Source organism: Schistocerca cancellata, chromosome 1 (genome assembly GCF_023864275.1).
Source record: "Schistocerca cancellata isolate TAMUIC-IGC-003103 chromosome 1, iqSchCanc2.1, whole genome shotgun sequence".
Taxonomy (NCBI): domain Eukaryota; kingdom Metazoa; phylum Arthropoda; class Insecta; order Orthoptera; family Acrididae; genus Schistocerca; species Schistocerca cancellata.
Genome location: NC_064626.1, coordinates 518,726,098 through 519,657,977, shown reverse-complemented (window position 1 = coordinate 519,657,977; position 931,880 = coordinate 518,726,098). Strand labels below are relative to the sequence as shown.

General features: G+C 39.8%; 5 protein-coding genes across 7 annotated transcripts; 2 read left to right on the top strand and 3 right to left on the bottom strand.

The window, feature by feature from the left end:
- Positions 1–54,279: 54,279 nt before the first annotated feature.
- Positions 54,280–104,749, bottom strand: LOC126178875 (succinate--CoA ligase [ADP/GDP-forming] subunit alpha, mitochondrial). The gene is made up of 7 exons (XM_049924565.1): positions 104,562–104,749; positions 99,941–100,161; positions 85,465–85,686; positions 72,478–72,582; positions 72,213–72,392; positions 64,146–64,280; positions 54,280–54,686 (listed from the first exon to the last, which is right to left on the bottom strand). The coding sequence occupies exons 1-7, from the start codon at positions 104,596–104,598 to the stop codon at positions 54,606–54,608; spliced, it is 981 nt and encodes a 326-aa protein (XP_049780522.1). The 5' UTR covers positions 104,599–104,749; the 3' UTR covers positions 54,280–54,605.
- Positions 104,750–104,937: 188 nt separating this feature from the next.
- LOC126178892 (zinc finger CCHC-type and RNA-binding motif-containing protein 1-like) lies at positions 104,938–178,860 on the top strand. The gene is made up of 5 exons (XM_049924566.1): positions 104,938–105,091; positions 144,378–144,489; positions 147,420–147,635; positions 175,161–175,283; positions 178,723–178,860. Exons 1-5 carry the CDS (start codon positions 104,952–104,954, stop codon positions 178,834–178,836), a joined length of 705 nt encoding a protein of 234 aa, XP_049780523.1. The 5' UTR covers positions 104,938–104,951; the 3' UTR covers positions 178,837–178,860.
- An 816-nt stretch (positions 178,861–179,676) lies between these two features.
- LOC126178807 (neurofibromin) lies at positions 179,677–653,855 on the bottom strand. Of its 2 annotated transcripts, XM_049924560.1 has the most exons (53): positions 653,730–653,855; positions 629,264–629,407; positions 621,160–621,340; positions 611,295–611,406; positions 587,930–588,036; positions 580,254–580,372; positions 580,016–580,144; positions 579,660–579,902; positions 579,386–579,576; positions 555,565–555,709; positions 539,556–539,684; positions 535,211–535,404; positions 529,985–530,168; positions 517,898–518,084; positions 512,149–512,190; positions 509,305–509,378; positions 506,880–507,032; positions 506,429–506,610; positions 498,510–498,681; positions 496,957–497,096; positions 487,512–487,727; positions 486,806–486,922; positions 482,895–483,073; positions 476,846–477,057; positions 466,994–467,250; positions 464,750–464,842; positions 443,510–443,643; positions 443,100–443,274; positions 442,783–443,022; positions 442,492–442,683; positions 440,079–440,201; positions 439,803–439,941; positions 421,720–421,884; positions 404,429–404,668; positions 391,855–392,035; positions 386,972–387,155; positions 386,651–386,786; positions 376,704–376,865; positions 376,031–376,289; positions 362,865–363,003; positions 362,646–362,748; positions 350,192–350,315; positions 343,969–344,102; positions 338,467–338,607; positions 317,021–317,108; positions 301,227–301,397; positions 283,818–283,945; positions 277,484–277,675; positions 234,909–235,079; positions 220,082–220,284; positions 212,467–212,653; positions 212,187–212,373; positions 179,677–179,815 (listed from the first exon to the last, which is right to left on the bottom strand). In XM_049924560.1, exons 1-53 carry the CDS (start codon positions 653,787–653,789, stop codon positions 179,679–179,681), a joined length of 8,397 nt encoding a protein of 2,798 aa, XP_049780517.1. In that variant the 5' UTR covers positions 653,790–653,855; the 3' UTR covers positions 179,677–179,678. The 2 variants fall into 2 exon arrangements, with proteins under 2 accessions (XP_049780517.1, XP_049780518.1); XM_049924561.1 differs by lacking the exon at positions 512,149–512,190.
- A 47,214-nt stretch (positions 653,856–701,069) lies between these two features.
- On the bottom strand, positions 701,070–746,513 carry LOC126187796 (glucose dehydrogenase [FAD, quinone]-like). Its single transcript, XM_049929114.1, has 2 exons — positions 746,178–746,513; positions 701,070–702,617 (listed from the first exon to the last, which is right to left on the bottom strand). Exons 1-2 carry the CDS (start codon positions 746,511–746,513, stop codon positions 701,070–701,072), a joined length of 1,884 nt encoding a protein of 627 aa, XP_049785071.1.
- A 29,723-nt stretch (positions 746,514–776,236) lies between these two features.
- On the top strand, positions 776,237–929,599 carry LOC126178833 (kelch-like protein 38). 2 transcript variants are annotated; one of them, XM_049924563.1, is made up of 7 exons: positions 776,715–776,853; positions 791,038–791,231; positions 820,238–821,306; positions 859,067–859,175; positions 863,945–864,066; positions 873,213–873,419; positions 928,957–929,599. In XM_049924563.1, the coding sequence occupies exons 3-7, from the start codon at positions 820,256–820,258 to the stop codon at positions 929,247–929,249; spliced, it is 1,782 nt and encodes a 593-aa protein (XP_049780520.1). In that variant the 5' UTR covers positions 776,715–776,853; positions 791,038–791,231; positions 820,238–820,255; the 3' UTR covers positions 929,250–929,599. The 2 variants fall into 2 exon arrangements, with proteins under 2 accessions (XP_049780519.1, XP_049780520.1); XM_049924562.1 differs by lacking the exon at positions 791,038–791,231 and having other exon boundaries at positions 776,237–776,853.
- Positions 929,600–931,880: the final 2,281 nt, after the last annotated feature.

The following is a 931,880-nucleotide window of genomic DNA, read 5'->3' as shown; positions in this document are numbered from 1 at the left end:
TCGTAATTTATGAGAGGACTGTATTATTAAGCTTCCTCTCTTCATTGTGTTTTCTTTTAATTTTGTACCGTGTTTCTCTTTGCTCTCCACTATTGTCTCTCTCAAATAAATCAAACTGTGGAAAATACAGGATGACAGAACAACAGTATTATGAAAAGGATAGACAGCTACTCACCTCATAGAGGTATTGAGTCACAGACAGGTCACCTGGTTTAGATTCATTAATGATATCTTAATGATTTGGGCTGAGAATGGGGACAGCCTATCAACATTCCTCCAGAACCTCAACCCCTTCTTGACTTGGTCCTTCACAAGCCACCTTTCTCAATGTAAACTTCCACCTCAAAGATGGCTACCTCTGCCCATATCAGACCTACCAATCACCAACACCACCTCCACTTCGGCAGTTGCTACACACTCCACACCGAGAACTCCTTTCCATACAGTCTAGCTGATTGTGGCCATTACATCTGTAGTGACTAGCAGTTCATCTCCAAATATACCTTGGGTCTCACTGAGGTCTTCACAGACCAACATTACCCTCCCAACCTTATACAGAAATCTGTAGTGACTAGTAGTCCCTCTCCAAATATACTGTGGGTCTCACTGAGGTCTTCACAGGCCAAAATTACCTTCCCAACCTTGTACAGAAACTTATCTTCCATGTGTTCTCTCTCCATTCTCCTTCCACATTCACATCAACAAAGGAGCTCTCCCCTGGTGACTCAGTACCACCCAGTCAGAATCGGAGCAACTGAATCATATTTTCCAGCAAGGTTTCGAATATACTGCCACCCATCAGGCCTGCGCAATATGTATGTCCATCCTACTCCACCTTGCTCCCAAACTCGTGGCTTGTATCTGTGTATTAGACCTTGATGCAAGACCTGTCCCAGACATCCTCCCACCACCACCACCACCACCACCACCACCACCACCACCACCACCACGTACTCCGGTCTAGTCTCAGGCATCACCAATCCCATTAAAGACAGGGCTACTGGTAGAAACAGTCAGGTGACCTACAAACTGCTGCAACCACTGTGATGCTTTTTACATGGACATGACCACACCAACACTCTGTCAACATGAATGGCTACTGACAAACTGAGCCAAGAGTCAGCTGGACCATCCAGTTGCTGAACATGCTGTCTAACACAACTTCAATTACTGCTTTACAGTGTGCACCATCTGGATCCTTCCTCCTAATAGCAGCTTTCCTGAATTGTTGGGGTAAGAACTCTCCCTTCAAAATGTTCCTGTAGTCCCCCTGGCCTCAACCTATGCTAGTCCGTGTCCTTCACCCACTTATCCCCTTCGCTGCTCCCACTCCAGCATTACACAGCATTGTATTCTGTCAACACATCTGCTAGTCTTTTTTTCTGTTCTCTATTTCTCTCTTTCTCCAATCCTCACCCCTACTCACTTTCAAACTTCCCTGCTGCCCTAGCAGCCCTACTTTTTCCCCACCACATCCTTGCCTGCTTCCACAAGCAGCACTACTCTTCCCCACTGCTACCCTGCCATCCCTCCCTCCCCCACCCCAGCCTCCTCCTTACCCCCACCACACATATTGCTATTACCATCAGTCGCAGTTGCTCACGCCCCAGCCTTGGTGGCCAGAGACAGTGGTCGTGTGTGTGAATGTGTGTATGTTTCTTCTTGAGAAGAAGGCCTGTTGGTCAAAAGCTTAAATGTGTAATAATCTTTTTATTGTTCCTGTCTGTGAATCAACCTCTCCTGTATATGATCGTTGGAGTCTCTCCTTTTTGTGATGTTGACTCAAACAAATGTTTCAGAAGTCTTGGGTGGGTGGGTGTGTGCTGCTGCAACTGGGTTTGACTCTCTCTCTCTCTCTCTCTCTCTCTCACACACACACACACACACACACACACACACACACACACACACACACACACACTAATTGTAGAAATATTAATAGTTCTCCTTTAGGTTAAGTACCTATCTTACACAGTGGCTCACACTTACCTGTGCCTATGGTTAAATTCTAATAGTGGGCTGTGCTGGTTTACATTGTCTGCATAATAGTGTGTGAGAGAGAATTTTCTTAATTTATCTTGGAAGCTAGTAAAGTGGGGGTGGAGAGGGGGGGCACATATAAAATATTGGGTGTTTTAGAATTATTAATTTGTGAATGTTTTTTAAGTCTGTAATGAAATTTAGTATTGCCATAAATGCTGACACTGTACTAACTTATTGACAGTCGCATAAAGAGAAGCAGAACATATCTAAACCTACTATTCTGTAACCAATAAATCAGTTTCATTAAAAAAAAAGAAACTGGTTTTGATGCCTGGGTCAGTAATTAATAAATTTATAACACGCTGTTATTCTGAGCCTGTCAATAAATTGTTCCATGACCAGCACTAGAAATAATTGTAAGTGGAGATTATTAATTTCATCTTAGGTAGTACTGATCAAGGACATTAAGTTATTGATATCTAGCTTTGGTTTGTTCCCTGCTGTAATATTCCCAGCAAGAAAATAAAACACACAGTGCAACACCAATCAGCAATTTATATTTAAATCATACTAAATCTTAAAGCAGTTGTCATATGTCAGTAATAAATCATTCCCCAGCAATCATATTAAGTAAAGAGGCTAAACTAAAATAGCTCATAAAGATAGATGCTGACAAAGCCACAATATTCAGAGAATTTACAAAATGAAAAGTAAGACGTAATTTATCAAGGACACAAAGTAGATGAGAAACTTAATTATTTCCTAGAAATATCCTTGGTACACTATGCTTCCAGTTTCCTACACGATAGTTCCAGCAATTGGAGGGAAGGTTGTCCAGTACTGGGATCACAATACTTTTGCCGCAGGAGGAGAGACGTTTATGTAATGGGGAGTGCTAGCTCAAATCAAGACTTTGTGACATTGCAAGAACAGAACTTACGGAGTGAAAGGCAGTCGTGCATGCTTTGACAGTTCACAGCGGTCGCCAGACAGTAAGGAGTGCAGGTAGGCTGATGGCTGGACAATGATGTGGAGATTTCTCGAGGCCTGGGCATGCTTGCTTGCCTGAAGGGCGATGACGACTCAGTTGCAACTAAGGCAAATGAAATGAAAGATGAGTATTATATTTTCAATGTAACTACATTGTAGACCCTACAAATGTGATACTGCAAAACCAAGTACATCAGAAAAATTGCTGCAATGGGACGACTTCGTTAAAATTTCAAGCACAATTCTAAGATAAACATTAACAGAGTTACAGTTATCTAATTATGATGGATTAGAAAATTAATAACAATTGAACCACTAGAGCGATCTGATAATTTCAAGAGTCAAATGGAAAGCTGGCTATGTCAGTAAACACCACAAGAAGCAACTTTTCAAGTACTTTTGTATATATGAAAAGGATACTCATGTGAAGAGGTAAAACTGAGTGGCAGGCAGGCACATTGATAAGATGGTAAGACTGCTGGACATAATTAGATATTGGCAATCCGCCCACACACCCAGTCATCTCTGGGTGTTGCATACATTCCCCATTTCTCTTCTCCCCTTTGACACTCCATCCCCCCTCCCATCTCACAGCTTCTTGATGCTGCACCTTGCAGTCCTCTCACTGTTCTTCCCCTACCATATTCCTGCACACTGTCGCAGGCAGCACCAGCCTCTTCCCTCACGTCTACTGCGTTGTCCCTCCCCACCCCACACCCCAACAGATATCACAGCGTACCTCGGATGTATTCTCTCTCAGGCCCTAATGCCTGGAGATGACAGACTGTGTGTGCGACTAACAGCTGTCCACTGCAGTGCACGGCTGTACCACAGGGTTAAGTCACATGCATTCAGTAGTGTGCGACATCACACAGAAATTGAGGGCAAGCTGTAAAATGTGTGGGATCTTGTGCCAGTTTGTTGTTGTTGTGCTTTGGTTGCTCATTGATATGGAGTCTTATCAACAGAGCTGTGTTGTCGAGCAGCCACTCTTCCTATTACTTATATTATTTTACTGTGTTGTGGGTTATTGATGTTACACAATTTGACAAACTTGAACTTTTGTTATGTGCTTGCTGCGTGTTTTCATAGTCGTTATTCAGGATAAGGAACTTAAATTTACGACATGATTGATAGAGAGGAAACTGCAGTGGCTATTTGAAGCATTATTAGACTCGAAATGAAAGAAAAACTATAAGGCAATTGTTACTCAACTCACTGGTGACAGTAGCAGTGGTGAAAAATGTAAATCTTTGGTCATTAAATAAATGAGTGTGCCCTAATGGTAAGTGAAAATTTGGACAAAAAACTGACCATTGAAAGCATAACCATTAAACTTTGACAAGCATTTCATACTCAACTAGCAGATTTAAGATTTACTAAACCACTCAGGTCGCTGAAAATGTCAGCTTTTCTGGTTATTTTCACATTTCAACTAAAGTACCAAAATCTTCTTCTCAAGTGGTAGTGCTATGCTCTCTAAGAGCTCACTTTTAAGGTAATTTGCTGAGAGATCAAAGTATGAGATACTAACAAATATTTATAAAAGTGGAGATAAGCAAATGGCTTTTAATTACAGACCCATCTCCATGATCTTGTTCTCTCAAATTTAACTAACTTTTTTGAGAGTGGCTTATAATGCAGCAATGAACCACCGTTATGACAGTAACACTGTAACACAAGCTCAGACTTCCATAGAGATTGTAGTAATGCTTCATAGAACAGTATTTTATTCTTCCGAGAACTTTTCAGGGTTGAATGTTAGTAAAATTGTTTCACTTTAACAAGAACTGCATAGATTGCACATTTGTTATCATCTCAGAGGTGACTTATTTTGCTTCATATTTGTTCTTAAAACATATGAATTACCACCACTATTTTTTTTTGTACGTTGTTAAGAATGGTTTTCTCAGAACAGCTGTTGTCAGTATGTTGTTATATTTGTCCTGAGATAATAATTAACATTTTAATTTAAGGGGTGTCATTAATTTGTAGCTTTTGTATCCTGTAGTCAATTGTGTCACTTGGACTAAATATTTTCATTGGATTCAAAATGTGTTTTAGCAGACACTGTAATTTAGTTAAGAAGCTGTTTGGTTTTTGTGAAAAAATCATCTTTGATAATTTGCCACAGGGGTACCAATTTAAATTTGTTAATTAAATTTGCTACATATTAGATAAGTGTATTCTGAAATACAGCCGGCCAGAGTGACCGAACAGTTCTAGGCGCTTCAGTCTGGAACCGCGCGACTGCTACGGTCGCAGGTTCAAATCCTGCCTCGGGCATGGATGTCTGTGATGTCCTTACGTTAGTTAGGTTTAAGGAGTTCTAAGTTCTAGGGGACTGATGACCTCAGCTGTTAAGTCCCATAGTGCTCAGAACCCTTTGAACCAACTGAAGTACAAAGCTCAATTACTGTTCCATGAGGTAAGTTTTTCACACACAACATCAAGCTGGCTCAGCTACTGGCTAACTTCATAGCACCTATTAGTGATCTTCCAGAGGTAAGCTAAACTGATTTTATTCACACAGCAGGTAAAATTATAACATATACTGCTTGTTCTGGTGCAAACTGATTATTTCCTTGCCTCTTTTCTTTGCCACCCCAGAAATAGTATCACAAAGTCTCTCTTCAGAGAAAGCCCAAAACGATATCTCACAAACTTGATATAGATACAATCAGCAACATAAAAAAATACCATGTTAAAATCTGAGATCTTAATCTGACAAAGACTCATATTGTATAAATTTAAACAAGCAAAAAAAGAATTAGCTACCAGAAGTAGAAACCCATATAACATACTTGGCGAGACTCCATTGTGCAAAGTTAATTAGGCATTCAGGTGGACAGTAAACTGAGGTTGCACCAGCACAGTTCCACTTTCTTTGCTCCCACAAATCTCTCTCATTGCATGGACCTCAAGACAGGTTTGGTACTTGGCAGTTACTTTACTTATTTCCTGATGGCATTTGGGGTTAATAGTGTGAGTGAATTTAAGATGAGCTGCATATGACAACCTATCAGAATGTTTGGACTCTAGGATGTTCATTTGACTTCTTTGTGATTTTTATATTAAACAGATTTTTATTTTGCAAGTATATAGAAAGTTGATAGCTTTCTGCGTAAAGTTACATAGATGATTTGTTTAAAACATTAGATAGCAGCAGCTGAGTAGTTTTAAGAGGCGGAATAGTGGCTTTTGCAAATTAATTGTTCTTATCCTATTATAAGTATTTATATACAAAACAAGAAGTGAGATCCATGATGATCAATGTTAGAAGCTTAGCATTATTGTAGTCATAAAATGTTGTTAGCATTGCAACAGTTACCCCTTAAGTCAGCATTTTTTGTGGGCGCGGAAGTTTTGCAGGTGAGGTGGTGACACTTCTGGTGTAGGAGACGGAGCTCAGGAACTGGTGTGGATGGCTATCATACGCACTGTGGCGTCAGTTAAGCAGCAGTATCTGGAATGAAATTTGTTTACTGGATGAAGTGTATGGTTATGCAGGGTGAGTCAGTGTTGTCTGATGGTCTTTGAATTTATAATACATAGTGACATTTTAATATATTGCAACTTATTTTATTTCAAAAGATACGCATTGAATAACAATTAATATCTTGTATACAATTTTGGCAAATTAATGTTTTGTGGAAGATGATGTCCTTTGGTCCTCTTTTCCGGCACACTCATCGACCCTCTGCACATGTTACGTGTTATAGTATAAATCTCTCGCTCAATGGTATCCGTTAATTGAAATGTAGTATGTTGCTTACTGATGTACACTTCGTTTGTGAGGAAGCCACACAAGAAAAAGTCGCATGGAATAAGGTCTAGAGAGTGTGGCAGCCAGTCAACTGCTCTATTGGAAATCACTTACGCAGAAAATAACTCCTTGCTTCAGGCATTCATACATTGGAAGTATGAGCTGTCACACCACCTTGCTAAAACCAAAATTTTGAAGATTTATACCTTGGTGACAAAGCTTCAGGATGAGAAATTCATGCAACATGCTCAAATGACAGCAAGTTCACAGTGTCCCATTTTCTTCGAAGAAATAGGCCCCTGTGACACCAAAGTTCTCTAATCTAGCCCACACTGTAACCCTGTCACAGTGCAGTAGGCACTGGTGCAGTTGCTGAGGTTTGTTTGGAGACAGATAACAACAGTTTTGTTTATTAACGCTATCGTTTAAATGAAAATGAACCTCGTCTGACATTAAGATCTGAATTCCAGATTCTTCCTCCAACACCTTTCATTACTTCGGCAAAACATCTTCTCACATAAACTTGAGGCTTCAACTCCTGATCAATTGTAGTTTTGTACAGATTAAAATTTAGACAGTGTAAAATGTGGCAAACAGATGAATTTGATAACCCAAGAGACTGTCCTGTTGGCCAGCAGATTGATGGGGGCTCTGTCGAATTTCATGATTCACGACATCAAAGTTTTCACGTGGTATGACAGTCTGTATACTGGTTTCTGGTTTTTTCTTCAATGCAGAACCTGTCTCATGAAAGTTTTGTAACCCATGACAGAATGGTATTGTGGGTTGGAATTGCACCATTATGTGGAATGTTGAATTGGAGACATAACTTCCTCTGAATGGTGGTGATAGATTCTGCATTTTTAAAGAACATCTGTATGACAAATGCACAAAGTCGTGCAGTCCACTTCTCCATTGTATCTAAACTACTGGTGGAAGTGAAAACGAGTCCATGCACGCCTCTCCATTACTCAAACTCATCAGTCACTGCTCGAGTCAAAAAGTCGGGTAATGCTGACGCACCCTGTAGGTGTCTTTAGAGCAGCAGTAGATGACTGGCCGGAGAAGGATACATGCCATGAAAGAGTGCTGATGCCCTGTCAGCGATTCAAGACGTAACTTCCATAGCAGGGTGCCACAGCTGCGTGCTGTGCTGGTGGGATGGCAAGTAAGGAAGGCGCTGCTTGCTCAGACATCTAAATGTCACAGACAACAGGTGTGAAGGAGGAAAACGTCATCTTCAATCATGGCGGTGGCAGGCAGCCTGCAGTGGCCAAGTGCCATGACAACCAACTGGCTGTTGTGTCAGAGGTGAATCTTCCGTCAGCAGCAGCCAGTACATCATGATTTGCCAGTCAAGTTATTCTGTAACAAACAAAACTGTCATTCCATTGCAATCAGAGATAAAGACGACTTGATCGTGCACTGAAACTGAGACTTCAGAAGTGGTTGTATGTAAAGTGGGACATAATGTCTTCATGGCCGATGATGCCTCATTATCTGGATGTATCACCGGACTTGCCCCAACGTTGTGATCGGTCAACAGGATATGTGGTTGCTTGAAGAACAACACTTCAGAATTCAATGGCTGGTTCTGGACTGCACCTCCTACTACTCTTTCGATGAGGAGCTGTAGCGTCGAGTGTATGATTACTCTTTGAAGTGTCCATGCTGTTATGCCACCTGAGGGAAAGGAACTTCCATCAATCATCCCTCCAGAAAAGTGTACCTACACAATAATACAAATGAATTATTTTCACGAATGGCATGCCAACTCTAACCCTTAGAGCAAAATAATAATAAAAAAAAATTAAGAAATATACACTGCAATAATATGTAATTATGTACAAATTGTTCTGTGACATCGGTGCATAGAGTGCCTTGCACTCGGCACAAGCGCTGGGTGGCATGTTCGTCCTAACCTTCTTTAGTTTACTGTTCTGCGGTGACATTGGTAACGTATTTTGTGGTAAGGCGTCAACCGCACCAGTGAATGATTTACTCTTCTAATACGAACAACAGAAGTTTAAGTTAGTAACTGGATTTTAAAATTAACCTTGCAGTGTATTTCTTTGACTTGGTACGTATTTTGTTAGAAATTTCTTTGTTTTCCCTTTCAGTGTATAAGAATTATTAACAAACGCCCACTGGCTGACTCTGAAATGTGGAAGCTGACTCTCACGCTGTCCCATACATTCTTGCATTTCCAAAGCTTCCTTATTTGCTCGTCTGACTATGTGCCAAACTTTACATATCCTTTTCACAAACTCTCTTGCCGACTCAATATCGGAAAGAAACTTAGGTTGTAACACTTTCAAAGGCGATGTCATTTTCTTTATTTTCTTTCTGTAGACCACCTCACAATGTAAGTGATGAGTACTAGTATGGAGCTTGGAGTTTACATGCCGACCACAAATTTGAGATTTGTGCCCCAATCTCTGTGTTGGCTGTTAACATAACTCATCATCTTTGAAACCACCCTTTAAACATGTTCCGTTCACCTTTTTCCTCGCAGATGGAATGACTTGTCTGTAACTTGCAGACACAAAGTACATGGTACAGGTGTTTCATCAGATCAGACAAGAAATTCATATCTTGATCAGTGAGTAAAGTTTCTAGTACACAAACTGAAGAATTCAGTTATTCACTAATGCGAAGGAAACCGTAGGAGCCTGCTAGTTAGGAATTGCTGTCATACATATAAATTGTGAAAAAGAGAAGTGACTGTTAACATTTATTTATTATTAGCTGGGATTCTGTTAAATGGACCTAAAATATCGAGCCCTATTACTTGAAAAGGCTTGGATTACTATAGCAACTTTTGAAGAGGAATGCTTTCATGGCTAAGACCAGCCATGGTATGCAGTTTTGTGCATGCTGATCCATATCACATTTTCTCGTCAGCCGCCAGTCTATTTCAGTTACCCTTCCGTCCGTCAGTCTTTGACCACCGTGACCTGACAACACTTGGGTCATATGCCTTTAGTGATACTATGTTCCTCAGCAACAATGGAACCTCTACGCTCTGTCTGCATTTTGTTGGTATGTATAGTAAACCCTCATGCATTATGAACTGTGGCTGCGACCTAAATTCCTGACAGTCTATGTCACCTGATTGTGCGCTCTGCCAGTAACAAACACACTTCCCAAGTGCCGGTAGCAATGCTACCTTGCAGCTCAAGAGTATCCTCATATGTGTGTTTTTTCTCAGGTTTATGAATGGCTTTGTAGTCACACACATTCAACTTAAGAGCCTGCCCAGCCAACCAGCTAGAGGGGTCCCTCAAACCCAATATCTATTTCAGTGAAGCGTGATCTGCTACAACTTTGAACTTCTGCCCATATAGGTAACATTGAAAGTGCCTGATTCCATAGATCACTGCTAAAATTTCCTTCTGGTGTTAGAGTAATTGCATTCTGCTCTGTTCTGCATGATTCTGGGTGTTTAGGAAGGATTCCTCTAGATGGATCATGAATAGATTGGCATAGGATGGTGCAATGCAGGTCTTTTATATAGGAAGGTATGTTCCAGGCATTAGGTTGAAGGTACTGGTCTACAAGAGCAGAGAATCTCTCAGTGGGAGCTTAGTAACCAGCCACATCGTGAGTGGTTGGGTTTATGGACTTCAGGAGGGATGTAGAAGGTAGAAGTGTGGGAGTGGTAGGATTGAGCAGAGCAGTTCTTTCTGTGGATGTAAGGTTAGTTTGCTTGTTGAGTGTTGTGGGGAATGATGGTGAGGCAAGGATCAAAGTTAAGATCTTCTGGAAAGTTAACAGGGGGTGATTTGGGGCCAGTGGGGGGCGGATCACAGTTGGATGGAGGAGTGAAACTGAGTCAGGCAGGATTCAACAATGGCCTTTGGTTGAGTCTGATTGGTAGGGTTGGTAGCAAAAAACTGTTTCCACTGTAGGGACAGGGAAAAGGAGAGAAGGTCTTTAACAAATACTGTGTGATTGCATTTGGGAGCAAACCCCTAAACTGGTTCAGAGTCATTGATGACATCTTTGCGATCTAGATTTACGGTGAGGACACCCTGCCCACATTCCTCCAGAACCTGATCATCATCTCCCTCATTTGCTTCACCTGGTCCTACTCATCCCAACAGGCCACCTTTCTAGATACTGACCCCCACCTCAGATGGCTACATCAGTTCCTCCATCTATATCAGACCTACTAACCACCAATAGTTCCTTCACTTTGACAGCTGCCACCCATTCAATACCAAGAAGTAACTAACGTATATGCACTGAGGAACTAGATATAAGTACAATGTTCAGTTTATTCAGAGTGGCTCACCCTATAATTAAGGCATCTTATGAAACATATACATTTCATACGAACTTCAGTATTTTCTTTGGGTACCCTCACATAGATATCTATATAACACCTGTGGTGAAAATACAGTCAATAGGAAACGCTTTGAAACGTAAAAACGAGTGCACAGTACTAGCAGAAATAAGGGACACTGAGTCTGAATTGAAAAACTTGTAAACTCAAACAATATCACAAATTGCAAGCCAACAAGTTTTATGAGGCAAAGGAAAACCTAAGAAAGAAAGCTGTAAGAGCATGGAAAAGGAAGCTATACATACGGGTTTTAAAGTAACATTTACAATAAGTGAAAATTCTTTTTTGGAATGTGATAGAAGCATGGGGCTTATAAACCAGAAAGTTCACACACAAGTCCCCAAAGACTGGATAGGGGGTTTCATATCAGCTCAGACAACTGTTGTTGAATCCCCATCTGAAACTTTTCGCCAATGGACAGCAATTCTGAAGTCCTTGTACAAGCAGAAATCTCTCTTTCCTTTGCGTCCAGTTAGAGAATGCATTATAGACAGAAATCTCATAAGCCATCTCACATTCTCATACTCCATTACAAATAATTATGAGAGTACTGATTTCAGATTGGCTTATCCAGCCAAAGTATCCAACAGACTAGTTTGATTTGGCTTTGTTTTCTTATAACAGAAAGATGGTATGATAATCTGCAAACCTTATCTATTTTTATTATGCTCTGGTTTCAGATTGTATAGTCCTACTTTATACTGTATTTTCAGGCCTACTAACCATCTTGTGTGAGAAATACCAGGATCTGCATATTCTGAAAATTTTTTGTTGATCAAAAAAACAAATGAGTCTTACTGTTGCTTGACATTCTCAGATAGCTAATGTTGTACAGCTTTTTATATAGAATTAAGTTACTCCTGCTCAGCTTCTTAACATGTAGCATCAAAAAGTTTGAAGAAATATGTAATAATATTGTTATATATTTACAGGATATTACTTAAGTTTTGTAATTTTAGAAAATAAGTGTAAATGTTACAGAATCGAAAGATCAAGAAAAGATTTAAACATAAATATTAATGTTCCATAAAGTTTATGAAATTGGACTTAGCTCATTCTTTTCCGTGATCCTTTTTGCTTTGGTATATAATATGGTTTCCTATAAACAGTAGTAGTAGTAGGTATGTGATGTTGAGTAGTCAAGGTTGAGAGTAATGGACCATGTGCATTAAACAAATACTCAAATTGTAACAGTAATGCTTCAGTATCTCTCCAGTCACTGCCTTGCAAATGACCCACTTTGTCTCGTAATGCAGCATCATTGACAGTCTGCTTGCAGCCGTGGTCAATACATATATATATATCATCTTTCTCATCCGGAATATTCAATGCTGCGATCATTAAGCCATTTGGTAGACTTGCATTGTCCATACTGACCGAAACCATACATTCTCCATTCACTTTACCTGTGTGCCTACAGCAACCCAGACTAGTTTCCTTGTTCCCAGTGGTATGTTTAATGAAATTGCATGAAATTTTTCATTAAAGAATAATAAATAATTAATTTTTTTTTAGTTAATTAATTTGCCTTTCTTTAACTTTCTTCTGTAAGTACGAACTTTGTTGTAGAACCTCTCTCTTATTTACGTGTGGTAATAGAAATGCATTTTCAAAAGAATTACGTACATTTAAAAATTACGTGAACTCATATTAACTGATTAAGAATATTTAGTTGAAAATTAAATCCTTTACATAATTCGGCCTTGGCACACATTTTCTAAATGCAGCGTTTTTTTTTTTTTTTTTACTGAATTCTTTCCCGGCGTTAGCTATGGAACACAAGACTGTCTCTATTAGCAGAAAATGGTTAAATATTGCCAAGCCGACATTTAATTATCACTGATAAAACACACTTCGCTATTACATTTAAGTTATTTGAAAGAACCAAAATTGTTAAATTTCAACATTAACTATCCGCCTACGAATGCACAAATGTGTAACTAGTTAAAATTCATCAGTCTCAGGATCACTGTAAAAGAAGAACATTTTCTTAATTCACTGCTAATTTTTTTCTGTTCCCGATTTACGTGTTTGGTTAATTTTCCTTTAGCGGAACAATTTTTTAAATGTGCCGCCGCTGCAAATCGATCGGTCGCGGCACAGCCCAGCAACACCGCTAAAAATGCTGAAAATTCTTTAAATAAATATTATAGATGACATGGGCAAGCTAATTTACATTAATAATACACACTTTTGATAAATTATGATATATTTAGACCCAACAATAATTCAACTCACATTAGTTTGTAATTTCTCCTCTAATGGCGGCTAAATCTAGATACAGACAAAAGAAGTCTACCCATTCATAAAACGCTTCGTCACAGCTTCCTCTCGCTTTCAGCTCTACACGGAGATGACCAAAGAATACACAGTACGTGATGCTTTTATACTACTGCTGACTATTAACATTTCTTTGTAATCTCATAACATTAGTTTCCTCTGGCTAAATTTCACATCTCTGTTATCGCAGATATTGACACATTTCGCAATTACATAATGAATATAGAAATATTACCATCCTAAATACAGAGAGAATATTACTACAAAAAATATTACAATAATAACAAATGTCTTTTACACAAAATTCAATAACATTTTTTGTTAAATTATTACAGTATATACAAATTGCTCAGAGCGGCGTATATGATACAAATAAATTTTAGTTTATTAATAGTGTGAGTTTGCCAGGGAACGTTACATATGCTATGATGAGAACTCATCTTTAATGTGTATGTACGCAGTGCAAATGGCAACACCTTGGTGACTGGTGCACCTTACAACATTGCCTCACTTGCAGCAGCATCTCTCAGGAGAAACAAAGCCCCCAAGCTCAGCAATATGCCATGAAACTTCAATTTTAGTATGATGCTTAGTTAGGAAATCAAGTCTGAGAACAGCAAAATACCCCTCACCAACTTGCGACACCACCTTTATGGTTTCTGAAGACATCTTAGCCGTATCCTAAACTTGAGCAGTGTGGTCCTCAACGAACTTATATCGTCATTACGAACTCCATGAACCTGTGATGTGGAGATTCTAGTCTCTGTCTACCCCAGATATCTAACGTCACTACTGACAAGTGCCCCTGTATCTACTAAAAAGCTGTGTTTCTTCCCAACAACGAAACTCCACAGGCAGTATTTTGTCTCTGCATCAACCCCGTGCAGTGCTGCACTTTATTGGGAAAGCTTTCCGACAGCCAACACATTCCCACTTGCATTTAATGAACAGTGCACTGATTTCCATTTCCTTGTTTCCTACTCCTGTACTCCAGTATTTAGTGACCCATTTGTCCACATTCGTAGCATTTGGCTGATGACAGTGTTGTCAGATGTGGTCCTCACGTGCACACCTGTAACATTTTATCACTGAAGCCAACACTCGGCGGTCACTATGCCCCCTTGTTGCTATATCTACCTTTTCCAATTGCATGGCAATCCTGATACCTGAGCCAAATCAAATGGATTGTCTATTCTAACCTTACATGACATTTCAAGGAATGTCACACAAGAATACATGAAGAGCCCTATTCTCGGCGTAGCATTAGACTGATTCCTTCATTCTGAGTTAGCGCATATGTTTGGGTTTTGATCTTTCAGATGCTATAAGAGGAAGATTTAGTGGACTCGTCATGCTTCTGCATCAAAGTATTCAACTTCTCGCTGGAGATGTGAGTACTGCTCTGCTTACAGTGCTATTGTTGTAATTCCTATTCAAATGTTTGTGTGCACCATAAGCTCTTGTGGTAAGTCGCGTAAGCCTTAGTGTCACCAATCAAAAGCAGATCAGTCATACAAAGGCAAATTTTGTGAGAGCACACACCCAACTTGGCTGCAGCTGGAAAAGTCTTTCAGAAATGCAGTTATGTTCTCCATAACCTTGCCAGAAAAATGCAAAATCAAGTTTGCTTCTGAAGGATCAATAGAAGGAGATTGTACCGAGTGTACCATCTTAAATTCCTCAAACTGCCTTAGCTTTTGTTGCTTCTCAACTTGCAGTACCTCTGCCTGGTTCTTATAATGTCCTAATACCCAGCTTTCAGCTCAAGTGCTGCTTCTAACCTACTCCATCATATAGGCAACAGGATCACCATACTAGCAGTGCTTGTTTCTAATGGCATCGTGCATATTCTACTAGAGCGCAAATAGTAAAATATAAAAGGGAATGACACCGAGTTCACACTACAAAGAATACAATACACGAGTTAACATACTGCTTAGCCTTTGTGCGGAGCAACTCATTCCCAGAGAGACTGTAAAATGTACACCTGACAGGTGTTAGATACAACTCATGATAGTGACCCATAAAAGCAGACAAGTCAGGAGCTTCACACTGTTGTACTACTGTTATCTACAGATTAAAAAGAATGTTCCATTGACCATCCTTGGCCAATGAATTGCACAAAAAATGGCCAGATACAAGGTAACGAAAATACTTCTCACACACTGTCCACATTGTTTGAAATTTGAGTGAAAGATGAATGAAGCTGCTGATCGTCAGTTATAACAGCCCAGTGCCCACTTCTTCACCAGTTGCAGCAGTAAGAAGCATAGTTGTTATGCGGACTATTGACCATCAGTTGTAGCGGTTGCCCCACAGGTAAGGATTTTTAGGGGGCCTGGCAGTTGTGTAGATGAAATGGTGATGCTGCTGATGTAGGATGCTGAGCTCAGGAGCTGGTACGGATGGCTATCATACCCCCTACGGTGTCAGTGAAACAGAAATATCTGGAATAACATTTTTTTTACTAAGTAAAGTATAAAGAGTTATAAGTGTCTTCAGATCTGCTGATGGCAGCTGTGCACAGAAGTGTATGTGCCATGAAGTAGTATTGATACCCTGTCAGTTAGTTGTGACACTGCTGCTACGGGTCAGTTGCATGGCTGTGTGCTGGGCTGGTGGTGGGGATAAGCAAGGAAGGTGCTGCCACACAGACATTCTGTGATGACTTTGTGTGGTTTACACCTCAGCACTGTTGACTTAGGATGTGTGCTTTTTTATTGGGTGCTGATAACGTTGTCACAGACGGCAGGTGTCGTGGTGGTGGAAGACCAGAACACGGATCTGCGAGACAACATACAATCAGGCAGGTGGTACACTGGTGTCATGCCCAGCAGGTTGCCGTCAGTAGTTTGCAATGACTTGGTAAACCCCTTCACTGTGGGAAGTCCCAGATACACCCACATCATCTTCAATCATGGCAGCAGCAAGGTACCACTTCTTACAGCAGCAGGCAGCACATCACGATTTGCCAGTCAGGTTATTCTTGACTAGCGATACTATCATTCCATCAGAATCAGAGATACGGATGGGATGATCAGTCACTGAGACTGAGGCTCCAGCATAATGTCATCGTGGCCAGCAATGAGGTCATTTGCCCTCATTATCCAGAGATGCCAGCAAACTTGTCCCCACTGTGGTTTCCCAGTTACCGTCTTCCCCTTGCCTTCCCATTTTCTGTCCATACTAGGACGCTGCGAAGCAGGTGAGCACAGAGGTTACATGTTACAGCTCCGTAGTGCAAGACTCACAAAATGACTTACTAGGTGCTGTTATTATTATCATCATCCTAGTGTCAGAAACATACAGGTACATGTACAAACATTTTATACTGTTATGATTAAATTACTTTTGACCAAAACTTGGCCACTTCCAGTGCATTTTCTGTCACTTGTTGAAGATCGTCTTCTGTACAGGAGGCTGGGCACAATCGACACCGAAGTGTGTGCTGAACTGTCTGTTCTTCTCCACAGTCACACAATATCATTTGGATCAATGTTTCCCCATCTTCCTAAGTGAACTTTTGATCTTCCAACTTCGGATCTCAGTCTATTCAGGGACTTCCAAGTTGTCCATTCCACGTTATGGCCTGTGAGTAAAGCTTCAACAACTCTTTTCCAACCAGGGGGAAGATAGGTCATAGCCCTCTATAGTTGCAACCTAGCTTTTTCAGCAGTGGTTCTAAGTTCCTTTAATTTCCTAAGGAAACTCGTCCTTGACTTCAGTCACTGCGGATGCGGTTCATTCCCATACAGAGGATGGGTAATTTCTTGTCTCAGTGCCTTTCTTTCCTTGTTCGCAGCTATCTCTCTTCGAACAGGTGGTGGTGCTATTCCTGCGAGGTGGTAAAGCCATTAGACTGGAGTGGATTTCAAGGAGCCTGTTATAATTCTGCAGGTTTTGTTGAGAGCTACATCCAACTGTTTGGCATGAGTTGAATTATACCAGAGAGGACAGGTATACTCTGCCACAGAATAGCATAGTGCCATTGCAGATGTTCGGATTATTTCAGGTTGAATACCCCACTATGATCCGGCCAGTTTCCGTAGGAGATTGTTTCTGGTGGAAACATTCAACTTGCATTTCATGCACTGCTGTTTGAAAGTGAGAGATATATCAAGTGTCACTCCTAAGTATTTTGGAGTCTCATAGTGTTCCAGTTGGTCCCCCAGCCATACTATTTTCAACCTGTGAGTGGCTTCCTTGTTTCTCAAATGAAAAACGCACACATGGGTCTTTGAAGGATTTGGTTTAAGCTGGTTTGTGTTGTAGTATCTGGATAGATCTTCAAGGGCATTTGTGAGGTTGTTCTCCACTGTTTCAAAATTTGTGCCCTGGGTGGCAAGAGCGAGGTCGTCAGCATATAAGAAGCTCCTGGTGTTTTGGGCTGTAGGTTGGTCATTCGTGTATACATTAAACAGAATTGGAGCCAAAACACTTCCTTGCAGGAGGCCATTCTTTTGTAGTCTCCATCAACTACGCTGTCCCTGAAAGTTGACAAAGAACCTGCAGTTCTGCAGAAGGGAGGTGATGAGCCTGGTTAGATCTAAATCTTTGGTCAGATTGTAGACCCCGATTAGTAGTAGCTGGTGACTGATCGTATCATACGCCGCTGATAAGTCCTTTCACCTTCCAAGCTTCAAAGCCGTCTTCCATAAACTGTGTGAGATTTAGCATATGTCCAGTACAGTTTTTACCTGGACAAAATCCAGATTGCTGAGATATAAGTGAGGTCAATTGCAGGTGATAGGCAATTTAAGATCGGTCTTTCCAGCAATTTGTAAAGATGACAAAGTAGTGCAACTGGTCTAAAATTCTTTGAATCATTTCCTTCTCTGCCAGGTTTCAGGAAAGCAATCACTCGACTCTTCTGGCATATCTTTGGAATTTGGTTTCTACTTGCACAATTATCAAAAAGTTGGAGAATCCATTTCTTTGTATTTAAGCCAAATGTTTGATTTCCTTGGTTTCTATATCATCCAAGCCAGCTGATTTGGCATTTTTACTTTGTTTGATAGCCTTCTGTAGTTCTTCCATGCTGAATGATGATGTAAGGTCATTACTCTCCTCTTGCTCTTCTCTTTACAATTTCGGTTTTTGTGATTTGCGTGTTGGCTTCACGTTCATCAGTAACTGAAGTGCTATTTGATTGGCAGTGATACTATGATGTGTAATGGTCTTAGTCGGATCATTGCTTAGTCATCTCAGTAGTCTCCAAGCTTTATGGCTGTCTCTTTTCAGGTCCAAGTTTTATATAGTTTTTATCCACTTATCCCTTTTTATCTACCTTATAGAGGAAATAAGGTTGTCCCGTGCTTCCACAGTTGCTTCACTTGAAAGAGTTTGCTTCATATGAGTAGTAGGGTGGATTGGTCTGAAGTAAGCCCGGTGATACAAGATGTTCGACAGCTGCTAGGGATACATCTCTTTAAGCCGCCATGTAGGTGTCATAGCACTCGGGTATTGGTTCTATATGAGATACTTCGATGTCCAGCAATTCCGCAAATCTTGACCGATCAGCCTTCTTAAAATTAAACATTCTCTGAAAAGATACCTGCTGTGGTCTTATAGCAACAAATAATTGATATATTATTGGTCTATGCTGCGAGTTGGGTATTGGGGAGTGACAGATTTTATGCATTGTTGGCTGATACTTCTGCCACCAAAAATTAGGTCAGGATTGTAAGCTCACCTCCACTTGCTGCTGTTAAAAGATCCAGGCAGTTTTGCACCATGGATTAAAGTCAGGTGACTTGCTTCTGTCCCAATGTCATCTTCACGATCATAGCCCCAAACGGTACTATGGCTGTTGAAATCGCCGATCACAATCTGCACATGTTTATTAAGAAAATTGGGTGGTTTGTTAACAATGAATTCAGCACCAGGTGGTTTATAAAGTGATATAATGGTGCAATTAACTTTTCTAGTGTAAGAATTTCGATGTTGTTTTCCTCTGTGAATGCTGTGGATAAGATCTGAATATCTGGATGAACAAAGATAGCACTTCCATATTTATCAAGTGGTCTTTCGATGGCGAGATGCATTCCTTCTATTTTTGGTCTGCGCATGTCACAACTACTATCTGTTGCCTGTATGCACAGTATAGAGCACTGGTGCTGACTGCATAGTTCTCGTAGCAGTTCTTTGCTTGGTGTTGTGCCTTCTATGTTGACAGATATAATCGTTAACTGTGGCCCTGAGAAGGCCTCAGGTATATATGTTTTTGGTGTGGAAGGATCAGCTGCCAGATTATTTTGAATCATATTCTGACATTGCCCAGGGTATGCCCGATTGCTTTTGTCATCCTGATCACAGATCATTGCAATGTTCTCGGAGGCTCCGTTCGTGTACCCCTTCCATGCTGTCATGCTGTGACATTTGTGCTTCTCAATTATGGCTTGGTCTGGTTTGGCAATATGTTGTGAGTAGTATTCTGTCTTCTGCAAAGTAGCACTCCTTGCATGTTCCAGAAACAGTTTGTGACAAACGGTATGGGCTGGACCTGGTTCCTTGCTGTCTGTGAAAAGTAATATGTACAAATATATATCCGCACCCAGGAATTGAATTTACCATGGGCTGGACCTTGTTCCTTGCTGTCTGTGCAAAGTAATAACTACAAATTTATATCCGCACCCAGGAATTGAATTTACCATGCAACAGTAGTAGTCCCAGTGGTGGTAAAGTAGAGGAAAATCGTCTTACTTGTTCCTGCAATCAGCAAACAAGAGTCAGTGATAGCATCACATGAACTCTGTGTCAGGTTATTTATTTTGAACAAACAAATGGTTCAAATGGCTCTGAGCACTATCGGACTTAACTTCTGACGTCATCAGTCCCCTAGAACTTAGAACTACTTAAACCTAACTAACCTAAGGACATCACACACATCCATGCCCAAGGCAGGATTCGAACCTGCGACCGTAGCGGTCGCGCAGTTCGAGACTGTAGTGCCTAGAACCGCTCGGCCACTCCGGCCGGCTTGAACAAACATATATACTAGGAAATATGATTCGGAAGTCACTAATCACCAACAATAAATTAAAGAAATATTGCCACAGGCTGTGCTGCAGGCAGTACAGTGTAACAGTTGGTGTCGCTGGCAGGCGAGTTGTAGTTAGCCATTTCAAAACCCAACCACCAGCAATTATTTGTTATTTAATACTCAAAATTTATTATGTTTATAATGTTTATATATTCTGGAATATTCAATGTTTGTAGAAATATAGCACCCATGCTCTCTCCAAGAACTCAGTTTCTTCTGTCATTATGATGGTGTTTGTAATAAATGTACTTTCAGTACTAAGAGTTGTACTTCACTGATGACTCTGCTTTTGGATTTGGACTACATTGTTGTTTATGACCTGATGTTGTTTGGTGGAGATGTCAGGTAGTTAAAACATTTATGTCATTGTGGCTCCAATTAGACAATTTAAAAGCCGTCACCTCACAGACAGTGCTGTAACACAAGCAGTACATTCTTACTCACTGTTAAGTCAGCAGCACATCAAGCATCTGAGTGTTTTGCAGAAATGGTAGTCAGGATCTGACAAAATGGTTTGAAGGATTCAACCCAAGGCACTGACTACAACAGTTGGGATGAAATGATGTGTTTGGTAAATGTCTACTTCTACCTGGACAGCAGTGGCTCAAGAAAAACAAAGAGAAGCTCATTAGGAACAAATTCCAGGCTGAACTGAAGAGAACATTTGGTGACAGTCAGTAGCAAGCCTGCTTAGCGAAACAACAATTGAAAATGGGGCCCAACATCATGGAAAAATGACAGTCTTATATAAAGAATGTTTGCCCTATGACACATTGTGAATCAGTACGTGACAGAAGCCAACAAATCTCACATTTGATGATAAGAGTCAGAATACATGGTCAAGCTCTTCTGGTACAGGATCTCACAACAAAAAAGGAAATTGTCAAGTGGTGCCAGCGCACCAAGGAAATACAACAGAAAAGAGAAATATGACTGACTCCCGAATGTGGTCCTTATGGCAGTTGTGGAAAGCACCATGACCTCACCTCTCTCATGCTCCAGGTAGTAAGAGAAGAAATCGTTATTTTATAGCAGCCAGAAATGTCAGACCAAGTAAGCAAGAGAGAGTGACCAGGAATGTTGACCCCATACATCGGAACATAACAGAGAATGTCGGGGAAGAGGTAAACTGATATTTTCACCAGTCTCAACCTGCAGCTGAATGTGCCAGGAAAAATGGACATGGCGAATTCAGACTTCTGCTGCAGTCATCAAACGACAACTCTGCATCCGACCAGCACAGGTACAACCAATTTCTCTGCCAGATATAAATGCCCCAAACAAGAACAGACATTTGGAAGACAGAGGAAAACACACCATTCTGTTTCCAGTGTGGACACCTTGGACATACATGCTGCTGCAAAGAAAGAAGACAATTATTTGAAGATTATTACACCACAAGAGATCAACCTTCAGAACAGTCCTATTTGTGCTAGTTGACTGCAGATGATTATAGTCAACCTTTGGGACAAAGCCCATCATCTTACCCTGGACAAGATCACCCCCCCCCCCTCCCTCCCCCCCCCCCCCCCACCCACACAAAAAAGAGAGGAAAAAATAGCCTTCGAATTCAGGAAAACTAAGGAAGGTGAACAACCTGAGGAGATGTCACAGATGAAAACAACAGTAACCATGATTTCAGGAAATCTCATAGACAGTCTTTTTGGTAATGTCAAATGCTTATCACTGCACACACACAGGAAGACTATGTTCTTTCATATGAAAGCATTTGTCCTGAAGATCATGGACAAAAAATACTACCACCCAAGAAGAACACACTTTGCGCAAATAACTATGATGGAACACAACCTTTCAAATGTGTTGTTTTAGCAGAATGTATTCATAATATTGTTCTTGGACAGGATTCTTGCAAGTATCACAAGCAGTCATAGATTATGGAAGATCAGAGCTCCAGAATGATGAAGCTATACCACCAAGCACACATAGCAAAGATTGCTCTGGATGGTCATTTGCTGCTGAAGATTTTGTTATCCAGCTATTATCAATGAGACTAGTGCCAGTCAGCAATCTGGAGGCTCAGTTAAACTATGGAGCATTGATAAAAATCTTTGGTCATTTAGTTAATGGTCATGGAGTCCATACCTCTTCAGAGAAAATAAGAGCAATCACAGAGTTTCTGACTGCTCGGTACATTTGAGGTGTGATAAATTTTCTAAGAATGTGCTTGTACTACTGGCAATTATCAAGGACTTCTGTACCAAGGCATGTTCCTCGCAAGAAGTACTGCAGGGAGATGTCAATTTTTTATGGAATGAGACACAAGAATGATCTTTCCCTGTTCTTAAGGAGTTGCTAACATCATCTTTTGCCCTAACAGAGTCTAATGATACTGTTGAGACAGAATTTCACACTGATGCTAGTGATTCTGGGACAGGTTTAGTTCTAGTGCCTCCAGAGTACTCTCCAGGTCTGAAATGAACTACTCTACAACTGGGAAGGAGTGCTTTGCAGTTCTTTGGGTGATCAACAAGTTCCAGTTGTATTTATTTGGTAAACTGGTCACCATTGTGATGGACCACCATTCTGTACACTGGCATTCCTGAAGTTGGCCAACTGGATAGATAAGTGCAAGTTTCATCAGTATGACATCAGAATGGCATACAAAAAACTCCCTTCCAAGGAATCTTTAGGCAGGAGACAGCAGTATCAACAAAATTTCAGTCATCGCTGCATTTAATGACGTTACTACTGAGAAGAGGGGAGATCTAGCATTGCTGAAAACAGATGCCTTGAAGGTGAAAGTACTGACCAAAGGAGGATTCCAATTAATAAATGAAAGATTGTATAAAAGGAACTACTATCCAACAGGAAGAAAATCATGGATCGCCCCAGCTCATCTATCCACTATATGTGAGCCACTTTAAGGAGTAGCAGTGACAGAAACATGTGCCATAATTACCTCCAAGCATCTGCTGCCAATCCCATCTGCAGCAGCACCATTCCATCAAACTTGGGTAGAACTCTAGGTGAGCAACAAATGGGAATGATTGATAATAAATAATCTGCACTGACTACCTCACCTACTACACTGTCACTGAAGCATATTTTGAAGCACAGAGCACCCAGAGTGACCACCTGTGATTGTGGAAAAGTTTTGCAGTCGAGACTAGTATCAGAGGTAGTTTCACATTATGTCATCACCCACAGGATGACTACTGCCTACCATCCACAGATGAACGACCTCTCAGAATGCTTTAGTAAGACATTCACAGATATTATCTTGATGTAGATTGATGTCAAATAGACTGGGATACAATGTTGCCCATCATGACATTCATATAACACAGTGAAGCAAGTCACTGTAAGTTCTACAGCATTCTCCGTGTTCGGCAGTCATGAGGCCGAAATAACAATAAATACACTGACCCAGCTTCAGCTGGATGGTACATCACTGGATGACTATTTGAAACACCTTGTCACCAGGACCAAAGAAGGAAGACAGCTGGCCCACATATGGTCCCTGGATGCTCAGGCGAAGGACAGAGTGCACTATAACATTGAGCACCAATGAATAAAATACCACCTAGGATTTAGTTTGGATTTTTACACCTGGATGGAAAGTAGGACTATCACAAAAGCTACTAAAGCACTACTTTGGCCCATACTGTATCCTTTGTCATTTCTCAGATGTCACATATGAAGTTGAGGTTATGACCCTTCATCAAGAAGACAAAGTGCAGACGTGTCATCCATGTCCTATGTCCTCTGTATGAAGCCCTGCTCTAGTTCAGTGATTCAGATGGGGGCTTATTGTTCAAGGAAACTGAAGACTCGCTCAACAACTGGGCTATTTATGATGCTCACCATAGTGAAGGGGATGTACACAGCCAGGACATGAGAAGATACCAGCATTGCCAAAAAAAGGACCATGGACAAAATCCATGTCCAGGATGCTGTAGTCACCTCCTATGATAACTTCTGAAACAATGGGTCACTGTTTCTCCAGGAAAGGGAGCAATGACATAAGCTGTGCTGCATGCGGTGTAATGTAATGGTTAGCATAGCAGGGTTGTGGGACACCAGTTAATATGCAACTACGAACAGTTATATAGTATTTATCATTTTTGGAAGGTTCTCAAAATTTCTTATATTTGTAATGTTTGTAAGCTATGGAAAATCCGATGGTTGTATAAATAGCAGCAGTTCAGTTCTCTTCTGTATGTGCTTCCAATGCTAAGTTTTGTACTTCACTGACTAACCTGCTTTTGGAGTTGGACAAGACTGATATGACAGTATGAGGTTCTGCACTTTTAAATCCACTTCTGTTCTGTGGAATTTTATCAAATATGAAAATGAAATCTGGAGAAGAGGTTTAACCTGTACAAACATGTGTAACTTATGTACCAGCTTCTTACGAAATTCAGGAAACATTACATAGCACACTTTTCTACATCTTTATAGTTGCTTGAAATACTGCAAGAAAGATTTAGTTCAGTAAGAACAGAGGAAGGGCTGCATGTGTGCGAGGGTTGGAGCTTAAATAGTGACAACTATTTATTCACAACCGATACAAAAGAGATACACATTTGCACCTGGTACTGTCCCTCAAAGTAGTCACCAGCGTTGTGTAGAACCTGTTGCCAGCGATGTGGAAGGTGTAGTATACCGTTAGCAGAGCCTGTTCTGTTGATGGAGCGGTCTACTGCCTGTCGAATCTCAGGAACAGTTCTGAAGCGAATGCTGCGAAGTGGTTCTTTCATCTTTGGAATCAAATCAGTCACAAGGACTTAGGTCTGGGGAGTATGGTAGATGGTACAGTACTTCCCAGTCCCATTGACCAACAGAGCAGCCACAGCTTGCGCTGTATGCACCCGCGCATTGTGATGCAAAATGGTGGGTGGGTTGCGCAGAAAGTGTTGCTGCTTCTTTCGCAAAGCTGGTCGCAGGTGGTGCTCCAAAAATGAACATTAATACTGTGCATTGACAGTACCAAGAGCAGCATTGTGAGGCTGTGCGGAAAGGGGAGGGGGAGCAGAAAAGAAGAGGAGCAGGGAATGGAAAAGATGGGTGGGTGCATTGACAAGAGGCAGCACACAAAGAGTGTGAGGTGTCATGAATAGGGAGGAGGTGGTAGGACAGAGGGAGCAGAAACTGTTGGATGGAAGGTGTAATGACAGTAGATTTCTGTAGATTGAGCCAGTATAATCTCAGGAAAGTAGAATGTTTTGTAAGGATAACTCCCATCTCTTGCAGTTCAGAAAAGCTAATGGTGGAGGGGAGGCTCTGGATAACTTGGGTTGAAAAGCAGCCATTAAAATCAAGCACATTATATTCAGCTTAATGTTGTGCTATAGGATCATCTACTTTCCTCTTGGTCACAGGTGTCGTATCCCTGTGGAAGACCCAAGTGCAAGACCTTTCCAATCGATCTGCCCAGCACTTCCTATTCCAGTGATGTCACAGGCTTATCCTACCCCATCAGAGGCTGAGCCACCTGTGAAAGCAGCCATTTCATGTACCAGCTGTGCTGAAATCATTGCACTGACTTTTATATTGGTATGCTTACGAACCAGCTATCTGCCAGGATGAACGGCCACTGCCAAACTGTGGTCAAAAGCAAAGTAAACCATCCTGTGACACAACATGTAGCTGAGCATAACATGCTTGACTTAAATGGCTAATTCACAGCCCAGGCCACCTTGATTCTTACCTCCACCACCAGCTTTTCTGAACTTTGCAAATGGGAGTTACGCTTACAAAACATTTTCCTTTCCCAAAATTATCCCTGTCTCATTGTACAGTGACTTACTGTTCCCACACCCTTCACCGAACAGTTTCCACTCCCTCTGTCCTTTCACCTTTCCCTCTCCATGTCCCCTAACCCTCACTGTGTGCTACCCTCCGCCGTCACACCCACACGTCTTTCCCCTACCCTGCTCCTCTTCTTTTCCTCTCCCCATTTCTTCCGACCCCCTCCCAATCCCCCCCTCCCCCCCTTCCTTGCCCAAAGCCTTCTGATGATGCACATGGCAGTCTTCGAGCGATTGTATAGACTCCCAACCTTTGCCTCTTCCAGACTGCTACTTACGTTCAACATGACACTTGCAGTCTGGTCTAAGCTGCTGGAGCTGGGTGTCATATATGCGTGTGGCTGAAAGTTAAATGTGTAACATTCTTTTCGTTGTGCCTATCTGCAGCTCATTGTGTCGTTCCTATGGTGAGTGCCAATATATCCTTTTCCTTATATAGTTGATATTTCAACCTGGAGTTTCCATTGTAGGATTACTAGTTTGATGCAAGTGACGTACTACTGTAACAACAGACGCGATGTGGATGTATAAGTATAACCATGTTTTAGCTTACACTTTTGTCTATAAATTAAGAGATATTTGTGGCCCACAGTACAGAGTAACACATTTCAATAATGTGTACTCTAAAAGCTGTCCTGGACACAGGTATAAGGTATGGTAAGAGATTTTCTTGAGATACATTTGGGAAGAGTAGAGCAGATGATTACCAAAGACAATATTCATATTAATCGTACATGTTCTCAATTTTTCACATCAGTGTCTATAGACTATGGTCATCATATGCCCTCAACTACCCACTTGACATTACTGAAATCAAAGGCTCCTCATTGGTTCCCATAAAACTAGTCTTTCAATCTCCGCTTATGGTCTCTGGAGCAGTGTCACCTGACATTTGGAAAAAGTTGATCTACACAGCAGTAGTGAAAGTATTCACATGCACGTCATCGCATAAGCTCCTTCAAATGAAAGGAGTAGTGTCTTACATTACACAGTAAAACTGTCCCTAAGTAAACGTAACACTAAACTATGTAATGTCTCTGCCTATGGCATACAGAACATCAATATGTGTGTCTTCAAGTGGCAATACAAGATGCACTATGGCTCCTCATACTGTAAATTCAGCCTTCAGGCATCACTAATAGTAATGTTACCTGCCACTGGACAAGAACACTCTGGAGGTCAGAAATTGTGTATAGTGATGATTTCACATCTTCAGTTCTTTGCCTATTGCCTTCTACATCTCCAAGTGGATATAAATTTCAGAAGCGTCCTGGTCACTGTCATCAATCGGAAATATATATATTATATATCATAGAGGGAAACATTCCACGTGGGAAAAATATATCTAAAAAGAAAGATGACGAGGCTTACCAAACAAAAGCGCTGGCAGGTCGATAGACACACAAACATACACACAAAATTCAAGCTTTCGCAACAAACGGTTGCTTCGTCAGGAAAGAGGGAAGGAGAGGGAAAGACGAAAGGATGTGTGTTTTAAGGGAGAGGGTAAGGAGTCATCCCAATCCTGGGAGCGGAAAGACTTACCTTAGGGGGAAAAAAGGACAGGTATACACTCGCGCACACACACACACACACACACACATATCCATCCGCATGTACACAGACACAAGCAGACATTTGTAAAGGCAAAGAGTTTGGGCAGAGATGTCAGTCGAGACGGAAGTACAGAGGCAAAAATGTTGTTGAAAGACAGGTGAGGTATGAGCGGCGGAAAATTGAAATTAGAAATTAGCGGAGATTGAGGCCTGGCGGATAGCGAGAAGAGAGGATATGCTGAAGGGCAAGTTCCCATCTCCGGAGTTCTGACAGTTTGGTGTTAGTGGGTTACTTCTCACTGGCATTGTTGTATAAGAACAGGCCATGACATTTGTCAACTGCACCAGTGACTCTTTTTTCTTTTAAGCGTAGTTTACATGAAACCTGACCGACTGGCTTTATACACATCTTTTAGGGAATAACAAGAAGCTTCATCTTCACATCAGCTACGAATTTCTATACAGTATTGCCTATTCACATTTACTTGAGGGAAACTTCATAATTTTGCAACTGCCTTCTCCATATAATTTTACAAATCTGTTTAATCAAGTCAAATCAGTAATGTTCATCACGCTTGCAATTCAGAGTGCCCAGTCTCGCAGATCTCCCTCAGTAATGGTGCGTTGACTTTCACAAGCAGTTCTAAATCTTTCGAACAGTTTTTCTTTCACACTTTTGCGAGTTTCATTTTGGTGCATATCTCGTGCTTCATGTAAATCTTTTTTCATTTATACAAGTCATGGTCCAGTTTTTTAAAATCAAACCTCCTTTGCACACTGCTAAGTTTAAGTGTTTTCTGCCTCCTTCATTTAACCAAAAAATTTACAGCCTTTTCTTCCTCTTGTAAAGGATCTGGGAGATGTGTTATTTTCTACTGAATTTGTCGATACCAAATCTAATGAGGGAGGTTGTAAATGTTTTCTTATATTTTTGTCAGAATATTTTTTGTGAATTATTATTTGCTTTATTTTATTCTAATTTGCTTATATGTTCGAGAGTCACAGCATATTGATTAATATTAGTAGATGTGACGAAGAATATCAAAGAGACTGGTTACAAGTGGAAGCTTGTGTGTTGGGCGAAATGTCTTTGACACTGGAGTCGTCTTTGACCGTAGTCAGTCGGCAGTGAACTCTCGGTGTGTGACGGTGGAACAATGTGCAGGTCCCCGTTATAATAATTTGCAAGTGACCAGCAAAAATGAGTTATTCAGCTACTTTTTTATATAAACATCAAGAAGGAAGCACATTCGGAGAAATGGTATTTGAAGCACCAAAAATGAGGCAAAAGCATTGAACCAGGACATTTCTGCAGCAGACGAAACAGCATTATGGAATCATACTTACACTAGATGACTGAAGCCAACACAAAAAGTCAAATATCATCTTATAAACGTTTCACAGAAAAGTGAGTACTGTCACGAAATATGCTAAATTCAAGTATATAAAAATAGTGAGCATATTTCACTCTCTGAAAACTATACATGTATATTTTTTCTTTGGACTTGGAAGCTATTTTTGTTCTGGACTTTAATTAGCACAACAGTCCATGTTCAAACCACAGTTCACAGAATTGTCCAAGTTATTTCCTTTTTCTTCTAATGTTTCCACAATTTCTAGCATAATGTCGAAATTTTTGGAATGAATGTCCAAGAAATTAACTAATAAGTAACATATGCAGGTCTTCAGGAGAAGTAGGTTATTTTGATTGCATACCAAGATCTTTGCAAGGTTGAAAACACTAATTGGATTCCACATTACTGAGAAACTTATGGAAACTGCATATTACCAAGCATATACCATGAAACCACAAAGAAAAGTAATACAGTTTTATCTCCACAGTTAATACTAAGTAATTCTGTAAAGACAATTGCTGATCACTATAGATGTTACATGAGTTGCAAATTTGAAAAAATAATAACTGAACAATTGTGTCAGTGAAACTATGAATGAAAACTGAAATTCGCTGTAAAAATTCTGGGCACTTAGTGCCATGTTATCTGTTTACTGCTGCGCTGTCAACAAAGGATATGAGCTGGCTGTGTTCCACATCCATTGTGTGCTAAAGCTGCAGCAGAGTTGTACATTTCTCTAGCCACCTGGAAAGCTATGAACCTGGCAAATTTCGACATTTTTTAAAAAGTACTTTTGTGTTTTTAGCAGCTAAAATTTTATTTTGTGTTTCTTTCAATGTATTTTTCCTGCATAAACCAATTCAGGACAGGTTTTGACATGCCAGATTGGACAGTTCTCTCATTAACAAACCCACAAGGCCAATGTCTACCGCAATAATACAGGTTTATATGCCAACTAGCTCTGCAAATGATGAAGAGAGTGAAAGACTGTATGAAAATATATATTTCTAATTACATCAGTGTTCTTGAGATTTCTGATCAAAATACGTGAAAAGTACTGCACCACAATCTTCAAATGCATCTCTACAAATAGACTTTAATTAGAACTTAAGTGCTGCAAGCCATGATTTGCAGGCAACAGTAGATCTCAGTGTATCGATTAGTCACAACTGTATCAAAATCCTAAGAGTAGTTCCCAGACAGCCTGCACATACAGATAGAAAAACACAGTGGGGGACTTTAATTTATAACATGTGTAGATGTTGTGAGATAATTGGAAAGGTGTGTATAATAATAATAATAAGAAGAAGAAGAAATTATTATCATTATTGTAAAAATTCTTCCTCTGTGTGACCAGAGCTATGCTGTTTGGGTTATCATTGCGTTACTAATCAAAGTTAAAACTCGGCATTTATTTATGTGCATTTTATTAAACCATTCACTTTGTAAGGATAAACGGCACTTTTCCAATGATGAGCTGTTTCTATTTTCCTTGTTTTGTGATTTGATGGCATTCCACACAAAAAACCATTGTATTCCAATTCTGGTATCAATTATATATTAGTTTTGGAGGAAAAATTAGAGAATGCTCTTAGTGCGGTATACATGTTTTAATGACAGCTGTTTGTTGTTACAAATTATGGCATCCATATACTCTGGCACAAATTAACTGAGGTCGTAATAGCTGTTTAAAGCTACATTAATTTAAAATCACCATGAGAAATCAAGCTCAAAGTATCCTCCATCATTGACTATAACATCTCTTGTAGATGTTGTGAGCAGCATGTCAGAGCTTTTGGATCAATACACTGTAATAGGTATGCTGCCACTGTCTGCTAGTTACAAAGAGTAATTGTAATCATAAGACTGCTAAAAATGTATATATCATTACTTTGTTTTTAGCTCAGAGGCAGCCTGATAATCAAAGAGATTACAGTGCATACATGAACTATGTAGCAGGCAATTCATTTTTCTTATCACTGTTCACATCACACCTCTCAAGAGTCAATGGTATTTCAGGTTGTGAAACGTATGCAGTGCTCAAAATGAGTTGACTTGCATTGCAGATGCAGGCACATGTGGTGGAAACGTAGGTGTGTCTGGTGTCCTTATCAAACTACACATACGCAGTGCCTCGATGTTAGCTGAGGTGAAGGCTGGCTTGAGCCTGTTCATGGACATTGTAACAGAAGAGCCATTGATATTGACACTGAAAATTTTGTTGTAGTGTACTAATAGCAAGTACTGACCATTGTATTGTGGTTGGAGGGGATTGTAAATAGCATCAAGCTGGAAAGAAACCTGTTTACATGATTAAGTTTCAGAAATTGAATGGTCACTTTGTGGAATGTTCTTTGGAAATTGTAGGGCGGAGCTTATGGATCTGCAATGATGTTGCACAAAATCCAAGGCTTCAATAATACTGTTTGATGTGTCAGTAAAGAACTCTTCCAGTAGTCAAAGTGCCTGCCTATCACTAATTCAGCCATTGTTGCACTGAGATCTCAGATAGCTGTCTGGAGTCATAATAAAACAATTGGTAGGCTGTCAAATGTAAACTTTCATGGCTGGAAATGTCACAATTAATTAAATGTTCTGGGTTGTCATACCTTGGCCGAATGAATTTCACCTTAAAATCCAATGTTTCATCCTCATTTGCAAAGGACATTTTCAAACGGGATTGTAGCTTCTTTGAATGCCTGATTCACACCCTGCCTCATAACTGACTACAGTAAAATTACACTTCCATGCAGTGGTTTGACATCAAGTTTTGAGTACACGAACGCATCTGGCCTTGGTAGACTTCACAGAAAAATTTTGAGGAGAAAGCATTGGAAACTGTGGACAAGAAATGGAATATTTGGTTCTGGTACATGGATGATACATTTATTTTGTGGTTGAATGAAAGTGATAAACAGGAAGTTTTCACAAACATCTCAATGGGACCAATCTGAAGATTCGGTTTACCGTGGAGGAGGAGGCAGGTAGAGGCTTAAATTTTCTTGATGTGCTAGTTTTCAAGAAAAAGAAGATGGTAACTTGGGCCACACAGTTCACCAAAAACACACACACAGGCCGTTCACTACACCAGGATTCCATCTACCACCACAACAAAAGCAAGGCATCAAAAATAACGTCAGTGAATAGAGCGAGGCAAAACTGCAAACTAGAGCTGCTTGATGCAGAATTAAAACATTTCACCAGTGCATTGCTCAAGAATGGTTATTCATTCACTGAGGTGAATAGAGCATTAAGACCACCATGGAGAAATCATAGTGATGCTCAAGCACCGATGAAATTGAAAGATTTCCTGCCGTTCATTAAGGACGTTACTGGTCAAATAGGAAATATCTTCAAAAAGTTGAGCATCATAGTAATCTACAAAACCACCCAGAAGATACAAGATAACCTATAATCAGCCAAGGATGCTTTCAAACTGCTGGAAAAAAGGAATTTACGGTATTCTGTGTTGTTGGAGAGGTGAACATGGGTACTACAAAAAGAATTGTCAAAAAATGACTAGGTGAGCACAAGGGCAATTGAAAAAGAGGGGAGACTGACAGATCAGCTTTGTGGAACATGCTTTGCAACCGGAGACCACATTTTCATTTTGATAGGACTCAAGTACTGGCAGCCACAAGAGGATACCATGAAAGGCTATGCAGAGAGGCCATAGAGATTGTAAAACACCCCAGGAATGTCAATAGGAAAGAGAAGGGTGTGAAATTGAATGATATTTGGATTCCAGTGCTGAAGAAGATGTGTGCAAATCTTCCGCCATGGGGTGATAGCAACGGCAGTCGACAATGGCCAATTGCACCCTTGTATTCAAAACATGTGATGTCACTCAGCTGCACGGAAATGGAATTTTGCTGTAGTCAGTAGTAAGCCAAGGTGTGAATCAGGGACATTCAAAGAAGCTATGATCTCCCTTGAAAATGTCCTCTACAGATGGAAATGAAACATTGGGTTTTAAAGTCAAATCCTTTTGAACACATCGTAATAGCATGGAACATTTTGTTAACTGTAATTGATAGACTGTCAGTCAAGAGCTCTGTAGAATGTCATCTGAGGGAGGCCTTTCAACTGCCAATGATGCCATTTCACAAGATGTTTAGTAGTGAGATAGTAGGTGCAGTTCATGCCGAGCAATGCTGAATGCTGGGAGTGTTTTAACTGGTTGGCAGAGGCTGCCACAAGCACAGCAGAGGTGTCTGCTGTGTTAAAGAGAGATGACACGAATTGCTCATCCAGTGGTGACATGGACAGGAAAGCTGAAGTGTGGAATTCCCTCACAGAAGAAAGTTGTGGGTACATTTGCTGCTGTTGTCTCTTCCATAGGCTAGATTTCAGGCCAATGAGAGAAATGATCAGTTGTTGCCAGGCAATATTGGTAGCCATCTGACAGTGGCAAATGTCCAATGATGCTGATTTGGATAAGATCAAAGCATTGACTTGGTGGGGTGAAGTCGTTATATGCCGAGTTACTTTGTTGCACGGACAAGCATTGCGCTGGTGAACATATGCCTTACAATCTTTCAGTCTTTGGCCAAATAAATACCTTTTTGTCCAGTTGTACAGTAGCCTTTTCTTGTAGATGAGAGAGACTATGAAGGAGTGTTTGCACTTGTGGCATTGATACATCACAGTAAAGTGCTATGTTCAAGCTTGGTATTTGAATGCATCAGAGATGTAAGCCTGATGATGCTTCAGCTCTGTCTCCTTCCTGGCTGTTGCCAAGTGCTGTAAAGTCATTTTCTTTCATGACAGCATCAGTATGAGAGAGTGCATCTGCTGGTCCATTCTGCTCGTCATTCACATGCTGAATGTCCATTGTAAATTTTGCAATGAAGTCCAGATGTCATAACTGGCATGGTGAAGCCTTGTATGACTTTTGACAGAAAATTTCTACAGTCAAGTTATGCCAAACCTTTTTCATTGAGGCATATACCACGTAGAGCTCACAGTCACAAATTGACCAAGTTGCTTGAAAAGATGATAATTTCTTGCTGAAGAAAACTAGAGATTGCCAATTGGTTTGCACATGTTGTTGTTACATGGATCCAACTTCAGCTGATGAAGCATCTACCATAAATGAGAGATGTGTGTCAGGAAGAGGATGAGCTGACAATGCAGACTGTGCAAAAGCAGCATTTACTTTGACCCAGAATGCTTAGAATTGCTGACAAAAATACATGATAATGTACAAACATCTATAATACTTTGTTAAGACCTAGAAATTACAAAATTCTCATATTGTAGTGGGTTTGGGAAACAAAGAAATAGTGGCAGTATTCTTTGTGTATTGATCAGGTACTGTAAGAATTTTACTGCCTTCGCCCTGAAGGCACATTTTTGTGAGTAAATCCTAAAGCCATGTTCTTGTAGTCTAGTGAATAGTTGCTGTAGATGTGCTAGATATTCTGCCTTGCTACATGACATTAAAAGCAGGTCTTCAATGTAAACATAACAAAACATTAAACCTCTAGTTACTTCATCCATGAAGCACATTAAGTCTGTGTGGCATTACATGGTCCAAATGGCATTTTTACAAATTTACAAAATCTGAATGGACAGCAGGCCGCTGCGCGTAGGAGGCTCCAGGTTGGAGTCCCGGCACTGTCGGCATTCTCGTAGCGTGGAGTGTACTCTATCCCACCCCATCTTCTTCCCTGCTCCTCCTGGTGGCTCGTCTGCAGTGGGCAGGCGGAACAGGCTGCAGTCCCCCAGAAAACAAAGGCTATATAACTCATCCTGCTGGAAGCCCTGGCAATTAACAAATATCTAGCTCTTAGTCCTGATCTATTCCTAAATGGCCAGCCACAGCTCAACACTTCCCCTCTGCTAAACTTCACATAATCATCTCTGTTTTTCATTACTTCACACACTGTCTGTTCCTACGCATTCCCATTTTCCTGTATACATTAAGTTCTTTTATTTTATTGAAATTGTCTATATCGCCCATATAAACTGTAGTTTCAATTGTTAAGGCTTTTTTCTGGCTGGTACTTGCAATACTTTCCATGTTTAATATCTCTTGTAGCTGTCTCATCAAATATTGTTCTTATTTTACTTGGTTCATTTATTTAGTGCAAACTGTTATGAGTATAATTTTAATGTATTTCCTGTTTGCTGCTTTTGTATTTGTGTATTGTTCAGCCCTTATTTACCCTTTAAAATGCACTACCACCAGACTCTCAAAAATTGCAATTACAGTATGTCTCCCATTTTCCTGCATTTATTCATTTCTGTTTTTCTTATTGGTATTGCTTAAGTTCCTTATATATTCTATAGTTACATTGATGATCCTTTCTTCTTGGAAGTGGTTTGTGTATCACTCTCCATGTTTTATACCTCCTGAAGTAGCCTTGTCAAATACTAATTTTATTTTATTAGTTTTGTTTACTAACAGAAACTGTCATGAAGGCATTCTGTTCATACTGTGTGTTCAAGTTTTTTCCTGTCTAACCTGTTTTTATTTCTATTCATTTACTTTTTACATTGCATTACCACCACACTGTCAAAGATGTTACTGTATGTTTCTACTTCAATGCAGACTTGTAACTTCTGTTCCAATGTTGTTTACAAACATTGTAACTTCTTTGGTGGTAATACTCAGCAAGTGTCTGAAGACAGCCTTGTAAGCTGAAAACTGGTTAAGACAATAAAAATAAACTAGTGCTTTTCATTTATTATAATGTTGTTCTACGAAGAACCAACAGAAGATTCAGTTAACAGCACGCTCTTCACATAGATAGTTCAACCAACATACCACATTCACTTCACAAGATGCATTTTAAAGCAGCAACACTCCACTTGTACTGCAGTTTCAGGCCATCAAGAAAGTGCTTTTATTTTTTACAATAAACATTGTATTGTACAAGGAGTGTTTTTTTACCATTTTGCTACACTGCGGCTGCAGCGCTGCGGTCGGTGTTCTGCGCATGCGCACTGGGTACCTACATCTGTTGTCTATGCACTGACGCCATTACAGTCTGATTCTTCCTTGTTTACGTTGTGTACTGAGTGTTTAAGATACCTCCGATAACGTGAGTCCCACCGACTGTGAAGTACGGGCTATTATAAAATTTTTTAGTGCTAAAGGCCTAAAAGCAATCGATATTCATCATGAGATCTGTGCAGTTTATGGAGAAAACATTATGGGCGATGGAATGGTAAAAAAAGTGGGTGAGAGCATTTAAAGATGACCGCACAAATGTGTATAATAAACAATGGAGTGGGCCTCCAGTCGTTAATGACAGTTTGGTGCAGGAAGTGGACAAAAAGCCGAGAGAAAACAGACGCTTTATGATTTTCTCCTTGCGGGATGACTTTCCTAATGTTTCTCGTAGTGGTTGGCATTGTGACTGAGCACTTGAATTACCGAAAATTGTGCGCACGTTGGCTACCAAAAATGTTGACAGATGTGCACAAAACCAAATGTTTAGACAGTGCATTGACTTTCCTTAAGTGGTACCATGGCGACGGTGATGATTTCTTATGCCAAATTGTTACGGGCAATGAAACATGGGTGGCCTACGTCACACCAGAATCAAAGCAACAGTACATGGAATGGCGGCATTCAGATTCACCCAGAAAAGTGAAGTTTAAGCAAACAATTTCTGCCCGGAAAATCATGTGCACAGTTTTTTTGGGACAGAAAAGGAGTATTGCTTGTGGAATTTCTGCCTCGTAATGAGACAATCAACGCAGCAGCTTACTGTAAGACATTGCACAATCTGCACTGTTCAATTCAGAACAAAAGACGTTGCTAGTTGAGCAAGGGCATCGTTTTGCTGCAAGACAATGCCTCTCCGCATGTGGTGAATCATACCAAAGATCTCATCTCATCACATCTTTTCGATGGGAAACTCTAGATCATCCTCCGATCTTGCGCCCAGTGACTACCATCTGTTCCTGCACTTGAAGAAACACCTGGGTGGTCAGCGTAATCGAAACAGTGGTGATGCAGTGGTTAACAAGTCAGGCGGCAGACTTCTATGAGGAGGGTATTCAAAAACTGGTACAACGTTATGACAAGTGCCTCAATATTGACAGAAATTATGTATAAAAGTAGATTAAGGTACAGGCTTTCATGTAAAAATAAAATTGAGATACCTTAGCACGTCTTTTTTAAATTTCAACTTAAAAAACACGCCTCGTGTGTTGCTTGTATTGTATGTTGCTCCTAGTGAGTTTCGCATTGTTTTTCTACTTCAGAGATGGACTAAATAGATATAAAAGGAATGATAAGAACTGTAAAAATGGCCTGTGGTACTTCTGGGACACTACACGGAGTTTTAAGAACAATTCCAATGCATCTGGAAAGAGAAATTAATGATTGGCATACATAACCAGTTTTAGCTTAAGGCAGTGAGACATGGGATTTTAATGGGGGGGGGGGGGGGGGGGAACCTGACGGTCGCTCAATAACTGATGAAGAGATGTATGCTGGGAGTTAATAGAAGAAACAGAAAAAAAGAATCAAATGTATCAGGGAACAGATCATAAGGGAAGATGACTATATTGTGTAGGTGGGAACTCTCCTTACTACACATCCTTTATTCCTGCAACCCTCCTGACCTCAACTTTCACTTGTCCATGTTGTCACACTAACTATCCCCTTCCCTGCTTCCACTCCAGTACTATGTACACCACCTATTCCACCAATGAACCTACAGTCTTTCCCCTACCCTGCATTTCTTCTGTTTCCTGCCCCCTCCCCCCCCCCCCCCCCTTCTCCCCAGTAAAGTCTCCCAATTCTGCCCTTTGCAGCCCATCTTGTCCCCACCAAGTTTCTGCATGCTCCCATAAGCAGCACATCATCTATGCCCATCCCCACCATGCCCTCCCACTCACCACCCCATGCCATCTCTTTAACACCATCACCCACCCGATTGTTGCACTTCAGACGGAGGCACAGTTCACATGTGGGTCCCAACCGCCACAGACAAAGGCCTACAACATGCAGCAAAAGGGAAGAAAAGACCAGTGAAAAGGAAACTAATACTAGAAAAAGAAGAGGATGCTGATAATCCATCATATGGGGCAGGAATGTATTAAAAAAACTTTGGAAGCCATTTCCCATATCTTTAAAATTTTCACATTTGGGGAACATTTTCTCAAAAACTGCTAACAGTATATCAATGAAATTTATACACAATATTGTTTACTACTTTTCTTTCATTTTTATAACAAATTGTAAAAAAATATTGTATAATTCAAGAGTTATAGAAGAAAAAGGGCAAAATTTTAGAGAAAAAAAGCAACCTATTTTTAAAAAATGTAAAACAAAAACCAATAAATATTTCTTAACATGGCATTATAACTTTGTAGAGAAATATTCACTGAACATGTAGTCCAAACTTCGGAGCAATATGTGTAATGGTTTAAGAAAAAAAATGTTCCTTCTATTTGCTAAAATTAACATGGCGGAGACGGATAATTCCGGCTCTCCTTAAGGGGCCAATGCTGTAGAGTACTCTTTGTAAAACCAAACTGGGATTCCATCAGGTCCAGGTGACTTATTGGCTTTCAAATCTTTCAGTTGTTTCTCTACATCAGGGATGCTTATAACTACATTCTCCTTAAGAGAGTCTGTGTGACCGTCATATGACAGTGTGTTCCAGCGTAATGTCAAGCGCCAGTACAACGATCAAGAATGGAAGAGCAGAGAGGATTGTGGGACAACATCAGCCCATAGTTCACTGACAGACTCCTCTCTAGGATGACACCAAGACAGGAGCGGCCTCTACATGAAGAGAATGTAAGCGCTGCTCCACCTGGTCGCAGGCAGAGTTGAAGACAGGCCATCCTCTGAATGCTACAGCAGTGCTTTATGAACTGTATTGCTTTGCTTGCAACACACCTTTGTGAATATGCAAAGTTAAAGCAAGTAAACACCCCTGCAAAGAAAAGATGAGAGAATCAAGTCGCCAGCAAAACAATAGCTCACGAAAAGCCAAAAACAGGGAATCAGTGGTGGCTGTCGGCTCGGGGTACATCTCATCGCCAATGCTGTGTTCTGCCCACTCGTCTAACATAGGGTGCCTAGGAAAACTTCATTAATACGATTCGCTTAAACTGATGTGTAGCAGTCTGAGAAAGCAGTTTTCCTGGGCACCCTATATTAGATGAGTGGGCAGAGCATAACACTGGCAACAAGGTGTACCACGAACCACAGTGTTTTTGCTAATCAGTGTTTTCAGGTGGGTTGTTGCAGAAATTTTCTTTACTTTTGTACTTATTTTTCTTGCTTGCATTGCCTGTTTATTGCATTTGTCTCTTCCAACATGCCCATCCACCTATCCCACCCCCTGCTCAGGCACCACAGCTGCAAACTTTAGATGCAACACAGCTAATGCAGATGTTTCAGTACCAGACCCAGCAAGTATCTACATTGCTAAATATTGTGCAGCAGCTACTAGCCAACGCTGTGTGCCCAAGAGACCAAGCACCTACTGTAGCTCCAAGTGCTATACTGTCTTTTTCGTGAACAAGAAGACAAATGGCTCAAGTGGTTGCAACAGTTTGAAGCCCACATACTTGCTCATGATATACCATGTACTGTGAAATTGTCTCATTTATTGACCACGGTGGGAAGTGCAGTGTTCCGCCTCATTCAAAAACTCTTTCCTAACGTCACTCTGAGTGAACTTTCGTATGATCAGGTTGTGGATTTGCCAACTAATTATTATGACTGACAAGTGAATGTGGTATCTGCTAGATACCAATTCTTTAATTGCAAGAACAAACTTCTTGTGAGTGGATAACAGATTTGCAGGGTATGATGAGGAAATGCAAATTCAAATGTGCTTATGGTGCTTTATATTCAGATGTTATGTTGCGTGATGGGATCATGTACATTGTAACTGATGTCAAACTCAGAGAACAGATTTTTAAACAGTCTGATCCATCATTTCTGCACGTAGTGCAAAAATACTAGATCATTCCAATTCAGGTGCCCTGTCGGCCAACAAATTTGAGCAGCCAGCAACTTGTCAGGTTGAGTCGTACCTTGCTAGTGACTGGCCCATTAAGCAACAGCTTGCATGTGCCATGCCATGTAAGGTTACTAAACAGGTGGCTACACAGGTGAACAGAATTAAGTCATGCCTTCAATGTTATTCACAGCACAAATGCCAAGACTGCCCCTCCCGACAAGCACAGTGTTACACTTGTGGCAAGAAAGGACCTGAGCAATCTGTACCTTTGAAAATGTAACAAATGTAAGAACTCAGTCCACTCACAAAAATCCCGTGTATTGAAAGCCTGCAACAGGTATTAGCAAAACTAACAAGCTAGCAGTTTCTTCAGTGCTATGCCAGTCCAACAAACTTTTTGTTCATTTGCTTCCTTGTGGAAAAGTGTGAAATTTCAGTTGGACATGGGTGCCTCTGTGACATTGCTAAATCGTCACATATATGAACCATTAGGCTCCCCACACCTGTCTAAAACTAGCGCGTAACTGATGGCTTATAATGGACAAGACATTCCTGTTCTCAGAAAATGTACTTTACCTGCCATGTATTGCTTGCATACGCAAACAGTGACTTATGATGGTACAATCAAGCCATTGTGAGAACGTATTTGGTCTCCTATTCATTTGATTTGTTTGGCTTTGACTTTCAGGACAAAATGTTGTCAGTGTCTGCATTCCATGCAAAAGACGGTGTAGCTAGCCTGCTGAAAGAATTCCCTGAACACTCTTCTGAAGGTTTAAGCAAGGCTAATAATTCTGTTGCACATACTACCATGAAAGACAACGCTCAGCAAAATTTTTCCGGGCCAGAACTGTTCCCATTGCATTACGGGACAAAGTCGCTGCTGAACTTAAAGAATTGCAAGATAGTTGAGCTATTCTGCCCATGCAAGCTAGTCAATGGGCAAGACCACTGGTTTTGCTCCCCAAACCTTCATGTCGCACTCACCTCTGCGTTGATTTAAAGGCCACAGTCAACCCACAAACTGTTGTTGATACTTACCCACTGACACAACCAGAGGATCTCATGGACAGACTAGGCACTGGTTGCTACTTTTCAAAAATTGATTTGTGCGACACATATCTTTAAATACCGCTCAATGAAGAATCTCAAAGTGTGTGCAATGAACACTCATTTGGGCTTGTTTAAATATTTGCGTTTGCCTGTTGGTAGTGCTTCTGCACCCGCCATTTTCCAACAGTACTTGGAACAGCTGACTGCTTGATATTGTTGTAGCAGGTCGTACACCTGAAGATCACATTGAAAATTTGCATGTTAGCTGATGCTGAACACTAGACAAGTGTGATTTTTTTAAACCTCAGTTGCAGTATCTTTGTCATGTCATAAACAGTCAAGGTGTACATCCTCTTCAGTTGCATTTGTCAGCCATATGAGATTTGCCAGTTCCTAGTAATATCACAGAATTGCAGTCAGTTCTAAGGAAAATGAACTATTACATTTGGTTCATACTGAATGCTGCACAAATCACAGCTCCACTGCATCACTTGTGTTGCACGTCCTTTTTGTTAGTACAGATGAGTGCCAAGTAGCTTTTCAGAAACTTAAAGATGCGTTGTTCAGTTATCAATGTTTGGTTCACTTTGACCCTGACAAACCAGTTGTGTTGCACGTTGACGCTTCCTCTTACAAAATCGGTGCAGTGTTTTCGCAGAGAATTGGTGATAAAGACAGACCTATTGCTTGCACATCAAAAGTGTTGTCCAAAGCTCAGTGTAACTATTCACAAACTGAGAAAGAGGCATTGGCTATTGTGTCTGGTGTCACAAAATTCTACTTAGTGATGGATCATAAGCCTTTGCAGTCCTCATTTAATCCGACAAAACCGGTTCCTGTACAAACTGTCCAAAAATTGCAAAGATGGGCTTTCTTGTTGGCTCAATACCAGTATGAGTTTGTGTGTCATCTGATGGGTAAACATGTTAATGCGGACACACTGTCACATCTTCTGATTGGCCCTGATACAAACACTGACTGTTCTGCTGCATCTTGTGACATCGATGCTCAGGATTCGGAATTGCTTCAATCTTTTCTGCTTAACTATAGGAAAATTGCACAGTCCACGGAAGCAGATTTGAACATGTTGCTAAAATACATTTGCATACCTTGGCCTCGTTCCTTGCATAGCATAAAGAACTATGTAGTGTGCCGATACTTTGCACGTCAGCATAGCCTCGCTGTACAGAAAGGTGAGTCTTTTTCAAAATGACATTGGGCAGTCACAAGTGTTAACCCCTAAAGCTTTGCAAAAAGAAGTGTTGCAGTTAATTAACTAAGGACACTAGGGGATTGTTTGTATGAAACATGGCATTGTCACCCAAATAGAACAGATGACATCACAGTGTCACATGTGCAAAAAATCAGTCCGCTCCGCCACAAACATTCTCTGCGTAGCCTAAGTCGCAATCACCATGGCAACATGTGCACATAGACTTTGCAGGACTTTTTTTGGAATACTCGTTGGCTGATTGTGGTTGACTCGTATAGCAAGTTTCCTTTTGCCGTGCCAATGAACAATAACATCACATAGCACAATTCAGATTTTGCCTCAAAGGTTTACCTGAAGTCATTGTCCAACACTATAGGCCACACATCAAATGAATTTGAAACATTTTGTGAACGCAAAGGCATACAGCATCGAACTAGTGCACCGTTCCAACCGCGATGCAGAATGTTTTGTTAGTACCTTCAAGCAGCAGCTGGCTAAACTTTGCTCCGTACACAGCAGGGAACAAGCTTTGCAAATGTTTCTTGGCTCCTATCGTTTGTATCCATGAGATGGACCTCGGCTTCTGACGTCTAAGGAAGGCTGCAAATATCGCTTTGCGCTGCATGATATTCTGTTTTTCGGGGTTTTTAGTGGCAGCAGACAATGGGTGCGAGGTGAGATCCTTCGTCGACTTGATGCACACATGTATCTCATTTCAGGCCCCGATGGATTGCAGCGTCGACATCACTAACAAACTCACCACTGTCATGTGCACGGTGGTCCTTATGGAGCTGGACCTGCCCACACCGCAGCAGCTGACGCCTTTGACATCTGGTTATGGGCCTCAGGAGGTGGATACATACACTTCTGGTCGTTTTACAGAGGATGTTTCCATCAGCGCGAAGCCCAGATGGCAAGGGACGACTGGAAGCCTGATGTCCCCTGCAGCAACGGCTTCTGGTCCAGTGCAGCATCCACATTTCTGCCTCTCCCACCATTGTCGAGCTCCCTACACAGTGATGGTCCGTCAATTTGGAGGGGGGGAATGTTCTGGTGTAATGTCAAGCACCGCCACGTTCATCAAAACTGGAAGAGCAGTGAGGGCTGCAAGATGATGTCAGCCAATAGTACGCTGACGGACCCCTCTCTACGATGACACCGAGACAGGAGTGGTCTGTACACGAAGAGAATGTAAGCGCCACTCCGCCTGGCCGCAGGCCAAGTTGAAGACGAGCTGCCCTCCGAACGCTACAGCAGTGACTTATGAACTGTATTGGAATTGTATATACCGAAAGACACTGATTATTTGCATGTCACCATGTGCTTGCGACACACCTTTGTGAATACGTAAAGTTAAGTATTGTCATTTATCTTACTGTAATAAACTTCATTAATATTATTTGCCTGAAATGATGTCTAGTGATCCGAGAAAGCAGTTTTCCTAGGTAGCCTATATTTGATGAGTGGGCAGTACACAATGGTACGTTTCTACAATTCTTGAGGAAGAATGGTTTCTTAAATGTGAAATTTAAAACTTCGGCTTCATTTTTGCTATCTACTACTGCCACACCATACTGGTCAATGAGTGACTCAATGGAAACCTTATATTCACTTTCGATTTCTCACGTTCTCAGCAAGATCTATTGCTAAGGTATGCAACTTAATACCTCCTCTATTTGGTGAGAGCACTCTATCCTCTTCATATTATTGTTATTCTGTCCAGGACTTTGTACTGTTTCTGTTGTAAGTGAAATAGAGATGGATGGTTGGTAAACCAATGAAGCACTTTGGTTGATTACAAACGGTAAGAAAGGATAAAGATGATGACTGATCAGATTGTAAGTAACCCCTTTAAAACTTGTGATTCTCCCAGCACACCAAATGTTAAAATAGCTTACAGGAACACAGCTGGGTAATGTCCTCAATAACGGACGATATTTCATTAGGTTTCCAGTTGTGGTTGTTCATCTACTGAAAATCTGCCTATTAACTAGAAAAGCAACGTAAAGAAAATTAGCTGGCTACATTCCCATAACTTTTTGTACAATGTGGATGTATATTAACCAAACCTATAATGTAGAGCAGGGCTGTGGTCCGCAGACCCCTTAGGGGTCCGCCGCCACCTTTCACCAAATCGTGTAAAATAATGAGTAAAATTATTGAATAAAAATGTGAAAATCAAATTCATAACTTTTTTTTTTTCATGTGAAAAACGTGTGTACTTTTACTTCAGGTCGTATCCCCAAGCAGCCTTGGCGGTTCCTAAGTGAGAATGCATACACAGTTAGTGCCGGAGAATGCGGCTTCTCTGATCGACTGTTTAGCAACAATATGGGGGTCATTTGTGCCTCGGCTCACGGCGCTAGATGTGCTGAAACCTTTTACGCATGCGCGGAGTGAGCTTTGTCAACCAATCACAGCACTTGCTGGCCCCAGGCATCATTAAATGTTAAACTTGCTTTGTCAGTACACTACCTATTTCATAAGTCGATTTTTGACCAGTTTATTAACTTCTAACATGGATCGGTGACTGAAGTCAGGATCATTGAAGAAGGGTGCAGTTTCTCCATCGCCTTCACAACAAGGGAAGTTTCCAGTTGAAAAGAATGAGGAGGGAGGACGACCAAAGGAAGACTTTACATACATTTGAACATTTTTCTTCGAATTTCACGAAAAACAACACACACACGACTGTTACGAAATATGCATGCTCCTTACACAACAGTAGCCAAATAGTGGAAGTGAACAGACCATAAGTGGCAGCTTGTCAACAGCGAACAGTTTGGATGTTACGTTTATTGCTCTTGGAGGAAGACAGCTCCATCGTGTGAAATTTCAATTACCAAGTAATTTTAATAAGGCTATAGTGTGTTGAACAAAGGGAGTAAATCCACTAATAAGTGTCTGGATAAAGTGGGAATTCAAATTGACTCATTAATTTCAAGTTGTTTTCATTCATCTCTAAACCAAAGACTATCGATACTTTAGGGGGAAGGGGAGGGTCATTCAGAACATGGCACTTGCATTAAGAAGCTTTCAGTTCCCATGGGTTTCGCTCTGAAATTTAAAGTTACTGTGCTGTTGACTGACTAGGGGTCCGCCATGGATTTTCGACTGAAGAAGGGGTCTGCCAGCTGAAAAGGTTGGGAAGCCCTGATGTAGAGAAACTATAGAGGAGACCTTTATCCAGCAGTGGTTGTCAAATAGCTGATTATGATTAGCTGTCTGATTAATAAGGAAAATAATTATTTTTTATATCAATTGTCACAGGAGTATTAGGAAAGGAGACTGAAGTTTAATGTCCCAGTGGTAATGAGGTCATTCAAGATGGAGTATAACAGAGGAAAACCAGCTGCATCCTTCTAAAAGCAAGTGCTTTAAGTAATTTATCAAAACTACACAAAATGTAAATCTGGACAGAGATTACAATCTTGTTTCTTCTAAATACCAGAGTAGTGCCTTAATCACTGCACCACAATGCTTGACAAACTGCCTCAGAATTGATAAGAACATAAACAAAACAACAAGTGTAATGTGTAGTACTCACCTTTTTGCAGCTGCCACAATAGTAATTTCAGATTCAGGCCCAATGCCAACCAGCTGCCATGTCATTCACTGCAATAAGGGATCAGTGCCTACTCTCCCAGCTGTGGTTGGCTTTTTTGTCCTTTAAGCTGCTGCTACTTGTTCAAGCAACACCTCCTCTGGCCTTGTGAAGCTGACTGAATCCCATTCCAGGCTACCACCAAGGAAAAACCTCTGTCAGTACTGAGAATTTAAGCTGGGTCCTCCGAATGATAGACATACAAATGGATTCCACATTTTGAATGGTGTTCACTCCTGTGCTTAATATAGCTGAACAACTATTCTCTCCAGGTATTCACAGTCCAGTTACATTAATGTGACAACTGCCTACGTTCGACGTCGACATTCAATAACCACACACAGATGGCAGGTGGCAGCATTAGCAATTCACATTATATAAAATGCATTGGGGGCTGCAGACAGCAGAGCAGTCATTGTCATAATGCGAAAACTGAGTTATTTATCTTATGTCCAAAAGAGCATACTCATTGGCTTTTGAGCCATGGATAGAAGTGTTTACAAAGTGGTTCAGTTTGTAAACCATCTGTGTGCCATGACGGTTAAAGTATACTGTCCAAAACCAGTCCCGAGGCAACTGTGGTGCATCAGAATCCATAGATGACAGGGTGAATGACAGCTGTGGAGCTGTGTATGGGTGCAAATAGATGTGTAACTGGTAAGAACTGAATGCTCAGATGATCCAAGGGACTAACAACAGTGTATCCTCAGCAACCATTCGCAAACATTGCTACAAATGGAACTGAAGCTGACTGGTGTTCATCGCTGACAAAGGCTGGAATCTGCACACCAATACCACACTGGATGTCCACTGAGTGGTGATAGATGGCCTTTTCAAATGAACCTTGTTTTATGTTTTAACCGACAGATGGCCTTGGCACCTACAGCTCTGCAAGAATCGGCATGTTCCAGGCCAGAAGATGGAGTGTTATAGTCTGGGCATTTTACCATTCTGAAAGGCATAATGGATCAACAAAAGTAAGCCTCTACCATTGTGGATCATGTCCACCTCTAAATGCAGTTCGTTTTTCCTCAGCACAATGGCATCTACCAGTAAGACAATGCACTGTCACACAGCTTGCAGGGTATGTGTGTAGTTTGAAGAGTACCAGGATGAGTTTATCATAAGCCAGCAAATATGCTAAATTTAGGCCTACTCGAGAATCTGGGCAACCACCTTGAGAAGGCTGTTTGCATGATGGCTCCTTAACTGAGAAACATAACACAGCTCGCCACAGCACTAGAATTTGCATAACTCCACATCCTTGTTGGTACCTTCCAGCACCTCAGTGACACTCTTCCTGCATTGTCTTGCAGTGGTCCACACAGTAAAAGCTACTTATTCAGGCTTTTGACAGGTGGTCACAGTGAACAGTGTAGAACATAATGGATAATGGGCCATGGATGTGTTTCTCTAACAAAAAAAACCACATACACATATCAGTGTTTTCTGCGCTTCCTATGTTTAGCACAAGGCAGCTGATGGAGGCAAGGACGGGAGGGGGAGGGGCAACAATTTCCTCTCTCATAGTGTGGGTCAAAAAACCCTCAGCCAGGACTGTTACAGGATAATCTGAGAAGCAGGTTTAATTTTTCTTCTCAACCAGTCAAATCTAGGAAATATGCTGCAAGTTGCAAGCCACGTTGCACTACATGCAAGGCTTGCTGTCTTCAATGATTCAGCCAGCCAACTACAGGAAACAACGATTGCCTCTAAACCCATGTGCCGTTTATGCTATGTTTTGAAATCAGGTTCACTCAATAGCCACCAGCAGAGCCTCTCCAACATTTTAGTTATAGTACTCCAGAAAACTTAATGAGCGCATACTGTCCGTCCTTCCCGACATCCGTGCTATTTCCATAAGGAGTACATTACTCATCTAATATTCAGCAGACCCATTCTCTGTATTTGTCTGGAACTTTCGGAAATATAGGTCAGAATGAGGTGCCCTTTGGTGGCTCGTATGTACTCTGGCAGCAGCACCTTGCACCTGTTGCTAAGGAATAAAGAAACAGCCATGTGGCCAGTGCCAGATGTCACCTTGGGATAAGAGATTGACAGTCCTGCTACCGCCCATCATTTGCTGTTGAGGATGAGCTAGCCAAGTCATTTGTATTGCAAGGTGTAGTGACATCAAAGACCTCAGCCAATGCCAGAGGTGCTACTACCTCCTCTCCAGCTGCATCAATGTCACTGGGCCTTACAGTGGCAGTTTGAAGCCATGGTCAATAAAACTTTTAACTGTTTCTGAACCACGGACGATTCCCCCCGCATCCAGGTACAAGTACAGTTCCTATCCATTCTCTAAAGGCAAGCAACCTAACTGAAGGCAACAGTGAGTCTGCTGTAACAACAAGATCAAAGTACATGCCACTGGCACTGGTGGCAGTGTAGAATGTGCTACTAACTACAAAAAAGGAAACAAGAAAAGCCCTGGTGTCCTTTGTATGTAATAACACTAATTAATCTTCCTCAGAAGCAGAAATGCCAATCGTTGGGCAGGCCCTGACACTGAGCACTAGTGTACTGTGTGTCCAGGCAGATAATAAAATGCAAATTTTGGCTTTCAACTCTAACACAGTTTTCTAAGTGCATGAATGCAGCAAAATTATGAAAACGGGATCTGGTGGCTTTTAAATGGTAACAACACAGCAGCTGTGGACGTGTACATACAAGACTATTGATTAGTTAAACTCTTCCTTGACATTAGAACTGCAAAGTCGGAGCAATCACTACTACTGAGTAAGGTTCCACAGCACACAATCAAACTAAGAGGACAACAGGAAGGGCTGTTTTTAGCTGCATCCAAATCTACATGGTGCCTCAATAAAAGTAAAAGGTTGAGTGATCATTATCAATCACAGCATTATTACAGTCACTTGCCTCTTTTCATTATTTCTTGCATACTTCTTTGCACTGAGCACCCCTAAGATTTTTTTTTGACAGCTTGTGCACTGAAATTCCGTGACTCAATGGCAGGACAAACAGTACCTACTGATGATTTATATTTCTCTCTGTTCAATAAAATTTTACCATCTCATCCTCAAACTGATTGTGAAATTTATTTCACTTTGCATATTATGGTTCAGTGTTATTACTTCCCAATGGTCCATACATATTATATCAAGTGTTAGTTTTTATGGAACAGATAATCACTATGTTCCCTGATTAGGGAGCTGTAAAGGAGCAGAAATGGGAACACTTTAAAAAACTGCGGAGAAAACAACTATGTTAGAAAGTTTTACTGGAAATAGCCAGTGAACAGAAAAATGTTCAAAATGGCTTGATGTTCATACTGATGAAGATCTGAACTGGAAGGAAGGTATTATTGAGCTTCTCAAAACAGTTATGTTTCAGCAATTTTTGCTGTTCACATAATTGCTAGTTTTCGAAACCAAGATACAAATACCTTACAATATTTCCACCCATTAAAATCTTATGGCATAATTATCTGGAGTACCCCATCACTTAAAAAGAAACTACTGACTGTACAGATGTGAAAAGAGGTAATAATATGTGATGTTTGTGAAATCATCTTGTAGACACCTCTCCCATGAATTAAGCATTTCAACCACATCATCATTTCATAGCTAAATCCACAACCAACTGAATTACATACACTTACTGAGTAACATACAATATCCTCTTTCATCCCAATGACACACTCCAGTACTGCACTCAGAAAATAACAAGAGAACTGAGAGGAGCCATCCTAATCCCTGACTGCTCAACCATCACCAACAAATCAAGAAGATAGTTTGAAACTGGGTTCCGTGCATCATGTGTACTGCCAGTTCTAGCTTTTTTTCAGTGAGACATGGATACACAGTGTAAAAATCTCTAAAAACTGGGAGTTGCTCAATGCAAAGGAGCATGCTAGAAATGATGAAAAGGGATGTATGACAGTAATAATATGAAGCAGCTATAGAACAAGCTGAATAATTTTTGTATTTACAGGGTGTTTCAAAAATGACCGGTATATTTGAAACGGCAATAAAAACTAAACGAGCAGCGATAGAAATACACCGTTTGTTGCAATATGCTTGGGACAACAGTACATTTTCAGGCGGACAAACTTTCGAAATTACAGTAGTTACAATTGTCAACAACAGATGGCGCTGCAAGTGATGTGAAAGATATAGAAGACAACGCAGTCTGTGGGTGTGCCATTCTGTACGTCGTCTTCTGCTGTAAGCGTGTGCTGTTCACAACGTGCAAGTGTGCTGTAGACAACATGGTTTATTCCTTAGAACAGGATTTTTCTGGTGTTGGAATTCCACCGCCTAGAACACAGTGTTGTTGCAACAAGACGAAGTTTTCAACGGAGGTTTAATGTAACCAAAGGACCGAAAAGCGATACAATAAAGGATCTGTTTGAAAAATTTCAACGGACTGGGAACGTGACGGATGAACGTGCTGGAAAGGTAGGGCGACCGCATACGGCAACCACAGAGGGCAATGCGCAGCTAGTGCAGCAGGTGATCCAACAGCGGCCTCGGGTTTCCGTTCGCCGTGTTGCAGCTGCGGTCCAAATGACGCCAACGTCCACGTATCGTCTCATGTGCCAGAGTTTACACCTCTATCCATACAAAATTCAAATGCGGCAACCCCTCAGCGCCGCTACCAATGCTGCACGAGAGACATTCGCTAACAATATAGAGCACAGGATTGATGATGGCGATATGCATGTGGGCAGCATTTGGTTTACTGACGAAGCTTATTTTTACCTGGACGGCTTCGTCAATAAACAGAACTGGCACATATGGGGAACCGAAAAGCCCCATGTTGCAATCCCATCGCCCCTGCATCATCAAAAAGTACTGGTCTGGGCCGCCATTTCTTCCAAAGGAATCATTGGCCCATTTTTCAGATCCGAAACCATTACTGCATCACGCTATCTGGACATTCTTCGTGAATTTGTGGCGGTACAAACTGCCTTAGACGACACTGCGAACACCTCGTGGTTTATGCAAGATGGTGCCCGGCCACATCGCACGGCCGACGTCTTTAATTTCCTGAATGAATATTTCGATGATCGTGTGATTGCTTTGGGCTATCCGAAACATACAGGAGGCGGCGTGGATTGGCCTCCCTATTCGCCAGACATGAACCCCTGTGACTTCTTTCTGTGGGGACACTTGAAAGACCAGGTGTACCACCAGAATCCAGAAACAATTGAACAGCTGAAGCAGTACATCTCATCTGCATGTGAAGCCATTCCGCCAGACACGTTGTCAAAGGTTTCGGGTAATTTCATTCAGAGACTACGCCATATTATTGCTACGCATGGTGGATATGTGGAAAATATCGTACTATAGAGTTTCCCAGACTGCAGCGCCATCTGTTGTTGAAACTTGTAACTACTGTAATTTCGAAAGTTTGTCTGCCTGAAAATGTGCTGTTGTCCCAAGCATATTGCAACAAACGGTGTATTTCTATCGCTGCTCGTTTAGTTTTTATTGCCGTTTCAAATATACCGGTCATTTTTGAAACACTCTGTATAACAGTTGAAGACAATGACTATCCAGTCCTTACTAGGAGAGAAAGAAAAACAAAATCAATCAGAAAATGGACTGGCGTGGAAGTTTCTGGATACGTAGTGCGATACCTCCACTGGTGGCAATTTTTGCCAACTCCGAGCACCAGCAGCTCTTGACGAAGGGGAAGTCAGACCTCATTCAGGGCCATGACAGATGCAGGGGAGGGGAGGGGGGGGGGGGGGGGGAGCAATCTGCAAGCATGTGAGGGGTAGGCTGGTGGATGCCACTGGCTTACTTAAAGAATAGACACACTTTGCAAACAGAAAAGCGTCAAGAGTGCACATGTAGAATGCTGGCTGGCAACAGCAGTTTAGAACTGCCTCAGCGTCATGCTGAGAAGTTGTGGAGCCCTGCATGTATTGAGATCTAGCATAGACATAAAAATGCCAAGAATTCGCATAAAGGAGATGTGTGAAACTAAAGAACTGTCAAAGTAGTCAGTCTGCTTAAAAAAGGTTTGCTCGGCAGTAAGAATCTTGCTTATAAATCACTAATGCCAGCAAACTTTTAGACAAAGCAGAAGCATGAGACTGTCCATTCTTACAAAGAAGTGTTTTGTGGCTGCTTTCACAGCAACTAAGGAATGCGAAAAAGCATCCAAACAATGAGCAACAAATGCTAGGAACAGCTTCAACAGTGAACATGTGAGAAAGACGCCAGTTCCCAGATCACACACCAGCCCAACTAAGATAGAAAATTTCCACCCTGCTCTGCGAGGCATGGTTATGTAATGGCGATCAGTCATTGGCTGGCATTGCAAATTTTGTCTGCTAATGACAACACTGAGAGGATGAAAAATTCGAAGAGTCTGTTAGCTAAGAAGACTGATGAGAAGTGAATGGCAGTTGGCAAAATAGCGCTAAAGCAAGAGGACATGGAAGTTATTCCACACATCACCTACTTAATCTGCTGACTTGAATCTGATCCTTACTCCCATCTGAATGTTCGTCGTCACTTTGTGACTTTTTCTTTTCCTGTTCTATGTTAAATGGACAAATCCTTACAGACATGTGCTTTGAAATGAAGCCCTCAATTGAGAATTACAATATCATTGCACAACATCCATCATCAACACCGTAACAAAGCTGTGTCAGCTACAAAACCCATGGTGACCTGTCAATGTGGGGCTGCAAAGCTGTGGGACCTGAAGAGGGTAGCCGACTCACACTGCACAGTTCCAAAGCAATGCGCTGTACCAACCTGGTGCCTGCTACTCATCACAAATGACACTGAAGGTAAGGTGATTCATTCCCCAGCCGCAGTGGTCTAGCGGTTCTAGGTGCTCAGTCCGGAACCGCGGGACTGCTACGGTCGCAGGTTCGAATCCTGCCTCGGGCATGGATGTGTGTGATGTCATTAGGTTAGTTACGTTTAAGTAGTTCTAAGTTCTAGGGGACTAATGACCACAGATGTTAAGTCCCATAGTGCTCAGAGCCATTTGAACCATTTTTGATTCATTCCCCCCTCCTTCTGCTGAATAACTGAGTCATGTCCACACCTAGTCAAATCAGCCCTGAGATTTGTAATTTTTTGGTGTAAAAAGTACTGTAACAAAAGCAAACAATTAATGTTTTTATCCTCTAATTAATCTATTCCATGCATACATCAATCCCTTAATCTCATAACATTTTGCTGTTTGATTTCATTTTGTTAATGATATCTTTATTGGCTTCCAGGATGGGGGCATTCTCATAAGTAATCTTCATTTCATGTCAGATATAAGAATTTTTAGTTCACTGCATTTTTCCATCCAGTGTGGGGACCTTTCATTGGTGATATGCATTTTATGTGATATTACAGAGAACTTTGAAGGATTCACTACATTTTGGCACCCAGGGGTGGGGTGATCTCATTGGTAATTTGGATGCTACGTCAGATCACAGAACTTTCAGTTTACTTCAGTAGTCATGTGTACATCTACTAAAACAGTTATTTGATGGATACTAAAACACAGGAAAACAAAGTGGTGACAACCAATGAGATGGCTAGATGTCATTCAGTAGCAGCAGTAACCTTTATCCAGCAGTGGTGGTCAAGTTGCTGCAATGATGTCGATTACCAAACAAACTGCTGATTGGCATTTTCCACTTAGGAAGCGACTTACTGCTGAAAACACTTATCACATTTCTCTGCCCCTTCCAACCTAAAATAACTTCTCTCTGCTTTGTAACCTTTTTAATTTTAAAACAACGGTAAGAAGACACTATTTGAGCTGGACAAGTATAAGAAATAACAAGTCTAGAAAGTGTCTCTAGATAAAACATAATCCATCTCCACCAGAAAATCATTAACATTGTCTTCAGTATGATGACAAACATTAATGGTGTATGAACAGTAAAGCTAAAAAAAATCCGTTGCGTTCTTCGTTAATGATGCATAAGCAGTAAAGCTAACAAAATCTGTTGAGTACTTATAAAATCTGATGGTTTTTATTTTACTTTCTTTTACCTATTGTAATATGTCTTCCATCTTGACTTTCATTTATATAGTCTTGTACCCATAAAATACTGACTTACACTAAATGAAAACTTTTAATTTGAATATAACAAATATATTTCACCTTACTAAGTGGGCAAAGTATTGGGCTGAGGATTTACTACATTAATAAGCTTTAAATACAACTTGAGATGAAAATGGAAGTTTGGATATAGACATCACATTTCTCATTCAGGAAAGGTAACATATGTACTCGGCTTTTTCAAGTAGAAGGAAATGGCTGTAATTGTTAATTGTGCAATTGATAAAATTTAGTTTTGAGCTGACATGTCAGTCTACAAGTATTCTTTTCCTAACAACAGCTTACATATAAACTGTGCCAAATAAGACCATAGAAAATACAATGGTCCTGGTTTATTCTCATAATATAGACAAAAATGTATTTTCAACACCTGTACACAGTCTTCAACAAGTACTTACAGAGGAATAACAAAAAGGACAGCAAAAGCTGTACAACAAATCTCACACTAATTCCAAGAAAACATGAAATATTCATGACGTATCTCAAGACTCATTCGTATTTATCAGTACATTTCACACATAAAAATCGATGCATCTATGTCTTTTCACATATAAATATTTTATAGGGGAGAAAAAGTGTATATATACACATTCACTTTAATAAAGCTCTGCAATATTAATTAGTAAAAGGTTGAATAACATTCTCAAGCTAAGCCACGTTTCCTCATTTCCTTCATGAGTTCATTTCCCATTTGGGCTGGGCTCCTTGTCACCACCACTCCAGCCTGAAAAAAAAGGTGTAGTTTATAACAAAACTGCTATGGAATCTATATGTAAGATAAATAAAGTCCCTGGACTAAGTTTTCATCTTCAGAATCCACACCAACAAAAGATTAAAGAGAATTACGGACTCTCCTACCCATTTTAGACACGTGGGTTCACAGCTGTAAACAAAAGTTTTCTTTACAATTATCTCATTCCTACAGTTTTCCTTTTTGGAAATAAATCTTTGGTTCAGAAGGTCAGATACATTCAGGAATTAAAAACAATTATTTACCTTTTAAGACAGACATATTGCTACAATGAAACAATGGAAAATCCAAGACGGAATGTAACAATATAATGAGAAGGATAGTTGCTACTCACCATATGGCAGAGATGCTGAGTTGCAGTGACTCAGCATCTCGGCTATATGGAGATATGTACAATGATCTGACAAAAGAAAGTAATCAGACTGAAGAAATAATGGTACCAAAATGGAAGATGATAAGAGAGAAGGCTAAAATACTGAATTCAGTATTCTGACAAAGTTTCACTGCAGAAGATTGTGATAGGGCACCTCCTTTAAAACATGATACAAACACTGAAATGGCAGATATTGAGATAAATAATCATGGAATCAACTAACACTGCTTGACAGTGGAAAGGCATCTGGACCAGACGAAATACCTGCGAGGTTCTACAGAGATTATATGAAACAATTCGCTCTCCCTCTAGTAGTATTATATCATAGGTTGATGGAACAAAGAAAGGTACCAAGCAATTGAAAATAGCAAAAGGTCATTCTTGTTTTCAAGAGGGACTGTCACAGCTAAACCATGTAATTACAGTCCTTTATCACTGACATCAATCTGATGTAGAGTTATGGAGCATGGTCTGTGCTCCTGCATTGACATTTTGGAGAACAAAAATCCTCTCTATAGAAACCAACATTAATTCCGTAATCAGATATCTTGCAACAAACAGCTTTGTTCATCTTTGAAATCCAGAGCACCACAGACAGGCACCCAGGTTAGCACTGTGTTCCTTGACTTCTGGAAGCATTTAATACAGTTCTACATGTCATTGAGTATCAGACACGATTTATGATTAGATTCAGAACTTTTTACAAGACAGATCTCAATACATTATTCATAATGGGATGAAATCAACAGATGTAGCGGTAACTTACTGTTTACAATATATGAATGATTTTGTGAATAAAAGTTTTTTTGTAGGAGCACTGCAATATTACAAGACTGTAGTGAAATATAGGGTGACCTGCACAGGATCAATAAAAGGTACAGCGAAGGCTGACCCCTGAATGTAAACGAACTAAACATTATGTGATAAATAGGCACAGTGATCCATTACTGTTTGATTCTGTTATTGGTATAAAAAAATCACTAGAAACTGCAACAATTGGAAAATACCTAGAAGTTGAAATAACAGGAGGGGGAGGGACGGATGAGAGAGAGAGAGAGAGAGAGAGAGAGAGAGAGAGAGAGAGAGAGAGAGAGAGAGATCGAATTATGTGCAGCAAATTTCGTCATACAACAGTTTAGTGGGTGCAATAGCATTATAGAGATACTCAACAAACTCCAATGACAGAGATTTTCATATTCTATCACTTGCTGCATGCAAACTATTAGTCCTGCAGAAAAAATGAACAGGAACTTTTTGTAGGAAATTTAATGTAGTTGGATATGCTTTAGTGGAGGCCACAGTTTTCGTGTTATTCAAGAAAAACACATGTGATGGTCACTTTTCTACCTTTTCCTTGAATAATTCAAGAACTACTGCCTCTAGCAAAAACGTATACACTGTATAATGGTGAGACAGAGATTCCGAAAACTGTATTTTAAACTGCAAAATATTTACAGGGACAGAAGTGGACTTGGCACACAATTTATTGGCTTCAAATTGCACACTAAAATTGAACAAATTTCAGAAAGGTAAAAAAAATTAAGGAGATGGGACCTAGATAAGTTGAAAAAACCAAAAGTAGTTGAGAGTTTCAAAGGAAGCAAAAGGCAACAACTGACTGAAACATGGGTAAGGAAAGCAAAAGATAACAAATGGGAAGCTATGAGAGATTAAATAGTGAAAGCAGCATAGGATCCAATAGCTAAAAATACAAGGCATAGTAGTAGTAGTGGTGGTGGCGATGGTGGTGGTGGTGGTGGTGGTGGTGGTGGTGGTGGTGATTGTAGTGGTAGTATGACACATGAGATATTGAATCTAACTGAAAGGGGAAGAAAACACAACAATGCAGCAAGTTAAGCAAGCACAAGACAATAAAGTATCTAAAAAATAAGACGGACAGAAAGTGCAAAATGGCTACACAGGAACTGCTATATGAGGAATATAAGGCTTACAAGAATGCACAAGAGTGGGAAAGGTAGATGCAGTATACAGCAAAATTAAACACACATTTGGAGATAAGGGAAGCAGCTATAGTTGCATAAATACTAAAAGTTCAGATAGCAAGCCAGTACCAAGCAATGAATGAAATACTGAAAGGTGGAAGAAATATAGAGGAGGACTAGACAGGGGGTAAAAACTTGAAGTCAATATTGCAGAAGATGAAGATTAGATATGGGATATGCTATAGCAACAATAATTTGCTAGAGCACTGAAAGATCTAAGCCGAAACAGCATTCCATCAGGAAACTTTAGATTCTTACGAAAGCTAGTCATAACAAAATTATTCTACTTGAGATATGAGACAGGCAAAATGCCCTCATACTTCAAGAAGAATATTATAATTCTGATATCAAAGAAAGCATAAGCTGTTATCTGTGAATATTATTGAACCATCAATTTCATACGTCAAAGTTGGAAAATACTGACATGAATTATTTACAGAAGAATGAGAAAACTGCTAAAAGCTGAACTCTGGGGAGATCAGCTTGGGTTCCACAGAAATGTAGGAATAATACTGGCTCTAGGATTTGACTTTGAAGATAGACCGAAGAAACCTCAAACTATGTTCACAACTTTTGGTTAGGTTTTTGATAACGTTGACTGTAATACTTGCTTTGAAATTCTAAGATAAAATATAGATAGTGAAAGGTTATCTACAGCTTGTATAGAAACCAAACTGCAATTACAAGAGTTGGGGGTGTGGGAGAGAAAATTTTTTTGAGAAAGCATGAGAAACAGTTGCAGCCTGTCTCCAAAGTTATTCAATTAATAAAGGCAACCTAGGAGGTGTTAAAGTTCAGAGAGAAAAATAAAACCTCTGAAGTTTTCCAATGACATTGCAATTCTGTCAGAGGCAGCAAAGGATTCAGAGAAGTAGCTGAATGCAATGGATACTGTCTCCAAAGGATATACGGTGAATATCAACAGGAATAAAACCAAGATAATGGAACACGGTCTAATTAAAGTAGGTGATACTGAGGGGATTGGATTAGGAAATCAGACAATTAAGTAATAGATGATTCTTACTATTTGGACTGCAAAACAACAAACCATGTCCAAAATAAATAGGATGCAAACTGCAGACTGTCAATAGCAAGAAAAGCATTTCTGAAAAAGGAAGAACTTGTAAACATCTAATTTAAATTTTGTGTTAGGCAGCATTTTCATAATTAATTTATCTGTAATGTAAACTCATACAGAACTGAAATGTGGATGATAAGCAGTTCAGTCAAGAAGAGAACATAAGCTTTTGAAATGAGGTTCTACAGAAGAATGCTGAAGTTTGGATGGCGTTAACAAAATGTATAGTCTGCCAACAACAGTCCCTAAAGTTATAAGAAACTTTGAGTTGTAAGTATTGGCTCAGCTAAGGGGCTCAGGTGAGGGTATTCGCTTAGGCCAACTTTGGTATCCATGCGGTAACTAGCAAGCAGATGATCAATGACAGGAGACTGGTGGTGTTTCCCAGGCAGAGAAGTGATTGTGTGAGCACTGGCTTGAGTATCAGCATGTGGAGGAAGTTGCCAGCACTAAAGATGGTGGCTGTTGTAATATGACAAATTGGGGTTATTAAGAAATACTTTATAATTAAACAAACAACTCCATCTAACCTTCCAACCACACCTAGCTGCCCTACCCTCTCTCCACCTCATCCCTGTATGCTCCCACTAGCAGCACTTTACCGTCCACTCCTGCCCTGCTACACCTCACATCCCATGCCCCAGACTCCTCCTTACTGCTGCCCGGTTGCCTCTCCCATCATGTGCAGTTCTCATAGTTTGGCTTCAGCTGCCAGAGACTGTGTGTGTGTGTGTGTGTGTGTGTGTGTGTGTGTGTGTGTGTGTGTGTGTGTGTGTTAAAGGTCTTGTTGGCCGAAAGCTCATTTTGTAATAGTCTTTTTATGGTGTCTATCAGCACCTCTGCTGTATGATGAGCAGCAACTATCCTTTTCAAAATACTGATTAAAATTAAACAATAATCCACAGTTTGAACAAGTAGTAAAACCGATCACATCAAAGTAATCATGGCACTGAGGTGCACATATTGAGGGACAAATATTATGTATATCACAAGAATTACTGGAGATGGCTCACAGTAGTAAATAAATGCTTTTACAAAAATCGTTAAGAATTAATAATGGAGTGGAGGGAAGGGATGGGATGGGATGGGATGGGATGGGATGGGATGGGATGGGAGGGGAGGGGAGGGGAGGGGGAGGAAAAGGGGGAGGTGGCCTAGAACTAGGAAAGTGAAAGCTGCAGATAGTGGTTTATCATCCTGTGTAGACTACAAACCTGACCTGTTATGCTCAAGAGAATGTACTACAGAGAGACAACTTTTAACTGCAATGCACGTAATTCACACTCAATGTCTAGTCGGTAGTGGGATATTTTTCCTTTCACTTATCACTTTTTTACCTTCAGCAGTATATGTTGCAGCAAAAAATGCCAAGCTGCACTGCGGTTTTGAATCAATGCTGAACTGTAGGTCTCTCATAACTGGCCGGATAAATGAGTCTGAAGGTCAGAAGAAAGCAAGGACATACCATCTCTAATACGACCGCACCAAGTAAAGTGGTGTGGTGTGCAAATCAGCTTCCAGGTTGAGGACAGTGTAAATTAATAGTTTCATTAGTGAATACAGTTTTCTTCATGAGAATGTAACTGATTAGCTTCAGCTTGCTCTTCTGCTTCTTTCTTTTCACATTTAGAACTAGATAGTATGAAATACCTTTAATACAGTATAACCCCACTTTTACGTTCCCGTAATTATTGTTTTCCCACCGTTCACGACATTTTTGATCGGTCCCGTCAAATTTTCAATGCCCACAATGTTAATTTGCACCTGATTTTGCGTCAACACATTTATAATTTTCCCCACAATTTATGCATTACGAAAAAATGTTTGCGGAGAAAAAATGATGCAGGCATGATGTTGGCTGCCCAATAATGTTTACAAATATTACGTGGTTAAGCTACCTGACACCAGAACACTACTCAGAACATTTGAACCAGTAAACATGTAAAAGTTGCAACAATTCGTGCTATATCACCCATCACTGCCAAACTCTACATGTCATGGTGGCTCATGGGGGTAACTAGGTTCGTTCGAATGAAGATATCATGACCAATCACAACTATTTCCGAACTGTCTCTATTGTGCAAACACAGTTTCGTGATTGTTGTGATCATCATGACACCTTTGTCGAACCATATTTAGCATGTTTCAGCTTATGGCCACTTGAGAGCATTAGGTGACACTGTCATTCACTTTGCATTGCTCAATTCGAAAACAGCACCGGTTACGTATTTTAACGTTGCTGAGCAAAATGTGTTTCGAGAATTTATTCCTGTTGTGAAGTGCAGTATTTACGTATTTTTTGTGATATTACACAAACAAACAATGTGATTGATAGTTAGCATGTCTCTGTGTGGTTTTCTACATAACTTATGAGGCACAGTACCTGATAACCTCAAAAAGACAACTACAGTGCAACAGACGCAGAATAACACATATTCAAACACCACACAAAATACTTATTTAAATATTTTCACTTGAAAATGAGAAAGAGTTCTCGAAACGCGTCCTGCTATGCATGAAAAAATACGTAACTAGTGCAGTATTTCATTATTTGAATAATAAATCAATGCTGCAGGCTTTCAAAAACCTCAATTATGACATATGAAATTTGAGTCAAACGTTCCTACTACAAATACAGTTATCAGTTTCAGTTACATCAGCAGTTTTAAGTGCAAGGGGGTATCCTACAAGTAACTTTTACAGTTTCAAAGGTTATTTCCCACATTTTACATTTTCCTGTGTTTTACACCATTTTTTGAAGTCCCTTGAAAAGTGTAAAATTGGGTTTTCTCTGTAGAAGGTCACATAACAAAACCTTAAAGACTAATAAAAACCAGTATGAGTCTGTACACAATAAAGCTATATAGACCTTTCTTTTGGACGTATTTTTGCGAAATGTTTTGGACATAATTCTATGTTATTTACATAATTTATTGCATTTTTTCCACCACCATGGATCCTTGCTCTTTCCTTCTGTGTCAATACAGAAAAGTTTCCTTGTCCCTAGCCATATCTGTCCCACATATTGTTCCTGTGTTGTTGTTTGGCTCATGGAATCACCCCAAATGGCCTTACCCTCAAATTACCCATATCTGGCTGCCATCCCTCCTTGCACAATGACCTCTACCTGTTCAGATTCTGCCAATCCTTAGCCCTCGCCAACACAGTACTGCAAAACCATATCAACCAAGCCCAAACCTCCTTGCAGTACCTGCTCTCCATCTGCAGAATTCTCCTGTTGTGCAATCCCAAATTCCTGGAACCTATAACACACACTGAAACTCTTACCCTGCAGAACTTGAGCAATATGCACAATACCACCTCAAAAAGCTCTCCATCTTGCTCACATCCTACTCCCCTTGGAGTACCACTGTCCACTACCTCTACAACAAACTCAAAACATCCCCCACACCCCCTCACAACTGACAAACCCTGTCTCGCAGACCTCCTACACTTGCCGCACCTTCCAAAACTCCCTCCCACCACCACACAGAATCCAGAATCTAAACAGACACATAAAATAGTCATGAAGTTTTCCTCCAGAAGCCTTAGCCCCACAGAAATATCAGTCCTTTCCAAAGGCCCCACCTTTTTCCCCACTCCCAAATTCAATCATGCCGGACTTGTTAAAGATCTTCTCTCCTCCTCGCACTCCCTAAAGTGAAAACACTTTTTCACCACCAATCCTACCAATCACACCTTCAACCTACTACTTGGAACCTACTCTCCTATATAAAAGGTATGAACCATTTCCTCCACTGACTCTCCCTTTAACACTGGGTGCCCTACTCATAACTATTGATGCCACTTCCCTTTATACTAATATTCTTAAAGCCCATGCCCTTACCGCTATTGAACACTACCTTTCCCAACGCCTGACGGATTCCAAACCAACAACCTCTTTCCTAGTCACCATGGCTAACTATATCTGCACCCACAATTACTTCTCCTTTGAAGGCATTACCTACAAACAAATATGAGGTACGGCTACGGGCACCCATATGGCACCATTCTATGTCAACCTATTCATGGGCCATCTAGAGGGATCCTTCCTAAAAACCCAGAATCCTAAACCTCACCTGGTTCAGATTCATTGATGACATCTTTGCAATCTGGATTGACGGTGAAGTCACCTTATTCACATTCCTCCAGAACCTCAAAAACTTCTCCCCCATTTGCGTCACCTGGTTCTACTCAGCCCAGGAAGCCCCCTTCCTAGATGTTGACCTCCACCTCAAAGATGGTTACATCAGTACCTCCGTCCATATCAAACCTATTAACCACCAGCAATACCTCCACTTCGACAGCTGCCACTCATTCCATACCACGAAGTCCCTCCCATACAGCGTAGCCACCCGTGGTCATCGCATCTGCAGCGATCAGCAGTCCCTCTAAAAATATACTGGGGGTCTCACCGAAGCCTTCACAGACCGTAATTATCCTCCCAACCTGGTATAAAAACAAATTCCCCATGTCTTACCTTTCCAGTACCCTACCACCTCCCAAAGTCCCATTGTCTGGCCACAGAGGAGCATTCCCCTCATAATTCAATACCATCCAGGACTGGAGGGACTGAATTACTTTCACCACCCGGGTTTCAACTACCTCTCATGTGCCCTGAAATGAGAAATGTCCTGCCCACTATCCTTTCCACCCCTCCCACAGTGGTATTCTGTCATTCCACCGAACCTACACAATATACTCGTCCATCCTTACACAATCCCTGCTTCCAACCCCTTATCTCATGGCTCATACCCCTGTAATACATCTAGATGCAAGATCTGTCCCGTAAATCCTTCCACCATTAGCTACTCCAGTCTGGTCACAAACATCAGCTATCCGATCAAAGAGAGGGCTACCTGTGAAACCAATCGCTTGATCTACATGCTGAGCTGCAACCACTGAGCTGAATTATATGAGGGCATGGCAACCAACAAGCTTTCTGTCCGCATGAATGGCCACCGACAAACTGTGGCCAGGAAATAACACGCTGCCAAACATGACATTGTTCATTTCAAAGACTGCTTCACAGCTTATGCCATATGGATCCTTCCTACCAATACTAGGTTTTCTGAATTGCACAGATGGGCAGTCTCCCTGCAATACATCCTACGTTCCCATACACCCCCCCCCCCCCCCCCCCCCGGCCTCAATCTTCGTTAGTCATTTTTCTCACCCATCCAGTCCCTTCTCTGTTCCCATTCCAGCACAACACAGCTGTCATTCCATTATCACACCTAATCTTTTTACTTCTCTCCTTTTCCGATACTTCTCCTTCCCTCCGCCCCTCTCCCCGCCCTCTGTCTAACCTGTATCACCTCATTGTCTGCCTCCCCTGCCATACTATCCCTCCCACCCCACCCCAACCTCCTCCTTACCCCCACCCTGTCGCCATTCCCATCATGCACTGGTGCTGCTGCTCATAGTATGTGGTTTCGGTTACATGAGACTGCAGTCATGTGTGTGAGTTGCGTTTGTGTGTGGGGGTGTGTCTATTTTTGACGAAGGCCTTGCTGTCCCAAAGCTTTGTTTGTGACAGTCTTTTTGTTGTGCTAATTTGCTACTCAGCATCTTCACTAAATGGCGAGTAGCAACTTTCCTTTTCATAATATTGTTACATTCCATCCTGGATTTTCCATAGTTTGATATCTTTATACAGACTGTGACTAACCATTTTATATTACAACTCAGTTACTACTGTTCGAGACATTATACAATTATACATCCAGTTTGTTTTGAAATTAACGTCAACTTTCCACTGATTCCCTGTAAGGATGCAGAAATAGTCTAAATCTTCATATCTTCTAAAAAGTACAAATCCTTGAAAAAGACACCAATTTAATTACTTATATTTAAAAAATACCATGATGAATATTTAATTCTACAACAAGCATTTAAAAAAGACTAAAATGAACCATCAATAGAAATAATTCACTCCAACACCATGAAAGTTAAACACATTACATAATTAGTTTTACCTTTTGAAGGGCATTAATTTTATCCTGGGCCCCCCCTTTCCCACCAGAAATAATAGCACCAGCATGGCCCATTCTTCGCCCTGGTGGGGCAGTCAGACCAGCAATGAAAGAGACAACAGGCTTTGCTTGATCTCCCTGAAACATAATTTTTAAATGTCATATATTTGGTGTTAGAAGAATAGAGGTGTGTGTGTGTGTGTGTGTGTGTGTGTGTGTGTGTGCGCGCGCGCGCGCGGGGGCGCGCGCGCGTTTTGGACAAGAAGAGTAAGTCTACTAATTTATATGATAAAAAGTTTAAGCACAATTCTCCCTCTATACAGGGCGAAGAAAAATTTGTACACTCAGCCTTCACAGCACCATTTGTCACATACTGGCGAAACAAAAATGTCTATCATGAAATTTCATCTTGCTCATATTTCGGGCAGTAAATGGATGTTAAAGATTGGCAACTGGCAACACTGTAATCACATGTACGGTAACCACCACTGTCAGCTAGTAGAGCAGTGCCATGCAGTAGGGTTAGTGGATGGCGTTTTGGTTAGCGTGCAGGAGGTGAAGGGTTCAATTCTAGGTAGAGGCTTATTATTTGCTAAATTTAGTCTGTGTGGTATGGTATCTAGCATCTTAATCATCATACAGCGATTACAGTGCGTCTTCTACAAAGTGTTTGCAGTTATGCACTATGAACAAAGAAATGGAAGTACAATAGTTTTCACTGGTCAGCTTTTAAAGAAGCCTTTTGCACATCATGGGTGCAAATTGTTTCGCACTACTGTATCTAATATATTCCATAGCACTACTTATTTGCAAAGAACATTGCTAGCCCTACTGGTGACGTAAGGCTCTAACGAAATGCAATGGACATGAACATGGCAAGAATAATAGTTGGTGTTAATTCTTGGGACCATTGGGGGAGGGTACACGCAACAAACCAGTTTGGAATCTAGTAGATGCAGTGTTACGAAACAATTTGCATCCACAACATGCAAAAGATTTCTTTCAAAGCCGACCAATGAAAAGGATTGTATTTCCAATTCTGTGTTTGTAGTATATAACTGTATATGTTTTGTAGAAGACCCACTGTAATCACTGTGTGGCAATTAAGATACCATAGATTAGATTAGATTCAGTTTTCGTTCCATAGACTCAAAAAATGAGATGATTCTTGTGGGTGTGGAACATGTCGGAAAGTATAACATAAAAACATAAAACATATAATACTTACTAACCTGATCATTTGTCAGGAGATAGTCGAAATAGGTTAATACAATGCAGTAAACTGGAACAGCTAATATTTACAGAATTAACACACAATCAGAATGAAACACTGTTATGCACTATTAATAAATTTATCATACACAAAATATCTAATCTTGACTGTTGTGACCAAGTGTTGTCAAAACTGAATCTCTGTTACGACATTCATCTACAGAGTAGAAAGAGTTGCCTATCAAAAAGTCTTTTAAACTCTGTTTAAACTGTGCTTTATCTGAAACCAAGTTTTCAATGGTTGCTGGCAATTTATTGAAAGTGTGTGTTCCTGAATATTGGACCCCTTTATGGACCAAGGTAAGTGATTTTAGGTCTTTATGTAGATTGTTCTTATTCTTAGTATTGATACAAAGTATTGAGCCGTTGGTTGGAAATAGAGATGTATTACTTGCAACAAAGTTCATTAAGGAATAAATATACTGAGAAGCAGTGGTTAGAATACAAAGTTCCTTGAACAGGTTTCTACAAGATGTTCTTGTATTTACACCACAAATGATTCTTATCACATGCTTTTCCACACTAAAAACTTTTGCTCGGTTTGACGAGTTGCCCCAGAATATGATCCCATATGACATAATAGAATGAAAGTAAGAAAAGTATGAAAGTTTTTTTTATGTTTATATCTCCTACATCTGACATCATTCTCATGGCAAATACAGACTTGTTTAGGCACTTAAGCAATTCTGTGATATACCCTTCCCAACTGAATTTATTATCAAGTTGTTTAACACTGTCAACCTCTTCGATCTGCATGTCTTCATATGTTATACACATGCTGGAAGGAAATCTCTTACAGGTTCTGAACTGCATATAATGGGTCTTCTCAAAGTTTAATGACAGTGAATTAGCTTTCAACCACTTATGCCAGTGAAAATTTGATTAGCAGTTCAATATTCTTGAAATCAAAACAGTTTCTAACAAATATTGTAACTCCTCCTTTCTCCATATTTTCTCTACAGAAATAAGAAGCTAACTCGAATCCTCTAACATTTAACATTTCTATACCAGTGGTCACATGATGTTCCGAGAGGTAGATTATATCAACTGGTTTGCTCAACTCTAATTCTTCAACACAAGTAAGCAACTCATTAAGCTTACCCCTTAGTCCTCGGATATTCTGATGCAATAGTGATAACTGATTTTGTGCACTGGCTGAATTACAACTGGATAAATCTAATTTTCCTGCCAACTTTTGAGTATCTTTAGTTTCAATCAGAGGCTGTCTGCATGAATTGTGTGCATTAAAATTTGCTTTCTGGCTGCCTGTTTTATCAATGTGAATGTCATTTTCAGCCTGTCTCTGAACATATTTTGTTTCGGCCTTCCCTACCCTAAAAAAACTGCTGATCTGTCACTTGTAACCACTGGTACTTTACCACTGTGACAGTGTCCCCCCCCCCCCCCTCCCTTTTATGTTATTTGCTATTAGCCCAGACAGTTTTCCCTTACCTTTCCTGCTAATAGTCGACAGGAACCACACTGATATGACACCCCACATCTGATCCAAGAGCAGCCATTCCACCTCTAAACTAATTCTCCTAACAGAAGAGTTTAAATGAGGCCAGTCATAGCACCTCAGAACAGACACAAGCCCAATACCAGTATGTCTCATTGCTGAAGCTATCTTTACCAGTCTCTTTCGATTGAATAATTAGGTTCCTATCTATGCCATTGCCTGCCCCACCCACTATTACCACGGTGTCTTCCTTTGTGACGTCTTTACAAAGTGAACCTACATCCTCTATCACCTGACCCAGACTTCCACTAACTTTAAAAAAGTTTGTGAGCTGGTAACCTGACCCTAGTCCATCATGCAACAGTTGGACAACACCTCTACCATGTGAATTACCTAACAACAAAACCTTCTTCTTCACAGCTTTTTCTGACTTCTTAGTTTTCAAACACTTTTTGAAAGTTTGTTGTGTCCTGTCTACTCCTACATATATTTTTGGCTCATCAGTTTCCAACTGTGACAACAGATCAAACCTGTTTTCCACATTCACAACCACACTGTCTGAGAATGTCCTATTCCTATTTCTTCTATAACCTGTTGTCAGTTCGCACCTCTCTTTTCCCTTCTCCCCCCCTTAACCTTTCCAGATCTTGTTTCGCTTTACCTAGTTCTGCCTGAAGGGCAACAATCTTCTCCTCCTGTTCCACTATCTTCCTATTTCTGCAGCAAATGCTACACAACCAATGATCCACGTTTATTTCCCCAATTCCCACACCACTACAGTCACCCACATGAAAGAAACTGCAACAACCCTCACATCACATCCCGGAACTAACAATCCTGAGACAAGTCATACACTTCTCACTCGTGGCAAACAAATTTTAGCTTTAGTCTCAGTTAAAACAAGAATAACATTGTAGACTACTCAATTAATAAATTAATGTTCTTAGAAAGTTTAGGACTAAAGTTCAGATACTATTTCAAAACTTCTGGAGAAACAAAAACGAAATAACCTGTATTGTTTATGTGACGAAACAAAAAGTAAACGAAGAACTGAGAGCTGAGCCTACAGTATATAAAGTTTCCACTTATTTCGGTACTTTTCATTTCGACTACTTACTAGAGAATCAAATGGATAGCGTATAAGAATACACTAGCAACACAAACTTTACTTTATTGAAATAATCACATAACTTACAGTATATCACAATGTAAACAAATCCTAGTCCAAAACTCGCACCTATGTAATGTTTTCTTTTTTCAGAAAATATGCAAAAAAAGTGAATCCTTCAATTGATAGCTCACAATAAGCATTAATTTACTTAATTATGATGTAATATTGCCTTATTAATTGTTATTATGCAATTAAAAACTTATCTTTATGAGAACTGTGAATGTGCATGACCCGTCAATCAAACACAGACTACTTTTAGCAAACAAAAACAAGTCAGCCACGACCCAGAATCGAACCTTCGACCTCCTGTGTGCTAACACGAAATGCTATCCACTGCCCCAACTGGACAGCATTGCTCTACATTTAGTATTGCTAGTGTATAAGGAATTGCGCTGTGAAGTCAGAGTGTGCGAAATTGTCTTCACCCTGTATATATGCATGCCCCCACTTATTTGTTGACAATAACGTAGGAGGACATGTCTAAGAAAATGAATGAGTAGTGATAACTGCTGTATAATGGAGGCACTGAGTATTGGTTAGGCACATAAGCTGACTTACTATATTGAAATTCTTGTTTATGAACTTGTGTTTTGTGCTATGATTATGAATGCAAGTTTGTAGACAATTTTTTATTACTCAATGATTCCACTATAATGTGAATAGATACCTTTACTCATCCCATTACTTGTATTCTGCCCATGCTGCTACAGTACTGTGGGACTTAGTATTTTTTATTAATATCTTAAAGGATTTGGTGGACATTCGAATTTCTGTGATCTTACAATTTTGTTGAACCTTGCAGTAAATGTCGAGATGATTCACCTCTCAGGGCTAAGACTGATTCAGTCCACATCTCTCCACGTCCATTCTCTGACTTATTACGAACTTCTCTTGAGAAATGTTACAGACTAAAAAAAACATAAAATAAACACCCCAAATTCTTCGTGGTCACTTATTATTTGTTTTAGGGACACTATTTTTATACTTATGAGCACATTTACTAAATACAGAGAAATTACACTTAAAAAGCTTTAGAGGATTTAACCCCATTACTAAAAAAGAACCTCCTCTAGATTTTTCCTCACACTGCAGTCTTCAGCAACATGTGTCAATGCATCTTTTTGTTGCCTACCAAAATATAATTTGGTCACTGTTTCAGTATTCTTTCATGCCTCTGAATCCTTCCTGGGCTCAATAATTACCTGATAACATGTCTGGCTACCTCCATGTCATTCTCATTAAAAACATTGTAGTGCCTTGAGACTTTCGAAAAATTCTAGAGGCCCTTGGCTTTCCTCTATCTCTAACACCTGATATTTTATGTATGAGCATGAGAAACGGGAGAGAGTCTTCCTCGTGCCGGTTTTCTGTTTGTGCACAGTGGATGTGTGTCAAGAGGATATGGCAGTAATGATGGTCGATCAGCGTGGGCAAGTGGTTGCCTCGCTCATCACAGAAGTTACATGACCAGCACTAGGAGCAAGTGCGCCTTACTCCATGACAGTGCTACATCACTCATTATTGTAAACAGTTGAATTGTGTAAAATAAAAGAAAAGACACTTACTTTTACTAACACTTACTTACTGACTCGCTAGAATTGCGGACGGTGGACTTGAGAGAACTTTGAGAGATTTTGAAACTGTATTTATTGTAAAAGTAATTAATAGTTTCTGATGTGAGTCAAGGGACTTACAAAATATGATTCATTTATGTGGAAAGTGTTATGCAGTGTTCTGTTTGTGGAAGTGAAATATAGGAGGATTGATTTAAAAGTGTCTTGAGTGTATGCAAACATTTTAAGAGTAGGGAAAATTCCTCCAAACAGCATCTTATCTTTGGAGAAGAAGTGGGGGAGACCATCGCAGTCGGCTATCCTGAAAAGATCGGCAAAGCAACTTCGGGTAAGTCCAATGATGAAGGGGACATGTGGGTATTGCACACCAGCACCACATTGCTTCCTCTAGTTGCAGGAAACCACCAGAACATAAATGTGTGGCTCAATGGATAAAAACTTGACTGCAAATCCAAAGATTTGGGCTTCAATCTGTAGTTGGTGTTAAGAGATTGTTCTGTTACTACAGCTTATTCCACCTCTAGCAGTGACCTGTTAATGTGAAAAGTGCCACATTTCACCAAAGTTCAGAGTCCATATTAAACTGTGGGTCCTCTTATAACTGACTGGGTCAGTCAGTTCAAATCATGAGGAACATAAGGACATACCACCTCCAAAACGACCATGCATAGTAAAGTATTGTCGTTTTCAAACTTCCTTTGGGTGTGAGGCAGTTTTATTTTAGTCATAATTATATCATCCATCCCAAGACTCTTCCCTGACCCCCGTGCTTTTACCCTCTCGTAGTTATTCCCAAGTTCACTTCTTCTCTGCTTGCTGTGCAATCCCACGTTTTTGAATGGCTTTCACACTTTAGGTCTACATCTCACTGCCACTTAACAGACATTGGAATACCTTCATTTTGAAAACTCTATTTAACCAATGAAACTAACTCTAGGTCACATTTACTCTTCTGATTATTTCTTTTACTGTACATCCAAACTGTGTTATAACCTCTATTAGATATGAAAACTCATCACCTTGTTTTACAGCTTAATTGTTAATTTATTTTTGATGTGATGATTTTATAATGATTCAGTTTAATTTTCAGGTTTACTTTCAAACTTGTTTTATTCAGTTCTTCCAGCAGTGGCATCAAATGGTTGCTGCTGCTGTTGCTGCTACCGCCGACAGTGACAATGACTATTATTATTATTATTAATTAATTAATTAATTAATGATAGGAGATTCATAATCATAGTTGTAGAGAGGAGAAAGCTGAGAAATGCTGTAAAAATAGTGTTACCCGCTTGGCAGAATGAAGTGATTCTGTTACATCACGTATCTAATCTTCTGGAATGTTTTCTTTTTTCACAAGAACAACTTTGAATAAAATTTTGCTGTTTCTTCTCTTTCCAGCATTGTCCGCCATATAAACATTATAAAAGCAAACATCCATTGATCGTCAATCTTCTGCGATAGCTAATGCTTATTTCAGTCTTGATACTGAGTAAAGCAGTGACAGTGCCAGAGATATTAAGAAACTTCACTCTGTGATCAGATCAAGTGAGGAACTTAACTTGTTACAGACTTTTTTTTCTTAAAATAGTAGAAAGAGGCACTTGTACTTTTATTTAAAATAAAAATATGTTCAACATACATAGAAACAATTTGTGAAAACAGCATTGTATGCTTTCACATTTATGAATATCTTGTAAGCTTTGCAATAGATTTATGTTATCTTAATGTTTTGAAAAGATTATTATTTTTTTGAGGCTAGGCCAATAAGTATCTGCAATTTTGAGCTAATCAGCTTTAGGTTGGGAGTGCAGCTTGGTGCACATGTCAACTACTACATGGCACTGTTCTCTTTGCTTGTGGTGCATTTAAGTGTTGTCACAAAAGTTTGCTTTGTGCTCTTACAAAGTGTACTTGTCACACACAAGAGCACGGAAAGGAAACACCCATACTGTCAGCCAAATGGAAATTCAAGGGTCAACTCCCTTTAGGAAAGGTGATGACAAAAGGATTTTGGAACACACAAAGGCCAGTTCTTGTACTTTACCTGGAAAAGGGGGTAAACCATAAACAATATTATGGTGATATTCTTTGCAATGAGTTGAAGCCTGCAATTTGAAGCAAACAATGTGGTCTGTTGTCAAACAGTGGTCTTTTTTTAATGACATATATTGCCACTCTTCTGAATACTCTTCAGAATATGCATTTTGAGGGGTCGGAGCATCTTACATACAGTCCTGATGTGACTCCATCATATCTCCATTTGCATGGTCAAAGATAGTCTAAGAGGCTGTGAATTCACCTCTGATAAAGTGGTGAAAGAAGTGGTGAGCATGTGGTCTGCTGCTTGACCAAAAAATGAACCAAGGCACTGCAAAGCTTGTACAACAATGGACCAAGTGCAGTGAAAATAAGGGTGACTATGTTGAAAACTGATGTCATTGCACATTTTATATTGATTTTGTAATAAATTAGGAAAATAGTGAGCAAATACTTTTCGGTTTACCCTTGTATTACTGCATGTATTAAAATCTGCTGTTATTGAACTTTATCTTCTGTATTACCAGCATTTTCATAAAGGAAAAGGAAAAACTTACCGAATTGTGCTCAAGTAAATATTCAGCTGCTTTTTCTTCTGCAACCCCACCAATTTCTCCAATTAGTATAATCCCCCTCGTTTCAGGGTCGTTAAGGAACACTTCAAGGCAGTCAATGAAATCTGTACCATTAAAAGGGTCTCCTCCTATACCAACACATAATGTCTGCCCAAGACCAACCTGCAGATAGCATAAACAGATTTACATTAACAAACACATTATTAGAACAAAAAAGTAAAAATAAGTGTAAAAAATTATATCATACCTGTGTTGTTTGATGAACAGCTTCATATGTAAGTGTGCCAGATCTGGACACAACACCAATACGGCCCTTTTGATGGATATGTCCTGGCATAATTCCAATCTTGCACTGGACAGAAAATTTGAAATCATGGTACACAATAACAAACAAATGAAACTACTGTGTTACTCAATACAACATAAAGACATAAATTAAAAATACTTATGGCCGATTTCGAAAAAAACAATGGCCGGAGATCAATTTTGCCCCTACATCTGAAACTGAACCTGGTTCAACAAAGTCCCTTTGTTGTATGACACTAAACTTGAATCCACTTAATAAGGTTCAATGTTGACCTGAATTAGCATGAGACATGCTTGGCAACACTGCTATATCAACTACTGACATGATAATCACACTTTGACCACAGATATTAATCATACATAGTGTATACACAGTGTTTATTACTGAAGGTTTCATTAGACAAAGTTGGAACAAAATAAGAGGAAGAAAATTCTTTAGGAGGGGGAGGAAAAAAAAAAACCATGAACCATAGACCTTGCCATTGGGAGGGAGGCTTGCGTGCCTCAGTGATACAGATAGCCGTACCGTAGGTGCGACCACAACGGAGGGGTATCTGTTGAGAGGCCAGACAAACGTATGGTTCTTGAAGAGGGGCAGCAGCCATTTCAGTAGTTGCAGGGGCAACGGTCTGGATGATTGACTGATCTGGCCTTGTAACACTAACCAAAACAGCCTTGCTGTGCTGGTATTGCGAACGGCTGAAAGCAAGGGGAAATTACAGCCGTAATTTTTCCCCGAGGGCATGTAGCTTTACTGTATGGATAAATACAGTAAAGGGGTAAAATATTCCGGAGGTAAAATAGTCCCCCATTCGGATCTCCAGGCAGGGACTACTCAGGAGGACGTCGTTATCAGGAGGGGGATATATACATACATATAATAGAGGGAAACATTCCACATGGGAAAAATATATCTAAAAATAAAGATGATGAGACTTACCAAACAAAAGCGCTGGCAGGTCGATAGACACACAAACAAACAAACACAAACATACACACAAAATTCAAGCTTTCGCAACAAACAGTTGCTTCATCAGGAAAGAGGGAAGGAGAGGGAAAGACGAAAGGATGAGGGTTTTAAGGGAGAGGGTAAGGAGTCATTCCAATCCCGGGAGCGGAAAGACTTACCTTAGGGGGAAAAAGGGACAGGTATACACTCGCGCACACACACACATATCCATCAGCACATACACAGACACAAGCAAACATTTGTAAAGGCAAAGAGTTTGGGCAGAGATGTCAGTCGAGGTGGAAGTAAAGAGGCGAAAATGTTGTTGAAAGACAGGTGAGGTATGAGTGGCGGCAACTTGAAATTAGCAGAGGTTGAGGCCTGGTGGATAACGAGAAGAGAGGATATACTGAAGGGCAAGTTCCCATCTCCGGAGTTCTGACAGGTTGGTGTTAGTGGGAAGTATCCAGATAACCCGGACGGTGTAACACTGTGCCAAGATGTGCTGGCCGTGCACCAAGGCATGTTTAGTCACAGGGTGATCCTCATGCAAAATGTGGTGCTACAGAAGAATGCTCAAGATTAGATGGGTAGATCACATAACTAATGAGGAGGTATTGAGTAGGATTGGGGAGAAGAGGAGTTTGTGGGACAACTTGACTAGAAGAAGGGATTGGTTGGTAGGACATGTTCTGAGGCATCAAGGGATCACCAATTTAGTATTGGAGGGCAGCGTGGAGGGTAAAATTCGTAGAGGGAGACCAAGAGATGAATACACTAAGCAGATTCAGAAGGATGTAGGATGGAGTATGTACTGGGAGATGATGAAGCTTGCACAGAATAAAGTAGCATGGTTTTCAAGCCATTGTTGTCCCTGCTAAAGAAATTATCAATGCAAAGAGGGGCAGAAGTATGCCTTTGTAATGTCTGCTTAGGTAAAGTTGTCATTAAACTGAAGGCTGGTTTGAAAATCACACTGACTTACTATAAATAGGCGTGATCCTTTTGTATATGGTATATGGACTCTGAATCAGAGCGTAACCTGGCATTTTGCACATTCCTAATGCCAGAGGCAAAAAAAAGTGATGTGGGGAGGGGAGGAGGAAAATGGAAAAATGGGAAGGCAAACTCCAGACCGTAGGCATCATAGTCCAGCACATAATTGCTGAGCCACCAAGACAGAATTTCATTTCATTAGTGGCCAGTAAAGATGACTACTGAGTGACCTTTATCTTCTCATTATTTTGTCCATCAATGTGCATGCAGTTGTCATAGCACATTGAGCACTAAGCATTAGGTAGTTAAACTATCCCCCCACCCCACCCCCTTCCCGATGATTGACTTGCCTTCAATTTAATACAAATTGTGTAGTTGCTGCTTTTCAATCCTATAGAGCTATTTTATAAGGTATATTTAACAATTGTTGCCTCTTGTCAAACTCCACATACTTACTGTTCAATACAACTAGTTCACATTTCATTTTTTTTCCCCTCTGGCTTTTAAGGTTGTCTTCAAGAATTCTTATGGGAGCAATTATTATCTGCACTCATCATTTAAATAACCAATGAAATGTTACAAACTGATTTTTTTAAAAGCAGTGTATGTTAGTGACAATTCCTTTATTATTCAGTTATTTTCAACTTGTATTTGCAAAAATGAAATCTGTTCTTTTTCGGTGTTACTAAGCTGTGAGATAACAACTACAACTAGACTTGATCTGCAAAAATTTGTTAGTAAAAGATGAACCCGGTTCATGGTGAAATAACCCAAAATTCATGTTTATGCAACATAGATATCCAAGTTCGTTTTTTTGGTAATCTAAGACCAACTGCATTATATAAATCACCCCTTTAAAAAAAAACACTACAGGGCAACATGCAAACATTTCATAAAATTACTTTGAGCTTTTTCTCTGTCATCAATTAAAAGCAATTTAAAACATACATCTAGTTATCTTTTCTTCAAAGCATTTCACAAACATTGAACATTATTCACAGTTTTGGCAATGCTAGATGCTGAGCAGACAGCATCAACAGATGAGGCCAAGACTGTCCTATTCATCTTCAGTTTACTGTTTCACTTAACTGTAGTGAGCAGACAGAAACAGTAACACCTTAAAAATTCAGTTACATAATTTTGTTAAATGTGCAGGGGCCATAGAGCTTACATTTGAAAGTGTACTTGTCACCAGAGCTCAACATTACTTTGCTATCTTCTTAATTTTTATTCAATTAGACCTTTGTGTCAATAACACAAAATTACAGATTTGTCATCTCATAACCTACTCAGATCATATCAAAGGCAAGGATATAGAAATGTGACAATCATTACCTATTAGTAAAATACGTTGTAGCATTTGCCTAAGTTTGGGACAAATCACTATGATTTTATCATGTAAACAACCAATATCCTCTTGACATTAACAGTTTCACATTTTTCAAATCATTTTAGTGAATTTACAGTTACTACACGTAAACTAAGTAGAATTAAACCACTCAGGTTCACACACTATTCCATTTATTTCACTGGATTACAATCCCACAGAATACTGAAGTGGCTCTTAAATTTTCTGAAAGTATTAGTACTGTGTCAGGGGTTCATTTTAAACTTGGATTTGGAAACTGGCTGTTTTTAAAAGACAGCCTTCAATCCTTGTGGAAACCTTCTGAAATTTTATGTTACACAGTGCAGCTCAAATATGGACAGATGACTGGAGACGGGATTGAACCGTCGTCCTCCCGAATGCGAGTCCAGTGTGCTAACCACTGCACCACCTCGCTCAGTGCGGAGGTGAGGGTAGCAGAAAAGGGAAGAAGTAGAAAGACTGGGTGCGTTGGTGGAATGAGGGATGTGTAGTATTGGAATGGGGACAGGGAAGGGACTAGGTGGGTGAGAAAAAAATGACTGATGAATGTTGAGGCCAGGATGGGTATGGGAACGTAGGATATACTGCATGGAAAGTTTCCACCTGCGCCATTCAGAAAAGTTGATGTTGTTGGAAAGAATCCATATGGCACACGCTGTGAAGCAGTCACTGAAATGAAGGATGTCATGTTAGGCAGTGTGCTCAGCAACAGGGTGGTCCACTTGTTTGTTGGCAACAGTTTGTCGGTGACCATTCAAGTGGACACACAACTTGTTGGTTATCATGCCCACTTAGAATGCAGAGTATTGGTTCCAGCTTAGCTTGTAGATTATGTGACTGGTTTCACAGGTAGCCCTGCCTTTGATGGGATAGGTGATGTCTGTGACCAGACTGGATTGGTGGTGAGAGGATGTGTGGGACAGGTATTGCATCTAGGTCTACTACAGGGATATGAGCCATGAGGTAAGGGACTGGGAGCAGGGTTTGTGTAGGGATGGACGAGTATATTGTGTAAGTCGGTGGATGGTGGAATACCACTGTGGGGAGGGTGGAAAGGACAGGGCAGGACATTTCTCATTTCAGGGCATGATGAGAGGTAGTCGAAATCCTGGTGGAGAATTTAATTCAGATGCTCCAGTCTTGGGTGGTACTGAGTTATGAGGCGAATGCTGCTCTGTGGCCGAATAGTGAGATTTTGAGAGGTTGTCAGAGACTGGAAAGATAAGGCACAGGAGATTTGTTTTTGTACAAGGATGGGAGAATAATTACAGTCTGTGAAGGCCTGAGTGAGACCCTCTGTATATTTTGAGAGGGACTGCATGTCACTGCTGATGCGATGACCACAGGGGCCATACAGCCTAACCAGATGGATCCGTCCCACCAACACTAGCTTTTCTGAATTGCACAGACAGGAACTCTCCCTGCAATATATCTTATGTTCCCACAACCCTTCTGGCCTCAATCTTCGTTAGTCATTTTTCTCACCCATCCAGCCCCTTCCCTGTTCCCACTCCAGCACTACACAGCCTTCATTTTACCAACACACCCAGTCTTTTTACTTCTCTACTTTTGCGCTCCCCCCTCCCCCTTCCCACCCTCTCTCCACATCGTCCTTGCACGCTCCCCAGCAGCACTTCACTGTCGTCCACCCCCACCCTGCTAACCCTCCCCCTCCGTGGCCCAGCATCCTCCTCACCCCTATTCAGTTTCTGCTCCCATCGTGCACTGCTCCTGTTGCTTGCAGTGTGGCTTCAACTGTCAGAGGCTGTGTGTGTGTGTGTGTGTGTGTGTGTGTGTGTGTGTGTGTGTGTGCGCGCACACGCATTGAATATTTTTGACAAAGGCCTTGTTGCCCGAAAGCTTCTATTGTTGACAGTATTTTAGTTGTGCCTATCTGTGACTGAGCATCTCCCCTATATGGTGAGTAGCAACTTTCCTTTTCATAATGTTGTTATATTTGTATATTAAGTTTGGGGTTGAAATGGCCTATGAGAATCCTAGAAAAACAGATGGGGACTCATATAGGAAAGAGCTAAACTCTCACTGATCTGAAGTTAAAACTTCTATAAGACATCTAGTAGTTTTAGAGTAAATGGCACATGAAGCGACATTTGCTGTCATGACTTTGTACTTGGAAAATTGTCCAATCACCAAGAAATGCACAAACAGGACTGTATCTTGGTGGAACAATTGTATTGCAAAGGAAGCAAGTAAGAACACTGTCCGACTTTGCAAGAAGGAAAGGACAATGGGTAAACCTTCCGGAGCTCCTTGCCAAATACAAACTTGCTATGAAGCAAGTGAAACAATCATCCTGGAAGATATTCTGTAGGGAGGTGGAGGGTACAGCTGTCACGCATAACAAAATCCTCACAAGCATACCAACAAATCCAGGAGGCACACTAAAGAAGGATGCTGGGTATATAAGGACAGTGCATGAAATGATGGATGTGCTCCTCAAGGCTCACTTTTCTCAATGCACTCTAGAAAATAACATAGACCAAGATTCAGTCCCAGTGAGGTACTGGTTTACAGGTAACCAACAGAAGAACTGGGAATCTGCCAGAGGATGTGTTACTTCAAGTGAACCCAGTGGGCAGTGGGAATGTTTCAACCGTTTAAGTCACCAGACACAGATATAATTTTTCGAGCTCTACTACAACTTGCAGGAGAGGGATTAATCAGACCCCCATGTACACTGTTATGTAGTCAGTCTAGCAGCAGGAAGCACTTTTAGTGCTTCCAGAACTATTTTCTATCTGAAGAATTGATCACACCTATGCTAAGAATTTGAGATCAATCAGTCTGTCCTCCTTTCTTTTAAGGGGAGATGGAATGATGAAAATGACAAAATTAACTTTTTTTTATTATAACATTATTCGGAGATTTCTGAATAAAACAAATCAAGTTTCACCCTTCTAAGTGTGTTTTTTATCGCTGCAAAGTTGACGCACTGCATAAACGGTTGTAGCGACTTGGTGTGTCACCTCTGACAGCGCCGCTCGCTGGTTGCAAGCAGGGTACTTTGCGGACTTAATCAGTGTTTTGTTTTCCAATGTTGTATGGCTTTATCTCTGTGACAAGTGACGGTTCATATCGGTAAACATAAATGCTATACCATGTGTGTTGACTTGTGGAGTTTGCTTTGTGTTGTTTAGCTGTTCAATTTTGCATATTTGACTAATTTTGCTCATACCTGTTTTACGTATTTGGTTTGTGCATATCAATATGACCTGTTTCAGCAATTGAGTGTTTAAGAAAAAGCACAATGAGTGAAGAAGAAATCTTTTGTTGTTTCGAAGGGAGATGCTGCTCAGACTGCTTCACCGACTACTCCAAATGAATGTGATAGAACTACTTTCAGCAAGAAGCTTTGTGACAGCAAAGAAAAATTTGAAAACTATGAAAGTGACAGTAATGATGTGAATGAAATAATTAACATTTCCTTGCATGCTAATATTTTTAAACATAACATATTATGCCAAGTTTGCAAAGAAAGAGGGCTGGAATTGAAAATAACTTCACACATTGGTTTGGCATGTAAAATGTTATTGAAGTGTAACAAATGTGCTGCAGAAGTTTCGTTTTCTAATTCTAACAGTATTCCTCGTAGTGGTAATAGTGGAAAGAAGGTGTGTGATATAAATGTTAGGCTAGTGTATGGCTTGCGTTGCATTGGCAAGGGCAGTTTTGCTAGGACAATGTTATGTGGAATTATGAACTTGCCAAAACCACCAACCAAGTTTGGATTTTATAATGAATTGGTGGGATCTTCTGCTGAAGATATTGCTCAAGCAACAATGAAGCAAGCAGTTGAAGAAGCTGTCACAGATAATGGGAATTGTAGAGATTTAACTGTTGCTTCAGATGGATCATGGCAACGTAGAGGTCATAAATCTCTAAAGGGAGCTGTGACAGCTACCAGTGGAGACAGTTGCAAAGTAATTATGTTGCTATTCTCTCAAAACATTGTAGATTTAAGGGCAATAACAAGGACAAACATAGTGAAAGTTGTGAAGCAAATTTTCACGGCACGAGTAGAGCGATGGAAGTAGAGGGAGTGAAAGCAATTTTTTCCAGATCACATGAGTCGTATAATGTACGATACACTAACTATCAAGGAGATGGTGATTCTAAGGGATATAAAGCTGTAGAGGAACTCAAACCTTATGGCAATGAAATTAACATTAGAAAACAGGAGTGCATTGGAGATGTGCAGAAGCGCATGGAAGCTCGCTTGCACTAACTAAAGCAGACATTAGGTCCCAGAAGCTTAGTGACCCTTGGAGGAAGAGGAAGACTGACAGATGAAGCAATTGACAGATTGTAGAGGTATTACAGGTGTGCAGTTAGGCAAAATATAAGAAACATTGAGCATATGAGGAGAGCAGTATGGGCCTTATTTTTTCATATTGCATCAACAAATGAGAACCCACAACAAGCATTGTGCCCCACAGGTTATGACTCATGGTGTAAGTACCAATCAAGAAAGGAATATGCCAATAAAACAGTTTGCCAAATGCTGCAATTGATGTAATTAGACCCATACTCAGAGATTTATCACAGCCAAGTTTATTGGAAAAGTGTTTACATGGGAAAACACAAAATCCGAATGAAAGTGTAAATAATTTAATTTGGATTAGGATTCCCAAAAGAGAGTTTGTACAGATAAAAACATTGCATTTTAGAGTGTATGGTGCAGTGGCAACATACAATGAAGGAAACCTTATCAAATGTGATGTGCTGAAACGTTTAGGTTTCCAACCAGGACGCAACACCAATTCCACAATGCGCCTAATTGATGAAGAAAGACTAAGAGGTGCAGAAAGAAGAGAAAGACCTACAACATGCAGCAAAAGGGAAGAAAAGACCAGTAAAATGGAAACTAACACTGGAAAAAGAAGAGGATGCTGATACTCCATCATATGCGGCAGGAATGTATTAAAAAACTTTGGAAGCCATTTCCTGTAACTTTAAAATTTTCATCTTTGAGGAACATTTTCTCAAAAACTGCTGACAGCGAATCAATGAAATTTATATACAATATTGTTTACTTCTTTTCCTTCATTTTTATAACACATTGTAAAAAAAAAATTGTATAATTCAAGAGTTATAGAAGAAAAAGTGCAAAATTTTAGAGAAAAAATAAGCAGCTGTTTATAAAAATTGTAAAACAAAAACCAATAAATATTTCTTAACATGGCATTATAACTTTGTAGAGAAATATTCACTGAACATGTAGTCCAAATTTCAGAGCATATGTTTAATGGTTTTAGAAAAAATGTTCCTTCTATTTGCTAAAGTTAACATGGAGGAGATGGATCATTCTGGCTCCCCTCAAAAACATGAAAAAATTGTTTAATGTGCACATTGTGTAAAGGTGGTGAACTGAAGCTCCTCTACATGAATTCCATCACTCACATCAACCATGTAAATCATGTGAAATAGCACTTCACCAATTGATTGGAAAAGTAAAAAAAGCAAATTCCTCTCTGCACCTTCCTGGATATTGAGGAGGCATTTAGCAATACGACTTCGAATTCATGGTTAGGGCTGCAGAAAAGCATGGCATTAAGATAACTATACGTAGATGGATTAAGAGTATACTGAGTAGACGAAAGATAGAAGTCACCATGATGGATGTAAAATTGGTGATCAACACCATCAGAGGGTCTCCACAATGTGGGATTTTGTTCCCACTACTGTGGTTAATGAACGCATTGAGGAGTTAGAAGCTAGAGGTTACTTGTGAAAAGGATACATAGACGGATAGTCATATTAATACTTGGCACATTTGCAAGTACCATTACAACAATGGCACAATGCTCTCTGAACATTATGCAAAACAGGTATAAGAAACAGGATCTATGTGTCAGTCCTAGGAAAACTGTTGCAATGTAGTTCACAAAGAAGCATATCCGGGTCACATACTGGAATCTTATGCTCTTCAATAAAATTGTACCAGTGGATGGGAAATGAATTATCTAGGGTTAACACTCTGGGTCTGTGTCCCAGACGCGTCTACTGGATATAAACCCATTTTAATTTATGGGATGACAGTATGAAAGAATAAAGTAGAACAGAAGCTGGCTGCTAAGGAGCTCAGGAGTGTGCACAGATTAGCCTGCCTAACCTTACCAGGAGGAATTAGCATTACATCCACTGCTGAGATGGAGACCATGCTGGACATGCCTCCATTACATCTCTGGGTTGCAATGGAGAAAACAACATGGACTTCAGTTTAAAAACTGGAAACATTTGGAACATCCAGAATCTCACACTAATATACAGGATGTGGTATGTATAGGAATGGGTGGGGAAATGAGGCTGATTATACAACAGCTTCCAGCATCTATAACAAACCTTTCAACATAACAATTGGCTGTAGGGAGCAGTGGAAGAATGAACCATGACACTATTCAGAAGGTACAGTCTGGTTCAATGATGGGTTGTAAACAGAAAAACGTGCTGGGGTCGGGGTATACGAGATACAGCCTAGATCAGAGATCACTAGGGTAGCTGGCTATGGCATTCCAGTCAGAGATATGAGGTAGAATCCAAAATTTTCGGGACTGGTGCCGCCATCTGGAAAGTAGGAGTAGTAGATCTTCACACTGCTAGGTGGCGAGAGCTGCATATCTGATGAGTCATTATGCGGAGTGGCATTCAGCTGGGAGGACATGTTGCATGTCCACAGTGATTTCTAATATTACGTGTCTGGTGTGTGGTGATTTTACGATGGATCCGCAAACAGAACAGCGCATGTGTATCAAATTCTGTGCATATCTTGGGAAAAGTGCTATGGACACCCTTGCAATGATTCAACAAGTGTTTGGGGGAAGAGCCCAGGCTCTCAAAGACCCAAAAAAGCGAGACAGGTGAAGAGCATACCAAGGGAATTGTGCACAAAGAACTTGTACCATGCACCCTAACTGTGAATTCCGCGTACTACTGTGATGCTTTGCGAAGGCTCCATGAAAACGTGTGGCGACGACAGCCCGAACTTTGGCGTCACGAGAACTTGCTCCTGCATCACGACAACGTGCCCTATCACATGTCTTTGCTCGCCAGAACCTTCTTGGCAAAAAACAACATGGCGGTTGTACCCCACCCACCGTACTTGTCAGATTTGGCACCTTGCGACTTCGTACTAGTCTGAAAACTGAAACTCAAGTTGGAGGGCCATTGGTTGGACACTTTAGAGAGGATTCAACAAGCATCGCTGGTGGTGATAAACACACACAAAGAACAGGACTTCCAGAGAACGTCTGACCAGTGGCAGAAGTGCTGGGACTGGTGTGTACGTGTGGATGGGAACTACTTAGAGGGTGATGGTGACAATTAGTCCAAAGGTAAGGTTTTCAACAGACGGCAGCACCAGCCCTGAAAATTTTGGCTAGAGCCTCGTATTTGTTATCAAAGTGGGCACAGTGGAGAATCTATGTGGGTGCTACACAGATTGTAACATCTACATTCATTAAAGACAGCCAAGAAGCTGTGGGTTCCTGGTCACTGTTATTTTGTCTCCCTGATCAAATCAAATGCTTACAACTGGTTTCAGTTGCAGAATAGCACTGTGTGATTTTCAAATCTATGTTTTTTATTGAGAGGCTTTACTAAATATTTTGCAGAGCTGTGTTTATGTGCCAGATGAGGAGAAGTAGCGACCAGTATATTACTGTTATCAGTGGCTTTGCTCATCATCTGAAAGAGGTGGCCTTTGTAACTCGTGCACTTTTACAAGTACAACTGAAAATTCAGATACTGATGCTTGTATTATTTGGACTTCTTTGATGATATACTAATATTAACACACTACTCTTCCTTGGTTACGAATAAAGTTGAAGATGGTGATAAAATAGGCAGCTATTATGCCATTATGACTCTCTGCTACAAAGGACTGTATTGGATGATTTTAATTTCCTGGATCATAACATCTTTCTTGGAATTATTGCTGACGGTCAACTTAGTGAAAACTGACACAGTGGTGCACTGCCCACTGACCTCAGAGTTCCTTCTGCACACTACATGTTTTTAAAATGCTAAGTGATGGCATAACTCCATACGCTCCTTCTCCTTTCATAATTGAAATAACATTCTGTCTAACAAAAAGTGTTGTTTTTGCTCATGTGAGTCCTGGAAGATTAAGCTCATCACTTCTTTTAATGTGTTGAGTTTAAAACAGCTTAACAGTCTACAAGAATTGGTGGGAGAGTTTTATTATAATCAGTGGACCCCATACATTACCACAATTAGCTAGGCTAACAGAGAAGTCATCTCAGACTTATTTTCAGATGGCAGAGTGACCCTAATGCAATTGAGCTGTGGCAATTTTCCCTGAGGCTACTTGTTTATGCGCATTTGACACTTTTCATTATTCTTTTCAACAAGTATTTCACCTTGCTGGTAGTGGTAATTATGATTATGATTATTTTCAAGAAGCTTCTATCAAAGAAGATAGAGAATTAACCATGTGCAGAGCAGTCCCACTCTGAATGTCTAAGTTTGGCAAAGCCAAATCCAGCAAGGACTGGCTGAGCTCCCTGAAGAGCTCATCTGTAGGAACTGACAACAGTGCATGTTTAGCTGATCACCCTTCCCCCCACACACATCAGTCGTAACTGAGTATGAATGACATTAGATTATGACAATAACATAAATACGCCTAGATAATAAAATGCTGGGTGACAATAATGACACACTTTAAACTCAGTAGCTGACTGATCCCAACTAAAGTGAGGAATTATCAAACAGTTCATTCAAAAATGCTACAAATCCAAGTTCATGCCTACAAATTACATGGTAAGATGAAAAATGTCATGTGAGTTCTGGATTCCTTCGGTACCCTAACTGCAAAAATGTATCAAAATAGAAAGCAAAGCAAAACTTCCGAGATTGCACAGAATGTCTAGATTAGCCTAAAATTTAGTTCACTTTCAGCCTTTCAGTAAATGAAACTGAGAATCGAAGAATGCTGATACCCAAGTGTCATTTTTTGAGGCTTGCTATATTGCAATTATTACTGTTATATCAACATGGTTAGAACACAACTTTTTTGTGTAAGAGAGAATATTTTTGCAGAACAAGAGGACTATAAGTGTACTTCCAGAACCAATAAACGACAAAGAGGCACAAAATATAATATAATTGATGAGAACTCTGGCGAAATGTGTGTTTTATTTTACTGTACTCTATAATTGCAGCTGCACCAAATGACATCTGAAATGTCACTATGAAAGTAATATAGCACTTGAAAATTACAGTTACAGTGGCAATATCCAAAGTTTACTGGATTCACTATTAGGCAGCTGATCCTGTTGTAGCAATGGAATTGATTGTAAAAAGCACTAATTACTTTCATTTTTGCCTACTAGTTTTTAAAATTACTTAATTAGGTCCACTTTCTTCAACTTACTTTTCTATTTTTGTACATCTTTCCCACATTTTAGATAATATCACATCTCTCCGAAAAGAAAAAGCAAGTTTCCCTTGATAACATGTTAAGTTCCTATTAAAAATACAAAATGTATTTGCAAAAACATAGAAGTGGCTTTCAATTTATTTTCAGAAACTCATAAACATATAGAAATTCAGGCCTGCGAAAGAATACTTACTTGTTCTGGAGCAATTATGCCTGGGCAGTTAGGACCAACAAGTCGAGACTTATCTTGTGCCAGAAGCCTATGCTTAACTTTTACCATATCCTGCTGAGGTATGCCTTCAGTAATACACACAATAAGTGGTATTTCTGCATCAATTGCTTCTAGAATTGCCTTAGCAGCTCCTGGCGGAGGAACATAAATAACTGTCGCATCTGCTCCTGTAGCAGATTTCGCCTGTAAAACGTGAATATCAAATGATGTATTTAATGAGTGAGTCATAATAAATTTGTATTATTCAGTGAATAAAAAAGATAGGAAATGCAGTGAGCGTGTAATGTATATTTATGGTAAATATATATTGCTCTGATAAAATAATAAACAATTAGAAAAACCATGCCCCATATTTTTCACAGTAAAAAACAGCAAGAATGTTTTCAGCATTCAACAGAGGTTTCCAAAGTCACCTATTCCTTTTTCTTACTAAAATGTCTTCTTAGAGTACTTTTCTTTGCTATCTGTAAAATGAGATGGATACCAATCTACTGTAATCACACAAAAATGATGAATGTTGCAAAGCAAATCATATATGTTATCTACCAGTCTTTATTGTGAGTGGAACAAATCTCACTACGAACAGGACTGAAGTACATCAGCTCATAGTATTTACACAGGTTTTTTTGGCAAACAATCGAGTGCACATTTTCCCACATGTGGATTTATTGCTGAGACTTGAGTTTAGGCTTAAATTACAAGAACAGGCATATTGTAAAATGAGTTTATATATATCTAAAAACAAAGATGATGAGACTTACCATACAAAAGCGCTGGCAGGTCGATAGACACACAAACAAACACAAACATACACACAAAATTCGAGCTTTCGCAACCCCTGGTTGCTTCGTCAGGAAAGAGGGAAGGAGAGGGAAAGATGAAAGGATGTGGGTTTTAAGGGAGAGGGTAAGGAGTCATTCCAATGCCGGGAGCGGAAAGACTTACCTTAGGGGGGAAAAAAGGACAGGTATACACTCGCACACACACACATATCCATCAGCACATACACAGACACAAGCAGACATTTGTAAAGGCAAAGAGTTTGGGCAGAGATGTCAGTCGAGGTGGAAGTAAAGAGGCAAAGATGTTGTTGAAAGACAGGTGAGGTATGAGTGGCGGCAACTTGAAATTAGCAGAGGTTGAGGCCTGGCGGATAACGAGAAGAGAGGATATACTGAAGGGCAAGTTCCCATCTCCGGAGTTCTGATAGGTAGGTGTTAGTGGGAAGTATCCAGATAACCCGGACGGTGTAACACTGTGCCAAGATGTGCTGGCCGTGCACCAAGGCATGTTTAGCCACAGGGTGATCCTCATTACCAGCAAACACTGTCTGCCTGTGTCCATTCATGCGAATGGACAGTTTGTTGCTGGTCATTCCCACATAGAACGCTTCACAGTGTAGGCAGGTCAATTGGTAAATCACGTGGGTGCTTTCACACGTGGCTCTGCCTTTGATCGTGTACACCTTCCGGGTTGCAGGACTGGAGTAGGTGGTGGTGGGAGGGTGCATGGGACAGGTTTTACACCGGGGGCGGTTACAAGGGTAGGAGTCAGAGGGCAGGGAAGGTGAATTGGGGATTTCATAGGGATGAACTAAGAGGTTACGAAGGTCAGGTGGACGGCGGAAAGACACTCTTGGTGGAGTGGGGAGGATTTCATGAAGGATGGATCTCATTTCAGGGCAGGATTTGAGGAAGTCGTATCCCTGCTGGAGAGCCACATTCAGAGTTTGATCCAGTCCCGGAAAGTACCCTGTCACAAGTGGGGCACTTTTGGGGTTCTTCTGTGGGAGGTTCTGGGTTTGAAGGGATGAGGAAGTGGCTCTGGTTATTTGCTTCTGTACCAGGTCGGGAGGGTAGTTGCGGGATGCGAAAGCTGTTTTCAGGTGGTTGGTGTAATGGTTCAGGGATTCTGGACTGGAGCAGATTCATTTGCCACGAAGACCTAGGCTGTAGGGAAGGGACCGTTTGATGTGGAATGGGTGGCAGCTGTCATAATGGAGGTACTGTTGCTTGTTGGTGGGTTTGATGTGGACGGACGTGTGAAGCTGGCCATTGGACAGATGGAAGTCAACGTCAAAGAAAGTGGCATGGGATTTAGAGTAGGACCAGGTGAATCTGATGGAACCAAAGGAGTTGAGGTTGGAGAGGAAATTCTGGAGTTCTTCTTCACTGTGAGTCCAGATCATGAAGATGTCATCAATAAATCTGTACCAAACTTTGGGTTTGCAGGCCTGGGTAACCAAGAAGGCTTCCTCTAAGCGACCCATGAATAGGTTGGCGTACGAGGGGGCCATCCTGGTACCCATGGCTGTTCCCTTTAATTGTTGGTAGGTCTGGCCTTCAAAAGTGAAGAAGTTGTGGGTCAGGATGAAGCTGGCTAAGGTAATGAGGAAAGAGGTTTTAGGTAGGGTGGCAGGTGATCGGCGTGAAAGGAAGTGCTCCATCGCAGCGAGGCCCTGGACGTGCGGAATATTTGTGTATAAGGAAGTGGCATCAATGGTTACAAGGATGGTTTCCGGGGGTAACAGACTGGGTAAGGATTCCAGGCGTTAGAGAAAGTGGTTGGTGTCTTTGATGAAGGATGGGAGACTGCATGTAATAGGTTGAAGGTGTTGATCTACGTAGGCAGAGATACATTCTGTGGGGGTTTGGTAACTAGCTACAATGGGGCAGCCGGGATGATTGGGTTTGTGAATTTTAGGAAGAAGGTAGAAGGTAGGGGTGCGGGGTGTCGGTGGGGTCAGGAGGTTGATAGAGTCAGGTGAAAGGCTTTGTAGGGGGCCTAAGGTTCTGAGGATTCCTTGAAGCTCTGCCTGGACATCAGGAATGGGATTATCTTGGCAAACTTTGTATGTGGTGTTGTCTGAAAGCTGACGCAGTTCCTCAGCCACATACTCCCGACGATCAAGTACCACTGTCGTGGAACCCTTGTCCGCCGGAAGAATGACGATGGAACGGTCAGCCTTCAGATCACGGATAGCTTGGGCTTCAGCAGTGGTGATGTTGGGAGTAGGATTAAGGTTTTTTATGAAGGATTGAGAGGCAAGGCTGGAAGTCAGAAATTCCTGGAAGGTTTGGAGGGGGTGATTTTGAGGAAGAGGAGGTGGGTCCCGCTGTGACGGAGGACGGAACTGTTCCAGGCAGGGTTCAATTTGGATAGTGTCTTGGGGAGTTGAATCATTAGGAGTAGGATTAGGATCATTTTTCTTCATGGCAAAGTGATATTTCCAGCAGAGAGTACGAGTGTAGGACAGTAAATCTTTGACGAGGGCTGTTTGGTTGAATCTGGGAGTGGGGCTGAAGGTGAGGCCTTTGGATAGGACAGAGGTTTCGGATTGGGAGAGAGGTTAGGAGGAAAGGTTAACTACTGAATTAGGGTGTTGTGGTTCCAGATTGTGTTGATTGCAATTTTGAGGTTTTGGAGGGAGTGGAGCTGGAAGTGGGTGATTGAGTAAATGGGAGAGACTGGGTTTGTGTGCAATGAGAGGAGGTTGAGGTTTGCTGGAAAGGTTGTGAAGGGTGAGTGAGTTGCCTTTCCGGAGGTGCGAAACCAGGAGATTGGATAGTTTTTTAAGGTGGAGAGTGGCATGCTGTTCTAATTTGTGGTTGGCCTGTAGGACGATGCTCTGAACAGCCGGTATGGATGTGGGAGAGGGAAGATTGAGGACTTTTATTAAGGATAGGAGTTGACGGGTGTGTTCATTGGCTGCGTTGATGTGTAGGTGAAGGATTAGGTGGGTGATGGCAATGGATTGTTCAGTTTGGAACTGGTATAGGGACTGATGGAAAGAAGGGTTGCAGCCAGAGATGGGAACTTTAAGTGTGAGGCCTTTGGGGGTAATGCCAAATGTCAGACAAGCCTGAGAAAATAAAATATGGGAGTGTAATCTGGCTAGGGCGAAGGCATGTTTGCGGAGGGAATGTAAATAAAACTTAATGGGGCCGTTGTGGAGATGTTGTGAGGGTGACATGGTATTAGAAGGTGGAAAGTGTAACATGAGGCTGAAATGAAAATGAAAATAAAAATATATGGGGAGAGATAAAGGTGAACTAGAAAGCAACTGGAGATCTGGTGTGAAAAAAGGCGAAAAAGTGTTGGTTAGAACTGGGCTATGTTGATCCTGTGGTGAACTTGTGTATGTAGACAACGATGAGCATAAAGGTTAGGTGGTTGTGTTGCCGCCAAAACATGTTAAAGGGTGGAGAAATTCGGGAAAATTTCGAAAAACTATGTGTAAATGTATTAAAAGGAATGGTTTTGTGGTGGCAAATTATGAAAATGAGGCTAACAATTGTCTGACGAAGAAAAAATGACGTTAAAACCTGTGGGAAGCGGCTGAAAATGATCGGTGATGTGAGAAAAACGTAAATGGAAATAAAGCAAAAGTTATTAGAACTAGCTGAAATGGTTGTTTAATAGGTGAAAGGAACTGTTTGTGAACTAGAAACGGTGGATTTTATAGCAGCGGTAGTGATGAAAGCAGAAAAAAATAATTTTTTGGTTACGGTCTGGAACTGGGTTACGTATTATTACGCATTATGTATTATTGAGTATATATCGGCGGGATAAAATTGTATTGTAGATTACGGTAAAAAGGAGAAGGTGAACACTTACTGGCAAAAACAGAAGGAGAAAATAAGACGACAGAAAAGATTTCGAAATGCAACAGTGACAATAACAAACGTAATTGTTGGGTTCAAATTAATGATATGAATATAATAGAGGGAAACATTCCACATAGGAAAAATATATCTAAAAACAAAGATGATGAGACTTACCAAACAAAAGCGCTGGCAGGTCGATAGACACACAAACAAACACAAACATACACACAAAATTCGAGCTTTCGCAACCCCTGGTTGCTTCGTCAGGAAAGAGGGAAGGAGAGGGAAAGATGAAAGGATGTGGGTTTTAAGGGAGTAAGTGGTGGTGGGAGGGTGCATGGGACAGGTTTTACACCGGGGGCGGTTGCAAGGGTAGGAGCCAGACGGTAGGGAAGGTGGTTTGGGGATTGATTCCTACCCTTGTAACCGCCCCCGGTGCAAAACCTGTCCCATGCACCCTCCCACCACCACCTACTCCAGTCCTGTAACCCGGAAGGTGTACACAATCAAAGGCAGAGCCACGTGTGAAAGCACCCACGTGATCTACCAACTGACCTGCCTACACTGTGATGCATTCTATGTGGGAATGACCAGCAACAAACTGTCCATTCGCATGAATGGACACAGGCAGACAGTGTTTGTTGTTAATGAGGATCACCCTGTGGCTAAACATGCCTTGGTGCACAACCAGCACATCTTGGCGCAGTGTTACACCGTCCGGGTTATCTGGATACTTCCTACTAACACCAACCTATCCGAACTCCGGAGATGGGAACTTGCTCTTCAATATATCCTCTCTTCCCGTTATCCACCAGGCCTCAATCTCTGCTAATTTCAAGTTGCCGCCACTCATACCTCACCTGTCATTCAACAACATCTTTGCCTCTGCACTTCTGCCTCGACTGACATCTCTGCCCAAACTCTTTGTCTTTAAATATGTCTGCTTGTGTCTGTATATGTGTGGATGGATATGTGTGTGTGTGCGAGTGTGTACCCGTCCTTTTTTTCCCCTTAAGGTAAGTCTTTCCGCTTCCGGGACTGGAATGACTCCTTACCCTCACCCTTAAAACCCACATCCTTTCGTCTTTCCCTCTCCTTCCCTCTTTCCTGATGAGGCAACAGTTTGTTGCGAAAGCTTGAATTTTGTGTGTATGTTTGTGTTCGTTTGTGTGTTTGTCGACCTGCCAGCACTTTCATTTGGTAAGTCACGGCACATATGTTGGTAGTGGAGAATTTGTCAATCACTCAAAAAATGTTTTTATGGTTTTTCTAAAATAATGTTTTCTTAGACTAGGGTAAACATATAACAGAAAGGTTGTATTTGTTCTGAAGGTCTCTTTCACTCTTGCAAGAAACACCAAACCACTGTGACCATACATTGTGATATGGATTTTGTACAGAATAATACTGAAGAGTGGTTGTCCGCATGTATGACCTCACAATTAGCATTACACATGGTTGCAAAACTGAATGCAACACTTCTGTGTACTGTTGGCTACCTCTAAGTGGTTAGGAAAAGGAATGCCTGTGCGACCTAGCTTCACCTGCATGCTACTGGTACTATCCGATTGTTTCCACAACGGTAACAACATATGCCTCCAAGACCAGCATTGTCATGGGTAAGCTTGCAATGGTTTTAAGTTCTATTTATTTCTTTTAAAGAATGTGGGGGGGGGGGGGGGGGAGAGTAGGGAATAGTAGGTATCAGAAAGTGGTGCACCATCTTGAAATATTGTTGTCATCAAAGGAGAATGGTGAAAGTGCAACACTCAAGTCAGGAAAAAAAATGTCTGTCCAGGGCACATTCAAACACACATCACTGATTTTGCTTTGTGCACAATATGAAGAACTATTAACAATTTTTATATGAATAAGGTATTCCCCACAATTAAAAATCTCTACCTAGAAAATATAGCAGATTTTCCCAATACCTCAATCTCTATGATTCTGAAAATAGTTAAAAGCTTGGGGTTCTGTTTCAAAAACTTAGCAGAAAACCAGTGCTAATGGAGTCTGCGATAGCTGCTTGATCCCAATATGCCTTCCTTAGAAGAATGAGAAACACAGGGCCCAGAACAAACACAGGGCAATAAGATGAACTTTGCAGATGAGACCTGGTGCGATCAGACTCACATAATGAATTATGGATGACAAAAAAAAAAAAAAAAAAAAAAAGAAAAAAAAAACAGTTAATTCTTTAGAAAATAGCTTTGACAACTACAATCAATTCTGAGGATATGTGCAGCAGATTTATGGATGGTATGGAGGATTCAAGAGATGATATGGAGCTGAGAAACACATTGTAATTTTACATATCGGAAGTGGAGGTGGCTTTTTTTTTATGGTGCAAAGCTCTGTTTTATTGGGAAGAAAAAGATCGGTGACTACCACAATGAGATGAACTCTGCTACTGTGGAACAGTGAAATCAAGCACCTTTTCACAGTTATTAATTTTTTTGTTTTGATGTGATACAAGATGACATAGGTATCATCAATTTGGAAGACATGGGGGATCTTGTATTAGAGCCGCAGGGAAACCACAGAGCCTTACTTTGAGAGGAACATCATACAAACTGTTTAACAACAACAACTGGATTTTTTAAAAGCTGGTCAAATTATCTGAAAAATTTGATTCGTTTCCAGGTGAACATATAAGGAGAAAAACTTGTGGTGAAAAGGTACGTCTGATCATTATCTGCGGAGAAACCTACTAAATTAAATAATTCATATCATCCATCAAAAAATTAAAAATGAAGTACTGTCTTCATTTAAAGCCCCCAAATATTATAGTAAATTTTGGAATGTACACCTGATATTTCTGGCACTGAGCAAATGACAATGGTAGTGCATTTCTTTATTGTGAAGTCTAGTGATGCTGACATGTGTGATATAACTATTGGTGAACATTTGCTTGGCTGTCTACTTGTAAGAGATATATCTGGTTTAAGGGTTACAGACGTAAAGTTAAAACAGGCAGAGGAAATGAAAATTCATTTGGAGGTCAAGAGGGAAGAGGCGATGATAACGGTTCTAATGTAAAAGACAAGAACATAGGAATGCAAAAGCAGATTTTTAGATATAAATTCTACAGCATTTTAAATTCCCTGCAATAGTTATTCCCTAAATCTAGTAGTGAATAATGCTTCAAAGGCATCTGAATACGCAGTTTCACTTTTTTGTTTGCTGAGAAAAAATTGTGATATCTTTTATGGATGTACACAATGCTGGACAATTTTGAATGGTAGTATATCTGCCATAATGTTGGTGTTATTGAGTACAAGAAGATGGGACAGTCAGATTGACGCACTCACACCTCTTACGATCGTCATTTTTATCTGTTTTCTGTCATTCCCTTAGTTGCTCTAAATTACATATCTCCGCGAATTATTTGTGAGTTGCTAGGGAAAGCCAGACGATTTATGTCGATAGTGAGTGGGATGTCTGGTGTTCTTGACGTTTCTTTGGCAAATTCTCACACATGGAAAAATCTGATTCCATGCTTATCCAGCGTAGAAAATGGTTTGATTTTTTGACGCAAATATGGAGTACTACCGGATGAGGAAAGGAGGGACTGTGTAGACTGTGGTGACAAGAAGTGTGTACAACTTCTTAAGAAGAGTTTCGATGCTGAAATACTGTTACAATTTCATTTCGGACAGTGCGGAAAACGAACGAGTATCAGGAAGAATATATGATTCGCCTCTTCCCAATTATCCATCCAGACCAGCATAATTCTTCTATCTTGCTGGATAATACCGTGTGCAACCATTTCAGGTTTTGCAGAGAAGTGTGTTACATGGTAGTAACGAATGACAGTGTACTGAGTTTTTGAAGTGGATGAATCTCACATAGCAAGAAGGAAGAACCACAGAGAACAACATTCAAAGCATGAAATCAATCATATTTGGGTATTCGGTGGAATAGAATGAGAGTCCTGGAAGTATTTTGTTTTCAGAGTACTGTCCAGAGACAAGGTCACTTCAGTGGGTCTGATAAAGCACTTCGTACTGCCTTGTAGTAAAGTCATTACAGACAGGTTTCAGTCCTACAAGACACTCAAAGCAGAAGGATTTGCCCAGGAGTTTGTCAACCACTCTGTAGAGTTTGTGTCTTCGGATGACCCCAGTGTGCACATGCAGAACATCAAGCAGCTATGGAAATCTGTGAAGTCTTCCATTTAAAAGAGAAGGGTGTCCAGGACAAAGAGATGAACTATACTTGTTTCAGTACATCTATTTCCACAACTTGTGTTTGCAAGGAAAAGTTAACGCATGTGACACTGTAACCATGTTCTTGTGTGATGCTGGCAGAGTTTACCCAGGCTATGGCAAAAAGGGAATTGTTCCTGTAGAGTACACATCACACGGACTTTCGCATGATGACAACACTGACAACGAGTAAGCTAAGTTGTCTCCTGTGTAATTACAAGTATTTTTGTAACACTCTTCTTTTGTTGTTGCTGTAGTGACCACCGTAAACATACTCATAATGCCCGCCACCAGAGTCGCATGATCGATTTAGGATTGCACGTTTGATATGTATCTTTTGGACCCCACAACTTTGATAGGCAATCATTCTTGGAATTTACAGACTTCTCAATGCTACTCATTCTCCCTTGGAGATGTTGTGACATCCAATGTATTTCACTTCCTACAACTACGATAAGAAGTATTCTTTTTAATGTTAAAGAGAATCTTGGTCTCCAAAAGCTGGGTGAGTATCACATACCATGTGAATCCGGCATGTCTTATGAGGTGCAGACATCAGAACAGTCGACAGAAAAACTAAGCAAAGCACCTGCTGCCAAGCATTGCCTCGAATGTAATCATGAAACGTGTCCAGTGTCGTGTTGCACACACCAAATCTCTGGGACAGCATAATTAAGGAGTCTTCTGAAATAAATGTGTCACAAAAGCTAATAAACAAGGATGTAGATTTCAATTTAAATAACAAATGTTGTCCAGCACTCAATTTATTAAAATCTTGCCAACCACCATGTCCAGCAGAGCATGTACACGCCAAGAGCATTCACAGAATATCAGTGCAAGCTCTGAAAAACTAAAGAGCATCAAATAGTGTAGGTAGCATCACGACTCTAACATGGCTATAAATAGTGCCATGAGACGAACAATAATTCAAAACATGGTTGGAGTCCAGGCAGTGAATACATGTAACAGCAAAACTCACAGCAGCTGAAGAAGATGGCTAGGTCGGTCATTGAAACAGTGTGGATAAAATGGCAACAATAACTCGGTAGAACACCAGAAAGTACACAATAAATCAATCACGCTAACAAAATGTGAGAGATCATATAAGATTACTCAATCTAGAAACAGAATTTAACAAGATCAAATAGAGAAAACTATTCAGATCTCTAGAAAAATAGGTATAATCTACAAAGAAAGATGATTAATATTATGTATTACACAAGAACCACAATGGAACAATAACAAATGAAGACCAAGAGAGAAGTTATCGGATTAAGAAGGGTATTAGGCAGTGATGCAGTCTTTATCTTCAAGTGTTCAAGCTGTATTCAAAGAAACCACGAAGGAATTAAAAGAAATGATAAGAAGTGGAATTACAATTCAGAGTCATTGGATATCAATGATAAAATCCACTGACGAAATTGTGGTTCTCAGTGATGGTGGCGAACAATTAAAGGACCCGTTGAACAGCACACACAATATAGAAGGAGAGAGAACCATCCATGAGCAGCAGAAATGAGACTAGTGTTGATCTTATCATGGGAAGTGAAGGTCACGTAAAAGACCAAAAGAAGAAATTTTGCTACCTCTGATGCAAAATAATGTATGATGGATAAAGCAAGGAGGATATAAGAAGCGTAACAACACAAGGACACATAGCATTCCTCATCAAAAGAAGTCTTCTAGTTTCAACATTTTAATTTGAGGGGGAAATTTTTGAGGATTTATGTCTGGATCACAGAGCTGTATAGGAATGAATCATAGAGCTGCATCTGTGGCTAAACGCTTACATAATAGCAACCAGTAGCACACCCATGTCCCATGGGTGGCCAAGCATCAGTTATCTCCTACCGCCAGCCTACATGTCGGTAAGTCCATTACCGACCAGCACATCTTGCGTGTTAGTAAATATGCTGGACAGTAACCAAACACGCTGGTCTATTGTCCAAAAACTCTTTGGCTCCCGTCATAAGAGACACTAGGCTCAACGGCAGTAGCGTGCACATTCGCAACCACAGCACTGCTATCTCAGACAATATTTCACCTTCAAGAGCCCCACGACCACAAGTAGGTTGCAATGTATCTGTGCATCATATTTATGCTGGCTCACAACCACAGAAAGCCAAAACACAACAAGCTCTGGGGTTTACACAAACACTGCTGTGGTCCGTGCATCCAGAGTCTCTCCTGGAATCTCCAGCAGCACACTCTCTGACATCAGCCAGTCTATCAATTTTGGATCTTCCCCTCCAATGCTATGGGGAGCTGGCAGCAATCATTGACATGCAACATCCACCAATGGGCTATCACTGTCGATGCTGTTGTTCCTGACTTTCCTTGCCAATGTTGTCGAACGACCTCAGTAGGCAAACCTTTTCCTGTTCCAACAATGCAACATCATGCTTCTCTTTCCTATACTTTTACATGTTCTGCCGCATGCTCAGTCATTGGAGGCTTTGATATCGAAGTGCCAGGACTCACTGCTAGTCCTCCCTTCCTGTTCTATTTTTTACTCAAGTGCTCCCACACTAATATACGCCCTCCAGACACAACAGATTTATGTTTCAAGTGCTCCTGCAAGCATATACAATCTCCACACAGAATATTTCTCTTTCGCCAGTTTTCCTGCACTCATAAACACCATCTGGGTGCAACACTTTTACTTTTTGAATGCTCCTTCTCCATCTGCATCCCCTGGGTGCAATATTTCTACTTTTCAAGTGTTCTCGAACCTATATCTGCCCTCCAGGCACAATGTGTTTATCATGTTCTTTCCAGTGTGTTCCCAAACTGCTCTCCACCCTTCACAGGTTTATGCATATTTCCAAAGTACTCACAAACACTATCAGCTCTCTGGGTGTGGTACATCTATTACTACTTTTGTTATCTTTTCAGATTCACTCCAGACGGTTTGCTCCTTGGTTGACCCTAGCCACCCTGATCCACCCACAGCAGCCTCTAGAAGTGTCCAGTGACCCAGCCTACGGACATGGCCACTGGTCAACATCTCCGACACCTTGGGCCACTTCCTCAAGGCAGACATTGTGACAATTCCTTGTCCTCACAGCCATCATTTTTGGAAGGGGGGGAGGAGGAAGAAGGCTGGGTCATCATTCTCCATGAAGATGGCTTTGGCATCTCTTACCTGGGAGAGAGGGGGGGGGGGGAGGAGGGGAGGGATGCTGTGCCTGTGGCTACAAGACCAGTCACATACTCCCAAACCATGGACAGCCATCCTCTGCAGCCAGCTTACGCATCAGCAAGTGCATCACTGAATAGTGCTTGCCTCAGATGTTAGGAAATACCCTGGACAGCAACCAAGTGGGCCGTTTGACGTACACAGAATTTTTGGCAGCCGTCATACAAAGGGTCAGGCTCACCAACTGCAGCACATGCATTGACATCCACTGTGCTGCTATCAAAAGCACTATTTCAACTCCACATGTCATGTGCTTACACGCAGTTTCCATTGTATCCGTGTGCCACAAACATATTTATGCCAGCACATAACCATGGAACACCAGTTCACATCGAGCTCTCCATGGACGAGGTCTCTGGGCTTAACAGTGACTGCTGCCGCAATCCATATATTAGAGTCTCTCCTGGAACCTCCAGCAGCCTATTCTCCAATGTCAACCAGTTTACTGACCTTGGACCTTCATCTCCAATACTATGTTGAGCTACTGGTAGTCGTCATGCTACACTGAGATCTAGCCTTAACCACAATGGACCTCCAGAACTTTGGTATTGTGGTGTGTCACAGCGTTCCTTCAATCAGAGACAACTAGTGCACCATGTGAGACAGTAACTGTGAATCTAGTAATTGTGACTCTGCCTTCCATGGCTGACAGTCAACTGGAATTACCAGCTCTCACTCAATTCAAGACAGAGAATTGACTGAGGTTTTTTTTTGTGTCTGTTAATTAAGCTCCATGGAAGGATCTGTTTTCATCAATAAACTTGTTAATCACAGCCACCTGGGCATCAATTTTCCTGACATCTAACCCAATGTGAGCCACAACTCATGGACTGTTGGGAAATCAGAAAGGAACAAAAATAACAGCATTTCTGAATGGTAAGTACTGAAAGTAGACAATAAGATAAGAAATAAGGAGATTTGCTGAAGTATTGGCACAGAATGGAATATGTAGAAAACACTAAAAGACAAGACCTCCATTATGACAAAAGGGAATAACTTCTGTGTAACTAGAAGGCATTGTAGAGGACAAAATACTGAATGGAATATAATATATCCAACAGAAAATTGAGGTTTAAGTGTTACTCTGAGATGGAGAGACTGGTACACAAGAGAAAGCTGTGGCATACTGCACATCAAAACTTTCTTCTGCAAGGAAGTATTTTCCTTCCATTTCCTCTTTCCTCTCTGAAGAATGAATCTAATTTTTTTTACTGGGCTATATGGTTAGAACACTGCACCAGCATTCCTGTGGACTCCAGTTCAAACACTCATCTGGCTATCCAGATTTAGGTTTTACATAGTAAAATCATTTTAGGTAACTGCCAAGATGTTTCCTCTGAAAATATACAGCGAATTTCTTTCCCTTGCTTTCCCCATCTGAGCTTTTCCTCTGTCTCCAATGATTTTGTCATTGATAGGACATTAAACACTAATCTTTCTTCCTTCCTTTGCGAATATTATCAATTTTCCAAATCAAATTTTTCTTTTGAAACGATTTCAATATAATTGTGAAATATGAGTTTCAAAATGTAACATTTTACTGATTGTAACGATGTTGACTTACAAGTTTCGTAACCCAATATATCCATGGGCTGGAATGGTAAAATATTTCATACAGGAGCTGGAAATGGAGATGACAGATGAAAAAAAATACTCGTCTGGAGAATAGTGCGACACTAAGAACAAGTGAGACACTACCCCTTTCAAACAAATGTTAATTCTTCAGTTCCCACATTTTATTGACAGAGAACCAGCAACTTCTTTAAATTCCTTAAAGTATTTATTAACTATTCTGTCACCAGCTGCAGTATTTATATTAGGCGACTAGTTTCGAACCTTACAGGTTCATTTTCAAACCTGGCCAACTGAGGCTGCATTGACTCATGCTGATATGTAATTCGATTTTGACTTGGTAAAAGGTATGTTTGGATTATGGCATGCATTCTGCTAACATTTATAAAGCATGTGTTGCCACTTTGATGTTTATTATTAAGATCAGGCACTATCAGTGCAGCCTCAGAAAACCAGGCTTAGTTTGAAACTAGTCACCTAATAAAAATACTGCAACTTTTGACAGAGTCGTTAATAAATGCTTTAAGGAATAAATGTTAATTCTGAATGCTTACAGCTACAGGCCACAATTTCTAGTTTCTTTTCTTTAAAAAGGTTCAAAATAATGTCACACATAAATGAAAAACAGACAAGTCCTTCAGAGCCACACACAGATGGAGGAGTCATGGATGTAGGCTACAAATGGAGTAAAAAGGAAATGGTGACAAACTTGTTACGATATGTATAAATGTAAATAAAATCTGATATTGTATATAGCCAAATTATTGCAACTAAACCATTCTCTTTTTTTCTCTCTCTCACTACAAAATGGTACAAGAAAATGGAACACACAGTATAATTTTATAACATACCTCTTGCACTGAGTTGAAAACAGGCAGGTTTAGATGGGTTTTTCCACCTTTACCAGGGGAAACACCTCCAACAAGGTTTGTCCCATAATCAATAGCTTGCTGGCTATGGAATGTTCCTTGTTTTCCAGTAAATCCCTGGCAAATGACTTTAGTGGATGATGTCAATTTGAGGTTGGGCCTTGTTGATGTGTAGTTTGTTCGGACACAATTCAACCTTGGAGCTACGACAATGAAACAATATACATAACATTCTAAAACCACCTGATGGAAAATTCAAGATAGACTATAATTACATGTATGAGCAAAGAGCACTACTTGTTAAATACAAGATAGGCTGAGCAGCAGACAAGCATGCAGAAAATGACTATTACTAAGTTTTCAAGTTACAACCCCCCCCCTCCACCCCTTCCCTCTCCCCCCCCTCCCCCTCCCACTCTCTCTCTCTCTCTCTCTCTCTCTCTCTCTCTCTCTCTCTAAGCCCAAGTACAGCAAGCCTAGGTTGTAGCTGGGATGGGTTATGTGGTGGGTGTACAAGAAGTGAGGGGGGAAGAACAATCATGAATGTGACAAGAGATTGAGCTCGTATGTACCAAATATGTGAGTGCACAATAATTTCCTGGTATCTACACAGATAGGCAGGATACAGAACTACTAAGAGAAACAGAGATATGGCTGTATGTTGATGTTTGTAACAAACATGCTAATAATAAATTTGCTGTTTCAGAAGTGCTTTTGTAAGTCATTGTTTGCAGTATTATAACCTGTCACAGTATCCCTCCAGAATGTTTCACCTCAAAACCTGACAGTTTCATTGTGTGACACCAGAATATTCTATTTTATTTCTGACATCCCATATATCAACAAAGAGCAAACAAACAAGAAGGATGATTTATCCATACCAACTGATTATGTTCTCAGACTTACTGATTCAGCAACAGGGAGCAATCGAAATGTGACAACTGATTCACTTCAAATGAGTTGGCAGAGAAATTGTCTGAGAGAAACATTAATTGGTACACTACGTAAAAATAACAATGAGATACCGTTATCCAAGTTGTTAATGGCCTCAGTTGGAACTGTAAAGTTTGTCGATCAAGACAACAAAATGATGATTTCCTTCAACCCTAAAAAGGATTTTTAAAAATATCCTAATGTCAATAATGCACCAAAGTGGAACAGTAAGTTATGAATCAAGCAAGCAAGAGGTTGTTGAATTCTATAACCTAACAAAAGGTGGAGTGGACGTGTTGGACAAACTCTGCAAACACAAAATTACCAAATGGAAAACCCAAAGGTGGCCATGAGATACTTCTGTGGAATGTTAGATATTGCAGCTATGAACAGTTTCATTTTATTACAATGTAATGAACACCAAGACTCACTCCCAGTATGTGCATGGTCCATGTTCCTAAAAAATCTTGCATTGAGTTTGACCAAATTGGTGATAGAAAAAAGAATGCACAATCCACGTATTTCCAGAGCCCTTCACATGACAACAGCCAATGTGTAATGCGGAAAAAAATATTTTGTGTTTTGTCAAAAAAGATAGGACTTGTGTTTCATTTTGTGTAGGTGCTTCGATTTGGCATCTTCAACTTTTATAGTCCTGTCTTCCTCAGTTGCGTGTAATATTACGGTATATTAATAATTTTTACTTATGGACCGTCTGACAGCAACTGAATAAAACACAATTTTAGTGCCATACGTGTTTCGCCTTTATTTTCTGCAAGGCATCATCAGTGGCAGGTTGCGTGGACAATTTCCTACATATTACGCTCCTGTTGCATTTTTGGTGTTGTTGTTCTTCTTATGAACGCCAATTTGCGGTTTTTTTCCCCATTCCACAATACTATGCACTGAACGCTTGTTTTAAAGCAATAATGAAGGCGAAATGCGTATGACACTAAAATTGTGTTTTATTCAGTTGCTGTCAGACGGTCCATAAGTAAAAATTATTAATATACCGCTTCGATTTGGATTTGATGACCATTAAATGCTAATGGTTACATGTTATGCCTACAAAAAGGAGTCTTGTCATATCATACAATCAATAAATGTTATTATTCAATAATAATATTTATTGTGTACCTATATCCACACAAACCTCATGGCAAAGGGAGCAGGTCAGATCCGATCCGACAGTACTGTCTATTTCGTCTCCAACCTCTCTCCCTTTGGAGGATAAAACATGTCTTCAGTTTTTGAGGTAATAAACACTAAAAAGAAAAAATTTACAATGAGTGCATTACTGCACTGAATTACGGGAAGTCTGATTTTACACACACACACACACACACACACACACACACACACACACACTCTTGGCCCACTAAGAAATTCATTTATGGAATTGAAAGTGTTGGCCACCATTACATCCCTTAGTCTCCTCTTGAACTGATCTTTATTGAGAGTTAAACTGTCTATGGCTACTGAAATGTGTGTTTCTGAATAATGGGCAACTTTCTGGGACAAAGTAAGTGAGTTTAAGTGCCTGTGAATCTTATTATTCTTTCTGTCTTTTAAGTACTGGTTCCATAAATTGAATTGTTGGTTTGACAAAGATACATATTTTTAATGACAAATTTCATAGAGGAAGAATATATTGGGAAGCAGTGGATAACACCAAAAGTTCACTAAACAGGGTGTTCTTGAGTTTACACTACAACTAATTCTTATTACATGTTTTTGGATATGCAAAACTTAAACCCAGCTTGACAGATTACCTCAAAAAGGAATCCCATATGAAATTATGGAATGGAGTATGCATAGCATGGCAGTTTCTTTCATTTTTATATCCCGTATCAGACACCATTCACACTGCAAATAGAGATTTGTTTAGGCACTTCAGCATTTGTTTGATGTCCCCCTCCCAGTTTCATTTATTATTAAGCTCTAATCCCCAAGAATTTAACACTGTTCACTTCTTCTGATTGTTTATCATCATATTTTAGGCATACAGTAGTAGGAAACATCTTACAAGTTCTGAACTGCAAGTAGTGTGTTTTTTAAAAGTTTAGTGACAAACAATTGGCTAGGAACCATTTACTAATGTCCATGAAAATTTAATCAAATAAACATTCTAAGACTACATTTTATGTACTGTTTATTACAATGTTTGCATCATCTGAAAAGAAAATAAACTTGGCATCTGGTAATGTTACAGATGAGCAATCATTGATGTACACAAGAAAAGAGACCCCAACATGGGACCTTGTGGGATGCCACATGTAATTCATACATATGTCGCCGGCCGCGGTGGTCTAGCGGTTCTGGTGCTGCAGTCCGGAACCGCGAAACTGCTACGGTCGCAGGTTCGAATCCTGCCTCGGGCATGGGTGTGTGTGATGTCCTTAGGTTAGTTAGGTTTAAGTAGTTCTAAGTTCTAGAGGACTTATGACCTAAGATGTTGAGTCCCATAGTGCTCAGAGCCATTTGCACCATTTTTTGAATACATATGTCTTTCCTGATGGCACCCTGCTTCATGTCAGACACACGATCTGGACCATTTTGCATAGTTTCCTGTTACACTGTAATACTCCACTCTATTATGATATAGTGATTTACACACAGCATGTTAATATTTTGTGTGTTTTATATTTTGAGATATTGATTTGCACCAGATTACCATGACATTTCCTACATCTTGGTGAGATGGTCCTTGGATGAATTGGTGTACCACTCACACACAATGATAAACACACTGTCCAGTTGATTGTTCATCACAAGTGCCATATAAAACAGTAAGAACAGGGAAAAAAGTTCTGATCTTTTGTCACATCAATAAGGATTTGAACAAGAAGGGAAAGGAATGACTTCATATCTTGGAGTTCTTTGATTTTTTTTTGTAGGTTTCACATTAAGAAGCTGGTAATATGAAGAAAAACACTATACTGCTGTTACCATAACTCTATTCAACTAGAACCACACAGAATGAAGCTTCTTTTGTAAACAGTTGCTGATTTTCCAGCTACATTACTTACCACTATCATTCTATGTAAACAGAAGCTTCGTATAACAGATGTATACCCTGAGAACAGAGCAAATATCTGCATCTGATACAATGTTTCATTATGGCTGTTAGTTTTTGCATGCCTTTCACACACTTTCATAGATTTCTATTATCCTTATGGAGCAAATGAATTAGTCCTTGCACAATAAAATCTATAAATATGCTGAGGGGCACTCAAATTCATCCCTCATCTTCATCAATGAAAATAAGTCTTATTTATATATCTTCCGTCATTTCCCTTGCTTTATCTGCTCACGTAACTTGTTCAATATTGCACAATACAGCACCTACAGGGCATAAACTTGTACGCCCTTTAAGCCCATTAACACACAGGACATGAGCCGCCACGCCCCCAGCCTCATACAGCCTTCCTTCTAAACGTGTAGACTGCTTTACCAAATTCCTGTGTTATTTAAATGCTTGTCAAACAAATCTAAATCAATTTCTTTATTAATACAACCTCCACCTTCGCCTTGCCCTTCACGCTAAAAATTTTTTTGAAGCAATTAAATTATAATAGTAATACCACGAATATTACTCATAATTAGGTTATAATTTAACAACATAATTAATTAAAGTGAGACTGAAGCAGCAAAATCCTTTGCATTTTACCTCCTGTGCGCAGAAACCCTCTCACCGCGGCAGCCATTTCCAATCTGCAAGTGAAGGTACTAATACTTATTTTCTTTCTTAAATCAAATCTTTGGACCTTCTTTAAGCTTTTTTATAACAAATATAAGCAGATCGTGTTTGGCCTAACTAATATGTAGCTATTGACCGTGTGCAAATAATATAAATAAGTAATCTAATCTGATCTTGTTCGTCCTATTGGACTTCATCCAAATGTCAATGACTTTCGTAGTTCTGAATTGCCGTACAAAACATGTGCCGGTGGAATGCTGTAACAACTGGTACATGAATTTTACCAGTTATTTCGGAGGTTGATCTATGCTGTCTCAGAATATGGTATAATAGGTGATCACTTTCCCTGATTCCCATCTCATGTGTGTAGCAAAAATCTTTGACAAAATGAGTGGCGGACTGGCGCCAAGTAAAAGCACTGTTTACATATCAAATTTGCCGTATTCGTTGACAAACAATGATTTGCATAAAATATTTGAAAAATATGGAAGAGTAGTGAAGTAAGTATGGCGTTTGTGACTATAATTACACGATTGCTATTTTTCGATTAAATGTGTTGCATGTTGTCCAAGTTATATTTGTAATTGTTGAAATACCGTAGCTTACGTCGAAATAAGCGTTTGCGAACACTACATGTAATTGCTCTTATGTTATCTTTCACAGTGGTTACCCGTTTGCCCAATTAAGAGTTGTTTTCAATATATTTGATCACGAAACGTCAAAATCAAAGTACGATATATGGTTAGTGAACCACAGAAGTTGGTGACCACTTTTGTTGGAAAGGGTAACAACGTAGCACTGTTGGATGACAGTATTTTTAGTCGGAACATTACACCCTGGAGTTATGTTCGTACAATACTTTACTCGCTGTGAGATAGAATTTATAATAGGCTTACGCCTTTCTCACTTGAATAAGCTGTTTGTTCAACCAGATTTAAGAACCAGCTTTGCCTCCAGTTTCCGATGTGGGAGAGCATTTGAAAACAGTAAGGAGAAGGTGACAGCGTTCCTGGAAAATTAATTTTTCTTATACAACACCCAAATTTTATATGATGATTTCAGAATTGTGGAAGAATAAGTCTTATTTCAGTGTTCATCAGGTGTAAGTAAACTAGCCACATAGTACATCTTTCCTTCAAATTCTTGTTCAGTTCCTTCAATTAGTTCTGCAGATGTTCTTCAGGCAGACAAGCAGGACTTGAAGGTTGTGCATAAACTGTTTTACAGGCCAAATTGCTCCAGGCAAATGTGGGGTTGGTGCCTTTGAAAGAGCATAGCCGATTTCACAGTCAGAACTTTTGCTCCATCTCTAATGGCTTCTTTCTATAACGATGGGAGGTTTTATACTAATCTTCCTTATTTTTTGGTCAATCTCCATTGTATAGAGGTAGTGATTCCCAAAGATCCTTCTTTTAAGAAACAAAAAGAGTTGTTCGATTGCTGTATTATGTGTCAGTAAGAACATGCACTCAGACATTTAAATTAGAAATGTTTATTGCAATGTTATTATGCTGAAAGACACATACAAATGTTAATTTCTTATGTTTGAAGACAAGCAGTGATCTGCATATCCTGATTGTTGTGTCAGTTCTTACAAGAGGGGATATCTCTATGAATACATCTACATCTACATCCATACTCCGCAAGCCACCTGACGGTGTGTGGCGGAGGGTACCTTGAGTACCTCTATCGGTTCTCCCTTCTATTCCAGTCTCGTATTGTTCGTGGAAAGAAGGATTGTCGGTATGCCTCTGTGTTGGCTCTAATCTCTCTGATTTTATCCTCATGGTCTCTTCGCGAGATATACGTAGGAGGGAGCAATATACTGCTTGACTCTTCGGTGAAGGTATGTTCTCGAAACTTTGACAAAAGCCCGTACCGAGCTACTGAGCGTCTCTCCTGCAGAGTCTTCCACTGGAGTTTATCTATCATCTCCGTAACGCTTTCGCGATTACCAAACGATCCCGTAACGAAGCACGCCGCCCTCCGTTGGATCCTCTCTATATCCCCTATCAACCCTATCTGGTACAGATCCCACACTGCTGAGCAGTATTCAAGCAGTGGGCGAACAAGCGTGCTGTAACCTACTTCCTTTGTTTTCGGATTGCATTTCCTTAGGATTCTTCCAATGAATCTCAGTCTGGCATCTGCTTTACCGACGATCAACATTATATGATCATTCCATTTTAAATCACTCCTAATGCGTACTCCCAGATAATTTATGGTATTAACTGCTTCCAGTTGCTGACCTGCTATTTTGTAGCTAAATGATAAAGGATCTATCTTTCTCTGTATTCGCAGCACACTACACTTGTCTACATTGAGATTCAATTGCCATTCCCTGCACCATGCGTCAATTCGCTGCAGATCCTCCTGCATTTCAGTACAATTTTCCATTGTTACAACCTCTCGGTACACCACAGCATCATCTGCAAAAAGCCTCAGTGAACTTCCGATGTCATCCACCAGGTCATTTATGTATATTGTGAATAGCAACGGTCCTATGACACTCCCCTGCGGCACACCTGAAATCACTCTTACTTCGGAAGACTTCTCTCCATTGAGAATGACATGCTGCGTCCTGTTATCTAGGAACTCCTCAATCCAATCACACAATTGGTCTGATAGTCCATATGCTCTTACTTTGTTCATTAAACGACTGTGGGGAACTGTATCGAACGCCTTGCGGAAGTCAAGAAACACGGCATCTACCTGTGAACCCGTGTCTATGGACCTCTGAGTCTCGTGAACGAATAGCGCGAGCTGGGTTTCACATGACCGTCTTTTTCGAAACCCATGCTGATTCCTACAGAGTAGATTTCTAGTCTCCAGAAAAGTCATTATACTCAAACACAATACGTGTTCCAAAATTCTACAACTGATCGACGTTAGAGATATAGGTCTATAGTTCTGCACATCTGTTCGACGTCCCTTCTTGAAAATGGGGATGACCTGTGCCCTTTTCCAATCCTTTGGAACGCTACGCTCTTCTAGAGACCTACGGTACACCGCTGCAAGAAGGGGGGCAAGTTCCTTCGCGTACTCTGTGTAAAATCGAACTGGTATCCCATCAGGTCCAGAGGCCTTTCCTCTTTTGAGCGATTTTAATTGTTTCTCTATCCCTCTGTCGTCTATTTCGATATCTACCATTTTGTCATCTGTGCGACAATCTAGAGAAGGAACTACAGTGCAATCTTCCTCTGTGAAACAACTTTGGAAAAAGACATTTAGTATTTCGGCCTTTAGTCCGTCATCCTCTGTTTCAGTACCATTTTGGTTACAGAGTGTCTGGACATTTTGTTTTGATCCACCTACCGCTTTGACATAAGACCAAAATTTCTTAGGATTTTCTGCCAAGTCAGTACATAGAACTTTACTTTCGAATTCATTGAACGCCTCTCGCATAGCCCTCCTCACACTACATTTCGCTTCGCGTAATTTTTGTTTGTCTGCAAGGCTTTGGCTATATTTATGTTTGCTGTGAAGTTACATCATTCATAACAATTTTAAGACAGTGACATATTGGCGGACAACTCATAAATGAAATGCCAGCCTTCTCATTACAGTTGCATAGAGTGCCCTCCAATATGTAACTTGATTTTATTTGTGCGTGTACATAGGTTTAGTTATTTGGTATCCCTCCCAGTCCCCTCCCCACAAACACACACATACACATAATGTTGAATATAATAATGTAAAGCTATCATGTGATGGGTACCAAAAGTACTCTCATTTATACATCGTGATGTAGCACGCACAAGATATATATCGATGAAAATCGTAAATCCTTGCAAGTTAAAAATAAACATGCTCTACGCACAGCTGAATATAATAAATATTACATGTAGCCACGAGCTTCCCAGTCATTAATTTGCAGAGAGGGTGAAAATCAGACAGTATAATTTATAGCATTGCTAGAATTTCAACTGAGATTTATTATTAGTAACAATTATAGTAACTGGTTAGAGGTTCATTCATATAAGATTTTCTGCAGGTATTCTGACAGAACATTTCTGATTACTTGTTAAAATTTTGCCCTACAATTCATGAGTTTTTGGTTTGATACAGCAATGGGCTGAGTAGTTCTGTCATGTGGAGTGGGCAATGGGAGAAAGGAAATGGGGGACATGAGGCTTAGACAAGGGTGGCTGACAGCTGGGAGGAAGGGGCAACAGGTGCATGAGATAGGCAGGCATGTGGAGTTCTGTGCAGGGCACAATGATGTGGAGGACCTGATTGGTAAAAAAACATTTAAAAAATAGACTGGAGAGGAGTGTGTGAGTGCTGCATAACATGAGGATCATGGAGCAGGAGAGGATTTGGGAGTGAGACAAAGACTAGTGGAGATTAGGGCTTGGAGGATTATTTGATCTAAGAATGAATTGCAAGGATAATTCCCACCTGTGTAACAAAGAGAATCTGCTAGTGGGAGGCAGGAATGGGGTTTGCATGGAGTACGAAACAATCACAGAAATTGAGAATGCTGTGATTCACAGAATGTTCAGCTACTAGGTGGTTAACCCTATTGTTGGCCTGTTTGGCAGTGCTCGTTCATTCAAGTGGACAGCTTGATGATGATTATGCTCATATAAAATGCCATGCAGAAGTTATAGTAGAGTAGTATATGATATGACTGATTCCTACATGGCTTTGTCTATGATAGGGTAGGATATGCCTGTGATGGAACTAGAGAAGGATGTTCTGGGAGGGTTCATCGAACAGGTCTTCCATGGGGTATGATCCACGTGGAAGGGGACTGAGGAATATATGCAGCATAAGGATGCACTACAATACATAGTAATGTATTTTAATGCATCTTTGGTGTGACGTCATAAGCGAGTGACTGCGTGTGAGATCGCTCTCTAAGTTTTCATATATTTTTAGGTTTCAGATACATATTTTAACGGTTTTTGTGATAATATTTACTATATAAGTGACGTATTTCTTGTGTTGTGACCTGATATTTGTGAGTGTTTCGTTTCGAGCAACTTAACCTCTTGCCTGTGTTTACATTCCGCGCTGACCACTTGCAGCTGTAGCGGCGCATCGAAAGCTAAGTACTAATTAATTGTTTGTGTATAGTGGTTTGTTTAGGAACTCTAGTAGTCTTCAACCGGTGTTCTTGGTGTTTTCTGGTGAAATAATTTCAGAAGAACCTTTTGGGAACTGTTTTCAGCTTCGTTACTGTGTCATTAGACGTTTGATTCTCTTTCTGTATTAGTCTTTTGTTATATTCACTTTTGTTGTTTATTAATACTGTTAATAATAGTAGTTACTTCCCTTGTAGAGTAAGTTTGTGATTATTGTAGTCAGGTTTTTAACATCTTCTTATTGTAGTAGCGGAACTTAGAAAAAGTAAAATTTTACCATGAGTGAGAAGTGTGGGCTTTGCCGTAGGTTCGTGAGTAGTGGATTGCGGTGTGAGACTTGTTCGAAGTATTTTCACTGGGGGGAATGCAGTGGGGAAGCCAGTGGGCATTCTGGTGAGATCCTCTCCCGGAACTGCAGGTTATGTAGCAAGAGTAAGTTGATAGAGGAGCAGGAGCGTATGATCTGTGCCCTTCAGGTGCAGTTGAAAAACACACAGGAGGAGCTAGATAGGATGAGGAGGGAGAAAGGGGTTGGGGAATGGGAGCTGGCTGTTGGCAAGAGATCTGCTAGGAGAAGAAGATTTTCAGATAGTTTTACCATTGGTGTTTACAATAGATATGACCAACTGTCAGAGTCTAGTGGAGAGGAATCTCTAGTAGCTGTAGATGTAGGAAGTATGCAGCAGACCTCAGTATTTACTGTGCCTAGAACAGTTGCAAAGTCGAAGAGGAAGAAGAAGGTTCTGCTGTTAGGTAGTTCTCATGGCAGAGGTGTAGGCCAGCAGTTGCAGGAAGTGCTGGGGAGTGAGTACCAGGTCACCAGCATTGTGAAGCCTAATGCAGGGTTGGCTCAGGTGACTGTTAATATAGGGGGGCTATGTAGGGATTTTACTAAAGAGGATCGGGTAGTGATTATGGGTGGGGCTGGTAATAGTATTGATAGGGATGGGGAGTATAACATAGATGGTGACCTGGAAAAGATAGCCACTCAGACTGGCAACACGAATGTGCATTTCATGGAATTGTTTCAGCGTCACGATCGGCCTCATCTTAATACAGCCGTCAGGCGTAATAACATGAGACTTGGGGGTGCGCTGATGACAGAAGGCATGGGTCACATTTCAGTGGTGTCGGTGGAGTCTATCAGCAGGACGGGTTTCACTAGACATGGCCTGCACCTCAACAGGTATGGGAAGGGGAGGTTGGCAAAGCGTATAGGTGACAGCATAGGTGGGGTTGGTGGGATCACTCATGGGAAAATTCCTGCAGTAGTGGGTGTTAGAGCTGCACCTTTTTTAGATTGAAGTCAGCTGATAGGTATTCCTGCTTAAGGGAAGTCTCTCTAACAAGGGAATCACTTTTGACAAAACTTAGGTATCCGAGTAATGAGGGAATTAGTATATTTCATCAAAATATACAAGGTATTAGAGATAAAGTTAGTGAACTGCTTATAGATGTTGACTCTGAGATTATTGGTATATCTGAATACTTCTTAGATAAGGAGATAATTCAGAGGCTTCCTTTACCAGGATACAGGTTGGCTGGCAGCTTTTTGAAGAGCTCTTTGCGGTGTGGGGGAGTAGCCATGTATGTGAAAAACAGCATCCCATTTGAGTCAATTGATGTTTCAAAGTACTGCACTGAAAAGGTGTTTGAATGTTGTGCAGGTGTGGTTAAATTTAACGGAGCTAAACTTCTAACTGTTGTTATTTATAGATCCGCAGACTCCGATTTCACAACATTTTTGCTAAAGCTAGAGGAGGTTCTTGGTTCACTTTATAGGAAATACAAAAAGTTAGTTATATGTGGTGACTTCAATATTAATTGTATAAGTGATTGTGCAAGGAAGCGGATGCTGGTAGCCCTCTTTAATTCATATAATCTTATGCAAACCATATTCTTTCCAACGAGAGTGCAAGGGAACAGTAGAACAACCATAGACAACATTTTTGTTCATTCCTCATTACTAGAAGGGCATTCTGTTAGCAAAAAGGTGAATGGCCTTTCAGATCATGATGCACAAATTTTAACTTTAAAAGATTTTTGTGCTGCAACACGTGTTAAATATAGTCATCAGCTGTTCAGGAAAGCTGATCCAGTTGCTGTAGAGACCTTTGTAAACCTTATAAAGAAACAAGAGTGGCAAGATGTTTATAGCGCTGATACAGTAGACGATAAATATAATGCTTTTCTCCAGACTTTTCTCATGCTCTTTGAAAGTTGCTTTCCGTTAGAACGTTTAAAACAGTGTACTAGCACAAACAGGCAGCCTGGGTGGCTGACTAGAGGGATAAGAATATCTTGTAGAACAAAGTGGCAATTATATCAAAACGTTACAAACAGTCAAAATCTAAATGCAGCAGCCCATTACAAACAGTATTGTAAAGTGCTTAAAAATGTTATTAAGAAGGCAAAAAGTATGTGGTATGCAGATAGAATAACGAAGTCTCAGGATAAAATTAAAACCATACGGTCAGTCGTAAAGGAAGTTGCTGGTCTGCAGAGACAGGTCGAGGATATACAATCGGAGCGTAGTGGGAATGTCCGTGTTACTGATAAGTCGCATATATGTACAGTACTTAATAATCACTTTCTGAATATAGCAGGTGAACTAAATAGAAACCCAGTCCCAACAGGGAATCATATAGCGCTCTTAGAAAAAAGTTTTCCGAGACTGTTACCTGAAATGCTCCTCCATGATACTGGCAAGAGGGAGATTGAGTTAATAATTAAATCACTAAAGACCAAGAACTCTCATGGATATGACGGGGTATCTAGCAGAATACTGAAGTATTGTTCTATGTATGTTAGCCCAGTTCTCAGCCATATCTGTAACTTTTCCTTTAGGAGTGGTTGGTTTCCTGACCAATTAAAGTATTCGGTAGTGAAGCCACTTTATAAAAAGGGAGACATTGATAATGTTGACAATTTTAGACCTATTTCTATGCCATCGGTGTTTGCTAAAGTTATCGAGAAGGTTGTATATACAAGGTTACTGGAGCATTTAAATTCACATAATTTGCTGTCAAATGTTCAGTTTGGTTTTAGAAATGGTTTAACAACTGAAAATGCTATATTCTCTGTTCTCTGTGAGGTATTGGACAGATTAAATAGAAGGTTCCGAACGCTATGGTGTTTTCTTTGATTTAATGAAGGCTTTTGACTGTGTTGACCACAAAATATTACTGCAGAAGTTGGACCATTATGGAGTAAGGGGAGTAGCTTACAATTGGTTCGCCTCTTACTTTAAGAACAGAAAGCAGAGGGTAATTCTCCGCAATATTGAGAGTGGTAGTGATGTTCAGTCCCAATGGGGCACTGTTAAGTGGGGCGTTCCCCAAGGGTCGGTGCTGGGGCCACTGCTGTTTCTTATTTATATAAATGATATGCCTTCTAGTATTACAGGTGATTCAAAAATATTTCTGTTTGCTGATGACACCAGCTTGGTAGTGAAGGATCTTGTGTGTAATATTGAAACATTATCAAATAATGTAGTTCATGAAATAAGTTCGTGGCTTGTGGAAAATAATTTGATGCTAAATCACAGTAAGACTCAGTTTTTACATTTTCTAACTCACAATTCAACAAGAACCCATATTTTGATCAGACAGAATAGGCATATTATAAGCGAGACGGAACAGTTCAAGTTCCTAGGCGTTCTGATAGATAGTAAGCTGTTGTGGAAAGCCCATGTCCAGGATCTTTTCAGAAGCTAAATGCTGCTTTATTTACCATTAGAACAGTATCTGAAATAAGTGACACTTCAACACGAAAAGTAGTCTACTTCGCATATTTTCATACGCTTATGTCGTATGGTATTATTTTTTGGGGTAATTCTTCTGATTCAAAAAGGGTATTTTTGGCTCAAAAACGGGCTGTTCGAGCTATATGTGGTGTAAGTTCGAGAACCTCTTGTCGACCCCTATTCAAAAATCTGGGAATTCTGACATTGCCCTCACAGTATATATTTTCTTTAATGTCGTTTGTTGTTAGCAATATTAGCCTATTCCCAAGAGTTAGCAGCTTTCACTCAGTTAATACTAGGCAGAAATCAAATCTGCATGTAGAATGCACTTCCATGACTCTTGTGCAGAAAGGATTGCAGTATTCTGCTGCATCCGTTTTCAATAAGCTACCACAAGAACTCAAAAATCTTAGCAGTAGCCCAAACTCTTTTAAGTCCAAACTGAAGAGTTTCCTCATGGCTCACTCCTTCTATTCTGTCGAGGAGCTCCTGGAAGAGCTAAAAAATTAAGCAAATTCCAGTGTTACATTGTTGATTTCTTCATTTAAACTTACGACTTGTCACCTGAATATGTTTTTTTTATTTATATTTCATTTTATCTGTTTCTAATATCGTGTTATAATTTCATGTATTGACTCGTTCCATGACCATGGAGACTCCTCCTTAATTTGGTCCCACAGAACAATAAATAAATAAAAAAGTAGACGAGGTTGGCGATAGAATACCACTTTGAGAGGAGTGGCAAGGAAATAGTTGAAGCTGTGGTGAGGAATATGGTTAAGTTGTTCCAATCCAGGGTGATAGTGGGTAAAGAAGGAGCTGCAGTCAGTTCTTGGGGTTGTCAGAAGATGTAATGTTATTTCAGCAGTGTTCACCTGCCCAAGAATAGACATTAAGTCATGTTCCATATATACCCCAAGATTAGTCACTCCCCCCCCCCCCCCCCCCCCTCAACGACATTGTTGTTGAGGTATGATATGTGATAAAACTTCTGATGTTTCTTCTGCTATTGCAGATCCCAGGCACCACTGGCCACTATGCAAGCAGCACTACATCATGCAGTCTGCTTCAGATGCAACCAAATGAAAATTAGTATCAGATCTATCCGGCAATAAGCATTTGACAACCTTTTCTGTTTCATCTGTCACTCACTCAAAAGATAGCAGTGTCATTTTGTGTAGGATGAAACTTTTTTTAAAAGTCTAAAACCCTTCCTGTTCCTTTGTTTATTTGCAAATCGACAAAGCTCACTTTGTGAAACATCTGCTGTATACAGTGTCATACTCAGATCGACTTTTTTTTTTTTAATACTTATTTTCATGTTAATACCTCAATGCAAATGGTTTCATCCATAACCGTGGAATGACCCAGTATATGCCAGGATGACCATGCAGTAACCACTAATCATAAGTAGTCATCTTGATACTGGCTGCCTGTAGTAGCTTCTAAAATGGCAGTTGTTTTATCAGGTGATGTAGTTACACTCCACAGAAGAATTGAAATTGACTGTGGCCACAAAAGCCTATGTTTCTATATTAGTCACTTCATTTAGACATAAGATTTCAAATTCCAACCTCTTTGCCTTTGATATGTTTAAACTTGTTGAGTCTCTCTCTCTGTCTCTCTCTCTCTCTCTCTCTCTCTCTCTCTCTCTCTCTCTCTCTCTCTCTTTCTCCCTCTCTCGCAAGCTAAGGCTAATAGTAGCCAGAGTGTTAAAAAGACTACAGAGGTTCTTCTGCTAGGGGAAAGACATGGTAGTACAGAACACCCTGGGAGTGAATTCAGATTATTGTTTTTCACAGTGGCCCTGGTAACTGACAAAATGAGGAGTGTGGATTGCATCATCATTCTGTACAATACTTGCAAACCAGAATGAAAGCCCCGGGGAAAAAAAGATGAAAAACTAAGTTAAGAGCTCTGTGTTATTCATGGATGAATGGCACACAATGCACAAAAACAGGGACATTCAACATATTTATTTATTAAAAAGTTGTAAAAGAAGGCAACATTAGCAAAAAGATAGTTACATCAGACCTAGTGTGCAAACATGTAAATCTATAAAACAAAATAGTAAAACAGTTAGTGAGATAAGTGACACTGAAGGGTGGCTTTCAATATTTCATCAATGATTGTTTTGATATTTCTGCATTTAATATTTAATAAGGGAATTGCTTTCATCAGTTGATCTCGGTCAATGTTCTGACTTCATATACTTCATTTTTGAAAATGTTTGCTCACAGACATAAGTTGTTCCAAATTCTGTTGCCTTACCAGTGACCAGTATCATATTCTTCAGTTTGGCAAACTCAACATCTCGTAAGAAACAGTTGAATTTAAAAAGTTTTCTTTCAACAAGCCATTTGCTTGCAAATCAGTGAGCACCAACTGTAGTTTAACTGGGAAACAATCAAGATTACAATCAGACAGATTCTTGAACAGAAGAATGTCACACACTATTCTGTCAAGATCTAAACTTCTCTCCACTTCTTGAAGTCACAAGTAATTTTTTTGGGAAAATCAAGGTTGAAACATTGAAAATGTGAAAGTTTTCTCCTTCAAACAAGCCTTTAACGATACTGTAAAGGTTACAGATGAAGTTATCCCTATCGAAAGTTTCAAGTTCATTTCATTTCATTCATGTGGAATGTGATGTCAGCCAAAAATTACAACTTCGACAGCTAGGTAGGATCTAAGAGCTGTGGATCAGCCTTGTCTTTTTTAGTGAGAACAATATCTTTTTTTTTTTTTTTGGGGGGGGGGGGGGGGTGCTTGTAAAAATGAAACAGGAGTTTACCGCAGCTGAACTACCTTACTGCTGGGTGAAAAATCACAGAATTCAGAATTAATTTCTTCAATAAAAACCTGGAAGTGACAGTGATTAAGTGCATATTCACAAACAAAGTACACAGCAGAAACAACTGATTTCAGTACACAAGACATATCTAAGTCTTTCCCACAGAGCATGTTCTGATGCATGATGCAGTGTTTGAACAGAGCAAGTGGAATTTACAAATCTTCCAAATGAGTCCTGAGCTACCCCACCAGACTCTTTCTCACTCCACCCACATTTTTTACTCCAACAGCTTTAACACCTCAAAGGTCATTCTGTTGAAGCAAAAGTTTTGCGCCTCCATGAAAATTTCTTGCCCAGTTTCATGCATGCTTCAAACAGATACAAACTCATCTGTTATCTGAAAGTCTAAATTGATACCACAAATGAACACGAGTTGTTGTGACATACTCGAGTGATCAGTAGACTACTGCCAGAGAATACCACAAGAAGTTCCTAGTGTTCTCGTGTAGCTGTAGCATTATTTTCTCTCCAGTTATTCTGTTCTGTGCACAGCTGAACTTGCTGAAAGGCCGATACTTTCAAACAATTTGGCTTTCTGAGAACACATATCTTTGCTGTTTCCACCATACGCTCTTTGATAAAGTTGCCATCAGTAAATGGTTTTTCCCATTCTGTTATTTTATGCACTATTTTGTAACTCACACCAGTGACAGATTCATTCCTCGAAATGAAAAATACGTTGAATTATAAACATAATTAAAGTCTTGGAAGGGTGAAAAATAAGCAGATGTTACAACAAACAAGAAAATCTAGGTACAATAATTTAAAATCGAACATAAGAAGTGTAAGGCACATAGGAACTTGGAGGTCTCCACACACATGAAGATCTAGTTTCAAAAAATACTATTTAAACTTAAATGTTATCACATTACCTCATGTTCCTTGCATTTTATCAAGCAAATAAAAGTGCTGTCAGTGTGGCAAGATGAATTGACATCGTGAACCACATCTTGCCCACTGGCCATAGTTTGGTGGTCACTGCCTTAGACCATTCAGCACAACAGTATCGGATATGTTAGAAATAATATAAACATGTATGAAATACATACAATGTAGGGTAGGATCAGGTAAGGGTAGGGTAGGAAGTTACCTTGGTTGTATCAACTATTCTTAGATTTACCGTAGCAGCATGAGAAAACCTAAGTCAAGGATGGCTGGAGAGTGTATGAACCCTGTTCCTTCTGATTGGGAGTCTGATGCATTAACACTGGATTAGCCACTTGGCTCAGTACAAGATTGGAAAGCAAACCATATGAAATCAATAATAACTAAAACATGAAATTTTGATATGATGCACTTCTAAAACATTGAAAACAGATGAACATGTTATGTAACACTGCTGAAAAGTGTAATATTGAATACCTGACAACACTATATCCATCACAACTAACCTTGCAACTAATCCCTTCTCTGAGGAGGTATATTGCAATGGATCTGGAACAGATAAAGCAAGAAACCAACAGCAGAAACATTCTTGTGCAAAGATAAACACAGCATAAATGGTACATCTGATAACAAGGGGTATTTGTATCTTTGTCACAGAGCTTGGCTAGGGCTCACTGCAAGCCCCTATTTAAAAAGTTGTGTTTGGTTACTGTACCCTTCTTGTACATATACAAATATTGTGTTGATGACAAGAGCTAGATATGGTAAGCTGCTAACCAACTGTGATTACCACAGTTATAATACTCGCAACTATGAGTCCCTCCATGTAGAACAAATTAGAATGACCCCTCCTGAAAAGTATCTGTGCCATGTTAGTGCCGTTCTTTATAATTCATGGCCAACATACTTGTTGAGAAATGCCATGATACACACCTCATGGTGGTTTGCAGAGTATGGATGTAGAAGTGTTTCTACAATGTAAATGAAAATGTTAGCTTATAGGGTTAATAGGGCCTCATGCATTGTGGATTCTTTTGATTGTGTTAATGGATGTACCATCTGTACTGTGTCTTTTCTTTGCAAAGACTGTTTCTTCTGTTGCTTTTCTGTTTCAGATGCAGTGCAATACATCTCTGTTGGGAAGGGATCTGGTGCTAGCCTCATTGTGATTATGATAGTGTTGGCAGGTTTTTGTGTTTATGTACATTGCACCTTTAAGCAGGAAGAAGAGAATAGATACTTTCGAAATGTGGTGCTACAGAAGGATGCCGAAGATTAGATGGATAGATCATGTAACTAATGAGGAGGTACTGCAAAGGATTGGGGAGAAGAGGAATTTGTGGCACATCTTGATTAGAAGAAGGTATCAGTTGGTAGGACAAGTTCTGAGGCATCAAGGGATCACCAATTTAGTATTGGAGGGCAGTGTGGAGGGTAAAAATCGTAGAGGGAGACCAAGAGGTGAATACAGTAAGCAGATTCAGAAGGATGTAGCTTGCAGTAGGTACTTGGAGATGAAGAAGACTCTGGACTGAAGATGACAACAACAACAACAACAACAACAACAACAACAACAACATAACCTGCTTGTGTGTTTTATTATTTGAGCAGTGTTTTAAATAAAAAGTTTCATCATTTACCTACATCATTGATTAATTTACTGTGCATTTTGTACTTTTCTGCAGTGTTATGTAATTTGTTCATGTGTTCTCATTTCTTCAGTAGTGTTTTTATTTTCAGAATTTCTTGTTCATTGATTTCCTTGCAGGCACAGGTGCAATCACAATGTAAATGATGTACGAGGTGCATCCAGAAAGTAAATTTTGATCACCAACAAAGAAAACAAATAAATCATTAAGTAAGACATTTATTGGAGTAGCTACATGGATTCATTGACTACTCTCACCATCACTGTTGAGGCACTTACCACAATGATGCACCACCAGTTGTATGCTCATGTCGTAGAAGTTTGCCACCAAAGTCTGAAGCCACGAAGTCACTTCAGTGTGGAGCCCAGCATTGTGATAACTTTTTCCTGTCAGAAAACACTTCATGACATGGAAGAGATGAAAGTCACTTGGAACGAGGTCAGGGCTGTAGGGTGAATGGTCAAAGATCACCCATCTAAACTGATTCAGTCAACATCCTATGTGTTTTGTTCTGGATCCCCATCCTCAGATTTTGCAATGTCTGACAATACCGATCAGTAAAAATTCACAAAAGAGGACACCATGTCGATCCCAGAAGGCAGTGCACATGGATTTTTTTGACAGAGAACTTTCTTTGTCTGTTTGAATTTGGTCTTAACGGGTGAACTATTATGCCACCAGTGCACGAATTGTTGTTTTACGTCTGGTGTGGCATGTGACACCTGTGTTTCATCCCCAGTGAGAAATTGATAACTTTTCTCTGCATACTGCTGTGGGATGTCAATGCAGCAACCAGACATTTGATTTTGTGTTCTTTTGTCAGTTGCCCTGGCACCCACCTTGCACACAGTTTATGAAAATCAAGCCACCAGGAGACAGTTTCATGCACCGATGAGTGAGACGTGGGGGTGGATTGACAAGAGTGTTCTGAAATTGTGAAGTACCAGTTCTGCAAAATTGCATGCCACATGCATACCATCAGTTCTGGTGTCACCAGGGATGGTCAGCCTCTATGGACTTTGTCGTGAATGTTGATTCATCCTTCAGCAAATTTCCGGCACCATCATTTGACCTTACTGTTGCTCATAATGTCGAGTCCACACATGTGGTAAATTGGCTATGTATCTCTGCTGTAGATTGCTTCTGAGCATGCAAAAATCATATAACTGCATGTACATCACAGTTGGCAGGAGAGAACATCAGAGCAACCTTTTTATCCTAGCACTGTGTGGCAACCATTGTTATCGCAAAACTGAAACTGTAGTATTCCTCCATACCTGCTCTCTACTCTTGTGTATGCACATTCCTATCCGACAACTCATGTCATCTCTGGACGTGATCAGAACTTACTTTCTGGATGCACCTTGTATTTTGCTCTTCCCCTTCCAATCATGTTCCAAGCGATGTAGCTACTGTGGTCGTAATGTACTGGACTTGCATTCAGGACGACTGGGGTTTATTCCTTGTCCGACCATCCTGACTTGCATTTTCCATTATTTCCTCTTGTCACTAAAGTTAAATTGTTCCTTTGATTAGCTCTTGACTGACTTCCTGCTCTAGCCTCACCTTATCCTATTTTAGTTTGTGTTTTATATGTATATATTGTTTCACTTTTGTTTCTGACATGTTCGATCTATTGTACTAAATGGTCTATGGATGAATAAATAAATAAATATTTGTTTACACTCTAGAAACACTTCTCAACAAGAAATTATATTACTTCTGCTATAAAAGCCATTTTATTCTCCAACCTCTTTATGTATGTTAGCAATACATTGTAAAGAATGACACCTAAGTGGCTCATGTATGTGAGTATGAGTTTTTGCTTGCTCTGCATGGAGGGATCCACAAATGTGTATGTTATAGCCTTGATAATTGATGTCAGTTTGCAGGTCTCCAAGATTAGCTTGTCATTAACACACATTGGTTTATGTAAAGGGAGGGTGAACCACACAGGACTTTTTAATAAGGGCTTACAGAGAGCCCATGTAGAACTGTGCGACAAGATTTGAATAGCCCTTTTCTGTAGTGTAAAAATTACATTAATCGTGTATTAGTTTTATGCCAAAAAACTATTTCATACAAGGCACTGGAAGTAACTAAAGTAAGACATTGTAGCAGCTCCTGATAAGTATACTTAAGAAATGGCTCTCCGAGCAGACTATACAAAATTTAATATGTGGGAGAGTTTTGTTACATGGTCTTGCCAACTTATCTTTACCATACATTCCAAAAAGTTTCATGTGTCGTATCCTCTCTATCTCTTTTTTTGCCCAGCACCAGTTGGAGATCTTGGTTTTGATTCTTTCTACAAATTTAATGTAGTTTGCTTAATTCACTTAAAAGTCAGCCTATTGGCAGGGAGCCACCAATGTAAGGACTTCAGGACTTGATCAGTTGTTGCTGACAGAGATTCCTTAACATCACTTGCTATTAAACTAGTACATCCTGAAACAACATGATCTTAGGTATGATTTCTGAACTCTAGATGTCATTTAGGGTATATACAGACTGATTCAAAAAATGCTACAAATGGACTCCCACTCAGGGTATTGTCCAGATGCTTGAAGACATACCTGACATCAGTGCTGCATTGAATGGTACATCCTCTCAAAGATACTTGATCTATCTCGAAGATATACTGCTGCCACAATGATCCTGCACACTATATCCTCTGATGATGTAACGTGTTGCAAACACAAGGTCATTCAGATACCCCCACTGGAAAAATTTGACTGGGGCCATATTGGATCATCGCGTTGCATACACAAGACTATTCAGATATCCTCACTGGAAAAATTTGACTGGGGACGTATTGGATGATCGTGGTTGCCGTACTAAAGGCCCACTGTGACCATTCCAGCAGCTGGGAAAGGTTGCCTGCAGATGTGTCCTCACTTGTCTGCTGAAATTTTCAGTGGCTCCATCATGCTGAAATTGCAACAAATGGGCATTGGAACGTCATTCAGCATGTCCAGCAACTCTCACGCAGGAATACAACATATGTGCAACCATCCAGTCGGTTCGGGAGTGTGTACAGCCCAATTAAACAGTCTCCAACATGTCAGTCCACACGTGACCGTAGTGGCCTCTATTGGTGTGTGCCACCTCCAGTTTGTATATGATTACCAGTCTTTGTGGTATCTGATGTGCCATATCAGTTTGTAAACATTTTTTTGAATCGCAATGTATAAATAAGAAACAGAAATGAGTATAACCCAATTCTCTGTGGTACACCTATTTCGACTTACTTTGCATCAGATACTAATCTGATGATTAAAATGAGCTGATGTGAGTCTACAATCAGTGATCTATTTTGCAAATATGATTGAAACCGCTTGTTTAATACCCCATTTATTCCCATTAGTTTCAATTTATCCCAAAGAATTTCATGACTGACACTATCAGAAGTTTTAGAAATGTCTAAGTTAGCTTCTACAATACTATTGTTGCTATTTAGGTTTCCAGTTATTTCATCTGTGTAATCCAGTGTTACTGTTTATGTACTTTTCCTGTTTGAAAGCCATGTTGGTTACTGTTCAGTAGCTCATGGTCATTTCAAGTAATTGAGTGTTGAGAGGGATGATACAGGTTGTTAATATTCAGCTTTAGCCTATTGCTACTCTTGAATAAAGGCACTACATTCAACATTTTTAATGTGTGTGATGTGAAGCAGTATGGATTATAAGTATCACTGGTATTTCATCTACATCTGCTGACATTCTGTGTTTGAGGCTTTTTGGAACTAACTTCATGTTGTAAGCCAGTGTAAGATTTCTAAATTTATCTTCATATATGTGAAATTTAAGCCTAGTGATTGGGAAGCATTTATAAAGTAATCATCTATGTACTTTGGCAGATCTTTTTTGCCAAGTTTAATTTCCTGCTCTTCATATCTCTTCCCTGTTTTACTTTTTGATAATTTCCCGTATTACCTTTTAGTATAGTTCTGTATAAGACTTTACATATTCTATAAACTATTGACCTGCCATTTTTACTATTGGGGTAACTCTTTCCATTCTAAAAGAATATTTTTGGCTCAGAAATGGGCAGTTCAGGCAATAAGTGGTGTAAGTGCACGAACCTCTTGTTGACCCCTGTTCACGAGTCTGGGTATTTTGACATTGGCCTCTCTATATATATATTTTCCTTACTGTCATAGCAATATTAGCTTATTACCAAGAATAAGCAGCTTTCACTCGGTTAATACTTGGCAGAAATCAAATCTGCATTTGGATCAGACTTCCTTAACTCTAGAAAGGTGTGCAGTATGCTGCTGCATCAATTTTCAATAAGCTACCACTCGAATTAAAAAATCTTAGCAGTAATCCACGCACTTTCAAATTGAAACTGAAGAGTTTCCTCATGAGTCACTTCTATTCTGTCAAGGAGTTCCTTGAAAAATTAAGCTGATTCTTGTTGTACTGTTGATTGCCTTTACTTAAACTTGTGGACTGACTTTTTTCAGGTTCATAAACATTTATTTTTATCTGTTATTACTTTTATGTTGTAATTCCATGTACTGACATGCTCCATGACCTTGGAGATTTGCTTCTCAATTTGGTACTACGGAACTTGACGTGTAAATAAAAATAAAAAAAAAGTGAAGCTTTTCATTTAAGAGGTGAGCCTTTTTACAGTTATACAGGAAGTATTAATGTCAGTCGTAGTCCAGGCACTAGATTTAGTGTTCCAACATGAATGGACTAGGGTCAGTTTCTTCAGAAAACACATTTCAAAATTATGAATGCTAAAGAGAAAACATTGTAAGCATTGTTAGTATCTGATTGTGAAAGCACTTCTAACCGGGATTCATTTCATAGCTTATCTACAAAACTAGCACAGCCTTCTGCAGAGAAATTTCTTGTATAAGCAAGAAGTAGGCCTACATCCCTTTTGGCATACAGGTATAGTTTGAACAGTAAAGCATGTGTATTATCGTCAGATAGCCCTGAATGTGTATCAAAAATTTCTACCTCTGTTTATAAGAGGTTACATGTTGAAGCTGTTTTATAAGCTGTAGCTTATTTGATGGGTAATCATTCACAATGTTAATATTAAAGTCCCCAAAGGCAATTTTAATGGATTTTCAATAAACATAATATCTAGCAGATACTCTAATGTATTAATGAAAGTGTGTATGTCCCAAGAAGGTGATCTCGCTATTACTATAGTTATTACATTGCCAGCTCACCAGCTTCAAAATGCATTCCAGTATTCCATGCTTCTGTAGTTAGTATTTTTAAGTAGAGTTCAGGGCTCAGTTATTTAGGTTTTCCGAGGAGATATCTAGATAAAGAATATCATGTAATGATTATTGACAGTGTCAGAAGTACTTGGGAATAAACCTCAACTACTCAGTGGAGGATGACACCAGGTGCAGCACTTTCAATTCTCCTCTCACAAGTATAAAGTTTGTGCCAATCTTTGAGGGATGCAACACAAACCCTGGATGAAGTGTTCTGCTAAACATGTAACTGCAAAGCTTCAGTAACCACTCAAAAAGTATGGGGCTGTCAGTCTCTCCCACTATTACAACAGGTGTGGCATGTTCTACAACTGATTGTTTCTGTTAAAGAAGTTGCTTGCACAGATAATTTCCAGAAGAATTTATTGGAACTGTAAAGGCTTTTCGTCAGCATGTTTTGTAAATTTGTCAAGTCATTTTTAGGGGAAACATTAAAACATTGCACCCTGCATGCTTTATTGCTTAGGCCACTCCTGGGCTTGATCTGCAAAAATTATTTGCTTGAATCATCAGATAATAATTCTTAAAAAAAACTGTGAGATTTGCTGATGACAAAAGTAAAGGACCAAAACGTGTCTGTTCCATAGAAGCTAAGAGAATTTTTGAATGGGGTTATAACTAATTCATGGCCAAAAACTCAGCCCTCAATCTTAGAAAGACTGGTATTATGCAATTGCAAACAATTAGAAATGTCTTATTAGTAGCAGAAATAGACATCAATGGGTACACTCAATGTGTGTGTAGACATCTGATGCCACTTACCTCTGTGAACCTACCAAGGACTGTTGAATTCATGCCATACAGAATTACTACTATGTTGTGTTTCAAATTGAGATCAACATGCTATTAAGCAGTTAGTCATAATGTTTTGGCTCATCAGTGTATATAATGTCATTTGAAAGTAATTCCCTTAATTATCTGTGTGGGTTGCTTAGCACTAATCATAATTTATTGTTGATATACTTCACAGATGTCTCTGTATCTCTATCTGTTATTGTCTAATTGGGTAGATAAAAAAAATCTACTCACCAGCACCAGCAGAACACGCACGTAAAAGAAGATTATATAGGCAAGCTTTCAGAGCCAGTGGCTCCTTCTTCAGAAGGCTTATATGGGAAAGAAGAGGGGTGAAGAAAAAGGACTGGAGAGGTCTAGGAAAGGGGATAGTACATTCTGGAAAAGTCACCCAGAGTACAGGTCCAGGCACACAATATCCTGTTGCAGAGCATGCTCTACAACATGACAATCATGACCTCAGCACCTATTTCACCACGCATATCATCTGGACTCTTCCCCCAGATGCCAGTTTCTTGGTATTTCACAGGTGGGAACTGGCACTACAACATGTCCGTGGTTCTCACCACCCACATTGCCTTACGTTAATTTCTTACGTCTCAGCCATTCTACGCAGTAACTACTTCTTTCTTCACTCTTGTTTTAGTTTTCTACATCTTTCGTTTTCTTATCTGTCTATTTTTCGCTGTCCCCCTCCTTCTCTGTCACATACGATACACGTAGCTTTTCACTTTTATTTACTTGTACATGATGCTTTAGCAGTATCTCTGTCTTGCATATTACCCTGTCTTCCTCCTTTAAGATCTCACATTTTTAGATATTATTCAGTGCTGTCCCAACAATCAGTGTTTCCTTCTCGTTCCTTCCGGTTAGTCTCCCCTGACCTTCGATTCATGGTTACTTTCTCAGAATCTACCCATTTTCTTAGACCTCTCCAGTCCTTTTCCTTTACCCCTCTCCCTCCCTGTTCAAACCTTCTGCCCGAAGAAGGAGCCAACGGCTCCAAAATCTTGCCTAATTATAACCATATTTTATGTATGTTTTCTGCCACCGCTTGGTGAGTAGTCATTTTTTTTATCTATCCAATTACATCTATCTCTTATCGTGTCTTTTAATCACTTCCTTTTATTTACTGCAAAAGAGTAATACCTTCGGTAAAATTCTTGAATATGGATAGAACTTTGTGATCTTTTGATTTTGAGAATTTGATGTATGCTTCTCCTTATTTCACAAGTCCGCATGCATTGCAAATAGCTAATTGAAAAATAGTCTCATCATCCAGCCTACCACCACCCAGCAGTCTGTTGTTGTGAGAAATTGCTGTGATTGTTGAATATTGGATTTTGATCATGATATTGGCTCATTGCATTTGTTTCCACAGCTGATCATTCCTTTTGCTTCCCTTTTCCCCAAACCCCTAGTGGTATATTTCTTGAACTGGATTCCCAGAAATTTGCCTTACAACGTGTTGCTCTTTCTAATTGAATGACCTTCCCAAAAGGAAAGACCAGTCAAGATAGTAAACATTTCAATTAAAAAAAAATTAATTAATCTGTTGAGAGGCCAGACAAACGTGTGGTTCTTGAAGAGGGGTGGCAGCCTTTACAGTAGTTGTAGGGGCAACGGTCTGGATGATTGACTGATCTGGCCTTGTAACACTAACCAAAACGGCCTTGCTGTGCTGGTACTGTGAATGGCTGAAAGCAAGGGGAAACTAAAGCCGTAATTTTTCCCGATGGCATGCAGCTTTACTGTATAGTTAAAATGATGATGGCGTCCTCTTGGGTAGAATATTCTGGAGGTAAAATAGTCCCCCATTCGGATTTCTGGGCAGCGACTACTCAGGAGGACGTTGTTATCAGGAGAGAGAAAACTGGTGTTCTATGGATCGGAGCGTGGAATGTCAGATCCCTTAATCAGGCAGGTAGGTTAGAAAATTTAAAAATGGAAATGGATTGGTTAAAGTTAGGTATAGTGGGAATTAGTGAAGTTTGGTGCCAGGAGGAATAAGACTTCTGGTCAGGTGAATACAGGGTTATAAACACAAAATCAAATAGGGGTAATGCAAGAGTAGGTTTAATAATGAATAAAAAAGTTGGAGTGCAGGTAAGCTACTACAAACAGCATAGTGAACGCATTATTGTGGCCAAGATAGACACAAACCCAATGCCTGCCTCAGTAGTACAAGTTTATATGCCAACTAGCTCTGTAGATGACAGAGAGATTCATGAAATGTATGATGAGATAAAAGAAATTATTCAGATAGTGAAGGGAGACTAAAATTTAATTGTTAAGGGGGACTGGAATTTGATAGGAAGAATAGGAAAAGTAGTAGGGGAATATGGATCGGGGTAAGGAATGAAAGACGAAGCTGCCTGGTAGAATTTTGCACAGAACATTACTTAATCATAGCTAACACTTGCTTCAAGAATCATGAAAGAAGATTGTATACATGGAAGAGGCCTGGAGACACTGGAAGGTCTCATATAGATTATATAATGGTTAGACAGAGATTTAGGAACCAGGTTTTAAATTGTACAACATTTCCTGGGACAGATGTGGACTCTGACCACGATCTATTGGTTATGAACAGTAGATTAAAACTGTACAATATGCCAAAAGGAAGGAATTTAAGGAGATTAGACTTGGATAAATTAAAAGAACCAGAGGTTGTAGATAGTTTCAGAGAGAGCATTAGGGAACGACTTGACGAGAACGGGAAAGAAATACAGTAGAAGAAGAATGGGTAGTTATGGGAGATGAACTACTGAAGGCAGCAGAGGATCAAGCAGGTAAAAAGACGAGGGCTAGTAGAAATCATTGGGTAACAGGAGAGATATTGAATTTAATTGATGAAAGGAGAAAATATATGACTGCAGTGAATGAAGTAGGCAAAAAGGAATACAAATGTCTCAAAAATGAAATCCACAGGAAATGCAAAATCTCTAAGCAGGGATGGCTAGAGGGCAAATGTAAGGATGTAGAGGTATATATCACTAGGTGCAGGATAGATACTGCTTACAGGAAAATTAAAGAGACCTTTGGATAAAAGAAAACCACTTGTATGAATATCAAGAGCTCAGATGGAAAGCAAAGAAGGGAAAGCAGAAAAGTGGGAGTATATAGAGGGTCAATACGAGGGTGATGTACTTGAGGGCAATGTTATAGAAATAGAAGAGGATGTAGATGAAGATGAAATGGGAGATATGAGACTGTGTGAAGAGTTTGATAGAGCACTGAAAGACCTAACTCGAAACAAGGCCCCGGGAGTAGACAACATTCCATTAGAACTACTGACAGTCTTGGGAGAGCCAGTCCTGACAAATCTCTACCATCTGGTGAGCAAAATGTATCAGGCGCGTGAAATATCCTCAGACTTCAAGAAGAATATAATAATTCCAATCCCAAAGAAAGCAGTGTTGACAGATGTGAAAATTACCAAACTATCAGTTGAATAAGTCACGGCTGAAAAATACTAACGCAAAATCTTTACAGACGAATGGAAAAACTGGTAGAAGCTGACCTTGGGGAAGATCAGTTAGGATTCCATAGAAATGTTGGAACACGTAAGGCAATACTGACCCTATGACTTATCTTAGAAGATAGGTTAAGGAAAGGCAAACCTACATTTCTAGCATTTGTAGACTTAGAGAAAGCTTTTGACAATGTTGACTGGAATACTCTCTTTCAAATTCTGCAGGTGGCAGAGGAAAAATACAGGGAGAAAAAGACCATTTACAATTTGTACAGAAACCAGTTGGCAGTTATAAGAGTCGAGAGGCATGAAAGGGAAGCAGTGGTTGGGAAGGGAGTGAGGCAGTGTTGCAGCCTATCCCTGATGTTATTCAATCTGTATATTGAGCAAGCAGTAAAGGAAGCAAAAGAAAAATTTGGAGTAGGAATTAAAATCCATGCAGTGTTGCAGCCTATCCCTGATGTTATTCAATCTGTATATTGAGCAAGCAGTAAAGGAAGCAAAAGAAAAATTTGGAGTAGGAATTAAAATCCATGGAGAAGAAATAAAAACTTTAAAGTTTGTCGATGACATTGTAATTCTGTCAGACACAGCAAAGGATCTGAAAGAGTAGTTGAACAGAATGGACAGTGTCTTGAAAGGAGCATATAAGATGAACATCAACAAAAGCAAAACGAGTGTAATTGGAATGTAGTCAAATTAAATCGGGTGATGTTGAGGGAATTAGATTAGGAAATGAGACATGTAAAGTAGTAGATGAGTTTTGCTATTTGGGGAGCAAAAAACTGATAATGGTTGAAGTAGAGAGGATATAAAATGTAGACTGAATGGCAAGGAAAGCATTTCTGAAGAAGAGAAATTTTTTGAACATCAAGTATAGATTTAAGTGTCAGGAAGTTGTTTCTGAAAGTATTTGTATATGTATGCAAGTGAAACATGGACGATAAATAGTTTAGACAAGAAGAGAATAGAAGCTTGCAAAATGTGGTGCTGCAGAAGAATGCTGAGGAGTAGAGGGGTAGATCACATAACTAATGAGGAGGTACTGAATAGAATTGAGGAGAAAAGAAATTTGTGGCACAACTGGACTAGAAGAAGGGATTGGTTGGTAGAACATGTTCTGAGGCATCAAAGGATCGCCAATATAGTATTGGAGGGCAGTGTGGAGGGTAAAAATCGTAGAGGGAGACCAAGAGATGAATACACTAAGCAGATTCAGAAGGATGTAGGTTGCAGTAGGTACTGGGAGATGAAGAAGCTTGCACAGGATAGAGTAGCATGTGATATCACTGTGTGGATCGACTGCACAGCCATAGATCTAATTCCATACATATGTCATACCTCTTTCCGCTGATCAACATGTTTGTTGGTAATGAGGATCACCCTGTGGCTAAACATGCCGTGGTGCACGGCCAGCACATCTTGGCACAGTGTTACACCGTCCGGGTTATCTGGATACTTCCCACTAACACCAACCTATCAGAATTCCGGAGATGGGAACTTGCCCTTCAATATATTCTCTCTTCCCGTTACCCACCACGCCTCAACCTCCGCTAATTTCAAGTTGCCGCCGCTCATACCTCACATGTCATTCAACAACATCTTTGCCTCTGTACTTCCACATTGACTGACATCTCTGCCCAAACTCTTTGCCTTTACATATGTCTGCTTGTGTCTGTATATGTGCGGATGGATATGTGTGTGTGTGTGCGAGTGTATACCTGTCCCTTTTTCCCCCTAAGGTAAGTCTTTCCGCTCCCGGGATTGGAATGACTCCTTACCCTCTCCCTTAAAACCCACATCCTTTCGTCTTTCCCTCGTTTCCTCTTTCCTGATGAAGCAACCGTGGGTTGCGAAAGCTTGAATTTTGTGTGTGTGTTTGTGTTTGTTAGTGTCTCTATCAACATACCAACGCTTTCGTTTGGTAAGTTACATCATCTTTGTTTTTAGATATATTTTTCCAACGTGGAATGTTTCTCTCTATTATATTCATATTAGAAAGATATGTTATGTTCCACAAATGTAATAAAATGTTAATCAGTTTTACTTGGGCTAAACACATCCTGTTACAATGGCATTTTCTTAGTCATAGTCTTTACATTAGATAGAATTCTTGTAAGCAAATTACTAGCTCCTGCCACATGTTGTGCCCTTGTAGCTTTTGTGGGTGCACATGTATTTGGGAGTGCAAAATTTGTAGATTAGATTAGTTTTTCATTCTATAGATCCATGCTGTGGAGATCCTCGTGGATGTGGAACACATCAATTTTTTTTAAAAAAAGCTGAAATAACAATACTAATAGTATAGGTATATACAATACATCTTTTTTTTTAAGCTGAAATAACAATACATAACAATACTAATAGTATGAGTATATACAATACATCATTTGTTTCTATTAAAAAATTTGTCGCTGGAGTAGAAGGAGTTGGCCACTAGTAAGTCTTTCAGGGTGCTTTTAAACTGATCTTTATTTGTAACTAAATTTTTTATGTTTGCTGGCAAGTTATTGAAGATGAGTGTCCCTGAGTAGTGGACCCCTTTTTGAACTAAAGTAAGTGCTGTTAAGTCCTTGTGCAGATCATTTTTGTTCCTGGTATTGTATGTATGAACTGAGCTGTTTGTTGGAAAAAGAGATATATTATTTAGGACAAATTTCATTAAGGAGTAAATATACTGAGAGGCAGTAGTTAGTATACCCAGTCCTTTGAAGAGGTTTCTACAGGACGTCTGTGAATTTACTCCACAAATAATACGTATTACACGCTTTTGGACTCTGAAAACTTTTGTTTGAGTTGAAGAGTTACCCCAAAATATTATACCATATGACATTACGGAATGAAAGTAGGCAAAGTATGCAAGCTTTTTCATTTTTATGTCGCCTATATGTGCTAACAGTCTAATTGCAAATACAGATTTGTTGAGGTGTTTCTGCAGTTCTGTGGTGTGCTCCTCCCAACTGAATTTATTATCAAGTTGTAATCCTATGAATTTAAGACTGTCTACCTCTTCTATCTGCTCTTATTCGTACTTTATGCATATGCTGGGTGGAAACCTTTTACAGGTTCTGAATTGAATATAGTGAGTCTTTTCGAAGTTTAATGTCAGTGAGTTGGCTTTAAACCATTTATTAATATCCATGAAAATATCATTAGCAGATATTTCTAGAACTGCACTCGACATACTATTTATTGCAATACTTGCATCATCTGCAAACAAAACGAACTCTTCTGGCAGTGTAACTGATGAGAGATCATTAATGTACACAAGAAAAAGCAATGGCCCTAAGATGGATCCTTGTGGGACACCACATGTAATTTCTTCCCATTCTGATGATGACTGATGACTTAATTCACTAGTCCCTTGCACCGACACCCTTTGTTTCCTGTTAGCGAGGTATGACTTGAAACATTTTGCAGCACTGTCCGTGACACCATAGAATTCTAATTTATTTAAAAAGATGTTGTGGTTCACACAATCAAATGCCTTTGACAAATCACAGAAAATACCTGCTGCTTGTAATTTGTTATTTAATGAATTAAGTACATTTTCACTGTAGGTGTAAATAGCCTTCTCAATAGCAGAACCCTTCAGAAATCCAAACTGTGTTCTTGATAATATCTTATTTGTGGTCAGATGGTTGAGAAGCTGCATGTACATTACTTTTTCTAAAGTTTTTGAGAATGCTGGCAAAAGTGAAATCGGTCTGTAGTTTGATGGTATCTCTTTATCCCCTTTCTTGAATAGAGGCTTAACGTCTGCATATTTTAGCCAGTCAGGAAATGTCCCAGTTATATATAATTGACTGGTTACACAAGTAACTTAGAATTGTACTAAACTCACAAGAACGTGCCTTAATTAACTTTGTTGATATTTCATTGTAACTACTAGAATGCTTTGTTTTTAAAGATTTTATTATGGGAGTTATTTCTTTTGGTGAAGTGAGTGACATATTCATGTACCTGAAGCTATTTGTAAAGGCTAGTTTCAGATATTCAAGGGCATTATTTACTGATCCTGACAATCCCATTCTATCAGTAATGGATGTAAAGTACTTGTTAAATAGATTTGCCACACTATGCCCATCAGTAACTAACGTGTCATCTACCCTTAATGCTATTTGCTCCTGGTCCTTTCTTGTTCTACCAGTCTCCCCTTTCACTATATCCCATATTGTTTTTATTTTGTTCCCCGACATTGCTGTCTTCTTCTCGTAGTGCATTTGTTTAGATGTCTGAATTACTTCTTTAAATATTTTACAGTATTCCTTGTATTTAGCTAAATCATCAGCATTGGAGCTATTCTTGGTCGACAGATACATTTTCCTTTTTGTCTTACTGGAAATCTTTATTTCTTGTGTAATTCATGGTTTTATTATAGACTTCTGTTTAATTTGAGTAACTTTTAGAGGAAAACAGTTTTCAAATATGGTACTGACATTGTTCATGAATGTGTTATATTTTTCATTCATGTCATGAGCACTATAAACATCTTTCCAGTTCATATCTTTGAGCAATTTTCTAAAACACTCAATTTTTTGTTGATTGACTACTCTCCTGTACTCAGATTTAGCAGTCTTGATAATCTGCTTAGAATTTACATCTGAAACAAGAAGCTGCATGATTACAGGTTTTATAATATGATTTTGTTCCTTTTATTTGTCTGTAAAAATGTTATCAATGGCTGTCCTTGAGGATTTAGTGATCCTAGTTGGAAAGTTTACAGTGTGAGTTAGATTGAAAGACAAGATTACTAACTGCAGTAAATGTTTACTGGAAGATTGCATTAGAAAATCTGTATTAAAGTCACCAGCAATCAAAATTTCTTTGTTTCTTCCTGTTAAATAACCCAAAAGAGATTCTAGATCATTTATGAATAGATTATAATTTCGTGCAGGTGCTCGGTAAATAGTTACTATTATATAGGATTTGTTATGGAACTCTACTTCTGTTGCACATACTTCTAGATGCTGCTCTAAACAGAATTTATTAATGTCAGTGTTCTTGAATTTATGGCAGTTTTTAATAAATGTGGCAACTCCTCCTCCATCCGTATCTACTCTGCAGAAGTAGCAAGAAGGACACAGTAAATAAAGAAGAAAGATAATGGTAGCAGAAATTTCATGTTTATAATGTTTGTCTCTTTGGTACTTATTGCATGGCATCAGAAATGGAAAATGAGAGACAAATCCTTGTTTTTAATGTCAGGAGTTCATTTGTTCATGACAGGAGAGGAGAAAGTAGGTGCAGAGGGAAGTGTAGGGAAATTAACAATTATTAAGAATATTATCCAGGATCTAAGGAGAGCACTTAATTGTATAACAGAAATTCTGATCCGTCGACAGGTGCACATAAAAGAAAACAGAAGCTTTGCTAGCTTTCAGAAGAAATCCTTTGAAGAACTAGAGAGTATTCTCTCTCTCTCTCTCTCTCTCTCTCTCTCTCTCTCTCTCTATCTCTCTTTGTGCACCTAAATTGTACTGGGTGGACAGACTATCCTGGAATTGCAGACTGGCAGGTTGATTGGGCTGAGGGTTGTGGCAGATGGGGTGGGTAGAGGGAGAAAGAGGCAGATAGTAGAAGGAGGTGCTGGAGATGGGTAGTAACCAGCTCGGAGAGAGGTAGTAGGTGTGCAGGCTGTATTGCAGGAGGGAGAAGTGGCAGGTATGTGGGCTAAGCATGTGGCACATGGCTACCACAGCTGGTGAGATACAGGACACAAATAAGATGATTGGATGTGGGAACAGTTGATTAGTAGAAATTGAGACCAGGGGGGTTACAGCACTGAAAAATGTCCTATCCAACAGCACTGAAAAATGTCCTATGCACGTAATGAAGAAACATTGTGCTGCAGGGGAAGATCTGGATGGCACGGATTATGAAGCAGCCATTGAATTCGAGCATGTTGTGCTTAGCATTATGTTGTGCCACTGGGAGGTCGATTTTGTTCTTGTCCACAGTTTGACAGTGACCATTTGTTCTCGTGATCGGCTGGTTGTTGGTCATCCCACATGAAATGCTGTGCAGTGATTGCAGCAGAGCTGGTATATGATATGGCTAAGCAGGTGGCCTAGCCTTTTAAGGGATAGGATAAGCCTGTGACAGGATTAGAAAAAATGTGCTGGGTGGGTGATTGGGGAGGTCTTGCATCTGGGTATTTCAAAATGATATGAACCCCATGGCAAGGTGGTGGTAGTGGGAGTGGCATAGAGCTGGACCAAGATATTGTGTAGGTTGGGCGGGCGACGGAACGCCAATTTAGAAGAGATGTGAAGGATTATGTGTAGAAGGTGTGTCATTTCTGGGTACGATGATAGTCAGGGACCGGGAAAAAGGACCTATTCAGTCGCTCCAGTCCGAGATGATAATAGGTGATTAGGGGGTGTTCCTGTACAACCGATTCTTGGGCATGGTGCGAGAGTTAGGGTTACGCGAAGATACGGCACTGGAAATCTGTTTATGTGCTACGATTGGAAGGGATAGTGTCTGTCAGTGAGATCTTCAGTGTATTGTACAGGGAATGTCTCATCACTGCAGATACGCCAACATGCTGGGACTTTTTGTGGTTAGTTGGTTTGATGTGGATGGAAGCATCCAGGAAGGTGGCAGGTAGAATTGAGGAGGACCAGGTGAAGTAAATGGAAGGGAAGGTGATGAAGTTTTGGAGGAATGAGGGGATAGGATGCCTTGGCACTGTGTTCAGATCATGAAGATACCATCAGTGAACCTGAGGCAGACAAGGGGTTTGGAGTTTTCAAAAGCTAGGAAGGTTTCTTGTAGATGGCCTATAAACAGATTGGCGTAGGAGGGTGCTGTGCAGGTGCCCATGGCTGTGCATGGATTTGTTTATTACCTTCCCCTTGAAGGAGAACTTGTGTTTGAGGACACAGGTGGTAAGATGTATGAGTCATGAGGTAGTAGGTCTGGAGTTGGAAGGAAGTAGGGAGAGCTAGTGTTTGACAGTGGCAAGGCTGTGGGTATGAGGGACATTGCTATATAGGGAGAGGGCATCATCAGTAATGAGTAGGGATCCAGATGGGTAATGGAGTGGGGATGGCCAAGAGTCAGTGAAAGAAGTGATTAGTATCTTTGATGTTTCAAGCAGTTAGTTAGTGGCTGACAGATTGGTTTACAAGAGCAGAAATTCATTCCGTGGGAGCGCAATAACCATCTACAACAGGGTGTTGAGGATAGTTGGGTTTTTGGATTTTAAGAAGCATGTAAAAGGTGACCATCCTCCCAATTCTAACTCATAACTGCAGGTCATCCATAAAAGACATTACTTTGTAACTTTCCAGAGAAGGGCATGATAAAACTGGCTGTGGCTGGGTCTAAGAAACGAATAGTTTGCTTGGTTAATTCTTTATCTATAGCTGCAAGTCTATTAAACAGGTTTGTAATATCTGCTCTTAACTGCACCATTTCATTAACCAATGCTTGAGCTGCCTCCCAACTAGTGACACTCTGCATTTGAGACTCCGCCATTGTGGAACTTTAATCTCCATCTCCAACACACACTGAGGAACACAAAATACACTCAAAATAGGTCATATGACACAGCACACACTTGTGCCTTACATCTAATCATCGTCCATCTTGACTTGCCATATGCTGACACTGACGACAGTTAACACAAACTACTGGTACTGACTTCGTACAAGATGCAGCAAGCCCTGCAAATTACATTGGCCACATCTCACAGATCAGAAATAATGTTTCTTTGTAGTACAAAGAATTGCGAAAGATCAACTTGTTGCCCTGGCTGCACAAATGTAACCTTGAAATCCCTGTGCATCACTCTCTTGACTCCATGCCCTCTACATATAAAATGGGGAAAACAATCCAAAAAGCAATAGTCTGCTCACTCACCCCCTTGTTTGATGAAACTGCACGCTGTGGTTATGAATTAGTGCAGCTTAGACATCAACTGTGCTGGTATCTGCTGCCAAATGAGGTCCACTAATACCAAAATATTTCTGACACCACTCTATAGCAAACCGGAGTGAGAGGGGGCTGCCATGGTATAGAGGTGGTGGAGTGGTGGGTTTGGGAGGCGGTGCTTCTGGCCCGGATTGCAAGGAAAACTCTGATACAAGATATAACATCTTTTATTTGGTCTTAAGCTGCAATGTTGAAGTGCTGGAACACCCCGATATGCCCTTAGCAGGTCACAGTGGCAGAATGGCCATTTGATGTCCATCTCATGCTTTGGTGATACTGTCTACTCTACTTGGCAGTGCATGTCTGAGTTAATAGTAAGTGGCCCTGAGTGAGCAGTGCCAGTGACTTGAACACCCCCTGAAATCTTGTAGGTGTTCACCACTACCTGGTTAGAAACTTGCCCTGTTGTGGATAAATACTGGCAGTACTGCCCTGTCTGTGAACTGCTGCCTTCCAATGGTATGTGGATGAGTGTTATCGTATTGGAGAACACTCCCTGGAATGCTATTCATGAATTGTAACACAGCAGGTCGAATCATCAGATTGATGTACAGTTTTCTAGTCAGAGTGCATGGGATGAGCCCAAGGGTGCTCCTTCAGTCATACAAAATCACATCCCAGACCATAACGCCTGGAGTAGTTTCAGTGTGTCTAGCACGCAGACAGGTTGGCTGCAGGCCGTCAACTCTCCTCCTCCTAACCAACACATGGTCATCACTGGCACTGAGGTAGAACCAGCTTTCATCAGAAAAAACAACAGACATCCACCTTTCCCTCCAGTGAGCTCTCGCAAATGGTGGTGGTTTGGGGTTAGTGGAATTCCTGTTACAGTGCATCTGGCTTGGAGCTGTCCTTAAAGTAACTGATTTGTAACAGTTTGTTGTGTCACTGTGGTGCCAAGTGCTGCTCAGATTGCTTCAGTAGATGCAGTACAATGCAACAGAGCCATATGCTGAATCTGAGGGTCTTCCCTTTTGGTAGTGTCACATGGCCGTATGGAGCTCTGTCTTCTTGCAACTGTACATTATCACGACCGTTGCCACCAGCAATCAGGTACAGTGGCTACATTCCTGCTAACTGTTTCTGCAATATCATAGAAGAAGCATCCAGCTTCTTGTAGCCATACATGACCTTGTTTAGACTCAGTGAGGTGTTGACAGTGCCATCTTTGTTACCTCAAAGGCATTCTTGACTAATATCATCTCAACACGTCCAACCTCAAAGGTAATTAATGCTCATGACTGTTACTACATGTATTTAAAGCATACCTGATTTGGATCCTCGTAGTGGTGCTGCTATTGCCACCCTTAAGTGACTGGAATGAAATTTGGCTCTCCCAAGGCTATCAGTAGTTCTAATGGAATGTTGTCTACTCATGGAGCCTTGTTTCGACTGAGGTCTTTCAGTGATCTGTCAAATTCTTCACGCATTCATGCAGTATCATATCTCCCATTTCATCTTCATCTACGTCCTCTTCTATTTCCATAATATTGCCCTTGTATAGACCCTCTATATACTCCTTCCAGCTTTCTGCTTTCCCTTCTTTGCTTAGAACTGGCTTTCCATCTGAGCTCTTGATATTCATACAAGTGGTTTTCTTTTATCCAAAGGTCTCTTTAATTTTCCTGTAAGCAGTATCTATCCTGCACCTAGTGATATATACCTCTACATCCTTACATTTGCCCTCTAGCCATCCCTGCTTAGAGATTTTGCATTTCCTGTTGATTTCATTTTTGAGACATTTGTATTCCTTTTTGCCTGCTTCGTTCACTGCAGTCATATATTTTCTCCTTTCATCAATTAAATTCAATATCTCTCCTGTTACCCAATGATTTCTACTAGTCCTCGTCTTTTTACCTGCTTGATCCTCTGCCAGTTCATCTCTCAAAACTACCCATTCTTCTTCTACTGTATTTCTTTCCCGTTCTTGTCAGTTGTTCCGTAATGCTCTCTCTGAAACTGTCTAGAACTTCTGGTTCTTTTAGTTTATCCAGGTCCAGTGTCCTTAAATACCTTCCTTTTGGCATATTGTTCAGTTTTAATCTACAGTTCATAAACAACCGATCATGGTCAGAGTCCACATCTGTCCCAGGAAATGTCTTACAATTTAAAACCTGGTTCCTAAATCTCTGTCTTACCATTATATAATCTATCTGAAACCTTCCAGTGCCTCCAGACCTCTTCCATGTATACAACCTTCTTTCATGATTCTTGAACCAAGTGTTAGTTATGATTAAGTTATCCTCTGTGCAAAATTCTACCAGGCAGCTTTGTCTTTCATTCCTTACCCCGATCCATATTCCCCTACTACTTTTCCTATTTTTCCTTTTCTTACTATCGAATTCCAGTCCCCCATAACAATTAAATTTTCGCCTCCCTTCACTATCTGAATAATTTCTTTTATCTCATCATACATTTCATCAATTTCTTCATCATCTGCAGAGCTAGTTGGCATATAAACTCGTACTACTGTGGAAGGCATGGACCTTGTGTCTATCTTGGCTACAATAATGCGTTCACTATACTGTTCATAGTAGCTTATCCGCACTCCTAAATTTAAAAAAAAATTTTTTTATTTATTTATTAATTTTTTTTTTTTTTTAAACCTGCTCCTGCAGTACCCCTATTTGATTTTGTATTTATAACCCTGTATTTGCATGACAAGAAGTCTTGTTCCTCCTGCCACTGAACTTCACTAATTCCCACTATATATAACTTTAACCTATCCATATCGCTTTTTTTATTTTTCTAACCTGCCTACTTGATTAAGGGATCTGACATTCCATGCTCCAATCCAGAGAATGCCAGTTATCTTTCTCCTAATAACAATGTCCTCCTGATTGCCCCCCCCCCCTCCACCCCCAGAAATCTGAATTGAGGGAGTATTTTACCTCCAGAATATTTTACCCAAGAGGACACCATCATCATTCGACCATACAGTAAAGCTGCGAGCCCTCGGGAAAAATTATGGCTGTAGTTTCCCCTTGCTTGCAGCCACTCATAGTACCAGCACAGCAAAGCTGTTTTGGGTTATGTACAAGGCCAGATCAGTTCCTTCATCCAGACTGTTTCCCCTGCAATTACTGAAAAGGGTGCTGACCCTCTTCAGGAACTACACATTTGTCTGACCTCTCAACAAATAACCCTCCGTTGTGGTTGCATCTATGGTACAGCTATCGGTATTACTGAGGCACACAAGCCTCTTCACCAATGGCAAGGTCCATGGTTCACGAGGAGCTTTGGCACTTAACTTGACTAAAAGGAGAAGAAGTTGGCAGTACACATTCTGAGGCATCAGGTAATAATCATTAACATTGTAAGGGTGTGTGTATGAGAGGGGAAGTGTAATGTGAGAAGTAAAATTTAAAATTGTGGAGGGAGACAAAGACATGATTACAGTAAGCAGGGTCAAATGGCTGTAGTTGTGCAAAACTGATGGAACTGGTACTGGATAAAATAGTGTAGAGAGTTGTGTAAAACTAGTCTTCAGTCTGCAAATTACAACATTAAGTGTTCCATAGGTTTTGTGGTACCAAGGTCTGCTGTTCCTTATGTCATGGGTTGGTTTTGTTGTTATTTTGAATTGAATTTGGGAAGAATTTAGTTCAAATTTCCATTCTATTTGTTTTTGTACATATTGTAAATAATTTTGGTCAAATGCAGGAGTACTTACTTTGGAAAGATCATGGTTTGTTTTCTTTCTTTCCTTCCCTTTATTTATATCATGAGGTTTATTTACACGTACCACACTCAATTAACATGTCACATCTCTTGTATTTTTAAACTTATATAACGTTTCATTTTTCTTACAGTTTTCTGTTATTGTATGGAATGTGTAAAGAGTATATTGCAACAGAAAATTAAGGCTGTCAGTACTGAGGTGTAAATGAGAAGTGACAAGCAAGTTTACATCACATCTGTAAAGCTGAGAGTAATACCTACTGTGCAAACCACATTTTGTTAGTTTTAGGAACAAAGTAGATTCTTTAGGATTGAAGGAGCCCACTCACTGAAAATCAGAAGCATTGGGGGTTGTCAGTAGGCAAACACAAAAGAGAGAAAACTTGCTGGCTTTCAGAGTTATCCTTTTGCTGAGTTAGGTTAAAAAAATGTATGGGAGAGGGTTTTTTTTGTGTAGAAGGGAAGGCAGCTGTTGAAATGCAGGTGCTATTGGTGGTTAGTGTGTTTAATATGGACAGAGGTGTAGATGGAGCCATCAGAGTAGTGGGGGTCAATGCCCAGGATAGTGACATATTGGGTACAGGAGGACCAGTTGAAGTGAATGGGAGAAAAGGTGTTGAGATTGTGAAGGAATGTAGCTAAGGTGTCCTGGCCCTGGGTCCAGCTCATGAAAATATCAATGAACCTAAAAGCAGACTGTGTGTTGGGAGTTGTGGGAGACTAGGAAGGTTATCCCTAGGTGGGCCATAAACAGTTTGGAATAGGAGGGTGCCATGCTGGAGCCCATGGCTATGCTGCCACCTTATCTTCAAAGGAAAAGTAGTTGTGGGTCAGGATATAGTAGTAAAGTGTATAAGGAATGAGGTGGTGGGTTTAGAGTATGAAGGACATTGGGAGTGGTAGTGTCTGATAGTGGCAAGCACATGGGCATATAGGATGTGGGTGTATGGGGAGGTGGTATCAACAGTGGCAAATAGGGATCCAGGAGATGAGGAGGTGGGAGTGGTGGAAAGTCAGTTAAGGAAGTGGCTGGTATCTTTGATGTAGGAGGCTAGGTTTCAGGCAGCTGGTTGGAGATGTTGGTTAACAAGAGCAGAAATTCTTTCAGTGGGAGCACAATAGCGTGTCCAAGATCATTGGGTTTGTGGATTTTGGGGAGCAAGTAGAAGGTGGATGGGTGTGCGGTGTGTTATTGCAGTGAGGAGGGAGATGGGTGCAGGTGAGAGGTTTTCTTCTGGGATGGTAGCACTGTTGCATAGTTAGAAGGTGGACAATTCAGGCAGTTGGTAGAGGTCTTCCATCAGGTAGTCACTGCGAATCATCACGACAGTGATGGAACCTTCGTGTGCAGGGAGGTTGATTAGGGCTGGATCTGTTTTCAGGTTGTGTATGGCTATTGTTTTTCTGCCAAAAGATTAGTGTTCTTAGGAAGATTCATGGCGAAGGATGGTGAGCCCAAGTTGGAGGTGAGGAATTTCTGGAAGCAGACTAGGGTTTGGTAAGCTCGGAGGATAGAAGCGTCATTGTTGGATTGTGCTATGAACTGGAAGAGGCAAGGTTCAGTGTTTAGATTAGGTTGGCTTTGGTTGGAGGGATTGCTGACAAATAAGTGTTTCAACTGTAGGGATCTGGAGAAGGAAAGAGGTCTTTAACTAGTCCAATAGGGTTAAATTTTGGGGATAGGGCTGAAGGTTAGGCCTTTGGATAGGACTGAAACTTTTGTGGGACTGAGGTTTATGGTGGAGAGGTTAACAACAGTATTTTGGATTTGGGTTTTGTGAGGTGTTAGGAGGGACTTTTGAAGGATGTGGTAAGTTGAAGAGGTTAGCTAGGTAGAGTCTACGTGCTATGAGGGGTTTTACTGTGAGAAGAATGGATGTTGATGGGTAGTGGTGCCCCAAGGTGGGAGTAGGATGTCAGCAGGTTGGACAGTTCATGGGGATGGAACGCTCCTCCAGATGGAATTCAAGGGTTTCTATTGCAGAGATTTAGTGTATGCAGTGAGGATTGCATAGTGAGAGTCTCTTGCAGGGGTAATAGAGGTTGTTCTGGGATGTCTGTGCCATGGAGAGGTATTTTTGCAGTTCCAGGTTCATGAGAGATAGGGACTGGCAGAATGTGAAAAGATGAAGGTCATGTGAAAGGAGGAGTGGCATCCAGAGAAGGGAATTTTTATGTTTAGGCCATTGGGGGCATTCCATGGTTCAGACAGCATGTAAGGAACAGGATGTGGGACTGGGTTTTAGCCAGGAAAAGGGATACTTTTCTGAACTGGTGCAGAAAGATGGAATAGGGGTCCATTGCAGTAGGAATGTTTTTAGGAAATGGAAAATGATGCAGGTAATGGGCAAGTGGTTATAAGAAGAAATTGATAATATAGCATGAGGTAGGTGGAGTGGAAAGGATGGAAAAAGTTGTAGTGAGACTAATAGGGTGGTTTTGTGGTCCACACCAAACAATCCCTCCCATACAGTGTAGCCACCTGTGTGTGTGTGTGTGTGTGTGTGTGTGTGTGTGTGTGTGTGTGTGTGTGTGTGTGTTTGTTTGTTTGTTTTACCCAGCCTAGCCAACTGTGGACAGCATATCTTATGTGATAAGAACTCTCTTGCCTAGTATGTTGAAGGCCTTCACAGGCAGGCAGTACCCCTCAAATCTACTGTAGTCCACAAATAAATTTCCCCTGCCATATCCTGAGACACCTTCAATTCTCCCACTATCCCCAAGAGTCAGCTACAAAGGAGTGCCTCCTCATCACCCAGTACCACCCTGGATTGAAAAAACTAAACAGTTTTATCTTTTGCTAGGGCCTTGATTGTGTCTAATCCTGCTCTGAAATGAGGGACATCATACCCAAGATCCTTCCCAACGCTCCTTAAGTGGTGTTCTGTCACCTGCCCAAGCAACACAACATCCTGATCCTTCCCTGTGCCACTCCTTACTCCCAACCTCTTGCCATAGGGATCAGATCCCTGTGACAGACCAAGTTCAAGATCTATTACATCTACCTACCCAGCACATCCTACTCCACTTCTGTCACAGGCTTATCCTACCCCAACAGAGGCTGGACCTTCTGTGAAAGTAGCCATGTCATATATCAACTTTGATGCAAACACTACACAGCCTCTTATGTTGGTATGACCACCAACCAGCTGTCCACCAAGATGGATGGCCACCACCAAACTCTTGTCATGGAACAAAGTTGACCACCCAGTGACACAACATGCAGCTGAGCACAACATGCTCAGTTTCAATGGCTGCTTTGCAACCCGAGCCATCTGGATGCTTCCCTCCATCAGCTTCTCTAAGCTACACAGAGAGAATTATCCTTGCAATATATTCTCCTCTCCTGGAATCTTCCTGGCCGCAGTTTCGCAACAATTTTCCTTTCCTCCATTTTTTCACCTCTTCCCAATTCATGTCCCCACATTGCCTTCAGTGTTTGCTGCTTACCACCGGTTGCTACAGTTGTGCCAGCCCATACACCTGTCACCCCGCCCTCCTGCATTCCTAGCCAGCAAACCAGCTGCCTCCTTCTGAGCCGCTAACCTCCCAACCCCAGTACTTCTCTCTGCCTCTAATGTCCTCTCTCTCAACCCACCTCATCTGATACTACCCCCACCATGGCCAGTTCACCTGCTGCAAATGGAACTATTGGTCTAGCTGGCACCCAATGTAGGTACATAGGTTTTGTGTGTATGTGTTTTACCTTAGCTAGGCAAAGGATAATTCTGGAAGCTAGCAAGTTTTCTTTCTTTCGTGTGTGTGCCTATTAACATCTCAATGCTGCTGCTTTTCATTGAGTGATCCTATTTAATCTGGAAGTATATTTATAGTCTACAAGAACTGTCCTATAACATTTAAGAACAGAGTAATAACAGAACTGCTACACTGATAACCATGGATGTAATATTCTATTACTAAGGAAGTAATGGCTTTGAAGAAATTGTGTCTCACAAGAAAAAGAAAAAATGGAGAGTAAAAAAACTCTATTTATTTATTTGAGAAATATATAGTATTATATAATAATCATCACTTCACTATATACATCCACTTTTCCAACTTAATTTACTGGATGTACTTGAATAACATGTGAACAGAATATACCACATATGAACAGTCTGAAGTTTGCTTTAGCAGTAAAATTTACAAAGCCATACTTTCATCATAACATCATTGTTAGGCTGTTAAAATAAAACCTCATACATTGATGTACTTTTACATCTTATTGTTTCACTAACCTAACCTGAATGAGGGGTTGTCTTTTCATATGTTTCATTGGAAAGAGTGTGCGTATATGTGAGATTTAAGTAACATTTTGCATCTGTTGCTCAAATGGGAGATGACTGTAATTCTAGTGTATTATAAAAGTCCATTAATTTGCTGTAGTGTCAGAAATAATGGAAAAATATGAATTTTGTTGCAGGGTGACTGTGTTAAAGGATCGAAACACCAGAAGAAGTAAAGGTGTTGCTTTTGTGTTATTTTTAAAGAAAGAAGATGCATTGTCTTGTGCCAAATCTATTAATGGGAAGGAGGTTAGTCACACATGAATTGCTTATCATTTTTATAACATTTCAAATATTAGTATGGCATTATTTCAAATTCAGTACTTTTTGTAAAAAATTAGTCAACAGATCAATTGATTTGAAAATGTTTTTTAGGGCAAATGAAGCTACAAACAGTGTCTTTGGTGTGGAACTGTGGTTAAATACAATAGGAGAAAAAACTACTTACGAAGTAACAGCAGACAACTGGAATTAAAAAGACAGGGACTCAAGGCCACACTCTTTCAGAATCACTGTGTCGTCTCCCAAACTCATTTCGCATAGTTCCCTTCTGAGAAGGAAGGCATCCCATGCACATTGACTTCTGCTGCTCTGGTTTTTCATGAGGGACTCTGTCTGTATTAAGCCGACCAGGCAATAATACCTCCAACAGTACTTGCTGCAGAAGTAATTACCCTGTAGCCTTGCATTCCATGCATTCTATATCTGTAGTGCCAAGTACGCTATCTTTCATTATGTTGATGGTCTTGATAATGCTTTCATAAATAGGCAGTGCCACCCACACATGTCCATAAACAGATCTCCATTATCATGTTCCACTGTTTTGCTAATACCGTACTACACCCACATCCCCCAGTCCCCGACTCAAATGCTCACTCCGTTAATGCCATTTTGGTTGGAAAAATTATGATGTTCCTCCATGGATTCACATAATTTCCATTGTACACTACACTCACCACAAAATGCTTTGTAATACTGTCAAGATGATACTTTGCCACCTACCCAATCTAGATATAGCCTTGCCTGTCTTTATGTCACTCCTCCTCTCAACTGCTTGCCCCAAACGTAATATCCTTCTGAAAGACACAACATGCCATGTCTGGCATATGTACTCAGCCAGCAGATCCTCTTCGGCCACATTTGCACTTAGAAAATCATTATAAATCTTGGGGAGAGACAGAAATCAGTAAGTTGACATATTATGTTCATTTCCATTTGATAATGTCTTTTGGAATAATTTTCTGGGATAACTCATTTTTAAGAAAGAAAGTCTTCATTGCTCAAAAGCATGCTATAAGAGTAATATGTAGTGCTCATCCATGATAATTTTGTTGACATCTTTTTAATGAGTTAGGCATTTCGACTACTCTTCACTGTATATTTATTCCCTCATGAAGTTTGTTGTAAATAATCCGCTGCAATTCAAAAGTAACAATGATGTGCATTAATTACAATACTAGAAGAAAAATGACATTCATTTCATTTTGTTTATTTATTGATTCACAGACCATTCAGTATAATAAATAAACAAACAAATAAATAGTATCAGACATGTCAGACATGTTAGTTGAGGATAGGGTGGGAAGTTGGTAATGGCCTAATCAAAGTCACCATCCCATCAGTCACCTTAGCTACATGGGGAAACCATTAAGGTTGGCTTTAGCACAAAAAGGGTTGCACAATACTGCAACCAAAATGTTTGATCCGTTACCCAGTGATATAAAATGCCTGACAGATATCAAAGTAAAATTTGAAAATAAAATGAAAACTTTTCTTAATGACAACTCCTTACAGTCCGCGCAAGACTTACCATTAATGTAATGTGTAAAAGATTGTGAGTAGAAATTAAAAATAACACTTGTAAATGATCGGCATGTAGGCATACTTACAAAATATTTTGTGATGCGAATATAGAATGACCCATTCCACAACATTAAGAATTATCATGCAAATGATCTGTGGAACATGAAACTAACTAATTGTCCACTGCAGATCATTTCATGTAAGATGAATCTGGAGGAGAAATAGCAGCATTTCTAAAACCATGTGCAAAATGACACTAGAACAGAATATTTTAAGTGGAGGCAACAATAAAAGAATCAAAATGTTTACGTTTGTATAGAAATCAGGAGACGATTAATTGAAATATCAGGGAATTTACCTTTTTTATTTCCTGTATTGGTATCCAGCAGTGTTGAAACATCACCTACAAAACATGAAATATGGGTAGTTATACATGGAAATGACTAATTCTAAGTAAGAACGTATTTAATATTATAACAGTCCCATGAACTGTTTGACATTTCAACATGATAAAATTGTTCCTGAGGCTTTCAGGTGGTGCATGAAGTATAGTTGTCAAAACTCCCATTTTTGTTAGTGGCACTTGGTAGTAGTCATCTTCTAGCAACTATATTGAGCTCTGGATTTAGGCATGGGAGATGAAAATGTTGTTAGAGGGCAAAGAATATACATTATGGAAATTGAAATGAAGTCCCATGTTTCTTGACAGAGTGCAGGAGAATGGTGTGGGAGACCCGCACCACTGTACTAGGCAAAGTCCTAATGGAGGTGGTTTGCCTTCCTCTGACTGGAATGGGGATGGACGATGATGATGAAGACGACACAACAACACCCAGTCATCTTGGAGCAGGTACCCTGTGCACGGGAAACGAGAACACTACCGCGAGACCATGAGTGGCGGACAATAAACATTATAGAGAATGGAAAAATTATGGGGATCTGAAAATATTTTTAGAATTGCTAGTGGTAAGGTGTAATTGATGTGTTTTTTTAAAGTAACAAATAAAATGTCCAAATATTTTCGACTTTTTTTTTCTACCTCTTTTTTTCAGTAATGCTAATGGTATCCATGAGTGTATAAGTCCAGAATGTATGCCATAGCTTTACAGCAGGCAGACATTAGCAATTTAATATGACCAATTTCTAGGTGATACCCATTGCCATTATTGTAGATGCCTCTCTTTTTTAGTCTTGGGATAGTTTACTACTACACAATTCTGAGACCTATTGTGCTCATTGCAATTGTATTTGCAAAGTGACATGGTTATTATTGATAATCTGTGACTCACTATTCAAGCCATGTATAGATTGTGCAGTATTTTCTGTGTAGTTTGACAATAGTAGCATAATCTTCCCGTAAAAATGTGATGTTCCAGATGTTTGGTCGTACACTGAAGAGTAGTTTAGCAACTGACAATGGTCGTAGTGCTGAATTTATCAGACGACGCAATTACCCTGATAAATCACGATGTTATGAATGTGGTGAAGAGGGGCACTTAAGCTATAAGTGCCCACACAATACACTGGGTGAAAGGGAGCCCCCTCCAAAGAAAAAGAAGCTGCCAAAGAAGTTACAGCAGAGCAATGATGAAGTATGTATACTTGCTTAAGACCTTCAAAATACTACTTGTGATTACTTTAATACTGTTCATAACTTTTTTTAAATGGTCCAGATTCAAATTGGAGTAGAGTCCAGCAGTACTTGTCTATTTCATTTCTGCTTTATTCTCTCCTCTCTCTTCCCTATGTGTTATCTGCTGTCATTTATTTATATGGATTTTGTAATCTCAGTCTACATTAACAGGAAAAATTATGCATTCATTTTCATAGCTTTAATAGAGGCTATCAGAATAACATACTTTTAATAATCTGCTGGCCACTGAAAACTGCAACATCAGTGAAGATAGCAAGCCACAAAATTTTACTTGTTGTCCATATATAGTATTGTAGGAAGCCGTATATAGTACAATTGGTAGGTAGATCACTGGATTAAATTTGTAGGTAATATGGAGGCAAAATTTAGTACACAGAATTGTGATGTCTGCCAGCATCAAAGGCTCTAACCTCACCAAGTATTGAGATACAGGTAAATCATTCTGTGCTGCTGCAACTGTATGCTGAAGTTCATCATAGTGGCTGGTGCGAAGGGTGTGCCAGTCTCTCAGCAACCCTCGATTAGGTGTTTTCTCTGGGTTAGAGATCTAGGGAATATGCCAGAGAGGGCAACAGTCAAACAAAAACCTCGAGTAGCAAGGTAAGTCAGAGCAGCGTGAGCAGCATGTGTCTTGTGATATCTTGTCAGAAGATAGCATCATGGAGACCTCAAAGATAGGGTGTAGCAACTGCCATAGTATGCGACTGGGCCCTTATGATGATGATGATAAATCCAGTCAAGCAATGTTTGCTCTCCACTTCCATTGTGATAATGTACACACAACTGGGACTTATCTGTTGAGATGATGTCATGCCACTGCAGTGTCCAGTGTTATCATTGGGTGCACCGCTGCCGCTGTGCCCTTCTCTGCTGTCGTGTTGAGGCTAGCTGAAATAATGATCACTATCCATGCTGACGGTCTATGGTGCTCCAGAGTTGTTGTACTTTTCAAGTGGATATTTGCCTTACTGCAAACAAGTCCATTTATTTTCTCAAGGTCCATGAGACAGCTGTTCAATCCTACACGACAGTGGGAACAATACGTTTGTTCTTTCAGGCACTAGTCGAACGGGACATCTGAGATACTGCAGGGTTTTGAGTATAACCCTCCTGCATCTATCAATTCCATATTTGCACGACAGATGTGGGATTCCGAGTATAATACACTCCTGGAAATTGAAATAAGAACACCGTGAATTCATTGTCCCAGGAAGGGGAAACTTTATTGACACATTCCTGGGGTCAGATACATCACATGATCACACTGACAGAACCACAGGCACATAGACACAGGCAACAGAGCATGCACAATGTCGGCACTAGTACAGTGTATATCCACCTTTCGCAGCAATGCAGGCTGCTATTCTCCCATGGAGACGATCGTAGAGATGCTGGATGAAGTCCTGTGGAACGGCTTGCCATGCCATTTCCACCTGGCGCCTCAGTTGGACCAGCGTTCGTGCTGGACGTGCTCAATGGGGGACAGATCCGGAGATCTTGCTGGCCAGGGTAGTTGACTTACACCTTCTAGAGCACGTTGGGTGGCACGGGATACATGCGGACGTGCATTGTCCTGTTGGAACAGCAAGTTCCCTTGCCGGTCTAGGAATGGTAGAACGATGGGTTCGATGACGGTTTGGATGTACCGTGCACTATTCAGTGTCCCCTCGACGATCACCAGTGGTGTACGGCCAGTGTAGGAGATCGCTCCCCACACCATGACGCCGGGTGTTGGCCCTGTGTGCCTCGGTCGTATGCAGTCCTGATTGTGGCGCTCACCTGCACGGCGCCAAACACGCATACGACCATCATTGGCACCAAGGCAGAAGCGACTCTCATCGCTGAAGACGACACGTCTCCATTCGTCCCTCCATTCACGCCTGTCGCGACACCACTGGAGGCGGGCTGCACGATGTTGGGGCGTGAGCGGAAGACGGCCTAACGGTGTGCGGGACCGTAGCCCAGCTTCATGGAGACGGTTGCGAATGGTTCTCGCCGATACCCCAGGAGCAACAGTGTCCCTAATTTGCTGGGAAGTGGCGGTGCGGTCCCCTACGGCACTGCGTAGGATCCTACGGTCTTGGCGTGCATCCGTGCGTCGCTGCGGTCCGGTCCCAGGTCGACGGGCACGTGCACCTTCCGCCGACCACTGGCGACAACATCGATGTACTGTGGAGACCTCACGCCCCACGTGTTGAGCAATTCGGCGGTACGTCCACCCGGCCTCCCGCATGCCCACTATACGCCCTCGCTCAAAGTCCGTCAACTGCACATACGGTTCACGTCCACGCTGTCGCGGCATGCTACCAGTGTTAAAGACTGCGATGGAGCTCCGTATGCCATGGCAAACTGGCTGACACTGACGGCGGCGGTGCACAAATGCTGCGCAGTTAGCGCCATTTGATGGCCAACACCGCGGTTCCTGGTGTGTCCGCTGTGCCGTGCGTGTGATCATTGCTTGTACAGCCCTCTCGCAGTGTCCGGAGCAAGTATGGTGGGTCTGACACACCGGTGTCAATGTGTTCTTTTTTCCATTTCCAGGAGTGTAGATTAACAATATCTTAATATGACAAATCACAATCTGGAAAGACCGTAATCTTGCCATTGTTAAATCTCAACATATATTGAGTAGATGTTTCTCCTCACACAAGGGAGGCATACACTATCTTCTCACAAACTACCAATTTTTACAACGTGATTTTTGAAGGAGAAACCCATAGTGTATTCTTTTCTTAGATACAAAATGTAGGTGGCATTACTCTGGCATGTTGCACTGCAATTCTAATCATTTTCATTTCTAAGCATGAAGTTCGCTTTGTATCAGTTTGATGTTCATTGCATGCCATCACCATTTTGTTGCAATTTTAATGGGCAGCAATGTATTTAATCATTAAGGTAATATTTTTATTTTTTTATATTTGTAACAGTAACGTAATTCCAGTGGAACATTCAAAAGACTTACTCATACTCTAAGGGAAAAAAAGCTGGTGTATGAACAAGTCTTTCGAGTGTTCCACTGGAATTACGTTACAGTCAATTATTAGAGATGCAAGAAATGGTTTAAAAATGAACATAAACATTTGAATCTTGTTGCAATTAAAGATTGTATACAACTGTGGAGGAGTACTAAATAAATGCCCCCTGCGGGTTAGAATAGGCCCGAGGTATTCCTGCCTGTCGTAAGAGGCGACTAAAAGGAGTTTCACACCTTTCGGCCTTTATGTGATGGTCCCCTGTAGGTTTTGACCTCCATTTTTAAAATTTTCCTGAAAAGCAAACCAATTGAGATCTTTAGCCCACTCTCTCATTGTGGCATTGCAGTCCTGCTCATCCTCCATCTTTTGAGCAAGAACACCTTTCTGAGTGCATTTTCCTCCACCCACTATGCAGTGTCATTTTCTGCACCGGCGATGACCATGGAATTCTTTGCACCTCATATCCAGCACGGTAGCCAATCCGTTGTGGTGGGGCCGCCATGTACCCTGTTGGTTGTAGCCCCCTGACTACACACGAATTGCTCTGCTGATGTCTGCGCCATTAATTCCCCACGTATGCCAAGGAGTAGATACCCATTACCCTGGGGCATCTGGACTCCCAGGTGGCCTTTGCTGTGGCTGGGTTGCGCCTGTGGCGAGGGCCCCTGGTCGGAGTGGGTGGCATCAGGGCAGACGATGCGCGATGAAGTGCACCACGTCATCACTTGCTGGTGATCAAATGCCAGCAGTCTCTGAGCGTTCCAAGTCTCAGTACAATGCAAGGAAGTATGATGCTAAATAGTTCCCCTCCTTGGCCACACCAAGGGAGGAATGCCAGGCTCAGAATGGCAGCGAACCTTATTCGCCCTGGTACCGTGCATGTACTAGAGCTGATGGTGACTTTTTGTGTTGATGAAGCCTCAGTTTTTTGTAGAGCATTTAGAGGACAAATTTGGTGAGGTGGAGGGCTTGTCCAAAATGTGGTCAGGGTCAGTCTTGATAGAAATGGCATCCTGTGCCCAGTCACGGGCATTACTCGCTTGTGACAAACTGGGGGATGTTTCCGTTAGCATCATGCCTCATAAGAGCTTAAATACAGTCCATAGTATTATATTCCACAGGGACCTTCTTTTGCAGTCTGATGACGAGCTGCTTGCCAACTTAAAGCGACGCGGAGTTCATTTCGTCCGGCACGTCCATCGGGGTCCGAGGGATAATCAAGTTGCCACCGGTGCCTTCATCTTGGCCTTTGAGGGTGACACATTACCTGAGATGGTCATGGTGATGGTCTACCGCTGTGATGTCAAGCCATATATCCCTTCCCCCATTGCGGTGCTTTAAGTGCTGGAAGTTCGGCCCTATGTCTTCCCGTCCCATCTGTGTCAGCTGCAGAACATCATTCCCCTTGCTCACCAGAATGCAGGATTTTCCAGCAAGAAAAGAAAATCATGGAATACAAGACACTGGACCGACTGACCTACGCAGAGGCCAAGAGGAAATATGAGCACCTATATCCTGTGGCTATGACCTCCTCTTATGTCATTGCTATGAGAACAGTTGTAGCCCTATCAGTTCCACTCGGCTCTCAGAGCTGGAAGACTACACCTGCCCCCTTGATGGTTGGATGGTTGGGGGGGGGGGGGGGCACTTCCCTCCCTGTTGTTCCCGCACCACCTACCTCGGGAGCACTGTCCCCCCAACCATCAGGGACACCAACCCCCACTTCTCAGCCGGAGAAGCGTAAGTCTTCTTCACCTCTTCTTGCTAGGGAGGGGTCTCTTGGGTCACTCCCTTCCCAGGTTTCTGCTAGTAGGAAAGATGACACCCACCAGTGGCTGAAGTACCCAAAAGCAGCTGGGCGTAGGGATTTTCGATCATCCTCAATTCCGGAGACTGAATTAGTGAAGCCCCCAGCCAGAGAAACGCAAGGATCAGTAGAGAAATCCAGAAAGAAGAACCCCAAGACCAACGGAATTGCCATGGAACCCACACCACAGCTACCTACAAGCTCTGTGTCCAAGGATGAGGTGAAGATTCTGGCGTCCACTGAGGTCCTAGATCTAGGCACCGCGCGACCGCTACGGTCGCTGGTTTGAATCCTGCCTCCGGCATGGATGTGTGTGATGTCCTTAGGTTAGTTACGTTTAAGTAGTTCTAAGTTCTAGGGGACTGATGACCTCAGAAGTTAAGTCCTATAGTGCTCAGAGCCATTTGAACCATTTTTGAAGATCAGACATCTTTTTGGATACCAGACCCCATCAGGTGTCCCCTGTGTCGGAGAGCTACCCCCCAGCCTTTCACATCCTCAAACAGCAGATGGAAAGGAAAGTCCTCCTGTTCACTACACACCACAATGAACCCTATAATGCTCCATTTACAGAGTGGGAGCTCCTCAGCACCCTTGCACATTGCCCCGACACAGCTCCTGGGCTGGAGCGGATCCACAGTCAGATGATTAAACATATCTCGTCTGACTACAAGTGATATCTCCTCCTAATGAAGATGTCTTTCCATCACAGTGGCAGGAGAGCACCATCATTCCGATGCTAAAACCTGGTAAAAATCAGCTTGATGTGGGTAGCTATCAGTCCATCAGCCTCACCAGCGTTCTCTGTAAGCTGCTGGAATGTATGGTGCATCGGTGGTTGGGATGGGTCCTGGAGTCATGTGGCCTACTGGCTCCATGTCAGGGCAGCTTCCACCAGTGTCGCTCTACTACTGGTAATCTTGTCTGCCATCCAAACAGTCTTTTCCAGACACCAGCACCTGATTGCTGTCTTTTCCCTACTTTCTGTGTCCAAGTTGGTGCCTCCAATAGTTCCCCCATATTCAGGAGAATGGCGTTCGTTAGGGCTTCGTATTGAGTGTATCTCTATTTTAAGTGGCCATTAATGGTCTTGCAGCAGCTGTAGGGCCTTCATCCTCCTCTTATCTGTATGCTCCTCCAGTACTGGTGTTGGTGAGCGGCATCTACAAGGATCCATTCACAAGGCGCAGTTATGGACTGTAGCCCACGGCTTCCAGTTTTCAGCCTCGAAGTCGTGTGTCATGCACTTCTGTCGGTGTTGTACCATTCATCCGGAACCTGAACTTTATGTTAATGATGATCCACTCACTGTAGTGGAGATGTACCGATTTTTAGGACTGGTTTTCAACAACCTATTGACTTGGCTACCTCACCTTTGTCAGCTTAAGCGGGAGTGCTGGCAGCACCTCAATGCTCTCCACTGCCTGAGCAACACCAACTGGGGTGCAGATCATTCTATGCTGCTGCAGCTCTACAGAGCCCTTGTTCAATCCAGCCTTGACTATGGGAGTCTGATTTACGGCTCAGCGGCACCCTCAGCATTGTATTTACTCTACCCACTGCACCACTGTGGCGTTCAACTAGCAACGGGAGTTTTTAGAATGAGTTCGGTGACCAGTGTCCTGGTAGACGCCGGAGTCCCTCCATTGTGGATCTGATGTGCACAACTGCTTGCCAGTTATGGTACACACATTCATAGTTTTCCTGCGCATCCGAATTACCATCTCCTTTTCCCACTTGTGGCAGTTCATCTCCCACATCGGCGGCCCATGTCAGGGCTCACAATTGCAGTTTGTGTACGATCTCTTGTCTCTGAACTGGAGTCCTTCCCTTTACCACCTCTGCTTGAGGTCCATTCACATACACCTCCATGGTGTACACCTCGGCCGAAGCTTCGTCTGGACCTTTTATATGGCCCTAAGGACTCAGTTAACCCCGCTGCTTTCTGCTGTCACTTCCTCTTGATTCTTGACATGTTCTGGAGCTCTGAAGTTGTTTACCCCAATGGCTCAGTGGCTGATGGTAATGTTGGCTTCGCCTATGTCCACAGAGGCCATATTGAACAGCATTCCTTGCCCACTGGCTGCAGTGTATTCATTGCGGAGCTTGTGGCCATATCTCGTGCCCTTCGGTACATCCGTTCCTGTTCTGGTGAGTCGTTTCTTGTCTGTTCTGACTCCCTGAGCAGCTTACAAGCTATCGACTAGTGCTATCCTTGCCATCCTTTGGTAGTGAACACCCAGGAGTCCATCTCTGCCCTGGAACAGTCTAGTCGTTCAGTGGTGTTTGTGTAGACCCCAGGATGTGTTGGAATCCCAGGCAACAAACTTGCTTACAGGCTGACCAACAGGCTACGTGGAAACTGCTCTTGGAGATGGGCATCTCTGAAACTGACCTGCATTCTGTCTTACGCCACAAGGTTTTTCGGCTTTGGGAGACGGAGTGGCATAACAGTATGCACAACAAACTGTGTGCCATTAGGGAGATTGCGAATGTGTGGAAGTTTTCCCTGCGAGCTTCTCGCAGGGAATCAGTTGTCCTTTGTCGGCTATGCATTGGCCAAACGTGGCTCACACACAGTTACTTCCTCCGTCACAAGGACCCACCTCAGTGTCGGTGTGGCTCCCAAATGACAGTCGTCCACCTCTTGCTGTACTGCCCACTTTTAGCCACTCTGCGGCAGGCTTTTAACTTTCCCAGCATCCTACCTTTGGTGTTGGCCGACAATGCCTCAACAGCAGCTTTAGTTTTACGTTTTATTCGTGAGGGTGGGTTTTATCATTTGATCTGAGTTTTTGTCCCTCTGTGTCCTCCACCCTAGGGCTTTTAGGGTGGAGGTTTTAATGTGTTACAGAGTGGCTGGCTTCTCCTTTTTTATTCTCATGGTCAGCCAGCCTTGGTAATCTGCTTTCTTTTTATTAGTCTCTTCTCCCTGTTTCTTGTGTGTCTCTGTGGTTTTCTTGTCCTGTTTTGTCCATTGTAGTGTTTGTTGTCCTTCTGTGGTTCTTCTGGTTCTTCCTTTCTCCTGTTATTGTGCCATATATATTCTTTGTTTTCTTCTTTCCTTTGGGTAATTGCTCTACTGGGAACAAGGGACCAATGACCTCACAGTTTGGTCCCTCCCCCCCCCCCCCCCCCCTTTTAAACCAACCAACTAAATAAATAATAAACAGGATGGTGTCATAATGGGCAACTTTAGTACATTATTGAAAATTATGACACAACCGCCATAGCATAATGGGAAGGTGAACCGTTTGTGTGTGTGTGTGTGTGTGTGTGTGTGTGTGTGTGTGTTTGCATGTGGTGGTGGTGGGGGGGGGGGGGGTGCGGCATGCATGTGTGTCTCAGGCATGTGTGCTCTCCAGCACAGCATTCCTGGGAAGGGGGGGCGGATGCTACTGCTGCCGATGATTGCCCAAATCAGGACAAATATTGCCTGACAGCTTGGTTCTGAGATCATAGTCTGTTCCTTCCAAAATTTGTTGTAAAACATGAAAAAAACAGTCTTGCTTATGGTGACTCAGTGAAGTTCACACTGTTTCCAGATATGATCACGGACCTGTGTTTTGAGCACTGAACCAGAGTTGGGGGATTCTGTGACAGTCTTAAGTTGTGAAAATAGTGCAGAGGTGTTGAGAGCTGCTGGGTTTCCCTAGACAAATCATGGGCACATTACACACCAGAGGGGGGGGGGTGTAGCTAATTGGGCATGGAATGCATACAAGGTCTTTTAGAACAGCTGACTATTCATCCACCCCATATAAATGTTGTTGCAGATGGCTTGGAAATATACACTTATGACTTCAGAAATTTCCCAGATAGATGAGCATATTGATTATTGATAAATTGCAGAAGCATTCACATTCACAAAAATGTGCTACAATGTGAAACAGATTGAAAAGTTGCAGGGTCTACATATATTCAGCACTGAGAGTCGGCTAAAACAAGAAAATGGTAGCTGTGCAATCTTTGGGGAACACACAAATCTTTACTAAAAGGCATCCAGAGGATTGGAAGTATTGTATTTGTAGCAGCAGGTAGCAATTTTAAATCAATTGAGGTAGATATTGAAGCTGCATGCAAGATTGTTTGGGCACAAATAATAGTCAGGAATGGGATTAAAGTTGAAGCTGAATTCTTCTCTCAATCACTAGGCTCGGTTGCATAATTAACTGAAAACTTCAGAGGAAGCCTCCGTTTCCTAGTGTGTGTAATTCCAGTTTACCCTTTAATAGTTGAAGTATATTTTAATCACCCATCTGTTGGCTTAAGACAGTTACATCATAAGTGGTGAATGAGAGAAGACTTCCTGCTATAAACATTACCTAGAAGAAATTATTTAGCACCCTATCCATGATAGAAACATACTAGACTTGTTGATAACAAAAAATCTGGATTGTTTGTGGATGCTCTCAGAGAGACTAGGATTAGTGATCATGGTACAGTTGTAGCTGTAATGGACAGCTAGGTACCAGAGGCTAGAAAGGTAAACAGAGAAATGTAAGTGTTTAGTCCTAGATATAAGCTGGAATCATTTGATTCACATAGTGAATATATAGAGGAACTGTGGCTCAAGTATAATCAGTTAGTTAGCCAAACTTTAGAAAAACACATTCATAGCAGAATAATTAAAGATGGTGGAGATCACCCTTGGTGCACAGCCAGTATTACAAAACTTCTTAAGAAGCAATGTGTGCTACATAATAAGTACAAAGCAAAGCATAAATCAATAGATAGACAGATATTAATTGAAACACACTTAGGTACCGTACGGGCAATAAGTGAAGACTTGAATAAGTGCTGTAGTAAAATATTCTCACAAGACCTGTACAAAAATCCTGAGAAATTATGGTCATACATTACAATCATCAACACAAAAACTCCATCTACTTGAGAACAGGACAAGAACAGGTAAAAAGGAAATGTTGAAGTCTGTCTTCAGATGCTCCTTCACAAAGGAAATTAAAGGAGTGTTGCCATCATTTAGAAGTTGTATTGCTATTAAGATGAGTGACATATTGATCAGTATTAGTGGCGTTGAAGAGCAGCTTCAATCACCAAAACTCAATTCATATCAGTTTCTGTACAAAATTTGTGAGTGAATTGGCTTCACTCCAATCATAATTTACTGCAGATCCTTTGAGCAGAGTTGTATTTTCTGCAATTGGAAAAGAGCAAAGGTCAAACCTGACTACAAATTAAGAAGAAAACCTGATCCAGAGGACTATCATATTACATATATCACTGACATCTATTTGTAGCAGACAGGTAGAGCATGTTCCTAGTTTAAACATTATGACCTATCTGGAAGGAAATAATGTCCTCCATCAAAATCAGCAATGCATTTCAAAAAATGTCAATCGTGTGAAACTCAATTTGCACCCTTCACTCATGAAACCTCTATGACCTGGATAGAGAAGAGATTGATAAACTGTTTCCTGACTGCAAAAATGGTTTTGTTTCAGCACTGCATCTTTGCATTCCAAAGAAAATGTGTTCCTGAGTGTGTTATCCTGGATGGAGAGTCACTTGCAGGCACTGAAGCAATATGTGATATTCCACAGTAGAGTGTAAAATAAGACCTTGGCTGTTCATGTCATGCATCAATGGAATAGTGGGCATTACTAGTTGCAATCTTAGGTGTGCAGACAATGCAACTATGTATGAGGTTATTCTAGCTTGTAAACATTGCAGTAATGTCCAGTTATGTCTGGACAAGAATGACAGCCAGCTGCAGAGAGGCGTATAGCTGTTTATTTAGAGAAATGCAAAGCTATGTACTTCACAAAAGTGTGTCATCCTTTCACTACAAAATTAATGAGAGACAGCTAAAATCAGTTCTGTTGTGGGAATATTTATGAAAATATGATGTAGAATGGTTATGGTCACCAAGTTGGAGGTAAAGCAAATGCCAAGCTATGATTAATTGATAGGGTACGCATACAAAACACTCTGTACCTGAATCATGTTCAAGTGTGTGGGGCCCAGGTTGGACTAATGGGGACACTGAATGTAAAAGGCTACTGTAAAAGGTCACAGGCTGGTTCAACTGGCAAGAAAGTGAGACATAAATGTTGAAAGTGCTTAATTGTTTGGCAGTCGAAGAAAGACATCGTACATCTCATGAGAAGTTGCTTACAAAACTTAAAAGAATTATCTTTCAAGTAAAAACTATGAATTTTTTTCATGTGCTTTTCATTTTTCACATAGAAATCATACAAATAAATCAACAAATAAAACAACACAGAGGCATACAGCAGTCATACATCATATGCTCCATCTGTGAATGGAATGGGAAATGACCTTAATATAAGATACAATAAAAAGTACACTCTACCACACACTTTTACATTTACATCTCTGTATATACTCCACCATACAGTATGTGGCAGAGTGTAGCTAGTTATTTCCTTTCCTGTTCCACTAAAAAATTGAACCAGGGAAAAATGACATTCTGCATGCATCCATACGAGTCCTAATTTCTCTTATCTTGTCTTTGCAGTTCTCATGTAAAATGTACATTGGCAGCTGTAGAATTGATCTGCACTCAGTTGGAAATGTCAGTTCTGTAAATTTTCTCAATAGTATTTCACAAAAAGAATGTCATCTTCCCTGCAGGGACTCCCACCTGAATTCTTGAAGCATCTCCACAATATTCACATGTTGATTGAATGTCTATCTATATCCGAATCCTGCTCCAGCTACTGCCGGGTCTGGGTGCTGACAAGTCCTCTCCATTTGGCTCGGTCCTCCCACCACTTTTCTTCCTCCACTTGCTGCCAGGTCACACCTCTCCTTTCAACAGATATTCTCACTCCCATTTTCCACCATGTTCTTGGGCGCCCTCTAGGTGTTTTTCCCATCCATCTTTAGTTCTTCCATAATTTTGGGGAGTCTCTGCCCATGCATCCTCTTAACATGCCCTTACCATCTTAATCTCTTTCTTTCAATTTCTTCAAATGGTTCAAATGGCTCTGAGCACTATGGGACTTAACTTCTAAGGTCATCAGTCCCCTAGAACTTAGAACTACTTAAACCTAACTAACCTAAGAACATCACACACATCCATGCCTGAGGCAGGATTCGAACCTGCGACCGTAGCGGTCTCGCGGTTCCAGACTGAAGCGCCTTTAACCGCTTGGCCACTCCGGCCGGCCTCAATTTCTTCTCTCATACTTTTTTGTTTGAGGTCCTTTCTAATCTCTACATTCCTTACTCTGTCCATTCTTGTTTTTCCCTTAACTGCTCTGAGAAATTTCATTTCCCCTGCTTGCAGTTTGCTCCAGTCCCTTTCTGTCATTGTCCATGTTTCTCCACCATAGGTGACAATAGGGATGTAATAATTCTTATACATAAGGAGTTTTGCTCTTTCTGAAACTTCATTGTTCCAAATCAGATGTTTTATTGTTTGGTAGAAATTGCCTCCCTTCTGTAACCTCCTATTAATTTCGTTAGTTATTCTTCCATCCCTAGATATTTCACTCCCTAAATAAGTGAAACTTTCTACCACTTTGAGGGGTTCTCCATTCAAGGTAATATTTCCGCTGATTCCTTTCTCCCTTCCAAATACCATTACTTCACTCTTATCTTTATTTATTTTTAATCCATACCTTTTCATTATTTCCTTCCACGCATCAAACTGTAACTGTAAATCTACCTCTTTATCACCCCATATTACCATATCATCTGCAAAAATCATCTTTTTGTCTTTTTCTTTTACTATATCTTTAACTGCCCTATTCGTTCCCTCTATCACAACATTAAAAAGCGCAGGAGATAGAATACTTCCTTGCTTAAGTCCTTGTCTTATTTCGAAGTATTCAGAGTTCCCCAATGGTGTTCTAATTCTGCAATTGTAGCCTCTGTACATTTTCTTTATAACATTAATGTATCCATCTTCTATATCTATCTTCTTCAGTTCTTCCCAGAGTCTTCCCCTGTCAACTGAGTCATATGCCTTTTCTATGTCTATAAAAACCATTATCACCCTTTTGTTATACTCCCAATTTTTTTCCATCAGTTGACGGATAGAAAATATCAGGTCGATCGTGCTCCTTCCTTTCCTAAACCCATGCTGTTCTTCACTCAGCTCCTTTTCTATCTTTTCACTCATTTGATTTAGTAAAATTCTTTCAAAAATCTTGGCTGTATGACTCATGAGGGCTATTCCTCTGTAGTTTTTACAAAGTCTTTTATTGCCTTTCTTGAAGATGGGAACAATGTCTCCTGTTCTCCAGTCGTCAGGTATTTTACTATTTCTCCACACGCTTGATAGTACTCTATACAGCCACTGCATTCCCACTGGACTTGCTGCTCTTATCATGTCCACTGATACTTCATCAGGTCCTGGGGCTTTCCCCCCATTCATCTTCTTCACACCTTTTTCCGTTTCTTCCCATGTAATTTGTCCTAATTCTGCTTCCCAACTTCTCTCAATTTCTTCATTATTTGTTGTTTCCTCATGTACCTGCTCCTCAGCGTTTAACAGCTTCTTAAAATGTTCTTTCCAGAGATCTTTTATATTCCCTGGATCTTCAATAATGGTACCGTCCTCTGTTTCCATCTTTACTGGTACTTCAGAAGCCTTCCTTTTATTTTTCATCATTTTATAGAACATTTTCTTATTGCTCTTCACATCTTCTTCAAGTTTTTTGTAAACTCTTCCCATGCCTTTTTCTTTGCTGTTTCCACCATTTCTTTGCACTTCTCCTTTTCCTCTATATATCTTTTATGGTCTTCATCATTTTTAGTTTTCCACCATTTTCTCCATGCTCCATTTTTTCTTCTAACTGCTTGGATTGTGGTATCATCCCACCAACTTGATTGAATGTACAGGTAACAAATGTAGCAGCTTGCTCTGAATTGCTTTGATGTCTTCCTTTGATCTGACCTGGTGGGGACCCCAAAAACTCGAGCAATACTCAAGAATGGGTTGCACTAGTGTTTGAAACACAATCATCTTTATGAATGAGCTACAGTTTCCTAGTATTTCCTCAATAAACTCAAGTTAACCTTTCACTGCCATATACCTGGCTGTACACTAGCTGCTTTCTGCCTTTGGCACAACACTTGCAGCAGACTAGTCTTGCTTCAGGTGCTCCTCTACCACAGACTGTGTGCTAAGCAATTCAAGTGCACTGCGGATTCATCAACAGTATAAACACTCATGTTGACAGGCCAACCTCCCACAAGTGCCACTATAGATCCAACTTCTCCAGAAGCAGCACATGCACCAGTGATAGCAACGCTACAGCCACAACAGTAGACTATGTCTATAAGCAGGCAGCACACAGTCTCATCTTATGCCGAGTGGCTTATTAATCCAAGCTCTCATCAGCTGCACCACACCAATCCACCAGCAATCGCTGTGGAGCCTGTGCCTCCTCCAATGCCAGCCTTTACCAGGCTCAACATCCCTGTGACTGTTAGTGGAAGATATGTAACAGCTTCTGTGGAGTTTGGAAGATAGGAGACGAGGTACTGGCAGAATTGAAGTTGTGAGGGTGGGTCGTGAGTCGTGCTTGGGTAGCTCAGATGGGCACTTGCCTGCAAAAGACAAATGTGTCCCGAGTTCGAGTCTCGGTCCGGCACACAGTTTTAATCTGCCATGAAGTTCGAGTCTCAGTCCGGCACACAGTTTTAATCTGCCATGAAGTTTCATATTGGCCCACACTCCACTGCAGAATGAAAATCTCATTTTGGAAACATCCCCCAGGCTGTGGCAAAGCCATGTCTCCACAATACATCTAAATCAGTTTGGCAAAAATAAACTAGCAGCAGACATTGGAAAAGCTTTTCATGAAATAATAGGCCTAAACAATAACGATCATGAAAGCAGACCAGTCATAGCCCTAACTAACGAGGGAAACTAGTGAACTGGGCCAACTCTAGCAGGATTTGGTCCAGTAACAAAAATCTGTAACAAGTAATTAATACACAAACGAAAGTTCACTCAAGCAGCTTTACAATTAAAGACAAACAAAAGTTAACAGTGTTTCATCAGAACATAAGAGGCCTATACTGCAAGCTGGATCAGTTCACAGCAAATATAGAAGACACAAAAGGTATAAACAGTGCCCACATTCTGTGTCTAACAGAACACCACATCACTGCTGGTATTGAAGTGGTCCCTATTCCCAACTATGTTTTGGCAACGTCTTATTGCAGGAACTATATGGACAAAGGAGGAGTAGCTGTATATGTAAAAAACAATGCCTTGTTCACGGCAATAGATGTACAAAGATTCTGCTTTGAGCTACATTTTGAAGTATGTGCTATAGAGGTGCCAGACACTGCCTCCAGATTAACAGTTGTGGCAGTTTACAGGGCACCATCTGGTAATTTTAAAGTGTTTGTTAAACAATTAGATACTCCTTTGTTGTACTTAAGTAGAAAAAATAGGGGCATGGTAGTTGTTGGGGATTTTAACATAGATTTCTTGGTTAATTCTCCCTGCAAGGTGGAGTTTGAAAATCTCATGTGCACGTACAACCTTGTTCCCGTGGTTAGCTCGCCCACCAGAACCACAACCTCTTCCAGTACTCTCATTGACAACGTTTTTGTTGATCAGAGTAAAGTCAACCATATTAATATTGAAATGGTTATAAATGGTCTGTCTGACCATGACGGACAACGAGTTACTTTCAACAGTTTGGGAATTCCTCTGAGTGACACCTCACCTAGATGGAAAACAGTAAGGAAAATAAGTGAGGAAGCTATTCAAACGTTCAGATCATGTCTTCAGCATACTGACTGGACACCTGTTTATCTAGCAGAAACTGCTAATTCAAAATACAATTTATTCACAAATGAGATAGCAAGTACCTTTGAAAGTGTATTTCCAAAAAAGTCATACAGAGTCCAACCTGCTAGGTCTGCAAAAAACCATGGCTCACTAAGGGCATTATAGCTTCGTGTCAGAGAAAAAGACAACTCTACATAGCATCAAAGACTTCTAACAACCCTGCTCAGCTAAAACATTATAAACTCTACTGTAAAATTCTTGCCAAAGTAATTAAAAACTCTAAAAGTATGTGTATAGCATCTGAAATTACTAATTCTGAAAATAAAATTAAAACAATCTGGAATGTGATAAAGAGAGAAACAGGGACTGTAAACTACACCAAAGACAAAAATATTGCTTTAACTGTTGACAACTCAGAGATAACTAATAGTGAGGAAATTGCTGAAATCTTTAACCAACATTTTTTAACTGTCCCAACACAGATAGGTTGCCATGGTTCTGTAGATAAAGCTGCCTGTATAATGAAAAATAATTTTCCAGAGCCTTTCAGTCAAATAAGTGTGCCTCCCATTACTGCCAATGAAATCAAAAAAATCATACAGTCTTTGAAAAATAAACATTCTGCTGGTATCGACGATATTTCAAGCAAGCTGTTGTGAAGGCTTGCTGTAGTGAAGTGACCGAAGTTTTGGCTCACATCTGCAACACATCCATGCAACAAGGAGTGTTTCCAGACAGAATGAAATACGCTGTTGTCAGGCCCCTGTACAAAGCAGGGGATGCTACAAATGTGTCAAACTATCGCCCTATCTCTCTATTAACAATATTTTCAAAAGTCCTAGAAAAAGCTCTGTACAACAGGATTGTGGCACACCTTGGTGACCTGAACATCATTAACAGTCAGCAGTTTGGTTTTCAAACGGGAGTTTCAATAGATAACGCAATTTTCTCATTCACAAATGATGTTCTAGAGTCTATAAACAGAAAGAGGCTGCCAATTGGTGTCCTATGCGACCTATCAAAGGCGTTCGACTGTGTAGATCACCAGATACTCCTCAAGAAGGCCTGTCATTATGGAATTACAGGACCTGTAGGAAACTGGTTAAAATCGTACCTCGAAAATAGGAAGCAGAAGATTATTCTAGATGTTTCAGATAGTGTATCACAATATATAGTGGACTCTGAGTGGGGAATTGTGCAGCAGGGAGTGCCACAGGGATCAGTGCTTGGGCCCTTGCTGTTCCTCATATATGTTAATGATCTGCCTTTATCCATCAATAAGCAGTGTAAATTTACAATGTTCGCTGATGATACGAGCATTGTGGTGGATAATGTGTCAACTACTGACTTAGAATCTGAGGTCAATGATATCCTTAAAGAAGTTCTGGGTTGGTTTAGTATTAACTCCCCTTCAATAAACCTGAAAAAAAACCAATTTTATCCAGTTCCAGACAACCCACAAAAACCCAAAAGAAATAGTTATCACACAGAATGATCAGATGATAAAGCAAGTGTACTTATCAAAATTCCTAGGCGTATACGTGGACAGTAGGCTGAACTGGGAACATCACGTTCTACAAACACTAAAACGGCTGACGTCGGCAACATTTGCTTTACGAATTTTGTCACGCTTCAATGACATTACCATCTCAAAGTCAGCTTACTTTGGCTATTTTCATTCAGTCATGTGTTATGGCATCATCTTCTGGGGCAATACACCTGCCGCAAAGAAAATCCTCACAGCACAAAAAAGAGCAATAAGAATCATTTGTGGTGTACCCCCACGAACCTCATGTCGAAATCTTTTTAAACGACTTGAAATACTGACAGCAACATCTCAGTACATATATTCAATGATGTGCTTCGTAATAAATAACCCCACTCTGTATGAAACGAATTGCCTACATCATGAACATAACACCAGAAGAAAAGAGGATTTCCACTGTGAGTTAAAGAACTTGACACTTATTCAGAAAGGGGTAAAGTACGCTGGAACGAAAATTTTCAATTCCCTACCCAACAGCATCAAAAGTATAAGGAGTAGTACATCAGTATTTAAACGTAGATTGAAAAATTATTTACTTGAGACCTCACTTTATTCACTAGAGGAATTCTTTCAGAGAAATAAGTAAAACCCAGATTGGAAAGATGATTTTAAATTTTTTTACACTGTTTACTGTTAAACTAATGTAATAATGCCCTAATGTAAAAATTCCTGTTTTTCTCATTTCCATTTTTGGGTCACTTTTAAACCCAAAGTGGGAAGTTTTGATTACTGTTCAAGGTTAAAATAGATGAAATAATGCCCTATATATGAAACTGCTATCTTCACATTTATGTTGACTAGTTTTTAAGCTAATAAGTATGACTTTTGTGCACTGTTATTAATACTATAACAATGTCTTTATTCTATGTATTTTATTATGTACATTGACACGTTCCACATCTGAGTGACTTGCTCACATGTACAGATCTATGGAACAAGTATATAAATAAATAAATAAAAATAAATAAATATCCTTTCTTCCAGGAGTGATAGTTCTGCAAGGTTCGCAGAAGAGCTTCTGTGAAGTTTGGAAGGTAGGAGATGAAGTGCTGGCAGAATTGAAGCTGTGAGGGCAGGTTGTGAGTCATGCTTGGGTAGCACAGATGGTAGAGCACTAGGCAATGGTCCCGAGTTCGAGTCTTGGTCCGGCACACACTTTTTAATCTGCCAGGAAGTTTGATACTAACAGCATTTGCACCTACCCACCAACCATTACACTTGGAGTATTTGCCTCCTCTGATGCTGTCCTTTCCCAGATTCGATATTGCTGGAACTGTAATCACCTAACTAACCTAAGGACATCACACACATCCATGCCCGAGGCAGGATTCGAACCTGGTATGTGTATTTGTACCTAGCCATTACTGTCACAACTTATGTTACAACAGACCATTGTGATAATGTACGTCACACATCGTCATGACCCAAGTCAAGACATGCTCTTGGTTTTGTTACATTCACTCCTGATGAGGAAGATCCATTTCAGTTGTATCTATCAGAAGCTAAATTGTGTTAAACTGTGTTTTTTCTGTTCTGTGTTAATAAACTGTTACTTACACATTATTTGGAAACTCATCGTTATTTGCATGCAGCCTAGGCCGTTGCCTTGCTATTTTGTGCTACCAGTTAGAACACATCAGTTGTCTACTAGCATAAAGTCTACATGCTGCAGCAACTAGAGTTATCTGCCATTGTTCTCATGCTCAGCGGCTGCCTTCCCTCCAGCTGAGCAGATGCTACCCTACCTCTCCAAGTGTTGGCCAAGAAAATGGAGTCACAGATGGTCTTTCCTGTTGAGGGTGGCACAGCCCAGGACACATCAGTTGGTGACAAGGGTGCAGCTCCATTCCTGCTGCCCTGAACCTCACCTTCCACCCTCTTGTGGTGGCAAGCCCATTGCTGCTTCCATGGCACCATACCTGTTCCAGATTGATGCAGCCTTCCTCAAGAGGGTGGCACATCACATCAATCGGCAATGAGGTCCACATTTATGTTTGCTCTAGTTGCACACCACACTGCCCCTGCATCCCACCATGAGGGTGGTGCAGCACTTCATGCCTCCTCTCACCTGGTTGTCTTTCTTGTGACTACATGCTGGTTTCTTTGCTGCCTCTGGTGCTCTGCTCCCTCTTTCTTCCATGCTTCTGCACGCCTGGCAGCATTCTTCCCACCACTTCAGCTCACCTTTATCGACCTTCCTTATTCTTGTACACCTGTGCACACCAGATCCACTGATGTCTTCCCCATTGCATCCTGCCTCCAAATTATCATTCTCCTCCGACGTGACCTCGATGCACACAGTTGCCGTTTCATGTGCCTTGTGCACGACCTCGACACTTCACAGTGTGTCTGCTGCCACAAGCTCACACTTGTGCTACCCACGCGTGACCTTAGAGCCCACGTTTCCACCACTGTCCAGTCTCAGTCTCAGTCTCCAGCCTCCAGGTACATTCCTCTTCCCTTGCTGCACCATCGCCCTTCCTGCCACTATCCTCCAGCCACACCTGATGCAGCCTCTGCTGCATCACACCTTCACCTACAAGTTTCAGTCATAGCCTGCTTCTGCATGAGGGCGGCACAGCACTTCATGTCCTCTTTTTTCATTTTAGGCCTCCCACCAACTTCATTCACAGGCACACTCAGGTCATCCACTCTCTCTGCAACAACTGCTTCACAATCTATGGTCTGAGATTCCAGGGACAGAGTCACAGGTTCCAAGAGCTGCCCACATCTCCGGACATCCCATGTTGCCTGGGGGAAGGTATGCCTTTCCCATGGACACCTGTTGGTACTGCTCTTCTTTTTGGATCCCCCCCTCCCCCCCTCCTGGTAGTGGATGCAGGATCTGTGATCAACATAAAGATGATGTCATCATCTTTTTCCTTATACCATACATCCAAAGCTATGGCAGCTGCTCCTGCCTTCGGCACAACATCTGCCATCAGTGGATAGTCTTGCTCCAGGCACTCTTCTACTGGAGGCAGTATGTGCTGAGCAATGGAAGTACACCATGGATTTGTTAAAAGTACAAGCCAACTTCCAGTAGATGCTACCAGAAGCACAACCACGTTACAGTGTGCAAATCAGCAATAGTGGCCTTTGCAATTTTGGAAGTATATTACATCTGCAGGTTACAGGCAAACTGTGCACCATATAGATATCCTTCCAGTTGTTGCCTATTTAAGATGCTGCTCAACTGCAAGCAGGCAGCATACAAGTCCACGTTTATGATCACACTCTGGGCTTATGCTGGGCTGTGATTAGCATCCTATCAGTGCATGCCACGCCGATCCGCTAGCAGTTGCCTTTGCCTCTGGTTGCTCTGATGGTGGCTTTCTCTGGACTCGGCATCTCAGTGACCATTTCTGGAAAATACCCAACAGCTTCTGCACCAACCCACCAGCCGTCACCCTCAGAATCTTTGCCTCCTCTGATGCCGGCATTATCTGTATTCATTGTCTTCTGGAACTGGTATGACTGATGTCATGACCCAGGCCACAACAGACTCTTGGCTTCATCTCATTCCTACTAGATCAGGAGGATTCATTTCAGTTGTATCTCTCAGAAGCTACATTATGTTAACTCTTGTTCTTTCTGTGCTGTGTTAATAAAGTATTACTTACACACTATTTTGAATCTTACCATTATTTGAATGGACACATCAGTTGCTTTCCCTTCTACAGTCCTTACATGCTTGATCCATTTAATGTCACTTTGCATGTTACACCTAGATATTTAATCGATATGACTGTGTCCTTGTATTTAATCCCTCTGACTGTGTCAAGCAGCACACCACTATTGTAATACTATATTTGAACAGTGCAGTTGTTCTCCAGAGTAACTGATAGCAAATGACTTGAACTCAGCTTTTTGTGAGAAATCTACACGCTTGTAAACAACATGATTGCAAGCCATTAGTCAACCACAGGTCTGCAAGTTTGTATGCACATTAATCTGTACAGAATGACCAACCACCCCTCAGCAGCATGACTGTTGTCAGATACACATTACTTTTCTTCCTCCATTATATACAGCTAAGTGTAACATGGAAACAGTCATATTTTGTGGAAATACAATGGCAAAGCTTTTTACCAACCTATGCACAAAATGAACAAAAATCTGAGTTTGTAGATTACCAAGTGCAGTTGCAGTTAAATAATGTCTGGTGCACAATGAGCTATATACACTCCTGGAAATTGAAATAAGAACACCGTGAATTCATTGTCCCAGGAAGGGGAAACTTTATTGACACAGTCCTGGGGTCAGATACATCACATGATCACACTGACAGAACCACAGGCACATAGACACAGGCAACAGAGCATGCACAATGTCGGCACTAGTACAGTGTATATCCACCTTTCGCAGCAATGCAGGCTGCTATTCTCCCATGGAGACGATCGTAGAGATGCTGGATGTAGTCCTGTGGAACGGCTTGCCATGCCATTTCCACCTGGCGCCTCAGTTGGACCAGCGTTCGTGCTGGACGTGCAGACCGCGTGAGACGACGCTTCATCCAGTCCCAAACATGCTCAATGGGGGACAGATCCGGAGATCTTGCTGGCCAGGGGAGTTGACGTACACCTTCTAGAGCACGTTGGGTGGCACGGGATACATGCGGACGTGCATTGTCCTGTTGGAACAGCAAGTTCCCTTGCCAGTCTAGGAATGGTAGAACGATGGGTTCGATGACGGTTTGGATGTACCGTGCACTATTCAGTGTCCCCTCGACGATCACCAGTGGTGTACGGCCAGTGTAGGAGATTGCTCCCCACACCATGATGCCGGGTGTTGGCCCTGTGTGCCTCGGTCGTATGCAGTCCTGATTGTGGCGCTCACCTGCACGGTGCCAAACACGCATACGACCATCATTGGCACCAAGGCAGAAGCGACTCTCATCGCTGAAGACGACACGTCTCCATTCGTCCCTCCATTCACGCCTCTCGCGACACCACTGGAGGCGGGCTGCACGATGATGGGGCGTGAGCGGAAGACGGCCTAACGGTGTGCGGGACCGTAGCCCAGCTTCATGGAGACGGTTGCAAATGGTCCTCGCCGATACCCCAGGAGCAACAGTGTCCCTAATTTGCTGGGAAGTGGCGGTGCGGTCCCCTACGGCACTGCGTAGGATCCTACGGTCTTGGCGTGCATCCGTGCGTCGCTGCGGTCCGGTCCCAGGTCGACGGGCACGTGCACCTTCCGCCGACCACTGGCGACAACATCGATGTACTGTGGAGACTTCACGCCCCACGTGTTGAGCAATTCGGCGGTACGTCCACCCGGCCTCCCGCATGCCCACTATACGTCCTCGCTCAAAGTCCGTCAACTGCACATACGATTCACGTCCACGCTGTCGCGGCATGCTACCAGTGTTAAAGACTGCGATGGATCTCCGTATGCCACGGCAAACTGGCTGACACTGACGGCAGCGGTGCACAAATGCTGCGCAGCTAGCGCCATTCGACGGCCAACACCGCGGTTCCTGGTGTGTCCGCTGTGCCGTGCGTGTGATCATTGCTTGTACAGCCCTCTCGCAGTGTCCGGAGCAAGTATGGTGGGTCTGACACACCGGTGTCAATGTGTTCTTTTTTCCATTTCCAGGAGTGTATATCACACACACACACACACACACTCACACTCACACTCATGCTCACTCATTTACTAGAGATCAGAAATGATCTCTGTAAATTCGCCCACGGGTGCTATGATGTTATCTCCAAATTCGCCATCTCCGTATCCTCGGAGACAACTTGACAGTCTCTGTTATGCCAGTTTATAACCATAAACTTGTCACTTGAGTCTTTTCAGGTACAAGTGGACTCTACTGGCGTAGAATGTAGAGTGAATACACAAGTGTGTGAATACAACCGAGGATTCGAGGCATTGCCACTACACACATACAGCATTTGGGCATGATGATTGTCAACACATTTTATAAACTGAAGTCCCCTGCCACGTTTTTCTGTCCGTATTGAAGGCTAATATCAGGAACTTCTTCTTCTTCTCCTCATATCGTTACAACCCAGCATAGGTCTTAGCCTCTTCAACTGCTCTCTCCAGTGTGGTTCTTCGCCATCCTCTAGCTCCGACAGAGTTTATAACTTCTTCCATATCATTTGTTGACCACCTACTTCCAGGTCGTCTGCTCACCATCTTCTTCCACATCATCTGCCCACTGCTTTCAAAACCTGTTTAGTTATTCATCAAATATCCATCCTAAAGGTATATTCAAGCCAGGCTATTCTTCCACTTTTTATAATTCTTACAACGTCAGCTCCTTGTATGAGGTAAACCAGCTCAGTGTTCATTCTAGCCCACTGTTATCCTGAGTTGCTGATCATCAGCACCTGTTAGTGTACATGTTTCATGTCCATAGCTTACAACTGGCCTGATCATGACCTTATAAATTTGAAGTTTCGGTTATCTGTTTAATAACCTTGAGGCCGACAATTTGTTGGATTTGGAGAAGAATCTGTTACCACTTAGAATGGGCAGTTTTATTTCAGTTTACGTGGAAAATTCTGTACTTGGTAAAATGTGACACCAACTACTGGTAGTTTATCCATATTATATTTCTTCCTGTTCAAATTCATATTCTTAGCCTTCACTTCATTAATAGCAAGGCATCCAGGTAGTGTGTCTTCTTTCAGCTCATCTGTTGTTTCCTTTACTAAAACTCTTCTATAAATAATTGCTACATAATCAGCGTATGCACATATATTTGTTGACTTTGCTACTGTGTAACCTGATATTTGAAGCTCTTGAATGGCTGCTTCAAGAATCATATTGAAAACCATTGTGGAGAGGGTGTCTGTGTGTCTGACTCTTTTATTAATGCTGAACCATTTACTGAGTTCCCCATTCACTCACACTGCAGTGTTGGAAGCTGTCAGTGTTGCTTGGATAAGTGAACATACTTAGATGTTACATCGAGCAGAAGCAAATCATTTAGCATTTCTGCTCTATGAGGACTCTCAAAGACATGAGAGGTTATGAAGCTCAATATTACATTTATATGTCTTCTCATGTATTTGCCTCAGCACAAAAATATCTGATCTGTTTTTGGCCTATTAGGGCAAAATCCACACTGATATTCTCTCAGAATCTCATTTGCATCTGGAACTATCCTGTTGTAGATAATATCAAAGAGAATCTTATAACTTAAATTAGCAGGGTAATTCTTTGGTAAGTCAAACAACAAGACTTGTCTCCCTTCTTATTGATTTGTTGGGTTACATTGAAGGTCCACTCTTCTGGGATTATTTCCTGACTGCATCAACTTGATAAGTTTGTGGATTCTCTTATGGAGACCAGTCCACCCGTTTTTTACTATTTCTGCAGTTATTCAGCCAGTTTCTGATGCTTTCTCTAACTGGATTCTCCTTTCTCTGGACTTGCGATTTAGTAGAGTGGTTGCTCTCCCCTTGTAAGATTGCTCTTCAGGATTCCCTTGAATTATTCTCTCCATCTATCCAGAACACTTTCTTTATCTGTCAGCAAATTTACCTCTGTGTCATCACATGCTGCTATTTTTGGTCTATATTCTTGGGTTCCTTCTTTAATTTTCTTATAAAAATTTCTGCTCTCATTCCTTTAATATGCTCTTCTGTCTCCTCTATCTTTCTCCTTAGGGCTTCCCTTTTTTTTCCTTCTACATACCCTTGCTGCATGTATTCCCTTTTTATTATATAATGCCTGATTTGATCTTGTAATTTGCTGGAAGCACTTCAGTCTTGCGTCCTTTTTCTGTGTCAGTGCCTGTCTACATTCATTGTCACACCAATCTTCATTTCTAAGTCTTCTTGTTTCCCCATATTGCATGTGCTGTTGACAGAATGGCATTTTCAATAGAGTCTATATGGTCTTCACCATATTTTGTTCATAACTCCTGTCGCAATCTGTCCTGATACTCTTGAACAGTAGACTTACCTTTCAGTTGTTCTATGTCCCATTTCTTTATTCTGGTACTGTTTCATTTGGCAGCTATAGAAAGTTTCTGCCTCATTTTGGCTCCTATTAAATAGCGGTGAGAATCGGAATTAGCTCCTTGAAAAGTGTGCACATTTTCTGTATTAGGTGCCCATCTCTTTGATAGCAGTATGTTGACTATTTGGTTTGCTTCATTCTTTTTTACAGGTACCTTTGTAGATATTTTTCCATTCATTTGTTCGCAGAAGCAAATTGGGAAACCCCCACCAAATGTGCTTCTGAATACCTCTTCTTTGCCCAGTTTCACATTGTAGTCAGCAAGGACTATTTTGGAGTCATATCTAGCTTTTCTGTCACAAACCTCCTGTAACTGATCATAGAAACAATCTACAATGTCTTCATGTGCATCTTCTGTTGGTGCATATACATTCAAGAAAGTGATATTGTGAAAATGCCCTTGAGACACAGAGTATGTGTTGTTTCATTATGTGAGGAGAATCAGGCTTTCATTTTGGGGTTAGCTCCGCTAGAGTGGTTGACAAATCTCAGCAACTACAGTAGCAATTTTGATTCTGTTTTCACGAATGGACAGACTGACTCACAAGAAAGCTTTGTATTTATAATTTATAAATATTTTGAGCAAATTGGCTGAACTATGATGAATTAAAGTTCCCACTGCATTTTTCTGCCAGTATGTGAGGGATGATTTCAGGAACTACTGTAGAGATTTTAACAGGGTTTTCACTAATATACAGACTGATTCACAAAGAAGATTTATGCATTTAATTTATTACTGCGAAGTCCAGCCATAGAAACTTAGTACTACCTGTGTGAATCTTGCTGCAGTTGATAACCTCCTGCACGCTTTAGTAATGGAACGAGTTGACGAGTAGGAAGCAGCCCCACTATTCTCAGACCTGTCATACTCACTCAACTGTGGGCAAGGGGAGAGGCCCAGCACTGATATAACAGCAGCCTCTTGGTTTCTAAGGTATACAACCCTCAACATGGACTCATACTCTGTCCGTTTGATGGACGGATGCTGAAACACTTCCACATGTGCCCAGGTGAAGTACTTACCTGACTCAAAATATGTTAAGTGATTCGTGGGAGCACACTAGGACAAGTACCATTTTTCATATAGGTCAATGATTTCACAAAGATCTTTGGACATATAAAAATGAATTCTAATTATGAACAACAGCAACATAATAGTTTTGTATGAAAAACAAGTATGTTTGTTGCAAGAAGTAAATAAAGTACTAAGGTATTGTAACAAATGTTCATCACCTACTAAGTTAACTTTATCTGTGTGAAATGGAGGAGTGAGTTAGGGGGTGGGGGGGAGTAAGTTAGTAGAGTGATGTGAGAGACTTGAGATAGGTGTGGTGGAAATGGATGTGAAAGACAGGCAAGATGAGATAAGGAAAAGAGAAAAACACAGAAATTATAACAGTTGTATTGCCCTTTTGGATGTAGAAACCGTAGGATTTTCTTTCTGATCCTTCTTAGATTATAAGTTGGAAAGTAAAGCATATCCTTCCCTATCAGAGGCATGGCAACATGTGAAAGCAGTCATGTTATACATGTAATTTCTGCACGAGGGTTAAGTGAGCATGACTACCACCCAGCTGCTCACCTTAATGATTGATCACTGCCAAACTGTGGCGAAGAACAAAGCTGACCTACCAGTTGTAGAGCATGCTGCTGAGCATAACATGCTTCTTCTGTTCAGTGGCTCTTTCATAACCCATGCCATCTGGATTCCCCCCCCCCTCCCCCCCCCCCCCCCCACACACACACACCCAAAATACATACCAGTTTTTTCTGAATTTCATGTATGGGAATTGTCCTTTCAATACATATTTCGATCATGCTGTCTTCTTTATCTCATTCTGCACTATCCCTCTGTCCCACCCCCCTCTGTACCCCCATCCCCAAATCTCCCACTTCACACTATTACTCTACACTTCCTGTCCCTCTCCTTCACTTCATCATGCACTACACACAGCTTCCCCTGCCTGTGTCAGGGGTGAGCTCAATGCTGCCAGGGCAAGCTCAATGCTCAATGCTGCCACATTCCTAACTCGTTTCCTTGCTACCTTTCCTTCTCATCTAACAGTCTCCCTTGCCTCCACCCTCCCTCCCCTCACCACCTCCTTCTTGCTTTCTTGTTCCTGTCACTCATTCTACTCAGCATAATTTGTCTCCCCATTTGGGTTGCAGTGATGCTGTGGATGTGTTTCTCGTTGACTGTGAAGAAGAACATTGTCAAAAGCTCACCAACATTTACTGTCCTGTTTATGTCATGTTGCCTGTTCAGCTATGATATGAGTGGTTGTCTGTCTGCCCTCCGTTAAGAGTATAGCATGTTTCACACATACATATGGGTAATGCATTTAATAAATTTTGTTCTGCATATTTTGATGACAAAAAAAAAAACCTGAAATATTATATTCCAGGATGCTGACAGTTCTTCAGATATTGAAGACAGGTTATGTGCTTTTAAAAGTTCCACTAAAGAAGAAGAGAGTGATTTGTATGAATCTGATGAAGAAACATTGAGTGCAGCTATTCGACTTGAGGTAAATATTAATATAATGCAAGTGCAGTAGAACTCCAATTATCTGAACACCAACAGGGCTGCCACAAGTTTCCCCAAGTGAAATTCTCTGATATCTCCCTGATTTCCAGACAAGTTTTAGCATTTTTCCCTAACAAATTTTGAGATCTTAAGAGTAAGTAAAGACAAAAGTTGACAAAAAAGTGTAAGGACTTCTGTATTTATAAATGCATGAGCAAAAATATTAAGTTCTAACATCAACATCTTTTGCAATGAACTGTTTTTAGACGGAGAAAGCAAGCCAACTGGAATATATGTTTCATTAAAACCATTTATGTTATTTTATTTCAATAAAATCGAACACATTTAGTGACAAAAATATGCATTTTGTGGAGTCACAAGACAGATTTAAAATATCTTCACTGATTTCAGAAATAACTTCATAAAAAAGTAGGCCTCTTGAAAGAAGTGATTAAGGCAGGAAAAAGTTGTGTAACCAACACTATTGGTGACTGTCAATAAAATGTTGGTTCTACTATGTTCATTATTGGCTGTTATTAACCGCTGTGTTATGTCTATTACTTTACAAGTATTGTGTGGTTTTTCCTTAAAAAATATGTGAGTACATAGCATACAAACTGTCAGTGACTGCCACAATTTTCTTCTTCTTATCGTCCATACTTTCTAATATATAAACTACTTTCAAAGTGTCAAAATGTACTAGAATATATAAAAGTCTATAAAATGCCGCACTGTACAATGTACTTGCGGTGAGACAGTTGCAATTCTTCAAATCCATTGCTCATGTCCTCCGGCCTGTTGAAGAACACCACAGTCCTGGGTCCATGGATCAACTATGAAAATCTGCTACATTACACCGCACACAAACAGATCTGGCCTGTGGGACTAGATTCAACAGGCAGCTGCTAGGCTAGCAGCAAGAACTGGTGGCAGCACTGACTGTAAGTTGAGGGATGTGGTCAAAAGGGGAGAAGCAATAAGAATGAGGGAGTAGGGAAGTGGCTCACATATTCAGCTGCGCCCAGCCAGCGACAGTGCATGGCATCTCAGTAAACAAACCATTTCATCTGCTGAGACAAAAATGAGATTTTTCCAGTGTCTTTTTCAAATTTCTCTTATACGTTTGAAATTCCCTGATATCCAAAACTTGTGGCAACCCTGTCCAACTATCCGCATTGCTTTGAGGAAAAACAAATTTATACTCCATGACTAAAGTTATTGGTTTTGTTTGATATTCATTATAGTATAGAGTACACTTTACATTTCTTGTATCATTTTAAAATCACTCAGCAGGGAATGTATTAATAGATAAAAACTTCCATTGAACAATGAATACAGTACGGTTTGTAGTGCTTGTAATTCAGTGTACTCTAAGTCAGTTTGTGTTGTGACCTTAACAGACACACTAATTTTTTGGTATACATTCCGTCTTCTATGTCTTTAATTTTGTGGTTGTGTTTTAGTTTACTGTGTGGCATGTGCCTGTAAAAGGAAATGCATTGTCTTATCATTGGGAGACAAAATAAAAGTCCTCTAACAATTAGTGTGTGTGGTAAGAGTTACCTGAGATGTTTAGTGTGGGAACATCAACAATTTCAACCAAAAAAACTCCTACTCAGTTTTAAACTTTGTGTCTGTCCTTGAGAATGGAGATGAGAGTTTGTTGAGAAAAGCTATAAAAACAGCGGAAAACAAAGAGCTTGAAGAGGCCTTATTCAAGTGGTTTTTGCAGCAGAGCATTGAAAAATCTTCTTTCAGGGCCAATTGTTTGCAAAAAAGTGAAATTTTTGGCTAAAAAAGGGACAATTTGTCTTTGTTTAAGGTGAGCAGTGGCTGGGTACAGGGCAAGTGTACATGAGTTGGGTTTAAATGGTGAAAAACTATCAGCAGACCAAAAAGCAGCAGAACATTTTATTGAAAAATTGAAAACTGAAGCAGGATCTTATGACCAACAATTTTTAAATAAAAGATGAGACACACCTTACTTAGAACAGTTTGCTTGAAATAACTTAGGGAAACTAGCACACCCAGCCACAAGATTAGTAATGACTTTCTTACAGTGATGAACTGTGCTAACTCTACAGGAAATGACGGAATACTCCACCTGTTGTTAGGAAAATCGAAAATGCTCGGGTTTTCGAAAATGTTCAAAGGCTTCCCATCTTCTACAAGAATCAACCAAAGGTCTGAATGAGTGCTACTTTATTTTGCAAATGGTATGGTTCAATTTTCACACCTGGAGTAAAAAGAAACACTGAAAGGCAGAGGGAAAGAAGGCAGTAAGATGATGTTAATACTGGACATTGCACCCATGCACCCCACTGAAAGCCTTCTTGATAGAGAAGATGGATGTTTCAAAACACTCTTCCTGCCACCAAAGGTAATGAGTTTACTGCAGCCAGTGGACAAATTGATTGTTGAAACTATGAAGCGACATTACAGAAGGCAATTGTTGGGGAAGCTTCAGATAAAAGACGGAAATAAAGAAGACATTGTGGCTCATCACCAAAAATTGAATATCAAAGACTGCTCTTACATGGTGGCGGAATGGTGGAAGCATGGAATTTGGCATAGACAACCACATTAAAAAGAGCTTGGAATAAACTGAAAGCATTTTAATGAAAGATAAGATACAAAAAGACAAAGATAAAAAGAAGCAGCATGAAAAGGAAGAGGAAGAAAGAGAAGTGGCAGAAGATGAGATATACCTGAGAACATAAGAGAGATCTTTTTGAAAATTCCTGGGCATTCCAACTGCAGTGCATAGAATATAGGTGGCTTGCTTGTGATTCTTAGGGCCCTGGATTCCAAATTCTCAGTGATGATGAAATCATTCAGAGTGTGAGAGAAGAAATTGATAGTCAGTAGCAGCCTGGATGAAGCAGCACCCTAAGTGTGACCATATACAGCTGCTCACTATCAAGCAGATGCAAGGCTTGGCTGCACGAAAACAATTGAATACAGCAAAACAATGGACTGTGACCGACCTCTCAAGAATTGACACTGTACTTAAGTATTTTACAAAACCTAAAAAAAAATTGTTTTGTAGTCATGAAATTAATATTACAATAGTATGTATACACAAATTTAGTTTTAAGAAATGATTAGTTTTCACAGTTTACTCAATTATCCAGATTGGGTCTGGTCCTGAGTCATCCGGATAATAGGAGTTCTACTGTAGTCCATGAACATGGCATGTGTCAGATAATACAAGCAGTAATTTTTGCCTTCACTTATACAAACATGAGCATCTCTTCATAACTAACACTGTAAACTGTAGAGAATTGGAGACTTTTTTATTCTAATTAGTCAATTCATAATCAACTCTGTCAGTTCTGAAGTTTTTAAATTTGGCAATAATGAAAGGCATTGTGTGTATTTCTATGTACAATATTTATTGTCAGCCTCAGTTAATTACATACAATCAATATTTGTACCAGCAAAGAAAAATGGTTCAAGAAGATAATTCCACAATTCCGACTGAGACTACAGCTCACCGAAAGAGGATAAAGCCTAGTACCTACTTCAGTGATGAAGAGGATATTAGTGACTGAACACTTAAATCGTTGTTTAGTGAAATAGTCTTACTCTCATCTGTGTATATATAAGTATATATAATATTTTGTTCTTTAATAAAACTGGTGTTTTCTATAGGCTCTGTCCACTGTTTGTGGAACACAATGAATAATTTACAAAATGTACAATAATTTGTGTAGGAATGTTGTAGCAGCGTAAACATTGTGACAATTAATTTACAACTAGCACCATATTCATTTCTGTACACTTAACTTTGAAAAAAAACTGTTTATAAAATGTATATATAATCAGATTTTCAGAAGCCTCTATTGCATTTTGAGGTAAGGCATAATTATAGCCATGTGGAATGGTGTATTAAGACATTATTTACATAATAAAAGCTTTCTGATCAAAAGTATATATCAATTGATAACAGTAAAATAAGCTACTAATAATACACAATAACAAATTTTATACATTAAAAAAAGTTTGTCATGCAAAAGTTCAGTCATTTCTAAAACAGATCAATTTTATGAATTTTTCATACTTTGAACCCGTATTAAAAATATCTACATATCCATCTTTCAGGTACAGTTCAGTCAATGTCATTATATATCTGTGAATGACATTTTATCAGTATTTTAATATATTAGGTCTTCAGCACCACATCGAAACAAGCAAGTCTATTTCATGAATTCCTAATAATTCCTAATATAAAATAAGAATAAACACAAATAACTGCCTACTCTTCCCATCTTTAAAAAGCTGATGCCATTCTAAAATGTGACTAAAGGCAACAGTAATGGATACAACTGCACATTCCTGATGAGATTGCTGATGTATTACTCTTGGATTCTTTGTCCTTCAGAGGCAGCCTGCCTCACTTTGGTGTATCAACAATATTGCCTGATTTGTTGCTCTTGCTAATGCACTTGAAACTGCGCTGTTTAGCAAATGGAGAACGTCCTAATGAATTTCCTGATCCATCAGAACAGGCCCCAACATCTAAAACGGGTTCTGTAATACATAAAAAATTGGTTGAATTTTCATAGCACACAGAATTAATTAAATAGCTCATTTTAGTTGTGAACACACATTACATTGCTATTACAGAAAAACAATGAATCACATAAGAATATCATTGTGTGTGTGTGTGTGTGTGTGTGTGTGTGTGTGTGTGTGTGTGTGTGTGTGTGTGTGTGCGTGTGCGTGTGCGCGCGCTTATGCATGTGTATGTGTTTGTGTGTGAGTGTGCTTGTGCATGTTGGGGCAGTTTGAAACAAAATATATTTACCAGTCCTTCAGTTTTGTGCTTATGTGCTGTAGTTCTCTTAAAATTGTAATCACAGCTACTGTGCACACAAAATACGCACACAGACGCGCGCACACACACACACGCGCACACACACACACACACACACACACACACACAAACGCAGTAATGGCAATTCCACCATCATTTGTAAAATAGAACTCACTCTTGATTATGCCTATGAAAGCCATTAATTCTCCTGTAAATGGCTGTCTCCTTGACAACATTCTGGTATTTATAACATGTACTTCCTACTGGAGCAAATCATGTTACAATAGTCAACATCTGCATAAAATATTTTTGAGAGATGAAAGAAATGTATAGAGAAGTTCTGTTATATTCCAATCCTTTTCATTTCACTCCACTATTTTGCAGTTGGAAAATTACAATAGCAGAAAAGAGATTAAAAGTTGTAGAGGGCACTTCTTTGAGAAGACTGTGTCACATGGAGTAGGATGCACGGTAAATTTGCGAGGTGACTCCTGCAATGCCTTCCAAGAATAGGGAGTTTTGATGTCTTCCATGATAGCACCAGTGTTATTTTCCATGTAGGTTTCACTGAATGCTAATTGCACTGGCAATCAGAAGTCCTGCTGGCATGTGTCATCACCAGCTGGAAGGCAGGGTCTCATAGACAATACTGATTAGTGAATGGGACATTTTTTTCATTTTGCCTGTCTCAGTTGCAGTGACATAAAATTCTTAAGTGCCGTAACACGATGTGGCAGGGACCCGACTAATGTCAAGCAGTATATTGCTCCCTCCTACGTATATCTCGCGAAGAGACCATGAGGATAAAATCAGAGAGATTAGAGCCCACACAGAGGCATACCGACAATCCTTCTTTCCACGAACAATACGAGACTGGAATAGAAGGGAGAACCGATAGAGGTACTGAAGGTACCCTCCGCCACACACCGTCAGGTGGCTTGCGGAGTATGAATGTAGATAGATAGATAGATAGATAGTAATGTTGGAGGGAACTGACACCATGAAGTCTGCAGGGCTGTCCACTAATCCATAAGAGTATGAGGACGTGGAGATCTCTTTTTGAACAGCACGCTGCAGGGCATACCAGACATGCTCAATAATTTCAAGTCTGGGGAGTTTGGTGGCTAGCGGAAGTATTTAAACTCAGAAGAGTGTTCCTGATCCACTCCATTGCAATTCTGGATGTGTGGGGTGTTGCATTCTCCTGCTGGACTTTCCGAAAGTCCGTTGGAATACATACTTGACATGAATGGATGCAGGCGATCAGACAGGATGCTTACGTATGTGTCACCTGCAAGTCATGTCTACACGTATCAGGGGTCCCATATCACTCCAACTGCACATCCCATATCACTCCAACTGCACACGCCCCACACCATAACAGAGCTTCCATCAACTTGACAGTCCCCTGCTGACATGCAGGGTCTATGGATTCATGAGATTGTCTCCACATCTGTACACGCCCATCCACTCGATGCAATTTGAAACAAGACTCTTCCAACCAGGCAACATGTTTCCATTCATCAACAGTCCAATGTCAGTGTTGACGGGCCCAGGTGAGGCATAAAGCTTTGTGTTGTGCAGTCATCAAGGGTACATGAGTGGGCCTTGGGCTCCGAAAGCCCATATTGATGATGTTTTACTGAATGGTTCACATACTGACACTTGTTGATGGCCCAGCATTGAAATCTGCAGCAATCTGTGGAAGGGTTGCTTTTCTGTCATGTTGAACAATTCTCTTCAGTTGTCGTTGGTCCCATTCTTGTAAGATCTTTTTGGCCACAGCAATGTTGCAGATTTGATGTTTTACTGGATTCCTGATATTTATGGTACACTTGTGAAATGGTTGTACTGGAAAATCTCAACTTCATCGGTGCCTCGGAGATGCTGTGTTCCATCGCTTGTGCGATGACTACAACACCACATTCAATAGTAACCTATCTAACAATTGCACCAGACCCTTGTTGTCTTATAAAGGTACTGCCGACTGCAGCGCCATATTCTGTCTGTTTATGTATCTCGGTATAGCCGTTGCCGACTGCAGCACTGTATTCTGCTTGTTTACATATCTCTGTATTTGAATACGATGCCTATATCAGCTTCTTTGGCGTTTCAGTGTATTTTAGGTTGTAGCACTGATTTCCTGTATATAAGGTAGTAATGCTTGGTAATGCACTGTGCTACAAAAATACAGGGTTGTATAGAGAAGGGTGCACTGTGTTGTCGCCTTCTGGTTTTGTATGTTCCTTTTTGACACTACATTATTTTGTAAAAAAAATTGTTGACATTTCCTGTAATGTAAAATTTTTATTTTCATTTGGATGCCATGCTATTCTGTAAAACAAAAGTGTCAACATTATCTGTAACTTAAATTCAATATTTCTTTACTTTTAAAATCTTATAAATAAAAAGACAACTGTTGTGGCAGAACCAAAGAAATCTAATATACAGGCACATGCACATGCACATATATAGAGGGCGACACCTATAAAGGTGTCCTGTTGACAACTGTAGGTAATACTTGTCAGTTTGGTAATGTCAGTCAGTAGCAGCAGACACATAGTCTAAGATCAATGAAAGTAGTTGTTGCCCACAGTATACTTTGCTGTGCCTTTTGTCACCATATTGTATGAATAATTACAGTTAATGCAGGGTATGGCTGTAAGCATATGAGTACCTATAATATGGACATAATACTGTTTGTACACATTGTTATAAGGCATGTACTTTGTAATTTTCAGTTGTGTAGGTTGAAAATGGGCACGTCAGCCTGAAACCGTTAACCACTACAACTGAATTTTATATAAATGCAACTGACATGGACAAAATAAAAAATTATTCAGTTTCGTCAGTACTGGACCTGACCTGACCTGACCTACCATCCTGTGACAGCTAGCCTTGAATAAGCAATACTGGTTAGTACATAACACAAAACACGGGTCCCACACAACCACCAGCTGCTCTGCTGCCCTCAAATAATTATAAAGAAACTTTTTCGTAAAATGATTGAGTTTCATATCTAGTGGTTTTATTCTAAAGCTTCATTGTTTTGACGGATATCATTTTTGTGATATGAAATTAAGTAACCCAACATACAACATTCGAATGACTTACAATTAAAAAATGAGTTGCTATGAGTGTAAGTTAAGTTTGGAGAATTTTAGGTCATAAGTTGCTTCGTGCAAAATGTAGCTAATATATAGAATTTTTCGAATTTTTGTTTAAACATGAGAGGAGATTCACATATATCTTCAATCTTGAGGAAATTGATTGTATACAAGGCGAGTCACGATGTTTTCCCCCGGTTTCTAGAGGGTATTCCTTAGGTTATTTGGAACAAAAAAATGTAAATAAAGTAATGGGATCAGATTCATAATTAAGGAGCTATAGTAACTGAAAAACTCAGGAAAATGTCAGAAAAAAACTCTTATTGTAGGATTTCACTATCAAAAATGCACATAATAATTAATTTAAACAATTCTGTAGCGATCTCTTGCATTGAGAGTGGATGTAAAGGAAGTGTTCTTCCCTCCCTGCATTTGAAGGCAAAGATTCGCACGGAAGTGAACTGCGTGAGTAGCATATCGAAGTTTCAAATGCTCATTCCTTATTGATGTTGCAGTATCGAGAATGGATTGTATCAATTCTTCTCATGTTTCCACCTTAACTTCGTACACTATATCTTTCATCCATCCCTAGTCCACCTGAGTGGTCAGCATGATGGAATGTCATGCCACAGGGCCCGGGTTCGGTTTCCGGCTGGGTTTGAGATTGTGAATTTTAAAATTTTAAGATTTTCTGCACTCAGGGGTGTTGTGTTGTCCTAATCATCATCATCATATCATCTCCGTCAACACACAAGTTGCCAAAGTGGCATCAAGTCAAAAGACTTGCACCAGGCAAATGGTCTACCTGACGGGAGGCCCTAGCCACACGACATTTCATTTCACTTCATCTACCCCCATGTGCAATAATCTAAGGATGTTAAATCTGGGGATCTAGCAGGCCAGTTGATAGGGCCCATGTGACCTGTCCATCGATGTGGGAATTGATGATTATGATAAGCTGTTACCACATGGTGGAAGCGTGCAGGTGTCCCGTCATGTTGGATGTACATGTGCCGCCTTGTTTCCAGAGGAACATCTTCAAGAAGCTGCGGTAAGTCTTCTCGTAAAAAGTTAGCGTACATCTGACCATTTAAATTTTCCGGGAAAATATACGGCCCCAGTAACTGATCACATACAACACCACACCAGACATTTATAATGAATCTGCATTGAGATACTACTGTGGCATGGGGATTTCCGTCTGCCCAGACATGCATGTTATGCATGTTGTTGATGACATCTCTTGTAAAGGTTGCCCCATCACTGAACATTATGAAGTGATAGAGCTGCCAATTTCCATTTAACCAGTTACAAAAGTGCAAACGGTTGGCTCCATGTTATGCATGTTGTTGATGACATCTCTTGTAAAGGTTGACCCATCACTGAACATTATGAAGCGATAGAGCTGCCAATTTCCATTTAACCAGTTACAAAAGTGCAAACGGTTGGCTCCATGTTATGCATGTTGTTGATGACATCTCTTGTAAAGGTTGACCCATCACCGAACATTATGAAGTGATAGAGCTGCCAATTTCCATTTAACCAGTTACAAAAGTGCAAACAGTTGGCTCAATCATGTGGCTCTGAATGGTGAGCTTTCTGCACGTGAAAAGAATACAGTCTATTATCATGAAGAATCCTACATACTATAGGTTGTGAAACGTTCAATTGGGTAGCTAGGCATCTTGTACTTGAATGAGGACTGCACTCTACTGAATTAAGAATGTTTTCCTCTTCTTGAATGTCATGATTGTCTTTCAGAGTGAGTATGAATACTGGGAAGAGTACTAGTTTCTAGCAATGCTCGATATGTTCCACTAAATGTTTTGGCATTCGGAATCCTACAATTAGGATACCGAAGGTGATAATCAACAACAGCAGCTTTTGCATTACCATCACAGAAGCCCAAAATGTACACCGTCTCTCCATACTCCTGTGATGAAAACTTGTACGGCATGGCAAAGTGTACTGTATACAGGAGACAATAACAGTAAACAGTGACTGCAGTATCAACAACGTGGTTGTTATGCAAACGTATCACTGGTTGCACCTGTCTAAGACTGAACATGTGTCCTGTGAACATAAGTGGAACACTCCATACACCGTGGCATGTTTGAGAACTCTGTTGTAGCTCCTTAATTATGGATTTGATCACATTACTGTATTTACATCTTTTGTTCCAAATAACCTAAGAAATAACCTCCAGCAACCGGGGGAAAACCTCGTGACTCACCCTGTATATAGCACTCACTTCCACTCTCGCCACTCAAATGACGTAATATGAATGATATGTTCGCAATATCCCTTGTATCTCATAGATGATTTGAGAATTCAGAAAGAGTTTTTGACAAATGACAGCTCGCAAAGGGGAGATTATTTTGCCGTATCATTAATATGTGAAATTTCCTTGTCCACCACAATATACAAGTAACTAACTGTAGATTTTGTCTATGGAGTAATGTGATTTCCTTGGGGCTATTGATAATTGATAGGTGGTAAAACAAGAATTGCTGGGGATTCTGCAACATGTAAGTGAAGAAATTACACATTTATTTTTATACTGAAAATGAATTTTCTCATAAACTATTGACCTGTCTTGCCCTCAGTTGCTAGTTTAATGATACGATTTGAGAAATCTGAAAAAAAAAAAAAATCACACTGAACAGTGCACCATCTTTTTGTTTCCATACCTGCACAAAGCAAAGAACTGAAAATGTCATCTCAAATGTCTTTCAATTTGTCAAAGATACTGATAATTGACTTCACCTTGACAGGTACTCTACAGGATTCTGCAACTCACCAGAGTAATCTCAGTTTCGGAGCTATGAAGTCGTTTTATTGTCTCAACAAGAACTTATATTATGATCCCAAAAAGGAGCATATTTCTATTTAAAAAATACAGTTGATTCCTTTTATAAGCTGCTTGGAACTGGTCATCAATATGAAAACAAATTTTATCTTTAACATATCAAAAGATATGTCAAATGAAAAGTTCACGATATCACTCTGAATAGGGATACCCGCATCCAGTCATCCTGATTTAGGTTTTCCGTGATTTCCCTACATCGCTTCAGGCAAATGCTGGGATGGTTCCTGTGAAAGGGCACGGCTGATTTCCTTGTCTTTTCTACCCTAATTTGAGCTCGTGCTCCGTCTCTAATGACCTCATTGTCGACAGGATGTTAAACACTAATCTCCTCCTCCTCCTCGTGAATTCGCATAGCAAGAAAAAGAAATTGGAAATTTGTGGTAAGTTCCTGTGAGATCAAACTGCTGAGGTCGTTAGTCCCTAGGCTTATACACTATTTAATTTAACTTACGCTAAGAACAACACACACAGCCATGCCCAAGGGAGGAATCGCACCTCTGACGGGGGGGTAAAGATCCAAAGAAAAATCACTCTTTATTCATTCATATATGATTTCTTGCAAGCAGTAGACACAGGTAAACAGGTAGCTTCCATCTTACACATTTTTGAATACAAGCCAAAATACATTCAAATGGAATAATTTTGCAGATATGTGATTGGTTTGTTGAATGTTTGACTGTTTAATAGGATACAGTATTTTATACTGGACTGCAAATGTTGAACAGAAATGAAAGTAAAGTTGGGTGTGCCCAAGCAAGTGTAATAGGATCTTGAATGTTCTCAATATACATAAACATTTTATCAAAAGGAACAGCAGCACTATAATATTGTTCAATGATGATCCTGTTTTATACAGGAAAGTATCATCACCAGGTGATTGTGAGGACATACGGAAATACTTGTACAAAATTAATTTTGTGTCACAAATGACAACTTTCTTTAAATGTGGATACATGAAAAATATTCTTCTTTTCTTCTTCTACCTTCAAGTGTTAGGAATCTTTCTATTGTTAGGTGCTCTGTTGTCTGTGGTTAATTGTTAATTGGTCTCTTCAGCTATTTCTTGGTCTGCTAACCAAGCTTTCAATAACTGATTACGATTTTAATTCATTCTTGTGACATGATCTCCCTATTTATTTCTATACTCCTTGATCTGTTCAGTTATGTTTTTAACTCTTAGTCCTTGTCTGACTGTTATACTCCTCTTTTTTGTATCATACAGTCTATAGCCAAGTGTTCTTTTTTAAAAAACTCAATAAATTAACAATAATGCATATAACTAAGAAAAAGAACTTGATAACATCCTATTACAGTATTACTGGTGAACACCTTGAGCACATCACATTGTGTAAGTATTTAGGAGTAATACTAACAAGTGGATTGAAATGGGATGAATGTGTAGAAGCACTGTTCGTGTAGACAAATGGAGGACCTGCATCCGTAAACAAAATTACAATCGAGATGCTAGTGCGACCAGATTCGGAGTATGGGTCCCGTGCTTGGAATCCTTGTCAAGTAGGGATGACATTAGACACTGAATGGATTCAGAGATATGCTAGTAGAATTATAACAAGGTGGTACAGCCCCTATGAAAGTGTAACAGGAAATGCTCTGGGAACTCAAATGGGGATCTCTGGAAAAAAGACAATGTAGTTCTAGCGAATCACTTTTCGGGTAAATTTAGAGAACCTGCAGTCAAGGAAGACCAAGTGGTCGTTCTGCTGCTACACCATGTATCTCATGTGGAGATAACGAGAACAGGATGAGAAAGATTAGGGCGTATGCAGAGGAATATAGTTAGTTATTTTTATCTTGCTCTATCAGCAAATGAAATAGGACAGGGAAACACTAATAGATTATTGGTACAAGATACCCTTTGCCATGTTTGCGAGTATGTATTTGTGGCTTGTGAGTATGTATTCATGCATAGTCCTGCCAATGGTGATGAGTGTGAAGAAGTACATCTGCATCAGAAGAATTTTCAACACATGCAACGGACGACATAAAGGGTATTTGCAGCACTGTATTGCCACATGAATGAAGCAGTCCACTGCAACTGAAATGTATGTGTGTGAACACCTGCCATTGAAAAACGTATGGAAAATGATCCAGACACAAATCAAAGACAAACAGGCTGTGAAAACAGTCACATTTCTGTGTGCTGCATTTTACATGTTTATGTCTTATACCCATACTACCTGTAAAGATTACTTAAGGTAACGAGCGGACTGACCGTGGCTCATTACCATCCATAAGCAGAATTCTGTTGGTGGAAACTACACATGCCTTCTACCATACTGTCATCTGTGATAGCAATTTTGTTCTCAGATGAGGCATAACTTAGATACAATACAAACACAAATGTTGCTATTGGGCAAAAGATAATCCCCATGATACAATCTTAACTAATCATCAAAACTAATTTAGATTGAAAGTGTGTTGTGGAAATATTTGTGATCACTTTATTATTGTGTTGCAATGACGCTGATAGCAATGCGGATCACAAGGTTTGTCAGTTACACCACCACCACCACCAGTCTGCTCCATTGGCTTACTCCAAGAGCAGTGCTCCAGACAGTGGGCAAAACACTTGCTCCTTGTAGGGTCATATGGCCCATCCAGTGTCTCCTGAGCAGTACAGTGAAGCACAAACAGATTTTTGTAGTTGCACGCTGGACGTTATTACATTAAAGTCCAGCCACATCACTGATGGTGAGTCTTGCCCAAGCCATGAAATTGCTATAGATTATTGTGTTGGCTGAATTCACACATGCTATTTACCGACGACTATGCCTGGACTTGATTCTGTGCATTATACTTGTACTTTGTGTAAACTGTTGTTCCTTTTGTTCAGTAAAAGTAATGTGCAAGTCACAACAGTGGTGAGTCTTGCCTAACACATGAACTTGCCATAGGTTATTGTGCTGGTCAAATTCACGCATGCTGTTTACTGACGACAAGGCCTGGATTTGGTTCTGTACTTTATGTTAACTGTTGTTCCTTTTGTTCAATGAAAGTGACATGCACATCGCAACAGTGGTGAAGAGACGTGATTTCTCTGTGCTATGAAGTGAACCTAACAAAACCGTAACTTCTGAAATCTCAAGAGCAGTGGAACTAACATCTTCTTCAACAACAAATCAAAAGTTTGCAGTTAAAGGTGAGGGACACCAAATACCCACGTGATAGTAACATATTTCTTCCTGCAGTGATGGCAGATTCATCTCTGGCAACACCTTCGGTTTCACCATTCCCATAATTTCAGAGTGGTACTTGTAACTGGGGAATGTAACTGCTCTGTCTACATCATTTGATCTCCTTCCAAGGGAAACTATCCTGATCTTCAGAAGAAATTGCTCTTTCTGTCTTGGTTGTCTCAAGAAAAAATGAATTTTCTTAGAAAACTAAACCCCCTCAGTGATCCCAATAAGTTCTCATTCTCCAGGATCCTTGACAAGCTTTCAGAGTTTTTTAGTCTCTTGGGAGAATTTGAAACTTTGTGCAATTCCGTGAACTTCATCCAAAGACAGATCCAAAAACTGTAATATATGAATGCTTTGTCAGATGCACAGGTATGTGCAACGCAGAAACTCCACTTCACCCTGTGATGCCACTCTTGTGCTGAGAGGCAGATTCAGTTGTTCCTCCCCAGTGCCCTACCTTGCCTGCAAGGGATGTTGAGATGGAGGAACCTCAACCCATGACATCTGAGGTAGAACTCTCCCATCCACTTCCCAGCCATCACAAATTGGGCCAATTCCAATCCATCTAGATCTTTTTCTGCCAATAACAGCAAAGTGACAGAGATAACAAGGTTTGTCAGATCGCACTACTGGCGGCTCTCAACTCAGCTGACTTCATCAAGAGTGGCACTCCAAGCAGTGGATCCACCTGCTGACTGCATGTAGGGTAACATGGTGCCAAGCGGTGGTCACTAGGGCAGAGTAAGTAGATTGACACAGCATAGCACAAGCGGGTTCAATTGTTTACTCACTAGATGATGTTACATTATGCTCCTGTTTAGTGATGACTATGCCTGTCCACTGGGCTTGTACTTTTTATAAACTATTCTTGTGCCTTGTACCAACATGGTCACATTGAATGAATGAACCAGTGTAATTAACTTTGTTGAGGAGACTCTCCATGTATTGCTTGAAGGTGTGTCTCCTAGAACTTGACCACTATATATGGCGTATGCATAACTCAGCCCCAATGGATTTCAGTTTGGACATCTTTACGAGATTGTGGACCAGCTATCAACGTTCAGTACTTTGTGTGCCTGGCCTTCTGCCCGTAATCAGTTCGATTTCTGTCCTGTTTTACTAGTCTGGCCAGCCTATGGCATTCGACATTTGTAATGAGGGGTGGTCGCTCAACCCCAAAATGTCTAGACGTGGTTTCACCTTGGCTTCGCCATGTGTTCAAGACACTTACCACAGCACTCCTCGAACACCTGCAAGTTGTGCAGCTTCTGAAATGATCTTGTGTCGAGCGTCCAAGCCACCACAATCTGCCCTTGGTCAAACACAGATAGACCGCACATCTTCCCCATTCTGCATACAGACAGTACGCCCACTGATACTACATGCTCACTGCATGTGTCCAACTAGCAGTCATGCCTCGCCAGGTAATGCTGCTATCGCCTGGGCATCAATAGTAGGTCGGTGGTCATAATGTTCTGGCTGATCAGTGTATAATGCCTGGGCCACTGCTGAGCATGATTCAGGGATCACTGAGTGGCTCAACCGATCAACGTTGAATTGTTTTCAGGTACACATTGCTGCTGATGGTAGAGAACTTGGAGCTGCTCATATGATACAGCCATTGTATTTCCTGTGATACTGTAGCATGTAATTTTATAATGACACATTGTAGGAAATGTGCTCTCTTAGGAACATTTTGTTTTGATCCTAGGAATCATTCAAACATTTAAAGTTCCATAGGGCCTGCACCCCTAGTCGAAGTCAGCAAGTGACATTTTAATGAATGTCCAGACTCACTGCTGTGCGATATTAATTTTTATTTCTTTCCTTCTTACTACAGATCTGCTTCAGCTGAAGTGCCATTATTAAGTGACGTGCAATACAATGTGGGGCACAATTATATTCATCATACATTTTCATGTTATTAGTAGAACATGGAGCTTGGATTGCCATTATATATATATATATATATATATATATATATATATATATATATATATATATATATATAGGCTAGACAGACTGTGACATGACATTGTTGGCTACTGACTTTCACTGTCGTTCTATACTTGCTGAAATGAAATGATCATATGGCATTGTTGGCCTGGAGGCCACATGCGGGGGAAGTTCGGCCGCCGTATTGCAAGTCCTTTTTAGGTAATGCCACTTCGGCGACTTGTGAGTCAATGATGATGAAGAACACACAACACCCAGTCATCACGAGGCAGAGAAAATACCTGACCCCGCCAGGAATCAAATCTGGGACCCCGTGCGTGGGAAGCGAGAACGCTACCACAATACCACGAGCTGCGAACTATATTTGCTAAATTAATTGTGGTACTTAATTTGTTATGATGTAATTTGACAATTTTTTGGCTATGATGTCATATGTTTACAAAGTATAAGCATTGTTATACAGATGATATATACATTATTTGATTGCTCATATATCTACGGTTGCTGTATGTTCGTAGTAGTCTATGTTTGTAGTGACTGTATGTGTTATTAATTTATAGGTGTTTATTGGGTAGGTGGTTTTTATTTGACATATGTACTTTTGTTAACTCATATTTCTGCAAATTTTTTGTAAATTGTGACATTCTCGTACATATTGTATTGACTTGATGTGACTTACCAAATGAAAGTGCTGGCAGGTCGACAGACACACAAACGAACACAAACATACACACAAAATTCAAGCTTTCGCAACAAACTGTTGCCTCATCAGGAAAGAGGGAAGGAGAGGGAAAGACGAAAGGATGTGGGTTTTAAGGGAGAGGGTAAGGAGTCATTCCAGTCCCGGGAGCGGAAAGACTTACCTTAGGGGGAAAAAAGGACGGGTATACACTCGCACACACACACATATCCATCCACACATATACAGACACAAGCCTACGTGGAATGTTTCCTTCTATAGAGCATTGATGTTTAAGATCTTTCATTTCGTCCATATGTTTTGCAGTTGGTTTTTACTTGTACATAAATTTCAAGTTCCCTGAGAATGTTCATGGTAGAAGTCTTTGGAATTCTATGAAGTACTTGCAATGTGTGTTCAACTGTGTCTACTGTCTTTTAGGTGGAGAAAAAATTTTAATTGGTTGTTATCACTATGCATTCTTTAAACAGTGTGAAAAAGGTTCTTTTGGTCTGGCCTGTGAATAAATCATTACAGCTGTTACATGTGATTTTGTATAGACCAGGGCTAGCATAGATTGGTGGCTTTGTTTTGCCTGATTGTAATTTCACTTTGAGTTTGTTAGTGGTCCAGGAAGTTAGCTCTATATTTGTAGGTCTGAATAATATGTTAACTTTGTCTGAGACTGGACCCAAACAAGCAGTTAGTATGTATTTTATTTTCTTTCTAGATATTGTTTCTTTGATTAGTTGTATTTTTCTGTGGTGGGCTTGGGTGTCACTAAATTATAAATAAAAACCTTACATGACACATGAAGGGTCCTACTGTGAACACTCTCAAGAAACTTGAAATTTATATACAGATAAGAACCCATTCACAAGACATACCAAGTAAACAGATAGATCTCAAACATCAGTATTACTTAAAAAATTTATTGAAATACTTGGAAAAGAAAATGGATAAATTCAAAGTGTTGGGCAAAACCAAAGATGATGCCACCAATATAATACCTTAATAAATGAAAAGCACCAGTTTGCTTTTGTTCCACAGTATTACTTTCATTGTGTTAACCATTTTGTGGCTTACAAGGCCATCTTCAGACATTTACTGAGTATTGTCAGCAAAGAAGTTACAGTGTTTGCAAACAATGTTGGAAGAGAAGTAACACATCTAGGCTGAAGCAGAAACATATGGTAAGTAACATCTTTGAGAGTGTAGTGGTAATGCAATGAAAAAGTAAAAAATTGAACAGTAAATAAATAAAAATATAGTAGACAGGAAAATCTTTTACACGAAATAGGAACAGCATGCCTACATAACAGTTTCTATTAATAAACAAAACTAATAAAATAAAATAAAATAATTTTGTCTATTAATAGAAATTGTTATGTAGGCATGCTGTTCCTATTTTGTGTAAAAGTTTTTCCTGTCTACTGCATTTTTATTTATTTACTGTTCAATTTGTTTACTTTTTCATTGCATTACCACCACACTGTCAAAGATGATACTTACTGTATGTTTCTGCTTCAGCCTAGACGTGTTATTTCTCTTCCAATATTGTTTGCAAACATTGTAACTTCTTTGGTGACAATACTCAGTAAATGTCTGAAGATGGCCTTGTAAGCCGAAAACCAGTTAACACAATAAAAATAATACTGTGGAACAAAAGTAAACTGGTGCTTTTCATGTATTATAATGTTGTTCTACCAAGAACCGATGGAATATTCTGTAAACATGATAAGACCTTAATATCATTGCTCATATACATACTCTGGAAACATGGGTCGGAGAGTCAATACAATATGTACGAGAATGTCGTAATTTAGAAAAATTTATGGAAAAGTATAGTTAACGGAAACATACGTGCCAAATAAAAAATGCCTACCCAATAACCACGCATAAATTAATAGCACCTACAATCACTATAAACACGACAACTACAAACATACAGCAACGATTGATATATGCACACCCAAGTAATTTATTTACCATCTGTATAATTGTGCTTATACTTTCTAAAGCATGGTTCTCAAACATTTGTTACAAATTTTTTGAAACCTGTGCATAAGACTTAACCCCAGGAACATACAATTCAAAGTGAGGACTGAGAAACACTGAGGTGAGTTAATTGAGGGAGATGACAGAGAGCTACAAAGCCAAAGTCCTCTCAGAGTAGTGAGAGAGAAGCAGTATACAATCAGCAAATTATAAACAAAAATTAAATGCCCAGATAAATAAATCAGTTGTGCTTAAAGAAAACACTGGAATTACTGCAGATATGGACAAAATATCTTGATGTTTCATAACACATTCCTGCTCAAGGAATTAAGAGAAGAAAAGAATGATAAGAGTTGACTGTGTGCTACTGTGTGATCACTCTGAGACTGTATATGACCTTTGTAACACACAAGGGAATGGTTCAATCCAACATGTTGAACCCGATCCTGAAATTCTTCGCACTGAAAGATTACACCGAAAGAATGCACTGTCAACATTTTAGATGCAAAGGTGCACTGCAAGTGTGATTTTTGCCGCATAAGAAACAACTTATAAGAGCCCTTCCTGCCTAGTGAGCAAATTGGCGAATAAGCAGATGTAGCCATGACAAGAGAACATACCGTGAAGTTCAAAGTGCATAAATGTGAAATTTAAGCACTCAAACCATACCAAAAATGCCTCCCATCATTAATTTTTTGAATAAATTGCAGTTCTTATCAGCAGCTAAAATGTGCAGATGTAGCTGCTACACCAGTGACTAAGAGAGGAAATAAAATCAAGGCAGTGTATGATGTTACTTTACAGACAATTTCCATCAATCGACACTTTAATTTGTTGGCATGAAATATTTTATAACAGTTCTTGTAACATAGTTGTTATTATAATTTTTCAATAATGTATATTTTAATAACAGTGAAACATTGAATTACTTTGACTTTCCCTACATAATGACTGATGATACTGTTCTTGTGTATGCAGTGAGATAATGTACTCATCTTGACACAATATTTCAATGGACCAACTGGTCGCCACCTTCATGTGAGTTTGCTGATGCACATTCTTGCTGGAAGGCGGCGGCCAGTTGGTCCACTGAAATATTTTGTGAAGATGACTACATTATCCGGCTGCATACCCAAGAAGAGTATCATCAATAAAATGGTTCCGTGTCTATTCTCTGTAGTCACCACAAAAATGCGAGGTGTCTATTGCAAGACAAAAATAACATTTTCCTTATATTAGGCACACCTAATAAAAGAAAAATTAATGTATTCAGATGCTTCACAGTAATCACTAGTTTCGGTTAGACAAAATTAGGGTGAAATAAGAAATGGTCATGGCAGTTGTTTTGCATATTTGTTGTATACCAGGCATACTTGATGAAATTCATAAAACATGGTGGTGCAAACTGATAATGTGCATATCAGTGAACTTTAACAATACTGTTCCATTTATAAACATAAATGACAAAGAGCTATGAGAATTAATTTTTTTCTGTTTAAAAATGTTTTTTCCCCTTAATTTGGAAAGTCATAGAACATGAACTTCCTTGTTATATTACTAGATACAATTGATATAATCATAAACCATATCTTCTCTGCTCCAGTGATTTGTATTATACAAACATTTATTATGAAGCATTTTAAAAAATCTATATTTTTTTGAGTTTTTATGATTTATTTACTCGAAAAGCACCATCACAAAACTTATGAAAATTGCACAACATATTGTTACTGCAATCAAAGAGAGCAAAATTTTTCTGTATAAAGTGTTAGAAAATTTTTAGCATTTTGCATATTTCTAGTGTAAAATACGCATGCTGGCAACAATGTTTTCAGCTCTCTTCCGGTGAAAGAGTGAGGTGTGTGGACTATGAGAAAAGAAACAATAAGGCAGTGTTTAAGAAAAGTGAAAACACTTGCAATTATTGGAAACCTGTCAGAGGTATTGCAGAAGTATCTACGTCCTCAAGTAACTGTGTTACCATCGCATCCATTGTGCAGGAATTGCTATACTTGCTACAACAAGAAATTTAGTGATTATCCACCTGAACAATGACTGTCACTAGAATGTCAAACTGAAGAAGACAGTTCAGATGTTTATATTCCTGGGTGTGAAGTTGATGATGTGATGAATGTTAGCATTTCTATTGTAGCTTCTAAATATCTCACATTATCAGGCAAGAATAAGAAGCACAAAAATAAAATAGCATGTACAAAGAAAAGCAGAAGAACTTGAAACAAGTTTTACACAAGCAACATCTTAAAAACTTTGTGAAGTGTATAATGTAGAGGCACTTGCTGCAGAACCTGAATATAGTGATATGCACCCAGTGTGATGTGCGATTTCAGAACCTGAACACTGCTATCTTGACAGTCACCTACACTGAGAAGGTACAATTACTGAAACTGATACCAGATAGCTACTCTAAGCAGCAGATACAGAAATACATAGCGACCTCCACACACTATTTAGTTTCAAAAGCTCACAAAATAAAGAATTAAAAAGCTATTTGGCATGCCAAGATTCCCTCTGTGAGCATCCATTGCTAACTGATACACTTAATCTTGTTCTGGAATATTACCTATGCAATGCTCTCTTAGTGAAAATGGCGAAAAGTTTAAAAGGTAAAAAGATACATAAAAAGATCAGCAAGTGAAACATATCTCCTAATGAAAAAGGAGAACCCAAATTTACTAACTGGTCTCACAAAATTCTACTCCTTATGATCAAAACGGGTAAAATGCCAGCCAGCGAAGGAAATATGCACGAGTATTAACTGCACTAACTTGAAACTTGTTTGTTTCACCGTAAGTAGTGTCACAAGGAAGAAGTACACAGAGATGTACCTGATGCTTTTGTTTATACTTCAAGAGCCACAATATAAACATGGACAGGAGTGTGCAACGCATTCTGGTGCTGCAGAGATGACTGCTGAAGCATTACACCTTCAGGATACAGACAATGATGTAACTTATGCACTATGGGGAGGGCGATTTGGTGAAGAAGACAATGGAGTTAGGGAAGTTTGTTACAGAGGTTAGGCATTGGCTCATCAGCATATTCGCAGGATTCAGAGACAGGCCATACCAGAAGTAAAATCAGCGACATCCCACAATACAGGCACATTAGATCTTTATTTTGACTTTGCTGAGAATGGGTCTGTTGCTTTGCAGAACAAAATTCAAAGCTACCACTGGTGCACATCACAAGTGTCAATATTCACATGTGTTGCTAACTTCCTTGGAACATCACACTGTTTTGCTATTGTCAGTTATGATCATGACAGCGCATATGCATGCTATGCTGTCAGTATGATAATTGATGACATAGTATCTAGAGGCCATACATTTCTTGCACATGCATAAGTGGCTGATAGTGCAGCATCTTATTTTAAAAAACTGCTTTATGAGCTTGGAAAACACTGTACAGGAATTAGGACAAAAAAAAGGATAATTTCAGCAACAGGTTATGGAAAAAGCGCATGTGATGGGGTACGAAATCTTTGTAAACATCTTGCAACAAGAATCAATCTCCAGCATGAAGCCACTGATGCTGTCAGAGATGCTACTGGATTTGTGCAGACCATATCAGAATTACTAAAATACCTGAAACTCTTACTCCTAAATGAACATACATTGTGGGAATTCTGTTTGAAAAAAGATTAATGGTCTCCTATGAAGCCAGTACGAAGGAATTCAGTCAAGTCACTGGTGGGTTGCATCCTGGAGTGGCATATACTGTGCAAGAACAGTTCTCCACCAAATGCAGTCTGTTACTATGAGTGAAATGCAGACACCACAGTATACTTTAGATTTTTGGATTTTTTGACCTTCAGAATACCTAGGTCTAACATAAAAATTTCTCAAATTTTGCACCACAAAATATTGCCCACTCTGATTGAATCATCCATAAGTACAATGACCAACTAAGATACTATGCAAGTTTTAGAATATTCACGATGGCGGTTTTATGGAAAATAATTCATAAAGAAACAAAAAAATTCAGATTCTCTCAGCTTTACGTAGAAATATTTTGACAGTTTAATAATTTTAGGCTTAATGTCATAGTAACAGTTAGCAGGCTTTCCAATTTATAATTTCTCAAGGCAGTTAACATCTTTTGACTATTCATATTTTCAAAACATAATTTTGGAGTTTGCTACAAGTTACAAATGTCTGTAGTTTATTTGTCCAAATTGAAGATGAACAAAAGAACAGAAGTGTGTGTATTTTAATCACGCCTGTTAGTATTGTGAACAACAAAGTAAGTAAAGACAGATTGCTACTTACCGTAAAGAAGACACGTTAAGTTGTGGACAAGCACAATTAACAGACACTCATATAAAGTTTTCGGCCACAGGCTTCATTAGCAAAAGAGGAACACACACCATTGAAAATTTGACTCGTTCCACATCATTATGAAATATCGTATTCATGGTTCATGGAACTAGTATTAATCTAATCTAATCTAATCATTCATATACACAAGCAAGCACACCTCACCCACACATGGCTGCCAACTCCGGCTGCCTGGCCCGAGCTGCCAGAGTTGGCGATTATGTGTGCTTGCTTGTGTTTATGAATGGTGTGTGTTTCTCTTTTGCCCATGAAGACTATTTTGTTTTGTTTTAGGGCACAAAAACAACTAGCGTCATATGTGCCCATATCAGAACTGTAGAACACGGAGACAAAGAGAGGAGTTAAAAATGACTACACGCTAATCCCAATCAACGGAAGAGAAGACAGCTAAAAACAGGGTTGTGGAGAAATGTCTATAAAATATGCCATACAGAAATGGAGGTCTTGAGTGAAGGATTAAATGTCTTTCACCATATTGCTACAATGGATAAAAAGTAAAACCCAGTCGACAGCCCAGGCATCGTTTGCAAAAAGGCACGATAATGCATATGAGAATGTAAGTGGTTAAGAAAAGACCATCCGTCAGGAGACAGTGGACCATCAAAGGTTGAGGGCAACGAGCACAAAGTGGTGGGGAGCACCACTTAACAAATGATGATGGCTAAAAAGACAGTGCCTGATATGCAACCTAGCTAAAATGATCTCCTCACAGCGAAAGGAGGTCGCCCAAGCCGCTGGGAGAGGCTTAATAACCTGGAGCTTGTTCCCATGAAGGGAGCATCAGTGGTGATGCCAAAGTGACACCTCCTGCTGACAGACGCCGGCACAGAGATCATCAGAGGGAATGTAAGAAGTAGCGGGTCGAGGTACGAGGACTGCAGCCTCGGCCGCAATGTCAGTGGCCTCATTTTCTGTCAATCTGAGATGACTAAGGACCCACATAAACATCACAGTGGCTCCATGAAGAGTGAGAAAGCGACAGCTTTCCTGGACCGGTTGCACTAAGGGATGGACATTATACAGCACACTGAGGCTTTGAAGGGCACTGAGAGTGCCGGAACAGAAGACGCGGGTCGAGGTACGAGGACTGCAGCCTCGGCCGCAATGTCAGCGGCCTCATTTTCTGTCAGTCTGAGATGACTAAGGACCCACATAAACATCACAGTGGCTCCATGAAGAGTGAGCAAGTGACAGCTTTCCTGGACTGGTTGCACTAAGGGATGGACACTATACAGCACACTGAGGTTTTGAAGGGCACTGAGAGTGCCGGAACAGATGACTCAATTGAAAAGCCTGTGACGTCAGATGTACTGTGTGGCCTGATACAGGGCGAAGAGCTCTGCTATAAATACTGAGCAGTACTCCAGAAGTCAACACTAAAAAATGTCGGTGCCAATGATGAAGGCATACCCAACACCACCACAGTCAATTCAAGAGCCATATTGTACACAAAGGTACTATTGCGAAGTTCTGTATGACTGTCACGAAACTGAAGGCGATGGAGCAAGGCTGAAGTAGTGTCCTTAGGAAGCGAATGGTGACCAACGTGAACACAGGCTGCTGCACGAAGCCAAGCTGGTGAAAGGTTCACAGCCATCGGGAAAGTGGCAGGTAGCGTGAAGTTAAGCTGTCGGAGCAAGAGCCGAAGGTGAACTCCAGGAGGTAACTGAGAAGAGGGACGTGCCCCATACTGGTGATCAAATGAGTCATAGAATGGGTGGCCATGCATGGCAGATAAAGGGCATGCATATCTAGTGAGGAGAAAGTCATGGTGGCAGGACAGCAGTAGTTTGGTAGCTTCTACATACAGACTCTCCACCTCGTTTGTGTAAAAGGCACTAGCGGCCAAAGACATGTCACAATGGTGGATAATATTGAGATGGTGTAAGAGGGATGGATATGCTGATGCATAAATTAAACACCTATAGTCTAGTTTCAAATGGACAAGGGACCGGTACAAATGGTGGAGGGTTGTTCGATCTGCTCCCCAGGAAGTACCACTGAGGATATGTAGGACACAGAGTGACTGCATACAGCAGACTGCTAGGTAAGATAGATACGTGGGAGGACCAAGAAAGTTTCCTATAGAGCATGAGCCCCAGGAATTTCATAGTTTCAACGAACAGAAGATCAACAGGCCCAAGATGTAAAGATGGTGGAAGAAACAAATTGCGCTGCCAGAAGTTCATACAAACAGTTTTGACATTGTCAAAGCAAAACCCACCGAGATCGTCAACTCAGAATGGTGCACTCGAAATCCAGACTGCACAATGCTTGGTAAATTGTGAGACTCTTTGCCACCATATCAGCTGTGCATGAATAATATTTTCCATCACCTTGCCAACACAGCTGTTGAGAGAAATGGGGTGGTAGCTATAAGGAAGGTGTTTGTCCTTACAGTGCTTAGGTATGAGTATGACAGTGACATCTGGGAAATGTGCTTTCTGCTCAGATGTGGTTGAATGTATGAAGGAGCAAGTGCTTGCCCACAAAAGAAAGGTGCTTTAATACCTGAATGTGAACAACATCTGCCCCTGGTGTCGAGGATCAGGATGAAGTGAGAGCACGATCTAGTTCTCACATAGTAAAGGCAGCATTGTAGCACTCGCTATTCTGAGAAGAGAAGGGTGTTCCCCGAGCCTCCTGTGCTCATTTCCGATGGAGGAAGGCAGCAGGGTGATAGTGGGAGGAGCTCAAAATCTCGGCAAAATGACAGCCCAAGGAGCTGGAGACAGCAATAGTGTCCATTAGTGTCCAATCCATTAGTGTTCAATCTGTTTGACAGACCGTTTCTTCATATCTTAGTCATGTTTTAATTTGATGTTCAATTAAGAGCAACTACACATTGATCTTGCCAAAAGCCGAGAAGCGATTCTTCTTGGTGTTTTAGCTCTCTGGGGCACTCTGGGATGCTCTCTGGGGCACTCTGGGACAGACCGTTTCTTCATATCTTAGTCATGTTTTAATTTGATGTTCAATTAAGAGCAACTACACACTGATCTTGCCAAAAGCCGAGAAGCGATTCTTCTTGGTGTTTTAGCTCTCTGGGGCACTCTGGGATGCTCTCTGGGGCACTCTGGGATGCTCTCTGGGCACTCTGGGATCTTATCTGCGGTCACAGTGTTCTCTGTGTGAGTTATCTTATCAGTATTATTAAAAAAGCTACTTAAATAATTTAATTAAATAATACTAATAAGTTGTGGGTGGTCTATTTTGTTTAGGAGTGGGGATGGTGGGTGGGTAATGTGCTTATATACGTTACGCGTGTTAGAGCGTGTGACCTTGAGTGGGACTTAGACTCTGTGAGCGCTTGATGTCTGCTACTGTCAGGCTGGAAATTAGGGAATGAACCTTGATACCAGAGAGTCATCAGGGGGTGGCCGACATGATGGAAGAGGGAGTGAAACTGTTAAAAGAACTAGCAAATGAAATCCAGCTAGCTCTTTTGCTATCCCGAGGAACGTGATGACACTGTGCACACTACTTTTTGTAATGAGTGCAGTTTGCCAGCATAGGATGATGGTTAAACGCGTGGAGAGTGCGCCACCACTTGTAAATTGCGTTGCAGCATACCTCCGTCCACAAAGGGACGGGAACATAGTGTGGTAAAGAGGAAGTGCGATGAATGGAACATTCTGCGGTGGTAAGGATAATGTTTGTAAGATATTCTACCTGGTCATCAGAACTGAGGAGGTGTCGTTCGTCAGAGGACGCTAGGGAGGAGTAAAGCCTCCAGTCAGCCTTAAAAAGCTGTCATTTGGGTGTGCACGTAGTTGGGGTAGGAGTCAGAAAACGGATAGCACATGGAAAATGGTCCCTCGAGTACGTGTCAGGGAGTACAGACCACTCAAAATGATGGGGAAGCTGGGCAATGCAGAAGGATAGGTCCAAATGGGAATAGGTGTGCGTGGAGTCTGGAAGGAACGTGGATGCTCCCTTGTTAAGTACATGAGGTTAAGTTGATTCAGAAGGTCAGCCAAGAGGGCACGTCTCTGACAGGTTCTGGGAAACCCCAAAGGGGATGGTGTGCACTTCAGTCACCAAGCAGCAGAAAGTGGTGAGGTAGCTGCCCAATAAGCTTGAAGAAGTCCGCCCTGGTGACAATCAAAGGGCGGAGGGATGTAAATGGTACAAAGGGAAAAGGTCATGTGAGGAAAGAAACTCCAGATTGCAACAGTTTCAGTTATCCTGGATGAGCAGTATGACTCCTCTCCTCCATGAGGTGGAATGCCCTCCTTGAAGGAGGGGGGAATGTGACAGATCAAAGCGGTCTTGAGCATGCAATTTTGTTTCCTGGAGGACGCTTTTAGGAGCAGCCTAAGTCCTCTTTGTTGGATCGAAGGCCATGAATGTTCCATTGGAGGAGTGTCATGACGGGGAAAGGGGAGAGGGAAAAAATAAAGGAGTGTCACCTCGGTGGCTGCTGAGTGCTAGCCTATGAAGACTCACTGCTACAGGGTGCAGAAGCTGCGGGATCCTGCTCCATGAGAGGTGTTAGCATTCTCCTTCTATCAGTCCACGGAGTCCAGGGGAGAAAAACAGTTGGCAGTGCACACCAGTGACCCAGAGGTCGGTGGGGCGAGTGTATCACATGGCAACACCAGCGAAGAGGATCTCCGAGTCAGTGAAAGAGAAGCTGGTTGGCAGGGGAAGACTCAGATGTGTGTCGGCTCGAGGGACGTAGGAAGTCTTCACAGAAGTAGTCCTCCTGTCCTTTCCGCCCTGCTGGTTGTGTAACAGATGACTTCGCCCTGTGAGATGAAAGTTTGGTGGCTTGTTGCACAGCTGGAGGAGGAGAGGGGGAATGCTACCATGACACTGGACGATTTTGCAACCACGGTGCTGAATTTGAAGTTGCATGTCTGTGTGGCCATGTCCTTCATGAAGCAAGATGTAGCAAGAACAGTACTGTAAGTGGCAGATGGTAGAACACAGGGTTTGTGAATAGCCAATAACTCGCTAGCAACTGGGTAAGGTATTTCTTCCTTTACCCAGATCTCCTGGACAGCCCCCTCATTGAAATACACGAGGCAATCTCGGCAGCCTAGTGTAAATAACACCACGGGAAGAATTCAGAATTTTATGGCTTTCATCATGAACAAGACAGCTGTGAAGGAGTGAAGCAGCAAGCAGTTGTGCTTGAAAATCAGAAGCAGTGTCCAAATGCAAAGTGCCATTGCATAAACGAGAGCAGGATTTCACAGGGCCCGCAATTGCATCAACACCTTTCTGAATAAGAAACGGATTTACCATTGCATAGGACGGACCGTCTTCAGTACGTGAAAGCATGAGGAGCGGTGGTGCAGCTGGGAGGGTCTTTAAATCAGGAGCTTCATTCCATTTATGTTTGGTAAATGTTGATTGCGAAGAAGATGATTAGCTTAGTGTGACAAAATCTCCCATGATTTCCAGTGTCTCCGATTGCATGCTCCTTCCAACTGGGTCTCATCCACCTTTGGTAATTGTTCACATCTCAGGTCACACCTCCTGAACAACTGGCAGAGAGACCAATCAGCAACTTGGGAAGATAGCAGCTCAGGCAATCACCACTCCCTGGGTGTGATCTGTACCAGGGGGTACATGCGGAACACTACCTGTCAACCTGGGGCTGAGAATTACATGTTACTCAGTCACCTGTTTTATGCATCAGGCTTGACCAAACCATTTATGTAAGTGTCTTTTAATTAAGCACATCTGCAACTTAATGTGTCCTCTTTCAGTAACAATCTATCTTTTCTTACATTGTTGCTATTCCTACCTAGAGTATAGTGAACGACATTTTTACTAAAAGTAATTTCAGATCTCTATCACTTTTGGTTTTTATTGCAATTCTTCTCCTTTTCATTGTGACATTTTCACAAATACTCTCGATTTAGAGAGGTCTATAATGTTTTAACGAATCATAAGAAAATAAAAATATTATAATCATAACATGTAAGCTTTCAGGGCCGGCGTCTTCATTAATTAAAACTTCTGGGCTGAATTGCCATGGTCCATTACCTATTACCTATTAATTACATCTCCTCTACATGTTTACTTGAGGTAAACTTCCTAAGTTTCTGGCTTCCTTTTCCATACAATTTCCTGAATCTGTTAAACTAGGTCAATGAAGCCTAGAAGTCAGTAATGTACATGTCACTCGCAGTTCTGATGCTCTAGCCTCATAGACCTTCCTCAGTGACAGTTCACTCTCACGAGTAGTTTTAAATCTTTAGAATAGGTTTTCTTTCACACTTTTGTGAGTTTCAATCAGCACATATTTTGTAGTTGTGTAAATCTTTCTTCCATTTATACAATTCACTTTAAGGTTTTATGAAATGAAAGTGGCTTTGCATTTACTCTCTTTCTTTTAACGAAAAAATTTACTGTCGCTTGCCACTGAAACGTTTACTGTAATGTTTTCTTTGGGCTAGAAAGGTACTGTATTTTTGTTTTGCACTTTAATTAGAACAACAATCATCATTTGAACCACAATTCACAGAGTTGTCAGAATTATTTTCTGTTTCTTCTAATGTTTCCACAATTTCTAATAAAACTTTCACATCATTCGAATGAACGTCCAATAAATTACTTAATAAATAACACATATGTACTTCAGCAGAAATAGGTGGTTTTGACTACATACTGCATTTTTCATATTTCAGTGTTGAATAATCTTACTGGATTCCACAATACTGTGAAAGTCTGGAGCCTGCACAAAGACATATTACAAAAGCAAATACAAAGAAATTACAAAGAAAATTAATTCAGGATAAAATTCATTCATCAGTTGCAGATAAATTTCATCATGCTTCACCAATTTTTACAAGTTAATTTGTCATCTTCAGAAGCCTACATGCCTATGCATTTATGTAAAATATAAAAAGTATATTAGAGAAATTTACTTAGAACAGGTTTAGCGGATGTCAATCTCTCCTTCACAGAAGCCTAATGCCATGGTATGTCCAGAAATGTACATATTGTATGTGATTATTTTCAACACTGATAGACAGTTTACGGTAATTGCATCACATTTATGGATGTGTTGTGCTAGCAGCAAGGAACATATACAACAGGATATATTAAAGAAATATAACCAAGGCATATGAAGAAATTATATATAATATATTTGAAAAAACATCACACATAGCTCTAATACATGATAGGAATGGACTAATTTTCACATTTTGTAAGAGATGATATGCATTCAAAACAGTGTGTGTGTGTTTTAATGAAAGTTGATCATTCAGCAAATCTTTTGAATTTAGTTGAGAATGTTTATATATTCCAAATTCTAAAAGTTTTATTTTGTAACCCCCATCAACCATACAGGGTGAAGAAAAATTGTCATGAAATTTTAACCTTGGATAGCTGATACCAGTAGACACCAAAATTACTAATGTTGTGTAGGTCAAGAAAGCACAATTCTTAAACTACAGAAACTTGACACCACACACTCTCATTGGCCACAGGATTGCCCTGTTGCCGAATGCTCTGGACAATGCATGACCGTGAATGCCTGCCAGAGATTGCAATGCATCCAAGATGGCCCGCACGCTCGGTGGTAGCTCGCCAGCCTTCCACTCTGGAGGCAAATCCACCAGGGTCTTGACACATCCATTGTAGTTTCATGATAAGACGAACTGGGAACAAACCCGTCAACAGCTGTTAGTTCACATGCAGAAAGTCTTTTACAAATTTTGTCAGCCCTGAAAACGGTCTTTTTTGTAGCTAGGCCATTGTTTACTTAAGGCAGGTGCTCAAACTGGAGATACTGTGAAGCGACACAAGCTCGGTAACATCGAACGGTGTTTTGCTGAACTCTTTCACAGATTCCTGGCATTGCCCTGATTGGCAGCATGCTGAATGTGATCCATTGATCCCTCTTCATTTCTAGGTGGTTCGCGTCCAGGTGAGTGAACTAGAACGTTGAAGAATCCCCACAGGAAAAAGTCCGGTCTGAGGTCTGGTGATCATATGGGGGCCATGTCCTACGAGCACCTCTGCCAATTACTTGGCCATCGAAGAGTTCATTTAAATATCTGTGCGCAGCATGACTGTTATGTGTGGGCGCCGCATTATACTGCAACCACATGCGAAGCCAATGTCTAGGGGGACATCTTCCAGCAGGGCGGGAAGAGTTCCTTGCAAAAAGTGCAGGTAATTTTCCCCGGTAAGTCGAGGAGGTAGACGGATTGGCCCACTCATATGGTCACCCACAATGCCTGCCCAAATGTTGAGTGAAAATCTTCCTGGAGTCTGTGGATGTACCGTATTTACTCGAATCTAAGCCGCACTTTTTTTCCGGTTTTTGTAATTCAAAAAACCGCCTGCGACTTAGAATCGAGTGCAAAGCAAGCGGAAGTTCAGAAAAATGTTGGTAGGTGCCGCCACAACTAACTTCTGCCGTCAAATATATGTAGCGCTACACAGGCATGCCTTGTAGGCACAAATATAAATACGGGTGCCAAAACCTCTGCGTCAGTAAATAAATTAAAAAAAAAAAGGTGAAAGACGAGCTTTTTTTCTCCGCCCCAAGTTTCGACCACTGCATTTTCGTACATTATCCAACGAAGCAAATACAAATTCCGTATTGTTCATCTTCGAATGTAGCACAATTTAAATGTACTACTAAAATCCAACTGGCAAGACTGTTTGGGATGTTTGTCAATATGGCCAACTCTACGTTCTGAATTTTTTCCTACCTGTGAGAATAGATGGTTGCTAATAGGAACCTGATGAAATGTGAATCACATGCAGTATTCTCTTCACCATAAGAATAATACGAATATAAACATTTTGCCATGTATTCTTTCGTGAGGCTTAGGCTTAGATTCGAGTAAATATGGTAAGTGGCTTGAGGATTTTCCCTTACCCAGTAATGAATGTTTTGAGTGTTGTAAAAGGTTTCCCGATGGAAGGTGCACTCGTCGGTAGAAAACGCAACGGTGGGGAAGTCAGGATCTCCTGAAACATGTCGCAGAAACCACTGGCAAAACTTTAGCTTGTGTTCATAGTCCACCACAGGATTTAGGTCTTGGACAGGATGGAAACTAAATGGATGCTGGCCATCATCCCTCAAAACCTCCCAGGCTAACCGATGAGTGTCCACATGTTGTGTCCAACCGCTTGAGTACTTGTTGTAGGTGCTTTCTTGAAATGCTTTAGAACAGTCTCTTCAAATGCAACAGCCCATCATGTTCGAGGTCTTCCAGCATCACTACGATATCCCGCCAACGGGCATGTTTCACCAAGTCGCCAGTGAATTGCTGTAAATGTTTGCGGGTGTGGGTGGTGTCTTGCTGGGTACTGTTCCTCAAACGACCATCGAGCTTCATGCACATTACCATCGGTTAGTCCATAAACAAAAACCTTATCTCGTTCTTCAAATGAATACTGTGCCACCATGCATATTGTATGACTAAATCACAGGTGGTGTGTGCGCGTTCTGAAGCGAAGCTTAGGTGTGAAAGCCTTTGACGTGAGGTGGAGACAAACAACAAGACCTATTCAACACGTGTTCTTATCACATTGTGGCAGTGACAGGGCGAGGGACATTTGTATGTGTGAACCGACAACCATAGCACTGCCCGTCAACTGACGATCAGCAATGGGGCAATCGCACAGTCAATCAGAGGTGTGGCACCAAGTTTCCATAGTTTAAAACTGGTGTGTTGTCAACCTACACATTACTAATTTTGGTTCCTGCTGGCATCAGCTATCCTGGGTTAAAATTTCATGACACAATTTTTCTCCACCCTGTAAGTAAAATTTCCATGCTAAGCAAGGGTGGAGGCAGAAGTGTTTGGTCCTCGGTTTTGAGACATTCTGTAAAAGTTGACTTATATTAATTCTTTTTCAAATCTGGATAAAATACAATGTAATATACGTCTGTGTTTTCATATAGGACAGACAGGGAGGGAATTCAACACCCTCTTTCGTGAACACTTTCTCAACAAAGATTTCAAGAATTCATATAAGTCAACTTTTGCAGAAGACAAAGAAACACATGTCCCCCTCGAACCTTGCTTAACATGAATATTTTACATATAGTGGACAAGGGCTTCAAAATGAAACTTGTAGAAGAATTTGAAATATATAGAATTTCTCACCTAAATTCAAAAGATTTGTTGAATAATCAACCTGCATTTAAAAAAAAAAAAAAAAAAAAAAAAAGACACTGTTTTGATTACACATCATCATCTCTTACATAATGTAAAAAATCAGCTCATTCCCATAATATATTAGAACTATGTGTCGTCTTTTTCAAGTGTACCTTGATTATATTTTTGATACATGTTGCTTGCTGCTAGCACAGCAGATTTTGTTACTATAAATTTTCAATCAGTGTTTAAAATAATCACATACAATATGTACATTTCTGGACATGCTGTGGCACAATGCTTCTGTGAAGAAGATATCAACATCTGCTAAATCAATACTAACAAGCGAAACTCCCTATTGCACCCCCCTCAGATTTAGTGGTAAAATGGTCCAGTGGATAGCCCATCACGAACTGAACACAGATCAAATGTAAAAATAGGAAGAAAGTGTACTGAACTGTGAAAAAAGAAGCAAAATAGAAACAGTGAATGATCCAAGTTCAAGACGCGCAACATGGAGTGATTTGCAAGAGTGATAGCTTCATGGTTGTGTGGTCATGGTGTAGGAGTGCAAAATGGGAGATCCATGTTCAATGCTCCCTCGCCCTTCCCAAACACAAAATTATGAACTTTCCATCACATTACCATTGTACGTAAATGTGATGAACAGTGAAAGCAGATGTTGATGTTGCATAGACTTCTCACAGAAATGATAACAACAAATAAATGGGTGTGAACATTGCCACAACAAAGAAATTCAAGAGTCAAAACTTCCAAAACGGAATGCAAGAGTCATAACATGGTACTTCAACTGGATGTCCCTTCCTTACACCTTGCTGTTACAAACATAGATATATATATATATATATAGGACACGAGGAAGATTTGAACATGGGTCTCCCACTTCGCAGTCAAACACCGTGACCACAACATAACCATGACGCTGTGCCTATTCAACTTCACTCGATACTGCACATCTTAAGCTTGGGTCATTCACTGTTTCTATTTTGCTTCTTTTTTCACAGTTAAGTGTACCTTCCTCCTGTTTTATGTTTGATCTGTGTCTCCTTTTTGACAGGGTAACCACTAGGCCATCTTACCACTAAATCGGAGAGGCGGATTCAATGGAGTAAACCTTGTAAATAAGTTTCTGTAATATACCTTTTACACTTCACATAAAAATATGGCCAAGGTCTAAAACTTTATAATATCCCTATTTCGTAGGCTTCTGAAAATGCCACATTAATTTGTTGAAAATGGTAAATCATAATACAATCTATTTGCAACTCATGACTGAATTTTATCCAGAAAAAATAATACTACAGTTGCTGAAAATTACAGCCATGAATAAGATACTAAAATTAACTCAGTTTTAACTCCACTGGTAACACTTGGTGATATTGCAAACAGCTGCTAATTATTATGGATAATAAATGAGTTGCAAATTCAAGCGAATAGTAACTGTGAACAATTGTGTCAGAGAAACTATCAACAGAAATTGAATATGTTTTACACACTACAATCACATTGTGCCATGTTACCTGTTTACCAACGCTGCATTAACCAAGGCTGTGCACCTGATGTGTTGCTCATACGCTGTCTGCTTATAGCTACTGTAGGGATGCATAGTTCTCTAGGTGCCTGGAAAACCCTGAATTTGGTAATTTTCAGTGTTCTTTCAAAAAATACTTGCAGTGTGTCTTAGCAGCTAAAATTTTGACATGTGAGATTGGAGCAGTCCCTTGTTACGCATGCTTATATGCAAAAGACTAAACCAGAAGGTTTAAGGTTTACTGAAAGTGTGCATCAGCTTATTAATCGGATAAAAATTGTCAGCAAATGTGCCTTTTTTGTGATAGTGCATATTTAAACAGGACCAAGAAATGGAAAAACTGCAAGATCTCACTGAAAAATATATTGGCATGTAAATTATAAGGCATAGTCTAAGCACATCTTATGACAATACTGAGTTTGTTAATTATGTACTACTGTGACTTTCCTAATGTTTATTGTTAGTTATGTAATAATATATTGTTGAAAATTTCGTGTTTTAAAATATTAGAGATCATTGTCATTTACATTTACATCTACTCTCTGCAAAACCACTGTGAGGTGCATGGCAGAGGGTACATACCGTTGTAACAGTTATTAGGGTTTCTTCCTATTCATTTCGCATATGGAGCGAGGGGAAGAATGACTGTTCTGTGCATGCTGTAATTATTCTAATCTTATCCTCACTATACCCATGTGAGCAATATGTAGGAGTTGTAATATATTCCTAGAGCAATCATTTAATGCCAGTTCTTGAAATTCTGAGAATAGACTTCCTCAGGATAGGTTACGTCCGTCTTTAAGAGTCTTCCAGATCAGTTCTTTCGGCATGTCTGTGACACTCTCCCACGGATTAAACAAACGTGTAACCATTTCTACTGCCCTTCTCTGTATATGTTCAATATCCACTGTTAGTCCTACCTGGTATTGGTCATACACACTTGAGCAATATTCTAGAACTGGTCACACAAGTGATATGTAAGCAATCTCCTTTGCAGACTGATTGCACTTCCCAGTATTCTACCAATAAACCAAAGTCTACCACCTGCTTTACCCACGACTGTACCTATGTGATCACTCCATTTCATTACCCTACCAAGTGATACACCCAGGTATTTGTATGAGTTGGTTGATTCCAACTGCGACTCATTGATATTATAGTCAAAGGATACTATGTTTCTTCGTATTTTAAAGTGCTAAATTTTACATTTCTGAGCATTTAAAGCAAGTTGCCAATCTCTGCACCACTTTGAAATCTTATCAAGAATTGACTAAACATTTATGGAGCTTCTTTCAGGTAGTACTTCATTATAGGTAAATGCATCATCTGCAAAAAGCCTGATTTTACTACTAACATTGGGCAAAGCCTAAAATGACATATATCCATCAACTCAAAAAAGACGACTATATGATTCTTAATCTGTGCTGAAGCATTACCATTTATAGCTGAGCCAGTCAGTATTTATTTCAGAATACCAACTATGATTTGTGACATTTAATCTTCAGAACTAATATTTGGTTTAAGTTTTGACAGAGATTTGCTACCTGTATAAGGTTTGCTTTCATTATTATTTTCTATCAACTTTTTAATTTCTACTTCTTGTGCCTTTCCTCCTGCTTTCCTTTCTTTTTCTAATTCGGAGGCACAGAACCAGTGTGACACTGCCCATATATGAATCTCAACAAAAGATTAAAACTGATAATGAATTACTGCAGATCATTATTGCAAAAGAATAATCAACTTACATGCTCACTTCAGCTTTTCTTATCTCAAATATGATAAGTTTTCTGTGGAAATGCAAATATTATGACTGACAGATAATTATTAATGAGAGTAGCTAAAAGCAATAGATAAACAAAACTGAAAAATAATGATGTTAAATTTTGTTGAGAAGTACAGCTCATACCAAAAACATTTCTAGAACAAAACTCGGATTATGGCAGGTGTTTGAATTTCAATCTTGATTAGTGCCGCTGAGTACTAGTTTTGAAGTCTGAATGTTGTGAAATTTGATACAATACTTACCTCTGTCTATTAGTTTTATCATTCATCCCACACTCAAATTAAACTATTTTAACAGACTCCTTGTGATTTGAATGCACATTATGATTGGATGGTTATAATTCACAATTTAAATCACATGTTTTGCACCATATGTGGTGGTTTATTTACATTTATTAAATAGTGATAAAAGTGCCATGCAGAGTAAAACATCCTATTGCTGTACTACATGTATATTTGTCATCATTAATGATGACAGGGGGAAAAACTGTTAACTAACCTTTTTCAGTAGGTGATCCTAAAGTCAAGCTTGACATTGATGAACTCAGATTCATATTACTGGAGACACTCAGCATCGATGGATACTGTGCTAGATCAACCTCACCTTCCTCAACAGGAAGGCAAGTTTCAACCATTGCTTCTAGGCAGTTTACAAACAACTCTGCACTCTCAGCCGTGCAGTTGCTCTGTTATGAATAAAAGAACGGAACTGGCATTAATATTTATGTTCAATGCACAAAATACAATTAATAAAAATATCGAGTAATTGTCCTTCATACCTTGGTGAAAGGGCCAGCAAACCTCCACAGACCACCAAAGCCACAACTCTGCAGATAATGCAGTTGTTGCTGACTAGTATCTTCACAAGCAATCATGTTTTGAATAATACTCTGTACAGCACTTAATATGACCTGATCATGGCAGATAGCTAAGACATTATTGATTTTTGCATCAAGAAGGCTATGTCTGCAAAGGGAAAGATGACAAAAATTATGACTGGCTTCACAGGTTCACATGTCTATTATTAGAAGCAAAACATATATTTCATCTAGTGCATACAGTGTGTTAAGACAGTAAAATCTTGTAGTTCTTGCAGTTGCTTGCTGCATAGTTTTTAACAGTGGCAGTACAATATATACAGTGAAAAACCTTTAGACACATGAAGGCATTTTATAGAGTCGGCATTTTTATGTTTACCTAAAGTGTTCCAGCATAATGTCAATATGTTGACAAAGTATAATTGAAAATATAAATTAGGTTAACACTTTTTCAGACATAGTTTCTTTTCAGAACAATCAGGTGTCTGCAGACCACTGTTTCAAGTTCAGAACCTGTCTGTGGAAGATTAGAATCAGTGCTCAATACTGTACCACAATTTTACTCCTTGTTCTATAAAGTCATTCAGTACAGTCCTATGATAAAATATTCTGGGGAATGCAAGTAAGACAGGAAAAGGAAGCACACCAGACAATAAGGAGTTACCTTCAGAAGACAACATGCTGATGCCATATAGCAGCATGTCCAACCTTAATAATAGCCTCAGTTCAGTGAAGAAGAGAGTCTACAAGTTTCTTCAAGTTGGTGATATCCATCTGAAGCCATTCATTGTTGGTTAGATTCCCTAGAGCTACCTAAGTCCAGGGATGTTTCACCCACTGTTCAATGAAGCCCAGACTTTTCTTTGGGATTAAGATCAGGTAATTCAGCAGGCCAGTCGAAGTGCAATAGTTTGCCTAAGTGTTTGTCAAACTGGGAACATATGTGAACACATGTGTTGCCATTTTGGAAGACAAAGGTGTTGATAGCACACTCATCATGAAGGTGTAGAAAGAAAGGGCTACATTTGGCCACAGAGAATGCTGAAATTAGCATTATAAGAAAAATGCCACCAAAACATCACAGAACCACCTCTGGACTGAACTACACCTTCCACACAGTGCAGGTTAAAATGTCTCTGTGGGGCATTGGTGCACTTGATGCCTTGTACCATTTGAAAACAGACAAACGTAGTTGGAGGGTCCCTGGCTGCCTGATATCAGCTCTATCCCATTTACAGTGCACCAAAGTGACTAGAGTTCTCTTTTAAGGGGATAACTAATGAGGCAGCCACTGAGTTCAGTGCTTACATTTATTCTTTGTATTTACAGGTTGTGAAGGCTCTGTTTTCAAAACTAATAATCTAGTTGTTATAGAACACAGAGAACTGCCACACTACAGCAGAGTAAAATTATGGAAAAGCAATTTCTAATATCATTGCCAAAGAATGATCAGGAATCATAATTCTAAAGATCTAGCTTTTTCCATCTAAAATATCATCCAGCTATCAATTATGCCAAGAAGTTGACGTCAAAAGGTAACGTGTCAAATTCTGTATTACAAAACACAGGCACAGTGGTGATTAAAATCAGTGAAACAGTACATCTTTCTGCATGTGACAAAATTCAAGTGTTTTTCAAATATCAAGGAAGGTTATAAAAATTTCATTCACTATGTTCATTATTATCATATAATTATGATAAAGTGAAGTTTTGCCTACATTTGCACAATGTAACAATTTATAAATAAATGTGTAGCAAGTTTCTGATTAAAACACCAGCCACCACAGTGTGCAATGAACCTTCAGCTCAATGCAGGTTAGGTGTATAATTAACTTCTGAATATTAATTACTTATACTAACAGTGCAGTTGAAGTGGTTTTCATGTCATGGTGGTTTATGTCCTTAAGTACATACAAATACTGGTACTTGGTCATTAAATTGTTTTATGGGTGATGCTAAGATCCCTCCAACAGTCAGCTGAAAGTATGATGGTTAACAGCTGTATTAGCATTTCCTCCATTATGCAACCAAAATACAATTAATCATATTTATTTGAGTAGTAATTTGTGTGTGCACTCATGTAATGAAGTGTACTGTGGTAAAAAGTTTTACTGAGCAACTAGTGCACATGACTGTTAGCGTTCCCAAGTCTGATGCCACACGGTTTTTTGCTATTGCATTTATGGCTATGGCTACACATTGACTGTTTACACGAGTGTCTTGTATAAGTATTTATGTAATACAAAAACTACTCAAGTGTCTAGGTCACTTTATGCAAGATGCTAAGCAAATTGAAACATTAATTTCCCTCTAGTATCACACTAGCATCTTGTAAGAAAAAACAAAAATTTAAAGAGCAATCATGAATTTTCTTAAAGACAGTGTTTAACTGCGTATGCAGCTAAGCATTTGGGAAACTTCTGTACCAACCCATGGGCTGTCAGGCAATAGTGCAATGTTTGCATATTGCTTAATCTTTACCTTATGTAAGACTTCTTATAAACCAGAAGATTATGTCACAAAACAATGTCAGAATAAATTAGTGTAAAAATCACATCAGAATGAATAACCTGAAAGAATCACATTCACTGCCTGTTATCGTGAAATGTTGTTATGACCTGTTATCAGCTACTACGTATTTTGTATGTCCTTACACAACTGTTTAACAGATCTGTTTGGTATTTATGAGAGCGATTCAGAAATTAGCCTCCAGTTTGCTGCAAATAAAAATTTTGCATGGAAAAAAATTACATATATCTTGAAACTACAGTTTTTGCTATTTTTCAATATTGTCACCATTTAAATTTAAGCATTTGCCTTAGCATATTACCAATTTACAAATTCCTTCTTCATAAAATTCTGCCACCTGAGCACAATGCCAATCTTTTACAGCATTTTGAAGTTCATCATCATCACCAAAGTGCCGTGATGCAAGCCACTTCTCCATGTGAGTGAAGAGATGAAAATCACTTGGCATCGAGTCTGGGCTGTATGGGGGAAGATCCAAAATGTCTCATTTGAACTGGATCAAAATCTCTAGATTTTATCTGACACTGTGAGAATGAACCTTGCAAAAACATAACACCAGATGTCAACATACTGTGATGTTAATTTGAATGGGTCGCTTAAGTTTCTTCAAAGCTTCATAGTAGACATAAGAAGTAATTGTCATTCCACACACCATAAATTCACCAGCAAAACTCCCTCAGCACCCCAAAAAACTTTAGCCGTAACCTTCCTCAATGAAAATGGTGGGCTTTCTTTTGCTTGCACGGAGAACTGGTATGGCCCCAGAAATCGACTGCTGTTTCATTTCAGCCTTTATGTATGCCAACCAAATTGTGTCACCAATCACAATTCTCTCCAAAAAACCTCCTCCTTCTGCATCATAAAGTGAAAGGAACTCTGAGGCAGAGCCTATTTGTTTGGTTTTTTGGATCTCTGTGAGAAATTTTGTTACCCATCTAGCACAGAACTTTTGGTAGCCTAAATTATCAATGACAATCTAGTACAAAACAGTATGAGAAAATTTGTGGAATTGTCCAGAAGTTCAGAGATGGTGAATCTTCAGTTTTCATGAATTGCCACATCAATTTTCTTGACAAGACAGTTACTCACAACAAAATGCCTACCACTCCTCTCTTCATCATGAATGTTTGTTCAACTACTTTTAAAAAATCAGACCTTTGCTGCACACCACCTTCACTCATAAAGTTTGGGCCATATACAGTGCACAACTGATGATGAATGTCTGCTGCTGAAATATACTTCACCGAAAGAAATCTTGTTACAGCTTGCACTTCACATTTACAGGATTTTTTATTAGAGCACACAAGTTTTGAGGTTGTTGTTGTTTTTGTTGTTGTGGTCTTCAGTCCTGAGAATAGTTTGATGCAGCTCTCCATGCTACTCTATCCTGTGCAAGCTTCTTCATCTCCCAGTACCTACTGCAACCTACATTCTTATGAATCTGCTTAGTGTATTCATCTCTTGGGCTCCCTCTATGATTTTTACCCTCCACGCTGCCCTTCAATACTAAATTGGTGATCCATTGATGCCTCAGAACATGTCCTACCAACTGATCCCTTCTTCTAGTCAAGTTGTGCCACAAACTCATTTCCTCCACAATTCTGTTCAATACCTCCTCATTATTCATGTGATCTACCCATCTAATCTTCAGCATTCTTCTGTAGCACCACATTTCAAAAGCTTCTATTCTCTTCTTGTCCAAAATATTTACCGTCCATGTCTCACTTCCATACATGGCTACACTCCATACAAATACTTTCAGAAATGACTTCCTGACACTTAAATCTATACTCGATGTTAACAAATTTCTCTTCTTCAGAAACGCTTTCCTTGCCATTGCCAGTCTACATTTTATATCCTCTCTACTTCGACCATCATCAGTTATTTTGCTCCCCAAATAGCAAAACTCCTTTACTACTTTAAGTGTCTCATTTCCTAATCTAATACCCTCTGGACTCATGGTGAAGACCACTCCTTAATTTCCTCCATAACCTCAACTCCTTTTTGAATCTGAATTTCACCTGGTCCTTCTCCAAAACCCAAGCCACCTTCCTGGATGTTGACCTTCATCTTGTTGAAGCTCACATCCACACCTCTGTCCATATCAAACCCACAAACAAACAACAGTACCTTCACTTTGATAGCTGCCATCCATTCCACATCAAACGCTCCCCTACAGCCTAGGTATTCGTGGCAAACGTATCTGCTCCAGTGACGAATCCTTCAACAATTACACCAATAACCCGACCAGTGCTTTCCTCTCCCGCAACTATCCTGCAGACCTTGTCCACAAACAGATCTCCCGAGCATTACATTTCTCCTCGTCCAACAACAATGTTCCTACCCCCAGACCACACAGAAGCATCCCCCTTGTCACCCAATATTATCCTGGCCTCGAATACATCAACAAATTACTCCGCCAGGGATATGACTTTCTCAAGTCAACCCCTGAAATGACATCATCCCTTGACAAAATTCTCCCCACACCACCCAGAGTTGCCTTTCGTCGCCCCCCCTAACCTCCGTAACATCCTTGTTAAACCCTACAATATTCCCAGACTACCTTCTCTACCCAGCGGTTCCTACCCCTATAACCGACCCCGCTGCAAAACCTGCCCCATGTATCCCCCCACAACCACCTACTCCAGCCCCACCACTGGTAAAACATACAAAATTCAAGGCAGGGCCACGTGTGAAACTACACATGTCATTTATCAGTTGACATGCCTGCACTGCACAGCCTTTTACATCGGTATGACAACAACTAAACTGGCTGAGCGCATGAACGGACACAGACGAACTGTCCGCCTAGGAGATGTCCAATACCCAGTAGCGGAGCATGCACTCCAGCGTAATTCTAGGGACCTAGGAACCTGGTACACCGTATGTGCCATTTGGCTTCTCCCACCCAACACTAGTCCCTCTGAACTGCGGCGATGGGAACTTTCACTCCCACACATCCTTTCATCCCGCCATCCCCCTGGACTGAACCTACGTTAAACAACCTCACTCCCATTTACTCTTCAGTCTTCTACTCTTTCCCTTTCCTCTTTAGCCATTCACGCATCTTTTCATCCTAGATAGTTGTGTTTATCTTTATCTTTATACTATATACCTCTTTACTTCTGTATGCATCCTCTTTGGTTTGAAGCTGGCACAGTACTTACAGTAGAATATCTTTGGCTTCCCTCTGACAACCATGCCTCCATCCTTGCTACCCTCCCTGTTTTCCTTTCCCTGTTGCTTCATAACCTGGGTTGTGAGTAACTGAATCCATTTTCCCTTCTTCCCTTTCTTTCCCCTCTCTCCTCCCTGATAAAGGAACATTTGTTCCGAAAGCTAGGAATGTAAATTTTCGGTTCTGTTTTTTGTGTATCTATCGACTGTACTGAGCTGAGGTAAGTACTGGCCAGCCCCTCTATCTCTTTGTTAGTATTTGTTTCACATCTTTATATGAGATTTTCCATTAATCATTTTGAATGCATGAGAATGGTGTTCTTAATTTCATAGCTGGTTGTTTTCTGAATCATAGAACAGACCGATGTGACATGGGTGGCACTCTGCGCACAAGTACTACTGCCATGCTAGAATGGTGGCTACTTTCTGAACTGCTGTTGTACATGAAAAAAGACATTCCACACTGGACTGATCGTGTGTGTGTGTGTGTGTGTGTGTGTGTGTGTGTGTGTGTGTGTGTTGGGGGGGGGGGGGGGGGGGGGGCGCGACTGCATGTGTGCGTACACGGTTGGGGGGGTGTCTGTTATTTACCTTAGAAAAACACAAGTATAATTATCTCCAGGTACTTACATAATTGGGAAGACTCTTGGAAGGGTGTCTGTTATTTACCTTACAAGGGAACCTCCCGATCCCCCCCCCCCCCCTCAGATTTAGTTATAAGTTGGCACAGTGGATAGGCCTTGAAAAACTGAACACAGATCAATCGAGAAAACAGGAAGAAGTTGCGTGGAACTGTGAAAAAATAAGGAAAATCTACAAACTGAGTAGTCCATGCGAAGATATGCAACATCAAGGATAACCTGAACTCAGGAGCGCCGTGGTCCCGTGGTTAGCATGAGCAGTTGCGGAGCGAGAGGGCCTTGGTTCAAGTCTCCCCTCAAGTGAAAAGTTTTTCTTTATTTTCGCAAAGTTATGATCTGTCCATTCGTTCATTGATGTCTCTGTTCACTGTAATAAGCTTAGTGTCTGTGTTTTGCGACCGCACCGCAAAACCGTGCGATTAGTAGACGAAAGGACGTGTCTCTCCAATGGGAACCGAAAACATTTGATCGCAAGGTCATAGGTCAACCGATTCCTTCACAGGAAAACACGTCTGATATATTCTATACGACACTGGTGAGGGCATGTGCGTCACATGACAGGAATATGTTGTCGACCCACCTAACTTGTACACTTGGCGAATGGGTAAAAAGATTCTTCTACATTGCCCGATTTAAGTTTTCTTGTGGATGTGAGAATTACTCTCAAAAAAGTGATGAAAACATAAGAGTTTGTCACATAAACTGCAACAAATGAATCCAACAGTTTCACAGTCGCACACTTTTCCCTGTGCTCTGTCAAAACATATGTTTTTAACGTTTTCAAAATTTTCCGTGTGTAGACCGTCAAATCCTGCATATGTCCAAGCAAATCTGAACATGTCCTGGAACTTTGGAAAGCAAAGTTGATTATGTGTGAGTGCCTGAACTTTGATAATTGTCTGAAAATAAAAAATAAAATTTTACGCTCGAAGGAAGACTTGAACCCAGGACCTCTCGTTCCGCAGCTGCTCACGCTAACCACGGGACCACAGTGCTCCTCAGCTCAGACTATCCCTGATGTTGCCTATCTTTGCATGGACTACTCAGTTTGTAAATTTTGCTTATTTTTTTCACAGTTCCACACAACTTCTTCCTGTTTTCTCGATTGATCTGTGTTCAGTTTTTCAAGGCCTATCCACTGTGTCAACTTATAACTAAATCTGAGGGGGGTGCGATGGGGAGGTTCCCTTGTTAGAAAAAGACAAGTATAATTATCTCCAGGTACTTACATAACTGGGAAGACTCTTGGAAATACAACAGAAGCTTCTGCCAAGTACTGGTACAATATACGGGTCTCATTTTCATCTGTGGTATATTTGACCAAAGTGGCTAATACTGTTAGGACCAGAGCCTGTGTGGAGAAATCAGTGAGTACCTCTGGGTCCAACAGAATATTGTTTTCATTGGACACAGATACCCGTGCACTGCGATTCTGGAGAGAACATAAAAAAATGGAATTATATTTATTATAAAATGGTACAACATGTACATATTAATGCAAGTACAGCACTAAAATCATGCTAGTATTACTGATAACATAGCTTACAATGTTAACAAAAATAAACAAGAAGTTCTGTATTGTGCATCATCGTATGATAGGAACATAAAGTGCATTGTACGACATGCGTCACATGCAACTTTCAACTAAAGATGGTAACATTCATACAAATGAACAACATACAGAAAATAATACACACACAATTCAGTACAAATTCTATGCAAACTACAAATATTATATGCCACTTCTGAAGTCAGAACAGATCAAATCCAAAGGGGCCTTGGAATTCTGTAAGTTTTTCAGCCACTCCTGATACAGTTCAGTTTACCACTCAAGAAAAATACACAACTAGTATGTTTCATCTATTATTTTTGCAGTGGAAGAGAGGCACTAAATATCTGTAAGAAACAAAATTTGATTACTGGACGAACAATGTGCATAGCATTGAAAAATATCGTGCTAGTTCAGAATGTATTGCATTTAGCAACATTCATATTAACTTAAATTAAATGTTTAAAATTTTATGAAGTATTGCTGCACTGAACAGTGTTGGACCAAACCTCAGATAAGAACAGCCACTTTTTATGGGATCACTCTTCTAAGTGAGCCACTCAAACACAATACAGACTAACCTACACCCACTGACAACTCTGTTTTTTTTTTCTGAATGCCAACTAAGGATAGGGTCCCTAGCAAAGGAAATATTATAGAGAATGATGACCACAGGTCCACTGTTCTCACTGAAGTGAAATATTCTCCCTTGGTGGAAACCTGTGTGCTAGACTGTGACTTGATCTGGACACCTGCCTTACACTTGAACAATACAAGTACACTTCACATACTAATTCAAAGTCTCAAGTACATTTCATAAAATAATTCAGAGTTACAACTCACTAATCTCACTTCCTCATCCATTGCTAATTCATCCCTGCAACTAAGAGGAACCAAAAGGCAAGACAAACAAGAGGGGTATACAGGAAAATGAATTACACAACCAGCACACTTGCATACTTTGGCCATCATTCCAACTCATTTTAATGATTTGCACTAGGAGATTCAAATAGGGGACTATTTTACCTTCAGAGTATTTTATCTAAGAGGATGCCTTTACCATACAGTAGAGCTGCATGCTCTCAGAAAAAATTATGCTTTCAGCCATTCACAGTAACAGCATAGCAAGGCCTTGTTGGCCAGACTGTTGCCCCTGCAACTACTGCAAAGGCTGCTGTCTCTCTTCAAGAAGCACACATTTGTCTGGGCTCTCAACAGATAGCCCATTGACATGGCTGAACCTGTGGTACAGTCATGTGTTTCATTAAGGCACACAAGGCACCATACCGTGGCAAGGAGTAAGGTTCACAGAGGAGGTACATCTGCTACAACTAAAAATTAATATTTGATGACTGCTACACTTATTGCCACATTATAAAATGAAGAAACACTAATGGAGAGAACATTATTCTCAGAGGGTCAAATTTTGACATTTGTTTGTTTCTTTCTTTACATCACGATCTTCAAATGTAATGTATCCTTCTGAGTAAACAAGTTACAGCGGTGCATGTTAATACACTCTACCAGTGAAATAGAGATGAAGATTTGCGAGTACCTAGCATCTTCTAAAAATAATATTGAAAAAAAATATATATTTTTCAAGCATTTAACTGCTAGTAACTGAAACTTGTGAAAATATCAGTGTGTAAAAAAGTAGAGTGGTAATGATATGTGTAGTTTGTCCACAATAAGAACATTCTTTGCACTGGTGCTGCTGGTAGAATAGAAAATCAGCATAAGTAGGATGACATGTGCTGGCAATCACTTGTTTCTGGTTGCTGCTGCAGTTACCTAACAAGCATGATGTGTGTGGCAGGCCAGCAATAGCCACTATGGCTTCTTTTCTGTGTACCAGATTAGTTTGCAATTTTTAAAACAAGTGAAGAGTGTGTCCTTGCTCCTCCACAGGACTTGTCTACATCAACATTAACCTCTAAAATGGAGAAAAGAAGTCCATTACTTCTGCTGTCATAGAAGTGCAAAATACAGGTAATGATACCAGAACCGTATGAGAAAGTTGGTGCTGCTTCCCACTGTACAACTTCTCTTCCTATTGCTGTGCGAGGTGCGGTGGCCACTGTGTGGAGTGCCTTTTTCTTGTGGACACAGCAAAATAGAGTTAGTTAAAGAAGATCACTGACAATTCCAATGGGGATGGTGGGGCTGCATCATACTTCTACCTCAGCCAGTCACATAACTTGATTTTGTATACATCTCTATGGCAACCCTTCAGTGGTGTTGCTTCTATGAAGATGACTATTGTTCTCATCTGCACTTCACACTTAAAAGCTGGCAACAGTGCTGCCATTCCTCGGGTATATTCTTTTGCCAACTCTATTATAGAATGGGCATTTCATGTGTCTAATAATCTCTAGTATCAAGAATTGAACTCACTATCTGGACTTCAAACTCAACATAGCCCATTGCCTTCCAGCAGCAAACAACACCACATGAGTGAGAATATGGAAATTTAATATTCAAAGCAGAGCAGAAGCCACTCAGCGTGTTTGATGTAATTGACATTATCAACAGGTATTTATAACCAATCAGTGATTACTCCTTGTAATCAATATAATCATGGTAAAGAAAGCAGAATAAGGTAATTTTACTCTTACACACTGTATTGTTGTATTAAATACAGTAACAACTGAAGTGGTGCAAAGACAGTGAGGTTGAGGCTATAATAAAAGGCTAAAGATTGTTACAGATGAGGTGTACAGAAATGTTCTGGAAAAAAAAGGTTATGTGTTTTACAGTCATAAAATAAGAATTGCAAATGAATGAAAGGAGAGACAGCATTAAGAAGACAGATAAAGACTAGAGGAATACAATAAAGACATCTGAAGTGGTTGTTGGTACATATGAATTATTAACTTGAGAAAAACTGAATTTAGTGAGGGTACTGGTAACAAAGGAGTCACAAAAATGGAGAAAAGTTACGAATGAATGATTAAACTGTACTGGTTTTATTGAAACAAAGAACCACAGAATAAAAAATAGCAAGCCAAATAGAAATGAAATCTTGTAAATTTCATCCTTCATAGTCTCGATGCATCTTTTTATCAAAAATATTAATTTTAGGACGTCAATAGAACATATCTTAGGCACTGACATTGTTATATGCAGATATGAAGGAAATTTGTTGCCATCTGTCAGTAAATGTGAATGGCTCCACTTACAAAAAACTATTGTAAAATATTTATATTTAGAGCTACATAAAACTTTTATTTATTTATCAAATTGCTTTCTTGTCACAGATTTCTGATTGCATATCAGCGGCAGCAAGTCTTGCGACTCAGTGAAGAGAAACTACAAGAAACCTCCAGTATCAGTATATTTTCTTTATACGATCTACGTGATGTGTTGCCTGTAGTTGAAGAAAAGCCTCTACTTGCACAGTACACAAGTCTTTGTGGTGTACTGACTGACTCACTGGATGATAGAAGATCACATAATTTTCCATAAGATCCTGTAATGCAGGAACCACCACTTTTTCATGAAGGAAGAACAGTGATCAGTTGCGAACAATCTGAATCACTGTTATTCCTTCCTGAAATTGCATAATGTAACCTTTATGAAAGTGATGATTAGAAGTTTAGGTAATGGTAATATGCTTGCTGCAGTTATTGAAAGCTAGTTCACTAAATATAAATGGCCATTCCTATGGCTCCAGGTAAACACCACTCACAGACTGTGAATTGTGACAAAACTAATTTTGTGTGCCACTTAAAGTGTGAAGTTCCTTTTGCAAACCAATGTAAACGGCAAAACCAACTGCCACTACTCTGGTGTCATAGTGCAACATCTTGTCAGTAGCACTCCTCACATAACCACAAACGGCTTGCTACGGTTGTGGGGTTTCTAAAGTTTAAATTGACAAAGCTTTCTACTTTCAGTCTTGTTTCTAAGTGCAATACCCATTAATTCTCGCATCTGGCAGAGAGATATATTTTTCTAACACATGAAACCTAAAAAAAAAGTGCATAAATATAAGATGAAGTGGTGGGGTCAATAGTTACATAAAATATTGAAATTAAAATTCTTGTTGGCCCCAGAATCCATTAGTCCATTTAGTAATACAGGTGGTATACTGAGTGATGTCTGTAATTGGACTGATAACCTATATCTACATCCATACGCTGCAAACCACTGCAAAATTCATGCCAGAGGGTACGTCCCATTGAGACAGTTATTAGGGTTTCTTCTCATTCCATTCATGTATAGAGTGCAGGAAGAATGATTGTTTGACTGCCTCTATGTGTGCTGTAATTATTCTTACCTTGTCCTCACGATCCCTATGAGAGTGATCAGTAGAGGTTGTAGTATATTCCTAGAGTCGTCATTCAAAGCCGGTTCCTGAAGCTTTGTTAGCAGACTTTCTTGCAATACTTTACGTGTATCTTCAAGAGTCAGCTAGTTCAGTCTCTTCAGATCACTGTTAACACTCTCCCTCATGTCAAACAAACCTGTAGCCATTCACGCTGCCCTTCTCTGTGTACATTCAATATCCCGTGTCAGTCCTATTTGGTATGAGTCCCACACATTTGAGAAATATTCTAGAATGGTTTGCATGAGTGATCTGTAAGCAATCTCCTTTGTAGATTGATTGCACTTCTCCTGTAGTCTACCAATAAACCAATGTCTGTCACATGCTTTACCCGCAACTGAGTCTATGTGATCATTCCATTTCATATTCCTGCAAAATGTGACGCCCAGGTATTTGTATGAGTTGGTCAATTCCAACTGTGGCTCACTGATATTACAGTTGTAGGATACTATGTTTTTTGTTTAGTGATGTTTTTTCATTTTGTGAAGTGCACAAGTTTACATTTCTGAGCATTGAAAACAAGTTAGCAATATTTGCACCATCTCGAAATCTTATCAAGATCTGACTGAATATTTATGCAGCTTCTTTTAGACAATACTTCATCATCTGCAAAAAGTCTGAGGTTACTATTAATATTGTCTGCAAGGTCATTAATATACAGCATGAACAGTACGGGTCCCAACACACTTCCCTGGGGCACACGCAAAGTCGGAAGTCGAGAAATACAATTACCTGACTGCCTTGATACAAGTGTAAGTTGGGTTTCATAGGATCAATGTTTTTGAAATCCATGCTAGTTGGCATGGAGGCTGTCATTCTGTTCAAGACACATCATTACGTTTCAGCCCAGAATATGTTCTAAGATTGTCCAACAAATGAAAGTCAAAGACATTGAACAGTAGTTTTGGGGATCATTTCTATTATCCTTCTCGTATAGGCGGGTGTAACGTGCACTTTCTTCCAATTGCTGGGCACAGTTTTTTGTTTGAGGGATCTATCACAGATTATATTTAGAGGAGGGGCTAACTCAGCCACAAATTCAATACAGAATCTCACAGGGACTACATTAGACCCTGGAGCTTTACTGCAGTTTTAACAGTTTCAGCTGTTTCTCAACACCACTGACACTAATACTGATTTCACTTATCTTTTCAGTGGTACGGTACGAGGATTAAATTGGGTTAATTCTCCTGTTTTTCCTCTGTGAAGGAACATCTGAAAACAGAGTTAAGCATTTCAGCTTTTGCTTTGCTAACCTCAGTTTTAGTTCCTGTCTCATTTTCTAAGGACTGGACACTAACTTTGGCACCACTAACAGTCTTTACATATAACCAGAATTTCTTTGGGTTTTGTGGAATATCATTTGGCAGTATTTTGCTATGGTAGTCACTGAAGACTTCACACATTGCCCTCTTGACAGCCAAACACGTTTCGCTGAGCATATCTCTATCCATAATCCTAAGCTTTGTTTTACACCTATTATGCAGTAGTCTCTGCCTCTTTAGAAGTTTCTTTACAGTGACTGTATACCATGGAAGGTCCCTCTCATTACGAACTGCTCTACTGGGTACATAACTGTCCAGTGCATGGTCAACTACTATTTTAAACTTGAGCCACAGTTCCTCTATAGGCTCCTGTCCTGTGCTGATAGTTTGAAGTTGCACAATGAGATAAGGCATTGCTGTTTTTTTATCTAGTTTACTGAACATGTATATCTTTCTGCTTGTTACAGCTGTCCTTTGTACTTTGGTAACAATTGCTCACACAATTTCTTCATGATCACTGATACCAGTTTCGAAATGCAAATTGACCATTAGACCCAATATGTTTCCATCATGAGTGGGGTTCTAGGTAGTTTTCAGAGAAGACATTTAGTAGTGTTCCACAGGATGTCTTCTATCATACCCACTACTAACAAAACCTCTTGAGAGATAGACCATGGGATATTGTCCCTGACAGTCATAAAAAAAACACACGATAAAAGTTAAGTTTCTTGTGGTAAATGTGAGAGAAATGCTACTGGTTCTGCTTGGAAAAATTCATTACTTAGCAACAGAGACATAGCTAACAGGAATGATTCTAATGCAAGTATGATGGTACTACTATAGTTCTTTACACACAAACACAACACAATCTACAACTGATATCTTGCCATATGAAATCACGTAGAAACAATCATACAATATTGACTGAACTGCTGGGCAGTATTTGACAAGTTTCATGTCATAAATGTGTTAAGTCGATGTTCAAAGTATTTCTGGGATGTTGTACTGCTATATTCACATTATTAGGTATGTACCAGATGTCAGAACATGGCCTACTCATCTTAATATACCCATCTTTTTTGCCTACTCATCTTAACATACCCATCTATCTCATTTCCAATAAATTGACAGCAATAATTAAAAACTTGGTTTCAGATAAAGCACAGAGTTTGAAAGACTTTTTGGCAGGCAACTCCTTCTACTATATAGATGAGTATCTTGACAGGGACTATTAGACCAGCTTAAGTAAAAATGTCTGTTGGATTTCAGTTTTGACAGCACTTGGTCACAAGTCAAAATTAGGTATCTTAGTGTATGATAAATTTATTGAAAGTGTATAACTATGTTTCATTCTGACATTGTATTAATTCTGTAAATATTAGCAGTTCCATTCACATATCTTGACAATCTCAAAATGATTAGGGAAGTGAGTATTATATTCAGATGTCCTATGTTTTTTATGTTGTATTTTCTAATATGTTCCACACTCATGAGAGCCATTTCATTTTCGGGTCTGTGGAATGAAAACTGAATCTAATGAAATCTTAACAAGAACTTAAGTGGCTGTCGAACTTAATGTTACCATATGACAACTGGACACAAAATAATAACCAAACAACACATTCCACAATCTCTGTTTCACCTGTTGGCAAATTCCAGTGATGCAAACCAATTACTCTGGAATTCAGAGCAATTATTGTACTGTGGCTGTGTTACTTTGGCCACAGACATGATTATATGCTTATCTCAAGCACCAAACACTACAGTGCAAAGGGCTATCAGTCTTAACTTATAAATGTAAAACTATTATACTGGTCAGGAAAAACAATATCCTACTACAGGCATTACAAATAAAGTTCCAAAAAAGAATCTTCCAAAAGCATGTTCAGACAAAGTTAAAAACTAATCTATCTACATTCAACTAGAGTTGGAATCTGGTATTTCCACTGGTTTTTGTGTCAGTAACAGCAAAACATTTTCCCTGTACATGTATTTAGAATTCAAGGGCATTATACTCTGCTCATAAGTTCCCCCTAATCCTTGCTACAACTTCCTAATAGCCATTTTTACATCCCCAGATTTTACATTTTCCTGTTGTAAGCCATGTTTCCACAATTAATTGTTTTCCTGCCATTAAAAAACTCATATAGATAACATTTTCCACATTTTGTGCTTTTGAGCCACTACTACAAGCTTTGACACTTATTTTCAAACTGATTTATATGCAAAAAACATCACGTTCCCACTCACACACAACCTGTAGGACAATACACAGTACAAAACTGCATTTTTAAGATTTTACTTCATTTTTTCATATTTTTGTGCACAATTTCCATTTGTGACAAAATGGCTTATTCTTTTAATGTTGGCAAGAATGAAAACGCTCTTGTCCCTAGGAAAAAGGCAATAATGCAGTTGAAAATAAATTATTGGTTCATCTGCTTATTGTTGTCATTGCATCACTTACGGATGTTAACTTGTACCATAAATGCATCTTAAAAGAAAAAAATAAATATTTTACTTTGCTACTGTACCAAATATAATGTCCATTTGTGAAATATTGATATTTGTGTGTTGACTTTTTGTATTTGTTTTTGAAAGTACAGGAAAATAGAGTGCATGCTACAATTGTTTCAGCAAATGCAGAAAGGTTTCTAAATACGTGTTGTCGGATAACAGATGTCCCCGCACTTATGAAGACACACTGAACATATATAACTGTTTACTTATTTTAGTTGCCCTTTGTAGTTTGGTAATCATTGGTGCCACAACCGCGTCAAGATCACTGATATCAGTTTCGACGTGGACATCTTCAAAGAGGTCAGGTCTGTTTGTTTTACTATTGGATACAATATATTTCCATCATGAGTGGGGTTCTGAACTATCTGCATGCTGACTTTCATACACCATAGTACCTCTAAAACAGTTATACAATTTTCTACAACTTCAAAGAATGAGATTTCTTAAAGAAAATTTTAAATTAATTGTTAATTTTGTAAAAACAGTTCCAATCTTCTACAGTTTTTCATTACTGCAGTTCATTTCATAACATACTTTATTTAAATTGTTTTTATGTTATTTTATGGATATTTTCAGGTCACTTTACTGACAATTTTTGCAGTAATTAGGTCATAAAAATCTGGGTTCTGTGGTCACAGGTCCTTTTTCATGTTCGTAAACAAAATAAATTCTCACCAGGGGCTGCTGCTCCAACTGAATCCCCTTCCCTCCCACTCATGTTTGTTGATGAGGATGAGTGAATGCTTTTGATATTTGGTGGGTGGTCCCCTTCGCTCCTAAATTATTTACAACTGAAATGTGGGATATTATTTGGCCATGAATCACACACGAGTATAAATAGCAGGCTGTTGCTATCAGCACCTAACAGTCTACTTGTACACCAGACAGGTGGTATACCAAATTTTGGTGCTTGCTGTACCTTTCTTAGATGACTAGTTCCATTGCTCAGTATTATGCAGAAGAACAAAACTGTTAATCTGGTTGGACATTCAAAAATATATTTTCTACCTTTAATAAAATTTTGTACACTTTTTTGAATTTTTATTTAGTCAGATATAGGCAATTTGAATAATGATGCTATGACATTTCACTCCTTGGAATGTCGTTCAACTGTAATTTTTTAGTCATTCAACTGCTGCCAATGGTGGAAGATTGTTTGTATCTTGTTCTAACAATATTTAGTTTCCCTTGTAGATTCTTTTATGGCTGAACTATATGCCCCATGTTACATAATTACTTATTACCTTGAGATTTATTGGATGTGTGCTATCTCCTTACCTCATCTGATACAATTTTAGCATGTCTTGCACAGTATAGAGTTTTAAAGTTCATTAGTTAAAAGAAATAAATAAAATAAGCCTGAGACAGAGTGGGAACCTGTTACACAAAAAGCAGATAATGATGCCAAAAAAAAAAAAAAATTCTCGGATGAACTGCCAAATAGTAAAAAATGTAATGGACATCTTTTATGTAATGAATAATCATTCTGCAGCACAAATAACACAGATGAAATTATAGCTCTACAAGGCACACAATTAATGTCAATATACTCCAAGCAAATGATACTGATTTGGTTATGAGAACTATGAAATAATTTGAAGGTGACTTTATAACTTTGAAATTACCCAGGTCCTGAAAAATCAAAGATTTAGTTCTTTAGTTTATAAGAGCAGTAGTTAATGCAAAAATGAGAGTGGAAATTTGAAATGCCAGATTATCTTTTTCTCATAGGAAGCTGCGTTACAGTGATCCACGGTAGCTGTTGACAACTGACGTATATAAAGGGTGAACCAGAAGGCCTCCAACAAAGTTCCAGAGGTATTAAGGATGACAACCAGAAAATGTACTCAGTATACATGGGCTCCAAATTGCATAGTTCAAAAGCTAGGAGCACTTGTTAATCTTACCTGTTGTGAAACACACCTCTTCTACTGAGTAAGTGTTTATAGCTTTTAAGGTATGCATTTTAGAGCCCCTGTTTACTGAACAAATTTGTCTTGTTTTAGTCCACACTATATCATCCCAAAATATGGAAAGAAAACAATTTGCAGTAGAAGAGATGTGTTTCATAGTACTGACGATATGCATTTTTGAGGCCCTCTTTCTCTCATTTTGATCTATACCACCACCTCTGGAAGTTTGTTGGTAGAGTTCTGGTTCACCCTGTATATGAAGCACATGTGAACAAACAAGGCACATCACACAAAATTATAGAATTGGCAAACTAGAAATCTTAGATCACATACAATTTTATGTAGGTATCCATCTCTTTGTTTGACAATAAACATTTTTGGCATGCTTTTGCTAACTGTGACACTTCAAGGATTGTTTGTTTGAAATTAGTAAGGACTGCTTTCTTCAGCATTACATTCATAACAGAAGCACTCAGTAAATTTTTGGATTAAAGTTCTTGGCATGCAACCCTAGATATCAAGATCCATGCAACAATACCTTACCTCATGAAACCATGAATTACACAGAGCATAGATACTGAGCTCCAATCATGCATGTCTTCTGAATATCAGCATAATAATATATTTGCACATGCATAGTTCTTTCCTTTACTCGATGGCAAGTGACAGATGTTATTCCGGTGGAGCTGAATTTCGCCTCTCTTGTCATCATTCCTTGACTTTACAGACTTCACCAAATATCAGCAAAACTATTTGACATTTCAGTCACATTTTCATATGGAGAAAGATGGTTTTGCATGTCATTCTGTATGTGAAGGTTTCAAGTGGAAAAAGAAACCACAGTGGTGTTTACACATTAAAACTGAATTGCAATACTGATCCTCACCGTGGAGTGATAACAATTCGCCAAGTAGATCCATGTATAGAGTGGTCAATAGAGACAAGATGGAACATGTTGCTAAGCTTTTGGATGGCAGTGACATCTACGTCTCCATGGCTATACTGTCCTGGCTAACTACATTTTACCAGCTCTGCAGCTCCACTATGAAGAGGGTTTTGGTGATCATGCCCACAGAAAAGAATGTGCAAAAGTTATAGCATAGTTGGTACATAATATGACTGTGTTCACAAGTGGTCTTGCCTTTGACAGTATAGGGTATATGTGTGAAGGGACTGTAATAGGATGTGTTGAGTGAGTGCAAAGCACACGTCTTGCAGCTGGGTGTTTCGCATCCTTATGCCACATCCACTCCCAACCTCTTCATCATAAGAGTCAAAACTTTGTGGAGGCACTGTCACAGGGATAAGCAATCATTCATATAACAGCTCTGCTGCAACTTTTGCACAGCTTTCACATGTAGGCATGAGCATCAACCAGCTGTCACCCAAATGACGGCCACTGCAAAGCTGTGGCCAAGAGCAATATTGAACACCCAATGGTGGAAAATACTGCTGACTATGAAATGGCCGACTTCAATGGATCTTCATTATTCCTGTCAACTGTAATTTCCCTCACCCCAACCAGCTTCTCTGAATTATGTAGATTTTTTTAAAATTTTATTTTTGACAATATGTCCTTCGTCTTTCAATCCCTAAAGCCTCAAACTCTGCTAGCCATTGTCCCAAACATACCTCCACCACTGTCCCCGTAGCACCATGTCACTCATCCTACACTCACACACAAGACGTAGTCTCCCTTCAGTTCACTCCTCCATGTCATTGTGCTCTATATGAATTCCCCCTGCCTGCGACACCTCAGTGGTGCCACATTCCTATCTATGTGGCTGCTGCACCTCCCTCTGAGCCATCAGCCACCCTTCCCTAATCCTCCTCATTTCCCTTCTCCCCTGCCCACTCTATCCAATATGGCCCTCATTCCAGTAGAGCTGCAATGCTGGTACAGTGTAGTCGGGCAGGACAGTGCAGTCATGCATGTGTGTGTGTGTGTGTGTGTGTGTGTGTGTGTGTGTTAATCCTGTACTAGTTAGCTCTCAAGGACATTTTATTTATTGTACAGCATATGATAGCAGCACTTATACAAAAGAAAGTATTTGTTTTTGGTGTTGCTGCAGGACATTGTCCAAAAGTTTGGCATTGTTTTCAGTCTTCTTTACATGCTTATTGAACACTCAACTTCTCAATTATATGTTGAGCTGTGACCTTCTTCCATTATTATAAATAAGTATTTCACCAAGGATTTTCCATTACCGTAACTAACTACATTTGTTCACAAAACTGGAAGGACAAGGTAGCACAAAAAGAAGAAGAGTATGGTATTAGGTGATAATGCAACAGTTGTGGCCTTCTTGTAGTAGAGTGGTACAACGGATGCTGTATGTCCATAATAACATGAAATTTCATTCCACAGAACATTAGAGGCTGGTGGAAACCACATCCTCAACCTATAAGATCTAACTAGACAAACTCTTCCAACAGTCAGAAAAATTCTTTATTGTTTCATTTTGTGACACGGGAGTGGTTAATGAAACAGATTACAATTCACTGTGTAGATGACAGAAAATGGTGAGGTCATCAGACAAGCTTTAATAACAGAAGCTTATGTATCAGAACATAGTTTATGGTATTGAAACTCTCAGGAAATGTGAACTACTGTAGATTCATCTGTAGGTTTGCTCACTGACTGCTACATCTTCCTTTTTGGATATGCCATTTATCAAGCAACTTAGATCTGCTGTGTACCAGATTACATGAGTAAATTTTATTAACAAGAAATGCCTAAAAGTTTTCTAAGTTTTTACATTAAAAAACACTCTGCAAAATTCTTTTAGCAAATGTCTCCAACTAGTAATACAAGAAATCTGCATTTCTACATAGTGCTTGTCCTAACTAGTGATGGATTTGCATACCTTTGCTTCAGGTTCATCACCAGGTTTTCGTTCTTTCGTGGTTGGCACAGAGAAAGAGCGCTGTGTTTTGAAGAGTACTCGTGCAGTCTGTGTTGGGTCCCAATAGACAAGCAACAAGCAGGGAATAGACAGAGAAAGAGACAGTAAAAGTTATGCAAAACATTCAAGCAAAACCAGGCTGAAAAGTAGAATCGTTGTGATATTGCTCTCAGAGGGAAAAGGTTTGCTTGCCATCGTTGATTTCTGTAAAGAATACTATAGCAGGGTGAGTGCACATTAAATTTCTTTGACATGGCCAGACTGACACATGACACAGCAATAGCCTTCTATAAATAAAATTCTGAGTCATGTACTGAAAAAGAATTCTGCAGGAGAAGCTATAAGTCAATATGTGTGAGTGTGTTTCATCTGTCAACCTCATTTAACCACTGATTGTCTTTTTTTCAGTAATTTTTAAGTGTTTGCGAAGAGAGAAAATCATTTTACATTGCATAATTAATTATGAAAATTGTTTCGTAAAATTTGTTCCCTCGAATGAAAGCTAACACACTGAAAAGTCGAAGTATTGTCAAACAGTGGAAAGTCCAGCTTGGAATATCAACATTTATGGAAAGGATAGATTGCTACTTACCGTAAAGATGAGTGGCAGTGAGTGGTAATCTATCTTTTCCATAATTGTTGAGAGTATTGTCAAAACTATTTTGATGACAGCAATTTTTTCATATTCTCAGGTTTCTGAACAGTGCAAAGAATGCCTCTGTACATTTGTATAATAAAAATACAAATTAAAAAGTGTATAATAAATTCCATAATATTTCAATAATCATAGTAAAATTAGACACATTTTAACTGATATAGACACTGAAAATTGTTCTTTCCAGGCACTATTTCCAAATAGGTTAAGTCTGCTACAAATTACACACTGTCTTGTGATTATGAATGTGGATGTAAATGTAGTAACATCTGCCTCTTATGAAGCATTTGTTGCTTAAGAATTCAGTCACATGTTTTGTTCAAACACTGTCTAAATGAAATACCCAGCATTTATTCCTATTTTTAGGTGCCAAAATACAAAAAAAAAAGTTTGAGCTTTGTATTTTATGAATATGTTTGTGTGTTCTTCCAGCTACTACAAGACTCACAAAGCCTTACTTTTTGTATTTGAGCAACACATTTTGTACTTTACATTGTTTAAAGAATCTCACATTATTCTGTTTATCATCTTTTAAGGTTTACGCATTGTGTGTTTACAAATAAAATATGTGTACTCAGAGGTGTGTTTAGTAACTCTTTAAATTAAAAAGAAAATCACACATTTGTTATTTTTCTTCTTTTTACTTCAAGTGATAAAACTGAGTGCGAAAGGAAATTATGCAATTAGTAACAGAATGAAAGTACAGCTTGATGTAATGCTGCCGAATTAAATAAAAGTTCCCCTTTTCTCATTTCTTTTGTACTCTCCCTGCTTTCATTTAATATTTCACATTTGGGAGGGGATGAAATAGGAACCAGAATACTATTACAGTCAACAGTGAAAACAATATCACAAAGATTCTGAACACTCAGATTTATGACAGTGCAGACAGTTGTTACTGAAACCAATGAAGCCCCTTACTTTTGTAGCACCTGCTTCAGCAGTTGATTTTGGAGCAGGCACTGATGATGAACGCTGTGTGCGAAATAATGGTCTTGACGAAGCTGAACTTGAAGGTGGCTGGTGGCCCAGATCCAGACTGCGCCACCCTTTATCGTTATTAGAGTCCCCCCCACATGCAGCAGAATGAACCTACATGCATGGCAATGTCAATTCACTGAGTGCACCTTAAAATGTTTTCCTTTCTCAAATTACTATAACAATTAAGCATGCTCACACAGGAGTAAATCCTTATGAAACACTGTCGAAAATGATTAGTCTCATAACTGCTGCCAAATGATGTGATATAGTTTTAAGTCGTGTCCATAATTAATTACAAAGCCATTTACACCTTTAACCATGACAAATAAAATAATAATACTCACCAAACAGGATGGAAAACTTAGTGGCAGAAAAGCAAACAGATAGAAGTTGAATTCTGAGACTTTAGAGCCAAGGGCTTTAATTCAGAAAAATAGGAAATAAAAATAAAGTGGCATAGGACATGAAGTGGCAGAAGGAAGGGCCAGATGACAGGGAAACCATGTAATGGATGACTTACAATTTCAAAACAGAAAAAGAATATAAACCAAGCAATCCACGTAGTTAAATAATGAGATCAGAGGGATTACATATACATTTCAAGATTGTTTGTCATTTCAGTACAAAATATACAGATACATGTGATAGGAAGATTGGGACTGAAAAAGTGATTTCACAAATTGGATGAGCAAAATTCCAACTGCTGCATTGCTTTTAATAAATACAATTACCATGGCATAACTGAAACTGATAATTAAGTGACTGAGACTGTGAAAGATGAAAAACTGTGAAATTGAAAAGAAAATGAAAAGGAAGGAGAATATTCAAACAGTTAATAGTGAACAGAACGAGGTGCTAATATACCTTGGGTGGCAGAAGGAAAAAAGGAGAAAAAACAAATGAAACTGGAACAAAGTTTCATATTATAAACCAAAAGAAATATGCAACCGAGCAAATTACTGTTAAATAAACAGTGATGCACAACAAAGATGAGAAACAGATGGAAAGAACCAGCCATGCACATGGAAAAATTTAAAAGAAAAGAGAATGTCCACAAGAGAAGAATACACAGAAGAAGGTCATCAATGATAAGTATATGTGGTGTGGTGGCACATGAGGGTATCAGACAAGCTATTTTATTTTAGCATATGGTAAGCACAATAAAACACTTTGATAAAACCTAAAACACAATATAAAGAGTAGTTCAGTTGTTTATCATTAAACCATGAGCCACAAGTGGTATAAAGGTAGAACACTATTTGAAAGAGTACTGTCTACTTACCACTTGCTGGAACAATAGCTATTTAAGCAGAGCTGATAGACACACAAATTAAAAACTTAGTCGAATTGTTGATATTATTAACTTTTGAAACTTCCTTTATATGAAGAAATGAAAAGAAACAGGAAGAGAAAAGTTAAGATGAAACAAAGGAAAATCATCCAAACTCCCAACAAGGGAAGGAATAAGACAACAATGGATTAACATCCAAGATGCAAATCCCAGACTATTAAAACCACAGACATCAGTGAGGTGGGAGATGGTGGGAGCAAGAGGGGGTGCACTTCCCTCATCTGGAATCCAGAGTATAGCACAGATAAGTTGCCTCTGAACCTTTACAGAACATTGACAAAATAGTGCCCCCAACTTTTCTCTGTTGATACTTCCTATAACCTTTACTGAGCTGAAGAAAAGTGTATTACAAATCTGGCATGTGGATTCTGGCACTAGCTCACAGCACAAAATAACATGGCTGCAGTATACTTGCTGTCCTCAGTCGCAACATAGGCATCCTGTACTCCTACTGCAGTAATGAATCATAGTGGTAGTTCACTATTTTAAACACCTGTCACAGCAATACTCTATGTGTATTCATTTATGTACCCAAATGCATTAGCCAAAATAAGAAAATGCCACTTTCTGTGCTAGAAAAGAGGAATATCAATTTAAAAGAGATGTCCTCTCCTGGAGTTGGGAGCTTCTCATACTTTATGGGGTTAGTTGGTATGACAGCACAATAGCATGTGTGAGACAAGTAACACCTTTGTTCAGTCCTTTACTGTTATTTCCTACAACCAACTGGAGAGTTCTTTCAGGAGTTTTCCTACATTCATTTCATCTACTGCTGCCCTGAGTTGCACTTTACCAAAACAGTGCAAAAAATGTAGCAATCGAAATGATTGTACTTTAATTATGACAGTCATCATCAAACAAATAGAAGGCATGAAAATAATCTAACAAATGCACTAACATGGTCAGATGTGAGTATCATAAACAAACGCAATGTTATTTCCCATGCCTCCACTTTGAGGACTATTAATCAGTTTAGTTACTTTGGCTATTTTCATTAAAATTTCGATTTTCTACATTTTTATTTCAGATTTTTCTACATATAAAACAGTTGCTATATCAGTTATTTGTTTATTTTTCCAATATGTGACAGTTCACACCATTGTCTTCATCACCAATCATTGAAATGTGCAGTGGCAAAATAAATAAGTGACTGACACAGGAACTGTTGTATTTGTATTTATCAACAGTCACATCCTTCATACTGCCATCTCTTATGGATGAAATGTTAATCAAACTTTTCTTTTTCAGTGTCATTCTAACATCATTGGATATGAATAAAAATACCTTTTGTGAATATTTGCTAGCTATATTTCGTAACTTGTTGGACTTGCTGGATTTAGTCATACGAAGATGTAATTACAGAATGTTAAATAAAAAACAGTAGCATCAACACTCATATCAATAATATAAGATATACTTTGCATGTACTAATGAAATATGATTACAATTTAGGTATCAAAATAATCTGGCTTCAAAATTGCGTAATATACACTCAACTGATTTAAATACAAAAGATTTGTGCACTTATGTTGTATTTAGTTCTTGGGGAAAGTCATATCCTCAAACTCATCAAATTAATTATATATAAAATACAGTTTTAGAATCTTGGCCTGTATTATGTAAATTTCAACACACACCAATGACTAAAAGAAGCTGTAGGATTCTTGATTAAGACATGAACTATGCAATTAGAAAATACAAATATGCAACTAAAACAAATATTAAAGAAAAACTCGAAATGGGAAAGTAAGGGAGCCAATGGAATGAATTATAAAAAGTGAAATTATCATTGGTACAGAGAGGATGCAAGATGCTTAAAAAAAGGCAAAAAATTGCGACCACTGATGAGAATGGACAATTACAAGGGAAAGACACTAGTGACAATGTAGATAGGCTGGTCAATGACAGCCAGTTTTTTGAGTTGGACAGTATTGGTGCTCAGCAAGGAAACCTAACTGATGGAACTGATAAAACAAATAATCAGATTTTTGTTGCTGTTTCATACCATTCTGAACTACAAGGTGTTGTGTGTTGTCAGTGTAGGTAGTTTATAGACATTCATTGACAAAAAGTAAGACATAAACTTGCATGCCGGTTTGCAGAAAACGTGTATGCACTGCCCTTGGCTATGCAGGTACGTTTCATGTGGAGAGAGAGAGTGGGCGGGGGGGAGGGGGGGGGGGGGGTAGTTCGTATTGGAATAAATGTGTAGAAATGTGTGTTACTGCTTTTGCAGTATCTGTCAAGAAGATGGACTATGTTCAACGGTGAGCAGATAGTTACTTTTAGGGGCGTGAGAATAGGCATTTGAGTGCGTGACTTACGCATCTCAACCCTCTTGCCTCACAAGCTGATTAACACTCTGGTCCATGGAGGTATTGTGTACTGAGGTGATTTTTATTTATTTACATATTTATCTGCAGCAGAATTATTAAGCCAGGGCTCAATCAAGATAATTTCAAAGGCCAGATAGAACACAAGTTTGCATGGATAGTTGTAGGGACAACAGGAGTCACAAGGTGTGTGGGACTCATTTAACAAGAGATCTGGCGTAATAATAACTCCATCTAGCATTAAGTCCAATGCTGTAAGGGAGGGAAACATAGTGGGGTAAGTGTTGCTATTGATGAAGTGAAGATGTTATGGTTTGTTGGCTTTTTTTCCAATTAAATTGAGGGGGTGATTATCGAGCATTGTTACGTCCGACTTGTCTCTTCTGATCTTTGGAGTGATTTTTTCTTCCACCTGGAAATAGTGCGCACCATCTTTTCACCTGAAGCAGAAATAATTCAAATGTTGAATAATTAGTGATTCAGTAATTGAACCTGTGTGTCCATCTGTCTGCAAATGTTTCTATTTTGGCACTAGGAAATAGGTACTCATAGATTATGGCCTGAGAAATTTACTGCTTTTTCCAAGGAATTAATATAGTAATTTCAGCATAAGGCAGTAGCTGGCGATGAGATATGTATAAAAATGTATGCACAGTCCATCCATACTTGAATTGGCTCTGCTAGATTAGAGGGGCAAAATTGGCATTCTGAGAAAAATGAAATAAGTGGATTGGTCATGGTCCAAAAGGATAGGATGGGTCTGATTCAAAAGAAAAAAAATGTTATTGAAGGAAATGAAGAGCATTTACTTCATTACACGAGTAGGTTCAATCAGCATATTTCATTGACTTTGCAACAATCTTGCATTGTTGACTTTACGGATATTTTCATATCCAGAAAATTTCTGTTATTCTCTTTTTCATGTTATTTCCATTTTTAAATCTTTACAAGTAATGAAATAGTGTTTAAATATCTTCAACATTTCACAGCCCTGTTAGCAACAGTGTAAATATTAATTTTAATTTTAATAATTAACAGCCTCAGTTGCACCGTTTGCCTACAATTTACCTAGGTTTCAGTTGGGATAACCCAACCTTCTTCAGAATAACAGTAACTACCATCTATCCATAGTGGACATTGTCAAGCTTAAACCAAAAATCCATAAATTATCATCAGACTATAAAACTTATCTGGAACTGCCTCGGCCCCACTTCGTGACCACGATGCGGCAAGAGGCCCGCCTAGGCGGACACAATATCTCACGCCTGCACATAACCTGTAGTTACTTGTACGGACAAGATGTGAACTTAACTCCTGACCTTGAATTTACTAGTACTGAGTGAAATAAAAGGTATATCTGAGGAAAAGGGCATATATGTTAACCTGTGCAGAACGAAATTAGATCGACTGTCTTAACATTTATGAAGTATTCATTGGTCACAATATGAGGAAGACATGTGCTTACAAGGTATGACCTATCTAGGAAAATTTTTGTGCTTAAGCACGAAATTTAATCACCTAAGAGGAACTTAGGTCTAGAAGTTTTTAAGACGTAATTGTTAAGCACTTGCTTAGCTATGGTTAAAACGCATGAACATCTTATTGACTTAGCACACAAATGGTCATTATTGAACTTCCGTATTGCCGGACGTTACAGATTAGATATAGACTTGTTCCTAAGTTCAATCATGACCATTTTTGTGCTAAGTCAATAAGATGTTCATGCGTTGTAACCATAGCTAAGCAAGTGCTTAACAACTATGTCTTAAGAACTTCTAGACCTGGTCATAATAATGACGATTAATGAAATAGTGTAGTGTTCAAACTAAACAGTTCTGAGAAATCACTATTCCATATTTTTTCCCCTTTTTAACATTTTGTTTGTTTACTTATAGAATTTGTACATGCAAATTAATATTACAAAAAAAAACATTTTTAGGTGACTTTTGCAGGAAAATATCTTCTGTAATATCAACTGAATTTTTGACACAAGATTAGCTTTCTGTATTGCAATACTTCTGTTTTCAGGATTACATAATTTTTCTGCTTTCTGAGCTGTCAATTTTTGTGATTCCTTGAAATATGATACAGAATCATTCTCTGCATGAGTGCTATGTAAAACGATCACTGCTTACATTTTGACTGATAATACAGTTATACAAATTTAAAAAAAAAAAAAAAGAAAAAAAAAGAAAAAAAAGAACCATACAGGCGTCTTGTTAGACTTCAATAGTAAAAATATCACCCATTGATATACGTAGAACAGTTGAGGGAATAAATACATACAGTAACCAAAAATCACCAAATGATGTAATAAGTGAGCATCAGTAACAAAATGAAGGAGGCCAAAAATACATAATCGTGTGGTGTGGTTGATGGTGACAGTAACATCTATGCAGATGCTGTGTAAACATGTCAGCATTTTTATCAGCATATGCAGCCAATTTAATATGAAAGGACTTAAACCAGTGGATATGCTAGGAATGCCTGGGTAGAATTACACCAGGAATGGTAATAGAGGATAAAAAAAATATATTATGAGTAAAGACAGCACAGAGTGAAGATGAAATACCAAGAGATGGATAGACCTTGAAAGACTGAGGGACAAAGTTAAGTGGATTGGTCTATTTTAAATGGCAGTCTGGCACTGTGTAAATAAGACCCAGATCACCAAGCACACTTTACACTGTAATTTTATTTGGATAATGCACTAGGCCTGTCAGTTGTTGCACAAATATTATGCTAACACACAAGCTAAAACAGAGTTTTTGTCCACTCTGTCATTGGATAGACAGCATGCTGACAAAATGTATGCTTCTTGTGCTTATGGAACATGTACCTGTGTTGTAACAATGAGTATAACCTTCTCACAGATCTTCTTCAGCCCTCCTCAAACTTCCCCACCAGTACTAAATTGGTAACCACTTTATGTTTCATAACATGTCCTATCGACCAACCTTGCTATCAGTCAAATTGTGCAACGAATTTTTTTTCTCCCCAATCCTATTCAGTACCTCCTTATAGGTTACATGATCTACCCATCTAGTCTTCAGCATTTTTCTGCACCACTACGTTTCAGAAACTTCTATTCTCTTCTTATCTGACCTGTTTATTGTCCACGTTACAGTTCCCTACAATGCTACACTCCAAATACCATAAAAAACTTCCTAACACTTAAATCTACATTCAGTATTAACAAATTTCTCTTCTTCAGAAATGCTTTTCTTTCCATTGCCAGTCTACATTTTATATCCTCTCTACTTCAGCCATTATCAGTTATTTTATGGCACAACTAGCAAGCCTTCTGGGCTTAGTACTGGTTTTCTATCTGAACTCTTGATATACAGACAGCTGCTTCTCTTTTCTCCTGTTGGCAGTATGTATCTTTCACTTGTTATACATGCTCCTATTGCCATGTATTTGTTCTTTAGCCATTCCTGCTTACCCATTTCGCACTTCCTGTCAGTCTCATTTTTTTGGCTAAAAAATTCCCTTTTGCCTGCTTCATTTGCAACATTTTACTTTACTGCTTTACTTTACTGCTTTTAGTGTCTCGCTTCATAAGTTAATTATCTCAGCACTGCCTTTTTTAATTTGACTACATTCCATTTCATTTGTTGTTCATCCTGTATCCCCCCTTTCAAGGCACTGTCAATTCCATTCAACTGCTCCTTCAAGGCCTTTAGTGCCTGAGACAGAATTATAATGTGATTGTCAAACCTCTAAGTTTTTATTTCTTCTCCCATAATGTTAATTCCTTAACCAGATTTTTCTTTGGTTTTCTGCACTGCTTGCTCGATGTACAGATTGAATAATATCAGGGAAAGGCTACAACCCTGCCTCACTCCCTTCTCAATCTTTGCTTCCCTTTAATGCCCCTGGATACTTACAACTGCTGTATTGTTTCTGTACAAGTTGTACATGGCCTTCTGTTCCCTGTATTTTCCCCTGCTATCTTCAGAATTTTAAAGAGTGTATTCAAATCAACATTGTCAAAAGCTTTCTCTAAATCTACAAATGCTATAAGTGTAGGTTTTCCTTTCCTAAACCTATCTTCTAAGAGAAGTCATAAGGTCGGTACTGCCTTGTGTGTTTCTACATTTTTTCAGAATCCAAACTGATCTTTTCCAAGGCTGGCTTCTATCTGTTTTCCCTAGTGATATCAGTAGCGCTGATGGAATGTCGTCTTCTCCATGGGCCTTGTTTCAACTTAGGTCCTTCAGTGCTCTGTCAAATTCATTTTGCAGTATCATATCTCCAAACTCATCTTCATCTACATCCTCCTTTCTTTCCATAATATTGCCTTCAAGTTCATTGCCCTTGTATAGTCCTTCCATATACTCCTTCCACTCCCATCTTTCCCTTCTTTGCTTAGGACTGGTTTTCCATCTGAGCTCTTGGTATTCATATAGCTTCTCCTCTAATCTCATAAGGCCTCTTTAATTTTCTTGTAGGTGGTATCTATCTTTCCCTAGTCATACATACTTCTACATCCTTCTAGTTATATTTTAGCCATTCCTACTTAGCCATTTTGCATTTTTTCTCAATCTCATGGGTAAATATTCCCTTTTGCCTGCTTCATTTGCAGCATTTTTTGTGTACTCCTTTCATCAATTAAATTCAATACATCTTGTGTTATCCAAGGATTTCTACTTGTTTGATCCTCTGCTACCTTCACAATTTCATCTCTCAAAGCTACCATTTTGTGTTCTACTGTATTTCTTTCCCCTGTTGTAGTCAATCATTGCCTAATGCTCCCTCTGAAACTGTCAACAACCTCTGGTTCTTTCAACTTATCCAGGTCCCATCTCCTTATTTTCACACTTTTTCCAATTTATTTAATTTTAATCTACAGTTCATAACCAATAAATTGAGATCTGCACCTGGAAATGTCTTATTACAGTTTGAAATCTCATTCCAAAAACTCTGTCTTACCATTATATAATCACTCTGAAACATTTTGGTGTCTCCAGGCCTCTTCCAAGCATACAGTGTTCTTTGATGATTCTTAAACTAGTGTCAGCGAATATTAAATTATGCTCTATACAAAATTTACCATGTGGCTTCCTCTTTCACTACTTTCCACCAGACCATATTCACCTACTATTTTTCCTTTTCTTTGTTTTCCTACTATTGAATTCCAATCCCCTGTCATAATTAATTGTTTGTCTCCTTTAATTATCTGAATAATTTTTTTTTCATCATAAATTTCTTCAATCTCTGCATCATCTGTGGGTTCAGTTTGCAAATAAACTTGTAATACTGTGGTGGGTGTTGGCTCTATGTCTGTCTTGGCTATGTTAATATATTCATGGTGCTGTTCCTTTGCCGTTAGCAGTAGCAGCTCAGCAGACCTTGCTGGCTGATGTTAAAAGACTAAATCAGTCAATTATCCACACTGTTGCCCCTGCAACTACTGAGAAGGCTGTTCCCCCTCTTCAGAAATTACATGTTTGTCTGCCTGTCAACATGTCCCCTTGATTATGGTTGCACCTTAGGTACGGCTATTTGTATTGCTGAGGCACACAAGCCACCCCACAACAGCAAGGTACACAGCGCACAGCAGCCTTCAGTAGTTACAGTGCCATAAATTTATAAATGGATTTGCTTCCTTTTCCTTAAGTATTGCCAAGTTATAGCATAACTGTGACACATTTCTAAACAAAATTGTACAATCTCTATGCCTTCACAATAACAAAAGTATCACAATGAAGCTGTGGTAAACCAAACCACATCTTCACTGATACTGGTAAAATGATAATAGATTATTTTCGATCACTGATGATTGGAAGAGTCACAGGCTGACAGATTTCTACAATTATTAAGTCTCTGTCCCATAATTCACTTTCAATAGCCAAGAAATCTACTCCATTCACAGCACCAGTAGTGAGAATAGTATCTATGACATATCAAAATGAGGCTGAAATGGATGTTAAGAAAAGTGGGAAAATATTTTTACTTGGCAAACTGAGTTTAGTGTATATCTCCTGTTTATATTAAGATCATTAGAGATAATGCAGAATGTAAATATGGTAGGAGTAAAGGATACCACTCACTGAAAAGCAGAACCATTGAGTCATTGACAGGGACACACACACACACACACACACACACACACACACACACACACACACACACACAGGTTGTGCAGAGCCAGGATTGCTGTAGCTGAAAAAAGGAATTTCTTCTGAAAATTAGCAAGTTTTCCTCCTTTTTTGTGTCCAACCGTCGATGACAAGAAGGAATCAGTGATGATCTTGTTACAGGAACCATTTCAACATTGACCTGAAGTACACGAGAAGAACAACCTTAACTAATAATGCCAGATGACATTTTGTCAATCTAGGGCTTACAAGAATGTGTGTGAATGTGGCTTTTCATACAGAGTTCAGATGATGCATACGGTCCATAAAAGATACACAGAACTCCTAAGATACAACTGGCTCTTACAGCACATAAATCAGTTGTGGTAGAGCACTGCATCGACACTGGCACTATATGCTGTGTGAAAATGTTGAAATTCTAGTGTTGTTTTCACCTTTTTGGGACCCAACGGCGTTTTCACCTTTTTGGGACCCAACGGCGAAGGAAGCTGTAGAATTTGTCTGACGAACAATTTCATTAACAGAGACAGCTGTTTCAACCTGGAGAAAACAAGGAATCTGTCACCTCTTTTGAATAAACTTGCAATGGTGTATCCAAGTATGGATTGACCATTACACCCCAGATTAAACAGTTCTTTGCCACGCCACTGAACATCATCTCTGGTGCTTATGTATCTTTAGCTGCACTTGCAGTAGTGTGATCTATCAGTTTAAAAGGATGGAGTGCGTACTGTAGCTTCAGTTTGACAAGTCATTTGGAATATGGCCGAAAGGTATATGGCTGAAATACCAGGTGATGAAATATGGTTTCTGACATTGCATGGCTGAAATCTAATGGATAATTTATCAAGCCACATCATTGTTGGTGTTTATGCTACTCTTCTTGGCCTCAAAGTGTTCCTTAATTATGCACATTCATTTGTATGAAAGGAATAATTTCAGTCATGAAAACAATGAAGTTATAAGGAGCAGAACACCTGGCCATAACTTGCTTTCAGAAGGCAAAATATTAATTACTGCGAAATAAAACACTTAGAAGTAGGAAAAAAACTGATGCGATTGGTTGGAGAGTAATGGAAAGGAGGGGTTGATTACTCCGACCCCAGATTGACAGGGACCCACTCCATGTGAGGACAAGAGGAGACAAAAACGAAGGGCTAGGCCAAAGATAAGAACCTTACCAGCTTCAGTTCAGAGACAAAACTACAAAGTGAAAAGTAAAACTGGATTATACAGGAATGAAAAGTGGAATGTGTGATGCAATAAAGAACTAGAGGAAAGTGGAAAAAGAGACAAGACAACTAAGTAAGATAGATAGAGAAAAGCAAAGATGATGGTAAAAAAGGTAATTAAGTAAATAATGAAATACTATCATCAGGTAAAAACAGGGGTGGGGCTGGTGGGGTAAGGACTGTTAACAGATATTAGGTCCAGAGGGTGGCTGGTTGAAAGACTATGTTGGAGAACAAATTATCATCTCTGGTGGTCAGGGGAAATAATATTTGGTAGGAGGATTCAAATGGCCCATTTGGTGAAGCATATTGTAGAGCATATTCAGTAACTGGGTGTGGGTGTTCCCAAGGTGGCCAGTTGTTCTGTATCCATTGATGTCCTCAGTCAGTTTAATGGTGATTATTTATATATAAAAGACTGTGAAGTGAACACATATGGATTTGCAAATGATAATTGTCATTGTGCACGTTACACTGCCTACAATGTAGACTTTACCACGGCAGGGATGGAGTAAGTGGTAGTGTGTGGGAGTATGACACAGGTTTTACTTTGGAAATACTTACTGGGGTAATCAACCTCAAGGTAGGGTAATGGTCTAGGAATGTCGTAAGAGATGAAAAGCGTGTTGCAGAGGTTAGGAGGGCAGTGGCAGATGATAGTGGGTGATGTGGGAAAGAAATTGGGGAAATATGATCTCATTTCAGGACTAGACTTGAGAAGGCCATAACATCCGCTAAGTGATATACTGAGGTCTGGGAGATATTAAGATGACAAGAGGTCTGGATGATAATTAGTGAAAAAAGGGTCGTTTTTGAATGTGTTAGAAGTGTGAGGCTTTTTGCTGCAGAAGATTAAAGCTAGGATGATTGTTGATGGTATAGGTACTGATGGATTTGACGCTAGAACATATGCTTGTTTCTTACATATGCTTACACTGTAGGAAAACGTTTCTTTGATGCGAAAGGGTGACAGTTATTGAAGATGAGATATTGTTATTTATTGATATGTTTTATATGGACTGAGATTTCAGTGTGAGCTACAATGAAATGGAGGACCACAAGAAAAAAGATCATTTTGGGTTTGTAAAATGACTACAGAGTTTAAATTAGGAAAACGAGTGAAGTTGCTACAGGAAGCTGAGGCGCCCAAATTCCCAAGATTTTATCAATAAATGTGTACCAAACTCTACGCCTTGGCTTCGGCATCTTGAGGAACACCTCTTTCTCGTGGTCCATAAAGAGTTTGGCATTGTGTAGGACCATCCTGGCTCCCATAAACATTCTCCTGGTTTGTTTTTAGGTCTGATCCTCAAATGTGAAGTTATAGGTAAGAATAAAGTTTGCAAAGGTCACAGTGTTTTTGGGAGGCTGACTTGTGGATGTCGTGTTCTAGGGCTGATAGCCTATATAGCTGGGATATGTTAGGGTGTAGTGGTTTCACCCCCATAGTGACAAAGAAGGTTTTGGGTGAAAGAAAGGTGAGGATGGACTCAAGACATTTTAGGAAGCAGTTGATGTCTATTGTGTAGGGTGGGAGGCTTTGTGTAGTGGGTTGAAGACGCTGATCTACCAGTACTTAGATGCGTTTGGTATGGGATTTGAAGACTGCAACACTTAGGCAGCTGGGATGGTTGTTTGTGTATTCTGCAAAGTAAGTAGAAGAATGGGTTGTGTGGGTGTGGGTCTGGATATGTAAAGATTTTCTGCAGCGGTGGAGTCTTTGATCACAGTAAGAATAATGACAGAATGGCCTGCCTTCGTAACATGGATAACTCAGGAATTACTTGAGTTACGTTTGAGGTTTTGGTGATATTTTTTGGGAAGCACTCAGAGGTGATGTTAGAAATTAACTGCAGATTGAAACTGTAGAAACTGCAAAAAAGTAGGAAATTAAAGAGATGGACCTTGATAAACTGAAAGAACCAGAGATTGTTGTAAGTTTCAGAGGGAGCATTAGGCAATGGTCGACTGAAACAGGGGAACGGAATATAGTAGGAGACAAATGGGAAGCTCAAGAGAGATGAAATAGTGAAGGAAGCAGAGGATCACATAGGTAAAAAAGGCAACACCTAGTAGAAATCCCTTGATAACACAAGAGATATTGAATTTAATTGACCAAAGTAGTAAAGATTAAAATGTTGCAAATGAAGCAGGCAAAAGGGAATTTTTTAGCCAAAAAATGAGACTGACAGGAAGTGCGAAATGGCTAAGCAGGAATGGCTAAAGAACAAATACATGGCAATAGGAGCATGTATAACAAGTGAAAGATACATACTGCCAACAGGAGAAAAGAGAAGCAGCTGTCTGTATATCAAGAGCTCAGATAGAAAACCAGTACTAAGCCCAGAAGGGAAAGCTGGAAGGTGGAAGGAGTTTATAGAGGGACTATACAAGGGAACAGAACTTGAAAGTAACGTTATAGAAAGGGAAGAGGAAGTAGATGAAAATGAGATGGGAGATACGATGTTCTGAGAAGAATGTGACAAGACACTGAAATACCTAAGTGGAAACAAGGCCCCTGAAGTACACGAAATTCTGTCAGAACTACTGATATCCTTGGGAGAACCTGCCATGACAAAACTGTTCGACCTGGCTTGCTAGACATATGAGACAGGTGAACACGTTTACAAATCGACAAAAATGTAGTAACTCAAAATCGAAAGAAAGCAGGTGCCGACAGGTGTGAATCTTACTAACTACCAGCTGAGTAAGTCATGGATGCAAAATACTGACACATATTATTTACAGAAGAATAGAATACTGGTAGAAGCCAACCTTGGGCTAGATCAATTAGGATTTCAAACAAATGTAGAACATGCAAAGCAATACTGACCTACATCTTCTGTTAGAAAATAGCTTAAGGAAAGGTAAACCTACATTTGTAGATTTAGAGAAAGTATTTGATACTGTGACTGGAATACACGCTTTGAAATTCTGATGGTAGCAGGGACAAAATACTGGGAGCAAAAGGTTGTTTACAACTTGTACAAAAACTAGACAGCAGTTATAAGAGCCAAGGAGCATGAAAGGGAAGCAGTGATTGAGAAGGGTGTGACACATATAAATTTAAGTGGTAGCACATTTTTTCTGGACGTACTTGGAGTTTAGTATCATAGGGAAGTGAAATGTAAGCTCAACAATTCAGATAAGAAGAGAATAGAAGGTTTTGAAAGGTGCTGCTACAGAAGGATGCTACAGATTAGATGGATTCTAACACTCTAGATGACAAGAATCGATATGAAGTTGGACTGCAAAATTCACACCGCTCTCACATCAGTTGACTTACTTGGTATACACAGTCAATCTTCCTCTCTGGATAGTCGGCCACGTCTATCTCCAAAAACTACTTCTCCGAAGAATAAAGCTGGTTATGGGAATTTACCCGACTCTCTCTCTACTCTTGAAATAAGTGGATACTCGCAGAATACTTTTAGTTTAGTCTTGATATATTTCAGCTTCAACAAAGAACAAATTCACCGTTTCTCACATAAATATTCGAAAGTTTGCAAGTCAACCGATTCGTATTAGACTCGATTAAATACATTTACAATAGCACTGGTTTAACAACCACATAATTTATGAACATGTCTTGCTTCTAGCAAGTCCAACTCATGAATTACTTAAAAGTCTAACCTCATTTCTTCATTTGTCCTTTACAGTCATCACAGTCACTAAAAGCACAGAATAATACATAAACACTCCTTCTTCTTCTCTACACATACACTGAAACTCTATGGATCATACAGCAGGTACGTCCATAATTTGCTCGTGACTGTTTTTAGACCTGCACACACAAACATGCAATGCGCAGTAGGTCGGGTTTGTCTCTCTCACACTTCTATTTAAAATATCATGTGCTCGAGATGGAGGAAGGCCAAGTGGTTCTAGAATTTATGCAGAAATTCTCGAAGCACTACATATCCCCCCCCCCCCCCCCTCCGCAGATCAAACGTGATATTTTATATACTATAATTATGTACATTTACATCACATATACTAACAATTCATATTTCAACAGTATACCTTGTTCTTTTCATAAACGTGAATACCTTTTTTCTTATTATTTAGCTACTCCTAATTTTTTTCATTTTACTTTAATTATAAAACGTGAACATTTCAAGCCATTTTGGAGTTCGTTTTCTCATATCTAGGAACTGTGAGGACTAAATCTTTAGTTTCCAATCTTAAGCTCCAGGTGTTCATGACACTTGAGAACTTTATTCTTTATTCTAATTCCTTGTACTGTTTTTTCCTTAGTACATACTAGTATCATTATTTATAGTAGTTTGTAGTCGGGAGGAACTCTGGGCCAATGAAAGTGTTCTTTTTGACACTTGTAAATTCACATAAAACATAATAATGCTAGTGATATATAGAATTCAAACTTACCAGAGTAATTCCTATTAAATGTGTGACTTCTGTCACGATACTGTCCTTTTCCCCTAAGATCAGTACCTATACCTTACATGGGGGGTTGACCTATGAATGCCCTCCTCTTTCCATTCTGGCAGGTACTCCCCTTTATACAACATCCCTATTCATTAGGCTCCAGGTCATCCTATCTCCATGTAGGTACACCTGCCCTATATATTTAGCAAATGCCAGGTACATCACCCTTATCCTTTATGAGTAGGCCTCATGGTTCATTGCCCTAGTATACATCTTTATGTACACTATAATTAAATATTTCCTGGAAAAATAAAAATATATTTTACACTTCACTCTCCCTTCTTAATAACTCATTTAATACCCTACAGTCCTCCTCTACTTTTCTATTTCTATAATCTAAGTAGATACTAGATCTACACATATTAGTCAACTCATGGTAGATACTATGTCTACCTATTTTGTTCAAGCCCCACTATCCTAATATTCATCAATTTATCCATGTATTCGCTACACTGACTTTTCTTAAATAAGCATCACAAATAACTCCAATCTGGCTTGTGTTCTCCTACACTACTCATGCTTCCTGTGTAGGTATACTTGTTGTAAGATTTTCATATCTTCATCGATATGATGGCTTTTCATGTAAATAGGTGTCGTAGAACTGTCATAATAAAAACAATGTGTGCATCTTTCTAGATGTACATATATCTTCTCCCTACAACCCTTCACGGTTCTTACATCCTTCTAATCTGTAACTTCATTGTTTGTGTATTCATATTTCTTTGTGTGTATGCATAAGTGTGTTTGTGTGTTCTGATTCTTCGGCATTCTTATGTGAAAATAAGTTGTAGTTTATTGGAAGCCACGGAGACTAGGAAGGACTTCTGCAATAGAAGTATATCAGTAGAAGTATATCAGTATGGAAGGAGGGAAAAACAGTAAGGTCCTCAAAAGAGAAGTAAGAAAGAAATAGAAATGGTTGCTAAGATCAAAGAAGAGAAAGGTGACAGCCCCAAAGACAGGAAACCTTTCCCACCCCCCTTCCCCAGGATCCCTACCTCGCCGGTTCTTGATTGAGAAGCCGGAGGAGGTATGGTGTTAAATCATCTACTACAGAATGGACATTCCCACCTTCACCCTTGAGGTCCCCAAAGAAAATCTTAGCAACCCAATGGAAATGGCAAATGGTGAAGAACCAGTCACACTTATTTGCGAGGGTTGTTTGAAAGGTGTGATGTGTGTTCCGTGTTAGCCATGCGTTATCTGTTGGTGTAAATCATGCTCTTATTTACACTACCCACCCCTTTCAAAATCAATACAAACCCTCCCGTCTACATCACACCTCATAAAAGGTATAAAATATTCCATACAAAATAGAACATTATATGCTATAGTCTCATCATTATTTAATTATTCATCCAATATTATATGTTCTGCTAATGTAATATTCACTTCCATTCATTAAGACAAATATGCATTAGGAAATATAAATTTGAACTCTTGACCGACTATGGCAGTACATCTATCAAAGAATAATTCAGTTGTCCTAAGGCCAGCTCAGCGAGGACGGAAACCTTGTGTAGAGCAAAAAGGCAAAAGCTGGCTTGGCTATATTACATTCGCATTAGAATAGTATTCCCATGACCGAGGGAGATAAGAACTGACCAGGTACCTAATAAATGACGGAGATCGGAGACAACATGTGTGCAATTCTCCGCCTCATGCTGCAGCCGAGCAAAGTCAGGACATCTAACTGACTGGAACAAGAAAATCTCTTCCCAGGAGCAATTTTGGATGACACAATAACAAATGCTCGCTGGTATGTTTCTCTCACAACTGAGGATGATGCAATGAAAAATTCATAGGGAGTTAGAGCTTGTTAGTAGCCTAAATGACTGGAACAAGTAAATCTCTTACCAGAAGCAATTTTGAATGATGTAATAACAAATTTTCACTGGTAAGATTTTTTACCAGTACCTCTAAGTGTGGGAGGATAGAATAGTTTAAGAGTCTGGGGGAATTCGGTGCATGAAAATTATTACAGAAGAAACACTGAAAACAACTCAGGACCCAACGGTCATCACTCTTCCCGTTAACTAAGAATGTTAACATCCCTGGGGGATATATGACTCTGCCCAGATCCCATGGATCTGATATTAACATTACTTGAGCTAGTGCAGACCAGTACTTCTCATTAAATTTTGTTTGAAAGTCTCCCCACTGCAAAACAATCACCACTTCCCTGGGTAACACAACATTAGGTGATGAAACATTTTTTTTTCTACTTTGTTTTGGATAAGCTTGAATTCTTTCTACATGTAATCTATATCCTTGTTAGTATCATTAAGTTCAGAAGAAGCAATAGTCGAAACATTTCCAGAGGTTATACTCTCAGTAACTTTTCGATGTATAATTTGTTCAAAAGATTCCTCCAGACTACTTATATTTACTGTATCTCTCTTGGAAACTTCTTTCTACATTTTCTACTCATATATTAATGCCTGTGATTTGCGATTCTTATTGACGCTCCCTTTTAAAGTATGCAGTTCCTGTTTCACAGCATCAAACTTAACATTACACACATTTTCAAATGATCCTAACCTTCCACTAAGTTTAGATTCCACATTATTACATTTATCTTCAATATCAAATTCTAGCTTTTTTATCATATCCTGAATTTGATCATTCTGTTTCCGACTAAAGTCAGTGAACAGCTGATTTACATGAAGTTTAAAGAGTTAGTTACTTCATTCTTTAATTCTAATTTCAAATCCTCTACTTTATTATTTAAATTGGCATATTCAGTCTTTAAAGCCCCCATGCTTTCACATCGACTACCGAATTCTTTGCTTCGCGATTCTACTTTGGCATTTAGAAAATTTAATTGAGAATTTACTGAGCCTAGTTCTTTACTTAAAGTTTCATTTTGAGCAGTTGAAGCTGCATCCTGGGCATCTAATTTAGCGTTTTGAGCTTTGATTAGGTTTACTAATTCAGACCAGTCTGGCCCTTGTTTACTAATTTTCATAGCCATGCCTGGTTCTGACATTTCTCCAATTCGCTGTTCCTGATCCATATTCTTATGATATTTAGATCTAGTAATCATTTAAAAAAAAATTCAACTCTGAGTATAATAACTATACCAATAAAAGTCACTCTACTGTTTGTATCACTTCTTGCTAAGGTACTATAGCTCTATTTTGTGCTCACCCAGCGTAGAATTCTCGCAACATAGGTAAGCAGATGTGACAGTAAGTCAGCAATGGTGAACAGCAACTCGGCGGCATCAGAATTTGGTGCGAACGTTGGCGTGGGTACCTGTGTAAGCAGGTCAGCACCGGTGAACCGCAACGGGTGTCGGTGGCGTTGGATGTTGTTTCCATGTCAGCATCGCTGCGATGCGTGTGAGAGCTGTGTACTCCCCCCAATGGATCTTCTTACTTGAATTATTCTCGTCATATCTCTTCTTAGCTCCAGGTTGTCTTCTTTTCATTCTTTTACCGTTATTACTTCCTTACATCTTCTCCTTTGTTGCATCCACAAATTTTTCCATTTGATTTTTGGACTTAATCCAATTACACGAAACAGTTCTCTTGTCTTGTTATATCTGGTTGCTATGGCAACACATCATATCTTCTTCTTCGATTTATCTCAAAATTCCCGTTTTGTCGAGTCCTTTTCACTGGTCGCCAAGCTCTAACGCTTTTTGACAATAGAATGTGTGGAGTAAATATACAAACTTTATGTTTGCACCAATTAACAATGAAAAGGATTATGCAGAATAACATTCTCGCATTTCACATGCAAATATCTCCGTCTTCTCGTATTTCACTCGTATTTCGAGCTTTAGAAATGCATTAAATTAACATTCATAAGTGAGCTGGTTTAAGAACCACTCGTAATTTATGAACATGTCTTGCTTCTAGCAAGTCCAACACATAAATTACTTAAAAGTCTAACCTCATTTCTTCACTTGTCCTTAACAATCACCACAGTCACTAAAAGCACAGAATAATACATAAACACTCCTTCTTCTTCTCTACACATACACTGAAACTCTATGGATTGTACAGCAGGCACTTGTCAGCCGCCACGTCCATAATTTGCTCGTGACTGTTTTTAGACCTGCACACACAAACATGCAATGCGCAGTAGGTTGGACTCGTCTCTCTCACACTTCTATTTAAAATATCATGTATTTAAGACAGAAAAAGGCCAAGTGGTTCCAAAATTTATGCAGAAATTCTCGAAGCGCTACAGGCTGGATCATATAACTAGTGAAAAGGTACTGAATGGAATTGGGGAGGAAATAAATTTGTCGCACAACTTGACTAAAAGAAGGAACCAATTGATAGGGGACATTCTGAGACATCAAGGGACATCAGTTTCATATTGGAGGAAGTTAGAGAGTAAAAATTGTGGAGGGATAGCAAAGAGGTGTCTACAGCAAGCAGGTTCAAATGATCATAGTGTGCAATAGTTATTCGGAGATTAAGAAGCTAGCACAGGATAGAGTTGCATCAAACCACAACAAAAACACAATGTAACACCATAATGTGACATTGACATATTACAAATGTCACAGATACGCTTGAAAATTGCAGACAGATTTGCACTAAAAATGTTAAAGGATTATAGAAATGTCAGAAGAGTAAATAAAGTACAGCAGTTTTTATAAAAAGAAGACTGGAGCGTAAAGAAGAAACACCACCATATCGGCAAACATGAGAGATACAAGCAGTCACAGTAAATGCAGTTCAGGGACAAATATTTATTGGAGCCTTCCTAAGACAAAGTTGGTAGAAGAAAACCTACAGTAACAAGAAGGCCTTCTCCACATGTAATTTATTCATACATGATAAATAAAATACTTAAGCCTTTAGGGCATTCTAGGAAATCCTATATTTAGCCCAAATGAATCAACACATATACCAAGGCTACGGAACCAGAAACCTCATATTCTAGACATTACAACATTGAAATTTATATGGGCAGCCACAACTGGCCGTACTAACTGATATGGTCCAAAATGACAAGTTATTAAATGCAGTATTAACAAGAACAGTTGCACTTTACAAAAAGAAACGGAATAATTTGCTTGAATCAGTCCACTATTTAAGCAATAACATTCTCCCAACAAGCAATGTACCATCAGCAGAAAAAAAATTAATCAAGAAATAGACTAATTTAAAGAAAAGATTCACAAGGTGGAAAAGACATTGGCCAATAGCATCATCAACAAGATGTTTCTATAGGAACCACTCCCACTATTGCTTTAAAAGTAATATCATCAACATTGGTAAATACACAACTATACCAGATACAGAACACAAGGAACAGAAACAAAGAAGACACCAAAAAGACCTATAGAAATATGTCATGGGCCAGACTATGATGCACTTACTGATTTAGAAGTATCTGCCTTGCAACTGAATAATAAATTTCATTAATTAACAAAACCTTGGGTTTGCAGGAACAAGAAGAAGAATACGAACAAATACTATTACAAATAAAGACTTGGAAGATGAACATAAAACTACACTGACAGAAAAAAATTGCAACACCAAGCAGGAACTGTGTGACATAACTGATAGTTGATCAACCTGTTTCTACACCTGACAGATGATATCTAATCAAAGTTTTTGTCAGATGCATAAGAGTGGCATTAGTAATATCACTATGAAGATGTGAATCAGATTTGCTTTAAATACACACCGTAACCATTGCGAGCATTAGAGATTGGAGGTGGTGAGTTGATGTTAATCACAAATATCTTTATGCCAAGAAAGACACCATTATCAACACCTCACTGAGTCTGAATGACGTCATGTAACTGGGTTACAAGAAGCTGGATGTTTCTTCTGCAGTTCTGTAGAAAGACTTGGTAGGAATGTAGCCACTGTATGGGACAGCTGGCTGTGGTGGCCACGAGAATGTACGGTCAAACGAAGACGGGGCTCCAAACGGCCACGTGGCACTACTGGGAGGGACGACCATCATGTTTGGTGTGTGGCTCTGGAGCATTGTACTGCATCTGCAGCAGCAATATGAGCAGCAGTTGGCACCACAGTGACACAAAGATCTGTTACAGACTGGTTACTTCAAGGACAGCTCCAAGCCAGACGCCTTGTATTGTGCATTCCACTGACCGCAAACCACCGCCATCTGCAATTTCAGTGGTATCAAGTGAGAGCTCGTTGGAGGGCAGGGTGGAGGTCTGTTGCATTTTCTGATGAAAGTTGGTTCTGCTTCGGTGCGATGGCCATGTGTTGATTACGAGGAGGCCAGCTGAGGTTCTGCAACCAACCTATCTTCTTGCTAGGCACTCTGGACGTATGCCTGGAGTTATGGTCTGGGGTGTGATTCATATGATGGCACGAGCACTCTCATCATTATCCTGTGCATGCTGACTGCAAAACTGAATGTAAATTTGGCGAATTGACCTATTGTGCCACCACTGATGAACAACATTCCAGGGGATGTCTTCCAATAGGATACCACTCGCCCACAAACCACTGTTGTAACTCAACATGCTCTACAGAGTGTTGACATGTTGCCTTAGGCTGCTCGATCACCAGATCTGTCTCCAGTCAAGCACATATGGGACATCACTGGATGAAAACCCCAGCATCATCCACAAACAGCATTAACCATCCTGTATTCACCAACCAACTGCAACAGCATGTTTTAACCTACCAACTGCACCAGCATGTGGCACCTGTACAACACAATACATGCACATTTGCATGCATGTATTCAACATACTGGTGGTTACACCAGGTATTAATATACCAGCATTTCACATTTGCAATGACTTATCTCACACTTACATTAACCTATGATCTTGCAATGTTAGACAATTAAATATGTTACCCAGACAAATTTATTCCTGAAATTTCATTACTCTACATGAATCATTCCTGCTGTTGCAATTTTTTAACAGCAGTATATATCAGAAATATGAAATTATAACAATCATAAAAAAGCTGGGAAAACACAAGTGAATGAGACTGTATAAAATAAAGTTGCAAATTAAGCACCCACTGAGGAATCCATTGACTTTGCAGTTTATTCCACAACCATTCACAAATTTTATTTTATAGTTGCTGTCCAACGCATTTTGGACTTACAGCTCTGTTCTTGATGACTGTATGGATATGCGGGACACTATATTTGCTTCAGTTTTTCACCTAGCACTAACAGAGCAGCACAGTTGTTATATTTAATGAGACAAACTATACCACATATGGGATAAATTAGATAGAGCCACAGAAATGATAGGAAAAATGGTCCAGAACATATTACCTGTGTGTAACCATATGACTTCTGTCTTCTGCACTGGTCATGTGGTTAAGTGCTGGTAAAATGTTACTCGATTTTATTTCTCTCATTTCTCTAGCTTTATCTCATGAATCCTACATGAGGAGTAGTTTGTCTTGTTACATCTAGCAACTATCTCATTCTGTCACAATTAGGTGAAAAACTGAAGCAGATTTAATGCCCAACACATCAATACAGTCCCTGCAAATGGAGTTGTAGTTGCAAAACACATTCAACAGCAATTATACAATAAAATTTGTGACTGATAACAGAATATTATTAATTAATAATCCCTAACCTACCACATACAGTCATGGACATCCCAAGACTTAATGCCTATAAATAACATTATTCTACAATATTTACATAATTTTTTCTTTTATTTGGTTTCCCAGGGTTTGCTTTCTGACTTCAGCTTCTTTTAACTCTGAGACTGCCACTCGCCAAAAGCTTCGCACTGCCATCTGTGTCTCTCCAGAGCATGACACAGATATCACAAACTTGTGGTGTGTGAAATTTGTAGATCAACTACAGATTGGGCCATTTTGTGAGCTCAGGAACATCCAAAATACCTTCATCATACACTGGAAAAACGGAGATGGCAAGGTGGAGCTTCTCAGATAAGAGAAGATTAATTCAAAAAATAAAACTCAGGAAACTGAATTTTTTTCTGTTACTAAGCAAAATGTATACTCTTACATTATTGATAACAGCAAGTGGTCTAATTAGTACAAACACAAAAACCAGGCAGAAAGTTAATGTAAACAACAGTTTACCAAGCCACAAGCATACTCTGTGTGATGGGAAAGGTATTTCAGAAAGTACTCTTTAACATAATCACAAGCACCTTCATCAAAAAATGACACAATATATCTGGATCCACATGGAGTTCAACAAAAACCTCAGCAGTAACACAATTACATAGTCACCAAAAACATTTCTAAACAAAAATCAGGAAAGACTCATCTGTTGATGATTTATGGGTGGCACACAATTCACACGCGGCAGTTTCAAAAACTACTGTCTAGCTGTCTTCTTCTAGTAGACAAATCCCGTGTTGAAAACTCAAACACTAGTACTATCAACAATGTAGGAAAAGATAGATTGCCAATTTCCATAAAGAAGACACATCAAGTTGCAGACACTCACACGTAGCTTTCGGTCACAGCCTTTGTCAGTTAAGACACACACGCGCGCCCACGCACACACACACACACACACACACACACACACACACACACACACAAGCACAACTCATGCACACATGACCACCATCTCCAGCATCTCAGGCCAGAGTGCGGCATTACATGGGATGCAGGCAGCAATCTGGATGGAGCAGGGAAAGGGAAAGAGAAGGGGAAAGGGAAGGGGAAAGGGAAGGGGAAGGGGAAGGTAAGGGGAAGGGATAGTGGTGTGTGTGTGTGTGTGTGTGTGTGTGTGTGTGTGTGGGAATAGAGATGAATGCTGTCTGGTGAAGTGTGCAGGGACTAGATTCTAACAGGTGCAGCGTCAGGATGTTGTGGGGCAGGGAAAGAGGGAAAAAAAGAACGTAAAATGAGAGGAACATGGAAAGGTGGGTGGATGCTTTGGCAGAGGGCTGCAGATAAATAGGGTGGGGGACATGAATGTGAGAAGGATAGGACATAGGAGGTGGAAACTGTTGGGTGGAGGGTGTGGGGACAGCATGTTACCATAGGTTAATGCTAGGATAATTATGGGAGAGGAGAATGTGTTGTAAGGATAACTCCCATCTGCACAGTTCAGAAAAGCTGGTGGTGAAGGGAAGGATCCAGATGGCTCGGGTAGTGAAGCAGCTATTCAAATCAAGCATGTTATGTCCAGTTGCATGTTGTGCTGCAGGGGTGGTCTACTTTGCTCTTGGCCACTGTTGGGCAGTGGCCATTCATTCTGGTGGACATCTGGTTGGTAGTCATACCAATATAAAAAGCTGTGCATTGATTGCAGCAGAGCTGAAAAATTACATGGCTGCTTTCACAGGTGCTCAGTCCCTGATGGGGTAGGATAAACCTGAGACAGGACTGGAACAGGAAGTGCTGCATGGGTGGAGTGGGCAGATTTTGCACCTGGATCTTCTACAGGGATATGATCCTTGTGGCAAGGAGTTGGGATTGGGAGTGAAATAGGGATTGACCTGGATGTTGTAGAGGGTGGGTGCGTGATGAAACACCTCTTTAGGAGGGGTGGGAAATTTCTTAGGTATGATATCCCTCATTTCAGGGCATGATGATAGGTATTCAGAGCCCTGGCAAAGGATGTGGTTTGGTTGTTCCAGTCTGGATTTGTATTGGGTGATGAACGGGATACTCCTTAGTGGCTGGTTTTGGGAGTGGTGGGAGGATTGATGTTGTGAGGAGAAATGGCATTTGAAATCTATTTGCAGACTAGGTCATGGGATAGCGGCTGCCTGGGAAGGCCTTCAGCATACTGAGTAAGGAAGTTTTTGTCATTGCAGATATGCAGCCCCAAGTAGCCAGACTATATGGAACAGTTTTTTTGGTGTGAAAGGGATGACAGCTATCGAAATGCAGGTACTGTTGGTGGTTGGTGGGTTCAATGAGGACAGAGGTGTGGCTGGAGCCATCAGAGAGCAGGAGGTCAACATATAGGAGGGTGGCATGCTGGCTTGGGAAGGACCATGTGAACCAGATGGGAGAGAAGGTGTTGAATTTGAAGAAATGAAGAAGAGTATCTAGGCTGTGGGTTCAGATCATGAAGATATCATCAGGGAACCTGAACCAGAGTAGGGGTTTGGTGTTTTAGGAGGCTAGGAAGGACTCTCCTATATGGCCCAGACTGGCATGGCATAGGAGGAAGCCCTGATGGTGACCATGGCTGTGCCGCAGATTTGTTTATATACCTTCCCTTCAAATGAGAAGTAGATGTGGGTTAGGATAAAGTTAGCAAGTTGTACAAGGAATGAGGTAGTGGGTCTGGAGTCTGAATGATGCTGGGAAAGGTATTGTTCAATAGCAGTAAGACCATGACTATGAGGGATGTCGAAGTATAGGGAGGTGGCATCAACAGTGACAAGTAGGGATCCAGGAGGTAAGGAGTGGGGATGGTGGAGAGTCATTGAAGGAAGAGGTTTGTGTCTTTGACATGGGAGGCTAGATTATGGACAATTGGTTGGAGGTGTTGGTCAATGAGTGCCAAATTCTTTTAGTGGGGGCACAATAACCAGCCACAGTGGGGCTTCCAGAATTGTTGAGTATGTGGATTTTGCGGAGCATGTAGAAGGCCTTCACAGACAGCCACTATCCCACAGAACTAGTCTGCAAACAGACCTCCTGTGCCATTTTCCCTCACAACTCCAATTCTCCTGCCAACCTGAAAAACCAGACACAAAGGAGTGTCCCCTTGATCACTCAATACCACCCCAGACTTGAACAACTGAACCACATCCTTCACCAGGGCTTTGATTACCTATTATTGTGACTCGAAATGCAGTATATCCTACCTGAGATACTTCCCACATCTCCTAAAGTGGTGTTCCATCACTCACCCAACCTCCACAATATCCTAGTCCATCCCCATGTCACTCCAAATCCCAACTCTTTGCCACAAGGATCATATCCCTCTAGAAGATCCAGGTGCAAAATCTGCCCACTCCACCCACCCAGCACTTTTTATTCCAGTCCTGTCTCAGGTTTATTCTATCCCATCAGGGGCCAGGCCATGTGTAATAGCAGCCATGTCATTTACCAGCTCTGTTGCAATCATTGCACAGCTTTTTATATTGGTATGATTACCAACCAGTTGACCACCAAGATGAATAACCACCACCAAACTGTGGCCAAGAGCAAAGTAGGCTACCATGTGGCACAACATGCAGCTGAACACAACACATTTGATTTGAATGCCTGCTTCACTACTTGAGCCATCTGGATCCTTCCATCCACCACTAGCTTTTCTGAACTGTGCAGATGGAAGTTATCCTTACAACACATTCTCCGCTCTCGTAATTATCCTGGCCGCAACCTATGGTAACATACTGTCCCCACACCATCCACCCAACTGTTTCCACCATGTATGTCCTATCATCTCCTCCCCATTCTCATCTCCCACCCTGTTTATTTGCAGCCCTCTGCCAAAGCATCCACTCATCTTTCCCCGCTCCTCTCATTTTTTGTACTTTTTTCCCCACTTCCCACAATCTCCTGACACTGTGCCTGTTAGAGTCTAGTCCCTGTACACCCCACCAGACAGCATTCGTCTCTCTCCCTACCTGTACACAACTATCCCTTCCCCTTCCCCACCCCCACTGTATTGCTTTTTGCAACCCACGTGATGTTACATTCTGGCCCTAGATGCTGGAATTGGCAGTGCACAAGGTGTGCTTGCGCGCGCGCGCGCGCGTGTGTGTGTGTGTGTGTGTGTGTGTGTGTGATCTTTTCCTACATTGTCAAAAGCTAGTACTGTTTTTATGCTGCTATGTCTGTCTATGTGTTATCCACCTATCATCTACAAATAATTGATTGCCGTTCTTTATTTTCATTTATGATTTCAATCCTGAAGTATCCATTAACAGAAACCATGCAAGGTGGTGCAGTGGTAAGGCACTCGATTCATATTCTGAAGAGCAGCGGTACAAATACCCACTCGACCATTCAGGTTGAGGTTTTCTGTGATTTGCCTAGTTCACAACAGAGACCTTGTCTTCCTTCTCTAACGAGCTTGTCGCTGATGGGACAAAAAAGCCTAAACTTTCTTTCTTCCTTTCCCATTATCAGAAAATATTTTTAGAAACTTCAACTTAGTTGCGTCCACAGTGGCAATGTTCTTAGATGTGGAAATTATTTTATTTATAATAAGGCTTGGCAGCAACATCTTACAAATATATAAAGGCAGAAACTGGCATTCCTGAAGTTTTGTTGTTTATCTGAGACCATTCAGTATCAACATTCATGATATCCTCTTGAAGAATAACACAATTCACAGCACACTGACAATACAGCATTCTTCATCAATCGGAGACATCATATGACATGTGGAGCCCACAGTTACAGCAAAATGAAATGGAGAAATGATGTACGCATAATAAGATAAAAATTAACCCAGAGAAGCAACAGTTTTGTAATTTACAAAGAAGTGATCAACCTTACAGACATAGTATCCACTAGATTAAATAGGTGAAATACTTAGCTACCTTTGAGTCAGAATTAACATTTAGGCACCATTTACAAGAAAAACAAAACAACTGGAATAGCAAAACTGTTACTTCTATTATTACTGAGCTGAATCCTAAATGTTAAAAGCAAAGATGGCCTTCGCTAATCACTATACTGCTGGCATCAATTTGCGACTATTCCTTAGCCTACCAGAAGGGGTATATGAAACTGATTAAAGTTGCTGAAATGGAATGAATAGAATGTAGAGTTAATAAAAAGATGCAATGTCATGGTGAAATTTGTCCTAATTGTTTAGATGTTCGCCCCTGTTAGCTGAGTGGTCAGCACGATGGAATGTCATACCTAACATCCCGGGTTCAATTCCTGGCTGGTTCAGAGATTTTCTCCACTCAGGGACTGAGTGTTGTGTTGTCCTTATCCTCATAATTTCATCCCCATCGACATGCAAGTCGCCGAAGTGGCGTGAACTCGAAAGACTTGCACCAGGCGAACGGTCTTCTACCTGACAGGAGGCCTTAGCCACACGGCATTTCCATTATTTAGATATGCTGAACCTGCTATGTAACAAATCTGTATTTATACTGCATTTAATTCATTTCACATACATCCTTGTTGGCATGTTAAGCCACAGTCCACTGACTCCACAGCATCAAAGGTCTCTTCTCACATACCCCATAGGAGAACCTGGTAGTACTGTTAGGGTATGACAGATGGCAACTTTAGTGAAGGTGAAATATTTGTGGCACACCTAGAGGCATACTCAAATAGCCCAGTGATTAGGGCAACTACTTTGTGTCCCAAAAAATGTTTTCAATTATCTTATTACATTACATTTTTATGAATAAAAATGGAACACCCATGCAAAAATGCAAACCAGTATGAATTTCTTCAGTGTTTTGTGCCTATAGGGTCTTCTTATTTGTGAATAACAACTCATACTTTGTATTTGCTTGAAACGATCTTGATACAAAAGAAACAAGATTATCTGCATCTCTAAGAAGTTATTTTTCATGATATGTTAGTGCACGACATTTTTTAAAATACTGATATTAAGCTGAAACAAGTGTCAGTGGACAATTCGTTCACTACAGACGTGGTCTTGACTCTGAAATGGAAATTAATGTTGCAAGTTTATGTAGTTACTAAATATGAGCACGTTAAATTAGGACTCATTTGTTCATAAATTTTTCAACTTTGTCTATGGAGAGCAGCAACCAAATGTTATATTTACGTTAAAATGAACAGTCAAGATCGCAATAATATTTCTTTATTGACCGGTTTCAGTTTATATACAAGCCATCTTCAGAATTTCAATGGCCTCCTATGGCTGGTGCTGACGGCATCTGGGCTGCGATCAGCTGCAGCCATAGGGGGCCAAGAAATTCTGAAGATGGCTTGTATAGAAGCTGAAACCGGTCAATGAAGAAATATTATTGTAATCTCAACTATTTATTTTAATGTAATTAGGACCCATTTGGATTGACACATGCCTGAATTCATTCCTTCTGCTGTAAAAACCATTCCTGCATACTGTTTCTATGAGGATGTACTGGTGCTCTGTTATTTTCGCATTCCACTGCAGCTCAAGAGCATGTTTATAGTTAACTATTTGTCGCTGCCAATGAGTTAATCAACTTTTATGAAACCTGACACAGTGTAAGCACACAGTTCAAGGTTAGAAACAGTTGTGCACTAATATACTATGACAAATAATTCCTTAGTAACATTAATAACCTCATTTTCTTTTTTTGAGGCAGTATTTTTATGTATACTGAGTACACAGACAAGAAATAACTCTGTAACATTGAATGGACAACAGAAAACATAGAAATGATTCTCTATCTACAGGAGAGGGCTCAATAATAATAATAATAATAATAATAAGTATATTGAAAGATAATCTCATTATATAAAACTATAAATAATTGCTCTCAATGCAAACCAAAATATACATTAAGAAAACCACAGGTTATCTTTCTACAAACAGTTCCCAACATAATCACAAAATAAGAACCACCAGTAAGAATTTATATAAAAGTGAACATTAAAAAAGATACTGGAATCAACATATAAGTGACTGCAGAAAATATAAGTACAACTAATGGTATATCAGTAATTAACAATGCAGAAATTTAAGAGGATGCAATAGCACTGCCTGTGTATGTATTAAATATCTTAAACTTGTTATTTATAAAATATATTTTGATCATTTCACTTTTGTTCAGGTCAACACATGAACACTGTGAAACAAAGGCAGCAGCAATGTTGAATTCAGTAACAACATAGCACGGCACAAAATTAGTTACGAAGGATGCATGATCATAATATAAATACACTCCTGGAAATTGAAATAAGAACACCGTGAATTCATTGTCCCAGGAAGGGGAAACTTTATTGACACATTCCTGGGGTCAGATACATCACATGATCACACTGACAGAACCACAGGCACATAGACACAGGCAACAGAGCATGCACAATGTCGGCACTAGTACAGTGTATATCCACCTTTTGCAGCAATGCAGGCTGCTATTCTCCCATGGAGACGATCGTAGAGATGCTGGATGTAGTCCTGTGGAACGGCTTGCCATGCCATTTCCAGCTGGCGCCTCAGTTGGACCAGCGTTCGTGCTGGACGTGCAGACCGCGTGAGACGACGCTTTATCCAGTCCCAAACATGCTCAATGGGGGACAGATCCGGATATCTTGCTGGCCAGGGTAGTTGACTTACACCTTCTAGAGCACGTTGGGTGGCACGGGATACATGCGGACGTGCATTGTCCTGTTGGAACAGCAAGTTCCCTTGCCGGTCTAGGAATGGTAGAACGATGGGTTCGATGATGGTTTGGATGTACCGTGCACTATTCAGTGTCCCCTCGACGATCACCAGTGGTGTACGGCCAGTGTAGGAGATCGCTCCCCACACCATGATGCCGGGTGTTGGCCCTGTGTGCCTCGGTCGTATGCAGTCCTGATTGTGGTGCTCACCTGCACGGCGCCAAACACGCATACGACCATCATTGGCACCAAGGCAGAAGCGACTCTCATCGCTGAAGACGACACATCTCCATTCGTCCCTCCATTCACGCCTGTCGCGACACCACTGGAGGCGGGCTGCACGATGTTGGGGCGTGAGCGGAAGACGGCCTAACGGTGTGCGGGACCGTAGCCCAGCTTCATGGAGACGGTTGCAAATGGTCCTCGCCGATACCCCAGGAGCAACAGTGTCCCTAATTTGCTGGGAAGTGGCGGTGCGGTCCCCTACGGCACTGCGTAGGATCCTACGGTCTTGGTGTGCATCCGTGCGTCGCTGCGGTCCAGTCCCAGGTCGACGGGCACGTGCACCTTCCGCCAACCACTGGCGACAACATCGATATACTGTGGAGACCTCACGCCCCACGTGTTGAGCAATTCGGCGGTACGTCCACCCGGCCTCTCGCATGCCCACTATATGCCCTCGCTCAAAGTCCGTCAACTGCACATACGGTTCACGTCCATGCTGTCGCGGCATGCTACCAGTGTTAAAGACTGCGATGGAGCTCCGTATGCCACGGCAAACTGGCTGACACTGACGGCGGCGGTGCACAAATGCTGCGCAGCTAGCGCCATTCGACGGCCAACACCGCGGTTCCTGGTGTGTCTGCTGTGCCGTGCGTGTGATCATTGCTTGTACAGCCCTCTCGCAGTGTCCGGAGCAAGTACGGTGGGTCTGACACACCGGTGTCAATGTGTTCTTTTTTCCATTTCCAGGAGTGTAGAAATTACATGACAGGCCATCAAAATTGCAACACCATAAAGACAGCATGGAATACGCATCAATTAGCACAAAGTGGACTGCATACTGGGATATGCAAATGATTAGTGTTTCAGTACAACCACACAAAGTAAGTAGGCGCAATCTCATCTACATCTATGTATCTAACTATCTATTTCTGCTCCATATATATAAATTGAAGTTGCCTGCTCACTTCAGTCTGTATATCCAGGCTAATGTCTGGAACAACTATAGGGTTCTTGAAAAGATTTTGATTAATATATGTAGTGATGCATGAGGAAAATTTATGTACATAGTTTTTAAATATTTTGTGGAAATTGTCTGAATTGTGATGAGTTACAGTCCCCCCACCATTGTGAAAACAATGCCACTGCCACCTAGTGTTACTGCTGCCACAACTCCAGACAGCAGCAGTGACTCAAGACTCAAGAGAGTGGCAAAGCTTGACCAAATTCGATATCAGGCTTGATGGTCTAGCACTAAAGTGCAAGTGGGAAGCAAAAGGTGCAAGATCGCATTTCGACTGGGCCTTATTTTTTATTTTTTATACTGCCTTTTAACCTAGCATACACCTCTCAATGATGTGGAGATCTGCCAGAAGAGAAACACTTTCTGGATTACAAGTTTCCTTTCCCCAGACGGATAACTAGTTAGGGACTCACAAGTTGTCTGTCATATCCAATTGACTGCAGTTGTTTCAGAACAACTGCATAGCATGTGAATCCAAAATTTGTTGTTTTCAATTTCTTTTGCAAAAAGTTAAAAGGTTTTCTGAAAAGCTACTTCAGCATGGGATGCTTCATTTCCATAAAGAAGGTTTTTCAGCAGCACAGAAGATGACTCAAATTTCAGCTTTCTGCTTTTCTTGATTCAAATACGGATGTGAACATGATTCTATACACAGTGGAGCAACAAATCTGTCATAAGGGAGTTGCAGCAATGAGCCTCAACAGCGAATCAGTGCATACTAATCTTTATAATAGGAGTGCTGTCATGGACCACATTTTTACATTAAGCATGTTTTTTTTTCTTTCTGCTTCATTTTATTGGCTTTGTGCCCTTCATAAATGATCCACTCAGCCAGTCTGCAGAACAGAATATACTACTAATTAAAATACGTATCCAATCACATGATTTGCATAGTATATTTAACTGGTAGTAAGCAGATTAATTACATTATGATGTGCTCCCACAATTGGCATGAAATATCACCAGAAACACCAACTAAACATGGAGAAGATAATGTTTATGCCTCCTGAGAAGTTTCCTGGCATGTGCTGCTTCAATCATTTAAGTTATACAAAAGTGATGGTATTCAGTTAACTAATGTTGTTCTCTATATAGCAGATTTTCCATTGTTTGATTAAGATTGTTCTCTGAATTTCATGTACAGTTCTACACAATGTCCATAAATAAAATTACCACTACACCGGGCATGTTGTTTGGCCAGAGACATTTTGTGCTATCCTTGTGATGCAGGGCGTGTAACTAGTAAATATATAAACTGAAATCTCCTGCCATAGTACTGCCTGTATGTACAGGCTAATCTCAGGAACTCCAGTAAGAATTTTGACACGGTTTTGACTAATAGATACAATGTTTTACAAGGAAGGTTTGTGTATAAGGAAATTTCTGGCAGAATATAAATAATTCAGAATAAAGGTGATCACTTACTGAAAATGTTGAGTAGTCGACAGGCACACACAAAAGAGAATGAAAATTCATGATTACTTTCAGAAGAAATCCTTTGACGAGCTTGAGTATATACACACACACACACACACACACACACACACACTTACTTTGTGCCAGATGGACACACGTGTGTCCCGACACAACCTCACCCCAGCCCACCTGTCAAACTGCAACCCCAACATTGTGTGTCCAGCAGGCACAGTGTAGGTGCCAATGTGTGTGTGTGTGTGTGTGTGTGTGTGTGTGTGTGTGTCATGATCTTGCTTGTCAAAGGATTTCTTCTGAAAGTTATCAAATTTTTCGTTCTCTTTTGTGTGTGCCTGCAGACAGCTTCTGCTATTTGGTGAAGATCTGTGTCTATGACTGATAAATATTTTGTGCAAATTCTCTGAACTATGATGAATTAAAGTGCCACTTTGAAGACCATGACATTGTCATCTAGAACTGAATGGCAGAAATCCTTGGAATCCCAGTAGCTTGCATGGCCTGGCACTGCTGTAAGGTGGGTACCAATGTTACATGCAGAGGATTTTCTGTACTGATTGTGCACAACAAATGGTGTAAGTACCTATATTCTGTGGCAGAAGATGCTTCATAGCAATGTTGCATGGCATAGAGTGCATCCTACAAAAGTTACATGCTGTGCATCAATGTTACAAGGCAAAGGGTGGTTTTTAATGATGTTTTGTTGCAGAGGATGCTGTGTACAAATGCAGTGAGGTGGAGGGTGCTTATTACCAATTTTTCATGGCAGAAGGTGCTTCATAACAATATTTCATAGCAAAGAGTGCTTTGTACCACGTTGTATGTCAAAGGGAGCTCCATGCTGATCGTGCATGGGAGAGGGTGCTTCGTGCCAATGTTGCATGACAGAGGGTGCTTTGTATCAATGTTGCATGGCAGAGAGTACTCCTTACCAATGTTGTGTGGCCAAGTATGCTTTGTACCATGTAATGAGGCCCAGGGAGTGCAGTATCGATTATAAGTGGTAGAGTGTGCTCTGTACCGATGTTATGAGGCAGAGGGCCCCAAGTGCCGATTTTATGATGGCAGAGGGTGCTTCATACTAATGTTATTTGGCAGTGACTGCATCCTAATGATGTTGCTTGGCAGAACACACTTTGGAGTGATGTTATGGTAAGAAACGTGGGAGAAGGTTACACAGAAAGTGTAACTCTGACTGGTCTGGTGCTGGAGCCAGGCAGCTGGCAAGTGGTCACTGTTCTTAGCAGAATTTTAATCATAGCTCCACACAGTCATAAACAAAATTTGCGCTATGGTAGACAAGTCATCTGGCTATAAATACTTAGTGGTAGCCATGTGAAGCTGGGGCAAGTCATTAGTTTTGAATATAAGGAAGGATTATGCAGAAGGTCTATCACTCAGAAATTGTATTTGAATCTTATACCTTGTGTAAGAAGGAGAGATGTCCACTAGAATACAACAGTGGCAAGATCATAGACTAATGATACTGTGGTTTATCGTTTTACAAGGCAACAGCAGCCTCAACGTCTCTCCTACATTCTCCGTAAATCAGGATCATTTCAGTTTTTTCTTCTGTGGTTGCACTATTCATCATCCACTTGCACAGCAGTTCTCCAAATGATATGTAGGTGTGCAGGAAATAAACACTGCACAAGTATTGTAATATTTAGATACACTATCTGTTCTATGTCTGCACGATACATGAGCACTGGCCGCAGTGTACTGCCTGTTGTTATACATTGTAGTTTGCTACACGGCTACGGTGGACCATCAAGTAGTCCCCTGTTTGATATGTCGGAGGAATACAACATTGCGAGTGGGGTTTCCAATTAGAAGTTATGAAATAGTGGCCTGTCCTTCCCTCAGGGCATGGAGGTGGGGTAACATGTGCCACTGGGAATTTGAGGGCCATTGAGTAGCGTGTCATAAATTATGATTGTGTACCTATTTACATTCCTCCAATTACAGTGCCATCTGGGGCAAAATGAAGAAAATGCTTGAGACAGAATTTATGTACATTTTGTCATAGAATCGTAATCTGCAATAAAAAAAGGGGGGGCTTCCCATTGAAGATTTCAAAGTTGGCCCCCACCACCCATGCACAGGATTGGGGGGGGGGGGGGGTTGAGTGTGGTATCATCGGATATCCTCCTCTAAGTCAATCAAATTGAAATTATAACTTTTTGACCTGATGTATAGTGTTTGAGATATTTCAATGTCTTCAGTTAAAATGAACACCCTGTATATGCACACTGAAGCAATGCATGAAAAAATTTGTACCGAGGCTGGGATTTGAAACTGGGTCCCCCGCTCACTTGGCAGATGCCATGCTGCACAATGGCTTTGCACAAATGCACGGACTACTGTAGCACACTGCCTCCTCAATCCAAATTCCTCGGCCCATTTCATGTTCCCCCTAAACTTGAACAGCACTGTAGAGGCTCTGCAACTGCTGGGATTTCATGCAGGATTTCCCACTTAGTTCCGATGCTGAGGTGCTATTCTAGCACAGTTGGAGAACCTCTGCAATGCTGTTTTGAGTTTAAGGGGAATACCAAGTGGGCAGATCTGTGAAAGGTAATTTGGATTGAGGTGGGAGGCATACTGGGGTAGTCTGTGCAATGCCACTGTATTAGGGTGGCTTAGCAGTTAGTCGAGCTGCCTCGAGAGAACAAGACTTCAGTTCGAGTTCTGGCCCTCGTACAGGTATTCATTTGTCCCTTCAGTCTGCATTAAGTATACTGTTTGACTAATGCCCAAACCAGCAGTCTCCAGATGTTTCAGGAATTGGAAAACACCAGTGATGAGTTGCCAAGAGACTGACAGACTACCACTCACCAGCCACTACAATTGCTGAACTGTGGCATAGAACTGAAGCAGCAAAGAATGATGTACCCGTATTTGTCATCCAAGCTGAGGTCAACTCAATGCCCAGACGGATTTGTGCTACTGTTGCTGCCAGAGGTGACAGCTCTGCATGTTAAATCTCACATCTTTTAAACCCCCAAAACACATACAAATTTAATCATGTATTCTTCCTACTATACTGGATACTTTTTTCTTGGTGTTGCAATTTTAATTGCTAGCAGTGTATGTAAAACTATCTTACTAGTTAATGTGACAGTCTTACATATAAAATATGATAAAGTGGAGAAATACTGGGCTAATTATGACAGTCAAGCGTAGAGGATGTGATCCCTCTTGAATAGTTAAACAATACCTCATAAATGATACATTTCATGTTGTACTGGATTATGTAAATAACAAAGTAGGAAGTCTTCAAAATGTAACATAACATACTTTCACAGTATAGTACACGTTATTTCCAAAATCATGTCCCTAACTTGAAGAATATTGACCTCCTTTTATCTTCTTAAGCTAAACACCTCTTTCATTATGGGGACACACTGCTAATTTTATCAGACAGAAGAATAGGAAAGCCACTGCACCTACATAGTCCTTTCCCCTTCTCTACTTCTCTCATCTCCACCCCACCCTCCCCCAAATAAATAAATAAATCGGTCTCCCAATGCTGCACACAGCAATCCTACCACCTCCCCACAATGTCTGCAAGCACCCAGTGGTAGCATTAGAGCACTAGCATCTTCCCACACCCCTATCCTCCCCACCCTGCTCTGTGCCTTGTCCTGACCTCGACAGAGGTCAGAAGCTATCTGTGTGTGTGTGTGTGTGTGTGTGTGTGTGTGTGTGAGAGAGAGAGAGAGAGAGAGAGAGAGAGAGAGAGAGAGAGAGAGAGAGAGAGAGAGAGAGTTGTTGTGTGAATGTGTGTGTTTTTTCTACTTCAAAGAAGAACGTTGTCCAAATGCTGAAATACTGAGTGTTCTTTTTCAGTGTGCCCGTCTGCAGCTAAATGCCTCTTATTTGTGTTTTTTGCATCTCTCAAGAGAACACTTTCAGGTCCTCTACTCATCACCGAGCAAATCATTCTCATTTTAAGCATGTTAAGATCCATTCTCTGAAAGCATATTTCTTAATGCTTCATTCTACTCTGGATTTCTACTTCAGTTTCTCTCAGTATCATTATGCACTTAGATGATCATTGTGTGCTGCGCCCTCTTTGCTGCTTATATTACTTCATCCAGTGTAATTATAAAGAGAGATGTTAAAAGAGAGCTTGCTCCTTAGGCTCCATTTACAATTTCAAATTATCAAGCTTATTATTTCTTTTGGAATACACGTCTCTTCTAGTTCCTCAACACGACAAAGGTCTCGGTTGGTACTTCTTCACATCTTGAATATTTTCATTACAGCTGTGTGGCATGTGGACATGGTCACATGCCTTTGTGATGTCTAAGAATGCAGCAACAACTATCTGGTGAGAATATTATTCCAAGGTCTATAAAAGCAGGTGACTTCCTTGCCTTCAGAATGGAAAATTCCAACAACTACTGACAAAAATAAATAATTTAACAGTAAAGGTAATATTTCACTGAATACTAGATGCAATGAGTCATCAATACCCACATAACAAGACCGAAGATTTTACAACAGCAGAGTCAGAGAGAGAATATCCCTCAGAGCTGTAGTGGACCTGACGTGACTGCTCGTGCATCTACCTCAACCCATCGTGTAATACAATTTTTTATGCATCTCTATGGCCATGCTTGTGTGTTGTTTTTGGCTCTGACAACCTTGATCTTGAGGCCCTCCCCCTCCCCCTCTCTTTCTCTCTCTGTGTTTCACCACAAGTGAAAGCTGCCACCAGCACTGCCAGCTCCAGCTGTCAGGGCCCAAGTCTTGCTTACTGTACTATAGCTTTAAAATAAATCCTCTTTCAAGCTAGAGTACACACACACAAAACCAACACACACACGCACACGCACACACACACACACACACACACACACACACACATCCAGCTATACACTGTGCCAGCTGAATACACTGGATGCAGTAGTATAGGTGTGTGTGTGTGTGTGTGTGTGTGTGTGTGTGTGTGTGTGTGTGTGTGTGTGTGGGTCGTGTGTGTGTGTGTGTGTGTGTGTGTGTGTGTGTGTCTATTCTAGCTCGAAAAAGGATTCATCTGAAAGCTATCAAAGTTTTTCGGGCATGTTTATGTGGCTGTCAATGACTCAATACCTCCATTATTTGGTTATTACTTTTATTTCTATATTATTGACATTCTACCAGGTTTTCCCTTTAGCATTTTAAGTACATTAAGCATTCCTAACCTGCAGGACGTTTTAGTTCTGATTGGAGGAGATTACAAAAGAAGACCAGGGAGACTCAGACCTCAAGTTAGAGGGGCACACCTGTTATGTGTATTCTCATAATTAAAAATCATATGGTATCTTTCACTCTATGCCTTGTTATTGTCTTGAAAGCATTGTTTCATACATTCTTGACCATCTTACCATCAAATACTTATTTACTGTCACTTTCAAGATTATTGTACGGCTTCCACAACTATCATTACTACCATGAAAAAGATTAAGTTTCCACTGTATTTCAAGGCCAGTGTCCTTGTCATATACAAGGTGCTGCTACCCAAAATACCCAAGAATTTCATTGTACTGGTCAAACCAGCAGCAGTACGACATACTGCCACTCGATGTTTCGAAGTACACATCTTAGCTATGTGGCACAAAGTTTTGTCATCTTTGGCACATGCAGTTGCAAGTTTTAGTGGTGCATGTCAGGACATTTTTCAGTGCTTCTGTGAATTGTGAAATGGACAATGTGAAGGAACAATGGATTTACATCAAATTCTGTGTCAATTTGAACAAAACTGCAGCTGAAACGCACCTCATGATGACATAAGCATTTGAAGAGAGTGCTCTGAGTCCAGCAAACACATTTCAGTGGTTCATGTGCGCCAAGGGAGGCCAAGAATCTGTGGAAGATGACAAATGTTCTGGTCGACTGTCAACATGCACAACAACGGAAATGATCTTGAAAGAGTGTGACATGATTCTCGAAGACCAAAGGCAGATAATTTACAATGTTTGTAACAGACTTGGCTGGCATATGGTACAAGTCAACGAATTCTAGGTAATGAACTGAACATGAGACAAATTGCAGCAAAGTTTGTACCTGGCCTTCTCAGCATCAACCAATGAAACCTCAGGATACAGATGAGCTTTGAGCTGCAACAAAAAGTTTGAGAGTGTCCAAACTTCTTATCCAGAGTCATAAGAAGTGATGAAACTTGTGTCTACGGTTATGATCCTGAAACAAAGCAGCAGTCATCACAATGGAAAACATCATCTCCTCCAAGGCCACAGAAAGCTCAAGTTCACAGCAATATGAAGCCAATTCTGATAATTTTTCCGATATTCAGGAAATAGTGCATAATGGGTTTGTTCCATCTGGCCAGACTGTCAATGGGCAGTATTACTGCAAGGTTTTGAAGCAACTGATGGAAAATGTTTGGTACAAATGGCAGAGTTGTTGAAAACGAAAAGACTAGTTGGTGCACCATGAAAATGCACCTGCACACACTTTGCTTGTTGTGAATGAATTCCTGGCCAAAAACAACACGGCATCTGTCCCCCCACCCTCCCTACTCACCAGACGTAGCCCCATGTGACACCTACCTGTTCCCAAAAATGAAAACTGCATTGAAAATATGACTTTTTGATTTGATTGAAGACATCCAAGTGAAATCGCAATGGGTTCTGAACACCCTTCACCTTGCAGACTTCCAGGAGTGTTTGCAAAAATGAGAACATGATGGAATCATTGCATACATGGCCGAGATGACTACTTTGAAGGTGACAGAGGGCATTAGGACGTAAGTACAGATTTACCGTATTTACTCGAATCTAAGCCGCACTCGAATCTAAGCCGCACCTGAAAAATGAGACTCGAAATAAAGGAAAAAAAAATTTCCCGAATCTAAGCCGCACCTGAAATTTGAGACTCGAAATTCAAGGGGAGAGAAAAGTTTTAGGCCGCATCTCCAAATCGAAACAAAGTTGGTGCATTGTAATATGATAGACAATTTAGGTCGAATGAATGACGATACAGCTACAGTAGTTTGGTTCGAGTTGTAAGCTTAGCAGTTAAGCTTTACCCCGTAGCCATTGCTATGCGTCAGGCGCTCCGTCCGTATTTATACGGATACCCTTCCTTTTTCACGTGCTTCGTCTGGTTTGAATCGATTGCTTATTTTGCTTTGATCTGATAAATGCCGTTTTCTTTGTTATAGGTGTTTGCGTCACTCTTAAGCTGAAAATGCATTACTGCACTGTGTCATGCATTGTTTGTCGCATTCTGATAGTGCGTGTTTACGGCCAGTCGCGGCTCGCGGCATGGCTTGCTTTTGTGCGCGCTACCGCCGCGTACAATAAAAAAAAAAAAAAAAAAAAAAAAAAAAAAAAAAAAAAAAAAAAAAAAAAAGAGAGATAGAGGAATCGTCTCATTAGCGAAACAATGACAAGAGACTGCTATTTGTTGTTACTTACACTGCTGCTTTCTTTGATAATGATCAACAAGAATCAAATAATAGATTGCGTATGATAGAACACGTTCTGAACGAGAGTTTGTGAAAATTTTTCTCCGTTTGAAAATCTTTGCGGCCGGTTCTTTATTACATCAAATTCTGCACAGAAATTACAGTCATCTTAGATTTAAAAATCTAGTCACTTGCCGCACTTCATTTCTGACTGTATCACTATTAGACATAAGAATAATACGAATATAAACATGACATGATATGTATATTCTTCCACGTTTGCTGTTGTCTCGCTCCATAGTTTCGTAGTTTATTAGGCAGACAGGATTTAAATGAGATAGCAGCAAACACGAAAGAATACATGGCAAAATGTTTATATTCATATTATTCTTATGGTGAAGAGAATACTGTATGTGATTCAAATTTCATCAGGTTCCTATTAGCAACCATCTCTTCTCACAGATAGGAAAAAATTCAGAACGTAGAGTTGGCCATATTGACAAACATCCCAAACAGTCTTGCCAGTCAGATTTTCGTAGTACACTGAAATTGTGCTACATTCGAAGATGAACAATACGGAATTTGTATTTACTTCGTTGGATAATGTATGAAAATGCAGTGGTCGAAACTCGCGGCGGAGAAAAAAAATCTCGTCTTCCACTTTTTTTAAAAAAAATTATTTACTGACGCAGAGGTTTTGGCACCACTATTTATCTTTGTGCCTACAAAGTATGCTTGCGTAGCGCTACATGTATTCGCCGGCAGAAGTTAGTTGTGGCGGCACGTACGAACATTTTTCATAACTTCCGCTAGCTTTGCACTCGATTCTAAGCCGCAGGCGGGTTTTTGGATTACGAAAACCGGAAAAAAAGTGCGGCTTAGATTCGAGTAAATACGGTATGATGTTTACAGTGAAATTCTCAGACATTTTGGGTAGCTCCTCATATGTGATTCGAAAGACAATATGTAATGACTGTTGACTCAAAAATCAAACTGTTGAGTCTAGTGCACAACATAGTGCATATTCTAGGAGGAAACTCATTTGATTTTCTCTATTTTTGAATACCTGTCACTCTTTTCTTTCGTATGTTCACATAAATAATATGGAAGTTCTTAATATTTATGCATAGTATCCAATTTTCCACTGTATTTTTTCTAACAATTGATGTTATACTCTCTTGTGAAAGCCTGCTATTCAGTTGGAAGTCTGTGTATGGTGTGTGTGCATTTTTAGTTTACAGAGTGATAAGTAATTAATATTATTATTCTTCAAGAGGCTTGTGACATATATTAAAGATACATCCTACATATAATCCAGCAATGCGTACAACTTACAAGTGACAGCCCAAGGCTTGCCTGCCTTTGGGGACACCAATTTAAACAGTATACGGAATGTACCATTAGAGTGGCATATCAATCGTAGGCAATCAAAACCTCTCAATTCCATTTTGCTAAATATTGCAAGAGAAACAAAAATGGTTTCTTAGAAAATAATATGAAGTGCTACAGAATGTTGCTGCCTGTGTCACTGTACAGTAGAAGCCTAGTTTTTGAAAGATTAAGAAATCCATGTACTTTCAAATTTCTCTTTGATTATGGAGTTAGTGGTTATTGGAATTACAAGGTTTTTAGAGACAGATGGAATTTTCTAAGAAACCATCAATATGTAATTGAAAACTGGTTAATAGTTATCAGTACTAAGGTAAGTGGATAAGATATGTCTCTTCCTCTTATTTTTAAATTTATTTCTATAACAATAATTACCTGTTGTGGAGGGGTTTGTTTCTGATGAGCTTGTGCTATAGCAGACTGATCAAGCAGATCCCATGACTTTTGTCTTCTGTTAGCAGGTGTACTACTCCCACTCACAGCTTGATGTTGGGCAACTTGGTGAATTATGTCATTTGTTGTACTTGATATACCCATTGAGTTTGGGATGTTTGCAGATGTTGGTGGCTGAAAAAATAGAATTATTTAAAGTTACCTGTTTTTGTATTATGGCTGCAAATGGAAATAAAATATGGGTTGGTGCAGTTGCACGCCTCAAACTATGCAGATTTCACATCTTTTACTAAACATACCAACTTTTGTGAAAAGCTAAAATAAGAATGAAGGACTTGTAACCTTCTTTCTGTCATGTCCAATGGAAGTTATCACTTTTTCCTCCTGATTTAAACGAGTGTTTTCTTTCCATAAATTTTCACCACTTAGAATGTCAAGATACAAATCAATACTGTTTTCTTCTTCTTTTGTTTGAAGAATTGTGAAAAGGATACATTTATAATATATGTTCATAGCATGTGTATATGTTATGTTATGCATACTGTACACTGCCTGAGTGAGATGGGGTGAAGCAGAGGCCCCAACAAACGAGAACCGGGACCCCAAATGTCACTCACAATAGAGGTATCCTGTATGAAAACTCTTGCCAAAAACCAGTGGCAGCAGTGATTCTTGCAATGACTGTAAAGAGTTAAAATACTCTCCTTGCTCTGTAGCAAATAATTTCTGTTAGTTTATTATTCTTGAATGTAAAGTCAGAGCAAGACTTGGAAATTCTGTGATGTATGAGGTTGTTTTGTTTATGATAAAACATAAGAAGATAATAGAAGTAGCACATATTAATTTCAGCTCAGAAATGGTGTTTGAGTATGTTGTGTTGTTGTGGTCTTCAGTCCTGAGACTGGTTTGATGCAGCTCTCTATGCTACTCTATCCTGTGCAAGCTTCTTCATCTCCCAGTACCTACTGCAACCTACATCCTTCTGAATCTGCTTAGTGTATTCATCTCTTGGTCTCCCCCTACGATTTTTACCCTCCACGCTGCCCTCCAATACTATATTGGTGATCCCTTGATGCCTCAGAACATGTCCTACCAACCGATCCCTTCTTCTGGTCAAGTTGGGCCACAAACTTCTCTTCTCTCCAATCCTATTCAATACTTCTCCCAGTACCTACTGCAACCTACATCCTTCTGAATCTGCTTAGTGTATTCATCTCTTGGTCTCCCCCTACGATTTTTACCCTCCACGCTGCCCTCCAATACTATATTGGTGATCCCTTGATGCCTCAGAACATGTCCTACCAACCGATCCCTTCTTCTGGTCAAGTTGGGCCACAAACTTCTCTTCTCTCCAATCCTATTCAATACTTCCTCATTAGTTATGTGATCTACCCATCTAATCTTCATCATTCTTCTGTAGCACCACATTTCAAAAGCTTCTATTCTCTTCTTGTCCAAACTATTTACCGTCCATGTTTCACTTCCATACATGGCTACACTCCATACAAATACTTTCAGAAATGACTTCCTGACACTTAAATCTATACTCGATGTTAACAAATTTCTCTTCTTCAGAAACGTTTTCCTTGCCATTGCCAGTCTACATTTTATATCCTCTCTACTTCGACCATCATCAGTTATTTTTCTCCCCAAATAGCGAAACTCCTTTACTACTTTAAGTGTCTCATTTCCTAATCTAATACCCTCAACATCACCCGACTTAATTCAACTACATTCCATTATCCTCGTTTTGCTTTTGTTGATGTTCATCTTATATCCTCCCTTCAAGACACCATCCATTCCATTCAACTGCTCTCCAAGTCCTTTGCTGTCTCTGACAGAATTACAATGTCATTGGCAAACCTCAAAGTTTTTATTTCTTCTCCATGGATTTTAATACCTACTCCGAATTTTTCTTTTGTTTCCTTTACTGCTTGCTCAATATACAGATTGAATAACATCGGGGAGAGGCTACAACCCTGTCTTACTCCCTTCCCAACCACTGCTTCCCTTTCATGTCCCTCGACTCTTATGACTGCCATCTGGTTTCTGTACAAATTGTAAATAGCCTTTCGCTCCCTGTATTTTACCCCTGCCACCTTTAGAATTTGAAAGAGAGTATTCCAGTCAACATTGCCAAAAGCTTTCTCTAAGTCTACAAATGCTAGAAACGTAGGTTTGCCTTTTCGTAATCTATTTTCTAAGATAAGTCGTAAGGTCAGTATTGCCTCACGTGTTCCAATATTTCTACGGAATCCAAACTGATCTTCCCCGAGGTCGGCTTCTACTAGTTTTTCCATTCGTCTGTAAAGAATTCGTGTTAGTATTTTGCAGCTGTGGCTTATTAAACTGATTGTTCGGTAATTTTCACATCTGTCAACACCTGCTTTCTTTGGGATTGGAATTATTATATTCTTCTTGAAGTCTGAGGGTATTTCGCCTGTTTCATACATCTTGCTCACCAGATGGTAGAGTTTTGTCTGGACTGGCTCTCCCAAGGCCGTCGGTAGTTCTAATGGAATGTTCTCTACTCCGGGGGGCCTTGTTCCGACTCAGGTCTTTCAGTGCTCTGTCAAACTCTTCACGCAGTATCGTATCTCCCATTTCATCTTCATCTACATCCTCTTCCATTTCCATAATATTGTCCTCAAGTACATCGTCCTTGTATAGACCCTCTATATACTCCTTCCACCTTTCTGCTTTCCCTTCTTTGCTTAGAACTGCGTTTCCATCTGAGCTCTTGACATTCATACAAGTGGTTCTCTTATCTCCAAAGGTCTCTTTAATTGCCCTGTAGGCAGTATCTATCTTACCCCTAGTGAGATAAACCTCTACATCCTTACATTTGTCCTCTAGCCATGCCTGCTTAGCCATTTTGCACTTCCTGTCGATCTCATTTTTGAGACGTTTGTTTTCCTTTTTGCCTGCTTCATTTACTGCATTTTTATATTTTCTCCTTTCATCAATTAAATTCAATATTTCTTCTGTTACCCAAGAATTTCTACTAGCCCTCGTCTTTTTACCTACTTGATCCTCTGCTGTCTTCACTACTTCATCCCTCAAAGCTACCCATTCTTCTTCTACTGTATTTCTTCCCCCCATTCCTGTCAATTGTTCCTTTATGCTCTCCCTGAAACTCTCTACAACCTCTGGTTCTTTCAGTTTATCCAGGTCCCACCTCTTTAAATTCCCACCTTTTTGCAGTTTCTTCAGTTTTAATCTACAGGTCATAACCAATAGATTGTGGTCAGAGTCCACATTTTCCCCTGGAAATGTCTTACAATTTAAAACCTGGTTCCTAAATCTCTGTCTTACCATTATATAATCTATCTGATACCTTTTAGTATCTCCAGGGTTCTTCCATGTATACAACCTTCTATCATGATTCTTAAACCAAGTGTTAGCTATGATTAAGTTGTGCTCTGTGCAAAATTCTACCAGGCGGCTTCCTCTTTCATTTCTTAGCCCCAATCCATATTCACCTACTACGTTTCCTTCCCTCCCTTTTCCTACACTCGAATTCCAGTCACCCATGACTATTAAATTTTCGTCTCCCTTTACTATCTGAATAATTTCTTTTATTTCATCATACATTTCTTCAATTTCTTCGTCATCTGCAGAGCTAGTCGGCATATAAACTTGTACTACTGTAGCAGGTGTGGGCTTCGTATCTATCTTGGCCACAATAATGTGTTCACTATGCTGTTTGTAGTAGCTTACCCGCATTCCTATTTTCCTATTCATTATTAAACCTACTCCTGCATTACCCCTATTTGACTTTGTATTTATAACCCTGTATTCACCTGACCAGAAGTCTTGTTCCTCCTGCCACCGAACTTCACTAATTCTCACTATATCAAACTTTAACCTATCCATTTCCCTTTTTAAATTTTCTAACCTACCTGCCCGATTAAGGGATCTGACATTCCACGCTCCGATCCGTAGAACACCAGTTTTCTTTCTCCTGATAACGACATCCTCTTGAGTAGTCCCCGCCCGGAGATCCGAATGGGGGACTATCTTACCTCCGGAATATTTTACCCAAGAGGACGCCATCATCATTTAATCATACAGTAAAGCTGCATGCCCTCGGGAAAAATTACGGCCGTAGTTTCCCCTTGCTTTCAGCCGTTCGCAGTACCAGCACAGCAAGGCCGTTTTGGTTGTTGTTACAAGGCCAGACCAGTCGATCATTCAGACTGTTGCCCTTGCAACTACTGAAAAGGCTGCTGCCCCTCTTCAGGAACTACACGTTTGTTTGGCCTCTCAACAGATACCCCTCCGTTGTGGTTGTACCTACGGTACGGCTATCTGTATCGCTGAGGCACACAAGCCTCCCCACCAACGGCAAGGTCCATGGTTCATTGGGGAGGGGGGTTTGAGTATGATAGGTTGAATAATGTATAATATCATATTGGAAGATTTTTTCATGATAACTAGGTGGCAATGCCTGAAGAAGGAAAAAAAAAGTGATAGTCTGGAAAGCAGCAGTGACAAATAGGACTAGATATGGTTTTTGTTTTATTTTTTATGAGATGAGTACGCTTACTTTTAATATAGCTGAGGTATGGGATAATTGGTGCTTTTGACTCAGCACCACTCCTATGAGTGTACTGATTTTGGTGAAATAAAGTAATAAGTGATCCAACAGCCCGTTTTTATGTTGACAGATGAGAAGAGTAGATTCCTTGATACTAGTGCAATTTTAACATAATCAAAGACAGGTTCTGAGACAAAGAAAATGACTTAAGGTCAGGAAAGCTATTAAACATCAATAACACACACACAGTCAGAGTAAAACAAAATTTTAAGATAAAAATTGAAGGCTTTTTTATATTATTGTGATTAAATAATGAAAGAATTTTTGCTGGTGCAATTGGATCAGATTATGTGTTGCATTTGACATTTGTCATTATGGCTATTTTACCTAGTCTGAAATAAGAAGAAAAATATACGGTATTTGACACCAATCTTTAGCACTGGTGAAACTTTTATTTTAATCAATGTGACATGGACATGACAACATTATTATATATTTGTGTTATATTGAATTTTGGATGCTCAAATGCTTAAAAACACTTGCAGTTTACACTGAGAACACTATCCAAGTTTGTGTCGCTGTTGCTTACCTCTCCCGAGTACCTTATTTGTAGCTTTCTCTCTCAGCTTCTTTGCTAATAAAATGTTCATGTTACTTAATTCTTTCATAACTTCCAAATTTTAGCAAAAATTAAGAAACAGTAATTAAATATATGCATGCATAAAAATTGAAGTAAAGTGATCTGCTAGTTATACTTGAATTCAGGATACAAAATGCTATTTTGCGCAGCAGTTACAGAACAGCATAATCAGAAGTCATATACAAAAATTAGTTCACATTATTGTTGCTGCTAAGAAGCATGGAATCTGAATATCCACTGCACAAGAATTCTTTTATATGTTGGTTACTTAAGTAACTTAGCTTCAGACCAGTGAAAAATGTTCCATTATTACATTGCAATGTGTTAAAAGCTCATTTCTAGGCCTTATGTATTAGCATTGAACTTGATGAATTTAAAGGTATATACTAAAATTAACTATATTTTCTACATTTCTTGAGTTTTAGATCAGTCTGTTTTGATTTAAGGCTCTGGATGACTTAATTGCTTTCCTCTTCCACTATTCTGCAAAACTCTGTTTATGATATATCAAACAATGGAAATTCCATGTTGGAATATAAACAATGCAAGAGGAGAGATTCCTGCTTACTGTTAAGATGACACATTAAGCTACAGACAGACACAATTAAAAGACTCACATAAGCTTTTGGCCACAACTTTCATCAGTAAAAGAAAGAGAAACACACACTATTAATTCATACAAGCAAGCACACCTCACACATAAATGACCACAAACTCTTGCGGCTCAGACCGAGCTGCCAGGGTTGGCGGTCACGTGTGTGTGTGAGATGTGCTTGCTCATGTGAATGAATGGTGTCTGTTACTCTTTCCTATTCTTTATGAAGCTTGTGTCTTTTAATTGTCCCTGTCTGCAACTTTTAAGTGTCATCTTTATGGTAAGTAGCAATCTATCTTTTCCTTCCTTGTTGTTTATTATATGTTATGAATGAGATTACTGCACTAGCAAGTATTCATATCTCCTCACTATAAAACAGACATAATTTAAAAATTATCACATAATCAGTGGTACAATTTGAAAGCTCAGTCACTGAAACAAGGAACAAAGCATTACACAGAAATTACTTACATATTACAGCAAATGTAGTTGTATTAAGCAATATGATCTTAGCAACATACTGTTTTCCAGTGTTACTCACTTGTTGTATTAGATTTACATTGATGTCAACTGGAAAATTTTCAGTGGACCCAGATTCTGGCATTGCTCTGCTCACAGAATGCTTCACGTGGCATCGACTTCTTACTTCTTCTGACACTGACACCAGTGCTGAGAAATCAGAATCTACATGAAAACTCACATTTCTAAAGCCATTTTAACAATCTAAATAGTTTCTCAAGACATTATATCTTGTTTGGATGTGCTACTGACAACATTACGAGGCAAACATGGCACCCATTTGTAATACCTAATCACTGGCTTGTTTGCATGACATATGGTCATTTTCCTTTGTGCACTTCTCTTTTGTTCCTAGTCTATGTGGCCCCTTATGTATGATATTTTTTCTGTCATGATCAATCCTATACTGGTGAAACTTCACAATTGTGATTTCTCTCAGTGAAATAAGGATGGGAAGGAAAGAATCAAGATTAGGATTTAACCCTCCACTGACATTGAGTTCGTTAAAGACGGAGTGCACACTCAGAATAGTTCGAGGATGGGAAAGGAAATTGGCCCTGCCCTATGAAAGGGCCCACCCCAGCATCTGCCTGGGGCGATTTACAGGAATCACAGAAAACCTAAATCAGGATGGCTAGACGTGTGTCTGAACCACTGTCCTCCCGAATGCGAGTAAAGTGTGCTAAGCACTTTACACTATGTAGAGCATCCACTACTTTACTGAAATATTTCATGTCAATAACTCTCATCCTTTGAAACAATTTCAGAAATAGTAATTAATAACATGAACACTTAAAAATAGTGGAACATGTGATGTGCAAGTTATACTTAAAATACGAGGGCAGTTCAATAAGTAATGCAACACATTTTTTTTCTCGGCCAATTTTGGTTGAAAAAACCGGAAATTTCTTGTGGAATATTTTCAAACATTCCCGCTTCGTCTCGTATAGTTTCATTGACTTCCGACAGGTGGCAGCGTTGTACGGAGCTGTTAAAATGGCGTCTGTAACGGATGTGCGTTGCAAACAACGGGCAGTGATCGAGTTTCTTTTGGCGGAAAACCAGGGCATCTCAGATATTCATAGGCGCTTGCAGAATGTCTACGGTGATCTGGCAGTGAACAAAAGCACGGTGAGTCGTTGGGCAAAGCGTGTGTCATCATCGCCGCAAGGTCAAGCAAGACTGTCTGATCTCCCGCGTGCGGGCGGGCCGTGCACAGCTGTGACTCCTGCAATGGCGGAGCGTGCTAACACACTCGTTCGAGATGATCGACGGATCACCATCAAACAACTCAGTGCTCAACTTGACATCTGTATTGGTAGTGCTGTCACAATTGTTCACAAAAATCTGAACGAACTTCTCCTTCTTCATGACAACGCAAGACCTCACACAAGTCTTCGCACCCGAGAGGAGCTCACAAAACTTCAGTGGACTGTTCTTCTTCATGGACCCTACAGCCCCGATCTCGCACCGTCGGATTTCCATATGTTTGGCCCAATGAAGGACGCAATCCGTGGGAGGCACTACGCGGATGATGAAGAAGTTATTGACGCAGTACAACGTTGGCTCCGACATCGACCAGTGGAATGGTACCGTGCAGGCATACAGGCCCTCATTTCAAGGTGGCGTAAGGCCGTAGCATTGAATGGAGATTACGTTGAAAAATAGTGTTGTGTAGCTAAAAAATTGGGGAATAATCTGGTGTATTTCAATGCTGAATAAAACAACCCCTGTTTCAGAAAAAAAATGTGTTGCATTACTTATTGAACAGCCCTCGTATATATATATATATATATATATATATATATAAAAAGAAAGTGGTGAGACTTACCAAACAAAAGCGCTGGCAGGTCGATAGACACATAAACAAACACAAACATACACACAAAATTCTAGCTTTCGCAACCAACGGTTGCCTCGTCAGGAAAGAGGGAAGGAGAAGGAAAGACAAAAGGATATGGGTTTTAAGGGAGAGGGTAAGGAGTCATTCCAATCCCGGGAGCAGAAAGACTTACCTTAGGGGGAAAAAGGGACGGGTATACACTCGCACACACACACATATCCATCCACACATATACAGGCACAAGCAGACATTTGTAAAGGCAAAGAGTTTGGGCAGGGATGTCAGTCGAGGCGGAAGTACAGAGGCAAAGATGATGTTGAAAGACAGGTGAGGTATGAGCAGCGGCAAATTGAAATTAGAAATTAGCGGAGATTGAGGCCTGGCGGATAGCGAGAAGACAGGATATGCTGAAGGGCAAGTTCCCATCTCCGGAGTTCTGACAGGTTGGTGTTAGTGGGAAGTATCCAGATAACCCGGACGGTGTAACACTGTGCCAAGATGTGCTGGCCGTGCACCAAGGCATGTTTAGCCACAGGGTGATCCTCATTACCAACAAACACTGTCTGCCTGTGTCCATTCATGCGAATGGACAGTTTGTTGCTCGTCATTCCCACATAGAACGCTTCACAGTGTAGGCAGGACAGTTGGTAAATCACGTGGGTGCTTTCACACGTGGCTCTGCCTTTGATCGTGTACACCTTCCTGGTTACAGGACTGGAATAGGTGGTGGTGGGAGGGTGCATGGGACTGGTTTTACACCGGGGGCGGTTACAGGGGTAGGAGCCAGAGTGTCTTTCCGCCGTCCACCTAACCTTCGTAACCTCTTAGTTCATCCCTATGAAATCCCCAAACCACCTTCCCTACCCTCTGGCTCCTACCCCTGTAACCGCCCCCGGTGTAAAACCTGTCCCATGCACCCTCCCACCACCACCTATTCCAGTCCTGTAACCAGGAAGGTGTACACGATCAAAGGCAGAGCCACGTGTGAAAGCACCCATGTGATTTACCAACTGACCTGCCTACACTGTGAAGCGTTCTATGTGGGAATGACGAGCAACAAACTGTCCATTCACATGAATGGACACAGGCAGACAGTGTTTGTTGGTAATGAGGATCACCCTGTGGCTAAACATGTCTTGGTGCACGGCCAGCACATCTTGGCACAGTGTTACACCGTCCGGGTTATCTGGATACTTCCCACTAACACCAACCTGTCAGAACTCGGGAGATGGGAACTTGCCCTTCAGCATATCCTCTCTTCTCGCTATCCGCCAGGCCTCAATCTCCGCTAATTTCTAATTTCAATTTGTCGCCGCTCATATCTCACCTGTCTTTCATCTTTGCCTCTGTACTTCCGCCCCGACTGACATCTCTGCCCAAACTCTTCGCCTTTACAAATGTCTGCTTGTGTCTGTGTATATGCGGATGGATATGTGTTTGTGTGCGGGTGTATACCTGTCCTTTTTTCCCCCTAAGGTAAGTCTTTCCGCTCCCGGGATTGGAATGACTCCTTACCCTCTCCCTTAAAACCCAAATCCTTTTGTCTTTCCCTCTCCTTCCCTCTTTCCTGACGAGGCAACCGTTGGTTGCGAAAGCTAGAATTTTGTGTGTATGTTTGTGTTTGTTTGTGTGTCTATCGACCTGCCAGCGCTTTTGTTTGGTAAGTCTCATCATCTTTCTTTTTAGAAATATTTTTCCCACGTGGAATGTTTCCCTCTACTTTTATATATATATATATATATATATTATTGGAAAACATAATTATGTTTTACACTGGAAAATTCCCATTATAGTCGCAACTCAGAATGATTCATATTATGACACATTTTGAAACTCATCAGTAAAGCTTTGAAACATCAGTGTGTGACAGGTTTTAAACATATTGTTTGCTTCCTTCTTTTTTCCCCTGTGGGAGAGGGGAGTGGAAGGTACTAGCTCTGCCTTGCACTTGGACTGCCATGGGAGGAGAGACGAGTGGGTAAGTAAGCATCCCTGCCCTGTACCATTGTGAGAATGGAACCTAAGAAGTGGCAACTGTGTCTCGTTCTTCATTTGGAGAAAATGTTAGCCTTCAGAGGAAACTAATTCTTGATATAGAGGCTGTATCATACGTAACAATGAAACCAGTACATATGGAAGTATACAGTAATAGAAGAATTAACATTCCAGTTAACATGAATCTACTCCCAAAAAATCATTTGCAAATGTGTGGCTATGAGCCACTATTAATTTCAGTATGATCTATTATCCTAGTTAGTACAAATGTTTTTTAAATGTGAACATTCTCCCCTCTAACTGGGTGCAAAATTCACCCTTGGCCTACCTTAATAAGAAATAAAATACTGCTTGATTTCAAAATGCATCTCTGGTAGCTGTAATGAGCAGGATGAAAATACTACGCTAGGCTGCCGCTATGGGTTCCTGCCCCACATTCTTAAGAAACTGTTTCCCAAGCTACCAAAAATGTGCTACACACCATGTGCACATGCGGATTTGCATACCTTACTAGTACATGAAGCTTTTCTCTTCCATGAAAACAGAAAATAAAGAAAGATCCACCCCCTCCCCCCCCCTCCCCCACTTTACTGACTATCGGGATGCAGCATCCATTCAGCCATCTCCATAGTAATATTATAAGGGGCGTTCAAAAAGAAATGAACCACAGGCATAATTTCAGAAGCCACTACCTGTATGTTAGAAGTATTGACCCTGATTGTTGAGACACTTGTCCCATTGTGACATAAGGCGGTGGATGGCTGTCTCATAAGATTCCTGGGGCTGCGATGTTAACCAGTTCCGCACATACAGCTGGACATCGTTATTCAAGGTGAATCATTTGCCACTCAGAGCTTTTTCAAGGGGACCAAAAATGACGTAATCACAGGGAGAGAGGTCCAGACTGTATGGAGAGTGACTGAGAATCTCCCATTTGAATTTCTGCAGGAGTGTCGCGACTGTGTTGGCTGTATGAGGCTTTGCATTGTTGTGGAGCAGAATGACCCCAAGGGTGAGATTGCCTGGTCATTTTGATTTGATCATTTGGCGAAGGGCGGTCAAGGTTTGCGAGTAATGCTGGGCAATCACTGTTGTTCCGTGCTGTAGGAAGTGAATCAGAAGGGGGCCATCTTGGTCAAAGAAGAATGTCAGCATAACCTTTCCTACACTCATGTGAACGACGACGTCCAGCTGTACATATGGAACTGGTTAACATCACAGCCCTGGGAATTTTATGACACAGCCATTTACCGCCTTGTGTCACAGTGGGACAAGTGTCTCAACAGCAAGAGTCAATACTTCTAACATACAGGTACTGGTTTCTGTAATTATGCCTCCGGCTCGTTTCTTTTTGAATGCCCCTTATAATTATGACAATATGAATGTAAACACCACAGTACACTCAGTTTCCAAGTGGAAGAAATTTTTTTGACCCAACCAGGAATCAAACCTGAGCCCCCTCCCTTCACAATCCACCACGTTAACCACAAAGTTACCAAAGCAAATGATACAGAAGTGCTTTAGAACAATACATTGAGACAGAAACACTTCTAGCATCATGTTTCCACTCTTGATTTTAAAAGAATATCTCAAATTTCAGAAGTCAATAAACTTTACATACTTTTGAGCGAGTTGTTGACTTAGGATCGCACTCGTAATGTGTTGCCAGCGATCATGAAAGCTGCACTCTTCAGTCACCGTGCAGTCGGAGCATATCACAAAGCGATCCATGCATCACTCCCCTCCCAACAGCTCAGGCTGCCCGTCACTCCCACCGATCGAACTCTAGGCCACCTTACTAGCTCATTGCTCCCCACCACTCTCAGGAATCAGATGGCAAGGTAGGTCTCTAGCTCACTCCTCCCCACTGGATCAGATTGCAAGCTATCTCACTGCACTCATGGAGCATGGTGCTCTTGGCACCGTGCTCCATCAATGTTCGTCCCAGAACCCAATCACATCAGATCAGCAGACACTTTCAAAATATTCTAAATTTGAAACGAAGTGAAATTGAAAGTGGAAATGAAAAAAGGACAGTACAAAGGTATTTTCATTCATGTCAGAACAAATTCCAACCGGAACAGCAGTGAGGAAGAAATAATTAGTGAAACATGGGACTTGATCTGCTCAGCAAAAATTGTGGTCACAAATTCAAAAAATGTCATTAGTGCAATTCTAAAAAGGTTAGTAAGTGACACATACATAAATAAGATAAACAGTGGAATCAGGGAACAGTGAGACAAGCTGAGTGCAATTTTTGGAGACTCAAATAAATTTGTAAGAAGTTAGTGTGTGGGAAAGGATGGGCTACACTTGAATAGATTAGATCCAATGACTTTCAGCAAAATGATTGTAGACATCCCCAGAATCATTAAAAGCAAGGGAAACTGAAAACTTCTGAAAGGGGTGAGAAAACAAAAGTGGTGATCCAAAATGGAAACTGTAAATATAATGGAACAAGTGAAGCTCTTCAAAGTATAAACAAACTCAAAAATTCTATCTTGCTGCATCTAAATATAAACAGTTTAGCAGAAAAACGTCCAAATCTAGGATAAAAACTGATGAGCTACAAGTTATACTTTCTGAACTGCAAACATAAAGGTAGTCTGCTTAAACGAACACTGGCTCGCAAAAGAATGCATAGACGTTCTAAATAAAATTAGTAAGTTCCAACTTGCCAGCAGATTTTGTAGAAAAACAAATCTCGTGGGGGCTCCTTTATCTTACTGCATGCCTCTTTGAACTTTAAAGTGAAAGAAGATTTTAGTTATCTGAATGAAGAATGTATTTTTGAAAGCTGCTGTGTAGAGTTTTGTGATTTAAATACTGCGATAATAGCAATTTACAGAATTCCTGGGATTTCTGCCACTAAATTGTTCTTAGAAATATTTCAATATCTCTTAGATAAACTAAAAGAAAGAAAGAAAGAAAAAGATTGTGACTGCAGGAAACTTCAACTTAAATACATTAACTGACATTAAAAAATTTTACCATTCAAGCCAAAAATGTGGTTTCAAGTTAAACTTTTCAATGTGCACTACAGAAAACTTCCACTCAGCAACCTGAATAGATAATATTATTACAAATTATCGGTTTGATGATGCAAGGAAGTTTTGCCTACATCTAGGGCTATCTAATCACTCAGCTTTGTTTACAGAGCTCCCCAAAACAGAGAAACTAAAATCTGAATCTTTTATAAGAAGGAATTTTAGTAAAAAAAGAGTTGTTTTGTGATATTTGTAACTTATGTTAAGTGCCATAAGACTATATTCGAAAAAGTAATACTGGCAGCAAGAAAACTGGCATATAGTATATTCATAAACAAACAAAGAAAGAAAACAAAGGCAGTCTGATCTGTTGTGAAATCAGAGTTGGAAGTCAATGTTAAAAGTCAACAAATTTCTCAAATTAGGTTTCAGGGTGATATTATTGTAAATCATGTTCAAATGTCAAACTGCTGCAATGATTTCTTTGTCAATATAGCAAAACATGACATACAAAACATTTCTTTTACAAAATTCAGAAAAATCACTCAGAAAGATGTGAAATACACAATATTCTCATTAAAAAACAAAAATTCAGCTGGATGGGATGGAATACCTTCCATGGTAAACAAGGCAGTACGCCATATTATTTCATACCCACTGATTATTATAGTAAACCAGTCCTTTGAACATGGGTCTTTACCAGATGTTCTAAAATATGCAGAGATTAACCCATTATTTAAAAAGGGATCACCAGATGATATGGGAAACTACTGGCGTATCCCTCTCCTTCCTGTTTTTCCTAAACTATTTCAAAAACTTTTGGCAAAACAACTAGAAAATTTCCTTACCATAAATGACATTACCTGTAAAAATCAGTTTGGTTTTCAAAGAGGAAAAAGAACCATAAATTCCATCAGAGAATTTACAGAAAAAATAAGCACATCACTAGTCCCAGGTACAAAAGTCCCAGGAATATTCTGTGATCCAACAAAAGACTTTGACTCAGTAAAGCACTCATAATTACTTCACAAACTGAAGAGCTAGACAGAAAGGAAACAAAGAGTTATCTTAACATCAAATTCAGTTAACTACCACTCCGAATGGAAAACAATTTCCCAAGGAGTTCTACAGGGTTCAGTACTGGGTCCTTAGCTTTTCTTGCTGTATATAAATGATTTACCATTAAATATTGATGCTCATTCAGTCTTGTTCGCAGATGACACCTCAGTCCTGATAGAAAAGATTCCAGGTAATAGACAAAATGTTTTGGGGAAACTGGAATCCTGGTTCCATAAGAATGGACTAAAGCTCAATATCACTAAGACTCAGATAATTCAATTTGTCCTGTACAAATAGCCCATAATAATCAAGTGATGACAGAAGTGAGCCATATGAAATTCTTTGGCCTAAACCTTGATAAAAGTTTAAACTGGAAGACACATATAGACTTCCTGGCAAACAAATTAAATTCTCTAGCTTTTGCAATGTTTATTTTATCTGGTACCACTCATATGGACACAAGAAAGACAGTCTACAGTTATTTAGAATCTGTTATTCGGTATGGGATAATTTTCTGGGGAAACTCTACAAGCAGTACAAGGCTGCTAATTCTTCAACAGAAAATCATTAGAAACGTGTGTGCTGCCCACAAAAATGAGTTGTGTCACCCATTCTTCAAGAAATTAAAAATTGTAACAATTACTTCATTGTACATTTTTGAAATTTTGATTTTTGTATATAATAATCAACATAATCTTGAAAAGTTCAGTTTTAAGCATAGCTATGGTACTTGTCACAAGGAAAACTTCAAATTTCTTTCGCATCACTTAAAGCTTTATGCTCAGACACCACTGTACATGGGGCTAAAAATATATAACAAATTAAAAGGAAGAAACGTATTAACAATGGACCTTAGTTTGCTGAAAAGTTTACTCCAAAATATTTTAATAGAGAAATGCTACTACACCATTGAAGAATTCATGGAAGACAGTCTGACACCTTGAACAATAAAAATCTGTAGCTAATATTGCAGTGTTGTCTGTTTACAACAAAGGAAATTAGTAAACCGTTTCTTTATAGTAAATATTGTAGTGTTGTATTTATTGGCATTATTCTTAAAATAGTGTAAAAAGAATTTCTATAAATCATTACACATTATATTTTTGCTAAACCTGATATACGACACATCATATGATCTGTACAATGTATGTAATGAGACTAATAAATCACATTTCACGTACAGCATGCAACTCACTTTCTTGACTGAGCATCTCTCCATCTGAGTTCACCTCTTTATTATTTGTATCCTTATTTGCTTTGTTTTAGTTGTCATCTTCTTGTGTTGTAGCTCTTCTGCTTTCTTGTTGTGTAAGTGTCCTTGTTAGGTGTACTATTGTGTCTTCTTCTCTCTCTGTTGCTGTTTTTGGTAGTCTTTATGCAGGTTTTAATTACTTTGGGTGGATAGGACACTAAATATAATGGTATGTATAACACATAATTATTTTAACATGCATGATAGTCCATGTATAAATGTCGTCTCAGGTGAAATGGTCAATATTCAGAGATATGACAGGAATGATCACTTGAAGCAAAAGTCTAAATATGGGCTTATGCTCTATTCCAAATGGTTTCTGAAATGGAACATATCTAAATTTACTTTTGTATGATTTCTTGAATAATACAAAATCATCAACCTCTAGCAAAAATTTGTCACAGCATAAAATTAAACTATATTAAATTTCCTTTAAAAAGGTCCTGTTTATTTTTTTCTCAAGGACTTACAGGTTGTATGAAGAGAGCGAGAGAATATGCAAAATCTTGCACAACATGCATTCACTGAGGTGTAGGCAAGCCAGTTTGCAGTGGTTTCCGACTTCAGGGCCATGTGTCCTGTATCGAAGTGTTCGTCTCGAATTCATCTATTCTACCATGAACTGTTGTAAACAATGACAATGTACATGTCCACATGAAGCTTTTTGCTTCAAATGATGGCTTCTGCCATATCCCTGAATATTGACCATTCATCTTGGGGCAACCTGTATATCATGTTTAATTTTTTATTAATTCATTTAACCTGAACAGATTAATGCCTTCAGGAGTCCTCTTGCATCACACTAGAGTTTTCTATGTAATTATTAAACTTATTAAAATCACAGTTACTTAAAAAATCACAATATTTTTAATATGATCTCTCTTCTTATTTTCTCTGCATGTATTATACATTTGCCTGTTAGACCCTCTTGGTTGTAACTGTTGACCCTTCTCGGTCTTCCTAAATATCTTCTGTTCACTGGGTAATACTTACCACTAATTCTGGTAATCTGTCATCTTCCATTCTCATGACATAATCTCTCCAGTTCTTTCTGTATTATTTAATCTGTTCATTTATGTTTTTCACTCTTAAGTTCTTTTCTGATGTCTCTCCCGTCAAACAGAATGTACTGCGCTACTCTTCTTAGCAACTGGACCTCTAGTGCTTGTGTTCTGATAGGAACGAGCGTTTCTGCTGTGTTGTCCAGGCAAGAGCAGCAGTTGTTATGCAGTAGTGGGTCAACAATGAGCTTGATCATTTGGACTGTAACGCTGTCCTGTACAGTAAATGCTGAGCTGAAGGATTTTTCGACAGCACTGTCAGATCAAAAAAGAATTTTTCGTGACTGCCATCACTTACCTCCATGAAATACTAAGTCTATGTTTTGTTTACAGTTCAATGAAGGTTATAGCTACAGTCAAGAACTGGTTTAGTTAGTTGGTTGGGACAAGTTGATCAGCTGCAGCTTCTACTTTTCCAACTCTTCCCTATATCACACAAGCTTTTCCACAGAGCATCTGGTCTTTATGTTTTAGATTAAAGTATTGGCATGTCTTAGTTATCGTTTCTCTCAGATTGACTGACCGGTTGCCTGCTGCTTGCAATTAATTTTATTTTCAAGGATAGGAAGTCATTTGTAAGTTCAATGTGCAGTGTACCCGAGATTCATGAACTGTTTTAGTTCTTCCATTAGCCATGGTGCAGGTTTCCCTTAATGTTTCCAGTCTTTGGGGGAGCATATTTATTGTGTAATAGTGTTATTTTGGTAATAAATCCATGGAGCTGGTCTTTCATGTTCACCAATGGTGCGGAAGTTGTCTCCCAAATTATCTCTTGTGCCTCCGCTGCAAGTTCAGGTACACTGATTCACTTAAAGTCTCTGTATATTGGCACAGTTTATTCCTTGAATATTTTAGAGAGTAAGTCATGAATACGATGTTGTGAGCTGATATTCTAGATATGAATTTCTTTGCTTGGGGATTTCGTGACAAATATATGTATGGGGGCCCAACTATAGGCTGCATTATGGGTAGGTGCAAGCTGAAATACTGTTTCACTTGAAGAAAAAACTACACACTTGAATTTCACAGTAAAGCGGCAGAATATTTATGTTAGTATTCCAAGCATTATTTGTCGAATCGAAGTTTGAAAGGTCAGTTTTGAACTATGCTAACCCGCCTACCGAGGATGCACACTAGGCAAATTTTCTTACGGGATTTGATATTTACGAACATATATCTGACTTATTTGTCTTCGTTACTAATGGATGTGAGTAGCATGGGCAGTAATAAGCCAAAACATTGGTATGCCACTACTCCATCTGCTCATCTTTTACTTCTGTGGTGTCTTAGGACATTCGAATCTATATTTAGGGAACTGGAGAGCATGCTTTGTTTGAGCCAGGTGTCCATGTTTGTTAAAAGAGACACATGGATGTCGACATTCTGAAATATATGGCGGAGTTCGTCGAAATGAGTTGAAAGTGAGGGCCAACTATATTCTACAGTAACAACACAGACACACTGGTAGAACTAGTGGCTGAATAAGTAGACACGTGCACAGCACGTAAAGCACAGGTTGTCTTCTCTTGTTCATATGCTATGTAGTCCAAATTTGGAATACACATTATTCAAAATTTTTGCTTTTCAGCAGTGAAATCCTCGCATATTATCAGGCTTGTATTTACGAGTTTACTCACTATGACTGTTTCAGATTTATTCATATATGATACAAACTTTATGATTGTAGGGCTAGGTTTTGCAGATCACAACATTCTACATTCTACTCTGTAACTTCTGATTATAGAATGTGCTGCATGTATATTTGTTCTCACTTTCAGCTTTTGCAATTTAAAATGGCTATGTTAAAAGTAAGTATTTTAATTTTACCAGTGTACTTTTCAGTGCTGCACAACAATATGTCATCCACATTGCCTTTGCCTAGAAGAATTGTGAGCGATGTTTGGTATCATTTTACCAGAATCGAAGAAAAAGGAAAATACCACTACTTCAGCAGATAATTGCCATAGCTTCTGGATCATCATCAAACCTGAAGAGATATCTAAAAGTGAAACATCCTACAGTACCTCTGGAACAATGTGGGTCAGGAAGCTGATCAAGATCACTATCAATCGATGCAGATTTTTTTTTTTTTTTTTTTTTTTTTTTTTAAAGACTAACTTAAACAGAAACAAGACGTCCCAGACAGAGGGACCTCTAACTACAAAATGTTGCACAGATTTACTTTAAATAAAGATCCCATAATTTTTTGCTTCCCTATTTTAGGTGGAAAATCGATCACCTTAAACTTAAAAGGTACAGACTGGAAGACAATGCAACATGCTTTAAGGTTTTTGAAAGTTTTCGATGAAGTAGCCAAAGAAGTGTTCCTATAGAAAACAGTCTCACTTTTAAAAATGAAAATCTTGCTAAGATTAGTGGAACAGCAACTAAAATCTTTTAAAGACAAAAAACAGAATATCCTCAAGAAATAGTCATTGGCTGATAATTTACTTAAAGGATTATCAAAGTGGTTTGGGGTTATCTCCAGCAACAAACTGATTAATCAGGCAACGTTACTGCATCCACAATTCAAAGGCAAGAATTTTCAGACGACAAACATTTCAGGACTTCTACTGAAGTGTATTGGAGAAATGAAAGTGTTCGTTTTTCAACAAGAAAAAACAGAGCTCATTTCTCAACCAGTTACCAATGTGATATATGAAACTTCATCAATCTGGGAGGAGTTCAATGAAACCATTAGTCAGCTTCAAGTAAGTCAGGACCCGTAAAAGGCAGAAATTGTTGAACTGGACAAATATTTAGTTGAGGGATATTTGCCTAGAAATAGCAATCCCTTAAACTGGTGGGAAACAAGCAAATTGCTGTGGGCTGTGCTGTATCAGCTGGTTGTAAGAGTATTATGTATCATAACAACATCAGTGACCCATGAAAGATATATTTTCAAGAGCAGGACAAGACGACGCACGCCTCCGGTTGCCGCTGCACTCATCGCCGGCGACAGCAGCAATGAGACTTTGCCTTCCTTCCGCTCGTAGCGTTCAAGGTCGTTATAGGTGATATGCACTCTTGGGTTCGCCGAACTCGCAATATGTTACTACCTGGTGGTCATATTTTGTTTATAAATGACAATACTGATTAATTTTTTCCCTAATAGGAACGTATATGGTAATACTGACTGTAAATGATGACTGCAGACACACTTCAATTACAGCTGTTATAATTTTTTTCCAATAAAAGTATCAAAATACAACAAGAATCAGTCTTCATTTTCAAAATTTTTCTACTTGATAAAAAATATTTAGGATTTTAGCGTAATATTTACAATTTTCATAGAAGACAAAATTTAAAACTTCTGTATCTGAAAATTACTAGGGACTTAACACAAAAGTATTATTATGTGCTTTCAAAATAGGACCAAATCAGATAAAAATACAGTTTAGCATCTGAAGCAAAAAGGCAATGTACCTTCCTTTTACTTATTTTTGTGAGTGAATGGTGAATGCTGTCATGAAACAGAGCTAATTCACTTCAGTGAGTGACCAGTTCTGATCTGATCTTTGGAAAAGAAAAAAAAAAAAGAGAGAGAGAGAGAGAGAACAGTTTTTCTCATCTCTATTTGTCTCCGCAGTGAGTGACAATTTCTTTCAAACTCCCCCTCCCCTGCTACTCCAGTTCTTTAGCCTTTTTAAGAACACCCCAGATAGAAAAATCCAGAGGACTGAGGTCAGGTAAAGTACAAGGCTTGCTCGCTCTGTCTATCTTGGACCTTACTGGCAAGATATCTGTTGTCTTATGTCAGCAGCAAAATGTGTTGCTGCCCCGTCATGCACATACTCACTTTTCCAAACATGAGCCATGCTTGAAATTTGAGCTCAAGTAGATGGGAACTTAGTTGAAAAGTTTACATTTCCCATATATTTCTACTAATTAGGCTAATGTTTCACACTGAAGTTAGTGGTGGATCATCACAATCACACATTCACAATTGTCTCATAAGTCAGATGTTTATGGGGGTTTTTACTGGAATGTTTTAACTGCTGTTATTGCATACTTCTACCCATCTCAATTTTTGTTATTACTTATGATGCACCCTGTATACAGGGTTATTACAAATGATTGAAGCGATTTCACAGCTCTACAATAACTTTATTATTTGAGATATTTTCACAATGCTTTGCACACACATACAAAAACTCAAAAAGTTTTTTTAGGCATTCGCAAATGTTCGATATGTGCCCCTTTAGTGATTCGGCAGACATCAAGCCGATAATCAAGTTCCTCCCACACTCGGCGCAGCATGTCCCCATCAATGAGTTCGAAAGCATCGATGATGCGAGCTCGCAGTTCTGGCACGTTTCTTGGTAGAGGAGGTTTAAACACTGAATCTTTCACATAACCCCACAGAAAGAAATCGCATGGGGTTAAGTCGGGAGAGCGTGGAGGCCATGACATGAATTGCTGATCATGATCTCCACCATGACCGATCCATCAGTTTTCCAATCTCCTGTTTAAGAAATGCCGAACATCATGATGGAAGCGCGGTGGAGCACCATCCTGTTGAAAGAAGAAGTCGGCGCTGTCGGTCTCCAGTTGTGGCATGAGCCAATTTTCCAGCATGTCCAGATACACGTGTCCAGTAACGTTTTTTTCGCTGAAGAAAAAGGGGCCGTAAACTTTAAACCGTGAGATTGCACAAAACACGTTAACTTTTGGTGAATTGCAAATTTACTGCACAAATGTGTGAGGATTCTCTACCGCCCAGATTCGCACGTTGTGTCTGTTCACTTCACCATTAAGAAAAAATGTAGCTTCATCACTGAAAAAAAGTTTCGCACTGAATGCATCCTCTTCCATGAGCTGTTGCAACCGCGCCGAAAATTCAAAGCGTTTGACTTTGTCATTGGGATCGGGTGTCAGGGCTTGTAGCAATTGTAAATGGTAAGGCTTCTGCTTTAGCCTTTTCCGTAAGATTTTCCAAACCGTCGAAACTTGCCCGCACGCGTTCAACCGTTTCTTCGCTCACTGCAGGCCGATCCGTGATTTCCCCTTACAGAGGCATCCAGAAGCTTTAAACTGCGCATACCATCGCTGAATGGAGTTAGCAGTTGGTGGATCTTTGTTGAACTTCGTCCTGAAGTGTCGTTGCACTGTTATGACTGACTGATGTGAGTGCATTTCAAGCATGACATACGCTTTCTCGGCTCCTGTCGCCATTTCGTCTCACTGCGCTCTCGAGCGCTCTGATGGCAGAAACCTGAAGTGCGGCTTCAGCCGAACAAAACTTTATGAGTTTTTCTACGTATCTGTAGTGTGTCGTGACCATATGTCAATGAATGGAGCTACAGTGAATTTATGAAATCGCTTCAATCATTTGTAATAGCCCTGTATTTTGTCAACCGAAACCTCAGATTGCTCGAAACCACACAACAAAGTTACCTTAAAGGATAATGAAACTAAGGCTGCTACTGTGTGACTGCATTGGTTATTTGCAATGTTGGGAAAATCTGGATTACATGTAATATTTGCCTGAAGACTTGGTTTTTGCTGATCAGAGCTAGTGAGTCAAGAGCTACAGATACTGTGATATGAATAAATAATACGTACGTCTTTTGAAACATGGGAACAGGGAACATCACATGATTAACTGGCAGAGAGAAGGGGATTATACCATAGTTTCTTTTCCGTTCCAATGTAACCCCACACACACTTTTCCTTCTTTCAAATTACACTAAGACTGATACACTACAAAACATTAGTTGAGATCTTCTTCAAACAAATCTTATCCTGTAATATCAGTAAAACTGTAATAACATTTAAGTAGTGTTTACGGAGTGAGCAAAAAAAGAAACAGTGTGAACGATAATATAAGGTTAAGACTCATGCATCAAAAATGTTGAATCATTACATGAAAATACCATTTAAAACTATTATTCAACAGAATAAGTACTGAAAATAATGGTTACTTTTAAGATGCAAGTCACAATATCATCTAGTATTTTTTATAAAAATTACTAGCGACCCGGCCCCACTTCATGATGCAAGGAATACATTTACAATCAATGTAAATACTGTATGTGAATCATGGGTATATGTAGGTGTGAGTGATTCAGTATGTATCGGTGACTGGCTGAGGTTGTACAAAGAAGAGGAAAAATAAGAAAAATCATGCACGATCTACATGTTTAGCTCATGCTACAGCACTCCTATTGTGTAGGTTAGTACACACTGTGATGCACTGTTGGAACTTGGCACAATTCTTGTTGTAGACTCTTTCACCATGCCTCATAAAGATTTGCATCCACATCCATGTTTGATTCAAGCTGAAAACTTAGTAATCTGCTGCAATGCTGAAAGGATGTACTGTATCTAAACAAAGCAAAGTTGTTTAAGTTGCTCAAGTAATTTTTCAGAAAAACCTTTTTCTGTATCACAAATAAAAACAGCACACGTTTTGGATTTGCATGTTGCTTTTGCTGTGCACTTGTTCGCAAGCGACTGCAGGAAAACTACTTGTTAAAAACATTTGATTCCTTTAAATATTTATTACGATATTTCAAAGTCTGAAGATTTCACAGTAAATTGACAGAACAAAATGTGATTTTTACGTTGAGGGAAATATATATTAGCAGTCTGAAATTGTTATCATATTTTGAAATGTGTCCCTCAACCATCTGTACAAGTATTTCCAAATCTTCTGTATTCATGTCCAAGAAATTTCTGAACTCCATTCAAAAAGATCATGCCTATGTTTGTATGACCTTTAAAAGGACTAAATGTTTTTCTTGCCAGGAGATTCGTTTACCAGTCTTCTGTATAATTTGAAAGTCTACAAACAAATAATATCTGAATACTTTACGGGACATGCACACTGAGTGCACTGCGTGGAACACGTACCGCCTATTTTCAGGACACAAAAGGAAGAGTCTTGTCATACACTGCTGTCGGCCAAGTAGTTCTGCCATTCACCACTAAAAGGCAATAGCATCATTTTCACATGGGGGTTGACTATTTCATCATAGTCCCGGCTGTTTGCCACAATATATTCATAAATTATACACACAAACCTTCCTCATAAAAAAGTCTACCTGTTAATACAAACCACATAAAAATCTCTACAGTAGTTCCTGAGATTAGTCTGAATATACAAAGCAAAGCGTTTAGGGAACTTCAATTTATGTATGTACAGAGAAGTTACTTTGTAATTATTGAAAGTAAAAACAAATTATCAAAAATGCGATATAACAACCAAGTTAAGATAAATGAAGAAATTTACCTGCCAAATATGCAACACTCTCTGGCATTACTTCAAATTTGTCTCTTTTATGAGGTTTTGCCACTATCCCAAGCAAACTAGTAAGAACACGTGCTGTTCGAGATACTGTCGTTGGAGTTGGATGTCTGAATCCCTTAAGGAGATGCCCCACAAGAGCAAAATGAAAATTTGCTGTAACAAGAAAACATTACCTTTTTTTACATAATGAAGTATACCAGAAAAATTATGGTTCATGGATCAGGTTCTACCAGTGTATAGCATGTACATAATAAAATTTTTCATACGAATAAAACAGAAATAATGTACATAAAAAAACTTTTAGGAACTGACTTTCCAAAGGTTAAGACACCAGAGATTGCACACACAACTGACACTTAATGTCATAAAACTGCCTTATTTTACGTTATTTCACAATATCATTTTGGAAACTGTAAGTGCACCTTCAGGTATTACAGTGTGCCAAATGACTGCATGCACTCTTTCAAGCAAAACTGTAGCTATAACGAAAGAATGAGTTAGAATACAAAAATAACATGATTCTTCTTCTTTTTTCCCCCAACTCAACAGAAATGTAGTTCTCCGCAGTTTAAAGATACAAAAACGTATTAGTACTCAGGATTTGAAATATGTCTATGAGTAATGATTAACAGAAGACACCATCTCACAAGAAAACAATTTCTTATGTTTACCAAAACATACTTCATTACAGCCAGTGTGCTTACTGCTATTCTTTCTCAAAATACAGACATGGAAAATGTGCAAGTTTGGAATCTGTTGACACAATATTTATCTCTGTTGTTACATCATAATTCTATGAATTGAATGTTAATTTACATTACATTTTGTATTTACTGTCACTGTCGGCTGTTTTTGACTGCAAGTGAACAGTGAATGCAGCATGTCATCTAGAATATCTCTGTCTGAATTTCGACTAAATATTCCAACAAAGATTTTTTCATGTGTATCAATGTGAGAACTACTGTTTCTGTGCTACTTTGATTCTGAGCTAGCTTATACTACTGACCAATTGTTTTTTTAACATATTATTAAAACTATTTTCTTATTTGCAAGCTGTAGATGGTTATTATATATTTTAACTTCATTTCGGAAAAAAAGGCACAATTTGCTAATTAAATATTGTGTTATAGTGCTGGATGAATTTCATTTACATGTTCCTGATACTTGTTTACATTACTGACTGCTTTAAATATGCTAACCTGATTTTAAGGTTCACCTCAGTTTGCTTTACTGGTTTTTAGCATGGTAAAGTGTTTGTATGTATTTGTTGTTCTAGAACACAAAATCTGAGTTGGTTGTTTTTGTTTCTTAGTAAGAAGTAAGAAAATATGTAATTTACTGACATCCACAGCTATTCAAAAGCACAGTAATAGCTATGACAAATCAAAAAAATAGCTAATAGCCAAGATAGTCTAGCTCATGTCCTTTGCAGCGACAATAACTGTCACTGATTATGCCAATAATTCCCACTTTAACCCCCCCCCCCCCCCCCACACACACACACACACAAAATATCATGAAAAGGATAGATTGCTACTTGCCATACAGAGCAGGTGTTGATTCACAGATGGGCACAATGAAAAGGTTGTTAACATTTAAGCTTTATGCCAAAAAGGCCTTCTTCAGAAATATAAAATATACGCAGACAAGCACAATGCACACACTCATGCCCACTGTCTCAGGCCACTGTGGCCCAGCTGTCGACTGCGACCGTGCCTGATGTGAGTAGCAGTCTGCGATGGGTGGTGGGGGTAAGGAGGAATCACGGGTTGGAGAAAAGAAGAGAGAGCAGGTAGGAGTGGCAGAAGGTGGTATGATGACTGTGAGAGTGTGCAGGGACGTTATAATGGATCACCCTCCTCTAACATCCCCTTTTTTTCTGTAGAAATAACCAATAGTGTGTATGCTCTCGATTCTTGTATAGGTGAACTTTCTCAGCTGCTTAACTGAATGAACTTCATATGATTTTGTATATGATATATTACATTTCAGGTTAAAATGTATAAAAAGAAATCAATTTGTTAGTACTCTGTACGTGCACTCTTCTTTTAAAAATATTTGAAATTACAAAATTTCTGGCATACCTAAAATTCAAATTATTAATTGCACAATTTAACACTAATTATTAAATTTATTTCTAGATTTATTTATAAAACAATGATATAATTTGGTAAAGATTCTTCTCCTATCAAGAAAGTTTGTAAACTCTTTTGCTTTGTAAACTCTTTGGTAATTGTGAGTACAGCAGAATGTAAGTACTAGTGGGCATGCCTCTGATGGAATCAGGTGTGTTTTTGATTAAGTTTCTAATAATGTAATTTGTGGTGTGGTAAAAATGGAGATTGTGAAGTCAGTGTGGTATAGAAGAATGGGATAAAATAAAAGATATTCATAGCAACAGGCAAATCGTCATCAGTTATTTTGTCTTAAGGAACCTGTTAAATCATAATTACGGCCTCAAGAATGTATCCCTAGACACAATAATTACAGCCAACAACATGAAGAGTAAATCAAGATAAGTAAAGAAGTTCTTCTTTTGTACATCTTACGCCTATCGAAGCTTTCAAAATTTGTGTAAAGGCAGAGAATTTTAATAGTGATGTGTGGGAGAGTAAGATTACAATGTGGAGGGGACAGGATGGGGCTGCTAGGGGCAGTCAGGCTCTCTTCCCTTATTCCAGCATGCACATACTGACCTCACCTAATCCATTTACACCTGATGACCCCTCTCTTCACATATATCCACCCAACAACCAGTATCCCTCCAGTATAATCCTTCTATTTACTTATTTTTAATGCCAAAGTGTTTTCACATTTATTTTAGTTTGTTTTTGTATTCACTAATGGCTGTCCACCCACCAAGTTTCATCTTATTTTCCCCATACTTCATCTGTTTCATCCTTTTTGTAATTTATTTTTACATTCTTTTAGGCAGTTTTTTTTTTTTTTTCGTCTGATATGAATTCTTGCTGCTTCCACCTGCGCCATTACAGAAAAGTTTCCCTATCCCTAGCCAGAACCCACTCCCACTGTGCCTGCATTGTTGCCTAGCTCATGGGATCCTTCCAGCTGACCTGACCATCAAATTACCCACCTCCACTGCAACCTCTCCTCTCTATCTGTTCAAATTCCACAAGTCCACATCCTGCATCAACCTAATCCTGCAGTACCATATAAATTAGACCACAAATTCCTTGTAATACCTTCTCCATATGTAAAATTTTGCTGTTGTGCAATCCCAGATTCCTGCAATCCATGTCCCAGACTGAAACTTTTGCCCTCCTTGAACTACAGCAGCATGCACAACGCCACCTCAAAAAACTCACCAATCTGTTCACCATCGGCTCCCGCCTTTGACTACCACTATTCACCGCCTTTACAAAAGCCTCCGAACCTCCCTCACATCCCATCGTAGTTGATTGAGCCTGCTTCGTACACTTATTACTCGTATATTTACAATACAATCAGAAACAACTTCTCAACACCGTATACTCTTCAGGCCTGAAACAGTCTTGAACCTGTACTCCAAAATCCTCAGTACCCCATAAGTATCAATCCGTTCCAAAGGCCTTGACCCACATCTAAATTCAATTATTCTGGAGCCCCTACAGTGGAAACATTTTTTTGCCACCAACCCTACTAATCTGACTCAAACCAAAACCAATATCGAGCCTTGGCTGACTCATTTCACTCCTGCAACCAACTGTGTCCCAACCCCACTGCTCCCAAATCCCCCCCTGTTAACTTTCAAGAATTTCCTAACCTTGAACCTTACCTCACCATCATTCCCAAATTCCTCAGCATTGAAATCAACCTTACATGCACAGGAAGAACTGCAATCCACCACCTAAAAGTTAATTTTAATCTTATAATCCCACCTGCCAACAAAGGCTCCAACAAAGTGGGACCGCAGGTATACCTATTAGAGACACTTCGTCAGCTGTCACATTAGTCAACCTACAAACCCTGTCACAGTGGCCCCTTACCAGAAAACCAGTAGGATCTCCATTCGCTCCTCAAATCCTTAGGCTCATTTCAGAAACTCTCCTCCGAATATATCTCCCTCCTCACCCGTATCACTACCTGAAGTCCTACCTCCTACATGCTGTCTAAAGTCCATAAACCTAACCTCCCAGGATGCCCCATTCTGGCAGGTTACTAATGCCCCACTGAGTGAATCTCTGTTCTCATCGACCTTCACCTCCAGCCTATTACCCATAACCTAATTTCTTACATAAAAGACACTAATTCCTCCATCAACTATAGTTTCTGTTCCTTTACCTCCAGCACCCTGCTCATCACTATCGACACCACATTCCTCCGTACTAACTTCACCAATGCCCATCGGCTTGTCGCCACCTTTGCCAAAGCTTAATTTTTCCAAACCTACAACCTCCTTCCTGTTAACCATGACCAAATAATCCTTACCCACAATTGCTTCTCCTTTCAAGGCATCACTCCTGAACAAATCCACAGTACAACATTTGCCATCCACATGGCACTATCCTATGCCAACATCTTCATGAACTTCTAGAGGAGGGGAGGGGTGAGGGAACTGCCCAGAAACCCAAACCCCTCACCTGTTTCTGTTTCACTGATGACATTTTCGTCACTGACTGTGAGGGCACCCTATCCACCTTCTTCCAGAACCCAAAACCTTCTCCTTCATTTCATCCTCCTCAACCCAACAAGCTGCCTTTCTCTATGTTGACCTCTGTCTCAAGGGTGGCTTATCAGTACCTTAATCCACATCAAACTTACCAACCATCAGCAATACCTTCACTTCGACAGATGCCATCCATTCCGTATGAACACCTATGGTAAACACATCTGTAATGATGAGCAGATCCTCTCCAAATATGTCAATGATCTCACTCAAGCCTGAGAGATTGAAATTACTCTGTCAACCTTGTACAGAAACAGGTCTACATGCCATTTGTATCCAATCACCTACCACCTCCCACATACATGACATCCGTCCATAAAGGAGCCCTCCTCTTGCAACTCAGTATCACCCACAATTGAAGCAACTGCATGACATTCTCCGCTAGGGTTCCAAGTATCTCTTGTCTGAAATGAGTAATATCACAGCCGCTGTCCTCCCCCACCCCTCCCATAGTGGTATTCCACTGCTCATCAGACCTAAGCAATGCCGTTGTCCATCCATGCTCCACTCCTGGTCCCAACCCTTGCCTCACAGCTCATATCCCTGCAATAGACCTAGATGCAAGACCTGTCCCATATATCCTCTGACTACCACCTACTCTAGTCCTGTCACAAGCATCTTCTAACCCATCAAAGGCAGGGCTACTTGTGAAAGCAGTCATATGATCCACAAACTAAGCTGTAACCATGCTTTTACAAGAATATAACAACTACCAAGCTGTCTGTCCACATGAATGGCCACCAACAAACTGTGGCCAAGAGACAGCTGGACCACCCAGTTGCTGAACATGCAGCCCAATACGACGTGCTTCATTTCAGTAACTGCTTCACAACCTGCGCCATTTGGATTCCTCCTACTGACGCCAGCTTTTCTGAACTGCACAGGTGCTAACTCTCCTACAACATACTCTACATCCCTATAAGCCCTCCTGCTTCAGCCACTGCTATACCATGTCCTCCACCTACCTGTCCCCTTCCCTGTTCCCACTTCAGCACTACATGCCTTCTATTCTGCCAGCACACCCCTTCTCTATTTCTCTTCCTTCTCACCCCCCCCCCCCCCTCCCCGCCCCGGCCCAGCTCTACTTCCTGACTGCACCTAGCAGCACAGTCCTGCTCCCACTATGTTCCTGCATGCTCCCACAGGTAGTACAACATTTTCCCTCACCTCTCCCCTGCTATACCTTACGCTCTCCATCCCCACGTCCTCCTCTCCTCCTTACCCCCCCCCCCCCCCCCAACCCATTTCAGTTTACTAGTCACGTCAGATGCAGTTATAGTTCTCACTTGGGCAATAGTGGCTGAAGGCAGTGGCCATGTATGTGTGTGAGTTGTGTTTATGTGAATGTGTGTGTGTTTGGTACTTCCAAAGAAGGCCTTTTGGCCAAAAGCTTTAATGTTTAGCAGTCTTTCCATTGTGCCTGTCTGTGGCTCAATGACTCCTCTATGTGCATAGCTATACATCCTCTTCATAAGAGTGTTGTAAGTATTATTGTGTTGTACGTGATACGCCACATTTTTGTACAGAACTGTAGCTGAAATGGATAGGCTCTCAGTGGAAATACAAAACCTATTGTAATATAATATTCAGCGGACAAAAGTGCAACATAAGTCAAAGTAATAAATTTAGTACCAACAGTTTCCCAATTTGAATACTTCCCACATCTATACTTTCATAAGAAATTAAAAAAAACTGACATTTCTAAATGGTAAGAACCTTTGTGTTACTGCAGAACAGCACACCTATTATCATCCTATTCTGCATGCATAGAGGCAAAGCTGTGAAACCATAATGACTATCAGCAAAATCACTAAAATGTTATGGCTAATGAATTCTGCAATATTTTCCCATCTAATTTCAGCAATTTTTATAGACATTTAAATTTCTATAAATGCGCTCCCAACTTGTCATGCAAATTATGCCTTCTGCTTTTACTGTCGGTTGTAGAACAATAAGTACTTATATATTCCTTGCATTTTGTTTTGTGTCTTCCTTATTTATGCAACTAAAGGTGAATTAGCTGTAAGACATCCTGAAATTTGCTGAGGTATTTGTTTGATCAAACTTCAGATATTTCACTGCCATAACCATATGGCAAGTAATCATCATAATCAGCAGCAACAACAGGTGTTTGAAATATCTTTATGGATAAATTGCCCTCCAGATTTTTCCATGCATTACAAATTTCAGCTATATTCAGCCATGTTTCTGCTACAAGTTTTATAATTCCATCTACATGCTTTCTATTAGGTCATCGCTTTGAACTTTTCTTATCTCTTGAACTTTAGCAAACACACTAAACTCTTGCTAATCTAGCCCTCAGTGCCTGGTCGCTCAGTGATCTGGCCCACTTCCAGCCTCTAGTCGCTCAAGCAGAAATGGATTCTCATGTGCAACAAAGTTGTTAGTTAACTACAATGTTAAAAAATGTTATACATATTTGAAATTGCGGATTTTTTTATGTTTCAGTATCACGGCTTCAAAGGGAAACACATTATGCTACATCTCAAGCAGAAACTCAAAATTAGAAATAAGTTGAACTGAAGTTCTTTGCAGAAAGCCATTGATGCTGAGTACAATGTTGGATGAGCAATTATTTATGACGAAACTTTAACAGATGTAGAGATAATCAAAAGTGTAGAGCAAAGTTAGGATAAAACTGATCAAGAAGAAGGTACAGGAGAAGAGAACATGAAGATATTCCACACTGCTAGTGCTGAAGCTACAACATCTTCCTGGAGTACATTATACAACAATCAGAAACATGCAGTACCATTGTAATGTCTAGAAAGCCATTGCGTGAAAAGCATACTGCCATTGCATGTCATCATTGTGACAACTAAAAATTTGGAACAAGTTTCATAGTGAGTAATGCTACTGTATTTGTACACACTTAAGCACTAACTATTCTATGAAAATGAATGTATCTTTGGATTTAATACAGTATAATCACCACGTGTTTACACTAAATGTAAGATACTCCAATAATCTATAACTTCTGCTAATTTGGCACCCATATGTGCAAGGAATGGCTGGATTAGCAACAGTCTAGTGTAAGTTTCTTGAACTGTTGATCACCCACTTGCCCATTTACTTGTCCTCCCCAATTACAATCATAATTATGATTCCACGCCAGATTTTTCCTGCCAACATGTATGTCTCTATTGCTTGCTCAGCAACCCTACGCTTTTGAAAGATTTTCACAGTAAAAGTCCATCTCTCAATCCTGGAATGTTATCAGGGCATGATTGGGGGGAAGTGGAGCTGAATCACGGTTAGACAGATGCGTAAAATGAGTGAGGCAGCATTCAGTATTAATTATGGGTTGACTCTGAGCCCCTCTGTAAATATGCCAAAGGTCTCACTGAGGCCTTTACAGACCAATGTTACCCTCCAAACCTCATCCAGAAACTGACATCACACACCTTGTGACCCAGTCACACACCATTCTCCAAGTATCCACTGACCAGCCACAAAGGAGAAGCCCCTTAGTGACTCAGCACCATCTAGGATTGGAGCAACTGAATCACATTCTCTGCTAATGTGTAAATTACTTCTCATGCCAGGAAATGAGAAATATCATCCACACCCCTTCCACAGTAGTGTCCTGCTACCCATCCAACTAGCACTCTGTACTTTTCCATCCCTGCTCTTAACCCCTTACCCCACGGCTCATATCCCTTTGAAAGACCTAGATGCAATCCTGTCCCACGCATGCTATCACTACCACCTACTCCAGTCCTGTCACAAGCATTTCCTGCCCGATCGAGTGTAGGGTCCCTGTGAAAGTAGGCATACAACTACCAACTTAGCTGCAAAAACTGTGCAGCATTCTATGTGGGTGTGGCTAACAAGCTGTCTGTCTGCATAAAAGGCCACTGCCAACATGTGATCAAGAAATAGCTGTGCAACCCAGCTGTCGAGCATATTGTGCAATACAGTGTACCCAGTTTCAGTGATTGCTTTACAGCCTGTGCCACCTGGAATCTCCTCAGCTTTTCTGAACTGAACAGGTGGGAACTCTCACTGCAAAATATGCATTGTTCCTGTAACCCCTGTGGCCTCAATCTTCGCTAGTCCCTGTTGTCCACCTTACTCTAATCCTTCCGTGCTCCCATTCCAGTCCCATACATGCCTTCTATCTGTACTATACCCCTATACCCACATAGTCCTTTTCACCCCCCCCCCCCCCCCCCCAATTCCAGTACAGCCTCCTGACAGTACACCCAGCAGCTACCATATCTATCATAACTATGCACACTACCACAGGCAGCACTTTTCTCCACTCCTACCCTGTCAACCCTCCCCCTTCCTGCCTCACACATGTTCTGTACTTCTACCAGCCGCCAGCCACCCCCCCCCCCCCCACCCTGAAGCTGAGATCACTACTCATGACAGCTATAGCACACAGAGACAACTGTGGCCAAGTATGTGAGAGTTGTGCATGTATGTATTTCTTTATACACTCCTGGAAATGGAAAAAAGAACACATTGACACCGGTGTGTCAGACCCACCATACTTGCTCCGGACACTGCGAGAGGGCTGTACAAGCAATGATCACACGCACGGCACAGCGGACACACCAGGAACCGCGGTGTTGGCCGTCGAATGGCGCTAGCTGCGCAGGATTTGTGCACCGCCGCCGCCAGTGTCAGCCAGTTTGCCATGGCATACGGAGCTCCATCGCAGTCTTTAACACTGGTAGCATGCCGCAACAGCGTGGACGTGAACCGTATGTGCAGTTGACGGACTTTGAGCGAGGGCATATAGTGGGCATGCGGGAGGCCGGGTGGACATACCGCCGAATTGCTCAACACGTGGGGTGTGAGGTCTCCACAGTACATCGATGTTGTCGCCAGTGGTCGGCGGAAGGTGCACGTACCCGTCGACCTGGGACCGGACCGCGGCGATGCACGGATGCACGCCAAGACCGTAGGATCCTACGCAGTGCCGTAGGGGACCGCACCGCCACTTCCCAGCAAATTAGGGACACTGTTGCTCCTGGGGTATCGGCGAGGACCATTCGCTACCGTCTCCATGAAGCTGGGCTACGGTCCCGCACACCGTTAGGCCGTCTTCCGCTCACACCCCAACATCTTGCAGCCCGCCTCCAGTGGTGTCGCGAGAGGCGTGAATGGAGGGACGAATGGAGACGTGTCGTCTTCAGCGATGAGAGTCGCTTCTGCCTTGGTGCCAATGATGGTCGTATGCGTGTTTGGCGCCGTGCAGGTGAGCGCCACAATCAGGACTGCATACGACCGAGGCACACAGGGCCAACACCCCATCATGGTGTGGGGAGCAATCTCCTACACTGGCCGTACACCACTGGTGATCGTCGAGGGGACACTGAATAGTGCACGGTACATCCAAACCGTCATCGAACCCATCATTCTACCATTCCTAGACCGGCAAGGGAACTTGCTGTTCCAACAGGACAATGCACGTCCGCATGTATCCCGTGCCACCCAACGTGCTCTAGAAGGTGTAAGTCAACTACCCTGGCCAGCAAGATCTCCGGATCTGTCCCCCACTGAGCATGTTTGGGACTGGATGAAGCGTCGTCTCATGCGGTCTGCACGTCCAGCACGAACGCTGGTCCAACTGAGGCGCCAGGTGGAAATGGCATGGCAAGCCGTTCCACAGGACTACATCCAGCATCTCTACGATCGTCTCCATGGGAGAATAGCAGCCTGCATTGCTGCGAAAGGTGGATATACACTGTACTAGTGCCGACATTGTGCATGCTCTGTTGCCTGTGTCTATGTGCCTGTGGTTCTGTCAGTGTGATCATGTGATGTATCTGACCCCAGGAATGTGTCAATAAAGTTTCCCCTTCCTGGGACAATGAATTCACGGTGTTCTTATTTCAATTTCCAGGAGTGTATGACAAGGGACTCTATTCGATAGCTAATCCAACAGTCTACTTTTAAATATGCATGTCTGCTGCTCAATGCCTTCTCTATGTGGTGAGTGGCACTGTATTATAATTCATATTGTTATTCCATACAGGAATTTCCATTGCTGAAAAATATTTCTGGCCACTTTCACTCCTCTGTTTTCTTCTTTTCCTCTCCATCCAATCATTGTGTTTGTAGCAGAATCCAACACAAAATATCATCAACTGTTTCTATAACATCACTGCTAATCTGTATTGTTATCTTTCTGATGTGTTGACATTAGATTTGTAGATTTACCAAAACTGATTCTTAGGCCCGCTTCCCAACTAAATGTATTCCATTCATTGTTGACGTTTATGTGTATTAAAGCCAAACAATATAATGACATCAGAGAAATGGAGATGGTTAATATGAACTCTTTCTTCTTTTTTCCAGATTAGGGACTTGAAAATATGTTATAGATATGCTGAGAATAGTTATGGTGGTAAGGAATCTTGTTGCCTGACTCTTCTTTCAGTTTATCAGTTACTGAATTTATCCAATTACAATGTTAAGCGGTCTCTAGATGTGAAATAAGTGAAACCCCGCTTTTATGCTTTTCAAGGGACTTCAGAGAAATGGTGTAAAACACAGGAAAATGTAAAATGTAGGAAATAATGTTTTAAGCTATAAATGTTACATCTAAGATACCCCCATGCATTTTATATATGATATATGTACATAACAGGCATTAAAAGACTTGTCAGGGACTTGTTTATTATCTAATGAAGGTTTATTATCAAATAAAAACCGCTAATGTAACGGGAACTGACAACTGTCTGGGAAGCTGGAACGTTTGACTCAATTTCATATGTCACAGTCAATGTTTCTGTAAGCCTGCAGGTGTCATTCATTATTTAAGTAATAAAATACTGCACTATTTTATGTATTTTTTCATGCTTAGCACGACACGTTTAGAGAATTTTTTCTTGTTGTCAAGTGCAAATATGTAAATAAGTATTTTGTGTGGTGTCTGAATATATGTTATTCTGTGTCTCTTGCACTGTAATCGTCTTTTTGAGGTTATCTGGTACTGTGCCTCATCAGTTATGTAGAAAACCACACACACACACACACACACACACACACACACAAACTATCACTCACGTTGTTTGTGTAACATCACAAAAAATACATACATATTGCACTTAACAACGAGGATAAATTCTTGAAACATGTTTTGCTCAGCATGAATAAAATACGTGTGTTTACATTAAAAACATCTGAGCAACGCAAAGTGAATGATACTGTAAACTAGTGCTCCAAGTGGCCTTACTCCGAAACACACTAAATATTGTTTGACCAATGTGTCATGATGATCACAAAAATGATGAAACTGCATTTGCACAGTAGAGACAGTTTGGAAATGGTTGTGACTGGTCATGATATCTTCATTCGAACGAACCTAGTTACTCCCATCAGCCACCGAGAAAAGTAGAGCTTGGCAGCAGCGGGAGATATGGCATGAACTGTTCCAACTTTTACACATTTACTGGTTCAAATCCACTGAGTACAGTGCACTGGTGTCAAGAAACTTAACCACATAACATTTGTAAACACTACCGGATGGCCAACATCATGCCAGTGTCATCCTTTTCTCCACAAACATTTTTTTTTGTAATGCATAAATCACAGGAAAATCATAAATATGTTGACACAAAATCAGGTGCAAATAACCATTGTGGGCATAGGGGACCAATAAAAAATGTCGTAAGCGGTGGGAAAACATTAATTCAGGGAACGTAAAAGCGGGGTTATACTGTTTTACTGTGCACATTGATACAGGTAACGGTGCCAGTCCTGCAGCAAGCAGCCAATGCTGCCTTCCTCTCACGCTCCTCCAGTCGTAATGTAGGGCAATGTTTGCCTCCTGGCATTCCCGACAACCACCACAGAAATCGCCAACTTATTGTGGACCAACAAAACTGCTGCTGAGGTCCCCATTATTACATTATGTAATCGATTAAGTAAAGATTTTATATACCAGAGTAGCACTTCTGCCAGTTTAGCAAAACAAAATGTCTTTTGGATAAATCTTTAATGTGGTGTATCACTGAAACTGCATATTTTCGTAATATTCAAGTGTAAATATGAAAACATTCAACTACGGCACTTGTTAGCTACATGAGCAATGACATCAAGGTAGTGGCTGCCTGTTTTGCTTTTATCAGTCGGTTGCAGAACAAGACACTTGATCTCATCAGCTAATCATATCACAGAACATTATGCATGCAACAAGATTAAAATAATGATGGTTAATGTCTCATATTGAAGGTATTTTAAATCTCTCTCTCTCTGCAACTACAAAAAATGTGTATTTTGTTACCAAATATGTTTTGTTTTATTGAAACAAAACATTATAAATGGTGCTCGCTTTCCAGATCAAAAAAGCAGTTTGTTACAAAAAATGTTGATTTTACTTATGGTATTTTATGTCTGATTTTTGCTCACATCAGGAAATGGCACCTGCTTGCATGTTTTCAAGGTATTCCTTCATTAGCCACTGCTGATTTCAGCCTAAATCCACACTGCTTTCCAGAACTATGCACTTCCTGATGTAAAATGCAACACAATGCAGTACCACAAAGCAATTTGGGAGTAGACGCATTCCCTAGTTTGAAGGTAGGCTGGCATCAACAGTGCCAAAGAAAGGAATACGCCTAAAGCATGCAAGCAAATAGTGTTTCCTGATGTGAGTGAAAATCGGACATAAAATACTGATCTGGAAAGCAAGTCACATTTACATATCTTCCATTACAGACCACTGATGATGTTTTATTCCAATAAAACATGTTTGCTGGCAAAATATGCATTTTCTTATAGATGGATTTAAAATACCTTCAGTATTTACACAGTAACTATGGACAATATGGCCACACAAATTAAGTTAATGTATAAAATTAATATATAAACAGTACTATGCCTCCACAAATTGTGGTTACACAGGACACTAATAACACAGCTCACAAGCAGCAATGACATATTCTTGCTTGTCAAAAATATTTGGCTGTTTATTTCCGAATATGTCACAATTTCGATTGCTTATGTGGGGCCCTTAAAATTGCCTCTGTCCTACAGCACTGCTGGTTTTCAATATTGGCTACGATGTTAATCTGAAGTTGTACGATTTCTGCCAATTCAGCTGTAGGAAGCTTACGTGACAACTTATTTTTCACTCAGTATCCTTATACTGTCAGTGGTGTAAGACTTGTAAATTGTAGGAATTGATAATGGAGGCAAATTACAGCCATGACTCAGCTGAGAAACACTGATATGAAATTTTCAAACAACTTATGGGAATTCAGCCAGGTAATATTAACAGCGACCACTGATGTTTCGGCGGGGTGTGCTCCTGCTGTTAACATTACCTGGCTGAATTGCCGTAAGTTGTTTGAAAATTGTATATGCCAGGAGAAACTCAGGTCTCACTAATCTAAAAGTTTGCAGTTCCCAAATGGTTCACACAGACTATGTGACACTCATTTTAAATTAATAGCGATTCATGAAGCAGAGGCCACAAAAAATTGTGTAGCAGGAAGAAAATTTGGTGTCACCAAAGTGAATAGCCATAGGTGGTGTCAGATAAAGAATAAATTAAAGAATGTCAGTTTTGCACACTAGACTTTCAGGAGACCAAAGCAGAGAAGACTTCATGATTTGGAGCAGCAGGTTGTTCAGTGCATGAAAGAGAAACGCTATGAACGTGTTCCAATTAGTCAACAATTATTCAAGTGATGTCACTGATAATAAAGAACAATTTTTCAACTGCGTGCATTGTGGAATTCAAAGCAAGTACTAGCTGGTATGTGAGGATAACAAAGAGAAATGGCTTACATTATGATGCAAAATTTCACTATCTCAGTGACTTCCCATGGTGTACGACAAAAAACTATTGCATATCAGTGTCATATAATCAATCTTAGCAAATGGCTTGACTATTTGCTATGTCATATGCACATCGTTGATTAAACATCTGCTTATTTTGATATCATGTCAAATGTTACTGTTGATGAGAAGGACAATAAAAGTGTTCCTATATAAGGACCTCTGGCAATGAAAAGTCCAGAATAATGGCAATGCTGAGTTGGCTAGCAGATGGAAGGAAGCTCTTCCCAATGTGATTCTTTGCAAGAAAATGATAATGAACGAAAAATGGTGTGCATTGCTTATCTTTAGATGCCGAAAAGGGATGGATGACAAATGATCTGATGCTAGATTGCTTGCAGGTTATTTGGAATAGAATACAAGGCTCTTTGCTTAACAGAAGTAAAATGTTGGTGCTGAATTATTTTGGGGACACCTCACCGAGGAAGTTCAGGATTTGATAGCAAAGAACAATGTAGACCTGGTAATAATTCCTGGCGACATGACCTCACAACTTAAATTAATGGATGTTGAGAATTGATCTTTCAAGGTCCACCTGCAACAGATTTACAGCGAGTGGCTTCTTCTAGGAGATCGTGCTCTCACTCCAAGGGGGAAGTTAAAGGACCCTCGGTATCCATACTGGACCAGTGGATCCTTTCTGTCTGGGGCAGAATCTCAAGTGAATCTATTACGAAAAATTACTGCATATCATATGCTATGGATGCCTCAGAAGATGACATACTATGGGAAGAGTGTCAGGAAGGAAGAAATGACAGTAGGCTTATGAATGAAGATTGTGTTATAGTGATGAAGGTAATGGAACATATCAATACAACAGATATAGTAAGCTGAAAAAGGAAGTGAAAATAAAAATTAAGGTAAATCATTTCTTTTTGTTTATCTTATTTCTTCTTTTACTATCAAAATAATCATTAAATGGAAAAAGCTCGGAATAGGTAAAATGTTAACTTTTTAAGGAAGTTAACTTATAACATTAAAACTACACATATTTCTCAGCTATGGACAGGTGAATTTTTGTTGGTGATAAGTTGTTGAAAACAAGTAATTTGATGAAGCATTGGTATTCTAATTTATTCTTTTGAACAAAATACGCACAACAACACTACTTTAAAGATACGTGTAAGCAAAATATTTAATAGGTTAAGTTGATATTTGTTGTTCCACAGTATATACCAGCAAAGGAAAAACAAAATTTCATTCATGTCAATGGTGAGAGGGAAGCTGTAAAAAAATAAATGCAAAATACAAACAACTATCAGTGAAGGGTAACAGTTCTGCAAAATACCTTTGAAACTGAGACCAACAGCATGATCTAGCTGCTTGAAATGCCACTCCAACGGCTCTCTTGTAGACATCATAACCTGCTCCAAAGACTGAAACAGATTTTCAAAAAGAAGGTTCAATCCACATGTTTCTTTTATAATGTATTTATTTTTACATTCTATCCTAAACACTGAGGCACCCAAGCCCAATCACATGACTGCTTTTAGAATTTGCCACAAATAAATTAGTTTATTTAAAAAGTCAAACTAAAATACTTTTTTTCAAAGACGGATTAACAATACAGCTAAAGAAGTGGTCAAATTGACCACTCTGAAATTTTGTCTGACTATAACAACATCTTTTTGTAAAGCTTCAGAATTTTGTAACTTTTATTTTTTTTGCAACCAGACTGCACTGCAGACATTACTGACCTGTAACTATTACAATTTACTTTTTTGTGGTGTCATTCTTAATAAAGGCTTCACAGAGTTCTTACCATGTCAGATATGTATAACATACAGTTATGTTTGATGAAATGAAAATATTATCCTATGCATCTACCTACTGGAATTCAGTCATCAAAGGTGTTGAGATTGGAATATGTAGCAGGAACTTTAACTGGGACACCCTTAGTGGAGCAGGGAAATGGGCGCTTCATGGTGAAAGCAAGAGAGAAATCAACAAGCATCCATCATCTAATGAAATCAGCATTGCTACCAATGTTCTTTAGCCACAGACGTCGACATAATATCTGGTAGAAATTCCATGATTTCGAGGTGTCTCCATGACATAATTTGACCAACTAGTAACTGATAGCCTACAGAAATCTTCTGACAATGATGACAGAAGAAGCTGTTGAAAGCTCAAGTCTGAATATAAATCTGTTGTGGCAAGAACTCTGTGAATCATTTGTACAAGACCAGTATCTAGGGACCATAGCAGTAGTAATTTTGACTATTTAATGTTTCTTTATTGGTGCCCGAAGGCACAGCAAGTGCTCAGTTGTAATGCACGACTGTGAGAATGCATGCTAAAGCTTCTTAACTGATTACTGCATCACAGCGATCAGATGTGCAGTCGCCATTGTGCTGAATGCCTCTACATAGAATATTAGAACTAGATCCTACATATAGAAGGAAGACTGACAGTGTACATTTTATTACTGGCAATGTACTATATTTTACTACTTGACAACAGTGATTATGATGATTTTTATGCCAATTGGTGACATAGGTTTTAAATTGCCATCTAAGCTCATTTAAGTGTCTTTTGACACCTGATGATGCGCCGAAGACTGAAACTGGTTAATAAAGAAGTGTTTATTATCAGCTCATCTTGGTGAACTATGACATTTTGTTAAATATTTACGAACTGTTGGGAACCATCTTCACAAAAAAAGAAAAGTAAATTTTCATGTAAGGAAGTAATGGAATACTTAGAAAATCTGCAGTGCATTTCAGAGCAAGAATCGAAAGGAAGTGAAACTGAAACACAAGTAGAAACTAGCAATGATGATTACACTCCAGACTGTGCTGAATCAAAGAAAAGTAGTTGAGATGTATCTCCGCACAGACTACAAGCAAAAGACGAACACTACATGTGAATAGAAACATCGAAATTCACAGTTGTGTTAATTCTTGGTAACTGTTTGTGGGTGACAGGATGGTAAAATACATAAAGCTGTGTACAATAACAAAAGCCCATAAGTAACTTGGAGACAACAGCTGGAGTATTCTCTTTCTGAGCTATGTACATTCAATGCAGTTTGTATGTCCATGAATATGTGTGTGTGTGTGTGTGTGTGTGTGTGTGTGTGTGTGTGTGTGAGCGCGCACAGGTGAACAGAATTTGATAGCTTGTGGACAAAAAGCTGGAAATGACAGTTCTTCTACAATACAGTGTCAAGAAATAGATTTTGAGACAAAGCATAATGAGTCGTGAACAACTCATGGTCACAACGGCCAGTTGCAAATTTACACACTGCACTGTTAGCAAGTCAGATAAATGGGTATCAGTTTTTGTTTAGCTGTGGATGTAGATACCAAATATCTTCTGAACCGATTTCCATACCTGTGAAAGGATGAACACTGACCATTTCATTCCTTAGAAGAGGAAGGAATACAACAAATAACTTTTCCACATGTTTGTATCTGGCTACAAAATTGAAGAGTGAAGATACAAATCCAGTTGGTACAGTGAACCATTTGAGAAGACTGATACAAACACCAGTAAGAATGTTGAAAGCACCATTACATTCAACCACTGTGATGAAGCAGGAAGACACAATCTTGTCCATTCATCAAGGATAGAAAAATGAAAATGTCATTGTTCTCAGTACACTTCATTCAACTGTAGAAGTTGGAAATGATGCAAATTGTTTTCCAGAAACTGTCAAATTTTATTATAAGAAAAATTTTGTATGGATATGCTGGACCAGATGGCAAAAAAGTATTCTGTTTCACTTAAATGGTCAGTACAAGTTTTATACAATATGTCAGACTTCACTGGAATAAATGCATGGATTCTTTACATAGCATTTACAGGGAAAGTTATCAGCTACAAGCAGTTTCTGTAGCATCTCAGAGAAGAACTAAGACATGAATATGTGAAAAGCAGATGCCAAAGAGTATTTCCTGCAATTAGCAGTGGTAAAATAATGAAGACAAACAGGCAAATAATAAATGCAGAAGGCAGTGGAGAATGTCAAAATGCAAGAACAAAGACATCTGTAGAAAACCTGTATGTGGAAAATATGAAAGTACTCTCAAAGTGATGCTGTGTTCAGGACTCATTCTCATGATAAATCACAATTTTACTCTGTATAGCATTCTTCTCCAAAAATGAATCAAGTCACAAATAAAAAGGTTAACTACAACTGAAACTAACTTGTGAGTGCAATTTGATTGTTCTCTTCATTAACAAAGTTTTTTTGCCATGTGGCAATGAACTGAAATAGAAATATTGGTAGCTCTGCCAACGCAGTCAATATGACTGCTGCCAAGGTGTTAGGTATACAAACAATACCATGCTTCTAGTATTAACAAGAAATGAGGATATGGTTTTATTTTTCTTACTTGTTTAGAAAAATCACAAAATAAATGCACAGACACCAGTATCTTGGACTAATTATCGACACGCAAGTTGCCAAAGTGGCGTCAACTCGAAAGACTTGCACCCGGCAAACAATCTACCCAACGGGAGGCCCTAGCCACACGGCATTTCCATTCCATTTCTAATTATTTGGCATGGTAACTGTTCTCTATTTTGTTATATTTATTGATACTGTGAGAAAATAAATGTAATTACAACATAAGAAAACCATTTACAGGGATGAACTTCAGGTACATTGTGTAGTAATTTCGTTACAGGCTAAAACAGTATTACCCCAGATCATGTAATAATAATATGTGATTGGGGTATTATGACCAAATGGCATAAGTACACATATTCTATTAGCTCATTCCTTCACTTGTTGCGTCCCTATAACAAATCAATCTGTTTTCTATTGAGTTTAATGTTATTAGCATGCCAAGCTAACAACAGTTAATTACTGCATGCACACTCATGTTTCACCATGATGATTAATGCCCTGCTGGGATTTTGCACCATAAGTTAACATCATTGACTGAAGGTGTAAAGTAGATGCCCCATCATAAAATCACATCCAAAACAACATCAGAGTATCTCAGAAAAAGTCACTGCATTTGGACACCCATTACAGCCATTAACAGTGTTGAAATTTCATTACTACCAGTACAATAGAATTCTTCAGTATGTTGTGAAAAGAGAGGGAGGGGGAGGGGGGGGGAGGGAGAGAGAGAGAGAGAGAGAGAGAGAGAGAGAGAGAGAGAAGAAGAAGAAGAAGAAGATGAAGGAACATGTGCACAAAAAATGAAACACTCCACCAACAAAGCAAACTAAATTTGGAGAATCTTTAAAGACAAAACAAACAAAAACAGCGAAGTAATTGACATTGATTTACCAGAAAGTAACAATGACAGAAATGATGACACATTGAAAGCATTGGGTACTAAATTGAATGATTAGTGTCAGCCCCCTTAGCTGAGTGGTCGGTGCATCTGAATGCCAGATGGCGTGCCTGGGTTCAATTTCTGGCTGAGTCAGAGATTTTCTCTGCTCAGGGACTGGGTGTTGTATTGTTCTCATCATCATTGACACACAAGTAACCCAATACGGTGTCAAACTGAAAAGACTTGCAACTCGACGGCTGAACGTCCCCATGTGGGCACTCTCAGCCATCAATGCCAAACAATCATTTCTTTTTCAATTAGTTCCTCATAGTGACAGAAAATACTATACTTACTAATACACAACCAATTACACATGCATTTGATTTGTCTCAGCATATTCAGCATGCTCTAACAACAGACATGAGTTTAAAAAAATACAAAACCTAAAGAGTTTACCAGGTCATCAGGTAACTGAGAAATGGTGATATTGCTGGTTATGATTGTGTTTCTAATAGAGTTTAAAGTGTTACACTGACCTGATTGAGCTACTCTTTAGCTATATCCATAATCAGTCAATGGCTAAGCAAATGATGTCTAATTACAGACACATTTCACTCCTTGCATCCTTTTCAGAAGTTGGTTGGTTGGTTGGTTTGGGGAAGGAGACCAGACAGCGTGGTCATCGGTCTCATCGGATAAGGGAAGGATTGGGAAGGAAGTCGGCCGTGCCCTTTCAGAGGAACCATCCCGGCATTTGCCTGGAGTGATTTAGGGAAATCACTTTTCAGAAGTGTTTGAAGGAGTGGCTTATGACGGAAGTTTAACTGAGCATAACTTATGAACTGCCTCTCACTTTCTATACAGGATTCTACCCAGAGGAAGTCATACAAAACATCATAAATGAATTGCTGGCAAAGTTAAGCAAGAAAATTTATTCTGTTGATACATACTGTGTTACTTACAAAAGCCTTTTGTTATGTGGAGCACAAAATTCTACTTCTCAAATTAAAATGTTGTGGCAACAAATCATCCTTTCTGCATTAATGGAATCTCACCTTCAATAAAGAAAGCAGAGGTTCACATTAACAAATTGTCTTACAGAAATATTGGCCCTAGAATAGTAGAAGAGAACACAAGGATCAGAACAGGATCTGACTTTGTTCCTAACTGTGTCAATAACCTATCAATGACTGTACAGGGCAGTTCAAAAACTGTAATGTTTGCTGATAGGTGGACTGGCGTATGACTGGTCCACAGCAAAGCATTTAAGTCTTATCTCACAAAAACTCATTTTAAATAATTAGAAGCACATAAAAATGACCTACTTGTACCATAGACATTACTGGTCACACAATAAATCAAACACTTTGTGTAAAATTCCTTGGGCCCAGCTGGCTAACAATTTAAAAAGGAGTCAACAATAAGATAAATAAATCAAGACGTGCAGGTCAACCCGTTGTGCTCTTACAAATATCTTGTTGTGATGAACTGAATACAAGAGGGTTGGGTTATTTCGAATAATTTCCCTACCTATTGTTTTATGGCATTATTTCTGGGAAAATGCATCTAAAGAAATTAAAGCACAGATGGTGAGTCGCAGATAGGCACAATAAAAAACTGTCACAAATATAGCTTTCGGTTAGTAAGACCTTCATCAAAATTAGACGACAGACAAACACACACAGATACACACTAACACAAATGCAACGCACACATCACTGCAGTCTCAGATAAATGACAGCACAAGTGCATGATGGGCGTAACACGACTGGGTGGGGGTAAGAAGGAGGCTGGGGTGGGGTGGGGGAGGAATAGAAGGGTAGGTGTGACGGACAGTGATGTGCTGTTGGGGAGTGCACAGGGAGAAGGTGGAAGGAGAGCAGGGCAGCTATGTGCAGTCAGGAGGTTAGACGGAGGCAGCAGAGAGGTGGAAAGGGGGGCGATAGCAGAAAAGGAGAGGAATAAAAAGATTGGGTGTGATGGTGGAATGGGAACAGAGAAGGAGCTGGATGGGAAAGGACAATGGCTAAGGGAGTTTTAGGCCAGGAAGGTTGTGGGAATGTAGGATATATTGCAGGCAAAATTGCCACCTGCACAATTCAGAAAAGTTGGTGTTTGTGGGAAGGATCCTTATGGCACAGGCTATGAAGCAGTCACTGAAATGAAGGATGTCATATTTGGCAGCTTGCTCAGCAACAGAGTGGTCCACTTGTTTCTTGGTGGCCATTCATGCAGACAGACAGCTTCTTGGTTGCCATGCTCACATATAATTCAGCACAGTGGTTGCAGCTCAGCATGTAGATCACATGACTGGTTTCACAAGTAGCCCTGCCTTTGATGGGATAGGTGATGTTTGTGACCGGACTGGAGTAGGTGATGGTCAGAGGATATATGGGACAGGTCTAGCATCTAGGCCTATTACAGGGGTATGAACCATGAGGTAAAGGGTTGGGAGCAGGTATTGTGTAGGGATGGACGATTGTATTGTGTAGGTTCAGTGGACAACAGAATACCACTGTGGGAGGACTGTGAAGGATAGTAGCAAGTCATTTCTCGTTTCAGGGCACAATGAGAAGTATCGTATTTACTCGAATCTAAGCCGCACTTTTTTTCCGATTTTTGAAATCCAAAAAACCGCCTGCAGCTTAGAATCGAGTGCAAAGTAAGAGGAAGTTCTGAAAAATGTTGGTAGGTGCCGCCACAACTAACTTCTGCCGTCGAATATATGTGGCAGTACACAGGCATGCTTTGCAGGCAAAAAGATAAATACTGGCGCCAAAGCCTCTGCGCCAGTAAATAAATTTAAAAAAAGGTGGAAAACGAGTTTTTTTTTCTCCACCCCGAGTTTCAACCACTGCATTTTCATACATTATCCAACAAAGTAAATACAAATTCCGTATTGTTCATCTTCGAATGGAGCAGCATTTCAATGTACTACGAAAATCCGACTGGCAAGACTGTTCGGGATGTTTGTCAATATGGCCAACTCTACGTTCTGAATTTTTTCTTACCCCCCCCCCATGAACCATGGACCTTGCCGTTGGTGGGGAGGCTTGCTTGCCTCAGTGATACAGATAGCCGTACCGTAGGTACAACCACAACGGAGGGGTATCTGTTGAGAGGCCAGACAAACGTGTGGTTCCTGAAGAGGGGCAGCAGCCTTTTCAGTAGTTGCAGGGGCAACAGTCTGGATGATTGACTGATCTGGCCTTGTAACAATAACCAAAACGGCCTTGCTGTGCTGGTACTGCGAACGGCTGAAAGCAAGGGGAAACTACGGCCGTAATTTTTCCCGAGGGCATGCAGCTTTACTGTATGATTAAATGATGATGGCGTCTTCTTGGGTAAAATATTCCGGAGGTAAAATAGTCCCCCATTCGGATCTCCGGGCGGGGACTACTCAAGAGGATGTCGTTATCAGGAGAAAGAAAACTGGCGTTCTACGGATCGGAGCGTGGAATGTCAGATCCCTTAATCGGGCAGGTAGGTTAGACAATTTAAAAAGGGAAATGGATAGGTTGAAGTTAGATATAGTGGGAATTAGTGAAGTTCGGTGGCAGGAGGAACAAGACTTCTGGTCAGGTGACTACAGGGTTATAAACACAAAGTCAAATAGGGGTAATGCAGGAGTAGGTTTAATAATGAATAGGAAAATAGGAATGCGGGTAAGCTACTACAAACAGCATAGGGAACGCATTATTGTGGCCAAGATAGATACGAAGCCCACACCTACTACAGTAGTACAAGTTTATATGCCAACTAGCTCTGCAGATGACGAAGAAATTGAAGAAATGTATGATGAAATAAAAGAAATTATTCAGATAGTGAAGGGAGACGAAAATTTAATAGTCATGGGTGACTGGAATTCGAGTGTAGGAAAAGGGAGAGAAGGAAACGTAGAAGGTGAATATGGATTGGGGCTAAGAAATGAAAGAGGAAGCCGCCTGGTAGAATTTTGCACAGAGCACAACTTAATCATAGCTAACACTTGGTTTAAGAATCATGATAGAAGGTTGTATACATGGAAGAACCCTGGAGATACTAAAAGGTATCAGATAGATTATATAATGGTAAGACAGAGATTTAGGAACCAGGTTTTAAATTGTAAGACATTTCCAGGGGCAGATGTGGACTCTGACCACAATCTATTGGTTATGACCTGTAGATTAAAACTGAAGAAACTGCAAAAAGGTGGGAATTTAAGGAGATGGGACCTGGATAAAGTGAAAGAACCAGAGGTTGTACAGAGTTTCAGGGAGAGCATAAGGGAACAATTGACAGGAATGGGGGAAAGAAATACAGTAGAAGAAGAATGGGTAGCTTTGAGGGATGAAGTAGTGAAGGCAGCAGAGGATCAAGTAGGTAAAAAGACGAGGGCTAGTAGAAATCCTTGGGTAACAGAAGAAATATTGAATTTAATTGATGAAAGGAGAAAATATAAAAGTGCAGTAAAAGAAGCAGGCAAAAAGGAATACAAACGTCTCAAAAATGAGATCGACAGGAAGTGCAAAATGGCTAAGCAGGGATGGCTAGAGGACAAATGTAAGGATGTAGAGGCTTATCTCACTAGGGGTAAGATAGATACTGCCTACAGGAAAATTAAAGAGACCTTTGGAGATAAGAGAACCACGTGTATGAACATCAAGAGCTCAGATGGAAACCCAGTGCTAAGCAAAGAAGGGAAAGCAGAAAGGTGGAAGGAGTATATAGAGGGTCTATACAAGGGCGATGTACTTGAGGACAATATTATGGAAATGGAAGAGGATGTAGATGAAGATGAAATGGGAGATACGATACTGCGTGAAGAGTTTGACAGAGCACTGAAAGACCTGAGTCGAAACAAGGCCCCCGGAGTAGACAACATACCAGTAGAACTACTAATGGCCTTGGGAGAGCCAGTCCTGACAAAACTCTACCATCTGGTGAGCAAGATGTATGAAACAGCCGAAATACCCTCAGACTTCAAGAAGAATATAATCATTCCAATCCCAAAGAAAGCAGGTGTTGACAGATGTGAAAATTACCGAACAATCAGTTTAATAAGCCACAGCTGCAAAATACTAACACGAATTCTTTACAGACGAATGGAAAAACTAGTAGAAGCCGACCTCGGGGAAGATCAGTTTGGATTCCGTAGAAATACTGGAACACGTGAGGCAATACTGACCTTACGACTTATCTTAGAAGAAAGATTAAGGAAAGGCAAACCTACGTTTCTAGCATTTGTAGACTTAGAGAAAGCTTTTGACAATGTTGACTGGAATACTCTCTTTCAAATTCTTAAGGTGACAGGGGTAAAATACAGGGAGCGAATGGCTATTTACAATTTGTACAGAAACCAGATGGCAGTTATAAGAGTCGAGGGGCATGAGAGGGAAGCAGTGGTTGGGAAGGGAGTGAGGCAGGGTTGCAGCCTCTCCCCAATGTTATTGAATCTGTATATTGAGCAAGCAGTAAAGGAAACAAAAGAAAAATTTAGAGTAGGTATTAAAATCCATGCAGAAGAAATAAAAACTTTGAGGTTCGCCGATGACATTGTAATTCTGTCAGAGACAGCAAAGGACTTGGAAGAGCAGTTGAACGGAATGGATGGTGTCTTGAAGGGAGGATATAAGATGAACATCAACAAAAGCAAAACGAGGATAATGGAATGTAGTTGAATTAAGTCGGGTGATGTTGAGGGTATTAGATTAGGAAATGAGACACTTAAAGTAGTAAAGGAGTTTTGCTATTTGGGGAGCAAAATAACTGATGATGGTCGAAGTAGAGAGGATATAAAATGTAGACTGGCAATGGCAAGAAAAGCGTTTCTGAAGAAGAGAAATTTGCTAACGTCGAGTATAGATTTAAGTGTCAGGAAGTCATTTCTGAAAGTATTTGTATGGAGTGTAGCCATGTATGGAAGTGAAACATGGACGGTAAATAGTTTGGACAAGAAGAGAATAGAAGCTTTTGAAATGTGGTGCTACAGAAGAATGTTGAAGATTGGATGGGTAGATCACATAACTAATGAGGAAGTATTGAATAGGATTGGGGAGAAGAGAAGTTTGTGGCATAACTTGACCAGAAGAAGGGATCGGTTGGTAGGACATGTTCTGAGGCATCAAGGGATCACCAATTTAGTATTGGAAGGCAGCGTGGAGGGTAAAAAACGTAGGGGGAGACCAAGAAATGAATACACTAAGCAGATTCAGAAGGATGTAGGTTGCAGTAGGTACTGGGAGATGAAGAAGCTTGCACAGGATAGAGTAGCATGGAGAGCTGCATCAAACCAGTCTCAGGACTGAAGACAACAACAACAACAACACGTGAGAAGATATGGTTGCTAATAGTAACTTTTATGAATTGTGAATCACATGCAGTATTCTCTTCACCATAAGAATAATACAAATATAAACATTTTGCCATGTATTGTTTCATTTAAATCCTGTGTGCCTAATAAACTACGAAACTAGATGAGACAACAGCAAACGCGGAAGAATGTACATATCATGTCATGTTCATATTCGTATTATTCTTATGCCTAATAGTGGTACAGTCAGAAATAAAGCACGGCAATTGACTAGATTTTTAAATCTAAGATGACTAATTTCTGTGCAGAATGTTATGTACTAAAGAGGCGTGTGCAAAGATTTTCAAACGGAGAAAAATTTTTGCTGAACTCTCATTCAGAACATCATCTATCATACACAGTCTATTATCTGGTTCTTGTTGATACTCTTCTTTTTTTTTAAAAAAAAAAAAAAAAAAAAAAAAAAAAAAAAAAAAAAGAAAAGAAAAAAAAAAAAAAAAAAAAGAAAGAAAGAAAGAAAGAAAGCAGTTATATAACATCAAAGAAAAATAAGCAATCAATTCAAACCAGATGAATCACGTGAAAAAGGAAGGGTACCGGTACCCGTATAAATATGGACGGAGCGCCTGACGCACAGCAATGGCTACCTGGTAAAGCTTAACTGCTAAACTTACGACTCAAACCACACTACTGTAGCTGTATCGTCATTTGTTCGACCTAAATTGTGTCTCATATTACAATGGACCAATATGTTTCTCTCCTTGAATTTCGAGTCTCAAATTTCAGGTGCGGTTTAGATTCGGGAAAATTTTTTTTCCTTGATTTCGAGTCTCATTTTTCAGGTGCGGCTTAGATTCGAGTAAATACGGTAGTTGAAACCCTGACGGAGAATATAATTCAGATGCTCCAGTCCTGGGTGGTACTGAGTTACAAGGGGAATGCTCCTCTGTGGCCGGACAGTGAGACTTTGTGAGGTGGTGGGAGACTGGAAAGATAAGTCACGGGAGATTTGTTTTTGGACAAGGTCGGGAGGAGTGTGTGTGTGTGTGTGTGTGTGTGTGTGTGTGTGTGTATGTATGTGTGTGTGTTTGTGTGTGTCTGGCGTCTAATTTTGATGAAGGCCTTACTGGCTGAAAGCTATATTTGTGACAGTCCTTTTATTGTGCCCATCTGCTGCGACTCAGCAACTCCGCTACATCTACATCTACATCTACATCCATACTCCGCAAGCCACCTGACGGTGTGTGGCGGAGGGTACCTTCAGTACCTCTATCGGTTCTCCCTTCTATTCCAGTCTCGTATTGTTCGTGGAAAGAAGGATTGTCGGTATGCCTCTGTGTGGGCTCTAATCTCTCTGATTTTATCCTCATGGTCTCTTCGCGAGATATACGTAGGAGGGAGCAATATACTGCTTGACTCTTCGGTGAAGGTATGTTCTCAAAACTTTGACAAAAGCCCGTACCGAGCTACTGATCGTCTCTCCTGCAGAGTCTTCCACTGGAGTTTATCTATCATCTCCGTAACGCTTTCGCGATTACTAAATGATCCTGTAACGAAGCACGCTGCTCTCCGTTGGATCTTCTCTATGTCTTGTATCAACCCTATCTGGTACGGATCCCACACTGCTGAGCAGTATTCAAGCAGTGGGCGAACAAGCGTACTGTAACCTACTTCCTTTGTTTTCGGATTGCATTTCCTTAGGATTCTTCCAATGAATCTCAGTCTGGCATCTGCTTTACCGACAATCAACATTATATGATCATTCCATTTTAAATCACTCCTAATGCGTACTCCCAGATAATTTATGGTATTAACTGCTTCCAGTTGCTGACCTGCTATTTTGTAGCTAAATGATAAAGGATCTATCTTTCTGTGTATTCGCAGCACATTACACTTGTCTACATTGAGATTCAGTTGCCATTCCCTGCACCATGCGTCAATTCGCTGCAGATCCTCCTGCATTTCAGTACAATTTTCCATTGTTACAACCTCTCGATACACCACAGCATCATCTGCAAAAAGCCTCAGTGAACCTCCGATGTCATCCACCAGGTCATTTATGTATATTGCGAACAGCAACGGTCCTATGACACTCCCCTGCGGCACACCTGAAATTACTCTTACTTCGGAAGACTTCTTTCCATTGAGAATAACATGCTGCGTCCTGTTATCTAGGAACTCCTCAATCCAATCACACAATTGGTCTGATAGTCCATATGCTCTTACTTTGTTCAATAAACGACTGTGGGGAACTGTATCGAACGCCTTGCGGAAGTCAAGAAACACGGCATCTACCTGTGAACCCGTGTCTATGGCCCTCTGAGTCTCGTGGACGAATAGCGCGAGCTGGGTTTCACATGACCGTCTTTTTCGAAACCCATGCTGATTCCTACAGAGTAGATTTCTAGTCTCCAGAAAAGTCATTATACTCGAACACAATACGTGTTCCAAAATTCTACAACTGATCGACGTTAGAGATATAGGTCTATAGTTCTGCACATCTGTTCGACGTCCCTTCTTGAAAACGGGGATGACCTGTGCCCTTTTCCAATCCTTTGGAACGCTACGCTCTTCTAGAGACCTACGGTACACCGCTGCAAGAAGGGGGGCAAGTTCCTTCGCGTACTCTGTGTAAAATTGAACTGGTATCCCATCAGGTCCAGAGGCCTTTCCTCTTTTGAGCGATTTTAATTGTTTCTCTATCCCTCTGTCGTCTATTTCGATATCTACCATTTTGTCATCTGTGCGACAATCTAGAGAAGGAACTACAGTGCAATCTTCCTCTGTGAAACAACTTTGGAAAAAGACATTTAGTATCTCGGCCTTTAGTCTGTCATCCTCTGTTTCAGTACCATTTTGGTCACAGAGTGTCTGGACATTTTGTTTTGATCCACCTACCGCTTTGACATAAGACCAAAATTTCTTAGGATTTTCTGCCAAGTCAGTACATAGAATTTTACTTTCGAATTCATTGAACGCCTCTCGCATAGCTCTCTTCACACTACATGAAGGGTAGTAACTTTCCTCTTCATAATATTGTTAATTCCATCCTGGATTTTCCATCGTTTGATAAAGTTATTAAAGTATCTATTGAGCAGAAGTGAGCAGTAAGAATATTCTCCAAAGCAGAAAACTGCCCATCTTGCAAGTCTCTCTTTAAGGTTCTTGAAATTTTTACTCTCTCCACCCAACACATTCACTCATTAATGGTCCCTGTTGCAGATAATAAAAATTAATTTCAAGCAAATTGTGATTTGCATAACCATAACACAGGACAAAATGCTGACTTGACCTTCTTGCCTAGTGTCAGAGTGTAGTTGTGTACTCTAGTGTACAGGAATTCACCAAGTTTCAATCTCAATATATAAAAGGTAATGTCTCGACTGACTGACTCACTGACTCATTATCACCCAGCCCAAATCACTAAGGATAGAATCTTGAAACTTGCAGACAGTGTTGTTTATACCATAGGCTTGGTTTATAAAGGGTTTTTTGAAATTCCATCCCTAAGGCGGTAAAATAGGGGAAGAAAGGTTTTTTGAAAATACATCACTGTTAAGGCAATTTTTAGCCTAGACCAACGAAAATTCGTGTTTGGTGTCTTGGTCAGAAATAAAGACATCTGTGTTCCAGCATTTTTGGAAATTTAACCTATATGGGGGTGAAACAGTGGATGAAAATTGTTTTTGAAAATAAATCAGTATTTAAGAAAGACAAATCTAAGAAAAATTGCTATTTGACATCTCTGTGTATTTCAGTGGCTTTGGAAACTCAACCGCTGTGGGGAGGAAATGTTTTATGAAAGCTAAATCTTTGAAACTTGTATTTGGCTTCTCTGTCAGAAATGAAAATAGAGTGAAACATTCCACGTGGGAAAAATATATCTAAAAACAAAGATGATGTGACTTACCAAACGAAAGTGCTGGCAGGTCGATAGACACACAAACAAACACAAACATACACACAAAATTCAAGCTTTCGCAACCAACGGTTGCTTCGTCAGGAAAGAGGGAAGGAGAGGGAAAGACGAAAGGATGTGGGTTTTAAGGGAGAGGGTTAGAAGTCATTCCAATCCCAGGAGTGGAAAGACTTACCTTAGGGGGAAAAAAGGACAGGTATACACTCGCACACACACACACACATATCCATCCGCACATACACAGACACAAGCAGACATTTGTAAAGGCAAAGAGTAAAGTGCACGGCCAGCACATCTTGTCGCAGTGTTACACTGTCCGGGTTATCTGGATACTTCCCACTAACACCAACCTATCCGAACTCCGGAGATGGGAACTTGCACTTCAATATATCCTCTCTTCCCATTATCCACCAGGCCTCAATCTCTGCTAATTTCAAGTTGCCGCCACTCATACCTCACCTGTCATTCAACAACATCTTTGCCTCTGCACTTCTGCCTCGACTGACATCTCTGCCCAAACTCTTTGTCTTTAAATATGTCTGCTTGTGTCTGTATATGTGTGGATGGATATGTGTGTGTGTGCGAGTGTATACCTGTCCTTTTTTCCCCCTAAGGTAAGTCTTTCCGCTCCCGGGACTGGAATGACTCCTTACCCTCTCCCTTAAAACCCACATCCTTTCGTCTTTCCCTCTCCTTCCCTCTTTCCTGATGAGGCAACAGTTTGTTGCGAAAGCTTGAATTTTGTGTGTATGTTTGTGTTTGTTTGTGTGTCTATCGACCTGCCAGCGCTTTTGTTTGGTAAGTCTCATCATCTTTCCTTTTAGATATATTTTTTCCACGTGGAATGTTTCCCTCTTTCCTGATGAGGCAACAGTTTGTTGCGAAAGCTTGAATTTTGTGTGTATGTTTGTGTTCGTTTGTGTGTCTGTCGACCTGCCAGCACTTTCATTTGGTAAGTCACATCATCTTTGTTTTTAGGTATATATGTTGTTGTTGTGGTCTTCAGTCCTGAGACTGGTTTGATGCAGCTCTCCATGCTACTCTATCCTGTGCAAGCTTCTTCATCTCCCAGTACCTACTGCAACCTACATCCTTCTGAATCTGCTTAGTGTATTCATCTCTTGGTCCCCCCCTACGATTTTTACCCTCCACGCTGCCCTCCAATACTAAATTGGTGATCCCTTGATGCCTCAGAACATGTCCTACCAACCGATCCCTTCTTCTAGTCAAGTTGTGCCACAAACTTCTCTTCTCCCCAATCCTATTCAATACTTCCTCATTAGTTATGTGATCTACCCATCTAATCTTCAGCATTCTTCTGTAGCACCACATTTTGAAAGCTTGTATTCTCTTCTTGTCCAAACTATTTACCGTCCATGTTTCACTTCCATACATGGCTACACTCCATACAAATACTTTCAGAAATGACTTCCTGACACTTAAATCTATACTCGATATTAACAAATTTCTCTTCTTCAGAAATGCTTTCCTTGCCATTGCCAGTCTACATTTTATATCCTCTCTACTTCGACCATCATCAGTTATTTTGCTCCCCAAATAGCAAAACTCCTTTACTACTTTAAGTGTCTCATTTCCTAATCTAATTCCCTCAACATCACCCGACTTAATTCGACTACATTCCATTATCCTTGTTTTGCTTTTGTTGATGTTCATCTTATATCCTCCTTTCAAGACACTGTTCATTCCATTCAACTGTTCTTCCAAGTTCTTTGCTGTCTCTGACAGAATTACAATGTCATCGGCGAACCTCAAAGTTTTTATTTCTTCTCCATGGATATTAATACCTACTCCGAATTTTTCTTTTGTTTCCTTTACTGCTTGCTCAATATACAGATTGAATAACATCGGGGAGAGGCTACAACCCTGTCTTACTCCCTTCCCAACCACTGCTTCCCTTTCATGTCCCTCGACTCTTATAACTGCCATCTGTTTTCTGTACAAATTGTAAATAGCCTTTCGCTCCCTGTATTTTACCCCTGCCACCTTTAGAATTTGAAAGAGAGTATTCCAGTCAACATTGTCAAAAGCTTTCTCTAAGTCTATGAATGTTAGAAATGTAGGTTTGTCTTTCCTTAATCTTTCTTCTAAGATACGTCGTAAGGTCAGTATTGCCTCACGTGTTCCAGTGTTTCTACGGAATCCAAACTGATCTTCCCCGAGGTCGGCTTCTACTAGTTTTTCCATTCGTTTGTAAAGAATTCATGTTAGTATTTTGCAGCTGTGGCTTATTAAACTGATTGTTCGGTAATTTTCACATCTGTCAACACCTGCTTTCTTTGGGATTGGAATTATTATATTCTTCTTGAAGTCTGACGGTATTTCGCCTGTTTCATACATCTTGCTCACCAGATGGTAGAGTTTTGTCAGGACTGGCTCTCCCAAGGCCGTCAGTAGTTCCAATGGAATGTTGTCTACTCCGGGGGCCTTGTTTTGACTTAGGTCTTTCAGTGCTCTGTCAAACTCTTCACGCAGTATCGTATCTCCCATTTCATCTTCATCTACATCCTCTTCCATTTCCATAATATTGTCCTCAAGTACATCACCCTTGTATAGACCCTCTATATACTCCTTCCACCTTTCTGCTTTCCCTTCTTTGCTTAGCACTGGGTTTCCATCTGAGCTCTTGATGTTCATACAAGTGGTTCTCTTATCTCCAAAAGTCTCTTTAATTTTCCTGTAGGCAGTATCTATCTTACCCCTAGTGAGATAAACCTCTACATCCTTACATTTGTCCTCTAGCCATGCCTGCTTAGCCATTTTGCACTTCCTGTCGATCTCATTTCTGAGACGTTTGTTTTCCTTTTTGCCTGCTTCATTTACTGCATTTTTATATTTTCTCCTTTCATCAATTAAATTCAATATTTCTTCTGTTACCCAAGAATTTCTACTAGCCCTCGTGTTTTTACCTACTTGGTCCTCTGCTGCCTTCACTACTTCATCCCTCAAAGCTACCCATATATATATATATATATATATGGGTAGCTTTGAGGGATATATATATATATATATTGTCTGCTTGTGTCTGTGTATGTGTGGATGGATATGTGTGTGTGTGCAAGTGTATACCTGTCCTTTTTTCTCCCTAAGGTAAGTCTTTCCGCTCCCGGGATTGGAATGACTCCTTACCCTCTCCCTTAAAATTCATATCCTTTTGTCTTTCCTTCTCCTTCCCTCTTTCCCGACGAGGCAACCGTTGGTTGCGAAAGCTAGAATTTTGTGTGTATGTTTGTGTTTGTTTGTGTGTCTATCGACCTGCCAGCGCTTTTGTTTGGTAAGTCTCATCATCTTTCTTTATATATATATATATATATATATATATATATATATATATATATATATATTTACTGCCCAAACTCTTTGTCTTTAAATATGTCTGCTTGTGTCTGTATATGTGTGGATTGATATGTGTGTGTGTGCGAGTGTATACCCGTCCTTTTTTCCCCCTAAGGTAAGTCTTTCCGCTCCCGGGACTGGAATGACTCCTTACCCTCTCCCTTAAAACCCACATCCTTTCGTCTTTCCCTCTCCTTCCCTCTTTCCTGATGAGGCAACAGTTTGTTGCGAAAGCTTGAATTTTGTGTATATGTTTGTGTTCGTTTGTGTGTCTGTCGACCTGCCAGCACTTTCATTTGGTAAGTCACATCATCTTTGTTTTTAAGTATATATATATATATATATATATATATATATATATATATATATATATATATATATATATAATAGAGGGAAACATTCCACGTGGGAAAAATATATTTAAAAAGAAAGATGATGAGACTTACCCAACAAAAGCGCTGGCAGGTCGATAGACACACAAATAAACACAAACATACACACAAAACTCTAGCTTTCGCAACCAACGGTTGCCTCGTCAGGAAAGAGGGAAGGAGAAGGAAAGACAAAAGGATTGGGTTTTAAGGGAGAGGGTAAGGAGTCATTCCAATCCCTGGAGCGGAAAGACTTACCTTAGGGGGAAAAAAGGACAGGTTTACACTCGCACACACACACATATCCATCCACACATACACAGACACAAGCAGACATTTGTAAAGGCAAAGAGTTGTTGGGTAAGTCTCATCATCTTTCTTTATATATATATATATATATATATATATATATATATATATATATATATATATATATATATATATAATGTGACTTACCAAATGAAAGTGCTGGCAGGTCGACAGACACACAAACTAACACAAACATACACACAAAATTCAAGCTTTCGCAACAAACTGTTGCCTCATCAGGAAAGAGGGAAGGAGAGGGAAAGACGAAAGGATGTGGGTTTTAAGGGAGAGGGTAAGGAGTCATTCCAGTCCCGGGAGCGGAAAGACTTACCTTATGGGGAAAAAAGGACGGGTATACCCTCGCACACACACACATATCCATCCACACATATACAGACACAAGCAGACATATTTAAAGACCTTTAAATATGTCTGCTTGTGTCTGTATATGTGTGGATGGATATGTGTGTGTGTGCGAGTGTATACCCGTCCTTTTTTCCCCATAAGGTAAGTCTTTCCGCTCCCGGGACTGGAATGACTCCTTACCCTCTCCCTTAAAATTCATATCCTTTTGTCTTTCCTTCTCCTTCCCTCTTTCCCGACGAGGCAACAGTTTGTTGCGAAAGCTTGAATTTTGTGTGTATGTTTGTGTTAGTTTGTGTGTCTGTCGACCTGCCAGCACTTTCATTTGGTAAGTCACATCATCTTTGTTTTTAGGTATATATTTTTCCTTCGTGGAATGTTTCCTTCTATTATATATATATATATATATATATATATATATATATATATATAGAAAGAAAAATAATGTGATTCAGAACACACACTAATTTCCCTAATAAAATATTACAAACTATGATTATTTTAGTGAGTCCATGGAAATTCTAACAGGAATATCAACAATATAGGAAAAGACAGATTGCTACTTACCGTGAAGATGACATGTCAAATTGCAGACAGGCCAATTAAAAGCCAAAAGTTTTATGTCAGTGTCTTTTTTCCTATACTCCTGAAATTTCAACAGGATCATTTTACCTGTTAAATAATTCCAAAATTTTATTAATAAACCTAATATTGATTTCTTTGTGGAAATTCTCCCTACTTCCTGTCACCAAACAAAATTTCAAAAAGTTACAGTGTCCTGCTGAAGATTGTGGATACTACCAATTCATCAGAATGTGCGCAGTACTTACATGATTTTCTTCTACTACGTGGGTGCCTGAAGGCTGTTGCTTTGATGTAGCTTCAGTACATTTCACATGATTTGAACGCACTATCCCATCACATGTTAATAATAAAGCAGCATACAACAACAAGCAGCTTGCTTATGAAGAGAACCACTTTCAAGTAAAATTTTTGTAGAACCAGATCTCTTCAGATGCAAGCCTGTGTTTAATACCATACATTACTTTAAAATTACACAGAGACAAGGTGAATTTTCCTTTTGATAGTTTATATTTACATATAAATGAGCTGAAATTATGCTGCTTAGTATTCAGAACAACAAATTTATATTTTTCATTATTTTTTAATTCTGGCTTGTCTTCTATGCTTTGTTGGTTCTCTTGATGTACTACACCTGCTGTGCATTTTTGTCTCTGAATTCTACTATTTAGTCTATCCTTTCTTTATCTTTGATTGGTTGAATGCACTCTCTGCCATTCTAGCTCCTCAGTTCCATACACAAGAGTGGTTTGATAAGTCTTGCAAACTTTCAATAAAGAATGGAACATTTTTGTTGTGCCTTCACAACTGGAAAGCTTGATTATTCCGAGGCTCACATAAAAAATTTCAACAATGTGCAGCATACAGTTCATTGTTAACAGCTGTCTGAATTGGTCAGTGGGTCAACTGCAATTGAAAATGGAGAAAACCAAGTTTTGCACTGTTATTAAACATTTTGATTTGAGGGGTTGGACTGCCGCACAAATCAAAACATACCTGGAAGAAGTTCAAGTGGACTCTGCACCATCACTGGAAACCATTTACTTTTCGATTAATTAATATAAACGTGGTGGGGCAAGCACCAAAGATGAGGTATGCTCCAGGAGTACAAATGAGGTCACCATAAAGGAAACTGTTGACAAAATCCATGATATGATAATGCAAGACTGCTGAACAAAAATGTGTGAGATTGCTGAGACTGTAGGCACATCAAGTGAGCACAGCGCATAACATACTGCATGAAGAACTGATACTTCAGCTATGTGCCCGGTGGATGCCATGGTTGCTCTCAGTCGAACAAAAGTACATCCACCACAACATGTTTTATCACAATCTGCAAGACTTTTGTGACCTTTTGTGATGGTTGAAGAAACTTGTATCCATCATTACATCCCAGAGTCAAACTGGCAGCCAAAACAATGGACAAAGGCTGTTGGAAGTCCACCAAAGAAGGCAATGAACTTTTTGTAAGCTGATAAGAAAACGGCCACTGTTTTGTAGGGTTCCCAAGGAATGATTCTCACATATTACTTGGAAAAGGCAGAACCATAATGGGACCCTATCATACTTCAGTGTTGGATTGTTTGAAACTTGTATTGGCTGAAAAAGACCGATACCGGCACACAAAAAAGTGCTCTTTTACCACGATAATGCAGCATCCCACATATAAATGATAACAGTGGCAAAAGTGCATGAACTGGGTTCTGAATTGGTTCCTCATCTACACTATTGACCAGATGTAGCACCAATGACTTCTTCCTGTTCCATAACTTGAAACTTTGGCTTGCTGGGAAGAAATTGTCATCAAATTAAAAAGTGATAGTTGCAGTCAATGAGTATTTTGCAGAGTCTGACAGAATCTATTTTTCTGATGCGATGAAAGATGTGGAAGATCGCGGATCATGTGCATATCCCTCAAAGGAGACTATTTCAAGAAATAAGGTGAGCTGCTTACAAACACACATTACTTGTTTACCAGCCTTATGAAACCATCCTTATATCATCTACTGCTGGCGTTCTACTGGAGATTCCTCCTCCTTTGATCCATACTACTGTGTCTTCCTTGGCCAGGGCTTTTTTTGTTTCATTTTATCTATCTTTGGTCTCTCTCTTTTGCCACATGAAGGACCTTTCAAGATAAACACTACATTTTACATGATTTTGATGCCTGTGTTTTCTGCTGTTAGGAAGCACGATTTCTTACTACAATGAAGAATGTAGTGATTCATAGGAAGAGGGGAAGGAAGTAAGCAAAAAAGATTACAAAAATGTAAATAAACTGTTCCACTGTTCTTTAAGAAAGTTTACCTTTTCATCAAAGATTCCCTGTGATTCCAATGTATGAAGATTCTGCTCAAGAAGGGCAAGCCCTGATGCATATAGAGTGACTTCATCCAACTGAAGAACAGATATGCCCACCCAGAATAGTGCTCTGTGTATTGGAGATTCCTGCAATCAAGAAAAGCCTTGAGATGATACGAAGGACATGTAGTCAAAAATTCTTAAAATAAATCAGGTTCATATATGACAATTAATGATTAAATTCAAAGCTGAGCATGAACATTTTCAGTTCTATATTCATTAAGTAAGGGGAACTGTACAGATAGTAAAAACCTACATTTAAAATAAACTTTGTCACAAACTGTGCTAAAATGCCAAAATTTGCAACTTTTGTAACAATACTGTGATGACAAACTGCCTGTTGGCTTCTGTCTCAGGTTCTTCAGCCGACATTCATGTGATGATTTTTCTGACATTTCACCTGCACGAGTGGCTGGAATTGTCAAGCTTTACCCTCCATTGCTGGTGGTGAACTGGAACTTAGCTCACAGCCACAGACTATATGGACCTGGTGCGCCAAAGTCCGAGGGCTTTTCTGTGGTCATTTCTGGTACGGTTCTCCTCTTGCTATCTGCAATGGTCGTTCGCTGCAGCACGGGACGCCAAGATCTGCTTACCTTGAGGCTTTATTTTTTCTTGTTGATGCTATTCTCGTGTTTGTGTATTTCCTGAACAAGTGGGTGTGATAGCTCTACTCTACAGCCAGAACTTCCGCGTCGGCGAAATTTACAATGTGGTCGTTCTCACACAGCACACGCTCTGCCATGACCAATTTCTCAACATGCACCATCCTGCAATGTCATTTATGTTCTGTGACCCTGTTGTTGGTTGATCATGCAATCATTTCAACATAAACATAAACTTTTCCGCATGCTGTATATTCCCAAAATTCAAGTGGGTCCCTTTTCTCCTTTGCTGATCTGAGACACTTTTTGATCTTCTCTGTCAGTTGTAAATTCTCATTACTCCGTGTTTGCGAAGCATACAGCTGATTCTGTCTGTTACTCTGAGAATGTATGGCAGGTAGGCCACAACTGACATTTCTTTTTCTGATGTGTCACTTTGCCGAGTGTTTGACTCTGTTATACTTCTAATATAACTTGTGGAGTACCCATTGCTCCTCAGAACAGTTTCCACAAGTTGCATTTTGCATCTGAGGTGTTGTGGCTCACATATTCGTCTTGCTCATGTTATGGGCGAATTAATCATGCCTCTTTTCTGGCTCAGGTGGTCATTTGACACTTTGTGCAGGTCCATGTGTGTCAGTTTTTGATACACATTGCGTCCCAGATTTTCACCACCCCTAGTGACCAGCACATCTAGAAATGGAGGTTTTTTGTTCTTTTCTACTTCCAAGGTAAATTTTATGTTAGCTTTGGGACTGTTCTGGTAACTTAGAAGTCAATGAGCTGTTCCTCATCATGGATCCAAACAAAGAAGGTATCATCAATATATCTGTACCACACCTTAGGTTTACAAGGAGTCAAGTCCAGTGCCTGTGCTTCAAAATGTTCCATGAAGAAGTTGGCCACAACTGGACTAAGAGGACTAACCACAGCAATGCCTTCCAGCTGACTTTAGAAGTTTCCATTCCACATGAAATAGCTCATGGTGAAACACCCATGAAGAGCTCGTTGATGTCTTGCAGCAAAATTGAATCAATGTGCTCCAGAGAGTCCCTGAGTGCCACTTTCATAAGCAATGAAACAACATCAAAGCTGATCAGGACGTTGCTTAGTGCAAGTTTTAGTTTCTTCAGCTTCTCAATTAAATGTTCTGAGCCCTTTATGAATGTGTCAGTCTTCCGCAAGTGCGGCTGGAGCAGAGGGGCTAAGCATTTTGGCAGGTTATACATTGGTGAGCCAGGAGTGCTATCAATCAGCCTTAGTGGAACTTTAATCTTATGGCTCTCTGGTAATCCATACAGGTGAGGTGGTAGGGCTTCTGTGTTGCTCACATTCTTCTGTATGTCTGCGGGCAGAGAAGATGCCTTGATTAGTCAATTTATATTCCATGTGATACGCTGCATTGGATCTGCGCTTAGTTTCCAGTACATCGTCAGTTCTAATACGTCCCTGATCTTCTTCTCGCAGTCTTCAGTCTTCATTACATCAGCCGCATTTCCCTTAATGGCAGGCAATACCAATATACTCTTGTCAGAGTTAAGATCCATGACAGCTTGCATCTCTCCTTTCTTCAGGTTGCAAGCCGGTTGTTTTGCTTGGCGCAATATCCTGGCTGTTTCAGTGCGCATTTCCTCTGCTCTTTCACAAGGAAAGTTCGGAATGGCCACACCAATGTGCTTGATGTGTCGGAAACATGCAAATACGACATTTGGCAAAGGAGAAAAAGAGACCCACTTGCAATGTTGGGAATATACCACACGTTGGGAATATACCACATACCATGCACCTGCAGAAAAGTTTGTGTTGGAATGACAGGATGATTAGTCAACACCAGGATCACAGAATGTAAACTCCGGGCAGGTGGAGGAATTGGCCGCGGCAGACCAAGTGCTGTGTGAGACCCTTCCCATTGTACAATTCACTGACACAGAAGTTCTGGCTGTAGAGAAGAGCTATCACACCCACTAGTCCAGAGAAGCTGTAGAAATACACAAACACAAGATAGCTTCAACAAGAAAGAAGAAAGCCTCAGGGTAAATGGATCCTGGCTTCTGGTGCTCCAGCGAATGACCATTGCAGGTAGCAACAAGGGAACCGCACCACAAATGACCACGGAGAAGCTCTTGGACGTTGGCATGCCACGTACATATAGCCTGCGGCAGTGAGCTCGGCTCCAGTTCACGACCAGCAATGGAGGTCGAAGCCAGCCACTTGTGCAGGTGAAACGTCAGAAAAATCATCACACGAATGTCAGCCAAAGAATCCGAGACAGAAGCCAACAGGCAGTTTTTCAACAAGTGGCCACAAAAGCCTTAACAATTTTATAATACTGTGATGGTTCTTTCATCTCTGTCTTATTTCTTTGAAGCAGCAGCCAAAAGACACAACAGCAAGCACCATCTGAAACCCTGTTTCCTGGCTCCTCCTTCTATCTGTCAGTCAATGATGAATTACACTGAGGTGACAAAAGTCAAAGGATATCTCCTAATATTGTGCCAGATCTTTTTTTGTACAGCATAGTGGAGCAAATCAATGTGGCATGGGCTCAACAAGTCACTGGAAGTCCACTGCAGGAATACTGAGCCATGCTGCCTCTATAGCTGTCAATATTTATTAAAGTGTTGCTGCTGCAGGATTTTGTGCACAAACTGACCTCTCAATTACGCCCCGTAACTGTACGACGGAATTCGTGGAAGGGCATCTGGGTGGCTAAATTATTCACTCAAATCATCTAGAATGTTCTTCAGACCAACCACAAACAATTGTGGCCCGGTGACATGGTGCACTGTCATCAATTAAAATTCCATCATTGTTTCAGAACATGAAGCCCACGAGTGGCTGCAAATGGTCTCCAAGCACCAAACATAACCATTTCCAGTCAGCGATCGGTTCAGTTGTATCAGAGGATCCAGTACATTAAACTAAATACAGTGTACATCATTATGGAGCCACAATCAGCTTGCACTGAGCCTTGTTGACAACTTGGGTCCATAGCTTTATGGAGTCTGTGCCTCACTCAAACCCTACCACCAGCTCTTACAAACTGAAATTGAGACTCATCTGATCAGGTTGTGGTTTTCCAGTTGTCTATGGTTCAACTGAAACAGTCACGAACACAGGAGAGGCTTTGTAGGTGATGTGCTGTTAGCAGAGGCACTCGCTTTGATCGTCTGCTGCCACAGCCCATTAGTGCCAAATTTCACCACACTGTCCCAACAGACACAGCCATACATCCCACATTGATTTCTGTGGTTATTTTGCATAGTGTTTTTTTTCTGTTAGCACTGACTACTCTACAGAAACGCTGGTGCTCTCGCTCGTTAAGCGAAGGCCGTTGGCCACTGCATTGACTGTGGTGAGAGGTAATGCCTGAAATTTGGTACCCTTGGCAGAAACTTGACACTATGGATCTCGGAATATTGAATAACCTAACTATTTCTGAAATGGAATGTCCCATGCCCCTTGCTCCAACTATCATTCTGCGCTGAAAGTGTGTTGATTCCAGTCGTGCGGCCATAATCATTTCGGAAACCTCTTCATATGAGTACAAATGACAGCTCCGACAATGTATTGCCCTTTTATACCCCGTACACATGATACTACTACCATCTGCATATGTGCACATTGCTATCTCATGGCTTTTGTCACCTCAGTGCAGTGTATTTTGTTTAATTTCCCGTATGATGCATGTATCACATTCCTTTCCTTTTGAAAGACTGCACTCAACATATTCTAAACAATAATAACAGACATGAACACACTGACACATAGACACTAAAGGAGAAAAACTATTCAAAATTTGGAAGCTGGGGATTCCCCCCCCCCCCCCCCCCCCCCACCACACTTTTTTTTTTTTTAATAGACCTTTTAATTTTAACATTCCAGCTTTTGTTTTCATTTGGTGGTGGATTTTCTGTTTTTTGATCAAAACAAGATAGTAGGTATTGTTAAGTATGTTGTCTGTCAAATGTTTTATTCTGATTTGATTAAAAATGTTTTGTAGCCTTAAGATTTGTAAACATTTAAAGCAGATGGAAATTTTGTATAGTTTAACACTAAAATGTTTGTTACAATGACAATGACAAACATAATATGTCATTTGGAATTAGTTTTATACCTCGTTTCACAAATATTTCAAAAATGGTTATTTCTTCATGATTTTTACAGGAAGTAAATAGCAACCCAATGAATGCAACAGACAGGGCACTGAAACATTTATGACCAAAGTGAAAATAAATGATATTGAATTGAATAAAGGAAATTTTTTACAACAACTTTCTTCTACAAGCACAGACCTTCAAAGGGCTACAATATGCAAAGGACATTGAAGTCCGCAGCAAATAGGGTAAAGGCATAGAAAATACGGTCTAGTGCCATGATAAAGAGGGATGTAAATCACACAGATCTTTAGAGCAATAAAGAGGATCCAAATAATTAATAGAATTTTGTGTATGGAGAGAAGATTAAATGCTATTAGCAGAGCGTATATGCAAATAAGAAAAAGAAAGAAAAAATAAATTGAGCCAACAACCTAACAGGAAACTGAATGTTTATGTATTTAGTATTAACTGTCACTGCAGATTTTAATACACACTTCATTTCTTGAAATTAATATTTCTGAAATGATATGTAGCACATTAACATTGGTTAGTGTAATCAGAACACCAAAAGCATTTGACACCGAACATGCCTAAAAAGCTTGAAAAGTGATTCACATTTCTCAATATCAAACCATACCAATAGTTTCAGCCATTTGCCTCTATTCAGTTGTAACGTATATGGATGTAATTGAAAAGAAAGTTTGTAAGCATTTATTATTTTGTTCATCAGTAACTTTACTTACAGATCTCAAAAGAGGTTGGAGTCTGGTCAGACAAACAACTAGTGCTTCAAGTAACGTTATATCATTGAAGCTTTCTAGTGCTTTAACTAAAATCCTGAGAAGCTGTTTCACATCTTGATCAGTGATACTTTTACCTGTTTAAGAAAGAAAGCATAAGCAGGCATATTAAACATAAAATAGCAATAAATATTTTGTGTATAGTGACAATAAAAACAGAGCAATGCTGGAAAGCATTGAAAAAGTTACTGAATACATAAATGTGCATTATATGATCAAAAAGTATCTGCATACCCTCCAAAACATATGTTTTTCGTATTAGGTGCTTTGTGCTGCCACCTACTGCCATGTACTTCATATCAGTGACCTCAGTAGTCATTGGACATCGTGAGAGAGCAGAATGGGGTGCTCCACAGAACTCACAGACTTCGAACATGGTCAAGGATTGCGTGTCACGTGTGTCATACGCCTGTATGTGAGATTTCCACACTTCTAAACATCCCTAGGTCCACTGTTTCTGGTGTGCTAGTGAAGTGGAAACATGAAGGGACACGGACAGTACAAGCGCATATAGACTGACCTCATCTGCTGACTGACAGAGACTGCCAACAGTTGAAGAGCGCCGTAATGTGTAATAGACATCTAGCCAGACCATCACACAGGAATTCTAAACTGGATCAGGGTCCACTGCAAGTACTATGACAGTTAGGCAGGAGAAAACAGGGATTTCATGGTTGAGCGGCTGTTCATAAGCCACACATCATGCCGGTAAATGCCGAACGACACATCACTTGGTGCAAGAGAGTAAACATTGGAGGATTGAACAGTGGAAAAACTTTGTGTGGAGTGACGAATCATGGTACACAATGTGGCGATCCGATGGCAGGGTGTGGGTATGGCGAATGCCCGGTGAACATCACCTGCCAGCATGTGCAGTGCCAACAGTAAAATTCGGAGGTGGTGGTGTTATGTTGTAGTCATGTTTTTCATAGAGGGGGCTTGCACACATTGTTTTGCGTGGCACTGTCACAGCACAGGCTTACAGTCATGTTTTAAGCACCTTCTTGCTTCCCACTGTTGAAGAGCAATTCGGGGATGGTGATTGTATCTTTCAACATGATCGAGAACCTGTTCACAATGCACGGCCTGTGGCGGAATGGTTACGTGACAAAAACATCCCTGTAATGGACCGGCCTGCACAGAGTCCTCACCAGAATCCTACAGAACACCTTTGGGATGTTTTGGAACACCGACTTCATGCCAGGCCTCACAGACTGACATTGATACCTCTCCTCAGTGCAGCACTCTGTGAAGAATGGGCTGCCATTCCCCAAGAAACCTTCCAGCACCTGACTGAACGTATGCCTGTGAGACTGGAACCTGTCATCAACACTAAGGGTGGGCCAACACCATATTGAATTCCAGCATTACCAATGCAGGGTGCCATGAACTTTTAAGTCATTTTCAGCCAGGTGTATGGATACTTTTGATCACATAGTGTACATCTCTACTGCAATTTCTTCATGATTCATTAGATTAAATTACAGTACAAATAACTGTGCAGGTTTCTATTCAAATCAATATTCTCAGCAATCACTCTAACTGTTGTCAGGTGGTTATCCACGTAAATATATGTTTTTTTTCCATTTGTAACAAAATAATGACTAGTCTTGAATGGTTAATTGGTATTCTGCTGTAATAACTTTCAGAGCCCACTGAGTACCTGTAGTATTGAACAAAACACTTCAATGTAGTAATTACGGAATTTGAACTGTCACAAGGAACTTTTCCTGTATCATTAATTGTCTTTTGTTGCAACTGAATGCAACTGATAATTGTGTGAGAACCATCTCCAGGCCGCATATTGAAACAGGGATGCTTCAGCTTTCATCTCCACAGCAACACCTAACTTCATGTTACATTTCTTGATCATGGGATACCTAAATATTAAATTGGCAGGTAATAAATAATCTTTGTTTGCAAGCACTTTTGTAAGTCAACAGAAATAGCTTTGATATGTTTTGTAGTATCATCTGAGTCACTGACATTTTCACTGGGTGAAATTATAGCATAACAGTGTTGATGGGTGCTTTCCCTATGTCATAAAATACATTTGACTTCCTTTAAATATCACCTGAGAAGTCTAGATCCATGATTGGAAGAAATTTAATTTTCAACTTTCTATGTTTAATGAAGGACCAGCATCACTGCTGTGTACAGACAGACATCACTTTATTCATAATTATCTCTTTAGTGATAGCTTATTACACCATCTCATTGTTACTCATTTAAATGTTAGGGCAAATACGAATGCAACACTTCTTCTTCTGTCTTTTTGCCTGTTGAGTATCTCTCTTGTGATTTCTACATATGTTAATTAATTTGAAGAAGCTGTAACACTTGCACACCCTCTAAAACACTGGAGTATTCACGTACAGGAGACTATACGGTTTCTTTCCCTCTCATGAATAAGAAGAGAATCATAGAGAAATATGATGATAAACATTTTTTTAAATCTTATGTTTATAGTGGAAAGAACGTGCTGAATGGGAAAAAGAAGTGGAGGGATACATGGCAACAGAAAAAGAACAGTATTACCCTTATTTCTTCCCAGACGTGGCTCACAGTTAAGAGACTGAGCCACATATTTCTCGCACAGATTTAAACAGTCAAAGTTCTTGAAAATGTTGATTTCATGTAAGTTTTTCAAATAGGTAGTAGCCAGTCTTAAGGCTGCACCTCAGAATGCTGGTTAGCTCTATGTAGCACAAGGTTTAGGGGTGTGGCTCCTATGAAGTACAGCTCTTATGGACCTCCCAAAGGCCCTGACTATTCAGCCCAAGGGTGTTCTACCAACCTGCACATTATCTGCACATTCCACTGCTTGCATCAAAAGAAAACGTCTCACTACAACACACTATAATATAGTAATGGTCACAAAGTGTCACTTAAAATGATTAGGGAAATAAGCATGCCAAATACATCCTGTTACTTTTCCCAGAAATTTTGTTTAAATTAGTATTTAGATTTACATCGTTAACTGGAAGTGTTGAGCAGTCGAAAGATCTCATGAAAGCATCAAGTGCTTAGACATTTTCCTTTATGAAAACAATCTCACAAAAAGCTTTTCCTGAGAGTGTCAAACATCTACAGTTAAAAATGACCTTCCTAGAGATGACTGAAGAGGCAGGATGTTACTTCTCTACGCTAAAGTGAGTTAAAACAGTCATGTGAAATACTATGAATGACAACAAATTTTGTGTGCTTGTGATGTCTTCAAAGAGGACAACTGAATCATCCAAACTTCAATGAATCGACAGATGGATTAATTAAGGTAAGCAAGCAATGTTATGGTCATGGGTGAAATACTTATCTTAGAAAATAGATTAAGGAAAGGCAAGAAAATTTGGAGTAGGTATTAAAATCTATGGAGAAGAAATAAAAACTTTGAGGTTCACTGATGACATTGTAATTCTGTCAGAGACAGCAAAGGACCTGGAAGAGCAGCTGAACGGAATGGACAGTGTCTTGAAAGGAGGATATAAGATGAACATCAACAAAAGCAAAATGAGAATAATGGAAGGTAGTCGAATTAAATTGGGTGATGCTGAGGGTATTAGATTAGGAAATGAGATGCTTAAAGTAGTAAAAGAGTTTTGCTATTTGGGGAGCAAAATAACTGATGATGGTCGAAGTAGAGAGGATATAAAATGTAGACTGGCAATGGCAAGGAAAGCATTTCTGAAGAAGAGAAATTTGTTAAAATCGAGTATAGATTTAAGTGTCAGGAAGTTGTTACTGAAAGTATTTGTATGGAGTGTGGCCATGTATGGAAGTGAAATGTGGATGTTAAATAGTTTGGACAAAAAGAGAATAGAAGCTTTTGAAATGTGGTGCTACAGAAAAATTCTGAAGCTTAAACGGGTAGATCACATAACTAAGGTATTGAATAGAATTAGGAGAAGAGAAATTTGTTGCACACCTTGAGTAGAAGAAGGGATCGGTTGGTAGGACATGTTCTGAGGCATCAAGGGATCACCAATTTAGTGCTGGAGGGCAGTGTGGAGGGTAACAGTCATAGAGGGAGACCAAGAGTTGAATACACTAGGCAGATTCAGAAGGTTGTAGGTTGCAGTAGGTACTGGGAGATGGAGAAGCTGGCACAGGATAGAGTAGCATGGAGAGCTGCATCAAACCAGTCTCTGGACTGAAGACCACAACAACAACAACAACAATCTTATGTTAAAAGGTTTAACACAGTAACTACCTTTAAAAACGGCGCATACTTATTTAGGCAGTGTAACTCACAGCGAACATATACTCAGACTTATTCATCCAGCATTTGAGAATGACAGCATATAGCAACTTCCAACAAACTTTCCACATAATTTCATGCCTTTAAGAACATTTTTCTCACTAACAGCCCCCACCCCCACAAAATGACACATGGAAAAAGGTTTAGCTTACTATATTTTCACTGTTCATGCAGTAAAACTTCATTATGAAGCACAACATGTTCTGCAAAATTATACCATTGTATGATATATTCACATATTCACTAGAAATGTGGTAAACACTGAGATATGTGAAAAACTAACTTTAACTTAAAAGGGAGCGTAAATTACCCAGACTATACTCATCCTGTGTATGATAATAAAAGACTTCCAACAAACGTTAAACAAAATTTCAAGAATTTTCTAAGCTTGATGTCAAATACTGAACAAATTAACTCAGTTGTAAAGTATTAAGCTGTTTTATTCATGGGATTTTGACTCTTTAAGGAATTGGTGGATTACTGGTACAAATCTAATCAAAGATTATCATCCTGTTCATACAACTTGAAATGAAAGAACTTAACAATCAATATAGTGGTATGAAAACCCTCTGTAAAATGAACATGATAATTTGAGATGAGAAAAATTAAATTAAATATTAAAATAATAGAGTGTGTAAAATCTAATTTAGACACTGAGTATGTAACTAACTATCCACATCGCACGGGGTAGCCGCGCAGTCTGAGGCGTCTTGTCAGAGTCCACGCAGCATGTGTGTGTGTGTTGTCCCTAGCTTAAGTTAGTTTAAGCTAGATTAAGTAGTGTATCAGCTTAGGGACCAATGACATAAGCAGTTTGGTCCCATAAGATCTTACCACAAATTTACAAAATTTATCCACTGTTATGAAATATACACAAATTTAAAATTGTCATAAACAAACCAGTCCCTTATGGGCATGATCAGTATTAAGTTAATACAAATCTCCAATACTTTTACAAACTTGTGAGAATTTGGAATACATTTTCACAGAGCAAAATGCATCATTCAGAAAGATCAGTGTTGTATTATGATGTGACAAGAAAAATATTAAACCCTGGAATGAAGACAGTTTTAAGGAAAGGAATGAGCATAACATGGCTACAAGTTGTAGCACTATTACTGAAGGTATTTGATATTTCTGTCTTCATGTTCCATTATAATCTTGTGCTCTTCTAGGGCACAGTTGTTCATGTTGGATCCATAACATCTATTACATTTTGCCCTTCAATTATGACAGTTTACTGCAAGTTTTCTAGTGCCAGCTTTTACAGGACATTGATTTCCCCCAGATGCCATATCAGTGTTCTGGTCTTGTTTGTTTCAAACATAATTTCAGACCTCATAATTATCATTTGTGTCACTAAAACCATTTGATGTTTCTTTTCTCTAGAAAAGATGCCTATGCTCTGAAAAGCTGTAATAGCTCACATATTATGAACTTCATACATCCTACTGAACCATCCATCAAATTATCTCAAGTTGGACAATCTCCAGCTTCAAATACAATATTTTTCAATGATGCTCACAGATAAATCTGCTGTCCTCAAAGCTGACATACTTTGTTTGTGTCACATTTTCATTGTGCTTGAAATCATGTAACAATCAAATTTGAACACTGATTAGTTGACATATATTTCAAAATGCGTGATGTAACACCAATGAAGAATAAAAGCTTTAAAATTACAAAGGAAACATTCACAAAAGCAAAGCAGAACCTATAATAAAACATCTCACAATGAGTTCATTATTGAATACAATATTATACATTAAATATTCCAAAAATTTAGTTTACATTAAGCAATTGTAAATGTAAATAATCCTCATTTTCTCAAAGCAAGGAAAGTCATATTAAAATAACAGTACAGTATACTTCTAATATGCTAAAGATTGGGACTAAGATAATAACACTCACTTATACATCCAAATACTATCAATGCTCTTGGTTGTAATGCAGGATTATAAGAGAAAGCAAAACTTTTGGCCAGTTGTGTCCAACACTGTAACCAGTCACAATCAGGTATGTCCCGCATGCAAGCCTGCATGGACAGTGGAAAAAATATGTTACATTATTTATGTCACTGAAGCAGTATACATACTGTTCATTACTCAGCCATTTCTAGTCAATTTCCCTCAAGGAGATCATTATCATGGAGTTTCTCTTTGAGAAAATATGTTGATTTGCTATGTGTTTAAGCAGATTACATCTCAGCACAGAAAACTTTTTGCATTGACAGTAAAAATAATTTCACACACACACACACACACACACACACACACACACACACACACACACAAACCATATTATTGCACATTAAGAAATTCTTCTATGGAGAAGCATTAGTTGTCAAATAGATATGATTTGTTTGTGTTTGAAATTATTTTTATTATCTATTAAATTCTTTACATCAACGGCTAAGTGGTCAAAGATTTTTATGACTGATAATCTCACTCCTATCTGTGCCACTAAGGCTGACAATGAGTCAAGGATAGAGGAAATAATTTCTCTTCTTTGTCTTACATGTATGAATGTTCAAACAATGGAACATCCAAAATGGAATAATGACAGTATTATGAAAAGGATAGATTCGTACTCACCATATACTGGAGATGTTGAATCGCAGATGTGCGCAACAAAAAGAGTGTCAAACAAGCAAGCTTTTGCCCAAAAAGGCCCTCATTGGAATTAGATAGCCAGAGACTGTGTTTGTGTGAGTGTGACTATGTGTGTGCGTGAGTTGTCTTATTCTGAAGAAGCCCTTTCTGACCGAAAGCTTACTTTTTTGACAGTCTTTTTGTTGCACATATGTGTGATTGAACATCTCCAATATATGGTGAGTAACAAACTATTGTTTTCATAATATTGCCATTTATGAATGTTGTTGTTATCTTTGAACAGTGGTTGGCTGTTCACAACAAACTACATAAGGATGCATATGTATTGTAATGCTGTTGTTAGTATACCCAACTGATTAACGAACTGTCATGACATACTGTCCTTATCACATGCTTCTGTGAACCAAACACTTTTTCTCTTCCTCAGTGACAAGTTACCCCATGCCATAAGATGTCACTACGTGAAAACAGGAAAAGTAAGACAGCTTTTTAACACATTCATCTCCAAAATCTGCTATCACTGGTAATACAAAAATTAAGGACTGTAACATGTCACTTTCAGTTCTGTTCTTATCAACATAAACTGCTAAGAATTATTTGATTTATTGGTTTATCCTCATGCATTATTTCTAATGGTGTGACCAAGTATTATGCAGTATGGAGTTGTATGTATTGTGTTTTATCAAAGTTCAGTGACAGTCCATTTGCAGAGAATTACTTATTAATTTCAAGATAGTTTTATGTACCTTCTCAAGTGTCAAAGTTTCTCCATCAAAATTGATTACAATACTTACATCATCAGAAAAGAGAACTATTTTTGTTTCTTAGATTTATGATGGCAGATCATTTATATAAAGCAAGAACAATAGCAATATCACTCCCGTACTGACGTTTCCCAAGTCTAAAGATTCTTTTTGTTGTATATACTGCCTGGATTTCTCAATGTTATACTCTGCATCCTTCTAATTAGGGTGAAAACCAGTTAGCAGCAAAATCTCTAATACCATAATATTTGAGCTTCTGTAGAATACTGTGAACTATGAGACCTGATGCTTTTAACAAGCTGCAGAAAATGCCATCTGCCAATTTAACTTTTGTATAATCTGATTCATGAATTGAAAAATGGCAATTGCTGTGGAAAGACACTTCTGAATACCAAACTGAGCTTGACTAAGTATCTTATTCTGAGAGAGGTGTATTACTGTTCCTGTGCACATGATCTTTCCTACAAAAAGGAGATATAGATCAGTGGTTTGTAAACTGGTGTGTATATGTACTCCCCTCCCCCTCTCCATGCCATCTGAGAAGAAGAAAATAGCCATCACCAACTGAACAAGCATATTACCTTGCCAAACAGATGTATAAACTCAGTATCAGTTTCAAGAAAGTCCAGTCCAGGCACAAAATGGTTATTCACAAGCAGCAAGTATACAGAGTCATTTACCAGACTCTTGGTGTGTGTGTTAGTTCCAAGGAAGGAATTTCTTTAAAAACTAAGAAATTTTCCAGTTTTTTTCTAATTGCATGCCCACTGCTCACCTTTCTTCTATTTGGTGAAAATGGATTTATCCTACTACACATGTACCACATATTTTAAATTAATTAATAATGTCTTGTTTAGAAACAGTGAAAATCACTTATGGCCAGAAAAGCAAAAATTTATTGAGACAGTCTAATTGTTAACCTTTGTACTGCCACTGCACACCACTCTTAGAGATATATTCTCTCGGTTTTTTCAGTAACACATTGGTTATTTTTGCACATTTTTGTCTGTTATTCTGAAACCAATCTGACATACATGGAATGGACAAAATAATATAAACATCAAGCAATATAGTACTTTTTGTTGCAAGTTGACACCACTGAGTACGTGTAAATACTGTAACACAGCTGTGTGCACAGTTGATATTCCAAGTCTTGGAGATCATCTTCCAGTGTATTATATTGTTTGTTCTGCAACAGTTAACACAAGCAATCAGCAAAATGCATGATCCCTCAGACTTAAAAAAAAAGGGCAACTTGTTGGTGCACAATTAGTGGGAGCACCTGTGATGAAAATTGGCTGAACTGTTTGACGTTTCATAAGCAACAGCATATGTCGTAATGACAGCAGACACAAAACATGGTAAAACATCATTGGTAAAAGACAAATTTAATCGACAGAGACCAATGAGCATTAAAAGTATTGTGGCCAGACAACATAAAACTATCATGGCAAACATGACTGCATGACTGCAGAACTCAACACTTAGTTGTGTAATTCTGTGTACAGTAGGAAATTCACAAAGTTAACGTCCATGGAAGAGCTGCTACCGCAAAACCCCTAATGACAGAACCCAACACAAAGCTGTGGAACACGTGATGTTACAATCATAAGACATGGACCCTTGATGACTGGAAGAATGTGATATGGTCTGATGAATCATTGGTTACATTATTCTCAACAAATGTTTGTGTTTATCTATGCAGAACTCCAAAAAAGGTTATGATCTGGCTCACCTGCTTCCTACAGCCAAGCATGGGCGAGGTTCCATTATGATTTGGATTGCTATACTGTGGTATCCAGCTGGTCCTATCATTACCCTCACTGGCCAGATTACTGTAGATGACTATCTCCACATCCTTGACAATTAACTTAACTATAACTAACATATTTCTGTCAAATACTGCTATATTCCAATATGATAACATGACCATATATGCAACTAAAAAGGTTCAGGCATGGTTTGTGGACCATCATAATATTAACAAATAGCCAGCACAATTGCCAAGCCTCAACATCATTGAACAATTATGGGGAGTTAGCAGAGAGTGAGGAGCAGGTTGCCAGATCCAACACTGTTGAAGCAATTGGCAGATATTTTGGTACAAGAAAGGGAGAAGTTTCTGTTGGAAACTATTGAGACACTCCACAACTCTATTCTGCAAAGAATTGCACCTGTTCTTAAAGCCAATGCTGGCCAACTCCTTATTAATAAATAAATATTGTGCATGTCAGTTGTCCATATTATTTTGTCCATCCCTGTTATATACAGATGGAAAAGCAAATATTTTCTACATGTACTATGTCTTTAGAATAAATTTTTTCTCTGCAGCAAAGTATGTGCTGATTTGAAACCTTCTGGTAGATTAAAATTGTGTGCCAGACTGGGTGTTTATGCAAAATTCAGTACCTGCCCTCACAGCTTTGCTTTGGCCAGAACCTCATGTTCTACGTTCCAGAATTCACATACCTTGTGGGACTGGCACTCATGGAAGAAAAAATACTGCAGAGACTTGGCTTAGCCACAGTCTGGGGGATTGTTCCCAAAAAGAATTTTCACTCTGGAGTGGAATATGTGCTAATTTGAAACTTCCTGACAGAGTAACATTGTGTGCTGGACTAGGAGTCGAACCTGAAATCTTTGCCTCTCATGGGGTAGTGCTCTACTGACAGCTATCCAAGCACAATCAAGACTTCCCTGCACAGCTTCACTTCTGCCAGTATCACATCTCCTACCCTTCAAACTCCAGAGAAGTTCTTCTGCATACCTTGGGGATAGCACTCCAGGAAAAGAACGGTTACTGCAGAGACATGGCTTAAATACAGTCTGGAAGGTAGGAGACGAGGTACTGGTGGAAGTAAAGTTGAGAGGGTGGGTCGTGAGTCACAGGATGGTTTAGTCACAGGTTTGAGTCATTGTCTGGTACACAGTTGTAATCTGTCAGGAAGTTTCGAACCATGAGTCTTCTCTTCATAATACACACCAACAATGAACCAAGTCCCTCAAGTGTCTTGAAGACACTGAGTAACCCATACGAGATTTCTGTTTGATAAAATTTAACAATTCTTATCACACTGAAAGACACAGCTGGCAGATTCCCGATTCAATTATATTATTACAGGTGAAACAACCAATCCTTTGACATTTACATATACTACAATCACGCTTGGAAAAAATCTATATTCCTGTTTAAGATAACATTCATAAAAAAAAGAAAGAAAGGGTAACAAAGACTGTTCATAGGAAACACACAATGTTTTGGCTATTCAGTTGTTTCACGCATGAAAAGTGTCTGTCACATATCAAACTGTAAAAGCTTGAAAGATTACAATAAATATGCAATTTTCACAAAATATGACATAGGAAGTATTGGGCAGATTATACTGAGGATAGTAGATGTGAAGGGTTAGCAAAATGGAAAAAAAATAGAAAGAAATGTGGATCCATAGAATTTGAAAGGCAAGTGAAGAAATAAGATGTGTTCTGGATGTAACTTTTCTGCCAAAAAAGCTGACTGTGTAACAGGAAAGTACAAATACTGTGAAATAGTTTCCAGTAGTCTGAATATAGTATAGAACAGCATATTCACTGCATCTACAGTTCATTTAATACCTACAGCCTATTTGATACCTACTTTTACATCAATGCATGTAAAACTTTTTTCCCATAAGTTGATTTTTGGAAATTTCAAGAGAAGCACCATGAGCATAGCTGTTAAGTGTGTAAACAGTCTTTGTTTTATAGTATGTTGAAAGCTTTCCAGTAAACAACTTAAAATGGTATGAATAGTCATTTAATGCATAAATCACTGATTTATTGGGTACAGAAATAAATTCCAGTTTGTCAACAGAAAATGACTGTTTTAAAATGACTCTTTTCAACTTATTATTACTTTTACATTCATTATCCCAAAATAAATGTTCTTGTGGATTAAATACAAGCATGGAATTCTTTCAAGGTTTAATATTGTTTAACTAGTTTCTTCTTTTTTTTTTTACTTATTCTATATGCACCTGCCTACCACTTGTCACTCACTTTGTCTCTGGGGCCTCATCTTTATCACCAAGACATTCCGTTATCATTAAAAGAAGTTTAGGTGAAATTAAAACACCTGAAAGTTAAAAACACACAAATGTGATTATCAAGAATGAATAACATTTTGAAAGGAATGCAACACTGTTACAGAACAGTCAGTCTCAAAATCATGTGACTTTTTATGTACATACAGCAAACTGCCTAGGTAGTGCTTCTGTATAAGGTGGCTGTTACGTTCTAGTCTACCAATGTTCAATGTTGGCTAGGTGACTAACCAAACTCTTTGGATATAGCATGGGATTGTATCTTTAATACAATTGTTGGAGGCACTATTACTATTGATATATCTTATAATGTTGATGTCTCAATATGGGTGGAAGCATGTCGGTGACAGAGAACTGAAGAAGCTTGGGAAGCATATCCAAAACATGGGTCACTTCACACCCGATTGTTGTTGGAGAAGGATACTGTGTGAACAGACCTACACACAAATAAAATGCGTTCCAGATCGAGATTACAAAGAGGTTCTAATAGGAGGAAGCAAAGTACAAGAAATCTAACAGGAAAACTAGAACCCAGAGAGATTATCTTATGCCACATATTAACATGAGTATGTTGTAATGAACAGCCCTGGATATAATATTAGAGTATATTGTAATGTAGCAAGTTATTATGAGATAACATTTATTGCAGTATAGCACACAGCCGTGTATCATGGTGGCTGCAGAATTGTGTCGTTGCTTTGACTCACAGCACAGCTGACACCACTGGCCGTGAGAACGCTCTCCAGTACCATCTAGTAGGAACGTAAATTTGTACCCCCTATGAATCTAAATAAACCATAGTAATTATCAACAGATTTTGCTCAAACTTGGTACACCATCTTTTGTTATTGAGAAAAGAATCCTGTCAAAATTTCACATTTTTATCTCATATAGTTCCGGAGACTGAGAAAATTACTTAAATGTCCATAATCTGACACTTCTACATCTACATCTACATCCATACTCCGCAAGCCACCTGACGGTGTGTGGCGGAGGGTACCTTCAGTACCTCTATCGGTTCTCCCTTCTATTCCAGTCTTGTATTGTTCGTGGAAAGAAGGATTGTCGGTATGCCTCTGTGTGGCAACAATAGCAGTTTGTCTTTTATTATCATCGAAAGGCACAACAATGTTTTCAATATATATAATTATTTAAATGGATTTTTTTTTTCAAAACTTTAATTACTCTGTATTTCGTAGTGCAAAAATTATCCAAAATTTTTATCTGCTTATTATTTTGTTGCGTGTATACAGGGAGTGAATGAGAGAGTGTCTGTGGGACATATGAAAAATTTAATACTCTTTTATGTAAAAATTTATGAAATTGAACCATGGGAAAATAGTGTTGTAACCATAAAGCTGATGATGTATGTCGATGTGTGCTTGCATTTGTAAGAGAGCAGCCAGAATAGAAGTCGAAAGTGGAATAAGTTTCTAAATTAACTTAAAGTTTATTTTGTATTTCGGTCTATTTTATTAAATATTATATTAGAAACTGGCATTGGAATGATGTAAATGATTTTCTGATTAGTGATTGCCTCAGGCAAGTTTTGCCGTGAGAATAATCAAGAAGGATCATTCTGATTGGTCATTCAAACCATTAACCAACCAGAATTAAGATGTTCCTGCATGTAGAAAGTTAGATAGGCATAGAGTGGAGTGGCATCGAGAGAGTCACTCGCCAACCTTCATACATGTAACATTATACTAAATGTTGCCAAGAAAATAACTTGTAAAATGAAGAACTGTTGAGTTCATTGCTGTTGAAAGTGTCGTGACTCAGGCAGTTTAAGTTACAAACATTTTGAGGACAATCTGATTAATTAATGTGTTATGAGCATGTGATACTTCGGTCTTAGTGAAATTCCACGTGGTATATTCCATATACTTTATGGAATACTTGGGCAAGTACTTCTAACTTGGAAGGCCACTGATATGACCGAAGTTTCAACTCGCTATAGTAGTGGGTCAGTAACTGTCAGATCGAACATTAATCAGGTCGGACGGGTAGATATTCTTGCTGCTTTTTTTGTGTGAGAACATTTTGTACACACTATGAGATGGGAATAGTAGAGCAGTTAAAAATAGTAAATTCAGACTTGATAGCAAATTTATGTGCTCCCTCAAGAATAAAAACCAGTTTACTAGAATTTCTGAAGGCTTACTGCAGGTAAACTATTTATGCAACACCCGAAATTTGTTAAAATGAACTTACGGGAACTGATTCGCAACTTGAGTTACGCGGCCTTTGTGTGGTAGGTATTAGGTCATAGTTTCATCAACACTGCTTTACACAGCCTAGGTGAGTATCTACTACTGCAGAGTGAAGGGATGTCATAAGTAAGCTATACTGGGGTAGGTGGACAATTAATGGGAGACTGTACGATCGAGTAACAACAACGAAAAAACCCACCCTGCCGCAATGTGATACACAACTTTTAATGTATTACTTAATACACTGTATCAAGTATCACATTACACGAGTGCACTTGACATTTGTTATTCAATATTACAGTATTCACAGATTATTTGTGCATTAATCATGAAATACAGTTGTTTTTCGTATTTGAAAGTTCCAGACAGTTGACACAGAAACATCAAGACTGCTTAGTAATGTATAACTTAAAGTACAAAGTAACTTGCTGGCCTAAAGAAAAATGTAATTTTTGAACACGTGTAAATGTTAGTAATTGAATCAATTATGTAATTCAGCAGAAAATTAGCTTCTTTAGAATGAACTGTTTAATGTTCATTTTATACGAACTATTTTATAATAAAATCTAAGTACGTAAAAAATCAAACTGTATCAAGCATTTTCTTTCTCCTTTAAAACTTACTGTTATACTTAAGTTTTAGGACCATTATAACATTACTAATGTACCAGAATAACAATGTATTTTTCATTGTGGATTGCTGCTTTTGTATCAAGGCGTGTCAGGCAGTTCAGTTGTTCATATTAGTCAAAGTAGCACAGTCTTGAGTCAATAATTGTTGTATTTTGTGCTACATTGTAATGTCAAAGAACAGATATGAATTTATCAGTAAAAATGGAACTGATAATGGCAAAAATTTGTCAATTTATTGCTGCACCTGGAAAGAATACAGTCAAGATCCCTGGACCTGTTTATTCTACTTGGAAGATTAGAATTAAATGCCGAATGGAACTGCTGGCTGGATATTCCAAAGGGAGGATTCAGCTGCTGAGCAGAAAGTGTGTTCCTCCTCTGCACACACCGGCCTTTCTTCATTCACATTGGTGCATTTTTTGTTGTATGTTTATTTGTGGAGTATACGTGCGCGTAATGTGAACAGTGCTGTGTTATGTTCATATTGCGTGACGATGATGAAAGAAGGGAGAGGGTGAAAATGAGTGCTCACATATAGCCTATTCCTCTCAAATAGCACCAAGGGGACCACTGAGCTTAATATCTCCATACGTATCACCATCAAGAGTGTCACATGCCCTCACTCCGTGAAACACCATGAAAAGGTTTGGATTTTAATCTCAGGACGCTGGCACAAAAGCTTAATCAGAAACTTTATGCCACCAGCTCTCCTCCCCATACCAGCCAAATCCTGGCAGTGAAAATTTCATCCACTGCCAGGATTCAAACTGGCTCACCTCCAAATGAAGCACCACTGCACAGGTGTGAATTGGTGACCTCAGCTATGGAGGTGGGTTGTTTGTTCTAACATCATCTAATTAACTGATGGCACGTGGTGATTTGTCTTGGGTTGATGTACCAACTAAATCACCCAAAAATTGATACTATAATTAAAGTTTTTCGAAAATTCAAATAATTCTGTTGAAACAATTGCATTAACACAGATTTTTCTAGTTACTACCTTGCCATTTCTTCATTTTCTATTCTTTGTGCTGCAGTTTGTCAAAGATTTTGAGAAAGCTTTATATTCTATTTTGACAAATTCTTGTGTTGCAGCATATGAGAAGTAAGGTGTACATTCTACATGTTAATTTATTAAGCAAAATCTGCAATAAGATCACAGTTTCATTGAGACTACATGAAGGGAGTGAGAAAATTAAATAGGAAAAGTAGCTGGGTCAGCTGATCCCATTTCCCTGAAATACTTACTTGTTCCCTTGGAAGCCATTTTCAATAACTAAACAACGAAGGAGAAGTATGCAGCAAAGAGCAAAGGATTATCTGAAACACTTGCTCCTCCCCACCCACACCCCTGCTTAAGAACTTCGACAAAGAATGGACAAAGTCAACACATTTTATGTGAGAATGTGTTCAAACATTCACTTTGGTAAGATCAACTAAACTGAAACCAGTAAGCTGAAGGAAGATGGTGATGAATAGCAATGATGTAATGGAAGCAGTTAATAAAACCTGGAATTACAACAACTATAAACGACAAGTCGATCGACATTTAAGAAATAAAATGCAATGTGCAGAAATAAATTTCCAGTACTTCTGTCCATGTGCACACTGACAACTGAAGTGGTCAGTGGAAGAAAGAGCTAACACACAAGAGCATATTTTGAGCTGTTGCATGTTATATATTTCATTACATTCAAAGACAAGAACAAAAATTCGATAAGATGAAACAAATTATGTAGTAGACAACTCTTTCTAGCGACATGTTTGGAAAAACTTAGTATCGCCATGTGGTGTATTCAAAAACACAATAGATAATGTGAGCAGATATCCTAATTAAATTGAGGGTTAGCACGTTCTTCTGCTGACCCCTTCAATTCTAACCTGCACCACCTAATGTCTATAGCCCTACCTAAAATGAAGAGTTTCCAGTGGAAATGATTATGTTGGGAATAATGATAGTGAATAGGAAGGCAAATAAATGAGTATGATGAAAAATGGAGTTCATGACATTATTGAAATGGAGATAGGCTAGTGGAAGGTGTTCCAAGGAAATTCTTTTCTGAATTTCTCATAATAAGAAATGAAAATGAAGACGATGTAATAGCAGATGGATAGATGCTACCTAGAAACAGATAAGGAAAACTTGGATAAACATAAAACAATGGAAACTTTAGGTTTCAGCACTGTAGGAAAAGATAGATTGCTGCTTACCATAAGGAGACACATTAGGTTGCAGACACACACAATTAAAAGACACTTACACAAAGCTTTCAGGCACAACCTCTACCTGCAAAAGAGAATCACACACCATTCATACACATAAGTAGGTGTGCTTGGGCTAGAGTTACCAGAGGTGGCAGTCATGTATGCACGAGGTGCATTTGTTTGTGTGTATGAATAGTGTGTGTTTCTCTTTTGCTGGTGAAGGCCATGGCTGAAAAGTTTGTGTAAGTGTCTTTTTATTGTGCCTGTCTGCAAACTTAACATGTCTTCTTTACAGTAAGCAGCAATCTATCTTTTCCTACATTGTTGTTGGATAAACTTGGTTATACATAAAATTGCTGAGGCTGTCTGCCTGATTAGCTGGGTTGGAGATTTTCTTTGCTCAGGGACTGGGTGTTGTGTTGTCCTCATCATCTTTTCATCCTCATCATTGGCACACAAGCCGCCCAATGTGGCGTTGAATGAAATAAGACTTGCACTTGGTGGCTGAACTTCTCCGAATGGGACCTCCGGGCCAATGATGCCACATGCTGATTTCCATTTTTGTTGAGGCTTTCCTGACCACCTGTTGATTTATTGCCTGTTGGCTTCTGTCTCTGGATCTTCAGTTGACTTTTGTTTAATGATTTTCCTGATGTGTGGGTCTCCCATCGCTACCTGCAACAGTCGTCTGCTGCAGTAGAGGAATCTAGGATCCATTTACCTTAAGGCTTTTTTTCTGCTTTGTTTTGCTTTGGCTCTGTCCTGTCCAACAAGGAAGAAGAAAGCTTCAATGTAAATTGGTCCTGGATTCCCGTGCCGCAGCAAATAACTTTTGCAGGAAGCAAGAGGAGAACAACAGTGGCAACGACCATGGAAAAGCCCTCGAACTTTCATGCGAGAGGTATATATACCCTCTGGTTGTGGGCTCGACTCCATTTTGGAACCAGAAATGGAGGGTGAACCTCTGAAAATATCAGCCATTTGTGGTGGCAAAATGTCAGGAAAATTGTCAGAGAAATGTTGGTCGTAGATCCTGAGACAGAAGTCAACAGGCAATACCCCATAGTCATATACGATGAGACATGAAACAAGTCTTTAACCAATAAGGAATAAAGAAACTAGTGATGATACCTATCTTTTAACAGCTTTCCTTTCCCCTTTTTACACTTTCTCACTGCTAGCCTAACATCATCGAGATTTAGCTCACTCTTCCGAAAACTGAATACTTTAATTAGTTTTCTTTCTTAATTTTAAGCCTACTAATTAACCACATTAATTCTAGCCCTTTAGTTCATTTAACTGTAGGTGAAACATTATACTCCACTTTTCAATAGTCACTCAGCTCAAACAGAACAGTACATGTGTACCAGCTCCATCACTGTTTTCATTTTCTGAGGAAGAGCTACAGTGACTGGAAGAAAGAAAAGTTATGGGGACCAACTGGTATGCTCCATCTGTATTTGTAAAATGCATACTAATTATGAGTTCATACAAACAACCAAATAATTCAAAATATTACTCGCTATGAATTTACAAATATGTGATCAGGGTCAGTTCTATTGAAGAAATTGAGCTCAGAGCTGTTATGCAAAGTCTGTAGACATGTAACAATAACATCTGTTTTCTTAAGCTGACATGTGTAAATTAATATCTATGACAATGCATCTGTTTTTGTAAAACAATATTACAGTTTGTATAATTTTAAGCTGTTTATACCTACAAATGTAGTTTGCTAATTTTCTTTAGGTTGGCAGTTAATTTATCTGCTTGTGTAACAGATTTAATGCTTATTACACAGAAGAATGACAAAGGGAGCATCTTGATAAAGAACCCATGTTATATGCAGCAGTTTGGCTTTACCTCCATAATTTCTAGCAGAGCATCTGTAATAGTCTCCAATGAAGTGAGAGATAAACGTTCACGGTCCTGTGGTGCTCCAGAAAAACAACGTTCACCGCCATACCTAGAAAATGTAGTTTTTATTCGTTGTGGTACAGGCAGAGCAGATTCCATTTAGTGTTAATGAGACAAACAGAATCTAGTGTGACTAGGTGCATTTACTTAATTTAACATACTTACCATCTGTCATTGGGATGCCTGTAGCTGGAACGAAATGCTGTAACTGCAGCTGATTTAACTTTGCTGATACCAAACAGGAGGTAAAATTTGGGCAGTGAAAATTCATCCAAGCTCAGTCGTAAAACTCTTTGTGTCTCTTCTGAAATAAGAAATCCGGCAGCTCATAATATTGTACTTAAACTGATGTGGCTTCAAACAAAAATATGATTATATTGACATTGCACTCTCATGATTGGCTATCTATGTTGTTATGAAGTCAACTAATGACACTCAGTTAAAAAGTTTTCACATCAGCCTCCTCCAGCTCCCTCTCCCTCCCCCTGAAGTGTACACACTAGCAGTAATGACAATAATAATAATAATAATAATAATAATAATAATAATAATAACAGCAACTCTGCACATCAAAAATTACAGTTATTAACGGATTTCTACATCTAACAATCTCATCAGAAATTTGCCGACTGAGAAACCTTCCCGGGCAGTAAGAACAATTTTTTTTACAAACAAATGATCTGAAACAATGTAGACTCATTTTCTTATGGAGGAATATTTTTCAGTGCTAATGAACACACACAGATCATTATGATTCAAACAGTTCAATTTGACAGTCTTGGAAAGAAGAAATGCAGTTTTGTGGCAACTACAGTGGTGAACATTTTGTTTGCAGCACAGCCATAAACAAGTTTAATCATACATCCTATAACAATAAGAAGGATGCTGAAATCCACAACTGTCATCATCATGAGTCATTTGGCATCCACTACTGAATTAAGGCCTCCTCCAGGCTTTCCCATGGAGTTTGCTCTTTAGACAAACCTATATGTGTAACTAATATATGTTTTCTGATACCGTCTGTCAATCTTCCATTGGGTCTTCATATACATTTTTTTCTTATGGCTTGAAATAGAGAAAATAATTTTTTTGTTTCATCAGCCAGCCATTCATCAGGCATTATGTCCTGTCAACTTCCATTTAATTTTCATTAACATCATAATTATGCCTTCCAATCCAGTCTGCTTCTTGAAAAATTTGCCTGTTCTGACTCAATCTTAGTAATTCCCAACAAGATGCCCTTCATTGCTGGCTGAGATCTGCTGGGATCTCTTTACTTCCTCTCTTGTTTTGCCATTTGCCTCCTTAAATTCATTTTATTTTCATTTTTGCCTAATTCCTATTAACATAGATGAGTACAATCTGCATTTTCATAAAAGAGAAAAGGTTGGCTCTCAGTTTTAAACAATGCAGTAGCAGATCTAATTTTGTGCTTAGTTTTGTGTCATCAATTTCCTGATTTATTTTGACCATTCCTAATTAATATCTTTTGCTAAGGGTGAAATCAGTAACTGTTCCATGACTTAGATTCTATTGTTGACTTATAAACAAATATAAATTGTGTACTATCTGGAAGAATAACTACAAGGATTCTTAAAGTATTTATTTGGCTCCATTCGAAAACGTATTAGCAAAGCCAGCCCTTATTTGATTCCAAAGTAATTACCAGGTTTGTCAAAAGTATTGTTTGTATAACTATATCAGTTAATTTCATTATTTAAACAAATAATTCAGCATAACCTTTGCAGTAGAAGAAACTGTTAGAAAGAAGGTATTTTTCAATGTATTCAGTTAACTGACTGAATTATGCTTTAATTGTAATTTCTATAAATTAAACATCGAACAATGTGTAGTTTCAGTACCTATTATTGTGAGGATATATAAAGGCCCAATTTTTGGTGCCGAGTCAGTCAGCCCATGGGAGATTTTTAAGAAAAGAAACCTGTATTGGTTAGATCAACAACAATGCATCAACTTAACTGTGAAATAAGTGTAACACAAGTACACTGTCTGTTAAAATAATGGCAGTGTCTGTTCAATGGCGTCACACGAAGCGTATTTTTCTGCGAGAACTCTGTGGTTAGGTTTTTACTGCTCATAGATGTTCAACAGTAAACTATTGTAAACAGTATATTGCCTGCAAACTATTAATGAGGCTTATCAAAAGTTAACCAATAGTGAACTGACCATATTTACTGTGTAATATTGGGGGGTTGTGAACAGTGAAGTAAAGAACTGTGAAACGCAACTGTGCAAAACTGTCGGCTACATTATTTACAGTAATCAGTGTTGAACTTGCACCCCCATTTTTCAGCCAGTATAACAGTGCATTACATTGACAACAATGACTATCAATGAAGAAATACAGCAGGCGAATGTCACAGACTCTCTCTGTTTTGTAACGCTTATCATACTGAAAGTCCATGTCTCTTTGGTAATTCACACTGATTCTTATCATTATTTTCCAGCTATACTGGGGTCTTAATTTTGAAAACTCTATGCAGCTTACCAAAAGCACTTCAGGAACTTTTTACTATTCCATTTATGTCTTTTATTGTTCATCTAGTCATTGTCACTGTCATAAATACAAAAATTCATCAACTGGTTTTATGGCTTCATTGTAAATCCCTTCCATGTTTCGATTATACATTACAATTGACTCCAATCTAACAATCATACTTGCTCTATTAATTTCCTCCATTGATTGTTGAAGTTAAATTGCACTAGAGGCTAACTATACAGGGTGTGCCATTTATCTTGACCACCCTAAATAACTGTTTGTCCAGATGCAAATTACAAAATGTTTCAAGCAAATGTTCTTTAGCCGTCAGGGGGACATCAATCAGCATGATTGCCTTTGTTGCAGCTTTGTTTTTTACAAAGACATGAACAGCGGTACGACTTTTTTAAATGGCACCCTGTATTTTTTATTCAGTAATTCATTTTCTCTCCTAAAGACCTATTCAAAAATGTATCACGGTGTACCATTCACTGAAACACAACATTATTAAATATATAACACAACATTGATGTTGACACTCCCAGTGCTTAGCGCAGGTAATGGAACACATCCACGTGCTGACATTGACATGTACACATAAGTATGAAACTTCCTGGCAGATTAAAACTGTGTGCCGGACCAAGACTCAAACTCGGGAACTTTGCCTTTCACGGGCAAGTGCTCTACCAACTGAGATACTCAAGCATGACTCATGACCCGTCCTCACAGCTTCAATTCTGCCAGTACCTCGGCTCCTACTTTCCAAACTTCACAGGTTCACAGAAGAGCTTCTATGAAGTTTGGAAAGTAGGAGATGAGGTAATGGCAGAATTGAAGCTGTGAGGATGGGTCGTGAGTCATGCTTGGGTAGCTCAGTTGGTAGAGCACTTGCCCGCGAAAGGCAAAGGTCCCGAGTTCATTTTGGTCCGGCACACAGTTTTAATCTGCCAGGAAGTTTCGTATCAGCACACACTCCACTGCAGAGTGAAAATCTCCTTCTGGAAACATCACCCAGGCTGTGGCTAAGCCAAGTCTCCACAGTATCCTTTCTTCCAGGAGTGTCAGTTCTGCAAGGTTCGCAAAAGAGCTTCTGTGAAGTTTGGAAAGTAGGAGACGAGGTACTGGCAGAACTGAAGCTGTGAGGATGGGTCGTGAGTCATGCTTGGGTAGCTCAATTGGTAGAGCACTTGCCCGCAACTGGCAAAGGTCCCGAGTTCATTTTGGTCCGGCACACAGTTTTAATCTGCCAGGAAGTTTCATATCAGCGAACACTCCGCTGCAGAGTGAAAATCTTATTCTGTACACATAAGTAGAATGTACACCCATCATTCTGTCAACCATCATGAGTTGAAGAGTTGTGTTAGTAGAATGTACGCCAACAAAGAGAAGATAGAAATGCTACTCATCTATGGTGAATGTAAGTTAGCAGAACAATAACTGCAATACTGTTTTGTTTTGTATTGGTACATTTAGTACAGTAGTTTAGTCCTTTTAAATACTGTTGTGTAAAGTAGGCATACAGTAAATGCTGTCCTTCCTACAAACTGCAGCGACATAACGTTTCTCTTATTGTTGTTGTTGAAGGTAACCAAAATGCTACGCAGGCAGGCAGCGGAACTGTACAGAGAGTGATGTCCTGACAAGAACCCACCTTCCTGATGGATGTTTTTTCATCTTGTTGCGACACTGCAGGAAACGGGAAGTTTCAATCCATGACATCGCAATCATCGTAGCACTCACACAGACGAAGGTGCCAAAGTTACATTTCTCGCTTCCGTTGCTATGAATCCACATGTGAGCACATGACAACTTAAACATGAGATTGGTATTCCTAAAACCAGTATACATCATATTCTTACACGTCACCGGTTCCATCCTTACCATGTACACCTACATCAAGAATTGCATGCGAATGATTTCCAGAATCGTGTACAGTGCTGACACTGGGCACAGCAGCAAATCCTCGCCAACCCGAACTTATTCTCCAATGTTCTATTTACTGAATAATGTTCCTTCTCAAACAAAGGACAGGCAAGTACAAGGAACATGCATTATTGATCCAGCGACGACCCATGATGGCTTAGACAGGTAGAACATAGGCATCAATGGAGAGTTAACATCTGGTGTGGGATGTTTGGTACTACAATTATTGGGCCTTATTTCATCAATGGTAGTCTAAACGGCACAGCATATGTCAACTTCCTCAGACAAATTCTTCCTCTTCTGCTGGAAAAAGTGCCATTAAGAACCAGAATGCTTATGTGGTATCAACATGAAGGATGTCCAGCGCATAACATCTTGCATGCACGTCATGTTCTGAACTGAAGGTATCCTGCCAGATGGATTGGTCAAGGAGGAACAGTTACTTGGCCTGCTAGGTCTCCTGATTTAAATCCTCTGAACTTTTTTCTTGGGGGATGCATTAAAGACGCTGTCTATTGTGATATTTTAACAACTCCAGAGGGCATGCAGGAATGTATTGTGCTTGCTTGTAATTCTCTTCAGCAGGCAGCACTGAATGCAGTAAATAATTCTTTCATTCAACGAAAGCACAAGTGTATTGGTGTCCAGGGTCACCACTTTGAGCACCTTTGAATGTTCTACTCCTGGGAAATGGTACAGGAGGCTCAAAGTCAACTTTGTGTTATGTTTTTACTTGGTTCATTTGTTTTCTGGCAACTTCAGCAAGTAGACAAGTTTGTCATCCCGGGCTCAAAGTTATGTAATTAATAATGTTGTGTTTCAGCGAATGGTACACTGTGATACATTTTGAATAGGTCTTTAAGAGAGGAAATGAATTACCAAATAAAAAATACAGAGTGCTATTTTAAAAAGTCATAGCACTGCTCACACCTTTGTAGAAAACAAAGCTACAATGAAGGCAATTGTGCTGATTGATGTTCCCCTGATGACTAAAGAACATTTGCTTGCAACATTTTGTAATTTGCATCTGGATAAACAGTTATTTAGGGTGGTCAAGATAAATAGGACACCCTGTAATGACATCAGCAAAATGATAATGATGCAGGTATGTTCCCTTACCAGAAATTCCTTCTTCTTTTTCCCCATTTAAGGAAATAAACAATTTACCAAAGTAGTTGAGAATAATTTCGGTGGTATGAAATCTCCTTTCTTGACACTTCTTTCAATTCTGAATTTTTCACTATCTTGTTGATGCATAACGGAAGTTGTAGCATTGATGTATATATTCCTCTTTATGCCAACTGAGGTCAAATCAATGTCTTGTTTCTGAAGGACTATTCATATGGCTTTTATTAACACTGTTAGAATTCATAAATCCATGATGAAGTGGCAATTAAAATGAATACTCATTTCAAAATTTAGACGTTTAGGAAATACCGCTAATCGAAAGTATTTTTTTGTAGGAAATGCAAGATCGGAAAATTTATTTGATATAACCCTAAAAAAATCAATATTACCAAGTGGTAACACAGATTTTTCTGCTTCTAAAAATGTGTGGTCCCAAGGGAAATATGTCAGTTAGCCAGATACTTCAATTAAAATCTATTATGAAAAGTTGCTACTCGCCATATAATGGAGATGCTGAGTCACAGATGGGCACAACAAAAAGACTGTCACAAATAAATAAAGCTTTCGGCCAGTAAGGCCTTCGTGAATAATAGATGTAGACAAACACAGACACTCACACACACACAAATGCAACTCACACGCAGGACTGCCGTCTCAGGCAACGGAAACCTCACTGTGAGAGCAGCAGCACAAGTTCATGACGGGAATGGCGACTCAGTAGGGGTAAGGAGGAGGATGAGGATAGTACAGTGGGGGGGGGGGGGGGCTGGACAGTAAAGAGCTGCAGGTTAGACGGAGGGCAGTGGAGAGGTGGGGAGGGGTGGCGGGAGGGGGAGCATCAGAAAAAGAGAGAAGTAAAAATACTGAGCATGGTGGTGGAAAGATGGCTGTGTAGAGCTGGAATGGGAATGGGGAAGAGGCTGCATGGGTGAGGGCACTGACTAACGAAGGTTGTGGCCAGGACGATTACAGGAAAGTAGGATGTATTGCAGGGAGAATTCCCACCTGCGCAATTCAGAAAAGCTGGTGTTGGTGAGAAGGATCCATATGGCACAAGCTGTGAAGCAGTCATTGAAATGAAGGTTGTCTTGTTTGGCAGCATGTTCAACAACAGGGTGGTCTACTTGTACCTTGGTCACAGTTTGTCTGTGGCCATTCCTGCAGACAGACAGCTTCTTGGTTGTCATGCCCACATATCAGCAGAACAGTGGTTGCAGCTCAGCATGTAGATGATATGACTGGTTTCACAGGTAGCCCTCCCTTTGATTGGATAGGTGATGTTTGTGACCAGACTGGAGTAGGTGATGGTGGAAGGATGTGTGGGACAGGTCTTGTATCTAGGTCTATTACAGGGTTATGAGCCATGAGATAAGGGGTTGGAAGTAGGGACTGTGTAAGGATGGACAAGTACATTGTGTAGGTTCGGTGGATGGCGGAATACCACTGCACTATGAGAGGTAGTCGAAACCCTGGCGGTGAATGTAATTCAGTTGTTCCATTCCTGGGTGGTACTAAATTATGAGGGGAATGCTCCTCTGTGGCCAGACAATGGGGCTTTGGGAGGACATGGGAGACTGGAAAGATTAGTCATGAGAGATTTGTTTTTGTACCAGGTTGGAAGTATAATTACGGTCTGTGAAGGCTTCAGTGAGACCCTTGGTATATTTCTCATCTTCAGCCCCCCTCCCAAATTCAGTCACACTGGACTTGTTAAAGATCTTCTCTCCTTCTCCCGATCCCTACAATGGAAACACTTTTACGTCACCAACCCTCCAAATTGTCAGATTCTTCCACCTACACACCTTGCCACCCCATTCCAGAAATCCAACGAGATCTCCAATCGCTACTCAAATCCTTAGTCCCATCTCTCTATTCACCCCTACCACTCTCCGCACTCCTACCTTCTACATGCTCCCTGAAATCTATAAACCTAACCACCCAGGACGCCCCATTGTGTCCGGTTACAGTGCCTCCACTGAGAGAATTTCTGCTCCTGTAGACCAACACCTTTAATCTATTATCCGGGATCTACCCTCCTATGCCAACCTATTCATGGGCCATCTAGAGAAATCATTCCAAAAAATCTCAGAATCTTAAACCCCTCACCTGGTTCAGATTCATTGATGACATCTTTGCAATCTAGATCGATGGTGGTGACACCCTATCCACATTCCTCTAGAATCTCAAAAACTTCTCCCCTATTTGTTTCACCTGGTCCTACTCAACCCAACAAGCCACCTTCCTAGATGTTGATCTCCACCTCAAAGATGGCTACAACAGTACCTCTGTCCATACCAAACCTACTAACCACCAACAATACCTCCACTTTGACAGCTGCCATCCGTTCCATACCAAGAAGTCCCTTCCATACAGCCTAGCCACCCTTGATCGTCGCATCTGCAGTGACGAGTGGTCCCTCTTGGAATACAGGGAAGGTCTCACTGAAGCCTTCACAGGCCGTAGTTAACCTCCCAACCTTGTACAAAAACAACTCTCCAATGTCTTATCTTTCCAGTCTCCCACCACCTCCCAAAGTCCCATCGTTCAGCCACAAAGGAGCATTCCCATCATAACTCAGTACCATGCAGAGCTGGAGCAACTTGAATTACATTCTCCACCAGGGTTTTGACTACTTTTCATCGTGCCCTGAAATGAGAAATCCTATCCTTCCAACCCCTCCTGCAGTGGTATTCCGCCATCCACCGAACCTACACAATATACTCGTCCATCCTTACATATCTCCTGCTCCCAACCTCTTACCTCAGGGCTCATACCCCTGTAATAAACCCGGATGGAAGACCTGTTCCATACATCCTCCCACCACTAGCTACTCCAGTCCAGTCATGAACATCACCTATCCCATCAAAGGCAGGGCTACCTGTGAAACCAATCATGTTATCTACAAGCTAAGCTGCAACCACTGTACTGCATTCTATGTGAGCATGACAACCAACAACCTGTATGTCCACATGAATGGCCACCGACAAACTGTGGCCAAGAAACAAGTGGACCACCCTGTTGCTGAATATACTGCTAAACAGGATGTCATTCATTTCAATGACTGCTTCACAGCCTCTGCCATATGGATCTTTCCCACCAACAACAGCTTTTCTGAATTGCGCAGGTGGGAACTCTCCATGCAATACATCCTATGTTCCTGTAACCATCCTGACCTCAACTTTCATTAGTCACTGTCCTCACCCATCCAACCCCTTCCCTGCTCTCACTCCAGCAGCACACAGCCATCTTTCACACTCAGTTTTTTACCTCTCTCCTTTTCGGCTACTTCCCCCCCTCCCCCACCTCTCCACTGCCATCCGTCTAACCTGCAGCACTTCACTGTCCGCCACCCCTATCATACTATCCCTTCCCCTTCCCGCCCTAGCCTCCTCCTTACCCCCATCCAGTCGCCACTCCCATCATGCACTGATGCTACTGCTCGCAGTGTGGTTTCAGCTGCCTGAGGCTGTGGTCGAGTGTGTGAGTTGCATTTGTGTGTGTGTGTGTGTATGTATTGTTGATGAAGGCCTTAATGGCCAAAAGCTTTATTTATTTGTGTCAGTCTTTTTGTTGTGCCTGTCTGCGACTCAGAATCTCCACTATATGGTGAGTAGCACTTTCTTTTTCATAATACTGTTATATTCCATCCTGGATTTTTCATTGTTCTATTATAAAATTTCATTTCTAGAATAATCTTGGAAGGTTACAACAGAAAAAGTAGGAAAAAACGTTAACACCTGAAAAGCCCTCCACATAATCCAATATACAAACTCATTGCGGCAATTGATCCAATAGTGAAATAAAATAATATAATTTCTTAATATATAGGCATATTAAGAAATTCTTAATATATAGGAATATTCCCCCATGAACCATGGACCTTACCATTGATGGGCTGGCTTGCATGCATTAGTGATACAAATACCTATAACGTAGGTACAACCACAATGGAGGGGTATCTATTGAGAGGCCAGACAAATTTGTGTTTCCTGAAAAGAGGCAGTAGCCTTTTCAGTAGTTGCAGGGCCAACAGTCTGGATGATACACTGATCTGGCTGTGTAACATCAACCAAAACAGCCTTGCTGAACTAGTACTGTGAATGGCTGAAGGCAATGGGAAACTATAGCTGTAATTTTTCCCGAAAACATGCAGATCTACTGTATAGTTAGGTGTTGATGGTTTCCTATAGGGTAAAATACTCCAGAGGTAAAATAGTCCCCCATTCAGATCTCTGGGCAGGGACTACTCATGAGGATGTTGTCATCAGGAGAAATAAAACTGGCATTCTACAGATTGGAGTGTGGAATGTTAGATCCCTTAATCGGGCAGGTAGGTTAGACAATTTAAAAAGGGAAATGGATAGGTTGAAATTAGGTATAGTGGGAATTAATGATGTTTGGTGTTGGGAGGAACAGGACTTCTGGTCAGGTGAATAAAGGGCTATAAATAAAAGTCAAATAGGAGTAATGTAAAAGTCTGTTTAATAATGAATAAGAAAATAAAAAATGCAGGTAAGCTACTATGAAAAGCAAAGCGTATGCATTATTAGCCACGACAGACACGAAGCCCACTACCACAGAAGTACAAGTTTCCACGCCAACTAGCTCCACAGATAATGAAGAGATTGAAGAAATGTATGATGAAATAAAAGAAATTATTCAGGTAGTTAAAGGAGATGAAAGTTTAATTGTGATAGGGGACTGGAATTTGACAGTAGGAAAAGGAAGAGAGAATTTTGCACAGAGAATAATTTAATCATCGCTAACACTTGGTTTAAGAATAATAAAAGAAGGTCATTAATGGAGAGGAGACCTGCAGACGAATCAGATTTTGAATTGTAAGACATTTCCAGGGGCAGAGGTGGACTCTGACCACAATTTATGGTTATGAACTGTACATTAAAACTGAAGAAATTGGAAAAAGGTAGGAAATTAAAAAGATAGGACCTGCATAATTTTAAAGAACCAGTGGTTGTTGCAAGTTTCATAGGGGGCATTAGGCAATGACTGACTAGAACAGGGGAAAGGAAATACAGTATAAGACTAATGGGTGGGTTTAAGTGATAAAATAGTGAAGGTAGCAGAGGATCAAATATGTAAAACAACAAGGCCTAGAAAAAATCTTTTGATACCACAAGAGATATTGAATTTAACTAATGAAAACGAGATAATTTAAATAGCAGCAAATGAAGGAGGTGAAAAGGAATACAAACACTTAAAAAACGAGATTGACGGGAAATGTAAAATTGCTATCACCCAAACCTCCAGATGTCAGACACTCAGATCGATATCAAACATTGTGTGTCAATAGAGTGTCAACCAGAACACTGATCTAGTTCTTGTTATGTCCTGTCATCCAGTAGAACATGTGTAAATGGTAATTAAAAAAGTAACACCAGAACTACGGAGTATACAAGAAGTGCATGAGTGAGATGCAAATGTCAACATCTTTGGTAGGTGAGTTGGTAGAGCATCAGATCGTAGTACTACAGGTCCCGAATTTGAAACCAATTAACTCCAATTTTGAAAGCGATAATATGGAAAGGAAATTGGAAGTAGATGAAGATGAAATGGAAGATATGATACTGCAAGAAGAATTTGACAAAGCTCTGAAAGATCTAAATTGAGACAAGGCTCTGGAAGTAGACGATATTCCACCAGAATTATTGAAACCCTTGGGAGAGCCAGCCATGACAAAACTATTCCATCTGGTATGCAACATCTATGATACAGACAAAATACCATCAAACTTCAAGAAGAATGTAGTAATTCCAATTCCAAAGCAAGCAGTTGCTGATAAGTGTGAAAATTAGTGATCTATCAGTTTAATAAGTTGTGGCTGCAAAATACTAACACACCTACTTTACAGAAGAATGGAAAAACTGATAGAAGCCAACCCAGGGGACGATCAGTTTGGATTCTACAATGAACACATGAGGCAGTACTGACCCTAAGACTTATCTTAGAAAGTAGCTTAAGGAAAGGTAAACCTACATTTATAGCATTTTGTAGACGAGAGAAAGCATTTGTCAATGTTGACTGGAATATCTTCTTTGAAATTCTGGAGGTATCAGGGGTAAAATACAGGGAGCAAAAAGCTTTTTACAACTTTTAACAAACTAGATGGCAGTTATCAGAGTTGAGGGACATGAAAGGGAGGCAGTGGTTGAAAATGGAGTGATACAGGATTGTAGCCTATCTCTGATGTTACTCAATATGTATAGCCTATCCCTAATGTTACTCAATATGTACATTAAACAAGTAGTAAAGTAAACCAAAGAAGAATATGACATTTGCTAATGACACTGCAATTCTATTAGAGACAGCAAAGGACTTGGAAGAGTAGCTGAAAGGAATGGACAGTGTCTTGAAAGGAGGATATAAGATGAACATCAACATAAGCAAAACAAGGATAATGGAATGTATTCAAATTAATCACATGATGCAAAGGGAATCAGATTAGAAAACAAAACACTTAAAGTAATAGATAAGTTTTGCTCTTTGGGCAGCAAAATAACTGATGATGGCTAAAGTAAAGAGGATATAAAATGCAGACTGGCAATGGTAAGATAAGCATTTCAGTCTTTTCTGAATGTATTTGCCTGGAGTGTAGCCATGTATGGAAGTGAAACATGGACAATAACAGCTGAGATAAAAAGAATGTGGTGCTACAGAAGAATGCTGAAGATTAGGTGAGTCAATAACATAACTAATGACAAGGTAGAGACAAGAAATTTGTGTCACATTTTGACCAATAGAAGGGGTTGATTGATATGTCACATTCTGAGACATCAAGGGATCTCCAATTCAGTACTGGAGCGAAAGTGGGGCGGGGGAGTGGGGGGGGGGGGGGAGGAGTGGGGGGGGGGGGCAGAGCAGGGGGAGACCAACAGATGAATGCAGTACGCAGTTTCAGGAAGATGTAGGTTGCGGCAGTTATTCAGAGATGATAAGGCTTGAGGCTCACACCATAGAGTGGCTTGGAGAACTGCATCAAACAAGTTTTTGGACTGAAGACCGCAACAACATAGGAATATTAACTGTAATTACTGTGTTCTATATTATTACTGAAAATGTAGTTGAATGATATTTCGACAATTTGTAGGAAATGTGCAAAGCACATGGTAACCCTGTAGGTAGATAAAGTGAGTAGCAGCTAGGAAATGTAAGAGTGAGAAACCTAGGTTAATCTATTAGCCACTCATGGTGCTCCCTCAGATTGACTGAATGTATATTACAACTCTGGTGTTTCTGAACACTATGTTTGCTCTCTCCCTCTTTTCACACACACACACACACACACACAACTAACATACGTGGTCATCAGTAAAGTTAAAACTGTCTAAAATCAGTAAGTATATCATACAAGATAATAACTAGTTTCAAGAAAAACCTTCTGAGTGAGATTATTTAATAATTTAGTCATAAGTAGGAGTTACAGTTACTCTAGATCTATTAAAAAATACTGTTTAGTGCCATTAACTATGAAGCAATCAATCTCCTAAATACATAATTAATATTGTTAGCTATGCAGTAAACTGGCTTATTAGCTACAGAGTATGTGACAAACTGCACGTCCCTTACAGATCTTAAGATTTTTTGGCACAAAATATGAGTACAACTTTAAACTCTGGCATCACTTGCATGCAAAAAGATGCAAGTTTAAGCACAGATAACTGAACTGACATGAACAAATGTAAAAATTAATCTTTTTTTGAAATAACTAGCATTCAACAGAAAATAATTAAAGGAAACATTCACTAGTTTGCATTGCACTTACCTGAAAAGGAGGGCTTTGTACAAGTACACAGAGAGTGTATGATATTAATAACAAGGCCGTGAGTTGCAGCTCGCATACTCAGGGATCCTGAGCAGACTAAGAAAGTCACAGCATGAAAAAGATATGGTAAGTGGGTGGCCACATCTAAGCAGTTGTTGAAAGACAGCATAAGAAGATACCTTGCCAATATAGCTATGTCATCCCACATCATATGTTGTTCCAGGAGAGGTGTGGGTGATGAACATGTTTTGTCTAACACCTAGCAAGCAAAACAGAAGAAAATATTAAATCAATCACATCTAGGAATAAATAAATAAAAAATCATTCGCGATCAATAAAATCATTCTGTCTACAATCTCACTATTTCAGGAGAGAAAGAATATAATGTAGGAAACTATAAAAGAGCAAACACAGAATAAATATGTTGGATGACTAGTCATCAAGTTTTTATTATCAGGTATCAGACTGAGAGATGAAAGTACTTAGGTCAACAAGACTTATTACATTCTTAGTTCACTTCCTCAAGTTTCATATTTACTTTACCTCACATGAAAAATGCATACTCTCTCTTATCTTTGATACTGGTAATGTAGACAGAATATAACATCGTGGAAATAAGGTACAGATTAGCAGTGCATAAATGCATTCACCAATATTAATTACTGATATTTACCCGGCACAGGCGCCCAATTACTTTTTTTGCTACAAGCTGAACATTTGCAGATGCCAGTGCGACAGCTGTATCTGCCATTATGTCAACCATCGGTGACCCCAGCCCACCAGTAACTGATCTGTGAATGAAGCTGTCAAGTACCATATCTATTAGTTCTGGTACCTGAAACAAGAAAGAAATTGATCACGATAATGTCTTTTTTTGAAAAGCAAAACTATATGGGAAAGTATAGCAGTAGAAACATTAATCTTAAATATAAGCAGAACAAATGTAAACAGAGAAATAACTTAATTATCTCCAGTCAAAAGAGGATTCAGGTGAATGAAAAAGCATGTTATTTCACACAAATCATTTTAAATTTCAATTGAAAGATAATACCAGTCACCTAGTGAACCTAATCAAACATGTCATATTTGCTCTTTAGCAAAAGACACGTTTTCATTATTATCACTATTTTATTTGATAATTTGTACTCCAACAGTCAAATAATTATTTCATCTAATGATATATATATGACAGCTACAAATAATGGAAGGAGTACAGGTAACGACTCACTGTATAGTTGAGGTACTGAGCTGTCATTGTGCACATAAACAATTTTGAAAAGCTTTAAAATGCTGTGTTTTTTTCCAAGTTAACTAGTACAGAATAAGTACACATGCACAAGACAGACACACACACACACACACACACACACACACACACACACACACACACACCTGCACAGGTACCTTTTCTTGTCTGACTATACTGTACCAGTGCTCCACCTCAACTGTGATTAGAGGTTGAGTTGGATGGAGTGGGTGAGAGGAGAAGGTAATTAACAACTCTGTTGCAATTTATAATTTTCATAAATCAGTGTGAATAACAACTTCATATACTTCTTCTTTTCAGTTATTAAAAAAATGTTTTCTACAGGTCATTACTTCCTTCTATGTACTTGGAAATTCCCAAAAGTGGGAGGTGATTCTTCTCAGTCATCCCAAATAAAGTCATTACAGCCACTGCTTTCTTATAGGTTATACTTTATTTTACACTGTCTGCACATTTAACCCACTTTCAGTACCTGTCTTGTCTATGAGTGTCTGGACACTTATTTTGGCACCACTGTCAACCTTCAAATATGAGAAGAATTTCTTTGAGTTTTGTGAGCGATCTTGTGATAATATTCTGCAACAGTAGTTGTTGAAGGCTTCATGCACTGCTTTCTTGACAGCCAAATGCACTTCATTTAGGACATTCATATTTATAGGCCCATGTCTTGTTTCAGCCTATTATGTGTCTTTAGAAGTCTTTTTACAGTGACTGTGTACCATGGAGGGTCCCTCCCAACATGAACTGCTCTACTATACTTGATCGAATTACTTTGTGATTAATGTTTCAGCGAGTCAATTGGTAGGAGCCAGCCACCAAAAAGTCATACTTCGTTCTCAAGCACCACATGCTCACTGTGTTGCCTGTTTTGAAGGTACATGTAGCACCTTGTGAAATGTGGCTGGCTGGACGCCACTGCAATCTGTCAGTCAAAAAGTAATTTTAATCAGAGTAGAGGTACATATCGATCAAGTGCATCATTAACTATTCTTCTACACCTGACCACAGTTCTTCTACATGCTCCATACCAGAGCTAAATGATTTGAGTTCCTTATTGAGATATAACCTACTGCCTCTTTTCTAATTTGCTGAAAATGTAAATCCTTCTTATGTTCATTTGCAAGGCCATCTTCTGCAGCATCTATTAAAATCAATTATTGGTTTCTCTCTCTTAAGCTTACTGCAATTAATTACAGATAATTTTACACCAAACACATTTCACTTTTGTTTACAAAGTAACTTTTGTAGTAATTCTGCAGATATGGATACATATTTTCATAGATTTTCGGTTGATTTAGATTAAAAGCAGTATTTCTTTATAACGTTGGTGTGCAATTTACTTACGATGTTTCTGCCATTTGTTCACATTTTCTGCAAAACACTGCTTCTTCTCTCTGCTTCCCTTTGCTTCAACCTCCACTAACAAATAGAGAAGGAGCAACGGTTTGCAAAATTTGTGAACAAGAGGCACTGTAAGTAAATTGCATGCCAACCATATAAAGGAATACTGTTTCTCATCTAAAACAACCAAAAATGTACAAAAATATGTATACATATTGGCAGAAAGACCCCACAAGATGCTTTGTAAATAAAAGTGAAATGAGTCTGGTATAAAATTCTCTTTAATCAATTGCAGGAAGCTCAAGTGGAGAAACCAATAATGACTGATAAATCCTTCTACTTATTTTACTTGCCCTTTGCAATTTGTTAATCACATCTGCTACAACTGGCTCATGGTCGGTGATACCAATTTCTACGTGGAGTTCCTCAAAGAGGTCAGGTCTATTTCTTCCTATTAGATCCAATATATTTCCATCGTGGGTTGGTTTCCAAACAATCTGTCCAGGGTAATTCTCAGGGAATGCATTTACTACTGTTTTACAGGCTGTCCGGTCATGCCCACCACTTACAAAACTGTAATATTCCCCAATTGATTGTTGGATGATGAAAGTCTCTTACAACAATAAAAGTATGATTTGACTTCTTATGTACTTGTGAACTCAGGTTTTCTTCAAAGTTTTTGGATACATCTGAAGGCAAGTCTGAGGGTCAATAGAAGGATCTAATTACAGGTTTATGCCCACCTTTGATACTGAATCTTGTCATGAAAATCTCACAAACAATTTCAATTTCTGTCTTAGTGTATTTGAGTTTCTCGTCTACTGCGACAAATACACCCTCTCCATTTACAATTAGCTTCTCATTTTGACACAAGCTTAAATTCTCCCCACATATCGCACTGCCATCAGTTTTGCATTTTAAACCACTTTCTATATCAAGTATAATGTGAGCTGCACAGCTGTTTAGAACTACTGTAAATGCTGTCATTTTGCTGTGAATGCTTCAGCAATTAATAACTAGGATTTTAATACTCTTGCCTATAGTGGGCATTTCTTTGGGTCATTTAATCAGTAGGATTTTAATACTCTTGCCTATAGTAGGCAGTTCTTTGGGTTTTGTACTGATACTTCTGGGTCTCATACAGCTGAAATGTCTGGAAAGAATGAAGAGCTGCCTCATCTAAAAAACCCTTGTGTACACCCTACACACTATCAGCCACCTTTGTCACAGCCTCTACATTTCCCAGTTCCATGGTGCAAGTCTAGAAGGTTGCAGCCTCGCCTGTCACAGAACCATTGAAGTCTCTGATTCAAACCTGCTGCTCACCTCAGAACCAAGAGGACACAATTATTTCTGGGGACAACGCTGCAAATCATGAACATCAATGAAACTTCACGAGTAAGGCTGGTCTTTTAAATTTTTTCTCCCAGTTGCTGGAATAATGCAAGTGTGACCTCAAAGCCCAAATGATAGGCATGGTTTGTTCCAATGAGTGCCACAATCAGCAGCTGGTTACACCCTGTTCCCTCACAAAATGACCTCTTCAACATGTTGAATGAGGCCCCCAGGCATTCACACTGAATATATCTGGTGTTCCTTCCTACCCTGGAGGGTACATTATTCATCATACCTTTGAACTGGTGATGATTAATCGACCCCTTCCCTTTTGTGTTTGCCTTGTCCTGAGATGGGACACAGTAAGTTTCCCAGCAGGCAAAGTGGGTCTCACAACCTCAGATTAAGATTCAGTGGAACACAGCAGCTCAAACTTATTGGTTAAGGTATGACTCCCTGACTTCTCCATGGTACCTGTTTCCCCTGTACAAAGCACCTAGCTCTACCAATGACACACCACTCACAATCAAATGGATGAGAAGTGATAGATCCCATACTTCTTGTAGTGGAGACAGGGTACTCAGAAGTTAAAGGAGGTAAAGAAATCTGCTTGAGAACTAAATCCATCAAAAACTACACCGATATCATATCATCTTGCAATTATCCCAGTACCCAGCCCACAAACAAATCTTCCAGGCAGCATCTCTCATTTCTCCTCCCATCATTACTGGCAGCAAAGTTCTTCATTCCCTGCATTTCAGAAGCACCCCTCTTGTTACACATTACCACCCAGGCCTTGAATAACTCAGTAGATTACTCTGCCAGAGATAAAGCTTTCTCTGACTGAACTCTGAAATGATATTATCCCTCCTAACCCACTCCACGCTATTCGTTGTTGACTTCTGCCACACTCAGTAATGTCTCAAAATCCGCATAAAACCTTGTTATAGACCATCACCTGAAATTCAAGACTGCTATTGCAGCAACCAATGTCAGGGTAAAACATGTTGCATGTGCTCACCCATTAGCTCTTTCTCAGGCCACCACTGGCAACATGTACAACATTACTCAGGGCTACATGTTTGTAGTTTAGCAGATGATACAAATGACTGCACATATTTCAGCACAGTGATGACCATCACCAAACTGTTAGAATGTAAGAATGAGCAAAAATGAACTGCCTGTTTTGGGCACACCCAGTAATTACTACTGAACACACTAGAGCATGATTCACAAGACTTGAATGTCAGCTAATGCATGTAGGCTATTTGTATCATCCAAACCAGCATCTTGTTCTCTGAGTTCTCAAGATGGGAACTTACTCACTCTGCTACTCTCTTGAATTCAGCCTATGTTAGCCTAACATCCACCTTATTCCCCCTCCCCTTTCTCCACTGGCTATTGCATTTTTGTGAATGTTTTGTTATTTACTATTCCTCTGCTTTATTCTAATTTTTCCTTTCTTTACTTTATGTGTAACTTCCTTAAAACTTGTTTTTTTTTTTCTTTTATCTTTCTTCTTTACTCATCTTTGTTTATCACTCCCTCTCTCTCTCTCTTCTATCATTCCTAAAGTTAAGGTGGTTATTAAAGTATCATCATTGTTCTCCTATTCTTTCAAAACATTTTCCTTCATATTTGCCTACCTCCCTCCTCATACTTAGAGAGGCCCGTTTAATCTGGATGAACCCGGAGCTCTGCTCTCCTTTCTTCACTTCGCCTCTGACAAATCACCCCAAATATTTTCCTGTTTTCTCTCCCACGAGTACAGTAAGTATTTTTTTTTTTTTTTTTTAATGTTCAGTACTTTGAAATGGGTACGTTGCTACACACCATATAGTGGACGTGTTGAGTCGCAGTCAGACACAACAAAAAGAATTACTTTAAGTAAGGTTTCAACCAAAAAGCATTCTTCTGAATAAGAAAACACACACACACACACACACACACACACACACACTTTCACGCAAATGGAACTCACATACAAATGACCACTGTCTCAGGCTGCCGAGGTCACACTGTGAGCAACTGCGCGTGATGGGAGAAGAAGCTGCGTAGTGCTGGAATGGGAACATGGAATGGTAAAGGACAACAACCTACGAAGGTTCAGTCCAGGGGGAGGGGGCAGGGGGGGGGGGATGGGAACATAGGATATATTGCACAGAGAGTTTCCCGCTGTGCAATTCAGAGAAGCTGGTGTTGGTGGGGAGGATACAGAAGTCACAGGCTGCGAAGCAGTCACTGAAATGAAGAACGTCGTGTTGGGCAGCATGTTCAGCAACTGGATGTTCCATCTGTTTCTTGACCACCTGCTTCGTTAGTGGCCATTCATGTGGGACAGACAGGTTGTTGGTTGCCATGCCCACGCAGAATGAAGCACAATGGTTGCCGCTTAGCTTGTAGATCACATGACTGGTTTCACAAGTAGCCCTGCCTTTGATGGCATAGGTGATCTTTGTGGCCGGACTGGAGTAGGTGGTGGTGGGAGGACGTATGGGACACGTCTTGTACATAGGTCTATTACAGGGATATGAGCCATGAGGCAAGGAGCTGGGAGCAAGTGTTGTGTAGTTATGGACAAGGATACTGTGTAGGTTCGGTGGGCAGCAGAACACCACTGTGGGAGGGGTGGGAAGGATAGTGGGTAGGACATTCCTCATTTCAGGGTATGATGAGATGTAGTCGAAACCCTGACTCAGAATGTGATTCAGTTGTTCCAGTCCTGGGTGGTACTCAATCACAAGGGGACTGCTCCTTTGTAATCTGAAGGTGAGACTTTGGAAAGTGGTAGGTGACTGGAGAAATAAGGTATGATAGATCTTTTTCTGTGTATGGCTGGGAGGATAATTATGGTCTGTGAAGGCCTCAGTGAGACCTTGGTACACTTTGAGAGAGACTGTTTGTCACTACAGACATGAAGGTCACAGTGGTTAGGCTGTATGGAAGGGACTTCTTGGTATGGAATGGGTGGCAGCAGTTGAAGTGGAGGTATTACTGGTGGCTTTGTTATAGACAGAGGTACTGATATAGCCATCTTTGAGGCGAAGTTCAACATCAAGGAAGACGGCTTTCGGGTTGAGGAGGACCAGTTGAAGTAAATGGAGCAGGAAGTGTTGAGGTTCTGGAGGGAGGTGGATAGGGTGTCCTCACCCTCCATCCAGATCAGGAAGATGTCATCAGTGAATCTGAACAAGGAGAGGGGTTTGGGATTCCGGATGGTTAGGAAGGATTCCTCTAGATGGCCCATTAATAGGTTGGTATAGGATGGTGCAATGCGAGTGCCCACTGTCGTTAACCCAGATTTGTTTGCAGTTGAGGCATTTAAAGGAGAAGTAATTGTGGATGAGGACATAGTTTGTATGGTTGTAGGTTTCGAATCTGTCAAGCATTGGGAAAGGTGGTGTTCAATAACAACGGCAAAGCCATGGGGATTAGGGATGTCAGTGTAAATGGAAGCAGCATCAATAAAGACAAGCAGGACACCAAGTAGTAAAGGAAAAGGAACTGTGGAGAGTCTGTGAACAAAATGGTTGGTGTCTTTTGTATAGGTAGACAGGTTGAGGGTAATATGCTGATGGTCGCCTACGAGAGCAGATATCCTCTCAGTGGGGGCACTGCAACTAGCTCCAACAGGGCATCCTGGATGGTTAGGTTTATGGACTGTCGGAGGCATTTAGAAGATAGGAGTGCAGGGAGTGGTAGAGGTGAGGAGAGAGATAGACTCTGGTGAGTGGATCATGGACTGGCCTAAGGATATGATAAGAGACTGGAGATCCTAATGGGTTTCTGGAATGGGGTCACTGTGTTTGTAGTTGGATGAATCTCCACCAGATAATTCTTACAGTTCAAAACAATTGTGGTGGAGCCTTTGACAGAGAGTAGGATTATAAGATTGGAGTCAGTTTTTAGGTGGTACACTGCAGTTCTTTCTCAGTAATCCATGACCTAAAAACTGATCCCAACCTTATAATCCTGACTGCTGAGAATGGATCAACCACTGTTGTTTTCAACTGCATGGAATACCTTGTAGAAGTACTTCACCATCTTTCATATTCGTCCACCTACAAACCGAGCCACAGAGCTCCTGACAATGGTACCATCACTGTTGTTTTAAATCGCACAGATTACCTGGTGGAATGTCTTCGCAGGTGTGAGATTCGTGTACCTACAAATCCAGCCACAGTGACCCCATTCCAGAAATCCAGCAGGATCTCTAATCTCTCATCCTATCCTTAGGCCCATCCCAGAACCTCTCCCCAGAGTCTATCTCTCTCGTCACTCCCACCACTCCTCGCACTCCTGCCTTCTATGTGCTTCCTAAAGTCCATAAAGCCAAGCACCCACAATGCCCTATTGTGGCCGGTTACTGTGCCTCCACTGAGAGAATCTCTGCTCTCATAGACCAAAACTTTCAGCTATTACCTCCAACCAACCTTCCTATAAAAGATACCCACCACTTCCTTCACTGACTCTCCACAGTTCCTGTTCCTTTACTATATGGATTGTCACTATTTACGCTACTTTCCTTTACACTAACATTCCTAACGCCCATTGCTTTGATGCTACTGAACACTACCTTTCCCAGCACCTGAAGGATTCCAACCCTAAACCTCCTTCCTAGTCAACATGACCAACTGTATCCTCACCCACAATTACTTCTCCTTTGCAGGAAACAACTATAAACAAATCCGGGGTGGTACAATGGGCACCCGTATGGCACCATTCTATGCCAGTATATTCATGGATAATTGGAGGAGTCCTTTCTAATCACCCAAAATCCCAAATCCCTCACCTGGTTCAGATTCACTGATGACATCTTCATGATCTGGGTGGAGGGTGAGGACACTCTATCCCCATTTCTCCAGAACCTCAACACCTTTTCCCCATTCACTTCACCTGATGCTCCTCAACCAAGAAGCCACTTTCCTCAATTTTGAGTTTCACCTCAAAGATGGCTACATCAGTACCGTCATCCAACCACCAGCAATACCTCCACTTCGACAGCTGCCACCCATTCCATACCAAAGTCCCTTCCATACAGCCTAGCCACTAGGGCCTTTGCATCTGTAGTGCTGAACAGTCCATCTTGAAATATACCAATGGTCTCATTGTGGCCTTCACCAACTGTAATTACCCCTCCCAACCTAGCACAGAAAAAGATCTCCCATGCCTTATCTCTCCAGTCGCCTACCACCTCCAAAAGTCCCATCGCCCAACCACAGAAGAGCATTTCCCTCGTCACTCAGTACCACCCAGGAATGGAGCAATTGGATCACATTCTCAGCCAGGTTTTCAACTACCTCTCATCATGCCCTGAAATAAGGAATGTTCTACCCACTATCCTTCCCACCCCCCTTTTTACAGTGGTATTCTGCCGCCCACCAAAGCTATATAATATATTCATCCATTCCTACACAACACTTGGTTCCGACCCCTTGCCTCACGGCTCATATCCCTGTAACAGACCTAATTGCAAGACCTGTCCCATACATTCTCCCACTGCCACCTGCTCCAGACCATTCTCAAGTGTCACCTATGCCACCAAAGGCAAGGCTACCTGTGAAACCAGTCACACAATCTACAACATACACTGTGACCACTGTGCTGCAGACGACATGGGCATGACAAACAACAACCTGTCTGTCCACATGAAAGGCCACCGACAAACTGCAACCAAGAAACAGCTGGACCACCCAGTTGCTGAGCATGCTGCCCACATGACGTTCTTTATTTCAAAGACTGATTCACAGCCTGTGCCATCTGGATACTTCCTACTAACATAAGCTTTCCTGAATTGCACAGGTGGGAAATCTCCCTGCAATATATCCTATGTTCTTGAAATCCCACTGGCCTGAAGCTTTGATAGTCATTGTTCTTTACCCATCCATCCCCTTCCCTGTTCCCATTTGAGCACTATGCTACACAGCTTTCTATGCCACCAATACACACAATGTCTTTTTATTTCTCTCCCTTTCCAATTGCCCTCACTTGGCCACTGTCTAGCTTCCCAACTGCACCTAGATGCCCTACCCTCTCTCTACCTCATCCCTGTATGCTCCCACAATCAGAAGTTTACCATCCCCCACCCCTACCCTACTATCCTCGCCCTCCCAGCCTCCTCCTTACCCCCACCACCAAGACTGCTTCTCCCACCATGCGCAATTGCTTGCAGTCTGGCCTCGGCAGCCAGAGACAGTTGTCATGTGAGGGTTGCATTTGTGTGAAAGTGTGTGCGTGTTCTTATTCATAAGAATGCTTTTTGGCTGCCTGTGACTCAACATTTTCACCATATGGTGAGTAGCAATGTATCCTCTTCACAATACTGTTATTCTTCCATCCTGTATTTTGCATTTTTTTATTTTTTTTATATTCCTATTAATTGTAATGAGGTTTGTGTCTTCCGAATGTAAGCACTGGTCAACCAACTTAGTAATGAATTAGTCAACAGTACATGACAAGCCTTCAGATCTGGTAGATGTTAGCTGTCCTGATGACTTGTTCTGTGTAAAAGGGAAAACAGTTTGTTGTTAAATTCAGAAAGAGACAGGAAAGCATGAGAGATATTAATTGCAAGGTTACATACTGGCCATCCATTAGTCTCTCTGAGAATTTAACAATTCCCTGAATGTCAATTTGCTTTTTATAAACTTAATATCTTAGCCACATATTACACTCACCTGTCCAATGGAACCCCAAATTTTAGCCTGAATTGAAGGATACATTTCTTCTTCCTCTATTGTTAAAATTATAAGTTTTTCTAAAATCTGCGCTACTTTCTGTTGCCTCTTATTTTCATCTGATGGCTTGCAAAACCTGAAAATGAAAATCAAACAGAGATTTAGTATATTAAATGTATTATTTTTTCTTAAAAAGTTCTTAATAAAAAAATCGAGCAAATCAAAACAAAAGATACAATCATGTAATCTATTAGTAATGTTCATTTAACATACTCTTGATAAGCATAAGCAGATAAATACATAAACTGCAAGTAATTTTACCTCACAAGATTTGCCAGCCAAGGAGTCATGTACTCTAGACATAAGTGCTTCAGTTCAATTGTTGACACTCTGAAACCTTGGATACATTCTTCAAGAAACTCTAATGTTAGGTGTGGTTCATTGGTAGCAAGTTTTTCACTCACTGACTTAATAAAGATGGTGTTGTTTGATGGAATACAGAGACCTACAAAATAATATACATTAATTTACATCTTGTAGCATTGGCTTAACTGCAATTTTGACACACTACAGCACTCATCAGTCACTAATTTCATACTTACTGTGTACTGCCCCTTAAAGCATGTTATGAGATAACTTGGAGAGGAGTAATAATTATGGTAATGGAAAGTCTTTGGTGAATATAAAAAATGGAAAAAGTAGAGGTAAAAACTAACCATATAGTTCAGGGGTTAAGTGGTTGACAGGCACAGAAAAAAAGGCAAAAATGTTGCTAGCTTATGCGCAAATCCTTCTTTGAAGGTAACAGAGTGCACATCCACACACATAGGCTGATGAGCCAAAGCATATTGACCTCCTGCTTAACAGCATGTTGGTACACATTTGGGAAGCAATATAACAGTAATTCACAGATTCAAGAAATTCTTGGTAGGTTTCCTGAAGTGTGTGGCATCAGATGTCTGTATGCACACACGTCACGCAATCCTGTAAATTGCTAGCCAATGGTTTGTGGATGCAGAACTGGCAGTCGACAGCATTCCAGATGTGTTCCACTGGGTTCGTATGAGGTTAATTTGGTGACCAAGACAAACATCTAAATTCACTATCCTACTCCTCAAAACACTGTAGCATGATTCTGGCCTCTTGACATGGACGATAATCTTGCTGGTAGGTGCCATCACCACTGAAGAAGACATCAGGTAAGAACTGATATAAATGGTCTGAATAATGTTCATGTAATTCACAGCTGTAAAAATGCCTTTGACTACTACCATAGGTCCATGGAAGCCCAAGTCAGTTGTCCTTTTTAGCATAAAACTGGCCCCACTGGCCTGCATCCACGGTATAGAGCATGTTTCGAGCAGCAATTTGCCAGGATGAAGATTTATACGGACATGACTTTCCACTTCTTGTAACAATAAACACATTTCCTCCAACCAGGCAATACATTTCCATTGATTTATAGTCCAATCTCAATAACCTTGTGTCCACTGAAATTATAACTGATGATGTTACCAACATTGGGAATGTAAAGGGGTTGTCTACTGCAGAATCCAATGTTCAACTATGTGCACTAGACAGTGTGATCTGAAACACGTGTTCGTACACCAGTGTTGTACTCTGTCATCAGATCTGCTACAGATCACCATCTATCCTGCTTTACACAGTGGCCAAGCTGCCAACCTCTCAAGTTCTGTGACAAATGTAGACATCTGACACCTTGTTATCTAATTGTGGTTTCACTGTCCTTCAACCACTTTCCACAGATGCTCGCAACAGTAGGATGTGAACAGCTAACCAGATTGCCACTGTATGGTGCACGGTGGATGGTACCCCGTACCACTACTACTCATTTTCTTTTCTGTTCCAATCGCAAATAGAGTCATAATTTCTCCTGTCTTATCTTCAAAGTCCTTACACGCAACATATGCTGGCAGCAGTAGAATCATTCGGCAGTCAGCTTCAGATGTCAACTCTCTAAATCTTCTCAATAGTGTTCTTTGGAGAAAATGTCGCCTTCCCTCCAGGGATTCCCATTTGAGTTCCCTGAAACCTCTCCATGACACTTATGTGTAGTTATAATCCACTAACAAATCTAGCAGCCTGCCTCTGAATTGCTACTTTAGTATTCCACATTAGTACCAATACAATAATGTTAAAGAGCAAATTATAAAAGAACATACATGTTATTCTTATCAAAACAGCACTTGAAAATAAAAAAATTTAAAAACGAAGCAATATATATGTACAGGTACAACTTACCTCCATATACTGGATGCACAAAACTTAAGGACAGAAGTAAGTTTTGCATGATGTGTCATTGCCAACGTAGCTCAATGTCACTCAGATCATACATAGAACGAACTGCTACAGTACAGTACATAAAGTAACAGAAAGAATTTTAATCAAATGCTATAATTGCACTGAAGTCACCGAGATTTATGAAGATCCCCTGGACATTAAAAAATGCGAGACATGGTTCTTAAGATCACTATGAGCAATAATGCAGGCTCTGTAATGTGTTCCCAGGCTGGTCACTTGTGGTAGCACATTCCGTTACTCCACCAGCATGGCTGACAATTGCTGGATGGTTGTTGATATGGACAAGTTGCAATATGACTCCCCAACCTGTTAGTAACATGTTCAGTCTTATTTTGTCTTGCTCGATGGGATTTAAATCCAGGAAATTGGCAGGCCAGTCCAGCCACCCAACATCCTCTCATTCCAAGAGGCACTCTGCCCATAAGCCAGTCCATTTACCAAACATCTTCTCATTCCAAGAGCTCCTCCATCTGTGCAGTTCAATGAGGTTGCAGATTGACAACCATAAAAATACAGTCAGAGCTGAATGCACCCCTGAAAAGACACACATGGTGAAGGCATACAATGTCACAATAATGTTAACCAGTGAGTGCAGCATTTTCAAAGATTTGGAGGTCAGTATGCCCATGAAAAATTAAGCCTCCCCACGCTATAACACCTGGACCACAAACACAATCACGTTCAACAATGATCCTGGGTGCATTATGTGCTCCCACCTCTCGCCATATGAGGATACATAATGCACACAGGAACATTTTTGAACATGATTGTTTTGGTGGCCCACATGTTATGGTGTACGGAGGCTTAATGTTACATGGCTGTATTTATCTCCAAATCTCTGAACACAGTACACTCCCTGGTCAATGTTATTGTGACAGTGTAGTCCTTCCACAGTTGTGTCTTTTCAGGGTTGTATTTGACACTGACTTTATGTTTATGGATGACAACATGGACCACACAGCACAGCACAGGTAGAGAAGCTCTTGGAACCAGAGGAGATTCGGAAAATCAACTGGCCTGCCTGTTTCCCCTCTTAAATCCCACTGAGCATGTGTGGTAGGCATTGGGAGGATGTATTACTGCATGTCCACAAGCACCAATGACTGGTGGAGGAATGGAATGACCTACCACCAGAACTCCTTACCAACATTGTGGCAGCACAGGAGCATGTCACAGAACATCGCTGCCATTCGTAGTGACCATACACCCTATTAAGAACAATGTCCCATCTTTTATAATGTCCAGAGCCATCATAAATTGCAGTGGCTTCAGTGGAATTATTGTCTTTGATAAAAAAACATCATATCTGCTCATTTCATTATGTTTTCCTTTCCGTTACCTTCTATATTATACTGTAGCATTACTTTCTATGTATGGTCCAAGCTATGTTACATGGTAGTGACACATCATGTTAAAGTTACTTTTGTCCTTAGGTTTTAAATGAAAGCAAAAGTGGTTACATAAATTAAAAAATCGATGCAAGTTGTGGGCCACAGCACTTACTGCATACACTGAAGAATTCTTTGGGTGTTGTAAAAAAATAGTGGATTTGGTAACACACTAGCCACTAACTAGTAAAGATGTTCCAACACCATCCAAGTACTGATACCAACTCAAATGAGTAGTATTCAAGTTGTCCTGTGACACTATTTACACAATTACTCCTAATTGCTGATGATGATAAAACATAGTGATATCACAGATCACTGGCTTAGATAGCAATAAAAAAAAAGGAAATGAAGATAAAAACTAATGAAAAATCATTTCATTTGTTCATTTTATTTCTTCATGTATCATCAAAATGTAGCCAATCAACAAATGGTATAAGTTTACAATAGGTATAATGTGAACGTTTTTACAAATATACTTTATATAAATAAAACAGTTTGCAACTTTGATTAGGCAGAATACATTAAAAATTTCTCAGGGAGCCTCTTACAAAAACGGGGGTGTCCCATGTTCAGAGTTGTCTTATAGTTGGCTAAGTATGGTATTTACATTTATGTTATACTTAACGCCTACATCTTGAATATGGGGCAGAAAACAGTCAAAAAGTTCTTTTGGTTGATCCCCGTGATAACTATATGTTGAGGTAGCTTGCACAGTGTGGTATATCACAAATGACCTTTTCCAGGGTGCATCAGCTAATCCTAATGGTAACTTCTCAACTGAAAAAGCCCAAAGGAGTATTTATAACCATGATTTGTTGTGATTCATCATCAAGTGGAAGATGAAGACTGGCATCAGTGAGATCTATATTTGAAAAATATTTGCCATGTACTAATTACAAAATTCATCTGGATAAGGAATGGAGTAAGTTTTGACAATAGGGTGCATGTTTACTGTATTCTCAAAGAGCACCCAAAACCAATGTCCACGAATAATGAAGATCAACAATTGAGGATCTATTGGAAAGCACACTCATAGTACCATACACATATGTCAGTACTGAAAGTGATTTGAAATGGCGGTGCTTCAGTCTTTCGTGCCATGATGATCTCACTTGTCACAAACCACAATGCATAATATTGGCAGCTGTAGCATGAGAACTGCATTGGGACCCTCTGCAGAAATTTATGGTTGAAATAGATATCCTTGGATATTACAGAATACAATGTTACCACATCAGACTAAAATCTGTTCACTTTATCCTATGTGACGGTCTTCATATGCCTTATTCTATTATTTTCAACAATGAGTATAAGCAGAAAAACTGATGAAGTGTGGTGCTCTAAAATATGTAAATTATATGATCAAAAGTGATGGGACAGCCTGGGTCAAATTATCTTTCCATGAATTGAATTCCATTTAACTCAATTTTTCAAATGATTTCCTCTCCCCATTTTGCATTTGAAAATATGATGATGAGAACAATAATTTACCTTGTGTCTCCAGGAGCTGGCCCTCTATTTTCAAGTCAAATGTTGCAGTTAAGGCACACAACTGGTTATAAGCAGCTGTTCGTAAGTTGGGGTCCGATGATCCTAGATTAAGCAAAGCCATATTGAGTAGCGTTCCAGGTACATCTTTTGGCCTTATCTTCTGATGAACAGTAACAGAATCCTAGAAACATGAAACAAAATAACATGCATGTAAACTTTTGTGGAAATTTAAGCTAACAGGTTAATTGACAACATCACAGATGAATTTCCTTAACATATTACATTTACAGCAATTAAAATTCTGTAGAGGTAAATTCCTCCTTGGTAAAATACTCCATAGGTAATACAGTCCCCCATTCAGATCTCCAGGTGGATACCACTCAATGTTATGTCATCACCAGGAGAAACAAAACCGGCATGATATGAGTTGGAGCAAGGTATGTTAGATCCCTGATCAGGCAGACAGTTTAGAAAATTTAAAATGGGAAATGGGTAGGTTGAATATAGACATACTGGGAATTAATAAAATACAGTAGCAGGTGGAATAGGTCTTCTGATCAGGTGAGCACAGGGTTATGAATAAAAAATCAAATAGGGGTGGCATAGTTTAATTGTGAATAAGAAAATTGGAATACAGGTAAGCTGCTATGAACAGCATAATGAACACATTATCATAGCCAAGATAGACATTAAGCCCACACTCACCACAGCAGCGCAAGTTTATAAGCTAACCAGCTCTATGTATGACGAACATATTGAAGAAATGTATGATGAGGTAAAAATATTAATCAGATAGATAAGGGAGACAAAAATTTAATTGTTTGGGGAAATGGAATTCAATAGTAGGAAAAGAGAGAGAAGGAAAAATAATAAGTGAACATGGTCTGGGGGAAAGTAATGAATGAGGAAGCTATCTGATGGAATTTTGCACGGAGCATAATTTAATCATCACTAACACTTGGTGTAGAATCATAAAAGAAGGCTGTATACCTGGAAGAGATCTGGAGGCACTGAAGATTTCAGAGCTTTATATAATGTAAGGCAGAGAATTCCAAACTTGTTTTAAATAGTAAGACACTTCAAGGGGCAGATGTCGACTCTCACTACAATTTATTGGTTATTATGAACTATCGATTAAAACTGAAGAAATTGCAAATAAGGTCAGAAAATAGGGAGATTGGACCTGGATACATTGAAATATGAGATTTTTGAGAGTTTCATAGAGAACATTAGGAAACGATTAACTACAGTAGGGGAAAGGAATACAGAGAAGACAAATGTGTAGCTTTGAGAGATGAAATAGTGAAGGCACCAGAAGATCAGACAAGTAAAAAGACAAGGCCTAGTAGAAATCCTTGAATATGACAGATGATACTGAATTTAACTGAGGAAAGGAAAAAACGTAAGAATGCAGCAAATGAAGCAGGCAAAAGATACTATATACATTTAAAAAGTGAGATTGACATGAAGTGCAAAATGGCAAAGGAGGAATGGCCAGAGAATAAATATAAGGACTTAGAAACATATTTTATTATGGGAAAGATAGATACCACCTAGAAGAAAATTAAAGAGGCATATAGAAAAGAGAAGCATTTGTACAAATATCAAGAGCTCAGATGAAAACCAGTACTAAGCAAAAAAAGGGAAAGTTTAACGTGGAAGGAATATATAGTTGGTCTATACAAGGGAGATGAACTTGAAGACAATGTTATAGAAAGGGTAGAGGACATAGATAAATATGAGGTGTGAGATATGATACTGCAAGAAAAATTTGATAGAGCAGTGAAAGACCTAAGCTGAAACAAGGCCCCAGGAGTTGATGACATTCCATCAGAATTACTGATAGTCATGGGAGAGCCAGCTATGACAAAACTATTCCATCTGGTGTCCAAGATTTATCAGAAATGCGAAATACCCTACGACTTTATGAAGAAAATAACGACTTTAATTACAAAGAAGGCAGGTGCTGACAGTCTGGATATTACTAAACCATCAGTTTAAGAAGTCTTGGTTGCCAAATTAGTATTTTGCAATTCTTTACAGAAGAATGGAAAAACTGGTGGGAAGTGACCTCGAGGAAGATCAGTTTGGATTCCGGAGAAATGAAGGAACACATGAGGCTATACTGATCTTGTGACTTCTCTTAGAAGACGGCTTCAGGAAAGGCAAACCTATGTTTATGGCATTTGCAGACTTAAGAGAGAGAGCTTTTGACAATGCCGCCTGGAATATATACTCTCTTTGAAGTTGTGAAGCTAGCAGGGGTAAAATACAGGGAGCAAAAGTCTATTTACAACTTGTACAGAAACCAGACAACGATTATAAGAGTTGAGGGGTGTGAAAGAGAAGCACTGGTTGAGAAGGTAGTGAGAGTGTGTTGTAACTTATCTGTTGTAACCTATCCCTGATGTTATTCAACCTCTAAGTAAGCAGTTAAGGAGACATAAGAAAAATGTGGAGTAAGAATTGAAGTACAAGGAGAAATAAAAACTGACGTTTGCCAGTGACATTGTAATTCCACCTGACAGCAAAGCACTTGGTAGAACAATTGAATGCAATGGACAACATTTTGAAATGAGAATATAAGATGAACATCGACAAAACATAACAAGGATAACTGAATGTAGTTGAATCAAATCAGGTGATGCTGAGTGAATCAGATTAGGAAGCGAGACACTTAAAGTAGTGTATGAGTGTATGATTTGGGCAGCAAAATAAGTGATGATGGATGAAGTAGACAGGATATAAAATGTAGATGCAATGACAAGAAAAGTATTTCTGAAGAAGAGTCATTTATGAACTCTGAATATAGATTTAAGTGTAAGAAGTCTTTTCTGATGTTATTTGTCTGAAGCGTAGCCATGTATGGAAGTGAAACATGGACAATAAACAGCTTAGACAAAAAAATAACAGAGGCTTTTGAAATGTGGTGCTACAGAAGAATGCTGAAGATTAGATGAGTAAATCAAGTAACTAATGAGAAGATACTGAACAGAATTACGAAGACAAGACATTTGTAGCACAACTTAAGTAAAAGAAGAGACTGGTCGACAGGACACATTCTGAGACATCAGGGGAACTCCAATTTAGTACTGGAGAGAAGTGTGAGGGTAAAAATCAAATAGGGAGATCAAGCGATGAATATAATAAGTGGATTCAGAAGGATGTAGGTTGCAGCAGTTATTCGGGGATGAAGAGGCTTTCACAGGATAGAGCAGCATGGAGAGCTGCATCAAACCAATCTCTGGACTGAGACAGCAGCAGCAGCAACGACAACAACAATAACAGGTAAATTACTCCTGAAAAAGATCTAAAACATAGTAAAATTGAAGACAGTGCAACAAAGCCAATATAGAAAGCATTTGACAGTGGTGTCAACAGACTGAAATTCAGAGTAGTTTTCAAATGAATAAATTTCAGCATATAAATGAAGGACAATTTAAAAGAAAAGAAAAAAAAGATAAAAAGGAAACAGACAGTAAGTCACACAAAGTTTGTTGGCTCTTAGAAAGACAGCATCAAATACAATAAATGACTTATGATAGGCCTGGCAACAGGTCCTTTCTTCAGAGTGAGAGCACGGGGAGAAGATGGGGAGAACAAGAATAGGTTACAAACCTTTCACAAAAAGTGATAAGAGGGATTTGTGAGGTGTGTGGAAGAAGGAAGTTAAGATGAAGGGAATGAGATCTGTGAAGAAACAGACAGTTGTAAGTAAGAATTGTCCTAGTGTCTCACCAAAGATAACAGAAGGGGGAATGACAGGGTAGAATGAAAAAGAGCAAAAGAGTGTGAAGATGGATGAAACAAAATATGATCAATTGTGGTGAAGGGAGCCCTATTTTGTGAAGGTATTTAGCACAAGAGCAGTGGGATGGGGGTATTATGCACAGAAGTGTAGGGAATTGGAACTTTGGAATTGAGGTGACAAAAGAGGTGAGTTCAGAAGAGGAAGGAAAGAGGCAGGTGGTACATGTGATAAAACATACTAAAGAAGGAAAATAAGGCTTCTTACAAGAAGGAATGTAGTGGAAGGGGGACAGAAAGCAGATGCATAGAGAAGAAGAAAGGTGAGTGATAGGGGAAGAGAGGGAGGACAATGGAAGGCTAACATAACACGAGCTGAAGACTTTAGTCATGTAAATGGAGGTGGAATACTGCTCAACTTTGTGGTGGCTGTATATGTTGAAGCTGTTAGGGGACACTGACAGTGTACGAAGAAAAGCACCTCAAACGGCAATAAGCTTGTTGCTTGTAACAGAAAAAAAACAGTCCATATTCAAAGAAAGCCATCCAATATATTTGAGAATCATCCTTTCAAAAGTAAAAGAACCAGTTTTCTAGACAAAATTTACATTTTTTTTAAGTGAGCTCAAAATGACTACCAGCAAAATGCAGAAGATAAAATTAGGATAACAATAGCTCACACTGTGGCTTATTAACAACAATTTTTCTCTTGTTGTGTCTATTAATGGAACAGGAAGAAACAAATAAAAGTACCTTTTACCATAAGTTTCATAGGGATTTGCAAAGTATAGCTATACATGTAAGATCTGATCTCATCCTATCTGATGTTCACTGGTAATCTGTAACAAACTTCTTAAATATAACATAAAACATCTAGAGAGGGACGCATCAAAGTTTAGATGAAAATTATTTCTGCTTCTAATGTTGTGATTGTGAATTGCAGTGGTATTAGAATCTACACAACAGTGAGACTTGGACAGTAACAGATAGAAATAAACAAAGAAAACAAGCTGTGGAAATATGATTTTTAAGAACAGCAACTGGCTCTAGGCTATGTGATATGATAAGGGATGCAACAACTGGATAAAAACTAGGACTCTGAAACATAAAAGAACAGATCAAGGACTATAGATATGGAGAGATCATGTCACAAGAATGAATGAAAATAGAATGCCCTAAATAACAACAAATTATCGATCAATAGGAGAAATATCAACAAGAAAACAAAAAAACAGGGAGGAGAGATAAAATAGAAACTAGCCTCAAACAAAAAAGGCACTGAATAACAGGATGTAACAGGCAATTGTCTAATACTTGAAGAAAGGAGAAAAAGAAAAAAAAATCAAGAATTGATCCTAAATTCACTATTGTTATTAATCATGTATACTATCAAGGACTTCCATCTCAAATGACTTTGATGTCAATGGAATGTTGAACCCTAATCTTTCATACTTTTCTTGATCTCTAAGTCCCAGAAGAGGCTTCTGCAAGATGTTTGGTCATCATCATTTTACAATATTCTTATTGTGTACTTCTGTGGAAAATGGTTTTTTCACCTAAGACGCATTGTCCAGAATATTACGCCATAGAACAGAATTGAGTGAAGGTATGGTAGCATGGTGGCAGTCCTGTCTGTAGATCAATACAATGAGAGAGGTTCCTAAGTGCAAAGCAGGCAAAACTGAGCTTTTGAGTTCAACTTGTTTGCATGCTGGTGCCACCACAGTTTATTAACCATCTGGATGCCTAGGTACTTCACACACAGAACCCCATCCAGTGTATACCCATGGACCTCTACTTCTGGTACCTGTCAGTTATTTTGATTTGTTTGGAAAAGAATAATATTAGTTTTTGCAAGGTTTCATCAGTAAACATTACAGTTTGTCGGGAGTCTTTCAATGTCTCAGGTAAATCATTCATGTAGGCCAGGCACTAAACCTTGTGACCGTTCTGAATCTACATGATTACTCTGCAATTGACTCTTAAGTTCTAACCACTTTCAGACTATTTCTCAATTGTTCCACTCAGAAGTTGCATGTGGGAAAAATGAGTACTTAAATCTTTCCATGCAAGCTCCGAGTTCTCTTATTACGATGGTCATTTATCCCTATATATGTGGAAGACCACTAAATATTTTGGCATTCAGAGGAGAAAGTTGGTGATTGAAATTTGTTGAAAAGCTCTCGCCTCAAGGAAAAACACTGTTGTTTTAATGATCATCACTCGAAATCACTTATGATATCTGTGACACACTCTCCTGTATTATGCATTAATACAAAATGAACTGTCCTACTATCAAACTTTTTGATGTCCTCTGTCAATCTCATTGGTAAAGATCCCATACTGCACAGAAATACTCTAGAAGAGGATGAACACATGTAACATAGGCATTTTCTTTGGTACAGTTTTTGCATCTTGTAAAGGTTCTGCCAATAAAATATAGTCTTCAGTTCACCTTCCCCACAACTTTTTCTATGTGGTGGTTTCATTTTAAGTTATTTTTAATTGTAATTCCTAGGTATTTATATGAATCTGCAACCTTAAAATTAGTGTTATTTATCATGTAACCAAAATTTAACGGATTTTTTTTAGTATTCATGTGAAGGATGCCACACAGTGTACCACTGAAGGTCAACTGCCACTTTTTGCACCACAGAGATAGCTTGTCTAAATCATTTTGTATTTATGTCTTATGGTGACTTTATTAGACAGTAACAACAGTATCATCTGCAAACAATCTAAGGGGGCTGCGCAGATTGTCTCTTAAATTGTTTATAGACATTAAGAAAAGTAGATTGCCTAAAACACTTCCTAATATCAGTATTGATTTCACTAGATGACTTCTCATCAATTGCTACAAACTGTTACCTTTCTGATAGTAAATTATGATTCCAGTCACATAATTGAAACAATCTTCCATAGGCGTGCAATTTGATTAGAAGCTGCTTGTGGGCAATGGCATCAAAAGTCTTCCGAAAGTCTGGAAATATGGAAACACCCTGAGAGCCTATGTCAATAGCACTCATTACTTTGTGTGAATAAAGAGCCAGTTGTGTTTCACAAGAGTGATATTTTCTGAATCTATGCAGAGTATGTGTCAGCAGATTGATTCTTTCAAGGTATTTCATAATTCTGGAACACAGCATATGTTGCAAAATCCTGCTACAAATAATTGCCAATGAATGGACCTATAATTATAATTCAGCAGATTACTTCTATTTCCTTGCTAGTGTATTGGTGTGACCTGTGCAACTTTCCAGTCTTTAGGTACACATCTTAAAAGCTGCTCCCCTCTGAACTTAATTTCATTCCTGTCACATCTTTTGCTAATATGATTCTCCGTTATCTATTGTCAGATAAGATTCCACTAACGCAAGGGGAAGGCCTTCAATGCAGTATATTTTAGTTCCCTAACAGAATTTTATGACCTTCACAATCAAATGGAGGCAGCTACTCAGGTCTGAAGCAGCTAATTGGGTAGCAGAGTACTTGTGGGTGTGCACATCACCAATCAATACACACAAAGGACAGTCAGACCATGTTCACACATTGACTGTCAAAATTTTATCAGTAAACTGTTGCAGTATTTGTAAAAAAGTTCCCAAATTTACTGCCAGCCACTAAAGTTCTCACGCTAAAATCGGGACCGAGAGTTGGCTGAAGCCCGAAGTGGAAAGCTCTAAGATATTTAGTCAGGAAATGTATTTTGGAAAGACAGATTAGAGATCATAGGAGAGAGAGTGTTCATTGCAGTTGACAAGAATATTGTCTCTATTGAGGTCAAAGTTAAGTGTGACAGTGAAGTTAGAACAGATCTAAGTGAAATCAAGTTAACTGATGGATGTTTTTACCAGCCATCTGATCCTGCTGTGACAATTCTGGTCATTCAAAGAAAGTCTATTGTCAGTAGCGCATAAACACCCAAAGATGCATTATTAGCTGGAGAAAACTTTAACCTTCTGAGTAATCAACTTTAACCTTCTGAGTATAGAGCAGAATGTCTGTGGATTCATTACAGGGGGTACAGACAGGCAGTTATACAAAGTACTTTTCTGAAAACAGTCTTGAGCAGGTAATTTGGCAGCCACACACAACAGAAATATCTTAGACCCTGTAGCTACAAACATGCTAGACCTTATAGGCAATGTCAGTATAGAAGTAGGGATTAGCAGTAATGATGGCATTATAGCAACTGTAGTTATGAAAATCAATAAATCAGTTAAGAAGGTTAGGAGAGAGTTTGTGCTAGAAGAGCAGATAAGCAGTTGTTGGCATCTCACTTAGACAGTGAATTGACATCATTTAGTTCCAGTAAGATGGACAGGAATTATGGGCAAAGTTTAAGGGACTGTAAATCATGCTCTGGAGAATTATGTGCCTACGAAGTGGATTAAGAATGGAAAAGACCCTCCATTGTTTAATAATGAGATTCAGAACATGTTGAGAAACAGAGGCTATTGCACTCTCGCTTCAAAAGAGAGTGTAGAATGACAGCAAACAGAGGTTAGTAGAGATTCATGCATCTGAGAAAAGATACACGTGCAAAGCATACAACTGCTACCACCATTACACCTTAACAAAAGATCTGGCAAAGAACCTGACAGAATTCCAATCCTATGTAAAATCGCTGTGTGGGTCTAAGGCTTCCATCCTCTCACTTATTGACCAGTCTGGTGTGGTAGCTGAAGATAGAAAAATGAAAGCCGATGTTTAAAATTTCACATTCAAGAAATTGTTCACACAGGAGAATTGTATAAACATACTGTCAACTAATCATCAAACAGACTCCCATATGGATGACACAGTAATAAGCATCCCTGACAAAGAAAAACAATGGAAGGAGTTGAAAACAAATGTCACAAAGTCTAGATGGAATCCTAATTTGGTTTTTTGAAGAGTATTCTACAGTACTGGCTCCTCGCCTAGTTAGCATTTATCGCCAATCTCTCACCCAGCAAAAAGTTCCAAGTGAATGGAAAAAACACAGGTGACTCCTGCATATAAGAAGGGCAAAATAATAGATGCACAAAATTACAGACCACTTTCCCCAACATAAGTTTGCTGTAGAATCCTTGAACATATTCTCAGTCAGAATATAATAAAACTTTTTTGAGACCAAGAAGCTTATGTTCACGAATCAGCATGGTCTTAAAAAGTATTTCACGAGCTCCCCCATTGCAGGCTGTTAAAGAATGGTACAAGCAAGTGTAATAGGTTCAAAGACTTCTTAAGTTAGAGAATCCAGTGCGTAATCCTTGACAGCGAGTGTTCATCAGACACAAGAGTATCACTTCGAATGCCCCAGGGAGTGTGATAGGACCGATATTATTCTCCCTCTCTCTCTCTCTCTCTCTCTCTCTCTCTCTCTCTCTTTCTCTCTCTCTCTCCAGCAATCTGTCGTTTGTTGATGATGCTGTGGTGTATGGTAACATGTTGAAGTTTAGTGACTTTAGGAGGTTATAGGAGGACTTAGACAAAATTTCTAGTTGGTGTGGTGAATGGCAGCTAGCTCTAAATGTAGAAAAATGTAAATCAAAGGAAGAACATACCTGCAGTATTCGGATACATTATTAATAGTATCCTGTTTGACACAGTCATGTTGTTTAAATACCTGGGCATAATGTTGCAAATCTATATGAAATGGAATGAGCGTATGAGGATTGTGGTAGGAAAAGTGAATGGCTGACTTTGGTTTATTAGGAGAATTCTAAGAAAGTGTAGTTCATCTGTAATGGAGACCACATATAGGATGCTAGTGCAACCTATTCTCGAGTACTGCTTGAGTGTTTGGGAACCATACCAAGTTGGATTAAAGGAAGACATCCAAGTGATTCAGATACAGGTAGCTAGATTTGTTATTGGTAGGTTTGAACAACAAGAAAGTGTTGTGGAGATGCTTCGAGAACTCAAATGGGAATCCCCAGAAGGATGCCGACATTCTTTTTGGGAAACAATATTGAGAAAACTTAGAAAACCAGCTTTTAGAGCTGACTGCAGAAGGATTCTTCTGCCTTCCACATACATTGCATGTAAGGACCACGAATATAAGATAAAAGAAAATAGGGCTCACAAGTAAACATACAGACCATCATTTTTCCCTTGTTCTATCTGAGTGTGGAACAGGAAAGGAAATGACTAGTAGTGGTACAGGGTACCCTCTGCCACATGCCATGCAGTGGATTGTGGAATATCGATCTAGATATAGACATAGAAGAAAGGCCTTGGCAAGATCACAAAAATGCCAACAGGTAGGTTTTTCTTGTTTACTTAAACTAGAAATAATTTGTGAGATCATTTATTACTTTCTCAGTAAAGATGCCTTTACTGAAGCCAACCCGAATGTGTTTCAGTATTGTATATTTCAGTCTTTCAGGAAGTACAACTTGACTTCGCAACTGATTCCAAAAGTAACTCAAGGATGACGTTATTAAGTCAGCATAAGATTTTAGAACTTTGGATAACTTTTTATCACAGTGGCAAGAATTATTGTTTTTTTAGTGATCTGATGATTTTTGTGATCTATCACGATTTGTCAAAACTGATGTCTGATAGTGGAGTACATAATGCTTGACCATGTACTCCCAATAGATATGCATTCGATGGGCCATTTTTTATCCCCAAGTTTTCAGGTAATATTATCAGTAATTCATTGAATTCACTACCAAATGATTTTATTTTCATATCATCTGTCTCACTGCCACTGTCATCTGGGAGGTTAAAACCAAATTTACTCATTTCATGTATAATAATGCTCCATATTGTCCTTGCCTTGTTCTCAGAACTTTGAATTTTTTAGCACAGTATTTGGTTTTTGACATTTGATGACATGCTGAAGAATTTCTCAATACTTCTTGTAGGGCATTTTAAGTCTTGATTAGAACTAGTCCTCTGTGAAAGGTTAAGCTCTCCCTCCTCCTAGTACAAGATACTTTGATCCTAGATGTTTGCTTCCATTGTTAATTATTACTGACCTGTACCACAAAAAAGAAGGAGAAACATGATGAACAGTGTAAAAGAAAAACTTGACAATACAAAATTGTGCTTAAGTTTTGGAAATGATGTGGTAGTGCAACCTCCAGACCAGATGAGAGGAAACACAAATGCCACAAAATTGAAAGTAATTATTTATTTACGTAAAAAATGTGACGTAGACTGTTTGATAATCTAAAAATAACAAAATTGTATCGTTCTAGATCCCACTGAAGAGGCCATAGAGTAAGAAAAATTCAACTGGGAAAAATAAATTAAGTTCCAGCAAGAAAAGGCAGTTTTATTTACAAAAGAAGTGTCTTCTTGAAATCTCTGCTTCATATTTTTATTACCTAACAGATTTCAGGTTATCTTACTGTGGCTGACAGTGTTTTGTTCTCTACATTCTGCCTCTTGGTGTGAAAAATCTACTTCATCATTTCTCCTTCTTACACTAACCAGATATCTTAATTACAGTAATATATTTTGGAGGTATGACTTAAACAATGCCTTCAGTCACAACTTTTTCATATTTTATTAACAACATGATGCATCGGACCCTGTGGGTCCATCGTCAGGTGTACTTTGTTTCAATACATGTTTTATTTCTTCTCCTGAATGAGGTGAAATGCATATTCCTGTCACGAAAAGGTTTAATGTTAGGTTATGAATTTCAGCTGCAAAATATGGATAAAATTAAAAAGTAATATATTTTCCTTGGTTGGATACTGTTTCTTGTAATTATATCTCCAGTCATCATTTCTATCTATCTGTTGTTCTAGTCATCCTCATGCCCATAAACCTTGTTACTAAATCACTTCACTTTATGACTAAAAAATTGGAGCTCAGAATTTTCTGTACTTCATTAGTAAGAGGGGCTAGACGTAAGAACCAACACAGACATTTAACTACTACTATTAAACACAGCAAAAAGTGATACTTGTTTACTATGTGAGAAGTCATTCTACATTAATTTCATCCAAAATATAAACTGTGTGACATGGAAATAGAGAATAATGTCATACTCAACAATAAGAAACCTAGGATCACATATAAATGTCAACATATGGCAACTTCTCACTGCATACTTTGCACTTGGTGTCAAGGAATGCCAACAGCAATTCAAAATCCTTCCACTGGTTCCATAAACCCTATAATGGACTTTCATAAATGTTTAGATAAAAAAAATGTTTAAATTGATATAAATCACAGCCTTAGGATTAAGGGTGATATAATTAACAGTCTGTGAGTTTCTCATGTCATGTAAGCTGCAAAGTAACACAATTAATTTATCAGAAATTCTAAGAAACATATACATCACCACCTTTATAAAACAAATTATTACTTTCAATCGTCTTGGAGAAAACACCCTTTTTCTATCAATATATTGAACTAATGGTAAGTCTCATCATCTTTCTTTTTAAATATATTGAACTAATCATGATACAGAAGTTTCCTTCCCATCTTCACAAATAAGTTACAAATACTTAAGGAAATCAATGTGTAATGTACAAAAATATCACTATTTTCATGATATGAGAAAATGGTCACTCATATTATCAGTATATTTACTCGTTTCCAAAATTCTATAAACTTATCATTTGCAATACAGCTTTCATGGTATTTGTATGGCATATCTCCCATCATTTACATTTTTATAATTTTGAATATTTCTTCCCTCTTATTTGGAATCATAATATGAAAGCAATACTCTACAATATGTTTTAACAGAAGTCACCAACAATAATTTTTTTCCCCAATGCAACAACACCTGCAGGTAATCTGATAGGTAGCAAATTACAAGTTTATTGTTTCATAATTTACACAAATTAAATGAATAAATACTTTAAACACTTACTGGTTGTGACAACTCCCAGCGATTACGAATATGGATGACTGCTTGCACTATACTATCACAGTCATTGTGTATAAATGACAACGGACCAGATTCATTGGCAATTGTCAGAGTAAACTGATTGTCATCAACTAGACAAACTTCTTCAATTTCTGATGCATAATAAACATCATTTAGTAATATTGAATGTGCCAAGACCTTTGTCTTTTCTGATGACGTAATCTGTATAGCTGTTGGTCCAACCTGTAACATTTAAAATATCTCATAACATTTTTACTAACAGACATAGAGCAGTTGAACATAATGTATTTCCCATCATCAACATCTTCCACTTCCAGTCATGGCCGAAACACACTTCAGTGCCATATGAATTAGAAACTTCAGTCAATGTCAAATCCAGGATGGAACACAAACATTTATACAAGGACAGATTACCAAGGAACTGATGGCCTCTGTAGTCTGGTCCCTTCAACCCCCACAAACTAACCAACAGATTACCATTAACCAAACAAAAATGGCTGGCATACCCACACACACACACACACACACACACACACACAGACACACACATACATACTGCTTTTACACACATAGCAACTCACTCTCTTGATGCTGCAGCTCGACTGGGGTGAGTGGTGATCTCAGCTGCAGTGTATGGTGGAAACATAGAAAATGCAAGGGATGGAGAGAGGGAGGAATATCAGAGGAGGAGATTTGGAAAGATAACGCTAGGGTACAGGTGTGTGCAGAGCGATTGGCACTGAAGAGTGAAAGCTTGAGAAGGCAAGGAGACATAGGGAAAGATAGAAAAAGAAATTCTGGAGAAGTAAGGAAAAAGTAGTACAGTGCAAAGGCTGAATGTAAGGTTACAATCTACTCAATCTGTATTACACACTTCACTTGACTTTAGCTGCATGTCATTTTGTTTTAAGCAGTCTCTAATTGATCTTTTAAGTGTGCTGTTTCACTGTCAAAAACATTACATCAGAGATTTATTATTAGAGGTAGGATAAGAATCTTTAAAATACAGGATGAGCTTCTAAGAGCATATATTGATGCTTTTGCATTCCTGCAACCTTGTATGAGACTTATGTTCTTCTGATACCGGATGTCAGCTGTGTTACATCATCAGGTAGCAGTCACACTGATAAAAAAAGGTAGAACAATGAGCAGATGAATCATCAAACAATGAGCAGATGAATCATCAATCAATGATTGGCAATAATTTTATCTTTAAAAAGCATCATTGATGAAAAGTAGTTAATTAATATTTGAATGGCACATGTAAATGAGGAATTTCATTATGGACCCATCTTTGAAATTAATTTTTTTTTTTCATTCTTATTTGGGGTAGATATTAACTACTTTCTTCAGAACAGTCACACCTGTTGCAATTAATTATACACATACACTGACCAGCCAGAACATTATGATCACCTACCTAACAGCTGGTATATCCACCTTTGGCAGGGATAACAGCAACAACGCATCACTGCATGGAAGCAACGAGACTTGGTAGGTCACTGGAGAGAGTTGGCATCACATCTGCATGCACAAATTACCTAATTCCCATAAATTCTGGGGTGAGGGGCACTGAGCTCTGGCACTTTAGAAGCACAAATTAACCTCGAACCACTCCACCACACTCCTGACCTTGTGACATGGTGCATAATCTTGCTGAAAAATGTCACTGTCGTCAGGAAACATGATCGTAATGAAGGGGTGTACATGGTCTGCAACCAGAGTACAATTCATTCATTCATTCATTCATTCATTTATTGAGCATCCATTGTATCATATACAATGATATAGGAATTGTCATGTTACATTACATGAGTTTGTAATTATACAGTAAATTAATAACATAGGCCTACGGTGGCAAAACATATATAAATATGTATCTCATGCAGCGTATAGTAGATAATAACAAAACAAACAATAATTAATTATTTATAGTGCATACTATTTCACACATTTGTTTTTCAGATAGGACTTATCATTATCATTGACCACTCTAGTAGAGAATAACAGAACAAACAATAATTAATTAATTATAGTGTGTACAGGCAGACTATTTTCATACATTTGTTCAACCACTTGGTAAGCAGATTTTTTAGCTAAACAATTATATTATCCTGTCAAAAACTGATTGTTTTCATTGTTATATTGGCCCATTTTTTTCTTGTTTGATACAATAAAGTCAGTCTTCTTTTACTTTTGTGTTGGAGGAATGTATGAAGGTGGAGCAAGCTGTTCTTCAGGAATTCCACTAACAAATGACCACTGTCACTTCTGGTGTGATACTGAAACTTTTGACTAAATAATCTGTTGTGACTCGCCGATCTTTCAAAGTGCCGCCGCGCAGTTACGCACGTCCTCTACATGCGGTGCTGTCTGCCAGCCATGCAGCAGCAGCGCCACCTAAGCGGCCAGCCAGCCAGCGGCTGCAAGACTTGGACTCCGTTATGATTTGACTGTTAAAGTGACACATGTCTTACTCTGTTTCCTTGATCTGCGACTTTCATGTATTGCGTCGTCCTTGAAATATATTTGCTCAACTTGAAGTTATAACTTTTGGCGACAAGGTAGTCAATTTTTCTTTTTCATCATTGACCCACGTGTTTCCATGGCTACTTTAGAGCAACTATTGCAAGGTCTTATAGAACAGCAAACGCTTCTCACAAATGCGATTCGAGATATCGTCGCAGCATCAAATGCGAGGCGTCTCTCATCGTTGTCTCTACCTCCTTTTCCTCCTTATGACGAGACGGCAGAAGACTGGTCTGATTACGAGAAATGTCTTCGACAGCACTTTTTAAGATTTCATGTTGCAGACGACCAAACATGCAAGTCTCTGTTCCTTTCATGGATTTCACCTCAAATGTATCGGTTGTTGTCGCAATTGGCTCCTTTGAAAGATCCTGTGTCTTTGTCCTTTGCTAAATGTGCTCACTTCTGTCCGTTTATTATCAAAAGCATACGCATGTGGTAGCCTCTTGTGTTGTCTTTTATCGTTGTCAAAAACAACTGAATCAATCCTATCGCGCTTGGGCTGCTGAACTTCACGGCTTCAGTAGAAAGTGTCAGTTTGTTACTGACGTTCACAAAGAATCCTACGCCGACTCTATAGTATGGGATGCTATTATCTAGTCGACGCCCAACAAAGAAGTTAGGCAACTTGCCCTTCAGTTGGCAAATCCAACTCTAGATGAAGTCCTATCCATCGCTCACTCTTTTGAAATTTCTCGCGCTGCTGGAGTGCAAATAGAGGCATGTGGTGACGTAGGGGAAATACAACTTCTGTCCGCTGTTGACGAAGCATGTGGCGTGTCCCCACCAGCCGACATGGCCGCAGTACGCTCCCAAGCACAGCCTTGGCCTAACAGTGCAAATGCCCCTGCTCTCTTTCAGCAATTCTTGGAACAATTATTGCTCACTGTCTCTGGGTGTATAAATTACATGGACGACATTGTTGTCACTGGCTCCACCACTGAAGAACATCTTCAGAACCTCTGTACACTTTTTCATGTCTTACAGACTGCCGGTCTTAAGTGTAATCTTCAGAAATCAAAATTTTTTCAGGCATCTATCTCGTACTTGGGGTTTCAACTCTCTCGGGATGGTATTCGCCCGCTTCAGCAAACTGTTGCTGAGATCAATGCCCTTCCTCGCCCTACATCTGTTAAGGAACTGCAGGCCTCCTTGGGGAAAATAGCATACTATCACAAGTTGTTACTGTCTGCTGCTTCGGTGGCTCAGCCGTTGCATCGCCTGTTGCATAAATACGTGCCTTTTCACTGGTCCGTGTCATGCGATGCGGCTTTCCAGAAACTGAAGACTATGCTGAAACAGGCCCCATGCCTGGCTACTTATCGACCTGGCCAACATCTTGTTCTTGCCACGGACACCTCTCAATATGGGGTTGGTGCAGTCCTTGTGCACCGTTTTTCTGACGGTTCTGAACAACCCATTGCTTATGCCTCCAAAATGCTCACGAATGCCCAACAAAAGTATTCTCAAATTGAAAAAGAAGCTTTGGCCATTATTTATGCCCTTCATAAGTTTGGTGTTTTTCTCTATGGATCCAAATTTCATCTTGTTACGGATCACAAACCACTTGTTTCCTTTTTTCATCCATCAACATCACTTCTCGACAAAGCTGCACACCACCTCCAGTGTTGGGCTCTTTACTTGTCTCATTTCAATTCTGAGATTCATTTCTGGCGACAGCTCAACATGCAAATGCTGATGCACTATCTCGCCTTCCCATGGGTCCTGATCTGGCATTCGATAGGGACGAACTTTTGTGTTTCCACCTGGATGTTGCCGAGCAGCGGATTTTGGATGGGTTCTCCATCACCGGGGACCAGCTGGTGGCTGCTACGGGTTTGACCCTACCCTCTCTCGGGTTTTATGCTGTATTCAGAAGAATTGACCAGATCGTCCATCCGCTAAGACTTCTGATCCGTTGTGGAACTACTACGCTTTGCGTTACCACCTCACGGCTAGTGATGGTGTTATACTCCTTTCCACCGAAAATGCTTCGCCGCATGTTGTGGTACCTGCATCTTTGCGTGCTTCAGTCTTGTGCCTCCTTCACCAAGGGCACTGGCGTGTCTCTCGCACAAAATCTCTGGCGCGCCGTCATGTGTACTGGCCCGGCATCTACTCTGAAATCACACACATGGTCGCTGCCTGCGGCCCTTGTGTGTCACAGGCCGCCAACCCGAAGTCATCTTTGTCACCGTGGCCTTCGCCTGAGAAGCCCTGAGAGCGTATTCATGCTGAATTCGCGGGACCTTTTTTAGGTACCTATTGGCTTCTCGTTATTGACACCTCCTCTAACTTTCCTTTCATTGTCCGTTGCACGTCGCCTACCACCACGGCCACCACCAATGCTCTAGCTCGCATTTACTCTTTGGAAGGCCTTCCCTCTACTCTTGTTACTGATAATGATCCGAAATTTGCCTCTTCCGATTTTGCGGATTTTTGTGCCCGTCACGGCGTCATGCATGTCACAGCCCCTCCATTGCATCCACAGTCAAACGGTGAGGCTGAACGACTGGTCCGCACATTTAAGGCTCAGATGAAGAAACTCCTGAATTCTTCTGCTGCTGATGTTGCGCTTCTCCAATTTCTGGCTTCTTACTGTTTCACCCCCATGGGTGACCACAGCCACAGCCACAGCTGAGCTCTTACATGGCCGACAGCCCCACACGCTACTTCATCTTCTGTGGCCTTCCACCTCACAGCCGCAGGTGCCTTCGCTTGGCCGGTTCACCGCCGGCGACCTTGTATGGGTATGGGGATATGGCAGGCAGCCAAAATGGAGTCCTGACCGCATCTTACGACACCGTGGCCGACGTCTGTATGAAATCCAGACGGACACGGGTGTTGCAGTGGGTCATTCTGACCAGCTTCGGCCTCGTGTGCTGGCAACGCCTGCTCCGGATGCTGCTACACCACCTTTGGCTCTACCTGATGCTCGGGATCCTGGAATCTCTCATTACTCACAACGCAGTCCTCTCACCATCATATCGATGCCAGCACAAGAACTGACGCCAACAGGAGACGTGCCCATGCAGAAACCAGATGACCACCATCTGTTGGAGCAACTCTACTCTCCTCCTTCTCTTACGGACGCGGACACATCGCCCATGTCTCCTGTTATAACAACCGAACTTGCCGCAATGGGCAGATTGGTGCACGGGGCCCCAGCAGATTCTACCCCCACGTCTCCTATCATCTCGACCCGTTATCATCGGGGACACTTCCGTCCATACAGGAAGCCTCCTCCTCGAGACTTTACGGTTAGTCAAACAACACCTATGGACATTAGCAATCTACAGGGCACCTCCACCAAGACCTGTGCAAAAACTTCAAAGGGGGGAAAAGTGTTGTGACTCGCCGATCTTTCAAAGTGCTGCCGCGCAGTTACGCGCGTCCTCTACATGCGGCGCAGTCTGCCAACCATGCAGCAGCAGTGCCACCTAAGCGGCCAGCCAGCCAGTGGCCGCAAGACTTGGACTCAGTTATGATTTGACTGTTAAAGTGACACACGTCTTACTCTGTTTACTTGATCTGTGACTTTCATGTATTGCGTAGTCCTTGAAATATATTTGTTCAACTTGAAGTTATAACATAATCATTCATTATGTTTTGTCCTTATTCACAATGTAATCTCCCATTATTATCTTGAAGTAGGGTTTGCTGTCATTTATCAGTTTCTGTAAGTGTTTGTAGAGGTCTTCTGCCACCTTAACAGAATATAAGCAGTTTGGGGCAGAGACTTGAATGATTACCATGTGATGCCTTTATTTTTAACTATATCAAGGTGGAGCCGAAGTCTCACTCAGGCACTGGCTATGCCAGAGTGTGAGTGAGACTTAGGCATCATCTTGAATGTATTAAAACAAGTATTGATATTCTATAACTATATTTACAACAATACTCTACAAACCACTGAGAAGTGCATGGCAGAAGGTACGTCCCACTCTACCAGTTATGGTTTCTTCCCATTCCATTCACATATGGAGAGCAGGAAGAATGACTGAATGCCTCTGTGCATGTTGTAATTATTATATTATTATTTGGTCCTCATGATCCCTATTTGAGCGATAAGTAGGAGGTTGTGGTTTCTTCCTAGACTAATTGTTTAAAGTTAGTTCTGACCCTTTCTTAATACACTTTCTCGGAACAGTTTATGTCCACCTTCAAGAATCTTCCAGTTCAGATTTTTCAGTATCTCTGTGACACTCTCTCATGGATCAAACAAACCTGTGACCATTTGTACCACCTTTCTCTGCATATGTTCAATCTCCCCTGTTGGTCCTATTTGGTATGGGTTACAAATACTTGAGCAATATTCTAGAACCAGTTACACAAGTGATTTGTAGGCATTCCAAACACTTGAGCAATATTCTAGAACCATCTACACGAGTGGTTTGTAGGCAATCTCCTTTTTAAGCAGATTACACTTCCCTAATATTCTACCAGTAAACCTGCTTTACCCACAACTGAACCTACATGATCATTTCATTTCATATCCCTACAAAGTGTTACACCCAGGTATTTGTGTGAGTTGGCTGATTCCAACAGTGACTCAGTGATATTACTGTGATAAGAAACTTTTTTTTTCTGAAGTGCACAATTTTAAATTTCTGAACATTTAAAGCAAGTTGCCAATCTTTGCACTACTTCTAAATCTTATCAAGATCTGCCTGAATATTTATGCAGATTTTTCAGGCAATACTTCATTACTGATAACTGCATCATCTGTAAGAAGTCTGAGGTTACTATAAATATTGTCTGCAGGGTCATTAATATACAACATGAACAGCAATGGTCACAAGTCAGTTCCCTGGGACACACATGAAGTTACTTCTAAATTTGACAATGACTCCCCATCCAAGATAACACGCTGCGTCCTCCCTACCAAAAAGTCCAGTCACAAATTTCACTTCATATACTGTATGATTGTACTTTTGACAATAAGCGTAGGTACGGTACTGAGTCAAATGCTTTTCAGAACTCAAGAAATACAGCATCTACCTGACTGCCTTGATCCAAAGTTTTCAGAATGTCATGCGAGAAAAGTGTGAGGTGGATTGCACATGATCAATGTTTTTGGAATCATGCTGGTTGGCACTGAGGTCATTCTGTTCAAGACACGTCATTATGTTTGAGCTCAAAATATGTTCTAAGATTCTACAACAAAGTGATGTCAAGTAGATGGGAGCTTTGTGGATCACTCCTACTACCCTTCTTGTAGACGGGTGTGACCTGTGCTTTTTTCTAAGAACTTGGCATGGTTTTTTCCTCAAGGTATCTACGACAGATCATAGTTAGAGAAGGGGATAGCCACTGAAATTCAGTATAGAATCTGACTGGGATTCCATCAGACCCTGAAGTTTTGTTCAGTTTTAACGATTTCAGTTGTTTCTCAACATCACTAATACTTATTTCATTCATATTTTCAGTGGTACGAGTATTAAATTGGGACTGTTCTCCTAGGTCTTCATTTGCAAAGCAACATTTGAAAATGGAGTTAAGCATTTCAGTTTTTGCTTTGCTACCCTCAATTTCAGTTCCTGTCTTATTTGCTAGGGACTGGTTACTAACTTTTGTGTCATTAACAGCCTTTTACAGGACCAAAATTTCTTTGTGCTTTGTGGAATATGATTTGAAAAGATTCTGCTACAGTAGTCACTGAAGGTGTCACGTATTGTTCTCTTGACAGCCAAATGCATTTTACTCAGCATCTCTCTACCTATTGTGCGTTAATCTCTATTTCTTTAGAAGCTTCTTTACAGTGACTGTATGCCATGTGTAACGTAGCAAGTACGGTGGCTGCAGGTTTTTTTTTTTTTTTTTTTTTTTTTTTTTTTTTTTTTTTTTTTTTTTTTTTTTGCTCACAACACAGCTGACGCTGCCTGCCATGAGAACTGCATAGCGTAACATTCAGACGATACGAAGATTCATACCCTCTATGAATCTACATAATCCATATTAGTCATTATCCGATTTTGTTCAAATTTGGTACACAGCCTTTTGTTATTAATGGAATGACACTGTCAAAATTTCAGATCTTTATTTATTATAGTTCTGGAGATAAAGAGAATTACCTAAAAGTCCTAAAACCTATGCTTGGTTTTTAAAACCAAGTTAGGAACAATATCAGATTGACTTCCATTATCATTTGAAGCCATACCAAAGTTATCAGTGCATAAAAATCAATTAACTAGAATTTTCTTTCTAAAACTTAAGTCACTGTGTATTATGTAATACAAAAATTGGTCAAAATTATTATCTGATTATTTAATATTACATTTTACGTAAAACCCTGTACAAGCGAACCATGGGAAAGTTATGTTGCAACCACGATTCAGGTGACATATGTCGGTATGTGCTTGCTTTTGTATAAAAGCAGCCAGTATGGAAGTAAGAGGCAGAATAAGTTTATTTATCAATTTGAAGAATATTTCGCACTTTGTTTATTTTGATTAAACAAAATGTAAGAATTTGAAGTTTTGCTGACATTAATTACTATCAAATTAGTGATTGGATAAGGCAAGATTTGCCACCAAATGATCTGAAAGGAACATTCTGATTGGTCGTTTAGATCAACAGCCAATCAGAATAAAGCTGTTCCTGCGTGAAAAGAGGAGAGGGAATATAGGAGAGTACCTCAAGAAGAGTCGCTTGCTAGCCAGTCTATGGATAACATGATGTTAGATCACTCTTTAAAAATACTGTGTAAGATGAGGAATTAGTGAGCTAATTTCAGTTCAAACATATCGTGACTGAAGCAACTGGAGTTACAAACATTTTAATGAAAGTTTGGTGTTTCTAAATTAAATAATTTGAGAAATATGAGCATGTGAACTTTCTGGTCGTAGTAACAACTCCGCGTGGCATGTTTTGTGCTCTGTGCAGAATACTTTGGCAAGCACATGTTACGAAGAAGACCACTAAAACGGCTGAATGTTTAACTCGTGAATAGTTGTGGGTCTATGACTGGTAGAACATGAAAATTAGTCGAGTCAGACTTAATATAATTCTGGCTGCTTTTCGAGTGAATATTTGTTTTATAGACACTGAACTTTGAATGATAATGTTTTACCATATTGAGTATGGACTTGATAGCCATTTCATGTGTTTCAATATGAATAAAAAGCAGAGTTAATCTAATTTTAATCACTCTTCTGCAAGTAGACTGAAGATCCCGAACGCTCGATTTTTTAATCATGAACTTTCAGGAACTGACTTTCAACCAGAGTTACGCGGCCTCTTTGTGGTAGGTATTACGTGGTGGTTTAATCAACGCTGCTTTACACTGCCTAGCACATATCTGCTACCACAGAGTGAAGCGACATCTGCAAGAATCCTATCGAGGTAGGTGGACTGAATGATAGTGTTAACAAAAATGCAGACGACTGACCCTGCCCCGCCGCATGTGGAGGTTCCCTTCCATTATGAACTGTTCTAGTTAGTGTATATCTATCCAGTGGTTGGTCAGTTATTCTTTTAAACTTGAGCCATAATTCCTCTACATGCTCCTGCTCTATGCTGAAAGTTTCAAGTTCCTCACTGAGATATGAAACAACTGAATACATCTATCCTTCTGCTTGTTTTAGTTGTCCTTTTTACTTTGGTAATCATTGTTGCCACAACTGCATCGTGATTACTGATACCAGTTTTGAAGTGGTCATCGTCAAACAGATCAGGTCTATCTGTTGCCATTAGATCCAATATGTTTCCATCGTGAGTGGGGTTCCTAACAGTCTGTTCTATGCAGTTTGCAGAGAAGGCATTCAGTAATGTTCCACAGGATGTCTGACCACAACCACCACTAACAAAACAGTAATTTTCCCAATTAACTGTTGGATGATTAAATGTCCACTGGCAATTACAGTATGAATGGGGAACAAGTGAAATGAGGTTTTCTCTAAAGTTTTCGGTCACATCAGGAGATGAGTTTAGTGGGTGATAAAAGAATCCAGTTACCATTTTATGCCCACCCCTGATACTGAGTCTCACCCAGTTTCTTGTCTGCTGCAATTAAATACACCACCTCCATTCCCCATTTGCCTATCCTTTCAATATACACTTAAATTTTCCCCAAAAATCTCACTGCTATCAGTTCCAGGTTTAAACCAGCTTTCTGTACCAAGTATTATGTGAGCTTCACTGCCTTTCAGGAGTGCTTCAAACTCTGGCACTGTGTTGTGAATGTTTTGGCATTTAATTATTAGGATTTTAATACTCTCACCTGTGGGAAGCATTTATTTCAATCCTACACTGATACTTCTGGGTTTCCTACCACAGTCATTTTCTGGATTTGAGAGTTGCCTAATTTAAAAAACCTTGTGTGCACCCCACACACAGTCAGCTGCCCGAGTAGCAGTCTCTAAAGTTTAGTGCACACCTGACCCATTTAGGGGGACCCTACAGTTCTCAGCCCTATGACGTGGAAGTCTCTGCCTAGCTTACCACAAAACTTTTCAAGACTCTGGTTCAGTCTTCCCACTCAACTCAGAACCAAAGGACTACAATCAGTTCTAGGAACAATGCTGCATGATGTCAGCTTTGATGAAACTACATGAGCAAGCCTGGTCTTCTCAATTTTCTCTGCCAGTCACTGGAATAATTCATGTATGACCCCAGAGCCCAAATGACAAGCATCATTTGTTCCAATGTGTGCCACAATCTGCAACTGATTACACCCTGTTCCCTTACTGAATGACCTCTTCAACATCTGAACGAGTCCACCTGGTGTCCTTTTCTGTGTCTCTTGATGCCATTTCCCTAAGGGATATCATCATTTGCAGTATGTTTAAACTGCTGATGATTAATACACCCCTACTCTCTTGCTTTTGCATGTTTTTGAAACTGACTAAACTTGTGAAGTGAGTCCTGGTGGCTCTGTTTCAGTTTCAGTGAAAGACAGCACCTCAATTTTTTTGGTTAGGGGGATCGGTACAACATGCTGAGTCCTCCCTGTTCTCTGTCCACCATGTACAGGATATCCAGATTTACCACTGACATACCACTTGCAATCATGTCTACAGAAGAGGATAGCACTTGAGGTACCTCTGGTATGAGTACTGTAGGCACACGACTCTTGGGAGCTCTCTCAACAAGCCGATTCACAGAAGATGCCAATCATTTGACAGTAATCAGGGTGACTTCCAGCTGCTTATGAACATCAACCAACTCATCCCATGTTTGAGAGTAGCATTTACAGTGGGGCTGCATTTTGGCTGGTGCAATGTGTAACAGCTCTATTAAGGCAACAGAAAAACCTGAGGTACAATTTACTAGTTTCCTAAAACTTTTTGCAGTCAGTTATTGTTGTTGGAAAACTTGAAAGTGGAACTAATTTACAATAAATGTAGATACTATATACTCGGGAAGCTAGGTGTAACACAATATATAAGTTAAAATATCTGCTACACTAAGTAAATCACACCAATTTACAACAAATTAGATTATCCACAGGATAATGGAAACTTCTGAAAATTTCCCATAACACATCCTCATTTGCACTGAAATAGAATGAAATTCATAAGTGATGTATTCGTCAGCAGTAACTGTGAACCATAAATGCTGACTTGCTGTGAAACAAGTTACATTTCCAAAACACTCATTCTTGTAACTTACTAAAATTCTCTGAAAATTCTTACTGAAAATTCTCAAAAATAAACTATTCCTCGCGTAATTGTACAAGAAATTAGAAAATGACTATTCTGAATGAGAATATGCCTACTATTCTCAAAAAATTTTAAATATCATCAGTGTGTATACGCGGAAAGATAAAAAAATCCAAGATTTTTCCTGGATTTCCTGGTTAAAAATACACTTTTTCCATGTTAAGTGTCAGTATACTTTCTGTCGGAACTGTAAAACCTATCAATCCTTTGAATGGTTATGGTTTTATACACCAGTGTAGAATTTATGAGCACTTTAGAAAACTAACCTCAGGGGAAAAACACATTTTGGAAATATCTTTGATGTGCAGTAACATGTATGCTGCAATTTTCATATTATTTAAATTTGAATTCCACTAAACACCACGTTACTTTACGAAGCATCGGAACTGATTTTGCGATGTGCTTTTGTAAGCCAGTAATAGCTCATGTCACGTGAATTTGCCAGCCGATGACAGCGTATATTCAGAGCAATGGACACATGATGGAGTCAGCCAATAGCAACATCACTGTTAAGTAGCACAAACACACAAACAGGAAAAGTTTATTGTTTAAATTAATATACATAGTATTGCTACAAGAACAGCAAAGCTTTCACATATAACATTGGTCTCGAAGATTAATAAGGTGCAAGAGAAGCTAAGCTTTCACATATATATAATGTTGATCTTTATTGTGCGCATTACACTTTAAGATACATCACACAAATGTGCCACTAAAATTTTTAACTACGACAAATATCTGATCTTCTGGGCTTGAAATTCTTCTAACTGGCTCGTCATCAAAGAGTTGATTTTTAAATGAGAGTCGAACACTTTGTGATTTAAGAAATTCATTGTACATTCTCGCACACAGTTCATCTTGCGTAAAGAGAAATTTACTTCGAAAGTAACGCTTTTCAAATTACCATTTGCAATATTTTCCTGTGACCTGTTAGAAACAGGTTTGTTCCAGCAGTTGCCAGAGAGCACCAGATAACAGGCGTCACTGCGCTTGTGCAGCTATGATGACGTAGGAAGCCTGTATGTTTGTACATGTGAAACATTAAAAGATCTTACATTATGTCATAAAAGAAACAAGACATCAGAGTATACTCCATTGGAATTTCATGAACCAAACTAACATGCATGATCCGGCTTAAAATGCTCCTTCAAATGTCCAGATTCCCAATGAAGCTGGCCTCGACAAAGAAGTAGGCTTTTCAGTGTGCCTTTCGGGATGTAAATTTTTGGAGTACCATTATTGTATTATCTCATGTTTGGTTCTTTATTAGGGCACAACACCATATGTACTAGAAGACGAAAACATGCACTTGTAATGATGCAAACAGTTGAAACTACCCAACAGTGCCGAATTAAACTTTTTGTTTCAAATAAATTGACTGCCTCAGTGGAAAAGAGTAATAAAAGACAAATTTCTGTTGCAAACTGACAAAAAAAGCTTAATTGTTCTGCAAGGTGATTAATGCTAATAACAAATTTTAGTCTTCCGTAATTATGTGAATGTATTTTAATTCACTTGATAGCTACTAGCCACACAAATCCGTTCTGTTTATATTTGGCGCAAGAGCAGTAAACGAAGAGGAAACAGCAATATTACTAAACATAAACAGGGGTCAGGTGGAGACTACCCATCTCCTCACTACAACTCAGATTGCTCTGCACATCAACCCCTGATTTACAATATTTCCAAACTGGGGCAATAAGATAGTTCCCCTCACCCCCTCCCGCGAGCGTTTGAGATAGGATTTTTCAAAAATATGTTCATTTTGTAGCACACATCTTTCTGAAGAGTCTGATACATAAAACATATAAGTCCGAGGACATGTAAGATATGTTATTTGGTCTTAGGTGTGCCAAAGTGCTGCGCCATGCCTCTTCACACAGTATTATTCTATTGCACAACTGTATTTCGTTCTGTGGAATTCAAATGTGTAATGGATGCCAGACTATTTGGACAGGTTTAACATTTAAAAAAAAAGGCAACAGGAGAAAAATAACTCTTCAGAAAATTTGCACTCTTTATTGCCTATTAAGTAATAACTTGCAGTTTTGTGTGACATAAAATGAAATATAGGATACATAAAAACAGTAAAGACAAGAAACAAGCAAGTCAGTATACATTTCTTCAATCTTTAGGTCCTAGCAATTTTTTCTCTCTATCTTGCTACAGCTTGTGAAAGAATCTATTACACCATCAAAATTCGTCAAATGTTTTGCTACATGAAAAATCGAAATGTCATTATGTAATACTGAAACAGCTGTTAATACAAATAGTACCCAAGACTGGTGTGGTTTCTCGATCTGATTATGTCTGTTTTGTCACTATCTGCTAGATAAAACGAAATAGGCCTTTCTAATATTGCAACCATTGTAACATACATCAAATTAACGAGACTGTTTTGGCACAAATGGTAATTTTTATAACACTACAGAATATAATTCATGAAGCACCAATATCAAATGCCCCCTACCCTCCCACCCCCTAGATCCAGGCCTGCTGCGCATGGCTGAAGCTGGCAGCTTGGGTGCGCTAGTAAAATTTTTCTGGGTAGTATCTGGCTGTTTACTGCTACTGCTTGTACAGCTAACAGCCATACTTCTGTATCCAGAAGCGGGAGTAGGTACTACTCATACACAACTCAACAGCGCATGCGCAAGAGCCCATTCACAACTGCTCAAACAAATCTAAGATAAACAGTTGTGACGTCACGCTCACTGGAATCAATTTGTTGTTATGAAGCACTGCATAATCTTCCCAAAGCCTTTGACACATTTTGCTGTTAGCAGACACTTGTATGAGTACTGTGTTTTGTTGCTGTATATGGCACATTTCCATTGCAACTTAAGTTTTATTTTTGTTTTTTTCCTGGAATTCTAAAAATTTCCTGGGTTTTTCCTGGTTTTCTCCCAGATGAAAAAATTCCCGGGTTTTTCCTGGATCTCCTGGTTGTCCCGGGTCGTATACACTCTGATCACAATTAAGTTTAAGCCTACAATTGACGAGAACTGTACAAGTTTATTGTGGCAACCGTGAATGTTCGAATTTCACAACACTTCACAATACAAAAGAGTATTGATGGAATCAATGAAAGACTATGCAGAAGTGACATGGACAGTAAAATGTATGAATCTAGAACTTCAAATTTGCACATGAATCTTGTACAAGTGGTCTCACACAAAGGAAAATTCTTAAGTCAGCTTTTATTTATAAATAGATGTATTTCACCGATTTTTCACTTCGTTGTTCCTCTGCACACTTCTACACTGATAAGACAAAGAAGAATAGTGCAGTTTGAGTTTACTCCTCCAATGTTCTGATTTTAATTCGTTTGGTATTTTTTCTGCACTTGTGATAACTATACTGTACTCCATTCAATGTTATTTAACTCCTCATCCAACTCTATTAACCCTCTTCGGGTTCTATAGCTCTAGACCTTAGTCTGAAACCACTGTCTTATTTCCTTCAGTCCATTACTCTCAACACTCTTTCACTGACATACAAAGAACTTGTACGTGATAGTAATGCATCTGACAACCATAACCCAAGGTGTACTAGCTTACTTTAATTGACAAATTTCCAAGCCCCTTCTAAGGAACAGGTATTCCAAATACATAAATAGTTGCAAAACAGCTGAATGAGAAACGATTAACAAAATAGTATTGATCATACCTACTTAAGAAAATGATTGAATTAAAGTTCTGTTAAAGACTTTTGTTGTAGTTTCATGGTTGTGTATTACTTTAGCCTGTTCAATAACATGTTTCTCCTTCTTTGGAACAAAACACATCACTGATTCTGTGTATGGGATCTGATTGTTTGTTTGTAGATTTGTGTGGTGGCATTAGAGGTCCATGCACAGGTCACCTAATGCTTGTAAATAATGGGCCGCTGATTTGCGTACGCAGTGATGGTGCCCGGCAGCGACCCAGACGGGATCCACAGTATTTATAGCATACAAATTTGGCTGCCGGGGAATCAACGTGAGTTCACTGTGATGCTCCTCAAACCACTGTAGCAGGTTCTTGTTCTGAGACATGGACTATTATACTGCTGAATGATGACATCGCTGTTGGGGAAGACATCAAGCATGAAGGAATGCAGGTGGCTTGCAGCTATCAGCATGTCTTCAATTACCACCACAGGTCCCATGTAAGTGCAGGAGAATGTCTCCCATAGCATAATACTGCTCCCACCAGCCTGTGTCTGGTGCATTGCACTTTTATAGCCACGATTCACATCGATGATGGTGTTTGTGGAGACAACCATCAACCTAGTGTAGAAAAAACGTGGCCACCCAAAGAGCCAACACGTTTCCATTGCTTGATGACTGAATCCCATAGGTCACGTGTCCACTGCAATCGCAGTTAATGATATCATTGGTCAACATGTGAACACATACGGGTGGTCTGCTGCAGAGCTTCATGTCCAAAAATGTACAATAAACGGTGTGTTCTAAAACACTTGTGCGTGCACCAGCATTGTGCTCTTTTGGCAGAAATTCCACAGATTGCCATCTACCCTACCTTACAGAGCAGAACCCCACATTCTGTGACGAGTCATGGACGTCCAACCATTTAGCGCTTAGTGGTTGTTTCACTGATCTTCTACCTGTCTCTGTAGTTGCTCATGACAGTAGCATTTGAACATTTGACCAGTTTCATTGTTTTTGAGATACTCGTTCAAGGCTCTGTCTAATAATAGTTTGCCCTCAGTCAAAGTCACTTATCTCAATAGATTTCCCGATTTGCACCCCACTTCTTCACTAGGGTGATCCCCCATCTGTGTCTGCTCCACTTATAAACTTTCATTACTGCATCACATACCTGCAACACCATCAGGTGGCATCCAACATTGTGGCGGGCAGTGGTCATAATGTTTTGGCTTACCAGTGTATCTCAGCAAGAGGTTGCAATTATGGCCCATGGAACACGCAAATAATGAAAGTAAAGTAGAGAGAAACAATTCATTTTTTAAAGCAGGTGATTGGCAACAGCCTTACATGATTATTACAAACAAGTGTATACTCAAACCACATTTCATTTATTAAATTGTTTATTTTTTAACTTCATAAAAGTATCTTACCTTAATAGCAACTTTAGTGTCCTTATGAGAGAGCTTTAAGGCATTATTGAAGACCTTCAGATCTTCGTCAAGGGATAGGGTAGCCCCAGGAAGTTTCTGTTGATCAGGTTCTATGAAATCATTTAGTCTTGCAGGTGCTTCAATAAATATTATTTTACGATTTCCCTGAAAATAATAACCATTACGTTTAGTACACTCGCAATAGAATAGTAGTAGAAATATATTAATATTATGCTTTGAATCCCTAGATAAAGTTCTAAGATGCTTCCAATAAAAGCATATATTGGAATGAGATGCATTACAATTACCCAATGCAGAAGATATGTAAGATAACATATAAACCAAATGACAGATAATTCACATCTTCCACATAATTTTAATAACAAAATTTCCAGAATGTAGCAAGAAAAACAGGGTCAAATAATTCTGCTGAAGCAAGAGGATGTGCCAAAAATGTCAACCACGACAGAAATAAAGCAGTTAAAAATAGTACTGATGTCGTTAGCTGGAACAAATACAAAAAAAAGGTGTTAGTACGGGCCAGTTGACACTGCCAAAATCTACCGGATATTCGTCTTTTGGATCTGCAGCTCACGTCCTTTCTTTCTGCATTTCCATTAAATAATAGGATAGGGGTTCCGCCTTTTTGCTCACACACTGCGTTTTCTTTTTACCCAAACATGTTTCAGCACCTCTGTGTCATCAACAGGGGGCAATTTTTTTAATTAAAAACTGTAAAAAGTGAAAACATTTTAGGTTATAATTGATTTAACAAAGTGAGGCCTAAAGAAAGTTTTTGCTTCTAACCATGATTTTACATTATGTAGTTTTGCAGAAGCAACTCTATAGTGTCCTGCACTGACAGCCTGACAACCAAATGATGTAAATTTCATCCGCAATTTAACACATCCCTTGATTTTTAAAAAAATGTTTTTTTGGTGTGTCAAAAAGTTTTGCATATACTTTTGGATTCCGAGGACACTGCACACACATATTAATGTAATGTATTTCTTTATAAATTCCTTTTTACTTCACAAGATGTGGTTAGCACTAAGTCGGCATACCATGATTATGAATGAAAAGAAATACATAGATAAAAAATTAGTATTTCTGGAAGACAACATCACCAAACTGACCAGAGAACCAATAGCAAAACATTCTCAAAAGGCCAGATAAAATGAAAGACACAAAAAAATCCAGTCATCCAGTCTAAAATCCCTACAAAATGTGCACAAAGAACATACCTCATTAACCCTCTGTGGACAGAATTGTAAATCAATAAAGACAAAAAAAATTCTAAATGCTATATTTGTGTTCCTTGAAGGTCACATTAAACACATTCATAAAAAATGCACGTTCATGTATATATATAGTATATTTTGAATCATTACATATATGTTACATTAGGCATCTAGGGATATGGGTGAATCCAATGTTGGCTAGTGAATAATTACTTATATGAAAGTATTTACGAAGCTGAAACCCTTGACTTGCATGGTTATTATTTCTTATGAAAGTCCACGAAACAGTTCCTTTTCTTTTTCAATGCACAAATGAACACTACACTTCTGGAAAACAATTGATGGACTACCTTAGCGGTTTGGCATTTTGCATTACCTCTCTTCTCCAACACAACTGGCCAATGGCCAACATTATCCTGGCAAACAACCTGTTGAGGAATTGGTTTAGATGCATGTCCTACTTTTTTTCTTCTTTGCATAGTCTGCATTCTATTCTTCAAGGTCCTCCCCTTTTCCTTCCACTTACATCTTTGTTTATTCTGCATAGGGCAACAGCTATGTCAGCTTTGAACTGACAAAGTGGCCTCTGCTTATTTTTGGGAATCCCAATGGAGTCACTGTCTCTTCTGTACAATAGCCATGCATTTACTACCACCATGTCAAGGAAGTGAAAAAACAACTGCAGGTAGTATTTCTTTGATCTGATGTTGATTCTGTGTAGTGCATAAACTTGTTGTAGAGACAAATAATTGATGGACAGACAACTTCAATTTTTGTTTTGGTATTTCTATCCCATCGTTTCACCTTATTTAGTGGTTCTGCAGCATAAAATGTAAATGCAAGTACTACAGACCTGTTACCAAACCATTTGATAACACACACACATTGATCGTCAATGTCTGCCTCCTGTTCATCATATGCGCCTCTTGCCTTTTTTTTTTCAAATCTTTGTCAGTTGCCAACACACATCCAGGTAACCTGTTGGCTCTGACAGTCCCCGAACAAAAGATCTCCATGCAAGCAAGCTCTGAAAGGAGTGGAATTGTTGTAAACCAATTGTCAAAGTACAACAAGTGGTTCCGTTGTCGGGGAATGACTTTGCAAAGGCGCAAAACGACATTGGCATTAACCCCAAAATCTTGCATTCCTGGTAAAGGGCCATGTTTCCCACAATACACTTCAAAAGTGTACACAATTCCTTTCCAATCACTCAATATATATAATTTATACCCCCATTTGTGAGATTTCTTTAGCATGTACTGTTTGAAGTTAGGCATTCCCTTGAATGGCACCATCTGCTCATCAACACATAGCATCCTATTAATATGTATGTTGTTGAATTTTTTGAGCAAACTATTTATTAATGGCCTAAGCTTGAAAAGCTTGTCTTTGTTTGCACCTACATTATCCATTATGGTGTTGTTATTGAAATGCAGAATGGCCTTTATATCTTACCAACTGTCTCAACTCATCATATCTGACACAAAAGGAACACTAAATGAAGTATACCAATATAATCAAGTATGTAGTACACTAACAAGTGACACATACAATGCTGTTCCTATATATTGCTCCAGTACACTGACAGTCAGCTGGAGAGGTTTAGCTGGATTCTTCTGAACAGAATACAGATTTGTCTGTTCAGTAATACGTTTGAGACGTCGAGTGTCAAAGAAGTGTTTGAAATATTCAACAGGTTCCTGGATTGAAGTAGACTCATGGATTGAACCTAGCCACTGCGGTATGTCATGAGCACTGTTGCCATTACTAATATTTCTCCAAGCTGGTTTTCACCTAGCAGCTTAAGTATTCTCTACATCAGGAACCCTGACATCCTCTTGACTATTTGGTTCTGAAAGTGTCAAAACATATACTTTTTAGAGTCTTTTTAAAATCACTAAGGTAGAGACAGTATTACATAATGCTGCAGTACAGCCCAGAGATAAAAGCAAGATACCTTACCATCTATAGAACTGCTGATTGTTGTTTCCCTACTTGTTGACACATATTCCTCATCTGGAGCAACAGCATGCCTGTTCTTTCCATAAAATGCTGCAGGTTTCATGATCTAAGCTAAGAACAGTTTTGTTGTGTATGCCTAAGTTGTCAAATTTGTAATGTTTATGCTCACAAACTGTAAGAGCTACGTCTACAATAACCATTTTTCATCCAGAAGTACATCAATATTATATACATCCTACAATATTTATGTAAAGTTGATAACTTACATTATTCAAGATCAGTAATTCTAAATAACAACAGCTGAAACACATGTGCCCATGCTACACAGAACTCACTAGAGACAACGGTTCAAGTAGTTGACGAAATTGCCACAGTGCGGCGCCACTTCCTATATCTGTTGTCTGAAGCGCCATGCATCTGCTACACTCAGCAACTGCGTGAAAATACTTCTCGTTAAGCACATATGGCAATGTACTGCAAGCGTTATAAATTTGTCGCAATCATCCACAGAGGGTTGAGGCCGATCATCAACTTCAGAACTACTCCATCATACCACTTAGCCCAACATACACACACATTACTAAAGAACATATGCACGTTTGAAAGCAACATAAACCTAGAGAACTCAATGCAAGGAATAGAGAGAACCAAGAACATAGGCATACCAGACACAACAAGCCTCATACCATTGGATGTCACATCAGTGCACACTTGTATTCCAATTAATGAAACAATCAACATCACCATACAAAGACTGAAACAACAAGGAAACACACCAGTCTCACACATTAATGGAATAGCAACCATACTCAAGACATAGCAGCACAAAATTACTTTACATTCAACAAAGCATTTTATTCCCAACATGGAGGGCTGCCAATGGGATCGCCAATTAGTGTCGTACTAGCCAACATATTCATGAACAACCTAGAGAACTGGATCTTCACGCACGTAATAAGACAAAAAAATAAAAAGTCATATACTGGTACCATTACGTCGATGACATAATATGCCTAACTGATGAACCACATGTACATTCAGAACAGCTACACAAGGAAATAAACAACTAACACACAAAAATTCACTTCACATTAGATACAGGAACAGAGAACACACTAAATTTCCTGGACCTCACCATATGAAAAATGAACTACACCCACAATATTCAGGATACCGACAACCACGAGTACCACCATTCACAACCACTCGAACCACCCGGTGGCATACAAGCAAGCAAGATTTAGATTCATGTTCAAAAGACTGAGCACAAGACCTGTAAGCAAACTGAATTACAGGCAGGAACTAAACACAATAAAACAGATAGCACAGGAAAATGGTTATAAGCCCCACATGGTGGAGGCTGTTACAACGTCAAGTTGAACACATATATTTCAAAACGATGATGATGATGATGATGATGATGATGATTAGTGTTTTAGGGCGCAAAACAACGAGGTTATCAGCACCCGATTTCAAAACGACACAACACATCTAAGTCACTGAGCAAGTTGACAAAGAAAGACATGTGAACACGGTAACATTCAAATGAGCACTGCGTCCAAGTCTAGCGGCCGCTGGCTGGCTGGCCGCTTAGGTGGCGCAGCTGCTGCATGGCTGGCAGAAAGCGCCGCATGGAGAGGACGCGCGTAATTGCGCGGCGGCACTTTGAATGATCAGCGAGTCACAACACTTTTCCCCCCCTTTTAAATTTTTGCACTGGTCTTGATGGGGGTGGCCTGTAGCTTGCTAACGTCAATAGGCGTTGTTTGACTGGCCGTAAAGTCTCGAGGAGGAGGCTTCCCGTATGGACGGAAGTGTCCCCGATGATAACGGGTTGAGATGACAGGAGACATAGAGGTCTGTTTGCTGGTGCCCCGTGCACCAATCTGCCCGTTGTGGCAAGGCGGGTTGATATAACAGGAGACATGGGCGATGTGTCTGCGTCTGTAGGAGAGGGAGGTGAGTAGAGTTGCTCCGACAGATGGTCATCCGGTTCCTGCATGGGCACGTCTCCTGGTGGCGTCCGTTTTTGTACTGGCACCAAGATGACGGTGAGAAGGCTGCGTTGTGAGTAATGAGAGATGCCAAGACCCCGAGCGTCGGGTAGAGCCGAAGGTGGTGTAGCAGCATTTGGAACAGGCGTTGCCAGCATACGAGGCCAAAGCTGGTCCGAATGACGCACTGCCATACCCGTGTCTGTCTGGATATCATAGAGACGTCGGCCATGGTGTCGTAAGATGCGGCCCGGACTCCATTTTAGCCGCCTGCCATATCCCCGTACCCATACAAGGTCGTCAGTGGTGAACCAGCCAAGCGAAGGCACCCATGGCTGTGAGGTGAAAGGCCGCAGAAGATGAAGTAGCGTGCGGGGCTGTCGGCCATGTAAGAGCTCAGCCAGGCTGTGGTCGCCCATGGGGGTGAAACGGTAAGAAACCAGAAATTGGAGAAGCGCATCATCAGCAGCAGAAGAATTCAGGAGTTTCCTCATCTGAGCCTTAAATATGCGGACCGGTCGTTCAGCCTCACCGTCTCATTGTGGATGGAACGGAGGGGCCGTGACATGCATGACGCCGTGATGAGCACAAAAATCCACAAATTCGGAAGAGGCAAATTGCGGACCATTATCAGTAACAAGAGAAGAGGGAAGGCCATCCAAAGAAAAAATGCAGGCAAGAGAATTTATGACTGCCGCGATGGTAGGCGACGTGCAACGGACAATGAAGGAAAGTTAGAGTAGGTGTCAATTACAAGTAGCCAATAAGTACCTAAAAAAGGACCCGCGAAGTCAGCATGAATGCGCTCCCAGGGCTTCTCAGGCCTTGGCTATGGTGACAAAGATGACTTCGGGGTGGCGGCCTGTGACGCACAAGGGCCGCAGGCAGCGACCATGTGTGCGATTTCAGAGTCGATGCCAGGCCAGTACACATGACGGCGCGCCACATGACGGCGCGCCAGAGATTTTGTGCGAGAGACACCCCAGTGCCCTTGGTGAAGAAGGTGCAAGACTGAAGCACACAAAGACGCAGGTATCACAACATGTGGCGAAGCACTGTCGTTGGAAAGGAGGATAACACCATCCCTAGCCGTGAGGCGGTAACACAAAGCGTAGTAGTTCTGCAACGGATTAGAAGTCTTAGCGGTCGGCTTATCTGGCCAACCCTTCTGAATACAGCGTAAAACCCGAGAGTGGGTAGGGTCAGAACCTGTAGCAGCCACCAGCCGGTCCCCGGTGATGGGGAACCCGTCCACAACCCGCTGCTCGGCAACATCCAGATGGAAACACAAAAGTTCGTCCCTATCGAATACCAGATCAGGACCCATGGGAAGGCGAGACAGTGTATCAGCATTCGCATGTTGAGCCGTCGGCCAGAAAAGAATCTCGTAATTGAAACGAGACAACTAAAGAGCCCAACGCTGGAGGCGGTGTGCAGCCTTGTCGGGAAGTGACGTTGATGGATGAAACAAGGAAACATAAATAATGGCCAAAGCTTCTTTTTCAATTTGAGAATACTTTTGTTGGACATCCGTGAGCATTTTGGAGGCATAAGCAATGGGTTGTTCAGAACCGTCAGAAAAACGGTGCACAAGGACTGCACCGACGCCGTATTGAGAGGCGTCTGTGGCAAGAACAAGATGTTGGCCAGGTCAATAAGTAGCCAGGCATGGGGCCTGTTTCAGCATAGTCTTCAATTTCTGGAAAGCTGCATCGCATGATGCGGACCAGTGAAAAGGTACGTTTTTATGCAACAGGCGTGCAACGGCTGAGCCACCGAAGCAGCAGACGGTAAAAACATGTGGTAGTATGCTATTTTCCCCAAGAAGGCCTGCAGTTCCTTAACAGATGTAGGGCAAGGAAGGGCACTGATCGCAGCGACAGTTTGCTGAAGCGGACGAATACCATCCCGAGAGAGTTGAAACCCCAAGTACGTGATGTTGTTGTTGTTATGGTCTTCAGTCCTGAGACTGGTTTGATGCAGCTCTCCATGCTACTCTATCCTCTGCAAGCTTCTTCATCTCCCAGTACCTACTGCAACCTACATCCTTCTGAATCTGCTTAGTGTATTCATATCTTGGTCTCCCCCTACGATTTTTACCCTACACGCTGCCCTCCAATACTAAATTAGTGATCCCTTGATGCCTCAGAACATGTCCTACCAACCGATCCCTTCTTCTGGTCAAGTTGTGCCACAAACTTCTCTTCTCCCCAATCCTATTCAATACTTCCTCATTAGTTATGTGATCTACCCATCTAATCTTCAGCATTCTTCTGTAGCACCACATTTCGAAAGCTTCTATTCTCTTCTTGTCCAAACTATTTACCGTCCATGTTTCACTTCCATACATGGCTACACTCCATACAAATACTTTCAGAAACGACTTCCTGACACTTAAATCTATACTCGATGTTAACAAATTTCTCTTCTTCAAAAACGCTTTCCTTGCCATTGCCAGTCTACATTTTATATCCTCTCTACTTCGACCATCATCAGTTATTTTGCTCCCCAAATAACAAAACTCCTTTACTACTTTAAGTGTCTCATTTCCTAATCTAATACTCTCAACATCACCCGACTTAATTCGACTACATTCCATTATCCTCGTTTTGCTTTTGTTGATGTTCATCTTATATCCTCCCTTCAAGACACCATCCATTCTGCTCAACTCCTCTTCCAAGTCCTTTGCTGTCTCTGACAGAATTACAATGTCATCGGCGAACCTCAACATTTTTATTTCTTCTCCATGGATTTTAATACCTAATCCTAATTTTTCTTTTGTTTCCTTTACTGTTTGCTCAATATACAGATTGAATAACATCGGGGAGAGGCTACACCCCTGTCTTACTCCCTTCTTAACCACCGCTTCCCTTTCATGTCCCTCAACTCTTATAACTGCCATCTGGTTTCTGTACAAAATGTAAATAGCCTTTCGCTCCCTGTATTTTACCCCTGCCACCTTTAGAATTTGAAAGAGAGTATTCCAGTCAACATTGTCAAAAGCTTTCTCTAAGTCTACAAATGCTAGAAACGTAGGTTTGCCTTTCCTTAATCTTTCTCCTAAGATAAGTCGTAAGGTCAGTATTGCCTCACGTGTTCCAGTATTTCTACGGAATCCAAACTGATCTTCCCCGAGGTCGGCTTCTACCAGTTTTTCCATTCGTCTGTAAAGAATTCGTGTTAGTATTTTGCAGCTGTGGCTTATTAAACTGATTGTTCGGTACTTTTCACATCTGTCAACACCTGCTTTCTTTGGGATTGGAATTATTATATTCTTCTTGAAGTCTGAGGGTATTTCGCCTGTTTCATACATCTTGCTCAACAGATGGTAGAGTTTTGTCAGGACTGGCTCTCCCAAGGCCGTCAGTAGTTCCAATGGAATGTTGTCTACTCCGGGGGCCTTGTTTCGACTCAGGTCTTTCAGTGCTCTGTCAAACTCTTCACGCAGTATCGTATCTCCCATTTCATCTTCATCTACATCCTCTTCCATTTCCATAATATTGTCCTCAAGTTCATCGCCCTTGTATAGACCCTCTATATACTCCTTCCACCTTTCTGCTTTCCCTTCTTTGCTTAGAACTGGGTTTCCATCTGAGCTCTTGATGTTCATGCAAGTGGTTCTCTTATCTCCAAAGGTCTCTTTAATTTTCCTGTAGGCAGTATCTATCTTACCCCTAGTGAGATAAGCCTCTACATCCTTACATTTGTCCTCTAGCCATCCCTGCTTAGCCATTTTGAACTTCTTGTCGATCTCATTTTTGAGACGTCTGTATTCCTTTTTGCCTGCTTCACTTACTGCATTTTTATATTTTCTCCTTTCATCAATTAAATTCAATATTTCTTCTGTTACCCAAGGATTTCTACTAGCCCTCGTCTTTTTACCTACTTGATCCTCTGCTGCCTTCACTACTTCATCCCTCAAAGCTACCCATTCTTCTTCTACTGTATTTCTTTCCCCCATTCCTGTCATTTGTTCCCTTATGCTCTCCCTGAAACTCTGTACAACCTCTGGTTCTTTCAGTTTGTCCAGGTCCCATCTCCTTAAATTCCCACCTTTTTGCAGTTTCTTCAGTTTTAATCTACAGGTCATAACCAATAGATTGTGGTCAGAGTCCACATCTGCCCCTGGAAATGTCTTACAATTTAAAACCTGGTTCCTAAATCTCTGTCTTACCATTATATAATCTATCTGATACCTTTTAGTATCTCCAGGGTTCCTCCATGTATACAACCTTCTATCATGATTCTTAAACCAAGTGTTAGCTATGATTAAGTTGTGCTCTGTGCAAAATTCTACCAGGCGGCTCCCTCTTTCATTTCTTAGCCCCAATCCATATTCACCTACTACGTTTCCTTCTCTCCCTTTTCCTACACTCGAATTCCAGTCACCCATGACTATTAAATTTTCGTCTCCCTTCACTATCTGAATAATTTCTTTTATTTCATCATACATAGATGCCTGAAAAAATTGTGATTTCTGAAGATTACACTTAAGACCGGCAGTCTTTAAGACATTAAAAATTGTACGGAGGTTCTGAAGATGTTCTTCAGTGGTGGACCCAGTGACAACAATGTCATCCATGTAATTGATACACCCAGGGACGGGGAGCAATAATTGTTCCAAGAATCGTTGAAAGAGAGCAGGGGCGCTGGCAACCCCGAACGGTAATCGTTGGTATTGATAAAGGTCGAAAGGCGTGTTAAGGACCAGAAACTGCTGGGAAGCAGCTTCAAGAGGATGTTGGTGATAAGCTTCTGACAGGTCAATTTTGGAAAAATACTGGCCACCTGCAAGGTTGGTGAACTGTTCTTTAGGTCGGGGCATAGGGTAAGTGTTGATGAGGCATTGAACATTTACAGTGGCTTTAAAATCGCCACAGAGATGAATATCACCATTGGGCTTAGCAACAACAACGACAGGAGAGGACCACTCACTGGAAGTGACAGGAAGCAAGACCCCTGAAGTAATGAGATGATCCAGCTCCCATTTTACCTGATCACGAAGGGCCACAGGAATGGGCTGAGCCCGAAAAAACGTAGGCCGAGCAGTGGGTTTGAGAATGAGATGAGCTTCAAAGTCGTTTGCACAGCATAACCCAGAAGAAAAAAGGGATGAAAATGTCGTCGACAAGGAACCCGATTGAGCATAAGGAATAGCATCAGAGACGATACTGACAGAGTCATCTATAGGGAACTCAAAAACGCGAAAAGCATCGAAACCAAAGAGATTTTCTGCATTACTCTGGTCGACCACAAATATGGGAACAGTGCGAACGATGGATTTGTAAGATACCTCAGCATTAAATTGTCCCAAGAGAGAAATCTTCTGTTTATTGTACGTCCGTAATTGTCGAGTGACAGGTGATAGGAGTGGAGAACCCAACTGAAGATACGTCTGAGAATTAATGATTGTGGCAGCAGAACCAGTATCCACCAGCATGCGAACATTCCGACCAAGGAATTGGACTTTGAGGAATAACTTCCCTGAAAGGGAAGAAGTGCAATTGACAGACAAAACTGATGCAGAATCAGTATCATGGACATGAACACCATGTATGTGGTCGGAGTTGCAAACGGAAGACACCTGACCCTTCCTTTTGCAATTGTGACACACGGCCCAACGTTGGGGATAATCCTCGCGTAAATGTTTCATAAAACACTGCGGACATGAAGGAAGGTGCCGGGTGTTTTGCTACAGTTTCTGAGAGGGTTGTTTACGGTTAGGCCGAGGCTGCGCACGGTAGCGTACTGCAGCCACATTGGCCGGCGGGGACACGCCACACGCGTCGTCAACAGCGCACAGAGGTTGTATGTCCCTGACGTTACCCCACGCCTTTATTTGTGCTCCAGCGGCGCGAGAAATTTCAAAAGACTGAGCGATGGAAAGGACTTCATCTAGAGTCGGACTTGCCAACTGAAGGGGACATTGCCTCACTTCTTAGTCGGGCGCTGACCAGATAATAGCATCCCGTACCATGGAATCTGTGTAGGATTCTTTGTGTACGTCAGTAAAAAATTGACACTTTTGACTGAGGCCGTGAAGTTCAGCAGCCCAAGCGCGATAGGATTGATTCACGAGAGGCTACCACATGCGTTTGTTTATGAAAATATACTGACAGAAGTGAGCACATTTCAGCAAAGGACAAAGATTCAGGATCTTTCAAAGGAGCCAATTGCGACAACAATCGATACATTTGAGGTGAAATCCATGAAAGGAACAGAGACTTACATGTTTGTTCATCCATGACATGAAATGCCAAGAAGTGCTGTCGAAGACGTTTTTTGTAATCAGACCAGTCTCGTCTTAAGGAGGAAAAGGAGGTATAGACAACGACGAGAAACGGCCCACATTGGATGCCGCGATGAAATTGCGAATCGCCGATGTGAGAAGCGTTTGTTGTTCAATGAGACCTTGCAATAGTTGGTCTAAAGCAGCCATGGAAACCTGTGAGTCAACGATGAAAAGGAAAAATCCACTACCTCGTCGCCAATTGTTATAACGTGAAGTTGAACACATATATTTCAAAACGACACAACACATGTAAGTCACTGAGCAAGTTGACAAAGCAAGACATGTGAACTCAGTAACATTCAAATGAGCACTGTGTCCAAGTCTAGTGGCCACTGGCTGGCTGGCTGCTTAGCTGGCGCGGCTGCTGCATGGCTGGCAGACAGTGCCGCACAGAGAGGACGCACGTAATTGCGCGGCGGCAATTTGAATGATCGGTGAGTCACAACAGAGACATTAAACAAACAAGTTTGTACACAGACAAAGAACAAAAGCACAGCACATACACACAAAACCTAACACAACACAGAACAACACAACATACAAACAGTGACCAAATGCAAGACACAACAGTACACACACAAAACCAAATGGCACGTACTCACCTACAATAACAAAATTGTCTACAGAACAGGCAACATATTGAAGCAACTGGGATTTTAAATAGGATACAGGACAGACAACACAAAACAAAAAACTCAGAAAACAGGAGACACCCACAGATAAATTCAAGAGAAAAGGAATACATGAACTCTCATGCAACACTTGTCAGTACACATAGGACAAACAGGCAGGAACTTTGAAACAAGATATTCAGAACACCTCAGAGCCCTAAAAAGTAACAGCACCCATAGCACATTTGCTCACTGCCTAATAGCCCAAAAGCTCCACTCAATTACAATAGAAACAGATTTAAAAATACTGAAATCCACCCACAGCCTATACCACAAACTGACAGAATGAGATAACGTCCATGTACAGGAGACACCAGCAGAAGGCAAACAGGTTTTAAATGAATACACTATATTCTGTAAAGGCACATTATTTAATGCATTACAAGAACTTTACAGAAAAGGCAACACAAGCAGCTAAACGAGGTTACACACACACACACACACACACACACACACACACACACACACACAGAGAGAGAGAGAGAGAGAGAGAGAGAGAGAGACAGAAAAAGTAAACAAAATTCAAATTTGGCGTCAAACTCTCTTGGGAACAAATGACACCAACATAGTGCTCACCACATCTTGTGAATTAAAAAGGAGTTTATAAAGAAATAAATTACATTAATATGTGTGTGCAGTGTCCTCGAAATCCAAAACAAGAAAGATCAGTTACCACAAAATGTGAGTAGTAACAAATATATATGTAAAACATTTTGACACACCAAAAATCCCGTTTTCAAAAATCAAAGGATGTGTTACATTGCTGATGAAATTTACATTTACATAACTTGGCTGACAAGCTGTCAGTGCAGGACACTATAGAGTTGGTTCTGTAAACCCACATTATGTAAAATCACGGTAAGAAGCAAATACAAACAAAAGCTTTCTATAGGCCTCACTTTGTTAAATCAATTACAACCTAAAATACTTTCACTTTTTACAGTTTTTCAATAAACAAAAAAACCCACTGATGATGGCACAGAGGTGCTGAAACATGTTTGGGTAAAAAGAAAAAACAGTGTGTTTGCAAAAAGTGGAACCCATATCCTATAATCTACAGGATAGGAACACATTTTTTATGGTGACATGCTTCCTGCAACTGGCCAATCTCAAGACGCTACATGGTCACCCTGCGTAACTAGGTGTTTGTGTTTTCTTTTGAGAAGTCTCTGTTTGAAAAATGCCCACATGGGGGCAGATAAATCATAAAATTAAGGCAATGACGATTAAATATTGTAGCTGCATATTTAAATAAGCTGTGCAAATATTTATATTATAATAATGAAGTTTGTCTCTCTTATCAGCCAGTATGGTGGCTAACAGTCAAAATTATGATAGACTTCAAGAAGAATATAATAATTCCAATCCCAAAGAAAGCAGCTATTGACAGGTGTGAAAATTACCAAACTATCAGTTTAATAAGTCACGACTGCAAAATATTAGCACCAGTTCTTTACAGACAAATGGAAAAACTGGTAGAAGCTGACCTCGGGGAAGATCATTTTGGATTCTGTAGAAATGTTGGAATACATGAGACAATACTGACCCAACGACTTATCCTAGAAGATAGATCAAGGAAAGGCATTTCTAGACTTAGGGAAAGCTTTTGACAATGTTGACTGGAATACTCACTTTCAAATTCTGAAAGTGACATGGGTCAAATGCAGGGAGTGAAAGGCTATTTACAATTTGTACAGAAACTAAATGGCAGCTGTTAGAGTGAAGGGGCACGAAAGGGAAGCAGTGGCCGAGAAGGGGGCGATACAGGGTTGTAGCTTATCTCTGATGTTACTCAGTCTATGTATTGAGCAAGCAGTAAGGAAACAAAAGAAAAATTTGCAGAAGAATTAACATCTGTGGAGAAAAATAAAAACTTTGAGGTTTGCTGATGACATTGTAATTCTGTCAGACATGGGAAAATGACCTGGAAGAGCAGTTGAACAGAATGGACAGTGTCTTGAAAGAAGGATATAAGATGAACATCAACAAATCAAAATGAGGATAATGAAATGTGGCCGAATTAAATCAGGTAATGCTGAGGGAATCAGATTAGGAAATGAAACATTTAAAGTAGTAGATGAGTTTTGCTATTTGGGAAACAAAATAACTGATGGTCAAAGTAGAAAGCATATAAAATGCAGACTGGCAATGGCAAGGAATGCATTTCTGAAGAAGAGAAATTTGTTAACATAATTTAAGCTCTTAAAGTATTTGTATGGAGACAGCAAAGGACCTGGAAGTGCAGTTGAACGAAATGGGCAATGTCTTGAAAGGAGGATATAAAATGAACATCAAGATAAGCAAAACAAGGATAATGGAATGTAGTCGAATTAAGTCGGGTGAAGCTGAGGGAATTAGATTAGGAAATGAGACACTTAAAGTAGTAAAGGAGTTTTGCTGTTTGACGAGCAAAATAACTGATGATGGTCAAAGTAGAGAGGATATAAAATGTAGACTGGCAATGGCAAGGAAAGCATTTCTGAAGAAGAGAAATTTTTTAACATCGAGTATAGATTTAAGTGTCAGGAAGTTGTTACTGAAAGTATTTGTATGGAGTGTGGCCATGTATGGAAGTGAAACATGGACGATAAATACTTTAGATAAGAAGAGAACAGAAGCTTTCGAAATATGGTGATACAGAAGAATGCTGAAGATTAGATGGGTAGATCACATAACTAATGAGGCGGTACTGAATAGAATTGGGGAGAAGAGAAATTTGTGGCACAACTTGAGTAAAAGAAGGGATTGTTGGTAGAACACATTCTGAGGTATCAAGGGATCATCAATTTAGTATTGGAAGGAAATGTGGAGGGTAAAAATTGTAGAGGGAGACCAAGGCATGAATACACTAAACAGATTCAGGAGGATGTAGATTGCACTAGTTACTCGGAGATGAAGAGGCTTGTGCAGAGTAGAGTAGCATGGAGGGCTGCATCAAACCAGTCTCTGAACTGAAGACCACAACAACATGACGGAATGATGGTTTGGTTCTCCCTTCTTTGACCGCTGATCAGAGGGGATTTTATAATCATTATCCAAATCATCAGGTAATGCTAGCAACAGATGAATGTGAGGGTCATGCAACATATCTCTGCTTGAAGTAGCGTTTTCCAGACGCAACCCAGCAAATGTACTTACATGAATTGAAAGGCACACAGCATATGAAATTACTCCTGGACACAGGTGCTTCTGTGACCTTGTTGAATCAGTCTAATTAATTAATATTATGGTCACCATGTTTGCTGGCTGCTGAGACAAATTTTTGGACCTACCGGTATCATAATGCATCTTTGATAGGAACATTTCTAATTTCACATATGACCAATTCATTCATCGAGTAAATTTTTTTGTGGTAACTGATGCCAAAATGGGCATCATTTCTGAAATAGACTCTTTCCACACTTTTGGATTTATGATTCCTGAAACAGTAATAAGACAAAAATGCAACCAATTCAAATGTTATTTGAGATAACAGAGTCTGACGTATTTGGGGTTCAATCTCTCAGCCAAAGGACTCAAACATATGGAAGATTATGTTACGGCCACTGCCAGTGGAAATGATGCCCAACACTGCACTTATCAACCATTGTGGTTTCCTAGCAACTTACAGGCCACCCTGACTGTAGGCCATGACACGGTGGCACAGCTCCATCGCCGCCCTCACTGCAGCACTTAGACTAGTTGCATCAGCCACAAGTGCATGCCATTATTAAGGCCTTCTTTGATGCAGGTGGGTGCGCCACTTATGGCCCATGAGTCCAGATACCACCAAACCTGGTTTTGCCTTTGTTGTCCATCTACCAAAGGTCCATGTTGTTTACTGTGGCCTAAGACTGTGGATTCCTGCAGTGTCACAGAAATCAACTTTGCCTCAGGAGCTGCCTGTTTCTCTGCCCCCAGCAGGCTCCCCACTCCAGGGGCGACTCATGCAACATCCATGGAGCCCCATCTTACTCCATCCTTCTGCAGCAGCACTCATGTTCACTGATCCACAATCTCTCCCAGTGGCACCATCACTGAACCATGCACTATGTACACGTTTCTCCTCAGGTGATCGCTACTGTAGGGGAGGGGAGTGATGTAGTGGTGCCACCTGATCACTGTTAACCACTATGGCACAACCATCAAGATGGCATTTATCAACAAGAGCACCCTTTGATGAGACCATCCCAGAATCAGATGGATAAGCCAGCCTTGGGCTGGCTTGAGTCACAGTTATGATGCAGTCTGGGGAGTGTGTGTGAAGTGTGACATTGGTTTGGCTACAGTGTTATATTGTGGATTCCCTTTTTAATATGGGGAAATCTAAATTGGCTTGGTCTGAACTTTGCATCAGAATACAAACTTAAGACAGCTACACGGTCTCTGAGAAGCATTCTGCATTTATCTCTAATTGTAATGAAGGGCAAGTCCCCACTACTTTCATATGTAATTCACCTTTTACTAAAACCACACCTACTAAACAGACTATTGTCTCCATTGTGGCCAGCATGGTAACACATGGGAATACCTTTTGCTCATCTGACCTGTCATTAAACCCATACTTTTACATTACATTGCACTCTAACTCTAACTGCACTTTGTATTTTACTGGTGCTCATCTAAGTTTACCTGGTTGTATGCCTAGTAATATGAAAGCTGCATTACACTATGATATAAATTTCAATACCTCCATATTCAGGACTGTCACTTGTGCTGTGACATCTCTAATACGTTTCAGTACCACTTGTGTGTGATTCTACCCTGAAAATAATTAGCATGTTGCATGTTTACAACAATGTAGAGAGAATTTTTTCGGATATATTATTAGGGACCTAAAAATGTAGCATTCATTTTTGGTGTCCTCCCCCCCCCCCCATGAGTAGGTGTAAAAATTTAAAAGGTCAGCACACTATGAGCCAGAAAACGAAGTATGGATGTTTTCAAACAATTTTTTTTTTTTTTTTTTTTTTTTTTTTTAAGTGAGAGCAGCTTTTTGAATGGAATGTTAGTTTAACTGTTGCAAAATCTTAAATAGTTTTTTTTCTGGAAATGATCTTTGCTTGTTTTCTTCTTTTGCATTTATTTAAGAATTCAACAACGGATTGTTTCTGTTGAGAAATAGCAGCATTTTTCCATTAGTGAACAGAGTGCTTCACTGATTAATGATTTTTTTGACATTATTTTATTACAAAGTATGCAGTATACTGATTTCACCCTTTTGTGGGCATTCATGACTGTGCGACCCATACTTGACCCAATACGGACAGAATTAAGAAGGCAGTCAGGGAAGCCAGCCTACACCCATGTACTGTGTTTCATCGAAAGCAGAAAGGGCACGTGGCCCTAGGGATTGTCGATCCCTTCTGGTGTTGTGAAGATTGTAATCAAACTCTGTGATGGACCAGGATACAACACTAAGTATTCAGTAATTCTACTGTGCAATTTCTTGCTGAGTTTGGTAGTGTCATAAATGAGGTGGGTCACGCCAACATCTACTGGTATTTGATGCAACCACTGTACAAAATACCTACCACATGAAACTGACACATTAAAGTGCCAGCGCATTAGGGGCAGACTTTCAGTGTGGTCACAATACACTGAGGGATTTTGTTTCACAGTTACTATAAGTGTAGAGTTCACACCCTGTAAACTGGCAGACGGCCATGAGCATAAACAAACAAGAAGCTCAATGGGGGAGAAACTGAAATTTAGATAGCAGACAAAACTAAGCATTACTTTGTTCTGAGACACTATGTTGCATGAGTGAGTATTATGTTGCAATATGCAGCATGAAAATTGAATTAGAAACATAAAGAGGAGCCACATGATCTGAACAACAATAGATTTACCAACAACATTTTCACCTTAAATGATTAGATTATAGCTAAAAATATGTGTATAAGTTTACACACAATTTGTTTGTAAACTGTTTAGGTCATACCTTCAATGGAGCTAGAATACGGTCATGGAATTTAGTGTATTCTCTAACCCAACTATTGCAGTTATAAACATATGCAGCATGAACATTTTCATATGCTACTTCTGGCAGAACATAAAACCATTTTTGCAGAAATTCTGTCCTGCAAAAGCAGAGAGAACATTAGCGAACTGAATTGCTCGGCATTCTGATAGTATGTATAATTCTTTTACATGATCATTGACATTGATTGACAGAAATATTAATGGAGTTATAGGCAATTAACATTGACTAACCTACCTAAATCTGTTGTCAGAGCAGGTATGAGTAAAATCAACCACTAATTCAAATGGAGAGTGGCAGAAGGGCTTCAGTGTTAATATAACATGGTAAATAAGAAGATCTCCATTTGTTTCACCAATCCTGTAATAGTAACAATAATACACTCATGTAGTCAAAACTGAAACCTATAACTGACTTCAAGCAAAATCTCGTAAAAGAGCATCATCATCAAGAAAGGTAAATTAAGTTGGTGTAAAAAGAGCTGACAATAGTCACACTTACATATTTGAATTGATGAAATGATATAAATGACAATGCTGATACAAGAAATATTCAACAACTTCATCACAGCAATCACTTTATAATGGGTCACCCTCCTCTAACATTACTAATAGAAATCACCGATACCACGTATACTCTCAATTCTTGTACAGGTGAACATTCTCGACTGTTGAATGAACTTTATCATATGATTTTGTTTAGAATCTATTATATTTCAGGCTAAAATGTATAAAATGAAATTAATGTGTTACAGTCAATATGTACAAAGAGCTAAAACCACTCTTCCTTTAAAAATATTTGAAATTACAAAATTTCTAGCATACTTAAAACTCATATTGTTACTTGCACAATCTAACACTAATTACCACATTTATTTCTGGATTTATTTATACAATAATGATATAATTTGGTAAAGATTCTTCTGCAGTCAAGAAAGTTTGTAAACTGTTTTGCTTTGTAAACTCTTTGGAAATTGTGAGTACAGCAGAATGTAAGTAGTGGCGGGCATGCCTCAGATGGAAGTAGACGTTTTGCTAAACTTGTCAATAACAATGTAATTTTTGATGTGGTAGAAGTGAAAGTTGTAAAGTTGGTGCGGTATAAAAGTATGGGATAAAATAAAAAGATATTCATAGCACCAGGCAAATCCTTCAGGAACCCGCATGTTATAAAATTACTGCCTCAAGAATGTACCCCTAGACACGACAATAATTAGAGCCAACAACAACAAGATAATGAATATACATAAAAAGTTCTTCTTTTGTATATCTTATGTCTCTCAAAGCTTTCGAATGTTTTGCAAATAACGGGGAAATATAATGGCGATGTGTGGGAGGGTAAGATTACAAGTACAGACATCAGCCGTGATCTGTTGACCGATAACAGATTTGACTGTTGCAGAAGAAGAAAGAAAAGTGATGTATGTCATTTCTAGCTTTTATATATATGGAAACTCCAGTCAATCGAAGAAAGAAGACCTGGGGACTGCCCTACAAAGTCGGATCAACAGTGACGTAATAACATCAACAATGGCGGACCACATGAACTGAAAGCGGACTTGATAACTATGATGAAGGATAAGTACAAACTATCTGTGAAATTAATATTTCTGGTGGACTTGTGTGATTGCTAGGAAAAAGAAAAGAGACAAGAGTAATGATGTAGATGTGAAGGCTGTAGGACCCAGCCAAGACATGTTTAAGCCAAGTGAAAGTGTAGTCAGCAAAAAAAACAGTGAAAACCAATATTTTGCAGTTGATTTTATTAAAATTAGAGGAAATGAAGATGGACGACAGCAAATTTGGTGCAGCTAATGATCAGTTAACAGAAATAAAAACAGATAACAATAGCAAATTTGGTGCAGTCAATGATCAGTTAACTGAAAACAATAATAAAATGGACAGGGTACAATACCAAATAGACCAACTTAGTAATCAGGTTTCGGAACTGAAAGAAAAGGTAATGTTAGAGAAGGGTGACCCATAATAGCTTGTAACAACTGTTTACAAGTACAGTGGCCTGCAAGTGAATCTTAATATTTAATAATTAAATTCCTTCTGAGAATAGTTGTATAAAGCTCAAATGATGAATCAGAAACAAAGATAGATAGCATGAAAATAATGACATTGTGTAAGTAATAACAGAAAAAAGTTTATGAATCCATTGACGACATGTGAGAGAAAAGTCTCCCCGAGATGATAGTGATTGAATAGAAATGATTAAAGCTGGAAGAAAACAAATACAAAAGCAATATGCTACATTTTTTGTAGGAGACACTTATCTAAAACTGAAACAATACATAATTTTTCTCCTTCAGAAGAATAGAGACATACAAGACATAAAAAGCTATTTTTTTATTTGCATGTTGGTACACCCTTACACACACACACACACACACACACACACACACACACACACACACACAAACACTCACACACACAATGTATTTTGAATTGTAACTGAAGTATGGAACTGGATATGACAATATTATGAAAAGGATAGACTGTAGGTTTATGGATATACCACTCCAATCCCCGAGATGAAGCTGTACCACAAATGCAATGGTTTATAAATTTCAGGTAAACAATCCATATCACTTGCTTTACAGAGTAGAATATTTTTAATACTGTAATTATGAAGAATACTTCACTTGTAACGACGAGCAATATAGTAGAACACTGGATATCCAGCCTTTGAGGTTCCAGCTTGATAAAAAATATTCAGTGATTTTATGGACTTGAATTCTTCTTTCTCGTGCATATTGTGCTTGACCATTATTTCTTCAAAATTTGTGCTGGACATATCAATAGAACTCCACCTGGCATATGAAGAAAAAAGCAAACTACGCGACATTATACAGGCTTTAAATTTAACAAAAATTAATTTCACAACCAGAAGCCATATTATGAAAATGTATTTATCTAAAATTAGATAAACTTACTGTGAATCTATAGGTTTATGTTCTGGAGGACCAAGGTAAGCTAGCAATGTGGCCATTTTATCAAAAGGCCTGCGCCCTACAGCCTTATGGTCACGGCTGCTTGATAAATAATCACCGATCCTTTCTTGATGGTTCCAAAGCAGTCTATGCAAAGCTAGTACATTTGCATCACTGATGAAAGACATTGAATGCGATGCCTGGTCCACAGTTTCACAATCTGATGCAATCTGAATGAAAAATCTGAAAAAAATAATGTTTTATTCAATGTGCACCAAAATAAAGTAATATCAATAATAGATAACTTTTCAAATATATACCTTCGTCCAATTTCAAAATGAGCACGTAGGAAATCATTGAAAGGAAGCATATGTTGCTCCTTGCTGAATTCTACATGATTTGCAATATTCTGGAGTATTTTTGACATCAGCATGAGTCCTCTTTTGACAGAAGGTGGCACTTGCTTGTTCACAATACCCATTTCCTGTGGTGAAACTGAGACAGTGTGAAAACTTTTAGTATGGTATCATTAATTTTGAAGTAGTTTGTGGAATAAAATGTGTTCACTGTTCTCTTATAAAAAACAAAAGTGCAAATTGGTTTTTAATATGGCAAGCTATTCCCACAGATATGCTAACAAATAATTCTTCAGATAAAGACAGAAATTATACTAATTCTAAGTGACACCCTGAAATAAAGTTAAATAAAAAAGTACTAAAAATGAACTCACCAATTGCTGGATTTATAAATCTCAGAAATATCACAGTGCCAACAGCACCAATATTGTTTTGAGGAATTTGCGGGAAACGTTTACTTAACACTTGGTATAAACAATGGCACATACTCCGCAACTGTGGAGGAAATCTGAAATACAGAAAAGTATTTGAATTTATTATTATAGTTTTAAGCCTAATAGCAATTATTCAACAAAGAGAGAGAAAAATTCTTGGTCATGTGCAGAGCCGCCACAATTTTTTTAACAGATATATTTGAAGGGAAAAATTTGGGAAAGAAAAACAAAGGGTGGACAAGACAAAAATAGTCGAATATCTATTGAAAGAAGAAAATTGGAGCAATTATCAAGAAATGAAGTGGACGGCATAACATTGGAGAGAATTGTTGCTGAGACAAGGCACAGCCTTTTGCATAAGAGGAAGAAGAAGAAGAAGAAGAAGAAGAAGAAGGAGAAGGAGAAAAGGAAAATGATGAATGGTGATAAATAAAGAGTCTTCTTGTGGAAAACATGACAGTGGCAGAAGAAAATGTATAAAATGGGCATACAAGAGGCAATGGAGATGGCTCAGAGATGCAGGATGTATGAGTTGTGACAGAGAGATGAGAAGAAAGGGTTATTTATGTGTGGTCTTGTCTACTTATATGAGCGAAGAGCACCTTGAGAGATCAAATACAGTTGCTTTTCACACATCATCTAAATGCAGTTTCCTTGCAACGTAGTATGTTACTCTTGCATGTGGAACCTATTACATGACTCCTTGCTGTTATCGTAAAACACATGCATACAAATATAAGGTTTGTACAGATCAATCACAGATCATTATCCATTGTGAATATTAAAGCAACATCATTCATAATAATTTAGTGACACTAATAATTTTTTATATACAACATTTGAGGCAGTAATTCCTGTAATTGTTAGCATCTTGTCTCACATTTGTTAATTATGGTTACACTTTTAACAGTTATTTAGAGACATAATCCAAATGAAGACCATTTTTATTGTTGCTATGACAGTATTCAGCCACATAAATTACTGTATTTTTTGAGAGAAAACAGAACTACTACTACTTTTAAACCTCAAGCTCTTCTCATAATAGGGTACTATACATATTTACTGTAATTTCTATGACATTCTGTTATCAGCAGAAGGATGAAGGTCTACAATGGCTGTTTTGTGCCACCATGTATAGTGTTGGTGCCATACAGTAAGAAAAGATATAAGAAAATTTTATAAAGAGCAGTAGCAAAATATAATACTGTAGTTCTTTAAACTTCTTATGAAAGAAATGGATTATTGTGGGTATTTGGCAGTTGTCTTTAAATTACAAATTCACCAGGGAAAATTTCTGACTATAGTTGCTGTATTAATTTCAGTATTAAATATCCTGTACTTCCATACAATCATTTGTAAATTGCTTCCCTAAAAAACAAACTACAATAAATCATATAATAATACTGAATCTGAAATGAGAATTGTACAAAACTGACACTTAGTTCTACTTACAAAGCACTGACGAAGTTTGTTAAATAACATTGCCAAACCATTGCTTATTTTATATATTCTATACGATGACTCCCAACAATTTAAAGGAAATTACTAAAGAGCTTCCATGAAAAGTGAAGGTTTCAATACGGCATTATTTGTAGTAAATGTTACGTTCAAGAACTGGTGACTGTGATTTTAAACATCTTCGTGGCCACAGCTCGAGCTCAAACTATAGACTTCAGAACTACTGGAACTGGAAGTTACGTAGCTGAATGGCCAAAGGTGTGACTTACACAACCACATGCTACTTATGGAAAAAGTAGAGTGTGATTTGTAACAAGGGAATGTTTCTATCTAGCACACACTATTTAAAATTATTTACAACTTCCTGAACATGCCAATGGACAGTGCTGAACATTGCTTGCATTAAATGGATGATGTAACACCTTTAATTCCTCACATAACTATCCTTCCAACATCTATCGTTTTTGTCAGTGAGGGGTTGTTACATATGGTCATATAATCCATTTGTTCTATACACATGTAAATTGAAGTTGCCTGCCACACTCCTACCTGTATGTTTTGGGTAACCTCAGGAACTACAGCAGGGATTTTGATATGATTTTCTTTAATGGATAGACTGATTCAAAAAATCATTTGCATATGTAATTTATACAGGTTATGTGCAAATATGACTGAATTATGATGAATTAAAGCACACTGCCACTGTATAAATGATTCAATTGCCATCTAGTGGTGAATGGTAGGACTCCTCAGATGCATAGCTTTGTGTGGTATCACAGCCCCAATCTGAGCATGCACGAATGCTCTGCTTCTTTGTTATATCAACAACTGGTGGAACGTGTTGGCTGCAGTATACTGAGTGCAGACATTGCTTAACGTATTCAGACATTGCTTTTGTGGACACTTTCAAATGATACATAAGACTGGTAAACAAACCTCCACTGGTGAGAAAGAGATACAGGCATTTTGCAATCATCTAAAGTGCATCAACCAAAAGGTAGCAGCATTGCTCATCAATATTGGTGCATTTGTGAGCTTCTAAAAGAAGGAAAGAGCCATGAACACAATCTTCCCCACACCTTAAAAACAGCAGAAGGAATGGAATTCAGAAATCGCTTTGGACGACTGCAGAAATTTTCAAAATGCTGCTACATATGGTCAGGGGATGAATTCTGAAAGAAGGCAAGATTATCAGACCTTCAAAATCTGCTTCCCTCAGATTAGCAACCACAATCTGCACTCATAATTCACTGCAAATTCTTCAAACAATGACCAGTGACTTACTTAACTTCCAAATTTCGTAACAAATATGACCAATAACAAAAATATAACCATTTCATCATCGAGCCATGATGCGAGACTACAAAATACTAAAGAATCTAATACTTTTACTGACTAGTTCCCTGCAATATTTTGAGAACAACTTCACAGTAAAAACATATGCCACTACAAAGTCTTTAGTTTTTAGCTAACTGAAACATTCTCCAAAAAACACTGCCTCAGCATGGGGTGCAACTTCACCTGATTTACATACAGAAAGTTTTTCAGCAGCGCAGCAGATTACTCAACATCCAGATATCTGCTTTCCTTGAATCAAACGTTTATGAAGACATGATTCTTTGGATGGCAGGGAGGAAAACCTACCACTGAAGGGACCGCAACAAAGATTTACTGCCTACTAAGCTTTACACGCGATATATTTAAATCATGTGTGGACTTTTTTCCTTTCTTTTATTTTCTTTGTGGCCTTTGGTTACGATCCACCCAACCGGCCTCTGAAACATGATATGCTACAAATTAAACAACTTATCCAACCACACGCACATCTACTCACGATTCTCATACAATATTTACATTGGTTGTAAACAGATTAATTAAATCATGATGTACTCCCATCATTGTCATGAGATCTCACTCCACATGCCACTTGCACATGGAAAAGATAACATTCATGTTTCCTGAGAACTTTCCTGGCATACATAGCTTAAATCATTCCACTTATATGAAAGTGGTGATATTCAGTTACCTAATGTCATCCTCTGAATTTAATTCATAAATTTGTGTAAGGGTACAAAAACAAAATAACCACTACACCACACCATCCAGCCATAGATATTTAGTGCTACTCATGTGTAGTGGAGCAGATCGCTAATTGTGAATAAAATAAATTTTGCAGTAGATGGAACCGCAAAGATGGAGAGTGAAATGGACTTTATTTGAGGGAATCACTTATCAATGACAAACAACTCTGGCCAAGAAAAAAAACTAGCAAATTAATTAAATTTGAGAATAGTACTGGTTAGCTACAGGAATGTTCTTCATGTAACCAGAAGGGAGTACTGACGTCAATTTGTTACTAAGACAGCACAAGAAACATACCTTAAATAAAACTTATGGGTTACTGGTTTTGTTTCAAATGGCTCTGAGCACTATGGGACTTAACTGCTGTGGTACCAGTCCCCTAGAACTTAGAACTACTTAAACCTAACTGACCTAAGGACATCACACACATCCATGCCTGAGGCAGGATTCGAACCTGCAACCGTAGCCATCGTGCGGTTCCAGACTGTAGTGCCTAGAACCGCTCAGCCACTCCGGCCGGCTAATGGTTTTAAGAAGACAGTAACAAGATTGCCCACAAAAAGGAAAATGAAAGATGCCTACTGTAGAAGATTAAACAGTTGTAAGTGGGGTACTGGAAATTTAAGTAAATAAAGATCTTGCTACTCTCTGATGACTTAAGGTATTCAAACATTGAGGAGTAACATATTGCTTTGGCTTGAAGTGATACGTCATACCCTGACCTTTCAATCCGATGAATGATGTCTGTGATTTTTAAAAAGGAATTTTCTTGTTAGTTTAGAGTAAGTTTGCGATCCGTCTTGGGTGTACAGAATTTTTAGTATTCTCTGGGCAGGTCCGTGTGCTGGGATGAATAAATAGTATATGCAAAATGGGGCATCAGATGATGATATCACGGCGTGCTGAGACCCTGCTGAAGCTAACCATTGTTGCATGCTACTGATGTCCCACCTAGGAGATACACTCTGGTCTATGGAACCACCAGGAGTTGGATACATTGCTGCTGACATCTCTAGGAAGTGAAGTCAGTCAATGCTTGACAGCTCTGATGCACAAGAGATGTTGTAATTGCTCATGCCGTATAGCTTGAAGTTGTAACTAGCTGTAAAATGCAATGTGCATGTTGTAACGGAAGTTTAACATTAGTACTGCAAGAAGAAGTGTTCACAATCATTGAATGGTTGCTCATTTTCTAAGTAACTTTTCAGGCTGCCAAAGGTATCGAAACAGAGGAAACGGAGTCTGAAGAGAAGTTACTTGGGCAACAGTCACTTCTGCAACTGGTTTCAGGTGCTAGAGGGTAAAATTGATAATCTACCATGACCATAAACTAGAGACGCAAACAGACCATACAGATGTACTCACGAAAAGAAATTAAACAGAAAGAAAGCCAGTCCCAGTAATGGCCTATTAGATGAATTGCTTGAGGAATTACAAATAGGAAATGTGACAAACTTGTCCAAATGATTTCCAAAGTATAAACCAGATGGGGAGGTGCACCCCTCTTATTTTCTAATAGTATTCTCCAGGTCACTACATAAATGGTGTAAGTATTAAAAAAGATAGATTTTCTGGTCACTTACTCAGAATGTGGTGCAGGTGGGTGGGGAATTGTACATACTGAGGAATTTACTTCTTGGGACAACTTCCACATATACAGGGTTATTACAAATGATTGAAGCGAATTCACAGCTCTACAATAACTTTATTATTTGAGATATTTTCAAAATGCTTTGCACACACATACAAAAACTCAAAAAGTATTTTTAGGCATTCACAAATGTTCGATATGTGCCCCTTTAGTGATTCGGCAGACATCAAGCCGATAATCAAGTTCCTCCCACACTCGGCGCAGCATGTCCCCATCAATGAGTTCGAAAGCATCGTTGATGTGAGCTCACAGTTCTGGCATGTTTCTTGGTAGAGGAGGTTTAAACACTGAATCTTTCACATAACCCCACAGAAAGAAATCGCATGGGGTTAAGTCGGGAGAGCGTGGAGGCCATGACATGAATTGCTGATCATGATCTCCACCACGACCGATCCATCGGTTTTCCAATCTCCTGTTTAAGAAATTCTGAACATCATGATGGAAGTGCGGTGGAGCACCATCCTGTTAAAAGATGAAGTTGGCGCTGTCGGTCTCCAGTTGTGGCATGAGCCAATTTTCCGCGGGCTACGCGTGAAACTTTCCCGCTCGCCTTCAACCGTTTCTTCGCTCACTGCAGGCCGACCCGTTGATTTCCCCTTACAGAGGCATCCAGAAGCTTTAAACTGCACATATCATCACCGAATGGAGTTAGCAGTTGGTGGATCTTTGTTGAACTTCGTCCTGAAGTGTCGTTGCACTGTTATGACTGACTGATGTGAGTGCATTTCAAGCATGACATACGCTTTCTCGGCTCCTGTCGCCATTTCGTCTCACTGCGCTCTCGAGCGCTCTGACGGCAGAAACCTGAAGTGCAGCTTCAGCCGAACAAAACTTTATGAGTTTTTCTACGTATCTGTAGTGTGTCGTGACCATATGTCAATGAATGGAGCTACAGTGAATTTATGAAATCGCTTCAATCATTTGTAATAGCCCTGTAGTTTAAAATGAAGGATATTGGTCGACTGTGTCACACATGTTGTCCCAAAACGATCAATATTTGGGTACAAATGATTCCTGAATTCCAATAGTCAAAAGATGTGTTTGTTGACTGGACTTTCCCCAGTACATGCCATGTGCAAAAAGTTTATAGGGGAACCACTTAAAATATTCTACTTGGACAAAAATGCACAAATTCTCAGTCCTTGTGAGGCAAACTGAGGAGCTACTTGATTGAGAAGTAGCGGCTCTGGTCTCATAAACTGACATACGGCCGTGAGAGCAGTGTGCTGACCACAGGCCCCTCCATATCCACATCCAGTGATGCCTGTGGGCTGAGGATGGCATGGCGGCTGGTCGGTACCATTGGGCCTTCATGGCCTGTTTGCGTGGAATTAAGTAAGCAAGTGGAAGGGCACTTAAAGGAACTGTATTTCTCGTGGATCCCTCCACAGGACAGACAAGAAAAAGGTTTGTATAATGCAAAACTGATAGACACACAACAGCTTAAGACTAAATTCCTAGCAGGACCTATCACATTAATTAATTTTAGATTCTTTTAACTTCCTTAGACTACATGAGCATAATTTTTCTTTTTTAAATTCCATCCAGCACAAGGATGCAATTGCTTCTACCTTCTTTAAATTTGATGAATAGGTAGATACTGTGTGACAACATATCAAAAATCTTGTGTCTCGATGTCTCTTTATAACAGGTAAATTTTAATGGTGATATGTATAAATGGAGGACATCGGATGATATTATTCAAAGATAAGTGCACATAATGTTCACTGCACAGTAACGACATGACCTTTTGCAACATCACTGACAAGAAGAAATGAACATAGGAATCTAGGAAATATTGAGAATCATTTAAATTTACCATTGCAATTTACCAGTAAAAGCAGATGTTAAGGAAGCAAAAGACCTACACAATAACCAACTGCTATTAAAAAATATAATGATAAACAGCATATTAAGCAATACCTATTTATTCATACTTATAGGTGCTAGATGTTAGCTTTGTCACATTTGCCAGCAGAAAGAGAGTGTAGATATCCACTTTGGGAATTAAAGACGAGGTAAGCTAGGTAGTCCAAGAAGTCAGTCCAAGCTATAAAAGCGAGCGAGCTATCTTGAGAACAGAAAAATGGTTGTAGGGTAGAAAGTTAAGGAACAGTATTGGCATAACAATTTAGGATTGTGTTGGAAGTATTTTTCTGCATTAAGTCATGTGTTCAACATCTCACAATGGTTGGATGCTGTTGTTATTCAAAGGCTTACTCCAAAAGGGTAAGGTAGAAGAATTTACCTGGATTAAATAAAGAAGCAAATGCATGCCTGAGTTTCGTTGTCTACATAAGGAGCAGGGAACATGAGTATCGGGTGTTGTTGTTGTGGTCTTCAGTCCTGAGACTGGTTTGATGCAGCTCTCCATGCTACTCTATCTTGTACAAGCTTCTTCATCTCCCAGTACCTACTGCAACCTACATCTTTCTGAATCTGCTTAGTGTATTCATATCTTGGTCTCCCCCTACGATTTTTACCCTACACGCTGCCCTCCAATACTAAATTAGTGATCCCTTGATGCCTCAGAACATGTCCTACCAACCGATCCCTTCTTCTGGTCAAGTTGTGCCACAAACTTCTCTTCTCCCCAATCCTATTCAATACTTCCTCATTAGTTATGTGATCTACCCATCTAATCTTCAGCATTCTTCTGTAGCACCACATTTCGAAAGCTTCTATTCTCTTCTTGTCCAAACTATTTATTGTCCATGTTTCACTTCCATACATGGCTACACTCCATACAAATACTTTCAGAAACGACTTCCTGACACTTAAATCTATGCTCGATGTTAACAAATTTCTCTTCTTCAGAAACACTTTCTTTGCCATTGCCAGTCTTCATTTTAAAACCTCTCTACTTCGACCATCATCAGTTATTTTGCTCCCCAAATAGCAAATCTCCTTTACTACTTTAAGTGTCTCATTTCCTAATCTAGTTCCCTCAGCATCACCGACTTAATTCTACTACATTCCACTATCCTCGTTTTGCTTTTGTTGATGTTCATCTTATATCCTCCTTTCAAGACACCATCCATTCCGTTCAACTGCTTATCCAAGTCCTTTGCTGTCTCTGACAGAATTACAATGTCATCAGCGAACCTCAAAGTTTTTATTTCTTCTCCATGCATTTTAATACCTACTGCACTTCTTTTCTTTTGTTTCCTTTACTGCTTGCTCAATATACAGATTGAATAACATCGGGGAGAGGCTACGACCCTGTTTCACTCACTTCCCAACCACTGCTTCCCTTTCATACCCCTCGACTCTTATAACTGCCATCTGGTTTCTGTACAAATTGTAAATAGCCTTTCGCTCCCTGTATTTTACCCCTGCCACCTTCAGAATTTGAAAGAAAGTATTTCAGTCAACACTATCAAAAGCTTTTTCTAAGTCTACAAATGCTAGGAACGTAGGCTTGCCTTCACTTAATCTTTCTTCTAAGATCAGTTGTAAGGTCAGTATTGCCTAATGTGTTCCGATATTTCTACGGAATCCAAACTGATCTTCCTCGAGGTCAGCTTCTACAATTTTTTCCATTTGTCTGTAAAGAATTCGCGTTAGTATTTTGCAGCTGTGACTTATTAAACTCATAGTTCGGTAATTTTTACATTTGTCAACACCTGCTTTCTTTGGGATTGGAATTATTATATTCTTCTTGAAGTCTGAGGGTATTTCGCCTGTCTCATACATCTTGCTCACCAGATAGTAGAATTTTGTCAGGACTAGCTCTCCCAAGGCTGTCAGTAGTTCTAATGGAATGTTGTTAACTCCTGTGGCCTTGCTTCGACTCAGGTCTTTCAGTGCTCTGGCAAATTCTTCACACAGTATCATATCTCCCAATTCATCTTCATCTAAATCCTCTTCCATTTCCATAATATTGTCCTCAAGCACACCGCCCTTGTATAGACCCTCTATACACTCCTTCCACCTTTCTGCTTTCCCTTCTTTGCTTAGAACTGGGTTTCCATCTGAGCTCTTGATATTCATACAAGTGGTTCTCTTTTCTCCAAAGGTCTCTTTAATTTTCCTGTAGGCAGTATCTATCTTACCCCTAGTGAGATAAGCCTCTACATCCTTATATCTGTCCTCCAACCATCCCTGCTTAACCATTTTGCACTTCCTGTCGATCTCAATTTTGAGACTTTGTATTCCTTTTTGCATGCTTTATTTACTGCATTTTTATATTTTCTCCTTTCATCAATTAAATTCAATATTTCTTCTATTACTCAAGGATTTCTACTAGCCCTCATATTTTTACCTACTTGATCCTCTGCTGCCTTGACTACTTCATCCCTCAAAGCTACCCATTCTTCTTCTACTGTATTTCTTTCCCCCATTCCTGTCAATTGTTCCCTTATGCTTTCCCTGAAACTGTGTACAACCTCTGGTTTAGTCAGTTTATCTAGGTCCCATCTCCTTAAATTCCCACCTTTTTGCAGTTTCTTCAGTTTTAATCTACAGCTCACAACCAATAGATTGTGGTCAGAGTCCACATCTGCCCCTGGAAATGTCTTACAATTTAAAACCTGGTTCCTAAATCTCTGTCTTACCATTATATATTCTATCTGATACCTTCTAGTATCTCCAGGCTTCTTCCATGTATATAACCTTCTTTCATGATTCTTGAACCAAGTGTTAGCTATGATTAAGTTTTGCTCTGTGCAAAATTCTACCAGGCGGCTTCCTCTTTCATTTCTTACCCCCACTCCATATTCACCTACTATGTTTCCTTCTCTCCCTTTTCCTACTATCGAATTCCAGTCACCCATGACTATTAAAGTTTCGTCTCCCTTCACTAACTGAATAATTTCTTTTATCTCATCATACATTTTATCAATTTCTTCATCATCTGCAGAGCTAGTTGGCATATAAACTTGTACTACTGTAGTAGGCATGGGCTTCGTATCTATCTTGGCCACAATAATGTGTTCACTATGCTGTTTATAGTAGCTTACCAGCACTCCTATTTTTTTATTCGTTGTTAAACCTACTCTTGCATTACCCCTATTTGATTTTGTATTTATAACCCTGTATTCACCTGACCAAAAGTCTTGTTCCTCCTGCCACCGAACTTCACTAATTCCCACTATATCCAACTTTAACCTATCCATTTCACTTTTTAAAATTTCTAACCTACCTGCCCGGTTAAGGAATCTGACATTCCACACTCCAATCCGTAGAACACCAGTTTTCTTTCTCCTGATACCAACGTCCTCTTGAGTAGTCCCCGCCCCAAAATCCGAATGGGGGACTACTTTACCTCCGAAATATATTACCCGAGAGGACGCCATCATCATTTAACCATACAGTAAAGCTGCATGCCCTCAGGAAAAATTACAGATGTAGTTTCCCCTTGGTTTCAGCCATTCGCAGTACCAGCACAGCAAGGCCGTTTTGGTTAGTGTTACAAGGACAGATCAGTCAATCATCCAGACTGTTGCCCCTGCAACTACTGAAAAGGCTGCTGCCCCTTCTTCAGGAACCACACGTTAGTCTGGCCTGTCAACAGATACCCCTCCATTGTGGTTGCACCTACGGATGGCCATCTGTATCACTGAAGCACGCAAGCCTCCCCACCAACGGCAAGGTCCACGGTTCATGGGGGGTGGGGGTGGGGGGTGGGAGGGTGGGGGTGAGTATCGAGTAATGAGCAACAAAGAGTTTCAAGTTCCGTTTGGCTTGTAACTCCTCAAGAGAATGAGTCATGGTTATGTACATAATGTCATTCATGTTAGACTTAGTTGCTTAGACCTCAGTGCAAACATGAGTAGATACTAGGAGGTGTTGAAGAGAGGTACAAATTTATAATTACACTTTTGCATGATCCTGACTTAGTAGCTAATCATAAGCTAGGTTAGGTCTTAGTGATTCGGAATGTAATACATTTTTGATAAAAATACTGAATTAAATAGATGGGTTTGTAAATGTTCTTATGGAGAGGGGTTTTACTTTAAGCAATTATTTCTTTTAGCATTTTCTGTGGACTAGTGGATACCAGGATTAGTTTTACCAGGATTAGTTTTCTATATCAAAGACTCACTTACCTGTTTCAAGAGTAACCAGGATGAGCAATTAGTAGTTCAAGATGTAAAGTACTTGATGGACAGTCTTATTTGTGTATAGCAGACACATTCTTGATAATAAATTTAAAAGAGAATCAGAGGGTATGAAGAACATTAGTGTGTAAATAGAATTTTTCTGACCACAGGGGGATAGTGAGGTGTAACAGATTGCTTTGGCTTAAAGTGATATGTTAGACTTTGATCTTCCAATCCAACAAATGACGTCCGTGGTTTGTAAAAAGGAATGTTCTTGTTACTTTAGTGTACATTTGTGATCTGCCTTCTGTGCACAGATTTTTTTGTATTCTCTGTGCATGTACCATATGCTGGGGGGAACACAACATATCTGTGAAATGGGGTGATGGACAGTGATATTACGGTGTGTTAAGCCACTCCTGCAGTGCGTGATTACTCCATGCCACTGACATCCAGCCTAGGGAATACGCTCCAGTCCATGGAACTCCCAGGAGCCAGAGACATTACTGCTGATGTCTCTATGAAGTGAAGTCGGATACTTGACAGCTCTGATGTACAACAGATATTGTAACTGCTCATGCTGCATAGCTTGGAGTTAACAGTAGCTGTAAAATGTGATGCAAAACTACACATTGTAATGAAAGTTTAATATATATATTGCAAAGAAAAAAAGTTGGAGATAATTGAAAAGTAGCTGGTATTCCAAGTGACTTTTCACGCTGACACAGGCATTGTAATGGAGAAAAGGACTCTGAAGCCAAGATAGCCAGGCAATTATTACTTCTGCAACTTGGTTCAAGGGTAAAATTGAGAATAGAAGGCAGCCATGAATTATACATGCAAACTGACCACAAAATATTCAAATATGGTTGTCAAAGAGTCGAATGTCTACAAGGTGTAAGTGGCATAAATTTACATATTGAGGAATGTAACTTAAGAAAAGGTAATAACCTTTTATAAGAAATAAACTAAAACCTCACACCCATGCTGAACCCATACAACAAAGCAGTATTCACTGAATATGAAGTAAACCACAGGGTGCCAGAAGAGCTAATTGTTTGCCAAGGTAAACCTGTTATCAACTGGAAGTTTGCTTTGAACATGACAGTGCTTTACTAGGAATGTCTCTCCTGGAGGTGACACACCTTTACCTTCCTCTGGTCTTTAAACTGACTTACCAACCAAATTGTGAGTGGAATTACAGTTTAACACGGACTCTGGAGCACAGTGCGGACTGATCCACTGATCCATTTAACCACTGAGCCAAAGTTGCAGAAAATTTGAAAAAAAAAGTAAGTCATTCCCCTATCTGTGACTCCACTTTGATCTGTTTGTATGCTGTGTATTTAAAAGACAAAACTTTATAGTAAAGAAAAGACTTCATGCAATACCAGTAATATACACAAAAATTCTTGTATAATGGCATCAGATGTTAGTCAAGCCTGGATGAAACATGATTTGTGGAAACTACATGAGTGCTAATAACATGACCACAAGAATCATCAAGACCATTGGTGATTCCATATCAAGTGATGTAGGGATGTGATCATTCATTCTCTCATCCATTCACTGGGTTTCACAGACCCCATTGAGAAGGACAGCTTTCAGAGATGTGGAATGAGCTAAATATAGATTAACAAAAGGCAAGCAAATTATACAAACTTAATCTGTGTACAATAATAACAATAAAGTATTACTATATTGCTTAATGCTATTCATGCTTATGTACAGACTAAATTAAATCACGTAAACTAGAAAGAAAATTGCTGATTCCTCAGTTATGCTAAATAGCTACTGTCCATCTCTTATCAGTAGCTTCATATTTGCTTCATATTTATTTGATTACAATGGTGTTTTTCACAGAAAATACACACCTGCTCCTTTAAATACTGGTTCCTGGTTACAGTACATTACTACTTGCCAAGCAGCTTTACAATGAACACTGCTATTTGTCATGTAGTTAATGGAACTCGGAATTTAGATATTGTTATTTTTAGAAAGATTGGGGTTGGAATTCCCAAATTCTAATTCTTGCTTTATGTCAGATGGAATCTTGTTGTATAACTTTCTTGAAGAGTACATAGCTCTGTTCTGCATTTTCGGCTCGGACCAAGTGTACATTTTCTTGAAGATTTGCTTTGTTTCACATTTTCGTTTTTCTTGACCTCTATAGTTATCCAAGTTTAAGATGACATAAACTTATCAATATTTTTACTATGCTACTATTACATAACATTTTTGTAGCCATAACTATGATTACTTAATTTGAGTCTTGCTGTGCCCATGAGATTGCGCGTTTGGGTGTCTGTGTGATTGTATGTGTATTATTCCTGAAAAAGAGCTAGTGCTTGTAAGCAAGTGTGAATGCTGTTTTTTGTTATGTGTCACTGTGCTCCACACATCAATCCACTACAGATGACTGATTACCTTTCCCTTATTTTATGTATTGTTCCGGCAAGTAATTTCCATTACTGTTATCCTAACTTTCTTTAACACAGTTTGTACTTTATTTCCCTGCTATCATTTCTGACAGAGCTGCTGTAACACTTTAATTAAGTGGTGATAAATAGCAATAGCTCTTCATCATATCTAAAGAAATGAAAATACCTAAAAACAAAGATGATGTGACTTACCAAATGAAAGTGCTGGCAGGTCGACAGACACACAAACGAACACAAACATACACACAAAATTCAAGCTTTCGCAACAAACTGTTGCCTCATCAGGAAAGTGGGAAGGAGAGGGAAAGACGAAAGGATGTGGGTTTTAAGGGAGAGGGTAAGGAGTCATTCCAGTCCCGGGAGCGGAAAGACTTACCTTAGGGGGAAAAAAGGACGGGTATACACTCGCACACACACACATATCCATCCACACATATACAGACACAAGCAGACATATTTAAAGACAAAGAGTTTGGGCAGAGATGTCAGTCGAGGCAGAAGTGCAGAGGCAAAGATGTTGTAGAATGACAGGTGAGGTATGAGTGGCGGCAACTTGAAATTAGCGGAGATTGAGGCCTGGTGGATAACGGGAAGAGAGGATATATTGAAGAGCAAGTTCCCATCTCCAGAGTTCGGATAGGTTGGTGTTAGTAGGAAGTATCCAGATAACCCGGACGGTGTAACACTGCGCCAAGATGTGCTGGTCGTGCACCAAGGCATGTTTAGCCACAGGGTGATCCTCATTACCAACAAACACTGTCTGCCTGTGTCCATTCATGCGAATGGACAGTTTGTTGCTGGTCATTCCCACATAGAACGCATCACAGTGTAGGCAGGTCAGTTGGTAGATCAAGTGGGTGCTTTCACACATGGCTCTGCCTTTGATTGTGTACACCTTCCGGGTTACAGGACTGGAGTAGGTGGTGGTGGGAGGGTGCATGGGACAGGTTTTACACCGGGGGCGGTTACAAGGGTAGGAGCCAGAGGGTAGGGAAGGTGGTTTGGGGATTTCATAGGGATGAACTAAGAGGTTACGAAGGTTAGGTGAACGGCGGAAAGACACTCTTGGTGGAGTGGGGAGGATTTCATGAAGGATGGATCTCATTTCAGGGCAGGATTTGAGGAAGTCGTATCCCTGCTGGAGAGCCACATTCAGAATCTGATCCAGTCCCGGAAAGTATCCTGTCACAAGTGGGGCACTTTTGTGGTTCTTCTGTGGGAGGTTCTGGGTTTGTTCCAAACTGAACAATCCATTGCCCTCACCCACCTAATCCTTCACCTACACATCAACTCAGCCAATGAACACACCCGTCAACTCCTATCCTTAATAAAAGTCCTCAATCTTTCTTCTCCCACATCCACACCGGCTATTCAGAGCATCCTCCTACAGGCCAACCGCCAATTAGAACAACATGCCACCCTTCACCTCAAAAAACTATCCAATCTCCTGGTTTCCCACCTCCGGAAAGGCAACTCACTCACCTTTCACAACCTTTCCAGCAAACCTCAACCACCTCTCATTGCACACAAACCCAGTCTCTCCCATCTACTCAATCTCCCACTTCCAGCTCCACTCCCTCCAAAACCTCAAAATTCCGATCAACACAATCTGGCACCACAACACCCTAATTCAGTAGTTAACCTTTCCTCCAAACCTCTCTCCCAACCCGAAACCTCTGTCCTATCCAAAGGCCTCACCTTCAGCCCCACTCCCAGATTCAACCAAACAGCCCTCGTCAAAGATTTACTGTCCTACACTCGTACTCTCTGCTGGAAGTATCACTCCACGAAGAAAAATGATCCTAATCCTACCCCTAATGATCCAACTCCCCAAGACACTATCCAAATTGAACCCTGCCTGGAACAGTTCCGTCCTCCGTCACAGCGGGACCCACCTCCTCTTCCACAAAATCACCCTCTCCAAACCTTCCAGGAATTTCTGACTTTCAGCCTTGCCTCTCAATCCTTCTTAAAAAACCTTAATCCTACTCCCAACATCACCACTGCTGAAGCCCAGGCTATCCGTGATCTGAAGGCTGACCGGTCCATCGTCATTCTTCCGGCGGACAAGGGTTTCACGACCGTGGTACTTGATCGTCGGGAGTATGTGGCTGAGGGACTGCGTCAACTTTCAGACAACACCACATACAAAGTTTGCCAAGGTGATCCCATTCCTGATGTCCAGGCAGAGCTTCAAGGAATCCTCAGAACCTTAGGCCCCCTACAAAACCTTTCACCTGACTCCATCAACCTCCTGACCCCACCGACACCCCGCACCCCTACCTTCTACCTTCTTCCTAAAATTCACAAACCCAATCATCCCGGCCGCCCCATTGTAGCTGGTTACCAAGCCCCCACAGAACGTATCTCTGCCTACGTAGATCAACACCTTCAACCCATTACATGCAGTCTCCCATCCTTCATCAAAGACACCAACCACTTTCTCGAACGCCTGGAATCCTTACCCAATCCATTACCCCCAGAAACCATCCTTGTAACCATTGATGCCACTTCCTTATACACAAATATCCCGCACGTCCAGGGCCTCGCTGTGATGGAGCACTTCCTTTCACGCCGATCACCTGCCACCCTACCTAAAACCTCTTTCCTCATTACCTTAGCCAGTTTCATCCTGACCCACAACTTCTTCACTTTTGAAAACCAGACATACCAACAATTAAAGGGAACAGCCATGGGTACCAGGATGGCCCCCTCGTACGCCAACCTATTCATGGGTCGCTTAGAGGAAGCCTTCTTGGTTACCCAGGCCTGCCAACCCAAAGTTTGGTACAGATTTATTGATGACATCTTCATGATCTGGACTCACAGTGAAGAAGAACTCCAGAATTTCCTCTCCAACCTCAACTCCTTTGGTTCAATCAGATTCACCTGGTCCTACTCCAAATCCCATGCCACTTTCCTTGATGTTGACCTTCACCTGTCCAATGGCCAGCTTCACACGTCCATCCACACCAAACCCACCAACAAGCAACAGTACCTCCATTACAACAGCTGCCACCCATTCCACATCAAACGGTCCCTTCCCTACAGCCTAGGTCTTCGTGGCAAACGAATCTGCTCCAGTCCGGAATCCCTGAACCATTACACCAACAACCTGACAACAGCTTTCGCATCCCGCAACTACCCTCCCGACCTGGTACAGAAGCAAATAACCAGAGCCACTTCCTCATCCTCAAACCCAGAACCTCCCACAGAAGAACCACAAAAGTGCCCCACTTGTGACAGGATACTTTCCAGGACTGGATCAGATTCTGAATGTGGCTCTCCAGCAGGGATACGACTTCCTCAAATCCTGCCCTGAAATGAGATCCATCCTTCATGAAATCCTCCCCACTCCACCAAGAGTGTCTTTCCGCCGTCCACCTAACCTTCGTAACCTCTTAGTTCATCCCTATGAAATCCCCAAACCACCTTCCCTACCCTCTGGCTCCTACCCTTGTAACCGCCCCCGGTGTAAAACCTGTCCCATGCACCCTCCCACCACCACCTACTCCAGTCCTGTAACCTGGAAGGTGTACACAATCAAAGGCAGAGCCACGTGTGAAAGCACCCACTTGATCTACTAACTGACCTGCCTACACTGTGATGCGTTCTATGTGGGAATGACCAGCAACAAACTGTCCATTCGCATGAATGGACACAGGCAGACAGTGTTTGTTGGTAATGAGGATCACCCTGTGGCTAAACATGCCTTGGTGCACGACCAGCACATCTTGGCGCAGTGTTACACCGTCCGGGTTATCTGGATACTTCCTACTAACACCAACCTATCCGAACTCCAGAGATGGGAACTTGCTCTTCAATATATCCTCTCTTCCCGTTATCCACCAGGCCTCAATCTCCGCTAATTTCAAGTTGCCGCCATTCATACCTCACCTGTCATTCTACAACATCTTTGCCTCTGCACTTCTGCCTCGACTGACATCTCTGCCCAAACTCTTTGTCTTTAAATATGTCTGCTTGTGTCTGTATATGTGTGGATGGATATGTGTGTGTGTGCGAGTGTATACCCGTCCTTTTTTCCCCCTAAGGTAAGTCTTTCCGCTCCCGGGACTGGAATGACTCCTTACCCTCTCCCTTAAAACCCACATCCTTTCGTCGTTCCCTCTCCTTCCCTCTTTCCTGATGAGGCAACAGTTTGTTGCGAAATCTTGAATTTTGTGTGTATGTTTGTGTTCGTTTGTGTGTCTGTCGACCTGCCAGCACTTTCATTTGGTAAGTCACATCATCTTTGTTTTTAGGTATATTTTTCCTTCGTGGAATGTTTCCTTCTATTATAACCATATCATTAAAGAAATGAATATTCACACACGTATTAGATGAATTATAAAATTGTGAGATCAAATGATGAAAAGTACTCTCCTTCAAGAGACATGTCACTACTTCCAATAGACACTTATAAAAGTACATACAATGCCCTAACTTTTGAAACCAACTTCCTTGGGGTAATGAGAGGAATAGCTGAGGCACGATTAAAAAGGAAGGTAAATTGAAGGGGGATTAATGCTCTCAGCTGCAGCAGGACATTAAGTGGAACCAGCGGCGATGAGCGAAAATATGTACCGGACTAGGATTCAAACTCGGATCTCCTGCTTACTAGGCAAGTGTGGTAACCACTGCAACTGCATGGACTATCTCAGTACACTTCAGGGCCAATCCACACTCCCACCGAGTGCCACCTATCCGCAGTCCCTGTCCATTATACTCATGTTTGCTACTTAGAGATTCACACAGGAGGTCAAACGTATTCATAAATTCACACTGAAAAAAGTGGACTCATTGCCCAGCCAGGCTTATCAATTGTTTGAGTGCACGGTGTCTGTTCCTTCGAAAGAACAGAACTCACACAGATCCCGCAGCTGTGAAACACTATATGTAAATTGATGGGGAATCACTGCTACCGACTGCAGCAGGACATTAAGCGGAATCAGTGGTGATGAGCAAAAATGTGTTGTATAACTTTACAGAAGAGCACATAGCTCCACTCTGCATTTTATGCTTTGACCAAGTGCACTGGGATTTGAACCCGGGATCTCCTGCTTACTACGCAGATGCAGTAACCACTACGCCATCCAGGACAGAACGTTCTCACAACTACATGAACTATCTCAGTATGCCTCAAGGCTGATCCACACTCCCACTGAGCACCACCTATTCCCGGGCCCTGTCCATTATATTCCTGGTCCCGGGTTTGAATCCCAGTCCAGTACACATTTTCACTCTTGGCTGTTGATTCCACTTAATGTCCCGCTGCAGCTGATAGCAGTGACCTCCCTTCAATTTACATACAGTGTTTCACAGCAGTGGGATCTGTGTGGGGTCTGTTCTTTTGAAGGAACAGACACCATTCATTCAAGTAAAATGGAAGGGCAGATAACTCAGATGTATTGTTTTATGGCATGACGAATAATGTGGATTAAATGCAGCATATAAGAAAAGTTACAAATTTTTACATGTAACATGGAGAAATGTACAAGTACCTGAACAGGCATTTTACTCGCACTGTGAACTGAAGAAGGGAAGTCACATGCCACCTACCAAATCAGATAAAGAATTAACAGACAGTGTGCAATGATTCCCTTAAAACATAAGGCGTGAAGAAGAATAAATAATACAGCAAATGAACATGAGTACTACATGAGAAGTCAACTTTCAATAGAGGATAGAGGTTCTATATCACATAATAATTATTTACAGAATTGCGTCTACTCTCTAAGACTTATAAAGGAGGAATATTAAATGTGGAAGAATATAATGTGCTATCTACTGAATCAGGTAAGAGAGTGATGACTGTGTCAGTCATAACCATAATTGTTTATTAAGGCAAATCACTAGCAAAAAAAGAAAAATAATGTATCAAAGAAACACATGTACAGAAAATGCATATGTTCAACAGAAAACAGTGTTCTACATGGCATAGTTACAACAACACATAGGTCAAGTGTGCAATTATCTTGTGCTTTACACAACAGCAAATGCTTTCCCAGAATAATCAAATGTGAAAAAAATTAAATGTGGAAGAGTAACAGAAGAAGTCTGTCACTCACAATTAAGTTATAAACACATGAGAAGAAATGACTAAATGAAAAGAGAGCCTAAACAGGAGTACAACAATAAGACAATACAGAAAATGCATAAATTTCTTGTATAACTTGTCTAATTTATGAATGTCAGACAGAAAAATACTGGGCGGGGAAGGGAGGAGGAAGAGAAGACATTGATTTAAATGCGTAGTATGAGTACATGACACTACGTAACTAATACGTGCTATAAAAGCCATATTCATAAGCATGTTTGAGACCTTTAGAATGTCAGTGTTCCATTAAATTCATGCATTTCCAAGAAAGATGCACAGTATTGGCATCTAATATATTCTATGTTTCCACATTTTAATGGTGTGTAGTTTCCAGAAGTGGTGAAATGGTCCTCACTGCCATCCTCCCCTCATCATATATTCAGTCACCATCTCTCATGAAGTTGAAATGGGAGCACGTCTGTGCAATGATTTTTTTTTATTGTATCAAAAATAACATTAACTCGAGAGAACTACAAATTACGAGACAGAATTTCTGACTCCTTACTGCCTTTAATGGTCACAGTTGGAGATTCTTTTCAATATATCCACATTCATGATTTGGTACAAGCAAATTAGGCACACAGGAACTTCTGTTAAAAACAGAAGCTGATGTGGACGCCTAATGACAGCTTCTACCAAATAAAATTAACTTGATGTTCAAAGAATGATTGAAAATGATGCCACATAAAATTACATTCTCTGTGGTCTTAGGACTGGATTGATTTTCACCACGACTGTCCATGAATCCTCATGTCAAGAAGTTTTGGAGTCACTGGATATTATACCATTTAACACAACAACATACACTCAGTGTGTGGATATCTTTGGGCAGATATTTTACACGTTAAGTTTGGGCAAGTTAATACAATATAATTTTATCTATAATAGATATTGTTGAACTCTGTGATTGTTCCTCTAAGAGTAAAGTTGAAGGAAATCCACTACCACTCACACCTGAAAGTGGTTTACTTAAAAACAAAACTAGTTTCATGCTAATGTCCATCTTCAGGTGATTATGTTGAGTTTCATATTTTGAAATTCATTGCTGGAGGTTACTGTTGAACATACAAGACAAGCTGAGTCATGCTGACTACAGATGCGAACTGAAATCTGCCCTAAAATGCGAACATTTTGAGTTTGTGGTGAGAGAACCAACATAAGCTGAAAATTAACATGATCATACGTTTTATACATCATTTTGTTTTTTAATTCAGAGTAGTCACATAAATTACTGAATCTATAGTGTACATTTGTCAGAAAGCAGTATTGAACTTTATTTAACCCTTTAATTGATAAGCTTTACTGATTCTTCTGATATGTTTGCCTGACTATCAACTAAATAAGAAAAATTAACTTTTCTTTCAGTTTGACACAATCAATGGTTACTTAAAATAAAATGTAACTCACTTATCAGCAGATGAAACAATTGCATCGAAGACCTTTTGGGTAAGAGCTATAAGGTTCCTCCGATTTTCTTCAATATCTTCAGTGGAGTCCAATCTGTGACAAAAGAGGAAATGTTTAACAAATGAGAGCCATTAAATGCATTCTCTGTTGATAAACATCTCTAGTTTATGTGAAAAAACTACTGCATTTAAGAGACATAGTTATAGCTATAGTATAAATGATAACATTTTAATCTAATGAAGTATTGTAAGTAAATAATTTTTATTATAGTTTCCAGCTTTACATCCAATAAGCCATGCGCTATCACTTCTTGTAATCAGATTTATACAGTTTCTCTCTGTTGTCTAATCTATGGTAATGGCAGCAACTGAATACTAACAACTACTTACCATCTAAACTACTTATCTTATGCAAAGCCACTTGCCAAATACTGGAGCTTGCTACAACAATTGTAAGTGTTTCTACAAACATTGGGACAATTTTATCTTCAGAATATTTCTAATGAGAAGTGAGAGAATAACAAGCATCTTGTCATATTTTTCAGTACTATTAAAATTGCAAATAATATCATATTTAAATCTCACATGTTTTTTTTCTATTGTTTGCACATTTTGTACACTAAACCACAGCTGTAATGTACACTTATAGTGGGATTCCCATCATGCACTGTCCTACAGTGACTGTCTTGACATGGTATGCATTCTGACCTTAATCCCTGAAACGTTTTTAACTATTTCAACAAAAAACTTCATTCTTTATCCATTTAGGCTAAATTCATAATCTGGTATCCTGGCCTGGATATTTTGAAAGCATGCTGGAGAGCCCAAAACTCGATGACGGCCACTAGAAAATGCTGTTGGTACCTGGTAGTAACATCTGTGCAACACCAGCTTTGTGATGCCACAGGGTCTTGTTCACTTTACTGACCACTTAGCGCTTACAACCGCACTGTAAAGCTAGTAGTGGCATGGCCCTGCCTTCAGTTGTGCATCCATTGCACTGTCATACACACCTTTGGTGTATTCTCAGATTTTGCTATGTATTAGGCTTTGATATTCATTTATTATAAGGATTTTGTTATTCTGCCATGCTGTCTCCACTGTCCATTTTGCCTTTCTTGTTTTCCCCCTGTCGACGTTCAGTGAACTGGTGTTGATGACCACTGACCAGTTTGTCTAGCTGCAGCAAGATCCTTCATAGTTTCTGAAGTCTGCCGAATCTTGGTCACCATAACTGGAAATAAGGTACATGGTTACCTATGGCCGCCAAGCTCATGCAACACAGGGAACAGTAACAGCTGCTCCTGCAGCAGCAACAATGGCAGCAAAATGAGTTGCTCCATCAGGAAATTCAGCTATTGAAGGATCAATTGCACCCAATACAGGCAGTGGTATCTTCGCTGACACAGAGCCACCCACCCACATTTCTGCCTTTTAACAACGACAAAGAGGTCTGAGATCATATTAACAAGTGGCTGAAAAGCACATCACTAGCTTTTGGGTCTCTCAATGACATTCTCTAATGGTTGCTTTTCCTTTCTTGAGCTTCTCTGGAGACATTTTTCTTACTGAAGAAGTTGGCTCCACTGCCAAATCCAGTTCCACCCACATTTGAGGAAATGTGCACATTGCTTTCAAATTATTATTCACAATAATTCCATGTGGTCACATCACGACACAGATTTCATCAATACCACGAGGAAAATGGTTAGTCGTATTGCATCCTGGGTGACTGATTTACAAGTACTGTGTCGCCGATGCAATTTTACTTGTTCGAACGGAGCACCCGTAAGCCCTTATTCTGACTCTTTACTTTGATACATAGTGATCCAGTTGGCTCCCAATCTGGAGGTATGCGCTGCAGCTCTCAAACTACACAACCATCCTTTGGGCAATATTTTGAAAATCATGCACTCTTTTGGCATGCTCATTGAATGATGGATATGGTTTCCATCATTCAGTTAACTAGCACTTGACGAGAGAAGAAATCTTAACAGGCCGTTGCCTTCTCAGTATATTCCACATATCAAATATACACAGAAATATGCAAAATATTATTTCACAACTTGGGATCATGTTATAGTTGAAGTTAAAAGTAACTAATTTTAGTCAGTTTTAACTCTAAATTAACAGACCAATTCTGTTTTATTCACACATGTCAACTACCATTGTGTCTATTACAAAACTACAGCTTTTTTAGGACAGTACAAAGTTTTAAGACAATGGAGACAAGAAAGCAACTTACCTTGCAGGATCTACTTCAAAACTTTGACTTGTATCTTCCAATAATGGCCTTATCAAAGGCTCCAAAAGTGTCTGTAGATAATTAGCTCCATATATTTTGAAACAAAATGCCATGATTTTGCTGCCAAGAGAATTCCCACGAAAAAGAGTCTGCATACAATCAGACACTTCAACTTCTCTGTAGAACATATTCCATAGCAATGGTGATAGTAAGTGCTTTGCATCAAATAATGTAACAAATACTCTAGCCAGTTCATCCTGAAATATGCCATAAAATGATTCATATAACAAAATTACATCTTTATAAATATAAATTTTTTTATATATTCCTGACATGGTCAGTCTGGGGGCGATGTACAGTAACTGAAGAAAACTTCACAAGCCAAGACCATTAAGAAAGCATTTTATTGGATGACTGGTTTCAACACAGCTAAGCTGTCATTATCAGATATTATGCTTTTGAATTTTTATAACATATTATTCATCAGTGCTACAAGTCTCTTCAAACTGCATATGCTCTTTCCTCTACAATGAAAATCACTACACATCAGCATGTCAAATGTAAAAGTATTATGTATGATCATAAACATGACTATCTGCGCCAATCGTAAATGTTCATGTTTACTACCAGCTGATTGTCAGCTGTGAAGTGCATACACAATGTGAAGAGACTTGTGATGCTGATGAATAATACGTTGCAAAAATTCAAAAGCAAAGGAGACTGCTTTACACAATATCTGCTACATATTTTATGTTGGTACATAAAATTGACAATTGTATACTAAATCAAATGGATTTCTAATTTTTTTTTAAACTGGTGCTTCTTCGTCTGGCAAAAGACAGAACAGGAAAGAGGGAGAGGGGGAGGGGAAGGGGGAGGGCCAAGGAAAACAGAAGTTCATCAGGATTAAGTACAGATTCACAACTGTATCATACAAGAAACAGCACAACAGGACTAAAAGAATATCACAATAACATTAACAATAACTGACAAGTTTGAAAATAATGTGTATCAGAGAGGGATGCCAGTGTGTAGGAAATAAAAGAAGAAGAAGAGGGAAAGAGAAATTTGCATCAGACACTGATGGTGATTGGGGGTAAAAAAGAGCAAATAAAGCAAATATAAGACTTTATCCAAGAAAAGAAAAAGCAGCAAAAAAGAAAATTTCGCAAAACACCACACCAAAAATCGTTTGCAGCATAGGCGATATGTTAAAATAGGGAAAATTAGCATAAGTTAAAATCAGGTTGGCTCTAAGAACCAACCACATTCTGTAGAGCGTGCCTCCATTTATACAGTTCTGTGGTACTAGTGCTGGAAGATGAGTCTAACTTGTCCCATGTAGTGAAGCAGTGACCAATATCACAGCTATTGTGCTGCACAGCACTTTTTGTGATATTTTGGTACACATAGGGTACAATATCTTCCCCACTCCCCCCCCCCCCCCCCCACCATATATATATGGGCTGTATAAAAAGTAATTAGAATTATTATTTTTCTCTGAAATGACTCTATTGACAGAGGTACTTAGAGTTACACACTTTCAATATAATTGTCCCCATTATTTATGACATTTGGCCAAAAATCCGGAGGCGTCACCACATACCACATGCACATATGTTTCTGTTGATGTCCCGTAGTGACCGCCCTATGGCATGGATAATGTCATCTTTGACATTGTACTGGATCCCTCTCAGTGGTTCCTTCACTTTGGCAAAGAGATCGTAATCACAGAGACCTGTGTCGGGTGAATATGGCGGATGTTCCAGACTCTCCCATTGGCAGCAGCACTAGAGGTCCTTGGACAGCAGCAGCAGTGTCACATCGTGTACTGTCGTGCAGAACAATGAGGTGCTGTTCCTTGAAATGTCGTTGCTTTCACCTGAGTGCTGGATGAAGGTGGTGTTCCAGGAATGTGCAGCAGTAAGCAGTGTCTACTGTCACCCTTGGTGATACAGCATGATGCAGTATTGCCCCCATCAATGAACATCATCTTCACAGCAACTGATGTAGCACACACTACCTGTATACAAGGAGAACCGGGATGCCTCCATTCATTGGACTGGCATTTCAAGTTTCGTCGATAGTGATGATGCAGCAAAGAAAGTCGTTACCTTCCCTTTGGTATTGGCACAACAAATCCTGTGCAATGGAATGGCAGTGTCATTGTTGCTCCTCAGACATTTCATGGGGTATCCAACATGCTGCAATCTGGGTGTGCTCCACAATGTCATGCAGAATGTGGAGCACAGTTTTGTGGCATATTCCAACTTCTGCTGCCAACTCATGTCAGTCCAGCGGTGATCAATGTCCAAGAAGGAAGCACGGAGTTGAACAGTATTGTCCTCCATGTGGGTTCGTCCTTTGCGGGGGTGATCCTTCACAGCATCTGTGCATAATCTGAATCCTCTAAACAACATGCAACTGTGCTACATGGCAATACTGCATCACCACATGCTTCACGCAGTCCTTAGAAACATTCTTGCGTGTTCCGAACTTGTGCCACTTCAGTTTTGAGCCAAGAACATTGCTCTATCTTTCTAAACATGATTTTAGGGTGATTGTGCTGTTGCTAAGACATTCAACGATCTACACACTGCAGTAGACTGATAATCGCTGTACAAACTCATCTAACAGGCCTTCGTTATGTCAACACAAATCTCTGGCAAGAGTCAAACTGGTACTCCAGATAACTAAACGTGTCTTTCTTCATTATATTAAAAGTGCCCTTGGTGTCCTCAGGCATTATGTCTTCAAGTATAGGATACAATGAAATGCTTCTGTACTCCCCAAAAGAAGCATCAGTTGAAACTGTTATTATGTTTTATCGATCTAAGCTTATTGATGATTTATATTTAGAATTTCCACAGTGACAGTGCAGAAGAGAATAGTTCCCTAGTATTAAATTGAATGCTATGTAGAACTGGATCTCTGATCCCCATGGTGGTCTACACTGCCACCAACCACCTCAGTCACTTAGAAAGAAAATCTGCAGTTTACATGAAGTATAAGTAACCCAAAGCAAAAGTTTCAGTTGCAAGCTTTCTTAAATCCTGAAAGCTGTCTACATAACCAAGCTGTACATATTTTTTATTTTATTATTCATGTTTGGTGAGAGCACATCAAAACATGACTGATCCACCTACGAAAACATCATCAGTATTACACAAATGTTTACTTCTTTGTATGTGCTAAATTGAGACAACAATTAAGAACACCATAAATAAAGATGAAAGAATGGAAACATTGCTTTGAGACTATGCTTCCATAAGTTTTTGATTTTTATGATCTTCTCCATATGATCTATGTGGGCAACAGGAATCTACTTGGTCTTTTGTATTTGCAGTAGAAGCATGCACATAAGGTTTCAGTAGAAAATGGTCACCAAACATATTGGGAGTGTGTGTGAGGAACCTTGCTATAAACTTACAATAAATAAATAGCATTCCTTTTGTTCTGATACTCATTATGAAGATAAATTAGGTGATGATATTTGTTTTGTTTATGCTAAATGTGCTTCTGACAGCACAATGCATTAGACAGAGTCTGCAGCAGTATCCTGATTGCACTGTTCGCCTGTGTCTAGCAGTGTCACCTAGTATATAAAACTGGGAAATGCAGTCACCACGTCTGTTACTCAGTGGACTTCATAGAATGCCTTACAGGTCTACATATCAAAGTTGAGGTCAGTTTTGATGTAGTGTTTCTGTTTCCCAATAATCCACTGAAAGACTCTTTGGATCTGGTTGCACAGAAGTTTGAGGATGCTCTGATGGGCCTTTTCAGGCATGTACTAACCTCTACATACTTTTTACACAATGGCAAGCTTTCCGAACTGACTGACAGGGTAACCATGGTCAGTGCCCTCTCTTCAGCAGCTGCCAATTTATTCATTGAGAAATTCAAGGCAGAAATATAGAAAACATCAAGGAACAAAACAACATGGTTCAAATGACTCTGAGCACTATGAGACTCAACAGCTGAGGTCATCAGTCCCCAAGACTTACAACTACTTAAGACTAACTAACCTAAGGACATCACACACATCCATGCCCGAGGCAGGATTCGAACCTGTGACCATAGCAGCAGCATGGTTCCGCACTGAAGCGCCTAGAACCACTCGGCCACAGCGGCCGGCAAAACCACATGTTTCTTCAGGTATGAGGAACACAAGTTTCTGATTGGGTCCCTTGGAGGAACGGTCTCAATGAGATTTTAATATACCTAGACCCAAGTCACCTGAAAGTAACATTTATCATGGAACTGGGAAAGGATGGTCAGCTATCATTCTTAGATGTGCTGGTCAAACAGTAAGCATGTGGTTTGTTGGCCATGGTGTATATCACAAACCAAAACACACTGATTTGTATCTAGAGGCACGAGCTATAATCACCCAACACAGAAGAATGGGTTCTGAGCATCCTGGTCCAAAGGGCACACTCATTATCAGATGGAGACAGCTTGACTGTCAGAGAAGAAACATCCACATACAATGCTCTACATAAATGGACACACTGCCAAGCAGACTGAGGAGACCACTCACCCAGACACTTGACCATGTGACAAGGGAGCAGGACAAGATAAACATGAGGGTGTGGCCAATTTTCCTTATGCAGGATCTATCTCTGCCAAAAACAGCAGGGAACTGAGAATATACAACTCATGTGTGTGCTCTGTCCTCCAGCCATGATCACAGCCCTACTGTGGAATGATACAGATGACCTTGGTTTATGAAAGCCAAGAATGTATAGTATAAGTGCCAAAGTGGCATGTCATATATTGGACAAGCTACAAGAACTGTTGACACCAGATGCCACAATCAACACTGCCACACACATTTGCAACAAGTAACCAAGTCAGCCATCGAACACTGCTTGGAACTTGATCAGTCCATGAGCCATGAAGATACGAGAATGCTGACCCAAATGGCCAGAAATTGGGACAGCATTGTGAGGGAGTCAATTGACATTTGACTAATAGAAAACCTAATCAATTGGGACACAGGCTATTAGCTGAGTAAAGCTTGGTGTCCTGCACTGTATCTTTTAAAAACACAACAAATGCAAATCTCATCAGCACAGAAGCCTCAAGCATCCTGCCAGGTGGACTGGCCTGGAAACAAATTGTCCTTGGATAACCCAAATGACAACAAACTGCAAACAGAAAGCAACCTGTTAGTTTAGACCGAAAACAGAATATTCAAGGTTTGTGCCTGCAGGGATAAATTATACTCAGAACATTACATGATGCAGACACCTGAGGGCGACACTTGCAGCAGAGGACCACAGACGGTATGTGAAGGCTGCAGGAGTAGACCACAGGCAGAGCATTGGACAGCATGGAAACTTGAGGATAGTGCCTGTGGGAATAAACCACAGAGAGAGCATGAAGACAGAGAGTACAAATTATGGGCACACTCCATCCAACGACTAGTCTCGGGCAGCACCTGATGAAGGCAACGAGTCATGTCACTGAAATATCATGCAAGGAAGACTACAGTATCCAAGACTAAACCTGACAACACAAGAATGTCTGCAAATAACCATAAAGCATGAAAAATTGCAATATTAATGAATGTAAGGAATTCTGTGGAAACAGAAAAATGACATATTGGTGTGTAAAAACAAAACAGATATTCTGCTCAGTGTGTGCATGTGCAGCATTCACAAATGTAATTATTTTTATTTCTATCTTTGTTCACAAAAATAATATTTTGAAGGAAGTGTTTTTAATTCACATGAAATGTGTTTGTCTAGAGATTATTATATAATATTTAAAGAAATGAATAAGCAATTTAATGCAGAAATTTGGATTTAAGATCACTAAGAACATAAAAATGTGGGAGACACACACAATATTCGTTAAATGAGATAAAACAAAAGGCATCTATCACAAAACCATTTCTTAATAATTGAAGCAGAAACTCTTTGCATGTGAAGAGTGCAAAAAAACTTACTGTTGAAATCAGTCACTATACAAACAGAATGAAAGTGAGACATTAACAAAAACAACCATTTGTACTAAAAGAAGTGAAGACGCTCCACTGAGTAAAGACAGTCGCACATACATATATACATACTTGTTCCATAGATCATGAATACGACATTTTGTAATGATGTGGAATGTGTCACTTTAACATAACTTTTCTTTACACAAAATAATTTTTTTTCATCTATTGTGTAGAAGGAGTTGTCATTCATAAATTCTTCTAATTTGTTTAAAATTTTGATTGACTATCTGTCAGACTTTTAATGCTATTTGGCATATGACCAAAGATTTTTGTGGCAGCATAATTCATCCCTTTCTGTGCCAAAGTCATATTTAACCCTGAATAGTGAAGATCATTCTTTCTTCTAGTGTTGTAGCTATGCACTTAGCTGTTATTTTTGAGCTGCGATGGGTTATTAATAACAAATTTCATAAGTGAATGTATGTATTGCGAAGTTACTCTGAACGTCCTGAGGTCCTTAAATAAATGTCTGCTAGGTGGGCTTGCGTGGGCTCCAGCTTTTTTGCACTGAATACTTTTTCTCTTAATGAGGAATTACCCCAAAATATGATGCCATATGAAAGCAGTGAATGAAAATAGGCATAGTAGCCTAATTTACTGATACGTTTCTCACCAAAATTTGCAAAAACCCTAATAGCATAAGTACCTGAAGCTAACCATTTCAGCAGATCATCTATGTGTTTCTTCCAATTCAATTTCTCACCAATGCACACAACAAGAAATTTTGAATATTATGCCTCAGCAACTGACTTCTGTTCATAGTCTATATTTATCAATGGTGTTATGCCATATACAGAATTGTATATACTGTCTTTTCTCAAAAGTTAGCGAGAGTCCATTTTCAGAGAACCACTTAATAATTTTCTGAAAGACATTATTTACAATTTTCTCAGCTGATTATTGTTTGTTGGGTGTGATTACTATAACTAGCTTTGCTTCTTCATGAATACGGAGTGGTAAGTCATTAATATATATATTAAGAACAATAAGGGACCCAAGACTGAACCCTGTGGGACACCATTTAGATGCCTCCCCAGTTAGAGGACTCTGCTGATTTTTGCGGACTATTTGTACTGTTAATTTCAACCTTATGCATTCCTCCAGTTAAATATGAATGAAACTAATTGTGCACTGTCCCACTCATACCACAATACTTAAGCTTATCTAGAAGAATGTCATGATTCACACAATCAAAAGCCTTTAAGAGATCACAAAATATCCCAATTGGTGATGTTTGGTTATTCATTGTGTTTACTATTTGATCAGTGAAAGCATATATAGCATTTTGTGTTGAAAAGCCTTTCTAGAAATCAAACTGACATTTTGTTAGTATTTCATTGTTACAAATATGGTTGCTACTCTTGAATATTGAATAGGATTGGGGAGAAGAGAAGTTTGTGGCACAACATGACTAGAAGAAGGGATCGGTTGGTAGGACATGTTCTGAGGCATCGAGGGATCACCAATTTAGTACTGGAGGGCAGCGTGGAGAGTAAAAATCATAGAGGGAGACCAAGAGATGAATACACTAAGCAGATTCGGAAGGATGAAGGTTGCCGTAGGTACTGGGAGATGAAGAGGCTTGCACAAGATAGAGTAGCATGGAGAGCTACATCAAACCAGTCTCAGGACTGAAGACCACAACAACAACAAAACTCTTGAATACATTACTTTTTCAAGAATTTTGAATAAAGCTGTCAGACGTGAGATTGGGCGGTAGTTGTTAGCATCAGACCTATCCCCTTTTTTATGCAATGGTTTAACAATAGAGTATTTCAGTACAATTGGAAAAATGCCCTGTTTCAGTGAGCTACTACATATGTGGCTGAGAATCCTACTTATCTGTTGGGAAAAAGCCTTTAGTACTCTGTTGGAAATGCCATCAATTCCATGTGAATGGTTACTTTTGAGCGAAATTATTATTTTCCTAATTGCAGTAGGAGAGGTGGGTTGTATTTCAATTTTACCAAATAATTATTGTTATATAACGGAAGTATTAAAAAGTGAATGGATACATAAAATAGAACAGGGACAGAGAAAGTACACTATCCTGAGTTGAGGGCTGGTTTTGGGTGAAGCAGAGCATTGATAGCTTGTCCTGTTAGATACATGGATCACAGTATGTACCATAGGACACATGGACTGACGAATGGGAGATAGAATGAACAGATTAATCATGTTTTAAGTTGTTATGAATGAGTATGGAATGCAAGAAAGGGAGGGGAAAAAACCAAGTCCTGAGACATAGTTCGCTGCACTGGTTTGGCACCAAAAGGGCCACCGAGCTTCACATCCACATCCAATGGGCAGATTATCATGAACAGTGAGGAATGCTTTCACTCAATATGAAATTGTGGAGGGGTTTACGATTTAATCTAGGACATTAAAACTTAGTCTGGTGATCAGGATATTCCCACCACCTCATCACTTAGCCCTTCAGAATTCAAAGCTTTTGTCTCCTGGCAAAGTAACACAGAGAATTAACAATCTTGGCCACTGAGAAACATCACTTGCGATATCTAACTTGAAAATGAATTTTGACGCATTCTATTTCAACTTTAATCAACTCATTTCCCTGGCATGTTGATTAAGACTTGGATCAAAGTACAGTGTATTCCCTATTATTCATGTGTGGATTATCTGGTTTGCACATTATACACGCATCATAAAGAGAAAAAGAGACAGACAGACAGACAAACAGAGAGAGAAACTCATTTCCCTGGAATCTGATTAAGACTTGGATCAGAGTACAGTGTATTTCCGGTTATTTGTGTGTGGATTATCTGCTCTGCGGATTAAACATGCATCATAAAGAGAGAGAGAGAGCGCGCACACTGCACACATGGGGACTGTCGTTGTTGGCCACTAGGGGCACAGGCGGACTCTAAGCCGGACTAGCAGTGGAAGATGACTGCACCAAGCCATGTATGCAGTTGTTGGCCACCAATGCTGCTGCTACTACCTGCGCAGTAGACATAGTCTTGAATACATGTTTGAAAACGTTTTGCTTATTCATGTTTTTCGATTATGTGTGCATCTTCTCCCCCACCTTACCCCAAATAATTGAAAGTATACTGTATTTCCATTATCTAACAAACATTTATGCTTCATAAATGTTTCAGTAAACTAAAACTGTGTGCTACACTGGGATGTGAAATGGGACCCACTGGAAACCATTCTTAGCAGGCACCTTATGTGGATGAAGAAGAAGTGTTGGAGGGGATGTATGATGGTAGTTCACTATGCACTATCAACTGTACACTATTGATTGGGTTGTAGACAATAAACGTAAACAGAAACCTATAGCTGGTAGTGTTCTTCCTGACTGAGGTAATTGGGCTTGCATCGTTGTCCTATTCATAATTTTACGAAAGAGAATTTATATATACATAGATGCTGAAGAAAGCTAAAGCCATGCCAAACTTTAGCTCAAGATAAACATGAAGTAAAGAACATCTGTACTTTGTCCTGGCCAGGATTTGGATTGATTTTTCCTTCACTGCAACAGCTCTGGATATAATCTTCAGTTTTCCTACTAAACCATGAACTTCATGAGTTGCTTCACACACTCACCCAATCGTTTTCTCATTCTGCTTCACATCTTTAAAAATATTATCTATCAAATGAAAACCAGTATACAGAGTAAGGGATAAGTTTTCTTCTAGCTGAACATGTGGATTCAATAAAATAAATGCGTAAAGCTAAATCCAATTAAAAGTCATAATCAGGTATAATGAAAGCACTAAAACTTCCTTTGAACAGAGACTTGAAGTTACAGTACATCAACTGCATAAAATGCGCTACTAACAACTGTTAAAATACGTAAACTGAATTATACTTGCCATCTGTGATGTGGTGACAACATTGGCAAGAGCCATAGCAATTGGAAGTTCACCTTTGTCACTAATCATAGTAACCAACTGCACCAACTGTTCAAATCGGTCTGCCAAAACTGTTTCTGCCAAAGTGTCAAACTCTGTTCCTTGTTGAAGAATTTTAGTTAGAACTTCCATAAAAGCTGCTCTTGTTTGTAAATCACGGTTGTAGCCTAGATCTATGCAGGTGAAATTAAATAAGTATAAATAAAAACATGGCTCCCCAATGATAATTGATAAAAAGCTTTACAAAAGGTGAGACAGGAGCTCTTATCAGTTAAGACATGAACTGGCAGATCCAAAAGAAGAATGCACAGAACTAAAAGGAAGTGTATAGGTGTTTAGGTATTGGGGAGAGGGGAAAAAAACGTAACTCCATTCTGGGATTAAAAGAGCCATGTAATGCATAAAATACATTAACAAAAATTTGAAGAAATTCTTATATTTTGAATGTCACATGATTCAGAAGTGCAACATATGCAACTATCACATCATACACATAATTAACAAACAAACAAAAAATTGTCACAAGGGAAAAATTAATTTTGAAGCTTTAATTCTTAAGAATTCTTATAAACATAGTAAAATATATGCAAACAGAATACTTTTTTACTGTTTCCTACAGTACAATTGTTTTTGTTTGGCAACCAGTACTTTTTGCTTCCGTTTCTAACATTTTCATATATTGCTATAAAGGCCTCTTCTAGACTTTTCCATACATTACAGTCTTAGCTACGTGTATGCACACAGCTCCTGCATGTAACCTACCCACCTTTCATTAATTCAAGTCTTGGTATCTTGGAATACAGTGAAGAACTTTCTTAGTCCATATATACACACCAAAAAACGTTTTGCATCACCTCGTTTCTGAGAGTTCTGGAACCTGTGAAGATAATTGGAATAGAGATCAACATAAACATCATTTCCACTCTTTTTATTGCTCATGAAAACCATACATTACATGTTGTACCACCATACAGCGAAACCTCCAGAGGTGGTGGTCCAGACTGCTGTACACACCAGTACCTCTAATACCCAGTAGCACGTCCTCTTGCATTGATGCATGCCTGTATTCATCGTGGCATACTATCCACAAGTTCATCAAGGCTCTGTTGGTCCACATTGTCCCACTTCTCAATGGCGATTGGCATACGTCCCTCAGAGTGGTTAGTGAGTCACGTTGTCCATAAACAGCCCTTTTCAATCTATCCCAGGCACGTTCGATATGGTTCATGTCTGGAGAACATGCTGGCCACTCTAGTTGAGCGATGTCACTATCCTGAAGGAAGTCATTCACAAGATGTGGATGATGGGGGTGCAAATTGTCATCCATGAAGACGAATGCCTTGCCAATATGCTGCCGATATGGTTGCACTATCGGTTGGAGGATGGCATTCACACATTTCACAGCCATTATGGCACCTTCCATGATCACCAACGGCGTACGTCGGCCCCACATAATGCCACCCCAAAACAGCAGGGAACCTCCACCTTGCTGACTTGCTGGACAGTATGTCTAAGGCGTTCAGCCTGACCAAGTTGCCTCCAACTACATCTCCAACAATTGTCTGGTTGAAGGCATATGTGACACTCATCAGTGAAGAGAATGTGATGCCAATCCTGAGTGGTCCATTGGGTATGTTGGTAGGCCCATCTGTACCACACTGCATGGGGTTGTGGTTGCAAAGAGGGACCACACCATGGAAGTTTGGAGCGAAGCTGCGCATCATGCAGGCTAATGTGCACAGTTTGAATCATAACATGATGTCCTGTAGTTGCACAAAAAGCATTATTCATCATGGTGGCATTGCTGTCAGGATTCCTCTGAGCCATAATCCATAGGCAGCAATCATCCACTGCAGTAATAGCCCTTGGGTGGCCTGAGCAAGGCATATCATCAACAGTTGATGTCTCTGAATCTCCTCCATGTCCAAACAACATCGCTTTGGTTCACTCCGAGACTCCTGGATACTTCCCTCGCTGAGAACTGTTCCTGGCACAAAGCAACAATGCGGACACAATCAAACCGTAGTATTGATCGTCTAGGCATGGTTGGACTACAGACAACATGAACTGTGTACCTCCTTCCTGGTGGAATGACTGGAACTAATCGGCTGTCGGATTCCCTCTGTTTAATAGGCACTGTTCATGCATGGTTGTTTACATCTTTGGGTGGGTTTAGTGACAACTCTGACAGTCAAAGGGACTGTGTCTGTGATACAATATCCACAGTCAATGTCTATCTTTGGGAGTTCTGGAAACTAGGGTGATGCAAAACTTTTTTTGATGTGTGTACAATCCACTGAACTCATACAATCCACACCCTCTCCCCCTTCAACCAAACATCCATTTCATTTTTAATACAGTCACAATTATGTCTTCCAATGTATTTTGTTCCAATCCTCTCCCGGCGATTCTTATTATTGCCATTCCCATCACTGCTAACTGAGCAACTTTTAAATGGTTTTTACATTAGAAGTCTATGTTTCACTACCATAAAAAATATTGATTACAATCTTTCTTTTTTAGGTACATCAGAAACTTAGCTTTGAAAACTCTATTTGGTTTACAAAAAGCACATCAGGCCATTTTATCCTTTTGTTTATTTCTTTTGCTGTCTGCCCTGTTGTAGTCTTCAACTGCTCTAATAAATAAATAAATAAATAAAAGCTATCATCTGGTTCTATGACTTTATTGTTAACATGTACCACCTTCCTTTTGATGTACTCATTGTACATTATTTTAATCTCATTATAATTGATTTTCTGCCCTACTTTCAAGCTTGTTCTTCCATTCAATGATGAATTTTACACGCACTAGAGGCAAACAGTACAACCATGTCATCAGCAAAACAAAAACGATTCAGATCTGCTTCATTAACACAGAATTCTTCTTTGTTGTTCCAGCTAAAGGAATTGAAAATGTCTACTACAACTGCTTATCTGATATTAAAGCCCTTTTTCTGTGCATTTTGTGATAATTATTGTAATTGTTTTAAAAGAAATATATGTCATGTCTGACTATTGCTTTCTTTTCATCACTTATGACATAATTTTAAAAATGAATGATGACTCACAGTTTTCCTTCTAACCTGAATTTTCACAAGCAATTAATTTCTAATGCAAATATACTCATAGATAAATGACTATAGCTAAGTCACAAAATTTCCTGTAGTATCAGACAGCTTAAGGACTACAGTAAAATATTTTTGGGAGATTGTCATAAAGACTTGTGTTCTGGCCGACGGTTTCCTTGTTTTCTATAGAACAATGTTCACTGTCAGTCTTACAGAGAATTATAATGTAATACTCATGCGGACATCTTCTGGTCCTCTTAAGGGTGCTAGGCCAAATGAGGCACAGAAAAGACTAGTTTATGAATCCGCACAAGGATTGCCTGCAAGACAAAATCACTTCATTTAATGTAAAAATTGCTGTACTGTGGACACTGTGGGCAGTTACCTAAATCTATCTCAAAACAACTAAATTTCTTAATGGTACTTATTTATTTCACCTGAAAAGATGATTACTATATTGATGATCTCATTTAGTAACACAGGTCACAGTCAGCATAAACAAATCTAAAAATTGACATCTGACAGACAATTTGTCATCAAAAAAACACTTATGCTCACTCTGTAAGACACTCATGGTGTCAGAACACAAGTTGGTGTTTATGGCAAGGTATAATAATGCAAGTTCTTTCCTCCTGTAGCATTTGAGCCAGTTAATCACAATTCATATATAAACAAAACTGAATAAATTCATCACAGAGCAATCAAAAGCAAATATATCACTATCCTGATTTTGTTTCAAAAGTGGGAGATTATCTGTCTCCTTCAATTAGAAATTCATCACTCACACTTCAATCAAAAACTATTTTAGTGTACATTATAATTTTTGTAAGTTTCTACATGTCTAACTCAAAATCTGTAACCACAACTATAACTAAAATGGGTTGCTGTGATAGAAAGGTATCTTTTAGCAACCCATTTAGCTTCCATTTTGATTTTTCTAATTTATATGAAAGGGAACTGTGTGGGTTCACTGTAGCCCCAAACACTGCAGGGTAGGTAAATGAATTAGTAATGACTGATGTGTTGAATCCTCATGGAGTTCAAACCAGTTTAAAGGATGAGATTTGTGTATCACTGTCTGTTTTATTGCTCTGTTGGTTTTGTTTTCACATTATTGTGACTCATCGAATTTTGAAGCACATAAGAAATACGTGGTTCAGAAATATACCATGAATTTCGATTGATATTTGAGAGAGTTTTCTCCTTACATGAAAACTAAGAAATGTCCCTGAAAAACTATTGTTCATATTGCAAAATGAGTAATAATACATTTCAGTATCAGGTGAAGAACATTCAGATAAAAATTTCAAAACAGAACATATTTTCATAGGAGTACAGCACCAGAAGCAAAACTGTCTATAATAATAAACTAAGTTGAAGCAGTGCACAGTCACTGTTTTGAAGGAGAGCATTGTACTGATCTCACTGCCTCTACTTCATTACACACAACCCTAACATTTAAGTTTTACAAAAATTCGCCTCTGAAGAGGAAGACAGTTTATTGCATTCCTGAGACTCATCAGGAAGTGGTAAGTATCATCTTTTGGGTGATGTCTTGGTGTGATTTAATCATAGCTAATTTGTCTTTTTTGAGTTATAAAAAAAATCTTCTTCAGTTTTTTGCCCACTACTTTCTTCATTTTTCTAAGAGATGCTGTACATTCCAGTGCTTTGCCATCTGGTGGGGATGCTTTCCCCTCCCTCATGCATAGGATGAATCAACACACAACAATTTAAATGCATGCGCGTGTGTGTGTGTGTGTGTGTGTGTGTGTGTGTATGTGTGTGTGTGTGTGTGTGTGTGTGAGAGAGAGAGAGGAATGGTTCATCATGTGCATAGACATACAAGAAGAGATGATTTATGCCAGAACACTACACACAGTGGTTCATGTAACATGGACTATACTAATATATTATAATCAATTCAAGATATCACAGTAACCTTTATAATAAATAATAGCACATAAAGGAGATAGCATTTTGATATATAGCTAATACTTAAAACTGCTCTGCCGCTGAAATGTTAGGAATTTGTCCTTTAAATAAAATTAAATAAAACATGAAATGTTTTTCTTGACCAACACGTTGACAAAACAGTGGCTGTGCTTCTTCTTATACAAACAGATGGAGACATTTGATATGTTTACTGCAGAAGATGAAGCGTAGCTCCACCAGCTAGCATGGCCCAATGGGTCATGCCGCGAATATTAAACATTTTGGATGTTGCTGGCATAGTGTGGGTTGGCTCTTGCCTTGCCAGCATGGTGGCTCTCGCTGTGCTGGTGTAGCCTGGATGCCAGTGTGAACACCGTAATACAAAACAACAGGTTTGATATCTACACGTGTTCTGACCTGGCCAGACATGTCTCGGCCCAGCACATTGTGTGAACACAAACTAAAAACAGGTTTGATATCTACGCATATCCTGTCCTGGCCAGACATGTCTCGGCCCGGCACACAGTGTGAACACAAACTAAAGCACTGCATTAAATTATTCAGAATTTTATTACTTTGAAAGACAAAATATAAGCCGTATAAAATGGAAGATTCAAGTAAGATAATTATTAAAATTACAAAGTAATGGAATTATTGGGCAGCACTATTTTTCAGTAAGTGGAACTACCAGTATTTTCAATTAGAAAATAGAAAACACTGCTTCTAACTTTGAGAACCATACATTTCTCATTCAGGAAAGAAAGAGGCTTGCTTGTGGGAGACTGATAACTTGTGGCTGCTCACAGTAACTGTAGATTAAGAGTGAATTGCCTATTATTGTTCCTTAATTGCATAATTCTATAGTTCCAAAAACTAGGAGCATTTGTCTCTGTTTGTAGTATTGTGAATTTGGACAGAATACAAACGCACTTATACCACTATTATCCATATCCATACAAAATTTTTAGTGCATTATATTCATAATAGTAATAAGAAATGAATTACCAATTGAGTGCATTAGTCCACTGTCTATGTTAGCTGAAAGGAGATTAGACATAGCCTGAATTGTTGCATTACGGAGTGTACTTATTTTTCCTGCCGTTACCCTTTGTCTTGACACCTCTTTTTCTACATCCTGAGCATCAGTACAGTCATTCAAAAGATTCATGAATAGAGTAAAGTACCTGGAATCATAGATGAACATTAATTAAAAGATGTCACAATGGTATCCCCATTTCACTAAGTCTGGAAAACCTTTAATCCTAATTTTAAAATTTATATACAGCCTTAGCATTTGTCAATTTGAGCTGAATTACTTCCAGTTTCTAAGTAAATAAAGGCAACTATATGGAATCAAACAGACTATATGTGTTAATACTGAAATGTGTCATCCACAAAGCATTACATAATACATTTAATATTTGTAAACACAATACGTAAAGTAACTCACTATACAGCTTCCTTAATGAGGCCACAAAATCTATCAGTTTTTACCCTCACATAAAGAGATACTAAAACCTGAAAATGCTGAAACAAGTTTATGCATTTACACAGTATGGCTTTAAATTTAGGTGTAGGTAAATCTCTCCTCAACCTGAACCCTGGTTCGAATACAAAAGTGCTCTAATAGGTACAGTCCTATTAAAGATTGTACATCCTTGTCTTCCTCTGATCTTTGAATTACCTTGCCCAGTCATTTTTGTAGTTGTAACAGTCTACTGATCCCTTCTAGGAAACTTCCAACTATTTATGACAAATCTATATGCATTATTGAGATTCCTGGCACACAAGAAGAAACAGTTAGTAGTTTGTGTGGTCTTCAATGTAGATTTCTTAAAAGATTCTACAGGAAAAATGAAATCGAATAATTATTTGGCTATTTCAATTTGATTTCAGTAGTGAACTTTCCAATTCATGAAAGATAGCAGGACCCTACTCAAAAACATTTTTGTAGACAATGCTCACCTGAAGCAATTAACGTGTATCAAATTGTTAATGGACTACCTGACCATGAAGCACAATTAATAGAAATAAACAATGCAGCATCTTACATCTCTGAGGCATATTCATACAAAGCAATGATACTCATTAATGAGAACAGGGTACAATGTTTTAAGAATAAGTTCAAAGAGGTAGATGAGGCATATAAAGAAACTGTAATATTTCAAGAGAAGTCTTTGAAATGTCCAGAAATATGCATATCCTGATATACTGCCTCCAGCCAAATGTGCTTGGCCAATCAAATTCTGGTCAATAATTATTTCTCCTCTGAAGGCAACTTTATAAATGAAACTGTATAGTTGCAATGGTACAAACATGGCATTTTCCTATGCTAACCTGTTCATGGGTCACCTAGAGGAACCCTTACAGTTTACCCTGCAAATTAAATGCCTATTCTGCTTCACATTCATTGATAGCATCCTCATGATATGGACCTATGGCAAGGACACCGTCTCCTTCAGCAAAACTTCAACACGTACTCCCAGATTTGCCTAACATGGTCCTTCTCAACATAATAAGCTACCACCTTGAATGTTATTCTCAACCTTTCTGATGGCTTAATATGAGGCAACTATTTGGTCACAACCAATACAAAAGAGTTACATGTTTGCACCTGTTACTGTCCTTCAAAGTAGTCATCAGTGTTGTACAGAACCCGTTGCCAGTGATGTGGAAGGCGTAGTATACCGTTAGCAGAGCCTGTTCTGTTGATAGCATGAATGGAGCAGTCTAAAGTTAAGGCTATTCTCGTGTACGACTGTGATGATGTTATCCTAATGCATTATGTTCCTCCACGGCAGACTGTCAATGCACAGTAATACTGTTCGTTTTTTGAGCATCACCTGCGACCAGCTTTGTGAAAGAAGTGGTGACACTTTCTGTGCAACCCACCCATAATTTTGCATGACAATGCGCGGGCGCATACAGCGCAAGCTGTGGCTGTCCTGTTTGGTCGATGGGACTGGGAAGTACTGTACCACCCACCATACTCCCCGGACTTAAGTCCTTGTGACTTTGATTTTATTCCAAAGATGAAGGAACCACTTCGTAGCATTCATGTCAGAAGTGTTCCAGAGATTAGACAGGCAGTAGACTGTTCCATTCGCACCATCAACAGAACAGGCTCTGCTAATGGTATACTACACCATCCACATTGCTGGCAGCAGGTTCTATACAACACTGATGACTACTTTTAAGGACAATAACAGGTGTAAACATGTAACTCTTTTGTATTGGTTGTGAATAAATAGTTGCCACTATTTACGTTCCAACCCTTGTAGAAATCTCTGTCATCTGAAACACACCGATCACCACCAGTATTTAGACACCGTCAGCTGTCATCACCTCACATAAAAAAGTTCCTCCTACATCTTTTTTGTTTATTTGATTCACACATCTAATAATGTGCAGATGTACAGTATATAGGACATAAGAAGTGTGTCTGATTTTGTTTCTAATCAATAGGGGTAATTTGATGAAGGGTAGGCTGCCGACATATATAACCCCATTTTGATTTCTGTCGAATCTTTGGCTCACCAGATGAATGTTTGCCTTTTCGAAGGCTAATGTTGTGTATTTCCCCACTTACAGGAAAAATTTCTAGGTGATTTTTTTCCTCCTGAAGGGGCTATTTCTAGAATGTAAACACAGGTCACTGGAAATACATTTTGTTGGTTGAATATATAAGTTGGATGGCTGATCATATTGGTATTCTTTTCATTTTTTTGATTAGCCTCTTCTACATTTTTCTCTGATTAGTGCTACAGGAAAGGCTATGTTATGCTATTATTGAACACACAAGTCCATGATACAGAGTTTCCAGAACCTTAGCACCTGCAATCACTGTATCTAAAGCAGCAAACACACATAATCTGAATACACTGACAACATTGCCATAGTGTCTTCATGCAGTTATTCTGTAAACAGATACCCCATTGTTGTGCTCTAAGATAGGGATATTGTACATCAATCCCCTACCCCCTTCTCCCAACTAAAAAGATTTTCAATTGCACTCTGAGCTTAGGCAAATCCTAAGCCACACTTGCTTTCAATCCTGCACTCCATGAGTTGCAGTATTTGTCCAGTATGCTCAGCCCCCCCCCCCCCCTCCTACGTACGTGTAGATGCATGCATTTCCAATACAATCAAAAACAGGGTGTTGAATGAAAGAAGCCACATCGTCTAGTAGCTGTGCTGCAATTACTTTGCAGTGTTCAGAGTGCATTTGATGACTATGTGTTGGTCTATCCACATGAATGGTTACTGCAGCCTGTGGCCAACTGCAAAGCTCATGATTGTTGAAAATTTTGGGCGCTGTAACACATATGAATTCAACTGCTTCAACACCAAAGCCATTTGTGTGCCCCCCCCCCCCCCCCCCCCCTGATCCTCTCCCTCTCAGTTCCCTTGCACTGCACACAGCACAACTGTCCTATTGACAGATCCTCCATTTCACAATCACACTGACTCAAATATGTATCATTCCCCTTCCTCCTCTGCCAACCACTTTCCTCTCATTGTTTTCCATGATATTTCTCAACCATTCCAACATTTTATTGCTATCTCCACCTTCTCTCTCTAAGATTATGCCATCCCAATTTTCTGGCTGTTGCCAGAATTTATCCACATTTTGCCACTACTGGCTACCTCTCTACTGTATAAAAATACTTCTCTTACTCTCTCCCTTTCCTGCACATCTCCCTTCTCCTACTGAGAGTCAATGCAGTTTTATGATCTTTGAAGTGCGCATATACCACTGTATCACTTTATGCTCCTTGGCAAGTGGGTGGTTGTCTGTCTCTAATTTTTAAATCAGTAGTTAGTTCCAGTATTTTCAACCAAATATTCTGCTGATTTAGTCATAATCATAACATCTTTACATCTATTTCCATATCCAAGACTAGTAATTTACTTACTTAAGAAACAGTTGACTTTTGGCTTCCATTAAATCACCTCTGTCTGATTCTTCTGGCTGAAGAGGTAAGCCACGAAGTAATGCTGCCACTGCTTCCATACATGCTTGGTCAAGATCTCTATCAAAAAGAAGGATCAGAAATAAAAAGAGTTTCTTAAAAACTTGTAGCAAGAATGTATGTTTGTAATTGTATATACAGCTAAGTCACAAGAATAATTCTGAATGTGAAAACATAGCGTAACCTTCCTATTACAGTCTAGATTGCAGCACTTTCTTTGTACAAGGTGGCTTGTTTCAAACACTCTTTCAAATCATCTTCAAGCCATATAATTGTAACTGCTGTAACTTGTCAGATCACTTAAGCACAACTTGAGTGGGGAAGTTACAATTTAGTGAACCGACAAGTTACTATTGAAATGAGTATATGATCTGAAGCTGACCACGAAGTGTAGTTGAAACTGATTGCTTTATGTCAAGAAAGTGTAGCTATCTAGGCATTATAATAAAAAAGTTTTATACATTACTGACAACAAGTGCACCATAATTTCATCACATTAAACATAATAACCACATGAAAATTGCAAATACACAATCTGCATTATGTTTAAGGTCAATTCATTAATAGATTTTACTCGCAGGACTTCTCTCAATCTGTTTATTTATTTAATTACTAAAATATATGCCAGTCTGTTATTTTATGTTATTACCTCGTAATAACTGTGACATCACCAGAACCTGGTGGTGCTATCTGATGAGATGTTCCCATAACCCAGTCAGTTAGATACTCCACAAGTTTATTTCGAAATTTCATTTCCTGTCGAAATGCTAAGTCATCTCGGCGTTTCATCATTGCTTCTACTAGTTGACAAAGCTTCGTTTTTATGTGAATAGCATGAACAGTCATGTCTAAATGTCGCACATACCTGTAAACAAATATTATAGTTTGATAATCAGCACTTCATTTCATTTTTTTGTTATAATGTGTTATATAAGTATATATGGTATTATGCTTAGAAGTTCATGATTTTTTTGAGCTTTGGGTGATTCTAATAATAATAATAAAAAGAAAAATAAATAGAAAAAGGTTGATGATGGAAAAAAGATAAATCTGAAGAATTATACCTCAAATATAATGTATATATAACCTTCACCACTTCTTAAAATTAATTATAAAATGCACTCTATTTTACATTGGATCCATGCTGGTCTAGGTAAAACTCATCACAGCACCCACTGTGCCTCTTAACAACCTCTATTTTTTTAGATAAACCCCTACGCTTTTGTGGACTCACTGTTACCATGTCTTGTGGGTTGGCAGGTGTTTAGTTACATGGCTCACAGCATGAACCACACATGACTTACTGCATACCAAAAAAGGTCTATCTACAACAACAGTATTCAATATTTGTGTTTATTATATTAGGCAACAATAATTGTTCTTACTATTATGTGAAAATGTGACTACAGTATTCTTTGTTATGTTTGGCATGTCAGCTGCTTATAATTTTTTGTGCCTTGAACCTCAGACGATACCTGTGGGATATTTGTTAAATAATGTTATTTTTAGCTGTCCAGGAATCGGGGCTTTTAAATGCAAGTTCAAGGTCCACACCTACAGTGATGCTACCTCTGATATCTCCATTTAGAAAACATTGTAATACAGTATGATCAGATGTACAGCTCTCTCCACATTCACATCTGTCCTATTATTTCCATCCCTACCGGGTACAGTTTACATCCTTTTATGAAATGGATTATGAACTTGGGTTCGTATACTGCAGTTACTGCCTTTCTCAGATTTCAGTGAAAAACTGATAAACATAACAGACAGTGTCTGTATTATCCCAATACCTCTCACATGGTCACATGTACTAGTTCTCCTAGCACATACCAGTTATCCAGGACATAAGTTGCACTTTATTCATGATTTGTTTCCCAAACTGATGCTGCTGCCTATGTCACCTTCCCCATCCACTACAGCTAGCAAGGGTTCATTGGACCACGTGTGGTGGTGGTAGTTGGCGCACTTGATTCACATTTGGGAGGACGATTGTTCAAATCCACATCCGGCCATCCAGATTTAGATTTTCCTTCATTTTCCTAAATTGCTCCAAGCAAGTGCCTAGATGGTGCCTTTCAGAGGGCATGGCTGATTTCTTTCCCCTTTGTGCTCCGTCTCTAATCTTCCTTCCTTCAACAAACTGCCCACAGATGGAGCCTGAGGGCAGCCTATGGTGATATACACTCCTGGAAATTGAAATAAGAACACCGTGAATTCATTGTCCCAGGAAGGGGAAACTTTATTGACACATTCCTGGGGTCAGATACATCACATGATCACACTGACAGAACCACAGGCACATAGACACAGGCAACAGAGCATGCACAATGTCGGCACTAGTACAGTGTATATCCACCTTTCGCAGCAATGCAGGCTTCTATTCTCCCATGGAGACGATCGTAGAGATGCTGGATGTAGTCCTGTGGAACGGCTTGCCATGCCATTTCCACCTGGCGCCTCAGTTGGACCAGCGTTTGTGCTGGACGTGCAGACCGCGTGAGACGACGCTTCATCCAGTCCCAAACATGCTCAATGGGGGACAGATCCGGAGATCTTGCTGGCCAGGGTAGTTGACTTACACCTTCTAGAGCACGTTGGGTGGCACGGGATACATGCAGACGTGCATTGTCCTGTTGGAACAGCAAGTTCCCTTGCCGGTCTAGGAATGGTAGAACGATGGGTTCGATGACGGTTTGGATGTACCGTGCACTATTCAGTGTCCCCTCGACGATCACCAGTGGTGTACGGCCAGTGTAGGAGATCGCTCCCCACACCATGATGCCAGGCGTTGGCCCTGTGTGCCTCGGTGGTATGCAGTCCTGATTGTGGCGCTCACCTGCACGGCGCCAAACACGCATACGACCATCATTGGCACCAAGGCAGAAGCAACTCTCATCGCTGAAGACGACACGTCTCCATTCGTCCCTCCTTTCACGCCTGTCGCGACACCACTGGAGGTGGGCTGCACGATGTTGGGGCGTGAGCGGAAGACGGCCTAACGGTGTGCGAGACCGTAGCCCAGCCTCATGGAGACGGTTGCGAATGGTCCTCGCCGATACCCCAGGAGCAACAGGGTCCCTAATTTGCTGGGAAAAGGCGGTGCGGTCCCCTACGGCAGTGCGTAGGATCCTATGGTCTTGGCGTGCATCCGTGCGTCGCTGCGGTCCGGTCCCATGTCGACGGGCACGTGCACCTTCCGCCGACCACTGGCGACAACATCGATGTACTGTGGAGACCTCACGCCCCACGTGTTGAGCAATTCGGCGGTACGTCCACCCGGCCTCCCGCATGCCCACTATACGCCCTCGCTCAAAGTCCGTCAACTGCTCATACGGTTCACGTCCACGCTGTCGCGGCATGCTACCAGTGTTAAAGACTGCGATGGAGCTCCGTATGCCACGGCAAACTGGCTGACACTGACGGCGGCGGTGCACAAATGCTGCGCAGCTAGCACCATTCGACGGCAAACACCGCGGTTCCTGGTGTGTCCACTGTGCCGTGCGTGTGATCATTGCTTGTACAGCCCTCTTGCAGTGTCCGGAGCAAGTATGGTGGGTCTGACACACCGGTGTCAATGTGTTCTTTTTTCCGTTTCCAGGAGTGTATTTGTTTATCTTTACCTGTCCAACCTGCCACTCAATAGTTCGTCTTCTGCAGTTGTTTACCAGACTACTGAAGAGGCATTTTGTGTTTCAAGAGCTCTTAATCTGGTGAACATCACTTCTGCAATCTGCACCCTGTAGCTATAGCATATTGTCTAGGTGTGCCATCTACTACTCTCATAATCCTCTATAATGCATCATCAATAGACTTCCCCTTTCTGAATCCAGAATGACTCTGGTGCAAGCCATGAAGCTCACTGTGTGCCTGCAAACAGTGACACAGGAGCCTCACCTCAATTTAGCCAAAGTGTTTATTATGCATATGGGTCTATTACTCTTTGGGTCTGGTACATCTTTGTCAACTCCCCTTTTAATAAATACTGCTCTTAGTGTTTTCCAGATCTCTGCAATACATCCTAGTATGAGTGAGTCATTAAGAATGGATATTAAAGGAGTCACTATCTGTGGAGCTGCATGTTACAAGATCTCGGGTTAAATGTCGTCAACTCCTGAGGAATCCGATTTCTTCATCTTATAGATTTCTGAAGCTACTTCTTCTTCTGCATTCTCAGGAAGAAGTGTCTGGAGACGGTGTTCAACTGACTCTCTCAAGCTGCTCCCAGATCCCTCATGCTTCCAGCTTCTCTTCAATGAACTGAAATAACTACAAATAAGTTTACTTTTCACACAACAGTTTGTATGGCTGTCCCAAGACAGTGAACTGTAACTGGCTTCTTATATAACAATGAGCTTGTTTTGAGATTAAGACTTCTTACCTTCTACTCCATATTTGATCAGTAGTAATACTCCAAAGTCACATGGCACAAATTTCACATTAGCATTAGTAAAGTAACTATTACATAACAAAAACTGACTACATAATGCACAATCAAATAGGGATAATGCAGGAGTAGGTTTAATAATGAATAAAAAAATAGGAGTGCGGGTAAGCTACTACAAACAGCATAGTGAATGCATTATTGTGGCCAAGATAGACATGAAGCCCACGCCTACTACAGTAGTCCACGTTTATAAGCCAACTAGCTCTGCAAATGACTAAGAAATTGCTGAAATGTATGATGAGATACAACAAATTATTCAGATAGTGAAGCGAGATGAAAATTTAATAGTCATGGATGACTGGAATTTAATAGTAGGAAAAGGAAGAGAAGGAAACATAGTAGGTGAATATGGAGTGGGGGTAAGAAATGAAAGAGAAAGCCGCCTGGTAGAGTTCTGCACAGAGCATAAATTAATCACAGGTTCAAGAATCATGAAAGAAGGTTGTATACATGGAAGAATTTAGGAACCAAGTTTTAAATTGTAAGACATTTCCAGGGGCAGATCTGTTGGTTATGAACTGTAGATTAAAACTGCAGAAACTGCAAAAAGGTGGGAATTTAAGGAGATAGGACCAGGATAAACTGACTAAACCAGAGGTTGTACACAGTTTCAGGGAGAGTATAAGGGAACAATTGACAGAAATGGGGGAAAGACATACAGTAGAAGAAGAATGGGTAGTTTTGATGGATGAAGTAGTGAAGGCAGCAGAGGATCAAGTAGGTAAAAGGACGAGGGCTAGTAGAAATCCTTGGGTAACGGAAGAAATACTGAATTTAATTGATGAAAGGAGAAAATATAAAAATGCAGTAAATGAAGCAGGCAAAAAGGAATACAAACATCTCAAAAATGAGATCAACAGGAAGTGCAAAATGGCTAAGCAGGGATGGCTAGAGGGCAAATGTAAGGATGTAGAGGCTTATCTCACTAGGGGTAAGATAGATACTGCCAACAGAAAAATTAAAGAGAACCACTTGTATGAATATCAAGAGCTCAGATGGAAACCCAGTTCTAAGCAAAGAAGGGAAAGCAGAAAGGTGGAAGGAGAATATAGAGAGTCTATACAAGGGTGATGTGCTTGAGGACAGTGTTATGGAAATGGAAGAGGATGTAGATGAAGATGAAATGGGAGATATGATACTGCGTAAAGAGTTTGACAAAGCACTGAAAGACCTAAGTTGAAACAAGGCCCCGGGAGTAGACAACATTCCATTAGAACTACTGACAGCCTTGGGAGAGCCAGTCCTGACAAAACTTTACCATCTTGTGAGCAAGATGTATAAGACAGGCGAAATATCCTCAGACTTCAAGAAGAATATAATAATTTCAATCCCAAAGAAAGCAGGTGCTGACAGATGTGAAAATTACCGAACTATCAGTTTAATAAGTCACAGCTGCAAAATACAAATGCAAATTTTTTACAGACAAATGGAAATCTGGTAGAAGCCAACCTTGGGGAAGATCAGTTTGGTTTCCGTAGAAATATTGGAACACGTGAGGCAATACTGACCCTACGACTTATCTTAGAAAATAGATTAAGGAAAGGCAAACCTATGTTTCTAGCATTTGTAGACTTAGAGAAAGCTTTTGACAATGTTGACTGGAATACTCTCTTTCTAATTCTGAAGGTGGCAGGGGTAAAATACAGGGAGCGAAAGGCTATTTACAATTTGTATGAAACCAGATGGCAGTTATAAGAGTCGAGGGGTATGAAAGTGAAGCAGTGGTTGGGAAGTGAGTGAGACAGGGTCGTAGCCTCTCCCCGATGTTATTCAATCTGTATATTGGGCAAGCAGTAAAGGAACAAAAGAAAATTATGGAGAAGAAATAAAAACTTTGAGGTTCGCTGATGACATTGTAATTCTGTCAGAGACAGCAAAGGACCTGGATGAGCAGCTGAACGGAATGGACAGTGTCTTGAAAGGAGGATATACGATGAACATCAACAAAATCAAAACGAGGATAATGGAATGTAGTCAAATTAAGTTGGGTGATGCTGACGAAGTTAGATTAGGAAATGACACACTTAAAGTAGTAAAGTAGTTTTCTATTTGGGGAGCAAAATAACTGATAATGGTCGAAGTAGAGAGGATATAAAATGTAGACTGGCAATGGCAAGGAAAGCGTTTCTGAAGAAGAGAGATTTGTTAACATCGAGTATAGATTTAAGTGTCAGGAAGTCGTTTCTGAAAGTATTTGTATGGAGTGTAGCCATGTATGGAAGTGAAACATGGACGATAAATAGTTTGGACAAGAAGAGAATAGAAGATATTGAAATGTGGTGCTACAGAAGAATGCTGAAGATTAGATAGGTAGATCACATAACTAATGAGGAGGTATTGAATAGAAACGGGAGAAGAGGAGTTTGTGGCACAACTTGACTAGAAGAAGGGATCAGTTGGTAGAACAGGTTCTGAGGCATCAAGGTATCATCAATTTAGTATTGTAGTGCACCGTGGAGGGTAAAAATCATAGTGGGAGACCAAGAGATGAATACACTAAGCAGATTCAGAAGGATGTAGGTTGCAGTAGGTACTGGGAGATGAAGAAGCTTGCACAGGATAGAGTAGCATGGAGAGCTGCATCAAACCAGTATCAGGACTGAGGACCACAACAACAACAACAGTGTACAACAGCTCTCAGGTTATCCAAATATGGCTCATTTTCATGCCACCTGGAACTCAATTGTGACCATATGTTCATCAACTAAATGTGCCATTTTGTAATAACTGATCTTCTACTGAGCACTGTGATCATTACCTTGGCATCAACCTGTCCTTGCATCACCGTAGCTGTTGCCAGGAAGTAAGGTATTACACCATTTTTCACATAATGCACTTGTATGCATAACACGTCCCCCTCAACTCTTCTACTAGTTTACTCACAGTTCTGCCATCAGCAACATATGGTTCAAGGTATATATGTCCTTAACAAAGTCCTTGTATATTCTTTCTCTGTCCATCACTTCCTGCCTCATGGTGTATATCTGTTGCACAGCTCTTTGATATCAGCTGGTAAATTATTAAAACAATTCAAAACATCATCTAAGTGCTCTGGTAGGTGAAAGTTATTTGGTCACTTTTAGGGTGAACTAGCCTTAACTCCATTTTACTGTGTAGATTTGCTGGGTTCTGCAGCTGGAGAACTATCTCTATAGAATTATCACCACACATCTAATTACTTCTCTTGGCATCCCTGTTTATGAAATTTAAGTTACATATGTGCAATTATTATTGTCAGAGTTAACAAACAAGCAACAATATCCAAAGCTACCACTGAGTTTCAGTAACTTTATCTCTTCTTCTATTTACACTGAGTTCCATTAGTTTCAGGCTATATTTAAGCCAAGTATCATTGGGAGTAAGGGTAACTGATGTATAGCGAAGTGACTGCAAATCTAATCATGAAAGTGTAGATGAAAAAGTCAAATTCAAGAGAAAAACTGTCTGAAGTACTAAGACAAAAATGTGTGAAGAGATGATGCACCAAACTTGATAAACTTCAAATTATTCCCTTACAGAGAGTAAACTTAGAATTTTTATTAGAACATCTCATTTCATGCAAAAATTATGCCAGATGTTATGAAAAATGTAGTGATGAAAAGTTCCCAAATTATAAATGAGGAATTATTTCATGTAATACACTGATCAGCCAGAACATAATGACCACCAACCTACTACTGACATAAATCTGTCCAGGCAATAGCAGTATCACCTTGTTAGGAATGACTGCTAGTCAAGACACATGCACAGAGCATGTAGTATTAGTAAGTGTGCTGTCCATGTGTGGAATGAAGAAGGCGCGCGATCTATCTGAGTTTGAGTGAGGGCAGATTGTGATGGCCTGGACGCTCAGCACAAGTATTTCAGAAACTGCAAAACTTGTTGGGTGTTCAAGTAGTGCTTTGTGTCTTCAACACGTGGCAAAAGGAAGGTAAAACCACATCCAGACGCCGAGAGGTTGGGTGGCCACACCTCATCAGAGATGTCGGAAACCGTAGGCTGGGCAGAGTGATAAAACAGGACAGGTGGTGATCTGTGGCGGAACTAACATTAGAATTTGATGCTGAGCAGTGTACAAGTGTGTCTGAACACACAGTGCACCGAACACTCTTAACCATGGGCCACTGCAGCCAATGACCTCAGCATGTGCCAATATTAACACAACATCAACAACTACAAATGAACTGGGCATGTGATCATCAGCACTGGATGTTGGCACAGTGGCAGAGTGTTGCATGGTCTGATGAATCCTGATACCTTCATCATCATGCCAGTGGGAAGGATTGAAACTATCACATTCCAGGGGAACAACTCCTTGACTCCTGTACAGCAGGATGGAGAAAAGCTGGCAGCAGCTCCACTATGCTCTGGGGAACATTCAGTGGGCATGGATGGTTCCAGTGGAGCTCATAGAAGGCACCTTGACAGCTGAGTATCGTACACTGGTTGCAGACTACATACACCCCTTCATTGCAATCATGTTTGCCAATGGCAATGGCATTTTTCAACCCGATACTGTGCCATGTTACAAGGCCAGGAGTGTGATGGAGTGGTTTGAGAAAGATAGTGGTGAGTTTGAATTGATGTGCTGGGCCGTCAACTCACCCGATCTGAACCCAATCGAACGCAGCTGGGATGTGACTGAATGTGGCATCAGAGCTCATCGACCCCTAGCCAGGATTTATGGGAATTAGGTGACTTGAGACTGCAGATGTGGTGCCAACTCCCTCCAGTGACTTACCAAGACCTCGTTGCATCCAAACTGTTATCTGTGGTCATAGCATTCTGGCTGATCAGTGTAAACAAGTTATTAGATCATTTGGAACTCATTAATCTGCCTCGTAAAAGTCAAACAATGGAAAACCCAGGATGGAATGTAACAATGTTGTGAAAAGGAAAGTTGCTACTCAACATATAGCGGAGATGCTGAGTTGCAGTTAGGCACAACAAAAAGACTATCACAAATATAGCTTTCGGCCAGTAAGGCCTTCATCAAAATTAGCTGATACACACACACACACACACACACACACACGCTCGCGCAAATGCAACTCACACACACGTCTGCAGTCTCAGGCAACTGAAGCCACACTGGCAGTGTGGCCTCAGTTGCCTGAGACTGTAATCATGTATGTGTGAGTTGCGCTTGCTCTACAAGGCACGTTGACAGTCAAGTATCATACACTGGTTGCAGACTATGTACATCCCTTCATGACAGTTGCCTGAGACTGCAGTCCTGTTTGCATGAGTTGCATTTGTGTGAGTGCGTATGTGTGTGTTTGTTGTCTAATTTTGACGAAGGTCTTACTAGCCGAAAGCTATATTTGTGACAGTCTTTTTGTTGTGCCTATCTGCAACTCAGCATCTCCGCTATATGGTCTATCACACAAAAAAAATGCAATAATAAAATCAATGTGCTCATATTACATACCAAAACTTTAACTTATATTTCAATAAAGCAGTTTAACAACACCACTACAGCTCTTTTAAAAATTCTACTACTACCTGGGTATTGAATGTGCTGATATTTCATGTGAATTTTTGTCAGTCACTAGTTAATTAAACTATAGCACTTCATGACAGTACATTTTTCATACTCATACAAAAGTACCCACAATTTTTAGTTCAATTTGTAGATATACTCTACCTTACAATTGCAAGCATCATTCCTTCAATACTTGTAACACCAAGGTGTTCTGAGGGTTGATCTGTCTTGCTTTCAAGGACATTTTTCATAATGAAGATGATATGTTCAATAAACTGTGTGCTGATTTCCGTTACAATAACCTGAAAATAATAGAAACATTCCAAACAGTTATCTCATGACCTGTAAAAATCCCAGCTAAGAATGAGAATCAATAACGATTGTTAAAAATATTTTAGATTATATGAGCATCTACATAGCGACCATCAAAACAACTGAAGCAGGATTGATATATACACAAATTGCAAAATATGATTGAATCTCCAACTTTGTAATTTTTAGAAGCTCTACATTAGTAGAAAATGCATACCCTAGCTAAACATTGCCTTGTAAGAGTGGCAAAACATGTGTTCTCCTTATTACACAACAACAGCCTTAACAGAATGTTTTAATCAGCTCCTGTGGCAACAATTACTTCTGTAAATCCCATCCTGAAATGAGATCAATCATTATCAAAATTGATCCACACACCTTCCATAGTCAGCTAAAATCTTGGTAACATATTTAATACGATCTGTGTCACTTCTAAACATACCTCAGTGTGACAAGTACATATCCATCCCATTGTAAAACCTGCTCAATGTAGCTTATCAGTACGTCATAGTTTAAACTCATAAATGGCAACACGTAGATAAGAGAAACACTCCCCATTGAGGTGCAAGTTTTGTTCAGTATATTGTAAGGGAATGACCACTACCACGCTGTTGATCAGAATAAACACCAGCACACAAAATGTGTACACTAACAACACCCAATACTGTAATCTGAGCATCCCCCAGAACATAACAACATGGCTTGTGATGTTAATCAACCTTCGAAACTCTGAACCTAACAACTTGCCATAGTTGTACAAAAGCTGGAACTTCATTTGGGATTAGTAATGTCCAAATCTTCATTCAGCTACCCAGATTTAAGCTTTCTGTGATGTCTCTAAATCACTTGAGACAAATGGTTCCTTTGTAGAAAGCAAATGCTCTCATATCTGATAGGACATTAAATCTTCCTTTAATCTGAACCCTGAAGATGAGGAATAGCTCTCCAATACATTATGAGCTCCTGTCACCCACATGGTATTAAGCTACAATACTAAAAGTTAAACATCCGAAGTGTGTTCTTTCACTATAATTTTTTACTTATTCCTCTCACCTCTCATTGCTTGAGTCAAGATTTTGAGTTGCTTTTTCTTCCTTTCCTAGTACACAGCACAACATTCTTTTATCCTACATGCTACCTTCTCTGTTACACATGCATCGCACCATTTCTTTACTCCTGTGCCCAAGCCTTCCCTATCTGTTATGAAACTCTAATTTTCTTTCTATTTCTCCTTTCTCCTGATGAGAGAATATTTGAAAGTTTGGAAAGCTAGAGACCCTACCGAGTTTTATTAACTTGTATATTTCAAAGCCTGGATCCGGAAGTAATTTTTCAGCTGATGGTAAATACAATCTTTTCTTCTGCTCCAAAGGTCATTGAAAGTAAAAATGAGTTTCACTGACCTGACCTTGCTGGTCAAAGAATTTCTCCACAATTGCTTTTATCTGTTCAAACAGAATTGGGTACAATGCTGGAGACATTTCATGTCCAACTAATTCCTTCACATGCTTCTGAATCTGGGCACCAAACTTTTCATTGTTGCAAACAAGAAGCCTCAAAAGTTGTCCAACAAACCTGCAAAAAATTTTATCAATGTTACCACTCACAAAAAAATTGAATCATTGGACAGAATGTGAGTACTGTGGAAAAACAATAACACATTATATTTTTGATTATATGACTTTTTCATTTCTGTATTAAACTGTAATTCAAATAGCTAATAGGAAATCATACAGCAATTGGCTTCCAGAATTGATGCTGCAAAATATGTTGTTTTCTACTGATTCATTCCATGACTAAAGAACATTGTATTCAGTGATACAGAAACTAAAGACATAAGTGAATAAAACTGTAAGTCTGTATCTGCTGTCACATTAGTTAATCCCACAAGAAAGGTGCTCGATGGGTATTCTCTCTCTCTCTCTCTCTCTCTCTCTCTCTCTCTCTCTCCTGTTGTCCAGAAACATCTATTAGTGTTGAACAAGTCTGCAATTGGATACACTACTCAAGAATTAAAAAATTTAAGGCAAAAAACTGAGCAAAGACACACAGTAAATGTATTTTTTTCAAGAATGCTAGTTGCCATGCTTCAATTTTTTTTACTTTCTGCATTCAGTACATAAACAAAAGCATAAGTAATGTGCAAGAAGCATCATCTACATAGCAAGATGAAGTATAATGTGCATTTTATTTGTGCATTTCACAATATGATTGTAGATAAAATAGGTATGCACAGGTTTCAGTCATTTAAACATACAATATCATTTCACCTGAAACAATATTTTGCTTAAGTCTGGTTTTGTTTGTATAAAAATATTTGACAAAAACTATGGCTAGAGTTGTTGAATAAGAGTTGCTATTATCAGAGGTTTAATAATCAGGACACTGAGAGCAAACCTCAGCAGCAAAATGTGGTGTATATATCTGTAGATATTAAAAGTAAAATATTGTTCATTTGTGTGCAAAATTGGTGCAAAAAATTTTTATCAACACAACACAGGATACCTGAAGTTTCCTGTGTTGCAGACACTGAGAAAAGAGTGTTTGCATAATTGCTGTCATAATTCTTCGTTCCTTTTCTGCCATGTTCATTGGTGCTAATCTAAGGAATCTCCGAATATCTTGGTTCCAGATCGAGATGTCAACATTTTCTGATACTGGAAGCAAGTTCTCAGTTACCAAATAAGAACATCATCTTTATTCTCTAAGACACATTATATCATACAATGATGATTTTCACAACTGTCTGTCTTAGCTGCTGGCGAATCTTCAATCCATGAAAGTTTTTAGTTTCTGACTTCTGTGCAGAGTTGCACTGGACATCTTCAGAGATGTTCCTGGTTCCACTAACTCTTGCCAACTGATGGGCAACATAAACAATGTGAAAAAAGGACATGCTAGAAGTTTACCTGTGAACGGCAGTGTTGCTAGTGTTATCTGACTCACTACAATTATCTCAACAATGAATGTTTCCTAATATGCCCTGCTTCATATCTTGAACTTATTTCAGTATCTGTACTTGTTAGTCAATATTTATTATTATTATTATACAAATTTGGCCGTTAAAGACCGTGAAAACAGTTATTTCTTGCACTTCTGGGAAGTCTTCTTTCTCTCAGTCCACACTTCTTTCATTCTTGCGCTGAAGGCGGCTTTTCTCTCTTCAGACCATTTAGTTCCACAAGTCTTCTTAATTTTCACACCGAAACCTGTGAATGAATTCAGTTTTTTTCTAAAAAGGTTTCTGTTAAATATTGTTTCCTGATCTATGTCCATTTCTGTTAGATCTCTTTCTGTGTTGATAAACCATAAATTTTTATTTTTTAGATTTGCGATGTACGAAAATATTTGTATTGTAATCCTATTTGGGTTCATCCTCATGATGTGAGCATAAAAGGAGCATCTTCTTTTTCTAATTTCGTCTGTAATTTTGCTGCACTTCGTATACACTTCTTTATTGCTTTTTAGTCTGTATACAGGCTTGCCTTGATCATCTGTTATTTTCCTGTGTCCAAGAATTGTCCTCACAATTCTTCTTTCACGATTTTCTATCTGTTCTGCATATGTAAAATTTGCCAGTGTTTCTGATGCATATAGTATCTGCGGTCTAATGACAGTCTGGTAGTGTCTGAGTTTAATGTTTTTGGATATACATTTTTTTGAATACATTTGTCTGCAGTAGTGAGTTGCTGTCTCTAGTTTTTGTATTCTAGCCCTGCAGGCTGGATGACCTTTTGCCACAGGCTGAATTAGTTCACCAAGATATTTAAAATGTTTAGATACCTGTATTTTCCCATATTTCGTAGTTATTTTCTTTGGTGGATTTTTGATATTTGTAATGATTTCTGTCTTTTCAAATGAAATTTGCAAGCCTGCTTTTTCAGCAGTTTCTTTAAGTAATTCTATTTGTTTTATTGTGTCTTTTTGTGTGTAAGCTAAACAGGCGAGATCGTCAGCGAAGGCAAAACAGTTGGTTTCAATGGCTTTGTAGCACTTCCCTCCAATTTGGACTTTCTCAACTCCATGTTTTTGCGTGAGTTTTCTCCATTCTGCTATGACTTTATCAAGAACACAGTTGAAGAGTACCGGGGACAGCGCATCTCCTTGTCTGACGCCGGTTTTGACCTCGAAATGCCGTGAAATTTCTCCTTGGAATTTTACTTTTGATGTTGTATTTGTTAATGTTTCTTTGATTATGGTGATTGTTGTTTCATCTATTTCATATTCTCGAAGTGTTTTGATGAGTGTGTCCCTATCGATTGAGTCATAAGCTTTTTTGAAATCAATGAATGTTATGAAATATTTCTTGCTCCTTGTAGATAAATAGTTCATTGTTGTTTTGAGGTTAAAAATTTGTTCGGCACAGGATCTTCCTGGTCTGAAGCCAGCTTGATATTCTCCAAGTTTTCCCTCTATAATTGGTGATACACGATTGAGCAGGGCTATTGATAGAATTTTGTATGGGACTGGGAGAAGCAATATTCCACGATAGTTGTTAACATCCCTTTTGTCACCTTTTTTAAACAAAGGGTGAATTAGGGCAGTTTTCCAGTGACTTGGGATTTTCTTGGTTTCCCATACTTGTTCAAGTTCTTTGTGTAGTGCTTCTACTGATGTTTCTCCCCCAAGCTTGAGCATTTCTGCTGTTATTGTGTCTTCTCCACATGCTTTCCTGTTTTTGAGATTTTTGATTATGTTTGTGATTTCCTCTCGTGTCGGAGGTGTTAAATGTGTTGGTAATGTTTCTGGTTGCGTAAAACTGAGAGTCTGGATGGGTGTTTGGCAGTTTAGGAGTGTCTCAAAATATTCAGCCAGGATTTCACAGTTTTCAGTATTGTTGGTGGCGAGTCTTATTATTTCTCATAAGGTTTAGGCAAGGGGACTGGTATCCTCGGAGTTTCTGGTTGAATGTTTTGTACCAAGTTGCCGTGTTGCATTTCTTGAAATTCTCTTCGATTGACTCCAGTTGTTGTTTTTCATATTGTCTCTTCGTATTGCGAATAGTTTTCGAGGCATTCTTTCTTGCTTGCTTAAATTCATCAAAGTTGTTTTCAGTTTTATGTGAGTTCCACTTTTTCCAGGCTTTAAGTCTTTCATGCAGAACTTCATTACAGTTGCTGTCCCACCACGGGTGTCTCGGTTTGCTCTTTTTTGGAAAGGTTGTTTCTGTTGCCTCAATCAAGTTGTTCTGAAATTCTTGGAGGTTTTGTGAAGGGGAGAATGTCTTTAGTTTTTTCTGAAAATCCTTGAGGTTAGAGTTGGGCTTAAGGTTGTAATTTCTCAGGGTTGTAAGATCAAAATTTATTTTATTTCTGTTTTTATATTCACCGTTTCTGCTTTTCTGTTTATTTTATGGGATCAGTTTAGTTTTTATTTTCGTGAGATAGTGATCGGAGTCGAGGTTTAGAGATTTTTGGACACGTGTGTTCAATATTTCTTTTTCACATTTGGAGGAGATGGCAACGTGATCTATTTGAAATTCTCCGATACTCTTTATCGGAGATACCCAGGTTTTTTGTTTTCTGGGAAGATGTTTAAAACGTGTTGACATTAGCTTGAGTTTAAACTGCTTACAGAGCATAATTAACCTTCCTCCATTTTTGTTGGTTCGTTTGTGTGCGGGAAAGTTGCCGACAATATCGCGGAATTTCTTTTCTTTTCCAATCTGAGCGTTAAAATCTCCTAGAAGTATTTTTGCATTGTTTTCTGGGATTTCTGATATATGATCCTTAAGGTTTTCCCAGAATTCATCTGTTTCTTCCCTATTTTTAGCATTATTTTTGTCATTTGTGGGAGCGTTAACATTGATTAATGTGTATTTTTTATTTGCACATCGAAAAGTGAGGAAAGATGTTCTCGATGATGTTGACCAAAAATGTTCGACAGAGTTCAGAATTTTTGTGTTTACAGCAAAACTGTGCCAAGCTGAGGGCATTTCTTCATTACAATTTTTCCAGGTTTTCCTTTAAATATTCTGAATTTGTTTGATTCAAATGTGTTTTCATCAATGAAGCGAGTTTCTTGTAGCGCCACTATTTGTATGTCTTCCGTGTGTAACTGGTCTGTAAGGTGCTTAAGTTTTCCCACTTTGAGAAGGGAGTTTATGTTGAGAGTTGCTATGTTGAAGATTTTTCTGGGTTTAATCTTGTTGGATTTGCATGGTGTTGCAGACTCCCCAGAATCCATGGGTCTGCTTGCGTCGTTGCCGACGGTGGATTGGCCACCTGGGGTAGTTTCGTTATTGAAAGACATTTCCATCATGCATTAAGATTGTAACTGTTGAAATTCTTCAAAGTTGGGGAGATTACTTGCGTAACCTACCAGGAATACGACTAACGTTGTTAGCGTTAGAAGGTTTTCTTGAAACAGCCGCCTCTAACATGAGGAACAGACGCTGCCCACAAGCCACCCAATCTGGGTACAGACGCTTGCAGTTATAGATTTTTGGTTCCTCCGCTCTCTCAGCCATTGGGAGTTAAAAATTCCTCATCCGCCTATGAGACCGTTGACCGGTTTTCACCCGTAACCCTAGGCAGGGGCCCTCACAGGGTGCTACCATCCGGAGCCAGATGGACACAGGTTTTTTTACGAGGTTGTTACTCCTCCCCCTCCTCCTCCCTCATCACTTGTAAGATGAGGATATATTTATATATTGACCAAGAAAATGTGAACATTTATTTTGTGTAGAAAATGAACAGAAATGAAAAAAATGAATGTAATTATTGTTATTATTGTTTTTTATGTCCCAATCTAGCACATTGCTGCTATTGAGGGGAGACTATGAGAACTAGGTCAGTAATTCTATGACTTCCTTTCTGCAAAACAATGTAACTCAAACAAAGATCAGTAGCTCTCTCTTCACCAGAGATTCTGAAATCATTTAAAACTGGAATAACAGTGTCCAGTCTAAAAAGTTTTCAAGTGAGAATAGTTATTTTTTCCGTCCCATCCAGGAGAGTTCTAACATCTCATGATCAAAAGATCAGCATTTGCTTCTTTCCAGTGTCTTACCCCTTCTGTAGTGATTTACAGGATAACTCAATGAGAGTGACCATCAAGTTCGCCAAATAGTGTGGTCTTCAATGGAAGTCACTTTTTCTAAGCTGTTCTTCACATGGAGTAACAGTAGTAATGCTAAATAGACCTGCCCAATCACAGACGCATGACCAGATTTTCAAATAGTTACAGGGTTTCAGACTTATAGTGATGACACATCTGCTGCAAGCATGTAGGTGCAAACTAGAGGCCTCCAGTTCCATCTGAAATTTATCTATGTCATTTCTGTGTCATTATCATTGGGCTTTAGAAAGTGATCTGTGGGAGAGATGTAAATGTGTGTAAAGTTGTTTAAGGTAGGTGTCATCTTGCTTCTTTTAATCACAACAAATGTTTAAGAATGCCATACTAGAATGACAACAACATGACTGCAAGTATGTACACTGTCTGTGAAATCTCCTACTTGACTCAGACCACAACTCTCAGGTTATTCACTAATTTGCAGTGTATTCCAGATACATGTATGTAAATACGGTAGTGGTTTTCAGAGTAGCTACACAAAATGCAATTTTGGTCTTAGGTATTTGCTGGATGTGTCTGTACACCACACTGGTTATCACTCTTAAGTTTTCTCCAACAGCTTTGCCTCTAAATTTTTCGGACAAGTTGTCTTTTAGAATTTTTGCTTTCTGTTTCCAATATTAAATTAAGAGTGGCACCAATTATTATATCTGCCCCCTTCCAGTGCCTACAACCAGTCACCTAATTTGTCTGTAAACAGAGGCCAATGCACATATAGTGATCCTGAGAAGTGACAAAAACAGTGAGGTGTAAGGTGGAAATGAAAATGAATCAATTAGTCAGAAAGTTAAACAACATACAATATGACTTTATCGAATACTCGAAAAGTAAACATGGAAGCATACAATGAAGAAATTGATGTGTTTAGGCACTATGAATCTACTGCTTGAAAACAAAAAGTACCCAACCAAGCTGTAGTTGGAAATAACAAATACAACATGTTATGTAACTGGACAGATAAAAAAGTCTATTCACCAAGTGGCAGAAGGAGAACACACATATAAGAGGTACTACAGTCTGCAAGCTTTCAGAGCTAGTGGCTCCTTCCTCTGGCAAAAGGGTTGAAGGGGAAGGACGAGGAGTGAAGGAAAAGGACTAGTGAGGTTTAGGAAAAGGGGTAGAGTTCAGATAAGCCACCCAGAATTCCAAGTCAGGGGAGACTTACTGGATAGGATGAGAAGGAAGACTGATTTCTGGGGATTGCACTGGACAGACTGCTCATCTGGTCAAGCCCCAACAACCGGTCTTTTGCTTGCAAATGATAGTAGCTGTTATATGTGTGTTCTCCTGCCAGCACATCATGAGAAGATTCTTTTATCTATCTAATTACATTATATTTCCAAAAATTATTTTCGTTGAGAAATAGATATGTTGTACCAGAAGCTCATCTGTTGAGTACATAATTGGAAACTGCTGTTGCATCATCGCTCATATGAAGCCATTGCTCAGTTATAAAATGAAAGAAAGGTAATGTGCCAATCAAGAAATTAAAATATTATATGATTTCTAATGGAAGACATCATAAAGTAATGATTAAGGAACAGTATTCATTGAACAAAGATTGTGCTGAAAAGCTTTAACTAAAATAATATACAAATAAATAATTCTGTAAAATTAAATTTAAAGTTGTTTTTTCTTTCTTTTTTTATTCAGCAAGCCAGAATCTTAACTGAACAACTCAAATTCATGGTTCTGCAATTTTCTCCGTTTATAGACTCCTTCAAGGATCAGATTATTAAATGTCATCCTAAGAAATCTTTGACTAATGTTTTAGAATAGGGACTCTCTGAATACATGTTTGAGGTTTCACCAAAACCAGCAAGAAAAGTACAATGACAAAAAACATCCACAACTATAGGATATCAAAATGCTATCCATTTTGTTCTAAGCACTTCTGAAGCAAACTACTAATACGCATTTTACTTTAAAGAACAATAAGACTAAAAATGATAGAGAGACAAAGGAGAGGAAAGGGGTGAAGAGAGAGAAAATGAAAGCTATTTCATGTAACAGACTGCGCAGTACATTGCAAGTGTAGCCAGATAATTGAAAATACTCAACTTTAAACTGCAGCAGGAGCTATTTCACATTAATTATCTGTATCACTGTGAGATGATAACTCATTTTTACTTTGCTCTAATGTTGTACATTTTGAAGAGTCAATTTATGTACAGTCCACAGAAATTTCAATGTCATTTCAAAACACATTCTCATTTTTATTAATTTGGATAGTGAAATGACTTACTGTGTTACAGGGCAGTATTGCACATCCTGATTTGTATTAGTTAAATTGCATTTGCGTGGCTCCATGTTTGTTGCCAAAAGACCAATGCCAAGAGAGGGCCGTGAGGGGGACTTTCTCTGCAGGCAAACACCACCCAAGGCACACAGAAACCCTGTCATGTTAGCCCATTCATTTATTTGGTCCTGCAAGTTCCGTGAAAATACCAAATCAAACATTAATGGATTATTGATCATGTAACAAAACAACACAAAATTAAAAGAAAGAAATTTAATTTATTTAACAGAACATTTTCAAATAGTTTATAGGGTAATGTCACACTCTGAGTTAAAGAATAAGACTTAGCATAGTGATTACACGTTTTGCATGAAACAGTGTCAAAATGCAATAATGCATTTATCAAATAAATCTATTGATGTTTAGCACTTTTTACGGTACAATGAAGTAAAATTACCTCAAGCTCATGTTCTGAATTTTGATGTGAAGCTCTTCTTTTTCCTACAGAACGATGAAATGGTTCAACCTGACCATCTTCCATTTTGGATTTAGGATATGACGTTAATAACTTTGTTGAAGCCTCCCAGTTACGAAATGTCTCCTCCCATGCCTTAGAAATAAAATACATACTAGTTAACAATTACTGAACTAAAGAAACAAAATGTTATTGGTGTTACAGTATTAACAGATTTCGAGTAAAGGCAGCAACTCACTGAATGGTAGAGATGTTGAGTCATCGATAATGAGCACATAAACAAAACTTTCCCTGCTTTCCAATGAATCCTTTTTTCAAGCTAGAGCACACAGAGGCACATGCACGCACGGACTGTGTTTGATGGAGTGGCTGAGTGAAGAATGGAGACAGGGATCAGGAGTCTAGTCTCTCATATTAAAGATACAAACCACTTACTTCACCATCTCTCATCCTTCCAACTATGCCCAGAATCTTGCTGCTATCTAACATTACCTATCCAACATTCTTCTGAATCCAATAAACCCACTACCATATTCCTTATATATCTCACTAATTACATCCTTTCACATAACTATCTCTTCTTTGAGGCAAAGATATACAAAAAAATCTGCAGCATGGCCATGGGCATCCACATGGCACCCTCTTATGCCAATCTGATTATCGACTGCCTAGAGAAAATCTTCTAGTCTTCAATCCATCCTTAGACCACACTCACTACCAGCCTCTTGCCATATAGGTCATATCCCAGTGGAAAACCAACGTGCAAGAACTGTGTGATAAACCCACCCACTACATCCTATCCCAGACCCATCACAGCCTTCCCCTATCTCCCATGTGTGACAGCAGTAATGTCATATATCAACTCTGCTGTAATTTCTGCATACCATTTAATGTGGAAATGACAACCCTTTGTCTGTCTGTTTCAGGTTCAATAATGAATCTTCAAGATCTGGACTCAGGGCCAAGACACTCTATCCTCAATCCCCCACAGCCTCAACATCTTATCTCCCCTTGATCTGGTTGTCCTCTGTGCAACATGCCACCTTTCTGGGCAGACCTGCACCTCTGATAACTTCAACCACACTTCTGTCCAGTCATGATTTCCACACACACACACACACACACACACACACACACACACACACACAAACACACACAAAAAAAAACCACACACACACACACACTTCCAAACACATTCCCAGTATGGTGAAGGCCTAAGGCCTTTCCAGCCAAACATTATCTCCAAATCTAGTTCACTGACAGACTTCCTGGACCATATTCTCACCCGCCCCTAATCCTCCCACCAAATTTAGGAACCAGCTGAAAAGAAGCAAGCCCACTTGTCACCCAATATCATCCCAGATTGCAACAACTTTGTGAGGGTTTCAAATATTTATCATTATGTCCAGAAATGAGGAACATCTGATCCACAATCCTCCCCCACTCCCTCCCTCTCTAAGTGGTACTGTGCACTACCATTCCAATCAGAGTAACATACTGGCCCATCCTTAGGCCACACTCACTACCAGCCTCTTGCCATATAGGTCATATTCCAGTGGAGAACCCACATGCAAGAACTGTGTGATACACCCACCCAATACATCCTATCCCAGACCCATCACAGCCTTCTCCTATCTCCCATGTGTGACAGCAGTTTTGTCATATATCAGCTCTGCTGTAATTTCTGCATACCATTTTATGTGGGCATGACAACCCAAATGAACAGTCACCACCAGACTGTGGCCAAGAACCGAACTTACAACCCAATGGCAGAACATGCTGCTGTGTACAATATGCTCGGTTTCAATGCTTGCTTCATAACCCATACCATATGGATCCTTCCCCTTAGCACCAGCTTCTCTGAATTATGTAGATGGGAGTTGACCTTCTAACACATCCTTCATTCCCTCGTTCTTCCAGACCTCAGTTCCTGTTAATCCCTTGCCTCACACCCACCCTATCCTGTCCCACGATCCTAACTTCATTCATCCTGCACCCACAATCTGTTCCCTGCAGTCTCCCCTTCCTCTGTTCTGTCCGCTCATTCCTCATCCACTTCTCCAAGTCACTATCATCTTCACGCACTGTATGAAATCACCAGTGCCAGTGCCCGTCTCATATTCCTATACCATGCACCTGCTGCCTCCCTCTCAGCTGTCAGCCACCCTTCCTCAACCTCCCCTCCCACACCCACATCATTGCTCCCTCATCCATTCTGTCTAGCACAACCCTCAACTCAGTTAAGCTGCAGAACTGCAATCCTGGCACAGTGTATTCACTCGTTCAGTCAGCACTATTATTTATGAGTTGTTATCTTTATTTCTAAATTATTTACATTCTACCAGATTACAACTGAACCAGTGTATTATTTACCAAAAATAATGTTAACTCATGCAAAGACACTTACTGGTTGCACGCCATTGATGCAATGTTCAATTTTCCTCAACAAAGCCATAATTCGTTTCTGCAGGGCTGCACGTCCTGTAAAATCAGGTTTCATTTCAAAAATAGAAAATTACCTTCCAGAGTCACATCAATGCTACATATACATATCAAATTCGTAATTGTTTTCCATAAATATCAGTGAAGGAAGAAAATTGTAGTTATAAGTAGAAATGATCAGTGCAGTGAACTGCTTGGAAAAAGTTGACAAGGAAAAAAAGATAAAAACAATATTCATTCAAATTTTAAATATGGTGACAGAAAATTCAATGTACAATATAAATATCTACATGTGCACAGATCACTACCTACCTAATGGAGGAGGCACCAAGCCACATACTGCAACATCAAAGAGGACGAGTGCCAACTGCACTTTTGGATAAAGTCTCTTGTCAGAAAGTTAACACACACAGACACATCTGCGCAGTTGTGTGTATGAGTGGAATGGGGAGTGGGAGCAGATAACAAACAGCAGTGTTTCACACTCTGGCAGTACTACTAATTTACTGCTGTGAAGAGGTGATAAAGAGCTTATAAGAGTTTTACATTCTAGAGCATCAACAATTACCTGATAAAGATCAACAGGTCAAATGTCAAACACGAGAGATACTCAAAAGCAACCACAGTTCGCAAACAGAAATGGAAGGTGAAGGGAGTCAGAAAGAAGAAGCTGCAATATCCAAATTTCAAAACAAAAAATAATTACAAAAAGAAAATGTAAAAAAGGAAGGTGCATGCTGATGGACTCCAATAGAAAAATAATCTGTAATCCAAATGCAGCTCAGTCAATCAGCTTTACAACACTATCAGACAAAGTTTTTCAAACCTTACATATGATAACTGCATTTCAGGCATGTGTCTTTCAAGAAGTAGGTCTCAAATCAAGATTTTATTATTCTTTTTTTTTTAAATGATGAAAAAATTATTCCTTGGTTTCTTTCTAAAATCTCAAACTTTCTGACACTACACAATTATTCAGTATCCTATATCTTTTCTTAATAAATAATAGGAGGGTAAAGGTAACCAATCACCTAACTGAGGCAGATGACAGTTATACAAAGAAGACTGAAAAAATAGTGAGCTTTCAGACAATGTCTTTCTTCAGAGTTAACTAATACAAAACATACACACAAACAAAATGAGCGCGACAGTACAGTGGTTAGCACACAGGACTCCCATTCGGGAGGACAACGATTCAAACCTGCATCTGGCCATCCTGATTATGTTTTCCGTGATTGCTTCAGGCAAATGCTGGGATGGTTTCTTTGAAAGGACAAGGCCAATTATCTTCTCTCATTTGAGCTTGCGCTCCGTCTCTAATGACCTCACTGTCGACGGAACATTAAACACTAATCTCCTCCTCCTTCTGCATATACAAATAAGCAGTTACACTTTCCCGCAGAGCACAGCAGTGTTTTCAATTTTCTTTGTGTACATTTTGACTTTGTGAACAACAGGGTGATTATCTTTATTATATTCACTGTTTATATTTCACTTTTCAGTATCTTATTTCTTAATTAACTTTCATACCTGGCTTCTCACAAAATATGCAACTACATATTTCAATGATTACTCTTATTTGATGCAACGATAATAAAACAACAAAGTAGGAAAAGATAGTTTGCTACTTACAGTAAAGATGACACGTTAGGCTGCATACAGGCACAATTAAAAGACACTCATAGGCTGACACCCCCTCTGTCCTATCACCTTCCAATTCTCGTCTCCCATCTTCTCTGTTTGCCACCCTCTACCATTTCATCTGCCCATCTTTCCCCACTCCCCTCCTTTTTCGTTCCATTTTCACCACCTCCCTGCCCCACAACCTCTTGACGTGTGCCTGTTGGCAGTCTTGTCCTGGCAGAGTCCGCCAGAGAGTGCTCCTCTCTCTCCCACCCATACGCTGCTTTCCCTTCCTCTTCCCCACCCCCTCCAGACTGCTGCTTCTGTTCAACGTGACAGCTGCACTCTGGTCCAAGCTGCCAGAGCTGGCGGTCACACGTGCGTGTGGTATGCTTGCTTGTGTGAATTAATGGTGTGTGTTTCTCTTTCTTTTTCTGACAAAGCCTGCGACCGAAAGCTTAGGTGTAAGTGTCTTTCAATTGTGCCTGTCTGCAACTTAACTTATCATTTTTTACAGTAAGTAGCAATCTGTCTTTTCCTACATTGTTGATATTCCAACCTGGAGTTCAAGGACAATAAAGAAAATTAATATGATACATGACAACAAGAAAATCACTAAAGGTAGCGTTCTATACTATCACATCGTGGCCACAATAAAATCCACGTCCAAAGACAGGGTTGTTAATGAAGCACAATACTTAGCACTGAAAGCACATTAACTGCAGATACCAATGTACAGCCAGAACAGAACTGCCTCTGGATGTAGAGTGTTGCTGTTTATACAAATACTGAATATTCCAGAATATGCAAACATTACAAACATAAAAAATTTTGAGAACCTCCCACAAATGAGAAATACTACATTAACAAATATTCATTGAAGCTAGAATCTGAAATGGCACCCTGCATCACGCCAGCCAGCTATGCTAACCAATACTCCACGGTGCATGCAGCACATCTCATAATAATATTATCTTACCCAAACAGACACAGGATATGAAAACTGACTGAAAGACTGAAAAGTGTTATTGTACATGCAAAATAAAATTTGTGGCTGATTTAATCACAGTTTTATGGTAAGTTCCCCACCAAGTATCATTTTATGATACATTATCTCCAAGCTAACAATATAAATGGCTTTGAAATCGGAGAGAAATGGTGGATACATTATAAACAACAATCTTACCCTGATTTTGCTCACGATAGTAAATTCTTGATTCCCCGCTGGCTGTGAGGCAAGAAGTATTGAAAAATATATGTAATTATTTGAATCTTAAATTATTACAAACAAACTTTAGTCACTGGATCTGTCATGTAAAGTAATTACTGAAGAAGTTTAAAATTAAGTTAAGACAATGATTTAAGGTTTTAAAACATGGACTCAAATATAATTTTTAAGAAGAGACGTGTAATACTCAAAAGAAAAACCACAATTGTAAATACAAATATTCTAATACACTGAAACATGTCAACTTACCAGGATACAGTAAAGCTGATTCTTCAATGAAAGAAACTGGATAGCTGTAATAATTAAAATTATTTATGACAGTGATTTAGATCTATTTGCAAATCCATGACTCACACAACTGACGGACTTTGGCAGAAGGAAACAAATTCTTCAGGGTTCAATACAAGAGCCATATGATCTGCTCAGATAGGGGATGTACAAGACTGCATAATATTTTGTAATGCAATTCATTGTTTTTACACTCTATATTTTCTTATATATTCCATCCACTTTTACGGTTTTTCTTCACACTGACAATGGCAATACCATATTTAATACATCAGTCCTCATACGATTTTCATCCTAGATGAGTGGGTGAATGTTTGACATATTCTCATTTAGTGTGTAAATTTTTCATCCTCTATCAAACCCAAAAATATCCATAACTTTGGCTTCTCTTTCAAGATATGCTGTAGTCAACTATATTTTTTTTTTTTTCAGAAATATTCCTTTATAAACATCAATATAATAGATTTGGTTAAGAGAAGCAAAAAATCTGTCACAAGAGCAGAATGGATTGTTTCATAGAGGTGTTGATTTTCTAAGATGATCTGATGAGTAGGTGCCATCATCCGTATTCGCTATTTGGCTTAGTTCCATGCTGGTTTTCTTTCTACATTCGATAATAAAGTGATGGAAAAATAATATATTTTTTTCATTCTCTTCCGGCTTTTGACATGGGCTGTTGTGATACATTCTATCCCCCCCCCCCCCCCCCCCAATTTTTTCCCCAAATTCCGTACTAAATTATTACAGGGCATCTACACTTTGGAAGGTGCCTAACTGAATTCAGCTTCTGACCTGCACAGGTCAGTGAGCATTATGGACAGCTTGCCTGAGAAACTAGCAGTCATATATGAGAATTTGCACTGAAAAAGTTTCGAATACTGTACTTTACAGACTATAAGATGCTGCAGGTTATAAGATGCACATTAATTTTTAAGCAATTTTAGAAAATAGCGTTTTTACCATTTTTATTATCAGAATGCAAAGCCAAACTAAAAATAAAAAGTTCTTAATTTATATAATTGAAGTGACAATAAAATCCCTGAAAATCGTCTTCTAAACTTTCTTTTTCTTCTTCTCTTTCCTCTTTGTTATCATCGTTATCCTCTTCACTGCTATCGAGAACAATACTTGTGCCACTCTTCCTGAAAGATTTAACAGTAATGTCTTCCCTCACTCTAGACCATGACTGTTTTATCAACAGACACACTAATCTGATTGTAGATAGTTTTAAAGCTCTCTTTGGTGTGAATTCATGTTGGGTTTCATTTAGCATCCATTTGTTCCATTCCTCTCTTATATACGCTTTAAATGGTTTATTTATGGAAACATCGAGAGGTTGCAATTGTGGAGTAAGTACTTCCAGTATAACAGCAAGCGTTGTATTTTCCCGTCTCAATTTCTCTTTCACAGAATTTTTCAAATGTGTGCTAAACTGATCTAGCACAAGAAGAGAACTCTTCTTCAACACAGCATCTTTCCCCCTATCCGACACTCTGTTAATCCATAATTTCATACCAGGTTCGTCCATCCAATCCTTGTCATGTACGTGAACAACAATACCCAGCAGTATTTCAGAAGGTTTTGGCAATGGTTTGAGCTTGAAAACTATCACTGGATTAAGTTTAGTACCCTCAGCACAACATGAAAGGATAACAGTGTAGTGCATTTTTTCATACCCTCTTGTTTTCATAGTTACAGTTTTAGCACTTTTCATGGCAACAGTTCTGTTACTCAGCACATCAAATGTCAGAGCAGTTTCATCCGTATTCGCTATTTGGCTTAGTTCCACACCGTTTTTTTTTTTTTCCAACATTGAATAATAAAGTGATGGAAAAATAATATTTTCTTTTAATTCTCTTCTGGTATTTTCTGGGATATTTTGATTTTGCTTCACATACAAAGTCCATGACACTTCATAAACCTGTAGCACCAACCGACTGCACCCTTAAAGTCTGTTAAGTTCACCTGTAGCATTAGCTTTGCATATTTGAAGCATTTTTGTATTAATTCAAATGCCATTTTGATGGTGTCCTTGAATCCTTTTCAATACGTCATCATCTAGTTTTGACCATTTTGCATTCAATCCTCTATTTACACGTTCAGTCTTTCCCATTTTTTTCAGCTCTTCTTCACTAGCACACCAATCACGAATGGTTTCTCCTGTTAATGTAGGGCCAAAACACTGCTTAGCTGCTCTGTTTCGATGTTCTTAGGCATATGCTATTACTTTCAATTTATAGCCAGCACCATATGAATACCTTTTTTTTTCATTATGAAACTCTAACAAATATATTGTACTGTTACTGATAACACAAATCCCTTCAAAATCTAGTTCACTAGCTCCATAGACTGCAATGACACATTGTAGGATAGACAGAGGTCTGGGTTTTTGATGGTGGGGCAGGAGGAAGACAGTGTTAGCAAGCTTGTGAATCCCTGCAACTGATGTTTGTTGCATCGGTGTACTGCTGCTGCCAGTTGAATCCAATGTTGCCATTTTTAAGAATGGAGGGAATTTTACATCAAACACTGGACATTTTTACATTAATTTGAGTATAAGACAAGCCTGATTTTTGGAGGCAATTTTTTGATGGAAAAAGTGTGTCTTAAAGTCCATAAAATACAGTATATCAGGTTCTTCTTTAAGAATCAGGACTGTCCAAATGAACTACAGAAACTTGACATCCAAGGCTAGACAGTTCTTTATATGCTGCACACCAGCAAATATTAGGCATTTCCTCATGCAATGTAGAGAACAATGAAAGTTGTGTAGTGGAGTATTGAAACACAATATAACATCTATCATTTCAGTGGAAGATTTCCAGTTTAGAGACTGCATAGCAAACAGCATTTGCAAGATCAAGTAGGGCCTACTATGAAACTTGCAGGTTCCCAATTAACTCAAAAGTTTATTATATAACACTACAGTACACGGTTAGAATGTCATTTGTGTTATCAACTAATGGGACCAAAGTGAGTATTATGTGTGTATGTATGACTACTGATCCACACTGCACAGTCTGCATTGGAAATGTATTGATGGCAGTAAGAATCCTGTGTGGAATAAGAATGTATGAGATATTTTGAAATTCACATGAGACCACATTAGGAGTCATTCCAATCCCGGGAGCGGAAAGACTTACCTTAGGGGGAAAAAAGGACAGGTATACACTCGCACACACAAACATATCCATCCACACGTATACAGACACAAGCATACATATTTAAAGGCAAAGAATTTGGGCAGAGATGTCAGTCGAGGCAGAAGTGCAGAGGCAAAGATGTTGGTGAATGACAGGTGAGGTATGAGTGGCGGCAACTTGAAATTAGCGGAGATTGAGGCCTGGTGGATAACGGGAAGAGAGGATATATTGAAGGGCAAGTTCCCATCTCTGGAGTTCGGATAGGTTGGTGTTAGTGGGAAGTATCCAGATAACCCGGACGGTGTAACACTGTGCCAAGATGTGCTGGCCGTGCACCAAGGCATGTTTAGCTACAGGGTGATCCTCATTACCAACAAACACTGTCTGCCTGTGTCCATTCATGCGAATGGACAGTTTGTTGCTGGTCATTCCCACATAGAAAGCGTCACAGTGTAGGCAGGTCAGTTGGTAAATCACGTGGGTGCTTTCACACATGGCTCTGCCTCTTATCGTGTATACCTTCCGGGTTACCGGACTGGAGTAGGTGGTGGTGGGAGGGTGCATGGGACAGGTTTTACACCGGGGGGCGGTTACAAGGGTAGGAGCCAGAGGGTAGGGAAGGCGGTTTGGGGATTTCATAGGGATGAACCAAGAGGTTACGAAGGTTAGGTGGACAGCGGAAAGACACTCTTGGTGGAGTGGGGAGGATTTCATGAAGGATGGATCTCATTTCGGGGCAGGATTTGAGGAAGTCGTATCCCTGCTGGAGAGCCACATTCCGGTAACCCGGAAAGTGTACACGAACAAAGGCAGAGCCACGTGTGAAAGCACCCACGTGATTTACCAACTGACCTGCCTACACTGTGATGCAGGCCTCAATCTCCGCTAATTTCAAGTTGCCGCAACTCATACCTCACCTGTCATTCAACAACATCTTTGCCTCTGCACTTCCACCTCGACTGACATCTCTGCCCAAATTCTTTGCCTTTAAATATGTCTGCTTGTGTCTGTACATGTGTGGATGGATATGTGTGTGTGTGTGTGTGTGTGTGTGTGTGCGAGTGTATACCTGTCCGTTTTTCCCCCTAAGGTAAGTCTTACCGCTCCCGGGATTGGAATGACTCCTTACCCTCTCCCTTAAAACCCAAATCCTTTCGTCTTTCCCTCACCTTCCCTCTTTCCTGACGAGGCAACCGTTGGTTGCAAAAGCTAGAATTTTGTGTGTATGTTTGTGTTTGTGTGTGTATCGACGTGCCAGCGCTTTCGTTTGGTAAGTCAAATCATCTTTGTTTTTAGATATATATATATAACAGAACAGAACTGATAAGCTAAACGTGAGAGCAGTAATAAGACATGAAAGAGTTTCAGCCAGTAATCACATGTCAGAAATTTTTCTGGCACTCTCTCTATTATACTTCAACACAACTTGCTCTACAGTGTGTACATAAAGTCCGGGAAGTCTTTCAATTATTTATTGCACAAGAACTAAACACTGAACAGATGTCATACATATTGCATTTTGAAAAGAAACTACGAAAGGTTTTTTCTTTAACAAACATTCGATATGCGAACTATGAGTGACCCAGCACATGCCAATACAGTAACTGAATTCTTGCCATACCCATCCCAGTATGGCATCATCGACTGTTGCAGTCGCTTTCCATATTCTCTTCCAGAGCTCTGCTACATCACGAGGTAGAAGCAGTACATATACCACATCTTTAATGTGTCCCCACATAAAAAAGTCACGCGGAGTGAGATCCGGTGATCGGGGAGGCCATTTCATGAAACAGCTGTCCTCTTCTGTAGCATGGCCGATCCATCGATGCAGCACCTCCATGTTCAGGTACCCACGAACTTCACTATGAAAATGGGGTGGAGCCCCATCCTGCTGAAATATGAAAGGAGAGTACGACTGCATTTGAGGCATCAGCCATTGCTGGAACATGTCCAAGTAGGAATATCCAAGTACAGTGCTCTCAGCAAAGTGCTCTCGCACCTGAACTCGCCAAGTTTGTGACTAGCGCTGACTACTGGCAAATTACGAAACTACACAGTGGCAGCATACATGAAAAAAAAAAAAAAAACTTTCAGGGTTTCTCTTCAAAATGACATATGTATGATATCATACAATGTTTGGTTCTTATGCAATAAATAACTGAAAGTGTTCCCAGACTTTATGTACACCCTGTATTTCCAAAAAAGTTTCTTTTCTTATAGTTTATTAAGCACACCACAATTCACCAAGTATTTTGTAGTACACTGTTGACACAAACCTGTGGTGAGCACTGTGGCAGCCTGTGAGAGTTCTTGATAAAGATGGTAGTTGGGTAGTAATGATGTCGCTGTAACTTCATCTGATCCACATCGTATATCTGCCTCTTCGCAAAGCAAGCTGAAGCAAGACATCGCTACCAAAACTGCTTCTATGTCAATGCTCCATAGGTACATGAAAAATACAACCTAAATGGAAACATAATATTGCCAATGATGAAATGTGTCGGCTTACCAACTTGATCATACAAACAGTAAATCATCGGATAACACACTTTAACTGTAGGCAGAAAATTACCTCTGCAGCCTGCTATTACTTTATTACATTAACTGTGGTAGAAGCCTCATTAAAAAAGAAAAAATGATGGAGGGAGATGGAGAGGGAGAACGACTCTACTGAAAACACTATAATCCTTTCAGCTTCTTCAACTCCCATGAAAAACTACAGGTCCATATTTTGTATCAGATTCTTAAATCTAGCAGGAGATTTTATCTTTAACTCCCAACATCATGCACCATGCCATATTTTCAGAAAACAAAACTAAAAGTTGATTACAAACACATAACTACAGAAACATTAAATCTATATTTAAATGGACCAAATCATATTGTTATCAATTGCTAAGAATGTTATTGAAAACATTATGTCATCGTCCCTCATTCCACAAAAAAAGTTGGTAATTTACTACCCACAAATTTCTACTTGGTAACTGCACTCACCATAGAAAAATGATGGAGGTTGTACTGAATTCCCTGTCCAATAATGATGTCAACTTCCACCTCTGGAACTTTACAAACTCCAAGTTTAGTCTGACACGATCTAAAGATGTACCTCTACTATGATTGTAAACTTAGATCTCAAACTTGCCAATCTTGACTTAGTTAGTTCTAATTTCTAGCTCTTTACTGTGATCTCTGCTTATGGTCCACTGAGGCCCTTTTTCTCAACCACCTTCTTCTTAAACACCATGAGCTTTAAGGTCTCATTTGCTGCACCACTTCTCATCTGAATTCAGTTTAGAACTGATTCTTATTGGTATCTACCATATATCCCAAAATTGAAACTCTTCTTTTATCACGTTTCAGTAAAATGTAATTTGTTGGTATGGAAACCTACCCTTTGGCAAAGCATATATACGACAAATTAAATCTTTGAGCCCAACTAGAATTTGAACCCAAACACAGTATTATGTACTCACAAAGCAGCAACATATAAATTAATCATATTTCACCAAAAATATCTAATCAGATTACAGACTGATACTGACTTTAGTTATTCCTCAGTACTAACTTTAATCCCTTGATACTGAGACCAGTGAATGTGATAACACAACAAAAGGTGCTGCCACAACTAAAGGTGTCACAGATTGGGAAAATTCTCTTGTTATTCTAGATCTTCCTTCATTGAGAGCACAGGAACAATGAAAGCTTTTGCATAATTTCTTATTCCACTTTTCCATTCAGTTTCATGACAGAGTCAAAGTACTTCAATTCAATTATCTATTATAATGATTCCCCGGGCACTGTAAAACTGTATATATATTTCTTTCCCTTTGCTAATAGCCATGGTCTGAAGTCTTTCCAACATTCATCATCTCATTCCTCTATTCTGCTCTTCCAACAGGACAGTGATGTTGTGTTGTAAGTTTTATTCATCAGGGGCTACTTACTATCACTAAGTCATCTACAAATGCCAATCTAGAGGTCGTCGTGTGACTAGGGCCTCCCGTCAGATAGACCATTCCCCAGGTCTTTCAATTTGATGCCACTTCGGCGGCTTGTGCGTCGATGGAGATGAAATTTCTTTATACAGGGCACAATTCTGTTAGACTCCATGACTTTTTAATGAAGTCATGCAGTCAACAGATTCCTTTTTTATCATCCTCATACAGTTCATCCAATTTGTATACAGCCTGCTTTTAGAGCAAGAGTAAGACTGGCAGATTCTACATTCCTATACGAATTTCCAGAGTTCAGTTCTTGAAATCCTGTCAAATTTACATCTTCCAAAATAATGTCAATGGGCACCACCATATTAAACTAGCAATGTCCAAAAAATGGAAAAAAAAACATGGCATGCAACAACTATCATATGATCCTCCTTTTGCACTATTCCCTTTCTATGCAGCTAAATTGAGAAAATTCTGGGCAGATAAGGGCCAAAAAATGTTTTTCGCACGCCCAGGAAATTAAAACAGATGCTGCATGCAGTTAATGACAATACTGCCCTCAGAGTTCCTGGAAGTTACAAAATCCCTTGCCAGCACAAAAACAATTACATCAGTCCGTACAGATTCCAAATATCAATGACACATTAAAATTCATGTTTTAGAAAAATCATATGTTGCTGAACACAGCCTTGTTTGTTGACTTAAATTATGATGAAATAAAACTCTAGTTCCACACTACAACTTACTAGGACTCTCTCATCAAACAAGCAGTAGAGATCAGTAAATGCAAAAATAACTACAACTGGCACAGCTGCATTTTGGCACATAACGATCACTTCTCAAGGCTTCGGTAAATTTTACAGTCCATTACCACCTTAAGATGGTAATCCTTCACCAACATGACATCTGTTACAGTTCACTTCATTAAACAAAGGGAACTCCAGGTAGGAGTTTCATGGAATGATACACTGCAGTTTACTACTGTCGAATTCCATTTCTCCTTCTTACACGAGCCACAAAATGATGTTCTCACAAATAACCAGATTTCTGAATGAGAAACTTCTTGTGTAACTTTTCCTCATGTACAGAATATAGATGGCATTACTCCTACCTACTCTACTCAGCTGCACTAAAATGATAGTCATTTGCATGCCCAACCACTGGATTCCAATACGACTTTTATTGTACACTGGCTTTATGGTTTTGCAATTTTTATGGCCACCTGTGTAGTATTAGTAAGTAGCAAATTTTAATAATTATTGTAGAAATAATTTATACACACAGATACATGCAGATAATATGCTCAATTTGAGTCCAATAAATAAATAAGTAAATAATCTACAATATTAGGTAAAAGATAGATTGCTATTTACCACAAAGATGACATTTTGAGTTGCAGACAGGCACAATGTAAATACTGTCACACATTTAGCTTTCAGCCAAAGCTTTCTTCAGAATAGAAAATACACATGTATTCACACAACCAAGCACACATGACTGCCATCTCCAGCAGCTGAACTGGAATGCAACTGTCTCGTTGAACGAAAGAATAAATTTGGAGTTGGGCAGGGAATGGGGAGGGATAGCAAGGTAAGGGTGAAGGGGAAGGACAGCACCGACTAGTGGAGCATGTAGGTGGAGCAGGTAGGGTTTAGATGGAGGTATGACCAGAATGCCTTGCACAACTCCAGGGCACTGTGGGGCAAGGAGGTGAGGAGTTGAAAAGAAGAGTTGCGTGACATGGAAAGACAGGGGGGTACATTGGCAGAGGGCACACACAATGAGGGTGAGGGGATATGAATAGGATGGAGATGATATGACAGAGGGGATCGAAACTGTTGTGTGGAGAGTGTCCGTACAATATGTTACCATAGACTGATGCCAGGATAATTTTGGGAATGGAGAATGTGTTGTAAGAATAACTCCCATCTGCACAGTTCAGAAAAGCTGGTGGTGGAGGGGAGGATCCAGCTGATCCATGTTGTGAAGCAGCCTATGAAACCAAGCTTATTATGCTCAGTTGCATGTTGTGTGGTCCACTGTGCTCTTGGCTGAGTTTGGCGGTGGCCATTTATCCTGGTGGACAGCTGGTTGGCAGTCCTACCAACATAAAAAGCTCTGTAGTGACTGCAGTAGAACTGGTATATGACATGGCTGGTTTCACAAGTCGCCCAGCTTCTGATGGGGTAGGAGAAGCCTGTGAGAGGTTTGGAACAGGAAGTGCTGGGTGAATGGATTGGGCACGTCTCACACCTGGGTCTTCCACAGGGAAATGACCCTGTGACAAGGGGTTTGGATTGAGAGTGGCATAGGGATGGACTAGGATGTTGTGGAGATTGGGAGGGTGATAGAACACCACTTCAGGAGGTTTGAGGAGGATCTTCAATAGGATATTGCGCATTTCAAGGCATGATGATAGGTAATCAAATCCCCCTTATGAAGGATGTGGTTGAATTGTTCTGGGTGAAAAAGGGGGCACTCCTTTGTTGCTGGTTCTTGGGGGTGATGGAAGGTTTGGAGGTGTGTGTGTGTGTGTGGGGGGGGGGGGGGGGGGAGTAGCTATTTCCCCACACATCCCCCAATCTTTCCACCAGCCCCAAGAACCAGCTACCCTGGACTGTACAACTGAACCACATCCTTTGTCAGGGCTTCAATTACATATTATCATGCCTTGAAATGAGGGTATCCTACCCAAAATCCTTCCCAATCCTCCTAACTAGCCAGCAGTCCACCAGGATAAATGACCACCATCAAACTCAGCCAAGAGCGCAGTGGGCTACACTGTGATACAACATGCAGCTGAACATAACATGGTTGATTTCAATGGCTGCTTCACAAGCCGGGACAGCTGGATCCTCCCCTCCACTAACAGCTTTTCTGAAATGCGCTTATGGGAGTTATCCTTACAACAAATTCTTCACTCGCGAAATTATCCCACCTCAACCTACAGTAACCTAGTGTCCCAACACCCTCCACCCAACAGTTTCCACCCCATCTGTCATTTCATCTCCTTCCTATTCATGCCCCTCATCCTCATTGCGTGTTCCCTCTGGCAATGCACCCACCTATCTTTCCCCTTCCCTGCTCCTCTCCTTTTCCACTCCCACCTCCCTGTCCCACAGCCTCCTGACTCTGCACCTGGCAGTCTTGTCATGCATCCATCTAGTCCGTGCATGTTCTGTGCTCGCTCGCTCAACCCCCCCCCACCCCCCCCCCCCCCCCCACTGCCCCTCCCCAATACGCACCACACAACCTGTACACTTCAATCCCTCCCCCTTCCCTGCCTCACTCGATTGCCGCTTTTGTTTGATGTGATAGCTGCATTCCAGTCTGAGTTGCTGGACATGGCAATCGTGTGCATGATGTCAAGAAGGCTTTGGCCAAAAGCTAAATGTGTACAGTCTTTTTGTTGTGCCTGTCTGCTAGTCAGCATGTCACCTTTACCAGTAATAGCAATCTATATTTTTGCTAATATTGTAGATCATTTCCTTAGTTATTTGTTCTACACATTTTATCTAGAAAGCTAAAACAGTCCATACAATGCACACATTCGTGCATAATAAATTATTTCTACAACAATTATTGCTACTCACAGATGCCAACTTTGGAAAGAAGCTATCAGTAACAATGCGGACTAGAGAATTTGGGGGGGGGGGGGGGGGGGGGGGGGGGATTGCCTGGGCAGCCATGCTCAGACTTTTTTTTTTTTTAAACATCAACAATAAAAATCTTGATTTGAAGCCTAAATGAAACGCTTGAAAAGTAAAAATTTATGTCTTTAACCCCTAGTAAGGAAGACAAGAAAGAGTGCTGCAAATTTAAAAATTAGATCTCAAAGCTATGTTTTTCAAAATATAAAATGCAAATATTATTTTAAATCAAAATTTTAGTTGAGGGTGAAATAAGATCAATTTTTAAAGGACAAAACAGTTAAGAACATTGCATCATCAGTAAGCACAGTGAAAGGAATTTCCAAAGAATTAAAAAAAAAGAAAAATGTGTAATTGGCATGCCAAATGGAAGTATACAGTGACACTTCAAACAGAATCATATTAACAAAAAAGTAAAATATAGATCACACACCTCTTTTGTCATAGTAATCTGTTCTCAAAGTACTAAACTAAATGAAATAGCGAATTCCATAATTTTAACAGGGACCCCCTGAGACTGTAGTTTTAGCCTAGAAATCATTATAATTATGGACAAATCAAAATATATGGCATGTCTGACCACTTGCTATATCCTAATACAACACTGCTGGCCATAAAAAATACGTCATCATAAAAGTAACATGCAACAAAAGTTGCATTGATATTCAGTACTTTGGTATGCAAATGACAAGCATTTCAGCACAATAGACCAAAAGTAGGTAGAAGTAATGCCATCTACATTCTGTACATAATGAAAAGTTACACAACAAGATTCTCATTCAAAAATCTGGTCATTTGTGAGAATGTCGTTATGGCTCACGTAAAAAGGAGAAACACCTATGTGTGAATTTGATAGCAGTAGGATTGTGCCCTATCAAGACTGCACATTATAGTTCCTTGCTATTGCAGCTTGTGATGATCAGGGTCTCATAACTGTCATGTAAGTATGGAATCAATAGGTTCAGGAGCGTTATACTCAGTGCCATGACAATTTTAACGACCCCAGGTGAATAACACCAAAGTTGGACAGACATGTTATTTGTTCAGCTGTGCAGGATTTTACAGCTATGTCATGTACCACAAATCAGGAAATGGGTATGTCTGCAGCAGGATATTTCCCCATACAGACAGTACAACAATGACTGGCACATCACAGACAGTCAGCTGAGCAACCACTATTACAGCTTCCCTTGACATGGCAGCAGAGAGAGGTGTGCCAAATATGGTGCACCCAACAATAACAATGGACATGGGAATGACGCTTCATGTTTTCAGACGAGTCCTGGTTATGCATACTGCTTCACAATGGATGAGTCTTCAAGGAGAATGAACATAGTCAGATGGCATTTGTCATCATCATACAGGCCAAACACGTGATATGATGGTAAGGGATCATGTTGAGTATGTTACATGATCACCTCTGATTCACACAGCCAGCAATCTGGACAGCAGGCATTGCATTTCTGATTCACACAACCAGCAATCTGGACAGCAGGCAGTGCATTTCTGATGTGTTAAAGTTGATGGCTATCTCTATCAATGAGGTCTTCACGATATTACCTTTCAACAAGATAATTCAAGATAACATGTTGCCAGTACTGTCCTGCCCTACCTTGACAATGACGGTATTTGATTGTTGCCCAAGCCAGTATGTTCTCCAGATCATTTGCCCACTGAAAACATCTCGTCATGGGTTGTCAAGAGACTGGCATGCTTTCACTCATCAGCCACTATGACTGATGAGCTCTTGCATAGATATGAGGCAGCATGAAGTGGCGTATCTGAATCTCATATCTAAGCTCAGTTTGACTTAATGTCCAGCCAGGTTAGGCCAATGTTGCTTCCAGAGGTAGTAGCCCTGTGCACTAAATTTCACACCCTGTATACCACCAAATCACTTATAAATTTGACCACGTACTTCCTAACACACTGTATATGCACAACAAGTAAAGTTTCATTATTTTCTATCCTTCTTGATGTACCTACTATAATGGCTGCAAAACACACACACAAAGTACAAAAATAAATAAATAAAAACTACTTCCAAATGCAACAAAACTACTGCTGACCACAGCCTATTACACAGTGTTGATTGTAGATGGTATTTCTCCTGAGTATAGATGGATCCTTTCACGCACCAACATGTTTTTCGCTGCTTCTGGGTTGTTGGCCACACAGAAGACAAGAAGACAGCAATTGTTAATTGTTTCCTCTCCACATCTAACAAATGTTAGCCTCCCCTCCTCTGGCCGGTTTTTGACTTAAGCAATGAAGTGTTTGAACATTAAAATTATTTTGTAAGTGTCATACAAATTTATTATGAAGCCCTGCATAAAAACTCCCGTCATCACTAATACCATGCATCACTATGAAATAAACTGATTTCACAATTGGATAAAGCTGCACAAGAACAGCATGAATTCTTTCTGTAAGGAACTTCACTCTTATATGTTTCCTCTAAATTCTTTTGCAACAATAGCACTACTCACACATTGCTCTGCAAAACTTACAGACAAGGTAGATAAAGTAACGTAACATAATAACGACACAATGAAAATTAATGGAAGTGTGGATGCTTGTTGCCAGAGGCCTCCCAGTCATTCACAGAAAGCCAGGCATCACATGACGTAAGACCAGGGTGACTAAACTGCCAAATGGGGCTCGTTGGCCCTGCAACACGAGGCAGCTGAAGGAACAGGAAAACCAAGTGTGTGTTAATTAGCAAGCAGTTACAATGCACTGTGGTGGTGTTCTTCATAACAACATGGTCCGGAGACAATATCTGGATGACTTTAGCTGATGAAGAATCATCAGGAAACTGGAAGAAGGACAGAGTGTCAAGTGTAACCCAGTACTTTAGTATGAAATAAACTGATTACACAATTGGATAAAGCTGCAACAGAACAGCATGGGGAGCATTCTGAACCACAGATACAGATGCCTGAATGAGAGGAGGTGACTGACCAAGGGTCAACTACAGCAGCAGACTGCTACATTGTGCATCAGGCAAGAACGGACCCACATCAAACATCGGGTGCAATTGCATCTACATTTAACAGGATGGCAAGGCACACAATCTCAATCTCGTGCTCCTCAGTCGCACAGCAACTGCATGGGAGTGGTCTGTTTGCCCGATGACCAGTACGTTTTGTTCTGTTGATGCCCAAACATTGGCAGCACTGTTTTCGATGGTGGCAAGAGCTTAGTGACTGCACAGTGAGGAATGAGGTCACGTTCTCTTATTGGATCAGAGCAGCTTCGGTCTGAGTGCTGATTCTGGATATACCTCATACAGTTACAGATGGGAACACATAATGCACCTAGGAACATTCTCGAACATGATTGCTTTGCTTCAGCCCTGGTTTCATTTTTATGGATGACAATGTGTGAACACATCAAACAGTGCAAGTGGAGGAGCTCTTGGAACAAGAGGATAATCAGTAAATGGGGTTGCCTGCCTGTTCCCTCTACTTAAATCCCATCAAGCATATGTGGGATGCTTAGGAGACACACATTGCAGCACATCCACATGTATCAACAACTATAAAGCAGTTGTCATTACACTGGTGGAGGAAGGGAACGTGCTACCACAAGAACTCCTTTCCAACCTTGTGGCCAACAAGGGAGCAAGTTGCAAAGCCAGGGGATGAACACAGATCACAGCGATTTCAGTGTAATTATTACTGTCTTTCAATAAAAGTGTCATCTCATTACGTATTTCTTTCAGTAACTGTCTGTACTATGCTGTAGCAGTTCTTTCTACGTATGGTTAAAGTTCCATAAAGCTAGGTTACTTGGTGCAGACACATCATATGAAAGTTACTTTGGTTCTTAAGTTCAACAGTGTATTTATGCCACAGAGGAAGTAACATAATTTGAGAGAGTAAGATAGATGGAAACCCAGTTCTAAGCAAAGAAGGGAAAGCAGAAAGTTGGAAGGAGTATATAGAGGGTCTATACAAGGGTGATGTACTTGAGGACAATATTATGGAAATGGAAGAGGATGTAGATGGAGATGAAATGGGAGATATGATACTGTGTGAAGAGTTTGACAGAGCACTGAAAGACCTAAGTCGAAACAAGGCCCCCGGAGTAGACAACATTCCATTGGAACTACTGACGGCCTTGGGAGAGCCAGTCCTGACAAAACTCTACCATCTGGTGAGCAAGATGTATGAGACAGACGAAATACCCTCAGACTTCAAGAAGAATATAATAATTCCAATCCCAAAGAAAGCAGGTGTTAACATGTGAAAATTACCGAACTATCAGTTTAATAAGTCACAGCTGCAAAATACAAACGTGAATTCTTTACACACGAATGGAAAAACTGGTAGAAGCCGACCTCGGCGAAGATCAGTTTGGATTCCGCAGAGATGTTGGAACACGTGAGGCAATACTGACCCTACGACTTATCTTAGAAAATAGATTAAGGAAAGGCAAACCTACATTATTAGCATTTGTAGACTTAGAGAAAGCTTTTGACAATGTTGACTGGAATACTCTCTTTCAAATTCTAAAGGTGGCAGGAGTAAAATACAGGGAGCAAAAGGCTATTTACAATTTGTACAGAAACCAGATGGCAGTTATGAGAGTCGAGGGGCATGAAAGGGAAGCAGCGGTTGGGAAGGGAATGAGACAGGGTTGTAGCCTGTCCCTGATGTTATTCAATCTGTATATTGAGCAAGCAGTAAAGGAAACAAAAGAAAAATTCGGAGTAGGTATTAAAGTCCATGGAGAAGAAATAAAAACATTGAGGTTCGCCGATGACATTGTAATTCTGTCAGAGACAGCGAAAGACTTGGAAGAGCAGTTGAACGGAATGGACAGTGTCTTGAAAGAACGATACAAGATGAACATCAACAAAAGCAAAACGAGGATAATGGAATGTAGTCGAATTAAGTCGGGTGATGCTGAGGGAATTAGATTAGGAAATGAGACACTTAAAGTAGTAAAGGAGTTTTGCTATTTGGGGAGCAAAATAACTGATGATGATCGAAGTAGAGAGGATATAAAATGTAGACTGGCAATGGCAAGGAAAGCATTTCTGAAGAAGAGAAATTTGTTAACATCGAGTATAGATTTAAGTGTCAGGAAGTCGTTTCTGAAAGTATTTGTATGGAGTGTTGCCATGTATGCAAGTGAAACATGGACGATAAATAGTTTGGACAAGAAGAGAATAGAAGCTTTTGAAATGTGGTGCTACAGAAGAATGCTGAAGATTAGATGGGTAGATCACATAACTAATAAGGAGGTATTGAATAGAATTGGGGAGAAGAGGAGCTTGTGGCACAACTTCACAAGAAGAAGGGACCAGTTGGTAGGACATATTCTGAGGCATCAAGAGATCACCAATTTAGTATTGGAGGGCAGCATGGAGGGTAAAAATCATAGTGGGAGACCAAGAGATGAATACACTAAGCAGATTCAGAAGGATGTAGGCTGCAGTAAGTACTGGGAGATGAAGAAGCTTGCACAGGATAGAGTAGCACGGAGAGCTGCATCAAACCAGTCTCAGGACTGAAGACAACAGCAAGATAGATTGGGGGGGGGGGGGGGGACACGATAAGGTGTGGAAGTATTGAGAAATGACCACCTTCTTATACACAATGAAGTTCACAAGCAGAGGGCACACGAGGCAGCAGTGATGACACCATCATCATCATCATCATTTAAGACTGATTATGCCTTTCAGCGTTCAGTCTGGAGCATAGCCCCCCTTATACAGTTCCTCCATGATCCCCTTATTCAGTGCTAACATTGCTGCCTCTTCTGATGTTAAACCTATTACTTCAAAATCATTCTTAACCGAATCCAGGTACCTTCTCCTCGGTCTGCTCCGACTCCTCCTACCCTCTACTGCTGAATCCATGAGTCTCTTGGGTAACCTTGCTTCTCCCATGCGTGTAACATGACCCCACCATCTAAGCCTGTTCGCCCTGACAGCTACATCTATAGAGTTCATTCCCAGTTTTTCTTTGATTTCCTTATCGTGGACACCCTCCTGTGGTTCATGGTGTGGGTTCCTGTAGTCATGTCCTAGTTCATGAACCACGGGCAACGTATGAGTGGCCAAGTAAGTGGTCCCGACAGCTGGGATACCAGTTACTTTGGAATAAGGCTGGGCATATCGGACATATTCTGAGTTGTGGTCACCTTTGTGCTCATACGGCAAAGACTACCAAATCCACCGGTTAGTCCCTCAGCCGTTAGGGGTAAAACCCAATGGGACTCGGGGCAAGTGAGGCTAGCAACCTGCTTCCCTGGTACTTTAAATATGATGCTGGCAACAATCAGAGTGATGACACAAAATATACAAATACTTAGATAACAAGAATTATGGTATGGCTAGGCAGCTCAGTGGTAAAGTGATAGCCTATGAATTCAAAGGTTTTTGGTTTGAAGCCTCGTCAGTGCTAGGCTTTTATCTGTCATATCTCACTACTTTCATCTCTAGTCGTTTGTTAATGTGAGAACGCTGAGTTGCACTGACGTTCAGAGGCCACATTAAAGTGCAGACCCCCCTAAACTAGCTGGGTAAGTCAGTTCAAAGGTCAGAGGGAGACAACAGATGACATAACACCCCCCAACAGGACCATAGCAATTAAAACACTGTGGTGTTCAAACCAACCTACAGGTCAAAGATGGCATTACCTTTAGATTCATAATAACACACAAAATAAATTATCAGTACAAAAAAGTCAATTTAATGCCACAGACTAAAGTTATGCACACCAACATAAGATAATGCAACCATACTGTACTGTACCTCTAATTTAATATGTGCTTGCTTGCATATAGCGATCTGACTTCCGACATTTGCATAGTCCTTGTGGCGTAATAAAAATGCATTTCTGCAAACAAGTATTTCTCGCAGCCACTTTAAAATATCTGTATAATTCATAATTTGATGCTGGATTAGTTTCTGAGAGATGGAAAACAACACCTGTGAACTGAAAAGTATTAAAATACTAATTATGTTCTGATGTGCAATTGAGCAAATTGTCGCCTTGTTTAAAGTATTGTAAGCAGTACTATACATAGCAGAAACACAACCAAAATTAGCAGAAACACAATCAAAATTATAAATTACTACTCATAAACCAGGTTTCAGTAATACAGCTAACAGTATAACACTACCACAGAAATGCTTTACGCTTTAAAGTGATTTAGCAAAAGAACTCAACAGTTTAATATACAAATAACACCAAACACAGCTTCAAATTATCAAATATTTTATTTAAAATTGTGTCTGCAACTACACACTCACATCTTACTAATTTATTAAAAATCATTTGCTTTTAATCAAGTTTTGGTTAGGAATAAGGCATTACAATGTGAAATAATAAGTAGTCTACTCATCAACTGGTAATATTAATTATCTGCTGGTAGGGATAAAACAACACAGCTTTGAGATAAAGATATAGTTAAGAGAAAGTAATACTACAGTTGTATGAAACAAATATCTTCAAATAGAAATGGGGAGAGGCTGTCATTTATCTGTAGCTAACAGATGTGTAGCACACGGGCACCTTTAACAACATAAAAAATTTCGTTAACTTCTCAGTACTCACTGCATACTGTTAAGTGTCTTTATGTATCACTCACCAACCATTATCTCCAGTCTGGACTCTCCATTATCACAGTATAAAAATTAATATCTATAAAATTAATATTCTTTTACTTTGAGGAGCTGAAGTAATAGCTCACTGACTATTGGAAACTACCAAGAACTTTGCTACCTATCAGATGAATCCTTTCTCTGAGTTACAGGGGACTCGTGCACAAAGCCAGGGTAATGCAGCTATACAGATGTTTGTGTGTGTGTGTGTGTGTGTGTGTTTGTGTGTGTATGTGTGTGTGTGTGTGTGTGTGTGTGTGTGTGTGTGTTTTGTGCCTATAATTCTGTAAAAGGTTTCGTATGAAAGTTGCAAAGTTCTCACTCTTACTGATGTGCTTTTCGATGACTCAGCAACTCTACTACTCAGTGAATTGTTACATTTACTCTTTAAAGTATATACACTATACCATGAGTTTTCACTGCCATACAAATTAATATCTATTGCTTTACCTACGAAAAAGTGTACTTCAAGCTGGTTAGCCTCTAAAGACAAAGTGTAATAGTGAAAGCACAATTCTTAAAAATAAAACCAATACAGTTCTCATGTTTAGAGGTCAAGTTTGTTCAACATATAAAAAAGTCTGCACAATTTTAGCTTCCCTAACAATAAAACAAATTTTAAAATGAGTTTGACAAGCAACTATGAGCCGCTGACCACAAGCACACTGTAGCACTACCAGTGAAGATGCTTGCAAAGTTGCGCTGCAATAAATAACTTCTTACAGTGATGAGATTGTGTCTGGTAAATGAACATTAACTCTGTCTAAGTAGTAACAGTATTTTTCCTCTGGTTAATACTGCAAAATCTGGAATATGTTCAAAAGTGAACTTCACTGATGACGTCTGCAATTTCAGAGATGACGCATCCATACAGTTCGCTGGCCCACTTATAGAGGCCACCTGGGTTAGTCTCCTGGTGTGCTATGGTGAGCCGCCAACGAAACAGTATTATTTAAAAGACTGTCTATTCTATAACTTGTAAAGCACAATCTGCACTTCACTGTATCTTACACGTTGCTCTATAAAGTATTACGTTCCATAGATCATGTTTGTTCTTGCTGTAGCAAACAAGGCAACAAGTGAGGGTTACGTTTTCTCCATGTGTTAGGGTCAGTGCTACATCTCCCAGAAAACATCTCGATGAAAGAAATACTCCAACATATCATTGTCAGTAGTAAGCTTTCGCAGAAGAACAGCAGGCTCTCACCACCGCTCTCAATCAAGTGGCATCTGCATGTTTGCGGCAGGTTACTCTCCCATCAGTGCAACCGTCACCCTTTCTGACACATAATGAATCAGCTGAAGATTGGGGCTCCTAAAAGCCATATTATACCAAAATTTCCACGTTTTTGCATTGGAAATACAAATCTGTGTAGAGCTTTCTTTCTTCCTGCTTTTGTCACACAGTTATCACTTGTTATGCCATCTTGCATCTTTGCAAGAATTGGCCAACTTATCTTTTGATGAAATGAGCAAGCTTCTATTACTGTGACAGAATGCTTGTCACTGCATGGCATGTAGAATTTTTCCATTGTCAGAAACACCCAAACCAATCTTACAAAGCCTGGACTGCTCAATTACACGGGTTGAGCCATCGTCGTAAAGTTGTCACCAATACCCATAAAGAATCCTAAGCTGCTCACCTGGTGCGTGATATTATTATTTGTCTGGCCCCAGATAGGGAAGTCCACAAAAAAGCACTTCAATGTGAGAATCCAACACGTACAGATGTGCTCAATGTAGCACAGTCCTTTGAGGTCTCAATCAGTTTGCTATGTGGGGAGAGGTATCGGAAGTTACGCAGTCAACCTCTTAGGCACACTGCAAGTGTCCAGGATGACAGCGAAGCCATTGCAGCAGCACAACCTTCAACCCAGTATTGCATGCAGAAGCATCAGTTACAGCCACAGCAGCAACAGACCACATCAAAACAGTGGCTGTGTGTCCCCCTTCCGTCCAACATGTGTGTGCTGCATGCCCTTACCATTGGGCTGTTTGCAAAGGTGTCAAAAGAAAGGCCACACTGCGTTGGTGGGAGGACACAGTAGTAATAACGGACATAAATTGTATCTCTACAATGACTGTTTCTCCGAACACACTGTTTATTGACTTGCATGTATTTAATAAACTGCTAAATATGTAAATGGGCACAGGAGCTGCAGCGACTTTAGTAAATGCGAAAACGTATGTGGACTTGGGCTCCCCTCCCCTAACACACGTTTCATGGAAGTTAGTTAGCTACAATAAAAAGCACATTCCGATCCTAGATCAGTTCCCTGTTCACACTCTTACACATCTGTTGGTCACCCCCTCACCTTCCTTGTTGTGGATCACTTCCATACCGCAGATCTGTTTGAGTTAGATGAGTTTATGCTTACGGTTTCTCCATTGCCGATGAGGTAAATGTAGTGTGAGATCAAGATATGTATCAGCAACTAGAGTCCCTCTGCTCTGACTTTTAATCTCTGTTTTCCCTTGGGCTCAGTTGTGCTACTGCTTTTCAGGCCCATATTACCATGAAAGAGTCTACCTGCCCCTGTTTTTTTCAGGTGTTGTAGGTGCCTGTCATGTCACACAACACTGTCAAGGCCAAATTAGACCATTTGACCTATTTCTTCCAGTGAATGGGCTACGCCACTAGTAATCGTTAAAAAGCCTACAGATGAGCTTTGCCTCTGTGGCGACCTCAATGTCACCATTAATATGCAGCCCATGATAGATACGTACCCTTTGCCCCGCCCTGACAAGTTGCTTGCAAAATTATCAGGTGGCCAATACTTTTCCAAGGTTGATTTTTCAGAAGTGTGCCCTCAGCTCCTCTTGGATGAGGACACTAGGCGTCTTATTGCTATCAATACACCTTTCGGTCGAAACCAACATCGATGCTTGCCTTTTGGCATCGCTAGCTCACCTCCTACAGTTTTTTAGCAGTTTTTAAAACAGTTGACAGCCTCCGTGGTGGCTGCATCAATTACTTCGACAGTAACATTGTTTCGGGTTGTTCAACTGAAGACCGCCTTAGAAATCTCTGATTGTTTTGCAGTCAGAACCATGATAGCTCGAGCCGAGTGCACTTTTCTGGGCTTGTGGTTTCAGCTGCTGGCTGAACTGGGTTCCCGCCATCATCTAGTGTTGCTGGGGCAGGTGCCTCTGCATTGCCTGCACACCTGATGGGCAGATGTCCCATTACTTTGACCAGCTGCGGGTGAGCACGGCGGGGTATGTTCCTGAGGGCCCACTGCCTCCCCTGGCCCCACTGCCACAAATGCCTGTTCCTGTGTCGGAGACGGTCCAGTTCGCACCGCAGCACGGGTCACTGCCTGGCAGATTGCTGGTGGGGGTTCTTGCCTCTGCCATCACTCCTCAACTGCTGGTGCAGTCTCCACTGCACCTGATGCCATAGCCTCTGCCATCACTGTTGCTGGGTACTGTGCAGCTGTTGTCTCCAACACCCCTGCTGACAGCTCCGAAGCCAACTGTTGACCTCAATGAGGTGCCATCCCTGGTCCTCCCGACAGCTTCTCATGAGAAGTGGCACAGTGTGCGAACCTGAACCCTCAATTACTTCCATCCCTACTTGCTGGTGGCTGCGATCGTTGGGTGATGAAATGGACGTCAGACCATCACTGGTGTTTTCTGACTCACATCTCAGTGCCTTGTGAGATCAGTAATTTTTTGTCACACTACCAGTTTTTTTTTTTTTTTTTTTTTTTTGTGCCAGTGCTTTTTTTCCATCCCACCAGAGCTTTCTTTCTGTGCCATGCATTTTTTTGTGCCTAGTGTTTTTAAGTATGGATGTGATGAACATTCACTCATGCCATGTGCAGCTTCACAGAACCCTGCATTTAAACAGTTCACAGGCCCACTTATAGAGGCCACCTGGGTCAGCCCTCTGGCATGATCTGGTGCTCGGCCTATTCGGTAACCTGTTATCGTTGTGCAATGTGTTCAGGGCTACACACAATCTGTACATTGTATCTTACATGTTGCTTATATCGTACTGTGTTCCATAAATCAGGTTTGTTCTTGCTACAGCAAACAGTATTCAACAATATGGTATAAAACAGTCATACATTTCCTGTTATATTATTACAGCTGTTCATTGAGATTAAATGCCAAACCTTGCTTATGACTAAAACAAATACCAACTGCTTTAAACGTAGAGAATGGCTCCAGCAATTTAAACATTTCTTTCCTTATTTTAGTGACACATCTTTTTTATGTTGTTTCCAAGAAATGATGGCAATGAAATAAAATTCAATATTTTACTCATTCACAATTCGTGGTGGCTCAATTGGTCAATCTACCAGAAAGCCCACTATGTTATTTCTATGAGCCTAGAACATAATACTGTATCTCTTTTTTTCTACTCACCTCACATCCCAAAAAGTATTAATGGGAGCTTCTGGATTCCAAACTTCAATTTTCTCCGGGTGATGAAGAACAAGCAGTGCTTCCATTGCCTCTTGGGCCACATCAGGCATAGTTGGCTGGTGCACTAAACTAACAAGGCCATTTATAAGTTCTAATGTTGAGCTTTGTATCTCATGCCCAGCTTTACCTTGATTCTGTTAAAACAGAATAGATATGTAAATGGATCCACTTACACCATCACTGGATAAAAATGACATAAGCAGAAAAATTCCCAAGTTACAGCTTTAGTGACTTGCTTTGTTATAAGTCTAAAAGTCAATAATGTAAGGAAGTATATGTTTTCAACAATGTCATTTTATCTACTACTGTGTGCGTGTGTGGGGGAGGGGAATGTTATTCTGCAATAGGCTTTCGTAGCATTTGTTATATCTACATCAAATGGTTGAAAAATTATTAGAATTATTAAACAGGATTGCCGGGCAGTACTTTCCTTCTGGGGATAAAACATCTAGTACTGTCAACTGAGACATATAAAAGTACACAACACTCTTCTAGCTTTTCAGACAAAGTTTCTTTGTTGGGGATGGGTTTGGGATTGTTAAAAAGGAAGGGCAGGTCATTCAAACCCCAGGATGAAAGCAAACAAAACTCTCATACCTGCCCCAGTAAACATTTGTTTTAATTATTGTCCATGAACCATGAATCACACCTTTTCATATGAGCCAGTATTCCTGGGAAAACAGGACAGTGGCTCTCAGGAAGGGAACTCTACCTTAGTAATTTTTTTTTGTTCTATTTATTGATGGCCAGCTGATACATTACTGTGGGTTCCAATGGGTTCTGATGCTGATCATGACATATTATGTTTCCAACTTGGTAAGAATTTGCAATACACTTTGGAAGAATTTCCACTTCTGTCATGTAAAGTTGTTCTCACCACATTGCAAGTTTACTGACCAAAAACTGCATCTTGGCAGCCTCATAACATATCTTCCTCATTCAGCCTGCTGCTACTAATGGGCTTGAAGAACAGTTGTTAAATAAAATACAGAACACAGCTATGAATGATTTTTTATATATTCTTACTGATTGACACACAATGTTCGCTTTTTGGCACACATTGATAATTACACTAATTAAGAAACATTAATGAAGTTCAGTGCTGGCAGACTAGCATATTACTTTACATGACTCCGATGGACACAGTGGCTTCACATTTTAACAGTTCAGTGCTAACTGACTGACAATTACATAACATTTACAATTTCACTAGTACACCTGGACTACATAGTGTAACTTGAACTAAATATTACATGATGATGTGTAAACTCTTTGCATAAGGGCTGCTAATTTCCGACTGGCTCAGGCTTTGTGTGTGACATCTATTCATAGACATATGCAATATAGAAAATTATATATTGACAAAATACTAGACTACTGTAGGTTAGTTATTAATGTAAAAGGCAGTAAAATTGAATGACACAAACGTACAACAGGCAAAGAGCTGTGTTTGTTTAACTGAGATCAGTATAACTAGAAAATCGCAAAATTGTGATTTGAATGTGCAGGGGATTCCCAAAGCCCACCAAAAAGGTTTTGAGAAAGTGAAAGTTTCTCATTGGAATAATTACCACACTCACAAGTTATTTTAGTAAAAATTTACATATTTTGGAACAGAAAAATCAGGGCTGTAAAACTATGGTACTGAGTTTTTGAAGTAATCACATTTTAGAATTGTAATTTTCTAGAACACAAAAATTTTGAATAGGAATAACATTTGAGATATGAGGTTTTTGAGAAAAGTAAAACATTTGTTGAAAAGAGGGGAGTGAGGACTTTCAAATTCCCTATATCAGCTACAAACAACTTTTGGCTCATCAAAAATTTCACCCTGTAAGAAACAGCATCTGGCTCCAGATTATAGAACCCCATCAGGTTCCTGTTACAGATGAAGATGAACACATCAATGGTTGACAAAGATGACAATATCTATGAGATGTAGAAGGTGGGAAAATCTTTCTTCCTGTTGGTGAAAGCACCAGCACCAGAATCAGCACAATGCAGAAAATGTAACCTTTCAATTTGGTTTCTGACTGAACATTTACAGGCATGATCAGAACAACTCAAATGGCAGTAAAACTGAGATGTAGAATGCAACTGCGAATCACCATATTACGAGGGCAGTTCAATAAGTAATGCAACACATTTTTTTTCTGAAACATGGGTTGTTTTATTCAGCATTGAAATACACCAGGTTATTCCCCAATCTTTTAGCTACACAACACTATTTTTCAACGTAACCTCCATTCAATGCTACGGCCTTACGCCACCTTGAAATGAGGGCCTGTATGCCTGCACGGTACCATTCCACTGGTCGATGTCGGAGCCAACGTCGTACTGCATCAATAACGTCTTCATCATCCGCGTAGTGCCTCCCACGGATTGCGTCCTTCATTGGGCCAAACATATGGAAATCCGACGGTGCGAGATCGGGGCTGTAGGGTGCATGAGGAAGAACAGTCCACTGAAGTTTTGTGAGCTCCTCTCGGGTGCGAAGACTTGTGTGAGGTCTTGCGTTGTCATGAAGAAGGAGAAGTTCGTTCAGATTTTTGTGCCTACGAACAGGCTGAAGTCGTTTCTTCAATTTCTGAAGAGTAGCACAATACACTTCAGAGTTGATCGTTTAACCATGGGGAAGGACATCGTACAGAATAACCCCTTCAGCGTCCCAGAAGACTGTAACCATGACTTTACCGGCTGAGGGTATGGCTTTAAACTTTTTCTTGGTAGGGGAGTGGGTGTGGCGCCACTCCATTGATTGCCGTTTTGTTTCAGGTTCGAAGTGATGAACCCATATTTCATCGCCTGTAACAATCTTTAACAAGAAATTGTCACCCTCAGCCACATGACGAGCAAGCAATTCCGCACAGATGGTTCTCCTTTGCTCTTTATGGTGTTCGGTTAGACAACGAGGGACCCAGCGGGAACAAACCTTTGAATATCCCAACTGGTGAACAATTGTGACAGCACTACCAACAGAGATGTCAAGTTGAGCACTGAGTTGTTTGATGCTGATCCGTCGATCATCTCGAACGAGTGTGTTCGCATGCTCCGCCATTGCAGGAGTCACAGCTGTGCACGGCCGGCCCGCACGCGGGAGATCAGACAGTCTTGCTTGACCTTGTGGCGATGATGACACACGCTTTGTCCAACGACTCACTGTGCTTTTGTCCACTGCCAGATCACCGTGGACATTCTGCAAGCGCCTATGAATATCTGAGATGCCCTGGTTTTCCGCCAAAAGAAACTCGATCACTGTCCGTTGTTTGCAACGCACATCCGTTACAGACGCCATTTTAACAGCTCCGTACAGCGCTGCCACCTGTCGGAAGTCAATGAAACTATACGAGACGAGGCGGGAATGTTTGAAAATATTCCACAAGAAATTTCCGGTTTTTTCAACCAAAATTGGCCGAAAAAAAAAATGTGTTTCATTACTTATTGAACTGCCCTCGTACTTCCTAAGTATGGTAAGGCTTATAAATTCATGGTCTAAGCCAACAAGATGGTTGTAACTAGAAGTTTATTTAAATGATGTGGTCTTCAGTCCGAATGCTCGTTTGATGCAGCTCTCCACACAAATCTATCCTGAGCTAGTCTCTTCATTTCTGCAGTTTGTAACTACTGCAACCTACATACATTTGAACCTGCTTACTTTATCCAAGCCCTGGTCTTCCTCTACAACCTTTCCTCTCACACTTCCCTCCATTACTGAACTGACTATTCCTTGTCGCCTCAAGATGTGTCCTGTCAACCAGTTCTTGCTTTTAGTCAAGTTGTGCCAAAAATGTATTTTTTCTCCAGTTTGATTCAGTACCTTATCATTAGTTATTCTATCTAACCCTACTAATTTTCAGCATTCTTCTGCAGCACCACAACTTCAATATTAAGACATATACAAAAGTGCAGTTTGTTCACTTATGAATGAGGATGGCATATGAACAATAAATTTTATTGCACACTGTAAATTTGATTCTATTAATAAACTTTACTTTCATAATAAATAATTACAAATCTAAAAAACAAGCACAGTTTCTCATAAAGAGCTAGGAGGCTCACAAGTTGAAGCTTCCTGGGTGTGAACAGGTATCATAAAGATGTTGACGAGCCAGATATGGCAGCTTCGGAAAATAGAAGGGAGCGCAGGATCAAAAACCAAAGGACAACCAAATAAAATGTCAAGAAAACATCCACCGAACTTTGACCTTGAATATTTAGTTAGGCCTAATCATGTTTCATTTCATACACTGAGGACTAATCTAATTGTCATTTTAATTACACTTACATTAAGCATCAGCATAGGGTCTGCGTGAATAAGGCGTACCATCCATAATAATAAGTTTTTATAACCTGGGCTCTCTTCACCCCGCTCTTTGAATTTTGATGTTGAATCCTTGCCTTTCAACGTTAGGCTCTGCAAATCAATGAATACAATCACTAACATTTCAGTTTTAATGCAACTTAAATCAGTAATAAACAATTAACAATGCAATAATTCATGAAAAGATATTAAATACACAATGAACTGAGTAATTAAAGCATATCAGTCAGAGAACTGTATTGCAATGAATGTTTGCCAAAGATGCAAGTAAAACACTAACTTCTCATTCTTTAACAACACCATTTTTTTCTGAAGTTCAGTATGCACCACTAACTAAATAAATTATTCTAGTTCTGAAGAGTTTTCCAATGGTAGTACACCTATATGGGTAAAGTGAACAAAGGATGGAATCACATATTTTTAAGCAGCTGACTGATTAAAGTTCCTAACCAGAAGAATAAATCTCATCATCTAATCTCATAAACAAAGCTCTAATGAAGTGATATCTGACACACAATCAACCTGGGAATGAGACTATCGATATTCATTTTGGTGCTACTTATATCTCTGGCAGAGTACTCAACTGATGAATGATGCTCATGATAGTTGAAACCATATGATAATTTACTGGTTAAGAATTAGGATCCTGTTTGTGGGTTTTGGTCATCTGCTTTGCAAGTATTGCTTATACAGATGGACATCACCTGTCTTCAAGTTGGAATGGCGATCACAGTATTACCACGACTTGCAGTATCTGTGTAGGCTTCATGTAACATCTGTGAAACAGGTTCTCAGTTTGGAGTAGCGTGATGAGCCACTGAGTACAGAACACAAGTGACGATGACATGTGATGTCACAGCAGAACAAATCTATATCTACATCTACATTATATTCTGCAAACCACCGTGAAATGCATGGCAGAGGATATGTCCCATTGTACCAATTATTAGGGTTTCTTCCTGTTCCATTCACGGAAAGAATGAGTGACTGAATATCTCTGTGCCTGCTATAATTATTCTAATCTTGTCCTCATGATCCCTATGTGAGCGATATGTAGGAGGCTGTAGTATATTCCTAGAGTCATCATTTAAAGCTTGTACCTTTGTTAGTAGATTTTCTCGGGATAGTTTACTTCTATCCTCAAGAGTCTGCCAGTTCAGTTTCTTCAGCATTCTGTGACACTCTCCCATGGGTCCAACATATCTGTGACCATTCGTGCTGCTCTTCCCTGTACACGACTAATATTCCCTGTTAGTCCTATTTGGTTTGGATCCCACACACTTGAGCAAATTTCTAGAATGGGTCCACGAGTGATTTGTAAGCAACATCCTTCACTTCCCCAGTATTCGACTAGTAAACCGAAGTCTACAACCTGCTTTACCCATGATTGACCCTTGTGATCATTCCTCTTTTCTTCATATCCCTACAAAGTACTACACTCATGTATTTGTATGAGTTGGCCAATTCCAGCTATGACTCAATGATATTATAGTCATAGGATACTGTGCTTTTTCATTTTGTGAAGTGCACAGCTTTACATTTCTGAACATTTAAAGTAAGTTGGCAATCTTGGAATCACTTTAAATTCTTATCAAGATCTGATTGAATATTTATGCAGTCTCTTTCAAACAGTACTACATTATAGATAACTGCAACATCTGCAAAATGTCTGAGGTTACTATTAACATTGTCTCCAAGGTCATTAATATACAACAAGAACAGCAAGAGTCTTAATACGCTTCCCTGGGGCATATCCAAATTTAGCTGACAATGACTCTCTATCCAAGAGAACATGCTGTTTTCTCCTTACCATGAAGTCCTCAATCTAGTCACAAATTTCACTTGATACCCATATGATCATACTTTTGACAATAAGTGTAGGTGTCATACGCAGTCAAATGCTTTTTGAAAATAAAGAAATACTGCATCCACCTGACTGCCTTGATCCCAAGCTTTCAGTATGTCAAGTGTCAAAAGTATGAGTTGGGTTTCACATGGTTGATGTTCTCTGAATCCCTGCTCGTTGGCGTGGGAGAGGTCATTCTGTTTGAGATATCTCATTATGTTTGAGCTCAGTATATGTTCGAAGAGTCTACTATAAATCAATATCAAGGACGTTCGACAGTAGTTTTGTGGATCACTAATACTACCCCTCTGGAAGGCGAGTGTCACCTGTGCTTACAGTTTTTTGTTCAAAGTATCTACGATAGATTAAAGTTAAAGGGAGGTTAACTGAGATGCAAATTCAGTATAGAATTTAATAGGAATTCCATTGGGCCATGGAGCTTTGATCAATTTTAAAGATTTTAGTTGTTTCTCAACACCACTAACACTAACATTTCACTCTTCATTTCAGGGTACTAGGACTGAATTGGAGTAATTCTCCTGGGTTTTCATTTGTAAAGGAACTTTTGAAAATTGAGTTAAGCATTACAGTTTTTGCTTTTCTACCCTCAATTCCATTTCTTGTCTCATTCGCTAGGGAGTGGACATTAACTTTGGTGTCACTAAGATCCTTTCAAATAACCAGAATTTCTTTGTAAAAGATTATTTGACAATATTCTGCTACAGTAGTCACAGAAGGCTTCATGCATTCCTGTCTTGACAGCCAAATGTATTTTATTGAAGACATCACAACAGAATGTGTCATTTATTATTCTAATGTCTGAGCTCAAGCTGTACACAAAAGTAATGTTCCCAGTTCCTAAATAATGTAATATACGAATTGATTGTAGATTGGGATATATTACACAAAGTAACTGAACAAAGAAGTACTTCATATAACTTTGCATACGGTTGAAAACTGGTAAAGTTTACCAGAGTTCAGCACAAGCATGAGTGCAGTGCTAACACAATCTATCAAGCTGCACAAACAGTGTCCGATGGAAATTTAATTACAGGTGAAGTAGTTCAGAGCTTCAAGGTAACAACAAAATTGAATCTGAATACATGTATATTTAAAGGGGAACACTGCACCATCCACTAATCAGGGATTGTTGTTATCTTCTTTCTTTCTTCTCTCTCTCTCTCTCTCTCTCTCTCTCTCTCTCTCTCTCTCTCTTTCCTACTAAGATAGAGTCTCAACAGTGAAGTGTAAAGCTGGAATGTTTCCACGTGGCAATATCACGCCACCATCTGAAGAGCAGGATGTCAGTTGGTGTCATTTCAGGCTGTTACTCCACACAGTGCACGGCCGCCTCAGGTGCAGCATAACCATCAGTGTGACTCATCATTTGTACAATCTCGGCCTGATCATTCTCAAACTTCGTTGGGGTGTTACCCATGTGAATTATAGAAGAGTCTGTAACTTCCAACTGTTCGTCTAAATTTTGCCACTCAGCTATTTCCACATTTACTGCCTCTTCACAGCCTGGCAACCTTCTGATTAAATTATACAAGGGATGATCATCCTCACGATCAAAATCTTTGGATTCTATGTTAGGTCTACTTTCCTGTAGAATTTTTCTACATAAATTAGAAACTGTATCTGACTTTATCTCCCTCCAACACTCACTGATTCAGTACACAACAACCTTCACAATTACTTTCTTTAAAGCTCTTACAAGATGAGGATGCATTAACCACTGTCAAAATAGCTTTGCATGGCAATCCCTTTTCTTCTAAATGCTTTTTGCACACTAGTACAAATAAATAAAAAGCAATTCTTCATCATTTCATGATTCATCCAGGTATTATTTTGATACACATAGGTAACCAGCCCGAGAGCTGACATGGTTACATTCTTGAATGCTCTTAGCTAGGCAGACTTCCGAGTCACAACCAGTTTTAGTTTGTGGTTTCTAATTGTATTTGAAGCTGCCTTAACTACAAGCCACTCTTTCCTTTTTATGTGCCTGGGAGCACTTTTTTATTCTGTAGTTTCCTGGCCCATCCTTGCCTAGCAGAGCTTTTCGTCCATCTCTAACAACGACAAAGTCAACGGGACGTTAAACTCCACCTTCCTCCCTCTTTTCCTTCCTTCCTTCTCGTAATGAGACAACTGTGCAGTTGTTCACCGTGCGTGTGAACGATTATTTGATAGATTTCAAACCCTCCAAATATCAACAGTCATAGTTCTAAATGTTACTGCATACTATTCTATTTCTGTTAGAACTACACAAAAGATATAGAAAGTGCATGTAATGTACAGAGTATATTTCAGTCCCAAAGATTATAATTCATAGAAATATAAGCTCATGGAATGTGCAAGGGTCTAAAAATATCCAAATATTGTGAGAATATAAGGGAAGTCTACTATCATTATCTGAGCCCAAAGGATATCTGTACTAATAACTGTTACCACATATATTTTAAATCCTGAGAGGGCAATATCCACACAGTAACACACAAGTGGGGAGAGAGGAAGAGAGGTGGCGTTATAATATAGACTCACCTTTCATTATTAAATTAAACAGGCAGAGAAGATGCTATCGCTACATCTAACAATTCGGAGAAGAACAATAAATATTTTATTGTTTGTTGTTGTTGTGGTCTTCAGTCCTGAGACTGGTTTGATGCATCTCTCCATGCCACTCTATCCTGTGCAAGTATCTCCCAGTACCTACTGCAACCTACATCCTTCCAAATCTGCTCAGTGTATTCATCTCTTGGTCTCCCTCTATGATTTTTACCCTCCACACTGCCCTCAAATACTAAATTGGTGATCCCTTGATGCCTCACAATATGTCCTACCAACGGATTCCTTCTTCTAGTCAAGTTGTGCCACAAACTCCTCTTCTCCCCAATTCTATTCAATACCTCCTCATGAACCATGGACCTTGCCATTGGTGGGGAGGCTTGCGTGCCTCAACGATACAGATACCTGTACCGTACGTGCAACCACAACGGAGGGGTATCTGTTGAGAGGCCAGACAAACGTGTGGTTCCTGAAGAGGGGCAGCAGCCTTTTCAGTAGTTACAGGGGCAACAGTCTGGATGATTGACTGATCTAGCCTTGTAACATTAACCAAAATGGCCTTGCTGTTCTGGTACTGCGAACAGCTGAAAGCAAGGGGAAACTACAGCCGTAATTTTTCCTGAGGGCATGCAGCTTTACTGTATGATGGCGTCCTCTTGGGTAAAATATTCCGGAGGTAAAATAGTCCCCCATTCGGATCTCCGGGAGGGGTCTACTCAAGAGGATGTTGTTATCAGGAGAAAGAAAACTGGCGTTCTACAGATTGAAGCGTGGAATGTCAGATCCCTTAATCGGGCAGATAGGTTAGAAAATTTAAAAAGGGAAATGGATAGGTTAAAGTTAGATATAGTGGGAATTAGTGAAGTTCGGTGGCAGGAGGAACAAGATTTTTGGTCAGGTGAATACAGGGTAATAAATACAAAATCAAATAGGGGTAATGCAGGAGTAGGTTTTATAATGAATAAAAAAATAGGAGTACGGGTCAGCTACTACAAACAGCATAGTGAATACATTATTGTGGCCAAGATAGACACGAAGCCCACGCCTACTACAGTAATACAAGTTTATATGCCAACTAGCTCTGCAGATGGCAAAGAAATTGATGAAATGTATGATGAGATAAAAGAAACTATTCAGGTAGTGAAGGGAGAAGAAAATTTAATAGTCATGGGTGACTGGAATTCGATAGTAGGAAAAGGGAGAGAAGGAAACATAGTAGGTGAATCTGGATTGGGGCTAAGAAATGAAAGAGGAAGCCGCCTGGTGGAATTTTGCAAGGAGCGTAACTTAATCATAGCTAACACTTGGTTTAAGAATCATGAAAGAAGGTTGTATACATGGAAGAACCCTGGAGATACTAAAAGGTATCAGATAGATTATATAATGGTAAGACAGAGATTTAGGAACCAGGTTTTAAATTGTAAGACATTTCCAGGGGCAGATGTGGACTCTGACCACAATCTATTGCTTATGAACTGTAGATTAAAACTGAAGAAACTGCAAAAAGGTGGAAATTTAAGGAGATGGGACCTCGATAAACTGAAAGAACCAGAGGTTGTACAGAGTTTCAGGGAGAGCATAAGGGAACAATTGACAGAAATGGGGGAAAGAAATACAGTAGGAGAAGAATGGGTAGCTTTGAGGGATGAAATAGTGAAGGCAGCAGAGGATCAAATAGGTAAAAAGACGGGAGCTAGTAGAAGCCCTTGGGTAACAATAAAAATATTGAATTTAATTGATGAAAGGAGAAAATATAAAAATGCAGTAAATGAAGCAGGCAAAAAGGAATACAAACGTCTCAAAAGGGGATCGTCAGGAAGTGCAAAATGGCTAAGCAGGGATGGCTAGAGGACAAATGTAAGGATGTAGAGGCTTATCTCACTAGGGGTAAGATAGAGACTGCCTACAGGAAAATTAAAGAGACCTTCGGAGAAAGGAGAACCACTTGCAGGAATATCAAGAGCTTTGATGGATAGCCAGTTCTAAGCAAAGAAGGGAAAGCAGAAAAGTGGAAGGACTATATAGAGGGTCTATACAAGGGCGATGTACTTGAGGACAATATTATGGAAATGGAAGAGGATGTAGATGAGGATGAAATGGGAGATATGATACTGTGTGAAGAGTTTGACAGAGCACTGAAAGACCTGAGTCGAAACAAGGCCCCCGGAGTAGACAACATTCCATTAGAACTACTGACAGCCTTGGGAGAGCTAGTCCTGACAAAACTCTACCATCTGGTGAGCAAGATGTATGAGACTGGCGAAACACCCTCAGACTTCAAGAAGAATATAATAATTCCAATCCCAAAGAAAGCAGGTGTTGAGAGATGTGAAAATTACCGAACTATCAGTTTAGTAAGTCACAGCTGCAAAATACTAACGCGAATTCTTTACAGACGAATGGAAAAACTGATAGAAGCCGACCTTGGGGAAGATCAGTTTGGATTCCGTAGAAATGTTGGAACACGTGAGGCAATACTGAGCCTACGACTTATCTTAGAAAATAGATTTAGGAAAGGCAAACCTACGTTTCTAGCATTTGTAGACTCAGAGAAAGCTTTTGACAATGTTGATTGGAATACTCTCTTTCAAATTATAAAGGTGACAGTAATAAAATACATGGAGCGAGAGGCTATTTACAATTTGTACAGAAACCAGATGGCAGTTATAGAGTCGAGGGGTATGAAAGGGTAAGCAATGGTTGGGAAGGGAGTGAGACAGGGTTGTAGCCTATCCCCGATGTTATTCAATCTGTATATTGAGCAAGCAATAAAAACAAAAGAAAAGTTCGGAGTAGGTATTAAAATCCATGGAGAAGAAATAAAAACTTTGAGGTTCGCCAATGACATTGTAATTCTGTCAGAGACAGCAAAGGACTTGGAAGAGCAGTTGAACGGAATGGACAGTGTCTTGAAAGGAGGGTATAAGATGAACATCAACAACAGCAAAACGAGGAAAATGGAATGTGGTTGAATTAAGTCGGTGATGTTGAGGGAATTAGATCAGGAAATGAGACACTTAAAGTAGTAAAGGAGTTTTGCTATTTGGGGAGCAAAATAACTGATGATGGTCAAAGTAGAGAGGATATAAAATGTAGACTGGCAATGGCAAGGAAAGCGTTTCTGAAGAAGAGAAATTTGTTAATATCGAGTATAGATTTAAGTGTTAGGAAGTCGTTTCCAAAAGTATTTGTATGGAGTGTAGCCATGTATGGAAGTGAAACATGGAGGATAAATAGTTTGGACAGGAAGAGAATAGAAGCTTTTGAGATGTGGTGCTACAGAAGAATGCTGAAGATTAGATGGGTAGATCACATAACTAATGAGGAAGTATTGAATAGAATTGGGAAGAAGAGGATTTTGTGGCACAACTTGACTAGAAGAAGGGATCGGTTGGTAGGACATGTTCTGAGACATCGAGGGATCACAAAATTACTATTGGAGGGCAGCGTGGAGGGTAAAAATCGTAGAGGGAGACCAAGAGATGAATACACTAAGCAGATTCAGAAGGATGTAGGCTGCAGTAGGTACTGGGAGATGAAGAAGCTTGCACAGGATAGAGTAGCATGGAGAGCTCCATCAAACCAGTCTCAGGACTGAAGACCACAACAAAACACCACCTGCTCATTAGTTATGTGATCTACCCACCTAATCTTCAGCATTCTTCTGTAGCACCACATTTCAAAAGCTTCTATTCTCTTCTCGTCCAAACTATTTATCATCCATGTTTCACTTCCATACGTGGCTACACTCCATACAAATACTTTCAGAAACGACTTCCTGACACTTAAATCTATACTCGATATTAACAAATTTCTCTTCTTCAGAAACGCCTTCCTTGCCATTGCCAGTCTACATTTTATATCCTCTCTACTTCGACCATCATCAGTTATTTTGCTCCCCAAATAGCAAAACTTCTTTACTACTTTAAGTGTCTCATTTCCTAATCTAATTCCCTCAGCATCACCCGACTTAATTCGACTACATTCCATTATCCTCTTTTGCTTTTGTTGATGTTCATCTTATATCCTTCTTTCAAGATACTATCCATTCCTTTCAACTGCTCTTCCAAGTCCTTTGCTGTCTCTGACAGAATTACAATGTCATTGGCAAACCTCAAAGTTTTTATTTGTTCTCCATGGATTTTAATACCTACCAGAATTTTTCCTACTGTTTCCTTTACTGCTTGCCGAATATACAGAGTGAATAACATCGGGGAGAGGCTACAACTTTCCCTTACTCCCTTCCCAATGGCTGCTTCCCTTTCATGCCCATCAACTCTTATAGCTTCCATCAGGTTTCTGTACAAATTGTAAATAGCCTTTCACTCCCTGTATTTTACCCTTGCCACCTTCAGAATTTGAAAGAGAGTATACCAGTCAACATTGTCAAAAGCTTACTCTAAGTCTACAAATGCTAAGAAACGTAGGACTGCCTTTCCTTAATCTATTTTCTACGATAAGTCGTAGGCTCAGTATTGCCTCACGTGTCCCAATATTTCTACGGAATCCAAACTAATCTTCCCCCGAGGTCAGCTTCTACAGTTTTTCCATTCGTACGTAAAGAATTCGCGTTAGTATTTTGCAGCTGTGACTTATTAAACACACAGTTCGGTAATTTTCACATCTGTCAACACCTGCTTTCTTTGGGATTGGAATTATTATATTCTTCTTGAAGTCTGAGGGTATTTCGCCTGTTTCATACATCTTGCTCACCAGATGGTTGAGTTTTGTCAGGACTGGCTCTCCCAAGGCCGTCAGTAGTTCCAATGGAATGTTGTCTACTCCGGGGGCCTTGTTTCGACTCAGGTCTTTCAGTGCTCTGTCAAACTCTTCACGCAGTATCGTATCTCCCATTTCATCCTGATCTACATCCTCTTCCATTTCCATAATATTGTCCTCAAGTACATTGCCATTGTATAGACCCTATATATACTCCTTCCACCTTTCTGCTTTTCCTTCTTTGCTTAGAACTGGGTTTCCATCTGAGCTCTTGATATTCATACAAGTGGTTCTCATTTCTTCAAAGGTCTCTTTAATTTTCCTGTAGCCATTATCTATCTCACCACTAGCGAGATAAGCCTCTACTTCCTTACATTTGTCCTCTAGCCATCTCTGCTTAGCCATTTTGCACTTCATGTCGATCTCATTTTTGAGACGTTTGTATTCCTTTTTGCCTGCTTCATTTACTGTATTTTCATATTTTCTCCTTTCATCAATTAAATTCAATATTTCTTCTGTTACCCAAGGATTTCTACTAGTCCTCGTCTTTTTACCTATTTGATCCTCTGCTGCCTTCCCTACTTCATCCCTCAAAACTACCCATTCTTCTTCCACTGTATTTCTTTCCCCCATTCCTGTCAATCGCTCCCTAATGCTCTCCCGGAAACTCTCTACAACCTCTGGTTCTGTCAGTTTATCCAGGTCCCATCTCCTTAAATTCCCACCTTTTTGTAGTTTCTTCAGTTTTAATCTACAGTTCACAACCAACAGATTGTGGTCAGAGTCCACATCTGTCCCTGGATATGTCTTACAATTTAAAACTTGGTTCCTAAATCTCTGTCTTACCATTATATATTCTATCTGATACATTCTAGTATCTCCAGGCTTCTTCCATGTATACGACCTTTTTTCATGATTCTTGAACCAAGTGTTAGCTGTGATTAAGTTATGCTCTGTCCAGAATTCTACCAGGCAGCTTCCTCTTTCATTTCTTACCCCCAAGCCATTCCTTCTCTTCCTTTTCCTACTATCGAATTCTAGTCACCCATGACTACTAAATTTTCGTCTCCCTTCACTATCTGAATAATTTCTTTTATCTCATCATACATTTCATCAATTTCTTCGTCATCTGCAGAACTAGTTGGCATATAAACTTGTACTACTGTAGTATGTGTGGGCTTCGTGTCTATCTTGGCCACAATAATGCGTTCACTATGCTGTTTGTAGTAGCTTACCTGCACTCCTATTTTTTTATTCATTATTAAACCTACTCCTGCATTACCCCTATCTGATTTTGTATTTATAATCCTATATTCACCTGACCAAAAGTCTTGTTCCTCCTGCCACTGAACTTCACTAATTCCCACTATATCTAACTTTAACCTATCCATTTCCCTTTTTTAATTTTTAAATTTTCTAACCTACCTGCCCGATTAAGGGATCTGACATTCCACGCTCCGACCCGTAGAACGCCAGTTTTCTTTCTCGTGATAATGACGTCCTCCTGAGTAGTCCCCGCCCGGAGATTCGAATGGAGGACTATTTTACCTCCGGAATATTTTACCCAAGAGGACGCCATCATCATTTAACCATACAGTAAAGCTGCATGCCCTCGGGAAAAATTACGGCTGTAGTTTCCTCCTGCTTTCAGCCGTTCGCAGTACCAGCACAGCAAGGCCGTTTTGGTTAGTGTTACAAGGCCAGATCAGTCAATCATCCAGATTGTTGCCCCTGCAACTATTGAAAAGGCTGCTGCCCCTCTTCAGGAACCACATGTTTGTCTGGCTTCTCAATAGATACCCCTCTGTTGTGGTTGCACCTATGGTACGGCTATCTGTATCGCTGAGGCACACAAGCCTCCCCACCAACGGCAAGGTCCATGGTTCATGGTTTATTAATTCTTTATTAATATTTTTGGAAGCCACACTCAATTTACTTGTAGCTTACAGGAAAAAACATAAATCTGATACAGGAAACAGATTATTGTCAGAGCTGGAAGTGAGCAAGTACTGTCATATGACGCAGTGCAGTCTGCCCATTTCACAATCTGATATGAGACCAGACAATGAGCAACCAATATTAATGTACAAACCTCTGTGGAAAACAGCTAGGTAACCTGTCTAAATATTATGAGAAAAATTGTGTCTTTAATTCAGCTGCAAATTATAGGTATTTAGAAGATTTTCAATGTCACCTTTGAAGTTTGAAAGATGAATTCAGACACATTTTCAAAGTTACCTCAGATTTTGATGCACATCACTACAATGCATACAATAGTACCATAATGTATCTAATGTTTCTTCTAGTAATTGCAAAATACCATAAAATTTCATTACCTATGTAACAACAAATCTGTCAGATGCTTTCCATAATAAATTGAGAGCATTTTTCTCACACTATGCACAGCTAATCCTGTCACAGAAAGGAGCTTCTTCTGGATCTTTTAAAATGACTGTCTTCCTCAGTGGCTGTATGTTTTCTGTACTCATAAGTGCAAGGTCAATTTATAATGCTTAATTAACTTGTACTATGAATTCTAGTAGAAAAAGTGGCAAGATAACGGAAATTACTTGAATGCTATAGTGAACATATTTTAAAGATTTTTATCTGATATTCTGTTTGCTCTGACATATGAAAACTTATTTTACTTTTTTAACTAAAAATAAGATTTTAAAATGAAATGCACGATTTTTCTGTAACAACACACAAACAGCATGAAAAGCAAGAGAACATATTCCATTGAATATATATGGCTTAATACATTCTGCATGTTATCGAAGTTTTGGTGCTTAAAACAGCGACAAATTATTGTTTAATTTTAAGAAAAATGCAATGTCCAACAAGATCTGAAGATGGTAACACTGATTACCAAAACTGATTATCGCAAATAAAGGTAATTATTAGTGATCACGGCAAAGATGTTTGTCTTCTCCAATGTATTATCACTGATCGTCCCTTACAGTTCAAAATGTGAGAAATCAAAGAAAAGAAAAGAGAGGGCATTTCCGTGGGTCCTCAGATACACAAATTGTACAGAGATGAGCATTTCAATTCCACCCTTACAGGTGATGAAAAGTTAGTTTCAAATTCCTTTATTCAAGTGTCAACAAACTCTCTAGGAAACAAGAGGGCAGGAAACTATAAGAACCTTGTGGCAAATCTTCTGCACTTCTACAATAGACTAGGGTGCAACATCTTCTCAAAGTTACAGTTCGTAGATTCCCACTTGGACTTCTTTCTTGACAACTGTGGTACTGTAACCAACGAGAACAGAGAAAGCCCCCACCAGAAAATTTTGGACATAGAAATGATATACCAGGGAAAGTTGGGTGCATCAATGTTAGTCGATTACTGCTGGATGCTAATCAGGCAACCACCAGCAGAAAACTGAAAATGCCAGGCAAAGCAGTTGCACCTTCAGTGACCTTCCTCTGAGGGGTAACACCAAAGTAATTGCATGCATAAGTTATATGAGCAATACTGACAAATTATCATAACTCCAAAACCAGAGATAATTGTGAATTTTCATTAACACTTTTGCTATAGTTCAATTCTTTTATCTTGGCGGCTCGCGCATGCCCGCCTAGACGCGGGAGATTGCTGCGTTGCCAGTTGCACACGACGCACGCGCCAAGAGAAGCAGCGCCATAGTATAGCATAGTTCGCAAGCTTACGTTTAGGGGGGAGCGCACAGTTCATGAAGTAAAGCCACCACGGCCGCAGTAACCCTTTCGCTGCTACAAAGACGTGCTCCCTGCATTCCGCGCTGTGGGCGATTTTGTCACTGCACTGCTCGCCTGTGCAGACACATTGTGTTCCGACTGCTTTGACACTCTTTATCATTCGATTCCATAAAAACTATTTGGCTCAAAAATTAGATTTTTACCTATCTTCATGACTGATACCTTCCCCCCATAAATGACTTAATTTTGTTTCGATGTTCAACGCAGTTATTATGCAGCATTAAATACAGTAAACCATTGCACGAAATTTTGAAGAGTTTGCAGAGGTTAAGTCCATAGAGTATACTTTCCAGATGGTCGATTTTAGTTGCCACAATGTTGAGAATGAAATGTGGACAAGATACCTATATATTTCATTTAATTTAAGTACCACATAAGTGTCGTATGTAATATTGAGAAATATTCCACCTTTCGCGACTGTAACGAAAGTTTTACTTACACTGGGCACGTTTGGCTTTATTTTAAAGCACTTCAATCAATCAAAAGGAAGTAGACAAAATACATTAAACAAAACGGTGGACTTACAAAAACATTAGGACTTGAATATACCGTCTGTCAGTGAAGTGCTCAGAGCTATGTCAAATATAATTTTGTGTGTGGCACACACAAACAGCATTTATTTGCTAAAACACTGATGAGCCAACACAAACGTTGAATATTGTGCTACCGCAGCACAAAACTACGAAAGGTGACTTGGCAATGGAGGACACAAAATACAGTCCTCTTATGATGCTTCAAAAGAGAGAAACGCGTCTGGTCTAAATAAGTCGCTTATTACAGTTGCAGAAGAGGGATATATTTCAATACCATTGGTAAAACTGCGACTGTGGAACAAAAACAAGAAATAGAACATGAATACCATTGTGTATGTGCCATAGCTTTCACCGATGGAAGTGCTTTAAAATAAAGCCAAACGCGCCCTGGGTAAATAAAACTTTTATTACAGTCGCGAAAGACGGAATATTTCTCAATATTACATACGACACCTATGTGGTACTTAAATTAAATGAGATATTGTTATACAGTAAATATTATATGAAATTTAGGTATCTTGTCCACATTTCATTCTCAACATTGTGGCAACTAAAATCGACCATACGGAAAGTATACGCTATGGACTTTTACCTCTGCAAACTCTTCAAAATTTCGTGCAATGGTTTACTACATTTAATGCTGCACATCAAAACAAAATTATGTCATTTATGGGGGGAAGGTATCAGTCAAGAAGGCGTGTAAAAGTCAAATTTTTTGGCCAAATAGTTTTTGTGAAATCGAATGATAAGTGTGTCAAAGCAGTGGGAACACCATGTGTCTGCACAGGCGAGAAGTGCAGTGATGACAAAATCGCGCACAGCGCGGAATGCTTGGAGCACGTGTCTGCAGCAGCGAAAAAGTTGATGAAGAGGCAAAGCACTAGAAATTTCATTAAAACGAATAAAATTCGTGAAGTAAGGCACTCCAATATTGTTTTAAAATAAAGAAAATATTAAGCACCGCACAAGGTTTGAACTCATGACTTTCCGGTTGGCAGCCCAACACCTTAGCCATTCCGCTACCGCAGCTCATTCAACAGTGTACCTCCATAAGGACTCTAACAATCACGCAATTACTTATAAACACTGTTGGTATGACTATGAATTACTCACGTTTCGTCGAAGTACAATAGGAAATAAACAATTACCGCTGTTCTTTATTGCGAAAAAGCAGTTAGTGAGATTGAAACAAACACCTTTCCTTGCTATCGCTTGAATTAGGAGTCTTATTGCTTGTTTGGTTTAATTAATTAATGGAATATGAAGCAGTTGGTATAAAGAATGCTTTTTCCAAACTTTCTATAAATGAAAATCTGCTATCAAGACATTGCTTTTGTTCTATTACTTTATTTATGACTGAACGTTTCTAAAACTGATGACACTCGTCCGTGCTCTGCACTGCAGTCGAGATCTGGCAACGTCGTTCTCTGTTCATTGGCTGACTGTGTTTTTTGACGTCAGATGCGCAGAACGAACCTAAACTCGGCCGCCAAGATATATGACGCGCACTATACCAGCACATCCAAAAACATAAAAAATAGGTGTTTTGATGCCAGTTACAGATAAAAAGTAATATTTTGTTGGATAGTATAATGTTTCTGCACGAGAAACCCACAATAAATCATGCTGAAAAATACATATTTACATCAGTATTACTTTCATTTTCAAAAATTTCTAAAAGACAACGTATAATATATTGTTTAACTATTTCTTTGAACTAACTTACAGACATATTCTCAACACCATTACAGGCATGATTCTTTATTGACCAGGCAATATATTCCTTACCACACAACATAGTGGAAAGCTTTTATGAAAACATTACAGCCATTGGGCATCTTCTGCAACAGTGGGTATTGTTAAATATACACAACATTTTTTTTAAAGTGAATTGCAACATTATGAAATCAGGGGTAAAGCATTATCTGATTGGTATGGATCAAAAGAGTGCTTTACACTTAAACATAAAAAGAAATTAACAAGCATCTGACAGGGGTGCTGCGACACTAAGTGTTCTGCTGGGTTCCATACTAGGGCAGCTTCTCTCTTTTTCCGTCAAATATAAATAAGTGGCTTGTCCTTAACTGTAGGAGATGGCTATAAAGCTGTTTTATTTGCATGTTAATGTAAGTGTTACAGATTCATGTCATGGACAGAATAATAAAGGAAAATATGGTCAGCAACAAGCATTTCTTGAAGTAGGCTGATTTTTAGTAGCTATAAAACACTTGAATGCTATAGTGAACATGTTTTAAAGATTTTTATCTGATATTCTGTTTACTTTGACAAATGAAAACTAGTTTTACTTTTCTTAACTAGAAAGAAGGTTTTAAAATGAAATGCATGATTTTTTCTGTAACAATATACAAACAGCCTAAAAAGCAAGAGGACGTATTCCATTGAATATATATGGCTTAAGACATCTGCATGTTATTGAAGTTTTGGAGCTTAAAGCAGCCACAAGTTATTGAAAATTAGGTCAGTCACAAAACAACACAATTTACACAGTATATAGGCCATGGAAAATATCAAGACTAACACTAATTGGCCTTACAACATACCGTAATCATCCGAAGAGGTGTGTGTGATATGTATCCTTGGGTGACCTTGTTTAGAGTGTCAGTGAACATGGAACGAAGTTCAGCGGACTTACTATATACTAAGTCAATCTGCGGCCACCACGATAATCTGGGTTGAGTAATTATCCTGTAACAAATTTAAAATATCTTTTCTAAAAAAAGAAACTCTTACAATTTTATTCAGGTTTCTATCCAAAGTTGCCTGTACGTCTTAAAACCAATACAAATACACTAAGGAAATGTCCGGCCAGTAAGTATGTATCTCTTCTTCATACTTGTTTTAAGTATGATCATGGAGGAAATTATCTAATTAATGAGATTTATTATGTTCTGGACTGGTTGCTTATCTGAATGAAACACAGAATAGTACACACTTATAAACTGTGTTCATTAAGCATTATGGACAAAACATAACAGAATTATTAAACCCAATTTTACATGTCACAATTCTTAGTAAAAAGAACAAATTCTGATTCATGTGACACTCACAAATCACTACCTACTCATCAAAAAAGACAGTGTGGTATTATGCAATTGATCTTGCCAAAATCTAACACAATACAATGATCAGTTAAATGAGTGACGTACAGACAACAGCTCATCAATAGTAAAAATGGTGAAAAGGGGACAGCCATGTAATCAGAAAGATGAAGACTGCAGCTCAGTTTAACATACTTGTGTTGTCCTCCACAGCATACACATGTGTGTATGTGCATTGCCCCACCCCAGCACAGTTATGGATATGTAGCTCTGCGGGCCTTTGTGTGTGTGTGTGTGTGTGTTCTTGTGTGGGTGTCTTGGTCTGTGTGCGCACATACCCGCATCATGATGAAGAATACGAGTTAGAAATCTGGGCTCAAGTGTTCAATTTATTGTCTATATGCCTAATCTTCCACTTATGATGAATAGCTGTCTTTATTAATTCAGTTTCTTGTATTACCAGGTTTTCCATTAATTTATTAACTGAACATCATGGGAAACATCGAAATTGCACACAACAGCATGGAGACCCTTCAAAAATCTCAAATTTTATACTTTCAAGTGAGCATCTCAATGTTAAGTGCATTAGGAAGTGTAACTACATGGAAAGAATATTAAATAAGAATATGACAAGTTAGAATCTGCAGAATATTTGAGGATACAATGAAGGAATTTACCAGTCATCTTAGTGAATGTAATGGGTGTCACTTGAATTGGTACTATTCACTGCGTTCGATCAAAATAATAACGGGATGAACATTGCTTTAGTGGTAGGGATACACGCACTGAATTTTGCTTTAGTGGTAGGGATACAGAGACTGAATGTTGCTTTAGTGGTAGGGATACAGACACTATAGAGAACCCAAGTTCATATGTGTTCTCTTAATACAGATGACAGCTGCAGGTTACATTATGAGGCATCTCTTTACAGTCCTTCAGAGTGGTCTCCCTGCTTCTCCATGACAGAATCCCAAGTCTCAGAAGCTCTTTTATTCTATCCAAGACATAACTTCTGTTCCTCTGTCGAATGACTCAGATAATGATGGTAGAAAACTCTTCTAGAGAAAGATAATGATGCCCACGCAGGGGTTTTTCAACTTCAAGAACAAGTCGAAGTCTGGTGGACCCATGTACAACCTGGAGGGAGGATGCGACACTTCCCATATGTATCTATGCAGTTTTTTGGTTACAGCATTGCTGATACGTTGGCAAGCATTGTGATGGAGAATGAGTGGCCAAGCCTTGAGTAACTGAAGTTGCGTTTTGCACAAGTTTTGCACGAAGTTAAGATAATACACTGTTGTGATACTTGCTCCACACGAGCCTCTATCTGTCATGATGATTCCTTGGTGATCATAAGCAAAAATCATCATTTTCTTGAGCTTTGATTGAGTGTGTCAATATTTTTTTGGACATGATGAATCTGAATCACTCCATTCACTGGGCTGTGATTTCAACTCCAGTTCAGAGTCTCTAATCCATGTTTCATCAATAGCGACAATTCAACACAAGAATCCTTGACCTTCACAGTCGAATTGTTGTTTGAGCAAGGTTGCAATGTTCAGACATTTCTTCTTCCCTTCAACTGTCAAACAGTGTGGGACCCACCTCACAGAAATTTTTCTCTTCTTCAAATCATTTGTCTGAATATGGAATACTGATGTTGGGAGAATTCTCATGGCTTCAGACAGTTCCTCACAAGTCGCACTGCAATCTTCTTCAAGAGCATCTGCCACAAGTCTCACACTTACTTCATTTGATGACGTTTTTGGGTTTCTTGGTCTTGGATTATTGCCTATACTCACATGACAACCACAAAAACGATTAACCCAGCGTGAAACTTTACTCAGTCCCCTGTAAAATCCCCACAAACTTCACTTAATGCACTCTGGGTTTCTGTTGTGTTTTGAAACATAAAGCTCCAGTCTCAGTGTATGATCTCTGGTCTTCAACAGTCACAGTACCTGAGACTCCTGCAGGGTCTATTTCAACTGCTTGCCAATTTTGTGTCACAGTACACAGTGAAAAAACAAAAACACATGCTTCTTCCTCAAGCTCTCAACTATATCAGACATAATTTTCATTGTTGTTGCATCAGACAATCTACAGCAATAACAATCTGTGTATTATTTATGAAATGTCCTCTGTAAGAGTTTACTAACTGAATATTTCTAAACAACAATTTATGGCATTTTATTTTCAACTAGGTATTTTTAAATATTCAGATATAACACTAGCCAACAGTGAAAGTGTAACTGGGGCGAAATAAATGTTTGTTAATGATACTGACCACGCTGATAATGGAATCAACAATGAAAAACTCGAATTAGCTCTCGTTTTGCAAGTTAAAGGTAGGTGCAGGTGCATATAATTATATTTTATTAGCCTTCATTGCCAATCCCTACCCATATAGGCTTCGAAATCCCAACAGAGTGATGAAGGTTCAGGCAACAATAACTGTGTGTATTCTGTCTCTTTTTAGCCCAGATTCGTAGCAAGAGGCAAGGGAAAGGGGGTGAGAAAGGAGGAGCAAAGAACATTTCATTTAAGCATACTTTCAGACTGTCACAAGCTTGTTCTGCTTGTGTGCTCTAAGTGTGTCTTACTAAATGTAGTTACTGCATATTGTGACACTAATTCCTGTGACTCGGTATGCCTTACAAGTGTGCAAACAGTACAGACAATTTTTGCCACATTTGTGGACAGACTACACTGAAATCGCAATGAAGGTCAATAATGCTATATATTAGGAAGGCCTACAAATTATACTCTGGCTGTGAAATTGGGGACCAGGATATCCTGCATCTCAAGTCTTCATTCACGGTGGAATCATAAAAGATCTTCCATAGGCTGTGCTATACCCTTGATTTGGCAAAACTGTCACACTCTGGCAAAACTATCACGCCATGTGAATGATTTTTACTTTTGTATGACAATTCCCTTAACGCAGTGTATTTTCCAGAAGAAGAGTGACCAGTGTCTCAAAGAGATGGACTGCTTGATCCTGTCCAACCTGACTGTGATAGTGATGAGGGCAGTAGCAAAACTAGTGCTCCACCATCATTTTCAAAACCTAGTTCTTGAAAAGATCCTGATATTGTGTGTAACAATAAGTGTACAAAGATTCACAAAATAACACAGAGTGAATTTAATGCCCCAGTGAGAGACATGGAAATGCCAAAAAGTAAAGCTGAACTGTTGGCCTGAAGACTACAACAGAGTAATTGCTTTGATGAGACGGTAAAAGTGGTTGGTTCCATAACTGCCATACGCCATTCATTCCATTTTTCAAAAGTGAAAAGAACTTGGTATTTTGTAGTAATATACAGGGAATAACAGCAGCTAAGGGCACTGACTATAAAAGTGATCAGAGGAGGTTACTCATTGACTCCTCCAAAGTAAGTCTCAACTGTGTGCTACTGCATAATGGCAACATGTTGCCATTGATTCCAATTGGGTAGGCACCTTAAATGAAAGAAACAATTATTTTGATTGAACTTTGAAAAGTTTAAATGGCAGATTTGCTGGGATCAGAAAGTTATAGGCATTTTACTTGGGCTACAGCACAGGTACACCAAATTCTGTTGCTTCCTGTGCCTCTGGAATCTCTATGCCAAAGCACTTCATTATAAAAAGTAAGTTTGGCTATGAGTCAACCACTTGAATCAGGATCTCACAATGATTCGCACAAAGCACTTGTCAGATCCAAGAATGCAATTCTCCCTGTTCTTCATTTCTTCATATAAAACAGAGCCTAATGAAAAACTTCATTTAGGCTATGGTCAAAACTGGGGAAGTATTTCTCTGTTTGTACAAGTAATTTCCACATCTTAGTGAGGGGCCAATAAAACGGGCACCCTGACTGCAATGATATGCTTTGTTGTGAGTGACATAAGATAGATGTGGTAAATAACTGTGTAAATAGTTGTTTCAATTTTGGCTTGCTGATGCATCCAACATCTAGTCTTCCATGTACCTGCCAGTTCATAAGAAAGGCCACTTTTAAGGCTATTTTAAGAAATATGCAATTTCCAACAAGATCTGAAGATGGTAACACTGATTACCAAAACCGATTATCATGAATAAAGGTTATTATTAGTGATCACGGCAAAGAAGTTTGTCTTCTCCAACGTATTATCACTGATCGCCCTTTACAGTTCAAAATGTGTGAAATAAAACAAAAAAGAGTGAGGGCATTTCCGTGGGTCCTCAGATACACAAAGTGTACAAAGATGAGCATTCAACACCATCCTTACAGGTGATGAAAAGTTCGTTTGAAATACCTTTATTCAAGGGTCAACAAACTCTCTAGGAAACAAGAGGGCAGGAAACTATAAGGACCTTGTGGCAAATCTTCTGCACTTCTACAATAGACTAGGGTGCAACATCTCCTTAAAGTTACAGTTCGTAGATTCCCACTTGGACTTCTTTCTTGACAACTGTGGTGCTGTAACCAACGAGAACAGAGAAAGTCCCCACCAGAAAATTTTGGACATTGAAATTATTTACCAGGGAAAGTTGAGTACATAAATGTTAGTCGATTACTGCTGGATGCTAATCAGGCAATCACCAGCAGGAAACTGAAAATGCCAGGCAAAGCAGTTGCACCTTCAGTGACCTTCCTCTGAGGGGTAACACCAAGGTAATTACATGCATAAGTTATATGAGCAATACTGAAAAATTATCATAACTTCAAAACCAGAGATAATTATGAATTTTCATTAACACTTTTGCTATCAGCACATCCAAAAACATAAAAAATAGGTGTTTTCATGCCAGTTACAGATAAAAAGTAATATTTTGTTGGATAGTATAATGTTTCTGCATGAGACACCACAATAAATGATGCTGAAAACTACATATTTACACCAGTATTATTTACGTTTTCAGAGATTTTTAAGAGACAATGTATACAATATTGTTTAACTATTTCTTTGAACTAACTTAGAGACAAATTCTCAACACCGTTACAGGCACAATTCTTTATTGACCAGGCAATATATTCCTTACTACACAACATAGTGGAAAGCTTTTATGAAAACATTACAGCTGTTGGGCATCTTCTGCAACAGTGGGTATTGTTAAATATACACAACATATTTTTAAGTGAATTACAACATTATGAAATCAGGGGTAAAGCATTATCTGATTGGTATGGATCAAAAGAGTGCTTTACACTTAAACATAAAAAGAAATTAACAAGCATCTGACAGGGGTGCTGCAACACTAAGTGTTCCGCTGTGTTCCATACTAGGGCAGCTTCTATCTTTTTCCGTCAAATATAAATAAATGGCTTGCCCTTAACTGTAGGAGATAGCTATAAAGATGTTTAATTTGCATGTTAATGTAACTGTTGCAGATTCTGGTCATGGATAGAATAATAAAGAAAAATGTGGTCAGTAACAAGCATTTCTTGAAATAGGCTGATTTTTTATAGCTACAAAACACAGTTAAATCATTTTCTGACACACAATTCTGTCCATGGTCACTTTCAACTTTCTTACAGTTGCAGTATCATTATTGTAACAGACATGACCAGATTAATGAAACTGAGGGTAGAATATAACCTCTCTGAAGAACTGTTATAATGTCCTTCTGCTGAAGCTGAATGCAGCTATATTTACAATTAAGAAATTGCTTACGTCTGCCCCTAGTGGCAGAGTGAAAGTTAAAGATTTTGCCCAAATCGATTCCTTGATACTTTACAGGACAATATATTAGGACACCTCAGTTCAAGCCTGAATAATATTTATAGTCCAAAGCCAGCCATCTGGATGATAATCATTTTGATTTGTAAAGCTCATGTGTGCTGCTATTTACAGAGTTGGGATTCTTACACTGACATCACATTACAGTTAATCACTCATTTAATTTTTAGCTGACAATGTGAATTTGTTTCTAAGGAACAACAGTACCCATTCAGTGAACACACGAGACTGAAATGATTTTTATGTCACGAGCACAACCTTCCTTACTGGTCAAAGAAGTGTGCAGCAATTTGCAATATTCCTTTTTTAATTGGCTTCCTCAAATGTTGAAGGCTGTTTGTGATAAACCACAGTTGAAGGCTTTTCTCCTGAGAAATACCTTGAATACACTGCAACAATGCTTTAGTTCATCTAATTATGTTGTGGGAAAGCAACTCAATGTGAGGAATGAAACAGTATACAAAACAGTTCACATATAAGCAATTTATGATTTCCCGAGTGTTTTATTAAAATTTTAAGTCACAACAGGCATTGTGAAGTACAAAAAGTGTTATAATTGTAATGTATCATATCTGAGGCTGAAGGAGGTGAGTGTTTCGAGGAACACTTATCTAATTCATGTTTTAACTGGACAGCAATTTCATATTTATTTGAGTGTGGCCTCATGGACGTTGCCTTCATACACGATCTTATCCATCACTGAATCAAAAGCCAGCATTTATTGGAGTTTCTACCAGGGATGTTTCCTCACCCTGCAGGGAGTTGTTTCCTTTCTTCAGCAACTGGAAGCTGATTGGTTGCTTTACCCTCTGTTAGTGGGGAAAAATGGATTCCCAATGAGATTCTCTGGATTTGAGTCTTAAGCCGATCATTCTGCACAGCAGGCCTGATCAGCTGAAAGACCTCAATGTTTAAACAGTTTTGGGAGTTGCTTGATGCTTGGGGAGTCAAGCAGTTGGCATGCAGCCCACGGTAAGACCAACGGTGTACAAGAGACGTTTAAAATTTTTATTAACTCTGAAGTTTGTGATCCACAGTAATTTTAAAGTTATATAGAATGCTTACCATAATCATTCCACCTGGGAATTGTTCACACCATCTCTTTAAAGGGGTGTCCAACATCTCTCTTTCGTGATGCCGTGTAAAGTAGTGCAGCTTTTGCAATCCATTTGGATACAGTCTTTCCAGTTCAGTCTTATTTTTCAGTTATATTTGTAATGGGGTCTACATTTAGTTCTTTTCTAATGTTGGTGTTTCTTTTATGGTACAGTGATGAAAATCCTACTACAAAGTGGAGGAATTTCATCTTTGATGATTCAATTTGTCATAACTGATTTGATATTAAGAGTCCAACATTCACTATCACACAGCAGCAAAGGCAAGGCTATTACTTCATAGAATTTAATTAATGTTTATGTCTGCACATTATGTTTTAATTTACATTGTATGGTTCCACAAAAATGTTTGAAGGTGACCAATTCTACAGTGCTACATCAATTAACTTTGAAAATTAAAACTGCACCCTAGATATTTAAAGTCTCTTCTTGTCCAGTTATTTGTCCATCTGTAACAATTTTGGCTCTTACAGTTCCAAACCTTGAAATGCTATCGAATTTGTTTTGTCTGTCGATATTCTCATTCCATTTTTAGTGGTGGTTTCACTTGACTTACTTATTCAATTTGAACCTTTTCTTCAGACTGTGGTTACAGCAGTTCATTTATTATAAAAATAAAACAATATAAGAATCCATACTGTAAGGAGTGGTACAGAATATGCCGAAATTAATCAAGGCAATCTTACAAGAATTCATCCTCAAGTCACCAGCCACTTGGCAGCATTTAAAACCTCCGACTTTTTGATGAGTTTCATAGTCATCATCATCTGGTGTGGTGTTGCACCACAGCAGATGTCCCATTATTTGTATGTTAGCAGGTGCCTGGGCCCAGCATGCCCCAGCAGTGGGAGAGTAGTTGGTGGGACAGAGCAAGAGGCCACAATAGATTCCCTCACTGGGCCTTTTCGATCTGCCTGTTGTGCCAAGCACTGCTGGCTACAGTCTTGACATATAGTTGCTAATGCAGTTTTCCATGCCAAACTAAACTGACAGCCCTGTATCATCACATTTCGTTCTAAGCATTCCTTGCCCTCATTTTAAGTTCAGGCATATGGCCACATGCACTGAAGCAGGAATAGGTAAGTACCTGCAACACAGCGTGTCCTTTGCGAGAACATACATGTGGTCATTTTGATGAAGGTCTTGGTCTTCAGAGTTTGGATTCTCTGCAACATTAATTTATCTGAAAAGAATTCATGGCAAATATGAAGTGAAGAATATTGGTCAGTGCTGAAGCCATCATTCCAATGCCGACTCTAAGACAATGACACTGTGTTTAGTCTAGTTTGAGAATGCATGAGCATTTGATAGGAAGGGTGACCCACTGACACAAAGAGGATGGTTTGTCACTTGTTACAGCTTTGAATGCAGATGATATGGGCATACCACATCAGTCGAGAGTTGTAGATTAGTCCCAGGAATGATGCACTCTCAGTTACTGACATTGTGCAGTATCCCAACTTCATTCGTGGAGCAGGATGTTGCACTTGTTTGGGAGTAAACACCACTACTAGAAATTTGTAAGGTGATACTGCTATACCAGTTTTACCAGCCAACATCATGTGCAATGCCAACACTGTCTAGAGTATGACAGTTGTCCTGGAGAGAGACACATCTGTCAAGTATAGCTATATATCTGTGGGGAGGAGGAAGGTGGAGGGGGGGGGGGGGAGGGGAGGTTAATTGCTCATCTCCTGTATTAGCAACATTGAATGAACTTGACAGTCAGCTTTGTTGAAGTTCTATTTGTCTGGTCCAGCTATCTGTGACAAAGAAGACGAATTTGTTGTCATGTGATTAGGCTGGGATAATGTGGGTTAATGATCTAACCCCACGGGGCCTTTCAAGACTTCTCAGTCACACTTCAGAGTGAGAAATGGAGAATAGATGGATACGTCAGCAGCTGAGTTCTTTTTAAAAATAATAAAATAATAATAATAATAAAAAAAAGGTGAAGGTACCATCTTGGACAAAAGGTCATTTAACAATACAGTAGATTTTGGACATCTATTTGTGAAAGAACAGCTGCACTGCTTTCATCTTTTGACTCAGATCTTCGCTGAAGCATCATAATTGAGGTCAACAGAAATTAAGTAAGGTGGCTGGGACCTTAAGAAGATTTCCTGTCATATATAATTTAGTCTCACTGATCTCAGCACACAGTGAAGTGACAGGGTTGTAACTGAACCACCTGGTAGTTTCATAAGTCCTGCATTGAACTACAGTCATGATCATAGTATGAACAGCACCATTTACTTGTGGTATGCCATTGTTTAATGGATGAATAAAGTGGTGCCACATCTCCCATGAATCCATTGTTCTTCATTTATATCTGGAGATTATAATCAAAGAATTAGGCTTGAGCCATTTTTCTGCAATCAATAGAAATGAGGGATGAATGTTACGTATCACATGGAGCAGGCTTTCTTAATTAGATCTTATTGTTCATGCATTCCATTGGAGGATTTTGAGTCACATTCACAGTCTTGAGGAAACATTCTATCTGCAATGAGGGGCATGGCATTTGGATCCAGTTGGCCTTGGGCAGCCTGATGTATTAAAGCTAAAACAAGGCTATATACATTATCAGCCAGGTCTTGGGGATTACTCTGAATCACAGTATTGTTCCAAATGTTCTCTGAAACTGACCAATGAGTTGTGACGGGTTGTACTTTCCATCATGTCCTCTGGGACTAGCGAGTATGTTTTCTAAACAATCGGAGGCATTAGAAACTGTGGCGGTTGTTGGAAGTGATGGAAATACCTTTGGTAGAGTGTGCAAAAAATAATCTATGTGGATGACATTGTAGATGAGGGGACAACAGTATTGCTGGGGGTTCTGTTGCATGTGCCCACCACTAGATAGTGGAAAGACGAAGCGCACAGCTCAGTAGATAACAGAAAATTAAGGGGCCGTCCCTTCTGAACAAACAGATGGTGGACTAACCCAGCACTGAGAATGAGAATGCATTTCTGTGCTGGTGCTGGAGCTATTCTGCACAAGCCTTAGATATACCATTATTGTGAAAATACCTGGCACAGTACTGGTCTTTACACCTGCAGATGATTCACAGTACTGGATCACAGGGCTCCCAAGGGCATGCTTCCAACATCACTTACAGGACAAGTGAATGTAAGATCTGGGGACTGCATTGCCAAAACCTGTTGTTGACCATTGTTTGTCCAGAATGACAGTTGGGTAGCTGCTGATTTTAATGGCCGGAATGGATATGTAATAGTGAACAATTGTAACTGCCTTAATATATCAATAACAATTCACAAAGGATATACCTTCAATAAACTCATTTCCTGAGTCATTCTCCTTCTGTGTTACACTACGCAATCAGGAAAATTTTGCAATAATGATAATATGAAAAATGACTCAAAATTAACATTTTTAAAGAAATTACACAAAATCGTTAATTTTCACAATATACCACAAAATTTTTGATAATACCACATAAAAATGTCATAAATATGACAACAAGAGTTTACTAATATTCATAATGAAATGAAATGAAATGATCGTATGCATTATTGGCCACAAGACCCCATTTGAGGTTGTTGAGCTGCCTGGTGTAAGTCCCTTTGTTTGACGCCACTTCGGGGACTTGTGTGTCGATAATGATGAAAGGGTGATGAAGGCAACACAACATCCGGTCCTCGAGCAGATAAAATCTCTAACTTGGCTGGGAAACGAATCCGGACCTCCTTCATGGCAATCAGCCATGCTGACAGCTGAGCTATCATTAATCGTAGCTAATAGTTCCTGAACTGTTTTCACTTTCACTCTCCTCAAGATAGAGGTTCATAAACTATCTTCGAATAACAGTTCGTTTCCTGCATAAAGGACCTTGAAATGACGACGAAAATAGCACCTAATTTGAAATTTGGCAGAAAGAGTCACTCATTTTGACAAAAAGAAACAAATTTGCCAAAAAACACAGAATTTGGCAAAGCATACCAAACTTGAAAATACACAACAACACCAAATTTGGCAAAAAAACACCAAGTCTGACAAATACACCGAATGTGACAAAAACCACTGTATACAGCAAAAACAGTACTGTGTTTGGGAAAAAATAGAACTGAATTAAAAAAAAAAAACGCTGAATTTTGAAAAAACACCAACACCGAATTTGGCAAACAAGCAGTATATTTGGTAAAAAATTGCACCAAATTTTGCAAAAAAAAAATCACAGATTTGGCAAAAACAGCACTACATTTTGTTCAACATAGAACCAAATTTGGCAAAAAAAATCATCAATTTTGGCAATAACAACACTCAAGTTGGAAAAAACAATCCTGCATTTGGGAAAAACAGCAACAAATTTAGAAAAAAAAACCAAATTGAAAAAAAATATCTATTTTGGGGAAAAAACACTAAATTTGACAAAATGCTTAATTTGACAATAAAGCCAAATTTGGCAAAACAATAACACCAAATGTGGCAAAAAAGTACAGTAGCATTTTGGCCATAAAATATCATGATTTTTCTCCAACTCTAAGTATGCATAATATGTCTGTGGTGAAATGCTCACTACTGCAGTTGGGACTTTAAGTATAAGCATCATTACAAGACTCAGCAGGACGGGAACTGCCACATTTACAACACCTGGTTTGGTTCTTTCATTGTTTGCTGGTGTGTCCAAAGTAGAGGCAACTGAAGTAGGGTTACATAGTGAATCCCAGCATTGCATCCCAATAATAATAATATAACATGGTAAATGTGGAGAACTGAATGTCAGCAAGAATATATGAATCTCAGTAATACACATTTGGTTGTCTTGCACCATGACCTTGGTAAACTATTTGATCCTCACAAAATGCACACCCAATTCATTAGCATGTTTAATGTCATCAACATTTAGGCTTTGATCAATGTTTTAGATGACTCTTTTATTAAAAACTTTAAATTAAAACATGAATTATACTGTAGATTGTCAACTCTCTTCTAAATCTGATGTCACAAATCATTAATCTTATAAATGCCAAACAAGATTATTAGGCAGAATAAAGTTAGCAATGATTGACCGGGCACATCTCACAGTACTATTAAAAATATCAACATTCTTAGTGCTAAGTTCAGTTACTTAAAATAGTATTGTTGCTGTTTTTCTCTCACACAGAAAAAGCTTAAATGTAAAAATCTGTTGGCACCTACAGTAGAAATGGAAAATTATATGTAGCCTGGGAAAAGCAAAAGAAAAGCTGTCACTGCTAAAGAAACAAAACTGGGATACTGGGTAACACACAAATCTGTGAATTCTCTTAGTAGCCATTACTTGCACCAATAACAAGACATAAATTATTATTTTTCAAATTTTCGGAAATGGAGACATAGTCCAGGGCAGCTTTATTGGGCTACGTGGATTTCTGTTACAAGCAAGAATCATTATTGTATGCAAATATACTGAAATCAGCTATTAACAGAGTTTTACTGGGTTAATTATCATATGCTGTAATGTGGCTAGTGTAGGTTTATTATCACAATCAGTAGAAGGTGTGTCATTAAAATTAGACAGAATATTTACTGAACAAGAAACAGATGCAAAACTGCACTGAAATTAATGAGTAATCAGATCAATTAAGTAGAGGAAGGTGAAGTTTTTACTGTGTGTGTGTGTGTGTGTGTGTGTGTGTGTGTGTGTGTGTGTGTGTGTGTGTGCATGTGCGCGTGTGTGTGTAAGAATGTAAGTGGGTGAGTGCACACAAAGACACTCTTGGTCAACAACTCAAGCTTATAACTGATCTAAAGTAATCAACTTATTAATTACATCTAATTGCCACTCAGTGCTGTTTCTGCACACGTGTGACTGGTTTTACTCATATTATTTTTTTAACTCCCCAAAAAATGTATTACACAGAGTTGAAAACCAAATGCTTTCAAAGGCTATTCATGAATCTTCAAATTCTTATACTTACAAGCTAGTACATACACTTTCTAAAGTTATTCATGTTATTGCAGTCTGCCTTGAAGGAAATATGATACGTCAAAACACATGTGGTAACTTTTTCCCTAGCTAGAATATTAAGTGTTTTTCTTTTAGTATAAAAATCTTTAATAAACTTCTCCCAAATGTAAATTATGAAATTGACCATCCATGTAAACTCAAAACAAAATCAAAAGATTTCTTCATTGCCACACTTTCAATGCATAAAAATCTTTGATTAATAAACTGCAGCCAAATGTAAAGTATGAAAATGTCACCTAATAAGATCAAAACAAAATATAAACTTCTCTTGGTAATCCCCTTCCATGAATTACGTGACTATTTGTATTCAGGGTTTCTAAACATCCAGCAACATTGTTAGACACAAATATCATAATAAGCAAGTCATCATTCATACAGCACATAATAACATAATAATGTGTCATAATAATCAATTAATTCTATATCTACATATATGTGGTTACTCTGCTATTCACAATAAAGTGCCTGGCAGATGGTTCAATGAACCAACTACTCTACCATTCCACTCTCGAAAGGCGAGCAGGAAAAACCAGCACATACATTTTTCTGTGCAAGCCCTGATTTCTCTTATTTTAAAGTGATGATCATTTCACCCTATGTAGGTGGGTGCCAATAGAATGTTTTCGCAATCAGAGGAGAAAACTGGTGATTGAAATTACATGAGAAGATCCCGCCGGAACAAAAAACGCCTTTATTTTAATGGTTGCCATTCCAATTCATGTACCATGTCTGTGGCACTATCTCCCCTATTTCGCGATAGTACAAAATGAGCCACCCTTCTTTGAACTTTTTCTATGTCATCTGTCAGTCCCACCTGATGTTGATCCCTTACCACACAGGAATACTCCAGAATAGAGTGGACAACTGTGGTGTAAGCAGTCTCTTTAGTAGACCTGTTGCTCCTTCTAAGTATTCTGCCAATGAATCACAGTTTTTGGTTTGCTCTACCAACATTATCTATGTGATGGTTCCAATTAGGTTATTAATAATTGTAATCCCTAAGTATTTAGTTGGATTTACAGCCTTCAGATTTGAGTGACTTATCGCGAAATTGAAATTTAGCAGATTTCTTTTAGTACCCATGTGAATAACTTCACACTTTTCTTTATTCAGGGTCAACTGCCACTTTTCACACCATACAGATATCTTATCTAAATCATTTTGCAATACGTTTCGGTCATCTGATGACTTAACAAGATGGTAAATAACAGCATCATCTGCAAACAAATCTAATAGGGCTGTTTAGATTGTCTCCTATGTCATTACTATAGATCAGGAGCAACAGAGGGCCTATAACACTTCTTTGTGGAACGTCTGATATTACTTCTGTTTTACTCGATGACTTTTCATCTATTACTAAGAATTGTGACCTTTCTGGCAGGAAACACAATCCAGTTGCACAACTGAGGCAATATTCCATACGCATGCAGTTTGGTTAGAAGACGCTTGTGAGGAATGGTGTCGAAAGCCTTCTGGAAATCTAAAAATATGGAATCAATTTGACATGCCCTGTCGATAGCACTCATTACTTCGTGAGTATAAAGAGCTAGTTGCGTTCCACAAGAATGATATTTTCTGTATCCATGCTGACTATGTGTCAGTAAATCGTTTTCTTCAAGGTACTTCATAGTGTTCGAGTACAGTATATGTTCCAAAACCCTACTGCAAATCGATGTTAGTGATCTGGGCCTGTAATTCAGGGGATTACTTCTATTTCCCTTTTTGGGCATTGGTGTGGCATGATCAATTTTCCAGTCTTTAGGTACAGAACTTTCTGTGAGTGAGCAGTTGTATACAATTGCTAAATATGGAGCTACTGTATCAGCATACTCTGAAAGGAACCTGACTGGTATAAAATCTGGACCGGAGGCCTTGCCTTTATTAAGTGATTTAAGCTGCTTTGTTACACCGAGGATATCTACTTCTATGTTTCTAATCTTGGCAATTGTTCTTGACTTTGGTGAAGGAGTTTCAGAAAACCATGTTTAATAGCTCTGCTTTAGTCATCAGTAACTTCACTGTTGTTATCGTGCAGTGAAGGTACTGATTACGTCCAACCACTGGTATGCTTTATGTATGACCAGAATCTGTTTGGGTTTTCTGCCAGATTCCAAGACAGAGTTTCGTTGTGGAAATTATTAAAAGTATCTTGCATTTAAGTATTTCGAACTTCTACAAAGCTTTGCCAGTCTTGGGGATTTTGCATTCTTCTTCTTCTTCTTTCATTTCACATTCTTTCAGGTATGCTGGATCAATCATTTCTTTGTGCGTTGTTCTTTTCTTAGGGACCAGTATTTCTTCATTCTTTCTGATCTTCTTTTCCTCTCTTCTTCCGAGATGAAGGCTTTGGACTTTTGTGTAGATTTGTCTCTGAACCTTATGTTTTCATCTTCAGTAATTAATTTAGCTGTTGGATCGATAAGTGAATTTTCTGAAATCTTTAATTCTACTAGGTCTTTCTCAGTTTCTTTAAACCAGTTAGGTTTCATCTTGTGGTTACGGAAAAAGCCAAAGATTTGTTTGGTTAATCTGTTGGAATTCATTCTGAGAAGATGACCATAAAAATTTATCCTCCTTTTTCGCATAGTATCTGAAAGTTTTTCAATTTTCTTGTAGAGAGTTTCATTTTTTTATGTATATAATCTTATTGTCTTGAAATTTTGGTCCTATGATTTTTCTCAAAATTTTTCTTTCCTTTAGCTCAAGTTTCTCCATTTGGCCTTTGATATTCATGTTTAGTGTGTCTGCTGCATACAGTGCTTCTGGCTTAATCACTGCCTTGTAATGTGTGATTTTGGATCCCCGTGAAAGCAATTTTTGTTGCAAGTATATTTTGTTAGTTGGAAGGCCAATTCAAGTTTATTTTTTCTGGATTCCATTGCTTTGCTTTCCCCAGTATTCCAACTAATCCATTCTCCGAGATATTGAATTCTTTTACTATTTCAATCTTATGTTCTTTTAAATTTGTTGCTTGTGTAACAGCGATCTGACCCGTTTTGTGTACCATGGGGTATCAGTACCATCATTATTAACTTATGTGGTATATATTTCTCAATTGCCCTCGATACTATCTCTTTGAAATCATTCCACACCTTTTCTACGCTTACATGTATTCAGCATAGTAGCAACTGTCTTGTGGTCGCTAATCCCTCTATTCATCATGGTATTCCCTATTTGTCGAGGATTATTGGTTGCTAAGAGGTCAAGTATGTTTTCACAACCATTTACACTTCGAGTGGGCTCATGAACCAACTGTTCAAAATAATTTTCGGAGGAAGCATTCAGTGTAATTTCAGATGACGTTTTTTTGCCTGCCACCAGCTTTAAGCATATAATTTTTCTAGCATATCAAGGGTAGATTGAAGTCACCACCGACCATAATTGTATGAGTGGGGTACCTATTTGAAATGAGACTCAAGTTTTCTTTGAGCTATTCAGAAACTACATCTTCTGAGTCAGAGGGTCGGTAAAACGACCCAATTAATAGTTTAGTCCGATTGTCAAGTATAATCTCTACCCATACTATTTTACAGGAACTATCTACTTCAATTTCACTACAAGGTAAACTACTTCTGACAGCAATAAATACCCCACTACCAACTGCATTTAATCTATCCTTTCTGAACACTGTTAGGTCATTTGAAAAAATTTCGGCTGAACTAGTTTCCAGCTTTAGCCAGCTTTTCGTACCTATAACTATTTAAGCTTCAGTGCTTTTTATTAGGGCTTGGAGCTCTGGTTCTTTCCCAACACAGCTAAGACAATTTACAACTATCATCATCATCATCATCATCATCATCATCATTTAAGACTGATTATGCCTTTCAGCGTTCAGTCTGGAGCATAGCCCCCCTTATACAGTTCCTCCATGATCCCCTATTCAGTGCTAACATTGATGCCTCTTCTGTTGTTAAACCTATTACTTCAAAATCATTCTTAACCGAATCCAGGTACCTTCTCCTCGGTCTGCCCCGACTCCTCCTACCCTCTACTGCTGAATCCATGAGTCTCTTGGGTAACCTTGCTTCTCCCATGCATGTAACATGACCCCACCATCTAAGCCTGTTCGCCCTGACTGCTATATCTATAGAGTTCATTCCCAGTTTTTCTTTGATTTCCTCATTGTGGACACCCTCCTGCCATTGTTCCCTTCTACTAGTACCTGCAATCATCCTAGCTACTTTCATATCCGTAACCTCAACCTTGTTGATAAGGAAACCTGAATCCACCCAGCTTTCGCTCCCATACAACAAAGTTGGTCGAAAGATTGAACGGTGCACAGATAACTTAGTCTTGGTACTGACTTCCTTCTTGCAGAAGAGAGTAGATCGTAGCTGAGCGCTCACTACATTAGCTTTGCTACACCTCGCTTCCAGTTCTTTCACTATGTTGCCATCCTGTGAGAATATGCATCCTAAGTACTTGAAACCGTCCACCTGTTCTAACTTTGTTCCTCCTATTTGGCACTCAATCCGTTTATATTTCTTTCCCACTGACATTACTTTCGTTTTGGAGATGCTAATCTTCATACCATAGTCCTTACATTTCTGATCTAGCTCTGAAATATTACTTTGCAAACTTTCAATCGAATCTGCCATCACAACTAAGTCATCCGCATATGCAAGACTGCTTATTTTGTGTTCACATATCTTAATCTCACCCAGCCAGTCTATTGTTTTCAACATATGATCCATGAATAATATGAACAACAGTGGAGACAGGTTGCAGCCTTGTCTTACCCCTGAAACTACTCTGAACCATGAACTCAATTTACCGTCAACTCTAACTGCTGCCTGACTATCCATGTAAAGACATTTAATTGCTTGCAAAAGTTTGCCTCGTATTCCATAATCTCGTAGAACAGACAATAACTTCCTCCTAGGAACCCGGTCATATGCCTTTTCTAGATCTATAAAGCATAGATACAATTCCCTGTTCCACTCATAACACTTCTCCATTATTTGCCGTAAGCTAAAGATCTGGTCCTGACAACCTCTAAGAGGCCTAAACCCACACTGATTTTCATCCAATTGGTCCTCAACTAATACTCGCACTTTCCTTTCAACAATACCTGAGAAGATTTTACCCACAACGCTGATTAAAGAGATACCTCTGTAGTTGTTACAATATTTTCTGTTTCCATGTTTAAAGATTGGTGTGATTACTGCTTTTGTCCAGTCTGATGGAACCTGTCCCGACTCCCAGGCCATTTCAATTATCCTGTGTAGCCATTTAAGACCTGACATTCCACTGTATTTGATGAGTTCCGACTTAATTTCATCCACCCCAGCCGCTTTATTGCACTGCAATCTATTGACCATTTTTTCCACTTCCTCAAATGTGATCCTATTTCCATCATCATTCCTATCCCATTCTACCTCGAAATCTGAAACATTACTGATCGCATTTTCACCTACATTGAGCAACTCTTCAAAATATTCCCTCCATCTTCCCAAGACATCCACAGGATTCACCAGCAGTTTTCCTGACCTGTCCAAAATACTTGTCATTTCCTTCTTACCTCCCTTTCGAAGACTGCTAATTACACTCCAGAATGGTTTTCCAGCAGCTTGACCCATAGTCTCCAACCTGTTTCCAAAGTCTTCCCACGATTTCTTCTTGGATGCTGCAATTATCTGTTTGGCTTTGTTTCTTTCTTCAACATAACTTTCTCTGTCTACCTGGGTTCTGGTATGTAGCCATTTTTGATACGCCTTCTTTTTCCTTTTACAGGCTGCCTTGACTGTATCATTCCACCAAGCTGTTAGCTTCTTCCTACTTTTACACACTACTGTTCCAAGACATTCTTTAGCCACTTCTAGTACTGTGTCCCTGTACCTTGTCCATTCCTTTTCCAATGACTGTAATTGGCTACATTCAACTAACTGGTACCTTTCTGAGATCGCTGTTATGTACTTGTGCCTGATTTCCTTATCCTGAAGTTTCTCCACTCTTATCCTCCTACATATGGACCTGACCTCCTGCACTTTCGGCCTCACAATCCCAATTTCACTGCAGATTAAATAATGATCAGTGTCATCAAAGAATCCCCTGAATACACGTGTGTCCCTCACAGCCTTCCTGAATTCCTGATCTGTTATTATATAGTCAATGACAGATCTGGTTCCCCTGCCTTCCCAAGTATACCGGTGAATGTTCTTATGTTTAAAAAGGAGTTTGTGATTACTAAGCCCATACTGGCACAGAAATCCAAGAGTTGTTTCCCGTTCCTGTTGGCCTCCATATCCTCTCCAAATTTACCCATAACCTTTTCATACCCTTCTGTTCGAGTTCCAATCCTGGCGTTAAAATCACCCATGATCAGAACACTGTCCTTGTCCTTGACTCTAACAACTACATCACTGAGTGCCTCATAAAAACTATCCATCTTATCTTGATCTGTCCCTTCACAGTGCGAATATACTGACACAATCCTAATTTTCTTGCTAGACACTGTCAAATCTATCCACATCAGTCGTTCGTTTACATACCTTATTGCAACTACGCTGGGTTCCATTTCTTTCCTGATGTAAAGCCCTACACCCCATTGTGCTATTCCTGCTTTGACTCCTGACAGGTAGACCTTGTATTCTCCCACTTCCTCTTCTTTCTCACCCCTTACCCGAATGTCACTAACAGCTAAAACGTCCAGCCCCATCTTACTTGCAGCCTCTGCCAGCTCTACCTTCTTCCCAGAGTAGCCCCCATTGATATTAATAGCTCACCATCTCATTACCATTTGTTTGCCAAGTCGTGTCTTAGGAGTCCCTGGTTTGTCAGTTAGAGGTGGGACTCCGTCACCTCCAAAGGTCCGAGGCATTTTGCTCTGATTGTTGCCAGCATCATATTTAAAGTACCAGGGAAGCAGGTTGCTAGCCTTACTTGCCCCGAGTCCCATTGGGTTTTACCCCTAACGGCTGAGGGACTAACCGGTGGATTTGGTAGTCTTTGCCGTATGAGCACAAAGGTGACCACGACTCAGAATATGTCCGAGATGCCCAGCCTTATTCCAAAGTAATTGGTATCCCGACTGTTGGGACCACTTACTTGGCCACTCATACGTTGCCCGTGGTTCATGAACTAGGACATGACTACAGGAACCCACACCATGAGCCACCTTTACAACTATAATACCGATTATTTCTACAACTACCTTACTGTGTTTTACAGGCCACCTTTTAGACAGATGCCATTTCTGTGGTTTCCTGAGACCCTCTAACCTAAAAAAACCACTCAATCCCTTCCACACAGCCCCCGCTATCCGTGTAGCTGCTTCCTGAATGTAGTGGACTCCTGACCTATTAAGTGGAACCCGCAAACCCACCACGTGATGGTGCAAGTCAAGGAATCTGCAGACTACATGGTCACAGGACTGCCTGAGCTTCTGATTCAGACCCTCCACTGGGCTCTGCACCAAAGAACCACAGTTTGCTCTGTCGATGATGCGACAGAAGGTGAGGTCCGCCTTAATCTCACAAGCTAGACTGGCAGTCTTTACCATTTCCACTAACCGCCTGAAACCAGAGAGAAGCTCCTCCGATCAAAAGTGACACACGTCATTGGTACCAACGTGGGCCAACCACCTGCACTTGGCTGCACCCTGTACTCTTCATAGAATCCGGAAGCACCCTTTCCATATCCAGAATGACTCCCCCCCCCTGCTGAAGATGACTTACAAGTTTGTGGTGCCCTCCATTGCTAATATTGGGATTCAATTGGTGTCGGCCCAGCCTTAGCCTTGATGACAGCTTCCATTCTTACAGTCAGGTGCTGGAAGGTTTCTTGGAGAATGCCAGACATTCTTCATGGGGTGCTGCACTGAGGAGAGGTATCGATGTCGGTTGGTGAGGCCTGGCACAAAGTCAGCACTCCAAAACATCCCAAAGGTGTAGGATTCTGGTCAGGACTCATAGCAGGCCAGTCCATTACAGGGATGTTATTGTCATGTAACCACTCCGCCACAGGCCGTGTATTATGAAAAGATGCTTGATCATGTTGAAAGATGCAATCGCCATCCCCTAATTGCTCTTCAACAGTGGGAAGCAAGAAGGTGCTTAAAACATCAATGTAGGCTTTTGCTGTGATACTGTCAAGCAAAGCAACAAGGGGTGTGAAACCCCTCCATGAAAACACGACCACACCATAACATCACCGCCTCCGAATTTTATTGTTGGCACTACACATGCTGGCCGGTGACGTTCACTCGGCATTTGCCATAACCGCACCCTGTTCATCGGATCACCACATTGCGTACCATGATTCATCACTCCACACAACATTTTTCCACTGTTCAATTGTCCAATATTTACGCTCCTTATACCAAACAAGGCATTGTTTGGCATCTACCAGTATGAAGTGTGGCTTATGGGCAGCCGCTCAACCATGAAATCCAAGTTTTCCCACCTCCCGCCTAACTGTCACAGTACTTGCAGTGGATCCTGATGCAGTTTGGAATTCCTGTGTGATGGTGTGGGTAGATATCTGCCTACTACACATTACAACCCTCTTCAACTGTCGGTGGTCTCTGTCAGTCAACAGATGAGGTCAGCCTGTATGCTTTTGTGCTGTACGTGTCCCTTCATGTTTCCTCTTCACTATCACATCGGAAACAGTGGATCTAGGGACGTTTAGGAGTGTGGAAATCTCTTGCGCAGATGTATGACACAAGTGACACCCAATCACCTAACCACATTTGGAATCCGTGACTTCTGCAGAGAGCCCCATTCTGCCCTCTCACGATGTCTAATGACTACTGAGGTACAAGGAGTACCCAGCAGTAGGTGGCAGCACAATGCACCTAATATGAAAAACATATGTTTTTGGGGGTGTCCAGATACTTCTGATCACATAGTGTATGGCATCAGAATAGTAGCTTCAAAAGCTATTTTATCCCAAAAGCAGCAGATTTTTTCTTAGTGTGAAACTAATTTGCAGCCTTCCTAAGAGTAAAAAGAGTGCAGTTAGTGCTTTTCACACAAAATATACACACTTTGTCACCAATGATAGTTGTTAGTGTAGTTGACATATGCAGTATAAACAAATTTTAAAAAAATAACAATTTGTAATAGCTACAGACCTGTAGTAATATATGTCTTGAAATTTTCACCATCCTAAAGGGTACTATGCGCTCAATGAAACATGATACCTGAATGAAGTAATCAGTCAAGTTGCTTCATACATGTCATCAAATGACTTTTGTGGCTACAAGAAATTAAATAATCAGTGAACTTTAATATTTTGGACTAGGTGCAAAATATTAGTACAAGTCCCGTTAAAATAGTGAGCATGGGCTCTTTCCTCCATTATGTCACATGATTGATTTAATGAAACAGTATACAAGAGTAAGAAATCCTTAGACACATCATAAACTATCCTGTGTTTCTCAAAAGACAGAAAACTAATTAAGACTTGAGAAAGACCTCATACTGATATCCAGGTGTAGCAAATTCATTTATAGGACAGTTGCTGCCAATTATATAGGACAGTTGCTGCCAATTATGAGACAAAGTCAACTTAAAGTTAATGGCTAGTAAGATCTACAGTGACCCCAACAACTATTTCACCACATCATCCCAATTTCTACTGAAAATACAAATTACTGTAAACACTCCCATTTATTGATCATCCCACTGCATGTTCCACATGATTATGCTTCCATCATGTGATGAATTTATTTAAACTATTCCAAAACATGATTCAATAGTTCTGTGGATGGTTTGATTGCATAGGTAAACTATCATCTCCAGAGGTTTGTCAGGAACGTGTATGCAGCAGAAAACTGCCTCATTTATCTGATTGGGCTGGCTAACTATAAATGCAGATGTTTTCTTCTTTAGTCCTTTGACAATGTTACGATGTTTCTACAGGTCTCATAATTTTTCATTTTTTTCTTATCCTTTGCTCTATGTTGTTTTCATCCATAAATTTTCCTTAGTATTTTTCTTTCAAATAACATTAGTCAATTATATTATGAATATCAGTTGAAAATATAAATCAATGTATCTAATCGAATTTACTGATCTCTCCACTACATGTACTGGGGTTTAAATAAATACACTTGCTGATGAAGGTGTAATTCACAGAAACACACACTTTGAAAATCAATATATGTGACTTGTTACAGTAATTTGTAATTTCAACTGATATTCATAGCAGTCAACGTTCGGCCTAGTCTAAAATATTCACATTTAAATCACTCATATGTCCATTTCCCGTACAGTTCCCTCTCAAAAACACAATAATGAGCATCACAATTTTCATGAACCATAAAATCTATGACTGAAAATATGGTCATGACAGTTAATAGTAAACACCAGAAGCAGTTTTTTGCTGGCCCATTAGCATAATAGACAATATGTGTAATGACATTTAGTTGACAGAACAAGAAGAGATACATTTTTCTATTTATTTGGGCATTAATTACATACACAGCACAATTAATCAATATTCTCACCTGTATAATGAGCTAACCAAAACATTATTGAGCATTAACTACCTACACACTATAATTAATCAATATTCTCACCTGTATAACGAGCTAACCAAAACATAATGGTATGTAGATGGGGAATGGGGACTCAGACACACTTTCAAAGCTTCATTATTGTGGGGCTTAATCCTAAAACATGATACAAAACAGTCTATCATCAAGTCTATATCTTGCTGGACAAAATTCTGCCCCCGAGAAAATGGCTTTCCTGGATTGAATAGCAGTGCCTGAAATACAAAACTATGTTGTACACACAATTCCAATAAGAGATCCATCCAACGTATGAAAAACCTAAAACATTTATCCTCACCTTGAGATCATTTATAACACTTTGAACAAGAGTAAAAGCTACATTGTTTGAATCGAGGTTATTGATATATGTAGATGCTTTACACAGTTTCACACAAGTAACCGCTGCAGCTTCTGTCAGCTGTTTGCTGGTACCGTGTGGACCGACAGCACGCTTCACTGAATCGACAAACTGTTTCTTTTTTGAGTGACGAGGTGAGCACGGAGCACCGGAATCAGCATTTACGATTTCTTCTAATACTTTCTGCTCAAAGAAAAATTACACACAGCTAGAAATTCTTTGTGGATTGGTAATAAATGTGAAGAAGAATATTATTGTGAATGCTAAGGACATTGACTACACAGGAAAATACTGACTGGTGATAAAATAAGCAGCATGATCTGAAGAGGCCACACGGCAGCACGCCCCTTTTTGTTGTCAGCAAAATTGTCCAGTATATCAAAAAGGCCTTCACAACATTTTGACAGTTCATCATTAGGCTTTTTCTGTGGACAGTAAATTTACACTAATGAACATATGAAAAACAACTATAGTGGAATAACATAAACGTATAATGTAATATAAAAATAAGTAGCTCCATATGAACGAACTTACCTGCAAGTCGGCAAATTCATTGGGGTAAGTATCCATCCAATTCCAGATTGCTTTTTCTAATGAGTTCATTAACACTAAATTTGCTGTCTTTTTTAAGAGCCTAAATTTCTGTATTGTTTCTGTAACCAATAAAGTCATTCATAATATTGTCATAACCAGATATACTTTGTTGTCTATTTAACCCTGTGTTATAATTAAACACCAACAATATCGCGTCTTTAAATTTACAGAAAATTGTTTCAAGAAAGAAAAATATACTTTATAAAATTCTACAGATAAAAGTGAAAACATGTCATAACTAATGGAAGAACTCACCTTATAGTTGAGGCACATAAATAAGGTAGAATGTTGCTAGCTTTCAGAAATCCTTCTACAGTACTATGAAGTGTCAGGTGGATTGGTGAGAGGAGACAGGAGGCAGTAGGGAGAATTAGGGGAAGGGTGTCATCCTCACGACAGTCAGAAGGAGTTGGGCACAGTGCACAATGACATGGAGGAGTGGGTTGGAAGGAGGAGATAGAACTGAGGAAGAAGGACACTGCAGAAAGAAGGGTGTGCATACAGGATGGATTGTGGGACAGGGGTGGAGGAGGCTGTGGGGCGGGAGTTAGCAGAGATAGGGGCCAGGATGACTACAAAATCATACAACATGTTGTACGAATACAGTTGAACCTGATATACAAGTAACTCTGTTCTGTCTTATTCTTATTTATATGTTAAGTTTTATCAGTTCCAGACATAATGCAGTCTTACACAATTCGCTAATATAAGTATCAAATTCCGATGAAATAAATTGAGTTTTGCATAACTGTAATAAGCACTGTTATTTGAAAAGAAACCCTGTGATATTTTCCTTAACTTTGTTAACATACGCAAGTATAACAAGCGGCAGTGCTGCAGAGACAACAGACAAAGACACGGTTAACCAGAGCACGCAACAAGGAAACAAAGACACTTCTGGCACTGTTGTTTTCAACACGAGAATTTCTTTGGTGGTAACAATCGAGAGGTAAAAAGTGGCCGGTTAATGTTTATTGTTGAACAGTGGTTCTATCATTCAGTCGCTTTTGTACATCCTTGGAGAACAGAAAAAAGAAAAGTCACCCACTATCAAAAAGTAATATTCATAGGAGAGGAGGTGGATGCTAGTCCACACAAAACAAAATCTGAAATCGCTTCAGAATTAGGAACTGTCTATATCACACTATGTAGAGTCATCAGCAAAAGAAATGAGTTTTTAAAATTGGATTAAAATGTTCAAGGCAGGAGACACATAGATTTGGAAAAGTAACTTTTTACATGTTTGCAGCAATAATGGGTTGCTGATCTACTGATTAGTGGCGACATGCTGAAAGCTACAAGATTATGCTACAAATACTATCACTACTGATTTCGAGGCTTCATCGGCATGGTTACAAGGATTTAAAGATCACCATGGAATCATAGGGAGAACAAATTCCAGAAAATTGAAGGCTGTGAAAGACATCATGGTGCAACACTGTATTGACGAGGTTCTGAGAGTACCTTAAGGGATTATCAACCTCAAAGCAACTACAACTGTGACAAGATCGGTCTATTCTATAGTCTGCTTTCTGGTAAAAGATTAGCCTGATAGGGTGACTCATGCCATGAAGGGAAGAAAAGTAAAATTCTAATGACAGTTCTTTTGGCCACTAGTGTAAATGGATGGTGTTTCAAAGGTGTAAAGACAAAACAAATGGAATATGAACCCAATGCAAATTTTTGAATCATTATGATTTTAATGAAACAGTGGTTAAAAAAACTGGAAGTTAAAATTAAAAAGCAAAAAAGGGGAACTGTCTTCTTGTGGACCGATGTGCAGCACATCCATCCCTTGTAGTTTTGGAAAATATTCAAGCGGAATTTTTCCCTCCAAACTGTACCAGTGTTCTACAGCTGCTTGATTCGGGCATTATTGCAATTTTCAAATTGCATTATAGAAAAAGACTGGTTCAATATTTGACAGCATTGACTAATGCGGGAAATGAAAATTACTCCATTAACTTACTACAAGCCATGGAATTTATTTCGGTGCCTGACAAATGGTGTCATCCTCCACAATTAACAGCTTTTTCCATAAAGCTCACACCTTACTGGAAGAAACTGCTGCTGATAATAATAGTGGGGGTGGCTGTGTGTGGTAATGAAGTAGCTCTACTGCAGGGTACAGATTTCGACAGTTTTGAACAACTTGATGATAATCTCGCCATGTGCGCGGAACTACAGGATGAGGATATTATTGCTGATGTGTGTACCAACAATACGATGACAATCAAGAATGTCGACTAGTTTCAACTGACAGTGATGGAGATGGAGATGATGACTTGAATCTTGAAACACCTAAACTGAGTGAACTGTCAAGTGCAAGTGATGTGTGCTGGCATTACACCAATGCAAAAATGAATTCATTAATAAGTTTACAAAATGAGGTACAAGCACTTAATGCACAAAAATTGAAACAAGCCAAATTATCTGATTTCTTTAAAGCAGTGTCAAGTTCAAAATAATACATTTTCTCTTTAATGCTATATCTTTGTTGGTTGTACTGTGCAAGGTGCCAAATTACAATACAGTATCTAATTTCTCTAAAGCAAGACTGAATTTTTTTTTTCTTTTAATACTCTATCTCCACCATTCGTTAAGTTTACACATTGCTGTATCTATATCTGACTTCTAAGTAATCCTGAGTTACAATCTTTTCTCTATCCCTCGATATATGTATAAATCAGATTCAACCGTAATTCTTACCTGTGAATTCTGAGAACCTGATGTTGGGAGGAAGGATCCAGATGGTACATGTTGTGAAGCAGTCACTGAAATCGAGCAAATTGTACTCATCAATGTGTTTTATAGTTGGATAGTCAACTCACCTCCCGGCTACAGTTTGGTAGTGGTCATTCATTCAGGTCGGCAGCTTGCTAGTGGTCACACACGCACATACAATGTTGTGCTGGAGCTACAGCAGAGCTGTGCTTTTCATAGCATGGGATATACCTGTCACAGGACTGGAATGTGTAATCTGGCAACATGCCGTATAGTGAATGCCAGGCATAGTCAAGGCACAACGGTACAGAAAGTGGGTGCTTATGCCATCTGTGGGCCAGAATCGAAGGCAAAGCAGAAGTGCTTCTGCCTGGTGGCAGCTAAATTAAAGAACGCTATGTAATATTACTTTAATATATGAAAATGACTGTAATTTAATATTGTAATGCTATGGTAGGTTTAATTGTAAATAGAGAACTTGGCGTAATGTAAAATAATGTTTAGGTGTGGGGGGAATCCCCGAGAATGAGAACAGTGTAAAGGTTGGCGCATAATATTGGCGGTAGAAGTAAGTTGGCGTAGCTCTGAGGCAGAAAAAGTGTTAAGTGGCGTAAAAGTGACTGCCAGTGTGTGCTACGGTAACGTTGCTAACAGACCATTTAGAAGTGAGCTGAAAACAGATATGGACTTTGTTTATCATATGGCTACAAGCTAAATGGACACTAAGGCTTGTAAGATGCGGTACTTCGACAGAGATGGGCTTTGAGTGGCAAAATAGTACGGTTTCCCACTCTGAGGTACATGGCACTGCATGGTGCAATGCCGCATTAATTGCGATGAGTTGCTTGTGCCAACGGCGAGGTGGACCAGTAGCTGCATCCAATGGCGTATTGTGATCTCAATAACTGATGAGGTCCAATGGTGAGCTCACTTCAGTAGCAATGAACTAGAAGTTATCTTACAAGAGTATTAGTATGAACATTGGTTATTATCTACATCTACATCCATACTCCGCAAGCCACCTGACGGTGTATGGCAGAGGGTACCTTGAGTACCTCTATCGGTTCTCCCTTCTATTCCAGTCTCGTATCGTTCGTAGAAAGAAGGATTGTCGGTATGCTTCTGTGTTGACCGAAATCTCTCTGATTTTATCCTCATGGTCTCTTCACGAGATATACGTAGGAGGGAGCAATATACTGCTTGACTCTTCGGTGAAGGTATGTTCTCGAAACTTTGACAAAAGCCCGTACCGAGCTACTGAGCATCTCTCCTGCAGAGTCTTCCACTGGAGTTTATCTATCATATCCGTAACGCTTTCAAAATTACTAAATGATCCTGTAACGAAGCGCGCTGCTCTCCGTTGGATCTTCTCTATATCTTCTACCAACCCTATCTGGTACGGATCCCACACTGCTGAGCAGTACTCAAGCAGTGGGCGAACAAGCAAACTGTAACCTACTTCCTTTGTTTTCGGATTGCATTTCCTTAGGATTCTTCCAATGAATCTCAGTCTCGCATCTGCTTTACCGACGATCAACATTATATGATCATTCCATTTTAAATCACTCCTAATGCGTACTCCCAGATAATTTATGGTATTAACTGCTTCCAGTTGCTGACCTGCTATTTTGTAGCTAAATGATAAAGGATCTATCTTTCTGTGTATTCGCAGCACATTACACTTGTCTACATTGAGATTCAATTGCCATTCCCTGCACCATGCGTCAATTCGCTGCAGATCCTCCTGCATTTCAGTACAATTTTCCATTGTTACAACCTCTCGATACACCACAGCATCATCTGCAAAGAGCCTCAGTGAACTTCCGATGTCGTCCACAAGGTCATTTATGTATATTGTGAATAGCAACGGTCCTATGACACTCCCCTGCGGCACACCTGAAATCACTCTCACTTCGGAAGACTTCTCTCCATTGAGAATGACATGCTGCATCCTGTTATCTAGGAACTCATCAATCCAATCACACAATTGGTCTGATAGTTCATATGCTCTTACTTTGTTCATTAAACGACTGTGGGGAACTGTATCGAACGCCTTGCGGAAGTCAAGAAACACGGCATCTACCTGTGAACCCGTGTCTATGGCCCTCTGAGTCTCGTGGACGAATAGCGCGAGCTGGGTTTCCATGACCGTCTTTTTCGAAACCCATGCTGATTCCTACAGAGTAGATTTCTAGTCTCCAGAAAAGTCATTATACTCGAACACAATACGTGTTCCAAAATTCTACAACTGATCGACGTTAGAGATATAGGTCTATAGTTCTGCACATCTGCTCGACGTCCCTTCTTGAAAACGGGGATGACCTGTGCCCTTTTCCAATCCTTTGGAACGCTACGCTCTTCTAGAGACCTACGGTACACCGCTGCAAGAAGGGGGGCAAGTTCCTTCGCGTACTCAGTGTAAAACTGAACTGGTATCCCATCAGATCCAGAGGCCTTTCCTCTTTTGAGCGATTTTAATTTATATCGATGCCACTACCAGTACATTTATATTCTGTGAATCAGTTTGTGTAATAGTCAAACCAAGTTCTCTATAGTGTGTAAAGTTTGAAGGCAATAATAATTTTGTAGTTTAAATTGCATTCCCCGAGTGTAATCAATTATTTAAAGGAAACAGCTCATTATTACCCCATATCCAGTGATTTCTATGTGCTGCAACATCAGTGAAAAGTTATGGTGCATATCGGCGTAGCTATATAACAAGAGAAAATATTCAGAATTAACGCCAAAATAGCCAGCAGATGCCGCTTCATGCAACAGATGGAAGATGCCAGGTACTGTGCCACCTTAATTGCTATCTAGCTCAATGTGGTGGCTTTTCAGTAAATTGCCATAGTCAAAATTACTCGGTTCCATCCAAGCAATGTGATTCTCAATTAGTGTTTTCAGTAACTATATTGTTCTTTAATTAAGCGTTCAAGGAAATTGCTGCCACCATGGTACACATTGTGCCTTCAGCACAATGCAAGCTCAATAACATTAAATTCAGTAATTACAATTTGTGTAGTTTACATTAACCTAAAACAAGTTCAAGTGTTTATCATGTGTGTTTATGTATTGTGAAACGATTTCAGGCTGTGGTATTGTTTTAAATGAATAATGTCCTCCTGCTAGGCAATATCAAACATACGGAATTAAGTGCTCCCTGTTCAGTCACTTCAAAGAGATTATCAGTGCTACTAATAATCAAATATAGACATAAAAATAAGTTTGTTACGCGCCATTATCATTATTTGTTCCAAAAATTCCATGTAGTAGTTGGATCACCATAGGGTGGCTATTCAAAGCCATTACACGCGAGAGCCACTTTCCAGATGTCCGATGCCGCATGGTCTAATAATAAAGTAGTAAATTCGGGTAGTGGCATCGCAAATGGGACATGCTAGGTTGGTGCAATGGACATATCTTTCACCTAGGTCTTTTTACAGGGGTGGTATGATCCATTGGGAGTGCATGCGGCATAAGGATGTGCAGTAAAACGCTATTTTCAGATGGATGGGAAGGAAACATGGGGGATAAACAGTAAGAAAAAGAAGGTTTTTGAAGACATGAATATGTGGTGCTATACAAGAATGTTGAAAATTAGGTAGATAGAATTGTGTAACAAATAAAAAGTAAAGAATAGAATAAGAGAGGAAAGACATTTACAACACAACTTAAGAAAAAGAAAATATAGGTTGACGGAACTCATGTGTCAAGGAGTAAATACATAGGTAAGTACAGATGGTAAGAATTGTAGAGGATGATCAAAACTTGAATACAGTAAGAAGGTGCAAATTAATGACAATTAAAGTAATTGTGATACAATGAAACCACATGCACAGGAAATTGTAGTGTGGAAAGCTGCATCAACATAATCTTCACACTGAAGACAACAATAACAACAACAACAACATACACACACACACACACACACACACACACACACACACACACACACACAATGCAATTTTATTCTCAACTATGTAGATGAGAGTTACCCTTGCGATACATCCTTTGTTCCCATAATCCTCCTGGCCTCAATCTCTGCTAGCGTCTTGCCCCACACCCACTTCCTCCCTGCCCCAGGATGCTAAATTCACTCAACCTACACATGTACCCCTCTTTCAAACAGTCTCCCCTTCCAAACCCGCTTCCCCACACCATCACCATTGTGTGCTGCACAAACAGACCTACACCAGCAAACTTTTTGTTGCTTTCCTATTCCATGCACCTGCTCCCTCCTCTTCCAAACATTCCTACTCTATCTGCTGCCTCCGTCCAAGCTGTCATTCACCCTTCCCCAAACCTCCCTCCTGCTGCTTGCCTTCTTTCTTTTCTCACACACTCCACCCCGACTTGCCCTCTCACACCAGTCTGCCTTTGGAACTGCAGCCTGGCATTGTGTATTCAGCCAGCACAATGTAGCTGTTGTTTGAATGGGGGGGGGGGGGCAGAGGGGAAGGGAGGGGAGGGGAGAGCAGGAGAAGGGAGGGGAGTGGAGTATGACCGCACATGTATGTGTGTACACTAGGTCAAAAAAGATTTCATCTGAAAGCTAGCAACATTTTCAGACTTTAGTCCTAAATTACTTACATTCTGCCAGAACTTCCCACACCATGCTTAATGCAATGTTTGGAAGAGAGCTATTATTCTGAGGTATAAAACAAGTTCTACCAAAAGGACACCAGATTGTTTTATTACTGCCTTCTTTTATGTAAATTTCTATTTTGAGGAGAAGGTAAATGTTTTTTCCTCGCATTGAGCATGGTGTCCATGGTATGTTAAGCAGCTGCATTCACAGCAAATAAAAGTAAACTTTTAGTGAAGGTACATTAAGTAATAAAACATTTTGCTAAGTAAAGGAAAGTGAGGTTGAGACAACACAAACTTACCATTTAACAGTTTAATAAGGCGATTGACGTCAACATTGATATGTTGTATAAGTTCTATATCACTGTAATCAGGATTTTCTTCATTGCATGTACTAAGCTCCTGCAACCTGGGAAAAGGAATGATAAAAATTTTTGCTCCATGAAAAAGAAATTAAATCATGAAATGAATGAAACTACTACGAAGAATGTTAATCAATATTAAAGGCAAAATTATATCTAAAAACAAAGATGATGAGACTTACCAAACAAAAGCGCTGGCAGGTCGATAGACACACAAACAAACACAAACATACACACAAAATTCAAGCTTTCGCAACAAACAGTTGCTTCGTCAGGAAAGAGGGAAGGAGAGGGAAAGACGAAAGGATGTGGGTTTTAAGGGAGAGGGTAAGGAGTCATGGGCCTTTACAAATGTCTGCTTGTGTTTGTGTATGTGCGGATGGATATGTGTGTGTGTGCGAGTGTATACCTGTCCTTTTTCCCCCCTAAGGTAAGTCTTTCCGCTCCCGGGATTGGAATGACTCCTTACCCTCTCCCTTAAAACCCACATCCTTTCGTCTTTCCCTCTCCTTCCCTCTTTCCTGACGAAGCAACTGTTTGTTGCGAAAGCTTGAATTTTGTGTGTATGTTTGTGTTTGTTTGTGTGTCTATCGACCTGCCAGCGCTTTTGTTTGGTAAGTCTCATCATCTTTGTTTTTAGATATATTTTTCCCACGTGGAATGTTTCCCTCTATTATATTTAAAGTCAAAATTGACGTAAATAAAAAATTCAATACTCTCAAGGACAAGGTCATTTCATTAACGTGTGAGGTAGTGGGAAGTTCTTCATTGTAGGAGTATAAGATAACAAATTCAGACCAAATGAAACATACATCACGGTAATAGGGGCCCAAACAATTGCATCAATAAATGGTGTACCCCCACCTGGTGGCAACACAGGCATCTTTTCTCACATGCAGATGTTCATAAAGGTGCTGAATGGAATCCTGCAATAGACTGTCCTAAGCTCCAAGCACCTTTTGTTGCAGTTGGTAACGGTTCGTGTAGACCCTGGAGAATGAGTAAAGCCTTGCTTCTTCATGTTCCATATGTGTTCAATTGGTGAGAGATTTGGTGATCTTGCTGGCCAGCAAATTTGTTATACACCATAAAGAGTGCTTTGCAGCGCAGCAGCTGTATGTAGACGTGCATTGTCCTGCTGAAAATACACATCACCTTCCTGCCGAAGAAATGGCAGTAGCATGGGGATAACAGCCAGTGAAATGTAGCAGTCACTGATTACTTTATCATGCAGGATCGCCAAATGTGATCACGAGTTGTAACTGATAGCCTCCCACCCAATAAAGCCAGGGATGGGACTAGTGTGTCATGGGCAAATGCTCTTTGAAGTGAGCAGCTCACCAGCTCTATGCTATACTTCTCCACATCCATTACTCATTTACAGACAGAGCCTATTCTCATCAATGAAGTTGAATGCCATTCCACACCCTAGTCAACTCTTTCATGATACCGGAGTTTGCATGCCTGGCAATGTCGTAGTGTCAGAGGAACTCCTGTATGCATAAGGTTCCCAATGGTCCCTGATGATACAGCAGGTGCTACATGTGCCTGCTTTTCATACCCAGATGATAATCACTTGGCCATTGCTGCTAGCACAATGCATCGATCTTGGTTGGGAATGTACTACAGACCACTGCTGAAAGCACTGTATGAATTGTCATAATGCAGTGCAGTACGTTATACTTTGTCTGCAGTCCACAATGCTAGCTGTATTACGTATTTTTAATCATCTGTACCCACATCCTGTAATGTGACTAGATGTATGTCATAATATTTTGATGATGACGTGTCTTTCAGGCATATTGGATATTTTGTGGTATGTAAGTAATATTCTTTACATTGTGGCCACCATTTTACATTGTATAATCTGTGTGTGTGTGTGTGTGTGTGTGTAAGTTGAAACTGCATAACTGTGAAACAAATAAATATTAAAATGTAGTCAAATGGCGGCAATTTCATACAGGAAGTTCTACACGATTGTGGTCCCTAACAAAGAAAAAAACATTCCATAAGCATGAATTCTCACCTTCTCTGAGTCACAGATTTTAAAAAAGCTTTTTACTTTGTTTCAACATAGTACATATACTAACAGCCCGTCAGTTACAAGATTGGTACATGCTTGTTTTCTTGGGCACCACTGTAGGACAGGAGTGATAGACTCACCCACAAGCAGTAAACATCCAGAAGATGACACAGATTTAAATCACATCATATTAGGATGTACTAAGTATCTTCCACACCAAATGAAATTTTAAAAATGCGGTGTCCCTTGCAAACAAATATATAAACCCTGATGAGTGAGAACAATAGCCAAATTAATACTTTAATAGCAAGTTACCTGGGACAAGCAGACATAAATCTCCGATGTTCAAATACTCACATTTGTAAATTTATATGTGCAAAAATCTTTACTAATCTTAAAAACACTCATAAATGGCTGTATTATTTCCAGCTCTGTCCATCTTCGCTGTAATTATTAAGGTACCCTATCTTGCCTCTAATTTTGAAGTACAATGAACAACCAGTTCTCTGCATTCACGGAACATCACTAATCGTTCAAGTGTTTTTGTAGAAGGAAAATAATCTCTTCACATCACTGGATGTTGATGATGCACATTTTAGGATGTGAAATATTCCCAGAAAGATGTCCGCTGGAGTGCATTCTTCTCCCCCACTGAGGATAGTGGCAAAAGTACGCTAGCCTGGATTTATTGTCAAAACAGCGTCAAACTTATTGACTACCCTCTGCTCCAGCTGAATGGTGCTGGCAAGCAAGCTGAGGCTGCTACAAATGTATGCCAGAGCATTCTCAATTTTAGGTTCAGTGAAAGCATTTTGTGACTTTCATACTAAAACTGAAACTGAAGATTCTCTCAGAAATTTAGAAAACCTCCCCATCAATGAACCTTCGTAAATGCTTTATGACTGGTACTGAACTCGGTTTGTTTGATTTTTTTTATGTACAGTATTGGACTTCAGTGACCACATGTTTCTTGGGCACTAGTAGTACATGTGTTACTACAATGTCCTTACTTTTCTGAAGTCAGTTATATGACTTTACATTCAAATATTTTTTAATTTCAATTTGTCTTGCTGCTCATTTTCTAATTTAAATGAATTAGGCTGACTTGTACTCTGCAGTCAGTACATGATCGCACAATATACCATTTGCCTTCGGTAACTGGTAAAGTCAGATAGGGTTATCAATGCAATTGATATCAAAGCTAACTGTAATCACTGAGAATATCATGCCTCACATTTCTTTGCGTGTGATTCAGGTGAAAAGGTAGGTTTTGCTGCAGACACAGGTGGCAGAGATGCAGTGTTTTTTTCTACGGAAATTGAGTTTGTTCAGTGCCTTATATTTGAGTATTATTACAACAAATTGGATTCACATGCTCATTCATTCTGCACCTGGCTATCATCACATCACTTAAACACTGTTATGCTTGGTAAGATATTTGATACAATTGCTCATGTTCAATGAAATTCAATTTTCCTCTCTACTATGCCTGCTGTAAATTGTTGTGCTAATAAGTAAGTGTTCACTGCCTACATAATTTTCAACATATTCTTTGCAGCCATACTGCATTACTAAGTTTGATTCGTGGATCGAAACTTGTATACAAGATGGCATTTGTCTTAAATCAGGGTTTATCTGGAATTACTTTCCTATGTAATCCCACTTAAAACACCTCGCGGTTATCTTACAAATGTGGCAAATATCAAGAAACAATTCATTTTTGGATTCTGAAGTCTTTTGTTATCTGCATCAGTAACATTTGCTTCCTAGATGGCTGCACTGCTTTGGTCTTTGTGTGTGCATCACTACATATATGTTCCTAGTTAAGACTTCACAGAAAACTCAGTCTGCTTACTGTATACTCAACATAGAAAATCTGTTCATCAGCAGTGAAAGTCATGCCAATCATAACCCACAATTTTAATTTAGATAATAACTGTGATACAACAGGAGGCATTATCAACACAAATGGTCAAAACTCTTAAGAAGGGCTATTTGGAAAACTTTCTTGGTGCTCTGTAACGAACCAAGACCAGGCAGAACTTCTCTTGGTTGCAGAAATCTGTGGTTCAACCTAAATTCTGGCCAGATCTTAACTTATTTTTATTTATAAATTATTTAATCCATGATTGTAGATTTTCACATAGTTTTCTAGCCTCCAGGAGCAAATTTGCCATAAATACTGTTTTTCGTTCATATGGAAAAAAGAACACATTGACACCGGTGTGTCAGACCCACCATACTTGCTCCGGACACTGCGAGAGGGCTGTACAAGCAATGATCACACGCACGGCACAGCGGACACACCAGGAACCACGGTGTTGGCCGTCGAATGGCGCTAGCTGCGCAGCATTTGTGCACCGCCGCCGTCAGTGTCAGCCAGTTTGCCGTGGCATACGGAGCTCCATCGCAGTCTTTAACACTGGTAGCATGCCGCGACAGCGTGGACGTGAACCGTATGTGCAGTTGACGGACTTTGAGCGAGGGCGTATAGTGGGCATGCGGGAGGCCGGGTGGACATACCGCCGAATTGCTCAACACGTGGGGCGTGAGGTCTCCACAGTACATCGATGTTGTCACCAATGGTCGGCGGAAGGTGCACGTGCCCGTCGACCTGGGACCGAACCGCAGCGACGCACGGATGCACGCCAAGACCGTAGGATCCTACGCAGTGCCGTAGGGGACCGCACCGCCACTGTTGCTCCTGGGGTATCGGCGAGGACCATTCACAACCGTCTCCATGAAGCTGGGCTACGGTCCCGCACACCGTTAGGCCGTCTTCCGCTCACGCCCCAACATCGTGCAGCCCGCCTCCAGTGGTGTCGCGACAGGCGTGAATGGAGGGACGAATGGAGACGTGTCGTCTTCAGTGATGAGAGTCACTGCTGCCTTGGTGCCAATGATGGTCATATGCGTTTTTGGCGCCGTGCAGGTGAGCGCCACAATCAGGACTGCATACGACCGAGGCACACAGGGCCAACACCCGGCATCATGGTGTGGGGAACGATCTCCTACACTGGCCGTACACCACTGGTGATCGTCGAGGGGACACTGAATAGTGCACGGTACATCCAAACCGTCATCGAACCCATCGTTCTACCATTCCTAGACCGGCAAGGGAACTTGCTGTTCCAACAGGACAATGCACGTCCGCATGTATCCCGTGCCACCCAACGTGCTCTAGAAGGTGTAAGTCAACTACCCTGGCCAGCAAGATCTCCGGATCTGTCCCCCATTGAGCATGTTTGGGACTGGATGAAGCGTCGTCTCATGCGGTCTGCACGTCCAGCACGAACGCTGGTCCAACTGAGGCGCCAGGTGGAAATGGCATGGCAAGCCGTTCCACAGGACTACATCCAGCATCTCTACGATCGTCTCCATGGGAGAATAGCAGCCTGCATTGCTGCGAAAGGTGGATATACACTGTACTAGTGCCGACATTGTGCATGCTCTGTTGCCTGTGTCTATGTGCCTGTGGTTCTGTCAGTGTGATCATGTGATGTATCTGACCCCAGGAATGTGTCAATAAAGTTTCCCCTTGCTGGGACGATGAATTCATGGTGTTCTTATTTCAATTTCCAGGAGTGTATCTATATTTTAGTATACTGCAATGCTACTCTATGATGATTAGTTTGCAGATAAATGACAGTAAATGCTAATAAAAGAAAACTATATCTTTTTTTATTAATTTACAATGTAACTGTAATATTAGACAAAACATACGCCACTATTTATTTTTTTCTTGCAATACTATCAATACTTGTTAAACTAAATCCTTTTTATGAATGTCTTTAAAAAGAAGCTAAATTGTGTTAAATTATTAACCAACATCATATATGAGCATAATGTTTTGTTTATCTCTGTTTTTTTTTTTAGTCACAACCCTCACACTTTTACTCTTAAGTGTTTTTTTAAAAGCTCCTTGGTCAAGTGACTTCTTGTGTAAACAGTGCCTTAAGTAAGTTTTTTCCCTCAACAAAATACAATAGGTTATGGGTCCCAGTTACGTGTATAAAAATGTGTGCAAAAAGTGACAGGTATAGTTTTCTTTTAACTCGTATTTGCGAGTGTGTTTTTTGGTTTTAGAGAGAAATGGATCTGGTAAAACATATCAAGCCGTTGAATAGTCAAACTGATTGGCCAATGTGGAAGAGAAAAATACCAGATCTAATCGACTATCATGAAGGAGCTTTAGACGTAATTGATGGCAAGTCAGTAAAACCTGAGCCACTGTCTGAAGGTGCTAATGATGCAGCAGTAAAGGATCATAAAGCCAAGTCAGATTTTTTAACATAAAGCAAACGCTTATGCCAAGTTGATGATTACAAGACACTGTATATCAGAAGATCATGGACAAAGAAACGGCTCATGAAGCGTGGGAGGCACTGAAGCAGAATTTCGAAGCATCATCAAAGGACCAGCTGTTCAAGATTTGTTCAGATTTCTTCGCATTTAATCGGACTCAGGAAGAAGACATCTCCACACACATAGCAAAGTTAACAAGTCTGTGGAATGAACTAAACAACGAGCTTGATCTGATATTGGTATGTATAGTTTTACATATTCTACCTGCAAGCTTTGATTCCTTTCTTTAAATCGAGTTGGATGTTATTAACGGAAGATGATAAGAAAAGTTTAATGAATTAAAGGAACAACTGTGCATGTTTGAGAGAAATTTCACAAAGAGTAGTGAAAAATCGAACAAGAGGCATTTGTAGTCAAATCAGGTAAACAAAACAAAATAAAAACTAACAAATTCAAAGTTAAAGGAAAATGTAATTATTGCAAAGAACCAGGCCACTGGATCAAATATTGTAAGAAGTGGATTGCTGATGGAAGACCAGCTAAAAATACAACTGTGCAGAATAACATGGACAAAACTGTAATAACGAATGTAGCATTGTTTACTATTTGTGGTGAGCTTGTTCATTAGAAGTGGATGTATACAATTGGTGGATTGACAATGGTGCAAACGAAACATATGACAAATAGTCCTGATTACTTTGTCAGCTTTGAAGCATTCAACAATCCCTGCTCTATAACGGCTGCTGGACAGGAGTCTCTAGAAGCAACAGGAAGTGGATCAATTCGGATTCTGGTAACAGTTGGCAGCAGATGTGAAGAGCTGACCCTGACTGATGTCTGGCATGTACCAAAAATTTCCAAAAACCTTATTTCTGTTTTAGCTGCCAAAGATCATAACAAAAATAGTATATTTTAGTCAAGTACTATATACTGCTCTTTGACAACTGATGGTAGAGTGAGACTGTTTGGAAATCGTAAAGTTGGTGGTACTTTACACAAAGCAGAAGTTAAGCCCTTAGTGCCAGAGAAGGGTGCAACTGTGAATCTTTCAGTGGAAGATAGATTTGATGTACTTCAACTGTATCATGAGAGATGGGGTCATCAAGACAAGCGTCATGTTAAAACAAAATTCAAAAAGGAATTTAACATTGATGTTAGGGAAGGGGCAGAGAATTGTGAACCATGCAAATTTGGGAAAGCGCATCGTCTACCATTTGGAACTAGAGAAAAGTCAACAAGGCCTGCTGAGTTGATATCAGCTGATCTCTGCGGACCTTTTCATGAGTCATTCCAGGTGAAATATTACCTTGTTTTGTTCAAAGATAATTGCACCAAGTTTCGCTATAGTTATTTTGCTGCAGAAAAATCAGAGTTGAGTAAAATTCTCAAAGATTTTCTCTCACGTACAAAGGCATTGGGGTACTCTGTTAAAAAGATGCTGAGTGACAATGGCAAGGAGTTTGATAACAAAGAGGTTAGATCCACCTAAAGTTCAAATGGTATAACACAGTGATTGACTGCTCCCTATACTCCTGAGCAAAACGGTATTTGTGAGCCGGATAACAGGACAGTTGAGATGGCCAGGACACTTAAGTATTCAAATCCAGATGTCACTTATCCAGAACAGATATGGGTTGAACTGGTTAACACAGCAATTTACAGAATAGGACAGGAAAGTCATCTGTAGAAGGTTTCAGCCCTTACAAGTTGTGGGAACAGAAAAAGCCTCAAACTAAACATCTTAGGATTATTGGCTAAACATTTTATGCACACATTCCAAGTGAAAAATGAAAGAAAATGGACAAGAAATCTGTGAAAGGACATCTCATTGGTTATGATGGTGATGAACACTTCAGGATTTGGATAAAAGAAAGTAATTCAATTGTGCTGTCCAGAGATGGGCAATTTGAAGAAAAACCGGGATTCTGTACTAAACAAGTTACACTACCATTTCAAGATGTTGAAAAGCCCATTGCAGGTCCAGATTATATTAAAAATCAATCAGAGAGTGAGGAAAATACACACTCAGAAGATAGTTGGAGCATAAAACTAGTTCAAACACAGAATCTGATGATGACATTCTGGAACCTTGCAAATAGGAAATAGGAGTGAAGTTAAGAGATCGTTCATCATTAAAGAGACCAAAATAACTCAATGATCATGCAATGATAACAGAAGATTTCTTTGTCACAAATGAGGTTCCTGAAACCCATGAGGATGCTCTTAAACATGAACACAGCATCAAATGGAAAGAAGCAATGGACAGAGAAATGGAATCTCTGATCAAAAATGAAACCTGGGAGCTTGAAGACTTACCAAAGGGTGCCAAGGCAATCCCATGTAAGTGAAGAAGGGCAGATTAAAAAATTTATGCTCAACTGGTTGCCAAGGGTGTAGATTACAGCCAAACTTTTAGTCCAGTTGCAAAAATGACAATGATTCGGTCTATTCTGAGTGTTGCTGCAACTAAAAGAATGTATCCTGGACAGTTTGATGTGTCAAATGGCCTTCCTGTATGGAAAACTTGAGGAAACCATTTATATGGCACAACCAATAGGATACGAAGATGGTACCAACAGAGTTTGCAAGCTGAAGAAAGGCCTGTATGGTTTAAAACAAGCACCAAGATGCTGGAACAAGTGATTCAGAGAATTTTTGGTCGGTCTAGATTTCAGTGTAAGCCAAGTAAATCCATGCTTGTATGTTCAAAATAAAAATGGCAAAGATGTTCTGGTAATTTTGTATGTTGACGACGGGTTCGTAGCTGCCACTGATACAAATGATTTGAGCATTCTCTTTCAATAATTGCAAAAAGAGTTCAGGATCACAACGGCACCTGCAAAATATTATTTAGGTCTGCAAATTGAACATGGCAAGGATGGCTGTATCAAGATTCACAAAAAGGCTTATGCATAACGAATTTTAAAATGTTTCAACTTTCCAGAGTGTAAAGCAGTTTCTACCCCAATGTTGAAAGTTACAGATGTTTCACAGTCAGAGAAAGACGACAAGGTAGAACAGTCTTTTCCAAATAGATAAGCAGTTGGAGCATTAATGTATCTGATGCCAGACCTAGACTTCAGAGTAAGTGTTCTGTCAAGATCTCTCAAGAATCCCACCAAAGAAAACAATAAGAGTAAAAAGGGTTCTTCATTATGTATCAGGAATGACTGAATATGGAATCACATACAAATCAATAGGAAAGAGCACAACTCTGGAATGCTACAGTGATGCAGATTTTGAGGCTGCTCAAAAACAGGCAGATCAACATCTGGAGTAGTCATCAACTACACAGGAGGGGCGATATCATGGTTAAGTCAGTGACAAACCATGGTAGCAATATCCACAACTGAAGCTGAACTAGTTGCCGCAAATGAAGCTGTCATGGAGATTATTTGGTTAACTCGTCTATTCAAAGAAATAACAAGACTATCTGAAATTCCAGTTCTCCGAATTGACAATTCAGCAGTAGTGAAGTTGGCAGAGAATCCCAAATTTCATCACCGAACCAAACATATAGCCATCAAGCATTTCTTTATTTGTGAAAAACTTTATGAAGGAAGAATTTAAAGTTCATCAAATCCCATCTGAAGAGCAGGTAGCGGATATCATGACCAAAACTCTATCGAAGACACGTATGAAGATATTGTGTAATCAAATGGGACTGTTGTAAAACTCAGTTTTGTTTTGTTTTGTGGGTTTGCCTGTTTGTTGATTTCTATTTAACAAGGGGAAGTGTTAAAGTAAATTCTTTTTATTAACGTATTAAAAAAGAAGATTTGTGTTAAATTATTAATCAACATCACATTTCAGCATAATGTTTTGTTTATCTCTGTTTTTTATTTTGAGTCACAACACTCGCACTTTTACTCTTAGGTGTTTTTTTACAAGCTCCTTGATCAAGTGACTTCTTGTGTGAACAGTGCCTCCAGATTCAAAAATTTGAAAACCAAACTCACCGCTTTTTGTCAGTACCTGGTCTTCATTGAGAATAAATAAGTTTTTTTTTTTCCTCAACAAAATACAATAATACTCAACCAGTGTTTCACTATAACATGAAGTTAACAGCTTTAAGAATATTTGCAACAACTCAAAAATTGTATCATCAACTGTTATTTTCAAATATCCTCAGAGGAATTAATACTTATGAAAAATACATAATAAATTAAAATTGAATTAAGATCTAAACATGGAAGTTACTTAAATAATGTTTTGACTAACAGAGCATACTGGAAGCTTTGAAAACATTTAGCATGGATTATATTATCCTCAATTAGTGCCAAGTGCAACAGACTCATTTTGCCATCGAAAGGGTTAACTTCATATGAAGCCCTTTGGAGATGTGGGGTTTATACAGACAATGAAACTGTTCTCAAGTATTTATGTTCGTTCTGAATCTATGTTCTTTCTTGTGATAGTGAACTGTGTTTCTGATGGTTTTACACTGAACAAAACCACATATTTTGAAAACAAGAACTAGTGCTTCAAGCTTGTCTTAACAAACAATCCTGGCCTGATTCATGGAATTAAAATTACAGGGACCCCTAGATAATTAATGACATTCGCAAGTTAAATAAAATACTTTTCATGAAATGATATCTCTTTTACAATGCAAATAATTGTCATTACAGCGCTGCTCACTTACATGTAATGTCAGTGAAAGGAAACATTATTAGGAGAGAATCATTACAGGTGGGTGCTCATGCCAGGATTCATAGACTTTTTTGGCTGAAGCACTAACAGCTTTTTTTATTGTAGATAAACATCACAAGAATATAAACATGACCCCATAACAAAATGCTCTGAAGACACATGGCATTTTGATTGCAGACCAGAAGAAAATTTTACTCACAGACAGATCACGAATAAATGAAAGCCAAGAAACAATAAGAAGACCTTAACACAAGACTACTGAAGAAAACACTAAATTCACAAAATTTATCAAACTCAGCATTCTTTGGATTAAAGTACTTTTTAATAGAGCTGAATTGAAAGACAATAAAGAAGCAAGAGGTAAGCTGTAGGGAGGTTGTCTTTGAAGTGAGTCAGGATTTTTTTACACTTCAGATGATGAAACTGATAGAAAAGCAGACTTGAATGACTTATTAAAATCCATGTTAGGAGAAATACAAGAAATAGCCTCGAATTTAAAAAAATATGGTGTATACGATTAAATCTAACAGTAACATATTAAGATCTGAAATAAAATCCAACAGTGAGCAATTAGAATCTCTAACAACATCTTCTAGTGACCCTTTAAAAGCAGAACTACAGGGTTTAGTAAAAGAAAATTGTGATCATTTAGAATCTATCATGAAGATCAACAATGAACAAATTAACAGCCAGATTTCACAGCTAAAATTTAGGGTGGAGGCTGGCTTAAAAGATGTTGATGCAAGGGTAGACACTTTTGAAAACAGAGTTATAGTTTTAGAAAATAAATTCATTACAGAAACTGTCAATCAATCAAAGGCTATTGAACAATTACAAACTGTAGAAGAGTTTGCCATTTAGATACAGAAACAGTAGGGCAGACAACAAATTTAAATAAAATCATAGATGGCGTGGGAAGTAATGTAAACAGTGATGTTAATGGGTTAGATAAAAAATTACTAGAAATCCAAGGAAACTTTGTTAGTAAGAATATGTGTGTAAAAAGTGGCATTATGTGGTCCAATTTACCTGTTACCACTGTTAACTTCTTACAGCATTGTAAAGACAACTTTGTGTCTGGTGTTGAAAGACAATATAAAAATTAAATTTGTCTATACATTTCTTGAAAGACAAGCTTTGTCATGGGCAAGTTTTAACTTTGGTCAGTGGACATTATTTCAGGATTTTGAAAAAAGTTCTTCATTTAAATTTTAGTCAGAATCAGAATAGGCTAAAATCAAAAGTGAATTTTTGACTCAATCTATTTATAGAGATAAGAAAGGCTGTATGAAGGATTTCTGAAGGAATCAGCTAAAGAAATTTGTATACTTGGATGAAGCTTTTGATGAAATGACATAAAATAAAGCACTTAAGAGAGGGTTGCCTGAAAGGTTACAGTGGGATCTTGCTCATGGGCCAAATGGTTCTCTGGATCACTTCTTGAAATTTGTTGATAAATTACACACTGCTTTGGAAAGACATAGTGGTCAAAACTTAATCAATGTAAGAGACAGACAGTGAAAAATAAATGATGACAATAGAAGTGTAAAATGGGATGAGGAAAATCAAATGCATCCAAACTGGAGACAGGGAAATAGAAAGGAAAATGTAAGGTCGACTCAATGAAGGTCCACAGTTTTGGGGCAAACAGGTCATGTACCTATGGGACCTCGAATCTGCATTGGAATAAAAGAGGGTAGTCCAATAACAATAAGTCAGAATGGAACAGTCATTCTACCTTCCATATGAAGAACTTAAAAGTTTAACAAAAATTTCTGGGTTGCTATAAGAGCTAATGATTGTTCAGAAATTAAATGTGATCATAGAAATGTAAGAGATCCAGAGATGGGCATTGTGGCTTTACCCAAATTTTATAACTGGGCAGAAAGTGCAGCACACGATACAACACAAGAAAGTAATGAGAAAAAATAATAGTTTTGATCTGGGGAGGTTATTTGAGGAGAAAGAAGGTGACTGGATGAATCTTAGTACTGGTCAGCAACATCTATGGATATGATGCTAAGGGGGGAACAATCCGTGAATAGGGATGCTGAGAGTAATTATGATGAAGATAATGATGATAATTTTGTTACTAGTGAGAAAAGTGATGGTGAAGGCTGTGAAGTTGAGGATTGGGTTTATATTTAAATAAATGTAGATGGGGTGATGAAGTTAAGTACATGATGGTGAGGTTCCTGATAATGAAATGGGGGGAAGGGGGGGGGGGGGGGGGAGGAGTGTGAGGTTGTTCGTGGAGATGCACTAGAGAAACAGATGTTGCCTATCAGTGTTTATCAGTCATTAGCCATTGATGGATAGGGAAGATAGTCTCTTATCCAAACCTGTGGAGAAAACTTGAAAACCAATTAAGGAAAAAGTGAGCAATGAATAGTAGTCTCTTTGGTGTAAAGCCCAGGTTAGAAGAAAATGGAAGAAATGGAGGCTAGGATGTAGCTGTTGATCAGTTGAAAACTGAAAGAGAAGAATCTTTTGAAAAAGAAAAAGTAGAAGAATTTAATTTTAAATAAATTCAAAATGATTTACTGTTTAAAAATACTGAGGGAAAAAAATTAAGTGATGAGCTAGGCAGTCCACATATAAAAGCAAATACGGATGACTGGGAAGGTAAATGCTTAATAGATACAGGAAGTCCCATTTCCAGAGCGAAAGAGAGGCTTAGAGAAAAAATTATGAAGGGGAAGAACTCTGCTGAATTAAAAGTAATAAGGACAAAAATAAAAGGGCAACAGGAACACACAGCAAAATAGTGAAGAATCAAGTAACATTCACTTTTAAAATTGGAAACGGAACCTTTTAACACAGATGTCTACTGATTCCTGAATTAACAGAAAATTTCCTTCTGGGGATGGATTGGGTAGTAAATCAAATGCATGCTTTGACTGGGATAGAAAAGTGTAATAATAACTGAACCTAAGAATACTGTTACTTCTAAGATAGATGTGTGTATTGCAAACCAAGTTAGAGAAATAAGAAGCCATGGAGATATCAACACATATCTGCTCAAATATTTTTAGATTACTCATATGATCAAAACTTTGAGGAACTTGTTAATTGTAAAGTCAACAAAGCTATAGCTTTAAACTCCGAACAGAAAGAACAGTTAAAAGAAACTTTGTGGGAATTCCAATAATTTTTTGTGATAGACCAGGAGAGTCAAAAACTATCAGTGTAAGTTACACCTTAAACCTCAACAAGCGTTTTTTTAATAAGCCCTATAGGACACCTTTCTCAAAAAGAAAAATAGAGAGACAGATTAAAAAACAAGAGAGAAGCAGCAGCGAACACAGTGATTCGCTGGTAATTGTTGCAAAACAAGATGGTATGTTAGGTTAGTTCTCAATTTGAGACAGTTAATCAGTTCTTGTAAAGGGAGAATGACAATCCTAAAAATACACACGAACTCCTACATAATATGTATATGGTAAACAATGGAAAATCTAGGATGGAATGTAACAATATAATGAAAAGGATAGTTGCTACTCATCATATAGCAGAGATAATGAGTTGCAGAAGGGCACAAAAAAAAAAGACCATCAGAAACTTAGCTTTTGGCCTACAAGGCCTTTGTCAAAAATAAAAACACACACACAATCACACTTACACTCACGAAAATGCAACTCAGGCACACACTAACATGGTCTCTGGTAGCTGAAGCCAGACTGCATGCAGCAGAGCATTATGTGAGAGGTGACCATGTGGGGATAAGGAGGAGGCTGGGTGAGGAGGGGGAGGGATAGCAAGGGGTGGGGGATGGTAAAGTGCTGCTGGAAGCGTGCAGAGACAAGGTGGAGAGTAAGGCAGCTAGGTGTAGTCAGGACAGATGGAGGGCAGTGGAGAGAGGGAGGAGTAGCAGAAAAGGAGACAAGTAAAGAGACTGGCTGTGTTGGTGGAATGAGGGCTGTGTAGTGCTGGAATGGTAACCGGGAAGGTGCTAGATGGGTAAGGACAATAACTAACAAAGTTTAAGGCCAGGGGGATTACAGGAATGTAAGCTACATTGCAGGGAGAGAAAAGCTGTTGTCGGTGGGAATGATCCAGATGGCACAGGCTGTGAAGCAGTCACTGAAATGTGGAACGTCATGATGGGCGGTGTGCTCAGCAAAAGGGTGGTTTAGTTGTTTCTTGGCCATAGTTTGTTGATGGACATTCATGCAGACAGACAGCTTGTTGGTGTTATGCCCACATAGAATGCAGCACAGTGGTTGCAGCTTAGCTTGTAGGTCATGACTAGTTTCACAGGTAGCCCTGCCTTTGATGGGATAGGTGGTGTTTGTGACTGGACTGGCGTCGGTGGTGGTGGAAGGATGTATGACACAGGTCTTACATCTAGGACCATTGCGGATAGACGTGGATACTGTGTAGGATCGTTGGGCGGCAGAATACCACTGTGGGAAGGATGGGAAGGATAGTGGGTAGGACATTTCTCATTTCAGGGCATGATGAGGGGCAGTTGAAACCCTGGCAGAGAATGTAATTCAGCTGCTCCAGTCCTGAGTGGTACTGAGTCACGAGGGGAATGCTCCTCTGTGGCCAGACGGTGGGACTTTGGGTGGTGTTGGATGATTGGAAAGATAAAGCGTGGGAGATCTGTTTTTGTACAAGGTTGGGATGGTAATTATGGACTGTAAAGTCCTCAGTGAGACAGCTGGTATATTTCGAGAGGGACTGTTTGTCACTAGAAATGCAATGGCGACGGGCTACGCTTTATGGAAGGGACTTGGGTGGCATGGAATGGGTGGCAGCTGTTGAAGTGGAGGTCTTGCTGGTGGCTGGTAGGTTTGATATAGACAGAGGTATTGATATAGCCATCTTTGAGATGGAGGTCAACATTGGGGAAGGTGGCTGGATGGGTTGAGTAGGATCAGGTGAAGCAGATAGGGGAGAAGATGTTGAGGTGCTGTAGGACTGTGGATAGGGTGTCCTCACCCTTGATACAGATCACAAAGATGTCATCAATGAATCTGAACCAGATGAGGGGTTTGGGATTCTGGGTGTTTAGGAAGGATTGTTCTAGATGGCCCATGAATAGGGTGGCATAGGATGGTGACACATGGGTGCCCATAGCCATACCCCAGATTTGTTTGTAGGACTGTAATTGTGGGTGAGGATATAGTTGGTCTTGGCGACTAAGAAGGAGGTGGTTGGTTTGTAATCCGTCAGGAGTTGGAAATGGTAGTGTTCAACAGCAATAAGGCCATGGACATTAAGGATATGAGTATAAAGGGAGGTAGCATCAATACTGACTTTACATTTGTAGTGTGTCTTGTTGACCATAAGTTTGCTTTCTGACAGTCTTTCTGTTGTGCCTTTCTGTAACTTGAGCATCTCCACTAAATGATGAGTAGCAACTATCCTTTTCATTATATTGTTGAATGTGTTAAACAGATGTGTGCCTTAGGTTTGACCTTGGGTTTTCATCAAATGTGTTTAGACCCAGGCACTAGGAAATAAACTACATTTCTGTACAGCAGCAAATGTTTTCAAAGTCATGTTGTACCCTCTGGACTCAATGTATTTTTGCTGAATTTATTAGGGGGTGAAGTAAATTCAAAAATAACTGTTTCTGTGGATGAAATTTTAATAAAAGGAAAAAACATGGAAAGAACATTTTGAACTGTTAATGAAAGGGTGTTGAAAATTATGAAAAGGGGGAGTGATACGGAAGTTAGAAAATTGTAAATTCGGCATGAGTGAGATAAAATTCTCAGGACATATTATTTCAGGAAAGGGGATTTCACCAGACACAGATAAAACAGAAGCCATTGCCAACTTTCATGCACTAGAAAATAAAAAACAATTAAAATGTCAGTTTTTGGTTTAACAGGTTTCTGTAAAAATTTGTCAGTAATCACACAAGTCAAATCTTGTATAGGCCAGATATGTCACCTCCATATTGCATTATGACAGACAGTAGTGGCCCATTACTTGGTGTTCAATTATTTCAAGGCAAAAAAATTGTGTGGGGCGAGCTGAACATCAATTCAAAGCTTTCGTAAGTAGGCTACTGTAAAAACATGAAATATACACCGTGACAATTTGACAAGTTGAAAAATTGTGTTTTGGGTCATAAAGTAACTGTCTAAACTGACCATAAACCGTTGTGGTACCAATAGGAATGCAAACTATACCACAACAGAATAACCAGATGGACGACATTTTTACCACAATTTGAATATAATGTTAAATAAATTCAAAGGAAGGACTATGAGATTACTAATGCTCTTTCACGACAGTCTATGCACGATAACTCAGAAAATAATAGTTGTGAGGGAGAAAAAGAGTTCAAAATTTTGTACTGAAAGGGATTAAAAGATGAAAGACAGATTTTGAAAATTTGTACAGATATCAGAAGAAACTAGAACTATGACAATAACTGGAGATAAGTTAAGAGTTTTCTACATAAAAGTGATGGAGACGCAACAGCTCAACATTACAAAGTATGTAAAGAAATTTTATTTAGGAGACTCAAACCAGATTTAAATGGCTGGGAGCTGTGTTGACCTGAACTGCCTCATCCACAGAAAGACAAATCATGTGACCTACAGAAAGAGAAGTTAAGTTCGACACAGCAATCCCAATAAAGAAAAACTGCTATCCATGACTGATATTCCTGTATAGCTTTCATCTACATCAGGTAATCAAAGGTCACAATGTTGCCAAGAAAATTTTAAAGCTCACTCTATCACAGTATCTTCTGTTGCTTTGTGCATCTCAAAAATCCCTTGACTTAAGGACACAAGCATATTTCACTTATTGATTGGCTGAAGAACTGATTCTCCAACACTCCAGCTATCTCTAATGCAATTGGTTACTAGTGTCTCCACTAAACAAAAATTGGAAAGCATTTGCACCAATATGTTGCAGAAGAACATACTGTGCCTGAAAGTATATATTCTATGCCAGACTTCATCTTACTAGTGTAAACATACCACCTTGGCATAAAAGAAGCCAGACTCCTCACTACCTGTCACGGTGCATTAGCATGCACCTGTTTTTAATTAAAGTTTGTCCATATACTGTGATCAGTTTCAACAAAAGTTATCAACTCAGTGGTACTGGGTCACCCGTTTACTACGTGTGTGTCCTTGGATTCGGAAGCTACCATTGTCCTTTGTACCTGCACTAAATCAGCATTTGTGATTTAACTACTGTAGAAGATATTCTAATATACAGGGTGTCCCATTTATTTTGACCATCCTAAATAACTGTTTGTCCAGATGCAAATTATAAAATGTTTCAAGCAAATGTTCTTTATCCGTCAGGGGGACGTCAATTAGCATGGTTGCTTCGTTGTACCTTTGTTTTTTACAAAGATATGAACAGCAGTATGACTTTTTAAATGGCACCCTGTATTTTTTATTCAGTAATTCATTTCCTCTCCTAAAGACCTATTCAAAAATGTGTACCATTCACCGAAACACAACGTTATTAATTACATAACACAACATTCTTGTTGACGCTCCCAGCGCTTAGTGCAGGTACTTGGGGTAATGGAACACATCCACGTGCTGACGTTGGCAGAGGGCAAATGTACACATAGGTAGAATGCACACTCGCCATCCCATCAACCATCATCAGTTGAAGAGTTGTGTGAGTAGAATGTACACCAACAAAGAGAAGGTAGAAATGCTATTCATCTATGGGGAATGTAAGTTAGCAGAACAGCAATTGCAGGACTGTTTTCTTACGTATGGGTACATTTAGTACAGTAGTTTAGTCCTTTTAAATACTGTTGTGTAGAGTAGGCATACAGTAAAGGCTGTCCTTCCTACAAACTGCATAGAACATAATGTCTCTTTTATTATTGCTGTTGTTGTTGTTGTTGTTGTTGTTGAAGGTAGGCGAAATGCTACGCAGGCAGCGGAACTGTACAGAGAGAGATATCCTGACAAGAACACACCTCCCCGATGGATGTTTTCTCGTCTTGTTGCGACACTTCAGGAAACGTAAAGTTTCAACCCACAACAACGCAATCATCATAGCATTCGCACAGACGAAGCTGCCAAAGTTACTGTTCTCACTTCCATTGCTACAAATCCACATGTGAACACACGACAGGACAGCTTGAACATGAGATTGGCATTCCTAAAACCAGTGCACTTTGTATTCTTACATGTCACCGGTTCCATCCTTACCATGTACACCTACATCAAGAATTGCATGAGAATGATTTCCAGAATTGTGTACAGTTCTGTCAGTGGGCACAGCAGCAAATCCTCGCCAACCCGAACATCTTCTCCAATGTTCTATTTACCGATGAATGTTCCTTCTCAAACATAGGACAAGTAAATACAAGGAACATGCATTATTGGTCCAGCGACAACCCGCGATAGCTTAGACAGGTGAAACATCAACGTCAATGGAGAGTTAATGCCTGGTGTAGTAGGATGCTTGGTACGACAATTATTGGCCCTTATTTCATCAATGGTAGTCTAAACAGCACAGCGTATGCCAACTTCCTCAGACGAATTCTTCCTCCTCTTCTGGGTGAAGTGCTGCTAAGAACCAGAATGCTTATGTGGTATCAACACGATGGATGTCCAGCAAATAACGCTTGCATGCACGTCGTGTTCTGAACTGAAGGTATCCTGCCAGATGGATTGGTCGAGGAGGAACAGTTACTTGTCCTGCTAGGTCTGCTGATTTAAATCCTCTGGACTTTTTTCTTTGGGGATTAATTAAAGACATTGTCTATCACGATATTCCAACAATGCCAGAGGACATGCAAGAACGTATCGTGCTTGCTTGTAATGCTCTACAGCAGGCATCACTGGAAGCAGTAAATAATTCTTTCATTCGACAAGTGCACCAGTGTATCGGTGTCCAGGGTCACCACTATGAGCACCTCTGAATGTTCTACTCCTGGGCAATAGTACAGCAGAGTCAAAGTCAATTTTGTATTATGTTTTTACTTGGTTTTCATTTGTTTTCTGACAACTCCAGCAAGTGGATGAGTTTGTGATTCTGGGCTCAAAGTCAATGTTGTGTTATGTAATTAATAATGTTGTGTTTCAGTGAATGGTACACTGTGATACATTTTTGAATAGGTCTTTAGGAGATGAAATGAATTACCTAATAAAAAATACAGGGTGCCATTTAAAAAAGTCATACCGCTGTTCATATCTTTGTAAAAAACAAAGCTGCAAAAAGGCAATCATTCTGATTGATGTCCCCCTGACGGCTACAGAACATTTGCTTGAAGATTTTGTAATTTTCATCTGGACAAACAGTTATTTAGGGTGGTCAAGATAAATGGGACACCCTGTATAGTGTTGCATTTAGTTTTCCATTAAAGAAGAGTAGCCCTATATATTATCTGCATTTATCATAAATCAATTCTGTTTCCAGATTTGCTAACAATTGTAACTAACCTCAAAACATTTTAGGAATCTACTAATTTTTACCACTGGTTTTTGTATTGCCTTAATAGAAACTTCATTTTATGTAGTTGCTTCAATTCTGATAGGAAATTAGAAACTTTTTAGCTCAACAGATTAAAAAATAATCAGATGGCCAAATTTACAGTTACTTGTTCACTGCCTTGTAATACACTGCACTGGGGGATAGATTGCAGCCCCACTGTGAATGCTGTTCCCAAACAAGGGATGAGTTGGTTGACATTCCTAAGTACCCAGAAACCACCCTGACTACTGTCAAATGATTGGCAGCTGTTGTGAATCGGTGTGTTGAAAGAGATCCTGAGAGTTGTGTACCTGTGATACCAATAGCAGAGGTACCTCAAGTAGTATTCCCTCGTGTGCATCCTGTCTGCTCTGCAGAAAGTGCAGGATCTGTCATTATTCTGACATTACTCACTCACTTGACTGTGAGTGCATGTCAATGGTAGATCTAGTGTCTTGTACAGGATGGACAGGGACCACAGAGAACTCATGGTGTTGTACCAATCCCCCTAACCAAAAAGTTTGAGGTGCTGTCTTTCACTGAAACTGAAATTGAGCCAGCAGCACTCACTTCATCCATTTTGGGGAAACCTGTTCTGTCTGGTGTCTAGAGGAGGCAAACCCGAAAGGGTAGGGGTCTATTCATCGTTGGCAGTTCAATTGCAGGGCAAATATCCATTAGTGAAAGTGCAGCAAGGAACTGGAAAGGACACCAGGCACACTCAATGGGGACCTCATTCAACATGTTGAAGAGGCTTTTCCTGCAGCCACTGTGGGAACTGTGTCATTCCAGCAACTGGCAGAGAATGTTGCAAAGAACAGCCTTGTGTATGGAGTTTCAACGAAGCTCACAATTTGCAGCATGTCCCCAGAACTGATCATGGCCCTTTGGTTCTGAGATGAATGGGAGGACTGAACCAGAGACTTCAAAGGTTCTGTGGCAAGCTAGGCTGAGACTTCCCGGACTTCTGCCATAGGGTTCAGAACTTTAGGGACCCTTTAAATGTGTCCATTGTGCACTACACATTAGAGATTGCTACTCTGGTAGCTGACTGTGTGTGGGGTGCATGTAAGGGATTTTTAGATTAGGCAACTCTCCATCTAATCCATATGACGATAGCTGTAAGAAACCCAGAAGTATCAGTGTAAGACTGAAGAGATGCTTCTCACAGGTGAGAGTATCAAAATCCTAATGGTAAATCACTGAAGCATTTGCAACAGAGTGCCAGAGTTTTGAAAAGCAGTGAATGCATGAAAAGCAGTGAATCTCACGTAATACTAGGTACAGAAAGCTGGTTGAAACCTGAAATTGATAGCAATGAGATTTTTGGGGAAAATTTAGGTACATATTGAAAGGATAGGCAAATCTGAAATGGAGGTGGTGTATTTGTCACAGTAAACAAGAAACTCAGATCTACGGAGATAGAACTGAAGCTGCATGTGAGATTGTTTGGGCAAGACTCAGTATCAGGGATGGGCATAAAATGATAACTGGATCCTTCTATCACCTACCAGACTCATCTCCTGATGTAAACAAAAACTTGAGAGAAAATCTCAGTTTACATGCACATAAGTTTCCCAATCATACTGTAATCGTTGGTGGAGATTTTAATCACCCAACAATTAATTGGGAAAATTATGGTTTTGTTAGTGGTGGGTGTGATGAGACATCATGTAAAATATTACTAAATGCCTTCTCTTAAAACTACCTAGAACAGATAGTTAGGAATCCCACTCATGATGGAAATATATTGGATCTAATGGCAACATATCTCAATGAGGAACTTGAAACTTCCAGCACAGAGAAGAAGCATGTAGAGGAATTGCGGATCAAGTTTAAAAGAATAGTTGACCATGTACTGAATAGATATGTACCCAGTAGAACAGTTCATAATGGGAGGGAAACTACATGGTATAGAGTCACTATATAGAAATTCTAAAAAACAGAAATTACTGCATAATAGGTGCCACACAAAGTGTAAGGATATAGATAGAAGATGCTGAATGAAACGTGTTCGGCTGTCAAGAGAGCAATACCTGATGCCTTCAATGATTATCATAGCAGAGTATTGTCAAATGATACTTCACAAAAGCCAAACAAATTCCGGTCATAGGTAAAGACTGTTAGTGGCACCAAAGTCAGTGTCCAGTTTCTAGCAAATGAGACAGGAACTGAAATAGAGAGTAGCAAAGCAAAAGCTGAAACGTTTAACTCCATAGTCAAATGAGGATAAGATTAGAATAATCACTGCACACACAGAGGCTTTAAATGAATTATTCTTCCTGCACTCCATACATGAATGGAATAGGAAAAAATCCTAATAATCTGACAGTGGTTTTCAGGGTATAGATGTAGCTGTATTCCACTGAAAGGCTAAAACAATGGAGTTTCCAAGTAGATTTAAGATAAATGAAAAATAAAAAAAATTAATACAGAAAGGAAGAAATACACATCTGTGTGAACCCGAATGAGCTCTGCTTTATAAGTCAGCTAACTAATTTAGCAGATTTGATAAGTAAACAAATTTGTAACATCAGCCTCCTTTCCTTTGTGTCAGACACCATACATATCATTTTTCAGTGGGGCACAAGAACCTGATTATAGCAAAATGATTATCCACAGCCACTGAGCCGATCAATTTTGATTAAACCTGTTACTGAAAGGAGACCGTTTAAAGTAATGCACTAATACAATGGTGGAAACAGTTTCTTAAAAATATGAGTAGTTGTGTGTCAGCACAGTATTATTCTAAATAACATGTAATTGGCCCCTGAAACAAATACATTAGCAATGCAAAATAAAATACCCAACACTATTAACTGATACTCAAGCCTTTCATATAATAGCTTTCCTTCTTGGAGTGAAAAAACAAAAGAAAAAACTTGAAAGATTTATACATACCTTGCAGATATTCTATTGAAAACAGCATTGAAGAAGTTTAAACTGAGAGCAAAGAGTACTTTAGATGCAAGATTTTTTAGCTGTAAAACATTTGGATTGTCTTGTGGTACATCTGAAACAAAGAATATGAGTTTCAGCAAATATATGAGATGTAAACAAGTTATATTATCATAGTAAATAATAGTGCTAAATAATTATCATAGTTAATGCAGTAGTTATTGGTTGAACTGAGTAGCTCTTTAGTTTCTGTTGCTGGTCCCAAGCCCAGACAAAACAGTAGGGTTGAAAGTGCAGCCAGAAAACATACTGAGGTGACCATAGCTGTAAATTGGAGCTTAATCTGTTCAAGGCTGACTACCTCCAAAACTCAAATACGAATAGGTCTTTTGGGAAAAAAATTTGCTGCCGTGTCCGACAAAAAAGCTGAAGAATGCTACGTCAGATTCAGTGGGTAGCCACCTAAAAGGCAGCAAGGAATCAATATATTTGCAATCGCCCAAACACCCACTTGCACAGAGTAGAATAAAACAATATCAAATTACCGATCAGAAAAATAAAAAATGTTAAAAGCAGGGTTCCAAGAGATCACAAATACAATGAACGAGTATTCAAGTCTCAAAGATACAGAATTTACAAAGAGTAACCCAGATAAATTGTCATGCAACACTGCTCCCAATCTGGAATGCATTTTACATTGAATGTAAAAATAATAAGTTGTATAACTGATTTTCAAGCCATCTGACCAAGAATCACAACTTCAACCTTACTAACACCAAACAAACTCTGTACCATCATAAACACTCGTGCCCCCACTAATTACATTAAGTATCTGCTGAGGACAAAAAAGAAGTAATAATTGTTGAGATCTCCTCAAACAGACTGTAAGCAAAGTAAACAAAAATAATGTTCAGATCTTATTAAGGGAATTCTGTGCCCAGAAGAGTAAAACATACCAAGGCAATAGGAATGAACAAACGCTTGCTGCATTCTGTGGTCAGCATGAAATCCCACTTGAAAAAAGAGGTCAAACAAGCTGGAAACATCCTGATCAGAGAAAAGGGGAATGACAGCTGGATTACATACACATGGACAAATCCTTTCCACACAGATATCTTTAGGTTACAGCACTTAGAGGACTAGACACAGGGTCAGATGATAGAGCAAAAATTCATTCTGCAAGCTTCCCTCCAGGCTGTGGCTAAACCTTGTCTCCTCAATATCCTTGCTTTGAGGAGTGCTAGTTCTGCAAGTTCCACAAGAAATCTTCTGTGAAGTATGGATGCTAGATCAGGAACTGGCAGAGCTGTGAGGATGGGTCGTGAGTTGTGCTTGGGTAGCTCAGTTGGTAGAGCACTTCTTTACAAAAGGCAAAGGTCCCATGTTCAGGTCTCAATCCAGCACACTGTTTTGATCTGCTAGGAAGTTTCATATCAGCACACACACTGCTGGAGAGTGAAAATTCATTCTGGAAGCATCCTTCAGGTCACGCCTAAGCCACGTATCCACAATACCCTTTCTTCCTAAAGAGACCGCAGCTTGTGGTCTACTGGCTAGCATTGACGCCTCTGGATCACGGAGTCCCATGTTCGATTACTGGGAGGGTTGGAGATTTTCTCTGCCCGGGGACTGGGTGTTAGTGTTGTCATCATTTCATCATCATCATCATTCATGACAGTGGCTAGAGTGGACTGTGAAAAGAATTGGACTGTGTAAAAATTGGGAGTTTGTAACGGTGCTGATGATCGCACAGCTGAGTGCCCCATAAGCCAGACATCATCACCTTCCAAAAGTGCTAATCACAAGTTTCACAGGAGAACGTCTGAAAGGTATGAAAGGTAGGTGATTATGAACTGGCAGAAGTAGAGCTGTGAAGAGAGGTTGTGAATTGTGCTTGAGTAGCTGCAAAAGGCGAAGGCTCTGAGTTCGACTCTCGATCCAGCACACAATTTTGTTTTGTCAGGAAGTTTCACATCAGCACACAATCCTCTACTGTGTGAAAATTCATTCTGTATACTTTTTATTGGGTAACAACTTAAACCTATAGATTTTTGAGCACTGACTCTGCATCTGATCTCAGATTTTTTCTTTCTTTCTGTTATGTACAGTTTTGTAACAATGTGCCTTCACTATGAACATGAAAATTGGCAAAACACAAGCTAATGAAATGGAAAGTAATAACAACCTCATTATTACACAGAAATTATATGCCATTGTCTTCCTTTTTCTCTTTTCCTTAAATCTTCTATCATAGTTTTTTCTTAAATGAATTGCATGTTAGTGGATAGAGACCAATGGAAGATCCCCTATCACATTGATAGTCCAGTGGCTTTGATAATGTATTTCCATTACTGTGATGTCTTGATGAAAGAACTCACTTTTTTCCTCACTGAGAACACAAAAATTTTCAAGGAAAAATCAAGATGATTGATTAGAAAGTGAATCTAGAGGCTCATCAAACAGTTAACTTCCTTGAACTTTTCCAGCATGTTTGCTGCAACAGAACTATAATGGGGGCCCTTCTTGCTGTCTAGGAACTCTCTCACCCACAGAGATTTTTTTATTCAACATTGCAACTGAAGATCATTTTTCCAATGTCAGATCCAACACACACTCATTTCATTTGGCCTCTTACAGATGAAGCACCTTCTCATACAGATATTTGAAACATTCTTCATTTTTAGATAAGGTTTTCACTAACTTTTTCATTAGGCCCTACTTAATGCATAGAAGTGGTAATTTTCCCCCTGGATACATGAGGTTCTTGAACAGAAATGTTCTTCTCTCCAGATTTCAAAGATTTTTTGGCTGGTCAATTTATACTGGACCAGCACTGATCCCTTGCCTTACCATTCCTTATCTTAATTATTTTATTAATCAAATGGTACAGGATGTATATATCATTAGACTCACTAATAAATGCATTTTTAAATACTTTGCAGTTAATTTTCTGGGTGTGAAAACCTCGACATCAGCTGCATTAGGTTAGATCTATTACTAAATATTAAGATGTGAAAATTTGTCCTGACCTGGGACTCGAACCCAGATTTCACACTAATTCCATCGGTCACCTTAATCAGTTCGGCAATCTGTGCAAGCTCCCCGGACCAACTCAAGCTTCCATATGCACACTGTCTACATCCTTATATCATAGCCCACTAAATTCATCACTAATATTGGGTAGTAGATCTATACCTACTACAGTCAATGCCAAGGAATTTCGAGCCAGTGAATTAATCTCAAAGTATTTTGTACAGCTGTGGATTGTCAATAGCATGCGTTCTTTCAGCCATCCACGTAAGCATTTTTAAATATTGATTGTTAACAATAAAAAAGTGGTGCGTGATGCAGTTTTTTATCATATTAGAGTTCAGCACACCAAAAACTACAAAAATAAGTCATTTAGAAGGTGGATGGCACTCACTCGTATATAGCAGATCTATGAGAGGAGCACAGAAATAAATAACAACGAACACAATTCACACTAGCTTTCGAGCACTAGCTCTTTTTTTAGCACTAGTACACATGTTTGGGAATTTGTATGGTCGTGTGTATGAATGTGTGCACTTTTGCCATAGAAAGAGCAAAAACTTGAAAGCTAGCATAAATATTGTTTTTTTTTTTTTGTGTGTGTGTTTGTGTGCACCACATATAATTCAGCTATAGGTTAATGGTTGTCTTCCCTTTATTTTACGTATTGTTCCATCCAGTAATCGATTATACTTACAATGAGTATGAATATTCAACCCAATATACAAACAAATATGTATCAGAAGAACAAGATACCATGGCACAATAATTACATTGATAATCTCTGTCCAACCCCTTGAATACATTTTTAATTTGAAGAAAACAGCTTTATGAACCTTACACTTTATATGCTACATGGCAGTAAAAAATGAAGGCTGCAAATAATGTGAGACACAGAAAGATCACCTACCCAGCATTTTGTTAAAGTAGCTTAGAAAATTGGCAAGGACAGTACATGGGATAAAGCAGTAGACTACACGCAAGAAGCAATGCCTCTCACGTACAGACAAATTACAATTACTCCATTCTATGCCAAATAAATTAAGAATGCAATTAACTTTCTCAAAACAGAAAAAAATGCCATGGAGCTGACACCTTAAGAGAAGAACCAAAATACTGTTCTTCACATATATATGAAATGTCTTCAGTCACATATGCAACACATCATTATTAGAACCATGAACCATGAACCTTGCCGTTGGTGGGGAGGCCTGCATGCCTCAGCGATACAGATAGCGATACTGTAGGTCCAACCAAAACGGAGGGGTATCTGTTGAGAGGCCAGACAAACGTGTGGTTCCTGAAGAGGGGCAGCAGCCTTTTCAGTAGTTGCAGTGGCAACAGTCTGGATGATTGACTGATCTGGCCCTGTAACACTAACCAAAACGGCCTTGCTGTGCTGGTACTGCGAACGGCTGAAAGCAAGAGGAAACTACGGCCGAAATTTTTCCCGAGGGCATGCAGCTTTACTGTATGGTTAAATGATGATGGCGTCCTCTTGGGTAAAATATTTCGGAGGTAAAATAGTCCCCCATTCGGATCTCCGGACGGGGACTACTCAAGACGATGACGTTATCAGGAGAAAGAAAACTGGCGTTCTACGGATCGGAGCGTGGAATGTCAGATCCCTTAACGGGCAGGTAGGTTGGAAAATTTAAAAAGGGAAATGGATAGGTTAAAGTTAGATATAGTGGGAATTAGTGAAGTTCGGTGGCAGGAGGAACAAGACTTCTGGTCAGGTGAATACAGGGTTATAAAAACAAAATCAAATAGGGGTAATGCAGGAGTAGGTTTAATAATGAATAGGAAAATAGGAATGCGGGTAAGCTACTACAAACAGCATAGTGAACGCATTGTTGTGGCCTAGATAGATACGAAGCCCACGCCTACTACAGTAGTACAAGTTTATATGCCAACTAGCTCAGCAGATGACGAAGAAATTGAAGAAATGCATGATGAAATAAAAGAAATTATTCAGATAGTGAAGGGAGATGAAAATTTAATAGTCATGGGTGACTGGAATTCGTCAGTAGGAAAAGGGAGAGAAGGGATCGTAGTAGGTGAATATGGATTGGGGGTAAGAAACGAAAGAGGAAGCCACCTGGTAGAATTTTGCACAGAGCACAACCTAATCATAGCTAACACTTGGTTCAAGAATCATAAAAGAAGACTGTATATATGGAAAAAGCCTGGAGATACTGACAGGTTTCAGACAGATTATATAATGGTAAGACAGAGATTTAGGAACCAGGTTTTAAATTGTAAGACATTTCCAGGGGCAGATGTGGACTCTGACCACAATCTATTGGTTATGAACTGTAGATTAAAACCTAAGAAACTGCAAAAAGGTGGGAATTTAAGGAGATGGGACCTGGATAAACTGACTAAACCAGAGGTTGTACAGAGTTTCGGGGAGAGCATAAGGGAACAATTGACAGTAATGTGGGAAAGAAATACAGTTGAAGAAGAATGGGTAGCTTTGAGGGATGAAGTGGTGAAGGCAGCAGAGGATCAAGAAGGTAAAAAGACGAGGACTAGTAGAAATCCTTGGGTAACAGAAGAAATATTGAATTTAACTGATGAAAGGAGAAAATATAAAAATGCAGTAAATGAAGCAGGCAAAAAGGAATACAAACGTCTCAAAAATGAGATCAACAGGAAGTGCAAAATGGCTAAGCAGGGATGGCTAGAGGACAAATGTAAGGATGTCGAGGTTTATCTCACTAGGGGTAAGATAGACACTGCCTACAGGAAAATTAAAGAGACCTTTGGAGAAAAGAGAACCACTTGTATGAATAACAAGAGCTCAGATGGAAACCTAGTTCTAAGCAAAGAAGGGAAAGCAGAAAGGTGGAAGGAGTATATAGAGGGTCTATACAAGGGCGATGTACTTGAGGACAATATTATGGAAATGGAAGAGGATGTAGATGAGGATGAAATGGGAGATATGATACTGTGTGAAGAGTTTGACAGAGCACTGAAAGACGAGTCGAAACAAAGCTCCAGGAGTAGACAACATTCCATTAGAACTACTGACAGCCTTGGGAGAGCCAGTCCTGACAAAACTCTACCACCTGGTAAGCAAGATGTATGAGACAGGCGAAATACCCTCAGACTTCAAGAAGAATATAATAATTACAATCCCAAAGAAAGCAGGTGTTGACAGATGTGAAAATTACTGAACTATCAGTTTAATAAGTCACGGCTGCAAAATACTAACGCGAATTCTTTACAGACGAATGGAAAAACCAGTAGAAGCCGACCTCAGGAAAGATCAGTTAAGATTCCGTAGAAATATCGGAACACGTGATGCAATACTGACCCTACGACTTATCTTAGAAAATAGATTAAGAAAAGGCAAACCTACGTTCCTAGCATTTGTAGACTTAGAGAAAGCTTTTGACAATGTAGACTGCTCTCTTTCAAATTCTGAAGGTGACAGGAGTAAAATACAGGGAGCGAAAGGCTATTTACAATTTTTACAGAAACCAGGTGGCAGTTATAAGAGTCGAAGGACACGAAAGGGAACCAGTGGTTGGGAAGGGAGTGAGACAGCGTTGTAGCCTCTCCTCGATGTTATTCAATCTCTGTATTGAGCAAGCAGTGAAGGAAACAAAAGAAAAATTTGGAGTAGGTATTAAAATCCATGGAGAAGAAATAAAAACTTTGAGGTTCGCCGATGACATTGTAATTATGTCAGAGACAGCAAAGGACTTGGAAGAGCAGTTGAACGGAATGAATAGTGTCTTGAAAGGAGGATATGAGATGAACATCAACAAAAGCAAAACAAGGATAATGGAATGTAGTCGAATTAAATCTAATGATGGTGAGGGAATTAGATTAGGAAATGAGAGACTTGAAGTAGTAAAGGAGTTTTGCTATTTGGGGAGCAAAATAGCTGATGATGGTGGAAGTAGAGAGGATATAAAATGTAGACTAGCAATGGCAAGGAAAGCATTTCTGAAGAAGAGAAATTTGCTAACATCGAGTATAGGTTTAAGTGTCAGAAAGTCGTTTCTGAAAGTATTTGTATGGAGTGTAGCCATGTATGGAAGTGAAACGTGGACGATAAATAGTTTGGACAATAAGAGAACAGAAGCTTTCGAAACGTGGTGCTACAGAAGAATGCTGAAGATTAGATGGGTAGATCACATAACTAATGAGGAAGTATTGAATAGGATTGGGGAGAAGAGAAGTTTGTGGCACAACTTGACTAGAAGAAGGGATCAGTTGGTAGGACATGTTCTGAGGCATCAAGGGATCACCAGTTTAGTATTGGAGGGCAGCATGGAGGGTAACAATCGTAGAGGGAGACCAAGAGATGAATACACTAAGCAGATTCAGAAGGATGTAGGTTGCCATAGGTACTGGGAGATGAAGAAGCTTGCACAGGATAGGGTAGCATGGAGAGCTGCATCAAACCAGTCTCAGGACTGAAGACCACAACAACAACAACATTATTAGAGTAGATATTTCCACACAGAATTAAATATGCTGTTGTCAAACTCCTTTGTACGAAAGTTAGTAAGACAGATATTAACAATTACCAAACAATCTCACTACTTGCCTCCTTCTCGAAGGTCCTGGAAAAAGTTACTTGTGCAAGAACTATAACAGACTTCTCTCATAATAAGACACAAACTCAGACTCAATTTGTATTTCAAAACTGTCTCTCCATAGAACATTCTGTTTTTCAATTCACAAATCACATAATACAAAATTTGAATAAAAAATATTGCCCACTGGTATTTTCTGTGACTTGCCAGAAGCATTTGAGTGTGCAGTTCACAATGTTCTCCTAGAGAAGCTCGAATATTATGTTATCAGAGATCTCACTAGTAACTTATTTTCATGATATAGAACTACCACATTTTAAAAGTTGCATTAAGATCCTCAGAGAGTGTACACAAAGACGCAGCATCTTCAGAATGGGGAATAGCTAATATAAGTGAACAAGTGTATCACAGAGATTGATATTGGGTCTTCTCTTGTTCTTGTTATATATACATTATCTCTCAATGTACAGTGTTTCCAAGAAGCAGGAAAGTTCTCTTTGCTGATAATGCAGTTATTAAAATCAAGCCTCATGAACTAATTCCAACAGATGAAAATGTAAATAACATTTTCTTGAAAATTAATAGCCAATGATCAGTAACTAGACAGCTGATACATTTAGTAAAAACACATTGCATATTATTCAAAACTGCACAAGACCTGACCACAACATCAGAAATAATGACTGAGGGTAAATCAATAAATGAAATAGTACAGTCTAAATTCTTACGTATTTTTACTTATAAGAACCTGAACTGGAAGTCACACATTAATGAATTCTTAAACATCTAAGATCTGCAGTTTTTGGTGATGGATAAAATCAGATTTTGGGGACTAAAATGTCAAAAAGTTCATTTATTTTTCCTATTTTCAAAATGGTATCATATTCTGGGGTATCTCATCAGTGAGGAATCATTTGTTTGTTACTGCCTTAGTACATTTGTTGTCAAAAATCACAGTTTGTAAACTACAGTAACATTCATAAACATAATTCTAGAAAAAGAAACTATTTGCATCATCCATCACTCAGCTTTGTGGGGCACAGAACGGAATGAGGTAATTGGCCATATAAATCTTTTACCATATACTCAGCAATGTAAAGAATTTAAAGGATAATAAAATTAACTAAATGCACAAACTAAAATCATAATCTACTTGACAATTCCCTATATTCTATAGAAAAATATCTGAATGTGCGGTAGTATGATTGTGTTTGTTAATGAATGAGGAGAGAGATATCAAACATAGAAAAGTATAAATTACTGTATACATTTAAGGAGAAAAATAAAAAGAACTTAAGAACTTCTGTAAATGACCAGTATACTGCCAAAGTTTTGTAGAACTGATTCATTACATATCACAGCAAAAAATCACAATTATGATTCACAGAACAAGTAAATAACTGAATCACTAACAAGCATTGTTTCCTGTGAATCCAGTACTGAAAGAGAGCCTTCAGTGATCTACAATTACCAATGAAAATTAGTCACAATGTTTAAATTGACACTAATGACTACCAGGCAACGTTAACACACTGCACCCAAAGAGATGGATATCAAAAATTACTTGATATATATCACATAAATGTCAAAACAAGGAGAAGTTATTTATATTGATAAGATACACATGATGGACTGTGGGGCGATCGGTATGGCTGGAAATGAAGATACACTTCTATGCTTTGACTTCATGTAATGTGACATGGCAGTTTTATAAAAAGCTGCATAAGATCAGATGATGGCAGCATCATACTGTTGAAAGTGGTCATGTTGGAACAATAAAAGTGCCTACATTGCAACTGCAGTGTATGAAGTGAGTTCTTCATTTCCATTTATCCATTTAATTAAAATGTTTTGAAACAACAGCATCTCCAAGACCACATTCATAACTTATAACAAGGATCTATCGAAGTATCCCAGTTACAAACATTAATTTTGAATTGTTGATTACTCAATTTGTGGCCTGATAGTAACATTGTAATACTACTCATAACTTTGCTGTTTATCTCATATGTCCTCACTGATTTGAGGTTCTAAGATAAAATTGGAAACATGCAGTTTGTACCTATCTCATGGTCATTAATCTAGCATAATTTTAATCATACACTGTGATTTTCTTTTGAAACAATAGATAATCAAATTATTATCTTAAATTTTAGACAAGTAAAAGAACAATACTTAATATACATATTTAAAAGATACTATTTCATCAGCAAAAACTAAAGTTGACAGATAACAGACATTGATTTAAAACAGTATAATAGGCTAAGCATCAGGGATCATACCTATAAACTGGCAAATTTCTCTAAGCAGTAGCTTCACATTCATAGCTTCTTCAAATTTTGCTGTATCTTTAGGTTGGTTACTGAGGCACTTTTCCAGTGTATCCAAAACAATCACTAATGATTCGTAACAATTTCTTTCAATATCTGGCCCATGTGGCCGTTGGCCGACAACAGTTGGAAACTGAAATTAATACATGTCATGTAAGTGTAAATAGATGTAAAACACCAGTGATAGTGACATTATGAATTTAAAAAATTATAATATGGAAAGGGGTAGGTGAGAGACCTTGAAATAAATTAATGTTTATTGTAAATCGTACATGCATGTATAGAACATCAAGACCCATCAGTTAACTTCATATATGCTGTACAAAGGCACATGAAAGTCTATACATTTAAACGGAATTTGATACAAAGCTTACTGTAGCAGCCACTGCAATGTCAACAGCAATCAGACTACACACTCTGACACCAGAAATTTTGTTATCAAGTTATGAACTTCAGTAATCTTGCTTCACTCATATAAGATTGGAACATGCAGATTTACTCTTGCCTTTACTTTGTGTCACACTAGATAAAAAATTTCAGAGAGGCAGCAAGCTACCAAGAACTCCAAACACCATGCCGGATATCAGCTCTCAATGTATTTGCGAACAACACTCGCTGCATATTTATAGCTTATCTAGCATCAGTACTATGGATATTTTATCAAATTATAAGGAGCAATCAAGGAGTTTTCATATGGAGGTGCTGCTTCAGTGTATACGCAATTCAACACAACTCAGATGCACGCATATCTGCACCAACATGTGGGCAAGAGATTAGTGTTGCATTCATGTCTTTCTGATGTGTGTACAGTACCGTATTTACTCGAATCTAAGCCACACATTTTTCCAGTTTTTCTAATCCAAAAAACCGCCTGCGGCTTAGAATCGAGTGCGGAAGTTCTGAAAAATGTTGGAAGGTGTCGCCACAGCTAACTTCTGCCATCGAATATATGTAGCGCTACACAGGCATGCTTAGCAGGCACAAAGATAAATACTGGCACCAAAACCTCTGCATCAGTAGCTAAATAAACTAAAAGAAAAGGTTGAAGAATGTAAACATTATGCTAATGAACTACAAAACTAGAGTGAGACAACAGCAAACGCGGAAGAATATACAAATCATGTCACATTTATATTTGTATTATTCTTATGCTGAATAGTGATACAGTCAGAAATGAAGCACGGCAACTGACTAGATTTTTAAATCTAAGATGAATCTAATTTCTGTGCAGAATGTAATGTGCTAAAGAGGCGTGTGTAAAGATTTTCAAATGGAGAAAAATTTTCACTAAACTCTCGTTCAGAACATCTTCTATCATACGCAGTCTATTATTTGATTCTTGTTGATCGTTATCAAAGAAAGCAGCAGTGTAAGTAACAACAAATAGCAGTCTCTTGCCATTGTTTCGCTTATGAGACAATTCCTCTCTTTTTATGTAAGCTGCGGTAGCGCACACAAAAGCAAACCATGCCGCAATCGGCAACAGGTCGTAAACACTCATTATCAGAAGGCGACAAACAATGCACAACACACTACAATAATGCATTTTCAGCTTAGACTGATGTAAACACCTATAACAAAGAGAACGGCACTTATCAGATCAAAGCAAAATAAGCAATCGATTCAAACCAGACGAAGCAAGTGAAAAAGGAAGTGTCCCATATAAACACGGACGGAGCGCCTGACACATAGCAACGGCTACTTGGTAAAGCTTAACTCTTAAGCTTATGACTCGAACCAAACTACTGTAGCTGTATCTTCATCCATTCAACCGCAATTGTGTCTCATGTTACAATGGACCAACTTTGTTTCGATTTGGAAGTGCGGTCTAAAACTTTTCTCCCCCCTTGAATTTCCAGTCTCAAATTTCAGGTGCAGCTTAGATTCGGGAAAATTTTTTTTCCCTCGATCTCGAATCTCATTTCTCAGGTGCAGCTTAGATTCGAGTGCGGCTTAGATTCGAGTAAATACGGTAAATGCGGAAACGTAATTACCCAATGTGTCCAAACAGAACCAATGTGCTGCTATTCTTTTCTTCGCTGCCAAAGGACAAATACTGGTAGACATCCATCATACAATGAAGAATGTGTATGGGGCAGCATGTCTGTCAAAAACCACCACTGTGGAATGGTGCACCAGAAGGGATGCAGATAATGCACGTACCCATATTGCAAATGTCATAACACAAAAGTTATGTCAACTCATGCAGGAGGCAGTCAAGCACCTGCCCTACAGTCCTGATCTCTCCCCATACGATTATCGAACCTTCAGTCCCTTAAAAATGTTCTCTGAAGCATCAACAATTCCTGTCGGACTACCAAACAGGTATCTTCAACTGGTGTGTCAGTGGGATGATTGCCTCAATGTTCATGGCAATTTTGTCTGGTTAGCATACTGATTCTGCAGTGTGCAACCTTCAAACAGAAATTTTCAGATAGGCCCTTATAATACTGCACAATGTGTTTTGTTTTTCATTTATTTTATCGTGCCCTACAACTTACACTGCATGTATATCTGTGATGGTATATTATTGTATAGGTGGTATCACATGAACCATGTGCTTCCTTACTTCTCTCGGCTAAGGTCAGAGAGAGTATCGCTCAAAAGAGGCTGCGGTGCCAGTTGTGGAGGCTGTAGAAATAATTTGGGCCCAACATCAGCCGAAGTAACAACAACCGATGCCAGTTCATTCGGAACATTCAATCTGTACCACCATCTTAAAGCTGACATCATCCATGGGCCACTACCAGACCCTTCTTAAGCTTACTGGCCAACATCTAACTTCATATCGGAGCTCTGCTTGTTTCACAGGCCAAGTATCTGACGACATCACTCACAAGCCATCCCCAGCATAGGGCTCCAACCCCAACCACTTCAACAGCACTGGCACCACAAGAGTGCCACAACAGTAGAGGCCACGAATCCAGAACCCACAGTTATTCTGCTACACACTCAACACTTCAGTCGATTCAGAAATGGGCTTCACCATACGTATCTCGCTCTGATACTCTCAGTCTCTTGGTCCATTCCTTATTCAACAGTCACATACTTGAGGAGATCCATGTATCTTTTGAATCTCTTGTACCCACACAATTTTTTACTACTATGAAAAGACAAGTAGCTGTTTAATGCTGTTATCAAAAATCTCAAAAAGTTCTTGACAAACTTACTTATTACTTACATATTTTTAAAAGATACTCTAATAAAAGAAATTAAATTAAAAAAATTCAAAAATTCTACATTGACTTATTTCACATTTTTACATGATGCTCTAATATCAATGTGTGACCGACACTGGCTAAAGGCAAGTAGTTGTTTAACGTTGTTACCAAATTTCTTAAACCAATTTACTTCAAATGTTTACATGATACTCTAATAAACACTCAGATGGGCAAAGGCTACATTTTTTAAAATAAATCTTCTCTTCTTTTTCTTGTGGCTTTGTCCAACATTTTCGCACAGTCAGCAGGGTTATGGTCGGATTTGGCATGGTATTTGAAGGGGTGGCTGAATGCCCTTCCTGTCACCACCCCGTACACGAAATGATGATGATGATGATGATGATGAAATGGTGAGGACAACACAAACATCCAGTCTCGAGGCATAGAAAAATCCCCAACCTGGCTGGGAATCAAACTTGAGACCCCATGATCCAGAGGCAGCAAGGCCAGCCACTAGACCACGAGCTGCAGACACATTTTTTACAATAAATATAATGTATAAATATACAGCATGTCCCAACAAAGCATTAATAATGCTTGGTATGTTGAATGGGAATGCACACTGATCAGTTTTCAAGCAGGAGCCCGTATCCAGAAAAGTACAGAAGTGCAGCTTGGGCACTGGAGAATGTCAGAGTCTGAGATGGGTGTGCATTCCACATTACAGAAATAAATCCAATATGAGTAGCACAATATGCTGTCTACATTACAAATGGGTTCTGGACTGTGTACCTCCTAGAATGGCAGTGCTAAGCCTCATGCACGAGCCAGTAAGTGTGGTTGTCTTTTAAGTACTCCAGCCACTCCTTGTACTCGAGCAATAAGGTCCTCTGCTGATGTTACAGGTGAACCACACCATACTCTTCAGACTACCATACACAAAATAGTTGAGACATGTCAGATCTGCGCACTGTGCTGTCCATGGAACTGGTCCCCATTGGTTGGGATATGCCATGCTGAAGTGATTCTACACATTGACATCAAAGTGTGCTGGAGCTCTGTCATGTTGCAGCCAAATGTTCATCTGAACATTCAGTGGCATTACATCTAACAAGGTAGGCAAATCACTCTAATAATGTGAGATAGATCAGTCCTGTTAGTCAGTTGGGCAGTAGATATGGCCCAATAATACAGTCACCAATTATCCCAGGCCAGATGTTAACACCAACCATGTGCTGGTGATTTTGAATCATCTACGCAGGCACATTTTCGTCTGCCCAAACATGCATGTTATGCAATTTTAACATACCTTGTCTAGTAAACGTGCATTAATCCATGAATGCACCAAGCTTGGGAATTGTGGCTGGAGTATGCACTGTTGTAAATACTATGCGCAAACTGTACCCACCATGATTAATCCTTCTTCCGTAATGCCTGCACTTTCTGTGTGTGGTATGGATGGGGCCAGTGCTTACGGACAAGACCCCACAAGGCACTTTAATCTGTGTGCAGCACCTGTGCTACCTGCTGAATGCTGGTGGCTGGGTCCTGGGTCTGATCATTATCAGCACGTCCTCCTCCAACTGCAGTGCTCAAACTGAGTGTGAACAATCCGCATCACGTTTCGGCAGCTACCAGATGTCAAATAGTAGATTGGGGATAGTATTCACAAGTACCAAGCACAAAATGCTACTATTTTACAATGGACACACCTCAGGTAGAAAATACTTACATGCAACTTTCTGTCATCTCAGAGTTATCTATCAATGTCCACAAATATGGAATGATGTGGGGAATGTCTGTTTGGAAAATGTTATGCATACAGTCTTGCAGAAGCTCTCCCACTGCAATCCATTTTGCCGTAAGGAAGCAACATGTCGGTCATTTCTGCACCTGTGTACTTGTACATATCGCACTGCTGTCAACAATGATACTGCACTGGTAGACCAAATGAGTCTGTAGCATGGCGTGTACAAGGGCTGTGTGGAGAAATGTGGCATATACACAGGAATGTTATTAGGCTCAGGTTGTCCATCCACAGAACACAGATAGTTAAAGGACTGCATGTGTTTAATATTCAGACACCAAAATGAATTGTAACAAACAATCAACAGTCACTCTCAGACTGTGATGCTCCCCACCACTCAAGCTGTGCATTTCCAGATACAGGTTCCTTCTTGAAAACCGATCAGTTTGCCTTCCAACACAACATTCTAAGCACTGTCAGTGTTTTTTGAGACACTTTGTATATGTAATTTATAATGGGGAAATTTTGTCAGCAAAAATATTGAAAAGTTCTTGACCGATTTATTTCTGATTTTTCCACAATACTCTAATAAACATACAGACATAGTCTGTATACTTTTCTTAAACATTCTACAAGTTTTCTGTTAAAACCAAGTGTGAGAAAGAAAATGCAGTGCTGTGCTGTGAAAATGTGCAGTTTCATTTTCTTTCTCGCAGTCAGTTTTAACTATGACAGCTGGGCATTTAAATTCTCCACTATATATATATTCCTTCTCCTCATTTTTATACATGCAAACGTTGTTAAAAATTATGTACACAACCTCAGTTTTAACAGTAAACATGACAGTTGAATTTATGGATTATCAGCTTATGATTAGAATACTACCACAAAATCTGAACTGTACAAACTTTGTAATCTTAGCCATTCAGAGATTAAAACTATGCTAAGTACTGTCATCGAAGCTATTATGCTCATGTATCCAGTAGATGTTGAGGCCTCCCTCATACCTGAAGTACCAAAGATCCCATCCAAATTCACCCATTCACTTTAAGCGACTTCAATTCCCTATCAAGGTTTCATATGCTATACAAGGGTCAAGATCAAAGAGAGGGAGGAGGTGGAGGAGATGGACAAAGAGACAGGGATGAGGAGATTGCAGAGAAGGGGGAGCAGGAGGTTAGGAAATAAATCCAATTCCCATACATATTTAGTAGTTGTGGTGCATTGCTGCATTCACTAATATGTTACGTGGATTGCACATGGCAGCAAGTAAATTTTGCACATCACTGGAATATTTTTGTATTTCCCACAAATAATCTTTAGTTTCCCAAAATCTGTCAGCAGAGGAAATGACTACTACTTGTTTTGCATGTAGTTGGAGGTATAAGCTTATTCTGTTTCATTATCTTCATTGACCTGATCAACAAATACGTAACTTTCGTCTGAGAACAGTCATTAGTTACTGACGTCCATTACACACTTATTTTACATGCCTTGTAACTGCACTTTTTCCAGCTAAGGACATTACAGCTTTAGAGTTCGAGTGTTAAATTCTTCTTTCTATATTGTCTTCTCATAAACATATTTGCATTTATGAATCATGTAGCTGCAGTCAGTGTTTTGAGGCACCCAAACAGCCACTGTCAAGATCATCTGAGATTTATTAGCAGCAAATAGCTAGTCTTAAAAAATTACTACTTTTGTTTCATGTCCTTCTTCCAGGTCAACTGCTTCTGCAGCTTTTCACATACTTAATTCCATAACCCGATGTAAAACTTTACCGTAATCTTAAAATTTTGTCAGTTTACACTAACACATTCTGACTGTAATTTATTTACTAGTATAATAGGAAATTTCCTTCAAATATCACAAGTATGTACTAACATTATATTTTTAGCTCAGTAGTATTTTATTAAGTTTTATTTGCTGGAGAAGCAAAACATTTTACTTACTTTATGTATTAAATGCTCTCTTGTTTTAACTAATCACACAATACCTAACCATATTTAAAACATTTTTTTTTTTTATTTTAAAATCAGTATTGCCTATCCTTCACGCTGTTTGAAGTTTGATGAACTCATTCATATTTCAATGGCTGAAATGATGATGCAACTATGTAATTTTTGCACCTAATATTTACAGTAATTCATGACAACATTTTTACAATCTTCCAAGTATTTTTCTGCTGCTACTGCTCCCATTAACAAATTAAATAAATACCAGTGCTTCAAATGTATCAACTCAACCTCTCTCTTCTTCAACAGCACTGTACAAAACACAGTGTGAATGGTTCTGTTTTTATCATTTGAACATTGTCCGCCCCCGGTAGCTGAGTGGTCAGCGTGACAGAATTTCAATCCTAAGGGCCCGGGTTCGATTTCCGGGTGGGTCGGAGATTTTCTCCACTCAGGGACTGGGTGTTGTGTTGTCCTAATCATCATCATTTCAGCCCCATCGACATGCAAGTCGCTGAAGTGGTGTCAAATCGAAAGACTTGCACCCGGCAAACAGTCTACCCGACAGGAGGCCCTAGTCACATGACATTTATTTATTTATTCTAACATTTATATTTAAAAGTTTTGCTCTGCACAGATTCCTGATATCAGCGGAAAATAAGCAGCAAAAATAATACCTGTGATTGTATGTTGCTACACTGCGTTCGCATCAATATTTCTTTTTCCTCATCTCACATACAAAAAGCTACATTTAAATCAGCCATTTTCCTTCCTATGGTTTTGGCATTCTTAGCAGACTTCTACAACCTGACCTTCAATATACCATTTGCACTCTACTGATTCCGTCACCAGTGTTCATTTTACTCCACTCCCTATGGCAGCACATTGATCATTCTCTTCTTACAGTAGCACATTTCCATATTCATTTACCATTTTTCTCATCTCATTACAAACCTACTCATGTTAGATGCCGCCACACAGGAATCTTCTGTATCTTGCTCTCTACAGTGAAGAAATAATTGATGATCTGAACAGTTAGATTAACTGATTTATCTGCTCAACGTGAATCAGTTTCAAGTCAATCTAGTCATATTATAGTACAATTACATTAAGTTTGATAAACTCAAATATACATGGAAGACTGTAAGACAAACAAAAGAGTAACTGAAATCAATCATATAATTTTAACTTACCATTTCATTTACACGTTGTAGGATTTTTGTGAGCCCTGAAATAACTAAAGAAAATCTGTATCTGCTTATCTGGATAAGACATTTCTTGTTCTGTTCTTCATTTATCCGAGAATGTGTAGTTTGAGGCCCGGTTCGACATGGCAACTGAAATTCAACAAGAAGAAGAAAATATGCAATTGCTACTTCATTTATCAGACAATTTTAGACAATTATAATTACAGTGCAATATTAAAAGATGACTGTATGATATTTCATGGAATTCAAAATGTAATTATAAAGCCTATTCCAAGTCAAACATTAAACAGAGTTAGAGGGGCAGTGCTTTTACTGTTGTGGGAATTTCTTTCATATTATGGCACAAGAACGAACTCTATGGTTCACTTCTTAAATTAAGTTACAATCACACACCTTCAATCCTTTGAAAATAATAAAATAACACAATGCAAACTAGAACATCACATATAAAATACAGTAAATTTCTGACCATCAAAGGAATCCTTTCTTTGTCTCAGTCACCAACCTGACTTGCCCTAAATCCCACCCCAGAGTCTTCCATAGTTCTCGCTCATGCTGTAATTTAGCGTTCAAGTAGAATAAATTCACCCACAAGTAGGAGACGAATTCTTGCCATCCACATTGGCTAAATGCATCTTTCTGCTCTAAAGGAGCAGCCACTTTAGTTGTCCATCAACAGTTGGTGAATACACTGCAGTTATTATTTTTCCATGATGAATAGGTCTTTACTGGGATTTACTCTACATCATAAGGCTAAATGAAAAGCTGCTTGATAAATGAACTGTGAAACACACACCACTGAAGTGGTGTCAGAACAAATGGCTTGCAACCAGCTGGGAGCCTCACAACATTTTTTTAATTGCCACACCTGTTGTATAAAGTAACTCATCACTGTCTCTGAGCACACTAATTTTAGGTACAGTAACCCTGAGTCAAAGGTGTGAGAATGTGTGTAAAGTCATTTACATCATAAGTGACAAATGAGAGAGTTGAGCATGTCCCCTATTGTGTGCTGGCCACTTTCAGAGGACAGTACTTCTGTCCTCTCTCCCATACAGGTACGGGTAATGTTATGCTGCACACACTTCACTGTCATCTTCTACAGCCGGTCTTATGTTTTTTACAAGACTAACTTGACTTATTGCTTTCAGTGCCTTTTTTTACTGTCAACAGGATCAATTCAGTGCTGGAGTGCTTTTTATAACAAATAATTTTTATTTAAGTAAATAAGATTTTGGTTTCCTCTTTCAACTCATAACACTTCAGTGGACAATTAGGAATAAGGTTATGAAGAGACGTGGCACTCATATATGGAGAGTAGAATTCAAATTACCATTAATCATCCCAATTTAGTTATTAATTATGAGCTCATTTCCTTCGGAAATCTAGCTATTTGCATTTATAATTGCTTGAGCAGTACAGGATGTCCCAATCAAACCTTCCTTATTTCAAGGACCCAGGAGAGAAAAACCACAGTAGATACGACAATGAAAAATGCACCACATTCTACAGCATCTCAAAGAATTCGTATTCCCACATCAGAAGTGAAAAGTATTGTCACCAGAGTGCAGCATGGTTGCATGAACTGAAAATGGTGACTCCACAGCAGCGTGCGTAAGCAGTAGTGTGGTTTCCAGAAACAAAATCGCCGATTACTGTGCAATAAGGAATAATATAGGAAGTTTCTGGCAACAGGAAGTGTTCCCGAGACATTCTGGCACTGCACATTACGGAGTTTCAGAGGAGACAGTGGAGGGCATCAGACAAACGGTTCTCAGAAGCCCAGGTGAGTCAGTTCGTCAAGCATCTAGGCAACTTGATGTACCCCAATCAACACTGCATCATGTAGTTCACCAGCGTCTTCATATGTGTGCTAACAAAGTGCAAATTCTGCAACATCTGACACCAAACGAAAACCATGCCAACAACAATTTGCAGCGGATATGCTGCAGCATATTGATATATGGAGCCCTCATGAACCATTACCTTCCCATTGGTGGGGATGAATGCTTGCGTGCCTCAGCGATACAGTTAGCCGTACAGTAGATGCAACCACAATGGAGGGGTATCTGTTGAGAGGCCAGACAAACGTGTGGTTCCTGAAGAGGGGCAGCAGCCTTTTCAGTAGTTGCAGTGGCAACAGTCTGGATGATTGACTGATCTGGCCTTGTAACACTAACCAAAACAGCCTTGCTGCGCTGGTATTGTGAACGGCTGAAAGCAAGGGGAAACTACAGCTGTAATTTTTCCCAAGGGCATGCAGCTTTACTTTGTGGTTAAATGATGATGGCGTCCTCTTGGGTAAAATATTCAGGAGGTAAAATAGTCCCTCATTTGGATCTCTGGGTGGGGACTACTCAGGAGGACGTTGTTATCAGGAGAAAGAAAACTTACGTCCAACTGGTCGGTTAATGGAATGTCAGATCCCTTAATCACAAAGGTAGTTTAGAAAATTTAAAAAGGGAAATGGATAGGTTAAAGTTAGATATAGTGGGAATTAGTGAAGTTTAGTGACAGGAGGAGCAAGACTTCTGGTCAGGTGAATACAGGGTTATAAATACAAAATCAAATAGGGGTAATGCAGGAGTAGGTTTAATAACAAATAAAAAAATAGGAATGCGGTTAAGCTAGCACAAACAGCATAGCGAACGCATTATTGTGGCCAAATTAGATATGAAGTCCATGCCTCCCATAGTAGTACAAGTTTATATGTCAACTAGATCCGCAGATGATGAAGAGATTGATGAAATTTATGATGAGATAAAAGAAATTATTCAGATAGTGAGAGGGAGACAAAAATTAATAGTCATGGGTGGCTGGAATTCGACAGTAGGAAAAGGAAGAGAAGGAAACATAGGTGAATATGGAATGGGGGTAAGGAATGAAAGAGGAAGCCGCCTGGTAGAATTTTGCACAGAGCATAACTTGATCATAGCTAACACTTGGTTCAAGAATCATGAAAGAAGGTTGTATACATGGAAGAAGCCTGGAGATACTGACAGGTTTCAGATAGATTATATAATGGTTCAAATGGCTCTGAGCACTATGGGACTTAACTTCTGAGGTCATCAGTCCCCTAGAACTTAGAACTACTTAAACCTAACGAACCTAAGGACATCACACACATCCATGCCTGAGGCAGGATTCGAACCTGCGACCATAGTGGCCACGCGGTTCCAGACTGTAGTGCCTAGAACCGCTCGGCCACCCCGGCTGGCAGATTATATAATGGTAAGACAGAGATTTAGGAACCAGGTTTTAAATTGTAAGACATTTCCAGGGGCAGATTTGGACCACAATCTATTGGTTATGAACTGTAGATTAAAACCTAAGAAACTGCAAAAAGGTGGGAATTTAAGGAGATGGGACCTGGATAAACTGACTAAACCAGAGGTTGTACAGAGTTTCCGGGAGAGCATAAGGGAAAGATTGACAAGAATGGGGGAAAGAAATACATTAGAAGAAGAATGGGTAGCTTTGAGAGATGAAATAGGGATGGCAGCAGAGGATCAAATAGGTAAAAAGACGGAAGCTAGTAGAAACCCTTGGGTAACAGTAAAAATATTGAATTTAATTGATGAAAGGAGAAAATACAAAAATGCAGTAAATGAAGGAGGCAAAAAGGAATACAAATGTTTCAAAAATGAGATCAACGTGAAGTGCAAAATGGCTAAGCAGGGATGGCTAGAGGACAAATGTAAGGATGTAGTGGCTTATATCACTAGGGGTAAGATAGATACTGCCTACGGGAACATTAAAGCGACTTTTGGAGAAAAGCGAACCACCTGCATGAATATCAAGAGCTCAGATGGAAACCCAGTTCTAAGCAAAGAAGGGAAATCAGAATGGTGGAAGGAGTATATAGAGGGTCTATACAAAGGCAATGTTCTTGAGGACAGTATTATGGAAATGGAAGAGGATGTAGATGAAGATGAAATGGGAGATATGATACTGCATGAAGAGTTTGACAGAGCACTGAAGGACCTAAGTCGAAACAAGTCCCCGGGAGTAGACAACATTCCATTAGAACTACTGATAGCCTTGGGAGAGTCAACCCTGACAAAACTCTACCATCTGGTAAGCAAGATGTATGAGACAGGTGAAATACCCTCAGACTTCAAGAAGAATATAATAATTCTAATCCCAAAGAGAGCAGATGTTGACAGATGTGAAAATTAACAAACTATCAGTTTAATAAGTCACGTCTGCAAAATACAAACGCAAATTCTTTACAGACGAATGGAAAAACTGGTAGAAGCCGACCTCGGGGAAGATCAGTTTAGATTCCACAGAAATGTTGGGACACGTGAGGCAATACTGACCCTATGACTTATCTTAGAAGATAGATTAAGGAAAGGCAAACCTACTTTTCTAGCATTTGTAGAATTAGAGAAAGCTTTTGACAATGTTTACTGGAATACTCTCTTTCAAATTCTGAAGGTGGCAGAGGTAAAATATAGGGAGCGAAAGGCTATTTACCCAGATGGCAGTCATAAGAGTCGAGGGGCATTAAAGGGAAGCAGTGGTTGGGAAGGGAGTGAGACAGGGTTGTAGCCTATCCCCGATGTTATTCAATCTCTATATTGAGCAAGCAGTAAAGGAAACAAATGAAAAATTTGGAGTAGGTATTAAAATCCATGGAGAAGAAATAAAAACTTTGAGGTTTGCCGATGATATTGTAATTGTGTCAGAGACAGCAAAGGACCTGGAAGAGCAGCTGAACAGAATGGACAGTGTCTTGAAAGGAGGATATAAGATGAACATCAACAAAAGCAAAACAAGGATAATGGAATGTAGTCGAATTAAATGGGGTGATGCTGAGGGAATTAGATTAGGAAATGAGACGCTTAAAGTAGTAAATGAGTTTTGGTATTTGGGGAGCAAAATAACTAATGATGGTCGAAGTAGAGAGGATCTAAAATGTAGACTGGCAATGGCAAGGAAAGTGTTTCTGAAGAAGAGAAATTTGTTAACATCAAGTACAGATTTAAGTATCAGGAAGTCGTTTGTGGAAGTATTTGTATGGAGTGTAGCCATGTATGGAAGTGAAACGTGGACAATAAATAGTTTAGGCAAGAAGAGAATAGAAGCTTTTGAAATGTAGTGCCACAGAAGAATGCTGAAGATTATATGGGTAGATCACATAACTAATGACGAGGTATTGAATAGAATTGGCGAGAAGAGAAATTTGTGGCACAACTTGACCAGAAGAAGGGATTGGTTGGTATGACATATTCTGAGGCATCAAGGGATCGCCAATTTAGTATTGGAGGGCACCGTGGAGGGTAAAAATCGTAGAGGGAGACCAAGAGATGAATACACCAAACAGATTCAGATGGATGTAGATTGCAGTAGGTATGGGGAGATGAAGAAGCTTGCACAGGATAGAGTAGCATGAAGAGCTGCATCAAACCAGTCTCTGGAATGAAGACCACAACAACAACATTGATATGGATGCCAGCTTCCTGGAAAGATGTTTATTCTCAGCTGAGGCAACCTTTTATCTGTCGGGAAGGGTTAATAGGTATAATGTTCGGATTTGGGGTTCGCAAAATCTGCATGTTGTCATTTAACATGTTCATGATAGCCCTAAACTAAACGTCTGGTGCGGTCTAATGCATGACAGGATTGTTGGACCATTCTTCTTTGCACAACAAACAGTGAATGGGTCAGTGTATCTAGACACGCTGGAGCAGTTTGTGTACCCTCAGGTTCAAGACTTGCAACACAACATCATTTTTCAACAAGATGGAGCTTCAAACACCTTGGTCAATGGCTGTTCGCTAGTTCCTGGACAGGAAATTTCCCAGTCGTTAGATCAGATGTGGAAGACCCATTGCCTGGCCACCACATTCACCCGACATTATGCAGCTTGATTTCTTCATGTGGGGATTCGTGAAGGACCACGTGTATGTGACCAAAGTGGACGATATTCCTATGTTGCGACATCGTATCACTAATGCGATTGCAACAATAACAGAGGAAATGTTACAAAGAACTTTGCAAGTAACTGAATATAGACCTGATATTCTTCGTGCTACAAATGGTTTACATGTAGAGGTGTAATGGTGATAAATAAATAAATTCTTCGAGATGCTCTACAATGTGGTGCACTTTTTATTGTTGTATCTACTGCGGTTTTTTTTTCCCGGGGTGTCTGAGATCAGGGATGTTTGAGTGGGACACACACACACACACACACACACACACACACACACACACACACACCAGGGATGTTTGAGTGGGACACACACACACGCACACACACACACACACACGCATTGAGGATTCTGCCTCGAGCGCTATTTCTGTAATATTACATTGCCATCAGTAGGGTTTCTCCTTATATTACGGAACAGCACAATTGATTGTTCATGCTCATGACTGTCTTATGTAGTACAGGTGGTATTTTTGGTGTCTACATCGTCCTCATGTAGTGTGCCACCCACATCTCTGCAGAATATGCACTTAAATAGGCCATTGACAGGTGCCACCATGAGCCCCACTATCTGCAAGGCTCACAGGATTCCTATGCTTGGGGCTACAGACGCCATCAGAGGATGCCATCTTTGCATCTCCTCACTGAATGCAAATGTATTTGTTTGCACTTTTTTTTTAAATGCTGCACACAGAGTTCTGTCCCAAGATCTCAGATGACTTGCACTGAGACTACTAAGCACCCTGCACTATGTTATTGATATTTCCAAAGCTATACAGTGATAAACAAATCATGTACACTGCTGGAACAGTTTCAAAATGGTCCAAACTTATGTATGTAATTCATGATTTTGTACATTTTTAAATAGATGTTTTATTCATTTATTACATGGTTGAATTGTTCACAATTTGCCCAGTTATCTCATACCAACTATGGACACAACACTGTGGGTCATCCATATGCAGTTACTCTTGCAGTAACCCTTGTCATCAATTCTCATACAGCAATCAATTCTGGCAGCACCATTTTCCCCTAATCATGGCAATCATACAGTATCACATGGAAAGCAAAGGATCTGCAGGACTTCAGATATCGATTGTTCCATGCATCAAATACCCATGTTTTGGTTGTGACAAAATGTGCTATTGTTCCACAGCTCACCTACCTTCCACCTGCCTTTTGCGTTGACTGCCAGCATTGTATCTGAGCACTTTCAATTCACTTGACAGAATTGTTACTTTTGCTGTGGTGAAAGGAGTGCTCTCCATCCAACACCACAATTATCTCTAATTCAGCTGCTAAGCTGCTGTGTTTATGGCAGACCATGAAGCCAAATATGGAAAAAGTACTTCATGGTCCCTGCAAATTAAGTTTCATAGACCATCAACCCTATATGGTCTTGGCAAGACCCTGATGGGAAGAAAGGCCAAATATAATGGCATGAGACAGCTGTATGTTACAAAAACTACATAGTGTTTCTAAATTGTGGTTTATTTGTCTCACAGCATACATAATCTAAATCATTTTATTCAGGTGCAGGAGACTTGTGATTGTGGTAAAATTTCACCATAAACAAAGCTGATGTTAACAGACAGCATCATAATAATGATACAATTTTTTATACATACATACAATAAAATCTAACACTTAATTACTCTTTGCTCAAACAATCATTTCATCCTCTATGAATTCTTCTATTGAGTAGTAGCATTTCCCCACAGAATCTTCTGTAGTCTCATTTTTAAAATTTCTGGCTTCATATTAAATTTGTTTTTGCCCATTAACTTGTTATATATTGTCACCCCACATACTGTGAAGTCCATGCATATAATTTCAACTGGTGTGTGGGTGCATAAAATTATTTTTATGTCTTATGTTATATGTATGGTTAAAATGATTCTTCTCAAATAATTTTTGTCTGCTGTGTAGGAAAATTATAATTTCATAAATGTATATGGTGGGAACAGTTCAGATTTGCAGTTTCCGAAATAATGGGTGACAAGGCTGTTTGCTGTGCAGTACACATGTATCGGACAATTTTCCTTTGCAGTTTCAGTATTTGACATACACTACTTGAACTTCCCCAGTAAATTATCCCATATCTAATGACAGATCCAAAATAATTATGATAAGCAGTTTTTCGTGTACTCAAGTCAGTGGAATTTGCCAGTATTTGCACTGCAAATGCAAAACTGCTTACTTTATTTGACAGGAAGTCAATTTCAATATAATCATAAGGTATGATGCTGTAAACAGCATGAAGGTGTGTATTTTGTGCTATTCTTGACATCACAAATACACAATAGCAATATTTAAGCACAACAGGTGCAAATACTTCGCAGATACCTGAAAATGAATACTTGGGAGGTAACAAATCATACAATATGGACAAATCTTGAAGTTGTAAAAGTTTATGAAATTCTTTCATCCGGATCAGGGAATACGAGAAAGAGACTTGCAAATGTACAAGTTGTGACGGGCTGCAAAACAGAAGAGCTGAATCACATGGAAGTAAATGGGAAGAGAATATATGGGAAGCAGGAATGAAACAGGAAGTGCAAATGCGAAGACCACAAAATAAATTTTTGCAAAAAGATTTGTTGGGCACTAGGTGTTAGGGAAAAGGAACAAGAAGAGGTATAATGATAAACTGTAACAAACAGAAAAGTAGAAGAAGTAAGGTATGAAGAGGGGTAAGAAAAATAGAAAAAAATGAAATAAAATTTAATAATTAGGCAAATTTCCATACAGATGTAGAGTGCAAAGGAAAAGGTAGACAGATGATGCAGAAGGTAAATAAAATAAGACAGGTAAGAAGCGAAGAACGAAGACCCAGCGCAAATCGCGACTGTGTGAGGCGACAAACCAGTGTATGTTGGTGACTATTGGAAGTATTAGTCTTAGAGGAGTGGATGAATATAACTTACACAGCGGAACAGCTGCTATTAATACGTTTCATCCTGTTTGTTAAATAGGACCTTGGTCCTTACGCAAGTGTGCAGCCTAATTATAAATCTTGTTCTACGCACCTTATCTTATTGCATGTTCCCACTCCATCAGTAGAAAAATATATGGAAACACAAGACGGGCAACCCGTGAGAGCACATGTGTGATCTGTCAACTGATAAGTGAGTTTTGTCCTGTGTTTACACTGGCATCACCACTACCACATTGAAAAGTAATAAATAAATTACGTATGCTGGCAGCACAGTATTTTGTTGCTAAGCTATTTGTGAAATTTAGCAGTAGTCACATGGTATCTATACACCCTTCTCCCTTTTGATTTTTTTTCCCCCTTTCTTCCTGAATTTTCTGTTTATATTCTTCATCATGTTTTTCTCTCTGCCTTTATACTTTAGTTCAACTCATTCTTAATTATATTTTGTTTCACATTTTCTCTTTTCCTCATTACCCTGTAACCCCTCTTCCTCTCACTCCTCTTTTTTCCCCTTTTAATTCAGTCTATTCTTCCCATCCTCTTTCATTCCTTTACCCATGTTTGCATCACATTCTTCCTTTGTTAACTTTTCCTTTACTTTTCTTTTTAATATTTACATCTTTTATTCACTTTTTATTTATGTCACATTAATTAATCTCCCATCTTTGTTTTGGTTATTTCTTAATCATTTTCTTCTATTGTAGCTCACATCTTCAATTGTATGTCACCTACTTCAAAACATTAGCACTCTACAATTTGAATTTATTCTTTTAGACTTAAAGCTGCTTTCTACTGATTGAGTGTAATGTCGTGCCTCCTGTCAAGGGTTTGGAGTGACTTTTCCTCCCTTTCAGCAGTCCTGTTCTTAGCTTTCTCATAATTCTTTGATTTGATTTCTTTATTAATCCATGAAACAATTTACATTGTATGGATTTTGTCATTGAATAACAAACAATTTAGCAGTTTAAATTTTTTTCCTACACAATAGTTGAAAGTGAAATTTTCTTATAGTCTAATTTACATTTTTCAGTCTTATATAATTATTATTTCTCCATATAATTTAGCACAGAACTTTCAGATTTTAAGTAATCTTTTTTAATTCAAGTACTCCATTACTGTATAGTAACTTTTATGTCTTTTATGTTTTGCGGTAATTTATTATATAATTTGATGGCATTGTACAGTAGACTCTGTTGTATTTTAACTTTATTTTTTCTATCCAATTGCAAATTAATGCAGTTACTAGTTTCGTAACCATTTACAGAACCATTGTTAACATAGTGTTCAATAATTTTTTTAATGTACATAACATTCTGAAACATATATTCACATTGGACAGTTAAGATTTCCAGCATTTTAAAAAGTTCAAGGCAGTGAGCCATGCTGCCACTCTTGATCATTAAATGTACTGCTCTTTTCTGCAATTTGAATATAGCTTCGATATTTCTCCTGTTCACTCCCCAGAATATTATCCCATAACTAATAACAGGATGGATATACGCAAAGTATACTGATCTAATACATGAAATTCCAAAAACCAAAGACCCAGTTGTATTTTAATTTGTGTGACTGTCAGTGCTATTCCACTTGATACTATTTGAAACTGTGGTAAGTAAGCATTCCTATTCTTTCTAAATTTTGTTCATTCTAAATATTGTTAGGGATCACTTTTCTACTTTCAATTTGAATGTATTTCCATGTACACACAGAAGAGCTCAGATGTGAGAGAAATAGTATTCCATCAATTTTCTTGCAATGTGAAAGAATATGATGAAGTAAATTATAATGAGACTTGATTCTACATATGACAAAGAGCAAAGTACACTACACAAAACTAAGCATGGAGAAGTAACCTGTTAGGGTAAATGGCTGAAAATTTTCAGAGCCATAATCTCATTACAGCAAGCTGCCAGAACCTAGTAGATTATACATAATTAGTTTTGATTCAGTTGTGGGGATGTACCCATTAAATGTCCAATAATTTCTTGGCTGTGGTTTACATTGTGGTGTAACATGTTAATTTGCTGTTTTTAATACGAAATATACTCATCATCATCAGTTATCTGCTATATTAGCAGGTCCTTTCCCTCTCCATTTTCTGTGATCCATTGCTTCCTTCTTAAGGCTGCTGTATGTTGTACCGTCCATCATGTCATCCAGTAACTGGAATCTCTTCCTTCCTCGCTTCCTTTTCCCTTCTACATAACCTTTTAAAACTGTTTTTATCGGTCCGTCATTCTTTCTTAATATATGCCCAATCCAATTTCTTTTTCTTCTCTTTATTACATCTAGTAACTGTCTTTTCTCCCCTACTCTTCTCAGTACCTCTTCATTTTTTACTTTGTCCATCCAACTTATTCTTTCCATCCTGCGCCATGTCCAGATCTCAAAAGCCTCCAGCCTTTCCCTGTCTTTTTTCCTCATAGTCCATGTTTCAGTGCCATATAGAAGAACACTCCACACAAGACATTTTATGAGTCTCTTTCTGAGTTCTCTGTCCAGACCACTGCAGAAAATTCTCCTTTTCTTATATAAAACGCCTCTTATGCCATTGCTATCCTTGTTTTAATTTCTGTGGTGCACTTCCAGTTGGTGTCTACCCTGCTTCCAAGATACTTAAAATTTTGCACCTGTTCTAGTATTTCTCCATTCAGCATAATTTTTATTTCCTTATTTCCTCCTAGTGCCAATACCATTGTTTTATTTGTGTTAATTTTCATTCCCTATTTTTTTCCGTTAGTTGCAATGGTGTCCACCAAATCCTGTAATTATTTTTCCCCTGTGGCTAGAAGGACCATGTCATCAGCAAACCTCAAACACCCTACTCTTCTTCCTCCAATTTCTACTCCTTTGTTATCTAATGAGCATTGGTCAATCATATTTTCCAAGTAGAGGTTGAAAAGAGTAGGTGATAGACAGCATCCTTGTCTGACTCCTTTTCCTAGTTTGATCCAGTTTGTACTTTCTCCTCTCACTTTAACTGAAACTTTTTGATTAAGATATAATGAGTTTATAAGTCTTCTGGTTTTCCAATCCACTCTCTTTTCCCACATTATAGTCGCCAGCTTGTCCCAAACCACATTGTCAAATGCCTTTTCTAGATCGATGAAGCACAATAACCCTTTCTCCCAAGATTCGTAGGAGCCCTATTGCATCTCTGGTGCCCGTATTCCGTCTAAAGCCAAACTGCTCCTTGCCAAGATTCTCCTCCATTACTTTTTCAAGTCTTTTATTAATTATTCTTAACATCACTTTGGCTGCATGTGAAATGAGGCTGATTGTCCTGTGCTCGCTGCATTTTTTGGTTCCTTGTTTTTTCGGTAATGGAATCATTACTGTTGTCAGAAAGTCCTCAGGCCATTCACCACTGTCATATATTTTATTACATAACCTCAATATTTCTCTTATTCCATCTTGGTTCAAGCATTTTAGTATTTCTCCTGGTATTGCATCTGTACCTATCACTTTGCCATTTTTCATTGCAGCTATGGCAGACTTTACTTCTTCCATTATGATGGCTGGGCCTTTCTCATCATCACACTGTTGTGTGATTCAAGTTCCAGAGTTTCTGGTTTCCTATTTGTGTCGTATAGTTATTTTAGATATTCTTCCCATCTCTGGAGGACATCACCACGATCTTTGTACACTACCTCTTCGTCTTTACTCAAAATTTCCATAGTAGCACTTCCTGCTCTGTTTTGTTCCCATGTCATAGTCTTTACTCTGTTGTATAGCAAGTCGTATGTTCCCTACCTGTCCAGTTCTTCAATTTCATCACATTCCTCTTTTAGCCATTTTTTCCTAGCCTGCTCTGTTTCTCTTCGCAGTTCATTATTTAACCTTCGGTATATCTTTCTTGCATCTTCAGTGTTCTTGTTTTTCAATTTTCTTCTCTCCTCCATCTTGGAAATCATTTCTTGTGTGACCCATGGTTTTTTTTACCTTTTCCCTTTTACATATCCTATATTTTGCTGTCCTGCTTTAATGATTCCCTTTTTCAGCATATTCCAGTACTCGTTGGCATTATCAGGTGGTTCTTTGTCTCGTAATGTGTTTAGAAACACCCGAGACAGCATTTCTGTAATTTGTTCTTTGTTGGATCTTATCTTCTCTAAATCCCACTCCTTCACCATGGTCACCTTCTTCAGTTTTTTCATTCTTATTTCTATTTCTGCCATAAGTAAGTTGTGGTCACTATTAATATCTACACCTGGTAATGTGTGCACCTTCTTGATTCAATTCTTGTTTCTTTCTTCTACCAGTATACAATCGATTTGGTTTCTGTATTTATCCTCTGATGATTTCCAAGTGTAGAGCCTCCTCTTGTGGTTCCTGAACCATGTGTTTGCTACTATCAGCTGCCTTTCCCTGCAGAAGTCAATTAACCATTCACCTCTGTCATTTCTCTTTCCAAGACCATGACTGCCTACTGTGTTTCCCTCTTTCCCTTCTCCCACAATGGCGTTCCAGTCTCCCATTACTATCTTGCAGCACTTTTTATTTTCGTCCATTATTCTCTCTATTACATTGTACATTTCCTCTACAATTTGGTCATCATGTTCTGAAGTTGGCATATACACCTGGACAATCAGTAAATCTTTCAGCCTTACACCAATGACCCGGTCATTTGCATAGTCTACATATTCCACACATTTAGCCAATTCCTTTGTCATAATCATTCCTACTCCATTCATTCCTTTTACTTCTCCTCCTGAGTAATACAATACATATTCATCTGATTGAAACTCTCCATGTCCATTCCATCTTACCTCAGCAACTCCTACGAGGTCCAAATGATTATTTTCCATCTCTCTTTTAAGGTTTTCTAGTTTTCCTGCTTGTAGCAGAGTTCTAACATAAGATAATCTGCGGTGGTATTCCACTGCCTTCCGCAGTTCTGGAGGCCGCCTTTAACATGGGATACAGACGCCTTTTGCAGCCACCCGCTCTGGGTCAGATGCTGCATGAGAAGTATAGCTTGGAAAATGAAAGACCCCTCGCCCTCGAAACCTAATAGCGTCAGGGTCGGAAAAGAACAAGAGCTGGCCGAGAGTGGCCAGATAGGAAAGATAAAAGTGAGGAGCCTGGCATAAGTAAGTGGAAGCAATGACAGGATTCAGCTCAGAGCCACGTGGTCACCAGCCACGTATCACTAGGTGTGACTCCATGAGGAAATATACTACTGCATTCAAATTACCACTCACACACATATGTCAAACTGTGTGACCAGGCACAGAATACTGAATCAAAAAACCACAAAGTACTTTCAGAAATGCAGTAGCTGTTTGTTGTTGTTGTCGCTGTGGCCTTCAGCAGTCCAATTGCTGATTTGATACAGCTCTCCATGCTACTCTATCCTGTACAAAACTCTTCATTTCTGAATAACTGCTGCAACCTACATACTTCTGAATCTGCATTCATTTCTTGGACTCCCTCGACAATTTTTACCCCCATACTTTCCTCCAATACTAAACTACTGATCCCTTGACGTCTAGTCAGGCTGTGCTACAAATTTGTTTTCTCCCCAATACTTACTTACTTAAGTACCTCCTGAACAGTTAAGTGATCTACCCATCTAATCTTCTGTAGAAACATATTTCAAAATCTTCTATTCTCTTCTTGTTGAAACTGTTTATCATCCATGTTTCACTTCTATAAATGGCTATACTCTGTACAAACAGTTTCAGAAAAGACTTCCTGACACTTAAATCTATATTCAATGTTAACAAATTTCTCTTCTTCAGAAAGGCCCTTCTTGCCAGTGTCAGTCTATATTTTATAATCTCTCTGTCATGACCACCATCTGTTATTTTACTACCCAAATAACAAAACTCATCAACTATTTTGAGTGTCTCATTTCGTAATCCAATTCCCTCAGCATCACATGATTTAATTCGACTACATTCCATTATATTTGTTTTGCTTTTGCTGACAGTCATCTTATATCCTCCTTCCATGACACTGTCAATTCTGTTCAACTGTTCTTCCAAGTCCTTTAGTGACTCTGACAGAATTACAATGTCATTGGCAAACCTCAAAGTCTTTATTATTCTCACTGAACTTTAATTTCTACTCCATTTTTTTTTTGTTTTTGTTTTCTTTACTGCTTGCTCAGTGTACAGATTGAATAACATCACCGATAGGCTACCATTGTCTCACTCCCTTCTCTGCCACTGCTTCCCTTTCATGCCCCTAAGCTCTTGCCATCTTGTTTCTGTACAAGTTGTATTTAGTCATTTGCTGTCTGTATTTTACTCCTGCTGCTTTCAGAATTTCAACACTGTCAAGAGCTTTCACTAATTTTTCAAATGCTGTAAGCATAACATATAGTCTAAGATAAATCGTAGCATCAATATTGTCCTGCGTGCTCCTACATTTCTCTGGAATCCAAACTGATCTTCCCCATCTTCTACTAATTTTTCCATTCTTCTGTAAAGAATCTGAGTCAGTATTTTGCAACCATGACACATTAAACTGATAGTTTAGTAATGTTCACACCTTTCAGCAGCTGCCTTCTTTGGAACTAGAATTATTACATTCTTCTTGAAGTCTGAAGGTATTTTGCTGTCTCATACGTATTGCACACCAGATGGAAGAGTTTTATCATGACTGGCTTCTCCCAAGGCTATCAGTAGTTCTGACACAATGTCATCTACTCCCAGGCCCTTGTTTTGGCTTAGGTCTTCCACTGCTCTATTACATTCTTCTTGCAGTATCATATCTCCCATCTCATCTCGATCTATGCCTTCTTCCAGTTCTACAACACTGCCTTCAAATTCATCTATCTTGTACAGACCCTCTATACACTCCTTCCATCTTCAGCTTTCCCTTCTTTACTTAGGACTGGTTTTCCATCTGAACTCTTGATATTCATACCGCTGCTTCTCTTTTCTTCAAAGGCCTCTTTAATTTTTCTGTGGGTAGTACCCGCCTTTTCCGTAGTGATATATGCTTTTAAATCCTTACATTTGCCCTCTATCCATTCCTGCTTAGCCATTTTGCACTTCTTACCAATCTCTCGTATCCAGTCTCCTTTCCCCTTTTGCCCGATTCATTTTCATATTTTCGCCTTTCATCAATCAAATTCAATATCTCTTGTGTTATCCAAGGATTTCTTGTAGGCCTTGTCTTTTAACCTACTTGATCATCTGCTGCCTTCAGTATTTCGTCTCCCAGCTATCCATTCATCTTGTACTGTACTCCTTTCCCTGTTCTAGTCAGTCATTGCCTAATGCTCCCTCTGAAACTCTCAACAATTCTGATTCTTTCAATGTATCAATGTCCCATCTCTTTAATTTCCTAATTTTTTTCAATTTCTTCAGTTTTAGTCTACAGTTCATAAATTGTGGTCAGAGTCCACATCAGCCCCTGGAAATGTCCTATAATGTAAAATCTGGTTCAAAAATCTCTGTCTTAGTATTATATAAGCAATCTGAAACCTTCTGGTGTCTACAGTCTCTTTCACATACACAACTTCTTTCATAATAACAAGTTCGTTTGTGTGACCATTCTTTCATAATTCTTAATCCAAGTGTTAGCTGTGATTAAATACTACCCTGTGAAGAAATTTTAGCATGTGGCTTCCTCTTTCATTCCTTTCCCCCAGACTGCATTCACCTACTATTTTTCCTTCTCTTCATTTTCCTACTATTGAATTCCAGTCCCTCATCACAATTAAACTTTTGTCGCTTAACTACCTGAATAATTTCTTTCTCATCACACATTTCTTCAATCTCTTCATCATCTGCACGGCTAGTTGGCTTATAAACTTTTACTACTGTGGCTGGTGTGGGCTTCATGTCTATCTTGGCTACAATAATGTGTTCACTTACCTGCATTCCTGTTTTCTTATCCACTTTAAAAATCACTCCTGCTTTACCCCTATTTGATTTTGTATTTATAAACCTGCATTCACCTGGCCACAGCTCCTGTCCCTCCTGCCACGGAACTTCACTATTTCCCACTATATCTAACTTTCTACCTATCCATTCCCCTTTTTAAACCTTTTAACCTAGCTGCCTGATTAAGGAATCTAACATTCCACACTCTGATGTGTAGAACACTAGCTTTGTTTCTTGTGATGATGACATCATCTGAGTATTCTCTGCCCCGAAATCTGGATGGGGGACTATTTTTCCTACGGAATATTTTATCCAAGAGGATGCCATCATCAACATACAGTAGAGCTACATTCCCTCGCAAAAAAATTCCGGCTGTAGTTTCCCCTTGCTTTCAGCCATTCACAGTACCACCACAGCACAGCTGGTTTGGTTGATGCTACAAGGCCAGATCAGTCAATCATACAAACTGTTGCCTGTGCAATGACTAAAAAGGCTGTTGGCCCTCTTCAGGAACCACGCGTTTGTCTGGCTTCTCAAAAGAAACCCCTCCTTTGTGGTTGCATCTACAGTACGCCTATCTGTATTGCTGAGGCAAGCAAACCACCCTCACCAAAGGCCAGGTCCATAGTTCATGTGGGGGTGGGAGAATATTTGCTTGCAAAGAGTTAAAAAGCTAGAAGTGCTAAGTAAAAATCTGGACTGTGAAATTTTAGTAACATGAATGGATTCGTAATTAGACCTTCAACTTTGGTGCATACTTCTGCAACATCCATGATGTGTGTTATGGATCAGACCAAAGAACATGTGTCCAGAAGAGTTAAAAAATATTGGTCACTGTCTGTATTGTTAGGTAGTTACATGTTCCATCTCAATGATTATTTTATTGAAACAATGTAGAATCAGTCCATTTACAGGTTAGGTATACTGTGTTCACATTACAGAACACATTATTTTTTTGTTTTGCTACCTGTCAGATTTTTATGTTATTGGGAAAATGATCAAAAATTTTTATTGCTACATATGAGCTCCTTTCTGAGCCATTGACAGCTTTAATAATGGGTAATAGATGTCATGTTTTCCTCTAGTGTTGTAGGTGAGAACGTCACTATTCTTCCCAAATTGTGATGGATTATTTATGACAAATTTCATTAGTGGATGTAAGTATTGTGATGATGCAGTTAGAATGCCTAACTTCTTGAAGGGATACCTACTTGATGACCTTGGGTTAACACCACTTATTATTCTCACTGCTTACTTCTGTGCAATCAATACTTTTTTGTAAGTGGTTAGTTAAGCCAGATTACTCCATACGACGATATTGAGTGGAAAAATGAGAAATATGTCATGAGACTCATTCATTTATTTCCAAGACTAACAATTATATGAAGAGTAAGTAGCTGTACTTCACTGTCCGAGAAGTTCAGTAATATGTTCTTCCAGTTCAAGGTTTTATCAGTAAGTACACAAAAAAATTTCAAATGTTGCTTATCTTTGTCAGATATTTGCAATTTTGATGTTTGATTGTGCAGCTCAAGTGAGCCCAAACAAACAATGCTCATCAAAGCTTTCATGTTCTGCCCAGTTTTGCCGGTAACCGTCGATTTCTTTCCCCTTACAAACAAAGTGATTTTTAAACTGGAATTTTTAAATGCCTCTTCAATAGGGTGATCTCCAGTTAGTCTGGTGCAATATTAGCTTTATAAGTGCATACTGAATAGGACAGTAAAATGCACAGAATAACAATACCCCAGCAGCAAGAGTGCCTGTGACTGCTGGAGTCATGTTCATTCTTTTTGTTTTATTAACCTTGTTACTAAGTATTGATAAAACTAATACTGCACTAGACTAATTTGACGCAGGTCTATCAACAGGCACATAAATTTCAGCTTTAAAAATCATCTTGTTTGTAACAGGATACAAGCCCACACTTTCTGTCGATGTTGGGCGTCACATGAAAAACATGATGAGAAGTATTTGCTTGGGCTGACTCCAGCTAGGCAGTCCAAAAACCAGAATAGCAAACATATGTCGAAACATCAGATGAAATGCACTTGACAACTCCTATGAGGAACATCTGGTATATATATAATAGATGTTACTCACCACATAGGAAAGGTGTTGAATGGCAGACAGGAACAAAGAAAAAGATCGTTAGATATTATTCAGTTATCAGCGTTAAGTCCTTCATAAGATGATAACAAAATTCATACATGAACAGCCTCTGTCATCTCCTGGCACTAAAACCCGATTACGATTGTGTCTTTGCTACAGTGGGTAGTTGGGGTACAGAAGAGGAATATTATTATTATTATTATTATTATTAGTAGTAGTAGTAGTAGTAGTAGTAGCAGCAGCAGCAGCAGCAGCAGCAGTAGTAGTTTTATTCATCCGTAGATCCCTTTTAGAAGAATACTGGACATATATTGGTATTGCAATTTAAGGATAACAAAATACAGTAATTTACACACACAGGCATTTAGATACTTATAGGTCTAGTACAACAAGGCTGGGGCACATATTTAGCCATGATCTCATAGTAGCAACCATCCCAGCATGTGCCTAAAGTAATTTATGTAAAATGAAAATGACTGGATGAAGACTGGAGCTTCAACACTCCCATATACCCGATAGCTCTGTTTAAAAGTGTTACCTCATTCAGTTTATTCATATTGGATGGAGATATGGGACGGGGAGGGATGCTCCCACAGGTAGCACTGGCATCTTCCTCCATGCCTACATTGCATCCCTCCTCACAACACACCTCTCCTAAACCCACGTTATCCACCCGATCACAGCTGCTCATCTCAGACCCACTCGCAGGCGGGCTTTTGTGTCCGGAGATGACACTGGTCATGTCTTTTTCATTGTGACTGTCGCCACTCTGCCTAGTCTACGTGCTGAGTAGCATCTATATTTGTCATTTTATTGGCATTACATCCAGGATCAATGACACCAACACACTCAGTGTAATCTGAAATGTTTGTATGTATTGGACAATGGAAACTACCACTATGGCATGCCTTCCATCAGTGCAGCCCCAGCATACAATTCTGAACTATTGAAAATACAGGTCCACACCCCTGGACATCAGTGCACCACCGCCAATAAACATTGAGGAAGAACATATGCGTTTGTTACAGCCAATGAGACAAGGTAGCTGTCATCCCATGCAGTAGTCACACTGCATCATCTCCGTCTTGCAAATTACCTTGTCCTATCCATTGGTTCCACAGTTCCACATACATCTCACTATACTCTACAGCATGTCTTGGAAGAGACAAAATGTCACAATATGGTCAGCCCACTTTGCGGGGCTCAGTAATTCTGCACCTTTCTAACTCAGTCACCTTCTGGTGGCAACGAGGCCTACTAGCACATGCTTTTATGATCCTAATTCATCTGACAGCTATTCCCTGTCTGGTCTTGGCATAATAACAACCTTGCCAGTCACAAGAGAGAAGTTGCTGCTGGGCCACCATGCAAGCCATCTCTCTGTAAATCTTAATCTCTTATTGTCAATCTATTTTTCTTCGCGTAAACTGGAAAACAGAGACTTGGATGCAGAGTCAGGGAAGTTCATTTTAACTTGTCAATTTGCTTCATTATTTTTTAAAAATTACATATCAAAAGCAGTATGGAGGGCAGACTCTAAAACAACAACAATAGTAATCACTTATTCTGTAATGATATGACAGAAAATGAAATCTGAAATTAAGATCACATCAGCCTTTTGGCTACCAGGTCATCAGAGGATGGGTGGGTTTATTTGTCATCAAATACAGACAGTAAAGAAAAGAGTAGAAATACTGAAATTGCCCATTTGCAAGTTGGAAATACAGTAATAATGTTGCAGGTAACTTCAAATTTTCAGGAAGTTCTGTTTCTCCCTAAAGACACCAACAAATCAGAAAATCATCAGCTATATATAAGTAGCTTCCAAATCAAACAACTAAGCTCCTGCTCCATTTCTGAGAATCAGTGGTACCAAACCTTTCCATCGTTTCAAAATGGTAGATTTGCTATGAGAAATTAAACATACAGTAACTAATGCAGCAAATGTTAACGAAGTCAGGAATGTTACTTTTCCATTTTCTCTTTTATCATCTCCCTCCTCTTCTTCCTACTCATGATGAATGAACACAGTCTGTGGGAATGAGACTTACTCTTAGCGATTTGTTTTGACTGCATCACAATTAACCTATGATTCGCCATAGCATAACAGATCCAAATACAGCACCATTTATGTCCTTTCTTACTTTACAAATTACAAGTTTGGGTTAACAACATCTTCATGTGCTTGTGAACTTCTCAAAGTTACCTAATATTTCTGCTACCTAACTACATTGTGGATCAAGCACCTTAAGAAAAAGATTCATGATATACTATCCATAAAAGAATTTCTGAATGTGCATTTGATAATGAGACTGAACATAGTTAAATACAAATCACTACATGTAAAAAAAAAATAATTAATAAATAGGGTGGAGAGGTTGGTTGGTTGATTTGGGGACCAAACAGCAAGGTCATCAGTCCCATTGCATTAGGGAAGAACGGGGAAGAAGGTCGGCCATGCCCTTTCAAGGAAACCATCCTGGCATTTGCCTGAAACAATCTGAGGAAATCATGGAAAACCTAAATCAGGATGGCCAGATGCAGATTTGAACCATCGCCCTCCAGAATGCGAGTCCAGTGTGCTAGCCACTGCGCCACCTTGCTCAGTGAGCTGAAGTGGAATGGGAGAAGGGGGGTGGGGGGAGGGGAGATGTAGCTAAGCACAATTATGTAAATGGCCAATATGTTGCCATATTTTTCATTGAGAAATTGTACTATGATTGTATAATTATAAAAATGACTCATCCCACATCATAGCAAGAGATTGCAATTATGAAACATACAACTAAGTAACTAAACTATATACCATAGAAGTAGTGGTCAAAATGACTATGGGGAGTTGACTGAAAGGTACAGCAATCATGGAGAGGCCATCAGGTTCCAAGCATTTACATCTGATGAACTCAGACATGAACCTGCTTGGCTTCTTAAACTAGAAAACTGAAATATCTGCTACCTAGAATAGACCCTGTTATTCTGCAATAATTTTCATATTTTCTTGAAGAGTTTCTGTTCAGTACTCTTATTATGAATACTTTTTTAGGGCTGTACACCAACACATAGTCATCGCTTTGCTATGTAGGTAGTTACAGATAAGTAGTTCTTTCAGTAGAGCAAGTATAGACACTGTAATCTTAGAATACCTACTATTAGACAATATTTGGCTTGAAATTTGTTGAAATATATGCATAATCTTCAATGTGACAAAACAAGTGGAGTCATAAAAAGTTTCTACTATTTAAAAGGTTATTGGTATACCTACATTGAGATTCTGGATTACTGATTTCCATTTCATGACTTTAGAACAGGGAAATTTCAACAATTAAAGACTGAATATACATGGTTACATTTCAGCCCAGAATATTTTGTTTATCCATTCATGAATCTTAAACAACAGCCCATCAACACAAAAGGTAAGCCTGACTCTGAAACAATGCAGGCCTAAGACATGGAGTACTCTTACATCACATCTGGCTTTATGCCCAACTGCAAGGTATAATGAACTACATGTTGAAGGCTGTAGGGCCTACTTCAGCACACATGAAATGTGTCAATGCATCAATAAATTATGTTGCATATGTGCAATGTATGGATGCCTCACACCTAGATGGACAATAAATTTAGCCACATTATACAAGAGGCAGCAGCAGACAAGAAGAAGAGCTAACAAGAAAGGGATCCCCACTATATTCTTAAAGGACACGCAAGACCTGAGGTCCTCAGTACTTAGATTTCAGCTACTGAAGTATCTGCCACAGTCTGCAGGCCAGTATGAGTGAGAACGCAATCCGTACATTTCTTAAGAGTTGTATGTTATGAATAAAAGTCTGTTGAGTATCTCTATTTTGGTTCTTCAGGTTTTATATCCAATACACACTCCAGAAGGAAAACTACAAGTTTTATTCGAGGTTTTTCATCATTTCATCATGACCTGGCAAAATGTGGACAAACAGTGAAGCAGGTTCTCACCATGTACAAGTGTCTACTTTGTCAGGTCTTGACAGAAAGTCTCATGTTAAACTTGGGAACTCTGGCAATGGAGCTTTTGTTCTGAAAAACGCAATGGAAATAAAAACCTGAAAAATCAAGACACAGGCTGTCAATGGAATTTTATTCGTAAAATATATATCTTTCACTTCTATGTGTGCCACATGAAACAGTTATGGATTCATTAAAAATTCATATTTCTGGATTATTTAATGCAACAAGAATGTTATGGTGGAGAGAGAGGAGGGAGAGTGAGTGAGTGAGAGAGAGAGAGAGAGAGAGAGAGAGAGAGAGAGAGAGAGAGAGAATATATGTTTTGCGGTCTGTATGTATGTATTGTAAACATCTGTGTGAAAGAATACCTGGAAACAAAATTAAAACTTGAATATAAAACTATATATAAACGTAAAATGATATATTGTATGCATGTGCTGTAGTGATCTGTGAGAAAGTGTCAAAATAACTTTAAGATCTAAACATGAAACTACAGAAAAATATATGTAACCTTGTGAATTGTCATATTTGCCAATTATTTGTATTTAAATTGCAGTATGTTGGCTAAATATTAATATATTTGTGTAAACTGATTTGCCCCATATTACAGTTACACACACTGTTGACAAATGGGCCAAAATAAAAATCTATCATTCAATCAAAGATGTGAAGAGATCATGGAAGTTTTCTATCAATGAACCATGTTTCGTAAAAGACATCAGACTCATGTATTAGTAGGTGGTACAGAAATTGATTTTTACACGTCATCTCAAAGAAGGGGCATCCCATCATTCATATACCTTATGGATGGATGAATTATGAGGTTTAATGCCTTGTGGGAAATTTTAAAATGGGACACATTCATGTGGTGCTCCTATTAACTAACAAGCTGTTGACACTGATTGCTTTTGTTCAGGAAAACAAGATAGCTAAATCTTCAAACCATTTTCCCCCTGGAAACGCGTTAATCAAAATTTGCTAATTTGCGATAATTATATTCTGCAAATAATCGTATGTCGGTATTGAATTCCAGCTACTACAATAGAAAATGGGCCAGTTGCAGGTAACAAATGGTTCTATGTCTCCATCGCATTATTCTGCTGATACGAATGTAGTATAGTTTCAAACCTATATAGAAAAAAACACAGATGTCAAAAATATTTATCTTGGCGGTCGAGGTGCGAGAAGCGTATGCATACACTTCTCAAGATTGACTCGATGTTTGATACTCGCTGCTTGCTAATATAACAGGACACGACGAGTCTTGCTTCAATTCGGTCATTCAATCATTTGCCTACCGTAACATTGGGATTATTTATCATTCTGGTTTCTTCCAGTTCACACATGCGTCAGATATTGATTTCATCGTGCGCCACGATTTTCATTGATGGGCGTGTCAGTACCAACATTTATGAAACATTTGAATGACAGGTAATTCTTCTTTCCCAATATGACAGCAAACCGCTAAACATCAATGCAACCGTCAGTTATATTTCATTCATCCCTTCATATCCCCACCACAACATCCGGTCTGGCTAGCCCATTCACAAAAGCTGTCTGCAAGATATTGATTTTCAGATTCGTTAATATCAACTAAATTTGCTAAAAGAACTAAGCTAGAAGGCATTTGATTTACTATACCTGTTCCTCGAATCTTGTTATTAATGCTGATACCCACTCTACCGGTTTCTGAGTTGCCATGTTACCAAAATACTGTCACAAAATACAACCTTACATTTCGGCAGCTCTTTTTAGCGCCATTTTGAGGTACGCCTTCCATTGCGGACAGGCCACTGGTTCCGAGTGAAGCAATACAGAGTAATGTGGTTTAAAAAGAAGCATAAGGAGGGAATGCAGACTTGTTAATTATTGACAACAGACAAACAACTCTTATTGTTTTGAAATTAGGTGTGAGCGTAAGTTAATTATCCGTATATTGTATATCTTTTACTGTAAGCAGTAGCCGCTTGTTGAACATACCAAGTGGCGCTAAGATATAAAACAACTTTTTCCATAATTCTTGCGGCGGAGATCCATCCACCGAATCAACTGTCAGCCTTTATATGACAGAAACAATATAGAATTCAAATGGAACAGTTCGAGGTTTTCCAGCGTCATCACGTACTAATCTCTCAAAGCTCGGTGTTCTACAATATGTCAGTGGTGCAGTGTATTTTGTCTACAAGAACGCAAAAACCGAAACGCAAACAATAATTATTTCGTCTTCTCAGCAAGACGAGTTTTTAGAGCCGATTACGTATACACTATAAGCTGACCATGCACAGTACAGTGTGCCAAAGCTACACCACAGAGCAGAAATATTTCTTCTCTATGAGCTACACCCTAAGGCCCTATAGAAGACAGTATAAGTTTATGGGACTACTCATGACGGTACACTGTAGTAAATATAATAATAATCTGTCGATTCTTCCAACATAATAATGCTAAACGCAATTCAGAACAAATCGGATCGGGTCTTTGTTTAGTCGACTTCTGTTTAGTTTATTGGTAGTAAAGTAGTTATGTCGGGAGGGAGTGGGGATGGGAGAGTATGTCAATCGAAATTGGGTCAAATTATCTAAATGAAGAAGTGGACGAGCCAAAACACAGTGTCCAAATAATATATACTGGTAGTATGAACTCTGCTGGTTTGAGAGTTGGTGTTTTGGTACTCTGAATACACTGGTCTTTTGTGATTTGTCAGTCAATAATTCACTTGCTTTCTTACTAAAATTGCCTTTGTAATTATATTACGAAAATGGTTCAAATGGCTCTGAGCACTTTGGGACTTAACTTCGGAGGTCATCAGTCCCCTAGAACTTAGAACTACTTAAACCTAACTAACCTAAGGACATCACACACATCCATGCCCGAGGCAGGATTCGAACCTGCGACCATAGTAGCAGCGCGGTTCCGGACTGAAGCGCCTAGAACCGCTCGGCCACAACGGCCGGCTAACTATATTACAGCAAGAATATTAGCACACTTGTGTAAATATGGGTAACACGAATGAATTAGTAAACTTCTTGTCCACTCATAGTGTCATAATAGCACAGCCGACTTTAAAGTGGCCGTGAGCGTACTGGTTATTGACAGTACAGCCACTCTGCCCTTAGTCTTCAACTCTAATAATGGTAGGACACTATTACATTATCAGGCACAGGTTCAGGGCTGGGATCTCATTAGGATGTTACAGTTATTTAGTTTCTTCCCCCCTCCGAAAAACAATTTGCTGACATTTTCATTTTTATTGTACGGTATCACAGTTGCCTAGGCTTCAATAATAGAAAACATGTTTTAATATAACAATAATAATTTGCTTACATTAATAGTTATAGCCTACATAAGTTCAGTAACAATAAAAATTTACGCCAGTGACATGTACTGGAGTTTTCGTTTAGGTAAACAGTTACAACAGAATAAAATTTCTTTTTTAAATACGAAAATACTATTTTGCGAAGTCGTTGATCATTGGGTCACCAAAATCGGACTTGAACTGCCGCAGGTGATTCTTTTGAATTAATGATACAGCTATGAGCTAAGCTCTTCTTATGAGTTTCAAATACATATGTGATGTTGTACACTATCGACACCACACCAGGCTATCAGTGACTGCCCGCCAGTCCAAGGCCAGTTCGAAAACACATCCTCTGCAGCATTCTAGGCCAGCACCACCACAGAGCTGGCTTAAGAAGACGCCATATCAGTGCCAGCCCTGTCGGATAGCAGAATACCCTTGGCGCATTCGAAGTCTGCTACTTAGCCTCACCTCTCTCTGTGACTACCTACGACAAACTTGCTTGTGTCAAGGAACTATTGGAAAACAAATGGACTACCTGAATTGAAGTTAAGTAATCCAGAATTAAGAACATATTACATGTGTTTCTCATTAATTATCCTCTGTCTCTGCACCCCTCTAATCCTCGACATCCACCCCTGGACATACCCAATAACTGGCGATGAGACTGTGCCCACGAGTGTTCCAGTTTGCTTCTAATTCTCGCCATATAACCACCTGGTACCACTAATAGTTTCTCTTCAGAACTGTGATTTTTCACAGTGCTTCTGTTCCTGTGCTTTTCTGTTTCAGAAGGTGGCCTTCAAATGACTGTTTTGCTTGTGCATATTGAGGCTAACATTCATGGTTTTTGGTTGTGTATACCATTTCTTGTTTTGTAATTTTTGGTGCTTATATTGACCATCTCTAGTCCTCCGCAAGAACTGTCAGTAACATAGATTTTTCAGTTTTGGGAGCAGCATATGCAGAATTTGATGGAAATGATGACAAGACTGCTCACTGCATAAGTAAACACACCACTGCCGCCCCCACCAACTGCAGCACAGCCAGCAGTCCTGTTTCTTCTCCACCATTCTGTGCATTTGATTCAACATATGAGGAATTGTTCGTTTACTGAGCACAGCTCAATCCACATTTCACAGTGCATGACATTGAAGGTAGGAGCAGGCAACCTTATTTTCTTGCGTTGGTTGTGTATGAGTTTACGGGATCGCCTGGAAACTTTTACATATCACCCGCCCTGAAGATGTTCCTTATGAAGAATGAACTGCTGCACTAGACAAATACTTTGATGAGCAGATTAATGTTGTAGCTGTATTTTACAAATGGTTAAAATGGCTCCGAGCACTATGGGACTTAACATTGGAGGTCATCAGCCCTCTAGAACTTAGAACTACTTAAACCTAACTAACCTAAGGACATCACACACATCCATGCCCGAGGTAGGATTCGAACCTGCGACCGTAGCAGTCGCGCGGTTACGGACTGAAGCGCCTAGAACCGCTCGGCCACTACAGCCGGCATTTTACAAATTCTTTCATTTGCAAATGTAGCATAATCAGACTCATGAGCATTGGGTGGCAGACTACAAGGGCTTACACGCCATTGCATATTTAAGTATGAGTGTGGATGTTATTACAGTGATACCATGATGAGGGATGACATTATTCAAAATGTGTCAGATCCTCACATACATGAAAAGCTTCTCATCCTGATCCTAGTTTGCAACAGCTTTTGCAATTAGTGAAGTGTCAGGACTTGTAAAACAGTGCAACAGTGGATTTTGATTCCAGTGCTTCTTTGTGCCATACAGGCAGTAGTGATAAATATGTTGTACCCATAGCTCACTCGCTGCAGCACGTAAATTTCCAGCCAGGGCAGCGACATCAACAGAACCAACATGCTAGGCAGCAGACCAATGGTATTCGACCTTGCTATCAGTGTTTCACAGCACATACGTGCCAGACGTGTCCCTGCCGTGACACTAAGTGTTATCATTGTGGCAAGCAAGATCATGTTCAAGCAATTTGTTTACAGAAATACAAGTCCAACGTACACTTCGCACATTGCCTAAAGTCTCAGTCCATGAATGTTAATGCAATTTTTGCACGCCAAGTAATGTAAGTAGTGCTATGCAGTGCAAAATAAAAGCAACAGCGAAAAAGTCACGTACTTCTTACACAGAGCATCAGGCAAATGAGTTGTCTGTCTCTCTGCAGATTGCCAATCGCATAATACACATGCAGCTGGACACTGCTACATCAGTGACAGAGAATGAAAGCACTTAAGAATTATTAGGCGAGCCTTAGCTACACAAGTCACAGGCAACTCTGTCTGCTTACAGTGGACATACATTCCTGTGTTATGTGTTTGCAGCTTACCTACCAGTTTTCGTAACGTTACCAACACAGTTTCATTCACAGTATTGTGCTTACCTGAAAATGAAAAGGTTCTTGGCATGGAATCTTTTGATCTTTTTAGTTTGTTAATTCAAGACAATGTTCTGTTTGTGAACTCTTCTACGCCTATGGACAAAGTTGCTACTGAGCGAGGTGGTGTAGCAGTTAGCGCACTGGACTCGCATTTGCGAGGACGACGGTTCAAACCCGCGTCTGGCCATTCTGATTTGGGTTTTCCATGACTTCCCTAAATCACTTCAGTCAAAAGCCGTGATGGTTCCTTTGAAGGGGCACAGCAGACTTCCTTCCTCATCCTTCCCTAACCCGATGGTCCCCTCCTCGAAATCAACCAACCGACCAACAAGGTTGCTAAACTGTGCAATGAATTTAGTGACATTTTGATAATGGCCTAGGCATAACTAATAAGTTTGAGACTCGTGTTTTCATGAAAGACAAAGCGCAACAACGGTTTTGCAGAGTACAACCTATTCCTCATGCTGTCAGAGATCATGTGGCACAGAAACATCTATCTTAGCAGCACAATGGCGTGATATCCGCTGTAGGAGCCAGTTAGTGGGCATCACCTTCAGGCAGGTTACTCTTATGTGCAGATTTCAAGGCAACAGTAAATCGATTGTGATTTATTCTTTTCTTTTGCCATAGTCTGAGGAACTCGTTGACAAACTTGGTGCAGGGCGCTTCTTTTCCAAGACTGATCTTTATGACACTTATTTGCAGCTACTCTTGAATGCATAGTTGCAACAAGTTTTTCTGATCAACACCCACGTAGAGTTATTTAAATTTTTGAGGTTGCCCTTCAGTACTGCATCTGCACCTGCAATTTTTCAATCTTATTTGTTGTTGTATAGTCCAAAGAACAAGGTGCCAAAGCCGGATTAGTAACTCACAATGAAACCGTCAAAAAGTATATTCATTGCATGCTGCACCAACAAATGGACAACACTGGAATAGCCATGCCTCCCAGAGCTTGACAACGCCACCGCAATCGATGGCCTAGTTATGGCTGAGCAGAGGAACAGTTGTCCCAATTTGCAGCATCATCCTAGATAGGCTTCCAGTGTATTAATGTCTTCATCAGAACTCTAATGTGTACAGTATGTCACTTACACTTCAAGTGAAGAGTCTTGTAAATTTGTCTGTATCAACTGATACTTCAATATTCGGAGACAGTTGTAAATTCTCAGAACATTCTTGTGAAAATGGATTGTACCAAGTTAAGGAAATCTTCATATCATACTATATGTGTTATAGTTCCACTCAATCACCTCCCAGAGCAAACCAAAGAACCCACCATTGTACTAGCGAGTAGATTTTCGTCTGGCACAAAAACTAACGATGATTCTAGTCAAAAATAGACTAGCCTTGCCTAGGGCATGGTTATGTATGCGAGTTTAGTCGTACCTTCACTGCCAGGAGTTGCCAGTTTTCTGTTCTTGATATGTGTATATCATATCAAGTGTTTCACTAAGTCTGAGCCGCCACAGGAAATGTCTCTAACAGAAATTACTCAGCTTCAGGGACAGCAGACTGGACACCTGTTACTCAGTGTTCAGTAGCTGACATCACTACTCTCACGCTGAGCAGTGCTGCCATGGATTGCTGTACCTAAATTTGGTCCATATCGTAGTAAAGAAGAAGAATGGTCAGAATATCCAGCGCAATTGGAGGCCCATTTTGCTGCATATAACTTAAGAAGTGTAGAGTGCAATGCTTTCTTTTTGTCGACGGTCGGTCTCCATGTCTCCCATCTGTGTGTTAAAGTGTGTCCAGACACCAGCCAAGTACTCAGTAGGCTGCTAGACGAACATGTCGCAGCAGCAAGATTTAAATACTTTTGTCTCAAGCAGCAGCTTTCTCAAACACTAAACAGTGGATTGCTGAACCCAGAGGGCTGACAAGGCATTGTAAGTTTAAGTGTTCTTGCGGTATCAATTATAGTGATGTCATGTTACATTATTCAGTCACACAGAAAGTATCAGACACACACTTTCACCCAACCCTGATCTAAAAACGGTTCTGCTTATTGCGGAATCTCAAAGTATTGTGGCCTCAACAGAGGTTGATTTTGAGGCTCCATGTATTCCTGCTGTTCGTGGTGTACAAAAACACTTGTCTAAAGTACATGACAGTATTGTGAGAAGAGTAAACATAGAAGTGGTATACGACATGTGATTCAAAATTCTTTGAGGAAGTCTTGTCCTTAGTGCTTTTCGAATCATAACTGGAAAGCTTTTCCTTGTCATGACGTAAAATGCTACCAGTGCGGGCGGCAGCGTCACATTCAGACAGTGTTTACTTCGTGGTAAGCAAGGCTCACGTCAGGCAACAGCCAGCACTGAGTGAATGCACGGTCGCAGCAAAGCTGTCAATAAGCACATACAGTTATGGTGAAACCATTAATAACAGCACAACCCAAACTTCGCATTCCGCATCTCAGAAATCTACTGCTACAACATACAGGCGACGAATAAACTTTTAGTTCAGTTGTGAGTGAAACAAAATACAATGAAATTATATTTGGATGCTTCTGTTCTCCTAAGTAATAAAGATTTTTTTTCATTTGTTTAGAATGTGCATACAAGACAATGTATTCCAAATCAGTGTTTCAGTGCCTTACACTAATGTTTCTGACTTGTGTAGTAAGTATAACGAACTGCCTGAACCGCTTTACGATGGGTTAAAGATTTTGAAGTGCAGCTTACTATGAAAGATAATGTGCACCCACGATTTTTCCACGTGTGGCCTGCGCCCATATGTAGGTTGTTCAGTAACTGCAAGGATGAAAGACAGTGGGATTGTCTAAACCATTTCTGCAAGCCTATGGGCATCATCCTTGGTCATCCTCAAGAGTTACATCTGTTTGCTGATTTTAAAGCTACAGTCGTGAATTCTTTTCCACTTCCACATTTGGAGGAACTGATGGACAGAATAGGATAGGGCAGACAGTTTTCAAAGACTGATTTCCGTGAGGCTTACTTACAGTTATCGCTGGACGAGCAGTCTACACTATACTTTGTGATAAGCACTCATCTAGGTTTATTCTCGTTACAAAGACCATATTTTGGAAGTCCTTCAGATTCTGCAATTTTCAAAGGTTCCTGGAATGCATCGAATAACCGAACAGCGCCCAATGGGATATTTTGTGACTTCTCAAAGGCTTTTGATTGTGTGAATCATGAAATTCTTCTAGCTAAGCTTAAGTATTGTAGTATGAGTGGGACAGTGCACAAATGGCTTAATTCATACTTAACTGGAAGAATGCTGGAGGTTGAAATTAACAGTACAAATAGTCTGCAAAAATCAGTAGAGTCCTCTAACTAGGGAGGTAACAAGAATGGTGTCCCACTGGGTTCAGTCTTGGGTCCCTTATTGTTCTTAATATACTGTATATTAACGACTTGCCATTCTATGTTCATGAAGATGCAAAGCTAGTTCTTTTTTCTAATGATACAAGTATAGTAATCACACCCAACAAGCAAGAATCATCTGAGAAAATTTTAAATAATGTCTTTCAGAAAATTATTAAGTGGTTCTCTGCAAAAAGACTCTCACTAAATTTTGAGAAAACACAGTTTATACAATTCTGTACAGTAAATGGCGTAAGAGCATTGATAAATATAGACTATGAACAGAAGTCCATTGCTAAGGCAGAATACTCAAAATTTCTGCATCGACGATCTGCTGAAATGGTTAGGTTTAGCTACTTATGCTATTAGGGTTATTCCAAATTTGGTGATAAACATATCAGTAGATTAGCATACTATGCCTATTTAATTCACTGCTTTCATATGGCATCATATTTTGGGGCAATTCTTCATTAAGAAAGGAAGTATTCATTGCACAAAAGTGTGTAATCAGAACAAAAGCTTGCAGACATTTATTTAAGGAACTCAGGATATTCACAGTACCTTCGCAATACACGTATTCACTTATGAAATTTGTCATTATAAACCCATCCCAATTCAAAAATAAGAGCTAAGTGCATAATTACAACACTAGATGAAAGGATGATCTTCACTATTCTGGATTAAATTTCACTTTGGCACAGAAAGGGGTGAATTATGCTGCCACAAAAATCTTTGGTCATTTGCCAAATAGTATTAAAAGTCTGACAGATAGCCAACCAACCTTTAAAAGCAAATTTAAAGAATTTCTGAATGACAACTCCTTCTACTCAATAGATGAATTCTTAGATATGAAGTAGTAACTGTAAAAAAAGGAAAACAATAAAAAATTATTAATTATTTTGTGTATAGAAAACTTATGTTAAAGTGACATGTTCCACATCAAATGTGGTACTCATCATCTACGGAACAAGGATTAATATGTGTATGTATGTATGCATGAACAGGTAACAGCAGAAGTCCCTTCTTGTAGCAACTATATGGGTGATATTGTAGTTCAGGTCATGTGCCTGCCGAACATTAAGCAAATGTAGAGTGCTTGTTTCACGTCGTTTCCTCAGCTGGCCGGAAGTGCAACAAAGAAAAGTGCTTCTTCTTCCAGGGAGAACTTAACTACTTAGGTCACATAATTAATGTACAGGGTATTCATCCTCCTAATCGCTTTTGGCTGCAAGTAGATATCTGCCTGCACCATGTAACATTAAGCAGATCCAATCAGTCATGGAGAAGCTTACATATTACATTGCATTTACTGCTAACACTGTTCAAATTACTGCACCTTTCAACTGGCTACACCAGAAAAATTTTATTTTGTGTAGTCCACAGACTGCCAGAACGCATTTCAGCACTTAATGGATGCAGTGTTAAGTCATCGATGTTTGATTCATTTTGACCCAGCTAACCCTGTCTTGTTTGCCGTGGATGCATGTTGTTACAGGATAGGAGCAGTGTTCTTCCATCAAATCGGTTCCTCTGATAGACCTATTCCTTTTATCTCAAAAACTCTTAACAAAGCGCAGTGTAACTACAGTCAATTTGAAAAAGAGGCGCTCGTCATTCTGCATGATGTTACAAGGTTTCATCAATATTTGTGCAGTCAGAAGTTCTATTTGCTGATGGATCATTGGTCTTTGAAGGCCTTGTTCGATTCTGCCAAGCCTGTCCCCTCTCGGACAACACAAAAATTGCAATGTTGTAGTCTGATATTGTATAATTATCAGTATGAGCTGTCATACATGCCCACTGCCCAACATTCAGACATTGGCCTCGTTACTAGTCTGTACTGACATAGCATTTGAGTCTTCTGAGAAGTCATCTTTTCAAATCAGTTCACAGGACTTCGAATGTCCTCAAATTTTTCCTCCTGATTGCCGGCGTGTTGCCGCAGCAATTCTTCAGGTTGTATTGCAATAAGTGCCCCCTGGATGGCCATGCAGCTTAAAAGAAATCCCCACTCAGTGTTGTGCCGCTATTTATCTCATCATCACGTTCTTTCCGCATGATCAGATGTTCTACTGTTGCATATAGAGAATGACGATGAGCATGTTGTGATCGATGGTGCAAGAAAAAGGATGTTGATAGATCTCCTAAATTCATATGATCTGATCCAGACTATGTTTCTTTCAACTAGGGTGCACAACTATAGACAATATTTTTATTCATTCTTTGATACTAGAAGGGCTTTCTGTTAGTAAAAAGGTGAATGGCCTTTCAGAGCGCGATGCACAAATTTTAACACTAAAAGGCTTTTGTACTCAAAAAAATGACACATATAATTATAAACTATTTAGGAAAATTAGTTCAAAAGCAATAGAGAGTTTTCAAAATATCATCAATGAACAAGAGTGGCAGGATGTTTATAGTGCCAATAACATAGATGGCAAATATAATGCTTTCCTTTACACATTTCTCATGCTCTTTGATAGCTGCTTTCCATTAGAACGTTCTAAATGGGGTACTAGCAGCAAAACGCAGCCCAGGTGGTTGACGAGTGGGATAAGGATATCATGTTGAGCAAAGTGGGAATTGTATCAAAATGTTGGAAGTAGTCACAATCAAGCTAGGGTAGTCCATTACAAACAGCACTGTAAGGTGCTTAAAATGTAATTAGTAAGCCAAAGAGTATGTGGTATGCAAATAGAATAGCTAATTCACAGGATAAAATTAAAACCATATGGCAGTTGTGAAGGAAGAGTCTGGTCAACAGCACAAGGTCGACAATATAAAGTCAGGTCATAGTAAAAATATTTCTCTTAAATCAGATATATGTACAGTATTCAACAATCATTTTCTGATCATTGCTGGTGAATCAAATAAAAATTTAGTTTCTACAGGGAATCATATACTCTCTTGGCAAATGCCTTTTCGAGATTGATGTCTGAAATATTCCTCTCTGTTACTGACGAAGGGGAGATTGAGTCAATAATTAACACTGAAGACTAAGGTCTCTCATGGATATGATGGAGTGCCTAGAAGAATATTAAAGAACTGTTCTGCACATGTTAGGCCGGTATTTAGCCATATTTGTAATTTTTCTTTTGGGAATGGTCAATTTCCTGAAAGATTGAAGTACTCAGTAGTAAAGTTGCTTTATAAAAAGGGAGAAAGGTATAATGTAGACAGTTTCAGAACTATCTATGTAAGAATAATTGATCATTTTATATCATATAATTTGCTATCAAAAGCACAGATCGGCTTTAGAAGTCATTTAACAACTGGAAATGCTATATTCTGTTTCTTCTGTCAGTTACTGGATGGATTAAACAAAAGGTTGCGAACGCTAGATATGTTTTTGATTTAACTAAGGCGTTTGATTGCGTTGATCACAAAATATTGCTCCAGCAGTTGCTGCATCACAGAATACGGGGAGTAGCTCACAGTAGGTTCACTTCTTACTTTAGCAACAGACAGCAAAAGGTCATTATTCACAGTGTTGAGAATGGCTGTGATGTGATGTCTGAGTGGGGTATGGTCAAGTGGTGGGTGCCCCAGGGATCAGTGTTGGGGCCACTCCTGTTCCTTATTGACATAAATGATAAGACCTCTAGTATTACAGGTAATTCTCAAATATTTCTGTTTGATGATGGCTCTACCTTAGTAGTAAAGGATGTTGTGTGCAACAATGGCTCGGTTTCAAATAGTGCAGTTGATGAGATAAGTTAATGGCTTGTAGAACATAAACTAAAGCTAAATACAGTAAGATTCAGTTTTTACAGTTTCTAACACACAATTCAACAAAATGTGACGTTTTAATTTCACAGAATGGGCATATGATTAGTGCAACTGAACAGTTCATATTTGTAGGTGTTCAGATAGATACACCATATGATCGAAAGTATCCAGACATTTGGCTGAAAATGACTTACAAGTTCGTGGCCCCCTCCATCGGTAATGCTGAAATTCAATATGGTGTTGGCCCACCCGTAGTCTAGATAACAGCTTCCACTCTCGCAGGTATATTTTCAATCAGGTGCCAGAAGGTTTCTTGGGGAATGGCAGCCCATTCTTCACGAAGTGCTGCACTGTCAGTTGATGAGTACTGGCACGAAGTCGGCGTTCCAAAGCATCCCAAAGGTGTTCTATACGATTCTGGTCAGGAATCTGTGCAGGCCAGTTCACTACAGAGCTGTTATTGTCGTGTACATTATGAATAGGTACTCGATCATGTTGAAAGATGCAATCGCCATCCCCGGATTGCTCTTCAACAGTGGGAAGCAAAAAGATGCTTAAAACATCAATGTGGGCCTCTGCTGTGATAGTGCCACGCAAAACAACAAGGGGTGCAACCCCCTCCATGAAAACCGTGACCACACCGTAACACCACCAATTCCGAATTTTACTGTTGCCACTACACATGCTGGCCAATGACGTTCTCCGGACATTCGCCATACCCACACCCTACCATCGGATCGCCACATTGTGTACCATGTTTCATCACTCCACACAACATTTTTAAGCTGTTCAATTATACAATGTTTACGCTGCTTACACCAAACGAGGCGTCGTTTGGCATTTACCAGCATGATGTGTGGCTTATGAGCATCCGCTCAACCATGAAATCCAAGTTTTCTCACCTCCCGCCTAACTGTCATAGTACTTGCAGTGGATCTTGATGCAGTTTGGGATTCCTGTGTGATGGTCTGGGTAGATGTCTACCTATTGCCCATTACCACCCTCTTCAACTGTCAGTGGTCTCTGTCAGTCAACAGACGAGGTCGGTCTGTACGCTTTTGTGCTGCATGTGTCCCTTCATGTTTCCACTTCACTATCATATCGGAATCAGTGGACCTATGGATGTTCAGGAGTGTGGATATCTCGCGTACAGACTTATGGCACAAGTGACTCCCAATCACCTGTCAACTTTCGAAGTCCATGTGTTCCACGTTGCACCCCATTCTGCTATCTCATGATGTCCAATGACTACTGAGGTCACTGATATGGAGTACCAGGCAGTAGGTGGCAGCACAATGCATCTAATATGAAAAACGTATGTTTTTGGAGGTGTCCGGATACTTTTGATCACATAGCGCAGTAAACTGTCATGGGAAGCCCACATTCAGGATCTTGTTGAAAGACTTAATGGTGCCATTTTTACTATTGGAACGGTATCTGAAGTGAGTGATTGTTCAACATGAAAATTTGTCTACTTTACTTACTTTCATTCGCTTATGTAGTATCAGAGATTGCAGGGAACTCTCACTTCTGATTCGGTGTTATGCCGCTTCATGTTCTTAGGGAATATGATCTTTATTGCAATTTGACTTCATAAATCATGATGAAATGGTGGGCAGTAGTTAATGCTCTTGCTTGCATGCTCTAGGGAAGGAATAACGGTAAGCGTTTTTCTGAGGTACCTGGGTGGAAACATTTCCAGACGCCGAGTTCTGGGGTCTCATTGTGCAGACATGTTGGTTGGCGCCAGTCGGTCGGCATCCGCATTGAGGTAGACTGACTAGCGCCGAGAAGTCGCCGCTGCAACGGCCATTGCATTGTGGACCGGCAATAAAGCAGAGAATGGGGCCTTGTTACTAAGGAAGGTGACGGGACAACTGTGTGCACTCTGCGAATTTCCTTGGTACAGGTCACTGGCGCCAAGACGTCCAGATTCAGTTACAAAACATATTTCTGAAAGCTAGGCTGTTAACAGTGTGCCACTTACAGCCTGTGCCAGTCACCTTCTGAATCGTCACAGGTACTGCTTCTAGCATCACGCACACAATGAGTGATGTGTGGGTGTACTTATTTGTCTTGAGTCGGCCATCTAAACATTTGACACATTCCGTCACGCATAGTCGTGGCATGGAGTCAAATTGGTTTGGGAAACCAGCAAACGGGTCCACCTACACTCTGGAATCGACCGGGGTTTCAGAGACTCATAGGAAAGTACCTGCGTTCCGAATTAGCCAAACGCGAGACCGCATACTTGCATTTTTCGGGCGCACGCCATTAATAACAGGTTGTGGCCGTCCATGACTTAAGTTACCAAACGCATCGTGGTGTGCCGCCCTGACCAGCAGGAGGGTAAAGTATTCGCAGTTACGATGCGGGGCTCCAATATATGTTTCTCAGCACCCTGTCTTTCGAACCATATTTTTCTTTTTTTGAATAGAAGAATATAGATGCTTGATGGTGGCGTAGTTTTTGTGCCATAACCCAGATTCACGTGTATGAAGTCAGATAAAGAGATTAGTGTTCTGGTTAGTGTCGTGTGTCGATCCCCAGCTGATCACTTTGTCCACCATAAACCCCATGTTAGTGAAAGCGTTTGTCAAATGAAAATGTTTGTGTGGTGGTTCTTTAGTCATCTTTTTTGTCAAGTGATATTAAGAATGAATAAATCTATTGTCATTTAGATCACAGCTTATGCCTGTCTCTGGTTAACAGTACCTTGCCATTTTTACTAAAGTCCAGATTATAAAAGAAAGTAGTAAGCTTGCAAGTATGGTATTATATTTTGGGGTAACTCTTCCCATTTTAAAAGGATATTTTTGGCTCAGAAATGGGAGATTTGGGCAACAAGTGGTGTAAGTTCATGTACCTCTTGTCAATCTGTGTCCACGGTTCTGGGTATTTTGGCACTGGCCTTTAAATCTATATATTCCTTACAGTAATTTTTTGTTAACAATATTAGCTTATTCCCAGCAATAAGCAATTTTCACTCAGTTAATACTTGGCAGAAATCAAATCTGTATTTGGATCGGACTTCCTTAACTGTTATGCAGAAAGGTGTGGAGTGTACTGCTGCATCCATTTTCAATAAGCTACCACTAGAATTCAAAAATCGTAGCAGTAATCCAAGTGCTTTCAAATCGAAACTGAATAGTTTCCTCATGGGTCACTCCTTCCATTCTGTCGAGGAGTTCCTTGAAAAATTAAGCTGATTCCTGTTGTATTTGTTGATTACGTTCACTGAAACTTATAGCTTGACTTTTTTTGGGTTCATAAACGTTTTATTTTATCTGTAATTACTTTTATGTTGTAATTTCATGCACTGACACTTTCCATGACCATGGAGATTTGCTCCTTAATTTGGTCCTACGGAATTTAGTGTGTAAATAAATGAATAAAATAAGACAGTCCCTACAGTGGTAAGTTTTGTCTTTATTGCACCAAGGTCATTGGGGTGTAGTCTGCACGAAGTAACTCACTAGACGTCATTGTGTTTGGCAGGAATGTGCAAATGACATCTCGTTGTAAAATCTGTGCGTAACATCAATCGGTCCCACTACGACGCTTTTTTGAGTGTACACGTCCGTCTAGACTGTGGCAATGCATTCATACTGAAATCGCCGATTTGTCCTGGAGCAGGCGATGGTTGTTAGTGGTAGACGCTTACAGTAAGTTTCCTTTTGTTCTCCCAGTGACACCCACCACTACTTTTGTCTTTCGTTTTTTTTTTCTTTTTGTCTTCAAGGCCTTTCTGATGTCATTGTCTCAGACAATGGACCACAATTCATGTCAGCTGACTTCCAACAGTTATGTGCCAATAATGGCATATCTTTTCACCTTCAGTCTAACAGTGAAGCTGAATGGTTCGTTCGAACATTCAAAAGTCATATGGAGAAATTCCATTCCTCCTACACAATTCAGCAAGCTTTAAGGATTTTGTTGTCCTCCTGCTGCTCCTTGCCTCATGACAGGACGTCACCTGTGAAATTATTGCACAGTCATAAACACCATACCACGTTGCATATTCTGCGGCTGCTGCAAAAACAATTCACTCCGACAGGTCACACAAAGTTTCAGATTCAAGATGAAGTCTTCTACAAAGTTTTTGGAAAGAAACAGTTTTGGGAGAACGAAGTCATTACAAAAACCATTGTATGTTCTTCCTATGTCATCCAAGGTTCTGCAGGGCTGCAGTGATACCACCAAAACCAGCTGTAGTGCACTTCTGAGTATGTCGGTGACTCTTCCAGCTGCTGATAACGCCAGTGTCGCCACTTGTCCTGCATCCTGAACTGATGTCCACAGGCACGCTGCACCCAGATGGCCACCACGTTACCCCCAACATCCCCTCGCTGTTTACTTGACTACAGCGTCTACATCTCTGAATGCGCATGTCCACTATTTGACTGGTTTTCTGCGTAGTGTTCCCAATCACTATCAAGGTGGATACCAGGCTGTGAGAGGGGCTGCTATCGGTCACTGTTACCCTCCCTCTCTCCTCATCTGCATTTAGTCGTCTTCCCAGCCGTCATCGTGTGCATCCACCTACACGACGATGAGGTGGACGTCTGGTGTGGAGGATTGTGGCGCCGTCTGTAGGACAGAATGCCAAAGCAATGTTGGCACCTCACAACGAAACTACAAAAGAATATAGTCGCTGTATGCTGCACTTGCGAATTGGCAACGCCAGCATAGCCATACTCACCAGAGCTTCACTACACCACTGAAATTGATGGTCTAGTTATGGCTGAGCAGAGGAATGTTTGTCCCAGTTCCCAGTCATGATCAAGAAGTCAGCATCGTCTCAGCTAGGCCACCAGTGTCTTAGGCAGAACTCTAGTTTGTCACTTATACTTCAAGTGAAGAGTCTTGTAAATTTGTCTACATCAAGTGATACTTTAATATTCAAAATCAGTTGTAAATTCTCAGAACATTCCTGTGGAACTGGATAGCACCAAGTGAAGTAAATCTTCATATCCATACTGTAATAAAGTTAACTAATATTTTTTTTGTCATAGTTCCACTCAATCTCTTCCTGGAGCAAACCAAATAACTCGCCATTGTACCGGTGAGTATATTATCGAAAGGCAAAACATTTGTCACAGTTGACTGCTACAGTTCTTTGTTGTTTGAACTATTTGGATGACACAGACAGCCCGCATCTCGTGGTCGTGCGGTAGCGTTCTCGCTTCCCACGCCCGGGTTCCCGGGTTCGATTCCCGGCGGGGTCAGGGATTTTCTCTGCCTCGTGATGGCTGGGTGTTGTGTGCTGTCCTTAGGTTAGTTAGGTTTAAGTAGTTCTAAGTTCTAGGGGACTTATGACCACAACAGTTGAGTCCCATAGTGCTCAGAGCCATTTGAACCATTTTTGATACAGACATTTTGGGTCGTACTCCTGATGAACATATTTTCAATCCCAGGAAATCGTTTCAAGTACTCTCTGATGCTGGGTTAAAGTGGAATAAGGACAAGTGGTCCTTCCTCGACACTGACATTTAATATTTAGAACATGTGATGAACAGTCAGGGTATCCATGCTTTGCAGTCACACTTAACCGCCAATCGGGACTTTCCAGCTCCTGCGAACGTCGGTGAAGTCCAGGCTGTGATGGATAAATGTACTGATGACATTCAGTTCATTCTAAATGCTGCACAGATTGCAGCTCCATTGCGTAGCCATCGACAAAAGAATGCTACCTTTTAGTGGACTTGAGAGCATCAGGTCGCATTTCAGAAACTGTAAGATTTTTAGATATCTCACAGGCATGCAGCCAGGTGACGTCGTCAGCAACCGCCGATATTTGTACAGGAGCACATCCTGCTATTTTCGAAAGAAAATTCCAGCAATACTGCCAGGGTGTGCTTCTGACGAAATATCGGTGGTTTTCGATGACGTCACCCAGTTGCTTTCCCATAAGTTGTTTGAACATTGTATGTGCTGTGACAAACTCTACATCTACATCTACATTTATACTCCACAAGCCACGCAACGGTGTGTGGCGGAGGGCACTTTACGTGCCACTGTCATTACCTCCCTTTCCTGTTCCAGTCGCGAATGGTTCGCGGGAAGAACGACTGCCGGAAAGCCTCCGTGCGCGTTCGAATCTCTCTAATTTTACATTCGTGATCTCCTCGGGAGGTATAAGTAGGGGGAAGCAATATATTCGATACCTCATCCAGAAACACACCCTCTCGAAACCTGGACAGCAAGCTACACCGCGATGCAGAGCGCCTCTCTTGCAGAGTCTGCCACTTGAGTTTGCTAAACATCTCCGTAACGCTATCACGCTTACCAAATAACCCTGTGACGAAACGCGCCGCTCTTCTTTGGATCTTCTCTATCTCCTCTGTCAACCGAACCTGGTATGGATCCCACACTGATAAGCAATACTCAAGTATAGGTCGAACGAGTTTTTTGTAAGCCACCTCTTTTGTTGATGGACTACATTTTCTAAGGACTCACCCAATGAATCTCAACCTGGCACCCGCCTTACCAAAAATTAATTTTATATGATCATTCCACTTCATATCGTTCCGCACGCATACTCCCAGATACACTCCTGGAAATTGAAATAAGAACACCGTGAATTCATTGTCCCAGGAAGGGGAAACTTTATTGACACATTCCTGGGGTCAGATAAATCACATGATCACACTGACAGAACCACAGGCACATAGACACAGGCAACAGAGCATGCACAATATCGGCACTAGTACAGTGTATAACCACCTTTCGCAGCAATGCAGGCTGCTATTCTCCCATGGAGACGATCGTAGAGATGCTGGATGTAGTCCTGTGGAACGGCTTGCCATGCCATTTCCACCTGGCGCCTCAGTTGGACCAGCGTTCGTGCTGGACGTGCAGACCGCGTGAGACGACGCTTCATCCAGTCCCAAACATGCTCAATGGGAGACAGATCCGGAGATCTTGCTGGCCAGGGTAGTTGACTTACACCTTCTAGAGCACGTTGGGTGGCACGGGATACATGCGGACGTGCATTGTCCTGTTGGAACAGCACGTTCCCTTGCCGGTCTAGGAATGGTAGAACAATGGGTTCGATGACGGTTTGGATGTACCGTGCACTATTCAGTGTCCCCTCGACGATCACCAGTGGTGTACAGCCAGTGTAGGAGATCGCTCCCCACACCATGATGCCGGGTGTTGGCCCTGTGTGCCTCGGTCGTATGCAGTCCTGATTGTGGCGCTCACCTGCACGGCGCCAAACACGCATACGACCATCATTGGCACCAAGGCAGAAGCGACTCTCATCGCTGAAGACGACACGTCTCCATTCGTCCCTCCATTCACGCCTGTCGCGACACCACTGGAGGCGGGCTGCACGATGTTGGGGTGTGAGCGGAAGACGGCCTAACGGTGTGCGGGACCGTAGCCCAGCTTCATGGAGACGGTTGCGAATGGTCCTCGCCGATACCCCAGGAGCAACAGTGTCCCTAATTTGCTGGGAAGTGGCGGTGCGGTCCCCTACGGCACTGCGTAGGATCCTATGGTCTTGGCGTGCATCTGTGCGTCGCTGCGGTCCGGTCCCAGGTCGACGGGCACGTGCACCTTCCGCCGACCACTGGCGACAACATCGATGTACTGTGGAGACCTCACGCCCCACGTGTTGAGCAATTCGGCGGTACGTCCACCCGGCCTCCCACATGCCCACTATACGCCCTCGCTCAAAGTCCGTCAACTGCACATACGGTTCACGTCCACGCTGTCGCCGCATGCTACCAGTGTTAAAGACTGCGATGGAGCTCCGTATGCCACGGCAAACTGGCTGACACTGACGGCGGCGGTGCACAAATGCTGCACAGCTAGCGCCATTCGACGGCCAACACCGCGGTTCCTGGTGTGTCTGCTGTGCCGTGCGTGTGATCATTGCTTGTACAGCCCTCTCGCAGTGTCCGGAGCAAGTATGGTGGGTCTGACACACCGGTGTCAATGTGTTCTTTTTTCCATTTCCAGGAGTGTATTTTACAGAAGTAACTGCTACCAGTGTTTGTTCCGCTATCGTATACTCATACAATAAAGGATCCTTCTTTCTATGTATTCGCAATACATTACATTTGTCTATGTCAAGGGTCAGTTGCCACTACCTGCACCAAGTGCCTATCCGCTGCAGATCTTCCTGCATTTCGCTGCAATTTTCTAATGCAACAGTTCTCATAATATAAGATCCTTTACTGAGCGATCGTCTGGTAGACTGTGGTCGCACTAAACCAGTCGTGCTTGAGGTTAACACACCTTCTTATGTGTTTGGCACGGTTCTCTCATGCAGAGTTGGATCATTGTATAGGCCAATTGTCTTCACATCAAGCTCTTCAACAAAGCATAGTGCAACTACTTGCCTCTTTCCACAGTTTTCAACCCTTCAAAGCCAGTCCCGCCGCACACGGCACTAAACTTGCTGCGTTGGTCTCTGTTCCTCTCAGATTACCAGGACGAAATTGTGTACAGGTCCATGGTTAATCATTCGAATGCAGGCACTCTCTCCCACCATGAAGTTGGCACTGATTCGGTGTTCAACACCTCAGAAGATTTTTGTTTCCACATTAAGGTTTAAGAAAGTGCAACACTTAATGATTTCCCCATCAACTATCGACGGATTAGTTAGCCAACTGATGTGTCACCCAATCTCAAGATTCTGGTGCAGTATTTCTGCACTAGTTAGCCACGTTCCATTAAGCAGATAAGTGATCTAGTTGCATACCGCTATTTTGTTCTTGGGTACAACTTACCTGTCCAGCAGCCTATTACCTTATTACATACTGACAATGCTTAGTCATGTGTGGTTATGCCACATTAGCTTTACGAGGAAATTCTTCACCTTCTCCACCATGAGCACTGGGGCATTGTATGCACTAAGTAGCTCGCTAGAAGCCATTGCACATGGGTCAGCATGGACACTCAAATAGAACAACTGACTTCACAATGTCCAACAGATGTGGAGCACCAAACTGCTCAGGCACGGAAATTCTTCAATTGGCTCAAGCCCCACATACCTTAGCAATGTCTGCATATTGACTTTTCAGGACCCTATTGAAATTCCCATTGCCTAATTGTAGTAGATATCTTTAGCAAGTATCCAGTTATGATGCCCATGCACTCCACCACAACAGACAGTACTATCAAGACTCTCACGTCGATATTTTGCCTCGAAAGTCTAACACAATGGACCCCAATTTACCTCAACAGAATTTCAGCAGTTTTGTGGTGCCAACAGCATCAAGTACATGATGACAGCACCACTCCACTCTCAATTCAGTCGTAAAGCAGAATACTTCATTTAAACATTCAAGTAACAGATGAACATGTTATGCACTTTCCATACATGGTACCAAGTATTAGTGCTCTTATTTTCGTCATACCATTCCCAGCCATACAATGGCAGATCACCTACAGGACGTTTGCATGGAAGCCGCCATAGGACGCTATATCCTCTGCAGCGATCAGCTCATCCACTGCTTTAAATTTAATGTAAATAATTTTCTTTTCTAGCGTTTTTTGGCAGATATAGGCGCTGGGGATGAGAAGTTGCCACCAACCTCTTGGACCACTCTTTATATGTCTTACAGAGTCCCACCAGGCTGCAGAAGTGCCACGACAATCACCTTGACTTGTGTGGGATGATGATCCTGCTGCAGGTTTCTCATTTGCAGATTTGGTGCACAGGAAGGATACGCAGGCTCAGCCACCTTGACTATTCTTTGGGTCCCACACTGCCAGTGCCAGATGGGGAGCCAATGTTCATCAAAGCTGTGGGATCATTGTCAGTGTTGTTCCAGCAGCCCCAAACACAAGAGGACAGACACTATCACCCTGCTGGCTTCTGGTGGGCTATTGTGGACCCTTCAGTCACTATTAAACCTTCGCTGATGGAAGAGGATGTTCCATCCCTGGACATGGATGTGCACCCTATGACTGGATTCTCTTTCAACGTTTCTGGCCATTTGCAAGACCAATGTTGGGCTGCAAGCAGAAGCTTGTCATCAGCTGAACTTCAGCTTCTGCCTTCTCAATGCCATCTGTGCCCATATCTCCCCCTGCTATCTCCATCATTTCTGGCAGTACCAGTAAATGACGACAGCGAGGAATTTAGAGTAAAAGGAATGAGATGTACACATTCGACAACACACCAGGCAGTCAACGTCAAGAGGCTGGCAGTAACACCTGTGATAATCCTGACAGTTTCTAGCTGGCTCAAAGACATACCTCCTGTACTGTGTGAGGCTAGCACCACTACAGAGCAGGCTTAATAAGACACCACACCGATGCCAGCCCAACTGGATAGTGGAGTTCATTCAGCACATTCGAACTCTGCTAGAGTGGCAGTCACAATATTAGGCACATCAAGACAACATTTGCTCCCTACAGTCCGCTAGTGCTGAACACTGTAGCTTGCCTACCTCACAGCTCTGTTGCCACATGTCCATCATTAACAGCGCAGTTGGTCAGCGCTAGCTGAATTTTTCGTGTTTCTGTGAAAAATCGTATGTTCACGTGTGGTTCAGGCTTCCATGTAACGTATCATGGATGTGTATTTGGTATTCAGTGATATGCAGGAGCCCATGCATAGTGCTACTCAGGTTAGTTGTGTTAAGAGTGAAAAGACATTCGAAAAAATCTAAAAATTGTTGTAAAGAAAGTGCTGAAGATTTTGTTATTGATCTGGCCAACAGCGTAGAGGCCATAAATAATATAAATTATATGCAAGCTCATAAAATGAAACAAAACCTTGTGATATTCCGGAATCGACTATGTTCCATATTAACAGTGTAGTAACATCAGCAGAATCTCTAGGTTCAGGCATGTGTTTTGATTCTCCAAGAAAGGCACATAAATGAAAACGACAATTACGAGATTTGACGATTTTGACAAAAAGTTGGTTCTTTGATACTACGACAGAGGAGAGTTTTTGACAGCTAGAAAAATACAGAGTGATCTTCGTGATAAAATTAACTTGTCTGCCTCAGAGAATGCCTTTCTTTCTCTTCTCCACTCACTTGGTTTTTGATTCAGGTAGTATAATGATAGACAAAAAATTTTAATGGACTGCACAGACATTCCAGCAGCAAGAATGAAGTTTTGTGTCAGATGCACTTACTGCATACTGAGGACAATAGTTTTGTAATACACTTCAATAAAACTTTTGTTTCCAAAACTACACGTAAAAACATATTTTTCTCGACGTCAACGAAAGTATTGGCCTGAAAGTACATACAATTACTTTTGTATAGCGTATATTGGCGATCTGGGTGATGGATGTAGCAGCGAAGGGTCATGAAAGTCAGCTTTCCACAGGCATGAATTTCTTACACGTGCATCCCCTAGTCCACCACCACTACTCATGTAAGTCAACTTTGTGGAAAGACCTTACTTGCACACAGTTATGCCATCTTACACATCAGTTACGAAATTGGGAGATGTACTACTTTTGTGTACAATGTCACTTCTCCCAACAATGCCTATCGGCTTCAGCAACTGCCAATAGGCGGATCTGCTCTCATTTTGCATAGGTTTGTTTGACAGCGCAGATCTAGTTTCATTTGTTTACGTGTGTGGAATGTTAGCGTCAGGCGAAAATATTGGCTTATTCTTTAACTAAGTAAATAAATATTTTCTAAAGTGGCAAAATGTTTTTAAACAGCGCGATAGGTTTATCATTGTAGCATTCAACAACTCCTTATAATCATTTATTTCTAACAGAGTAAGACATCATCGTTTGAACTGAAAAAATGGATTAAAAGTTATGAAAAATGAGGGTGTGAATTTGCTGAGGTTCGTATTACTGCAGAATAGTCAATACTATAAAGGCACTTTTAAATTTCAGTATAATGATAATAATTCCTTTGTTTCAATCTTTGGGCCTAAACATAAATGTGAAATGGAAATTGATCTGGAATTTTAGAGATTTAAAACCACTCCTGACCCTCATTAAAATCCGATATAAATACAACAGTGTTATATTGGTGCTCTCATTGAATAATAACTGTTCTACAGTATAGTACAATGTTGGATATAAAATGAAGTACCATACCGCGAAAAAATCGTATATTTACAGTACTTTTGATCTATCAGAACCTTGAGCAATTCAGAAAATAAAAACAGAGATGAACTGTTGAAACGAATACTTACGTTCTGGTGTACTTTGAGAGTATTATATATAATATAAAAATTTACAAATAGTGCTCCTTGCAACGCAGTATGTATGCTGCAGTGATTGCAGTTGCCAGATATTTCAATTTTACTGATATTTTACTGTGAGCTGGCATGGCATGGCACATACTTGTATTAGACTTTGTTTACAGATCCAGAAGTATGGCTCAAAAATTTTTCAAAATTGATTTTACTCATTAGAAAATTATTTTCGAAAAGTACATTGTTCTTGCTAGATAACTTCCTTATTAGCGTATTTGGTGTTCCCAAGCCATTCCTATTAGATGCCCATTTCCAAATCCAATATCTGTCTGGCGCTTTTTTCATTGACAATGCCACAATAAATTATTCGGCTAAAAGCTCCGCAACACTCATAGAATAATATCACTTGTTGCCTTCTTAAAAGTCGCTTAAATAGCGTTTCCAATTCATGCGTGTGGAAACGCTAATGTGCAAGTAAGGGTAGTGGTGGGGCTGGAGGATTGTGCAAGTAAGAAATTCATGCCTGTGGAAATTCTGCTTAAGAGCTGCAAATAAATTTTTGCGACGTAGGGAAAATTCTCGTTCCAATCAAGGCGAGCCGTTGGAACTAAAACCCAGTCGATGGCACACAGGTACTCACGCACTGCTCTACAGCGAGTTCTCTCGTAAATAACAGGTGCCCATGCGTGACACAATATCATAGTGATGTCTCAATATATTACCAAAATTAATTTCATGGTTTTCTTAACAACTTCCTCACTGGAAGTTTCTACAAGGCCCAACAGAACATACATTTATCATTTATCTGGGACGATAATTTTTCGTACACAGGCGGAACAGTTTCACACTTCTTACGGTATTTAATTTTTTTATCTCGGAATACTTTTATGTTTTCACGATAAAGTATATGTCACACGCATCTACAAACTCTGCTAATGTTAATGTCTTGTTTTCAGTCCAAATACGTCAGTGGTTCTGTTTTTTCCAGAGGCTGAAGTAAAAAAAACAAAAATTTTCTTCAACCTTTTTATAACGTTAGTTTTTATTTTTTCTCTTAGCAAGTGGCACAATTTTCTTAAGTACTCTACCATTGTATAGACTAAAACAAACCTGTCTAATATTTTTTTCAATTTTTACTGAGTTATCACTAATTGGCAATGCTGTAAGACAGTGAGATGCCATGCAGGTGCCTTTTCTCATGACAGCTGCTTTAGTATATATTCTACTAGTCAGAAAATTTCTTCTGTTTTCATGGTAGACCTTCAGAAACTTCTTTATCCTGGCTTTCGCCAATGTTAGCTAAGCAGGATGACATCAGCCCAGACAAACAAAAAAATTTTACAATCTTTTTTAATGAGATGTTTGTAGGGTGTGATGGACGATGTCTTCTAGCCTGCGACTTCATTTTGTGGCTTCCTCATCAGAATTAAGAACTTGCAACATTTGTACAAGTGCATGAATATTGTACATACATTTTAGTTTGTGACCTTTAAGTTATGGAAATATCAATTATATTTGATATGGATGTTAGCACATGTACACACCCCTGTCAAATATTCTGTAGAGCAAGCTTAACTTCATTATTTTACATACAATTTTACATAAATTTGATTTTTAGTGTTGCACATTAATCGTTCTTGCATGAGAGAAACCATTGCTCGTCATATGTAAAGTGTAACATATTATGTCAGATGGTGTAGACTGAAAATGAAATTAGTGCTAAGTGCCAAAATGAAAAAGGTTCTTTTTCCTGTCAAAATGTGGGCTATGTGCCTAACTCCACTCAGTTAAAACTGGGATATCCAGTATTCATTTTATAAGTAGTTCAACTAATTGCTCCAAGAATGCTTGTGGCTCTATGTGCCACCAGTTTCGTAGTCTAATCTGGGCTATGTGCCAGAGACCCAGAGTTGACGTGTGACAGTTGCTCTTAGTCTGAGTTTATGATTCCATGGTGTAACAAGCAATAAATGTTTATTTGCTAATAAACTGTTCGTTTAGTGCTGTATAATGTATGCGGCGAAGAAACGGCGTAAAAGCCGTGAAGGAACTGTTTCTCAACTCAGGGAAAAGCCTAGAGCAGAAGGGAAATTCTTCAAGAACAATCAGAACATTATAGTAGCTGAAAAACAACTCCCACCTTTTGAGGTAGGTTTAAATACCTCTATAGCTTCATAGACATGGGTTGTGGTTTATTAATAGCTTAAAGTAATATTTCCCCTGATTTTGATGACACAGTTGTTTATTTATCTGTTCTTGCTCTTAGTGCAATTTAGCAGTAGCTCATCTGTAATGATCAATTTCACGAAATTCATCAAAGTTTTTCCTCTCCGGTCATTCATACCTAAGCTGTGACTAAGCTGTGACTGCAATTTTTATAATAGAAAAACGAGAAAAGATTTAGAAATGTGAGATCCCCTTAGTTCTTGTCAGTGTGTTATGTAATGCTTGGTGCAAAAGGCCATCTCATACAACAGTGGTGGGAAAGAGAGATTCTTTGACTTCGCCAAGGCTGAAAAAGACTACCTTAACAACATTAATCTGAAAAAATCAAGGGTGCTTGGGTGAAAATCTCAAAGGCCAACTTTGGAACCGGTCTGGAGAAAGAGTCATGGGGGCAGAAACATGTGTTTGATAAATGAGTTAAAAGAGAAACAATGAAAGGATTGAAAGTATCACTGTTGTAACTGAAAGGGAGATTGAAAAATGAAAAAGGGAGGTTATCAAAATGTTCATTCCTTACAGAAAGAAGAAATCAAACTTTTTTATGAGAGTTAGTTTAGGACAGTATTTCATTTTTAGACAGCTTTTGTGCATTGTTTTTGTTTTTTAACACCTACCCCTCAAAAGACATTAACCTTAACTTTTTATTTGTAATAAATTAAGTAAAAATATTTCTAGCTTTTTGTTTTCTAAACTAAACCTCAGACTGTTTCTTCTTGGCTGAATGTTGAATGAAAAATGTACAAAAATGTGTTCCAGGTTATTCTCATGATATAAGCACACTTAGTTCCCTTTTTATTTATTTGAGTTTTGCAATTACCCTAGTTTTTATGGTATAGGGTATGGCCTATAGCCTACTTTATTGTTTAAAGGGAAAATTTATTTCCTTTTAAGGTAAAACTGGAAAGGAGAGTTTAACTCTGATAAGTCCTTACAGAATAATGTTAGACACCAAGTAATGCAAAAAATTGAAGATAAATCCAAACTGTTGTTTTTAGGAGATTTTTTTGATTTTTATTCAACCCTTTCATATTGGCACTTAGCACAAATTTTGTAGTCAGTCTGAAATTCAGAAAAACACGATCTAACATAAACAGAAGTCTGCACCAGTTGCAATGAAGCGTTTGAATTGTGTCATGTTAGCACTGCTAAAGTAATTCCAATTCCTTCAGTTATTTGCTTCATGAGGTATGCTATTCCTAAGGTCCATGTGTCACAAAATTTTTAAGTCACAGAGCAATCATGTGTAATACACTACAGACGTCCAGCGCTACTAATAATACACTACACTATCAGTCTGGAATATTTTACTGTTTAGTTCACACCTGTTTCTTGTAATATCCATTGTGTTCAGCGTCATCCTGCCCAACACATTACTATTTGTTGCATATGAACTCCTAATGAATGACAGGATTATACTTCAGTATATCGTTGTCCATTCTGCTTATCTTCCATGGTTACTGGTAGTTTAAAGTAAGTTCCTGCCAATGTTGTTATTCCTTCCATTTTAAACTCACATTATTTCACCTTTATGTATTATGTAGTTGCTACAGAGTCTAGACGGTGTAAGGTCCTTAGCCAGCACACATGTTATAAATATCGTGTCCTTTTTTCTCTCCTGAATTTGAAATTCACCATCATAAACAACATTTGAAAGCAAACTTTATTAGCCACTGCCTCTTGAAGTCTCTGAATACCATTAACAAAATTACAAATTATTTGTAAATAGAAGTCTCAGTTTATGTTAGCTCTGTTGGTCGATTTTGGAATAACCGTGCTGGGAGGCAGCCCAACAGCTGACACAAAGAGTATGAATTGGCATGAAATTTAAGTAATGAGAGATAATTAGTATTTGCTTTACTGGAATTAAAGCATAATTCTTGTTGAAACTAAATTTGGTGCCATGAACAGACTTCCTCCCAAAGTAAGAAAAATACTCTGGCAACACTGTAACCACATGTATGGTAAGTTCTTCTGTCACTACGTGTTATACGTGGTGAATGCTTGGTGCAGTGTATAGTTTTCGGTTACCATGCAGGAGGTTGAGCGTTCGATCAAGAGTTGGGGAGCATTTCTTTTATTTGCTAATTTCATTATGACATTTCCTACTGTAGTATATACCGTTTCTTAAGTCACATTTATCCTAAATTTACAACATTTTATAACGCTGAATATAACAGATACGTGGTCAGACAAATAAGAAACAGACACTTGAAACAAATGACCTGTCACAGGACGGAATAACAACAAAAACAATATCAATTTAGAGACGCTAAAGATGATAGCACAGTATACTACATGTAATATGAGTTCTCAGACATCGCATATCAATAACCAGTGACAATAATAATGTCCATATTAATGACCGCATAACCTTCACAACAGAATATGTTGTCCTCATAACAACAGATACTGAAAGCAACCTTCCTGCACTTCCAAACATTGTACAACCCGCCGGATCATACAGCTCTGGACCTTTCGCAGCAAAGCTGTCTCCTCAGTAACAAGATCAGCATGAACATGTGCTACCAATTCTTCCGCATTCGTCAGTGGACTAGAGTACACATGCTCCTTCATGTGTCCCCACAGGAAGAAATTCAGAGGATTTAGGTGAGTAGGTGAGGTGAGTGCCGTGGCCATACAACCGGACCTCTACGTCTGAGCCCTTTCCCTGGAAATGTTCTGTCCAAATATTGTTGCACATTAATTTCAGAGTGTGGAGGTGCACCATAATGTTGGAACCATTTCCTCTGCCGAACATTTAGTGGAAACTGTCTTTGCACTGATGCACAAAGTCAACTGGATGCAATTTCGAAATCACCTGGGTTACATTTTAACCCTTTCAGACCTGGTGGTCACAATTGTGTACATAAAGTTTGTTCACTAATATTTTGCTTACAAGAAATGTCAGGTGCATCCAAATCCACTGTGCACATTTGTGTATGTTTCTTTTAGCCATGCTCCAGCAGCTGCTGCTGTGTTGTGAGCATTCTGTGAACCACATAGTAAAATATACTCTCTGGTGTTCTCTCTCTTTGGGAAGCCATTACTCGTTGACTTTATTGCTATAATAGTCACATTGTGGGTTTTGCTTATGAATTTTTTGTGTGGTTTCCTTCTTTTGGAATCATTAGACCTTCTTTCAGTGGAATTTTCAGCAATTTCATTCAGTTCATATTTGTGTTATGTATCAGGTAAGATTAATGTACACATTTGTGTACAACAGGTTCTTAATGGTGCAAAATAGGAAAAATAACCTAAATGTGTCTCAACTATATTTGCATGCCTATGGTAGTTATGTGTGGTAATTTTTCCATTAATTTCAGTACCAGCAGCAAGGACGAGAATAAATGACTTGTACATTTGATTGCATTTTATATTGCTGGTTTTTGACGTACAAATATGGATACGGAATATCTTTCTGTGGAGAAAGATTGGGACTTGATTATGGACATATTTGAAAAGGGTGGCGTTTCTGACATTAGTTTGAGTGGAGATGAAGATGACAGTGTACCACTTATTGAAATGCAAGCTCCACAAATAGTAAAATGTGTTGGAGCAAATAAAGTGGGCGTGAATGATGCGTGTAGAGACACCATATCTGAAGATGAACATGATGGAGAGGTGGTGGATGCTGAAATGAACTTTTTATGCAATGAAAACAACCATGAATAACCTGTGTGACAACATAATGGTGACACCTAAAGAAACCATAAAATGGAAACGAAAGCCTCTAAGTACCATTGCATAAACATACAAAGCTCCAAATTTTGAAGAATCTCTCTTGTGTTCTCCAATGCAATACTTCAAAAGATATATACTAGATGATTTGTTCACTAGCATGGCAGCACATACTCATATTTATGCATTACAATGAGGCAAATCCTCACTCAAGCAGAAAACTCCTCAAGCACTAGAGATGCTATTTGGTTTGCTTATATTGATTGGCACCTTGAAATTTCCCAGATTATGAATGCATTGGGATACAAGCCTGAAGGTAAATGTGTTTTGGGGAAACATGTCACAAGACAGATTTGTAGAATTATGAACAAATGTACACTTGGTGAACAATCTGGAAAAGCCACCTGAAAATAAAGATAAATTGTACAAAGTCAGGCCAATTTACTCAGCCATTCGAAAACACTGCAGTGAACTTCCTATAGAAGAGAATGTTTGTGTCAATGAAGGAATTATTCCTTTCACTGGGAAGTTTTCTGCAAAGTAGTATGTCAAGGGGAAACCAAGTCCATTGGGAATGAAAGTCTTCATGTGAAAAGAGTGGAATAGTGCATGATTTCCTTTTGTATCAAGGTGCTACAACTGAACTAAATACTGCATACTGTAAAGAATTTGGATTAGGTCCTGCTGTTAGTTTAGAATATTCTGTTCCACTCTCCAAAGGTAAAGGTCATAATTTATACTTTGACAACTTATTTTCACCTTATCACCTGTTTCAAGTTCTGAAATTTCAAGGCATCAATGCAGCAGGTACTGTCCGTCAAAACAGATTTGGAATGAACTTGCCTTTTTCAGATGATAAATCAAGAATGAAACAAACCAGAGGTTACTGAGAAGAAATCACTAGTGCTGAGGACATTACCTTGTGTAAGTGGTTAGACTATAGGCCAGTTGTATTATGTTCAAACTTTGTTGGGAAAGCCTCAGTGGGTGAAGTTGAGTGTTGGGACAAAAAACACCATAAATATGTGAAAGTAGAAAGCTCTGAAATACTGAGAAGACATAATCATGCAATGGAACTGTACAGGACAATCTAGAATTCAGTGCAGAAAATGTAAAGTACATTTATGTCTCCAAAAGGACAGAAAATTTTTTTGCTGTTTAATACGAAACCTTAAAATCAGTGTTTGGACCATTGTTGTTTAAATAAGAACTGTAATTTGGAATGATAAGCTACTACAGAATTTTCATCAGATCTCGAAAATGGCCTTTCCATATGATTTTTCATGCTGTTGACTTTGCCATCGTGCAAAGTTGGTTGGCATACAGATGAGATGCAGACAATCTGTCTGTCTCAAAGAAGAAGCAAATGGACCTTCTTTCCTTTTGTATCAGGGTAGCAGATGGATTCATACTGTGCCACAATAAAGTGACTGAAAAGAAGAGGGGGCATCTGTCTAATGAAGGACTGGCTTCAGACATGATAGTCATACCAAGAAAAAGAGGAGAATTATGACCAGCTACAGAGATACAGTTCGATTGCATTGACCATTTGCCTTTGCATGATGTAGGAGCTCCAAGTCGCTGCAAATTTCCAAAATGTACAGGACAATCTAGAATTCAGTGCAGAAAATGTAAAGTACATTTATGTCTCCAAAAGGACAGAAATTTTTGTTGCTGTTTAATACGAAACCTTAAAATCAGTGTTTGGACCATTGTTGTTTAAATAAGAACTGTAATTTGGAATTATTTTTATTGTTTCTTTTGGTTTAAAGTGAAATAAAGAGTGGCATACTTGATCCATTGTGTTAACCTCTGTAACATATGACATGAAGCTCGAGACCTGATGAACACAATTGTGTACATTAAATATCTAAAAAACTAGAGATCATATGAAATTTTTTTCTCAGAAAAATGTTGTCAGGAGACTCACCTGAATGTAAAAATGAGGTCAGATATTTTTTTTAATAAGTAAATAAAAATTCAGGTCTGAAAGGGTTAAACTAACATTGTTACAACTATGCACAAACGTCTGGTTTGAATCAAAATTGGACATCATATTAGTTTGCAGTTTTGAAACTTCAGAGCTGACTGTTTGCAGTTCTGTTCCTACACTTTCTACTTTCTCGTCAATACGAGATATATTCTCAGAAACAACTTCAGAATTTAATTTCAATCTTTCCCCTGCCAATTCTTTTTCTGAAACAAAGAGTTCCTGTAACATTTTTAACTCGTCTTTTCGGTTCACTAACTCATTTAAAACGACTACTTCCGTGTCTTTGACACGTTCGTTAACTAATTCAATGCTTTTGTTTGTTTCTTTAAATTCGGAGATTGTGAAAGCCTCCAAACAGTCAACTTTGGTTTCTACCCTTTCTATGTCACATGCAACAATTTGTACTTTGTTATTTGTTGCATTGATTTCTTCTCTCAATAATTTCAAATTTTGGTCCAGCTTTTCTGTGACCTCTTAAATTTGCTACCTAATTGGGTATTTTGAGTTACCAATTGTTCTAGTTTATTATTCAACAATTGAGATATCTGATCAATTAAATTCGGTTGCTGATTTGTTCCCAAAAAACCATGAAAAGGCGAACAACTACTGCTCGCCGAATTTGCTTCACTGTATAAGTGTACATTTGGAGTTGAAGCATGAAATTGAGGGCCTGACCATGTTGTCATGCTTATTCGATTTAACTGAGTTTCGCTCATTTTGATCAAAGTGGCTAAACACTAGATTGCATAATGGATAGGTATCCATCCGCATGCATCGCAACGGTTCACTCACATCCTCAGGCAGATAACACTCTTGCCGCACTACAAGCACAGGTTGCTGAGCTCAACTCGCAAGTAGCTGCATTACGGACCCAGACTACCAGTCACCAATCTTGTCGCCACCGCTCACCACGTAAGCGCAGCCGCGCACCTTCGTCAGCAATAATATGTTGGTATTACTGACGCTATGGATCTGAGACATGCAAGTGTAAACTGCCGTGTGAAGAGGGAAACCTAGCAGGAAGTCAGTGATGATGGCCATTGGCTCTCCAGACGGCAGCCGTTGACTGTTTGTAACGGAACATAGCACAACGTTACAGTATTTGGTAGACACAGGCGCTGACGTGTCAGTCTATCCATCGGCCTGCCTGCCACATCGCAAGTGTGATGACTGACACCTTTTTGTGGCCAGTGGCTCCACAATAACAACATATGATTGTGTCACATTAGTTTTGAACTTGGGCCTGCGGCGCAAATTTGAATGGCAATTTGTCGCATCAGATGTGACACAGCCCATACTTGCAGCGGAATTTTTATCAGTTTATGGACTCCTGCCTGACCTCCATCACCGATGCCTACTTGACACTACTACCAACCTAGCAAGTCAAGGTCGAGTGCGTTGTGTGGAAGACACAGCAGTACGAGTGATTACTGGTGATTCTCTATTTGCAGAGCTCATCAGACAATTCCCAGAGATCACATGCCAGACTCCCACACCAGCACCTGTGCAGCATTCGACAGTTATGCAGTCCCGCATATCGATGATTTTACTTTCAATGCCCACAGTAAGCGAATCTTTTCTGCAGTGGACTTAGTTCGTGTGTTTTATCAGATACCTGTGGCACCTGACGACGTTGCTAAGACTGCCGTCTGCACGCTTTTTGGACTCTTTGAATTTACCCGAATGCCTTTTGGACTTTGTAAAGCTGCCCAAACGTTTCAACAGATCATGGATGAAGTGATTTGTGACTTAGACTTCTGTTATGAGTATATTGATGACGCTTTGGTCATGTCAAATTCAGAGGCAGAACACCTATCACACTTACGACAGATCTTGACTCGTTTACGTGCACATGACCTGCTCATCAACCCGTTGAAATGCATTTTTGGAGCAGCTGAAGTACAGTGCCTAGGCTACACTATCAACACTCGAGGCATATGGCCACCACAGGAGAAAGTAGACGCTATACTGAATTTTCCCCAGCCTATGATGGTTATAGAATTACGTAGATTTCTTGGCATAACCAATTTTTGCGGTCGATTCGTTCGCAATCATGCCTTCCTAGCTGCACCAGTGAATAAGTTCTTGCAAGGTTCACTGAAGCCAAAAGACGAACTCCAGTGGGACAGTGAGGACGAGTTGGCATTTAACAGGCTGAATACTGCCATCACAGAAGCTACACTGTTAGCGCACCCAGTTCCGCAGGCGCCTCTCGCCCTGATGGTCGAAACATCTGCAAATGCAATCGGTGCTGCACTGAAACAGCAAATAGATGGGTACTGGCAGCCCTTAGCCTTTTTCAGCAAAAAGCTATCACCATATCAGCAGAATTGGTCCACATATGATCGCGAACTGTATGCTGCATATGCTGCTATTAAGAAATTTCGTCACATGTTGGAAGGACAGCAATTTACTCTCATCACAGACCATAAGCCACTAACATATGCTTTCTGTCAGCGTCCTGAGAAGGCATCGTCATGTCAGCTGCGACACCTTGACTATATCGGACATTTCACCACCAATATTGTCCACGTTGAAGGAGAACTAAATGTGCTAGCTGATGCCCTCTCCAGGATTGAAGTAATCACTGAAGAAGTTGATTTTGGAGCTCTCGCCGTAGCGCAACAATCTGATAGTGAGCTCTAAGATTTGTTGGCCCAACCATCGGGCCTACAACTTCGCCATATTACACTGCCACTGTCAACTGTGCTGGTGTATTGTGATGTCGCCACCAACAAATCGAGACCTTTTCAGACTATTGACTTCCGCCAACAGGCAATCGCCTCTTTACATTACTTGTCGCACCCTGGAATATGAGCCACTACCAACATGGTGAAGCGAGCTTTTACCTGGCCACACATGGACAAAGATTGAAAGCAGTATGCGCGACAATGTGTGGCCTGTCAACGGAATAAAGTTAGCCGGCACGTTAGGTCACCTCTTGGCACATTTCTTCCTCCAAATCAGAGATTTTATCATGTCCACCTAGACCTAGTAGGACCTCTCCCACCATCAGAAGGATACACCTGCTGCCTTACAGACATCGATCGCTTTACGCGTTGGCCCGAGGTGTTCCCGATCGTCGACATCACCGCGGAAACTGTCGCTACTGCATTCTTCAGGGGATGGGTGGCCCATTTTGGAGTGCTGTTACGAATCAAAAAAGACCAAGGAAGACAGTTTGAGTCGTATTTGTTCAAAGCACTCTCTATCCTACTAGGTACAAGGTGCATTAGAACTACAGCTTACCACTTGTCAGCAAATGGTTTAATTGAATGGATGCACTGCCAACTGAAAGAGTCGCTTTGATGTCACGACTCACAGTAGTGGACAGAGACGTTGCCCATTGTCCTCCTGGGTCTCCATGCATCGCTGAAAGAAGACCTGAACGCCACGACTGCAGAACTTGTTTACATTCAGCCGATACGACTTCCCGGCAAGTTCTTTGCTAATGTGCCAGACAACGGCATTGACGTTTCAGATTTTGTACAAAAGCTGCATACACAAATACGGCAACTACGCCCCATTGCTCCAGGGGATCAGCAGACCCATCGCCCATTTGTGTTTGATGAGGTACGGGAATGCCATATGTCTTCTTACAGCATGACTCAGTACACAAGCCACTGCAGCCACCCTGCGACGGACCTTATCGTGTCATCAGTAGGGAGGACAAGACAGTCGTTGTCGATGTGATGGGTACACCAACCATTGGCTCCATCAACAGGCTCAAACCAGCTTTCCACATTCCCTACAAGAGTACTGACGCATCTACACACACTAAGGACATGACCGAAGCTCCAGCAACTCCACTGCACATCACAGGTCAGCGTCAACGGACGTCTGAGGCTACTTCTAATGCATCATCAGTTGCCTGTGCATGGCCTGTTGTAACCTGGTGCAGACGACATGTCCGTTTCAACACGTATCGTTGACACTAAGTGGGGAGTGGTGAAGTGCAGTGTTACGTGCAGTGTAATGCTATGTGCGAGTTATTGTCATTTCTAATTATTATCTTTGATGCAGTCTCTGACTTATGTTTGCTCTTCTATGTTTTCTCTTTGATGGATGCTTTTTGGTGTTATTTCGGCAGTAAAGCAGTTGTATGAGTTGCGGTGTGTTCTTATGTTGCAATTAAGTGAGTGCAACCAGCCTCGCAACAACTCCATGGAATCCTTTCTTTTCAGGCCTCTTTGTCCCTGGTCTCGTGATGACTTCATTCTCTGACAGTACTTACCATTTGATAAGTTTTTGTTTCTATAAATTTCTGTTGTAAATGTCTGACAGACTTACATGAGCCTTTTCCTAAATCCTTTTTGACCTGTCGGATCCAAGGTTTTTTCTCTGTACGTTGCAGTTTTGTGCCTAAGTCAGGTGTAGGGAGTCTGTGGCTATTCCCATAACATTTCAATCTTCTTTTTGTTATGCCTACCTCGAGATTCGATAGTTTTTCAATTTTTTTCAGGACTTTAGTCACTATCTATCTTCTTCTGTGGTCAAGTATATTTCTTAGATTTTGCTTTATTCTTTTTAAGTCTCTACCAGTCGAGTGTAAGCATTTCATCTAGCGTTCAAGACCTTGTGCTTGGTAACTGTGTTATAGTGCCTAATTTTTGGGTGTGTGGATGTAGAGTTATTGTACAGACGTTGTAGATTTTGCTATAAGATCTCCCATATTCTTGCATCTGAATTTTCTGTGCTGTTTTCTCTTCTCCTGTAGGTTCAAGTATTTCGCCTAAGTACTTGAAGTATGGTTCTCTTTCGCTTTGTTCATTTCTGTGATCAGTTTTTGAACAGGATGTTCAACTTTTGGAAGAATATTTGGAGGCCAACTCTTTCAGTCCATTCTTTGACAGTTTGTTTCTGTTTAACTGCTGTCATCTTATGGTCTGTTAGTTTTGCCAGATCGTATGTGAAATCTAAGCAATTTTGATGTCATATTTAGGTCCTCCAAGTCACATGGGTTCCCAATAGTTCTTTTTCTGACTGTCAGATGACTTTGTCCAAAACTAAATTAAAGAGAATAGTAGACCGTCGCCCTGCCGAACACTGGTTTTGATTCTGACACCTCACCCATGAACTTTACTTTGAAGGTTGTGTTCATGAGATTTACGGTTTTCAGGTCGAGTCCTTGTTCTTTGAAGATAGCAAAAGGGGACTGCTGATCAACTGAATCATACACCTTCTTGCAGTCCACAAAGGAGTATATGGTTCATGAGTGCTTTATTTTTTAATTTTGTTTTCAAATTGAATATTTGCTCTACACAAGCTGATTGTGGAAGTAGTAGACACTTTTGTGATCGAGTTCCTCCTCAACTGTTTGGAGGACTTACGTTGATAGAATTTTGTATGTAAATTGCAGAAGGAAGATTCATCAATAGTTACAGTATTTAAAATCGTTTCAAAGCGATTTTTCTGTAGTGGTTGAATTAGTGGGCATTTCAAGTCTTAGAAATTTTCCTGCCTGTCAAGTCTCTGTCATGATTTGTGTGAGTTCTTTGAGAGACTTTGGTGCAAAATTTTTGAGCAGTTCTGCGGTGATACCATCCTCTCCAAAAGCTCTGGTATTTTTGAGTTTGAGGATATGTCTGTCAATCTCTTCACGTGAAGGTTGCACGGACTCGGTGTCGGTATAAGAAGAGATCTTTTTAAGCAGTGTTGACGGCAGTGAGGGAAAGGTGAGAAGGGTTGGTGGTGCGAACTTGAAACATGCGTGAGTAAAACAGGGAAGGGACCATTTAAGACAGCAATCTTTGTGCTAACTTTGTTGTTCCCATGCAGAGCCAGCCAGTCACTGATTTCTAGGTGCCAACATGATAGGTAACCCTTTCGACACCCCCTAAATTTCTCTTGTGGTCAGCAGGCTCTAGTTCAGCGACATAATGCCACTCATCTCAGTGGTGTCGAAATGGCTGCCTGTCGCACCAGCACCTAGGAATCAATGACTGACTATCTCTGTACAGGTACATTCTTAAAGTTCTCATAAAAGGAACATGGGAGTCACTGAGGGTGTTTCCGAACTGGGGGTCTTAGATGGACTCTTTTCCATTTTACTCTCACATGCTCACGCCACAGGAGGGCCGAGAAAGCATGAGAACCCTTCTCTGCTCCGGATCAAATTTCGTCGATTGATTTTGAAAGATTCCGAGTGGTTCCACTCTGGACAACAGAGAAAAAATTGCGATCTCACTGCACTACCAAAGGGGAGCGATCATATTCGATGGGGTTGTAGGGCCACGATGTCCTAAGAGAAGTGCTGAATCGTCCGGAGGGGGTTAGAAGCGTCAAAGGTTGTCAAGAACGTTGTCGTATTGCTCATCGCACTCCAAACTATAGTTTTTGACCGCGAAACGTTTGAGAATACACGCCGCGAGCAAAGAGGTGGTTTCACTGATGCCCTTTATGCCGCCCCCTGAGGCATACTGAGCAGTGGTGTGAATGAAATGTTTTCCTTGGCCACTTATAAGAAAATAGCGTAATTTTCAAGCTGGGCGCTGCTGTTTTGACCTCCATTGCAGAAGCATCAAAAAGAAGGGGTTATATGTGGGTGAGAAGGGGTGTCGGCCTCCCCATCGTGTGAGACATCCACGGTAGCGTTGGGCAGAATTGTGGTGAAATTCGATTGTTATGTGACATCATTAACCTACCTTATATCGCACACGATCTTCTAATCTCTGGTCTTCTTTTCACATGTGTCGACAACTTGCTGTTTGAAACTTCGCAGAGTCCGAGCGCGGCGCCACGCTTTTATACCATTACAGAGCAATGTTGTAGGCACCTTTGAGCCAAATTTCCATCTCTGCGTTGCAGTGGAAGACAATTACAGGGTTTCTAAAAACTGACTCTGTAATAATTTTGTTGCGCATTGTGTACAATAAAAATACTTGACTTGAAAAGATTCAACAAAAAAGGTAGCTATAACTACAAAACGAAAGGGAAAGAGGTGCGTGGTAGCCAGCGGAGGTGCGATATATTACAAGGGGATACATCTTTTATGCTTCATCAGATGTCTATACATTGATTGATATGCATACTTCTCTTCCTGTTTTTGTCATATCACCAGTTTTTATGGGATATACAAATTTACTCATTTAGATGTGGGAACTATCAGACCTGTTAGACACTTGTGGGTAAGGCTTGTGATTTGCTACTGCTCTCTGCTCTGCCAGTGCAAAACTACTGTACATGCCAACAGCCATAGAGGTCAGGGCAGAGGCGTCTGCTGACACACAATGAGTTAGGTAGATTGAAGTGACAGACACGGGCAATTGCAGCCAAGCTGCATGCTGGCTCAACTCGCGATGGCTAGAACCAGTGATGAGAGTGCGTGCGAGTCAAAGCAAAACAGTTATCCAAAGCCAAAATTGTCGTGCTCGTAGGAAAACCAGGCAAAGAGTAACCCAAAAGAAAGTAGCCCTGTTTCCATTTACAAACAATTACAGCTAGTCACTGACAGCTTCATACAAGCGAGCAAACCAATGACCCATTGCAAGGGACGTTGTTCAACTCCTGGCGACTGAGGATTTGGAATCCTGCGATAATGCCTCCTTCTTATGTTTTGTTGTCACCATTTTTCCATTTCTTTTTGTGATTATTGGAGCTTCCTTCCACAATAAATCAGTACTCGCGTCTTTCACGATCTTGTCACGTGATTTTGTGGCATTGTCAGGTTCAAAAGGTTCAAATGGCTTTGAGCACTATGGGACTCAACTGCTGTGGTCATGAGTCCCCTAGAACTTAGAACTACTTAAACCTAACTAACCTAAGGACATCACACACATCCATGCCCGAGACAGGATTCGAACCTGCGACCGTAGCGGTCGTGCGGTTCCAGACTGTAGCGCCTTTAACCGCTCGGCCACTCCGGCCGGCGAGTCAGGTTCAAAATGGTTCAAATGGCTCTGAGCACTATGGGACTTAACTACTGAGGTCATCAGTCCCCTAGAACTTAGAACTACTTAAACCTAACTAACCTAAGGACATCACACACATCCATGCCCGAGGCAGGATTCGAACCTGCGACCGTAGCGGTCACGCGGTTCCAAACTGACGCGCCTAGAACCGCACGGCCACACCGGCCGGCGGCATTGTCAGAGAGTTGAACTTGAGTAAGAGCTGTTCGCAGTTCCTAGGACTCGCCATCTTCACTATGGGGTGATAATGGGGTGGCCAATGGTTTTGGAGTAAAAGTCGCCGTGCTCCCATCAATGTGCATCTGCTCCGTGTTGTTAGGGACGAGACTGAGCGTGAGAATGCTCAGCGTCTCAGTGGTGTTGCAGTTGAGCCACCATTTGTCAGCCTATATGTTGTTGTAGAGACCTTATGGACGGTGCAGGCCCAAACTGTGGGAGACGACTGCATACAGTACCTGCTGCACACAGCCACTCGTCTAGGAATGCCTGTGGCTCTCCTGCTCATATAGATGGTGGGAGTCCTGGGTCTCACCGTCGAACGTCCGGCTAGCGATGTAGGCATAGGTAATCCAGTGCGACACTGAGAGATCCTGCCCCAGGAGCTGGAATAGGAGGCTGGCACTCTGCACACTGTCCACTGTGCTGCAGATGGCAAGTCCCAGGGAGGTTCTCAAGTAAGAATCCAATGGGAGACTTTCGTATTTTGCCTTACTGGTAACAGAAACCACCCAGAAGCATGGTAACAGCATTTTAATTTGTGGGCACATATGTAGGGTCCCAGTCATAATTACGTGTAAGGGCAGTGTGAGTACACATAAATGTGTCAAAGTACTGGGTAGTTATAATGAAAGTGCAGCTATTCACCATGGTCCAGTGTGTGTTGTAATTATTGTATGGCAGCGAAACTTGGTAGATACGCTAATGTGTTAGTGTGGAATCAATTTACACTGGAAAAAAATTACTTACAATTTTGGCCCCCAGGTGCAAATCTGGCACTGTAGAGATGGAGGAGGGATAGAGTTTTCACAGGAAACACCATGTGCAGCTAGAGGCTGGAAGTCATCTCCCAGTAGAAATCACCAGTATAAATCACCTATGTGGTGGAGTGGAAAGGGGGGGGGGGGCGCAGAAGCGTAGCTTCCGACATGCCGAGCAGCACATATCCGTCAGGCGAACAAGTGGAAAAGCAACGACCAAAACACTGGTGGCCTTTTGGCGGCCGAAATTGTGAGTGTGGACGGCCCATACTGGCTCACACATAAATTTAGTGTTTTAACCATATTCAGCATATACTCGTATATCGAAATAGTCAGCAACCAGTTCCATAACGGAAATTTAATTCCTTAACTTGCTTCAGGCACTTAGTGCCGTTCTTCAGAAAGCTATAACTATTGCAGTATTTGCGAAAGTAAACAGTGAGATGCTTGCAGCATATTGCTGTGGCCATGTGGTTCGTAGTGCCTGTACAAAAATGGTATAAAGAAGCCATAAAACAAGTGCATACATAGTGCCAGAACTGGCGTTAATCAGCTAATCACAACTGGTTGCTGATTGCTTCGATACATCATACTTAAACGCTAATATGAATACACAGTCAAACGCAAATTGATTACAGAACCGATAATGCTTGCACCATTTCCCATTTACTGGTAAATCTCCACACAGCTTATAACTATACACCCTGTATGTTATACAGGGTGTTACAAAAAGGTACGGCCAAACTTTCAGGAAACATTCCTCACACACAAACAAAGAAAATTTGTTATGTGGACATGTGTCCGGAAACGCTTACTTACCATGTTAGAGCTCATTTTATTACTTCTCTTCAAATCATGGAATGGAAACACACAGCAACAGAACGTACCAGCGTGACTTCAAACACTTTGTTACAGGAAATGTTCAAAATGTCCTCCGTTAGCGAGGATACATGCATCCACCCTCCGTCGATGGAATCCCTGATGCGCTGATGCAGCCCTGGAGAATGGCGTATTGTATCACAGCCGTCCACAATACGAGCACGAAGAGTCCCTAAATTTGGTACCGCGGTTGCGTAGACAAGAGCTTTCAAACGCCCCCATAAATGAAAGTCAAGAGGGTTGAGGTCAGGAGAGCGTGGAAGCCATGGAATTGGTCCGCCTTTACCAATCCATCGGTCACCGAATATGTTGTTGAGAAGCGTACGAACACTTCGACTGAAATGTGCAGGAGCTCCATCGTGCATGAACCACATGTTGTGTCGTACTTGCAGAGGCACATGTTCTAGCGGCACAGGCAGAGTATCCCGTATGAAATCATGATAACGTGCTCCATTGAGCGTAGACATCACCACCAATGCCTGCCCAAACGTTCACAGAAAATCTGTGTTGATGATGTGATTGCACAACTGCATGCGGATTCTCGTCAGCCCACACATGTTGATTGCGAAAATTTACAATTTGATCACGTTGGAATGAAGCCTCATCCGTAAAGAGAACATTTGCACTGAAATGAGGTTTGACACATTGTTGGATGAACCATTCGCAGAAGTGTACCCGTGGAGCCCAATCAGCTACTGACAGTGCCTGCACACGCTGTACATGGTACGGAAACAACTGGTTCTCCCGTAGCACTCTCCATACAGTGACGTGGTCAACGTTACCTTGTACAGCAGCAACTTCTCTGACGCTGACATTAGGGTTATCGTCAGCTGCACGAAAGAATTGCCTCATCCATTACAGGTGTCCTCGTCGTTCTAGGTCTTCCCCGGTCGCGAGTCATAGGCTGGAATGTTCCGTGCTCCCTAAGACGCCGATCAATTGCTTCGAACGTCTTCCTGTCGGGACACCTTCGTTCTGGAAATCTGTCTCGATACAAACGTACCGCGCCACGGCTATTGCCCCGTGCTAATCCGTACATCAAATGGGCATCTGCCAACTCCGCATTTGTAAACATTGCACTGACTGCAAAACCACGTTCGTGTTGAACACTAACCTGTTGATGCTACGTATTGATGTGCAGAGCAATGAGTCGCATGTCAACACAAGCACAGAAGTCAACATTACCTTCCTTCAATTGGGCCAACTGGCGGTGAATCGAGAAAGAACAGTACATACTGACGAAACTAAAATGAGCTCTAACATGGAAATTAAGCGTTTCCGGACACATGTCCACATAACATCTTTTCTTTATTTGTGTGTGAGGAATGTTTCCTGAAAGTCTGGCCGTACCGTTTTGTAACACCCTGTATAATACGAAATAGTGATAGTGGTGAGATCTTGGCTGGATAACAGTAAATTAACTAACACTGAATAGCTATTTTACAAAAAAGAGCAGTTGGGAACGACCGTTACAGCTGTTGCTATTATTTCTAATTAGTAATAGAACCTGCGAAAGAAGGCGAAAAACAGTGTTTGTTTAGTTAATTTACAATGTTTCACCAAATACCCACAGATGATTCAATTACAATAAATATTTCTACTTCTCATGCCATTGAGGACTGTTTGCCAATTTCGCTTCATATTCCATTCGTTTTCTTTTACTGCGTACCTTCTTTCTCTTTCGAGTCCACTTTGAACGTGTTTTTTTTTCTTTCCTGCCATAGAATCCTATTCCCTCCAGTATTGGATTTTTCCCCTCTTGACATGTTTCTTTGTAAATTTCTATTTATTTAATCCAACTTGTGATCGACTGTTTCTGTCGAAGGTGTATGAAAATGAATTTGATTAGCCTCTTATCCATCCTAAATCAAAGAGCAACATCGAAATAAATGTTACGTTCCATTATGTCGAGTTATAGCAACATTACAGGATTAGATCTTAAGTAGAACGTGAGGAAAGCGTAAGTCGTCATATACAACATATACATAGTGTACATGCACACATGTAGTCAGAACGCCATGCAGGTGCTGTGTCCTCCAGATCGTATGGAACACTACCATACATAGAAGAGTACCGAGTTGTCTAGTACTCGTGGGCAACTGAGCTTGGGCCAGCCTCCATAGAGGGCACCACACGTCAAAGCCTATTTTAAGCTTCCGCATTTTTTCACGCAAATAGCTGACAACTGGACATCTATCCGCCAAATGCAGATATAAGCCTGCACACGGCTCCATTCAAACTTTATCAACGCGGTAGCAACAGTACCTCAAGGTAGCAACAGGGCCGCATCCACAGTCACCGCCAAGAAGAGCCAGACTGGACATTCTGGAAGTGATCTAGTTATCATTCACTGGGCTCAAGGCTTGATCAGTTTTAAAGGTAGATAAGTGCTACTGAACACTGGAGTACAGTAAACTCTCGATTATCCGCTTTGTGAATTATCTACGATCTATCTCTTCCACATTTTTTCAGCTGAAAATTTTTCTTTAACCCCAGGGTGGTCACGGGTGAGCAATAATCTCATGTTAAAACACTAGTGTAGTAAACGATGTGCCATTCGCACACTGTAAGCGCTGGACTGTAGTTGCAGAAAGTAGTCGCTGGTTTCTGTTAGTTCCGAACGTCTCAAAAGCGAAAACGTGTTGTGTTAACGATAGAGCGCAAACTGGAAATAGTACACAAATTCGTAGAGGGCAGTATTGGTACACGAAATTTGCGGCTGAAGCTACAATTCGTGATATTTGGAAAAACAAAGACAACGTAATTCAATTTCTTAGCAGTTCTGACTCATCTAAGGGTTTGTCAAAGCGGAAGGCTACCAAAATGTCTACATATGTGGAATTGGATAACACCATGTTGTAGTGGTTTCAACAGAAAAGAGCAGACAGCACAGAAGTACACTTGTGATCAAAAGTATCCGGAGACCCCCAAAAACATAAGTTTTTCATATTAAGTGCATTGTGCTGCCACCTACTGCCAGGTATTCCACATCAAAGACCTCAGTAGTCATTCGACAACATGAGATAGCAGAATGGGGCGCAATGCGGAAGTCACGGCATTCGAGCGTGGTCAGATGATTGGGTGTCACTTGTGCCATACGTCTGTACGAGAGACTTCCACACTCCTGAACATCCCTAGGTCCACTGTTTCCGATATGATAGTGAAGTGGAAACGTGAAGGCACACGTACAGCACAAAAGCGCACAGACCGACATCGCCTGTTGACTGATAGACACCGCTGACAGTTGAAGGGGGTCGTAATGGGCAATAGGCAGACATCTATCCAGACCATCGCACAGGAATTCCAGACTGAATAAGGATCCACTGCAAGTACTATGACAGTTAGGCGGGAGATGAGAAAACTTGGATTTCATGATCTAGCAGCTGCTCATAAGTCACACATCACGCTGGTAAATGCCAAACGACGCCTCGTTTGGTGTAAGGAGCGTAAACATTGGACAATTGAACAGGAGAAAAAGGTTGTGTGGAGTGACGAATCACGGTACACAATGTGGCGATCCTATAGCAGGGTGTGGGTATGGCGAATGCCCGGTGAACGTCATTGGCCGACATGTGTAGTGCCAACAGTAAGATTCGGAGTTGGTGGTTTTATGGTGTGGTCGCGGTTTTCATGGAGGGGGTTGCACCCCTTGTTGTTTTGCGTGGCACTATCACAGCAGAGGCCTACATTGTCTTTTAAGCACCTTCTTGCTTCCCAGTGTTGAAGAGCAATTCGGGTATGACGATTGCGTCTTTCAACACGATCGAGTACCTGTTCATAACGTACGGCCTGTGGCGGAGTAGCTACACGACAATAACGGCATTGTAATGGACTGGCCTGCACAGAGTCCTGACCTCAATCGTGCACAACACCTTTGGGATATTTTGGGACGCCGACTTAGTGCCAGGCCTCACAGACCAACATCGATACCCCTTCTCAGTGCAGAACTCCGTGAAGAGTGGGCTGCCATTCCCCAAGTAACCTTCCGGCACCCGATTGAAAGTATACCTGCGAGAGTGGAAGCTGTCATCGAGACTAAGGGTGGGCCAACACCATATTGAATTCCAGAATTACCGATGGAGGGCCCACGAAATTGTAAGTCATTTTCAGCCAGGTGTCCGGATACTTTTGATCACATAGTGTACCTGGCCCAATACGCTCCAAACAGTCCAAGTTTTTCTTCAGAACCTTGGGGATTGAAAGAGGTTTTGACGCATCTGCCGACTGGTTAATAAGATTTTAAGGGCGTCATGTTATCAAGAGATTACCATCCAAGTAGAAAAGTTAAAAGGACATAATGAGGCTACGTTTAAATTTTGTAATGATTTCCTGGAGTTTATTGCACGAGAGAATTTAGAGCCAGAACAAATATAAAATGCAGTCGAAACCGGGCAGTTTTGGAAGCGTCTACGAGAAAAGACTTTAACTTTCAAGACAGAGCATAGTGCGTCTGGTTATAAATCGAGCAAGGAAAGGATAACTGTGTTGTGTTATGCTAATGGTATGGAATCACAAAAAGTTAAGCTTAGTGTAACAGTTAAAGCTTACAAACCGAGCTGTTTCAAAGGAAAAGAAATGCACAATTTACCTGTCCATTATTTTCACCAGAAAGGGCCTGGACAGATCGTACAATATTTCAAACATGGTTCCATATTGGCTTTGTGCCACAGGTGCGAGAACATTGAATGTTGAAGAGTCTAAAAATGGTTCAAATGGCTCTGAGCACTATGGGACTCAACATCTTAGGTCATAAGTCCCCTAGAACTTAGAACTACTTAAACCTAACTAACCTAAGGACATCACGCACACTCATGCCCGAGGCAGGATTCGAACCTGCGACCGTAGCAGTCCCGCGGTTCCGGACTGCAGCGCCAGAACCGCACGGCCACCGCGGCCGGCTTGAAGAGTCTATCAGCAAGTATTGGTACTGGACAATGCACCATCGCATACGAACGAAAATGTTCTGTAATCAGGTGATGGGATGATATTTGTAAAATATTTATCCCGTAACGTGACAGCCTTAATCCAGCCAAGGATCAGGATGTCTTTACTGGTTAAACAATCAACCGTAGCAAGTCATGGAAAAACATTAATCCTGAAGTTGATGAGATCAGTAATTCTGATGACGAAGAAGACTACTCATTAGTTACTGGTCTGGAAAATATTCCAGCTTGTGAAACTGGACGAAGAAAATATTTCTGAATGGTTTAATGTCGACACACGGAGCCAGATCATAAGATGTTGAGTGAAAGTGGTATTGTTACTCGAATGCAAGGGAAATCCGAGGAGGTGAGTGATAGTGGTGATGATGACATCAGTACTTTAATTCCAGAAACAGTAATCAGTCACGCATCAGCACTTCAATAGGCCAAATGGTTACTGGACTATCTGGAACAGCAAGAAGATGCTTCCCTTTCTGAAAAGTTTTGACGCGTAAAATTCATAACGCGATATGTAAAAGACAGGCTACCTTACTGACAAAGAAATCAGTTCAAGACTGTTCTGTTTCAAAGTAGCGTAATGTAATGTCAAACTGGATTGTACTGTATTCTATGTAAGTACCGTAGTTTTACACATACTGTGATGATTAAAGTAGAATTTATTACAAACATTACTTAAGTGATTCTAATGATGACAATGTAATTAATTTTTTTTCTGAAGAACCTTAATACATTAATGTTACAGATTATCTGTGGAATTCGATTGGCCACAGTTTTCAGGTACGCAGATAATCAAGAATTCGTTGCAAAGCACTTTTCTCATACTACACTTATGTGTTACAAAATTTCTACTAATAAATTATTGTAAATTGTTATTAATCTGCGTGTAATCTATCATTCAGACGAAGGTGTTGTTCAGCCCTATTTGGCCATGTGATGACGCTGTCTAGCTGTCGTGTGGAAGCAAGTCATCTCATGTCAGCAACTGTTTTCGGTGGTAAGGGGTACTCTTCCTGCCACATTATAGTGTTTAATGCCAAGTACATTTGGTGAACACACCAGTGTAGTAGCACAGAGAATAAGTCGTCGGTACAAGATAACAATATAGCCAGTTCTGCACATCTATTTATGTACTAGGATTAATCATAAGACTAATTTTGTACGAACAGGCGTCCAGTAAGGAAAAAGAGAAAGTGTTCTCAGCAGTAGCGCAGTATTAACTGTCTGTTGGGAGCGACAGAATAGCAGTTTTTTAATGATAGAAACATAATACAAGCTACCACCAATTAATGTGTGACAGTGGAAGGTACTCGCCACGCTTTAACTACCAAAGTCGAAATTCGGGAGTGGTACATTCCCATTCAGTAAGCATCGTACATTGCAGATATCCTAGATCTGATTATTGAGCCACTATTACCACTGTCTACAGAAGAAACTGACCACTTAGACATAAGCCTCGCTGTATTGTCGCCGCCAGTGCTGGGTCACCATGTTGGCGCATTTCTCGCCTATCATGATGGACGGTACGTTGGTGTTGGAGTGCACAATGAGTGGCATGATGGATGCATCGGCTACCCGCAAGTTGCGCACCCCATGGACGCGAAGTTGGGAATCGACGACTGCGTCAGAGTCGCTAGCTGGCCCCATCTTGGCAGTGCCAACCGGGTGGAGTGGCAGAAGTAGGTGGTGTGCGACACAGTGCCAATAGTCCGAGGTCAGTGGCTGCTGGCCGGCGCATGCCCCCAGTGGCAGGTCGCGTACTGAGTAGCCCGCAGTATGCATTGGCCCCATCTTGCCCAACCGATGTGCTACCTCCACGCCAGCCAAAAGGTTGTCCAGATCGCGTGGATCCTGGAAATAGCCAGGTTCGATAGCGGGCGGGACCATGGTTCCTGCATTCCTGAGTCTGACACGGCCACGGCTGCGTGGTGCTAGCAGTGTTGGCAAAACCAGGAGCGCTTCCTCATCTTCCAGCATCTCCTTCAGTGCCTCTGTTGCTTCCCGGTCATAGTTGAAAATGTTGGCAATCACGCTGGCCATTGATTTCTGTGCCTTCAGAAAATACAACAAAATGTCCGGTAGCCCTGGGATATGATGAGCCATTTTATCTGTCTGCACAAATCCCAAGTAGCTGCTCATTCCTGTAGTTGATAAAGGTCCAGTCCTGTTTGTCAGGTACTCAAAGACATCTTCCTCTGCCGATTTGGCCTGTACAGGCTTCCTAGTATAATACAACCCTGTATATGGTACGTGCAACTGCAAATTGTGACCAACCTTAGAGTCTTTCACTACCATTATTCCAATGTCTTCTAGATGCTCCTTTGGCCCAATACCAGAATGCATCAGGATGTATGGTGTGTTGATAGTACCTGCTGACAGAATTACCTCCTTTGTGGCCTTGATTTCCATCAATTTACCATTTTTCAAATACTGCACGCCATCAGCTGTCATGATTGTGGTATTGATGAGTACCTTCGTTACATAGCCAAACTTCACCACGTGCAGGTTGTTTCTGTCCTTCGCTGGGGCTAAGTAGCCAAGAGCTGCATTCCACCTCGAACCATTCTTGATGGTGCAGTGAATCTGTCCAAAGCCCAGGTTTGGCTCAGCACTGAAATCTTCAATGATGGTGTAGCCAAGTTGTTTTGCAGCTGCCTCCACAACCTGATGTCCAGGGTCTAGCATAGCTGGTTTGGCAGCGTGGATGGGTCCACCACGACCATGTACCACTTCTGTGTGTGGTCTCCTCTTCAGATCCTCCTCATCAAAGTCTTCCAGCTTCTTGAAGAATGGGAGGACGTCCTGATAGGACCAGCCGTCATTGCCCAGAGCAGCCCAGCTGTCATAGTCTTGCGGGCTGCCTCGGATGTAAATCATAGCATTGATCACGCTGGAGCCACCCAGCACCTTGCCACTGGGCCATGAACACTGTCCACCGACATGGGACAGACAAGTGCGTCCATCAGGCTCTGTCAAGTATGACCAGTCTACCTGCAGATGTACAAACAACAATAATTAGCTGTGTTGGTAAACTGGTATCTTGTGACTGATATATTAAATGTTATATGTATGCATGTAAGCCAGTCACGCTGTTTGGCATTTATTAATCTTATACCATTACTTAACCAACAACACGATTTCATGCCACTGTTGCTCACTATCAGACCCCAAGCCATACAAATCTCTTAAGTGTTTTTTATGTTATTAAGCATGTTAACTAAGTTATCACTTGTTTGTTCAGTTGCCAGGATTACATCATGTCTAAAAGTTAATCGTGCCTACACAGAAATGAAAAAGCAGTTCATGACTTATGTGTTGCCAAGAAGACGTTCTGATGTCTAAATATTTGTTGACACTTTTCTGCTGTTGTCTTGCTGCATGCATGTTCACTGATTGCTTGAAGGTCAACTGCCTATCATCATTTTTATAGATAGAATTTTTCTGGCACGTTTCATGTGTCACTTCCCACAAGGTTTTTATCACAAAAGAATCAATATGCTGAATGAAGAAAAAATATTTAAGGATAATAACACTCTCAGAAACTTCCCCCAGACATTCAAGTGTTTGCTAAAACTGAAGTAGTCTAGAAACTATACAATTTACTTATACATATTACACCAAATGATCAACAGAACATCTGTTCTTTTCTTATATGTAATCATGTGTTGGCTATTTCGTTAAAAATTACGCCATTCTTTAACTATGCTCCTTATCTTAAGCTTACATTTGTATATAATAACATATATAAGGGCAAGAGGCATGTTGTTACATTTCTGTACTGTTCGTTATGCAAGTGCAATGTATGTGAAGCATCTCTATCGGTCGTAAACACATTGCAGCCCCAAAACACTTTCAGAGTAGTTAATGCTTATATAGTGACCATACTGTGTTTATACTGTGATATTTTGGATAAATCTGATCTACTGATCTTTCATAAGGAACACATGTACACTGATAGACTATGTAAAGTGAAACAAGACTTAAAGCAGTGCTGAAGGGTGTTACAAGAACTGGGACAGATGTTCAACACTGTAGCGTTCAGTGGCAGTGGATGCACATGCTGTAGTCAACTGCATAGTTCATTCAGAAACACTTACACGTGAGCATATCGCTTTGGGAAGGATCAAATCATACAATTTTCCCCTCATACATTTAAAGAGACACATTTTCTGCACTTAATGAAGAGTTAGTTAGTTATATATCCCATAAAACATTTGAAATATTGCTCTATCGAAATGATGTGGCATGAGTCAGTTTAACAGACACATATACACAATTAATGCTTACATTAATGAACACATTATTTATAATTGTATGCATGTAATTACACTTAAAAACTACTTTTTATAGGCAGCTATATTTATAAACAAACATTCATCCAGAGAATAAAAGGAGTTGTCCTAGAGAAATGATTTTAGGCTAGATTTATAACTTCCTTTGCTGCCTGTTAGAGATTTTGTGTTATTGGGCAAATGATCAAAAATATTTTTGTTGCTATGTACTGAACTACTTTCTTAGCTACTGACAGATGTATTAATGGGTAAGAAAGGTCGTTTCTTCTTCTAATGTTGTAGGCATGGACATCACTATTCCTCTCAAACTATAAGTACTGGAACAACAAGGATATCGCCCTACTCTCCATTGTTGACAAATTTTTTCAAGGTGGTGGATCCAAGATGGCGATGATAGGAATGGCAACGTCGCAATGACGTCGTGACGGGAAGTTCAAATTTTGGTGGGGATAAGGTCCCTTGGTCTACCTGCAATAACCTAGGGAAATGGCGGGAAAAAAGGTCACTTGGGCTACCTCTACTAACGTAAGTCATCCGACCGCCACCACTTCCTAGAAATTGGTGAGGAAAGGACTCAGACTATGCTGGGATGCTGGATAGGATGGACATAAGTCTTTAATTTGCATGCAGTGTTTATTTAAACAATTTGAGGCAGTAGCTCCATCCACTGTGTTCACCATGAGGTCTGGAATCCAACTGACCAGAGGGCACTGTCATCCCTTCTGTGACGTAATCCAAGATGGCGGTCTGGGGAGGGGGGGAATGGCGGGAAAAGGACTCAGCCTGTGCTGGGCTGCTGGAGAGAGGAACGAGTGTACTTTATTTATTTTGGAACAATTTATTCAGCGATGGATTTCACATAGTACAAAACACTCTCCCCGACATGCTTGGAGTCATGCTACATAGCCTACAGACCTGCAGAACTACTTGTAAATCGAAATTATCGAAATAATGCAGCACACTGATTCCCTGGACGAATGTTTGTTTAAAAATATGGCTGCCTTTAAAAAAAGTAGTTTTTGAGTGTAATTACATGCATAGAAATATAAATAATGTGTTCATTAATGTTAGCATTAATTGTGTATATGTATCTGTTAAACTGACTCATGCCACATCATTTCGATAGAGGAATAGTTCAAATGTTTTATGGGCTAAGGAATAGTTCAAATGTTTTATGGGCTATGTAACTAACTCTTCATTAAGTCCAGAAAATGTGTCTCTTTAAATGTATGAGGAAAACTGGTGATCCCTTGATGCCTCAGAACATGTCCTGCCAACCGATCCCTTCTTCTAGTCAAGTTGTGCCACAAATTTCTCTTCTCCCCAATTGTGTTCAATACCTCCTCGTTAGTTATGTGGTCTACCCAACTAATCTTCAGCATTCTTCTGTAGCACCACATTTCGAAAGCTTCTATTCTCTTCTTGTCTAAACTATTTATAGCCCATGTTTCACTTCGATACATGGCTACACTCCACACAAATACTTTCAGAAACGACTTCCTGACATTTAAATCTATACTCGATGTAAACAAATTTCTCTTCTTCATAAACGCTTTCCTTGTCATTGCCAGTCTACATTTTATATCCTCTCTACTTTGACCATCATCAGTTATTTTGCTCCCCAAATAGCAAAACACATTTAATACTTTAAGTTTCTCATTTCCTAATCCAATTCCCTCAGCATCACCCAACGTAATTCAACTACATTCCATTATCCTCGTTTTGCTTTTGTTGATATCCATCTTATATCCACCTTTCAAGACACTGTCCTTTCCGTTCTACTGCTCTTCCAGGTCCTTTGCTGTCTCTGACAGAATTACAACGTCATTCGTGAACCTCAAAGTTTTTATTTCTTCTCCATGGATTTTAATACCTACTACTTGACCCAATTGAGGTGGCACAGTGGATAGCACATTGGACTCACATTATGGAGGACGACAATTCAAACCTGCATCCAGCCATCCTGATTTACGTTTTCCGTGATTCCCCTAAATTGCCTCAGCAAATGCCAGGGTGGATCCTTTGAAAGGGCATGTCCGACTTTCTTCCCCATCCTTCCTTAATCCGCTGGCACTGATGACCTCCCTGTTTGGTCCCCTCCTCCAAATCAACCAACCAACCTACCTACCAAGACTAATTAAAGAAGTAAATTATAAAAGCAGACTAAAATCTAGTTATGTAATCTGCTATCCTTCTGACATGTCACCAATGGATGCAAAAAGCCTTAATGAGTTGTGTAGTTGGCTGTTCAGAAGAACTGAAAACTGTTAAGTGCCTGAACTTACACTTACAGTTAAAACTCGAGATTAAACTTCTTAAATAGTTAAATATGAACGAAATTTAAGAAATATATTACTATGAAGACACAGTAAAAGCTACTTACGTAAGCTGGCACTGTGGAGATTTGTAACAGACGACAGCAGGGGTTCTTAAAACACTACAGTATTTTTTGTAGTGTGCAAGTAACATCATATCTTGATTAATATGGCCTTTATATAAATTTTGTTGTTCCATTTACATAAGGTTTTAATTCTCTTAGTTATACATACCTTACTTGTTTTTTTATGGATTTCTGAATTCTTTTTCTGAAAAGCTATTTTCAGATATTTACACAAATTTAGTAGGGCATAAATTGAATCTATTATTAGCATATCTTTCTATATATACCTCATTCCATACCTCGGCCTTTAACTTACTACACAGACGATGTACCTTATTCTCGTTAATAGGCCTCACTGCTTTGTATCAACATGCCTCAGAGCTGTAAGGTGCAGTACTGCTTATTTCCATTAATTGTGCATCGCTGTTAGACACTCGCTTAACAGTTGCATACACATTAACTGTTTCAGCCTGAGAACTGTCTATAAAAAGTTATCTATCAGGGTCATACTATCTTGCTGCAGACGAGTTGGAAAATTAACTGTTGAAATTAGATCGAAACACCTAAATAATGATCCAGATCATATTCTGTCTGTATCTCTTAAGAAATTTACATTGAAATCTCCACAAAGTACAAAATATTTCTCCTTTTCTGACAGCTCGCTTAATAATGCATCTAGATTTCTCATATGTAGCTGAAAGTTTACTAGAGTGGATATGTAGGCTGTTTCAATTTCCAGAAAAGTATTCTGTCATAACAATTCACTTGCACACACTATTGGTTTCTTATACACATTAAATAATTTTTTTAATTTTTTGATGAGGGAAACTTTTAGATAGGTTACAGCTTCTTTTTCCATGTTAATTCTACGCAAAACGATGCTAGTCTACAATCCTTGATATTGAACTTCTCCATCTCCGCATTTAGTATTTATGTGGTGAACAGAGAGTCATAGAACAGTAATTGGGCAAATAGACCACTACCCCTCTCTGCATTGTTGATAGATTTATTCAATTTGGCGGATCCAAGATGGCGGCCGCAGATGTGGCAACGTCACAGTGATATCATGGCAGGAAATTCAAATTTTGGCGGGAAAATAGGTCGCTTGGGTTACCTCCACTAACCTAACTCCAGCAACCTCCCTACCCCTCCCTCCCCCGTCCATCCACAAGCATCCCGGATCTGGAAATTAGCTGGGAAAGGACTCAGTCTGTGCTGGACTGCTGGACAGGATGGATGTAAGTCTTTATTTCGTATACATTGTGTATTTAAACAATTTGAGTTGTCCGTCCACTATGTTCACCATGAGGTCCAGACACCACCTGACCTAGTTCAAAGCACCACTACCAGAGAGCGCCATTGCCCTTCCCCACCCGTTCTGTGACATAATAAAAGACAGCAGGATGTCGAAAAATGGTGGGAAATTCGCTCAGTCTGTGTGTAGCTGCTGGACTGCGAGGATGGACATAATTGTTTACTGTGTGCATTATGTTTTCAATGGATGAGATTTCTGTGTTGGAGAAAGAGAAGATTAATGGGTACAATAGCTGTAATCATGCAGCCGATGACTGTGTCGATAACCACCTCCACGATGCTTGGAAAGCAGTGATATTTGGTGAATGTATAAAGAAGAAGAATACGCTTCATCAAATAATAAAGATGCATCAGGCTGGGTCTAAGTTATACTTTGCAAACTTATGCTGATAAATGCATGTGCTGTAATTGTAGATCATTCGATAAAAGTTCGGCCAGTCTTCTGAAGCACAATAGGCAACACATTCACCCCAGAGTCTCTGCATCTGCTGGAGGAGAAGCCAAGTGCTGGGCTCACAGCACCACCACATGGCCACATGCTAAGCACACCTTGTCTCATTGGAAATACCCTCAGCCTTTCTCCTTCCCATCCCCAGCACACGAATACCCTTTGTCGTTGAACATGAACAGCTTTGGGAGTTAGTAAGTCTGGTGTTCAAGCAGTGTGTGGAATACTGTCATATACATTATTTAAAGATGTCACAGGAACTAAATGTACCACTGCACAAAGAGAGAGAAAGAGAGCTTTAGCAGATGGCGCAAAAATATTTAAATAATTTGCTACTTAAATACACATTTTATTCCAACGATAATCACCACCACCACACTTGAACACAGACTCCAAAAAGGATTGCAGCACACTTGTGAACCCACCCCTGAGACACTTTGTGCACTTTTCAGGGTAGTACCACAGCCTTCCCTTGTCTTTGAGCACAGGCTGCTTCATGAGTTATTAAATACAGCCGGACATTACTCTAAATACACTTTCAAAAAAGATCACTGCACAGTAATGTGCTTCAATTTTGCGATGTATGCTGCCATCCTCAAACACAGACTCTAAAAAGATCAAAGCACGCTTGTGAAACAACCCAGAGATACGTTACACAATTTTGTGGGTAACAGATCCTGAAACCGATACCAGCCACGATACATGATTTTACAAGCCAAAACGACGATTTTTGGAAGACGAAATAAATGTCTCTGTAACTCTATACAGGACGGTCACCACTTTTCGAGTTTTCGCTGCTTCTTTGAAGGCACTACCAGAGACAGAGAGAGAGAGAGACATTTCTGAGTCCTACAGGTGGTGTGTTGTTCATCATTATTCTTAAATGGTGAGTGCACTTAGTTTATATTTTCTGGTGGAGTGAAGGACGTTATTTTCCTCACTTCTTGAAGCTCACACTTGCGTGTGTAAAGTTGGGACAATCAGAACAATTACACAAACAGCATTCGAGGAACTGTCCTACAGACAAGAAATATACCTGGAATTCCGGATGAATTTTTGATGCCCTACAGCTGCTGATCTGGAGATGCTCTAAAGCCACAATGGCAGGTGAGGGACAGCATACTGACTGTCTGAATGACAGGTGTATGGACAGCTTGGACTTGTCTCTGAACACTCAAACACAGAAAACATTACATGACTCTCAGATGTCACAGAAATTGCCAAACATATCTAACCCCATCTTGTTCAAATCAGTCTGCAGAGGCTCCTATACCCTCACTAGAATGACATCATAGAACTTCTCGTGAGTGTAGCATTCTGACTTGTTCTTACTGAATTTACCTGCAAAACTGCTGCTGCTGCCAGTGGAGGAGCACTGTCCGCCATTTTTCCTCGCAACTCGGAGCACTACATTTTTCCCATGAGGTAGAGAGATGTAATCTTTTTACAAGCCATCAGACGTTAAAAACACGATCCCAACTTCTGTGTTACTGTCGCTCTACATTAAAAGTGGTCTTGGATCTGCAGATGCATATAGTTATCGATAACAATATTCATGTTAAGAAATATACAAGCTTTATAAATCCAGGTATGGTATTAGTCCCAAATGAAGTGATCCTTCGTATAAATTCCATGACACTGACTATAGATAGTGATTGCAGAGTGTGTATTAACAGGCTGAAAGTGCACTTGCACGTCACTGGCAGTGTAAGCTTGTAATAAAACCACCGAATTTAGAAGGTGACTTTGATAAGGAACTTGGTATTAAGCCAGTATTTGCAACTACCTCATGCTGCTGCTAAATACGTATCATGCTAACAAACAGTATACGTAATGTATCCTATCACAATGCAATGTCACAGGTTCTGTAATTAATCCACTGGGTTATAGGTGAAAGAGGTGGGTGTGCTATGATATGAATCACTTTTTTTTAAAAAAAAAAAAAGAAAAGCAATACTAGATTGAGGTTGTACGAAATGTACAAAATCCTTTGGCTTTTCAGATCTATAGTTTTACACTTTCTGGTAGAGATGCTGTCTGCAATTGTGAATCAAGTGTTTCTATTCAACCACATGCATGTGTAGGATCCTATGGAGATATTTTTTAATGAGTTGACGCAACAGTATTGTCTTTTTTGACGAGTCGGTGGAAATGGGAGCCTATTGTCGTAGCTCTACCAACTGTGTACGATGTGTAATGCCAACGCCAAACAAAGCTTCCTCCTGCAACATGAGATTGTAGAAAAGACAGTACATGCAGTCACAGGAAGTGGGTGAAGGACAAGGATTTTGCTACTGCATTGCAACACATCTCCACATTATATACAGGTACTGCTAACCGAAGGAGATCTGCATTCCTCAGAGTGCATTCGTCTGTCACCCAAATATTCTTTCTCTATCATCGTTATTTTGTACCATCCAACAGAGAAAAACCCTACAAACAATAAAAACTCAGCTAACATCATTCATCTGACAATTACCGTCTTTGTGCTTGCATCAAGCATATGTGACGATCCTATTAAATATACAGGTACTATTCCATCGGAGCAGGTGACCAGTGATCGAAGTCACCTACACAAACTAGTGTAAAGTTTCATCGCTTGTACTATAGGAGGACCATTTCCCCCCCATCGCAAGAGAGAGTTGCTGTTTTGTTGTTTGATACATTGTTTTTTCTGCACATCCAAGCGGTGTATGACTACAGCTTTGTACGCTGCCATAAATTCTGTTTCTGCCACCACAACTTAGAGATCTGTGTCAGGTTCTAAACTGACATTAACGTGTATAGATCCAATGGGTCTCGCAGAAAACTGGACATTGGATGGTATAAATTATGCTGCTGCTCCCATAACACACACACAGGATGACTGAAATAAAAGATGTGATGTTCCTTATCGACAAAAAATGCGGAAGACATCACAATATACAGAAACTAGAAGAATTTTGTGGCATTGTAGAGCGTTTCCAAACAGCTGTCTGAAGGTGATTATGACTTCGACATTTAAACTCATATTTCACAGTGACAAGATAGCAGATGGCTTGGTATTCCATTTTGATTGATTTCTCACATTGAAGTCATGTAGTCGCGCGGGATTAGCCGAGCGGTCTTAGGCACTGCAGTAATGGACTGTGCAGCTGGTCCCGGTGGAGGTTCTAATCCTCCCTCAGGCATGGGTGTGTGCGATTGTCCTTAGGATAATTTAGGTTAAGTAGTGTGTAAGCTTAGGGACTGATGACCTTAGCAGTTAAGTCCCATAAGATTTCACACACATTTGAACATTTTTTGAAGTCATGTACACGATCACTGTTTTGGTGCTCGCCATCCCTATAAGTGGTTGCCCCTCTACCAAGACTCTTTATCTCAAACAAATGATGTCAGTCAATCAATATAGTGTAATCAACAGTGTAAAAGTGGACAGATGGGAAGGAAAAGACACAATCGATGTGCTGTAACAAGAATCAGAGTTGATAGTGTGACCAACTTGAGCAATTTTACCATTTCATTTTTCCATAATTTCATCACCAACCAATGACATGTCAGGATGTTTCCCCATTTGTGTATCATCATTAAATGACCCTTCCCCTACTTCGTGAGTACCATATACTAGATTGTAACTTAGATAGATGACTGTGCTGTACATCTATTCATCATCAAGTGTGTTAGAGATTGAAATATCTCCTCGATTGTCTTTGACCAACCCTCCCTGCAACACTGTCATCGATTTAATTGCAGCTGGCCAGACGTAGACCACTACATTCCACGTCTCATGAAAGAACAGAGCGAGCTGAGTCTGTAACTGCTGTTCCACACCAATATTACTCAAAGCACCCATCCATGTGCAAAAAATCTCTCCATGCGCGCGCATTTTGAGGAGTTTAGCACCCCAAATCAGTGTGTAGTAGATATGAAAATGTTGTGATGATATAACAGATGGTTAAGAAGAAGAAAGCTTGTGGTTTAATGCATGATGGATCTCCAGACAGATCGAGCTTTAAGCATTTGACATACATCACTTGGACTATCAATTCTAAAGTATTGTTCAAATGTCAGGAGTCAGTACCAAGAAGGTACTGGTAAGGAAACAGACAAACGCGTAGCAGCAGTGTTCGACATGTGAAATTACATGGCATGCAGCCACTAACTCCATAAACAAGACATCTGTCAAGCAGATGTATACACGGTGATTTGCATTACCTCACAAATCACAAACACCTGCCACTAACTTTGAATCACCATAGTTATGAAACTGAAGACTCCCAAGCCCCAAGATGCGGCAGGGGCCCGAATTAGGATGGGCATGTTTCTTCATCATCACACTTGAGTTGGAAGACCTCTGATTACTGTGGTATGGAGAGGTTTGCTGTTAATGTTAGCAGGTAGATAGTGCTCTAAGTCACAACAAAACACGCAGTTGTGTACGAGTAGAACACAGGTTATACCACACAACTGACACACCCGACAGAACAAACGAAAAAATGATTAAATGCACGAAAATGCTCACCTGCTCCACTGGATCAATACCTCTACGTTTAATAGGATCGCCACATATGCTCGATGCCAGCACAAAGACGGTACTTGTTCTCGATATATACATCGGAAAACAGGGAAAACAGGGATGCAGTAAAATCTTAGCGAGTTCTCTGTCAGATGAATGACTTAGCTGAGTTTTTCCTGTTGTAGTGTTTTTTTCTGTTGGATGGTACATAATAACGATGACAGAGAAAGAATGTTTTGGTGACGGATGTGAATGCACCCTGAAGGATGAAGATCTCCTTCAGACTGCAGTACCTGTATGTAGTTTGGAGACAAATTACAATGCAGTAGCAAAATCCACCATCTCCCAGTTCCTGTAACTTCAAGTACTGTCTTTTCTACTACCTCGCGCTGCAACAGAAAGCTTCGCTTGGCATTGGCCTTACACATCGTACAAAGTTGGTGCAGCTGCAACACTATGGTCTCATTCCACTGAGTGGTCAAAAAAGACTATCCAGTTGCATTAACACAGCTCACCCTGTTTCTCCACAGGTTGCAGGAGGTCTTAGATAGAGCACCCTCTGACTTCTGCTCAGTTCCGACTTAAAGGGGACCGTCACATGGACAAAGCTGCAGTGGTGGTGGTGGTGGGGGGGGGGGGGAAGTAGTGACTGAGATGCACAGGGATTATCTAAAACCACACGGGAGTTTTACTGTAGCAGATAGGTTCGAAAGATATGAGATTAGCACCAATCTGATTAACCAATGGCTGTAATCATTAAAAGACATTTCCATAGGATCCTACGCAGGTATGGGTTGAATGGAAACATTTGATTCCAAATTGCAGTCAGTATTTCTACCAGAAGGCGTAACACCATAGATCTGAAAACGCAGAGGATTTTCTACATTTCTTACGACCTCAATCTAGTGTTTTTTTAGTGATTCATTGTGTAGTACACCATCTACTGCATGTTATCATTGTCAGTCAACCATCATCCTTCCTTGCCTATACCTCAGTGGATTTATTACAGAACCTGTGACATTCCTTTGGGATAGAATGCATTACAAATACTGTTTGTTAGCATGATAAGTATCTAGCGGCGGCATGAGGTAGTTGCAAATGCCGGCTTAATACTAAGTTCCTTATCCAAGTCACTTTCTAAATTCGGTGGTTTTCTTACGAGCTTACAACGCTGGCGAAGTGCAAGTGCACTTCCAGTCTGTTAATACACAGCCCCTGATCACTGTCTACATTCAGTGTCACAGTATTTGTGTGTAAGACCACATCATTTGTAAGCAATACTATACCGGGATTTATAAAGCTCGTATAGTTTTTAACATGGATATTGTTAGAGATACTTGTATGCACCTGTAGAACCAAGACCACTTTTAATGCAGGGCGACACTAAACATAGGAGTTGCGATCGTGTGTTTAACATCTGATGGCTTGTAAGAAGATTACATCTCTCTTCCTAAGACACAGTGGTACCAATCGCAAGAAGAACAAATGAGGCTTATCCGTCCATCACCGATTTTCCCTCAGTATCTTTTGATATCGCCAGCATTTAGTTACTGGCGAAATATTATACTCAGTAGGGCATGTGTGATAGATTCGCTGTGATCAGCGGCCTTATAAAGTATGTGACTGTGGACAGTGTTACAGCCAAGTGCAAAGAAAATGATTATGTCATAGGGGAGGTATGGATTCGACGTGGAAAATTGCGATAGCCGTAAGGGGAGTGAAAGATTTTTTTACGTGAAAAATTATGTCCAGTCATAAGAAGGATATGGATTTGCATATTTCCAGAGGCACAGCCGTCAGGAGAGGGTATTTCGGATACTTCGCTCATTGTTGATTATCATCAGATTGAGACTGCAGTCGTAATTATTAATTGTAAGTGACTGGTTTCCTAGGATGCCTGGTGTTCAGGGACTGCATGGTGGCAGTAGCCTGTGAGCTGTCTGAAATAGACGGACTGGAGTACAAGAATGCAACTCACCCAACCGTGTCGCCCTTTAGTTGAGTGAACAGTAAACTAATACTCAGTATGTGTTGGGCAGCCTTCGTGATCATGTGTGTTCCTAGATAACAGAATGCAGCATGTCATTCTCAATGGAGAGAAGTCTTCCGAAGTAAAAGTGATTTCAGGTGTGCCGCAGGGGAGTGTCGTAGGACCGTTGCTATTCACAATAAACATAAATGACCTTGTGGATAATATCGGAAGTTCACTGAGGCTTTTTGCGGATGACGCTGTAGTATATCGAGAGGTTGTAACAATGGAAAATTGTACTGAAATGCAGGAGGATCTGAAACGAATTGACGCATGGTGCAGGGAATGGTAATTGACTCTCTATGTAGACAAGTGTAATGTGCTGCGAATACATAGAAACAAAGATCCTTTATCATTTAGTTACAATATAGCAGGTCAGCAACTGGAAGCAGTTAATTCCATAAATTATCTGGGAGTAGGCATTAAGAGTGATTTAAAATGGAATTAACAGATAAAATTAATCGTCGGTAAAGCAGATGCCAAACTGAGATTCATTGGAAGAATCCTAAGGAAATGCTGTCCAAAAACAATGGAAGTAGGTTACAGTACACTTGTTCGCCCACTGCTTGAGTGCTGCTCACCAGTGTAGGATCCGTACCAGATAGGGTTGATAGAAGAGATAGAGGAGATTCAACAGAGAGCAGCGCGATTCGTTACAGGATCATTTAGTAATTGCGAAAGCATTGCGGAGATGATAGATAAACTTCAGTGGAAGACTCTGCAAGAGAGACGTTCAATAGCTCAGTACAGGCTTTTGTTGAAGTTTCGAGAATATACATTCACCGAGGAGTCAAGCAGTATATTGCTCCCTCCTACATATATCTCGCGTGGAGACCATAAGGATAAAATCAGAGAGATTAGAGCCCATACAGAGGCATACCGACCATCTGGAAGAGAAGGGAGAACCGATAGAGGTACTCAAAGTACCCTTCGCCACACACCGTCAGGTGGCTTGCGGAGTATGGATGTAGATGTGGATGTAGATGTTCTCCATGGAAATTTGAGAAGATGCAACATGGATGTGTGTTTGGGTGTTGGACAATTATTCCCTGCCATGTACATTGACTGGCTGACTGCTTCTACTTATTTCCTGTCTTTATTTGCTTGAGGAAACATCGATTGTGACGTGTGTTGTGTGCATCTAGATGGTGAAAACCAGGTGGAAGAGACGTTTGCTGGTTCTCTAGTCATGAGAAACACATTAATTGACTTTTAAAGTACAAGGATGATTTGTAATATGTTATATCACTGACACAGGTATTCGTTGAAAAAATACGTGTGGAACTAACAGTTTTCTCTATTTTTTCGGGTTTTCGCGTAAAGATCTTCATAGATGAGTTTCTAGTTACTCAGTTCCACATCGTTGCACCTCGCTAAAGTTTCAGATTTCTAGAGATATAATTTCCACTCTTTATCTTCGTAATTATACTGTGCAAGCGATCGTTAACATACTGCTACGTGGCTGATATCGAGAACTATCGTGTAAATGGTATGACATTCTGGCAAAGCATGTGAAAATACTTATGTTTTTGTAATCCCAGTGTCTGGAGATGGCTGTAGAAAGCATGGTAGTACGCAAGCAAGCTGGTCGGGGCCGGACCAGTAACGCCTTTGTGCCGGCGGGACCAGCCCAGCCTCTGTTCACCAGTTCGAAGTGTGACCACAGTCGGCTGAGGGCGCTCTGATCGCGTATTAAGCAAGGATGTGCGGAGGCAGTTGACTCGTGCGTGTTGGCCGCGGTGAATGACAGAGCCACCTCGCTGGAAAAATCTATTGGTGCGATAACTACATACGGTGCACGTGCTCATACGATACTACAGTGCGTGTGTTATTCTGATTACGATTCAAAATTCCTTAGGACACGCGTGCATGTTCGAAGGAGCAGGCACTATGGCGACTACAGCCATTATGAAATACATTAAACATATTCGCAATTGCGAATAAGGACGACCATCAGCTATAGAATGGAATGACGACAATGAAAATTTGTGCCGGACGAAGACTCGGACCCAGATTTTCCGTTTATCGCGATCGATAAGCAGGAAATTTAATGCATGTTCTTATGTTTTTTTGTGGAGGGGAGGGGGGGGGGATATGTCTGTCCTTGCGGTATACATACGAGTATCAGGCGGTTGATAGCTATATGCAGGATGCCGAAGTGATGATTTTGTATGGTGCAGGATACAAATTGTGTTTACTACATCCATATGGTATGTGGCTAAATAGCCTGTTTGGAGATTAGTTTCACACTGAAAAATTCAAGATTTGCTCAACAGTAGCAGAGCAGCGTAACTCAGAAAGTGTCTTTGGCAATAGTTTCTGTATTTCATGAGTAGACCTATTTTGCGGATTTAACTGTCAGTGCAGTATGATCGCTGTATGTTTCTTTTAGATCTGTACAAATAGTTTTGCCACTGAAATTCTCGTAATTTGTTCATCTGGAGGAAATGGGGACACTGCTCTGACACCAGCAGCAGCAGCTATTCGGCAGGTTCCAAATCGAAAAATTCAAACTTTCCTCGAGACTAGCAGAATAGTGTAATTGAGGTAGAGTCTTTGTGCGATTGTTTCCATATTTCATGATCTGCAGACCACTTTTGCAGGGTTTAACATTCAGTGCATTATGACTGCAGTATATTTTCTATTTTAACTCGATCTGTACCAAATAGTCTTGCACTGAAAGTCTCGTAATTTGGTTATCTGCAGAAAATGGTGGACAGTGCTCCCACACTGGCAGCAACAGCAGTTTGGCAGGTAAGTTCAGTAAGAAACAGTCAGAAAGCTCCATTCACAAGAAGTTTCACGACATCAGAGAGTTACAGGACATCCTTTGTGACGGCTTAGGAGCGTCTATAGGATGGTTCAAACAACACGGTGGCAAGGTATCTAAGTTAAGTTCTGAGAGTCACGTGATGTCTACTTTGTTCGAGTGTTCAGAGATAAGTCCAAGCAGACCATCCTCTTCTGGTTTAGATAGGCGGGATGCCGTCACTCACCCGCCACTGTGTCTTTAGTATATCTCCACACCAGCAGCTGTAGGACATCGATAATTCACCGAAAATTCCAGTCATTTTCCTCGTCTGTAGGACAGTGCTTCGAATTCTGTTTGTGTAACTGTTCTGATTGTCCCCTCTGTATCTAGATACATGTCTGTGCTTCGAGAAGTGAGGGAAATAGCGTCCCTGACTCCACCAGAAAATATAAACTAAGTACACTCACCATTGAGGTATATAGTGACGAACACCACACCATCTGTAGGACTCAGAAATTTCTCTCTCTCTCTCTCTCTCTCTTTGGTAGTGTCTTCAAACAAGGTGCGAAAACTCGAGAAGTCCTGTTTGGAGTTACAGAGATATTTATTTCGTCTTCCAAATATCGTCGTTTTGGCTTGTAAAATCAGGTATCGTGGCTGATATCGGTTTCAAGATTTGTTTCCCATAAAATTGTGTAAAGCGTCTCTGGGCTGTTTCACAGGAGTGCTGCGATCATTTTTCGAGTCTGTGTTCAAGTGTGGTGGTGGCGGTGTTTATCCTCACAATAAAATGTGTATTTAGGTAGCAAATTATTTAAATATTCTTGCAACATCTGCAAAAGTTCTCTTTCTCTCTCTTTGTGCAGTGGTACATTTAGTTCCTGTGACATCGTCAAGTAATGTATATGACAGTATTCCACACATTGCTTAAACGCCAGATTTAATAACTCCCGAAGCAGTTCAACTTCAACGACAAAGGGTATTTGTGCGCCAGGGATGGGAAGGTGGAAGGCTGTGGGTATTTCAAATGTGACAGGGTTTGCTTAGCATGCGGCCGCCCCTGTGGCTACCACGTGGTGGTGCCATGAGCCCAGCACTTGGCCTCTCCTCCAGCAGACGCAGAGACTCTGGGGTGAACGAACACCTTGCCTATTGTGCTTCAGAAGACTGACCGAAGTTTTATCGAATGATCTACAATTACAGCACATGCATTTATCAGTATAAGCTGCAAAGTATAACTTAGACCCATCCTGATGCATCTTCATAATTTGTTGAAGCTTATTCTTCTTCCTCATACATTCACCAAATATCATTGCTTTCCAAGCATTGTGGAGGTGGCTATCGACACAGTCATCGGCTGCAGGATTACAGCTACTATACCCGTTAATCTTATCTTTCTCCAGCACAGGAATATCATCCATTGAAAACATAATACACACAGTAAACAACTATGTCTATCTTCCCATTCCAGCAGCTAGATACAGATCGATCAAATTTCCCATCACTTTTTCCCATACGGCCATCTTGGATTACATCACTGGACAGGTGGGGAAGGGCCAATAAATCCCTCTGGTCGTGGCATTTTGAACTCTATCAGTTTGATTCTGGACCTCATGGTGAACACATCGGATGGAGCTACTGTCTACTACAATTCAAATTGTTTAAATAAACAATGCATACAAAATAAATACTATCCAATAGCCCAGCACAGACTGAGGCCTTTCCCACCAATTTCCAGATGAGTGAGGCGACAGGAGGGGGGGGATGTAAGAATGGATGGCAGCAGGAGGGAGGTGGAGTTAGGTTAGTGGAGGTAGCCCAAGCGACCTATTTTTTCGCCAAATTTGAATTTCTGGAAAAGACATTACTGTGACATTTCCACATTCATGGCCACTGTCTTGGATCCGCCATCCTGATAAATTTGGCAACAATACAACGTGGAGTGATGCTCTGTTAGCCATACTACTTAGAACTTCTGTCATTCCAGAACTTCCCCCATCTACTAGGCATACAAGGAACACATACACACCTTGTTTTTCAGCCTCTTAATGTGTCAATGAAATAAATTAGCTTTTCTTTTCCTGGAAACTGGTACACATATTATGGTACTTTTCTTTTCTAATTTCTTTCAGGACTATCTGTTTACAAAATGACTCTAAACTAAAAAACGCGCCACTTTCACACCAGTAATCACAGGGATTTTACCTTTCGTGTTTGTGACCAACTTCCAACTTATGGATCATTCTCAGCTAATGCGTCCTTCTCCACCTGTTCAGCTGAGGTCACACTTTGTGTATACCTATTTCCCTATTGCAGCAACAGGTACTGCACAAATATGAGAATTTGTTTCAGTCAAAAGCAATCCATTCATCTTTGTTTACAGGGCTGACTATTGCATGAACCCAAGGCTTTCCATGGCACTGCAAAACCGTAACAAACCCCGTAGGAGTGTGTGTCATGCTGCACCTATATCCTCCAGGTCACCTTCAATACCTTACTCTAGGTTGTTAGCCAAGCTGTTACCTTCTCCTTCTACTGCAGGTATCTGATCCTCTTCAACAAAATCTCTGTACAAAGCCCCTATATTCTCTGTCACCTGGCTAAGCTTGGCATAAGATGCCAAACTGCTTACGACCTTGCATTCTGTGACCAGCTTTTTTCCCCTAGCATTTGGCCTGTACCCCTCCCATGAGGGTGACCTAGCATCAGGGTGTTTTTTTTCTTCTACCTCAGTTTTCTTCTGATCTAAGCTTAAAATGTTTGCTACAAATCTGCTGCACTCTATTTTGCATTAAAACTGGTTGAGGCACTTGTCTTACTTCATGTAAGAAGTCAACCTGATTGCCAACCAGAATCTGAAATGTGATTTCTGGAGTTTTCTCCTTTTGTTAATTACTTGTCATCTTTTCCCAGCTCCCATTTTCTCTTCCCCCTTACGATCTATCTAATTCAAAACACACCATTTCCAGTTCTGCCTGAGGGGTACAAATCTTTCTTTCTCATTCCACAATGCTCTCATTTTAACTACATAATCTAAAATTCCAGGACAAAGCCTCATCTGATACTTTGTTGGCTTCTCTGCTACAATCACCTCAATGGAATACCAACCCATATTCATGATAAATTTTTCCTCTAGCAGTTAACTTATGACAATTTCCACATTTGATAGAGATGACTCTACTTTTACTGTAACCTAAATAGTATTAACATGAACAGTAACAAAGTAAGAATTAATGAAAACTTATCTTTTGCTGTTCTATGCAGCTAACATAAAAAGTGAGAATGTAAAAGCTACATGGATATTTGCTTTTAGGTAGCAGAAGGCATGAAAAAATGGAAAATAAAAAGGAAAATATTTTGAACAACAATCTTAAACAGACTCTACCAAGAAATCATAAAAAAACACTGTAATGCAACCAATTAACTATAGAGTACATGCAGAATAACATGGCCAGTGGATGTGCAGTCGACAAGACAAGCATGGGGACAATAGTAGTGGTGGGGGTTGCAGTCAGGGGGTTGGCGCTCTGTAGGGAAATATCGAGCACTGCAGGTGAAGTGCCATACTAAATTGAAGCCTACACTCATATTTTTTGTAAATATTACATGGAACTGCTCCATGCCCACACTTGTGTGATGACCATCCAAAAATATTTGCTGTCAACTCGGCTTTGGTTGGTATCTAAAAAGAATTTCGCTGAAAATGCTACTAAAGCATCGATTTATTTTCGTCTGATTTGTTAACTATTTGTACTTTCAGAGCGGCGTCAAGAGGGACAAATTTTTAGTAAAACCTACATTTTTCTTGTTGCCATCGTAAAATTTTCTGCAGAGTTTACACAATGTCATCTCACTAACATGTTGTGCAGTCGCAGCTGCTGGGCAATTCTGAAACAATAGTTTACTAAGTGAAGAACTAAGGGCAAGTAAGGTCAATAGCTTATAAAAAGCACATCCTCGGCACAAAAATAAACGTGTAATGTCTTGATTTACGTTGTTGCAAAACCTGCAGTATTTCTCATTTGACCAGTTCTTGATGGCCCTTAAAAATTACATTCTCTCATCGTAAAGGTCTGTAGAATAATGTGGTAGATAATGAAATGTTATATAATAACACCATATGGCAAACTACTGTCCTCTTTGCTTGCTATCATTTGCCAAAAGGCTCGTATCAGTAACTCAAACAGTTTATGAGATATGAGAAATGTTATAAAGATCACAAAAGAGTTAGCTACATAAGATCAATCTTCTCGAGACTGGTGATAGATAGAGACTTCTACCCAAGTCTCAAGAAAAATTCGATAGGTTAGTTAAACTACACAAGTAGCAACACTTTATGTAAATATTCACCAACGCAAAATGATAGCAAACCCTACTTTTCATTGCACACTTTTTCGAATTTCTCAGTGTCTTACTGAAATGCAAATATCACCATAACTATGACCATTAACAAAACGATGGGCACTTCATCATGAAGTTTATAAATAAAGTTATAAGTAATGCAAAAATGAATTGCTTTATGTAATGAATTCTGTAAAATAGTTTGATAAAGGCCGCAGGGTGTACGCCTCGATTCTCTCATCACAGCCACCCAAAAGCGAGGAAACACTGTCAGCCTCCCCAATGAACAAACGAATGAGCTCGCACAGCACTTCTGACGAAATTTTCTCACTGCGCACCGGCTACCATATCTTGCACGGACTCTAACAACTAGATGGTAGGTGGATGTTAAGACTAAAATCTAACACGCCATAGATAGATATTCACTGGATATAAGTTTCAAACCACAGAACACACGACTGAATTAAAACTAACAAATACAATATCTTTAACAGATATATTAAACAGACATTATTAAAAGCGCTGCAATATATGAGCGTCGTCCACAAAGTAAGTTCCATTTGGTTATATAAAAAAAAAACGTATACAGATACAGAAAAAATATTTATTGTACAAAAATCTACAATCGTTAAACTACTTTTCTACATAGCTACCGAAATTTTGTAAGCACTTGTCATAGCGTGGCTCAACTTTGTGTATGCCTTCTTCATAGAAGGTTGCCGTCTGTGTATTCAACCATGTGGTTTTTCAGTAACAATTTCATGAATTAGTGATCGTGAGATTTGCGGAACTTCCATAGCAAGGGTACTAGGTCTAAGCTTACTGTTATGTTTAATCTTCTCTTCAATTGTGTGAACCAGTTCATCAGTACTCACAGACGGGCGTCCATTTCATTCTTCATCGTGCACTTGATCTCGTCTTTCATTGAACAGTCTGACCCATCTTCTAACCATTGAATCACTCATAGCATTTTGTCCGTAAACCTCGCAGATTTGCCGATGAATTTTCTTTGGTTTAACTTTCTTTGCTTTTAGAAAACGAATCACAGGTCTGATTTCACACATGCGGCATTTTCAATTATGGCTGACATTATAAACAAGCACTACAAAGCAGCAGCAGCGTACTGAAAATGGCGTACATGTCTTCTCCTTGAGTCAGAGTAACTGCTGCGCATGCTCGGAACTGCGATCGTAGCGCTGCCGTAGACAGAAATAGAAACGGAACTTACTTTGTGGACGACCCTCGTATACAAAACTACAAACAGTATTCCATGACTGCTGACGCTGTTGTCAGAGCACTTGGAGAATGTGACCTCCGCCACAACTGCCAACTGACTCAGGCAGATCCGCAAACTAGTGATGATATGAAAATAAGAGTTCGTAACGTAAATAATACACTCCTGGTAATGGAAAAAAGAACACATTGACACCGGTGTGTCAGACCCACCATACTTGCTCCGGACACTGCGAGAGGGCTGTACAAGCAATGATCACACGCACGGCACAGCGGACACACCAGGAACCGCGGTGTTGGCCGTCGAATGGCGCTAGCTGCGCAGCATTTGTGCACCGCCGCCGTCAGTGTCAGCCAGTTTGCCGTGGCACACGGAGCTCCATCGCAGTCTTTAACACTGGTAGCATGCCGCGACAGCGTGGACGTGAACCGTATGTGCAGTTGACGGACTTTGAGCGAGGGCGTATATTGGGCATGCGGGAGGCCGGGTGGACGTACCGCCGAATTGCTCAACACGTGGGGCGTGAGGTCTCCACAGTACATCGATGTTGTCGCCAGTGGTCGGTGGAAGGTGCACGTGCCCGTCGACCTGGGACCGGACCGCAGCGACGCACGGATGCACGCCAAGACCGTAGGATCCTACGCAGTGCCGTAGGGGACCGCACCGCCACTTCCCAGCAAATTAGGGACACTGTTGCTCCTGGGGTATCGGCGAGGACCATTCGCAACCGTCTCCATGAAGCTGGGCTACGGTCCCGCACACCGTTAGGCCGTCTTCCGCTCACGCCCCAACATCGTACAGCCCGCCTCCAGTGGTGTCGCGACAGGCGTGAATGGAGGGACGAATAGAGACGTGTCGTCTTCAGCGATGAGAGTCGCTTCTGCCTTGGTGCCAAAGATGGTCGTATGCGTGTCTGGCGCCGTGCAGGTGAGCGCCACAATCAGGACTGCATACGACCGAGGCACACAGGGCCAACACCCGGCATCATGGTGTGGGGAGCGATCTCCTACACTGGCCGTACACCACTGGTGATCGTCGAGGGGACACTGAATAGTGCACGGTACATCCAAACCGTCATCGAACCCATCGTTCTACCATTCCTAGACCGGCAAGGGAACTTGCTGTTCCAACAGGACAATGCACATCCGCATGTATCCCGTGCCACCCAACGTGCTCTAGAAGGTGTAAGTCAACTACCCTGGCCAGCAAGATCTCCGGATCTGTCCCCCATTGAGCATGTTTGGGACTGGATGAAGCGTCGTCTCACACGGTCTGCACGTCCAGCACGAACGCTGGTCCAACTGAGGCGCCAGGTGGAAATGGCATGGCAAGCCGTTCCACAGGACTGCATCCAGCATCTCTACGATCGTCTCCATGGGAGAATAGCAGCCTGCATTGCTACGAAAGGTGGATATACACTGTACTAGTGCCGACATTGTGCATGCTCTGTTGCCTGTGTCTATGTGCCTGTGGTTCTGTCAGTGTGATCATGTGATGTATCTGACCCCAGGAATGTGTCAATAAAGTTTCCCCTTCCTGGGACAATGAATTCACGGTGTTCTTATTTCAATTTCCAGGAGTGTATTTGAGTGATTTTAATGCCTCGATACCTGACGATGGACACTACTGATTCGATACACAGCCCCAAAAATGTTATGTATTAATGCTAATGACCGTAAAATAATTTGCCTGGTTGCATTACATACATACAGCCCTCCACAATTATACTAAGTATGGTACCGATTATCATAATAAGTGACTTGGTTCTTTTGTAGTGTCACCCTGAAGACTGGTCCAGCTAGTAATGCTGCTGCTAACGGATTTGCAGCATTATGATGAGACAGACAGACAATATATAAAGAAAGATATACCAGACAGTGGTAGCAGGAAGAAAGTACTGATACTGAATTTGAAAAAAATCCACAACAGTTTAATTGTGAATTTGTATTCAGGATGAGATGCTGAGACTATATGAAACCAAAGAATAGAAGATCATCAAGTCCTGGACTGTAGTTTAATTTATTCGCTTTACAGTTTCTGCAGGCTATCTTCAATGTTATGTGCAGACAAACATGTAATTAAACTATTCCCATAAGACCGAATCTATATCTATCTTTGGTAAATTGCAAAAGATATTTCTCTGAAATGTTGAAATGTCCACAGCGGCTTCTTCCACACAGCGATTGAAAACCGTTGCTGGTTTAGCACAAAATGTCATCAGTCCAGACCTCAGAAAGGGACAAGTCACCCCATATCTAACTTTGCCAACCACTTCTGGGGCTGTAAAAAACCTGACACCATTAAAGTACTGATGCTGACTGTGGCAGGGCCTGACTACAAGCCACTTCCTCGTTCACCATGACGTGAAGTGATGGCTTGGCGAAACAGTGGTGAACCACCATACATACCGCCAATTTCAGCTACGCATAGTCTGTCAGCACCTACAGCCAGCTATGAGAGGTACTCCAAGCCAGTTGTCGACTTGAAATGGGTCATCTAGCTACTGAAACTAGATGCTGCCTTCACAAGTTGAAGAACTATTGGCTGCATCTAGCCCCGATTCCTCCAGGAGTCGAACTGGTGTGTTCCACTGGGGACTTTTACAGAATTCAGGGTGCCAACCTGGAGGTCCATGCCTTCATATGGGTCTTTATAGCTGTCAAGCTGCAACCTGTCTTGTGTACACCCACTCTACAACAGCAGGCTTACTGCTATAGACTACTGACACTGCATCCGGCTCTGGAGTACATGATTCTAGATATTTTGTTCGAGTTCTTTCCACACTGAGTCGCTCATCTGCACTAGCTGATGTGGCCGACTTCTGCACAGTCTGTCATAGCAGCACGCTGCCTTGCTGCCTGGGGCCTACGCCATGTTGCTGACGACATACTTCGACTCAACAGCTGCCTGCTCGACGGGTTGACACTGTGTGCTTGTCGCTACATGAAGCCACTTACTGAATGGGACCAGCCTGCATCTCAGGGTACCGACGGCAGCCTGCCAACACTACAAATCTATATAACTGCTGTTTCTATGGCTTACATTCAGACATCCATCTCGATGTACACAGACCTGGCTCCATATTAATCGACTCTCAGCGCCTTCGCAACCTGCAAGGCATACCTGATCTCACCTGCCGTCCTGTTACTCTGTTATATTGACGTTAAAAGTGGCGAATTGCTGACTACGGGAAGTAAAAATGGCCAAGTGGATTTGGAATGACGACAGCCTTTACTTACAGTATGAATAACACAGTCGGTTGACTGCAGTGACTGTTTCATTTTCTCGTCTTTTATGTTTGTTTTCCCTCCAAAAGTAATAGCCTAACGTCTAGAATACTGGATAATTTTTAAGGTTCAGATTGTTAAGCTGAATGAGGACATATACTTGACTCAATGCAAAGGGAACACAAGGGAGATACGCAGGTATGCAAACAGTAAGGCGCATACAATGTATTTTGTTATGTCATAGTGCACCCTCAGCCCTAGTCACAAGTGGACGGTGTGGGTATTTTACTAACCAACGTCCTGAATCCAGATTCTGATGATTAGGTACATGTACTAGCTGCAAAACACTGGGGAGGCGAAAACCACGGGATAGCAATATGCACATGCATATGCACATACATGGAGGTAGTATCACATACACAATGTATAAAAGGGCAGTGCATTGGTGGAACTGTCATTTGTACTAGGTGATCCATGTGAAAAAGTTTCCGACTTGCTTATGGCCGCACGACGAGAATTAATTGACTTCGCTGCACGACGTGAATTAACAGACTTGGAATGCGGAATGGTATTTGGAGCTACATGCGTGGGACTTTCAGGTTCAGAAATCATTAGAGAATTCAATACTCTGAGCTCTGAGCTCCACAGTGCCAAATTTCGGGCATTACTTCTCACCAAGGACTATGCAGAGGTCGACGGTCTTCTTCACTTAACGAGCGAGTGCAGCAGCGTTCCAGTGCAGTTGTCAGTGCTAACAGACAAGCAACACTTCATGAAGTAACCGCAGAAATCAATGTGGGACTACGACGATCGCATATTAGGTCAGTGCGACGAAGTTCGGCGTTAAGGTCTATGGCAGCAGGCGACGACGCGAGTACCTTTGCTAACAGCACGACATTGCTTTTAGCGCTTCTCCTGGGCTCGTGACCATATCGGTTGGACCCTAGACGACTGGAAGACCATGGTCTGGTCAGATGAGTCGCGCTTTCAGTTGGTAAGAGCTGATGATTGGGTTCGAGCGTGGCGCAGACCCCACGAAGTCATTGACACAAATTGTCAAGAAGGCACTGTGCAAACTGGTGATGGCTCCATAATAGTATAGGCTATGTTTACATTCTGGACAATTCGAGCGAATGATATGGGCACCCAGATTGACAGACGTAATTTCTATGGAACATTTATGGGACACAATAGAGAGGTCAGTTCGTGCACAAAAACCTGCACCGGCATCTGTTTCGTAGTTACGGACGGCAATACAGGCAGCATGGCTCAATATTTCTGCAGGGGACTTCCACCAACTTCTTGAGTCCATATCACGTCGGGGTGATGCACTACGCTAGGCAAAAGGAGGTCTGACATGATATTAGGAGGTATCCCATGATTTTACTGATATGGTTAGTTATACTCTTATATGTTACCATTTTCTTTGTTGTTCCTACTATTTTTCCTGTATGGGACAGATTGGAGAACATAGGGGTGTACCGCCAAGGGAGAAGTACAGTACTTATTCAATCAGGTAGCTCAGGTAAGAGCACATAATACTGAACCGCATAAGTAGTTAGTCTCTGAAAAAGAGTACATGGCCTCGTCCAGTTTGATTGCTCCCATCTTAGAATCAGATACCGTTGGATTACTTAATCTTTTTTCTGTCAAGACACGGGAGGCTATATTAGCATTTACAGGTAACCTGTTGACAGCTGCAAAGCTGGGGTTTTGGACAAATGGCTGTTTGTTGTAGGTCACTGATTTGCGCTTGATGGGAGAAGCGAAAAATTGTGTTATGTAGCAAGAGCACCTAATGAATGCTCAGACGTGCGACGAACACAAGAAAGGCCTGTACAACATTATAAAAGGCAGAGGTGGGCGTGGGAGAAGGAGTATAATGGAAAAGAGCGGAACACAAGTAATCAACTATTAAACAGCAATGAAGGGTCTCGGTTCCACCCGAACGGCGCTCACAGTAGGTTTTAATGCTATAGAAAGATATGCAGAGGTAGAATGTTCCTTGATTGGCGCAATGGTTGGCAGGGAACACTGATTTTTAATAGACACAAAGTGCTCACATGTCTGTGGCGAGTATGGACCTATTGTGGAAGAAGCAGTTAAACCCTCCATGTTAGGGGTTACGTAGAGTGGGTGATAATGATGTAGATTTGGTGTTGTTAAGTTTTCAGGATGGAGCAAAGTCATGGTGTTAAAGCATGGAAGTTTAGTCACAGGTATGGTACTGCATGATCCTAGGGTAGATTTCCTATATAAGCATCATGCTGAAGTTGGCAAGATCGATGTTCCATATGGGGGAGGGGGAACTACTGTCAGCTACTTACTGCCACAAGATTTATCTATCGTGAAAGACAAGCTAATTAAGATACGTGCAAAGTAGCTAAGGCTACATTCGAATCAGTCTCCAGTGTACTGTAAGCTGCATTGGGTGTCCAATCATCTAAAATCTGTCTACAACCAGAAATGGTAGAATTCATTAACCAGCAATTATGCGATGGAATCACTGAAGAAAGTACTAGCCCATGTAATGCACCTCGTGTCATAGTGCCAAAAAGTCTCCAGATCAGACCAATATATAGTGAGTCTGCTGCGATTACAGTTGTCTCAATAAACGTGTGATAACAGATGTACATCCAGTACTATGTATCACGGAAAACGTGGACAACTTGGGACAATGTGGATATTTTTCCACAATAACCAACTGGAAGTAGTACTGGAGGATGAACTGAAAATTGCATTTACGGATCCTTGGGGTCATTACCAATTTTGGTTAATGCCATCTTATTTAAAAAATTACGCTTCCATGTTTCAATAGTTATCAGATGGAGTTTCGAGATAGTGTGCTGTGTATCTTGATGATACAATTGTTTTATTGTGTTTACAAAGCATATGAAGGAGAGTGTCAATGGTCGAGAGAAGTTTTTAAAAGACTGTGTGCAGTGCACCTGACCTTTAGCATAGAGAAGTTCCATTTTGCACTAAAGGAAGTGAATTACTTGGGACATGCAATTAGCCAGGATGGAGTAAGAACAGCTCTAAGGTTGGTGAAGAAAGTATGAAGCTTTCCAACACCTTAAATGAATAGGGAATTACAGTCGTTTTTGAGACTGGCCGATTTCTAAAGGAAACATGTAATTCGATTTGCAGATATAGCATGACCACTCATCCATTTTTTAAATAATGGGTGCAACGTTCCAGTGGACACTAGATTGTAAAACTGAGTTTGAAAAAGTAAAAGAATTATGAACCACCTGTCTTCATATTTCCATGTTACAGAAAGGAGTTGATTTTGTCATGTGATGCTAGCAACATGTTGTGGATTGTGTTTTAAGTCAGGAAGGGCAAGGTAAGAAACCTCCATTCACTTACACCTCACATCAATTGAATAAAGTCGAAAAAACTATTGTGCCTCCAAATAAGAGACGTTTAATATATGATGTGACATATTTCTGCTGCTATTCTTAAGGACATAAATATAAGGTATTGAAAGATTACACAGCATGCAGGTGGTTGAAGGATTGCACAAACTGAGTGATTTGACTTCAAAGTAATTCACAAACCCAGCAAGAAAGACGGAAATGCGAATGCGCTTGGCAGGAAAATTGGTGTGATGCAGACACTAGGCCATAGCCTTGCAGAGTGGAAGACAGTGCAAGCAGCTGATGCAGACTGCAAGCCGTCTGCAACACAGCTGCAGTTCCCCCTTCACGACGAGGTGTTTTGTAGGACAAGGAGCCTTGGACCTCATGTAAAAGTGCCTGCTACGCTACAGCAAGAAGTATTAAAGGAAGTGCATGATGACACGTTATCTGGGCACGAGAAATATAGAACCACAAACAGAAGTGTAGCTGAGTACTACTGGTGAAGAACACGTAAACAAGATGCATGTATAAACTGTATGACAATGCACAACATACATATTTCTTATATCAGTGGATGTCACTGCAGTGATTGCCAGAATCTATTAAGCCTTCTGATATGATCGGAATGGATATTTTGTGTAGCTTTAGCCAGATACTAGTGCAGAAGCAGTATATTCTGACTATTACAGACCATTTATCTCCCTGTATTTCATTGATCACTATTCCAAATCAACAGAAACGATAGGACACGTGACGTTAAATAATTGGGTGAAGAAGTTCGGCATTGTAAACACAATAATCACAGATCAGGTCCACAACTTTATGTCGGAACTGATGAGACAGTTATGTCACTTGTTACATATTAACTGGCTAAGAGGAAGTCCATTACATCCAGAGGCTAACTGAAAGACAGAATGGGTGCATCAGACGATAGAATAGATGCTAAGCTGCTTCGTGAATAGTCATCATAACTATTACCTGCCATTTGTGATGGCAACTTATAACTCGAAGACCCCTGAGAGCACAGGCCTATCATCATACGAGGTGGTGTATGGTGAAACTATGTCTTCGTCGTTTGAGGCATTCAAGCTAAGGGCCAAGGGTAAAAAAGAATGATGAACCCATAAGGAAGTTCGCGAGAACCTATGTCAGAAGTTCCCTCTCAGTGCCTGTGTCGGCACACTTTACTACTGCAGGCTTGCCCCTGCATGCCAACTGACGCCCAGTTCTGCACTGGAATCCCTGGTTCAGCTCTGTGGCCTTGAGTGTTTTCTGCAGTTGGTGGCATATCTGCACCAGACAATGCCACCAACATCTGCTGACACGTTATTGCAGTGCCTATGTTATTCTGAATTACGATGCAATGTTCTTTCTGACACGTATGCATATCCGACGGAAAAGGCACTGCAGCTACTTCAGCCGTCATGGAATACACGAGATATTCGCAGTTGCGAATATGGACAACCATCAGCCGCATAACTGAATGACGACAATGAACATTTGTGCCGGACCAGGACTAGAACCCGGATATCCCGCTTATCGTGAGCGATCGCCTTACTGTGTGGCTATCTGAGCACGACTCAGTCCAGACCTAAACTTCCATATTTCGGTAAATATATGTCTACAACCTGTATTTGTACGTCCATTATGTATATTCCTGTACACGGAAGAGATTTTATTGAAAGTCACTAGCCCGGTGTCGGCGGATAAATACGATACTGCAGTGCCTGTGTTATTCCGAATTACGATGCAATGTTCCTTGAGACATGCCTGCATGTCCGAAGGAGCAGGCATTGTTGCAGCTACAGCTTTCATGAAATGCATGAACTGTATTCTTAGTTTAGAATATGGACAACCATCTGCTGTAAAATGGAATGAGGACAATGAAAATTTGTGCCGGACCACGACTTGCATCCGGATTTCCCAGTTATCGAAATTCGACTCTCTATCCGACACAAATATTCATTGTCGTCATTCCATTACACAGCTGATAGCTGTTGAAATACTACTGTATCTCATTGCTACCTATCAGAACCCCTCGGAGAGCATTAAAGATAAACACCAGTCCTAATTGTCCAATTGTAAAGTGACCTGTTTCCAAATTACATACAAAAATAACCACTATTTCAGTATACATATAATTCGTAAACGATGCTTTGCTGATTAACATTGTTCTTATGTGAGAAACATAATATAAATGGGAGATTAATACTGTAACTAATCGAAAGACATGTAGCACATGGTCAGGATGTACCTGTAAACCTATCGGTATAAAATTACTACAGCAAATTAAATAGAACTTATAAATAAAGCATGTTAATTGAATCTCCGATATATGTTAGCACTAAAATTCAGGCACTAGTTGATTTGTTATAAACAAATTTAGAAATGTAATTGTTACCTGTAACATTATTAGTCAGAAAATGTTATATTAACTCGTAACTAAGTTGAAAATAGGTTCACCTTGTTCAGCACTGAGATTGTAAATTTTTAGCAATGTGTATCTCATAGTCGGTTTAACTTTTAATTGTGATTTCACATAAAATTATAATTTTCATTGTAGGTAATTGTTACTAAAAGTATAAATAGAGGTCACGCAGGTGCCTTGGGGCCGGGAAGCCAGCGCAGAAGAGGAGGATTAGCCTCCCATTCCCCGACATGAACAACGTACAGGTCATCCTGAAGGACATTGCCGCGGCTCTGAAGAACGGGTCCTACCTCTATTCCGACCAACCATACCCCTTCACCCCGCCAGACCAGCCCATACCTCCCCTCCCCCATCGACCGCTCCACCTTCGCACGTACAGATACCGTGCTGTATTTATGGAAGTGCTCACGAAGAAAGAACTAACCTTGGTAAACTCACACCCCATCTTCACGCCTTCACAGTGGGACGTTATAGACCTATACATGAAGGAAGAGTTCCGGTCTGGTAGGAGGAAGCCGACCCCTGAAGATCTGGAAGCCATAGAAGAAATTGAACGTAACCAGCGACAGTTCCAGTAATGAAATGCGAGGCCATCACCACTGTAGCGGGACGTTATAGACCTATACATGAAGGAAGAGTTCCGGTCTGGTAGGAGGAAGCCGACCCCTGAAGATCTGGAAGCCATAGAAGAAATTGAACGTAACCAGCGACAGTTCCAGTAATGAAATGCGAGGCCATCACCACTGTAGCGGGACCCATGCAAAACCCACCGGCCCGTCACTTCGGCCGTTCGTTTTCTACTTCTCTCACTATCCCTCTCACTATCCTTTAATCTTTCTTTTATTTAAAAAAAAATGCAAGCACAAAGTCAAGCAGAACGATAAGTCAAGTAATTCCCTATCCAAAACGTCATGCCAGAAGGAGAAGCGCCTCGTGCGCTAGAACTTCTCTTACAGTCGAGGATACTCCCTCAGCCTCGTGCGAAGTGAAGTGAAGCCTTGGGGCTAGAGATGGGCAATATCATCTTGAGCGTCTACTGTATAAATATTGTTATAAAAACACAAATGAGGTGCGAGGCCGCTAATCATATCGCAGAAAGTACGAAAGTTTCACTTAGGCGTCTTTGCAGTTCCATATTTCCTGTAGCAAATGCGCTGCTTTCGTGTCATGTGACTTTCATACTTTCCAATTGGCCGAGGTCAGACTAAATGTGTTTGACATAACAGATTTTGCCAAACTCGTTTCCCTGTATTCTAGTGCATAATTTTGATAGGTTTTATGAGTGATAATCTGTATGTGCTCTTGAAAAGGCGTATCATGAGATATAATTTATTGAGATAACATTCTGGCAAGCGAGGCACTGAATTAACATCTGTGAGTGTGCCACTCACACTTTTACTACTCACAGTTAAATTTTCCATTGTTTGTCACACAGAGCAGAATGCAAAGTGACTGATGCCACACAGATCAAAAAATTACCGTAACAGACTGGAGGATATAGCACAATGGTCAAGTATGGCAGTTTCTCATCAAACATTCACGAGTCAGCTGGATACATCTCATAGTAAGTATACTTGATAGAAATGGAAAACATTTCAAGATAACTGAAATGATGATGATGATGAGCGTTTGGCGTCATTGGCCGGGAGGCCCCTCGCGGGGCAGGTCCGGCCGCCTTGGCGAGAGATAGGTATGTTTCTTTGAAATATAAAATCCAGACTAAAATTTAAAACAATTCATACAGTGTAATGCCTTTGTGATACCTATATCATGGCAGATCTGCCTCCACACATTTATAGTTCTTGCTAAAGAAGTTTCTTTGAGGTACAGGTACATGGAGTTACCTCAAGTACTCACAGCAAGCAGATGTATTACCATTTTATTATAAACTTCCCCAGGAAATCAGAGATGAAGTTACGTTGCTGCTGAAATGCAATTTTTATCACAGTATCTGAACGCCAAAAACAAAAGTGTCGAAGTACCATTGTTGATTTACCTGAGAATTATTTATCATACACAAGTATCAAGATGCCTATAGTGTCATAACCAAACACAGCACATTTACAGAAATAAACAGTGTGCTTTATTTTTATGTTTGTTAGTGTTTATAAAGCATTTATTACGCGATTTCGGAATAGAACAGTCAATTAGAAACGAAACTTTATTTTCGGAAATCTTAAGCTTCATGCTGTTGTGTGTCAAAAAGATTTCGACACTCTTGAAAGAGTTTGATGAAGTAGTATATTAAACATATTTCTGTATCTGTGCCGTGCCCGAATCTCGTCCGAGACAAAGCGAAATGAAACATCACTGTTTCGATACAATTAGCCCGTTCCAAGCACAAGTGGACTGAAACAGCATTATTTTGAAACAACGATACAGTTTCTGTGGCTGGCTCGAGATCGTTTCTGGCCCCGTTATCCGACACAGAGCGGAATGAAACACCACTGTTTCGAAACAGTGAAACAGCAGTTTCGAAACAGTGAAACAGTTCCACGTATCGATACACTGTATCGAAACATAGAAACAGTGCCCAAGTCTACTTGCGGCACTCGTTTTTTGGCTATGGTTGCGAGCATAAGTATTGAAGGCTTATTCGTTTGTTGATTGTTGTAAACTCTGTGTCGTTTGATGTCAACTTTGGGTACATGTGATGTAACCGGTACAGTTCACCAGGCTCGGACACTAGAGTCCCGGAAATATATTGGTATTAAAACTGCACTGTATTTTGGAATTTATTTGGGAGTTTTCCGCCATCCTTTTCATAGGCTGCACAGCGACGAGACATGAATCCAGGAATTTTACAAAACCCCGAAAACTAAACAACTCTCAATGTTGGTAGAATTGACGTGAAAACAACAGCGCATCGACTGGGCATTTCACTCAAAACATTTGCAACGCGGAGGTGGGAAAACACTGTATAAACATCTCACTGTCCATATTCGTAACTTCGAATACATTCATGAACTTCTGGTTGAGTCTGTCACAACAGTGTGACACCCGGAGTGTGATACTGTGCTACTCCGCCCAAGTGCTGGCAATGTAGCTTCGTCAGGCTGCTGCTCGACGAGATGACACCACCCTCTGGCCACTGCACGAGGCCACTAGCTGAGCTAAGTGCGTTTCCCCACCTGGGACCAGCCCTGACTGCTGCGCAGCAGCACTAAAGCTGCTACATACTCGTATTTCGCTTGGAATAAAAGTTTTTATGTAATTACTGTTTCTATGACTTACTGTCGGACTTTCACCTGGCTTCATGAACCCACTACCCCACTAATCGACACTAAACCCACCACCCTGGAACCCGGTTACGCTGGGGAAGGGTTTTCCACACAAATGAGTTTGCAGAGGATGGTCCAAGCTATAATTAAATGTTCCCATTGGCACTTCCTGTTATGGCAATAGTTTAATAACTGGGATGATGTAATCTAGGCTTCAGGAATTAATTGTGAACTGAAATAATTGAACTAAATTGGGAGTGGTTGAGCAACTTCCTTTTATTTAAGCATTGTTCACACAGAATCTGCACTTTGTGTAGCGAATATCAGTAGTATGAAATGGAATAAACGCATTGGGTTGCTAAACACAAGATACATTTGTTAGGAGGATTCTGGGAAACTATAGTGCACATGGTAAGGATACCACATACAAGAAGTAATACGAGCCATTCACGAGTACTGCTCAAATATGTGAATTTTTATCAAATATTTCTGGTCGCAGACGTCGGGAAAAATGGGGGCCGTGCTGCAGGTATTGTAACAGAAAGATATAAATCTACATCTGTATTCCGAAAGCCACTATACAATGTGTGATAGAGGGTACTTTTGACACCGCTATAATTTCGGGCAAACTCCGTTCTATGCGTGAATATTATGAGGGGAGGATGGCTGTTGGTATTGCTATGCGAGCTCTAATTCATATTTTCCCGCAGTGGTCATTTCGTGCGACGTCTGTGGGTTCAAATGGCTCTGAGCACTATGGAACTTAAACATCTGAGGTCATCAGTCCCCTAGAACTTAGAACTACTTAAACCTAACTATCCTAAGGACATCACACACATCCATGCCCGAGGCAGGATTCGAACCTGCAACCGCAGCGGGACGTCTGTGGGAAGAAGTAATATCTTGCCCGATACTTCTAAGAAAGTACGCCCTCGTAATTAAAACTAAACCTCTGAGCGATGCACAATTCCTCTCTTGTAGCGTCTACCACTCGAGTTCGTCGAGCATCACCGTGTTTCTCTCGCGCTTACTAAACGAATTTGTGAGGAAAAGCACCGTTTTTCGTTGGATTTTCTCTGTCTCTTCCATTAATTCAAACGAGTAAAGGTCGAAAACTGTCCAGCAGTGTCTAAGAGTCGGTCAGACGAATGTATTTTAAGCTATTTAATTCGTGGATGAATTACTGTTCCTTAAGATTCTACCAGTTAGTCTCAGCCTGACATTTGCTTTCCTTAAATTTTTCCCTTTTCTTCGATCCGCTCATTTATTTCAAGGCATTTTGTGGTTGTTACTATTACTAACTATTGGGATGGGGAAGCAATACGACAGTGCTACTGAACAGCCTTTCCAACATAACTGACGTCAGCTTTCGGTGTATATCTACATGAATACTCTGCAGTTCACACTTAAGTGTCTGGCAGAGGGTTCATCGAACTACTTTCACACTATTTCTCTACCATTCTACTCTCTAACAGTGTGGCAGAAATGAGCACTTAAATCTACCCGTGGGAGCTATGATTTATTTTATTACAATGATTATTCTCCCGATGTAAATGGGTGTCAACAAAATATTTTCGCATTCTGAGGAGACCGCCGCAGATTGAAATTTCATGGAAAGCTCTCACCGCAACGAAAATAGTCTTTGTTTGAAATGGAGTACGTACAACCTACACCTGCAGTGATAAATTTGCGATTCTGATGACCCATTATCTCAGAACCTTTGAAGATAGAAATCTGAAATTTTAGGTGAATATAGTTTCAGTCCTTTTCTGATTACTGAACCAATATCATAATATACAAACAAATAATCAGTTAGTTATGACAGTTTTAAAATTTATGTTCATTTTTTAAATCCACTTTTGCTTCTTATAAGTAAAAAAACCATTATAGGTAGAAATGTTTTCGTGGTTCAGCAGCAGCAGTATACTAAGAGGTAACATAGTGTAAAATTAGGTATACGTATCTGTAAAAGTTCCTGAAATAATGGGTGACAAGTTTTTAAAAAAGTCATTTTGAGGAAATCATGTTTAAACGTTTCATTTGCTATTAACTCACATTTGGAGGTATGCCAGCTCCTAGAATGAGCCAGGCCCATAATCAGCATTATCTGGATCCTATTTTTGATCACCTAGCAAACCTAAAAGCTTCTTTCTTTTCCTGCGTCTTGCTTCAGCCATTTCCTCTGCTGTACGCTGGGCTTTCATGGTCCTAAGTCAATCCGTGCGCTGGAAGGCCCCTGGAGTGATAGCAAGTTGCTCTAGTACTCTAATTCTTTCCTTATTACCATCATTAAATGTTATCGCAGCCGCACAATCACCCACCCAAGCAGAGTTTTCGTTCCTACAAAGACATACTTTGGTATGCGGGTCAAAACATCACTGAAAGACTCATTCTGGCTTTGCGTTCGACCATGGAGACATTTGGAAACAAGGTCAGGATGAGCTAACTCTCTATTTATTCGTTTAGTAGCTTCCATCACTGCGGGTGGTATACTAGTTTTGCGCCTGAGCTTTGTGGTCTTGCACCACGAATCAGCACCAAGTGGGCAAAGACCATGTAAGGGTGCATCAGCAGTGGATAATTTGTGGAAGAATGTAGCCCACTCTACTCTTTTCATCCCTTGCAGGTCATGTGTATTGTTTCTTATTGCTATTCCGCAATATTGCTGGAGTTCGTCTTTCTTTACCATTTAGAGCCTCCACAAAATGCGTGTGCAATACCGCCATTTCTGTTTACACACAACATCCGGCCTCTTAAAACGAACATTAATATGAATTCAAGGAGTAAATAGCTGAAAATCACAGCCTTCTAGATCGAATAGTCCCGGAGATAGAGATACTTAAGAAAGTCAATGCAGAAGTACTGGATTTTTTTACACAAGCACTATTAACTTTAATACAATAAAAACCTCGCTTCCAGTTGGAATTAATCAACAAATAATGCATCAAATTATTCAGGAGAGATCAAATGTTATTAAGAGATAAAAATTGGAAAACGTCAATTTTTGACCAATTTCACCATACGTACTGCCGTTAATGATTGCCACCCCTGCTTGCGTATCGTATATGTGACATTTTCTCCCCTATTTAGCGATAATACGAAACGAATTGCCCTTCTCTGAACTTTTTCGACGTCCTCAAGCTGTCTGTAAGGATCCCATACTGCACAGCAGTACTCTAGCAAGGGACGAACAAGAGTAGTGTAGACAATCTCTTTAGTAGACTGACGCATCTTCTACGAGTTCTGACAATAAATCGCAGTCTTTGATTTGCCTTCATTACAACATTATCTATGTGATAGTTCAAGTTTCATTTGTTCATAACTGTAATTACTAGATATTTTGTTGAAGTGACGACCTTTAGATCTGTGTGATTTATCGTGTAACCGAAATTTAGCGGATTCATTTTGGTTAGAGTTTCCATCCGACCTGATATATTGGGACCGTCACCGTTATGGACCTTCTCGTCCCGACATCCTGACAAAACACGATTTTGTCCCGATTTTGCAAAACACTGTTATGAGCTTGGCTCAAGTACTGAAGCAACGCAATCTGTTAGCGCAACATGTAAATACAGCGTCAGTTAGCTATGTCAAAAAGTTTATGTTGACAATGTCGTCTCATAAATGACGTAGCAAGCTGCGTATTCGTGTACAGACGATGCAAGCACCTTGTAGATTTCGCGTCACGATTTGAGAAAATACCAGACTTCTGCGGAGCTGGAACTATTTAAGCACGCCGCACCGAGGAATCGGGCAGTTCCCATTTGAACAGCGTTTTTATAAGACAATTTTTGTAAACGTAATACGAACAACGAGCGCAAGTTAGTAATGTTTGAAGTGTTTACTGTGGGTATATAGGGCGTGAAGTGTATAGTGACGCGTACTTCGACGACTGAAGTGTTATTGTCGACTGTTTACCGTCTAATAAAGTTATCCTATCATAGCTTACGAAAATGCCTAAGGATGAAAAGAGAAACTGTCATTTTTCGGACGATTACACAAAAGAGTGGTCTTTTCTCAGTAAAGGACGTATAGATCATGAAGCGTTGTGTGAGATTTGTAGCTGTTTCATCTCAGTAACCCACGGAGATAAGGAAGATGTACCGTGCGGTCATGGGAGCCTTGTCACGGTTCGCGCGGCTCCCCCCGACGGAGGTTTCGAGTCCTCCCTCGGGCATTGGTGTGTGTTTTGTCCTTAGCGTAAGTTAGTTTAAGTTAGACCAAATAGTGTGTAAGCCTAGGGACCGATGACCTCAGCGGTTTGGTCCCGTAGAAACTTACCACAAATTTCCAATTTTTTTTAAGGCAGGTGTTAGACACAACATTTCTATGAAGGATCGTACAAATAGATTCGCGGTAACATCGACATCGAAGCCTATTTCTACATTCATGATTAAAGAAGGTACCCAGGAATTACTCGCTGCTGCTGCAGAACTAACAACAGCTTATAAAGTTGTCAAACATCACAAACCCTTCAGTTCTCTTGACTACCGTAAAACTGAATGCCGCAGTGTATCCTGACTCCAAAGTCGCCGCAAAGCAGTCTACAGCCAGGACCAAAGCTACATCAATTGCTGACAATCCATGTCCGAGTGCATAAAACTATTGCAAGAAGTTTCATTTTAGGCATAGGCACCGACGCATCGAAGCACAAAGCAGAAAAGTTGTTCCCTTTAGTTGTTCAATACTTTAGTGAAGCTGACGGAATCCAACAGAAGCTGTTGAAGTTTGATTTGCTGAATAACGAAACATCGGAGACAATTGAAAAGTCTTGTCAAGGCACTGCAAATTCCATTTAAATTAATCGCTTTTTGTGGAGACAGTGCCGGTACCAATTTCGGAGGGCTTCATCGAAGCTGCCAGCAGAATATGTTTCATCAAATTAAAGAACTAAGAAAAAAATGTAGAAAGAATTGGATGCCCTGCCAATTTTCTCCACAATACCGTATCAAGCGCTGCTGGAGTCTTAATGACGACATTGAAATAATCGTCAAGAAAATATTCAATTATGTTTCAATATACATGTAAGGGCAGAGAAGCCGAAAGAGTTCTGCTTATATGTTGATGTCAACATCATGTCCTTCTGTCTCACTTTGAAATAAAAGGTGGCGGCAGTTAAGAGACTTCTTAAGCTCTGTATTCCATTCAAACAATTTTTGACGCCGAAGACTGGCCACCAAAAATAATTTCAGATTTTTCCAGTAATCCGATAAGTGAAATTTATTCCATGTTTCCGCAGTCACAGTTGGTTCTGCTCAAAAATAGTGTGGAGAAGAATAAAGTCTCGATAATTGAAATAAGAAAAGTATTGTGATTCTTCAGTTTCTCCAGGCGTATTTGAGGCTCTAACAGTCCACGGGTATACTGCCGGCTCATAGTGTCCAACGGGCACAATATTTCGGCGATCAGACATGTCGCCATCGTCAGGTGCGCTGACGAACCAAGCTCCCGAGGTTTTTTTTTTTTTTTTTTTTTAACTTTTCGTTCCCTTCTCTGAGGGAGAAGGGCGGGCTGTTCTATGGCGTGCTTATTGCCCATGAGGGCGGGCGGAGGATTTAAATCCCCTCCCTCCGAGGGCCGCTTTCTTAGCCGTCCGCGCCCGCGCGCCGGCGGTCGCGAAGACGTGGGCGCCGGAATCTGTCGCAGCGTCGATGTGCTTGCTACGTCCGCCCTGGTCGCCAGTTCGTACTTCTTGCTGAGAGTCTTCTTAATTACATTCAGTGCCCGGTCCCAAGCCTTGCTGAGATTGTAGCCGCAATCTCGGTTGATAAGATCTTCCCTGGTGCGAATTTCGATAGCCACCAAGATATGAGCGTACCAAGATCCTGACTCAGACCTCTAAATATTGGGACAGCGTTATAAGGGAGGCTATCGAAATTCGCACCAGGGAAGATCTTATCAACCGAGATTGCGGCTACAATCTCAGCAATGCTTGGAAACCAAGTGGATTAAACCGCTAGGCGGCGGTGGATAAATGTGGTACACGCTGCATTTTATTTTACTTACAACTACAATTTTCATCGTTACACTGTATAAAACAGTTTCATCAGTAAACATGGAAATACTTTACAATGTTTTACAAAAAGGTATTTCTTAGCAGAACAATGATTAACAGGTCTTTTGAGGGGTCAAAATTAATACATTGGAAGAACGCGCTGATTGGCCTTAGGCCAACTGCCTGTTGCGAAAGTATGTACCATTTCAGTTGTATCATGTCATGAAATCCTAACACATCATTTTGGAATGCATCATGTTGCTGCCAAGTTCGTCCTACGGCTCATGAGTCAAGGCCAGGAAGATCTTCGCCTCGCTATCTGTGAAGAGGTTTTGGATAGCGCAGATGAGAACGAGATGTTCCATAAGAAAATCATAACTGGTGATGAGACGTGGGTTTACTGTTATGATGTTGAGATTCAATTCTCAAATTCGGTCAGTAAAGGTTCTCCAAGACAAAAAAAAAGGCTCATCAGGTCAGGTCAAAGTCATGACAATAGTTTCCTTTGAATTCCAAGTATTAGTTCATAATGAATTAATGCCACAGCCATAAACTGTTAATCGTTGGTAGTACTGGGACGTGTTTCGACGCCTGCGAGAAAGTGTGAGGAGGAAACGGCCTGAAATGTGGCGAGACACTTCGTAGCTCTTACATAACGATAACGCACCCACGTATACATTCCCGTTGGTGCGTGACTATTGCACAAAATATGAAATCACTGCTCTGTCTCATCCTCCGTACTCTCCATACATGGCCCCTGCAGACTTTGGAAAAAGTTGAAAACCCCTTGAAAGGACGAAGATTTGCAACGACAGACGACATAAAGAAAATTCGCTGACGGCGTTTCGTGCGATCCAGTTGGACGCATGCCAAGACTGGTTCCGGAAGTGGAAACGGCGTTGGGAGCGGTGTACGAATTGTGGGGGAGAGTATTTCGAAGGCGACTGTGCACAATAAGTAGAAAAATTTTGTAGACGAAGGTCCGGAATTTTTTAATTAGACATCGTATTGCGGGAAGATAAATAAAAATTATAATGACAAGTTTTTACTTTGAATGGGAGGAAGTTACCAAAATAATTATTATTACAAGTAAGCACATAATACGCAATTATTAAGTAGTATTGTTTGCGTACTTGATACAGAAATTTATTCAAAATACAATTTTAAATTTTCACTCGCGTTCCAAAGTAACAGGTAGAACAAATAAGTACTTATAATCCATTTATGAAGTAACGTGATTTACGTTATTTGTATAGGCCTTTATTCAAAATGCAGTTTTAATTTTTCCTTCACTTACATATCTGCTCGCAATGAAGCATTATATCTCTTTTGTAAATTGTCTTGTACTGTTTTTGGTATATCTTGGTATAAGTACCGGAAAAACGGAACTTCAGCCTTATTTATTAATTCGATTTCACGGATGTTGTTGTGTAATAAAGTTGTAGCCTTTACAGTATGTACTGCATTTTCTACACTGGTTTAAATAGTTGTTTGCAAAATTCTAAATTTAGGTAATATAATCTAATGAACATTCTACGACCATTCTCGCTCCAGAAAACAAACAGACTTTCTTGAAAAGCCTTCTTTAAATATTCTTGCAGAGAAACTGCTGCGTCCACTATGAAACAGTACGAACACTTGATACTCGATCGTGGCAAAAAAAAAAGAAAAGAAAAAAAAAACTTCAGCTATTTGTAATTTTCCATTTCAATTGCATATCGGAGGGGGCATTAATCAAAACCTCCTGTGTCGTTATCTGTGCCGTGGGAGCCTACATTCATCATAACGAACCTACAATTCCCATCAGTGAGGGCTAATACACCGATAGAATAGAAGGATTTATAGCAGTAATACATGGAACAAGGTTTGCTTCCAAGACAGTTATATTGTGCTACTATTTTAAAGTCATCTTCTGTCGGCTCAGACATTTACTTTCTTAACAATATTGTCCACATACTTTTACAAAGTTCTTCAACAAATGTGGAAATCGCAGTTTTTAAATTCTGAAAGTAAGAGCGAGTTGGCGAAACTGTATTGTTTGAATTCAATAGCAGAGCAGATTTTATAGCGTCCATGAAATAATCAAACACAGTAACGAACATTCGAACCGACTATTTGATAGCGATTTCAGTTCTTCATACAAATGATGAATTTATCCTTGAATATGGCTTTCCAAATACACAATATTAGTTTCACTCCTTCGTCACTGACAATGTTTCTTCATTATCTGATATGTAAGATACGAGTTTTCCACTAAAAATATCTTTCTCGTGTCCGTAATTAATGCATTGTGCTGACTGTACAGCCGTCGTTTCTACGAACTGTTCACGACTGAGCTGCTCAGGCAGCGCGCTCGGCACCAGCGCGCTCAAATAATATTCTCCAACTTCTGTTTTCCCTAGCCTACAGTAATACACACTGATCAGCCAGAACATTATGACCACCAACTTACGATCTGTGTAAACCCGCTCAGGCGATAGCAGCAGCACCTGACGAGGAATGACAGACACACTCACAGTACATGTATTATCAGTGAATGTGCTGTCTGTGGGTAGAAAGGGGAAAGTGCACAGTCTGTCTGAGTGGAATGACATACACACGCACAGTGCATGTATTAACTGCGAATGTGCTGTCTGTGTGTAGTATGGGGAAGGTGCGCAATCCATCTGAGTTTGACTGAAAACAGACTGTTATGGGCCAGAGGTTCGGCACGAACATTCCAGAAACTGCAGGATTTGTCAGGTGTTCGAGAGAGTGAATGGTGAGTGTCTTCAACTCATGGCGATACCAAGTGAAAGCACGTCCATACGTCGTGGAGTCGGGCGGCCACTCCCCATTACAGATGTCGGATGTCGTAAGCTGGGCAAACTGATAAAACAGTATACGCTGTGAACAGCAGCGGAACTAACATCCGACTTTAATGCTGGGCAGAGTAAAAGAATGTCTGATAACGCAGTGCACTAACAGTTCTAAACAGGGCCTCCGCAGCCGACGACACATGCGTGTGCCAATGTTAACACCACAACATGGGCAACTACGACTATACTGGGCACGTGACCATCGACACTGGACGTTGGCGCAGTGGTTGAGCTTTGCGTGGTGTAATGAATCCAGGTACCTCCTTCATCATGCCGATGGGAGGGCGCGAATCCGTCGTCTTCCAAGGGAACAGCTTCTTGATACCTGTACTGTGGGATGTATACAAGCTGGCAGTGGCTCCATTATGCTCTGGGAAATATTCACAAGGCCGTCCGTTGAGTCCAGTGGAGCTCGTGCAAGGCACCATGATCGAGAAGAGGTACCGTACATAGGTTGCAGATCACGTACACCCCTTCATGACAATCATGAATCCCGATAGCAGTGGCTTTTTTAACACGATAATGTGCCACAGCGTGATGGAGTGATCCGAGGAACACAGTGGCAGGTTCCAGTTGATGTGCTGACCCTCCGACTCACCATATCTGAATCCGATTGAACACATCTGGGACGTGACTGAACGTGGCATCAGAGCTCATCGCCCTCCTCCTCGGAATTTACGGAAATTGGATGACCTGTGTGTGCAGATGTGGTGCCAAGTCCCTTCAACGATCCACCAAGGCCTCACTGCTTCCATGCCATGAGGCATCGCCATTGTTATCCGTGCGAAAGGCGGACATACCGGCTCTTATGTAGGTGGTCATAATGTTCTGGCTGATTAGTGTATGTCTCTCCTTTCACCTTTAAAAGCAGTTTAGATATGTTAGCTGCATTTCATATGAAACAGTGCATCACCCAAACTGAAACAAATGTAAAGTATTAGGCGATCATATTTTTCAGATTGCCAAGGAACTCTTTAAATGTTATGCGACAGCCTACTTAGATATTAAGCATCACAATAAATCTGAAAAATATCGAAAAACAGTACTTCATCAGGCTGTGATGTCAAACTATAAGATAGAAAAAAAATCAAAATCTCCCAGAATCGACTGAGAAGTTTAACATACTGAAGAAAACACGGAAAACCCAAATAAGAGATTTTTAGATTTTTAAAGGAGAAGAAGACTCTATGCTGAAAAACTAACTCCAGCAATTGATGTATCTTTGCCTCATACCAGAAAACTATTTGGTCCTGTCTATTGGTATCTGACACCATGCATCTGGGTTGTGCCTGTATAACAGAGTAGCCGCATCATACTGCTTCTCATTGTATCAGGCACCTACTCGCATGATCCCACACTGCACAGCATTCACATCAGACTGCTCACATAGGACGAGGTGTTATCTGCTTTTTTAAGTAGACATATTTTGCATTTATTTTTGGTGGGTTTGGGTTTTGCAGTATTCAGTTTCGCTATAACGGCTTTGTGGTCACTTATCCCTATATCCGTCACAATGTTCTCTATTTGCTCAGGATTTTCTCAACCATTTACACTTCGAATGGGCTCCTGAACTAACTGGTCAAAAAAAATGTTCACAGAGAGCATCTCGTACATTTTCCGACGATATTTGATGCCTGCCATCTGAGACTGCTGCACTTGTTAATAACCAACGAAAAGAAAGAAACAGCTGTATGGAATTGTATGCTAGGAGATGTGTGGCGTAATGTTTGTGTTGTTTGGCGATGAGAGATGGGAGAGGATGAAACCTGTTGCTTGCATGCAGCTTATTTCTCTCCAGTAGCACCAAATGGGCCACAGAGATTAATGTTCCCATCTGGAGGACGATTCACCAGCAGCTGTGTCACTTATGCTCACTCCAAAATACAGTGCGAGACATTTGTAATTTAACCAGGCTGTACCTGAGAACACTGGCGATCTGAAGCTTTATGTCACCACTTTTTCTTCACTCACCCTCAAAATACTGGCAGTGAAACTCTTCCATCACCAGGATTCGAATTGGCTACCTGAGTTGAGTTCCACCACACCAGTGACCTTCGGAGTGGAGATGGATTGACTTGTGCAAGAGTGAGTGGTGTGGGGTAGATAGCCCGAGGCACATAGTTGCCAGGTGGTGTTTGTTGTGATACTAGCTGTGGTCTGGCAGTCACACACCTCAGTCCTTTGAAGTGTCGCTGTGAGTGCGGGCACATCTGAGGTAGGCGGCGGGTCACCACCAGCTTCGAGGAGCAGTACCCTCCAGGCAGGGTTCTCCGAGAGGCGGGCGGCCACTGCAGACCCAGCGGACCCGGCGCCGACCACCACGAAGTCATACTCTGGTAGCGGATGCGCTGTGTCCGGTGGGTAGGCACTGCGATCTGACAGCAGGCACTGAGCGTGTGCCAGTGTTGCCAACAACTGTGAGAAAAGCGCGCCAGCGGTGCCGCCCAGGGTGCACGTGTCCGCCTCTTGCACCCACTGCGGGGTTGGCGCGGGTGCTGTCCACTGCATCTGGATCCGTACCCGGTTGCCTGCATACCGAAACCAGGAACTCAATTACCAATTACAACAACAGATTCCTTTTTCTACTTAATCCCTTGAATAGACATTGACTTGAAAGTGGTCAGCATCACGTACTGCAAGGTGTTCATTGCTCTCCGTAAATCGACCAAAAATTTTAAACGGGACATAAATATCACGTACAAATTTAAAGTGTTATGAGACATTACTTATATCTGATAGTCCTAAATAATCCTGTTTTCATAATGTTTAATAAAATACACTCCTGGAAATGGAAATAAGAACACATTGACACTGGTGTGTCAGACCCACCATACTTGCTCCGGACACTGCGAGAGGGCTGTACAAGCAATGATCACACGCACGGCACAGCGGACACACCAGGAACCGCGGTGTTGGCCGTCGAATGGCGCTAGCTGCGCAGCATTTGTGCACCGCCGCCGTCAGTGTCAGCCAGTTTGCCGTGGCATACGGAGCTCCATCGCAGTCTTTAACACTGGTAGCATGCCGCGACAGCGTGGACGTGAACCGTACGTGCAGTTGACGGACTTTGAGCGAGGGCGTATAGTGGGCATGCGGGAGGCCGGGTGGACGTACCGCCGAATTGCTCAACACGTGGGGCGTGAGGTCTCCACAGTACATCGATGTTGTCGCCAGTGGTCGGCGGAAGGTGCACGTGCCCGTCGACCTGGGACCGGACCGCAGCGACGCACGGATGCACGCCAAGACCGTAGGATCCTACGCAGTGCCGTAGGGGACCGCACCGCCACTTCCCAGCAAATTAGGGACACTGTTGCTCCTGGGGTATCGGCGAGGACCATTCGCAACCGTCTCCATGAAGCTGGGCTACGGTCCCGCACACCGTTAGGCCGTCTTCCGCTCACGCCCCAACATCGTGCAGCCCGCCTCCAGTGGTGTCGCGACAGGCGTGAATGGAGGGACGAATGGAGACGTGTCGTCTTCAGCGATGAGAGTCGCTTCTGCCTTGGTGCCCATGATGGTCATATGCGTGTTTGGAGCCGTGCAGGTGAGCGCCACAATCAGGACTGCATACGACCGAGGCACACAGGGCCAACACCCGGCATCATGGTGTGGGGAGCGATCGCCTACACTGGCCGTACACCACTGGTGATCGTCGAGGGGACACTGAATAGTGCACGGTACATCCAAACCGTCATCGAACCCATCGTTCTACCATTCCTAGACCGGCAAGGGAACTTGCTGTTCCAACAGGACAATGCACGTCCGCATGTATCCCATGCCACCCAACGTGCTCTAGAAGGTGTAAGTCAACTACCCTGGCCAGCAAGATCTCCGGATCTGTCCCCCATTGAGCATGTTTGGGACTGGATGAAGCGTCGTCTCACGCGGTCTGCACGTCCAGCACGAACGCTGGTCCAACTGAGGCGCCAGGTGGAAATGGCATGGCAAGCCGTTCCACAGGACTACATCCAGCATCTCTACGATCGTCTCCATGGGAGAATAGCAGCCTGCATTGCTGCGAAAGGTGGATATACACTGTACTAGTGCCGACATTGTGCATGCTCTGTTGCCTGTGTCTATGTGCCTGTGGTTCTGTCAGTGTGATCATGTGATGTATCTGACCCCAGGAATGTGTCAATAAAGTTTCCCCTTCCTGGGACAATGAATTCACGGTGTTCTTATTTCAATTTCCAGGAGTGTAATATATGTAAATGTCTATGCAACTTCTTTACTTTGTACACTGAGGTGACAAATTTCATGGGATACTTGTAATATTGAGCCAGATCTCCATATTCCTGGGGTAGTGCAGCAGTTCGACATGGCAGGGACTGACAAGTTGTTGGAAGTCCCCTGCTAAATATATTGAGCCGTGCTGCCTCTCTATAGACGTCCATAAATGTGGAAGTGTTGCTGGTGCAGGATTTTGTGCACGAATTGATCCCTCGGTTATGTCCCATAAATTTTCGATGGATGGCCAAATCATTCGCTCGAATGGTCCAGAATGTTCTTCAAACCAATTTCAAACAATTGCGGCCCACTGATACGGCGCATTGTCAACCAACAAAAATCCATTGTTGTTCGGGAATATGAAGTCAATGAATGGCTGCAAATAATCTCCAGGTAGCCGAATATAACCATTTCCAGTCAGTGATTGGTTCAGTGGGATCAGAGGACCCAGTCCATTCCATGTAAACACAGCCCACACCATTAAGGAGCCACCGTCAACTTGCACAGTGCCTTATTGATAACTGGGGTCCATGTTTTCCTGGGGTCTGCACCACGCTCGAACCCTACCATCAGTTCTTACCAAATGAAACTGGGACCCATCTGACCAGGCCACGGTTTTCCAATCATCTAGAGTCCATCCAATATGCTCATGAGCCCATGAGAGATCTTGCGGGAATATCGTTCTGTTAGCAAAGGCACTTGGGCTGGTTGTCTGCTGCCCTAGCCTATTAATGTCAAATTTCGCCGCACTCTCCCAACCGATATGTTCGCCATACATCGACACTGATTTCTGCAGTCATTTCACGTAGTGTTTCTTCTGTTTTGGCACTGACAACTCTACACAAACACCGCTGCTCTCGGTCGTTAAGTGAAGGCCGTTTGTCACTGTGTTGTCTGCAGTGAGATGTAATGCCTGAAGTTTGATTTTCTCGGCACACTCTTGACATTGTGGATCTCAGGATGTTGAATTGCCTAACGATTTCCGAAATGGAATGTCCTATGCGTCTAGCTCCAACTACTATTCCATGTTCAACATCTGTTAATTCCTGTCGTACGGCCATAATCCCTTCAGAAACTTTTTCACGTGAATTGCATGAGTAAAATTTACTGTTCTGCCAATGCACTGTCCTTTTGTACCTTGTGTACGCGATACTACCGCCATCTGCACATGTGCATATCGCTATCTTACGATTTTTGTCACCTAAGTATATACTATCTTCTAAACATAGGCATCTTACAGTTGTAATTACTAGATGTGGTCCATGCACTGTTACTGATACTTTGATATAATCTTATTGTGACACAGAGTCAACCTTTTTATTATACTGTCAGTTTTCTATAATGTATTGTTAGTAAAATGTCACGTGAATACTCTTCTCATTTATTCTAGCAGCATGTTATCCAATGGTGGATAAGTGATTATAGGCGCATTTTTCTATTGTGGTATCCACTAGCTACTCAGTGATGTACTCCAATGTGCTGGCATGTCAGGATGCATTTTCTTTTTTATTACTACTGTTTACTGTTGTACTTTAATGTATAGTACATCATAATGGTTTTTCAAGTCTGGTATAGCCAGGCTGACGTCACCTGGCAGCTGCTTTCATCCAAGGGGATAAACCCTAGATCTGATTTTCTGAAGAGAGTACATCTCTATTTTGTTTCCTCTGATAATCCAAGTTGCTGCCCTACACCTAATAATTATAAGTATGTGTGTGTATAATGCCTATAAAACTGTTGTATGAAAAGTTGCAGCCTACCTTTTATATTATTATCTAAGTGTGTTCTTTTCACATTTGATCGGGCACATATCACAAAACAGCCGTTTCATATACTATCTGCAGGTACTTCACACTAACAGCTGACAGTTTTGGAGCATATTGTAAAGTTTTTCGCTGTTAATTTAATTTTTCCAGGAATATGTGAATAATTTTTTTTATCCATTCCTTTATGCAAAGTGTATAATGGCATGTTGTAGGCGTAATGTTAAGATATTCTTCTTAGCCAACTGCTTCTGACATTACACTTTGAATGTGTGCATGACAAACGTCGTTATATTCATGTGGATGAATCTGTAGGTATAGGGATAATATCTGTATGTATTCTCACTTTTAACATGTTAATTTATCTACATTTACAAACAAGGTATAAACATAGTACTGTAGGCTAAGTGTTTCAGTGATTCAGGTTTGGACTGACAGCTTTTGCTCTGTATTGGGGTATTATTTAAATGTTTGTGGTTGTTTTCGCTTAGACTGGAAGAAACGTTTTCCGTTATATAATAATCATTCCTATGTCATTGTATTTAACGATTAGGACAGTGAATTTCAAAGAACATTTAACTATCGGTGAATGGCTCACTTATGCCAGCTGTTCACCAAGCGTGTACTGCCGCCTCTCCACGACACATTGTTGGTGCTATGGACTATTTATTTACTTTGTTTCACGTATCTAACAAGCCAATGTGGCCCCTTTGTTTTATAAGTGGTGTGTACTCTCGTTACGTTTGTGCAATTCACACACAGTAACATTACTTCCAGAAGGTATGTAGAAAATATTGTGATATCTGGGTATTGTATTGTAATTTCATGTTTATACTGGTTGTAATGGCATGCTGATTGTCATAGTAACGTCTTTCGCCTGGTACATTGTAGATCCGAAGATGACAGGTAGACTCTGTTAAAACTGATCATTGAGCAAATAAAATAAATAAAAATAAAAATACTACAACACGAGATCTTATTATTTACCAAATGTCAAATCGCTTCCCGCAACAACATGTGTGATTCCTATAACAATATTCATTCACTGCACTGATCAACCAGGACATTATGACCACCTATCTAGTAGCCAGTAGGTCCACCTTTGGTATGGGTAACAGCGGCGAAGTGTCGTAACATGGAAGCAATGAGGCCTGGGTAGGTCGCTGGAGGGTTTTGTCACCACATCTGCTCACACAGGTCATCCAATTTTCGTACATTCCGGGGGGATGGGACATGAGCTCTGACGCCACATTCAATCACATCACAGATGTGTTCAATCTGGTTCAGGTCTAGCCTGTTTGAGAACTAGCACATCAACTGGAACTCCCCACTGTGTTCATCGAAACATTCCATAACACTCCTGGCCTTGTCATGTGTCGCATTATCTTCATGAAAAATGACACTGACGTCGGGAAACATCAGCAGCATGAAGGGGTGTACGTGATCTGCAACCCATTTACGGTATTCGTTGGCCATCATGGTGCCTCTCACGAGCTCCACTGGATCGATAGATGCCACGTAAATGTTGCCCTGGAGCAACTGCCAGCTTGCATCTGTCCTACAGTCATGTATCAATAAGCTGGTGCCCTGGAAGACGATAGATTTGTGCCGTCCCATCGGCACGATGCAGAAGGTATCGAGATTCACCAGACCAAGCAATGCTTTACCACTGCACCAACGTCCAATGCCCATTTCAGTAGTAGTTGCCAATGTCGTGGTGTTAACATTGGACAATGCACGGGTCGTTGGCTGTGGAGGCCCATTCTTAGGAGTAGTGCGGTGCACTGCATATTCAGATATACTGTGCCAGCATTAAAGTCTGATGTTAGTTCCGCCACAGTTCGCCTCCTGTCCTGTTTTACCAGTTTGCCCAGCCTCCAACATCCGACATTTGTAATGAAGACTGGCCACTCCACTCCACGACCTTTGAGTGTGGTTTCACGATGGTTTCGCCACCTGTTGAAGACACTCACCAAGGTACTCCTCAAACATCCGAGAAGTCGTACACTTTCTGCAATGCTCGTGCCGAGCCTCTGCGCCATCTCAGTCTGCCTTGGTCACACTCAGCTAGATCACACACCTCCCCCATTCTACACATGGACAACATGCTCACTGATTATACAAGCACTGTGTGTGTGTGTGTGTGTGTGTGTGTGTGTGTGTATGTGTGTGTGAGACTAGCAGTCATTCCTTGCTAGCTGATGCTGCTATCGCCTGGATGGGTTTATATCAATAGTAGGTTGGTGATCAAAACGTTCTGGCTGATCAGTGTAGATGGCACACTTCTATCTACTTTGTACAGTTGCAGTGAAATGCTTATCATGTAGCACACTTCGTGCCAGTATGACGTTTGTTGCTCATGGTATGGTAATTTCAATGGCTAGGAGTGTATTTAAAATCACAAATTTCATTTATGTACATGGGGACTTGAGCGTTATCACCGACAGGTCTTTCTTTGCAAACATGTAATGTATGTACAGTATATTCCACTTAAGTGCATAGGTGTAGTCCTGTGTGTGTGTGTGTGTGTGTGTGTGTGTGTGTGTGTGTGTGTGTGTGTGTCTAGTCGACAGATGTGGGTCTTACATTAGAATCTAATTTGTGTTGTACACCGAAGAATACTGTTTGCCGTAAATTTGTTTGGAGAGATGCATTTTGACATTGGGATCAAATGCCAGAAATACGGATAACTGTAGTTTTAGTTATACAACAACTAATGTCAGTAGTAGGTCACAGTCATCTTCTGATGAAATGTTGCTTCATTTCAATGGAGGGACGAAGATGTATTTTATGGAAGTGGGAAACATTGAGCTATTACTGTGTCAGTGACAAAATGAACTCTGGTTCTGGCAATTAGTGTGGCTATTTCAATGTCTTCTATCGCTTTGGGGCCGGCCGCTGTGATCGAGCGTTCCTAGGCGCTTCAGTCCGGAACCGCCCTGCTGCTAAAGTCGTAGGTTCGAATCCTGCCTCAGGCATGGATGTGTGTGATGTCCTTAGGTCAGTTAGGTTTAAGTAGTTCTAAGTCTAGGGGACTGATGACCTCAGATGTTAAGTCCCCTAGTGCTTAGAGCCATTTGAACCATTTTCTATCACTTTGGCATTTAACTATCAAATAAAAATTTGGACATATACTGCCTGATAAAAAAGTGAAGCACCCAGAGGAAATGGTCAGGTGTAAATGTGTCTTTGAACTTGACAATTATACTGGTGGATGCATAAATGATTAGTGTTCAAATTCTCTGTCACATGTGGAATGGCCACCAGAGTGCGTCAGTATTGTTCGTGTTTGGTGTTGTTACCAGGTCTGAAAAGCTATATAAGACATGACTTGAAAAGTGTTAGATGTTGAAAGATCAGTTTGAAGACAGGGAGATATCACGTACTTGTGTCAGACAGCATTATCAGCACAAGACACAGTTCAAAAGGAACCTCATTGTGAGACTATATCTGGCTGGTTGATTGAATCGTACAGTATTCCAATTTGTAGGACATTCAGATGTGCTAACGGTCCATACTGGATTGCAGGGGAATGTGAGAACAGGCGTACTAGTCGACCACATCTGACCACCACAAGGGTGAATCGCCATATTGTGCACCCTGTACATAATAAGCCCTTCACATCTTCGCTAGCCATCCGAAAGAAGAAATAGACTCCCTGCAACATTCAGTGTCATCCCACATAATTGGTCGAAAATGAGCAGCAGCTGCACTAGGGAATTCCTGTCTCATGCATAAGCTACCATTAACAGCACAACACAAACAGCTGCAATTGGAATGCTGCTCTGACTGAGATGCAAGGAATACTGATCAATGATGTCGAAATGCGGGATGAAAAAACATGGAGCGTCAGCAAGTAGTTTTACTGGTGGCGTCACGATGTGGGGAGCCATTGGGTATGACTTCAGGTCATGAATAATTATCTAATGCACGTTCTAGATGAGTGTACCGCGAGGTAAGCCTTCTGGTGAGAAGATGAGGCAATTGTGCGAGTTATCTTCAAAGTAACCTCTATCCCTCGCTCTCTGGGGATGTCCCAGCCTCATCATGCACTTGGGCAATTGTGTATGGCACAGTCAAGATCACCCTCTCTTTTCCCCACTTTCTCTATAGGTCAGTAAGAATCAAGCTCCCCCTCTCCCCTACCCTTTTTATTCCTAGAGCAAATGAGTGAACTTCATCATTCTTGTTCTGTACACTGAAGTGAGAGAAGCATCACGCAGCGACAGCAGCAGATTTCTTAAAAATGAAAGAAAGTATTAGCATAATTTTTGAGGTAAGACACTTCCACGTAACAGTGTGTTACTGAATAACTATAATTTTATGACACCATGACTTCTTCTGCAAAATGGCCGAAAGTGTTAGTCCATCTACTCCTCTAGGCAAACTATGTGTGAGAGGATGTTATCCCACTAAAAACTGTAGCCAATATCACCATAATTAATATCCTACTTTCAAGTTTCATATCTCAATTACACAATTGGCAGCAAAGTATTAAGTATTTTCTGTAAGCACTTCACCTCCCATTGTAACTAGGTGTAATTTTAGTTGTTTTTTTTCACAATTTCCGCCTTAAGTACGAGACTAAGCAGTTACCGCAGTACAAAAAATAAACTATGGCTATGGAGAAACACACCCCTGCACTACTAACATGTGACATTATAGTCTGTCAAAAACAATGGCATAAACAATCCTCCTCCTATAGTCTCTTACTTTTATAGACCTAAGAAGCAGTGATGAAAATAAAATGGAGTTTCAAGAGTAGGATTAAAATTCAGCGTGAAAGGATATCAATGATAAAATTCTCTGACAACATAGCCATGCTCAGTGAAAGCAAAGAAGAATCGCAGAATCAGCTAAACAGAATGAAGAGTCCAATGAGAACGGACTATGGATAGAGAATGAAACGAAGAAAGTCGAAATTAATTAGAAGTAACAGAAAATAGATTAGCAGTAAACTTAACATCAATATTGTGGTCCCCAAAATAGACAAAGTTAAGGAATTTTGCTACTATGGAAGCAAAATAACCCACAACGGATGAAGCAAGAAGAGCATCAACAGCGGATTAGCACAGGCAAACAGGACGTTATGGACAAGAGATGTCTGCTATTATCAAACATAGGCCTTAAACTGAGAGAGAAATTTCTGAGAATGTATATTTGATGCACAGCACTGTATTGTAGTGAATCATGGACTGTTAGAAAACTAGAAAAGAAAAGAAACGAAGCATTTCAGATGTGGTCCTATAGTAGGATGTTAAAAATTCGGTGGTCGGGTAAGATAAGGAACGAGAAGGTTCTCCGAGAGGACCAGAGCTGGTACTGTCCCCTCACGTTTGCTGCTGGATGGGCTGCCCTTACTGCAACATCTCCTTAATAAAGATTAACATGTCGATCACCGAGCTGAGCGCTACGCAGCGACCCAGTATATATCTAACTGCGAATGCCTTGTTGCTATCAAAGCTGGCGTATTTAAAGGAAGCACGAGCGACGTCCTGACGTCATGCTCGTTTGTAATGAACTCATTCGTTCCACTTATACTGCTAATTTATCTGTCGTACTCTCCCCTTAGGTGTTCATGTGACAGAATTACGTGTTGTTACGGCAGTCTTACGCGAAGTTATGAAATGCAGTACAGCTGACGCTCTATCTGTCTTACACTCTACGAAAGCCTCCGTCTAACACAAACCCGCGTGCTAAGCAATTCTCTCTCGCCTGTTGTGTGTAACCAGGTCACTTCCCCTGCGTGATGACACATTCCGATACATGTGCAATTCTCTTACCTCTTGGCTAACCTACTACCTCTGGCTCTTGGCATAGGCAACGAAACTTTGACAATATTCCACGTTTCCAACTCTTTACTATTCCACGACACTACATATGTAACAACCTTTATACCTCAACTAGCTGACAAACCCGGCATTACCCGGTGCTTACACTGGTGTCCAAAATTAAAACAACAAACGGAAATTTTGCAAAGTTGTTTTTATTTTGGCACAAATCAATATAAACAGGTGAAAGAAAAGTAGAAACAATGCAAAGAATTCCAAACGTAAACAACGGCAACATGCATAACGGTAGACAAAAATGTTAGTTTTTTCCAATTTAACCGATTTGCACACACATTCTGACAACTAGTTAATGTGTTCAGGGTGTGATCCCTATGGTAGCAATGCAGGTCTAACAACGATGGGTAATGCTGTGAATGATGTCATCAGTCTCATGTTGAGGCAATACCGCTCATGCTTCCTGCAGAGCTGCTCGCAGTCGAGGAGAGTGCTTGGTGGATGCTGACGCGATGCAAGCAGTCTCCCTAGTGCATCCCAGATATTCTCTATGGAATTCAAATAGGGAGAGCGTGCAGGCTGTGCCATGCGTGCAATATCTTCCGTTTCCAAGAAAACATCAACCATCCGTGCTCTATGAGGTCGAGCATTATCGTCCGTCAATACGAAGCCTGGGTCCACAGCACCTCACAACAACCGCAAATGAGGTTCTAAGATATCGTCACGATACCTGACAGCAGTTAAACCTTGTCGATTCACCCGTACAATTTCATCAATAGGGGTTCGAGTGGTAAACATAATCCCTACCGACATCATTAGGGATCTTCCTCGATATCGGCCTCTTACCACTATGCCTGGGTCCCGAAATCATGTTCCACGTTCCCTCCAGATGCGAATCCATCGAGAATCACTCTCCAGACTTAATCTGGACTCATCAGTGAAAAGAACATTGGCCCAGTGTTCGACCGCCCTGGTGGCAAATTAATGACTCCACTCTAGACGTTTCCTTCTATGAAGACGCGTCAGTGGTAGACATACAGCAGATCTCCGACAAAAAAGGCCACTCTGCAAAAGCCTTGTGCACACCGTTTGCCTCGATACAACACGTCCAGTGTATTCTACGAACGCACATGCCAGTTGCTGTGCGTTACTAATGCAGTACCGTCGTGCCCTTACAGCCAAATGACAGTCCTCTCTTCTGAAGTCACACGTAGTCGGCCCTGCCCTGGTCTTCGGGATTCAGTTTCGGTCTCTATAAATTATTGCCACTTCGATAAACAACAGGACGGTTCACCCTAAGCCACCGGGCCATATCAGTTTGCGACCATCCTGCATCCGTTCTTTCTATGGCCCTCCACTGCAGAGAGTCTGGTACACATTTTCTCTGTGCCATACTGCACCGTCTGTGATTGTGCAGACACTACCCCGTTTCATTGGTGCCCTGACGCCATCGTTGGCACGGTTGTCCGTTGACTGGAATGCCATCTTCCGTGCAGAACAAGATCGCACGGACAGTTTGTATGATTATATCGTGAATTAGACACTGGACGGTGAAATGACGGTTTGTTGCTTTAATTTTGGGCACCAGTGTATTTTCTCAGTTTTCTATTACAAAAGAAAATAAAATATGCGCTGTTTGTAGTGTAATACTGAAAAAATTTCATTTCCACGAATTCGTGAAGACACCTTTTAAACCTTTCAGACCTAAATTTTTCTGGTGGAAAGAAAGTATTTCGTTTCGCTCTAACGCTCTTAGATGAATTTCTTATTGATTTTAAATGCAACATTCTTACAAATATCTGTACCCATTTTCAAATTACATTTGGCACACTTGGATTCTTTTTATGGCTAAAGTAATTAATTTAAAATATTCACTGTTTTAATAAATAAACTGATAATTCAATAACTATCGTACAAAATCACAATAATAATATTCAGTTATAATACAGTGAAATATAACTAACCAACTATTTCATAAGCTGTTGTGCAGTCTACATTCATTTGTTAATATTTTTATATTGGTTGCCCAACAGATGGCAGCACTTACGTATGATGAAAAGATTGAAGATTGACAAATATCTACATGAGATTTCCAGTGAGGAAAAATATTTCTGTTGCAGCTAGCAAGGGAACCTCCCCATCGCACCCCCCTCACATTTAGTTATAAGTTGGCACAGTGGATAGGCCTTGAAAAACTGAACACAGATGAATCGAGAAAACAGGAAGAACTTGTGTGGAACTATGAAAAAAATTAGCAAAATATACAAACTGAGTAGTCCATGCGCAAGATAGGCAACATTAAGGATATGCGAGCTCAGGAGCACCGTGGTCCTGTGGTTAGCGTGAGTAGCTGCAGAACGAGAGGTCCTTGATTCAAGTCTTCCCTCGAGTGAAAAGTTTACTTTCATTATTTTTCGCAAAGTTATGATTTGTCTGTTCGTTCATTGACGTCTCTGTTCACTGTACTAAGTTTACTGTCTGTGTTTTGCGACCGCAGCCGCAAAACCGTGCAATTAGTAGACGAAAGGACGTGCCTCTCCAATGGGAACCGAAAACATTTGATCGCAAGTGTTGTGAATTGGCAGGAGCCAATTCACGGAGTTTGGAGGAAGCCGAAAGGCATGCGATTAAGCTCACGCAGGCTGGCGTGAGGTCTGGAACAGGTCAGAGAAATAAGACTAGCAAAACAAGAGTAACTGGTAGAATATTTAACTTTAATCCACAATTGGTGAACATCTCTCGTTACTGTACAGGCTTCACAATAATAATTATCAAATGCTATGGCGCCTTGCTAGGTCGTAGCAAATGACGTAGCTGAAGGCTATGCTAACTATCGTCTCGGCAAATGAGAGCGTATTTGTCAGTGTAGCATCGCTAGCAAAGTCGGCTGTCCAACTGGGGCGAGTGCTAGTACGTCTCTCTAGACCTGCCGTGTGGCGGCGCTCGGTCTGCCATCACTGACAGTGGCGACACGCGGGTCCGTCGTATACTAGCGGACCGCGGCCGATTTAAAGGCTACCACCTAGCAAGTGTGGTGTCTGGCGGTGACACCATAGCAAGGTCATAGGTCAACCGATTCTTCCACAGGAAAACACTTCTGATATAGTCTATACGACACTGGTGACGGCATGTGCGTCACATGACAGGAATATGTTGTCGACCCACCTAACTTGTACACTTAGCGAATGGGTAAAAAGATTCTTCTGCCTTACCCGATTTAGGTTTTCTTGTGGATGTGATAATCACTCCCAAAAAAGTGATGAAAAGATAAGAGTTTGTCACATAAACTGCAACAAATGAATGCAACAGTTTCACAGTCGCACAGTTTTCCCTGTACTCTGTCAAAACATATGTTTTTAACGTTTTCAAATTTTTCCGTGTGTAGACCGTCAAATCCTGCATATGTCCAAGCAAATCTGAACATGTCCTGGAATTTTGGAGAGCGAAGTTGATTATGTGTGAGTGCCTGAACTTTGATAATTGACACACTATAACATAAACAGTTACCTCGCATCGGACGGACAGATAATAATTGTCTGAAAATTAAAAAAAATTAAACTCTTTACTCGAGGGAAGACTTGAACCAAGTACCTCTCGGTCTGCAGCTGCTCACGCTAACCATGCGACTACGGCGCTCCTGGGTTCATACTATCCTTAATGTTGTATATGTTGCGCATGGACTACAAAGTTTGTGTATTTTGCTTATTTTTTTTCATAGTTTCACACAACTTCTTCCTGTTTTCTCGATTGATCTGTGTTCAGTTTTTCAAGGCCTATTCACTGTGCCAACTTGTAACTAAATCTGAGGGGGGTGCGATGGGGAGGTTCCCTTGTAAGAAACAGTAAAAATTAATGTACAGAGCTGTAGCCAGAAGGTCACAGAGTTCAATAATGCATTAGACTCGGCGTGTGTACGCTGGGCGCAGCTGTTTCGCGTGTCAACAAAGCGATTTTTTAAACGTGTCCGTGGTAACGCCTCTTCATAGTTACGTAGAAGTCTATTGTTTTCGCCTGCAACAGTATAGTCTTCGAAGCTCAAAGCTCTCAAAAACGCTGCCAGGTGTCAGCGTTTTCCTTAAGTTATTCTATTGCAGAAGAGTCTTAGTAATAAAGAATAAACATATTAAAACTTCATGCATGATGCGTCATATCTCTTGAACTATGTGTCGTACAACGATATATTTGTGCAGGTACGTTCGACGGAATATGTGGATGCTGTCTGCGATATATTTTGTGGATAGAGTTAGTATCACTGAAGTAATAAATTTAAATGTCATGCATGATGCGGCGATTTTTCACGCATCTCATTGTTCATGACGTCATATCTTCTGAACTATGAATGGCGGGTGGTTCTTATCCCATAGAAATTGATGCCTGAGAGTAAGGGAAATGTGTACCAAGTTTGGTTGAAATCTGTCCGGTGGTTTAGTAGGAGATGTGGAACATACACATTTACTTACATACCTTTTTGTATTGTGTGTGGATTCTCTGTTTTATAAAACCGTTCAGTTTTTGATGTGCACCTTTCTTTCAAGGTTCTGGTAGGAAAAAGAGCAGAACTGTTACCGTAGTGAACAGGTGGATCATTCTTAGGTACCACGTCCTTTGTCCTCCATGGCTTGTCCGTCCACATTTTGGTTTGGTGTTTGAGTGTAATGACAACACGACTCCCTATAGATTACACAGTGAGTTTTCGTCAGAAGAGTCGCTAGTGAACAAATTGGATGCCAGGGTAATTAACAAAAATTTAAGAGAGATTTGAATAAAATATTGATATACGTTGTATTTCACGAACAGCTGCTGATCACTTTGTAAATGAAGTGCCGAAAAGTTCCTGTCTTCAAGACCAATAAATTTCGATATGAATGCTGTGGACACGTAGGATATGCCGAAAGGAGTGAATAAGATACTAGAATCTTCTCATTTTCTTCATTCGTAGGGTCTCTTGATCGTTTTTAGGATTCCGCGCCTCACGCGGTAAAAATGGAACCCTTATAAGATCACTTTATAGTCTATCTGTCCGTCTGTTCGTCTGTTAAAAGTCCTTTTTCTCAGGAACGGATAGACGTATCGAGTTGAAATTAACGCCACATACTAAGGTTACGTTCCCTTGGCGATGTAAGAAAATGAAGTTTCTAAGAAAAAAGAACAACAGGTACGGCCATTTACGTCACAAATTTTGAGACTCGCAAACTCACTCATCAAAACCTATAAGGTGCTTCCCGTTGACCTAGAATCATGAAATTTGGCAAGCAGCAAGCTTTCACAGTAAAGATAAAAAAATCCGAAAATTGTTAATTTGTAACTATATCACAAGAAAAAAATTTTTGCCATTGTTGTCTGACTGTCTGTCTGTCCGTCTGTTAAGCCCCTTTTTTCTCAGGAATAGGTAGACGCATCAAACTGAAATTTATGTCACATACTCAATTCTACAGTTTCTTGCAAGTGCAGTACGTCTAAGCTTCTTAGTCAATGCAGTCCAAAGGTACAGCTATTTACGTCACATATTTCGACACTCATCAACTCACTCATCTAAACCGTTGACCTAGAAACAAGAAATTTGGCAAGCAGAAAGCTTTCACAGTAAGTTAAAGGGAAAAAAAATCCGAAAATAATTAACTTGTAAATATATCACATGAAAAATATTTTTTGGCATAGGCCTGTGATATGTAACTCTCTGTCTGTCCGTCTAAGATCCCTTTTTCTCATGAACGGGTAGACGTATCAAGTTAAAATTTATATTACGTACTAAGGTCTATGGTCCCTTGGCGGCGGAAAAAACTTAAGCATGCAAGTCATTGCAATCAACAGATACGGCCGTTTATGTCACATATTTTGATACTCCCAAACTCACTCACCAAAACCTACAGAGAGCTTCCCGTTGATGAAGTTTGATAAGAAACAAGGTGTCACAGCACAAATAAAGGAAAAAATTCCGAAAATTGTTAATGTGTAATTAACACACAAAAATATTTCTTTCGTCATTTGTTATCCGACTTCAAATTTAGAAATAAAGCACTCTCGAAACTTTTGGAACTCCCAGGACCAATATCTTGCTAGTATCAATGTCGATACAAGCAAAAATCTGGAGATTCTCAATTCCCAGGATCGATGAACTGCTATATACATAATTAAGCGGCTACGGAACCCTGACAGCGCCAATCATACCCGCGCCTGGCCAATTTTTCTCTTCAGAGTTGATCCCACGTTCAACGACTTCGTGGGTAATAGTTTGCTTTAAAGACGGTATTCGCAACAGCAGTGGGGATATGTCGTTCGTGTTCCGTTACGCCAGAAGAGAGAAAAACTGTAGTATTGCACATAATCTACAGCGAAACAGGCAGACTCCCCCAGGAGTAAAACTTCTCCGCCACCACTGCTACCGCAAAAGGACCCTTCTTTGCCGACAGCAGCTCACCTTTCGAAAGGGACCACTCCGTGCCAAGCTGCTCGTGTGAGGCGCCCTGCACGACACTCAACTGTTCCCAGTCAATGCGGCGAGCCTGTGACGTGGCTGCTGGTTCAGACACGGCTGTTCATTGCGATTCCGTCAACTGTCACGTTTCCCACCTACAACTCGCTGTTTGTTCTGCACGAGCTACGCAATAGCCCAGCTGCCGTCAGCTTTTATGGACCCTGGCTTCGTGTTTTGCGTCTGGCAAGTGCAGGTCGCCCGCCCGCCAGGGCATTACACCCACTGCTTATCACTGGCTGTTTCATCGCGTGAGTTTTAATGTCTTAAGCTGTGTAAAGCAGTCAACGCTTAAAGCTGAAGCAAACTCTAGTAACGGAAATCCGCTTACCAATGTCATGCAAGCACAAAATTAGCACGGCGTTTCTAAACAAGTAGCCGGCCGGGGTGGTCGAGCGGTTCTAGGCGCTTCAGTCTGGAATCGCGCGACCGCTACGGTCGCAGGTTCGAATCCTGCCTCGGGCATGGATGTGTGTGATGTTCTTAGGTTAGTTAGGTTTAAGTAGTTCTAAGTTCTAGGGGACTGATGACCTCCGCTATTAAGTCCCATAGTGCTCAGAGCCATTTGAACCATTTTCTAAACAAGTGGCTTCACGCAGCCCCCTAAGCAGTAAAAATTTTTTGACATCCTTCCGTTAATTAAATTCTTCGGTATCTCGATAATACATTCTAAATGACTATGTACCAGAATTTGGGCTAGGTCCGACGAGTATTAACGTGAAATTTTGCAAGTATAGGAATCTGAACACACACAGTAAAATTTTGCAGTCTTCTGAAATGTGCAGCTGACATTTCGCACGAAGTAAAATCACGTTCCTCATTAACTCTTGTTGATCTGTAGCCTCAACATCAAACTCAAAACTATCTGCATGGGAGCTGGAATACTGTGAGGCCACCTCACATCAGTTTTTCGCTGCTCATAATCATGGAACTAAATTACATTTTACATTCTAATTTCTACTTTGTAAGTGTTACAATAAATACATAAATAACAAAACCTTTGCGTCACCCCTTTATTTCGAAATTCATGGCACATAAAACAAAAATTGGCTATGAAACATGTTTGTATACCGATTTGCAATGTGTCAAAATCACCAAATGACAAAAATATCTGGGTAACGACAAAATATTCTTCGCAGCACTCCTGAGCAACGTCAGTGCGTGGTGGAACACCTTCTTGTGCGAATGCAGGCATGGATCTGTCGTAGCATATTATCGACGAGGTCATCAAGACAGCTCTGATCCAAATTGTCTCGCTCCTCAATGCCGATTCTGCGTTAAGTCGCACAGATTACGTCGTCACTGTTGACGTCCAAAAAAAGCTCGTTTCTGTTGTTTTCTGCACACTCGTCTAACATAGAGTGCCTAGGCAACCTGCTTCCTCGGATCACTAGACAACAATTCAAGCAAATCGTATTAATAAAGTTTATTTCAAAGGAAATGATTACAATACTTAACTTTGTAAAAGACAGAAGTGTTGCAAGCAATGGGCGACAGGCAGATAAGGCGTCTCTTCATTATATGCTATTCGTAACACAGGTGAAACAATACAGATCCTAAGTCACTTCTGTAGCATTCATAGAACGGCTCGTCTTCCACTGGCCTCTGCCAGGCGGCGCGTCACTTTTATTCTCTCCGCCTAGATGCCGCTGCTGTCTCGATGTCGTCCTAGAGAGAGGTCAGTCTGCGTACTACTGGCTGACGCCGTCTCACAGTCCTCTCTGCTCTGATGTTCTTGACCGACGCGCCGGCGCTTGATGTTACGCCGGAACATTCCTCCCCACCAAAGCGACGGACCATCCTCGATGTAGCGAGAGTGAAAAAGGCGGGGAGGCAGGAGTGTGGGTGCTGCGCTGAACTGGAAGCTGTGGCTGCAGGGGACGTCAGGCTTCCGGCCGTACCCCGCCATCCGGCCATCACTCTGGCGGAAACGTCTCCCAGCAAACGACCAGAAGGGTACGCATCATCCTTTTGAGGCCCATAGCAAGATGTCGAAGGCGTCGGCTGCTAGTGCGAGGGCGGGTCCAGCTCCTCATTAGGACGAGAGAAGGTGGAGGCGGCGAAGGCTCCGTCTCCATCGGGTCGTTCCGCAGTGTCGTGATGACACCCTTTGGCGGCTGCTGTGGCCACGCTGCCCTCGGAATCCGTGAATCTGGGAGAAGAGACACAGACGGATCACCGTGCACATGACAGTGGCGAATTTGATTGTGATGTCGTCGCTGTAGTCCGTCTGGGCCTAAAATGGGATATATGTTTACGCCAAGTCGACGAAGGATCTCGCCTCGCGCCCACCGTCTGTTGCCGATAAAAACCCTGTAAAAGACAATGTCATGCGGTGCGAAGCGATACTTGCGGCTTCCTTCGGCGCCGGATGCTGAGGAGGATGGAGCAGATGGAGCAGTGTCCAAGGACGGCGGCCGTGAAGCAGTTCTGCCGACGATGGTCCATCTCGTGGATGCGAACGATAGGAGGCGAGAAACAGGTGCAATGTGATCCCTGGTGTGTGTGGTGCGAAGTTTCGACATCTGCTGCTTGAAGGTTCTGACAAAACGTTCCGCTCCGCCGTTTGACTGTGGATGGAACGGTGCACTAGTTAGATGCTTGTGCCATTGCTTTCACAGAATGTTTCAAATTCATTTGACGTGAGTTGAGAGCCGTTGTTCGACACTACGACTTCAGGTAAACATTCAAGGCAAAAGTAGAGGACAACACCTGAATTGTGCAACCTTGAGTTGTCGAGTTCATTGGCACAGTAAAAGGAAACTTCCTACAAGCGTGTAACACAATTAACCCACGAGTGATGAATTCTTCTCGGGTTATCAGCCGAGTGGTGGTGTTGTCTTGTCGCTACGTTGCGATGAGTTTTGTATCCATCATCTTCTGGCCAAGTGTTAGAATGCTGTGTTCTGCATATCTATTCAGCTGCTTGGCTGTCGTCCACTTTCTCCGGGAAGGGGTACAGCGTCGGTGGTGGTGGTGGTTGGGGGAGGGGGGCGACGCGGCCCGGCGTCGAGACCCGGTGGCTATCCAATCTGTATGCGAATTGTGGGATTCCACATTACACTGAGCTGAAAACCGCTATCCTTGTTTACTAAATTGTTGTGCAGATGTATCTCCACTGCCTCTTTGAAGATTGAGTCCCAGAAGCCGCTGAAGCTGCACAGTTTTTTTCGAATTCGAATGTGTGTCCCTCGATAATGCTAGGTTCTGCTACCGCGGACTTGTTGTCTGTCCTAGTCGTATGTTCCTGATGTGTTCAGTACAGTGCTGGGAGATACATCGTTGTGTCTGCCCGATATATTCCATCCCACATTCGCACTCAATACTGTAAATGACCTGCGTCTGCAACCCCAGCTGGTCTTTAGTGGAGCCAAGTATATCTTTGACTTTATTCGGTGCACGAAAGATGATCGTTATTTCATGCTTCTTTAATATTCTTGCGATCTTGGCTGTCGACGGTCCAGCAAACAGCAGAAACGCCACACGTTTTGCTTCGTCTGCTTCTGGTTTCTCCTCCCGCCTCTTGTCTGCACGCAAGGCGTATCTTATTTGTGTCTCGGTGTAGCCGTTCTTTCGAAAGGTTTCCTGCAGATGTGCTAACTCACGCTTCAAACTCTCGCTGTCACAGATCGACCTGGCTCTTTGTAATAAGGTGTTCAGTACTGAGTTACGTTGTGCTGGATGGTGGCAGCTCCGAGCATTAAGATATAAGACCATGTGCGTCTTCTTACTGTAGACCGAGTGTCACAACGTACTGCCCGGATTTTTATTGATCAAAGTATCCAAGAGGGAAAGGCAGCCATTTTCTTCTACCTCCATGGTGAATTTTATGCTATCATGAATGTCACTGAGATGGCGTAGGAACTCCTGCAGTTTTTTCCTTGCCATGAGGCCACACTACAAAAGTGTCGTCTACATGTCTGTAGAAACCCTTGGGTTTATGGCGGGCAGTGTTCAGTGCCACATCTTCAAAGTGCTCTATGTACAAGTTGGCAATACCTGTGGCCACGGGGAACTCATGGCAACACCATCTGTTTGTTCATAGAATTTCCCACCACAGTTTAAGTATGTTGTGGTTAACATGAGACAAAAGAGTCTGAGTGTGTCCTCATCGAAGTGATCTTCGAGCAGAGCTAAGGAATCATCCAGCGGCACCTGGGTGAAAAGAGAAGTGACATCAAAGTTGATTAGTAGATCCTTCTCGTCCAGGCGTAACCCTTGGAGTGTCTTAACAAATTCGGTCGAGCTCTTGACATGGTGAAGGCTGTGACCCACGAGTGGTTTTAACAGCTGTGCTAGGTGCTTGGCTACACAATATGTCGGAGAATTTATGGTGTCCAATATAGGACGTAGTGGGACATTCTCCAAATCGATCTTCGGGATGCCATAGAGTCGCAGTGGAGCCGGTGCCTGAGGGTAAAGCTTCCTGATGGTGTTTCTGTCAAGTCCTGAGCTGTTCAGAAGATCGATGGTCTGTTGAATAACAGAAGCAGTAGTGTCTTTCCCCCTTTCTTTGTATGCTGGATTTTGTGCTAAGGTGTCGATATTCTGCCAGTAATCTTCTGACTTCAGTAGGACTGTCACATTCCCTTTGCCTGCTGCTAAGACCACTATATCCTTGTCATCGAGAAGGTTCAACAGTGCCTTGCACTCTTCTGCCATAATGTTGTTCTTTGGCATTCTTGCTTTCTCGACTACCCTGCTGGTCTCCCTCCTCATTTCCTTGGCTGCTCTCAGCGGGAGTCCACCAAAGGCTTGCTCGATGTTGCTGATGATGTCACGTTTTGGTAACGTTCTTGGAGTTGGAGCAACGTTCAGGCCTTTTGACAGCACAGAGATTGTTGGCTCATTCAGTGCTCTCTCTGTCAGGTTGATGATGCTCTTAATACTGCTGGCTTTCTCCTGCTGTTGACGTCCGCCCGGAACAAATAGATGGTGTTGCCATGGGTTCCCCCCTGGCCCCAGGTATTGCCAACTTGTACATGGAGCACTTTGAAGATGTGGCACTGAACACTGCCCACCATAAACCCAAGGTGTTCTACAGACACGTAGATGACATTTTTGTAGTGTGGCCCTATGGCAAGGAAATGCAAACAGATTGAGCAAGAAGGTTATGTTAGTATGGGCACTTGTGGTGGGGTAGAGAGCACAAGCTGCTGAGGTGGACTGTAAGCTGTTTACAGTACAGATGCAGTACATTGTGCATCGTGGATTGCTTTGTATATCAGTGAGATTGAAGTAGAACATAATTTTACCTGTCTAGCTAACAGAAGAAGTATTGAAGGAAACACATGACCACATGCTATCTGGGCATGGGGGTCATAGTGCAACAAATCAAAGAGAGGCAGAATGTTAATGGTGGAGTATAACGAAAAGGAACTTACATCAGTACATAAAGAATTATGTATCATGTGCACAGGAGCAGATCTGAGCAGCCAAAAGTACTGCTACAGAGGTTATCAGAAGCAATGAAACCTTTTCTGATGATAGGAATAGATATTTCGGAACCGTTTAGCCAGACGGCAGTGGAAACAGTTACATTCTATTATTCATCGTTTCTCATGATATATATCACTGATTGCCATTCCAAATCAACAAGGATTATGGTGCTGCAGGCCACGATGAATAACAGGTTCCTAAGGTTTTATGTCCTTGAAATGTTAATCATGGACCAAGGTAATAATTTCATGTTGGACTTGATGAAGCAGCATGTCACCTACTATCGGCGTGAAAACTAAAAAAACAAGCACATTGCACTAACAAGCTAATGGTAGAACGGAGTGTCTGGATCATACTATTGCTAGAATGTTGAATTACTATGTCAACAGCCACCATAATGATTGGGATGTTTACTTACCATTTGTCATACCAGAATATAATTCCGAAGTGCACACCACCACTGGGCCTTCTCCAATGAGGTAGTGTATGAGAGGAAGATGCCTGTGTCATTTGATATAGTCAAACCAGAAATCAGGAGGAATTGAGAGCCATTTCAGAATTTTACAAAGACATTAAGCTGAATGTAAAAACATGTAGAGAGGACAAACGCCAAAGCTGGAGCATTAGGAAGATCTAGAGAAACGTGTGGGAAAGTTGCCAGAGTACAGAGTAGGACAATAGATGACACTGTCGAGTCTGTATACCACAAAAGGGAAGACCAAGAAGTTAATTACATGGTACAAGGGGCCTTATAAGGTGATCGAGATGATGTCACCACTAAATGTCAAGCAACAATCGCCAACTCAAACGGTTATAGTTCAAGTCGGACGACAATTTCAAGGCACTCTGGATTATTGCCACAAGTGCCTGCACTGACCACTAAGAACAAAGAATGTGAAGATAGGGAGAATGAGAACCATAAGGAACTTGTGCCATTTACACATGAGATACCACATGAGCTTGGAATTAAGAAAGAATGATTGTGAGTATCACGAAAATTTGTTTAGTATAAGTAGTATATAAGGTTATTTTGGTGTTGTAAGTTATGAGAGAGGTTGAGAGGGCAGTGTATACTTGTAACGTAGTGATTCTACTGCTACAGAGACTATGGGGAGAATCTGTAAATATTGTAGTTTTATGTCAGGGGTGTTGTTACCTTCAAAGGTGTTTTTGTTTGTGATCTATTCAGGTGAGAACTTGTGTGGGGTACATTCGAATTTTCAAAAGAGGGAGGGAGAGTAACAATGGTTTCTTTTTCCCAGGTTGCAGCACACTGGAGATGGGGGTCAGTGGTGCCCACATCCTTGTGGTGTTACAACTTCCGACCAAAGGTGGAGTAGGACCACTGCAGGACCACCAATTGGAAAGTGAAGTGCTATTTACCAAGCAGCAGGGAGTTATAATCACCAGTCATTGTAAATTCACATAGGCTGGAGGAAACATTCCTGAAATTATGACGGGAAGCAGAGAGGAAAGCAATACGGGGGGAAAGTGGTTCAGATGGCTCTGAGCACTATGGGACTTAATTTCTGAGGTCATCAGTCCCCTAGAACTTAGAACTACTTAAACCTAGCTAACCTAAGGACATCAGACACATCCATGCCCGAGGCAAGATTCGAACCTGCGACCGTGGCGGTCGCGCGGTTCCATACTGTAGCGCCTAGAACCACTCGGCCACTCTGGCCGGCAATATGGGGGAAATACCACCAGTTACTTATGTCCTATGAACAGCTACATCATCAACTGCAGTAAGTTATAGATGTAGCACCATAAGCCTTTTGATGGTTCAAGAGGGTATAGATGGATGCTGGTGAGAAACAGTATTCAGGTCTGCTGAAGACAACGTTATCCAAGAACTGAATGAGACCTTGAGAAGAATAAGGGAACTGGAAGATATTAGTAAAGCAATACTAGAATGGCACACTACGCACTCATCAAACTCGGAATAGGAGATGCTAAAAAGACACAAAAAAATGGTTTAAATGGCTCTGAGCACTATGGGGCTTAACATCTACAGTCATCAGTCCCCTAGAACTTAGAACTACTTAGACCTAACTAACCTAAGGACATCACACAACACCCAGTCATCACGAGGCAGAGAAAATCCCTGACCCCGCCGGGAATCAAACGCGGGGATCCGGGCGCGGGAAGCGAGGATGCTACTGCACGACCACGAGCTGCGGACAAAAAAACAAAGACACACACATTGTAGAGACTGATCACAGAGCTAACAGGGTATGCAAAGACAACAGTTGACAGAGTGAACAGGGACCAAGCGGTTTACAGATCCAAATGGATTCATTGGATGAAAGGGTATTGGTTGTGAGGCTTTTTAAGTCGCTAACTAATACCATAGGCTATCTTCAGGTGGAAGTGGTAGAATTACTGGAAGCTGTACAACATACCCTGTATGGAGAGCTGAGTGCAACTCTGTTGTTGCTGGAGCACTACCTGATTTGTTTACAAAAGGTTCAGAAAGGTTTCCAGCATGTCGTGGAAATGGAAATCAGTATGGACCAACCTTAACTACGTGCTGGTTCAGTTTCCAGTTGCAGACGACCCTGTACAGTGTAAGTTTTTACCATCCACCCTTACCAGTGAAGTGAGGGGCCATAGGCCAGTATGTGTAGGCAAAGACCAGAGATGTAATGGGCCGATGCCCATGGGACATCTTGGAACCACAGCTGTATTTTCAGTGAGCAGGATTGCATTGGATCTACTCTATGTATGATTTCGTAGTAGTTGTAGCGAACTGCTATGAGCAAGGGATGTTTAGAGGGAGATGTGATTGCAGCTGCATGTAATGTTATGCATATGTAGGCAAGCTAATCGACTGCCTAGATTTGGTATGAAACAAGGTCAGTTTGTTGCACAGCAAAACTCTAGCAGGTCCAGGGCAATGGGATCCCCGCAGTCAGCACAGCTAGTTGACCATTTATGGCCAGTCAGGTGCAGGGACAATGAGCCTCTCGTCAGAAACGGGTAAATCTCAGAGCTGGGAATTTGGATGGTTGACACTTGCATTGGCTTTGTGGAGAATGTGCTCCCAGAAATGAGAGACTGTCAGACAGTCTTACAGATGACTAAGTTACAGCTCTCCGAACTTCGACAATAAATCACAGTTACATATTAATGAAAATCTGAATATATTTGTGATGACAGAGAAATGAAGTATATTCAGTGACACAGTAATATCTGAATACCTTTCCAAATTCCAGAAGTTAATATTTGATAGTGAATAAAAGTTCTCACAGTGACCCTCTGAATCAAAAACTTTGAATCGCTCCATGCGATTTCAACAAACATTTTCTCGTATGATAGCATTGCACTGTAGTCATTATCCTTGAAAGCTATATATCTATATCTATTTTATTTATTGATTCGCAATGTCTTTACATCTTGTTTGTTATGCAAATGTTTGTCACGTCATCATATTCACCACATTTACTCAACAAATGAGTGCAGCACGAATATTTTCTCATAGTTGTGTTTTTGTTTAATGAATAGTTTACTATTGTGCCAGTAACTTTATTTAAATGTTGATTGAAAGTGTTAGTAAAAAACTGTTCTACTTTAAAAGTGATCAATAAAATGTGTTAGCAGACACCACAGTTGAAAAAAATGCTAGAGGACATTTCTGTCAAGCATTTGTAAATAACAATTTAACCAATTTAACCAATTTCTAGTGACAATCTGTTGTCATTTAACATAAGCGCACTTGTAGAAGAATGTTGTCTTATTTATTAATGGAAAAACCTTTACTTACAGGTATTGTGAATATTATGAGTGTAACTGAATGTTTATGAAGTTTCTTTATTTAAATATTGTTATAATGTATTAGTTTAGTCCAGGAAGTGGACTTATGTCTTAGAGTTTAAGAACAATGTATTTTTGTTGAGGATGGCTTCAGCCACTGAGAGTTGGACAGTGGTGGAACACTACTGGTGTCAAGTGGAAACTGGGACTTTTTGAGTGAAGACCTCAAGAGAGCGATTCGGGGCACTTCATGTTGGGTTCCTGAAGAAGGCAGACATACCTGAGGTAACATGCTTGGTTCGGTCAGACAGATATTTGTTTGATTCTGGGTGATGAACAGTCACTATCATATCTTAGTTTCTGAAGGAACGTTATATTTCGAGAGGTCTGAATACACTCCAGAATAGGACTCTAACTTATTCCATTGTGTTAAGGAACTGAGGATAGACTGGTATGAGTTACTGTTCTTTGTATAGCGTATGTGAGTTTGTGAAACATCATGTAGAACTCTGAACTGTTTTGAACTGGAGACTCTTTCATATTTCGTGATGACGAAGTGGACTTAGTTTTCGTGAGTCTCTGATGACTATTTAGTTTGGGGGTTTTGCTGCCATTCTCGTAACGCTCTCAATGTAACTTTACTGCATTTGATATGGGTATTTTCTTTCTGTTTTTAACTGAGCATTGTAGGACCACTTCCATTTATTTCAGATTTCCTTTCTTGAATAACCATTTGTAAGGTTGTGGGGGTTTTGTTTTTGCTTGCTTATTCTTGAATTGAGAACAACTGTGTGAGGTGAAATGACAAGTTTTAAGTCGCAATATTTCTCACCAAATTACAGCTTTTCACACAATGGATAAGTTTATACACAACAATGTTAAATATTAACTCTCTGAAAGAATGTTAATCTTAAGCACAATATCATGAAAGTTTAATTGGAAGTTTCTTTACATTAATCCTAAGTGCAATAATATGAAAGTTTAATTGGACGTTTCTTTACAAAATTGCTCCTATACATACATTATGATGTTGGTCAGTAATACAAAAATCGTCCGATTCCGGTTCAAAGTTCGGTACTATTTAGGATGACAATCAAGTCTATGGTGGATGGTTAGTCAAGCGACAAATTTGAGCGCAATATTACCCAAGGCCGCTCGAGCTTACAGTGGACGCAAGCTGGTGAACCAACAAAGTTTACGCCTCTGCACATGGTATTTACCTTAAGCTGGGACGTGCTGCTGTCTGTGAGGCTGCTCTCTCCCACTAAAATTCCTACAAAACTAATCTGGTCTTTGCTGAACTTTCCAGCAGAAACTCTCCCTATATTTCTTGTTATGTGAGAAAATATGTACTCAGCCCAAGTCTTATTATGTGGCGATATACACCCGCATGGTTGGAGCAGCAAGCATATTATAGTGCTCTCTCAGTTCTTGCAAGAACAATTAACTATTTGGCTGGTTCGTTTCTCCACAGTTGGAGCTAAACGTTGCTACAGTTAATTTTAGCTGGAGTGCAGCCACTGTGAACGCGGTGTCCACACCAATTTCTTCTCTGCATTGTACGGAGGTTTAAGCACTCCGTTCTGCACTTGACGCCAATTCAGAGAAGAGTCCCCTACCAAATTTCTCTCTTGTCCTACTCCTGACAGAACTGCCTCCCTCCACTTGGGTTCCTTTTTCACGTCACGGCTTTTTCCTACCAATAGGAGCGTTCCTCTTATTTTGTAGAAACACCCTCTACCAATCGCAACGTCCCTTCTATCAAACTGCGTCAAAGGTTCAGTAGTTTTCTCTTTCCTAGTGAGTTTCCGCCAATCGGACGTTTTGTGCCCGTTCTAGATGCATAAAGTACATTGACTTTTCCGTGTATGACACTCGCTGGATGAAAATGCGTCATTTTCTTTTGTTCATATCCCGTTGGAATTTCGAAACGCAGTTTTCTAAAGCTTCTTCTCTGCTCTTCTACCGATGCCCTCACTACAGGTGGCCCTCCAGCTTGAATCACCTGGCCCGGGGTCGATGTCCTCCTTCCTGCCACCCCTTTAAGTGGTTGCTGGCGTAACTCTCGCAGCGCGGTTTCGCTACGCCGTTGTGGAGCTGGCTTTTCAAGACTAAAAGCAACTCGACTCACGTTCCCTGTTCTACCTTCCGCTCAAAGACATGCATTGTATAGGAATGGTGTGTTAATTACCGTCGATTGACTGTCATCCCTTTTTGCATTACATATTGATAGGCAAATGTTCTCATAACTGTCGATTTACCTTAGGTGTCATCTTCACCTTCTCACTGCGATTTGTAAAGGTCTCATGTAAGGTGCGAATCTGACCATTTATTCATCCACCTTACACATTATTCAACGTAATTCTCTGTCATCTACATCAATCACAGACGTTAGAATAGAACCCTTCTTCTTAAATTATTCATTTATCTTTTATTTTACATTTGTGTGTATTTTATTAACTAGCAATTCTAGCCAATGCAGAGAGTATTTGACTGCAGGATAACAGCTACAGGTTATTATTTGCAGCAAGTTGGCTACAGGGCATCAAAGCTGATGTTCACAGCTTGACCCTATGACTACATCGAGATGTTCTTTTTAAACAAGACTTGTGTATCTCAAGTACCTAAAGTATGAGTAACCACAAGTAAAGATGCAACTGGTTTGCTGATATTGGATGCTATTTAGGAAGAGCAATTACACTAGCAGTAACCATTAGGTACCGTCGTTCTCTTGTGCAGGCAAACTGAAGCTGTACACTTCTGCTTACAAGGGTGAGCATCACTGATGGGGACTCTCTTCCACTACAAGAGTCACAGCAGGTTTCCTTTTCTGCCTGCACGCCCTGCGCTGAGCTGCAGTCGCGCCGAGACAGTGCACATGCTGCCACAAATACTTTGCATCAATGTTCCAGTCCAGCCACCAGTATGCCACTGGCCACCTCTTGCGTTAGCACCGCCACACTCGGTGGTGTCAATACACGCCAAGGGGGCATGCATTGCCAACCCTCGTGATTAGTAATCACCCATCATATTGCGAACCATGTCCTATCTTTTTTAATCGCCAGGCGACCATCGTGAATCGTAGTGACTTCAGTGTAATTATTGTGTTTGAACAAAAGTGTCATTTCTATTCGTTTCACTGCATATTTCTTTCAGTTACTGTCTGTGCTAAACTCTAGCAGTTCTTTCCTTATATGATCCAAATTTCGTCAAACTAAATGACTTGGCAGTAACACATCACTTGAAAGTTACTTTCGCCTGTACGTTTTGCACACCAGTGTAGTTTTAGTTGTATTTAACTCGCAGTAACGTGTGGTTTAGAACATGCTGGACTGAAAGCTATACACCACGACCTTTTTCTAATAGAAGATCAGAAAATCAAGTGAACGTTTTTGCAAATAGTATCATTTCACTGTGATTGCTACGAATTATGGGAAGGTAAGTAGGTTATTATGTGGGTAAGAAGCTGCAGTACCGGTTGAAAAACAAATCAGGTTTATAAGCGAATACTTTCCTCAAAATCGATTGACAAACACTTTGCATCGAAAAAGATCATGCTAAATGAAAAATAACGATTACCCTTCTAATGTCGAAAGTAAAACATTTATAAAAAAAAAATAAGTTTAGAAACAGATGTAGGACGGTCTTATACATATACATACAAGTGTTTTTATGGCATGAAAATCAGAAAAGTGTATTTCCCTCTGTATGACATGTACTGGTCCAAATGTGTGAACGACCTGGTTGGCAGCTTGAGACAGGTAGATGAGGTATACCCAGCCATGGCCACCTCTAACACAGGCAGGCTAAAGAGTACATCTGTAGTGGCTCAGTTGTGTAGTGCTACACCTCTAAACTAGAGGTGTTCAAACTCCAGTTTAGCTCTAGCAATTATTTTTCCTTTTCACCTCTGCCAACGATTTCTTAATGTGAACATTGTCAAATTGCACAGTGTTGTAGGGTACAAGTGGAACTGGGGATGACAATGTCATATTAGTGACAGCAGGACTATTGCTATAACAGCATTATTCATTTAATAGAGTGCGTACATTCACACTCTGTAATCCACTGTAAAGAATGTGGCTTGGGATATTTAATGTTGTACCACATTTTCGTACTTCTTCCCATTTCATTCGCGTTTGAAGAGTGGGAAGGATGATGTGTGAATGCCCTTGGTTGCGTGGTGGTTACTCTAATCTTGTCTGTGCCTTCCCAACAGGAGCAACACACAGGAGATGTAGTACAGGTATATTCCTAGATTATTCACGTAATACTGTTTCTTAATCTTTCTAAATAGGCGTTTGCTGGATAATTGTCGTCTCTCTTCAAGCATTTGCCGATTAAGGTATATCAAGATTTACCGTACCTAACGTCCTCCCAACAGCAAGAGAATCTTGTTACCTATCATGCTGGCCTCCTTTGTGTGTGTTCATTATCCTCTCTTAGTCCTTTTTGCGATGGTCCCACACACTTGAACAATATTTTAAAGGAGTACACACAACTGTTTTCTAAGAAGTCTCCTTTATAGACGTCCTCTTTAATAGTTTTAGTTAAACTCAAAGTCTCTGGTTTCATTAGGAAGCTCACGCCATTGAAAATGTTTCGGGTTGTTTTCCTTATCGAATTTGAGTCTGTTAATTTCGCAAAATTTACTTCTCATGTATCGAGTAAACACGATGCTTCAAATGAAATTCATCATGCATTCTCTAGTAGTAACAAGGAGTTTCTTGGATCCATTTAATATGCATTGCATGTGTTAGAAAACTTGCGAACCTTCTTCATCACGTGTCACTTACACAGACATTTATCGGTGCGTACGGTAACCCAGTAACCCCACGGATGCTGGCGCTTAAATCTACAGAAGAGTTGATGGAGGGGATACATGTGCTAGTTTTCATGGCCTGTGGAAATTCGTCTTCAGGTTCCAAGTGTGTTATTCATCAGTCTTTTGAAACAGTTAAAAAGCGAAGAGCCTGCTAATATTGGACCGCCACGTGGAGAAATATATGAAGAGCTCAGAATGTTTAAATGCAGACTGAAATTCCTTATTGAATTTACCTGCATATCGATATCATAAAAGCAACAGTTTGATTAACATACATTAAAGTTTTCTAACCAATGGAACACATCCTCTTGATATCTGTATTATGACATGTGACAAAAGTTTGAAAGTGTGGTAGTATGTTGTTTTGTGGTCGGCGGTAAGAGAGTTTAGTAAATGCTACATCATATTACGAACAACTATGACGGAGATACAGGATGACTATGGCGGGGACGTCGTTTTAAGGATAAATGGCCAAGAATTTCAGTGCAGGCGAAAAGAATTGGCTATGCGAAGTCCATATTTTGAAGCTATGTTTACTCATCGTTTTGTTGAAAAAGATAAAAGAGTTATTGATATGCAGGTCAGTTTCATCGACTGTATAATAAACAATTCATATAACAATGTCGTGATATTTGACGATGATGTTTTGGTCTGCAGTCCAGAGACTGGTTTGATGCAGCTCTCTATCCTGCGCAAGCTGCTTCATCTCAGAGTAACTGCTGCAACGTACATCCTTCTGAATCTCCTTAATGTATTCATCCCTTGGTCTCCCTCTAAGATTTTTCCCCTACACGCTTCTCTCTAATACTAGATTGGGAATCCCTTTATGCCTCAGAACGTGTCCTGCCAACCGATATCTTCTTCTACTCAAGTTGCACTACGAATTCCCTTTTCTCCCTTATTCTATTCAGTACCTCCTCATTAGTTGCCCGATCTTCCCATCCGATCTTCAGTATTCTTCTGTAGCATCACATTTCGAAAGCTTCTATTCCCGTCTTGTCTAAACTCTACTTCTATACGTCGCTACTCACCATACAAATACTTTCAGAAAAGACTTCCTGACATTTAAATCTATACTCGATGTTAACAGATTTCTCGTCTTCAGAAACGCCACCCTTGCCATAGCCAGTCTACATTTTATATCCTCTCTACTTCGACCATTATCAGTCATTTTGCTCCCCAAAATCAAAACTCATCTACTTCAAGTGTCTCATTTCCTAATCTAATTACATCAGCATCACGTGATATAGTGAGACTACATTCCATTATCCTCTTTTGCTTTTCTTGATGTTAATCTTATTTCCTCCTTTCAAGACAATGTCCATCCCATTAAACTGCTCTTCCAGGTCCTTTGCTGTCTCTGCCAGAATTACAGTGTGATTGGCAAACGTCAAAGTTTTTATTTCTTTTCTGTGGATTTTAATTTCTGACCAAAGTTTTTCTTTTGTTTCCTTTGCAGCTTGCTCAATACACATATTGAATAACATTGGGGATGTGCTCTAACACTGTCTCACTCCCTTGTCAACCACTGCTTCCCTATCCAGCCTCTAGACTCTTATAGCTTCCATCTGGTATCTGTACAAATTGTAAATAGCCTTTCCTTCCTGTATTTTATCCCCGCCGCCTTCAGAATTTGAAAGGGAGTATTCCAGTCACATTGTCAAATGCTTTCTCTAAGTCTAAATCTGCTAGAAATGTAGGTTTGCATTTCCTTTACCATCTAAGATAAGTCATGAGGTCAGTATTGCCTCGTGTGTTCCAACAGTTCTACGGAATCCAAGTTGATCTTCCCCAAGGTCAGCTTTGACCAGTTTTTCCATTCATCTGTAAAGAATTTGTGTCAGTATTTTGCAGCCATGACTTATTTATTAAACTGATAGTTTGTTAGTATTCATACCTGTCAACACCTGCTTTCTTTGGGATTTGAATCATAACATTCTTCAATTTGACGATATCGTGAACAATACCCATTATTTTGACTTGACTGTACCTAGGTGCTAATGTAGACATGTAAACACTGTCAACAAGTCAATTTATCACGGAGATTTGAATGCATTATAATAATCGTAATTCGAATTGAGAGCTGTTCTCCCTGTATGTTGAGCCCTTTAACGATATCGTTTTGCTTGCAGCAGTATGTTACGAAGTTCCAACAGAAAGCCTGCCATTGTCTGCACATACACTGCTCATATTCGTTTAAGACTGTAAGTAGGTAAATGTGTGATTAAAAGCCTTTTTCCACCCTTCTGTCACAGGAACTGGTATTTTATTTCAAGGTGGTGTTTCAGCCCTGTCAGAAGCTTCAGAATAAGTAGAGTTCCCATTGAATGGGAGAATAAATGTAGTTAACTTTCAGAGAAAAACAGATTCTACCATTTGCTGCGTAAAACATTGCCAATCTTGCCAGACAAATGTCCACAAAATTAGAACTGTATTGTCGTAGACACTTTTCATTAAGAGAGTAAGCTAGTTCAGAAGTAGCAATACTTATCGAGTATGGGCGGAATAGGAGCACAGCATGAATTGTCTACCTATGATTTTTTTTTTTAAGTGTGTATGGTGCTTGTCAAAGCATGCACTGTATGTCATTTTCAAAGCAATAAAGCTGTAAGCATGTAGCTGCTATCAAAATCCATATGCTACTGTTCTGTGAACACAGAAATGTAAATAAGTTGAATGATTCCATTAATAAATGTAGGTAGAACAAGGGCAGTAAAACCCCTGAAAAAGTAAGAATATCCATTCTTACAGATTCTGCTGTGATAAAACGTAAAAAAAATATACAGAGTTCACATGTAGTTGGAGAGTCGTTTAAAATTTTCAGAATATCTCCAAAGAAATTTTAAAAAACCGTGCCTGTCTTGTATTTAGATATTGCAGTGTTAAAAATATAAATTTATAGAAATATGAATGAGGTAAGAGTTATATTTGTGGGCTTTCCAACATTTTATTGTTGAGGACATGGGCCTGTATTTACTAGTAAATTTAACATCTTAAGAAAAGTATTTGCTAGTTATTTTGACAAAATCTCAGTTTTCCCTTTTTAAGCCTGTTGGTATTTCCCATAGTATTGAATCTTATTTGCCTTTAAGATACAGAAGTATAACTTAATTGGTGGGATCTGGCCTACATCTGTGAATTTCACTTAAAATGGTTTATAATGGTAATGAATTATCCACATTGCAATAAACAGTTAGTCATACTTCTTACAGCACATTATTTTGTGGTCTTTGGTCTAAAAACTGGATTTGATGCACCTTTCCGTATTAGTATATCCTGTGCAAACCTCTTTCTCTTCACAATCACTGCAACTTCCATTTGGTTAAACATTGTTCTTCCTGTACAAATTTTACGTTCATACAATACCAAACTGTCAATTTTTTTGAAGCCTCTGAATGTGTCCTGTAAACCAACCTCTTCTTTCGGTGAATTTTGTCATACATTTGTTTTCTCCAAAAATCATTCAATAAGCCTTTTCTTCGTTGGTAATCTGATCTATCCATCTAATCTTCAGCATTGTTCTGTAGCAACTGAGGCCAAGCGGTTCTAGGCGCTTCAGTCCTGAACTGCACTGCTGCTATGGTCGCAGGTTCGAATCCTGCCTCGGGCATAGATGTGTGTGATGTCCTTAGGTTAGTTAGGTTTAAGTAGTTCTTAGTCTACGGGACTGATGACCTCAGATGTTAAGTCCCATAGTGTTTAGAACCATTTGAACCATTTTTGTTCTATAGCGCTGTATTCCAAAAGCTTTTATTCCCTTCCTGTCTGAACTGTTTATCATCCACATTTGACTTCCATACCACACCTTTAGAAAAAGTTTTACTGACACACAAATTTATGTTCGGCGTTCTCTTTTTAAATAATACTTCCTTGCTGTTGCATCTGTGTATTTTATACCCTCTCCACTTTGGCTAGTGGTTGTTAAGCTATCTGCTATTTTTAGTGACTCACTTCCTAATTTAATTCTCTCAGCATTGGCTGAGTTGGTTTGACCAACTTATATTATCACTGTTTTACTTTTGTTGAAATTCATTTAATCTCTTTTCATGGCACTATCCGGGTCAACAAAATCGTCAGCTTCCACCCGTCTGCTTTGACCCATAACGTAAGGGTGTTGAGTTGACATCATTATGGCGTGGAGTTTGAGTTGGTTGTGTTTGTAGATGTCGTCTTGTTGTGTTTGTTGGTGATAAGTAATTTTTTTTTTTCTATTTTTCTCGCGTTGTAATGTTCCGTGTATTTATTGTGTATTGAATGTGTTTTAATTTACGTAGGTATGTTTGACATTTTGGATTTTTGAGGCATTGTGGTGTTGCTTTTGTTTTTCGTAGTTGTAGGTGTAGGTTTTTTCATATCAATAGTAGTGGTTGACCTATAAAGGTCAAGGGAAATGACAGATTCCAATTTCCGTAGTTTGCTGTAGGCGTTGGTGTTCTGGTATTGTCAGCTGCGGTTGACCTATATAGGTCAATGGAAGTGTCCGATCCCTATAGAGTTTGTATTTATTATTTTTTTGTTCATCATCTTGTGTGTTTTGGGATCATGGTTTTTTTTCCCCCTGTTATATTTAGCTTGTCCCCTTCCAAAAGACCCCAATTTCCCACAGTTGTCACGTTAGTTTTATTGTACTTTAAGAGGAAGATGTTACTGTCTTATTTATACATATTTTCGTGTTTGTTGCCATGTGCATGTAGTGACATCATAGGCGTCATATTGGAGACACTTAGAATAGTCATTTCCGCCATATTGATGACGTCGTGGGTCAAAGCAGATGGGTGGAATCACACTCTTCCATAATCCCAAATGTCCATTCTATTCAATTGATGTTCCAATTCTTTTTCTGTTTGATAGAATTACTCTGTCGCTGGCAGACCTCAAAAGTTTTTATATTTTTTCACTGAAACTGAATTCCTTTTCAAAGTTATTTCTTTGGTTTCCTTTACTGCTTGCTCAAGGCACAGATTGTATAACATTGGAGATAGGCTACAACCTTGCCTCACTCCTTTATCAATTGCTTCCCATTCATGTCCCTCTCTTATAAATGCAGCCTCATTTCTGTGTAAGTTCTAAATAGCCACGTGTTCCCTGGGTTTTATGCCTGCCACGTTCACAAGTTCAACATGAGTATATTCCTGTCAACATCGTCAAAAGCATTTCTCTTAGTCTACAAACACTATAAAATTAGGTTTGTCTCTCTTAAACCTATGTTATAAGATAAGACGTTGGGTCAGTATTACCCCCAGTGTTCCCACATTTCTCCAAACCCAAAGTTATGTTCCCTAAGGTTGACTTCAAGCCTTTCCATTTTTATATTAATAGAAATTAGAATCTGCAACTGTTTAGCATTCAGAAGCAAAAGAACTGGTCAGTGGAATAAGTCTGCGAAGAAGGAATGCCATAGCCCATGAGCAAAAAGCTGAAGGAATGGAAAGCTCATTATACAGTTCAATAAAGACAGGCAGCTAACATAGAACATTGGTTTAATTGAAATTTCAAATACATGGTCTGCATGGCAAGAAGACTTGATGGGTTAAGTATGAAATACCAATTCATAAAGCCCTCAGGAACAGACAAAACACCTAATCTGTGAATGATGATAATTTGTAGTATATTATATATTGAAAATTCAAGAAATGAAAGCTGCTGTTATACAGATGTATGTGTTGCCAGTCCCAGAGCATAAGTTAAAAGGAATAGGACATGCACTGATTGGATCAATGGAAGCGTCCGTCCACCCATTGTCCTATTCCACCCTCTGACCCCTGGCATAAAGGTGTTGTGGTGTGGGACGTCATTACAGCACGGAATTTATGAATTGGTTGTGTTTGTAGATGTCATCTTGTGTTTGATGATGCCCTCTGGTGGTGGTGGTGGTGGTGGGTTCTTTTGTTTGTGTTTGTTTTTGTGCCGAGGGTAATGTGTTGTATTGGGTTAATTTGAGCCTTGGTGTTGGATGTGTGAAGTCGTGGGCAGTGTTTGTAGTTTGGGATGTAAGGTTTGGAAGTTTTTCAGTGAATTGTCGATTTTTTTTTAATTGTTTATGGTGCAGTAAGACATTTTATTTATTGTGTGACTTCCATTGTTAGGTATGAATATAATGATGAAATATAACAGTGCTGTGTTTTGGTCAGAGATGGTGGAGGACATGTTGTCCATTATTAAATTCCTCCAGTTATTTGGATTGATCACTGAGATCGTGAAGTGTAGTATTTGTTGCGAGAACTTGAGGTTGACCAGAGTTCTGTCGTTTTAGACCAGGGCAATGTCATCGGACGTTTGCGTGTGTGTTTTATTTTGTGTGGTCGACCTAGTTTGCAGTGCTGGAATTCGTTGGTGATTAGTAATTGTTTGTTTGGATCTATTCTTCTAGAGTTGTGATGTTTTGTGTATTTATGGTGTATTGAGTTTGTTTTAATTTATGTAGGGATGTTGGATTTTTGCATTTTTGAGGTGTTGTGGTTTTGGTTTTATTTTTCATAGTTTAAGGTGTCAGTTTCTTGGTATTGGTAGTTGTGGTTTACCTATATGGGTGGAAGGAAATGTGAGATTCCAATTTTCATAGTTTTTAGCTGTGTAGGTGTTGTTTTGGTATAGTCAGCAGTGGTTGACCTGCACAAGTCAAGGGAAATTTTCATAATTTTAGTAGTAGGTGTTGTTTTCCTACCATCAGCTATGGTTGACCAATATCAGTCAAGAGAAGTGTCGGATTCTTATGATTTTGTTGGTGTAGTGGAATGTTGTAATTTTTTCCTTTTTGTTTATCATTTTGTGTGTTTTGGAAGTGTGGTTCTTTTTTACTCTTATGTTTAGCTTGTCCCCATCCTAAAACCCTCAATTTCTCGTGGTTGTCCTGTTAGTCTGTTTCTTATATATTTTTTTATGATGTTATTGTCTTATTTACACTATATGATCAAAAATATCCGGACATCCCCAGAAACATATGTTTTCATATTAGGTGCATTGTGCAGCCACCTACTGCCAGTGCTCCCTATCAGCGACCTCAGTATTCATAGAGAGCAGAATGGAGCACTCCGCGAAACTCAGACTTTGAATGTGGTCAGGTGATTGGGTGTCATTAATGTCATATGTCTGTACGCAAGATTTCCACAATCCTAAACAACTCTATGTCCGCTGTTTCCAATGTGATAGTGAAGTGGAAAAGTGAAGGGACACATACAGCACAAAACTGTACAGGCCGACCTCATCTGTTGACTGACACAGACCGTCTACAGTTGAAGAGGGCCGTGATGTGTAATAGGCACACATCTATCCAGACCATCAAACAGGAATTCCAAACTGCATCAGGATCCACTGCAAGTACTACGATAGTTATGCGGGAGGTGAGAAAACTTGTATTTCATGGTTGAGCGGCTGCTCATAAGCCACACATCCAGTAAATTCCAAATAATGCCTCCCTTGGTGTAAGGAGCATAAACATTGGACGATTGAACAGTCAAAAAACGTTGTGTGGAGTGACTAATCACGGTACACAATGTGGCGATTCGATGGCAGGGTGTGGGTATGGCGAATGCCTGGTGAATGTCATCTGCCAGTGTGTGTAGTGTCAACAGAAATATTCGGAGGCAATGGTGCTATTGTGTGGTTGTGTTTTTCATGGAGGGGGCTTGCCCTTGTTGTTTTGTGTGGCACTATCACAGCACAGGCCTACATTGATGTTTTAAGCAACTTTTTGGTTCACATTGTTGAAGAGCAATTAAAGGCTGGTGACTGTATCTTTCAACACGATCGAGTACCTGTTCGTAATGCACGGCCTATGTTGGAGTGGTTACACGACAATAACATCCCTGTAATGGACTGGCCTGCACAGAGTCCTGACCTGAATCCTATAGCACACCTTCGGGATGTTTTGGAATGCCGACTTTGTGCCAGGCCTCACCGACAAACATTGATACCTCTCCTCAGTGCAGCATTACGTGAAGAATGGGCTGCCATTCTGCAAAAAACCTTCCAGAACCTGATTGAACGTATGCCTGCAAGTGTGGAAGATGTCATCAAGGCTAAGGATGGGCCAACACCATATTGAATTCCAGCATTACCGATGGAGGGCGCCACGAACTTGTAAGTCATTTTCAGACTTACAGTTAAATACTTTTGATCACATAGTGTACATGTATTTACATGTTTGTTGCTGTGTATATGTATTGACGTCATAGGTGCCACATTGGAGACTCTTAGAATAGCCATTCCCGCCATATTGATGTCATTGTGGGTCAAAGCAGACAGATGGAATTGGACACTTCTGTAATCCCTGTTGATTGATTCTTGCAAGAATCATTTTACAGTGACATTGGATGTGTCAGCTTAATACAAGGGAATATATGTCATGTCTACAGCAATTGATAGATGAGAGGACAGGACAAGCGGTCAGCAAATACATGCCAATTTAAAAAGATATTTTGGTGAGGTGGGGAGGAGCAAAGGGGTTAGAAACATCAGTAAAAAGTAATGAATTTGCTTCTGTTGTTCATTGTTCAGCTGAATATCAAAGTGTAGATAGATAAATAACCATAAATGCACTAAGTAGACGCAACATTACAAATCAACTTTTAGAAATACTCAAAGTATTTAGCAAGTTCTTGAGTAAGAACTATGTAAGTTACTTGCAGATAAGCATTTCCTGTGCCCTATAGTTCTGGTGTCACTTTTAATTACTGTTATGCATGTTCTACTGGAGGACAGGACACAGCACGAACTAAATCGATGTTTTGATTGATACTTTATCAACATGCAAAGTTTGGTACCATTCTGAGTGTCTACGACATCTAATAGTTTGGGTTTAAGTTACATTTCCTGGGAAGTAACTTTAACTGTAACGTAGTTGCTTACAAAAAGTAGCTTTTCCAAGTTTGACATTTAGTTTCGTGCAGCGTTTAACCTTTGGACAAAACTGAAGCAAAATGCTATTGAAGTTGCAGATGGAGTGGCCAGTGTATATACCAGTTAACTGAAGTATTAGTGACTGGTAGTAAGCTGTAAGAACAAAAACATCAAGTACAAGTAGAGAGAAACATTGCAAGAGAGCTAAATTTACCATTAAACTGAGTTGTCTTGAAGGGTTAAGTATTAGAAATACAGTCAATTTATTTCTCAATAAAAAGACAAAGAATCTGCAGTACTGTTGTAGGTGTGGTCTACAGGCTAGCAGCCACAATGTTGTCAAAATTAAAATACTGTGCATTGTAAATCAGTGGCCACAAAACTAAAAGGATGTGCTTAACTGAGTAGAAAAAGGGTAACCATGTGTTCTGATTGTATTCAACAAAATGTAGTAAAAATCAAAGCACTTGTCAGCTTTAGAAGCACATTTGTAACTAGAAATAACATAATAAACAGATTGAGGTAATTTCCATATATGATGAATCAAACTTCATGTTTTGGCAGAAAAATACACCTACATCATCAGATCAGAATAGCTTGAAGCCTCTGCATGGATGAACTAACATTTCATTCTCTAAGGAAGTTTGCTTTCTCTCCCTGTACATGCCATGGGTACAAGGAAGGGATGGTGGCTTAGTGCTTGGGCAAGTCAGTCAAAAGCCAGTGGGTTCATCCATTCATAGAGGAGCCAAGACCTGTAGCTATGTGTCACTTTTTCTCTAACATTCTTGAGTCTGGGTCATTGTACAATTTTTCTTGTTCCAGATAATGGTGGAAGTAAATCAAAGGAAATTTTACTTGTTACTTGTAGAGTGTATAGTAGGAAGAATAAAATATTAAAGTTGTAGATTATTTGGGAGAACGTGCTGTGCATAGTTAAATACATTGAGCTGTCACCCGTAACACTATCAATGCTTCTAAATCAGCTGGGCATTGAATTGAACTGAGCTTATATGACAGCTAATGATATGTCATTCCACGCTGCTGCACAATTCTGTGCCAGAGTTCATCAGTCTTAGTGGCTGGCAGGATGCTCTGTATTGAAGTAGGTCACGATAGAGTAAGCAGTACAGGGTGCAGCATTATGTCGTTGAAAGATATCATAGATAGAGCACAATTATTGTCCATAATACTTTGGAAATGTAACAGTTGCTGTCCAGATTACCAGCTATTTGAACTGGACACAGTTTTCTTGTGTATCCAATTGCACCAAAACTATCACACCTGGTGTTGAACCCACATGATGTGGAAAGCAGTCTGGTAATGTTAATTTCTCTCAGGGCCTCTGCACATGTACACACCTATCATGATGTTGGACACAGAACTGGAACTTGTCTGAAAATATGCCCGAGTGCACCACTGTCAGCACACTTCTTTCATCTGAGTCAAGGGAACCATCTACAATGGTTGCCATGCTTAAAGTTCCTGGTACTCCAGACATCGCTCTGCACTATAGATTTGAATGCTTATCTTGCTTCAAACATGTCCATTTTCAGACTCGATGCAGGTGAAGTGTTTGTAAAATCCTAGGCAGCTGAACGAATAGTGTGTCTGTCGTATTGGTTGCTGTTCATGTGAGGTGGATGTGATTCTGCATGGCATTGAGTATAGCCCTTCTGCACCCATAAATTCCATATTGGCATGATGGTTCTGTGATAGCAGCCACTAAAATGTAAATGTCGTGTGGCAAGGGCCTCCCGTCGGGTAGACCGTTACCAGCAACATTATTACAGAACTTCAACCCACAGTTGTAATTCTGCTGCTGACGAATTCAGACAGGTGCTAGTAAGTGTTCCTCCTCTGTAGTTAAGGTATAACATGATCTTCTCACAAAAAACCAACATTCAATTGGAATTTCTAAATAAAAAATGATGCCATCATTTTTTTCTTGTATGTATAATATACACGGTGTCACTCCTACCTACTTTGTAAAGCCGTGTTAACACCACTTCATCTTCTGGCTAGTTGCTGTGCAGCTAGTCTCTGTGCAGCTGTAGCTTGCCCCACACGGAAAGAAGAGGTGCACAATGTGAACACTGGTGTGAATGGAATCCACTCGCGCATGCACACATGCAATGAGGAAGAGGGATGGGCATGCACACGTGCCTCTACTTGCCTGTGGGGCATCACAGGTGCACGGCGACTAGCCACAAGGTGCACAGGCTGCACTGATATGTTCATCATTTGCATATCTAAGATTATGATGCACTTTATGCCAGTTTATTATTTTTTGCATGCCCCTTAATACAGAGGGGGTCAGAAAAATATAGACACTCTTTCATAATTAATATCTTTGAAACAAAATGACATTGTTGCAATTTTGTGCAGTTGTGTAGTCCATTGTTTTCTCAGTGGGTCTTGGTGCAGTGCAGTGCAAGGCCATATTGAAGTGGTACTGGAAGTACAAAAACATGATGGAGGTGGAGTGGCAGTGGCGTAATGTGTACGGAACTCAGCTACCAACACGTACAACAATTTATCGTATTCGGGATAAATTTGAAGCTGACGGTACTGTCCAGGATGTGCATAAGGAAAGCTGTGGCTGACCAAAAACATAAACTGCCACAATTTGTGTACTGGGCTCCTGAAAATTCCCATGTTCACGTGGACAAAAATGTTTATCTACCGAGTGTTAATGTATGGCGTGGTCTGTCATTGCAAGATTTGATTGGCCCACTCTTTCTTGAAGGTACCATAGCTGGTGAGGTGTAACTTCAGATGCTACAAACACTGATTTTACCTGCCATCCGAGAGGTGTTTGAAAATGAAAGACTTTACCTGCAACAAGATGGCATTCCATCTTGCTTCCACAGAGATGTCAGAGCCTACTGGGAAGAAAGTATATCTGGATAATGGATAGGTTAAAGAGGAGCTGTTCAGTACCCACTGAGGTCTGCAGACCTTACACCTCTTGGCTTCTACCTAGTTTATCAACAGAAGCCAGCTACACTGAACATGCTACGAGAAACCGTTGAGACATCATGTGCGGCTGTCACACCGGCAACACTGGCAGTCGTAGTTTGGTCAACAGCAGTGGCATTGACATTATTTGGGTACTAATGGGGATCACGTTGAACACACAAAATAACCTTCGCCCATGCAAAAACTGTAATGGTTTGTCATTTTGGTCCTTTAATACTGACTATCGAAGAGTGTCTACATTTCTCTGGACTTCTCTGTAGTGTTGCAGTTTTAATGGCCACCAGTATAACCATGGAATGCTAGCGTCTATGATTTTAGCACAGTCACATTTTCTATCATTAATCACCTTATTTGTAGACATCCAGCATTCTGAAGGTGAAATAGACGCACAACTTTTTCTTTGTTGAAATAAATGGTTGGAATACCTTTGTAAGTCACATTAAGTAGTATCCTTTATTTATTGGTGATGACTAGTTTTGGACATTATGTCCATTCTCAAACCATGGGTCTTCATAATTAATTAAAAATACAGTCAAGTATGCATGTTTAGAAAAGCTACTGCAGCCTCTAGCATTGCATATATAAAAATTATTCAGCCACTGTTTCAGCACTTCATTGTAAGACAATGGGTATGACACTTATGGAAACATCACACGATTTCAGTTAACCCAGTTGGCTGAAGATGTGAGAATTTTTTATTTGATTATTTAACCTTTGTTGCTACTTGTTTGCTAGTTTTTTATCCACTGCTGATATTCCAAATGTCATACTGATTTGTTAACAGCTTCACACCCTGTAATCTTCTCTGGTTTGTGTCTTAAATTCCACTGCAGAATTGTGGAAATATGCTTGTAGTTGAATCTTGAAATTCTCTTAATCTGTGCTTTTCGGTGGTGGGACAACATGGCCATAATCTCTCAAAGACCTGGTGTCTGTCATATAAATGTTTCCATATTATTTAAGGTGAGCCATAAGTAAGGAAAAATATTTTGCACATTGTGCTACACATTATGTTACAAACACAGTTGTTTTTCTCATGTCTCTGTAAATAGAATGCTATTGAATTTCATAAAATTGAGAAATGTGAGGTGAATTTTAATGTTTAGTGTGCCTGCACAAGGCAGCGGAAACAACTACACAACCTTCCCACATTGTGCAGCAACCAGCCTTGAGCCATTGACCACTCTCCTTTTCACTCATATAATTTCATATGGCACAAGACTTTACATTCTGCTTTTAAGTCTATACTGTGCAAACCACTGAAGTGCATTCTGGAAGGTACACACCACTGCATTGGGGCTGCTTGTTCCATTCATGTAAGGACCACTGGAAAAATAATTGCTTAAAATACGCTATGCACAGTAATTAGCCCGACTTTGTATTCACTATAGGGGTTGTAGTATTTTACTAGATTCAACATCTAAGGTTGATTCTAGACACTTTCTAAGTAGGCCCTCATGGGATAGGGTAATTACAAAAGTAAGGTCTCCTATTTTTTTTGTAAGCACATAGACCTGTTTATTTCTACAATGGCTTACATCAGTTTACAGTTTGATATTTAGCTATTTTTTGACATAATCACCATTTCTGTTGATGCATTTTTGTAGGCGCTGTGGCTGTTTTTGTATGCCCATGTCATACCAGCTCGCTGCCATGCTGTTAAGAAAGTTGTGAACCTCTTCTTTCACCTCGTCGTCGGAGCTGAATCGTTTTCTGGCCAAATGTTTTTTAAACCAAGGGAACAGGCGATAGTCACTGGGCGCAAAGTCAGGGCTGTAGGGTGGGTGGGTGATTATGTTCCAGGAGAGCAACGGTTTACCAAACGATGTGTGGGCGGGTGTTGTCATGGAGAATGTGTACGCCCTTGCTCAACGTTCCTCTTCTCCGGTTCTGAATTGCCTGTTTGAGTTTTTTCAGAATGTCTCAGTACCTGTCAGCGTTGATTGTGGTCCCAGTGATTCAGCTCCGATGATGAGGTGAAAGAAGAGGTTCATAACTTTCTGAACAGCATGGCAGCGAGCTGGTATGACATGGGCATACAAAAACTGTCACAGCATCTACAAAAATGCATCAACAGAAGTAGTGATTATGTCAAATAATAGCTAAATGTTCAAGCTGTAAGCTGATGATTGAGAAGCACTCAGGGCTCATCTGTGACTGCTGCAACCAAGCTCTGTTGATGTTTAACCCTATTTATATAGCTTGCTAAACTCTTTGGATATTGACAAGCTAGTGAACCAGTGTTGTTAGAGGCCCCGCTACAAGGAGCGAGATGCTGAAATGTTGGTATTCCAGCCTGTGTGAAAGAGTATTGAGAGTAGTGGACTGAAGGAAGTTGAGAAATGCTTTCAGGCCATTAAGCACCCACAGCAATTTCTGGACCATCACCATGCTACACAATGTTTTTCTAAATAGACAGTAATGTGTATCTTAGAAAAAAAACGGCTTTTGTTATGTTTTTATTTCGGGACAATAAATTGCAAACTTAGAGGTTTGAAGATTGGTTAATACTCATAAGAGCAAATGGTATACTGTAGGGTTATCAGAACTGCAGATACGAGGAAAGCAAAAAGAAAGAAAATATCAAATGGAATGAACCAGCTGGTAAAGAGAAGGTGAGAGTTTCAAGCAAGTGTTTGCATATTTAGAATTCCAGCATAAAATTGGCAGCTGGAAAACAGATGGGCTGGTCCACTCAAACATTACATCAGCATTATATTTTCTAATACGAACACACACAAGGGGTCTCAACCAATAGTTGTTTCAATATTCAAAGCGCAAACAATAGCTTTAGGACTCTAAAGAAGCTTCTGGACATTGTGTCAATAAATTATTACATTCACTACAATATACATTTCCAGACATTCTCTTTCATGTTTATAACACATACACATTGTAGTGCCACTTCAGAAAGAGTCTAAAATTACATTTTTTGTACTTTCAGTTGCAGGAAACTATGCAATTACCTTATTGTCAGCCATAGAGGCTTACACAAAGCAACAAGAAACACTTTGATACTGTTTTACTTGCTTCTTCCTCGTGCAAGACAAGGAACAACTGCAAATGTGGGATTTCAGAAATTGAAGTAGAATGTGGTCCACCTTTATGTGATCATCAGCCTTTTAGGTGCAGAAGAAGGTACAAAGAGTGGGATTTGTGTGAATATTATATGAGTTAACTAAGCTTAAAGTGTTGAAAGCCAATCAGTCTCATAATGTGTTACTCAGAGTGTTACCTGTAGATGTAACCTAATTGATACATGCTGTGTGTTCCAATAAAAACTTGATATGTCTGTCTTTTTTGTATTTATTTTTGCTATTTGTGCTGATTGTTGTGTGTGTCTACATGTGTTTTTATAAAGCATCCTGATCATCATATCTTTTTATGGTAGTTATTGATTAATATTCGATATATTGCTCAAGAGAAATTTGTTTATGTATTTTTAACTTTCTTGAAAGCATATGGCTTCTGCATCAACTGTTTGTGAATTTCTGTACTCTTTGAACTACTGTTTTCTTCTAACTGTTGTGCTATGTACTCCATTTCCCACTTTCCATTAAGTTTCATTTCAGCATAGTTGTTAGTCTCTTGCTGGACAGCACTTGTGTTCATAATCAGTATTACCCATTAAGTTCTACTGCAAATAACGAACAGAACTGAGAGAGAAGGGGTGGTGTATAATGGTGTTTGGTCGGCAAAGCAACAGTTTTACTTTCTTAGTTAAAAACTGCATTGGAACTTTTTCATGAGACAGATACTGGAAGAATAAATAACCAAAAATTCGAAATGACCATTAGTGGTGTTGCCTTCACCAGATGAAACCAGATGAAAGCAAGTGATGTGTTGCTAACAAAACATTGAATTTTAACAAAAAGGTTACTCATAATATAAATAGTTTCATTCTATCATGTAAAAGAGTACCAACCTTTGTTCAAGATTGCCAGAAGTCATATTATTCTGCTGTAAACCACCTTATTTGGATAAGAGGTGGAGCATTGACATAAAAAAATCGGTCATATTTTGGCTGCGAAATTTTTGACACTTGTTTCTGACTTATTGTATAATACTTTCAAGACTATGGAGTAATAAGTCATTATTTATGTATTCTCCCTAAAGTGATTGAGGAACTAAAGAAATTGACAGTCAAGTATTTTTTCTTTGTCTTGGCATTGTCTCACTTTGCTGGGTGTGTATTTGACAAGTCTTTGATTGTCATGGCTCTTTCACTCATTTCCATGACAAAATGCTGTCATGCTACCAGTGTCACTTTATAACCTTTGTGTGTACAAACTTGCAAACTCTGTTCACTGTATTTTAAATATCTGTGATTTACATTTCTGAGACAGATATGGAGTAAGATACACTATTCACATAAAATATTGTGGGATGGAGCCATTAAGTGCAGATCATTACAGGTCAATGTTGGAGACAATTGATCAGTACTCTAGCTTGGAGAGCCCTCTCTCTCATTCTCTCTCACTCTGTAGCTAGATATAGGATATAGTTGTCTGCTGTTATGTGGCTTACATTGAAAACAAAATATTCAAAACTGATTCATTCAGTTTTAAAAGGAGATTGATTTGTTGTTCTGTCCATCTAGTTCAGTCTTAACCTCATCCTTAATGGCCAACAGAATAGGGCAGGCTTTGCAATATCTCAGACTTTGCTTTAAAACAATGTGGGAATGAAAGTTAACTGCTTTCCCCAAACCAGGTTCGAACAATGGTGCAAACTGCATACAAAGTGTAACTACGGTAGTACCAGATACCAATAGGCTGAGGGATGTGCTTCATGATGTAATGAAAATCCAAAAGTAGAATTCACACTGAGGCAAAATATATTCTGGACCAATGGGTACACCACAGCCAAAAATGAGAATGTCCATGACACCTGATAAGTGACTGTTAGTTGCACATTGCCAAGAAGTGGCCGTATGCCCACAACTTTGATTACACTGCACTGAGTGAGGGAGTGTCCACACAGACTGGTTGATAACTGAGACTGATGCACGAGTAGCAAAAAGAAAAGTGAATGGAATGTCTTGTACTGTTGCTTGTAGCAACATTTTCTGTGATGGCAGCACCTGATCATAGCGTGAAGAGTCATTAATTTGAATCAGCTTGGGCTGCTGTTACCCACCCTGCTACAGTATACCTCTGCATTGTTTCTTCTTCATAAACACTTGTAATATTTGCCCTCATAATGAGGAAATTCCTGTCTGGGAGGTAAGGAAAAACAAGCTGGTAACTTGGAAAAACAGTGCATCACTGCAGATATCTGGTAATAGCTCAGGATTGCAGAGAACAAGGCCGAGTGGCTGCCAGGAAACATAAGTTCTTTACCACTTTAGTGTTTTTTGTGGAAATAAGCTGCACTGCATCATGGCAGCTCTGGGCCATTTGTGTAATATCGAAATATACCAAAAAGTTCGTTGCACTGCTGATGATATTTAAAATGCACACACAATTCACAGCACTTCAGGCAGACAGGGCCAGACTGTCCTAATGCTAATGTGTGGTCTTCCCTGTTTGGGGTTAAACAACTCACTGCTTCATGAACTAAACTTTCAATGTATGACTTATCACACTTAAAAGTGAATTTGCTATTTTGACTCAACCCCTGCAAATCTGTATTCCAAGATGTACAACTTATATAGTGTCTGACTTTTAATGTTGCAAGAATTCTAGTGATCCTCTTTCATTTTGGTAGAAAAAATGTGCAGATAATGAAGAGAATATTTCAGACTATGGTAACAGCATATCAGACAATGGGGCTAACGTTTGGTCCAAATAACATAAGTGAGGATTCGTAGAGAGAGAAGAAAGGCCATTTGGCAGTCCAGATATTTAATCCCGCTGGCCTGAAAATGCAATGAGACATGCTTGTGATATACTTTCCAGGCTTCTTTAAGCCTCTTCAGAATTGTGGAAGTGCCAGGGTGGATGGCAATGCCTGTGGCAGCTACAACGTTGAACTAGTTAAATGCTTGATCAAATCCTGATACTGGGTTATCTGTTGCTGCCAATGCTCGAGAAATCTGGCTTGTGGTACCATTTGGTTAACCAAAACTGTGACTGCCTTGTTGCCAATGTTATGACCCTCACTTATGGTCAACAATGTTTACTGAGCACAAATAACTTCTGGAGTAACAAATAAAAATTGTCTGTTAGTTGATAAACCAAACAGTCGAAATTCTAAGCAGTGCAATCATCTGAGCCACAATAGAAACTAATATGGGACAGTTTGCTTAAGTTGAATAATATTGAAGCACTGTTTCTGCAATAAGCATTTATTGGGTGATCAGAGTTCCATTAAGCCTAGCAGTGGTGGAAACCGCAAGTTCATCATTCATAGCACTATGCACACAGTCAACAGTCACAAGAGTCTGCAGGTAGAGGCGAGTTGGGTAATGGAAACTGAGGATGAGTTTGCCACCATGTGGCCCTATATTGGCCCACTATGGAAAGCTGCGCGACCGACCAGCAATATCAGCTGTGCTCTCACTGCAAGTGCTCTCGCCAGCCATATGCAATGTTACATGTAATGATGTATCTGTGTTTTCCAATTTCATGTCCGGCAGGTTTACTAAAGGCAGAATTTAAATTTTGATGAAGCTGTTGCTCTTGTGAGATTAACATTTTCTGCCATCTGCATCTACACTATCCACCTTACAGGATGCGGTGGAGGGTACCCCATACCACTACTAATCATTTCCTTTCCTGTTCCACTCACATACAGAATGAGGGAAGAATGACCTTACAGATGCCTTTGCATGAGCTTTAATTTTATATTTCTTTTATTCGTTGTCCTTACGCGCAGTATTTGTTGGAGGCAACAGAATCTTTCTGCAGTTAGCTTCAGATACCAGTTCTGTAAACTTTCCTTAATAGTGTTCCTTGACAAAAATGTCACATTCCCTCCAGAGATTCCCATTTGAGTTCCCGAAGCATCTCCATAACACTTGCGTGTTGTTCAAACCTACAAGAAACAAGTCTTGCAGCCTGCCTCTGAATTGCTTCAAAGGCTTCCTTTAATCCAACCTGGTATGAATCTCAAACACTTAGGCAGTACTCAAGAATAGGCCACATCAGTGTCCTTGTATCCTCGTTTACAGATGAACCACACCTTCCTTGAAATTTCCCAATAACCCAAATTCGACCATTTGCCTCTCCTACCACTATCGTCACATGCTGTTTCCATTTTTTATTTCTCGTGCCCAGATATTTAAACAACATTACTGTGTCAAGCAGGACACTACTGATGCTATGTCTAAATATTACAGGTTTGTTTTTCCTGCTTGCCTGCATTAACTTAGTTTCCCACATTTAGAGTTTACTGCCATTCATCATACCAATCAGAAATTTTTTCTAAGTCCTCTTGTATCCTCCTACAGTCATTGGACTTTGACACCTTACCATATACCACAGCATCATCAGCAGATTGCTGCCCATCATGTCTGCCAAATCATTTATGTATATAGTGAATAGTGGTCCTATCACACTTCCCTTGGACACTCCTGATGACACCTTGCCTCTGATGAACACTCACTGTCAAGGACAACATACTGGGCCCTGTAACTTAAGAAGTCTTTCAACTTATTCCATATGCCATAACTTCTTTGACAGTTTGCAGTGGGGTATTTTGTCAAACACTTCCTGGATATCTAGAAATATGGACTCTGCCTGTTGCCCTTTGTCCATAGTTTGCAGTATATCATGTGAGAAAAGGGCAAGCTTAGTTCCGCATGTGCAATGCTTTCTAAAACCATGCTGATTTCTGGACATAAGTTTCTTGGTCTCAAGAAAATGTATTATATTCGAACTGACAATATGTTCAAGGATTCTCCAGCAAACTGATGTTATGGATATTGATCTGTAATTTTGCGGGGCCATTCTTTTGCCTTTGTTTCAGTTGATTGGAACTTTGTGCTGAGTGAGAGATTTGCAATAAATGCAAGCTATGTAAGGGATCAGTACCATAGAGTACTCTTCGAAAAACAAAACTGGGATTCTGTCTGGACCTGGTGACTTATTTGTTTCCAACTCTTTCATTTGTTTCTCTATGCCATGGATGCTTATTACTGTGTTGCCCATAATGGAGTCTGTTAGATGGTCAAACGATGGTATGTTTGTACAGTTTTACAGTGGAATGTAAAACTTCAGCTTTTGTTTTGCTATTCTCAACTGTCACACCAGACTGGTCTACAAATGATGGGATGGAAGCCTTAGACCCACTTAGTGATTTTACAAAGAACCAGAATTTTCTTCGGTTATCTGCCAGATCTTTTACAAAGGTATGATTATGGAAGTAGTAATTATATGCTACATGTGTAGATATTTTCACAGATGCATGAATCTCTACTAACCTTTGCTTGTCATCATGTGCACATTCTCTGTTGAACCAAGAGTGCAACAGCATCTGCTTCCTCACCATGTTATGAATCTAGTTATTAAATAATGAGGGGTCTTTTGCATCCTTAATTCTTTTATTAGGCACATAATTCTGTAGACTGTAATTTATAATCTGCCTAAACTTTACTTATAATTCCTCTACATCCATGTTATGGAACTGAGTGATGCCAATTCACTGTCTAAGTGAGATGCCAACAAGTGCTTATTTGCTCTTTCTAGCAGAAATACTCTCCTAGCTTTCTTAACTGATTTATGAACTTTTGTAACCATTGTTGCTATAATATCATGATCACTAATCGACATTTCTATACTGGCCTTGTTGGTAAGGTCCAGTGTGTTTGTAGCTACCAGATCTAAGTTATTTCCATTGCATGTGGGCTGTCGAACTAGCTGCTCCGATGCAGAAAACTTGTTCAGAAGTACTTCATGTTACCGACTGTATCCCTAGACATCCCAGTCGATACTCGGAGGTTAAAGTTACCTTCAACTAATTACACACGATCTGAGTATTTACATGGTGCTGACCATAAGCCTTCTTTGAATGATTCTAGATCTGTCACAGTAGAATCGCGTGATTGGTAAAAACATCTAACAATTAAATTGGGTTCACCTAGACCTATTATAAGGGACCAGGTAACTTCTCTGTCACACTCAACTTCAACCTCAATAGAGACAATATTTCTGTCAACTGCTATGAACACTCCCCTCCTATTGTCTCAAATCTCTATTTCTGATATAAGTTCTGTGGCTTACTAAATATCTCGGTGCTTTCCACTTTGGGTTTTGGCAAGCTGTCAGTCCCGAGAATAATTTGAGCACTAGAACTGTACTGGTGGATAGTAAATTCAGGAACTTTGTTACGAGAACTTGGACAGTTTACTGATAAAATTTTGACTGTCAAAGTGGTCTGACTTCCCTTGCTGTGTATTGACTGACGAGTTTTCATCAGATTATCTCAAACTACTGCCTTGCCTAAAAATCCTTACATGCACTCCACAGGTACTTTTGAGTAGCTGCTTCCTTTGTATAGTGCACTCGTGACTTATTGAGGGGAGTCCTACAAATCACCAATCGATAATGGAGGCCGAGAAGTCTGTAGCCAAGACTGTCAAGACAATGAACGGTTTGGTTGAGACCCCCCACTCGGCTCCAGATCCTGATCAACTCTGGGGAAATGCTGCAAGTTTCAGGCTCTGCTTGCACCCCATGTGTGAGGCCTACAGCCTTCACCACTTTTGCCAGCTGCCTGTATGAAGTGAGAATGGCCTCGGAACCCGTGTGACTGGCATCATTGCTGCTGACATCAGCCACAGCTTGTGAAATTACTGAACCCTGTGTGCTCGATAGCTGCAGATGAGACCGCCTCCACATCTCAGATAAGGCCCACACTGGCAGACATATCGAGTGTACAATAGTTTTTTTTTTTTTTCCAAGCCCTGGAAGATATCTGCGTAAGGGGCTCCCTATGTGCCTAACATTGGAGCCCCCGATAACTAGTAAACCCCTCCCTCCGTATGCCTGCTAAGAACCTGCTGAAGGAACAGTTAGCTGTCCACTCACAGGGTGAATGGGCGAGGCCAGACAACCAGTCTCCACATCGACCCTCTGCCTCGAGTGATGGAAACACCACCCACCACTCACTCTACTATGAGGGCAGATCCGTCATGTCGAGCACACTGGGAGGTGCCTCGGTAGTAGAGCCCGTGGGCAAAACGAGTGACACCTGAGATGTCCTGTGCAACGCACCAGATTCTCCACCACCGCTACAACCTGTGGCAGCAGCCTGAAGGTGACTGACTATAACAAAAAGTGCATTCAGCTCCTCCTGTGTCCGTACAGAGCATGCACGCATCCAACCCATCCTAGCAAGACTAACTGAAGAAGTAAACTATAAAAGCAGACAAAACCCTAGATACACAACATGATACCCTCTTGATGTGTCATCAGTGGACATTGATGCCTCAATGAGGTATGCAGCTGGCTGTTCAGAAGAAATAAAAACTTTGCTACAGGCTGCCCGCATTTACTCTTACAAAAACACAAAATTAAATCTGTTAAACAGAAAAACACCAAATTTAATAAATATACCACGAGGAGAATACAGGAAAAGATAAACACTTAACTTACTGCTCTGTAAATATTTATCAGCTGAGAGCTGGAGCCTTGCTCACTGACTTACTAGACAAATGGACATTTGTCTTCGAAACAAAACAAATGAGCAAGTACTATGCTGCAGACTGCTTTCCATCTAGTTGGCATTTTAGCAGTGTTGTTATGTTGTGCTTCGCATCAGTGATATAAAGGTAATGATGTTCTTGTCTGTCCTCATTCTGAAGACTTGTTTGATTTAGCTCCCCATTCTGTTCTGTCCCGTGCAAGTCGCATCGCCTCTTTATAACTGCTGCAGTTTCCCATTTGGACATGCTTATTATTCCAGCCCTATTCTTTATCTACACTGATATCCCCCTGTCCACACCTTCATTACCAAATTAACGATTCCTCAATGTCTCAGGGTGTGTCATACTGACTAATCCCTTTTTTTAGTTGAGTTGTGCCATAATTTTTTTCCCCCTCCCATATTTGATTCAGTACGTCGTCATACATTACTCAATCTACACATCTGATCTCCTATGTTTTCCTGTAGCACCACATTTTAAAAACTTCTAATTTCTTCTTTTGACAAGCTTATGGTCTACATTTCATTTCTATATACCAACCACTGCATTCATATGGATACTTTTAAAAACTACATTTTGTACTGTCAGTTATGTTGAATAAATAATAAAACTTTTCTACTACCTTCAGCTCCCCAGGTCCTAATCTAATTTCCTCAGTATCAACAGACTACATTCCATTAACCTTGTTTTACTGTTATAGATGTTCATGTTAAAATCTCTTCTCAGGGCAGTATTCATTCTGTTCAACTGATCTCCCAATTTCTTTGCCGTCTCTGACAACTACAATGTCATCGACAAACTTAAAAGTTGTGATTTCTGCTCCATGAAATTTAATTTCTTCAAATTTCTTCGTGGTTTTCTTTACTTCTTACTCTGTGTACAGACTGAATAAAATGGGTATATGCTACATCCCTCTCTCAATCCCTTCTCCAGTAATGCACCCTGCAAGTTCCAGATAATCTATCACTCCATTTGTTTTATCCTTCAGCTTTAGGAGACTGAGTACTAGTCCACATGTCAAAAAGTATTTTTCTCTGAGTCTACTAATGTTATAAATGCGTCTTTGTCTTTCTTCTGTCCATTATCCAAAGACAAGTCATAGGGTCAGTATTTCCTTACTTGTTTCTACATTTCTTCACCTTTTGTCTGAATAGCCTTTGCTAATCATTCCTTTCTTGTGTAGATAATTCAACTTAGTTTTTGCAACAACTTATTAAACTCAATACTAATACCTGTCATCACCTATCTTCTTTCTTCTTCTGGGGATTATTAGATTCTTCTTGAAGTCTGAGAGTATTTTGCTTGTCTTGTATATCTTACATACCAGGTAGACCTGTTTTGTCATTTGGTCCTGTTCAGAATATTAATAATTTTGAGGAATATCATCTACTCCAGTTGTCCTGTTTGAACATAAGTATTTTGCTGCTCTGTCAAATTCTTCTCAGATTATTGCACCACCCATTACATCTTCATCCACTTTGCCTCCTCCATTTGGTAATATAATCTTTAAGTTTTTTGCTGTTATATAGCCATTATTATGTTCCTTCCACCTCACAGCCTTCTCTACTTTGCTTGATACTGGATTGTCATCTGAGCTCTCTCTTGCTGTTTGTACTGTTGCTTCTCTTTACACTAAAGATTTCTTTAATTTTCCTTTAAGTGACGTCTATGTTTCCTATAGTTTTGCATACTTCTAGAGCTTTGCATTTTCCTTGTAGCCATTACCTCTTCACCACTTTACATCCAATTTTACAAGTGACTTTTTTCCTTTTTTTCACTACTTCATCTTTCAGACCTACCCATTCATTTTTTATCTACTATTTCATTGTGGTGTGCATTATCTACTCATGAATAATGGTCAGAGTAGACTTCGCATCTGCTCCTGAAAATATTTTGCAATTTAAAACCTGGTTTCCAAATCTCTGTCTTACCTTAAGTTATCTGCCTGAAATCTCCTACTTTCCCCACATATCTTATATGAATCCACCCCTCTTTCATGATTCTTAAATAAAATGTTTGCAACAATAATTGTACACTGTGCAACACTCTTACCTTGCTGCTTCCTGTTTCATTCCTTTCCCTCAATCCATGTTGTACTACTGTTTTTCCATCTTCCATTTTCCACTATTTAATTCCAGTTGCCCATCACAATTAAATGTCTTGTTACAGATAAGAAGCAGTTTCTTGCACCTCATCATATATTTTTTCAATCTCTGTTGTTAGCAGAGCTGCTGTAGGCATGTATTCTTGTGGCGTTATGGTGGGGGTTCTTGGCATGATGTCCATCTTATCTATGACAAACCATTCACTATGCTGTTGATGGTACTTCATCCAGTGTTGTTTTTTGTTCATTGATAAAGCTACTCTTGTCACCCCTGTTGGATTTTGCATTGATAATGCCAGAATCACAACACCCGACATCCTGTTGTTCCTACCAGTACACTTCTCTGCACTAATTCCTAGTATATGTAACGGCAACTTATCCATTTCTCATTTCAGTATTTCTAATCTGTAAACATAATGGAGGGACCTGACTTGCAGAATGACAGAGTAGTTGGCCAAGCCATTGTTGAATGGTGTGAGCAGAGGGCTGGAGGTCAACATTTAAAATCTTTAAGAATGCAATAGTGATTTGGAAACTTCACCAGCCATCTGACAAGAATTATACATTTTTCATAATATAAATATTTTGAAAATTGCTGAAATTTAGCAGTTTTTACCAAATGTGTTATTGGTGATTTTGGGATGTCAGGAGTTCAGAAAATTAATTAATTTTGCATAAATTATTTGATACTGTCACATAGAATAGTATCCTGGAGAAATTTTCGGTTAGGATGCTCTAGGTCATATTTCCTCTAGCTTGATGTAGGTAACTGGAAGCTTGTAAGCAAACTGAGAAAAATTTGACAATAGTATTCCCTCATTAAGCTAGGACATTAAGAACTATTTGCAATCTGAAAACAACGGAGGTGTTCAGAATTATGACAGTGGGTATGAAAATGGCTTGACTTCACAGGAAATGATAATTACACCACCAAAAATAATTTGAACACCTTTAGTGAATTAAACATACTGATAAACAGTAAAAACAAATTTAAAAACAAAGATTATATTTGATTGAAGAAACAAGAAACCTCTTACCTCACAACAGAATGTTTGAACGTGTGTTATAAAACAACTAACACATTTAGCAAACAGAGGAAAATCCAGAGTAGAACTACTACTAAATGAATTAGGATAGATCAGTAAACCTCCCATGCCTGATTCCTTAAAGAATTGACTTCCATGTATAAAATCAAAATCAGTTAATGAATTACATATTTGATGTTAAGCAGGTAAGTGATAAAAAGTTTAGGAAGGTTTGAAATTATGTTTAAAGTTTGTTGGAATTTGCTAAATACTTTCATTATGAAACATTGGATGAATATAGTCTGGGTAATTTGCACTCCATTTTAAACAAGTCAGTTTTCATTTCTCAGTGTTTATAACATCACATTTCCTGAACTATGTGTCGCATAATGATTGGTAAATTTGCAGGTACATTCAGTTTTATATGTTGATACTGTCTGCAAAGTGTGTTGCGAGTAGTGTTTGTAGTAAATAAGCAATAAATTAAAATGTCATGCTTGATGCTGAAGTTTCACCGTGCTCTTTTTAAGGTAAAGCTAATTTTCCACATATCTCACTGTTTATTACATTAATCTCCTGCACCATGTGTCATACAGTGATATAGTTTTGCAATTACATTCAGTGTCATATTTGGATACTATCTGCAAAATTTGTTGCAAATAGAATTGGTAGAAAAGAAGTAATAAATTGAAACACTCTGCCTGTTGATGTTTTACTGCATGAACAGGAAAAATATGGCAAGCAATAAACTTTTTTCCTTTCATTATTTTGTGGGGTATCAGCGAAAAAAGTTTTGTAAAGGTTTGAAATTATGTGTAAAGTTTGTTGGAAGTCCATTCTCAAATACTGGATGAATATAGTGTAGATAATTTGTGTGCCATGAGTTATGCTTCCTCAGTTTCTAACTTTAATACTTTTCATCTTGTCTTAAACCCATACCATAAGATTATACGTCCTAGTGAGCAGATTATGAGAGCGTTTTAAATTTTTAAACTTGGTCAATAATTAAATGAAATATTGCAAATCAAATATTTGTTTCCCATAGAAGCTATTAGATAGGTAGCTTGCAACTGGGACGATGCAACATGCACTAGGTTAGCCATTTTGTAATATAAATTGCTACTCACGACAGAGAGAAGGCATTGAGTACACACACACACACACACACACACACACACACACACACACACACACACAAAGAATCTCTTTGCCACCATCCTCTCCAGACACTGAGGACTGATTGATCTGATATCTTAATCTAATTTTAAATGTGTCTGTCTGTTACTCTAACAATTTATCCCAATTCATATTGTTGACACATTTCACATAGATATTGACATGGCCCTTGGATAAAAAATAACTACATTGGTTGCTAAAGTAAATCCTGGCAATTTAATAACACAGAAAAGAATGATTACCAGAACACTTTGCAAACAAACCGTGTCAGAGAAATGTATTTCATTAATTCAGACAAAATTGACAGAATTTTCATGGCAAAATATTTTTCTTAGAATTAAGTCAGTGTCTGTGTTTATTATATTTTCATAAGACCAAGAAAATTCTACACTTGGGGTTTTATTCAAATAAATTGAGAGAGAACTCAACTCCTTTGTAAACCATACAAAAATTGCCATTTATCTGCTGCAAGGACTCTCCTCCTTCCGCATTAGAGCTAGCATCCCTTGAATGAGGGCTGTTGTACAGAGATTAGTTCATACTAAGTGCTGTATTGGCAAAGCACCCATTAACTGCATTGAAGATTCATGACAAGTACAGAACTGAGTGCAAGATGAGAATTGTATGGAAATGTACCTTTTGTGAGCAGCTATTTTAAGACTGGATTGATAGACAGCTAAGTATGTGTAAAGATAAACTTAAAACAGGTGTGTTTGTATAGTATTGTAAATAGTTCCATTTCAAAGAGGCGGGCTGACAGATTATTAGAAATTTTTCTGTGTGAGCTGTTGACTGTCATCTAAACTGGATTTTTCTGAAGGGTCTACAAAAACTAAGTTATACTGAATTATTCTGTGACAAAAATACTTCTTTTGATGAAGTTCTTGTCATAATTATGAGAAGGGTACACAACAGTAGCTTTAGCCAAGGCTAGACCGTATAACTGCAAATTTCTCTCATTTTTCTTAATGATTACCTGTTAAAAGTCTGTGAAGCAGCCTTAGATTCATTAAAGGAGCACTGTTTACATATTTTGAGCATTTAAAAATGAGATACATGCATATATTCTTCCAATTTAGTTAAAATGTTATTCACAAGCTGAAAGGTATAGCAGATATAAAAAATAATTTTACATCACACTGAAAATACTCTGAAGCGAAATGTTGCACTCTATTTGCAATAGTTTATATTTTGGAAAAAAAATTGTGCTTTTCTTTATGAAAGTTTGAAACAGTCCATTTTTCTTCTCCCCCTTTTTAGAGGAACATGCATGTTTGTATTTAAAGAAACAATATGAATTTTAACAATGTGGGGAAAGATAGATTGCTACTTAATGTAAAGATAACATGCTAAGTTGCAGACAGGCACAATTAAAAGATGCCTATACATACTCTTTCAGCCACAGCCATCATTGGAAAAAGAGAAACACACACTATTCATTCACATAAGCAAGCACGCCTCACCCTCACGTGATTGCCAACTCCAGCCAGAATGCAACTGTAACATGGGACAGTAGCAGCAATCTTGAAGGAGTGGGGAAGTGGAAGAGGATCACTGTCTGGCAGAGTGTGCGGGGACTAAAGTGCCAACAGGTGCAACATTAGGAGGTTGGGCAGCAGGGTGGAGGGGAAAATGGAGCAAAAAAGGAGAGGAGTGGAGAAAGATTGGTGGGTTCATTGGCAGAAGGTGGCAAACAGAATGTAGAAGATGGGAACCGTTTCCAACTGTGCAAGTAAACTGTTGGAGTGACACAGCATCCATACAAGCAACATCTTTTAGAGGAGAGCACTACAAGAACAGCAGCATTGAAGAAATTTGTTACCTGTAACAAAACATGTACTGTGTCACAGAATGATGTGGGGAAAAAGAGAGAGAGGGGGGGGGGGGGGGTGTCCTTTGAAATAGTGTAAACTTTTTAAATTAAAAAACCTTTGCAGTGTACAGCAGGGCACCTAAAGTCAGTAAAGGGGTTTTGTAAATGGAACACCTAGCAGAAATTTCACAGTATTGTTGGAAAACAGGTCTATGAAAGGTGACATCACTCGGTGCAATCACAAAACGTTTTTGGCATAACACCAGACTTTCAGCAAAATTGTTGATTCTTACAGATATGCGGTGTGGATGCACATTTAAAAAATTTGAATGGGAAAAATAGTAGTTGTATTTGTAAGAAACATTAAGAAGAGGTTCAGTGCTAATATTGTGGAAACCTCCACTTTTATATTTATCTTCAGTACTCCAGCATTATTGGAAAATATCAGTAAAGGTTTTATGCATCTTAAGGTCTGCCCAGATGTGCCCATATAAATGAGGTGTTTTAAATACCAGTAGTATGGATACTCCACCATAAATTGCAATGGTCAGGCACCTTTTGACTAAGTTGCAAATGAGACTCGGAACACAATCTTCACACCACCATTGTGTGTAAATTGCTTGAAAGTTATACAATCTAGAACTGTGAGAGTGAACTTTCAATGAAGAAACTAAAATTCAGAAGCTTTAGGCCACAAAGTGGGAGTGATATGATGTAGGGGGAAAACATGTCAGTCTGTTAAACTACCAGTATTAACTTCATTTCAAGCTATGTCCAAAAATATAGTCAATACAAGCAGCTCTGTAATGTAGACCTCGTAAGGAGAAGTCATGAAAAGTACTTGTATCTGCAAGTGCTCCTGTGAAGAAATGCTTGTCATAAAGTTGGTCTCTGCCATATCATCAACTAACAAAATAGCAGTAAAAGGCCTGTTAAAAATATTTAAAGAAGATAAGAAGAAACTTGCGATGTGCTTTATGCAGCACTATATCTGTCACAATCTCATAATGACATCGTGGTCCACTGTTGATACCTCGCATAGTTTCTTAGTCATTGTTATTTGGGTGAAAGGTATAATTCAGTGTTACTCTTTCTCATTTTCAAAATTAAAATCAGAACTGAAAGAATGATGTTTCAACAACATTGATTTCATCAAGTAGAATTCATTGCAGGCATTCAAGAGCATTTCAGAAGAAGCTTTCAAGGGCCACAAGGCAAGTGACACAACACTAGGAAGAGTGTGTTTTGAATAAAAACATTATTTAAATAAAAGTTTATTTTTTGAACAGATCTTGTAAACTGGACACACAATAATCAGCTTTTAATAAAAAAAAATCATCTCACTAACATTTCAAAGTGTGCTGAACAAAGATATGTACATCCCATACCTTTCTATCAACAATGAAATAGTTGATTACAGTACAGTGCCCAAATTTTTTGGACTATGGCTGCACAGTAATGTAAAATGGAATGAGCATGTAGAATGTCCTAAGGAAAATTGAGCAAGATTTGCTACTTTCTTTGCAGATTAAAATTCTGCTGCAACGAGAAAACAGCAAAGCATGCATATAATGCCTGCTTTCATTGCCAGCTTAAATATGGAACAGCTATTAGCACATTCAGACTGCAAAACAGGGCCATTAGAATAGTCATTGGATGCATACATATAGACTCCTGTGAAGATCTGTGGTACTCTCCTTTACCATGTATCTACATTATGGAAACCCTTATATTCTTTGAAGTAAATGTAGGAGGTAAAGATAGTAAATAAAACAAAGCACTGTGATAATGAATATCACTTTACTGACTAAAATAAAAACTTCCATGTGACACAAATCAACTCATCCCTGTGCCAAACCGATCTATACGGGAATTAAACCTTCTCAAAAACATAAAAGCAAATACTAAGGTCAAAACCTCAGGAAAATCTTATGTTCTGTCAGCACAATTTACATACTTAAGGCAACTAAGAAGTTAAAAGCTAAATCTCTAACAATACCAAAACAGAAAAGCTTGTGTTGCAGGCGACCAATAAGAGTCAATATTCAGGTGGAAGAAATGAGGCATGTAAGAAAACTGAAGAGCCCTTTGCTTGTATTTGCAAGAGCTGCATTTAAGAGTTGGACATTCCTTTTCTAGGGGGGCTATAGCCTCCATAATGGGGAGAGGGCTAAAAAAGTGCCATTGTCATCTTGATAAATGTTGAATACCACAGCCAGTATCTCCATTTTAAACATTATTTACAAGTAAGTATAGCAGTCGCTGTGTGCAACAGCCTTCTGAATGGAACGTAACCTGTTAAACATTATTTCATGAGGCAACATTGATAATAGTGCACATGCTGTCTCTTCCTACACTCTAATGACACTATAGATAGTTGGACTTTCTACCATACCACTCAGCTCCCCAGCCTTTTTACTTGTGTGCAAACTCGAAAGTATGTAATTTATCTGGGGATTTAGCCACCACATGCTCCAACAGTCAAGCTATTGAATACCAATGGACAAAAATGTTATGCAGCTAAAACACTGCTGCTGAGTTGATCTCTCAATATTCTCTCTCATTCTCACACATACTGCTCATTGGGATGTGCTCAAAAATTTACATTTCAGTGATCACTTCCTGACATGGTCTTGTGATGCAGCACTCTGCAGCCTTTAGGTCACTTCATTCCACAGTTTGCTGTTCTTCAAAATCTCCAGTGGAATGCAGAATGCTGCTTGGCAATCCGATATGCTTCTACTTTAGGATCTGAATTGTGTGGAAAACCATGAAAATTGGGAATTCTCAGGGAAAATGATTTGACTGAAAATTCTGGAAGACTCAGTGTGTTCCAGAGGCTATGGGAAGTTTAACACTCTGATGATAGAAAGAAATGTTCTGAGTAATTTAATTACAAATAACTTTGATATTCTGCTTTGAAAACAGTCTGTTGTGGAGTTTTATAAGGAAAGGTTAAGAAGTGCACTGAAGTAAAGTTTTGTTGCTTGGTTGTTACAACCTCCAGTTCACTCGACAACATTGGAAATCTTATTGTCTTTGGGTTCTCGGGCTCCAGCTCCGTTTCCTGTTGCATGATTGAGATTGTGACAGAATGTATGTGAAATAATCATTTACATAGGAGCAAAGGTAGCTTATTTAATTTTTGAAAAATTATTAATACAGATCCATATTTGAACTTGGATGTTTTGTAGATCACAAATGATTATGCAGGCTACAATTCCTATTCACTTATATTAATACTTATATAATTAGAACAATGAAAATAATCAATTATTCATAAAATTATTTAACTCGATCGATAAAAAAACCTACTCACCAAGTGGCAGTAAAACACACACATAAAAGAATGTTGTGATTGGCAAGCTTTCGGAGCCGGTGGCTCCTTCTTCAGGCAGAAGGGTTGAAGAGGAAGGAAGAAGGGTGAATGAAAAGGACTGGTGAGGTGTAGGAAAAAGGGTAGATTTTGGGAAAGTCACACAGAACTACAGGCTAGGGGAGGCTTATCGTACGGAGCGAGAAGGAAATTAAAGTAATATTTTGCTGACTTACATGCTTAAAGTAAACAATAACCACAGTGTGAAGAGCATCCAGTTCCAAAATTGATGCAGCATTGCTAACGAAGTCATTACATTCCAGTGACAAGAAGTTGAAGTGATTTCCTGTAAGGAATTCTCGTACGCTTGAGGATGTTACAGTGTCATGGAATGGTAACAGATAGCAGTAGCAGTGAAAAGAACTTGTAACTGAAGACTTGTTGATAAAACTATTAATAAACTATTGTTTTGTTTTATCTGTTGTGGAATCTAGCTGATGATTTGGCCACAAACCTCTCTCAGAAAATGTAGATCCAAAGTTTTTCTGCTCTGTTTCTGTAAAGTCATTAGTCTTGTCAGTCAGACAAAAAACGTTCTGCTGCAGAATTAGGTTCTGGGAAATCTAGAATATCAACCTGAAAATATCAGGGAAATCTTTTGATGAAACAAAGGCGCCACCTGCTTTGTGTCGTGAATGCAATCCAGTTTTAGCAAACCTTGCAACCTTTAGGATTTACAAGGTGCAAGGCCAGGAAATTTGTTTGAGAGAGCAAGACAAGGTCATAGTGACTAGCCCTGGACACGTCAAGCATTCTGTTTGTTCAACAAAATCCAGGAAATCCATAAGAATGATATCTGGTAAATGCAATAGTTCGTGAATATCACCCATCCACATGCAAAACTGTTCCCAAACACCACCGAAGTGATGACTTAGGATTTTGTGATGGCTACATCACTGTAAGTTATGATTTTTGTTTTTCCTCATACTCTCAATAATTAAGTCCCTTGTATCTTGGGGTCTGAGTCAGCTCTTCCTTTTTAACCATCTCCAATCTATCCCCCTGTCCTCTCCAAGTAAGAAGCAAGTACTTCCAAAAGGTTGGATAATGTGTGTATTTTTGTGTGTCAGTAGGTAGTACTGGTAATTTATGCCCTGAAAGCAAATACTGGCCAGCAGTTCTGTCCCAATGATCCAGTGTACCTTTAATACCATGCAGCTGATCAGGGACTGGATTGGCTCTCAGATCCACCAATAGTGAGAAGTATAATCATAAAATGGAGGCTTTCAAGGCAGGTGTTGTCATCACTTAACACTTCCGGGATGAGATGCCATGGTCCATACATAAGAATCTCCCATCACATTTCACCTTTGACTGCGGGAGGCATCCTCAGAGGACAATCGCACAATGTGCAAGAAGAAGTCACAACAACTATGTTCACTCACCTTCCTGTTACGCTGCAGGGACATGTCAACTGTTCCGAAATTTCGGCAGGTGAAGAGGACGTTCCGCTCGGCACAAGCTCATCGAATTTACAGCCGTATGGAATCAGCAGTGTTACGAGAGAGGATTTACCAGACGCAGTGAGCACTGGTGTAAACCAACAGTAAGCTGTTTCAACTTAATATTCTCATTAGTAATACCCTGCAGTATGACAATTGGAATAAGATTGACAACCTTACATTTAGAACTATGAGAGTAAGTGCAGAAATATCAGTGGTTAGACAAAAGAGGAAGATCAATAGCTTATAGAAGATCACATCGGGAGGCACAAGAGAGGATAAGTCTCGGACAGTTTATTAACCTGTCAGACAAAGTCTTGACTGTAGATGAAGTTTCAGTACTTGCTAAGGATGCAAATTTTGCAGTGACGCCCCGAATGGTTCCCACAGAAGATATTGTGTCTAATGTTGAGGCAGGCATGTTAAAAATGCATCTCTTCATCGATATTATTAAGGAAATTAGTGTGGGCCCTAATGATATCCCAGCCAGTTTTGATGTGGTGGTGTTGTTTACTATGATTCCAGTGAATGAAGTGATCACAAGTATAGAGGACATTGTTCCTAGTGATACTTTGGCATTATTCAGACATTGCCTTACAGCAGCTTATTTTCTGTATAATAATTTTTTTTTTTTTTTTTTTTTTTTTTTTTTTTTTTTTTTTTTTTTTTTTTTTGTGGACAGATTGACAGTGTGGCTATGGGAAGTCCTCTTAGTCCAGCTGTGGCTAACTTGTTCATGGAGAACTTTGAATAACGGATGCTTCAAACAGCTAGAAAAAGACCAGCCAGATGGTATCGTTATGTAGACGATACATTTGTTATATGGACCCATGGGGAAGAGGAACTAGATGCCTTCCTGTTACATCTGAATAGTATTAATCCAAGAATTCAGTTCACTATGGAAAAGGAAATTGATGGGCACCTGAACTTCTTAGATGTAACTGTTATCAAACAAGAGGACGGATCATTGGGTCATAAGGGTTTCAGAAAAGACACACACACACTGATCATTATCTGCTGAAAGATTCTAAGCACCACCCAAGATATAAAAGAGGGGTGATGAAAACATTAATAGACTGGGTGCACAAAATATGTGAACCAGCTCACTTAGAGGGTGAGAAGCGACCCTCAAGAAAAATGGGTATTCCAACAGAGAGATAGATCGTGTGCTATGCCCTAGACTGAAAACCAGGACGGATGAGGATTGACACCAACCCAAGGGGAAAGTGGTCTTACCATTCATCAGTAAGGTCACTGATCGCATTGGAAAAATTTTAAGCAAATACGATGTGGAAACTGTTTTCAGACCCACCACAAAAATAAAAGAATGTTTAAGATCCGCAAAAGACAAACGACATCCTCTAGCTACACCAGGTGTCTATAAAATTCCATGCATTTGTTGAAAGGTCTATATAGGCACAACAAAAAGAAGCATCAACACCCGTCTGAGTGAACATAAAAGGAACTACCGCGTCGGACATATTGATAAATCGGCTGTAGCGGAACATGTGTTTTAGGAAGGTGATCATCTAATGAAGTTTAGCGAGACGACCGTCATAGCAAAGACGTCACATTATTATGCGCAAATGTACAAAGAGGCCATTGAGACTGCCAAACACTGCAATAATTTTAATAGAAAAGATGAAGGTATTAAGCTGGATAAGATATGGATGTCAACATTGCAGCAACAGCGTGACAATCGATTAATTTCAATTGAGAAAGTTAGCAATATCAGAGATCATAGCACAGCTGACACCACGTGATTGACAGCGACGCCCTCTGGATGGCAGTTCAAGGCGAAACGTCAGGGGAGAGTCTTATGTATGGACCACGGTATCTCAGCCTGTAAGTGTTAAGTGATGAGTGAGGAGCATAATTGGTCTGTCTCCATGTGGGAGCCAGATTTGGCACTGCGCACTGCCTGAGGATCATCATACTGCTCCAAGTAACAACCAAATTTCATAGAATAGTAAATGTGGTGCCTGCAGACCAAAAGAAATGAAATACAACTAGAATTTTTTAATGCAGTATATCAGACAAGACAGTTTGCCAACCCATGGAGGGAGGCAATTCTCTTCTTCCTTCTCAAGCAAACCGATTTAAAAAAGATGCCTGTATGGTGCAAAAATTGGCAATTGACCCTAAATAATGAAAAGTTTTAGGTCATCCACATTGGTGCTAAAAGGAATCCATTAAACTTCAGTTAAACAATAAATCAATCAAATTTAAAGGCCGTAAATTCAACTAAATACATGGGAATTACAATTACAAAAACTTAAATTAGAAAGAACATGCAGAAAATGTGGGGAAGGTGAACCAAAAACTGTGATTTATTGGCAGAATGCTTAGAAAATGCAACAGACTAAAGACATTGCCTGCATTATCTTGTCCATCCTCTTTTGGAGTACTATTTCGTGGTGTGGGCTCCTTACCAGATAAGATTAACAAGAGAACATCAAGAAAGTTCAAAGAAGAGCAGCACATTTTCTATTATTGAGAAATTGGGGAGAGTGAAAGGGACATGATAACAGGATTTGGGGTGGATATCATTAAAACAAAGGTGTTTCTTGTTGCCCAGATCCAAAATTTTTCCATTCAGTTTTATCTTCCCCTTCCTTCCTTTCTTACCCTTGACATCATTATTGGTTTGATCTTTTCTTTGCTTATTCTCACCCCAAATTTTTCTCTCTCTGGTTCCAATACAACTACCTGTCTTTGCATTTACATTTTGTCATCCCTCATCACTGTCATCAGCAAGCAGCATGGCTTTTGTTCCATTGGAGAGCACTCTGATTATGAAAAAGAACAGCAAACTGTGGAATGAAGTGACCTAAAGGCTGCAGAGTGCTGCATCACATTTATGATAGGATCCACCCATTCATGAATGCTGTTTCTGTGCTCGAATACAGCTGCAAAGCATCAAGTTCACCTTGGTGTGTGTGTATTTCAGCTGCTTCCTTTGATGCCCTGCTTGAGCCTCTACATGTTACATCTCTTCGTAATCTCTGTTTAACACTTCTACATGTCCATGTCAGGAAGTAATCACTGAAATGTAAACCTTTGAGCACATTCAAATGAGAAGTATGTGTGAAAATGAGAGAGAATATTGAGAGATCATCTCAGTAGCAGTGTTTTACCCACATAACGTGTTTGTCTCTCTTTTTATTCAATAGCTCGACTGTTGGAGCGTGTGTTGGCTAAATCTGGGGAGCTGAGTGATGTGGTAGAAAGTTCAACTGTATATAGTGTTATTAGGGTGCAGGAAAAGAGAGCATGCACACTATTATTAATATTTCCTCACAAAATAATGTATAAAGGAGAGATATTGGCTGTGGTGTTCAACATTTATCAAGATGACAGTGACACTTTTTTAGCCAATGGTTTAATACCTCCACAAATTTTCTCTATGACTACAGTGAATAGGGGGGACAACACACTCCCCTGTCACTGACCCGTTTCATTGTCAGACCATTTTGTTTCTGTTATATTCATTTTTTACCCCTGAATATTTGCTAGACAACGTGTTTAGGCACACTGGCATGGGCTTTCTAAATGTCATCACGTTGTCTTTTCCAAATTCTCATCTGTTCTCCATAAAATGTTTTAACGTGAACATCAGGTTAAATGTTGATCCGTCTTTCCTGAAACCATACTGTTCTTCCATTTCTCCTTCTTATTTACTCCTCAGCTCCTTCCAATCTCTCTAAAAGATCGTAGCTACATGCGCAATTTGGGTGATCCCTCTGCAGCATTAAATTTCTTCTTATCACCATTCGGAAATGGGGATAGTTTGACTATTTCCCCACTGTTCTGGAATTTCTTTCTTTCTTCCGGATTATTCTAAATAATCTGTATAATTACAATGACTCTATTGGTTGTGATGCTTTTATCATTTCTGTGTACACCACAGCACACCTGATGCTTTACCAGTCTTCATCTCCTGTGTAGGTCTGTCTGTTTATGACTTACATATTCCTCCTCCTCCTCCCTCTTCTTCCATTATATTTCCTTTTTCCTTCTCGTCTATCAGGTCCCTGTATTTAACATTCAGAAATTTCTGAGAAGTATTCTTTCCATCTTTTTAGCATATCATCTTTTTGTGTCAATATTCCTGTTTCTGATTTAACGTATTTTGTATCTCCTCTGTGTTTTACTTCCCTTAACATTCTCCTACAAAGTTTATGTGTTATCTTCTTATACTATTTTTTTCATCGTATTTGGCTTCTTTGTATTTTTGCTAATTTTAAATACTGTCATTACCTATACACCTCCTCCAGGCCATTTGCTTCTCTTTAATTGCTTCTTTTATCCTGTTTTTGCATTTTCTCTTTGTTCTCTTTTTCATTTTTACTCCCTGATAGTCTTCCACAGATACTCACTACAAACTTTAAAAAACCTCTTCTGCAAAAAATCTATTATTCTTTTCCACTAGTCACTCCCGCTTTGGGAAATGGTTTCAGATCTTCTTGGAACTTTTCGCTTGTTTCCTTCTCTTTCAACTTACATACATTTTATTTTTCTTTCCCTTTTTTGTGTTAACTTCATGATTTTTCAAAATTTTAAATTGGCTGCCACCACTTTATTGGCCACTTCAAAAGCTTTTCTTTGCATTTCCATCACATCTTCCAGTTATCTCCATTCCTCCTACTCTGCCAGACAAGACCAGTCCTTGTCATTCTTTCTCCACACCCATCTAAACCATGTATTTCCTACAATTAATCCATGTTTTCTGCAAAAGTCTATTATCAGATTTCCTTCTTCAGTCGTGTTACCATAACTGAAGGGCCAGTTCTTTCTTACAATTTAAAGTCATCCTATTGATAGCAGTGCCTTTCATGCTGTCTGGTAGCCCACTTCTCGCAAGTCTCCCAGAGCACCGTGACTGTGCATTGCTTGAGGGGCATGCTGTAGTGTTTCCTAGGCATAAATTCATAGGCTGTTTGTATAATGCGTTTGCATATGCAAAGGAATTTTATAACACTCTTCAGGATTTAAATTAGGCCACCCCTAATAAGTAATGAGACATGTTTTACAGCTGTTCCGGGGGACGGATATCAAGGCCATCAGTGTCATACTGGAGATCACCTCCAGCACAGATGCTATTCCAGTCTTCACCCACAGTTCTGCACATGGATGCTCTATTTTTATGACTGTTGTAGAGAGGTTGTACTAGTATTGTAAAGCTTCCAGCAAGTGGGCTGCCCGTTGGTCTGTGGCTTGAATTGAGTATTTCAGCCAGCCTGAATTGTAGGGCTCTCCTGTCTATCACTTGATCACTTGGGCACACACCCTGTGGTGGCCTCTCTTTTCCAGGTTGTAAAAGTGCCACTTGCTGTCTGTGAGCAGCATATCGTGGTGTATCAGGAGTTCTTCGCATTTTAAAAAAATCACCGACATTCCAAACTCTTGATGTTCAAGGATTACATGAGGAAAACGAGTTTATTTGGTACCTGCGCAAAGCACACTTAGTCTCAGTTGGCATCAAATTTACTGAAGTGGGGCTGTATAACTGCAAATTCTTTTTTTATATTCTATAAAATTTGAAATACTCACCATGCTAGATGGAAGTATTTAGAGATTGGTCTAAGCAGGGGATATCTCATAGTGGCGCTGTTATTTTCACTAAGCATTTACAAGGCGTGTTTTTTAAGTAAAGTCCATTTGAACCTAAGTACACAATGAAAGATTGTTTCAAAAAAGTAAATTTATTTTCAGAAAGTACATACTTGCTCTATTTTTTGATATAGTTGCCAAGTTTGTTGAAACACGTATCATAACTCTCAACCAATTTTAAAATACCCTCTTCATAAAAACTTGCTGCCTGCTGTGATAACCAAGAGTTCACTGCCGTTTTTACGTTGTTGTCATCATTGTAACAGTTGCCACTGAGGTCTCGTTTGAGGTGGAGGAACAGATGGCAATCGCTCAGCGCAAGATCAGGACTGTAGGGTGGGTGGTCTAAAACTTCTCAAACAAAACTGTCTAATAAATCGCAGGTCTGACATGCAGTGTGAGGTCTTGCATTGTCATGGAGAAGGACAATTCCCTTTGTCAGCATATCACATCTTTTGTTTTGAATCGCTCTGCATAGCTTTCTCAGGGTTTGGTAGTATGCTTCTGCATTGATAGTGGTTCCTCGTTGCGTGAAGTAGACCAACAAAACACCATGCCTATTCCAAAACACTGACACCATGATTTTGCGTTGGGACGGAGTCTGTTTGGCCTTCACCTTTACTGGCGAGTGTGTGCATCTCCATTCCATGCTCTGTTGCTTTGATTTGGGCGTGATATGCAAAACCCATGTTTCGTCTCCAGTTATGATCTAACTCATGAAGCCAAAACCTTCTTTGTGATAACGAGTCAAGAACTTTATCGCACATTTAAATCTTTGGTTTTTGTGGTCCTTTGTTAAGAGTTTTGGGACCCAATGGGAACACAGTTTCCTAAACTTTAGATGTTCAGAAACAAGGTTGTAAAAGACTGATCTCAACATGTCAGGAAATTCGTTTGAGACACCTGTTATTGTGAAGTGCCTGTTCTCACGAATCCACGCTTCAACTGAAGCCACCAAATCATCTGTAATGAAAGAAGGGTGACCGGAGTGGTCCTCATCATGGACATTGTCATGGTCATCTTTGAATTCTCGTACCCACTTAATCACTTTGCTTTCACTCATAACAGTGTCATTGTTCACTTCGCAAATCTGTCGATGAATTTCTGCAGCAGACAGGTTCCTTGCTGACAAAAACCGTATCACTGAGTGAACCTCACACGTGTCGGGTGAGTTGATAGTCTTAAACATTTGAAAGCACAGAACAGAACCGTACAGGTTAGCTACAGAGCTCAAACTGAGCACAGTTGCTCCCGAGGCATGCCAGTACATGACACGCATGCTCGTTGCGGTATGCACGCGGACTACTAGTGTCTACAACAAAATGGACCTTACTTAAAAAACATGCCTTGATTTATTTATTTACATTTTTTTTGTGTGGAGCTATCAATATGATGGCTTTTGCAAACATCAAGTACAGTTACAAACATAAAATACATTTAGATCTTAGCCTTACAGGTAGTGGTTAAACAGTAAATTGATGCTTGTCAGAATACATTACATCTTACACACATTAATAGAGCCAATTATTTTTTTATATATTTTACAGCTCTTAAACTTATCCATTTAAAATATGTTTAGTGAATAGGGACACTTTTCAATTAAGAATTCTTTTGGTTTTGATTTGAATTGCTTTTTATTACTGTTTCTCATGGGCTCTGGCAGTTTATTATACCAAAGCAGTCCATTAGTATATGGGCTCTGGTTCGTCATTTTAATCTTGCTCATTGTTGGTAGTAATTTTCTTTGAACCTGGTGTTGTGGTCACGTATATCACTACATTTAGTTACTTCAGTTTTCTGTGAGGAAAAAAGTAAGTAATTTATAAAGATACAAAGAATATATGGTGAAGTACCTTGTGTTGTCTGAAAACATCACGGAAAGAGTCTTTATAGCCTAGTTCATGTATAATCCTTAACCCTCTTTTTTTTGTAGCAATAGTACTCTGTTGAGGTGAACGTCTGCAGCATAACCCCATATTTCTATACAGTAGCTAAGATGGGGATAGATTGTCCTGTAATGCACAGTTTTAAGCTTGTGGTTGGGCACCATTTTGGACAGTTGGCTAAGTAGATACAGCCCATTGCTGACTTTTTTTTACGTACAGCGTTAATGTGGTTAATCCACCAGAGGATTGAGTCCAGATGGACCCTTAGAAATTTACACTTGTTTGCTTCCTCTGCCACTATGCTGCATAACTCATTTACGCATGAGTGGTGTGAGCTGCTAGTTGTGAATATTAGCATCTGGGATTTATTTACATTGACCTTTAATCCTTGTGCATGAAAATATGAACTTAATTCTAGTATCCCATTTCTTGCTGAAAATTTCAGTTCCTCACAATCTTTATCATGAAATAAAACAGGTGTCATCAGCATAATTTACAATGTACAAGTTAATAGGCTGTACGCCATTAATATATGCTAAAAAGAAGAAAGGTCCAAGAATTGAGCCTTGAGGGACTCCCTGTGTCAGTGTTTCACTCGTGGATTTAAAATTTAAGCTCTTATTGTCAATTTGATGTGAAAGTTTGGTACACTGTTTCCGATTCACCAGATAGGTGGATAGTTGTTTCATTGATGCATCACTGATATTGTACACCCGCAATTTTTTTAAGAGAAGCTAATAGTTTACTGAGTCAAAAGCTTTGCTCAGGTCAAGGAATATTCCGGCTGTGTGTATACCCCATTCTGTATTGCTATATACTTCAGGAAGAAACTGGTAACAGCTTTAGCCTTTCCTAAACCCAAGCTGCTATTCGGTAAGTGTTTGTGTCTTGAGAAAAATGTTGTGAGCTGTGATAGGGTAACTGTTACACATATTTTACTGAAGGTAGCAATTGGTGATATCGGTCTATAATTCGAAACTTCTTCTTCACTTCCTTTCTTATGGATTGGCTGAATTACACTTATTTTTAAGGCATTTGGGTATATGTTTTCATTAACACTACAGTTGATAAGATAGGTAAGGGGTTTAATTATTTCATTGACACATTTCTTTAACACCACACTTGAGATACCATCCCATCCAGATGAATGGTTGTTCTTTAGCTTTTGCATTGTGTTAAATATTTCCTGTTGACTCACCTCCATAAATTCGAGCTCTATACCATCCGTGACATCATTTGGTGTGCCAGCCTGTAGATCTATAATAGGGGCTCCTTGATCAAAAGGACAGATAAAACGCTTATTGAATAAATTCCATACTTCATTTGGATGTTTCACTGGATGGCCCTCGTGTCTAATGCTAACTGGAAAGGAGATGTCACACTACTTAGTATCAGGACAAATGGAAACTGACAGAAATGAATTAGCATATGTGGTAGCCAAGGAAAAGCCAAAAGCTCAATCTGCTGGAAGCCCTGATAATTAATGAACATGTAGCTCACAGTCCAGATCTTAATACTTTCCCTCTTCTAATCTTTACATAATCCTTTCTGTTTTTCATTGATTCCAACACTGTCTGGTCCTACATATTCCCCCATTTTCCTGTATTCATTCAGTTCTGTCTGTGTAATCTATATAGACTTATTTACAATTGTTAAGTCTTTCTTTTAGCTGGCACTTGTTTTACTTTCGGTGTTGAATACCTGTTGAAACTGAGTAATCAAGTACTGTTTTTCATTTCATGTAGTTCATTTATTTAAAGCAAACTGTTACATAGGACTGTTTTGAGTATAATGTTAATGCTTTTCCTGTTTGTTCCTTTTGTATTTGTATATTGTTTAACTTTTTACTTTTCGAAATGCACTACCACCAAACTCCTGAAGATGGCATTTACTGTATGTTCCCACACACTCCTCCATTTTCTTGCATTTATTCATACATGTTTATTGTATGGATATTGCTTAAGGTCATCATATATTCTGTAGTTACATTGATGATTCTTTTTTTAATTAGTTTTACTGTTCAACTTTTTACATTGAATTATAACCAAACTATCAAAGTTGTTATTTACTGTGCGTTTCTGCTTCAGTGTAGATGTGTGACTTCTTTTCCAATGTTGTTTACAAACATGTTAACTTCCTTGGCAACAATAGTCAGTAAATGTCTGAAGATGGCCTTATAAGCTGAAAACCGGTTAACACAATAAAAGTAATACTGTAGAACAAAAGCAAACTAGCACTTTTCATTTATTATAATGTTGTTGCACCCAGAAATGACGGAAGATTCAATTAACGTAAGTGACAAGTCCAGTGGCTCAATACACTACCTCTTACATATCATCTTCTTGCTATTAAGAGACAGGTTCACATTCTGGTGGCAAAGTGAGTGTATGGAGATGGACAGTAATCTGCAAAATGTGAATTTGTCTACTCAGCATTGCCATACCTTCTCTGGGCCAATCAGGTGAGGTGAAGGCCTTCTAAACAGCTATAAATCGGTCTCAGCCTGCCGATGCATAGTGTCTTGCTCCAGCAAAAGAACTCTCGGATATGCTGTGCTTGTAGTATACAGACATCATATTTTGATATATGGCATATTCAGACAAGATGATAGAGGTCAGTTTACCAGCTGGTCTGCCCTCTATTTTGGCAGGCAGCAAGTGTAGTATTAATTCTAGCTTTTAAGAGATGTTAGATCTCCTTGACTTATTATGGCAGAGTTTCTAATGTGTTTTCTGGAAGGCTGCCTCATCCAATTTTTTGTTAATCAACCTCCAAGCACAAATGCTTTTTCTTTTAATTGCATTTTAACCACATTTGTCTCTGACTGTTCCAAAAAGGGCACTAAAAGTCTAACACACGCACACATATATTTTTAGCCGTCCTCTATTTTTGAGTATACTTGCTGACCATGTCATTGTTCATGTGTAGTTAAATTAAAAAAAAAAATATATAATACTAATTATTTGGAATGCTGCATATTTTTCACTTCAACTGAAGAATATAACATTGTTACATTTATGATGTGTTGTTCTTTATTGAAATGTTTGTAGTAGTGGATTTCTCTTTAGCTACATACATCCCTGTAGTCTCATTTGAAGTAAGATGTTCTTTTCTTCTACAGGGTGTAGAACCTGATGCTATGGAAGTTGTACTGAAATTTATACAAACTAATGAAATTCCATCTGAAATTTTAAACTCGGATATGATACTGTCAGTGCTTCAAGCCTCAAGTATGCTGCAATTTGAAGATTTAAAAAAGACATGTGTAAGACTGATTGCTCAAGAATGGTTAACAGTTGAAACTTGTTTACAAACAATGCACAAAACATATGAGCTTGATATAATTGAATTATACAAGAAAGCTAAAGCTTTTGCTTTATGGGAGTTCTTCAAAGTGAAACTGTCACCATCGTTTACTCAGCTTACGATAGAACAGTTGGAAGACTATTTATCAAATGATGGTTTAAATGTAAGAGAAGGAGAATTTGAAGTTTTCGAGGCAGGAATGAATTGGTTACAAGAGAATCCAGAAAGAGCAGAATATACATGCAGAGTTCTACAGTGTGTTAGGTTCTCACAGTTGAGTGGTTCAGACATAAAGACTATGCTCCTGTATCCCATAAGTTCTGCAGGGAACAAACTATTGAGGTTAATTTTGCACTTGAAAGAGGCATGTGGACACTCATCAGATGAAGAAGCAGAAACGTCTGCTGTACATGATTTATCATATGAAGATGATAAACTTTCTGCTTCTGTAACTCTTTCCCAGATCTCACAACCTTGTTCAAAAAATAATTCTCTGGAGTGTCAGAGTATATGCTGTTGTCTGAAACCAATTGTACACACATCAGATGGAAATTTTGAAAAAAGAGCATCAAATGAAGATCTTGTGAAAAGTGTTAGTGACTTCAGTGAAGGGGAGAAGAATGCTGATGATTTGGTTTCAGAAGATTTAAACCCTGAAATGAAGGAAATTGCTGCTCAGTTGGTGAATACTCCTGCCAGATTTATACCTCTTGTCCCATGTATTGTTGGACATCGAGTGGTACATGAAAACAGAAATCCTATTAAAAGAATATATGTTATATACTTTGAAGGGAGAAAGTTAATGCAACCAATGCCACTTTTGCACTTGTCAAAAATCAATGAGGGTGTACATGAACCAGTTGGGTATCAAGTTATCAGCAGAGGTGAGACAATAAATAAATATGTAACACTGTAGAATATGTTCCTATAAACTTAAGGCAGTGGTTTCAGATAGTAATAGCAGAAATTAGTGATAGCTAATGAACAATCTGTTTACATGTAACTTACCTCTGTTATGTTATTCTTACTCTCAAAGTGGACTGTTTTGTCAGTATGCTACTGTCATCCAAACCATTTGCCATTTTGATAATCGGTGAGGGGCTGAGAGGGGATGGGGTGATGTGTGTTGGCTCGTTATCCTCATTGAACTTTTGCTATCATTTCCTTACTGTTCCATCATTTGTTACTTTGTCTTCAGAGATCTCACATAGTCAACAATGTATGTTTGCCTGTTTCACATCCCTTGACTTACGTAGTCAAATGACAGAGTGGATTTCAAAGACAGTGGGGTAGTCAGTTTACTTGAACATTTAGAGAAGTATGATTCGTTGGCAATGGTCTGATGTTCTCTGTGACTGATTGTGGTACATCAAAGATTAAAGAAGCTATTGAAAATATACAAAATCATGTTCACAGTTCTACAGTAGTAATGTTTGGAGTGCAGTACTTTCTGTATACACCTTGATTTTTTATCAAGCATTCTCATCATCTTTCATGTGTACTTCATTGCTGTCATGTGGAGTGTTACCCATCAGATAATTGACAAAGACAGTGGAGGTAATAACTACTCTGGTTCAATGTATCAACTATGTTCTATGTCAGTGTTACAGTTTCCCTTTATACAACTACATAAATTGTTTTTGTTCAACTAGATGGTAAATCTTGTGACTGTTCCAAATCCAGAGCTAGTCATTTATATCCGCATGCAACTGCCACTTTAGTATCACAAAGACTTATCATGGAGTTAGGCATGCTGCACCAATTACCTTGTACATCACCTCAAATGAAATAATTTTTCAACTTTTTACTTCAGTCTGATGACCACAACACAGATAGAAAATGTATGTGGATAGTATATCCCCCATTGCCACAGAAATAGCACTGTCATACAAAAGTAGCAATTTTATTGCAGATTTCGTGTCAAAACTCTTCTGTGAACTTTGTAGGTAGAAGTCTGCTTTCCAACTGATTCTTGTTTTATTGACATTCTTGTTTTCTTGACATTAGTCTCTCCTGTTGCTGTGTTTTTCTTCATCACTACTTACTGTTTTTTCTGCATCCTCTCCTGGTATTTCACCTCCTTATTTTCACAATCTTCATCAGTTTTACTATGACCTTTTTTGTACCACACTTTTCTCGTTCATTTTGTGTTCTGTTATACTTTTCTTATTTTCAAATACTTTCACTCTTTCTAGCATCACCAATTTTTTTCTGTTCTCACCTCAGCTAATTTATTGTTTCTGTTTGATTTCTTCTCCCAGTTTCTCCTTCCATAGTCCATGATCCATTATCTATTGACTACTCTCCTCTCCACAGTATCATTGATAAATGTATCACAGTGGTCATGGTATTGCAGCCACAATTGGGACGAGCAGGTTTCAGTATTCATCCACCATCCAGATTTAGGTTTTCTGCCATTTCCCTAAATTGGTTATGACAAATACGAGGATGGTTCCTTTGAAAAGGACTTGACATTTTGCCTTCTGGATCCTTATCTCATCTGCACTTGCATTTATCTCTAATGATCTCATCATCAATAGTATATGAAACCCTAATCTTCCTTCCTTTTCTCCACAGTAGTGTTCTGATTCATTTTATTTGTTACTCTCCATTATTAATGTAAAGTTTACTTACATTCTTATCTCCCTTATTCCATGATATTTAGTGACTCACAGCACGCCACAACTTCATTATTTTATTAACTTAAAAGTGTTCTTATCCTCTGTTATGGATAAAAGATTACATGATATCAGAAACTATTAATCTCTTATTTGTCTCTAGAAAAGCTGCTATCTCATACACCAGTAAGCAGACATTTTATTTATGCATTTAGTTTGACTGTTAAAGCCATTTTTGAATGTGTTGAAGAATATACTTGGTTTAAACAAAAATTTACTTGTGTGGAGACAAAACTGCGTGGCTGACATTTTGTTGATTCATTGTAACATTTTTAATTCTAAGGTCTTAATGATCTAAATGTACTGGACATTTAAATGAGAATGGTATAGTCGTTCCTAATGGTGAAACTGTTTGATTAATACTATGTTGGATGACATTCTTTGTAGATTTTGTCAGTGTGAAAGTTCCCTCTTGTGTTTTGCGTTATTTCTAGTGCTTTACACATAAGCTCCAATGAATTATACCCCTGAATTTGAAAAACATTATTTTTAAGTGCTTCATTTCAGTGATTCAAATAGTTTAAGCACAAGTTAAACTGCCATGTGCTCGCAATGAGTACGGATAACAGAACAGAAAACATATTAAAAATGAATGGTACATATGCTCACCATGAATTAGAAGTCTTCAAAAGTGACAACACAAGCCCCTGCTTCTCCTTGCCGAGCTACATCACGTGGCGTATGGTGTGGTGATTTTGAAAATTTATTCATGGCACATCTTTTAAACCAGGGTGACACAGTATGGGTAGGCAGACAAACATCAGGGAGAATTTGTTTCTCTTTGATTGCATTAAAAGTATATGAAATACAGTGTGTGACTGCCTTTTGTCAAAGCACAGCTATGAAATAGATTGCATAAAATAGAAACGAAAATGACATCAATACAGGGATTTCGATAGGGTTTTCAGCACTGAGTCGTGCAGCTCTTGTGAAAAGGCTTCAAGCTATATTTCATAGCATGCATTGTATCTGAGATACATAGCAACAGCAGGGAGGTCAGACTTCTGAAGTACCATCAAAAAAATGTTAAAGAATCTTTCTGCCTTCCTCTCTAAATTTTTATACTGATATTAAGTATGTACACCACTAGTCAGTCACAGTGGGCCACTACTTATAAATGATATAGAAGTTCTCCACCATTCCTCGGTTATCAAATTTGTCAAAACTGAGTAATTTTAGTATATCATCAGAACTTGGGTGTCACTGTCAATGAGCATCTCAACTGTGCAGGAGATACTATTGCCAAATTTCCTCTGTGGCTGAAGAAATTTTCAGCACGTATTTTCACAGATTGTGAAATGTAAACTTGTGTAGTACTCTTTTTACCTAATCTCCATTCTTACAATGTAATCAAACATGGAACGAGTGAGAACACTAGACTGTTAGAACTAACTATGAATACTTGTTCATTTTAAACTTGCAACATCTGTCTATGTGACCATGTCAATGCTTCATATATCCAGTGAGGTTAGTTACAACCGGGTGAGGTTGGTGACTACCATATGCTATGTTTATTTCATTGGCTCTTCAGTTTGCATGCTCCACAGTACTTCACATCGAAGATTAAGAACCTGTTATCTCATCATAATCGAAACACGAGGTCTCACCTAGTAACCTAGCTGTGCCTATCCATAAAATGAAAACATTTACAAACTCCTTCCCCATTGCTGTCATCCAATTCTGTAACAAGCTGTCCTGTACTCTGCACACAATTAAATGCTCTGTTGCTTTTTAAGAAAAATATTGAGCACTTCCTTCTGTCACCATCATATTGTTTCACCAAAAATTAATGTATATGGTCAGTTTACACTCTATAAAAAAGTAAATAAAATGCTCCCATCATCTCTCGTTTGCATTGTTTGCTTTCTCTTTTCATTTCACAGTCAGTCACTTCACTTTCTTCTACACTATCTTCACCAATTGTATTTTATTGTGCTCCCTTGTCTCTCCACCTTCTGCCCCTTTTCTCATGTCTGTTACTGCTAGCCTCCATAGATGAAATCTACTTTCCTATAATTTGTCACTATTGTTGTACTTCACATGAATAAATGTAAACTGTGTTTGTTTTTTCTCTTTCTGCACTATAATAATTACAAAATGTCTCATATTAGACGTGATGTATAACATACTTATTGTAATGAATGTATAATAATAATAATAATAATAATAATTTACTCAACATCAAATGATTCATTGCATATGTATAAAATCAGGCTACAATTCTTGATACATAGCACAATAATAGATTCTTCTGAATATGTGATTGATTAACAAAATGATTAAATTACAAATAACTTGGTGCTTAACACTATTTACATATTTTTTCAAAGCACTTCTTATTCTACATGTAAGTATGGTATTCTTCTAATGTGTGAAATGGATTTTGTAACAGGAATTTCTTAAGCTGAAATTTAAGCCTCATTGTGGGTAGGATCATAACTTTACTGGGCTAACTTTGAACCTGTATATTGTGGACGCTTTTCATAGAGTGCTGTTCTGTGGCTGCTGATGTAAAATTTTTCTTTATCTCTGGTATTGTACTGATACAAATTGGAACAAATGGTGGGCTTTTAGAATGTACATGTTTACTACGATTAGTACACCTGTTGTATTTTCCTCCACAGATGATTCTTATAGCCCTTTTTTGAAGTAGCAGTAGCTTATTTAGATTAGCTTTGGTTGTTGCTCCCCAAATTTCTATTCCGTAGATTCATTAAAGTACTGAACAATTTCATTTGTCACGTTATTACAGTGGGTTTCTAGTTCGTTAAATTATTACTTTTTCCACACAATGGATATACCACCTGCATAAAGAAGTGTTTTGGAACTCTGAGTGTAATATCTTATGTCTATTTATTTATTTATTTTATTTTATTTATCTTACAGCTCAAAACATGTATTTAACATGCATGAACAATGTTACAATAATTACATTTGTATTATTGATACACAATATATATAGATTACATGCTATTAAGTAAAAGATCATTTAAGTATATTTAACATAGCATTCCTGAGGTCAAATCATGTCAGCACCATACTGTATGGGCACTTCAATGTAAGCCATTGTTTCAACTCATTTTTAAAAATTCTACAAGAAAGCTGTTTCAGGTTGTTTGGCAGAGAATTATAAAATATTGCTCCCTTAATGAATGGGGTATTTGTTGTTAGATTCAATCTTCTGCTCACCATATGAAAGTCTGATTTGTGTCTTGTATCATAATCATGGATTTCCATATTCCTGTTTGTCACTTTTTTTGTCTTTTTTCACTAATAATATTGATTGAAACATATATACTGCATAGCTAGTCATAATAGTAAAATTAATAAACAGGTTTTTGCGTGAAGTTCTGGGTCTTACTTTTGCCATAGTTCTTATTACTCTTTTCTGCAATACAAATACCCTCCTTATATTGTATTGGCTACACCCACCCCACAATACAATTCCATAAGATAGATGGGGATACACCAACCCAAAATACACTATTTTTATTGCTTCAATATCTAGATATTGAACTAATCTCCTTAGTAAATACAGACTAGATGTTATAAGTGGGATTCTTAGCCACATATGTAATAGCTCTCTGAAGCAGGGTATTTTCCCAGATAGACTGAAGTATGCCATTGTTATACCACTGCATAAAAAAGGGGATATGTCTTATGTCAACAACTACTGCCCAATCTCTCTTCTGACTGCCTTATCCAAAATTCTTGAAAAAGTAATGTATTGTAGAGTAGCTTCACACCATTGTAAAAATTAAGTTTTAACAAAATGTCAGTTTGGTTTCCAGAAGGGTTTTTCAGCGGAAAATGCTATATATACTTTCACTGATGAAATATTAAATGCTCTGAGTAACCGGAAGTCACCCGTTGGGATATTTTGTGATCTATCAAAGGCTTTTGATTGTGTAAATCATTGAATACTTCTAGATAAGCTCAAGTACTTTGGTATGAATGGGACAGTGCTCAAATGGTTTAAATCATACCTAACTGGAAGAGTGCAGAAAGTTGAAATAAACAGTTCACATAATATGCAAAAAACTGGTGATTTCTCAAACTGGGGAACAATCAAGAATGGGGTGCCACAAGGTTCGGTCTTTGGTTCTCTGCTGTTCTTAATATATATTAATGACTTGCCATTTTATATTTACGAAGATGCAAAGCTGGTACTTTTTGCTGATGATACAAGTATAGCTATCACACCCGACAGACAAGAATTAACTGGTGAAATTGTAAACAATGTTTTTCAGAAAATCATTAAGTGGTTCACTGCAAATGTGCTCTCATTAAACTTTGACAAAACACAATATATACAGTTCCACACAGTAAATGGAATGACCCCATTAATAAATACAGACTTCAATCAGAAATCGGTAGCTAAGGTTGTTGTTGTTGTTGTGGTCTTCAGTCCTGAGACTGGTTTGATGCAGCTCTCCATGCTACTCTATCCTGTGCAAGCTTCTTCATCTCCCAGTACCTACTGCAACCTACATCCTTCTGAATCTGCTTAGTGTATTCATCTCTTGGTCTCCCCCTACGATTTTTACCCTCCACGCTGCCCTCCAATATTAAATTGGTGATCCCTTGATGCCTCAGAACATGTCCTACCAACCGATCCCTTCTTCTGGTCAAGTTGTGCCACAAACTTCTCTTCTCCCCAATCCTATTCAATACTTCCTCATTAGTTATGTGATCTACCCATCTAATCTTCAGCATTCTTCTGTAGCACCACATTTCGAAAGCTTCTATTCTCTTCTTGTCCAAACTATTTACCGTCCATGTTTCACTTCCATACATGGCTACACTCCATACAAATACTTTCAGAAATGACTTCCTGACACTTAAATCTATACTCGATATTAACAAATTTCTCTTCTTCAGAAATGCTTTCCTTGCCATTGCCAGTCTACATTTTATATCCTCTCTACTTCGACCATCATCAGTTATTTTGCTCCCCAAATAGCAAAACTCCTTTACTACTTTAAGTGTCTCATTTCCTAATCTAATTCCCTCAGCATCACCCGACTTAATTCGACTACATTCCATTATCCTCGTTTTGCTTTTGTTGATGTTCATCTTATGTCCTCCTTTCAAGACACTGTCCATTCCGTTCAACTGCTCTTCCAGGTCCTTTGCTGTCTCTGACAGAATTACAATGTCGTCGGCAAACCTCAAGGTTTTTATTTCTTCTCCATGGATTTTAATACCTACTCCGAATTTTTCTTTTGTTTCCTTTACTGCTTGCTCAATATACAGATTGAATAACATCGGGGAGTGGCTACAACCCTGTCTCACTCCCTTCCCAACCACTGCTTCCCTTTCATGTCCCTCGACTCTTATAACTGCCATCTGGTTTCTGTACAAATTGTAAATAGCCTTTCGCTCCCTGTATTTTACCCCTGCTACCTTTAGAATTTGAAAGAGAGTATTCCAGTCAACATTGTCAAAAGCTTTCTCTAAATCTACAAATGCTAGAAACGTAGGTTTGCCTTTCCTTAATCTATTTTCTAAGATAAGTCGTAAGGTCAGTATTGCCTCACGTGTTCCAGTATTTCTATGGAATCCAAACTGATCTTCCCCGAGGTCGGCTTCTACTAGTTTTTCCATTCGTCTGTAAAGAATTCGTGTTAGTATTTTGCAGCTGTGGCTTATTAAACTGATTGTTCGGTAATTTTCACATCTGTCAACACCTGCTTTCTTTGGGATTGGAATTATTATATTCTTCTTGAAGTCTGAGGGTATTTCGCCTGTTTCATACATCTTGCTCACCAGATGGTAGAGTTTTGTCAGGACTGGCTCTCCCAAGGCCGTCAGTAGTTCCAATGGAATGTTGTCTACTCCGGGGGCCTTGTTTCGACTCAGGTCTTTCAGTGCTCTGTCAAACTCTTCACGCAGTATCGTATCTCCCATTTCATCTTCATCTACATCCTCTTCCATTTCCATAATATTGTCCTCAAGTACATCGCCCTTGTATAGACCCTCTATATACTCCTTCCACCTTTCTGCTTTCCCTTCTTTGCTTAGAACTGGGTTTCCATCTGAGCTCTTGATGTTCATACAAATGGTTCTCTTATCTCCAAAGGTCTCTTTAATTTTCCTGTAGACAGTATCTATCTTACCCCTAGTGAGATAAGCCTCTACATCCTTACATTTGTCCTCTAGCCATCCCTGCTTAGCCATTTTGCACTTCCTGTCGATCACATTTTTGAGACGTTTGTATTCCTTTTTGCCTGCTTCATTAACTGCATTTTTATATTTTCTCCTTTCATCAATTAAATTCAATATTTCTTCTGTTACCCAAGGATTTCTAAGAGCCCTGGTCTTTTTACCTACTTGATCCTCTGCTGCCTTCACTACTTCATCCCTCAAAGCTACCCATTCTTCTTCTACTGTATTTCTTTCCCCAATTCCTGTCAATTGTTCCCTTATGCTCTCCCTGAAACTCTGTACAACCTCTGGTTCTTTCAGTTTATCCAGGTCCCATCTCCTTAAATTCCCACCTTTTTGCAGTTTCTTCAGTTTTAATCTACAGGTCATAACCAATAGATTGTGGTCAGAGTCCACATCTGCCCCTGGAAATGTCTTACAATTTAAAACCTGGTTCCTAAATATGTCTTACCATTATATAATCTATCTGATACCTTTTAGTATCTCCAGGGTTCTTCCACGTATACAACCTTCTATCATGATTCTTAAACCAAGTGTTAGCTATAATTAAATTGTGCTCTGTGCAAAATTCTACCAGGCGGCTTCCTCTTTCATTTCTTAGCCCCAATCCATATTCACCTACTACGTTTCCTTCTCTCCCTTTTCCTACACTCGAACTCCAGTCACCCATGACTATTAAATTTTCGTCTCCCTTCACTATCTGAATAATTTCTTTTATATCATCATACATTTCTTCAATTTCTTCGTCATCTGCAGAGCTAGTTGGCATATAAACTTGTACTACTGTAGTAGGCGTGGGCTTCATGTCTATCTTGGCCACAATAATGCGTTCACTATGCTGTTTGTAGTAGCTTACCAGCATTCCTATTTTCCTATTCATTATTAAACCTACTCCTGCTTTACCCCTATTTGACTTTGTGTTTATAACCCTGTAGTCACCTGACCAGAAGTCTTGTTCCTCCTGCCACCGAACTTCACTAATTCCCACTATATCTAACTTTAACCTATCCATTTCCCTATTTAAATTTTCTAACCTACCTGCCCGATTAAGGGATCTGACATTCCACGCTGCGATCCGTAGGACGCCAGTTTTCTTTCTTCTGATAACGACATCCTCTTGAGTAGTCCTCGCCCGGAGATCCGAATGGGGGACTATTTTACCTCCGGAATATTTTACCCAAGAGACGCCATCATCATTTAATCATACAGTAAAGCTGCATGCCCTCGGGAAAAATTATGGCCGTAGTTTCCCCTTGCTTTCAGCCGTTCGCAGTACCAGCACAGCAATGCCGTTTTGGTTATTGTTACAAGGCCAGATCAGTCAATCATCCAGACTGTTGCCCTTGCAACTACTGAAAAGGCTGCTGCCCCTCTTCAGGAACCACACGTTTGTCTGGCCTCTCAACAGATACCCCTCCGTTGTGGTTGTACCTACAGTACGGCCATCTGTATCGCTGAGGGACGCAAGCCTCCCCACCAACGGCAAGATCCATGGTTCATCGGGGGGGCTAAGGTAGAATATCAAAATTTCTAGGTGTATGCTTTGATGAGGGGTTGAACTGGAAAAAACACACTGAGGATCTGCTGAAACATTTGAGTTCAGCTACTTATGCTATTAGGGTCATTGCAAATTTTGGTGATATACATCTGAATAAATTAGTTTACCACGCCTATTTTCATTCTCTGTTTTCGTATGGCATCATATTCTGGGGTAACTCATCATTGAGTAAAAGATTGTTCATTGCACAAAAGTGTGTAATCAGAATAATTGCTGGAGCTCATCCAAGATCATCCTGCAGACACTTATTTAAAGAGCTAAAGATCTTCACTGTAGCCTCACAATATATATATATTCGCTTACAAAGTTTGTTATTAACAATCCAAATGAATTCAAAAGTAATAGCAGTGTACATGGCTACAACACTAGGAGAAAGGATGATCTTCACTACTCAAGGTTAAATCTAACTTTGGCTCAGAAGGAGGTAAATTATGCTGTCACAAAAGTCTTTGGTCACGTACCTAATAGCATCAAAAGTCTGACAGATAGCCATATAGTATTTAAAAAGAAATTAAAAGAATTTCTTAATGGCAACTCCTTCTACTCATTAGATGAATTTTTGGATATATTAAGTGGGTAATTTCCCCAACCCCCACAAAAAACATGTAATATTTTGTGTAATTTAATATCTTATATAGATACCTTTTATTAACCTGACATGTTCCGCATCATTACGAAGTGACGTATTCATGACCTATGGAACAAGTACTAATCTAATCTAACCACAGACATGATCTATTTGCTGATTCCACGAAAGTCTGTCATCTACATATATTTCAAGATTTTAAACATGGCTGCAACAGCAACTGTTGAAATTCTTCACAATAAAGGATGACAGCCAAAAACAGTTGCAGAATAAAAATTTATTAAAATTCTTGACCAAGGTTTCGGTACATATAAATATACCTTCATCAGAAGTAAAAAATCTAAAATTACATCATGCAATGGAGATTAATAAAACAATTGTGCCAAAGGCGTCGTCAATAATTAAGACATCTTCTCCATTTGTACAACATGACTCATGAGTCATGTTGTACAAATGGAGAAGATGTCTTAATTATTGACGACGCCTTTGGCACAATTGTTTTATTAATCTCCATTGCATTATGTAATTTTAGATTTTTTACTTCTGATGAAGGTATATTTATATGTACCGAAACCTTGGTCAAGAATTTTAATAAATTTTTATTCTGCAACTGTTTTTGGCTGTCATCCTTTATTGTGAATCTATATGTATCACCAGAAATTTACATTCTGAACGGGTGTTTTCCTGAATGCCCTCATTTACAACAGTATTTTTATTTGAGCCTCTTGTTTTAAAATAAATTAGTTTTGTTAATATTGACCTTCAGGTTTTCTTTTTCAAAATGTGTTTGGGCTTTTTCAACAAAATTCTGTATCACTGAATTTAGGCCATCATTACTACATGCCCAGCAAACCCCAGAGGTGTCATCAGTTACATAGTAATATGATGACTGGTGTCTAATACTTTTGGAAAATCATTCACATAGCAAATATACAAGAAGGGGCCCAAGATAGAGCCTTGTGGCACACCAAAATTTATATTTCTTATCTTTGATCTTCTTTTTTCGATTACCTCTCCATTATCATTCACAAGCATTGTTGTCTATCTTTAAGGTAAGATTCTATTAAAAGCAACAGTTTCCCACTGACACCATTGCAAGCAAGTTTACTTAAAAGAATGCCATGATTGACTCTGTCAAACGCTTTGGAAAGATCTAAAAACACTCCTGCCCTTTTGTAACCCTCATTTATTTTCTCCATCAGACAGTGTACAAACTGTACTGCTGCAGATATGGTGCTCCGACCACTTCTAAAGCCATGTTGGAACTCTCCTATTGAGTTATTCGTATTATAGTGTTCGATTAAAATTTCTAGCATTATTTTTTCAATTAATTTACCAAACACTTAGGTTAAGGCAACTGGTCTATAGTACTGTGGTTGCTTTCTTTCTCCTTTTTTATATAAAGGTTTAACTATCGCAAGTTTCAGTTCCTTCAGAAACACACCTTCTTCAGGTACACAATTTATTAGATGGACTAATGGTCTGGTTAACTCACCCTTGCATTTTTTCAGTAGAAAAGGAGAAAATTCATCCCATCCAGCTGATCTTTTATTTTTTACGCTGTCAATTAGCTGTGTTACGTCCTTGGTGGTTACTGTAGGTAGCTTACAAGAGTCCAGTTCCTTTTCCTTATCATATTTAAACTGCCTCTCCTGTTTCATGCAAATATCATTTTCAATAGCATCTATAAAGTAATCATTAAAGATATTGCTAACTATATAAGGATCAGAAAAATTATCATTATGTATACTTAACTCTATATTATTAATTTTAGTTTTTGAATCAGTGTTCTTCATATCATTAATTACTGCCCAGCACGACTTTGAGACACAGTCAGAATTTCTGATCTGTTTGCTAATATATTCTACTTTCCTTCGCCTTACTTCCTTGCGATACCCATATTTATATTTTTTATAATCCTCTTTATATAAATCAAGACTGGTTTCTCTGTGTAGCTTATACATATACTCCATTCCTTCTTTGAGTCTTTTCGTTTTTTCATCCAGTTTTACACGTTTGACTACTGGGGGTTTATTTTTATTTACATTGATCTTCTTTGCCAGGATAGTAATATATATGTGTCTTGTTAAAATTTTTACAAATACTTCCCATTTGCTGTCAACTCCCCTTTCTCTATAAACTAATTCCCAAGATTCTTGACCCAAAGTTTTCTTTAGCAAGGTGATGTTGTATACAGAAAATAATCTTCTATTCTCATATTTTTTGTTTTGTTTAAGTTTATTAAGGCAACCAATCACTAATAATTGTCCTAGATGATCAGATATGCGCCCGTTTACAGTTGTGCCGACACAACATTTTCATAATTGGTCATTACATGATCTATGAAACTGCTGCTTGACTCAGTTATTCTAGTGGGCACATGACCAAGTAGATCTTTAATATCATAGGATCGTATGCAGTCTTGTAAACCTTTGCATTCTTGGCTGTCGCTTAGTGTGTTTATATTAAAGTCTCCTAACATTATAATATTTACCGTATTGCCATCCTTGCTTAGCTTCCCCAATACACTATCCAGTGCTTCCAGGAAAACCTCGAGATTACCAGAAGGGGCTCAATATATACCTACCACAATAAGTGGGACGGATACAATCATTAACGTAATTATCACCGCTTCAAAATCTTTCTCAATACAATAATCGTTAACCCATGATACTTTTTCTACAGAACTTATTAGGTTACATTTCCTTACATAAGTAGCAACTCCCCCTCCTTTATGTTCTGTTCTACAGAAAAATGAAGTAAGATTATTCTCCTGTAACTTATAATATTGAATATTATGGTTAGTTGTTTGATGCTCTGTAACCACGATTACATGTGAAGCTAGATCTGTAACTAAGGCCTCAAATACATTGATTTTGTTACCCAAGCCCTCAACATTATAATGTAAAAATGATACATTAGTACAATCATGAGAGGATATATCCTTGTCAAGGTTAATATTATCACACAAATTGAAAGTTTCTAAATTTGGAACACTGAGGGACTTTGTTCTCCTAAAAAATCAACAGTCTTGACATTGAAATGAGGAATTATTTCCATTTGCTTGCTCTGCAGGTATATATAATATTATTTCCGTCTTTCGTATGTATGACATCTGAGGTACAAGGTAGCAAATTTGAATTATTCCTTTTTGTTTCCTCAATAGCTCTGTTGATGTCAGTTGCTAGTGTATTCTTACCGAGACGATTAAGATGTAGTCCATGTACAGTGAAGCTGCTTCTTTGATAACTGTTAAGGTCCAGCAGTCTCACATTTTTTAAGTTTGAGTAGAAATGTTTTAATTTTTTATTTGTAGATCGGATTTCTCGGTTCACACACGACCAGTCAGACAGATCAAATCTCGCCGGAATATTTGACACGTTCACATTTGTATGGGACAACATCATTAACATAACAATCAACTTTTTAATAAATGAACTGGCCTCGTTGCAATAAATGTCATTTGAACCTGCTATAATAACAACGACATCACTTTCTGTAAAATCGGTGCAGTCATTGTTTACAGAGCTTGTTACATCAACAAACTTCGCCCCAGGTTTAATAACAGATGAAATTCGCACATTTTCTGTGGTCGAGTTAGACATACAATCTGTCATTTACATAAATCAAAAACAGAAGAGCACCCAGTACTGAGCCTTGGGGCACTCCATATTTTATATTAGGGATTTTGAATTTGTGAACACCACTTTCAGTTTTAAGGAGGAGGAGGAGGAGATTAGTGTTTAACGTCCCGTCGACAACGAGGTCATTAGAGACGGAGCGCAAGCTCGGGTGAGGGAAGGATGGGGAAGGAAATCGGCCGTGCCCTTTCAAAGGAACCATCCCGGCATTTGCCTGAAGCGATTTAGGGAAATCACGGAAAACCTAAATCAGGATGGCCGAAGACGGGATTGAACCGTCGTCCTCCCGAATGCGAGTCCAGTGTGCTAACCACTGCGCCACCTCGCTCGGTCAGTTTTAAGCAGTACAAACTGTTTTTGGTTACTCGTGTAAGATTTTATTAGGTTGTGAGCAGTGCCTCTGATGCCAATGTCCCATAGCTTTTCTTATAGGATTCTGGTGTTAACACAGTCAAAAGTTTCCTCAAGTTGAAGTATATACCAGCAACATGTTGATTGTTCTCGATGCCACTTATTATCTCTTCAGTTAACTAATCGGCTGCTGTGCTTGTTGATTTACATTTTATGAAACTATTTTAATTTTCAAACATTAGATTGTGCATTTGGAGAATGTTTATAATTCTGCTGTATATGACTTTTCAGATATTGTGGAAAAGACGGCAAGTATAGAGATTGGTCTGTAGTTTTGAATTTTGAGTTTGTCTCTTTTTTTTTAAAGATTGGTGTTACATACACAAGTACAGAGACATTTTGTCTGCACACTTTTAATATGCCCTGCAGAACTGGAAGATTTTAGGAAGCTAATGATGTTAACTATTTATTTCAATTCATGGGGACTAGACATATGCTATGCTCAGGTGGATTGCCTTTAAAATTATACTGCAGGTTGTTATGTTTGTCGTTGATAGCTTCCCCTACTGAATAAAAATATCCATTGAATATATTAGCAATTTCAAGTTGATCTTTTACCACCATCCCATTGTGGTCAATAATAAAGTCCATACAGGATTTGTCTCTGCCTGTTCTAAAACTATTTATCACTCCCTCGACACCAGCAGTAACACTGTGTGAAGCCTGGAGTTTGTTTGCAACGTAGCTGCTCCTGGTCTGTATTCATAAATCTTTATAGTATTCTTGATAAGTTTTGAAGGCCTCCTTTAACCGGAGATTTTGTCTGTTATTCAACATTGCACTTTTCCCTAGCTTCAGTGACATTATTTATCCACCTACTTTTGTCTATATTTTTAGTTGGCTTAACTTATGTGGCTACAGTTGGGCATGTGGCATCGAAACAGTAGTATAAGTCAGCAGCAAAGTTATCATAGGAAAAGCTATCATTCTCAAATCATGGTGTGTGTGCTAACATGCAGTTCAGTGTATTGATGTCATCATTACACATAATTTTTTTGCTTATATATAGTTTCTTTTTGGTGACAAAGGACATCTCATTTGCCTCCAATTGAAGCTGTACTGCATAGTGATTAGAGATGGCTAGTTTTAGAGCAGATGTGCTGTAGGAAAGCTGGGTCATGTTTGTTATTATATTATCCAGACATGTTTCGCTGTTGCCAATCTCTGTAGTTGGCTCATGGATAACTGGGGTCAGATTAGATTAGTTCTTGTTCCATAGATCATGAATACGTCACTTCATAATGATGTGGAACATGTCAGGTTACTAAAAGGTATCTATATAAGATACTAAATTACACAAAATATTACAGGACACTTAAGTTTTTTGTGGGGGTTGGGGAAATTACCCACTTAATATATCCAAAAATTCATCTAATGAGTAGAAGGAGTTGCCATTAAGAAATTCTTTTAATTTCTTTTTAAATACTATATGGCTATCTGTCAGACTTTTGATGCTATTAGGTAAGTGACCAAAGACTTTTGTGACAGCATAATTTACCCCCTTCTTAGCCAAAGTCAGATTTAACCTTGAGTAGTGAAGATCATCCTTTCTCCTAGTGTTGTAGACATGTACACTGCTATTACTTTTGAATTCATTTGGATTGTTAATTACAAATTTTGTAAGTGAATATATATATATTGTGAGGCTACAGTGAAGATCTTTAGCTCTTTAAATAAGTGTCTGCAGGATGATCTTGGATTACACACTTTTGTGCAATGAACAGTCTTTTAGTCAGTGATGAGTTACCCCAGAATATGATGCCATACGAAAGCAGAGAATGAAAATAGGTGTGGTAAGCTAATTTATTCAGATGTATATGACCAAAATTTGCAATGACCCTAATAGCATAAGTAGCTGAACTCAAACGTTTCAGCAGATCTCAGTGTGTTTTTTTCCAGCTCAACCCCTCATCAAAGCATACACCTAGAAATTTTGATATTCTACCTTAGCTACTGCTTTCTGATCAAAGTCTATATTTATTAATAGTGTTATTCCATTTACTGTGTGGAACTGTATATGTTGTGTTTTGTCAAAGTTTAATGAGAGCCTATTTGCAGAGAACCGCTTAATGATTTTCTGAAAAACATTGTTTACAACTTCACCAGTTAATTCTTGTCTGTTGGGTGTGTTAGCTATACTTGTATCATTGGCAGAAAGTACCAGCTTTGCATCTTCGTGAATATAGAATCGCAAGTCATTAATATATATTAAGAACAGCAGAGGACCCAAGACCGAACCTTGCAGCAACCCATTCTTGATTGTTACTCAGAGCATTTAATATTTCATTAGTGAAAGTTTATATAGCATTTTCTGTTGAAACACCTTTCTGGAAACCAAACTGACATTTTGTTAAAACTTTATTTTTACAAAGGTGTGAGTGAAGCTACTCTACAATACATTACTTTTTCAAGAATTTTGGATAAGGCAGTCAGAAGAGAGATTGGGCGGTAGTTGTTGACATCAGACGTATCCCTTTTTTTATGCAGTGGTTTAACAATGGCATACTTCAGTCTATCTGGGAAAATACCCTGTTTTACACAGCTATTACATATGTGGCTAAGAATCCCACTTATCTCTTGGGAACAAGCTTTTATTATCCTGCTGGAAATGCCATAAATTCCATGTGAACTTTTATTCTTGAGAGAGTTTATTATTTTCCTAATTTCAGAAGGGGAGGTGGATGGAATTTCAATTTTATTAAATTGTGTGGTTAAAGCCTCTTCCATTAACTGCCTTGCTTCTTCTAATGAACATTTAGATCCTATTTTCTCTACAACATTTAAAAAATGATTATTCAAAATGTTTTCGACTTCCGGCTTGTTGTTTGTCAAGTTTCCATTCACTTTGATGGTAATGCCGTCATCCTGTACTCTTGGTTGCCCTGTCTCCCTTGTAATAATATTCCTAATTGTTTTGATTTTGTTATCAGAGGTATTAATCTCAGACATGATGCACATGCTTCTGGAATTTTTAATAACCTTTCTTAATGTAGCACAGTAGTTTTTATAATATCTGGCTGTTTCTGGGTCATTACTCTTTCTTGTTGTTAGATACAGTTCCCTTTTGTGGTTACAAGATATTTTTATTCCTTTAGTAAGCCAAGGTTTTTGAATTCATCAAGTATGTGGTGTAGCTTCTTGGTGTTGGCATCATTGGTTAATAAGTCTACATCTATATACACTGCTGCTATAGTATATATATATATATATGGTTATAATAGAAAGAAACATTCCACGTAGGAAAAATATACCTAAAAACAAAGATGATGTGACTTACCAAATGAAAGTGCTGGCAAGTCGACAGACACACAAACGAACACAAACATACACACAAAATTCAAGCTTTCGCAACAAACTGTTGCCTCATCAGGAAAGAGGGAAGGAGAGGGAAAGACGAAAGGATGTGGGTTTTAAGGGAGAGGTTAAGGAGTCATTCCAGTCCCGGGAGCGGAAAGACTTACCTTAGGGGGAAAAAGGTACAGGTATACACTCGCACACCCACACATATCCATCCACACATATACAGACACAAGCAGACATATTTAAAGACCATATATATGTCTGCTTGTGTCTGTATATGTGTGGATGGATAAGGGTGTGTGTGCGAGTGTATACCCGTCCCTTTTTCCCCCTAAGGTAAGTCTTTCCGCTCCCGGGACTGGAATGACTCCTTACCCTCTCCCTTAAAACCCACATCCTTTCGTCTTTCCCTTTCCTTCCCTCTTTCCTGTTGTTGCGAAAGCTTGAATTTTGTGTGTATGTTTGTGTTCGTTTGTGTGTCTGCCGACCTGCCAGCACTTTCATTTGGTAAGTCACATCATCTTTGTTTTTCCCACGTGGAATGTTTCCCTCTATTTTATATATATATACACACACACACACACACACACAAAGATGATGTGACTTACCAAACGAAAGTGCTGGTTTGTAGACACACAAACATACACACAAAAGTCAAGCTTTCGCAACCAACGGTTGATTCATCAGGAAAGAGGGAAGGAGAGGGAAAGACGAAAGGATGTGTGTTTTAAGGGAGAGGGTAAGTAGTCATTCCAATCCCGGGAGCGGAAAGACTTACCTTAGGGGAAAAAAAGGACAGGTATACACTCGCACACATACACACACACACACACACACACACACACACACACACACACATCCGCACATACACAGACACAAGCAGACATTTGTAAAGGCAAAGAGTTTGGGCAGAGATGTCAGTCGAGGCGGAAGTACAGAGGCAAAGATGTTGTTGAAAGACAGGTGAGGTATGAGCGGCGGCAAATTGAGATTAGAAATTAGCGGAGATTGAGGCCTGGCGGATAACGAGGAGAGAGGATATACTGAAGGGCAAGTTCCCATCTCCAGAGTTCTGACAGGTTGGTGTTAGTGGGAAGTATCCAGATAACCCGGACGGTGTAACACTGTGCCAAGATTGTCTGGCCGTGAACCAAGGCATGTTTAGCCACAGGGTGATCCTCATTACCAACAAACACTGTCTGCCTGTGTCCATTCATGCAAATGGACAGTTTGTTGCTGGTCATTCCCACATAGAACGCTTCACAGTGTAGGCAGGTCAGTTGGTAAATCACGTGGGTGCTTTCACACGTGGCTCTGCCTTTGATCGTGTACACCTTCTGGGTTACAGGACTGGAATAGGTGGTGGTGGGAGGGTGCATGGGACAGGTTTTACACCGGGGGCGGTTAGAAGGGTAGGAGCCTTTAATTGTTGGTATGTCTGGCCTTCGAAAGTGAAGAAGTTGTGGGAACAGCCATGGGTACCAGGATGGCCCACTCGTACGCCAACCTATTCATGGGTCGCTTAGAGGAAGCCTTCTTGGTTACCCAGGCCTGCCAACCCAAAGTTTGGTACAGATTTATTGATGACATTTTCATGATCTGGACTCACAGTGAAGAAGAACTCCAGAATTTCCTCTCCATCCTCAACTCCTTTGGTTCCATCAGATTCACCTGGTCCTACTCTAAATCCCATGCCACTTTCCTTGACGTTGACCTCCACCTGTCCAATGGCCAGCTTCACATGTCCGTCCACATCAAACCCACCAACAAGCAACAGTACCTCCATTATGACAGCTGCCACCCATTCCACATCAAACGGTCCCTTCCCTACAGCCTAGGTCTTCGTGGCAAATGAATCTGCTCCAGTCCGGAATCCTTGAACCATTACACCAACAACCTGAAAACAGCTTTTGCATCCCGTAACTACCCTCCCGACCTGGTACAGAAACAAATAACCAGAGCCACTTCCTCATCTCCTCAAACCCGGAACCTCCCACAGAAGAACCCCAAAAGTGCCCCACTTGTAACAGGATACTTTCCGGGACTGGATCAGATTCTGAATGTGGCTCTCCAGCAGGGGTACGACTTCCTCAAAACCTGCCCTGAAATGAGATCCATCCTTCATGAAATCCTCCCCACTCCACCTAGAGTGTCTTTCCACCGTCCACCTAACCTTCGTAACCTCTTAGTTCATCCTATGAAATCCCCAAACCACCTTCCCTACCCTCTGGCTCCTACCCTTGTAACCGCCCCCGGTGTAAAACCTGTCCCATGCACCCTCCCACCACCACCAACTCCAGTCCTGTAACCCGGAAGGATGTACACGATCCAAGGCAGAGCCACGTGTGAAAGAACCCACGTGATTTACCAACTGACCTGCCTACACTGTGAAGCCTTCTATGTGGGAATGACCAGCAACAAACTGTCCATTCCCATGAATGGACACAGGCAGACAGTGTTTGTTGGTAATGAGGATCACCCTGTGGCTAAACATGCCTTGGTGCACGGCCAGCACATCTTGGCACAGTGTTACACCGTCCGGGTTATCTGGATACTTCCCACTAACACCAACCTGCCAGAACTCCGGAGATGGGAACTTGCCCTTCAGCATATCCTCTCTTCTCGCTATCCGCCAGGCCTCAATCTCCGCTAATTTCTAATCTCAATTTGCCGCCGCTCATACCTCACCTGTCTTTCAACAACATCTTTGCCTCTGTACTTCCGCCTCGACTGACATCCCTGCCCAAACTCTTTGCCTTTACAAATGTCTGCTTGTACCTGTATATGTGTGGATGGATATGTGTGTGTGTGCGAGTGTATACCTGTCCTTTTTTCCCCCTAAGGTAAGTCTTTCCGCTCCCGGGATATATATATATATATATATATATATATATATATATATATATATATATATATATATAGACTTACCAAACAAAAGCGCTGGCAGGTCGATAGACATACAAACAAACACAAACATACACACAAAATTCTAGCTTTCGCAACCGACGGTTGCCTCGTCAGGAAAGAGGGATGGAGAGGGAAAGACAAAAGGATTTGGGTTTTAAGGGAGAGGGTAAGGAGTCATTCCAATCCCGGGAGCGGAAAGACTTACCTTAGGGGGAAAAAGGACAGGTATACACTCGCGCACACACACACACACACACACACATATCCATCCGCATATACACAAACACAAGCAGACATTTGTAAAGGCAAAGAGTTTATTAGTATATTAGATCTGTTTTTAAATCTTCTCAACTAATCACAGGTCCCAAATAATTCACTTCCTCCAAGGCAAAATGGCACTTTTCCATAATTAATGTAAGGCGCACAGCCTGTACTCTATTAAACACTGCCCTCTCAACCACCACACACATCCCTTCATATCCCTTGAAAACACAGTTATACCGGTATCACCGAGGTACACCATACATTGTGAAGGGCTCAAATCCCTGAGTATTCTGCCAGCAACTACGGAAACGTGGCTGGTACATTTTTTCAACACAAATAGAATCCACTGTAACTGATACTGACGTGAGGGGATAGAAAATGCAGGTTTTGGCCAATCTCCATGACTTCCAACACTATATCATGCAAATTAAGCGATAGCCATTTTGTTCACCGTTTCACTCATTTCTCCCTCAAAGACAAACCTTGTGACCTTATCCTTCCAGTCTCCACCACCTCCCAAAGTCTGTCTGGCCACAGAGGAGCCCCCTGGGGGCTCGCCACTCTTTGGTGTGTTCACGGTTGGCTACCACGGGGCCCCAGCCTTTGCGGCATTTTTTCCATTCCATGCTGCATGTCTATCGTCTTGCTATTCTTTTTCCCCTCACTTGGGGAACATGTCTAGGATGTTATTGGGAATGTTCTGCATTGTCAGTCACTGGCGTAAGAACAGTCTCACCGTTGTTTTTCACTCCCTTTTCCTTTCTTCATTTCCCTTCTCCTGTCGTTCCTCCACTTTGGCGTTTGAGGTTCCTCTTTTCTTCTTCCTCCCTGTGCACTTCTGAAGGCCGGCACACACGTCTGACGCATAATAGGTGACTGGGTAATGCGTAATTCCCAGCCCCTGGTTGACAGGTGGAGTTTACATGTACGTCCTGGTATGATTGGTGATGCCTGAGCTGCAGCCTTCCGAAATTGCTGATTGGTCCCTCTGTCAGATGTTCGGGAGGTGTGACCTGAGGTGTGACCAGTTAAGGCAGGTGCGCCCCTTGTGAAGGGAACCCCCAGTTGGAAGGAGTGTGCCCTCGGAGACACTGGTAATCACGGGGCATTTTTTTTGCAATTAGTCAATCATCTTCGCAGCAACAGCTACGAAAAGTAAATGTAATGAAACTAATGATTCAAAGAGCCTTCTTGCTGCACAAGTTCCTTGTGGTCTCACGTACTGAAAATGGCCAGTCCTTCGTCACAGTAAATCCGTTTATTATTCAGAAAGGTGTTGATGCAATTGCTGGCCCTGTGAAATCCTGCTCTCGTTTACAGAATGGCACTTTGCTTTTGGAGACTGCTTCTGATTCTCAAGCAAACAACTGCTTGCTGCCTCACTTCTCCATGGCTACTCTGTCGTGTTGAAGCCCATAGACCTTTGAATTCTTCCTGTGGTGTAATTTACACCAGGCCGCTTGATGGTCTAACCGAGGCCAAAATCCAATCTTACCTCTCTAATCGTGGTGTCACTGCCATCCATCGTGTAATGAAAGAGGTAGATTCCTCCTTAGTGTCCACCCACACTCTTTTACTTACCTTTGATAGAGTGGTGCTGCCATCCAAGATTAAAGCAGGCAATGAAATTATCACAGTCCGGCTGTACATTCTGAACCTGATGCGCTGCTACCAGTGTCATCGTTTCAACCACACTAGAACGTCTTGTCAACACCCAGCCAGATGTGTAACCTGTGGTAGGGATCCACACGAGGGTGATTGTCCGCCTCCTCCTCCCTGCTACATCAACTACAATGCCGGCCATGCCGCCTCCTCTCGGGATTTTCCCATGTATGTTGATGAGCGAGCTGTCCAAGGGATTTGGGTAAAGGAAAAAGTGCCTTACCCAGTAGCTTGCAAGTTACTGGCTAGTCACAAACCCGTGTTCTATCATCTGTCACCTATAGTTCTGTTCTTGTTACCCTTCGACCCATGAAGGACGTGGCCACGCAGACATGCGACCTCAAATTCAGCTCTGAGGTTGTGAAATCACCCAGTGTCATGGTAGCATCACCATCCCCCCATCCACTGTGCATCAAACAGTCAAACTCCTGCCTCAAGGGGCGAAGCCACCAGCTACACAACCAGTAGGCAGGATAGGACAGGAGGAGTACTCCTGTGAAGACTTCCTCTGTCCCTCGAGCCAAACAGCACCTGAGTCTTCCTCTAATCGGAAAGGCTTGAAGAAGTTCACCAAAGGCAAATGGTCTTCTCCTTCGCCAACTTGAAGATCCCGTTCAACGGTGTCGCTATGTGGTGACAAAAAGCAGATTTCAGAGTACCTGACGGCTCAACACAAAAGTTTCGTCTCAAGTACAGATAGTGTTGAGGATCAGTGGACAAAGTTCAAAACCATCATACAATATGCGTTAGATGAGTATGTGCCAAGCAAGATCGTAAGAGATGGAAAAGAGCCACTGTGGTACAACAACCGAGTTAGAAAACTGCTGCAGAAACAAAGGGAACTTCACAGCAAACATAAACATAGCCAAAGCCTTGCAGACAAACAAAAATTACGCGAAGCGAAATGTAGTGTGAGGAGGGCTATGCGAGAGGCGTTCAATGAATTCGAAATTCTGTGTACTCACTTGGCAGAAAATCCTAAGTAATTTTGGTCTTATTTCAAAGCGGTAAGTGGATCAAAACAAAATGTCTAGACACTCTGTGACCAAAATGGTACTGAAACAGAGGATGACAGACTAAAGGCCGAAATACTAAATGTCTTTTTCCAAAGTTGTTTCACAGAGGAACACTGCACTGTAGTCCCTTCTCTAGATTGTCGCACAGATGACAAAATGGTAGATATCGAAATAGACGACAGAGGGATAGAGAAACAATTAAAATCGCTCAAAAGAGGGAAGGCCACTGGACCTGATGGGATACCAGTTCCATTTTACACAGAGTACGCGAAGGAACTTGCCCCCCCTTCTTGCAGCGGTGTACCGTAGGTCTCTAGAAGGGCGTAGCGCTCCAAAGGATTGGAAAAGGGCACAGGTCATCCCCGTTTTCAAGAAGGGACGTTGAACAGATGTGCAGAACTATAGACCTATATCTCTAACGTCGATCAGTTGTAGAATTTTGGAACACGTATTATGTTCAAGTATAATGACTTTTCTGGAGACTAGAAATCTACTCGGTAGGAATCAGCATGGGTTTCGAAAAAGACAATCGTGTGAAACCCAGCTTGCGCTATTCATCCACGAGACTCAGAGGGCCATAGACAAGGGTTCCCAGGGTTTTGCCGTGCTTCTTGACTTCCGCAAGGCGTTCGATACAGTTCCCCATAGTCGTTTAATGAACAAAGTAAGAGCATATGGACAATCAGACCAATTGTGTGATTGGATTGAAGAGTTCCTAGATAACAGAACGCAGCATGTCATTCTCCATGGAGAGAAGTCTTCCGAAATAAGAGTGATTTCAGGTGAGCCACAGGGGAGTGTCGTAGGACCGTTGCTATTCACAATATACATAAATGACCTTGTGGATGACATCAGAAGTTCACTGAGGCTTTTTGCGGATGATACTGTAGTATATCGAGAGGTTGTAACAATGGAAAATTGTACTGAAATGCAGGAGGATCTGCAGCGAATTGACGCATGGTGCAGGGAATGGCAATTGAATCTCAATGTAGACAAGTGTAATGTGCTGCGAATACATAGAAAGAAAGATCCTTTATCATTTAGCTACAGTATAGCAGGTCAGCAACTGGAAGCAGTTAATTCCATAAATTATCTGGGAGTATGCATTAGGAGTGATTTAAAATGGAATGATCATACAAAGTTGATCGTCGGTAAATCAGATGCCAGACAGAGATTCATTGGAAGAATCCTAAGGAAATGCAATCTGAAAACAAAGAAAGTAGGTTACAGTACGCTTGTCCTCCCACTGCTTGAATACTGCTCAGCAGTGTGGTATCCGTACCAGATAGGGTTGATAGAAGAGTTAGAGAAAATCCAACGGAGAGCAGTGCGCTTCATTACAGGATCATTTAGTAATCACGAAAGCGTTACGGAGATGATAGATAAACTCCAGTGGAAGACTGTGCAGGAGAGACGCTCCGTAGCTTGGTACGGGTTTTTGTTGAAGTTTCGTGAACATACCTTCACCGAGGAGTCAAACAGTATATTGCTCCCTCCTACGTATACCTCGTGAAGAGACCATGAGGATAAAATCAGAGAGATTAGAGCCCACACAGAGGCATACTGACAATCCTTCTTTCCATGAACAATACGAGACTGGAATAGAAGAGAGAACTGATAGAGGTACTCAAGGTACCCTCCGCCACACACCGTCAGGTGGCTTGCTGAATATGGATGTAGATGTAGATGTAGATACCTTAGCCTTGCCGGCCTCTGTCTTACCGGTGTGCACCACCAACAATTTTTCAGCGTTGGACTCAACCGACCGACCGCACAAGCAAGTTGATGCTTCTGTGGACCCCATGGAGCAGGATCCTCCTGCTTCTGTGCCCTGTAGTAGCAACTCTACACTGGCTGTCGCTCAGTGGCCACGAGTTCACACCCCTACATCTCTTCCTCTTTATCACTGTCCTCCAAGGGAACGTTCTTGGCTTTTGGTCCCACAAAGAGGACAAAGAGGATTTATGGCTGCTTTTAGCATCACAGCATCCCCTTGTACTCTCCATTCAGGAAACAAAATTGTGCCCTCATGACTGCTTTGAGCTTTCACATTACTTATGGATTCGTTTTGCCCCCTGAGGTCAGCATTTCATCTCATTGGGGTGTCATGCTGCTCATATGGGATGACATTCACAGTCAACCCATCTCCCTGATTACCCATCTTAAAGCTGTTGCAGTTCGCCTTTTCCTTCGCCGCCTGAGTTTTTCCCTCTGTACCATTTATGTACCTCGATCATTCGATGTCACCAGGGCAGACTTCCTTCTGCTTTTTGGTTAGCTACCTCCCCCATTTTTGCTACTCAGTGACTTTAATGTGCATCATCCCCTTTGGGGTTCTCCCAGGACCTGTCAGAGAGGTGCCCTCTAGGCTGACCTTAACCAACTTAACTTCTTCGGCTTTAGCACTGGAGCATCCACTTTCCTTTTCGACTCCTCGCACACCTATTCCCATTTGTACCTATCCTTTTGCACTGTCCAGCTTGTCTCCATCTTGAGTGGTCCGTTCTTTCGACACCAACTCGAGCGACCATTTCCTATGTGCTCTCCATTTACTGACTCCTACCCCATCTGCATGCATGCCAAAATGGTAGCTTACTAAGGCTGACTGGCAGCTTTACTTCTCCCTGGCGACCTTTGAAGAAGAAGATTTCCCCAGTTGTGATGACCAGGTGGACTATCTCCCCAACTTTATCTTTACTGCTGCAGAACATTCCATTCCTCACACTTCCTCTTTACCACATTGTGTCCCTGTCCCTTGGTGGATTGAGGCATGACACGATGCAATTTGCACACAGAGACGTGCATTCTGTGCTTTTAACTATCATCGTACGATGGCAAAATGCATTCATTATAAAGAGATGTGAGCCAAGTGTTGTCGTGTTCTTTGGGATAGCAAATGAGCTAGCTGGATTTCATTCACTAGTTCTTTTAACTGTTCCACCCCTTCCTCTGTTGTGTGGGCCAACCTCCGATGGCTCTCTGGGACCAAGATCCATTCTCCAATTTCTGGCCTCACAGTAGCTGATGATGTTATTGTGGACCCTATTGCTATCTCCAACACCTTGGGCCACCATTTTGTGGGAGTTTCAAGCTCTTACTACTATCACCCTGCCTTCCTCCATCAGAAACGAGTGGAGGAGGCTCGTGCGTTACCCTTCTCTTCTCCGAATCGTGAGTGCTGTGCCACCTTTACAATGAGGGAGCTCAATCATGCTCTCAGTTCATACTGATCCTCCACCCCAGGGCCAGATGTCACCCACATTCAGATGTTGCAGCATCTTTCTCTTGTTGGCAAACACTTTCTGCTTAACAATTACAACCGCATCTGGGCAGAGGGCACATTTCCCGGACACCGGCATAAAGCCATTGTCATACCCATACCTAAGCCTGATAAGGACAAAAACCTTCCTTCTAGCTACCGCCCCGTCTCTCTTACCAGCTGTGTTTGCAAGGTGATGGAACATATGATTCATGCCCGGCTGGTACGGTGGCTCGAGTCTTCAAATTTACAGTGTGGATTTTGAGCACGGCGTTCTGCAGTTGACCATCTCGTTACTTTATCCACCCACGTCATGAATGGTTTTCTGTGGAAATCCCAGACTGTGGCAGTGTTTTTCGATTTGGAGAAAGCCTACGACACCTGCTGGTATCCTCCAAACTCTTTACACATGGGGCTACCATGGCCACCTGCCTTGCTTCCTTCGGGTATTTTTACAAGATCAAGTTTTCGAGGTGCATGTGGGTTCTGTCTTGTGACACCTTTATCCAGGAAACAGTGTGCCTCAGGGTTTCGTCTTGAGTGTCATCCTCTTTGCTATCGCCATTAACCCTATAGTGGTCTGTCTCTCACGAAGCATTTCCGACTCCCTTTTTGTTGACGATTTTGCCATCTATTGCAGTTGTCCACAGACCTGTCTCACTGAATGGCGTCGGCAGTGGCGTCTTGATCGTCTTTACTCCTGGCGCATTGGCAATGGCTTTCACTTTTCCACTGACAAAACCGACTATATGAATTTCTGGTGACACAAGTGGTTTCTCCCACCATCTTTACATCTTGGGCCTGTTGCCATGCCATTCGTTGACACTACAAAATTCCTGGGGCTCATGCACGATAGGAAACACTCTTTGTCCTCCCATGTATCTTACCTGGCAGCCCGCTGTTTGTGGTTCCTCAATGTCTTATGTGTCCCTGATGGTACTTCCTGGGGTGCCCATCAAACCACCATCCTCCGTTTGTACCGGTTGCTTGCCAGTTTGAAACTCGACTATGGGTGCCTTTTTTGTGCGTCTGCATTCCAGTTCCTCTTACACCATCTCAACACTTTCCACCATTGTGGCACCTGTTTGGCCACTGGCACCTTTTACACTAGCCCAGTTGAGTGTGTATGCTGAAGCTGCTGAACTACCCTGTCCTACCACCGTGACTTTCTCCTCAGCAGGTAGGTGTGCCATTTGTCTGCCATGTGTGGCCACCCATCCTATGCCTCCTTCTTTGATGATTCCTTTGATCATCAGTATGGAGGTTGTCCTTCTTCTCTGTTACCTCCTGGAGCCTGCTTTTGGTACTTGATACAGCAGCTTAACTTCACACTACTTGCACCTTTCCTGTTGTGTGTGAACCCTCCACCACCTTATCTTCGTGAAGTGGCCCATGTTAACCTTGGCCTCCGTTTGCTTCCTAAGGACGCTACTCCAGCCTCGGTCCATCACCTTCAGTTTCACGACCTTCGCATGTAACTTCGTGATAGTACCTTTGTATACACTGATGGCTCTCGGACTGACCGTGGGGTTGGGTGTGCCTCCGTCATTGGCACCCATGTCTTTCGATATCGGCTTCTGGCACACTCCGCAGTATTTACAGCTGCGCTCTTTGCCTTGTATCAGGTCGCAGAGTACATCAGGCGACACAACCTTTTCAGTTGTGTCCTTTGCTCAGACTCATTCAGTGTCCCTCAAAGTCTATGTGTGCTGTACACCACCCATCTCTTAGTGCAGCGGGTCCAGGAAAACTGTCAACTGCTCACTCTTGGTGGAGCCAGCGTGATGTTTCTGTGGGTTCCTGGTCATGTTGGTCTGCCAGGAAACGAGGCTGCTGACGTTGCTGCCAAAGCTGCAGTCCTTGTACCTCAGCCTGCGAGTACCTATATTCCCTCTGATGATCTTTGTGTTGCCTTCTCTCAGGAGGTGGTGTCCCTTTGGCATAGCCAGTGGTCCTCCCTTCACGGGAATAAGCTCCCGCTTATTAAGCCTCTCCCAGAAGCTTGGACGACCTCCTCTCAGCCCTCCCGCCGGGAGGAGGTTATTTTAACTCAGCTGTGTATTGGGCACTGCCTTTTTAGCCACCGTCACTTGCTAAGTGGCGCTACCCACCACTTTGTACACATTGCCCTCAAGTTTTAACGGTCCAGCACTTCCTGATGGAATGTCCATTTTTGAACCTTTTACATATCCGTTAGGGTTTGTTGTCTGAGTTATCAGCCATTTTAGCAAATGACACGCGGTCTGTTGACCGCGTCTTACTTTTTGTCTGCCAAAGCAATATGGCGAAAGCCATTTAATTTTTAGTTTTGGATGTCTGTTTCTGTATGGTGTCTTTTTTAGCCCTTTTCCACGTGCCTGTTTTTAGCTGTCTTCTATTATGTCAATTGGGACTGACCTATAGTCGTTTTTTAACTCCTCTCTGTCTTTGTGTTCTATAGTTTTGACTTGGGCATGTATGACCAAACCAAACAGAGGAGCATTTCCCTTGTAACTCAATACCACGCAGGACTGGAGCAACTGAATTACATTCTCCACCAGGGTTCGACTACCTTTCGTTGTGCCCTGAAATGAGTAATGTCTTGCCCACTATCTTTCCCACCTCTCCCATAGTGGTATTGGACCATCCATTGAACCTACACAACACACCATCCATCCTTACATAACCCCTGCTCCCAAACTCATATCTCCTGGCTCATACCCCTGTAGTAGACCTAGATGCAAGACCTGTCCCATACATCCTCCTACCATCACCTACTCCAGTCCGGTCAGTAACATTACGTATCACATCAAAGGCAGGGCTACCTGTGAAACCAGTCATGTGATCTACAAGCTAAACTGCAACCACTGTGCTACGTTCTGTGTAGACATGACAACCAGCAAGCTGTCTGTCCAAGAAACAAGTGGACCACCCTGTTGCTGAACACGCTGCCAAACATGATATCCTTAATTTCAATGACTGCTTCACAGCCTGTGCCATATGGATCCTTCCCACCAACACCAGCTTTTCTGAATTGCGCAGGTGGGTACTTTCCCTGCAATACATCCTATGCTCCCTAACCCTCCTGGTGTCAACTTTCGTTAGTCACTGACCTCACCCATCCAGCCTCTTCCCTGTTCTTATTCCATCACTACACAGGTGTCATTCTACCATCACACCCAGTCTTTTTATTTCTCTCCTTTTTTGCTACTCCCCCCTCTCCTCCCCACCTCTTCTGTGCCCTCTGTCTAACCTCCAGAACTTCATTGTCCACCACCCCCACCATACTATCCCTCACCCACCCTGCCCCAGCCTCTTCCTTACCCCCACCAAGTCGCCACTCCCATGATGCACTGGTGCTTCTGCTTGCAGTGTGATTTTAGTTGCCTGAGATTGCAGTTGTGTGTATGAGTTGCATTTGAATGTGTGTGTGTGTGTGGTCTATTTTTGACAAAGTCCTTAATGGCTGAAAGCTTTAATTGTAAGAGTCTTTCTGTTGTGCCTATCTGCGAATCAGCGTCTCCGCTATATGGTGAGTAGCAACTTTCCTTTTGTATTGTGATGGCCGTGTTTCCCCAGTTGGAACATTTTTCCCGTGAGTTCCACCATACACTACCGAAGATTAGTTTGGCATGATGCATGAACAGGACATCTAGCACCAGGATTGCACAGTAACCTTCATTAACATAAGACATCACTTCTGCGCCCTCCTGAAATTGTTTTGCACCAACCAGAAAATTTAATGTTGCTAAACCTAGTGAAATTTAACCATTCCCTACCTAAATGTCCAGGCTTGCCACTGTCACATGGGTCTCTGTGTCCAACAAAAATTCATGCTTCCTGTTCCGTATTGTTGTTGTGGGCTTCAGTCCAAAGACTGATTTGATGCAGCTCTGCATGCTACTCTATCCTGTGCAAGCCTTTTCATCTCCGAATAACTCCTGCTTATGATCTAAGGCGCTGCAGTCATGGACTGTGCGGCTGGTCCCGGTGGAGGTTCGAGTCCTCCCTCGGGTATGGGAGTGTGTGTTCGTCCTTAGGATAATTTAGGTTAAGTAGTGTGTAAGCTTAGAGACTGATGACCTTAGCAGTTAGGTCCCATAAGATTTCACACACATTTTTTTTGAATCTGCTTAGTGTATGTATCTCTTGGTCTCCCTCTACGATTTTTACCCTCCACACTTCCCTCCAATACTAAATTAGTGATACCTTTATGCCTCAGAATGTGTGTCCTGCCAACCAGTCCCTACTTGTAGTCAAGTTGTGCCACAAATTCCTCTTCTCCCCAATTCTATTCAGTACCTCCTCTTTAGTCACGTGATCTACCCATCTAAACTTCAGCAGTGTTCTGCAGCACAACATTTTAAAAGCTTATACTATCTTCTTGTCTACACTGTTTATCATCCATGTTTCAGATCTGTACATGGCTACACTCCACACAAACACTTTCAAAAAAGACTTTCTGACACTTAAAACTATACTCGATGTCAACAAATTTCTCTTCTTCAGAAACGCTTTCCTTGCCATAGCCCGTATACATTTTATATCCTCTCTAATTCGACCGTCATCTGTTACTTTGCTCCCCAAATGGCAAAACTAATCTACTACTTTAAGTGTCTCATTTCCTCATCGAATTCCCTCAGCGTCACCTAATTTAATTCGACTACATTCCATTATCCTCATTTTGTTTTTGTTGATGTTCATCTTACATCCTCCTTTCAAGACGCTGTCCATTCCATTCAGTTGCTCGTCCAGGTCCTTTGCTGTCTCTGACAGAATTACAGTGTCATCAGCAAACCTCAAAGTGTTTATTTCTTCTCCATGGATTTTAATTACTACTCCAAATTTTTCTTTTGTTTCCTTCACTGCTTGCTCAGTATACAGATTGAATAGCATCGAGGATAGGCTACCACCCTGTCTCACTCCCTTCTCAATCACTGTGTCCCTTTCATGCCCCTCAACTCCTATAACTGCCATCTGGTTTTTGTACATATTGTAAATAGCCTTTTGCTCCCTGTATTTTACAACTGCTACCTTCAGAATTTGAAAGAGAGTACTCCAGCCAACATTTGTCAAAAGCTTTTTCTAAGTCTACAAACGCTAGAAATATAGGTTTGCCATTCCTTAACCAATCTTCTATGATAAGTTGTAGGGTCAATATTGCCTCGTGTGTTCCAACACTTCTACGGAATCCAAATTGGTCTTCTACCAGTTTTTCCATTTGTCTGTAAAGAATTCGTGTTAGTATTTTGCACCCATGACTTATTTATTAAACTGATCACCTATCAACACCTGCTTTCTTTGGGATTGTAATTATTATATTCTTCTTAAAATCTGAAGGTATTTTGCCTCTCTCATACATCTTTCTCAACAGATGGAAGAGTTTTGTCATGGCAGGCTCTCCCAAGGCTATCAGTAGTTCCACTGGAATGTTGTCTACTCCCTGGGTCTTGTTTCGGCTCAGGTCTTTCAGTGATCAGTCAAATTCTTCACATAGTATCATATCTGCCATTTCATCTTCATCTACATCCTCTTCCATTTCCATCATATTGCCCTGATGTACATCTCCCTTGTATAGACCCTCTATATACTCCTCCCACCTCTTTCCCTTCTTTGCTTAGGACTGGTTTTCCATCTGAGCTCTTGATATTCATACAAGTGGCTATCTTTTCTCAAAAGGTTTCTCTTATTTTCATGTAGGCAGTATCTATCTTATCCCTCATGATATATGCTTCAACATCCTTACATTTGTCCTCCAACCATCCCTGCTCAGCCACTTTGCACTTCCTGTCACTCTCATTTTTGAGATATTTGTATTCCTTTTTGCCTACTTCATTTACTGCATTTTTGTATTTCCTTCTTTCATCAGTTAAATTCATTATTTCTTCTGTTACCCAAGGATTTCTGCTAGCCCCCACATTTTTAGCTACTTGATCCTTTGCTGCCTTCACTATTTCATCTTTCAAAGCTACCCATTCTTCTACTGTATTTGTTTCTCCTTGTTCTTGTCAGCCATTCCCTAATGCTTTCTCTGAAACACTCTACAACCCCTGGTTCTTTCAGTTTATCCAAGTCCCATCTCCTTAAATTCCTACCTTTTTGCAGAGTCTTCAGTTTTAATCTACAGTTCATCACCAATAAATTGGGGTTAGAGTCCATGTCTGCCCCTGGAAATGTCTTACAATTTAAAACCTGGTTTCTAAATCTGTCTTACTACTATATTATCTGTCTGAAACTTTCCAACATCTCCAGGCCTCTTCCATGTATACAACCTTCTTTCATGATTCTTAAACCAAGTGTTAGCTATGATTAAGTTATGCTCTGTGCAAATTCTTCTATACAGCTTCCTCTTTCATTTCTTACCCCCAGCCCATGGTCACACACTACTTTTCCTTCTCTTTCTTTCCCTACAGTCAAATTTCAGACTCCCATGGCTGTTAAATTTTCATCTCCCTTAAGTATCTGAATAGTTTCTTTTATTGCATCATACATTTCTTCAGTCTCTTAATCACCTGTGGGGCTCTTAATGTACCATTCACCACCTCTACATACATTTCTGCTGCACTGAAATTTAATGGAAATGTCACCTGGCAGGCTTGGGCTTCCTGTTTGTACGAGGTGCATTCAAGTTCTAAGGCCTCTGATTTTTTTTCTAATTAACTACTCACCCGAAATCGATGAAACTGGCGTTACTTCTCGACATAATCGCCCTGCAGATGTACACATTTTTCACAACACTGACGCCATGATTCCATGGCAGCGGCGAAGGCTTCTTTAGGAGTCTGTTTTGACCACTGTAAAATCACTGAGGCAATAGCAGCATGGCTGGTGAATGTGCGGCCATGGGGAGTGTCTTTCATTGTTGGAAAAAGCCAAAAGTCACTAGGAGCCAGGTCAGGTGAGTAGGGAGCATGAGGAATCACTTCAAAGTTGTTATCATGAAGAAACTGTTGCGCAACGTTAGCTCGATGTGCGTGTGCGTTGTCTTGGTGAAACAGCACACGCGCAGCCCTTCCTGGACGTTTTTGTTGCAGTGCAGGAAGGAATTTGTTCTTCAAAACATTTTCGTAGGATGCACCTGTTACCGTAGTGCCCTTTGGAACGCAATGGGTAAGGATTATGCCCTCGCTGTCCCAGAACATGGACACCATCATTTTTTCAGCACTGGCGGTTACCCGAAATTTTTTGGTGGCGGTGAATCTGTGTGCTTCCATTGAGCTGACTGGTGCTTTGTTTCTGGATTAAAAAATGGCATCCACATCTCATCCATTGTCACAACCGATGAAAAGAAAGTCCCATTCATGCTGTCGTTGCGTGTCAACATTGCTTGGCAACATGCCACATGGGCAGCCATGTGGTCGTCCGTCAGCATTCGTGGCACCCACCTGGATGACACTTTTCGCATTTTCAGGTCGTTATGCAGGATTGTGTGCACAGAACCCACAGAAATGCCAACTCTGGAGGCAATCTGTTCAACAGTCATTCGGCGATCCCCCAAAACAATTCTCTCCACTTTCTCGATCATGTCGTCAGACCGGCTTGTGCGAGCCCGAGGTTGTTTTGGTTTGTTGTCACACGATGTTCTGCCTTCATTCAACTGTCTCACCCACGAACGCACTTTTGACACATCCATAGCTCCATCACCACATGTCTCCTTCAACTGTCAATGAATTTCAATTGGTTTCACACCAAGCAAATTCAGAAAACGAATGATTGCACGTTGTTCAAGTAAGGAAAACGTCGCCATTTTAAGTGTTTAAAACAGTTCTCATTCTCGCCACTGGCAGTAAAATTCCTTCTGCCGTACGGTGCTGCCATCTCTGGAACGTATTGACAATGAATGCGGCCTCATTTTAAAACAATGCGCATGTTTCTATCTCTTTCCAGTCTGGAGAAAAAAAATCGGAGGCCTTAGAACTTGAATGCACCTCGTATTTAATGCCTGAGTGTTCTACGCCTATCCATTCATGCCTTGTTTCTATAATCCTGCTACTGATGCCCAACTACACCACAGTTCTCATACTGTGGCTGACAGTGCTGCCTCTAGACATGGTCTGCACATCCACACCTATAACACCTTACATCAGTAGATAAAATACCTGTCATATCTATTTCCTTCCACTCCACAGGTTTTCAACTGCAGCATTTTTGGGGTAACTGCTTTAACCTTCCTAAACATATCGAGTGGCAGGCCCATCAGACCAAAACTCAAGCTGCTCCCAGATCATCCACAAAGGACAATATATTGTCAATTGGTTTACCAGAAAACGGACTGATCAAAGTAGCAGTGGCTGCTCCACCAATGGAGTAGACAAACTGGTTGATGTCCTACGCTCATTTATAACACTCATTTACCTATTCAACTCTGCCTTATCTATTGATAATTGCAATACCTGATTTACACTCCAAGATGAAAAAGAATGTTGCAGCAGGAAGAAGTTATACTAATTGGTCACAAATTCATGTTGATACAAATATTGTTAGAAAAAGCAAATCTGTAAACTTTTGTGGTAATGAATGAATGTGTGATGCTGCAAAGCAGTTTCACTGTGCATCTGGCAAGGATAGTAAAAAGGGGACATGTCAGTATCAGGATGTAATATGTTTTGTGAATTTCATTCTGTTTACTCAGTTGAACAGTAACTATGCCTCACAGAAATGCAGTGAACCCAGTTTCAATTCCTGTAGTATACATTTAGTAATTTTCCCTAACCTGAAGATGCTGTATCATTGTGTACAGTTGCTGTGGTTCTTAATGCAACTCTCTGCCTTCTGTCAGTTAGATATGTTGAAAACCAGCTTCCAGCGAGATCTGACATCATAATATTTGAGTTTCTCTGGTAGAATACTGTGAACTGTACAATCAGATGTTTTTGACAAGTCAGAGAGAAAACCAGTTGTCAATATTTTGTCATTTTAATTTTGTGTTATCTGATTGGTGCATCAGAAAAAGCAAGATCTGTCAAGAGACCCTTTTTAAATACAAATTGAAACTGATTAAGTACCAGTATATTATTGTGAGAGAGGTATGTTATAGTTCTCGCATGCATAATTTTTTCCAGTACTTTGGAGAAGGAAGTAAGTAGTAAGACTGGTTGATTATTATACCAGGGTATCTTAAGTTTTTTAATCACTTTCCACAAGACAACACAGCATTTCTTACAGTATGAAATCAGTCTTTCTACTCTTGTTTGTCCAAATGATTCATTTTGTATTCCAAAGCTTCTTTTAATTCTTATTAGAGCAACACAGGATCGTTTTCTTGTGAAACTGCTGTTAAAGTTTGATAGTGGCACATCTATAAATTATTAAATTTGATATTTATACTTGTCATAGTATACACATTGCTCCAGCCAGCTTCGTGTGAGGCTACCTTGAAACTTTTTATAGTATGTTCATTAATTACCCTGTTCTCCTTGATACCACTGGTTATTTTGTATGACTAATTTTGCATCATGCTGAGAGAAGCCATTCATTACTGGGTAAGCATATCATTGTTTAAGAGTTGACATTCAAAAATATTGTTTGTTAATGTCCTGCTTTCCTGTGTGATTCTGATGTGAAAATTAACAAGAGGACATATGTTTTAAATGTTCAGTAACATGTATAAATTGTTCCTTTTACCTGAATCTTTCAGTAAATTGATATTAAAGTCTCCACAGACTACCATTTTCTTTATTTTACCTATTAGTTGGCATGGCAATGACACAAGTTTTTGTAAGAATATTTGAAAGTTTCCCAGTGGGGAACTGTACACTGTAACAGTTATGGATGATGTTTCTTGTAGTTGGAATTCATGAGCCCTATCTTTCAACTGTTGATCTGAACAGTAATTAGTGACATCAGTAGATTTTGACTCAATTTTTTTATGATCATGAGATCTCCTCCATTATCCATATTTTTTCCTAGAGAACTGGTAGCAAATTTACAATCTTATATGTTTAACATAGGGGACCTTGTATTTACATGGTGCTGAGATAGACATGGTGATTCAATTTAATTTTCACATTCTAGCTCATGTAAACAGATAAGAAGTTCGTTAACTTTTGATTGGGGAAAGATTTTCAAAATAACGTGACCTCTCATTTCATAGCTGAAACCTAGAACATGAAATTTGAAGTATCCCCACCTTTTCTGACCTGCAGTTGCAGCTGAAAAGCCGGCAGTGTGCTAAATTCTTAGATGAATTATTTTTACTCTAATGAAATGATGAATTAATTCAGCTCATGTTAATTTCTCTCTGATAATCAACATTTGTTGTGATACTAACTTCAGACTACTTCTAAATTTGTGAGCATATCAGTGCAACTAGCTCTCACTGTTTTATTGTCCTGTTTTATTAATTACACTGAGCAGAGTGGTGCAGTGATAAGACACTAAGGAAGATGAGAGTTCAAATTCATCTTGAAATATGCAAGTCTTGGTTTTCTTCAAATACTGTTATTTGCATAGGTCAAATACTGGGTTGGTTCCTTTATAAATGACACAGCTGGTACACTTCCACATCATTACCCAATCTTAGCTTGTACTGTGTCCTAAATAACCTTTGTCATTGATGGGAGCTACATCCTAATGTATCTGCCTTTTTCCTGTCAATATAACTTACAACATTCTTTCAGTATGCAGCAAAAACACTTAAACACTTTTTGCAGTCAAAAACACTTATCAGTCAAAAACACTTAAACACTTTTTGCAGTCAGCATGAAGGCTTCAGACAAAACAAGATGTAAATTTGCAATTTCCTGGCAGATTAAAACTGTGTGCCGGACTGTGACTCAACTCGGGACCTTCGCCTTTCGTGGGCAAGTGCTCTACCAACTGAGCAACCCAAGTATGATCTTGACTCATCCTCACAGCTTCAATTCTGCCAGTACCTCGTCTACCTTCCAAACTTCACAGAAGCTCTTCTGCGAATCTTGCAGAACTAGCACTCCTGGAAGAAAGGATACTGCGGAGAAATGGCTTAGTCACAGCGTGGGGGATGTTTCCAGAATGAGAGCACTTGCCCGCAAAAGGTAAAGGTCCAGGTCCTGAGTTAGTCTCAGTCTGGCTCACAGTTTGAATCTGCCAGGAAGTTTCATATGAGCACACACTCCACTGCAGAGTGAAAATCTCTTTCTGGAAGATGTAAATTTCCTTGTGTTGCAAGAAAGATTGATGTACTGGTGAAATACTACAACACTTTAAGCCTGTCTGTAATGTAATGGTGTTTCAGGAAGGGAGCTTTTCATCATTGGGGGTGAATATTTTATGGGACATGCCAACTGGAACAAGTCTATCTGGAAATATGATATATTCAAAGAAGACTGGACATATGAAACAAGGTATTAGATTTTCTGTTTTATTGTGGAATAATATTCAGCTATTTATATCCTTTCAGATGAATTCTGTCCTAAGATGGCGACGCATATAGAAGCGGTAGTAAATCGGTCCATAAATTGTGAGTATTTAGCGTCAATAAGGTGCAAGTTATGCGACAAAATCGTATCAAGTGGCATTAGAATTTGTTCAGTGTTGCATATTTGGTATCATTTGCAGTGCTTCGCGAAAATAAATCAAGAAAACATCCCGTGTATGTGTGGAACAAAGTGTAACGGACGTCTGGCAGCGAGTGAAATGTGCCGCGCAAATCGTGAAATCATAGTACTCGAATCACTGCAGAAAGAACTGAAAGCCACAAGAGAACATGCTCTGTTGTTGGAAGACATTATTAAAAGTCTATCTGACCCATCACATAAAGAACTCGGTCAACTTCAAGAGTACAGTGAACCAAAGAAATGCGCAAGACCTAAATTTGTTTCCAGTGCGTTAAAAGCTCCGTTAAGAAATCGATTTCAACATCTTATTACGGATTGTGAACTTAAAAATGTTGAAACAAGCAACTCACACCAAAACTACGAATCGGAATCGGCGGACAGGAAATTTACAAAGCGCAATAAGTCAGTAAAACGTAACTGTCTCGATATTGCAAACAAAGTGACTCCTAAAAACTTTAGTAGGCCTACAGTTTTGCTTGCTGACAGCCACGGAAGAGGAATTGCAGGAATTCTTTGTTTCCAGCAGGATCTCAATGTGACAAGTGTTGTGAAACCTGGAGCAGGTCTAAAAGAAGTTTTGAAAAACTATAAAAACAATAATCACGTGACAGAAAGTGAATGCATTGTAATATTGGGCGGTGCAAACGATGTATATAAGAATGAACTAATAGTAGCAAACAGAGTGCTAAGAGATGCGTTACGTACAACAGAGGATCAAAAAGTTATTGTTGTAGGCATTCCACACAGACATGACCTTACTGAATCTTCTTGTGTGAACAGAGAAATCCAAAAAGCAAACAGGATGTATGAAAAGATCTGCAAGACCACTTCAAATGCTTTTTTCCTCAGTATTGATGATTTTGAAAGACAGCACTTCACAACACATGGTATGCATTTAAATAAATGGGGCAAATCGCTGCTCAGTCAAAAGATCAAAATGGTAGTGGATATTGTTTCTCCTAGATGTAAGAAAAGTGATCCTATTCCACTACCACTGGTAAAGGATGCCTGCAAAGTATCTTCCCTACCATGTACTCCAGTTGCAGCAGTAACACAACATCAGGTATCACTGATTACAAAAGAATGTGCTGGGAGAGAGGAAGCTGTAACTACAGTTACAACAGGTAGAACACCTCATTCAGGAACTAAGATAACAGAAACAGCAAAAGTGGCAGCATATTCAGCAACAAGTGCACCAACAGGTGATCCAGCTGTCCATTCTGCAGCAACATTTGAACTACCTACAGTGGGAACCCATCCACTTAGATCATGCCATGAACAAGAAGACGCGAAGAGACCTCCAAGAGTAGAAGCAGTATCAAGTGTAGCGGGCAAACGGAAAACTGTACCTCCATTACGTCTAAATGATTTTTTAGTAGAAGGCAGCAAGGGGAAGAAGCCCATACGATAAATAGTGCCAGAGATTTAATAGCCTCTCAGCAAAATAGTGCATCTGTAAAGAAAGACAGGTTTGATTTTATAATCTGTTATCTTAAAATTGAAGGAGTAAGGGATAAAGAATTTATTGTCAATGACTTTGGATTAGAAAATAAGTTTGATATCTTTTGTTTAAGTGAACACTGGGCTAGAGAGAGTGAACTTACATTTATTAAATTTGCTAATTATATTCTAGCCAGTAGCTACTGCAGAAAATTGCATTTAAGAGGTGGTGTGGCAATATATGTTAACAAGTCACTTAGCGGTACATTCAATAGATTAGATCTAGATTTTCTGTGTGATGAACAGAACTTTGAAGCTGCTGGCATAGTAATAGACAGTTTTAAGTTAGTTGTAATTTCCCTGTACAGGTCACCTAAGGGTATAACCAATGTATTTTTAGAAAAACTGGACCTGCTGTTACATGTACTTACAGATACTAGATGGATACATTATGATATTGTGATAGGTGGAGATGTGAATGCTGAATTCGATGTCACAACACAAAAACGTACTGTCACTGAACTCCAAAACCTACTAAGACAGTGCAACTTACATTCAGTCAATAACAAACCTACAAGAGAACATGCATGTCTTGACAATATTTTTGTAAATTTTAAAACAACAGAAGAATCATGTTTTGTGACAGTATTTCCATATTCTGATCATGATTCAGTATCTTTAAATTATACAAGTAGGTTCCCTCTTGATAAGAGTTATGTAAATAAGCTTGTCCCAGAAGTTGTGGGCACTAGACCGGTCACAGATGAGAAAATTGACAGGTTTCGTACGTTCCTTTCTAACAGAGATTGGTTTGGCCTGTGTTATGATGAGACACATTATACTCTAAGCAATTATCTGCCAGCAAAGGTACTATTTGATAGGTTTCTCAAAGCATTTTTGGGACACTTTAATGACTGCATACCAATAAAGAAATGCAAAGTAACTGACAGAGTCCTAAAAGCAAAAGTTCCAAATAGACAAAATACATGGTATACAAAACAGCTGTCTACTATGAAAAATCAAGTTATGTTGTTGTACAATATTTATAAAAATCTGAAAACCGACCATGCTAAACTAGCCTATGTTAGATCTAGGAATGAGTACAAAAAAGCAATTGTGGAAGCCAAACAAGCACACAATCTCAGAAGTATTGAGAAATCCACCAATAAGTGCAAAGCAGCATGGACTCTAATAAATAGTGTCGCCAAAGATAAAAGAAGTGACAAAATTAGTATCTCTCCCCAGGAATTTAATGACTTTTTTATTAAATCGGTTGAGGAAGTAGGAAGTGCTATAATTAAACCTGAAATCAGCTCATCACAGTTGCTGTCAAAAAATATTGCTAGGTCATCAACAAACACAAGTACCTTCAATTTTTCTGAGGTCTCACCTGGTTTTGTGTTAAGAATAGTGAAGCAGTTAAAATCATCAGACAGTGTAGACATATACGACCTGTCTTGTAACATGCTTAAGAAAGTAATAGACTGTATAGTGTACCCCCTAACATATTGTATAAACAAGTGTATACTGGAGGGTTTTTTCCCTCATGAGCTTAAACTGTCTAGGGTAGTTCCAGTACATAAAAAAGGAGATAAAAATTCTGTCTCAAGTTACAGGCCAATATCCATAGTCCCAGTTTTCTCAAAAGTTCTAGAATGCATAATTTACCAACAATTATATGTTTACTTTGATAACATAGGATTAATAAGTGGATCACAGTATGGCTTTAGGAAAAGCCTGTCAACCATTGATGCCATAGACAATGTTGTTAAATACATCCATCAAGTATTTGAAGATAAATGCTTTGCCCAAGTGACTTTTTGTGACCTAAGCGAAGCCTTTAACTGTGTAGAACATACACTACTGCTCGAAAAAATGGACTTTTACGGTGTTAAAGGTAACAGCCTTAAGCTATTAAGATCATATTTACAAAACCGTAAGCAAGCCGTCTGTGTTGGGAAAGAAATGTCCAGTATAGAACAAGTTGAAGTAGGTGTTCCGCAGGGATCCATGCTGGGCCCTTTCCTTTTCCTAATAATGATAAATGACCTGCCATCATTTATCAAATCCAGAACAGTACTCTATGCTGATGATACAACGTTTCTGAACAGCAGTAATGATCTTAATAGCCTTAAAACATGTGTTACAGAGACAATTGAGCAAGCTTCACTCTGGTTTAAATTAAATGGGTTTTTGCTTAATGAAAGCAAAACCCAGCAGATGGTATTTAGTTTAAAAGACAAGTTTCCATCAGATGATCCTAGTTGTGTTAAATTTTTGGGGGTATATTTGGATGATAAACTTTCTTGGAATCCACATATTAAGTATATTAGCGGTAAATTGTCTAGGGTAATCTATTTGTTAAGGCGATTAATGCACTGTGTACCAAAAAATTATGTTAGAGTATCTTACTACTCATTTTTCCAAAGCATCATATCCTATGGCATTATTTTATGGGGAAACTCCACTTGTGTGCATGATATACTATTGCTGCAAAAGAAAGCTATTAGGATAATTACAGGCTCACCATACAAGGCTCATTGTAAACCTTTGTTTACTCAACAAAAAATCATGACAGTAATAAACCTATATATTTATTATGTTTTAATCTACACAAAGAAGAACTTACCTAAAGTAAAACGCAGGGCAAATATACATTGTTACAGCACTAGGACAAACAGCTCTATCTATACGCCCTACCACAGACTGTCAAAATCAGTTAACAGTTATGAACTTATGGGCCACAAAATATTTAACAAACTTCCACAAGGTATACAAAATTTACCAGAGCAACAATACAAACAAACACTTTATGACTGGTTAGTTGTAAACCCATTCTACAATGTAAAGGATTTCATGACCTGTGATATTAAACTGTAAAGTTCTTAACAATTCTGTCCTTCTATAGCATGTACTGTACTCTATTGTATTATATGTATGACTTTGTCTATTGCTGTAATGGCTTAAAGACAATAAAATTATTATTATTATTATAGTCATTTTTTAAAGACTGTGTTTAATGACATTTTACAACATAGTGTACGATATACCACTCAACGTGTTGAGACTTTAAACGAGAAATAATAATTTTTAAAACTTAGTGAAATTTGTTTCAGTTTACCATCACCTAGAAGACATCACGCTGTGTGTTGTCTCAATGATGAAATTTATGTTATTGGAGGTTTTGGGCGACATAGATTAATAACAGCATCTGTCACAAAATACAATGTTGTCACTAGTAAGTAAAAAACCTGTGATACATATACACACATATATTTATTATAATTATACTACTACTACTAATAATAATAATAATAATTATTATTATTATTATTTGCTTTTACGGCCTCATTGGACCACTTTAGTCACAATCATTTCCTGGTCCTCTTCTTCAGTAAGTGCATGTTTCATTCTTTTTTAACTGCCCAGTATCTTTTCATTTGTTCTGATCTTTCCCATCTTTCTTCATCTGTAAATACCCTTTTCATTGTGTGTCATTTGTCTACTTTTCGTTTAAATCCTATATTTTTGTCTTTCAGTTTCTTGAGATTTTCTGTCTTGTTCTGCAGATCATCCAAGGTTATATCTAGTTCCCCCATATACTCTTTAATTTTCTTGATCCATCCTACTTGTTGCTTCAGATTCCACAGTTTCTGCATAATTTTTCTTGCTAATCTGGCTTCTGGCATCCTCATTATGTGGCCAAAGAAAGAAATCCTCTTTTTACGTGTAGTATCTGTGATGGGCTGCACTTCCCTGTACACTACTTCATTTGACACTATCCACTATTGTCCTTCCTTCTGGTATTATTTATTTATGCATGTTCTAGCTATTTTTCTTTCTACTTTTAGTATTTTGTCGATTCTGTTTCTCTAGTGACTTAAAAAGAGTCTCACTTGTGTATGTTACCTCTGGCTGAACCACCATCTTGTAGTGTTTTAATTTTGTTTGAATTGATAGACATTTCGTATTGTATGTAGATCATGTTAGTTTTGAGCTTGTATCATTTTATTGGTTCTTTCTTACCAAGCAGGTTTTTCATCCAAGTTGTGTGTTATAATCTCTCCAAGATATTTAAATTGTTTGACTATTTTAATTTTTCTGTTGTCTGCTGTTACACGGTCTATTACTAGCGGTTCTGTTACCATCATCCCAGTCTTTTTGGAAGATATCTGAAGGCCTACTTTTTGTGCTATATTTAGCAACCTCATTTTTTGATTTCTAGCTTCTTGTACACCATTAGCTAGTAATGCCAAGTCATCTCCGAATCCCAAACAGTTTAGATTTATATCATCTTTCTTGGTTCCAGTTGTTATGTTTTTAGGATTCTCTTTGTACCATTATTGTCAATACTGGATGTAATAGGGTATTAAACTGATTTTGTTCTCAAGTACAATTACAAGAAATAAAAATACAGAAGATAAACATGTTTCCACTTGATAAACACAAACAAACAAACAATTACACATGTACATTAAATTCAAGGTTGAAATGGGAATCAGACAGACCATGACGTATAGGAATCCCAGGAAAACAGACTGTGAGACATATAGGAGGGACCTTGATTAAGACTTATCAGAAATTAAAACCTCGATAAGGAATCCAGTAGAGTTTGAGGGAGTAGCAGAGGCTGTTACCTTTGCCATAGTGACCTCATATCAGGACAACTGCACAATTACCAAGAAGTGCACAAATAGGAGTGTGCCTTGGTGGAATAACAACTTGGAAATTCAAAGAAAACAGGTACGAAGTGACTGGTAGCAGATATTTTTCTACACACTATAAAGGAACAGTCACAGAGTTTGACAGCATCCACCATGGATAAAATTCATTCAGGTACAAAGACTGTTTAACATTGCGAGACATAAAGGACAATGGACTAAATATCGTGAGGCCCTTGTCAATTATAACCTTGCAATCAGACAAGTAAAGAAGGCATCCTGGAAGGCAATCTGTGAGGAAGGGGAGAGCACGGCTGCTCAAGCCAGACTTCACAGAATTTTCACTAGAGTACCAACCAATCCAGGAGGTACGTTGAGGAAGGAGGATAGAGAATATACAAAGACAGCACATGAGATGCTGGAACTGCTCCTCAAAACTCGCTTTCCTCAATATGCTCTGCCGCACAACACAGACCAGAATGTAATCCTGGAGAGATAATGGTTCTCAGGTACTTGAAGAGAGGACGGGGAATCGGCCAAAGAGTGTGTGGACTTTAATAAAATCCAATGGGCGGTGGGAACATTCCAACCGTTCAAGTCACCTGTCCCAGAAGGAATTTTTCCATCTCTCCTGTAACAGGCAGGAGAGAATCTCATGAGAATCCTTTGCAGGTTAGCCTAGCAGTAGGAATCATTTCCAATGCTTGGAGGACAGTGAAGGTTGTCTTCATTCCAAAGCCAGGGAGAATTGATCATACCAAGGCCAAGGATACGAGACCAATCAGTCTATCCTCCTTCATTCTCAAAACATTGGAAAAATTGGTTAATGTTTACGTTGGGGGAGGAGGAGGCTAATTAGGGCCCCTCTACATTCAAACCAACATGTATATCAACCAGGTAAATTGTGTGTGACAGCTCTCCCCCAACACATTTGGAGGGTGGAGAAAGCACTTCACTTCCAAGAACTAGCCCTCTACATCTTCCTGGATATTGAGGGGGCCTTCAGTAATACGACCTTCGATTCCATGGTAAGGGCAACATGACCTAGGGACCACTATATGTAAGTGGACTAGGGCCATGCTTAGTGGAAGGAAGGTAGAGGCTACCATGATGAATGAAAAGATGGTAATTAACACCACTAGAGGCTGCCCACAAGGAGGAGTTCTGTCACCTTTATTGTGGAATCTAGTGGTGAACGAACTCATTGAGTAACTAAATTCCAGACAATGCTTGTGCCAAGGATACGCAGATGACCTTGTCATAATAATACTTGGCAAATTTACTGACACAGTTAGAAATATGGCAGAAGGAGGATTGGACATTGTGCAAAATTGGTGCATCAAACAGGATCTGAGTGTTAATCCTAAGAAGACTGTTGTGGTGCATTTTCAAAGAGGCATATCCAGCACTCAAGTTGGAATCTGAAGCTCTTCTATGAGCATCTGCTCCAAGGCAAAAAGTACTCTAGTGAGTACCAGAAGGGCTTGTGGCAAAAACTGGGGCCTAAGCCCCAGGAGTATGCACTGGATACACACCACAGTGGTTAGACCTAGGATTTCCTACGGGGCAGTAGTGTGATGGAAGAAGGTAGAACAGCAGGCTGCAGCTAAGGAGTTTGCTAAGGGGCAGAGACTGGCCTGCTTAGCCATAACAGGCGGAATTAGCAGCACACCAACTGCTGGGATGGAAGCCATGCTGGATGTGCCTCCACTACACCTTTGGGTCAAGATGGAGACAGCAGCTGGGGCATACAAACTTAAAACTGGCAAAAACTGGGTCTCATTTGGATATCCAGAATCATGCACTAACATAGTGAGTGAGGTGAGTATAGGAATGGCTGGGGAAATGCCTGCTGACTATATAATAACTCCCAACTGCTTCAACAAGTCTTACAATATAATAATTGGAGGCAGGGGGCAGTGGGAAAAAACAATTCAACACCATACGGGGACATTGTTTGGTTCACTGATGGGTCGAAATCGGACCAAGGAGGTGGGGCAGGGGTGTACGGGGTTCGGCCAAGACTGGAGGGCGTCATCTCTCTAGGAAAACTGGACTCTGTATTCCAAGCTGAAATTACTGCAATCAGGACATGTGTGGAGGAGAACATGTGTAGGTGCTACAATGACCGTAGCGTCTATGTCTATTCAGACAGCCAGGCAGCCCTGAAATCACTGGCAGCTCCTGCAACGAGATTTAAGATTTTTGCAGAATGCCACATGGCTCTGGTGGAGCTAGGGGGAAACAATAGGGTAAACCTAGTGTGGGTCCATGACCACTCAGGGATCTGTGGCAATGAACAAGCTGACAGATTGGCCAGGATGGGGGCAATGACTCCATTTATTGGACTGGAACCTGTCCTGACAATCACCAAGGCTACGGTCTAACTAGAACCATGGAACTGCCTTAGGAGACAGCATGTAGAATATTGGACTAAGGTCCATAAACAAAAACATCGGAAGGTAATGATGCCCAAGCGATGATTTAAAAGAAGCTCTGTAATCCTGGGATTGAACAGGAAAGAGATCAAACTCATGACCGGACTGATGACAGGCCATGGGAATTTCAAAAAACACCTACACCCAATGGGTATAATGGAAGAAGACCCTAAATGTAGGATGTGTGACGGGGGTGAAGAAAGTGAATCACACCTAATGTTCGAATGCATGGCATTGGAGAGCAATAGATACAGAATCTTCGGGACAACTAGACCTGAAGAAATTGTGCCTAACAAAAAACTGGTAAAGGTGACTCCTTGCACTATTCAAGGGCATTGGTTGGCTTTACCAGATATACAGACTAGGCTCAATGAATTTCAGTAAAATGGTTACAGATATCTGTAAAATTATCAAGAACAAGGGAAACTGATACCGTGTGGAGGGAGTGAAAATTCGAAAGTGAAAATTGAAAATAAAAAATATCTTCCAGGCAGAAACTCCAATATAAATATAAGTACTAAGGATAGTAAGTTTCAGAACTTGTGTTTAACTCCAAACCTGACGGTATTTCGTCAAAATGTACAATCCCTATCCAACAAAGTAAACGAATTTCAAATTTTGTTGGAAAGTGACATGAAAAACACCTCTGTATTATGTTTTTCTGAACATTGGCTTGACAAAGAGAAACTTCATATGCTATGCATTCCAAATTTTGTATTGGGTAGTTATTTTTGTCGTAAATTGTATAAACATGGTGGTAGTTGCATTTATGTTAAAAATAGCATAAATTTTAAATGTATGTCGTATGTAGAAAAATTATCCATAGAGAAAGATATTGAGGTAAATGGAATTGAAATCACAGACGAAAAATTGCTTTAATTTGTCTATATAGGGCGCCAACTGGTAATATTAACATTATGTTAAAGAACCTTGAAAATATCTTACACAAGACTACACAAAAAAATAGAAAACTAATTATATGTGGGGATTTCAAAATTGACTTTGCAAGTGAGTCTAATCAAAAAACTGCTTTACTGAACCTCTTAGCAACTTTCAATTTAAAGGCTACTATAGAAACGCCAACACACATCACAAAAACCTCAGCCACAATCTTTGATCAAATATTTACAAATGTGCCCTTGAAACATACAACACAAACCCACAATACAGGCTTTGGGGACCACACAGCCCAAGAAATTAGTATAAGATTAGGAAAACCATTTAGTTCAACTGAATGCCTAACTACTACATCTAGGAAGTATAATGACCAGACTATACAACATTTCCGTAACTATCTGCGTAAAGAAACTTGGGAAGACATTTATGAACGTGAAAGTACAAATGATAAGTTCAATAAATTCCTAAATAGTTTTACCTATTAGTTTGAACTTTGCTTTCCACTCCATAAAAAGACAGTCACAAACAAGGATCTGAAAATAAAATGGGTCACAACAGGGATACAAATATCTGTGAAGAAAAAGAGACTACTTCATGAAATATCTAGACAGCACACCACAGCCCCAGAATTTGATTCCTATTTTAAGAATTACAAAAAGATTTTAACTAAAGTCATAAAAGAACCAAAAAAATGGCAAATAGTTCCTTCACAGCAAATGCACAAAATAAAATGGGAGATTGTAAGGCATGAAACAGGAGTAAAACGGAGAGAATACCATAATATCAAACTGAATGAAAACACTTCTGTAACATCTGATCCCCAGCAGATAGCAAATAATTTTAACTCATATTTCTCTGAGGCAGCTGAGATTCTGGTGAAGCAAAACTTTCAAAATGCTGTCACTGCAAATCAGATTAAAACTATCCCTAGTAACAAGTCTCTCTTCCTACACCCAACAGATGAACAGGAAATGCTAAAAACAATAGGGGAGCTAAAATCAAAATTTTCCTCTGGTACTGACAACATACCAGACCATATCTTTAAAAAATTTGCACCCTTAGTAGTTAAGCCCATGGTAGACATATGCAATAGTTCACTTTCTCAGGGAATCTTCCCAGAAAGGCTAAAAATAGCTAAAGTGAAGCCATTGTTCAAAAAGGGTGAAAAATCAGATATAACAAATTATAGGCCAGTCTCTCTACTATCTGTTTTTTCTAAATAATTGAAAAAATCTTTTATAAAAGACTCATAGATTTCATTGAAAAAAATAAACTTTTCTCAGCTACACAGCATGGTTTCCGAAAATGTAAATCCACTGCGACAGCTATTATCGATTTCTTAAATGAAGCTTTAAATGCATTAGATAAAAAGGAACACATAGCAGCAATATTCCTAGATCTTTCAAAAGCATTTGACATCATTAACCATGGTCTTTTGCTTAGAAAGCTAGAAAATGTTGGTGTCAGAGGCCCAGCCTATGAATGGGTAAAGTCATATCTACAAAACAGACACCAAATAGTTGAAGTCTTGTACAAAGAAGGAAAAAATTTAATTTCCTATCAATCAGAAAAACTGTGTGTTAAATACGGTGTGCCGCAGGGTTCCGTACTGGGACCAATCCTGTTCTTGCTGTTTGTAAATGACCTGGAACCATCCAGCCCTAACTATAAGGACATTAAATATGCCGATGGTACAAATATACTTATCAAAGGAAAGACACCAGAAGAGCTCCAAAATGAAATAAAAAAAGGGCATTACACATGTATCAAAATGGTTCGCAATGAACAACTTAATAATAAACACACATAAAACAAACACTATGCATCTACACACAGTGCAGAATAAACACCCTTTAACTGCAACCATAGAACTGTTAGGCAAAAGACTTGAAATTGTAAATAGCACCAAATTTTTGGGAGTTTGGATCCAAGATGACCTAAGATGGCAGAAACACACACAACACCTATGTAGTAAATTAAATACCATTTGTTATAGTATAAAAATTCTTGCTGGATGCACATCTATACAAGCCATAAAAAATGTGTATTATGCCCAAGCAGAATCACTACTAAGATATGGTTTAATTTGCTGGGGAAATTCACCACCCAGCAAAAGCTGTTTTTTTGCACAAAAAAGAATTATAAGAGCCATGGAAGGCTTAGCACCTTGATCTTCATGCAGACCCTCATTTAAAAAGCTTCATATTCTTCCATTACCATGCCTACATATCCTAGAAACAATAATGTTTATAAGGAAAATCGTAGATGAAAATAACAAGATTGCTCCAAAAAAACAAAATATCCATTCATACAACACAAGAAATAATCAAGATTTACATATGCAGTTTTCACATACAACACTAAAATAAAAAGGACCCTAGCAAGCAGTAAAAGAAATTGTATAACCAACTACCTAAAGAAATTAAGGCAATAACTGGCATGCATAAATTCAAAACTGCAGTGAGCGACTACTTGCTACAGAATTGTTACTATAGTGTTGATGAATTTTTATCTACAGTGTAAATATGTGAAAAATTTAAATAGTTTATACAATTAAGGCCAAAATAAGAAATGTGTACATGTAGATTTATCTGTGTATTATATGTGGTCTATTACATATATGTGTGTGTCTGTATAATCAAGGCCAAAAGTATGAAATGTGTGCGTGTAAAATTTATTTGTGAAATGTTATTCCCATATGTTAAGAGTTATATTGCTATATACTGAAAACCATACAACAGCTTTTTCTGTTAAACTTTATTGCAAATTATTTGACTTGTCCTATATCATTATGTACCCCTGTACAGTGTATGATTCACAGGACCAATAAATATACAATACAATACAATACAATACCGCACAATAAACTCAGTTTCGGTGCGGGAAGTGGTGGGCTAGAACTAAACTGTTTTAGCTTCCCTGTTAAAATCAAATCAACCATTTTCTCATCAAGTATTCAAGAGGACAGTTGAAGAACAGTGGTGATAGACCATCTCCTAGTCTTAACCCTGTTTTAATTGTAAATGGATCAGAAAGTTCTCCTTGAATTTATATATATTAACTAAGCATTAAATGTTGTGATTATGAAAATTCTGGGATATAAACAAAATACAATTATAAGATAGGCAATAAATAAAGTGTAGAGAAAAGATTTGTGGTACATATCGTATAATCTTACAGGTAATAGGACTGACCAAAGAAAGTTAGTTGTTGAGAACTTATTGAATGGTTGACATGCAATCCCTAAACAACCCTGAACTAACCCAGTCCACTTGCTGTTGTCTGTATTCTTTGAAACAGTTTCTTTAGTTGCTGCATGTTCATGTCACTTGAGTAGCAATCTGGAGTGGGGTGGGAAAGGGGGAGGAATGGCATTGTACGGGTGTGGAGAGAGAAGAGCTCTGTCTGGCAAGCCCTGCAGGGACCAGAGATCGCAAGGTGCAACATCAGGAGATGAGATGCGGAGGTAAGAAAAGGAGAGAAGAAAGGGAAAGGGCGGATGGCACACAAAAGTGGTGAGGGTATATAAAAAAGGAGGAGGTGAGAGGACAAGGAGCTGGAAAATGTTGGGTGGAGGATTTGGGGACAGTAGGTTACCGTAGGTTGAGATTGGGGTAATTTTGGGAAAGGAGAGTGTGCTACAAGGATAACCCCATCTGCGCACATTCAGAAAAGCTGGTGGTGGAGGGGAGGACCCAGATGGCCTGGTTTGTGAAATAGCTATTGAAATCAAGCGTGTTATGTTCAGCTACATGTTGCACCACGGGGTGCTCTGCTTTGCTCATGGCCACAGTTTGGCAGTGACCTTTTATTCTGATGGACTGCTGGTTGATAGTCATACCAATATAAAAAAAAATGCATGCAGCACCAGAAGTAGTACTGGCAGTATTAACCTTATTCGTTCATAATCAGTATTATTTACTCACATTCTCTCTATAGACGTTCAAATCATGTTAATATTATTTGTCGTTTTAAAATTGTCGTTTCTTAGGCAACTACAATGTAAACAAGGAACTGATGGACCTGATAAAATCAAGTTAAATAAATAAATAGGTGTAATAGGTTGTGGAGGAATAATTAATGATTGATTGTTTAATTTTCTTTCATTCACTTAACAAAATAAAAGTGTTCTGAAATCTGAAAGTGAGCAAGATATATTGTATTATGCTGAAACAAATGGCCTTTACTAATCAGATAAGTTTTCTGATATTCTGGTAAGTAGTCATAGATATATTTTATCATTATAAAATGGTCTGAGCAGTTTAGTTAGAACAAGACTTGTAGTTGTGGTAACTTTCATTGTATAATATATTTTATTATTCATAAAGGTAGGAAGAGAAATGTTAACCATTACCATTACTGTATGTTATATATAGGTTTCTTTTCAGGATCATGGATCGAGTGTTCATCTCTTCCTCAGAATATGTACTCCGTGGCATGCTGTGTTTACCAAGGGTACATTTTTGTGTTTGGTATTGAAGTCTATATATATCACGTTGGATCTGATGTGTGGCATACATTCAGAGAACCTCCAATAACAAACAACATGGCATTCAATAGTGCAATGCCATATGAAGAAAGTATATATCTTACAGGTATGATGATACAAGTATTACGAACTTTGAATTTCAAGATATTGTTATAATACTGTAAAATAAACAACATTTGTTTAATCCTCGAAGTTCTGTTGTAGCTGTATCTGAGCAGTAGGCTTACTGTTGACTGTCTTAGTAATATCTCCTATGTGTAACAGTGAAAATGTATAGCACAGAATTCACATGTAAAAACTATGTTAGCAAGTTAGAAACATGCATTTGAATACAGTTAACATCAATTATAATTCAAAGCCTACAAGAAAATGATTCCTTAATTGCACATGAGAATAATATTTCATTAAAAATGTATATAAAATTGTCAGATGAGATGTTAAAACAAGTTTGAACTGTAAATTTAATACATAAAACATAAATAATGTTTGGGCGAGCTGAAACAACTATAACTGACACAGATGAATTAAAAATACAATTGAATCCCTTGCAATAAGAGTTTTATAAAATATCATAAGACTTGTAGATTTCCAGAAAGCATGTCACGTGGTGCCTCACTGCAAACTTAACAAAGGTCCGAGCATAGAGAATGATACCCTGATATGCAAGTGGCTCAAATGCTTCGTAAGTAATAGTACCCAGTACCTCGTCCTTGATGATGGGTGTTCATAAGAGACAGGTGTATTGTCAGGGTTACCTTAGGGAAATGTAATAAGACTGTGCTTGTTCTCTATATACATAAATGGTCCAACAAAATGGGGTAAGCAGCACTCAGTGACCATTTGCTAACAGTGCTGTAGTATACAGGAAAGTATCATTTTTGAGTGACTGTAGAAGGATGCAGGATGACTTAAACAGAATTTCTGTTTGATGTGATGAATAGCAGCTTGCACTAAATGTAGAAAAATGTAAGTTATTGCACATGAGCTGGAACAGTAATCGTGTAATGTTTGAATGCATTGTTAATGGTATGCTTCTTGACACAGTCATGTTGATTATACATTTAGGCATAATGTTGCAAAGCCTTATGAAATGCAAGATCACATAAGGATGGTAGTAGGGAAAGGGAATCGTTTGATTTTAGTGTACTGGGGCAATTTTAGGAAAGCATAGCTCATCTACAAAGGAAACAGTATATAGAATTCTTGTGCAACTCACTCTTGAGTATTGCTTAAGTGTTTGGGCTCCCCAACAGATTGAATTAAAGGAAGACATCAAAGCAATGCAAAGGCAAGCTGCTAGATGTGCTACAGTAGGTTCAGTTAACATGTGAATGTTATGGAGATGCTTCGTTAACTCAAATGGGAATCCCTGGCAGGAAGACAACAATGTTTTTGTGGAACACTATTGAGCAAATGTAGAGTTCTGGCACTTGCAGTTGATTTGCTGAACAATTCTACTGCCACCAATATACATTTTGTGCAGGAACAGCCAAGATAAGATAAATTAGAGCTCATACAGAGGCACGTAGAGTGTCATTTTTCCATCCCTTCTTTAGTAGTGGTGTAGAAAAGGGAATGTTTAGTAGTGGTACATGTATCCTCTGCCATACACCATACAGTGGCTTGTGGAGTATGTATGTAAAAGTAGATGAATAAAATAAAATGAGCATTAAAGGACTTTTTTAAAGTTCTCTAAGTAGGACATATGACAGTACTTTTAAGTTTAGTCTCTTAAATCATCAAAACTTCATTTCATGATGATTGTCATCTGTTTTCTTCTTAGGTATGTCATGTAACCTTTATGGTTTGATATGTATGGAGAAGTACAACATTATTATTTGTGAACTGTATTGGAGAATAAAATCTGAGATCAAAAGTAATGAGGTATGGTGAACAGAATGACCACGATGCCAACCAGCAAGGATTCCAAAAACACTGATCATGTTAAACAGAATTTGAGATCTTCTCACATGACTTCCTGAAAGCTATGGATCAAGTATGGATTAAGAGTGAGATTTTTCACTCTGCAGCGGAGTGTGCACTGATATGAAACTCCCTGGCAGATTAAAATTGTGTGCCAGACCGAGACTCGAACTCAGGACCTTTGCCTTTCGCGGGCAAGTGCTCTACCAACTGAGCTACCCAAACACAACTCACGCCCCGTCCTCACAGCTCTACTTCTGCCAGTATCTCGTCTCCTACCTTCCAAACTTTAAAGAAGCTCTCCTGCGGAGACATGGCTTAGCCACAGCCTGGGGGATGTTTCCAGAATGAGATTTTCACTCTGCAGCAGAGTGTGCACTGATATGAAACTTCCTGGCAGATTAAAACTGTGTGCCGGACCGAGACTTGAACTCGGGATTTTAAAGAAGCTCTCCTGCGAACCAGCTTCACAGGAGAGCTTCTTTAAAGTTTGGAAGGTAGGAGACGAGATATTGGCAGAAGTAGAGCTGTGAGGACGGGGCGTGAGTCGTGCTTGGTCTAGCTCAGTTGGTAGAGCACTTGCCTGCGAAAGGCAAAGCTCCCGAGTTCTAGTCTTGGTCTGGCACACAGTTTTAATCTGCCAGGAAGTTTCAAGGATGCATTAGTTTGCTGCAGTATCTCTTGACTTCTCGAAAGCTTTTGACTTGGTACCACATCAGTGCTTATTAACAAAACTGTGACCATATGTAGTATGGACATGGGATGGCTAGAGGACAAATGTAAGGATTTTGAGGCTTATCTCACTAGTGGTAAGATAGATACTGCCTACAGGAAAATTAAAGAGACCTTTGGAGAAAAGAGAAGCACTTGTATGAATATCAAGAGCTCAGATGGAAACCCAGTTCTAAGCAAAGAAGGGAAAGCAGAAAGCAGAAAGATGGAAGGAGTATATAGAGGGTCTATACAAGGGCGATATACTTGAGGACAATATTATGGAAATGGAAGAGGATGTAGATGAAGATGAAATGGGAGATACGATACTGCGTGAAGAGTTAGACAGAGCACTGAAAGACGTGAGTCGAAACAAGGCCCCGGGAGTAGACAACATTCCATTAGAACTACTGACAGCATTGGGAGAGTCTGTCCTGACAAAACTATACCATCTGGTGAGCAAAATGTATCAGACACACGAAATACCCTCAGACTTCAAGAAGAATATAGTAATTCCAATCCCAAAGAAAGCAGGTGTTGACAGATGTGAAAATTACCGAACTATCAGTTTAATAAGTCATGGCTGCAAAATACTAATGCGAATTCTTTACAGACAAATGGAAAAACTAGTAGAAGCTGACCTCGGGGGAGATCAGTTTGGATTCCGTAGAAATATCGGAACATGTGAGGGGAAGATCAGTTTGGATTCCGTAGAAATATCGGAACATGTGAGGCAATACTGACCCTACGACTTATCTTAGAAGCTAGATTAAGGAAAGGCAAACCTATGTTTCTAGCATTTGTAGACTTAGAGAAAGCTTTTGACAATGTTGACTGGAATACTCTCTTTCAAATTCTGAAGGTGGCAGGGATAAAATACAGGGAGTGAAAAGTTATTTACAATTTGTACAGAAACCAGATGGCAGTTATAAGAGTCGAGGGACATCAAAGGGAAGCAGTGGTTGGGAAGGGAGAGAGACAGGGTTTTAGCCTCTCCCCGATGTTATTCAATGTCTATATTGAGCAAGCAGTGAAGGAATCAAAAGAAAAATTCGGAGTAGGTAATAAAATCCATGGAGAAGAAATAAAAACTTTGAGGTTCGCCGATGACATTGTAATTCTGACAGAGACAGCATAGGACTTGGAAGAGCAGCTGAACGGAATGGACAGTGTCTTGAAAGGAGGGTATAAGATGAACATCAACAAAAGCAATACGAGGATAATGGAATGTAGTCGAATTAAGTTGGGTGATGCTGAGGGAATTAGATTAGGAAATGAGACACTTAAAGTAGTAAAGGAGTTTTGCTATTTGGGGAGCAAAATAACTGATGATGGTCGAAGTAGAGAGGATATAAAATGTAGACTGGCAATGGCAAGGAAAGCATTTCTGAAGAAGAGAAATTTGTTAACATCGAGTATAGAGTTAAGTGTCAGGAAGTCGTTTCTGAAAGTATTTATACGGAGTGTAGCCATGTATGGAAGTGAAACATGGACGATAAATAGTTTGGACAAGAAGAGAATAGAAGCTTTCGAAATGTGGTGCTACAGAAGAATGCTTAAGATTAGATGGGTAGATCACATAACTAATGAGGATGTACTGAATAGGATTGGGGAGAAGAGAAGTTTGTGGCACAACTTGACTAGAAGAAGGAATCGGTTGCTAGGACATGTTCTGAGGCATCAAGGGATCACCAATTTGGTATTGGAGGGCAGCGTGGAGGGTAAAAATCGTAGAGGGAGACCAAGAGATGAATACACCAAACAGATACAGAGGGATGTAGGTTGCAGTAGGTACTAGGAGATGAAAAAACTTGCACAGGATAGAGTAGCATGGAGAGCTGCATCAAACCAGTCTCAGGACTGAAGACCACAACAACAACATGTAGTATTAAATTAAATTTGTGACTGGATCAGAAGTTTATTGGTAGTCAGGATGCAGAATGTTTTAGAAAGCTTACTGTTAGGTTGTATATTAATAACCTGTCTGACAGTATTATTAGTAATTCAGACGTTTTGCAGGTTATGCATTTGTCTAATATGATGTACTACTTGAAGAAAAAAAAATTGTAAATATCCTGTCAGATCTTGGTAAAGTTTAAAATTGTTGAAAGATTGTCAGTTTGCTTTAAATGTTCAGAGATGTAAAACTGTACACTTCCCACGATTACAGTGTCAGTGAGCTACAATTTGAAATGGTCAACTCGTACAAATACTTGGATGCAAAAATAAGTGATCCATTAATTTTCCCCTTCAACACTGGTGTATATTGATGACATTTGTCACACATCATCATTGTTTTCAACAGTGATTCATGAGTCTGTTAGGAAGCATAATTTCAACAGAATTAAAGATACAAATATTTTTCAAGGAATTTGTAACTTTTATTCCAGGCTCTTATCTTATCATAGCATGTCTTAAAGTGAACTTGTAATTGTTGGAGAAATTAAAACCATCAGTAAGGTTTATTTCAAGTTAATTTGGTTAGTGTCCAGGTAAACATTGTACCGACTGTGACTGGTGGTCTCAGGCACAGGATGAGTTAGCTGCTGTTCATAAGCAGCTGGAAATAACTCTTATCGTGACTGGAAGCTGCCGCAAATGGATGTGTCTGGTGAACTCCCAAGAGTCTTGTACCAAAGGTACCTCTAGTACAACCATCTCCCATGGATATTGTCTCCTCTGTGTTAAGTGTAGGAGCTATCAGTGCTCATCCACTTGACTGTGAGTGGCATGTCAGTGCTGGGTCTAGGCCATGATCGGGGAGGCGGGACCAGGGAGAACTCCGGGTGCTGCACCTATCCCCCAGACCAACTAGTTTAAGGTGCTGTCTGCCACTGAAACTGAAACTGAGCTAGTGAGACACACTTCAACTTTGTGGAAGCATGCTGTGTCCTTTGTCAAGGGAATGCAAGCATAAAAGGGAAGAGGTTCATTAATCGTTGACACTTCAGATGTATGGTGCATAATGATACCCATTAGGAAATGGCAGAAAGGGATGGCAAGGATAAACTTGTGCATTCTGTATGTATTTGTGGAGTCCTCGGTCAATAAGCTGAAGAGGCTGTTTGGGCAGCTTTGGGGAAAAAGATACAACCAACTGTCGATTGTGGCATATGTTGGAACAAATGATATGTCATCTGGAGAGCGAGGTCATAGTAGGATAACCCCAGTAACTGGCAGTGGTGGTTGAGAAGACCAACCTTGCTCACAGAGTTTCTACAAAATTTATGATCTGATGCATTGTCCCTAGAACTGATCGAGGCCCTCCGGTTTTGTGCCTAGTCGAAAGCTTCAGTGAGAGACTTCGAAGGTTCAGTGAGAAGTTTGGTGGTGACTTCATGTGCTTATACCATAGGATTGAGAATTGTGGGCCCACTAAATGGGTCAGGGATGGAATACATATCAGAGGCTGCAAACCAGGTGGCTGACTGTGTGTGGATTGCACACCTCTTCTTCTTTTTTTTTTTTTTTTAAAAAAAAAAAAAGAAGACTCTCCATCCAATCCAGTTAATGATAGCTATAAGATACCCTGCATTATTAGAATAAGATCCAGACAAATGTCCCCCCTCCCCCACAACACACACAGATGAACTGATTAAAATTGTAGTATCAACTGCTGAAGTATTCACTACAAAATCCTGTGGAGGGAACCATTCCTAATAAACAGTGGTCATCTAATAAAACTAACTAAAGCCCAAAATTGACAGCAGTGAGATTTTTAGGTAAATCTAAATGAGATTAAAAGGATAGGTTATTGGTAAATGGATGTGGCATAGTTGTTACAGTAGATGGGAAACTCAGATTCACTGAGATAAAATTTGAAGCTGCTTGTGAGATTGGGCAAGAATCTGTATGAAGAGTGGACATAAGCTTATAATTGTGTCCTTATGTCAACCACCAGACTCATCCCAAAAGTAACCAAAAGCTGCAGATAAATACTCAGCTTCTGATACATATGATCGTCAATCATACTGTCATTATTGTAAGTGATGTGCAAGAAAAGAAATCCTGCGAATAGTACTAAATGATTTCTCAGAAAACTGTAGTTTGGAAGCGCACTCAAGATAGAAATATATTAGACCCAATGGCAACAAACAGACCTGACCTCTGATCCTCTTTAGACCTGACCTTTGACACTCTTTGAGGATGTCCATATTGAAACGTGTACCGGTGTCCTTAAGGTATTTGTAACAACAGTGTTTACTAAAGTACAGAGCGCAAATAAACAAAGTAGAAAGATTTACATGTTCAGTAGGATGGATAAACAGACAAACATATCATGTCAAAGCATAGGGTTATAGATAGAGAAATGTTGAATGAAATACATTTGGCTCTCAGGAAGGCAATGTATGAACCTTCAGTGACTAGTGTAGAAGAATTTTTAATTATTTAAAAAATAGGTGTGTGCAAAAGATGTCAGTGGCACTGTAGTGTCCAGCCATTCAGGGATAGTGGAGGAACTGAAATTGAGGGCAGCAAAGCAAAACTGAGGATTCTGAATTCTGTTTTCATGTGATTCTGTAGAACAGAAGCTGCAGAAGTGCTGCCACAGTTTAATTCTCGCACTGCTGAATAGATGAGTAATATAGATATTAGCATTGAGAAACAGCTAAAGTCACTAAAATTAAACAAGGCTCCCCTATAGAGCTCTAGAGGAGCAAAGTGTTCCAAAAATTGGAGAAAAGCACACCATTCCCATTTTCAAGAAGGGTCATCAAACAACCACAGAAGGCTGTAGGTCTGTAGCTCTGACCTTGATCTGTTATAGACTTTTGAAATATGTTTTATATTAGCATATTATGATGTTTCAGGAGACCAAAAATCTCCATAACACAGCATGTCATTCTGATTGCAGATAAGTCTTGAGGTGTAAAAGTAACTTGGAGCATGCCCTTAGGAACTGTTACAGAATACCTAGCTTAGTGATCACTGCTTCGCTCACCTAGACTGTATGGTGTGCACAGATGTTTTTTGTATTTCTTTAATCAAATTTTTATGTTGTTCACAAATTGCAACATTTTCTAAACTTTTCACATTAATCAAGGCCATAGAAGCATGGTGTTTTCTGAATGTACCTATGACCAAAAAGCAGTTCTGGTAGATTGAGTTTGGACCTCTTTGGTAATCATGACTTTTGAGTTCTTATGCTGATATTTCCACATTAACTTTCATCCTGTATATATTTCTTAAGAAGTTATAATGTTAGCTCTTAAAAGAAGAAATTAATGGTTTTAAGCTGGTAATATTAAACTCATTGTTATTGAACTAATGTGTGTAGTGTCTTTGTATACCTGTGAAGGACAATATACTGAGTGGTGTCGACTACTCCCACAGCATACGTAATTTCGTACATGTAGACAAGCTACTCTCGTGGTGTAGAAGCAGCTGACAACTCCGACGATTGTTTATAAAATTCTTTAAATGTAAGAGAAAGAAAACTTCTATAGGATCTTCTCAAATTAGAATACTGCCATTTGCATATGGTCATTCGATGATTGTCTGCAAGTGAAATGAGTTCGTTTTAGCAGAGAAAACTTTCTCTATGCTATTGACCATGTTATTAAAGCAGGTTCTACAGCAAGCTTCAACCACCAAATGTTTGATGTCCTATACAAGCTTGTCGTACATTACAGTTCATCACAGAATCTTTTGATCAAAAATAAATACATGAAATTACCTTTGAAATGCAACATATTGTATTATGGCTGTTACTAAACTCCACCTTAATGTTACATATTGCTCGTGAGTCTCAAAAAACACAAATTATACAATATGGCGGCAAACTATGACTGTTTCATTGCACACACTTCATACACATCCTCTCGTTATCCTGTCTCGCAACAAAGTCCTGTCACATTCTGTTTTTCTTTTCTTCACTCACCATGGAGCAATGTGAGGTCACTCGTGCAGGCAAAATGCACCACCTCGCAATATTTATTAACTTTAAACCAATAACAATAGGACGGTCAAACCGATCAGCTGATCTATTCAACCTCTTCTACCCGCTAGTACCGGCGAAGGGATTATTATATGGCCCCCAGTGGGCGGCCATATCCTTGACTGAAATTTCTGAATCTTCTTGTTCAGCTTTTTCACAATTAGTTATTGCAGAGAAACTGGGTGACGTTGGTTGATCTCGCAGGGAAGCTGGGCACTGCGGGGTGGGCTGGTCTCAAATGATGACACACTCTTCCACACAGCAACTACCGGGATGCTTAGTTGATGGATCAATATCTTGTTGTCTCTTGTGGTGGACCAGGTGGTTACGGGCATGCATCAGGATCAGGAATGGGATGCGGTGGACATGATACAGACTGACAAGTCTGAGCCTTCTGACCCCTTACTCTGAATTTCTTCTTGGGCCTGGAATTGTTAGTAGATTGGCGTACTAACATGTTTCTGCACTGGCATGATAGATTCGAATCGAGTATTTCTTTGTTCACTTTTCACCATTCTTTCACATTTCTAACACTTCAGTTAAATGACACTGTTTTTATATCCTATTTTCATTGAATTACACCATCAATCACTATCAACATGATATGAATTCTCATTATGTTCCTAATTATGATGCATTTGTTGTACCCTATCAACATCTACAGGTTTGAATTATATCATCGATCACTATCAACATGGTATGAATTCTCATTATGTTCCTAATTACGGTGCATTTGTTGTACCCTATCAACATCCACAGGTTGTCTGTGAGCACGCACAAATACAATGCACTTATATTTTGATAACTTCATACATAATTTAATCAGTCATATATTCCCTTATTTACAATGTCATATTACTTAGTTTTCTTCACTGAAAGTCCATTTTGCTCAAGTAATACAAACATTTAACTGTTAATACATGGTAATTTCATGCTAGCATCCAAATCTAACATAATTCATCTCAGCCACCATTAGTTTACCTTTTACATGATACTGAAAATTTGGTTATAGAGCAAAGGTGCACCTAATTGTAGTAAAGCCAGTCACAAGATGACATGCACACACCTGCTCTTTGTTGCCAGAAAATTATTCTGCCTCAGCATACTTCTCAGACAAGTGCGTGAAGTTCAATGTCCAGAGCTACTTGGACTCATTTCCTATCAAAATATTTGCTTCCAGTAATTACTGACACTGTCGCTCATGAACTGCATTACTCTTTATACTTAATCTAGAACATGAACACATACAAAATTAAAATTCATTCTAGAAACAAACACAAAAGTTATTCATATGCACATAAAAGTATACAATCAGCATCAGCTCTCCTTCTGTGGTTCTGCTGCAAACAAACATCAATACACTTGCTTACCTAACTAAACCTACCTACACCTAAAAGCTCAATGAAATAAAATCTCCTTAATCTATACAATCTTTACTAGAGACTGGACTAATTCTAATTTTCACTTTGCATAGTACTTTTTAATATTGATGGTGAACATAGAGTCCCATCACCTTTCCCTTCACTACGTAGGCCAATAGATAAGCCCCAGAATGTGGTATCATTATTTCAAATGGTCTGACAAATAACAACTGCCATTTCTTGTTCTTCTTCTTCAATAAAGATGCTTGCAGATGAGTGCACAAGAACACACTATCCCCTACAGCAAAAGTTTGTACTTTCTTTAACTTATTGTCATATTTTATCTTACTCTTTCTGGCCTTTCTTCAAAAACCTGGATATATTTCTCCAAAAGATCTACCAACTGATCATCTTGTTCATTTTTCACTCCATCAACTTCCTTTGCCTTTTCTTCCACTTGTCCTGCTATCACAAATATCTTGCTTTCCATTACCTCTTTTGTACGTTTACATCTCCTTTCTTTTCTAATGAGCTTAATACCATACCCAGGACAGTAATTTCCAATGCTCCTTTCTTCCATAATCAGATCAACTTGTGTCATTTCCCCATTATCACAAACACTGACTTTACTGGATGAGTAGTCTATTTTTAAATCCTTCTGCCTCATAGTCTCTAGTCAGATGGTACAATCTTCTATTAATTTTTGAATTACTAGGAACACGCATCTTATCGCTGTATTTTGTATTCTTACATCTAGCAAAGTTTGTATATGAGCTAGTTGCAAACAGGTACCTAAGGCTCCAATGAGCTTAGTTTTGTATCGGCAACATCGGTAACTCTGGCTTATGGGATAACCATTTAAATAAATTGTTGGAAATTGCATTTATCAAAGCTCCAGTATCCAAGATTACTCTGATAGATATGTCTAATATTTTAGCACGGATTGCTGATATTGACACTTTATTAGAAACTTGTTCACCAAGATTTATGTCTTCCAATAACTCCTCAATGATCCTCATTCCATCATTGTATCTAAAACTGTTTACAGGTGACTACTTGCCCCCCACTTCTCTTTTATCAGCCGAACCTCTGGGGCAAAGTCCGATCGGATTCAGTTTAAGTTGCTTGTTGTAGTCGTCCCATTGTTGTCATCGGTTGCTTCGACTGTGACTACGGCCCGGATTTTAATGACCTAAAAAACAGTGAAATATGCAAGCATTTATGACCTAAAACTTACATAAATATGACCTTTAAAAATAAAATATGGCTTAATAGAAGTTTATTTAAAGCATTCTTGTTTGCTTATTTAATTTTTTATTCACCATAAAGTAGTACAAAATTCACTTCTCAAAATATTGTAAGTATAGTTATTTCTTTCTGTAGGGTTTGTGGCTGATTTGCATCTATTTTTTGAATGTCTGAATGTTTTATTTTCTAAACACAAAGTACAGTGAAAAGATCATCTATTGAATCAGTAAAACAATGTTTTTATTTCTACATAGTATTTAAAGCATTTCACATTATTTAATACCATATGTCAATCTTCAGTATCTGCAAAGTTGCACTGGATCACAAGGTGCATTTTCAGGTTTTCCATTGTCAGAGATCTACGGTTGTCGCTGAGGGTAGTTTTGTACCTGGAAAAGCTCGTCTCCACTTCACAAGACATCACTGGAGCATATTTGAAAGCAGCCAGGTCACTGGAGTTCAGCTTTGTTTCAGTATCTTCAAATTTTGCGGCATTCTCTGAAAAACTGTCACTAATTTTGCACAGTGTAGAATATCCAGGATTCCATTGGAGAACACTTTGCAATTTGGTTTTCACTTTGTCAGCCACATGACCACGAGCTCGACCTAACTCACTCTGCACATGTTGCACAATACTTGGGGCCTCACATAGCTGAGTGCCAACAGCTTCCAGTCATTTGATGGCTTTTGATATCAGCGAAAAATTTGCATTGATGAATGCCGAGTTTCGAGACAATGTATCTGTAAAAACTTCTTTCACAATTTTGATAGCACTTGATTCATCGCTATCAAGCTTATTTGGGTGTAGTTGGTGCAGTAATACTCAGCAGCATTAAGCCAAGAACCCCATCATGTAAGGACAGGTTAAGGTGGGAGGGGATCGAAGGTGCTTGTTCCTTGAATTTATGCACCTGTAGCAGAGCCTTCACATAGATTTTCTTGCCACAGGAAATTAATTTGTCCATGTCAGGGTAATTTGATCGCACCTCTTCAGCAACTCTGCACAACGCATGTGCAAGGCAAGTGGCATACACCATACTGGGGTAGAGAATCTGAAGCCCTTTGGCTGCTTTAGCCATATACGAAGTACCATCTGTTACAAGAAGCAAAATGTTGTCTCTTTTCACACCATCTGGCCACAGTAGCTTCAGAGAGTTGTCAAACAAAATAGCAATCATCGAATTGTTTACTCTATCGAGAGCTTCACACGTTAGTAGGAACATATTTCCAGAGCCATCAACTTTTAGAACACCAACAACATCATTTGCAATATATCGCCCACTAATATCTGTAGTTTCATCTGTTGACAGCCAGATCTTTTGCTCAGCAATAGTAATTCTTATTTTGTTGAGCACATCATTGTAGAATACGGATAAATAGTTCTTTCTCAGTGTAGATTCATCTGGAACTGGATGTGTTATGTACTTCAAGAACCATCTGAAGTGTGGATTCTTCAGCTTTTTCAATGGGATGTTGCAGGACACCATCATCTCACACAAATCCTTGCAGAATGATTGCATGATTGACAATTGACCTGTCTGTTCAAATAACAGCATTTGCCTGCTGTTATTTTCAGCACTTTCTTTCACACAGCTGCTGTGTTTAGCGGCATTACAGTGTTATTGCACATTAAAGTGCTTTTCTGCACTAACTTTAACTTCACACAGTTTACAAAATAATATTTTCCCATCAGTACTAAAGAACTTCTCTCCAAAAACTCGAACATATCCTCGCAACTTCACGCTGTCGGAGCACTTTGCTTTAGGCATGTTGAACAAGGCAAAGGCTGTATTCAAATTGGTTACTGGGAACACCTGTGCGATGCGATGATTATTATGGCAGAGGCCGCCTTTGTTGGCTCTGTAATGATTATTACGGGAGAAGCTGCCTTTGTTGGCTCTGAGTGTGTATTGTGGACTCTGCGCAGCAATGTTTTATGTTTATGAAGCAACTGTTGTGGTACACCGATTTTCTGCTACAGTCCTGAGAAATAAAGCTGTGTACTAATTTATCTGTTTATCTTTCATAATAGCATGTTAAACATTGCCGTGTGAGCAACATATTCATGTTCTTATTTGTGTGTCCCGTAAGATACAAGAAAAACGGTATATGCATTTTTGGCAAAAGTTGACCAAAATATGACCTATTATATTAAAAGTTAGCTGCGATATGACCTATTACTAAAATTTGTTGAAATATGACTTTATATGCACAATCAAAATACATTTGTCAACACTAAAATGCCCAGCTTTGTGTCTCAATCATTCTAAAATTCACCCTATAGTTCAGAAAAAAAAATATGACTTGTCATTAAAATCCGGGCCCTAACTATGACCAGTGGCTGTTCTCGGGAGGCTTGATTATTTGTTGGCCTTGGCGTCACCTTATATGTGATTTGATTACTTTGTCGTTGATTTCTACAGTAATTATATACAGCATTGTACTTCCTTTCAAATCACCTCTGTCTGTTTCTGTTCGGCTCATAATTTCTTCCGTTATTCTGCTGTTCCATACAGTTCGCTCCTGCGGGTCTGGGGGTAAGAATAGGCCTGATCTTACATGGTGCATCGTGTCCATCATGTGCTGAGGCCTCTCGCACCCTTTGGTGGCATGGATCTGCACTTCTGCTCTTTCTCCAACTGTTGGGTGAGGTCACCCTCCTGATGCATATTTTTCCATCAACTGTGCAGTATCGTTTTCTTTGCTGATGATGATAATGGACTTGTATACTTGGTTGCACCTGATATCCAGCACAGTAGCCAGTCCGTTGTGGTGGGGCCACCATGTACCCTGTTGGTTGTAGCTCCCTGATCACACACCTCTGCTGATGCCTGTGCTGCTAACTCCCCATGTATGCCAAGGAGTAGATGGCCATCCCCCTGGGGCATCAGGACTCCTGTCAATGGCCATCCTGCCAGGTGGCCTTCGCTGCGGTTGGGTGGCGCCCGTGGGGAGGGCCCCTGGTCGGAGTGGGTGGCATCAGGGCAGGTGACACGCAATGAAGCATAGTACATCATCTCTTGCTGGTGGTCCACCACCAGCAATCTCTAAACAGTCGAAGTCTACCTTCAATGCTAAGAAATATAACCCCAAATTGTTTCCCTCCCTGGCCACAGTATGGGAGGAACTCCAGGCTAAGGATGCCAGCAAAGCTTATTCGCCCTGGTACCTCATATGTACAAGAGTTGATCAGGAATCTTTCATGTCCATGAAGCCACAGTTTTTTGTGGAGCATTTAGAGGACAGATTTGGGAGGTGGAGGGCTTGTCCAAAATGCGTCATCCTCTGCCCATTCATGGGCATTACTCGCTTATGACACGCTGGGGGATGTTTCTGTTACCAGCAAACCCAATAAGAGCTTAAATATGATCCAGGGTATCACATTTCACAGGGATTTTCTTTTTCAGTCTGTCAATGAACTGGGCACCAATTTAGTGTGTTGAGGTGTTCATCTCATCCGGCACATCCACCAGGACCTGAGGGATAATCAGGTTGCCACCGGTGCTTTCATCTTGGCCTTTGAGGGTGACACATTACCCGAGAGGGTCAAGGTGATGGTCTACTGCTGTGATGTGAAGCCATATATCCCTCCCCGATGCGGTGCTTTAAATGCTGGAAGTTCAGCCATATGTCTGTCGGGATTATGGACATCCTTCACATCCCAATACTCCATGTGCCCTGCCTCCCATCTGTGTCAACTGTGGAGAACACCATTTGCCTTGCTCGCTAGACTGCAGGGTTCTCCAAAAAGAAAGGAAAATAATGGTATGCAAGACCCTGGACCGACTGACCTACACTGAGACTAAGACAAAATATGAGAGGCTACATCCTGTGCATATGACGTCAACCTATGCCGCTGCTATGACAACAGTTCTACCATCTTCCATTCCACCGCATACAGTTGGCTCTTGGAGCCGCCAGACTCCACCTGTCCCTCGATTGTGGGGGGCACTTCCCTTCCTGTTGCTCTTGCACCACCTACTTCAGGAGCAACACCCCCAAACCATTCTCATCCAGAGAAGCGTACATCTTATTCAGCTCCTCTTGATAGGAAAGGGTCCCTTGGGTCACTCCCTTTCCAGGTTCCTATCAGTGGTAAAGCTGACACCCTCCAGTGGCTGAAGCAACCACAGGTACTGGTCATAGGGCTTCATGGTTCTCCTTAGTCCCTGAGACTGAATCAGTGAAGCCCTCCCAGCTGGACAAACCTAAGGAGCAGTGAGAAAAACCAAAAAAGAAAGAGACCCTCAAGAACCAAGGCACTGTGGTGGCACCCACACCACCACTACCAACAAGCTCTGCATCTGAGGATGAAGTGTTGATTCCGGTGTCTGCTGAGGACCTAGATCTCTCTGGGCCCTCAGACACAGTGGATGGTGATCGCACAAGTACTAATCTGATGGCAGCAGGTGACCATGAAGTGTTGACTGCCTCATTGAGTGTTTCATGCCTTCCAAATCTCACGATCACGTCATCCTCCAGTGGAATTGCAGCGGTTTTTTCTACCATCTGGCTGAGCTACGGCAACTGTTGAGCTTTGCACCTGCTTCCTGCATTGCCCTCCAGAAAACCTGGTTCCCGGAAGTGCGGACCCCTGCCCGTCGCAGCTACAAGGGATATCACAAGAACCGTAGCGAATATAATAGAGTGACAGTTGGTGTTTGCGTCTGTGTCCTGAAACTTGGTATGTAGTGAACCTGTGCCCCTTCAAACTCCTCTTGAAGCCGTGTCTGTCAGGATACGGATGATGCAGGAAATAACTGTCTGCAATGTATATCTTCCTCCAGATGGTGCAGTACCCCTGAACGTATTGGCTGCACTGATTGATCAACTCCCTAAACCTTTCCTACTTTCGGGAGATTTTAACACCCATAACCTCTTGTGGAGTGTCACTGTGCTTACTGGTCGATGTAGAGATGTCGAAAATTTACTGTCCTACCTCGACCTCTGCCTCTTAAATACAGGTGCCCCCACACATTTCATTGTGGCACATGGCACATATTCAGCCATTGGTCTCTTGGTCTGTAGTCCTGGCCTTCTCTCATCCATCCACTGGAGAGCTCATGATGACCTGTGTGTTAGTGACAATTTCCCCATCATGCCCATGGATACCTACCCAGATGGGCTTTAAACAAGGCAGACTGGGTAGCCTTCAGCTTTGCTATCACTGTTGAATCTCCCCCACATGGTGCCATCGATGTTGTGGTTGGGCAGGTCACTACAACGATCATTTCTGGGGTGGAAAATGTGATACTTGGTCCTTTAGGGTGCCCCCGAAGAAAAACAGTCACTTGGTGGTCGCTGTAAGTGGCTGAGGCAATTAAGGTGCGTCTGTGAGCTCTACAGCGGCATAAGTGGCACCCTTCCCTAGAGCACCTAATAGCCTTTAAGTGGCTCTGTGCTTGTGTTCACCAGCTTATAAAGCAACAGAAACAGGAGTGATGGGAGAGGTACATGTCAACCATTGGGTGCCATATGGCACCTTCCCAAGTCTGAATGAAGATCAGACGTCTTTTTGGGTACCAGACACCAACAGCTGTCCCTGGCATTAACATCAGTGGTGTATTATGTACCAACGCAAACGCAATTGCCGAGTACTTTGCTGAGGACTATGCTTGAGCCTCTGCATCAAAGAATTGCCCCTCAGCCTTTTGCACCCAGAAACGGCAGATGGAAAGGAAAATTCTCTCGTTCACTACATGCCACAGTGAACCCTATAATGCCCCATTCACAAAGTGGGAGCTCCTCAGCGCCCTTGCACATTTCCCCAACACACCTCCTGGGCCGGATCGTATCCACAGTCAGATGATTAAACATCTTTCGTCTGACTACAAGCGATATCTCCTTGTCATCTTCAACTGGATTTGGTGCGATGGCGTCTTTCCTTCGCAATGGTGGTAGAGCACATTCATTCTAGTGCTCAAACCTGGCAAATTCCCACTTGATGTGGATAGCTATCAGCTCATCAGCCTCACCCACATTCTTTGTAAGCTGCTAGAACATATTGTGTGTCGGCAGTTGGGTTGAGTCCTGGAGTCATGTGGCCTACTGGCTCCATGTCTGGGTGGCTTCCGCCAGGGTCAGGGTCACTCTACCACTGATAATCTTGTGTCCCACAAGTCTGCCATCCAAACAGCCTTTTGCTGATGCCGACACCTGGTTACCGTCTTTTTTGACTTACGTAAAGCATATGACACAACCTGGTGATGTCATATCCTTGCCACATTCTATGCGTGGGGTCTCTGGGGCCCGCTCCTGATTTTTATCCAAAGCTTCCTGTCACTCTGTACTTTCCGTGTCCAAGTTGATGCCTTCCATATTTCCAACCGTATTCAGGAGAATGGCATTCCGCAGGGCTCAGTATTGAGTGTGTCTCTGTTTTTAGAGGCTATTAACGGCCTAGCAGCAGGTGTAGGGCTGTCAGTCTCACCTTCTCTGTATGCGGATGACTTCTGCATTTTGTATTGCTCCTCCAGTACTAGTGTTCGTGAGTGGCACTTACAGGGAACCATTCACAAGGCACAGTCATGGGCTCTTGCCCAAGGCTTCCAGTTTCCAGTCGCGAAGTCGTGTGTCATGCACTTCTGTCACCGTCATACTGTTCATCCGGAACCAGTACTTTACCTTAAAGATGATCCACTCACTTTGGTGGAGACATATTGATTCTTGGGACTGGTCTTCGACACCCGATTGATGTGGTTACCTCACCTTCGTCAGCTTAAATGGAAGTGCTGACAGCACCTCAATGCCCTCCGCTGCCTGAGCAACACCAGCTGGGGTGCAGATCGCTCTACACTGCTGCAGCTCTTCAGAGCCCTTGTTCAATACTGCCTTGACTATGGGAGTCTGGTTTACGGTTCAGCGGCGCCCTCAGCACTGCATTTACTTGACCCAGTGCACCACTGCGGAGTTCACCTAGTGACGGGAGCTTTTAGAACGAGTCTGGTGCGCAGTGTCCGGGTGGAGGCCAGACTCCCTCCATTGCAGATTTGACATACACAATTGCTCACCAGTTATGTTGCACACATTCGTAGTTCTCCTGCACATCCGAGTTACCATCTCCTTTACCCCCCACAGCGGTGGGGCCAGGTCAGGGCTCGCGGTTCGCATTCGGTCCTCTCTCTCTGAACTGGAGTCCTTCCCTTTACCACCTCTCCTCGAGGTCCATTCACGTATACCTCCATGGTGTACTTCTAGGCCGAAGCTTCACCTGGACCTTTCACATGGCCCTAAGGACTCCGTTAACCGTGCGGCTCTCCGCTGTCACTTCCTCTAGATTCTTGACATGTACCGCAGCCATGAAGTGGTTTCTTGTGTTTCTTGTGTCTCTTTGGTTTTGTTTTCCCCTTTTGTCCATTTAAGTGTTTGTTGCCCTTCCACCATTCTTGTGGTTTTTCATTTCTTTTGTTTTGTGTTGTAAGTTTCGTTTGTTTTCTTCTCACCCTTGTGGCATTGTTTTATTCAGAACAAGGGGCTGATGACCTAGTAGTTTGGTGCCTTTCCTCCATCTTTTAAGCCAACCAACCTTCCATTGTTGTAGCTATTATTCATTTTGGTTTGATGAAAATTATCCATTTGTCTTCCATTCATTCTTCCGTTATTACCATTCTAAGCCATCTGCCTTTCTTCATCTTTGTTCCTCCTGTAGCAAATTGATTGAATCTAATGCAGACATGAATTCTTCCAGGTTATCTTCTGAAACATACAGCAGTTTTTCCCTGATCTCCTTCGGAAGCTGAGCTATGATAATCATTATCACATCTATTGGTTGATCCCAATATCTTGCGTTATTCAAATATTTTTCAAAGTATCTCCTTAAGTTCCTGTCTCTGTAAGAGAAGGGTTCCAGGTTATGTACTTCCTTCTTCACTCTCTCCTGAATGCCTCTTGACCAATATCTATTGAGGAATGCTTTCTCAAATTCTTTGTAGGTGTGACACTTGTCTATTACATCAGTCACCAACAGACTACCATTGCCCTGGGTGTATCCTGATACATTTTCAGTTTTCTGTCAATCAGACCAAGCTCGTTGCAACACTCCTCTGAATCATCTGATAAATACAACAGAATTTAATGTCTTCTTTTCTGGAAAAAATATTTAGAATTGCCTATGCTTTAACATTTTCTCTTCCTTGATTGATCTGATATAATCACTCATAGATGACATACTTCCATACATTTGTTCATTTGGGCTTTTATCTGGGTACTGCTCATCACCCCCATAATTACAGATCAAGCCCTGATCTCTACCTTTAGATCTCCACTCTGGGCTGGCTTCCTTTCTTTTTTCATTAGCCAGCCCCCACAGCTCTTCTATCCTTCGAGTGCACATTTGCAAATTCTGTGTAACTTCTCCTTTCCACCTTTAGAAGTAGGTTCCTGTCTGCTCGTGAACTTCCTTCAATTCTTGATTTGTTTGGTGAGGTAATGGTAGGCCTTCACTCACTATATTCCCTACCGCTTCCTTGATACTTTTATTAACGGACAATATCACCTGCTTTGCCTTCTCCACTACCCAGTCGTCTAATTGTTACTTAAACTGCCATTTTTTTTAATTTTTTTTTTTTATTTTTCCCCTTCACATCCAGACACTAATTCATTTACTGTTGAGGCTAGGTTTCGTACCTCTACTTCTGCCGTTTGTTGTCTCCCCTGCACATTTTCAATTTCACTGTTTACTCTGTTTATTTTGATTGGAAATTGTTCATGAGCTTGCTTCATACTATTTATTTATTTCCAGATTTCTGTCTGTTCTTTTGTCAAAGTACTCACATCAGCTAAAACTTTAACAAAATCTTGCCTTGTGGGCAGTTCGTTCACTTTATTGTTTATACCCTTTACTTTCTCGGCTAACTCTGCGTGTTCTGTGACTAAATTGCTCACAGTGGTGGTCACATTTGTTACTTTAGCCACTATATTTACCTGTTCCATAGCTATAGTTTCTACATTTGCAGAAATAGCTGCCTGCACAGCTGACATATTTGCTTGCTCAGCAAACAGTTTCGTCTGAGCAGCAGACATGTTGGACTGTTCTGCAGCTAAACCAGCTGCTGTATTCATCAAAAGTTTCATTTGATTTAAGACCTCAGCCAAAGAATCATTGGATTCTCCTTGGCCAGCATCTGCCATTTGCCCGGGGTTTTGTTCATCGTCACTGGGCTGCACGTTCGCTTCCTGTTCCCTCTGCATTTAAAAATGAGATTTGATTTTAACCATAACAATTCAGTTGTTCACTATTCTTTCAATTACTTTACTCTGGACACAATTCAGCTTTACCCAACTAAAATACATATCAGATTCTATGCCCCAGAATGTCTTTCCACAATTGTGAACACATCAAGAAAAAATCACATATCACTCTGCATATACTAAAGCATATAATAACTAACTCTACAAACACCAGACTAATGTGTGCAATGAGTAAGCATGTCATTCTTGTGCTTGCATATACTGCAGAGTATAACCACATTAAGTTCATATGTGAAGGACACGCGTTGTCATGGCTGCCAAATGTAGATCACATAGAATGATTCCAACAGTCATGCATGAAATTATACAAAGCACAACATTAGTACATATACATAATATAAAATACACATTTATCACAACGAATCAAAATATATACCATAAGTACATATAACTGAATGATCGTGCATTAATTTGTTTTTGGTCATGAAATACTTGACAGTGTGTATGTTTCGCTCCTTGTAGGTCCTGTCACGTTTTAACAATTTTTATAATATTACTGCTCAAGATAAGAAATTAATGGTTTTAAGCTGGTAATACTAAACTCATTATTATTGAACTAGTGTGTATAGTGTCTCTGTTTGTACGTCTGTGAAGGACTATATACCGAGCGATGTCGACTACTCCCACAGCGTATGTGATTTTGTACATGTAGACAAGTTACTCTCATGGTGTAAAAGCAGCTGCCGACTCCTACAGTTGCCTGTAAAATTGTTCAAATGTAATAGAAAGAAAACTTCTATAGGATCTTCTCGAATTGGAATACTGCCATTCATATTCAATGTTGTCTGCAAGTGAAATGAGTGCATTTTAGCAGAGAAAACATTCTTGCTTTTGACTGTGTTATTGAAGCAGGTTCTACAGCAAACATCGACCACCAAATGTTTAAAGTCCTACACAAGCTTGTCGTAAATTACAAGTCATCACAGAATCTTTGATCAAAACTAAATACGTGAAATTACCTTTGAAATGGAACAGACTGCATTGTGGCTGTTACTAAACTCCACGTTAATGTTACATATCACCTATGAATCTCAAAAAACACAAATTTTACAATATGGCAGCTAGCAATGACTTTAATGCGCACAATTCGTACACGTCCTCTCATTATCCTGTCTCGCAACAAAGTCCCATCACATTCTGATTTTCTTACTTTTCTTCGCTCGCCATGGAGCAATGCCAAGACAAGGGAGAAATATTTCGCTAGCACAGCCAGTTTCATCCCTTAGGAGTTGAATTTCAAAAAAACATTGAAACACACACATTTTTTTCTAACCAAGTAGCCAAATACAGGTTTTCTTAGATTTAGCTTTAAAATTTCTTTCATAATGAAATAGTTTCATAAAACATCCCATTACATGTTTCACACTCATAAAGACTGAAATTCTAAAAACAATGAAACACGTATTTTTTTATTTGTAACCTACAAGTCAAATATCAGTTTTCATATATGTAGCTTTAAAAATTGTTTATTTTCAAGAAAATTTCCACCTACTATTTCACCCACATAGAGGTTAAATTTCCAAAAATGCTGTAACATGTATATTGTTATTTCTGACCGATAAATCAAATACCAATTCTTGTAGTTATAGTTTTAAAATTACTGTAATAGCTACATACTTTCCAAAAAAATTCATCCCCTACTTCACCCCTTTAGGGGTGGAATTTGAAAAATCCTTTCTTAAACGATGCCTACACTACAAGATCGCCAACCTTGCCAGATTTCAAGTTTCTATCCTTAGCAGTTCGGGTTGGACAAAGACGAGTCAATTAGGACACTGCCTTTTATACGTATAGATTGCTTTTCAGAACATATATTTAGTTACGTAGTAGATAGAGTCGAAAGTTCCATGAGGCTTTTTTGCTGGTAATCCTGTTACACACAGAGAAGTCGCAGCATTAGAAAATTGTAGTGAAATCCAGGAAGACCTGCAGAGGGTCGATACTTGGCGCAGGGAGTGGCAGTTGACCCTCAACTTAAACAAATGTAATGTTTTGCAAATACATAGCCAGAAAGATCCTTTATTATATGATTGCAGAACAATTACTGAAGCAGTTACTTCCATAAAATATCTAGGACTATGCATACGGCGCAATTTGATGTAGAATGATGACAGAAAATTAATTATGAATAAGGAAGGTAGATGCCAGCCTGAAATTTATTGGAAGAATCCTCAGGAAATATAGTCTGTCAACAAAGGAAGTAGCTTACAAAATACTCATTCAGTCAATACCTGAATATGGCTCATCAGTCTGGGGTCTGCACTAGATAGGATTGATAGTGAAAATATAGAAGATCCGAAGAGCAGCAGCACATTTCATTACAGGTTCATTTAGTAAGCACGAAAGCGTCACAGAGATACTCGGTCAACTCAGTGGCAGAGACAGCGAGAGAGGCATTACGGTGTGGTCTGCTGTTAAAATTCCGAGTGTGTACGGTCCTAGAAGAGTCGGCCATTATATTGCTTCCTTCAGTGTATATCTTGTGAAAAGAGCATGAAGCTAAAATTAGAGAGATCAAGCCTACAAGGGACTGTAATGTGCCTGTGGAATATGGTGATGAACGTGGTATTCAACAGAGAAGCTAAGTCAATGTGTACCAAGCAAACACTATCAAAATAGATGTTGCTAGACACTAATAATGTCAAAATTAATTACAACTTGTCATTTACAAATATCAATTTGATGTCTTTAAATGTTAATTTGTAAAATAAGTACATAGAGTTAGTAGTAGTATCGTTGTTGCCACTATTATCATTTTGTAAAATCTTGCAGAGTTTATTCAGATCAAAATGGATAATATGTCATGGAGAAACATTAACTGGACAAAGCAAAAAATTTTTGAAGTATATATCTATATATCTTGAAGAGGTGACAGGAACGAGTGTGAGAAGTAGTTCAGAAGAATAATGTTTCTGAAACAGGGTATTTGCTTAAATTTATAGTGTGTGAAATTCGGAAGTTTCAGTATCGAGTTATAATGATTTTCAATGTTCTGAAATTGCCTGAAGTGTTAAAGCATTTAAACTGTATGCTATTAACTCAAGTGATATTAAAGACTTGTCATGGCTTACATAATGCATAAAATCAGCACACTGTTCATGAAAAACACCAAGTGAGGTTAATTAGACATTGGATACTATTCTTCCCGTCCTTCATGCAGAAGTAGTTTACCTTAGAATTCCCTTGGCTGTATCAGTTTTTACACTATATAGCATAAAAAAACGTGATGTGTTATTTCTTTTGTACCTATCTTCTTGTGCTCTTTATTGTCGCATTTTTCACCCTTGAGAACATAACTGAAGATGTAAACTTTTGTGCCATTCTCATGAGCATAACAATATGAGAACTGCATCTCTCACCTGGCTGCCACTTTCCTTCAGAAATGTGATAACATTTATAAAATAAAGTTATCGTACACCTTTTTTCTGCTCACAAATACCAGTCATAATCAAGTGTGATTAATGACAGTATTGTTTCATTTTTGAACCTTGTGAAAGATGACTTGTGATTAATTTTATCAACACCTCATCAGAGATAGACTAAGTATCACTCATTGATTTATATCATGATAGAATGATGTGTATTGTCTATGTCATATGCAGGCTTTGGTTGATGCGAAAATAGTCTATCTTCGTAAAAGACACAGCAGTCCATTTGTGAGGTTGTATAGTATGTTGAGTGGGTTCCAGATTTTCAGGGGCAGTTGAGAGACATAAATACTGTTTACTTCCAGGAAAGTGATCTTCATCTGGGCAACAGGGGTGGGTGGCATAAGTTGAATATACTCAGACTCAACAGTGACATTTTTAGGGTGAAGGAAAAAAAAGGAGGGGGAGGGGGGGGGGGGGGAGAACAGAGACAGATGGCATATGTGCTCTGTAACAGAATGAAACTAATTGAGCCAGGCAGGGGAAAATACAAGAGAGGGGGAAGAAGATGGCCTAACACCATATGTTTTATAGCAGTGGTCAAGTACAAGAATGACTGACTGACAGACAGGGGACTGCTCAAAAATGTCTGTTTTGTGTCAGCGTGATGCCCATATAGATGAGAATTTAAACTGGAAAAAGCACATTTCAGAACTCCTAAAACAACTTTGTTCAGCCACTTTTGCACTTGGAATCATTGCAGGACTTGGAGAGAGACATGTCAGTAAGTTGACATATTTTGCATGTTTTCATTCAACAATGTCATGGAATAATTTCTGGGATTACAACTCGATAATAAATTCAGTTGGGAAGGGCATACCACAGAGTTGCTTAAGTGCCTAAACAAGTCTGTATTTGCCATGAGAATGATGTAAGATGTAGGAGATATAAATATAAAAAAAAACTTGCATACTTTTCTTACTTTCATTCTATTATGTCATATGAGATCATATTCTGGGGCAACTCATCAAACCGAGCAAAAGATTTTAGGGTGCAAAAGCATGTGTTAAGAATCATTTATGTTGTAAATTCAAGAACATCATGTAGAAACCTGTTCAAGGAACTTTGTATTCTAACCACTGCTTCTGTATATTTATTCCTTAATGAAATTTGTTGCAAGTAATACATCTCTGTTTCCAAACAATAGCTCAATACATAGTATCAATACTAGGATTAATAATAATAATAATAATAATAATAATAACAATAATAACAATAATAAATAACCACAGACACAACGTCTGAGACAGGAAAGAGAAGAACAATAATAATGGTTTATTTGTCCATAATAAATTTTACAGACGTGAACATAGTCAGTCAGTACATACATGAACAATAATAATAGTTTAGTAGGAGAAATAAAGTACATACAACATTAAAAATCCTTGATGGAGTACAAACATTTAGCAATTAACAGCTGCTTTAATTTTATTTTAAATATGTTTCCTTTTAACATTTTTTGGTATTTGGCAGTCTGTTGTAAAAAAATCTTCCAGCAGAAAATGGATTATGATCGGTTGCTTTTTTATTTCTGAATTTTATGTGGTAATCCTCTTTCTTCCTTGTATTATAACTATGGATATCACTATTTATTATGCTGTGCTCCATATTTTCTTTTACAAACAGTATAGTCCTTAGAACATATAATGAATACACTGTTAGTATATTATACTTAATGAAATATTCTCTACAGGATTGACGTTTACGAATATTTGCTATTATCCTAATTGCTCTCTTCTGGGCTCTAAAAGCCCTATCCATGTGTACTGTTGGTGCCCCACCCCAAATCTCAATACCGTATTGTAGGTGGGAGTGTATAATACCAAAATAGATTTGTCCTAAGACTGGTGACGCTATTATGCTAGAAAGGCGTTTTAGCAGGTAGGTATTACACGAGATTTTTTTTACACATGTAGCTTATGTGCTCCTTCCATGTAAGATGTTCACTAACTATAATACCCAGGAATTTATGTTTATCAATTGTTTCAATTGATAACTCTGGCTCAGTATCTACTTGTCTTGATTTGTAATTTAGCATAAACTCCATTAGAATTGTCTTTTCCTTATTTAATGCCAATTTATTTTTAGTCATATATTCTGCGATGAGGCTAGTGTTCTTCATATTATTTTACACTGCTAGCTGTTTTGTAGGGCCCCAGCTTATGAAGGAGGTGTCGTCGGCATAATTCACAAGGTCTGCATTTTTTGGGATTATTATGTCATTGATGTACACAATGAACAGAAAAGGCACAATAATACTTCCCTGAGGGACTCCACAGTTAAGAATTTTATAAGATGATTTTACTGTTTATATAAGTCCCCCGGTTGTATGATACAACTTAACACATTGTCTCCTGTCAGCAAGGTACAATCTTAACAAATCTAATGCAACTCCTCTGACCCCATAAGTTTCTAACTTATGTAGAAGAATGGAGTGATTTACAGTATCAAAAGCCTTAGATAGGTCTAGAAAGGTGCCAATAGCTTTGTTTCCATCGTCAAGTTTATTCAATACTGCTTGAATAAATGTAGCTATGGCTGTTATTGTAGACTTGCCCTTCCTGAAACCGTGTTGAGAACTTTTTAATATATTGTTCTTAGAGAAAACTGATTTCATTTGATCAAGAAATAGCTTTTCCAATAACTTACTGAGTTCTGATGTCAATGAAATAGGCCTATAATTTTGTACATCAGTAGTTTTTCCCTTTTTATGCACTGGTCTTATTTCAGTGACTTTTAACAAGTCAGGAAATGACCCCTGTCTGAAAGAGCTGTTTATTAAACAATCTACATAAAGACCTAAAATCACTTACCTTGGTCCAAAAAGGGGTCCAATATTCAGGAACACGCATTTTCAGTAAATTGCCAGCAACCATTAAAAACTTGGTTTCAGATAAAGCATGGTTTAAACAGAGTTTGAAAGACTTTTTGATAGGCAAATCCTTCTACACCATAGATGACTATCTTAACAGAGACTGTTACGCCAGCTTAAGTAAAAAATCTGTTAGATTTCAGTTTTGACAGCACTTGGTCACAACAATCAAGATTAGGTATTTTATGTATGATAAATTTATGAATAGTGCATAACAGTGTTTCATTCTGACATGTGTTAATTCTGTAAATATTAGCTGTTCCAGTTTACCACATTGTATTCACCTGTTTTGACAATCTACTGGCAAATGGTCAGGGTAGTAAGTATTATATCCAAATGTTCTATGTTATACTCTCTGACATGCTCCACACCCACGAGAATCATCTCATTTTTTGAGCCTAAAGAACGAAAACTGAATCTAGTCTAACAAATCCTTAAGAAAGTCTTAGTAGCTCAAAAATGTGCTGTAAGAATATTAACTGTATGAGATGCTCACCCACAATCATCTTTTAGACATCTGTTTCAGGAGGTAGGCATTTTCACTACTGCTGTTTTTTTATTTCCTCATGAAGTTTGTTGTAAATAATTCAGTACAAATCAAAAGGAACAATGATATTCACAAATACAACACCAGAAAAAAATGACACTCATCACTCCACACTGATTAGATTAGATTAGATTTACTTTCATTCCAATTGATCTGTAGTGAGGAGGTCCTTCATGATGTGGGACATGTCAGAAAAACAACAATACATGACAAATATTTACAACTAAAACAAATAAGCTTATGTACCATTCCACAGGTCCCAAGTGGAATGATCGTCATTTTTAATGAACACTATATGAAAGAGTCATTTTACAAATACTAATGCTCTGAATTTAAAATTAAAAAGTTTTTTTATTTATTTATAAGGTAATAAACATGTAGTACAACTACCATAATACTTATTTACAATGAACACATTACTGCACTGAAAAGGTGCAGAAGTTAGAGTGTACTCACACACACACACACACACACACACACACACACACACACACACACACACTGAGGTTGTATTTAACTCAAAAATGGGTTCAAAATGCTACCACCAAAATTTTTAATCACTTAGCCAATGTTATAAAATGTCTGAGAGATAGCACAGTTAAATTTGAAAACAAATTGGGAAAGTTTCTCCATGGTAATTGCCTCTCTTCTCCTATTCCATTGAACAATGTCTAATTTTGTAATGTGTAAATGATTATGTATAGAATTTAGTACTTACAATAGTACTGAAAAAGAGTGGATTATAACATGTAGTCATTTTTACATATGAATGAGTAATGTAGATGTAAAATGACTAGTTCCACATTGTTACAATTAATTGTGCAGATGATCCAAGGGACACAAAATGAATCAGTTCTCATCTTCCAGGAATCCTCTACAGTTAACAAAACTATACTGTCATCCATGAAAGTTTCTTAAAATTCCTTTATGAAATCATTGTATTGTCCATTGTTTCCACCCCTGTAATATGAAGATACTAAAGTGCCCTAAATTTTGAAATTTTATATTGGTGCTCACTTGGTAATGCTTTTCATAATAACTGTCGCATTCTATCTGTATTATCAGTAATTCTACATTGAGTCCTGTAATACTTATTGTCAGCGTTCCTGTGTCACATCCAGTAATACTTCTAGTCCTTATATGATTTTGTTACACAAATGTATGTCAGTATTGTGAATCCACTAGATGTTGAGTTGTACTCAGACACAACAAAAAGACTGCTGAACAAGTAAGCTTTCAGCCAAAAAGCCTCCTTCTCAATTAAACACCACACACACTCCCATCACCCGTTTGACCACTGTCTCTGGCTGCTGCGGCCATATTGTGAGCAACTGCACATGATGGGAGAGGCAACCTGGGTGGTGACGGTAAGGAGGAGGCTGGGATGAGGAGGGGGTCGGATAGCAGAGTAGGGGTGCGGGACAGTAAAGTGCTGCTTGTGGGAGCATTCAGGGATAAGGTGGACATAGGGTAGGGCAGCTGGGCACAGTCAGGAGGTTAGATGGAGGGCGAAGGGCGATGAGGGGACAGGGGGAGAGCAGAAAAGGAGAGAAGTAAAAAGACTGTGAGTAGAATAGAAGGCTGGGCTGGGCGAACTATCGGAACCCTTTGAAATAAAAACGGGAGTGCGACAGGGCGATGGGCTCTCACCGTTGCTGTTCAATTGTGCGCTTGAGAAAGTAGTCAGAGAATGGAACACAAATATTAAGAGTGGTATAAGACTGGGTTGCAAAAAGAAGAACCTTAAAGTAAATTGCATTGCTTTTGCAGATGATATGGCCCTGTTTGCTGAAACAATGGAAGAAGCACGGGAGCAAATCCTTGAACTAAAGAAACAAGCAGCTAAAATTGGTCTTCACATCTCCTCTGAAAAAACTAAGATATTGACAAACATCAAGCACTCATGTAAATACCTCAAAGTTCAAGAACAGAAGATTGAAATAGTAAAAGAATTCAAATATCTCGGAGAATGGATTGCTTGGAATGCTGGGGAAAGCAAAGCAATGGAATCCAGAAAAAATAAACTTGAATTGGCCTTCCAACTAACAAAAAATACATACAACAAAAAATCCCTTTCATGGGGGTCCAAAATTACACATTACAAGACAGTGATTAAGCCAGAAGCACTGTATGCAGCAGAAACACTTAACATGAATTTCAAAGGCCAAATGGAGAAACTTGAGGTAAAGGAAAGAAAAATTTTAAGAAAAATCATTGGGCCAAAATTTCAAGACAATAAGATTATATACATCAAAAATGAAACTCTCTACAAGAAAATTGAAAAACTTTCAGATTCTATGCGAAAAAGGAGAATAAATTTTTATGGTCATCTTCTCAGAATGAATTCCAACAGATTAACTAAACAAATCTTTGACTTCTTCCGTAACCGAAAAACGAAGCCCAACTGGTTTAAAGAAACTGAGAAAGACCTAGTGGAATTAAATATTTCAGAAAATTCACTTATTGATCGAACTGCTAAATTAATTACTAAAGATGAAAACATAAGGTTCCAAGACAAATCCACACAAAAGTCCAAATCCTTCATCTCAGAAGAAGAGAGGAGAAGAAGATCAGAAAGAATGAAGAAATACTGGGCCCTAAGAAAAGAACAACGCACAAAGAAATGATTGATCCAGCGTACCCCAAAGAGGGTGAAACGAAAGAAGAAGAAGAAGAAGAAGAAGAAGAAGGCTGTGTGGTGCTGGAATGAGAACAGGGAAGGTGGTAGGTGTGTAAAGGACAGTGACTAATAATGGCTAAGGCCAGGTGGATTACTGGGACATTGGTTATGTTGCAGGGAAAGATCCCATCTACACAGTTCAGAAAAGCTGGTATTGGTAGGAAGGATCCAGATAGTACAGGCTGTGAAGCAGTCACTGAAATGAAGAATGTTGTGTTGGGCAGCATGCTAAGCAACTGAGTCATCCAGCTGTGTCTTGGCCACATTCTGTCAGTGGCCATTTACGTGAACAGACAGCTTGTTGGTGGTCATACCCATGTAGCACACAGAACAGTGGTTGCTGCTTAGCTTGCTGATCACAAGCGGTTGGATGGGAAGGATAGTGGATAGGTCATTCTTCATTTCAGAGCACAACGAGAGGTAGTCAAAACCCTGGCAGAAAATCTGATTCAGTTGCTCCAGTCCTTTGTGGCAATGAATCACAAAGGGAATGCTCTTTGTGATCAGATGGTGTAATGTTAGGAAATGGTGGGTGACAGGAGAGATACAACATGGGAGATCTGTTTCTGTACAAGTCTGGGAGGGTAATAACAGTCTGTGAAGGCCTGTGTGAGACCATTGTTATATTTTCAGACTGTCTATCACTACAGACGTAATGGCCACGGTTGGCTAGGCTATATTGAAAGAACTTAGTGGTGTGGAATGCGTGGCAGCTGTTGAAGTTGAGGTATTGCTACTGTTTGGTAGGTTTGATGTGGGCAGAGGTACTGATGACCAGGTCAAACAAGTGGGGGAGAAGGTGTTGAGGTTCTGGAGGAATGCGAATGGTGTGTCCTCACCCTCAGTACAGATCACATAGGTGTTATATCAGTGAATCTGAACCAGGTGAGGGGTTTGGGATTCTGAATGTTTAGGGAGGATTCCTCTATATGGCCCATATATAGGTTGGTGTAAGGTGGTGCCATGCGGGTATCCCCTAGTGTACCCTGAATTTCTTTGCAGGTGATGCCTTCAAAGAAGTAGAAATTGATAGCTGGTGATGGTGACCAGGAAGGAGGTTGTAAGTTTAGTGTCTGTCGGGCATTGGCAAAAGTAGTGTTCAATAACAGCAAGGCCATGAGCATTGGGGATGTTAGGGTAAAGGTAGATGGTTCAGTAGTGATGAGCAGGACAGTGTGTGGTAAAGGATCAGTTGGTGAAAGACATGGTTGGTATCTTTTATATAATAGTCTAAGTTGTGGATGACAGGCTGAAAGTGTTAGTCTATGAGAGCAGAGATTCTCTCAGTGGGAGAACGGTAACCAGCCATAACCGGCCACAATGGGGCATTCTTGGTGGTTGGGCTTATGGACTTTAAAGAAGCATGTAGAAGGTAGGAGTGTGGGGAGTAGTAGGGCTGAGAAGAGAGAGAGACTAAGGGGAGAGGTTCTGGGAGGGGCCTAAGGGTTTGAGGAGAGACTGAAGACCCTACTGGATTTCTGGAATGACATTGTTAGGACAGAGTTTGTAGAATTGTAGATGGATGAATCTGACAGCTGGCAGAGTCTTTCCACCAGGTAATGCTGGCAGTTCGAAACAACAGTGGTGGAGCCTCTGTCAGCGGGTAGGATTGTAAGTTCTGGATCAGTTTTTAGGTGGTGGAGTGCTGTTCTTTCTTTGGATGTAAGATTAGTTTGCATGTTGAGGGATATGGGGAATGTTGGTGAGGCAAGGTTTGAGGTTAAAAAATTCTTGAAAGCTAATTGGGGGGGGGGGGGGGGGGTGGAGTGTGGTTGGATGGAGTAAACTGAGATAGGCATTGGTCTTTGGTTGAGTCTCATTGGTAGGGTTTGTGGCAAAAAGTGTTTCCACTGTAGAGACTGGGAAAAGGAGAGAAGGCCTCTAACAAGTCCAGCATGATTCAGTTTGGGAGTGGAGCAAACGGTAAGGCCTTTGGAAAGGACTGATACTTCTGTGGGGCTAAGGCTTGAAGAGGAAAGGCTCATGACTGTGTTTCTGGTCTATTTATGTTCTGGATGGTGGTGGTAGGAAGTTTTTAAGGGTGAGGTGAATGAAATATGTCTGTGAGGCAGGGTTAGTCAGCTATGAGGGGATGTGGGGGAGGTTTCGAGGCTGTTGTAGAGGTGGTGGATAGTGGTAGTCAAAGGGGTAGTAGGAAGTGAACAGGTTGGAGAGTTTTCTGAGATGGCATTGTGCATGCTGCTCTAGTTCTCGGAGGGCAAGAGTTTCAATGTGTGAGATGGGATCCAGGAATTTGGGATTGAATGAGGAAACTTTTCTGTATAGGTGCAGATTGAAGGAGCAAGGATCCATGGTGGAGGATAAAAACACATAAAATATGTAAATAACATAGAATTATATGTGAAAAAATTCCCAAAAATACACCAAAATATTTGGGAAAAATCGCAAAAAGGGTGGAATAGATGAAGTATGGGGAAACAAGATGAAACCTTAAGGAATAGTCCGATAGTGGAAGTCGAAAATGGGCTGAGATTGATGTGAAAAAAGAGTGAGATCAAAGATAAAAATAAATAAAAAGATATAATGTGGGTTGCAGGTCTGTGGGCAGATATTTATGGAGAAGGTGGACTGCAGATGTGACTAGATTGCGTGAATTTAAGTGCGTTTGAACTGGAATAAGAGAAGATAGAGAGTGGGGCATGGGCAAGAGTTGGCAGGATGAGGTACAAGTTCATGTGGCACAGGAAGATATGGAAAGTAACACACGAAAATACATGAGAGGGATGCAAGAAGAGTGATCAATTCGAAGGTCTAGGATTAATTATATCCACACAAGAAATGTGGGATATGAGATGCTGTACCAACAGTCAGCACAGTCTTGAAGCCATGTGTTGTGTTCTGACAAGACGATCAATACAGTGTGGCTTGTACATAAGAGAATGTGGTGCCATTTGGAAGGTAACAAGTAAAAACATAGGAAAGAAGAGAAGGAATGGACAAACACTGAGTATACAAATGCATTAAAAAATCATAACAAAGGAAAACTGTTGGATGGGAGCACCTTCCGCTCTCTGTGGCCACTAGGAAGGGGCCAGCATGGTTCACTGTTAAAAACTTACTAAGTGCCTCTGGTGTTATTTAATGTGAAATATTGTATGCGCCTGTAGTAAAAACATTTAGTTCCTGACATTTACTAAATGAGCTCACTATTTTCAAGAAAATACCAATCATAATCATGAAATAATAATGTTATCTTATAGGAGCACTCTCTTTTTGTGTATAAAGTATAAGTGATCTAACTGTATACATAATTCATGTATTGCATTATCAAAGCTGAAGTGAGCATTGATATCTTCATGCTGTGTAGTAACGTTCTGAATTTCATCTTTAATTAATAAGGCAACAACTCAGCTAGTATGACCTTATCAGTAACATAAGATATCATTAATAGCATTAAGTAAAAAAAAAAAAAAACTCAATTTTAACTTCTTAGTAATAGAGTAACAGCTGTTTACCTGTAGTTACTGTTGGCAGCAAGTTATTAGTAATGACAGACAAAGAGTAAGTGTCAGTAATAACAGAAGACAGTAACTTCTTAGCAGCAATAAATGCTGGTGAAGTCTCAGTAGTGGCAGTAGCTGCCGGTGTCTCAGTATTAACTGATGCTAATAAAATTTCAGTAGTAATAGCAGCTGGCACACTATTAGTAATTATCGATGACAATGTTTTCTGTGGTAACAGAAGGTAACAATTTGTCAGTGGTAACTGATGGCACTAATCTTTCAGTAGTAATGGACAATTATATCTTATTACTAGTAATAGAAGAAATTGGCTTATCATCTCTTATAAACCCTCATGATCTGTTCCACCACACTACCAGGTGATACCACACTACCTTGTAGTTTCTTTAAATAAGGTTTTATTTCATTTATATATATTGTAACAGTTTATGCGTTCTTAGCTGTACTGTATTCTAAAGTACTTACTGTATATATTAAACAATGGAAAATCCAGAATGGAATGTAACAATATCAGAGAAGGAAAGTTGCTACTCACCATATAGCGGAGATGCTGAGTTGCGATAGGCACAATAAACGGATTCACACAATTTTGCCTGTGTGGTCTCAGCTCTCTGAGACTGCAGACGTGTGTGCAAGTTGCATTTATGTGTGTGTGTGTGTGTGTGTGTGTGTGTGTGTGTGTGTGTGTGTGTGTGTGTGGGTGGGTGGGTGGGTGGGTGGGTGGGTGGGTGGGTGGGCGCGCGCCCGTGCGTGCGCGCATGTATGTGTGTCTAATGCTGACAAAGGCCTTAATGGCCGAAAGCTTTAATTGTGCGAATCCTTTTATTGTGCCTATCATGACTCAGCATCTCCGCTATATGGTAAGTAGCAACTTTCCTCCTCTGGTATTGTTACTGTATATATTACTTCTTCATTTACTGGAACATCCTGTACTGAAGTAACGGTATTGGAAAATTCAGTGTTAATGATGATTTTATAGTCTACAAAATCAAATTAACTATCAAAATCTTGTGCCTTGTTTTTCCTAAGTATACTGTATTATTTAGTCTGTCCATCCTTTTGTTTAATTGAGAACTTCTTGCTCAGTATCTGATCCATATTAGAAAAATTGTCATCTATTTGAGAAAACTTGTCATCTACTCGAGTAAATCTCTCATTTACCTGTACTGTTTGCTGTGATAGTTCTTGCATTATTGTTTCTAAATTTATTTCATTCTTTATGGTAGCCATTATTTCGATCTCAACAAATAACAGCATAAAAAGTCACAAGAGTCAGTAATTTAAACCGACTTATAACAACAGAATTATGAAAAGGATAGTTGCTACTCACCATATAGCGGAGAGGTAAGTCACAGATATGTACAACACAACTCTCACACACGTGGCCACAGTCTGCGGCAGCTGAAGCCAAACTACAAGCAGCAACACATGATGGGAGAGGCGACCAGATAGGGGTAAGGAGGATTCTGGGGCCGCAGCCTCCGTACCCCATCCAGTTGCCTCTCCCATCATGCATTACTGCTCATTGTCTGGCTTCAGCTGCCAGAGACTATGGTTGTGTGTGTGTAGCATTTGTTGTGTGTGTGTGTGTGTGTGTGTGTGTGTGTGTGTGTGTGTGTGTGTGTGTGTTTTTCGACAATGGCTTTGTTGGCTGTTAGCTCATTTTGTGACGGTCTTTTTGTTGTGCCCATCTGCAACTTGGCATCATCTCCACTATATGGTGAGTAGCAACTATTCTTTGCATAATAAAGTTACATTCCATCTCAGATTTTCAGGCTTATAATAAATTATTTAGTATGCTCTCGTTTTGATGCTTTCAGTTTTAATTGAGCTTCCACGGCAAGTTTTCTTTCTGCTAGACTAGTGTTTGACAAAGTGACTTTGTAAGTAGAGAAGTGTGTCAGTATTTAACTCTGTCAAGTGACAAAATAGTCAAGAAACCACTTCATAGTATATTTTAAAAGAACAAAACCCACTGGATTATAAAGCAGTAGAATCTCTTGTGGTATTATGTAGCATCAGCTGCATCTGCCACCAACTGCCGATGTCTCGTGTACCTGTTGTCTGTTGCTGTCTCTCGCCTGCTAATTGCCAAGTGCTGCTGCTGCCATTTGTTGAAGTTTTTGCATATTGTGTGCTTTGCTGACTCTACTCTGGTTGCCATTGTTATTTACTGACTTGTTGCTCACAGTGAGTGCACTTTCTGCATTGATTGCTGTGATTATAACCTGGCTGTGTCATGTGGAAATCTTCTACATTTGCTTTTCAAATATAATTTCTGATTAAATTCTTTCAAAAAATTATTTATAGTTGCTATGTTTCTTCGTAGTATTTATTATTTATTGTTACACGTCACTCTAATGGTGTAATATTCTTCTTGTTTAATTCTGTGACAATAGCTTTTTGATTTGTGTTGTCAAGAGAAATGCAATAGTAGTAATAGTAGTAGTAGTAGCTTTATTCATCCGTAGATCTCTTTTTACAAGGATATAGGACATGTCAAAGTATTTAAAAAATTTAGATCAATTTAAAATAAGCTGATTTATATACACATATATTTACAGGCTTCTAGTTAGAGACAATCATTAGATTTACTCTTGGTATACAATACTTATTTTACAAATAACTTATTAAGTAATGTAATGTCACATTGTTCACTCATATCTCACTATCAGTCACTGCACGCACTATACACACATTGTTTCATAACACTTCACTCACTACACACACACACACACACACACACACACACACACACACAACACAACACACACACACACACTGGTGATCTGTGGGCCATTTTCTGTACCACAGCTTACCATTTGCTATCCTGAAATACTGAGTCAGCATCCCTTCATAATGACTGAGATGATGAGCTCAGAAAGATGGAGGAGGTAGTAGTATTGTGCTATACATAGCTTGGGGGTAAGTATTTTTAGAAAGGAAAAAAAGAAGGAAAAAAAACATAAAGTGAAAGTGTTATGTGGAATGTTGGATATTTTATATTCATTATTATTATTATTTATTTGTATAACTTTTTTATCAAACCCCTACTCTGTTTTATCTAAGTAATCCTTCAATGTATAAAATGTATTGCATAACAGTTACTTTTTAGCTCCCTTTTTTAAATAAGTGTATTTTTGCAATTTCTTTAATCTCTTTTGGTAATTTATTGTACAGTTTTATTCCTTGGTAGAAAATGCTGTTTTGAGTTTTATGTTTATTTTTTCTTGGTAAATGTAGGTTGAGTCTGTCTCTTGTTGCATTGTCATGGACAGTGTTGTTTGTGCAGTAATTACCAATGTTATTTTTGGTGTGTACAACTGACTGGTAAAAGTATTCACATGGAGCAGTTAAAATCCCCAGTGTTCTGAACAGATCTTTACAATGAGCTCGACTAGTATTTTTGGTTAGTATTCTTATGGCTCTTTTCTGGTGTTTGAAAATTATGTTCGTATTTTGTGCATTTGTTCCCCAAAAAAGAATGCCATAGATAAGAATTGAGTGCACATATGAATAATATGTAACTAAAAGACACTGCATGTTGCACACTGATGATGGGATTCTAAGGGCATAACATTCTGATGACATTCTGTTTGCCAGTACCTTTGTGTGTTCACACCACTTCAACTGAGAATCAATATTCATTCCTAGAAATTTTGCATTTGTTACACAATCTATAGAGGTGCGATCTACATTTAAGTTAACATTGTCATTTTTCCTGTTCAAACTGAAATTCATGGAATTATTCCTTCTTTGCTGATTATAGTGAGTATTTAAAAATTAAATGCTATTTTAATTTGTAGTATTGTATGAATTCATGAAGTAATAAAGGAACGTTTATATCACATATCGATATTTTTCTTCTGTTATGTGAGTGTCACACTACAAAAACATAGTTCTTCTCCATCTACATTTTATTCTCATTCCATTCATGTATGGAGTGCAGGAAGAATGATTTTTTAAATGCCTCTGTGTGTGTTGTAATTAATCTAGTATTGTCCTCAAGATTACTGTGGGATCGATACATCGGATGTTGCAGTTTATTTCTAGAGTCATCATTTAAACAAGGTTCTTGAATGCCTCTCTCTATATACATTCAGTATACCCCATTAGTCTTATTTGGTATGAGTTCCACATACTTGGAGCAATATTCTAACACTGGTCTCATGAGTTATTAGTAAGCAATCTCATTTGTAGATTGATTACATTTCCCCAGTATTCCACCAATAAACTGAAGCCTGTCAGCTGCTTTCCCACAACTGAGCCTATGTGAACATTTCATTTCATATCCGTACAAAGTGCTAAACTTAGGTATTTCTATGAGTTGGCCAATGCCAACTGTGACTCATTGATATTGTAGTCACTATGTTTTTTGCGTTTTTTGAAGTCCACAGTTTTACATTTTTGAACAATTAAAGCAAGTTGCCGTTCTCTGCACCACTTTGAAATCTTACCAAGATCTAACTGAATATTTATGCAGTTTCTTTCAAACAGTACTTACTGTAGATAACTGCATCATCTGTAAACGTCTGAGGTTACTATTAAATTGGCTGCAAGGTCATTGTTGTACAACATCAACAGCAAGGGTTGCAACACACTTCCCAGGGGCACACCGAAGTTACTTCTATATCTGACGATGACTCTCCATCCAAGATAATATGCTGCTGTGCCCGTCCTACCAAAAAATCCTCAATCCAGTCACAAATTTCGCTTGACACCCCATATGATAGTACCACAACTACACTTACTAAATGCTTTTTGGAAATAAATAAATACTGCATCCACTTGACTACCTTGATCTTTTCAGTATGTCACGCGAGAACAGTGTCAGTTGGATTTCGTGTGATAAATATTTTCAAAATACATGCTGGTTGGCACAAAAGAGGTCTTTTGGGTGAGATATCTCATTATGTTTGAGCTCAGGGCATGTTCTAAGAATCTACAAGAAATTGATTTCAAGAATATTGGACAGTACTTTCGTGGATCACTTGTGCTACCCTCCTTATAAACAGATGTGACCTGTGCTTTCTTCCAACTGCTGGATATGATTTTCTGTTCAAGGGATCTATGATTGATCTATATAAATGCTGATTTGTATCACAGTCTGCTTCAGATATCAAACAGATTTTATTCTTTATATCATGTGGAGTTATAATAATTTTTTAATGATTTTTTTCTGTTTAATAATTGTATCCTTGTTCACTGTACTACAGTTCACTCTTACATAAGGACGTAGTCATGAGTTATAGTTTGTGTCCACGCTTTTCGCATAAAAATAGCCAAATATTAATCAGTCTTGAGTAACATCATCTTAAATGAAGTATTCTTCAAGAAAGCTTGTAGTACAATGGAAGTCAGTAAGAAAATAATTGTAATAAATTCTTGATTCAAAATTCTTCTTAGTTGCTTTCATCTTAATTTTCAATGTGAAATTCTTCCATTCCAATTGCTTTTCTGCGCAGGGTCACCATGTGAGAGGGTTCACTGAGTGGAAAAATTTTGTAAAATTATTAGTCATTAACACGTACATTTATTGCCTGCATGTATGCAACATGCTCTTGGTGTGGGTATCCCAGTGAAGTAGAACTTAATCACAGATAATTTACAGATTTTTTTTTTCTATACACTGTTGATGTTCAACATTGTCTTCTCTGAGGCCTGACTTCAGCACCCGTGCAGTGTTGGAAGCTCCTTGACATACTGGTTATGATGTAAAGCCAACACACACTGGTGGACTACAACTGTCACACACTGTATAAGAAGTACCTCAGACAGAATAATAATATAATACAAACCAGTATATGTATTAACATGTAATACCATTTAAAAAATGTAGACCTGCACTCTATTATAACATTATTGAATGGTGCAATTACTCATTTATGCAGAGCATAATGGGTATAAGTGCAGTCGTTTTTACTGCTATCCTAGGACAGCGTACTGAACAACATTACATAAGTACTTGCTTAGATTTTAGACTAATAATTATAGCTCTTAGAAATAGTATGTTTTTAGGTGGGTTAGTACCTCCAATGCATGTGGCAAGAGCAAGCCATTAATGCTTTCTTTCTCCGTGTGGCACATCAGGTGTTTAAGTGTGGATGCATGTATGAAAAATGGTCAGTCTATACTGCGAACATAGTCCACTCGCTGGTACACTTACCTCTGTGCAGAAAATATCAGGTAGGACATTATGCGATGTGTTTGTGAAAAGACCGTTGGATGCAGAGAAAAAAAATAAGCAATACACTGATGTGTATACCCTTTAATGTACCATACACAAAAATATCTGCACTTATACCTGTTACACACTGTATAAGGTGGTGGTGACACAGAAAAATTCTCACGTCTGACTTAAAAGGGAGAATTCCCAAATATAATTACACAAAATTATGTACACTCACATATAAATGAGTAAGTCTGCTTCTATTTCTTAAATAATTGTAACTTAAACATTCATATGCACTGTGCCTTAAACATACAGGGTGATTAAGAAGGAATGTCACATAATTTGTGAGGTGTTTTTACATGTGAAAATAAACTGAAAGAGTCCTATTAACATGTGTCGAATTTTCAATCATTAAGTACTGGAGCATGTTGAACAGTACACACATCCATGAATGATTATAGACACAAGTGTGAATATTACTTACCAAAATTCTGTGTAGGCACTGTGGTGAACAGAATAATGGTGTTCAAAAAGTCCAAACCCATCTAAATGCACTTGGCAGTGCATTGGAGATTGAGTTGTGTTGCACACTGATCATCATCTCGAAGAGGTTTAATGTGGGAAACAGCATCGGTGATGCAAGTGACAAATTCCTCGTGTGGGTTCACCTTTGTAGCATACACATCCCCCTTTAATCAGCCTGATAAACAGCAGTTTTGTAAAGGCTGAGTTGCCACTATTGTTACAGCAGGCAGAGTTTGTGAGTTTGCGAAACAGCTTCTGGTGCAGTACACGCTAAGACAGTTTCTCCATCTACTACACAGCTATGCCCCAGGGTCAGGTAACAAAGTCACACAAATGAGTTGAAAAGGTTTACTTATCTTTGTGACTTGTTAGATATTGAGTTCTGCAACACTACTTGTAATATAACGCAAAAACGTCGCTCAATAGCTAAATGCAAATAATCATAGGTAAACTATGCAGCACATAGCAAATGCAATTATGAAAACTGTATGTTCACTTCTAAGAGTTCACTGAACAATGTTCCCTGTCTAAGTCAGCCCTGGATGATGATCTGTAACCAAGTGGGCGAGAGCTGCTCTTCTGTCTTTTGAGTAGGCTTTTGTCCATCGTAATCCAGTCATTGGCAGATTGTACTTGGCCGGCAGTTGGTCGAGGTGAAATCGATACCTTCATCCTCAGCACCGCCCAAGGCACACTAGAGGAATTCATGGAAATGGTGAGTGTCTATGGCATGGGCACCAGCCCCTATCTTTGGGCCTGTGGTGCTTTTGCCCTGGCTGCATTTCATTCGGACGACACAAAATCCCCCCCCCCCCCCCCCCCCGCACGCGTGCGCGCACACACACACACACACACACACACACACACCAAAACTGCCTCACCGTTATCACGGACAGCCGAGCACCACACCAACAGTGAGAGGGAGGCATGGTTGTTGGAACCAGTAACCAGTGTTAGAGCGGTGACCGTTGCTGTAGCTGATGCTGAATTGCTGCTCGCACCCCGACATCCGTCTTGAGGCTGCCAGGATGTGTGTGCGCCATTAAGTGGCCGTTTACAGGACCGCATAGCACTAGAGCTACTTCCACCTCTCTGTTCTACAGCACAAATGTTACCATACTGCTGAAAACTGTCTACAGCAAAATCACAAGAGTCTTGATAATCAATGATCTGCAATACCTGCTCAGGCGTAGTATTGAAATATTTCAGAATCTGTTCCCTGATCCTATTATCTGACACATTCTGTGTGATTGCATCCCTGATAATAGAGTCACTGTAATATTGTCCACATTCACAACACAACATGCATTTGCACGTTAAGCCTTGTAATTCAGTCACCCACTGGTGGTATGGTTGTTCTGGCTGCTTCCTTAAATGAAAAAACTTAAAACCTGGCAGCCTCAATGTTACTAAGGTCTTAATAGTATTTATTTAATGCACTGACTAATGTCTCAAAGGGGATGTCCTCAGGTTGTGATGTAGGGAAGAGTTTTGTATGAGTCCTATGCACTGATACACCAATGACTGATAGGGAAAGGAAGTAAGCCTGTGTCACAGTACCTGATAGTTTGTGGGCTGCTACATGGGCCCTGAATTGGGTAATATACACTGTTCAGGCTTCTGCATTTTTGTTCAGGGCACGACATGGCAGCAGGATCTGTGGCACGGAAGCTGCAGGCATGGCTGCCGATGCTGTGCTTACTGTTTGAGCTGCTGCTTCATGTATGACAAATTATGTCATGATTTCAATCCGCTTCTGAAGCGACTACATCTGAAATCAAAGGAACGTATTAAGGTCCTGGCAATTGTACATCCACATTAGGCAATGGTTTGGTAGGAACAGATACAATTGGCAGATTCTGTGGCTCTGGAGCCAGAGTCGGTGCAGGCAGAGGTGATGGTTGTGTCATGGGATAATGAAGTATAGATTGTTGTTGGGATGTGGGTGGGGTAGACATCGTATCTAGTTAGACAACAGTAATGACACAAAAGCAAAAGGTGTGACGCACACAACGTGCTCCCACATCTAGAACAAAAAATGTCACAAATTTGCTGTGTTGGTTTAGGAGAAACAAGGCAAATAAGAACTAAATTCAAAGCAAAAGTCACACCAGCAATTATCGCCTCTGTGTCTGGCTTGGGAAGCTGCCACCTTGTAGCCACTTTTGTATCCCATCCTCGTCACCAGTTTTGTAAAGGCCGAATTGCCGCTGTTGTTACAGTAGGCCGTGTTTGTGAGTTCATGAAATGACTTCTGGTGCAGTACAACACTAAGACAGTTTCTTCCTGTCACTATTTCACAGCCATGCCCCAAGGTCAGGTAACAGGATAAGAATGTGAATGTTCTAAAACACTCCAACAAATTAGTAAGAAAGTCACACAAATGAGTTAAAAAGGTTTACTTATCTTTGTGGCTTGTTGGATATTGAGGTCTGCAACACTTCTTTAATATAACTCAAAAAAGACCCTCAATGGGTAAGTGTAAATAATCATAGGTAAATTTCACAATATATAGCAAATGCAATTACAATAATTGTCTGTTCACTTCTCTATGAGTTCACTAAATGACATTCCCTGTCTTAAGCCAGCCATGGACGATGATCTATAACAAGTGGGTGAGAGCTGCTCTTCTATCTTCCGAGTAGGCTTCTGTCCGTAGTTGTCCAGTCATTGGCAGATTGTACTCGGCTGGCAATTGGCCGATGTGAAGTAGATAGCTCCATTCTCGGTGCCACCTGAGGCACTGGTGGAACTCATGCTAGTGGTGAGTCTCTATGGTACTGGCACCAGCTCTCATCTTTGCACTTGTGGTGTTTTGCCCGGGCTGTGTCTTGCTCAGACGACACAGCAAGCAATCTAATGGGGTTGGGTTGGGTGATCTGGATGGCCAATTAATGAGTTCGCTGTGGCCAATCCACTGTTGAGGAAATGTGTTGTTTAAATACTGGGATTTTTGTCTGGTACAGTGAATCGGTAATCCACCATGTTGCAGATACGTTTGTTGTCATTGCTGTAATGTCACGTCTTGCAGGTAGGTCATCTATCATAAAATGTGCATAAGCTGCAGCTGTCATGTGATTCAGTAGGAACACAGGCCCTATCACCAGGCTATCAGTGATACCATACCAAACATTCACTGAGGACCAAACTTGGAATTATTTCCCTAGTGTCATGTGGGTTCTCCAACATCCACGTACGAGATTTGCAGGTGTTCATGAAACCACTGCATGTAAATGTAGCCTCATATGTAAATAAAGTGTACTGCATGATGTCACTGTGTGTACAGCCAACCATTCAAAAAATTATCGTTTGCTTACTGAATCACCTGGATGCAGATGTTACATGGGCTGCACGAGGAATGAGCACAAACCCTTGTAATGTAGTGTACACCACACTTGCATTTGTGAAATATCGAGCTGTCTGTTAATGCACTATGTACTTGTGCTGGGAATTTGTTGTACAGTTGCAATAACGTCTTCCCTTTCCTCAGCTGACTGGATGGCCTCACATTATCATGTTACGTGTACACTGGGTACTGTTCCAGATTTATGTAATGTTTGAAAACCCCTGGGAAATACCGTGGCACAGGGTATTCGTCGATCAGGGAAACATCTCTGGTGTTCTGTCACAGCCGCAAGGGCACTGTCATTACAGAACCTGTACACAAATGACATGTCTACGTATTCTATGTGAGTGAATGTATGAGGCATGTTGGTGTTCACAGACACAATGGACTTTCTCAATTAAACAGCAGTCAAGCATGACACACACACACACACACACACACACACACACACACACACACACATATTCTCAAGACTGCTCACTGGTCCAACCCATGATTGCACACTGGGTACATTTGCAACTGAAGCCTCAGTGTGATGTCAAAGTGCTGCCATGCATTGGAGAACCCTCACACCTCTTGTAGGATGAGTCAGTCACCTGCCTCACCATTACTCTGTCCACCGCAGCATGTACACTTCATTTTGATAAGTAATATTCACACTTATCTTCGTATCCATTCATGTATGTGTGTAGTCTTCAACCCATTACAGTTTCTGAAAGAGTGAAAATTTGATACATGTTCTCATAGGACTTTTTTGGTTTATTTTCACTTGTCAAATCTTCTCACAAATTATGTGACAATCGTCATGAATCATCCTGTATTTCTTTAAAAGTCCTATTACTTAAAAGAAAGAGTAATGGAAATACGTTTCAACACAATGTTGAGGAATTGGATGAAGGTTAGACAGAGGATGTGATACTACAAAAATAATTTGACAGAGCGTAGAAAAATCTTTAACAGAGCATCTAAGTGGAATCGAGGCACACGAAGTAGGTGGCATATCCTCATAACAAAGCGGGCAGTTCAAAAGTCTGTCTCACTCTTTCTCAACTAATGCCTCCCTTGCATGTTCTTTGACTTTTACAAATGAGAATCTAGTTCTGTACACATTCTAGATAAACTCAGAATTTAAAAGCTTGTATTCCAGTAAATAGTGCCACGATCTTTTTGTAAATCTATAAATGCTATACATGTAGGTTTGCCTGTCCTTCAGTCTATATTTTGGGATACATCCTAGGGTCAGCACTGGCCTGAATGTTCCCACATTTTTCCAGAATCTGAACTGGTCCATTCTTTTGTACATAAAGCATGTTAAAATTTACAACTACGATTAATGAAACTAATCATTCGGTTATATTCACATCTGTCAACACCAGTGTTCTTTGGTGTTAGGATTATTACATTTTTCATGTAGCCTGACAGTATCTCACCTGTGTTATATCTACATCTATACTCTGCAAGCCACTTTATGTTGTGTGGCAGAGGGTACCTTATATTCCCTGTCAGTTCTCCTCTCTCCATTTTCCAACTGTGAACCATCTGCGGGTAGAACAGTTGTTGACAAGTCTCATTGTGAGCTCAGGAATAGCTACGATGTAGTAAAGGGAGACCAACCCTTGAATGCTGTAAGCAGATTCCGATAGTAGTATGTTGCAGTAGGTATGTAGGTATAAAGAGACATACAGGCCAGACTAGTGTAGAGGACTGCATAAGAGCATTCTTTGGATTGAAGACTACAACAACAAGAAGAAGACTATAATATACTGGAGAAGGTTTTCTGTTTATGTACACTGCATATGGGAATTTCAGGACTTTTTATAGCAGTTGAGATTTTGGAGGAATGTATTTTCCTTCTTTTATGTGACTGTTAAGAACAAAGACATGTGACACTGATCTGTTATGTGCATGTTCCACAGAGTCAATGAAAAACAGTAAAGCATTCACAACCAGAATATGTACCAATGATAGAGATATAAGCATTACATTCTGCATCTTCTATTTTCAATATACTTCAGAAGCCACATAACTTGAAATATTTCATTCCAAACTGAAGCACTTCATATTATATGTACACCAGCATTTGAGAAAATTGCAACACAAATAAATATACATAAATATACAGAGTTAAATGATTAAGAGGACATAATTGTATATGATTCCAGACTTTGAAATTCATTGTGGTATGAAGCTCCCCATATGATGTAGTCAGACATAATAAACATAAAGGCTCGGACTGGGATATGTTTGTAGGAAATCAATTTTCTTGTACTTTGTCAATAAAATTGTTCTGGGTTTGAGGTCCCACTGTCAACTATAAAATTCCGACGTTTTGGCGACTGTTGCGAGACACCTCCCTCCGGGTGTATTGCTAACTGCTGAATAAGCACTAGTTTGGTTACTTGTGTACTATGGAGGAGTGCCGTTATTGGATAAAGAGGGTGAGGAGGAACGGTATTAGGTGTTCTTTATTGGTCTTTGCATTGCTTGTCGTCATTGGCAGAAATAGGCGTTTTTCATTGGAGCTTCCTTTATTGCTTGCCATTGGCGGAAATCGGTGAATAGGAAACTGAATAGTGTAGCACTGTTTACTAACTGCCTAGTATCTTGGCTCACGCAAAGCTTCCGAAGCAAAACATCAATAAGGAGGAACATCGTGCCATCGAGGAGCTGAAGAACAACTCTCAGATAGTGGTAATGCAGGCAGACAAGAAAAATGCCACTGTAGTGTTGGACACAGTAGATTATGACAAAAGGATGGAGGATCTTTTGAGTGAATCCATTTACCATAGGCTTAAGGGAGATCAGACAGCTAAGATAATGAAATCGACAAAAGCACTGCTGAAGGAAACTAGGATGAACTTTGACGCAACCCGAAGACTCATTCCACAAGTGCCACAGGCACCGAGAATATATGGTTTACCAAAGGCCCACAAAGAACCCTTTCCTTTATGTCCAATAGTGAGTAGTATTAACTCACCGACCTACAACCCAGTGAAAGAATTGGTTCCAAAGCTTAGATGTCTAGTAAGCCACACAGATTCATACGTCAAGGATTCCACCCACTTTGTAGGACTTTTGAAAGAAAAGCGTGTCTCGGGTACACACCTGATGGTCAGTTTTGACAAGAAATCTTTATTCACGAATTTACCCGTGACGGACACTATGAACATCTCATAGGAACACCTGGAAAGCTAGTGCGCCATCATTTGACAACCATCTATTTTAGGTGGAAAGGGGATTTCTATGAGCAGACGGACAGTGTAGGTACGGGTTCCCCTCTATTGCCTGTCACAGCAGACATTTTTATGCAAACGTTTGAAGAAACAGCACTCCAGTCTGCACCAGTATGCCCAGATGCTGGCTATGATATTTTTCGACACCTTTGTCATCTGGCCACACTGGGAAGAAGAACTTCACAACTCCCACCAACATCTCAATCAGCAGCACAGCAAAATTCACTTTACCGTGGAGATGGAAAATTGACACAGAGTTTATAGGAAGCCCATCAACACAGATACCTGCACGCATCCTCCCACCACCATCCTACGCAAAAGAAATCGGCTCTAGTAGCTTTAACTAAGACAGCCTACAGGATCAGCGATGAACACAATCTCAAAGCTGAACTACAGAACCTCAGGTCCATTTTTGGAGCTAATGGCTGCTACATGAAGATGATACATAAAACTATGGCAATGAAGGAAGAGGGCAATAGGGAAATGCAAAACGAAGCACGGAACACTGTCCTGTTACAATACGTACAAGGGGTCACTGAACGTGTGGGAAAAATTCTCCATCAGGCAAGTATTAAGCTGATTTTTCATAGCAACAACAAAATAAAAAGCAGTCTGGGCTCAACGAAAGATACAATTGACAATTTTCATGCCGCCGGAGTTTATGAAATCGGATGCGAATGTGGACTGATGTATATAGGTGACACTGGGCATCCAATAAGCACAAGGTTATCTGAATATGAGAGATATACCCGTTTCAAACAATACAACAAACCAGTGGAGGCAGAACATCAGGAACAGTGCAGGAGAAAGATTAGAGAGGCTATAGAAATAGCCAAGTGACCAAACGACATGAATAGAGAAGACAGGTACTGACTTCCAGTGTCTGGGCTGCCAACAGTGACAGCTATGCAAAAGGACAGCTCTCACAAAGCAACAGGCACACAGTAGGCCACAGCAGTGGAGGGTACAGGTAAAGTGCTGACATGTCCTAGACGATACACTGCAGTCACTGATCAGTTTCCTATTTGCCGGTTTCCACAAACGGCAAGCAATAAAGGAAACTCCAATGGAAAATGCCTGTTTCTGCCAGTGACAACAAGCAATGCGAGGACCACTCTTCCTCCTCACCCTCATATGCAATGACAGCATTCCGCCATAGTATATAAGTAACCAAACTAGTGCTCTTCAGCAGTTAGCAATACACCCTGAGGAAGGCGTCTTGCAAATATCGGAATTTTATAGTTGACAATGCGGCCTCAAACCCAGAAGATTTTTATTGACAGTGACAATGGCAGCAGAAGCCTACGTTTACTTTCATGTACTTTTGTGCAGTTGCAGAAGGCATCAACAATGACTGATTGATGACCATGACAATTTATTACCAGCAAACCATATCCTGGACATATTTAGACTAATGGCTGAGTTCTCAAAATATTTAGACTAATGGCTGAGTTGTCAAATGATCAGAACACTTGGAAAGTAGTGTTGCTCTGCCAATTGTTCTCTGAAGCCTGCTTGTACATTCCTCACAAGTGGCTGGATGCTACCCTGTTGAAATGACCTGCCTACACTGTGACGCATTCTATGTGGGAATGACCAGCAACAAACTGTCCATTCGCATGAATGGACACAGGCAGACAGTGTTTGTTGGTAATGAGGATCACCCTGTGGCTAAACATGCCTTGGTGCACACACAGGGTGTCCGAAAAGTCTTTCCCTGATTACATAAATTGATAACTCAGGCTAGAAGTAAGATACAAGTATGAAACTGGTGTCTAATTGTTTACAAACTATCAAAGTTTTTTTTCACACATCAGTAAACTTCCACATGAGCACCCTAGGTAGCACGTAGCACATCTAGGCGATATTCAATTTCCGTCCTCACATTAGCCAACATCAAGGGAGGGATCAATTCAACAACTGTGGTTATCCGTTGCTGCAGTGTTTCAAGATCTGGTACACGTGTTCAGTAGACCTCGTCCTTGACAGAACCCCATAAAAAGAAGTCTAATGGGGTTATGTCAGGAGAGCGTGGAGGCCAAACCATTGGCCCATCATGACCAATCCATCGCCCAGGAAAGGTTATATCGAGATAGGCACGGACGTCCAAACCCCAATGAGGCGGTGCACCGTCTTGCTGAAACAAGACATCGGAGTGATACTGAAGCAGCTGAGGAACAGCATACAGTTGCAACATGTCCAGATACACTGCAGATATGATGGTAGCCTCAGTGAAGAAGAATGGCCCGATAATTCGATCGTGCAATAGTGCGCACCAAACATTCACCTTTGGACTGCCTCTGGTGCACTCCATGACCTCTCCAGGGGGTTGTGAACCCCAAATGCGCACATTATGGCAATTCACTACTCCACTGACAAAAAAAGTTCGCTTTGTTGGAAAAGGCAATGTGTCTGAGATAACCATCATCATCCTCAATACATGATAGCATTTCGACCGCAAATTCATATCGATGTGTACTGTCATTGGGCAGCAAGTCCTGAATGATTTGCACTTTGTATGCACGAAACAATAAACGTTTGTGTAAAATGTCATGGAGAGAGCTTTTTGGCATCTGTAATTCACGTGAGGCCCTGTGCACCGATTTCTTCGGTCTTCGCAGAAAAGACTCCCTTACAGCTTCCACCCTGTCTCCTGAGGTTCTTGGTCGACCAAACCTCGGAAGGTCAGCAACCGATCCTGTGTTCTTGAACCTCTCATACCAGGCTTTAATGCTCTTGACATCAGGTGGATTCCTTCCAAATGTTTTCTGGAAGTGTGTCTGCACTGTGGTTGGTGATCATGTCTCATGGTACCACAGGACACACTGTGCCTTCTCCTGATTGGTTAACGTGGCTTCTTGGGCACTGCACCTCATCCACTACTTACGTACTGTGAACCTAAAACAGAAAAAAAAACTTTGATAGTTGTAAACAATTCGACACAAGTTTCATATTTGTATCTTACTTCTAGCCAGAGTTATCAATTTATGTAATCGGGGAAAGGCTTTTTGGACACCCTGTATATAAACAAAGATGCTTTAACTTACCAAACAAGAAAGTGCTGGTATGTTGATAGACACAATAAAAAACACAAACACACACACAAATATTCGAGCTTTCGCAACCCCTGATTGCTTCATCAGGAAAGAGGGAAAGACGAAAGGATGAGGGTTTTAAGGGAGAGGGTAAGGAGTCATTCCAATCCCAGGAGTGGAAAGACTTACCTTAGGGGGGAAAAAGGACAGATATACACTCGCGCACACACACACACATCCATCTGCACATATACAGACACAGGCTGCATTTACATATGTCTGTCTGTGTCTGTATATGTACCAGATGGATGTGTGTGTGTGTGTGTGTGTGTGTGTGCGCGAGGTTATACCTGTCCTTTTTTCCCCCTAAGGTAAGTCTTTCTGCTCCCGGAATTGGAATGACTCCTTACCCTCTCCCTTAAAACCCACGTCCTTTCATCTTTCCCTCTCCTTACCTGTTTCCTGATGAAGCAACCAGGGGTTGTGAAAGCTTGAATATTTGTGTATGTGTTTGTGTTTTTTATTGTGTCTATCAACATACCAGCACTTTCTTGTTTGTCCCACGTGGAATGTTTCCCTCTATTACACACACACACACACACACACACACACACTCACACTCACTGATGAGGTTTTCACAGATCCACTTCATTCGATGACTCCTCAGAGCCTGTTGTGTTATACGGACTATAGCCTATGTACCCTCATCTTAATTATCACTGGCAAAATCAAACAGTGGAAAATCCAGGTTGAAATAATGACACACACACACACACACACACACACACACACACACACAAATGCAACTCACATACACAACCAGTATTGCGGTCAAGGCCAGATTGCGAGCACCAGTGCGTGAGGGGAGAAAAAAACTGAAAGCTAACCTTCGTTATTCAGTGTCCTCTATTCACCTATCCCCTTCCTTTCCCCATTCCAGCACTACACAGCCATTTATTCCAGCAACACACCCACAGTCTTTTTACTTTTCTCCTTGTCCCCTGCCCCCCCCCCTCCCTTTGCCTCCATCTGACATCCTGACTGCACCTAACTGCCTTACCCTCTACCCACCTAGTCCCTGTATGTGCTCACAAGCAACACTTTACCATCCCCCACCCCGACCATGCCATCTCTCCCCCTCTCCGCCCCAGCCTCCTCCTTACCCCCACCACCCTTTTTTTCCTTCCATCATGAACTGCTGCTCGCAGTCTGCCTGGCAGCCAGAGACAGTGATTTTGTGTGTGTGTGTGTGTGTGTGTTTAATTCTGATGAAGGGCTGTTTGGGCAAAATCTTTGTTTGACAATATTTTATTATTAATTATCACTTGTACATTCATGAAATGCTGACACATAGTACAAATATTACCTCCTGTAATAAAATTGACTGACTGTTATTCTGTTGGACACTTTATCAAGAGGTCACTGGATCAATGTATGGTCGGATCAATGTATGGTCACTGTGATTAACTGTGGCTCACTTGCAGTCAAAGATTACTGTATACCACCATAAACTGTTCCTGAAATTGGTTATCTGCAGCTGTCTAAGCTTTAATTGACTTTAGCAGACACATGGGAAATTGATCTCCAGTGTGACAATTAATTACATCAAAATATGTTCACAGACTTGTATCAGAGTGTGTTTAATTGTGGGCCCAGTGGCTAGTAATTAAAAATGTGTTTTTGTTGGAGCACATCAGCAATATTCCCAAACAAGTTCCAAGTTAATTTTGAACCCAATAAAATTTTCAACCCAGCTTAGTGCTTGTAATGCCAAAAGTGAGTAGATGAAATATTTCTTAGTTCAATATAGCTTTACTTTCACAAATTCTAAGTTAAGACCACCACATAAAAATGTTAAAGTATGAGAATGGGCATCTGAAAATAATATGAAATCAGTACACAAGGTCCACACTGATGCAAACTCTTAAGTGTAACTTGTGTCAAGCTCTACCAGTCACGAGTGTTCACTCAGAAATTTACTATGTGTCACAATTCGTGAAAATACTCATTAAATACCCTTGTGGCTTTACTGGCACCCCATTTTGGTAACAATGACTAGATCTAACTGCCTTGTGTGCCATCATGCAGTCTTGGTATAGGTGCTACCACCAGTATTAATACCCCCACTGTGCACCAATGTGTAATCTCTATTGTAAAATTTAAAATGTTCTAATTCCATTAAACCTAAATAAAGCGAAAGGGGCTGGCTCACACACTGATAAAAACATAACCAATAATTTATAACTTAATTCTTAATGTGTGAGATATTTTAGCAAACAATTAATTATATTTTTTTCAATTCGAGTAATTTTTTGTAGTGAAAGAAACTTTATTAAAATATACAGTATGATATTCTGAAAGGATCTTTCATTAGCTTTGCCTGTAATTAATATAGTTAGCATTCTAAAGTTTTCAAAGACAGTAATTATATTAAACCATTTACATCATTAAATCTTAAGGCTATATTGACATTACTACCTAGGTACTAATCAACCTCATGCTGTTGTACATGTTTGTGTGATTATTCTTAATTGGTTAAGAATTAGTGACTACAATTCCTTGCCGGCCGGTGTGGCTGAGCGGTTTTTGGCACTTCAGTCTGGAACCGCGCGACCGCCATGGTCGCAGGTTCAAATCCTGCCTCGGGCATGGATGTGTGTGATGTCCTTAGGTTAGTTAGGTTTGAGTAGTTCTAAGTTCTAGGGGACTGATGACCTCAGATGATAAGTCCCATAGTGCTCAGAGCCATTTGAACCATTTTTGAACTACAATTCCTTAGTGTGTGCCATGTCTGATTCTAATTAAGATAGTGTATTGCATATATCTCCACAATGTTCAATTGTACTGGAGAACTTCATCTTTTCATTGGCTCCATTTTTTGGCACGTATTAATGTTATAGTACATTAATTATTTTATGTTTTAAAATGAGAATAATTCTCAAAGCTTTCATCAAGGTGTTTAGGCCTTTGCAGCAGAAATTTCTGTTTCAAATAATCTGTGCAAAAGTACTCTTGATTTTATCAGTGCTTAAATGGCACTGTTAGTGCTTATTCATACAAATGCTGGATACCGTCAGTTTTTTGAGATTCTTGGTGTTCAACTTGAGGTGCCTTTTTCATGCTTGCTCCTACTGTTGTGGTCAGGAAGCCCTGTACTGAACTGTACAGACACCATATCTCTTATTCTCACCTGTTGGTTCCCTGATCTCTCTAGTGTCTTCTATCTGTGAATACGACACCTGAGACACAAACAACTCTGATGACTAGCTTTTAACTGGTTACATCCACTCTCCCATGCTCAGTGTGGCACAAATCGTTTGACTCTTGATTCATGTGGGTTGTTCTTTTTGGAAACATTGGTGCACTTCATGGTTGTTTATTTGACCACTCACTGGTTTTTGTGTCTGGTGTCCTTGGTTTCCCCATTGTGAACTACAGTGGCAGTTCACTGGTAGCTGTTATAGTTGTGGAAATAGTGTGTTTGAAGTGGTCTCAGTCATACGCTGGTCACTGGGGATGTCCTCTGTCTCTTTCACTTCAGTGTGTTTTTCAGGGGAAAAAATTCAAGATTTGTCTAAAATATTCTGTAGCTTTTATGAACATTCCCTGAAGGTTTTTGAACATTCTAGAATATTCTTGAATGTTCTCGAATACATTTTAGAAACAGCGCACATCAGATTGAGCCACACTCCAGCAAAATTGTCTTAACTAGTAAGTTGTGCAACATAGTAGAACAGACAACAACTCATTGAAAAATGTATTGGCTTATAGAGAACCTATATAATAGATTTGTTGTGTGAGCAAACAGTTTTAGTAACAAACAGATTAAGAAGTATAGAATATGATATCAGGGTCAGAAAAAATATTTAAATATATTGATGCAATATTATGAAAATGGTAGTTGCTACTCACCTTACTGGGGAGATGCTGAGACGCAGATAGGCACAACAAAAGTATTGTCAGAAAATGAGCTTTCAACCAACAAGGCCTTTGTCTAAAACAAACAACATACACATACACAGTCATGCAAATGCAACTCACACACACAATCACAGTCTCTGGCAGGTGAAGTCAGACTGCAAGCAGTAGCACGTGATGGGAGAGGCAACTGGCCATCAGAGGCAGGGCTACCTGTGAAACCTGGTCTATGAGCGAAGCTGCAACCACTGTGCTGCATTCTACATGAGCATGACACCCAACAAGCTGTCTGTCTGCATGAATGGGCACCAACAAACTGTGGCCAAAAAGCAGCAGGACCACCACATTGCTGACATTGCCTGACATGACATTCTTCATTTCAGTGACTGCTTCACAACATGTGCCATCTGCATTCCTCCCACCAACACCAGCTTTTCTGAACTGAGCAGTATGCAATATAATTGTATGTTCCCACAACCCTCCTGGCCTCAAGCTTCATTAGTCATTGTCCTCACCCATCTAGCCCCTTCCCTGTTCCTATTCCAGCACTACACAGCCCTCTATTCCACCAATGCACTCTCAGTCTTTTTATATCTTTCCTTTTTCACTACTCCCCGTCCCTCGCCTGCCTTCTGTCTAACATCCCAACTGTATCTAGCTGCCCTACCCTCTCTCCATCTCATTGCTGTATATTTCCACAAGGAGCACTTTACTGTACCCCACCCCTACCATGCTATCCCTCCCCCTCCCCGACCCAGCCTCCTTCGTACCCCCACCACCCAGTTGCCTCTCCGATCATTTGTTGCTGCTCGCACTCTGGCTTCAGCTGCCAAAGACGGTGCTCATGTGTGTGTGAGTTGCGTTTGCATGAGTGTATGCACCTATGTTGTCTATTTTTGACAAAGGTTTTGTTGGCCGAAAGCTCACATTCTGACAGTCTTTTTGTTGTGCCTATTTGCGACTCAGCATCTCCGCTACATGGTGAGTAGCAACTATTCTTTTCATTATATTGTTACATTCCATCCTGGATTTTAAATGCATTGATACAGTGATAATCTCAGACAAAAGTATAAGCTTCCCAATAAAATTCTTAAATTCTATCAATTTTCCTACTATGCCCTCACAAAGGCACAGTGGATGGTAAAAAATTGCATTTCTTGTACGGGAAACTGTACATAGCATGCTCTCATGATGGTAGAACCACAAAACAAATTCATCTTTGTACCTGAAAACAAAACATCAACTGTTGTTTACAACAAATTCTTTCAAATAAGTTAGATTTCATAAAAATGAAGTGATAAGTGCACATTTTTGTCTGATTTAGAAAACAAGTAAGGGAAGAAAGATAAAGTGAAACAGGTACATTTCAGCTAGTTTTCAAATAAAACTGAAAGTTGGGATACAAGCAGAGTTGTGATACAAGCAGTGTGCTGATAGTGCTGCTGGTAGTGCTGTGTTATTTAAAAAAAAAAGTCAATCATCAGCTGCACCATTGACATATTTTATTGCTCATAACTAGTTTGAACAGATTAATCTGTGGTATTTGGAAGTTCGGTACTGGTTCATAACGTCGATAAGCCAGTACAATGTATATATTTCAGTTGTGCATCTGATAACAAATTTTATTTTGAAAAAATATATACTACAGTTGCTGGTAAAATGGCAGCTGTGAGTAAAATTATAATATTGAAAATTTTAATTGGTGAAACAGTTGCTTATTTATAACAATGCTTGCCCATGGCAAACTCCGAAAATTTATATTGTGGTTCAATAAACATAATGTAATTAATTGGTGTTTTCCAAAATATCAGTGAGAAAAATGTCACGTATTTTAGGGCAGTATAATTTTATTTACATGTAATCTTTAACTCTGCTAGTGTATTATTGCAAGGAAGAATACTAATTGGCGGGAATAGGTAGCAGTACCATTCTTGTACATTCAAAGTAACCAATCAATTTATTTATTCTATTCTAGGTGCCTATTCATGTGACCTGATAAAATTTTCACCATACATTACAACATCGGAGACAAGTGCAGAACATGAAACTGTTGGAGCATTTTATAATCAGCCTTCGGGAGCATGCTTGATCCATGATAAAATATATGCTTTTTCAACTGATGAAAGTGGACATATGTCTGTTGAATTATACGACATCAAGAAGAAATGTTTTCAGACAGTGTGGGAAGGCTGCGAAAATGAAATATATGGAATTGTGGATTTTAATCCAAAAAGTAATGTTGGTTGTTTCCCTATGTGCCTGTATTAATGGATGTGTTTCCACATTTTAGGAGTCATCACAGACAAGATGGTGTGACCACAAATAACTTGACTGATGCACACATTAAATATGTGCCTGTCACTCACACAAAAAGAAAATTTCAAAGTGATAATGTTATATCTGTTATACACTTTATTGCTTGAGCTGTGTTCTGTAAGTTGGGTGATGTGATATTTGTTTAGAATTCATAATGTTTACTGCAGGGTCATGGAAACAATGTACCATGGAGCATTTTTACCTGGTTCTTTCTTCTACGTCAGTTATGTTTATGTGCTGCTTAGTGGTTGGTGTATTATTGATATAGTTGCTAATAAAGAGTCATTGTCTACAAATGTTAATTTGGATCATTAACTTAGATTCATGGCATGTCTAGTTTCCTTAAGCTATTTCAGTGTGCATGAAAAATTGTACATTAACACTGCACAAACAATAATTAAGATATGGACCGATTCACAGTTGACACAGAATGGCCAAGGAATAATATTGTTGTTACACATTTTGAATTTCTTTGTAAATACACTGCTCTTTGTAGGAACTGCATTGTCCACAAACAATGGAGCCGTACAAATCAAGTTTATAATGATAATTGTGCGTGACAAACAACGTGCATTTTATAATTTTCAGTGCAATAGGGTCTGCAGCTGCAATGCATTTTTTAAAGATATCATGATTCCTTCAGCTGCCATTCTCTTTATATCAAGTATGACTGTACAATTTCAGCCTTAGGCTATTTTCAAGTATCTAAAACAGAAGCGTTATACTTTGGATACATTAGTGACACTTGTGATTTTGACATAGGAACAAGTCATATCTGTAGATATACTAGGCACATTATAATTTGAAAGTAATATGCTTGTAAAATAGGAATAACCTCTGTAATTTATTTTATGAGCATCGCATGCAGTCATAGTTGCAAGGGCATACTTGAAACAACAGGATCATCCATAAAGTTAATTATAACACATTTAGTATATCTACAGATATGACTTGTTCCTGTGTCAAAAATTAGAAGTGTCAGTAATGTATCCAATGTATAATGCTTCTGTTTTAGATACTTGAAAATGGTCTAAGGCCAAAATTCTACAACTGTACATGAAATAAAGAGAGTGACAGCTGAAAGTATCACCAAACCATAACCCACCCACCCACACACACACACACACACACACACACACACACATTTTGTTGTCAGTAAGACAAAAGAACACTGAACACCATTGAGAAAACTGTTAGTGGGTAAACTGCAACACAGCAACAAAACTTCTACACTGATGGCACCAACAGGAAAAGTTCTAGGTTTCATGTGATAAATGTGCTGAGTTACTTTGTATCAAGTGGGCAGTTAATTAATAGATACTAGAAGTTACTTGGCAGACTGCTTTCACATATTTCTGATGAGTGAATTGAGATAATGCCATCTAAAAAATGAAAGATTTACAGTGTCTGATATAAAGAACATAGCTATAACATGAGAAGAGCTCCAGCCAGCAATTATCTTGCTGGGTTTGCACCACACACATTTCCTATATTGGTGCCATCCCAACAAATAGGTGAGCCATAAATATTTCTCATATAGGATCTGGGATGGTAAATTACTAGCATGTATAATTAGACACTGGTGTCTGGATGGACATGCCTGTGCCACATGGCATTTTAATAGACTATTTTCACCGATTAAGTCATCTGTATTGTTGTGTGACAAGCAACTACACTGCAGCTCATTAGACCATCATATACAGAAAATATCAGAGGTACTATGAAAGCAAAAGGATTATTTTATTTATTTATTTATTTATTTATTTTTTTTGCAAGATAGTGTAACCAAGCAAAATAGTTCATCATTTTTGAAAAAGATGTAAATTCAAACAACTGTAAAATTTTTGAAGCAACAGACAAAAAACTTAAATTACCAAATTTAGAAATATATTCGCAGAAAAAATGGAAACTAACAGTATGGAGAAATACAGAAAAATGTTGGGAATACATCAAGCAACAAAGAGAGACAACAAACTAAAGTCTAAATGTAATCCTCTGTGAAAACAGGGGTCCAACCTAGTCAGGACGCTGAGGATTTGTGGGCTATTAATGCTAGTTCAAAACAAAAAGAAGCAGAATTAAATTTATGTTGAGATTTACAAGCAGGAGAGAGAGAGAGAGAGAGAGGCACTAGTCCAGCACCCATGTCCTTATTGCCTTAAGAGGAAGCATGAGAAAAGCCAGCACTCCAATCTGAGCTGTGATCTCTTAAGTTTCCTCAGTGTGATCTTTTTCAGGTGCTGCAAGTTGTGCTATTTAGTTCACTTGCTATGTGGACTCCAACCAGAATGAGAAGTATTGTTGAGCTCGTGCCACTTTTTACAGCTGATTATGAGTTCAACTTTCAACTCCCACTGTGCCCTTTAATGCTCTTATCTTTTTCAGAGCCAACGATAGTATTCTTTGTAACTCATGTTCTATCAGCATTTCCCAGCTCTGGTGGGTGTGATGGCCAGCAATATCTTAATAAATACACAAAGCCTTGTTTAAATTGAATCCTGTGACTGTTAGTTAGGTTTCCTGGCATCTTTATTTTGATAGACTCTTTAATTAAGCTGTCACAGGAATTTTGTATTTGCACCA

Excerpts from the sequence above, each read along its gene's own strand:
- LOC126178875 (XM_049924565.1), bottom strand. The coding sequence starts at position 104,598 with ATGGCTGCCGCGGTGAGAGGGTTTCTGCGCACAGGAG. Across the intron at positions 85,687-99,940 it reads TTTTCAACTCAGTGCAAGAG|GCGAAATCTGCTACAGGAGC; the intron begins GTATGTTATAAA and ends CACGTTTTACAG. Across the intron at positions 64,281-72,212 it reads ATTTACTTGAGCACAATTCG|GGAGATCAAGCAAAGCCTGT; the intron begins GTAAGTTTTTCC and ends ATTATGTTTCAG.
- LOC126178892 (XM_049924566.1), top strand. The coding sequence starts at position 104,952 with ATGTGTGTAGCAAAAATCTTTGACAAAATGAGTGGCGGACTGGCGCCA. Across the intron at positions 144,490-147,419 it reads AATCTATTAATGGGAAGGAG|ATGTTTGGTCGTACACTGAA; the intron begins GTTAGTCACACA and ends GTGATGTTCCAG. Across the intron at positions 147,636-175,160 it reads TACAGCAGAGCAATGATGAA|GATGCTGACAGTTCTTCAGA; the intron begins GTATGTATACTT and ends ATTATATTCCAG.
- LOC126178807 (XM_049924560.1), bottom strand. The coding sequence starts at position 653,789 with ATGGCAACTCAGAAACCGGTAGAGTGGGTATCAGCATTAATAACAAGA. Across the intron at positions 580,373-587,929 it reads CCTTATTAAACTGTTAAATG|AAACAATACAGAAATTTAGG; the intron begins GTAAGTTTGTGT and ends TATTGGTTACAG. Across the intron at positions 512,191-517,897 it reads TGCCACAGTGCTCACCACAG|CCAGCGGGGAATCAAGAATT; the intron begins GTTTGTGTCAAC and ends CTTGCCTCACAG.
- LOC126187796 (XM_049929114.1), bottom strand. The coding sequence starts at position 746,513 with ATGCAGTGGACAGCACCCGCGCCAACCCCGCAGTGGGTGCAAGAGGCG. Across the intron at positions 702,618-746,177 it reads CGACACTTCAAAGGACTGAG|GTAGACTGGTCATACTTGAC; the intron begins GTGTGTGACTGC and ends GTACATCTGCAG.
- LOC126178833 (XM_049924562.1), top strand. The coding sequence starts at position 776,692 with ATGACGGAGATACAGGATGACTATGGCGGGGACGTCGTTTTAAGGATA. Across the intron at positions 776,854-820,237 it reads AAAGAGTTATTGATATGCAG|GGTGTAGAACCTGATGCTAT; the intron begins GTCAGTTTCATC and ends TTTCTTCTACAG. Across the intron at positions 821,307-859,066 it reads GTATCAAGTTATCAGCAGAG|GAAGGGAGCTTTTCATCATT; the intron begins GTGAGACAATAA and ends ATGGTGTTTCAG.